Source organism: Heteronotia binoei, chromosome 13, assembly GCF_032191835.1.
Source record: "Heteronotia binoei isolate CCM8104 ecotype False Entrance Well chromosome 13, APGP_CSIRO_Hbin_v1, whole genome shotgun sequence".
Classification (NCBI taxonomy): domain Eukaryota; kingdom Metazoa; phylum Chordata; class Lepidosauria; order Squamata; family Gekkonidae; genus Heteronotia; species Heteronotia binoei.
The window spans coordinates 65677051-66718037 of NC_083235.1; the positions used below are offsets into that span (position 1 = coordinate 65677051).

Genomic DNA, 1040987 nt, shown 5'->3' on the forward strand with positions numbered 1-1040987 from the left:
ACGGCTGGTAGGATGGTTCTTGCATGCTGCGGGCCCAGGCGGTGTACCCGCAGGTGTGGGCCATCCCGACTCCCACGCTGGACGAAGGGCTGTGGTCTGGAAGGAGGACAGGCAGAGGTTAGGGAACAGACAGAGAGACCCCCCTCACTCCCATGCAGGGAAAGGCGCCAGCTGTCACGGGCTGGGGCCAGGCCAGGCGAAGTCCAGGGGCAGTCCAAGGTCTGTAGCTGGGTAGCAAGGAGGGTCCAAAGCGCCAAAACCGAATCACAGTCCAGGTATCGCAGGTCAGAGGTTCAAAAGCCGAAGTCAGGGGGTCCAGAAGTCAATGCCAGAGTCAGGGGGTCCAGAAGCCGAAGTCAAAAGCCGAAGTGGATGCTAGAACATCAGGTAAGTGACTAGTTGCTTCCACAAAGCCTCCTCCCAAAGCCCACAGTTATATAGCCCTCTGCTGTCTGTTGCTCATTTGGGCTAATTGCTGGCTCAGAGAGGCAGCCAGGATCCTGCTGAGACTCAAGCATCCTCACTCCTGGAAGGGTCGGAATCCTTTCAAAACTCAGGGCTCAGGGAGCGTCTTGCTCGTGAGCGTGCCACCCTCCTTCGATCCCTGAGGTCCTGACGAAGGCGGTCACGCACACGAGCCACCCGAGAGGGCGAGGCAGGGGGGCTTGGATCTTCTCCAGCAGGAGGCAGGGGCACTGGTGCAGGTGGCAGGGGCACAGTTCCTTCTGCAGGCTCGGCTTCTTCTGCAGGGTCCCCAGCACCCATGACACTATCCCCCCCCCCCAGGGCCCCCTTCCGTCAAGGGGCCTGGGAGGTCGGGATGGTCATTGTGGAACTGTTGCACCAAGTCCGGGGCATGAAGATTGTCCACGGGCTCCCAAGACCGGTCTTCCGGGCCGTATCCCTCCCAGTCCACAAGGTACTGGAGGCCTCCACGATGGTATCGGGAGTCCAGGATCTGGCGCACCTCATATTCTTCTTCTTCATCCACCAGCACCGGTGGTGGCGGCAGTGGGGAAGGAGGCCGAGCTGGGTCAGGGGGTGCAGCCGGAACAAGGAGGGAGCGATGAAACACAGGGTGAATGCGCAGGTGGGGTGGCAACTGGAGCCTGAAGGCGACGGGGTATATTTGTTCTATGACGGGGTAGGGTCCAATGAACCGTGCATCCAGCTTGTGCGACCGACCAGGCCGACGCAGGTAGCGTGTCGAGAGCCACACCTGATCCCCCGGCTGCACTGGAGGGCCTTCTTGCCTCTTCCAGTCCGCAGCCAGTTTATACGCCTCCTTGGTCCACTATAGCTGCTCTCGGAGCAAGTCTTGGCTGGCGTGGAGTTCTTGCAGGTAGGCATCGAGGGCGGGGACATTCGTCGGTGGCAGGATCGCCAGGAAGAACCGAGGGTGGTACCCGCAGGTTGCAGCAAACGGGGTCATTTGGGTGGATGAATGGACCGCGTTGTTGTATGCAAATTCCGCTAGGGGCAACAGGGTGGTCCAGTCATCCTGCTGGTAACAGGTGTAACAGCGGAGATATTGCTCTAGCGTGGCATTGGTGCGCTCTGTCTGACCCTCTGTCTGTGGGTGGTAGGCTGAGGACAGGTGCACTCGAGTACCCAGGCTGGAATGGAGGGCTTGCCAGAACCGAGAGGAGAACTGGGGGCCCCGGTCTGAGATCAGGTGGGCTGGGAGTCCGTGCAGACGAAAAATGTGTTGCAGGTAGAGCTGGGCCGTCTCCTGAGCTGTGGGAAGTTTCGGGCACGGAATGAAGTGGGCCATCTTTGTAAACAGGTCGACGACCACTAAGATGCAAGTCTGACCCTTGGATCGCGAAAGTTCTGTGATGAAGTCCATTGAGATGGTATCCCAGGGTCCTGAGGGTGTGGGCAAGAGCTGTAACAATCCTGGGGGTTTGGCTGGGATGTCTTTGGGCTGTCGGCAGACGTCACAGGAATTGACATAACGGGCCACATCGGAGCGAACTCGTGGCCACCAGAATTCCCGTGTCAGCAAGTGGGTGGTCTTATGTTGTCCGAAGTGCCCAGCAGGTAACGCATCATGGGTCATGCGTAGTACTTCTGCCCGCAAGGGCCCGGGCGGCACATAGAGGCGTTCGCAGTGTAGCAAGAGGCCGCCTCGAGTCGTGAACTCGCCTGTTGAGCCATCTTGGAGAGCCTGGAGGTGTTGCTGGACCCAGGGATCATTGGCCTGGCTAGCACGAATGTCCTCCACGAGTGCTGGTGAAGTGGAGGTGGCTGCAAACACTGAGGGTGGCCGGATGGGAGCAGCAGGTGCGGTCTCAGTCGAAGCAGGAGCGTATTCTGGTTTCCGCGAGAGCGCATCGGCTTTCCGGTTCTGGGTATGGGGGATGTAGGTGATCTTGAAGTCGAAGCGGGAGAAGAATAGGGACCACCGGATCTGGCGCTGGTTGAGACGGCGGGTGGTCTGGAGATGCTCCAAGTTCCGGTGGTCGGTGAGCACTTGGACAGGGTGGCGAGCCCCTTCAAGGTAATATCTCCAAACCTCAAAAGCCACCTTGATCGCGAGCAACTCCCTCTCCCAGATGGTGTAGTTCCTCTCCGCAGCAGTGAGCTGGCGTGAGTAATAGGCGCAGGGCTGGAGTGGCTGGGACGGCTCCTCGCGCTGGGACAGCACTGCTCCCAGGGCCACGTTGGAGGCATCAGCTTCCACCGTAAAGGGAAGCTGGGGGTCGGGGTATCTCAGGAGTGGCCCGTTGGTGAAGCGGGTCTTCAGGGTGTAGAAGGCGTTATCGGCCTCTGGGGCCCAGTGGAAAGGTTCTTTGGGGCGGAGTAGTTGAGTCAGGGGTGTGGTCAGAGATGCATAGGCCGGGATGAATTGCCGATAGTAGTTGGCGAAACCAAGGAACCGCTGCAGGTCTTTGCGATTCTGAGGGGCCTGCCAGGTCAGGACCGCTTCCACTTTTTTCGGGTCCATGAGGATTCCCTGCGGTGACACAATGTGACCAAGGAACTCGACGGAGCGCAGGTCAAAGTCGCACTTCTCCAGCTTGGCGTAGAGGCCATGGGCTCGTAGGCGCTGCAGGACCTGGCGGACGTGCTCGGCGTTCTGGGCAGGATTGCGGGAGTAAATTAGGTTGTCATCCAGGTATATGATCGCGAAGTGGTCGAGCAGGTCCCGGAATACATCATTCATGAACCTCTGGAAGACAGCGGGGGCGTTGGTCAATCCGAAGGGCATCACCAGGTGCTCGTACTGCCCGTATCGGGTCCCAAACGCGGTCTTCCATTCGTCTCCGGGCCGTATGCGCACCAAATTGTACGCTGCGCGGAGGTCCAGCTTCGTGTAGATTTGGGCCCCCTTTAAACGATCCAAGAGTTCAGGGATCACTGGTAGAGGGGACCGGTCGCGGATGGTGATCTTGTTCATGGCCCGGTAGTCATTGCACAGCCGGAGCTCCCCACTTTTCTTCTTCACGAAGAGGACTGGAGCAGACAGGGGAGAAGTTGAGGGTCGGATGAATCCGCGTTTCAGGTTCTTGTCCAGGTAGTCTCGCAAAGCTGCCAACTCAGGCTCCGACATTGGGTACAGACGCCCCACCGGGAGTGGTGCCCCAGGTACCAAATCAATGGCACAGTCATAGGGTCGGTGAGGGGGAAGCTGATCTGCTCCTGTCTCTTCAAAGACATCGGCAAAATCTGCATACTTCTGAGGGAGCTGAGGACCACCACTCGGGATGCCGGCTGCTAGAGTGGTGAGAGGAGTCAGATGGGGGCATGGGTCTCGGAAGCGTAGTTCCTGCTGGGCCCAGTCCACGATGGGGTTGTGCAGCTTCAGCCAGGAAAGGCCTAGAATCAGTGGGAAGCGAGGCATGCGGGCGACATCAAACTGCAGCTGTTCTTGGTGCTGCTGGATGTGGAAGGTGATGGGACAGGTCTCCTGGGTGACGGGGCCAGAACGGAGGAGGAGCCCGTCAATAGCCTCCACCAGCGTTGGAATCTCTTTTGGCTGCACTGGAATCTGGCGCTGCTTTACAAAGGCGGCATCTACGAAACAGTGGGCCGCTCCCGAGTCCAGCATGGCATACACAAACAGCCAGCGTCCATCGGGCAGACGGAGTGACTGGTAGCAGGAATGGGCCCGGGGTATCAGCCTGTTGTTCGGAGGACCCAGCTAGCCGCCCCAGGCTGGAGGGTCCACTTACGCCTGGGGCTGGCCTTTTGGCGGCGGTGGCAATGTAGGTCCGGGTATCCGATGTTTAGCAGGGCAGTCAGAGGCATAGTGGCCTGCCGTGCCGCAGTAGAGGCACAGGTTCTGCGTGCGGCGTCTGGCCTTTTCCTCTGGAGTCAGGCGGGGTCGAGCAGCTCCAAGCTGCATAGGCTCACCCTCGTCTCTGGTACTAGCTGGGGATGGGAGAGGAGCCAAGTGGCATGGCGCAGGGAGCTGGCACCCTCTGGTCTTGGCTTGGCGGCGACTTTCCAGGCGGCTATCGATGCGGATGCAGAGGGTGATAAGTTCCTGGAGCGTGGGGGGCCGCTCCACCCTGGCCTGTTCATCCAGGACTTCCTCTGCCAACCCCTCGGTAAACTGGTCCATCTGAGCAGCCTCATTCCACGCCAAGTCTTGGGCCAGGAGCTTGAATTCGGTGGCATACTGAGCCACCGAGGACTGGCCTTGTTTCAGGGCCCTGATTTTCCGGTTGGCTGTGGCTGCTTGGACTGGGTTGGAGAAGGCAGCAGACAGGTGAGCCTCAAACCCCTGGTAATCAGTCAGTAGGGGAGAGGACCCAACCAGTAGGGGTGTGGCCCACTTGGCCACCTGCCCCTTTAACAGACTAATGATAAAACACACCTTCATCTTGTCATTGGGGAAGTCCCGTGCTCTTAGTTCAAAGTACAGCCGGCACTGCGCTAGGAAAGCAGGAAATTCTTCCACGGCACCCCCAAATCTGTCAGGTGGGGGAACTGGGCACTTGGCTGGAGCACTAGCTGCAGGCTGTTGCTGCAAGTGCACTACTGCCTGTGTCAGCTGCTGTACCTGGGCTTGGAGGGCAGCCAGTAGTCCTGCGGTTCCACTTGCTTCAGCATCCATCCTGTGGAATGGGTGTTTGTATGGGTGGAAGCAATCTGTCACGAGCTGGGGCTTAGTCAGGCAAAGTCCAGGGGCAGTCCAAGGTCTGTAACCGGTGAGCAAGAGTGTCCAAGGTGCCAAAGCCAAATCGTCGTCCAGGTGTCGTAGGTCAGAGGTTCAGAAGCCGTAGTCAGGGGGTCCAGAAGTCAAGCCAAGGTCAGGAGGTCCAAAGTCAAAAGCCAAAGTGGATGCTAGGACGTCAGGTAGATGACTAGTTGCTTCCACAAAGCCTTCTCTCAAAGCCTACAGCTATATAGCCCTCTGCTGTCTGTTGCCCATTTGGGCTAATTGCTGACTCAGAGGGCAGCCAGGATCCTGCTGGGACTCAAGCACCCTCACTCCTAGAAGGGCCAGAATCCTTTCAAAACTCAGGGCTCAGGGAGCGGCTTGCTTGCGAGCATGCCACCCTCCTCCGATCCCTGAGGTCCTGACGAAGGTGGTCACGCACACGAGCCACCCGAGAGGGCGAGGCAGGGGGGCTTGGATCTTCTCCAGCAGGAGGCAGGGGCACTGGTGCAGGTGGCAGGGGCACAGTTTCTTCTGCAGGCTCGGCTTCTTCTGCAGGGCCCCCAGCACCCATGACACTCTGCTTTCACCAGGTCTACGTTACACCGATTCCTGGTCTCCATCCAGTGAGCTGACATGAGGCTGAATACCCTCTCCACAAAAGCGTTTGAGCATGGGATACTCAGGATCTTGCTTACAAGAAGTAAGAGGTTTTCGCACTTGTGAGACCGAGTTCCCATCTCAGAGAATATGGCCACCCACTTTTTATCCACAGTGATTTTTGGGTCAACACAGGCCACTTGCTCATCCAGCAGGCTCTTGGTATCGGTGTATTCACTGTATAGGTTATCCAGGTTTATTATTTTCTCCATTTTCAGATGCTCAGCAGCACAACACAGGTCGTCATAAGTCACACTTTTTAAAAGAGAAAATGGTGTCAAAGCACACAGGTGATTTTTCTCAGAGAAATCAAACTTTGCTTCCAGATATGCGATGGTTTTTTCAAAGAACTTGAGGAAGTCCTGCTTCACTTTCCTTGCCTTCGAAGGTGGCATTTTGCACAGCGCCTTATCTGTATCCGTTCCAAAAAAGGAGTCAGCTTTGCGTTGCTTCAGGCTGTTTAGCAACCTGAGCATGGCCTCAAACAATTCAGGTGCTGTCAGTGCATCCCGCTCCAGAATCAGTACAGTCTCCTCAATAGGCATCAGAGTGGTCTGGAGAAACATCATGTAAGTTTGTGATGTACTGTAGTCCTTTTCTCCAGACTCATCGTCAATGTGGCGCCATATCAGAGAAGGACAGTCGTCCTCTCCCAGCTTTTGAAAGTACGCTTTAACGGCTGGCCAACACTTCAACATCTTGTTTATGGCAGGCAAAAAAGATAGCCATCTTGTGGGTACATGTCGAAGCAGGCGATCACCCTGCATCTCCAAAAACTCAAACATCTCCTTAAGTTCCTCTGAACGTTTGGCAGAAACAGAAAAATGACCAAAAGCCTTCAGTATGAGAGACTCGATGTCGCAGGTGAGCATATCACATCCTTTTTTGGCAGCATTGTGCACAATGTGTGCAGGGCACCTGGCGGGCACAATATCTTCACGGCCTCTACTCAGAAGTGTGTACACAGAATGGTATTTTCCAAAGTTTACATTCGCGCTGTCTGCTGAGTATGCAGACAGACGAGCTAAGTCCAGCTGGTATTTTGTCAAGACATCCAAAATCCTTCGTGTGACATTCTCAGCCGTTTCATTGGCATCTTCATAGAAATCAAGAAGACGATTTGAAATGCCGTCCTTCAAAGTGAATTATTTAAGGCATAGGGGGAACATTTTCCTGTTGCCATGATTTGATGCGTCGCTGGAAATGCTGTAGAAACAATGTGCTGTGTCAAGATCTGACAGAATCAGTTCTACGGAGTAAGGTGCCAAGACATCGCTTATCAAAGCTGCACCCTTTGTTTTCCCACAGGTCATCTTGGTCACAGTCTCTGAATCGGGAAATGTGACTCTGCACAATTTGACACCGCAATCAAGAGACCGGTATGATAACGCATGGCTGTTCATGTGGTATGCCCAGGTTAGTTCAGCAGCCGCAATTCTGGCCTGAGCAGCGGTGTCTTTTTGGTAGGCAAAATAGTTGTGATGGATTTTGAAGTTCCAGCTTGGCTTGCCGCACTCCTGTGAGAGTCAGTGTCCTTATGAGCTTTCACATCATTCACTCCACCGTGACCAATCCCTATCTCCTTAGAACACGTCGTGCAGAATGCTTTGTTCTTGTCCTTTGTCTCTTTTAGCCAGGGGTAGGTGTTTTTCCATTCAGGATTGAACACAACCAAACGTTTGGGCTTCTTTTTTGGTGGTTTCCGGGGCTGGTGACCTTTGCCACCTCCAGCGCCTGATGTTGAAGCCATGGTCTGCTGTAAGGGCCTAGATGAAGAGGGAAGAAGAATCATAATTAAGTCCTCGCCACTTCTGGAAGACGTGGGCCTTGGACTCCAAGCTGGGGAGAGAGGGCTTGTTCAGCCGGGGGCAGGATTAAACCCTGTAGAGGCCCTTAGGCAACTGAAATCTTGGGGGCTCCCCTTGCAAATTATCTCCAGTCCTAATGCATGGAGGCTGGGAGGGCAGCAAGCGGGGGGGGGGGGGAAATGGGGGGTGAGGCAGCCTGGGGCATCTAAAGGCGTGGGGGCCCATAGGCCGGTGCCTACTTGGCCTATGTGTTAATCCAGCCCTGCATGCAAGACTGCAATGAAGGGTATTGATGCAATAGGCACACACACACATGTAATGGCAGTGTTTGTGCAATGGAAGAGGCCTGCACAGTGCAATGGGGACTTGCCCAATGAGAGAAACATGCACACACGTACTGGACTCTTCCTCAGTGAGAGAAGCACGCCACCCTGAAATGGGGCTATTTTCCCAATGGCGGAGAGGCCTGCAAGACGGCAACGAAGGGTATTGATACAATAGGCATACACACATATAATGGAGGTGTTTGTGCAATTGGGGACACTTGCCCAATGGGAGAAACATGCACACACGTACTGGACTTTTCCTTAGTGAGAGAAGCATGCCATCTCTGAAATGGGGCTATTTTCCCAACTGGGGAGAGGCCTGCAAGACTGCAATGAAGGGTATTGATACATACACGTGTAATGGAGGTGTCTGTGCAATGGAAAAGGCCCACACAGCGCAGTGGGGACTCTTGCACCAATGTGAGAAAGATGCACACATGCACTGGGCTATTCCCCAATGGGAGAGGCACGCCCCCCTTGCAATGGGGCTATTTCCCCAACGCAGGGGGAGAGAGGCAGGCAAGGCTGCCAGAGGTAGGCGCACATGCTCGCGAAGCGAGGGTGGTTTTCCGTTAAAGGGGGGGGCGGCAGCCCAATGGGAGCCCCGTTCACACGTGCTTGGGGGACCCAAGCCCAATGGGCGAGGCGCACACATGGAACCTGGTGCTGCTGCTGGTGCGCGGAAGCAGGCCTGGGATTCAGGGTCAGGTCAGATGCCACTGCGCCTCGGCAAATGGGGGAAGGGGGGAAGGCCACTTACTGTAGTCTGTAGGGGAATCCTTTTCTCTTCTTCTCCTCTCTCTCTTCTCCCCTCTCTCTTCTTCTTCTCTCTCTCTCTCTCTGCAATGGGCAAGCAAAGCAGATTGAGTCCCGGTTAGGCCATCCCAAGAGCTCCCTTCCAATAAAATGGGGCTAGTTTCCCTGTTATTGTTGGCGGGGAGGGCAGGGCATAGGGTTGCCAAGTCCACTTCAAGAAATATCTGGGGACTTTGGGGGTGGAGCCAGGAGCAAGGGTGGGACAAGCACGACTGAACTCCAAAAGGGCTTCTGGCCATCGCACTGAAAGGGCCCCCACACACTTTAAATGCCTTCCCTCCACTGGAAATAATGAAGGATACGGACACCTCCTTTTGGGGTGCATAGAATTAGACCTCCTGGTCCAATCCTTTTGAAGCTTGGAGGGTGTTTTGAGGAGAGGCAGAGAAAGCTGCTCTGCAAATTTGGGGCCTCTACCTCAAAAAACAGGCGTCTTCCCCAGAGACCTGCAGATCAGCTCTTCATTATAGCGTATAGGAATCGGTCACCATAGGGAATAATGGAGAGCCCAGCAGACCTTTGCCTCCCCCGCTTTCTGATGACCCTGAAGCGGGGGAGAGGGCCTCCAAACCAGGGGATCCCCTGCCCCCACCTGGGGATTGGCAACCCTATCTCATGAGCTTTGGATAACACAGAAAGAGCCAGAAGTGCACAGTCAATGGCAGGGGGCGATTCCACAGTGCTGTAAGAAACAAAGCCAAATAAAAGATGTTGTTGCTAAAGACAAACTGGTGCAAGTTTGTTTGTCAAAGACTTAGGATATAACATAGTGTTTGAAGTACCACAAAGCCAAAGCTGAAAAGAACACAAAAAAGGGAACAGGCAAGTATTTATGGACTTTGAGAATGGGAACATAGTAAAAACTGTCCAGTGAAGGAAGTACACTCAACTGATATTTACAGGTCCCACAGACAAATGGTCTACAGAACTCAGTGCTGGGCAGAAAGGCAAAGATACTTGCAGGCCCTGAGATTTCAGTGGCATGAAAGAAGCCTACAGTGCTGTTTGCAAGATCTGAAGCACACACACACACCAAAAAAAGTCTGAGCACAGTCAAATGGGGTAGCAGAAAAGTATGTCCAGATCTTCAAAAGCATAAATGCAGATCTTCAAAAGTCTTCCAATGGGCACTCTTCGCAGTGGAGGATGGTAAGCAGTGGGGTGCCGCAGGGCTCAGTACTGGGTCCCATGCTCTTTAATTTGTTCATAAATGATTTGGAGTTGGGAGTGAGCTGTGAAGTGGCCAAGTTTGCGGATGACACTAAATTGTTCAGGGTGGTGAGAACCAGAGAGGATTGTGAGGCACTCCAAAGGGATCTGTTGAGGCTGGGTGAGTGGGCGTCAACATGCCAAATGAGGTTCAATGTGGCCAAGTGCAAAGTAATGCACATTGGGGTCAAGAATCCCAGCTACAAATGCAAGTTGATGGGGTGTGTGAACTGGCAGAGACTGACCAAGAGAGAGATCTTGGGGTCATCATGGTAGATAACTCACTGAAAATGTCAAGACAGTGTGCAATTGCAATTAAAAAGGCCAACGCCATGCTGGGAATTATTAGAAAGGGAATTGAAAACAAATCAGCCAGTATCATAATGCCCCTGTATAAATCGATGGTGCAGTCTCATTTGGAATACTGTGTGCAATTCTGGTCACCATACCTCAAAAAGGATATTATAGCATTGGAAAAAGTCCAGAAAAGGGCAACTAGAATGATTAAAGGGTTGGAACACTTTCCCTATGAAGAAAGGTTAAAACGCTTGGGGCTCTTTAGCTTGGAGAAACATCGACTGTGGGGTGACATGATAAAGGTTTACAAGATAATGCATGGGATGGAGAAAGCAGAGAAATAAGTACTTTTCTCCCTTTCTCACAATACAAGAACTCGTGGGCATTCAATGAAATTGCTGAGCGGTCAGGTTAAAACAGATAAAAGGAAGTACTTCGTCACCCAAAGGGTGATTAACATGTGGAATTCACTGCCACAGGAGGTGGTGGCGGCTGCAAGCATAGCCAGCTTCAAGAGGACGTTAGATAAAAATATGGAGCAGAGGTCCATCAGTGGCTATTAGCCACAGTGTGTGTGTGTGTGTGTATACATTTTTTTTTGCCACTGTGTGACACAGAGTGTTGGACTGGATGGGCCACTGGCCTGATCCAACATGGCTTCTCTTATGTTCTTATGAAGACATTTGCCTAAGACAGATGAGCTACAGAAGCATAACAATAGTGGAAGAAGCATTTGTTAAGGATCAGATGTGTTTGTGAAAGACTTAGGTTACAACGGTTGGCAACCCACTGGGAGGATTGGGGAGGACAGGGACAGGTGTACCAGTGTCTCACCAGTACACAAAGTTACTGCAAGCATACAATGCCATTGCTGACCAAAAAAACCACCCTGAAGTGATGTTATGATGTCAAGACAGTGCTCTAGGATACACCAAAGTTCTGTTTTTAACTATATAGTTTGAGGAAAAGCTTAGAGGGGCCCTCAGATGTCATGATATAACTTCCCTTTTTTCAGAGGAAGTGACATTGTACACTGGTGCACATGTTTCCACTCCCCCAACTCCCTGTTTCCCCCCCACACTGGTTTTTGTAGCAGGGGGAAACAGGGTAAATTGCTGGGAGGCCTCCCACTATGGCAGGAGATCTGGCTCCCTGTATGAGGTACCAGCTTCATGGGCTAAGGAAGAAACGGGTGTACTCATGAATATCATTGCGGCCCCACAGATCTAATAGTGACTGGATTAAATGGCTTTTTAAAAGTCAGCTGTGCACCCCAATAGAAAACTATTGGCAGGTTTACTAGGCAGAAGAGAAAACCTACTTCCATTTTATCCTCAGAAAAAGAGACAACTGCTTAAAAAGGTAAGAAATTAAAAGACCCAGGCTCTGAGTTACCCATTGCACACAATTCAAAAATTGTGGCAGGACACTACAGCAAATGTCTTGCAAACTGGCACTTGCTAAAAATAATATCAACAAAGAGATCCTTTTGAAAGCATTGATGAGCAGAAGCTATAGAACACTTAATGACCACCCTGATTGTTCATTTTTTTTAAATTTTTACCCCATGCTTCTGCCAGGATGGCTCACAAAATTAAAAACATTAATATCTAAAATTACAGCAATAATGAAAGCAATATAAAAAAGCAAATAAAATCTAAAGTGAATACAGGATTCCCAAGATAATCAATCCACAATACATCTTGAACCAGAAAATCAGTAAAAGGTAAGCCTGTCAGAACATCAAAGGCGCAACATAAATGCAGAGACAAAACCAGCAATTAGCAGAATTTTTTTTTTCATATAGCTTATTTACCTTTCACCAACAAACCCTCACAAGAAGTCCCCTCTCCTCAAACTCTGCCTTCTCCAGGCTTCACCCTCTGGAGATTTGTGGGTGGAGCCTGGGGAAGGCAGCGTTTGAAGTGGTGGCGGGGGACTTCTTGTGTGGGTTTCTTGGTGAGGGTGACTCTAAGGGACTCTGGTGAACTATGACTGCCCGACCTACCAGTAATCCTGAACCTGTGGAACAGAGATTGTGGAGGGTGGTAGGGAGCCTGAGTGAAGAATGGTGTCACAATGGAATACAGCTGCCTACAACTTTAGAGGCAGCAAACCTCTGAATTCCAGTGCTGGTAGACTGCAGCGGGAGAAGGCCTCTGTGCTTCGTTTGGCTCTCCTCATCAACCAGTTGGCCACGGTGTGAAACAATACGCTGACCTAGATAGACCAGTGGTCTGATCCAGCAGGCTCTTCTTATGTTCTTAACGTCTTTTCCTACAATAGGAATATACATCTTAAATTGCCAAGTCAGGATTTCATATATCTGTGCTTTCGAGAATGACTGCTTCAGACCATTTACATTTACATTAAATTAGTTCTGTAGACTCTTGTTTCCCAGTACTTTGACACTTAGTAAAGTCATTTCATAGTTGTTCAAGTGTGGTGCTTTTTTAAGCAGTCTAATTTTATGGGAGAAAGGAAAGTTCCTTATTAAGGACTAATAAGGCTTTTGATTCTCCATCCTCCCTCTTTAGGGAAGCCAAGCAGAGTTATCTTAATATGCCACCTTTATTTTGATATGTTCATAAAAATTTAATCAGATAGGAGAGACTCCAGAGTCAGAGCCATGATTAAAGTATTTACACTGACTATATCCCAAATAGTGATACTACTAATTTAATACAATCTATCTAGTTATAGCCAATACCAAATTCAATCTAACTTTTAATAGCAAAGCTCTTATAGCCTTCTAAACTACCCAGGATTCAGAAGTCAATCTGGGTCAAGGCTTAGCAACAAGAATAGGAATACAACAGAAGGGTTTAGTTCCAGAAAATAAGAATACTATGGCACAAGATGGCATTCACACATGTCTCTCATACAAAAGAGAATCCTCATAGGCCACAAATAATGAACAAAGTGTCTCACATGCAGAAGCTGAAGACAAGAAACAACTTCATAAACTAATAGCTTGGTTTTTGTGCTATCAGATCTTTGGCACAGGGAGAATCCTCTATCTACCATGTATGCTTAAGCATACGCCTTGCGACAGTAGCTGCTAGCTTGTTTAACAGGTATCAATATGCAGAGAATGGTATAAAAATACAAGTGTATACCATTCTGGAATTCCCTGTATCCCACATGCCTTTGTGATAATTTTCCTCACTCCTTAGGGTTGTCATCCTCCAGAGGAGAGCTGGAGATCTCCTGGAACTACAGCTGACCTCAAGACCACATAGATTGTTTATTTCTGTATTATTTATTTATTTAAAATATTTATTCTGCTTTACTTGGAGAAAATGCTGCTTTGGAAGGTGGACTCTAGGGCATTACACCTTAGTAAGGCCTCTCTCCTCCCGCCCAGGCTCCACCCTCAGATCTCCAGATATTTCTGAACCCAGAGCTAGCAACTTTATTTTTTTTATTTTACATTCCAGTCCAACCTTAATCAGTGTCTGGATTGAAACCTAGGATATCCGATACACGAATAAAGGAACCTACCTCTGAGCGTGCGCAAAAAGATTTTCCTTTCTTGTGAAGTAATTTCTTCTAGAATGCCCCCACACATTTTACAAGGAAATGGAGAATTTCAGGTAGATGGAATATCTACATTCTGAACAGCAGGAACACAACTACATACCTGTTTGTGGCTGCATAAAAGTCTCCAACCTTTTTGAGCCCAGCCACCCAGCAGGCGAGCGGGGCGGGGAGAGCAGGGCAGGCCGGGGAGCGATGGGCCGCGGCGCTAGGGTTGCCAAGTCCAATTCAAGAAATATATGGGGACTTTGGGGGTGGAGCCAGGAGACTTTGGGGGTGGAGCCAGGAGACATTGGGGGAGGAGCCAGGAACAAGGGTGTGACAAGCATAATTGAACTCCAAGAGAGTTCTGGCCATCACATTTAAAGGGACAGCACACGTGCTTACATTTCAATATTGATCTTTATTTTAGTCACTGGTTTCCTTACCAGCCCACTCCTCAGAACTTCACTCACACACCCAACCAAGCTAAGGGAGCAAAGGCTACTCAGCTCTTGTTGAGCCCCACTGGCCCCCATCATTAGGGAAGCGGACAGGGCTGAGGGCACCGGTCTGCCCTGAGATCTCTCCTACTCCTTGTGAAGAGCAGACTACTATTAAAACCCCCAGCGTCCCCTCAGAGCCCCGCAGCCAGGCCCAGCGCCAGCGCGACCACTTACCTCTCCGGTGGAGCAGCGTGGCGGAGAGCAGGAGCCCCGCAGCCAGCCCCGGCGCCAGCGGCACCGCGGGCAGCCCCGAGGCCGCGGTGAGCAGCCGCCCGCACCGTCTGAAGCCCCCCGCAGGCCCCAGCAGCCACCAGACAAGGCCATGCGCCGCTGCAGCCCCGAGGGGAGGGGAGGCTGCCCCAGAGCACCGTTGAGGGCCGGTTGGTGGCGGCGCAGATGGGCCACTGGCTGCCTCCTCCTTTACCTCAGCCTGAGCCTTGGCCATGCGCCGCTGCAGCCCCGAAGGGAAGGGAGGGGAGGGGAGGCTGCCCCGGCGTGGCGGAGAGCCAGCGCAACCACTTACCTCTCCGGTGGGGCTGCATGGCAGAGAGCAGGAGCCCCGCTGCCAGGCCCAGCGCCAGCGGCATCGCGGGCAGCACCGCGGGCAGCCCCGAGGTCGTGGCGAGCAGCCACCCGTGCCGTCCGAAGCCTCCCGCCGGCCCCAGCAGCCACCAGGCCCAGCCATCCAGCAGGCGGGCGGGGAAGGGAGAGGAGGCCAGGGCAGGCCGGGGAGCGCTGGGCCACCGCTCCGGCCGACCCAGCCATCCAGCAGGCGGGCGGGGCGGGGAGAGCAGGCCAGGGCAGGCCGGGGAGCGATGGGCTGCCGCGCGGCCCAGCCATGCAGCAGGCGGGCGGGGAGGGCAGGGCAGGCCGGCAGGGAGAGCTGGGCTGCCGCGCCGGCCGCCCCTGCCAGCCAGCAGGCGAGCGGGAGCAGCAGCAGCCGGGCGGCATGGCGGTGGCTGCCGGCGGGAAGAGGCCGGCTGCGGTGGCGGCCGGGGGAAGGCGCTAAACTGCGGCTCTGGAGTCGGGACCCACAGAAAACAAAGGTCAGAACTGCGCCTCGGCAAATGGGGGGAAGGGGGGAAGATACTTACTGTAGTCTGTAGGGAATCTTTTTCTCTTCTTCTCCTCTCTCTCTTCTTCTTCTCTCTCTCTCTCTCTGTGCAATGGGCAAACAAAGCAGTTCGAGCAGCTCGTCTGCTGCCCAGCCTAGATCAGAGTGAAAAGGGAACCTAGAAGCAGCGGGAAGCGGGGGTGGGCAGCCACGTTCCACAGACCAATTAGGTGAGGGCCCCTAGCTGCCTGCCATGCCCCCACACCACTTCAAGACTGCTCCCCAATGGCTGGGCATGCTGGCTGCCGATGTGGAGCCTCACCATTGGATCCATTTTTGCCAAACCGGGATTTTTAATGGTCCCGTGCTTGCCCGCCCGGGAGGCAGGAATTTGAGGCCAGGGGCGGGACTGTCCCGGGTGGTCGGGAAGATCTGGCCACCCTAGCCACAGAACTCAGAGTGCAAGCCACTGGGCATGCATTCACTTCATCAGCCCCCCCTGTGCCCTTCACACAACAGCCCTATGGGGTCAGGTAGGCTGTCAGCAGGGCTCTGGGTGGCACCCTCCCTCCCCTGTCCAGCCATGCGGGAGCAGCTTGGCGGCTCATAGCCCGCTCTCCCCCCCAAGAACCAAGTCAGCCCACTCTCCCAGGCATTCCCTCAGAGAGGCCACTGACAGAGTTGGGGGGGTGGGGAGTTGCCCAGGGAATGTGCAACAGATGCCAAGCAGGAGAGACAACAGAGGGCACAGCTCAGACTTTATTTTTCCAGAACAGAGTGCAACGGTTTCCCCGGTGCATGCTGGGCAGTCTCGCCGTGGGCAGGGCTCTATTCAGAGCAGCGGGCAGAAACAGCTGAGGAAATGGAGGGAGGGTGGAGCACACGTGCAGAAGCCTCTGTGTTGGATTCCCACATGCGAAACAGATACAGAGATCAAGAGCACCTGCAGGGGCGGCAGCTGGAGGAGCAGGCTGTGTTTCAACCAGGCACTGTCTTAAAGGGACGGTCTCTGACCCACCTTCCCACATTGGGGCAGCTGCCACCTCCTCGTGCCCTGCCAGGGGTTGGGAACGTGGCAGAGGGCAGACCAAGGGAAGGGAGCAGGCAGCACCACAGAGGAGCAGGGTCAGCAAATGCCCCCTGCTGGAGCCGACTGCCTGGTTCATGTGCCAGAGATGCTCGCACACCACCTGGTCTAGAGCGAGTGGAGGGGGAGGACAGTGAGCGTGCACAGTAGAACTTACCCAGCCATGGGCAACAATCCTTGCATGCAGAGCCTCTGGGAGCTGGGAACCTGTGGAGATCTGGAAACAAGAGCAGTTAGCCCCAGGGGAGAGACCTCGCTCTCCCTCTTGCACGTCAAAGATACTGTCAAAGCAACCGTGCAGTGAAAAACCCATCACCAACATGCCTGCCTGTCACTCTAAGTCTGCATGGCAGGGAGCTCCCCAGCAGAGCTTCCCGCCATGTGAAGCTGTCCCTAACAACTGAGTTGTGCGAGGCCAGAGCGAAAGTATTTCTAGGAGGGGGGGACTGCGATTGGGTGTTGGGGAGGGGGCGTTGGGGAGGGGGCCCAAGGTGCAAGGGGATTGGTGAGGCAATTACACCGCTCCCTAAGGGGTTTGCAACCTTCCACAGCGGCAGAGGCAACCTTGTTTTCGGTTTCAATGAGTGCCTATGGGACATGACGCTGTTTTTGCAGGTGCAACGTTGTGCCTCTCGGGGGGAGGGCGCCTGTCATGGCCCGAACTCCTCAGGGAGCTGCCTAAGCCTGGCTGCGCCCCCAACTCCACCCCCTCCTGCACCTGAGCGCCTTGCTCCGCAGCACTTCTGCCAACGCTCGGGTGCAGTCCTCAGGCGCCTCTGCTCTCAGGCGGAGCGGCGCTCTGGAGGCCCCCTGCCCACATAACTCCCCTCCCCATGGTGGGGTCAGACTGACATGGGCACAAATGCTACTTGCGACCACGTAGCGGGTCGTCTGCTCCCAAAAGACTTTCTGCCCCTCCCCCTTAGGATTGTGCTCATAGCTTTAAAAAAGTAATAGTAACATAGATAGTCTGTTAAAAATATATGTTACCAAGTATAAGTTGTCCAGCAGGTAGCAGTAAAAGCTTAGAATCTTGTCTATTTAAGTCCTGAGTTGGGCACAGGAAATCACCAAGATGGGAACCGTTGTTTGTTCTATTCAATGTTATTATTACTCAGCTGACAAAAAAGTTACAATATTCCATAGATGGTCTAAGAAGTAGTTAGTATGAAGAAGTATTGTAAATCAGTGCTTATTTGATATCTTTTTATATGCCAGTGCCACATCTAGACCTGTTCACGTCCTTTAAGATGGCAGTGTTCTGTTTATTTATGATCCAAATGAGAGGGCACAAAATGGTCCGGGAAGTACTCATTATGGAAAGGGATTGTAAATCAATACTTATTTTATATCCACTAATATGCCAGTGTTCTTGTTAATGAGATGAGATATAATCCACATGAAAGAGCACAAGCTTTTAGAATAGTTTTTAAGATCCAATTTGAGATCAGAAGATAACAGCAAAGTAAAAAAGCAGCATAAATTCCATGTGGTACTTTAAAAAAAGTGAAAAAAATAGAGATGATTTATTCCTGCTTGTTGACGGGATAAAAAAAATGGGAATTGTAGACAAAACAGCACAGAGTATTGGCAGTGTTCCAAAGCTTGTATCACAATATTTTGGTTTCCCAAGGTAAGAGATAAACAGAGGTGAGGGGAACGACCACTGAAAAAGCTGCTAGGTTACAATGGCCGTTTTCCCACTCACGTTTTACTGGCGCCACGACCATCCTGACGCCGGCGAATCTGCCTGGATTTCGCAACAGAAGCGCCGGCGCTCCCAGAAGCGCCGGCGCTTTCCGTCGCTAAGCCAGCGCAAACGTTTTCCTGCATCTTTGCGATTTCCGTTTGCGCTGGCTTAGCGACGGAAGTAGCCGGCGCTTCTGGGAGCGCCGGAGCTTCTGATGCGAAATCCAGGCAGATTCGCCGGCGTCAGGATGGTCGTGGCGCCAGTAAAACGTGAGTGGGAAAACGGCCAATGATAGTTTTTATCCAATTAGTTCTTTTAAATGTTGTGTTTGTTTTACTTAGCCCAATTAAAGGTAGAAAAGCAAGCTATATCTTAGCAAGAGACAAATGTTTCCTTTAACAAAAAGCAGTAAATCTTGTTAGGATTCTCCGATAGCACCAAAATAATTAGATAGCAGGAAAAATAAAGTTTCAGTTCTTTATAGAAGTTAATGAGACAAACTTTAAAATGATACTGAGATACTTACAAAAATGCATTAGGCAGGCAGACCTAGTCAGTATTGTAACCGGCTTTCCTTGGCATCTGCTTGATGATAACCACCGTACAGAAGCCAGGAGACCTTGAGTCCACTAATTAAAGGAGACCCCAAAATCTTCCAAGTTTCCAAAGTGGTTCGCTGGAGCCCTCTGTGATTGAAATGGAAGGGGGCTGGGGTTTTGTCCAACAACCCTGCCTGACTTTGAGCCCTGGTGCTGAGGAGGAGAGAACAAATCAAGCTGTACTTTCATCAGCCACCATTGACTTACCATTGGCCCAACAGTGGGCCTTTTTCAAGCTGTGAAAAGAGATTCAGTTTGAACTTCTCAGTTTACCGCTGTGAATCCAACTGCATGTTTGTACATCTCTGTCTCCTGGGGCATTGTGATGCTGCTGGCATTGTGACATCATCATCTGGGTAACAGGGACCAATCGCTGGGCAGCTTGGCAGATGGAGGAGTGGGGGGGCAGGAGGATAGGGGGTGAGCTTGTGACTCTGTACCCAAGAAGCATTCTATAGTCAAGAAATGATAACTAAGCATAAATGGTTAACATATTGTGACATATTAGATTTTTCTCAAGAAGAAGAAGATATTGGATTTCTATCCCGCCCTCCACTCCTAAGAGTCTCAGAGCGGCTCACAATCTCCTTTCCCTTCCTCCCCCACAACAGACACCCTGTGAGGTGGGTGGAGCTGGAGAGGGCTCTCCCAGCAGCTGCCCTTTCAAGGACAACTTCTGCCAGAGCTATGGCTGACCCAAGGCCATGCCAGCAGGTGCAAGTGGAGGAGTGGGGAATCAAACTCGGTTCTCCCAGATAAGAGTCCGCACACTTAACCACTACACCAAACTGGCTCTCCAGAGGACCATGAAATGAATTTAAGAGAAGATTTGATTACAGAAGGATATACTTACCAGTGTTTTTAAAATGCGCAAGTATTAGAAAAGTTTAAAGAGTGCATGATTTTGAACGATCTAAATCTGAATTTGAAACAGGATTACGTACAAATGATGAACCTGTTATGCTAAAATGTATAAACGCATTGATATTCGAGACAAAGGATGAATGAGTGAAAGATTTAATGATTAAAATGGGCCAGAAATGTAGACTGTAACATGCAAATGGAACAATGGAAAAATATGTGGATGAAAGGTCTAAAATTTGCGCTGAGCTCTGGTCTGGAAGAGAATTTTTATAAAATGGTGTAGCAATGGTCTATGACATCAGAGTCCTTTAGAATGGGGTTTGAAGAAAAATCCCCCCAAACAGCTGAGTGACTAGGAGCAGTTTACTCCCCATTGATCAGCTGTTTTGGGCTGTCCTGTGCAGTCCTTTTGAACTTTAAAGCGACTGCAGAAGACAGCCTGAAAAACAGCTGAATGGCAGAGATGTGCTCCAAGCTACGCAGCTGTCTTACTCAGCCACTCAGCTGTTTCAATAAACAGGGAAGCAAATGAACTGGCTCCTTCCCTCCTTTTTTTTCCTGGCCTCTGCCTGGGGTGGGGGGAACATTTTGAAATGCACAGTGGAGGTTTTGCTCAACGCAAACTTCCCACGAAAAATGCATTTCTTCACACCTTTCCCTACCAAGAGTCCAGTGGAAGAGCATCCTTTTGCAGAAGGTTGCTCTGCAGTTCATCCAAACACAAGACATGTACAAGATTACATATTTCACATTAGAAAATATACATGCAAGTCCTCCAGTATATAACCACATATAGGAATCAGTCCACTTTAGGAGTTTATGTCCTTCCTGGAAAGGGAATCTGCAAACATGTTGCATCCAGTAATATGTTCAGTCTTTATTTTGAACTCCTGAATCTTCCATGACCACCTCTGCAGTTAGTGGTTGAGTTCTTCATCGTTTGCAGCCATAGTAGAGAAGTGTAGTTGGATGAACTCTCGCCCCTATATATAAGGTCTAATTTTGTCCAGTTCCCATACCATTGCCAACTCCAGAAAAGCCCCAGCTTGCCTCTTGGTCTTTAGGGGTTCCCAGCTCTAGGTTGCCTTTACTTTGTCCCTCATTGGTGAGATGTTCCTTCTACCTACTCCGTATCTCAGGACCACCACCCCTGGCATTGCAAACAGCCATTTCCCCAGTTTGATGCTGAGACTTGCCCCCTGGATAGCCCCGCCCCCCCGCCTTCCCATTTTCATTTTATCTTTTGCATCTTTCTCGCTTATCACTGGCAAGCCCTGTCCCCCCCTCCATTCCCACATTGCGCTCTGTGACATTGCTAGCCAGTACCGCCCCCTTCCTGACTTCCCCCTTCCTTTGCTGGCACCTCTCTGCCCACCTTCCTTCTGGGGAAGTGTTGCAGCTGCTGCCGCTGCAACCAGGCTGGTCCCAGCTCAGTGGCTCCAGACAAAAAGCGATGCCAAGCGGGTAGTGAGCTTTCACACCACATGCGAGGCTGCTAGCACCAGCAGTGGAAAGGGCAGCCACCTTGCTCTTCACCACCTTGTTCTGCTTGAAACTGAGCCAGGCATGGAGCAAAAGCAACTGCTGAGTTGGGTAAGTGGCCTCAGCAGAGCTCACCTTTGCTGTGCCCTGGACGTCAACAGAAGGTTGGAGGGGCTCATGAGGACCAGCTTGGGCTGGGGCCAGCCAGTCTGCATCAGTTTATTGTATTTTTTGTTTTTGTGATACCAGTGCACTTGATCTCCAGAGGAGGGATATGTCTTGGGGGGAGCGCCACTTTCTCCAGTGCCCCCTCACTGAAAACTTCCTGGCTATTGTCCTGGAAGGGTCTTGGTAGGTTGGTTGGTTTCAAAGCATCTTGGCTGCTTCCTCCACACCACATCAGCAACTAACCTAACAAAGCCACCTTCGTGTTTGAATGCAGACAACGGTCTGTAGCCCCTCCTTTGAAATCAAGTTTGTTATGGTCTCTTTATCATAATAAAAAACTACACAGGAATTCATACAGTAGGATTAAGACAGGCTAAAGGGAATGTGGAAAAGGACTCCGCAGAGATGGTATTAGTAACGGCAACAGAGGCTGTGCCTAAAAGTACACAAATTCTAAATTGTAAAGCAGTGTATTCAATTGAAGAAGAAGAAGAAGAAGATATTGGATTTATATCCTGCCCTCCACTCCAAAGAGTCTCAGAGCGGCTCACAATCTCCTTTCCCTTCCTCCCCCACAACAGACACCCTGTGAGGTGGGTGGGGCTGGAGAGGGCTCTCACAGCAGCTGCCCTTTCAAGGACAACCTCTGCCAGAGCTCTGGCTGACCCAAGGCCATGCCAGCAGGAGCAAGTGGAGGAGTGGGGAATCAAACCCGGTTCTCCCAGATAAGAGTCCGCACACTTAACCACTACACCAAACTGGATCTCACAATTGAGGGGAAAGGAATCCAACTTCTTTTATGGGTTGACAACATCTTCTTGGAATCTGAATTGTTCAGATAGGAAAGCACCATTTGTATGCTACAGCTGGACAGCATCTACCAGTTATTGGATGCTTTCTTCATGTAAGCGATTACAATCCTAGAGAAGGAAGTCTGCCTCTTCACCATATAGTTGCAATCCCACAAGGAGACATGGTTGGCTATAACAGGATAGTGAAGAACAAAATCAGACGTGTTTTCCCATTGTGTTGGTGCATCTTGGTCTCAAGGCTGAGTCTCTGGAGTTGTCACTTCATCAGAATGCTGCCTGTTTCTTCTGTGTATCCATATATTCGCAAGGACCAGAGTCAGGAAGACGGGCATCTTCAAGCAGATCAAAATCAGGAAGGGCACATAAATCGGGTAACTGAACAGAAGAAACAGAATATCATCTGGGTTGGAAAACAAAGAAACAAAAAAACCCACACAAATCTATTTCATACTGTTCTTTTATAACTTTTATCAGAAATGAACATTAATAATAATAATAATAATAATAATAATAATAATAATAATAATAATAATAATAATAATAAACTTTTATTTATCTCCCGCCCTCCCCGCCTAGGCAGGCTCAGGGCAGCTCACAAGACATGGTGTGTTCCATGATTACAATAAATATAATTAATACAATAAAATACAGTTAAAACACAGTTAAATAAATAAATTAAAACCACTATAAATTGAAGGTGCTACAGTACAGTATATATATATCAAGATGGCTAGATGTCACTTCAGGTTCAGGATTCCATCTTATAAGCCAGTTGAAAGAGGACAGTTTTACAAGCCCTGCGGAACTGACTGAAGTCCCGCAGGGCTCGCACCTCCTCTGGTAGTTGATTCCACCAATGGGGAGCCATTATTGAGAAGGCCTGCTCCCTCGTTTTCAGTTTGGCCTCCCTTGGTCCAGGGATTTTTAGAAGATTTTGAGAACTAGATCTCAGTGCTCTCTGGGGAACATATGGAGAGAGGCGGTCCCTAAGGTAGGCAGGTCCTCGGCCATATAGGGCTTTAAAGGTGATAACCAGCACCTTGTAACGAACTCGGAACACAACTCGGAATAGCAGTGGCCACAGGTTCTAGATTATTTATTTGATTGTTTAATCTTACAGACTTTATATCCTGCCTTTCTGCCCTCACGAGGGCCACCAAGGCTGCTAAAAGCCGAAGCATGCATAATATAAAATTATATTTTAAAAACAATAAAAGCAATAAAAATCATTTAAAAACCAGAACTAAAATACACACACAGACATAAAATCAAACAATTAAAATGTTGGGCAGGAAGGAGTGATCACTGAGGGAATGCCAAATGAAACAAAAAAGGTTTTCTCCCACTGGCGGAAGATGGTACAGAAAGGGTCAGGCAAATCTCCCTGGGGAGAGAATTCCAGAGTTTGGTGCCATGCAGAGAAAGAACTTTTGATCATTAGCCATTAAAAGTCATGCCTGCAGAAGAACAATCACCTGACTAGCTACTCATTGGATACCTTTTTTGCTTTTTAGCATCTACTTGCTGCTGAAGTTTCAGCTGGTGGATGTATCCCAAGACTGACCTTCTCTAATGTCTCTGATGCTGCCTGTCACTTGTAACACCTACTGTGACAATCGGCTCACGTAGCAGTTACATTTTTAAGAGGTATGAATCAAAGCAGCAAGCTTCTTTTACTGGTTAAGGATTTTTTAAGTCAATGAGGTAAGTCCAGCAGGGCAATTATAAGTGCCTTATGGGTATATTCACCCAAATTGTCAGGTTTCCTCCCTTATTTAGAGTGATAGAGGCTCGCTAAGGAATGGATCAAAGTAAAGACTTTGGATTGGAAAGGTGATTCTTTTTTTCCTTTAGTATGTCATCTTTGTCTCTTCCAGTTTCAAGATACATTATATTGTAATAAGTTACATGCTTGAAGCCTACACATTCCACATGCATTATGAATGTTAGGGCAAGAACAGGAGCAGAGGCAAATTTTCCCTTTCTTCTCTTCTGTTTATAAGCTAATATTAGACAAATGAAAAGGAAGCCCACACGCTACCTGATGGAAGACTTTGACTTTTGAAGGGAGCCACTGTGACCTCGGTTATCTGGTACATCTGTTGTTTGTGGTGTGGAAAGAACTAGATGGGAAAGAAAAATGAGAAACTGAAGTACGACTATAAAGATCAAATTAATATCTTCAGTCTACATAAAAGTGCTTAACAAAGCTGCGGATTGCAAACATACTTTTAATTATCAAAGATTTCAGGTTTTCACGGCTGGTAACATCATTAGGGTTTGTAGAGTCTTTTGGGATCAAGTGCCGTGTTCTACTGGAGAAAGTTTTCCTTCCAGACGTTCCAGACATTTTCCTTCCAGACGTTCCAGCTGAGAACGAAACGTCTGGAAGGAAAACTTTCTCCAGTAGAACACGGCACTTGATCCTGAAAGACTCTACAAACCCTAATACTTTTAATTGGCGGAATATCATTAACTGGATGAAGGCATTGAAACTTGGAAACCAACAGTGAATCAACAACTTCTTATGTGCACGTGACAAGCATGACTGAGATATGATATTTTCAGGAACTTCTGGGCACTGAGGCTCGAAAAGGAGAAGCTGGAAAGGAAGTGGGGATGGAAATGTGGATTGGTTTAGTCGCACTTTCGTTTCCAGCCTCAAAGCAGGCCGGAGACTTTTCTTTTATATTTTTGCTACTTCGGGAAGAGATGCTGGCTGTGAAGGCCAAACAATCTAGGGTTGCCAACTCCAGGTTGTAAAATTTCTGAAGATTTGGGGGTGGAGCTTGAGGAGAAAAGGGAACTCAGGAGGGCATAATGCACCAGAGTTCACCCTCAAAAGTAGCCATGTTCTCTCAGGGATTGGATCTCTGTAGTCTGGAGATCAGTTGTAATTCTGGGAGATCTCCAGGCCTCACCTGGAAATTAAACAAATAAGTGAGGAACAGGGATGAGATGAAACCAATAAAGCAAAAAGTCTCTGTGCAGCACAGTCTCAATGCACACAAATTACAAAACAGTCAAATAATCTATTATAAATTGTGCAGATAATAAAGAATAGTTAATTCCATTATATATTCTATACAAACAAGTGCATAGAAAAGAGCACCCACTATTCACATAATTAGGAACAGAGAATCCACAGCAGTCCAACTGTTAAGTATTTTGTCTTTAAACCCAGTCATTAACTTCTTTACAAGTAGATATTGTAAAGAGCCAGTTTGGTGTAGTGGTTAAGTGTGTGGACTCTTATCTGAGAGAACCGGGTTTGATTCCCCATTCCTCCACTTGCACCTGCTGGAATGGCCTTGGGTTAGCCATAGCTATCGCAGAAGTTGTCCTTGAAACGGCAGCTGCAGTAAGACCACTCTCAGCCCCACCCACCTCACAGGGTGTCTGCTGTGGGAGAAGAAGATAAGGGAGATTATAAACCGCTCTGATACTCTAATTCAGAGAGAAGGGTGGGTTATAAATCTGCAGTCTTCTTCATCATCATCTCTGCTGTCCCAAGATGCATTGTGAATATAGGAGTGAAGGTAGTCTTTCAATCCAACTCAATTCCAGCAGTACAACAATGAACAAAAGTGGTATTCTGTCTCGTTTCACTATTGCTTTATCCAAGCTTCACAGCGATCCAGAATAAATTCTAAAATGGGAACGTTCAAAAATCTGTATACTTCCTCAGTTATAATTTTGAAAACAAAAGGATTAACTAAAGGCCTGATGGAACAATTCCAACTTGCATGCCCTGTGGAACCTTGACATGCAGGACATGTGTTTCCTCTGATAAAGCATTCCACCAGAACAGGGCTATGATGGAAAAGGTCTCACCCTGATGGAAGCAAGACAGACTTCCTAAGGACCAAGTACTGTCAAAAAATTGTGCGATTGTGAATGCAAGCAGCATGAGGAAGAGGCCAGTCCCAGAGCATTTGGACCTTGAACTTAATTGAACCTAATCTGGAATCAAATTTGCAACCAGTGCATCAATCTCAAGAGTAGATGAGTAAATCAAGGTGAGCCAGGTGAGTTGATCCAGGGGAATAGATCAAGGTGAGCCACTCTACATGAGTAGATCAAGGTGAGCCATTCAGCAGCCTGACGTCTGCATTGTGGATCACCTGAAGTCTCCAAAGTATCCCCAAGGGCAGTCCAGTATACCATGCATTGCAGTAGTCCAGTCTGAAGGTGACCATGACATGAATCACTGTGGCAAGATTGGACTGGGCCAAATAGGGGACTAGTTGGTGGGCTTGGCATAGAACCGCAAATGCTGACCTCACCACTGTGGACACTTGTTTGTCCAACAGAAATGAAGAACCAAGCCACATCCCCAGGCTCTTTAAGAAGAAGATAAGAGGATATTGGATTTATATCCTGTCCTTCACTCTGAATCTCAGAGTAGCTCACAATCTCCTTTATCTTCCCGACAACAGACACCCCATGAGGTGGGTGGGGCTGAGAGGACTCTCACAGCAGCTGCCCTTTCAAGGACAACCTCTGCCAGAGTTATGGCTGACCCAAGGCCATTCCAGCAGGTGCAGGTGGAGGAGTGGGGAAACAAACCCAGTTCTCCCAGATAAGAGTTCACGCACTTAACCACTACACCAAATTGGCTGAATCCACCAGACTTAGTGGGACTATATCAAGTGCCAATAATTGCAGTCATGATTAAATAGGAAAGAGGCTGTTCAATCAAGGTAAATTTGCCTGGTGATCATGTTCACTTTGAAGCTCTCAACATACCAGAAAAAGACACAGCTTGGGGCATTTGGCAACCTCCATTGCTCCTGAGGATCTGACTCCCCCTCCCCAAGGTACTGCCTCCAGAGCTCCAGGAATATTTCAAGCCAGAGCTGGCAACCCTAACTGGGATGCTATGGATATTCCCCAATATTTTCTTTGTCCCCAAGATTAATTATTTTGATTGACTGTGGAGGGACAGCTTTACTACTCAAACAGCCGTCAGCTAAGCAGCATGTAATGGTACAGAAGTCAGGCTAGAACAAGAAGGCAGGCTACCCCACTGCAAATGCACATGGGTCCTTGCAGCTGCTGGTTGAGTGGTAGGTGATTACTGTGGCAGGGATCCATCCTGGCCTCTACCGCTGTTGGAGGGCTGCCTGCAAAGAGCCAAGAGACATGAATAGATATAATGTCCTGCTGTAGAAACAAACAGCTAGTGCACTCAACCACTCTATACTTGGTGGTCTTCCAAGTCCATGCCACTCGCCTCCCATTTTGAGGTTCCCACGTGATGGTATCCACCTGCTGGCAATATAATGTAGTCACTGAGCCAGTACTTCCCCATTCGTTATAGGTACCTTCACTGTAACTCTAATTGCTGTTATAATATGTTGTCGAAGGCTTTCACAACCGGAGTCCATTGGTTGTTGTAGATTTTCTGGGCTGTGTAGCCGTGGTCTTGGCATTGTGAGACCTGACGTTTTGCCAGCAACTGTGACTGGCATCCTCAGAGGTGTAACCCAGAAAACTGGAGTTCTCTCTGAGTTAAATTGAGAAGAAGTTGGTAGGTAGGTAATTTATATCTACTCAGGTGGGATAGGGCTGAGTCATTATCTTGTGGGAGCTTCCTGGGCTGTGACATGCTAATGGAAGAGCTTACCTGAGGGGTTTCTTTTGTATATGGATTGGCTATTGAAATTCTAATCTTATCTGTAGTGCTGTTGTAAATTGTAGGGCATTTTGTGTTTTTCAGGACTGGAAGCCATGCCCTATTCATTTTTAAACTTCCTTCCTTCCTGTTGAAATTGTGTTTATGTTTATGGATTTCAATGGCTGCTCTGTGTAATTCAACATGGTAATGGGATGTGTTGTCCAGCATTACAGTAAAATGCTGGACAACACATGAAGCCAAGATTTAGAAAAAGGTTAAATAATAGTGGAGCTAGAATGCATCCCTGCTTAACCCCCACATTTATTGGAATTCTGGGGGTTAGAGCCCCATTACAAGATCATCTAGCCTGCATGCTGTGCTATGGTGTAGCTTTTTGATCAGAAATAACAGTCTCCTATCTATCCCAAGGTCAATGAGTTTTTTCCAGAGTAATTCTCTTGAGACAGAATCAAATGCGCCCTTAAGATCCAGAAAGGCCACGGATAGTGTAGAGCCCTGTGCTTTCTTATATTTACTGACAAGATGATCAAGAATTATGCAGTGGTCTAAAGTAGATTTCCCATGAGTGAACCCAACTTGTTCTGGACCCAAAATTTGGCATTCTGTCAACCATGCTCTGAGTTTGTTAGCCAAATGTCCTGCATAGAGTTTCCAAGTGATTGACAGGAGACTAATAGGCCTATAATTGCCTGGTAATTGATGGTCACCCTTTTAAAAAATTGGCACCAGCATTGCATTTGTCTAGTCACTGGGCATAACCCCTGTCCTGTCAATTTCAATAAACAAAGAAGCTAAAAATGAAATATTCCTGCAGCTCTGCAGACAGTACCTTGGGGAGGGGGAGTTTGGGGAGGAGAAGGAGCTCAACAGGGAATATTTCAAGCCAGAGCTGGCAACCCTAACTGGGATGATATGGATATCCCCCAATATCTTCTCCATCCCCAAGATTAATTATTTTGATTGTTCTGCAGCATTTGGTATGCTCTTTGTTAACTATGGCTGATTCCGCACTCACCTCGCTCTGCGCCAGGCTTCCGTTTCTTTCCCGAGCAAGCTAGCGATTTCACACCAGCAGCTCCGTGCTGCTGTTTTGCAAGGGGAAAACCTGCAATTTGCCGCTCCACAGTGTAAACCTGAAAAAACAGGTTTATGCTGCGGGGCGCCGCAAATCACAGGTTTTCCCCACGCAAAATGGCGGCACGGAGCAGCTAGCGCAAGATCACTAGCTTGCTCTGGAGAGAAACAGAAGCCTGGCGCAGAGCAAGGCGAGTGTGGAATCAGCCTATGAGTCAAATGGAGAAGAACTTGTCCTCTCCAGTCATCATTTGTACTCTCAACATTCATTCGATTCACTTTACTGGAATCAGTGCAAGAATTTACCCAGTGACCTACCTGTCACGTTAACAGGAGTTATCAGATCATGTCCTCCTGCCCGTCTCACTGCACAGCGGTACATTCCACTGTCACCGCTGGTCAGGTCATCTATTGTTACAGTGAAATGGTTCAGTGAATGGTTGTCCTGGATGGAAAATCTGTTTTCAGTCACTGGCAGTTCTGACCCAGTCGTGCTAATGATTGTTGGGCAATTTCCTCTACCCATTCTTTTGCACCAATATTTCATATTCCCTTGGTACCTTTGATCATAACGGCATACTACAGACACTGAAAGGCCCAGAATTGCCTCCACTGTCTTCGGACCAGTCAGATCTGAGCTACATTCTGAAAAATAAAATGTAACAGGGTAAATTGCAATCCTGCTCCCCGATGTCAAATGCAGATTACTTCTTTCATGTGACAGAGCATTCAGCCATAGAAAGTCCTATTTGCAACCTAAAGTAGGTCAGGCCAGGAACAGGACATCTATCACCTTATCTGTTGTTGGCACAAACAGCGCCTCAAATTGCATTGGGAAGTGGAATATACATTGTCCTACATAGATCATCAGGAAGACTTTTACAATGCACACGGGAAGAACATCTTGTGGTACAGCATCGTTTAATGGAGTGAACCATGAGCTGAGGAAACAACAGTTAAAATCTAACCTCTTCTACTGGTATTGTATATTTGTTGTACAGACCTAGCATAAATTTACAGAACTGGGGTAAGCATCGCTATGTAAGTGAAATGTTTTGGATGCCTGAAATGCTGCTAATAATGCCCCACAATAGTTTAAAGATTTCCCTCTTATGGATTATCACAGATAATTTTGTGTAGTACAACTCTCTCCCCCTTCACCCTCAGTGACATTTATGATATTTGGCAGTCCATGTAAATAGTCAAATTTTATCCTAATTTCCATCATCTGCCAGTACATGATATTCATCATCATCATCATCATCATCATCATCATCATCATCATCATCATCATCATCATCATCATCATCATTATCATCATCATCATTGCAATGGAATTTATTTATTTATTTGTAATTTATATCCCGCCCTTCCCACCAGGTGGCTCAGGGCGGCTTACAACATATAAAACCAAACATAAGAGTATAAAATTAAGCATAAAAATTTTACATTTCACAATTTACATAGTTAAAACTAAACATTTCACACAGATATATACTTAAAAACATTAGAAGAATACAGCGGTCTTACAAACTACACTCAGTTTCAGTGCCGGTTAGTTGTAAACCAGCCGGAAGAGGGCTGTCTTACAGGCCCTGCGGAATTGGGCAAGGTCCCGCAGGGCCCTTACCTCTTCCGGCAGCTGGTTCCACCAGGAAGGGGCCATTACAGAGAAGGCCCTATCCCTTGTAGTTTTCAAACGGGCTTCCTTTGGCCTGGGGACAACAAGGAGATTTGCATTTAACACATGTGAATGCATTTAACACATGTGAGTGACTTGGATTACTGGTAAATGTCTGATTGTTTATCTCACAGAAATGCTTCACCATTTATGGTCAGGTCATGGCAAATTTTGGATGATGAAGATGATGATAAGGAGAAAATTTGGTTGTTCACTAAAGACACTGTTGGTCTTGAGATTTGCTAGAAAACATGATTTTCTAACATTTCCATGGGAATGTAACATTTTCTTACATGCTGATAACAATTCACCAAACTTCTGATATATATGATGTAATAATCAGCACAAGCTTATCGCCCTGCACTGATTCCTGGGTGCAAGCTGAAAGTATCTAATGACTCAGATTATGACACAAGTCATTTTTTGACCGAAGTTGAAGACATTTAAAATAATCTCACCTGGTAAGAGGAGCACCACACTGCCAACCCAGATGAGCAGCTGCATTGTCTAGACAGCAACTCTCTTCCTTCAAACAAATGTCTTTGGGAGAATGAACAATTCTTGTTGCATCTGCAAAGCTTGTTGTGATGCTGACAAGCCGTCATTGCTTCTTCTTTTTTGCTGTTGTGTCATCACTTCCTTTTTGCTTTCTCATGTGCCGTTTGTATATTTTCCATCAACAGCAAGAGGGTGGGGATTGTCTCTGTCAAAACTGCAACCTTGATGAAACAAACATCCACTGCAAATCGCCCTGTAACTGAAGACAAAGTAGGTGAGGTACCAATGGGATGTGGAACACTTCCATCGGTGCTGCCGACTTGAGAACATACGGACATTTGTATGGGAGAAGGTGATCCTTCCTGTTTGATCTCACATCAGCATTTGACACGGTTACTATGATCTATTGACCCACTGGCTTGCTGATGTGGGAATATGTGGAGTAGCCCTACAATGACTTTCCTCCTTTCTCCATGGTCGGGGACAGAGGGTAGCACAAAGGAGGGAGATGTCCACTAGATGCCCACTGGTGTGTGGAGTTCCTCAGGGGGCACTCCTCTCCCAGATGTTATTTAACAACTTTATGCATCCCCTTGCCCAGCTGGCATGGAGTTTGGGGCTTGGGTGTCATCAATAGGTGGCTGACATCCAGCTATATCTGTTATTGGATGACCAGTCAGCTACTGTCCTTCAAGATCTGGCTGGGGGATTAGAGGCTGTGGTGGACGAGCTAAGAAAGAGCAGGTTGAAGTGAACCCATCAATGACAGAGGTCCTGCAGCTGGGGGGAAATGGGACTGGAACTGGAACACAGGTTGCTGCCTCTTGATGGGACACCATTGACACTGGCATCATCTGTCAGGAGTCTGGGTATGACACTATATGGAGACCCAGGTAATGCATATTGCCAAAGTGGCATTTTCCCATCTTCACCAAGCTCAGCAAATGGGTCCCTTCCTGTCCCATTTGGACCTAGCCACAGTGATCTATACGATGGTCACCTCCAGACTAGACTACCATAACTCACTCTACCCTGGCCCACCCCTGAGACTGACCAGGAAACTCCAATGGGTCCAGAATGTGGTGGTGCGAGTCCTGTCGGAAATGCCATGGATGGCGCATATATAACCTGTGCTGCGCCATCTGCACTGGCTTCTGGTTGAGTACTGAGTCAGATTCAAGGTTTTGGTTCTAACCTTTAAGGCCTTGAGCAGTCTGGGACTAATGTCTACGGGACCGACTTCTCCGCTATGTTCTTGGCAGAGCATTGCACTCTGCTGGAAACAATCTGCTGGTAATCCCCGGCCCCAAAGAAGCCTGGCTGTCCTCAACTAAGGCCAGGGATTTTCCAGTCTTGGCCCCTACATGGTGAAACTCTCTGCCAGATGAAATCCAGGCCCTGCAAGTTCTTTTGCAATTCTGCCGGGCCTGTAAGGTGGAGATTTTCCACCAGGCTTTTGACTGAGGACTGTTGGCACTCTTCTTTCTGCCCATCCCCCCCAGAAGTTGCCTCCCTCTCCCCTGTATGCTTTTACGACACCATCAGGGTTTGGAATTTTTTACTGCTATTCGTGTTTTAAAATTGATTGTTGTTTAAGTTATGTTTTTATCTGATGTACATTGCCCAGAGTCTGGTCTTAGCCAAGATGGGATGATCAATTAAATCTAATAAATCACCACCACCACCACCACTACCATCATCAACATCCTAGCGGTATCCTGGACTCCAAACACCCAATCATAGGTCCATATCTCCATTGGTATCCAGGACATATGGACCTATGATTGGGTGTTTGGAGTCCTGGATACCAATGAACATATGGGTGTCTGGTCCTGGATACCAATGGACATATGGGTGTTTGGAGTCCTGGATACCAATAGACATATGGGTGTTTGGAGTCCTGGATACCAATGGACATATGGGTGTTTGGTCCTGGATACAAATGGACATATGGATGTTTGGAGTCCTGGATACCAATGGACATATGGGTGTTTGGTCCTGGATACCAATGGACATATGGGTGTTTGGAGTCCTGGATACCAATGGACATATGGGTGTTTGGTCCTGGATACCAATGGACATATGGGTGTTTGGTCCTGGATACCAATGGACAGATGGGTGTTTGGTCCTGGATACCAATGGACATATGGACCTATGATTGGGTGCCAACTTCCTTGTTCTTGGAGCCACTATATTTCTCAGGTGATGTTTATTTATTTATTTATTCGATTTATATCCCGCCCTCCCCACCGAGGCGGGCTCAGAGCGGCTTACAACGTTCTGGGGGCCAAAAGTGTATTTTGTTACCCAATCTGCACTTCACAGTTCTGCCAGACTTTGTGGTTGCTTCCATATGCTCTCCCCTCCACTGTTACAAAGGAAACGCCCAACCTCACTCCATGTGGGAAATATATAACAACTTATTACCAGTTGTAACAAATATCTGTATTCTGTAACAAGTCCAAATAGCATTCAATACAAAATATACAAACTACAAGGGACCATACATAAAATTCTCCATCCGCAGTACACAATTACTCCTACTGTTTCTTCTGTGACCAGTGTCCAAATCTATTTATAATAATGAATAAAGTCCAATGACCAAGAGAACCGGTCCAAAAATCATTTTAAGCCTCAAAGCCCTTCTTCCAGGGACTGTCAATGCTGACATGACATTGTGATGCGATTGTCCGCCTTCGGCATGTTTCCTGGTTCCTGATTTTTTTGTGAAAGATTGTGCCTAAAGTGGGGCTGGGAAAAGTGTGAATAGGAAGATGCAAAGTCCCACACATCTCTTCCCACATCTATTGCAACATCTGCTCCCATTTCTCCTTGTGCCCTCCATTCTGCCCTCTAACCACTGGTGGGATTTCCCTCCCTTTGCCTTTGTCTTGAATTTAGCTGCTCAGCTTATTTGCTGCATTAGTCACTTTGACCATATGACTCTTCCACCTCAGCATTGGCTCCCATTTCCCGTTTATTTTTGCTACATATCTCTCCTGCTTATATTTAGATGTCTGCAGGACTCCTCCCCCCATTTCCCTCTCATTAGTTGTATTTGATCACTAACCCTACGCAATAAACATTAAAAAAAAAAAAACGCTCTTCCCCATTCTGGGTGGAAGGAGGGGTGGCACTGTGTGCAATAGCAAAGCTGAGTGGGAGGAAGATTTGTGCCATTGCCAGCCCCAAAACCCTCATATGGGCTTGCCAATGGAAGGTGGGCATCAAGCAGGCTTAGAAGAGGCCAATGACTCTTCCTCGGCATCATTGGCAGATGGCTCTGGATTGAGTGGATCCATAGTATTGGGAGCAGATGGCTCTGGATTGAGTGGAACCAGAGCGGATGCAGAGTATTGGGAGCAAGAAGTCTTACAAAAAACCACATCAGTCTTCTCCCTCATTTCTTAAAGGCTCCCAATATGTTGAATATAAAGAGAAACAACTGCTGCAATGGTGCTGAGAGCACTTTGATGGCCTCCTGATTCAGACCTATCTAAGACCAAGGATGGGTGAGGCTGGATGATGGTGGCAATTAGGGGCATTTTCTATGTCCCCCTCTAGTATCCCTATCATACAGGGTTGGGCGGGAGGCCTAAACCATACAAAGCTTATAGCCAACCCACTAGGGGAAGGCTGAAGTAGCTCATCCCGTTTCTTACATAATCATAATTATTATTATAAAAGAGGAGAGGGAGGGATGCGCTAATTGCCACTCTGGTTCAGAGGTGGCGGAGAGCTGGTTATGGCATACAAACATGGTTTTGTTATTTTTTTTAATGGAAGATTATATATGAGAACTAGTGGAACATGGTGGATAGAGTGTCAGACTAAGATAGAAGACCTGGGTGAAATCCCCACTGTGCCATGGGAGCTTGCGGAGTGACTGTGGGCCAGTCCCACTCTCTCAGCCTAACCTAATAAAATGGAGTAGAAGATAACCATGTATGCCAGCTTGGGTCCCCATTAGGGTTGCCAATCCCCAGGTGGGGGCAGGGGATCCCCCGGTTTGGTGACCCTCCCCCCGATTTAGGGTCATCAGAAAGCAGGGGGAGGGGAAGGAAATGTCTGCTGGGAACTCTGTTATTCCCTATGGAGATTTATTCCCATAGAAAATAATGGAGAATTTATCTGCGGGTATCTGGGGCTCTGGGAGCCCTGTTTTTTGAGATAAAGGCACCAGATTTTCAGTATAGCATCCAGTGGCTCTCCTCAATATACTTCCTAAGTTTCAAAAAGATTGGACCAGGGGGTCCAATTCTATGAGCCCCCGAAGAAGGTGCCCCTATCCTTCATTATTTCCTATGGAAGGAAGGCATTGAAAAGGTGTGCGGTCCCTTTAAATGTGATGGCCAGAACTCCCTTTGGAGTTCAATTATGCTTGTCACACCCTTGTTCCTGGCTCCACCCTCAATGTCTCCTGGCTCCACCCCCAAAGTCCCCAGATATTTCATGAATTGGACTTGGCAACCCTAGTCCCCACTGGGGAAAAAGGTGGGACATAAATTAAGTAAATAAGTGAAAAAATAATGACAACAGAAGAGGATAAAAGAATAACTAAAAATCAAATGCCACCTTAGTGGGTGGACAGGGACTGAAACATGGAACTATCAGGTACCCCGCCCAAGAGCCCTAGCTCATCTGATAAAAGGAAAGACCTAGAAGTCACTAACCTAATGCAAAGGGGGGGGGGGGAGCAGAAAGCTGTCATAGCTAAATGAAGAAACATAATTACCGTTTTCACACACAGCTCACCTTGCAGTCACAATCTTGTTCCCTCCGCAGCGTCTGCAGGATTCCCACCATCTGCGCCGGAGTTACAGGAAGTGCCGCGGCTTTTGTGTAGCAAACGTAAACTGGGTTTTAGCGGTTTACGTTTGCTACGCAAAAGCTGCGGCACTTCCTGTAACTTCGGCGCAGACGGTGGGAAATCCGACCAGACTCCGCGGAGGGAACAGGATTGTGACTGCGAGGTGAGCTGGGTGCGAAAACGGCCAATGAGAAAGGCAGCAAAACTTCCTATAATGCCAAGGAGCTTTCAGCATACATTGTTGGGCAGGTTATGCAATAGCAAAGATTTCCTGAGAAAGAGAAAAACTTGAAGTGTTGTGGCTGTTCCAGTGAAGCATTCTATGGAAAATCCCACTTTGGGGGCCATTTTTGGTGAGAAACACTAGGCTAAAAATATATATGTACACTGCATAGTTACTGACAGTTGTCATATCTGAGTGTTTTATGAATTTAAAATATTAAGCCCTGGTGTTGGTGAGGATACACTGACATGACAGGAGATTTTAGAATCTGAAGGATGCTTGAATGATTGAACAAAGTCACAAATAAGAGATTTCCTCTATCCCCAGGAGAGGGTTCTGTTTTTTTCAATCATGTTGTTCAGACAACTTTATGTTTTGAGAGGGGTTACATACACTACATAAACTTGAACCCTGGATTTTTCTAGCTCATCACTAACAAAGGATATGGAGAAGACTGAAGGAAGGAACCTGAAACAGAGAACGAAGAAGAGACAAGCTATTTGTTGGAGATAAACAGAAAGTGAGACAACAATTGTTTTGGGCACGTGGCAACATGTGAATTTAAGGAGAAAAGGTTCTGTCATGCAGGAATTAAAAAGACTGTTATGTCTGAAATCCAGAGTAGACTTTCTACTCTGTCTAAGAAGCCTTGTTATGGCCTGACTGGAAAACAAACTATTCAACCATCTTCTCATTCAAGGGTGTCTATGTGAGAAACTAAAAAGACTTTTGAACTGGTATGTGTGCGTTAAGCACCATCAAGTTATTTCCAGTTCAGGGCAACCCTGTGAATTAATGACCTCCAGAAGTCCTATCATTAACAACCTTGCTCAGGTCTTGCAAACTGGAGGTTATCAAGTCAATCCATCTCATGTTTGGTCTTTCTCTTTTCCTGCTGCCTTCAGCTTTTCTTGGCATTATTGTCTTTTTCAGTGAATCTTTGTCAGGAACAACAGCCATTCCCAAAGGGCTGTTGAGATAACTGCTGGTGGTAGCAAGAACACTGAAATCACAGACACCTGTAAAGCCCAAACTAGGCCTTACAATATTCACATTAACACTTTCAATGAAATGTGGATGGTTAAGCATCACACTTATCAGGCTCTAGTATATTACATCCCAGCATCATACCATTACATCCCAGCATCTGCCTCCCTGAGATTATCCAGTGTCACCATGAACCAAGAGCAAGTACGATTATCCTTAACAAATGTTCAGCCAGACTTCACCTTGGCTCCGATACTCTGGTCTTAACAACTTCAGTGCAAGCACTCCAACGGACTTATTTGCACCAATGTGTATAAAGCGTTTGACAGTCTTCTTAGGGATGGGCAGGAATCAGCTCACAAAGCGAAGTTTGTCACAAATTTTGGCCAGTTTTGTGATTTGCGAAGTGATGTTTGTGGAAGGTTGCTCAGCATGAACATTCCTTGAACTTTGGTGCTGTTCATAGTGTTTCCTGGTGGCTTGTGAATGGATACATTTCCAAACAAACTGTCGCCACTCTGTTTACAAAACTCCAGGGCAACAAAGGGGAGGAACTTCAAAGCAACACAGCAGGTGGAATTCTCCAGCCTCGGACAGTTTTCTTTCTTTCTCTCCATTTCTCAGATTTTCTATCAGCTTCCTGGCTGTTGGTCAGTTTCAAAAGGTTTATTTTTTTCCCTTTGCCATCTTGAGTTTCCTTCCCAGTTTCTTGCATGGAGCTCACAAAAGCCCCCTCCCCCTTGGTGTGCAATTCTGTGCTAGACATCTGTCCTGTTGATCTGGGATTGCATCTCTTTGATTGCACTGGTACTGCTGGGCATCCTGTACGTTCCACTGTTTCTTCTGAGCTTGCAAAAATACCCACCATTTTCATTTTTTACTGCAGAGGTTCTCAGGTTTGACCTTAGTCCTGTTGGGTATGAACTTCCACTGGTTTTTCTGGGCACAGTCTACTGGTTCTGCTGGGCTTGCATAAATACCCCACCACCACCACCTTCAGTTTCTTCTGCAGAGTTTCTTTGGGACTTTGATTCTATTCTGCTGGGCTTCTATTGCCCTTTGCTTATTTGCTGTCCCCCACCCACCCACTGGAAATAATGGAGGATGGGCCACCTTCTTTGGGGGGCCATAACACAGACCCCATAAATCCAATCTGCACATAACTTGAAGGGCATGTAGGGGAGAGTCAGCCAGAGGTCTGCTGCAAGATTGATGTCTCTAGCTTGCACCAGGTCTGTTCTATATACTCCTGAACCTGCACTTGTAATTTTCCCAGAAAGCACTTTTCTGGGGGTGCCTTCTTGGGGAGAAATACTGTCTCATCCTGGAGTTATCCAGCTGTTGGAACTCCACCTGTGTCATGATTGAGCAGAAGAGTGTGGATGGAGCAGAAGAGTGTCGTACAGGATGTCATCTCCTCCATGATCATCCTGTATGGGAAAGAGGAGCTCAGCATCAGCTCCAATGACTGGCTGATCCTCTCCCAAATGGTGTGTGTCCTCAAGTCCTTCCAGGAAACTACAGATATGCTCTGCACCCATACGGCTAGCCTGGGGCAAGTCATCCCCCTTATTTGAGGACTGGACAAGGTGCTGGCCTCTGCACTGCAGTTGGGTCCTGAGGGGACACCAATTTCCCTATGGGTCAGTGCCTTGGCAGACAGGTTGCAGGTGGCCATCACCACCAGGTTGCATCCTCTCTTCAAGGAAGGGGAGCACAGGCTGGCCTGTATGTGTGACCTATGTTTAAAAGGCAGCATTGCTCTTCAGAATGCAGAGGCCATGCAACGGAAGCATGAGCTCTCCAAAGAAGTGCAGAGGCTACCAGTCAGTAGACATGGCCAGAGGGAACAGGGGGTGTAAGAGGTTGGGGGGGGGGAGGATGAGGAACTACAGCCCAGCATCTCTGCCTCAAAGAGGCCAACCAGGGAGAAACCTTACAACTGGTTGTCAGTGGTGCACTGAGAGGTCAGCAATGGTGGGGATGACAGGCATGCCATGGCAGAGGATGTGGCAGAGGAGATGGTGAGGGAGCACCTCACTAACTCCCCTGAGCCTGCGTCTGCTGATGTCCAGGTCACACAAGACTGCCATCTGGCCTGATCTCTCTTGCTTAGCCATGAGTCTCTTCCCCTGCCCTCCCACCAATATCTGAAGCGAGTGGGTATTCTCCCACCTGGGAGACATTCTCAGCCCCCACTGCTCTCACCTGGACCTGACCAGGGTGGACAAGTTGGCCTTCCTCAAAGTCAACCTTACCCTGCTAGGCTACCTCTTCCTGGACCTCGCAGGGTCAGATTGTCCCCCTGTGTGTCCCCCCCATGTGTCCTCCTCCTCTCCGGGTGATCTGACTTGCACTCTTGGTGCTTCGGTGGGAGGATGGCCATCTCTGCTGGGTGGGGGTGCGCTTCCTCACCCAACATCTACCTCAGGAAACATGTACCACATAACACAATACTTATCTAATGATCACTTTACTCTCTTCCCCCTCTTCCCCCCAGAGTTTGTCATGAAAGATCCATTACAAAATAAAAAAAATATATTATAAACATTATGATCACTTTAAATAGGAAACTCTGGTTTATAATTATAATTATAAATTTATATTATAAGCAGATAAAAATAATCTCCCCCTTGCCACATTATATGGCAGTACAGAAGTATAATGCAACTTGTGTAAGAGATGTTTGACAATATTATTGAGTAGAAGCAGAGGCGGTCCCCGTCGATGGCTTCGACCAGGGTCGGGGTGTCTTTGTCCTGCACCGGGATCTGGTGTTGCTTCACAAAGGCCACGTCAACGAAGCAGTGGGCGGCCCCAAGTCGACCATGGTGTAGACGAACAGCCAGCGCTCGTCCGGCAAGCAGATTGTGACCAGTATGAGGAACAGGCCCTGGCCGGCAACGTAGGGTTCAGGGGGCCTGGCTAGGTGCCCCAAGTCGGGGGGAGGGGGTCCACTCAGACTTGAGGTTGGTCTTTTACTGGCAGCGGCGGCGGCATGATACTGGATTGGGTGCGCTTGGCGGGGCAGTCAGAGAAGTGCCCTGTCCCTCCACAGTACAGGCAGAGATTCTGTGAGCGGCGCCATGTTTCTTCCTCGAGGGTGAGCCACGGCCGTGCAGCCCTGAGTTGCATGGGCTCAGGGTCATCAGTCTCGGGACTGGTGTGCATTGGGGTTGTCACCATCGCTAGGTGGCGAGGCAGCTGAGAGGGACGGGCGCTGCTTCAAGCTTGGTGGCGGCTTTCCAGGTGGTCATCAATGCGGAGACACAGCTTGATTAGGCCTTGCAGTGTGGCCGGTCGGTCTACTCATGCCAGCTTATCAAGGACTTTGTCAGCCAGCCCCTCCATATACTGGTCCATGAAGGCAGCCTCATTCCAGGCCAGGTCTTGGGCCAGAAGCTTGAACTCGGTGGAATACTGGGAAACCAAGTCCCTACCCTGCTTCAGGGTCCGGATCTTCCGCTTGGCGGTGGCTGCTTGCTGGGGATTAGCAAAGGCTACTGCCATATGATGCAGAAAGCCCTGGTAGTCAGTCAGCAGGGCGATGGGGCTAGAAACAAGGGGGTAGCCCATTTAGCTGCCTGCCCCTTGAAGAGGCTGACAATGAAGCATACCTTGGTCTTTTCGTTGGGGAAGTCTCTGGCAAGTAATTCAATATACAGTTTGCACTGTGCCAGGAATGCAGGATACTCCTCCACCTTCCCAGTGAACTTCTCTGGGGGAAGCACTGGGCACTTGGGTGAGGCAGCGACAGTGGCTTGCTGCTGCTGTTGCAGGTGAGCCACCATTTGAATGAGGTGCTGTACCGGAGTGAGCAAGGCTGCCAGCTGCCCAGAGCCTCCGCTTGCCTCCTTGTGGAGTGAGTGTGTGTGGAAGCAATCTGTCACATTCTCAGGGTGCAGGCAGGCAGGAGTCCAAAGCCAGTCCAAGGTCAAAGTCCAGGAAGTCAAGCAGGAACCAAATCACCAATGCAGAATCACAAACTGGAATCAGAAGTCAATGTCCAAAAGCCAAAAGGTCAGGGTGCCAAGGAAATCAAGCAGGTCAGGATCAGGAAGGAGTGTGGATGCAAGCCAGAGAATAGACTTGTTGCTTCCTCAAGGTTACCAGGTCTTGGGTGGAAGCTATATGGGAGTCTCAATCAGCCTGCTGCCTGGGTGGCAGTGACTCTGCTAGAACTCAGGGCTGAGAGATCTGAAGCATCGGCGTGCCTCATGTCTTCGCTCTGAAAGTTCTTTCTGGAGCCTGATTAGAACTCTTAGAGAGCATGGAGGAGACTGATCGTCAACAGCTGACACTGGTGCCTGGAGAGTGATTGAAGGGCCAGCTGCTGTTTGTTCAGCTGAAAAACTGACTGGCAACTCTTCCTGGTCTGTTAACCCTTCCAGCTCCTCCTCGTCAGGGCTCTTGACAGTTAGCTTGATCAAAATTTATTGTGATTGCAATAAAAAAGGCCAACGCCATGCTGGGAATTATTAGGAAGGGAACTGAAAACAAATCAGCCAGTATCATAATGCCCCTGTATAAATCGATGGTGCGGTCTCATTTGGAATACTGTGTGCAATTCTGGTCACCGCACCTCAAAAAGGATATTATAGCATTGGAAAAAGTGCAGAAAAGGGCAACTAGAATGATTAAAGGGTTGGAACACTTTCCCTATGAAGAAAGGTTAAAACGCTTGGGGCTCTTTAGCTTGGAGAAACGTCAACTGTGGGGTGACATGATAGAGACCCAAGGATTGATGGTATTGAATGTGCCGGTCTGGCGTGGGATGTCGGAGAGGGATTGGCAGTCTGGTTGGTGTACCGTCCGCCTACTGCACCAGCCAGCGCCTTACCATCACTATTGGAGGCAGTGGCGGGCTGGGCATTGAGGTTCCCGGGGCTTATGGTCCTGGGTGACTTCAACGTCCATGCCGACAACATGGCCTCCACTCAGGTGATGGACCTAGTGTCTTCCATGGCGACACTGGGGCTCTCTCAATTTGTTACGACTCCCACGCATCAGGCCGGGCACACATTAGACCTGATCTTTGCGTCTGGGATTTCGGTGAACGATATCGCGGTAGAAGCGATACCATGGTCGGATCACCTAGCCCTTAAGGCCCGTGTGGGGACGCCGCCCCAACCCTGTATAGGCGGAGAGCCTATTTTGGCTCGCCCTCAGAGCCTGATGGACCCGGAACGGTTCCAAACGGCCCTAAGGGATCCCTGGCCCACTAGCAATTCCCTCGATGGCCTTGTGGAAACCTGGCAAGACCAGCTAACCAGGGCCATCGACGAAATAGCACCCCGGCGCCCTCTGCGCCCTCGTATGAGGCTGGCCCCATGGTACACCTTGGAATTGCGCCAGCTGAAACAAGGGCTCAGACGACTAGAGAGGCAGTGGAGACATACTCGGGACGAAGCAATGAGAACATCCTACAGAACGTTTATGAAGTCGTATGAGATGGCAGTCAAGGCTGCAAAGAAAAATTACTTTGCAACCAAGATTGCATCTGCAAATTCGCGCCCAGCACAATTATTTAGAATAATTGGGGACCTGATAACATTGCCACAAGGCAAATCAAACATTAGAGAATTGGAGATCGGCTGTGAGGCATTTGCGAAATATTTTGCAGATAAAATCTCATTGCTCCGCCAAGACCTGCCTACCACCTTGGATACAGTGAGCGAAATTGAGGCTCCGGGCCTGTCTTCGGATTTGGTGCTGGATCACTTCGACCCACTCAACCTGGAGGAAGTCGATAGGATCCTCTCTGCTGCTCGCCCAACAACATGCGATCTGGATCCTTGCCCCTCTTGGCTGATTAAATCCTGCCAGAGGGAGCTTAGATGTCCTTTACGGGACATCATAAATAGATCCCTCACCGAGGGGCACTTTCCAATGCCCTTGAAAGAGGCGCTGGTTCGCCCTCTTTTAAAAAAATGTACAGCAGACCCGGCCGAATTGGCGAATTACCGGCCGGTGTCCAATTTACCATTTTTAGGTAAAATCGTTGAGAGGGCAGTGGCGTTGCAGCTTCAGAGGTTCCTAGATGACGCTTCCGTCCTTGACCCGTGCCAGTCTGGGTTCCGACCGGGCCATGGGACGGAGACGGTGCTGGTCGCCTTGGTAGATGACCTCCAGCGACATCTGGATCGGGGTGGCACTGCGGTACTGATGTTACTAGACCTGTCGGCGGCATTTGATACAGTCGACCATCAGTTACTAAAGTGCCGCCTCGCCGACATAGGGGTTGGGGGGTTGGCCTTGCAATGGCTTTCCTCCTTCCTCTCCGGTCGGGGACAAAGGGTGGCTATTGGGGGGGAGCGATCCCAGAGGCGCACACTTGATTGTGGGGTGCCTCAGGGGGCAGTTCTCTCCCCAATGTTATTTAACATTTATATGCGCCCCCTTGCCCAGATTGTCCGGAGGTTTGGGCTGGGTTGCCATCAATATGCTGATGACACCCAGCTCTATCTGCTAATGGACGGCCGGCCCGGCTCCGCCCCAGGGAATCTAGATCGGGCTTTACAGGCTGTAGCGACGTGGCTCAGGTTGAGTGGGCTGAAATTGAATCCAGCGAAGACAGAGGTCCTTTGCGTGGATCGCGGCGCTCTAGGAGGGGAAATAGCTCTCCCAACCTTCGACGGCGCGCTATTGAAACCCGCGCGCCAGGTAAAGAGTTTGGGCATTTTACTGGAGCCTTCATTGTCAATGGAGGCCCAGATAGCAGCCACTGCCAAGTCAGCATTCTTCCATCTGAAGCGGGCAAGGCAGCTGGCCCCCTTCCTGGAGCGTCGCGACCTCGCAACAGTGATCCATGCAACGGTCACCTCAAGACTGGACTACTGTAATGCCCTCTACTTGGGGCTACCTTTGTGCCGGACTCGGAAGCTGCAGCTGGTGCAGAACGCGTCGGCCAGGCTATTATTGGGGCTCTCAAAATGGGAGCACATACGGCCGGGACTGCGCGAACTGCACTGGCTGCCAATTACCTACCGAGTCCAGTACAAAGTGTTGGTTATTACCTTTAAAGCCCTATATGGCCGAGGACCAGCCTACCTAAGGGACCGTCTCTCCCCATATGAACCCCAGAGGGCACTGAGGTCGATGGGCAAAAATAAATTGACTATCCCTGGGCCGAGAGAGGTCAAACTTCAAAACATCAGAACTCGGGCCTTCTCAGCCGCGGCTCCTGTACTGTGGAATCAGCTTCCGGAGGAAGTGCGGGCCCTGCGGAACCTTGACCAGTTCCGCGGGGCCTGCAAGACCGCTCTTTTTAGACAAGCCTATGCTGATATCTGCTGAGTTGCTAAGAATAAGGAGCCGCCATCTACTATACGACTATGGAACCATCTAAACTGGCAGAACCAGCGCCAAACAAGTTCATTGCTGCCAGATTTATTCTATGTAATGAATCATGTATTTTAATTATTTTAACTTAATTAACTGGTTTTTATGTTTAATTTCTTTAATTGTTAAATTTTAAAGTTTTATCTTTGTTAAATATGTGAAATGTTGTTAGCCGCCTGAGCCGCCTAGGCGGGGAGGGCGGGATATAAATGTAAATATAAATAAATAAATAAAATAAATAAGATAATGCATGGGATGGAGAAAGTAGAGAAAGAAGTACTTTTCTCCGTTACTCACAATACAAGAACTCATGGGCATCCGATGAAATTGCTGAGCAGTCGGGTTAAAACGGATAAAAGGAAGTACTTCTTCACCCAAAGGGTGATTAACTTGTGGAATTCACTGCCACAGGAGGTGGTGGCGGCTACAAGCATAGCCAGCTTCAAGAGGGGGTTAGATAAAAATATGGAGCAGAGGTCCATCAGTGGCTATTAGCCACAGTGGGTATATATGTGTGTGTGTGTATATATATAATTTTTTGGCCACTGTGTGACACAGTATTGGACTGGATGGGTCATTGGCCTGATTCAACATGGCTTCTCTTATGTTCTTAAAATTTTTCTGGCTTCTTGATATTCCTTGAAGATTCTTCTTTAGGCAACACTAGTGACTTGATAAAGAAAGCCGTGACATCCAGTTGCCAAGACCTGAGCAAGGGTGTTAATAATAGCACATTTTGGAGGTCATTGATTCATGGGGTCACCCCAAGTAGGAAGTGACTTGATGACACATAACAAAACACATGGGGGGGATGTAATTCTAAAATCCTGTTCAAAAGTACTGGTTGAATGAGATGGCTTTCTTTTTTGTCTCAGACTTTTGGGGGTCACATTTCATTATCAAAGCAGCTGAAAACTGGCCTTAAAAACATCAAATCTGCTTTGTTGTTGAACCCAGATCATGGTAAATGAAGGACATGTTTTTAAACCTCTCAAAGCTCATGAACTGTGGCTTGAGGTTTTCAGTACGGTAGCCATGTTGGTCTATTGTAGCCAAACAAAACAGAAGTCTGATGACTTTAAAGCCCTATATGGTCGAGGACCTGCCTACCTGAAGGACCGTCTCTCCCCATACGAGCCCCAAAGAGCACTGAGGTCAGCAGGGAAGAGCAAGCTGACTGTCCCTGGGCCAAGGGAGGCAAAATTACAGACCACACGGGCACGGGCTTTCTCCGTGGCAGCCCCCAGCCTGTGGAATCAACTACCGGAGGAGGTGCGGGCCCTGCGGAGCTTAGACCAGTTCCGCAGGGCCTGCAAGACCATCCTCTTCAGGCAGGCTTTTTTAGAATGCTGATCGAGGATGACTGAACGGAGGACCCAATAAAGTGATTCTTCAATGACTCTTGCCACTATTTAAATATGTAACAGCGCCCGGAACACCTCTGCTGCTGTTAAACTATAGAATAGATATATTATAGATTATAGATGCTGGATTAGTGTTGTTTTAAAAATTTTATGCTGTTTTATAATTTTAATGTGTCTATATGTTTAATGCACTTAATGTATTTTAATTACTGTATTTATAACATGTTTTATTGAATGTTTGTTAGCCGCCCTGAGCCTGCCTAGGCGGGGAGGGCGGGATATAAATAAAATTAATAATAATAATAATAATAATAATAATAAATGACACCTTAAACACTAACAGCATTTAGTCCAGGATGAGCTTTTGTGTTAGAAAGCTCCTTCAGATACAAGGGGAAGATTTCAGGAGAAGAGGAATCTTTAGGTGGGAGGACTCCTGCCTGAATGTCATGCTCCTCATTGGAATGCCTGCTCATATGGTGGAAATAACATGAATAAAACAATTTGGGTCAATGCTCAGAACCTTGCTTTGAGGCAATGCAATTAGACTTCATGCAGTAAAGTGGAAAGATAGTATGAAAACATCTCCTAATTTGTGCACACATGTACATCCCTTCTTTGTGACACTTCTAGATAAGAGCTTTCAAGTATGATAAAGAAGAGGAGACAATAAATGGATGGACAGCAACACAGGAGAGCTGAAGCAACGTTTTCTTTGTCTCAGTGGATGCAAATAGGTCTACTGCCTGCTGAGGAACATCATGATATGAACCAAATATTAATTTGCAGGAAACAAATGCAAGGAATGCCATTAGGTAGTCCATTTGCTATGCCTGGGATTAATCTGGCTAAAGTCAAACATACTTGAACCCAATGCCAACAATTCCAATTCCAATAACCTTTAATGGCATAACAATAGTTTACAGAAAGGAATGAGCATACAATTTGCCCATATGTCAAGATAAAACAATACAGATACATTGAATTGTAAAGCCAATTGATAATCGATAATAAGAGGGATAAAAAGGACAATAATCTTAATCTTGAGTATCACAGACAACAAAAAACAATGGAATTTTATAGTAGAAAGGCTTAGCAGGGGACATGATTAAACATTTAAAAACCCTTTAATGGCATAAAATAATGAAACAAAAAACATAGGATCCAAAATGGGCAAAACCGAGTAAAAAAATATACTGGCCAGAAAGGCAGTCAAGACAACACCCCAGAAGAACCAAGCAAATATTCATTGCCCTTACCCAAAATTATGATAGCCCCTATGCAATACATTAGCCACACACCCAGCCACTTAGCCCATCAATCTGGGCAATCCACCAGCAACCAAACCCATATGTTTTAATACATGGGCTTTCATCCCCCTAGGAAATAAACAGGACTTAACAGTGCACAGCTTTGGCTAGCTTGCACTTTATATTATTTTGTACGATTTCTACAGTACTATTGATGCACACAGCTCTTTACAGTATGAGCACAAAAGACAGGCCACTGACCCAAAGAGCTTACAGTCAAAAGGCTGACCAAGGCAGAGGAAATAAAGGACAACTGTATTATATATGACAGAGGGGAATGGTTGATGGCTTGTAAATCTGTACAGCCTCCAGATCTTCTTCAAAGCTAGAAAGCCTATGTGAATGCCTTTTCCCATTTAAGATTAGAATCCCAACAATATGCTCAGCAGTTTACACTATGAATCTCCTTTCTGGGTGAGCTTGTAAATTGAATGGGAAGAAAACATGGCAGTGCTGCTGACTTCATGTACATGTGCTTGTCACTTGTAACATGGAGAGTTTTCTTGTTCTTAATGCCTAATATATTAGCTTGCTTGCCTAATTGTCTGTGCACTGTCCCTGACTATTCATTCCCTTATTTTTTTTTCAGCCAGATGCATAGGGATGTGAGAGAGCGGCACAGGAATATGATTATCCTTCACATAATATAAACACTATCCAGCCCAATCGCTACCTGTGGGCTTCTGGTTCAGAAGCTAGGACTTCCATGAACCTTGCTTATTCTTTCTACTCAGTGACCCCTAATTGGTTGGCAAAGAGAGCCAGTTTGGTGTAGTGGTTAAGTGTGCAGACTCTTATCTGGGAGAACCAGGTTTGATTCCCCACTCCTCCACTTGCAGCTGCTAGCATGGCCTTGGGTCAGCCATAGCTCTGGCAGAGGTTGTCCTTGAAAGGGCAGCTGCTGTGAGAGCCCTCTCCAGCCCCACCCACCTCGCAGGGTGTCTGTTGTGGGGGAGGAAGGTAAAGGAGATTGTGAGCCGCTCTGAGACTCTTCGGAGTGGAGGGCGGGATATAAATCCAATATCTTCATCTACCTCACAGGGTGTCTGTTGTGGGGGAGGAAGGTAAAGGAGATTGTGAGCCGCTCTGAGACTCTTCGGAGTGGAGGGCGGGATATAAATCCAATATCTTCTTCTTCTTCTTCAAAGGCACAGTAGATCACAAATTCTCCTGTACAAAAAAAAAAGGTAAAAGTAGTCTCCGGTGTGGGGTGACATCGCATCACGACATTTTCATGGCAGACATTTTATGGGGTGCTTTGCCATTGCCTTCCCCAGTCATTTACACTTTACCCCCAGCAAGCTGGGTACTCATTTTACCAACCTTGGAAGGATGGAAGGCTGAGTCAACCTTGAGCCAGCTATCTGAACCCAGCTTCCGCTGGGATCAAACTCAGGTCATGAGCAGAGCTTCAACTGCAGTACTGCCACTCACCAAGGTACAGGGAAATGAAGGGGGCAAAGCGAGACTTCTGTCTGTACTGTTAATGGACTTTGGTTCTACTGTATGGCTGATATGAAGTACTGATGATAATTTTCAGTTGCCCATCTATCAACTGCATGAAATCTTACACTGCATGAAATATGAGGATAAACATCTGAAAAAAAAACTTGGTACATGATCAGGCATAATATGAACAAAACAAGACTGACTCAAGCCTTCAGGTGTTCTACTGGAACAAGCCCTTTTGCAGAAAGAAGGGACTGTTGCTGATAAGTACTTCGAGGAGGAGGACCTGTCTTAATCCAAAGAGAAAGTGCACATGGATTCATTCAGAGCTGTCAGCAGTAAGACAATAACATGACACAGTACAGTTGTTAAATTAAGACATTGCATTATTCTGTCGGCCCAAATATAGCAGCATGATATCCATGTATTTCCTGAAGTCCATTCATTTACAAAATAATATTGCACAGAAACCCTCAGAATATGAATGGACTGAAGTTTTTAAAAGTGAAATACTGAAAGCGCAATCACAGACAATTCCTATGAGAAGAAAAAATGGAAAAAGCCTAAAGAAGCTGAAGTGGCTCCATAAACAGCTGTCTAAGGACTTGAGAAATAAAAAAAGACTCCTTTAGGAATTGGAAGGAGGGCCTTATAACCAAGGATGAATATAAACAAATCACCAGGGCTTGCAGAGAAAAAATTAGGAAAGCTAAAGCTCAGTATGAGTTTAGGCTGGCCAAAGATGCTAAAAACAACAAAAAGGGGTTCTTTTCTTATGTTCGGAGTAAGAAAAAGAGCAAGGACATGGTAGGCCCATTGCAAGGGCAGGAAAGTGAAATTGTAAGAAGTAATGAAGAGAGGGCAGAACTGCTCAATTCCTACTTTTCCTCAGTCTTCTCTTCTGAGGGAAACAGAAGAGTACTGATTACTCTTTCTCAAGTTAGTTTCGTTTCTCTCTACTTCTACTTTGCAAGCAATAAAGTAAGAAGGGGGAGGCGGAAAGAATAACAGAGTTAACAGACCTTGGTCCTCCATGATATTTCACAGGCCAGCTTTATGGAGGACCCTAAAACAAACAATTACCAATGGAATTCTACCATGCGTGACAGTATGTTCTATAAAACAATTGAACAGACAAAGTGTTACCTGTTAGTCTTTGCTGATGATATCTGTTTCATGTTCCATACAAACACTCAATTACAATGGTTTATGGGAGCCACTCAAAACTTATTTAAAATGAAACATTTGGGAAGCATAAGCCACTATTTGGGAGTAGATATAAGTAGAGACTCACAAGGCTGGTTTAGTCTAAACCAAAATCTACTTGAAAAATCTACTTGAAAATATAATCTACTTGAAAAATATAACATGCAAGAGGCCCATTGTGTAGACTCACCAATGACTACAGTTTACAAGAATGACCCTGATGAAAGTGTATTCGACAACAAGGCAATGTATCAATCTCTAATTGGTTCAGACCCGATATCTGTTTTGCTGTACACATGTTGTGTCAGAAGAGCTCAAACCCTTATGCTAAGGACTGGGTTGCTGCAAAAAGGGTGCTCAGATATCTGAAAGGTACAGCTGGCCACACATTAGTATTAAAAGCAAATGAAGCACAACAAATCACTGCCTACAGTGACTCAAGCTGGGGTGATAGGAAGGATGGTAGATCCACAACAGGGTATGTTGTGTACATCAATGGTGCATTAATCTTATGGAAATCTTTAAAACAAACGTATGTGGCTACCAGTACATGGGAAGCAGAATATGCTGCCATTAATAACTGTGTGATACAAATTGAATGGCTGTATCAATTATTGATTGACCTGGAAATGCAATGTAAACTGTCAAGTCGGCAGATTCAAGAACAAGTCCTTGTTGATAACAAAGTAACTACAGTAGTTTATTGATATCATGTCTCTCGACTACAGAGGAATTGAAAGACTAAAGATCATACAGTAGAATGCAATCATATAAGGTACACTTCAAAGGGATTCTTAAGGGAGGGGCACTATGCAGGGCACATTCACACATTGATGTTACAATTTCGTTCTCAGGCCTGCTTCGGCCTTGAGCATCTCGCTGGCTCCAACCTCCCCCGATGCCTAGGCTGAGAAGGTCCGATAACTTCTTTCACACATTCCCATTTCAAAGCAAAGCTACATAACAAAGGAAAGGAGGGGGGGGTGAGGAGAGTTCAGCTAGCAGCATTGGAATACATTGATTTACAGTATGGCTTTACCCCGGATGCCTTTCCCCTGAACCAAAGATTGAGCACCAGCTTGACCAGAATTACAGCAGACTTGACATAAACTGCCAGTATGGGTATACTGTGATAACACTGAAGCTCTGCAACTGGCAAATGCACAGGGGATAAAACCAAGAAGTAGACATATCAATATACGGTATCAAAATGTGAAAGATGCTGTGAACAGGAAGTTAATAACATTACATGATTGCACATCAGAAATTAATGTAGCAGATATGTTTACCAGAAATCTCAGTGTAGAAAAATATACAAAGTTGAGGTCCAATCTAGGTTTCATTGCCTATGCCTTAGGGGGAGCGCTAGCATATGAAAATGCTCAGTAAGGCATGAGGCAAGTGAAGCATGCTGATCTGACAGCTAGTGTCAAAATAGATGACATCATTGTCCTAGCAAGGCTCTGCCAAGTAAGAACCGGTTCTAACCAGGTTGATGAGGTAATAAGGTGATGAGTGCAGAATGACTCAGCACTGAAAGCTCATTGGTACAGTGACTAAGTGCATATGTATAGAAGTAATGCTGTGCTGTACGTAACTACCCTTCTACTCTATATGATGGACTGGCAGAGCACTTTGATGAGAGTTTGTATATATGTAAATAAACCTGTATATAGTTAAGTACACAGAGTGTTGTTGGACTGTGTCTTACTATAGTAACTCACCTATGTGGACTGGTGGTGGTAGGACTAGGCAGTCACAAATCTGCTCAATCAACGACATAAAATACCTCCCCCCAGTTTTCTTACCTTTGACAGAGAGTGCAAATGATTACCTTTGACAGATAGTGCAAATTAAACAGGAGGTGATGCCTCTAGCCCCTGAAAATGTGCAAAGTGCAGAAGCATTGCCCAGGGTGTCTTCTAGAGCTACCAAAGGTATTCTTCCAGAACGATATGGTGTGTCTGTGAGTCATGTATTTGTAAAAGAGCCTAAAGATTACAATGAAGTTCTGTCTCTGGGAACAGAGGAACAGACCGCATGGCTGCAAACCATGGAGGCGGAGTATAAATCACTATCTCACAACGTGCTTTCTGTGGCTGAGTTACCCACTGGTTAAAAAGGCAATCAGATGCCGCTGGCTCTTTAAGTTGAAACAGAAACCAGATTGGGGGGGGGGTGCAATGTAAAGCTCGCTTAAGTAGCGAAAGGTTTTTCTCAGATAGGACAAAATTTCGATGAATCGTTCGCTCCCACAGTGCAAGCTGAAACAATTAAAGCAACTTTAGTAAAAGCAGGAGTGGAAAGAATGTCTATTAATCATTTTGATTTTGACAGTGCTTATCTAAATGCTCCCGTAAAGGAAGAACTCTATTTAGAGCAAATCCCAGGGTATACTTGTAACGATTCAAATATAGTGTTAAGATTGCATAAGGCTTTGTATGGGCTAAGACAAAGTGCATTTGCCTGGACTGACTGTCTTAACAGAACATTAATTAACCATGGGTTCAAACAAAGTGTGGCTGATCCTTGTCTCCATGAAGAACAGTTGAAATGGTTCACTCACACGATACAAAAGGTGTTTAAAACTAAACATTTTGGCCCTATTCAGAACTACTTAGGTGTACATGTAACCAGAAGTGATCATGGATGGTTTGAATTAAGCCAAGAACACAAAATTAGACAGCTGCTGGACAGGTATGGGATGTCAGACGCACATACTGCCCGTAAGCCAATGACTACTGGTTATTGCAGGGAAACAGATGATGAGGTATTTCCCCATAAGGCAATATATCAATCATTAAGAAGAAGATAAGAAGAAGATATTGTATTTATATCCCGCCCTCCACTCCAAAGAGTCTCAGAGTGGCTCACAATCTCCTTTCCCTTCCTCCCCCACAACAGACACCCTGTGAGGTGGGTGGGGCTGAGAGGGCTATCACAGCAGCTGCCCTTTCAAGGACAACCTCTGCCAGAGCTATGGCTGACCCAAGGCCATTCCAGCAGGTGCAAGTGGAGGAGTGGGGAATCAAACCCGGTTCTCTCAGATGCTGTACATAGCATGCTGGACACGTCCCGACATATGTATTGCTGTTCATTGGTTGTGTCAAAAGAATGCCTGCCCATACAAAAAAAGATTGGGTAGCAGCAAAAAGAATCCTTCGCTATCTAAAAGGAACTGTCAGATACGAGTCTGTATTGCTGCGTGAGAAGTGACCCGTGATGTGCCGACACTTCTGGAGCAGAAGTCAGTACTCATGGGTCATGGCTAGATACCAACGATCCTGGCTTTTCATCTGGCCCAATGCGTCCTTAACCACGAGGTGGAGAAGGTGGGCCACGCAAGGAAGGCGTTTTAGGCCCTGACTCTGGACAGCTGCCTTGATGTTGGAGCCACCATCAGTCACCACGAAGCCCATAGCGACATCCCCACTGCCTACCCAGCCCTCTAACTGCCGTGAGAGGATGGCTCCGAGAGTGTCAGCCATGTGCGGCGCGTCGACTGCTTCAGCGTGCAGCAAGGCCCAGTGATAGCCAGCCTGGCGGCCCTGACCCTACCTGTCGCTACTGCCACCCCCACCCTGCACCTCACTGGGTTGCCACCAATGCGCAGTCAGGGAGAGATACCCCTCGAATGCATGTTGGGAGCTCCAGATATCTGGGTGAAATGCACAGTCCCACCGGCAGCACAGGACAAATGCTTTTTCACCACAGATCTGGTCGCCCTGAAAACAGCTGGCACAATGGTCCTGCTAAGGGTGGTTCTAGCAGGAACTTTGTACCAGAGCGCCAGGTACTCGAGCAACCCTAGCACCCCAGGATTCTCGACCACTGAAAATGGAAGCCCATTGGTGATCGACCTGGCAAGGTTCCAGGCGATCACCCTCCTGCTGTACCTGATTCCCCCTCTTGGCACACAGGTGCCACCCAGTGGTGGGATTCAAATAAATTAACAACAGGTTCTATGTCCTAATGACCATTTTAACTATATCAAAAGATATACCGAAAGGTAGTTTAATAATTCATGCATTAAATACTGCAATAAGAACAGTAAAAGAGGTAAAGACAACTAGATTATGTTTAAAGAAAGATTTATTGAAGATATTTCCATATTGGGAGTTCTGGCCCTCACATTTAAAGGGATGGCACACCTTTTCAATGCCTTCCTTTCATAGGAAATAATGAAGGATAAGGGCACCTTCTTTTGGGGCTCATAGAATTGGACCCCCTGGTCCAATCTTTTTGAAACTGGGAGGGTATTTTGGGGAGAGGCACTACCGTCCTCAACTGTGAAGACTGCCCATTTATACTCACTCTCTGTTTCCTATTACTCAGCCAGTTTTTGATCCACAAGAGGACCTGTCCTTTTACTCCATGACTCTCAAGCTTTCTAAGGAGCCTTTGATGAGGAACTTTATCAAAAGCTTTCTGGAAATCAAGGTAAACAACATCTATTGGGTCCCCTTTGTCCACCCCCTCAAACAACTGTAACAGGTTAGTGAGGCAAGATCTTCCCTTACAGAACCCATCCTGAGTCTTCCTCAATAACCCGTGTTCATCAATGTGCCTGCTCATTCTGTCTTTGATAATGGTTTCTAACAACTTTCCCGGTATTGAAGTCAGACTGACTGGCCTGTAATTTCCCGGAAGTCCTCTGGAACCCTTTTTAAAGATGGGGGTGACATTTGCTACCTTCCAGTTTTCAGGAACGGAGGCAGATTTCAATGAAAGATTACATATTTTTGTCAGAAGATCAACAAGTTCAACTTTGAGTTCTTTCAGAACTCTCAGATGTATGCCATCCGGACCTGGTGACTTATTAGTTTTTAATTTGTCTATCAGTTGTAGGACCTCCTCTCTTGTCACCTCACTCTGACTCAGGTCTTTCAACACCCCTTCCAAAATTAGTGGTTCTGGAGCAGGCAAACACTTCTCGTCTTCCACAGTGAAGGCAAAAAATGCATTCAACTTCTCAGCCATTTCCCTACCCCTGATGTAGCCCATCTTTGTATTCAGGTACTCATGATGTTATACATGGTTTACTAGCCTTCCCTTTTAAATCCGCACAACCTTGTGCAGTAGGTGGGGCTGACAGACACAGCACCATCCTTAGGAGATCTAACTCAGACTCTTACGCAGGTCTATGCAACTGGGCTGCATAGGGAAATGGCTTTAGGATTGCACTGATAGTGACTGATTGAAATCAGCCTGTGAGTTTTGCAGGAATCTGACCTTCAGTCTTCCCAGTCCAGAATTCTGATTGCAACAAATCTTGGCTTCTTCTTCTGGCCAATTAAATAAAACACGATTGCTCCTAACTTTGAACAATTTGAACAATTGCTTTGAACAATTTTGAGGAAGAGAAGAAGAAGAAGAAAAAGAAGACCATAGATTTATACCCCACTCTTCTCTCTGAATCAGTCTCAGAGTGGCTTACAATTTCCATTATCTTCTTCCCCCACAACTGACTCCCTGTGAGGTAGGTGGAGCTGAGAGAGCTCTTCCAGAAGCTGCTCTTTCAAAGACAACCTCTGCAAGAAATATAGCTGATCCAAGGTCATTCCAGCAGCTGCAAGTGGAGGAGTGGGGAATAAAACCCAGTTCTTCCAGACAAGAGTCCGCACACTTCACCACCACAACAAACTGGCTCTTGATAGAAAGGATAAACAGGATAGAAACCTGGTAAACTAGTCACTAACTGCTGTTAATACACCTATGTCCTTAGTAATGTTTGATTTTTTCCCTCTTCAGTGTTGGATCCAACCATTTTCTCGCCATAAATACCAACAACTGTCCATAACAATATAATTCCCAGGGTCCTGGGTGGGACGTGCCAAAAAAGTACCTTTTCAGGTTCAGGTATATTGGACTGGGAGTATATTGGTAATTCCAATATTCCTGAATTCCAGATACCTGTATGGTAATTGGATTTGGAGGGTCCCCCCCCCCATTTCCAGTTTTTTTCAGGACCATTATTCTGTATGGGGAATGGCTGGGGAAATGGAACAGTTGTTTTGAAAGATTTCCAGGTGGCCGGGGGAGTTGTTTTTAGAAGAAGAAGAAGAAGAAGAAGAAGAAGAAGAAGATATTGGATTTATATCCCGCCCTCCACTCCGAAGAGTCTCAGAGGGGCTCACAATCTCCTTTCCCTTCCTCCCCCACAAAAAACACCCTGCGAGGTGGGTGGGGCTGGAGAGGGCTCTCCCAGCAGCTGCCCTTTCAAGGACAACCTCTGCCAGAGCTATGGCTGACCGAAGACCATTTCAGCAAGTGCAAGTGGAGGAGTGGGGAAACAAACCCGGTTCTCCCAGATAAGAGTCCGCACACTTAACCACTACACCAAACTGGCTTTTAGAGGCACAAGCACCACAATCGCAGGGAAGCTGCTGGTGCCTGTCCTTTCAATCAGTGGCTCCCAACCTTTTTGGCACCAGGGACCAGTTTTGTAGCAGACAATTTTTCCATGGACTGTGGGGGGTGGTGCAGGGGTTCTTGCTGCCCCAGGCCACCCTGCTCCTATGTCCCTGCCCCCATGGGGGTCTTTAAATACGGGGGAGACTGGGGCTGCTTCTGGCCACCTCCCCTGGAAAGGGAGGCAGCCTCAGAGCGAGGCCACACTGCCTCTTTCGTCCACCACCGTCTTTGGAGTGAGGCTGTGTGGGTGGGCAAAAGGGGTGGTGGAGCAAGCCTGCTCTCCTCTATGCCTGGGAAGCAGGGCTTGGAGGAGAGCACACGCCGCTGATCCATCCCACCGCTCTCAGCTTCCCAGATCTGTGACCCAGGAAGCCAAGAGTGCTGTCCCTGTGCAGCCTGGATGCTAACACACCACGGACCGGGACCGGTCCATGGCCTGGGGGTTGGGGACCCCTGCTTTAAATAACCCCCAAGTTTCAAGTCGATTGGCCCAAGGAGTGAGTCCAATTTTATGGGCCTCTGAACATTATTTCCAGTGGAAGGGGGGACAGAAAACGCTGCAAGCTGCTTCCAGGGCAACCCCCACCCCCATGTCTGCAAGTAGGAATCACTGACAGACAGCGAGTTCAGCAGAACTTCTACAGAACTCAGTAATCCCAGAGGAACCACAAGCCAATGTGTCAAGCCAGAGAACCAAAATCAAACCAGAGAATCTTGCAGTGGAACCTGAAGCGGGGTGGGGGTGGGAGGTTCAAGCCCGTTACAACCAGTGTACAGACTGCTATGGAAGTGTCAAACTCATTTTGTTATGAGGGCCGAATCTGACATAAAGGAGACCTTGTCTGGCTGGGCCATGTCAGGCTGGGCCATGTGTGTTCCTATTTAAAGATTAGGTAGCAAAGATACAAACTTTATAAAGGACACAAACACAAATATATTTCCTAAACAACTTAAAACATGCTGAAAGCATTAGCACTTGTTGGTCTTAAAGGTGCTTTCTTTGTATTTCTCCCACGGGATCCAGGGAACTGGGCAAAGGAAGCTCTGGCTCTTTCCTTCCTTCCCCAGGGGACTGGGGGGGGGAGCCTCAGCAAATAGAAGGAAGAGAGGCTTCACTCAGTATCTCTGCTGTGCGATTGAGGAAGCCTGGCAAAGCAAGCTATTCCTCCTCCTTCCTCCCCAAGGGAGGAGCCTCAGCCAATGGAGAAAATAGAAGTTTTGCTCTGCAGTTCCTGTGCAATTGAGGGAGCCTTGCAAAGCAAGCTTTTATACAGAAAGGAGAAAGAAGGAAGCAGATGACAGTCAGTTGCTCAGGGGCCTGATAGGAGCCCTCCGAGGGCCTGATTCGGCCCCCAGGTCAGATGTTTGACACCCCGGCTTTGCAGAACCAAGTGTCACTCTGGCAATGTGAGCTTAAAAGGCTGGCCTCCCTAAAAAAGCAGTGTGCCAACCAAAGCTGGTTATACAAGCTTGAGCAAACACGGGTGGAGGACTCACATGTCCAGGCAGAGGTTTTTTTTTTACCATCACCTGAAAGCTACTACAGTTGGGGCACCCAAACACATGCCACGGAACCCATCTGAACAGATCAACCGTTAGCTGGGGAAAAGCCCGGCTATCAAGCCTTGTTTTGCATACATGGCAACATGCTCCAATATTTATCTCTCTGCAAAAAGAAAAATCTGTCACCTAATTTGACTGCCATTTGCAAAAAAAAACCAAACAAGCCCGACGCCCCCACAAGCGTTTGCAGCCCACAGATCTTCGCCTACTCATTCTTCCAGGAATGAAAGTGGGCAGGGCTTCCTGACTCCGCGAGCGCGCATGAGCGAGCGGAGCCCTTCTTTGCCGAGGGGCGTGCTGGGTCTGGTAGTCTTTCAAGCCTCCTGCCTGCTGCGCTACCGAGCGCAAGGACTACGAGTCCCAGAAGGCGCCGCGGTGGTTAGCTTGAGCTGCTTTTCCCTTGGCGCCTGGGTTTTAATCACATGTGGGAGTGGTGAAGCTGGAAGGGGCTGGAGGGAGTGAGACGCAATTCCTTGCAGGGCGCGCGTCTAACTTGTTCGCTTGGGCTTTTTTGCAGTCTGGTGGGGAAAAGAAACTGGTGAGTTTTAGGCACTTAGAGGGGAAAGTCCCCGTTGATCCGAGGGTGCCCGACCAAGAAACGGTTCTATAGAACCGATAGCGCATTAGGTAACGGTTCCATAGAACTGGTGCGAACCTGCTGAATCCCACCACTGGTGCCACCCCTACCAAACATCTCAGGCAGAGATGCCTGGCATTCGTGTACTCCCACGGAATGCTCCTGGAGAGCTCCGTAGGTAGTCGCAATGGGACAGACCTCCTCCTGGCTGGGTGATGTTGGTCGCTTGGGCACCACAGCACCAGCCTGCTTCTCCCCCTTAAGCAGCACCCCCGGGTGGTGCTTCCGCAGGTGGTTCCGCATCCCCCCCCAGAGTCAGGTGGGCAGGGTCTCGCCCACGACTGATCCGGGCCCTGCACAGCTGGCACTGCGCATAGCGTGGATCCTCCATAAGTTTGAAATACTTCCAGACTTCAGAAGTGTACGGATGCCCAAGCTGACTGGCAGCGTGGATGTCCAGAGCCACCTCCTGTGAAGGGCAGACACATCATGTCTTGGGGTGGCAGGAGGGGCTGGCCACTGGGGGGAAGTGGGGGGAGATGGAAGCACCTTGTATGTCTCCATCTCTTTCCCCTCCTCCCCATGCGGCCTCCTCTCCTGGCCATCCCCTGAAGGACTGCTGGTGCCTGAAGGAACCGAAGAAGGGGGCTGTTCCTCCTCAACCAGCTTCTCCTCCAGCTCCTGCATGACACTCTGCACCCTCCTTGGGGTGATCGTTTTGGACAGAAAACTGTCCCCAAAGCTCATCTCCAAGGAGGGCTGCTCTTGCTGCCCCTCCTCCAGCTGCTGAGGCCGAGCAACATCAGCTGGAGGAGAGACTGCCCGAGCAGCAGACCTAATGGCACCCCAGCAGGGCGCCCCAGCAGCATCCTCGATGAAGGACCCAAGGCGGGCCTTCTTCTTCATCACACTCCAGCCAGAGGTCGGAGTGCTGGAAGGCGGCTGTGGAGTGGCCCTACGCACAGGTGGGGGGAGACCTGGGTCCTCCCCCTCCCCTCCACCCCTCTAGTCTTCTCCTTGGCCTTGCTCCCAGGGCCCCTCTTCTGCTGCCTGTCACTCATGTCACCCTTGGCCAGTCTCACACAACCTGAACTGAAAGTGGGGTTTTTTTTACAAACCTAACTCACTTCACTGTACCCTGAACCAACAGGTGCCCTGACTTCTTTTTAAAAACCGTCCCACCAAAACTTGTTTGTTTTTTTCTTTGGTCCCTAACCTGTCCTTCTTTGGGTTGGGGTAGTAGTGATCTGGTAAAGTTTAGGAGACTAGGTGATCCTGCCTCTACCTGGCTACAGTTTTTAAAAGGCTACCTTGAGATGAAGGCAATCCTTGTTATATCCTCCTAGTGAAATTTCTCCTAACTAGATCCTGGGACAAACCGGATTTCCTTGCAAACTAGAAATCAGGTGTCCCCTATAACTTGAGAGAAGCTGTGGTTTACCCTATGGAAATCTAAGGATGCACCGGCTTTCAGTGGCTGAAAGCAAGATGCACTGCAGCCCTAGTCTCTTTAAAAGGGAGCCTGATGTGGCCTAGTTGAATTTTGAGACAATAAAGCCCTAAACTGGATTAATTTTTTTTTTAATTTCAAAAAACACAATCCCTAAAAACACCCTTATTAGTGGGGCAGCCTCTTTAGTGGCCCTAGGCAAACCGAAAGCAGCCTCAGACTCCAAAAACAACTCTATAAAACCCCCACCCCACACAGCCCACACACCAACCCTCTCACACCAACCAGAGGTAACTTAAAAAAACCAAAACGTGACAGAAAGAAACTTAACTTTTAAGTTTCAACCCCCCCCCCAACCCAAAACCAGGAAAAGGGACAACAGGAGAAGACCAAGCAACTCAACTGTTAAAAAAGTGGCCTTTTCAGCAATAAGAGACCTCAGGCAAATTAAGTCAACAATACCCCCCCCCCCCGTAAAACCAGAACAGGAGGATGCAAAATCTGCAACAATAGATCCAAACAAAAGGCCAACAAACACAACTGTTAAAAAGGTGGCCTTTTAAACAATGAAAATTAGGCCAAACAGCCCCCCCCCCAGAACCAGAAATGAAAAGGAACAACAGCAACACAACACAGACAGCAGCAACAAATCAAAAACACACACCCCAAACCAGAACCAGGAAAAGGGACAACAGGAGAAGGCCAAGAAACTCAACTGTTAAAAAAGTGGCCTTTTCACCAATAAGAAACCTCAGGCCAAATCAGTCAACAACACCCCCCCCCCCCCCTAAAACCAGAACAGGAGGATGCAAAACCTGCAGCAATAGAGAATAGATCCAAACAGAAGGCCAACAAACTCAACTGTTAAAAAGTGGCCTTTTAAACAATGAAAATTAGGCCAAACAGCCCCTTCCCCAAGAACCAGAACCAGAAGAGAAAAGGAACAATAGCAGCACAACACAGCAGCAACAAATCAAACACAGAATCCTTTTAAAACAGTAAAAAACTTAACGTTTAACAATACAGGAACTTTACCAACCCCTCCCCCCCAAAAAAAACCTTCACCCTAACCCCAAGAAATCCAAGCCATTGACAATCTGAGTAGACCTTGGGGGAGGGGGAGAAGCTTGCAATGCCCAGCCATTTCATGTTTTTCCAGGCTGAGAGCATTTTATATTTTTAGTTTCTGCTGTGATCCTTGTGCTTTTTCTTGATTTTTTTTTTAAATTGAATTGCCAAATCCCACTATTCCCCCACCTTTCCATTTTAAACAAAATATTGCCAAACTTTTAAGCATGTTTGTATTTTAAGTTAAAAAATAATATATTTAATTGTGTTTGTCTGTGACCTTTATAAAGTTTATATCTCTGCTACATGGCATTACATTTTATGACACACATGCCCTGGCTCCATAAAGTCCCATTTATGTCAGATCCAGTCTTCCTAACCGATGAGTTTGACACCCCTGTCCTAAGTATTTTTCACAGTCTCCATCTTGTCCACTAACCCATGCCCAGCACAATTGTTTAGGTTTATTAGACTGCTAACTTCTCTCACTGAGAGAACCCAAAATATTCAGCCATCAGCTGCAAGGCCTTTGTGAGTTTTTTTTGCAGATCAAGTCTTGTCACTTCACCACTATCTCCCATCCAATACTGATACAGTATGTGAACTGGAGGCCCCTTGGCCACCCTTGGTTCTGTTTTTGACAACTTCAGCTAACTCTCCTGGGCCAATGTTGACAGGATTCTGGGTGCCATCAGGCTGATCACATGCCTCTTGGACCTGTGTCCCTCATGGCTTATGAAAGCAAGCAGTGAGGGAGCACTAGGCCTCCTGGTGGACGTCATCAATCTGTCCTTGGATTCAGGGTTCTAACCAGAGGGGTTAAAAGAGGCTGGGGTTGTAAAGAAGCCAACTTTGGATCCTTCAGATCCATCCAATTACCTCCCAGTTTCAAATCTTGAATTTCTGGGAAAGGCAATTGGGAGAGCAATAGCAGAACAGCTTTAGACTTCGGCATATTGGCACTGGACCCATTCGTGTCCTTTTTCCACCCTGGCCATGGGATGATGACATTGGTCTTCCTCACAGATGATCTCCACAGGCAGTTGGATCAAGGTGGGCTGGCACAGCTGCTGCTTCTTGACCTTATTGCATCAGGCAACCATGATCTTTTGACCCGTCATCTCACTGACATAAGAGTTCATGGGGTCGTCTTGATGTGGCTTACCTCATTTCTCCAAGGTCCAAGACAGAGGGTGGTGCTAGGGGAGAAGGTGCCTCCCAGGCATCCCTTGGCGTGTAGGGTCCTTCAGAGAGCAATCATCTCTCTGATGTTGTTTAACATCTACATCTTGCCCAATTGGTGTGGAGTTGCAGGCTAGGGTGCCATCAGTATGCTGATGACACCCAGCTGCATCTGTTGATGGGTGGCTGGCTAGATATTTCCCCAACTGTTTTGGTTGAGGTATTGGAGTCCATGGTGGGATGGTTGAAACAGAGTTGACTGAAACTAAATCCAGCTAAACAGAGATTCTATGGTTGGGCAGGGAAGATTCAGAGTTGGGGTGCCAACTTCCGGCTCTTGATGGCGTGCCTTTAATACCAGCACTGTCAAGAGCTAGGGTGAAATTCTGAATGCCTCCTTATCAATGGAGGTCTAGATCACAAATGTTGCCAGGCTGATGTTTTCCCAATTATGCCAGGTCAGGCAACTGGCCCCCTACCTATCCCACCCTAACCGTGCCACTGTAATCCATGCAATGGCCACCAGATTAGATTAATGTAACTCACTCTACATAGGCCTACCCTTGAGACTTTGACTGGTCCAGAATGCAGCAGTGCAGGTCCTCACAGGGACCCCATGATCAGTGCGTATCTGACCTGTGCTTTATGAACTGCACTGGTTACCAGTTCAAGGTTTTAGTGCTTACTTTTAATGTTATTTAGATTAGCTTAAAAAAGTCTTGGAGTGAGAGATTGTAATCAAGTACCTCTTAATAGCTATACAAATCGAGCTTCGGTCTCTGTCTTCAGATGGAGCGAGAGATTGTAATCAAGTACCTCTTAATAGCTATGCAAATCGAGCTTCGGTCTCTCCATCTTCAGATGATTATCAGTTCCAAAAGAGAATGAGGTCCCGACAGGCTTATGCCAAATAAATGGCTCTCTAATACTTTGTAGATGCTAGAAACGCCACTTCTCTTAGGCGGTCCTCAAAGCTTCAAAAAGATCTCCTCCGAGAACTTTCATCAGCTGAGGTTAACCGCCTCAAAGTTTGCCTGCGTATCCGGGACAAATCTCTATCTGAGAATTGTAGGCAGAAAGCCCAAAAGAAAGGCTTTTTACTACCCTGAACAAAGTATTAAGTTTTCCCCTTATCCAGGGAACGTCAGCCCCGCTGGACTCTCACACCGGAAGCCTAGGTTTTAGCGCTTACTTTTAAGGCCCTTCATGTATCTTTGGGACTACTTCTCCTGGTATACCCCTTGAAGAGCTGATAAGAACTTGCTTGTGGTTCCTGGCCTGAGAGATATCCAGCTGTTCACAGCTTGTTTAGTGCTTGTGATTTTAGTTTGTTGTACACTGCCTTGAGCCCTATTTAGGGAATGGGCAGTATATAAATGGAATAAAATAAGTAAGTAAATTAATTAATTAATAAATTATAAAACAAGTGTTTTCCCAAAAGGAGTGCCAGTCATGGTTCAGGAATGTCACAGGGCAAATTTGAAGAATGACCAGTTATATTTCACAGGAGCAATGCATTTTTCTAAGTTGTGATTTGGGATAGGTGAGTGTGTGTGGGGGGGGGGGGGGAGAGGCCAGCTGGGCAGAGAAAGCTAAGCAGCAAAGACTCCGGTTAGTACTTAGATGGGAGATCACCAAGGTAGATACCTTTTTTAACACACACATTTAATGATGGTGCTGTGGATTGCAATACTTGAATACAGAAAATCTGCAACTTCTTTCCTTGAGACTGTTGCTACCTAAGTGGATTACTAGAGCCTATCTTTTCTCTTGAAATGCAAACGTGTAGGGAAAAAAAAACTTTAGCAGAAGCTTCAGGCCTCCTCTGAGTTAGAAGTCATTGCCCAGAGGAGCTGTTTCTTGTTTGGACAGAGCCCCTCGATCTTCTTTTCAGCTTTTGTGAAATCAGCTCCTCTGAGCATCTGACGACAGCAGAGACAGGTCCCGGTTTCTGCCTTCCCAGAAAAAAGAAAGTCATTACAATTGGGGGAAGGGGGGGATGGGGTGTTGAGGGGGGTGCGTGCTGATTTCGCCAGATTTTGTACAGCCTGAGACCGCACTGTAGCTGGCCAGCCTTCCATACAGAGACCCGCTATTGACTCTGGAATCCGCAGTGATTAACTTGGAAAGTTGCTGGCCGATCCGGAAAAGGAACCAGGGGGCACTGTGATGTAAGAGGAAAGGCAGAGTGCATATCCAAGTTGGAGCACTCCAAAGGACGCCGGCGAAAGCCTCCTTGCAATGCATTTCATCTGGGCGCTGTTCTACGTGCCGCCCTCGGATTCTCTCAGGTGTTGGTTGGTAGGCGCTGTCTGCGGTGCTAACCAGAGCTGGGGCTGCAGGGCTTTTCCTTAGCGCCGCAGGAAGCTTCGCTCCTGGGCGGCGGGAGCTCGCCTTGGTACCGAGCAGCTGCCCAGGCTCTGCAGCCCTACCGATCCGTGCAAAACTGCTCTGGTCTCCCTTTTGCAGTCTCAGGAACCGGACTCCAGGTCGTCAACAGCGCCCCCTCCCCGCACACCTTCAGCCCTGGACGAGCTCTCTTTAGATGCGTTTCCTTTGCACCCTTTTTTTCTCCAGGAGTGGAGGAAAATGTTTGCTGCATTGAGGTCTGGCCCGGAGCTTTTGCTTTAAGCCTTGACGCAAGGAAATTTAGTCTTGAGAAGGGAATGGAGACCTACTGGGGATATCAGAGCGGAGCTGGCAGCCCCTACGCCTACCCGGAGATGGGTGCCAATGGAGCCGGCCTCCAAAGTAGCACTTACTATAATGAAGATCTTCTGCACAAGGTACAGATATGATGGAGGCTCTGTGTGTGTGTGTGTGTGAATGACAGCTAAACAGTGCCTACAGTAATATAAACAGGAGAGAGTGGAGTATTGGGGGGGGGGGGACTTGGGAAGAAAGGGGAGGCTTTATCTGTGATCATCGTTATACATGTGATGCTTTGCAAGCTGCTCACCTGCCGCAAAGACCTTGTAGGTCTCCTTAAGTATATCAAGTTAAAAGGGGAGGGGAGGAAGAGATCCAAGCAGCACGTCAAGACTGTGAGTCAAGGCAGCTGCACTTATGGGTAATTAAATGGGAGGAGGAGGGAAGTTAAGATGAAGTTTATTTGGGGGGGAATCCGACGGTGGAAGTGCAGTTACAATTTCTGCAGTGCCATAAAAGACCACCCCTAAACGCGCATCTTTTCATCTTGAGGCTGCTCTTCTGAGCTTCCTCTTGAATATATGAATATAAATAACTGCAATGTCTGGGAAGTCCAAAAGAGGGCGAAGATGAGGTCAGGATGTGATGGGACATGACCAGACTGTAGCTTATTTATAGACACCTTGAAGAACAGCCCTACAAGAAACTTTCAATTTGCCAGTAAATTATGGGGATTGGATCTGGTTTTGTCTACTATTCTGTTAACACAACACAGCTGTTGAGCAACAGCAGCCATTAGACCCTTGTTTATTTCCAAGCACTAATGAGGTTAATTTGATAGGCAGGCACTGAGTTTAAAGAGAATTAGGGCCTTTTTACATAAACACACCCTCGCGGGAAACTTGCCATGTGAGCTATGTTGTCCTGGCACACAACCAGAGTTTGTTGAAGAAAGCTCTGCTGTATAGTGCCAACATGGCTATTTTCCTGGATTATCAAATTCTGCATTTTCTTTCCCTGTTCTGTAACAGTTATTGGCTGCGGTCCTTAAACTACTTGCTGGAAACTGTTACAGCCCTTTCAATCATGAATTTATTGAAGCTTCACTCGTCCTAATCCAGCACAACTGGTTTGATGGTTGAGGATCTCAGAGGTAGGATTAAGCTGTTGCCTTCCCCCACAAATGTCATTGTTAATTCTTCCCATCATTCATCCATATGTACTTCAGATACAACAGCCACGACCTTTATTGGCACAGCAACCATATTAATAAGAGAAAAAGGACAATTCAAACAGTCATGACCCAGTCTATTGCTACATTACTCGCCGCACAGATGCAAGGTGCAAGAATTTGGTCACGGTTTCAATCACCATTTGATTCCAAGAAGATAATATAAAAGGATTTTGCATTCATCAGATTTCCCTCCTTGCTCTCTCAACAAGGGTCCAATAAGTAGTCAAGACAAGTCAGCCTTTATTGGCATAAAAAAAGAACAGTACAAATTAATATAGTGTAAAACAGGACAGAGGCACAACTTTCATGTACACTTGTATGAACAGAAATTATTTCGCGATATCCTTTGGCGTAACTTTAGAGCAGAGTACAGAAACTTGGCTGACCTCTCAGTAACATTGATAGAAAAAATCATTCGAGAGTCTATGGACCTTAAGTGCATTAGAGCGGTCGGCCATACTGGCTAAAACAGGGTATAAATATGTATAACGTAGATCCGTATACAGATGGCACTGCAGGAGAAAATGAGTGATTGACTCAACACATTTTTTGTTAACAAGGGCAGTACCTAGCTGAATAGGCTATTTTGTTTAATCTGCCATCCAGAATGGCAGAGGGCACAGCATTGCACCTAGCGAGGGAAAACATTCTGCATTGTTGTGGCACCTTCACCTAATGCCGAGCTAAGAAAGTGTCGCTGGATGTGTTTTTAGCCACAGAATGTATCAAAGATCTAAGTTATAGCACCATAATTAATTTTAATACAATTTGTAAATAGATTTACGTTGATTTATAATTATAAGTGTAATTACTATGTTTGATTTTATTGTATTGTATTCGTATGTTGTGAGCCGCCCTGAGCCTGCCCTGCGGGGAGGGCGGGATATAAATAAAAAGTATTATTATTATTATTACCTGCAAGAACGATAGGTAAGAGACCATCTTCCCTGTGCTGAGAGGAATCTCAAAGCTCAGAGGGGAGCAAATTTTGTTAGCCAGACTATTTAACTACTGGGTTCAATAAGTAAGGAGCGTGTATCAAGGTAGTGAGTGCAATACCAAACAAACAAAACATGTTCAAGGCTTTCTATGTCCCGTCGACTACAGGCACATAGCCTATAAGCACGTGGTATTTTATGAAATCTTCCATAGAGTACCACAGAAGGTAACACATTAAAGTGGACTAGTTAGTAGGCTCTACAATAGTCCGAGGCAATTAAAAAGGTAAAATACTTTGCCATGTACTTCAGTTGTGTAGCTGTTACTTACATATTGCCAGGTCCCAGCAAAGAACTGATTCTGAGGAATGTAGCAGCTGCATTAACCTCCTCCACTAGATACAAATAGTTCCTAATCTAGGGGCGTTTTCGCACTGACCTTCAAGTAGCGCGACCACCCTCTTCACACCGGAGGATCTGCCCGGTTTTCGCACAAGAAGCGCCGGCGCACCCAAAAGAGCCGGCTACTTCAGTCGCGAAACCCGCTCAAACGGAAACCGCCAAGAAGCAGGAAAACGTTTGAGCGGGTTTCGCGACGGAAGTAGCCGGCTCTTTTGGGTGCGCCGGCGCTTCTTGTGCGAAATCCGGGCAGATCCTCCGGTGTGAAGCGGGTGGTCGCGCCACTTGAAGGTCAGTGCGAAAACGCCCAGAGTGTTACTATTGCAGAAAGAGATCTTCCCCCGGTGGAAGTGGTAATCTTTGGAGAGGGCCCTTAGAGCACCTGCTGAACATTCATAAGATTTCAGGTCATATTTACTACGTGGTATCCCAGGAAATATTTAATTATCTTAACCTCCTTGGAGTTCAAGTGGCATTAAGGCTAACCGATGGCGATGGCTTATTAGGTTAACTCATGTTAAAACTAAGAGTTCAGAGATGGGTCCTCCTACTTCTCCCATGTTGGAGGATGGAGCACTGGAGACACATGAGGCCTGCAATATTGTTGCATTTACAAATGTTTTACAAGCTGAAGAAGCTCATCTACTACAAAGACATTGTGAGCAGAGGTGGAGGCGACACCAGCATTCTTATAGGCCAGTGCGTCTATCAGATTCTCAGAAAGAGAGAGAAATCCAGTACCCCAAGTGGTTTCAGCTATCTCCTTCCCTTCCTCTGTTCTGCCAGGCTCAAACTTGCTCTTTCTCCTCACACAGACCCACATGGGGAGGGACGGTGGCTCAGTGGTAGAGCATCTGCTTGGTAAGCAGAAGGTCCCAGGTTCAATCCCTGGCATCTCCAAAAAAGGGTCCAGGCAAAAAGGTGTGAAAAACCTCAACTTGAGACCCTGGAGAGCCACTGCCAGTCTGAGAAGACAATACTGACTTTGATGGACCAAAGGTCTGATTCAGTATAAGGCAGCTTCATATGTTCATGGGGAGGGATGGTGGCTCAGTGGTAGAGCATCTGCTTGGTAAGCAGAAGGTCCCAGGTTCAATCCCTGGCATCTCCAAAAAAGGGTCCAGGCAAATAGGTGTGAAAAACCTCAGCTTGAGACCCTGGAGAGCCGCTGCCAGTCTGAGTAGACAATACTGACTTTGATGGACCAAGGGTCTGATTCAGTAGAAAGCAGCTTCATATGTTCATCTACCCCCTCCCTTCACCTGAGAGGGTTAGCTCATTCAAGCTCTGATGGGCTTCAGATCATCTAGTACTTGGTATTCACAAAGAAATCCACAATTATGAATTCTTTCCATACTTTTAAAGTAACACAGTACTATGTATTAGGGTTTGTAGAATCTTTCGGGCTCAAGTGCTGTGTTCTACTGGAGAAAGTTTTTCTTCAACGCACAGCAGCCAAGAAGGTCAGAGCGCCTGCTCCGGCTGCAACGCCACTGAGGATGTTCTCCGCAGCTGAGAACGAAACGTCTGGAAGAAAAACTTTCTCCAATAGAACACGGCACTTGAGCCCGAAAGATTCTACAAACCCTAATGATGTTACCAGCCGTGAAAACCTGAAATCTTTGATAGTACTATGTATGTCTATTCAAAAGTAAATCTCATGACATTCAATGGTGCTAACTCCAAGGGTTGGTTTTATAAAATCTAGGGGCAAGATGATTGTTGGTAGCTGTCAGTTTGGCTCCCTCTGAAAAAAAAACAGTTTGAAATTGCCTTTTGCCGTCTTGATCCATTTTTCCTGAGTTTTATTGATTTTATTTTTATTGTATATATCATATGACCTAATGCTTTAATACATAATCCGCTCTGATTTTGTTAACTGCATAATTTCTTGCTATACAATTCCAGATGATCTATTGTGAACTTCAGGAAATAATCATGATTTGCATCAGTGGGTGTTTAATGGGGACACTGTAATAGACCATTCGCTAATAGTTCAGACAAGATCTGCCCCAGGGTATAAAAATATAAAGAAGGACCACGTAAAATCTGCCTATCTGGCAAATATTACTATATGCAAAGGTAGATCAGCATTTACAGCTCTGCGGTTTCAGACCATGCCAACAGAATATCTCCTGGGACGATACTCTAAAACACCTCGAGAACGGCATATTTGTATATGCAAAACTTCTGTGGAGGACCTCTTCCATTATGTTATGGTTTGCCCACTGTATTCAGAACCTAGATGCAAGTTTCTGACTGAAATAACAGATCAATTGTATATGGCTTCTGATATGGATAAGCTAATATTTCTGTTGTCAGATACTGACGCTACGGTCTCTTATAAGGTAGCACTTTTTGCTTTGGCTGCTAACAAAATCAGGGCAAAGGCAGTACCCAAATAGGCAGTAAAATGATGCTGTTACCTGGACAATTAGTGCCTGATTATATATAGGAGCCCCGTGGTGCAGAATGATAAAGCTGCAGTACTGCAGTCCAAGCTTTGCTCACAACCTGAGTTCAATCCCGGCAGAAGCTGGGTTCAGGTAGCTGTCTCAAGGGTGATTCAGCCTTCCACCCTTCTGAGGTTGGTAAAATGAGTACCCAGCCTTGCTGGGGGTAAAGTGTAGATGATTGGGGAAAGCAATGGCAAACTGCCCCATAAAAAGTTTGCCGTGAAAACATCATGATGCGATGTCACCCCAGAGTTGGAAATGACTGGTGCTTGCACAGGGGACTACCATTACTTTATGGAATCACAGGGACGCTGTATGTAACTAAGACTGTGAATAATCTCAATTTGAATGTGTTAATTTTAGAGTCCTTGACTGTTTTTAACTTGTAAGTTGCTGTAATTGTAATGGCCAATGGCTGTGAGCAATAAATTTTGCTGCTGCTGCTTTAATACATAAGAAGAGAGAAAAGGATGGGCATTTTTATCAATTCATAAAAAGCAAAAGGGTACATTTTATCTGATGCTTTTTTTCCCATTCCAGTACATGATAACAGATTGCCTGACTTGCAGAACAGTTATCTGTACATTGCAATCTATTACTTTACATCCTTTTGCAATATGGTAATTTAGTTAGTAGAGCTAAATTCTGTACACAATTGTTGTTGGATGAATATGTGGTTATGCACACATCATTAAGAGCAGGGGGAAAGGCAGCCAGGGACCAGAAGTCAGACCTCCTAAAGAGCTCAGGTGCACTGTGAAGAGATCAGACATGGGAAGCACGCAGTGAGACGGGCTCAAACAAAAAATACTGGACTTTATCTGGTGTTAGGAAAGTCTGGGGTGGCTACACCAGGGCTTGGGGTAAGGAGAGGAGATTGGAGGAGGAAAATGTATGTTTTCATTGGAGTTGTTTAAAGAGATGCTAGGGTTCTTGGTGACATAATATTCCAGTTCACATGCCAGCTTTCAAAGACGGAACACTTCAAGTAAAACCCTAGGTACAGAGAAATGTTTGGCCTGGCACCTAAAGGACAGTAAGGCAGATGCTAGAAAATTCTCAAAAGGGAAGGGACTCCCAGGGTAAAGCCACTGAGAAAGACCTGGCTCTGGTAGGTAGAAGCATAGTGAGCAGGCCTTGGGAAGAGCACCTTAGGTGGTAAGATTAACAGTATGGGAGGAAATGGTTCTTCAGGAAGCTACAATAGAAGAGCGACCTAAACTCTCTAAAATGGTAGCACATCAGCTGCACCATAAATATCAACCAGCATAACATGGTATTCTGAGCAACACCTCTTGGCCGATCTTAACAAGTAGGGGGACTCTTTTAAAATAAACAGTAAAGAAGCTGGATGAGTATTTTCCCCCTACACTTACGTGCCAGTCATTTGAAGGCCAAAGACATTCACGTCTAATGGAATCACATGTACTCGTGCTAACAATAAAATTATAAATAATATATAGAAGTTCAACTAGAGGCTCTTGTTAGCAGTCTATATGTTCCTTTCTGCTGAGCGGATACGACTTTTTATGTTGCACACAAGAGGTATCAATTTTATATCTATCTTTTAGAGAAGGGAGAAAAAAATATTTTGAGGGAGGCACATTACATTTAACAGGAAAGCTCTACTGTAACATTGATAATCATCCTGCAAGACTGCAGAGAGGCTGTGACAGTTGCACAGCCTTGCATGGTTTTGTGTACGCAGTGACCTGGATTTTTCTGTCTTGGATAGCTGAGACATTTGGCTAGTCAGGAGGCAGAGCTGGGATCTGGAATTAGTAAAATCTTCATTGTTAGAGTCATGTCAAAATCCAGAATTGTCATTTAGCTGGCATTCATGATGGGAAGAAGTCACCAAATCGGGCCTATAAACAATTAAGGAACTGGCAGCGGAACCATATCCTAAAGTTATTCTGGATGGGCAAGGATAGGATGACTACAAAACATGAGCTTCCTACCAATGTAATGCCAATAAAATAGCTGTGGTAATTAAACAAATATCCATATGAGTCAATGGAGAAGACCAGATGGCTGCCTGCTCTTCACCCCCCAACCACACTGGAAGACAGAGTATCAACTAACCCACAGGCTATCATGACACACCATCAGAGTATATGATCCGTACCAAGAAGACTCAAACCGTTTTCGCACACAGCTCACCTCGCAGTCACAATCCTGTTCCCTCCGCAGCGACTGGTCGGATTTCCCACCATCTGCGCCGAAGTTACAGGAAGTGCCGCAGCTTTTGTGTAGCAAACGTAAACCGCTAAAACCCAGTTTACATTTGCTACGCAAAAGCCGCGGCACTTCCTGTAACTCCGGCGCAGATGGTGGGAAAACTGACAGACGCTGCGGAGGGAACAGGATGGTGACTGCGAGGTAAGCTGTGTGCGAAAACGGTCCCAGTCTCCTGTCAAGACAGGTAGCATTAAGCAGTATCAATCGGCCTCAATTTGTATTTAGTATCTATGGCCTAATGCTTGGCCCCAATGTGGGGAACATGGGTACTAAGATGTCTTCCAGCCCCTTTCCTGGTGCCCACCAAGTGTTTCTAGAAAGTGGGTGGGAGCAAGTGGGGCTTTTGCAGGGCAGGGCTTCTGATTGGCTATTGATCTGATTGGCTGTGCAGAGTTTAGAAAAGGTTGCTTTGGCAGTAGCTGCCACCCCAGCACAAAGATCTGCACTGCATGACGGAAAGAAAGTTGCATATGGAGGAAAATATTTTTTTTCAAATAATATATTAATTTTATACGGTATCCTGTTAAACAGAGCTTTCGCCTGAAGTGTTGAAGACTTGCTATTAGAACTATGCACAGCCTCCCTGACATTTTGTGGTTCGCACTACCTCCTTTGGCAGCCAGTTTGCGGCTGTGGCCCCCACCCTGTGCCTGCAGGTTTGAAAAGTTTGGGACCCCTGTACTAAGAGGTTCATGAGTGGGAACTTGGTGGTGCTAAACTTTGGGACCCAAAGGGAACACGTCACACAATCAAGAACAGGCTAAGGAGAACAGCCAGTACAGGAAAGGCAGAGGGAGGTTCTAGAACCTCCCTTGAGGCTCTAGACACAAATATTCAATTCCTCTCTTGTAATTGGGGACTACAAGGATCAGGCATCTGAAATGATTTAGCAAAGAGGTGGGAGAGTGGTTTTCCCATCAAGCTGAGCATCTATACCTTGCCCATAATTTTGCCACTGGAATTGCCCTGACCAAGGGTGATGGTGAAGGCCCTTGAAGGTTAACATCATCTTGACTTTTCCTGTTCCATGTGGGGAAGTATTGTGGGTTGAGTGAGCTCAAAAGTGGAGAGAGATTGATAACAAGATATTCTTGGTAAATAACCAGAAACTTTATTTTCTACATTTTTATCCTTCCCTTCCACCAAGGAGCTCAAGATGGCATATAACACACACACACACACACACACATATCCTCACAACAGCCCTATAAAGTTGGTTAGGCTGAGAGACACACACTGGTCCAAGATCACATAGCAAGCTTCATAGAGGAATGGGGATTTGAATCTGCTTCTCACAGATCTTAGTCTGATACTGTAGTAGCTATATCTCAACTGCTCTCAAGATACTGGCAATGAACCAATAAAATGGGGAGTGCATGGTTAGACTGAATGAAAGAACTGGGGACAGTGAAAAACACTTAGTAGCATAGATGAGTTGGATTAGGTCTGCATCTAGCCCCTCTGCAATTATTATTGCAGACTGAACACATCAAAATTAGACTTTGGCTTGTAGAAGTCACCTGAGCTTCTTCAAAGGTGGAACTCAAACCTGTTATGTTTCGGTATGCAGATACACACATTCATGGAAGGAGAAATCATTGTGAACAGTAGGGTTAGATGGGGTTAATGTCATAGACTGCTATCTTTTGCATTTTGTGACCTTTTATTCCCACTTTTCACATTTTCCCTCTTTGTATGTGTATAGATAGATCTGCTGGTTTGAGGTTTTAATTTGTACATCTGAAATGTGCTCTAACCATGTGGGTGCTTTCACATGCACTGAATAATCCACTTCCAATCCACTTTCCATTCAAAATGCAGCTTAATTCATTGTGTGAAATGGCAAAATCCACTTGCAAAAAATTGTTAAAGGGCATTAAAAGTGGACTGAAAGTGCATTATTCAATGCACATTATAGTACAACTCACGCTACAACAAACCTGTTGTGCCTAGGCAACATCATAGGTCCTGAACAGATTGGCTTCTCCAAAGGCAAATCTGCTATGGATCACTGCTGCACTCTGGCCTTCCTTGCTGAAAAATATATGCATACCAGGTCAAAAAAATTATACGCTGCCTTCATTGATTTGAAGGGTGCTTTTGATTCAATAGATAGAGCCCAACTATGGATCAAGCTAGGTTACCTGGGAATGGACCCTCGTCTGCTGTTTCTCTTGAGGAAACTTCATTCTAATACCTTTTGCCAAGTGAAATTTTCTTCTAGCGGTGACTTGACTAGTAAAATCCCAGTGTTAAAGGGGGTTAAACAAGGTTGCGTGCTGGCCCCGCATCTTTTTAATTTATTTTTAACTGACCTGGCACAATTTTTGAACCCTATCAACGGTCATCCACCTAAACTTGCAGGCCAAGCGGTCCCCTTATTACTTTATGCCGATGACACTACCATCCTCTCTTGTACAAGAGTGGGCCTGCAAAGGTATTTGAATGCCTTTTATGACTACTGTAATTGTAATTCACTTTCTATCAATTATACCAAATCTAAAGTAGTTGTCTTTTCATATTGCTGGCACCCACAGAGATGGTTTATTGGCAATTCAACAATCGAGCAAACAATTTTTTTTAAATACTTGGGGATCACTTTTAACCACAAGTTAAGCTGGGTTTCACATCATAACAACACCGTCAACTTGGCTAAATGTTCAGCTGCTCAAATTAAACAGTTTTTCTTTGCAAGGGGCAACCAATTAGTTCCAGCAGCTATTAAAGTGTTCAAAGCCAAAACACTTGCCCAAATCCTCTATGGTATCCCTATATGGATCTCAGCTTTTACCAGGAAAGTGGAGGGCATTCAAGCCTCATTCTTTAGACAAATTCTTGGTTTGCCAAAATGTGTGTCCTCCTTTGCTCTCTGCTCTGAAGTGGGTCAGTCTTTGGTGGAGACAAAAGCCTGGATTGCAGTGTTTAAATTCTGGCTCAAAATTCATTTTAGAACAGATCCCAACAGCCTTCTTGATTGTATGAAAAGAGACCCATATATTTAATCCTGGACAGCAGTGCTTCTGTCTAAACTCAATCAATTGGGGTTAGAGGTAGATGATTTTTCTACCTCTGATGAGTCATATATCTTCAGATGTATTAAACTAGGACTGTGGGAATTGCAGGAAACGAAATTACGGCCAACTGACCCTTATATTTGCTCTCCAGCTTCCTTAGGTCTTTATGCTTTTTGTGGCAAAATGCCCAATTATCTATCAGACCTAACCTCTCCAAGTCATCGCAGGGCATTTATGTTGGCTAGACTAAATGCGTTTCCCTCCAAAGTTTTACAAGGGAGATATCAGCGAGTCCCTTTAGCCGACAGACTTTGCTCCTGTGGAGCGAATACCCCTGACTCAATCCAGCATATATTGCTTGATTGTTCTTTTTACCATAACCTCCGTAAAGATTTATTTGGCAAGCTTTCTTTTTCTCCAGATTTGTCTATTCTGCCACCCTGTTATTATTTATTGAGTGATACTGAGGGGGTGGTTAGTGAGGCTGTGGCAAAATGTCTGGCTGACATCCTTAAATTTAATTCTGACCATGTTTGAATGCATCTGTAAGCTCGGTTTCATTCTGATTTTATCTCCAATGTTTAAATTTTTATATTCTGTGTATTTTTATCTGAATCTATTATGCCATTAAAGGTTTGGTATGGTATGGTATGGAACAAACCTGTTCATCTGTAAAGTGCCGTGACACCTTTTGGCTTGTGATACAGTAGACTAATACAGCTCCTGTCTTTGATTCTGGTTTACATGCACAGTGTTTCATGTTGAAAAGCATTTGGACTTACAACGCTGTTCCCATGTACATTTTGAAGTATTACACTTCCTGGCAGGCTATACCAGAAGAATCTTCTGAACGTGAAAATATCAGTTGCAAATGCTCTTGTGTCAATTGCTTCTTGTCAGCTTTCTCAGCTGCAAAATATATAGTAGTACTGCCCTCATAGGTATGACATGTAGATTAAGAACTAATGTTTGCTAAGTGTTCTGAGGGTGGGACAAGGGCAAATTTATTACACCGTGTGTTAGGACTTATACATCCTAAAGGAAGAGGTAAGTAATATAGTGAGTCAATGCACCATGAATAAGGCATACAATTGTGTTGGGAAAGATTAGGGGAATTAATAATGTATAACCGTATAGTGCTGGAGGGCAGAGGCTCTGAATGTGCTTACGTAAGCCTTTCTGTGCTGACCGAGACTTACCAAGTGCTCCCAATTCAAAGTCTGGCTGCAAAGGACACTGGAATCAGTTCTGCTTCTGAGCGATAGACTCCATAGTGTCACTTAGGTGAAATACACATGGCTGTGGGCCACAGAAGTCTCCTTCCTTTGAGGAATTCCTAAATACGGATGGGTCATCTGCGCATGAAAAGAACCTGTACATCAAATACATACCAACTACATTTCCACTAACAGCCATCAACCTCAATGCTACACCTCCCTGACTGGATTTTGAAGGCAGTTAAGCTATAATTCTCAAATTATTGATCTGTAGTAACCTCATTGCATATGAGTGGCATATGGGGAAAAGTATATATAAAGGTAGCAAATACACTGTAACAAGGGGCGTTTTCGCACTGACCTTAATCGGTAGTGACGCCCCTCTTCACCGCGCAGGATCTGCGCGGATTTCGCACTAACTGCCGCGGAGCACCCGGAAGAGCCGGAAAGTCCCGCAGCTTTTGCGGCGCAAACGGAAACCGCCAAAAACCAGTTTCCATTTGCGCCGCAAAAGCCGCGGGACTTTCCGGCTCTTCCGGGTGCTCTGCGGCAATTAGTGCGAAATCCGCGCAGATCCTGCGCGGTGAAGAGGGGCGTCGCTGCCGATTAAGGTCAGTGCGAAAACGCCCAAGAAGTGTTATCTGGGACTGTCAAATAGGTTGAGGGAGTTTGAGCTATGCTCCCTCAGACCTAAACGAAGAGGGAGGAAAAATAACAGAAAATAACTTATAATTTGCAAATATTGCCTTAAGGGCTCTTATTGTCTGGTGAGTTTTAAATGGTTTAAAAGGAAAAGGTAGTCCACTGTGCAAGCACCAGTCGTTTCTCACTCTGGGGTGACATCGCATCACGACGTTTTCACGGCAGACTTTTTTACGGGGTGGTTTGCCATTGCCTTCCCCAACCTTGGAAGGATGGAAGGCTGATTCAACCTTGAGCCAGTTACCTGAACCCAGCTTCCACCAGGATCGAACTCCGGTCATGAGCAGAGAGCTCAGACTGCAGTACTGTGACTTTACCACTCTGCACCACAGGGCTGCTTTTAAATGGTTACCGGTCTGCAAGACACTGAGTCAAATTGTACAAAAGTATAAATGGCTTTATTTACAAAAGGGTAAAGGAAAACAAAAGGACATAAAACAAACATGATATAACAATGTACACAGAAGATAAACACTCAAAACAAAAGGCTATTGGAAGCTAGCCAACTACCTCCTACACTTAACTGTGGAGTATCTCCTGATTGCTTACCCTGAGTCTTAACTCACTTGACTCTCCTTGGTCAAGCACCATGACTCAGTCAGACATAACTGCCTCTCATTGTCCAGATGATAAAAAAGCTCTCCCCTAGTGTGGCTTCTGACTAGATTATATTCTAGTTGTTACAATTAACAGGCTTGATTAAGTAGCCAATCCCAAACAGGATCTAATTAGAGCTGTCAGATGACTCACATCTAAATGACTTGCTGCCTAAACTAAGATCTAGACGATCTACTGTCAATTAAATACTATACAGGTGAGACTAATCAACCTTGTATCTAATTAGGCAATTGCCTTCTGGCAGAGCACACTTCAAGGTACAGATCTTTACTCTACTAAGACATAATGATACTAACGGATACAAACACTTATACACTGTGCATGCAATGTTCATTTCATGACAGGGACAACAGGGCACGTTTCCCTCTGAGCTCCCACAAGGTGAAATTGATTCTCTAGTCTAGAAATATCTTTGGCCACTGGCAAATGTTGAGTTTCCATTGGGTCCTAACTATGGCTTGCTGCTTGGAAGCCACTAGGCATTTGCTACAAGGATTCACAAATGATTCCAAATTGGTATGTAGTCAAAAGTTTGAACTACGCACTAGAAGCTTTCATTTAGTGGCCTTTTAGTAATATTCCTATGAAGCTGCCTTATATTGAGTCAGACTATGAATCTCTCAAAGTTAGTATTGTTGACTAACTGATAGCAGCTCTCCAGGGTCTCAGCTTCAAGGCTTTCACATCACCTGTTGTCTGTTTCTTTTAACTGATGATACCCAGGATTGAAGCTGAGACATTGCCGGAAGCTTCACCTATAGACAAGCCACCATTGCTTAGCTACTCCTCCGTTATATGGGAATAATATGTTGGCTTACATTACAAGGTCAGTGAAAGGCTAACAGGAAAACTATAACCGTTTTCGCACACAGCTTACCTCGCAGTCACAATCCTGTTCCCTCCGCAGCGTCTGTCGGATTTCCCACCATCTGCGCCGGAGTTACAGGAAGTGCCGCGGCTTTTGCGTAGCAAACGTAAACTGGGTTTTAGCGGTTTACATTTGCTACGCAAAAGCTGTGGCACTTCCTGTAACTTCGGCGCAGATGGTGGGAAATCTGACCAGATGCTGCAGAGGGAACAGGATTGTGACTGCGAGGTAAGCTGTGTGCGAAAACCGTCTATATGAAATACTCATGTTCTTCTGGACTGCCCTTTCTATAGCAGTCCACGAGCAAGATACCTAGATGCTCTGCTCTTTGACCATCAAGGCCTCTCTGTCAATGCCAAGGTTCGCTTTTTACTCCACGGGAAACGCAATTTTGTTATTACTCACGTTGCTTGCTTTTTACAGGTTGCGATCCAAATCAGAGAGGCTTTTACTCATGCATAGCCCACAGCTATTTTATGTCATTTAACTTTTGCTGGTTTTTTTTTAATTATATCTCACAGTGTTATTGTTGGTTTTTAAAGTATACTGTACCCTTATATCAATGACAATAAAGGTCTATGGTATATAATGAAATACTGTGAGGATTTTGGAAACTAATTATTTTTCATTGACAATGTCCAGAAACAAAGCAAGCAGGGAAGTTCAAATACAGTGAGTTCAGCTTGCCTTCTGCTGGCCAGTTGTTAGCAGGGAGCCAGTTTTTAACTGATCAGGTTGTTTGTTCAGGAGCCGCTGAAGCCAGTTCAGCAATTTACTCCCCATGTATTCAAACAGAACCATGCAATCCACAGCATTTCACTTATGCATGTGCTGACACAGCCCAATAGTAGCCCTGTTCAGGACACGAAATCAGACAAGATACCATTCTGGGTCAAACTAGACATGACGGAGTCCACATATAAATCACAAGGACACCGCTGTCATTTTAAATTTCTTTAAAACTGCTGTGAGGGCCCGATCTGATAAGGCCTGGCCTATAGTGTGTTGAGCTGAGGTACTCAACCCCCTCCCGTGCCTCTTCAAATGTTGAAACAACCAATGGGGGGGGCATTTTTGCCCACATAGCATTTCTAAACCACTTTAAAATAGAAGCGGCATCCCCATGGCAGACACAAGGATGCTGTCACATCTCATTCGGCCCTCCGTCTGCTTGGCATTGGGACAGGGAGCCAGCATGAAAGGAAGGGACAGGCAGCTGTTTTTCTCCACAGCTATGAGTGACCTATCAATACATAACCAACTCCATAGACTGCAGGGGAAACTTCCTGGATTTGACTTGTATTTTAACCTGCTAGTGTGCCCGCTGCCTAATCCTGCATGCATATGGGCTGTGTGAAGAGACTGCCATGTGCTGATACCCAGGGGTAAAGTTCCCATCTGTTCCAGAGCACTGCAACTTATGTCTTCACTGCATGCTACCTTGTTCTTTGGAGAGTAAATGGTATTGAATAGCTGAACACAGAAAGCCTCTGTAGTGATAAACTAGCTCATTTAAGGGAACTACAGGTAAGTGATGGGAAGCTGCACCCTGGGTTCATAACAGCTGTGAATTATTTACCAGCTCTTAGTGATTCCATAGGTGCCAGCTGATTAAAGATGCAAGTCCGTCTTACTGAGAATGCAAAATGTTACAGAGGAGCATATAAATAAGTCATTTCTGACATGGTCCCTTTCTCGTCGGGAATTGCATTTAGGCAAGCGCAAACCGAGAAGGTACCTGAAGTATAAAGCATCATGAGAAAGGCTTTCAAAGCATGGCAGATTTCTTTATGATTAGGGAGTCTGAGATTGGTTCTATTCTGCAATGCAAGTTGTGCAAGCAAGTACACAAAGTCTGAAACACATAAGAGAAGCCATGTTGGATCAGGCCAATGGCCCATCCAGTCCAACGCTCTGTGTCTCATAAGAACATAAGAGAAGCCATGTTGGATCAGGCCAATGGCCCATCCAGTCCAACACTCTGTGTCACATAAGAATATAAGAGAAGCCATGTTGGATCAGGCCAATGGCCCCTCCAGTCCAACACTCTGTGTCTCATAAGAACATAAGAGAAGCCATGTTGGATCAGGCCAATGGCCCATCCAGTCCAACGCTCTGTGTCTCATAAGAACATAAGAGAAGCCATGTTGGATCAGGCCAATGGCCCATCCAGTCCAACACTCTGTGTCACACAGTGGCCAAAAAAACCAGGTGCCATCAGGAGGTCCATCAGTGGGGCCAGGACACTAGAAGCCCCTCCCAAACACCAAGAACACATAGCCTATATGGCTGGTTTTTACTGAGTCAGAATATCGGTATATCAAATTCCGACTGATAAGCAGCTCTCCAGGGACTCAGATCAAGGTCTATCACAACTCCTGCAACCTGATTGTTTTAAACAGAGATGCCGAGGATTCAATTTAGGACCTTCTGCATGCAAAACAGATTATTGGCCACTGAGTTTCAATCCCTCTCCTAAACAAAAGACCCATTTTTGCAAAGGTAGATGGAAACCTGTTGTGGCCATCTGCTGGCCCCACCTCGTGACCGTGTGCCATGGCACATCCCATACCTGGAGAGAGTGCCTGGGCCTCAGGCTGGAGGGAGAGGGGGTTGCTCCATCAGCATTGCAAGAGGATCTGGGAGGGAAAGGTTAAGAGCCTGCTTCGGCGGGGAGGGCGGTTATAAATAAAAATTATTATTATTATTATTATTATTAAGAGAAATCTCTTACTTGGGTACATTTGGTAGCTTGCCCAACCCTCTCATTGGTTAGAAATTGAGTCTCTTTGGCCCTTGTTTCATCTTATAAAGGCCCTCTCTTCATCTCCCTCTTACCTGGGCTGGGAGCTAAAGCAAGTTAACCTTTTTTGAAGTTAATCCATTCACAGTAAGTTAAATATGCCTACATGAATACAGCATGTAAGATGGGCTATTTTTGTAAGTCAAATTTCTTTCTCTTGTTACCATTGGAGTCAGATCATCTTTACAATCAGTTTGAACAGGATTTTCCTCTTCATTGGGACACATGGAGAATCAGCAATACTGTGTAAAACTTACGTGCTTCCAAATCAAATGATTTTTTTTTTCCCAGAAAGGGGTTTTCCCCCATAAGTAAGATCAAGCCTCAGATTCAGCAGGAGCTCACAGAAGCGCAGCTCCTGAATCTTTCTGAGGGTGTCCCCCCCCCCCACCTTGTTCATTGAATAGTAGGTACAGCTGCATAACAATCCCTGGATTAGGAGAGCGGGCAGTCAGTCAGCCACCAGGAGGTTTGCTATGCCCCCAGTAGCCCTCGTTAACCCTTGGAGAAGCCCACACCACCCTTTCTCCACTTCTTATGTGATTTTGGGTGGCAGGTGGCTTGATGGCCTTTTGACTGGGAGGGGGGGGTGGCCAAGGAGAGCCCCAGGATTAGGGCCCTGAAGCTTAAGCTTCATTAGTTTCAAAGTAGATGCACCCCTGGCTCCCCCTGTACCTTTTCAGGTTGGGAGAACTATGTAAAGGAGAAGGCAGGAGCCCCTTGTGCACACACATAGGGCTGCCTTATACTGAGTCAGACCATTGGTCTATCAAGTTTTGACTAGTAGAGCAGCTTCCTAGGGTCTCAGGTCAAGGTCTTCCATATCATCAGCAACCTGATCCGTCTAACTAGAGGTGTTAAGGACTGAACCCAGGAGTCTCTGTGGTGACCACGTGGGAGATGTAATGGGTAGTTTGGCCCTTTCTGTGCTCGTGCACAAATGAGATTAGAGAACAAACAAGTAGCTTAAAAGGACACAAGTTATTCTGTCACAGAGGATGTGTCCTCTGAGGTTGATTCCCAGCCCCCAAAGAACCTTTAAGGACATTCTCCTTTAATGTTTAAAGGATTCCATGGGGCAGGTAATTGGGCTTGGAAGACATGCATCCTCTATCATGAGCCCTCCTGGTCTGAATTTCCACCCTGAAATCTTTTTAGTAGCTGGGAGGGGGGGGGGACTTCTGCTGGTTACTTAAAATGTTGTTTGGGAACATATCTGGCTGGGAAGATACATGCCAAGATGCACATCCTCAAAGCTCAATTCCCGTGTCCCTTTAGGCCCAAAGCTGGTGGGAAGCAAAGAGCAGTGTGAGGAGATGGTTTGTGGCTGCCTGCAACTCAGGGCGTTTTCGCACTGACCTTAATCGGGAGCGACGTCCCTCTTCACCGCGTAGCGTCTGCGCGGATTTCGCACTAATTGCTCCGCAGAACCCGGAAGAGCCGCAAAGTCCTGCGGCTTTTGCGTCGCAAATGTAAACTGGTTTTTGGCCAGTTTACATTTGCGACGCAAAAGCCGCAGGACTTTGCGGCTCTTCCGGGTTCTGCGGAGCAATTAGTGCAAAATCCGCGCAGATGCTGCGCGGTGAAGAGGGACGTCGCTTCCGATTAAGGTCAGTGCGAAAACGCCCTCACTGTTGGCAAGGTTCTCTAGCAGTGCACATGTACCCCTCTCTATCCCTGATGGCTTGAAGGACTTGATCCTGCACCCAGTATCTTCCTGCAAGGGTAGAGAATGTCTGTCTTCAGTAGAGACCCTCTTCTGCCCTGCCTTTTCAACTTTGTTTAGACTCCAAACATGTATTCATGTTCTGTAGCCACTCTGTGAATAGGGCTGCTCAGTGATCTGATTAGAGGAGGGTTTATTCCAGATGGCTTCCTGGCAGTGGCAGCCATCTTGGAGTCCTCCAGTAGCAAGAATGAAATAACATCTTATTGCAGATAACTGGTTGGTGCTGGAACAAGAGGATGGAGTCCAGTCACATTCTGGCAGTGAATGGAAGGCAATATTGTAATGGCTAAATGGAGGAGGAAAGAGTCCCATGGAGAATGGGTTTCTTCTTCAGCTCTAAACAGTCTGTTGTAGTTAGGTTGGATTGGATGTCTACTTCAAATTGGCATAGATTGCTCGTTCATCTTGGGCAGGAAACTTAATGGCAGCATAAGAAACATCTTCTGTATTTGCACTGGGAACCTAGAAGGTGAAAACACAGAGCTGAATCAAGTACCTAAAGATTAATATACAAGGGCCAAAAATTAAAAGCAGAATTTAAAGTAAAATCATAACCAAAAATACATTTCTTACAGAAAGTTAAAAGCATTTAGGGGGCCATGATTAGCCTCCTTACTTAGTAAAATCACACAGCAGAATGCTTAGTAGTGTCATGGCAAGCCTAGAAAATGATAGTAACTAAATGGAGAGTCTCATGGATTGCTGCCTTGACGTGCTGAGAGGGCTTGTGCGGTTCAGTGAGGCTGTGGGCTATGCCATGCAGGGCCACCCAAGATGGACAGACCACAGCTGAGAACCCAGATAAAATGTGATCCACTAGAGAAGGAAATGGCAACCCACTCCTGTATCCTTGCCAAGAAAACCCCATGGAAAGTAACAAAAGGCTAAAAGATACGGCACTGGAGATGAGCCCCTCAGGTTAGATGGTGCCCAATATGCTACTGGGGAAGAGCGGAGGGCAAGTCCAAGTAACCACAGAAAGTTTGAAGCGGCTGGACCAAAGCCGAAAGGACGCTCGGCTGTAGGTGTGTCTGATGGTGAAAGGAAAGTCCGATGCTGCAAAGAACAATACTGCATTGGAACGTGGAACGTGGAATGTAAGATCTATGAATCAAGGTAAGCTGGATGTAATCAAACAAGAGATGGCAAGACTGAACATCGACATCTTGGGAATCAGTGAACCAAAAAGGACGGGAATGAGTGAATTTAACTCAGAGGATCACTACATCTATTATTGTGGGCAAGAGATCCATAGAAGAAATGGTGTGGCCTTATAGTTAACAAGAGAGTGAGGAAGGCAGTAATTAGGGGTGTGCATTCGGTTCGGCCGAACCAAATTAGCAGCAGAATCACCACTGATTCGGCCGTATACGGAATCAGCTGCAGCCGATTCCAATTGGGGCCCAATATGCAGCAGCCGAATACGGCTCACCGTATACTTCCGTATATATATTCGGAAGTATACGGATGTCAATGCAAAAGGTGGGAAAGTGGCTTCAGCAGCCTCAGGGGAGCTGCTTGCCTACTTTCCCGCCTTTGGTAGCCTTTTCCCGCCTCTCCCATAGCCTCCCTGGGATCAGGAAGGGGGGTGGAGAGGGAAGAGGAGCCCCAGCAGCCAATCCAAAGCATGCATTTGCAAAATGCATAGCAAATGCATGCTTTGCAGGGCTGTTGTGTAGCTAATGGCCCAGCCATCAGCAACATTGTTGTTCTTTTGATCTTTTGCTTACTTGGGTATCCAAGTAAGCACTGTTGTCTGGCCAATCAGAGAGCAGTGCTATTTTTTGAAACTGCTCTCTGTAGGGCCAGAGAACCTTTTTAAGGAGTCTTCCTGGCTGGACTCCTCCATTGCTGCTGTGTTGCTGTATGTTGGTTGGTGTGAGAGATTGTGCTGCTGCTGGCTGGCCCTTGGCTTCAGCTGCTGCCTCCTGCTCTCTCACTCAGCCTTACCAGACTTCCCTGGAGTAGAGAAGACAAGGTAAGACAGTCTTGGGGTTCTTGTTTTTATTTTAGTTGGTAAAAGGACTTTTTAAGACTCAGAGTCCCTTTACTTATCCAGATTTGGGTGGTGGTGGTGGGGTAGCTTATTTGGGGTTAGGGGTTTCTTCCTGGGGAGGGGACCTGGGGTGGGGGGAGGTTTGCCAATTTGCCCATATCTTAATTTAGTGAGAGGACTTTTAAAAGTGCAGTGTTCTTTTACTTCTCCTGATTTGGCTGGCTTGAATTTCTTGGGGTTAGGGTGAAGGGGGTTTTTTTGGGGGGGAGGGGTTGGCAAAATTCCTGTATTGTTAAAAGTTAAGGTTTTTTACTGTTTTAAAAGGATTCTGTGTTTGATTTGTTGCTGCTTGTTGTGCTTGGCCAGCTCTCCCCGTGTTGTTTGGGGCAGGGCTGGAGAGCTGGCATCTGTAGATTGTGTGTTCTGTGGCAGGGAAGCTGGCACCTGGGTGGGAGACCCAGAACCAGCAGCAGAAGAAGAAGAAGATATTGGATTTATATCCCGCCCTCCACTCCGAAGAGTCTCAGAGCGGCTCACAATCTCCTTTACCTTCCTCCCCCACAACAGACACCCTGTGAGGTGGGTGGGGCTGGAGAGGGCTCTCACAGCAGCTGCCCTTTCAAGGACAACCTCTGCCAGAGCTACGGCTGACCCAAGGCCATGCTAGCAGGTGCAAGTGGAGGAGTGGGGAATCAAACCCGGTTCTCCCAGATAAGAGTCCACACACTTAACCACTACACCAAACTGGCTCTCCAGCAGGCTTGTTGTGTTTGGCCAGCTCTCCCCGTGTTGTTTGGGGCAGGGCTGGAGAGCTGGCATCTGGGTTTGCTGCAGCCAGGTCTGCAGAGCAGACCTTGAGCAGATTGTGTTTTGTGTGGCAGTGATGTTGGCAACTGGGTTTATATTGGTTCCAGGCCTGAACTGCAGGGTTCATAGAGTAGATAGAGGGATGTAGTGCATTTGGGTCCTATAGAAATTATCTGGTGTGAAGTTAGGTTTGGCTTTGGGTGCCCCAGGAATTGGACCCCCTGGTCCAATTTTTTGGGGACTTGGGGGGGTTGTAGGGGAGAGTCCCCTGCAGGTCCCCTGCAAATTTGGGGGCTCTCCCTCAAACCTCCTCCCCTCCAGGTGGCTTCAAACACACCCTATTTGCCATTGATTTCAATGGCCCATATGGAATAATGGGGCCGTATAGTTGGAAATAGCCGCACATCTACCGTATATGCGGCTATTCCGACTACGGAATTCAGAAATATACGGGATTCCGAATTTTTTTTCACTGTATACTTCCGAATCCGTGTAATTCTGAATTTTTTTTTTTTTTGCACATCCCTAGCAGTAATGGGATACAATCTCAGAAATGACAGAATGATCTCAGTCCGTATCCGAGGCAAGCCATTCATTATCACAGTAATCCAAGTCTATGCCCCAACCACTGATGCAGAAGAGGCTGAAGTGGACCAGTTCTATGAAGATCTACAACACCTTCTAGAATTAACACCAAAAAAGATGTCCTCCTCATCATAGGGGACTGGAATGCCAAAGTGGGAAGTCAAAAGGTAACCGGAACAACTGACAAATTTGACCTTGGAGAACAAAGTGAAGCCAGGCAAAGGCTAATAGAGTTTTGTCAAGAGAACAATCTGGTCATAGTGAACACCCTCTTCCAACAACCTAAAAGGCGACTCTACACATGAACATCACCTGATGGGCAACACAGAAATCAGATTGATTATATACTCTGCAGTCAAAGATGGAGAAGCTTCTTGCAGTCAGCAAAAACAAGACCTGGAGCTGACTGTGGCTCAGATCATGAGCTACTCATTGCAAAATTCAGACTTAAACTGAAGAAAACTGGGGAAGCCATTAGGCCATTCAGGTTTGACCTTGATCACATCCCTTACATCTATTTCTGCTTCATTGACTATGCTAAAGCCTTTGATTGTGTGGATCATAACAAACTGTGGTAAGTCCTTAAAGAGATGGGAGTACCAGACCACCTTACATGTCTCCTGAGAAACCTGTATAAGGGTCAAGAAGCAACGGTCAGAACGGGATATGGAACAACTGATTGGTTTAGAATAGGAAAAGGAGTTCGACAAGGATGTATATTGTCACCCTGCTTATTTAATTTATATGCAGAGAACATCATGCGGAATGCTGGCCTGGATGAAGCAGAAGCCGGAATGAAGATTGCCGGGAAAAACATCAACAACCTCAGATATGCAGATGACACCATTCTAATGGCAGAAAGTGAGGAGGACCCAAAGAACTTCTTGTTGAGGGTGAAAGAGGAGAGCACAAAAGTAGGCTTGAAACTCAACATCAAAAAAACTAAGATCATGGCATCCAGCCCCATCACACCTTGGCAATTAGAAGGGGAAGACATGGAAGTAGTGGCAGACTTCACATTTCTGGGATCCAGAATCACTGCAGATGGTGACTGTAGTCATGAAATTAAAAGACGTTTGCTCCTTGGGAGGACAGCTATGACGAACCTGGGCAGTATAATAAAAAGTAGAGACATCACCCTACCAACAAAAGTCTGTATAGTCAAAGTGATGGTATTCCCAGTAGTAATGTATGACTGTGAGAGCTGGACCATAAGGAAGGCCGAGTGCAGAAGAATAGATGCTTTTGAGCTGTGGTGCTGGAGAAGAATCTTGCAAGTCCCTTGGACAGCAAGAAGATCATATCAGTCAGTCCTAAGGGAAATCAACCCAGACTGATCCCTCGAAGGTCAGATGCTGAAGCTCAAATACTTTGGCCACCAAATGAGAAGGGAGCATTCATTGGAGAAGATTCTGATGCTGGGAAAGACAAGGCAAAAGAAGAAGGGGAGGGCAAAAGATGAGATGGCTGGACAGCGTTACTGATGTAACAAACACAAATTTGAGCAGACTTCGGAGGATGGTGAAGAAGAAGATGAAGATATTGGATTTATATCCCGCCCTCCACTCCGAAGAGTCTCAGAGTGGCTCACAATCTCCTTTACCTTCTATGGCTGACCCAAGGCCATGCTAGCAGGTGCAAGTGGAGGAGTGGGGAATCAAACCCGGTTCTCCCAGATAAGAGTCCGCACGCTTAACCACTACATCAAACAGGCTCTGGAAGACAGGAGGGCCTGGTGTGACTTGGGTCGCAAAGAGTCGGACTAGACTGTGCGACTGAACAACCAAAAATATGGAGAGTCACCATACAGAACTCTCCTGGCATATAGAGAACTAAGGCAATCAATGTATAGACCAGAGGTGTCAAATTCATTTGTTACAAGGGCTGGATCTGATAGAAATGTCACCTTTTGGGCCAGGCCATGTGTGCCATAACATTTAATGCCAGGTACGGGAGATATAAACTTTATAAAGGACACAGGCAAACCCAGTTAACAATATTTTTTAAAACTCAAAATACAAACCTGTTTAAAACATTAACACGTCCTCAGTATTTACTTACACTATCTCCCTGTTGCCTACCCTCCCACTTCCACCACTCATTAGTCGTTAATGCTGTATACAGGGACATAATTCACAGCCTCTGTCATCTGGCAATACAGGTAATGAGCAGTTGCTTGTGGGATGGATAAGAGCCCTGGATGGGCAGGTTCCATCCCACAGACCATATGTTTGAAACCCCTGGTTTAGACCTACCTTGAGTCTCTCCAAAAGGAAATGTTAATATCAATGTACTCAGTAGTACCTTCTTGCTTAAGATGCCAAACACTGATGCCTCAGAAGAAGGAGGTATGATAGCGGTGGGTTGTTGTGGTGGTAAGAAATCATTGGTTCCAATGAAAAACATTTTTGTTAAAAACAACAACAACTGTGTTTTAAATTATCAATAATACATAAAAGGCCACCAATGACTTTTGAGGGAGTTTGTCATACCGTGCAAAATTCCCAGGTCAACAGTAGTGCTATGTTCTGATCTGAGGGTCACAGGAATGTGAAATTGAATGACACAAGAGTAAAAGCATTGAGATTCGCTTGGTGGTACTGTCACAGAAACTGTGAAACTTCCCTGCTTCTTCGTGAGAGCATTCCCTCCAGGCAATGTCTAATATAATATAGATTAACATGAACTCAGATTGATTCTGCACTCTGATTCCATGCACCAGCATATCTTTTGAGAAGCTCATTAAGAACGACCAAGCTAGAACTGACAGAGGATACTTTTTACATTGAGCTGCTTCTAAGATGCTTCTCACTCAATAATCTGATACATAAAACAATAAGAGCTGATTTTCAAAACTAACTCCTTTGAGATGTACTTAAACATACCGTCTGTGCTCATTGTCTGAGGTACCCATGAAGACTCTGAGATTTTAAAAAAGATTGAAAAGAACAAGTAAACTCTACTAATAGAGAGAACCTGAGGCTGAGTGACAGGAGCTGGAGTTCTTTTCACAGATGCATATTCTACATGGAGTGTGCTGTTTAGATCTTGATCAGAGCTGAGCGAAGGTGTCTTGTAGTTTGGTCTAACATTTGCTGCTATGGTTGCATTTGAAACATTGCCTTCTTCATGTCTTAGAACCTGGAATCAAACCCAAAAACAATCTAATAATTGCTGCTGTCTTAGAAGAAGAAGAAGAAGAAGAAGAAGAAGAAGAAGAAGAAGAAGAAGAAGAAGAAGAAGAAGAAGAAGAAGAAGAAGAAGAAGAAGAAGAAGAAGAAGAAGAAGAAGAAGAAGAAGAAGAAGAAGAAGAAGAAGAAGAATTGCAGATTTATATCCCGCCCTTCTCTCTGAATCAGAGACTCAGAGCGGCTTACAATCTCCCATATCTTCTCCCCCCACAACAGACACCCTGTGAGGCGGGTGGGGCTGAGAGGGCTCTCACAGCAGCTGCCCTTTCAAGGACAACCTCTGCCAGAGCTATGGCTGACCCAAGGCCATTCCAGCAGGTGCAAGTGGAGGAGTGGGGGAATCAAACCCGGTTCTCCCAGATAAGAGTCCACGCACTTAACCACTCTCACCAAACTGGCTTTGAGTTGTCCCCACTATTCACTTCATATCAGGTTATGCATCCCATCACACAGCATCCCATCGCACAACAGAATTCTCATGTTAAGTATCCAAGTTACCTAAGGGGTCCAAGGGTTTGTACACATGAAAAAGGAAGAGAAACTCCTTGCAAGAGAAACTTCGACATAAATTACCTGAAGACGATAGCTGAACGCAGAATAAAAACAACTGCTATACAGCTATATAATATATGGGCAGAAGCTAAATGGAGCTACTGTTGTGTGTGAACTCGACAGTTGTTTTCCACAGACATTATATGGTAGATAATCACCAAAGGGTAAAAGGTATATAAGGGTAAATAAGGATATATGGATAATTAAGGATATGAGGAGCAAATATGCAAATGAAAAATGAATCAACGTTTAGACTCCCTCCTCAAAAAGCACAATCATGGCTTCTGCCTTAGTATGTTGCTGTATCACATCATTCTTACAGAGCACACTCACTTACTTGGCCACATTCCCTTTTCCTGCTTTTTAACAAACGTACCTTTGTACCCATAACTAAGGTTTTATTTTAAAAATCAGTTGTACCATAAACAAGGCTATACCTCCACCCAGTACCTTTATAAAAAGTGGATTGAGACACCTAATCCCAGAATGATAAACATTCTCTCCCTGTGTCTTATCTTAACTGGTGGGTCCAGGAATCCTGCCACTCCCCCATTTCTTTCATAAAGTTGGCCTGTCACTCATATCCACATTGCTTTGGGGGATGAATCACAGAATACATTTTTATTCATCCAGACTGCCATAACTTTCCTTCAGTGTCTGCTTGCATGGGCAAACAGCATCTTGTTACTGCTGTAGTTATCACTAACTCCATGCATATAACTGCTGGGCAGGGGGAAATGCGCATTATGATCATGAAACTGTTAAATGTATTCATGAAAATTCATTTCACAGATTAGTCTGTCCCATGGAGAAGGCTGAAATTGCTTGCATGAATGGGAAGTAATGTACACTGTGAATTGGTTCAAGTATCTTTCTTCAAAGTCGCCCTTCTCAGTCACTATCGAGAGGTTCTTTGGTAATCTCTGGGATTCTGTTAAAGGCACTGATATAACTCTTTGCTTCTGCAAGCCTAATGAGTTGGAGGTATGGTGTAGTGGTTGGAAGTTAGAGGGAAAAAGAATGATCATTTGGTTGCTTCTTACCGTAGACTCAAGGGTATATCCACATGCTTTGGCAGCTGAAAAGATAGCAGACACTTTGTATGACACTGATACAATACTGAAATCTATCCTTTAAACAATACACAGGGGAAGACAGCAACACAACATTTTGAAAAGGAGTGAGAGCAACTTTTGAACCTCTGTCAATTAGTTTTCACATTGCATTTAAAACAACCTTTCTGAGGAGGCCTAGGTGAAAGGCAGGCATTTCCCTATCTAGCTCCTGCAGCTTTCCTATCTAGTTCCCACAGCTGTCTGGACTAGGCTAGATCTATGCGTGTTCTGAAACTTTATGGCAAGATGGAATTATATTTGTGAGGTTTGTTTGCTTTTTATGTGCTTCCATACAGGTCAAGATTTGTGCTTTTCATTTTCCCCACAATTAATCTGTTTTTGAAAATTAGTTATCAGTGCTGCCGGGGGGTTGGGGGTGGGCGGGTGGTACAAGTACTTAGCCTTGTCTAGGATGCCAAACAGTCTAGGTCCGGCTCTGTATATGAGATAAGAAGCCTGTTTGGCCCCCAAACAGAAGCTATGGACTTAAGATCAGTAGAACTGCTGCACGGCTCATTTCCAACTCAAAAGGTCCTCCTGTCATTTAACAGTTCAAACTTACCTAACTTAATCTTCAAGGAAAAAACTTAAATGTCAAAAGGGATTTTTCCTACACGGGTTTTTCGCAATGCAAATATTGAGCCATTTATTCCAGCGAGCACAAAAGGGAATATTCCAGCCAGTTCTAATGTCATCCATAAGAAGCTGCCACTGATTCCTGAGACCCAACTCATGGACACTGATCCTTCGGATCAAGAAGCTTTTGTCCAAGAGATCCAGAACCTCTTTAGTGGCCTTCCTATATCTGAAAAGGCAAAGGTAGTCGATAGACTGGAAACTGGTTGCCTGCAAAGGACTATTTTGGATGCCACAAGCCACTTGTCCGCTACACTGTCATCTCCAATAGACATCACTAAGGATCTCCGACAAACCCCTGAGAGGATTACCCATCTTTCAACTCAAGCTGAGATACATACTACTACCTTGGGGACAAACAATTACCCCCCAAGTGAGGAGTCTAAAATAATTCAACAAAACTTGCAACAACCAACTTCTGACCTTCAAAGTGGTTCAGCTAATGGCTCTGTATTCCAAGATATGAACAATTCTCTTGACCGACTCTCTTCAGCAAACTGACTCTCAATTACTCCTCCTCCGACTACATTAAAAAATAATTTCCTGGAATATTGCAGGATGAAGGAGTGAAGTCAATGTGGATTTTCTTAGCTATATAAAAAGCTTTGATATTGTACTTCTGCAGGAAACATGGTCTCATGATGTGATCCACTTAGAAGGATTTAATTCCTTCTGTCTTCCAGCCCATAGAGTCAAACCTAATGATCATTTTCAAGTTGGGCTATTTTTATTTCCTTATCATTAAACTGTAGAGCTGCTATGTTACCATCTGATACCCTTACAGAACAAGCTGTTAAACTTGTTTTTGAAAGCTCCATTTTGATTATCGTTAATTTATATGTGCCCCCTACCTTAGATAGTTATGCCCTTTCACAACATCGTGAACATATGTCCATTTTTATGGGAACATTAGAATGGAGATTTCCCTCTGCTGAAATAATTCTGGCTGGGGATTTCAACACGAGAGTAGGACGGCACCATTTGATATTCTTTAGAGCTCTTGAGGTCAATCAGAATGATACCCTTCTCCCTCTCTTCTCCTTAGAGAGACAATCAAAAGATTGCTACATGAATTCGGCTGACCTACATCTCACCAAATTTTGCTTTCAGTTCAATAGAATATGGTTGAACGGGCTTACCTGTTTTCCTAAAGCCAGCGAATTTACATTTGTCTCCATAAAAGGATGTAGTGGAATTGACTACTTTCTAGTGTCTCCTCTCTTGGAATCTTGTGTTTTAAATTTTGAGATTGGGGATTTTGTTATTAGTGACCATCTGCTTTTGATCCTACCACTCAGAATATGCCTTTTTGCTGCCACTTTCTATCCACCTGTCTCCCTGACCTCTGAGCCAGAAACTTTACCTAAAATTGTATGGAATGACCATTCTATTCAGGTGGCATCTCAACTACTTCAACTCAGGCCTTTTTCTGATCGTAGAGCCTCTATAATTGATGATATGGATCCCACTCTAAAGTTCTCAGCTTACAATACTCTGATTTCTCAATTTTCTCAGTCACTCTGTATAAAATCTAATCATTCCATAAAAAAGAGTAATAGGGGCATCAACTCTTGGTTTACTGAAGACTGCAGAGTATTAAAAACTCAATTACGTAACATCTATAGCCAATTCCAAATTTCTAATGACCCCTTTTTTCTTTTAGAGTACTTCCAGGTAAAAAAACAGCTACAGGAGAGCCTGACAAGGGAAAAATTAGAGTATTTTCACAACCAATGGGACCAACTATATCAAGCCACTATATTAAACAATTCTAAGAAGTTCTGGGTTATAATCTCAGGGTCTATACATATGGGGTCTCTCCCTATGTCTGCGATCTCATCATGTGGATGTTTTCAATATCTTTCTGTTTTGTTCCAGCAAAACCAAGATTGCTCTATTAAACCACTTGATCTTTCTGATAAGGACTTACCAGCCTAGCCACTTGTGACCCCAGATGAAGTAATAGAATTAATTAACCAACTGAAATCTGGGAAAGCTCCCGGCCCTGATTAGATTCCTCCAGGGCTTCTGAAGTTAGATCCAGAATGGTGGTCTGTCCCCCTTGCTTCTCTTTTTACAATAATCAATCAAACAGGCCTTATTCTTGATGCTTGGCGAAATGCAGTTGTCACTCCAATTCATAAGAAGGGTGACCATACAATCCCCTCCAACTATAGGCTGATCAGCCTTCTTTCCATCATAGGCAAACTATATGCCAAGCATCTGTTAACCAAATTAACTTCTTAGATGTCTCAGAAAAGAGTCTTAGGCCCTGAACAAATTGGGTTTAGCAAGGGCAAATCTACAGTAGATCACTGCATCACTTTAGCCCACCTGGCTGATAAATATACTTCTCCTTTCCAAACTTTACGCAGTTTTCTTGGACCTCAAGAGGCATTCGATTCAGTAGATAGAGAGCGACTATGGATAAAATTGTATCAACTGGGCATCGATAAGAGACTTCTCAAATTAATCATAATGCTACACTCCTCCACCACTTGTCAAATCAAAATCTCAGGTTCCAAGAAACTTACACCTAAAATTCCCTTCAATAAAGGACTTAAACAAGGGTGCATACTTGCTCCTTTTCTATTTGATTTATTCCTCAATTATTTGGTTCCTGTACTAACAGAAGTAGATTGTCATCTCCCAAAACTGGGCTCCCTGCGTGTGCCCTTTTTGCTATACATGGATGACACAGTAGTCCTTTCTCGTACAAGGGTTGGGCTCAGACAACTATTGAACAGATGCCTTAGTTTTTTTCAAGAAAACAAACTGCATCTGAGCTATGAAAAAATCTAAGATACTGGTTTTCGCTAAATCTCATAAAATCCACAAATGGCTATTTGATGGGAAAGAAATAGAACAGGTTAGTCATTTTAAATACCTAGGTCCACTTTAGCTACAACATGGCTTAGTCATGTCACCGTAAATCTATAATTAACTTAGCAGCCATTACTGCATCAGCCATTTCTCAGTTTTTCTTCAATAGAGGTAACCAGTTTGTCCCAGCAGCTTTAAAAATCTATAAGGCCACAGTAATCCCACAGTTACTGTATGGTATCCCAACATGGATTAGTGCCTTTGAGTCCAATATTGAAAGAGTTCAGTCCAAATTTGTTAGGAAAAGCATGCATCTACCACATTGTATTCCATATGCTACTCTTTGTCTAGAATCAGGCCTCAATATGTTAGCATGGCTTATATTTATCAAATATTGGCTATGTGTGCACTATTCCACTGACTGTGGGAGCTATCCATACCAAATGCTGTCTGAATCCTCCTTGTCCAAATGGATTGCTTGCAAAGAGAAGAAAATATCCACCTTAGGTTTATCTATGGATTCTCTCTACGTGCTCCCTTTTATGTGTATAAACAATTTTTATTAGTAACATATGGTAGTAGAACTAAATCTACAACTTATAAAAAGTTTAAGATAAAAAAAAATCATCATTCTACCCCACATCCTACTTTCTTTCCACCCCTCCCCCCATTACTTGACCCCCGCCAGTGTTATTTTTTTTGAAAAAACAGATATTAAAGGTACCCTTAACTATCAAGAAAAAATAAAGAATAATAAAGAGAAATATTCCCCCTTCAAAAGTTATATTCTTATCTTAAAAAACTTAAAAATCTTAATCATCAAAAATTGTCCAATGTCCTTTTATCTTCCACTCTTTCTCTACATATCTTCTAAATTTCTTCCACTCCCGATTAAAAAGTTCTAAATCACAGTTTCTTAGTTTTCTTGTTAATTTGTCCATTTCACTCCATGACATAACTTTTATAATCCAATCCCATTTTTCTGGTATTTTTTCTTGCTTCCACAACTGCGCATACAATGTCCTAGCAGCTGAGAGCAAGTACCAGATTAAAGTTCTATCTTCTTTAGGAAATTTTTCCATTTGTAATCCCAGCAGAAAGATCTCTGCTTCTTTGTTAAATTCGTATCCCAGGATCTTAGATATCTCTTGTTGAATCATCTGCCAAAACATTTTCGCTCTTTCACAAGTCCACCACATATGGTAGAAAGAACCTTCATCTACGTGCTCCCTTTTACAAATGCATATTATCTAATTAAACGTAGAATTTTAGATATAGAATTGCAAAAACTAATCAGTGCTGCAAATACATCTTGCTCCCCTTTGAATTTTGGGATTTCCCCAATTATTGGTCATCTGCCTTCTTATCTATCAACTCTCCATGTTCCACAATTGCACAGAGCATTTACTCTTGCCAGATGTAATACTATCCCATCAGCAGTTACATATGGTAGATATAAAAAAATCCCACTCTCGTTAAGACTTTGTACATGCAACTTAAAACAAGTTGATTCATTGTCCCATATTCTTCTTTACTGCTCCCAATATGATACTATACGCCTTAGGTTTCTAGACCCAATTCTGCTCAATATGACAAGTTGCTCAGATGCTGCAAAGGTATACCGGCTTCTGAATGATTTGTCATCTGAAATAACTGAAAAGATTGCTTTATTCTTGAGTATGATAATCGAGGATTGATTGTCCAGTGTATACCTGTTTATGACTGGCTTATTTTGTTATTTCTGTATCTTTTTTTTGCCTTATTTATAATCTGATATATGTCAATAAAGACTTGTGTTTGTTTGTTTGTATAACAATACAGAAAGAAAGAGATAAGTGGAAGCACATATTAGCAAACTATAGAAATGTGTCACCCTTTACTGGTTTTGCATCTATGGGTTCACACAAGTACATATAATACATGTATTGATTTCCTTGGACTCATTTTGAACCTCTATTAATTAGTCTGAATCACAGCTTGTACCTTCCAACAATGTCAGACTATTTTTAGTTTCTTACAGAGGCTATGAGAACCTCAGTCATACTTAGAGTCTGTCATCCATAGGTGATTGGCAGGAACATGAGGGAAAGGGTTTTGCTGAGTGAGCAGATGGCTGTAAAAGAAGTAGACTAGTCTTTTGGAGGTGAAAAATTGGATGATCCCTGAGATTAACCAAATGTATATTAGCAATGGTTAAATTGTGTATATTGTGCTTGTAATTTACAGAATACCATATAGTTCAATTCTTGTTCTATGAATCAGCTGTATGAATATGTCTTTTTCAGATGCAGGAACAGTAGTGTAACTTTACACATTTTAATTTCACGTGCCCATTTTTACGTGATATTCTTTCTCCCTGTCTCTTTCTCTCCCCTATTTTCAATCTCTCTCTCTCTCTTAAAAGTTAACAAGCACTTTTTAAAAATGCAAATAGTGGTGGGGGATCTTCCTTAGATTTCTATGCAGTTCAGATCTGGGGGTCGCTGGTTGAAGAAAAATTGGATAGGATCCTGAATCTCTGCGCAGCTGCAGGAAGGGAGTCTACTAGAAAGATTTTAAATAGATAAAGAACATCCTCGCATTATCTTTTAAGAATGGACACTGGTGGCATTTTTCACCCTTCCCATAACAAACTGGGGGTCCTTTATAAATGGCTAAGGGGATCAATTTGGAAATCCCACTTTACTTCAGAATCTCCCCTAAGGTTATTGCAAATAACAGATTAAGGCAGAGGGAAAATATGAAGTTCCTGGTTGAAGTGAAACTTGAACTACTTGACCGCTGATTTCACAGGCTTAACCAGTACTCTACACCAGTCTTCAAGTGGCTTGTTTTTTATGTTCTCGTGGTTAAACTGGCCACAAGAGCCAACAGGTTCATAAACTTTTTCAGAGTAAATTGTTCAATAAAATTCTAGCTCAATAGCTAATGACTAAAATAAAAGCAAAACAATGTAACTCTGATGAAAAGTGGGGGTGAGTTATTAGAAAAGCGCCATAAAAGAGCAAAGGGCTTCCATCAGGTCCCTCAACTGTTGGCATTGCTCAACATCCACAAAACCAAGAGAAGCAACTGCCCAGGTACTGTTGGCTTGGGGAAAATTCTCAAGTGCTTCTGTGGAGCAGGGCCAATTCTCCTCTTGGAATATTGGAATCACATGGAGGGTGGAAACAAGGGAGTCTGTGAATGAGATTAATATTAATTCAAATGAGGCAATGTTTTAACTGACTATATCCTGGCAATTTTAAAAAGGAGGAATGTCTCATCCTGTTTCCATAAGAGTTGTCAAAAACACATCAGCGATGTGGTGGTAGTGGAGTGTGTAATAATTCCATAGCTCCTGGTACCAAAAGCAGTTCAGAATTTATTAGAATACAGTTATAATTCTAGGAGATTTTTAACCACCACCTAGTGTCCCCCAATGAACTACATGGCAGAATGGGAGCTGGAACCTCACTTTCCCAGTTCTAGTCCAGGGGTGGCCAAACTGCAACTCGGGAGCCAGATGTGGCTGTTTCACACATACCGTGTGTCTCTCAAAGCCCCCACCAATCCTATTAGTTGGCTTGGAGAAGGCATTTCTCTCTTTAAATCACTTCTCTGAGCCGGGCCAGCCGGTAGCTTGGAGAATACATTTAAAGTTAAAGTTGTTTTCTTTTCCCCTCTCCTCCCTCCTCTCACTTCCCCTTCCTTCCCCCTCCCTCCCTCCCTCCTTCCTTCCTTGCAGCTGTCAAAATCTGATGTTCACATTCTTGCGGCTCTCAAACATATGGCATTTGTTCTGTGTGGCTCTTACATTAAGCAAGTTTGTACACCCCTGTCCTAGTATGACCCTCTAACCATTGTACCATGTTGGCTCGCAAGATTAAAATGCAAAACAGACAGCATTGGTATTTGAATGGTATTTGCTCCTATTTTTGTTTTATGCCTTCTTGAACTATAGTAGCATCGTTCTTTTCTGTAGCAGAGAGATTTATGCCTTTGGCATGCTTACTTTATACTTAAGCCCATTTAATAGTTATGGCAATTGTTTGATCCAGTGCACAGAATAAATAAGCTGACCAGAAATGTAGGAAGTATGGAGGAATAAACATTCTCCTTTGCAATTTATGCCCACATTTAAAGCTAGGCCAGTAGCCAGATATGTGGTCAGTATATGGGTGGATAGGTGATGGCCTAAGCCAACCTGATCTTGCCAAATCTTGGAAGCTAAGCAGTGTCAAACCACCAAGGAAGTCCAGTGAGATCACAAAAATGTGAGCTTGCAAACTCTGTGCATTTTGGCTGCTTTTTGTGCGTTTACACTTTCATTTACTAGAATTGCAGCTATTGAGGGATGAGGAAATGACGACTATTCAGGCGAAATGCACTGCTGTGTTTTTATGTATTTATTCTGGGAATGAGAAAGTTTGGTTCTGCCCAAAGTCTCTTGGCTCCACCCCCAAAGTCCCCAGATATTTTCTGAATTAGACTTGGCAACCCTAACTGGGATTCAAAGTGGATTACATGATTTAAGTCAATCAACATCAAATAAACAAAGCAGTGAGGTTTGGATTTCAGAAATCTGAAAGCAAGCAGAGGTTTGAAAAATAAAAGGAGCTGCAACAAAAGTTTAGTTAATTAGTGAATTAATAAGTTAATTGGTTAGGCACTACGTGCAATGAAAGTGTTTCTGAGAGTGTGCAGAGTATCCCAAACTGCCATCTGAGCCCTCCCTGCTATTGATATCCTCTCAGCTGTTTTTGGTTTACTTTAACGGAAGCTCTAGCAGGTCTTGCGAACCTGAGAACATGGACAAGGTGAAGTGAGGGAGAATATGGAGGAATCTAGAAAAAAAGATTGAGTGCTAAGGGGGCAGGGGTCTTGGGACTTTCTAGGAAGAATGAAACTCAATTACCAAGACAAGGGCAGGAATCTCCTGCAGCCATCCACTCACCTTTTTGCTTCTTCAGCCTCCATATCACCAGTAGGCCTCCCACTAAAAGAACCACCAGCAACATCAGAAGAACAACTGGTAGAAGGAGCCTGAGGTTCAGAGAAGGGGTGCTTGGATTAAAAAAAAGGGAGGAATATATGTATGAGATTATTCAACTGCTCGCTCCTGTTTGCTGGGCAAAACATCCTTTGTGCTAGCTGACAGAATAATTGTGATTGGATGGAACTGGGAACCCAGAATGTTCCTTTAAGCTATCAATGGGTGCTGCGATAAAGGGGAATATTTCCCTCTCTCTCTTTATTTCTGCTGATGCATTGAAAGCTATTTCAGTGCTCCTGCAGTCTCCAAAGAGATCATCCCTGTTTGTCTCCAGATTTTCTTCTGTCTACATTGAGGATCTGGATGGGTTGCAGTAAAAGAAATAAAGTTTATTCACTGAACAGTGGAATGAAGGTTACATGATAGGAAACAACATTTTATTTAAAATATTTCAATATAATTTTTTTCTGTCATATGCTCATAAGAACATAAGAAGAGCCCTGCTCAATCATACCACTGGTCCATCTAGTTCAGCATCGTGTTTTATACAACGGCCAACACTTTTCCTTCTTAGGGGAGGGACAGTGCCTCAGTGGTATAGCATCTGCTTAGTAAGCAGAAGGTCCCAGGTTCAATCCCCAGCATCTCCAAAAAAGGGTCCAGGCAAATAGGTGTGAAAAACCTCAGCTTGAGACTAGGGATGTGCATTCGGTTCGGCCGAACCGTATTTACAGCCGAATCAGTGCTGATTCGGCTGTATGCGGAATAGGCTGCAGCCGATTTCCATAGGCGCCCATTATATGGCCGCCGAATACGGCTTGCCGTATACTTACGAATAGCTATTCGTAAGTACACGGCTGTCAATTCAAAAGGCGGCAAAGTAGCTCCTGCAGCTTCAAAGGAGCTGCTTGCCTACTTTGGCGCCTTTAGAGGCCAGCAGCCAATCCAAAGCATGCATTTGCAAAATGCATTGCAAATGCATGCTTTGAAGGGCTTTTTAAGGAGTCTTCCCTTCCTGGCTGGGCTGACTCCTCCATTGCTGCTGTGTGTGAGAGATTGTGCAAAGGGCTGGCAGTGGCTGGCCCTTAGCTTAAGCTGCTGCCTGCAGCTCTCTCACTCAGACTTCCCTGGACTAGAGAAGACAAGGTAAGACACTCTTGGGGTTCTTGTTTTTATTTATTGTTGGTAAAAGGACTTTTTTTAAGACTTAGAGTCCCTTTACTTAACCAGATTTGGGTGGTGGTGGTGGTGGGGTAGCTTATTTGGGGGTTTCTGCTTGGGGAGGGGGCCTGGGGTGGGGTGGGGGTTTGCCAATTTGCCCATATCTTAATTTAGTGAGAGGACTTTTAAAAGTGCAGTGTCCTTTTACTTCTCCTGATTTGGGTGGCTTGGATTTCTTGGGGTTAGGGTGAAGGGTTTTTTTTTGGGGGGGGGAGGGGGTGGCAAAGTTCCTGTATTGTTAAAAGTTCATTTTTTACTGTTTTAAAAGTATTCAGTGTTTGACTTGTTGCTGCTGTGTTGTGCTGCTGTTACTCTTTTCTTTGGGTTCTTGGGGGGGGGTGCTGTTTGGCCTAATTTCCATTGTTTAAAAGGCCACTTTTGTCCCCTTTTTCCTGGTTCTGGTTTTAGGGGGGGGGGTGTTGTTGACTTATTTGGCCTGAGCTTTCTTGTTGGTGAAAAGGCCACTTTTTTAACACTTGGCCTTTTGTGATTCTGCTGGTTTTGTTTTGGTTTTTTTAAATTGCCTCTGGTTGGTGTGGGGATTGGTGAGGGTGTGTGTGGGCTGGGTCACTTTCTTGTTTTTATAGAGTAGATTGTGTGTTCTGTGGCAGGGAAGCTGGCACCTTGGTGAGAGACCCAGAACCAGCAGGTTTTTTGTGGTTGGCCAGCTCTCCCCATGTTGTTTGGGGCAAGGCTGGAGAGCTGGCATCTGTAGATTGTGTGTTCTGTGGCAGGAAAGCTGGCACCTGGGTGAGAGACCCAGAACCAGCAGGTTTGTTGTGGTTGGCCAGCTCTCCCCGTGTTGTTTGGGGCAGGGCTGGAGAGCTGGCATCTGTAGATTGTGTGTTCTGTGGCAGGGAAGCTGGCACCTGGGTGAGAAACCCAGAACCAGCAGGTTTGTTGTGGCTGGCCAGCTCTCCCCGTGTTATTTGGGGCAGGGCTGGAGAGCTGGCAACTGGGTTTGCTGCAGTCAGGTCTGCAGAGCAGACCTTGAGCAGATTGTGTTTTGTGTGGCAGTGACGTTGGCAACTGGGTTTTATATTGCTTCCAGGCCTACCCTGCAGGGTTCATAGAGTAGATAGAGGGATGTAGTGCATTTGGGTCCTATAGAGATTCTCTGATGTGGTTAGGGTTGGCTTTGGGTGCCCCAGGAATTGGACCCCCTGGTCCAATTTTTTTTGGCCTTGTGGGTTTTGTGTGGGACAGTGCCCTGAAGCTGCACAGCAGTTTGGGGGGCTCTCCTCAAAACCCCCTGCTCCCCAGAGCCACTTTTCCCACGACAATTACAGTGAGGAAGTGGCTAATTGGGCTTTCCCCATCATTGTTAGCAATGGGCCTTTTGGGGAGCCAAAAGACAGGGACCCCCTGGCCCAATCTTTTTGGGACTTGGGGGGGTTGGAGGGGAGAGTCCCCTGCAGGTCCCCTGCAAATTTGGGGGCTCTCCCTCAAACCCCCTGCCCCCCAGTAGCCTCTAATTATGCCATATGTTGCCATTGATTTCAATGGCCCATAGGGTATAATGATGGAATAGGGGCACCCTCTTTGAGTGCCCCTGGAATGGGATCCCCTGGCCCAATCTTTTTGGGACTTGGGAGGCTTGGAGGGGAGAGTCCCCTGCAGGTCCCCTGCAAATTTGGGGGCTCTATCTCAAACCCCCTCCCCTCCATGCGGCTTCAAATATACCCTATTTGCCATTGATTTCAATGGCCCATAGGGTATAATAGGGCCGTATATTCGGTAATAGCCGTGCATCTACCGTATATGCAGCTATTCCGAATGCGGTATTCAGGAGTATACGGGGATTCCGAATTCCGCCCCCCCCCTGTATACTTCCGAATCCGTGTCAATCTGAATTTTTTTTTTTTTTTTTGCACATCCCTACTTGAGACCCTGGAGAGCCGCTGCCAGTCTGAGTAGACAATACTGACTTTGATGGACCAAGGGTCTGATTCAGTATAAGGCAGCTTCATATGTTCATATGATTAACAGACAGGGCATAGAGGCCTCCTAGAACTGGTATTCAGAGGTTTGCTGCCTCTGTATGAGTCACTATTAGTCACCACAGCCAATGCCACGAATGGATCTACCATTATGGAATCTACCTAATCTCCTTTTAAAGCCATCTGTGTTTGTGGGCATCACTACATTCAGTGGCAGTGCCACAATTTAGTTATGTCAAGCATTTTAATGCTGCCTTTCCACACAATCAGGGTCTACAAGGCAGTGGACATAAAAACATTACAATGTTTAATTACTCATTGAATAAAGTGTTTCTTTTGTCTGTATTGAATCTATTGATGCCCCCAAGTTCTAGCTTTATGGGCGAGGGCAAAAAGCTTTCTCTAGGCACTTTCTCTAATCCATGTATAATTTTATAAGCCTTTATCATGCCCGCCTCATGTTTTGTTCCTTCTAAAAGTGCCAGACTCTTTAGCCCCTCCTCATAGGAGAGGTGCTCCACCCCTTCAGTCATCTTAGTAGCCCTCTTCTATACTTCTGCTCAAAATGACTGGAAGTCACTGCTGAAATTATGGCTTCCGTGCCTTGAATTTCTGTGCATCAATATTACTGCATGCATCTGCAGTATTTCATATGCCTGTTCTTACCTTGTGGTGTCCTCAATCAGTCCTTTGGTGGGGGTATGGACTGTGGAAAAATATCCAGTAGTTACTGCTATTGTTGTGGTAGGAGGCAAGGGTTCTAAAACAGAAAATCAAAGACAGAAACCTAGGTTCTTTAACTTGGATCACTTCTCCGTGTGCTTGTATAATCAATTACATAATCAGATACACAGAAATGCTCTGAGTCCACACATTTCTCTTGATCAATCCCATTTTTGTCATCACCGTAACTATCTTGGGGCAGCTTCTAAGGACTAGTTTAGAAGTTTTATCATCCTGCTGACTCATGCAAATAATGGTTGACGCGTGTGGTCTTCTCATGGGGTTGCTTGGAAGACTTTTATGAGATTGCAGTTTCTCTTCTGTGAGGTGAACCATTGGTTAATTGTGGAGGAAGTGCAATCTTGCACGTCCACCTCTGTTACATCTGACAGAGGGGAAGTTGCTTGCATTATTACAGATAACAATCCCCCCCCCCCAAAAAAACCCTGTTAGAAAATATCATTACTGACATTGATTCAGATGTGAGACTGCTTGTGGGGAGGATAGAATATAAATCAACAAAAATGCATATATATATATTTTAAAAAGCAGGCAGAACTGACAACAAATAAAGTATGAATCCTTTCAATGGATAGTCCTAGAACAAAGACTGACTTATTCTGGAAGTTTTAATTATAGGTTCTCCACCACACAACCGAAGGCAAAAATGAAGAACCACCCCACATATATTATGCATTCATAAAATGATCTCCAAATCTTTATGGAACGGTCACGGACATTTTCCTCTTTCCCCACTCCTAAGAGCCATTTCTGATTTCAGAAAAGTTGCTTCCTGGGTGGGGACATGAATTCCGCTGATGGAAAACGCAGTGAAATGTGATCCCTGCCCCTGCAATTCACTGCAGGATCCTCCTGACCCATGTTGCTCCACATGAGTCCTGCAACCCAGGGCAATAAATGGCTGCTTACAACAGGAAAGACTGGAGAGGATCCACAAAGATTTGCATCTTCTGCTGATAGACTGCTGGAACCAACCCGGTAACTCTCTGCTTATCCTGCATTCAGGCAATCTTTTGACAAACTTTATCTTAAACTGGCTTAAATAATTTTACTGCTGTTATAACAATAACGAAAGTGTGAGATGCACCATTTTGCAGAGGGGGTATGCAAGACAGTCAAAACAGTTCGTGACTGACCTGGTGAACATTCAAACATACTATCTCCCAGCTGCATCTGAAAGGCTGAGTTTTTTTTTGGGGGGGGGGGGGGTAGTGAGGGGAAGCTTGTAAACACTTAAACCAATTCTCATTGTGTGGCTGAGACAGAATCTGCAGTCAGATCTTTCACAATTTCCCAGGAGTCCTTTCTCTCACTGCTGTTTCTGCAAATGCAAAGCCATCACCCTCAGACCAAATTAGCAACAGAAAATGTTCATTGAGGAGATGATTCTTGGCTATGCTGGATCCAAATGTGCTTCCTGCCTTCAGCATGGCCCCTGTTACACCTGGGACCTTTGATAACATTTAGAAGTTGAAGGAGGGTTCTTGGCAGGCATGAGGCAGGGCGGCCTGGCCATTTGTTTCCTTCCTGGAAAGACCCATGAAAACGAAGTTGAGTCACTGTGCTCACGAAGAAGAAGAAGAAGAAGAAGAAGAAGAAGAAGAAGAAGAAGAAGAAGAAGAAGAAGAAGAAGAAGAAGAAGAAGAAGAAGAAGAAGATATTGGATTTATATCCCGCCCTCCACTCCAAAGAGTCTCAGAGCGGCTCACAATCTCCTTTACCTTCCTCCCCCACAACAGACACCCTGTGAGGTGGGTGGGGCTGGAGAGGGCTCTCCCAGCAGCTGCCCTTTCAAGGACAACCTCTGCCAGAGCTATGACTGACCCAAGGCCATGCCAGCAGGTGCAAGTGGAGGAGTGGGGAATCAAAACCCGGTTCTCCCAGATAAGAGACCGCACACTTAACCACTACACCAAACTGGCTCTTCACACTCTCAAATCAATCCCAAACTATTTAAAACTTACCTCCGAAGATCTCCACAGTGATAGGACGATAAAGATCATAACTCCACGATATATCTATCGCACACCAATATTTCCCTGCATCTTCCAGGGTCAGATTCTCTATAATTACGCTAAATGTAAGAAGGCTGCTATTGTCACTGATAGAGATTCTGCCCTGGTTTTCTACAAGGGAAGACTTTGTTGTGATTATTGTTTTGCAATCCCAAGTTTCTCCCCTGCAACAGTATTTGTTGTTGGTTCGATAATCTGTATAATTACATAGGATAGATAGCAGCCCTCCCAAGGGTGCATGCACGGTACTGGGGCAGGTCAGTGATTCAGAGAAACAACCTGCAAAGAATAAAGAAAACACCCATAATCCTTTTATTTCGTACAGAACAGCAGCACACAGTGTGGTAAGCCAAAAGTGTGGCCAATGTTGAATTCTACCACTTGGTCCACATCTACCTAGACTAGAGGTGTCCCCCCCTCCCCCAGCTTCTGAACAACAGTGTTTTAGGATGTGACACTGTCTTCTAATCATCAACTTTTCCATCTTTCCTCGTCCTTGGTATATCCTTTCTCAAACCTGACTTGATACATTTGTTCTGGAAAGAACACAATCCAACCATCTGGGTTGGAAGGTGAGCATTTTCAAAGCTCCTGTTTCAGTGTCATGCAATAATGTTATAATGGTCGGATGTAGGAACAATGAAAAGGTCTAGAGACCTTTTAAAAAATGAAAATTAGGAATCGATATAAACAAGAAGCTCTTGGTGATAGTTTGCTTTAAAGTTACTGTGCTAAAGCACAATAGCAATTACCTAAAAAACCCTCAGAAAGATCCCCAGTGGTGGAAAATACAGGGGGAATGGTGGCTGATGGAGGAAAATGTACACAAAAGCTCTCATATTAATGGCTGGGCAAATGCCTCTGCATTTGCAGCAAGGAATGACAAGGAAACAGAGAATCCTCATGGAGTGGATGTAGTCATAGTGTCAATTTGTGTGCACCCCATTATGATACAAATAGGTCAGAGAATCTAGTAGTAATAATGATAACAATGTATCGCTGAGCAGCAGAGAAGTTGCAGTAAAATATCTATCTATCTATATATATTTCTAATAGAAAATTAGTAATAAGATGTTTTAATGACTTCTATAAAGGAGTTTTGTTCTAAAGTCTACTCTAGTCCATGAATGAGGCCACCATTTTAAACCCTAATGAGATAATCCTGACTTTGCCTGCAGTGCACAAGGATGAGGTGTTCCCATCACCCCCCCACCCCCCCCATGCTTCTTCAAGTGCTGAAACAGCTGTGAGAAGGCGTGTGGCCATTTCAACACCTGGAAAATCATGGAAGGGGGGGGGACAAGAGTGCCCCATCCTGACATGCTTAAGTCCTCATCAGGACCGGGCCCTTTAGAATCACAGTGGCATCCAGGGGTCAGACTCATGGATGTTGTCACATCCAGTTTGGCCCTCAATGAGAGAATATATGTCCAAATAATACACGTTCTTTTGTTTACTACAGAATTTGTTTTCTACCTTTAACTTTTATTTTCCCCCCTACCTTTCAGATGGGGAAAAAAATTAAAGATAGTGTGCACCAGTTTTTAACTCTTCCTCATACAATGGGTATACTTGCAATATTTCTTATATAAAGCAAATATATTTATACTTTTAAATTCCATAAAAATGACATGACACAATTTGATATGCTCACTAAGTTATAAATGACATGTTTTAGCTGTTCGATCAGTATAATAAATTTCGTTTCGATAGGAAAGAAAGTACTTTGTTTCACTATGTTTCACTATTTCCCCAAATGTCTGTTCCTTGCTCCCAAGAAAACACTGCGTTTTTTGGGGGGGGACCCCAACCACCCCCTGTGGCTTGAAAATTTTCAGAAATCTTACATCTCTGCTTTGAGAAGATGTACTCAGGGCTTATAGAGCAGACCATTGTTTTGTACCATAAAGACAACTCTTTCTTTTATGAGAGAGCAGCTTTGTTAGGATGGGTGGGAAGATGGCGTGGCATAGCCCAATCTTTTCAGATAGCCCAATCTGGTATAGCCCAGTTTTGACAGATTGTGGAAATGAAGCAGGGTCAGTACTTGGAAGGCAGACTACCAAGGAAGACTCTGCAGAGGAAGGCAATGGCAAACCAACTGTGCTTCTCGCCTGCCTTGAAAGCTCTCAAAGGGGTAGCTTTAAATAGGAAGAGACTTTATGGCACATGGGCATGCAGCTTTGTTGGCAATATCTTCGTAATGGGTATAAGAAAATACAAATTACTCACTTGGGATGAAAAGGATTGCGGAGACATAAGGAAGCAGCTGCATGATAAAACTCCACTTTCTTTGCATTTTATAGCCTATCAGGTCCAGTGAACAGTGTGCTGTTCCTCTTGAGAATGCCTGCATTTTCTTCTTCTTTTTGCGCAACTAAATGGAGTTGTGCTAGCTGTCATTTCCGGTTCTTTTTCCTTCCTTTCCCAACAGCTCAGCCACATTTCTTTCACTCAACTAAATGACATTTGTCATTCCGGGGAGTGGGGGGGGGGGGAGAATATTATTTCATTGTGTGTCATTCTGCAGAGCAGAAGGTGAGTAAAAACCAGATGTGTTTTTACTTCTGAAAGTATCCCTTCACATTCTATATTAGAATACATGCAAAGTGAGTTACATATTTGAAAAATAGATACTTAAAAGATTAAATGTACATTTTTAAAAAGCCTATTGTTAAAAGCCAACTCAACAGAGAACAGCAAGTATATAGTACATTTTTTTAACCTGTTCTAGGTGTCTGTTTTTAATATCTGACTTAAAATAAGTGATCTTTTCCATCTGATCATGCATTTAGAATGTATGTTGCACAACTGTATATTTTGATCATTATTACCTCAGGCCCATAGCCACAGAGGGCCGGTGGGGGCCCTGCGCCCAACTTCTGGGCAGGGCCCCCCAACCGGCGGCCTTTGCTCTCCACCATCTCCTCCTCCATTCCCATGACAGTTTGGTGTAGTGGTTTAAGTGTGCAGACTCTAATCTGGGAGAACCGGGTTTGATTCCCCACTCCTCCACTTGCAGCTACTGGAATGGCCTTGGGTCAGCCATAGCTCTCTTATCTGGGAGAACCGGGTTTGATTCCCCACTCCTCCACTTGCAGCTGCTGGAATGGCCTTGGGTCAGCCATAGCTCTCTTATCTGGGAGAACCGGGTTTGATTCCCCACTCCTCCACTTGCAGCTACTGGAATGGCCTTGGGTCAGCCATAGCTCTCTTATCTGGGAGAACCGAGTTTGATTCCCCACTCCTCCACTTGCAGCTACTGGAATGGCCTTGGGTCAGCCATAGCTCTCTTATCTGGGAGAACCGGGTTTGATTCCCCACTCCTCCACTTGCAGCTGCTGGAATGGCCTTGGGTCAGCCATAGCTCTCTTATCTGGGGGAACCGGGTTTGATTCCCCACTCCTCCGCTTGCACCTGCTGGAATGGCCTTGGGTCAGCCAGAGCTCTCTTATCTGGGGGAACCGGGTTTGATTCCCCACTCCTCCACTTGCAGCTGCTGGAATGGCCTTGGGTCAGCCAGAGCTCTCTTATCTGGGGGAACCGGGTTTGATTCCCCACTCCTCCACTTGCAGCTGCTGGAATGGCCTTGGGTCAGCCATAGCTCTGGCAGAGGTTGTCCTTGAAAGGGCAGATGCTGTAAGAGCTCTCTTAGCCCCACCCACCTCACAGGGTGTTTGTTGTGGGGGAGGAAGATAAAGGTGATTTGTGAGCCGCTCTGAGACTCTGAGTGGAGGGCGGGATATAAATCCAATATCTTCGATCTTCTTCTTCAATCTTCAGTGCAGGGCCCCATTGGGTGAGGGTGAGGCAGCAGGAGCAGCTGCTGGCTTTCTCACACAATTTGGATCACTGGGAGGGAGGTGGTGCTCTTGTGCATGGGGAGGTGTGCACTGCTTCTGCAGCCTCTCCCGCATAACTTGGATCACTGGCAGGGGTGGCCCTCAAGCCTCGGTGGCAGTGGAGAGCAAAGGCAATAGCCTTCCATCTGCACCTCCATCAACAGCTTGAAGGCCTCCTTTACCAATGATTCAAATCACACCGGGGGGGCTGGCAGAAGCAGCTGCAGCATCCCCATACAATTTAAAGACCCAGCTGGCCAGCTGGTCAGTGAGGTCTTTAAATAGTGCAGGGAGGCCAGTTGGCTGCTTCGGCCAGCCCTCTAATGTGGTTTGAAGCTCCGGTGGGGGTGGCTCTCAAGTAGGGTTGCCCAATCCACTTCAAGAAATATCTGGGGACTTTGGGGGTGGAGCCACGAGACTTTGGGGGTGGAGCCAGGAGCAAGGTTGTGACAAGCATAACTGAACTCCAAAGGGAGTTCTGGCCATTGCATTTAAAGGGACGGCACACCTTTTAAATGCTTTCCCTTCATTGGAAATAATGAAGGATTGGGGCACCTTCTTTGGGGGCTCATAGAATTAGACCCCCTGGTCCAATCTTTGTGAAACACAAAGGGTGTTTTGAGGAGAGGCACCAGAAGCAATGCTGAAAATCTGGTGTCTCTACCTCAAAAAAAACAGCCTCCCCAGAGCCCCAGATAAACACAGATCAATTCTCCATTATACCCTATGGGAATCAGTCTCCGTAGCACCCAGCAGACATTTTCCTCTCCCCCCACCCACACTTTCTGATGACCCTGAAGTAGGGTTGCCAAGTCCAATTCAAGAAATATCTGGGGACTTTGGGGGTGGAGCCAGGAGACTTTGGGGGTGGAGCCAGGAGACATCGGGGCAGAGCCAGGAACAAGGGTGTGACAAGCATAATTGAACTCCAAGGGAGTTCTGGCCATCACATTTAAAGGGACCGCACACCTTTTTAAATGTCTTCCTTCCATAGGAAATAATGAAGGATAGGGGCACCTTATTTTGGGGCTCATAGAATTGGACCCCCCGGTCCAATCATTTTGAAACTTGGAGGATACTTTGGGGAGAGTCACTAGATACTATACTGAAAATTTGGTGCCTCTACCTCAGAAAACAGTGCCCCCAGAGCCCCCAAAACCTCCAGATCAATTCCCCATTATACCCCATGAGAATCGATCTCCACATAGAGAATAATGAAGTACTCAGCAGACTCCTCCCCCCCCATTTCTGGCAACACTGAAGGGGGATTGGCCTCTCTACTCATGAGTTGCTGCCAACTTCTTCAAAGTAACACAGACACCCCATCCCAAGAGGAAGCCTTTCAATCAGCGACTGAAGCCTCCGGGGGTAGAAACGCACATGGTCCTCTGGGGGCGGAGCTCCCCCCCCCGCCAGCCAGACTCCCCGAGGAGACGCCTGTAGCAGCCGGAGAGGACACAAGGACTACGAGTCCCAGCATGCACCTCGCGAAGGGAGGCAGCGCCGTTTCCCCCCCCCACCCCTCCCGCTTCCACGTTTTTGGAGATCGGGAGAAAAGGCTGCTAATCCAGGGGTCCCCCACCAGGGCGGGGGGGTTGGGAAGCCTACCCTGAAGTGGGGGGAGGGCCTCCAAACAGGGAGATTCCCTGCCCCCACCAGGGGATTGTGTAACAAACAAAGTGCAACGCAGGTAGTAGAGCAGGGAAATTAGGTAAACACCTCCGCAAAGACCAGCCTCCTATCTTATACAAGTCCATGTCCATAATACTTCAACAATAGTGTGGGCCCTGGTTCCAGCGTAGCAGTTATCCACGGAGACCGATGCTCCTGTCTTCAAATGGACAGGTAGGCATAAAACGATACGCGATGCAGTAGTACTCTCTCCCACGTTTCGCCATTCGCTTCTACAAGCTGCACATGAAAATGCAAACCTTTAACCATACAAAAAAACATTCAATTTAGCACCGCGGGACAAATACTAGAGGCATAAGACCATACCTTTTCCAAAGTTTTCCACCAATTCAATGCTGTTGCTTCAAATAGCTTAACTAAATAGCAATACCAAATTTATTACTACATCCTCTTCCTGCCTCTCGGTGGGCGTTTCTGTAAAAAAGGACCTCTAGGTCTGCAATTTTAATTTCCCTTGACGTCAACGCGCTTTACACAAATATCCCTCACGATGAGGTGAGAATCGTGATACATGATGTGCTAGAATCTAGAGTAAATAGATGGCCACCTGCACATTTCCTCATGGAACTATTAGACATCGTACTGGAGCATAATTCTTTTTTTGATTTGGAGAGCAGTTTTATCTCCAGGCTAAGGGGGTCTCTATGGGAAGTGCTCCCCCCCCCCCCGCTGCAGCATGCCTTTTTATGGCAGACTTGGAACGTAAATTCTTTTGCAGTAGTGATAATAATCCCTTTGGGCCCTCCGTCTTCTGGTTCCACAGATATATAGATGATGTAATGGTGGTTGTAGCGGATGCCACCCTCCTGGAACCGACGGTAAACTGGATGAATGAGGTACACCCTTCAATTAAGTTTAGTTACAAGGCTGACGCCCAAACTATAGCCTTTTTGGACACTTTGGTGTTCGAAACAGATGATAATTCTTTGGCAGGGAGGCCGTATAAGAAGCCAGCTGATAAGAATATGCCTCTGCACTTTACTTCTTGTCATCCGGCTCATTTAAAAAAGAGTTTGCCATATAGTCAAATAATAAATTTGTTATTACTATTTAGTTAAGCTATTTGAAGCAACAGCATTGAATTGGTGAAAAACTTTAGAAAAAGTATGGTCTTATGCCTCTAGTATTTGTCCCAGGGTGCTAAATTGAATGTTTTTTGCATGGTTAAATGTTTGCATTTTCATGTAAAGCTTGTAGAAGCAAACGGCAAAATTTTTTGCCTAGCTGTGCATTTGAAGCTAGGAGCATCGGTCTCCGTGGATAACTGCTATGCTGGAACCAGGACCCACACCTTATTGTTGAAGTATTATGGACATGGACTTCCAATTTAAATGACTGTGAGTGGGGTCACATTTGTTCCTTTGTTTGCACTTGAAACTTTGTATGTTCAAATGATATTGATTTTACAAGTAAAATTCATACTTTGTATAAGAAAGGAGGCTGGTCTTTGCGGAGGTGTTTTCCTAATTTCCCTTCCCCACCTGGAGATTGGCAACCCTACTCTCAAGCCATGGTGGAGGCCACAGCTGGGAGGGAAGGCGGGGGGGGGCATCGATTTTTTAGGTGGAAAGGGGCTTTTGAAAAATTCAGGTGCCCTCTGAATCTTTAAAAAGCCACCCCCCACCTAAAAAATTCCTAGCTATGACCCTGTAGTACCTGTAGATTTCCTGCCATCTGTGGAGTATGATATTGATATAGACTGAGAAATCGTATTTGGCCAGTTTTGGACTATCTTCCTTTCATTCCTTCTGGATTGCTGCTCCTTGCTCATTCCACCCCTCTGGCGCAACACAGATGAGGAAAGCTAATCTCTTTGGGATGTTTTCATGTAGAAAGTTGAGAGATGTGGATGGAGCTTTTATTGGATGATCCTTTTCACTACCCAGAAGTGCTACAATTCTCTGAACACTTTGTAAAGCTTCAGGTGCTGCTGCTGAGGACTAATTCTTCAGTGACCTTCCCCCAGTGATTAGAAGGGGATAACACTTAGGACTATGTCTGAAAGAGCACATATTTGTTTAAACTGTTAATACCACTTGCTGTCTGGGTTCAGTGGGACTAAGTTGCAAGTAAATGTTCATAAAACTGCAGTCAAAATCTCATTTAATATCATTGTTATTGCTATGATTCTAGCTTCTTATTTGCGGCACATTTTGCCTCCTTCACAGTGTTGGGTTGCCAGGTCCGGCTCAAGAAATATCTGGGGACTTTGGGGGTGGAGCCAAGAGACTTTGGGGATGGAGCTGGGAGCAAGGGAGTGACCAACACAATTGAACTCCAAAGGGAGTTCTGGCTATCACATTTAAAGGGAAAACACACCTTTTAAATGCCTTCTTTCCATTTGGAAATAACGATGGATAGGGCACCTTCTTTTGGGTCTCATAAAACTGGACCCCATGTTCCAATCTTTTTGAAACTAGGGGGGTGTTTTGAGAAGAGGCACTGCATGCTATGCAGTATTCAAAAAGGTCTTTCAAACTTGTCCTAAGTTTATGCATTTATCCATATTTGTTTTTGTTTTTATGTCATTTTTAGCTATGCTATTAGTAGTTATATGTTTTAGTTATATGATGTACTGGCCTGGTGTTGTAACTAAGGTGCTATTCTATGCTGAAAATTTGGTGCCTCCATCTCAAAACACAGCCCCCTCCCGAGACCCAGAGACCCATGGATCAATTCTTCATTATACCCTATGGAAAACAGTCTCCATGGGGTATAATGAAGTGCCCAGCAGACATCCCCCCCCCCGCCCCCATTCTGATAACCAGAAAGTGGAGGGAGGGCCTCCAAACTGGGGGATCCCCTGCCCCTGAACAGGAAATGGCAACTCTATCACAGTGCATACACATTTCTTGCTTCCCTGCCTTTTGAGGGCAATATCTGTATTTGCATACAGCCCTTTACACATTGCTAACTTCAGAAGCAATGCAAATTCTGAAGAAGTCTATGGAAGGGAGCGTGAAAATGTATGGAACTGTAAAATAGACCAGGGTGTCACAACGAAGAAGAGCACAAAGAGAGTTCTGTTCGTCAAGGTATATCAAGGATGTAATCAAACTTTTAAAAGAAAAAGATGTACAGCTCTCAACTCGTTAAAAAAAAAGATATATAAAAAAAGATATATGGCCGCATTGGAGGCATCACACCCACACTGAGCTTCCTCCCCTCTCCAAGGCATGATTTTCTTAGCCCCTCCCCCAATCTCTAAGAATCTCCCAGGCCACAGTTGGCAACCCTAATCAATTTGCATTTGAATGAAACTGTATTTGTTTTCAGAAAGTTTATTTGCATCCACCCCTTGCTACTCTAAAAATAACAGGAATTCCAGTGTTGTGACATTCAGCCCTCATTCTGCAAACTATTTATTTTACGTCCCAATTTCTTAAACCAGGCTCCTGGAAGCAATTTACGCTCGCAAAAACAAAATGCATCCACAGTAGAAAAACAAGTAGAAAAACAGCTTCAGCAGAGGACTGGATAAACATATAGAGCAGAGATCCACAGCGTATTGTTAGAACTCTCTGTCTGGGGCAGTGATGCTCTGTATTCTTGGTTTGGGAGGGGGGCACAGTTGGAGGGCTTCTAGTGTCCTTGCCCCACTGATGGACTTCCTGATGGCACCTGGTTTTTTTGGCCACTGTGTGACACAAGAATGTTGGACTGCCTGGGTCATTGGCCTGATCCTACATGGCTTCTCTTATGTTCTTACAAAAATAGTAGAATAAACATGTTATAATTCTTAACAAATTAGCAATCAGTATAGCAATTTAAAAATCCTTCCCCAAATCAGCCAGCAAAAGACCTACCATAGCACCAACATGAAAGAAAAAATTGGCAGGTAGATAAGCATTTTTTTTTAATTTAAATTTATTCTACTTTTCCTCCAAAGAGCTCAACAACTTCACAACAACCCTGCAAGGTAGGTTAGGCAGAGTGAATGTGATTGGTCCTAAGTTTATTCTGCAAGCTTCCATAGCACAGCAGGGACCCAGACCTGGGTCTCTCAGATCTTGGTCTGATACGCCAACCACTACAGCACACTGGCATAGTTTCCATAGGACGCATTCAAAAATAAATTAATATCAAGTGTTGCACTGCTTCTTCTTGAGAGATGCAGCTCACCATGGAAGCCTGAACAACACACAACCACCTGTTCCAGTTTGGTGTAGTGGTTAAGTGTGTGGGCTCTTATCTGGGAGAACCGAGTTTGATCCCCCACTCTTCCACTTGCAGCTGCTGGAATGGCCTTGGGTCAGCTATAGCTCTCACAGGAGTTGTCCTTGAAAGGGCAGCTGCTGTGAGAGCTGTCTCAGTCCCACCTACCTCACAAGGTGTTTGTTATGGGGAAGGAAGGTAAAGGAGATTGTGAGCCACTCTGAGATTCAGAGTGAAGGGTGGAGTATAAATCCAATATCATCTTCTTCCTCTGCAGAAGTTTCACAGGCCAACAACCTCTTACCTAGTAGTTTATGGCATCAAAGCAAATGAGATTTTCCTGACTCTCTCTCCCTGACTTTCTCTCTCTGACCTTTCTCTTCCTGACCAAATAACTTCTACAAATCTCTCCTGCAGAGATTTGTAGGAGATTTTTTAAAAACAAAACAAAACCTTACAACAAATATCACTACTTATGTTTTCTGCTGAGCAGTAGGTCCCACCATCTGGGCAAGTAACACTTTATAAATCGATCAGGGCAGGACAGGACAGAATTTCAATTTCCTAGAAAAGTCTAATCTATACAGTTTACCAGATCAGCATGCATAGGCAGGGCTTTTTTGGTAGAAAAAAACCCAGTATGAACTCATTTGCATATTAGGCCACACCCCCGAAGTCTCCATTGTTTCATACAGGGCTTTTTTTTTTTTAAGAAAAAGCCCATCAGGAACTCATTAGGCCACACCCCCTGGCCAAGCCAGCTGGAACTGCATTCCTGCTCAAAAAAAGCCCTGTGTGTGGCGAAACAAAGTCCCTTTCCCTAACTCCCCCCCTTTACCAAATCACTCCCTGATAAGCCATCCTATTGGAAAGTGTTACTGCAGGAACCATGCATAGTTCAGTCGGACTACAGGGAGATTCCATTATCTCCCCTTCCCTCAGACATAACATTTTCTGTGGAGTAATTTCACAGAGTTTAATTTTTGTACACACGTGTGTGAATGAACTCTTCAGAAGCTGGTAAAAAAAAAAGTCCCCTGTGCAAACACCAGTCGTTTCCGACTCTGGGGTGACGTTGCTTTCACGTTTTCACGGCAGACTTTTTACAGGATGGTTTGCCATTGCCTTCCCCAGTCATCTACACTTTCCCCCTGGCAAGCTGGGTACTCATTTTACCAACCACGGAAGGATGGAAGGCTGAGTCAACCTGGAGCCGGCTACCTGAACCCAGCTTCCGCCAGGATCAAACTCAGGTCGTGAGCAGAGAGCTCAGACTGCAGTACTGCAGCTTTATCACTCTGCGCCATGAAGCTCTGCGCCACGGGGCTAGTAGCTGGACCTTGGTTCAAATGCTGTCAGGTACCCTTGAGATTTGTCCTTTCTGAATCAGCAGCTCGTTTCTTTTCAGGGAAAGCCCTTGGTAATAGTAAAAACCACTAGAACCTTCATATATTCTCTTAATCTCGTGTCATAAACAAAGCAATATTCATTACCTTTTGTAAACCAAGGTCATCCTTTGAGTACTTGGTGTAATTCAGATTTGCGGTGTTCTCCTTATATACACAGGATTGTGAGGATATTGGAGGAACTTTGGACGGATGATCGGGTCCATGCTTTTGATGGGTAACAAAGAGCTAGCTTGTTGAGACAGGGAAGAGGAGATTCTGACATCACCAAGACCAGCTCTTGAATCAGGCCCAGACCTAGACTGTTGGGCACTCTAGGCAAAGTAACTACTTGTGCCCCCTCCCTTCTATGGGATTGCTGTGGCCCAGTCTCTCCGTTCTATCCTGTGGGCCTATAGGATAGAATAGAGAGATCGGGCTGCCACTGTGGAGCTATGCAACAGAAGGGGTTTTAAACTTTAAACCCCTTCTCTGGGGTTGTGCCACAGCGGCAGCCCGATCTCTCCGTTCTATCCAATGGGCCCATAGGATAGAATGGAGAGATCGGGCTGCAGCGACCCCAGAGAAGGGGTTGCCCCACCAGCCTATGCCTCTCAGAGACTCCAAGAGGAATCGGGGGGGAGGGGGCTAGATCCTCTCCCCAGTTGTGCAAAAGCAGGGAGAAAGCCCCGCCACTTGTGCCTCTCAGAGATTCCAAGAGGAGCCTGGGCGGAGGGGTCTCAGAGAGGCACCCAGTTCCACACTCTTGGGCTGCCCGTGCCCTAGGCAATCACCTAATTTGTCTAGTGGGCAGTGTGGCTCTGCCTTGAAGTCTGAAAACCTTACCTAAAACCGCACATTCAGACAGAAACTGCCGGATGGTTTTCAGGTTCTTTTTTCAAATATGAGAGCCAGACTCTATGGCTTTTAATTTAAAAAGAAATTGAAGTATTCAGATCAGTATTTCAAAAGTATCTGGTTACCCTTTGTTTTAATAGATCTAGTAGTTGTAAATCATAGGAGGAGGAGGAGGAGGAGACTGCCGATTTATACCCTGCCCTTCTCTCTGAATCAGAGACTCAGAGCAACTTACAATCTCCTTTCCCTTCCTCCCCCACAAGAGACACCCTGTGAGGTAGATGAAGATATTGGATTTATATCCCGCCCTCCACTCCGAAGAGTCTCAGAGCGGCTCACAGTCTCCTTTCCCTTCCTCCCCCACAACAGACACCCTGTGAGGTAGATGAAGATATTGGCTTTATATCCCGCCGTCCACTCCAAATCGCAGAGTCTCAGAGCGGCTCACAATCTCCTTCCCCTTCCTCCCCCACAACAGACACCCTGTGAGGTGGGTGGGGCTGGAGAGGGCTCTCACAGCAGCTGCCCTTTCAAGGACAACCTCTGCCAGAGCTATGGCTGACCCAAGGCCATTTCAGCAGGTGCAAGTGGAGGACTGGGGAATCAAACCCGGTTCTCCCAGATAAGAGTCCGCACTCTTAACCACTACACCAAACTGGCTGTCTAACACCAAACTGGCTCTCTTACGGCCTTATGGCCTAATATTTTACACTCTTGAATATTAGCTTCATAGGACTACCAACCTCAAGGCTGGGCCTTGAAGTAAAGTGGAACTAAATGTATCTATAATTGGTCACTTGCATGTGCGTGTACAAGGTGTAGAGGCCACAGACCAGTGTTCCCTCTAAGCTGAGTTAGTGTGAGCTAGCTCACAGTTTTTTAGCCTCCAGGTCACACATTTTTATCATAGTTCAGGAAGAATGGCCCCAGAGCAAACTAAACTTTAATGCCAATTGCTCACGGAGTAGAATTTTTGCTCACAAGACTCTACAGCTTAGAGCAGGGGTGTCAAACTAATTTCTTATGAGGGATGTGACTTTGTTGGGCCGGGCCATGTCTAGTTGGACCAAGCCATGTCAGGCTGGGCCTTGTGTGTTCCTATTTAAGATTAGGTAGCAGAGATTTAAACTTTATAAAGAACACAGACAAACATATACATATTTAACGCTTAAAACATTAGCACTCGTTGGTCTTAAAGGTGCTTTCTTTGTATTTCCCTCATGGGATCCAGGGAAAGAAAGCTGTGGCTCTTTCCTTCCTTTCCCAGGGGATGGAGGGAGGAGCCTCAGCCAATAGAAGGAAGAGAGGCTTGGCTCAGTAGCTCTGCCATGTGACTTGGCTCAGTAGCTCTGGAAAAACAAGGGAGGAGCATCAGCCAATGGAGAAAATAGAGGTTTTGTTCTGTAGCTCCTGTGTGATTGAGCAAGTCTTGCAAAGCAACCTGTTATGCAGAGGGAAGCAAGAGATAGGGAGAAGGAAGCAGATGACAGCCAGTTGCTGGATGTGTGTATGTGCTTTAGTTCCCTATCCTTCTACATTGAGACTTGATTCCAATCAGCTCCAATAGCACAACCTGTGACAAGACCACAATGGAACCACAATGATATGCATTTCTTACCAACAGCAACTGACTATATTATAGGGTTGCCAAATCCAATTCAAGAAATATCTGGGGACTTTGGGGGTGGAGCCAGGAAACTTTGGGGGTGGAGCCAAGAGCAAGGGTGTGACAAGCATAATTGAACTCCAAAGGGAGTTCTGGCCATCACATTTAAAGGGAGCACACACCTTTTTAAATGCCTTCCTTTCATAGGAAATAATGAAGGATAGGGGCAACTTCTTTCGGGGCTCATAGAATTTGACCCCCTGGTCCAATCTTTTTGAAACTTGCGGGGTATTCTGGGGAGAGGTACTGGATGCTATACTGAAAATGCTATACTAAAAAAACAGCCCCCCCCCCCCCACCAAGCGCTAGATCAATTCATTATTTCCTATGGGAATAAGTCTCCACAGGGAATAACAGAGTTCTCAACAGACATTACCCTCCCCTCCCCCCACTTTCTGATGACCCTGAAGCGGGGGGAGGGCCTCAAAACTGGGGGATCCCCTGCCCCCACCTGGGGATTGGCAACCCTATATTAGGCAAATTTTACCACCAGTTTTTTGCCTAAAGAGGTTATTTCCAAAGCTTCAAAATGTCTACCTCCTGCAATTGTAATATATTACAATTAATATATTGTAATAATATAGTACAATATATACAATTGTAACTGTAGCACAGTAATAACTTGATTCCTTAGGACTGCAGGCCTATGCACACTGCCCAGGGAATAAACCCCTTGGAACCCACAGGATTTACTTCTGTATAAATTTGTATAGTGTGTCTTTTTCAGTCCACATCACCTGTGTTTGGTTTTGAGTTTCCTGTAGACTTTGAAAAGGGACTTACTTGGGGCAATGATCACTTGGATGCCAGAATCAATTCCTGTTCTCTCTATGGCACACCAGTACATCCCAGCATCTGCCTCCCCGAGGTTCTCCAGTATCACCGTGAAGCAAGAACAAGTGTGATTGTCCTTGATAGATGTTCTGCCAGATTTCATCTCTGCCTCTGATCCTGTGGTCTTAACAACTTCAGTGCAATAATTCCAACTAGCTCCCTTGCACCAATATTTGTAATACGTTTGATAGGATGTATCATAGTGACATGTCACATGGATAGACCTGCCGACAAATCCATGCACTGCGCCAGGGCCTCTCAGAGCAGATGTAAAACCTGATAAACAGAAGAAGCAGACGGTTGCTCAAGCCTCTGTGCCCATTCCACAGCTGAAAATGGTCCTACTACAATGTCCAACAAAGCTATAATCTTGTAGACCAAGTTGGAGACCTGGTATGCACAGCTGGAGGTTTCTATACAGCTGGTTATGCAACAAAATATTTGAATGTAAAACTGTCTAGAAAGTATTTGGTTCCCAGAATAGGAAAAATGAGGAAAATATGATAAAATAACCTTTGACAATGCCAAGGGATTACTTCTCCCTCATGGAAGTCTCCAGTATGAACTTGGGGGAGAGAGGCATGTAACTAATAAAAAACATTAATAGTGTTAGTTTCAGGTGGGTAGTCGTGTTTGTCTGCAGTAGATTTGAATGCAGCAGCACTTCGAAGATTAACAAGATTTCTGGGGTATAAGCTTTTGTGAATCAAAGTACCTTTCATTAGAAATCTGATGAAGGGAACTTTGACTACCAAAGGTTTATACTCTGAAAAGTCTTGTTGGTCTTTAAGGCATTACTGCACTTGAATCTTGCCATTCTTAATGAGTGATCTCAGATACAGTGAAATAGATTTCACTATTTTCTAATACCTGAAAGATCAATTAGATACTGGATAAAGGAACAGCCTTAACTCTGATGTCAACTCACTAAAACACATATGCATACACTCAGAGGCATTAAACCCCATCAGATAGGATTTTGAGTCACATTTTCTCTGTTTCTGAATTTCTACTAAGCTTTATTTTCACAAAATAAAACTTTTCAGTTCAAACGGGCTAGAATTCACTCTTCAAAACCCAGCAGGCTTATTCAAAAATAAGACCCATTGACCTCAATAATGCTGACTTCCTACTAAATGGAGCTGGGATTTTGTAGCATTGTAGGCTGTACCGAAGGCTTGGTACTGGATATTTTGATTCCAGAAGATAAGAACTGTAAGATGGTTATGATGACTGTTAGCAAACAAGTTTTCCAGTTCTACATGGAGCTACTTACTGGGTATAATGAAAGCAATAATCGAAGGCAATGATTCCATTTGATTATGTCTGGAGAGATATATGTTTTAAGAGGTTGGAGCAACTTTCCTATGAGGAAAGTCAGAAACGTCTGGGACTTTTCAGTTCAGAAAAGAGACGACTGAGGGGTACATGACAGAGGTTCACAAGACTGTACAAAGGATAGAGGAGGATTATGAAATTCCAGTGGGGACTAGCGATCTCCCAGAGTTACAATTTATCTTCAGACTACAGGGATCAGTTTCCATGGAGAAAATGGCTGCTTTGAAGACTAGATTCTATGGCATTATAACCTACTGAGGTCCCACCCTCCCTTGGTTCCATCCCCAAAACTTCAGGAATTTCTAAACCCAGAGTTGGCAACCGTTTAATAGAGAAAGTGGATAGAGACAGTTTCTTCTTCCTTTTCCAGAATACTAGAACTTGGGAGCAAACTTGGGAGTGAAGTTGATGGGCAGTAAATTCAGGACAGACAAAGGGAAATACTTAAAAGTGCAATCTTACTAATACTTTCCTGTGACTGACTTCTAAGTAGACCTGCTGAGGGTTGCTCCCCTAGATACTCAATGAGTGGCTAAAATGGAGAATTTGCCACCAGAGGATTTAGTGATGGCCATACGCATAGATGGCTTTAAAGAGGGATTAGAAAGATCCATAGAGGGTGGATTTATCAGTGGTTACTAAGGAACCTTCACATTCAGGAGCTGTAAACCTCTGAATACCAGTGCCAGGAGGCAAAATTGGGGAAGGCCTCAGCCTTTAGTCTATGCCCTGTTGTTGGCCTTCCAATGGTTGGAGAGCCAGTTTGGTGTAGTGGTTAAGTGTGCGGACTCTTATCTGGGAGAACCGGGTTTGATTCCCCACTCCTCCACTTGCACCTGCTGGAATGGCCTTGGGTCAGCCACAGCTCTGGCAGAGGTTGTCCTTGAAAGGGCAGCTGCTGTGAGAGCCCTCTCCAGCCCCACCCACCTCACAGGGTGTCTGTTGTGGGGGAGGAAGATAAAGGAGATTGTGAGCCGCTCTGAGACTCTTCGGAGTGGAGGGCGGGATATAAATCCAATATCTTCTTCTTCTTCTTCTTGGCCACTGTGTGTGACAAGACGCTGGACTAAATGGATTGCTGGTCTGATCTAGCAGGGCTGTTCATAAAATTTGCTGGTCTGATCTAGCCAGGGTTGTTCAGAATTTCTTATGAGCATGGATCTCCCAGATCCTAGTCTGACACTTTATCTACCTTACTGGCTCTCTTACATAGGAATCTGCTTTCCTTTATTTCTCATCATCCTATTCTCCATGTAGGCTGATTGATGCTTTGAAATGGTTCGCCACTGATTGGCTTGCAGTGTGCAAAACGGTCTTATTATTATGCAAAGTATGGATATGCTTCTTCTGAATGTCCTAATTTAATTATAAGTGGACCTTTAAAAGCCTTTGGGTCTGGAACAGTTTGGGGAGACGTTGAAACTGCATCGTTAGTCCCAGTAAGGCTTTGCTCTTGATGTGGTTTGCAGCATATATAAGCATCGAATCAAAAACATGGGGAGGGGACACGGCTTAGTAGCAGAACATCTGTTTTGCATATAGAAGGTCCCGGGTCGAATCCCCAACACTTAAAGTTAAAAGAAGCTGGTGGTAGATGATGGGCGTTTTCGCACTTACCTTACGCCAGAGCAACGTCCCTCTTCACCGCACAGCATCTGCGCGGATTTCGCACTAATTGCTCCGCAGAACCCGGAATAGCCGCAAAGTCCCGCGGCTTTTGCGTCGCAAATGTGAACCGCCAAAAAACAGTTTACATTTGCGACGCAAAAGCCGCGGGACTTTGCGGCTCTTCCGGGTTCTGCGGAGCAATTAGTGTGAAATCCGCGCAGACGCTGCGCGGTGAAGAGGGACGTCGCTCCGGCGTAAGGTAAGTGCGAAAACGCCCGATGTGAAAGATCTCTGCCCAAGAACCCTAAGAGCCAATTTTAATCAAATTTTATTGACCCTGTGAGACCAGTAGTCCGACTGTACAAGGCAGCTTCATAAATCTCATGTTATCAGCAGCAGCATGGGATAGAAAATTATCTTTTAATGTATTGGCAAACAGTAATCCAAGATTCTGAGTAATAACTAATATCCATATCCATCACCATGACACACCTCACAGAACTTCTTTTGAGCAGCTCATATCTGATCTTTGAGATTGCCAAGGTAAATGCAGGTACTGTTTTCATTGCTGTAGAATGCTTATATCGTAACAAATGGGAAATCATCAAAGGATCTACCAGCATGGCAGATCTTCTGTTATTTGAGTGATTTTGAAGCAATATCGCTAAGGAACTTTTGAGGGTGCAGATTGAAATCTTAAGGTTGAGAACATATGAACATATGAACATATGAAGCTGCCTTCTACTGAATCGGACCCTCATTGGTCCATCAAAGTCAGTATCGTCTTCTCAGACTGGCAGCGGCTCTCCAGGGTCTCAAGCGGAGGTTTTTCATACCTATTTGCATGGACCCTTTTTTGGAGATGCCGGGGATTGAACCTGGGACCTTCTGCTTCCCAAGCAGATGCTCTACCACTGAGCCACCGTCCCTCCCCAGTAGAACACTACTTGTTCTTCTGATATTAGTGTAATATGGTGTCTCATTTTCAAATGTATGAGTATCTTCAAAATGCCTGAGCTGGAAGCATCCAGAAGACTTTATAACTGGCAGATTAAAGTCCAGTAGCAATACCATGGTGCCAAATGTTAGTTAATGACTTAAGCCCAAACTAGACAATATGTGTGGACAATCTACTGTTGTTTTTCCTTGTAACATGTAGAGGGGGGCATAAGGATGGTGTGCTTCCAGTTTGATTTCAGCAGTGGGGGGAGGAGTGTTTAGGACTATTTCAGATTCTGAAAAAGGTTGTTGTCCTTGAACTGACTTTCTCTCTGTAGCAGAACAGATATGGCGCTGCTTGGCTTGAAGAATATGTAGCTATTCCAGTTCAGTAAAAAGAACCACAATGGAAAATCAGATTAGCTCAACTATAAATTTATAAGAAAAGCAACATTGTGTCATTACTGCACAAGACAAAGACTATTTGCCCTCCTCTCAATCATTTTCCAAATACTTAGTTTAATTTTTTCCTTTGAATGGTGTGTGCTCCCCTTCTCCAACACATTCAATAATTTTTTAAAAAGTTTCTTTAAAAGTGGCATCAACCAGATCGTACATTTCTTTTGATTTTAGCTTATTACATGAGACACAAGGAATGGCTGCAAGGAAGGAGGAGGAAAAAAATCCCCCCTCAAAAGTGAAACTTCCCTTTTCTCCATTCTCTATCATAGTTGCATATTTATTAAGATACAACAATGCTAGGATCGCAGCACGTGGCAAAGAGGGAAATCGTACTCTTTATGAAATTATTGGCATTATGAAATCACTGTCTTGTAACATATTACAGAACTACCTTATTTATTCTAACTTATGCAGCCCTTGTTTTCTGATGGATCTTCACACTGTCCTAATTAGCAGAACGTGGAAGTGATCAAGTTAAAAATTATAAACATAAACAGTGTTGGACTGGATGGGCCATTGGCCTGATCCAACATGGCTTCTCTTATGTTCTTATGTTATGTTCTTATTTACATCTTACTACAGATATGTAAATAATAACCTTACTGCAAAATACAGTTACAAAGATTTTAAATTCCTAAAATGGGTCAACCTCTGGCTATAGATCTGTTGTTCCTAAGCCTCCTCTCTTTTTTCTGGTACAATCCCTAATTTTCTCTCCAACTGTGCATCTTTCCCTTTGGTTCAACAGACAAACATAAATCTCTCACCTAGCAGAATGGAGATGCAGATGTTCCCTGTGAAGTGAAGCACCAACATGCTGTCCAGCCCAATCCACTCTTTTCTACACCTGCTGCCTTGCAGTTTAACAGACACATCAACTTCTCTTTTAGAATGCTGCAATTTGCAAAGTGTAGTTTGTCTAACCCCAGCCACTTCTGCTTTCCTCCCCTAATTATACCCATGCTCTCTGTTCCTCATGATGTCAGGGAAACCCCAGAGAAGAGAAAAAACAGCTGAAATCCTGCAGGCTCAGCCCTATAAAGGTGTGAGAAAGTAGGGAAAGTGAAAAGGAGAATCAGAGAAAGGGCAGGGATATTTGCCACCTTGTTTTGATTTAGCGTTGATAAAAATACTGGTGGGAAAGAAGAGATACACCATAGCCTCAGAAAAAAAGCAGAATTTCTGTTTCTTTCTGTCCCTTGCACAATTTTCGGTGTGTCTGTGTGACAGCAAATGCATGTAAAATGAAAGCTATTGTCCAATCGTTGAACCTGACTTGAGAAGAAAGCAAACTAGATTAGGCTAATTTATTTCTATTAAAATATTCATAACCCATTTTTCTCTCAAAAGAGGAACCCAACGTTTTTGTTTCCCCCCCAGATACAGAACATGTGGTTAAACCTAACCGGTGCTGTTATTGGTCGTTTCTGAGCTCAGGAAGGGGGCCCACCTGAACCTGTGGATTTGAAAGAAAGTATAAACCTCAACGGGATCTCATGTAAAGTGCTATTGTTCAATTCTCAGTCGTTATATCAGAGGTGGGGGAATCCCCCCCCCCCCGCACAATTTTCAATTCACAGTTTTCCCAATCACAATACTGGGTATGTATCTACCAATACATGAGACAAATAGGGTCCCACCACAACTGAGGGGAGGAACGGTGAGCTTAAAATTAGGGATCTGTCATATTCAGGGACAAGCCTGCCACCGTTGCCCTAACTGGGGCTCCCAGGAGACACAAATACAGTAACAATAAGCACAACAATAGGTACAGAGGAAGGGCCTACAAGCCTGTGTGGAATAAACTTTGAGTCCAGTGACCAGGACCGGATCAACATATTTTTTAAGGGGGGCAAAATTAAAAAATGATGCCCCCTTATGGGCCATTCTGTCTTATGGTCCCATAGAATACAATGGACTCCATACCCAATTTGGCGCCCCCTCTTCCCCCGCCCCCCTGGATCCGGCCCTGCCAGTGACACCTTTAAGACCAACAAAGTTTTATTCAAGGTATGAGCTTCCATGTGTGCACACACTTCCTCAGACTTCCACAGGTCCAGTCCAAGGGTCAGGGTAAGGTAGGCTTCCCAATCCCCAGGTCCCAGAGGGGGATCCCCCGGTTTTACAGGCTTCCCCCCTCCCCCAGCCAGCTGGCCGGAGGGGGAAGCCCCACCCCCAGAGCCATCATGCACCTCTATGAATGATTCCCATAGGGAATGATGGGGAATTGATCCGCGGGTATCAGGGGCTCTGGGGGGGGGGCTGTTTTTTGGGCTAGATGCACCAAATTTTCAGTATAGCATCTAGTGCCTCTCCCCAAAATACCCCCCAAGTTTCAAAAAGATTGGACCAGGGGGTCCAATTCTATGAGCCCCAAAAGAAGGTGCCCCTATCCTTCATTATTTCCTATGGAAGGAAGGCATTTAAAAAGATGTGCAGTCCCTTTAAATGTGATGGCCAGAACTCCCCTGGAGTTCAGTTATGCTTGTCACACCCTTGCTCTCGGCTCTGCCCCCAATGTCTCCTGGCTCCACCCCCAAAGTCCCCAGATATTTCTTAAATTGGACTTGGCAACTCTAGGGTAAGGCGAGTCAAGTTTCAAGGGCTGGGGAACAGGTGCAGGGTCTGGGCCCCAGGCTGTAGGAGCAAGCACAGGTTACCAGCAACAAGGTACATGGTAGAACTATGTAGGCTAAAACAGATCAGCTTCATAGAGATATGGCATGCAAAAGTTGCATCCACACCAAGTGTTGCTCAGTGTGTTTTTTATATCTGCCTCCTTTACTGATTCATCCCCTTGTAGCCAAGAGGTGCTGCCTACCTCTACAAGAGTGCCCTACAAGTGGTGGGGTCCCCAGCTCTGAAACTAAGATGGAAGCTGCTTGTCAGAAAACAGGCCAAGTGAAGCCACTCTCTGCAAAAGGCCAAGGAAACACGTCTGGGCTTGTTCTAATTGTGCCATCATTACAACATAGGCATTCTCCTATGTTGTAATCTTTCTCCTTCCCAAAACAATGTATAGAACAATGAGGGTTAGGGTTGCCAAGTCCAATTCAAGAAATATCTGGGGACTTTGAGGGTGGAGCCAGGAGACTTTGGGGGTGGAGCCAAGATCAAGGCTGTGACAAGCATAATTGAACTCCAAAGGGAGTTCTGGCCATTACATTTAAAGGGACGGCACACCTTTTCAATGCCTTTCTTCCATAGGAAATAATGAAGGATAGGGGCACCTTCTTTTGGGGCTCACAGAATTGCACCCCCTGGTCCAATCTTTTTGAAACTTTGTGGGTACTTTGGGGACAGGCACTAGATGTTATACTGAAAATTTGGTGCCTCTGCCCCAAAAAACAGCCCCCCCAGAGCCCCAGATACACACGGATCAATTCTCCATGATTTTCTATGGGAATAGATCTCTATAGGGAATAATAGAGTTCCCAGCAGACATTTCTCTCCCCTCCCCCCGCTTTCTGATAACCCTGAAGCGGGGGGAGGGCCTCCAAACCGGGGGATCCCCTGCCCCCATCTGGAGATTGGCAACCCTAATGAGGGTTCACAGGTTATGTATTGCTTATGTCTTAGGGCTGCCAAGTCTAATTCAGAAAATATCTGGGGACTTTGGGGGTGGAGCCAGGAGACTTTGGGGCAAAGCCAGACTTTCCCATTTCCAAAATAAATACATAAAAATACAGCAGTGCAGTTCATCTGAATAGTCATCATTTCCTCATCCCCCAATAGCTGCAATTCTAGTAAATGAAAGTGTAAACACACAAAAAGCAGCTAAAATGTACAGAGTTTGCAAGCTCACATTTTTTTTGATCTCACTGGGGCTTTACTCACAGGAACTACTGTTCTTCAGCCTGATTGGTGTTACGTAATGCCAGGTCCATAAATAACAAGACCTCGACCCTTAGGGAGTTCCTGCTTAAGCAGGATTTGGACCTGACTTCTGTGACTGAGACCTGGATGCGGGATGGGGAGACTGTAGCTCTCTCCCAGATGACCCCGCCCCAGGATACTCAGTCTTTCACCAGTCATGAACTAGTGGGTGGGGGGAAGGGGTGGCACTATTCATACGAGAGGATTACTCCTTCCGGGCTCTCCCAGCTCCAATGATCAACGGTATAAAATGTGCCGGTCTGGCGTGGGATGTGAGGGAGGGGTTGGCGATCTGGCTGGTGTACCGTCCGCCTAATGCACCAGCCAGCGCCTTACTATCCCTGATGGAGGCTGTAACAGACTGGGCATTGGAATACCCAAGGCTTGTGATCCTGGGTGATTTCAATGTTCATGCTGATGACGCGACCTCCAGTCAGGCGATGGACCTAGTGTCTTCCATGGTGACGCTAGGACTCTCCCAATTTGTTACAACACCCACTCACCAGGCGGGGCACATATTAGATTTGGTCTTTGCAGCCAGGGTTTTGGTGGACTGTATTACCGCTGAGGCGGTGCCATGGTCGGACCACTTTGCCCTCAAGGCTCATGTGGATGCACCATCCCAACCCTGTATGGGCAGTGAGCCTATTTTGGCTCGCCTGCGGAGTTTAATGGATCCTGAGCAGTTCCAAATAGCTCTGCAGTATCCCTGGCTCCCTGGCAATTCCCTTGATGACCTGGTTGAGTCTTGGCATGGCCGACTACCCAGGGCCATCAATGAGATCGCACCTCGATGCCTTCTGCGCCCTCATTGTTAAGCTGGCTCTGTCATATACCTCAGAGCTGTGGCAGCTGAAACAAGGGCTCAGACGGTTAGAGAGACAATGGTGGCGTACTTGAGACGAAGCGACGAGAACATCTTATAGAAAGTTTATGAGGTCCTATGAGATGGCAGTCAAAGCCACTAAGAAGGATTACTTTGTGGCTAATATTGTGTCTGCAAATTCGTGCCCAGCACAATTGTTTAGGATAATTGGGAACCTTACAACATTGCCTCAGGGCAAACTAAATGCTAGAGAATTAGAGATTGGCTGCGAGGCCTTTGCGAAATTCTTTGCAGATAAAATCATGTCGCTCTTCCACGACCTCCCCGCCACACTGGATACAGTACAAGAACTCGAGGCTCCGTGCCTGTCTTCTGGTTCAGTTCTGGATCACTTCGACACACTTAGCCTGGGGGAAATTGACGGAATCCTCTCCACTGTACACCCAACAACCTGAAATTTGGACCCATGTCCCTCTTGGCTAATTAAATCCAGCCAGAGGGAACTTAGATGTCCTATAGGGGACATCGTAAATAGATCCCTTTCAGAGGGGCTTTTTCCAACACCTCTCAAAGAGGCATTGGTCCGCCCTCTCCTGAAAAAGATTACATCAGATCCAGCCAAATTGGCACATTATCGGCCGGTCTCAATTTCACCATTTTGGGGTAAAATCATTGAGAGGGCAGTAGCGTTACAGTTGCAGAGTTTTCTGGATTATGCTTCCATCTTAGATCCTTATCAGTCCGGCTTTCGCCCAGGTCATAGGATGGAGTCAGTGCTGATCTCCTTGGTGGATGATCTCCAGAGGCATCTGAATCAAGGTGGTGTGGCAGTGCTGATGTTGTTGGATCTATCGGCTGCATTTGATACGGTCGACCATTGGCTGCTGACCTGCCGCCTCGCCGATGCAGGGATTCGGGGGCTGGCCTTACAATGACTTTCCTCCTTCCTCGACGGATGGGGACAAAGGGTGGCAATTGGGGGAGAGTTGTCTCAGAGGCACTCACTAGATTGTAAGGTGCCACAAGGAGCAGTGTTCTCTCTGATGTTATTTAACATCAACATGTGCCCCCTTGCCCAGATTGCCCTGAGATATGGGCTTGGGTGTCATCAATATGCGGATGATACCCAGCTCTATCTACTAATGGATGGTCGGCCTGACTGCATCCCAAAAAATCCGGACCTAGCATTGCAAGCCGTGGCAGATTGGCTCAGGCTGAGTAGGTTGAAGCTGAATCCAACGAAGACAGAGGTCCTTTGCCTGGGTCGTGGCAGTTTGGGAAGGGAAATTCCCCTTCCAGTTTTGACCTTCCAGCCTTGAGGGCAAAGGTCAAGAGCTTGGGGGTTCTACTGGAGCCTTCCTTGTCAATGGAAGCCCAGATAGCAGCCACTGCCAAATCCGCTTTTTTCCATCTTAGGCGGGCAAGGCAGTTTGCCCCTTTCCTAGAGCATCACGACTTGGCAACAGTGATCCATGCAACTGTCACCTCAAGATTGGATTACTGTAATGCCCTCTACATGGGGCTGCCCTTGTGCCAAACCCGGAAGCTGCAGCTGGTGCAGAATGCAGCGGCTAGGCTGTTATTAGGGCTCCCGAAGTGGGAGCACATACAGCCGGGGCTCCACGAGCTGCACTGGCTGCCAGTTGTATACCGGATTCGTTACAAAGTGCTGGTTGTTACCTTTAAAGCTCTAGATGGCTGAGGACCTGCCTTAGGGACTGTCTCTCCCGATATATGTCCCAGAGAGTACTGAGATCAGGTATACAAAATCGGCTGACAGTCCCTGGGCTGAAGGAGGCAAAATTGAAGAGTACACGTGAAAGGGCTTTTTCAATCGCAGCTCCACACTGGTGGAACCAACTACTGGATGAAGTGCGGGCCCTGCGGAGTCTGGATCAATTCCGTAGGGCCTGCAAGACTAACCTTTTTCAAATGGCCTTCACTTAAATGTGGATTGATCCCCTATATTCGGCCATCATAATCTATTGAGGAGAACATCTAGAGTACAGCACTGAAAATGTTAATTCCTATTGTAATTTTATGCTTTTAATATTGTAATTATATGGTTTTAATTAGTAAATTGCATGTACTGTTTTATATTGTAATTGTAAGTTTACATGTTGTGAGCCGCCCTGAGCCTGCTTCAGCGGGGAGGGTGGGATATAAAATATATAATAGAATAATATAAAATATATTATTGTTATTATTATTATTATTAACACAGGCAAACAAAAGAGAGAGAGGTGGAGTTTTCCTCTATCCCATAAACCGGCTCCTATACAAAGACTCTGAAAATAATGCAAAACAAGCACAGAGACTAGGGTTGCCAAGTCCAATTGAAGAAATATCTGGGGACTTTGGGGGTGGAGCCAGGAGACATTGGGGGTGGAGCCAAGATCAAGGCTGTGACAAGCATCATTGAACTCCAAAGGGAGTTCTGGCCATCACATTTAAAGGGACCGCACACCTTTTCAGTGCCTTCCTTCCATAAGAAATAATGAAGGATAGTGGCACCTTCTTTTGGGGCTCATAGAATTGGAACCCCTGGTCCAATCTTTTTGAAACTTGGGGGGTATTTTGGGGAGAGGCACTAGATGCTCTACTGAAAATTTGGTGCCTCTACCCCAAAAAACAGCTCCCCCAGAGCCCCAGATACCCGCAGATCAATTCTCCTTGATTTTCTATGGGAATAAATCTTCACAGGGAATAACAGAGTTCCCAGCAGACATTTCCCTCCCCTCCCCCCCGCGTTCTGATATCCCTAAAGCGGGGGGGAGGGTCTCCAAACCGGGGGATCCCCTGCCCCCACCTGGGGATTGGCAACCCTAACAGAGACAAACACACACTATTACTGCTTCCCCTACAAAGACTTCTGAAAAGTACTCTCTTTCTCTCACTGGGTCCGGTTCCTCCACAACTACATCTGACAATTACAGAGGCTACGCTGCTCTCTCTCTCTCTCACACACACACATACACTCTTACTTGCTGTGAAATGAAACCAAAACAAACAGAGGCTCTGCTTCTGACCCTTCCCCATGAAGTACTTCCTGCTTCCTGCTCAGTTTTAAAGGGGCACACACACACAAAGAGGCATTTCAAAATGGGACCTGTTTGCAAGTTTCTTAACCTGTGGGAGATCTAGAGGTATGGGAGGCTGTGGGGGAGTGGCTTCACCCGCCAGCCAGCTGGCTGGGGGTGGGGGGAATCCTGTAAAACCGGGGGATCCCCCGCTGGGATCTGGAGATTGGGAAGCCTATTATGTCTTAATCCTTGGCTACTGCTAATGGCCCATCTTTCTATCTTCCTGCTACAACTCAACTTCTTTGTTTACCTCTATGCTAATGCAATACATGTTGCACAAATCTTTTGTCTCCAGCCCTGACTCCTCCTCAGAGTAACTAAATTGATACTAACATTAAAACCATCATGGCCCATCTTGACAAACATTAAGAGTCATTTTACCTTTTGTCTTGAACTGGGAACCTATTCAGGTACCCAGGAAAGACACATCAATAACCATCCAGAGCCATCATCGCTCTGGGAGGGCCTTCCCCCCTACAAATACTATAAAACATGAGAGCAAGCCACACCTCCCTGTTCAATCTGGGCACATTGTATGTTTCCATCTTTAATTTCTAAATGAACGTCTGCACATCTGGAACAGGTAATATCACCCTCTTCAACAATCCCTAAAAATTCCTATCACTCACGCCTATCACTCACCCCATCTTATCATCTCAGAGGTGGTTAGCCTGTGTGAGTCTGTTGTAAATGACATGACCCTCTGGAGGACTCCTCCAATTAAGGTTGCTAGCTCCCAGTTGGGAACTACCTGGAGATGTGGATAGAGCCTGAAGAGGGTGGAGATTGGGAGGGAGGGACTTCAGCAGTGTATAATGCCACAGAATCCACTTACCGAAGCAGCCACTTTCTTCAAGTGAACTCATCTCCATCACCTGGAGGTCAGTTATAATTCCAAGAGATCTCCAGCTGCCACCTGGAAGCTATACAAAGAACAAACACTGTGATATACAGGCTACAATGTTTAGTAACTTTAGGAGTCATATAAATCTGTTGTATGTACTATATTATAAAGAAGTGCAACTTTACAAGGAGAGTTCATCCACAACATTACAAGAAAGGTCAATCCCAATGAGCACCCATATATAAGCTCATTTTGTCACGTTCAAAGACTTCCTCAGGAGTATTCTCCTATTTCCTTCAAGGGTTATCAGCCACCTTTTACAATTCGTTATTATTGTTTTCTAAAGCTTTCTGCAGTGTCTTTACTTGCTTCAGAAATTCTCATCCTGGAATAAACTATAGTAATTATGAGATATAGCACCAAGCTGAATGGAAATGAATAAATCTTAGTCATTTTTAAATTTATTGTAATAAAAAACTTACCTCTCAGCACCACTTAAGTGTTTCTATTTATAGTGGGAGCAACGCTTTCCACACTTTTTATAATAAGAGCAAGCCGTTCGTTTGGATGGCAGAAAAAGCTCTCTTTTTGGAGCAGCCAGTTTTAAACCTGGATTTTCTGACTAAATGCTCTCTACAATTTATATATGGAGCAAGCCATTCCTGTTTGACAGTCTTAATGCTCTCATTGAACACATGTATACAATATCAGAGCAAGCTAGTCCTTAACTTCTTTTCTGGCCCAATGTAAAGCCTTCTGAATTATGCTAGCAAAGCTCTCTACCAAACCTGAAAACTGAGAGCGTTTTCGCACTTACCTTAAGCCGGAGCGACGTCCCTCTTCACCGCGCAGCGTCTGCACAGTTTTCGCACTAATTGCTCTGCAGCACCTGGAAGAGCCGCAAAGTCCCGCGGCTTTTGCGTCGCAAATGTAAACCGCCAAAAACCAGTTTACATTTGCGACGCAAAAGCCGCGGGACTCTGCGGCTCTTCCAGGTGCTGCGTTACAATTAGTACGAAAACCGTGCAGACACTGCGCGGTGAAGAGGGACGTCGCTCCGGCTTAAGGTAAGTGCGAAAACGCTCTGACTCTACTTAAAGTATGCTGTTTCTAGGTAATTCCATGCAGCTGTGTGTTAAATATCTCTTTTTTAACCACAATGTGACCAATCAAAATTCTTATGGGCTGACACCCCATTGATGCTTCACTTCAATTAAACTTTAGACATAATTCTTTTAGAAATGAACTGGACTCTATTCCTTACATTTACCCAATACTGCACCCCTGTCCCCTATATTGACTTATGCATCTGGTAAGAAAAGAGGTTTGTTGTGTCCTAGGTTCAAATGGAGAACTGTTACTTTTGGAGGGAACTGTTACTTTTGGAGGGAAGCTGAACAAGCCAAGCTTGTACTCCACACCAGGGTTCCAGAGAAGGCCTAAGCGTGCCCAATCAGGGGAAGGATTGAAACATAAGTAGCCAATCAACATCTAGGCTCATACTGTACCCTGATAGGCCCTTAGGCCTCTGTAAATAGCCAATCCATGTACATAGTTAAGGTCCAATCAGAAGGGGGCAAGAATTGTATAAAAGGAGCGGGAGGTTTGAATAGAGTTTTGTTTTGTTTTGTGTTGGTGTTCCTGAAGTAAAGCTTGCTGAAATCACTCTCCAACTCTGGTCTCTTACTGCGCCGACCCCAGTACTTTACACTGGCGACGAGGATGGGATGCCAGTAAGAACCAGCAACAGAACCAGGAACACGGAAAGGTGGCTAAATCCAAGCCATCTGGGTCCCCACCTCCGCTCTGCGCACACCCCATCTCGCAAGCCGCCCAGACACGCTGCCAAGAATGGAGGCTCCAGCCAACCTCCTGCAGCCCTTTAGCATCGATCACCCCGAGCTGTGGGACTCGTGGGTCGAAGGCTTCCAGTCATACCTGACCTTCCGGAAGATTACAGAGACTACCATGCAGAGAGCTCTGCTTATCAGTACGTGTGGCACGGAGACCGTGGACTTAGCCAGGGCTCTTCTCCAACCCAGGAAGCTCTCAGAGACGCCGGTGGACGACATCATCAGCGCTCTGGAGAAGTATTTCCAGCCCCAGCCAACCAAGCTCACCCGGCACTGGGACTTCCGACAAAGGACACAGAAGGCAAGCGAAACCACGATGGCGTTCTTGACAAGCCTGCGCCGGGTGGCAAGCCGATGCAGTTTCGCAGACCTCAACGAAGCCCTTCTCGACCAGTTTGTATGGGGCTTGAGGGACGAAAAACTAGTACAGAAACTCCTGTCCCTCTCCGAGTGCGACCTAACAAGGGCAATCGATGTGGCCACCAGCTGGGAGAAGGGCAGATCAGCAGGGCCACGGCTGACAAGACAGGCTGCGGCACACCAGATCAACCCTGAACCATCTACAGAGGACTCAGACAAGGACAAAGCTCTACAAACCGGCTATCGTTCAGCAGGAAGGAAGACCACCCATACCCCACAGGGCATGAGACACAAGACACCACCTGCATGTGCAAGCTGCGGGGGCCAGCACGAGCGAAAGACCTGCCGATTCCGGAATGCCACCTGTCGACTCTGCAGCAAGGAAGGCCACATCGCCTGCGCCTGCAGATCCACATCCCGAGCACGCGTCCCGCAAAGATCTGCGCACTCCGAAGGCCAGCCAGACTTCGAGACCGACGCTCTCCACGCCCACCAATACCCGGTACAGTACCTACCCTCGTTAGTCAGGCCCTCCAAAATCCGGGTCACTGTAGAGATCGGGGGGGTGCCCTGCCAAATGGAGGTGGACTCTGGGTCAGCATCATCTATTATAGCGGCAGAGACATTTTTTAAAATCCCCACCAGGCTGAGGCCTCGTCTCAGGGACCCGGGGTTTACTTTAGTGGACTTCCAGAAGAATAAGGTGCCTATCTTGGGAGTGGGCCCGGTCCCAGTCGAATACAAGGGGTTCAAGGGCCAGTTACAAGTGCTAGTGGTCAAGAACCACCTTACAAACCTTTTGGGTCTCGACTGGTTCAAGCCCCTGGGAATAGAGATCAGGGGGGTCAATAAGACTGTCGGAGTGGACTTTAACAAGGTTTGCGAAGAGTTCCCGGCCGTTTTCGATGGCACCTTGGGCTGCTACACGGGTCCCCCGGTTACACTACACCTCGACCCCACAGTGCGGCCTATTAGGCTTAAAGCGCGGCGAGTTCCATTCGCGCTCAAGCCTAAAATTGAGGAGGAACTGGATAAACTGATTGCACAGGGAATACTAGAGCCTGTCACCCACGCAGCCTGGGAAACGCCCATCGTGACTCCAGTCAAGCCCAGTGGGGAAGTGCGGATTTGTGCAGACTATAAGTGCACCCTCAACAAGGCTCTTCAGGCCCACGCATACCCTGTGCCCATCGTCAGCCACGTTTTAGCCACCCTAGCCGGCGCAAAAATTTTTGGCAAGTTGGACTTGGCCCAAGCTTACCAACAGCTGCCGGTGGATGAGGCCACGGCCAACGCCCAAACAATTGTGACCCACCGGGGGGCCTTTAGAGTAAAGCGGTTGCAATTTGGCGTGAGTGTGGCTCCGGGGTTGTTCCAGGAACTCATGGACTCTCTTTTAAAAGGACTTCCCGGAGTCACTCCATTCTTCGATGATGTGCTGATCGCTGCAGCCTCGCCTGAAGAATTCGCCGCCCGCCTTAGAGGAGTCCTACAACGTTTTGAAACAGCCGGCCTCAAGGTCAAACGGGAGAAGTGCCTCCTGGGCGTGGATCGGGTGGAATTCCTGGGGTTCTCCATCGATGCCCAGGGGGTCCATCCCTCCGACGCCAAGCTGCGTGCCATCAGAGATGCTCCAGCGCCCACCAACAAGCAAGAACTCCAGGCCTTCCTCGGCCTCCTAAACTTTTATCATGCTTTTCTCCCCCACAAGGCAGCGGTGGCCGAACCCCTGCACCGGCTTCTAGACAAGAACCGACCCTGGGCGTGGGGCCGCCAGCACGCTAAAGCCTTCCAGGATATCAAGGGCCTCCTGATGTCCAACTCCGTCCTTGCCCATTTCGACGAGACCCTGCCCTTGGTCCTTGCATGCGACGCATCCCCTTATGGCGTGGGGGCAGTTCTGGGCCACCGACTCCCTGATGGGACCGAAGTCCCTATCGCGTACTACTCGCGGACCCTCTCGTCGGCGGAGCGGAACTACGCCCAAATCGACAAAGAAGGGTTGGCAGTTGTGGCCGGCGTCAAAAAATTTCATGATTACATCTACGGCCGGCCCTTTACCCTCTATACGGACCACAAACCCCTCTTGGGCCTCTTTGCATCAGACCGGCAGACCCCTCAGGTGTTGTCCCCACGGGTCCTCCGTTGGTCCATTTTTCTAGCCGGCTACACTTACACCCTAGTGCATCGCCCGGGCAAGGCAATGGGCCATGCTGACGCCCTGAGCCGCTTGCCCTTGCCTGACGTGGATCCCGATCCAGCCCCGGCTCATCAGATCCTACTGATGGACATGCTTCCGGACAGGCCATTGCTCGCCCGCGACGTTGCTGCCCGCTCCGCTCGTGATCCAGTCCTCTCCCGTGTCTTGGACTGGGTGGGGAGGGGGTGGCCCAAGGGCTCGACTGGGCCGGAATTTACTCCGTTTGCAGCCCGGAAAGACGAACTATCCACCCACAAAGGCTGCCTACTATGGGGCAACAGAGTCGTCATCCCCAAACCCTTGCAAGACCAAGTGCTTAGAGCCCTGCACGAGGCACACCCGGGCATAGTCCGCATGAAGGCTCTCGCACGAAGCTATGTCTGGTGGCCCGGCCTCGATGCAGAAATTGAGGCTTGGGTTAAAAGGTGCCCGACATGCCAGGTGTCAAGGCCTGACCCCCCACGTGGCCCAGTGCAACCATGGGAATCCACCAAAACCCCCTGGTCAAGACTGCATATGGACTTTGCTGGCCCCTTCCATGGGCGGACTCTACTCATACTAGTGGATTCATACTCCAAGTGGTTGGAGGTGGTCCAGGTGCCCTCGCCATCATCGCAGGCAACCATCACGGCTCTGAGGGCCATCTTTGCAACCCACGGGTTGCCGGAGACCATCGTCACCGACAACGGCACAGCATTCACGTCCGCAGTGTTCCAGGACTTCTTAGCCAGGAACCTCATCAGGCACATTCGCTCTGCCCCGTTTCATCCAGCCACCAACGGCCAGGCAGAGCGGATGGTGCGCACAGCAAAGGAGGCCTTGAACTGTCTGGGCCCCTCAGACTGGCCAAAAGACTTGGCGTGTTTCCTAATGGCCTACCGGACCACACCCACCGCCTCCACAGGTCGCAGTCCAGCCGAACTCCTCATGGGCCGCCGCATCACCACCCTGCTGGACAAGCTGCACCCTGACCGAGCCCCAGACAGGCGACCGGCGCCGGAACACCTTAAAGCCCCCAGAGGGTTCTACCCAGGTGAGACAGTGTGGGCACGGAACTATGCCACCACTGGCCCCGCCTGGCTCCCTGGAAAGGTGGACCACGTCACAGGACCGGTCTCCTATGCAGTGACCTTGGAGGGTGGACATCTCCTGAGGCGACACATCGACCAACTCCGTGGTCGCCTGCCTGCCGGGGAGCCAAGGTCAGAGGCTCCAGATCCGGACAACGTAAGTCCCCGTGAGCCTGACACAGAACAGGGTTCCGTGGAGCCCGCTTCGGCCCAGCAGGAGGAGACCCCCGACCGCGCAGCTGAACCCAGGTCTTCCGGGGCCGCCGTCCCAGATGTCTCCAGCTCTGCAGCCGTGGAACCACCAACCGAGTCAGAACGCCCAGTCCCCTCGGAGCTCCGACGCTCGACACGAGACCGCCGCCCTCCGGCATATCTCCAGGACTATGTCACCTGATAGCTGGAACTATGGGGGGAGGGGTGTTGTGTCCTAGGTTCAAATGGAGAACTGTTACTTTTGGAGGGAACTGTTACTTTTGGAGGGAAGCTGAACAAGCCAAGCTTGTACTCCACACCAGGGTTCCAGAGAAGGCCTAAGCGTGCCCAATCAGGGGAAGGATTGAAACATAAGTAGCCAATCAACATCTAGGCTCATACTGTACCCTGATAGGCCCTTAGGCCTCTGTAAATAGCCAATCCATGTACATAGTTAAGGTCCAATCAGAAGGGGGCAAGAATTGTATAAAAGGAGCGGGAGGTTTGAATAGAGTTTTGTTTTGTGTTGGTGTTCCTGAAGTAAAGCTTGCTGAAATCACTCTCCAACTCTGGTCTCTTACTGCGCCGACCCCAGTACTTTACAAGGTTTAAAACTGGCTGCTCCAAAAAGAGAGAGTTTTTTGCCATCCAAACAAACGGCTTGCTCTTATTGCCTCACAGACTGCCCAGCACAGCTGGAGAAAGGGCATGCAGCGTAAGTGAGCATGGGAAGTGAAAAGGCTCGCAAACGGATACAGGAAGGATGCACAGGTGGGGGCATATGAGTGGGTGGGTGGGAAGGTAGCAGGAGAGGGAGGTGCTGCTGGGCAAAGGAAGTCAGGGGGCTTCTGGACACTCTGCACAGCCCTGCCAAACTTGGAACCAGCCCTGCAAAGCAGCATCTCTTAAGCCATGTTTTGGCTTGTTATTCATCAAGAGAATCTAATCTACTTTTCTGTTTGATTTCTGCAGACTATCCTGGTTGGAGACAGCGGTGTGGGGAAGACGTCGCTGCTGGTTCAGTTTGACCAGGGCAAGTTCATTCCTGGTTCTTTTTCTGCTACGGTGGGCATCGGATTTACCGTAAGGGCCACTTGGCTATTCTAGGCATGTTTGAGACTTGTGACTGTAAAGAGGCAGGCCTTGACAGCAAGAGATGAGACACTGGGAAGTACTGTCATTTGGTTTCCTGTGTGAAAACCTCTGCTGAGGGTGGCTCATGAACCATAAAACCAGTTGCTACACCATGAGAACACTGTCTTGAAAGTCTGAATCTTAATGCTGCATGATTATTACGGGTTGTCTGATATCTCCCTTCCAAGGGCTCTGAAACGTCCTAGTGAGCTATCCAAGGTTAAGAAACGGGCTTAGTAAATCAAAAGATGTGGGCATCTTGGGGCCAAACTACATGATACTTGTCTTAACAAGTAGGGACTGGATATCTTGGATCTGACTCCCTTTCCTTGCAGCCGTACTACATCTTCAGGGAATGTTGTTTAAAAAAATCTGCAATGATGGGTTTGGCTCAGGACTGCAGCATGGTGGGGGAGAGGCTCTTTCCTTACCCCCAGCCTGAACAAAAATGTTCCTAGGGGAGACTCTGGCCCCACAGACTTTTAAAGCAACATTTCCTTCAGCTGCTGTTTGTCTGCAATGAAAGCAAGTCAGGTCAAGAATCCTGGACCTATCTCATTAAAAAAAAACTAATCGTTTAGTCTGGCCCTTGGACAAAAGTATCTAATTCTGTTCACCGTTTCCCCTCCCCACGGCTCCCCTCCTGCTATTTCCCTTGCCTTCCTCCATTCCCTTCCTCTCACCTCTGCTGCTATCACTGCCATTAATGGAAGTGAAACCTGAAGATTGTTTCACCAGATCCATTAGAAAGATGGCTGTACCACAGTACATCCTTTGTGAGCACTTCCTGATCAATGCCACCACCTCATCATAGGTAACTGACTCGGGGGAGGGGGCAGTAGCTGGGGAAGGAGAATTTTTCTTCAGTTCTTCGCTGCCCATTGTTAGCCACTGCTGCTGTGAGACAGTGGAAGAATCCAAGAAGAGCCCCCAATGATCCCTCTAGTTCAGCATCCTATTTCATACAGTAGCTAACCAGCTGACTTGGAGGGCCAACAAACAGGGCACAGAGGTCAACACCTCCCCCCCCCCGCCTCCCCCCCCCCCATGTTACCAGCTATCACTGGCATTCTGAGGCTTCCCAAGGGCTACCCAAACATTAGGTGAACGGAGGCATCCTGTCCCAGGCAAAAGATTGTGAGGCGCTACTAAAGTGCAGTAACCTGTCAATTATTTAACTATTGTTGTATTTTTTATTGCCATACGTGGTGGATTTTTTTACCTCAGAAATAAAAACATCCTGGTTGTCTCTGAGAACAGAGAAGCCTGTTGCCTTCCCCTAGGTTACTGCCAGGCCTCTGATTTAGTGGGAGCTCACAGGAGCACAGCTCCTGAACCTTTCTGAGAGTTCCTCGTCCTCCTTCTGAAAGTTCCACCTCCTTGTCCATTGAATAGTAGGTGCAGCTGCGTAACAATCCCTGGATGAGCTCCACCACCTGTTCCTCTGCAAAATGACCCCTGGTTTCTGCACAAGTCGTTTATTTATTTATTTATTTATTTCGATTTATATCCCGCCCTACCTCACCGAGGCGGGCTCAGGGCGGCTCACAACACAAAAATTCTAACAATAAAATTAAGAATTAAAATACATTAATAATTTACACAATAAAAATAAACAACAATTCATCAATGTGCTATCCCATAGTCTTCCTTAGAAGTATTCAGATGTCTGTCAGTCGTATGCCAACCGGAAAAGGACTGTCTTACAGGCCCTGCGGAATTGCCCAAGGTTCTGCAGGGCCCTCACCTCTTCCGGCAGCTGGTTCCACCAGCAAGGGGCTGTGATCGAAAAAGCCCTGTCCCTAGTTGACTTCAGACGGGCCTCCTTTGGCCTGGGGATTGTAAGGAGATTTTGAGAACCTGATCTCAGCACTCTCTGGGTAGGCAGGTCCTAGGCCATATAGGGCTTTAAAGGTAATGACCAGCACCTTGTACCGAACTCGGTATATTATTGGCAGCCAGTGCAGTCCCCGAAGCCCCGGCTGAATGTGCTCCCATCTAGGGAGCCCTAATAACAGCTGGGCGGCGGCGTTCTGCACTAACTGCAACTTCCGGGTTCAGCACAGGGGCAGCCCCATGTAGAGGACATTACAGTAATCCAACCTTGAGGTGACCGTTGCATGGATCACTGTTGCCAGATCATCATGTTCCAGGAAAGGAGCCAACTGCCTTGCCCGCCTGAGATGAAAAAATGCAGACTTGGCAGTGGCTGCTATTTGGGCCTCCATAGTTAGGGCAGGCTCCAATAATACCCCCAAGCTCCTGACCCTGTGTGCCGCTGTCAGAGGGATAGCTGTTAAGTGAGGATAGCTTCATATACGTACATTAATAATGGAATAATGTGCTCCATGGAAACATGTATAACAAAAAAACACTGCTTCTACTGAGGAAGAATAGTTTGGAAAGGGGATTTTGAGGGAAGGAATAGGAGGGGCTGTTTACTCCTTTCCTTGCTTGCTGCTGTAAGCTCCTCTCCACAGCTGCCCTCCCCCCAATTCCAGGTTTATGTTAACCTTCACAAAGGTGTCCAAAATCCCATAGTGGGAATTGCTGCTTGGAGGAAATGACTTGCAGTGAAACAGTGATAACGGAGAGGATGTTAATCAGTTTTCCGCTGCCACTTCTCTTCTCCAAATGCCCCCCCCCCCATCTACTTTCCTTAACAGAAGCAGTAGTCTGGGCTTTGTTATGCATGTTTCCGTGTAACATAACATTCTCCTGTAACATGCCTTAATTTTTGCTAGGTGGATTACTAGCGAATACACTTCCGCTTGCACCATTGCCTGAACTCAGATGAAAATACCACTGGAAAATATCCTCACAGCTGCATTTTGATGCTTCAGTGTCTTGAAAAGAAAAGACCAGCACCATGTTGTGACATATGCAGAAGTATCCATCACAGCAGCCTGTAATAAAATAATTGCACCTGCCATAAGTAAACATCTTGAGTGTGGTAAATACATGTGTGAAGCTGGCTTGAATGACTGAAAAACTGTAGGGTAGGCAAATTCTCACTGGAGTTGTGACACCTGTTGCGGAAGAAGCAGTTGTAGCATCCCCTAAGGATTGTTTGAGCGACGTTTTCCTTTATTCAGTCTTCTAAGGACCAATGCAGGGCCACCATTGGCTCCTTGTTTATTACCAGGGGACTGTTTTTTCATCACTTAATGTTCACTAGTTCCTTCCAGGTTTGTCGTTTAAACAATTTTATTTAGTAACATATGGTAATAAATTTCAATTTCTTACATCATTAATAACTACTTTTTTTTCCTATCCCATATATTACTTTCTACCCACCCCTCCCCCCGTTACTTGACCCCCGCCGGTGTTCTATACTTAAAATACTAATGGACTTCCGGTATGATGGCGCAGTGAAGCGGAGCGTTCTTGCTGGGCTCCGGTGAACGTTCCGATTTAGCAAGCTCTAGAGAGGGTCCTCTTAGGAGGATATCTCTTAAAGAAGTGTCAGGGGACACTCCGTAGTCTGGGGAGCTGGCAGGGGACTCGCAGGGGAAGCGGAGGCTTACCTTTCGATCCCAGCCTTTCCTCTGACCGGAGCTTGCTAACGCTCCGGCATTAAGCTGGGCCACCGGGAAGGAGCTGACAGGGCAATAGACTCTTTAAGACCAAGCCTGTCAATACTTTTAATAAAGTGAGCTGAACAGAAGAGACAAATGAAGAGGAGACAGAAGGAACATCTATAAGAAAGAAGAGCTGCAGTCTGGAAGAGAAGTACTTAAAATACTAATATTAAAGGTACCCTTAATTAATAAGAACCAAAATTAATATCCTCCTCCCCCTTATACTTAATCATTATCAAAAATTGTCCAATGTCCTTTTATTTTCCATTCTTTTTCTACGTATCTTCTGAACTTTTCCCACTCCATCTTAAATACTTCTAAATCATAGCCTCTTCAGGTTCTTGTTAACTTGTCCGTTTCACTCCATGTCATAACTCTTCCAAGTTTGTTTGCTGTTATGCATTTGGCCTCACTATTAGGCAAGGAACTGCTTAAAGGATCACTAGCACAATTTTGCTGATGCGGCAGCTTGTCCCAACTGACTTTCATGAACCAGCTACTGTCCAAAGGCTTGTCAGAAGAGTGTCTGAGCAGGAGCTGCTCCTGGATTATTTCGGGGGACTTAGAAGGCCTAACTCTGCTTAAGTTAGCGCTGTGAACGACTCTAGTTGAAAGTCAGTCTTCTCTATATCCATTGTATTCAACATATGCACGTGTTGAAAACAGGAAATGTAGTTCGCAGTAAAACAGAAACATTCAGGTGAATGGATCAGATGCACCAAAAAAGCAGAGTCTCACTACACAGTGAAATAAGAATAAGGCAAATGGTGCAATGCACATTTCCCAGTATGATTCCAGCATATGTATTATTTCTTAGGAGAAATACATTTAATATTAATAAAACCATAATATGTCTACTTGGGGTCACAGTGGGATTGTTGACCAATCATATTAATATCAGTGGTGGTATTCAGATCCAGGGCCAGCGCGTGGGAGTAGGCAGGGTAGGTGGTTGCCTAGGGTGCTACCCCGCCTGGGGGCACCAACAGGCACCCCCTTACTCCTCTACACTCTTTGGAGGCTTCCTTGGAAGCCTCCGAAGAGTGCGCCGTTTTAGTGGTGTGTGGCCACTTTTAACCCGAAAGCGGCAGGGCTAAAACACTGCACTCTCCAAAGAGTGTGGCATTTTAGTGGCACCCGGCTGCTTTTAGGTTGAAAGTGGCTGAGCGGTGCCCTCACGGAAAGGCGCTGCTCGTCCACTTTCATCCCAAAAGCAGCTGGATGTTGCAAAAATGCCACGCTCTCCAGAGAGCGCGGTATTTTAGCAGTGCCCCGCTGCTTTTGGGTTGAAATCAGCCGAGCAGCGCCTTTTCATGCAGGCGCCGCTCATCCGCTTTCATCCCGAAAGCGGTGGGGCATCGCTAAAATGCCTTGCCCTTTGGAGGCTTCCGAAGCCTCCGAAGAGCCAGATCACCTGCACAGTGATGACCAGAACAAGGGAGGGGGGGGCACAGCATAGGGGTCTGCCAGAAGTGGCAGAACCCCTAGCGCCAGGCCTGTTCAGATCAGGCTTGGGTAGCCGTGACCTGTTGTCAAGTTGCAGCTGCCGACTCATGGCGACCCCATGTCAGGGGCGATGCTCTGCTCTTTGGGCAAACTCTGTGGTTAAAATTGGGCTCAACCCATAGAGTTTTGCTTGAAAAGCAGAGCATCATCACGCAATGTCACTGATGTAGTGACCTCACTTCTGCATGACATCATCTTGTCAGAAATACATTTAGTATTAATAAAACTATAAAATGTCACCTTGGGGTCACAGTGGGATTGGTGACCAATCATGTTCGTGCAAGTGGAGGCATTCGGATCAGGCTTGGGTAGGCATGGCCTGCTATCGAGTTGCAGCCGCCGACTCATTGTGAGCCCAGGTCCATGGGGTTTTCAAATCAAGCAATAACCAGAGGTGGATTGCCATTGCCTTCCTCTGTGTAACTACCCTGGTCTTCCTTGGTGGTCTCCCATACAAGCACTAACCACGGCTAACTCTGCTTAGTTTCCAAACTCTGGACATATTAGCACCTTGGGATCTCATTTAACCTTTTTGTAGTGACAGTTAACCAGAAACAGCAGAAGTGTTTAGAAAATTACAACTCAGAGTTTATTTTCTTTTTGTCAACAGATTTTTCATGTTAGATAGCAGTAAAAGCTTAAGTCTGTTGCCTTTCTAGCACAAAGCATGCTCTCTATCCCCCCTTCTCCCATTAAAAAGATTACAGATGGCTCCGGAACACTTCAAATTTTTGTACTAGTCGGGATAGATTGATAGCAGTGGCCTTCTATAATCTGTGCAGCGGTGTGAGCGGGGGGGAGGGGAGGCTAGAATTGCTCTGTACAGACCATTGCTCCTCCTTAGAACACTCACATGTAAACTGGAGCTTCATGGCAGACCATACTTGGAGAAGAGAGCTACAGTGTGGTGCCAAATCCAACATTTTTCTGAACCCATTGACTTTAGAATTCTGTTAAGGAGTCTGGGTGGGGGATCCCCCAATTTTTGTGGCCTTTGTCCCACCCCACCCCCAGATAGCACCAGAGTAGCTACACAGAGGAAGGCAATGACAACCCACCTCTGGTTATCACTTGCTTTGGGGTTAGGGTTGCCAAGTCCAATGTAAGAAATATCTGGGGACTTTGGGGGTGGAGCCAGGAGACTTTGGGGGTGGATCCAGGAGACATTAGGGGCGGAGCCAGGAGCAAGGGTGTGACCAGCATAACTGAACTCCAAAGGGAGTTCTGGCCAAAGGGGGCTCAGAGCCCAGCCCGGCTCAGATGCCCCCTCCTCCCCATGGGAGCCACCGGAGGGGGGGGAGCAAAGCCAAAAGTGGCCAGCCCCGCCAGCCAGCCTGCCTCCCCACAGCGCCCCACTGCCCCTGCCACTCACCGGGCCATGTTCTCCATGACGCACACTTCCCGCGTCCCCCCCACCCCAGCCCCGGGCCGGCCGCTGCTGCCAGTCATTGGCCGCCCGTCCAGCCCCTCGGGGGCCAGCCCAGCCCAGCCAGCCAGCATAGCAGCTCTTGCAGTCCCGCTGGGGATGGGACCAACGTCAGAAAGGGGGCCGCCCGGTCAGCCGCGGCCGAAGGGGGCTCGGAGCCCAGCCCGGCCCAGACTCCCCCTCCTCCCTGCGGGATCCGCCGAAGGAGGGGGAGCAAGGCCAAAAGCGGCCAGAGGGCGGCCAGCCCAGGACAATCGCCACGGTCCCGCCGCTCCTGCCACTCACCAGGCTACGCTCCTTGGCACCGTTTACCCCCCTCCCCCCGCTTCCGTTTTTTGGGGGAGTAGGGGAAGAGGCTGGAAATCCTGGGGTCCCCCGCCAGGGCGGGAGGGTTGGGAAGCCTATTTGGGGTCACCCAAAGTTGGCCGCTTCAACTTGACAACAGGTCATGCCTACCCAAGCCTGATCTGAATGCTTCCACTGATACGTCACCAATCCCACTGATTGGTCACCAATCCCACTGTGACCTCAAGTCAACATTTTATAGTTTTATTAATTTATTAAGTTCAAAGTTTATTAACTTATTAAGTTCAAAGTTGGGAAAGTTTTTAGCCCACGGCTCACCCATGCTCAGGAAAGTTCAAAGTCTTTGCTCAGGAAAGATGGCCCCAGAGCACACTAATTTATGCAGTAGCTCACAATTTATATGCCTGTAGCTCAGGAAGTAGAATTTTTGCTCACGAGACTGCACAGCTTAGAAGGAACATTGGTGAAAATAGTGCCCAGTAGCAACCCTAGTTTAGGACTGCAAAACATACTCTGCAAGCCTTTGTACAAAATGGCTGTCAATGCTGAGGTGAGGGCCCTGCTACGGGGCTTAATTCCACAGGGAATAAAAGGATTCAGGTCTTCTGAGGCTTTTGGCAGCCTGGGAGTGTTGGCTGACCAACAGCTCAGTCCTAAATAGAGTCTACGTCAATTGACTTCAATAGGTTTAGAAGGATGTAATTCTGTTTAGAAGTGCCCTAAAAGACACCAAAAGGCTCATCCTAGACCCTGCCCTTCCCAGGCTCCACCCACAAATCTCCAGGAATTTCCTAACTTTGAACTAGCAACCATAGCACATGGCTGCTTTAGGCATTGCAATTTTTTAGGGCCACAGAGCTTTCCTTGAATCGGAAAGTAGCAGATAAATAAACTAAATCAATGTTTCAATAAAGAGTTTCAGCATTTACTGCTATGTAACAGGGGTAGCGGCCTTCCATTACATCAGGCTATTTCAGGGGTGGGGAACCTTTTTTCTGCCAAGGGCCATATGGATATTTATAACATCATTTGCGGGCCACAGAAAATTATCAACTGAAAAAAAACAGTGCTCCATGCAGGGAGAATGATTCAGGCCAGCAAAATTAATGCAAACAATTGTTTTTCTATTTGAAGTTATGTGGGGAGAGCCGAATCTGACACACACACACACACACACACACACGGCCCACCGCCCTAGGCAAATGCATAGGTCCAGGGCTTTTTTGTAGAAAAAGCCTAGCAGGAACTCAGTAGCATATTAGACCTCATCCCCTAATATTAGCATATTAGGTCACACACTCATTAGCATATTAGGCCACACCATCTGGGATAATCAAGTGCAAACTGAACTGTGACAGTAACTTTTCCAGGCCCTGCAGCAATTCTGGCCGGGTGGCCAGACCCCAGGGAGGCTGCTGCACAGTACACAGTGATCCCTGCCTGGCCCTGAGGAGGCTGCTGCACAGCGCAGCTGGGCTCCACAATCCTTGCTGGCTAGCCAGGCTCCAGGGAGGCTGCCACATGGCTCAGTTCGGTCCAGCAGTCCCTGAGGGGCACACCAAGTGACCTCAAGGGCCGCATATGGCCCTCGGGACAGAGGTCCCCCACCTCTGTGCTATCTGAATTAAGATTCCGGAGTTTCCGAGGCCACGACTGAATATGCGACTGAATATGCGTTGACAATCAGGTGAAGGGAAGGCATTGTAAAAGGGGAGAATGAAAGCACATTTTCACTTCTTATCTCACTTTGATAGGTTAGGATAAGTCATGTGGCATCTTGCATCCCATGAAAGCTCCTTGGGTGGCATCCATTTCTTTGATCTGAGCAACAGAACAAGTCCTGCTTAACAACTTCTCACACCATGTTCCTGCCTTGTGATCCTAGCCTGTCTGCCTTGCCTTGCCCTGTCTCACCTTGTTCCTGCCTTTTGCTTGCCGCTTTTCCTCCTCTCCTGCCCGGATGGACTCTACTCAGCCCTGGCTTCCATCTGCTTCTGAGTAGGCACCGCCCCAGCACAGAGTCGCCCTGCACAACATTCACCCAATCAGGTTTGTAACCATGCTGTTTCTCAGTCTGATGCCTTGTGATGCCCCTGGAAATGGCCAATGGCTTTCCATTGCCACAGCTGAGTAAATCTGCAGGGCCTCTAAGCCATGGGCATGTGAATTCAGATAACATTTCAGCCCTAGCTGCCCAAATCCATGACTCCTGGTGATACGGTTGCCAACAGCCTAGAGGGGGGAAATGTGTTGTCCCTTTGATAGAGGCTTCGTAGGATGTTATTTACCTCAATGCCATGAAAAATTTCAGCTACCCATTCCCACACATTAGACTTCTATTCATGGGGCAGGACATTTCCCCCAAGTCTGTTGGCATCCATACTGGTAAAAGTTTTGCAAAAGGCAAGGGATCTGTAGATTGAAAACCGTATATTATCTCACAATACAACCTTAAATTGCTCGTCTCGTTCATGTGACGATTAGCAACAAAGTTACCTTTTCCACATCTGCCTGAATGAATCAAGAGATTCATTAATCAAGTAGAATAATTATCTGGCATACAGATGGCTATGTCCCCCACCACCACTCATGGCTGAATATGCCAGAATATATTTTTCCCCGTTGGAAAAGACATCTGTGTACAAAAGTTATGCTAAAATGCAAAGTCCTTCTTATCGTTGCTAGTGATATTATTTCTAAGGTTTCAAGAAAATGCTATGAATCTTGTCTGCAAAAGTGCTCTTAAAAATAAATTCCAAGACAATAGAGAGAGCAAGAGCATCCCCTTGTGGCAATAGATCCGAGTGGGCGGCGGTGTTGGTCTGAAGCAATAGAACTAAGCAGTAGACAAGTTTCACCTTTAAGTCCAACTAAGTTTTATTCAGAATGTAAGAGCGTACGAAAGCTTACATTCTGAATAAAACTTAGTTGGTCTTCAAGGTGAAACTTGCCTACTGCTTTGTTCCCTTGTGGCAATGGCAAAGCAATTTCAGGGGAGATATACTGTTCTGTTTCCTGAAATGGCAGAATTGGTGATCCATCTTGAAGCTGCGTTTCCTGCGGAGAGGGAGGAGGAAGGGTTGAGTTCATGTAGATTTCTTTCTTTTTTCAGTGCAAAGCCAGCAGCTATTATATCTTTCCTGTTTAGCATACTGGATGGCATGGCATATTTAATAATGCCTTCTGAAAGGCTGTTTCATAAATAAGTCTTCGGGAAAATGGGAATAAACGCCTCCAGTTTTTCTCACTCATATCATGGCTGGAAATCATACTAGTATATATTCTTGCTGTATGAATGTTTTTTTTTTTTTTTATGAAGGCGTGGTACACTGAAGTGAACAAGAAGGTACCCTATGGGTGAAGCAGTAGTATGGAGACTTAGGCCGTTTTCCCACTGACCTTACTCCGGAGCGACGTCCCTCTTCACCGCGCAGCGTCAGCGCAGATTTCCCACCAACTGCTGCGCACAACCAGGAAGAGCCGCAGCTTTTGCGTCGCAGATGTAAACTGGTTTTTAGCGGTTTACATCTGCGACGCAAAAGCCGCGGCACTTCCTGGTTGTGCGCAGCAGTTGGTGGGAAATCCGCGCAGACGCTGCGCGGTGAAGAGGGACGTCGCTCCGGAGTAAGGTCAGTGGGAAAACGGCCTCTGTATCAGGATCTGGGAAAGGCAACGTCAGAAAGATACGTTCAGCTGGACCAAAATAGAATCAAGCTACTTGCTCTTAGAAGTCAACAGCAAAGAACAATGGCAGCACGATATACGAAACAAATATACCAAAAAAATATTGTGCAAATACACTATTAAATAGATTATACCAATTATATATTATTGTGTAGAAACATACAAAAATTATCATAAATTCACAGCATTTTAGCAACAGATATGTTATTACAGGGAGGACCCCACAAAGTCTCTTATTTTCACAAAGAGAGTGCTACGACTCAAGAACAAAGTTCCAAAAGAGTCCCTCCGTTGCTTGTCGGCTTCCGAAGGAAAAATGCTTGCCTTCACGCAACCACCGGTTTTTAAGTGCGTTCCGCTGCTCCCGCGGATTCCTCATAAGCCAACTGAAATTACCAGCCAAGTTCCTCTCATACACCCATTTCAATTTCTCATTTGACGGCTGGACCAAAATAGAATCAAGCTACTTGCTCTTAGAAGTCAACCGGCAGTGTTAAAGAGTAATGGAGGAAAACAATTGTGTGCAGAGACGCATACAATTCAGATGTAGAAATCTCTTCAGAGTTCTTTCTGTCCCAAGACCTTGTGCATGAAAGAACTTTGAGACCTCTGTGGCCAGCTAGTAAGAAAAAGCCAAATAACAGGAACACAGTAATACCAGCCTTGTCTCAACCATCACCTAAGGAAGGAGCAGGCCCCCAAACATCTCAGCTGTTGTCCTCCCAGCCCCCAAACTCAAATTGCCATTTGCAGATGTGATGGGGAAGATGCTGGAGCTTCTACCATAGTAGGTTTGGGGGGCATGCCACCGTAGCAGAAGGCATCTTTTGTTGGGAAGTTGCCTTGAGAATAATTCGATCGAACAACAGGATACAGATGTGATGCAGTGGTCAGGGTATTAAACTAGGATCTGGGAGACCAGGTTCAGATCCCCGTTCTGCCACGGAGTTTGCTGGGTGACCTTGAATCACTCGCTCTCTTTTCGCTTAATCTGCCTCACAGTATTCTCTCAGAGTTATACGCAGATTGGACTTGCTCCCTGGAAAGTGCTTTTGGGGAAATGTCGGGCACAGCTTCAGGAGTGTATAGAACGAGCTCCGGGCATGCTAGAGGCTGCAGACTTGCAGAGGACCTCCCTACAATGCTCCCTGGGATGGTCAATCCCTCTCCTTCCCTGGGCCTAGGAACCAACCACACTATTGTGGGTGGCCACATCTCTGTAACCCATTCACTCATTGTGGTCAAGGCAATTGCTGGGTATGACCAACAACCCTCCTTCCCTGACTGGGCCCAGAAGCTACCTGAACTGCTTGGGCTGCCTTTGTCCTCAGGCTCCATTCGCTCTCTGATGACAAGATGATAGCTGGGCATGGCCAACCCCCCTCCTCCATTGACCTGCCTGAGCCCAAGAGCCACCTGCACTGTTGCAGGTGGCCACATCTCTGGGCCCCGTTCACCCTCTGCAGACGTGATTGCAGAGCATGGCTGACTCGCTTCCTCCACTGCCTTACCTGGGCCCGGGAGCCACCTGCACTGTTGTGGATGGTCGCATCTCGGACCCCATTCGTTGTCTGCATACAAGTTGATCACAGGGCACACCCAACCCCCTCCTCCCCTGGGCCCAGTGGAAGTGGCTTGGGGCCATGACACAAAGAAGACCCAGACCCAATAGCATTGAAAGAAGAAGAAGAAGAAGAAGATGAAGATGAAGATGAAGATATTGGATTTATATCCCACCCTCCACTCCGAAGAGTCTCAGAGCGGCTCACAATCTCCTTTACCTTCCTCCCCCCCCCCCACAACAGACACCCTGTGAGGTAGATGAAAATATTGGATTTATATCCCGCCATCTACTCCGAAGAGTCTCAGAGTGGCTCACAATCTCCTTTACCTTCCTCCCCCACAACAGACACCCTGGGAGGTGGGTGGGGCTGGAGAGGACTCTCACAGCAGCTGCCCTTTCAAGGACAGAGCCTCAGAGCGGCCTACAATCTCCTTTCCCTTCCTCCCCCACAACAGACACCCTGCGAGGTGGGTGGGGCTGGAGAGGGCTCTCACAGCAGCTGCCCTTTCAAGGACAGAGTCTCAGAGCAGCTCACAATCTCCTTTCCCTTCCTCCCCCACAACAGACACCCTGTGAGGTAGATGAAGATACTGGATTTATATCCCGCCCTCCACTCCGAAGAGTCTCAGAGCGGCTCACAATCTCCTTTCCCTTCCTCCCCTACAACAGACACCCTGTGAGGTAGATGAAGATATTGGATTTATATCCCGCCCTCCATTCCGAAGAGTCTCAGAGCGGCTCACAATCTCCTTTACCTTCCTCCCCCACAACAGACACCCTGTGAGGTGGGTGGGGCTGGAGAGGGCTCTCACAGCAGCTGCCCTTTCAAGGACAACCTCTGCCAGAGCTATGGCTGACCCAAGGCCATTCCAGCAGGTGCAAGTGGAGGAGTGGGGAATCAAACCCGGTTCTCCCAGATAAGAGTCCACACACTTAACCACTACACCAAAATGGATGGAGGTGGTTTGATGGCCCAAGAGGACAGAGAGAGAAAGGGAGAAAGGAAGGAAGCAACACCCCATCTCCAGAACAAAGCACTGGGAAAAGCCTTGGCCGTGTACAGCAATTATCTTGCCAGCAGTGAACAAAGGGAAGGCGCAGTCTCCGGAACGAAGCCCTCTAGAGCATCACCAATGATATGAGCAAAAGGCCAGATCCAGGGTCCCACAACAAAAGGGCACCCACCCAAAACTCACACGATCAATGATATCACTGGATGTCGCAGTGACTTGGACTTGCTGCCAACATCCTATACCCAGGAAGAGTTGGCCATGCACTGCCATCTTCTTGCCAGCGGAGTGAGTGAGAAGATGGCCCAAAGCCCTGACAAAACCCTATTTCCTGGGAAGGGTTGGCAATGCTCAGCTATCATCTTGACTTGGCTGACTCAGAGTCCACCCAACACCCAGTCCCCAGCAGGAAAGAGAGGACCAAAATCAGAAGGGGTGCCTCTGTTACCAAGGTCCCATTTTCAGGAAGGGCTGGCCACGCAGTGCATTTGCCTTGCCAGAGAAGCAAGTGAAAGGCTGATTCAAAGCCCTGGCCTACATAACTCCCAATGCCTCACAGAAAGGAGCAGACTAAAATCAGGACAGGGTGGCTCAAATCTGTGGCCAAGATCCTACTCTCAGGAAGGGCTGGCCACGCACAGTAATCGTCTTGACAGTTGAGCAAGCGAGAGGCTGGCTCAAAGCTCCGGAACAGCACAAGTTGATGACACTGTTTGGAAGGGAGGATTTCAACGTCAGTGATTCAGGGGGGGGAGGGGTGGCACACCTGGCACTCTGCCACACAGGGGTCACTGGGGAGGGCGCAGAAGTGTTTCCAAATGATGGACTGGAAACATAACCCTACGGCCATGGTTGGAGCAGGTGGGAGGTGCAGCTTCTTTCTGGCGCTGGGCTGGGAAACACCAGAGGGAGGCATAACACTGATGGCAGCAGAGACTTGGGATGTGAAAGGGCAGATGCTTCACTACCACCACCGCCGCCACCCCTGAATCACTGTCATTGGAGTTCTCCCTTCCGAACAATGTAATCAACTTATGCTGTTGGGCAATGCAAAAAAACAAAAACAAAACCCTTTTCGCATCCTGCGAGAACCCTGTGGATGGAGCAGAGGAGACCTATGCTGCTGACGTGCTACGGATGTCTTCCAGGGAGGGGTGGGGGGAGACTGTATGGCATGTCCAGGGACAGGGCATCTTCCAACCACTCTCACCCTTATGGCACTGAACCCACAAACATTGAAAGCCCATAGCAGAGAGAGAGTGAAGGAGGAGTGGTGTGTGTATAAATGTGGGCCCTCAGCCAAGGTGCCGACCAGCTATGCCCCATGACCCGGCATGAGTGGAGGGGCTGTGTGGATCAGAGCCCCAAGTCCCTCAAACTCCCAAAGCATACAGCAGAGAGATAGAAGATAAAAAAGAGGGCTGGGGAGGTAGAGAACAGAAATCCGAAGCAGAAGCAAAGTCAAGCACAGAGGACTAGCTCAGCAAATACACCACAGCTTAGAGAGTTGTCCAAAAAGAGTTGTTTTAAAAAAAAGATTTCAGATTTTTCTACAAACCTGGGTTTTTCCCCTCAGTTTTATAGAATGATCTGTTTCTGTGCATACTTCTTAAAGTGGAAATGCATGTTTTGCGTTTCAGTCATCATTCTTTGCATTAGCAGAACTGCAACTCTTGGTGACTTCATTGCTCTGCTTGTATTGCTTGTACCATAGGAGTGTAAACAGAGTTTTGCCATATTAACTTAGCAGTAGCACAAAATTTCAAGCTAGAACACGACACCTGTAGGCTGATCCAGTTATTAGGGACATAATTCCTCACCTCCCATCTTACGAATCTGAATTTCACATTTGAAAGCTCAGGTTGAAGACAGTTGTTTTTCCTACGCAATGAAATCCTTCAGAATTGCTGCTTATTAAAACTCCTAAGTAACTATACATGGCTTAAACACATGGGATATTTTATGATATAACAGTAAATAAAATGAAATAATATTACATGGATTTAATCTATATGCAGTGTTCCTGATCTGTTATCACTTTAGTACTTTCTATAGCACTATTAGAGAAACTAGAAATACAGGTTCCTCTGGAGAGGTGCAATACAAAATCAAGGCTAAACATGAGGTACCGGAGACCATGAAAAGTAGCTCTGAGAAATTAAAATCCGTATCTGTTTGTGCTATCTGCTTGTGCTTGCATGCATCATTACTTTCTTAATCAGGGGGTAGTACACTGCTGAAACAAATCTTATTTGCAATTTCATTTTCTCTATTTCATTCTTGCCTGTATTCATTTTAATTCCAGTGGCTTTACTTTTTAAGACTCACCTTTGCAAAAAGAACCAAAAAGAAACCCAACCAGTGAGGTGGCTTTCCATTTGCTCCAGTGCAAGTTAGAATTGTAATAGAGATGGCTTTTCAAAGCCAGTTTGGCCTAATCTAGCTCTGGCTACTCTCGCCCCAAAACATAGTTTCCCAATCATTTGGGTCAATAAGGAGGCTCTGTACATATGAACATATGAAGCTGCCTTATACTGAATCAGACCCTTGGTCCATCAAAGTCAGTATTGTCTTCTCAGACTGGCAGCGGCTCTCCAGGGTCTCAAGCTGAGGTTTTTCACACCTATTTGCCTGGACCCTTTTTTGGAGATGCCAGGGATTGAACCTGGGACCTTCTGCTTCCCAAGCAGATGCTCTACCACTGAGCCACCGTCCCTGTAATTAATAGATGACAGCAGGAGCATAGTTTTCATTTTTATTTATTTAAAATATAGCTATATTCTGCTTTTCTGATTAGTTCAGAGCCAGATACCTAAATCTCTGGGCAAGAGAGCAATTCCAAGAGGCTCTGGACACTTACTGGAGTTCTGCAGGATTGCCATCATGGGTCCAGTTAGACCTTCTTGGCAGCATGAGCACTGAGGAGCTACAGAGAAAGATCCTAGACGACCATGAGAAATGGTGCATTGATCTGTGCCCTGGCTGTAGTAGTAACACCCCTGAGTGAGGAGAAGGAGGGCATGTATTGCAGATCCAGACGTTATGGTGCCTAAGAAAAAGATGTTGGCTTCAGCTGGCCCAAACAGTTGCATGGCAAGGGACTTCCAAAGAGTTATTAGAGAAGTCCTGCGTTTGGATACAGGTTGCACACATCCTGCTTTCCAGAAAGTCTCCACTACAACGAAGCGACTGTATCCCCTCTGTATCCTCTGAAGGAACTAAGGTACTTAAGGATTGCCATATTAAGATCCAAGGTAGTATTGTGGGTAGAATGCTGGAACCAGGGAGAACTGGTTTTAAATCCTGAGGCACTATAAGAAACTTGGAATAAATCACAAGAGCTGTTCTGGATAAAATAACTCTTCCATATTCAAACCTGAACTGAAGGGAAGAAAGACGGGATTCAGATCTGATAAGTACATAAATATATTCCTGTGGGGAAAACCTGGAAAGACACAGGAATTCTGTGGTACACTTGCCCATTGAAGTGCTAATCTGTTTAAATGTAAGCATACATTTTTTTATTATTTTATAAGAAAGTTACAAGAAAGTTATACTGTGCCATTCCAATATCTGGTATATAATCCCTCTCTCCCACCCCAGCCCTCACGCTTGTCAAGACATAGGATGAAACTTGGGCATTTTCATTGTGACCTTTTGCTTGGAAATAATGAGGGGGAAATGAGATAGTGCAAGTTGGCACAGGTTTCTTGATAGCGTGCCACTGGAAAACCACTTGTCCTCCCACAACCCTGAAACAGCAGACTGTATATGACAGCTAATCCATTTTCAAGAGGCACATTTTTGGGTCACCAATAACATTTCCAGAAAACAATGCATCTGCATTAACTCATCTGTTCTGGACCCTTTTCTGCCAGAGACAACTCTGGAGGCTTTAGCTGATGGCCTTCTCCTAGTGGTAGACAAAGGCCATCCTACTATGAGATTATTTACTACCTTTTATACACTGCACCATGCGATCTTGGTGTTTGGAAGCAAAAGTAGGTATCAAGGGATGTGACTTGAACTCATTTGAATCATTTTTTTATGGATCAGACACAAAGGATTGTTGTTGGAGACCAGTTATCATCAGAGTGGGACCTATTCTGTGGGGGTACCACTGGTTGTCATCTTATCCCCCAGGCTTTTCAAACTCTCTGTGTTGCCCTTAGGACAAATCGTTCATATTTTTAGGGTTGGCTGTTATCAATATACCAACGATATCCAGCTTTATATATTATTATCCAAATTTTCTGGTGGTGTAGTAGAAGTCTGCCTGGTTGCTGTGGGTAAATGGCTATCGGTAGATAAATTGAAACTAAGCCCTGGAAAGACAGAGGTTTGCTTGTTGAGATCTTGAAAGACACTGTGCTCCCAATTCTGATGGGGCTCAGCAAACCCTTGCTGACTCCATTAAGAGCCTTGGGCTTATACTGGATCCAACCTAACTGTTGGAGAAGCAAGTTAATGCAGCTGTTAATAAACACTTCCTTCTTACTCAGTCTAGCCTGGAAGATGCCCTCTACCTTGATATGGCTGTGGGTTTTTTTGTTTTTTTGTTTTTTTTAAAAAATAAAAATTATCTTCTTTTGAAGCTCCTGGGATCAGGTGCTATTGAAGCCATATTCACACACCCAGGTACTTTCCACCCAAATGTTCAGGGCAGTGGTGGAGGGGGAAGGGAAGGTGAAAGGTTTTGTTCTGCTAATAGTTCTATAGCTGATTTCTACTAGCCTGTTTGGGTATTAAAATGCCTTTAGCATGAGCCTGAGGGTTTGTATTCTATAATTACCATGAACATGGTTTTGTACAAAGAAAACAACCTCACTTGAGATAGATTAGATAAGCAGATTGTTTGGGTAAGGTGATCCTTTGCCAGTGTGAAAAAGAGCAAAGAATTCTTGGCAGTTCCAGATGCACACACACAGAGAGACACCCCCCCCTTTGTACTATTGTTAGATTTTCACAGATCAAAGGAGAGAACCCAACCATTCCTATAGGACTCAATTTACTGTCTCAAATGTTGTTTGAATTAAAGAGAACGAAAGTATATTTTTGATTTGTAGTGCCTGAAGGTCAAACTGAAGATGTGTTTCTGATTCGGCTTTGGAAAGAAGACATGATTGTGTTAAGCACTGCTTAATTTCACAAAAGACAGCCGATCTAACATAGGGATTATCAAGTTATTCTCTGAACTACGACAGGAGTTCTCAAACTTCAGCTCATGGCCTCCATGCAAAGAAGGGAGATATGCAGTGGCGGTGAGGAGAAACCGACGGTTTAAGACCTAAGCTTTTCCGTGCAGCTTGCCTCTTTGGATCACATAATAAACGAATACGGAAAAGATAAAACTACACGAAGCGCTTTCAACAGTGAAAACACTACGCAAAAGCCAAGTGGTCCATTGCCTGCGATGGGATCTACCCTTAAGTGTGCACATGGTTTAAACCCAATGGCGGTATAAGTGGAGAGCCGGTTTGGTGTAGTGGTTAAGTGTGCGGACTCTTATCTGGGAGAACCGGGTTTGATTCCCCACTCCTCCACTTGCACCTGCTGGCATGGCCTTGGGTCAGCCATAGCTCTGGCAGGGGTTGTCCTTGAAAGGGCAGCTGCTGTGAGAGCCCTCTCAGCCCCACCCACCTCACAGGGTGTCTGTTGTGGGGGAGGAGGGGAAAGGAGGTTGTGAGCCGCTCTGAGACTCTTCGGAGTGGAGGGCGGGATATAAATCCAATATCTTCTTCTTATCTGGGAGATAAGAAGAAGATATTGGATTTATATCTTGGTTTGATTTATATATTGGTTTGATTCCCCACTCCTTCACTTGCACCTGCTGGCATGGCCTTGGGTCAGCCAGAGCTCTGGCAGAGGTTGTCCTTGAAAGGGCAGCTGCTGTGAGAGCCCTCTCCAGCCCCACCCACCTCACAAGGTGTCTGTTGTGGGGGAGGAAGGGAAAGGAGATTGTGAGCCGCTCTGAGACTCTTCGGAGTGGAGGGCGGGATACAAATCCAATATCTATCTTCAAAGTGGGCGCCTGCGCTCTTTCTGGGCGAAGAAGGTCTTCCTCTCTCTGCTACTGAGGCCGAGTCCGGAGACTCCTCCCTCCCTCCGCCGTCTCTGGCGGGAGCGCCACCCACCGCCCGCTAAGCGCCGCTCACGCTCTCCAAAGGGCGGTTCAAGCGCAACTGCGCCTGCAGGGTTAGCGGGCAGCGGCTGCTCCTGCGCCCGTCTGATGCGGCCGCGGCGGTTCGGCTCCCTCCCTGCCGGCCCGAGCGCAACGGGCACTCGGAAAGGGGCGGTTCTGCGGCCGGCGGCAGCAGCAGAAGAGGCGGGAGTAGCCGCGGCGTGGCCTCGGAGCCACCCAGCCCATGCTGCCCCAGGCAGTTCCTGCTCCCTCCGCGGGAGCCACCATGCTCCGCAACGGAGGAGGCGGAAGGGGCGCCCCTCCTACCCGCAACGGGCCCCCTTGGCCGGCAGCTCAGGAGAGAGCCTCGTCTCTCGGCGCCACCTACGATGTCCGGGGCAAGGTCTGAGCCGGCCCTCGGGGGGCGCCAGGGCGGGAAGGGGGGTGGGGGGGGGCTTTTTGGCTACCCCAGTTGCGCAGCAACAAGTGCCCCGCCGCCCATTCCCGGAGGACGTGTAGCCTAGGGTTGCCAAGTCCGATTCATGAAATATCTGGGGACTTTGGGGGTGGAGCCAGGAGACTTTGGGGGTGGAGCCAGGAGGCATTGGGGGCGGAGCCAGGAGCAAGGGTGTGACGAGCGTAATTGAACTCCAAAGGGAGTTCACATTGCAAGGGACCGCAACGCCTTTTTCAGTGCCTTCCTGCCATAGGAAATAATGAGGGATAGGGGCGCCTTCTTTGGGGGCTCATAGAATTGGACCCCCTGGTCCCATCTTTTTGAAACTTAGGGAGTATATTGAGGAGAGCCACTGGATGCTATACTGAAAATTGGGTGCCTCTACCTCAAAAAAAACAGGGCCCCAAAGCCTCAGATACCCGCGGATCAATTCTCCATTATGTTCTATGGGATTAAGCCTCCATAGGGAAACATGAGTTCTCAGCAGACATTTCCCTCCCCCCCCTCCCGCTTTCTGATTACCCTGAAGCGGGGGGAGGGCCTCCAAACCAGGGATCCCCTGCCCCCACCTGGGGATTGGCAACCCTAGTGTAGCCCCCCTCCCGCTTTCTATCACAGACGTCTTGCAAGGAACCCTCTTGGGCTGACTTTAGACGCTGACAAGAGCCTCGAGCCTGTCACCGTTCTGTTTTAATTCCCAAAAGGAGAGGAGCTGCAGCTAAGTTGGGCAGAAAGCCCTTCCTTTCAGTCACAGACTTGTGTTCAGTGGTGAGGGGAGCATCTACACATGCTCCGAGGCAGTCTTCTTCATGCCTTAGCTGTGGCATTAGGATTGGCATGACTTTCCTGATGGAACTGGTGGGCTTTAATTCAGACAGAACCTTGCCTCCTTCGATGCTGGTAGCCCAGTGGTTATAGGGAGTGGGGTGACCACAGCTCTCCTGTAAAGAGGTTGCGAGATAAAATGGCTCACCAGAACGGCAGCACAGCCTTCCGCTCTTCAGTAGCAGCAAGTAGCAGTTGCTGCTCAAACCACACCAGGAGGAAGTAGCTAAAAATGGGTTTTATAGGGAGGATGAAAAATGAAACAGCGCCTTGTGAAGTCAAGTGAGAGGCAGAATTGGACAAGGGAATAGAGTTAACTGCTTAGAATCCAGATGCAGAAGAGCATCCACGTGCTCCGAAAAACTGGGATATGAATTCCAGCAGACATGGGGGTTCAGCAAGGGAGAGGAGCGTACTCTCCGTGTTGGTTTATTGCAGCCGAGTGTTGATCATTTAAGGTGACATACAACTAGAAAGTGGCGGTGGTGGAGGAAAGTGCTGTCAAGTTGCAGCCGTGGCAACCCTGTAGGGTTTCCAAGGCATTGCCTGCCTCTGCGCCATGACCCTGGAATTCCTTGGTGGTCTACCATCCAATACTAACCAGGGCCAATCCTGCTTAGCTTCTGGGATCTGATGAGACTGGGCTAGTCTGGGCCATCCAGGTTATGGCCAACTAGAAAGACGCTCCCCATATAGCTGGTGATAGTTCATGGGTATTCCAAGCTATTCCATTTGTTTTCCCCCCAAGGAATTGTTAAAGTGTTTTTTAGAGTCAGTTTGGTCTAGTTAGAGCCAGTTTGGTGTAGTGGTTAAGTATGCAGACTCTTATCTGGGAGAACCGGGTTTGATTCCCCACTCCTCCACTTGCACCTGCTGGCATGGCCTTGGGTCAGCCATAGCTTTTGTAGGAGTTGTCCTTGAAAGGGCAGCTGCTGTAAGAGCTCTCTTAGCCCCACCTACCTCACAGGGTGCTGTTGTGGGGGCGGGGGAGGTAAAAGAGATTGTAAGCTGCTTTGAGACTCTGAGATTCAGAATATAGGGCAGGATATAAAGCCAATATCTTCTTTTTTAAAAAATGTGTTCACTGCCTGATCCATTCTAGCAAGTCCATGTGAACAGACGAAACCAGGTTTGGACCAAGGACAGCTGATTTAAAATTAGTGTAGGTTGGTTTACATTCAGCATTACTATTTACCTTACAACAGGAATGCCTGCTGGCTTTTCTGGAAAGTAAAGCTGTGTGTGTGGAGGCTTTATTATGAAAATGTGGGTGTTACATGGAGTTTTTTCTCTAGGGCAGACTGGCAGACACTTAGCAGAAACAGTGGTGATATCTTCTGCAATTGCAATGCCATTATTTCATAAAACACAGAAGTTTAAAAATGTAAGTTGGAGGAAGGACAGTACATTGCTTTCTGAAGGGTGCCTTGCGACCTGTCCAGTGTCCACAGGTAGAATGTACCAGATGGGGCCACAACCATCTTTTGATGAGAGAGAAAAAGAGATGGATTAACAGTAAAAGGAGAACGTCTAACAGAGAAAAGGCGAAAGACACAAACGTCTTGATCTAGCCTTGTATACTTAAGCCAGTTCCCCACATTCCACCACAGTCTGCTCTAGCGTATCCAAGAAATAGAACCTTGGCTGCTATTGTTGCAGAGGGAAAGTGGCTTGATTCTTGCTGGCCAGAATTGTGAGACTGGGAACAGGTTTGATCCTTTCTGTGATGGTATCTCCAAGACCACTTTTGATTTCTGCCATATAAGTGAATGATTGCCATTCTCTCCTATGGGAGAAATGCAAACACTGCATCCAGGACGCTGTTAGAGAGTGAAGATATAATCTGCCATCCACCTCTGGGAGGCCTAGCGCTCACTGATATGGATCCCCCTCCCCAGGGACTGCCACACTCTCTAACAGTGTCCTGGATGCAGTGCTTGCATTGGGGAGGGACGGTGGCTCAGTGGTAGAGCATCTGCTTGGGAAGCAGAAGGTCCCAGGTTCAATCCCCGGCATCTCCAACTCAAAAGGGTCCAGGCAAATAGGTGTGAAAAACCTCAGCTTGAGACCCTGGAGAGCCGCTGCCAGTCTGAGTAGACAATACTGACTTTGATGGACCCAGGGTCTGATTCAGTATAAGGCAGCTTCATATGTTCATATTCAAGTCATCTGGGTGAACATTTGGCACCACCACCAGGGGAATTTGCAATATACAAGCTCCACTTTTACAAACAGTGACCAGCATACTGTCAGGATTGTACAGGAGAGAAAAAAGTGAGTCCTATGTTGCAGGTTGCAGTTAAATGTGACTCCTACATCTGAAATGGTTGAAGACAGTATAATAGAACTTGGGAATGGGGGTAGGATGGCAACTGAGGGCCATATGTGGTGACAAAGAGGCCGAGGGAGGCGAGGGCTACTGGAGAGAGAAATACATAGGTGTCTATATGCCAATGTAAGAAGTCTTCAAGCCAAGATGGGGGAGCTGAAGAGCTTAGCGTGTTCAGTGACAATTTAGAAACAGTAGGTATCTCAGAAACATGGTAGAATGGGGGAAATCTATGAGATACAGCCATTCCTGGTATAAGCTTTATAGGCAGGGCAGGAAAAGACAGGTTGAGGGAGGTGTTGTGTTGTATATCAAAGAAGGCATAAAATCGAATAAGTTAGAAAACATCCGAGAATAAACTTCCCAACAGATGCAATATGAATGGAAATACTGGGCCCTATGGGTTACTTAGAAGTGGGGATGTACTATCACCCACCTTATCAAACCTTTGAAGTTGATCTTAAGATGGAGAAGGAAATAAGGGAGGTGACTAAAACAGATAGTATTATTGTACTGGGAGACTTCAGCTGCTCTCACATTGACTGGGTAAACAAGTGCTCGAGTCATGCTGTAGAAATGAGATTCCTAAACTTCATAAATGACTGTACACTGGGACAGTTGGTCACAGAGCCAACTAAAGGGCAGTGATTTTAGACTTGTACAGGTTGTTGCACAAATTGGGAACAGTGACGACAGTGCTGTTAAGTTCAGCATTCACGTCAATGGAAAGTTACCCCTAAGCTGTAACATTTGATTTCAAAAGAGGGAACTTTACAAAAATAAGGGAAATGGTAAAAAGGAAGCTGAAGGGGAAACACAACAGAGTTAAATCTCTAGAGGATGCTTGGACGCTATTTAAAACCACACTAATTGAAGTCCAAATAGAATTCATTCCACAGGTTAGGAAAGTACTGCCAAGTCTAATAAAAGGCCTGGATGGTTAACAACAGAAGTCAAGGAAGTTATAAAAACGAAAGAGGCTTTTTAAAAGTGGAAGGTCTGCCTCAATGAATTTTACAGGGAAGGCCACTGGCAAAAGAAACCTGTCAATAATTAACCGTGCAAAAAGAGATTTTGAGGAGTGGGTTATTCAAAGCATCAAGACAAACAATAAACATTTTTAAAAATCTGGAGTAGCCAAGTCTTGCTCAGCGTGTTCCTTTTAATTGCTTCCTTTTGCTGACTAATTCCCAAAGCCCGGGTGTCATTTCTTCCTGGTGGATTCCTCATCCTCCAGGTGTTGGTCCTTGTAATTCTTTCTGAAGACTCAGCTCCAGGAACGAACACTGACTGCTGCTGTGCCATTAAGCAAGCACTTCATCTTCTCTCCGAAGCTGTCAAGTGGAGAGCCAGTTTGGTGTAGTGGTTAAGTGTGCGGACTCTGATCTGGGAGAACCGGGCTTGATTCCCCACTCCTCCACTTGCACCTGCTAGCAGGGCCTTGGGTCAGCCATAGCTCTGGCAGAGGTTGTCCTTGAAAGGGCAGCTGCTGGGAGAGCCCTCTCCAGCCCCACCCACCTCACAGGGTGTCTGTTGTGGGGGGAGAACCAGGTTTGATTCCCCTCTCCTCCACTTGCACCTGCTGGAATGGCCTTGGGTCAGCCATAGCTCTGGCAGAGGTTGTCCTTGAAAGGGCAGCTGCTGGGAGAGCCCTCTCCAGCCCCACCCACCTCACAGGGTGTCTGTTGTGAGGGGAGAAGACATAGGAGATTGTAAGCCGCTCTGAGTCTCTGATTCAGGGAGAAGGTTGGGATATAAATCTGCAATTCTTCTTCTCTTCAATTCTTCCTTCTTTTACATTCCAGGGAGAACCTGGTGGAGACAGAGGCTTTGGCCTCTGCATCCTTTCTGGCATCTCCTGCCAGAAAGAGCAACTTGGCTGTATCTGGGAAGTGTGTTATTGTTTCCTGATGCTTCCCCCATTGGGTCTGTTTCTCAGCCCAGCTGCTTAGGTGGGTAATCCACCACTGTGGGGCCCAGCTCCTCCACTTCTTCCTCTAAAGAAGAGGTGACAACTGGCTGGCTATCAGAAGGGGTAGGCTTCTCTGAGGAGGAAACTTTTTCATGTGTATCTGAATTTTAATTCCAAAAAAAGTATGCCTCAGCAATTACAGATTTGGAAACAGGGCTGTATCCAGCCGAAGACTGGGCAGAATAATGCAAGATTCATAGCCCTATGGAGAAGCATTCGATTGCCCTAAATGCATTCCTTTTTTTCTTGGATTTTTAAAAAGTTTGGTTAAAGCTGTTGATACATCTGGTGGCTTTGTCTGCTAATGAGAGACAGGAAATTGCTGTTATCTGAGAGCAGAGTAGGGAGCGTGTGGGCTTTTTCTAGAGGGATGAGTACTGGCCAATCCACATTTCTCATAGACTGTCCCCTCACAGGATAATAATGGATACATAGGTGCCAACAACACTGGGACTTCTAAGCTGAGGTCTGTTTGCTTAGGAGGAGTGGATGCTGGCTTGCTTGTTTGCTCTGCTATCAGGCAACATGGGCAAGGCAACTGGCAAGGGGAAAAGAGAGTCCCATATCAGACAAAAAATATCTAATGAAACAGTACTCTTTGAGTTGCTTGAACACATTGGCTTTTGCCTGGGGCAAAAACGAGCCAAGGTGAAGTCCGTATGCCCATATGGTCATGGTGACTTTTGGGGTTATTACCCAGACAAAGGACAAAGCAAGAAGAAACTATGTGTTGAAACAGACCTGAGATCCTAATCACCGTCTGCTCATGTGTCCATGACAAAGGCTAGCTCCACTGAAGAAAAATAAAGAGGAAAAGATGCCGGTTCCAAAGGATGGTGTTTGCTGACAAATATGATATCTATGGAAGTCTTGAGCGGGAGCAACAACCATCCTAGCAAAGAGTTTCATATGCTTCCTAGGTTCATCTCTGATATTCCAGAGGCCTCTCCAGTGAGCCCAGACTTCTTGATGCAGAATAACGGCCAATCCTGAGCATGTTTATATGGAAGGCATGTTGTTTATAGGTTTACAACCAAGCAAGGCTGTGTAGCTCTATAACCGGGCTTCTCCCCACCCATCAAGTCACAGTTGACTTATGGGGATCCTGTACAAGGTAAGAGATGAACAGCGGTGGTTTGCCATTGCCTACCTCTGCATAGCAACCCTGAACTTCCTTGCAGGGCTCCAATCCAAATATGAACCTGCTTAGATTCGGAGATGAGACTGGGCTAGCCTGGGCTATCCAGGGTGTAACCTGGCTACCTACAATCTTTTTTTAGGCAAGGCATTCAGAGCCACAGATGTGGCTCTTTGGGTGTGCAGGTTGATTGGCTGCTTGTCTCTCTGTGTGAAATCAGTTGTCCAGTGCCAATCCAGAGGTTGGCCTTCATGTCAAAGAAAGGTTCATAGGGTCTGGAATGGTTGGAGAGAAGGAAGAAGGAGTTGGAGTATGTCGCATGGAGTGCTATCCCTTCCCCTATTGTCCAGCCCACCAGTTAAGATCTGCCATGTAAGCCCAAAGTTGAAGCGGGTGGCAACCACAGATGGGGCCTTGGAGAGCCCTTTAACTGGAGGCTCATCTGATGCCTATGTTGGTCTCCTTTACATGCCAGGACAAAACATTTGTTTACCCAGGCTTTTAATCTTTTAACATTATTTTAGTCTGAAGACTGTTCTTTTAAACTGTCAGTGGCCAATTTTTATTGTCTGTTTTTTGCCAGGCTGGATTTTAGTTAATATCTTTTAATGTTTTGTTTTACTTATCTTTATTTTTAAGCCATGTTCCAAGGCCCGGCACATGGGGTTCTGGCTCCTGAGGCAGAACTCCAACATCCCCCTCCCAAAGAAAAGTTTTCACGCACGCACCATGATGACATCACCCAGAGGTGACATCATTGCACCAGGCACTTGGTGATTCCCTTCCCCAGTGCCCTTGGAGGAAGCTGTGGAAGGGAAGCACCACTCTTTTGGCTCTGAGGGATCGGGGGGAGCTCCTCCAACCTCTCAGAGCTGAAAGAACTCTCTGCACTTCTCCAGAACCCTCAGAGAATGCTGTGGAAGGGAAGCTCCATTCTTTTGGCTCTGAGGGATCGGGGGGAGCTTCTCCAACCCCTCAGAGCTGAAAGAACTCTCGGCGTTTAGCTTCTCCAGAACCCTCAGAGAATGCTGTGGAAGGGAAGTTCCATTCTTTTGGCTCTGAGGGATCAGGGGGAGCTTCTCCAACCCCTCAGAGCTGAAAGAACTCTCAGCACTTCACTTCTCCAGAATCCTCAGAGAATGCTGTGGAAGGGAAGCTCCATTCTTTTGGCTCTGAGAGATCAGGGGGAGCTTCTCCAACCCCTCAGAGCTGAAAGAACTCTCGGCACTTCACTTCTCCAGAATCCTCAGAGAATGCTGTGGAAGGGAAGCACCACTCTTTTGGCTCTGAGGGATCGGGGGGAGCTTCTCCAACCCCTCAGAGCTGAAAGAACTCTCTGCACTTCACTTCTCCAGAACCCTCAGAGAATGCTGTGGAAGGGAAGTTCCATTCTTTTGGCTCTGAGAGATCAGGGGGAGCTTCTCCAACCCCTCAGAGCTGAAAGAACTCTCGGCGCTTTGCTTCCCCAGCACCCTTGGAGGATGCTGGGGAAGGGAAGCGCTGCTCTTTCTCAGCTCTGAGGGATCAGGGGAGCTCCTCCGATCCCTCAGAGTCAAGAAAAAATGAGCCAGAGGCTCAGGGACGGTGCAAGTGGGGAGGGGGCACCCGCCCCTAACCCCTGCTGGGAGCTGGCACCCTAGGCAATCACCTAGTTCACCGACTCCCACATGCTGGCCCTGCCACCTTCACAGGTTCCGGGGGAGATAGTGTGACATTTTTGTATCCATGCGTGAATAGAATGGGACTGAGAGAAAGCACTGGGCATCAGCTGCAAGATGAACAGAAGCATTGGGGAGGGACGGTGGCTCAGTGGTAGAGCATCTGCTTGGGAAGCAGAAGGTCCCAGGTTCAATCCCCGGCATCTCCAAAAAAGGGTCCAGGCAAATAGGTGTGAAAAACCTCAGCTTGAGACCCTGGAGAGCCACTGCCAGTCTGAGAAGACAATACTGACTTTGATGGACCAAGGGTCTGATTCAGTATAAGGCAGCTTCATAGGTTCATGTTCATCCAGAACGGCTATTGCCTTGGATGGAGGAAATGGCAGCAAGGAAGTTGTGCATTTAGGGATCATGGGAATGAGGACAACAGATCTGAGATGTTGAGTTGTCATCCCTTAAGACTGCTTACCTACCTGCAGAGACTCCATATTATTTTTATATTATATTATCTATCTATTATTAAACATATCGCACCCTATCCTACAGTTGGGCTCATAGTATGTAGATGCAAGTGTAAATGCAGCTCTTGAGCCCACATGGGAAGTATGGAGATTTTCCAGGCCCTACTTCTACAGGGGGCTCCCCACTACCTGTCTGGTAGTAAAAAGTGCTGTCAAGTCACAGGTGACTTCCTTGGGGGGCTCCAATCCAAATATGAACCTGCTTAGCTTCTGGGGTCTTATGAGACTGGGCTAGTCTGGGACATCCATGTCAGGGCACAATATGCTCATCTTTCTCTTCCTTTCCAGGGAGGTGTGTAGGAAACAAAAAACAAAAGAGCAACTTCTCCTCCCAGGGAGATCTGTATCCCAGCAGGGTAGACCACAGTAGGATCTCTCCCTTTTCCTGCAGAGGTCTAAAGACTGAAGGGAAGGACCCAAGGTGTTATGCCTTGAGCTGAGAATGATAAACACAACCTTTGTTCTGTTCTATTTGCTGTGAGAACCCAGGGGTACTGGAATTGGCATGAAAGTCTTCGGCCATCCCAGCTTCTTACCAGCATCTGTCCCAGGGCCAATATGTGTTCAGGTCAAGAGAAAGAGATTGAGTTTCTAGATGCTCTCAATGACTGTGCTATGGAGCAGATGGTCTCAGAACCTACCAGGGGTGGGGCGATCCTGGATTTGGTCCTAAGTAATGCCGAAGATTTGGTGAGAGATGTAAAAGTGATCGCACTGCTTGGGAGCAGTGACCATAACATTATTGATTTCACCATTTGTAGAAAGTTGCCCCAAAAGACCAGCACAACCACGTTTAACTTTAAAAGGGGTAACTTCTCTGAGTTGAGGAGGCATGTGAAAACTGAAAGGAAAGGTAAATACAGTCAAAGCCCTTGGGGAAGGTTGGAGGCTATTTAAAACTACAATCCTAGAAGCTCAGATAAAATATATACCACAAGTTAGGAAAGGCACAAACAGGTATAAGAAAAGGCCTGCATGGTTAACAAACAAAGTAATGGAAGCTGTAAAAGGTAAGAAGGACTCCTTTAAGCAGTGGAAAGGTAGTCCAAGTGAGATTAATAAAAGAGAACAGAGGCTGTGGCAAATCAAATGCAAGACTGTGATCAGGCAGGCAAAAAGGGACTATGAGGAGCATATTGCAAAAAACATAAAGACCAACAATAAAAATTTCTTCAAATATATTAGAAGCAGAAAACCAGCCAGGGAGGCAGTGGGGCCCTTGGGTGACCAAGGGGTCAAAGGATTACTGAAGGAGGATAGGGAAATGGCTGAGAAGCTGAATGCATTTTTTGCCTCTGTCTTCACTATGGAAGATGAGAAGTGTTTGCTCCAGAACCACTTATTTTGGAACGGGTGTTGAAAGACCTGAGTCAGATTGAGGTGACAAGAGAGGAGGTCCTACAACTGATAGACAAATTAAAAACTAATAAGTCACCAGGTCCAGATGGCATACATCCAAGAGTTCTGAAAGAACTAAAAGTTGAGCTTGTGGATCTTCTGACAAAAATATGTAATCTTTCATTGAAATCTGCCTCCGTTCCTGAGGACTGGAAGGTAGCAAATGTCACCCCCATCTTTAAAAAGGGTTCCACAGGAGATCTGGGAAATTACAGGCCAGTCAGTCTGACTTCAATACCGGGAAAGTTGGTAGAAACCATTATCAAGGACAGAATGAGTAGGCACATTGATGAACACGAGTTATTGAGGAAGACTCAGCATGGGTTCTGTAAGGGAAGATCTTGTCTCACTAACCTGTTACATTTCTTTGAGGGGGTGAACAAATGTGGACAAAGGAGACCCGATAGATGTTGTTTACCTTGACTTCCAGAAAGCTTTTGATAAAGTTCCTCATCAAAGGCTCCTTAGTAAGCTCGAGAGTCATGGAGTAAAAGGACAGGTCCTCTTGTGGATCAAAAACTGGCTAATTAATAGGAGTGAGTATAAATGGGCAGTCTTTGCAGTGGAGGACGGTAAGCAGCGGGGTGCCGCAGGGCTCAGTACTGGGTCCCATGCTCTTTAACTTGTTCATAAATGATTTGGAGTTGGGAGTAAGCAGTGAAGTGGCCAGGTTTGCAGATGACACTAAATTGTTCAGGGTGGTGAGAACCAGAGAGGATTCTGAGGTACTCCAAAGGGATCTGTTGAGGCTGGGTGAGTGGACGTCAACGTGGCAGATGAGGTTCAATGTGGCCAAGTGCAAAGTAATGCAAAATCCCAGCTACAAATACAAGTTGATGGGGTGTGAACTAGCAGAGACTGACCAAGAGAGAGATCTTGGGGTCGTGGTAGATAACTCACTGAAAATGTCAAGACAGTGTGCGATAGCAATAAAAAAGGCCAATGCCATGCTGGGAATTATTAGGAAGGGAATTGAAAACAAATCAGTCAGTATCATAATGCCCCTGTATAAATCGATGGTGCGGTCTCATTTGGAATACTGTGTACAATTCTGGTCACCGCACCTCAAAAAAATATAGCATTGGGAAAAGTCCAGAAAAGGGCAACTAGAATGATTAAAGGGCTGGAACACTTTTCCTATGAAGGAAGGTTAAAACGCTTGGGGGCTCTTTAGCTGGAGAAACGTCGATTGCGGGGTGACACGTTAGAGGTTTACAAGATCATGCATGGGATGGAGAAAGTAGAGAAAGAAGTACTTTTCTCCCTTTCTCACAATACAAGAACTCGTGGGCATTCTATGAAATTGCTGAGCAGTCAGGTTAAAACAGATAAAAGGAAGTACTTCACCCAAAGGGTGATTAACATGTGGAATTCACTGCCACAGGAGGTGGTAGCAGCTACAAGCATAGCCAGCTTCAAGAGGGGGTTAGAGAAAAATATGGAGCAGAGGTCCGTCTGTGGCTATTAGCCACAGTGTGTATATATATGTGTGTGACCACTGTGTGTATATATATATGTGGCCACTGTGTGACACAGAGTGTTGGACTGGATGGGCCATTGGCCTGATCCAACATGGCTTCTCTTATGTTCTTATGTTTCTTGGCTGTTCCATCTGCTTGTAAGATAAATCCGCTTCTTCTTAGCTAGGAATTTAAGTAGCTCTAAAAACAATAGGGCAAGAGCTTATTATGTGAATACTAGGATCCAAATGATGAGTGAGGCAGTTGGAAGAGGAGAGGAAGTGAGTGCTCTTAATCATACACTGAAATAAAGAGTAGTCCACCATATGCTCAGCTGTGTCTGTAAGACTTCCCAGACCCCTGGGTCTAATACCGCTCAGGTTTTTTTTTTGCTTCAGGTCTCCCCTGCTTCCCCCATCCCAGCAAAAGGTATACATGCCATCCATCGCACTATTAATGGCCTTTTGCACCCCATGTTATAGGTGATGCTGCTTGGCGATTCAGGCGTGGGGAAAACCTGCTTCCTCATCCAGTTCAAAGATGGGGCCTTCCTCTCTGGAACCTTCATTGCCACCGTCGGCATAGACTTTCGGGTGAGATCTCTGCAGCTGCCAACACTGACAGGGAGGTCTGATTTTGGTTTTTGGTTTGATCTGCAGGCCAATTTATTGGTTTATCGGGAGTTTATCAGGTCAAAGTACAAATTGTACGAACAAACACATTGTGTTATTTTTAAAGTTTATATTGCACTTGTTAGGAATTTTCATATTATAATTCTTTAAATTTATTATACGTTTGTTGTTGCCAGTAATTTGCAGCCGTGTACCTTTGGGCTTGTTGTGTGCTTCTGCTTCATGGCTTCCTCTTGTTGCGTATGCTTCAGTCTAAGGCACAAGCATCAGACATCCTTCTCTGCCTTCACTGTAATGAATACAATGCAGAGAAAATGGAGAAATTTATCCCTCAGCATTGGGCCTGCAGGAAACTTTGCAGTGGAGGCAAAATAACAATAAGGCAGTGCAAGGATCTGAGCTGGTGCCAGTACTTTTCAATAGAGCCAGTTTGGTGTAGTGGTTAAGTGCGTGGACTCTTATCCGGGAGAACCAGGTTTGATTCCCCACTCCTCCACTTGCACCTGCTAGCATGGCCTTGGGTCAGCCATAGCTCTGGCAGAGGTTGTCCTTGAAAGGGCAGCTGCTGTGAGAGCCCTCTCCAGCCCCACCCACCTCACAGGGTGTCTGTTGTGGGGGAGGAAGGTAAAGGAGATTGTGAGCCGCTCTGAGACTCTTCGGAGTGGAGGGCGGGATATAAATCCAATATCTTCATCGACCTCACAGGGTGACTGTTGTGGGGGAGGAAGGGAAAGGAGATTGTGAGCCACTCTGAGACTGTTTGGAGTGGAGGGCGGGCTATAAATCCAATAGATATCTGTTGCTATGTTGATTCTTCGAAATAATGAAGGATCGTCTGTCTTTGAATCAGCTTCTGTTGACGTATGCAAGTTTTTGGCTTACACAGATTGGAAGGGCAGGCCAAATTTGTAGGTGTCCAAAGAATTAATTTTTTAAAGCTACTTTTTTATTAATAACTGATCTTACCTTCTTTACAAAGATTGAAAACCAATAAATTGGCCTGCGGACCCAACCAAAAACCAAAAAATCTTGTAATGCCTTTTTTCTAGCACTAACCTGATATCGCAAAACTGTGTGTCACGAAACAACGTGCAAGCTTTCAAGTTCTCTATAACTCTTCATCCGGCTGGATAGTCAGTTAAAAAAAAGAGGTGGGAAAGAATTGTTTCAAGGCAGGGTGGCAAAGCCCAAAGCGTGCAGCTGCGGTCTTAAAAGATAAAGCGGGATGTGCTGCTGACTGCATGGGGAAAACTGAGAAAGCGGGAGGCACAAAACTTTTCCGGTTGCAAAGAAGGCAAGAGGTCCTTCTCACTTTTGTGTAGATGAAAGGCCGCAGTCAATCAAAATGTTTCTGCTTGTAGCTTAACATCATTAGTCTTTCTGTTCTGCCTGTTGCTGTATCCTGTAATTTCCCGGTTTGACCTGGCTGTAAAGCATTACGTTTTATGATATCGCTAAAGAGCAAAAAAAAAAATTGCCATTTATTTATTTACTACTTTTTATCTACCATGGACTGAGGGTGGTGGGAATTCAGATTTTCTTCCTTAGGAATCAGAAAAGTTGCTGGAGCCACGTCTATGCACAGTTCTGAGGGCTTCATTTCATAAAAGGGCTAGAAGAAGGGCAGAGAAAAAGATCTCAGTTCTAGAATGCGTTCAGTGCAAAGAAAGGTAAAAGTCTGCCTGTATGGGATCCAGGGACGCCAGCCTCTGAGTGGGAACTGGAGATCCTCAGGATTATAGCTGATTTCCAGACTACAGAAATCAGTTTCCCTGGAGAAAATGGATGCCGTGGAGGATGGACTCCAGGGCTTTTTTTCTGCCGTAGCTCACAGGAGTGAAGCTTGCCTGGGCTGGCCCAACCTGCCATACAGCAGCCACGTGCTCCCACGCCACGTGGTGTGGCCTAATTTGCAAATGAGCTCCTGCTGGCCTTTTCCTACCCAAAAAAAAGCACTGGTGGACTCCATGGCACTGTATCCCACTGAGGTCCCTGCCCTTTCCAGGCTCCATCCCCTGATCTCCAGGTTTCCCACCCTGGATCTGGCACTCTCTCATCTCCCACCAGTGCCCAAGGAGGATCTGGCAACCCTAATGGGATCCAATAGAGGCATATAAAATCACAACAGTTTAGGGAAAGTGAACAAACATTTGAGTCTTGTATGCTTATTGTTAGAACTAGAGAAGTGGTGCTTACTCAGGGTCTTAGGAGCCACTTGTAGCCCTTTGACATGGCAGGCAGCTTTGGCTCTTCTGAGCACTGTTCCCCAGTGTGGCATCTGTCCCGTGTTTCAGGAAAGTGAGCAAGGTCCTTGTAGAGCAGTTGGTTGCCGCCTTAAAACAGCCACTGGAAGAAAAATGGGTAAAGCTATAGAGGTACAAATCTCGTGCCATAGGGATAGTGGTAAATGTGGCTTTTTTTAGTTGAGAGTAATGGCAAATGTGGGCCTCTGTTAGCTGCAGAGTGATTACCTCTGAGCTAGCAGGAAGATAACTTAGTGAAGTCATCACTGCTAATTTTTAGACATTAATTAATAGAGCATAACTTGATTGTTAGAATTCGTTGCCACATGATGTGGGGATGACCAGAACCATAACCAGATTCTATAAAGTGTATACATTCACAAACAATAGAAATATGCATGCTTGTTAAAAAATCAGAGTGGCGAAATCGTTACATTGCCCATTTTAGACTGCTGTTAAATACTGCTCCAGGTAGAGTATCACCTAGTAATGGTGACCATATATTAGCTACATAGAAGACAGGAAAATGGTAATGCTCTACAATCAGCAAGGCAACATTTCAGTATCTGTGGACATTTGTAGCAGACGTCTTACTTCAACAGAAAAGTTTCAGAGAAGATACTCCAGTATGAAATTGCCAAACTGGCATTGGATGGTGGCTCAGTGGTATTGCATCTGCTTGGTAAGCAGAAAGTCCCAGGTTCAATCCCCGGCATCTCCAACTCAAAAGGGTCCAGGCAAATAGGTGTGAAAAACTTCAGCTTGAGACCTTGGAGAGCCGCTGCCAGTCTGAGTAGACAATACTAACCTTTTTTGCACACAGCTCACCTGGGAGTCACGTCCCTCTTCACTGCGCAGCATCTGCTCGGATTTCCCACCATCTGCCCCGGAGCAGCAGGAAGAGCCGCAGCTTCTGCCTCGCAAATGGAAACTGGGTGTTAGCGATTTCCGTTTGCGACACAGAAGCAGCGACTCTTCCTGCTGCTCCGGCGCAGATGGTGGGAAATCCGAGCAGGCGCTGCGCAGTGAAGAGGGATGTGACTCCGAGGTGAGCTGTGTGCGAAATCGGTTACTGACTTTGATGGACCGAGGGTCTGTTTCAGTATAAGGCAGCTTCATGTGTTCATATGTTCAGTTTCATTGTGGTAACTTAAGTTAGTACTCTGTAATGACTTGCTTTACTTACTACAGCTGTTGCAGAGTAGACAGTTTATACAAAGGAAGCACAGGACAATTCAGTTACATCAGCAGGTGCTGACTTACTTATGGGAATAGCTATCTGTTCTGCAGGTGTAGGTAAGGCTGTGCTGTGTGTAATATCAAGTAGCAATTAACTAGCTGCTCCCAAGCCACAAAGGATAATTTTAGATACCTTTTCAGTTTAGCAAGTCACAAATGTAGGGTATTTTCATACATGAGCCTTAAATCACTGTTACATAGCAGGGAATCAGGGAAGGCCTCTACTGACTGCCACCACTCTGGTAAGAGTCTGTCTGGGAGGGCCCAAAGCACCCACCTGTCTTGCTTCTTAACAAACACCTCCTATCTGTGAGGACCCCGGCAGTATAATGACGACAAGTTTATTATTGGGGAGGGACGGTGGCTCAATGATAGAGCATCTGCTTGGTAAGCAGAAGGTCCCAGGTTCAATCCCTGGCATCTCCAAAAAAGGGTCCAGGTAAATAGGCATGAAAAACCTCAGCTTGAGACCCTGGAGAGCCGCTGCCAGTCTGAGAAGACAATACTGACTTTGATGGACCGAGGGTCTGATTCAGTATAAGGCAGCTTCATATGTTCATGAAGAGGGACGGTGGCTCAATGGTAGAGCATCTGCTTGGGAAGCAGAAGGTCCCACGTTCAATCCCCAGCATCTCCAACTAAAAAGGGTCCAGGCAGTAGGTGATGGAGATGGAGGGACGGTGGCTCAGCAGTAAAGCATCTGCTTGGTAAGCAAAAGGTCCCAGGTTCAATCCCTGGCATCTCCAAAAAAGGGTCCAGGCAAATAGATGTGAAAAGCCTCAGCTTGAGACCCTGGAGAGCCGCTGCCAGTCTGAGAAGACAATACTGACTTTGATGGACCAAGGGTCTGATTCAGCACAAGGCAGCTTCATATGTTCATATTAGGGGAGGGATGGTGGCTCAGTGGTAGAGCATCTGCTTGGGAAGCAGAAGGTCCCAGGTTCAATCCCTGGCATCTCCAAAAAAGGGTCCAGGCAAATAGATGTGAAAAGCCTCAGCTTGAGACCCTGGAGAGCCGCTGCCAGTCTGAGAAGACAATACTGACTTTGATGGACCGAGGGTCTGATTCAGTATAAGGCAGCTTCATATGTTCATTATAAGTGTTCAAAAACGATCAGTGGTTCATAAAAATTTTTAGTGCAACAGTGAATATGAGAACAATAAAGGTTGGTACAAAGAAATAAAAGCCCCGATGCAACCAACTACCGGTTCCCATCCTCTGATTCCAGTTGACTCGCTTAACCTCATTGGATGGGGGATGTTTCTCCAGCTACAGCCTCCTCCAGCCCAGCCTTCCCAGAGAGAACACACTTCCTTCTCTAGCTGGCTTTTTAATGCTTTCCCCGTGGCGCAGAGTGGTAAAGCTGCAGTACCGTAGTCCGAGCTCTCTGCTCATGACCTGAGTTTGATCCCAGTAGAAGCTAGGTTCAGGTAGCCGGCTCGAGGTTGACTCAGCCTTCCATCCTTCTGAGGTCAGTAAAATGAGTACCCAGCTTGCTGGGGAAGGCAATGGCAAACCACCCCGTAAAAAGTCTGCCGTGAAAACGTTGTGATGTGACGTCACCCCAGAGTCAGAAACGACTGGTGCTTGCACAGGGGTCTACCTTTACCTTTTTACCCAGGTCCCACCCCTCTGGACTAGTTTTCTCTTTCAAACTTCTGCCCATCCAATCTTGGCTTCCCAATCCCCAGGTCCCAGCGGGGATCCCCCGGTTTTACAGGCTTCCTCCTGCCCTCAGCCAGCTGGCCGGCGGGGAAAGCCCCTCCCCCTTGAAAGCCACCATGTACCTGTAGATCTCCAGCAGGTTTAGAAACCTGCAAACAGATCGGGTTTTAAAATGTGTGTGTGTGTGCGCGCGCCTTTAAAGCTGAGCAGGAAGTACTTCATGGGGAAGGGTCAGCAGCAGATGTCATCAGAGTGCAGCCCCTCAGTTTGTTTTGCTTTTGTTTCAGAGCAAGTGTCTGTGTAAAAGAGAGCAGCGTAGCCCCTGTACTTTTCAGACCTCATTGTGGAGGTGCGAGAGACAGTTAAGTGTGTGTGTGAGGAGAGAGAGAGAGAGAGCACACACAGAAATCTTTGCAGAGTCAGTAAGAGGGTGTGTGTGTCTGTGCTTGTTTTGCATTGTTTTCAGAGTCTTTGTATAGGAACCTGTTTATGTAGGGTTGTCAATCCCCAGGTGGGGGCAGGGGATCCCCTGGTTTGGAGGCCCTCCACCCACTTCAGGATCATCAGAAAGCGGGGGGAGGGGAGGGAAATGGCTACTGGGAACTCTGTTATTCCCTGTGGAGATTTATTCCCATAGGAAATAATGGAGAATTGATCCGCGGGTATCTGGGGCTCTGGGGGGGCTGTTTTTTGGGGTAGAGGCACCAAATTTGCAGCATAGCATCCAGTGCCTCTCCCCAAAATAACCCCAAGTTTCAGAAAGGTTGGACCAGGGGGTCCAATTCTATGAGCCCTAAAAGAAGGTGCCCCTATCCTTCATTATTTCCTATGGAAGGAAGACACTTCTAAAGATGTGCTGTCCCTTTAAATGTGATGGCCAGAACTCCCTTGGAGTTCAATTATGCTTGTCACACCCTTGCTTCTGGCTCCACCCCCAAAGTCTCCTTGCTCCACCCCCAAAGACCCCATATATTTCCTAGATTGGACTTGGCAACCCGAATCCAGTCAAAGGGACAGAAGGGATTCTGGTAAATGTAGGCCCTGTAGTTTCTCTGATACAGGTTTCCCTGGAGCTTGTAGGCCGCACTAAGCCTAGGATCATCATGACAGTTACCGCTGAGCCACTCTTGCACTGTTTAGGCGATGTTCTGATCACGTTATTAGTACAGAACAGAAAATGGGAAAGAGGCATTTATAAGCAAATTATCATTTGGCCAGCACAGGTCACTCTTTTGGATTTGGATTCATTACAAACTAAGGGAAGCAAGAAGCTACAGGCATAGCCAGCTTCAAGAGGGGGTTAGATAAAAATATGGAACAGAGGTCCATCAGTGGCTATTAGCCACAGTGTGTATATATGTGTGTGTGTGTGTGTATATATATATATATATATATAAAAATTTTTGGCCACTGTGTGACACAGAGTGTTGGACTGGATGGGCCGTTGGCCTGATCCAACATGGCTTCTCTTATGTTCTTATGTTCTCATGCAGCATCTCATACAGGTGTCAGAGAATTAGTTACACACAAAGGCTTCCAGTGGGTTATTGCTTGGTTTCCAATGACCACAGACAGATTTTCATGAAGCTCCTCCAGAGCACTAGCTCATTATTTTCAATAGGTGTGGCTCACTTAGGTCTGAATGGATCTTGGTCAGCCACAGCTGCTAGAAATAATACAGGAGTCAGTTGAAGTAACTGTAAGAAGTTGACCACGTGAAGCTACCGACCACACTTCTGATAACAGAACATGGTGGGATCTTGTCCCCTGCATGTCATGGCTTTTCAAGTGCCTAAACAGTTGTTTCAAGCACTTGAAAAGGCACAAAGGCGGGACAATATTTCATGGTCCTATCATGCTGTGGGCTTGATCAGGATTGGGCCTTAACAGACTTTTAAAATGACTGACTTCAGTTTTAAAATGACATTGGCATCCACAGGTTGGACCCATGGATGCCGTAACATCTAGAGCGAAGAAGAGAAATATGGAATAGGTTTTTATGCCCTGCCTTCCTCTACTTTAAGGAGTCTCAAACTGCTTACAGTTGCCTTTCCCTTCCCACAACAGGCACCTTGTGAGGTAGGTGGGACTGAGAGAGTTCTGAGAGAACTGTGATTGTCCCAAAGTCACCCTGCAGGCTTCTTGTGGAGGAGTGGGGAATCAAACTTGGTTCTTCACCACTACACCACTCTGGCTCTCCTCGTTTGGTCCTCAGTGGCTTGTTCAGTTATACAACAAAGCTTGTACCCTTATCTGCATGTGATTCCTGCAGGCACCAAGGAATCCCTCTCTCCTGAACTGGTGGCCTTGGCTCATTTCCCTCCCCTCCTCCCCTCCATGTTGTGGTAATGTGACTGTTAACTGGTAAATTACAGGTGACATGTTCCTCTCATGAGACTTCTAGGATATCTTGTCATAGCCATCACAAATACTGTTTCCCCTCAGATTCTTCCCAGGCTGAACAGTTGTGCAGCAACATTGGCAGATAGCGTCATCTCCCATCCTTTCTGCCCTTGTCAGCTTGAACTAAGGAACATTAATAAGAATTCCAGCAACTGTGCCATATATCCTCTTGATGAAATTATATTGTAAAGGTTGTTCTTGAAGCCTGATGCAAGATGGGATTAATGGCATTTGGATCGATGTAATGAGGTTTGGTGCCCTTATGCGTGCCAAAAAAGGCTACCCATTGATGGTTCGTCTGGGTGTTGGTTCCTGTGTTCAGTGGTAAGCACGTCCAAGTGGCTCTTCAGCAATATCGTACTAAAATGGCATTCATCTAGTAGCTGATTCATAGAAGCAAACATGGACAATACTAATCACAGCTATTTAGGACATTAATGCATTGACAATAGACAGCCAATGAAAACAGTAACTATGAAAGATGGGGTTCTTTCCCAAAACCATGGTATACAATCATACTTTACCTCAGGGATATCTAGACCATTTGCTGTTTCTCTGATAATGCTTTGCCTGTGGCCAGGAAAGAGGAATGATGTCTGTTATTTGTACATAACTAGTGATCCAGTAGAAACTCTCTGGCCGTTTTCGCACTCACGTTTTACTGGCGCCACGACCATCCTGACGCCGGCGAATCTGCATGGATTTCGCACCAGAAGCGCCGGCGCTCCCAGAAGCGCCGGCTACTTCCGTCGCTAAGCCAGCGCAAACGGAAATCGCAAAGATGCAGGAAAACGTTTGCGCTGGCTTAGCGACGGAAGTAGCCGGCGCTTCTGGGAGCGCCGGCGCTTCTGGTGCGAAATCCATGCAGATTCGCCGGCGTCATGATGGTCGTGGCGCCAGTAAAACGTGAGTGCGAAAACGCCCTCTGTGTCAAGAGACCTCGAAGGGGACATGTAAGCGGTATCAGTGCTGAGGAGAAAGTAGAGTAGAGGTGGTCACAATAAAGCACCTCTGGAAGAAATGTTCAACTGAGAAATGTTTTCAGCCCCTTTTGTTCTGTGTGATTCTTTAAATCCTTCTCTCCGAGGATGTGTCCTGAAATAGGATTTAACTTAATCTTATCTTGCTTTTTTCTAATTAGTGGCTGCTTTTGTTCTTATTCTACATCTCTCCTAGGAATGCTGGGGTCTAATCATGTGTGGTGGCGCTGAAATTCCTATTGAGAGCCAGCTTTAACTGAAGACCAACAGCAGCACACAGTATTCAACCTCACCCCACCCCTACGGCAGATTTATCTATGTAAAGACTTTCTGTTGTGCCTCTCCAGAGGGCCTTGCTCAAAATGGCTTACAAAGCAATATATAAAATGGCATAAAAATCATGCTCTCTGCAACGATTAATCTTTAAGTAATAACTAAGCAGAGCATAAAAGCAGGACAAAGCATTTAGCAGCATAAAACAAGTCTCTTACAACAGTTCTCAAGCTAGTAGACACATTTTTAAAAGATCAGTCTCTTAAGGAAAAGCCTGGGTACAAAAATGTTTTTGCCTAGTGGCTAAAAGAAGATAGGGTAGGTGCCATGATTGAAAAAAATCCTGTCTCTGGTCTCTTCTCACCTCACCTCTGCAGGTGGGAAAACAGAGATCAGGGCTTGCGAGAAAGATCTAAACTGTGGGCTGGACAGAATGGGAGGTGGTTCATGCTGTGTGCTAGAATGAAACATAGGTTGCTTGTGTCATCATGAAGCATAGACCAAACTAAACATAGAAAAGTAGGCTGTTTCAAAGAAGGTGCTGATTAACAAAGAAATCAGGAAACCATAAAAGACAGTGCTTGACAGATGCAAAAAAAAATGCAGATTGTACCAGCTTTTCATGCTATTTTGTATGACAGATTGCGTAAAAATGAACTGGTACAGGCAGGCAAAACATGGTGCCATATCGTAAATCAAAGCTTTTTCCTGAACATCTATGATCACCACCTCCGAGGCTGGAAGATGTCTATACTTCAAGTATAAACTGATTTAACTGTAATAGTTTTTATATTCAAAAAACCCTAGGAACTGCTGTTAATAAGAGAAAATTTCTGCTATATAAAAATCATCTGTCTCCAGGGTTCTGGGGTGTGTGGAGAATCATGGGGCTCTACTACGTTTTCATCCAACAACAATGGACTACTATTGAGAGCCCCTAGGGTTGCCAGCTCTGGGTTGGGAAATTCCTGGAGTTTTGGGGACGGAGCCTGGGGAGGGGAGGGATCCCCACACACACATACAAAAAGCAGCCATTTTACATCTCTGTAGTCTGGAGATCAGTTGTAATCCTAGGAGATCTCCAGGCCCCACTTGGAAGTTGGCAATCCTACTATCCCACTGTTGTTGTTTTTTTAAATGGTGAGGACTGTAGCCTCTACCTTCTCATGGAGTGATCATCTGAGGTGTTTTGTATGGTGAAGGAAGAAGCCCGAACAGATTTCCTAGTACCTGTTGTTATTGTACCTTACATGCTGCTCTGTTTTCTTTTGTTTTACAGAATAAAGTGGTAACAGTGGATGGTGTGAAAGTGAAACTCCAGGTTGGTTTGATGAACCTCCACTGACATTGCATGTCCAGATAATTCCCCACAAAGAGATATAGGATTTGCTCTTCCCCCCCCCCCCCGCCTCCATCATGGCAGAAAGATATGGAACAGATAAATTTTCTCCTTGGCAGGATTTCAACTATTGCATTTTTCCTTCTCCTGCAATGATTAGAGGCACCAAATCCGGTGCCAAATAGAAAGATAGTGGGCGTGTCCCAAAGAAGTCTTCTCCTTTGCTTCCTGTCCCTCTTATGCATACATAAGCACGCACATGCACATACATACAGGTGTAGTAAGATGTGGAAAACTTCTACCCTGATAATGCACAGTCCAGGCTGACTTTAACAAAGAACTCCAACAGTTTTTGAACTGCTGTTGTCTGAGAGATGGATCCTCACTTTCCTTTTAAGGAAGGTTTAAGAGCTGGACCTATCCATGTTATAGCCGAATATATCACTCAGGTGGGCTGGGGACCAGTGCAGGCTGAGTGAGGGGCGTTTTGTGCCTTGTGGGTACTAAAATGTGCTTGTCCCTGAAAAACAATGGTGCTTTCAGACTGAGTGCCTATGGATATGCATTTCAGAAAGGAAATGTGTATGCTTGGGTCAGCACATCTCCATGTTTGTAAGTGCTTATTCCTGGGTCCTTTAATTGTAACTATGGGATGGGAACCACTGAGTATGCTGTCCCACTGGATATGCTCTCGAATGACAGGTGTGGATGTAGGATAAAGGATTATTTGGCTCCAAAACTTTTGCCTAGCAGAGGGGAACTCTTAGTTTTGAATGCAGTCCCAACTGTGGCTGTCATGTTAGCAGTGTGCATCTGTTACCATTTTATATGTTATTGTTCAGGTACCCCCCACCCCAATCATTCCAGGTTTCTTTATCATTAGACCTTATAACTGGTAACCGGTAAACCTTATAACTATATATATATGGGGCTATCAAAATCATGTGGATTTCCTACTTTGATCCATTTGCCTGAACTGGCTTCAGTCAACATTTTTTTTTTCTTTCATTCTATAAGCGCCCTGTCTGTAATCTTCTACCAGCAAGGAACTCCTCAGATTTGGGTCCCTACAGCCCTATTCCTGGGAAGAGCAGCCCATGCTTTGTTTTGATTTGAATAGTATCTGGGAATCTGCTGATGTAACAGAATGAAGTGAGACTTTCTCTTAGTTTACTAAGTTTGCTTCGCTGCAGATCTGGGACACCGCAGGGCAGGAGCGGTTCCGGAGCGTGACCCATGCTTACTACCGAGATGCTCAGGGTAGGTCCTCTGACAGGGTGCTTGACCCATCCGTCCCTGCGATTGTAAGTGGAGAAGGCTTTTACTACCAGCATCCAACAATTGAACAGAGGGTCTGTTATTCAGGGATGCAGCTCCTGATTTGCATAAACAAGGTCCCAGTTTAATTAGTTTAAAATGCTCTTGGGAGTAGGACTGGGAAGGACCCTGGCAGGAGACTCTAGAGAGCCACTGCTAATGAGAGTAGATAATATTGGGCTAGATGCAGTTTCATATGCATACAACACCTTGGCAATTTTAGAAAACGCAGTTCTCTTCTTACCTTCCAGCTCTCCTCCTCCTCTATGACATCACCAACAGAATGTCCTTTGACAATATTCGGGTGCGTATTTAAGGCTGACAGATCTGACCTTGTAATCTTGTCCAAAATTATCATCCTGACATCACTTATCCCAGCTGGCCTGGGTCCTCCATTCATTGAGGCAGGGCAATGGGGATTTCCAACAGGGTGGTCTAGACTGCTCTTGGGCAGTTTGATGTGAACATAAGAAACTTCATAGCAAGGAGATCATTGTATCATCTGCCCATCAAAGTGTGGTTAAAAACATGGCTAAAGTGGCCGGCTGATGAGTCAGCAGCCTTGGGGGGCGGGGGGTGGGGTGGGACGGACATATTTTTAAGAAGCATTACTAAGAATGAAAGAAGTTACTTTTTCTTGGGTTATGAGGCTGAGCCCAAGACTGGTTTGTAACATGAGACAATACAGTATGGTCCCGATCAGTATAAGACAGCTTCATGAAGGAGCCCCATTGACGACAACTATGCAGTACAGTCTCTCAACCAGCAAAACTAAAAGTCCTGTGAATCCTTGTTCCATTTGAAAGACCAGAATGTTTTAAATCCACTTGCCTCACGCATTACCCCAACTGTATAGAGTCTCTCCGAATTGAGGTTGTGTGGCTCACTGATAACCCATCATGTTATTGGAGCCTTGGAGAATTAGCACCTGTTTCTTCCCACTCAGCTTTGCTCATTGCATCTAACTCTATGCTAACCGGTGAACTCCCCCATCTTCTCCCCATTTCCTCCCCACCCCCTTTTTATAGGCCTGGCTGACAGAGATACATGAATATGCTCATAAGGATGTGGTCATTATGTTGCTAGGCAATAAGGTATGTGCTATTTCCCAACAGGTGAAAGAAGTGCTCTTTTGCAACTCTTTCTTGACCCTGAACTCTCCTCCTGGGTTGTTGTTACTGTGTGCGTGTGTGGCAAAATTCACTGCTAAAATCAGTACATAAAGAAACATTGTTCTTAGCGAAAAGTCCTTCTGGACAAGGGGATCAAAGAGAGCAATGCTAACACCTCCATTCCCTCCACTGGTAGATTTTCCCTCCACAGCACCAAAAAGCTCCCATGTAAAACATTTTCAGCCGTCCAGGTTTCCTGCTAACATTCTATTTAAAACTTCCCAGCAGTTTCTTTTTAATATATTATGTGAACTCTGTCTGTCTGCCTATCTTTCCAACAATTTGTAAAGATGGAACCACTTGTCTCTCATCTGTCAATCAAACTAGCAGTCAGATTTACAGTGCAATCTTAAGCAGAGATACTCCCTTCTAAACCCTTGAAACCAACGGGCTTAGAAGGGTATTGGTCTGTTTAACCACCTTGCAAACTTTATTAATGCATAATTTATTTAATAGGATGGTCAGTCTAATTGCTAGGCACATTGATGAAGAAGAATCAGCATGAATTCTGTTAGGAAAACTCTTGTCTCACTAACCTGTTAAAATTCTTTGAGGGTGTGAACAAACATGAACAGACAAACAAGGACCACCCAATCTATGTTGTTTATCTGGACTTCCAGAAAGCTTTTGATAAAGTTCCTCATAGAAGGCTCATAAGTAAAATCAGTAGTCATGGGCTAAGAGGACACGTCCTCTTGTGGATTAAAAACTGGTTAATTAACAAGAAACAGAGCCTGAGTATAAATGGGCAGTTTTCACAGTGGAAGTGATACACAGTGGGGTACCACAGGGCATGGTACTAGGTCTGGTGCTTTTAACTCGTTAATAAATTATTTGGCGTTGGGTGTAAGCAGTGAAGTGGCTAAGTCTGCAAATGACACTAAGCTGTTCAGGGTGGTGAGAACCAGGGAGGATTGTGAGGCACCGCAATGGGACTATTGCAGCTGGGCGAGTGGGCATCAGCATGGCAAAGGAGGTTCGTTGTGGGCAAGTGCAGAGTAATGCACATTGGGGTAAAAAAATCCTAACTATAAATACATGTTTATGGGGTCTGAACTTGTGGAGATTGACCAGGAGAAAGATCTTGGAGTCATGGTAGACAATTCACTAAAAACGTCAACTCAGACCAATTCCTCACTAGAAATTGCTCCGCCCCCAAGTTTCTGCTTTCCCTGACTCAAGCAATCAATTCCCCACCAATTGCTGTGTGCAGGGCTGGCGCATGGGAGTAGGCCAAGTAGGCGGCCACCTGGGGCACCATGAGAGGGGCCCCCTCTCCCAGCGCCTGCCACCTCCCCGCCCCTGTCCGCCTCTCTACGCTTGCCACAGCCACCTTCCCACCTTCTGTCACCTGCCGCCGCTTGCCTCCTTCTCCCACCGCCGCCCGCCACCTTCCCTCGCCCACCGCCGCCTCCCTGCACCCACCTTCCCTCTCCTGCCGCTGCTTGCCTCCTCCACCGCCACCTCCCCTCGCCCGTTGCCGCCGCATGCCTAGGCCTTGAGAGGAGCCCGGCATGTAAACAGGGCCAAATCTGGCCCCGTTTTGCCTCCTCATGCCGCGGGGAGGCAGAGCAGGGTTGGGCGTTTGCTCACCGGGTTCCCCGAGAGGAGCCCAGCGTGCAAACGGATCCCAGTGGCTTTAAAAAAAACTACACTCTTTGGAGGCTTCCAAGGAAGTCTCCAAAGAGTGTTGTGGAGGGGGAAAGCAGTCTCACAATGACGTCAGATAGTGACGTCATTGCGGCACGCGAGCGCTACTGCACGCACAAAAAAAAAGAGGGAGCTGGGAGAATCTCTAGCGGCAGAACCCTAGCGGCAGAACCTCTAGCGGCAGAACCAGCCGTCCCTGGCTGTGTGGGTGCATTTTGATTCACGGCTCCCTCTGATTTCCCTCACAGCTTTCTGCTCTTGTGTTTTAGAGTTCTGGAAGCCGTGAGGGAAATGGGATGGAGCCACAGATCAAAATGCGATCATGCAACAACTGGTGGGGAATTTATCACTTGAGCTGTGGAAGCAGAAGCCCAGGGGGTGGAGCAACTGCTAGTGAGGAATTGGTCCCAATGTGCAATGGTAATAAAAAAAAAAGGCAAATACTATGCTGGGGATTATTAGGAAGGGAACTGAAAACAAGTCAGCCAGAACCTTAATGCCCCTGTGTAAATCAATGGTGTGGCCTCATTTGGAATACCGTGTACAGTACTTGTTATCGCACCTCAAAAAGTGCAGAAAAGGGCAACTCGAATGATTAAGGGGATGAAGAAAGGTTAAAGAGGCTACGGCTCTTTAGCTTGGAGAAGCAACAGCTGAGGGGTGACATGATAGAGGTTTACAGAATTATGCATGGGATAGAGAAGGTAGACTAAGAAGTACCTTTCTCCGAATACAAGAACTCTTGGGCACTCAATGAAATTAATGAGCAGTAGGATTAGAACAGATAAAAGGAAGTACTTCTTCACCCAAAGACTAATTAACACGTGGAATTCACTGCCACAAGAAGTGGCAACAAGTACAAGCATAGACAGCTTCAAGAGGGAGTTGGATAAATGGTTCTAGGGAAAAAAGCCAAAAGGAAAAAAGCCAAAAGGAAAAAATCCCATGAACATAAATGCTCACAGAAAAAAAGCCCGCATGGAAAAATGCCCACATGTAATAGGGTTGTCAAGTCTAATTCAAGAAATATCTGGGAACTTCGGGGGTGGAGCCAGGAGACTTTGAGGGTGGAGCGAGAAGCAAAGTTGTGACAAACACAATTAAACTCCAAAGGGAGTTCTGGCCATCACATCTAAAGGGACCACACTCCTTTTAAATGCCTTCCCTCCATAGGAAATAATGAAGGATAGGGGCACCTTCTTTTGGGGCTCATAGAGTTGGACCCCCTGGTCCAATCCTTTTGAAACTTGTAGGGTATTTTGGGGAGAGGCACTGGAAGCTATGCTCCAAATTTGGTGCATCTATCTCAAAAAACAGCCCCCTAGAGCCCCAGATACCCATGGATCAATTCTCCATTATACCATCTTTTAAATTAATTCCAACTATGTGGTACACCCAGTGACCACAACAAAAGTCTATCTAACCCTAATAGAGAATCCCCTAGTATTTGGCAAAATGGAAAATGGGCTTCATAGCTGCTTGTACATTTCAGAAAAAGTCTGGTCAGTTTCAATAGTGGATTCCCCCCCCCCCCCCGCCTTTGCCTTTCTTCTTTTGGGTTCCCTTTCATTTGATAAACTAATGCTAAAAGGCATTTACAAAACCTGAACCACAAGGATTTATATGGAACATGCTTGATGGATGGTACTACACAACAGCAATAGGACAATTGCACGAATTAAAAAAAACCTTTGGACACCACCACCCCATGTTACAAGTGACGTTCCCACCCCAATTAAGAGCAACTGCATTTCTGGGTTGCTGCTGCAGAATAATTACACAGAAATACGGTGGAGAAAAAAGAATAGTGGATATGGCAGCCATACAAATCCAAAGTCAATCTTAAAAGGCTGGACTGCTGGGATTCTCCACAGTAAGCTGTCAGTGCATAAAGTTAAGAAGATTTAACGAATATGTGTTCTTATGGGAAAGATTAATATTTATTGCTTATTGGAATGTTTCTTCAGATATTAAATTTCTAACGAGTCTGTAAAATAAGGTATTAAAGACCTCTTGGCTAGGCCCGTAGCTACAGGGCCCTCCAGGGCCTGGCCCCTTGACAGTTCTGGGGCTCCCTCACCTCTGGACTGCCCCTCTTCCTCCTGAATGATTTATATTGGATGGGAGGGGCACCCAGGAGCAGCCGGTGTCCCTCCCATGCCATTTAAAGGGTCCACACATCAGCTGATTGTTAGGGTCCAAATCATGCAGGAGAAGCGGCAGGAGCAGTCACCAGCCTCCTGCATGATTTAAATGGGGCTGCCCTTGGCATATTATCACTTGTTTTACTTTGTAATTTGTACTGAGGAAAATCTTGGATTCTTTCTGGCCTAGAGGAGCCAGCAGGGGGCATCCAGAACCTGGAGTTTCAGCCAGTAGTACTCGGTAGACTCCTGCGTGCATTCTTTTGAAGGACTACAAGGACGCTTTTGGGAGTTTAACAGTTGCAGAAAATACAGTACCCCAGGATGTGGGTTATTCTCAAAAAAACAGACATTCTAGAAGCGGCTCTGAGTTTCATGGCACGGAGATATTCATGAATTAAGAATTCAGCTTTTCACATCTGTTTCTTTGAAAATGCACCTGACTTTTTCAAACTCACAAGAGAGTTAACCTTTGCATCATGTTCTTTTGATGGGATCAGTATTGCGCTAGTCTTTCAAATGTTTCCATAACGGTATGGAACTAGCAGCTTCTTCCCTCTGCAGAGTGATGGTTGCACAAAAGAATTAGGTAGGCAGGACCCTTTGGATGGTATCTTCCAACTAGTCCATTGCCAGTAATAGAATACAGAATCACAGAGTAAGTAACAAGCCAGTCAGTGAAATACAGAATCCACCAAATATAAAATTTCATAAAGAGATTTCATAGGGAAAAGGACAGAAAGGGGGGGGAAAGAAGCAACACTAAGTAAATTTTTCTTTGACTTTAAGAACTTCTACAAGGAATCTGGCGACTGTGTCAGTAATTTCAGGAATCAAATCATTCAAAAGGAACTGACATTTAAGATTTTAGAATGTATCAAATTAGAAAGCAACCTTTTCCTACGGCACTCATAAAGAGGGCAATCCAAAATTATGTAATCAATTGTGTCTGAAGAATTAAGGCTGCAGGGACATAATTGTTCATGCCTCAGAATCTGGAGATATCTACCAGAAAGCATCCAAGAGGGGAATGCATTTACCCTAGCCAATAAAAAGGCTTTTCAAAGGGTAATGGAGAGCCTTTTATTTTATTGTAAAGAGTGTGGTTAGTAAGACCAAGTTTGGCGGGTGAACAACTAGACCATTGCCTTCCTCATTAGGTAGTGAGCTTATGGAAAGGGGTTGCAGGATTGGCTGCACCCCTATGACTCCACTTTCTAAATATGCAGGGCTTTTTTTGTAGCAGGAACTCCTTTGTGTCAGACTCAGAGGCAAGGAAAAGACAAGTAATGTTCAAGATCTTTATTCCAGCATCATAGGCAGATACAGGCGTTTCCGGAACTGCCAGTGCCTTGCTCCCACCAGTCCCTTGCTCTTATAAACCCTTGCACTGACTGTTATAATTCAAGCCAAGCGCGCCAAGCTGAAGCGGGGATTTTGCGCGGGTTCGCCATTAGTCTCTCATCACCCCAGGTGCTCGTTATCACCCCTTTGGTTACATCTCCTCCAGCTCTCCTGACCTTGGTTGCGTAGTAACTTGCAAGTTCCCAGACATGCCACCCTCCCTCCAGATAAGCAAGCTTCAAAGCGAGCATAGCAAAGCACAAGTGTTAGCGTTGTATAATTGGCTGAATACATATGGCAAGAGGAACAAGAGGGAGTGACTCTTGACACTTTGCATATTAGGCCATACACACCTCGATGTAGCCAATCCTCCAAGATGGAGTGACTCTTGAGATTCTGCCCCCCCTAAGACGCCCTTCCCCTGGGCTTGTCGGGGTATTTGTTGTAAAAATCCTTAATCAGAGCTTTACAGTTCATGTCTTTGGCCCTGACCCATTCTGCTTGACTTAATGGGAAGTGAGTCCATTTGATGAGATAAAAGAGTTCACCATGTTAGATTTTGGCATCGAGAATTTCCTGCACCTCATGATGAATCTGACCACGAACCAGAGTCGGGGGCAGCGGTTCCGTCTGGGGGTGCCATGACAAAGGCCCAGGGTCTTTCTTCAGATAGCTGGCATGGAAACAAGGGTGCACATGTTTAAGGTTTTTTGGGAAGTTCAGTTCAACAGTCACCTTATTTATAATCTGTTTGATCGGGAAAGGCCCCAAATACTTCAGTCCCAGCTTTTTGCAATTTTGGGTGTTGGGCAAGTGTTTAGTTGAAATGTACACCTTGTCCTCCACCACTAAGTCCCAAAGCTTGGTGTGCTTTTTGTCATATTGGGTTTTGTAAGCTTCCTGTGCCCTCTGGAGTTGTTGCCTGATAACTGACGATCCCCCCGCAATTCCTTTCCACCATTCCACAAAGTCTACAGGGGCCGACGAGGGGGGGGGGGCAAGTTCAGGAAATGGTTTGCTCTCGTAACCATACATTGCTTGAAAAGGGCTTACTTTGGTGGCACTATGCACGCTATTGTTATAAGCATACTTGGCAAATGATAAAAGAGCCACCCAATTGTCCTTCTGGAAGGATGTGTAACAGCGTAGGAATTGTTCCAGCACCATGTTGGTGCGTTCCATTTGTCCATTTGCGAGTGATAGGCGGAGCTGAGCCCTTGCTCCATCCCAGCTAACTCACACAGGTGTGACCAGAACTTGGCAACAAATTGTGGTCCACGGTCAGAAATCACTTTAGTGGGGAAAGCATGTAGCCAAAAGATATGCTGAATGAACAACTGAGCTAGCTGCTTGGCTGTGAGTAGTTGCTTGCAAGGTATAAAGTGGGGCTATTTAGAGAATGTGTCTACCACCACCCAAATCATCATTTTCCCCAAGGATGGGGGCAGGTTGGTTATAAAGTCCACGGATATACATTCCCAGGAGCGCAAGGCAGGTGGAAGGGGCTGCAAGTGCCCTGGTGGAAGACCCCCTCTCTTCTTTGCCATGATGCAAGTGGGGCATCCAGCTGTGTATTCCCCTACATCCTTCCTAAGCCCTGGCCACCAAAATTGTCTTTGGATCAAATGCACTGCCTTGACAAAACCTAAATGCCCCACCAACTTGGAATCATGCGATCTTTGGATCACTTGTTTGCATAAGGGAGGGGATACGTAAAGTTTTCCCCCCTTCTGCCAAAGTCCATCCTCCACCTTTGTTAATTGGAGATCTCCCCCTGGCGGATTATTCGCAGTTGCTTGTTTCAGTTCCATTAGGAATCCCTCAGGGGGCTTGGTCTCCCTTCGGCTTTGTGCACGCATAGTCACTAAGGTGCTTAGTTGGGAGGGCGTGAATAGTGGGTCAACAACTTCCTCCCTCTTGCTGTCGTGTTGGGGGAGGCGGGTCAATGCGTCAGCTAGGAAATTCAGTTTCCCCGAGAATATGACCCAACTTGAAATTGAACCGCCGAAATAACCCTGCCAGCTGCACTTGTTTGTTGTTGAGGTTTCGAGTGGTGATGAGGGCGGCTAGATTTTTGTGGTCCGTCCACAGTTCAAACAGCTCCCTCACTATTTGGTAGTGCCTCTATTTCTCTAGGGCAAGCTTAATGGCGGAGGCCTCTTTGTCCCAAATGGACCAATTGCGTTCGGTTGGGCCCTCTTGGAGCAACATGGCGGCACAGGCAACATTGCTCGCGTCACATTGAACCACAAACCTTTTGTTGTCATCAGGGTGTATTATGCAAGGCTTAGACGTGAACCTCGCTTTCAGTTCATCAAATGCTTTTTGACACTCCCCTGACCACTGGAGGCCGGAACTGCCTTTTAAGGCTAGTGGCCCCTTCCCTTTCGTTTTTAACAGTTCCGTTAAAGCTAGTGGCCCCTTCCCTTTCATTTTTAACAATTCCGTGAGGGGTAGGGTGACCTCGGCAAAGTTGTTGATGAACCCCCTATAGAAATTTGTGAACCCCAGGAAACTTCAGAGCTGCTTGCGGGTTCAGGGAGGTTCCCAGTCAATCACACCTTGCACTTTGTTCGGGTCCATCCCCAATCCCTCCCCCCCCATGGAAATGCGGTATCCTAAGAAATCAAGTTCAGTCTAATGGAATTTGCATTTGGACAGTTTAGCAAACAGTTTGTGCTCATACAGGGTCTGGAGCACCTCCCTCACCAACCGGATGTGAGAGGGTAGGTCCTGAGAGTAAATAAAAACATCATCGAGGTAACAAACCATGCCCTTACACAGGTGCTTGTGCAATACTTTGTTGATTAAGTTCATAAATACTCCCGGGGCCCCCTTGAGGTCAAACGGCATGACCAGGTATTCATGCCGACCTAGCACCCTGATTCAGGTCTTGTAGGGCCGATGTGGCATTGGTCTCCTGCGGGGGGTCTTTGAAATGACGACATAGGGCCCTCAGGAGACCCATGGCCAAGTTGAGGGCCGGGGACTGACTCTCAAAGAGGGTGACATACCACTGGGTGGCCACGCTGTGGAGACAGCTCCCACCCGCGATTGCTCTGTGGGAAAGTTGTGTGCCCACACACTGAGGTGGCCTTGCACCAACACTATGAAGTAGGCAAGCTCTGAAGGGTCCCCATTGAACCTTGCTTCACTGACTTGCAGCCTTCTGGCACCGGGACAGGTTCTTCTGGTCCAGGTTGGGGCTGGGTCTCAGATCACCCCTGTGGGTGGTTCTCCTCCCGCTGGTGGCTCTCCCCCACTGAGAGTACTGGCTGGTTGCCCCCCCACTGGGGCTTATAGGGGGGGATGAGGCCGCGACCCGCTCTGCCACCATCTGTAGTTGCCAAGTGAGGTTGCACATCTCTTGGATTAAGAATGTGTGCATGGCTTGCATCTCCTCAAGCAGTTGGGTGCTCTGGCTGGCGAGGGCTTCTTGCACCCACTCGGTGGCACCGTTCCCCGTGCCACTCACCCTGGGGTATTCTCCTCCACTGTCATCATCCTGGAACCCCCACAGGTGGTAGGACCTCTGTAGCCCCGAGAGTCGGTGGCGCTGGAGGGGGTCCTCTCTCAGATCTCCAATAATACTCTCCCAGAAATTCATGGAATCCCACACTTTTCTCCGAACCGTCACTGTGGCAGGAGTGACCTTCGGCCCCTCAGGCTTTGGTTCTTCCTCCTCAGTAGTTTTGGTTGTCCCCGTAGTCGGGTCCTGTTCGCCAGCCATCGTTAGTCTGGGTTTAGGCCAGTCGGGTGGGTAGGAGTTCCGTCAAAATGTCAGATCCAGAGGCAAAGAAAAGACAAGTAGTGTTCAAGATCTTTATTCCAGCATCATAGGTAGATACAGGAGTTGTCAGAACTGGCTCTCCCGCCAGTCCATTGCTCTTATAAACTTTTGCACTGACTGTTAAAATTCAAGCCAAGCGCGCCAAGCTGAAGCGGGGATTTTGCGCGGGTTCGCCATTAGTCTCTCATCACCCCAGGTGCTCGTTATCACCCCTTTGGTTACATCTCCTCCAGCTCTCCTGACCTTGGTTGCGTAGTAGCTTGCAAGTTCCCAGACATGCCACCCTCCCTCCAGTTAAGCAAGCTTCAAAGCGAGCATAGCAAAGCACCAGCACAAGCGTTAGCATTATATAATTGGCCAAATACATATGGCAAGAGGAACAAGAGGGAGTGACTCTTGACACTTTGCATATTAGGCCATACACACCTCGATGTAGCCAATCCTCCAAGAGCTTACAGGGCCTACTGTAAGCTCCAGGAGGATTGGCTACATCAGGGATGTGTGGCCTAATATGCAAAGGAGTTCCTGCTACAAAAAAGCCCTGTAAACATGACCATAAGGGTGACTCCAGATTTTCCAATATATTGGCCACATTGTCACAGTCAACTATGTAAAATCAGAGTGTAGTTTTGAAATTTTGATCGGGAGTCAAGAGTTGTTGAAACAAAATAACTACCACAAGATGACTCTGGGTAGTTAAAAATTATTATGTCTATGGGATTAATATAAAATATAATCATCAAGATGCCAAGCCTGGTCCTTTCAGGTCCCCAGGAGCTAAGTCTACTCTGTAGAGATTAAAAAGGCTTGATCTGTCCATGATTCTTCATTTTTGACTCCCCCACATGAAAATACCTTAAGGAAATTAACTCACCTTAGTGGAGCATGCTTTCATCAGCACGGGCTTAACGGTTCCCCTTCTGTTTGCAGGCTGACGTGAGCAGTGAAAGAGTGATAAGAACAGAAGATGGGGAATCATTAGCCAGGGTGAGTGGATGAGCACAAGCAGGGCTGGTTGTAGGTTTGGGTGGTGGGTCCTGGACAAGATACCCACCAGCATTTCCCACTAATGGTACTCCCCCTCCCCAACTTGCTATGGATGCATGTTTAGTCTACCTCTCTCCTAGAAGGTCACAGGATGGTTTCTTATTCTCTTTTAAGCCTCTTCATTAGCAGAAGGGCAAAAAAGGAACCTGGGATGGTTCATTCTGTGCTTTCTCCAGACCTCTCTGACAAGCCTATGGAAGGTCCCTTCAGAGGCCCTAGCAACATCTCCAGGGGCCCTGGCATGATCCCTCATTTTCTAGGGAGGCACCAATACCTAGGGAGGCAAACAAGCAAGCAGCCATTGGCAAGATGCAGCACTCAGTTATCCTCTTGTCTTGGTAGATGGAGAAGAAGAGGAGCAGGAGACACAGTGCAGCATAGAGGGTATAATCCTCCAGGGGAGTAGTCCTTTGTGCAGTTGCACTAAGGCAGGGGGCAGGAAGACTTGTTGGAGGGCAGTGGGCACTCCAGGAGCAATGGGTCTTGGCAGCTTCTTGCAAATGTGAACTCTGATGGTGGCCTTGAATGCAAACATAGCAACTCATTCTGCAGAGCAGACACACTAAGTGAGAAATCCCGGTGTGTATTCTCTCTGTGCTACGGAAAGCTTGGTGTGTATGTCTGCGTGTGTCCATGACTATCAGCGACCGTTTTCGCACACGGCTTACCTCGCAGCCAACGTCCTGTTCCCTCCACAGCATCTGGTCGGATTTCCCACCATCTGCGCCAAAGTTACAGGAAGTGCCGCAGCTTTTGCGTAGCAAACGTAAACCGCTAAAACCCAGTTTACGTTTGCTGCGCAAAAGCCGCAGCACTTCCTGCAACTCCGGCGCAGATGGTGGGAAATCCGACAGACACTGCGGAGGGAACAGCATTGTGACTGCGAGGTAAGCTGTGTGCGAAAACGGTAAGCCTTTCCAAACCTGGGACCCACTTTTAACCCCAGACAGCAACACATGACCCACTGAGCTAAAAGTAGATGGCAGGAATTCTCATGAAACCAAGTCCTGTAACAGAAAGAGGAAGAGACAGTGTCTCTAAACCTCCCTGAGCTGAAAAGGAGCCTTAAGTACCACTGAATGATCTTACTTTGCTGTCCGGCTGCTCCTCTTAGTGTGTGTGTGTGTGCAAAGGATGTCTGGCACCTTTGCCCTCTACACATGCACACTAGCAGCAGGTCCTTCCAAAAAGCAACAAAAATGGGGCTCCATGACCCACCTGCAGGTCCCAACCCACGGATTAAAGATCACTAGCATAGTTGGAAGCATGCAAAGTTACTAGTGATTTAATGGTGGCATTATCTAACCACTATTTATTCTCTTCAGGAATATGGAGTGCCTTTCATGGAGACTAGCGCTAAAACTGGAATGAACGTGGAACTGGCATTTCTGGCCATTGCAAAGTGAGTACTGGGCTGTAGTAAATTACAAAATTATGACAGCACGTATAGCATAATTCTGACTCACCCAGCCGTCAGGGAGTGAAACTCAGTCATGAGACACGCAGGGCCACTGAGCTAATGTAGCTCCACTTTCTGTGCCTTCGACTAAACACATGAGGTGGCACTGCCCGTCATCCCCTTCAAGTCGCTGACTACCCTAAACCAGTGGGCCACGTGCAACAATCCCTCTGACAGGAGACTCAGACTTTCAGTTTTCAGAAACGTGGGACAGTTCCAATCCACACCTGGCCATCATTTTATAGCTGACCCATTTCTCCCACTCCGTCAACTTCAGTTGCCTTTTTCTTTTGAACTGAACCCCTCCATCCATCAATAATGTCAGACTTTTCTTATGTAGAGAAAGGGGCTCCAATCAGTTGACCAATTGCATCCCTCTTTTCCTGTGCTACCTTTTGGAGCAGCCAGCACTAGATACAGTGGAAGAAGAACTGCAGATTTATACCCCGCCCTTCTCTCTGAATCAGAGACTCAGAGCGGCTTACAATCTCCTGTATCTTCTCCCCCCACAACAGACACCCTGTGAGGTGGGTGGGGCTGGAGAGGGCTCTCCCAGCAGCTGCCCTTTCAAGGACAACCTCTGCCAGAGCTAATGGTGAACCCAAGGCCAATCCAGCAGGTGCAAGTGGAGGAGTGGGGAATCAAACCCGGTTCTCCCAGATAAGAGTCCGCGCACTTAACCACTACACCAAACTGGCTCTCAGTAGTATCATAGATTTATGCAATGACATTAGGATACATACTGTTCAGTTTTCACTCCTTCTACTAATACTTGTAATTCTGAAATAGCACATTGAATGAAAAGAGCCCTGTGGCGCAGAGTGGTAAAGCTGCAGTACTGCAGTCCTAAGCTCTGCTCAAGACCTCAGTTCGATCCCGGCGGAAGCTAGGTTCAGGTAGCCAGCTCGAGGTTGACTCCGCCTTCCATCCTTCTGAGGTCGATAAAATGAGTATCCAGCTTGCTGGGGGGAAAGCGTAGATGGAGAAGGCAATGGCAAACCACCCCATAAAAAGTCTGCCATGAAAACATTGTGAAAGCAACGTCACCCAGAGTCGAAAACAACTGGTGCTTGCACAGGGGACTACCTTTACCTTTTTTTTTTTTACATTGAATGAATGTTTTCACTGAACTTTCAATTATGTTCCCCAATACTTTTCTCCTAGTCAGATGCAGAAAAATTTGACCTTTCATTCTATATTATGAGGATTTTGAATCTCAGTGCATATAGTTCTGGGTGAACTGACACTGAATCTCCTCTTCCATCTCTTTGCCCAGTCAACCATTTTTTAAAGCTCTTTGCTGTATGCAGTTTGTGACTGGACATTCAAGAAAGCGGGCTAAGATGACTCTCAAGGCCCTAGTTAATACAGTAAGTGGCAGTAACTGCCACCATTTGGTTTTTTTGTGTGGTGTTAAGATAGTTGGGTTTATGGCTAAGATGAAACATGTTGCTACAAGCTAAATAATTATTTAGGGTTTGTAGAATCTTTCGGGCTCAAGGGCCGTGTTCTACTGGAGAAAGTTTTCCTTCCAGACGTTTCGTTCTCAGCTGCGGAGAACATCCTCAGTGGCGTTGTAGCCGGAGCAGGCGCTCAGACCTTCTTGGCTGCTGTGCATTGAGTGGAGCCAGGGCTGCTGGAGAGCTGCTATTTGTAGGCTGGAGGGGGTGTGATGAAAGGGCAATTGGTTTGTGGATGTGCCCATTGTTTGGTGGGACTTCCTGGAAGGGTAGTGATAAGGAAACTGGCTGTTGAATGTGACCATTGTTCTGTGTTAACTGCTGGGAGGGTTGGAAGAATTATTTTTCAAGGAAAGGAAAGGAAAGGAAAAAAGGAAAGGGAAAGGGAATGGATCTTGTGACCTTTCTGCAGAAAGAGTGATGGCTGTATTTTCACCCCTGTGCTTTCAGAGAGCTCAAGCAGCGAGCTGTGCAGCAGCCCAAGGAGCCCAGGTTCCAGATCCATGACTACATAGAGTCACAGAAGAAGAGGACCAGTTGCTGTGGCTTCCTTTGAGGGAGCAGACCACCAAGCCAGTCAGAGAACCCAGTGCCAAAGAAGAGGTCACACAACAGACTGGCACAGTGGGGATGCAGAGAGGAAGCTACGCTGGTGACCCTCTTCAAAGACAATATTTTTTGAGAGACAGTTGCTCATAGATTCTAAAAAAATCAGCATGTCGTACCTATTCTCAAGAGTGTACGAGAGAGAACATTCAGGGTCTCACTGCAAAAGCCAAATACACCCTTCAGAACAGACCACGACCAGGACTGAATGTGACCACCCCATGCTTGAAAATGGAGCTGGTCAGCATCTGTAACAACACTTCCCAAGCTTACCCCTGGTGCAGCTGGAGAGATTAGCCTTAGCAAAACAAATCAGATTTCCTTTGGTTAGCAGTCTCACACTATCCTGTGCCATATACAGAAAACAGGTTCGGTATGGAACAGCTATATAATTTAGCTCCCCCAAGCCACTGGAATTGGGCTAGGTTAGTTTCAGCAGCAGAAGAGAGGCCTATACAATCTCCTTTGGCAAAAAATCCAGGGAAACTTTTTTCATAAGGTCTGAGCAGTCTGAAGGGTTAACTGGATAACACAACCGGTGGGGGAAAGCAACCCTTTTGCTTGATCTTAATGTTTTATGTGATGGATGAAATTAGCAGGAATATTCAGTAAAGAAATAGTAGATGTATTTCCTTTCGACCTCTGGCTCTTTCCTGCTTCCCACGCCCAAAGATCCTGTAATCAGAGCTGCTGTTCTCCTCCCTCTGCCCCAAGGAAATGGCAGGGGGACTCCCAAGTATTATTCTGTGTGACTATTACATCAGGATAATGCTGCTGACTGTAGTTAGTTTGGAGAGAGATCCCTTTATGTTTTTCTGACTGTAAAAAAAGAGAGATGACTCTAAAAAAAAAACAAAAAACCCTGATGTTAGACCAAGTCCTTTCCAGAAGGAAAGCCCAGAGTGAGCAAGCGGAGAAGAAAAAGCTTGCTGGTGTTATTTCCTTCTGGAAGCAAGGTTCAACTGTTCGGGAAAAGACTGGGATATCATGAAGGGCTTGTCCCTCCTTCAGTCTTTCTTACAGATAGCACTGAAGGTTCTGGTGAAGAAGCCAGCGGGGCTACGTAAGTTAGCCCCCCTCCCCCAAACGATGCGGTTGGAATATAAGTCACGGGCATTTATTTGGACCGGCGATGTATTTGCCCAAATAACAATCTCCTATGAATTTATATCTTGCCATGTAAGCTGTTTTTATAGAGACCAACTGAGGTGTTAGAGGTTTTTCTGAGGGACACGTGAAGGGAATCCCACCACAATATGCCCTTTATATAAGAATAAGTTTGTTGATTCCAGTTATGACTGGTAGAGATGGCAAATCCATTCATAGACATGGGTGCAGTCAGAGGCGGTTCTGCACACCCGTGGCCTGTTTCCATATGTGTTTAATTGGAACCAGCTCCTACTGAATTCAGTGAGATGAACTTCCAGGCAAATGGATTGAAGAATTGATTTCAGGAAGGCTTGAGCATGCTTAGATTTCCCTGAACGGTACCTGGTGACATTTGCCATCAGTTATGTAAATTCTGGTCTATTTTCCTGCCTTAGATTCCTGGAAATATATGGATTGAGCAGGTGTGGGTTTCTATCCACTGGAAGCCTTCCGTTTGCACTAGGTTTCTTGTGCAAGCAGAAGTGTAAACAACACTCTGTATGCTATGCTAGTCCCTTGTGCTAAGTTAAACGTAGCCTATATAAATGCGGTGCCACTTAGTTTGGTGCAGAATTTCCTTTATCAAGATTCTGTCTTCTTAAAGTCTGCATTGAGGAGCAGAGTTCTTTCTCACTGATGTTATAGTAGGGCTGTGGACAGGATGAGGCCAGTGGATTCATGGCCCCACCATCAGTGCTGAGTCACATTAAAATGATTTTTTTAAGTTTTTTTTAAATTGGTGATGGGGACAACTTTCCTTCAACATATATGAGTCCTTGTTTAGAATTGGGCTGATTCTCTTCCTCTTACCTCAAGCGGTAGCGGAAGACTGGTAGAAAGGCAAAGGAGCTGATGATTTGGTAAAGATGGAGGATCATTTCATATAAAATGTTGATCCCTGAACTCCAGGTTTTCCAAGGGGCAAGCAAGGATCGTCTCTAGCCGACCATGCTTGTTACCTGCTGATGGAGATGGGTGCAGCCAGCACTGTGAATGAGAAAGCTTCTTTCCAGCAAATCCCCCCTATTAATTGGCGTGGTGGGATGTACATCCCTCCCCAGCAATACTACTGACAACACCAGTTCCAGGATTCAGCCCCATCCCTTGAGTTGCATGTCAACAGAGGCTTGTCCACACTCAAAAGGTGTCCGTCGTTATCTTCATTCACAGGAGATCCAAAGGGACTCTTAATAGTCCCCTTCCTCTGGAAGAGAGAGGAGCAAGCAGATCTCTCACCCTGCCTCCCAGTTCCTTGGTGCTGTGTGCAGATGGTGCTTGTGTTGTGTTGGGTAGTCAGCCCTATGCCAGGCTTGCTGCCCTGCCCTATATGGAAGCTGTAATGTACTCAGAGACGAGACGTTTAGAAGTCAACGTGGTTTATTGGATGGTACATCACAGAACAGGGCAACGCGGGCCGGGACCCGCTTTATATACATTTAACCCGGAACAGCCCTCTAGCTGGCCAGTCCAATCCTGGCCAGTCAAACTTCCCGCCACTGATCTTGATTGGCGGAGTCTTTTCCCGCGCTGCGCAGGGGGACCAAGGGACTTCCCCTGCTCGCCTCTGTTGCATGGCCGCGCGGTGCTATAGTTGAGCACAAGACACTACAGAAGCAATCTCCTTGCCCACTGAAGTGGGCCTTTAATCAAGGACTCGGGTGGTCAGCTGGATTTTAGACTAAAATGCTTCCCAGTAATAAAAAACCATAAATGTACCAAAGAAAAAGCACAACCTTTGCAATAAAAGCATTGTTTATCCACCTTGGGGCTTCTCATCCATTACAGTTTGTTCCACACCAGAGATGAATCTCTGTTACTAATGTGTGCAAGACGCTGTGTCTATTTAGCTCTGTGTGCTCTGACCAGACTGTAACAGGTCCCTGGCCAACATAATTCAGGAACCCAACTGCAGCCTACCAACTCTCTTTTGTGGCTGCCAGAGCCAGTAAATTGATCAAGCTCATGCTGGGCTATATACGACACCTGTTGTATTGACAGCCAAAACACCTCCATTGCAATGTGCCTGTCACAGTAGAAACCTGTTTTCCAACACATTTTTTTTTAAAAAATGAGAGATGAACCTTAGTTTGCTGCAGAATGTCCCTTAGTGAGCTTCTGCCCTTAGGATCTCTGCATTAAGAACATGTAAGCCATTCTTACTGGTCACCCTAAAGGCACCACACCCATGAGGAAAGCTGGGCAACAACTGTGATGGTTGGGGTGGAAAGCAAGCCTACTCTGAAGCCATACTTCCCGCTCAGCCTGGATTTGTCCTGAGTTATCCAGGAATGGAGAAAAGCCCCCTTTTAAAACATGCTGCATCTTTTAAGAAATGTCACATCATGTTGTTCCATAGAGAGTGAACTATGCTCTACAGACTGCAGAGACATCACCTCACAGCCCTTTCCTTTGCAGTCTAGTCCCAGTTTATCTGTGCCGTGTAATAGGAATTATCTCTCTGCCTCAACCACAATCCTCCAAATGTAATTTAGCTACTCCCCTTTCTATCAAAGCTATAGGACATGCAGAAGGTCCCAGATTCAAATCTCTAACACCTCCAGTTAAAAGGATCTTGGATATCAAGGCCTGGAAAAATATAACTAGATTGACCAATGCTCTGACTTTAGCTTCATACGTTCATAACAGCTTGGTCATTTATTTAAAAAGACATGTTTATAGAATCACAGAGTCGGAAGGGGCCTCCAGGGTCATCTAGTCCAACCAACTGCACAATGCAGGAAACTCACAAATACCTCCCCGCAGAAAGCAGATGTTCTGGAATAACAGGCATCTTTCAAAGCTCTCAATAAATGGAGAAAATTACAGCCTGTCACACATAAACAGCTTATTGCAGATTTTCTGAGTAGTCAAGTCCTTAAGCTTGTTTTTGGATTCTGTGGCTGTGTTATGCACCATTCTTTTTTTCTCTGGGGTATTTATTCTGCAGCTACAACAACTACCCCTTCCCCCACACACACACTTTTCTTAATTGAGGGAGAACGTCACTTGTGTCATGCATGTGGGGGAGGGGGCGCTCAAAGTTTTTAAAAAAAATTTCACCATCGCGGCATCGCCCTATTGCAGCTTCACAGCAGCATCCATTTAAATCTCCCTGATTCAGTGTTGTGCATGCCTTTTAGCCTCAGTTCCTTGAATGAAAGGCAACGAAATGGGGGGGGGGGGGGATCCTCTTGAAACTATGATTTTGAAATTGACAAGTGCCGCGGCAAAGCCCCATTTTATTTATCTTATATGCTTGATTTATGGATCGCCTATTCCCTACAACGTAAGGCTCTAGATAGGCCATTTTCCTCATTGCCAAGCTTTGGAGAATTATCTGCTGTGTTATTGGCCACTGGGGAAAATGGGAAAGAGTCACACAATTTCATAAAGCACAGTCCCAACCAATGCTCCCTCTAAGCTGCGGAGTCTCGTGAGCAAAAATTCTACTTTGCGAGCTGACGTTAAAGTTGCGAGCTACTACATAAATTAGTTTGCTCTCTGACCGTTTTCCCTGAGCTGAGACAAAAATGTGTGAGCAAAGGCTAAAAAACTGAGCTAGCTCACACTAACTCAGCTTAGAGGGAACGCTGGTCATAGCAATCCTAAGCAAGTGGTGGATGGGTGGGGGGGGGGGGCGGGAAGGCATGCAAGCTCTGCTTGAGAAAATGGAAAGGGAATGTCAAGTCGGTAGATTCAATAACGAGGCCTTGTTGATAACAAAGTAACTAGTTTATTGATATCATAGTTCTCGACTGCAAGGAGATTGAAAGACTAAAGATCATACAGTAGAATGCAATCATATAAGGTACACATCAAAAGGATTCTTAAGGGAGGGGCACTATGCAGGGCACAATCACACATTGATGTTACAATTTCGTTCTCAGGCCCGGTTTGGCCTTGAGCGTCTTCCCGGCTCCAACCTCCCCCGATGCCCGGCCTGAGAAGGCACTATAATCTCTTTCACATATTCCCATTTCAAAGCAAACTACATAACAAAGGAAAGGAGGGGGGTGAGGAGAATTCAAGCTAGCAGCATTGGCATACAGTATGGCTTTACCCAGGATGCTTCCCTCCTGAACCAAAGAGTGAGTGCAGGCTTGACCAGAGTTAAAGCAGACTTGACAGGGAACTCAAAGGAAACCAGACTAAGGGGGCGAAACCCTCTTGAAGCTGACCAGAGTTTGCAACAGACAAGGCAGCTGCAAAGCCTTTGCAAAAACCTGATGGATTGGCTGGGGAGCCAGAGGGATTGGCTGGAGTGGGGCGGGGGGGTGTTGCTCTCCTGCTCCCAAGATGCCATTGGTGCATTTCCTAAAAAAGCCTGGCGTCTCCCACATCTTTGCAGCAGGAATGCACAATGCAGTATTTTTTTAAAAAATGCCACCCTATTTCTAAAGGTTGGGGGGGGGGGGTTTAAGTCCTTGCTTTGAAGCAGGGTGCCGGGTGCCTTGCCATGATCTTTGTTGATGATGACTATGTCCAGCCTGGAAAGGAGGAAGTTCTCTGGGTTGAAGATTAAGCATGCTGGAGAAAGGGGAGGAGTCTGAGTGAATGTTGCTGTTGCTACCGGTCGCTGTGAGCATGTGAGTGAGCCTGGAGGAGGTGGAGAAGGTGGGAAGCTGGAGTAGCCTCTCCATGCTGCAGCCTGCTGCTGGGAGAAAGGAAGAGGTGAACGGCACAGAAAGAACAGTCTCAGGGAGCCCGGGTCCTGATTGTTTCTGAAGAGATGCACACCCCTGAATGCAATCCAAGCAGCAGTGGGGGATGAAGATTTTTTTTAATGGCTCATCATCCCTGGCCCCAGAATCTCCTCATCTGGCTTGGCTTTTCCAAGGAAGGTTCCCTTTGAAGACTTTTGATGGCGGGGACGGGGGCGGGGGTTCAGATGACCAGGAGGTAAAGAGTGGCAGGCTCACCTCTTGGGGGGATGGGTCCAGATGTGAGACGGCTGTTACACTGGCATCCTAGCTCTAAATTTTCATGGCAAATGCTAATCTCGTCCAAACGCTAGTCCTGTGCAGGGAATTTTTTTTTTTTTAAAGGATGGTGGTTGTACAGCAGTGAAGGAGGGGGAATGGCAGAAGGTGGGTGAGTGGGTGGAATGACTTTGATGTGGGCTGGGAATTCAGCATCCAGGGAGAGCAAAGGGGAGGGGGAAATCCAATTAAATCATTCTGCTCTGAAAATTGCTTCGACTTGGAACTGATTTTTTTTTTTTTTTAAAGTCGCCGTAATAGAACTCTCAGAAAATGTGGATGGAAAGCAGGCTGAAAACAAAGTGAACTCTAAGGGGAGGAAAACAAATGCAACCCCTCCCCCAATTCATGGATGCTGAAAGTGATGAACATATGAAGCTGCCTTATACTGAATCAGACCCTTGGTCCATCAAAGTCAGTATTGTCTTCTCAGACTGGCAGCGGCTCTCCAGGGGCTCAAGCTGAGGCTTTTCACACCTATTTGCCTGGACCCTTTTTTGGAGATGCCAGGGATTGAACCTGGGACCTTCTGCTTCCCAAGCAGACGCTCTACCACTGAGCCACCGTCCCTCCCCTAATATGAACATATGAAGCTGCCTTATACTGAGTCAGACCCTTGGTCCATCAAAGTCAGTATTGTCTTGTCAGACGGGCAGCGGCTCTCCAGGGTCTCAAGCTGAGGTTTTTCACGCCTATTTGCTTGGACCCTTTTTAGTTGGAGATGCCGGGGATTGAACCTGGGACCTTCTGCTTCCCAAGCAGATGCTCTACCACTGAGCCACCGTCCCTCCCCAAATGGAAAATGCAAGTGCATAACAGCCTATGTCTGTGGTGCTTGAAATCACTAATGCACAGAATCCTTATTCCCTGTAACTTGCTTATACGTTAGAGAGTATACAGTCTGAATGGTTGATTCATAGTCAAATATGTGGCTGTAATTTGTGGTAGAGGGGATCATATTTATGTGCTCTGCTTTGAGTTTTGGTTGTATTTCCTTTCTGTACCTATACCTGTAATGCAAATCCTTCTTCCTGCTCTCACTACATATGAGAGTCACCTGCTTTCCAAAGAACTACAGCTGAAAACAAAGAATATGTAATAAGAGAATCTGACTGTGTAATATGCTGAGTGCTATGGCCTGATCTTGTAAAACATATCAGAATTTTTATATCAAGGGATTTTCCTGATCATAAAAGATAATATATTTGCACAATCCCATACTGCAGAATTTAATTTTAGTTCAGAAATTTAGACCAGATTTTATGATCGATTTGATCAGGAAAATGTTCTTCGCATGTGGCAGTTTCAGTAACTGTTTATTAAAGTGTCTGTTACTTCATCACATTTGAGGGCAAATCTACCAAGATTGTGCTACCGGCTTGTATTGTCAGTAGTGATTACACTTCCCACAATCCTTTTGGCTTAATGAAATGTGGATGGCCTGTATTGCGGGAGCTCAGCTCACATAGTTGTGCAACTGTGACAGCATCCTTAGCATTATTTTCCAGGGAGTAAGCTCCATTGAATAAAATGGCTTTACTTCCCAGTAGCCTCTTTTAGGGGCTTATTCCCTGCATCTAAGCTTGCCAACCTCCAGCTAGGCTGTTTAATTACAAACGATATATAATAAATTAAAATCTCTACATAAACAGCATGCTGTATTCCGATATGATGCCGACTCCCAAGAGTAGAGAGCCAGAACGTGAGAACCGTAGAGTGAGAACTAGTGCCTTTGGAGTTACTTGAGATTTCCTGCAGAAAATAATTGTGAGCACAGGTTCCACAAAAAGTCAGGTGGCCGGAAGAAGAAATGTTCTCCATCAAAACATGCGTTAATCCCGGAAAGCATGTTGTCAGTCATATCTAGCCACTTTTGAAACAAGTTACAAGAAATATTCTGGGCAAATTGTCTTATGGCATCTTCAACCGTTTGTGAGAAGACAACTAACTCCGTTTGTTGGACTCTGGAGTTGGCATTTACTCTTGAGTCAGCATCATATCAGAGTGCAAAACACTGTTTATTTAGAGACTTTAATGTATTAAATAGTTTGTAATTGAAGATTGTATCATGATTTGTATTATGAATTGAGAACAAGCAGTAATTAATTCAGTAAAAAAAATTACAATATAATTACATTTTGGTATATATATTTACATGGTTCTTTTCAAGTTTTTTGCTAATCCAGACTGTAGTTTCTTTGAGTTTTGGTAACCTCCAGGTAGGGCCTGGAGATTTCCTGCTATTATAATTGATTGCCAGACAGAGATCAGTTCCCCTGGAGAAAATGGCTGCTTTGGAGCATGGATTCTATGGCATTTTACCCTGCTGAGTTCCCTCCCTTCCCCTAACTCTGCCTTCCTCAGGCTCCACCCCGTATCCCCACTCAGAGCTGGAAACCCTACCCGCTTCACCATGCAGGCTTATTAAAACTCACCACACACATGAAACGTTGCTGCAGATAATTCACCTTCAGACACTCTATGGCAACACACAGGAGTATAGCAAGCTGAAACCTATCTACAGAGTGATAGCTTACTAGTTTTACTCCAACCCAGGGCCGGCTCGCCCACTAGGCAAATTAGGCATTTGCCTAGGGTACCAGGAGGGAGGGCACAGAATTGGGCTTCCCCCCCCCCCCCGGTGCCCAAGGCAAATGCCTAATTTTCTCCCCCCCCCTTGCCACCACCCCCTCCCTTTCCTTCCCTAGCACAGCACAATGCAGCACCACACTCTGCCCCCCCTGCACGCTCAGAGGAGTGCCGTTAGGTTCAGCCCTACCCGCTTCGAAGCGGCCGGGCATCTGAGTGTTCTCTTAAGACAGCGCTAGAGGAACCAGAAGGGAGCTGTCTTAAGAGAATGCTCAGATGCCTGGCCACTTAGAAGCAGATAGGACTGATCCTAGCGGCGTTCCTCTGAGTGTGTGTGGGGGGTGGTGGAGTGCAGTACTGCATCGTGTTGCACTGCGCTAGAGAAGGGAAGGGAAGGGAGGGGGGGTGGGCAGGGAGTCCGCCTGGGACGCCATGTGCCCTAGGGCTGGTACTGCTCCAACCAGAACCATAGAACTCGCTGAATCAATCCACATTTCAGTGCTGTAAAAGGAATGTATCAATTGACCCATAGCTCTCTGCAAAGGCTTCACAGGTTAACTTTGTGAAATATCTAACTAGGACTTCTAAAATGTGCTATTTAACCCAGAACCAAAATATTACATGTGTTTCAATGCCACATTTATTGCATTTATAGCCATCCTGAGCCTGCTTCAGTGGGGTGGGCGGGATATAAATCAAATAAATGTATATGTAATTATAGCTTACTGCTATTGAAGCAATTGCTCCACCTCCCATAATTCCTATGCAGGTTTCCTTTTTACATACAGCTGCACCAAATTTTCACTTGCAATGGGGATGGGCTGGGTGGGACAACCCCTCCTCCTCTTCCTCCACCACTGCCAATTAGCAGCTGCAGCGTCATGCTTTTTAATATGAGCGTCTTTCTAAGGCAATCTTAGCCAATCAGGCATCAGGTAGGCAGTGTAACAACACCATGTAATCATGCAGCCAATCGCATTTGCCCGCCAGATGATATCATACAGCCAAACCAGAGCAAAGGACGATACTTTTTCATCACAGCCAGAATGGGCAAATATTTTGGCCATGTTTCACCGATCCACTGAGCAACAACATTGTGTACAATTCACAGGGATGGGTTTTATTAATGACATACCACCCTTCCCCTCCTCACCATTTTCACTGTTCATTATTACTCACTGTTTTCCATTTTACAGCTGAGACTAATTAAAGCTAAGAAGTGTACCTGAGGAAGTGTGCACACAAAAGTTCATGCGCTGAATAAAACTTTGTTGGTCTTCAAGGTGCCACTGGACTCAAACTTTGTTCTACTGCTTCAAACCAAAATGGCTACTCACCTGGATCTAATGAACGCTAAGGCAATGACATTTCCTATAGCCACCCAATGACTCCATCGCCGCATCCCTGCACATGTTTATTTGAAAGTCAATCCCACTGAGTTTGCTGTGCACAGGATTGCAGCCCGCGACCAAGAGGAAACTAGACACACACAACTCGCTCCAGCAATTTGATATGCTGTTAGACACTTCTGTATTTTGCTTCTTTCCAGTTACACCTCTGTTCGCACCATTGTAGATAGCAGAGCTTCTATCTTAGGGTTGCCAATCCCCAGGTGGGGGCAGGGGATCTCCCGGTTTGGAGGCCCTCCCCCCGCTTCAGGGTCGTCAGAAAGCGGGGGGGGGGAGGGAGAGGGGAGGGAAATGTCTGCTGGGAACTCTTTTATTCCCTCGGGAGATTTATCCCCATAGAAAATCATGGAGAATTGATCTGCGGGTATCTGGGGCTCTGGGGGGGGGCTGTTTTTTAAGTTAGAGGCACCAAATATTCCGTATAGCATCTAGTGCCTCTCCCCAAAATACCCCCCAAGTTTCAAAAAGACTGGACCAGGGGGTCCAATTCTATGAGCCCCCAAAAAAGGTGCCCCTATCCTTCATTATTTCCTATGGAAGGAAGGCATTGAAAAAGTGTGCCATCCCTTTAAATTTGATGGCCAGAACTCCTTTTGGAGTTCAATTATGCTTGTCATAGCCTTGATCTTGGCTCCACCCCCAACGTCTCCTGGCTCCACCCCCAAAGTCTCCTGGCTCCACCCCCAAAGTCCCCAGATATTTCTTAAATTGGACTTGGCAACCCTATTCTATCTCCACATGAAATCGGGGCATCTGATCCTCGTGAGCAATCAAGACCGCTTTGCCCTCTCCTGTTATCACAGTAGCCAGCAAGAAGCAGCCAGAAAATGATCTCACATGTTTTTGCTGATTAATTCCTTCCTTAAAGAGTTCCAGAATTGTTGCTAGTCTCTCATGAGCTGACTGTGCTCTCAGACCAGTTCTTCAGGTCTCTATACAGGGTTTACTCTTGCAGCAATATTTGCCTCCAGAGTATTTCCTGTTCTTATGCATTTAGTTGTGTCATACAGTGGCACTTTTTTTTTATGGTCTTAGCTGCTGTTTGGGGGTTTCTGGTTGCAAGTTTGAAGAACTAACCCTCAGAATGCTAGAGAACAAGTCTGCCTGCCTGATTCTTTGGTGGAGCAGCGGGGAGCTTTTGGCTGTAATCCTAAACACATTAACCAGGGATTAAGAGCTTGTCCCCATGGTGTGTTTACTCAGCAGCATTCCATGAAGTTCTGTGGAGCTTACTCCTGTGTAAGAGCCGGTTTGGTGTAGTGGTTAAGTGTGCGGACTCTTATCTGGGAGAACCGGGTTTGATTCCCCACTCCTCCACTTGCACCTGCTAGCATGGCCTTGGGTCAGCCATAGCTCTGGCAGAGGTTGTCCTTGAAAGGGCAGCAGCTGTGAGAGCCCTCTCCAGCCTCACCCACCTCACAGGGTGTCTGTTGTGGGGGAGGAAGAGAAAGGAGATTGTGAGCCGCTCTGAGACTCTTCGGAGTGGAGGGCGGGATATAAATCCAATATCTTTATCTACCTCACAGGGTGTCTGTTGTGGGGGAAAGGAGATTGTGAGCTGTTCTGAGACTCTGTCCTTGGAAGGGCAGCTGCTGGGAGAGCCCTCTCCAGCCCCAACCACCTCACAGGGTGTCTGTTGTGGGGGAGGAAGGTAAAGGAGATTGTGAGCCGCTCTGAGACTCTTCGGAGTGGAGGGCGGGATATAAATCCAGTATCTTCTATCTTCTTCTTCTAAATGTACATGAGATTGCGGCCTAAGAGTTCTATCACACTGAACTCAACACGGCTTGTTTCCAAGTCAAGCAGTCCATCTCCCGAACTCTTGAGAACCAGAATGGTATAGCAGTTTGACTGTCTGGCTAGGATCTGGGAGACCCAAGTTCAAATTCCGACTCTGCCATACAAGTTTGGTGAGTGACTTTGGGCCAGACTGACTGCATAGGACTGTTGTGATGAGAATAAACTGGAGGAGTAGAAAATTATGTTGTAAGTAACCCCCCTTTGGGTATCAATTGGGGAGAAAAGTGGGGCACAGAAATACCTCAAAATAAAAAAGGCTTACTTTCCAAGCAGCACGTGTAGAGTTGCACTGTTAAGGGAGAGGTGGCTCCTGAATGGAATTTACATTGCTGTGTTCAGCAGATGTGGGAGAACTGGGTGCTCCAGGCATCGCCTAATAAGCGCTCAGGGTCATTTTTGAGACATGTTTCACAGTCCAAAGGTGAGAGGGGGAAAGAGTAAACATGGTCTGTTAAATTAAAACCCTCCTCTTCCTCCTCCTCCTGCTGTTCTGCTGTTGCAGAGTTCAGCATTCTCTAAATACCTTTATCATCCCACCAACTGAATGGCTGCTGCCACTGCACTGCAGCTTAGGAGAGACAATACATGGGGATTCGTTTTGTGTGTCATACATTAGAAGTATTGATCCTTTTTATGGCAGCTATAGAAGGTTTACAAGATAATGCATGGGATGGAGAAAGTAGAGAAAGAAGTCCTTTTCTCCCTTTCTCACAATACAAGAACTCGTGGGCATTCGATGAAGTTGCTGAGCAGACGGGTTAGAACGGATAAAAGGAAGTGCTTCTTCACCCAAAGGGTGATTAACATGTGGAATTCACTGCCACAGGAGGTGGTGGCGGCCACAAGCATGGCCACCTTCAAGAGGGGTTTAGATAAAAATATGGAGCACAGGTCCATCAGTGGCTATTAGCCACAGTGTGTTCGTATATATAAAATTTTTTGCCACTGTGTGACACAGAGTGTTGGACTGGATGGGCCACTGGCCTGATCCAACATGGCTTCTCTTATGTTCTTCTGTGACACAGAGTGTTGGACTGGATGGGCCACTGGCCTGATCCAACATGGCTTCTCTTATGTTCTTCTGTGACACAGAGTGTTGGACTGGATGGGCCACTGGCCTGATCCAACATGGCTTCTCTTATGTTCTTCTGTGACACAGAGTGTTGGACTGGATGGGCCACTGGCCTGATCCAACATGGCTTCTCTTATGTTCCTGGTTCAGGTAACGCTATAAAATGTATAAATGTTATTCTGGATATATCACTGTGGATCTTTCCCCGTTATTCCAGGATTTTCTCAGCTGCTGGCTGAAATACACTGAATCTCACTTCTTTTTTTGCTAAAGCCCCTGTAGCAACCAAATTGTTATCTGCTTGCAGAAAGTAGCAAGGGTTTCTGATCAAATACCAGTTTGCATTAAAAAGTGTTCACTTTTTTAGGGTTTGGGGTGCAGCAAGGGGTTAATTTTCACCCCGCACATAGACATTTGCTGCGCATGGCCCAGCTAGATCAAGTACCCATTCAAAGGAATTCATTGAGAGAGGCGCTGGGACTCAAGCCACACACCCTGCCACCCTGCCTAGAAACCCAGTCCTTTAATGGCAGTTGATAGAAGATGGTTGTGCTTGCACAAGGATGAGTCAGCGCAGCATAGTGGGTTAGCGTGTAAGGCCAGAACTAGAAAGCTGACACAAATACCCTCCACTCAGACATCATGAGGAGAGCCAGTTTGGTGTAGTGGTTAAGTGTGTGGCCTCTTATCTGGGAGAACCAGGTTCGATTCCCCACTCCTCCACTTGCACCTGCTAGCATGGGCTTGGGTCAGCCATAGCTCTGGCAGAGGTTGTCCTTGAAAGGGCAGCTGCTGTGAGAGCCCTCTCCAGCCCCACCTACCTCACAGGGTGTCTGTTGTGGCGGAGGAAGGGAAAGGAAATTGTAGGCCGCTCTGAGGCTCTGTCCTTGAAAGGGCAGCTGCTGTGAGAGCCCTCTCAGCCCCACCCACCTCACAGGGTGTCTGTTGTGGGGGAGGAAGGGAAAGGAGATTGTAGGCCGCTCTGAGGCTCTGTCCTTGAAAGGGCAGCTGCTGTGAGAGCCCTCTCAGCCCCACCCACCTCACAGGGTGTCTGTTTTGGGGGAGGAAGGTAAAGGAGATTGTGAGCCGCTTTGAGACTCTTCGGAGTGGAGGGCGGGATATAAATCCAATATCTTCTTCTTCTTCTTCCTCTGAAGATTTGGGGGAGTGGTGGTTAGGTGTCAGCTTGCCCGATGGCATGTGGGCCCCCTTAAACATTAGACAATATGTTAAAAATGGTAATGACCTTTTAGTAGGTTGAAAATAAAATAGAAGTTCCAGTATTTTTACTGCAATGCAACTAAAATTCATGTTGTATTTAGGATTGTCAGCCTCCAGGTAGGGCCAGGCTTGGCGCTAGGGGTTCTGCCACTCGAGGCAGTCCTGTCCCCCCGCTTCCTTTTTTCCTTTTCATCGACGCATGAAGCGCTCGCGCGACATGATGACATCACAAAAAGTGACATCATCAGGAGGGGCTGTCCCCCACTATGCTTTCTGGAGCCTTCCTGCCTCCCCCGCCCACCCTCGCCACCCACCCCCTCCTTTCTCTTCCCTTCCTTTTGCCTTCCACCCCCCCCCCCACGCCCGATCAGAGCAAGTGGCGCCCAGACCCTGCTGGCAGCAACGCGGCTTGTATCTTACCTTCCAAGAAACCTCTGGAGGAAAGGAGCGGGGAGAAGCCACCAGTGGGTTCTTGGAAGGTAAGATACAAGCTGTGTCGCTGCCGGCAGGGCCTGGGCGCCACTTGCTCTGATCGGGCGTGGGGGTGGGAAGGCAAAAGGAAGGGAAGGGAAAGGAGGGGGCGGGCAGCAGCAGCGGGCGGGGGAGGCAGGGAGGCAGCATGCTGTGATCAGGTGGGGGAGGCGAATGGAAGGGAGGGGGCGGGTGCCGCGCCAAGGCACACTCTTGTGTGTGTGTGTGATGGGGTGCGGCGGTGGGGGGGGCACCTGCCTGGGCTGGTGCTGCAGTTTGGAGGCTCCCAAAGGAAGCCTCTGAAGAGCGTAGTTGGGGAAGGCAAAGTGTGTAAGCGGGCGCCTCGTGGCACCCCCAGGCAGGGTAGCGCCCGAGGCCGTTGCCTACCCGGCCTATTCCCACATGCCGGCCCTGGGTGGGGCCTGGGTATCTCCTGCTTTTACAACTGATCTCCAGCTGGCAGAGATCGGCTCCCCTGGAGAAAATGCAATCTGTATTCTCATTTAATATCTGCCGTATACTGCCAGTGATATGTACAATGTTCGTACACTGTAATTACTAAAATGTATATATTTATTTTGCAAAAGTTTTAATTGTACCTTTTCCCCACTTATGTATTTTTTGAACATTTGATTTATTTTTTACAAAAACTGAATGATAGCCTGATAGTTTTGGGTGAGCCCTCTATGTCTCCTGGCAACCAATATCTTTAGACCCAGTCCGCCACTGTTTGGGGTGGAGCCTGGGGAGGACAGGGACCTTTGAGGGGTACAATGCCATATTGTCCACTCTTCAATGCATCCGTTTCCTCCTGGAGAATTGATCTCTGCAGTTTGGAAATAAGCTGTAATTCCAGGAGATCCCTAGACCCTACCTGGAGGTTGGCATCCCTATTTGCAGGTGTCCAATTGCTTGTAAACCAGAAGTGCGTCTCCAATATTTATTTAGAAAATGAAAGTATGCCTTTTAAAGATACATTTGCAATATTACAATTTGATAGGTACACATTTTTAAAAGTTGTGTTTTGCATGTATTCACAGCAAAAATGCAACGTGGAAAACTGTTTCTGCAGTGGTTAAAAAAAAATCACAGAAACTTGTAGAAAACTGTTTCTTCACAGTACACAGTTTATGTATGTCTGTATGTACGTATGTATGTACATCATTTATAGTCCGTCTTTCTCTCTGAAACTCAATGTGAATTAAGCATGCTAACTCAGAAGTAAGTTCCTCAGTGCCCAGTAGATGTTGCTCTTAGTAGAAGGAAATAATTTGAATGGTTGTGAGGGGATGGGGGGGTGATCCCTTTTCCCTGAACTTTTAGACATACCACTAATTAACATTTTAAAACAATCAAAGGCCACAAGACTGATTCCTTTAGAGCAGAGGTTCCCAAACTTATTTGGCCTAACACCCCCTTTTTCAGAAAAAAAATTACAGTACTCAGCGGCAGCGTCCCCCTGGAAATCTGCCTTCAAGAAGTGGACTAAAACGTGCAATGGCATATTTGCACACAGAGTAAACAAAAGATGTTGTAAAGAAGACACCTTGAAGCGTGAAATTCCAAAATTATTTTACAAAATCAACTCTAGTAACATTCGCATTCACAGAGAATTTTTGAAATTTCAATTCCAACTGGCAGGGATAGGAGGCCACCTAGTTTGACAGGTATTTGACAGAAGATCTAGATGGGCCCGGCTAAATTGGTTGTTTTGTACCAATGATTTGTTGAACAATTCTAGCACTTTGACAGCCACTCAGGGATATCAGTGGATTAGTAAAATATCAAAATTCAAGAAGAGGAACAGAAGACCAGAGCCGGCACTAGGGGTTCTACCGTCCTAGGCAGAACCCCACACATGCCCCCCCAGTGTGCTCCTAAGGGGGGGATATTCTTCGCATGCCGGTGATGCTGTCATCACACCAGCCAGCAGGCAAGCCCAGAGCCCCGGGTGGTGCACACAAGTGCTGCCGCAATGCCGCTTTTCTTCACAGGGCAAACATTGTTTGTGCTTGTCAGACCCTTCAAAGGAAGCCTCCGGAGAGTGCCCAGTTTTACTGTTGCCTGCTGCTTTCGGATTGAAAGCAGCTGGGTGGGCAGCACCTTCCCATTGTGCTCACCAGCTCCAACTAGTGCAATGGGAAGGTGCCACCACCCAGCCACTTTTAACCCAAAAGAAGCAGGCAGCAGTAAAATGGGGTGCTCTTTGGAGGCTTCCTTCGAAGCCTTCAGCAAGCAAAGGCAATGTTTGCCCTGCAAAGAAAAGGCAACGTTTGCCCTGCGAAGAAAACCACCCAGGGCTCTTGGTCTGCCTGCTGGCTGGCACGATTGTGCCACGTGGGAAGGGGGAGTAAGGGGGTGCCCAGCAGCACCCCTGGCAGGGTGGCATCCTAGGTGGTCGCCTACACTGCCTACTCCCATGTGCTGGCCCTGCAGGAAACACTGTTTCTGGGGCACTGTAGTTGGCTGAAATCAACAGAAGCGATCAACTGGTAACCAGAGGACTGTAAGAAGTTTGACATTCTGCAGAAAACTTTGTGAGGAGAAAGCCACAGGTTGGAACTCTTCAGAGAGGTTTGTGCAATTGCCTCAATGCTTCCATTGTCCTGATTTAAACTGTATTGCTGAGAGAGAAACTGCAAGCAACCTTGAGAAGCTGCTAGCTGTAACAAGTATTGGCTAGGATAGACTAGTAAGGTTTTTTGTTTCTGTGTTTCTTGTTTTTCTGTACACCTCTAATTTTTTTTTATTCTGTCTTGAAAATAAACTGCATACTTCTTATGTTTTAATTGGACGGAGTTCTGGTCCTCATTACTAGTCTAATTGGGTGAATTCACACTAAGTAGCAGACAAAAAGGAACCCTCTATTTTTGTTAATTGGAATTTTTCTCTAAATTAGAAATTTGGGACCCAGAAACGTGATGTTTTGACTCCTCCCACCCTCTTCTCTTCTCTTCTTTTATGTTTCCACTGCCCCCTTATTTTTATTCACCGCCCCCCAATTGCATCAAAGGCTACTACCGCCCCCTGGATCATTCCAGCGCCCCCAGGGGGCAATATCGCCCACTTTGGGAAACACTGCTTTAGAGGGTCATAATTTGCTCACCTTACTTGCCAGATGCTTTCATGTAACTCTGCATACCTTTCAACAGGTGCAGCCTTTCTCCCTGCACCTGCCACAACTTCCTTTCTTTTTGCACATATAAAGATGTCGCATAATGATACTCATGAGGCCTACTTGAATGCAGTGGGCTGCAGGGTGTGATCCTCTCTCTAACATTATTTAAGATCTCTATGCTCCACCTTGCCCAGCTGATCTGGAGGCTTGGGCTGGGTTGCCATGAGTACACTGATGACACACCCAGCTTGATCTGTTAACTGTCTGCTGGCCAGACTCCACACCAGATATTTTGGTTAGGGCATTAAAGGCTGTGGCTGGGTGGTTACAGCAGAGTCGGCTGGAATTAATCCAACAAAAACAGAGGTCCTGTACCTGAGTCATGGGAGTGTGGGATTGAGAATCCAGCTCCCACTGCTCAGTGGAGTGTCATTGCTACCAGTGCCAAGGGTGAAGAGTCTGGGGGTGATCCTGGGTCCCCCACTTTCTATGGAGACACAGGTCACCTCAGTTGACAGGTTGGCTTTTTACCATCTCTGCTTTATCAGGCAGCTGGTTCTGTATCTCACCTCTCAGGATTTAGCTACAATGGTCCATGCAATAGTCACTACCAGGCTGGATTACTGAAACTCACTTTACATGGGGCTACCCTTGAACCTGATCCGGAAACTGCAGCTCATGCAGAATGCGGTGGCTCTCCTGCTGATGGCAATGCCACTGCAGATGTGCATTTGGCCAGTGCTCCGCCAACTGCACTGGCTGCCAATAGAGTACCAAATCCGGTTCAGGGTCCTAGTGCTGACCTTTACAGCCCTACATGGCCGGGGACCAGTATATCTACAGGACTGCCTCTCCCCCTGTGTGCCCCAAAAGCCTTGTGCTCCATAGACCAACATCTCCTGGCAATCCCTGACTTGAGAGATGTCCACTTAGCTTTAATCAGGGCCAGGGCAGTGGAACATGCTCCCAGTCAAGATCAGGCCCGTGCAAGAGCTATTATAGTCCCACAGAGCCTATAAGACAGAGCTGTTCCACCAGGCCTTTGGGTGAGGTGGTGGGCTTTGAACCGTCTCAGCCTCCCCTGCTTTCTGGTACCTGTGCAGTGCCAAGATGCTGCTTACTACTTAAGGGGCACTGCTGTACAACTGTACTTAAGGGGCACTGCTGTATCACCATCTGACTAAAAACTATTATGATTCAGGCTACTTACCATTGCCTGTAAAGTACTGAAGGAGATTTGGTTATTAGTATTTTAGTACCATCTTATTTTAAATTGTTGAATTGTTTGACTATTGGATTGGATTGATTTTATCATGATTTTAGTATGTTATCAGCCGCCCTGAGCCCACTTGTGGAGTATGGCGGGATATAAGTTAAACAAACAAATAAAATTCTATCTGGTTCTCAGTCAGACATGTTTACTCTTATTTGGCAGAGAAGAAAAAAAGGCCTTCTCTAAAGGAAGGATTGCCCTTCCATGCTTTTGTGCATGCTTTTATTCAAACTGTTTTTAAAAACCTGCTGCTCATTTAATTGGGAACACCTTTTTGACCTATTATGAATACATGAGATCTAGCTTTGCCTCATGGCTCATCCTCATGGTAGGGTTGCCAACTGTGGGCTGTGAAACAGCTGGAGATTTGGGGCATGGAGTCTGAGGAAGGCGAGGTTTTGAGAGTTCATTGGTATATAATACCATAGAGTCCACCCCCCAAAGCAGCCATTTTCTCCAAAGGAACTGATATCTGTGAGACCTGGAGGTTGGCAACCCTACCTGTGGGGTGTCTGGTCTCAATATACAACATTTAAGCGTCCGCTACACATGATGCTGAGAGGGGGTTGTAAATGGAGAGCCTGGTGATTTCTCTCTCTTGAAAAACCAAGTCTGCAGCACCACTGGAGCAAATTAGGGCCATCCTCACTGTCTGGGAAAACAGTGCAGAGGGGAGGTTTTAGCCCTTCCCCTTGCACTGCAGTCCTAGTCCTAATGGAAGCATTCCAATGCTTGATTTTTCATGCAACTCAGAGTCCCAGCATCATTCAGAGCTGATGCTTTGGAAGACCCTGGTTCAAACCCACTTGGCCATGAAGCTGATTGCAACCAGGGCTTTTGTTTGGGCAGGAACACATCGGAATGCAGTTCCAGCTGGCTTGGCATTGGGGGTGTGGCCTAATATGCAAATGAGTTCCTGCTGGGCTCTTTCTACAAAAAAACCCCCCTGATTGCACTAGTTCTTTCTCCCAGGGTTCTTGTGAGAATAAAATGGAGGGGAGAGCCATGCTTGTTGCCTTCAGTTCCTCAGAAGAAAGGTGGGATAAAAAATACAGCAGAGATACTGCGGCATTCTCTGGAATGTCACCAAAGGCTTACATTTCCTTGTTTGCAGTTTCCTTGGGCTGGGCTGTGAATTGTTGCAGGCAATTGCTGAGTCTCTCCCTCTTCCCCTGCCCCTCCGCCACTCTGTACAAACGTACTTGCCTTTTGCCCGATGCTTAGTCAGCTTAAAAAGGCCACGTGCTGTTGCAAACACTCTTACCTCCTATAAACTAACCTGCACTCCACAAGATAACGAAGTGAGAGATAGACAAGGTATAGCAAGAACATTGGCGGTTTCAAAACAAAATATGAACGTGCTTTGGAGGGCTATTGTTACACAGGAAATGTGAAAAAAAAGCAAATGCTGTATGCCCAGTGCAGCAGTTACTGAGAAGCTTTGGTAGTTTACTCACTGAAAATGTGTTACAGGTCTTCTGTATCGAATGGGTTGGCAGAACGGATTTTGTGGGGCACCCAAAATTGAGTGTGCCAGACTTGCTCCGTCCCAGAGACAATAGCCCATTTCACTAGCTGTGATGCAAAGGAAGTTGCTACAATCCACTTTGCAGACTGTCAGGGGAACTGCCATTCAAAGCAGGGTGGCCAGCTGAAAAGGGGGCTGTTGGGCAGAAGGGTATCTTAGCAGCAGAGCTTTTTTTTGGTAGAACAAGCCCAGCAGGAACTCATTTGCATATTAGGTCACATCCCTGCTGCCAAGCCAGCTGGAACTGCATTCCTGTGCATTCCTGCTAAAAAAAGAGAAAAAGCCCTGCTTAGCAGTCATAACATGCCATACAGGAGTGGAAAAGACCATGTACCGGTAGGTATCGCTTTCCTGAAACAGCATGTCTGATTCTCACACGTCAATGTTAATCCTGTCTGACTTGCTTGCAGCATTAGCAATGGCAACAATCATTGCCATAGCCTCTTGGGTCAGAAAGTATCACTTCTTTGAGGAATGCTTCGTTAGTGCTTTGATGACTGCAAGCACCACGTAAGGGATGACCAGGGAGCTCTTTCATTCTCTCTTGTCTCCAGCTGGATGTCATTTGTGGCTCCTTAGGAAAGCCATCCCTGGCCGTCTTCCTACCTTCATTTTTGCTTTGGACAAACTATGGGGATAAATGGCCTTTACTATGCCAAATTACTAAAGGCTCATATATGCAATCACTTTTCTTACACGTTGTCATCATGTACAACATGGTATAGTAGTCAGAGCGTCAGATTCGGCTCTGGGAGATCCAGTTTTGAATCCCCACTCTTCTGTGGAAGCTTGCTGAATAAACTTGGGGCCAATCACACTCACTCCGCCTAACCTACCTCACAGAGGTGGAGTTGTTAGGATTAAATGTGAGAGGGAAGAATAATGTTGTAAACTGCATTGGGGGAAAAGAGGGGCTTAAATAAATAAAATTCAATTAAAATATAACTTGCTTTCTAGTAATTTAGAAGGAGATATTGGATTTATATCCCACCCTCTACTCCGAATCTCAGAGTTTCAGAGTGGCTCACAATTTCCTTTACCTTCCTCCCCCACAACAGACACCCTGTGAGGTGGGTGGGGCTGAGCGAGCTCTTACAGCAGCTGCCCTTTCAAGGACAACTCCTACAAGAGCTACAGCTGACCCAAGACAATTCCAGCACCTGCAAGTAGAGGAGTGGGGAATCAAACCCGGTTCTCCTAGATATGAGTCCACACACTTAACCACTACACCAAACTGGCTCTCTCTTTAGGTATGCTGAACTGGCCTTGGAAATGCTCTGGCATATGTCTAGACTACAATTTGCAATGTCTTGGAAAAGCTTGGAAATGTGAATCAAGCCAGGATATGGTGACCATGATAATCCTTCATAATCCCCCTGTTGTTTATTTATTTAGGGAATTAATATGTTTCTTCTTCCAGGGTGCCGCTTTAGGTGGCTTACAAGTAAAAAATGTACCATAGAGCCATAAAACACCATACTTTAGTGACATAAGCTTAAATGTAAGCCTTAAAAAGCATTCAAGCCAGGGTCAATTTGGCTGTTTGGTCATAAATCAATGGCGACAACTGGAGTGCACTGGGATCAGTGTTCCGTCTAAGCTGAGTTGGTATGAGCTAGCTCACAATTTTTTAGCCTCCAGCTCACACATTTTTGTCCCGGCTCATGAAAAATGGCTCCAGAGCAAACTAATTTATGCAGTAGCTCACAACATTAATGTCAGTAGCTCACAAAGTAGAATTTTTGCTCACAAGACCCCACAGCTTAGAGGGAACGTTGACTGGGATGCATAAAACAGACTGGTGGAAGTGACATGCCGGCATTAGCATGAACTAGTGTCACTACAGAAACAGAGCACTTTTATGGTGCACAGGAAAGATATACCTGGGTACCTGTATAAAGTATAAAACAGCATTAGACATGACTTCCTGTTGCTTGTATATTGTACCACCTAGAACAAATCTTTGTGTTCCTTGCTCAGTTGTGTAGTGACAGAATCTGTATCTGCTATACTGCCTAGTTCATAGCCACTCAAGTAGGTTGTGTCTGAGTAGATAACATGGATTTGCAACCACACTTTGACACAATGGTGGGCTGCAATGGCTGCAACCTTGCTCACCTGCTCAAGTGCACTAAAATGAGAGAACGAAGACTGATTTCTCACTAGCATTGCTCCACCCCCAGGTTTCTGTTTTCCCCAGTGCAAGCAATCGATTTCCCACCTGTTGCTCCATGGGCACATATTGACACACAGCTCTCCCCAGTTCCCTTGTGGCTTTGTGATGCTGCCTTTTAAGGATCAAGAAACCCTGAGGGGAACTGGAGGGAGATGCATGTCAAAATGTGCCTGCTGAGCAACTGGAGGAAATCGATTGCTTGCACTGTGTGGGGGACAGAAGTCTGGGGGCAGAGCTAGTGAGAATCAGTATATATCTTAGAGTTCTTAAAATTATTGTGACCACACCTCCCCCATTCCAAAACTTGCAGCAACAGCTCTTTTCCTCTTTGTTTTCACTATGGCCGTTTTCCCACTTAGCGTTTGCTCCCCTTATTCCCCGGCGCAATTATCTCCGGATCACTTTTTTCGTTTTCCCACTAGTGACTCTTTGCGGAGTCGCCCTCCCTGAAGCGCCGGCTCAAATCGTTTTCCCACCGGCGTTTTCCCAGTGGCATCGACTGGAGTCGATGCCCTGTCAATCATTTTTTTTTAGACGTCATTCTAGTTGCGTAATTACGTAACAACGCAACAACGTAACAACGTAACAACGCGACAACGTGATAGAGAATCCCCTTTTTCGCGGGCAAACAATCACGTGATGGTTCTGTTTTAATACTGGCCGCAGCGGCGTCCTCCACACTGCCTCGTATCGTCAGAAGCATTCACAATGGAGAATCCTGATGACGAGACTATGGCGCTGCTTTATTCAGCAGTGGATATTCTGATTTTGTGTATCTACGCCGCGCGCCAAGTGCTCCGCGCCGGAGAAAGACTCCTCGCTCATGGACTTGGATCACCGAAACCTCTGGCCGCCTCTAGGAAGTCTGACCGGCTTCGGCTGATTAGAGGTGGCAGTCGCCGCCAGCAACGTAGATGGCACTACCTTGCCGGTATCCGGTTCGCGCCCAGGTATTGGGTGTTCCCCCGTGAACTCGGCTGGTGGGAGAACTTTGTGCTTGTGTACTGGGGCGACGAGCAATGGCTGGATAACTTCCGGATGACCAGAGGGACCTTTATGGAGATTTATGCCGCTTTGAAGGACAAGCTGGAAAGGCAAACCACAAGGATGAGGTCTCCGGTCCACCCTGAGAAGCGGCTCGCGGTAGCGCTGTGGTACCTCGCTACCGGAAGCGCCTATCGGGAAGTCGGTGCGCAGTTCGGGATCGGCGTTACCACCGTCCATGGGATTGTGATGGAGATCTGCGAAGCCATCGAGAAACGTTTGTTCTCAAAGGTCGTGTGCCTCGGTGACGACATCGGAACGGTGTGTATTTTTTTTTTCTTTTCCCTAGTTTTGCGTTATAACGTAACATCGATATATCTGACCCTGATGTGATTCTCTATTGCTAATACAGTGGAAGTTGAAATATCCCTGATCCATTGTGCTCCATTTCTCTACAGATTATGGACGGTTTCGGTAAGCTCGGTATGCCGCATACGGTGGCTGCTCTGGATGGATCGCACATCCCGATACGGGCGCCTGGGGGCAAATCGGAGGAGTTCTGCAACCGGAAGATGTTCTGCTCCATGATCCTCCAAGGCACGGTTGATCACACAGGACGCTTCGTGGATGCAGAGTTCGGCCACAGCGGAAAGACCAACGATGCCTTTGTTCTCGCGAACAGCCATCTCTGCTCTGGCAATGATGCAGGGCTCTGGGTTCCGGGGAACCCCACGGTGACTTTGGGAAATGTAACCATACCTGCGCTTGTATTGGGCGACGGAGCATACCCCCTTAGACCGTGGCTGATGACCCCGTACAGGACACCCGTCGGGCCCGTGCAGAAGCACTTTAACAAGAAACACGCCAGGGCCAGGAACGTGGTGGAGCGTGCTTTCGGGAGGCTTAAGGCTCGCTGGCGTGTCCTGCTAACGCGAATGAACGCGCAGTACCGGAGTATTTTCTCCATCGTGACCGCATCTGTGACTCTGCACAATATTTGTGAGGGAAAGGGACATGCGGTCAACCTGGACATTCCAGATAAGGAGATAACACTCCTCCCAGACCAAGAAGAACCAGACTTCAGGGTTATAAACAGGAGGCAGTTAGAGAGTGGGAGGGCTGTGCGGGATGCTGTCGCAGAATATATTTATCAAAGGAGATGATTCTTCGGCTTTCCGTCCCCCATGGCTCTCGCTGCCGCTGCCCTTGAATGAAAGACTGCTTTTCCGGTGCTGCGAAGTTACGCTGTTTCAACCGTTATATGTATAATCGCCTTAACGTTATACCTGCGTTTGTTTATACTGCTTCCCGTTTCAGCGAATAAAGCTTTGGGCATTATAAACTGCATAGTGTTCATTTACTTTGGTTGCGGTTGGGGGGGGGGGCAATATTTCGGTGCACCGGTGGTCCTACACGTGCTCCTGGGCTGGCTCTGTTTTTGCCTTGCCGATCATAAAATGCCTTCCCCATGATTGGATGGATGAATTTTGATTTTGCACTTTCTGGCAGCGACCCCTTCCTTCTTTATTACTGCTTTATGGCAGTACAGTACAATTTCCCCACCCACCCTCACCCTTCTAGTTTCTGATATGCCTTACTGGTGGGATGTGTGCCAGGGGGAGGCACCAGGTCTGTGCACAGACTACCACCCACACCCACCCATCCCAGTTCTGATAAGCCCTGCTGGTGTAAAACCATTCTTATCAGGAACTACTTGGATACTAAATAAATAAATCACTTAAAATGTTCTATGCCTTTTTTGTGCTTTGTTTATATTTTCATTCACCCACCCTCACCCTTCTAGTTTCTGATATGCCTTACTGGTGGGATGTGTGCCAGGGGGAGGCACCAGGTCTGTGCACAGACTACCACCCACACCCACCCATCCCAGTTCTGATAAGCCCTGCTGGTGTAAAACCATTCTTATCAGGAACTATTTGGATACTAAATAAATAAATTACTTAAAATGTTCTATGGCTTTTTTGTGCTTTGTTTATATTTTCATTATTATTGTTTGTATTTTAATTTGCTGTTGAACATTCTAGCTACTGGGAAATTTTTTTATAAATATGTTAAATCAAATAAAATTTGTAGTTGTATGTATTTATTTACATTATACTTATATCCTGCCCATTCCATACAGACTCGAGGCAGCTAACAGCATAACATAGGCAGTAAAGAGGCAATATTAAAAGAGTTGAACAATCAGATGCACAACAATGGCGCTACTTCAGGCAGTTCATATAATATCTTCTTTCTCACACGCACAGATCATGGGCAGTTTGTTATAAAAGCGCTATTGATCCAGGTGTGGTTGCAGCCCTCCCCTATTAGATGTAATATGCAATCCTACAACCATAAAGGAGAAGGCTCAAGAAATTTACATTTTCTTATGCTATTGCTAAGAAAAGAGCTGTAATGCATGGTGTTTCTGCGGATCCCCCCACCAGCCACCCTCCCCTGTTATGATATTACTGGTCCAATAAGTGGCACTGCAGATTCCAGTGCATTTCTCACAGCTGCTGTGTGCTTTCATTCACATGAGTCTAATTACTTTTTTCTTTTCTATATCCAACCGCAGTCGACAACCGTCCAGGAGGCGCGGTAGAGCAGCCAGGCCCACCCCTGGTGGAAGAGGATGATGAGGGCCCTCAGCTGGTTGGCCTGAGGGAATAAGGTGCATTGCCTGACAAAGCAGGGGTGGGGGTGCTGGGAGGGGTGGGGGTGTTGGGGAATAAAGTTTCATTCTCTTAAATGTGTTGTTTGTTCAAATAAATTATTGTTACTTTTGAAACCTTAAGGTGTCGTTTTCCTTTACCTAGACACTGAACAGGGAGAAGTGCAAACATAACTTTAATAAAAGTGCGTAAACATCAGAGGAACAAAGCAATAGCTAGGAGCACACTGCCTGTGCAGGCATAAACACTGAAATAACATCATAAATGACATCATGCACAGCATGTGAACAATGAAATAACATCATATAAACAGGTATAACCAATGAAAAAACATCATGAATAACAACATGCACAACATGTAAACAATGCCTGCAACTCACACCTTCCCTTGATGGGCATTGGTTCTGGTACCCATGAATGGGACATTGCTGGAAAACAGCAACATAAGAAGCATCTGTCATAGACAGCAGTGCACCTTAGGGGCAGCCTAACAATAATCCAATGGAGTTATCATCAGATGTTCCAAAGGGAGTGCTTTCAGGGCTCAAAATACATCCTCTGCTTCCCTGTGCAGGATCGTTTCTTGCCCCTACGTGAGGCCGCAACACTGCCACTGGAGCAGGGTGCAGGAGCCAGGACGCTCTGACTTTCAGGGACAGACGGTAGGGTCTGAGTATCAGGCACAGACGTGGGGTTGTGACTCTCAGGCACAGAGAGGAGTGGCTGACTTTCAGGCATAGATTCCTCTGCCAAAACTGGGTACTCCATATCTGACGGCAGAGTGCCCCGATTATAGCTGCAGTCACAATCCAGGTGCAGCTGCCTACGTGTGACGGATGGTGTAGATGCTGCATATGGTGGCGATGTTGCAGTGGCTGGTATCTCACCCACCCTTCCCTGTCCCCGACCTTCCCTAAAAATTTGGGCAATGCTGCCTAGCATATCAACCGCTGCCTTCATAACATCCACAGTCTCCCTTGTTGCCTTTTCAAAAGCCTCCCTGTTCTGTGTATCACGCTCCCCCTGCACTGAGAACCTGCGTTCTTCAGCTTCAAGCATACGGTCCAACCGCTCCATTGTGTCTTCGTGATCCCGACGGGTTTGAATCATCATCTCCTTAGCCACATTATTAAGCAAGGCAACCCTTCGCTGACGTTGAGCTTCGTTCTGCGCACTCTCTTCCTTTCTTTGCTGTGCTGATGACACCGGCAGATGATCTCCTGAAGCATCTGAAAGAAGAAGGATGGAAGGAGTACATTACCTGGAGAACTCTGGCAGTGCACCCATTGTTTCAGCTATGTTACAAGCTGCACTACTGTGCTGCAGGCATTGGCACCGCTGCTGCAGTTTACGCAGAAATCCCCGAAACATACCTCCTTCCTCTGTTTCCTGCTCCGAGAGGACAGCATCCCCAGATTCTCCGGTTTGAATACTGCACCCTTCTCCCTCCTCAAAGCAACCTGAAATTGATACAACACTCATTCCTTAACGTGCAAAGTGCTGAAAAGCCCTGCCTACCGTAAAGTTCTTCACTATAACATGTGTTCAGGAGCAGCATCAGTGTCAGCAATTGTAAGCTGGGCAGTAATTCCGAGTCCCACTGAAAGCTTTCACATTCAACAGAAGACTAATCAGAGGCACTTACCCCCCGGCAAGGACTCCTCTGCTGGTTGTTGAGCACTAAATTCCTGGCTCTGTTCCTGCTCCTGCGACGCATCGCTTGTGGTCAGGATGATTGAGCCTATAGGAATGCAGGAAAATCAGCAGTGTTAACGCAGAAGGCACAGAAGTATTGCGAGTCTAATAAGTGCACAGTACAGTGAGGCAAGCATCCACGTCTCCCTTCATCTAGGGGAAGTTCCATTAAGGTTTCCCCCATGCCTCCCAATCACCGGCGAACCCACAGCGACCCACATATATACTGAGGAATCCTCTGCGTGGGTTTCCTTAGGGGCGAGAACGGAACCCCATACACAGAAAAGTACAGGGCTCAGGGGCACTGCATCGCCCTGATACTCACCTGGAGGTGACACAGTGGTGTGCGTGCGGAGATCATCGGCGTTGATTGTTTGGAGGTCAGCGGAAACGATGTTATCTGATCCCAGAAGCGGCAAGTTTTCCTTGTTTGCCTTGTAATACTTCGCCGTCCAGCTTCTCCTCATGTCGGGGGGACGCGCGGACTTATCATCCTTAAGGATGCGGTGCAGCACGTCAAAGTGAGCGCAGTAAACTGGGGATACTCCAGTCTTTGCATTGTGGCTAACGCATCTCCTGTAGTCCGCGCGCAAGCCCTTGGTCTTCGTTCGGCACTCAAGCGCCGACCTCTTGTGTCCCATGGCATGCATGGCCTTAGATATAGCCTCGTAGACATAGGTGTTTTTGCGGTTAGAGGCCAGCGCATTCTGGATCTTATCCTCAACCCAAATGGACAACAAGGCTTCTGTTTCTGCCTCCCGCCAAGAAACTCCACGAGCCCCCATTGCCCTGCCGCTGGACGCCATTGCACGGAGCTGCTGTGCGGTGGAGGCAGTAAGCTGATCAATGCCGGCCAGCCAAATCTGTCCCTTCTTCCTCCCAGTGTCCTGTTCGGCTCATACAAGCTGTGACGATAGCTGCCACTCGCCTCATGATTGGCCACTAGCATTTGCAGCCTCCAAGCATTGGCTAATTGACAGTGATGTGGGCGATTCCCTGATCCTCATTCAGCGGTCGCAATTCTCGCGAGACCCTCGCCACAACACCCATGAATTTCTCGCGAGACCAAACATGCTATCAACCATAATGTATCGACCATAATGTATAATGTATACTGGAGAAGGGGGGGGGAACTATTCCAGGAGGGGTTTTTTTTTTCCCCCTTGTTAATTTCGAAATATCGCTACTACGCAAAACTGTTAAGTTTTAAAAAAAAAAGATGGATTTCCAACAGCAAACTCCGCTTAGTGGTTCCGGAGTAGATACTTCCACCCAGTAATGCTACATATTTCTTATCATTATGCCTGCGTTTACTTAGGCTGCTTCCCGTTACAGCGAATAAAGTTTTGAGCATTATAAACTGCACCGCGTTCATTTACTTTGGTGGTGGTTGTGGGGGGGGGTAGTTTTTTGGTGCACCATGGGTTTCTGACACGTGTTTCTGGCCTGGGTCTGTTTTTGCCTTGTCAATCAGGATATGCCTTCCACATGATTGGATAAATCAAATCAGAAAGGGAAGGCTGCTATTTCGCAACATCGAAAGAGCGTTAGTTCGAAATGGCAGCCAGGGGAAGGAGAGGGACGTTCTGGCAGCGGGAGGAGGTGCTGGCTATGCTCGCTATTGTTGAGAGGAGCGGGCACGCGGCCGATGTAATGTCCAGCACCCACCTCAACACAAGCCACATCTATGCGGCGATAGCCCGGAGGCTGCAGCGGAGGGGGTTTGACCGGACTGCCGCGCAGTGCCGGTCAAAAATCAAACGCCTCCGCTGCAGCTTCATGGCTAGCCTTGAAGCTTGGGGCGGTATCCCCAGGGCGTCAGGCAGGACGCCTTACCATGACGCCATGGTGCGTCTTTGGGAGTTGGCGGGGCGGCCCCGTTGGGAGGACCGTCATCATGATTGTGAGTAACACCACACACACACACAACACAAAAACGCCACACACACCCCTCCCTTCTTTATTACTGCCTTATTACTGTAATGTGGGGTGGCCATGGGTGGTCACAGAAACCTCCTTAAGTGGATCAAACACCCAAACCTTCCTATGCTCTGCTGAGCATTCCTGGTGGAATAGGGGGGTGGGGGCTTCGGTGATCACAGAAACCTCCTTAAGTGGATCAAACACCCAAACCTTCCTATGCTCTGCTGAGCATTCCTGGTGGAATGGGGGGTGGGGGGCATTGGTGATCACAGAAACCTCCTTAAGTGGATCAAACACCCAAACCTTCCTATGCTCTGCTGAGCATTCCTGGTGGAATAGGGGGGTGGGGGCTTCGGTGATCACAGAAACCTCCTTAAGTGGATCAAACACCCAAACCTTCCTATGCTCTGCTGAGCATTCCTGGTGGAATAGGGGGGTGGGGGCTTCGGTGATCACAGAAACCTCCTTAAGTGGATCAAACACCCAAACCTTCCTATGCTCTGCTGAGCATTCCTGGTGGAATGGGGGGTGGGGGGCATTGGTGATCACAGAAACCTCCTTAAGTGGATCAAACACCCAAACCTTCCTATGCTCTGCTGAGCATTCCTGGTGGAATGGGGGGGGGGGGGGCATGGGTGATCACAGAAACCTCCTTAAGTGGATCCAACACCCCGCCCCCACCCCATTCTATTTCCTGATGTGCCGTCCTGATCCAGTACATATTACCTGCAGGTTACAGTGCATTTTTCACATATGATGTGTGCTTTCATTCACACCACTTGCATGTATGAGTTTCATTGTTTGGTTTTTTTCTAGTTGACACCTGTCCACGAGGCGCGGCTGAGCGGCCAGGCCCACCATCGGAGGGAGAGGAGGACCAGGGTGCGGAGGAGCAAGAAGGTACATTACCTGACAAAGCGGCCGCCTCTTGGTTACTGCGCAGTAAACGCATCAATAAGCCATGTGCGCAGGGGGTTCAAGATAATAACATAATGATTACTTTTGCAAATCTTAGGCGGTGTGAGCCCAGCAGCCCAGCAGGCCGGAGGCGCTGAGGAGGCGGGAGGCGCTGAGGAGGCGGGAGGCGCTGAGGAGGCCGGTGAGTTCGCTGAGCTGAGCCGCAGATAGAAATCAATAGGCATGGCATGCAAGTTTCTAATAAATATGATGTTGCAGCCCTTGTTAGCCGCCCTGTCAGATGAGTACAGGAGTGCACTAACTACCTGTCTCTAGGGCCACGAGGCGAGGCAGAGCGGCCAGGCTCAGCCTTGGGGGGAGAGGAGGATGAGCAGCAGGGTACTGAGGAGCAAGAAGGTACATTACCTGACAAAGCAGCCACCTCTGGGTTACTGCACATTAGAGGCATTAAAAAGCGATGTGCGCAGGGCGTTCAGAAAAAAAAATTAATGATTACTTTTGCAAATCTTAGGCGGTGTGAGCCCAGAAGTCCCGCGGGAGGAGGGCGGTGATCCGGCCAGAGAGGCAGGTGGGTTTGCTGAGCTGCCTCTCAGGGCACTGCGAACTAATGTTGCTATACAATGGACACATGCCTATACAATGCACACATGCTATGTGTGCATTGTATGTGCTATACAATGCACACATGCCTATAATTTTCTAACGTGCATGCATGGTGTGCTTGCATTTCAGTGGTGGAGGAGCCGGTGCAGCAAGCACAGGTTACCGTTGCCCGTCTCGAGGCCCTGATTAGCCGGATCGAGGCCATCGAGCGGCGCACATCAGCGCCAGAAATGGAGGCCCTCACCCAACGGGTCGAGGCCCTCGAACGGCGGCCAGCAGCGGCGGAGATTGAGTCCCTGACCCAAAGAATCGAGGCCCTCGAGCGGCGCCCAGCACCGGAGGCACCGCTGGAGGCCATCGCCCGGCTGGAGGCCCTCTGCCGCTCAGCGTGTGAGTGCTCACTATTTTGCAGGATGGGTGGTTCTTGTGAGTGATGGACTGCTGTGCGTACATTACTGAGGGCGTTGCACTTACTTGCTTCTTTTCTAAATTCCAGTGAGCGCCTTCACACGCCGGATCGACGCCCTGGAGCGGCATGTCCGGAGGCAGGAGCGGCCCAGGGGTGGGGGGTTGGAGGAATGAAGTTGTATATATGTTTAAAGTTGTATATAAGTTTGTCATTTGTAATAAATCATTGTTAATCTTGAAACCTTAAGATATCGTTTTTCTTTACCTAAACACCGAGCTGGGACCTTTGCAAAACATAACTTTATTATAACATCATCAATAACAACATGCACAACATGTAATCAATGAAATAACATCATCTTGCCCCTACGGGAAGCCGCAACACTGCCACTTGAGCAGGGTGCAGGAGACAGCAGGCTCTGCCAAAACCGGGCAAGCTATATCTGAAGGCAGTGGCCCATGAGTTTCGCTGCAGTCACATTTTAGGTGAAGCTGCCAATTTATTTATAAATTGGTTTCCCAATGTATTTTGGGTGGGTTCAAGGAGAAGCTGATATCTTGGCTTGTGAAGGGTTCAAATGGTTTACATTCAGACTTTATTAGGGATCTTCTTGAAAGACAGGTGGCCTCCCTGATTAAAGCAAAAGTCACTTATGTGTGGAAAAAGGACTTGGCAAGTGAAGCAACTATAGCAAGTGCAGAAAAAGAATTCGGGGGAAGGGAGGAAGAAAAAGCCTTATCCAAAACCCACTATGCCTTATTTCGTACTGAGCCCTATGGTTCCAAGCTAATAGACTTTTAAAAAACACGATATTTAATTTCTAAAGGACATCCGTGCAGTTCAAAAAATCAGGACTTCTGACACATTCTGAGGATTTCCGCCACACACACACTTTTTAGGTTTCCACCCTGATCTGGGCAGCTCAGGCTAGCCTGATGTTCCATCTCAGAAGCTAAGCAGGGCTCAGCCCTAGTTAGTGTTTGGATGGGAGACCAGCAAGGAATACCAGGGTGGTGACACAGGCAGGCAAGGGGAAACTACCTATGAATGGCTCTTCCCTTGAAAACCCTAATGGGTCACCATTTCAGCAGTCGAATCAGCTGCCTAGGTGGTGAACTCCCTCACACTAGCAGTCTTTAGCACCTGACAAACACTTATCTTAGGCCAGAGGTGACAAAGTCATTTGGAATGAGGGCTGGATCTGACACAAATATCACTTCGTCAGGCCAGGCCATTGTGCCATAAAATACCAGAGATACTAGAGGAGCCCCGTGGCACAAAGTGGTAAAGCTGTAGTACTGCAGTCCAAGCTCTCTGATCACGACCTGAGTTGGAGATGCTGCATATGGAGGAGATGTTGCAGTGGCTGGTGCCTCACCCACCCTTCCCTGTGCCCGACCTTCCCTAAAAATTTGGGCAATGCTGCCTCGCATATCAACAGCTGCCCTCATAACATCCACAGTCTACCTTGAGGCCTGCTCGAAATTCTTTACCAAGCCTGTGTCACGCTCTCCCCGCAAAGTGAACCAGCGTTCTTCAGAAGCCAGCATTCGGTCAAAGCACTCCATCGCATCTTCATGATCCAGACGGCTTTCCAGGTCCTCCCCTCTGGATAAAGCACCCTTCTTCCTCCTCAAAGTCACCTGGAATTGAAATTGACACCACACTCATCCCTCTCCATGGCTAGTGCCGCAAAGCCCATGCTTACCTTAAAAATCTGTGCTATAACATGTCTTCAGGGGCAGTTCTGCTCATACATGAAGCAGGAAACGCAGGGTCAATGGCTCAGCAATTGTAAGCTGGGCAATGCATCTAAGTTCCACTGAAAGCTTTCACATTCCACATAAGACTTATCAGAAGCACTGCAGGCCGCACTTACCCCGAAATGACTCCTCGCCTGGATGTCCATCAGTAAAAACCTGGCTGTGTTCCTGTTCCTGCAACGCACTGCTTGGGTTCACGCCGCTTGAACCTATAGCAATGCAGAGAAATCAACAGTACCACGCAAGCGGGGGGGGGGGGGGAGGGAGGCAGAAGGCGGAGGAGTGTCGCGGGTATAATAAGTGCCAAACACCAACGTCTCCCTTCATCTAGGGGCGGTTTCATTAAGGTTTTCCCCATGGCTCCCTATCACCGGCCAACCACTTACGTTTTGTAGTTTCGTTGGTACGAAGTATCGCTATTGCGATAAAAGATAAAAGTCAAGCTTCTCTTAAACGGACCTGCTGTGCGGTGGCGGGAGTAAGATGCTCAATGGCGGCCAGCAATATCTGTCCCTTCTTCCTCCCAGTGTTCTGTTCGGCTCCTGCAAATTGTGACGACAGCTGCTTCTCGCCTCATGATTGGCCACTAGCATCGGCAGCATGATGTGGGCGATTCCCTGATTCTAGCTCCGCAGCTGCAATTCTCGCGAGACCCAACACCCTCAACTATAATGTATCGTCCGCAATTCTCGCGAGACCCTCGCCATAGCACCCATCAGAGTCTCGCAAACCTAACACCCTACCAATAATAATGCATATTATCAATAATCACGTATCCGCCGAAATGTGTTATTTGTAACGCAACTACGAAGTAACGAAACATCACTCGTAATGACCGGTTTAGTGAAGTAAGAAAAAAATAAAAAAACATTAATGCATCCACTGTTGAAATGGTGTAACAGCGGAGAGACAGCGCAACATTGCAAAAAAAAACTGCAAACGAGGCTATTCCGGGAGGGGTTGTTATTTCGTAATATCGCTATTACGCAAAACTGAGATGCTTTTTTTAAAAAAAAAATGGACGCGCCGGCACTTCGGGGAAGCGCCGCGAAAGGGTGATGATTGGCCAAGAGGGTGGATGGGGTGGGAGGACGGAAAAGGGGGAGGGTGACGCCCACAAAGCAGTCGATCCGGCGTGGATGGATTTCCCACAGCAAACTCCGCTGAGTGGATCCGGAGTGGATCCGGAGCTTTTCGGAAACTCCGGCAACATGCTGGAAAACATACTCCGGCGTAAAATCCCTGTAGCGCCGGAGCAAACCGCAGCGCCGGAGCAGCATGTGGGAAATCCAAGAGAAGATCCGGAGGTAAATGGGGCGCTACGACGGAGCAAACGCTAGTGGGAAAACGGCCTATGTTTCCTGTGAGAGAAAGGGAGGGTCCAAAGAAGAAAATACTCCCCCCAACAAAAACTCCTAGGTATTGACTAGGTATTGACTGCCACCCTCTAGGTAGTCTCTCAGAATTACAACTGATCTTCAGAATTCAGACTACAGAGATCAGTTCCCTGAAGGAAATGGCAATGCTGGCGGGTGGATTTACTGCATCACATCCCTGCTTAACTCTCAACTCTCTCCAAACTCTTCCATCCCCTGGCACTGCCCTTTTCAGGAATTTCCCAAACCAGAGTTGGCAATCCAAATATTAACTGAGATATAGTATGAAGGCAGTATATGGTGATTATTCTTTTCACTAGTCCAGGGATGGCCAAACTGTGGCTCGGGAGCCACATGTGGCTCTTTCACACATATTGTATGGCTCTCAAAGCCCCCACTGCTCTGACAGCCAGCTTGGGGAATGCATTTAAAGTTAAAGTTGCTTTCTTTCCCCCTCCCTCTATTTTCCTTCCTTCCTTCCTTCCCTCCTTCCTTCCTGTCAAAGGCACATCTTGAAGCTCTCTCAACTCGATAGAAGAAGACCCAAGAGAGCTCTTTTGCTGCTCACTCTGCTTCAATAAGAGGCTTTCTTTCAACAAGTCTAGTCTTTTTAAAATGTCTTGTTGATCATAAGACTGAAGGGATTGGAACTGATCTCTAATATTGTCTTCCAAGATGTTGGTTGCAGAAAGAACCTCCATAGATTCATTAAGAGGGTAAGACTGAGGTGACAAATTTGCTGTGGTGGATGAAGTGTTTGCATTCAAGATGTCACCTGATCTACCTGCAACTATTGAAGAGTTATCCTGTAGATCTAGATATTTCTTTCGATGAATCAGGGGTAGAATGATTTCATTCTTGAAGACCCGCGTAGGGGAGATTCCTTTGGATGAGAGATATTTTTTTTGATCGCAACAGAAGCTGAGGAATCTGCGCTGACCTGAAAGATAAAAGCACCCTCTGTGACTGGGAACAAGCATCAAAGAGATCCTTCCTGTCTTGCAGCTCTCAAACATCTGACATTCATCTCTTACGGCTCTCAAACATTTGACATTTATTCTATGTGGCTCTTATGTTAAGCAAGTTTGGCCACCTCTGCACTAGTCTAACTCCTTTTGCCTAGCTCTCAATGGGCCTTATTTTTTTTTAAATGGAAACTATTGTCTTATGACCCTCTTATAAGGGAGATGGGGATTCTCAAGATCTCTTGCTTTTAGTGGGCCTATACATGTGAATAAGAAGCCTGCCAAGTCTACACATATCAGGAGCATACGATCCCTACCATGTACCCGATACATGAGCTTGCTGTATTGATCACCTCCATATAAGTGAAATACATGAGTGGCAAATCTGTGCACTGCCGAGTTCACCAACATAGTGATCACACATACGGGGTGCATAGGAGGAACAATACTTGTGGTTAGTGTGAGCCCAATTTCTGTGAATGTGAAGTCTGCACAGACCTGCTCAGTATTCCGGCTCTTCACTAAGGGACTAATTAGGCCCAAGCGCTTTTTCCATGGCACATGTTCGACCTCTCACCTTTGTTCAAAACACTGGTAGATCTGGAGAATATAAACAAAAGAAATCAGAGCACACCCACAGAGACCCAGGATATCTGGCACGGAGACCATGGGGTGCGGGGAGGCTTGAACAGAGATGGGAGAACCTTGTAAAATTCTCAAGGACCAGGCTGTTCTGGGGAGCTGGGAAACCAGACAGATGACTTATATCCCTTCAAGGCAAAAGCTAACATGATGCCATGACTTATTATTGGGGCTTCAGCAAGAGCCAAGAGCTTCCATAAAAATCTAAAACTGCTCACTGCAACCTACTGAGTGCTGTGAAGTCAGAGTCAACTTAGGGTGACCCCGGAGTGCTTTCAGTGCAACAGACTAACATTGCTAGGGTTTGTAGAATCTTTCGGGCTCAAGTGCCGTGTTCTACTGGAGAAAGTTTTTCTTCCAGACATTTTGTTCTCAGCTGCAGAGAACATCCTCAGTGGCGTTGCAGCCGGAGCAGGCGCTCTGACCTTCTTGGCTGCTGTGCATTGAATGAGGCCAGGGCTCCTGGAGAGCTGCTATTTCTAGGCTGGAGGGGGACTGAGGATATTCTCCGCAGCTGAGAACGAAACGTCTGCAAGAAAAACTTTCTCCAGTAGAACACGGCACTTGAGCCCGAAAGATTCTACAAACCCTAATGATGATACCAGCCGTGAAAACCTGAAATCTTTGATAAGACTCACATTGCCTTCCTCTGCACAGAGACGGGTGGTCTCCCATTCAAGGAGTAACCAGGACCAACCCTGCTGAGCTTCTCAAGATCTGATGAGATCAAGCTAGCCTGGCCCATCCAGGACATTGCTTGACCTGAAACCTTAACAAGCATTCTTCTGCAGCAAGAAATCCCTTATGTTTTCAAGTTAAGGGGATGGTTAAAGTGAGAGAGTCCAAAATTAATTCCTTGAGAGGTTCCCCACTCCCGTTGATGTGAGCTCTTCTTTTCCTTCATTCATTTTTGTACTTTCCTTGGTGTTTTTTTATTTATTTAAATATTTTCCTCCTTTTCCTTTTTTTATTTATTTAAACATTCAGAGGGAGCATCTTTGGATACCTGTCGTGTCTGTAAGCAGGCCCGTACCTACAGTGGGACCCAGGCCCACCCTTTCGAACCCCCCTTCCAACTGCAGGGCCCCTCCATCGCAGGGCCCTTTGCTCACCACCACTCTGAACTAGTAGCAATGCTTCTGGTCTTTTTGCAAAGTGGGGGGAGGGGTGTTGGCTTGTGGAACTCAAGGCAGCATACAGTGCTGAGAGCCCAAGCCACCAAACCAGGTGCCCCCCCCAGTCCCCCAAAACAACAAATGCTGTTGAGGGCCCCACCAAGCATAAAATCCTGGCTATGGCCCTGACTGTAAGCAGCCCTGGCTAACGGGGCTGTGGTTATTGTCCCCTTTAAACTCTTTTAAAATAGTAAGAAGAAATCTACATTTTAAAATCTTTTGGCTATGTGCCCAAATACGATTTTTCTGGCATACAGATTTTCTTGTTAACAAGCAAATTTGTGCCTTCTCAATGTCAGAATCGCGGGGAGGCCTTCATTTGTCTAAATGCTGAGAAAGCCTTTGATAATGTCCGTTGGTACTTTATGTTACAACAATTGAAAGGCATGGCGTGTGGTGGAAATTTTTTGAGAGTAGTAGAAGCAATATATTCTTCACAAAATGCAAGGGTGACAGTGAATGGCGAACTAACAGATGTTATTAAAATTCAAAAAGGTACAAGACAAGGCTGTCCATTGTCACCTCTACTTTTCATCTTATCTTTAGAGATGTTGAAAAACCAAATAAGAGAAGATCCAAATATAAAGGGAGCTGTGATAAAAGGTGAACAATATAAACTCAGAGCCTTTGCTGATGGTTTAGTCTTTATATTAGAACAACCGATGGACTCGATTGACTGTCTTATAAACAAGATCAAGCAATTTGGCCATTATGCAGGATTAAAGATTAATTATTATGAAACAAAATTTTTGACAAAGAATATGACGATGGAACAAATTCAATCCTTCCAGCAGAAATCAGAATTTTTGTATGAAAAACCCCCTAAATATTTAGGCGTTGTTATTTCAAATAGATGCAGCAATCTAAAAGCAGATAACTATGATAAACTACTCAAAGAAATTTAAAAAGACTTGGAAAAACGGCACGATTTAAACTGATCTTTAATGGGAAGAATAGCTCTAATAAAGATGAATATTCTACCAAGGTTATTATTCCTGTTTCAAACTATTCCAATATTTTTAAATAGTGGATTTTTTCAAGAACTGAAAAGGATGGTTGTCAAATATGTTTGGCAAGGCAAAAAACCTAGAATCAAACTAAAGACATTGCAGGATTCTAAATTAAGAGCCTGCCAGATTGGCAGTTATATTATAAAGCATCTGCACTTTTATGGGTAAGAGACTGGATGCTTCTGAATGACAAGAGACAACTGCTATTAGAAGGACATGATTTGATTATAGGATGGCATGCATATTTGTGGTATCAAAGACTTGAAGGCCACTCCTATTTTAAGAACCATTGGTTTTGAAAATCTTTATATCATATGTGGTCATGGTTATAGACGAGAATCTATCAAAAAATTTCAAGATGGGTTTCTCCAGTAGAAGCATTTACTCATCCAAACCTTCTGAAACTAAAACAGAATTATAGGTATGACGACTTGTTGGGAAAAGACAATCTACTGAAGACCAAAGAAGAATTGGAACATGTGGATATCAAAATGAATTGGTGGTTGAGAATGCAAGTTGAATCGAGATATGCCAAAGACAAGGTGACAGGTTTTTAATGCAGAGCAATATGTATTTGATAAAATTTGGTTTGGTCCACAAGAAAAGTTAATCTCCAAATTATATGCATATCTACTGCAAATGAAGACACAAGATGAAGTTGTAAAGGACTGTATGGTTCAATGGGCAAAAAACTTTGGCCACAATATTGCATTAGAAGACTGGGAGAGATTGTGGAAACTTAATGTTAAATTAACTAGGTCAGTAACCTTCAAAGAAAATCTATATAAGATGTTTTATAGATGGTATCTGATGCCACAGAAACTGTGTAAGATTTATACTAATATGTTCAAGTGTTGGAAATGTACTAAACAGATTGGTTCCCTTTACCATATGTGGTGGACATGTGAGATTGTGAAAGACTATTGGAAAATGGTGCTTGAAATGCTACAGAATGCTATATGTTCTTATAGATAAAAATATGGAGCACAGGTCCATCAGTGGCTATTAGCCACAGTGTGTGTGTATATATAATTTTTTTTGCCACTGTGTGACACAGAGTGTTGGACTGGATGGGCCATTGGCCTGATCCAACATGGCTTCTCTTATGTTCTTATAGAAAATCATGAAGACACAGATTCATTTCAAACCAGAACTATTTTTATTGAATATATTCCCTGAGGACTATTCCAAAGAGATGAGACACTTGTTGGTGCACTTTAATACAGCAGCTAGGATCTTTTTGGCGCAGAGATGGAAATCTCAGGAAATTCCCACGAAAATGGATCTAGTGGGAAAAGTTCTGGAAACAGCAGAGTTGGACTTCTTATCCCAGCTGTTGGCTGGGAAATCTAAAGAAGCAGCAAGAAAATATCGAATGAAATGCTATGCCTGGTTAGATAACCAAGACTCTTAAGATTCTCTGATGTGAACTTATTTTTTCTTCTCCCCCCCCTCCCCCTGTATTTTATATTATCAAATTTATCTTTACTGGAATTGTCAACGTTACTAGATAATTTTAACAAAAGGTGTATACTAAACAATTTGAAAATGGAGCCTGTGCAGTTGAGACAAAATAATAAGGGACAATCTATCTAAAGAAATTATTGTAGAATTAAGCTTTTCGAAAGCATTCCTAATGCAAAATAATGCCGGACTGCATCGCGCTTTTTATTTTCCCTTTCCCCCATCCCTGCCTTTTCCCCAAACTAATAAAACGTTGTGAAAAGGAAGAACCGCGGGGAACGAAGGGAAAGGCAGAGAGGGATACGAGCTAGAACGGAGCATCTGAAGTTCCACTTCACAGAGGTAGGTTTCGCTTTTAATACTTCCCAACCTTTCGGCTTCCAGGCAGGAGAGAGACAGGAAACTTTTTTCGCGCGTAGGCGCAAGGCAAGACAACCAATAGAGGAGGAGGAGGAGGAGCCAGCCACTTTATTATTCCTGTATCCCCCCCCCCCAGTCAACCCTTGCCTTTGAGGAGCACGTTGAGTGCCTCTCTTTACTCCTCCCTCGGCTCAACCTCCCTTTGCCCAATTGGTCTACCGAGGCCCTCCGGGAACGACGCCCGCCCCCTTGATAAGGTGTCGTTGACAGCTTCTGGAACGCTCAGATCCCGAGAAAAGCAGCGGGAGGCGGAGCGGCGGCAGCTCGGTCGATTTGCAAGCGGCGTCCTGCGGCCGGCGGGTCAGCGCGGGCCCTGCTCGGGAAGGAGCACCTGCAGCTGCGAAGCGCGGCGGCCGGCCTCGGCTCCTGCCCGGGCTCGCCTTCGGCTCCTGCCGGCCGCTTGCAACTTTTTGACCGGCTCCGAGGAGGACCATGACCAACGGGGTGGGGAGCGAGTCCCAGGACTTGCCGCGGCTGTGCTGCCCGGAGAAAGGGCCCAACGGCTACGGCTTCCACCTGCACGGGGAAAAGGGCAAAGTGGGCCAGTTCATCCGCTTGGTCGAGCCGGATTCTCCGGCCGAGAAGTCCGGGCTGCGGGCCGGCGACCGCCTGGTGGAGGTGAACGGCGAGAACGTGGAGAAGGAGAGCCACCAGCAAGTGGTCACTCGCATCCGGAACTCGCCGGGCTCGGTGCGCTTGCTGGTGGTGGACGCCGCGACCGACGAGCGGCTGCAGAAGCTGGGCCTGGAGTGCAGCGAGGAGCTGGTGCACGCGCTGCCCGCCGGCAAGGCGGAGGGGCGCGGCGGAGGCGACCCCCAGCCGCCCGAGGCTGCCTCGCCGCGGGAAGCGGAGAAGGAACCAGACCACGCTGGCCAGCGGGTAAAAATCGAGGTCGCTCCCGGGGGAGAGAGAGGGGCGGGAGGCGTGCACCGCAGGGAGCTGCTTGGGCGGAAGCCAGAAAGCTTCGAGGACGGCTCCAAAGAGCGCGACCTCTTGCAGGCCTCCTCGCAGGAAAGTCCGGTTTGATTCAGCGGGGCTTACTCTCAGGAAAAGGCGTCCTTAGGTTTGCGGGCCGGTCCTTGGAGGAGACTCGGCCGCTGCAATGAAAAGGGGAAAGGCGGCAGCTCCCCGGCGCTTTGGGGTCGGTGAAGAAGTTACCCCGGACGCATTTTTTGGCCAGCCGCGCGGACGGGGCCACCTGCCGCTCAAGCGGGCTGCAAGCGCTGCTCCTGTAGTTGTAAAATCTGGATTTGGACGGGAAGGGGATCCTAATCCGCGAGGACCCGGGGGGGAGAGAAATATGAATGGCCCATGATCGCTCTGGGGTCGGGGCTCGAGGGAGTAACCCTGCGGGAATTCATGCAATGTGCCTGATGCGGGCGGATCTAACTCCACATCGAGAAGGAAGTAGATCTTAATTAGGACAGCTCTTCCCACCCCTTAATCCTGCAGTGTTCCGCGGCTTTTCCTGGAGCGAATCCTTCAAAGTGTCTCTCCCCCCCCCCCCTTCTCTTTCTGGTGCTGCCAAATAATCCGACTCTGCTTTCTCTCTCTCTCTCTCCTCCCCTCTGTCATTATGAAACGTGACCTCTTCTTGAAAAGCGGGTTGCTTCCGCTATGTGTGAGCTGAATGCAAGTCCCGCTGGCACCCACATGAGCGGCTAGTGCTGCAGAGTCTCAGCTCCTGGGAGGGAGAGCAAAATAGATGGCTGGGGGGAGGCTGGGAGGGGCTCTTTGGGGGCTCCACCCCGAAGGCAGCAAGCTCTAGTCCGATTCTGGTATCCCAAGTGGGGGCAGGAGCAAACTGGAAGGTAAGGATCAGGGTGTTCTTTAAAAGGCCGAACCGCTTTGGTGTTCGGTTTCACCTTGTTCTGTTCCAGCGTTAGATCGCCCAAGCGGAAAGAACCTTTCAGTTGTTTGGTGCTTCCTGGCATGAATTGCTTTTTGGTGGTACCTACCTGGGCCTGAAAGAGCCCCGTGGCGCAGAGTGGCAAAGCAGCAGTACTGTGGTCTGAACTCTCTGCTCACGACTTGAGTTCGATTTCGGCAGAAGCTGGGTTCAGGTAGCCGGCCCAAGGTTGACTCATCCTTCTGAGGTCGGTAAAACGAGTACCCAGCTTGCTGGGGGGAAAGTGTAGATAACTGGGGAAGGCAATGGCAAACCACCCCGTAAAAAGTCTGCCGTGAGAACGTTGTGAAAGCAACGTCACCCCAGAGTTGGAAACGACTGGTGCTTGCACAGGGGATCTGGGCCTAAAGGAAGGCAATCATTTGTGGAACTTTTGCAAGCGTGGTATGTGCCAAAACAGCCAAAGCAAAATGTTCCTACTATTTAGGCTAAATATAGATGTAACAAAAACTTTCTTTTGCAAAATCTTCCTAGAGAAATTTAGATAGTGCCCCATCTTTAATTTTATCTAGCCATCCAGTTCCTTCTATCCTCCCCCCCACCTTCACAAGCTCTGAAAAAGGAATTTGATCGTTCTGGCATCTTAAGGGGTTTTTGTTGGTGTGTGTGTGTGTGTAGATTTTGTATATCATTGAACTATAAAATGGCAATAGTATGATACAAGCCTTCAGTATAGGACTGAATAAAAAGACAAGGAAAGTAAACTCAGTCAAGTTATACATGTCAATGCTAGCTTCCTTAATGGCTCTAAAAAGTTCTGTAAAATCTGAAACAGTGCATTACTTAGGAAATTCCTAAGCTACCTCTTTAGGATATCTGTCAAGATGACTTATGAAATAAAATAGCATTGAGTTATTAAAACCCACCATTCAAAAACAACAGAGCATAAAGCAACATAAAACACGAAGCAGCTTAAAACTGGTTTTAAACATGTCGTAGCCTAAAAACAGACTCTAGGATGATGTTTAAAAGAGCAGGCCTTAGTTAAAAGCCTGGGGGTAAACAGAGGAAGTTTGGCCTGGCTCTTGATAGAGCACTGTGGGCCTTCAGCCAACAGGCATTCCACAGGAAAGGTACCACCACTGGAAAAGCCCTGTCTCTAATTGCTGCTTGCTTCACTACCAAAAATGGGGACATGCAGGGCAGGGTTTATAAGGAATATCTCAGCTGGCCAACATGGGAGGAGGTGCCCCTTCATGTACCCTGGCCCCAAGCTGTTTAGGGTTTTAATGGTAAGAATTGACAAAAACATCAAATCAGTGAGAACAAAATTATTTGGTTGTGTTAGTGAACCGAACGTTATGAGCTCTAGTAAGAGTTTATACAGGTCTAGAAAGAGAGGATCTCTGTTGAGTTCTCAGAGTTATTTATCCCTTGTTTCTTCTTTGATGCTTGACTTTTCCCTTTGCACTTTGGATTATAATCCTACATGACTCTATAGCCCACTTTTCTTTAAATGCGCATGAAGACTTTCATGGTGTTTTAATGTCTAAAAAGAGGTACTAGGATTCTGACATGTGCATGTGCTCTGCCATCTGTTGTAGAATTAAGGAAAGCACAATTTTCATGCAAAAGTATGCTTTTATCTGCTGCCTTTTTACTATGTTCTAGTCCTTGCAAACTAGTTTACAAAATAAAATGGCACCCCTGAGCTCATTGGGTCTGCAGGCAGTTTGGGAACGTTGAGAGGGTACTGCCAGAAAATGAATGCCTGCTATTGGGCGTGTCCAGTCACAAAAAGACTGGGAGGCTCCAAGCCAAGTGTTGACTCACAACTGAGGCATCTATTTCTGAATGGGTGTTCTTCCCAGATGCAAAGGAGATACCTCCTAGCCTCTCGAAGCATCTCCTGCTACAAGGATATACAGGGAAGCTGGGAGCAGCTTTTTGCTTTTGGATTGAGATGTTGTTTGATGTCAATTTTCAAACAAAGGAAAGGGTTTGCTCTCTGTATGACCAATGCAAGGCCAAGGGCATAAGAACGTTGTCTATAGCCTAATCAAGGACACAGAGTTGTAACACATCTACTCAGGATGAGCTCAGTACTTTTCTGGTTGCCCTGTAGTAGGGTGTAACCTGAAGCTCCCTCAGTTTTCTGTATTTTCAGGACCCTCTAGATTTTCTTCCTAGATTCAAGAAGTAAGTGACTGCATATTATTGGGTACCATGGCACCCCTTGGTGCCATGCAGGGATCACAGCACTAAAACATCCCCTTATATAATACTGAATATATACAAAACATCTATAAATAAGTGTGCCTGCCAGGGCTGCAGTGGAGGGTTCTGTAAGCCCAAGGGGTTTTCCAAGGTTGCAAAAAAAAAAAATCTTAGTAGTTTTTTTAAAAAGAAACTAATTTTGATACACAGTCCCGCCAGAAGGAGCTCACAGGATTCATTGGGAGTTCGCAGGAGCGCAACTCCTGGACCTTTTTGACAGTTCCACCTCCCCATCTTGTCCATTGAATAGTACAGCAGTCCCCAACCTTTTTGGCACCAGGGACCGGTTTTGTGGAATGCAATTTTTCCACAGACTGGGGGGGGTGATGGTTTCAGGATGATACAATTGTGCACTTAATCTCTATTACATTGTGATATATAATGAAATAATTATACAACTCATGGCCCGGTTGCTAACAGGCCCTGGACCGGTCCCGGTCCACAGCCTGGAGGTTGGGGACCCTTGGAATAGTAGGTGCAGCTGCGTAACAATCCCTGGATGAGCTCCACCACCTTTTTCCTACAAAACGACCCCTGCCCACCAGGATAGGAAATGTCTGCTTGTGCAGATGTCCCTTGGGGGGGGGGGGGAGGGATTTGGGTGGCAATAGATGAAAACATAGGCAAGAGTAGGTGAAGTAGGTAAGATTGTCCCAGCTGTTTCTTGTCTTTGTCCTGGTTGCCACCTCCTCTGCTGCATTGAGGTGGGAAGGCTAAGCAGCCGTTTGCGAAGTGAGCCAGGTGGCAAAAGCATAAGGACAAGTTGGAATGAGGGGCAGGTCATAGCAGGCTGGTAAACCGGAGATGGAGGGAAAGCATGAGGCGGTAGTGAGGAGGAAGGTGGTGATGGGATTTCCCCTTGACTGTAAATCCTCACATGTCCTCTCGTAAAACTCTGTTATGCCATACATGCAAGATAGCTGTCTTATCTTGTACTGTTCATACGGCTGTCGCCTTAAGCAGAAGTTAGAACCAAAAGTTAATTTTAAAAGACCTTGCTCAGTATTATTTCTCTTTTATTTGATTATTGCACTTAATGAATTTTTCTACTGAGAAGGTGACACGATCATTTGTATCCAATAGTAGTCATGAGACTTGTGCTCACACATTTTAGCAAATCTGTATTTTTAAGTAAAAGGGGTGACAAACTTAGCCCTCAACTTTGCCACATGCAAGGCACCTAATGAAGCAATTGGGTGAGAATCACTGGTTAAAACTTACAATAAAACAGTAGGGAAAGTAGATAGATATTGGATTTCTATCCCGCCCTCCACTCCGAAGAGTCTCAGAGCGGCTCACAATCTCCTTTACCTTCCTCCCCCACAACAGGCACCCTGTGAGGTGGGTGGGGCTGGAGAGGGCTCTCACAGCAGCTGCCCTTTCAAGGACAACCTCTGCCAGAGCTATGGCTGACCCAAGGCCATGCCAGCAGGTGCAAGTGGAGGAGTGGGGAATCAAACCCGGTTCTCCCCCCACAACAGACACCCTGTGAGGTGGGTGGGGCTGAGAGGGCTCTCACAGCAGCTGCCCTTTCAAGGACAGAGTCTCAGAGCGGCTCACAATCTCCTTTACCTTCCTCCCCCACAACAGACACCCTGTGAGGTGGGTGGGGCTGGAGAGGGCTCTCACAGCAGCTGCCCTTTCAAGGACAGGGTCTCAGAGCGGCTCACAATCTCCTTTACCTTCCTCCCCCACAACAGACACCCTGTGAGGTGGGTGGGGCTGGAGAGGGCTCTCACAGCAGCTGCCCTTTCAAGGACAACCTCTGCCAGAGCTATGGCTGACCCAAGGCCATGCCAGCAGGTGCAAGTGGAGGAGTGGGGAATCAAACCCGGTTCTCCCAGATAAGAGTCCGCACACATAACCACTACACCAAACTGGCTGTAGCACAGGCTGTTCCTCCCTTGGAAAGGAGTTCCAGAGAATGGGCATTTTGTATGTTCCAGGGCTCAGCCCATGTAGTGGAAGAAGTTTCTGAAGTTAAGCCCAGACACAGTTGAAGTCTGGGGAGCAGGGCTTTTTTTTTGAGCAGGAATGCACAGGGACATGTTTCCATCTGGCTTGGCACTGAGAGTGTGGCCTAATATGCAAATGAGTTCCTGCTGGGCCTTTTCTAAGAAAAAAAAAAAACCCTGCTGGGAAGTGTTTTGCTGCTCAGGCCCTTGCTGAGAAGTCTGACTTTGGAAGTGAGCATTCTTGTGATGTTCTTTCTGCAGTGGAGGTTGGGGCTGAATCTCCACTGTTCTGAAACCAGGAGGCTGGCAAGCAGGTATCTGTAGAGAAATGTACATTATCAGTGATGGGGCTCTGGTGGGGCCCCAAATACTCCACCGTGGCTATGGGCCTGATCCTGCTGTAAATCGGTGGAATTTTACTTACAGCAGGTAAGCAAGTGGCAGCTAACTCTTATGAAATAGAACTAATTTGATTGGAAGCATTTAACGCATGGTTATGATTATTTAAAGCATATGTGCGGCTGAAGTGCAGCTCATCCACAAATGTAACAAGGTCACAAGCATGCGTGCTTGGTGTATAGACACATGAATGGCTTATCTTCTGTCATAATCCTATTCAGAAATCCTATTTGTGTCAGTTTGATGGACGACTGTGAGGGAAGAGCTGTCTGTTTTCTCTATTGATATGTATTCTGGGATGAAGTTGTGTGAATGCAAAGATGGGGTGAGGGTGACGTGAACAAGTAGCGGGTGGGTGATTAACCCCTCCTTATAAAAAGCCCTCTCAATGCATTTTATTCCAGGAAGGCTTCCTTTTGGTTGCAGAGCCTGACAAGGGAAAATTAGGGGTTAAAACCACTATAGGGCATTTACAGGGCTGAGCAGATGACTGATGGAAGGGTTATGTGCCCCCTCGCTGTTTAGCTCATAAATTGTTGGTCTGCCCTGAGCTCTAGTTGGTTGAGAGAAAAGAACATAATTCTGTCCCTTTTCCTTAATTTCTTGACGCTAAATACAGAATCCAAGGTATATGCAAAACTGTGATTTTGAGTTATATGGCAGGTGCAGGCAAAACTGTGTTAATGACTGATCCTCTCTCCCACCCCCCTGTGTTAATATAGAATCATGTGCTAAGTGTACCAAGTTTCGTGGGCAACGGATGTATTGTATTGCAAGTAAACAGAAAATGGTGTGTGTTATACTTTATGAGAGCCAGTTTGATGTAGTGGTTAAGTGCGTTACTCTTATCTGGGAGAACCGGGTTTGATTCCCCACTCCTCCACTTGCACCTGCTGGAATGGCCTTGGGTCAGCCATAGCTCTGGCAGAGGTTGTCCTTGAAAGGGCAGACTCTTATCTGGGAGAACCGGGTTTGATTCCCCACTCCTCCACTTGCACCTGCTGGAATGGCCTTGGGTTAGCCATTGGCTCTGGCAGAGGCTGTCCGTGAAAGGGCAGCTGCTGTGAGAACCCTCTCAGTCCCACCTACCTCACAGGGTGTCTGTTGTGGGGGGAGAAGATATAGGAGGATTCCAAACTACTGCTCTAAATTCAGCTCCCCAAAATGTTCTTAACTGATATCCCATAAGTGCTACATTTTTACCAGTACTGCATTAACGATGTTTATATAACTGCTATGATGGTTGTGTGTAAATAATACCTGTAACCCTTTGGCCCTTGATAATGCCTCGCAAGCTGCTTAAAGTTACCCTTTACCCATTGGTTCCAGTGCCAAGAAGTAATTGCTGTATTTGCTTTGCTGAAACTGGAGTCCACCCTATTGGGTGAGGCAAGAGATAATTCATTAACATTCAAGTGTAAGCTACCAGGGGGCAAGAGCAGCATGCAGTTAACCTTTTCATAGAGCTATAAATGGATGACTGAACTGGTATAAACAGCTTGGGGGGAAAAGTAAGCACAAGCCATGGCTGGTGGTGGTCTCCTTGGGCTAAGATTCTACTGCAGTAGCCAATGTGGGATGTCCGATATGTGGGATTGTTTAAAACAGGGGTGTCAAACATACAGCCTGCGGACTGGATCTGGCCCCCAGAGGGCCCCAGTCAGGCTCTCCAGCAATTGGCTGTTGTCCGCTTCCTTCTCCCTCGCCCCCTTTTTTCAGTCGCCATTTTGTGTTTCTCCCCTGATAAGCCAGCCGGCAAAACAGCCTTTCCCAAAGGGAGGGGGAGGGAGGAGGAACGTCAGCCAATGAAGGAGCTCGACTCGATAGCTCTACGGTGTTGATTAAGTTTGCCAGGCTCAATCGATCGCATGACAGAGCTACTGAGCCAAGCCAATCTTTCTTGTAGTGACTGAGGTTTCTCCCCCTCCTTGTGCCTTGGGGGAGGAAAGAAAGAGCCAGAGCTTCCTTTGCCCAGTTCCCACCATCGGGAGAGACACAAAGCACTTTTAAGACCAGTGACGTTTTATTGAAGGTATGAGCTTTTTTGCCTTGCTATACGCAGAGAGTGTTTTGTTGGGCTTGTTATGGATGTAACTGGGTTCCCCCTCTTTTTCACTGTGGCACATTAAGGAGCATTTAGCTTATCTCCTTGATTGCTCTCCCAGAGTTGTTGATCTGAAATTGTTTGAGGTCTTTCCCGGCCCTATTGGAGAAAATCGACTTACACTTACATTCTATTCTTCTGGTGTTCTTGCTTTGATTATAAACAAACAGTGGTGGTTTGTTTCACATGAAATTATCCCTAAAAGATTATTGTGGTATTCTGCTCCAACACCGCTTTTCCCCATGAAAACCCTACTTTAAGAAACCTGCAGCAAATCTCCTATATTCAACAAAGGGGAGTAAAATCACATCTAGGCATTTCATATGTATTGATCTTTCCCTAGTAAAAAAATGATTTCTGTCCAAGCTTGATCCCAACAACTAGGAATTCAGGCATGAATAATAAGGAACTGCCTGTGACCCTAAAAAACTTTCACATTTTCAAAATGATTAAAGGACGAGCCATTGGATAGGGCAGACTCCAACCTAATGCAGTCTTTTTGTGTCTTGCCAAAAGTAGAACAGATTAACATCATTGACAGGCTAGAGAATCTCAAAGAAAATGTGAAGCTGGGTACTAAGAACCAGCTTAGTGATGGTATGGGTTCACTTCATTCCTGACTGGCCTGAGGTGACCCCTTCTCAAGGTGGGCTTGATCGACTATCTCCACTCAGGCAAGGCCACTGGAGTAGACCTTATCCCAAATGAATTGTTCAGATCAAATCCATCCTGGCAGGCAGAGATTCTGGCTCTGCTGTTTTGGGGTCATCTCAGAATTTTGGATGCATACAGTTCCAATCTTCAGGAATGGTCAACACTCGGACCAAAGCTGCTATTGTACAATCAATTTATTGTCTTGCTTGGGCAAACTATATCTTTGTATTTGCTAGATGCCTGAACTGATTAGCTTGAACAGGATGATATTCTGGGTCAGGAACAGTTAAGGTTTAGGAGGGGTAGTTCAACCTTGGACCATTGTCTAGTTCTGTATCATCTGACAGAATAATACACATTTTTTGTGAATGGACTTAAGTCTCCTGCCAAAAGGAGGAAGACTTTTAGATATTTGACAAAAATGGAAATGGACATAATTTGCCTACAGGAAACTCATATTTTAACTAAAGATCAACATTTTTTGAAAAATAAAGAACTTGGTAATTTATTTACAGCAACAGACATGAATAAGAAGAAAAGGGGAGTGGCAATATAAAGATAAATTTAACCCACAATTGCAGTATGCTTCTGAAGAGGGAAGAATTCTATTAGTGGAAATTACAGTGGATAGTAAAAAAAATGTATTGGCAAATATCTATGCCCCAAATGACCATCAAGAGAAATTTTTTCAAGATTTGCGTCTTAAATTATCAAATTTGGAATATGTAGAATATTGTCTAATAGGAGATTTCAATGGACAAAAAAATGCACAAACAGATGAAAAGTAAAGGTCTTCAGTTGCCAACAAGTTTTTGGAAATTAGCAGAAGAAATGGATCTGGTTGATGTATGGAGAACAAGATTTTACTTACTATTCCTCTAGCCATCAAACTTGGTCAAGAATCGTTATGTGTTGGCTTTCTGCAAGTATGATTAAAGACTTAGTTGACACAGAAATTCAAACAAGAGTTATCTCAGACCATAGCCCTGTAATGATAAAGCTCAAAGGTCCACGAATGAGAAGATCATGGAGGCTAAATATTTCAATTTTGAAAGATAAAGACTTTCTCAAAGAATCTAAGGTGGAAATGGAATCCTTTTTTAAACGGAATATAACACCAGAGGTAAAGATGCAAGTAGTTTGGGACACCGCTAAAGCTTATTATGGGGGCCTTGCAATTAGATATAGTATCAAGAAAAAAAAAGAACTGAAAATTTTCAAAATTTAATGTTACAAGCTGGAGAAGTTGAAAAGAATCTTAAAAAACAGCCAACAAAACATGAATTTCAAAAAAAGGTGAAAGAAATGCAACACAAATTGAATTTAATTCTGATGGAAGAGATGGAGATTAAATTGAGGTATGCTAGACAAAAAATTTTTGAACATGCCAATAAGCCTGGAAGGTGGTTGGCTTATAGGATGAGAAAAGAAAAGGCCAAAAGAATAATTACGACACTGAAAGATGAGAACGACAAAGAGAAAACTCAAGAGCAAGAAATATGTCAAATTGTGGAACAGTTCTATAAAAAATTATATGAAGATAAGCAAGTTCATAAAATAGATTTAGAAGAATATATCAACCAAAATAATCTCAATAAATTTACAGAAGAACAACAAATTTTTAAATGAGCCAATAACAATAAGGGAACTTGGAGATGCAATGTAATCTCAAAAGAATGGTAAAACTCCGGGTCCGGATGGATTACCTGCAGAATTCTACAAAGCTTATGAAGAGTCTTTAACCATTTAAGTGTCTTATTGAAAAGATCCAAGAGGAAGGCCAAATACCAGTTTCATGGCAAGAAGCTACAATATCTGATTCCAAAAGAAAATAATGATTTGAAAGATATTAAAAACTATTGTCCAATTTCCCTCTTTAAATGTGGATTATAAAATTTTTGCTACAATACTGGCACAACGTTTGAAGAAAGTTCTACTGTCTATAATACATTATGATCAAGCAGGATTCCTTCCTAGAAGATATTTGAAAGATAATGTCAGAACAGTTTGTAATATCTTGGAATATTATGAGACTTATCCAGAAAAACAAACGGCTTTAATTTGTTTAGATGCTGAGAAGGCCTTCGATAATGTTCGTTGGCATTTTATGCTGCAGCAACTGAAAGGCGTGGAATGTGGTGAAAACTTCTTGAGAGCAGCGGAAGCAATATATTCTTCACAAAATGCAAGGGTGACAGTGAATGGCGAACTAACAGATGTAATCAACATTCAAAAAGGTACAAGACAAGGCTTGATCTGAAAGAGGCTTTTGATACCGTCCCTAGAACAAGACTCTAGGAAAAGCTGCAACGTAACACAATTGAGAACAAATCTTTTCCTGTCCCTTAGGTAAGATTGACACGATAGAACATACCCTCCTGGAGTGTCCTTTGTACGCTAATCTCAGGAAGCGTTATATGTTATTGTGTTTGCAAGTTTATTTGGATGTATATTCCTATGACTTAGTTACTTTTTTACTTTCTGCCAGGGATCCAAAAAGAACTCTAGCAGTTGCAAAAGAAAATTACTTCTTTTGTCTGTTGGGTGATAAGTGATTAACAAAAGCTATCCACTGTTCAAGATCAATAGAGCTCTTATGGGGGGAAAGGAAAGGAAAGCTCTTAACCTCTGTACCACACTGTCTTTCATGGGGTGGCTGCTGTTGAACAGTAGCCAGCTATTGGTCCTGGGTGAATCATTCCATCATGTGATATCAAGTTGCCCAGTAATTATTGCTGGGCCTGGCACCAGTGAGTCCTCCCTCACAGACCACAACATCCCTGGAGTGGCTCCTGCTTTTTACTGATATAGACCAAAGCTTGTATGCTAGCAATATTGTTGTGGTTGCCTAGAAAAAGGTACTGAGATCAATTGTTTCTTTAAAGCTATGATGCTGCCTTTATGGGGAGTTTTAAACACCACTTTTTAGACATTTAGCCTCTTAAGATGTAGCTGTCATCTTTGTAAAGGAAAATCTTCTTGCATATTTAGATAATTAATCAGCAGAAGGTGCTGTGACTGTTTCTGCTCTTCCCCACTTTCCCTTCTCCTTCCTGAGAACCCATATCCAACTCTGGAACAGTTGATTCCTAGGACTGCATGCAGGACCTGCATCATGGTATAAACCCACACAGTTTTGCTGGATGTAATGAAGATGGGGAAAGGAGCCAAAATCTGCATCTTTGCCTCTTCCATCAGCAGTTTGGCCTTCCATTTGTCACTTCTCCATGCTGGTCCATTATCCTGGGAATCAACTTCTCCAGGGCTTCCAGTGGCTTCTGTGGGGAAGGGGAAAATTCAGTCTGTGCACTAGTGGATCATTGGATCCATTGGTTTTATGTGATTATGTTTTTGCTCTTTAAGTTACTTATTAAACTTTTTTTGTTTAAACAATTCTATGAGATGATCCTTTAGACGACTGCCAAACCAACTTGGATTCAGGTTCAAAGGTCGTAGTCATATGCATTTCACTGAATCAGTGGGACATTTGAGTAAGTTAGGATCAGACTGCTTCAAAAGATATATGCATTGAGCGATGAAATTAGTTCATTGCTGCTAATATAGCGATGCTGTGGGATCCTCAGAAGGTACTGCCTGTTGCATCTTTGTATGAATCACAGTTCTGGACTGGCATTTTTCCATTGAGGGAACTCACTTGAAAACACAGGGCTGGGCTCTTGTCCTAAATACTCGACATAAGAAAGAATGAATTGTTTCCAGCTAAGAGAGGGGAGAATTGGAGAAAAGACAGGAGGTGAGTGTGCTGTTGGAAGTTTGTACATGTGGCCTGTCATGGGTGCTGGGGACCCTTCAGAGGAAGTTGAGTCTGATGAGGAAACTGTGCCCCTGCCACCTGCACCAGCGCCCCTGCCTCCTGCTGGAGAAGATCCCAGCCCCCCTGCCTCGCCCTCTCGGGTGGCTCGTGTGCGTGACCGCCTCCGGCAGGACCTCAGGGATCGGAGGAGGGCGGCACGCTCACAAGCAAGACGCTCCCTGAGCCCTGAGTTCTGAGAGGATTCTGGCCCTTCTAAGAGCAAGTGGTAACAGGTAACAGGATCCTGGCTGCCTCCCTGAGCCAGCAATTAGCCCAAACGGGCAACAGCCAGCAGAGGGCTATATAGCTGTGGGCTTTGGGAGGAGGCTTTGTGGAAGCAACTAGTCATCTCCCTGACATTCTAGCATCCACTCCGGCTTGACTTTGGTTCCTGACTCCCTGACTTTGGCTTTGGACTTCTGGACTCCCTGACCTCGGCTTCTGGACCTCAGACCTGCGATACTTCTACAGTGATTCGGATTTGGCGCCTCGGACCCTCCTGCTTACTGGCTACAGACCTCGGACTGCCTCTGGACTTTGCCTGACCCGGCCCCAGCCGTGACATGGCCAAAGCTTTCCGGTGTAGCTAGCAGGTGTCTTGCAATTTAATGCCAAAGCATTGTAGAGGAATAGAAAGCTTTATAGCTGAGGTAAGTGTAGTCTGCCTGTATGTTCTAGCTGTGTTGGATGTGATCGGGGAAAGGATGGGAGGGTGGTAAAATGAGGTTTGGATCCTATTACTGTTAGGTGGATTTGTAACTGATTGGAGAGGAGTTGACAAGTGGAGTGCCTCAGGGATCTGTCATCTTTATAAATTATTTGGATGAAGGGATAGAGGGAATGCTTATTAATTCACAGATACTAAACTGGGGTAGCAAATATGGTAGAAGACAGAGTCAGGATGATCTTGACAGGTGGGGAGACTGGGCTAAAACAAATAAAATAAATTTCAACTGGGATAAATGTAAAGCTCTGCATTTAGACATAATTTATAAGATGGGGAGACTTGACTTGTCTTGGCAGCAATGTTCTCTCTAAGCTGTGGAGTCTTGTGAGCAAAAATTCTACTTTGAGCTACTGGCATTAAAGTTGTGAGCTACTGCATAAACTAGTTTGCTCTTGGGCCATTTTTCCTGAGCTGAGACAAAAATGTGTGAACTGGAGGCTAAAAAATTGTGAGCTAGCTCACACTAACTCAGCTTAGAGAGAACACTGCTTGGCAGTAGTATGTGCGAAAAGGATCTTGGAGTCTTAGTGGACCATACAGTAACTACCGCATCACACTGCTGACTCATGTTTAAATAGGCAAATGGGATTTGGGGCTGTATCAACAAGTATTGTGTCCAGATCACATGAAGTGATGGTATCACTTTGCTCTGTTTGGACCTCAGCTAGAGTATTGTGTTAAGTTTGGGCCCCACAATTTAAGAAGGATGTAGACAAGCTGGAACATGTCCAGAGGAGAGCAACAAAGATGGTGCAGGGTCTGGAGATGAAGTCCTGTGAAGAAAGATTGAAGAAGCTGGGTATGTTTAGCTTGGATAGGAGATGATTTGATAACCATTTTCATGTACTTGGAGGGCTGTCATTATAGAGGATGGTGTGGAGTTGTTTTCAGTTACCTTGGAAGTTTGGACCAGAACAAGCAGGTTGAAATTAAATCAAGAGTTTCCAACTCAACATTAGGAAGAACTTCCTGACGGTTAGAGCGGTTCCTCAGTGGAACAGGCTTCCTTGGGAGGTGGTGGACTCTCCTCCTTCGGAGGCTTTTAAACAAAGGCTAGATGGCCATCTGACAGTAATGCTGGTTTTGTGAACTTGGGCAGGAAGGGTTGCATCAATGCTTTGTTCTTGTGGCCCTTTCTTACATGCCAAGGGGAATGCCAATTGCCAAGTTTGGGCCAGGAAGCAATTTTCTGCAGACCAGTTGGGGCAGGGCTCCTGGAGGTTTTGGGGCGTTTTGCCAACTTCTGGGTATGGAGCAGGGGTGTAGGGGGAGTTATTTGTGAATTTCCTGCATTGTGCAAGGGATTGGACTAGATCCTGGACGTCCCTTCCAGCTTTATGATTCTATAGTGTTTTTGAGGTTTACTAGAAGTTGGACTTTGCTATCAGTCCTGAGCTGTCACTGGTTCTGCTCATGATTGTGTATAGTTCTGTTAATCGTTCTCCGTGTTCGATTTTAACTGAAGAACGTTAATGGACCCTTTGGTCATCTTGACTTAGGGTAAGAGTAGCAGCAACAGTTTTCATGGTGGGATTTGTCAGCTGTTGGTTAGTGCAGGGGTTCCCAACCACCGATCTGCGGACCAGTACTGGTCCATGGTGCGTCAGCAACTGGACCACACAGCCCCGCTGCCCCCTCCCTGCAGTGTTGCCCTGCCCCTCCATGGCACCTCCTCCTCCCCCCTCTCTTTACACAATTTTAAGGCCGGCAGTGAAGTGCCTCCTCCCCACTTTTTTCCCATGCCTAGGAAGGAAGTGGAGAGGAGGCAAGGGCAGGGCGGCTTTTTTCAGTGGGTCGCTGGTGCTGCTGCCAGTTTCCCCCACCTAACAGCTGATCGACGGGGAGGGGAAGTCAGCCTTTAAAGAGCTGGGAAGGAGGCACTTCACCCCTTCCCCAGCCTTAAACTTGTGCAAATGGAGGGAGGAGGATGCGCTACGGGGGGGGGGGTGCGGGAAGGAGGGGGTACCGCAGGCGGGAGGCCAGATTTAGTGCCCCCACCCTGCCAGCCTTGGGGTCATGGTGGGCAGGCCGGCCATGGGCCAAAAAGGTTGGGAACCACTGGGCTAGTAGAAGGCGCCTCTGGTAGAAGTTCATATTTAAAGGATTGTGCGTGGAAGGGTGTTGCATCTATCCTCTTACTCATTCCAGACCATTTTCTTGAGTTCTCTCTGATAACTCTCTTCTTCAGTAGTTGATTCCTCGCTTTTTTAAAAAAGGAAGTTTTGTCTGAGCTGACACTCCTTTTGTTTGGAGCATGACTAGTTTGGACAGCCATGCTTTGTTGTGACAACAGAACTAAGAACATCATGGAAAACCAGTAGTAGATACTTCAGTACAGACATAACACTGCTGCATATCAAAGGTCATTAAGAGCTATCCTCAAAATAAAATGAGAAACTGCAAATATAGTTCTTGCGTGGAAACACAAATACTGCAGTTAGGGATGGGCATGAACTGAGTCATGAAGCAAAATGCATTGTGAATTTTGCCCTGTTCTTGGTTTGCAATGTGAAATTTGTAATGGGTCTACTGTCCTGAACTTTCATGAACTTTTACAGCAGTTAGTGGTGGCTCAGAAAACAGGAATGTAAAAGGACTCTGAGTCTCTTTAAACCCCTGCTTTCTGTTCCCCATAAAAGCTGCAAAAACAGTTGAGCAGCTGTTTCAGGCTGTCTTGTGCAGTCCCTTTAATCTTTAAAAGTACTGTACCAGATAGCCTGAAGCAGTTGAGCAGTGGGGAGCATGCTGCTCCCTGCCTCTCAGCTGTTTTTCAGACTTTCTGCGATCTCTGTTGAAAGGATTTGTGCAGGCCATGAATCAGTCCAGTTTACAAAAAAATCATCTTGGGTTGATTCAGTTACCAACACAAACCACATTATTTTTCCTGGTTTGTGTGCATCCTTAGCTGTAGCCTAATCTTTAGACATGTGATATTATACCTTGTTAACAATCTTTGTTTTTTCACAAGTGCCAAGTTATCAGAATAGTATCTCTAGACAGGAGAGGATGTGGTAAAATAGGGCCGAATAAGTTGGCGGTTCTCTATGCTACAGTGTCAGGCAGCTACAAAGTCTGCCCTTGTTCCTTTCAACATGTAGGGTAATAAGTTGTTTTTTGATTGCTTTTAGCTTGTTCCTTTCAAATATTCCTGATTAAATGCTCCACTGAAACTAACTTTGCAAAAAACAAACGGTGAGATTCTCAGAAACCAGAAAGTGTGTCACCTCAACATGGGGTTTTGCACACAGCCCAGTTAAAGCCAAAGGTGAGGAAGATTTTATTTACTAAATATATGACGTTTTCCTACAGGGTATTCAGGGCAACCAGTACCATAATAATTACATATGAAAGCAATAAATAAGAACCCATAGAACAAAACCATGTAAATCGGATTTTAAAAGCAGCAATAACCGCATTATCCGACGAAGATGGAGTTCCTGTACCTGGGTCATGGGGATTCAGAACTGGGAATTCAGTTCCCAGCCTTCAATGAGACACCATTGGTGACAGTACTGAGGGCAAAGAGCCTTGGGGTGATTCTGGATCCATCCCTTTCCATGGAGGTCCAGATTACCACTGTTGCCAGATCAGTCTTTTTATCATCTCTGGTTGGTCAGGCAACTGGTTGCCTATCTCACTTCCTGGGACTTAGCTACAGTGATTCATGCAATGGTCACTTCCAGGCTGGATTATTGTAACTCCCTCTATGTGGGGCTGTCATTGAACTTGACCCGGAAACTAGTGAAGAATATGGTGGCACATGAGCTGACAGCAATGTCTGTGTGGGCTGGCATTCAGCCAGTGCTATGCCAACTGAACTGGCTGACAATAGAGTACTGGATCCAGTTCAAGGTTTTGGTGTTAACCTTTAAAGCCCCATGCAGCCAGGGACCTGCATAGCTTTGGGACCACCTCTCCCCATTTGTATCCCATAGAACACTGTGCTCTAGTGATCAACACTTTCTGGTTGTCCCAAGGGATGTCTGGTTAGCCACAACTATGACCAGGGCTTTTTTTGGCCCTGGCCCCAGCCTGGTGTCATCAGGGATGTTCCCAGTTAGGCTCAAAGAGGCAGTGGTATGTCTGCGTTTAAAGAAGACATGTTTGGAGCCTATGGTCTGGCCAAATACCGCCCAGTTTCAAATCTTCCGTTTCTGGGTAATGTAATTGAGAAAGTGGTGGTGGAGCAGTTTCAAGCTTTCCTTGAGGATACTTCTATCCTGGACCCTTTCTAGTCTGGTTTTTGCCCTGGTCATAGGACGGAAACTGCTTTGGTTGTCCTCACAGATGATCTCAGAAGGCATCTGGATTAAGGTGGGTCAGCGCCGCTGTGTTACTGTTAGATCTTTCAGCAGCATTTGACACGGTCGATTATGATCTAATGGCCAACCACCTTGCTGACATTGGAGTTCAGGGGGTTGCCTTACAGTGGTTTTCCTCCTTTCTCCGTGGTCGGGAACAAAGCGTGGCTCTTGGCGAGCAGATCTCAATGCGTCACCCACTTGAATGTGGTGTACCACAAGGAGCTGTCCTCTCGCCAATGATGTTCAACATCTATATCCGCCCCCTTGCCCAGATTGCTTAAGGTTTTGGGCTGGGTTGTCACCAATATGTGGATGACACCCAGCTCTATCTGTTGATGGAAGGCCAATCAGATCCTGCCCCAGATCACTTGACTAGGGCTCTAGAAGCTGAGTACTGGGTCTGCTTCAAGGTTTTGGTACTGACATTCAAAGCCTTACACAGCCTGGGACCAACATACTTGAGGGGCCGCCTTTCTCCATATACGCCTTGGAGGGAGTTGCGGTCTGCTAAACAGCACTTTCTGACCAAAGGAACTGGTTGGCCACTGTGTGAGACAGATTGCTGGACTAGATGGACCATTGGGCTGATCCAGCAGGGCTCTTCTTATTTTCTTATGTTCTAAACGTGAGTTGGGAGAGAGCCATCTCCCTTGAGTCATGGCGATAATTCTAAGTGGTTGCAGCAAAGATAAGCAGTCTGATGACAGCTTGCATGTGATGGGCTCTCGCTAAGCAGACACAAATGTATGAGGTTGCAAAGAGGAGAAAAAGTTGTTAACAGCAAGATCTAAGGGCTATGAGATGCATGGAAGTAATGGGTCAGATGTAATTATTCAAAATTCATATAAACAAGAGAAGTATAGAGTTTGTTTACAACGAAATCACTCTGATCTTGCTAAGCTACTTAACTGTGGCAGTGGCTGTAATGCAAGGATATGTGTGTTGGATTTTGCTTGTTATGCATTTCTCTAGAAAGGAACCAAATCTAGGGTCCATACTAAACAGAAAGAGAGGAGATAACTCATGTAGGCTGGCTGAGATAGAATTCCCTGAAATGTTTAGGACTAGGAGAAAGACCAGATGAGTTTATTGTCTTCTTGTAATAGTACATTATGCTTATTTTTCTGTAAGCCTTGCTGTAATTTTTTTTTGCAATGGAAAGATGGTGTATACTTTTAAGAAGTAATACTGCCAAATAACCCCATATAGGATTCCACACTGTGTAATAACCTGAGCTGAGGAGCAAAAGGAATAGCTGCCCCAAAGCATCCTACCCTCCACACAGCCAGCAGGTGCCACAACAAAATGACTGTCACGGGGCAATCAATGCAGATGGTTCCTGAATGGCCCAGGGCTCGGTCACAAATCACTGGGAGGCTCAACAAAATGTTAAAAAGTCCTGCACTAAGCATCCTTCTGTGATGGGGGCAGGTGTTTCTCTCTGCAGACCTAAAAGTGATGTTTCCTTGGGTTTTCTGAAGCACCTCCTGCTCCAGGGGTGTCAAACTCATTTGTTGTGAGGGCCAGATCTGACATAAATGAGACTTTGTTGGACTGGGCCATGTGTGCTGTGGCAGGTAGCAGAGATATAAATATTATAAAGGACACCAACAAGCACGATTAAGTATTTTAAAAAAAATCTTAAAATAAAATATGCTTAAAAGATTAGCGCAATATTTTATTTAACGGTTTCTGATAACTGACGCCTCTTGCGCTGAATTGTTGCATCAAAATCTGGAGACAATTTATGTGCTGTAGCAATCTTGAGTATGCTATTCAGGTGTGTGTCTGTGAGTTGCAAACCGACTTTTGATTTATTGAGATGCATTACAGAAATCTCATGGTCAATGCTTTGAGCCTAAGACTCAGGAAAACATGAAATGGCTGGGTATTGTGAGCTTTTGTATGTAAATTGTTTCTTGTGCTGGTCAGCCAGTGGAGAAAATAGAGACTTTGCTCTGCAGCTCCTGTGTGATTGAGCAAGCATGGCAAAGCAAGCTGTGACACAAAAGGGAAAAAGGAGAGAATGAAGCAGATGACAGTGGGGGGCCTGCTCTGGCCCTTGGTCCGCATGTTTGACACCCTGTCCTACTCCATTGAAGTAGAGGAAAGTCAGGATTGTGTCTATTTTTGGGAATTCATGCTGTGAAGAAAAATTGAGTGGATACTAGGAAGTACATTGGCAAGAGGCATTTATTTACCTGATACCCTGCCCTCTCCCCAGTGGGTACCCAAAGCAGTTTACATCATTCTTGTCTCCTCCATTTTATTCTCATAATTATAACACTCCTTGAAGTAGGGAGAGTGACTACTAGCCCAAGGACACTCAGCAAGCTTCTGAGTCTCCCTTTTCTTCGTCGGGTCCCCATCTAACAACTACATCACACTGGCTCTCATGGCTACGCTGCATCCATGAACATCACATTGGGCATCAATGAATTAGAACATTGACTTTGGTGGAACTCAGGGAATATTTCTCCTTTTGCTTCTTAGGGATGAGTAATTATTAGGTAGTGGAAGGATGGTCTAAATTTTGCAGTGATGCTGATGTTCAGCTTTACTGCTAGATATCTCTCTGTTAAGAAAAGCTATTTTGTTCATTCCAGGGTAGGTCTGCCTATTTTTTAATGCCTTGGTTTTATTTATTTTCACTGAGCCTTTACAAGCACTAATTGCTGCCACCCACAATGTAGTTGCAAAGCAGCTGCTCCCTTGAAACTAGAACTGTCAGTGTTAACAAGGCAGCCTAGTGTTACTTCCTGTCTTTCCCACAAACAGGAAGAACGTGTCTGAGGCGAGATATGGACTAGCCCACCACATCTCATGTTTGGCTTGTGGCTCTGGATTCATGATACCAGCTTTGCAATTGTCAAGTGAGCACCTTTAGTTTGTTTTGCAGCTCGCTGTGTTTAATTTACTTCCGAGGACTGGAAACAAGTGTGGTGAAAGTATGGCAACCTTTCAAAGCTGACTGGCATTTCAGAAGCGAAGTTTGAATATCTTTAAAATGCAGGCCTAATGATAAAGTGATTTTAATTTATTTTACGTACATGGCCCTATTGTGTAGAAGTCGTCGCTTCAAGAATTTATAGCACTCAAGCAGTCAGGATAAGTTAATCTCTTTTACTGACCTGGCGGTTCAGAACAGAAACCAAGGCAGGCTAAGGGTTAAAAGAAACTGGACAGCATTTCCTTCCTCCTGTTTTCCCCTATGTTTTCTCTGTGCATTTGAGTTGCCAGTCAATCCATGCTTTTGTAGTGTGCTTCCCTGCCGCTGGCCTGCAGGGGGAAATCCTGCTGAAAGGCAACATAATGACATCACTGAGAAGTGACATCATCACATTGCCTACATTAAGAAGATGATGATGATATTGGATTTATATCCCGCCCTCCACTCCGAAGAGTCTCAGAGGGGCTCACAATCTCCTTTATCTCCCTCCCCCACAACAGACGCCCTGTGAGGTGGGCGGGGCTGGGGAGGGCTCTCACAGCAGCTGCCCTTTCAAGGACAGCCTCTGCCAGAGCTGTGGCTGACCCAAAGCCATGCTAGCAGGTGCAAGTGGAGGAGTGGGGAATCGAACCCGGCTCTCCCAGATAAGAGTCCGCACACTTAACCACTACACCAAACTGGCTCTCATTACATGGCAATGCACTATGTTGGGCAAAATATGGTAAAATTGTCTACAAACAATTTTTGCCCAAAAACTAAAGCATCACTCCCCCCCTCCCATGTTGGTGATGTGGTGACATCACTTCCAGAGACGTCATCACATACATGGCAGAAGATCCTGGAGAGGACCAAGGATCCCCCACTGGCTGCCAGGTGTAAGACCAGGCAACCCTAGTGTGTATTATGCATTTTTAGGGTCTAGACGTCCCTTATTTCCTTACACTCCACACTGCCTGCTTGGTGAAACTTAATTAAGCTCAGAAGTAGCTGACATGGGGAATGAAAAGAGGACTAGGCAGGCATATGCCTTGCTGATTCTCCCCATCCAAGAGGTCAAGCACATCCCAGTGCTCAAGGGTTTTGGTGATCCCAGATGTATTGAGTTCTTAACTCTTATGGCTATGTGAAATACCATGTCCACTTCAATGCTTTGGTATTCATTCCTTCTGCCCCTGTTTTCCAGCCTTGAATAACTGAATTCTTGTGAGCAAAAAAATAAAATGAAGCTTGATTTGTGTGTGTGTGTGTATTCTCCCCATCCCAGTGGTGTGTGTGTAGTGTATATAGTTTGTAGTATGGGATCAAGTGAAGGATCTTCCTTGGGTTGATGTATCTTGATTTATCATCCTTTTTGTCTGGAGATTGCTTCCTGTAAGTCTCAGAACTCTGATGAAACCTCTGGGTGCAGAAGGAGACTGGAATAATTTTTGCAATCATGTCTTGAGACTGATTTCGCTTGTTAGTTTCAGTTGTAGCAGGGAGCTTAGGAAAGCAGCATAATTAATCAGCCCTTAAATTTATATGCAGGGTAGAATTTGCCTTCCTGTAACTTGTCTCCCTTAGGCAATAAAACAAACCAGCTTACGTTTAGAAATGTCTGTATAATGTGTCTCACGGTCAGTAGGCTCATCCCTTAACTTTCTCTGTGGGTCTTAATCAATATATGACTTCTCCATAATCAGTGGTTCACATTAATGTATAACCTTATTTCTTGGCCAAAAGATGTATATTCTACAGAAAGCCTTCACTGTTAAAACCAATGTAGCTTATGGGTATGTAGCAGAATGGAAGGGGGATTTAAGTATTACAGACTGGCGAGAGATCTGAAACTGCTGCCGATGATGCTGCGTTTCCATAGTAGACTTCTGTAATACTGATTCCTGAAACGCTTCATAACTGATGATCTTTACAGGTAACAGTGCAGTTGTGAATCCACAATTCTCTCAGGTAGTGAACCTCTCTGGAGCTTCTCATGTACTTGCATAAGGGTGGCATGTCCTGATGAAGCTCCGTTGCCCGCTCAGGTTCTCCAAGTTCATTTGTAGACAGCCTCCATATTAATGTACAGCATTCCTAGGCCTTACAGTATTAAAACAGGAAGAGGCTGTCTAAGCCAGGAGGAGTTGTGGCTTGCTCTGTGGACTTCAACCTCATTATGAAGCAGAATGAACTTGCGTATTACCGGTGGATTAAATGCTTTTGCCAGCTGCTTGTCTGAGGCCTTCCCTCCCAGGTTTATTAAAGTCCATATCTTGTCGGGGTTAATAATGAGGCTTCTGATCCTGATCACCAGTGGGGATATTTGCATGGGCCAGAGTCCTGTTTGCTTTATCGGGTTGGCCTTGGCCTTGTTTGCTTAACAAGCCTGAAGAATTCTGCTGCCAGTGTGTGATTGCAGGCCCAAGGCTTAGTAAGGAGTCGTCTTGTGGAGAGTCACAAAACACACAACACCAACATTTTGGATTGAAAACCAGGCCACAGCATTTATTAATTACAGACCAAGGGGCATTGGTGAAGCATGGGGCAGATCCTGAAAAACTGAGCGGCCCGCAGGCCACTTGATAGGACATCCCACAGCTCACCTGATGGGGAAAACCCAGAAGTGATAAATATTAAAGGTATTACAAGGGCAGCTGCTGCTAAGTCACTTGGGGTGAGCCTGGGCACAGCCCCTGAGCTGGACTTACCACGTGGTGGCTCATACCCCACCCCCTCCCAGACCCCATATGGGAGTCCCCAAACATACATACACAAATCCCAAAAACAAAGTGGAGGGAGGGCGAGAATCCTGAAGAAGAAGATAGAAGATATTGGATTTCTATCCCGCCCTCCGCTCCGAAGAGTCTCAGAGCGGCTCACAATCTCCTTTCCCTTCCTCCCCCACAACAGACACCCTGTGAGGTGGGTGGGGCTGGAGAGGGCTCTCACAGCAGCTGCCCTTTCAAGGACAACCTTTGCCAGAGCTATGGCTGACCCAAGGCCGTGCTAGCAGGTGCAAGCGGAGGAGTGGGGAATCAAACCCGGTTCTCCCAGATAAGAGTCTGCACACTTAACCATTACACCAAACTGGCTCTCCAACCAACAGGCTGCATGGTTTAAATAGAGCTGGGTGGGCTCAACATCACTGCTGGGCAGAGTTCACGGAAAACTTTCTGCACAGGGCTGGTCCCTGGATGATGGCCAGCATAGAGCAGATAGAGCCTTCTTCAGACCCCTCTGAAGCCCGTACAGCAGTCTGGCCATTTAACGTAAGTCTTGGCCACATTTGACAGTGGCTGATAATTTGGTCAGCCGTTTATTGAGGGACTGGAGCAGGAGAATAGAGGCTGCTGTACTCAGTTCTGGTGCACTGTGGAGGTCTCTTCCTTGCTACTCTTCTGTCTTTGTCAGACTTGCCTGGCCTTATCCCAGGGTTTCCCAGATTTCGGAGAGTCATGTACATTTTCCTGTTCATTTAAACCTAAAAGCACGTTTCACAGTTGTGCATGCAGGTTTAATTTTTGAGTTAGAACTGGCCAATTCCAAACACACCCACACTGTTTCAGTACAAGTCACTGTTGAGGAGTTTCCTTTGCAAGCACATAATGTTACACCTTCTCTGTGCAGGGATTTATCGTGTGATCCGATCCCACCTGATGCAGAGGGGAAGAACTGCTTTCCTTGAACAAGAACAGTAAACTATGTAGACCTAAAGCATGCCTCCTTTCTTTCTCTTCAGACCTCTGTCTGGAAGGGGGAGGCACACTGGCAAGATCCTCTTTCAGGGCTACTTTGGCCTCCCTGTCTGTGCCCTGCATTGCTGGGATAATTTGTAATCTAGATGAATCCCCAGTTAGTGCCCCGGTCTGGTACCATGGAAGTTGCTCATAGCCTTCTGGGTTGGTTCTGGTGTTTGCCTGTCACATGTGTGAGCTGCTAAAACCGAGACTGTGGGTGCATGAATTGGGTGACTTCAGAACTTATTGTGTTAATATAGAATTATGTGCTAAGTGTACCAAGTTTCATGGGCAACGGATGTATTGTATTGCAAGTAAACAGAAAATGGTGTGTGTTTTACTTTATGAGAGCCAGTTTGGTGTAGTGGTTAAGTGCGTGGACTCTTATCTTGGAGAACCGGGTTTGATTCCCCACTCCTCCACTTGCACCTGCTGGAATGGCCTTGGGTTAGCCATTGGCTCTGGCAGAGGCTGTCCTTGAAAGGGCAGCTGCTGTGAGAGCCCTCTCAGCCCCACCTACCTCACAGGATGTCTGTTGTGGGGGGAGAAGATATAGGAGATTGTAAGCTGCTCTGAGTCTCTGATTCAGGGAGAAGGGCGGGGTATAAATCTGCAGTTCTTCTTCTACTATGATATTTTTATTGTTGGGAACCTCAGACGCTTCTGGAAAGGCATGATTTGGGTGTTTTGAGTGATTCTAGAATGGCTTTCCCAGAACTCCATGCAGGAGCTTTAGGCTCTGTACAAATACTAGCGGTTTTTCGGTGATGATGGGAGATGTGCGTGCTCTGGTTCTCCCAACTATTCCGCTGTTCATTTTTTAAAGAATAATTTGATCTTGTTTACTCTCAATGAAATCCCTTGGAACTGGCGCTGTGGCATATTATCTTTTGGCATAGAAATGTGAGTCTTCATCTGGATAAGCTAAAAGTTAACCAAGAACGTTGTTGCTGATCTTGAAAAGCTTCCCAATGAAGAACTTCAAATGTTAAGAAAAAAGTACTCAGGAATGCTGTGTGAAATGCTTCCAAATTCTTTTGCAATAGATAACTTTCCCATCCCATCTTGAGTCATCTGGGTACGGTTGCTTCAATTTCCAGGGAAGAGTTTCATCTGAATGTACATATTTATTAAGCTATGATATAGACCAGGGGTGTTAAACCCATTTGTTATGAGGCCTTGACATAAATGAGGCCTTGTTGGGCTGGGCCATGTGTCGTAAAATGTAATGCCAGGTAGCGGAAATATAAACTTTATAAAGGACATGGGCAAACACAAAGATTTCTTTCAAAGCTTAAAAGAAAGCATGCTTAAAACATTAGCACTTACTCATCTTGGTGCTTTCTTCGTATCTCTTCTGTGCAATCCAGGGAACTGGGCAAAGGAAGCTCTGGCTCTTTCCTTCTTTTCCCAGGGGACCAGGAGGGGGAGAAGCCTCAGCCAATTGAAGGAAAAGAGGCTTGGCTCAGTAGCTCTGCTGTGTGATTGAGAGAGCCTGACAAAGCAAGCTATTCCTTCTCCCTTCCTTCCCAAAGGAGGTGCCTCAGCCAATGGAGAAAATAGAGGCTTTGTTCTATAGCTCCTGTGTAATTGAGCAAGCCTGGCAAAGCAAGCTGTGATGCAGAAGGAAGCAAGAGACAGGGAGAAAGATGCAGATAGCCAGTTGCTCAGGGGCCTGATAGGAGCCCTCTGGGGGCCTGATTTGGCCCCAGGCCACATGTTCGACACCCTTGATATAAACATTGTGCAGCTTAACACAGGTCTTCAGCAGTATCCCTGTTGTGGGTTCAGATGATATTGCACAGTCCATATACAGTCCATTTGAACTGCAAATTGATTATAACTTTGATCTAGCTTGTTTGGAAGCCAACCGTGGTTACAGAGGTTTTATTCTGTTTTATGTGCTGTGTAGGTTTATGTTGCCTCTTACGGAATGTTTTGGTGTGTTCCTACCATCCACTGCTGACAGAGTGGGTTTATTTTAAATTCAGATAAATTAATTCATTATTTAAATCCCTGTGTGAGGGCAAGAGAATATCATATTTCCTTTTTTTGTAAATCATAGCCTGAACAAGCATACACATTAATTGGCTGCTATAACAATAAATACTTGTTTGTAATGAAATAAAACGTCCTAAATTTTGAATTCTGCACTTTTGTTCCTGTAGCCAATGGCACTGTATGAAACTGACTACTTTAAAATAAGGACCGTGAACTAGCTTTGTTGGTTTGTGGGTTAAGTGCCTAAAAGCAAAGCATCAAATCACTGGGTAAATTCACGTTTGGCCATAAGATGAGAAATAAATGGCAGCGAACACTATTTGCTTGACAGTCATAAAGTGGTATAGTAATAAACAGGGCTTTTTTAAATAGCAGGAATGCGGTTCTGGCTGGCTTGGTGTCAGGGGGTGTGGCCTAATATGCAAATAAGTTCCTGCTGGGCTTTTTCTACAAAAAAGAAGCCCTGTGTGAAACAATGGTGGTATCAGGGGTGTGTGACCTAATAGATGAGTTCTTGCTGGGCTTTTTCTGCCAAAAAAAAAAAAAGCCCTGGTAATAAAGTGCATAGCCTGTTCTGACAACATTTAATGTCAAAATATCTTGGTGTTCCATTCTTCCCCCCCTCCTTTTGATACAGAAAGGCAGGCTTCATGTCCAGGTACTTAATAGAAGGCCATGAATAGAGTTAATGTGTTAGTATCAAATTAAGATTTCATTTTAAACTAGCTTATTTAGCATAACTGGCATTTTCAAGTCCTTAAAGAAAACTGATCTTTTTAAAAGTCCAACTTTTGGTAAAAATAAATAAATCATTTATCATGCCAGTGAGCCACATCCAAAGTGTCTACTGTTTGCTGATGTGGCTAAATTTTTTATTTTGTCATCTTCAAAGAAATACGCAGTACAACTTCTCAGTTCATAATGCAACTATTCAGCCCAATACAACTTAGCTTCTCTTAAACCACACCATTTGTTATAATTCTACCATTAATTTCTATAGCTAGATGGAACACGTTTTTTCTTTTGTGGACATGGTGGCAGTTTTGCTCTGGAGAAGCTGCTCAGCAAGGTCAGCATGTTCTGATATTGCCCACATCTTCAAAACTTTTGAGTGCTTTCAGTTCTGGCTAGTTGAGAACTTTGTGCATGTCCTGCCTCTGACAAATCAGGCACAGAAGAATTTGTTAAACATCAAACCCTTAGAATCTGGGGAGAGTGCACTTCAGCTTCTTGTCCAACATGAAAGGTACACCTGCTTTTTTGCAGTCTATAAAAGCAAATAGTTAATTTGTGGTGACTTGGCAAAGCTGTAACCCCGTCAAAATGGGGTGTTGTGTGTGTATGTGGGGTGGGCGGGGAGGTAACCAGCAGCTTTGAGTGAAGCCTGGTTTCTATGTGTAGGGAGGTGAGCTGATAGTTGCCTTCTGTGGCTAGCTTCTGGTACTTGAAGTAGGATGTGTGAGTTCCTTAAGTACATCTTTCTCAAACCACGCGCTACTTCTGAGTGCTGTCTTGGCCTCTCATCCAGCATCTTGACCCTGAGGTTTGTCACCTGGCAGCGTAGCACAGCTCTACTAATCTTGTCACCCCTGCTAGCCAGCTTCCTAAGCCCCTTAATCTTTTGTCCTAGTACTTAAGTTGCATCCTTGCTTGGTTTGTAGTTTCCACTGTGGGTGGAAGTAGCTGGAGATGGGTGGGGCTGGAGAATTAATTTGCTCCTGGTTTCCTGGCCTTTGAAATAGGGGATCAGAGAGAAGGGAGGAAGTTTCTGATCTTTACTTGGAACTCCTGGCTTCCTCCACCTGGGATTTCAGAGTACAGATGCTGCACTGCAGAGCAGATGTGGATGGATACAGTGGGATCTTGTATTGGGTTGAGTGATGCCGTTAGAATATAAACACATTGGTGTGCAGAGGCTGTTTTGTATGCTTGTCACTCAAAGCTTTGGCTAGATTTGTCTTTGGACTCTGTCCAGGGGCCTGGAGCTTGCCATATTTGTGCTGTACTTAGTTCTGAAGACCCTGGGGGAAAAAAAACAGAGGAACCCCCCCTCAAAAAAAAAGAAACCTTTAATTTTTTTCAAGGGAATAATTGGAAATATTGTGAAGAACTGGATAACTCGTATAAAATATTTTCTCCTTTGAAGTGAGTAAAATGCCTTTAAAAGTGAGTAGCGAATACCAGCACCTTCTCCCTCCCTCCCCAGAACTTCCATGAGTGTGTGCAGTAGTCTGCCCCACTCAACCAGGGAAAGAGAGAACAGACCAGCAGCAGCAGCCTACTTAGAATCTGCAGAGAGAGGTGGAAATTGGTGTAGCCTGATATGAGTCCTATCACAATATATATATATATATATATATATATATATATATATATATATATATACACACACACACACACACACACACACACACACACACACTGGTTTTAGTCATTCAGTCATCCTGGGTCATCCCAGGACTCTGCTTGGGCAGAAGAAGTCTCGTAAGTCCCAAAAGGCCTAGCAGCATAGCTGAATATCAAATTAAAGAAAGACAACACTGAATTCTTCAATAATGTACAACCACCATGCATGTTCTAGCCCATTCATTCAGAGAGCCAGTTTGGTGGTGAAGTGTGCGGACTCTTATCTGGGAGAACCGGGTTTGATTCCCCACTCCTCCACTTGCACCTGCTGGAATGGCCTTGGGTCAGCCATAGCTCTGGCAGAGGTTGTCCTTGAAAGGGCAGCTGCTGTGAGAGTCCTCTCAGCCCCACCCACCTCACAGGGTGTCTGTTTTGGGGGAGGGAGATAAAGGAGATTGTGAGCCGCTCTGAGACTCTTGAGTGGAGGGCGAAATATAAATCCAGTGTCGTCGTCTTCATTGTGATTAAAATTTGTCACATTGTCTGTTCAACTGCCTTATTGTAGAGTCTCAACTGTATTGGGTGTATTTGCAATATTCATTGTAAAAATGAAGCCTTCTATATACCAAATAGCATCAAATAGTAAAACTTTATAGGATAAGTAAGTTATAAATATAAAAGTATTATGTACATTTAACTTTCCTCCAGATATCTATCTTTTTTAAAAAAACCGGGAAGGGGGGGAGGCTTCTCCCCAGCTTCCAAACTTCCAGAAATGTTATATTACTAGCTGTGGTTACAGATGGCTCTATTCTGTCAACTCATGCATATTTTGTCAACAAGAACAAATTGTGAAAAAAAAAAAATCAAAATTATTGTCAAAAGGATGAGTGCAGCTTTTTGGGTGAGTGGAATGAATTCAGACCCTTTTGTGCCTTTCACCTTCCTTTAGCAGCGCAGTTTGAAATATTCAGGCATTCCTGTGTCTGAAAATTCTCAGTTCGCAGCATAGGCAAGCGCAGCGTCTCTCTTGGTTCCCTGTTACTGTATAGCTGATATAATGAAAGTGATACTGCCACATAAGCACTTTCAGAGCTTGCTTACACGATAAGGAGTTGCAGGGTCACTGGAGAGGCTGTGTAACTGCCTTATCATAGATTCTCATCTCTGTGTTTAAAGAAGACACTTTTCCCACAGTTTATACTCTGAGGCTGATTCCTCACTAGCCGTTGCTCTGCCCCTGGGATTCTGCTTTCCCTGGCTCAAGTGATCAATTTCCTATCAGTTGCTGTGAGGGGGCATTTTGATCCCTGTCTCCCTCCAGTTTTCCTCGTGGCTTCCAGAACTCTAAAAAACAATACTGAAGCTTTTATGTTTCCTAGAGTTATAGTCTTATGATAAAGCCAAGGGGGCTGCCTTTTGCTCCAGTTATGTGAAGAGTTGCAACATCTACCTTCCTAGTAGGAATAACTATCTTCTCTCCCCCCCCACCCACCCACCACATACCCATCAGCCTTCCATGCCTGATTCTCTTGTATCTTTGCCCCCTTCTAACTTGAGCAGTTATCATTGTGAAGTCATGTGGTACGTTAGGAATTCTTTTCTCATTATTAAGAGGAACGATCTCCATTTTGGCGTTTGTGAAGCTGGTGCTTACCTGAGTGATCAGCCTGAGCAAGATAGATTCAGGTGGCATAGCCATGTTGCTCTGAAGCAACATAACAAAGTTTGTTAACTTGAGGAAGGTCAGTGCTTAATTTGTGGCCAATGAAGTGAGGGTGGATTTCAAACACCTTTTAAGGGCTGTGTAATTCAACATATTTGTTACATAATAAATGGCTTTTGCATGGGATCAGCTCACAGGGTGTGCTAGCCACATGCACACACTGTAAATGTACTCAAGAAATAGTGAATTATAATTGTTACTTCTTTTGCTTTCATACATTTAGTAGAGGCAGGGTTGATGGGACCAGTCCTAGAACATCCACCTATATCTTTACTGTCCCCAAGATGATACTTGATAGTTGTACCTCCCATATCCCCAGTCTCAGTAGTACTCAGTCCATTGATTGTCTTTTCTCTACCTGCAGAATGTAGGACTAGTTGAGCACAGCACAGCGGAAAGGATAGTCCCTCCCAACCAGTGGTGGAAGACATACTCTTGTATAAATTTTTTCCTCATCCATAGCTCTCAAATGGAAGGGGGTGTGACTTGAGGGGGTGGGTGGGTAGAGCACATTATTTAGGCACAGAAGGTCCCAAGTTCAATCCCTCTCATCTCTGTTTAAAGAATTTCAGGTACCAAATCTTGAGGGAAATTGTCTGAGACCTTGGTGAGCAGCTGCATGTAAGTGTGGGCAGCACTGAACTAGATTTCTCTCTCTCGGCTTGACTTTGCGAACGAAGATTCAAGAAGGGTGCAGTAGTCCACGTCTGCTGCAGGCTCGCTGGTGGCTGACAAGACAAATGCGGGACAGGCAGATCCGGCCACAGTGGCTGCAGGGAAAAGTCTGATTTGGGGTTGGTGCTGTAGTAGTGTGATTCTTCCTCAATCTACTTTTGTCCTCAAGACCAGCTATGCGTGCGTTCTCAAAGGAAGAGACAGCCTGGTGGATGGTGTGCCTCCATGCTTTGCGAACTGAGGCTAGGTCAGACCACTGGTGATGGTTGATGCGACAGGTGCCAAGGGATTTCTTCAAGGAGTCCTTGTACCTCTTCTTTGGTGCCCCTCTATTTCGATGGCCGGTGGAGAGTTCGCCATACAGGGCAATCTTGGGAAGGCGGTGGTTTTCCATCCTAGAAATATGCCCTGCCCAGCGCAGCTGCGTCTTCAACAGCAGTGCCTCGATGCTTGTAACCTCCGCCCTCTTGAGGACTTCAGTGTTGGTCACAAAGTCACTCCAGTGGATGTTGAGGATGGTGCGAAGGCAGCGCTGATGAAAGCGCTCAAGGAGTCGCAGGTGATGACGGTATAAAACCCACGACTGAACTAGATTAAGAACTTGGTATAAGACAGTTTCCTATGTTCGGGTAGTCTCTTGGTATGGGTATGGCAACCCTGAAGGCAGGCCATTACTTATTTCCTTTGAATAAATCAAGGTCCAGGGCCACTAGTGGTGTGGATCAAGTGTTGCTGAAAGTGACTCCTGATTTGAATAAATGCCAGGTGAGAGAAGGTACTTGAGGGTAAATGTGCTTTTCACGTGATCATAGAATGCTGCGTATTTTGTATTGCCTCAAGGAAATAGGCCACCCAGGGTGCTGTGTGGATACAGAATACAGGGATGAAAAATGCTCTTAACAGGAACTCCCATTGGATCACTTCGAACACGCTAAGGGCAGAGCCTGTTGAAATCCCTGAGGGAGGCCTGACTATGTAATATCATGCAGGCAGGAACAGCTGTCTTGGCAAAGCGGAGGAATTTTGGAAGATTAAAACCCCCTTCCAGTCAACAAGGGCTGCCAATGTTAAGGTGGCAGCGGCAGGACAAAAAGTACAAGAGTTAGCCCAGAGCAATGAAACCCTCTTGAAACAGTCGAGCTCTTGTGTTGAAGATCCTGTTTTCTTCAGGAGCTTCTTTGGGTAATTTACTGTTTATCCATGATGATGTGTTTCCCAGAGCTACATTATTATAGTGAGATTAGTGTAGAAGAAGAAGATATTGGATTTATATCCCGCTCTCCACTCCGAAGAGTCTCAGAGCGGCTCACAATCTCCTTTCCCTTCCTCCCCCACAACAGACACCCTGTGAGGTAGATGAAGATATTGGATTTATATCCCGCCCTCCACTCCGAAGAGTCTCAGAGCAGCTCACAATCTCCTTTCCCTTCCTCCCCCACAACAGACACCCTGTGAGGTAGATGAAGATATTGGATTTATATCCCGCCCTCCACTCCGAAGAGTCTCAGAGCGGCTCACAATCTCCTTTCCCTTCCTCCCCCACAACAGACACCCTGTGAGGTGGGTGGGGCTGGAGAGGGCTCTCACAGCAGCTGCCCTTTCAAGGACAGAGTCTCAGAGCGGCTCACAATCTCCTTTACCTTCCTCCCCCACAACAGACACCCTGTGAGGTGGGTGGGGCTGGAGAGGGCTCTCACAGCAGCTGCCCTTTCAAGGACAACTTCTGCCAGAGCTATGGCTGACCCAAGGCCATTCCAGCAGCTGCAAGTGGAGGAGTGGGGAATCCAACCCGGTTCTCCCAGATAAGAGTCCACACACTTAACCACTACACCAAACTGGAGGGTCAAGGAGCCAGCTTGGTTTGCTGCTGCTCGGGATCCTGAAAGGAAATTAAGAGGTATTTTACTGGCACATAGAGACAGATCAGCATTGTAAGTCTAAAGGTTAGAGAACATTCTCCCATGTTCTCTAAATATTCCATGTAGCCTTTCTAGTAATAAGAACCTTGTGTAAACCATAACTGTAAAAAAAGCCCCAGCCAGAATACTTACAAAGTGTAATTACACAGTTCCGGTGTCCTTATCAATTGTTACTTGGTCTACTTTTACAGCTTATACTTGGTTAGGAAGACTATACCCTTTGGTTCACTTGGGAGGGGGAAAACTCTTTCTTTTTTTCTTTGTTTCTTTCTAAAAAAAAATCACTTTCTGCCTCTTGATTGCTGCTGATGTCAAGTTGGTGAGGCTAGGCCTAAATGTCTGATGTCTTGCATCTCTGGACAATTATTAGAGCCATCGTATGACTTTAGTTTCCCAGAATGAGGGAAAGGAACTTGCACAGGAAGTGTTACTGAGCATCTAGGGCTTAAAAGGAACTTAAGTTTTGAAAGAAATCAAGCTTGTGCAAGTCCTAATGATTCATTTGCCTCAAAATCCTGCAACATGTACAGCATGGTCAACAAAGTTTCTCCCAGAGAGCTGTAGCTTCCTGGAGGAGAACTGACCTGTTAAAAACATTGTAATAATGAAATAGGAGCCATGTCCAATTGCACAGTAATTGAATTCACTGGAAGGAGAAACCTAGTGTACTCTGAGCCATAATAAGTAATACCATCCCCATGAAGTGGTAGCCATCTTGTGGTATTGTTAAAGAGTAGCAAATAGGTGCATTAACTGTGTTAACCCAACTGGTAGCTTCGGGTTATTTTCTGTCTTAAGTCAAGCTAGATGTTAGGGCAGCAGCTCAAACTTGATACATAAAACATACCAGTCAAATAGCAAGAAGAAATGGGAATAAAACTTCAAAAGCAAAGGGAGTGCATTTTGCTTTCTAAAATTTGCTTTTCAACCATTCTAAAGCAGCATACAATAGCGTACAAGGGCATGCATTAAGGAATGGTGGTGGTGGAAGTGGTTCAGGTCACACAGCTGGCTTATGGTAACTAGGGTTGCCAAGTCCAATTCAAGAAAAACCTGGGGACTTTGGGGGTGGAGCCAGGAGACTTTGGGGGTGGAGCCGAGATCAAGGCTGTGACAAGCATCATTGAATTCCAAAGGGAGTTCCGGCCGTCACATTTAAAGGGACGGCACACCTTTTTAATGCCTTACTTCCATAGGAAATAATGAAGGATGGGGCACCTTCTTTTGGGGCTCATAGAATTAGACCCCCTGGTCTAATCTTTTTGAAACTTGGGGGGTATTTTGGGGAGAGGCACTAGATGCTATACTGAAAGTTTGGTGCCTCTATCCCAAAAATCAGCCCCCCCCCCAGAGCCCCAGTTACCCGAGGATCAATTCTCCATGATTTTCTATGGGAATAAATCTCCATAGGGAATAACAGAGTTCCCAGCAGACATTTCACTCCCCTCCCCCCGCTTTCTGACAACCCTGAAGCGGGGGGAGGGCCTCCAAACCGGGGGATCCCCTGCCCCCACCTGGGGATTGGCAACCCTAATGGTAACCCTGTGGGGACTTTAGGGCCTCCGTGTCGCAACCCCAGTATTCCTTGGAGGAATCCCATCCAAATACTAGCTAGGACCACTTCTTAGTTTCCAAGCTCTGATGAGATCAGGTTAGGGCTGCATTAGGGAATACCACAGCCATATTAATGTTGCCATAGTGAAAAGTATAATAGTTGAAGTTACTTAAAGCATTCTGTTAGAGATCTTTAACTACTGCCACACAGACACAGTTGCACACTGTGATCCTTCCAAGGCTTTTTTAATAGCAGGGACTCCTTTGCATATTAGGCCATACCCCCTGATAAACCCAATCCCGCCCGCAAGAGCTTACAGGACTCTTAGTACAGGGCCTACTGTAAGTTCCAGAAGGATTGGCTACATCAAGGGTATGTGGCCTAATATGCAAAGGAGTTCCTTCTACAAAAAAAAGAGAAGCCTTGAACCCTTCTGTTACAATTTCAGTGGACTTCTAATCAGAATGTAGCCGGTTTCATTCTTCAGTTTTCCATCTGTAGCTTAAGGTCCATACCGTGAACCCATTGGTCATGTGATAGAGCTTGAAATTCCAGTTCATGTCTGATCCCCGATCAGTGTCCAGGCAACTAGCGTAGCGACAAACATGAGCAATTTTAAGCTCATTGTCACCCCCTCCCCATGTTGGAAGGATGAATGCTGCTACAGTGTACAAAAAAGGAGAAATGTTGCATGTGACCAGTTATGGAGGAGATGATGACCGGTTGTCAAAGCTGTATTAGGCTCCTCAATGGCAAACTATTCATTAGCAATAGTTTTCCTTTAGCGAGTAATCACAGTGTAAAGTTGCTTTTACTTTATGGTAACCACCAGCATGTGGAATAGTACCAAGGTGTTGCCTGTGCCTTTGTCTATAGAGACAGAAAGACCTGAAAAATAACTGTTTTTGTTAAGGACTTTAAATTTTCCAGTTGAAAAGCTGAGAAAAATTGAAACTTTATAAACCGTTTTCTTGAGTTAAACTTGTAATTGAACTGCCCCTTGTTCCTCCAGAACTTTCTGATCACTGTTTTAAAGCAATGCATTTTACAGACTAGACAATCAATTTTGATATACTGCAGTATATTGTGTGACTCAAACTGTCTTGCCAACTTCAGATTCCTCCATCTTCTACAAAATTTGAAAGAAATGGGTCTCCGGGCAACATCGAGTCAAGAAACAAGTTAGCAGTATGTGAAAGAATTGAGGAGCTTGTTTGAAACTGTGGAAACCTTCTTTGAATGCCTTGCGTATATTAAAAGCTCAGAACTGGAAGCTATTTAATCCTTAAGAAAATTATTCTGGTTTGGGAGCTGTGATGGACTCTGCCATAAAAGCTTCATAAGGATTGTATAAACGTGCAGGACTGTGAAGGGTTAATGCCTCACTGAGCCAGAGAGCCTTGAATGACAGGCTGCTCAAAGGGATTTGATTGGTTAGCGTCAGTTCAGCAGAAAGACCTGGGAACTGACTGCTGAAGAGAACTCCGACTGACTGAGAACTGGAACAGTTTAGCCCTGACTTGAAGAAAGTTTAGCATTGACTGAGAAAAGTTTAACATTGACTGAGGAGTGGGAAGGTTGGCAAGGAGGAGTGGGAGGACTGGTGAACACCCCCATTTGGGCCAGAAAAAGGGATAGAGCTTCTAGTTAGAGAAGTGATTCCTTACCCAGTTGGAAAGGGAGATAGCTCAAAGAGTGAAGTGATACTGATGTGTTCAGAGAAGGTATTTGGGTACTTAGTCATGTACCCCTGCCTTCTGAAACCTGAACAGTCAGTTAAACTTAAGAAAGTGAACCTAAAACCAAAGCCTCTTGTCTCTAAGATTCCAGCATTTTGTGAAAAGCTTTAAAATGCTCACATGCTGGAAACATAAGAATATGAAACTACTAAGTTACCACAAGAGTTCATTATTGATTTACCTCAGTTATTTTACGTTGATTTCATCTAACCTTTCCCTCTCTACATTGAATAAAATATCTGGTATATTTTTGAATGTTCTAAAACCTGGCATGTGCTCTCTTCAGAAGTTTAAAGAGGTGATCTGTCTTTTCCCTCAAATTCCTGTACTAAGCCAGCAGCAAAATGCAATTAAGTGACGGGGTGGGACAGATCTTCAGAAAAGAAGGAAATAGATAAAAAGGCTGCTCACTTAGACAGGAAGAAAAAACAGAGGGAAGATCCTGTGTCTGAATGAGGGAATGGGGCTAGGTCATTATAGGAACTTTAAATAGTAGTTATTTGAAAGGTAGTTTCCACCAGCATGGTATGAGTCCGATGTAGCTAATTTTGGTAAATTACTTTGGCGCTTACTAGAGGTGATGAAGATAACACATTACCGAAGAGGTCAACTGCTTCAGTATGTAGTATGGAGTATGAAGCAGGAGCCTAATTAGTTTTGACGGTGCGCTTTCATGGTGGGCTTAGAGCTGGTACGAGTTTTAAAGTGGGAGTGTTAACTTCTGACGTATGTGTGCGTCCTACTGTAGCCTCTAGTAATCAGGAGTTGTAGGGTCTTATTGATTTGTGTCTCTGGATAATGCTGTCCATAAAATCCAGATGACACCAAACATTTTTATTTACTATGATACTTTGCGGTTCTTTTACCTGTTTCTTCCCCTGCTGCCATAAGCGAAGGTCTCTTTGGTTTTCTTTAAGCAACTGCTATGGCTCTAAGACTCAAAATGTATTTATTTTAAGACATGTAGTAGAAGAAGAAGAAGACGAAGAAGATATTGGATTTATATCCCGCCCTCCACTCCGAAGAGTCTCAGAGCGGCTCACAATCTCCTTTACCTTCCTCCCCCACAACAGACACCCTGTGAGGTAGATGAAGATATTGGATTTATATCCCACCCTCCACTCCGAAGAGTCTCAGAGCGGCTCATAATCTCCTTTCCCTTCCTCCCCCACAACAGACACCCTGTGAGGTAGATGAAGATATTGGATTTATATCCTGCCCTCCACTCCGAAGAGTCTCAGAGCAGCTCACAATCTCCTTTCCCTTCCTCCCCCACAACAGGCACCCTTTGAGGTAGATGAAGATATTGGATTTATATTCCGCCCTCCACTACGAAGAGTCTCAGAGCGGCTCACAATCTCCTTTACCTTCCTCCCCCACAACGGACACCCTGTGAGGTAGATGAAGATATTGGATTTATATCCCACCCTCCACTCCGAAGAGTCTCAGAGCGGCTCACAATCTCCTTTACCTTCCTCCCCCATGACAGACACCCTGTGAGGTAGATGAAGATATTGGATTTATATCCCGCCCTCCACTCCGAAGAGTCTCAGAGCGGCTCACAATCTCCTTTCCCTTCCTCCCCCACAACAGACGCCCTGTGAGGTGGGTGGGGCTGAGAGGGCTCTCACAGCAGCTGCCCTTTCAAGGACAACCTCTGCCAGAGCTATGGCTGACCCAAGGCCATTCCAGCAGGTGCAAGTGGAGGAGTGGGGAATCAAACCCGGTTCTCCCAGATAAGAGTCCGCACACTTAACCACTACACCAAACTGGCTCTCCAGTATGTAAATAATTTGGCACATATATTACACATTTTGCATTCTCAAAGTACATTTAGATTGAAAAAGGTGGGATTTTTTTTCACATTCCCCAGAATTTCTACCATTACAGCAGCCACCAAGTAAAGGAACATGCTGGCCGTAGTGCGATGGTAAGCAACCAAGTGAGAAAATACGGATAAGGTAGAAAGGAAAAACAAAGCTACCTTGTCAACACAGCTTCAGCCACAAAGTAAACAACATTTCACACTATTATATAAATTATTCAGCATTATTCACAAAATATATCTACAATATAAATTACATATACTAAAACTGTGCAAACAGGGAAACAAATCTTATCCTGTAGCCTGAGCTGCTGTGCTTCATGCTGGAGAGAGAGCAGGAAGGGAAGCCCTTTCCACCACTCCCAAATACACAGAGGGTGGGCTAAGGTTTGGCTGCAAACACTCCCCAAAGTTGCCTCAAGTTTAATGTTAGTAATAGCTGTGTGTAATCACTAGTGGTTTCTTGTACTTGCCGGCGTTTCTTGTGGCGTTTCTGCTTGAATAACACAATTGTTGATGCAGCATGCTTGTGGAAGCCGGCAGCTCTTTGCCTTTTTATAAGACAAGGGATTTGTCGCAGTAAATGGGGATTAAATGCAGCCAGGTTGAAGTAACACATGTTCTTTCCCCAGGGCAGTTTGCCATTCATTACTCCTCAGTGTCATCATTGTTCTTCAGTGTGCCGTTGGGCCTTAGCTGTGGTCCTTCACTTTTTGTTCATATGAAGGCTGTGTGGGCAGTTTTACTGGCTAAAGGCTTGATTCTGTTGAGTACTCTACACTGTTGAGTACTCTACACTGAGAGCCAGTTTGGTGTAGTGGTTAAGTGTGCGGACTCTTATCTGGGAGAACCGGGTTTGATTCCCCACTCCTCCACTTGCACCTGCTAGCATGGCCTTGGGTCAGCCATAGCTCTCGCAGAGGTTGTCCTTGAAAGGGCAGCTGCTGTGAGAGCCCTCTCCAGCTCCACCCACCTCACAGGGTGTCTGTTGTGGGGGAGGAAGGGAAAGGAGATTGTGAGCCGCTCTGAGACTCTTCGGAGTGGAGGGCGGGATATAAATCCAATATCTTCTTCTTCATCTTCTTACACTGGAAGAAAAACTGCATAGACCAGATGGAGCTGAGGAGGTGATAGAAATAGCGTATCAGTGTCTCTGAAGTAGGCCGTATCCTACAGAAGTATATACCATAAAAGTTGCATTAGTCTTTAAAGTGCAATGAGAATCCTTTTTTTTTTTTTTTAAGCCAACTAATGACAGTGTGCCATTCAACAGCAATGGGTTACATGCAGATCTCAACTCGTATGGGTTTTCTGGGTGGCCTTAATTGGTTCACTTTGGCATGCTCTTTCCTTGTTTCTTCGTAAAAGAAGAGGCATAGGGGCGTACTTCACATAGCTGCGCATGAATTGCCAGTGTTACAGATTCTTGGCGCTCTTTAAAATGAATTGGATATGAAACACAAGGGTTGCCTCAGCAAATGTTAAGAACGGGAGAGGGAGAGAGAACTTGCCCTCGAAATCTAGTTTCCCTCCTTTTTCATCTGTGAAATCAATGGAGGTGCTTTACAATACAAGCCCAGGGGAGGGAAGGATTAAACATTCACTAATATAAACTTCACGCAACTCAGTACATTCTATAACACAAGGGAGAAAGTGTTGGGTGGCACCTCTTTCATCATTTCTCTCCACCACCCTTCAGCTGCTCTTTTTAAGTGTGTCCCTTTCATTACGGTCTGGTATTCCTGGCTTTATCATGAGCAAACCTGTTGTGAACGGCGAGTTAATAAAGTGTTATTTAGTGGCTCCAGCGTAGTAACTTTATTTAAGAACTTTTTGCTTTTCTATGGGATTACTTATAGACCGGTTCAAGCTGGGACTATTTTATATAGTTTAAAGCTGCTTATGTGAAAGGAAAGGAGCTTCTCTCAACATGGTATGTGTCGATGGGGTGTGTGTAAAGGCAACACCTATAGAGCCAGTGGCATATCAAGATGTCAAAGTAGGTGGTCTGGCCTTCATCAATTCAAGTTAGTACAGCATGGAATTCTTTTTTTTCCTTCGGGCTGCCAACTCTCTGGAGGGAAAAAATACCTTCCCCTTTTAACAAGACACTTAATGGATGTTACTTACTAGGTGATGTTGGTTATCTCTATGGCATGGAAAGTTTCATTTGCTTATTTCTACACTTGAAGCAAGGGACGAGACATTTTTCCCCCTTTAGGTTGTTTGTTTGTTTATTTTATAGGATTTATATCCCGCCCTCCCCGCCGAAGCAGGCTCAGGGTGGCTCACAACAGTAAAAACATGTACAAATATTAAACGTTGATTAAAACCTTAAACAATGTAACAACTAAAACATTTTAAAAACAATTTGGTGCTAATAACACATTCCAGTCGTTTCAGTGTCAGTCTTCTTGAGTATCCTTATACGTGGCTATCGATTGAAAGCAAGTTGAAATAAAGCTGTCTTGCAAGCCTTGTGGAATCGGACAAGGTCCCACAAGGCTCTCTCTCGAGTGATCTTCAATCTTGCCTCCCTCGGCCCAGGGATCGATAACAGGTTTCTTGACCCTGATCTGAGTACCCTCTGGGGAACATATGGGAAGAGACGGTCCCTAAGGTAGTCAGGTCCTCGGCCACATAGGGCTTTAAAGGTAATAACCAGCACCTTGTAGTGAATCCGGTACACTATTGGCAGCCAGTACAGTTCCCGCAGGCCAGGTTGTATGTGATCCTGCTTGGGGAACCCCAATAACAGCCTAGCCACTGCATTCTGCACCAGCTGCAGTCTCCAGATTTGAGACAAGGGCAGTCCCATGTAGAGGGCGTTACAGTAATCCAATCTCGAGGTGACCATAGCATGGATCACAGTTGACAGGTCGCCACGGTCGAGGAAAGGGAACAACTGCCTTGCCCGCCTAAGATGGAAGAAGGCGAATTTGGCAGTGGCTGCTATCTGGGCCTCCATTGTCAATGAAGGTTCCAGTAGCACCCCCAAGCTTCTGACCTTGGGCGCCATAGCAAGAGATGCACCATCAAACGCTGGTTACACGAACTATCCCATTTAATTTGGACAACCACATCTTTCAGAGCTTTGTCACAGGAAAACCATATCCTCCAATTGTCTGACTTTTAAAGAAGCAGATACATTTCATTCCCTTCACTTCTTGATCACATTCATCTTGTGGCATCGTGTTGGCGCTACAGTACTACTAGTCCCACTTATTCCTCTCTGAGACTGATTCCTCACTAGTAGTTGCTTCATCCCGAGTTTCTGCTTTCCCTGGCTCAAGTGATAAATTCCCCACCAGATGGTGCATGGCTGCATTTTGATCCGTGGCTCCCTCCAGTTTCCCTCACAGCATCCTGCTCTTATTTTTTTAGAGTTCCAGAAGCTATAAGGGAAACTGGAGGGAGCTGTGGATCAAAATGTACCCATACAGCAACTGGTGGAGAATTGATTGCTTGAGCCGGGGAAAGTAGAAGCTCGGGAGCGGAGCAACTGCTAGAGAGGAATCGGTCTGATTGTTTCTACTTGCTTCTCTGAAATGCTGAGATTGATCTCTGATGTACTAGTTTATTCTTTTACTCACAAAAACTTATATAGTAGAAAAAAATCTGTCGGCCTTTAAGGTGCTACGGGACCTGAATTTCATTCTTCTATGACTAACATGGCTACCAACCGAAAAATATCTTCAAGGAAGTGTATATTTGTATGTGATCCAGAACAGTTTTGCTCATGAATAGGGAGTGGCAGAGAGTAGTAGTTGTAATCGTCTTGTGTAAAACAAAAGTTGGTAGCGAAACCAAGGTGTTAGAACCATCTGAGGTTGCTCTGTGCGCAATGGTAGAATTTTTGTATGTTTCCTTTGCACAAGTTTCCTCTAAGTGTAGTTTAGCAAAATAAACATACTGTTCACATGTAACATTGTACACTGATGGTTTTCTATATACCAGTACACAATAGCCTGTCCCTGCTTGTGCATCCTGTATGAACGAACATACACCTGTTTGTAAGTTTGAGCTAATATGCGTTCATTTGAAAAAATTAAACTGGGGACGAGGACCTGGATAAGCGTGGGGATTAAAAGTCTCAAGCCTCTTTCCTTGCAGAGATGTGCTTTTTCCCCTTATATCTCTGCAATGGAAGGAGATAGAGACTTGACTTAAAAAAAAAAAGTTTGGGGATTCAGAGAACCCTCTTGACCTTTTACTTTGCACTGCTGACAGTTGGAGGGGATAAATTGATGTTTTTTATTGGCATTTGGCTGCAGCTTTTTGCTCATGTCAAAACAAAATCCCTTGAAGAATGCATGGAATGTTAGAATCTGGGATTCAGAGACATTTACTTCCCTAGATTGTTGTCTAGGCTTCTCCCAGATAGGCCTCTCATTCAGAAGCCTGGATAACAACATGACAAGGTGTGCCTGGTATATGTAAAGCAAAGGCAACCTTCTGCTTTGCACTCACTTCTATTTCCACATTAGGAAGCCTTGTAGGAGGTGAAGGAATCTTGGATAAGAACTTGCTGTAGAACTGGGTGTTGGTTGGCTTGCGTGAGAAATCTTTGTACCATGGATATTTTTTTTTTCTTTTCACCAGAGCCTCTTTAGCAATTACATAAACATGGGGCATGTTTAAAATGAGAGGTTTCATTGGCAAATGGTAAGGCAGATAAACTGCCTGATTTACTGAGAACTGTCCTCTGTCGACTGTAAAAAGTTTTGTTTTTTTTTTAACTTCATTGAGGCCTCTACTTGTTGCTTCTCTGGGTGTGTAAAAATCACCATTCCTGGCTGCAGTGATCACTTGGTTCTCTGTGTTGATCATATGCAGCTTCCGATTTACTCAAACCATTCTGGAGGCAAGAAACATATTTTTTTTATTTCAGTTGGTTTTGTTACACATTTATGAGATCTTACATGCACGCAGCAGTCTCCTAATCGCTGCCTATTTAATTCAAACTCCTGAACTTTGTAGCAATGAATATATAGGCAAAAGAAAGACGCTTTGTTCAAGCTATAATTAAGGCTACATAGATTTTCCCTTTGGAGAAGACAGGAAATGAAAAGGCAACATTTTCTAATGTAGACATTTATATCCTGCTTGTCTCCCAGTGGGGATCCCCAGAGTAGGTTACAGCATTGTCATCCCTGTTCCCTTTTTCCCTAGGGAAGGGACAGTGGCTCAGTGGTAGAGCATCTGCTTGGGAAGCAGAAGGTCCCAGGTTCAATCCCTGGCATCTCCAAAAAAGGGTCCAGGCAAATAGGTGTGAAAAACCTCAGCTTGAGACCCTGGAGAGCCACTGCTGGTCAGGGGAGGGACAGTAGCTCAGTGGTAGAGCATCTGCTTGGGAAGCAGAAGGTCCCAGGTTCAATCCCCGGCATCTCCAACTAAAAAGGGTCCAGGCAAATAGGTGTGAAAAACCTCAGCTTGAGACCCTAGAAAGCCGCTGCCAGTCTGAGAAGACAATACTGTCTTGGATGGACCGAGGGTCTGATTCAGTATAAGGCAGCTTCATATGTTCATATGTTTCTTGCAACAGCAACCCCATGAGGTACCTTAGGCTGAGAGCAGATGACTAGTCCTAGCAAGTATCCACAGTGGACTAGGGATTCAAACCTAGTGGCGCTTGTGTTTCTGAAATCACCCATCATACTTAGATAGTTCCTTTAGCTCTTCTAGTGACAGGCCATCCTGGGTTTCTGGCATTTATAAATCTGTAGGGGGGGGGGAATGTGGACAATAAGGAAAGACCCCTGAGGGTTGCATCATAGCTTTAAGTCAGCGTGTTTCTGTGCCTGTACAACAAGCTTTTCTGGCAAAGAGAAAATACTAATTTTAGGTCAGGGTCTGCCCCCAGTTTGTCGTGTGTAATTGAGCCATAGCTGTACAGCTTGTCAGATAACCCAAATCCAAAGGAGAACATTTAGTCTTGGCACAGCCTGAGGAGAATAACTGTCTAAAAATAAAGAGGGATCTGGCAACCCCACAAAGTGGGAGATGGTGGTAGCCTGCAGGTTTCTAAGAAAATTGATGCTTCCAAAGGGAAGTGCAACCGCTTGTATTACAAATTCTTGAAGTCCTAGAATAAGGGGCAGCCATTTAAGTCTCCCCAAGCTTTTATGTTGCACTTCATACATGACTGTAGTATATTCCCACATCCATGTTACATAGAACTATCATATCTTCTAAGCATTGGCCTCTTCTTAAAGAAAGAATTCAAGTGGCCTGTGGAAGAAGTTTAGCATTGAGCTTGGAAAGGTTTTGCGTAAGGGTTCCTTAAATTAAAAAAAAAAAAAGTTCATGAGTATGCTGACTTGTTTAAATTTTCTTTTGAAGGCATCATCATCGTTTATCAGACTTATTTAATTGCCCCATTATTTAATTGGCCCATTATCAAAGCCAGCATGCTGAAAACCACACTACCCTGATGAGCCTAGGATGGATTTGGGTGTAGTGCTCTATGTTGCTGGGATATGCTGTTATTACTTGATTGCTGTGCAAAGAAACTCATGGCCTCTGTCACTTGTTTGGTTTCTGTATCTGCCTTAAAGGAAGTTCTGAAGGCTGGTGGGTGTGCCAGCTCCTCCTCTACCTAGAAGCTTTCAGTGTTGGCAGTGGTTATTAATGAAATATAGCAGAGGCTACCAAGAAACTCTCTCTGAGTTGTCGGGGGAACTGAACTGTTGGGTGGTGAAACTTGAGACAAGATGGCCCTGCGACTGAAGCCCTGGGGAAGAAGGAAATGCAGCCCTGTAAGAGAAGGGTGTTACAACCCAAGCTGTTGATGATATCAAAGCTTTCGACCAGCAACCTTTACCTGAGTGCTAATTACAGATGCCTTGCAATAAACAAATGTGGAGTTGATTCTATAGGTGGGATGAATGAAGGAGTGACCGATAAGTGTCGGAAAAGAAAATGAGAGATTTTTAACTTCAGATTTTTAACTCCTTGCTTGCTTTAGCGCAGGGTTAGCCAACGGTAGCTCTCCAGATGTTTTTTGCCTACAACTCCCATCAGCCCCAGCCAGCATGGCCAATGGCTGGGGCTGATGGGAGTTGTAGGCAAAAAACACTCCTGGAGAGCTACCATTGGCCACCCCCTGCTTTAGCATATCTTGATAATTTTCTTTGCTTATCCCTTGCATCATTTTGGTGTGTGATACATGGAGATGTTTTCTTAAATTTATCATTATCATTATTGGAATTCAGCTTCTAAACCACCCTTAGTTGGAACGCAGAGCAGTGTTACAACATTGGAAAAAATACATTTTAAAATTAGTTATGAAAGTTCTCAGTGTATGTTAGGGGCTGAATGGTCTAGGAAAGCTGTACATATTCCTCAGTATTATTTTTAATCTGTCCTTAGGCAATCCAAATTTGGAACTGAGAAACATGGACTATGCAATTTAAATTTGTATGGTCCTTAATTTGGACACATGTTGTTTCCATAAGAAGTCTGATTATGCTAGCCACGGGAGAAGCAATGCCACTGAAACTCTGCCTTCTTGCAACTGATCTTCCCGCTAGTTTTTATATTGAAACTGCTGTACATATGGCGCACACAACTAAAGCATATAGAAGAAGAAGAAGATATTGGATTTATATCCCGCCCTCCACTCCGAAGAGTCTCAGAGCGGCTCACAATCTCCTTTACCTTCCTCCCCCACAACAGACACCCTGTGAGGTGGGTGGGGCTGGAGAGGGCTCTCACAGCAGCTGCTCTTTCAAGGACAACCTCTGCCAGAGCTATGGCTGACCCAAGGCCATGCTAGCAGGTGCAAATGGAGGAGTGAGGAATCAAACCCAGTTCTCCCCCCACAACAGACACCCTGTGAGGTGGGTGGGACTGTAGAGGGCTCTCCCAGCAGCTGCCCTTTCAAGGACAGCTTCTGCCAGAGCTATGGCTGACCCGAGGCCACTCCAGCAGGTGCAAGTGGAGGGCTGGGGAATCAAACCCGGTTCTCCCAGATAAGAGTCCGCACACTTAACCACTACACCAAACTGGCTCTCCAGTCATAGTCATAGTTGTGACAGCCAGAAACTTGGTTGAAATGAAAACAGATTTTTCAGTTGCATTGGACATTATTTTCTGTACTTTCTCTATGGTCTGCACAGTCAGGGTGCAAAACACAAAAAAGGAAGTTTAGATGACAAAAACAAGCTGCTAGCAGGGGTTTCTGCAACGTGCAATGTGTAATACTGATTTCTTTTCGGGGGATGGACAAAGTATCAATATGTGGGGAAGTCCGTTTACGCATTCATAGGATACTACTTACCTTTGCCAGATTTCTTTGTGTATTCCGCAGACATAGAGAATTAGAGAGAGATAAATATTGCAGTTTTCACAGCTTCTGTTCTAAGTATTTTTGTGGACGTGCTCCCAGATGTGAAGGCGAGGAGACCCAGATTCATTCCATGTTGAAGTGGCTTTTGCTTCTAAATAGATGCTCACTCTCTCGCTCAAGTTCACCGTAGCTGAAATGAAACTGGTGGGAAAGATTGACTAGAAGAATGATTAAATAATGATAAACCATCTTACATAAGAACATAAGAGAAGCCATGTTGGATCAGGCCAATGGCCCATCCACTCCAACACTCTGTGTCACACAGTGGCCAAAAATTTTATACACACACACACACACTGTGGCTAATAGCCACTGATGGACCTCTGCTCCATATTTTTATCTAACCCCCTCTTGAAGGTGGCTATGCTTGTGGCCGCCACCACCTCCTGTGGCAGTGAATTCCACATGTTAATCACCCTTTGGGTGAAGAAGTACTTCCTTTTATCCGTTTTAACCTGGCTGCTCAGCAATTTCATCGAATGCCCACGAGTTCTTGTATTGTGAGAAAGGGAGAAAAGTACTACTTTCTCTACTTTCTCCGTCCCATGCATTATCTTGTAAACCTCTATCATGTCACCCTGCAGTCTTCTGAATGCTGTTTGTGATTCTCTGTTTTAGGATGAACTGCGACCTCGCCTCTGTCAGATGAAGAAAGGCCCCAATGGATACGGGTTCAACCTTCACAGTGACAAGACCAAGCCAGGCCAGTATGTCCGGGCTGTAGACCCAGACTCACCGGCTGAATCTTCAGGACTGCGTCCACAAGACCGTATTATTGAGGTACAAACTGTGGAGTGTTTCACGGGGCTGTGCAGGAAGGCGTTCAGTTGGATATTGCCCGTCCAACAAAATGCCCAGTATTCACGGATTGGACCGGCAGTATCTGATACCGCTTCTGCCTCCCTGACACAATCTCCAGTTCTGCGATTACTATCAGAATTAGGCAGAATTAGAATTAATATCTGAATTAGGTCAGGTCTTTCTGCTAAAATTGGTGGTCCTTTAAATGCCATGCAGTAGTGGGGGAGGAGGGGATGGACCCTTCCTGATAGTTTTCATTATTGGGAAGGACTCTGGAAGAATATTACAGTACTCATGATACTTAACAAAAACAATAATCATGTCTTTTCCAGTAAAGAAAATGATAATTTTGTTAGTGCATACTCGAAGCTGAGTGGGCATGTGTAATCACGTGTAGAACATGCAGTTAAAAGAGACGGCAAAGTGAAATGACTGCAGAAGCAGAGACTACTTTTGAGGCATGCAGCTCTTTATCTCATTTTGCTTAAGTTACTAGTTCAGTTGGGCTCAAAGTCAACCTGCTTTCATTTTGTACCATAAACAGTTATCACATTTCAGAAAACTGAATGATGATCAGGTAACCAAAATTTCACAGGGATTACTGACAGGGTAGGTCACTAAAATGTGACAGAGCGAAAATAAAGTAACTCAGTGACTTGCGAAAAGCTTCTCAAATGCAGCTTGTGAAGTTGAAAAAGTTGGCACTGCCAATTTTTTTTTAAAGTGCCTCCCCCCTCCTCCCCCCTTAACAGAGACATACTGCCAGTGACCTTTGCTGTGGTTGAGTCCCCATTTCCTGACTGGGGAGTAATTCTTTTCTTACACCTTTTCCAAACACCTAGACTAGCAGCCTGATGAATTATAAATTTGAGGAACCCAGTGTTTCTCAAAGATCTCAAACTCTGGTACTGGAGAATATTTCATTTCTCCGCATTCTGGGATTACACCCATTTGTTCTGTGTGCAAATGCATGGAGACTGTTTTATGCAGTAGTTATGCATATCCTTGCTGATCTGGTTTAATCTGGTTTAAAGGATTGCTTTAATCTGAAGGACCATCTCCAGGCTGTTCCCCTACTTAGGGTAGCCTGCCTAGCATCAGTCAGAGCCTGGGCCTTTTCTATCACAGAGCTTCTGCTCTGTGGAATGAGCTCCCTGAAGAGGTGTTCGGCAAGGTACTGCAAGGCTTGTTAAGGATTTTGATGGGATATGGGAGAAGGCATCTGTTGTTGTTAATAATTGTATTTATAAATTGCCCAATCTGGGTGATATCCAACATATATAAAACTACAACAACAGAATAAAACTGATTAAAATCAGTTTACAGAACATTTTAACAATCTGATGGCAATAAATAGTCCCAATTCCAGCTGCCAGGCTACATCCGCAGGCAGCAGGGAAGATAATAAAATAGGTGTAATTAGCAGAGGAGGGTGCCAGCCGTGTGGAAACTGACACTGTCCTCAACCGAAAGCCTGGTGGAACATCTCTGCCTTTCAGGGCCTGTGGAATTGCAGCATACCTTGCAGGGCCCGGATGGTATTTGGCAGAGTTCCACCAAGTTGGGGCCAAGGTGGAAAAGGTATTAGGGATGGGGAAGGTATTTGGGAAAGGTATTGGAGTGGGAAAGGTATTTGGGGAAAGTATTAGGGGTGGGAAAGGTATTTGTGCTTAAGTTACCTTACCAAACCTTTAATGGCATAATAGATTCAGATAAAAATACACAGAATATAAAAATTTAAACATTGGAGATAAAATCAAAATAAAACCGAGCTTACAGATGCATTCAAACATGGTCAGAATTAAATTTAAGGATGTCAGCCAGAAATTTTGCCACAGCCTCACTAACCACCCCCTCAGTATCACTCAAATAATAACAGGGTGGCAGAATAGACAAATCTGGAGAAAGAAAGCTTGCCAAATAAATCTTTAAGGAGGTTATGGTAAAAAGAACAATCAAGCAATATATGCTGGATTGAGTCAGGGGTATTCGCTCCACAGGAACAAAGTCTGTCGGCTAAAGGGACTGGCTGATATCTCCCTTGTAAAACTTTGGAGGGAAACGCGTTTAGTCTAGCCAACGTAAATGCCCTGCGATGACTTGGAGTGGTTAGGCCTGATAGATAATTGGGCATTTTGCCACAAAATTGTGCTTAATTTAATTTGGTTTTAATCTGCATTAGGTAAGATTATCAGTAAATTTCCTTGAGGCCAGAGGAAAGATGGGGTACAAATTTCCCACAAGTGAAATAAATTTCTGTTGCCATGCCCCCCTCCCCGTTCTCACATCCATGTGGCAACAAGATCCACTTAGTTGCTGTAGCATCTACTTGAAGACCAGAACTGTTCATCTTCCATCTTCTTGTGTAGTCCTGCATTGGGAATGCGCCTGCGCAGGCCAGCCGCGGACATTTTCTTTTTATCTTCAAAACTCTGAAGCTCCATCCCTTTTGGAGCAGACACATGTGCAGGATTCCTGCCAACATGTCATGCATTCTGATGGCAGGCACCCCCTTCCCTCATTTTCTTTTTCACTGCCCCGAGGATACGAAGCTTTCTAGCATGCTCCGTTGATGTTCATCATCGTGGATAAAATTTTTCTCCAAAGAATTGGGGTTTTTATGCCTGCAGAAGTCTTATCTTGTGGGAGGCAAGATCCATTGTAAAGCAGGCTCTCTCTGTCGTGCTTGTGATCCCTCATCATGACATCCAATGAACTTTTTAAGAAATGTTCTAAATGTAGAACAAAAGTGACACACAGCGACGAGCATGAGCTATGTCTCCTGTGCTCAGGAGAGGCCCTCGATGTTGGAGCTTGTTCAGCTTGCCAGCTTGGTTGGATAGAGCCTCTAGGTAGAAAGAAGTTCTGTGGGAGAGAAGGGTTTGTCCTCTTCGGCTCCATCAAGAGTGGTTCCAAGTTCGGGTCGGACTGTCTCAGGTCTGCTTCCTCTGGCCCCGACTACTGAACCCTGTTCTGGGCCCCCATCGTTCAGGTCAGTTCCTGCAAATCCAACTATCAGGACGGCTCCAATCCCTTCAAAAAGGCCTGCTTTGGTCAACCTGAAGGCAGAATCTAAATGTCCACATTCACCTTCTCCAGGATCTTCAATTGAGATCTGATCGCGTTAGGAACCTTCTGAAGAAGAAGAAGAAGAAGAATTGCAGATTTATACCCGGCCTTTCTCTCTGAATCAGAGATTCAGAGCAGCTTACAATCGCCTTTAACTTCTCCCCCCACAACAGACACCCTGTGAGGTGGGTGGGGCTGAGAGGGCTCTCACAGTGGCTGCCCTCTCAAGGATAACCTCTGCGATAGCTGTGGGTCACCCAAGGCCATTCCAGCAGGTGCAAGTGGAGGAGTGGGGAATCAAACCCAGTTCTCTCAGATAAGAGTCTGCGCACTTAACCACTACACCAAACTGGCTTCCTGTGAAGAAGCATAAGAAATCAAAGCACAAGGAGAAGACTGAGATTGTACCTAAGTCAGCATGTGTCAAGTCTTCTAAGGGTCTAGAGTCCAACCAGAACATCATCCTGGTTCCCCTGCATACCCCATCACCTTGTCTAGCCTCCTTTGCCAGTTCCTTTTTGGTTGCAGATGATGACCAATGTAGCATAACTGTGGGACAGCTGGGGCAATTGGAAGCAGATCCTTCTTTATCTTGGCAACCGGTGGGCCCTCCTCAGCATTCTTGTTGTATGTTGTCATCCTATGTAAATAGATGGGCTGGAGGAGGTGACCCAAATACAACAGGATACATGGAGACCTGCTCCATGCTGGTTCTGTTCCAATCACTGTACCATGACAAGAGGTCTCTGCAACATCCCATAGTACCAAGTGTGTCTCAGACGCATCACTTGACAATACTGTTGGCAATCTAACTCCAGTATCTCCTAGTGAAGACCTCCTTCCCTATGGAGAACAGATATTGATATTAATGTCTCCCAACAACTATCCGAAGGACAGAATTTTGAGTTGGCTCTAATCAAATGCTCCAGGGATAGTTGCTTTCAGATCTTAGAGGGCCTAGCTGAACTCACAATTCCAGTCTGGCAGAAACCTCCATCCCAGCTACACCTTGCAAGATCGAGAATTTGTGGGTTTCTGTCTACACCCCCACCGTGACCCAGCCAGCATTCATCCCGAGTGAACAGGGAAAGCTGCCATATGGTCACTATGAGGAGGAAGTTTTGCTTTAATTTCCAAGTTACAGATTATCCGTTATGGGAGGCTACCAACTTTTCCTCTAGGAGAGTCTTTCGCAGTACTTAGCAAAAGTACCTGAATCCAAGCCCCTGGCTAAACTTATGAATCCAAGTACCTGATGAATCCAAGCCCCCTAAACTAAACTTCAGTCCAAGGTAATTAAACTCTCGAAACAGGAGATTAATGTCAGCAGGTACACTGCAGATGTGTTGGCCGGATCTGAGGCCTCTGCCATAGTTCTCCAGAGACACTCGTGGCTACGCAACACCATTCTACCTCTAGAGACTCGCCATAAAGTTGAGATCTCCCCTTTGAGGGATCAGCTCTTTTTTCACAGTCCACTGGTGAGTTCCTCTCCACTATGAAGAAGAACTGCCAGGCAACCGGATCATTGAACATGTTCTCCTCAGCTCCGACCCAGAGACAGTGTTTCTCCCAAAGGAAACATGGCTTTACTACCCCCTTCTACAGGAGCCAGAGACAGCATCACCAGGCATTGTGTATCCCAATTGCCCCTCTTTTCAAAAAGAAAGGGGACCAAGACCAACAGCCGGTGAAGTTCTGATCATCTGCCCCATTAATTGCTGGCATTTTCCGTTTCAAGGATAGTCTGGCACACTTTGCAGAGGCTTGGCTCCAGATTAGCTTGGATAGTTGAGTTTTGTCTGTAGTTCAATAAGGTTATAGGCAGTGTTCCCCCTGAAATGAGTTTGTGCGAGCTAGCTCAGAGTTTTTTTTTATCCATCTCACATATTTTTATCTTCACTCAGAAAAATGGCCCCAGAGCAAACTGATGTATGCAGCTGCTCACAACTTTAAGGCCAGTAGCTCACAAAGTAGAATTTTTTGCTCACAAGACTCCACAGCTTGGAGTATTGGTTACAGGTTAGAATTATCTCAACCCCCTTGCCACCTAGCTTTGACCATGGTGGATAGCCCCTACTCAGAACTTCAACTAGGGCAGGGGTGGCCAAACTTGCTTAATGTAAGAGCCACACAGAATAAATGTCCAATGTTTGAGAGCCACAAGACATGAATATGGCTGGACTTGCTCCGGCCTGCCAGCTCTCGAGACGCCAACCAAACAAGAATAAAAACTGCCTTGAGCTGCTGGCACAACATCTTATTTGTTTTTTTCAGTTTTAACTGATCTTTGATGATGATAAACTGAACTACTAGATAAACTAGAACTGTTCGTTTCCTGATTTTTTTTTCTTAAAAGTAGGGTTGCCAAGTCCAATTCAATAAATATCTGGGGACTTTGGGGGTCGAGCTAGGAGACTTTGGGGGTGGAGCCAGGAACAAGAATGTGATAAGCATAATTGAACTCCAAGGGAGTTCTGGCCATCACATTTAAAGGGACAACACAACTTTTTAAATGTCTTCCTTCCATAGGAAATAATGAAGGATAGGGGCACCTTCTTTTGGGGCTCATAGAATTGGACCCCCTGGTCCAATCATTTTGAAACTTGGGGGGTACTTTGGGGAGAGGCCCTAAATACTATACTGAAAATTTGGTGCCCCTACCTCAAAAAACAGCTCCCCCAGAGCCCCTGAAACCTCCAGATCAATTCCCCATTATACCCTATGAGAATCGATCTCCACATAGGGAATAATGAAGTGCTCAGCAGACGTTTCCCTCTCCCCCCCACCCCATTTTCTGGTGACTCTGAAGCGAGGGATTGGCCTCTCTACTCACAAGTTGCTGCCGACTTCTTCAAAGTAACACAGACACACCATCCCAAGAGGAAGCCTTTCAATCGGAGACTGAAACCTCCGGAGGTGGAAAATCACATGGTTGCTTTGGGGGCGGGGTTATAGAAGGAACTAAAGCATTTTGCAAAGACAAAGCACTATTTGTTACTGGGGCCCTAAGAAGAGCAAAGCTGCCTCTCAGCCCAGTCCTTGAGAGAGCCAGTTTGGTGTAGTGGTTAAGTGTGCGGACTCTTATCTGGGAGAACCGGGTTTGATTCCTCCACTTGCAGCTGCTGGAATGGCCTTGGGTTAGCCATAGCTATAGCAGGAGTTGTCCTCGAAAGGGCAGCTGCTGTGAGAGCCCTCTCAGCCCCACCCACCTCGCAGGATGTCTGTTGTGCGGGGAGAAGATATAGGAGATTGTAAACCGCTCTGAGTCTCTGATTCAGAGAGAAGGGTGGGGTATAAATCTGCAGTCATCTTCTTTTTCTTGTCCAGATGGATGGAGGTGGCCATCCATTTCTGCTACATGGCATCCGGGGAGCCATGTCCATTTGACATGAAAGTACACTCCACCCAAGCAAAGGGGTTGTCTGCTATCTTTCATCAGTGAGTTCCCCTTCCGGATGTCTGCAAGGCAGCAGTCTGATCAACAAAAGACACATTTGTAAAACATTACAATTTAAGTCTTCAGGCAAGGAAAGAAGCAGATGTTAGCAAGGCTATTCTACAAGCTCTATTCTAGCGAGAGGCGAATAGCAAATGGTATCATTGTGGAAATGTCTTCTGGATGAGAAGACAGAAGATGAAAACAAGAGTTGCACTTAACCTGTAACGGTTGTTCATCAACATCTTCTGTGCAGACATACATTCCCTCCCTCTTGCCCTGCCTTGACCTTTCACAGGGCCTATTATGCCATGAAAGAGGGCTTGCAGCGGCTTAGTGAGAACTGAGGGAAAGGGGCTCTGAAAGTGGCAGGGTGCTCCATCTTTGGAGTTTTTAAGCTAGAAAGAAAATGTCTGCGGCTGGCCTGCTCAGGCACAGTCCCAGTGTGTGTCTGCAAAGAAGATGTCAATGAACAACAGTGAAGTGCAACTCTGTTTTCCTTCTCAAGCTGCAGCTTGTTTAGCTGCCTCTGTGAGTGGATCCTTCTGAATACTGCTGCTTATTATTATCATTATCATCATCATCACCATCATTACTATTATCATTAATTTTACAGAGTAGTAAACAGACTGGTACTAAAAGGCTTAAACTGGGGGGGGGGGGGGCAAATGCATTAGTTGTCCTGGCACCAGTTACAGCCAGATCTTTCATGCTAAGACTGTTCAAGGATTATCAGCAAGGCCAGCAAAACCTCATTAAAATCAGATTTTCCTGAAGCGATTAGCACAGAATTGCACAAGCCAAGCTGCCAGGTGTGCATGGGCAGATATGTGCACAGTCTAGATTACCGGCCGGCACCCAGCACGTGATGTTGTGTACAAACTGTCTGAGAAGCTACCAAGCAAGATCAGATGCACGGATTTAAAGTGCTAGAAGAAATTTCCCCTGTGTCTTATTTGCTGTGGGAGATCTTTCCCTGCCTTACCACTCGTGAGCCTGTTGACTAACTATGCTGAAGCATAATCTGGGAACAGCCACTGGCTATTAATGACCATTTGGTTATCCCTACTTATTGCCATTGGGCTTGACCGGAGGTGTCAAACATGCAGCCCAGGGGCCAAATCAGGCCCCCAGAGGGCTCCTGTCAGCCCCCCAAGCAACTGGCTGTCATCTGCTTCCTTCTCCCTCTCTCTTGCTTCCTTCTGCATCTCAACTTGCTTTGCAAGGCTTGCTCAATCGCACAGAAGCTACAGAGCAAAACCTCAGTTTTCTCTTTTGACTGAGGCTCCTCCCCCTCCTGGACCCCTGGGGAGGGAGGGAAAGAGTCAGAGTTTCCTTTGCCCAGTTCCCTGGATCCCATGGGAGAAATACAAAGAAAGCACCTTTAAGACCAGCAAGCACTAATGTTTTAAGCATGTTTTATTTTAAGTTTTAAAAAAAAAATCTTTAGTCATGTTGTCTGCGTCCCTTAAAAAGTTTATATCTCTGCTGCCTAATCTTAAATAGGTACACACACGGCCCGGCCCAACAAGGTCTCATTTATGCCAGATCTGGCCCTCGTAAGCAATGAGTTTTTGACACCCTTGGGCTCGACTAGCTGGCAATAAACCTGTTGGAAAAGATTTCAGCACCAGTCACCTGAATTCTACAATCATCTCGGCAATCATAGAACCCACACAACCTGCGCGGCCATGTTTATTAGTCCAGTACTCTGCCTTGAAGCTCGCTATGTCTAAGGCTAACCTCTTCGCAGGCTCACTGTGAGGATATAATAGGGAGGCAAAGCACTTCGAGAAAGAGCAGAATCAAACCCCAACAAACAATCATTTTTAAAGAGTTAAAGCTTTTTTTTTAAGAGTGTAAATTATACATTAAACAAACAGCAAAAAGGTTACAGTTACATTCTGTTGTAAATATGCTAATATGCAAATATGAATATTCTATTACTGGTAATTATTATGTGATATTTGTTTTCATTACAACAATATCGATAAGCTATCCTAGTGGTTCAGTTAAACAGAAATGTATCTTGGTTCTTAAAATTCTTGAAAGGAGATGTTTGAGAAGAGGTTCTTAATATATAAGAAAAAGCATCTACCCATGCTGACCGCTTACTCATTACACTCTGCAATTTGGGGTTTCCTTCAGAACATGCGACTCAATTTGTGTTTTTTATCTAACATAAAATAATGCCAAGTTTTTAATTGCCACTAATGCACTGGAGGGACATTGTGGTCTTTCCAATTTGTTGCTAATACACTTTTTGCCGCAGTTAATAGTACTGAGATGAGATCTCTGGTATCTCTAGGGATCGAAGATTTTTCTCATAAATTTAACAGTATAAGTTTTGGGTCTACAGGAATAGTGTATCCGGTTATTAGCTTAACTTGTAATAAGACTAGCAGTCCTCTATGTTCTCGCAGTGACATAAGAAAACTAGTGCAGAAATAAACTAGTGTAGAAATAGTAATAATGTGATAAAATTCTAGGTATGACTGTGCACTGCTAGACAATGGAAGGAAATTAGTCATAAACATGGATGTATTCCAGGCTGCTTATCATAATGTGAAGGGACAACCAGATTACTGTAACCACCCCAAGTTATTGGTGACAAGGGATCCTGAGAGTTATGGTGCCTAATTTTTTTTTTAAGTGAGGACAGCATAATAATTACAATGAAAGAGTGGCAGTCGCAGCATGATTTGAATGACTGCTTACTCATCCTAAAGTGGCAGCTTCTCTTGGAAACTGCCGGAGTCTCTCTTTTTCAAAGATTTCAGGTTTTCACGGCTGGCATCCTCATTAGGGTTTGTAGAATCTTTCGGGCTCAAGTGCCGTGTTCTACTGGAGAAAGTTTTCCTTCCAGACGTTTCGTTCTCAGCTGCGGAGAACATCCTCAGTGGCTGCGGAGAACATCCTCAGAACATCTCTCTTTTTCTGTGGTCTCAAAGTATGTTGTTGTCTTGGCAGGTGAATGGGGTGTCTATGGAAGGCAAGCAGCACTCTGATGTAGTTGCAGCCATAAAAGCCGGTGGAGATGAGACACAGCTGTTGGTGGTGGACAGCTTAACGGATGAATTTTTTAAGAAGTGCAAAGTCCTTCCCTCAGAGGAACATCTGACAGGTGAGGAAGCCTTGGTTGCAGGAGTGTGGCAGTATTAATTGTATGGAACATAATGAAATTCATTTCCAGTTGCTGGAAGGTTTGTTGTGGTAAGATACTGTGAAAATGAGACTGGCTTGAAGGCTAATATTCAAGATAGTATTGTTTATTTTATTATTTATTTATTTTATTTTTAATTTGTACCCTGCCCTATCCCACAAGTGGGCTCAGGGTGGCTTACATGAAGAACACATCAACACAGTAAAAACAATAAACATAAGAATATAAGAGAAGCAATGTTGGGTCAGGCCAATGGCCCATCCAGTCCAAAACTCTGTCACACAGTGGCCAAAAAAATTCACACACACACACTGTGGCTAATAGCCACTGATGGACCTCTGCTCCATATGCTTATCCATTCCCCTCTTGAAGCTGTCTATGCTTGTAGCCGCCACCACCTCCTGTGGCAGAGAATTCCACATGTTAATCATCCTTTGGGTGAAAAAGTACTTCCTTTTATCCGTTTTAACCTGACTGCTCAGCAATTTCATTGAATGCCCACGAGTTCTTGTATTGTGAGAAAGGGAGAAAAGTACTTCTTTCTCTACTTTCTCAATCCCATGAATTATCTTGTAAACCTCTACCATGTCACCCCGCAGTAGACGTTTCTCCAAGCTAAAGAGCCCCAAGCGTTTTAACCTTTCTTCATAGGGAAAGTGTTCCAGCCCTTTAATCATTCTAGTTGCCCTTTTCTGCACTTTTTCCAATGCTGCTATATCCTTTTTGAGGTGCGGTGACCAGAATTGCACACAGTATTCCAAATGAGACCACACCATCGATTTATACAGGGGCATTATGAGACTGGCTGATTTGTTTTCAATTCCCTTCCTAATAATTCCCAGCATGGGGTTGGCCTTTTTTATTGCAATCGCACACTATCTTGACATTTTCAGTGAGTTACCTACCACACCCCAATATCTCTATCTTGGTCAGTCTCTGCCAGTTCACACCCCATCAACTTGTATTTGTAGCTGGGATTCTTGGCCCCAATGTGCATTACTTTGCACTTGGCCACACTGAACCTCATCTGCCACGTTGACGCCCACTCACCCAGCCTCAACAGATCCCTTTGGAGTGCCTCACAATCCTCTCTGGTTCTCACCGCCCTGAACAATTTAGTGTCATCTGCAAACTTGGCCACTTCACTGCTCACTCCCAACTCCAAATCATTTATGAACAAGTTAAAGAGCATGGGACCCAGTACTGAGTCCTGCAGCACCCCACTGCTTACCGTCCTCCACTGTGAAGACTGCCCATTCACTCTCTGCTTCCTATTAATCTATTCTTATTAATCTTCCTCACTCTCTGCTTCCTATTAATTAGCCAGTTTTTGATCCACAAGAGGACCTTTCCTTTTACTCCATGACTCTTGAGTTTTCTAAGCAACCTTTGATGATGAACTTTATCAAAAGCTTTCTGGAAGTCAAGGTAAACAACATCTATTGGGTTTCCTTTGTCCACATGTTTGTTCACCCCCTCAAAGAACTGTAACAGGTTAGTGAGGCAAGATCTTCCCTTACAGAACCTATGCTGAGTCTTCCTCAATAACTTGTGTTCATCAATGTGCCTACTCTTTCTGTCCTTGATAATGGTTTCTACCAACTTTCCTGGTATTGAAATCAGACTGACTGGCCTGTAATTTCCCGGATCTCCTCTGGAACCCTTTTTAAAGATGGTGACATTTGCTACATTCCAGTCCTCAGAAACAGAGGCAGATATCAATGAAAGATTACATATTTTTGTCAGAAGATCCACAAGTTCAACTTTGAGTTCTTTCAGAACTCTTGGATGTATGCCATCCGGACCTGGTGACTTTAGTTTTTAATTTGTCTATCAGTTGTAGGACCTCCTCTCTTGTCACCTCAATCTGACTCGGGTCTTTCAACACCCCTTCCAAAATTAGTGGTTCTGGAGTGGGCAAACACTTCTCATCTTCCACAGTGAAGACAGAGGCAAAAAATGCATTCAGCTTCTCAGCCATTTCCCTATCCTCCTTCAGTAATCCTTTTACCCCTTGGACATCCAAGGGCCCCACTGCCTCCCTGGCTGGTTTCCTGCTTCTAATATATTTGAAGACATTTTTATTGTTGGTCTTTATGTTTTTTGCAATATGCTCCTCATAGTCCCTTTTTGCCTGCCTGATCACAGTCTTGCATTTGATTTGCCACAGCCTGTGTTCCCTTTTATTAATCTCACTTGGACTAGCTTTCCACCGCTTAAAGGAGTCATTCTTACTTTTTACAGCTTCCATTACTTTGTTAACCATGCAGGCCTTTTCTTATACCTGTTTGTGCCTTTCCTAACTTCTGGTATATATTTTATCTGAGCTTCTAGGATTGTAGTTTTAAATAGCCTCCAAGCTTCCCCAAAGGTTTTGACTGTATTTACCTTTCCTTTCAGTTTCCTTTTCACATGCCTCCTCATCTCAGAGAATTTACCCCTTTTAAAGTTAAACGTGGTTGTGCTGGTTTTTGGGGGCAACTCTCTATTTATAGAAATGGTGAAATCTTTTTTTTTATTTATATGTATATTTTATTATTATTGTTAATTATCCATTTCTCTACACACTTTCTCATATCCATTTTACATGTTCCCCCCCATCCCACCCCCCTTAGTCTATACATCTTCTTCTTCCAGCCAGGGACAAAGGACTTGGAGCTTCCACTGAATATCCACTTTCTTTTCTTCCTTCACCCATTTCATGTAGATCCGCCACTTTTCCTTAATTCTTGTTCTTCTTTCCTTCCATGAGCCTTCTTGAGTCATTATAGCAGCTATATCTGACTGAACAAAATCAAAGAGATAATTATGCCAAGTTCTTTCCTTCCATTTACTTTTATCCTTCCATCCTACCGCTATTACCGCTTTACCCGCTGATATCATTGCTTTTAGTAAATCTTGATTATTCTTCCCTATTATCTCATTCCCTAATATACTCATCTGCATCAATTCAAAGTTAATTCTCGGTTCTACCTGAAAGAATTTCTTTATCATTCCCACTACCATTTCCCATAATTTATTGGTCTCAGGGCACTCCCACCACATGTGGGTGTACCATCCCTTCTCTTTCTTACAATGCCAACACTTAGGGCTCAACCCAGGAAACATTAGCTAAAGTAGCCGGAGTTCTATACCATTTAGCAAAAAATTTCAGTTCCATTTCTCTAACCTTGTGAATTTTAACTTTTTTTAAACCTTCCATTAACTTCTCCACTGTTCGTTTCATTATTTGGCCTTCTGAACTCCATATCCGTTGAAGGTAGCTTATTGCTCCTTCGTTGTCTGAATTCATACTCCTGTATAGAATGCTTACTATTCCTTTTTTTGTTTTACCCATTAATTTATAAATCCTCTCCATAGGTTCTTCTTCATTTATATTACTTTTCTCCACTTCCTTTTTAACTTTAATATACAATCCTGCGGCTTTAAGCCAATATTGTACTCCTACCGCTTCTTGTAAATCCTGTAATGGTTTTAATTATCTAATATTAACAAGTCTTCTACCCTTCTGTATCTTTTAAGGTTAAGTAGTTCGCTCCACCTATGCTCCCTATCTCCATAGAAATGGTGAAATCAATAACTTTATGGTCACGGCTCCCAAGTGGTGCGATCACTTTTACATCTTTCACCAAGTCTTGGGCATTACTTGGGACCAAATCCAGGATCACCCCACCCCTGGTAGGTTCTGAGACCATCTGCTCCATAGCACAATACATAAAACAATACATTTCTGGGTTAATGTATATTCTCCAGGTAATCATTCAGTATACATTGTTGCATTCATGAATTGAAATATTTGAAGTACCTGCCAGTCTAGTTCAGATGCAATTCTGGCTTCTTGGAAATCTTGATTTGCAGACTGGGAGCTGGCCTTTAGAATGCCTACTCCTGCTATTCCCCTTCTCCGCATGTTAACCAAAGTTCTCATGTGAATGAAACCATGGGGTAAATTATGGTTATGAGAGAATTTGGTTAGTGTAGAGGTACATGTAAACTTTAATCCATGATGAATAAGGCAGGTAGGGAGGGCAGCATGCCCTAGAGGGTGGCTCCTGATTGGCAGACCAGAGTTTTCAGGGAGTCAGCGCCGGGTCTGTTCCAGATAAGGGGATCCCCTCGTTTGGAGGCCCTCCCCCTGCTTCTGGGTCATCAGAAAGTGGGGAGGGGGGAGAGAAATGTCTGCTTGGCACTCAATTATTCCCTGTGGAGACTTATTCCCAGAGGGTATAATGGAGAATTGATCCACAGGTATCTGGGGCTCTGGGGGGGGCTGTTTTTTAGGTAGAGGCATCGAATTTTCAGCATAGCATCTGATGCCTCTCTTCAAAAGACCCTTCGAGTTTCAAAAAGGTTGCACCAGGGGGCCCAGTTCTATGAGCCCCCCAAAAAGATGCCCCTAACCTTTATTATTTCCAGTGGAGGGAGGGCATTTAAAAGATGTGCAGTCCCTTTCAATGTGATGGCCAGAACTCCCTTTGGAGTTCAATTATGTTTGTCACAACCGTGCTCCCAGCTCCACACCGAAAGTCTCCTGGCTCAACCCCCAAAGTCCCCAGATATTTCTTGAACTGGACTTGGCAACCCTAGTTCCAGACCATAAATATGCATCTAGAATAGGTGGAAGGTGATTTTCTTTTCTTCCTATTTTGGATCTTCAAGAGAACTAGCGAGGAAATGAGTTTATCAGCCTGTATAACCAATTTATTTGTTGTTGAATAGTAGTAGCTGCTCTTTAGGACAGAAGAGTTGACATTCCTATTGTATACCCTACTTAAAAGTGGCTGGAGGGCGTATTAACCTAGTTCACTAGCAAGCTAGTAATATAGCATTAACTTGTAGTAAAAGTAGTCTGCAAACAATGGCCGTTTTCCCACTCACGTTTTACTGGCGCCACGACCATCCTGACACCGGCGAATCTGCCTGGATTTCGCAACAGAAGCGCCGGCGCTCCCAGAAGCGCCGGCGCTTTCCGTCGCTAAGCCAGCGCAAACGTTTTCCTGCATCTTTGCGATTTCCGTTTGCGCTGGCTTAGCGACGGAAGTAGCCGGCGCTTCTGGGAGCGCCGGAGCTTCTGATGCGAAATCCAGGCAGATTCGCCGGCGTCAGGATGGTCGTGGCGCCAGTAAAACGTGAGTGGGAAAACGGCCAATGTCATTTACTATTTATTAGGATGCATCGGCTACAAGAATTTCAGAGGTGACCTTGGGCCTGCTCTCCATAAAGCACTTGCAGGGGAGAAGCCAGGGGATCCTTATTACATAGAAATGTACATCACATATGTAGTCAGTGGTCCTTCTGAGCAACATCTGTGTAGGAAAATAATTGTGAGCGTGTTTAGTTTCCACCCAATGGCCATAACAAGGGACATTCTTGTCATACCTGTGCTGTGAGTGATCATATGGTTAATACAGACTTTGACCTTTGCATCATTTAGACAGTAGATTTTTATAAGCGACTTCATTTATACCTCTTCTCAGTGGGAATCCAAAGCAGCTTACATCATTCTCCTTTCCTCCATTATACCGTAACAATCACCTTGTGAGGTAGACCCATCCCCCTTCAGAGGCTTAGAGGAGGCATGGTAGAACTGCGTTTCATCTCCAGATCAAATTTCTAAGCCGCTAACCTGAGTCTCTCTGTGTGTGGTTAGTGACTCCCAGGCTCTTGTTCCTCACTATTTCCTAATTTGACAGGCAGGGCCTGGCATCCACCGTTCATTAGCCTTGCAAATACCGACATGCAAATACGATCTCCCCTTGTAGGCTGAAAAGGCAGAATACGTTGCACCTGCTTTGCACCTTTCCAGTTCTAGCTTTGGTTTCTCATCTTGCCCACTGTCTTTGGGTGAAAGTTTGCGCTTAAATCTCATCAGCTATTTCTTAGCTCTCCCACTTCTCAGCATCTCAGCATTTGAACTGCCTTCAATTTGTTGCACTTAACCCCTCTTAGAGCAAATGTCTTAGGGTCTCATTGCACAAGATGTGAAACAAGCACAACTCACATTTCACAACTGCCTGGGACTCCCCTTCAGATAATGTGTGTGCAGGGGTGGTTGGGTTGTGAATCAGCTGTGAAGCACTGTGTAGCAGGACAGTCTTCCCTCCTTTCTGTCCTGCAGAGATACTTTCTCTCTTGCTGCCAGTTCCAAGTGTCTGCCCAGGGGAAGATCGAAGCCCCTCCTGCTGCTGCACCATGCTCCACAGCTGATTCCCCCCCCACACACACACACACTGTTTTTGCATGTGAGTCCTGATCAGACAGCAAATGCAAGCTGGCTTAATTCACATTCACCTTAGGGACCGCCTCTCTCCACACGTTCCCCAGAGAGCACTAAGATCTAGCTCCCAAAGCCTTTTAAGGATCCCTGGACCAAAGGAGGCCAAACTGAAAGTAAGGAGGGAGCAGGCCTTCTCTATAATGGCCCCCCACTGGTGGAATCAACTACCGGAGGAAGTGCGAGCCCTGCGGGACTTTAATCGGTTCTGCGGGGCTTGCAAAACCACCCTCTTTCTGCAAGCTTATAAGGAGCCCTGAAAGCGATATCTAGCCATCGGAACACATCTATTGAATATAGCATCTTAATTTATTGTAGTTTTAAATTTTTATGTATCTGTTTTTAAATGTATTTATTAACTGTATTTTAAAATTGTTTTATGTAAAATCATGGTGCATGCCATGTCCTGTTAGCCGCCCTGAGCCTGCTTCGGCAGGGAGGGCGGGATACAAATAAAATTTATTATTATTATTCAGTGTCTTATGTAAGGAGACTCTCAGACTACCAAAAAGACTTGGAGCAGCTTTTTTCATGTGTCTAAAGAATGCATCTGCTAAGATTAATGCTAGTTGCATCGTAGCGCAAAGTGTGTTGGGTTTTGACTCACTTTTTGAAAAGCTTGCACCTAATTTGTCTCATAAGCCAATCCTAAACAGAGTCTTTTAAGCCCATGAAATTTAAAGGGTGTAACTCTTAGGACTGCATTGTTACTTTGATTTTTCCATTTGTTTGCAATGGGGAATGGATTTCCAGCTGCTCTGCTTCTTATCTAATTATGACACCATTTTCAGGGATTGTATGACCCTCTGACCCTTCCTTCCAGCAAAGGGTGGTAATTTCTCTTGTAGAAACTGGTCCATGGTGAGTTTTACCTGCTTTCCAGGATCCTCAGCCGTGTAAAATTTTAGAGAAAGTCAGAGCTTGCAGGCATGGAGAGTGAAAATGTTTCTCCTGCTTTGCATTGCTGTACTTGATTATTTCAGCACCGTTCTCCCAGTTCACATCAGATACTGGGATTAGTCAGGCTGGGCAAAAAACAGTGGAGTCAGAGTTCAGTGAGGTAACACTGGGAGGAGCAGGCGTACATTTAAAAATAAGCTGTCACTGCCTTTTTTGAAATATAAATGGGTGGACGTGCAGAAATCGATGAGGATCGCTCCATTTGGCATTGAACTACAAGTTACCTTGCCCTTCCCAGCTAATATGTGCCATATTCCTTATGCAATTACCCCTTCTATGGCTGCTTTAAAAATAAAATTAAATAGGTAGAGAGCACTTTGTCCTCACCATCGATCTCTTGTGTCTAGTTTGTGCCCAGTCATTTCATATTTGCTGTTGGGTGTGTGTGTGTGGGGGGGTGCTATTTGCCTTTATTCCCCCCCACCTAATCTGCGTCATTGTACCCTGCCTACTTTCTAGACTCTACAACCAAAACTCTTCTCTTGCCCACTGAAAATGTGATCTCTTTATCAGTGAGGTGAAAGAATGTAACCTCTGCTCAAAACTTACCCCCCCCCTTCACTAGTCTTCAGCACTACCTGCATTCCAGAGGGTACAAACAGAATGTTTGCTTGGCATGCAGAAAGTGGAAAAAGTGGAAATGTTGTGGACAGAAATGTGAACTGAGGTAATCTTCAGCACCATCTACAGATTTCTGTGTTGGGAAGATGCCTTGGTGTCACTCACTCTTGAGAGCCAGTTGGTGTAGTGGTTAAGTGTGTGGACTCCTATCTGGGAGAACCGGGTTTGATTCACTCCTCTTACACCTGCTGGAATGGCCTTGGGTCAGCCATAGCTCTAGCAGAGTTGTCCTGAAAGGGCAGCTACTGTGAGAGCCCTCTCTAGCCCCACCCACCTCACAGGTGTCTGTTGTGGGGAGGAAGGGAAAGGAGATTGTGAGCTGCTCTGGACTCTTCGGAGTGGAGGGCGGATATAAATCCAATATCTTCTTCATCTCTTCTTGAGTCCTCACTGTTTTTCTGCCCTTACCTCCTACACTGTGAAAACACGGTAAGGTGCCAGGAAAACTCTTGCTGTGTTTTTAACAACCAGAGTTGGTTATTCAAAGGAGAGTCTACTGTATATGTGGGCATGTACAAAGATGGAAAAATACTGGAAATAAATACATGCAGAAATGCAGAAAATCTGAAAATTCTGAAAATTAAATACATGATGAAAGTTGAAAACTAGTTATTGGCCATTCTACCTGGAATAGTGAACAAAATTTGCATGAGATGTTCAGCTATATGATAACACTGGCCAGACTTATACTAGCAACAAAATGAAAAGCAAGAATGCCCAAATTGCGAGAACCAGAAAGATAGATTAGATGAATATACAGCAGCGGCAAAGCTAACAAACTTTATAAATAGAAGACCAATAAAAGAATTTCTGAAAAAAACTTATTATTCATATTTTATGTCATAAGGAGAAAATATATAACTCATTGAAGATGCTATATATAATTAACATTCTGAAATTCTGAGACCCTTTTTGGAGAGAAGATATTACATGTGGATCTGAGCCTCAAACTCCACTGACACAACATGTGAATGCGTGTTCAGTTCAGTAACGATTACAGTATTAATTCTTTTTGATGCTAATCCTCTATTTAAACAGAGAACTTTCTGTGTATAACAAAATAGGAGTCAGTTGCACCTTTAAGACCAACGTAGTTTTATTCAGAACGTAAGCTTTCATGTGCATGCACGCTTCTTCAGACAAGGAATGAGGTACAGTAAGCATAGCTGGTGGGGTTTGGAATGCCAAGTGGTACAAAGTTAAAACCAATTGCAGAATAGTAAAATTAACAAATTCAGAAAACCTTTGATCTGGGTTGCGTTAGCGTGGGAAACCATAAAACAGTAACATGTCAGAATGTGGGAATGCCTGTGCTAATAAACCTGGGTCAAAAGAAGGCATTTCTTTCCCAGAAGTTTTTCCTGTCTAGCTAATTTACCTTTAACGTGTAACATAAATATATACATAATTTTAGTTTGCCATTAGGAAAAAATACATTAAAATAAAGTGGAAGATAGGTTTAGTATATATAATGAGATAAACAGCCAATATCCCTTGTTTGCGTATGTCAGTACAAAAGCATTATTCTGATACACTATCCTAAAAGAGAAATACATTGGAATACTGTGCATATATCGCTATACTTGATGAAAGTGGGTTTAGCATATGTAATGAGATAAAAAACCCAACATCCCTGTTCAGTCCTGGGAGGTGTTTGTACCAAGTTTCATAATAATTTGTGATTCAGCAATTCCCCTCTCCATTCTGTTCTTGAAGTTCTGAGAGTGAGTTTAGCATCTGTAATGAGATAAAAAACCAATATCCCTGTTCAGTCCTGGGGGGGTGTTTGTTCCAAGTTTCATAGTAATTTGTGATTCAGCAATTTCTCTCTCCATTCTGTTCTTGAAGTTCCTTTGCAGTAAAGTTCGATATATGCACAGTATTCCAATGTATTTCTCTTTTAGGATAGTGTATCAGAATAATGCTTTTGTATTGACATACTCAAACAAGGGATATTGGCTGTTTATCTCATTACATATACTAAACCCATCTTCCACTATATTTTAATGTATTTTTTCCTAATGGCAAACTAAAATTATCTATATATTTATGCTACATGTTAAAAGGTAAATTAGTTGGACAGGAAAAACTTCTGGGAAACAAATGCCTTCGTTTTGATTCAGGTTTATTAGCAATAGAATAATGAACAGGCATTCCCACATTCTGACATGTTACTGTTTTATGGTTTCCCACGCTAACGCAACCCGGATCAAAGGTTTTTCTGAATTTGTTAATTTTACTATTCTGCTATTGGTTTTTAACTTTATACCACTTGGCATTTCAAACCCCACCAGCTATGATTACCGTACTCTGTTTACTGTACCTCATTCCTCGTCTGAAGAAGTATTCATGCACACGAAAGCTTACGTTCTGAATAAAACTACGTTGGTCTTAAAAATGCAATTAACTCGTATTTTGTTCTACCACTTCAGACCAACACAGCTGCCTATGTGGATCTTTCTGTTGTATGTTTGCATTACTGAATCTTGATTAGAAGGGAGAGTAATCCAGTAATATATACTGTGTTCATATTTCCTTACGGGGTTTATTGCTTTATATTGAAGCTTGGCTTGTCTGTAGTCAAAATTGGATATGGATGATGCATACAGCTTTTTGAATTATGGTTGGAAGTGAGGGGAGTTCAACTGAGCAACCACGGCAAAGCTAACGCATTGCATGCATCAGTTTCCTAGCAACTTGGCCTCGGCAGTCTGTCTTTTTCTTCTCTGCCTAGTTCAGCTATTGCTGTACTGAGAAGTCCTGCGTGAGCAAACTTAATTAAACTTGCGGTTGCAATTCCTCTGCGTACTACGCCCCTGGGACCACACATCTTTCTTATCTTTTCACAACAGATTAGTATCAACATCTGCCTTGCAGATCCAGAGAATATCTTTGTAGAGCCGATTTGTTTTGTACAGTCAAACAACTCCTGGTGAATTTAAGGAACAGGTCCATAGTTAGGCTAACCAGCTTTTGCACTGTATCCAAGCTTGAGATCTACTACCAGATCACAAAATGTATTTTCTAGCTGAAGGTACCCAGTTCCCATGTAACTACATCTATAGTCATCTAAAATTGCTGATCACTCTCCCAATTAATAATATCCAGTGTAGAATTTAAGAAATTAGTTGTATGTTGGATTGGGCTAGGGCTTCTGAACCTCCAAGGCAAAACTGAAGATTTACAATGGAAAAGAGTTTTTCCTCCCCTTCTGAATGCATATGTAAGGAAATGCAACGCACAAACAGATCGCTGGGTAATCCTATCCTTGTTAAGATGATGGCTTCAAAACTTGGTATGATGTACTTGTTGCAGTGTTGATGGATGTATTTAGCATTAAGTTGATGTTATTTCCCGTTGCACGGGCAAAGCCAAGTTTATGGACAAGGTAAGTGCCCACGAAAGAGATACATGTAGAACTGATGAAAGGTCTTGAAATAATTCGTACTCATTAGGAGGGGACCACGGAGTTCATTTGTCTCCCCTCCTAACATTTATTTCCTTCATTTGTAGTCACTTTTCTGTGTCCAAATGCATGCAAATAGCTTCCTGCATACCAGATTATTATTATTATTATTTGCAGGCTCGCATTAGCCAGGCACACTAGTAACAGGAGTATTAATGAAATAATTACATTTTCACCTATGAGTGTTTCTATATCTCTGAAGCACAGCCTTGAGACCAGCTGAGCCGGTTTGGTGTAGTGGTTAAGTGTGCGGACTCTTATCTGGGAGAACCGGGTTTGATTCCCCACTCCTCCACTTGCTCCTGCTGGAATGGCCTTGAGTCAGCCATAGCTCTGGCAGGGGTTGTCCTTGAAAGGGCAGCAGCTGTGAGAGCCCTCACCAGCCCCACCCACCTCACAGGGTGTCTGTTGTGGGGGAGGAAGGGAAAGGAGATTGTGAGCCGCTCTGAGACTCTTCGGAGCAGAGGGTGGGATATAAATCCAATATCTTCATCTACCTCATAGGGTGTCTGTTGTGGGGGAAAAAGGGAAAGGAGATTGTGAGCCGCTCTGAGACTCTTCGGAGTGGAGGGCGGGATATAAATCCAATATCTTCATCTACCTCACAGGGTGTCTGTTGTGGGGGAGGAAGGTAAAGGGGATTGTGAGCCGCTCTGAGACTCTTCGGAGTGGAGGGCGGGATATAAATCCAATATCTTCATCTACCTCACAGGGTGTCTGTTGTGGGGGAGGAAGGGAAAGGAGATTGTGAGCCGCTCTGAGACTCTTCGGAGTGGAGGGCGGGATATAAATCCAATATCTTCATCTACCTCACAGGGTGTCTGTTGTGGGGGAGGAAGGTAAAGGGGATTGTGAGCCGCTCTGAGACTCTTCGGAGTGGAGGGCGGGATATAAATCCAATATCTTCATCTACCTCACAGGGTGTCTGTTGTGGGGGAGGAAGGGAAAGGAGATTGTGAGCCGCTCTGAGACTCTTCGGAGTGGAGGGCGGGATATAAATCCAATATCTTCATCTACCTCACAGGGTGTCTGTTGTGGGGGAGGAAGGGAAAGGGGATTGTGAGCCGCTCTGAGACTCTTCGGAGTGGAGGGCGGGATATAAATCCAAGATCTTCATCTACCTCACAGGGTGTCTGTTGTGGGGGAGGAAGGGAAAGGAGATTGTGAGCTGCTCTGAGACTCTTCGGAGTGGAGGGCGAGATATAAATCCAATATCTTCATCTACCTCACAGGGTGTCTGTTGTGGGGGAGGAAGGGAAAGGAGATTGTGAGCCGCTCTGAGACTCTTCGGAGTGGAGGGCGGGATATAAATCCAATATCTTCATCTACCTCACAGGGTGTCTGTTGTGGGGGAGGAAGGGAAAGGAGATTGTGAGCCGCTCTGAGACTCTTCGGAGTGGAGGGCGGGATATAAATCCAATATCATCATCATCTTCTTCTGAAAGAGTTTGTGGAAATACTTAGAAATCACTTCCCTCCTCTTTCATTTTTTTTTTCTAATACCTTGTTAGCCGCCCTGAGCCTGCCTCAGCGGGGAGGGCGGGATATAAATAAAAACTTATTATTATTATTATTATGTGGGACACAGTTTATGGACATACTAAACTGGTTTTGTGACATTTAGGCTGAAACAGCTGACCATAAATGCATGCTAGTGGAAGATGCTTGAGATGGAATGAAAACTCCTGAAACGGAATTAGGAATAATGAAACCGAGAGAATAAAGAATGCAAATTTCTTAACTTCCTTTGGTTTTAAGTGGTGTGCCCATGTTGGGTTGGACATTTGGGCAACAAAGATAATAAACCTATATATTTTCATAATGAACTTGTACCAGGCGTTTTCATACCTGCAAAATAACTGAAAGAATTCAACTCTTAAAAGTGGCAACGGAAGTGAGGTGAGTTGTGGTGAGAAAGCTTGCTCTGGACTGCTGTAAGGTGAGGGAACGAGGAATCATAAGATGACCTGCAGCAAGTTTTGCTATTTCATACTTGTATTAACAGCTATGCCGAACCGTTTGGCAGCACCTCTTAGAGTAAGATGGTGGTTTGCTCATAGGCTTCCCGGCCACAGTTCCTGCAGACTGTGTCGAGGGTTGAATGTAGAATGTCAGGCATGGAAATCAGCAGTGTCGCTCAACTACTTCATCTTCCTCTCGAGCACACTGATCAACCACACCTTGGTGCCTTTTTACACCTGCAGCCAGGTGCAAGCAGTTTCGTTGTGATGTCATTCAGGGGTCCCCAACGTGATGCCTGTGGGCACTGTGGCACTCGCCAGGTGTTTTTAGGGCATGGATGGAGCCAGGTAACACTTTTGCCCAGCAAAGCTTCTGACGGACTATTGGAGATTTGATTGGCTGCGCAGCATTTTAAAAAACATCGCTTTGGCAGCAGTTGCCATCACAGCATAATGACTTGCATTGCGTTACTGAAGGTAAGCTCTGACTTGCATGGCAGCCATTTTGTGGCTGGTTCTGCCCCCCTGTGGCAGCCATTTTGCGGCTGTGCCCTTCGTGCCATGTGAATTCCAAATGTGCCCACAGGCTCAAATAAATTGGGGATCCCTGGTCTGTTGCATGTAGCTTGTATGTGTTAGTGCTCATTTAGGTGTGGTATGTGCAAGCAGATGAAAGAAGAGAACCCCCTCCCCATGGTCTTTATGACTGTTGAGCACATATGGCAATTGCATGGGATATTGGTACTGGGAATCAGCTGCAAGTCTGCATGAAGTAGACATAACCAGTCCCTTATTTAAGATGGACATCAGTGGTAGACCTGGCGCAATCATGAAAGCAGCCTCACTTGCCCAGCTCTGCAAGGAATAATGCTAACTAATACAAGGAGAATTCAGAAAGGGTTCTTTTTTAAAAAAAAAATGGCTTTGCTAACTGCCTGCTTTGTTTGATTTTCCCTTCAGGGCCCTTGCCAGAACCAGTTGCCAATGGCGACGTAGAAAAGGTAAAGATTATGCCAGAACTTTCATGGTCTTATTTGATACAATGGCTTCCTTTGACATGTTGCTGATTTGCTATACAGAAAGCACTTCTGCATGGGAAACTACTATGACAGCTGGCCAGACTCCTTTGTGATGGGCATATCTACTTGGGTGACCATGCACTGCTCACTTTTATGAATTCTCTGCACTGCCCTGATTGGATCTGCTTATGTTTCACCCTGCAGTCCCCAGCCCCAGTTAGATTTAATTCTATGTTAGTCCTTATTCTGACCATCATTCTACAGTAGGGAATGGTCCTTATCCTCTCTGAGTGAAATGATTTTGTTACTGTTTCAAGCAGATCTTTCTTTTGTGGCATCTCCTCACTCCTCACTTTCTGTTGCTTGCTGCCTGAGAGATGATATCTGCTGTGGCTGAACACCTCAATGGAGCTGATGAAATGAGTTCTGACTCTCAAAAGCTTATGCCGGAACAGTGAGAATTGAGTTCAGTAGCAACAAGATTTCCAGGGCATAAGCTTTCCAGAGTCAAGGCTCCCTTTGCCAGGTATCTTTAAGGTGCTCCTAGACTCAAATCTTGCTCTTTTACTGCAGAACAACACATATCTCATATCTTTCATATGTCTGTTGTGGCAAGGGCAGGTCTGTCTTCCTTAAGTCCTTCCCAGTCCTTTCAATGATGTGCATTTAGTTTAATTTGTCAGCTTTCATTTAAATCAAATTTAATAGGCTAGGAATAATTATTTCTCTCCAGAAACCTATCTGAAATGATCTTATGTTGGAATTAACTTTTGCTAGCCTTTAGAGTGCCCCTGAACTTTTGTATAATTGGTGTTTTAAGTATGCAAGACGCTTGTGGTGAAATCTTCCCCTATACGGAAGTCTTTCTGTGTAAGAAATGCAGAATGTTTAAAATGGCTCTGAGTCGTGTGGTATCTGCCCTGAACTAGGAGGGAGAGTGGGAGCGGGTGAGCATCTTGCTGCTTTTTCTGATTTGTGCTGTAGAAGAGCAAAGCTGACCTCTTGGGGAGGGAGAGCCCTCCAAGGCATGTCACTCATAGCTAGGCCTGCCTCTTATCTTGGAACAAAATAGCTCATTCTTCGGCCTGTGGGTGGAAACCCACAGTCAGGGCTGCTGTTCCAAAAGGCCATGTTACTTCCAGTCTGCTTTGAAAACACAAAACCTAATTAAACACAGGCCAGAAAGGAAGCCTCATTAGAAGCTCAAAAGAAGGGCAGGGCACCAATTATAATATTCATTAGGGGACAGAACAAGGACATTCCCGGACTAAAGATAAAGTCAGTGAAGATAGTAAACTCCTTATTTTGAAATATCTCTGCCTTTTGTCATTACGATCAGCGAGTGTGGCTATGATTGCATGCCAAGCTGATGAATCACCCATCCATAGCACAATACAATGAATCCCATCAGAATTGGAAATAAGGTTCTAGCACTACTTGCCAGATAACAAGTGAAAGTGAGAAGCGACACCTGCAAAAGGCTCCGAGCCGCAAATAAGCCTGAATGTGAGTCTAGTTGTTGAGAGAGGGGGGGGGGGGGAGGGGAGAGAAGCAAGCTTTCTTCCCTTGACCAGAGTTGATTATACTCGTAATAATCCAAGAGCTCTTATCTTCTAGAGTACCAAACTTCTCTTTTGAATGCATTCAGACATCGTAAACATTGGCTTGGTTTTGTGATGGGCACAAACCTGGTTATTGCCACGTTTATGAGTTACTTCCCAACACAGAGATGTATTAAGACATCTTGGTTGTAGAAGTCTTTAATTCACCTCCCAGTTTGTCAAGTGTGAATGAGGACAACTTGGACAAGTAGATGTTTGTTTCTTCCACTTAAACGGATTCTGATCTAAATCCTCTTTGTCCAAGCGATTGAATTCATATGTTGCAACAAATTAGAAGTTCAAGGAACAACAGGAAATTATCAGTCATGTTTCACATGTGATAGGACAAAGCATGCAATCGCACCCCTTAGCCAGTTTTGTACCTGAATGGAGCCTTTTGAGTGTCAGCTTTCTTCCAAAATGGAAGAAATGAGAGAACTCTTGTGCCTTCCTCATATCTTTCATATGTCTGTCGTGGCAAGGGCAGGTCTGTCTTCCTTAAGTCCTTCCCAGTCCTTTCAATGATGTGCATTTAGTTTAATTTGTCAGCTTTCATTTAAATCAAATTTAATAGGCTAGGAATAATTATTTCTCTCCAGAAATCAATGTTTGCATTCTTTGCTTGGCAACCCCCACCAAAAAAACCTGATAAGTAAGTGCCAGATTAGCGCAATCCGCTCCCCCTGTTGTGTGCCAAGTGCGAGTGTTCTGGTGTCTGTTGCGGTGACCTGATTGTCAGGGACTAGCTGAGGAGAAAACATCTAGATTAGTTTAAAACAGCTTTACTGATTTCCAGTTTTCAGAGTTCAACTTAAGGTGGTGGTGGTAAGTTACCTTTAAAGCCATTCAGAAGATAGAAGATGAAGATACTGGATTTATATCCCGCCCTCCACTCCGAAGAGTCTAGGAGCGGCTCACAACCTCCTTTCCCTTCCTCCCCCACAACAGACACCCTGTGAGGTAGATGAAGATATTGGATTTATATCCCGCCCTCCACTCCGAAGAGTCTCAGAGCGGCTCACAATCTCCTTTACCTTCCTCCCCCACAACAGGCACCCTGTGAGGTAGAAGAAGATATTGGATTTATATCCCGCCCTCCACTCCGAAGAGTCTCAGAGCGGCTCACAATCTCCTTTGCCTTCCTCCCCCACAACAGACACCCTGTGAGGTGGGTGGGGCTGGAGAGGGCTCTCACAGCAGCTGCCCTTTCAAGGACAACCTCTGCCAGAGCTATGGCTGACCCAAGGCCATGCTAGCATGTGCAAGTGGAGGAGTGGGGAATCAAACCTGGCTCTCCCAGATAAGAGTCCACACACTTAACCACTACACCAAACTGGCTTGGAACCAAAGCTTGGAACCGAAGCACAAATTATACTCTTTCCAGTTGCCATCTTCTGGTTATTCCCATTTTAAAGTTGCCTCTTCAGCATTTGCTAGAGCCCAATGCTTTCCAGTAGCGGCTCCCATCTTGTGTAAAAGGCTCCCTAAGAAGGTGAGGACAGCGGTGTCTATAGAAGTACATCTTTGTGGCTTCTCTGCAGTCCCACATTTTATTTATTTCTTTTATTTAGTAGATTTATAGTCCGCCCTTCCTCACAACGGGACGACATGATTGCAAGCGAGGCACAGAGAGGAGCTTCCAAGTTGTTTTTTTTAACTTGCCTGTAGGAAGCGCTTTCCCCTTTTCATAGATCCGGAGGAAGTTAGCCATTTTAGTCTGTTCCTGCAAAATAGTAAAGAGTCCAGTAGTCCTGGCCCCACTGGTGGACCTCGTGATGGTGCCTGGTTTTTTTGGCCGCTGTGTGACACAGAGTGTTGGGACTGGATGGGCCGCTGGCCTCATCCAACATGGCTTCTCTTATGTTCTTAAGACTAACTAATTTTATTGTAGCATAAGCTTTTGAGAAACACAGCTCTCTTCATCAGATGCAGCTAATTTTATTGTAGCATAAGCTTTTGAGAAACACAGCTCTCTTCATCAGATGCAGCTAATTTTATTGTAGCATAAGCTTTTGAGAAACGCTGCTCTCTTCATCAGATGCAGCTAATTTTATTGTAGCATAAGCTTTTGAGAAACAGCTCTCTTCATCAGCTGCAGCTAATTTTATTGTGGCATAAGCTTTTGAGAAACACAGCTCTCCATCAGATGCAGCTAATTTTATTGTAGCATAAGCTTTTGAGAAACGCTGCTCTCTTCATCAGATGCAGCTAATTTTATTGTAGCATAAACTTTTGAGAAACACAGCTCTCTTCATCAGATGCAGCTAATTTTATTGTAGCATAAGCTTTTGAGAAACGCTGCTCTCTTCATCAGATGCAGCTAATTTTATTGTAGCATAAGCTTTTGAGAAACATCTCTCTTCATCAGATGCAGCTAATTTTATTGTAGCATAAGCTTTTGAGAAACACAGCTCTCTTCTCTACTTGGGGCTACCTTTGTGCCGGACTCGAAGACTGCAGTTAGTGCAGAACGCGGCGGCCAGGCTGTTGTTGGGACTCCCAAAACGGGAACATATACAGCCGAGGCTACGTGAACTGCACTGGCTGCCGATCATATACCGGGTCCAGTACAAAGTGTTGGTCATTACCTTTAAAGCCTTATATGGCCGAGGACCTACCTACCTGAGGGACCGTCTCTCCCCGTATGAACCCCAGAGGGCACTGAGATCAGTTGGGAAAAATCTAATGACCATCCCCGGGCCGAGGGAGACTAAATATCAGAATACTAGGGTACGGGCATTTTCAGTCGCGGCCCCTACCCTATGGAACCGACTCCCCGAGGAGGTGCGGGCCCTGCGGAACCTTGACCAGTTCCGCAGGGCCTGCAAGACCGCCCTTTTAAAACTTGCATACCTGGACTGTTAAGAAGATCGGCAATTAAGCACCCGCCAATGCGGTTAAGACCACACCGCTGAATAACTGCACTTACTGGATTGTTTTAATGTTATTAAGTTAATGTTACTGTTTTATATTGTTAAATGTAAAAGTTTTAACCATTATATGTTTTTATGAAATGTTGTTAACCGCCCTGAGCCTGCCGAGGTGGGGAGGGCGGGATAGAAATAAAATTTATTATTATTATTATTATTATTCATCAGATGAAGCTAATTTTATTGTAGCATAAGCTTTTGAGAAACACAGCTCTCTTCATCAGCTGCAGCTGATGAAGAGAGCTGTGTTTCTCAAAAGCTTATGCTACAATAAAATTAGTCTTAAAAGGTGCTATTAGACTTTTTACTATTTCCCCCTTTTTGACAACGTAAAGCCATCAAAGCTTCGCCGACACTTCCTCTCCTCTACCTATAGCAATCCCCATGGCTTTGTTTGTAGAACAAGCCCAGCAGGAATTAATTTGCACATTAGGCCACACCCCCTGATATCACCATTGTTTTACATAGGGCTTTTTGTAGAAAAAGCCCAGCAGGGGCTCATTAGGCCACACCCCCTGACACCAAGCCAGCCAGAACTGCGTTCCTGCTCAAAAAAAGCCCTGGATCCCCTTTCGAAGCTCTGGAGTGCTCCTCCTCCCCTCTGCCTACAGTGATCCCCTTTCCCATCTATTTCAACAATGAAAGGGGCTAGAGACTTCTTTACTGAAAGTATGGAGTTCAGGGAGCCTGATCTCACACAGATTGCTATATTGCTGCAGTGATATTCATTTACTGATTTTAAAAGCCCCCTGTGGCAGATGGAAGAAATGGATAGTGCAGGAATATTGACATGAAAAATAGCTGTCATATTGGGGGTGGGGATCCAAACTTCTCCCCACAGGGCAGCCCTGCAGGCTTTGTGAACCCGCAAGAGGTTGCCTTATACTGAATCAGACCATTGGTCCATCAAGGTCCGTATTGTCTCCTCAAACTGGGAGTGGCTCTCCAGGGTGTCCGGCAAGGGTCTTTCACATCACCAACTTCCTGATCCTTTTAACTGGAGATGCTGAGGACTGAACCTTGGACCGTCCGCATGCCAAGCAGATGCTCTGCCACTGAGCCACAGCCCCTCCCCCACTTTGCTTTTACTACAGCATTTCCCAAAACTTTGCAACAAAGCAGGTTTAAGAAAGATGAGAGGAAAGCCAGAAAATCCCTTGAAGTGCACAAATGTGCCATGATGCTCTGTGGAAAAGGAGATATAACCCTCACTTCCCAAGAGCAGTGAATCCAGGGCAGGTAACTCGTGTGGAAATAGCCTCTGTGGATTGAATCAAATATTTGTAGGGACTAAAATTGTCATGGTTTGACATTTCTTGATCTTTGTCCACATATTGCCAGTTATGTGTTTCTTTTGCAAGCTACAAAAAAATGAGGAATCTAAAGTGACCAAGAGACCTTGAGAATTGTACAATATGTGAATTGAATGTGTAGCAACTATGTAAAACAGTTTAGCATTTTGAGGGAATAAGGAAAGAGCTAAAACAGTTTAAAATTTTGCCTCAAAAACCATTATCTGGTTTAAAGCCAAGTTTTTGTAATGGTGTCAAGCATCGATATTTCTCAATAATCAGTCTTTTGTTGTGAAATCAAAAGGTGCTTTATTGTAGAAACACTGAAGCTTTACCAAGGACAGAATCCTTGGAAGTAATGACATATACATGATTATACTGTTACTATATATAGAATTAGTTCAAAGGATAACATACAGATGCTTTTTTGAGTCATGGGTTCAAAGGTTGGTACATAGTATCTAATTTACTACTAAGGAATGTAGATTATTAAAAACATCTCCATTTCTCACTCTTCTTCCAGACCTGATAAGAGCTGTCTGTGTGAATGTGGGGGAGAGGCACCTCACAGCCCTGCTGCTAGATGGAATTACTGTTTGCCCAATCTTTGGGGAGGGAAAGGGAGGGAGGCGGTGGATACTAACGTCCTCTCTTCTGTTTAAGAACCCACCCTTGTGCTTAGAAATATGCATGCTTGACATGCTTTAATGTTTTCCCCCCAAAAAAGGTTTTCTTATTTTTATTGGGGAAACTATGTGTAATGTGCCGTCTATGAAACATTTTTAAAAGGTTTTCTTTAAAATTTACTGATTTTGTGCTTTTATAGTTCACACTCCATAATGTTATGTCCTAAATTTTTAGGCCACTCTATCATCGTCTCCTTCACCATTTTGTCTTCCATTTTCCTCTGCAAGAGGTACTTACAAAATTTCTTTTTAGGTTTCTCCCCCCCCTATCGAGTAACATTTTATCAAAACCAAAATTCCTTGAGTGGAAACCAATCATTTTGTCTTTGCTAAACCTCGATTTCACCTGCAGAGTTAACCACCAGTCTAGTTTTATGTCTTGGGATTCCAGTTCTAATTCAGTTTTCAAGGTATCATCTTCCTTTAATAGTTCTTGATATCTAAATATTTTAGTTTTTGCTATTAACTGAGGTTGAACCTATGCTTCAATGGAAGAGATCTACCTCGGGGTTTTGGTGTACGTTTCTCTTTATTTCCTTTCATACCTCGCTTAGCGATTTACGTATCAAGTGGGTTTTAAAATATTTATATCCCTGGGTCATATTCCACGTATGTGCATGCCATCCAATCATTAAGATCATGCCCTTCAATCATTAGAATTCTAGGGTTATAAGATTTACCCACTCACGTAACCACACCAAAGCATTCGCTATATAATATAAGAACATAAGAGAAGCCATGTTAGATCAGGCCAATGGCCCATCCAGTCCAACACTCTGTGTCACACAGTGGCCAAAAAATTTTATATATACACACACACTGTGGCTAATAGCCACTGATGGACCTCTGCTCCGTATTTTTATCTAAACCCCTCTTGAAGCTGGCTATGCTTGTGGCCGCCACCACCTCCTGTGGCAGTGAATTCCACATGTTAATCACCCTTTGGGTGAAGAAGTACTTCCTTTTATCCGTTTTAACCTGTCTGCTCAGCAATTTCATTGAATACCCACGAGTTCTTGTATTGTGAGAAAGGGAGAAAAGTACCTCTTTCTCTACTTTCTCCATCCCATGAATTATCTTGTAAACCTCTATCATGTCACCCCGCAGTCGACGTTTCTCCAAGCTAAAGAGTCCCAAGCGTTTCAAACTTTCTTCATAGGGAAAGTGCTCCAGCCCTTTAATCATTCTAGTTGCCCTTCTCTGCACCTTCTCTAATGCTATAATATCCTTTTTCAGGTGCAGCGACCAGAACTGCACACAGTACTCCAAATGAGACCGCACCATCGATTTATACAGGGGCATTATGAGACTGGCTGATTTGTTTTCAATTCCCTTCCTAATAATTCCCAGCATGGCATTGGCCTTTTTTATTGCAAACGCACACTGTCTTGACATATATAGATTCCAGTTCCTTGCATAACATTGAGGCAAACTGGGGCTGCCTGAACCTGGAGTTCTCATTTTCTGGGCTGAATGATATGCATGAACTGTCTCGTCCATTGGAGTTGTCAACTGCTGTACTGTAAACATGCAAGTTCCTGACTGAAAAGTTAAGATGCCTGCTGAGTTAATGGCAGAGCTAGTTAAACTATGCCTGTACCTCCGCTATCCCTGCATCTGCAATGCGATGGTCATCATTACCTACCTTATTACTCATTAGGGTCACTCTAAGGATTATTGAGATGATGTCTATAAAGTGCTTCACTGCATTATAAGTAAGTATCACTAACTACGTTCTTATCCTCACTCTTCAGCAAAAATGTAGAAGCATCTCTGTAGGAGTGACTCTTTTAGAAAAGATGTAGGAGTGTGTCTTTTCACCAAATGTGTGAGCTGGCCAGAATGAGAAAAATTGCTCTGCCTCCATTTCTGCTAAGTATCTATATGGCTCTTAAGTTCCAGGATTTGGTCTCTCTTTTCAGGAGAACAGCAAAGATGAGCAGCTGGAGCCCATCTGTGAAAGTCCTCTTAGCCCTGACCACTTGCCTGCTTCCCCCACTGTGAATGAGACTCACCATGAGGTATGAAAAACAACCTGTGTACCAGACAGATGGTGTAGGGAGGCCAAGTGCACTCCATAATATTACTTGGAGTGGCATGGGGATTTTGCCCAAGAAAGGCCAAATATATCCTGTTGCTCTGTGGTGGGAAACTTGCCTGTCAAGAGCCCTTCCCCCTTTTTGACAATGTAAAGTAATCAAAGCTTTGCCAACCCTTTTCCTTTCCTGCAGAGGGGAAAAAAATAAAGGAGATGCTGAGTGCCTAGAATAAATTTCAGGCTTATTGGATTCTATGGATGTTCTGGAAAATGTGGTGTATATGTAGCCCAGATTTGTGGCTCTTCTGGGCAAGGCAAAAAGCAAATAGGATTAAGTACAAGAGTCTGTGTTGGAAGTCAGTGTGTTGCACAGACCTTGTGCATTGTGGGAGTTTTTTCTGGGAGGTATCATACTGCAACAGGTCAAAACATGCACAGTGTAGCTGTTGTGGGGCAGAGATGAGCAGAGTATAAGAGAGAAGCAACATTTAATACGCACAGTGTTGTATTTATGTCTCTGGGGGGGAACACACTCTATTTACACTTGTGCAACATTAAGGCCAATAGCCTAAACATGCCACAGGATACCATTTAACAAGAGAAAATAGTGCTTTAGTTTTTTGCGGTCATCAGTAGGCTCAAACTTTGTTACCCTTTCTGTGACCTCAGCATGAGGTCTTGTTAGGATTAACGTCAATATAAGGAAAATGAATGAAAACACTATCCTGAGCATTCAGTCAAAGTTGCACAAACTAGTAAACGTTTAGTGTGCCTAAAAGTCCACTGAGCATAAAAGTGCTTGGAGTTCTTTCCACCTTCTCCTTTTCCCCAGGAATTTCCTTGCACCCACGCGAAGGAAAAAACCCAGTCCAGCCTGAGAAGTTTCAATGAAGAGGGGAAACTGGGCAAAATTGCTGCCATCTTTCTCTTCTATCAGTGGAGGTTCTATTGGCAGAAGGCAGGCTGCGTGGGTTTCACTACCCATGAACTTGACTGGGGTCTTGAGGAAAGGGTTGCACACAGAAGGGGGTAGGCAGGAAAGATTCGTGTCCATGAGCACCTTCCCTTCTCCATGTGTTTCATAGGATCCAGCTCTGCATTTTTGTGCTTACTTGGTTTGTAAGCTCCCTTGAGAGTTCTTGGACTGAAAAAAAAGATGGGAGATAGACATTCCTAATATCTTTCTATTTGTTTAACTCATTTTTCTCTCCCCCCCCCCTTCCCACCGCATCAGCATCTTGCCTGTTTTTAAAATTGGTTACTGAAGGGCCTCATGGGAGATAGATCTCCTAGGATGCCAGACACTTGTGCTTGGAGCCTCAGTCACTGGTACAGGAGAGGCACTGCAGAGGAGGGCAGTCCTGCCTATTGGCTGGCCAGTTGGGCCCACTGCTACAGCAGAAGCATGTGTCTTTGCTTGAGAATAGTGGCTGAAGGCTTTAGGAACCCCGTGGTGCTTCCAGTGACATCAGGAGTTCCAGAGGGTTCTGAGATGCATGAGTGCACAGAATCAGGCTTAAGATAATCACCGCTGCTTTGCCCCCATGGTTAGATTTGCCTTAAGTCATTTTTAACGATAACACAAGAATTCTAGTGAGAACAAATTGTGTAAACTTGCCAGGCCTGTCAAAATATATTAATATAGATATGTGTCTTTGCCCATCCAAATCCTATACCCAGAATATGTCCAGCCTTGGTCTGCAGCCTTGGGCTATACATAGAGGCAGGAGAAGAGATGGAGATTGGGTAGGATAGCAGTGACCTCATGTTTGCAGTGAACTCTGATTTCATTTGCTGTCTCGTTCTTGCAGCTCAACTCTCAGGAGAAGGTAGAGAACCGCAGCTCCGTATCTGACCCAGTGCTTGATTTGGACATCCCCCTGGCAGTGGCCAAGGAACGTGCTCACCAGAAGCGCACCAGCAAAAGGGCACCTCAGATGGACTGGAGCAAGAAAAATGAACTTTTCAGCAATCTTTGAAGTGTCTCATCCCCAAGCCGGGAGGAGAAGTGCGGGCAATACCATAAAATCTGGCCTGATTTTCCTTGACTTTCGTTATCAGACTCCAGTTTCTTGGGGAGAGCTTCTTCCCACTCCTACCCTACCCTTTCCCCCCTCTCTTAGCCTGGGGGATGCACAATCTTTTCTATCCTGTGTAATTTGATGAAAAACAAATGGCACAATGACCACTCCCGTGCAATTCTGGGAAAGTAAATGCATTTTTAAAGGATGATGAGATTTTTATACACTGTCGATAAATACTTCAGTAGGTTTCATATGAGTGTATGGCAAGGGGTTAATTGATCTGTGAATTGGAAACTAATATGGGGACCAAGCAGAGTGCTGTTCACATCACTGCATTGAGGAGAAACATGCTGGTATTCTTTCCCCCCAATGCAGCACTGTTCTCAGTGAAAACTTGTGTTCAGGCCAAGGTTCGACGGTACCAAGCTTAAGACACCTAAAGTGATATTAATGAGCTTAGTACTCTTTAAAGAGCATTGGTTGCAAAAACATCTAAATGTGAATACCTAAAATAGCAGAAGTTGTTGTTGTTAGCTGACTCCTGTTGGAAAAATCCAATTGGATCATGATAGGAATACACCTGATTGTTTGGGGGGGACTATAGCGTTAGGATAATATGGAGGATTTTTTAAAAAAAAAATTGATTCCTTGATCTCCATTTTGGAAGCGAATGAACTTCCTTTTTCATGAGGTTGCATTTTCCTGTGACTAGAAATTCCATCCCTAACACTCGTCTTTTTATCACTTTTCTGAATAATCATTCATTAGAAAAGATTGTAAGTGATAGTAAGGTTATCATTCAGGGGACAACAAGACTTCTGTTGCGTTGCCTCACTTAGGCTTCAAATATTTTGTCACACTCAACATCTGAGTTGAGAAGGAAGCTTCAGAAATGGTCTTGGCTGGGGATTTGTTCTTGTTCTGACTAGAAAAGCTGAGTCTTCAGGTCTAACATGGCTACTGAAAAGAGCCAAGTGTATTACCACAGAGCTTGAGCTCATCAGGGTTTTCAGTAATAATGTGTAATTAACAGTTTATATAAAAACTGTTTCACTTTCTGAAATGAGATGTTTTCTAATCGCTGTCTTGATCCCCTCTCCCGTTTTGTCTACATATGTTGTGGAAATTATTCTTCTCTTTGAATGTTTTATTTTCTTGATTTAATGTTTGTATTGTCAAATGCAAGAAGAAAAAAAATCTGTTTACTAGAAGGAAAAAAGTCAACTCTGTGTGTGTGTGTATTCATTTTATGTCCATTAGCAAATCTTGGCGTTTGTGACTAGGCAGTCTCTGACCTTTACAGCCTTTAGGTATGCTGTGAGGAGAACTATAATGTTGTTAGAATCTGATTAACATAAACAGAAGAGGCTGCCCCCTTCTCAGAAACCCAGATCCTTCCTGGTATGACTGTGTGTTAACTCAGTGTCTGTGTTTAAGGTGACCATGGTAGGGATGTATGAAAAGTTTTATTCTTCAGGCATTTTTTCCTTACTGGATTCACTAAGAAACTGTGGTTCTATGGCACTCTTATCTGCAAATCATAGAGTTGGAAGGACCTCCAGGGTCATCTAGTCCAACCCCCTGCACAATGCAGGAAACTCACAAATACCTCCCCCTAAATTCACAGGATCTGCATGAGTGTTCCATTTTTGTAGTGGTCCTTGAACTTTATAGTATTCAACTGAAAGCTGGCAACTTGAACTGAAGACAGTAAGTATTTTGCTAATGCTAGGAGAGCCAGTTTGGTATACTGGTTAAGTGTGTGGACTCTTATCTGGGAGAACCAGGTTTGATTCCCCACTCCTCCACTTGCACCTGCTGGAATGGCCTTGGGTCAGCCATAGCTCTGGCAGGGGTTGTCCTTGAAAGGGCAGCTGCTGTGAGAGCCCTCTCAGCCCCACGCACCTCACAGGGTGTCTGTTGTGGGGGAAGAAGGTAAAGGAGATTGTGAGCCGCTCTGAGACTCTTCGGAGTGGAGGGCGGGATATAAATCCAATATCTTCTTCTTATCTGGGAGAACCGGGTTTGATTCCCCACTCCTCCACTTGCACCTGCTGGAATGGCCTTGGGTCAGCCATAGCTCTGGCAGGGGTTGTCCTTGAAAGGGCAGCTGCTGTGAGAGCCCTCTCCAGCCCCACCCACCTCACAGGGTGTCTGTTGTGGGGGAGGAAGGTAAAGGAGATTGTGAGCCGCTCTGAGACTCTTCGGAGTGGAGGGCGGGATATAAATCCAATATCTTCTTCTTATCTGGGAGAACCGGGTTTGATTCCCCACTCCTCCACTTGCACCTGCTGGAATGGCCTTGGGTCAGCCATAGCTCTGGCAGGGGTTGTCCTTGAAAGGGCAGCTGCTGTGAGAGCCCTCTCAGCCCCACGCACCTCACAGGGTGTCTGTTGTGGGGGAGGAAGGTAAAGGAGATTGTGAGCCGCTCTGAGACTCTTCGGAGTGGAGGGCGGGATATAAATCCAATATCTTCTTCTTATCTGGGAGAACCGGGTTTGATTCCCCACTCCTCCACTTGCACCTGCTGGAATGGCCTTGGGTCAGCCATAGCTCTGGCAGGGGTTGTCCTTGAAAGGGCAGCTGCTGTGAGAGCCCTCTCCAGCCCCACCCACCTCACAGGGTGTCTTTTGTGGGGGAGGAAGGTAAAGGAGATTGTGAGCCGCTCTGAGACTCTTCGGAGTGGAGGGCGGGATATAAATCCAATATCTTCATCTACCTCACAGAGTGCCTGTTGTGGGGGAGGAAGGGAAAGGAGATTGTGAGCCGCTCTGAGACTCTTCGGAGTGGAGGGCGGGACATAAATCCAATGTCTTCATCTACCTCACAGGGTGTCTGTTGTGGGGGAGGAAGGGAAAGGAGATTGTGAGCCGCTCTGAGACTCTTCGGAGTGGAGGGCGGGATATAAATCCAATATCTTCATCTACCTCACAGGGTGTCTATTGTGGGGGGAGGAAGGGAAAGGAGATTGTGAGCTGCTCTGAGACTCTTCGAAGTGGAGGGCGGGATATAAATCCAATATCTTTATCTACCTCACAGAGTGCCTGTTGTGGGGGAGGAAGGGAAAGGAGATTGTGAGCCGCTCTGAGACTCTTCGGAGTGGAGGGTGGGATATAAATCCAATATCTTCATCTACCTCACAGGGTGTCTGTTGTGGGGAAGGAAGGGAAAGGAGATTGTGAGCCGCTCTGAGACTCTTCGGAGTGGAGGGCGGGATATAAATCCAATATCATCATCTTCTTCTAATGGCTGTACTGATGGCTTCAACTTCCAAGCAGGCTACCAGAGAAGAGCCTGAAGCAGAGGAAGAAAACCATTTAATGAGCTAAATGTCAATTACATTTCCAGTCCAAATGTAACGACAAGAGTAGATCTCTCGACTGAAGTCACCCAGTGAATATAATTAATATTGGGCTACTACAGTTACTTCTGCATCTGGGGTTATATTGTTGTTGACAAGGTTTGACATCTGGGAGGGATGAAAGGGATCCAATAACTTCTGACACGAAAGCAACCTATCACTCAGTGTTAATATTACCCCTTCCACCAGTGGCCTGCACCCACTAACCCGGGGGAAAGGGTGGGACAAAAATTATTGAATCATTCCCATTCTCTACTCTGTCTTGCAGTAGAAGGCACTGCTGCTCTGGCCAAACAAAGAACTACATGAGGTGAGTACAGATGGAGAAGGGGTGCAATACCGAGATCTTACTCTAAGTGACCCCCCACCACCACCAAATCTAGCACCTGGGACCCTGGTTTTGATTTTCCTTATCGTGATCCTGGACAGGAAGCAGAACTTAGTCAGCCATGTTTCTTTGAATAACATACAGTAGATAAAAAAATGACAAGCAAATTATCCTTTTAAAAATGCCTCAAAGGAGAGGGGAGGGACGGTGGCTCAGTGGTAGAGCATCTGCTTGGTAAGCAGAAGGTCCCAGGTTCAATCCCCGGCATTTTTAACTAAAAAAGGTCCAGGCAAATAGGCATGAAAAACCTCAGCTGGAGACCCTGGAGAGCCGCTGCCAGTCTGAGTAGACAATACTGACTTTGATGGACCGAGGGTCTGATTCAGTATAAGGCAGCTTCATATGTTCATGGGGAGGGACGGTGGCTCAGTGGTAGAGCATGTGCTTGGGAAGCAGAAGGTTCCAGGTTCAAACCCCGGCATCTCCAACTAAAAGGGTCCTGGCAAAGAGGTGTGAAAAACCTCAGCTTGAGACCCTGGAGAGCCGCTGCCAGTCTGAGTAGACAATACTGACTTTGATGGACCCAGGGTCTGATTCAATAGAAGGCAACTTCATATGTTCATACATATATGTTCTTCATATGTTCAAAGCAAAGGCTTCAAACTGGACAACAGAAAGTGGCCTTGTATTGGAAAAAGCAGCAGGAGAATGTTCTCTCAGCATTGCCTCTTAGTTAATCTGTAACTTGGGTAAATGATGATTATACAGTAGAATATTAGAAGCGGAAATCTCAGTTGCACAAACAGTCTTTTTGTTAGATGGTGAGGGAGGGAAATAACAGGGTACTACAATACCATGTGTAGAGAGTTCAGCTACTGACAAGCAAAGGAATAAGAATGCCCAAACTCTTATTTAATGTGTTCAATTGTGAGAATCTTAGGCTTGTTGGTGAAATGTGGCTCAGTAGTGCAACATCTGCTTTGTATTCAGAAGCTTCCAGCTTCAGACCCTGGCATCTCCAATGGTAAAGGAGTGGTAGTTGGCAATATGGATTGCTCCCACTTGCCTGAGACCCTAGAAAGCCAATGTCGTTCAGAACAGACTATACTGTACTTAGACTAACAGTCTGTCTTGGCATTGTTCTGTTTTTGGCGAGGCAGATAGCGTTTGATTCAGGAGAGTCTGACATGCAGCTATTTCTAATTACATATATTGGTTTGTACCCTTCCCCCCCCCTCCCAGTTAGCTAAAGGAATGCAATGTAGATAGCAGGTCCCAAAATATGGGCTTGTTTCATTTCAGAAAGCAGTTAAGCAGGCCTGTGTATGTGAAGCTATGAGGAAAACAGATTTGTATTGCAATGAATCCAGGCTGCAGAAGGATATTAATGTAATTGATTAATTGGTTTTGTAGTTGAGCACAGAGTTTGGATTCTGTTCACAACCAAAGCAACTGCCGTGTTTTAGGTCCCAGAAAGAAAGCATCGTTAACGTACAAAGGAAGTAATTATGAGTTAATAGTCCTCTAAAACCATTCCAGTTCTGGAAGCAGAGGTAACAGAATGGCACCCTTAATACAATTTCTGAAAGCTTTTCGGTAATAAAACAGATTCTTGTTCAGCATTCATTGAGGAAATTAGGGACTGTGTGGGACAATCTGCCTTCCTTCCTTTTGATTTTTGTTCATTGGATACAAATCCTAAGTGCAAAGGGAGTAATTTCTGTCTCCAAAACAGGAAGGTGGCGAGGTAGATAGGCTCTCTGTAGGCTAATAATGGCTTTGGATTATTAAAATACTCTTTAATTCCCCTGAATAGTACACGGAAGGGGAGAAGAGAATTAGACTGCTGCATGTATCAGCTCTGTAACTTCTCCTTGGCTGGAAAGGTTCCCCAGGAAATAGTTCCACAAACTCCACTGATGATTTTAGTGTTTACTGACCTGATTTAGAAGGCAGCAGCCCCTGACCACTTGCTCCTTTGCAGGAGCACAGCAGAGCTTTTCAGCCGTGCATAATTCCTCTACGGCATGCGCAAGCCTCGGTCTGACCCAGGCTAGAAAATCCTTCTGGCATCACAGATAAGATGATGTGCTGCAAAGGGCTTTAGCGTTCAGCACACTGTTAGAAACTGTGGAAAATATTGTGGTCAATGGTATGACTTCATGTGGCTCTGTTTGCTGTGAAAAGTGCTTGGCAATTTCCATCCCCTGACGAGCTCCCAACCACCCCAAGGCTTGGGGCGGGGAGATGCTGCGGGTTGGTGGTAGATAAGAGCTACCAGGCCAAAATGAGTCAGTCATAAGTATGAAATCCTTAAAGACAAGGGTATGACAGACAGACGTTTCTGTGGATGAGTCCCCTCTACCAGGTTGATGTAGTGGGTCCTTACTGGGAAGACAGTGCTAGGATCTGACGAGTTAAACTCTAGTTCTCAAAAGCTTATGCGGAAATAAAATCTTGTTAGTCTTTAATGTGCCACCAGGGCTGGATCTAGTGGGGAAGAGGGGGGGTGCTTGCCCCAGGCGCCGATGGAGGGGAGGCGCCAAATTGGATACGGAGTCCATTGTATTCTATGGGACCATAAGATAGAATGGCCCATAAGGAAGCGTCAATGTTTAATTTTGCCCCCCCCCCCAAAAAAAAAAACACCATGTAGATCCGGTCCTGTGTGCCACTACAACATCTCTTGCTTTGAAAACCCGTTGGGGCTGCCATAAGTCAGTTGTGACTTGACAACAGTTTTCACCACCACTGTTCTGCTTATTTTAGGTCCAACAGAGAGATTCTGCTGCCCCTCTGCAATTATAAAATCCTTGAGTGGCAAGAATGTGATGCCATTTTGTCAGTATAAACAAGGTAGACATTGCATTGCTGAATTTGCTTTGCTACATCTACCAGTACCAGTAGGGTGGCCAGACCGTCCCGGTCTCCCGGGACTTTCCCGGTTCTGGCCACCCAATCCCGGCTCCCGGGCTGCCTATACCGGGACCATTACAAGGTCCCGGTATAGCCAGCGGGGAGCCGGCGGGCCGCGCGCGCGGGCGGGGAAGGCGGGGAGTGAGGCAGCCAGCGTCCCTGCGTGTGCGCACAGCGGTGTGCGCACGCGCAGGGACGCTGGCTGCCTCACTCCCCGCCTTCCCCGCCCGCGCGCGGGGTCCGGAGAGGCCGGCGCTGGTCCCTGGAGGCCTCCAGAGGCCAGCGCCGGAAGCGTGGAGAGGCCGGCGCTGGTCCCTGGAGGCCTCCAGAGGCCAGCGCCGGCAGCGTGGAGAGGCCGGCGCTGGTCCCTGGAGGCCTCCAGAGGCCAGCACCGGCAGCGTGGAGAGGCCGGCGCTGGTCCCTGGAGGCCTCCAGAGGCCAGCGCCGGCAGCGTGGAGAGGCCGGCGCTGGTCCCTGGAGGCCTCCAGAGGCCAGCGGAGGCATCGTGGAGAGGCCGGCGCTGGTCCCTGGAGGCCTCCAGAGGCCAGCGGAGGCAGCGTGGAGAGGCCGGCGCTGGTCCCTGGAGGCCTCCAGAGGCCAGCGGAGGCAGCGTGGAGAGGCCTCCGCTGGTCCCTGGAGGCCTCCAGAGGCCAGCGGAGGCATCGTGGAGAGGCCAGCGCTGGTCCCTGGAGGCCTCCAGAGGCCAGCGCCGGCCTCTCCGGCCTCCGCAGCCGCCGCCAGCCCCGCCAGCAGCCCGGAGGAGAGGCCGCCACCGCCCTGGATCCAGGTAAGCCAAAAGCGGGGGGGGGGGGGCGGCTGGCGGGGGGGGCGGCTGGCCTTCTTTCCTTCCCTCCCTCCCTCCTTCCTCCCTCCCTCCTTCCTTTCTTCCTTTCTTCCTTCCCTCCCTCCCTCCTTTCTTCCTCCCTTCCCTCCCTCCCTCCTCCCTTCCTCCCTTCCCTCCCTCCTCCCTTCCTCCCTTCCTCCCTTCCTTCCTTCCTTCCTTCCTTCCTTCCTTCCTTCCTTCCTTCCTTCCTTCCCTCCCTCCCTCCCTCCCTTCCTTTCTTCCTTCCCTCCCTCCCTTCCCTCCTTTCTTCCTTCCTTTCTTCCTTCCCTCCCTTCCTTCCCTCCCTCCCTCCTCCCTTCCTGACTGAATGGGCCACAGGCCTGATCCAACAGGGCTTCTCTTATGTTCTTAAGTGACACAGTGTGTTGGACTGGATGGGCCACTGGCCTGATCCAACAGGGCTTCTCTTATGTTCTTAAGTGACACAGTGTGTTGGACTGGATGGGCCACTGGCCTGATCCAACAGGGCTTCTCTTATGTTCTTATGTGACGCAGAGTGTTGGACTGGATGGGCCACTGGCCTGATCCAACAGGGCTTCTCTTATGTTCTTATGTGACGCAGAGTGTTGGACTGGATGGGCCACAGGCCTGATCCAACAGGGCTTCTCTTATGTTCTTAAGTGACACAGTGTGTTGGACTGGATGGGCCACTGGCCTGATCCAACAGGGCTTCTCTTATGTTCTTATGTGACGCAGAGTGTTGGACTGGATGGGCCACTGGCCTGATCCAACAGGGCTTCTCTTATGTTCTTATGTGACAATACTGATTTTGGTGGACCCAAGCACTGATTCAGTGTAAGGGAGCTTTGTGTTTGTGACTGGAGTAGACAATACTGACTTTGGTGGACCCAAGCACTGATTCAGTGTAAGGGAGCTTTGTGTTTGTGTCTTCTGGTGCAATTTTGTTCTCAGATCCTGTATTTACTTCATCAGTATATGGGATAAGGCACTTTCTCAACTGTGCTGCATAATGCAGCCTATTTATTTTGTCCTGTTTGCTCTGTTGGCTCTATCTGCGCCACCTTCCTCTCTTTCGGGGTGTGGATCCCCCAGTGGGGTGGTCTCGCGACTCCCTCCGCCGGCTGTTTCTGATAGCCCTGCGCCCCCTCTTTCATTTGATATGTGTCCCGTGCGGATGCCACCCTCCTGCCGGGAGATGCCGCAAAATGAGCCCCCTTGAGGCTTATGGTGGCAGGGCTCGGGGGAAGCGAGCTAGACTGCTGTTCTTTTGAGGGGTCATAGAGTGTTTCGAGTCCATCCCTGTGGCATCGGTCCCATCGTTGTGGGGCCCAGGGGGCCGGCGCAGCGGCACGCTGAAGCAGCCTGTCGGTCACTTCCGGGTTCCTGTCCTGAATCTCGACCTGTGACAGGCTGCTTCGGCGTGCTGCTGCGCCGGCCCCCTGGGTCCCACAACGATGGGACCGATGCCACAGGGACGGGCTCGAAACACTCTATAACCCCTCAAAAGAACAGCAGTCTAGCTCGCTTCCCCCGAGCCCTGCCGCCATAAGCCTCAAGGGGGCTCATTTTGCGGCATCTCCTGGCGGGAGGGTGGCACCCGCACGGGACACATATCAAATGAAAGAGGGGGCGCAGGGCTATCAGAAACAGCCAGTGGAGGGAGTCGCAAGACCACCCCACTGGGGGATCCACACCCCGAAAGTGATGAAGGTGGCGCAGATAGAGCCAACAGAGCAAACAGGACAAAATAAATAGGCTGCATTATGCAGCACAGTTGAGAAAGTGCCTTATCCCATATACTGATGAAGTATATACAGGATTTGAGAACAAAATTGTTTCCGGCGGTGATATTTGGGGGATTTTTGGGGACGTCACAGGAAGTGCTGTGAAGTCACTTCCTGTTTCCGGCAGTGGCATTTGGGGGAAATGATGTCATTTGGGGGAAGTGGTGTCACAGGAAGTGATGTCACTTCCCGTTTCCGGCAGGTGACGCGGGGGAAATGATGTCACAGGAAGTGGTGTCACTTCCTGTTTCCGGCGGCGCGCGCGCGCACCCCTACCTTCCACCCCCCCCCCAAGGTGTCCCTGGCTGGCCTTCAGACATTATGGTCACCCTAAGTACCAGGAGGGTTGCTATATTAGTTCCTTCTAGCAAAAACAATGCTTATGGTAGCTTAAACACCACATTTACTGTTTGAGGGAGGGACGGTGGCTCAGTGGTAGAGCATCTGCTTGGGAAGCAGAAGGTCCCAGGTTCAATCCCTGGCATCTCCAAAAAAGGGTCCAGGCAAATAGGTGTGAAAAACCTCAGCTTGAGACCCTGGAGAGCCACTGCTGTCAGGGGAGGGACGGTGGCTCAGTGGTAGAGCATCTGCTTGGGAAGCAGAAGGTCCCAGGTTCAATCCCCGGCATCTCCAAAAAAGGGTCCAGGCAAATAGGTGTGAAAAACCTCAGCTTGAGACCCTGGAGAGCCGCTGCCAGTCTGAGGAGACAATACTGACTTTGATGGACCAAGGGTCTGATTCAGTATAAGGCAGCTTCACATGTTCATGAATCAGTTACGATGGGCTACAACCAAATTTGATGGGTACACCTGTCAACTGAACATACTATTTTCATGTATTTATACATAGATGCAAAGGAAATGTGTAAAAAAGCCATAAAATGCAAAGTGTAGCAGCAAAACTGACATACTTGTATTGTTTACAAGATAAAAACAGGGTTTTTCCGCCCAGTATGAAAAATTGTCCATAAATATGTCCTGTTTGTGGTAGGTACCACTGAAGCTCTGCTGTTGTCCTTAGGCAGTCTGACCTGTGTATTCCTGGAAGCACTAGGAATAGCAGTGGTGATAAACACGTCAACCACAGCCTAGGTCTAGAATATTATCTGGCCCTAGCAGCTTTACCAAATTTTAACCAACATGTAGTAAAAAGATTGCTCATTGTCTTGAGGAATACTTTCATACATTATGGGGAGGAGTGTTTTAAAAGTGCATTACAATACTCCACACTTTCCTACTTGCAAAATCAAAAAGAAGTGTAAAATGCATGTTATATATTAATCTGCATGCACCTATACAGTGATATGGCTGAGTCATGCGCTCTGTAACTGCACCCCGAATGCCAGGTGGAATCATCTTTTTTTTTTTTATTGCGTCAACACATCAGACATTCCAATTTGTGCTGCAAAATACTCTTCTGACAATCGTGGTGGGGTGGGGAGAATTACGCAATGGTACTTGGGACGATTTATTATCCCAAGTCAAATTCCAGTCCAAATATCCATGGAGTGGTGGCGGCAGATTGTTTCACAACTACTCAGCCTGTTTCAAACACCCAAAGCTTTGGCAACGCTTTCATCTAGGTGCAATGTTTCTTGTGTTTAGGTTTTTTGCCTATTTAATAGCTTGTGGCAGTTCCATATAATGTTACGATGTCACCATACTGTGACAAGAGGGAGCGATTGTATCTTTCCAGAGCACCTAAAGATGCTTTCCTGGATCAGAACTTCTGGGGAAAATCACAGGGTGGTTCAGTTGTCTAATGTAAAAATGAAGCCTTATAAACAGGAAATCGTAAACCACCTGCTTCTGTTTTTGTTAGTGACTAGCTACGAACGGTTTGTTGAAAGCGTTGGAGGAAATGCAGCTTGCTTGTCCTGCCACCTTGTGGTGTATCTGCCACAAGTTGCCATAGTATATTTATAGAAAGGGAGTTCTGTTACTGTATATACAATGCTGCCTGTGTAGTTTAAGTGGGTCATCCAGCTAAATCCTTTTCTTGCAGAGCATTCTGAGGGAAGGTGAGGATAAGCATAGTCAATACCCAGCAAGCTGTAAATGCTGACTTCCTTAAGCATAGCAGCACTCGTTGTAGAGGGAGGGAGGGAACAACCTTCTAGTTTGGAAGACTCAGGATTGTTTCTTGTGATTTTATAGGGTTGCCAACTCTGGGTTGGGAAATTCCTGGAGTTTTGGGCTAAAGCCTGGGGATGGTGGAATTTGGGGAGTGGAGAGACCCACAGCAGAATGTAATTCCTAGAGTCCACCCAAAGAAGCCATTTTTTTTTCCTCCGGGGAAACTGATCTCTTGTCATCTGGAGATCAGTTGTAATCCAGGAAATCTCCAGACACCACCTGGAGGTTGGCAACCCTACTTTACCATCATGTTAAGGAAATTGAAGTGGTATTATGAGTTTTAATGTGGGCTGCCTGGCTGCTAATTCTGGGATCTAGGGATAATATAAAGGACCTGGGATGGAGGGGTAGGTCACCTCTGAAATAGAAAATGGAACCAACAAGGGGATCCAAATGATGACAGAATTCCATTGGACAACCATATTACAGAAAAGACTGAGATCAACTCCTTGACATTGCACTGTGTCTCTGTACTTGGACTCCATATGTCCAATATGCAATAATTTGGAGGTCTCTTGCAGGGGAGAGTCAGAGGTAGGTATCCTGCAAGTTTGATGCCTCTAGCTTACATAGGGTCCATTCTACACAGCACCTGTCATTTCCCCAGAAAGCATTTTTGTGGGGCACCTTCTTTGGGGGGCTGTATCTTGGACCCCATAAATCTAATCCTCACCAAACTTTGAAGGCAAGTAGAAGAGAGTCATCTGGGGATCCCCTGCCAGTTTGGTGTCTCTAGCATGCCAGGGGGCATTTGACTGTGTTATGAACCAGTTTGTTTGGCACTTAAAAAGTTTGTGACAGTTCATTGTTTGTGAACTGAGCACACCATGAACGCAACTGAACTGCATTTTCCAGGTTTGTGCCCATCTGTACTAATGAGGGTGGCATCTTCTATAGTTCCACCACTCTCCTCAGAGGGGCACTGCTGCTCTGCATCCTTAGCTTTGGTGAACAGCTTTGCAAGGACTCTGCCAGTGAAATCAGGATGGCTGACTTGGAGCAACGCTTCCTAGACTCCCACCCACTCATACGTACCTTCTACCTGCGTTATATTGATGACATCTTTATGGCATGGACACATGGTAAAGAAGCTCTGGGTGCATTCCACCAAGCATTCAATGACTTTCACCCTACCATTAACCTGACAATGAACCAGTCTATGCAAGAAATACATTTTCTGGACACCACTGTAAAAATACATGATGGACTCATAGACACTACCTTATACAGGAAACCTACTGACCGACAATCATACCTGCATGCCTCCAGCTACCATACCAAACATACCAAACTATCCATTGTATACAGCCAGGCTTTACACTACAGCCGTATTTGCTCCAATCCTACTGACAGAGATTCTCACCTGAGGGATCTACAACAAACCTTTTTGGAACTAAAGTACCCACCTGATGAAGTCAAGAAACAGATTAACAAAGCCAGAATGATACCCAGAGAAAAACTGTTACAAGACAGACCCCCAAAGAGACAATAACAAAACACCGCTAGTGGTCACACACAACTCTCAACTGAAAACAGTTCAACGTATCATCAACAACTTACAACCTCTATGGGACAGTGACAGCTCTCTTTCAAAAGTACTGGGGGGGGGGGACAAACCTTTCCTTGCACACAGACAGCCACCCAATCTCAAACAACTCCTCACCCACAACAATACAACATCGCATCTGAGCATGAACACCAGTACCAGAGCTTGCAATAAACCCAAGTGCCCCCCTTTGCTGCCACATATACCCAGACAACACAGTCACTGGACCTAACAGCATTAACTACATCAGGGGTGGCCAACTGTAGCTCTCCAGATGTTTTTTGCCTACCTACAACTCCCATCAGCCCCAGTCATTGGCCATGCTGGCTGGGCCTGATGGGAGTTGTAGGCAAAAAACATCTGGAGAGCTACCGTTGGCTACCCCTTAACTACACCATCTCAGGCTCATTCACTTGTTCATCTTCCAACATTATATATGCCATTAAATGCCAACAATGCCCTTCAGTTCTCTACATACGGCAAACGGGACAAACCCTACACCAAGGATAAATGGACACAAATCTGACATCAGGAATTACAGAACTGAGAAACCTGTCGGAGAACACTTTCACCTTCCTGAGCATTCAGTGGGTAACCTCAAAGTAGCTGCAAAGGAACTTCAAGAACAGAATGGAGAGAAAAAATGCTGAATTACAAATTATTGGGCGTTTTCGCACTCACCTTCAGCCGGCGCGACCCCCCTCTTCACCACGCAGGATCTGCGCGGATTTCGCACTAAATGCAGCGGAGCAGCCTTTTGCGCCGGAAACTCCCTGCACAAAAGCCGCTCAAACGTAAACCGCCAAAAAGCAGTTTCCGTTTGCGCGGCTTTTGCGACAGGAGTTTCCGGCTCTTCTGGCTGCTCCGCGGCATTTAGTGCAAAATCCGTGCAGATCCTGCGCGGTGAAGAGGGGGGTCGCGCCGGCTGAACGTGAGTGCGAAAACGCCCATTATGAAACCTGGAACAAACACCTCCCCAGGACTGAACAGGGATATTGGTTTTTTATCTCATTACATATGCTAAACCAACTCTCACTGAGTAAAGTTATACATCCACAGTATTCCATGTATTTCTCTTTTAGAACAGTGTATCAGAATAATGTTTTTTCTAATTGACATACTCAAATAAGGGGATATGGGCTGTTTATCTCATTACATATACTAACCCACCTTCCACTATATTTTGATGCACCCTGTTTTTCTAATGGCTAATATGTATTTCTCTTTTAGAACAGTGTATCAGAATATTGGGGGGGAGTTGTACTGACATACTCATATAAGTGATATTGGCTGTTTATCTTATTACATATACTAACCCATCCTCCACTGTATTTTAATGTATTCCTTTTTTTCTAATGGCAAACTATAATGATATTATAACCTCTTGAGTAACTATGCCCTCTATTTAAACCCAAAACTAACAAAGCCAGAATGTTACCCAGATTTATGGCACATCACACCTATGACATCAATCTTGCTTTTTATCACCCTCCAATTTTGTTTCAGCCCAGTTAACAACACTAACAAACACAGACCCCCAATTTGTGATTCTTTTAATCTGCTAAAAACATTCCCAGGATTCTACATACCAACTCACTGCCCACTTATATTAAGAACTGCTGCTTGCCATTCAGTTTTTGTCTGATGAAGTCTGCTTACAGCATACAAAAGCTTACATTCTGAATAAAACTTTGTCGGTCTTAAAGGTGCCACTTGTCTACTGTTTTGTTCTAGTGAAATCAGTGGTCAGAGAAGAAACTGGACTGAAGGCAAACCTGTCAAAGCAACGACACTTAGGCAGGTGCAAGGTAGATATGGCCCATGGTGGAGTTGGGGGAGGGCGGCAAGCCTCAGAAGAGGCAGATGTGGAGAGCTTCTGTGGGAGGAAAAGAAATACCTCGCTAATCAGAACCAATTGTCAGAGTGAAAACGAAGAGACTTCGGTACCCTGTTGCCCAGCCAGATGTACCTGCACATTCATGGTCATGAATTGCTCTGACTTGAAGCCACTGGAAATCCCTATAAAGGATGCCTTCTCGCTGAGGGAAAATAGTCTTGCGAGTAAGCTACTGTGGTGGCGGCCCTCCAATGGGATACAAAAGGGGTAGAGGGGATGTTATTGTGGATCCCTATGAAGGATATGGTTGCGAAGAGAAGTAGTTGAAGCATGTTTGCTGGAGCTGAGGGGCACTATAGCATGGGAAGAAGCATGACAGGAATGGTGGTCAAACTTAGCTGATACTGAGCCAACTGAGGAATGTTCACTCCTTGGCGTGCACTGGCCCCTGACCTCCTCACGGGTGAGGGCATAGGGATCTCCTGTAAAATGGGCAGGAGGAAAAGATGATTTAGACATATTACCTTTGTGCCTCTCCTGGAGACTACAAAGCTTGCTTAGCATCAGCCTAATTTATAGACCCATAAACACCCCGGAGCCAAAGTCAAGAGAGATGTACGGAACAATAAAATGAAGCAGACATCCAGTGGCTCATTGATTGATTTCTGCAAAAGCTTTCATGAATCAGAGGTCACTTCATGAACTGTATGATGTATCCATCCAAGTAGGCGGATGGATTTATACTAAAGGCTGCAAACAACAGGACAGCAAGGGGGAGGTGATGTTACAAACAAACTATGGATCTTGTATATGTAAAGATGTTACAACACTTCTGTGAGGGGTTTGCTTTCTACTGTGCAGTGGCAAAATGTTAAATTGTTTGCACAGTAAATGGACTCTCAGAACAATGGTAATAACTCTGTTGGTATCTAAGGTGATGTGTAATTCACTTAGGTCGTTTTCGCACTCACCTCCAGCCGGCGCGACCCCCCTCTTCACCGCGCAGGATCTGCGCGGATTTCGCACAAAACTGCTTTTTGGCGGTTTACGTTTGAGCGGCTTTTGCGCCGGGAGTTTCCGGCGCAAAAGGCTGCTCCGCGGCATTTACTGCGAAATCCGTGCAGATCCTGCGCGGTGAAGAGGGGGGTCGCGCCGGCTGGAGGTGAGTGCGAAAACGACCTTACAACTAGGTTACCACCAGACTTGAAGTCACTCTCAGTCAGCCTAAACTACTCCCCCCCAAGGTTGTTGTGAGAATATAACAGAGGAAGGAAAAACATGTATGCCGATCTGAGCTTTTTGGAGGAAGACTGGGTTAAAAAATGCATTAGATAAAAATAATACACTGCTGGTGCAATTCTATTTTCTTCCATTTACTCTATAATTTCTTCCTGCCTTTATTTATTTCCTGCCTTTATTTATTTCCTGTCCTCCCTGCAAGCGGGCCTGAGGGCACGTTACAGGTCACATAAATCATGACAATAAAGCAATATCATAATTATCACATAAAATCAGGAAACCTAAAAGCTGAGATGGTAGTAAGAACCAGCATAAGGCAGTGATGCTATGATGTACCCTTCTGAGCGATGCTGATGACACCGGCCACTGACCACAAGTAGGGGAGGCCAAGAGATGGAGGAATTTGGATGCCCGCTGTCTCAGCTACGAGCCTGGTGGAACAGTTCTGTTTTAAAAAAAAACCAGCAGTAAAATATTGATATATTGCTGGAGCTTTGTAACAATAGGCTTAACAAGTTCTCTGAATTTCCAGCTTTTTTAAAAAAAGCGAGTCTCTATCCTTTTCCCTCACAGAGATATTTCATTTTTAAAAAAACATTTCCATGAGGAAGTCAAAGACTTACTGTTTTGTTTTAATGAAAGCTGTGAATTCAGAGAACCTGCTAAGCCCATTGTTACAAAGCCCTGTGTGTGTGTCTCTACAATTTCCAAGAAAACATATGGGCAAAAGTTGTCTCAAAAGAACTGGAAAAGGCACAACAATGCATGCAAAAGTCAGGGGGTAAGCTGAAGCAATATGGGGTCAGATCCAGCGACAAAACCCCATGTGGAAAAGCCCTTAGAATGATGAGATAACTTCATCTCCTTTCTGTGGGGTGTAGTCACCTTGGAGGGGGAAAGCAGAAGTTTTCTTTGCTGTAAAAGTTCTCCAAGGGCTTGGTGGCCTCCCAACCATCAATTCAAAAACTATTGTATATTCTTGGATAACTTTTAAGTATTGGCTTCAACAAAAGTAAGATGAGGTCTCACAACTGAATTTATTGATGACCAAAAGATGAGGTTACAAGGATAGCTAGAAACCAGCTACTGGGCCTATACCACACTGCTAACTAAGTGTTAGGGCAGAGAGAGCAGAGAAATTAAGATTGCCCTTTCCCGTCTGCTCTCAGTGGACCCTTCCCACTGCCATTCAGCTGGGCAGTAGGAGAAAAACAGGAGTGAAATTGAGGTGTTTGTCAGCATTCCTACACACTGATGTTTCAGCACAATTGGAAGTGATGTCACATCAGTGCTCTAGTAATCAGTCAGAATGACGGAACACTGTGCTGACATCACTTTGGGTTGTGCCAATTATATCAGCTTGTCACTGGTACATTCAAGATGGGGATGTGGTTCAGAGAAGCTGGTGTCACGAGCTGGGGCCAGGCCAGGCAAAGTCCAGGGGCAGTCCAAGGTCTGTAGCTGGTGAGCAAAGAGGGTTCAAAGCGCCAAAAACAAATCACAGTCCAGGTATCGCAGGTCAGAGGTTCAGAAGCCGAAGTCAGGGGGTCCAGAAGTCAAAGCCAACGTCAAGGGGTCCAGAAGCCAAAGTCAGAAGCCAAAGTGGATGCTAGAACGTCAGGTAAGTGACTAGTTGCTTCCACAAAGCCTCCTCCCAAAACCCACAGCTATATAGTCCTCTGCTGTCTGTTGCCCATTTGGGCTAATTGCTGACCCAGAGAGGCGGCCAGGATCCTCACACCTAGCAAGGCCAGAATCCTTTTAAAACTCAGGGCTCAGGGACCACCTTGCTCGTGAGCTTGCCGCCCTCCTCCGATCCCTGAGGTCCCGACGAAGGCGGTCACGCACCCGAGCCACCTGAGAGGGCAAGGCAGGGGGGCTTGGATCTTTTCCAGCAGAAGGCGGGGGCACTGGCGCAGGTGGCAGGGGCACAGTTTCTCCTGCAGGCTCAGCTTCTTCTGCAGGGTCCCCAGCACCCATGACAGCTGGAGAGAGTTAAGAATCCACAAAGCCTTGAAGGATCTGGGCCTGATGTACCTCTAGTTATTTCAAATTATTAGGTTATACATTGGAATAGTACTGAGGCCAAAGATGCACAGTTAATTTGCCACATTTTAATTTGTCCCATGCCTCCTTCCTTGGGAAACAGGTTGTTGGCATATGTTGAGGGAGCTGCCTGATTTTCTTGCCTGACTTTCTCCCCTTCCCTCCACAGCAACCTCATTCCCAACAGCGTCAAATGTGGCTGTTTCTTGTAAAGGCTGATAGTCTGGGCACAAGAGAGGAGAATTCTCATGAGCAACATAAAAATGCTCCAATGCACCTCACCAGCTGCCTCTGGCAGCATCAAGCTACCAAACCTGGATCTCTTGTCACTAACCTGCAGTGAGTGAAATACCTTTGAGATAGATGTTGGATCTCAGAGGTTAGAAAGAGTCTGGCTGTTGACAGCCCTCAAAGCATGTGTCTTGTCCCTTCATCCCAGAACTACCCACATGTGAAAGCTCAATGGAGCGTCTCAAATGTGCACTGTCATGAATGTAGGTTGGGGTATTTCCATTAAAGGAGGTTGTTTCATCTTGTGTATTTCTATCGATCTTCACATCCCTGTCACATTTCATAGACACACTCGTTATTTTCTTTTTGTGGTGTCAGGATATGTTTGAGGATTAACACGTTTCCAGGTTAGTGAGTTCCTTCAACATTACAGTTAAACTTTCTGATTGTGCTGTGGATTAGATGTATATGTATATTAGATGCACGCCTGCTCTTCCTAAAATTTGCACTAAAGGAAACCATAGCTACTAATAAAGCAGCCATGTTAATGATTTGCAATATCTGGTTCATACTGGTGTTGCTGATTGTCCTATCTGCATCATACATCTACAACTGTTCAATACCTTATTAATTGCCATGGCTCCCCGCCCCCATTGTAGTTTTGTTTAGGTAACAGTTTCTGAGAATTCTGCTAGATGTCTTTAGCCTCCCTTTGTGTTTTATGGAATTAAAATTTTTAGGGTTCCTTGTAATGAGAAAATTACAGTAAAATCAGGGTAGATATACCTTGGTTGCTGGAGATCCATTATTGCAAGTTCTCTCCTCTCCTGCCAAAAGGAACAGCTCCCTGTCCTCCTCTAAGTGACAGCTCTTCAAATACTTAAAGATGTAGGGAATTCTGTTTGAAATTCTATTTCTTTATCTCAAACAGTTCGATGGATCTTCTAGATCAAGCCCTAAGCCAGCGCATCTTATATAAGAAACTACCCCTGACAAATGTTGGCATTTCCTTAAGCTTTTTAAAAATGGACCCTTAAGACGGAGCCAACCTAAATGTTACATCAGATAGCAAATATGTATATATGTGAGGATGTTAAGGGTGCAAACTTACCTTCCTGCAGTTTAAATCTACTGCTTCTTGCCATACCGTCAGTTGGCAGGATGAACAGTAGGGATAGGCACGAACCAAATTACAAACCAAAATTCATCACAAACCAAGCCATAATGCACTCAGGAACCTCCCAGGTGGTTTGTGCGGTTCGTATCAGCAGACATGCTAGCCCTGGCAGTGGGGCTTGGAGAAGGCATTTCTAAATCTCTTTTAAATTTAAATGCCTTCTCAGGTCACTTGTGAGCTGTGCCTCGGCAGCAGCATAGCTCAGTGAGTCAACTGGAGAAGGCATCCCCCCCCCCCTTCATTCTGCTGGCCTTGGGGAGCTGCTCCCAGCAGAAAGGAGGGAAGGAAAATCCCTCACAAACCCAAACGAGTTTGCAAAGTTTGGGAGGTTTGTTGTTCATGCGACATCACAAACCATGAACTGTGACAAACCTTCATATTCCTGGTTTGTGTCCATCCCTAGTGAGTAGTCTCTTCCCAACCACACCTTAAAATGTTAATCCCTTTTCAGGTCTGATACCTTTATGTGTCAGGAAGCTGGCAGACTTGAGTATCCTAAGCACGTTTCTCCAGATATGTGCAGTCTCCATGTTGTCTGAACAGGGGTACTATGCTTCTGTATCCACAAACCAGGACACTGGAAAAACCTCTGTGGTTGGTTCATTCATACCAGAGCGGTATGCAAGTGCAAAATGTGTATGATGCCCCTGTTAAGACAACATGGTAACTATACACATCAGCATCAGCAAGAGCTTGGTCCCAATATGCGTGCTTGCATGCTTCCCAGCAGGGGCAAATTAAGGCTAACTGGTGCCCTAAGCACTGACCAAGTCCATTTTAGTTGTTGACTTGTCTGACTAGATATACAGTGCAGGTTGCAGCAATACAAAAATTTATCCATAAGATAACACAATGTACTGTACAAACTAAGCCAAGCTTGGGCTACATAAAGTTCTACAAAAAGTATAGAGTATAGAAAAGAGACAATTAACTACTGTAACCATATGTTATTAATAAATTGTTAAAACACAAAAATGCAATACAACATCTATTCTAATATTTCACAAGTTAAATGTATAAAAGTTCTAATATTCATGACCTGAAAGGCATTTTTCTACATTTCATTTTTGCAAAATCACTGATAACATCCTCGAAATTAATACTTCTCAGAATGTCTGCTTCAATTGTTAATATACACAGTGAGTTGCGTCTTTCTTGAAGCATAACTGATCTATCTGGGTCTCACATTTCAGTTGTGAGAAAGACCTCTCTGTTGTGCAGTTGGTGATCGTTAATATTAAACATATTCTTAAGGCAATTTCAACATTTGGAAAGCACTCTCTAATTTGTCTTCTGTAATTGTGTTGTAAAGTTTCATAAGAGTGAAAGATGTTTTCTTGGTTGTTTTAAACTTATGAAGAACATATGAATGGAACTGCTGAAGCTTTGTAGACAAAGTGTTGTTCATGTCATCTGGATAAGCATCAATGAGTGTCTGACAAGTATTTGAGTTCCTTTCACTTTCTGATAATTGGGAATTAGCACCTTGTTGGGTGGCATTAGGAACATCTGTCAGACCAGAGAATCTGTCTGCTATTTCAGTGTACACCTTTTGTCTCCTCCTCATTTTCTTTTCTTTCAACAATTACATAAAAAGTGGAGATACAGAATTTGTCTGTGGCACTGAGAATGACCTCTGGTGCATTTCCATCACTGGGCATTATCTTTCTTATACGTGTACACATTTGAGTTGCTTTGTATTCTACATCAGGGACCATGTCCTTTGCAAGTGATTCAAATCTCTCAAACTCATCTCTTGATGTGTGCAACTGGTCTGCCAATGATGAATACAAATCTGCATGTTTGCAAGATCACATTTTCACTTTGAAGAAGTTGACATGTTCTATGAAATTTTCTAACGTTTCATTCCAAAAATTCAGCATGAACACAAATTCCAGTTCTTGCATCTTGTTTGCAATATTCTTTGCCTCCCTTCTATTGTCACCTTTTTGCAACTGGTCATCTGATAAATCTTCCAAAGCTTCCAGAATCTTGAAGAAAGAGTTGATAATTGCTGCAGTTGCCACAGCATGTACTTCCCATATGGTGTCTGAAAGTGATTTCAACACTTTTTCATTTCCAATGCAATTTTTGAGAATCCTCCACCGAGCAGTTGAGGCTGAAAAGAATGTGTAGAGCAGTTGTACAGTGGAAAAGAAATCTACTGCAACTTAACAGCAACCCACAGTACTTCGTCCAACTAAATTTAGTGAATGAACTGCACAGGGTACATAAATGGCAAACTGATTTGCATTCAAAAGTTTTTGCTGCATGCCATTTTAATGTCCAGACATGTTGGCAACATTGTCGTATGACTACCCTCTGCATTTCGTAAAATCCAATTTATAATCATCACATAAGTACTTCAACACCTGCTGTACCATAGCTTCACCAGTGTGGTTTTGTAATTCCAAAAATGTGATAAATCATTCAACTGGCTGTCCATCTTGCAAGTATCTGAGCACCATGCTCAGTTGGTCAACATGCGTAAGATCAGGCATCGAGTCCACAGACAGACTGAAGTACCCAGAAACATTAATTTCATCAATGATGACGGAGTGCACTTTCTTTCCCATTAACTCAATAAGTTCCTCACATGTTGTTTTGGACAGGTACGAAGGGTTGCCTTTTCCAGCATTGCCATACTGTGATATGTGAACAGTCAAGAATGGGTCAAACAGACTTATCAATTCAAGTAGCCCCAAATAATTCCCATTATTGAGAGACTCAAATTTTTCCACTTTTCCTCAAAATGTCAATCCTCGTTTAGCCAGTGTGCAAATGACAGTGTACAGCATGCCGAAGCACATTCTCCCAGTAATTGTACTCCTTTTCAATTTGTTTTTCCAGTGGCTGTGTCAAGCCTAAGCGTTGTTTCCAAGTTAAATATGTCAACATGGCATCTCGGTGAGTTGTACTTTTTTCATGGTTGTCAATTACAGCAGTGTTTCGCCAGTCACTGATTCCCTCATTTCTAGCAAAATGCATTGACCCTTTGGGCAAAAATAGTTTACAAACAAAACAGTAAACTGATCCTTTTGAAGGAGAGTACAACAGCCATTCTCTCTTGTAGTGTTCACCATTGGCTTTTATTCCAAAAAATGTCTTCTGTGAACAATATCTCTTTGGCTTCTCACTGATGAAATTGCGACACGATTTGTCAAATGGCCCATTGTGGTGCTGACATTCACTGGGTCCACAAACACCCCAATAAGTCACATCATCACCTTAAAATTCATCCCACAACCCTGGATCCTTAGCTTTCTTCATTTCATCCTTGGTCAGTTCTCTAAACTCCTTGGACAGTTCAAAAGCATTTACACATCTTGTCATGGAAGTAGGTCCAGGTTTTGGCACTTCATCATGTGCAATGTCATCATGAAAATCTGACCTTGCACCAACACTGCCTGTTTCTGTTGAAGGAGATATATTTGATTCACTTCCTGTCTCTGAAGACTGATACTGGTTTTGATCTGGATCATCTTTCTCTGCAGTTTGTAAGAAGAAATCTGTCAGCTTTCCTGTCTTGGCTACAACAGACAGATTCTTTTACTCATTCTCTTTTGCACGTTTTCTCTTTTGCGCACCACTCAACTGAACATGCTTCATTTTTGACGTTTACATGGGGCTGAAATCAAAAAGGGGCAGAGAGGATCATTGAAATGACTGTCATGGCAACTGAATTTGGCTTCATCATTTAACTTTTAAACACATGCATTTTACTTTTAAACATAGCCTATGACCTCGCCAACAAAAAATAGAAGATAACCCTAGAGTGCACCATGATCAATTTGCACTAGTTTTATCAATTTTTTTTTTACAAATCTTCATTCTTTTGTTTTCTTGTCACCCTTTCCCCAACTTTGTAGTGCCCCCTTTGGCCCTGGTGCCCTAAGCATGTGCTTAGTCTGCTTAATGGTTAATCTGCTCCTGTTTCCCAGTGTCCATGAATATAATATCTGAAAAGGGCTTTGTGCATAGGATTGCCATTTGCCATCTGGGAGGCAGTTTGGTGTAAGAGCAGTGGACTCTAATCTGGAGAACTGGATTTGATTCCCCGCTCCTCCACATAAAGCCAGCTAGATGCCCTTGGGTCAGTCACAGTTCCCTCAGAGCTGGTCTCTCAATAGCAGCTCTCTCAGCCCCACCTACCTCACAGACTGTCTGTTGTGGGGAGAGGAAGGGGAGAAGATTGCAAGCCAGTCTGCGACTCCTTTGGGTAATGAAGAGTGGGGTATAAAACCAACTCTTCTTCTTCTGACTATCTCAATCTAGATAAAAAATATAGTCATAAATCTTTGCTCCCTCAGATATGCCTACTTCTCTTCAGTGGAACTGACCTGCTACCAAACTTGACATTTACATCTCTGGAACAAGTGCTGGTTTATGGCAGAGCCACAGATGCTTCCAACTCCTCCTCATTCTTCTCTCTATAGCTGTTGCTACTTTGCATTTTGGGTATATCCATTTGGCAAATGTCCAACTGATGCATTACCAGCAGCTCTGTCAGGCTTTTACCTGCTTCTATGAAGTGGCAGTGTTGGCTCATACAGAAGCCACCCTCTGTGCCCTGCTGCTGACTTTCACCATGATCAGGGATTTTTCTTTTTTAGCAGGAACACAGTTCCGGCTCACTTGGTCAGGGCTCTGGCTCAAAAAATCTCCCTGCCAGAGGGAAGGCACAAGGCAGCCACATGCTCCATCCCTTCTGCTACCTCTTGCCTCCAACGGGCTTGCAAAGAGAGTGAGAGATGCAAAGTCGCCCATGAGTGCCTCTCCTGAGAGAATCTGGGCCTGCTACTGCCCGCTCTACCACATGTGGCTCTGTCTCTCTTGCTATGTTGTGGGAGGGGCAGAGGGTGGCGAAACAAGGTCTCTCATTGGGCTGTATGAGAACACACATCCATGAAATGCAGCTGATGGCACTGTACTGTTCTGTGTGAATGAATGAACTTTATTACAGTCATAGACCAATATAAAAACTATAACACATCATATAAAACCCTCCTAAAATACCTAAGATAGTATAAAATACCCTCCTAAAAAAACATAAAATACATAAACATTTCCCCACCTATACAATCCAAGATAACTAAAATATAATTTAACCAATTTTAAAATTCAAGTCAGTTCCAATTTATATAAATCCTTTAAATCAGAGTATATAAAAACATTTATAAACTAAAATTCCAAGAGATCATACAAGACATGCAGTTTCTTGTTTCTTAGTGTGGAACTTCACAAGATAATGGCAAAATTTGGCTATCTGTCTAGAGATAGTTGGACTTGCATCCACCAAAAGTTTCTCCAAACATGCCTCGTCCGCGTCTGCCATTGGTTTAACTACAAACGGGGAAACAAACCTATCCCTCTGTACTTGGTGGAAAGGGCATCGAAAAAACATATGAGTAATTGACTCCACCTCTCCCATAGCACAAGGACAGCGTCGGTCTTCATACGGGACTTTTCTATATTTCCCTTCTAGCACCTTTGAGGGCATGGCTGCGCATCGAGCCAACGTAAAGGCTCTTCTGTGGGCTGGTACCTCCAAATAAAAAAAGTACTTGGCCGTCCTCATAACATATTTGGTCTCAGTAGCTGCTAAAAAAGAAGGGGCCTGTTCTAGATCCCTTTGTCTCTCTATATCGCAGATTCTTTGTTTGATAATACTTTTTGCTTTGGCATAGCTCTGCGCCAAGAGGTTTTCAAGTGAGAATCCTACACTTTCTAAGTTGCTTCTGACCAATTGCAGCCACCTTGGCCTATAGGGGTCTTGAGTTATTAAAGGGAAGAGGCCTTTTTTGTTTTTATGGATCCTTAGCCATTGATATGCCGAAGATAACATAATTCTGGCCTCAATTCTCATTTGCCCAGTTTCTAAACGCAAAAGGGCATTTGACACACCTGGCGGAAGCTGCAAAACGTTACGAAGAAATTTAGATTGCACTTTCTCGAGAGCCTTCAGTTTTTTAGCCGAAATGCCCAGGTTAATACCATAGAGCAATTGTGTTAACACTTTGTATTGGAACAGTTTCAGTGCTGCCGGAACATAGAAGGCCCCCCTACTGTTCTGTGTCAATATGCGGAAAGTAACCTACTGAATGGGTGATGTCAGGGGGTGTGGCCTAATATGCAAATGAGTTCCTGCTGGGCTTTTTCCACAAAAAAACCTCTGACCCTGATGAAAGTAAGAAGAAATCCAGGCCACATGATGCAGTTGTGAATAACAGTTATTTCTATCAATTTTTTTTATAGCAGGGTGCTGGAAGTTTGTTAATGAAAGGTAGTAATCTCTTACAAAATTACTCTTAACCCTTAATATATTCTTATTTATCCCTGCTGCCATATAGCTTGCACCTCAGAATTTATTTATTTATTTACTTTAGATTTATATGCTGCCCACTCTGCAAGCGTACTCTGAATGGCTAACAGTCATAATAAAACTAAGTACAATGATAAAAGAATAAAACATATAAACATTTAAAACTACATTATTAGGTGCTATAAAAAGATTTCATAACAAAGGCGGCTTCTCCATATCTCAGTTCTCTGTTCCTTATATTACTCTACTAGTGGTCTTGCAGATGATATTGTTCAGCGACATAACAGTGGCAGCCTCCTCCCACGTTAGTTGTTGTAGCTTGATGGAAAAGTTCGGTTTTACAAGCCCTGCAGAATTGGGAGAGGTCCCAGAGGGCTCTCATGGCCTCTGGGACAGCATTCCATAACATCGGTGCTGCCACTGAGAAGGCCTTGGCTTATGTAAAGTTTAGTCTGGCCTCCCTTGGTCCGGGGATGGTTAATAGATTTTGCCCTCCTGAATGCAGTGCTCTCTGGGGTATGTATGGGGTCCCTTAGATAGACAGATCCTCGGCCATATAGGGCTTTGAAGGTCAATACCAACACTTTGAAATGGATTCAGTACATAATAGGCAGCCAATACAGTTCTTTTAGCATCAGTTGAATGTGCTCCCATCAAGGGAGCCCAATTAACAACCGCGCCACAGCATTCTGCACTAGCTGCAGTTTCCGAGTCAGAGTCAAAGGTAGCCCCATGTAGAGGGCATTACAGTAGTCTATCATTGAGGTGACCATAGCATGGATCACCATTGCTAAGTCGTGGTGCTCCAGGAAAGGGGCCAACTGCCATACCCACCGCAGATGGAAAACGGTGGACTTAGCAGTAGAGGCCACCTAGGCCTCCATAGTCAAAGAGGACTCCAGGAGCACTCCCAGGCTCCTGAACTTAGGGACCGGTATTAGTGGAGCCCCGTCAAAGGTCAGCAAGGGAATCTCCCTTCCCGGACCACTGTGACTCAGATAGAGAACGTCCATCTTCGTTGGATTTAACTTTGACCAACTAAGCCAGAGCCAGGATGTCACGGGCCCGGCTTGTAGTGCCAGGTCCAAGTTGTCTGAGGTGCAGGAAGATCAATAGATAGAACTGGGTGTTATCTGCATATTGATGGCACCCTAGCCCATGCCTCCTGACTGTCTGGGCAAGGGGGCACATGTAGATGTTAAATAACATTGGGGATAGAACCGCCCCTTGCAGCACACCACATGTGGGTGGATGCCTCTAGGACAATTCTTCCCCTATCACCACCCTTTGTCCCCGACCCTGAAGGACAGAGGCCAGCCATTGCAAGGCAGATCCCTGAATCCCCACATCGGCAAGGCAGCTAGCCAGTAACTGATGGTCAACCATATCAAATGTGGCTGACAGATCTAATAAGAGCAAAACCAGCGAGCCACCTCGATCCAGATGACGCAAGAGGTCATCCATGAGGGCAACCAAAACTACCTCCATCCCATGACCTGGATGAAAGCCGGACTGAAACAGATTCAGTGCAGAAACGTCATCCAAGAACCACTGTAATTGAGCTGCTACAGCCCGATCTATAACCTTACCCAAAAAGGGTAGGTTCAACACTGTCTGATAGTTCGGCAATTTGGTCAGGTCAGCAGATGGTTTTTTTAGGAGGGGGTGAACCACAGCCTCTTTAAGGGGCGCAGGAAAGATCCCTTCACAGAGGGATCTATTGATGATCACCTGTAATGGTTCATGTAACGTCATCTGGCTAGCTTTCACTAGCCAAAACAGGCACGGATCCAACCCACAGGTGATAGGGCGCACAGCAACAAGGGTCTTGTCGACTTCCTCTAGGCTTAGTGGAGCGAAGGAATCCAAAAATGGACCAGAAGACGTGCTTGGTGCCTCGAGTTCACTCACTGTATCAAATGTGGCAGGGAGGTCATGGTGGAGCAACGAGACCTTATCTGCAAAAAAACTCGTAAAAGCCTCACAGACTATTTCCCATTCCCTAATGTTTGGTTTACCTTGTGACAAGGTTGTTAGTGATCGAATTATACTAAATAATTGTGCTGGGCATGAGGACGCAATCTGGGTTGCAAAGTAAGCCTTCTTTGTGGTCCGGACTGCCATCTCATAAATCCGCATAAAGGACTTATAAGATGTTCTTGCCACTTCGTCATGAGTATGCTGCCACTGCCTCTCTAGTTGTCTTAATCGTTGTTTCATCGATCAAAGTTCCGGGGTGTACCACGGCACCAATCAAGAATGGGGATGAAGAGAATGCCAGGGAGTGATATCGTTGATAGATGCGGAAAGTTGGTTATTCCATGTCTCCGCAAGCTCATCCAGCGAGTCACCCAAGGGCCAGGGATCCTGCAAGGCTATCTGAAACTGCATGGGGTCCATCTGACTTCACAGGTGAGCTAAAACCTGCTCACCACCTAAACAGGGCAGGAGTGGGATATTCACACAGGCCCTCAGGGCATAGTGGTCTGACCAAGGCACTGCGTAAGCAGCAATCTGGTCCACTACAACTCCCGCCGCAAAGATCAAATCTAGCGTGTGCCCTGCTTGGTGCGTGGGGGTTGTTATATATTGGGAGAGTCCTAGTGCTGCCACGGATGACAGTAGATCCGCCACCCGACTAGGGGCTGCATCCTCGGCATGGACATTGAAGTCACCCAGGACTATAAGTCAAGGGTACTCCAAGGCTCAGCCTGCTGCAGCCTCCATCAGGGGCGGTAAGGCACTGGCCAGTGCGTTAGACGGACGGTACACCATATTGCCAAACTCTTCCCAACATTCCATGTCAAGCCGACACACTCTATGCCAGTGATCTCTGGAGACAGGAGCGCCCGGAAGGAGTAAGCCTCCCATATGAAAAAGGCCACTCCTCCCCCCCGCCCGTCCGCCCACCCGCTAATTCGTGCTGGTGAAGGACTGAGAACCCAGGTGGAGTGACTTGGGAGCAACTGGGAAGATACCGTCGAAGAGCTTACTAATTTGGAATTCTATCTAAAGTCACTGGCCTCTAGTTGTGAATGGGTTTTTCATGAGCTGCTGATTCTGACCCATCTTGATCGCTCCAGTGTTTAATTTTCTTATTATTTCACTAGCAATACGTTTATCATAATGACAGGTGTTTTGCGTATGCGAAATGACAGAAGAACAGCATGCATCCTGTGAGTATTCAGGATTTCGTCTCTGTGTTGAGATAAGCGTTGTTTTTCTGCTGGATCCCCAACCGTGAGAGCCAGACCAGTGTCAAGAGCAGAGGGCATTTCCCTACGTTTCTGCAGCAGCATTCCCATAGGCAGTGCTTTCTTTTCCTCACTAATATGAACAGCATTAACTCGCTTATATTGGAAGTAATAAGTGAAAGCACACAGTGATCACATGTATGGGGGGTTATTTGTCCAAGTGATTTTGATGAAAATCGGTATTGCTTCTTTCTACATTAACCTATACTGGATTCTTTGTCTTGGTCGTATAAAAAAAGGATAGATGAGGCAACCAGATTGCAGCATTGACTGCAGTCCTGGAATTAGGTCCTGATTTTGTCCCACTTCAAGTTAATGGGGAATGCTCCAGAGCAAATCTATAACTATTTTCAGGATGATAGCCTCTGAGTCTCCATATCTGTGCAGGACTGGTCTATTCCGGTGACCTGCCTCCACTTTAACAAAACCCTGTCATCATTTTGGTCAAGTTCCATCTAGCCAGTTTTGGCCATAATACATTTTTCATCCTGCATAAAAAAGAGAACATTAAAACAGTGGCATGCTTTGTGCATAACAGAAAGTCTGTTTTGGAAGGCACTAAGCTTTGATCAATTAACACCAGAATGATGCATAACTTCTCATTAAGATGAGCTCTAATGTCCTCATAATTGTCACTGACACTGTGACTGAGATAGCATTCCTTTCCTGTGCTAGCTAATGAGTTTACATAGGGAGACCGATCTGCTCCATCCAAAGCTGGCTGCATTAAAGCTTTGTGGCAGCCTGTCATTTCCTTCATAAATAAACAATGAATGAGTGAATAAACACAGGCTGCTGAAAGCTCAGTCTTTGCAGTCAGCAGGAAAGGAAGTGGATAGACAAAAAAATCAATATAAGGGGTTTTCTATAAGCAGAACTGTTCCCCACTCCTCCACTGTTGGTGAGCAAAAGGACCAGGTAAAGAGACACTCTTGTGTTCTTTGATAGAACTGCTGCTGACCTCTGAGAGCTTCTAAGGCCTGCACCCCCATGCTAAACACAGGTGAATGTTCTCATCGCAGGCCCGATGCCAGACCTTTAGATTCTGAACTAACATCCAGCCCTTTTAACTACAGCTCTTTCTTAAGAGGCTTCTGAAGAGCTATGTTGGCACTGAGGGATTTCACCAATTTAAAGGCTTCTACAGTTACAGCCATCGCTGTAGAAATTTCCTTAAGAATAATCGCAAGGAAGGCGCTTCTTGTTCCCTAAATGTAGCCTTGAAATTTCAACATGTTCACCTCTTGCGACAGTGGAGAGGGCAAGTTGTTTTCCTAATGACTAGCTTCCCCAAATGCAAGCAACTAAAATGTCTCCCCACTCTTCCTAGTTTATACAACAGCCGCAGTTTGTCCTGAGATGATCAGTATTTGGAAAAATCTTCCAACATGCACCAAGGGATCTAGTGGCTACTACATTCTTCTTCCACCGTTTTCTTCTTATTTGTGCCCAGTGCAGCTGTTTGGTAAGTTTTGCAAAGAAATGAGTGGGTGAGTAACTAAATTGGAAGGGTACTGTACAATCATGATGATTTAAATATAAATGTATTCAGACAACAAGGGGGAGGGACGGTGGCTCAGTGGTAGAGCATCTACTTGGGAAGCAGAAGGTCCCAGGTTCAATCCCTGGCATCTCCAAAAAAGGGTCCAGGCAAATAGGTGTGAAAAAACCTCAGCTTGAGACCCTGGAGAGCCGCTGCCAGTCTGAGAAGACAATACTGACTTTGATGGACCAAGGGTCTGATTCAGTATAAGGCAGCTTCATATGTTCATAGGGAGGGATGGTGGCTTAGTGGTAGAGCATCTGCTTGGGAAGCAGAAGGTCCCAGGTTCAATCCCCGGCATCTCCAAAAAAGGGTCCAGGCAAATAGGTGTGAAAAAACCTCAGCTTGAGACCCTGGAGAGCCGCTGCCAGTCTGAGAAGACAATACTGACTTTGATGGACCAAGGGTCTGATTCAGTATAAGGCAGCTTCATATGTTCATAGGGAGGGATGGTGGCTTAGTGGTAGAGCATCTGCTTGGGAAGCAGAAGGTCCCAGGTTCAATCCCCGGCATCTCCAAAAAAGGGTCCAGGCAAATAGGTGTGAAAAAACCTCAGCTTGAGACCCTGGAGAGCCGCTGCCAGTCTGAGAAGACAATACTGACTTTGATGGACCAAAGGTCTGATTCAGTATAAGGCAGCTTCATATGTTCAACAACCTAACCATAATTAAAGCGAAACACAGCTTCTTTTCAAGCTTGTGTGTGAATGTCTTGCCTCTCCCTACTCTCCCAGGATTACCAAGTCTTTCACTGTGGCAACATATTCTTCCTCTGGCACCATAGGCCCCACTGGCTGGTTTGTCCAGACCTGGGAAGGCGAGAGCAGCGGGGTGGGGTGGCATGTGCGCTCGGGAGTCTATCTTCCTTTGCTACAGTAGACTTCTGCGGCAAGGGAAGGCAGGGTCCGAGAAGCGCGCGCCTGGGGGGAGGGGGTGCCCACTCCCACCCCTGTGGCCAGGTGGTGCCCTAATTGTCCTCCTAGAAAATGCTGGGTCTGCAGAGATCGGCAGAGCAAGTGTAGCATCATGTGGCCAAGGACTGCTGATAGAAGGGTTTCCATCCACCAGCACAAAGAAGAGTCTTCTCCTGCGCAGTTGACAGAAGATGCCTACAACCTAGATGAGCCAGTCTGGCGTACTGGTTAAGTGAGCGAACTCTTATCTGGGAGAACCGGGTTTGATTCCCCACTCCTCCACTTGCACCTGCTAGCATGGCCGTGGGTCAGCCATAGCCCTGGCAGAGGTTGTCCTTGAAAGGGCAGCTGCTGTGAGAGCCCTCTCCAGCCCCACCTACCTCACAGGGTGTCTGTTGTGGGGGAGGAAGGTAAAGGAGATTGTGAGCCGCTCTGAGACTCTTCGGAGTGGAGGGCGGGATATAAATCCAATATCTTCTTCTTCTTATGTCACCCACAGAATTGTGATTGAAAGTTGCATTCCAGAGGATTACAATATATCACTACATTTTGCAGCATATGCCATAGAGGGATGCTATCTTTGTTGGGATGCTACATTCACGAGCACTTTCTTCTTTTGCTTTTCACTGGGATCTGAAAACATCATTGGGGACTGCTGTGATACAGCTGATAGTATCAACCAAGGAGAAAGGGACCTGTATGTTTTAAAGAAATCCTCACAAGTTATCTTTTTCCTTGTTAATAGACCTACTCTGCAACTGTGGAAGAGTTCTGGATACTCCCCAAACCAAACCTTTAATGGCATAACAGTTGCAAATAAAAATGCACAGAATATAAAAATTTAAACATTGGCGATAAAATCAAAATGAAACCGAGCTTACAGATGCATTCATACATGGTCAGATTTAAATTTAAGGATGTCAGCCAAAATTTTTGCCACAGCCTCGCTAACCTCCCCCTCAGGATCGTTCAATAAATAATAACAAGGTGGCAGAATAGATACTCTCATTTACCTTTTCAGCTCTATGTTCCACTCTCCATGGGAAGATGGCTTTCCTCCCATCTTTGATGCAGGCTTTCCTATCGAAGGCACGGTGCATATCTTCAGCTATGGAGCTGGCATGCACTTGATAGCACAGAGTTTTCTTTGTGCCTCTCTCCTTCACAGCTCCCACATTGTCCACTCTGAGATCTAGTGTTCAGCCATTGAGCCTCACACTTATGAGATGACTGAATTTTTGTTGAAAAGATTTAAATTGTGGATAGGATCCAGCAAAATGAAAGGGATAAAAGGGAAATATGGGATGTACTAATCTGATGGGTATACTAATCTAATGCAGAGCCCTGGTTTAAAAAGAGAGAGAGAGAAAGTACTGGAGAGAATGTAGACACTATGTGCAACTTGAACAGATATAGTTTGCATACTTGCTGCATATGGGAATATATGAATTGAAATTGCCCATTAAATTCAAACGAAGCCCAATCCAATATGCAAATGCATAGATATTTAATGGTCATAAGCAATTAAAGAGCCAGTTTGGTGTAGTGGTTAAGTGTGCGGACTCTTATCTTGGAGACCCGGGTTTGATTCCCCACTCCTCCACTTGCACCTGCTGGCATGGCCTTGGGTCAGCCAGAGCTCTGGTAGAGGTTGTCCTTGAAAGGGCAGCTGCTGTGAGAGCCCTCTCCAGCCCCACCCACCTCACAGGGTGTCTGTTGTGGGGGAGCAAGGTAAAGGAGATTGTGAGCTGCTCTGAGACTCTTCGGAGTGGAGGGCGGTATATAAATCCAATATCTTCATCTACCTCACAGGGTGTCTGTTGTGGGGGAGGAAAGTAAAGGAGATTGTGAGCCGCTCTGAGACTCTTCGGAGTGGAGGGCAGGATATAAATCCAATATCTTCATCTACCTCACAGGGTGTCTGTTGTGGGGGAGGAAGGTAAAGGAGATTGTGAGCCGCACTGAGACTCTTCGGAGTGGAGGGCGGGATACAAATCCAATATCTTCTTCTTCTTCTTCAAAACCCTGAACTCCTGGAAGCACCCAATAAACAACAAGAGTTAGACAGTACTGTATACTGTTTAACTGAATTGCTGTCAGAGCAGTTTCAGTTTGCAGATGAGGAAAAGCTGAGTTCAGTATGTTGCCATTAGTGACTAGTGAATTCTGCTGACAGACTTCCTATATTGTAGACTTACACCATGATATTACAGGATATTGCATCGTATTATACCCTGTAATATCATCGCTTTCTGAACCCTGTAATACTCTACGTATCACTGACTTCTTTCCTACTGACGATGTGGAAAGGTCCTTTCTCTGTTATATTAAACAGACACGCTCAAGTCCGGCTCTAAAGGGGAAAGAAATAAAATAAATTACATTTATTATTTAGATCTTTATACACCACTTTCCTCCCTTATTGAAAACCAGTGGCTTATAATATTGTTCCTATCCATATGAACATATGAAGCTGCCTTATACTGAATCAGACCCTTGGTCCATCAAAGTTAGTATTGTCTTCTCAGACTGGCAGCGGCTCTCCAGGGTCTCAAGCTGAGGTTTTCCACACCTATTTGCCTGAACCCTTTTTTGGAGATGCCAGGGATTGAACCTGGGACTTTCTGCTTCCCAAGCAGATGCTCTACCACTGAGCCACCGTCCCTCCCCTCCCATGTTATCCTCACAATAATAACAATAATATGAGGTAGTTAAGCAGAGAGTGACCAGCTCAAGGTCACCCAGCCAGCTTTCGTTTCAACCTGGGTCCCTGTAATTCTAGTCCAACATTCTATCCACTGTACCACAGTCTTGTTACAGGATGGTTTGCCATTGCCTTTCCCAGTCATCTACATTTTACCCCCAGCAAGCTGGGTACTCATTTGACCGAAGGATGGAAGGCTGAGTCAACCTTCAGCTGGCTAACTGAACCCAGCTTCCACTGGGACTGAACTCAGATCGTGAGCAGAGCTCTGACTGTACACTTGGTGTACAAAGAAACCTGTAAATAAGCACTGCTGCTCCTGTGTTCTTCATCCAAGGAATAGGCATTTGTCATTGAAAGCATAGCAGACTTTGATTCCCCTTGTTTTTCAGTTCCATTACAAGGTGGAAATTTGAAGGGATGGACTTTTTGATTTTCCAGTCTTCTGGAAACTCCAAACTTTCTCCTGGCATTAACTTCTGCTGTGCAAGTGAGAGTTCTGCCTGTGATTCATGAAACATGGGCTTTTACCTGGAGCACCTCCTATCTGCAGTTAATGATCCCCTGGCCACATCAATGGGATCCTCAAACTGTTGGAGGATATGCCAATTGGAGACCAGCCTGGAAGAGACTTATCAAAAAGGGACAGAAAAAGCCTTCCAGTGGAGAAGGTACACTTGCTTTAAGAACTCAAGCTAGGGTTACCAAGAACTTCTCAGAATCTGCTTTGACTAGGCTAAGAGCTCACCGAGTCAGAATCTCTATCTGCAGTGCTACTGAAGGGTCCAAACTAGGGGTTTGCATTTGGCAGACAAGCCAAATAGATACCCGAATAAGGTTTTATTTGGGCAAATGTTCAGCTGAATGTGGTTCTCCAATGTGTGCTCAGCAGCTGAGCATCCAAAGAAGATACCCCCATCCATGGTTTCTCATTGTGGGGGGAAAGCAAGGCAGGCATGCAAGCCCAGCAGATTCTTCCAGAGAATCTCTGCAGTAGAAAGGGAAGTGTGGGGAAGGGGCATGTTTTCAAGGCCAGCAACAGAACCAGTGCAATGTGCCCTGCAGAACCATTGTGACTGCGATAGTGCCAAAACCCAAAAGGACCAAGGTAAAATCTGAGAATCTCTGAAGTAGAAACCGAGGGAAGGAGGGTGGGCTTTCAGTCCAGCAGCAGAACCCAACCAGTGCCAACCTGTTAGCGTCAGCATTGTGTTCCATTGAAGTAAACAGTTTTTGAAATTTTTTTTACTGCTAACTAACCCTAGTAAATCCCTGCCTTACTAACCCCAGTGTCATGATAAAATGCATAGAGTCCAGGGGGGGAGTGAGAGAGGGGATTGTAGCGCCAAAAGGCCAGCAAGGTCTTTGAAGTGCGGAATGCACGGCCCGTTTCTCAGGCGCCTGCTGGCAGGACAAGGACACCGTCGGGAGGAGGATGCAGTTTGTTTATGTGAGAGAGAAGCCAGGCGTGTGAAAGCGTTACAGAGAAAGCAACGTGTAGGTTTTATTATGAGAAGTGATTTAAACCCCCTATTCTTTGATGTGTCCCCATAAATGCCAACTGATCCCAGCTAGCCGTTATCAGTTTCAACTAGTCCTTGTAGAGAGCAACATTGTTGTAATCAATAAATGAAACTTTCTTTTAAACAAAGACAAGTCTGATCATTTTGGAACTTCAAGGAACCCCTTTGCTGACAGTTAGCACCCTTCTCCAGACCATTATGCCCTATGGGGTCATTGTAGTCAATAGCAAACTGGGACATTTCCATGTGGGAAAAGGACTTTTTGTTCCCATATTTCCTCGTGGGTACCATGGGCTTTCGTGATCAGTTTGAGTTTGTGTTATATATAACTAGTTAACATATATTATGATCCTATTGTAAAATATAAAATAAAGATAAGACTTAATATTTAATTCCTTTATTGTAAAATTTACACACAGCATTGAGCCTAGGCTATATAGTTATAGCCATTTCCGTTTAGCTTCGCCCAGCAGGGCGTTCTCTGCCCTGGCCTCGACCTGGTGGAACATGCTCTCACTTCAGGGCCCTGTGGGATTTAATGCAATTTCACAGGGCCTGTAAAACAAAGTTGTTCCTCCAGGCCTTTGGTAAAGACAGGGAACACCTGAAGATTTCGGCCCCTCCTGCCTACATTCCCTGGCTTTGATCCACTGAAGATTTCCACTGATGGAACATTTCTATCAATGGAGCACAACTGTTTTGCCTCCCTGCTCTTGCTGTAGTCCCCAATGGTTCTGAAATGCTGTTCCTGAGGGGACATCCCTTCCTGCTGAACAGAACTGAAAGGTCTACCATAGAGAGAGAACTGTCAAAAATCCAGTCCTCTGACACGAAACCCTCCACTGGTTCCAACCCACTGTCTGAGTCCTCTGTGCTTTCTTTGTCTCCCATTTTGTTCCTCAGGAGTTCACTGAAGCATCACTGCTGGAGAGCTGCAAATATAAAGCAACACCCCCCCCAAAAAAAGCTTCTGTTTTCAGAACTATTTATTGACTCTTGAAATGAAAAAATGGCTCAGATGTGGGGTGTTTTTTTTTTTGTTTTGGTGTGCATACAAAGACACACTGATGTACTTTAAGCATAGTCTTTATGCAGGACAGGAGAATTTAGGCCTAAGAGAGTCACAAAAAACAATGTAAAATGGTGTCTGCACTGTAAACAATTGTTGAATGTCCTCAGTTTTAATTATGAAGGATTTTTTTCCCAACTAAGACCGTCTCTCCCCACATGTTCCCCAGAGAGTACTGAGGTCTGGGACTCAAAACCTTCTCACCATCCCCGGGCCTAAGGAAGTTCGTCTTAAGACAACCCGAGACAGCGCCTTTTCCATAATGGCCCCTACATGGTGGAACCAGCTGCCGGAAGAGGTGAGGGCCCTGCGGGACCTTGCTCAGTTCCGCAGGGCCTGCAAGACAACCCTCTTCCGGCTAGCTTACACCTGACTGGAAATAAATGCAGCTTATTAGACTTCTGTATAGACTTGATGTTAAGATACTGTATAGATACTGTATAGATTTGATGTTAAGATGTTAAGGTTTTTATGTTTTTTAAATGCTTTTAAAAATGCTTTTTATGTTTTTTAAACTTTTAAAGGTTTATATATATAATAAAATATAATAATAATTTAAACTGTTTTATTGTTTGCTGTGAGCCGCCCTGAGCCATTTTTATGGGAAGGGCGGGATACAAATAATAGAATAAATAAATAAATAAGAAATGGTTCATTGCAATGAAACTGGATGTTGGGGGTATGGAGGGTAGCAGGAGAACTTGAATTCTGATCCAGTACAGTTTCATAGCGTTTTCAAATGTCACTGATGCTTTGAAATCCGGCCTAGGGAGAGTTAGGAAGCCCATGCATCCAGAAATGCTATCAGCAATCACAAGCCTGATTCTCTAGTTTTACGATATTGTATTTTTTTTCATCCACATGGCTGGTTTGCTCAAGCAACCATTCTCTCTCTTGTTCATCCACCTTTAGTCGGAGAGTAACTTCTTGGAAGACACTGTTTACGCCCACCTAGACAATACAGAACACAATCCAAATTAACTCATTTTCTGGAACAAATACCATTCTGCATGCAGTGGGCAAGGCAATTAACTGTCGCACCTCCTTAAAATGAAGCTTTTTGAACATGCTGATACTGGCTTTGTTGTCTAATCCTATTTTAGCCTCAAAGGTGACAAGTCCCAGGGATATTATTCCTACAAGACAAAAAGATTAGAAATAAAGCCATCCCTCACCTATAAATCACGCTATGAATAACATTCACAAGCAAATGAAACCCCATAGCTTCTTATACAGGTAGTATTAACAAGACATCTAAAAAAAATAAATCAAAATTTCAGTCTGTAAACAGAAACCACAAAATCATGCAGATGTGTGAATAGATATTTTTTGTTCCAGGTCTTGCTTGTTTCTTTGACAATTTCCACACAGGTTATTTGCCCCTTTGTCCAATGCTGTTGGAAAGGGTTTAATTTTTATGCTTTCCCATAGCATTGTGGTGTGGTTTGTGCATCCCAGATTTCCCTGCTTTTCTCTGATCTTTCCCAAACCTGCTTTGCTGTGAACTTTCAGGAGGGATTGCAGCAAAATCTGGGTAGCTCTCATGCAGGTGGAAAACTTTGGATTTTCCTGGTCTCGCCCACGATAGCCATTTCCCCTGCCCCCATCCCTCTCGTAGCCATTTCCCTCCTCCTCCACCTGTATATGTTTCTCTGAACTCTCAGCTTGCAATTTTTTTTAAAGTAGGAAAAATAGGGAAGGCATATCTCAGCAATGAAAGGGGCTAGAAACTTACTGGGAATGCAGAAATCTGATACACAGATTGTTATAATGTTCAGTCACTCAGAGCATTTCTACATTAGAAGTTTGCCTCTAGTTCCCTGCATCTTCTCTTTTCAGGCTCTGCTGTATGGGTTCTGCATTAATTGTTTCTCTTTGTGGCTAGTTAGCTCCTGCCCAACACCTGAAGTTCTGCATAACTTCCTGGTTGCTTCAACTCACCCTTCCCATTATTCCTTTTTGTCCCACCCCTTTCATTTTTTAAAAAAGGGGGCAAAAAAGGAAGGAAGCTGTCACTATGTTGCCATGGCTCCTTTTTAAAAAAGATGGAGAGGAATAGCTGTTTACTTCCATCCCCGGCATGAAGCTCCCTGCTAAGCTTAGCAGCTTATCCACGCTTCAGACTTTCCAGCAACAGCTGTTTCCACACTGGGGAGTGGTCTTGTTCACTCTCCTGAAACATGGAGTACCACATTGGGGAACGTTGCTCTGAAGAGCCACAGATGGCTCCCTTGCCCCTGAGTACCATTATGATATATTTAGCAGCCAACAGCATTAGTAAAGCTGCTTTAAGTTTAATTAATGAGTTGTTCTTAGGATTTGCATGTGCTGGCTGATTGTCAGCTGCTTATCAATACACTGAGAACGTATCTTTAGACCAGGGGTGGCCAAACTTGATTAATGTAGGAGCCACATAGAATGTCAGATGTTTGGGAGCTGCAAGGCATGAGCATCAGATGTTTGAGCGAGGGAGGGAAGGAAGGAAAAATAGATGGGGGGGGAAGGGAAGGAGAGGTAGAAAGAAAGCAACTTTAAATGCATTATCCAAACTTCAGGCTAGCTAGACTTGGAGAAGGGATTTAAAGAGACAAATGCTTTCTCCATGCTGGCTGACAGGGCAGTGAGGGCTTTGAGAGCCACATACAGCTCCCAAGCTAGTTTGGCCACCCCCGCTTTAGACCATTGAACTTTGATTTGGTTTTATGGTGTGAGAAGGTTTTTTTTTTTTTGAGGGGTGTGTGTTGAATTAGGTGAAATACTCTTTACATTATGGCAGTAGGCTGAGTGGTTTTTTTTAAAGACTACATCCTACAAATGAGAAATTGAGGTCCTGTATGTTGATTTGAAGTTGCTGAAGTCCAGGACTGAAACATTTCCGGCATTGCTTTGTAGACTTAAGGACAACTTCTGTACTATAACTTGATATCTGACATATTCATTACTTGGCCCAAGGAAACACAATGAGCTTCCAGATAACAATGGGGATTTAAAGTTGGTTGTTCCAGATAGCAGTCTGACATTTACTTCCAACTTTGTATAAAGGAAGGGAATGGACACTGGACTAGAAACACAGCTGAAGGAAGGGAAGGGAATTGTCACTGGAATTACAATAAGAAAAGATGAATGGATTTAGAAGACAGCCTAAATAAACAACTGGAACTTTCATACATACGATTTGTAAAGCTTTTAAAGAAGTTGCAACTTGAATCTGCAACTTGAAAAAAAAAAAGCAAGCGTTTTGTAGAATTCCCTATATTCTGCCATGAGTGATGGTACAAATTCCTGGATTTTCTGCTTATTCCCTCCTTCGCAAATATACAGCAGCCAAGAATGATCCCGCTTTTATTGCTCCCTATTATATACACCAACACCACAATCCTTACCATAGGACATCATGATCTGAGTGGCTTCCTTACCAAAACCTCTGCCACGGTAGCTGGCCTCTGAAAGCAAGAACAAATAATAATAAAAACTTTATTAACTGGTAACTGGTTAACTTGCTGCCTGAGTCACTCATTCCAGCCAAGTGACTCACCAGGGTAGTGCCCAACTCCCTCAGCTGCTTGCTAGCAAAGTGATTTGCAGTCAAGCAAAAGCTTTGTAAACCAGCGACTCCAGTTCTCCACGGATGCTAGCTAACAAAGCTTTTAACAGTTTCTAGGTCTGCTGAGAACGGGAATCTCTCATTCTCACAGATACTTTTGCTTAGACTAGGAAAAGGCACCTTATCTATTACAGTTTTATCTCCAGCTCCCAACACTGGTCAAGGCACTACTAATGCCTGTGGCAGTGGTAAAAAGCTTGAGTGTGATCCTGGATACCTCACTTTCCGTTGAGGCCCAGGACTCAGCAGCTGTAAGACCTGCATTCTTCCGCCTGTGGCAGGTCAAGCAACTGGTCTCCTACCCTTCCCATGACCTAGCTACAGTGATCAGTACAACGGACACCTCCAGGCTGGATTACTGTAACTTGCTCTGTGCAGGGCTACCTTAGGGGGGCTGCTGAGCCAAGCTGTCGCACCATATTCCACAGTACATCGGACCCAAAGCTGTGAACCTAGGTGTTGTAGCAGACACACCCCAAGTTGTACCACATAATGCTTTTTTCATGAGCATATTTTTGCTGCTACATTGGTAAGGTCATGTTTATGGTTCAAGGTCCTGTCCAGCATAATGCCAAGGTACTTAGGTAGATGGCTGTGTGTAAGACGAGCGTGCTCTGGAAACTGCAGCTGGCCCAAAATGCGGTGGCATGAGTCTGTACAGGTACACACCCAAGAGCACATGTACATCTGGTGCTTCACCAGCTGCACTGGCTCCCAGTTGAATTCCAGATCAATATCAAGCTCTTGGTTCTTACATTTAAAGCCCTATGTGGATTGAGACCAACACATCCGCAAGACAGTCTCTCTATACAGCTCCCAAAGGGCCCTGCACTCTTTGGTTCAACATCTATTGGTTGTCCCTGGCCCCACAGATGTCTGCCAAGCCTTGGCCATGCCCTCCCTAGAGAGATCCGGGCCCTGTGGGATTTACTACAATTCTGCAGGGCCTGTAAAACAGATGTTCCACCAGGCCTATGGTCGAGGTGACAGCAATTCAATCGCAATGGCCTGCTCTGCCCTGCTTAGCTTAGTTCTGCCAGCAGCACTACAGTCCGTTTTAGCTGCTTACTCACCCACCCGCTTCTCCTGAACGGGTTAGATCTGAAGCTACATTGAAATGGGAACCTCATCCTGTTCAGTACGTTATTTAGCTAGTGCCTCTTAAAGTTTCTATGTGTAAACTGTTTAAAACTGTTTCACTGTTGTATGTTTATTTTAAATTTTGTATAGTTTTAAGAATGTTGTGACTCGCCCTGAGGCTGTTGTGGAGGAGGACAAGAGAGAAGCAGAAATAAAAAGATTTCTCTCTTCTTTCAGGGAGCTCAAGGTTATACATCATCCTTAGCCCCTGCCACTGTATCCTCAGCAGCCCTATGAGATAGGCTAGGTAGAGCTCAGGAAAGGTCTCAGAGAGCCAGTTTGGTGTAGTGGTGAAGTGCGTGGACTCTTATCTGGGAGAACTGGGTTTGATTCCCCACTCCTCCACTTGCACCTGCTGGAATGGCCTTGGGTCAGCCATAGCTCTGGCAGAGGTTGTCCTTGAAAAGGCAGCTGCTGTGTGAGCCCTCTCCAGCCCCACCCACCTCACAGGGTGTCTGTTGTGGGGGAGGAAGCAAAAGGAGATTGTGAGCCGCTCTGAGACTCTTCGGAGTGGAGGGCGGGATATAAATCCAATATCATCATCTTCTTCTTCTAACGATCATGAGACAGTACATCAGCTGATGGTGCTCTATGCTTAGCTTCTGAAAACTTAAGGAGGACAAATATAAAATCTGACAACTGCTGGACTCTGGGAAGAAGTCTGCACTAAGTGCCTAAGGATGGCTTGTAAGGCATGTTGAAACTGCAGTGCCACAAACGCATGCATAAGACACATGCCTGTACATAACCCACTTGTATTTTGGCTGGCTTCAGCCATAGCTGCCTGATCCTGATTATTAAAACAGATGATTTTGAACACCTTTTCTAAGTGCCTTAGCATCAGAGTGCAGAAGAAGAAACAAATAACTTAAGTACTAGTTTACCTCCAATCATGACTTCAATCTCTCCCAGTGTTGGATCTTCAGAGTCTGTGAGGAACAAATTTACATCTCCCACCATACAGTCTTCCTCAGTGACTGACTGCCTGGACCACTTCTCTGTATCAAGTATTATAAATGTGCATTCTGGGAAAATAAAGCAGGAGATCCAATGATGTGATAAGTGAGACCTCACCCTTTCCCAGAATCCTTTGAGGAAAAAAAAGAATTTCAGAGGGGTCGGGGCTCATCTTGTTTACAGCAGGGCTTCAAAAAGAGTCAGAGAAGTGAGTCACTTGCTACAAATCTAAGCATGTAGACAAACCTCTATCCCAAGTTTTCTAGGATGTGCAAGGAACAGGGTGAGTGGTAACCACAGATAACCAGGCTATTAAGCCAAACTAGAATTATGGATCCCTCGATACAATTGGTACCAAGCAACCAGCTCCACCTGCTATAAGCCAAAGATATAGGTCTTAATGAACATATGAAGCTGCCTTATACTGAATCAGACCCTTGGTCTATCAAAGTCAGTATTGTCTACTCAGACTGGCAGCAGCTCTCCAGGGTCTCGAGCAGAGGTTTTTCACACCTATTTGCCTGGACCCTTTTTTGGAGATGCCAGGGATTGAACCTGGGACCTTCTGCTTCCCAAGCAGATGCTCTACCACTGAGCCACCGTCCCTCCCCATGTACAACCATACAATAAAATAATCTGCTATTCACTAGATTCCCCACCCACCCCACAATCTATACATTACCATATAAACACAATAGCATATGGATGCAGACGCTAAGGATCAACTGTGTCTCTCAGCTACAACTATATACAAGAAAGATTTTACACTGCTTTCCCAAAGCATCTGTGTCAAAATGCTCCAAGGAGCACAACTTCTAGATTATCCAGAAGTGATTTTGAAAAAGTTATCTTACTGCTGATTAGGGTTTGGCATTTGATCAGTGCAGTAGTTCTAAAACATGAACAATGAAAACAATATTTCAGTAATCAACAAATTTCAAACTTAATTACGGTACAAAAGCAAACAGTTAACTTCTATTTTGAAACAAGTGACTTTTAAATAGCTCTGGTTCTGTTCAGAGTTGTCTGCGGTTATAGAAGGAAAAAAGCAGAGGGTTTACTGAGCTGCTAGGGCTGTACTTGGCTAGTGCAAGACTAGTGGACAAGTGGGCCTCACTGATGCCCTTGCTAAATATGACAATTTTTTTTAAAAAGATAAGTTGCTGCAGGCTTGGTAGCATTTTTGGCATCTTAGAATTCTTCTGTGGTTAGATGATAGGCAGTCAACCTAATATCTGACCAATCAACTGACCAGTGTGCCAGTCCTACTGAAAGTAATTATGGTTGACATGTCTGGGTGTCGTTTGATTATTGGACACCTGTAGATGACATAATTTTGTCTCAGCAATTCCTAAAAGTAAAGCTACAGCCAATGTTAACACAATACGAACAGGAAAACCGGCGTCGCCACACTGTGCTGAGAAGCTGCTCAACTTTATCATGAAAAGTTCACACATCATGAAACTTTATTGTGCAAAGTTCACACACACACACCCCCACCCGTTCACACACATTTGTCTTGTGTGGTTCTCAGATACAACCTTAAGTTGCACTTAACAATGCATAGGGCTCAATACTCCATTCTCAAGCCCTGGAAAATATTCAAAAAGCCTCACTGTCTGTATCCTCTTGCCAGCTGCGCTGCATGTCATATTCCTGTTCCAGGCTTAGTGGCTCAGATGCAGTCAGGCGTTGTAGCTCTTCTGATTTCATCCACTCATGGTATCTAGCAGGGGGAAAAAAACAAGAAAGAAAACATGCCCTTTCGGATCATCACACTATATATGTGGGAAGTAAGCTGGTGAACTCACCTATCTTCAACTCACGTATGCATATAAACGTCAGTCTGTAAGGATCACACAATGACTATAAACCTTGCTCCACTTCCCAATAAGTTAGTTTATCTAGAAATTTTACAGAGGCTTGAAATAAGTGATAGAAACATACCGATGCCTTGCAAAATATACGTCTCTTTGTACAAAAGTCAGTTCCCAACATTTTATATTATGTTATATTTTTATCTCGCTTTTTAGCCAAAACTGCTCTTTCGGAAGCAGTTTCCAGGATTACAAAATCAATACAAATGACGGTGAAACAGGGACAGAGGGTGCCAGGCACTGCTCTATCATGTTTCAGCAGAAGACTTCCTTCCCATTCGTTTCCGACAGCCATTAACAAGGCTCCAGGGCACATCTCCACCATTGCCAGAATCCTCCACTTTACTGCTTATGAGTAATCTAATCTTATACTTGTGTGTGTACAACCCAACAACATACTTCATCATTCATTTAGAATCTAAATGTTACCAGTTTCCCCTCTCTTCTTATACTGTGATGCTACCTACCTGCGAAGGTTTCAAAGCTGGATATCCTATGGAGTCATTCGCTCATCTTAATATTAACTGGAAACAATATCTACTTTCTGTATATTATATGCAAAAAACCCCCCTATTATTTAAAATTCTACAACAGCTCTTTCTCTCCTTATTTTCTACATATCCCATTAATTCAATCTTGATCTGGACAGTTACAGGTACCCTGAGCTTAGTGAGCAAGAACAATTTATCCCTGTATGTTCTTTTCTCAATAGAAAAGAATATTTTACCCCCTGAATGTTTAAAATTGGGAAACAGCATTTCACCTACTAAGTCAAGCTACTATTTGTGTGAGTGTGTATGTGCGCGAGGGGAGAGGATCTGTTTCCTACCTTGGTACATGAGCAGAAGTGTACGGTACCAAAGTCACTCTCTTCCCCTGCAATACAGTATTTTGGTTAATCCTCATAGTCACAAGCCTGAAACAATAGGATAAGTTAGTAGAAATTATTTGACAAAATAAACATAGATCACATCTGAAGGCACTAGAACTAATGCAAAACTTTTTCCTTTAAAAAAAACACCTTTAGTTATTTACTGTACACTTTTCCTTTGCTCTTTATTTCTTCAGAGCACAGATTACAAAGAATGAACAAATACAGTGCGAGAGTCATGAAACTACAAATGAGGCCAAGCTCATGAGCCATACAGTTTGGTATTCCACACTCACTTTGGTTAAACACTGGCTACTTCAAACACTAATTGCAGGAATACATCTTCAACATGCATTCAAACTAAGGATGTTATTTACTGAACTGGCTGCTTTCAATGCAATTACATTGTCAGTCGCAATGCCCTATGGAAGAAAGTTCTATAAGCTAATAATCTCCTGCACAAAACTGAATTCCCATTTTTTAAAAAAAAGTCTATTAAATTTCATCTGACATCTGAAAGGAAGTACTTCTTCACCCAAAGGGTGATTAACATGTGGAATTCACTGCCACAGGAGGTGGTGGCGGCCACAAGTATAGCCACCTTCAAGAAGGGTTTAGATAAAAATATGGAGCACAGGTCCATCAGTGGCTATTAGCCACAGTGTATGTGTGTATATAAAATTTTTTGCCACTGTGTGACACAGAGTGTTGGACTTGATGGGCCGTTGGCCTGATCCAACATGGCTTCTCTTATGTTCTTATCCTCTAGCTTATGATTTTTCAAACAAAGCAACACATTTTCATACCCTATGCAATAGTACTCAGTGTCTCAAAAGCCACATGTGGCTCTTTTGGCATAAAATCTGTGGGTTTTCTCAGCACCATTCCCCAATGTGGCACCCACGCCATGTTCCAGGCGTGGGCAAAGCTCTCATCCAGAGAGGCTTGTTGCTGATAGGTGGTTCCCACCATGAAACATCCAACACCAGAGGAACTGGAGGATGGGTGTGCAGACCCTTGCTAGAGGCAGAAATAATCATGTGGATGAAACCATAGTTAAAGTCATATGTTTAATAGTTTTATATTATGGCATGTATGCATTTGTTTGGGTCAAGTACAGGACTCTACTTACAGTACAATTCTAAACAGTTACACCTGTCTAACCTCATTGATTTAAACTGATTTAGAAGGGTATTACTCAGTTTAGGATTGCACTGCTGATAATAAGAGCACAAAGTTAAAAATACAAACCCTTTCTTACTTTTCCTCCTGAATAAAGCGGATGCCCTCCTCGCAACAGAGGGAATATGCCCAATCTGAAGTCTAAAGACGGGCTGAGAGCTTTACAATTCATCTAAAGATTCGGAGGACAGTCCAAGTGATAAGGCACGCAGCTCCCTGAAGGCAAGAAAGATGATTATTGCCTAACCAACCTACGATCTAAACCCGAAGAAAGGGTGCGACCACACGACGGTGCATTGAGAACTGGGGATGCAGAGGGGATATAGCTGGCCTGAGAAGGATGGCCCCTGGACTGGAGAAAAACAGCTTAGCTTCAACCCAATCTTAAAACGTGCAAAACCCAATATTAAACTTCAGCAAGTCTTACTTCCTAACAACCAAACTTAGTGGTTTAAAGGCTCAGCATTACTGAAGGGCGGCGGACAGAAGCCACTAAGCGTCTTTCCCCTGCGAAAGACGGATGACTTCCTCCTCCCTTCTTGCAACACCAAATGCGATCTCAAACAGCCGTCCACACATCGCTTCGCGCACGCGCAGTCCACCTATTTCCGCTACGGCGGCCGTCGCGTGTCAATCCTGTCGCGTTTCTCACTTTCCCCCCCTCTTATCCTGTACTCTTAGAGAAGAACCAATCGGTGTAGAGAAGCGGGTTGGCAGGGCGGCTCCAGTCACGCCAACGGAAGGCGGCTGCAGTCTCGGATAGGGGTTTTGATGACTGTAGTTGTACGCATGCGCTCTGGGGGTGTTTCTTTCTCAGCTGCCTCAGCGCGGTAGGAGGGAAGCCGGCTTAAGAGTTGGGCGAGCCGCTGCTGGACGGGGCTGGTAAAGGGTTTGCGCGGTGAGGCTGCACGGCTGGGGTTAGTGAGCGGCTTGGGAGGTGCACGTGATGGTGGGCGGAGGAAAGGTGTAGGTGAGGGGGCTTTGGGGAAAGCCAGGGAGGCAGAGGAACTAGGGTTGCCAATCCCCAGGTGGGGGCAGGGGATCCCCCCGGTTTGGAGACCCTCCCCCCGCTTCAGGGTCGTCAGAAAGCGGGGGGAGGGGAGGGAAATGTCTTCTGGGAACTCTATTATTCCCTGTGAAGATTTATTCCCATAGAAAATCATGGAGAATTGATCAGCGGGTATCTGGGGCTCCGGGGGGGCTGTTTTTGGGGGTAGAGGCACCAAATTTTCAGTATAGCATCTAGTGCCTCTCCCCAAAATACCCCCCCAAGTTTCAGAAAGATTGGACCAGGGGGTCCAATTTTATGAGCCCAAAAAGAAGGTGCCCCTATCCTTCATTATTTCCTATGGAAGGAAGGCATTGGAAAAGGTGTGCCGTCCCTTTCAATGTGATGGCCAGAACTCCCTTTGGAGTTCAATGATGCTTGTCACAGCCTTGATCTTGGCTCCACCCCCAATGTCTCTTGGCTCCACCCTCAAAGTCCCCAGATATTTCTTGAATTGGACTTGGCAACCCTAAGAGGAACAGGCACCCCCCAGCCAGGAATGAGCTCGTTGAGATATTTAATGACCTTAGCAGTGGAGCCCTCGCCGCAAAGCAGATGGTTACTATAGGGTTTCTAAACTAATTACGCAGGGGAATGAGAAATTGTGCATGGTTTAACGATAAAGTGCTCGATGACGTGTCTTTAAGTTCAATAAGTGGTATCTAAGCTGTATCCCTTCTTCCTTTGTTCAGATATTAGGGTTTACACGAGCATGAGGAATCAGTGCAGAACATATAACTCGCGCACATCGTATGAACATAGGAAGCTGCCTTCTACTGAATCAGACCCTGGGTCCATCGAAGTCAGTATTGTCTACTCAGGCTGGCAGCGGCTCTCCAGGGTCTCAAGCTGAGGTCTTTCACGCCTACTTGCCTGGACCCTTCTTAGTTGGAGATGCCGGGGATTGAACCTGGGACCTTCTGCTTCCCAAGCAGATGCTCTACCACTGAGCCACCGTCCCTCCCCATTGTAGTAAAAAAGAGCAAGAGCCCAGTAGCACCTTAAAGACTAACAACACTTGTGGTAGGGTATGAGCTTTCAGGAGTCCCTGTTTACTTCTCTCTCTTTTTTTTTTTTGTTAATTTTTAAGGTGCCACTGGACTCTTGCTCTGTCCTACTGCTACAGACAGACTAATATGGCTACCCATCTTGATCTAACACCACCATTGTGGTGTAGTGGATAAGAGCATAAGAAAAGCCCTGTTGGATCAGACTAGTGGTCCAGCTTGCCTAGCATCCTGTCGTACACAGTGGCCAACCAGTTCCTTTGGAGGGCCAACAACAGGGCATGGAGGCCAAGACCTTTCTCTGACGTTGCCTCCTGGCTTTGGGATTCAGAGATTTAGTGCCTCTGAATGTGGAGGTTCCCCTCAGTCGCCTTGATGAGTACTCACCGTTAGACCTATCCTCCCTAAATATATCGAATCCCCTTTTAAAGCTGTATATTCCTGTGGCCATCACTACATCTTCTGGCAGCAAATTCCACATTTTAATCTCTAGATAGAGTGGCAAACTAGGATCCTGGGCCACCTGGGTTTGAATCTGCACTTCTACCGTGGAGGCTCACTGGGTGACCTTGGGCCTGCCACAAACCCTCAGCCTGGCCTTCACAGGGCTGTGGTTGTGAAAAAAGAGTAGTGAACACAATGGTGATCTAGAAGCCACTTTGAGTCCCAACTGTTGAGAAAAAGCAGCATATAAACAAATAAATATATGCAAATGCTTCATTATAGCTTTATGTGATTAAGTAGATATCAGCTTTATGTGATATATATATTTACTTATTTGTTAAAAGTCTTGTTGTATTTTTCAGGTTAAACGCTGGCTCATGGCAAAAATGTTATTTCGTTTGATAACGCTTCCTTTTGGAAAGTTCCGAACACTTACACCCTGATCCTTGTGCATGATTACTCTGAAGTAAGTGCTATTGTGTTCAGTTGCACTTCTGAATAAGTGCGTAGGGCTGCTGCCTTAGCCTTCAAGTGTGTGATTTTGTTTAGGGCCCTTGCATGTGTTTGTGGAATTGAAAGTATTGCCTACTATGCTGTATTTATTGCATTATTCTCCAGTCTTGTCATCCTGGTGTAGTGCAGTATTCTTCCGCTTTGTTTGTTTTATGTTTTACATTATTTTTGTAATGCAATTTCAAGTAAAGTTCCACTCCTCTAAGACCAGTGGCTTTAATGGGCTTGGAAAGGTGTAACTCTTTTTAGGATTGTACTGTTAAGGCATCGTTTTTACTTGTAATTTGCTGAGAGTGTCAACAAGAAAGGTGGTCTAGAAATTAAGTAAATACATTCTGGCGTATATGAAGGCAATATTAGTTGCAAGGCGACATATTTTAACTATATTAGAAACTTATTTACTTCATTTGTACTCCACTTTTCCCTCCAATGATGGCCTAAATTGGCTTACATGATTCTCATCAGTCTTCTCGCCTCCGTTTTATCTTCACAACAGTCCAGTGAGGTAGGTTAGACCCAAGGTCACCAGCAAGCTTCCATGGCATAGTGGGGATTCAAACCTGGGTCTCTCAGATTTGTAGACGTTGATAGGATGGCTGTTTAATCCACCAATGATTTATCTAGTGACCCCTGCCATAATATAAGTGTACAGAATAACATCAGGAAGATCACCGCCGTTTAAATTATGGAATGACCCAGACATTCGAACTGGTTTTAGATTGTTGTTTTAAATTAATGTATAATTTCAATGTTGTTTTAAATCACCTATATTGTATATTCTATATTGTATAATTTTATTGAACTGTTGTTAGCCGCCCTGAGCCTGCCTAGGCGGGGAGGGCGGGATATAAATAAAATTTATTATTATATTATTATTATTATATGTTCTGATGCTCTAACCACTACATCATTCTAATACACACACTTGTATGACATTGAGAATGTGAATTTTATTTAAATAAAGTATTTTATTTAAGCTGTTTCAAGCATGTACTGTGAACTTTCTGCTTAGATCTTGCATTTCTGGAGTGATAAAGAACATTAGTATTGTTTGGTGTTTTGCCATGACTATGTTCTTTAAAAAGGACTATGGCTTTTAGTGGGAATTGCATAAGTTGTCATATGAGTGAAAATTTTTAGGTTGAAGTGCAAATACTAGCTGAGATCAAAGTCTCTCTTTACTTTTCATCCCAAAGAAAGCTGATGCAACATTATACTGCTACACTTGCCTTTTACTTCTCCAATAGACACATGTGATGTTTCTTTCAGGATAAGTGTGGCAAAAAGGCAGGGTTGCCTTTCCCTCTGAGGTCTGTGTGTTCCTTTCAACATGGCTGGAGGCATCACTGATACAGGGGAGCTCTATTCTCCTTATGTGAGTATTTAACATTAATATATTCACTTGTTGTTAGGTACACGTTTAGCTATTTTTGTCTGAAATATTTTGTACAGAACAGTTTCATTCGTGTATGTTCAGAAAACAAAATAACTGATGTAAACTAACATAAATAATAATGTAAAAATGAATTTAGGTAGGGTATTGGAACATGCTTCTTTTTATATTCATGTTTTTTTCCCCTGAATCGTGGTTAATTTTCAAATAGGTCTGCAAGTGATGTGTGTGCATTCTTCCCCCACCCCCTTTGAGTCTTTGAAAGGGGTGGGGAACCCACCATAACCAACACGTCTTGATGCTGATGTCTTGTAATACGGAATTGCAAGTGAAAGTACATCTTTATTTAAAACTGCTTTGTTGAACAATGCGGTTTCAAATTATAATTCATTATGTTTCTTAATATGAAAAATAGGAGTGGGAAGCCCTGAGAATAGGTGAACAGGGGGCTTCATTAGAAAATAAGGATGTTAAAGATAAGGTGCTAGCGACATTTCAAAAGCTGGGTTAAAAGTGATATCTTCAAGGAATTGGTTGAAGAACTATGAAGCAGGACTTATCTGTTGCCTGGGTGGGATGTTGCTTGGGATCCATGTGTGTTTACAGTGAGCCCTTAGGGAAGTTGGGGTGTAAGTATATTAAGTGACTGATTAATGTTTTAAATATATTTATAAGTCTTGAGGATATAACACATTATGATCTGAAGTCAGGCTTGCCTGCACTAGATGTTCTCTGTGTGGAACCATTAAGGTACAGATGAGGCATTCTGGCAGACTTCAGACAGTACAGGTAAACTTTGTTTCTTTAGTCATCCTAAGAAAGAAGTACTTTATGTGTCAGTGTCTGATATTTTTCACAAAAATAGTGCAAGTTTGGGTTGCATTTTGAAATGACATGTTGATATGTACAGCATGCTCTGTCAATGTTCAGTTTCCTAAATATTAAAGCCTAGGATTATGGGAATAAGTTTTTTTAATCATTCCACATATATAACTTTTGTTCAGTATAACCCAAGGCAGCAGTTCTGGCTGGCCTGTCATCAGGGAGTGTGGTCTAATATGAAAATGATTCCTGCTGGGCTTTTTCTACAAAAAAATGCCCTGTGTGAAACAGTGGTGCCAGGGGGTGTGGCCTAATATGCAAATGAGTTCCTGCTGGGCTTTTTCTACAAAAAAGGCCCTGACCCAAGGAATTATTGTTAGTTTCTTTGCAACAAAAATGTATACAAGAACAGCTATAATAATCTCTCTTTAGGAAACAGTAGCTCCAGATAGGATTTTAGATCTTGTGGACTATAGAGGAATTCCATACTTAGCATTGTGTAAAACTTTTCTGACATGGAAATGTAGAACTTGCGACTTTTGGTTAAAGTTGAGACAGTGAGGCCAGGAAATCACAAGCTTTTAGGATTAAATGTATTATGAATGTATGACAAAAGGTTATAAATCGTAGGTGATGCTCCTAATGTAGCTCTTCATTTTGGCTACAGGGATGAGTCATTTTTTTTTAAAGAAAAGAAATGGCTGTTTCACACAACATGGAAAGGACATGTTCATGCACATGTCTGAGGTTCCTGGACCCATGTTTACTGCAGGGGCACATGGTGTTTCTTTCTTTCTTTTTTATTATGCAATATATCCCTTTTTCAAAGCTAGTTTGAAATGCTAGGCTTGCCCTGAATGAATCCTGTCTCCTTTCCATGGCTTAAATCCTTGTGCCAGTCTGCCACTTTTAGAGTTGCAAAAGCAATAGGTAAAAAAAACAACAACCAGGACTGTAATCTTTTTTTTTAAATTGAAAACTGAAGAAAAAAACTAGTTTGGGAATCACAGATTTTCTGTTTAAGTTCAAAACTGAAAGAGCTGAACCTACAACTTTTCAAGCTCATCTCTTTTGCCTTCTACTATAGAGACGTAACACCTCTTTGTTCTCATGAGTAGCGATTTTCTGATTGCAAGCGAAGACCTGAATCTTGCTTGCTGGCACACTTAATCCATGTAAGATTGATCTCAGTCTTCAAGGGAAAATATAGACCTCCAAGATGTTAAATTACCACCTACCTTGAAGATTGAGAATTATAGTATTGAAGAGTCTTCAGGCTGTAAAGCTCTAAGAAACTGCTCCTGCCTCATTTTTAAAGAACAAAAAATGTATCCCTAGCTGTGTGTGCTATAAATCATTCTTCCATGACACCATTCTTTTTAATCAGTTAAAAGAAAACCTCCAGGGTTTCTGTCCATATTCTTTCTCTACAGAACTAATTAAGTTACGGCTAATAGATGATATATGCTGGGAATGGTACTTCTGCCTGGTTAGGTTAGAAAAACCCTTGCAAACTGAACACACTTGTGTGTCATCTTCTGGGAGATGAGTCAATAGACAAATTTCTGTTCTGATGCCAACGAGAACAGGAGGAACTTGTTCTCTCAAGGAAAAACAGATGTTTTTTTTGTGAAAAAAGGCTCCTGAATGATATTCTTTGTATTCCAACACTTGCCACAAATTCTTGGTTAATGTAGTGTATATCTTTCGTTTTCTGGGTTAATTTTATTTATGACTAGCTGGAATTGCACTGGGGGGAAGATAATTGGGGAATAATTTTCTCTCCTACTCGCCCCCCAGGCCATATGTCTCTTTCCAGTATCCTGAGACCTCTCAGGAGCTCAGCAGTCTAATCCCCATTTTAATTGACTCTGAACTACTCTCATCATTTAGCATCTCTTAGAAACAAACAGTTGTCAGGCTGTTTTGTGTTTTCCTTTTGTCACTTTAAAAAGTCACCGTTTTCTGAATATGTGGGGAGTCTCCCAAATATGTGGGGAGCCCTTTATTTCTCATGCCACTTTTCAGCCTTGAAAATCAACGAAGCATTGTAGGTTTCAAAAGAATTGTTAAAAATAGCTGGCAGTGGGGGAAGTGATATCGCCTATTAGTGACAGATGTCTAAAGCTAAATCTCTGTCCCCACCAGGATAAAAATATTTAAAAAGTAACATAGCCTCAGATGTATATTTTAAAGGATGACCAAATCCCCCTCCCCGCCAATGCTGCAAGCCGGAAACAACGGCAGACTTCTCTGCTTTTCTGGCTGCAAAAGAGGACGTCGCAAAAAGACCCACAGATAATATAAGATTGGCTATCAGCCTAACGAAAACTCTTACTGAGCTACCTGTGAATGATCTTCTAACAGACTTATCACCTGCAAAAGAATATTCTCCAAAATTCAGAGCTATGATTGAATAATAAAAAAAAGGCAGCTCCCGCAGTCAATGAGACGCTAATAAAGTCAGCAAATACCCGGAAGATTATGAAAAAGGCAGATAAGAAAAAAACTTGAATTTCTTCACGAAATTTCCTAGAACACAACTTTGAACAAGATGATTCCTGTCAGAAGAGTTGTTAGGACAGAACACCAGCAATGTTTACAGGCTAAGATTTCTTGTTTACAGGCTAAGATTTTTTTTTCAGCTCTACAGTTAGTAGTTTTTATATCTGCATAAATTTAGCGAAGTGCACGACAGGCTGCAGCGGAGCTTCTTTGTTCTATGTATGCTAGTGAAGTTATAAAGTTACACAGAGCCATTTGTCAGTTTCAAAGCGATAAAGAGTTCTTTATTTAGTGAACTCCATTCTGGACAGCATAGGTAAGAGATAGGAATAGGATCTATGCTAGCTACTTGGATGGCTGCAGGTAGAGATTGCATCCATGGTGTCAAAGATGGAGAGCAAATGCGTTCCTTCTTTGTGTGTGTGGGAGAGAGAAGTGCGGATGGAAGGAAGCAATTCCCTAAAAGTATCAGTCTACACATCAAAGGAACAGAGGCAGAAGACTTTGCCTGTCTATCTGCCTTTCTTGTAACCGCCCTCCCCACCCCCTGCCCCGAGGCTGAGGTTAAGAGGCAGAGTGTGGTCCTTCTCTTCCAACACAGGCCAAAGGCACCAATAGAAGTAGAGTGTTCTGAAGTTTAGGTGCATAATGGAGAAGGTCCTTTCTCTGGTCATCGCCCGTCTAGCCTCAGATGGTGGGAGCAACTGAAGCAGGGCCTCTGAGGATGACTAGAGTGAGCAAGTATGTTCATATGGGATAAGATCATTCTTAAGGCATGTTTCTGGGTCTAGGACAGTGGTCCCCAACCTTTTTGGCACCAGGGACCGGCCACCTGCCCACTGTGGCCCCAGGGCCGGCAGGGTGGGAGAACTGAATTTGGCCTCCCCCCCCCCCTTCACAGCCTTGCTGCCCTGTCCCTCTCCCCGCGGCGCCTCCTCCTCCCTCTGTTTTTATGATGTTAAGCCGCGGAAAGCACCTTCCGGGCTTTTTAAAAGCTCACCACCCCGCCAATCAGCTGATCTGTGGGGGAAACCACGGCGGCCGGCAACTGGCTGAACAAGCGGCGCTGCCCTCGCCTTCGAAGGCAAGGGTAGTGCCGCTTGTTCAGCGGTTGCTCGCTGCTGATGCCGTGGGGAGTGGTGAGCTTTTCAAGAGCCCGGAAGGCACTTTCCCCGGCTTAACATTGTAAAAATGGAGGGGGGAGGAGGTGCTGTGGGGAGGCTGCGGGGCGCCATGGGAGGGCAGTGAGGCTGGCAGCCCGGTTGCTGATGGGCCACAGATTGGTACCGGTCCGGGGCCCAGGGGTTGGGGACCCCTGGTCTAAGAGAATAAGAGGGCAATGCAATGGAAGAAGACCACCAGTATTTGTGGGGACAAGAAACCGGAAGATAGGGAACATGTATTATTCCAATGTAAATTATATCAGTGTATTAGGGCTGACTATATACTCCCGATCTGTTCCAGTGTCCCTGGGAGAAATAGTAGATATCAGCTAGACAAATTATTGGCGGATAGGAATAAAAGAACCACTTTATGTGTGGCAAAATTTGCTTCGCGAGCTATAAGTCTCCGGAAGCAATTCCTAAGGGAAATATCCAACTGAATGCCTTGGCTATGGAACCTAACTAGTATTCTGGAGGGAAATTATATCATACTGTGTATGTTTTATTCTGATTATTGTTTTACCTGATTGTATTTTATTAAGTTATTTGTATTTAATTTGACTGGTTTATGACCGTATTAAACTTGATCAATGACCACCAGTAATCATATTTGGAATAAATGGCCAATCAAAAGGCGCATTGGTGCAGCAGATATTGGGCATCTGCCACCTGATAAAGCACCCAACCCGCACAACCTGAGTGCTGAGGGATAAAACCATGGAGTGACAAGACCTGAGATCCATGTGGGTGACAGCCTCTGCAGGGTCCCCTTGCCACTGGTGGTGGAAGCCAGTTGGCAGCCCCCAAACTGGGTATGATGCTTGAGTGACTCCACTCCTATATCCCCATGAAGGAGTCCTCAGAATGTGGGAGACGAGCACACTGGCATGTCCTTTCCCTGTGACAGTGAAAATAGTGTAAATTAGCAGAACATGATGAACATGATACGCATAAGAACATTTTTGTCAAGCAAGATTCACAAAAAAGGAAGGGAAGGGTGGGGAGAAAAATCCGAGAGAGGGCAAGCCAGCTTGGTACCGGACTTGAGCCAGTAGGTCAACATTCACCCTGACCACTGAGCCACATTGACTGATGCAGCTGACCAATTTGTTGCTGGTCCTGCCCTGCCAGCCTGAGGGCATCACAAGGCTCCAAGCCACACTTCCTCCCAGACTGCAAGGAGCATCTCCCACTGAGTCGGTGCTGCATATGCGAATCTAGGAAGGACAGGAAGACAATGTGTTGGAAGAAAAACATCAGACACCATGTTTTGGAATAAATGACCACAGCTTTATTGATTACAGTCAAAAGGAGCATTGGGACAGCATGGGGATGGATCAGACATTAGGTGACCCACCTGCCATCTGATCAAGTAGCCCTTCAGCCTGACTGCTGGAGAAGAAAACCAAGGTGTGACAGACCTAAGGTCCATGTGGGCCTATAGCCAGTTCAGCAGTCCATCTGGAATAATGCAACCAAATGTCTGTGTCACATTATGAGAGGTGCATACCATCTGCCCTAAAAAGGGGCCACCTGTCTGAAAGAATTGTTTGGTCTTGTGATGATTTGCACCCCACAAATTTCTCAACACCCTGGGATGCTGCTGTGATGGGCTGCACTTTTAAGGAGGCTTAGAACTGCTGTACCAACAAGTAAAGGGCCGTGAAGTGTTAATTCTTCACAGAGCCAGAGAGCCTTGAGTGACAGGCTGCTCTAAGCAATCTGATTGGTTAGAATAAACCGAGCAAAAAAAAAAAGTCTTAAGAGAGTTGGATGATGAGGAGAGTCAGTCAGATTCCTTCCTGACACGTGTAATGAGATTGTCTAAGAATAGCCCTGACAGAAAAAGGTTTTAGTGCTGATGGAGTCAGATTTCAGCCTTGACTGAATGCAGTCTGAATTTGGCATTAGCTGACAGCAGTTTGAACACAGACAGAAGACTGGGAAAAAGTTTGGCAAGGAAGTCTGGGTAGTAGAGAAGACTTCTATTCAGACCAAAGGAAAGGGGATAGATCTTCGAAAGAGAGAAGATTACCTACCAGTCAAAAGGAGAGTTATCTCTAAGAGGTACAAAGATTCCTGGTATGGTGTGATTAGAAACTGCCTGTAGAGACCTCAAAAGTCAGTGAACAATTAAAGGAGAGTAGTGGTGTTCCGAGAGAAAAGAGGAAAAACCAGCCTCTGAGGGAGGGAAGTGGAAGGGGTCCGTCATAGTTGCCGTACAGACTTTATACCTGGCCAAGTCCACTTTTCAGGAGAAATCACTCTACAGCACTCAAAGTGCTCCAGCAGTCCAGACCAGAATACGAAGTATAAGGGAGTCTCATGTGAATGGTCTACAGGACAGCAGCAATGGTATGCAACAGTACCACCCCTTTTTGTGTAGGAAGATCATCCTTGCTGAGTTGTATAATGATGGCATCTGGTGTGCCATATTGGAAGACTTGATCCGTAATGATTTCCAGAAGGGCAGGCCATCACATTACTCTGTGACCCATCCAGGTGATGTGCTAGTCCAGGGGTGTCAAATGTCTGGCCCACAGGCCACAGCTGGCCAGCCCAGGATTTTAATCAGGCCCATGGAGCTCTTTTCTCCCCCTCCTCTCCCTTCTGTCCTCCCCCTTTGAAGCTCTGAGGCTGATGAAGTTTCCTGCTCTTTCAGTTCCTGGCTCTTTCTGCCTTGTCTTTGCTGGCTGCAGCAGGAAGCAAAGTTGCAAGGAAAACATGGAATGGATTTTCTATTAAGATCTCTGTGCCTGGATAGATAGGGCCCAGAGACCTTAATGGGAAACCCATTCCACATTTTCTTTGCAACTTTTCTCTGCTGCAGTGTGTTTCAATGGAGTAGAGATAGTTTCACTTTCAGCACTTCTATAGCCTGCAGAAAAACTCATACTTCCTGGAGTTGTGTCCTTGCAAACAAAGGGTTGATACTTTGAGCCAGTTTGTCTCTGCTCAGTGGACCTGAGCTAGTGAGTACTCTAATCTGGGGACCCACAGCCAAAGGGGGATATTACAATGGAGAGCCATTGCCAATTTGGTTGGGGGAGAAGCTTGCTATTGCATTGTTTTTCCAGGCTCAGCATTTTATATTTTTAATTTCTGCTGTGATCCTTGTGCTTTTTTATGTTATATTTTAAAAATTGCATTGCCAAGTCCCACTATCCCCCCCCCCCTTTTGATTTTAAACAAAATATTGCAAGCGGTTTAAGCAAGTTTGTATTTTAAGTTAAAAATAGTATTTTAATTAGGGTTTGTAGAATCTTTCGGGCTCAAGTGCCGTGTTCTACTGGAGAAAGTTTTTCTTCCAGACGTTTCGTTCTCAGCTGCGGAGAACATCCTCAGTGGCGTTGCAGCCGGAGCAGGTGCTCTGACCTTCTTGGCTGCTGTGCATTGAGATATTTTAATTGTGTTTGTCTGTGTCCTTTATAAAGTTTATATCTCTGCTACCTCACATTGCATTTTATGACACACACGGCCCCGCCCCACTAAGTCCCATTTATGTCAGATCTAGTCCTCCTAACAAATGAGTCTGACACCCCCTGTGCTAGTCAGTTGCTGAGGCCCAAATTGCAATCCCAGCCAGGCAAAGCTGCATATGAACCAGCCCAGAACTGAATACTGTAGCCCTCAATCCAAATCAGTTTCCTTGAACCAGCTGGGACTGAGATAAGAACACATAAATTCTTGTAATTCACAAAGGGGAGGGACGGTGGCTCAGTGGTAGAGCATCTGCTTGGGAAGCAGAAGGTCCCAGGTTCAATCCCTGGCATCTCCAAAAAAGGGTCCGGGCAAAGAGGTGTGAAAAAACCTCAGCTTGAGACCCTGGAGAGCCACTGCCAGTCTGAGAAGACAATACTGACTTTGATGGACCAAGGGTCTGATTCAGTAGAAGGCAGCTTCATATGTTCATGTTCAATGTGGGCCGAATGTATGTTCTTATATACTGAGGAGCACCAGCGGCCAACAGCCTGGATCCTGTCTGAAGAAAGACTCATTCTTGAAGCAACTATGGCTGCCCTGGTGCAAAATGACCCTATGCCAAAATCGCCCTGGGGGAGTTCTTTCTAGCATGACACTAGAAAATTGAGAACAAGACAGGCAAGACCCATCGGCATGAACCAGGGAAGTCCCAGGGGTGGCTGGCTGTACCAGAAGGTATTCTGACATGCATTGGGCAGGGCAGGGCAAGCCAACAGTGGTGAAACTAAAGAGGATCCAGGTCCCTTTTCCTCACTGATCTATTTTGGATCTATGCAGAAAAATCTGAAGCTGGGAACCCTGAAATGAAATATCATGGAAGACCCAAGCCTGCCCAGAGTTATCTTGGTGTGATGCTGTGAACAATTCACTGCTCCTTAAAAGGCCCATAAAAGGCCAAGGGTAAAGGCTGCCTGAAAAAGAGTGGCCTCAAAGGCATTAAAGCAAACACTGGGGAGCTGTTGCACGGACCTCTGTAAAATAGGCAGAGTGATGGGCCTGCGGGAATCAGGTACGCAAGGGGAGGCTCTTCTCCAACCCTCAGTGGCCCTTCAGATTAAGAAGGATCTTAAAACTGCAAGGGTCTTGAAAACTGTCAACTTTGCTATAGAATGAGGTCACTGATGTATGGATGCCCATGGCCCTAGGAGTGAACTCTTATTTCTTTAGGTGAGCCAAATAGTGCAATATTAAGGCCTCGAGCACAGGCCATGGCTTCTCCAGTCCTTGTGACTCGGAAAAAGAAAAAGGCAGAGACAGCGTGTTCATAGGCATGACATGCAGAGGGAGCCAGAAAGCCAAATACTTCCCGAATGATTAAATGTTGCCGAGAGTCCAGAGATCTTCTAGAAATTGATCTGCGTGCTTCTTCCTGTTGGGGGCAAAGGCTATGCCTTTCTGTCTTGAAATCAAGTTGAGTATGAGTATGAGTATCTCTGCACATCCCTGTGCAGAGTATGAGTATCCCTGCACATGTCTTGCCACATGCAGACAGCTGCTAGTATGAGAAAAAAAATCCAAAAATGTGAGCTTTCCAAGTAGGGGTGCTGTTTTGCAAACCATAAAGCAAATGTCAAACCCCATGCTGCCTGAAGCATCTCTGTGTACCTGCACAGTGTCCCCTGGTGTTAAAGGTGCCAAAGAGAGACTCCATTAAAATGGGCTAGGAAGATCAGCCATCGCATAAGATCCTCTCACATACCGTGTGTAATTCTAATATGATGATGGGGGGGGGGAGCCCCTGCTGTAACCCACACCAGTTGTGCCAAAATGCATGCGAAATTGAGATGGCCAAGTAGTGATTGTATTTCCTTTTATGTAAATTTTTTGTTGTCTGTGAGCTTGGAGAGCAAAGCCCTAAGGTTGGTAAGCTTATCTTCTGGGAGGCTGGAAGTACCAAGCTCCAAGTCAAACTGAATACCCAAATATGTCAACTTTGTGCTTGGGCCTTTGGTTTCCTGGGTAACTCCCCACCTCAGTAGTGCTGTGGGCAGTCTGTGTAGTCCTTAGCTACTCATTCCAGGAAAGTGCTGAAGGTTTCAAAAGCAGCACAGGCAGCTGAGCACCCCACGAGCATGGCCTTATCAAAGAACCAGCTGCCACCCAATTTAAACCCCAGCAAGCAGAAATCCCCAGGGTGAATGGGCAGCAGGCGGAAGGCAGACTGGATATCACACTTGGTCAAGAGAGCCCCAGGGCCGCATGACTTAATTAGATTAACTGACTGATCAAAAGAAGCATAATGCACTGAGCTCAACACAGTCGTGTCGTTCATCGAGGCCCCTTTTGGGTGTGATAGGTGATGGATTAAGTGGAATTCACCAGGAGCTTTTGTTGGCACAATGCCTAGGGGAGGGAAACCCATAAATTAGGAAACTGGGGGGCCCAGCAAATAGGCTGGCGACCTTACCTGCCTTGCGCTCTGGCTATCTTGTGGGCAACGTTATCTGGAAGCTTCCTAGCAGATTTCAGTCTGTCTGGATGTGGGGTCCCTCGGTATACAGAAACCTTTACTAATCCCTTCCCAGAGGTATTTGGCAGCAGCCTTTTTAGGGTATTTATTTAGCAGGGGTGCCAAGGACTGGAAGTGAAAGGGACTGCCAGATACATGTCCAGAAGCTGAAAACTTTAGGGCTGTTTGGATGAAGGAACTGCTGAGGACTCTTCTGCACTTAGCCCTTCTAGGAACGTTTTGTGCAAACAACACTGTTGGCTTAAGGGGATGCCACCTCAGCGAGGCTTGGCAGGTAGCATTCTGCACTGCTGAGTAGAGAGGGTCCATTTTACAGGGCAGTCTCCTACTGAGGCCCCCACAGCCCATTTGGATTCTAGCTTCCCAGGGACATTTGCATATGCAGATGAGAGGCTTGGATTGTACATAGCAATGGCTACTGGGCTGCTGAGAGCAAAATCAAAGGTTGTCAATATGTCTGTCAGCCTTCCCGGTGCCTCCCCTGCATGATGGCCACCATGAGGGTACGTGCTGTGGCTATATGTTCCAAGTCAGGTGCTAGCCACTCACAACCATCTTGGGTCCCAGTGCCTGCAGAACTAGGATTGCCTCCCACCTTTGCGAGATGGGTGCACAAAGCCTGCACCACGGAGGAAATGACCATCCACATAAATGCGCAGTTTGTCCCCCGCACACTCCCCCTTTCTCACAGAAATTGCAGGGTGACCAATTGCCCACTCATGCAACCAGCACATGCCTGAACCATCTCAAATGGTGGAAATTCCTAGCTCTGCAGACACTGATGCCTTTTCAGGGAATGAAATCATTGCAAAAAAAACCCAGGATGAGTGAAAAGGGGGACTCCCTATGGCCACAGTCATGGGGGAGTGAGGGGCTCAGTGAGGCATGGACCTGTCTCCACAGTGTTGACACTTCCTTCGGAGGCCAGATGCTCCTAGGCTTGCATAAGATGGATCATGGGGACACCTTGGCGAGCCCTGTACCCAGCCACCTGCAGCCAGGGTGTGTGGCTACTAATAGCCCAGAGGAGGGGAGGACTTACTAGCCACAGGGGGCCCATCCAGCATAGCCCATTCCCACCTACCCTTACCTCTAGAACAGGGGTCCTCAGACTTTTTAAATAGGGGGCCAGTTCACTGTCCCTCAGACTGTTGGAGGGCCGGACTGTTGTGGTGGCTGCTGTTACTGTACAAGGCCGCGGGCCGTCAGTTCTCAGTCTTCTGCATCTCTCTCCCTTCCCCACACCACACACCCCAGCCTGGGAACTCACCTCACCTCGGTATTGCCTCACACTCTGTCTCTGCCACCTCAGCCCAGTGCCGGAAGTGTGCATTGCTAACGCGAGTTTAGGTCGAACGTCACTTCCGGTCTAATTTTGCCATAACCCGGCGGGCCGCATAAACGTCCTCAGCGGGCCGCATCTGGCCCGCGGGCCGTAGTTTGAGGACCCCTGCTCTAGAATGATCTGGTCAGTTTCAGAGGGTAGAGCCTCACCAGGGCCATCCACATCCCAACCACCCTGGCAGATATTTGGATATGCAAATAAGGGGCTCAAATGGCAAACAGCAGTGGCCGCTAGGGCAATATCGGCCGCCAACAGTACAAGGGATGGGAACAGCGAATAATATGCACATTGCCCTTCCAGATGCCTCCCCCCCCCACAGCAGTACAGCAACCATGAGGTTTATTTATTTATTACGTTAAATTTATATCCCGCCCTCTCCACAAGCGGACTCAGGGCGGCTCACAACATTATACAGTACAATCAATCCAATAGAACATATAAAACCATAATTTACTTATTTCAATTTTAAAACCATTCTATGGCGCTGCTTCAGTACAATATAAGCGGTATTGAATTCTCGACTGTGATTGCCAGCATTCTATATGATGTCCGGTGGCAGCCCTTTTTCAATTAAACAGCAAAAGCCTGCTTAAACAATTCGGTCTTACAGGCCCTGCGGAACGCAGACAAATCCCGCAGGGCCCTTATGGCTTCTGGGAGGGTGTTCCAAAGTTCTGGTGCTGCCAGCGAAAAAGCCCTAGATCTTGTTACACATAACCTGGCTTCTTTTGGCCCAGGGGCGGACGGCAATTTTTTTGTCCCTGATCGCAGTGCTCTCTGGGGGATAAAAACCAATGATGCCTGTTGAGTGCCGGGTTTCACACGCACAACAGCATCCTGGGTCCCTGTGCCTACAACTAGAAGCATCTGCCCATCGTCGGATGGATGCATGGGGCCTGTACTGTGGAGGGATTGGCAATCTGTGCAAAAGTGTGATCCCTTCCATGACCCCCCCCCTCCATCTTGCAAAACCGGCATATCTGAGATCTCACCTGATGGAAATTCCTAGCTCCATAGTCATTGTTGTCCCCACCCCTTTCCAAAAACAGAATGGCTCCTGGCCATAGCCATAGCCACAGTGCCAGGTGGTTCCTGGTCCACATACCTCCCATGGTAGTGACCTTGCCAACCCTTCTGCATGCCAGAGGCCACCATGGCTCCAGCAGCTGGGCCATGGCCATGGGTTTACAAACCTAACTGAGCCCTGTTCTGGTACTCATGGCCAAAGTTGTACCTTTCGAGCAGGTGGAGGACGATGGTCTGCCACGAGCAGAAGCCATCATGCAGACAGTGATAGCCCCCGCGGTGATGGATGGCCACAGCACTGAGGTCCTCTGTGGAGGAAGGGAACTTGCAGCAGCCCTTTCAAGGATCCCAGTCTTCCAGCCCTTTCAAGGATCCCAGTCGGGAGAGCCAGTTTGGTGTAGTGGTTAAGTGTGTGGACTCTTATCTGGGAGAACCGGGTTTGATTCCCCACTCCTCCACTTGCACCTGCTGGCATGGCCTTGGGTCAGCCATAGCTCTGGCAGAGGTTGTCCTTGAAAGGGCAGCTGCTGTGAGAGCCCTCTCCAGCCCCACCCACCTCACAGGGTGTCTGTTGTGGGGGAGGAAGGGAAAGGAGATTGTGAGCCGCTCTGAGACTTTTCAGAGTGGAGGGCGGGATATAAATCCAATATCTTCTTCTTCTTCAATATCTTCCACAAGCACTACCAGCAAAAAAGACAAGAGGGCTGAGCGGTATTACAACTGAGGGGTAGGCTGTCATTTCCCCCTCTCGGCTTGGCTTCGCGAACGAAGATTTAAGAAGGGTGCAATAGTCCACGTTTGCTGCAGGCTCGCTGGTGGCTGACAAGACCAATGTGGGACAGGCAGGTCCGGCCACAGCGGCTGCAGGGAAAAGTCTGATTTAGGGTTGGTCCTGTAGCAGTGCGATTCTTCCTCAATCTCCTTTTGTCCTCAAGACCAGCTATGCGTGTGTTCTCAAAGGAAGAGACAGCCTGGTGGATGGTGTGCCTCCATGCTTTGCGATCTGAGGCTAGGTCAGACCACTGGTGATGGTTGATGTGACAGGTGCTAAGGGATTTCTTCAAGGAGTCCTTGTACCTCTTCTTTGGTGCCCCTCTATTTCGATGGCCGGTGGAGAGTTCGCCGTACAGGGCAATCTTGGGAAGGCGGTGGTTTTCCATCCTAGAAATATGCCCTGCCCAGCGCAGCTGCGTCTTCAACAGCAGTGCCTCGATGCTGGTAACCTCTGCCCGCTTGAGGACTTCAGTGTTGGTCACAAAGTCACTCCAGTGGATGTTGAGGATGGTGCGAAGGCAGCGCTGATGAAAGCGCTCAAGGAGTCGCAGGTGATGACGGTATAAAACCCACGATTCGGAGCCATAGATGAGGGTTGTCATCACAACCGCTTTGTAAACATTGATCTTTGTGCCTTTTTTCAGATGCTTGTTGCTCCACACTCTTTTGTGCAGTCGGCCAAATGCACGGTTTGCCTTTGCCAGCCTGTTGTCAATCTCCTTGTCGATCTTGGCATCTGAGGAGATGATGCACCCCAGGTAGCTGAACTGCTGGACTGTCTTCAGAACTGATTCACCCACAGTGATGCAGGGAGGGTGATAATCTTCCTGGGGTGCAGGCTGGTGGAGAACTTCTGTCTTCTTCAGACTAACTTCTAGGCCGAATAGCTTGGCAGCCTCTGCAAAGCAGGACGTCATATGCTGCAAAGCTGATACCGAGTGGGAGACGAGTGCAGCATCATCAGCAAACAGTAGCTCTCGGATGAGTTTTTCCATTGTCTTGGAGTGTGCCTTTAGTCGCCTCAGGTTGAACAGGCTGCCATCGGTGCGATAGCGGATGTAGACACCATCGTCCTCATCTAGATCTACTGCGGCTCTTTGAAGCATCATGCTAAAGAAGATCGTAAAGAGAGTTGGCGCGAGAACGCAGCCTTGCTTTACACCTGTGCCTATTGGGAAGGGCTCCGAGAGGTCGTTGCAGTGTCTGACTTGGCCTCGCTGGTCTTCGTGTAGCTGGATGATCATGCTGAGGAACCTTGGGGGACATCCTAAACGTTCCAAGATTTGCCACAGGCCTTTCCTGCTAACGGTATCGAAAGCTTTGGTAAGGTCGACAAAAGTCACATACAGACCCTTGTTCTGTTCCCTGCATTTCTCTTGGAGCTGCCTGAGAACAAATACCATGTCGGTGGTGCTCCTGTTAGCTCTGAAGCCGCACTGGCTCTCTGGGAGGAGTTCTTCTGCAATGGTGGGCACCAGTCTGTTCAGGAGTATTCTGGCAAGGATTTTGCCTGCGATGGAGAGCAGGGTTATCCCCCGGTAGTTGGAGCAGTCTGACTTTTCCCCTTTGTTCTTGTATAGGGTGATGATGATTGCATCGCGAAAGTCCTGTGGTAATTTGCCTTGTTCCCAGCAGGTGACAAGTACTTTGTGAAGTGAGCTATGTAGTACTGTGCCCCCATGCTTCCAGATCTCTGGTGGAATTCCATCAACTCCTGCTGCCTTGCCACTTTTCAGTTGCTTGATGGCTTTAACAATCTCTTCTAGGGTGGGGATCTCATCCAACTCTGTTTTCACCGGTTGAAGTGGGGTGAGGTGGATTGCTGAATCTTGAACTACGCGGTTGGCACTGAAGAGAACCTGAAAATACTCCGACCACCGGTTCAGTATGGATGCCTTGTCTGTGAGGAGCACTTGGCCGTCTGCACTATGCAAGGGACTCTGAGCCTGATATGATGGACCATATACTGCCTTCAGGGCTTCGTAGAACCCTCTTAAATCACCAGTGTCTGCACACAGCTGGGTTCTCTCTGCAAGCTTGGTCCACCACTCATTCTGAATGTCTCGAAGCTTGCGCTGGAGGTTGCTACATGCAGCGCGAATGGTTGCTTTTTTCCCAGGACAGGAGGGCTGAGCAAGATGTGCTTGGTAGGCAGATCTCTTTTTTGCCAGTAATTCTTGGATCTCTTGATTGTTCTCATCAAACCAGTCCTTGTTCTTCCTTGTGGAGAACCCGAGGACTTCTTCAGAGATCTGCAGGACGGTAGTTTTTAGGTGTTCCCAGAGTGCTTCTGGAGAAGGGTCTGTGGGGCAACTGAGGTCCTCAATTCTTGACTGGAGTTTTGCCTGGAAGGCAGCTTTAACTTCGGCTGACTGGAGGCTGCCAACCTGAAACTTCCTCCGAGGGATACCTCCTCTCCTGGGTGTGGGTTTAAAGTGAAGACGGAGATTGCAGCGTACAAGACGATGATCCGTATGACATTCTGCGCTGGGCATTACTCGGGTGTGTAAGACATCTCGAAGGTCTCTCTGGCGCACCAGAATGTAGTCGATAAGGTGCCAATGCTTGGACCGTGGGTGCATCCAGGTTGTCTTCAGACTGTTCTTCTGCTGGAAGATAGTGTTGGTGATGGTGAGCTGGTGCTCCATGCAGAATTCTAGCAGGAGGCGCCCGTTGTCATTGCAGTTGCCAATGCCGTGTTTGCCAAGTACTCCTTTCCAGGCTTCCGAGTCTTTACCTACTCTGGCATTGAAGTCGCCAAGGATGATCACCTTGTCCTCTGTAGGGGTTTTCCGTACGAGGTTGCGTAGATCAGCATAGAACTTGTTCTTTTCTGCAGGATCTGCTTGAAGGGTTGGGGCATACACACTGAAGAGTGTTGCATGCTGCTTGTTTTGAAGTGGGAGGCGCATGGACATGATGCGATCTGAGTGACCTGTTGGAAGGTTTTCGAGTTTGGAGGCAATGGAGTTCCTGACCATGAAGCCAACGCCAGAAAGGCGGCTCTCAGCCTTTGACTTACCCGACCAGTAGAGGGTATAGCCAGCACCGTGTTCTTGAAGACTACCTTCCTCAGGGAAACGGACCTCACTGAGAGCTGCTATGTCGATATTCAACCTGAGAAGTTCGTGGGCAACTAGAGCAGAGCGTCGTTCAGGGCGACCACTGCCTACTGTGTCAAGCATGGTTCTGATGTTCCAACACGCAAGCTTTAGTCTTTGCACACTTTGTGAGGCAGGTGCATGCCTTTTCTTTGTTGTTATTTTTCGACCGCAAGTAAGGATGCCCGTTGACCGCGGCTAGCCAACTGGGGTGGGGGAGACGAGCTTTGTTTAGGCCACCTTTTCTAGGCCCCTCTCCGTGTGGAGCAAGCAGTGCTGTCCCTAGATAAGGCTGCTTGGTCGTTCAGGGTGCTGCCGAAAGATGCTTTCGTCTCCGGGTTAGCATCAGGCGACCAATATCCTGAACCGCCTACATGCAGGATCGGGACTGCGGCTTCCAGTGGCACCTTCCACCTGCCGTTTCGCCCCTTGCCTATCGCTGCAGGACTTGATGCGTTGTGGGTTGTGTGTGTGGATATGCCCTTCAGGCCTGCGCAGAGGAATTTTTTAGGTGAAGCGCAGTGTGCGCGGTACTGGCTCCACCCTTTCACCTGGGGGTCATCTGCCATGGCCCAGTAAGCCGGGACGCCGGCAATGAGTCCTCCAGGTGGTAGGTGTTACATTAACGAGCTCTATCTGCCCGGGTTTGATGTTAGAGTTTTCCTTCTCTTAGGCTGACGAAGTTGGTGGGCCCAGCCTGCCCATCCGGTTATACCGCCGGACAATTCGGTCGCACCATGACGTAGCAAACTCTGTGAAAACGGGGGGGACCAGCGAGAAGGTGTTGCTACGGATGCAGTAATGCAGGAGAGGCCATTGCAGTGACCATCTGCCAGGCATAGCCAGACAGTGACCACGCGGCGTTCACTACACCGGGAGAGGAGAGGCTATGTATTGCGCATGCACTTTCCCTGGGGGGGTAGGATTCCCAGAGGGAGCCCACCCCCCACCACCCCAGGCTGTCATTTATTATTAACATAAACGCCATTTGATATGAAGGGCCGTCTTTTAAATCTTCCTGCCCTAAATCTCTCCGTGTTTTGTATTCATTGTAAGGTGAATGGCTGCTGAGTTCCTGTTACGGTGCCTTTACTATGGTGCCACCAGCCATTCACCTAACGTTATACTGGAACTGTTCCTGCAGATGATGAAGCAGAGTACACCTTTACTTATTCCAAACAGCTGTAAACAATTTCTGCTGTGCTACTTCATGTGGAAAGAATGTTAAGAAAGGATATTCTTTCCAGAAAACGGGGAAAAATCTGCATAGTTTTCCCTTTGCAGTTAGACTGATAATGACCATCTGAGAGGAAGATGGCAGAAACAATGAAATGGTGTAATAAGCAAACTCTGTACAGGGGGCAGGGACAATTTCTTGGTACCATGTATTTTGAGGCAGTGATACATTTGCTGCTGCCAAGTTCTAATACATGCAATCTCTTTGCAGGTTGGCCTGATTTATATGTTCAATCTCATAGTTGGGACAGGAGCTCTAACAATGCCAAAGGCTTTTGCTGCTGCTGGTTGGCTTGTCAGCCTCATCTTAATAATGTTCCTGGGGTTTATGAGGTAAGAGTGCCTCTTTTTCTATTTGCACTTTCCTAGGGTTTTGTGTTAGTGAAACTATGGGTTGAAACGCTTAGGGCTCTTTAGCTTGGAGAAACGTCAACTGCGGGGTGACATGATAGAGGTTTACAAGATAATGCATGGGATGGAGAAAGTAGAGAAAGAAGTACTTTTCTCCCTTTCTCACAATACAAGAACTTGTGGGCATTCGATGAAATTGCTGAGCAGACAGGTTAAAACGGATAAAAGGAAGTACTTCTTCACCCAAAGGGTGATTAACATGTGGAATTCACTGCCACAGGAGGTGGTGGCGGCCACAAGCATAGCCACCTTCAAGAGGGGTTTAGATAAAAATATGGAGCAGAGGTCCATCAGTGGCTATTAGCCACAGTGTGTGTGTGTGTGTGTGTGTGTGTGTGTATATATTTGGCCGCTGTGTGACACAGAATGTTGGACTGGATGGGCCATTAGCCTAATCTAACATGGCTTCTCTTATGTTCTTATGGCCTCTATCTTTAAGATAGGTAGGCTTTCTGTCAGCTTACTCTTATGATGTCAACAAAAATTTTGTCCTGGGTCTTGTTGTTTGGCCTTGTCTACAACATATCTTGTATTATGTCTGTTTTCTGTCAGTTTAGGTGGGGTTCTTGTATCCCAGAGCTTCCAGTCTGAGCAACACAGAAAATCTTTCCCCTGTGCCTTGATTTAGCTGTGTTGCTTCATATTAGGACTCCTTCTCTTCCTGCCTCTAGGTTTTTTTGCTTACTAATCCACTGTGAAAAAAACTGATTTGGGGCACTGCTGCCTTTCAAGTTTTAACAGTAGATGTTATTTATAGTCCGCCTTTCTCCTTGGGACTCAACAGGGATTACATAGAGTAAGTCAATACAGTCAACACAACGGGGCTTCTAATAAATCAGAGGTGTCAAACTAATTTGTTGTGAGGGCTGAAGTTGACATAAATGTCACTTTGTTGGACTGGGCCATGTACGCCATACAATATAACACCAGGTGTTGTTATTGATATTGAGTTACAAGAATTGAAAAGCCTTGCCTCTGGCTGATGTTCCCCAATAGATTGAGTGCTTTCCTTCGGTTTTACCCTGCTTGAATATTTATCTTGTCTGTGTGATCCTCAGCTTCACGGGACATTTATGCTGGCCCATTTTAATGTTCTCCCATCTATGATGCTATATGGGAGATTTAAGAAAATTTCATATTCAGACAGGTTGTGTCCGTGTGGATGAGGGAGATTGAAGACAATGATCATGTCTTCTTGCATTGTAAATTTTATGATGATCTTTGTGTTTTTTTTAAAAGAAGACTTTTCTGTAACCTTAAGAGGGTAGATCTGAAGATCGTAAGATCTTCTTACTTTTAGCCTCAAATAAGTGCGAAATCATTGAATCTGTAGCAAAATTCCTTTACTATGCTTTTAGGAGGAGATGATCCTTTTGTCCATAGATTCATCTATTTGGATTCATGCTGCTATGCCAATAGCAGGCTTGATTGGATTAGGTGTGATATGCAGAGGAGTAGAATTTGTGGCAGTATCAGCATTGGCATTGAGAGAGGAAACCTACATCTCAGTTCAGTCCAGGAGGATGCAAAGAATAAACGGACATAAGTCTGGCATTAGAAACCACTACATTCAAAAACCAGTGTGGCAGATCTAAGTGTAGCAGTTCTCCTACAAAGGAATTTCAAAGGGAAATTAGAAAGAGAGACTGCTGGATTGCACCTAATTATGAAGCTCAAGACAATGCATCTTCCTGGACTGAATTTAGACGTAGGTTTCCTGTCTCATTACCTATGCCTGCTATTATTTGGCATCTGAAATCACACCACTCTCCCAGATATCAGGACAGATGGACTCTCATTCTTGCTGTATCTGAAGAAGTGAACAATGACTCACGAAAGCTCATACCCTGCCACAGATTCCACCACCCCCCCTCCGATCTGTTTAAACTGGAGAGGGCGGTCTCTCCAAATAAAATAATGTATTGATTTCAGACTGGGCAAAATCAACTCAGTGCTAGTGATGATAATGGAACAATTAAAAAAGCAAGGGGGGAGTGGTTAATGTGAAGAAAGACAGCCAGTGAGGTGGGAGGGGAAAGAGGGAGATGTGTTAAACTGGAACATATGGAACCACAAATATATTTTTAAATACTTAAGCATCTGCTTCCAGTCATTAAACAATGAATCCAATACAAGCATTATAATTCCTAATCTTTTTGCAAGAAAATAAAATTATAATTCCTAATCTTTTTGCAAGAAAATAAAATCCCAGATAGACACAGAGAAATCTAATCTTTATTTAAAACTTTCAGAATAAGCCAAAAAAGCTTCCTTTTAATTCCTCTTTCCCCTTATCCCAATGCATCTCTTTTCCATGCCCCTTCTTTCTTTTAACATCCATATGTGTAATCAGCTCTCAAGGTAAACAGCAGAGCAGGGCGATCTTAATGTAAATTGTGCTTGCCAGAAGAATTCTCCCTCCCTCCCTGAAGAAGTGTGCATACACATGAAAGCCTGTACCTTAAATAAAACTCTCTTGGTTTTAAAGGTGGCACTTGACTCAAACTTTGCATTCTCTTTCCCTCCCTTTCTCCCCACTCCTTCCTTCTCGTCTCAGTCAGTAGTAGCAAAGAATAAAGGAGGGGGGGGAGACCTCAGCCAGTGGAGGGATGAAGACCATCTCTCCCCATGTGATTGAGGGAGATGGGTGAATGTGAGCAGCAGCCCTGGGGAAGGGAGCAGTTGAGAGCTAGTAGGTTGTGGGATGGATACAAGCCCTAGATGGGCTGGTTCCGTCCCATGGGCTGTATGCGTGACGCCTGTGCAGTGAATAATTCCAAAAGACTCGGGTTGCAAATAATCTGGAACTGAGCTGAAACAAAGCATACGTATTACACAGTAGGATCCTACTTCAGCGACAGGCAGTACAAACTATTCATAGTAGCATTGTTCACAGTCTCTAACCCTTTTTCCAGGCAGCTTTCTGAGCCTCTTGAGTAATTCTGAGCTTTTCGAAGAATAATTCTTGAAGTCCCTTGAGTAATTCAGTTTCGCATGGTTTGCAAAAAGTCAGGAGACTGGGAGCTTACCTGACCTTATCATGTAGGCCATTCCATAACACGGGGGGCACAACAGAGAATGCATGTATATGAGCAGTTTTTTTATTTTGCCCATTTACAGGAGGTTGTTCTCCAATGAGTGAAGCTGTTGTGGCAGAGCATGGTGAGGAAGGCGGCCCTGCAGATGTGAGGGACTAAGGTCATGAAGGTCTCCCATATTGAACATATGAACATATGAAGCTACCTTATACTGAATCAGACCTCTGGTCCATCAAAGTCAGTATTGTCTTCTCAGACTGGCAGCGGCTCTCCAGGGTCTCAAGCTGAGGTTTTTCACACCTATTTGCCTGGACCCTTTTTTGGAGATGCCGGGGATTGAACCTGGGACCTTCTGCTTACCAAGCAGATGCTCTACCACTGAGCCACCGTCCCTCCCCTGCTCTCCAGGGTCTCAAGTTGAGGTTTTTCACACCTATTTGCCTGGACCCTTTTTTGGAGATGCCAGGGATTAAACCTGGGGCCTTCTGCTTCCCAAGCAGATGCTCTACCACTGAGCCACCGTCCCTCCCCAATATTGTTTGCTCCTTGTCTCTGAATACTGCTGGAACATAAGTCTTGTTGTGGTAGAGCCCATGATTCCTTTTACGAGGAAGAGTGGTATTCTTTTTGCTGTCTTCAGTTTGTTCGGTCAGGGTCTTCTGTTTTGTTCTATGTGATCAGTGAAGTGGGGGAAGAAGTGTGCAAACTCATCCTAATAGTTTGAAATGTATACTTTTTTTGTGGGGGAGGGGTGATGTCTAAACAATCTTCAGTCTTCAGAGTATGCAAAATTTGCATCAGTCTGGCCAGAATTATTCAGATAATATATTTAAAGTTGTGAGATTATGAACAACAGCTATAGGCACAATTATACTATTAGGAGAAAAATTATACTTCTGCTAAAAATAGCGTCTCCAGTTGAGAACAGTGTCCCCCACTGGAAGTCAGGAAGCTAGCCTTCCTCCTCCTATTAGAGATTTAATCAGGATGCCCTCCTCTGCCAAGTGAGCAATTGCACCTTCATATTAACGTCTCTCTCTCTTAGTGACCTGGAGGAAAATTTAATTTTCCCCTGCTGAGTTGTGCATTGTCCCCTCCTTATATCATATCATATTGCTTTCACAGTATCTTGATGGCTTTACCAACTTCATTTCCTGCCCAGGAACAGAGAATGAGATTTTGCTTTGGCTCTAGGCAGGATTTTTTCAGTTTCACTTTTGGTGACAGGTTTTTCACGTTTGGGACAGGGTTTTTCCAGTTTCACTTCACTTTCTCTTTCCTTTTCCTTGTTGACATCCTATTCTTCTGTTTTCTCTCCACATTTGATTAAAAAGTGTAATTCTCTTCTCTCCTTTGCACTCACTTTATCTATTGATCACTTGTTCTTTCAGTAGCCAAAGTAATTTGTCATTGTTGTTTAGTCGCATAGTCGAGTTCGACTCTTTGCGACTCTATGGACCAAGTCATGCCAGGCCCTCCTGTCTTCCACTATCCTCCGAAGTCTGCTCAAATTCGTGTTAGCTACATCAGTAACTCTGTCCAGCCCTCTCATCTTTTGCCGCCCCCTTCTTCTTTTGCCTTCTGTCTTTCCCAGCATCAGGGTCTTCTCCAGTGAGTGCTCCCTTCTCATTTGGTGGCCAAAATATTTGAGCTTCAGCATCTGACCTTCCAGGGAACAGTCAGGGTTCATTTCCCTTAGGACCAACTGATTTGATCTTCTTGCAGTCCAAGGGACTCGCAAGATTCTTCTCCAGCACCACAGCTCAAAAGCATCTATTCTTCTGCGCTCAGCCTTCCTTATGGTCCAACTCTCACAGCCATACATTACTACAGGGAATACCATTGCTTTGACTATACAGACTTTTGTTGGCAGGCTGATGTCTGTACTTTTTATTATACTGCCTAGGTTTGCCATAGCCATCCTCCCAAGGAGCAAATGTCTTTTAATTTCATGGCTACGGTCACCATCTGCAGTGATCTTGGATCCCAGGAATGTAAAGTCTGTCACTACTTCCGTGTCTTCTCCTTCTATTTGCCAAGGAGTGATGGGGCCAGATGTTATGATCTTAGTTTTTTGTGATTTTGAGTTTCAAGCCTCCTTTTGAACTTTCCTTTTTTACCCGCAACAAGAGGTTCTTTAGGTCCTCTTCACTTTCTGATGCAATTTTTGAAAAAAAAGGCCCTGGAAGGACCCATCCCCCCCCCCCCCGAGAGAAGCTGCATTCGATCTTTCTGTTGCTGTTTTGAAGAGAGTCTTTGCCCTTCAATAAAGACCAGGCACCAAGGCTCTTCAGTCCTGGGCAGGGACCACCTACTGCAGTATGCCAATGTCAGAGTCCAGTGACCCTGGATAATTAACTGATCAATGGTGGAATTTGGAAACTGATGCATTATTACGTTCATGTAGCTCTTCGATAGTAAATGTTAATATCTGGTCAGTGTCTTGTGGCAGTTTCCAGAACAATCATTAAAGGTACCTGTTGTAGACCAGCCGGGGCACAGTGATAGTGAGGACTCCTCAGAGGAGGAGGCGCCCTGTGTAGCCAGCCCACAGTCGACAGTGGCCAACCAGCAGAGAAATGAGGTTCAGGTGTTGCCTGATTTGCAGCTGAGAGCTGGTGCAGAATCACCTCCACCCTCCAGCTCTGATCCTGCAGTTAAAGGTCAGCCACCTGTGCCTCTCTTTCCGCAGAGTCTCCAGCACCGTTGGAACATCACAGAAGAAGGCTCAGAAAAGACTTACAGGCTAGGCATCAGAGCTGCATGCTTCACTGCTCAAAACCAGGTGCCTGCAGATCTTGGAGATGAGTCTTTGCAGTTTAGTCACTGAGAAGCTGGATGCATGCATGCTGTTTTCGCCAATGACTGTAAAGACGCATGAGAGAAGCTTGTGGACATGGACACAACATGTCTGCTAACTTTGCGAAGAACTGCCTAGACTGATATCTGGCAACCTGACTGCTTCAACAGTTTGCTTTTGGGAATCCCCGGGGCTTTGCTTCTGTTGAGATTGTGAAACCTGACTTGAGGACTCCTTTGACACGGAGTTTCTGAAAATGCATCCTGCACTGTCATTACTGACGCTGCAACTTGACACTGGAAGCCTTTTCCAGCAATAACAAGCCTCAGAACAGTACCATTTTTCTGGCCAGTTAGAGAATCCCTTTCCTTAATCAACATCTTTTTTGAGCCTGAGTATATTGCACCTTAATCTGCTACTTAGAATGGTAGAGATCCCCACATAAAGTCTCCAGATGGTCAACGGCGGCCATAAATCACTTTCTGGTGACTGGATGCTTAGTTCAAAGTGAGATATCCATTCTGTAAATTCTCCCATGTGTTTCACAGAACTCTTAGGAGCAAGGATTTCTCGCCAAGCAGGTAGGAGATAGAAGCGTTATCCTTCTTTTGAGTTCGCTGGCATGCTCAGAAGGTTTGAACGTCTTCATTGAAGGGGGTCAGGGCACTGGAGACACTGAGAAGCAGCAAGCATCTTGTTCTGTTGCTTTTGACTGTCTCCAGCTTGACTTGAGGTGAAAGACTGACCCCATTCCTTCTCTGAGTTCTTCCAGTGTATCAGAGGAGATAGTGATGACCACAAATAATAGGGGGCACCAAGGCTACCGAAATCTGTGAACCCTGCTGATGATGAATATACTTGCTATTTTAACTTATTATGGCTATTGTATGGTATTTAACGTTCCAAGGTACTTACCTTTAAACAGAAAATAGTGATTCTGTCTTTCAGTACACTTTCTTTCTGGGGCCCTTTCTGTGTCTTGAGACTTAATCTTATAAATTGCTTTACATCTCTGGAAAAGAAAAGCTCTATAGAAGTGGAAATTTTTTTGAATGGAAGGCATAAACGATTAGAATAGCAGTGACTGAATTGCTTTGGTGAAAGTTTTCATGAAAGAAATTGTTCCGAAACCTTGAAGCCTGCTTATGGCATTCCCTGTCTTTTGTCTCGATTCTTTCCTAGTTAATTTTCTGATGCTTTTGGTGTGTGTACAGATATGCTGTTTCATGTTTCATATCAGCCTTGAAATGTGTTACCCACTGGTGGTTTGAGGTTTGAGAATTATTACTCTGATACTTCCATTACTCTGTTTTGCTCTTCTGGTTGCTTAATACCCTCTGGAGAATGTCAACTGCAGTAAAAGGACATGAGGGAAATCATTACCCAGGCCTCTGGAAGGAGTTGCTGTGCTCTAATCCTAGCAAAACTAATTTCTCATTCAAACTTGATAAATGGGTTTAGCGTGCGTAGCAGCAAAAAGCCATTTTAGAGGTTTAAATAAGATTGATTTTTAGGTTCTGGTAAAAAAAATGAGAGAAAGAATCCTTTAACTGGGCCAATGGCAATTCATATCTAAGATCAACAAAGCAAATTGAGATAGTGAGCGGAGACCTCTGAAGGGTCAGTTGTTCCTAGCCATCTTGCTGGCAGATCGTGGTAAATCTTTCTTGGCCTAGCATATTAGCATAGATTTTGAATAAAAGTATGTGTTCAGGTAAACTGGATGTGACCTTGGTAACAGGGCCACTGCCAGAGTTCCTGGTGCCCTAGACCCTGCCCCCACCCTGGGCAGATTCGAGAAGGTGGGGGTGGGGCATGCTCTCCTCTGAGCCCATCTTCTCTTGCGAGAGCACATGGGGAGGGACGGTGGCTCAGTGGTAGAGCATCTGCTTGGGAAGCAGAAGGTCCCAGGTTCAATCCCTGGCATCTCCAAAAAAGGGTCCAGGAAAATAGGTGTGAAAAACTTCAGCTTGAGACCCTGGAGAGCCGCTGCCAGTCTGAGAAGACAATACTGACTTTGATGGACCAAAGGTCTGATTCAGTATAAGGCAGCTTCATGTGTTCATATGTTCATATGTCGCTCTCAGCTGCCCAGGTCTGTAGGCCAGGTGGAACACTAGGCAGCTACCTGCCTGGCCTACTCCTGCACACCAACCCTGTTTGGCAATGTACTTCAGTTGCACCTTCTGTCCAAGAATCGAAGTCCTCTGCAGCCAAGAAAATTTTGTTGCGCTTTATGGCAAAATGTTCTTTCATTACATTTGCTGATTAATATGGTGTAAATGCTGTGTGGGGCTGGACTGGGACTGAGTAAAACAACTGTGAAACATGCTAATTTTGTTACTTACTGAAATTAGTTTTTCTGTTAGCAGTAATACTTTCCCTTTTCAGTCTTAAACAACAGACAAAATGTAGCACAATTCTTATTGGAATTCTCACAGAGCAGAAGTCCCGTAAAATGAATGAGAATGGCACACAAGAGTAACTGAGATCCTGCACGTTTCTCCGTCTGTTGTGTTGAAACTGTGCAGATGTACTGTTGTGGGCAAAGAGGGGACATTGCAGCTTGCTCGTATTATCTTTAGACAACTAGTAACTTTCATTTTCATACTAGCTACATGACCACAACGTTTGTAATGGAGGCCATGGCTGCTGCAAATGCCCAGCTTCGTTGGAAGAGGATGGAGAAGCACAAGGTTTGTGTAGCAACTTAACTTAATTCCAAATCCCATTGTTTTGTAGCCTTATGTTGTCATTACACTGGCTGTCTTTCATCTCGTCTGTAATATTTACCCTGTAAAATATGTGTGTGTATCTCTCAAAAGTCCACTACAGATCCTGCAACATTTGTCTTATTGTGAATGTCAGTTTTCTTCCCCCAGTGCTGGAATTGTAAGCATAATAAAAAGACAGTAATTGAGGGGATTAGTTTATATACAAATACATAAATGGTATTTGGTTTTCAGAACTTCTGTTTCTTGGTAGAATTCCCCAGTAAATCTCATATTTTGGGAAGTTATTGTCATTTCTTACACTTCTAGGAAGATGATGATGAAGATTCATCATCTGGAGTTTCCGATAGTGATGTTCTTCTCCCAGATAGCTATGAGCGATCAGAGACGCGGCCAATCCTGTCTGTTCGTAAGTATCTCAGCTTACTAAATGATGATGATGATGATTTCTAAACCACCCTCCCCCAGAGGGCTCAGGACAGTGTGCAACATATTTAAATAGAATTCACTTAAAATACCAATATATAAATCAATGTAAAACCAGCTTATCAATCAGAGTTCAAAGAACACCAGTAGAAGCAAGGACCTTCTGCTCTGGATGGTGTTCTGCATGTGGTACTCCCTCTAAGGGACAATGTCTTCAACTGGATGAGCTGGAAAAAAACCATTGCTGTCCTCAACCATAAACCCGGTGGAACATCTCTGTTTCATGTACAAGGTCCCATAGGGTGTGGATGTCTCCAGACAGATAATTCCATCAGCAGGAGCCAGAGCCAAAAAGACATGGAGCAGATGCCGAGTGCTTCTGTTCTCCCTGCTAGAAAGAGCACTGCTCTAATGGCCAACTGTACTGGGTTGGCGAGTAGGAGAAGGATGTGGTATTGTTTTAATTTGTTGTAAAATGCCTTGAAAATTGTTTGTTTGAAAGTCAGAGCGCATTTTTTTTTTTTTAAAGAAGTATGTATTAGTAATTTCTGGCCTAAAACTTAAAGCAAACTAACCCCCTCTTCTAAAGCATCCATTCCTGTTTCTTTGGAGCTGATAAGGTGAAATGAGCCCACAGGTATGTCGTTAGACCACAAGGAATGTAGAATTTATTCAGCTAGCCCAGGTCTCAAGCTGCAAGACCATAAGGTATTCACCTTTCCAACAAACACATATATAGGGTTCATTTTTGCTGCCGCCAACGGAGTGAGAATTATAGGTATGTTTATCTAGTAATCTGAAACTCCTACTCTGTATTTCTGTCTCTAAAGATAATTTTCTTCAAATGAAATATTACTATTCTCTTCTAAACCACCATGGATATAGGGGAACCTTGAGAATCTCACTTACTTGGGATAATTCAGATTCACACATGTGCCCCCCCCTGCTTTCTCTTTGTACTTTGCTAAGCATGGGCTAAGCTTCCATGTGATTGGGATAGACTGCTCTAACATCAGTTCCAGTAACAAAAAATGTAATTACTTGTATAAGCAGTCAGTGTTTACAACAAGAAAAAGCCTATAGCTGCACAACGCTTTACTGACAACATATAAGCAAAGGAATTAAAACAATAATACCTGCATCCTCTCACTCTAGGTCTAAAACCTACCCCTTCCGATGGTGAAGTAAGAGGTAGGCAGAATAATCTTAAAGTTTTTAGACTTCTGTTCAGGCTCTGTTCATTTCTTTGTTTCCTCACCACTTTTCTTTTTGGTCTTATTCCTAAAGTTTGCTCCCCCACTTTTAAAAAATCAAGACTTTTCTTTCTCTCCCCACAAAGGGCAGAGATTCTCCTGTATAGCCTATTAGACCCCTCCTAAAGATACCAGCCAGCTCCCAGAAGATCCTTGCAGCTTCCAATGATTAATGCAGCCCCCAGTAAATGGCCTGTGTTCTTTCGGCTAATTCCATTAACATATGGATTGAAATCTTGGCTAGGTAGAACTACTATCCCAAGGCAAGTAGAGATCATCATTCTAAATGATTGGCATTCTGTAAAGGCTACAAGATCTAAACTATCCCTTATTATCTCGCTTATAACAGCAGCCAAAAATATAATAGCCCTGAATTGGAAATCTAAGCTCAATTTGTCCATAGATAATTGGATCCTCAAAATTTGGGACTTCATCACGATGGAGAAAATCACAGCCGATATTGACACCATAGACCCGATAAAGGCAGCTAATGATTTCTATGCAAAGTGGTATCCAATTCTGGATAGGATAGAGGTTGACACCACTCTTTCTTCTTCACTTAACCAACGGGTTATCCACAAGAGTATTCTTTTCTTGTGATCACTCTATAGCTGTACAACTTTATTTTATATAACGGTATGTATGTGGAATGAAAATTAAGGCATTACTGTATCAATGTTATTCTCTGTTTACAAACATTATATTTAAAATAAAAATTGTTTTGCGAAAGGTAGCCAAAATGTTGCAGAACAACCTGGTAAAGTTTTATGTTAGAGAATAACATAGGTGAGGAAACCAAGGGGAGGCTGTTTAAACTGTCTTGCCTCCTTGGATTGGGTTCCCCTGGTGTCCTGCAACTGCAGAGCACCTGGGAAGACCAATCTAGGGAGGAGAAGGCGCAAATACAACATTTACCTGTAAAGTTGTAAATTGTCACCCAGGTTCCTCGGGTGGAGTGTCATTTTCCCACTGGTGATAGGTGCCATAGGCAACCCATGCAGTGGGTTGTTTAAAAGATTGGAAAATGTAACGAAATAATGGCTTATGATTATGGCTTGAGCAGAGTCTTTGTGCTACCTGGAAACATTTTTGGGGAGAAAGTCTAAAAATGTCCTATGTTCCAACCTGCAGAGAGACGAGGAGCACCCAATATTTTTGAAATCACAGAAAGGATAGAGATGGGTCAGATGGCCTCCATGTTCTTTAATAAAGGTAATTACCTTCAGGCTGTAAAGATCCTGATTCTTGTGGGTTATTGTTTTGTGTTTCTCTTAATTTAATTGGTTACAGTTGCTGAAAATTCTTTGCACTTCACTGAAGTTAGACTGGTGGAATTGGACTACATAGGATTGCACTTTTAGTGTTCATAGTAGAGATGGGCATGAAAAAAAACCCCTACAAACCATGATTTGTGCATGAATAAAGCCAGTTCATGTTTTCATTTCAAACCAGTTTGGGAGAAAGTGCCACTCGTGAACCCTCTTGAACCTCCTGAAACTCTCATGGAAATTGGTTAGCTTTGGGAAAGGTTAATTCCTTCCCTCCAAGCCTTGGCTTCCCCAGTGAACGTGCAGCTGTAGGGCTCCTGAGGAAGCCAAGGAAAGGCAGTTTCAATTGCCCCCCCTCCATGCCTTGGCTTCTCTAGGTGCCCCATGGCTGTGGAGCACATGGGGAAGCCAAAGTGAGGCAGTTTAAACTGCCCCTCCCCAAGCCTCGGCTTTCCTAGGCCCCGCAGCTGCGGGGGGGCACTTGTAGAAGTCAATCCTGGTAGGGAAGGCAGTTCAAGCTGACTTTCCTCGCAGCTGAGTCTGTGGGGAGACCTCTCTCTACAGTTTTGCAGGCTCTGCTGGGCTGTGATCAGCTGTTTTGCAGGCTCTGCTGGGCTGTCTGGCTTCAGCTGGGCAGCCCAGCAGAGCACTAGCTCTGGGCCCTAGCAGCCCAGCAGAGCCCTAGCTGACCCCATGAGGAGACCTTTCACCAGTCTTTCTTTGCTTCCCCAGCCAGCCTGCCAGAGCTGACTGGCTGGGGAAGGGAAGGGAAGAGAAGAGAAGAGAAATCTCTCCATAGTACCCTATGGGCCTCTTAGGATACAATGGAGAGATTGTACTGTGGATGCTGTGTGACTCTAGGAAGGGTTTTAAAGTTCAAACCCCTTCTCTCTAGAATTGGGCTGCAGCTGTGGCACAATCTCTCCATCGTATCCTGTGGGCTCATAGGATACAATGGAGAGATCCTGGGCTGGAAAAGGGAGGAGGTGGCATTTACCCTCCCTCCTGCAGCCATGGGGCCGCTGCAGATCAGCTGGAAAAGTGAGAGGATGGCATTTAAATGCCTCCCTCTCCCTACTCCAGCCATGTGGCTGCTGTCTAGTGCCCCCAGCCCGCCTGCATTGGGGAAGGGAATGAGAGGTAGAGCAGGTCAGTTTCACTGCCTTCAGTTTCCAAGCCCAGTTGAGTGAAACTGACCTGCTGTCTCTCCCCAGACCAGCTGCTGAGGGCCCACTGGGGAAAGGAAGGGAAAGGAGAGCTGGTCAGTTTCAGTCCACTGAAACTGACCATGCCCAAGGGGAACTGAACTCTGAAGGCATTTAAATGCCTTTGGAGCTCACTGGGGGACCAGGCGAACTGGACCAATGAACAACAAAACAGTTCAGGCAATCAAACAAACCATGAACCAAAACGAAACACCAGTTCGGATGATCAGATGGACCACAAACTACCATTTTCCCTGTATACTCCCATCCCTAGTTCATAATAATAAAGAAAATGCTGAAAATGTGACACTTAATGTCCTACACACAGGGGTGTCGAACTCATTTGTTATGGGGGCTGGATCTGACATAAATGAGACCTTGTTGGGCCGGGCTGGGCCGCGTCACGCTGGGCCATGTGTGCATCTATTTAAGATTAGGCAGCAGAGATATAAACTTTTTAAAAGACACAGACTAATACGACTAAAGATTTCTTTAAAAACTTAAAATAAAACATGCTGAGAACATCAGCACTTGTTGGTCTTAAAGGTGCTTTCTTTGTATTTCTTCCACGAGATCCAGGGAACTGGGCAAAGGAAGCTCTGGCTCTTTCCCCCTCTCCAGGGGACCAGGAGGGTGAGGAGCCTCAGTCAATGGAGAAAATTGAGGTTTTGCTCTGTAGCTCCTGTGCGATTGAGCAAACCCGGCAAGGCATGTTGAGATGCAGAAGGAAGCAAGAGAGAGGGAGAAGGAAGCAGACAAGAGCCAGTTGCTCGGGGACCTGATAGGAGCTCTCTGGGGGCCTGATTCAGCCCTCGGGCCGCATGTTTGACTCCCCGGTGCCTACAAGTTCAAACCAAAATACAAAAAAAAATGTGTTGTAATAGAGGTTGCCTTTTGAAGGAATTTCATGAGCGAAAATTCCTGGTTTTGGAAGCCTGGTCTGGAATAGTCTGCTGCCGATAAATGCCATGCTAAAATACTTAGACCCAAGTGACTTAGAAGACATAATGCCATTCCATTTTAATTGCTGTTATGGATAACATCATCCAGTAGGGGGTGCACGTATCACATGCAGCAATTCCAGACAAGGAATTTTGAGTGTTCTTCCTTAATAAAATACTAATTACTTGGTAATTGCAGAAAGAGATTGGAAAGGCTGTAAGAAATACTTCCTTGGAGTCAAGCATGACCAAGCAAGACTTTTGTGATCAAATTTGCTCTTTCTTCTTTGATATTGGAAATGACAATTTTGTACTATAGAATTCTGAAAACACCAAGTATGTTTCACACATCCATTGGCACAAGCTGTCAGCACATCCAGAGAATTTGCTTCGATTTCTTTTACAGCTAGATTCTTTGAAGATTTTTTTTAAAATGTGCATTTGGTGTCTGAAGGTGCTGAAAACCATGCGAAGCAGTTTGTGTTGAACCTGTACAAGGATATATACCCTTTACTAGTTTTACCCCTGTTTTTGTTCTCTGTACTGAATACAGTAGTTCAACCAAGTCATGTAGCTTCATGCACGTTTGAATAACATGCATAATTCCTCAAACCCAATTAGGCTGAACCTTATTGCTTTTATTCTTGATTTATATCTGTTTATTTGTTCAACTTCTATTCCACCCTTCCCCATGAATGGGTTCAGGGCGAGTTACAGCAGTAATTAAAAAAACCAATAAATCAAACATTTAAAAACTGTAAAATCCTTAAACCCTAACAAGACGACATTCAAATTATTTAGACTGTTTTCACTATGTCCCAGCCAAACCAAGGCAGAGGTTGTCATCCAGAGTCCTCAGAGCTGAGCTTGTGGACAGTGATAACAAGGCCTTGTAAGAGGTGATAACACATAATAACAGATGGAATAGATAACTCTTATCTAAAACTGATCCGAGAGCTACTGTTTGCTGATGATGCTGCACTCATCTCCCACTCGGTATCAGCTCTGCAGCATATGACGTCCTGCTTTGCAGAGGCTGCCAAGCTATTCGGCCTAGAAGTTAGTCTGAAGAAGACAAAAGTTCTCCACCAGCCTGCACCCCAGGAAAATGATCACCCTCCTTGTATCACTCTGGGTGAATCAGTTTTGAAGACAGTCCAGCAGTTCAGCTACCTGGGGTGCATCATCTCCTCAGACGCCAAGATCGACAAGGAGATTGACAATAGGCTGGCAAAGGCAAACAGTGCATTTGGTCGACTGCATAAAAGAGTGTGGAGCAACAAGCATCTGAAAAAAGGCACAAAGATCAATGTTTACAAAGCGGTTGTGATGACAACCCTCATCTACAGCTCTGAATCGTGGGTTTTATACCGTCATCACCTGCGACTCCTTGAGCGCTTTCATCAGCGCTGCCTTCACACCATCCTCAACATCCACTGGAGTGACTTTGTGACCAACACTGAAGTCCTCAAGCGGGCGGAGGTTACAAGCATCGAGGCACTGCTGTTGAAGACGCAGCTGCGCTGGGCAGGGCATATTTCCAGGATGGAAAACCACCGCCTTCCCAAGATTGCCCTGTATGGCGAACTTTCCACTGGCCATCGAAATAGAGGGGCACCAAAGAAGAGGTACAAGGACACCTTGAAGAAATCCCTTGGCACCTGTCGCATCAACCATCACCAGTGGTCTGACCTAGCCTCAGATCGCAAAGCATGGAGGCACACCATCCACCAGGCTGTCTCTTCCTTTGAGAACGCACGCATAGCTGGTCTTGAGGACAAAAGGAGATTGAGGAAGAATTGCACTGCTACAGCACCAACCCCAAATCAGACTTTTCCCTGCAGCCACTGTGGCCGGACCTGCCTGTCCCGCATTGGTCTTATCAGCCACCAGCGAGCCTGCAGCAGACGTGGACTACTGCACCTTTCTTAAATCTTCGTTCGCGACGTCAAGCCGAGAGAGAGAGAGATAACTCGTTTTTAGCAGCTTGTATTATCTGTTTTCCACTCCATCCAATCACAAGTCTTACAGGGATGACCAGCTTGTAATAGTTTGTCTGCAACAAAGGAAAACATATTTTAGGTTTCCGGAACTTCTGTTTTTTTAAAAAAAGTACCACATAAAATGATGAGTGCACCCAAAGCTATATTTAACCCCATTCTCATTTTTTCCCCTTATACCTGCCCACTGTATATACATCATTTTGCATGATTTGACCTTCATATCATCCCTTTTGCAATGCTTCCAATTAGGCTCCTCGCAACAGAACACAGATGTGCAGCTCACTATGTATGTTAACATTGTAATTACCTGGCCTGTTTCCTATTAGGTACGAAGATTTACATAGCACAGTCAGAGCATAGTACTTTCAGAGTTTCAAGTCTCGATGAAGGAAGGTTGGGGTTCTGTTATAGATTACGGTGGAAGTTATTGGCCTGTTAAAAATCAGAATTCTTGTTTTCACTGTATTTTCCGCTTGTTTCCCTTGCTTGTCTTAACAATCTGACATGGTTTAGATCTGCAGTCTTAGATGTTAAGCTGCGGTTAAATCTTCCACCTCTGACTTGACTTCTTTCTGTAGAGAACAGATTTCCAGTCTTAACTGTACGGGGCGGGGGGAGACTACTCACAATTTCCCGTGGAGGATCCCTATTCCGAGGGTGCTCTCTACTGGGGATCTGCAAGTCATTTATTGTAGTAATGAATTCTAGGCATATACATCGTGCAGGAAGTAATTGATCTTCCTGTTTTGTGTGCTGTAATGAAAGTATTGATCAGTGAGGGTCAGCGGCAGTTTATAAAGCAGAACTGACACTAACTTCTGTCTGTAGGAGGAGAGGATGGAGGCTGGCAAATAGCACCGTCCCACAAGATCCTTTGCTGTTCATGAAGATCAACCTGTCCTGAACAAGTAACAAAGAATGGGACTAAGATGTTCTTACAGAAGAGCAGCAGAACTGGGCGAAAAGCTGAAGTTGCAAATTCCCAAGAATAAGGGGCCTTAAAATAGAAAGCCGATCTTAGACTTAACAGAATGCTGTCTCTTGAATCCAGTGTTTCGGGCTGCTGGGGTCACGGGACATACTCATTTTTGTAGTCCAAAGAATGAAAGAGAGTGATGTGATCAACACTTCATCAATAGCTTTATTTTCTACCCAAATACTTCTTTTGTAACCAAATAAAGCTCTAATCTGGTGTGGGAGCATGATTCTAGCCACTGTAGTAGAGTCCTAATCACTTGCCTTACTGGCTATAAATACTGGCTAATCACTTGCCTCGTTGGTTACTAATAACTGTTGTCTCTACCTAAATGTGCAGAACTGTAGCTCATCCTTTACTTTGCCCATTCGTATGGAACAGTTTGGGCATTGACTTCTGTCGTTTGTGGAAACAAAACTCATTGAGGTGTTACCCATTCAAGCACTTTCTAGAGGAGGGGCTGTGGCTCAGTGGTAGAGCAACCGCTTGCAGAAGGCCCCATGTTCAATCCTTGACATCTGTAGCTAAAATGATCAGGTGGTAGGTGATGTGAAATACCCTTTTTGCCCGAGACCTTGGAGAGCCACTGCCAGTCCTAGTAGGCACGACTGACCTTGATACACCAATGGTCTGATTCTGTATAATACAGCTTGATGTGTTCATGTGAGCTCTTCATAAGTTTCAGTAAAGAGAAACTATGAAGAAAGAGAGGACTTCCTTGGCTTTTTTTTAAAAAAGGACTTGCCTCAAAGAGAAATGTCTCTCTTGTCGACTATTTCAAATAAGAAATATCAGCCGCCCTGTTAGCCGCCCTGAGCCGCTTGGTCGGGGAGGGCGGGATACAAATAAAATGTGACTGACTGACTGACTGACAGCAGAAAATGAGCCTTTCTGGACATTTCAAATGAAGACTGATATAACACCAGCTTATTGCATGACTCAGTATCTGATGGCATCTGTCAGACTTCTGAGAATCCGATCTTACTGTCCTTTTTCTAAAGTTTTAAGTTTCTCATGGTTTTATTACTGTGGAGATGAGTTTCAAATAGATTAGAAGAGTGTCTTAAAGTCTTTGAGATTGGATTATGGGCAGGGTGAGGCATTCACAGCATCTTGATTCACAATGTGAGTCCAAATTCCCATACTCTTTCACACTGACTGCCAGTTTTTCACGAAGCCTTCTTCCTTTCGGTGATTTCATGTTTATTAATTTAGGTCAATGTATTTTTGTTTTGTTTTTTTACTGAAGCAGTGTGAGCGGTTTGCACTGTCCTCTTGCTTTATATTAGGGCCTAGCTACATGACATTTTCCTTCTGTTACGTTTTGTCTGATATCTGTGCAGTTCTGTACTTGTGTGTTCTGTGCTGGGAATTCAGTTACCAGATGTGTGAGGCCTGATTCGGATTGGGAATGTGGTGCACAAGGAGGAGTAACTTCATTCTCCCCCTCCGCACGCACAAATCATTTTTCTGACTTGAGGGAGCCCTAGTAATTGATTCTAGGCATATGTATCATGTACCTTCCTTGCTGGAAGTAATTGAAGTAACTATTTACCCCACTATGAGCTCCACATGTCCTGATAGGGTACAAGAAAGATTTCCTAGCAGGGCAAATAGCCCCTCTTCCAAGGCCGTTTTGAATCAGGAAAACAAAGGAGAAAGGCATAAGCACCCACATTCTGCAATCCTGTTCTAAATCAGGACCATACACCTGGTCTTAAGTTCTCAGTGGCAAGTTGCAAATGCACATCTGACTGACAGTGGTTGAGCTAGACCTGACCCAAAGATTGTTTAACATATAGTTAGACCCTTGAGGCTTGCTTGAATTGAACACACCTCTTAGAGGTTCCTTGCATGCTGTGACTTGCTGGAAAAGTAGGGCGAATGTGTTCTCTGTGTTTAATGTTTGACGTAGAACTCTTCTATCTCTTCCTGTACTGAGATGCCAGTTCTGTGTAGTGGTTCAGAGTGACAGGACTCTCATCTGGAGAACCAGGCTCATTTTCCCCACTTCTCTGCATGCAACCAGCTGGGTGACCTTGGATCAGTCACAGTTATCTCAGAGTTGTTCTTTCACGAGCAGTTCTCTCAGAGCTTTCCCAGCCCCACCTACTTCACAGGGTGTCTGTCGTGGGGAGAAACAAGGGAAGGAGACTGTAAGCTGACTCCGAGCGAAGGGTACGGTACAAATCTAACTCCTCCTCTGAAATTTGCACACCTCACTTCAGCAGGGAATGTGAGAACTGCCGCTTCAGACGTTTCAGAGAAACACACAAGAATAATGAGATACCCTGTCCTGTATACAAGGTGTAGCACTTGAAACCAATCATGGCTACAACAGCATGAAGCACAGCTGTAAATTGTGGCCAGACTTGTATTTTTCTGGGAGCAACAGCTGTCGCAGCAATTTAGTCATAAATTAAAGGTTCTGTTCTGTGTGCTAGGGTTAGAGCACTATATTAGATATTGTCATGAAACACCCCACAATAGCAGCTGAAGTATGTTTTAACATAGAGATACTAATGTTATTTGTGGTTTAAAGCTAAGCATCTAAATTTCAGGCCTATTACTATTCTTATAGAGCACCTTTGATTTTGATTTTTTTCGCTTTTGTACCATGGTCCTATAATCACCTCTTTTTTATGTGAAACAATAGCATGTTTTGTTTCCTTGTCTCATCTGCCTTTTGAAATGAGATCTCTTTAGATTAACTTTGCGTGTCTAAGTTGAGGTGTTCAGTTTTGTTCCTTTCGTGCCAAGTTGGTACATTTTGGCATCTCTTTGTCCTTATTGATTCCTGCTCATCAAAGCAGAGTTACCTCTTGGTAATTCTTTTTATCTATAAAATTGTAGAAACACTCTCTCACTTTCTCTAGAGAGAAAAGTTAAAGGGACAGTGAATGTCGCTGTTGATACCATGTTGAACAATCTGTTATCATGCACAAACTCTTGTCAACTGAAAGTGCATGTGAAGTGCATGTTAACTACCTATTTGATCTATAAGGTGAATGATATGCACTTAGTAACAGACCTATAGAACATGGTAGTCTGCAGGAAGAAATGCTGTAGAGAGAGGCCGCATCATTATTGCAGGTTACTGTGTTTCTGACTAGCATTGTTTGAGTTGTCCTTGGGTTGTGCATTCGTAGCTGGTTGTGGACACTGCTTGTACTCTTGTGTTAAAAACACATGAATATGCTATTGAGTCACTTGGGAAAACTGGGCTGCCCTTAGAATGAAGAACCCTAGCCACTAAACTAGCTGTGATTATCAACCCTGGTGAAATGAATAAGGTCTTAGTGCTTTGGTGAGAACGTAAGAGAATCCATGTTGAATCCATGTTGGATCAAGCCAATTGCCCATCCAGTCTAACACTCTGTCACATAGCAGCAAAAAAAGCTCAGGTGCCATCAGGAGGTCTTCCAGCGAGGCCAGAACACTAGAAACCATCCCTCTGTTCCCCCTTCCCCCAGTCACCAAGAATACAGAGCATCACTGCCCCAGACAGAGTTCCATCGATAATTATGGCTAATAGCCACTGATGGACCTCTGCTCTGATGGACCTCAGCTGCCCTGAGTCTGTCTCGGTGGGAAGGGCGGGGTATAAATCCTATCCAATAAACACAGAGGCGTCACTAGGGCAGGGCCAAGGGGGCCATTGGCCCCCCCTAGAGCATTCTCATTGGCCCCCTAGGGCTCTTTGAAGGCAGCAGGCGGCAAGCAATCACAGTCTTTATTGGCGGGAGACGCGGGGAGGCTCTTTCAAGGCAGTGGCGAAGCGAGAGAAGGCCGGGAGGGAAGAGGAAAGCGCAGCTCTCCGCAGGCAGGCATCAGAGGGCGAGCAGGCAAACCAGGGAAGGGAGGACGTTGCGAGCCAACCAGCGAGGGAAAGGAGGCTTTAGACGCGCGGGGCGCAGGAGGGAAGGGAAGGGGGCAGGCAGGCAGAGAGCGAGGGAGTCCCTCACGCAGGAGGAAAACAGGCGGCATCGGCCGCGCTCGCAGCAGCAAGAGGAGGAGCGGGTGAGGGGTAGCGCAGGAGCATTGCCGGCAGTGCGCATGAGCGCCAGTGCTGAAGACTCCGCACCGCAGGCGCTGCTGCTGGCGGCGGGGGAGGAGGGGGCAGGCGACGAGGACCCGAAGCGGGCTTCTTTCTCGCTGGTTCTCGCCAGGTGCGCTGAGCTCCCCCAGCCGCCGCTCTCGGCTAGCAACTGGTCTTGCACAAGCCCGTGCCGCCGCCAGCGCCTTGGGAGGGACGGACTGATGGAAGAAGTAGTTTGCAGGACGAGCAGCGCCTCTCCTCAAGTTTCGGGACGGTTACCGTCCCCAAATCTTTCGGCTTCTCCAGGCGGAGGCTTCCTTTGTTCGAACGCGAGGGATTTAGCACCTCTGGGCAGCGCACGAGGACTGCTGCTCTTCCCTCCGAGTCCGGCACACTTGGCCCCAGGGTGCAACCGACTTGGCCCCAGGGTGCAACCCACGCACTTGGCCCCAGGGTGCAACCCACCCCAGTGACGCCACTGAATAAACATAAACCATATGTTTATCCAATCCCCTCTTGAAGCCATCTATGCATGTAGCTGCCATCACCTCCTGTGGCAGTGAATTCCATGTGTTAATCACTCTTTGGGTGAAGGAGTGTTTCCTTTTATCCATCTATCATGCCAGCCCTCAGTTGTCGTTTCTCCAAGCTAAAAAGCCCCAAGTGCTTTAACCTTTCTTCATGGGGAAAATGTTCTGACCATTTAATCATTCTAGTTACCCTTTTCTGGACTTTCTCCAATGCTGTAATATCTTTTTTGAGGTGTGGTGACCAGAATTCTATATAGTATTCCAAATGAGGCCACACCATCAATTTATTCAGGCACATTATTATACTGGCTGATTGGTTTTCAGTTCCCTTCCTATTTATTTATTTATTTATGAACATTTATATCCCACTCCTCTGAAAACAGCTCGGAGCGGCTTCCAACAATTTAAAACAATATTAAAATCAGTACAATAAATACAATAAAATAGTTACATATCAATAAAATCATATACTATAAAACAGGTACCATATACAGCAGACTACAGTCAATGATAAGGGCCATGTGGCCTGTTGATCTTATGTTAAGCAAAAGTATTCTTATTGCAAAGAACCCACAGGGAGACCGATCACTCTTGCCAGAGGCATTGAGATATTAGCTGAAAGCCATCCGGAGAAGCTCGGTCTTAACAGGCCCTGCAGAATTGAAGCAAGTCCCACAGGGCCGTGGTCTCCTCTGGCAGCTCGTTCCATAGCATAGGAGCCAGAGCTAGTTCAAGCCAGCCTGACTTCTTTTGGGCTGGGGATAGATAAATGGTGTTGTGAACTCGACTTTAGTGCTCTCCGGGGAATGTATGGGGAAAGGCGGTCCCGCAAGTATGCTGGCCCCTGGCCATGTAGGGCTTTGAAAGTAAGAACTAGTACCTTGAAACAAACCTGGTATGCTATAGGTAGCCAGTGCAGTTGTTGCAGTGCCGGTGTTATATGCTCTCTTCTGGGAAGTTCCAGGAGAATCCTTGCAGCAGCATTTTGCACTATCTGTAGCTTCTGGATTAGGGTCAAGGATAGGCCTATGTAGAGAGAATTACAGTAATCCAATCTAGAGGTGACCAAAGCATGGATCACTGTGACCAGGGCACTGCAGTCAAGGTAGGGAACCAACTACCTGATCAGCCACAGATGATAAAAGCCCAATCTGGCTGTGGCTGCCACCTGGGCCTCCATAAATACAGAGGTATCTAGGAGCACTCCCAAACTCCTAACCTCCCATGCTGGCACCAAAGGGGACCTGTCATGATCCCCAATGAGGAGGAGCTGGAAGGGTTAACAGACCTGGAAGAGTTGCCAGCCAGTTCCTCAGCTGAACAAACACAGCTGACCCATCAATCACTCTCCAGGCACCAGTGTCAGCTGTTGATGATCAATCTCCTCCAAGCTCTCCTTCTCCCATCTCAAGAGTTCGAAGCAGGCTCCGGAAAGAGCTTTCAGAGCGAAGACATGAGGCACACTGATGCTTCAGATCTCTCAGCCCTGAGTTCTAGCAGAGTGACTGCCACCCAGGGAGCAGGCTGATTCAGACTCCCATATAGCTCCCACCCAGGACCTGGTAACCTTGTGGAAGCATCAAGTCTATTCTCTGGCTTGCATCCACGCTCCTTCCTGATCCTGACCTGCTTGATTTCCTTGGCACACTGACCTTTTGGACATTGACTTCTGATTCTGGTTTGTGATTCTGCATTGATGCAGTGCCATGACCCGGGCAGAAGCCAGACTGGAAAGATCTAATACAGAAGCGTCATCCAGGAAGCTCTTTAGTTGACTCACCACAGCCCTCTCAATAATCTTGCCCAAAAAGGGCAAGTTGGACACCGGCCGATAGTTAGAAAGATCAGTCGGGTCCAGAAATGGTTTCTTCAGGAGAGGGTGAGCCACTGCCTCCTTGAGCCTATTAGGAAAGAGGCCCTCTAAAAGAGATTTGTTGACAGTATTCCTCAAGGTATCATGTAGCCCTTCATGACCAGCTTTAATAAGCCATGAAGGGCACAGGTCCAGGTGGCAAGTGGGTGGGCGGGCCCCTGCGAGCAACTTGTCAACCTCCTCCAGACTGAGCAGGTTGAAATGATCCAAGATGGTATCTGAAGACATGCCAAGGGCCTTACTGTATCAAGAGTGGCAGGAAGGTCATGATGGATTGATGAGATCTTATCTGCAAAATATCTTGCAAAAGCCTCACAGCCAAGTTCCAATTCCGTATTTTGTAAGTTGCTCTGTGGCAATGTAGTCAAAGACGGAATCATCTTGAACAACTGGGCCAGGTGCGAGTCTGCAGATGTAATTGTGGCTGCATAGAAAGCCTTATTAGCAGCCTTGACTGCCATCTCCAGAATAGCTTTGGACTTTTAATTGCAGTTGCACACTGTCTCAACATTTTCATTGAGTTATCAGCCATGACTCCAAGATCTCTCTCTTGGTCAGTTTCCACCAGTATGGACCCCATCAACATGTATTTATAGTTAGGATTTTTGGCCCCATTGTGCATTACTTTGCACTTGGCCATTTTGAACCTCATTTGCCACATTGACACCAATTCTCCCAGCCTCGACGGATCCCTTTGGAGTGCCTCACAATCCTTTTTGGTTCTCACCACCCTGAACAATTTAGTGTCATCCACAAACTTAGCCACTTGGTGATGCTATCTTTGCCACATCTTCTTGCAGCATAGTACTTGAAGTCAACAATTCTGCCCTGGGTGGAATTTATCTTTTGGGATGCTACACCCATGCTCTCACCTGTGCTCTTTAATATATATGAGGCTGTTGAATGAGAATGGCCAGAATTTGGGGGTTGGGTTTCATCACTATCCAGATGACATCCAGCCTCCATGTGTCCATCTTGGTTCTAAACCAGTGCTTTGAGGCCGTGGTTGAATGGCTAAGGCACAACAAACTCAAGCTGAATCTAGACAAGAGAGAGGTAATACTGGTCCAGAAAATATTCAGGAGGAATTGAATCTACTTGTCCTAGATGGAGTGTTGTTGGATTTTTCAGCGCAGGTTAAGAACTTAGGGATGCTCATGAACCCTGCCTTTCTGGTTGAAAAGCAATGTGGCATGGTGGTCAGAAGTGCATTCTATCAAAATATCTTGCAAAAGCCTCACAGCCAAGTTCCAATTCCGTATTTTGTAAGTTGCTCTGTGGCAATGTAGTCAAAGACGGAATCATCTTGAACAACTGGGCCAGGTGCGAGTCTGCAGATGTAATTGTGGCTGCATAGAAAGCCTGATTTACCAACTTTCTTGTTATCTTGACCTCAGCTGATTTGGCCACACTGATCCATGCTTCTGTAACCTTGCAGTTGGATTACTGCAACATACTCTGCATGGGGCTGCCCTTCAGGACAACCCAGAAACTACAACTGGTCAAGAATGCAGCAGCCCAACTGTTGTCAGGGGCTAGCCACCAGAAATGTATGTGACCCATTTTGAAACAGCTACATTGGCTGCCAGTCTGTTTCCAAGTTCAACTCAGGATGCTGGTTATGAGCCCTTCATGACCTGACGCACATATCTGAAGGACTGTCTCCTTCTGTCTGTCCATATGCACCAACAATGAACATCTGATAACCATTTATTGGCTATCTTATCACTTGGGGTGGTCCGTTTGGCATTGACCAGAGCTTGGGCCTTTTCCATCATAGCTGTAACTCTGTGGAATGGGTTCTGTGAAGAGGTGAGAGGGGTCCCCACTTTGGAGATCTTCAGGAAGCACTGCAAGGCTTGTCTATTTGTGAGGATTTTGGAAGGGGTTTAAATTGTCAGGTATCTTTGAAGGGGGCTGGGTGGAGGGATTTGGAGTTGGTATTTTATCATTGGTTTTAGCTGGAGATGTTTTAACTATTATTGTAAACTGCTTTGAATCAAGAGGAAAGGTGGGAATGGATATACAGGTTTTAATAAAAGAAAGATGGTGCAGGTCAGATGTGATCAATGCAAAGTGGTTAGTTGTCCATCGCACATTATTTTCAACAGTAGTACCTGAAAATTTGTTGGTTGTATGTTCCCACAAACACCTCTTCTCAGTCTGGAGGTTCCACGGGATGAATGCCACTAGAGAAACAGCTTGCTGTATCAAATTTATAGTAATCACAACCCCACTTTTGGGTAGTTTGAAACAGTTTGAAAAATTATCTGGAGTTTAGGTATACCACCAGATCTTTTACCATGAACCTAAATTCAATTGTTTGTTGATCAGTCTATTCCAGGAAGTCCAAGCACGACAGAGTTTAAGAAGGCATCATTCGTCAGTACAGTATTGACTAAGAAACACGTAAAATATCCAAAAAGCTCCAACATAAGTCTTGATTTGTAAAGTGACAGGGAAGCTATGAACTGACTTAGCAAAACCCCTTCTTTTAATATTTGTTTCCTTACAGTGGGAGTCAACTTGTTCTATTTCTGTATAATCATCTACCTCTATGGTGATCTGGCAATCTATGCAGCTGCAGTACCAGTTTCTCTTATGCAGGTGACCTGGTGAGTGTGCTTTTGATGTCAGGGTTTTTTTTAAGCAGCAGTTTTTTTAAAGCATCTTGCTGAAATGATGGTAGACAGGGTGGTTCCTTCACCTTAGGTGGCTAAGACAGACAGCTGACCTATAAGCTGTATTTAAATGTTTTCTTGAATACTCATAGACATGCTTTATTTGTATAGGGCTGCGGGGTTTCCTCAGTCAATTAAATGAATTGATTAAAAGTTGTCCTGATAGGTTAGCAGTAGGCTTTAAAAACAATGGAAGTATTTATAAAACAGATATTACCTAAGTTAGAAGCATTCCCCTTTCTCTCCCACTCAGGAGATAAAAATATGGAGCACAGGTCCATCAGTGGCTATTAGCCACAGTGTGTGTGTATATATAAAAAATTTTGCCACTGTGTGACACAGAGTGTTGGACTGGATGGGCCGTTGGCCTGATCCAACATGGCTTCTCTTATGTAACACAGAGTGTTGGACTGGATGGGCCACTGGCCTGATCCAACATGGCTCCTTTTATGTGACACAGAGTGTTGGCCTGGATGGGCTGTTGGCCTGATCCAACATGGCTTCTCTTATGTGACACAGAGTGTTGGACTGGATGGGCTGTTGGCCTGATCCAACATGGCTCCTCTTATGGGACACAGAGTGTTGGACTGGATGGGCTGTTGGCCTGATCCAACACGGCTTCTCTTATGTGACACAGAGTGTTGGACTGGATGGGCCACTGGCCTGATCCAACATGGCTCCTCTTATGGGACACAGAGTGTTGGACTGGATGGGCTGTTGGCCTGATCCAACATGGCTTCTCTTATGTGACACAGAGTGTTGGACTGGATGGGCCACTGGCCTGATCCAACATGGCTTCTCTTATGGGACACAGAGTGTTGGACTGGATGGGCCACTGGCCTGATCCAACATGGCTCCTCTTATGGGACACAGAGTGTTGGACTGGATGGGCCACTGGCCTGATCCAACATGGCTTCTCTTATGGGACACAGAGTGTTGGACTGGATGGGCCACTGGCCTGATCCAACATGGCTTCTCTTATGGGACACAGAGTGTTGGACTGGATGGGCCACTGGCCTGATCCAACATGGCTCCTCTTATGGGACACAGAGTGTTGGACTGGATGGGCTGTTGGCCTGATCCAACACGGCTTCTCTTATGTTCTTAGGAGAGAATACTTCTTCAAAGACAGGTTCTAATGGCATTTGTGTGGACATTGTCAAAAAACAAAACAAACCTTTTCTTTAGAATTGTTGGCTTTCAATCAAATAATGCAGATAATCAATTAAATCATGCAATTAATCAAGTAAAATGTTTGTAAGTATGAATGTGTCAGATTTTTCAATTGACAGTTCTGCTATTTTCAGCTATTTAATGATGTCAGAGCCAAAGAAATTTTTTCTTCGTGCTCTCCAAAAGCAGCTTTCCAGAGGAATATGTTGGTGCTTCATGTGTTTTACACACCTGCCTTCTCTAGGAGCCATTCTTCTGTGTGATAGTGGTGACTTAGAAGAGGCTCTTAACGTTTCTAGGGTGGATTAATTATGGTCTGCTTTTGTTCTCCTCATCAGCAGCGTGAGTGGCAATCATTCATACAGCGATGAAGATGGCTCGAAGTATAATGACACCGCCAAGTGCTGGGGCCCAATCAGGCGGATTGATGCTTACAGAATTTATTTGGTAAGTGCCTACAGCTAAGATTACTGACTGAATTTTACACTCATTTCTAACGCTTTCTAAAGTGACATTTATTCACTGTACGCTTAATGTTAGTAATTCTGCTCTTCCTCTCTTTCCTTCTCTTCCTCCAGTTTTTGCAGAAAATCAGTGCCATCAGGTGATTTACCTGGGCACTCCGAGTGCTGTACTAAGCAGAGTTACACCCTGCTAAGCCTCTTGACCTCAGTGGACTTAGAAGAGTTTAACTCTGCATAGGGATAGCACTGATTGACTTACTTGGTCAGCTTTGTAGTGAACAGCCATCTTTAGTCCAGCTAACTATAAATGAATACTTGAAATCAATGTAGTTGACAATCAAAGGTAATCTGATGTGGTTGCTCCTGCTTTAATCTCATTGAGTAGTTTCTTTGGAGTAAATTCAAAGTGCACATGGAAATGTGGTATCCTGTTTACTTTTCCATTTGATTTTGCTACATCGATAGCTTTTCCACTTTTCCTTTTGTTTTGGGCCACATTTTTCTGAATGCTGCAATAATCAGCTTTTTTTCCCAGCTGAGCCACTGATTTCAGTGTTGGATAAAGTCATGAGATCTTATAAAGCCATGAAATTTTATATTAGAATGCATTGTGAGATACAGCTCACTTAATTATTGCCTTGTTACCTGCAGTGTGTGTGCTAAGATAACTTATGTTGCACACTTCAGCTGTTTAAGTAAGGCTGCACCTTTTATGTTCAGCAAGTTTCCAACTAATTGCTTCCCACCCATTTAGAAAGCTCTTTGTCTCTGTTGGTCTCGTTTTACTAGCATTTCAGTGAGTATTAGAATTTTCTCTAACTTGTATGTCTGTTCTACAACTGAGTGTTTTGGAGCATCTGTGCCAGAAAATTGCGTCAACATCTGTAGCAGATAGAAGATACCATTCAAGAGCAAAAGTTTTGAGGGAAGAAATGGGAAAGGTTGGGGTTTTTTTCCCTGAACATACAATGGATGGTTCTGAGAACTCCAGAACAAGAAATCAAAGATGAAAAATAAATCTTGCAAATGAAGGTAAACAAAACTGGATGGCAAGATGGAAATGACCTGGAGCAATATCTCTTTTTGATTTGAGGCTGCACACCTTTGGGGAGGAGAATGGGGACTTGTGTGCTGATTGGATCATTTCCCCAAGTAGCACACTTTATTATTATTTTTAGTAATAATGCTGAAGCAGGAGCTAGGCCTCAGGAATATTAGCAAATGCCACAGCCTGGTTAATTATTTAAAAGAAATATTATTGCTTTATTAAACTGCATCTAAGCCCGTTTCTTCAAAATTTCTACATGATTGAAGGTTTCCTCACTGAATTTCAATAACTCTTTGACTCACCAGAAGGAACTCATCAGGAGAAGCAGACATGCATTAATTACTGCCTGCACCTCTCAGATATTGGACTTATAATTCATAAAGATAATTGTAATTAGCCAAAGATTTTTTTAAAACCTAGCAGCTATGTGAAAGTATTAAATTTGCTGCTCTGAATGGGCAATTCCATGATACTGTTGTCTTTGCTTGTTTTTTTTTATTATTATTGTTTGAAGGCTGTTTCATCATGTATTAACTTGGTCTCTGAGACTTGGTCAGAGTTCCAGTCCCTGTTTTTCCATGCTGATTTCAGTGCTGTCATATAGTTAGAAGATAGTTTCTGGGTTCTGTGTATAGCACCTAATATTTCTCTCCCTAATTTAGCAGATTAAAAAGTAGGTGAAGACTATTTTGCTTAGCCATAGGTACTTGTCCTTAATCTGTTTTGTCTTGAGATAATTCTGTTGTCGCTATTTTTTTTAATTTCGTCGATGTGTTATGCTTTCTATAGCATGTAGAAAAAAAGGCTCCTATGTTTGTTTTAATGCTGGATGCCCTTTGGCTTTGGGTATTGAATTTGCTAAACCGTTATCATTTAATATGACTGTTTACAAAATTATGCATAGGATAGTGAAGGTAGAGAAAGAAATACTTTTCTCCTTTTCTCTCAATACAAGAACTCGTGGACACTCAATGAAATTGCTGAGCAGTCAGGTTAGAACTGATCAAAGGAAGTACTTCTTCACTCAAAGGGTGATTAACACTTGGAATTCACTGCCACAGAAGGTGGTGGCAGCTACGTGCATAGACAGCTTCAAGAGGGGATTGGATATGGAGCAGAGGTCCATCAGTGGCTATTAGCCACAGGGTATAGATGGAACTCTGACTGGGGCATTGATGCTCTGTATTCTTGGTGTTTGGGGGGGCAACAGTGGGAGGGCTTCTAGTGCCTTGACCTCACTGGTGGACTTCCTGATGGCACCTTTTGTTGGGGGTTTTTTGGCCACTGTGTGACAGAGTGTTGGACTGGATGGGCCATTGGCCTGTTCCAACGTAGCTTCTCTTATGTAACCTCTGACCAGGAGGGATGTCTGTTCCTGTGAACTGGAAGATGGGATAGCTATGGAACTGAGAAAGAGAAAACCACAGATGAATGTAGACAGAAATGCTGTGGACAGAAAGGTAGAGAGACAAAAGACTGAATTATATACATCTAATCAAAAATTAATAGCAGCGTTTTATAGTTATTTGTCTTGAACAGTAGTTGCAGTAATATGAATAATAATCTGTGGCATAGTATGTTTATTTAGACAATTTATATGCTACCTGTAATCTCCTGAGATTTGCTTGAGGCAACTAGAACTGCTAATCCTACTAGTTAGGATTGTTTGGAACATGGAGAAGGCACGTTACTGAGCTCACCCACCTTCTGTATGCGCACCAAGCAAATACGTTGTTTTAAAAGTGTGTCCATATTTAACTGTGTATATAATCCTACCTTACCTGCTCCCATGAGACTTCAAGTAAAAATGCTACTGTTGTTAGTACACTCTAGAAGTATTCAGTGTATTTAATATCCTATGCAGAATAAAACATAAGATTTGACCTTTTCATAGGTAGTGATGTCTTTTCTCTGCAACCTGGGTTAGCTCTAGGTAGCCTAACTTGGGGTGAGGGTCCTGGCTTGGCTATTGATCTGTGTTGCCAAGAGCTGCTTAAATCTGTCCACTAGCCCTTGCTGCTGCTGTGAGGCAGCCAGGATTGCATTCACAGAACGCTCTGTCATAGTGATGAGTCATTGTTGAAGTCGCTGTGCACATACTGTTCCGGTTAGGGAGAGGGTTACATACATAAATCTCGAACACGGTTTTAGTCCAGTGGCAGCATTAAGCATTAAGACAGCATTGAGACCAACAGAAGTTTATTGAAGGCACGTGCTTCCGTGTTCAGGCACACCCCATCGTGTCCAATGGATTCTGTGCTACTGGTAAAACTTTCTTCTCAAGCAGAGTGTATCACTTAAACTCAAAGAATTTGACTGCAAACTAGGAATCTCATTTAAATGCATGAAATAGTATCTGAGTTTTTTTGACACCTGCTGCTTGTGGTGTTTTGCTTCTGAAGTTTCACGCAAACTTTTTAGGGAAGCACCTTGTTAGGTGGGATGACCAGTTGCTTCTAAAAAGAAGAATAAGGGTTGGTTTTATACCCTGCCCTTTACTACCCAAAGGACCCAAGCAGTCTTGGAGTGGATTATGATCACCTTCACTTCTCCTCACAGCAAGCACTCTCTGAAGTAGGAGGGGTTGAGAAAGCTCTGAGAGAATTGTGACTGACCCAAGGTCACCCAGCTGGCTTTATGTGGAAGAGTTGCAAATCAAACCCAGTTCTCCGTATTATCCACTGCTTTTAACCCCCATACCAAGCTGAATCTACCGAGCTTGTTGTGTAAAAATCTGGATTCAGGCTATTAAGGCTGCTTTATATAGAAACTGAATAATTGAGGATATATATGAAAGGGGCCTTGAACTCTGTTATAAAGTTCTGCATTGGGTTCTTTTGTTTTTGTGTACATATAAGTTTAAGTTTGTGCAGAATCGCCTTGGTTCTTTAAGCCCTTTTCCCAAAAGCAAATAACTTGTTTCCTAAAGTGTAGGATTTTCCCACTTTTTTCTTCTTACAATATTTGGAGCACTCTCATGGAGTGCCTTGACGTGGCGAGAGGGCTTGTGCGGTTCAGTGAGGCTGTGGGCTATGCCATGTAGAGCCACCCAAGATGGACAGGCCACAGCTGAGATCCCAGACAAAATGCAATCCACTGGAGAAGGAAATGGCAACCCACTCCAGTATCCTTGCCAAGAAAACCCCCTGGACAGTAACAAAAGGCTAAAAGATATGATGTGGAAGATGAGCCCCTCAGGTCGGAAGGTACCCAATATGCTACTGGGGAAGAGCAGAGAGTAAGTACAAGTTACCACAGAAAGAGTAAAATGGCTGGGCCAAAGCCGAAAGCATGCTCAGCTGTGGATGTGTCTGATGGTGAAAGAAAAGTCCGATGTTGCAAAGAACAATACTGCATTGGAACGTGGAATGTAAGAACTATGAATCAAGGTAAGCTGGATGTGGTCAAACAAGAGATGGCAAGACTGAACACCGACATCTTGGGAATCAGTGAACTAAAATGGACAGGAATGGCCACATTTAACTCAGAGGATCACTACATCTATTATTGTGGAGAAGAGTCCCGTAGAAGAAATGGTGTGCCCTTTATAGTTAACAAGAGAGTGAGGAAGGCAGTAATGGGATACAATCTCAAAAATGACAGAATGATCTCGGTCCGTATCCAAGGCAAGCCATTCAATATCACAGTAATCCAAGTCTATGCCCCAACCACTGATGCAGAAGAGGCTGAAGTGGACCAGTTCTATGAAGATCTACAACACCTTCTAGAATTAACACCAAAAAAAAGATGTCCTCCTCATCATAGGGGACTGGAATACCAAAGTAGGAAGTCAAAAGGTAACCGGAACAACTGACAAGTTTGGTCTTGGAGAACAAAGTGAAGCTGGGCAAAGGCTAATAGAGTTTTGTCAAGAGAACAAGCTGGTCATAGCAAACACCCTCTTCCAACAACCTAAAAGGCAACTCTACACATGGACATCACCTGATGGGCAACGCAGAAATCAGATTGATTATATACTCTGCAGTCAAAGATGGAGAAGCTCCTTATAGTCAGCAAAAACAAGAAGAACAACAACAGCACATGGCTGAAACAGAGCCCCTACAGCAAGCTAATTCCAGTGTAGGAGGGAATGAAGATAGCCAGTGGAGGGTTGCTGAGGGTGGCACCCCCTATTGAATTAGCATCACCCCCTCTCTCTGGAGCCTGCATTGTGCTGGGGCTGGCTGGTTGGTGAGGACTGCAAAGGCCAAACTCTTGAGGTTGGCTGGAACGAGGGAGGTCAGTTATGGTCTCAAGCCCAGCCCTGCAGCAGCAGCTGCTCTGGCCTGCTGGTGACTCATCAGAGCACAAGTCTTTGGCTTTAGCAGGGGAGGGGACATGTGGGGAAGAAAGGCAGCCACATTCCACGATGCCCTCCACTCACCTGCTCCAGACACAACACATGAAGCTTCTTCACAACACCCATCCCTATAAGCCAGGCAGCCACCATGGAGCTTCTTGACCAAGCCAGCCCAGCCCACAATTGACATCACTGGCCTTTGAAGAGGGTCTACTTGAGGGCTGTGTAAAGAAAACAGAATGTTGTGGCTGGTGAAAGCAAAGCCTATTAAGGATAATGGACCCACGCACCAGAGCAAAACAGATGCACACAAACAAGGAATGATGAATCAGAGTTTTGGTGTTGCAAACAAAAGTGCGTCAGATATATGTCTCATGTATGTTTGGAAATAAATTTAATTGAGGTTAGTGGGGCTTTATGTTATTTTATTTAATTAGCGCCCCCCAATGCCCGCTTCTGGAAAAATTCCTGGCTACAGGGCTGTAGACCACTTTATGTGGATATCTTCTTAACTACAATGGGGATTCTTAGGAAATATTAGATTGGCAGTCCAAGAGATGGTGGATCCCATGCTATTAAAATTGTGCAGGCTTCTTCAGAAACAGTAATGTTTGAATTCTTTGTAATGCCATGATTGACAAACAAATTCTCTCGTAAGAATCTGAGAACACTGCACTTTCACTTCTACCATTTGTGATACATTTTTGAATTCATATACATTAGTTCCCACATTGGTTTGTGGTTGTACAGCTTGCAAAAAATTTTTTTAAAGTATTCTCATTTTTTTCCCATTTTTTCCTTTTTCTTTCTAGTTCTTTCTTTTGAAATTTGTGACAATCATAGTTCTGGGTTAATTAAGCATTTTTCATCTTAAATACAACAGTTTCTTGAAAGAGCCTTCCTGTCCCCTTCATGTTTTTTTTACTTACTTCCTCTCCATTGCAGTAATAACTCTTCAACATGACATTGTGGGGCTGGGAAAGGGAAGGGGTAGTGACTGACTTTCATGATTTAATGTCCCCAAAGTCCTTTGAAAACAGTCTCCATTTCTGTGCTTCATGAATAGAAGAAAAATGCTATTACACCCCTGTCTACTTCCCTCCCTTAGAGGCAAAATTTTATTCCAAATTAACAAAATATTTTATTCAACATAGAGGGGAAAGGTCAGGTGAAATCAGAGATTAAAATCTCTGAGGTAACTCAGTATAGATAATTTTGAGATCAAATCAGTACATGCACAGACTTTAGTTCTTACGTTTCAGGCTGATGAGAGTTTCTTAAGCTTTTCAAAGTGATTTAAATCTTTATGTTGGGAGGCTTTTGTTCCAGTGTTTCCCCCAAACACTTCAGTATACTTTCTTTAAGCATTCTCTTACTCTTTTGGTTTCCAAAAAACTGGTGCAATCTTTCCAGTACCCAGATCCCTTCTCTTGAAACATCAGTACTCATCTTGAATTTTTAACTGACTTTTAAGGTCTCTACAGGCAATTTCTAAGCGCACCAGACCAGGGATCTCTGCAGTCTTCAGAGCTATCACCTTACTTAATCTGGATAGGGAAATTCCTTCTCTCTTAAAAGACCTATCTCCTTTCCTTGGCCCTAATGGGAGTCTTCACGTAACCTCTCAAACTTCCCGGGCAACTTTCCTTCAGTTTTCCGTCTGTGTTAAACTGCTCTCAGCTAAGGCTGAAATCAGGAACAACTCGGTCAAGGCAGAAATCTGACTAACTCCTCAGCACATGGTTCTCTCAAGACTTTCTCTGCTCAGCTGATGCTAACTGATCAGACTCTTTGGAGCAGCCTGTCACTCAAGATTTTCTGCTTCTGTGAAGAATTAACCCTTCACAGTCCTTTAATTGGTTGTACAGCACTTCTAAGCCTCTTAAAAATGCAGTCTGTTGCAATGCCATCTACATAATGAGAATGTTTAGACAGCTGCTTTCTGATGAGTTGCCTGACTGAGCAGCATTTTTAATATTGCTTTGCAGACTCCAGCATGCCTAAGTATGGCTGCATTGTCTGTACACAGTCTGCTGGGCTTACATCAACCTTCATCCTGCAGAAATTTCAGTATTATCTCATTTCACTTGTAAATCACCTTTGAAAGTACAGTCGTGCAAAATAAATAGGCAATGGAACACCATGTTATTGACGATTCCCCCTGTTATACCATTTAATGCTCAGTTCTGTGTTCATTATTTTGGGGGGGCAGATGGGTTTTGAAGGTAAGATACATGCATTATTAAGTATTTACTTTGTAACCCAGGTAGAGGATATGGTAGCAGTGGTGACAGTTGTACTTGGCCTGGTAACCCTGACAACACTGATTGGTTATATCTTCCTGTATTAGGTGGATTAAAATGGTCTGACCCAGCAGGCAGAAAACTGTGGAGTACCATTGGATCCTCAGTTGCTTCTTGAGAAAAAAGTGTAGATTGTGGCATGGCATGCTTCTTTCCTTGCTTCCCAAAGTTAAGAAACCATTCTGCCTTCTATATTCTGCTGTTTTGGCCACACTGATCCATGCTAGCATAACCTCAAAGGCTGATTATGGTAATGTGCGCTGCATGGGTCTGCCCTTGAAAATGTCTCAGAAACGGCAGTTTGTGCAAAATGTAGCTACTTTTCTGCTTGCCTAAAATGGTAGATTTGTGCATATATCACCATTGTTGAAGCGACTGCAGGAGAGCATAACGCTTAGTAGGTCAACATAGGTTGGTGGTGTTTCTTGTTCTTCTTTTTCTTGGTGTTTCTTCTTCTTCTTCTTGGTGTTTCTTCTTCTTTTTCTTGGTATTTCTTCTTCTTTTTCTTGGTGTTTCTTCTTCTTCTTCTTGGTGTTTCTTCTTCTTCCTCCTTCTCTTCCTCCTCTCTTCTTTCCTTCTTCATCCCCCCAATTCCTTGTGTGACAGTCACACTATTGGAACATTTAGTGCCATCTTTAGGTTATTGATTGCATTACTGATTTTATCTGGTTTTTATCGATATAGTTATGATACATTTTAATGATGTATTTTTGTATTGTGTTGTACACTGCTATGAGTCCTGTCCTTCAGGGGAGGTTGGCTCTAAATTAAATTCAATAAATAAATAAATAAATATTTGGACATCTGAGTTCTATGTGAATAGAGCTAACTTGCATATTGTTTGGTAGGTATTGAGATGATAGGCTTTGGGGGTGGGTTTATTAAAATCAATATTGTTTTTATTTTTAATTACGATTTATTTTAGTGGTGTTAGCTGCTCTGAGCTTTTGTTTCTAAGAGCGGTCTAAAGGTTTTAAATAAATACATAGTTACAGCAAATAACTTTTATTTTTGCTTTGTTACTGAGGAAAATAGAAGAACGGGATGCACTTATTTTAAATAAACAATATCAATAAATTTCAGATTACTGTTACTCTTACCTTCATATTTTCAACTTTCCTAAGCTCATCTTGAATGCTACCTGAACCTTGTTGCTTCTGGAATGTTAACACAGAAACATAAATAGAGTACAGGAGAAAAGGTAAGCCACTTTGGGTTCTCATTGGGTAGAAAGGTGGCATATAAATAAAGTAAATAATTAACTAAATATAGTAGATGTTGCTTAACCTTCCCAAGGAATTAGAGGGTTTTTTGCCTATGGAGTCATGGGGAAAAATTGGTTTACCCATTTAAAGCTTTCTACAGGCACCAACCTTCTGTTATGCCTTCTTCTTAGTGAATTGCAGTGCTCCGAAGGTCCTCTCTTCCTTCCCCACTGCCTTTCTTTTTTAATTTTGAGTTTCATCAAAAGGGAAAATGTGCTCAATCTGGCACCCAGTACGCTTGGCTTGAAAATGAAAGCACTATGCATAATTGTATTTTGGGGTTCTGTTGACCCCATAAAATATTGGGGGGGGGGGGAGAGATTTTAGTACTCTTCCCATGTTTAAATAGACCAACCTTTGTCCTGCATTTCTGAAGGAAGTTATTCTCGAGTTCTGATTTTTTTCTTAGTAGCTAATACCATGACTGAGAGAGCTATCACATTTCCCTTGCTTTTTTCTGTAATGTGGGGTCATGTTGACTCCCATGCCAAAGTAGTATAGCTGGGGGTTTTTTTTAACCTTGGGAGGGTTAATGGCTGTTCTATTTAGATTTTTGAATCCAAGGTGGTATAAAGCAGTTATTTCAAGCCATTTGTTGGACACAACACAGAAATTTGCTCTGCTATCCTGTTACAGCACACCAGTCAAACCAGGCTTGTAGCCAGGATTTTAAAAGTTCGGGGGCATGTAAAAATGTCCGGGGGGCACTTAGCATCTCCCCTCCCCTGGCTGCCACAACTCAGGGTGCCTGACTGATCAGCAGACCCTTTATAAATGCCATGGGAGGGGCAGCAGCTGCTACTGGATACCCCTCCCTTACATGAGAGCCAGTTTGGTGTAGTGGTTAAGTGTGTGGACTCTTTTCTGGGAGAACTGGGTTTGAGTCCCCGCTCCTCCACTTGCAGCTGCTGGAATGGCCTTGGGTCAGCATTAGCTCTTCCAGAGCTTTCCTTGAAAGGGCAGCTTTTGTGAAAACTCTGTCAGCCACACCTACTTCACAGGGTATCTGTTGTGGGGGAGGAAGGTAAAGGAGATTGTAGGCCGCTCTGAGACTCTGAGATTCAGAGTGAAGGGCAGAATTTAAATCCATTTTCTTCTTCAGTTTAAATCATGGGGAAACTATCACCCCTGCAGTGGTGGCAAGGTCGGGGCACCGGACATGAAGTCAGGGGGCAGCCTCCCCCACCCCCGTAGCTACAGGCCTGAACCAAAATGTTCCCTATGTAATCTGGCTATCAGTGTACTGCACTTCACTAATTCCATATATTCTTTGTCTTGCTGTTGATTAGTGATGGAATATAGCTTTTGGTTTGCTAGAAGAGATTGAATGGCTGTGAAATTATTTTTAATTTGTAGCAGCAGATAGCCGTCTGAGGGGTGTGATCCTAGATGTAGCTCAATAATTGCAAACATCACCTCTGCTCCCTCCCAAAGTACTTTTGCTTCCATTCTGCCAGTCTTCTTCCTTCAGGGCATAACCAGGAAATGGCTGAAGCTCCCAAGACGGGGAAGATAATTGCAGAAGAAAGCACTGCAGAAGGTGCTTTCTCCAGTGTCACTTTGTTCTGTTTGAGGCAGCCTGGTGCATCTGTTCTTTTTAGGGTCTGGAATGGGGCTTATTAGCTAATCAGGATAGGGGCCTGGTATCCGTGTTCACAGGTTTGCAGATGCTGCAGGGAGCCCAGCATGTACAGGCTGAGCGAAGACAGGAGCACAGATGGTGTAATGGAGATTATCCCAGTTGGAAGCATGCTAGTGCAGTGAATTAAATGAGGGCTCACAAGCGTTTACCAATTCTCTTTAGGAAGAGACAATGTCACCCCAGCCTGACACTTATTAAAATACTGAGCAAGTGGAACTTTGCCTGTCTGATAAGAAGGTAATCCTTGGCCCATCGGAATGCTTTGGATTCAGAATATAACCAGAAACACATGGCTTGCTGGGTATGCATTTTTCGTGATCTGCTCTCTCTCAGTTTGGTGGTACCTGAGTGAAGCTTGTGTGCCCATAGAGACTGCAGCCAGCAGCTTCACTACATCTTTCTTATTGTACTTAGGGATATCTCCTGCCATCACTGGGTGATACGTGATGTGTGCCATGCATAGGAGGGCACCAGAAATAGATGCTCGCGCTGCTCATTTTCACTATGTATCGTGGAACAAGTGTTTGGTGGAAACAAACTCATTGTAGGCTAATAGTCCTAATCTTATTTTTATTTGTTACAATATTTATATTCTGCCTTTTCAGGTAACATAAAACACAATTCAAAACGTACAAAGCCAACCGTCAAGCCATTCCTATCCCCTTATAAGATGCTTTCTGCCTATACGTCATTAAAAGCCCTGGCAAAGAGACCCAGTGTGGTGTAGTGTTTCAGAGTGTTGGAGTAGCATCTGGGGGACCTGGGTATGAATCCCCAGTTACGCCATGGGAGCTGGTGACCTCAGGCCACTCACACATTCTCAGCCTAACCTACCTTGCAGGGCTGCGAGGATAAAAGAGGAAGGAGAGAGATATAAAATTCCATCGGTCCCCACTGGAGAGAAAGGCAGGGCGTAAATGAAGGAAATAAATAAAAAGGACTTGGAGTGCCTCTTAAAATTTCTAGGCATGGTACCTTCCTCACCTCCTCAGGGAGCCCATTCCTCAAGGTAGAAACTACAATAGAAAAGGCATGGGCTCCAGTTGATGCCAGCTAGACTACCCTAAATTTGTGAGTGAGGTACTAACATATGGGGACTTGAGGAGAGCAGCTGGCATACAGGAGCATATAGAGAAAGTCTGTTCTTTAGGTATTTGGCCCAAGGTCATGAAGGATTCTAGGGGAGGGATGGTGGCTCAGTGGTAGAGCATCTGCTTGGGAAGCAGAAGGTCCCAGGTTCAATCCCTGGAAACTCCAAAAAAAAGGGTCCAGGCAAATAGGTGTGAAAAACCTCAGCTTGAGACCCTGGAGAGCCGCTGCCAGTCTGAGAAGACAATACTGACTTTGATGGACCGAGGGTCTGATTCAGTATAAGGCAGCTTCATATGTTCAATCAGCACTTGGAGTTGAACTTGAGGAAGAATTGGCAGCCAGCGTAACTGGTTTAAGATTGAGGAGATTTGTTCCCATTACAACAATCAGGCTCCCATTTTCTGAACCAGCTGCAGTTTCCGAGTTGTCTTCAAGGGCAGCCAACACAAGAGAGTGTAACATTAATTCTGATTCTAGAATCCTTCATGACCTTGGGCCAAATACCTAAAGAACAGACTTTCTCTTTATGGGGATTTGATATAGCTAGAAGGCTGGGTTTCAATGTGGAAATAACTCCCAACTATTGTATCCATGCAAGTGAGTTCTGTGGGATGCTGCACAGAGGAGAAGAAAAATAGTGGGGCCTGCCTAGTAGCTGTAGTAGGCACTAGCCCAAAGAGTCAGGGACTGAACAATTGCGCCTTCATTTTCTGCTTAAGTTTCCATTTGTGGGCTTCTGCCTCATTCTTGCCTGGTCTGCGTCTTCTGTGCTTTGTTTGTGATAAACTAGAAGGAGGAGAAAAGCTCTAATCTAAACTACTGTGTCTTTCTTTACTTTTGCTCTAGAAGGGCATCTGTGTGTTACAGAGGTAGAGTGACATTATAGGTTTGAATAGTTCCAAAAAGCGTTACTGCTTTGTCCCAGGATGCTTTGACGTAATATGAGATCTTCTTGCAGCAAGTATCATCTGACCTAGTTACACCTGTATAACGTTTCTTTCATTCTGTTGTAACATTATTACCTAACTTTTACTGTTTTGACTAAGTACTGTTTTAATTTTTGTGTATTTTATCTGATGTTCATCGCCCAGAGCTCAGCCTTGGCTAGGATGGGGTGATTAATTAAATCCAATAAATAACAACAGCAACATCACAATCCTAGGAACAGTTTCCTGGGAGTATGCCCCACTTAATAGACCTGAGTAGGATTCTGAGTAGACATGTTTAGGATTGCACTGTAAGTATTTGATGGTTGTCTGCCGCCTTCTGTGTTAATGATAATTGGCATGACTATTATCGCTGTTGAACCCCAGTGGACCCTTGTGTAGAGCGCAAGGCTAGTTGAAAGAAGCTTTTCCAGAGAGTCATACCGTTTTCGCACACAGCTTACCTCGCAGTCACAATCCTGTTCCCTCCGCAGCATCCGGTCAGATTTCCCACCATCTGCGCCGAAGTTACAGGAAGTGCCGCGGCTTCTGCGTAGCAAACGTAAACCGCAAAACCCAGTTTACATTTGCTACGCAAAAGCCACGGCACTTCCTGTAACTCCGGCGCAGATAGTGGGAAATCCAACAGACGCTGCGGAGGGAACAGGATTGTGACTGCGAGGTAAGCGGTGTGCGAAAACGGTCATGGTTTTTAGTGCAGCTATTCCATCTGGCTTTGTGCAAATGAATGCTCTTCCAAAGTCTTCCTTCAAAAGACTGCTTAAAGATTAAATGGAATCTTTTCAGCTGATATGGCAAAGCTCAAGTTGTGTACCACTTATTTAATTCTGTATAAGAAAATAAAGGACTTGTATACATGTTTCAAGGAAGTCATGATTGTATCAGGCTCTGTGTTTACTGTATACTTTTCAATCATATAAATTCCCTTCAGTTATTATGGAAAAGACATGGTTAGCCTGCAATGGATATGAGAGGGGCCATCTTAACTGGAGCTTGTAAAATGGCCATTTGGCAAATATCAAGTGTAAAAACTGGCCCTGGGGTGCAAGTATCTGTCCTGCCCTTGTGACATGCACAAAAAGTTGCCTTTCCATATGGCAAGTGGGTGGGAGTCTTCCAGGCTGAATGCATCTTCATAGAATCATAGAGTTGGAAGGGATCTCCAGGGTCATCTAGTCCAACCCCCTGCATAATGCAGAAAAATCACAAATACCGCCCCTCCCCTCTAGTGAACACAAAGAATATACAGAGTTTGTTTCTCCTGCATCAGAATTAGTGTTAGTCTAGGTCCTATTGCTCTGCTTCATAGGTTTAGCACTCAGGAATAGAAAGGTCTTTTAAAAGACCCCATGTTGGGGCGTGTTGTTGGTTGTTGTAAGGTTATTTAAACATTTTCAATAAAAATTTAAATTTGAAAAAAAAAAAAGTGTAAACCTAGATGCTGACCATTGCAGGTGTGGTAGTCTAAAGATTTTCAAAACGCTCGAGTTCAGACTGTATGTGACAGGTGTGGTTAGGGAGATCTAAGCTGTTTCAGCAGAAGACTGCATTTTTTAGAAACTCTTAGAGACTGTACTTTCAGAGGACAGAAAAATCGGACTGCCATACATTCAGTTTTCAGTCCATTCAAGGAGGGGTTGTGAAATAATTGTTTGCATCTTTGCCTCAGAACATTCCAGGAACCTACCAGTGTCAAACTCAGCCAGAAGATCAAACAGACAAAATCATGGCAGTCAACATGGCAGCATACAAACAGCTGGCTGTGCTACTAAGAAGTAGACCCAGGTTTCCAATTGTGTAGCTAAAGTTTTCTTCACTGGGCCTAAACTCTGAAGAGCCTGGAGATTGTAGTGCAAAAAGAATGGAGAAGCTCTTCCCGTTCTGAAAGAAAGAAGCCTTACCACATTATAAACCTCATTTATGTTGTGCCTCCATGTTTTGTGCATGCCTTAAGCACTTCAGACACTTGAAAGTAGGGTTGCCAAGTCCCATTCAAGAAATATCTGGGGACTTTGGGGGTGGAGCCAGGAGACATTGGGGTGGAGCCAAGATCAAGGCTGTGACGAGCATAATTGAACTCCAAAGGGAGTTCTGGCCCTCACATTTAAAGAGACGGCACACCTTTTCAATGCCTTCTTTCCATAGGAAACAATGAAGGATAGGGGCACCTTCTTTGGGGGCTCATGGAATTGGGCCCCCTGGTCCAATCTTTTTGAAACTTGGGGGGTACTTTGGGGAGAGGCACTAGATGCTATACTGAAAATTTGGTGCCTCTACCCCAAAAAACAGCCCCCCCCCCCGAGCCCCAGATACCCGCGGATCAATTCTCCATGATTTTCTATGGGAATAAATCTCCCTAAGGAATAACGGAGTTCCCAGCAGACATTCCCCTCCACTCCCCCCGCTTTCTGACCACCCTGAAGCGGGGGGAGGGCCTCCAAACCGGGGGATCCCCCCCCCCCCCCCGGGGATTGGCAACCCTACTTGAAAGTGGCAAACTTTCAAGTTAACAGGCAGGGAGAAAACTTAGTCAGTTAACAGTATTCCTCTACAAACCATAGAGTGCAAAGGAAAAACTGAAAAATACCTTAACAACTTATCGTGGGAACAGGGGTGGAAAATGGTCAGTAAAAATAGGAAAAGGTTTTTTAAAAAAAAATCTTGGTCAGTAATTTGTCAGTTTTTAAAAAGTTTAGTAAAGTCAGTATTTTTGTGAATGCAAGTTGTGGGGTTTCTTCAGCAAAGAACCAAAAATAAAGTAAAAGCAAAGACTTACAGTAATTATGTTTTGTTCTCATAATTACTATTTCATGTGTGATTTTTAATGTTTTATTATTTATTAAATTTGATTTTTATACTGCCATTCCCTGTCCGACTGTATCCATTCATATAAATAACCATTCCATCTGTCTCTAGTTCATTTTGGAGCATCTTTCCAGCCAAACGCTGTTATCTGCATGGACAGCTAAAATCATAGCTTTAAAAAGATCCTGATAGGATTTATCTATTTTATAGTTCCCCAAAATTCCCATAAATAACACTTTCCCCAATAACTCCACTTTAACCTTACATACTTCCTCCACCTTTTTCAAAAATTTTTGCCAGAATTTAGTTACCTTAGAACACTCCCACCAAAGATGTGCATAATATCCCTTTTCCTTTTTACAATGCCAACAATCAGATGTCATTCCCTTGACCATATAAGATAGTTGAGCAGGCGTCCTATACTATTTCAATATTAATTTCATCTCCATTTCTCTAAATTTCTCCATTTTTATATCACTAATACCTCTCATCATTTTATTTATCTCATTTTCTGATAATGCTACTTCTTTCTCCCATTTTGACTGTATTTTGCCAATCATGAGGGTGCAGCCGTATGAATGCTGTTACTGTCCTCTACCGAATGCCCTACATGCCCTGTGGAATTGCATCCAGTCCTGCAGACAAATTGCAGTTTGAACAGCAAAAGATTCCTGAATGTTTTAATCGTGTGTGAGGACTGGAACATTGGTCACTGGTAGTAAATTACAGCTGTCGGAACAGTGAAAGATTCCTTGATGTGAATGTATTCAGTTGATGTGTAAGGGTTGGAGCTTTGGCTATTGCAACAAGTCCCATCTAGAAAAAGCACTGGGGAAACAGACTACAAGTCAGAGAGTTTGTTGGTGATGACTATGGAATATTCTTGTCAGGTTCCTTTGGGCTATTATTCAAAGAAGACTTCAGACCCTAATTATCATTAAGGAGGTTTTCAATCCATATATGGCATATATAGCAATGTTTACTGTGGTGTCTTTGAGAATATGAGCATTGATGATTGTAATATATGATGGTTATAAGTAATAGATTGTATAAGGTGACACACAAAGATTTTCTTGTATTGTTTTGAGATAGTTTGTAGTTTTGGTTTAGTGAAGTGTGATTGTGACAGCCTTTTGGCTTTTTTGTTCTTGACTTTTGTATCACAGTCCCTCCCAGGGTTGACCTGGTTGAGGACAGCCTGAACTCCCTCAGGCTGGAGACCGCCAGGAGGTTCTTGCTTCCCGAGCATAATGCTCTCCTGGGGGCATATGTGTGTAAAGTGCCATCAAGTTGCAGTCCAGCAAGGTGTCATGGGTGCTGGGGGCCCTGCAGAAGAAACTGTGCCCCTGCCACCTGCACCAGTGCCCCTGCCTCCTGCTGGAGAAGATCCAAGCCCCCCTGCCTCGCCCTCTCGGGTGGCTCGTGTGCGTGACCGCCTTCGTCAGGACCTCAGGGATCGCTCCCTGAGGCAAGACGCTCCCTGAGCCCTGAGTTTTGAAAGGATTCTGGCCCTTCTAGGAGTGAGGGTGCTTGAGTCTCAGCAGGATCCTGGCTGCCCTCTGAGTCAGCAATTAGCCCAATTGGGCAACAGACAGCAGAGGGCTATATAGCTGTAGGCTTTGAGAGAAGGCTTTGTGGAAGCAACTAGTCACTTACCTGACGTTCTAGCATCCACTTTGGCTTCTGACTTCGGCTTCTGGACTCTGGCATTGACTTCTGGACCCCCTGACTTCGGCTTCTGAACCTCTGACCTACGATACCTGGACGGAGATTCGGTTTTGGTGCTTTGGACCCTCCTTGCTACCCAGCTACAGACCTTGGACTGCCCCTGGACTTCGCCTGGCCTGGCCCCAGCCCGTGACACAAGGGGTGTTCTAGGCAAGTGAGAAGCAGTGGTGGTCGCTATTGCCTTCCTATACAGTGTCTTCTTTTATGGTCTGAGATCTGTTGAGATCAGGCTATATCATGCAGCCTTACCTCCCCACCAAATAAAATAGCTGACCAAAATTATGCTGAGAGAGTAGACTAAAAAGAATGACTGAACACCTTTTTGTTCTATGTGTCTGTTAGCTGAACACCTGTTGAATAACACCTTCAAAACTGGATGTTGTTGCCTCCTGATTTGTATATGGTTGGCTGAGTTGATATGCAGCCACTTCCTTATTTTTTCACGGAGGGATTAATGGGATCTTTTATCATTTTGTCAACTTTAACAGGAATGTAGTAACTACAAAAAATGTTTTTCAGCACCCCTTTTTTTTGCCCATCTGACCAATTCAAATTTGTTTACATTTTCTAAGAAATTGAGATTCTGACTTTCAGCAAATGATCAAATTTCACTTTCACAGCTAAATTCATTGGTATTTTTATTAATGCTGGTTGAGTTTATGGGCTTTTCTAGGCTGTGGCCCAAGTTTGGGAGTGAAGGATGAGGCCTCTCCTTGGTGGTGTTTGCAATGGAACCCTGCCTGGTAACAAAAAGGTGCTCCTTCTGATCCAAAAAGGTGCTACTCCTGTCATAAGTCCAGAGTCAGCCGCAATTGACAGTAAGTCCAGATTTCATTTTTAAAAGAATAGGAGCATCTACACTTTCAAGTGTGGCTTCTCAAAAGATTAAAAACTATTGGAAGACATTCACTAACTATGCTCTGCCATTTCTACCAGCATACAGAACCATTTCTACCATCTGAGAGTAGTGAAATGGCTTTTCATTTGCCATTATTGTACGGGAAGATTAAGAGGGGGGAAAAGTAATACGGGAAATTTTTCATAGTGTTCCTAATTCCTAAGTATGGCAATGGGGGGAACAGGAGAAAAGGTAAAATGATTAGAAGCAAGGCTCTAATTAACTCTTTGACACCAATGTTCAAATGATTCTCTTCCATAAAGATTTGTCATATAATTGCTCATGTTGTTTGGTTTGTGTTTAAATTACTGGGAGGAAGATCTCTTTAACTCTTCAGTGACCAGTTGTTTTTGGTAGTTCTACGATGTAGGGGGGGAAATCTATACCTAGAAACCACATACAATTCGCTCAAGTACAAGTGTTAATTCTAAACCAGGCTAATCCGTATGTTACGCTAATTGAGAGAGTGTGGAGGACAGCAAGATGAGAAAAGATGGATACTTAACAGGAGCAGGTGGCACAGGTTGCCCCCAAGGCCTGAGACTGCTGAACCGCAGAACGAAATAACTGGAGGTCCCAAGCAGCAGCTGTACATCAAGTAGCAGCTAGGGTAAGATTGGAAGGATTCCTTTTGGGGAGTAGAATATATTAAGAAACATTTTAGACTTTGTGTTACGAAGAAGAAAATAATAGGAGTGCTGCAGTCTTTATATGGGAAATCAGAGTAATAGATTTCAAGATACAAACCTAAAGTTTCCTTTAAAAGCTCATTGTGGAGGTCTGTGCTTGAATCTGTCTTCTGATTGTAAAATTATATCCAGAGCTAATTTTAGAATGAACAGAAATCTAATTTTAGCTTCCAGTTTCCTATTTGAGGATTATATATATGTGAAGATATGTCCCAGCCCTTGACTGTGTGCCACTGTAAGAGGTTACGTTGGATTTTGTTCTGGTAATCAGGCAAAGACAAGAAATTTAGAGGTCATATCAACCTAAAGGAATAACCCAGAAGAAGTGCTGTCTCTTAGATGCCAAACTGTTATCCAAGGCAACTACTCACAAAAGGGAGGTACAAGCAGAGTTGAAAGGAAGTCACACAGAAGCCCCAACAGCACCAATGAATCAGTAACACTGCTGTCAGATTATGTAGTTTTTTCACACATGGTGCATCTCAGCCTTTACCCGGTTGTCATGCACTTTTTGTGGATCATGTTGTCAACTTTTGAGGATAAACCCCAAGCCTGGCAGAGTAAATTCAGGTTATGTAACTTTATAACGACACAGCAGCCCTGTTCTCATAGTGCGGTTGGTTTTCCTGGCTTTCTGTTTTGATACAACTAGAAGGTATAGAACTGGAGACTGGAACTCAAGGAGGTGCTAAAGTGGTTACAAGATACCTCATCATAAATAGTCTGGCAATGAAAAGCGGCAGGTACCTTCGAAAGCTGTAAGCATCTCTTTTATCCTTGCTTACTTTTCACAAGATATAGAAACCGTGGAAACATACCGTATTGCTACCACTTACTTTTTGCTATGGTGTGTGTGTGTGTGCTGAGAACCACAACTCTTACGTCAAAGAACTTGAAAAATGTTGTAGCCCTTCTTCTATTTTAACAGGAAAAATGAGTTGAAAACCTTTGAGTATCATTATTGTTGAAACGTTCTGGTTTGATAAAGCTGAAGATTGAAGACTTTTAATCTACAGCAAAGGTGACATCCTGGACAGCAGCAATTCATAGTTGGGTCGTGACCCTGCTCTAGTGAGAACATCCCCCAACTTTGAGTGAGCAAAGCAATTTGTAATCCTTGAGCCGTTCACTGTTGGACCTGATCTGTGCATGCTGTGGAATGAAGTGATAGTGCTGAGGTGGTAGACTGCACTGTACTACTTCAGACTATAGAGAAAGATTATATTTTTTCAAACAATTTCAGGTAATTTTGTTTAAAAAATACTAGCTCAACACATAAAGAACTAGGCTTTCTCCTTGTCTGTGTTTTTTGGGGCATAGGGATAGGGTTACCTGGGAGAATATTAAAAATATGACTCTGTCTCCAGCTGCATTCAAGATTCTACCACCTCAGTCTGTTGCATCTGTAGATCAGGTCTTGGTCTCTTGAAAAACATTCAGTAGAAGGAGGAGAAGTCCAAGACTAGGAGATCACATCACCAGCCACCCTTGGTCCAAGAAAGTTTGGCTAAGCAGCCTCCTCTTCCTTCCCAGTGAATGCTTAAGGACTTGTGTTGCTCTAAAGGAACAGCATAAGAAAAGAAACATAGACAAAAAGCTTATAAAATTGGATAGTTATTGTTTTTGTATTATGTTTTTAAAATATTTTAATAGATTGCTTTGAGGTTATCAAGTATTGGTGGTGGTAACCAAAAAGACTGGAAAAAGTAAATAATATCTATGCACATAGTGCAAATGTACAAAATATCATGTAATTTAATAATACATTCAGAAGTGCTAACATATTTTGTTGTTCTAAAAAGGAATTATTTTCTTTTCTTTTCTTTTTTGCATCTCAATATTGGGTTTACATTCCAAGCCTATGACTATAAGTTTCATAAGCCATAAAATATTCTTAAGATTCAGAATACAGAGTGAGAACCAATTTCACAACAAGCTCTGTTTATATCTGTTTGTTGTTGTTGTTCAGTCTCACAGTCGAGTCTGACTCTTTGTGACCCCATGGACAAAGTCACGCCAGGCCCTCCTGTCTTCTACCATCCTCCGAAGTCTGCTCAAATTCTTGTTAGTTACATCAGTAATGCTCTCTAGCCATCTCATCTTTTGCCGTCTCCTTCTTCTGTTGCCTTCTGTCTTTCCCAGCATCAGGATCTTCTCCAGTGAGTGCTTCCTTCTCATTTGGTGGTCAAAGTATTTGAGCTTCAGCATCTGACCTTTCAGGGAACAGTCAGGGTTCATTTCCCTTAGGACTGACTGATTTGATCTTCTTGCAGTCCAAAGGACTCGCAAGATTCTTCTCCAGCACCACAGCTCAAAAGCATCTATTCTTCTACACTCGGCTTTCCTTATGATCCAGCTCTCACAGCCATGCATTAATACTTGGAATATCATTGCTTTGACTATACAGACTTTTGTTGGCAGGGTGATGTCTCTGCTTTTTATTATATTGCCTAGGTTTGCCATAACTGTCCTCCAAAGGAGCAAACGACTTTTAATTTCATGGCTACAGTCACCATCTGCAGTGATCTTGGATCCCAGAAATGTGAAATCTGTCACTACTTCCATGTCTTCCCCTTCTATTTGCCATGGTGTGATGGGGCCGGATGCCATGATCTTAGTTTTATTTATGTTGAGTTTCAAGCCTACTTTTGTGCTCTTCTCTTTCACCCTCAACAATAGGTTCTTTAGGTCCTCCTCACTTTCTGCCATTAGAGTGGTGTCATCTGCATATCTGAGGTTGTTGATGTTTTTCCTGGCAGTCTTAATTCCGACTTGTGCTTCATCCAGGCCAGCATTCCACATGATGTTCTTTGCATATAAATTAAATAAGCAGGGTGACAATATATATCCTTGTCGAACCCCCTTTCCTATTCTAAATCAAACAGTTGCTCCATATCCCGTTCTGACAGTTGCTTCTTAACCCTTATATAGGTTTTTCAGGAGACATGTGGGGTGGTCTGGTACTCCCATCTCTTTAAGGACTTGCCACAGTTTGTTGTGATCCACACAATCAAAGGCTTTAGCATAGACAATGAAGCAGAAATAGATGTTTTTCTGATACTCCGTGCTTTCTCCATAATCCAGCAAATGTTGGCAATTTGATCTCTAGTTCCTCTACCACTCTGAAACCCAGCTTGAACTTCTGATAGTCCCCAATCTACATACTGCTGAAGCCTAGCTTGTAGGATCTTTAACATGACCTTGCTAGCATGTGAAATCTGTTTGAGGGATTGATGAAGAGGTTTCACATTTGAGTTTGAAAATTCCTGGAGTTGGCATATTGCTAAACAGGCGTTCTGTGTTCACCAGGTGTGACAAAACCAGCCTGCTTTGACTTGCACACCCTGCTCTGCCCATCCCCTCCTTGGTGCTGCCAACTCCTGGAGGGGTTTACGACTTCCACCTAAAGGGCTCTTAGTACAGGGCCTACTGTAAGCTCCAGGAGGATTGACTACATTAGGGGGTGTATGGCCTAATATGCAAAGGAGTTCCTGCTACAAAAAAAAAATTCCCAAATGATCTTTAAAAGTTACAAGGTCTGTATCCCATTAACTGGGAAACTGCATCGTGAGCAAAAGATGGCTACCGGGATTGATCATTGCTCAGAAGTCAGTTCCCTTTGAAGAATCAGCACCAAGAGACCATTCCTCCTTGGAGCGAGGGCTTTTATCAAGGGCTTTTATCTGCACCCCTTTACATCACTTCCTCCACCCTCTTGACCTGGTCCACTCAGTTCACAGGTGTATCCTGGGAACCCTCCTGGAAGGCATTCTGGGTAATCTCCAGGAATCACCTGGCGACTTCAGAACATAAGAGAAGCCATGTTGGATCAGGCCAATCGCCCATCCAGTCCAACACTCTGTGTCACATAAGAGAAGTTATGTTGGATCAGTCCAATGGCCCATCCAGTCCAACACTCTGTGTCACATAAGAACAGAGGAGAAGCCATGTTGGATCAGGCCAATGGCCCATCCAGTCCAACACTCTGGGTCACATAAGAGAAGTCATGTTGGATCAGTCCAATGCCCCATCCAGTCCAACACTCTGTGTCACATAAGAACAGAGGAGAAGCCATGTTGGATCAGGCCAATGACCCATCCAGTCCAACACTCTGTGTCACATAAGAGAAGTCATGTTGGATCAGTCCAATGGCCCATCCAGTCCAACACTCTGTGTCACATAAGAACATAAGAGAAGCCATGTTGGATCAGGCCCGTGGCCCATCTAATCCAACACTCTGTGTCACATAAGAACAGAGGAGAAGCCATGTTGGATCAGGCCAATGGCCCATCCAGTCCAACACTCTGTGTCACACAGTGGTCAAAAATTTTTATACACACACACACACACACACACTGTGGCTAATAGCCATTGATGGACCTCTGCTCCATATTTTTATCTAAACCCCTCTTGAAGCTGGCTATGCTTGTGGCCGCCGCCACCTCCTGTGGCAGTGAATTCCACATGTTAATCACCCTTTGGGTGAAGAAGTACTTCCTAGCACCAAATCCCTTAGTTGATTTTTTTTACCTGATCCGTTGGCATATGTATAGCTGTAATCTAGCAGGCGATTAGACTGGCTTCCTGTCACTTCCAAAGAGAGAGAGAAAATAACACTTATAAAATTTGGGGCGGGGTGCATGTTTCCTCCACATCATGTATGACTAAACATGGAATAGTATGCAGAATATATTAGTTCTGATAACAAAAATATGGGTATCATGCTCATTAAGTTTCCAATGTTAGCTGTATGAACAACAATTTCCTAGAACAGCAAATGAGACAATTGCAGCATGTGCATATGATATGTACTATGCATTTCTGACAAAAAAAATTTTAAAAAATGGCTCAGATGCAAACTGGAATTTAAGTTGAACTCTTTGCTGAACCATAAATAAGCAATCCACAAATGAGACTTATCATAGTTAAGTTTTATTTTCCGTGATGACTTCTCTAATTCAACAACTAGAGGGATTGGGACAGTAAAAACAACAACAAAAGTTTGGGACACAATTAATATCCTTTTTTGATTTCTCTCTATGTGCGTCTTTTAATAACATGCAGTACGTCTATCATGCTGGTTTTTTTAGATGTCAGCATCATAACAGCCATTACCGTTCTTCGTTATTATTATTCAGGTGTTTAGATAGAACTGCTTTTAAATGTGTTTAGGTAGAGCTGCTCAAACTGATATAATCTTCAGTTTTGCGTGCTTTTTATCATAAACGTGAAGTGCACTTAGATTCTAGTTCCAGTGAAAGGCCATCTGGTGCTTTTGCTGAAGATCAGAATTTATACTGAAGGGAGGTTTATATTAACTGTCACATATGGTAAAGACTAGGCAGATGGCAGTCAAGATTGAAAACAGGGCATTCCTGAGAGCGGTGGCCACATGAGAGGCGGCTATAGACACTTTTCTGCTCTTGACATTCGTAATTGATCTGATAAAATACTAGTGCACATAGCACTGTTTCGTTGACCATAACTTTGATAGTGGCAGCATGCATTCTTGTATTGAGATGACAACGCTGTTGCTGATGGGTTTAGAAGTTTCAAATAGGTACTCAAACCCACCAGTGATGACCAAGTGCGGTGGTTTTTGAAGCATTAGGCAGAAACGTCTTCCAGTTAACCGATGCACTCTAAGGTGTGATTTGACCTGCCTCAGCAGCTCTTTAAATGCTCTTGCACTTACAAAACAATTAGACCCAAAGCTCATTACTAAGCCTTTGGGTATCCCCTGGCTTGTGGCTAAGGCTGCAGGATGAATAGTAAGGGGGGAAATTAGTATCCTTCCTTCTGTCAGCAGCAGGCCTTGGGTCACCGATGCTTATTATTGTTTAAGCAACGGCTGCCAATCTTATTCATTCATCACATCCTATCGCAGTGTTTTCATATCTTTCCATTGAAGTAGTCTTGACTGATAGTTGTTTTTCCCCTCTGTTGAAATACCTGTGTCCTTTCTGCTCCTGTAAAAGTCACTTGCTTGGCAGCACTAATTCAGCTAGCATTATACATTCATCTTAAGATATCACTGCTTGTGAGAATACTTTTTACTTCCCCAGTCTCCCTCCATCCCCCAGCTGTGTCTAGGCAGTAGCCTTCCCATTGCACCGGCAGTGGAATTCTTTTGCTTGTTAAATATCCAATTTGTACTTTCTTATCCTGGGAGACTCTGTGCCACTCTCCTTTGAAGGTGGAGGAGGAGGAGAAGAATTGGATTTATAGCCTGCCCTTCTCTTAGAGTGGCTTACAAACTCCTTCCCTTCCTCTCCTTACAACAGACATCGGTGAGGCAGGTGGGGCTGAGAGAGCTATTTGAGCGCTGCTGTTGAGAGAACAGCTCGGAGAGAACTATGACTGACTCAAGGTCACCCAGCTTGGCTGCATGTGGAGAACGGGGAAAATGAACCCAGTTCTCCAGATTAGAGTTCGCTGCTCCTAACCGCTACACCAAATTGACTCTCAAGTACTGATTTTTAAAGAAGCACTGCTGTCTCTTTGATACTGGCTGTGCCCCTTATTATAGGAATGTAACCTTTTAAAAAAGTCATCTGTATGCATTTCTTGTAGTGACTTGCCTACCAGTCTTGGCTCTTGCAACAAGATGATCAGCCTGGTCCTTTGATTTCAAATATTAAATGGTGGCAGGTGGGTTCCTGGTATTGATGCCTTCAGAAACACAGTGAGTATGAGAGGCATTAAAAGGCCAACTTCAAGATCTCCCCAGCTGAGTAAGCTGGTCTGTTGCTCATTCTCACACCAGCCTGCAGGCAGAGGGTAATGCAAAGAGGCAAGTTGTCTCTTTATCCAAGTCCTTCCCTATCCTATTATGCCTCCATGACACCAGGCTTCTAATTTATTGTTGTCTGGAAATAGTCTACAGTTACAACAACAACAAAACTTTTGCCACTCAATCTTGGGTTTTTGGGTTGGTGTATCTTAGGTTCAAAGAGCCCTGTGGCGCAGAGTAGTAAGCTGCAGGATTGCAGTCCAAACTCTGCTCACGACGTGAGTTCAATCCCAGTGGAAGCTGGGTTCAGGTAGCCATGTTAGCAAAATTGGTGTGGACCACCTCTTTTTATGGGGAAATTAGTGTGACCCTGGTAGAGATAGGAGCTGATCTTTCCCCAAATTTATGGAGGTCCAGTATCAGAGTGAAAACTCCAAAGTTAAATAGTTTAAAATATTTACGAGAAAAATATATGTAAAAAATGCAATTGCATATATAAGCAATACAAAACATACAATCAAGAGTCTAGGAAATCAGGGATAAGGAACAGAGATTTTTAAGAAATTATTGCAGAGGTGATATTTACCTTTCTAGGTGTGGTCCAAGGATCCATGAAGCAGAGGAGGGTGAATAATGGAAGTGACTCAAACAGAGTTTGGGGGTGCATGTCTGACACACTGAACTGGCCAAAAGCCAACCTAGATATACCTGAATTCGTAACCCCAGGCAATGGCGACAGGTGACCCATGACATCAGTACATGAGACCTGTGACATAGCGACATGTGGCCCCTGGCAGCATTGAGGGGGAGGCTCCCAAGATGTTTGGAAAAAGGATTAGTGGGCACTGATGAGTTTACCTATTGTAAACCCTTGCTAAAACAAAGGAATATAGGTGGGGAATTTAGAGCCAAATTGCTGTCTGTTGTAACACCATAGCAACCAACAATGGAGATGGTCTGCATGACAGGATTAAGTCCTCAGCAGCAATCTTTCTCTTGGGCTTTTTTGTGTTCAGAGTTCTCCTAAATGGTTTACAGGAGCAGTCTTTTGTTAAGCATGAAGGGCATGACAGCAAGTCTTTTGTTGACCGTTGGCTTCTCTGTTTGCATCTCCATTGACACATCCAGAGTACACGGTGCTCTCGCTTTACCTTCATGGAGGCAGGCAGTAACAGGAGTTGTTGTTGTTAAAGGATCTCCCAGGAACATGGCTTCTGAGGAAAGCTGCTCTCGTCAATGACAAAAACACAGTCGAAGTCTGCAGGATTAGGGTTTGTAGAGTCTTTCGGGATCAAGTGCCGTGTTCTACTGGAGAAAGTTTTTCTTCCAGACGTTTCGTTCTCAGCTGTGGAGAACATCCTCAGTGGCGTTGCAGCCGGAGCAGGCGCTCAGACCTTCTTAGCTGCTGTGCATTGAGTGGGGCCAGGGCTGCTGGAGAGCTGCTATTTCTAGGCTGGAGGGGGTGTGATGAAAGGGCAATTGGTTTGTGGATGTGCCCATTGTTTGGTGGGGCTTCCTGGAAGGGTAGTGATAAGGAAACTGGCTGTTGAATGTGACCATTGTTCTGTGTTAATTGCTGGGAGGGTTGGAAGGGGTTTGAAGATAAGGAAGATGGTTGTTGACTGTGCTGATTGTTCTGTGGAATTTGCTGGTTGTTCTGAGACTTTCTGCAATTTATAGTCTGTAGGGTGTTTTGCAGAGCTGGGTACCAAGATTGGTGGATGAAAATGCCTTCTTCCTTTCTGTTAAAATTGTGCTGGTGTTTGTAAATCTCAATAGCTTCTCTGTTCAGGCGGGTATGATAATGTGAGACCGTAGAAAGGACTTCAGTTCTTTCAAAGTGGATGACGTGGTCTCCTTCTTGAAGTGCATGTTCAGCAGCTCTCCAGCAGCCCTGGCCCCACTCAATGCACAGCAGCCAAGAAGGTCTGAGCGCCTGCTCCGGCTGCAACGCCACTGAGGATGTTCTCCGCAGCTGAGAACGAAACGTCTGGAAGGAAAACTTTCTCCAGTAGAACACGGCACTTGATCCCGAAAGACTCTACAAACCCTAATGATGTTACCAGCCGTGAAAACCTGAAATCTTTGAAGTCTGCAGGGCTTGGCAGCTCCATGGTGAAGCACAATCTGGAGTCCCTCTTTGTAGGAGAAATGTACCCAGCCACACCAATAGCAGGAATAGGCAAGGGATCCTGTATAGTCTGGCTGGAAAGCTTGCTGTTTGAGTTCACACTGAGTAAAAATGACCACATTGGGTTAATTCTTATATCCAGTGCTTTCTGTTTATTACCGAATGTCCATAAAGGCATTCTGCCTATGCTTGCCGTGGCACATGTTCACAACATAAGTCCATTACAACTAAGAGTCCTGTACATCTGGGTCAAAGTGAACACAGTCCATAAATGGTGGGAAAAGGGCTTACAGCTGGCTCAAGGTTGACTCAGCCTTCCATCCTTCTGGGATCGGTAAATGAGTACCCAGCTTGCTGGGGGTAAAGTGTTGATGACTGGGGAAGACAATGGCAAACCACTTCATAAAATATAAAGACCAACAATAAAAAATTCTTTAAATATATTAGAAGCAGGAAACCAGCCGAGAGGCAGTGAGACCCTTGAATGACCAAGGGGTCAAAGGATTACTGAAGGACAGGGAAATGGCTGAGTAACTGAATGAATTTTTTTGTCTTCATCTTCACTGTGGAAGATGAGAAGTATTTGCCCACTCCAGAACTGCTAATTTTGGAAGGAGTGTTGAAGGACCTGAGTCAGATTGAGATGATGAGAGAGGAGGTCCTACAACTGATAGACAAATTAAAAACTAATAAGTCACCAGGCCTGGATGGCATACATCTAAGAGTTCTGAAAGAACTCAAAGATGAACTTGTGGATCTCCTGACAAAAATATGTAATCTTTCATTGAAATCTGCTTCTGTTCCTGAGGAAGGTAGCAAATGTCATCCCCATCTTTAAAAAGGGTTCCAGAGGAGGTCTGGGAAATTACAGGCCACTCAGTCTGACTTCAATACCAGGAAAGTTGGTAGGTAGAAACCATTATCAAAGAGAGAATGAGTAGACATATGGATGAACACAAGTTATTGAGGAAGTCTCAGCATGGCTTCTGTAAGGGAAGATCTTGTCTCACTAACCTGTTAGAGTTCTTTGAGGGGGTGAACAAACATGTGGTCAAGGGGGACCCAATAGATGTTGTTTACCTTGACTTCCAGAAAGCTTTTGATAAAGTTCCTCATCAAAGGCTCCGTAGTAAGCTCAAAAGTCATGGAGTAAAAGGACAAGTCCTCTTGTGGATCAAAAACTGGCTAATTAATAGGAAGCAGAGAGTGAGTATAAATGGGCAATTTTCGCTGTGGAAGATGGTAAGCAGTGAGGTGCTGCAGGGCTCAGTACTGGGTCCCATGCTCTTTAACTTGTTCATTAATGATTTGGAGTTGGGAGTAAGCAGTGAAGTGGCTAAGTTTGCAGATGACACTAAATTGTTGAGGGTGGTGAAAACCAGAGAGGATTGTGAGGCACTCCAAAGGGATCTGTCAAGGCTGTGTGAGTGGGCGCCAACATGGCAGATGAGGTTCAGTGTGGCCAAGTGCAAAGTAATGCGCATGGGGTCAAAAATCCTAGCTATAAATACAAGTTGATAGGGTATGAACTGGCAGAGACTGACCAAGAGAGAGATCTTGGGTTAGTGGTAGATAACTCACTGAAAATGTCAAGACATTGTGCAATTGCAATAAAAAAGCCAACGCCATGCTGGGAATTATTAGGGAGGGAATTGAAAACAAATCAGCCAGTATCATAATGTCCCTGTATAAATCGATGGTGTGGCCTCATTTGGAGTACTGTATACAATTCTGGTCACCGCACCTCAAAAAAAGATATTACAGCATTGGAAAAAGTGCAGAAAAGGGCAATTAGAATGATTAAAGGGTTGGAACACTTTCCCTATGAAGAAAGGTTAAGATGCTTGGGGCTCTTTAGCTTGGAGAAACGTTGACTGCGGGGTGACATGATAGAGGTTTACAAGATTACAAGATGCATGGGATAGAGAAGGTAGAGAAAGAAGTACTTTTCTCCCTTTCTCACAATACAAGAACTCGTGAGCATTCAATGAAATTGATGAGCAGTTGGGTTAGAACTGATAAAAGAAAGTACTTCTTCACCCAAAGGGTGATTAACATGTGGAATTCTCTTCCACAGGAGGTGGTGGCGACTACAAGCATAGACAGCTTCAAGAGGGGGAATGGATAAGCATATGAAGCAGAGGTCCATCCGTGGCTATTAGCTCATTGTTGGAACTCTCTGGCTGGGGCAGTGATGCTCTGTATTCTTGTGCTTGGGCGGAGGGCACAGTGGCAGGGCTTCTAGCCCCACTGGTGGATCTCTTGATGGCACTTGGGTTTTTTGGCCACTGTGCGACAGAGTGTTGGATTGGATGGGCCGTTGGCCTGATCCAACATGGCTTTTCTTATGTTCTTATAAAAAGTCTGCCAAGAAAATGTCGTGATGTCACCCCATTGGTCGGTAACGACTTGGTGCTTGCACAGGGGGCTAACTACCTTTTACCTTTCTATCCTAAGCTCAAATGTACTTGCCCATTTTTGTGTGTGTGCGCCGAGCTCCTTGTTAGTGACTTCCACTGCCATGGATCATTGTGTATATTGGAGAGGAAGCAATAAATAGAGATTATAGGAGTTTGCTCCTAAATAAGAATAACCACCCTGCTTGATCTTGGGTTTAAAAACATCTTCATGCTATCAACCAGGAATGTTATTAATGGTTACAGCTGTTACCTGAAAATCTGATACAATTTCTTGCCTTGTGCAGTTTGATATGAACCTATCTTCTGAACCAATTGATGTATGTCATACAATCACCAGGGTAAAATAATGTGTTCAGATTTCAAGATTTGCCTGTTTGTTCTGCTTCAGGCTAATTTGCTGAAGCTTAGTAGGCAAGGTGATAGATGCTTTAGATATTTCTAAAATAGGTAGCTTGGGAGATGAGCTGCGAAACGTCAAACTCTTAAAGTATCAACTAGGATTCTATGAAATAACCTGTAGGTTTGGTTTTAAAGGTGTTATACATGGATTTAATGGTGATAGATACATCTATAATATGGGGAGGAGAATAAAACTGAAATGCCTTAGGTTTCTTGAATTCTGGCATATGAATACTTCTAAAACATAGGAAAATGGTGGTGATTGCTTGGAGGAGGGGCTGTTTGTTTTTACCTTTTATCCGTTAAAACGGATAAAAGGAAGTACTTCTTCACCCAAAGGGTGATTAACATGTGGAATTCACTGCCACAGGAGGTGGTGGCGGCCACAAGTATAGCCACCTTCAAGAGGGGTTTAGATAAAAATATGGAGCAGAGGTCCATCAATGGCTATTAGCCACAGTGTATGTGTGTATATAACATTTTTGGCCACTGTGTGACACAGAGTGTTGGACTGGATGGGCCGTTGGCCTGATCCAACATGGCTTCTCTTATGTTCTTCTGTTCTTACCACTGCTGTTTGAGGCAGTGGCCCCTGACTATGGACCAGGCTGAAGCCTGCAAAACAGTAATAATGTTACAGCATCATGTACTCATGTACCACGTACATGAAAATTCAACCTTTTTAGTCTCAAAGACCAGCTTTAACTACAGTCTTCAACATGAAACTTACTACAGTCTGCAACACGGGTCCCATTTTCAACTGTATGTGTACCTTCCCCCCCCCCCCCTTTTCTCTTTACGATGATAAGATGAAAAGGATAGAGATTTTGTTGTGTAGCAGAGAAAATGGATGTGAAAAGGTATAGTTGCTAAAATTCCCTTTTCTATGCAACCTTTAAAATATGCAAGAAGCCTGTCCTCTTTGTTTAGAAACTCTCTTCCTATTCTCCTCCCCCTGTAGAAACAGAAGGACTGGTGATGATGATTTTGCAGTTTACCAATTGAGGCTGTTGCACAATCTACCGGTTGGACTAGTAACATAGACTGTCACAGTTGCTGTAGAAATTGTCGCTTTTGTGATATGCTCTATAGTAAAAAGAGATAATAAAAGTGCTGCGTTACTTGGATAAATCTTGCAGCTTTACCCATTGATCTTTTTATACTAGTTCTCTGTTGTTGTTTAAAAACACTGGTTACTACTTTGTGGGCTTTTATACATTATAGTATTGAGCCTTGCACTTGCACAGAACCAGCTTGCACTTGCACAGAACCACAGAGCTAGCTTTTAACTATAAAAGTCTTCTCCCCTCCAAGTTACATCTCCAGTCCTGTTTATAGACTAATTTTTCACTTATTCTTTAGGAGAAAAGTTTGTTGGTTGCTGGTTCTTGCTGCTTTTTAAACTACAGTCTCACAAAATATGTCTCACCTGTATTTGGGGCCTGTATATTTTTCTGTTCAATAGTGGATGCAACTCCATTGTGCCCACTAAAAGTAATTGGCTATATGAATCCCTGCTGAATAAAATGTATATACTCTTTACAGGTAAATAAGTGCAATCTTTCTCCCCTCCTTTGTGTTTACTGATGGGGGGCTGGGCAGTATTTTCTATGTTTATACTCAGATTCATCATACGCTTCATTCTTTCAGACCCATTGAGAATCACTGGGAACAAAAGATATTTTTTCTTAATAAAGGCAAGTAGAAAAGAAATCCATAATTCAGGCACAATGATTTGTGTCCATTTCCCCTCTAGTAATGAGCTGACTGGTAGAACCTTGAAGGAGAGGGAGTGTTTGAAGATGCACTCTGAAACTGATCAATGGGATATGGCTTGTGAAGATTGCATGAGAATTTATAACCATGCAAAAGTGAGATTGGAAAACTATCCGAAAAGGGTTTACTTTAAAACCCTTCTGACACTTTCATGTAGGAAGTGATGCAGCCACCAGACAGTAGTTTTCTCTCCAGAGTTTGCTAACAAAAATGTATCTCCAGAATAGCCTTGCCTGCAAGGCCAGGATAAGGAAACAAAGTGCTGGGGGCAATGTTGCTTTTTATATCAGAAAGGATATAGAGTCAAATAACCCCAAAAAAAGTAGGGGCCACAAATGGAATTGCTACGAGTGGAGATACTGGATCTCGAGACTTAAAACGGATGTTTATCTGCTCCCTTCGATCAAAACCATGAGGCAGACCTTGAGACTGAGAAATAAGAGAGTTGTGTTATGTTGTAATACTGTGTGAATTCAGCTACCCTCCCACACATTGACTGAACTTGATGCTTGATTCACGTTGTAGTAATGAAGTTTTTTTAGCCATCATAAATGACTGCATTGGAGTAGTTGGTCATGGAGCTGACTAGAGGTGTAGTGACTGGCCTTGGTGCTGAGTGGGTTTCAAGACCTGGTGCCTGATGTAGATGTGTTGCACCCATTGTGAACAGTTACCGCAGTATTATTAAGGTCAAAAGAAGAAACTTTACAAAAATGAGGTGGCTATTCAGAAGGAATATAAAAGGAAGAATTAAGAGAGTAAAATCCCAGCAGGATGCTTGGAAACGAAAAATCTCATTAATTGAGATCCAGTTAAATGCTTGACACGGGAATTATGCCTTCCCTGGTTCCCAATAACCCAAACAGTCACAGACAAACAATGCAGATAAACTTTATTCCGCTCAACTCCAGACAGACAGAAGGCTTAGGGACATTCAGAAGGCATAACATAAAATATCAGCAGTTTGGTTAGAAGATTATGCATAGTAATTATCAAATGAACTCTACACACTTTCCCACAGCTACGCTTACCCTTGTCATATAATCTAATACCTGTTAAAGAGAGTTAATACAATGAAAACCTAAGTCATACCCCGGAATCTAAGGTTGAGCAGTAAGCTATTGTTTGAGGCCCCAAACAGAAGATGGTTTAAATCAGCAAAGGCTGTTTTCTCCTCTTAGGCTGTTCAGCAGAAGAATTGTCTCTTCAGAGCAGCCCCAAAGTCTAAGTCCCAATTAGTGTGGCATAATCTGACACAGAGGCAGTCTAGCTACATTCTGGTCCAGATCAGCAGTATGAGCCAAAAAATCCACAGCTTATATAGGCTCCAGTGACCTCATACACACATCTACTTGTGTCACTCAGCTGTAAACATTTTCAGGGCCAACTATCAACAATCAGAGCTAACCAAAACAATCATGGCTGAGAGCGTCCTCAGGCAACCATTACCTTTAACCCAGTTTCTGGGGTTTTTCAAATGGCTGTCTCCTCCATCTTGTTTTCTCCCATCCTGAATAAACTTTCACCCAGTAACCTACTTAAGCCTTTAGATAGTTCTGTTCTATGGTTCTGAAAGACTGAGACCTCCAGTGGCTAAATTCTATGACTTCATTCAAGATCAACAGCTTAGAGCTGCTAAGAGCAATTATATTGCTGTTTAGAGAAATATGAATGCTTAAAATTGCTGAGAAGCCTAGAACTGTTGTTACTAATTTCATAAACTTAAAGAGTATGTTTAAGATCATAAAGAATATGGTTAGGATCATAAAGAGGGCCAACTTAAAGAGAAATATAGAAATTTAAGATCTTAGTGCCTTTCATAAGGGACCCAACCCAAAATTCCACGACAGTGCTTACCTTAAGAAAGACAGGTGTGCTTGTTAAGTGCTGTCAACTTGCTTCTGATCTGTGGTGACCCTATGAATCAATGACCTCCAAAACGTCCTATCATTAACAGCCTTGATCTTGTCTTGCAAACTGAAGGCCAAAAAAAAGGTACTAGGCTAAAAGGATGTTTGAGTGGTTAATGACTCAAATGAAGGAAGCCATGAAGGAAGAATAAGAAAGAGTTGGTTTTTACACCCTTCTCTTCACTACCTGAAGGAGTCTCAGAGCTGCTTACAACCACCTTCCCTTCTTCTCCCCACAATAGACACTCTGTGATAGGCTGAGACAACTCTGAGAGAACTGTGACTGACCCAAAGTGACCCGGCTGTCTTCATGAGGAGGAGTGAGGAATCAAACCTGGTTCTCCAGATTAGAGTTTACCACTCTTAACCACTACACCCCACATCAACTGTCTTTTAAAAAGTGGAAGGACAAACAGTGTTTCTTCAAATATATCAGGAGTTGGGAATGGGCTAGGGAAATGCCTTTAGATGACAAATGAATGAAAGGATGGTGGTCTCATTTACAATATGGCATGGCTTCATTTGGAATATTGTGTTGTTCAGGTCACTGTATTGCAAAAAGACTATTGCAGAGATAGAAGAAAGTATGGAAGCAGATAACCACGATTAAAGGGTCTCAGCATTCTTCCTTTGAGGAAAGGCTGAAGAGTGTGGGATTTTTTAGTTTAGGGAAAAAAGATTGACTGGGGAGGATTATAAAATTATGTGTGGGTTGAAGAAAATGGGTAGAGAGAGCTTTTTTCCCCTCCCCCGTAATACTAGATCTTGGGAGCACCCAGTGAAGGTGATGGGCAAGAGATCAGGACAGGCAAAACGAAATGTGTCTTTACTCAGTGAGTAATTAAAATTGTGGAATTCTCTGTCGGTGGATGTCCTGATGGCACGTGTATGGATGACTTTAAAAGGGATTAGACAGATTCATGAAATAGAAGTCCATCCTTGGCTACTAGCCGGGGTGACTAAAGGGAACCTTCATGTACAGAGAGGCAGAAAACCTCTGAATACCAGCACTTGGGGGGAAATATCAAGGAAGGCCTTGTCCTCTATGCTCTTTTGTTGGCTCTCCAGGCCAGCTTGTTGGCCATTCCTTGAAACAGGATTCCAGACTTGATATAACATTGGTTTGATCCAGCAGGGCTCTTCTTATGTTCTGAGGCCTATCAAACTTCTGCAACAATTGCTCTGAGGTGATTTCAAATCTTGTTTGCTTGTCCATTAGGAATGTTTTGTCGTCCTCAACCTGGACTAAGGTGCTGTTTTTTCCCTAGTTGGTTCTGGTGCATTCTAATTTGCAGAGAACACCTGTTCCTTAATTATCCGCATCCCTCGTCTGTCTCTTTGTTTCAGCTCCTTTCTGATGTATGAGCTAATCATCTTTTGTTGAAGGAGGATTGTATTAACAGTCTGACCATGTGTTCCTAAGAAAAAAGGGCTGGGTACGGAATTGTAATTGTTAGAATTAGATTGCTGCTGCAGTTCTTTTGCTATTGATTCAGATATTCATAATAACAATATGTCATGTTTCTTGCATAGCGTTTCCAAGATCTGGAATATTTATACTTGAAAGACTGCCCCTCCGTGTGTAGACCCACCTATTACCTTTGCTCTGCCCAAACTATTTGTTTGGCAGTGTTCTCCTAACAGGAGATATGAGTATTTTAGAAATTAATAACATTCCCAGCGTCACCTATGGAACAGTCTGCCCAAGCAAATGCACAGGGCGCACCCTCTCTAATTCACTTTGCAAACTGTGTACAGTGACCTTGTTTCAATGAGCTTTTCTTGGCTGAGACCCAAATGAGATGTAATGCATTTTTGTATGGGCTTGTTTCTGGCAGCAAAAAATTTCAGCATTTGTGATTAGTTGTAATTGTTTTAACTTGGCTTTCTTAATCCCCCACCCCCCATGTATTTACTTTGTATGATAAAAATGTAAATAAGCCATAATAGTATGGCCGCTTTTGTAGCAGTTTGGCAAACAAAATAACCATTGTAGATGAAGTTCTGGTAGAGAGGAAGGGAAAGCATGCTGCTTTTACAGCCTTCCTCCCCACATTTTGTGAGCTACTGCTGCAACCCACAAAGCCAATCTACTGCTCATCGCAGGCTCTAAGTAGTGGTGGCTGACCTACAGCAAGACTGAAATCAGTGTACAAAGACTAGTCCAATGAAAACACATCCATTGCATTCCATGCAGGCTGTAACAGCAGGAACTCCTTGCATTAATTTCTCTTCATAGTGAGAAGAAAGCGTCTCTGGACCCCACGGACCTTAACTGGTGGCCAACGTTGCATTTTTGGGTAAGGTGCTTGAGCAGGTGGTAGCCATACAACTTCAGGCAGTCTTGGAGGAGATGGATCATCTAGTTTATCCCTGGTTTGGGATGGAAATGACCTTGGTCACTTGCACACTGGGTGATCTTCACTGGGAGAGTGATGGGGGAGGGTGTCCCTGTTGATTCCTCTTGATCTCTCTGTAACATTCAATATCTTCCTTTCCTTTCCTTTCCTTTCCTTTCCTTTCCTTTCCTTTCCTTTCCTTTCCTTTCCTTTCCTTTCCTTTCCTTTCCTTTCCTTTCCTTTCCTTTCCTTTCCTTTCCTTTCCTTTCCTTTCCTTTCCTTTCCTTTCCTTTCCTTTCCTTTCCTTTCCTTTCCTTTCCTTTCCTTTCCTTTCCTTTCCTACCTTCAGTTAGAAAGTCACATGAGCTCAAACAGAGCAAATTGCCAGAACAAAGCTGCAAAAACCCCTAAACATTCAAAAAGTAGTATCAGAATCAAAGTCCAAAAAGAAGCCAGGTAGTCTTAGATTCAACGGTCAAAAAAGGGGCAAGAGGAATTTATTCCTGGCTTCTGCTCTCTGAGGGCAATCAAATGCTATGAGCTATAGGTCTACTATGCATAAACAGCTTACTGCAAATTTTCCAAGTAGTCAAGTTCTTAAGCTTGACTTTGGATTCTGTGCCTGCATTATGCACCATTCTTTTTTCTCTGGAGTATTTGTTTTGAAGTTACAACAAAAAACTCTGCACTTTTCTTAATGGAGGTAGGAATGTCACTTGTATTACGTGGGAATGGTGCTCAAAGGGTGTTTTAATGATGCAATTGCCCTGTCACAGCTGGACAGTAGTGCCAAGTAAGGGCCTTCCATTTAAATCTCCCTGGTTCAGTGCTGCACATGCCTTTTGGCCTTAGTTCCTTGAATGAAAGGGATCACAAAGGGGGGGGGGGGCTCTTGAGACTGACCCAGACTGTTTTGAAATGGACAAGTCCAGCTGCAGAGCCCCATTTTCCTCATTGCCAAGCATTAGCGGATTCTCTGCTGTTATTGACCACTGGGCAAAATGGGAAAGAGTCACATGGACTCATAAAGCACAGTCACAACAATCCCAAGCAAATGGAGGGGGGGGGTTGCAAGCTCTGCTGGGAAAAAATGGAAAGGGAGCGCAAAGGAACCCAGGCAAAGGGTGGAGGAGACCCTCTTGGAACTGGCCGGAGTTTGCAACAGACAAGGCAGAAGCAAGGTCTTTTAAAAGCCTGAAGGGCTGGCTGCAGGGCCAGACGGATTGGCTGGCAGGGTTGCTTTCCTGCTCAAGCACCTTACCTCAAAATGCAATGTTGGTCACCAGTTCAGGTCCAGGAGGTCTAGGGATGCTTTTTTATCACTATGAAGAGGAATTTCCCCAAGGTGTTGCTGGTGTGTGTCCTAAAAGAGCCTGGCATTCTCCTCCCCACTTTGCAGCAGGAATTCACAATGCAGGGGCTTTTTTAAAAAAAGAAAAAGAAAATGACCATTGCATAGGTATTATTTCCAGCAGAGAGCAATTCCACCAACTGCTGTTTTATTTCTAAATATATTTTTTTAGAAGAAGTCCTTGCTTTGGAGCAGGGCACATGGTCTCTTTTTGTTGATGGTTATTATGGCTGAGAAAGGGGAATAGGAGAGCATGAGAAAGAGGAGCATGAAGGCAAAAGGGAAGGATTCCTTTAAGGGGAGATGCTGCTGACTGTGAGTGAGGCTTCTCTGGCCTGCTCCTCTTCACCCCCTACCAGTGACAGAGACTTGGATTGGCCCCCTCAATACAGGACCACTGATTGGCCCTGTCTGCCCCGTGTAGCACACTACCTGCGCCTAACAACAACACTGGCACAGAACACCACAGCACAAATGCAATGGATGCTATTGTGGGAGCACCCAGGGGGAAAAATATCCTTTTTTGGCTGGCCACCATGTAACTTTCCCCAATGGGGACAACTAATAGCACTGCAGTTGGTCAGCTGCTACAGCACAGGATTGTTCTGATGGTGTTGTTTTAAAAACATATTCTTTTTCACATTTTGAGTTAGGTTACAACACTTGCAATGGCCACTTCTAAAATGGCTTTGGGCAAACTGCTCCTGGAATGGTTCGCTGAAGGTTTATGGGATCAAAAGTATTGGGGAGGGACGGTGGCTCAGTGGTAGCACATCTGCTTGGGAAGCAGAAGGTCCCAGGTTCAATCCCTGGCATCTCCAAAAAAGGGTCCAGGCAAATAGGTGTGAAAAACCTCAGCTTGAGACCCTGGAGAGCCACTGCCAGTCTGAGAAGACAATACTGACTTTGATGGACCAAGTGTCTGATTCAGTATAAGGCAGCTTCATATGTTCATATGTTCATATTGCTGTGAACCGATTTGTCTTTTATACCGGTTGTTCTTTTAAAAGAGACGGTCAGGAGGGTTTTCTCACAGAGGAACATCATATAGCATATTCTCATTTTTATATATACACCCTTCTGATTTCATACTGATTAGATTTTAAGTCTAATGTACTGCAACGTTCTTACTTTGTGACTTGTTTTTGTTGTTGTGTAATAAATCATTCCTTTCCATAAGCTGTAGCCTTCTTGTATAGAGTTCTTGCCTCCCTGTGATAATCTTCAATATTTGTACTGCTCTTTCTGACCTTCAATAATTGGCTATAAGGTAAATTGTTTTTATATGAGCTGGATGAAAATGTCCACAACTTAAAAAGGAAACTCCACCTGTTGATTATTTGTATATCTTTGTCCAAACCCTATTGCTTTTTCTTTTGATCATGACAGCCAATAAATTAATACAATGGTCATTGATATGTATTTCATATTTGATGTTATTATCCTGAACTTTAAGCTACTTATGTAATTCTTGCACATGCACCTGCCTTTCCACATTTACAAAAAATCATCACTGTATCTCCACTATACAGATATAAATCTTTGAAAAGGGTTCCTCTCTGAATATACAACGTTCTCCTCAAAATTGCCTGTATATAAATTAGCAATTTCCAGTGTCATAGAGAATCCCAAGGCAATACCCTGAATCTGCCAAAAAGCCCCAACAACATTAAAAAGTAATTCTTGGATAATGCTAATTCAACTAGTGCCACAGGGAAAAAATATAGGTGGATGGTGTTCTTGTTTCTTCATAAATCTTTTCTATAACTGGTAGTGTGGAATGTTTGTATACAAGGAGACAATAACATTGCTATCAACATATTTGAAATGGCCTAATTTGTTAAGAAAATTGGTGATAACTTTAATATACGATGGTAGCATTGGTACTAAAAGCCTAAGAAAACATCCTACATATTTGGAGATTGGCTCAAAAAGTGCCAATCTTTTATTTTTATTATTATATTTTGTAAACCGCAGACAAGTTCCTGGAGAGATGGCATTAAATTGTTCTAAATAAATAAGTAATAAGAAATCTGTACTAGCCATCTGGGTTTCTGTGTGACAGTGACAAAATGCCAAACAGTGTATGAAAACATATGTATACATGTAGGTGCTCATAATACGCTCAACAAACTTGACAGATCTGGAGAGTTGGTGAGTATCCCAATAATCCATAGGTATTTGTGTATCTGTGGTGCACACGCATGTACCCCAAGCTGCCAAGAAATATGAGAAGGGGCTTATGCACAGGTGGCACTTGGGTGGCAAGGTTCATGACAAGTATGCTTTCTCCAACCTTACCTGGTCACTCTTGCTTCCATGGCAAATGTATGGAGTGCACAAATTTTTTGCACTTAGTCTCTGCTCTATATTGTTACCTCTTGCCTCCTTAGTGCAATGTGCAAGTTAACTCTTTGACCACATAACAGTTCTACGGCAAAAGTGGGCTTCTGAAAAACAGCATAATATTAAATGGGGTCTTTTACCTTGGAGAAATTCACAGTAAACGTCAGAGTTTGAAATCTTGAACATCATTTTTGAAAGTTGCCCTTGTTTATTAACTTAAATGCCTTGAGAATGAACTCATCACATTGGCAATGACAGTATTTTGGGGGAAACTAACAATGCAGTAGTGGAAAGAGAAAATTAAAATGATCTTAAGGCCATGTTGTTAACAAAATGACAAGGGGAAAATAGAATATTAAACAATGGAAAGAAATATGCATTAATTCAGAATAGAAGAAAACTGCCCATGTCTTCACGCTCATTCTTCCTCTCTACCAATCAGTATGTCTTATTCTCAACATGGCTCCACCTGTGGATACCGAAAAGGATCTGCAAGTGGATGGAATTTGCAGCTGATTTTGTTAAATCATCTGAAATCTGTTGTTGGTTCTGCTGGGCCAGAACTTCAGAATTGGGTCCAGTTCTGGTTTTGATAGAATTTTTTTTAACATCCTTCACTGTGGTATGGCAAGACAGAAAGAAGGCAAAAAGAGATAAGTCTAGTATAATAGTTCAGTTGTATGGCCAGATTTGATCACCGCTTTATTAAAGAGCTAATGGAAATAGTTTCCCAGTTACAGAAATGTCACCTTAGCACTTCCTTGTTTATTCTGCAGAAATACTACCAATTACCATGGGATACAAGATTGGAGTTGACACTGAAGTGTCACTACTAAAAATAATAATAATAATAATAAAATTTATTTGTATCCCGCCCTCCCCGCCGAAGCAGGCTCAGGGTGGCTAACAGGACATGGTATGCACCATGATTTTACATAAAACAATTTTAAAATACAGTTAATAAATACATTTAAAAACAGTTACATAAAAATTTAAAACTACAATAAATTAGGGTGCTATATTCAATAGATGTGTTCCGATGGCTGGATGTCGCTTTCAGGGTTCCTTAGAAGCTTGCAGAAAGAGGGTGGTTTTGCAAGCCCTGCAGAACTGATTATGTATCTGTTACACAGAACTGATCTGTATCTGTTTTTAAATGTTTAATTCCTTACACGTTTAAACATTGTTTAATTTTTGTGTCGGATTTATTGTTGGAAGCCGCCCTGAGCCACTTGTGGGAAGGGCGGGATATAAATTCTAAATAAATAAATAAATAAATAAAAATTAAAGTCCCGCAGGGCTCGCACTTCCTCCGGTAGTTGATTCCACCAGTGTATAAACACTATACATACCCTATTTTAATTAGTATAATAAACATACTAAAAGAAATACAGCCGTTACATTCTTACCATAACATGGAAGTGGAAGACAATTCTCACAAGTCTTATGCTACGCTGAACAGACAAAGAAAGAGCTCCGTGGTTCCGTTGAGTAGTAAGTAACCCTCCCCCCGCCTTACCAATAAAATCCATCCCTTTGGGACCGCATTCTGTTTCATTTAACTCAGCCCATACGTAGCCACATTTGAACCCTTTTGGCATTCATGTAGTGTTCTTTAAGCCTCTCCTCATTATTATCTTCCTTAGTTAATTAGAGTCTTCACTGAATAGCACTTCATACCCAGTGACAGCAAATCAGCATAAGAGGTCACAGCAACTTCACACACTTTGCATTTTCTCTGATTCCACTACATGGCTGTGCAATGAGAGAATCTAGCATAGACGAAGTGTTCTGTTGGAAATCGGTGCTCATTTTTTTCCTGTTACTCTGTATCTGTGTTCTTTTGAAAAGGCAGCGGCAAGATGCACGTCCGATTCTGCTAACACTGTTCTCACATGGTCCGTAGAGCAGGAGTTCTCCTTTGCTGGTGTATATACTGGGTGTATATACTGCATCTTGCTTGTGTGCAGAAAGAAGGCAGGTCCAGAGAAAGCACTGTTTTCTCTCACAGAAAACAAAAGTTGTTTGCTGCCAAAAAGTGAAAGCAAGCCTGTTTCAGTGACTGCAGGGTGGAGGAACCCTGCATATGCCCCAAGTCCCTTCGAGACAAGGGATCCAAGTTCAGTTTTCTGTTGGAAAGATCTGGCTCTTTAAGACTGAGAGACTTCCTTTTCAGCCACTAGCAAGAGACTAGTTAACGAGAATATAGTAAAAAAATGGAGCCTTCTCTCCTTATCTACACAGAACATCTTCCTGGTACTTTGCAGAAGGGATTAGCAGGTGTTCCTCTGTAAACATAACAGATGAGCGGCACTGGGATTGAAGTGCCACACTGCATGTAACTGGAGGGTTTGCTCCTGCAAATAAATAAATATATATATATGGGGAAACTACTTCTATGTCTCTTCTGAGCTCCGTGAGTTGAAGTGGTATTCATGTATTTATTTCTGTTACACACTTGGACTGGTAATTGTTTCTAGAATTGCATACTGCTTATTCCAATTCCTTTATTTATGTTTTAATCCCCAATTTGGATAGGGTTGCTTATTTAGGCTTATGGTATCATAGCTCTTTTCTGTGTGCATCTGAAGGTCAAGCACAGAATGTTCAGAGCACTCAGCTGCTAGAGTATAATGTTCATTCTAAAGCTCTTTGGATATTGCTGGAGGTTGGGGATTTGGTTTACATCAGGTTCTTAGCATCTGCCCCCTCTCTTCCTACAGTCTTTGGTGAGCTTTCCTTTCACTGGAGAGAATAAAGAGTCAAATGGGTAGAGAATGGCAGTTTGTTTCCTGTTTCTTCCCAGATAGGATGATTAAAAAGCATACAATAGGTACGTCTATTTAACATCAACTTTTGCAGACCAATGGAAGTGTAACGTGAGCCAGTATAATTAGTGGATTTTCAAAAGTTTTACCTGTAAGATGAAGATTAACAGTAGCCAAAGGTGGCTTATTAAACTGTGCTAAGATGAAATTGTTCAAATATAATAGTTTTTTAAACCATTATAGGATTACAAACAAAATTATTCCATTCCGTGTTTCTGTTATTATATTGAGTATTCCAGTAGTAAATAACAAAATGAATCCTTTTTTCTCCTAGCATAAATACAGTGTTCAAGAGAAACAACCATCTATTGATATGTATCTATTGAAAAGATACGGTTGCCAATCCCCAGTTGGGGGCAGGGGATCCCCTGGTTTGGAGGCCCTCTCCCCCTTTAAGGTTATCAGAAATGGGGAGTGAGTTTGAATATCTGCTGGACACTCCATTATACCCTAAGGAGACTGGTTCACATAGGGTATAATGGAAAATTGATCTGGGGGTCTTTGGGGCTCGGTGGAGCTGTTTTTTGAGGGAGAGGCACCACATTTTCACCATAGCTTCTGGTGCTTCTCTCAACCCCTCTCTCTCCCAAGTTTCAGAAATATTGGACCAGGGGTCCAATTCTATGAGCCCCAAAAGAAAGTGCCACCATCCTCCACTATTTGTATACCGGGTCCAGTACAAAGTGCTGGTGATTACCTTTAAAGCCCTATATGGCCGAGGACCGACCTACCTGAGGGACCGTCTCTCCCCGTATGAGCCCCAGAGAGCACTGAGGTCAGTAGGTAAAAACAGATTGACCACCCCTGGGCCAAAAGAAGTTAAACTTCGGACTACCTATGCACGGGCCTTCTCTACCGCGGCCCCATGTTTGTGGAATCAACTCCCAGAGGAGGTGCGGGCCCTGCGGAACCTTGATCAGTTCCGCAGGGCCTGCAAGACCACCCTTTTCAAACAGGCATTCATGAACGGCTGACCAAGTCCACAAAGAAACATCAAAATGGTCCAGTCTGGAGATCCGCCATCATTACACAAATTGACAGGCATAGCGTCGATTAATAACGGTACTGTCAGATTTAACTTAATGTTTTTAGACTTAGTAACTGTTTTAACTAATGTATTAATCGGTTTGGGGTTAATTTAATGTTTTGTTAAATGTATTGTTATTTTGCTGTTGTTAGCCGCCCTGAGCCTGCTTGGCGGGGGAGGGCGGGATATAAATAAAATTTTACTTACTTACTTACACTATTTCCAGTAGAGGGAAAGCATTTAAAAGGAGCTTGGTCCCTTTAAATGTGATGGCCAAAATTCCCTTCAGAGTTTAGTCGTGCTAGTCACAATCTTGCTCCTGACTGCATCCCCAAAATCTCCTGGCTCCATCCCCAGAGTTCCCAGATATTTCCTGAGTTGGACTTGGCAACCCCCTAGCTCTTCTGTAAGGGTCTATGTATCTAACAGCCATTTTTAAAAAAAAGTATAATTACACTTCAGTACATAAATAATGAAAATAAACTGACTCATATAAGTTAAAAACATCATTTCCTGTAGAAACCTCAGCAATTGTTATCACTCAAAGGCAATAAACCTTTTGGATTACCCAGGCTTCTCTGAAGTCCAAAGATGTTGGGATTCAGCATATTGCTTCTGGGAGACAGTTCCATATATATATATATATAAATAATTGGGGGGGGGGGGTAATCTATGGAAAAAGCCCAGTCTCTGACAAGAGAATAAATGTACGGTTCGAGAAGAAGGAATGTTCAGAAGAGATTGCTGGGTTGATGTAAGCATACGCACAGGTGTGTGCCAAAAGAAGTAGGCCCAAACTCTTAAAGGAGTATTAAATGTAATAAAAAATTATATTAAATAATCCATCTCAAACATATTTATAATGTTTTAAATATTGGTCTAACAAGGGATAGGCCACTGCAGGCAAAGATTTCTTAATATAAGCAGCAGACATGAAGATTTAATTAAGTCTTTTTTTCTTAGTCCCTTTATCTTCTCATTAGTAGCGATTGCCCATGATGTCAACTTTAATTATTACCATACCTTAGATAACTTTACCTTTGAAATGCATAAGGTTAGAATAGAACATGATTTTTATTTTTAGCAGAAGAACTATGTGGTATACATAAAAATCAAGTCTAGAATGAGTCTGCCTTTAGTTGTAAAGACAAGCTAACACCTATAAAACTAACAATATTTGAATACAAGGGATTTAGAAGACTTTTTGAACAATGTATGCTTTTAAGAAATTGTTTCCTTAGAAAGAAATGGAAGAAGTAAATTAAATAATCGTGCAAATTAAAATAACAACATATTAAAACATGGTACATCCATTTCATACCCTCTAGTATGAAAAAGCTCTTGGCTCTGTCATGTAGAAAATGTAATACTATTATGGGATGCTGGCAGTGTGGATGCTGACTTTCTGTATTGTTGATAACTGAAAATAAAATTATCTACATATCCATATACTTAATAAGGAAATTACAGGGTACATTTTATCCTTATATCCGTTTGTTCTTCAACTGGGTGATCTGAGATACCGAAAGACGGTATTGGGGAGGGACGGTGGCTCAGTGGTAGAGCATCTGCTTGGGAAGCAGAAGGTCCCAGGTTCAATCCCTGGCATCTCCACAAAAGGGTCCAGGCAAATAGGTGTGAAAAACCTCAGCTTGAGACCCTGGAGAGCCGCTGCCAGTCTGAGTAGACAATACTGACTTTGATGGACCAAGGGTCTGATTCAGTAGAAGGCAGCTTCATATGTTCATATTAGGGGAGGGACGGTGGCTCAGTGGTAGAGCATCTGCTTGGGAAGCAGAAGGTCCCAGGTTCAATCCCTGGCATCTCCACAAAAGGGTCCAGGCAAATACGTGTGGAAAAACCTCAGCTTGAGACCCTGGAGAGCCGCTGCCAGTCTGAGTAGACAATACTGACTTTGATGGACCAAGGGTCTGATTCAGTAGAAGGCAGCTTCATATGTTCATATTAGGGGAGGGACGGTGGCTCAGTGGTAGAGCATCTGCTTGGGAAGCAGAAGGTCCCAGGTTCAATCCCTGGCATCTCCACAAAAGGGTCCAGGCAAATACGTGTGGAAAACCTCAGCTTGAGACCCTGGAGAGCCGCTGCCAGTCTGAGTAGACAATATGACTTTGATGGACCAAGGGTCTGATTCAGTAGAAGGCAGCTTCATATGTTCATATTAGGGGAGGGACGGTGGCTCAGTGGTAGAGCATCTGCTTGGGAAGCAGAAGGTCCCAGGTTCAATCCCTGGCATCTCCACAAAAGGGTCCAGGCAAATACGTGTGGAAAACCTCAGCTTGAGACCCTGGAGAGCCGCTGCCAGTCTGAGTAGACAATACTGACTTTGATGGACCAAGGGTCTGATTCAGTAGAAGGCAGCTTCATATGTTCATATTAGGGGAGGGACGGTGGCTCAGTGGTAGAGCATCTGCTTGGGAAGCAGAAGGTCCCAGGTTCAATCCCTGGCATCTCCACAAAAGGGTCCAGGCAAATACGTGTGGAAAACCTCAGCTTGAGACCCTGGAGAGCCTCTGCCAGTCTGAGTAGACAATACTGACTTTGATGGACCAAGGGTCTGATTCAGTAGAAGGCAGCTTCATATGTTCATATTAGGGGAGGGACGGTGGCTCAGTGGTAGAGCATCTGCTTGGGAAGCAGAAGGTCCCAGGTTCAATCCCTGGCATCTCCACAAAAGGGTCCAGGCAAATACGTGTGGAAAACCTCAGCTTGAGACCCTGGAGAGCCGCTGCCAGTCTGAGTAGACAATACTGACTTTGATGGACCAAGGGTCTGATTCAGTAGAAGGCAGCTTCATATGTTCATATTAGGGGAGGGACGGTGGCTCAGTGGTAGAGCATCTGCTTGGGAAGCAGAAGGTCCCAGGTTCAATCCCTGGCATCTCCACAAAAGGGTCCAGGCAAATACGTGTGGAAAACCTCAGCTTGAGACCCTGGAGAGCCGCTGCCAGTCTGAGTAGACAATACTGACTTTGATGGACCAAGGGTCTGATTCAGTAGAAGGCAGCTTCATATGTTCATATTAGGGGAGGGACGGTGGCTCAGTGGTAGAGCATCTGCTTGGGAAGCAGAAGGTCCCAGGTTCAATCCCTGGCATCTCCACAAAAGGGTCCAGGCAAATACGTGTGGAAAACCTCAGCTTGAGACCCTGGAGAGCCGCTGCCAGTCTGAGTAGACAATACTGACTTTGATGGACCAAGGGTCTGATTCAGTAGAAGGCAGCTTCATATGTCCATATGTCCAAGACGAAATTAAACTGCTGTATAGAATAATTGCAACAGCCAAGAGCTAGAAAGCATCAGACATTTCCAAAAAGGAAGATATTATACCCAACTTGAGAACTCCATTGAACTTCAATACAACAACTGATATGACCTGTGTTGGAGAAAGGAGCAGTGCCAAGCTTGTTTGCGACCTAGGCAAGGCTATCTATTTGCATGCCTCCTGAAGCTTTCATTTGGATAAAATAGAATAAACTCACAAATCATAGATTTGCTTAAGGGCACCAGACAGGGATGTCCCCTTTCACCCCTTCTATTGGTATTGGCAGTGAAACCTTTTGCAAATTCTATTAGAGAGGAAGTTTTAAATCTGGGAATATGTATCAATCACTCTTCATTTAAAATTAGTTGATTTGAGAATGATATTATCGTACATATCTCTAATCCACCATCTTCTATGCCAGTGATTATGCAACATCTTAAAGAATTTGAGTTGGTGACAGGTCTTAAAATTAATCAAAATAAAACATTATTTTATCATATAACTGTAACAGAAGGATGTAAATCGTGGATCAAAAGTAATTTCATTTTACTTTGGGTCAAAACTTCTTGGTCGTATCTTGGAATTCAGGTCCAATTGCAGCTAATTCGGTTATTAAAAGTCAGTCACATGAGAATCTCTGTATTGATTAACGAATGAATGCATAGGTGGGACAAGCATTTTCTTTCTCTTTGTGAGAGAGTCAATATTGTTAAACCTCTAATCCTTCCAAAATGGATGTATTATATTAGAGGCATTCCAATATATATACTGAAAAACTTATTAAACAGATGGCAACATGATTTTAATGCCTTTATTTGGCACTATAAAAAACTGAGAACTAATTTTGCTACTCTCCGGAAGCCAGTATGAGAGGGTGGATTGGCACTCCCTGATTTAACCACCTACTATGATGTGACCGTATTGGCCAATCTGGTTAAAGAGTATAGGACATCTTACCAAGCCGATTGGAAAACTACTGAAGAGTATAGCTTGTACACATTTACGTTTCAGGAAATATTATGGAATGAAGGGGGAAAGCTCACTGGTTCTAGCCATTCAAATTTGTTTATTTATGTTACCTTGAAAACTTGAAAGAAATATCAGAATCAACTGGTACCTCCTATGTCAATCTTGACAAATTTTACTAGCCAACCCTGGTTTCTCCCCAGGTGTGCACTGAATTCTTTTACTTTATGGAAACAGGCAGGAATCACACAAGTTATAGGGCGTTTTCGCACTGACCTTAATCAGCAACGACGCCCCTCTTCACCGCACAGGATCGGCGCGGATTTCGCACTAATTGCCGCGAAGCACCCAGAAGAGCCGGAAAGTCCCGCGGCTTTTGCGGCGCAAATGGAAACTGGTTTTTGGCGGTTTCCGTTTGCGCCGCAAAAGCCGCGGGACTTTCCGGCTCTTCCGGGTGCTCCGCGGCAATTAGTGCGAAATCCGCGCCGATCCTGCGTGGTGAAGAGGGGCGTCGCTGCTGATTAAGGTCAGTGCAAAAACGCCCATAGACATCACAACCCAAAGGCAGTTGTTGGGGAAAAAACAAATTAGAAGACATCATATTCAATTATTTGTATTTACAAATTCATAGTTTAGTTACCTGTTCTACTTCTGTTAAGTCTTTTCATATCTTACTGTTGGAATTTGAAAAACTTATATATTTTTACACAACTCCTATACAGAGTTTAATTTCTAAATTGTATTTTCTACTACTTCATCTAGTACCAACAAAACAATTACCATATCAACTAGGGATCTTAATAAAGAGTTGTTGGAGCACCAGTGGTCTTTAATTGGAATTCCCCTATGTTAACTTCAAAGGTTATCAACATTCCAATGCATACTTCCAAAATAAACTCATGATAGCATCTCATACCTGAACAATTAATACACTATATCCCATCAATGTCAGCTCTTTGTCGGAAACAATGTGAGGAAAAGGGATTTTTTTTTTCATAGTTGGTGGTCCTGTAAAGTCATTCAGGATTTTTGGACTCAAGTTTGATCAGAAATCTCTCAGAAACAGGCTTTACAATTCCAGCAGTTCCTGAACTTATATTATTAAATCTGCGAGATAATATCAAAACCTCCCAAACTACCAAAGAACTATATTGATATTATTAACAGCAGCAAAAAGACTTATAGCTGAAAAAATGGAAACAGGCTAAACCTCCAGCTATTCAGATGTGGTATACCAAGGTTTGGAATCTATTTATTTTTGATACAGATACTTCAGCCAAATTTGACAAATGTTTATATACTTGAAACGTATTAGACAAATGCTTGCCTTTTCCTAAACCATAATAGAAATTCAAGGACATTCTCAAGAATTTCTCCAAATGCTACCTATTATTCTTTGCTAACTTTATATTAATAATCGAGCTTTTTGGCAGATACTACATGGGCAATAAGTATTTCTACGTACCCATTGCTCAATGGCACAGTGTTGTAAAAGATTTTATTTTCTTCATTTTATGGAATATATAGTTGTGTAGTTTGCTGTCTCTTCAATAAAAACTTGTTGGAAACTGGAAAAAAATCTCTTTGTGCCACCCCCCTACTGCTACCCAATTTTCAAAAAAATTCCAGAAGAACCTCTCTTGCTTTGCTTGCTCCTTAGCTTTTTCTGCCTTTCATTTGTGGAACTGAACTCCAGATGGCTGGGTTTTTTTATCAGCCATAGCTCCCTAAAAAATGACCATATTAGTTTAAGATTAGTCCAGGAATAAGCCAGGACTCTAGTTAGCACAAACTCTCTTGGTCCAAGCCAAGCAAGACCAGGAGACAGGGTGGAGCACGCTGCATGGGAGTGAAGCTAGCCAATCATGGGGTAAGTAATAGTGAGGCAACGTGACGTAATGTGACCCTTCGCTCCAGGCTTTGCTGCTGGTGGAGAACAGACCAATTGATTAGATTTGTATTCCTCTCCTTTCCCTACCAAGCAGGGAAGTTAAAATAGAAACAGAGCTAGAAGGTGCCTTAAGGGTCATCTAGTCCAACCACTCTCAAGGCAGGGAATTCACAACTACTTTCCCCCAGTGATCCCCTGCTTTATGCCCTGAGAAAGGCAAAAAATCCCTCCAGGATCCCTGGGCCAATCTGGCCTGGAGAAAAATCCCTTCCTGATCCCAGAGTGGCAATTGGCATTACCTGCGCATATATGAAAGGGGCACAAGGGCCAAGCACTGGCTCACCCCTTTCTGTGCTCCCTCTCACAATCTCAATTCCTAGTGAGCTGTTGAATCAGCATTGCTTTAGATGGCCTTAGAATGGAAGAGGGAAGAATGCTGTAAGCCGCTTTGGGTCCCCATTGGGTAGAAAAGCGGGATAGCACAAGAAGTAAATAAAGTAAAGCAGAGGGAAATGGGGTTGGGCTAGGGACTGAAACTGGAAATGGTGCTATTTAATTTGTTCCTCTGGTATCCGGAATCTGGGATGAGCCAACTCTGCAGGTAACACCAAATTACTCCAAAAAGTGACGCCAATATGGATAGTGTTCTGCTGTCATGATGGACAACTCAGTGAAATTGCCAACTCAGCATACAGGCACAGGAAGAAAAACAAATTGTGAGCCAGGGACTAAAGCAGAACAATCAGTCATTGTAAAAACCCCACTTGGCTCTCAACACAAGACAGCGCCATTATGATTAAGCCACTGCAAAAAGGGCATCTGTGAGCTAAGGAAAAAAAGCAACCAGAACAACGGGCTAATGAAAATGACCCATGTTGTGAAGTACCTGGGGAAATATTTTCTATTTCTCTATAAACTAGAACTCAAAGCCCACCCAATGAAAATGACAGTCAGTAAATTCAGAACAGACCAGAGATTCCTAACTGTTAATCCATTATCATGCTCCTCCTAGTACACACATCACCCTTTAATGCTCAAATACTTACAAGCCCCACAAGGTGACTGTTGGGGGGAGATGAAGGGAAGACGAGTATAAGCCACTTTGAGACTCCTTAAGGTAGAGAAAAGCAGAGTATAAACACCAACTCCTCTCCTTTTCTTCTGTTGGAAACTGGATGCTAGACTCAAGGCCGGCTCACCCACTAAGCAAACTAGGCGGTTGCCTAGGGCAGTTGTCGTGGGCTCCCCCCCCTTCTGGTGTCCACGACAACTGCCTCGTTTGCCTGCCTGCTTCCCCCCTACCGCCACACACCTTCCCTCCCAACCCTGCAGTGCAATGCAGTGGCGTGCTCCATGGGCCCCCCCATCACTGCACCAAGGCTGGGCCCTACCAGTTTCAGTGCGGCCGGCACACCATCTTCTATTTGAAGCCCATGCAGGAGAAGGCTTCACTCCCCCTCACTTCTTATATTTTTATATTTCAATTTCTGGTTCCATGAAGGAGGTGGAGCGAAGCCTTCTCCCACACAGGCTTCAAAGCATTAGATGCTGGTTACATCAAAGCCGGTAGGGCCCAGCCTTGGTGCGGCTTGGCGCACTGTGATGCGGGGGTGGGGGCAGAGCACGGCTGCATTGCAGCGCTGGGGAAGGAGGGAAGGCGAGCAGCGGGGGGCATGGCAGGGGGAGCCGAGCCTGGTCACACCGGGGGGGGGGGGGCGATGAAGTGCGGTGCCATGTTGCAGCGCTGCGAGAGCTGGGGAGTGGTGGGCAGGAAGCCTGCCTAGGGTGCTATGCACCCTCGGGCCAGCACTGGCTAGACTAGGTAGCCTCCTCTTGGTCTGACCCAGCATGCCTCCACTGACAGATGGGCCTCTCTGGAAAGGGAGTTTCACAACTGAAAACAAGACACCCCTGGAAGAAGAAGAAGAAGATATTGGATTTATATCCCGCCCTCTACTCCGAAGAGTCTCAGAGCGGCTCACAATCTTTTTTACCTTCCTCCCCCACAACAGACACCCTGTGAGGTGGGTGGGGCTGGAGAAGGCTCTCACAGCAGCTGCCCTTTCAAGGACAACCTCTGCCAGAGCTATGGCTGACCCAAGGCCATTCCAGCAGGTGCAAGTGGAGGAGTGGGGAATCAAACCCGGTTCTCCCAGATAAGAGTCTGCACACTTAACCACTACACCAAACTGGCTCTCCACCAGGGTGGGGAGCCAGTTTGTGCCTCAGGGATATGTTGTGCCTCAGATAGCAGCTGCCTTCCCCAGAAGAGCCTCTTTCTGTTATAATCAGAGGACGGTGACGGCTACTTGACAAGAAGCAAACAGGAGTCAGACTTTGGTTTCATTCAACCTTGTGTTGAATCGCCTGCTAACTGTTAATTCAGATCAAACCAATTGCATGGAGAATTCACCCTTGGAAGATATATGACAGGCTTCATACTGTTTACCTCAGCCTCCTCCTTTTTTACTAGAAAATTTACACCTGACAGACATGTAATGCTGATGGTCAGTTTTCTACCTCTTGAGGTCTGTGCTCCAGGCGGCTGCCTAGTTGGCCTAATGGAAGTGCTGGTCCTGGTTGGAAATAGGAGAAGAGTGAACAATTTTAAATTGAATCAAGAATGGCAATCTTTTTTTTGCCTGCTATAATTTTATTTTGATTTTTCTGTTTTCTTTATATGATATCTACATCTGTTATTCTTGATATAATTTCTGTGTGCTATACATTTAATATTCAGTTCTATAATATCGTCAGTTCATTAATTTATAGTCCAAAGCTCTTTGGGATCAATCCATCAGTGTTTTATTGGTTTTTAGCATATAAGATTAAACAGAAGGGAAAATCTCATAGCAGCTATAGCAAATGTTTGTGAGCCAAGTGCAGACAATGCTCTGATTCTGCGTGAGGCAAGAAGGAAGCATGTCGCTTGACGACAAGCAAGGTGTCTTCCCGTTAAACAAATTACAGCTCAGACAAATCCTGTTATATACTTGTCTAGAAGAGGTTTCTCCTCTGTAATTGTACGATTTTCTTAAATCTGAAATTTGTTTCTTATCTGTTTCAGGCAGTCTTTACACTCCTGCTGGGTCCATTCACCTTTTTTAATGTGCAGAAAACAAAATATCTACAGATTATTACATCACTGATGAGATGGATAGGTAAGTCCATGAACCTCTGCTCTTTGACCCGTGTATACATAAGAATGCACAGTATCTCCGTTCCACTAATCCAACTTCTCTGGTGCCACCCCAACAAAAGGGACTAAACACCACTACTCAGAGATCTAATTCTTGGATTGATTGCTCTTTTGCAACTTTTCCTGCAATATAAAACTATAAATAAATAAATCATGTGCATCATGCACCAGTAATTCTTATTGAAAATCCAAATAAGTTGTTAACCCTTTGCGTCAGGAAAAAGGTGTAGTCCATATGTACACTTAATAAATCATTTAAGATAATAATTTCAGCATTTAATAGTCTTTTTACTAGAGAGAACTGAGATACTTTAAAGGTTACTAGTGGCAACGATTTTTTAAATAACTTATTTGGCATCTGATGTGAATCCTGCTATTTGTGAGTGCATTTAAGTCGTACCTTGTAAAACAGTTTATTAGTATTGGAGCTTTCCCCGGGGCGGGGGGAGGAGAGATAGCAAGAGAGCATTTATACTCTTTAAGAAGAAATACTAGAAAAAGATCATAATGAATCATGTAACAGAGAATATACCTAGAAAACTAGGATGTAGTGAAGGACTGGTTCAAATATAACAGGTAGGCTGCTAGCAGAGATCACTGTTTGTTGCTGTGAAAAGCTAGCTTGCTCTGGCCAGAATTCAAAATGTTAAAAATCAAGGTGGACCGTTGAGACCCTACTTAGTACCTGAAGGGTCACCTTCTCCCTTATTTATTACCGACTGAGGTCATCATAATCAGGCACTATTCTGTATGCTCCCATGTTCTGAAGACAGATGGTACACAGATGTGGGTTTTTCTTAGCAGTCACACCTACGTTTTGGTATCCCCTCCCCACAGTATTATGTGTCCTTTAACTGCCAGAAAAATATGTTTTTATTCTCTCAGGTCTCTTAGAAGCCCCTCAACACATACACACATTTGGCTTTAACTATCCTACCTTATTTGGATAATTTTAGACTTGATTTTAACGGCTTGTTTTAAAACTGGTTTTAGAATCTTTAAGATGATGTTCTTTTATCAGATATTACTGCTAGTTTTAAACTGTTGAATATGTTTTGTTTCTAATTACTTTATTGGTTCTTTATTATTAAACTGTTGTTTAATAAAAGACATTATGATATTGGGGGGGGGGGTTGTTTTTGGTCCCTTTGTTAGTACAGAATTTGACCTCTTTCACCACTGTTGCACTTTCAGCAAATTACTTACCAAGATCTCTTTCCCAGTCAGTCACGGCCAGGGAGGGAGGGGGGCGGAATTTATCACAATGTGTATGGCTTTTCATTTCTCTTGAACCGTATTTGCTATATAGTTGCCCATATCCAAGTGGAGCGATCCTGTTGGATTTCTTCATAATCCACTTTGCTTTCACCATGGGAAGGGCCATATGTTCACTCGTAGAGTGCATGTTTCGCATGCAAGGTTCTGTCTCAGGCACCTCCAGTTAGAAACTTTCAAGCATTGCAAGAGGCTTTTCTTCTCCTGAGACCATGAAGAATGTTGGATCCCATAACCTATAGGTCCAAGCATCTGAAATCTTTCTTGTATTCCCCTCCTCCTGCCATCCTTTCCAAACTCAAGAAAGTTGTTTCTTGTGACTGTGGAATCCGTGGAGACCAACAACTACGAGGGTTGTCAGTCTGCACTGAAGAAGGCTAAGCAGTTGTGATCTTCCCTGTTTTCCACCCCCTACCCCACCCCAGTTTTTTTTTTAAAAATAGCCTTTCACTTCTCTAATATGGCTGTTTGTCCACCCAGGTCTCGTGACTTAAGAAATAATCTTTCTGGGGAGGTCAACAGGTACCGCTAGGAGGCAAAGGCATGCAGAACATAGACATGGACCAGCATCTTCTGCTAGCAAGTGGCTGGATCCAGCCTAGGTGTTAGGAACATATCAGTGAATTCAGCTCAGACAGTAGCTCTTTGCTTGTAATAAACTTGTCACCAGATGCCTTCTAAGCCACAAATAAAACATTAGGGCATAAAGACAGCACTCCAGATTTGGAAAGCCAGTTTGGTGTAGTGGTTAAGTGTGCGGACTCTTATCTGGGAGAATCGGGTTTGATTCCCCACTCCTCCACTTGCACCTTCTGGAATGGCCTTGGGTCAGCCATAGCTCTGGCAGAGGTTGTCCTTGAAAGGGCAGCTGCTGTGAGAACCCTCTCAGCCCCACCCACCTCACAGGGTGTCTGTTGTGGGGGAGGACGGGAAAGGAGATTGTGAGCAGGTCTGAGACTCTTCGGAGTGGAGGGCGGGATATAAATCCAATATCTTCATCTACCTCACAGGGTGTCTGTTGTGGGGGAGGAAGGGAAAGGAGATTGTGAGCAGGTCTGAGACTCTTCGGAGTGGAGGGCGGAATATAAATCTAGAATCTTCATCTACCTCACAGGGTGTCTGTTGTGGGGGAGGAAGTAGGGTGACCATAATGTCTGAAGGCCAGCCAGGGACACTGGGGGGGGGGGGGGGGTGCGCGCGCGCGAAGCGTGCGTGCCGCCGGAAACAGGAAGTGACGTCACTTCCGGTGACGTCACTTCCGGTGATGTCATGCCACCACCGGAAACAGGAAGTGGCATCACTTCCTGTGACATCATTTCCCCCGCGTCACCTGCCGGAAACAGGAAATGACATCACAGCACTTCCTGTGACGTCCCCAAAAATCCCCCAAATATCACCGCCGGAAACAATTTTGTTCTCAAATCCTGTATATACTTCATCAGTATATGGGATAAGGCACTTTCTCAACTGTGCTGCATAATGCAGCCTATTTATTTTGTCCTGTTGGCTCTGTTGGCTCTATCTGCGCCACCTTCATCACTTTCGGGGTGTGGATCCCCCAGTGGGGTGGGCTCCCGACTCCCTCCGCCGGCTGTTTCTGATAGCCCTGCGCCCCCTCTTTCATTTGATATGTGTCCCGTGCGGGTGCCACCCTCCTGCCGGGAGATGCCGCAAAATGAGCCCCCTTGAGGCTTATGGCGGCAGGGCTCGGGGGAAGCAAGCTAGACTGCTGTTCTTTTGAGGGGTTATAGAGTGTTTCGAGCCCCTCCCTGTGGCATCGGTCCCATCATTGTGGGACCCAGGGGGCCGGCGCAGCGGCCCACTGAAGCAGCCTGTCAGTCACTTCCGCATCTCGACCTGTGTTATTAGTGACAGGCTGCTTCGGCCGGGTGCTCCGCGGCCTCCCCGCGGCCTCCGCTGGTCGCTGGGGGCCTTCCAGAGTGTCTGGAAGGCCCCCAGCGACCAGCGGAGGCCGCGGGGAGGCCTTCGCTGGCCGGCGCTGGTCCGGGAAGGCCTTCCAGAGGCTCTGGAAGGCCTTCCCGGACCAGCGCCGGGTGCTCCGCGGCCTCCCCGCGGCCTCCGCTGGTCGCTGGGGGCCTTCCAGACACTCTGGAAGGCCCCCAGCGACCAGCGGAGGCCGCGGGGAGGCCTTCGCTGGCCGGCGCTGGTCCGGGAAGGCCTTCCAGAGGCTCTGGAAGGCCTTCCCGGACCAGCGCCGGGTGCTCCGCGGCCTCCCCGCGGCCTCCGCTGGTCGCTGGGGGCCTTCCAGAGTGTCTGGAAGGCCCCCAGCGACCAGCGGAGGCCGCGGGGAGGCCTTCGCTGGCCGGCGCTGGCCCGGGAAGGCCTTCCAGAGGCTCTGGAAGGCCTTCCCGGACCAGCGCCGGGTGCTCCGCGGCCTCCCCGCGGCCTCCGCTGGTCGCTGGGGGCCTTCCAGACACTCTGGAAGGCCCCCAGCGACCAGCGGAGGCCGCGGGGAGGCCTTCGCTGGCCGGCGCTGGTCCGGGAAGGCCTTCCAGAGGCTCTGGAAGGCCTTCCCGGACCAGCGCCGGGTGCTCCGCGGCCTCCCCGCGGCCTCCGCTGGTCGCTGGGGGCCTTCCAGAGTGTCTGGAAGGCCCCCAGCGACCAGCGGAGGCCGCGGGGAGGCCTTCGCTGGCCGGCGCTGGCCCGGGAAGGCCTTCCAGAGGCTCTGGAAGGCCTTCCCGGACCAGCGCCGGGTGCTCCGCGGCCTCCCCGCGGCCTCCGCTGGTCGCTGGGGGCCTTCCAGAGTGTCTGGAAGGCCCCCAGCGACCAGCGGAGGCCGCGGGGAGGCCTTCGCTGGCCGGCGCTGGTCCGGGAAGGCCTTCCAGAGGCTCTGGAAGGCCTTCCCGGACCAGTGCCGGGTGCTCCGCGGCCTCCCCGCGGCCTCCGCTGGTCGCTGGGGGCCTTCCAGACACTCTGGAAGGCCCCCAGCGACCAGCGGAGGCCGCGGGGAGGCCTTCGCTGGCCGGCGCTGGCCCGGGAAGGCCTTCCAGAGGCTCTGGAAGGCCTTCCCGGACCAGCGCCGGGTGCTCCGCGGCCTCCCCGCGGCCTCCGCTGGTCGCTGGGGGCCTTCCAGAGTGTCTGGAAGGCCCCCAGCGACCAGCGGAGGCCGCGGGGAGGCCTTCGCTGGCCGGCGCTGGTCCGGGAAGGCCTTCCAGAGGCTCTGGAAGGCCTTCCCGGACCAGCGCCGGGTGCTCCGCGGCCTCCCCGCGGCCTCCGCTGGTCGCTGGGGGCCTTCCAGACACTCTGGAAGGCCCCCAGCGACCAGCGGAGGCCGCGGGGAGGCCTTCGCTGGCCGGCGCTGGTCCGGGAAGGCCTTCCAGAGGCTCTGGAAGGCCTTCCCGGACCAGCGCCGGGTGCTCCGCGGCCTCCCCGCGGCCTCCGCTGGTCGCTGGGGGCCTTCCAGACACTCTGGAAGGCCCCCAGCGACCAGCGGAGGCCGCGGGGAGGCCTTCGCTGGCCGGCGCTGGTCCGGGAAGGCCTTCCAGAGGCTCTGGAAGGCCTTCCCGGACCAGCGCCGGGTGCTCCGCGGCCTCCCCGCGGCCTCCGCTGGTCGCTGGGGGCCTTCCAGACACTCTGGAAGGCCCCCAGCGACCAGCGGAGGCCGCGGAGAGGCCTCCCCCACCGCTGCCGGCCCCGCGCGCGGGCGGGGAAGGCGGGGAGTGAGGGAGGGAGCGTCCCTGCGCCTGCGCAGGGGCCCTGCGCAGGCGCAGGGACGCTCCCTCCCTCACTCCCCGCCTTCCCCGCCGGCGCCCGCGGCCCACCGGCTCCGGGGCTGGCTAAACCGGGACCTTTAATGGTCCCGGTATAGGCAGCCCGGGAGCCGGGATTGGGTGGCCAGAACCGGGAATGTCCCGGGAGACCGGGACGGTCTGGCCACCCTAGGAGGAAGGTAAAGGAGATTGTGAGCTGCTCTGAGACTCTTCGGAGTAGAGAGCGGGATATAAATCCAATATCTTCTTCTTCTTCATCTTCAGATAAAGAGTTTTATATAGCTATATTCAGGGGTCGTTTTGTAGAAAAATAGGTGGTGGAGCTCATCCAGGGATTGTTATGGAGCTGCAATACTATTCAATGGTCAAGGAGGTGGAACTCTCAGGAGGAGGAGGTGGAACTCTCCGAAAGGTTCAGGAGCTGTGCTCCTATGAGCTCCCACTGAATCTGAGGCCTAGCTGTATTATTTTAGCAAATGAGGGAGAAACAAGTTCTCCACAAAGCACCAATTTTATTTTATTCTGTCACTGTTTGAACAACCAATTTTCCCCCTTGTCTTTGTTGTTATTATAGTGCCACCTTTGTTTTCCTTCTGGAAACACCTTGCATATATTTAATCTAGTGAATGGAGGAATAGTGAGTTTTGAAGGGAGAACGTATTCCTGTTTGATTCCAGTTTGCTTTGTGCCACTTTCTTAAGGACGTAGGAGAGAAATAAAAGGCGTGGGGTTTTAGCCTTAGGGCAGAATAAGAGGTATAAATAAAATAATTCCCTGCAGCTTATCAGAAGCAAGAAGATCTGCCTAAATTGTCAGATGCCTTCCATTTGCTCCCAGATCTCCAGAATGCCCCCTCTAAGATCTGTAGATCACCCCTTTATGGACCATATGGCCAGATACAAGTATCACTGGGCTGGGATGTAATCCAGTATGGATAATTAAAAGGGGCACATTCTTCCAGCTGTCTGGCCTTCTACTTGCCGTGTTTGCAATTGTAACACAGTAAGTAACAAAAGCCAAATCTGGAAGTAAAATTCGGTCTCTTAATCCTGACGTTGAATTGCCAGCAGCAGTGTACACCAGGACATGGAGCAGCCTCTCTGTGACAAGGGACTGTGAGGACAATTTAACTGGTTATTATTTTTTTCTTTGGGAACATTGTTGTCACGGTTGATGTGAAGATGCGGAGAGCTTTTAATATTGCCGATTAGGTGTCGTGTAAAATTCCCAAATATCAAAATCTTCCCCTTTGTTGCATCGGCACATAAAAGCTTTGCGAGCTGTGTGTTCACTGGCAGAAAGGTATTAAGACTGAAAAATGTAATCCCTTCTCAGCTTTGTGGCCCGGTTTTGAACACCTAGTCTTCCCTCCATGAAGATACATCACACAAGCGTCATTCTGTATCTGTGACAACTCGACAGCTGTCCGGGCTGCAGTAGTAAGATCATTAAACTTCAGTATACAAGTACAACCTTGCCTCACTTTGCTTGTTGGAGAAGATAACTTTGGGAGCAGTTTGGACATCATGTAGGGAAAAGCTGCCTATTAATTTGATTCCTATAACCAGGCCAGGGGAGAATATTTAATGGATATTGGTAACATTTAATGACTATGGCAGTGCCTTGCTGTCTGTTCAGGAAATGTGGTTTTCCTAAAAGAGGGAATGTCCTCCTATGCTGGGCTTACTAAAATGTTTTTTGCATTTTGTGCAGACAGCAGGCATTCTGTGAAAGTATGGGGGTATGGTTTTAGATTTTGGCTGTTTCTTGTTACTTGAGCACAGAGAGGATTTGTGAACTCCATGCTGTTTAGAGTAAGTAAAAAAGGAATCCCTTCTTAGCTGTGATACTAAGTTGTTCACGTCTAACAACCCTCTCACTGGCCCTTACACAAGGAGAGAAAGAAGCAAATAAGCTTTTCCCTTTTTGTATCTAGTGTTGCTCTGTCCATTTGACCTCCAGTTCTATAGAAAGTATTTCCTGTAGTGGTGCCAATTGTGCTTATGGAAACCATCTTGAGCTTTCATGCCAATCTCTTTTTACGTGTGTTAGACCAGCTAATCCAGATGTGCCTATTTAACTGTTAACAGATACGTGTGTGCTGATGTTTTCTAGGGACTTTACTGCCTCAACTTGGAATGGTTAATTTTCTTGTAAATCAAATATAGCTTAGATGTTGTCTATCTTTTATGGAGAAAAGAATTTTGGGCAGCTGACCCAACTTAGTAAACTGTGCTTAAATCCTTTTGAGTGTGTCTACTATAAGAGTTTCCTTATGCTCACCGTTTCATTCAGACTGGGCCGCATCAGTCTGTTCTGTCAGATGGATGCTAAAATATTCTGTCAGGTAGATGCTAAATTAATATGACTAGGGGCCGAGCAGATCCCTTTTGGCAACAGCAAAAGTATTGAGTTTGAAAATATTATCTGAAACCTGCTTTTGTTTCAGTTGCAGCAAGTACAATCATTTTGTTTTCAAGACAGATACCTAGTGAAAGATCAGGAAGGTCAGCAATATTGTGTAAGAAATCCTTGAAACTCTTGGGCTTCAGTGTACAAGCCTGATACTCTGGGCAGCTCTGGACAGCTTGTGGGGAGGGGGAATCCGTTAGCTGGACCTTTTGGGCACGGTCTGAAAAAGTTGGAATGTCTGTCATAGCAAATAAAAGGAAGACGGGCACCTGAAACAGAGCAGGCTCCAGACCAAATGATCTCAGCACAGACTCCTGGATCCGAACTAGTTCATCTAGAGAGCTTTCATTTCTCTACATGCCTTCAACAAAAAAAAGCTAAGCTTCCCAGAGAAGCTAATCTTGTTTTGCACTATAAAAAAAGTCTTCCAAGTTTTACTTGCGCTATTATTTGTAATCTGCCTTCTCTCCCATCTGTCCTGGGTTATCCATCCTGTTTTTGCGTAGATTGCATGAATCGTAACGGATTTGAGCTTGGCAGAACTGCCTTCTAAAGGTAGTTTCCTGAAGAAAGGCTTTACAGACTGCTTCTGTGACACTCTCTTGTCAGTCTTTCCAATCTCCCCAGCAAATGCAAATGGATCAGGCTAGAGCTAAGCATGCAGTGCCTGTGCCTATGTTTCTCCAGCACATATAATAAGATGCCTTGGTGGTTAATCATGCTTTTGTGATGTAATAAAATCTCTGTCCAAAACTATACAGGAGAATTATAGGTCATGAGGAAAACACACTTGGTGGGCAGGAATTCATCATTAAACAGGGAGCTATAGTGTGTTACCCACTAGAGCATTTAATTGCAGCTTGTTAGAGTCTGGGGCTCCTAACAGGAGCTAGTGTTGGTTGGAAAGATTATAGCTGCATGATTATTGACTCTTTATTGAGCCATCACTGGCAAACCTCTTAGGCAGCCCTCACTGAAAGGCAGTTTTTGTGCATTCTGTTACAGAGGCTACATCTGTAACCATTAAACATTTTATTGCATTTTAATAATGATGCTTTCTGCAGTAAAATACTTTCCCCTCCCAGCTTTGAACTGCCTGGTTGCATTTTCTCTCGGCCCCTATTTCTCTCGATGCTGGTGTAAAATGCAGTCATTTCAGGCAAACTGGGACATCTGTCCGTATTGTCAAATTCTTGAATAGGGGAAGTTAAAGCCCCTTCCCAAAGATCGTCTTAAAACATAGGTGTTCTGACTGATAGCTTCATCTAGATTATTCAATCTTCAAAATTCTGTGACAGTGGTATGATATGGCAATAAAATTAGACAGCGCTAATTTTCCAGTTTCTGCTCCCTCCATCTCCCCCCACACACGTACTTATTTTATCTACAGAAATATGGCCCAGGAATCTGCCACATATACTGACATCCTAATTATGTACATATGAAGAAAAGGAGACATACACCAACTGAATGTTGGTGTATGGCACTTTTTTCATATGTACACAATTAGGATGTCAGTATATGTGGCAGATTCCTGGGCCATGTACACAGGCTTAAAATTTGCTTGCATCAAATATTATAAATCATTTAAAGAATGTCCCTGGGGTCATAATATGAGGAAAACCTATCAAAGGAGGCTTTTTCTGCAGCATAGCTTACATGATTCTATAAACGCTTCTGGAACAGTTACTGTTCATAGTATTTCAGGGATTAGGGATTTCTGTCTTTGGTTGAATCATACTTACACAAGACTATTTAAATTGGCTTATTTGGGGGTGGGGCTTCTGGCAGCAGTGAAGGCGGGGATGGCAGAGCTGGACCTGCTAGGCTCCATCCTGAGCTCTATGGAGCCTCCACCCAGCATGGGTGACCGCAAGGCCCACCAACCAGGGAGCAAACAGCCCAACTGAAGAAGCTGCAGGAGAAGCAGCAGAAAGTTGAGTTCCAGAAGTGGATGGAGAAGGAGGTGTCCAGCTTCTCAGGACAGCAGCCAAGCCAAGAAGAAATTTTGGGCCATGAACAAGATTGAGTGTGGCGTGTTGCACAACATGGTGGAAGTGCACGGAGTCACCTCCTTCTCATTTGTCGATGACAAGAATTTGTACTACGTCATGATTTATTAGAAGGAATTTGCTCCATCAGATGAAGAGCTGGAAACCCGCTGCAGGAGGGAGGAGTAGGATCTGCAGCAGGCTCAGGAGAAGTGCCAGTCAATGAACTGACTAAGAAGCAGGCAGAAGAGGATGCCCTGAGGGGACCAGCAGTGGTGAACCCCAGCACCAACTACAAGGACAAGTACAGCCACCTCATTGGCAAGGAGGCTGCCAATGCCATCCACACCACGGAGGCCAGCAAGGCCTACTGTGTTCCTGGGGCCAACAAGAGGGACACATACTCCATCAAGGAAGCCATAAACGAGATCTGAGCCATGAAGCACTGTGCCAGTTGGAGGAGGAGACCCCGGCGCAACCTGCCAAGAGCTCGTAGGGCAGGGCAGTCTCTACAGGGCTGTGCTCAAGTGTGTCAGAGATTCTCTCCAGAGCTTCTGCTGCTGTTTGTGAATCCTGTTTTTGGGTGCTCCAAGGAGGAGGATCTGCACCCCGTTCTCACCCCCCACCCTGATCTACCCCCCTTCCCCTTTTCTCCTTGCCCTTCTTGAGTATTTTTAACAAATAATTTTGAACAGTGTTTTGATTTTAATTCTGGCAAAGGAAGTGACTGTGGTCACTGGTGCCTTCTTAGGTAGTCAGGACTGAGCTGAGGAAGGTCACATCCTGCCCAGGAAGGTCACATCCTGTATCTTTAGAGGGCTTCAGAAGGTCAGTGATGGAGCCCCCCCCCCCCCCAGTTTCTCTTTTTTGTTGTTGAAGCCTCCCTTCCTGGACTATTGTAATTCATTCTATGCAGGGCCCGGAAATTACAACTGGTCCAGAATGCAGCAGCATGGGTTCTAACGGAACCCCATTAACAGAGCACATGCAACTAGTGCTTTGTCAGTAGCACTGGCTCCAGGTTGAATACCAGATTAGGTTCAAGGTTCTAGCATTAACCTTTAAGGACCTAAAAGTCTGGGACCAATGTGCCTTTGGGACTGCCTCTCCTAGTACTACCCCAAAGAGCATTGCACTCAGCTGAGAAAAACCTTCTGGAGATCCTTAGCTCGACAAATATCCATCTGTCATCAACCAGAGCCAAGGCTTTTTCAGCCCTGGGTCCAACCTGGTAGAACTGTCTGCCAAATGACATCGGTGACCTTGCGGGACTTAGTTCAGTTCCGCAGGGCCTGTAAGGCAGAAATGTTCCACCAGGCCTGTAGTTGAGGACATTGATGGTTTTTAATTAGCCTAGTCTCTTGTTCTATGTACTCCACCCCATGCGGTAAGCAGTCTGTTTTAGACAACATCTGAAATGGTTACTGAAATTGTTTTACTGTTTTTAGCTATCTAAATTCAATTATGATTGTAAATTTTAATGTTGTACACTGCCCTGAGCCTAAATATGGGGGAGGGTGGTCTAGAACATAAGAACATAAGAGAAGCCATGTTGGAGCAGGCCAATGGCCCATCCAGTCCAACACTCTGTGTCACACAGTGACCAAAAATTTATATCTATCTATCTATCTATCTATCTATCTATCTATCTATCTATCTATCTATCTATCTATCTATCTATCTATCTATCATCTATCTATCTATCATCTATCTATTTATTTATACACACACACACACACACACACACACACACACACTGTGGCTAATAGCCACTGATGGAATAGCCACTGATGGGTCTAAAAATTGAATGAATAAACTCCCCCCCTCCCTTACAGAGCAGCTGTGAAAAGGCTTGGTGGGATTCAGAATAGACATGGGGGACATGGCTGACTTGGGGGAGGGGGGGAGTCACAACTTGACGATGGCACAGCTGCTTCATTGCCTTGCCAGGGCTGGAAGGTTTTTATTAAGCTGGCATTTCCAGCATTTCCTCCAATGTCAAATGACTGCCCGCACTGTCTTTACAGGGCTGTAAATTCTGGCATGGTGGAGTAAAGCGAAGGGTTGTATGTGCAGCATTAAAGCCAGTTTTGAATGGTAATAAATATAAATTGGCTTATTTGGGACTTAATAAACACTATTAACGTATTGGTTTCTGAAATTCAGATGGTTAATTTAGATTACCTGTTCAGTTTCCCCAGTCTTCAAAAGATGCAGCTCTCTTCTAACTGTAATTTTTGTAAGAGTTCAGATGGCTAGTTTGGTAGAGTTTTTTAGTTTAAATTAATAGAACTAGTTCTGCATTTCTACAGAACCTTCCAAGTGTTCCTTAACCTTGAACTAGGTCCGAAGGACACATGATTTTTCTTCCCATGGTAGTTCAGTTGTCATCACCTGTCTTCTCCAAAAGAAGAATAATTGGTGAGAAACGAAGCACATCATTTCCCAGATCTCTGTACAGGCTTAGAATGCCAGCTTTTCATGACCATCATGGTGTCATTTTGAAATTAAAATGCAAATATATCTAGAGACTCCATCTCTGAACCAATGTTGCTATATCTCTTAAAATTAGATATTGCTAATTGAAAGAAGAGAGGGAGAATGGTTCAGTATTGGAAGTTCTGGCTATAGGGATATAAAATCTATTATTATTTCCTTTCTCCTCCAGTGAAATAAATCTGCCAGTATTCTCACCATTTAGACATTCACTCTTTCTGTGGTAAAAATTGGAGTGTAACATGAAAGTTTATGAAAGGGCCAGAAATTGTGCTTTTTAGAATATGCTTGACACACTAATGGAGGGCTGGTGGAAGAGGAGGAGGGAGAAGGAGGAGGAGATTGGATTTATACCCTGCCCTACAAGGAGTCTGAGAACAGTTTACAATCTCCTTTGCCTTCTCCTCCCTACAACAGACACCCTGTGAAGTAGGTGGAGCTGAGAGAGCTCTAACAGATTGCTCTTGTGAGGAACAGCGCTGTGAGAACTTGTGACTAACTCAAGGTCACATCAGCAAGTACATGTGGAGGAGTGGGGAATCAAACCTGGTTCTCCTAGATAAGAGTCCGCGCACTTAACCACTACACCAAACTGCCTGAGCCATAAAATATTGCTTTGATTTAACAATGCCTGATAGATGCCCTTCTCTTATTAAGGGTGTGTGTGTGAGAGAGAGAGAGCGTTTGTGCACATGTGTATACATGCTTTCCTTAGTTCCTGTTAGAGAAGGCAAGCAGCTGTCAGTTTTCTCATGGATAAATAATTCAGTATGAGAGAAGAAAATGTATTTAAAATAAATTTGAAATACCATACTTTTTGTAATCTGTCATGTTTTGGAAGCATTTCTTAGTCACTTGTTAGTTTCAAATCAAGACTTCTGTAGAGTGCTTTATTTGGCTATCTGGGATTCTGCTAGATAGATATGTGTGAGCATTGCCATTCGCTTTTGGGAAAGTATCCTCTAAACCAGGGGTGGCCAAACTTCCTTAACATAAGAGCCGCATAGTATAAACGTTGGAGGTTTGAGAGCTGCAAGACATGAATAATTATTACACTCACATCTATATTAAAACTCTTAATACTTTCTTTGCACAGAAAGATAAAGTACTTATGTATGCACTTTACAACACAACCATGCTAGAAGAAGACTTTAAAAAAAAATAAACCAAAGGCTGGTTAGAACAGTTCCCATAAAACCAGCATAGGGAAAGGTTAGGAAATTATATAAATCACTGACCACCATTTGCATCATTATGCATCTCTCTTTGTTTGACACTAAGGTTAGTAAATACAGCTCCTAAAAGAGCCATGAAACTAAGGGGGAACCCTGCTACGTCCTTTTTAATTCTGTCCCTCCTCCCAGCGGCACCCTCAACTCTTGCACTCTCTTTCCCCACTCTAGGTTTCCAGGCAACCTCTTTGATGGAGGAGAAGAGCTTGCAAGGCTGCCTATTTCCCACTCCTTCCCTGCTTCACACAAGGCAGAAATAGTCGCCTACCTATGGGTCAGCACTCAGAAGGTTGCCTAAGGTCCTGACGCTAAGCATGCTTACTTGAGAATAAGCCTGCATGAAGTTCCTCCTCAGCCTCCAGCAACCACACATGTGTAGGAGAGCCACATGTGGTTCCTGAGCCACAGTTTGGCTACCACTGCTCTAAACTTTAACGGTCATAAATTAGCATTTCCCCCCTCTCAAGATCCTGAATTTTGTACTCAGCACTCTATTCTCCCAGAAGACCCACTGAGTTCATTCAGGCCTTAGACCTGCTTGTGTGTCTCATGGATGGGTGAGTAAGTTGGGAAGAACATAAAAGGAAGTGTAAAATCCCATCCATCAGGCTTCTGCAGCAGAAAGATTTTTAATTTGCACACCAAGTGAAGGCTGTATAGTTTATGGACCCTTATCCACGACATTTTTGTCACCCAATCACCTGAATGAGCACCAATGGCAGATGTAACATAATGCCCATTTTTATGGAATGACATATGCAACTTTCAGGATATGTCTGTTCAGTTAAAATGCAACAGGATAGCAGGCAGTGTTCCCCCTAAGCTGTGCATGTGAGCAGTCATTCATTAACACAGGACACCCCACTCAGCAGCAATCTGGAACCACGCAGGGTCTTGCTCTGCCCATTTTAAGATTACAGCAGTTATATTCTGCTCAGGATGTGAACTGCTCTGCTCAGTAGGGGGAAAATTAGAAAGATCATTGATAGCAGGCACATTGCTATTATTGTTGCTAGAAAAACTAGAGGAAAGCTTAGCCATCTACTTGATAGCAGCACTTAGCAAAATAGCTTTCCCATGTCACTGCCTGGCCAATCTGAAGTGGTGTACTAAGATCAGGGCAGTAGGGGGGTGATCCACTCCGGGTGCAGGCAGTAAGGGTATAAGTCGGTCTGGATCTGGTGCCTGCCAAGAGGCTGGGCAAGTGCAAGGAAATCCTAGCACCCAACTCCCAAGGAGGCAGCAGCAACCAGCCCAGTCCAGTACTCATCTCCCTCCCTCCAGGCTCTGCATGGGCTGTTCATGTTTTTCAGGGTCAGCTGCTTGATAATATAGTTTAATATTAGGAACTGCTAGACCTCCTTTTTTAAAAAAATCTTGTAATACTTTGCATCTGACTCTTGGTTTTGCCATCCCATATAAAAATACTGATTTGCCTTTGCCAAGTCTTTTAGAGTCTTCTCTTATATATTTATAAATCGGTAACATCTGAAATTTAAAAAAAATTCAGTTTTGGTAATATATTCAGCTTTATTGCAGAGGTTCTTTCCAGCCATGATACATTCAACTTAGACCATCTTTCCAAGTCTTTTTGTGTTTTCCTCCAAACCTCATTGTAATTGTCACTAAATAGTGTGTCCATTTTCCCAGTCAGGTTCACTCCTAAATATTTAACTGGTTTTATTGCTAATTCACACCCTGTAGTTTTCTTGATAATTTCCTCTTAATGTCTTGTTAGACATTTGGTGATTATTTTTGGTTTTTTTCCTGTTAATTTTAAAGCTTGAGATCTTTCAGTTTGTTCTGTAACATACTGCAGTGTCTTATGTGGATTTAAAAATGTCCGAATGATGCCATCGACATAGCTTTGCCATTTAAATTCCTGTGCATCTACTTTCAAGCCTTCAGTGTTTGAATCCTGACTAATTTTGGATGCAGAAATTTCCATGGCAAGAATGAATAGCAGTGGTGCTAGTGGACAGCCTTGTCATGGTCCTTTCTCAATTTGAAATGTTAAAACTCCATTGATTCACATTTTTGTGTTCTGGTTCATATATATCCCATGTATCCAGTTCACAAGCCTAGGTCTGAAGTTTAAATATTGTAGAAAGTCCTAGAAAGAAGGTTCAAGAAAGACTGTCAAAAGCTTTTCAGTGTCTAAGAAATGCTGCTTCCCCCATCCCCCCTTTTCCATAAGCTCCATTGCATCAATAACAGAATGCACATTTTCCTTCATATATGTCATAGGAACAACCCTGTCTGATCAGGATGAAAACAGTTCCGTTTTCTAATGTCAGTGTGATTCCTCAAACCTTCCATATCCTTTTACAGGTCTATTCCTGTTGGCACAATTCTTTTCAGATCCTGCTGATGGTCTGTGAGCTCACTCATCCGTCTGCGAGCTCACTCTCTGCAGATCTCCTTGTTCCTAACAAGGCCTTCACAATTCATTTTAGTTCTTGAAGTTATTTGATTTTCTGTTCTTGGCATCTGCATACATGCTAAATTTTATGAACATTTTACATGTGCTAAAGCTTGTGCTTTAAAGAAAAGTGGAAGAGGAGATGCCACCTTGAGGAGAGTTGGTGGGAAAGCAGATTGGTCCAAGGCTACTGTTCTAAGTGTGGAGAGCCAGTTTGGTGTAGTGGTTAAGTGTGCGGACTCTTATCTGGGAGAACCGGGTTTGATTCCCCACTCCTCCACTTGCACCTGCTAGCATGGCCTTGGGTCCGCCATAGCTCTGGCAGAGGTTGTCCTTGAAAGGGCAGCTGCTGTGAGAGCCCTCTCCAGCCCCACCCACCTCACAGGGTGTCTGTTGTGGGGGAGGAAGGGAAAGGAGATAGTGAGCTGCTCTGAGACTCTTCGGAGTGGAGGGCGGGATAGAAATCCAATATCTTCTTCTTCTTCTTCTACCTGACAGTAAACACAATGGAAATCAATGTGGCTTTCCATCTTGTATTACTCAAGCAAGATACTTTTGTGCCCACACTACCATATTTGTCGTTTCTCCTCAATTTAATACTGGAAGCCACATTAATTTCAATTGTATTGGTTCCCTGAATCATAGGTGCCAGTCATAGCAATCCAGTGTACCTGTGATACAGAAACAAAGTTATGCTACTGTAGTTTAATTTGTCTGAGTTTTCCTCCCAAGTTTTGTGGCCTTTCAAAAGAAACTTGATGAAGAGTTTTTAAAGCATTGTATTCTTCAATTAGAATATATTTTAATCAGTTAAATGCAAAGCGGATCTTAAGGAAAAGTTTTAATCTGTTGAACCAAATTTGAAAATTTCTGCGTCATCCCTTTTGGTTACCCTTCTTCCGTTTGCTTCCATCTTGTTTCCGAGCTGGAGCTTTCTCGATGTGCAGCGTTGGTTAGAAAACCCAGGTCTAGGGATCTCGAGGCTACCATGTTAATATTGCTTGAAACTGTTACTTATGCATGGAAGGTAGTCATCTGCTATGTGTGACTGCAAGAGGAGCAAACTATCACTGAAGCATCTCCAAAGGGCATTTGCCCCAGGGAGATAGCACTAGCTTCTCCTCTTTTTCTTTGCCTCCAGGTGCTTCCTTCCGCTAAGAGTGTATCCTGCTGCTTTTTCCATGAGGAGTAAAGCAAGAGGGGATTTATTGTGAGAAGGTGATTCATTATCATTATGCTCTGGCATATTGATTCTCCGCTTTGGAAAGGAAACTCAGTCATGCCATCAGCTAGTGCTGATGGATAGATCTGCCACAAATGTGTCAAAAATTTTAGTACAGGGCTTGCTTAAACAAATGGCTCAAAGTAGGCTAAGAGCAATGGGGCATGGGGATCCGCCCTTTGTATTAGTATTGTGTTGTGGGGTTTCATGCTGTGATCTGTTTGGAGAGATGACAACTAAAATAAGGTGTGTTCTGTGCATATTAGTGGCATTTGTTTTGATTACCGTAATCTTGGCTTCTGGCTTGGAGAACGGCTGTCACTGACAAAAGGTACAAGAACTGAACTGATGGGAAAAGGGAGACCATTCTATGTATTTCTGTATTCTAACTAGAGAGCAGCTCTTTGACTTTTTTCTTCCACATACCTAGAACTTCTCTCCAGAGTTGGCTGAAACGTTTCTTGAAGTGTTTGAACAATGTTAAGATAGTTGAGTATATTCACTTTGTCAGAATGGCAGCCGCTGCGTGCTTGATCAATGAAATTCTCCAGGAGTCTGTTTATATTTCTGCACAGCTCAGTAGGGAACACAAATATTGTATTTATATTCCATTTTCATAAATGCAGACAAATGCCATTCATTTATGACAATGTATTACTCTGAACAAGTTTTTTACTGACAAGCCCACTTGCAGGGGAGGGAGGACTATAAATAAAATAAATCAAATCAAGACAGAGAGCCTTAAAGCGTAAGCATCCCCATCAACTCTTTATCAGCTCACTGACTCTTTGTCATTGAGCGAGTCCAGTCCTGAACTCTGTATAACAACCTATGGTGTTTCCAATCCTATTGATTATTTTGAGTCCCTTGCACCAGCCTGATGTTTTCCTGGGCTTAACTTTTTCTCTCCCAATAGTGTGTATGTGAGACAGGAAAAGTCCATCATGTTCTATCACACAGTTCTCGATGAGCTCGGAAAGACTGCATTAACTTTGCCCATTCCCTGACAGTTCTGTGTCTTTATCTTTCATCACAAATGGAATTTTTAATATCCCCAGGCTTTCAGACTTTCCCTGAGTACCACTGTTTGGATATAAGCTCATACATATTCATTTCACATCTGGCCGTAAGAGCAGTTCCCACTTGTACAGTTGTCCTCTAAAATCAGTATCTTCTGGGGCAAGTCGGTTAGACAGAGTTTTCTTTCTTGCAGGACCTGCTAAGGAAAGTTGTTCTCATCCCTCTGAATTGCTTGCAGAATTTCTCTTATTCAGATTTACTTGTGTCCTTAAAGGGAGAGGCAAAGGATGGAAGTTGGTCTTGCTTCTTACTCATATGCTTTATAAAACTGGTCATGTTACTCAGATACGGTAGGTCTGCACTGTTGGCTGGAAATGCCCCAAGCAAAAGAGTATGTGTTCCTTAGGAAAAAGTGATTGTTTATATGGAAGTATGAGAGCATAGGATGTATTCTCTGAGAACTTCTTGTTACTTTAGTTGGAAAAAACACAGATACAAATGTAAAAGTACTCATTGGTTTTATTTTTTCAAAAAACAAAGATTGAACAATCTTAATTCCTTATCCAGGGCCTTAAGGCAGAACCGCATTCCATAGTCAAGAATGCCACATTGTTTAAGAGTTCAGATTAGCAGCTGCGTCTTCACCCTAAAAGGGGGAGACTAGGGACCCTCTCACTTCATGAGTCACAAAGCGCAAGACATTTGGGGAATGCTCTAGCATTCAAAGACCAGAATTCCACTGGAATGACCAAAGAAAAAAGATATGGGAGGAGGGATGTTGAATAGAACCAGCTATGAAACTGGAGACAACTCCAGAGCAGAGACAACTGATCAGTTAAATCCCTTTTGCCAACAATACCCAAAATACAGCTGTAAAGGTAGAGCATTTGAACCTAGCTCCAAAAGAGTCATCTTTTGCCTCCTTGAAATCTCCAGGGTGGTGTTCAATAACCATTTGTCTCCATTACCAACTTCACATTTCAGGAGAGGTTTAGCTAAAAGGTTTTGTAAACAGTGCTGAGATTCTAGAAATAAGATGCCAGCGTGCTGGCAGGCTGTAGGGGTGGAGAGGGACAGCCTGGGGGCCAGAAAAGGCCCAGAAGCTTCTGTTAAATAGGTGCTGTGTTGCAAAGTCAGATGCTGGAATATGAGCTGTAGGTCTGAAAACACCCCATTCAAAAGAGTATGTTGTGGTCAGGAGATAAAACATTTTGGCATTATCTGTGGACTGGAAGTAGGGAGTTTTCTTGCTCCCAACATTGCAAGATTTGTTTGGTTAGGGAAAGGGTGAAAGAAAACCTGTGGTTTAAGATAATTGGGGGGAAAGATGGTGGAACCAGGTGTTTATTCCAGTTGCTATTGCCAAAAAATGGGATTTGGTGGGGGGAAATTAAGAACAGCAAAGATACACATGGGCAATTGTGGGTTCATGGAAACCAGAAAGCCCTCCCCCCCCCTTTAAGGCTTTTAGAGTGATTTAAAATGTTAGGATTGCGGGATAGCAGAGTTCAAAGGATCTGGCATGGAATCCCATAAACTATCATCCCCACCTGAGAGGCTAACCCAATTTGTGCCCATCTGAAGACCAATGATGTTCTGCCTTTCCTTGAGCTCATTGTCCAGTAGATAACCCAGTAGTTCTCTTGAGACTTCTTTGGGAACCAGTTGAGATCTCCAGCAAAGAACCCATCTCCTTTGGCAACTGCCAGCCCTCCCAGATCCATCAGGGTCCCTTCCAGGGCTCAGCAAGTTCAACATGGTACATGTTTTTTTACTTTCCCAGAGGCCTGTGGCAAGGAGGCCATATTGCTCAGTCACCTGCAGGATCTGCAAAATCTGCCATGGTGGAAGTGAAAAGTCTGAATTTTTGTTGTGGGTCCTTGACATACAAGCTGTTGATGAACTTGAACTGTAAATCTGTTACATAAGCTGTCTTCACACTAACCTCCCATCATACCTCAATGGATGACATCAAAGTTATCTTTAATGCTTTTTTATTTTCTGAAAAATATGCGTCTCTGCTTATTTCTGTGTAGATGTGCTAGAGATTCTTATTTCGACAGCTCTAAGGAAGCTGTGACTTACAACAATATGTGAACGATGTGCTCCAAGGAAGCCTTCAACAATACATAGTACTTTCAGAGCATTGCAGTCTTTTTTGCTTCCAGCATCACAAGCCAATTTAAGAACTTCTCCATTAGCAACCTTTTCCTCCCACCCAATTTCAAGACATACATCTCTTCTTTTCTTTTTGACCTCTTTAACATTAAGTATGTAAATACTTATTGCAAGAATTCATGTTTAATCGATACTACAGTTGCTCTCCTTATAAATTAGCAGGAGCTCTATAGCACCTCAGACACTGACAGACTTATTGTAGTACAAGAAATTGGTTAATTAGAATTTGACAAAAGATTTAATTTATTAACTACAGCTTAACCAGACGCCATTACCAGCTGTTGTAAATTGTCACCGTGCTTTGAGTTTGCATAGAAATGTCACAACACAATCTGTTTCTTTTCATAGGATTTTAACTACAACTACTACTACTAGCTCAAACTGCTTCTTAACTTATTAGTTTTAAGCGGATTACTAAAATACAGAAAAAGCTAGACCCCGTTTGAAAGGCTGCAAAAATCTATCACAGATGCATAAAACTTCACAGCTAAAAGAATGTTAGGTCTGTTGTTATCTTCTAATAAAAGAGGTGATGTTGCTGTATGATCTATATTTTGGAGCAAAGGAAGAATTAAAAGGCTTCTAGGCTCAGAAAAATGATTACATTTAAAGCTCACGTGATGCAAGGTATCTACACTACCTGCATCACAGTCACATACTCTATCAGAGTGTGGTATCTTAAGATACCTCCCTCGTAGTCAGCCCTCGACACAAGCTTTTGTCGCCCGACGGCCGACGGCAGAGAGCGAGGGGCGGGTGTCCCCCCTCCCTCCTCGTGTCGAGCCACCAGAGGGGTCGGCCAAGCATCCGTCGGGACGCCCCCCCCTCCGGGCGGGCAGGAGGCGCTCCGCACGGGAGGCGGAGCCCCGGCCCGTCGCGGCCTAAAAAAAAAAAAAAGATACCTCCCTCGCAAAACTCTGGTTGGTAGGGCATTAATGTGCAGCAACATAAAGGCATATCTGTAGTGAGGAACTGTCAAATTTGAGCGGTAATTAGGGAGCTCACAAGGTGGAAGAATGCCAGCAAATTGAGTGGAACAAACATGTTGTGCTCTACAGATTGTGTTGTTATAATCATACTTTCATAGACATTTATTTATTATTTATCCCCAAGAATGGGCTCAGGCAGGTAACAACATATAAAACTTACAGTCAAGAAATTTCAAGTTAAAACATCAGATAAAATTAATTAAAATACCAAATTGGCAACAGAGAAAAAAACCACAAAAATCTTGATCGTTCTTATGGCTTCCTTTCTGGCAACTAAATAAAGGGAATCTAACGAAAGACGGCGAAATGATAGCCATTGGTCAACAAGTTCATCCCAGTTTGAAACATAAGAGTCCTCTCTGATTAAGTCAAGATAGCCCTCTTGGATATCAGTCTATAATTTTATCTTTAAGAGAAAAAGCCTTCATCCAGGCCTGAACTTCAAGAGATGGTTGTTCTACACAATTCGGAATTCCACAGATGAAACATAGGAATTTAACTGAATACAAGAACTACCCTGTTTTGTCAGTCTGGATACCAACTTTGCACAGCCCCTTGGTACTAAACAGTTCGATGGCCGCTGAGATATACTGAGCCCCAGATGAATAAAAGAAATGACAGGTGATATTTGGTGCCACTGCAGCCAATCTTTTAACATTTCACTGACCAAGTTAATTTCTGGTCAAACCAGGTCCCTAAGTATATAAAATGGGGTACATTCTCAGTATCTTTACCATGAATTTTCCACTTGTGGTGTGCATGAGATTCCCCCCCCCCCAAAAAAAAATAACAGTCTTGGATTATTGATAGTTAACTATCAGGGGGCAGAACATCATGCATAGATGGCAGATGCAGAATAGCTGAGCTTTCTACCAGTCCTCATGGAAAAGTTGCCCTGTCTAAATTCTAATAGTGGAAAATGTCTAAAAAGATGGGAAAGAATACTGGTAGCGGAAATCCAATCTGCATGAGCCAGCTTCGGTTCAATCGTTCTTTCCGTCCAGAGAACCAGAGAAGACTCCAACTAAGTGTTCCCTGACAGAGCTTAAAATGGTGCCCGTCAGCAGCAATTCTCCAGGAGAAAAACCATTAGTTCCTTCTCCATTATGCTGGCAGGATTTCTTGGATTTAAAACAAGACCTCTAGTCCTATATAAAAGAAGATATGGAAGAAGTAGAGCAACCTAGCTGCAACCCTGCCGAAGACTACTAAAATGGCGGGATATGCCTCTGAAGTCAGCACGACTACTGTGACTGCAACTCCTACAAAGGTCAGACAAGAACATTACTGATATACTTTTAGTTTTGGAAAATAGATGGAGATCTTACAGTCTCAAAACACGGGGGCTGGAGGAGGAAACAGACAATAAAGGCAATCTGGCTTCATATATCTCCTCATGTTCCGGGAAGGCCTTAGACCTGGAAGAGGGAGTTGCCCCAGCCGTCATGATAGTGTATAGACTGGGTCCTTCGGCAAGATCACGTTGCGATCACCCTAGGGATATCTTAATTCAATTTCTTTATCCCAGGTTTAGGGATAAAATCCTTTGCGAAGCTCGTAGAAGAGATTCCTTACTTCATGAAGGGAGAAAAATACAGATTTTACTTGCTCTCGCTCCTGAGGCCTTACAAAAGCAAAAATCATTACATTTTCTTGCTCTTTAATGCGATTATCAGGTTCAGATGGAGCGCAGCTTCTGACATTCAGATCTGTCGCAATGGCGCATTGATGGAAGCCACAGATGCCACGTTGGGTCAAGCTCTCCTAACTGACTTAACACAAGAGGAGGAGATAGCACTGAATGAAGGCAAACATAAGGAAGACATTTGAGCCATTCTTTACTGCATCGTGGAAACTGTTGAGAACCAAACTCTTATGTAAACTGAAGATAGTTAACTATTAGACATTCTTCCAAACAGTAAGTAACAAAAGCTGTATCAGAGAGGGCCATCCTGATGATCTCGATAGGAGAACTGCATCATCAGCAAAAAGTAGGATAGAAACTTTAAGGTTAGCAGCAGTTAGAGAATAACAGTGCTGGGCAGAAACAGCAGATATCATATCGTTGCTATATAAATTAAACAATAGAGGGGTCAGCATGCACCCCTGATGCACTCCCTTCATCAGTAATCTTAATGAGGCAGGCAGTGTTCAGTATGACGTTCCAGAAGTGGAGCAAATTGCTTTGAAACAGCCAAGTGCCCATCAGTTTGGATACTGCTATTTTATTGTATCGTATCCCAGCGAAAGCGGGGTTCAGGTAGCCGGCTCAAGGTTGACTCAGCCTTCCATCCTTTTGAGGTCGGTAAAATGAGTACCCAGCTTTCTGGGGGGGGGAAGTGTAGATGATTGGGGAAGGCAATGGCAAACCACCCCTTAAAAAGTCTGCCGTGAAAACGTTGTGATGTGACATCACCCCAGAGTCTGAAACGACTGGCGCTTGCAAAGGGGACTACCTTTACCTTTTTATTATATGTCAGCCTGTTCATTTACTGAGTCTTTCAGGCACTTGACTTGGACTTCCGGTTTCCAGCTCAACGTGACTAGACATCTTTTGATTGTGCTTTGTCACAGATAAGTAGTATTTGGATTGATTTTAATTGGTTTTTAACAAGTCTGAAAAATCTGAAAGAACAGATAGTAGATAAAAAATAATAAAAGCAAAAAAGAAAGCTTAGCTCTTCACAGAACATAACAGAACACCACTGTCCAGCCAACTGGACAAGAAACTTCTCAGTTTTTATCTTTTACATCCACATATGTAGCTTTGTCTGTTTACTGAAGATTCAGCTCACGCATCTGATAAAAGTAGTCTCTATATATGATATTTATGATACAATTATTGTATCTGTCTGTCAGATGGTACAAGCTTCAGTCTTGGTTTCCCCATAACAGACAATCATTACTCTAGCCCCCTGGAATTAATTGCTGAATTTGTACCAAGACCTCACCAAGGCTTGGCTCAGGACTTTATTTTCACCTTCATTGCTAAGTGCTTGAAGAATAAGGTACCTCTGAGCATGAACAGAGTGCCTCTTCATCATCAGTGAATAACAAGAGTCCGCTGCCCCTTGAGGGATTTTTGGAGGATGTTTTTAGCAAGAGAGGCATGGAAGAGTCCTGCAGCATGATAGACATCCCATTCTCATGGTGGGGGACAGGAAACAGGAGTATTGAAGACTGCTGTGTTTGCTCTATGCAGCATCCTATTCACTGTGCTGGCTCAAGTGGCAATTTCTATTGCTTGGGCAGAAGGCTGGCCATTCTCCCTTCCCCTATAGCCTGTGGAGCTTAGTTGAACAGTTCCTTGTCAGATTAAACTCTAATTATCTGTGACATCCACATGTCAGATTGGAGATTTTCCTCACAAACCTCAGTTTTAGTTAGAGTTCATTATGATTTATAAAATTAGGGGTGTACATTCAGCCAAATCTGAGCTGAAAAAATATTTGAAACATACCTTATCAATATTTTTCGGATATTCTTTCAGCCAGATATAAATTTGGCTGTCCAAAATAGTCAAACCCTAATATTTGGGATTTTTTGGGGACAGCTGAAGAGTCAAAGTTAAAGGGCATTTAAAGGGATTGCAGTCCCTTTAAACATATTCCAAGTGAACTCATCACTTGGAGGTGTTTAAAGGGACCACAATCTGTTTAAACACCTGGGGGCACCTTCTTTGAGGGCCCATAGAATTGGACCTCTTGGTCCAATCTTTTTTAAACTTGAGGGGTTTTCTGAGGAGAGGCACCAAAAAAGCCCAAGGTTCAAAAATTTGGTGCCTCTACCTTTAAAAAAACAGCCCCTCCAGAGCCCCATATATCCCAGATGGATTCTCCATTATACCCTATAGGGGCCATTGACTATAATGGTTTCCACAGGGTATAATGGAGCCCAAAAAAGAAAATCTGGGATTTCTGAAAACTCCCATATCTAAATCCCATACCAATATTGGGATTCAGGAATATTGGGAAATACCAATATTTCTCAGGTTCTATATACCTGAATCCCAAAATACCAATTTTTTTTTTTTGCACAGCCTTATATGAAATAGCTACTATATATTCAACTCTGAGGAAAGTGATCCCAATGATTAGCCTTTATTCTACACAGTCCCTCCCTAAGTCTGATGTCATGAAGGAGACTACATTTCCCACTCATTATGAAATAGACCCTAGAAAGATTTTGGAAGTTTTATTCGATCCTACTCTCTTATCTGCTCAAATTAATTGTGAAGAATGTTTCCCCCCCAAATTAATTGTAAAGAATGTCCCCCCCCCCCCAGCTACATTTATTTTTGAGAAGATCCTGGCCACTGTTTTCCAGCATGATGATTTCTTTAGCTGAACAGGAGAAAGGAACTGGACAGGAGCAAATATACTGGGCATGTCTGAGGGCCTCAGTGATCTGTATTTGCCCTTGTTACCTAAGAAACCCGCAGATAGGTTTCACATTCCCCCCCCCCCCCCGTTTTTTTCTTCTTTTCTTTTGTTGAAAACTACCTGTTCCAGGCTATCACCTTCCCTTCATTTTGATTTATCATTGGACAAAACTGAGTTTAGGAGCTTTTTCTTCATCATGCCACTTCACTGGAACTGGAAGATAAATCTCCCTTGTGAAAGTTTAACTCCAAAGTTCCAGTGACATAACAAGGAGGAAATGCCATTCTAAATTCCCTTGTCTAGGAAACTAGGCCTGCTGGGATGTCTTCCAAGTACAGGCCGTCAGCAGATCTTTGTGAATTCGGCGTTTGAAAAAATCCCATTTTCTTCCAGCAAGAAAGTTCAACTGAAAGGATATGAAATAGGAAGGAAGTTGCTCATTGCTTTAAAAGGAAAGATATCATTCTCATGAGGTGCTAGCTCATGGAGGACTGAACTCATTTATTGAAAAGTTTCAGACCCCTCTGCAGAGTGTTCATTTTATTGAAAGAAGCCCTGAGCTTGTTTCACAAAAAGAGCCCTTCATAGCTTAGGCATTAGGAGGGTCTTGTTATACTATATTGATGACAAGACAAAACCTTTTTGAGTTGACTAAACTGTATTGTCTGCTACTTGGTCCAAAGAAAGGGAAATCAGCCTCCTCTCAGTCAATATCTCAGTAGGTTGTAGGCACCATCTGATCTTCTTATGAGGCCTCTGTCAAACCCTGCTCTCTTGATATTAAGGCCCATTCCACCTGGGCACAGGTGTCCTCAGCCACTTTCCACCACAAGTTACTGCTCGCTGGCCACAACATGGTCAGCTGACATATTCGTGCTAGAACTGTAATCAAGAAAGGATGCAGAAGTTGACAAGGTGATTCTTTAAGTGTGGTTTCAGTGAGAGCATCACAACTCCTTCTTCCTGGTGGGTAGCGCTCTATATCTCAGTGTGAGGCTGCATTGAAGATGGAAGATGAAAACCTAGTTTCACTTAGCTGTAACTGTGGTTCATCAACATCTTCTGTGCAGAAACACATTCACTCTCTCCTGCCCTGTTCTGAGCTCCCATAGATATTTTACCTTCTTATCAGTCTGGGAGTTAGCAATAGTCAGGCTGGAACTGAGGGATATGGGGGCAGTCTCTTCCAGAGCATGTGACAGTTCAGGTGGGGAAATGCCGTTGTCAGCTCCAGAGGGGAGAAGTCACCCCTGTTCTGTTCCTTAAAGCTAAAAAAAAAAAAAAAAAAATCTATCCGTGGCTGGCCACAGGTGCAGTCCCCAGCTAATGTCTGTCTGCACAGAAGACGTCAGTGAACAATAGTTGCAGGTAAATGAAACTATGTTATTCATGAGTTTTCAGTTCATGCAGACTGTGTTCATTTTCTCAGGCTGAGTATGTGTGTGGCAAACCTATTGCAAAACTTGTGTACCATAATCACACATCAGTAATGTGACAACAATGTACTTTAATAATCCACATAGCTTTACATATGCATGTCAGTGATCTGTGCTTAATAGTTGCCCATTTACAGAAACATACAAGAACCCACATTTTTGGCAGTGCAGATTAGCCCTTAAGTAATTGCCAGGGGAGTAGCTAGGATTTTTAGGTAAGTAATTGCCAGGGGAGTAGCTAGGATTTTTAGGTGCGGGGGAACTTTTTAAACATCCAGGGGACCCCTCCAACCTAAAAACTCTATGCCCCCTTTCCCTCCTGGCCATGGTCTCTGCTGTGCCTTCAGAGTTGCCCCCACCACCGATTCAAATCATGCAAGAGGGTCAGCAGAAGCAGTGACCAGCTTCCCCATACAATTTAAAGGCCCTGCCAACCAGCTGGGCCTATAAATCACACGGGGAGGTGTGTGGCTGCTTCTGCCGGCCCTCCCATGCAGTTTGGATCACTTTGAGGGGGGGCCTTCAACCTGTGGTGGAGGTGCGGAGGGGAGGCTTTGTTCTCCACCACCACCACCAAGGCTTGAGCGCTGCCCCACCATAAGAACATAAGAACATAAGAGAAGCCATGTTAGATCAGGCCAATGGCCCATCCAGTCCAACATTCTGTGTCACACAGCGGCCAAATATATATATATATATATATATATATATATATATATATATATATATATATATATATATATATATATATATATATATATATATATATATACACACACACACACACACACACTGTGGCTAATAGCCACTGATGGACCTCTGCTCCATATTTTTATCTAACCCCTTCTTGAAGGTGGCTATGCTTGTGGATGCCACCACCTCCTGTGGCAGTGAATTCCACATGTTAATCACCCTTTGGGTGAAGAAGTACTTCCTTTTATCCGTTTTAACCTGTCTGCTCAGCAATTTCATCGAATGCCCACGAGTTCTTGTATTGTGAGAAAGGGAGAAAAGTACTTCTTTCTCTACTTTCTCCATCCCATGCATTATCTTGTAAACTTCTATCATGTCACCCCTCAGTCGACGTTTCTCCAAGCTAAAGAGCCCTAAGCGTTTCAACCTTTCTTCATAAATCACCTCCCCGTGTGATTTATAGGCCCAGCTGGTTGGCAGGGCCTTTAAATTGCATGGGGAGGCTGGTCACTGCTTCTGCTGACCCTCCTGCATGATTTGAATCGGTGGTGTGGGCGACTCTGAAGGCACAGCAGAGACCATGGGCCAGGAGGGAAAGGGGGCATAGAGTTTTTAGGTGGGAGGGGTCACCACTGATTCAAATCACATGGATTTGAAGCAGCTGCCAGCCTCCCTGTGCCAGCTGGTCAGTGGAACCTTTAAATCATGCGGGGAGGCCAGCAGCCACTCCTGCCATCTCTCCCATGCGATTTGGATCATGAGAAGGAAGTAGGCCGTGATAGAGGCTGCAGTGGCGGGGGGCCAGAGGCCACCAGTTGGGGGCCCCAAATCGGGGGCCCTCCTGAAAGTCAGGGGCAGGGCCCCACAGGCCCCCCTCCATATATCCTAGCAATTTTTGTATGGTGGCATAGAGTTTGGGTGCCAGCTGGTCATCCATCTGGAAAGCCATGATATTTCGTGGAACCACAGAGGAGAGGTTGTGGGGTTGGATTCCTTAAGCAGCTTATGCAGGTTTTTTTAGAGGAAAAGTGACCTTGCAAAGTTCCCCTCCTGTGAGAACTTTGTTGTGATGTTAAACGATGGTATGTTTGCAAGAGAAGAAACAGACCTACTGAATAAAGGATATCAGTCCCACAGACGTAGTGATTCCAGTCCACTGGAAAGTAGTTATGCATATTGTGCACATGCTGCTTATTTTATGGAAAGGAAGGGGTTAAATATACAGTGTCTACCTGATATGGGAGTTTGATGAAGGAAATAGGTCAGATCTTCACCCTTGAATGAGCAGAGATGGGCAAGATTTACTGTTTCTCTCTTGAGCATCGGAAGAGGTTCAGAGGTCTTACAGTTAGATATAGTTAAATCATGGTAGAGATACAAGGTGGGCACCACAAGTCAGATTATTTTCCCCAAAGACAAATTGTTATGCAGTTTCTGAAAGAAATCTTGCTAGTCCTTTCTTCAGAGTGCGCTCCCTCTCTCTCTCTCTCTCCTCTATTACAGGCAGACTGTCCAAGCTCACAGCTCTTACAGCCACGCTAAGGCAGATCATGCTAAGAATATTTGGTGTCCTCTCAGGCAGTTTCTAAGTGACTTGGAGGGCTTGAGTATACCTTTGCCGGAGTATTTGCAAGTGAGCTGTTAATAATTTGGAAGCAGGGAGGATTTGTAAGGAATAGTTTCAAGTGCGGCCCCTCTAAACAGAAAAGCAAGGCAATTCTCCAGAGAACTGAAAAACATTTCCCATCTGCTTCCGACAGCAACAGTCAAGGGCATCTATATGTAGTGAAACCCTGTGTGGTCCAGTAGATAGAGAGATGGATTTGAAACTAATAGCGTAGTGTATATTTCCCCCCCCCCCTTTTACTGTGAACTCATTTTGTGTCATTGAGCAGGGCACCATCTCAACCCCCAGTTCTACAAGAATAATGACCCTATCTCACTGGCTTGCGGTGAGGATGAACTTAAAATCTGTGAAGTAGTTTGCAAATTAAGAATGTTCTCTAAATTAATAATAGCACTTTGCCAGTTCTTCTTGACTGAACTTGCTTTTTATATAATTCATCTTGTATAATGCATTTCATCCTCCTGCTTTAGAGCACATCTATAGCATAGCCTGCTGGAGGCCAACAGTGAAATAGGGATCGGATACTTAGTTAACACATTGTGTTGGCATGTACGTCTCCCTGGAGCATCTGAAACTGATCGCTGTTGAGTACAGGGACTTGTGATAACTGCTGATCTCATACGTTAAAGTTGTTTCTAGGCATGGGTTTTGTTAAATGATTTTTTTTTTTTTGACAGACTGGCCAGGAATACCTGTTTATTACTGGCTGATTCGTAGCAACACCTTCCTAGTTTGCGGGTAAAGGTTTGTTTCATCTCCCAAAGTGTACTCCTGTTCCCACATCAAAAGCTAACCTGGATAAGGGTTCTCCTCCTATACTTTGATGCATGAAGCTGGGAATGACGATGAAATTGCTGAGCAGCCAGGTTAAAATGGATAAAAGGAAGTACTTCTTCACCCAAAGGGTGATTAACATGTGGAATTCACTGCCACAGGAGGTGGTGGCGGCCACAAGCATGGCCACCTTCAAGAGGGGTTTAGATAAAAATATGGAGCAGAAGTCCATCAGTGGCTATTAGCCACAGTGTGTGTGTATGTATAAAATTTTTTGCCACTGTGTGACACAGAGTGTTGGACTGGATGGGCCATTGGCCTGATCCAACATGGCTTCTCTTACGTTCTTATGTTCTTAATGACCACTTGCAATCTGTGGCCTTTCTGTAATTCCCATCCAGATTATTCCCAGGTTTCTTCACCCCCTTTTTCTCCCCCAGTCCTAACCCCCTACACTAATACCCCGATGGCAGTGCAGGATACCGCTTATATAGTAGGCAGTGGTCACCTCAGAGGCCTCTGCAGTTTATGCATTTGTGAGGGGTTTTTTTTTAATCAGCACCGCCCATGTTCAAAAGTAGGGAGAAAGAAAGCCTTGCATCGTGTTTTTAGTCTGCCAAGAACCCTCTCCCCATCAGGAAATCAGACTGCCCAAGAGACTTCTAGAATTTGCCACATATTCTGCAGGTATACAAAAGAGCCATGTGACTGGCCCCCACGTGTGCAAGTTTCTTCATATGTTACCAGAATAGCATGGGAAGAATCCATGGGATAGTGACTCCCATCTTGCTGCAGTAATATGTACATTAGCACGAATTCCTATTTAGACAATTCCAGATGATCAGTCATGTCTGGTATTATGGTAGAGAGTGCTGATGGTGCTTAAAGAGCCTTCCTGAAAAGGGATGGCATGAACTGGGAAAATGGAGGTTCATCAGGGTTCATGGTTTGTGAGTTCCCATGAACCATGACTGGGATGAACCCTCCCCCCCCCCCCCATCGCAAACTGGTTTGGGGTTGTGGATCTTCCCTCCGTCCTTTCTGCTGGCAACAGCTCCCTGAGGCCAGCAACATAGAGGGGAGGGGATCTTCCAAAGGAATGTTCTCTTTAAATGGCTTGGAAGTGGAGGGGAAGGGATCACTGAAATGCTGAAATTTAAAGGGAACCTTTAAATGCCTTCTCAGTTGACTTGCTGAGTTGTGCTGCTGTCGCAGTGCAACTGATAAATGAACTGAGAAGGCATTTGAATACCCTTCCAGGTCACTTGCTGAGTCACACTGTAGCAACAGCACAACTCAGCGAGTCAACTGAGAAGGCATTTAAATGCCTTCTAAGTTCACTTGTGAATTTAAATCACAATACTTTAAATAATACATTTAAATAATAAATCGTGCTGCAGCGGTGGTGGCATGGCTTACAAAAACCATTTAAAGGGATTTTGGAATGGTTTTTGGAAGTGGCTTGGTTCATGTGGTCCTTCTGCTCATATGAACTCACCTGGGAGGTTCGTGGAGCTCAGGAGGGTGGGACGGCATGAACCAAAGTTTGTGAACCATGAACCTGGTCTGGTTTGTGATGAATTTTGGTTCATAATTTAGTTTGTATCCATACCTGTCCCTGAATCAGTGACATATTGTACAAGAGGTGCAGGAGGCAGTATGCTGAGCTGCATTTTGTCCACTTCAAATCGCTGAAGTTTTGCTAGCTTGTATAGGAATGTTTCTCTTCTTCCCACCATCTTCCGGGTCATAGACACAGGCATGTGCACATACTTTTATTTTTTACAGGCTGTGGTAAGAAATTTATTTTTTAAATGAAAAGGAGTAAATGTTGGGTGCCACTTATTACGTAGGGTGCCGCTTATTAGAAAGGGCAGTAGTAATTCACATTGGTTTGTTCTTGGAAGGTTCCCCCTTTTTTGTGTATCAGGAATTAAAATAGCCTTGAAAAACAATACCACAGCGTTTGCCCCAAAATGGTTCCGTTTATGAGGAGCTGTAGGAAATAATGGCGGGATAACGGTGGTAGCTGAGCAATACAAGAAAAAAATGGGTGTTCTCTTCAATGCATTCCAGTAGATAAAAAGATAATGAGAACCCTGTATAAAATCTGACTGTTCTTACTGCTGTTTTGCTTTAACATTTAAAGCATCAGAGACAGTCCTGGAATTAAAGCATTTCTAAAAGACTTGGCTATCAATACTTGTGAACATGTCAGTCCTCAGATGATGATGAAGTGTGCAACAAAATAAGCTTTGACATGTTAAAACCTATTTGCTAAGAGATTTGACAGCTTTTGTAGATCTAAGATTATGTGCTGAATGCTGAGAAGCATATGTGACCCTGGGTACAATAAGTGACCTTGTAGTTCTGAAGGGCTGACTGCACTGAGCTCAGTTAATCTATTCCCTCCAAGGAGAAAGCTGTACAAAGTGTGCTTGAATGTTATCTCTAGCCTCATCTTTTCTCCTAGATAACAATCCCACAATAAGAATAAATTGTATAAACCCTGGGTTTGGGCTGATACAGAGCAGGTCTGACAAGTGGCCAACTGACAGGGTATAACTCCCTCTTCCACTTCCCTCCCTCAGATGCAAGATTTTCCCTCCATTTTTCTTTCCCTTTATGACTGAGTCACTCTAGTTATCTGTTTTCTTCTTGCCTGAAGAACTCTGGCTGTCCCATCCTGTCAGAGTATGATATTTTGACCACTGGCTCAGTTCAGGAACCTGAGGGAAGGATCAAGAGCCCTCTTTAACTTAAATGGCACTTGAGGTGTTTTGAAATTCCAAATTAACAAAATATTTTATTCAACACAGAGGGGAAAAGTCAGGTGAAAGCAGAGATAAAATTTCTGAGGTAACTCAGTATAGAACTCTGAAGTAAATCAGTATATGCACAGACCTAGTTCATATGCTTTTCAGGCTATTGAGAATTTCATAAGCTTTTCCTGGTGACTTGGGATCTTCAGGATGAGAGGCTTTTGTTCCAGTATTTTCCAAACAATCCAATACAATATCTTGGAGGATTCACTGACTCTTTTGGCTTCCAGAAGGCTGGGACACTCTATCCAGCACCCAGACATCGTCTTTAAACACACCTATACTCTTCTTTAGTTTTAATTGTCTATTAAGCTTTCACAAGGCAGTTGCTGACCATACCAGACCAAGGATCTCTCCACTCTTCAGAGCTATCTGTTTTAACTGAGTAGGGAAAATTATTCTTTCTCTAGAAGATATATTCCATTTTCTGGCCTGAATGTGAGTCTTTGTCTAACTACCTACTTGTCCTTGCCAACCTTCCCCAGTTCTCCATCTGTGTTAAACTGCTCTCAGGGTTGAATTCAAACTGAATTCTCCTCAGTGTTCAGTTCAGAAGTTTTTCTCTGTTCAGCTGATGCTAACCAATCTGATTCCTTAGAGCAGCCTGCCACTCAAGATTCTCTGTTTCTGTGAAGAATTAACCCTTCACAGTCCTTCACCTGTTTGTACAGCATTTCTAAGCTTTTAAAAGTGCAGTCCATCACACAGGGCATCTTCTCCTTCAGATAATGATTTTGAAAACACCATGATTTTGAATTCACAGGTGACTTCTTGCTGTGCTTGTTGTGCTATCTCATTGGTTCAGATTTCATCCCTGACTTTTTTTTTGGGGGGGGGAGGGGGTAAATATCTTTAAACATTCTGTGCAGTAGGAGTAAATGTTACTATTCTGATTGATTGATGTGGGGCTTCAGTTTTTCAACCACAACTTAAGCCAGTTTATGAAAATGCCAAATCAGCCCCAATTGGTTCTTTCATTATCCTAAGCCACAACTCCCTCTCCCCCAGAGAAGACATGACCGGGCTTCCTAGATCTGCTTGCAGTCACCTTTCTAGGGCTTCCCTAGATACATGTGACACCTGACCCAACCTATGTCACAAGTAATGTCTGGGTATTAATATTCCTAAGGGCTGAAGGGCCAGATTTGGCTCATGAACACAGAACAGCCTTCTCTTCTGTGCCTAGACCTGACTTGTGTCACATGTATCACTAGTTAAGGCTTCCATCACTAGAATTCTAAAACAAAGCACTGTAACCCACAAACACCAGCTGAGGCTCACCAAAGGGCCAAGATTGCAGTCCAGGCTCAGGGGGAGGCCCAAAGGAGGCATTGCCACTCTGGCCAGCCAGCTAGTGAGAGCAGATGCCTGAGGCTACCACATTGGCCAGTCACCACGTCAGCAAGGGGGCAGCCAGGAGAGCATGGGAAGTTTTAGCAGGCTTCTGAACAGTGATTACATAGTCCGGTCTACTTAAACCACATTGCTCCAGGATCTCAGCAGTGCAGTTTTTCCAGATCTGCTTTGTTCATCCCCTTGGCTCTTTGGCACCTGCAGCTCTGTCTGTCATTGGAAAGCGGCTCTTCACCCTTCACTTCTATGTGCCTTCATCATTGGAAATTGGGTCCTGGCTCTTCAGGACTTCAGCTCCTGGCCCAGTGCCCACTTGTGGTTTTTTTATCACTGTGGCAGCTTCAGAGATTTCTGAACAGCCTCCTTCCTGGCAGGGCAGGAAGTTATCATCCAAGGCCGGAAACCTCATTCCCAGCACATGCTGCAGTTTTGTAGAGTTATCTGGAAAGTCCAGCTGGCAGCCCAAGGAGGCTTGGTTCACTTGGGTTGTCTTCTGAGGACAGAATCTTTCCTGACCGGGTTGCTGGTGGGCTCCTCTGGAGCTCCAGGGAATCACTTTTGTAGCTAAGATTAATAACAGCCTTTAGATGAATTGTGCATGTTATATATGGCAGCACATATATATTTTTTTATAAGCTTGGCATAGGTTTTCTACAAGCTGCACAGCCTAACCATGAGATAGCTTTAAAGTCCATTTAGCAATATGCCTCCGAAAGGTGCTGCCCCCACTGGCAAAAACAATGCAAGTGTGAGTCAGGTGCCCTCTGCAAAAAAAAAATCAACATGTGCTCTAGCAAGGTCTGGGTGCAGCAACCCTTCAAAAGTTCCTGCCTCTACCAAAGTTTCTTTAGTAACCCCAGTGGTTGATAGTTTGGATATCCTGGCTGGGAATAACCCAAAGAGTGTCTTTTAGTGCATTTTGATCAGATAGGCAGGCACTCCTCATCTTTGATGTATGCTGAACCAGCGTGTAGGAACAGAGACAAGAGACCTCATTCCCCAGCGGAGTCGGTCTCCTTTAGTGACTCCTGGGAAGAGGCAGTCTAGAGGTGTCCCCCGTGCAAGAAGAAGTACACCAGAAGGCACAAGTCTTGAGCAGCAAGGGAATGAAAGATCACCAGCAGCGACATGATGTTGGGTGCATCTTCCTCTGATGAGGATTCTGCACATGTGTCTGGGGATTACTGGGTAAAAGGGGCTCATATCCCTAGTTTACTGCCTTGACCTTGGAGGTGTAGGGGGTGGAAGCGGGTCCAGGGGCTGTTGAGGGTTCCAGTCTGCCTGATGGTAACAGGGTTTCTGTGGTCTTCAGTGAAGTAGAAGACTCCCCCCACACTGTTATTGCTCTGTCTGAGTCTTCCTCTGCTAATTTCCCCATCTAAAAGAGACTCCCAGCATTTCCCATAACAAAGTGTCATTGTGTATTTTGTTTCCTCTCCACACGATCTCTCCCTAATAAGACTCGGGCCTACAAGAGGAAAAGTCAGTCAGTGATCTCTTTAATGAAGGACACAAAACAAAAGTAGACTTAAAGCAAAGTTGCAGGAAATGGGAATAACTGAAAGGAACAGGACAAGCAGAGATGAGTTTTGAGTTGGGTGGAGTGGAGTGAGGAGATTGTGAGATACATTTACCTTCATTCTGGCAGCATTCCTGTTCTTCTGGGATTTGTTGCAGAATTCTCTGTCTTCATGTCAGGATTTCATTCCTGCTATGGTTATGTCAGGCATTGGAACCAAATGCTCCCTAACTAGTTCCGTGGATCCAAGTTGTCTGTGGGCATGTGTTTCTTGAATAGAAGTGCCTCTTCTCCCCACCCCCACCCTGAAGTAAACAGCCCAGGACCTAATGCACTGGGCCTTTCACCTGACACACTGTTATTGCCTGGTCATCTGCAGGGGTGACCGCATGGTGAAATTGGCCATGCAAGCTCTTCCTCCCCATGATTGGTGACATTCCAACACCAGCATCACAGATCACAGAGAGGGAGAAATCACAGCCATTTTTTCTACATGGCAGACACGTGGAGGCAGGGGGTAGGGCCAGTGTGCTTGCTCCAGCTCTCCCTCCCCAAGTATTCAGTGAACGTGGAATTGTAGTGTCTACTGGGCTGTAGCAAATTGCTTTTGAAACAGGGGAAGCTTTCAGAAGCAATTTATGAATAGCAAAATAAGTTTGTGTTTGAAGGATGACAAATTAAAAATCACGCTGAGTATTCCAGAGTCTCTTGGGCACACCTAAAGTCAATCTTTAAATCCTAGTTACAGATGTATAGTTGCGTTTTTCATGATTGCAAAAACTAACCTTCAAATGGCTAATCATTAAATTTCATAATTGGGCCATCTGGAGCATCCAAATGTCAAGAAACAGATCTTCAAATCATGTAGATCTTTGACCCTTCTGCATGATCTTCAGCTCATTGCTTATACCCATCTAGCACAAGATGCATTCTTTCTGTTTTAGTTTAGTAGAACTGCTTTTGTTTCGAGGTCAAATGCTTAATGTTGGTGTGATGGACAGTAAATGGTTAATGCTGTAACCTGGTATGAGAACCCTGAGTGACAGGGGATTCAAATGGAATTCTTCAGTTGAGAAAGTCAGTTAAGGAGTGACAGTTAAGAACTGACAAGTTGACTGGGAAAGATAGCTAAGGGTGTGAGAGAATCAAGAACGATGACCATTCAAACCTGAGGGAAATAGCTTCTAGAAAAGAGGAATGATCCCTATCCAGTCTGAAAGAGGGGATTAAGGAGGATCTTCAGTTAGGGAAGTTGAAAGCATAGCCCATCCCTAACAAGTCTGAGGGAAATAGCTCCTAAAAGCCATTGGTGATCATAGCCTGGGTATAAGAAAGCAAACTGGAACTTGTATAAATGTTCCTGTCTTCATCAACTTAAGTGTCTGTGAGACAAAGAAGCTTATGCTTGTATATTTAAGCAGAGACTGTTAAGAAATCTCTCTTCAGGTTTTAAAGCACTGTCTGAATAGCAGGAACAGTTACTTGTTTGTGACAAATTTTGGGGCATTTGATTGTATACAAAGCTACTTCATTCCTGTTGTCTGTTCATCTCATAAGTCCTACACCTGATTCCAACCTGACCATTTTCCCTCAAAGTAAAATAAAACATTTTTGAACTACCATCAGCCTCTTGTGTGCCATTTTCAAAAAAGGACATAAGGGTTTTAGTCTCTCCCTCAGTTCCCTAGGCTGGTTCAGCATATATCTAAATACATTCAGGTGACTGGGTGGGACAGCCAGAGAGAAAAACAAAGAGTAAAAGGAGAAAAGGGTTGCTCAGCCAGAAAGAACATAAGGGGAATCCTGTGTGAGAGGGCAAAATTGTCATAGTTCATTGTTAATGTACTTAGCCTTGCCATAACAATTTTTTGACAAGCAAGTTAAGCAACATTAGGTATTATTAATCTAGTAAATAACAGGTAATCAAACAGAAGCACTCAAGTTCAGTACTTTATTTTCACTCCCTGCCATACTTCCTCCCATTTTAGAATAGCCATAGGCAGACTCCTTGATTGTTACTTAAGCAGACCAATTTCCATGTGTATTTCACACACACACTAAATTTTACAAAAGCCAGTTGCAAATTTTTTTAAAAAATATAGTATTGCCTTTTGTGCAGCAACAGCTGTTAAAAGTTAGATGGAATGAGCATTGGTTTTGTGTGTTCTGCTGTGTCTAAAAGGGATCTTTCAAATGACCTTCTAGCCAAAGCAATGAATATTTCTAGGGCAGTTCGTCTGAGACCAAGCACCGTGCAGTACAGAAAGGGTGCTGAGTTCAAAGACGGTAGAGTCATTGTTGTTGTTTTCTTTTAGGACTCTGCAGGCAACTGTGATGGGTCAAGCCCATATCCTGAGAGTGAAGTGCTTTTGAGAGGGTGTGATGTCTAAATAACCCTGTTTTAAAGATAGCTGTGCTTGCTTTTATACGTGACTCCTCTCCCCTTCCCCCAGTGCACTACTTGGGTATTGCATATTGATGACTCCATCATAAAGCTGTCCTTTATATGCAATACTACTTTTCCCAGAAAAGTGCATTTTCCTTCTCTCTTTATAGACATGCAGAGAGATCCGGCGATGATATTAGAGTGGAAATATGTATTACAGGGCACCTAAACTGCTACTCTTGCTTAACCGTATTCCTTCTCTCTCCTACCCATCCCCCATCCCTCTTATCTTCCAGCATTTGTCGTCATGATCATTTTTGCCCTCATCCACATTGCCAAGGGCCAGGGGGAAGGTCAGCCCCCTCTGGCGCAGCTCTCGGGGATCCGCAATCTGTTTGGAGTGTGTGTTTATTCCTTCATGTGCCAGCACTCCTTGCCATCCCTCATCACTCCCATCTCCAAGAAGAAGCATGTTAACAAGCTGGTCCTGCTGGATTACATCTTAATCCTGGGTTTTTACAGCCTCCTCTCCTTCACCGCTATCTACTGCTTCCGCAATGGGACTCTCATGGACATGTACACACTCAACTTCACCAGTGGTCAAATAGTCCCTTATGCCTTTCTGCACTATTTCCTGGGCCTTTTTCCGGTGTTCACCATCAGCACTAATTTTCCTATCATCGCTGTGACTCTGAGAAACAACTGGAAGACTCTTTTCCACCGGGAAGGGGAAACCTACCCATGGGTAGTAGATAGGATTTTTTTCCCAGTTATCACTCTAATTCCCCCCATCCTCGTGGCTTTCTGCACTCATGATTTGGAGTCCTTGGTGGGCATTACTGGGGCCTATGCTGGGAATGGGATCCAGTACATCATCCCTGCTTTCTTAGCATATTGTAGCCGAAAAGACACTCAGCTGGTTTTTGGAAGCGGCACGCTCAATAAACATTTGTCTCCATTCCGGCACACATTCTGGATTGGGTTTGTGCTCCTCTGGGGTCTTTTTTGCTTTATCTTTGTAACTGCAAATATCATTTTTAGTGAAACAAAGTTCTGATGATGAAACAGTACTGCTTGTCATACAGACACTTTAAGGTGACTTACAGGGTCCGTTAGCCGTGCACCCAGTAAGAACTTTTCTAAACAGTCAGCTCACTAATACACTCTTGAGTGTGAGACTTGAGCTGGATGCTGAACTTGTCAATTTTGATTGCTGGGCTTCCTGTTCAATTGCTTTTTAAGTTAACTTTCCCACCGACATACACAGCTATGGCTTTGAATACTTCACTAGGCTGCTGTGCTTGCCCAATATCTGACTTTTTTTGCCTTGATCAGAGATTCCCCTATGGAATGTCTTCCTCTCCATTGTGCTGTGATCTGTCAAGAGACTGTTGGATACACATCTCCTCTCCAAGGATAATGCAGAAGACCATTATTGCTGGAATAAGTCAAGCCAACAGTCTGTTCACATTTTTAGCTAAAGGGGGGGGGGGAATCAGGAGCAGGATGTGGACAGCTGGTTGAAGCAGGCTTCACAGGAGTTGCTGTTTTCCAGGGTGAGAGGGCCAACCTAAACTAAAGAATGGCAGAGGAAGACATCCAGTGGCACCAACTTCCTACCTGCCCAGTGGTACTTGAATAGTTACCATTTTTTTCTCAGCATTTATTTCCTTTTATTTGTTACAGCCTTTTTAACTTACATTTTTCTTTGTTTTGTCTAATGTGGCTTTTGGTGTCCTAGAAGATGGTGTGGATCTAAATGAAATGGTTTCATCTGAAAAGACTGCAACTATGTTTATTTTTCTCATGCCTTTTGTGTTTGCCGATCTTATTTCCTCTCCTTAGTTGCTTATATACCATGTGGTTGCTGAGAGGCAAGTGCTGCTAAGAACTGCTGAGCCTTGCTTCACAAGGAATAAAAGGGAAAACCTGCTCCCACAGTTCTATTGTGCTGCTGAGCAGCTTCAGCCATTGCTACAGTCCTCCCATTTCATGCCAGTGCTGGGGCATGGGGCAGGCCAAGGCTGCCACAGTCACTGTATGGACATGACAGTGCTAACTACCTGCTGGACAGGTAATGTATAAAAGCAACTACAGAGTGCATGGACATCTCTAAGCACCTTAACTGGGCATTGCTAGATGTGGGGCTTAGCACTTAACCATGTCTTGATGCAGAATAATTATATGCAAATGTAACCAGAGAGAATAAAATGGAGGCTAAGAGAATGTCACTCCGAAAACCATTGTTCTGTGTCTTCTATCTGAATATAAGGGCCACATATTGCTCTCTGAATTCTCAAGAGGCCTGAATTCCATTGTAAAGAATCAGCTCTCGTCTCCTGCTTTCATGGTCAGGGAATATAAAGAAAAACACCTATTCCACCCCCACCCCCTTCAGTCTAAACTGTATTTCACTGTGCATGTGGCTCAAACTATACATGATGTACACCTGGGTCTGCTCTAATCACATCTCAAGAGAAAAGCTGGGGAGTGATTTTAAGCAAAAAAGAGACAGATACAGGAGCAGAACTACTGAACCCCTTGCCGGGCTCCAGCATCTGAAGGGAGCGTAAGTGGGAGAAAGCTGCCTTTGAGGGTGAGCAGGTAAATGGGGTGGTTTTCCCCCTACATTCCTCTATCTTATGTTTAAATTGGATCTCCAGCCTCTCGCTCTTAGATTCCAGTCTGTCCTTGTCATGTGTAAAACAAGTACTTCTCAAGCTACAGTCCTCCACCGTTCTTTGATGAAATTACAAAAGTTAATTAGTAGATTGAGGAGTTGGAAGGAGTCATAGATCACAAATGTTTTAATAATACAAGAGCTTTGTTTCTTTACTCTTTTGCCTATGAATATATTTAAACTATATTTAAAACTGTTCCAGACCCTGGATTATGTTGTCTTCTTTTAGCCCGGCACTGCTGTGTTATTAAATGTGACATTTCACCAGTGCGATCTAAACAATTAAGTGCTGTTGGACATTTGTTTAAAATCAAAATTGTTATCAAGCATTATTTTCCAGTCTGTAGCAAACGGAATTGATTCTGCTACAGAAACCAATCGAGTTGTAGGAGACTGTGTCAAAGAACTGAACTTTGCTCAAAATAAAATGTCCTTGGTGTGTTACGTAAAGCTAGGCTTGCTAACTAGGGGGAGCTTGCTCCAAGCTCAATAAAACCTGACATCCTCTCACTTCTTGATCTCAGGTTGTACTTGGCAACCCTTGCTGGTGCATCAGAGTCACCTAAACCACCCTGAGAATTTACAGATTGCTGATGCTGTTCCTTTGCTTCCAGGTTATAGAGAGCGCGCTCTGTGTAAATTGGTACAGAATAATATGCTGCTGTGGATTAGGGAGAACAAATATCACGGGTTTGGGAAAACTAGACCAGAGCCCAGATTAAATGGAAACACAAGTGAAGCAGTGGTTTCGGAGAGTGACCTGCACAGGTCACAGATTGCTGTGACAGAGCGGTCACATTCTGGCCCAGTCTCTCCTTGTTCTTTATGAGAGAGACACTGATAAGATCAAAATTGGCATTTTAACAGCAGAATAGATGCACCCAAGATACAATCTTGTAATGATAAAAATTGTGTTAATTGCAGTCTTCTCCTTCATTTTGTCTAGCATATAGCATGGGTCTAACATCTATTTCAGTCCTCTGTAAGGTTCACTGAATTTGTCACAGTTTTGCCTCATAGGAATTAACCTGTCACCTTGTACTTGTCTTCATGCCCAACTGAGAAAGGATTTTTCTTTCTTTCCCCTCATCCCTTTTATTTCCTCTCTGCAGCCCAGCTCAGAAGAGCCTTCTTCCTTGCATGTCTTTATATATACTGTAACAAGAACTGCCCAGAAACACTAAATATGGTAGAGCAGCAACAGAAATAGTTCATTTTGCTGAACTACAGTAGCAATATTTTTATGAGCACACAGTAAGCTCATTCTGGGAATTTAATGCTTCTGTTTACATAGCAGTATGAAAGGATGCAACCGGTGACCTCACCACAGCCACCACCAAAGAGTTTTCTGCCATCTTCTTTCTCCAGAGCCACATTTGTCTGTTGTATGATGTGCCTTTTTGCTGTCGATTGTAAATCCTTGTTTTAAAGATTACCCCAAAAGTGATGAAACATGAGATTGCTGTGTCATCCTCATGTCAAAATAAACTTCACAGTAAAATGGAATTCTCTTAGTGTAAATAGGAAGAAAGCTGTCGAAATGGCTTGAGACTTGTGCCTTCCATAGCTGCCACACACTCCAAGAGCTTACTGTTGTATTTTCTTGTAGTTAGCGTGAAGTAACTGCCCAAGTGTAAGCAGTGGAGGAGTCTTGTCCAACCTGCAGCCCAACCTGCAGGATGGCTTTGAATGCGGCCCCAACACAAACTCGAAAACTTTCTTAAAACAGCACCTGGAACTGTGTGCTGCGGTGGCAGCAGATCTGGGACTGAGGCTACATCTGGTTGCTTTCCCCACCACCACCAGAGAGGACACCAGAGCTGACTCAGCATATATGGGTGAGCACTCTTCCTTTGCTCCTGGGTGCTCTCCAGCTCTTCTTTCTTCCTGCTGTGGCACCTCTGGATCTCCCACCTAAGACAAAGAGCCCTCGGCTGTGCTCTGGAGGTATCAGGTGGCTGCGGCCCCCTCTCTGGGAAAGTTGGGGAGTAGCAGAGCCAGCCTCCCAAACTCCTGGGCGGGCTTGTGGGGTGGGGTGGGAGTTTTCCCAGTTGGGGGTTACTGGCCCCTCTCTGGGAAGTTTGGAGGTTCCTGCTTCATCTCTGGGCCATCTGCAGCATGCCTTGGAAGCAGAAAGGACATTAAGGCCTTGTGTTTCTGGGAGGGATGGAATGATTTTTTTACTGGTCCCCCTCTTCTGCTTATATGTGGTGGCAGATATCTCAGAAATTAAGCATGGACCTTTTTTAGCTCATGATCAGCTATCCTTAGTGTTTGCGTATTTTATGTGCGGCCCAAGACAATTCTTCTTCCTATGTGGCTTTGATCAGTCTTAAAACATTCAACAGCTATCCAGGCAAAGGTGGATCAAGCATGTAAGCTTGTATGTGGTACATGTGTGTTTATCCACTTTAGTACAAGAAGGGGGTGGGATCCAGGACTCATTCTACTTTAATGTGGCTCAGTGCTTGATATTTTCCCCATCTGGTTTGACACATAAGATTATGTTTTTAATTGGCTGTTGAAATGTAACAGTTCTTTTCTCTGGCTTTTTGCTTCACCGTGCTCTCAGCTTGTCCCTCAATGTAATTATTTTTCTGAAAGGCATAAAGAAATAAAGGGACATTATGCATCTGTTGTGGTTTGGCCTTTTCCTGCGTGCATTAAGGGAGAGAATCTTGAATTGGGTTTTGTTGATGGATCAGTTGACAGAAGCCACAGGGGGGGGTAGAAGAGCAACAGCGGTCGTCAAAGAGGGCAGCATGCTAGCAGCAGCCCATGAAGCAAATTTTGCCATCTCTTGTCCCCCTGTATTAGTCTACTGCTTCCTTTAGCACTAGGTGTTCTCTGAAAACTCAATTAAAACAGCAATACCTCACCCATCCCAATTACATTTCTTTGCACCAAAAAAAGCTGTACAAATTGAATCATTTTGCTGCCTCAGGCAGCAAATGAAGTTTCTTCCAGCAAATTTATTATCGTCATAAAACACAGCTTGATTTATGTTAAAATATTAAAAAGAGCCTTTTACGATGGAAATAAACAGTTTCTGCTTTCTCTTTCCGTCGCTCACAAGCTCTTTCTCTTTGAGGGATGGGCAGCCCAATCCTGAGAAGCGCTGTGTAGCTGCGCTCGAGTGTACAACTAGCGTAAGCGGCCGCAGTCGGCTCCCCAAGGGGAGCTGTTATGCCAGGTGGGGAGGGGGGGGGCACAGGCGGACAAGTGAGAGAAGCTGTCGCCATGGTGATTCCGCCCATGGCCACACCATTAGCCCGCTGCCAAGACAGGGGTGGGGGGAGGGACAGGGTCATGACGGACCACGGGATTAGCCAGCCTGTTGCATGTGACCGGGAGAGGAGGTGGAAAGCCTGCACCTGAGAGGCTGTCAATCCCCTCACACCCTGCAGCTGTCAGAGACTCTGCCAATGGCAGGCAGATGGGCAGAGGCATGCGCAGACACACAGGAAGCACGAAGTGTAGGAGTTCGCTGCCATAGATAGCAGCGGGAATATGTGTCTGGAAGTGAGCAGACCACCAAGTCCAAAAGACACCCCCCTACCCAGAGACCCCCTGTGTCGCCCTGACACCCCTGCTATGTGCACGGAACACCTCTCTTGGGGGCTGCAGATCTCAGAGTGCAAGCCACTGGGCATGCGTCCACTTCATCAGCCCCCCCTTTGTGCCCTGCACACAACAGCCCTGTGGGGTCGGGGAGGCTGTCAGCCCGGCCAGGCTGAGGGGCGGCAACCCCCCCCTCCCCTGTCCAGCCACGCGGTGGTAGCATGGCGGCTCATCGCCCTCTCCCCACCCACCCCAAAGAACTAAGTGTGCCCACCCTCCCAGGCATTCCCTTGGAGAGGCCACTGACAGAGTGGCGGGGTGGGGGGAAGCACGCAGGGAATGTGCAGCAGATGCCAAGCAGGAGAGCCAACGGAGGGCACAGCTCAGACTTTATTTTTCTGGAACAGAGTGCAACGGTTTCCCTGGTGCACACTGGGCAGTCTCACTGGGGGCGGGGCTCCATTCAGAGCCGCAAGCAGGAACAGCTGAGGGAGTGAAGGGGGGTGGGGCTCCACACACGGAAGCCTCGGTCTTGGATTCCCACCTGCAAAACAGACAGAGATCAAGAGCACCTGCAGGGGCGGCAGCTGGAGGAGTGGACTGCGTTTCAGCCAGACACTCTCTTAAAGGGACAGTCTCCAACCCACCTCCCCACATCGTGGCAGCTGCCAGAACCCCCCCCCCCCATGCCCTGCCAGGGGTAGGAATGTGGCAGAGGACAGACCAAGGAAAGGGAGCAGGCAGCAGCACAGGGGAGCAGGGCCAGCAAATACCCCCTGCCTGAGCTTGCTGCCTGGTTCAAGTGCCAGAGACACTTGCACACCACCCGGTCTTGAGCAAGGGGAGGGGGAGGACAGTGGGGGTGCACAGTTGCACTTACCCAGCCATGGGCAACAGTCCTCGCAAGCTGAGCCTCCAGGAGCTGGGAACCTGTGGAGACCTGGAAACAAGAGCAGTTAGCACCAGGGGAGAGACCTTGCTCTCCCCCTCACAAGTCAAAGATACTGTCAAAGCAATCGCACAATGAAGAGCCCATCACCAACGTGCCTCTCCTTCGCTCTAAGTCCGCATGGCAGGGAGCTCCCCGGCAGATTCCCTTGCCACACGTGGCTGTCCCTAACAACTGAGTTGTGCAAGGCCAGAGCAGAAGTATTTCTAGGAGAGGGGGCGAATGGCTGCTGGGGAGGGGGCTTGTCAGCCCAGGGCGCGAGGGGATTGGTGAGGCAATTAAACCACTTCCTAAGGGGTGAGGGGGGGGGGTGGGCTCCCTCTTGGGTATCCTGCCCCCCCAGGGAAAGTGTATGTGCAATATATAGCCTCTCCTTTCCCGGTGTAATGCACGCCGCGTGGTCACTGTCCGGCTATGCCTGGCAGATGGTCACTGCAATGGCCTCTCCCGCATTACTGCATTCGTGGCAACACCTTCCCGCTGGTCCCCCCCCCCCATTTCTCACAGAGATTGCCACGTCATGGTGCGACCGAATGTCCGGCGGTATAACCGGATGGGCAGGCTGGGCTCACCAACCTCGCCAACCAAGAGAAGGAAAACTCTAACATCAAACCCGGGCAGATAGAGCTCATTAATGTAACACCTACCACCTGGAGGACTCGCTGCCGGCGTCCCGGCTTACTGGGCCATGGCAGATGACCCCAAGGTGAAAGGGTGGAGCCAGTACCACACACACTGTGCTTCACCTAAAAATTCCTCTGCGCAGGCCTGAAGGGCATATCCACATCCACATACCCCAAATCAGACTTTTCCCTGCAGCCACTGTGGCCGGATCTGCCTGTCCCGCATTGGTCTTGTCAGCCACCAGCGAGCCTGCAGCAGATGTGGACTACTGCACCCTTCTTAAATCTTCGTTCGCAAAGTCAAGCCGAGAAGGGGTTTGCGAGCTCCTGTGGTGGCGGGGGCAACTTTTGTTTTTGGTTTCTTTGTGTTAACCAAATGTATTAAATTTTTGCAATATATTGAAATGTATTTCAAATAATAAAAAAGAGAAAAGAAGCAATATTTCAATCCTTATCAATAAATTACACATTTTCTTTTTTTTTTTCCTCACTTCCCCCACCTCTTTTCTTTGACCTCCGTCGGTGCTTCAAGCTATTGAGAAAAAACAATTAAGGTACCATCCATTTTAGAATCTTGCACTATAAAACTTACATAAAATCTAATAACATCTCTATATCTCTATTTATAATTCGGTCTTCTAGCTTTCCTTCAGGACATTGTTAGCACATCCTGAACTTATTTATCTCAATATATCACCTTAACCTTTTAGTTCACCCATAGTATTACACTTATCTTTCATCTATTATCACACCAGTTATAGCTATTTAATTCTTTTTAAGTATTACACTTATCTTTCATCGATCTATTATCATAACTGTTTGTTGTAATTATCGCTATATTTTCTAACTGCTAATAAAGGGAGCTATTGTATATTGATTCTAAAAATTCTTTCTAATCACCTGTCTCCCCCATTTCCCCCAATTTCAGGTTATACTTTCAAAAACCACCAAATGTCTCTTAACTCTCCATTGCTTTTCAATATAATCCTGAAACTTCTTCCATTCATCTTTAAATTCTTCTGCATCACTGTCTTTCAAGATTCTAGTAAGTTTATCCATTTCACTCCAATGTAAAGTTTTTAAAATCCAGTCCCATTTATCTGGTATTTCAGCTTGCTTCCACTTTTGTGCAAACAATGTTCTTGCAGCTGACAACATATACCACACCGAAGTCCTGTCTTGCTTCAGAAAACTTTCCATTTGTAATCCTACCAGAAAAGTATCTGGTGCCCTTTTAACTGCATATCCCAAAATCTTCGACATCTCTTGTTGAATCATTTGCCAAAATTGTCTTGCTTTTTCACATGTCCACCACATATGGTAAAAAGAGCCTTCATGCTTTTTACATTTCCAACACCGATCAGATGCCTGCTTGTTCATTTTTGCTAACTTCTTAGGTGTCATATACCACCTGTATTGCATTTTCAAACAGTTTTCTTTTACATTATTATTACATGTCGATATTTTCATAGAGTTCTTCCATAGGTGTTCCCATGTCTCCCATGTCTTTATCCACTAAACTTTTAATTTGTAGCATCTGGAACCAATTAAATTTGTCTTGCAGTTCTTCCTCTGCTTTTAATTCTACTTTGCCACCCTTAATTTTTAGCAGTTGTTTGTATGTAACCCATTTGTCTTCCTGTGAGTCAGAAATCCATTTTATAACTTCCATTGGTACAATCCACAGTGGTTTCCTCTCATCACCATATTTAAAATATCTTTTCCAAGTATTCAATAAACTTCTTCTTATAAAATGATGCCGGAAGAAACCATCCATCTTCTCCTTCCCATAATACAAATATGCATGCCAACCAAATAGATTTCCATGACCTACTGATGCCAATAACTTCTGGTTGGATAAGGTTATCCAGTCCTTGAGCCATACTAAACATACTGCTTCATGATATAATTTAAGATCCAGCAGTTGAAAACCTCCTCGTTCTTTCGCATCAATTTGTATTTTGATTCTTGGGTTTTTTTCCCGCCCATACAAATTCAGAAATCTTTTTTTTGCAATCTAACGAATTGTTTAACATCTTTCACAATTGGAATTGTTTGGAAGAGGAACAACATTCTTGGTAAGACATTCATTTTCACGGCAGCTATCCTACCCAAAAGAGACAAGTTCAGTTTACTCCATTTCAACATATCGGCTTCAATTTTATGCCAGAGTTTATCATAGTTATTTTTAAACAGATCTATATTTTTCATCATGATCTCTACACCCAAATATCTTACTTTCGAGGTGACTTCACATCCAGTTGCATTTTGAAGTTCTTTCTGTTTTCACAATAATAAATTTTTACTTAAAATGCGATTTTTCTTTATTTATGTAAAACCCAGCAAGGTCACCATATTCTCTGATTTTTTCCAATAACAATGGTAATATTTGTATTGGATTTTCAGTAATAAATATCACATCATCTGCAAAGGCTCTATATTTGTTTCAATTTTAGCCCCTCTATTTCCTTATCTTCTGTTATTTGCAACAACAAAATCTCTAGAGTCATTATAAATAGCAATGGGGATAGAGTAATATTATAAATAGCAATGGGGATAGATGTAATATTTACAGTTTTGTAAGCTTGTCTTGTACCTTTGCTGATAACCATTTGCTCCGTTAAATCTGAATTAACACATAGCTTTGCTTGCTGTTCAGTATATATCACCTTCACCATACTTATAAAGTCTTTTCCCAACTCTACTTTTTCCATCACAGCAAACAAAAAGTCCCAATTAAGATTGTCAAAGGCTTTCTCCACATCAGCAAAAAAGAGTGCCACTTCTTTTTCCGGATGTTTTTCATAATACTCTACAATGTCCAGCACTATTCTGATATTATCTCTAATTTGCCTCTTCGGGAGAAAGCCTGCTTGCTCCTCACAGATAAACCTATGCAGGTATTGTTTTAGCCTTTCCGCCAAAGTTTTTGCAAAGATTTTGTAGTCATTGTTAAGCAATGAAATCGGTCTATAATTTTTCACATTTGTAGCATCTCTGTCTTCTTTTGGTAACAATGAAATAACTGCTTCTTTTCAAGTATTTGGCACTTGCCCATCCAAACGGATATAATTCATCAATTTTTGGAGCATTGGAACTAATATACTTATAAGAACTTTGTAAAATTTTATTGAAAAGCCATCCGGTCCTGGTGCTTTCCCTATTTTCATTGAACTGATTGCAGCTTCTATTTCACCTTTTTCAATTGGATCATTCAATGTTTCTTTCATCATTTCTGTTGTTGGAGTTACCTTCACATTTTGTAAATAAGCTTCTATTCTTTATCAACTCGCTGGCCTTTAAATAAGTTAGCATAGTACTTGTGGAATTCCCTTTTGATGCCCTCCTGGTCTACAATTTCTTTGCCACCAGTTTTAATCTTGTTTATGTATTTATTTTCCCTTCTTTTTTTCATTTGCCATGCCAAATACTTTCCAGGTTTATTTGCCCCTTCAAAAGATTTTTGTTGGAGTCTTTTCAAATTCCATTCCACCTCTTTATTCAGTAAATGACTTAACTGACTCTGTAAAATTGTAATTTCTCGCAAAATTTTCTTTTCCCCCGGTCTCTTTTTTAATTCAATTTCTTTTTTACTTATTTCCTTTTGTAAGTCCAACAAATGCTTTTCATTTGCCCTTCTGTCCTTATTATTCAATGTAATTAATGTTCCTCTCATCACAGCCTTATAGGCATCCCAAACCGTTTGAAATTATACCGCTTGGTTGTCATTCATTTGGAAAAAAGCTTTAGTTTCTTTTTCTAGAGATGCCACTACCTTCACTTTCTGTAATAAGTCATCATTTATCCTCCACCTCCTCTCTTTTTTCCTCCCTTTAGCCAACCACATCAACGGGTTATGGTCTACACCTATTTTCAGAAGAATCTCTACTTTTTTTGTGCTCAGCCCCAGCTCTTTTGTAGCCCATAACATATTAATCCTAGAAAAGGTATTATGTCTGGCTGAAAAAAAAGTATAGTCTCGTACCCTGGGGTTGAATTTTCTCCACACATCTTATAAGCTCTCTTGTTTAATTAGTTCAAAAAATGCTTTAGGTAGTTTTCCATCTACATTCCCCCCCCCCCCCCAGATCTATCTAAGGAGTTCTGGATAGTTCCATTAAAGTCACCCATAAGCATTATCTGATCATATGTTACTTGATCCAGTTGTTTCATAATATCATTGAAAAAGTCACTCTTAGCCCAATTAGGAGCATAAAGTCCCATTACATTTTTGTTTTGTAATCCAATTAAATGTTGCTCTTCGTTTCTACGGCGAATTTAGGCCATTAACATTCCAAGAAATTAATTTGTAAACCATAATGATTCTTCAATTAAACTGTGTCCCCAAAATCCTTATTGTCCGCCAAAAACCCTTCCATGCCTTGAATTTCTATTATGGAATACTTCAGCCCTTTATGCTCAAAAGTAAGTCCGGCTGGTAAAATCCATCTATATCTTGTACCTTTTGCCCTTAATTTATCTGTCAAAGGTTTAAATTGTCTTCTGTCACTGATGACTTTCCTTGGTAGTTCCTTCATTATTCTGACTCTGCTCTTTTCCACCACCAATTCTTTTGCAAATTGTTGGCTCAAGATCCTTCCCACTATATCTCTAGTGGTAAATTTAATTACTGTGTCTCTTGGCAATTTGTGCCTTCTGGCAAACTCTGAATTGACCCTGTACACGTAATCACATTGATCTTCAGTCTTCTCTAGATCTTCACCCAAATATTCAGCAATAATAGTCAATAGTCAGCAATATGATCTTTCACATGCTCACTGTCTTGCTTAAAGCAGGCTCTTAGCAGCTTCAACTGTGAATTGAACACTCCAAGGATCTATATAACCCATGTGGGTGTTGTGCTGACACAGAAATGTTGCAGGTATAGCTTACACGAAGGCCTAGGCATGGGCAAGATTGCAAAGGTAAGTTTTTGCATACTAGCATCACAAATTGGGTTTAACATCTGTCACATTAGCTCCCCACCCCCTTTAGGCAAGAAGAGAGCTCTGCCACAAATTTAGTGGCATAGTGAAGTTATCCCTGTAACTACGACTGTGCATTTGCAAGAGCTGGAGTCAAAAGCAGTGAGAAATTAGCTGAGTCGTGGTGCCTATTTAGTCTTCCCCTCCCTTTGCTGAGGATACCAGCTGTGAATGTGGCTGCTCCAGTAAGAACCTGAACAGCCTCTCAAAGTCCTTGAACACAGCCCACTGACCAAACGCCAGATGGCAACAACTTTGTCCCTTCGATTCAGCAGGCAATGTGAAAGTTCACACTCTTATTCTCAGTTGGTTAATCTGGGAGGGGAAAACACCCCCTGGATCATTTTGCACAACTAACAGATTCAGAAGTCTTCATTGTACAATTTGGAATGCATCCTCTTAATAATTTATGTGGGCTAATTAAACATAAGGAATGAATGAATTTATTTATAATGGTCATAGGCCAGCAAACAATTCATAAAAGTCCTGAATATTATTTCATCCCTACCATGACTGGCTATGTCACCTGCATCCAAGCCTTCTAACAGTCAAACTTCATCACTGGTATCTTGGAATTTAACGAGATGGCACTGTAGAATGAAGGAACCTAGTGCAATTGATTTTCTGTGCAAGTTTGATAATTCTTGGTCAGGAAACTTGGAATTTAGAGGAGCCATCATTGAATGGGTATAGGACTTTTGCTCTACCTGCAAAGGCCACAGAGCATGGCAGAGCCAAAGGAGGGCTCTGTATTTTAATATCCATCTTGCTCCAATTAAAAATAATAATACTCCCCATTTTGCCTTCGCCCTTTTGCTTAACTCCCAAGATTTTTATTGCATAGTTGTAAATGTGTACTTACCCCCTAATAGGACAAATGATCAAGCTCAGGCAATTTTTTTAGAGTTGGAATCCTATATATGTCACCTGATTTCCACTTATCCAGCAGTGTATGTTATTGTGGGTGGTGATTTTAATGCCCAAATTGGACCCGGTGATCTCTGCTCCAATGCTAAGATTAGGCATTACCCATTAAGGGGAAATTGTATTGCTATACCTTTTAAAAGGTGCTCAAAAGATACTAAGGTTAACTATGCAGGTGTCCTCCTTAAAAAGGAAAGGTCTCCTGTACAAGCACCAGTCATTTCCGACTCTGGGGGTGACACTGCTTTCACAACGTTTTCACGGCAGACCTTTTTACAGGGTGGTTTGCCATTGCCTTCCCCGGTCATTACACATTCTCCCCAACAAGCTGGGTAATCATTTTATGAAGGCTGAGTCAACCTGTAGCTGGCTACCTGAACCAGCTTCTGCTAGAATCCAGCTCAGGTTGTGAGCAGAGGGCTCCGACTGCAGTACTGCAGCTTTACCACTCTGCGCCACGGGGCTCCTCCTTAACCAGCTAATAAACAGAGTTAACCTCAAAATCTTAAATGGGTCTCTGCCTAGCAATCATCTAGCAGAGTTCACATATTGGTCGGGCATTAGAATGAGCATCATTGAATTACATCATGGTAACAGAGGAGGTGGTTCCCCACATAGAGCATTTTGAAGTTGCTCCATATTGTGATATCGACCATTTGCCCCTAGTCCTAAAAACTGATTTACAAGAGCAAGTCATGCATTACGGTAAATCCCATAACGCTAGGCTAAAACCAACAGACGGCCCTAGCTAATAATCGCCCTAGATGGACATCCTCATTGGAAAAGAGGATGGGTCTTTTTTTGTCCTCTGAGTCTGTTAATAATACCCTTCACCGATTGGTGAATGCAGTCAATATTGATACCTGCCTAGAGGACTATAATCTAATTTCAAGGGAGATACAGAAGGAATTGAAAAGAGCTAAGTCAGGGCCTTTAAACCAAAGAACTGGAGCACACAAACCATGGTTTGATGCAGAATGTAAAAGGGCAAAGTATACCTTTAATGTTAACTATGTAAAATATAGAACTAACCCTGAAGCAACATCCATAATAGCTTTAAAACACCAAAAAGCCCAATATAAGGCCCTCATTAGAAGAAAGAAATAGGAAGACATTATGGCTTCTTGGGAGGAACTTCGGAAGGCAGTTAAAGAAAAAAACTCAGTATTATTCTGGAAACTAGTCTCTGATCCATCACGTAGGTCACCAAAAATATTTAATAATCCTATTTTGCCAGATGCCTAGTAACATCATTATAAGATGGTATATGGGGAAACAATTACAATTAAACATAAGAAGATATTGGATTTATATCTCACCCTATACTCTGAATCTCAGAGTGGTCACAATCTCCTTTACCTTCCCCCCCCCCACCAACAGACACCCTGTGAGGTAGGTGGGGCTGAGAGAGATCTTACAGCAGCTGTCCTTTCAAGGACAACTCCTATGAGAGCTATGGCTGACCCAAGGCCATTCCAGCAGCTGCAAGTGGAGGAGTGGGGAATCAAACCCGGTTCTCCCAGATAAGAGAGCTATGGCTGACCCAAGGCCATTCCAGCAGGTACAAGTGTAGGAGGGGGGAATCAAACCCGGTTCTCCCAGATAAGAGAGCTATGGCTGACCCAAGGCCATTCCAGCAGCTGCAAGTGGAGGAGTGGATATTTAAATCTGGAAAACTTCTGCTTTCTTGAAGTTTCCCACCATCATTCCGGCAACAGAAAAATATAAGCAGGATACGTACAAGGACTTGTGTGAGGCATCTCATTTCCCCCTCCTCTACTGTTTTCTCTTTCCTTTCTCTGAAAGCACCCATAGCCTCTCCCCCTTACCTGATTCCTTCTCTCCTCCCCACCTATCGACCTACTTTATCTGCCCCACCCCCCATTTTCCATTTTCCTTCCTTTCCTCCACCAGAAGCTTTTCCCTGAAAAAACTCTGTCTGAGTTGCATGGTGCTAGACCTGCACCCAGTTGCACAGTTCTGGCTGCAGGACTGGGACCAGTTTCATGGTGGGAAACCTGCAGGAGCTTATGGGGGAGCACCTCACTTTCCCCTTGATGCTCCTCAAATAACTTCCTTTTGTCCTTCTCTTGATAGCTTTCATACCCTGTCCCCACCCCCGCTTCCTTCTCTCCCTCCCACCTACCCCCACCTAACTTTCATCTGCTCCCCATCTTCAGCAAAAATGAATGATGGAGAGAGCACACCTCCCCTTTCAAACGTTCATGTTTCTAGACTCAATGTGGTGTCTTGTTACACTCTAGGGAAGTGGTGGTCAACTTTTGTGCTGTGCAAAGCTGCCAGAGGTATATCTTAACTCCCGGACTGACTGCCTAATAAATAGTGTTGCCAATCCCCAGGTGGAGGCAGGGGATCCCCTGGTTTGGAGGCCCTCCCCCCGCTTCAGGGTCATCAGAAAGCGGAGGGAGGGGAGGGAAATGTCTGCTGGGAACTCTGTTATTCCCTATGGAGATTTATCCCCATAGAAAATCATGGAGAATTGATCCGCGGGTATCTGGGGGGACTGTTTTTTGGGTTAAAAGCACCAAATTTTCAGTATAGCAGCTAGTGCCTCTCCCCAAAATACCTCCCAAATTTCAAAAAGATTGGATCAGGGGTTCCAATTCTATGAGCCCCAAAAGAAGGTGCCCCTATCCTTCATGGTTTCCTATGGAAGGAAGGCATTGGAAAGGTGCCGTCCCTTTCAATGTGGTGGCCAGAACTCCCTTTGGAGTTCAATGATGCTTGTCCCAGCCTTGATCTTGGCTCCACCCCTAATGTCTCCTGGCCCCACCGCCCATAGTCTCCTGGCTCCACCCCCAACGTCCCCAGATATTTCTTAAATTGGACTTGGCAACCCTACTAATAAAGCTACTGCCATCTGGCAGTAAATGCCTCACTGCCAGTTGCCCTGTATGCTTGTGCATAGTTTTACATACTTCAAAGTCCAAAAAAGTCAACTTAAAAGTATGAAATGTCTTTCTTAGCATTTTTAATTTCTGAGTGATAGTGCCATTTAGGGGCCACAAAAAATTGCTTTAGGAGTCAGGTCTGACTAGCAGGCCATACGTTGGCTGTTCCTTCTCTAGGTAACAAAGAAACACTCCTTTAATTTTTATGTGTTTTTCACCCGAGTTCCACATGCTAGAAAAAGGCATAGCGTGTCTCATTTGTTAAAAAAAAATTCCATCCAATAATAGTCTCTTTGATCTCTTCTCAAGGGCTGACCTGGGACCTGTAGACTTAGTGATCACAGAACTATTTCCAAGCCAGCCAGCCTCCGGCTCAAATGCTATCTATATTCATGGTTAAAGAAGCTGGGTTTCCCACCCACCCCCCAAACAATTTGGTTTTTGCATATGCAAATAGGCCCTAAGTTCATTTAAACAGCATACTTGAGAGAAATTTCCATTTTTGAACAAGGTCAGCTGATACCTTCCAATTGTCCAGTGAGATCAGATTAAAATGCAAACATTCCTTCCCCCTTCCCCATGATATTCCTCCAATTAAAATTAGCTTTAGGCAGTTGTTCTAAGGAGCCTCCAGAGTGCTGAGAGAAATTGTTGCAGAGAAGCTAGTGAAGAAATGGCATTCGGTTCACTTAAATACTATTTGAATTGCTGTCTTCCAAACACAGGAAACCTGCTTTTTGAAAGCATCTTCTGGTGTTCTCAGTCAATACTGTGTTCTTCAGTTGGCTGTCTCATGCCACCGCCCACAGTTTCAAGGCATACCTTTTCCAGATTAACAGTCATAGCTTCCCCCAAAGAATTCTGAGAATTCCAGTTTGGTGAGGGTTGCTGAGAATTTCTTAAATATCTCTCACCTCTAGGTTTGCCAATCCCCAGGTCCCAGTGGGGGCTCTCCCACTTTCCCAGGCTCCTTCTCGCCCCCAGTCAGCGGGCCGGTGGGGGTAGCCCCGCCCCCACAGCCACCATGTGACTTTCCACCTCAGGAGGCTTCAGTCTCCGATTGAAAGGCTTCCTCTTGGGATGGTGTGTCTGTGTTACTTTGAAGAAGCTGGCAGCAATTCATGAGTAGAGATGCCAATCCCTCACTTCAGAGTCACCAGAAACGGGGGGGGGGGGGGAATGTCTGCTGGGCGCTTCATTATTCCCTATGTGGAGATCAATTCTCATAGGGTGTAATGGGGAATTGATCTAGAGGTATCGGGGGCTCTGGGGGGACTGTTTTTTGAGGTAGAGGCACCAAATTTTCAGTACAGCATCTAGTGCCTCTCCCAAAAATACTCCATAAGTTTCAAAACGATTGGACAAGGGGGTCCCATTCTATGAGCCCCAAAAGAAGGTGCCCCTATCCTTCATTATTTCCTATGGAAGGAAGGCATTTAAAAAGGTATGTGGTCCCTTTAAATGTGATGGCCAGTTCAATTATACTTGTCACACCCTTGCTCCTGGCTCCGCCCCCAAAGTCTCCTGGCTCCACCCCCAAAGTCCCCAGATATTTCTTGAATTGGACTTGGCAACCCTACTCACCTCTCACACAGAAGGGGGGGGGGGGACTGTCTATTACACCAGTTAGAGGCTGTGTCCACAGTAGGAGGGTTCACATTGCCACTGCTAAGTACCAGGAGAAAGGTTGGGAAACCATTCGGCTGCAACAAGATGAGAAACTTTTCTAACCTTCTCTTCCTCTTTGTACACCATACAATGTATCATTTGTTAATAACACCAGTAATGGACTGCATCCAAAGTTTCCTAGAATGGGATGAGCGCTGGAGGGTATCATGACTCTCATGGCAGGTTTCAGAGGATGCTGGGGGAAGGGAAGATGGCAAAGACAGTGCTGCAAACTTGTTCCATTCATGGACGTGTTGGATGCTTCCCAGTGTTCTTAGCAGTGTTGGAAGGACAAACTCTGGAAATGCAGTCACCATTCATTCCACCTGTTCTCAATATGAGACAGTTTCTGGGTCCTCCTGACATGTTTCCTAACATTACTGGGATGTCACCTTGAAAATGGCACCAGGCCATTTGCCAGCCAATTAATTAGGGAGAAGATTTTCACCAGTATTAGAAATGAGCTGCTTCTCACAAAACCTGCACCCCATATTGCTCCACAAGGAGTTTATTCCATGCATGTCCTTCCCACCACCACCGTTCTGTCTAATCCTATGCATGCTTCCTAATCCCAGTTGGTTCAGTAGCGTTTATTCGCAAGGAAGTGTGCTTTAGCATTACATCCTGAAACTTTCAGAACGGGGGACAATGTAATTGCAGAATTAGAGAGAAAATGGCTAATGACAGTGAAGGAGTTCGTGGTCAGCCTTCACATTAACCACCACTAAAAAAAATAATAATAATGTAATCATACATATTCTGTCTTTGTATCTCCCCATGAGGCTTCACCTATTTCCCATCTTCAGATATCTTATTAATTAGAACATAAAAAGGAACTAAGAAAAAGAACCTAGAATGTAACAGAATTCATGAATTTGAATGGTTGACAGCTTGTGTTTTTAAGATTTGCATCTCTGTTGGAAATGTATTTTACTGCACTTATTTCTGGTTCATTATAAGGTCATTCCGACGCCTAGTTTAAACAACTCAGGGGTGTAGATTTGTTAGACAAATGAAAACAGACATTAGGTAGTTAATGGATATTAGAAATGTATTTTTTTGCATCTTCTTACTTGAATTCTCTAAGGTCACTGAACTCAGTGAAAATATTTAATTTCATTACAGCATATTTATAGTGCCTAGCCTTAATGCCTCTTTAAGTCAGGGGGAATTTAGCGTTGAGAATCCCTGACTTAAAAACTTGTAAGTTATTGTTTATTGAAATGCAGCAAAATAATTCAGCATTTGCAAGATGTTATCAGCAGCCTTTCTAAGACAAAAAGCAAGACTGACTGATCGTGCAGGATGGATTTTTGAAGCTGAAAATTCAAATTACACTCAGCTTTACGGTTAATCCAAAACTATGTTTGCCAAGTATAATATCCTGTGCAAGAGAAATGCAGTGTATAATTTCTAAAGCAATCTCCTTCCACATCAAATTAAACTTTCACATGTGCCCCTTGAGGCCTCTGCAGAACTTTATTCCATCTCAGCTCATCTTTGACTTCCACACTGATGATCACTGTGCCTTTTATCTTTCTCCTACTGCTTCGCAACCATTTCTGAGCAGTTCCAAATGCCAAGATTCCTCTGTTTCAGTATTGATATTTTCCCCTTCTTCAGTCATTTCCTCCTTACAGTATATTTTCCAGTCTTTAATAAATCCAACCCCACTCACCAAAAAACATATGTCCTTAGTTTCTTCTGAGTTTTAAAAGCATTCTTTTGGATTCGTCCCAAGGTGTTAATGCAGTTCTTACCAGGGCATTTTTTGCAAAGGGATGCACTCCAGCTGGCTTCATGTCAGGGGTGTGTCTTGATATGCAAATAAGTTCCTGCTGAGTTTTTTCTACAAAAACAGCCCTGTGTCTAATACAAAGAACTAGTAGCATGGTGACCATTAATGCACAAGAGCAGATAAACTGGCTTTTATGCATGCAACTTCCTTGGGACATCAGCTGTCACTGACATCTATTTGTTTCCACACAGGGAAATGTACCTGGATAACACAAACAGGAGCCAAACTAATATGAAATCTCGACACCCCCTCTAGGGTTGCCAGCTTTTAAAACTGGTCCATAAAGCTGTCTCTTTAATATCAGTTTGACCTGCAAGCAATTATCAGATGATGATATTTAACTTCAATTTCATGAAAACCTTCAAGCCATCCTTTTACACACTTTAGACTTCTATTAAGGAGGGTGGTTTTTTTTTCTTGTCTAGCTGACAACTTCACCACTTTCTTATTTGATATGGGGTGTTTTCCATTCTAACCACCTGTCTTCTTTTAAAATATTCGCTAAATAGCACAGGACCAAGCAGTCTGAGATAGCTTTGGGACTAAACCAGATATTTTGACTAACTAATGTAAATTTAGGCATATTTTTAAAATGGGAGAGATTTATTGATATAAAACAGGTCAAATTCAGGCATTTAAGAAAATAAGCTTTTGAACTTCTATTTTAATATTTCTAAAATATTATTGTGTTTCTGAATTATGATAAACCATCTAGGAATCACTTTTCTGACTGAGGGACCCTATATAAATATTTTTTTAAAGTAAATAGATGAAACAAAATGAATTTTATTTATATATAGTTTTAGCTGTGCAATTGCAAAATGCCTAAATCAGAGTTAAAGCATGCAGTTGCAAGAATTACCACTCAAGCAAGTCTGAATAAAAATCCATTTTCTTCCTGGTAGAGAGAATTTTTCCTTCAGCTACAGATACATGCTTGTATCTATGGGTACAGTTATTGCAGTATGCAGATTTTCTAGAAAGATATCTGGTATATGACTGAACAAGGTTGCAACTTTCTAGAAAGTCAGGAAAATGGAAATTGATCAGGGAAATTGTGATTAAAATATATTCAAGCATATGATTTCTGACCTGCTGCTGCAAGAGCATGATTTGTTCTTGTGGCAACTGGAATAGAGAAGTAGCGAAATACAAGCAAAACTTTACGATGCCCTTTCTCAGCTCCACCTTTTTCTCAGCTCCACCCCCAGCAACCAGCTTAATTGTTTGTTGAGCTCTGTTCCTGCATGATTTCCAAGGTCTGCCTGTAGCATTTGCAAAGCAAGGCTAGTTTAAACGTTCAGCATTATGCAAACTTTAAACATTTGTTTTCATCCCTACCTGCTAGTACTGCATTTAACTTAGATATAACAATAAGCATGTTTTTGGGTCATGCTTGTGTATGGAATGGACGTTTTGTCTCCTGCTAAACCCAGCACAGAGTTGCAAATGAGTTTTGCTGCTGTTGGATTTCACAGACAACCAGCACTTTCTACAAAAAAGTAATTTCTGCAAATGTGATTGCTTATTCCTGCTGGAGTTTACAGAATACCAGCTTACTCACCCTTTTTCCTAACTTCTCCCATGCACAAAGGTTGCAAATGAGGGTTGCCTGCTTCTCTAGATTGCAGAAACTCTACCTCCTTTCTTGTTACTGATCTGCTCATTACACTTTCTGGAACCAGAAAGTAAAAGTGAAACTTTCCCAGTTTTGGAAAGTTCCTACTTGTTAGCATTCAGAGTTTACTTGAATGGAAGTTTGTATCTTGGTGTAATTTTTGGTGCAATTGCAAAACAGATGTTGCTGCAGTTAATGCTGAAAGAAGCGGATGTTAAGTCTCTTATTTTGACAACTATTTTTTGCAATTGAGACTTGTGTAGTTGTAGAGTGGAACATTTCATTAAGCCTTGCATTAATGCAACATGACCTATTCATTTTTTTTTAAATTTGTGGTTATATTTGAATGGTGTTTTAACCAATTTATTGATAGCATATGGTTACAGAACTTAATTTCCCTTCGTTGCTTCAATACTAACCCATATGACTTTTCAATCCCCCCTCCCTCCAATATAGACTTCCCCGAGGTTATAGATTCTAATTCAATACTAAAGATACATCTGACTAATCAATTTGTGGTTATATTTGAATGGTGGTCAGGAAAATTGACAAATGCTGGTCAGGGAAAGTCAGGCAAATGAAAAACAAAATTTTAGTGGCAATCGTTTCTTATTATTTAGAACCAGTCAAAACTGTTGGTTCCATTTCAAACTAGACAAAAACTTCAAGCTAAATCATCCTGATAAGGAAAAAGAGCACCTGCCAGGTATGGCCTGTTATATACTTGCAAAGGAATGGCCGGGAAACCCTTTGGCCTGTAGAGATAACGTGAGTGTCAGATTGAACAGTAACTTTAGAACAGAAGACAGATACAGCTTGAAAACAGTTTGATTTAGCAGAGTGGAGATTACTAAAAGAGTGGACGTTTAGGAACAGCAGTACTGATGTGCAGAATAAGCAAAGGGACAGCGGTTTGTGCTTTGAGCTAGGGATGTGGATTTACCCAAGCTGAAAATATACCCCAAAAATACCTTATCAATATTTTGGAGGGATATTTGGAAAGTACCAGTAGATCTGAAAGCAGCAAGAAGCAGATACTGATGGCTCCCACCTCTTGACTGTTTGTTGGGCTTCTGCAGTCAAGGATCAGCTGTGCCCGTGGGGCACTGCTTCTGGTGTGCAGTGTCCCCTCCCTGTTTTTTTCCTACTTCTTGTATCTATTGGACCCCCGAAAATTTGGGATTTTCAAAAAAAATCCTGGATTTGATAGGGATCCAGGATTTTTTTTTTAACTCCCCCTTTTTCAGTTCAATATACTTGAACCAGAAAAAGAAAGGGGGGGCAGGGTTGCACACCCCTACATTGAGCTTAGCTTTTGTTGGAGATAGTTTATTTAATGCAGAGTGCAGGCATTAAGGATACAAATCTTATAATGCTGCCTCTCAGCTGAAGAAATCTTAGAAAGCAATCCTGGGTGGGTCTACGCAGGAAGCTGCCTTGTACTCAATTAGACCATTGGTCTATCAAAGTCAGTACTGTCTATTCAGACTGCGAGTGGCTTCCCAGAGTCTCAGGAAGAGATGTTTCGCATTATCTCCCACCTGATAGTCATGTAGTCAGAATACTGCTCATTTAATGGAGCTTGTTCACAGGAAAGTATTCTTAGTTAACCAAAACTCCATACATTTGCAGACAGGAAAAACTGTAATTATAGGGAGGAAGCATATTTTCCTTGTTTTTAAATAATACATACCTGTGCCACAGAATGCATCCTTTTAGAGACATTACCTATTCTTTCTTCCATAGGGTTTTCAGGTTCCCCTGGGCACTGCTGGGGATGGGGAATAGGGTTGCCAGATTTATTTATTTATTTTCAATTTGGGTTGGAAAACTCCTGAAGATTTGGGGATGGGGCCTGGGGAGGACAGGGACTTTAGCGGGGTACGATGCCATAGAGTCCACTCTCCAAAGCATCCATTTTCTCCAGACAAACTTATCTCTATAGTCTAGAGAGGAGCTGTAATTCCAGGGAATCCCCAGGTCTCATTTGGAGACTGGCATCCCTATTTCTTCCACTAGCACAGAGGCAACCCAAGGAGAGAGCATTCCAACCAGGGGTAAAGGAAGCCAGCTGCTTGACTCCACCCACCTCTGTGCCTGAGGCACTGAAAGAATGCCTGTCTGTGAATCTGAGCCTTGTCATAGAATTATAGAGTTGGAAAGTACCTCTAGGATCATCTAGTCCACTCCCCTGAACAATACAGGAAATTCACAAATAACCTTCCCCACACACACACATAGTTACCCCTGCTGCATGCCCAGAAGATGGGAAAAAACACCTCCAGGATTCCTGGCCAAACTGGCCTGGAGAAAAATTACAGCTCAACCCCAAACTGGTGATCAGCATTTCTGTGGATGTGTAAGAAAGGTCCACGAGAACTAAGCACTGATGAAACCCCTTCCTGCCCTCCTTCTTATGATCTGCCTGAGATCATAGAATCAGCATTGCTGTCAGGTGGCCACCAAAGAAGGAAAGCCCACTGCCTCCCAAGGAAGCCTGTTCTACCGAGGAACTGCTCTGTCATGAATTTCTTCCTAATGTTTAGCCGAAAACTCTGGATTTAATTTCAACCCATTGGTTCTGGTCCGACCTTCTGGGGCAACAGAAAACAACTCCACACCATCCTCTATACGACAGCCCTTCAAGTCTTTGAAGATAGTGATCATATAACCTCTCAGTCGTTCCGCCTCCAGGTTAAACATATCGTATTCCTTCAACCTTTCCTCATAGGGCTTCATCTCCAGGCCCCTCACTATCTTCATTGCCCTCCTCTGAACACATTCCAGCTTGTCTATATCCTTCTTAAATTGTGGTGCCCAAAACTGAACAAAATACTCTAGGTGAGATCTAACAAGAGCAGAGTGAAGTGGACGATATACTTCTGTTGATACAGCCCAAAATCGCATTGTCCTTTTTAGCCACCGCATCACATTGCTAACTCATGTTCAGTGTATGGTCCACTAAAACATCTAGATCCTTCTTCACACATACTACTGCCAACACAAGTCCCCCCTCCATCCTATAATTATGCCTTCGGTTTTTCCTATCTCAATGCAACGTTGTACATTTATCCCCCTTAAAATTCATTTTATTTTTTATGGGGTTTTTTTTGTTTTCCAGCCTGTCAAGATCATTCTGTGTCCTGACTCTGTTTTCTACCATATTTGCTATCTCTCTCTATTTAGTATCTTCAGCAAACATAATAAGTATTCCTTCTATTCCTTCATCCAAATCATTTATAAAGATGTTGAACAAAACAGGTTCCAGGACAAATCCCTGAGGTACTCTGCTTGTCACTTCTCTGGATCAGGATGTGGAACCATCAACAAGCACTCTTTGGGTATGATTTGTCAACCACCTACAGATCCACCTAATAGGATCCAAACTATATTTTACCAACTTGTCGACAAGAATATTATGTGGAACCTTTTCAAAAGCAAGATAAATTATGTTTACAGCATTCCCCTGATCCAGCAAGAAGAAGAAGAAGATATTGGATTTATATCCCGCCCTCCACTCCGAAGAGTCTCAGAGCGGCTCACAATCTCCTTTACCTTCCTCCCCCACAACAGACACCCTGTGAGGTAGAAGATGATATTGGATTTATATCCCGCCCTCCACTCCGAAGAGTCTCAGAGCAGCTCACAATCTCCTTTACCTTCCTCCCCCACAACAGACACCCTGTGAGGTGGGTGGGGCTGGAGAGGGCTTTCCCAGCAGCCGCCCTTCCAAGGACAACCTCTGCCAGAACTATGGCTGACCCAAGGCCATTCCAGCAGGTGCAAGTGGAGGAGTGGGGAATCAAACCCGGTTCTCCCAGATAAGAGTCCGCACACTTAATCACTACACCAAACCGGCTCTCTGGAGTAACTTTATTGCTTTATGGTTTTATTGTGGATATTTAATGATGTTGTTAGCCGCCCAGAGCCTGCTTCGACGGGGAGGGCGGGATATAAATGCGAAAAATAAATAAATAAATAAATAAAAAAGGTTAGTCTGACATGACTTGTTTTTCAAAAACCCATGCTGGCTCTTAGTGATCACAGCCAACCTTTCCAAATTTGAGATTATTTGTGAGGCTTATTATATTGCTATGTTTTCTTGGAGTGATTCTTATTTTAAGCCCTTTGGGTCCTGCTATGCAGGAGGAAAGCAGGGTTAAAACATTGAAAAATAAATCTTGTTTTCAGTGGCACTTGCCATCTGCTTGTTTTTCAGTGCTCATATTAGAAAGAGATTCTGAAAAAAATTGCTGTTCATTTTATCAGGAACATCTTTTGACTCCATCAAAATGTTTTAATTGATTTACCAAATTATTCATTTGAAAAGATAAAATAATAATTGTGGATTCATATTACATATGGAAGGGAAAGGAAAGGTCCCCTGTGCAAGCACCAGTTGTTTCCGACTCTGGGGTGACGTTGCTTTCACGTTTTCACGGCAGACTTTTTACGGGGTGGTTTGCCATTGCCTTCCCCAGTCATCTACACTTCCCCCCAGCAAGCTGGGTACTCATTTTACCAACCTCAGAAGGATGGAAGGCTGAGTCAACCTTGAGCCGGCTACCTGAAAACCCAGCTTCCGTTGGGGATTGAACTCAGGTTGTGAGCAGAGTTTAGGACTGCAGTACTGCAGCTTTAACACCACGGGGCTCTTTACATACCTAAGAGTTATAAAAAAGATTAAGAATTGCTGTAAAGTATAATTGTATACCTAGAGTTATTGCTGCTGTATATTGAAATGGTTGTACATGGTTAGTGAAAGAAATTTTGTACATGGTTAGTGAAAGAAATGTTTCTTCATTTAGCCCTAAATTATTAAGTAAATTAATCAACAAAATTAATTAATTGCGCCTTTTTAGCTAGTTCAAAAGGTTATGAATTTCACTGATTAAATAACAGACAGTAGATGCCATCTTAGAGAAGACAATTTCTTGAACATGAGAAAAAGGACTGCCCCACTATAGGATCATTGAGAAGGGAAATTCATATTACGTGAAGAAATTTTCCATTCTAAGAGGATGCCAATTGTGACACATGTGTGCATCATATACAAGCAGGGAACGTATGTTTTCTCTCCTTCAGAATGTAAATCTGATTTTTGGATGAATAGTATAAAACTCATATAATTAATTAATAATTCTTTCATTGAATGACAGCTGCAATAAAATTAATGAAATGAGACCAGAAGAAGTAAGAGTTACTAGTCTTCCCATCCTGAGCTGTGTTTTAGCCAATTTGATTTGTTCTGGCTAAGGGACCCCCCCAACACACACACACAAACATCCTTTTGTACTGACTTCTAATGGCCTTGCTGTCAGACCCATCCTCAAAACCACTCCACCCCAGGCAGCTAGTGCAAATATTTCAGCACAGGGAGTAATACTTGTATCCCCTTGGGCCCCAGTGATAATCTGTCTGCCATGTTTTGGGGCAACTGAAGTTTCCAAATCATTTTCAGTGGCAGCTGGAAATTATTACAGTAATCTAATCTGAATATTATCAGAAAATAGAAAGTTTTTACATTGTAGTTGAGCACTCTGAATTCTGAATATTACAGGTTGGACCTATACAGATCCATGAGTATATGAAATAAAACACTTGGTTGAGTGGCCCATGCTGCATTTTAAGAATATTTATTCTTTCTTATTCCATGAATGAACATCTCTTTGTGAGTAAGGTCCACACGGTATTTGACAATTGTTTGTTTTTAGGTCCATTATGTATACGATGAGTTTTAAATATACTGATGTGTAATTTATAGAGTGCACACCTTAGATTACCACTGAGGAAGATTTCTTAGCTGAAACGTGTCTAGTTCTTGTATTTGCACACATGCCGTACCTTTTTACCTGTGTGTATATATATATGTATATATATATATATATATATATATATATATATATATATATATATATATATATATATATATATTATATTATATTTGTTCTGATATTGGGTATAGGTACTTATACCCGAAACTTTAGATATGTGGGTTTTATTATGGTTTTAATATTTCTTATGCATAATGGAAATAAAGGTTATTTTTATACTAGCACTGTATATTTTATTATTGTTTTCGCCCTAATCTCTTTGGTTACCTCATCAGAGAATAGAGCACCACAGCCAGATCCTGTTTTTCAAGGAATGGCCATAACTGAAATATCAGCCCAAGCTGATAAAAAGTGGTGTTTACTATGGAAGACAGCTTAGCCTCCAGCCATCGGTTAGGATCTAGAAGTACCCCAAACCTCTAAATGTGTTCCTTCAGGGGAAGAAGAAGAAGAAGATGATGATGATATTGGATTTATATCCCGCCCTTTACTCCGAAGAGTCTCAGAGCGGCTCACAATCTCCTTTACCTTCCTCCCCCACAACAGTCACCCTGTGAGGTAGATGAAGATATCGGACTTATATCCCGCCCTCCACTCCAAAGAGTCTCAGAGCGGCTCACAATCTCCTTTCCCTTCCTCCCCCACAACAGACACCCTGTGAGGTAGATGAAGATATTGGATATATATTCTGCCCTTCACTCCAAAGAGTCTGAGAGCGGCTCACAATCTCCTTTCCCTTCCTCCCCCACAACAGACACCCTGTGAGGTAGATGAAGATATTGGATTTATATGCCGCCCTCCACTCCAAAGAATCTGAGTGGCTCACAATCTCCTTTACCTTCCTCCCCCACAACAGTCACCCTGTGAGGTGAATGGGACTGAGAGGGCTCTCACAGCAGCTGCCCTTTCAAGGACAACCTCTGCCAGAGCTATGGCTGACCCAAGGCCATGCCAGCAGGTGCAAGTGGAGGAGTGGGGAATCAAACCCGGTTCTCCCAGGTAAGAGTCCGCACACTTCACCACTACACCAAACCCGCTCCCACTACAGGACAGGCCGCCTCCTCAAATTTTGAATGACTTTGTCATTGACCAACACTACCTGAATCTTGTCTAGATGGAGCTTTGCTTTAGTAGCCTTCATCCATACCATTACCTTCTCTAGGCACCTGTTCAGTTTTTCCACCCTTCTAACTCAGCGGTTTGGAAGAAACACAGCTGGTGTTGTGGTATTGTTGTCCACATACCAGTGTCATTCCATACCCTCAAACAATCTCTCACAATAATTTAATTTAACTGAGGGACGGTGGTTCAGTGGTAGAGCATCTGCTTGGTAAGCAGAAGGTCCCAGGTTCAATCCCTGGCATCTCCAAAAAGGGTCCAGGCAAAAAGGGTCTCACCACCTTGAGACCCTGGAGAGCCGCTGTCAGTCTGAGAAGACATTACTGACTTTGATGGACCAAGGGTCTGATTCAGTATAAGGCAGCTTCATATGTTCATGGGGGACAAGATGGACCCCTGTGGGACCCCCATAGCATTTCAGTGTTAGGTGTAAGACCTAGGACATCTTATGATCATTATAAACTTGCTTTCCCTATCTGTGCAAAATGAGTTTATGCTCAGGCTGTAAAAGTCAGTATCTCATGGGAACAAAGTGTTTCATTACCTAGCATGCACTCTGAATTTCCATGCCTATTTGTGCAAGTATAGGGCAGGGAATTTTTATTATTGTTTTTCACTTTATTTACTATTAATGAACTAATGTGAAGACTAGGGGAAGGTTCATTTTCTAAGGAACTGGCATCTCAATCAAATGAATCTGCAAGTGGATTTTATGAATTGCCCTGAGGGTCAATGGCAAGTGAATAGTGATGACTGCAGATTTCAGGGGCATGTCAACGGATATTAGAAAAGGAAATAGAGTCCAGGAAGAAAACAGTTTGCAATATCAGTATCTTTTGCTTTTAACCCTTTAGCTGGAAGGAAGCAAGTATTCTGTTATGTAATGTATCAAATACATTGCTGCTGACCTAGGTAGCTCTGTCTCTCCTGGATGGTAGAAAGAGAACTTATGGGATGTAGCCATATCCTGGCTCCAGCTTCTTCCCACAGGGGCTGAAATATACATGCCAGCCACCCAGTCCTATCTTCTGTGCTAAATCTAGGTACAAACTTTAGATTATATCCAAGTTATAGGTTGGGTCTAGACTAACACTTTGGCAGACACAAAGACTTATGCCTGCAGAGTGGGCTTCTCCCATCTTGTGGTATCCCAAAATAACCCCCATAATCCTATTTCTGGAGGAAATGGGTTGCTATGGGAGGGGAGAAGAGGGAAAATCATACTCCATGAGTGCAAGTTCTTGTGCCTGTTGAACTGTTCATCTGGTCCCAAGCCCCTGTCATATGCAAAATAGTATCGCAACTGACTGTATTATTACACAAAGATGTCATATGTATGATTGTTTTGGGTCCCTGCATTCCTGAGAGAAAGGTGGGTATATAAATATTTTAAATAAGAGAAGGGAGGACTGTGGATAGTGGGTCTCATTGGTCATAGAATATATTTGGTTGTGGAAAGTGCCATCTAGTCATAGTTGACTTATGATGACCTTTTAGGGTTTCCAAGGCAAGAAATAAACAGAGGTGGTTTGCCGTTTTCTGCCTCAGAATAGTATCCTTGAACTTGGAGAGCCAGTTTGGTGTAGTGGTTAAGTGAGCAGACTCTTATCTGGGAGAACTGGGTTTGATTCCCCACTCCTCCACTTGCACCTGCTAGCATGGCCTTGGCTCAGCCATAGCTCTGGCAGAGGTTGTCCTTGAAAGGGCAGCTGCTGTAAGAGCCCTCTCCAGCCCCACCCACCTCGCAGGGTGTCTGTTGTGGGGGAGGAAGGTAAAGGAGATTGTGAGCCGCTCTGAGACTCTTTGGAGTGGAGGGCGAGATATAAATCCAATATCTTCTTTTACCTCACAGGGTGTCTATTGTGGGGGAGGAAGGTCAAGGAGATTGTGAGCCGCTCTGAGACTCTTCGGAGTGGAGGGTGGGATATAAATCCAATATCTTCTTCTACCTCACAGGGTGTCTATTGTGGGGGAGGAAGGTAAAGGAGATTGTGAGCCACTCTGAGACTCTTCGGAGTGGAGGGCGGGATATAAATCCAATATCATCTTCTACCTCACAGGGTGTCTGTTGTGGGGGAGGAAGGTAAAGGAGATTGTGAGCCGCTCTGAGACTCTTCGGAGTGGAGGGCGGAATATAAATCCAATATCTTCTTCTTCTTCTATGATCCCCCATCCAAGTACTAACCAGGGCTGATCTGTGAATTTAATGAAGAAAAATCAAATAGCAGTCTAGCGGCACTTGGGAGACTAACAGCATTTCTTCCGGTGTAAACTTTCTTGAGTCAAAGTTTACTTCAAGTTGAAGGAGTGTACTTACATTAGGACAATGCATTTATATTCACAACAGGAAGATGGGGTGGAGGGGTGATGTTACAAGGAGCAGTAGGTTTACCCCACATAGGTCCAATGACAAGAACAATTGATTCCGGGTAGCCAGGCAATCCAATGGGAATTTCTATCCAAAGGGTGTGACTTCCTTCCTGCTACAGCCCAACATGATCTCTGTGCAATGCTGTTTCTTGGGTCACGCAACACCTAGGAATAAGTTAGGCCCAAGGGCCAAATCAGGCCCCCGAGCAACTGACTGTCATCTGCTTCCTTCTCCTATCTTGCTTCCTTCCGTAGAACAGCTTGCTTTGCAAGGCTTGCTCAATCACGCAGGAGCTACAGAGCAAATCTTCTGTTTTCTCCATGGACTGAGGCTCCTCCCTTGGGGATAGGGTTGCCAAGTCCAATTCAAGAAATATCTGGGGACTTTGGGGGTGGAGCCAGGAGACATTGGGGGCGGAGCCAGGAACAAGGGTGTGACATGCATAATTGAACTCCAAGGGAATTCTGGTCATCACATTTAAAGGGACAGCACACCTTTTTAAATGTCTTTCTTCCATAGGAAATAATGAAGGATAGGGGCACCTTCTTTTGGGGCTCATAGAACTGCCCCCCCCTGGTCCAATCGTTTTGAAACTTGGAGGGTATTTTTGGGAGAGGCACTAGATACTATACTGAAAATTTTGTGCCTCTACCTCAAAAAATAGCTCCCCCAGAGCCCCCGAAACCTCCAGATCAATTCCCCATTATACCCCATGAGAAATATTTCACATAGGGAATAATGAAGACGTTTCCCTCTCCTCCACACACCCCCTTCTCACAAATCTGATGTAGGGGATTGGCTCTCTACTCACCAGCCAGCTTCTTCACAGTAACAAAGACACAGAAACAGAAAGTTGAAGCCTTTCACCACCTCCGGAGGTGCAAAGGCACATGGTCCTTTGGGGCGGGGCAGGAAGCAGCCTGGGAAAGCTCCGGCTGCTGGGTGGGAAGGGGAGGGGCAAGGAGAAGCTGCTGCGATCCAAGGTGAGAAGGGAAGGGAAGGGAGGAGGAGAAGCATCAGGGATCGGTGGGAAGGGGAGAGGAGAAGCTGCTGGGATCTAGGCTGCGTGGGAAGGGCTGCCATTCCCGCGCGCTTTTTGGATTTTTGCCGAGCAGGGGGAGGAGACTCCAAATTGGGGGTCCCCCGCCCAGGCGGGGGATTTGGGAAGCCTACTTGGGGAGGAAGGGGGGGGGAGGCAGAGCTTGCTTTGCCAGGCTCTCTCAATTGCACAGCAGAGCTACTGAGCCAAGCCTCTCTTCCTGCTATTGACTGAGGCTCCTCCCCCTCCTGGTTCCCTGGGGAAGGAAGGAAAGAGCTAGAGCTTCCTTTGCCCTAGATCCCATGGGAGAAATACAGAGAAAGCACCTTTAAAAGCAAATGCATGTTGGAGCTCATAGGAGCACAGCTCCTGAACCTTTCTGAGGGTTCTCCCTCCTCCTCCCCACCTACCTACCTTGTCCATTGAATAGTAGGTGCAGCTGCATAACAATCCCTGGATGAGCTCCACCACCTATTTTTCTACAAAACGGCCCCTTGGTACACACATGGCCAGGCCCGACATGGTCTGACCCAACAAGGTCTCATTTATGTCAGATTCGGCCCTCATAACAAATGAGTTCAGCACCCCTGGCTTAGGGATAGTCAGAGGTCTACAGCAGAAAGGGGGAATCAGTGAAGATCTTCTCCCCTGCCTTCTGTTAGTGGAAACCTTCCATGGGATCCAACACAAATGTTCTGCTTCCTAAAATGCAAGCAAGCTCATCCCTTCCCTTTTTTTCCACCTAAAGAAATGTTAGTATTTCAACACATCCGCATTTCTGTCTGGTGGCACGAAAAAATGTTTGCACCTTTCTGAGTGTAACCAAGACAAAGAGTGTTCAGCCTTGCCCCAGGGCAAGAGACTGGCCAATGAGTGGAAAAGGAATGAGCAGTCAGGGCTATGTGGGCCCCTCTTGTACTTAGCATTGCTAAGGATGTTACAGAACTGAAGATTGGGCTTCTTCAAGGATTTTGCATTTAGTGAAGCCACACATGCTGATTTGCTGAGGTTCTTAAATGACACTGCTTTCCTCTGAGGCATTGTTTTCTCCAGAATATATTACAAATGCCCAATCATGAATGAAATGGTGGTGGTAGCTATGAGAACATAAGAGAAGCCATGTTGGATCAGGCCAATGGCCCATCCAGTGCAACGCTCTGTCATACAGTGACAAAAAAACCAGGTGCCATCTGGAGGTCAATCAGTGGGGCCAGGACACTAGAAGCCCTCCCACTGTTGCCCCCTAAGCACCAAGAATACAGAACATCACTGCCCCAAACAGAGAGTTCCATCTATACCCTGTGGCTAATAGCCACTGATGGACCTCTTCTCCATATGTTTATCCAATCCACTGTTGAAGCTGTCTACACTTGTAGCTGCCACCACATCCTGTGGCAGTGAATTCCATGTGTTAATCACCCTTTGGGTGAAGAAGTACTTCCTTTTATCCGTTCTAACCTGACTGCTCAGCAATTTCATTGAATGTCCACGAGTTCTCGTATTGTGAGAAAGGGAGAAAAGTACTTCTTTCTCTACCTTCTCTATCCCATGCCTAATCTTATAAACCTCTATCATGTCACCCCGGAGTCGATGTTTCTCCAAGCTAAAGAGCCTCAAGCATTTTAACCTTTCTTCACAGGGAAAGTGTTCCAACCCTTGAATCATTCTAGTTGCCCTTTTCTGGACTTTTCCAATGCTATAATATCTTTTTTGAGGTGCAGTGACCAGAATTGTATACAGTATTCCAAATGAAGCCACGCCATTGATTTATACAGGGGCATTATGATACTGGCTGATTTGTATTCAATTCCCTTCCTAATAATTGGCCTTTTTATTGCAGTTATACACTGTCTCGACATTTTCAGTGAGTTATCTACCGCGACCTCTAGATCTCTCTCTTGGTCAGTCTCTGCCAGTTCACACCCCATCAACTTGTATTTATAGTTAGGATTTTTGGCCCCAATGTGCATTACTTTGCACTTGGCCATGTTGAATCTCGACAGAACCCTTTGGAATGCCTCACAATCCTCTCTGGTTCTCACCACCCTGAACAATTTAGTGTCATCCACAAACTTAGCCACTTCACTGCTTACTCCCAACTCCAAATCATTAATGAACAAGTTTAAAAGCCTACCCTGCAAGATCTAGGTATTGTATCACTGCAAACTTGGCTGCTTCATATGTTCATATGTTCAAATCCACTTCACTGCTCACTCCCAACTCCAAATCATTTATGAACAAGTTAAAGAGCATGGGACCCAGTACTGAGCCCTGCAGCACCCCACTGCTTACCACCCTCCACTGAGAAAATTGCCCATTTATACTCATTCTCTGTTTCCTATTGATTAGCCAGTTTTTGATCCACAAGAGGACTTGTCCTTTTACCCCATGACTCTCAAGCTTACTGAGGAGCTTTTGATGAAGAAGTTTATCAAAAGCGTTCTGGAAGTCAAGGTAAACAACATCTGTTGGGTCCCCTTTGTCCACATGTTTGTTCACCCCCTCAAAGAACTCTAACAGGTTAGTGAGGCAAGATCTTCCCTTACAGAACCCATGCTGAGTCTTCCTCAATAACTTTTGTTCATCAATGTGCCTTCTAATTCTCTCTTTAATAACAGTTTTCACCAATGTTCCCGTTATTGAAGTCAGACTGACTGGCCTGTAATTTCCTGGATCTCCTCTGGAACCCTTTTTAAAAGATGGGGGTGACATTAGCTACCTTCCAGTCCTCAGAAACGGAGGCAGATTTCATTGAAATATTACATATTTTTGTCAGGAGATCTACAAGTTCACCTTTAAGTTTTTCCAGAACTCTTGGATGTATGCCATCCGGCCCTGGTGACATGTCAGTTTTTAAATTGTCTATCAGTCATAGGACCTCTTCTCTCATCACCTCAATCTGACTCAGGTCTTTCAACGCCCCTCCCAAAATCAGTGGTTCTGGAGTAGGCAGACACTTCTCATCTTCCACAGTGAAGATGGAGGCAAAAAAAAATGCATTCAGCTTCTCAGCTATTTTTCTATCGTCCTTCAGTTTTCAGATGATCCCATTAGAATACATCTGCATCTTTTTCTTCTACTGTTGTTCACTTGGGCATAAGGTATGATGGACAATGATGCCATCAGAGGCTTGACAAGCCAGATGTTTTCTGCATTGGACTAAAAAAATGTTAGGCAGTATCCTAACATCTGTGTGCAGCAGGCATATGGAGTCTTTCTAGATTCCCCCTCCATTGCTGCAGCTCCCTCTGATCCTAGAAAGATTACTCCCAAACTCCCAGGACTCATCCAGAGGAACAGCCATGAGAGTTGGTGTTCTGTAGCCAGGAGAGGCAAGGGAGTGAAACTGCTTCCTCTCCTCAGCAGAGGACATGCACATATGGAACAGGACATGTGGAACAGGAAAGGGGAGTAATCTCCATTCCTTTTATCTCCTTTCTTGAGCTGCTCCCACCTGCGCAGGTGTTTTTTCCATGTGGGCCTCACAGCCCTGGGACTGATCCCTCCAGACATCTAAAACAGCTGTAACAATGGGGAGGAAAGCAGAGAAACTAAACCTTTTGCACGCACAGTGGTAGGATACCGCCCAATATTTTATTATGCGAGCTGTATTAATGAAATATTGACCCCAAGCATCCACAGATTATTTTCTGTCCTGTGTTACTCTGTTCATACTATACATTTGTAAACAGATTTTCTGCTCCTTCCTCCTGCAGAGGAAATGGATCCTTATAAAGGATGACCTGAACTCCCCCATGGCTCAAGCAAGGGTGTGTGTATGAAACGTTCTTTTCCCTTGTGTAACTGAGGACAACAGTAAGGTTTGAGACAAGCCTGGTTTTGTGTTCCAATGTGAATTGTGCTAGGTAGTTGAATACTCCTTAAAATCTTATCTATATGAGAGCATGGCCAGCACATGGGAGTAGGCTAGGTAGCTTATGGAGGTGCCACTGGGTGCCCCTCCTCACTGCCTGGTTGCTCTCAGTTTTTCAGGTCACAGACCTGGGAAGCTGAGAGTGGCAGGACGGCGCATTGGCGTGTGCTCTCCTCCGAGTTCACCTTCCCTTGTGCCCCACCCGGTTGCTCTTTCCTTGAAGATTCGATCAGTCAGACCAGGTGTCAGCGTGGCTTGCCCACAGCCCTTGCTCAGCCTTGCTTAGCCTTTTCTCAGCCTTCTCCTCTGAGGGCGCACTGTGCAGGCATGGATCGCCTGGAGCCCTGTTGTGGTGCCATGACTGCCCTCCCTTCAGGCAGGGAAGGGCAGGGGCAGGTGGGGGGCAGGCACAGGCCTGGCGTGCCCAAGGCCCTAGTGCCACCCCTAAATGAGAGATTGTATCTCATCCTTAGCCAAGGTCGCAAATTTCTTTGGGAACTTTGCCCCACCTCAGAGAAGAAAGAGATGTCCAAACACAAACTTGCTAGGCTGAACCTGAGGCATCATCAGCTAAAAGCCCGTTTTACGGTATCCTTCATACATGTGAGGGCCAAAATGTACTGTCCTCAGTTTGTTAACTTTGTTTCTGGGTCCATAAAGAGGACTTTAGATCTAAAATGTACTGCAGGTTCCTTGTTAGGAATCGAATTCCCTGGTGCACACTAGGGCATGCCCAAGGCCCTAGTGCCACCCCTAAATGAGAGATTGTATCTCATCCTTAGCCAAGGTCTCAAATTTCTTTGGGAACTTTGCCCCACCTCAGAGAAGAAAGAGATGTCCAAACACAAACTTGCTAGGCTGAACCTGAGGCATCAGCTAAAAGCCCGTTTTACAGTATCCTTCATACATGTGAGGGCCAAAATGTACTGTCCTCGGTTTGTTAACTTTGTTTCTGGGTCCATAAAGAGGACTTTTGATCTAAAATGTACTGCAGGTTCCTTGTTAGGAATCGAATTCCCTGGTGTACACAGGCCGTTCAGATATGGACTATGGGGAAAAGGTACTAAGCCTTTCTCTCCTTGAGGTTTTCTTGATCTGAGGTAACCATGGTGGGGCACCATAGGCCCTGATATCGACCCACTTGCTTTCAGCTCCCTCAGACACCCATTCCCTCCCACTGGAGCCTCAGATCTGTCCACGAATTGGCCAAGAGCACAGGGATCTGTGCTTAAAACTACAGCCCTGTGGGTCTACTCTAGAGTCACTGCCCCTCCAAGACCATGACTTGTGAATATGTTTGAGAGTGAAACAAGATCTTTAAAATTTGTTTCCCCTCCTCTTCTCTGTGTCTGTCTTTTAATTGTACTTTTAATTGCTATGAATTTTATTGCTGTACTACTGTAATAATGTATTTATGTCATGTGAGCCGCCCTGAGCCTGATTCGGCGGGGAGGGCGGGATATAAATTAAAAATTATTATTATTATTATTATTATTATTATTATTATTATTATTATTATGCTTCAGCATTGACCATTCTGGTAAAAACGTCCCCAAGCAGCCTACGTGACAAGGATGAGATTTCCTGTGCTGTCTCAGTAAATGATCAGTGATTTAAAACTCTGTAGAAATCCTAGAAAACAGAAACATGACCAATCTATCTGCAAGTCGAATTAAGGTGTATTCATTCCCCTTCCTAGGAATGGATTGAAGCCTAAGATTGGCTGGAGATCATATGTTTGGCACCTCATGCAGCTGCAGGAGCCTGTCATCGATATCAGAATCTTGACACAGAGCTACGTCCAAAGGCTGCCAATTGATGGACTTCTTCCCTTATACAGACCAATTAGAACTTGGAGTTAAGGCTCAAATTTTCCCTCCAAGCCGACTCTTGACTGATCACTTTAAAAGTCTAGATTAAACGAGTTTTGTGTGCAAAGGGGAAGAAGGCTAGTTCCACAGGGCAATTGAAACCGCATCCCAAATGGTAAAAGTGGTGGATCAACTAATTCCCAGCACATCCTTTGCCATAAAAATGCCACCCTTTTCCTGGAATGTAATTTGGGGGTCCTATTTCCCAATTCCCAGTTGGGAATATTATTCTTACAACATATTTAGTTTAGTTTTAGTTTAGTTTATTTATGATTTATATCCCGCCCTTCCCACCAAGTGGCTTTATCCTTTCCCAACAGGTCCCAGAATGACCCAAGGACCATGTAAAACAGAGCTAGGCCCTCCATTTCCAGATTTACAGAGGTCAAAGTTTTGTCAGTATCTGCCTTTCCCCAGGCTTTCAGGTCTTAATAAGTGAAGTGACTCAAAAGGAACTTTTTAAATTTAATTTCTGAGGCAATATGACAGTGCCTGAAAGAGAAGTACTGTGATTGCCTTCTTTGCATTCGTCTGGAATAGATGTGATGTGTTTGCAATATTTATCATTTTTACTGAGAGTCCTGTTTTTGTTCTTCCGAGATGCATCTGCCTCGCTGTTTGACTTTGGGAAAGTCACTTGGCCTCTTCATGCCATCTGTGAGGTGTCGGATAATAATGCCTCCCATGCAGGGGTGCTGAGAGGCTTAATTAATGTTTGCAAGGCATGGCGTGAGCATCTTTTCAAGAAGCACTATAGAAGGGCAACAAATAATTGCTAGTGAAGAAAGAGCATTTGTGCCATGGAACTCAGTGTTCCCTTGTTTGGCATACTGGAATGCATCACCCAGTGTGGTACTGGAAAGGCTCCTTAACGTGTCACTCAAGCCATGGAGGGACGGTGGCTCAGTGGTAGAGCATCTGCTTGGGAAGCAGAAGGTCCCAGGTTCAATCCCTGGCATCTCCAACTAAAAGGATCCAGGCAAATAGGTGTGAAAAACCTCAGCTTGAGACCCTGGAGAGCAGGAGAGGGATGGTGGCTCAGTGGTAGAGCATCTGCTTGGTAAGCAGAAGGTCCCAGGTTCAATCCCTGGCATCTCCAACTAAAAGAGTCCAGTCAAAGAGGTGTGAAAAACCTCAGCTTGAGACCCTGGAGAGCCGCTGCCAGTCTGAGAATACAATACTGACTTTGATGGACCGAGGGTCTGATTCAGTAGAAGGCAGTTTCATATGTAGGAGGGACGGTGGCTCAGTGGTAGAGCATCTGCTTGGGAAGCAGAAGGTCCCAGGTTCAATCCCCGGCATCTCCAAAAAAGGGTCCAGGCAAATAGGTGTGAAAAACCTCAGCTTGTGACCCTGGAGAGCCGCTGCCAGTCTGAGAAGACAATACTGACTTTGATGGACCAAAGGTCTGATTCAGTATAAGGCAGCTTCATATGTTCATATATGGAAGCTTGCTGGATGACCTCGGGCCAATCACATTCCCTCAGCCTAACCTACTTCACAGGGTTGTTGTGAGGATAAATGGAGGAGAGGATAATGATGTGAGCTGCTACGGGTCCCCACTGGGGAGAATTACAGGGTACAAAGGAATAAAAGAAGTAAAATATGTCATTTAGAGTGTGAATGGTTTCCACAGTGGGTTGCAGAAATAATGTGTACAATTTGCTGTAGAAGAACCAAGTCGTTGTTTCCTCTATGAAACCTGAGATTGAAGGAGGAAAGTTGTTAGCTGTATTCAGATCAACAGAGGCTTGTAGGAATGTCACAAGACTCAGGGTTGAGGATCTCGCACCAGTCTGTCCATGTCTGCCTGTCCTTCTCGACAGTGGTGGTGTTTTATTTTATACATTCTGCTCTACATAATCATTTACTAGAAGTATACAGAGTAAGGAAACAGATGTTCACCTTAGCTGTCTGCCCCGAATGTGTATTCCAGGAAGGAGGTGAAAGGGCAGAACATTCCGAGGCCCTCAGCATTCTTGCACAGGGCAAAGTACATAAAGGCTTAAGCCTGCCTTCTAAGTCTATAGATGAAGTCAGGACAAGGCTGGTTTGCCAGACCGTTGACCCTTCCTTCAGAGGCTGGTTCATTAGGTTGAATGATGCTGTGCCCCACCAATTCAAGCTGCCTCCAGCCCCCCTTCTGCCTTCCTCCTTACTGTTCTTACCAGACGGTCTCTGGAGTGGTCAACTGCCAACTATGTAGCTGGTCAGTCTCTGGGTGCTTTCACATGGCAACTGTTTGCAAGTGGATTCTGTATATACAGTGTTAACATCAAATCACCAATGTGACACCGGGCGAACACAAAATAAATAAGGCTCCAAAATTCATGCAGAGGCTCTGTTAGCCCATGAAGTCCAAATGAAGACTGACATACGGCTTGGTTCCGTGTTAGTGGTTAGGTATTTTGGGAAAGGCATTGTTCTTCCTTTTGGCATCCAAATAACGTTCTTGAAGCTTTACACCGTTCATTTTTGAAATTGAAATGGAGAATTAAAATTACTTGGGCTCTTTGTTTGGACTCCATGGGCTGACAGGACCTCTGCATGAACTTTGGAGCCTTATTTATTTTGTGTTTGCCCAGTGTCACTGGTGATTTATTGTTAACATTACAAGTGGATTCTGTCATTCTTACCCAGTAAAAATCCAGTTCTTTTGTGTGTGAATGCAGCTCCTGTTTAACTCAGTGGTTGAGGCAAGCAAGAAGATGATGATATTGGATTTATACTCCTCCCTTCATTCTGAATCTCAGAGTCTCAGAGCAGTTTACAGCCTTTCCCTTCCTCCCCCACAACAGACACCCTGTGAGGTAGGTGGGCCTGAGAGAGCTCTCACAGAAGCTGCCCTTTCAAGGACCGCTCTGTGAGAGCTATGGCTGACCCAAGGCCATTCCAGCAGCTGCAAGTGGAGGAGTGGGGAATCAAACCTGGTTCTCCCAGATAAGAGTCCGCACATTTAACCACTACACCAAACAAGCAAGTCCTTCCCTATAAATATAGAGGCTTTTCCCCACTGACCAGGCCTTTCAAACTTTCTTCCTGAATTGGGGGAGAAAGGAGGGGAATGGGGTGGGTAGGAAATGATAGGAACTCTCTCAGATGGAGAAATTTGATGGTTTAGCGAATCCCTGACCATTCCAGTCCAGTGTGAGCTCTGAGGCAAACAGGAACAGCGCAGCTGGGCACTGACAGGTCCCACACAGTGGCAGAGTGAGATTAACTTCAGTACCTACTCCTTGGCACTGGAGCGGCTGCAGCTGCCTCATGGCAAGGGTCTAGTCCCTCAGGGGTCTGGTGTTGGACCATGGGAGACCCTGGAAGTATGGTGTGGATGAATAGCAATGGCAGTGGCTGATGGTGTATTTAATTACAGGATGAGGCACAAGTTGGAGGTCACGAGTGCAACTGTTGATGGCTCCAACTTAGGCACCTGGCTAGGCATCAGAGAGTGGCTTCTCTTGAACGGCTGGAGGAGAGTGGAGTGCGTTGAAGCCAGCTGTTTTCCCTCCTTTATGACCATTGATTGACAGGAGTGCCTCCCTGGGCCATGGTTGTACATTTCGGTGGCAACAATAGGGGCACTCGGTCAGCAGTCTCCATCCCAGGATCAAGTCTTGGAGAAACGTCGACTGTGGGGTGGAGAAGGTAGAGAAAGAAGTCCTTTTCTCCCTTTCTCACAATACAAGAACTCGTGAGCATTCCATGAAATTGCTGAGCAGTCGGGTTAGAACGGATAAAAGGAAGTACTTCTTCACCCAAAGGGTGATTAACATGTGGAATTCTCTGCCACAGGAGGTGGTGGCGGCTACAAGCATAGCCAGCTTCAAGAGGAGAATGGATAAGCATATGAAGCAGTGGTCCATCCGTGGCTATTAGCCACAGTGTGTGTGTGTGTGTGTGTGTGTATATATATATATATATATATATATATATATGTGTGTGTGTGTGTGTGTGTGTGTGTGTGTGTTTCTGTGTGTATATATATATATATATATATATATATATATATATATGAAAGATGAAAGATGACTGCTCCTTCGGTAGCTCAGTTGTTGAACAGAATATCTATTTAGGGGGAAAGGCAGAATTCCCTCATCCACACAATATAAACTTTCTTGTCCCAAAAAACACAAGCCCTCAGCTTGCAACCCAATACACACTTGCTTGAGAGTGAATCCTACTGAATTAGATATATATAATTTTTTTGGCCACTGTGTGACGCAGAGTGTTGGACTGGATGGGCCATTGGCCTGATCCAACATGGCTTCTCTTATGTTCTTAAGTCCTTGGTGCTGCATCTTTTCAGGCACAATGGGGTTGCTGGGTCAGTCATTTGCTTAGCTGATCTGCAGGGCGGTCTGTGCAACCTGGTGGTCCCCTGTTGGCGGGAGGGGAATTAAGCTGAGACTGACCCCCTCTGTGGCAGGAAAAGCATGGGTTGAAGGGACTTTGAGCTGGCGAGCACCCCAAGATAGCAGCAATAGGGGAGGCCCTCAGTTGAGCTACCTAGAGGCTTGGCAGTCCAGGTGGTCCAGTTGGGGGCCTCTTCAGGGTCAGAGGAGCATATAACTTGCCTTAAAGCTTCACAGTTGTGGGTGGGAGTATGCTCTCCCGTCCTCTCTATGTACAGGCATGTGAGCAGTGACAGATAGAGTCCAGAAGCTTCTGGACCTGGCCTTAACCAGGGTGGGTTTCTGCTGTTAGGAAGCTTGCTTTAAAAGCTCAATGCAATCCGTATTTTAAGATGTATGTAATGATTGGCTTATGTATAAATAAAGTTCCCAGTTTAACCACTAAGTTGTGTAGTGTTTCATTTGAGGGGTGGGTGGGCAAAGAGAATTCATGATGACATTCATACTGCAGCAGTATGAAGCTCCTCTTAGTGTGTGAGGAAAATCTGTTGTCTACCAACTTTCCCCCTGGCTCAGAGACTCTGGAGAAGAAGATGAAAGATGACTGCTCCTTCAGTAGCTCAGTTGTTGAACAGAATATCTATTTAGGGGGGAAGGCAGAATTCCCTCATCCACACAATAGAAACTTTCTTGTCCCAAAAACACCCAAGCCCTCAGCTTGCAACCCAATACACACTTGAACATATGAAGAACATATGAAGCTGCCTTATACTGAATCAGACTCTCGGTCCATCAAAGTCAGTATTGTCTTCTCAGACTGGCAGCGGCTCTCCAGGGTCTCAAGCTGAGGCTTTTCACACCTATTTGCCTGGACCCTTTTTTGGAGATGCCAGGGATTGAACCTGGGACCTTCTGCTTCCCAAGCAGATGCTTTACCACTGAGCCACCGTCCCTCCATCTCCATCACCTACTGCCTGGACCCTTTTTAGTTGGAGATGCCGAGATTGAATCTGGGACCTTCTGCTTCCCAAGCAGATGCTCTACCACTGAGCCACCGTCCCTCCCCAAATATGAACATATGAACATATGAAGCTGCCTTATACTGAATCAGACCCTCGGTCCATCAAAGTCAGTATTGTCTTCTCAGAGGCTCTCCAGGGTCTCAAGCTGAGGTTTTCACACCTATTTGCCTGGACCCTTTTTTGGAGATGCCAGGGATTGAACCTGGGACCTTCTGCTTACCAAGCAGATGCTCTACCACTGAGCCACCGTCCCTCCCACTTGCTTGAGAGTGAATCCTACTGAATAGAGTAGGACTTGTTTCTGATTAAACATAAATAGAACTGCACTGTTAGTGGTAGCATAAAGGCACTCTGTGAGCACACCTGTTCAATACCTTTCTCTTAAACATTGTATAATGACTGTGTAGTTTAAGGCCATATTTAGTTAGTGTACAAAGTTTTCCCCGCTGAACTGGAGTCTGTTTTTAATGTAAAAATTACTTTGCAATTTAGAAAGGCGTTTTCTCATCGCAGCTTTTCAATCCGAAGGTGAGGGAACAACTGTATCCACAGTGTGTCCACAGAGAACTAACTTTTGTTGACAATAATTCTGTATTAACTGTCCAAAGAACTCTCTTCAATGGGTTTACAAATTTATCTATCTACTGAAGGATGGTTGGTCTGACTGCATCCTGGTAAAACTGGACCCGGAACTGCAAGCCGTGGCGAGATGGCTCGCGCTGAGCCAACTGAAGCTGAAGCTAACGAAGATGGACGTCGTTTGCCTGAGTTGCAGTGGTCCTGGTACAGAAATTTGCCTTCCGGCTTTTGATAGAGCGCCACTTGTGCAGGCACCCGAGGTCAGAAGCCTGGGGGTGTTACTGGAGCCTTCACTAACAATAGAAGCCCAGATGCCAAATCTGCCTTTTACCACCTTAGGCAGGTAAGATGGCTGGTTCCCTCTGTTGAGTGCGGCAACTTGGCAACTGTGATCCATAGTACGGTAAGCTCGAGATTGGACTACTGTAATGCCCTCTACATGGGACTGCCCTTGTCCCGAATCTGGAAGCTACAGCTGGCGCAGAATGCAGCAACCAGGCTGCTCTTGGGGTTTTACATGTGGGAGCACATACAGCCTGGGCTGTGAGCGCTGCACTGGCCGCCTGTGGCATACCAGATTTGCTTCAAGGTGCTGGTTATTACCCTTTAAAACCCTATATGGCCAAAGACCTGTCTCTCCTCACATGTTCCCCAGAGGGTACTTGGATTCGGGAAATCAAAATTTGCTGTTGATCCCTGGGCTGAAGGAGGCAAGACTCAAAATGACATGCAAAAAAGCCTTGATAATGATGATAATGATATTGGATTTATATCCCTCCACTCCGAAGAGTCTCAGAGCGGCTCACAATCTCCTTTACCTTCCTCCCCCACAACAGATACCCTGTGAGGTGGGTGGGGCTGGAGAGGGCTCTCACAGCAGCTGCCCTTTCAAGGACAACCTCTGCCAGAGCTATGGCTGACCCAAGGCCATCTCAGCAGGTGCTCAATCGTCACCCCATATTGGTGGAGCCAACTCCCAGAGGATGTCAGAGCTTTGTGGGACCTTGCCCAGTTCTGCAAAGCCTGCAAGACTTTAGCAAGCTAGCATTTAGCAGTTAAGTATTAACTAGAATTAACTGAAATGACTGCCACCAAGGATATTAAATCTGAATGGCTGTTTTAAGACTACTGAATGCCACCTATGTATTTAGTCACTATATTACTTAATTGTATAGATATTAGCCCCTGAATGTCATTTTAACCCAATGTTTTTATTGTTGTTTTACTGCAAATTGTGAGCCGCCCTGAGCCTGCTTTGACGCGGAGGACAGGATATAAATCAAATAAACCTAACCTAAAAAACATTAAAGCGGGGTGGGGGGTGGGGAGAAACTGAACAATAAAACTAAAAATATATAGCTGTGCTATTATAAATATTGTAGTAATAAAGCGGCCTAATCAAAACCACAAAGCCATAAAGCCATTGAGCCATAAGCTTTAAAGTCATAAAACCATCTGTAATAAAATAACATCACATAAAATAACATTGTTGCCTAATATGTACAGCACAGATTTGGCCAAGAATGCGAAGGAGGCAAAAATGAAGGCATGTGGTTCTAGGCAGCAACTGCTGAATAGGAATCTGCAGGACTGTTGTTTTTTCTTCATTGTAGACTGGTCCTACAACTTGCAACTCTGTCTTCATAAGGAAACTTGAAGTTTCAGTAGGATTGGCAAAAAAAAAAATTTTTTTTTCATTGATGACAGATATTACTAGTAGGTATCAACTACCATTTATGCTTCTACAAGTTTTCTTTTAAAAAAAAAAAACAGCAGACTAAGCTTGTTTTTAAAACCACACTCACTGTATTCTTTTTTTTTTTTTTTACTTTTCCTATTTTTCTGCAAACCAGGTGCTTCCCCATACTTGTAGGTAAACACTTTCTGTTTGTCCATGGCTTTGTTGTATGAATTTTTTAAGATGCATACTCCAAGATTGCTGTTCAGAATTAGATATAATGATGGCTAACTAGGCTTCTTTTGTAGAAAAAAAGTCCAGGAGGAACTCATTTGCATATTAGGTCACACCCCCTGATATCACCATTGTTTCATGCAGGGCTTCTTTGTAGAAAAAGCCCAGTAGGAACTCATTTGCATATTAGACCACAAACCCCTGACACCAAGCCAGCCAAAACTGCATTCCTGCTAAAAAAAAAAAAAAAAGGCAGTGATTGCTAAAATATGTAATTGCACAGAAGATACTATGGTCTCTGAATCTGTGTATTGAGGGGTAGGATGCAAAAGATAATTTCTGTTCTTGGTTTAAATGATTACTTATGGCATTTCACCTTGGCTTAAAAGAGAATTCAAGTTTTAAATGCAACGCCTAACGCAATAGAAAAAGGTCTATTTACATAACTCATAATTTGTGATACCTTTTCCTAATTTGCTCGGTATGTTCTGGCCCCAGAATTTTACAGTCTGGCTTACAGAATTTTACTTTCTTCCTGTCCTTATGGGAACCTTCAATATACATGAAAGTGCCCCAAAGAAGCTATGAACAATAGTATATTGCAACCGAGGTTGACATTTCCAAATTAGGTATTTTTCTTAAGTAAACATAAAACAGAAATCTCTAGAGGAAAAATCCACAAGATATCCCTCACTCCCTTTTCTGTTGCTGATTCATTATTACTATTATTATTTTAGCAATGGACAGAAATTGCTTGTTCCTTATTATTGCTTAGGTCACCTGCCCGCAATCTGCCAGCGTTGTGGGCCTAGTCAATCAGTGACTCTTAGTAAGACTAGCAAGATGGTGCAATGGAATGTTATTAAACAATGTCTTCTCCAGACCGGCTGATGGCAAGTGCTTCAAGGTGTACCCAAGAAGATAATTCCAAACAGAATAATAGTATGGTTGAGCTAAGCAAAGCCCTAGATGGTATGTTGCATATATCTGCAGGAGAAAGAGGAAAAGATGGAGGTTTGGGGGTGGACGGACCTCAGCCAGATATAATATGATACAGTCCATCTTCCAAAGCAGCCATTTTGTCCAGGGAAGCTGATCTCTGTAGTCTGGAGGTCAGTTGTAATTCTAGAACAGGGGTGGGGAACCTCCATCCTGAGGGCCGTATATGGCCCTTGAGGTCACTTGGTGTGACCCTCGGGATTGCTGGGCTGAACCGAGCCACGTGGCAGCCTCCCTGGGGCCTGGCTGGCCGGCAAGGATCGTGGGGCCCAGCCACGCTGTGCAGCAGCTTCCCCAGGGTCAGGCAGGGATCACAGGGCCCAGATGTACTGTGTGGCAGCCTCCCTGGGGCCTGGCTGGCCAGCCAGAATTGCTGCAGGGTCTGAAAAAGTTACTGTCACAGTTGAAGTAAGTTTCCCCCCATTTCTTCATTTCTCTTTATTTCCCTTTATTCCCATTTCTTTATTTTGCTTTCTTTCCATTTCTTCCCCCATTTCTTTATTTCCCTTTTTTCCCATTTCTTCCCCCCTTTGTTTACCTTTATTACTTTCTTCCTTCCATTTCATTTCCTTTTTTCCCATCCATTTCTCTATTTCCCTTTATGTCCCTTTCTACCCCTTTTCTCCCTTCCTTCCTCTCTCTCTCTCTGTGGAGCCTGAGTGGTGGGCATTGTGAAGGACTGATGCTGTAGTATGTTGGTGCCTTTAAAGGTCTGCTGGGAGCAGCTGCAGTTTCCGCATGAAGGGAGAAAGGAGAGGTGGCAGGGATGGGGGGCGGGAGCCAGCTACCACCAGTTCAATTTGCACTTGATTATCCCAGATGGTGTGGCTTAATATGCTAATGTGTGTGTGACCTAATGTGCTAATATTAGGGGATGTCCAATACCATTGGACCTCTGGAAAATAGTAGATACAGAAAAAAAACAAAGAAAAACATTAGTTTAATATTGATTAGCATAGCTAAGTCATTAATAGCACTTAAATGGAAAGATGAAAAGGCACCTACGGTACAAATGTGGATAGACAAAATTTGAGAATACTTTATTTTTACAAAAATGGCATTTATGATTTCTAATTGCTCTCCTGAAACATATGAAAAGAAAGGAGTAGAACCATGGTTTATGGTGAAAAGTTTTTTGTTACAACATGAATACATCCCAAACAATTCTTTGTATAAACAAATGGTTTATTTTTAAAGTATATATGTTAAGAATTGGAAGTAATGACAACACTACTCTACATTCTATGATTGTGCGATTATGTATATTTGTTTATGTATAGAAGTTAAAATGTAATAAAAATTTAAATATGAAAAAAATATATATATGCTACTGAGTTCCTGCTGGACCTTGCCTGCTGGACCTTGCCTAGGGCAGCGGGTCGGGTGTGTGTGTGTGTGTGCCAGATTAGGCTCTCCCCACATGACTTCAAATAGAAAAACAATTATTTGCATTCATTTTGCTGGCCTGAATCATTCTCCCTCGACGGAACACTGTTTTTCAATTTGATAATTTTTTTATGGCCTGCAAATGATGTTATAAATATCCATATGGCAGAAAAAAGGTCCCCCACCCCTGTTCTAGAAGCTGGCAACCCTAGTCAGAGAGGTACGGGCTTCTTCTCTGCCTGAGTATTGTAAATTCAGTCTGATTCACTTAGAATTTAGTAACGGAAATAGCAAAGATCTTTTTGTCCGAAAATAACATCCTGCGTATAATTTACTCAGATTCCATCCTTTAAACTGTTGGATATATTAGAAAGAATGATATGTGGTGTGATTCTATGCAGATAATATGTTTTACTCTGGTTCTGAATGGCCTGTGGGCCATAATAAAGACTGACTGATTGATTTGTCGGAGTTTGGACTCTGACTCCTGGGACTACGGGCCATCGGCAGAGTTAATATTTTATCTGATTCCATCCCATTCTCTGCATCCATTATTTTTATTTCATTTTTGCCGTCAAGTTGCAGCCAACTTATAGCAACCCCATAGAATTTTCTAGGCAAGAGACATTCTGAGGTAGTTTGCCATTGCTTTCCCCTGTGTAGGGACCCTGGTGTTCCTTGGTGGTCTCGCATCCAAATACCTGCTTAGTGTTCAGGATCTGATGAGATTGTGCTAACCTAGACTATCACGTTCAGGGCTGGAACGCTTTTGGACATTTTTAAATGTATCTCTTCAGGCACCCGTAACACTGCTTCAGAACCTGGATGTAGTAAGTGTGAGATAAATCTAGGTGGGCAGCCATGGGGTCCTGAAGCAGTAGAATAAAGTTTTAGTTCAGTGACACCTTTAAGACCTTGAATAGAACTCTGCTGGTCTTAAAGGCACCCCTGAACTAAAACTTTGTGACACAGGATGATTGTGTGCAAGGGTTACTACTCAAGACTATATAATCAACACTAAATGTACAGATACTGGTGATTATGTTAGGAAGAGAGCCTGGACTTGACCAGCCATGATTTGTTCATATACCTTGGTTAGAAAGATATATTTGCCACCCGGTGAAAATAATTAAATTGATTTTGGTTCTACAACCACCTCTTTCAAAGTGCCTTTCCCTCTTTCAATCAGACGTTTACTAACCTTTGAACCCACCCAAGTAAGAACATAAGAAGAGTTCTGCTGGATCAGTCCAATAGTCCCTAGTCTAGCATGCTGTCTTACAATTTAGGGTTGCCAATTGGAGGCAGGTGACCCCCTGGTTTGGAGGCACTCCCCCCCACTTTAGGGTTATCAGAAAGCAGTGGAGGGTGGGAAATGTCTGCAGGGTACTCAATTATACCCTATGGAGATCAATTCCCATAGGGTATAATGGAGAATTGATCCATGAGTATCTGGGGCTTTATGGGGGCTGTTTTTTGAGGTAGGTGTACCATGTTTTCAGCATAGCATCTGGTGCCTCTCCTCAAAACACCGCCCTCCCCAAATTTCAAAATGGTTGGATGAGGGGGGGGCAATTCTATGAGTCCCAAAAGAAGGTGCCCCCATCCTTCATTATTTCCACATGGAGGGAAGGCATTTAAAAGGTGTGTGGTGTGGTCCCTTTAAATGTGATTTCCAGAACTCCCTTCAGAGTTCAGTCATGCTTGTCACACCCTTGCTCCTGGCTCCACCCCCAAAGTCTTCTGCCTTCACACCCAAAATCCCCAGATATTTCTTGAGTCAGACCTGGCAACCCTATCTCACATAGTGGCCAACTAGTTTCTCTGGAGGGCCAACAACAGGACACAGAGGCCAAGGCCTTCCCCAGATGTTGTTTTCCAGCTCTTGAGATTCAGAGAATTAGTGCATTTGAATGTGGAGGTTCCCCTCAGTTACAATGACTAGTAGCCACTGATAGAACTATCCTCCATGAATCTATCTAATCCCCTTTTAAACTGTATTCCTGTCCCTCTGGCAGAATATTCCACATTTTAATCACTCTTTGTGAAAGGAAGTATTTCCTTTTTGTCCATCCTGAATCTACTGTCCATCAGCTTCATTGAGTTCTAATATTTTAGGAGAGGGAGAAAATTTTCTCTTTGTCAACTCACGCACTCCATGCATAACGTTACAAATCTCTTATCATGCCCCCCCCCCCTTTTCTAAACTGAAAAGTCTCAGACTCTTCAGCCTTTCATCATCGCTGTTGTTGTTCAGTCGCAAAAGTCGAGTCCGACTCTTTGCGACGCCATGGACAAAGTCACGCCATTGGACTTGGTCAACTTGGTCATCCTCCTTGTACTTTTTCCTCTGTACTTTTAAAAATCCCTTCTGGACAGATGGGCAAGGATCAAGCACAGATTAAATCAACCAGAGTCCTCCATAATAGAGATCATCCATAATCTAGAGCCTCAGCTAGGGTTGCCAAGTCCAATTCAAGAAATATCTGGGGGCTTTGGGGGTGGAGCCAGGAGACTTTGGGGGTGGAGCCAGGAGACTTTGGGGTGGAGCCAGGAGACATTAGGGGTGGAGCCAAGATCAAGGCTGTGACAAGCATCATTGAACTCCAAAGGGAGTTCTGGCCATCACATTGAAAGGGACGGCACACCTTTTCAATGCCTTCCTTCCATAGGAAATAAGGAAGGATAGTGGCACCTTCTTTTGAGGCTCATAGAATTGGACCCCCTGGTCCAATCGTTTTGAAACTTGGGAGGTATTTTGGGGAGAGGCAGTAGATGCTGTACTGAAAATTTGGTGCTTCTACCCCAAAAAACAGCCCCCCCCCCAGAGCCCCAGATACTCGAGGATCAATTCTCCGTGATTTTCTATGGCAATAAATCTCCATAGGGAATAATAGAGTTCCCAGCAGACATTTCCCTCCCCCCACTTTCTGATGACCCTGAAGCGGGGGGAGGGCCTCCAAACCGGGGGATCCCCTGCCCCCACCTGGGGATTGGCAACCCTAGCCTCAGCAACTGAATGTCATCCAAACAATTTTGACTAGATGGTTTCTGAGACTGAACTGTTTACTTCCACACTAGTGGAATCAATAATGTCAGGACAGAGCCAAGCAACCGTAAGTCATTTGTATCGCCAGCAACGAACTGGCTCCAGTGATCTGCTGATGCAAGGATTGCAGGTCTTCCTCGGTGTTTCTTCTCCCCGAACAGTCCTTTTCATTTCAGGGTTTGGAAAGCTGATTCCTGAGGTCTCGGAGACCCATGCAGGATAATAGCCATGTGCGCTGGTGAGCTGCAGTGTGGGGGTGGAATCCCTCATCCATCAGCATACCACTTTCTCACTGCAGCTCACCAGCCTGCATGGCAGTTACTGCAAGTGAATCAACTTTTTTAGGATTGGAAGAGACTGCTGTGAAAAGAGGAAAACGGGGAATATCAGTGACTGCCTGTGCTTTCTGCTAATAGATCTCTGGTCTAACCTGATCTGAAGCCTTGGCTGGCTACAGGCAATGCAGTGAGAGGAGATGGTACCAATAGGTATATGGAGGCAGGGGACTGAAAAGTTTTGGAAAATGGATCAGTGTGATATAGGAGGAACCTTAAGTGTGATGTAGGCATAAGAGATAGGAATGTGAAGGGGAGGAACAGAGACTGAAAGTGCCTTCAGATAGTACAATCACTCCATGTTCCTAGGTTAAATAGGAACTAGATGGGAAAACATGTATATGAGCTGTGAGCCGCCCTGAGCCACTTGTTGGGAAGGGCGGGATATAAATCAAAAAATAAATAAATACATAAATAAATAAAATATGATGACATCTGATAAATGTGGGCTAACAAAAGCTGCTATTTTAACATCATTTGCTTATAGTCAGATATTTCTATTTGTGTCCAAACGACAGGTCACATACTGTCTTACATTTTGCCCTACCCATGACCACCTCCCCATCCGTAACTTCCTTTATAACCCTCTGACTTTTATTTAAAAAGGTAAAGGTAGTCCCCTGTGCAAGCTCCAGTCATTTCCAACTCTGGGGTGATGTCGCATCACAACGTTTTCACAGCATACTTTTTACGGGGCGGTTTGCCATTGCCTTCCCCAGTCATCTACACTTTATCCCCAGCAAGCTGGGTACTCATTTTACCAATCTCAGAAGGATGGAAGGCTGAGTCAACCTTGAGCCGGCTACCTGAACCCAGCTTCCACCGGGATCGAACTCAGGTTGTGAGCAGAACTTGGACTGCAGTACTGCAGCTTACCACTTGGGTATGTCCATTTTTCCCCTATCGACACCATCAACAAAATATGTGGCCTTCTTGTCCCACAGGAGTGAACAGTGTTTTAATTAGTCCATACCCATTGAAGATCCAACTAGAACTCTGCATGGCTCACTTCCTAAGACAGCATGTTCCGTTGATTGTGACTGTTTGCTAGTATACCATTGCTGCGGCTGTTAAACAATGCAATACGTGGATATGCATGGAGGGGACCATCCTAAAGGAAACAGTATGTTGCGAGTTTATCAGAAAGTCAGGTGGCTCAAATCTCAGTTTAGCACTTGGCCCATAAATTGGTGCACTCTGATTGCAGACGGTTTTCTCCCGGCAGAATTTTAGAGTTGCTACATAGCTACCAAGCAGAAAGCCCTCTTAGTGATGTGTGAAAATAAGAAGCAGAAATATGGATTTTTATTAATGGATCATGGAGAATTGATCTGCAGGTATCTGGTGCTCTGGGGGGGCTGTTTTTTGAGGTAGAGGCACCAAATTTTCAGTACAGCATCTAGTACCTCTCCCCAAAATACCCCCCAAGTTTCAAAAAGATTGGACCAGGGGGTCCAATTCTATGAGCCCCAAAAGAAGGTGCCCTTATCCTTCATTATTTCCTATGGAAGGAAGGCATTGAAAAGGTGTGCGGTCCCTTTAAATGTGATGGCCAGAACTCCCTTTGGAGTTCAATTATGCTTGTCACAGCCTTGATCTTGGCTCCACCCCCAAAGTCTCCTGGCTCCACCCCCAAAGCCCCCAGATATTTCTTGAATTGGACTTGGCAACCCTAATCATAAAGGAAACAGTATGTTGCGAGTTTATCAGAAAGTCAGGTGGCTCAAATCTCAGTTTAGCACTTGGCCCATAAATTGGTGCACTCTGATTGCAGACGGTTTTCTCCCGGCAGAATTTTAGAGTTGCTACATAGCTATCAAGCAGAAAGCCCTCTTAGTGATGTGTGAAAATAAGAAGCAGAAATATGGATTTTTATTAATGGATTGCCTGTTGATCACTAATGCTTGGTGGTCTTCTGACAGGCCAAATTAGCTGCATGACTGTATATACTGGAAGCCCATTATTAAAAGTCAGAGGGTTATAAAGGAGGTTACAGATGGGGAGGTGGTCATGGGTAGGTGAGCAGTAACCTTTGGGTAATCTCTTTAATTGCTCCATCAAGGATTTTGCTGCTGTGAGTTACTTTCTGTTTTGAATCTCAATGCTTGCTCTTCAAAGCAAGCAAAATTCGGTGCTTGCATTGTTGCAGCATCACATTTCTTTAATTTGATTGTGATAAATGCCTCTGGCGTGGTTTCATTTTTCAAATGTGCCTTTCTTCTCCCTTGTTTTGTGACAGGCCAGTTTATAATAATTGCAGTTATGAGACATGCTTTCCCTACCTTCCCTCACTGCATCAGGGTTGAGAAGAGGCAGGTACTACAAGAGCTTGCATTCTAGTGGCTGGGCAAGTGATCTTTCTCTGTACTCCCTCCCCACCCCATGCCTCATGCCTCTGTACTCCCTCCCCACCTCATGCCAAGTTTGGTGTGGAGAGCAAGTTTGGTGTAGTGGTTAAGTGTGCGGACTCTTATCTGGGAGAACCGGGTTTGATTCCCCACTCCTCCACTTGCACCTGCTAGCATGGCCTTGGGTCAGCCATAGCTCTGGCAGAGGTTGTCCTTGGAAGGGCAGCTGCTGTGAGAGCCCTCTCCAGCCCCACCCACCTCACAGGGTGTCTGTTGTGGGGGAAGGAAGGGAAAGGAGATTGTGAGCCGCTCTGAGACTCTTCGGAGTGGAGGGCGGGATATAAATCCAATATCTTCATCTACCTCACAGGGTGTCTGTTGTGGGGGAGGAAGGGAAAGGAGATTGTGAGCCGCTCTGAGACTCTTCGGAGTGGAGGGCGGGATATAAATCCAATATCATCTTCTTCTTCTTCTCCATCTATCTATTTTGCTCAAATGCTTAAAGTGAAGATTGAGTTTATTTGTTTGCCAATCCCCAGGCAGGGGCAGGGGACCCCCCAGTTTGGAGACCCTCCCCCCGCTTCAGGGTCATCAGAAAGTAGGGGGAGGGGAGGGAAATGGCTGCTGGGAACTCTACCGCTGAGCCACCGTCCCTCCATTTTGTCACACGGTGCTCTGGAAAAGAAGTATCAATGGATCAGGACTCTTCACATTTGCCAGATGAATATAGTCATCATCACATATTGCCAAAGATGGCTTGCCTTTTCAACTGGAAGTATTTTTTCTAGAAAGTTGGCACCTGATGACCTACATTGAGAAGGAGATAAAGGAATTAGTGGCGCCGTTGCTGGTGGTGGCGAGACTCACTTTGGCGACTCGTTGGAAAGACACAAAGATCCCAACTATACAAAAATGGGGACTAGGGTTGCCAAGCCCAATTCAAGAAATAGCTGGGGACTTTGGGGGTGGAGCCAGGAGACTTTGGGGGTGGAGCCCGGAGACATTGGGGGTGGAGCCAGGAGACTTTGGGGGTGGAGCCAGGAGCAAGGGTGTGACAAGCATCATTGAACCCCAAAGGGAGTTCTGGCCATCACATTGAAAGGCACGGCGCACCTTTTCGATGCCTTCCTTCCATAGGAAGTAATGAAGAATAGGGGCACCTTCTTTTGGGGCTCACAGAACTGGGCCCCCTGGTCCAACCTTTTTGAAACTTGGGGGGTATTTTGGGGAGAGGCACCAGATGCTGCGCTGCAAATATGGGGCCTCTACTTCAAAAAACAGCACCCGCAGAGCCCCAGATACCCGTGGATCCATTCTCCATTATTTCCTATGGGAATAGCTCTCCATAGGGAATAACAGAGTTCCCAGCAGACATTTCCCTCCCTCCCCCCGCTTTCTGACGACCCTGAAGCGGGGGGAGGGCTTCCAAACCGGGGGATCCCCTGCCCCCACCTGGGGATTGGCAACCCTAATGGGGACAAAAGTTGTGGGAACATTTTATTTTGGGGAAAATATCTCAAAAAGCCTTCATACCCAATTTGGGAATTTACCAATTCATAGCATTGTGGTTTCCTATTATTTCTTTCTTGAATAAGCTGGAGATAATTCCAAGAAATTCCAACTTACACAGTTTGATTTCCCCCCCCCCCCTAGGGAAGGAGGGAGTAGCAGGTTTCTCATTGACACTTTTTCTCGTCTTTGCAATTTGTTGTAAGGAAGTTTTAATGGCTGAACCAGTGTTATCTGTTGGGTTATCTTTTATTTCTTTTATATTTTTGTACATTTTTAAAGACAATTAACATTTTATTTAAAAACATATTGGCAGAGATGGAAGGAAGGGGAAATGAGTTTCTCTTCTAGTTTCAATTAGCATATAAATAAGATATGCAAGTGAGCCTCACCCCAGAGTTTTGTTTCACTCTCTTGAGGCCCATGGTGGGCCGCTCGTGTTTTTAAAAGCAAAAGATAGGGACGTCAAAGTCAGTTATATATACCCTGCCCACTGAGGAGGAGGCCGTTGGTTGATAGGAAGGGCCATTTTTTCTTTTCATAGTGTACAGTCATCGTTATGCAGCTAGAAGCTGCAAAGCACAGGAATTAGATGCTGTTTTCTTTTCATGTCTGAAGCAGTCCCATTGTGGTGAATATGTTCAGTCACCAAGTTCACACCAAGGGTGGAGGGCAAAACTAAATCTGTAACCTTTGAGAACTGAGCTCATGAAGAAGTTGGATAGAGTTGAATAAAGCATGCTCAAAACCCATTTGTCAACATACTGTGGAGGCTTAAAAATGTGCTATTAATTAATTAGAGAGTCTTCGCAGCTTTGAAAAGAGCAATTCGGATTAAAGTCCAGCCTTTTTAAAATTCATCATGCTGACAAATCAGCTTCTAGCTATGAATTTTTAAAGGGAAACAAGTGTCATTTGTACGTTTTCCAATTTCTTTTGGACTAGAACAGTGTAAGAGCATTTTAAAACAGCTTTTTACTTCACTTCTCTGTTGCCCAAGCCCTCGTTTGCTAATGGTATTGCCACGTTTTTGATTGGTCCAATGCACAACCAATTTTTTGCCATCTCTATTAGGGATGGGGAAATCCCATCTGCCATAGCCTGGACTGGTTACCCAGCTGCTCAACTGCTGTCTTGCAGCACCCTTGCTTTGAAGAGAACGGGCATCGTTTTTGCCCTCCACAATGTCTCTGAGTTTGGTTTTTCCATTTCAAACTTCAGCTGTGCAAAATGCTGCCAAAGAAAAATCTATTCAGTGTTGCAGCGCTGGCAACTACATAGAGATACTGAATTATCAGCTCAGCCAGTCCACCCCTTGCCAGGTGAGGACAGAATGTGCAATGGAGTATGCGCTAGGAAGCACTTCAGCCAAGCGAATACTTAACTTTAAGCACATGATTGGGACTCTTGTTTTCTAGAGGGTTTAAGCATACGTTTAAGCACTTCGCAACATCCGAGCAAAGAGCTCTCATGCCTGCAGCAGTGCATTCGAGTGCTCCTATTGGATCAAGGTCTCTAGTATTGAGCGGATGTCTTTTTTCATCTTAGTCAATCAGAGCCACCCTCTAACTTCTGAGTCAGTGGTCTCATGTGGCCTACAAAGCAATAATCCTCTGTGACTTTTAAACATAGAAAGATGGTGATAAGTTATTATTCAGCTCCTTTCTCGGTGCCTGTCCTTTTCTCCAGTCAGATGCTTTGGATGGTGGCATACAGGCAAGTGAAACAAAATTGCAGTGATAAATAAATAGGCGTTAAGTCATCAGGCTAACAGTGATGGTAGTGGAGCCCACTGAAATATTTGGGCAAAGGAGGAAGGCAGAGATGGTAAAGGTAGGGCTGCCCATTCTGGCTTGGGAAATTCCTGGAGATTTGAGATAGAGCCTGGGGAAGGTCAGACTGGAGGAGGGGAAAGACCGCAGAGGTTTATAATGCCACAGAGGCCATTTTCTCCAGGGGACTGATCTGATCTCTATTGTCTGGAGATCAGATTTCCAGGCTCACCTGGAAGTTGCCAACTTTACATGGAATATGGCAAACTTACTAATTTGATTGTCGCCTAGTATTCATAAAGGGTAATGGTGTAGAACATTCAGCTTTTTAAAATGCAGGAATCTTCTCAGGGTCTTTATTTAGCATCTTTTTAATTACCATATTTATATGCTGCCTTTTTTTGTTAAAAAAAAAGTGTTCAAAATGGCTTCCAACTAAAATGTAGAAAACACTAAAAATATCTACAAAAAAAAGCCAAAACAGGGTATGAATTTAATTTTAAAAGTTTTCCCATTTTGTTAATGAATTTAATTTTAAAAGTTTTCCCAATTTGTTAAAAGCTTTCATTAAAAGGCCTGTAGCAACACCACTGTAGAGGAGGAGGTAGAGTTCCAGAGATCTAGGGTGGCTGTTCAGAGATCTTTTCATGGGTTCCATCTCTTCAGCTCTTGTGGAGGCCCATAAGAGCCAGTTTGGTGTAGTGGTTAAGTGTGCGGACTCTTATCTGGGAGAACCGGGTTTGATTCCCCACTCCTCCACTTGCACCTGCTAGCATGGCCTTGGGTCAGCCATAGCTCTGGCAGAGATTGTCCTTGAAAGGGCAGCTGCTGTGAGAGCCCTCTCCAGCCCCACCCACCTCACAGGGTGTCTGTTGTGGGGGAGGAAGGGAAAGGAGATTGTGAGCCGCTCTGAGACTCTTCGGAGTGAAGGGCGACATATAAATCCAATATCATCATCTTCTTCTTCTTCTTCTTCTTCTTCTTCTTCTTCTTCTTCTTCTTCTTCTTCTTCTTCTTCTTCTTCTTCTTCTTCTTCTTCTTCTTCTTCTTCACAAAGCCTCCTTGGCTGTCCTCCAAGTGATTTTAGTGGTTTTAAAATGTGATTTTTTTTTTTAATCATGTATGTTTTAATTCCTTTGCTGCCTTGGTGGCCCTTGTGAGGCAAAAAAGATGGGATATAAATTTTGTAAAATAAATAAATGGCCAGAAGTAGTTAACTAGCCAAAGCTGGCAAAGTGCCCTTCTAGCCACCTCCATCACATGGGCATTCTGGTGAATGACTAGCATTACCAGAGATACCAGCAGGTTTCATCTTGCAGAGAGGTACTTTATGTATCCTTGTCTCCATGAACTTTTCAGAGTTTCAGTGTTACTAAGTGAGGACCCACAGAAGTAACTAAAACTTTTCAGAATTTAATTGACCTTTGTTGGTACCCATTTAGTAATATTGTGGCTTTGCTTATTTTCAGTGTTATACCTTAGAAGAACTTTCCCTCAAATTCTACAAGTGGCATGATGAGGGGAAGTTTCCTTTTTTTTCCCTTTTTTTTACAGATTTTCTCCTTTGACAGAATGATGGATTGAAGCACAAACTCAAAACATAACAGATATTTAGAAACACTCTTCCCAGTAGATTAGATTTATTTTCAATTTTCCAGTGTTTTTTTTTCTCCATGTTTTAAGTTCTCCTATAGCAGAAATACTCCATAATGATTTTGTGTGTTGGATGATTCCTTTTGCTGAGCAAGCTGCTCATAGTGTAAGTCTCCTTGGTCTTTAAGGTGAGAAAGGTGGTGCTATACAGAGTTCCCTAAGATCTATTTGACAGAGTTCCAGTGGGGACCCTGCTCTGGGCAGACTTGCCAACTTCCAGGTGGGGCCTGGAAATATCCTGGAATTACAATCACTCTCCAAATGACAGAAATCAGTTCCCCTAGTGAGAAAGAATACTTTCGTGCATGCTCTCTATGATATTATACCCTACTGAGGTCCCTCCCTTCCTCAAATGCCACCCTCCCCAGTCTCTACCATCAAATCCCAAGAATTTCCCAATTTGATGTTGGCAGCACTATCTATGAATTAATCACCAAAAGGTTAAGAAGATACGAATGTGCCCTGACCTGGATAGCCCAGGCAAACCCAATCTTGTGAGGTGCAAAAACTTCTCTTGCAAAAAGAATCCTTCTTCATTCACAAATTTAGGACCATTACTCATGGTCTAAATGCAGCAATGGCTCTTTCCCCTTTTCTTTAAATTATGAGCTCACTTTAAGAGCAAAGTTTTTGCTCAGCTGGAATCGTTTATCTTGGCGAAGCGGAGTGTGCTGCATTGAGAACCGATCGTGCCGTTTGTAAGTAATTGACCAGCAGTAGGGCATATATTCTATGGAGCACTGGGTAGGGTCTTTACAATTTTAAAATAATTTAAAATAATTAATTCCCTGTGGTTTGAGGAGGGTTACGATCCTAGAAACATCATTTTTCACTCCGTTCTAGGTTTTAATTACCAGACTGCAGCACAAGCCGCTTAAGAGAACCTTTGCCTTGGAAATTGACATGTGTTTTGAATGAATTGTGGGTGAGTTGAGTAAGTAAGTAAGTAAGTAAATTTATTTTTGTATCCCGCCCTCCCCCGCCAAAGGCAGGCTCAGGGCGGCTCACAGACATGGGACACCATGATTTGAATAAAATACAATCGGTCAAAACAAGTTAAGATACAATTAGCTTACATAGGTTAGTTAAAATAGATAAAACAGCTATTATAAATTAAAATTAAGTTAAGTTAAGGTGCTACAGTTCACAGTCGTATATAAGATGGCTGATGGCTATAGATCAGTTTAGCTGGGTTCTATCTTAAAAGCAAGCTGAAAGAGGATGGTTTTGCAAGAGTTGAGCATTCTTGTCAACATATACTATGCATGGTTATTACGTATTTGGTAGTTCAACAGAAGTATGTATGTTTAATTTATTCATTATTATTATTTATGTATATTAATTTTCATATTCAGTTCCAGAAAAAAGTATTTTTGTCAGATGAAGAGTTGCCATCGAAACACGACTTTTTACCGGAACCGTGTCACAAAATAGTAATTTTCTGGATTTTATGGACTTTGGCACCATATAAATGTGTGGACCTACGTATCAGTGGAATGTTCAATCTTGTTTGTATACTGCTGTTATGTATATGAAGTGTTAATTTGTAAACCCTGTGTAGTCATCTAATGAATGTGAAATGAAGAAGTATTAGTAATTGCTTGATTCTATGGTATAAATGGTTATCAGAAAAATGACCAGGTCAGTCTAATTAGTGATATTTTGTAATCATTTTAGAAGCAGGGTTTCCTCCCAGTTTTCTTTCCTCCGTGGCTTTTCCCTTTTTGTTTTTTGTTAACTTCCAGGTGGGGCCTGGAGATCTTGGAATTACAATCACTCCCCAAATGACAGAAATCAGTTCCCCTAGTTGAGAATGAACGCTTTCGTGCGTGCTCTCTATGATATTATACCCTACTGAGGTCCCTTCCTTCCTCAAATGCCACCCTCCCCGGTCTCTACCATCAAATCCCAGGAATTCCCCAATTTGATGTTGACAGCACTATCTATGAATTAATCACCAAAAGGTTAAGAAGATATGAATGTGCCCTGACCTGAATAGCCCAGGCAAACCCAATCTTGTCAGATCTCGGAAGCTAAGAAGGACCCACCCTGGTAAGTATTTGGATAGGAGACCTCCAAAGAACACCAGAGTCAAGCGGCAGAGCCAGGCTGTCAAGCCTCTTCTCTGAATGTCCTCCATGCCCCAGCAGGAGTCGCCAGAGAGCTCCATGACTTCCTGGCATTGGGGGTATCAACACATGCACACACACAAAGAAGATATTAATGTATAGGTCCAGTGGTTCCGCTAGTCAAATTTAAACTTAATAGATATTGACAGATATACAAAAATATACATGTGTTATTGTAAAAGCCAGTTTAGTGTAGTGGTTAAGTGTGCAGACTCTTATCTGGGAGAACCGGGTTTGATTCCCCACTCCTCCACTTGCAACTGCTGGAATGGCCTTGGGTCAGCCATAGCTCTGGCAGAGGTTGTCCTTGAAAGGGCAGCTGCTGTGAGAGCCCTCTCCAGCCCCACCCACCTCACAGGGTGTCTGTTGTGGGGGAGGAAGGGAAAGGAGATTGTGAGCCGCTCTGAGACTCTGTCCTTGAAAGGGCAGCTGCTGTGAGAGCCCTCTCAGCCACACCCACCTCACAGGGTGTCTGTTGTGGGGGAGGAAGGTAAAGGAGATTGTGAGCCGCTCTGAGACTCTTCGGAGTGGAGGGCGGGATATAAATCCAATATCTTCATCTACCTTACAGGGTGTCTGTTGTGGGGGGGAAGGTAAAGGAGATTGTGAGCTGCTCTGAGACTCTTCGGAGTGGAGGGCGGGATATAAATCCAATATCTTCATCTACCTCACAGGGTGTCTGTTGTTGGGGAGGAAGGTAAAGGAGATTGTGAGCCGCTCTGAGACTCTTCGGAGTGGAGGGCGGGATATAAATCCAATATCTTCATCTACCTTACAGGGTGTCTGTTGTGGGGGGGAAGGTAAAGGAGATTGTGAGCTGCTCTGAGACTCTTCGGAGTGGAGGGCGGGATATAAATCCAATATCTTCATCTACCTCACAGGGTGTCTGTTGTTGGGGAGGAAGGTAAAGGAGATTGTGAGCCGCTCTGAGACTCTTCGGAGTGGAGGGCGGGATATAAATCCAATATCTTCATCTACCTCACAGGGTGTCTGTTGTGGGGGAGGAAGGTAAAGGAGATTGTGAGCTGCTCTGAGACTCTTCGGAGTGGAAGGCGGGATATAAATCCAATATCTTCATCTACCTCACAGGGTGTCTGTTGTGGGGGAGGAAGGTAAAGGAGATTGTGAGCCGCTCTGAGACTCTTCGGAGTGGAGGGCAGGATATAAATCCAATATCTTCTTCTTCTTCTTCTTCTAAAACTAGGAATAAAGCCCATTGTGAAGAAAAATACAACAGGCTCTAGAAGGAGGTTCTGGGCGAGCGCCCTCCCACCCTTGCTGTCTTCCCACCTACCCAAGTGAAGGCATTCACTTTCCTCCATCTCAAGGGGAGCTGATCTCTCTGCCATCTGGAGAGTAGTTGTAATTCTGAGTGATCTCCAGCCCTCACCTGGAGATAACAAGCATAGGCAAAAAGCTTTGAATATGAATAACTAATCAACTGTATTCTCAATTGAAGGAGCCATAGATATGATAATTTACAACCATACACTTATCAAAAACACAGGAGAAATACAATTAATACCTTCCACTCAATAAAGTGCATATTATATATCTTTTTCTTCTTGATGTGATGAATAACAGCAGTTTCCAACTCCTTAGAGCAAAAGTGCTTGTTCTGATCCAATAAAGTTTGATTAAAGTGCTTCACGGTTCAAAGAACGTAATGCTTGTTTGATGACTTTCCCAGGATGGAATGGACATTAGCAAGCCTTGACAAATACTGTTGACTTGTGAACAGCTTTCTGCCTATGCTTGTAACTTGCACACTGTGAATCTCTCTTGATTCTCACTTGGAGAATGGCAACAGTGATTTCCCAGGAGGAAATGGCTGGTTTGGAGGGTGGAATCTATTGCATTGTACCTGTCTGAGGTCCCAGCCCACCGCAAACCCTATTCTCTCCAGGCTCCACCCTTCAAATCTCTAGGAATTTCCCAAACTGGAGTTGGCAACTGCTAAGTCACACTGGCTGTCATGTGGGGGGGCTGCTGCTGAACAGGATCAAGAAGCCAGGCCTAGTTAAGTCATGGCAGCCAGGCGGCATCAAGTCACCTAGAGGGTGCTGCAAGGCCTAGGGTAACCAACCTCCAGGTGGAGCCTGAAGATTTCCTGGGATCACAACTGAACTCCAGACAACACATCTCTCCCCACCCTAGAGAAAATAACTGCTTTGGAGGGTGTACTGTATGACATTATATTCAGGTGAGGGCAGCTGACTAGAAGTTTCCCCAGTGGGAGGGAGGGAGTGATAGGAAAGAGGTGGCTGCCACGGCCTCTGAGGAAATGCTTTGTGAAGCCACAGTACAGCAGCAGCCCTTTCTGAGGTTGGTTGATGGCAAGGATACAGAGAAGTGTCGGAGATGGGTCTGTCTCTGAGGTAAGATTGTTTTGGCAATTTGTTCAGTGTTCCCAGGCCTGCAGTAGGTGGGGGATTAGGGTTGTCAAACTCTCTTTGTCCCAGAGCAGGGGACTTTCACAGAAGTGACGTCATCACGTCGGCAACATCAATCATGGCCGCTCTAGGCATTTCCAGGAAAACTCTATGGTATTTATTGTGGCTAGAGTATCCAGGAAAACCATAGAGTTTTCCTGGAAACGCCTGGAGTGGCTGCTGCGCAACATTGCCGGCACGATGGCGTCGGGAGAGGTTCCCCCCACCAGCCCAATGTGGGCCAGCAAATTCAGAACCTCCTGGATGGGCGTTCCTCCCGCCTGGACTGGGGGCTTGGCAGCCCTATGGGGGATAGGGGAGTCAGCCAATGGAACCCAGAGGTAGTAGTTGATACATGATAGGCCAATTATTTGTCAAGTGCATGGAATGCACCTGTAAGCCAATGGTCCTCATGATAACCTCAATTAAGAATAAAAATGTACAATGACAACCAGAAAGGACCATAATTGACCCTGACCAGATGCATTTTGGCCCATTGGTCTTCCTCAGTGCTCAGTGGTCAAACAAATTATATTATAGGATAGCTCCTGAGTCCTGACCAGTGTTCCCTCTAAGCTGAGTTAGCATGAGCTAGCTCACGGATTTTTAGCCTCCAGCTCACACATTTTTGTATTAGCTCAGGAAGGATGACCCCAGAGCACAATAATTTATGCAGTAGCTCACAACTTTAATGCCAGGAGCTCACAAAGTAGAATTTTTGCTCACAAGACTGCAGCTTAGAAGGAACATTGGTCCTGACCTTAATCAGGGCCAGCTCTCCCACTAGGCAAACTAGGCAATTGCCTAGGACACAGGGAGGGAGGGGCGCCGGATTGGGTCCTCCCCGTACCTAAGGCAAATGCCTAGTTTACCCCGCCCCCACCATCGCCTCACTGCGCTGCCACCTCTTCCTTCCTCCCCCTTTTCCCTTCTGCGCTGCCAGGAAGGGGAAGTGAAGCACTGCTTCTCGGACTCTTTAAAGCCCTCCTGCCAATCAGCTGATAGGCACTAAAACACTGCTGCCGCCACCCTCTCCCTCCCTTCCCTTCTGTGGCAGTGCTGCGCTCCATTGCCCCCCTGAGCGCTGAGGGCGGCTAAAATCGGCCCTATCCTTAGACTCGGCCCGTGCCCCTCAGCATTCTCTGAAGTAGCAACCGCAGCAGCGTTCTACCGCCTATCAGCTGATCAGTGGGGGGGTGGCACGGTGGGTGGTGTCTGCCTGGGGTGATCTTAATACAACAATCTTCTTATAAATTGATTGTTTTGTTGGAGGAGAAAGGGAAAATAGAACAAATTATTACTTTTTAGAAATGGTAAACTGGAAAACATTTGCAAAAAAAAAAGAAAAGAATATATTTTAAATGACTTACTAATGATTATTGTCTGTGACCAAAGGCAAAGATATTAATCAGACATCACATTCTTGAGAGTTTGCTGCCATAATCAGGTACCCTTTCCTATAGCAATGATTCAATTGTGTACCTAATTTTTTAAAAAGATATTCTTGCTTTAAAAATTAGAGAACTGTTAACACATGGAAAAATAAAACAAATAATGTTTCATATCCATTGAAGTTCCCTACTGGAGAGCCAGTCTGATGTGGTGGTTAAAAGTTGCAGACTCTAGTCTGGGAGATCGGAATTTGATTCCCACTTGTCCACACGCAGCCAACTGGGTGATCTTGCCTCAGCCACAGTTCTCTCGGAGCTGTTCTGCTCAAGAGCAGTCCTCAAAAGAGCTCTCTCTGCCCCACCTACCTCACAGGGTGCCTGTTGCAGGGAGAGGAAGGGAAGGAGATTGTAAGCCACTCTGAGATTTTGCGTGAAGGGTGGGGTATAAATCCAATCTCTTCTTCTTTCTCATTTGATAAAGTCAGGAGCCAAAAGACCAGCAGGCCAAGCAGAGAGGGGTGGCCTGCTGTAATGGTACAAAGTACTATACCCCTTTTAGGCTACACAGTGGGGATGATGCAATTAAGATGGAAAAAATAGGCGGAACTCTCTGCGGGTGCACATGTGACCAATCATAGAATACGGGAGGGGAGGGATGACCCAAAATTCAAATATGCTGGAGAATACAAATACTACAGGACATTATTGATTAATACTAAAGGGACACCAGTTTCTCAAACACAGAGCCAGTCAACCTCTTCATTTAGGCCATGTGGGGACAGAGTATTAAAAGGAAAAATCCAGTACGTTTCTCTGACTCTCAGATGCTGAAGTAGGTTTAAGCAGGAAGCTTGGATCTTTTCCAATGCCCAGAAATGCAGCTGCTTACCTGTATGACCCAGGATCAGAAAATGTTCCACTAATGGTGTGTGCCATCTTTGTAGTCTGATGCAGCTTCTGTGTTCGCAAATCCACGTTTTTACAGCTCTGATAAGTGGAAGCCTACATGTATCCGATGACTAGGATATTGAATTGCAGTGATCACAGATTTGGAATTGCAATTAGCAAATGATTTTATCAAGTACCTTTTCTGTTTAGAGAAGTCAAAAAAACTGTCCATGTGAAGGCAGGACCTGAAGGTGGGCGGAAGCTGCTTAAGGGGCAGAGCAGATGAAGGCACTCCGATCCTGGCTTCAGCATGGTAGAACAGCCTCACCTGTAGCAGTTTGCTTCAACGGCAGCCTCACAGGTAAGTTGGGAGCCACTAGAACTGCAGCCATGCCAGCTTGGGGTGCTAAGCTGAGGTTGCACATCTCTCCACTTGGTCTAGAGATGCTCTCCCAGTTAGCTGTGGGGATCAGCATATGCACATGTGGGACATAGATGAGCCTCTGCTGGGGCCTGCTGGTGGCCAGCACTGCTGCCCTATTTAGAAGAAGAAGAAGAAGATAGAAGATATTGGATTTATATCCCACCCTCCACTCCGAAGAGTCTCAGAGCAGCTCACACTCTCCTTTCCCTTCCTCCCCCACAACAGACACCCTGTGAGGTAGATGAAGATATTGGATTTATATCCCGCCCTCCACTCCGAAGAGTCTCAGAGCGGCTCACAATCTCCTTTCCCTTCCTCCCCCACAACAGATACCCTGTGAGGTGGGTGGGGCTGGAGAGGGCTCTCACAGCAGCTGCCCTTTCAAGGACAACCTCTGCCAGAGCTATGGCTGACCCAAGGCCATTCCAGCAGGTGCAAGTGGAGGAGTGGGGAATCAAACCCAGTTCTCCCCCCACAACAGACACCCTGTGAGGTGGGTGGGGCTGGAGAGGGCTCTCACAGCAGCTGCTCTTTCAAGGACAACCTCTGCCAGAGCTGTGGCTGACCCAAGGCCATGCCAGCAGGTGCAAGTGGAGGAGTGGGGAATCAAACTCGGTTCTCCCCCCACAACAGACACCCTGTGAGGTGGGTGGGGCTGGAGAGGGCTCTCACAGCAGCTGCCCTTTCAAGGACAACCTCTGCCAGAGCTGTGGCTGACCCAAGGCCATGCCAGCAGGTGCAAGTGGAGGAGTGGGGAATCAAACTCGGTTCTCCCCCCACAACAGACACCCTGTGAGGTGGGTGGGGCTGGAGAGGGCTCTCACAGCAGCTGCCCTTTCAAGGACAACCTCTGCCAGAGCTGTGGCTGACCCAAGGCCATGCCAGTAGGTGCAAGTGGAGGAGTGGGGAATCAAACCCGGTTCTCCCAGATAAGAGTCCGCGCACTTAACCACTACACCAAACTGGCTCTCATTTGCACTTCTCCAGCCCTGTAGCCAGAAATTGCGGGGAGGCCTAGGGAGCCTGAGGTGGCAGAAGAGGCTGTATTTTCAGTGATTTTGAGAACCTGCCACAAGGAAGACAGACTTTTACTTTAATTAATAGTCTTAGAGAATAGAAAAGGCCTCTCTGTCTTACAGCAGATGCTCAAAAACACCCCAAATACTGTCTCCTCCATGTCTCACGAACGCCCTTCCTTGCATTGGAGGGGGAAATGGAATGAAAGGCTGTGGGTTCTGGGTAGGTGAGGAAGGCAAGCTGCATAACTTAACAGACTGAACCAGGCAGCTGGTGACCTGACAATTGGCCATGTACAGGAAAGAGCTGGCAGGCAGGGTGGCAGAGCGAGCTCTCTCCCTCTCCATCCTTGCCGTGGGTCACATTGGCAATCATGGTATTAGCCAAGAAAAGAAAAGTCGATGTAGAGTGCTGTGTTGTTCAAGAAAAATGGAGAAACCTTACTTTTCTGTGGAACAGAATGGAAAACCAGCTTGCCTGTTTTGTTCACAGCAAATAGCCGTTCCTAAAGAATACACCGTTTGGCAGCTTTCTAAAACTCACCATGCTGCAGAGTAGGATAAATGCAGTGGATAATTGTGAGAGGGAGAAGTTTCTAAATTGGAGTAGTCATTGAAAAACAGCAAATTACTTTTTACAAAGTCGCATCAAGTGACTGAAGCCGCAGTTAAGGCAAGCTCGATGATTGCACAAGAATTAGCTGTGTCATCAAAACCCTTTTCAGAAGGGAACTTTGTTAAAAAGTGTATGATCATTGCTGCAGAAATAGTCTGTCTTGATCAGCAAGCAGGCATTTGCAAATACGTCTCTCAGGAAACACGGCTGCAGAGAGAATGTGTGATTTATCTGAGAATCTTAACAGGCGCAGAAAAAGCTAAGTCCTTTTTTCAATTACAATAGATAAAAACACAGATGTTACTGATTTCACATAGCTTGCAATCTTCAATCACGGAGTTGATCAAGAGATGCATGTTAGGAAATCATTGCATTTGCTATCGTACCTTTTGCTTTACATGATACTTTGTATGTTCATTAACTTCTAGTTTGCTTTGCTTTTCCTTTAAATTCTTGCAGACTTACAAAAGTCAATGGTTAATTACAATAAACGAACATCCACGTTAGACACAATGAAAGACACAAAAACAGGTGATAACATCTTCAAGGAGCTCTGAATAAAATTGCTGCTGATTGGGCTGATTGGGCAAAAGCAGTAAGTCTGGCCAAAGATGGAGCACCTCAAACGGTAGGGAGAAAAGCTGGAGTTGCTGCAAAACCGAAAGAAAAAATGGTAGCTGCAAACTCACAACATCAGGGTTTTCAAAATTTTCACTGCATTTTGCTACAGGAAACTATGTGCAATAAAACTCTACCGATGGATAATTTGATGAGTATGGTCATAAAAACTGTTAATTTTATTTGAGCCAGAGGTCTCAACCATAGGCAATTTAAAAGTTTCCAGGAGGATAACATGACCAGATATGCAGTACCATATCACGCTTCAGCGTGATAGTTAAGTCATGCAGCTGGACTGAAACACTTCAATGAACTATGAAGTGAAATACAGATATTTATGAACAGGCCTGGCGTGTGGGAGTCTGCCAAGTAGGCGGTGGCCTGCGGCGCCACCTGGCCTAGGGGCATCAGGAGGCGTCCCCTCTCCTCACACACCTCCTGCGCACATTGTGTCCTGACCTCGCTGAGGCTCAGGCAGCCTCAGCGATGTTGGGGGGTGTGGCAGTGAGCACACTCTAAGTTGCCTGCTGCGTCCTGACCTTGCCAAGGCTGCCTGAGTGCGCCTGCTGCCATCCAGGTGTGGCCTGCCCTGTGCCCGGTCCTCTTCTGCTTCAGAGGGAGCCGGGAAGAGGTCTTTCCAGGTCCCTTTGAAGGAGGAGAGGGCCAGGCACAAGGCTTCACACCCTGATAATGTCACTTCTGGTGACATCATTGGGCTGCAAGCGCAAAGTGCACAAAAATAAACACCTAGGGGTGGGGGCACGGGGGCGGCCTGGGCCGCTAGAAACTCTAGCGCCGGGCCTGTTTATGAATAAGAAAGGGGAGGTTGTCCCTGAATTACAAGATAACATATGGCTTCAAGATCTTTCTTTTATGGTGGGTATTACAGAACACCTGAGCTTTTTCAACACAAAGATGCAGGGTTGAAACAAAGTTGTGACAGAGTTTTAGGACAGCGTTTGTGTCTTTAAGGTGAAACTCTCAACTTTGAGAAAAGCAATGTCAAGAAAATAATTTGGTGCATTTTCCCACCATGAAATCTCTGTCCAGTGATCATATATCCATAAAGAAATATTGGAGAAAAATTTCTGAACTCAAAAATAAATGCCAAGAAAAATGTTCTGACTTCAGAAACCTACACAGAGATATTGGAATTTTCTATCATCCATTTTCTGTGGATAGGATTGCCAGGTCCTACCTGGCTCCTGGGGGAAGAGTTTCTCACATGTGCCTGAAATGCCCAGTGTGATGATGTCACTCGGAAGTGACATCATTGTGCAAAGCACATCACAAAACTCTATGGTGCCAGATGTGTGAGATGTCCGGTGTGATGATGCACACTGTGCATGATGGAGCTCTTTGTGGGTGGGGATCCCCCAGAGGCCTGCCCCCAAACCGGGAGAAACTCTACTCCCAGCAGGAGGCTGGGAACCCTATCTGTGGATGTCCATGAGATTCCAGAGAAGCTAGATGGAAATAATTGATCTGCAATGTGATGATGTATTGAAGGTTAAGTTTTCTGATGGTGGCATTAGTAAATTTTACCAGTTGCGGGGGGGGGTGGTCCTAATTACCCCCCAACTTAAGTCTTTTGCTTCTAAAAGTTTGGGACAATGTATGTCTGTAACAGCTCTTATCTGTAATGAATGTCAATAAATCTCAGTTTACAGGCGCACACCTGGACAGCATACTCAGGATTGCTACAGCACAGGCATTGACTAGATTTTGATGCAATAATTCAGAGTAAGAGGTGTCAGTTATCATAAAGGAAGTAGTGTAAGGGTGTTAAGCATGTTTGTATTTTGAATTAAAATAATATTGTTAATTGGATTTGTCTGTGTCCTTTATAAAGTTTATATCTCTGGAACCTGGTATTTTATGGCACACATGGCCATGGCTGGCGGGTGGGAGTAGGCCATGTAGGCGGCTGCCTAGGGCACCGCATGGCCTTCGGGGCACTGCTAGGCGCTCCCTACCCACATGCCAGCTGTCCCGCACCACCTCGTTCCCCCACCCGAGACTCAGGCAGAGGAAAGAGAAGGCTCAGCCTCACTCTCAGGCTGTCTCTCCTGCAAGGGAAGGCAGCTTGAGAGCGAAGACAAGGCCCCCCCCACGCCCCTTCTCTTGAGGAGCAAAGAGACTACACTGCAACCCCTCCCTCCTTTTAAAGACCCCCCCCATGGGGCGGCGGCCTGGGGCGGCAAAAACCCTAGCGCCACCCCTGCACATGGCCTGGCCCAATAAAGTGACATTTATGTCAGATCCAGCCCTCATAACAAATACGTTTGATGTTTCTTATTCTAGGCAGTATGTTTCCAACCACCTGGATAAAATTCAGAGTCAAATAGATTTATTAACTTCAACATGAAATCAAGGTAGACGTTGTTCGGGTATTTTGACTAGTGTGTTTGAATATAGGTCTTCTGTGGGGAGTAGTGCTTTTTAAGAAGGGGAAAAAATTAAATGCTATAATGTTGTTCATCCCAAGGTAGCAACGAAGTAGTAACCAGGTCCTATTATACCTTGATTCAGATTCAAAGCAGGATGGATAATGCGAAGATCCAAAATTTTTGTACCATTGACAAATACTAGGAACTGAATTAGTGTATTTCTGAGACACAAATGATTCTGACAATATGCTGGCAGCTGATTTTTCTGATGAATGCAACTGATTTCTCTAGTGCAAGGTTGGCCAACGGTAGCTCTCCAGATTTTTTTTTTGCCTACAACTCCCATCAGCCCCAGCCATTGGCCATGCTGGCTGGGGCTGATGGGAATTGTAGGCAGAAAACATCTGGAGAGCTACCGTTGGCCACCCCTGCTCTAGTGGTCTGTTTGCATGAACAGTGTAATGTCAGAGCTGCAGTTCACATGAACTGGATTTTCATGAACTGGAAAGTTTCCATTTGCAATTTGTGACTTTTTAGTTAATAGAAAAGTACTAACCTTGTGTACGTTTAGGGAGGGACGGTGGCTCAGTGGTAGAGCATCTGCTTGGTAAGCAGAAGGTCTCAGGTTCAATCCCTGGCATCTCCAAAAAAGGGTTCAGGCAAATAGGTGTGAGAAACCTCAGCTTGAGACCCAGTCTGAGTAGACAATACTGACTTTGATGGACCAAGGGTCTGATTCAGTGTAAGGCAGCTTCATATGTTCATATGTACGTCCTTTCAGTTCAAGTTTTGCCTTGGTAATTTATTTATTTTTAAATACTCAGAAGCCTGACTTTTCCCCTGATATATCAGGTCCCAAGCTAGGTAACAACCAAGAATGGCATACAGTATATATCAGATGAAGGAACCACACGTTTAAACAGAATGTAGGAATAGTCAGAAAACACTGATGAGAGTCTCAGCTTTTTGCACTTTGAAATAACTTGGTTTTATAGCCTCACTGAAAAGCCAGGGGGCTAGAAGCCCTCCTGAAGTACTGGGGGTGGGGGGATGGGAATTCCATAAATATGGAGAAGCCTGCACAGTTGCTGAACAAGCCCCAGACAAATGGGGCACAGACAAGATACCCTGTTGAGAAGTGCAAAGTTGCCACCTGCAGGCATGGTGGTCCTTCCAGTATGTGGGCCTCGGGTCATGCAGGTTGGGCAGGGTGATCTTTTAATGGGCCACAGGCAGTGAGTGGCATGTATCTTGGTGTTGGAAAATGCCATCAAGTCACCGCTAACTTATGGTGACCCTGTAAGGTTTTAAAGGCAAGAGACATTCAGAAGTGGTTTGCCAGTGCCAGCCTCTTCATCACGATCCTGGTATTACTTGGAGATCTTCCATCTGTTTACTAGCCAGGGCTGACCCTGCTTAGCTCCCGAGATCTAATGAGATCAGGCTACCTGGGGCTATCCAGGTCAAGGTAGCATGTATCCGACCACTTCACTGAACAATGTTTGAACTTTTCCTTCAACTGAAGATCCACTTAAATTGAAGGAAGACTAAAGTGTTGGGTATAGGGTAGTGTACATTATATTCCACTTCTGCTTCTAAGGGTTCTGTATCTGAAGCAGGAGGTGATGAATGAAATCACAATGGATCAAATACTTGTACATCTGCACATGGAATACTTTGATCCCCTCCAGGGTGAACATATGAAATCATTACAGTGTTGAGTATTCTGGAAGTCAGTCATTGAAACATGCGAAAGATATTTGATTTGCACAGACCTAGAAGGTAGAGTAGCTGGTTCCCGTTTTTGAACTTCTGACAGAAGACAGCGTTGTGAAAACCTCTGCTCCGCATTACAAAGAGATCAGATGCCTCCCACTCTCTCATCATCATCCCCTCTGAATCCCCCAGGGCTCTCCTGCTTTCCTTACTATCCCAGTACAAAGCTTTTCAATGCCACGAGGGAGCAAGCTGTTTCTGAAAGAGATGAAACTTGTTTGTGAATTGATTTACAGCCAAGCCTGTTGATTTGCCCTGCTGTTTAAAAAGACAGCTGTATACTGCTGCAATTGGTTTTCTTTTTCCATCTCTCCAAAACCTCACTTCAGGCTCTAGTCTCTGTTGACTACAGTTAGCTGCGTTCACCGGCTGAGCCACACTGTGCTCAAAATCTGGGTGTGCCCAGACATCAAAACAAGGTGGGCGGGCTGCCTAAGTAGTGAAGGAGAGGCAATTAAATCAGGATAGAGGAGGAGGGGTAATTAAATCAGTGTTCCGTTCACTGGCCAGGGCATCTATTAAATCTATGGAGAAGGTGGGGAGAAGCTGGCCTTGCTCCATGGGAGAAGAATATGCAGCAATTCCTGCTTAAAAGTACCCTAACGGTGCAAATCAGTTGCAATATGAAGATTCCTTGTTGAAGTCAGAGCTGTGGTTGAAATCTATCCCTTTTAATATTAGCACAGCATTTCTTGATTAAGACACGTATTTCTCCAGGGGCTTTCAAGAAGTAGCTTGACTGCCTGAAAACTCCTAGAAAACATTGATCATGGATCTTTTGTTTGACCCTCCAAAGCTTGTCACACCCATTGCCTTGACCAGGGCCAGGGCCTTTTCGGCCCTGGCCCCAACCTGGTGGAATCAGCTGCCCAGGGAGATTCAGGCCCTACTGAAACTAGTACCATTCCGGAGGGCCTGCAAAATGGAGCTGTTCCGCGAGGCTTTTGGTTGAGGCAGGCAGGCGTCCTCACACCATCTAATCGGCCTCCCTGCACTGAATGCATTGACTACCATCCTGATAACTGGAGACTAGGCTGACACTGTTGATAATTGACATCCAAGACACCTATGATTCCTGTCTCTCTATCTGTGAATGATGTTTAGACCACTGATGCTGCCTTATCTCATTTTTAAATGGTTTTAACTGTTTAATTTTTAACTGTTTTATTGTACGATTTTAACTGTTTTATTGTGTTGTAATCTGCCCTGAGCCCATCTTGGGAAAGGGCGGACCATAAATTCACAAAATAAATAAATAAAGATAAAAACTAAAATAAATATCTGGTCCTTCTTTGGACTGCATCCACCATAGGATTGTTACCCTCCAGGTGGTGGCTGGAGATTTTCTGGGATTACAACTGATCTCCAGGTGACAGAGATCAGTTTACCTGGAGAAAATGGCCACTTTGGAAGGTGGACTCTATGGCAATATACCCCATTGAAGTCCTTCCACCCTCAAACCCTACCCTCTTCAAGCCAAAATCTCCAGGTATTTTCCAATCCAGAGTTGGCTACCCTATTCTACCAGTTCACACTATCTGATGTTGATAGAGTTCTGGCTCTGTGCAGGTGACAACTTTCTTCCTTCGCCCATCCTGGTTGGCGAAAGGCAACTAGAATGTAGTAGGAAGCTCCTTGAGAGAGATCATTAATCTTTCTGTCTCTCAGGGTTGTTTCACTAGATCCTTAAAAGAAGTTATTGTTTAGCCTCTTTTGAAGAAATCTTCTAAATAAATCTTATAGATAAATGGGAGCTCGCTAATTACAACCCAGTATCAAATGTCCTTTTTCTGGGAAAGGAGCAGTCACCAATCAGCTCCAGACCTTTCTGGATTAAACATCTGCACTCAGTCCATTTGTGTCCAACTTCAGGCCAGGCTTTGGTTTCAAGCCCCTTTTAAATAATGAGACTTTATAATAAAAATAGGTTTTTATTAGAAAAATCACTCAAGCATACAAGAAAAACACAATTATCAGCAACCACACAGATCTAGGAAAACAGGCAGAAAAACTGATAAGGGTAACACAGACAGGGGAATACTATACCTATCGATGATGGCAAAGGACAATCCTCCAGCAAAGATGGGAAGGGAAGGAGAAGCAAGAGATGACCAGTGTCACTCGCAATAATGGGTCCAGAACTGATCAGGATTTGGGGGTGGCTCCTACAGCAAGGTAGGGGTACCATCAGAGACATACCCGAATGACCAAAAATCTGGCCTTCTTATAGCCAATTTCATATCCCAAGCCAGGGTCATGTGATGGGGAACACCTACCCGTCGATGGCTCCCACGAGAGGAGCAAAAGAATTTGATGAGTGATGATGGTCCACAGAGTGCAAACCATATTCCACACAAAGAAACTAAAGTGTTCAATTTAGTGCCAGATCATTCCCTATTGTAACATCTTGGAGGGGAACAATGATAAAACAACAGAAAGGGGATGTGCTGCAGAGTGTGGCTGCTGACAGACCATCATCTTCAACAATGCTCTATTGTGCAAGAAGCTTGTCCTGATGGGTGACAGGAAGATTCTTTTGTTTGGTGAGGAAAGATTGCAGCAGTTCATTGTTAGCAATAGTGCCTCCTCATCTGCATCTCCAAAGTGTTGGTTGGGTTCTGGAATGCAGTACGTAATGAAGAAACCCTAGCTCTGATCCAGCAGGGCTTAAGATCTGTTGATTACTCCCTTCTCCTCGCGACCCCGTTGCTTTTTCCCTCTGTTCCTTCCCACTTTCAGCAGGAAGTACTGGACAACATTAGTTATTACTAGCACATATGCAATCAGTTTGACCAGCTATTGTTAACAGCTATATTTTTCACTTTGGCAGGTTTGTAAGGCTTGTAAATAAATCCAAACATTGACAAAGCTGCTTTGCTTGCCCATTTCTCCTGCTTTATTAAAGCCTGAGCCCTTGGTTTCACTCTCAGCTTCTGAAATCTCTTCCCTTTGCATTCCTACCCCTGTCACTTTTATTCTTCGTTTTCCCCTTGACACCTAACAAAGGAAGCATTCCAGTAGCATTAGGGGAGGGGGGAAGGAAATGTCATGTGTGTATGCAGCCACCTTAGCCTTCTCCTCTGATTTACCATTTAGAAGTGGGAGAGCATGACACACTGGAATTTTTGAACTGTGAGTTCTTTTATGAAGTTCCGATGTTTCTCGGGGGTCTGACACAGTATGAGGTGATGGTATTGAGTTTGACTGCAGAAGCAAAGGCAGGAGACTGAGGAGACAAGGAATGTCTTGTGAGAACAAAAATGTGAACAAGAATTCTTTGTTTATCTCACAGAAGTTTTACTCTGAGTAAATATGTTCAGCATTGCAACATAAATAGCGTAGAAGTCCTTTTTGGTAGGATTACAGTATAATGTATTGTATATACTATGGTAAAGTCAAAAGGAAAAAAAACACCTTTTGAAGAAACCTATGTGTGTGTGCACAGATGCACACATGTGTGCAAGAGTCTGTGATGAAATACAGTCTGGAGAAGACATGTTTCCCCAGCAAAGAAAATGACAGTGTCACATTAATGCTCTTGGGTTTCCTCCTCTTGCTCTCTTTATTCCTGAAAATATCACTGTTGGGTCCAGTTTGTTGTAGTGGTTAAGTGTGCGGACTCTTATCTGGGAGAACCGGGTTTGATTCCCCACTCCTCCACTTGCACCTGCTAGCATGGCCTTGGGTCAGCCATAGCTCTGGCAGAAGTTGTCCTTGAAAGGGCAGCTGCTGTGAGAGCCCTCTCCAGCCCCACCCACCTCACAGGGTGTCTGTTGTGGGGGAGGAAGGTAAAGGAGATTGTGAGCCGCTCTGATACTCTGTCCTTGAAAGGGCAGCTGCTGTGAGAGCTCTCTCAGCCCCACCCACCTCACAGGGTGTCTGTTGTGGGGGAGGAAGGTAAAGGAGATTGTGAGCCGCCCTGAGACTCTTCGGAGTGGAGGGTGGGATATAAATCCAACATCTTCTTATCTGGGAGAACCGGGTTTGATTCCCCACTCCTCCACTTGCACCTGCTAGCATGGCCTTGGGTCAGCCATAGCTCTGGCAGAAGTTGTCCTTGAAAAGGCAGCTGCTGTGAGAGCCCTCTCCAGCCATACCCACCTCCCAGGGTGTCTGTTGTGGGGGAGGAAGGTAAAGGAGATTGTGAGCCGCTCTGAGACTCTTCGGAGTGGAGGGCGGGATATAAATCCAATATCTTCTTCTTCTTTGGATAATATGAATCTGGGTGAAATGATCTAACCCTTTTCATGTTCTGTTCAGCTGTGCCCTTTTCCAGGCAAAGCCTGCAATATTTATATGTTGCAGCAAGTTTTTCCGACCAACCAGCTGTTCCTTTATTTCTCCTGCGGTGACACTGTGGCAGCAAGTCCTGCCCCTGTGACCACTAGGTTTGATTATTGTAATATATATCCTCCGAGTGCGTCCTCCAGTCCAAAATCCCTCTTGTTCTTCCAAACCAGATTGTTCAGAATACAACAGCACCATGGAGAGTCATGATCCTTTTAGGCCATCCCCCCCAGGCACCTCCCTTCCTGGAACTATTCACAAAGCCGCCTAGCGAACAGCATAGTGTTGATTTGATTTTTCCCAGGGCTTTTGCTGTGTTGGATCTAAAAGCTTCCCTGTCTTGTTTTACAACTGTGTGCTCAGGGCTATATTAATTAGTTGTGCAACTATACTGTGTGTGCGGGTGTGCAACCATGAGAGAACTTTGAGACTATACTTTTGAACAGCAGTCTACCCCCTCCTCAAACAAATCACACAGCAAACTTTTTTAAACGAAAGAAAGTTTGAAAAGCAATTTGTGATATGGCAGAAGAGGTAGTGGGTTAAAAAAAAAAAAAGTCCAGAATTCTATGAGGTTCATTCAAGCCCTCTATGTAAATGTGAGCAATTAATGGAATCCAGGCATGCCGGGTGGTGGTGGTGGATGGGATTTCCTTGAAACAAATATTTTTTTTGTTTGGAGTGCCACAGGGCTCCGTACTGGGTCCCATGCTCTTTAACTTGCTCATTAATGATTTGGAGTTGGGAGTAAGCAGTGAAGTGGCCAAGTTTGCAGGTGACACTAAATTGTTCAGGGTGGTGAAAACCAGAGAGGATTGTGAGGCACTCCGAAAGGATCTGTCAAGGCCGCGTGAGTGGTCGTCAACGTGGCAAATGAGGTTCAGTGTGGCCAAGTGCAAAGTAATGCACATTGGGACCAAAAATCCTAGCTATAAATACAAGTTGATGGGGTCTGAACTGGCAGAGACTGACCAAGAGAGAGATCTTGGGGTCGTGGTAGATAATTCACTGAAAATGTCAAAGACAGTGTGCGATTGCAATAAAAAAGGCCAACACCATGCTGGGAATTATTAGGAAGGGAACTGAAAACAAATCAGCCAGTATCATAATGCCCCTGTATAAATCGATGGTGCGGCCTCATTTGGAGTACTGTGTACAATTCTCGTCACCGCACCTCAAAAAAGATATTATAGCATTGGAAAAAGTGCAGAAAAGGGCAACTAGAATGATTAAAGGGTTGGAACACTTTTCCTATGAAGAAAGGTTAAAACGCTTGGGGCTCTTTAGTTTGGAGAAATGTCGACTGTGGGATGACATAATAGAGGTTTACAAGATTATGCATGGGGTAGAGAAGGTAGAGAAAGAAGTACTTTTCTCCCTTTCTCACAATACAAGAACTCATGAGCATTCAATGAATTTGCTGAGCAGTCGGGTTAGAACTGATAAAGGGAAGTAGTTCTTCACCCAAAGGGTGATTAACATGTGGAATTCTCTGCCACAGGAGGTGGCGGTGGCTACAAGCATAGACAGCTTCAAGAGGGGATAGATAAGCATATGGAGCAGAGGTCCATCAGTGGCTATTAGCTCATTGTTGGAACTCTCTATCTGGGGGAGTGATGCTCTGTATTCTTGTGCTGGGTGGGGGGCACAGTGGAAGGGCTTCTAGCCCCACTGGTGGACCTCTTGATGGCACTTGGGTTTTTTGACCACTGTGTGACGCAGAATGTTGGATTGGAGGGGCCATTGGCCTGATCCAGCATGGCTTCTCTTATGTTCTTATTTTCAACACTGAGTAAATTTTTCCCCTTTGCTTGTGGTTTTAAGAGGGGGAAGTTGGAATTATCATGCCAGCAAACATTTTTTTTAAAGTTGTAACCATGATTTAAACGGCTTCCCATTTATAGTCCTAGACAGCAAGGGGCCATACCCATGTCAGCCTTTATAGACCACAAAGCAGAGTCCTAACTTGAAGAGAACTGGACTGCAGTGTCATGGCTCCCCCCCCCCCCTTTTAACACCAACACCTTCACAGACCTCCTACTACATGATAGCAGCTGAGCACTTCATTTGAGAACATACACAATGACAAAAAAGATCACAGTGCTTAGTGTGCATGTGGATTCATGGACCCCTTGTAATAATTCTGTGGTGTCCAGGAGTCCCTGGCCCCCTAGGTTAGGAACAGTCTATGCTCCTCAGCTGGTAAACCAGTGTCTGGGGTTGTAGAACTGCAGGTCAGAGTTTATATGACAGAGACAATTCACAAAGTCGTCCTGTCCCCTATGTATCCCAAGAGACATGGGGTTTCCGTGTTTAAAACAATTCCCAGGAGTGCATGGACCCAATCTTGATCTGCACACAGGGAGAAGGAATTTAAGCCTCCCCTCCCCCCACACCATTTTTAACTCTGTGTGTACAGTAATTGCTAAAAATTGTGATGAGGCTAGAACTATGGTTGCCCACTCTCTAAATTCCTAGAGATTTTTTTGGGAAGAAGAAGAAGAAGATATTGGATTTATATCCCGCCCTCCACTCCGAAGAGTCTCAGAGCGGCTCACAGTCTCCTTTCCCTTCCTCCCCCACAACAGACACCCTGTGAGGTGCGTGGGGCTGAGAGGGCTCTCCCAGAAGCTGCCCTTGCAAGGACAGAGTCACAGAGCGGCCTACAATCTCTTTTATCTCCCTCCCCGACAACAGACACCCTGTGAGGTGGGTGGGGCTGAGAGGGCTCTCCCAGAAGCTGCCCTTTCAAGGACAGAGTCTCAGAGTGGCCTACAATCTCCTTTATCTCCCTCCCCCACAACAGACACCCTGTGAGGTGGGTGGGGCTGAGAGGGCTCTCCCAGCAGCTGTCCTTTCAAGGACAACCTCTGCCAGAGCTATGGCTGACCCAAGACCATGCCAGCAGGTGCAAGTGGAGGAGTGGGGAATCAAACCCGGTTCTCCCAGATAAGAGTCCGCACACTTCACCACTACACCAAACTGGTGTAGAGCCTGGGGAGGGCATGGCTTGGGACAAGAAGGGACTTAAGCAGGCTATAATGCCATAAGTCCACCCTCCAGTGCAGGGGTGTTGAACTCATTTGTTATGAGGGCCGGAACTGACATAAACGAGACCTTGTTGAACTGGGCCATGTCAGGTTGGGCCGGGCCATGTTGGGCTAGGCCATGTGTATGCCTATTTAAGATTAGGTAGCAGAGATATAAACTTTATAAAGGACACAGACACAATTAAATATTTTTTTAAAGCAAAACTTAAAACATGCTTAAAATGTTAGCACATGGTCTTAAAGGTGCTTTCATTATATTTCTCCCCTAGGGTCCAGGGAATGGGGCAAAGGAAGTTGTGCCTTTCCTTCCTTCCCCAGGGGACTGGGGGGGGGGGCTCAGCCAATAGAAGGAAGAGAGGCCTGGCTCAGTAGCTCTGCTCTGCGATTGAAAAAGTCTGGCAAAACAAGCTCTGCCTCCCCCCTTCCTCCCCAAGGGAGGAACCTCAGCCAATGGAGAAAATAGAGGTTTTGCTCTGTAGCTCCTGTGCAATTGAGCAAGCCTTGTAAAGCAAGCTGTTATGCAGAAGGAAGCAAGAGTTAGGGAGAAGGAAGCAGATGACAGCCAGTTGCTCAGGGGCCTGATAGGAGCCCCCTGGGGGCTTAATTTGGCTCCTGGATTGCATGTTTGACATCCCTGCTCCAAAGCAACCATTTTTCTACAGGGGAATGATCTCCGTCATTTGGGAGGTCTTCAGGCTTCATCTGGAGGATGGCAACCCTTCCCCTCCACCCCCCCGCCATCTAGGTTTTTTGTTTCTTTGTTTTTTATGGGATAGGGTTTGTAATATAATTGCAGTTTTAGGCTGGAATAACTCTGCATAGGATTGGAGTATTACTATATAATAAGGAATATTCAGCCATGTCAACCCTTCCTTTCCTCAGGTTTTACCACTGCGTCAATAAGAACTAGACTCCATTTCCCCCCTCTTACCATGTTGTTGTGTTACTGTATAAAACTCGGTTTGTGTCCTTTCTTGTCTCAATTTGCCACATCTGACAGCCCCAAATTAATGATATAATGTGTTATGATTTAAATATCTGTGCCCATCTCGTCTATATTGGTTCAGCGCATGAGCCACTTGGGCAATAAGTATAAAAAAGAATTATGACAAGGTCTGTTCTCCGTGAATGTCATTTGTGAAATAATTCACAACTTCTGCATGAAGGTGAACGTCGTGCTTTCCCTACAGTTAAGCTACTTTGTAAGCCTTAATTGTTGTGCCTATCTTGGCGGTATTTTTGGAGCATGCTACGCAAATATGCCTGCTGGTGAAACCAGCAGCTAATAGAAGAGGGAAATGGAGAATAAACGTTATAAATAAAACAAAAAGACGTTTTCAAGGAACAATCCTTTAATGTCCACTGCCTTCCCAGATGTTTTGGGGTAGTTATCATGATCCTCCCAGGATGCCCAGAAGGATCTTTTCTCAAACTGTAAAGAACTGAAAAACTGCCAGCCTTGGGTCACATTATATTTTGGAGCCTCTTTAGCAGAGGACAGCAGGGAACGCTGGCTACAATGAATCATCTGCCTTGGGAATCATCAGAGCCACTGTACCCAAATACTGTTCCCTTTCCTCCAATATTGTCACAGCTGGGTAGGTTTTGAGTAATTATTCCAAAAGGCAGCTTAATTTGGTTCCATTTTTTTTATTCAGGGTTTGTGCCTGTTGCAGGGGCAGGAGGGGGGAGCAGGAGCCCAATACCGAGGGGATTAATTGCTAGGGGGAAATGAAGGGGAGGGACGGTGGCTCAGTGGTAGAGCATCTGCTTGGGAAGCAGAAGGTCCCAGGTTCAATCCCCGGCATCTCCAACTAAAAGGGTCCAGGCAAATAGGTGTGAAAAACCTCAGCTTGAGACCCTGGAGAGCCGCTGCCAGTCTGAGAAGACAATACTGACTTTGATGGACCCAGGGTCTGATTCAGTATAAGGCAGCTTCATATGTTCATATGTTCAAGCTAGGACAGGAATAGATTTTTACTAGCCTCAGATGGGTCAGGAGGGTGATATCTGCCACCTGTTTCCATTATGCGGTGGGTGGGTGTGTATTGTCAGCGTGTTTTGATTCTGAGAATATGTAATGAACCTTTTTTCTTCACTGCGTTTCAGCACGCCCTTTTGTGGGTTCCTTGCCGAAACGGATTTTACTGACCTGTTTCTAAGCGGATGCAGCATTGTTTAGAAAAAAACAAAAGGCACAGTGCACATCTCCCCTCGACATGGTTTGGTGACCAGAAGTGAGGGCTGAGGTTAGCAAGCTTGTTTTTTCCGATTGAGGAATTTTGCAGTAAAAACCCAACTCCCATGCTATTGCTACCCAGCAGCCGCTTCAGTCATTCACTTTCCAGTCTGGGAGATCCGGGTGGGCAGCCGTGTGGGTCTGAAGCAGTGGAACCAAGTAGGAGTCCAGTGGCACCTTCAAGACCAATAAAGTTGTATTCAGAATGGAAGCTCTTGTATGCATGCATCAGACAATGGAATGGGCTACAGTGAGCAGAGCTACTTATAGCTGGTGGGCGGTGGTTAAGAGCCAGCTTGGTGTAGTGGTGAAGTGTGCGGACTCTTATCTGGGAGAACCGGGTTTGATCCCCCACTCCTCCACTTGCACCTGCTGGCATGGCCTTGGGCCAGCCATAGCTCTGGCAGAGGTTGTCCTTGAAAGGGCAGCTGCTGTGAGAGCCCTCTCCAGCCCCACCCACCTCACAGGGTGTCTGTTGTGGGGGGGGAAGGGAAAGGAGATTGTGAGCCGCTCTGAGACTCTTCGGAGTGGAGGGCAGGATATAAATCCAATATCATCATCTACCTCACAGGGTGTCTGTTGTGGGGGAGGAAGGGAAAGGAGATTGTGAGCCGCTCTGAGACTCTTCGGAGCAGAGGGTGGGATATAAATCCAATATCATCTTCTTATCTGGGGAACCGGGTTTGATTTCCCACTCCTCCACTTGCACCTGCTGGCATGGCCTTGGGTCAGCCATAGCTCTGGCAAAGGTTGTCCTTGAAAGGGCAGCTGCTGTGAGAGTCCTCTCAGCCCCACCCACCTCCCAGGGTGTCTGTTGTGGGGGAGGAAGGGAAAGGAGATTGTGAGCCGCTCTGAGACTCTTCGGAGCGGAGGGCGGGATATAAATACAATATCTTCTTATCTTCTAAGAATTCAAAGTGGTACAAATTTAGAATCCAATGGCAAAATAGTGAAATTAACAAACTGAAAGAACATTTGGTCTGGATAGCATTTGCACGGGAAACCAATAAAGCAGTAACAGAATGGAAGAATGAGGCAATAAATGTTGTCTCTCAAGCAATAGAGCAATTAACAGACAACATTTATTGCCTCATTCTCCCATTCTGACATGTTACTGTTTTATTGGTTTCCCACGCAAATGCTATCCAGACCAAATGTTTTTTTCCAATGTGTTAATTTCACTATTTTGCCATTGGATTCTAAATTTGTACCACTTTGCATTCTTAACCACTGCCCACCAGCTGTAAGTAGCTCTGCTCCCTGTAGCCCATACTTCATAGTCTGGTGAAGTATACTTTAATATAAAAGCTGATATTCTGAACAAAACTTTCCAGTCTGAAAATAATGATATGAAGGCTTCTGATCTGTATCTTGATGCCTTCGGACTTGGAACAGGCAGCGATGCCTCTGACTCACCTCTGACTATCCTCACAGTGCAGGAATGCGTTGTCACCCTGTGCTGTCCAGTTACAGGTTAGGAATTATAACATACACCAGCAGCTGTAATTTGTTCTCAGCTGTGCCCTTGATCCAATTGATGCACCAAAGCCCTAGATGGAGTGGAAACAACCAACATGGCATTCATTTGGCAGGTGGCAGCTTCACCTAGGTGAATGACTCACAGGAGAGGGGTTTGTTGTCTCTGAAGTCACATCCTCTGCTGATATGTGAGGTGACTTTGGCAAGTCATACACTTTCTCCCGCACGTTTTTGATGCAGCAGCCACAAACCCACAGGAACTATTACTATTATTTTTAGGTTTGCTTGTGTTTTGTTTTGCTTGTGCTGTGCTGAGTCTTCAGAGCAAGGTATGATGCTATGATGAAGATAATTATTCTTTCATGGGGACAGGAGGGTATTCCTAAGTGGAGAAACCTTCCTCTGCTTGTGAAGAGATAGGGGTGATGATGATGATGAAGATGACTGCAGATTTATACCCCGCCCTTCTCTCTGAGTCAGAGTCTCAGAGCGGCTTACAATCTCCTATATCTTCTACCACTACAACAGACACCCTGTGAGAAGAAGACAGCAGGTTTATACCCCGCCCTTCTCTCTGAGTCAGAGTCTCAGAGCGGCTTACAATCTCCTATATCTTCTACCCCTACAACAGACACCCTGTGAGAAGAAGACGACTGCAGATTTATACCCAGCCCTTCTCTCTGAGTCAGAGTCTCAGAGCGGCTTACAATCTCCTCTATCTTCTACCCCTACAACAGACACCGTGTGAGGTGGGTGGTGCTGAGAGAGCTCACACAGCAGCTACCCTTTCAAGGACAATTCCTGCGATAGCTATGGCTGACCCAAGGCCATTACAACAGGTGCAAGTGGAGGAGTGGGGAATCAAACATGGTTCTTCCAGATAAGAGTCCGCACACTTGACCTCTACACCAAACTGGCTCTACACTACACCAAAGTAGTGCTTCCTTTGAGGGGAAATATATAGAACTGTGGAGAAAGTTTGCCTTATATTTGGTTCCCCTCCTCCAAAACAACCCTCTATTTCCTTCCCACTTTCCCCCTCCTTCTTAAGACCAGCTGAGAAGGAGAAGGTAAAGCTCTTTATGGGCATGCCCAGGTGAGAGTTCAGTTTATATTTGCTAGTTTTTCACCTGTCCCAGACCCTTGATCTCTTAGAGGCGTTTCAGGCACATTCTCCCAATATGACTCAGTCACTACCTCAGGTTGCCTAGGATTACAAGGATTACTCCCACTGGATGGCACTGCCATTTGGCCCTCCACCTTACCCTCATTTCATACTGAAGCTAGCTGTCAATCTGTATCTCATCTAGGCTCCAGCACTGAATATGTAAACAAGAAGAAGATGATATTGGATTTATATCCCGCCCTCCACTCCGAAGAGTCTCAGAGCGTCTCACAATCTCCTCTACCTTCCTCCCTCACAACAGACACCCTGTGAGGTAGATGAAGATATTGGATTTATATCCCGCCCTCCACTCCAAAGAGTCTCAGAGCAGCTCACAATCTCCTTTACCTTCCTCCCCCCACAACAGACACCCTGTGAGGTGGGTGGGGCTGGAGAGGGCTCTCCCAGCAGCTGCCCTTTCAAGGACAACCTCTGCCAGAGCTATGGCTGACCCAAGGCCATTCCAGCAGGTGCAAGTGGAGGAGTGGGGAATCAAACCCGGGTCTCCCAGATAAGAGTCCACACACTTAACCACTACACCAAACTGGCTCTCAAACTATCCTATCCTCTATCAATAGGCACTGCCATATTGCAACCAGGGGGAAAAGGTAGCCCTGAAGCCAAGCCACTTTACACATTTAGGAATAGCTCTTGGACCAGCACAAACAATCTTCCCTCGCCTGTTTATAAAATGGCAAATAAGACTTTCAGTTAAAGCCTGTGAAGAGTTACTGAAGTCTGAGTCTATTGGAGTAACACTACATAAGACTGCACAATCAGAGTTGCTGCCTAAGAAGCTGCGGGCTTGGGCATCCAGGATATGCCTTATCTTAAATTCCTTTTTTGTCCTTTACCAGCACCATAGTTTTGTAGTTTCTCAGGTCCAAGGGACAGGGTGCCTCCAGCCTGATTTTGACACCAACAATCAGGTTTCCAAAGGCTCCAGCATGATTCAGATTGAGACAATACTGCAGCGAGGAGAAGGGCTTTCAGTCTCCTTCCCGTATCATTTTCTCAAACTCCAGTGGCCCTAAAGGTAAAGGTTCCCTGTGCAAACACCAGTTGTTTCTGACTCTGCGGTGATGTCACATCACAACATTTTCACGGCAGACTTTTTACGGGGTGGTTTGCCACTGCCTTCCCCAGTTATCTACACTTTTACCCCCAGCAAGCTGGGTACTCATTTTACCGACTTTGGAAGGATGGAAGGCTGAGTGAACCTTGGTGGTGTCATTTCCCCTGTTGGAGGCTGTTTGGATACTGATGAGCGATCCATGTACCCTCTATGGGGCATATAATGCCCCCTGGGGAGGTTTTGTGCTGAGAAGATGGCACACCACAATCATGATCCAAACTGGGGCTGTGGACACTTGGAAACCAAATTTCCCCCATTCCTGACATCTGACGATTAGTGTCAAAACTCAGGTCGGAGGAATCCTAACCCTATGTGTTAAAATGTGTAAAAAAAACAGTGTCAAAATCAAGTTGTAACATATAGGTCTGGCCTCAGTTGCACTATGTGCGCACGCATGCCTGTGTGCACACCAACCGGTCCAGTGGGTTTTTGGGGCCCTCCTCTGGTCTACCCCTATCATTGGAATATGAAATATGGAAGAATAACTGTACAGTGCAAGGTGAAAAAAAAGAAAGAAAATCTTCTGTCACGCCAGCAGCCAGTGCAGCTCCCAGCACTTTTCACCCTGATATGCCACCTTGTTCCAGCTACTTAGCAGGCCTCATGTGCTCCCAACACACACAGCTCCAATTCAGAAAGGTGGCAGCTCTAGCGGTGAAGGCAAATGAAGACATGTTTTGAGTCATACCAACCTCTCATGCTCTCTGGTGACATTAAATGAAAAATTAGCAGTTAGGTGAAGACTCTTGCTGTGACTATAATGAGACAAAGCGAATGAAGCAAAAAAACAAGCCTTATGGAAATGAAGAGACAGTATATCAAAGTCCACCCGCCCCCCCTCCCGCCCTGGAGCCAAATTGAACGTATTTCCTTGGATTTTCAGTTAATCTGCTGAACTTTCATACTGTCAAGTTGCCTTTAAGTACATGGAGGAGGGGGTGACCAGGTGGGGCAAAGCCAAGCTGTGATATTTACCAGATGCTGGGCAGGCAATATTTCAGAAACTGGATGAATCAAAAATTAGCATTTTTGTGACCCGGAGAAGTGAGAAGCATTCCTAGGCAGCACTAAAGCTCATGTTAAAATTGTCATTGTGAGCTACTGCACTTGCATTCCACTACTGTATACAGAATGGGATAGATCCTGCTTGCTTTTCCACTGTGGAGGAAGGAACTACCCATACAGAAACACACACCCCTTTGGGCTATGCTAGGAATCTTCAGTTCCATGTGGAAAACTGCCACATGGGATGGGGACTGCTGCAAGGAGTAGAATCGGATGGGAGCAAGCAGAAAAACTGGTAGGATCCAGTCCAATGACAATCGTTCTGCATACCTGCTATGAGTACATCCAGCAACTCCAAACCATGCTTGCACATTTCAGTCTATACCAGGGGTGGCCAAACTGTGGCTCGGGAGCCACATTTGACTCTTTCACACATCGTGTGTGGCTCTCAAAGCCCCCAATGTCCAGTCAGCCAGCTTGGAGAAAGCCTTTGTCTCTTTAAATCACTTCACCAAGCCAAGCCGGCCAGCAGCTTGGAGAATGCATTTAAAGTTAATGTTGCTTTCTTTCCACTACTCCCTCCCTCCCCCATCTATTTGCCTCCCTGTCTGCCTGCCTGCTTTCAAACATCTGATGTTCATGTCTTGCAGCTCTCAAACATCTGACTTTTTTTTTTTTCTGTGTGGCTCTTATATTAAGCAAGTTTGGCCACCCCTGGTCTATACAATTGTAACAGCCCCTGCATGCCTCATAATGGAAGACATCTATAATGCTTGAGTTTATGTAGCAACTTTACCTACAGAACAACACAGACATCACTAAGTAATAGGTACCTATAATGGGTAACCTGGAAGTATGGGCTCTGAGAAGCAATATGCTTATTTCTTGGAGGATTGTGTGTGTGTGTGTATATATATATATATATATATAAATCAACCGGTTAATGCTTTCTTTTCCAACCTGTGACCTCAGCCTTGGATTCAATGTGGACTTTCCTCTTGGTTTCCTTGCAAAACATCACCCCGTATCCCTGGCCTCTTAACCCTAAGGGTATTGTGGGAAGCAACCTTATGCTAGGCCATCCAAAAAGGACAGAATGAAGAAAGCAAAGGGAATGAATACATTTTAAGAAGTGTGTCTTTAATAACCTCTGTTTTGGCATTTGGGGTTCTGTACGAGGAAACAGAAAGTAATGTAAACACTAAAAATATCACACTTATGTGCCTGTAAGTCCTTTGTACAGTCCCCATTTAGGTCAGTGCATATGGGAAAGCAAGATAGTTCTAATTCTTAGCAGGCCGTTGGGCATCTCCAGCTGTGTCACAGAGAGCATGCTCTGAAAGCTAACTGGCACTGAAATGTAAATGGTTGACACTGACATCGATACTTAAGCTATCCACGGAGACAGCATGCCTGTGAATCACCATCACGAGAGTCTTCTTGCGCGTGACGAGTGTCCCAGAGCCTAGCAATGGAAGACTTTGGAAATCAGTCATTCGTGTGCCTTCGACTGCTGCTGCCTTTTGTTTGTTTTGTTCCATCCGTGGATGAAGGAGAAAGGTCACTTGCTCTTATTTTGATCCAGGTCAGCAGAAAAGAGACAAAGATCTTCCTCACTGATACCAGCTGAGCATGAAGCAGCAGACCGGGAAAGTCCAACTTTTGCCCTTATTGGGGTTGCTGGTCTCCAGTGAGTGGTCCCTCCCAGCATGTATGAATTATGGTTACAGATCTAGTATCAACGCTCTCAGCATCATCTCCATTTCCGTCTCAGACTTCAGATTCTAGGCTAGAGATACGCCTCCAGGATCTTGTTGTATAAGGGCTGTACATCCTCCGGGTGGCCAGAAAGTCCCTCCTATTTGTGTCAACCAACTGGAGAAATGTCGGATCCACCCTGCTCCGTTCCCTGCAGTCTCTGTATGTGCTACCAAAGTACATGCTCTTTGGACCATGCTCATGGACCAAGAAATCCCTGCTGCATGGGGAACAGGGAGCTCGAGTGAAACAGTGCTGGGCAGCACTGGACGGTTCACACAGTCGAGGGAAGCCCTGATAAAGGTGGCCCCAGGAAACAGGAAGGTTTGTGTAAGAGTTCATGTAGGCATACTGCTTGTGCACCACTGTGGAAGAAGCCCTGTGCGTGCCTGAGGTGTTTTGTAGGCAGGCCTCCCGATATGAAGGGAGTCTTGTGGTTTGAGAATGCAGTAGCTGTTGGTCCTTCCAAGGCAAGCTGTTGGCCTCCACACATTTCCTATTGCATGTATGACTTGGCCTGAGGGCACTGGGAGGATAGTGGTGGATTCCATGATGGATTCCAGGCACTGATGTTTTTGGAGCTAGACCAGTTTTGGGGGGGAAGTCTGGCACATCCCCATAGACAGAGGACTTTCCATGATGCTTCCAAATGCCTAAAGACTGGGGTCTCTCATATTGCTCCCAGGCTGACCTTGGGAGGTTAAGCCTGTGGCTCTGCTTCTCCCTCCTTCGCTCTACTGTGTCAAATTCTTTGTACATTAAAGGTCTACAAGTCCTGTCAGCTCTGGGGAAGGAGTTGTGTATGCATGCATGAGGCAAGAAGTGGTTTTCCAAATCCTTTCTCTTCTCAGAAGTGGAAACCAGCCTTGCCATCTGGGCTGAGCTGTCATGTCCACCTTCTCCATGCACCAGGTGAACATTCTGGTGGAACCTTTCCTTTCCTCTAGACATGGGTAGCTTATGCTTATGCTGAGGTGGAAGGAAATCCCTAAGAGACCCTACTGGAGAGTGAGGAGCAGAACTAAGGTGGTTTCCAAGTGGCACGTGATTTTTGATTTGAGTCTGAGGTGTAGTTCTTACCAAGTAGTGTGGTGAGCTGTTCACAGTGGAACCTGGAAGAACTTTATCCTCAGAAAAGCTGCCTCGGAACTTCACTGGATGAAGTATCTGTGGCTGTTCACTTGTCCCTGTCCAGATTTCACTGGCTGGCACCAAAGACTGTTGGGGCATGGGAAGTAATGGTGTAATGGGGCTCCCAAGCTTCTCAGCTGTTGTTGCACTGGAGAACTGGTCTGGCTTGTTAGGACCACTAGTGTTTTGAACCACAAGCTGAGGAGTCCTTAAGGAGAAAGTTGCTTGGAGGTTTTCACTCCGGTTTGACCAATTTTCAATGGTGCGCGTAGCGTTCTCTAAAGAGTTCCCAACACTAGCAGTTGACACCATGTTTTTGGCAGCCTGCAGCATTTTCAACACGTTAGCTTGAGCAGAATTAGCAGTGACATCGGGTTTGTGAACACGAACAGGACTCTCCAGGTTCTGGACTCCATTAAAACAGCTATAGATGCCCTGGGGGAGGGGGAAATAAGATAAAAAGGAATGCAATGATCAAAAAGACTTCCAAGTGAATGGAGAAAAGAATGGCAAATGGGCATATCTTGGGAAGTGATGAGCTGGGGGGAAGTTGGGTTATGCTCAGACTCCAGGTTCATTAAGAATATTAAAAATACAAGGTGACCTCACATAGCTCAAAGACCTGGGAAATGTATAAAACTTTGGGAAAGAGTTCTTGTGTGATTGCTGGTCATATCAGCTCGAGACTACTCATACTATTGTATATCAGATACTTCAGTCACTGGGTGTATTCACACACACAAAATAACACGCTACAACTGGATTTTTACTGGGTAAGAATAGCAAAATCCACTTGCAGACAGTTGCCATATGTAAGCATCCACTGTCTGTTACAGTCAGGAGGGGTTCTTTTTCTTCTTTAAAAAAGCTGCAGGGAAAGAAGATTTTGGCACTTTTATTCTTCAGAAACATACCATGTGTCAGGTCTTGGCCAGCAGGTCTCGATTCCACTATCAAAATCTAACAGTAAAATAAAGATGGGAAGAAAGTCTCTCTCACAAACACCCTGACTTGGATCAGATCATCGGATTATGCCAACTTTGTATTAGTTGAAGTAGTTGATTAGCGGGTTTGTCCCTACAGGCACCTCAAACATTGGCTGATCCAATTCCTTCTACTCTGCATTTTAATCTGATATTTTTTAGATGTTTCCTAAGAAATAGGTGTGTTTCTAATGGCAAAGGATCATTTTTGGACACTGTATTTTCAGGAGTTCACTTCTCCTTAGTGCTCATCCCAGTGTTTTTTAAACTATAAATTTCCAGTGGTTATTTGTTAAGTGCCATTACATTGAGATCCTTAAATAACAATATAATACTATTAATCTGGATTGTTAAACATTTCAGAAAACACAGATTTTGAAGCTAATGCAATGGCTCCCAAACTTTAGTATAACACATTTTATCTGAAGCGCTTCACGGCTAAGAAACAAACATGAAAAGCTGCTTTTATTCCAATACCCAGAAATCCAATCCCAGTTCTCTAAGAACAAATTTTCTCTCTATTGCTTCAGTTCACACCAGCCCAATATTTCATAGCTTAAAATGCATTTTACTTTGATCAAATATGATAGTAGAGGTGGGGGTGGGGGTGGAAACCCAGCTAAGGTGGGTGTTTGTGTTTTTTGAAGGAACAAACAATATGGTCTGGAAATGAGGATTGTGCTGAGGACTGGCAAATCAATTCCTGTTCATTTTTTCTGGTGCATTTCTAATGGGGGAATGATTGTCTTTTTTTTTTGGTTTGGTTTAATCTCAGATACATTTCACATGAACTAAGCACGAGTGATGCATTCCTATACAAATTGCTTTTAAAACCTGGGTGGGGGGAGATTTTGGCAAAAGGAAGATTGAGAGCTATGGGCTTCTTGTCTTGGCAAGTGGGGAGCTCTTCTTACAATCGGGGGATGCATTAGACCATATATGTTAAGGGCCATGGGCTTATCTTGGCTTGGGGGAAAAGGTCTATGCCTCTTTCTTTAAAAAATAGATATAGCATAAGCAGGGGTGATGATGCATAGTCCTCGAGAAATTTTAGACACTGTGTTTTTCCAGCAGGACAGGGAAAAGTTCACACACACTAGAAGAAGATGATATTGGATTTATATCCCTCCCTCCACTCCGAAGAGTCTCAGAGCGGCTCACCATCTCCTTTCCCTTCCTCCCCCACAACAGACACCCTGTGAGGTGGGTGGGGCTGGAGAGGGCTCTCACAGCAGCTGCCCTTTCAAGGACAACCTCTGCCAGAGCTACGGCTGACCCAAGGCCATGCTAGCAGGTGCAAGTGGAGGAGTGGGGAATCAAACCCGGTTCTCCCAGATAAGAGTCCGCACACTTAACCACTACACCAAACTGGCTCTCCCTAGTGTGAAAACTAGTGTGTTTCAGCATATGCAGAGATACCATGTTTTCTTACCTACTATGCATGGTGACGCTGCAAATCACAGCCATTTTCTCTACCTACTAGGTAGGCACATATATGCTACTGTGCAAAAAAAAAAAAAATCAAATGTGCATAAGTCCAGGCCTCATGATCAGTTCCCAGATATTATGTGGAATACTGGTCAAGCAATTTGAGCCCTATGAGTGCTGTTTTAGTACAGCTGGGACTGCTGCAGATTATAATCCCAGAGTAACAAAATACCCAGCCATGGTAACAAAATATTGCTTGCACATTGCAGCAAAAATTAACAGGAGCCTTGTGATAGCTTAAAGATTTGTGTGGACGGCCTATAGGCCAGAAGGCAAGACAGGCGCTTGTGGAGTTTGGAGTGAGCCTTTGAAGTTCCTTTCCACCACCTTAAACTTATGGGTTGCATATTCATGGCACACCCCTATATACATAACCAAGCAGGGAACTTGCCATGTGTAGAATATTTCTTAACCTCTATCTCTCCTCAGTGAATCTGCCCTTCATATTGCAGATGAGAGTCTAGTTGCTGTGAGGAGACAGACTCTTACAAAGCCCTCTGATTTGGCTGCTTGTCTAGAGACACTCTTAACCCTGTGTGAAGATGTGGAATCTTTGCATACATGTCCAGTCACTACTGGAAGAGAAATGGTCCCTTCTTAACCTGCTCTAATTAACAGGGTTCGGTTTGTCTTTTTAACAAGGACATGTCTCACCAACATACCAGATGACAGACTTAGCCCCTAAGAAGACATTTTGAATCCCCTTCAAAGGCAGAGAAACATATCTCTAGCACTGAGGACAATTTTTAGATCACAGGCAGAAATGATTCTAAAACAAATATAAGACTGCACCCACCTATTTATTATTTAAACTGGACTTGTAGATCAGGCTTCTCTATTTAAAAAAAAAAACCCTAAACAAATAAGCAGTTAACATGTGCCAGGATAAAGCAAACAGACATCAAAATCATTCTCTAGTTCTTTCCAGTCTCCAGTTTCCACATCTTAATATCATGGCGAAACAGTCCCCCCAACCAGCCTACAGAGAACTTCCTTAGTTCTTTAACTAATGCTTATCTCAAGAGATATCTTTATTTATGATGTTCTAAGCAGTGTTCCCTCTAAGCTGAGTTAGCATGAGCTAGCTCACAGATTTTTAGCCTCCAACTCACACATTTTTGTCTTAGCTCAGGAAGGATGACTCCAAAACACACTAATTTATGCCGTAGCTCACAATTTTAACGCCAGTAGCTCATAAAGCAGAATTTTTGCTCACAAGACTCTGCAGCCTAGAGGGAACATTGGTTCCAAGGCAAGGGAAAGATACGGAGAAAAATTCCACATCTTAAAATGCCAAATTTAAAACTCCATGCCATATTTCCTTTATATTTTATCTAAGTTTGGCTTGATGACAAATTCTTTACAGTGTTGGTCCCAGGCCTCAATCTAGCTGCTGAAGAAACGCAGTCTGGCCCCCAAGAGTAATGAAATTGTATTCGAAGTGTGAGAACAAGATTATCCATAGTTTTACTTATAAGAAAAAGAAGCAAGGAATGTTTTTTGTATCCGTGATGGGGTTCTCTTCTCATGCCCATTCTAGAATCTTTTAGGTAGGGATTAATTCCTCAATCCCCCACTCTCAGTCAGTGCACAGTTTGAGTATATATAGGTTCAATAGCTGTGAAGAACGCCATGTCGTCACGAAAATAACCTTCATGAGGGACCAATTGTTCCAGCCTTTAGAAGAGGGCCTGGAGCCGAGGGAAGTTTCCCAGAAAATAGCTCCACCAGACCCTTCACCAGGCCCGCCTATGTGATTACCTTGGAGGTGGAGGGACACTAACCAGCCCTATTGCTACCTTGCCCATGTTGTCCGGATCTGTCCTAGGAGGCACCCCCAGCCCAGGTGGGTGGGTTGTGAGGGAGGACCTACTCTTGCTTTCCCTCCCTGGGGGATGGAGCCCCCTTCCTCCTCCCCTCCTGCACAATGCAGGAGGAAAAGAAAGTGGGTGGCGGCTTCCCAACTAACTGACGTGCTGGAGAAGAGCAAGGCAGACGAGCAACTATTTTCTGCCTTGCCACGTGTGGGGGGAGAGCAGAGAGGTAGAGCAGCATGGTGTTGAGTATGTGAAAGGAGGACAGGAAGAAGCTTCCCACTTCACTGCTGGGGAGAGCAATGAGGGCTGCAGCTTCCCACCATCCCACAATTTGGGGAGGGGTGTCACAGGCAGTGTCTTCCGTGCTGCACAGCGGGGAGTGGCAAAGCCCTTCACTGCCTATGGCACCAAAATCATTGAGCCAGCAATGGGGTGACCCTCCATCTGGAAGATAAAAGAACGCTATCCCCAATTTAAAGCATGAAAATATTCTCAAGGGGACCACATGCACCTTCCTGGAGAAGGAACTGTGTGCAAGCATGGCACTTACCCTGCTTATAGCCAAAAGGAAATCAAGCTTGTGAGACTTAGGGACAGAATGTCGCAGCTTCCAATAAACCAGGTGCTCCCAGGCAAAGACCAGCAGGCTCAGCCCCATGGCCACCAGCAGCATGTAGAAGACGCCTGCCATGTTGTCAATGTCTAATTTGCTACTCATCACTTCATTCTTTTCATTTTGACAGATCCCAGACAACCACACAGTCTCCAGCTTCTGGGTTTCCCCTAAAAGACACACAAACACGAACACAAAGAGAGAGGAACCTTTTAACTAAGAACTCAACTTCACATTAGAAGAAGAAGAAGATATTGGATTTATATCCCGCCCTCCACTCCGAAGAGTCTCAGAGCGGCTCACAATCTCCTTTCCCTTCCTCCCCCACAACAGACACCCTGTGAGGTAGATGAAGATATTGGATTTATATCCCGCCTTCCACTCCAAAGAGTCTCAGAGCGGCTCACAATCTCCTTTCCCTTCCTCCCCCACAATAGACGCCCTGTGAGGTAGAAGAAGATATTGGATTTATATCCCGCCCTCCACTCCGAAGAGTCTCAGAGCGGCTCACAATCTCCTTTACCTTCCTCCCCCACAACAGACACCCTGTGAGGTAGATGAAGATATTGGATTTATATCCCGCCTTCCACTCCGAAGAGTCTCAGAGCGGCTCACAATCTCCTCTCCCTTCCTCCCCCACAACAGACACCCTGTGAGGTAGATGAAGATATTGGATTTATATCCCACCTTCCACTCCGAAGAGTCTCAGAGTGGCTCACAATCTCCTTTACCTTCCTCCCCCACAACAGGCACCCTGTGAGGTGGGTGGGGCTCGAGAGTGCTCTCACAACAGCTGCCCTTTCAAGGACAATTTCTGCCAGAGCTATGGCTGACCCAAGGCCATGCTAGCAGGTGCAAGTGGAGAAGTGAGGAATCAAACCCGGTTCTCCCAGATAAGAGTCCGCGCACTTAACCACTACACCAAACTGGCTCTCTCTTAGACATTTATTCATGAGGGTTTTGCACAAATCGTATTAACAATTGTAGTTGTCTACTATTATACTTATTACATACTTTTGGGTTCTTTTTGTTTATTGTTTCCTTGTCATGATTTCCATTTAAACTCTGACAAGCAGGGCTGGATTAAACCCTGTGGAGGCCCCTAGGCAGTTGAAATCTTGGGGGCCACACCCCACCCCACCCCGCTGCCTGCGCCCCCTGCTGCAGCCTGCAGGCACGGTGGCTAAAAAGGCAAATGGAATTTTGGGTTGTACCAACAGAAGCATAGTGTCCAGATCATGCGATGTGATGGTATCGCTTTACTCTGCTCTGGTAAGACCTCACCTGGAGTATTGTGTTCAGTTTTGGGCACCACGTTTAAAGAAGGATATAGACAAGCTGGAATGGATCCAGAGGAGGGCGACGAAGATGGTGAGGGGTCTGGAGACCAAGTCCTAGGAAGAAAGGTTGAAGGAGCTGGGCATGTTTAGCCTGGAGAGGAGGCGGCTGAGAGGTGATAGGATCACCATCTTCAAGTACTTGAAAGGCTGTCATATAGAGGATGGTGCAGAATTGTTTTCTGTTTCCCCAGAAGGTAGGACCAGAACCAATGGGTTGAAATTAAATCAAAAGAGTTTCTGGCTCAACATTAGGAAGAACTTCCTGACAGTTAGAGCAGTTCCTCAGTGGAACAGGATTCCCTGGGAGGTGGTGGGCTCTCCTTTCTTGGAGGTTTTTAAACAGAGGCTAGATGGCCATCTGACAGCAATGCGGATCCTGTATATTTAGGGGGGGGGGGGGTTCGTATTTGTGAATTTCCTGCATTGTGTAGGGAGTTGGACTAGATGACCCTAGAGATCCCTTCCAACTCTATGATTCTATGATAAGAGCCATATAGAATAAATGTCAGAGGTTTGAGAGCCACAAGACATGAATATCAGATGTTTGAGAGCCGCAAGGCAGGAAGGAAGAAGAAGAAGATGAAGAAGATATTGGATTTATATCCCGCCCTCCACTCCGAAGAGTCTCAGAGCGGCTCACAATCTCCTTTCCCTTCCTCCCCCACAACAGACACCCTGTGAGGTAGATGAAGATATTGGATTTATATCCCGCCCTCCACTCCAAAGAGTCTCAGAGCGGCTCACAATCTCCTTTCCCTTCCTCCCCCACAACAGACACCCTGTGAGGTGGGTGGGGCTGGAGAGGGCTCTCACAGCAGCTGCCCTTTCAAGGACAACCTCTGCCAGAGCTATGGCTGACCCAAGGCCATCCCAGCAGGTGCAAGTGGAGGAGTGGGGAATCAAACCCAGTTCTCCCAGATAAGAGTTCGCACACTTAACCACTACACCAAACTGGCTCTCTGGAAGGAAAGGAGGGAGGGAGGGAGGGAGGAAAATAGATGAAGGGAGGGAGGTGGAAAGAAAGCAACTTTAAATGAATTCTCCAACCCATTGGGTGGCTTGGGGAAATGATTTAAAGAGAGACATGCCTTCTCCAAGCCAGCTGATGGGGCAGAGGGGGCTTTGAGAGCCACACAGTATGTGTGAAAGAGTCACATGTGCCTCCTGAGCCACAGTTTGGCCACCCCTGCTATAAAGTAAAATTAATACAATCCTTTTCAGGGCATAAGTATCACCTGTCTTGTGTGAATTCAGCTCAGTTGGCTAAAATAGATGTCATGAAAGAACCATGCTGCCTTATTTTTAAAGTGTGTCATACACTTTTAAAAAAAGCGGTTAATACAAATCTGATCTCAAATCAGTGGGACAATAGAGTTCATCAAAATATAAGAAGCCAGCATGGTGACAATGTCGGATGAACAATGGAGCAGAGAATGTCAAGGGTGGAAAGCTCAGCAGAACCATAACAGCAGATGTACTGCAAAGCAAACGGTACACAGTTGCTGGAAATGGGATGGGGGGGGGGGAAGTGGGTGGAGGATGAGGATGACTATAAATGCATATAGTCAGAGGCAGACAGTGGAGGGAGGGATCTCATAGGTGTACAGTGCAATAGCACAAAGCTGTTGCTGCCCACAAATCAGATCGATATCATCACCCAAAGTTTAGAAATGTAACCAGAGAAATTCAGAGGAAGAGGAAGAAGAAGAAGAAGAAGAGCAAGAATGGCTGGTACCAGAGCGGCTGACTGGCTTGCACAGATCTAGCAGAGCTATGGATGTCAGCCTCCGGGTGAGATCTGGGGATCCCCTGGAGTTGCAACTCATTTCCAGACTACAGAGATCAGTTATCATGGAGAAAATGGATGATTTGGAAGGTGGACTCAAAGGCATTGTAACCTGCTGAGGCCCCGCACAAAGCATTTATTCTAGCTTTCTATTGTACATCCTTTAGTAAACATAGCCCTGAGCCTGCTCTGGCGGGGAGGGTGGGCTATAAATCAAATCAAATCAAATAAAAATAAAATAAAATAAATAAATAGATTTCAGGCTTCAGTGCATATTTTTAACTTAAAACACCTCTACACCCTCTGCTTTTAAAGATTCAGCGCAGAAAAATTCATTCAGACTATAGAATACCACAAGGAGATAGCAGCATTAAACTGCACACAACTGAAAAGCCGAACTTTGCTAGGAATCTACATATGTACATATGTATACCAAATATACATATTGTATACCAAATATACATATTCACTCCTGTGGCAGTGAATTCCACATGTTAATCACCCTTTGGGTGAAGAAGTACCTCCTTTGATCAGGTTAAAACGGATAAAAGGAAGTACTTCTTCACCCAAAGGGTGATTAACATGTGGAATTCACTGCCACAGGAGGTGGTGGCGGCCACAAGCATGGCCACCTTCAAGAGGGGGTTAGATAAAAATATGGAGCACAGGTCCATCAGTGGCTATTAGCCACAGTGTGTGTATGTGTGTGTGTGTGTGTATAAAATTTTTTGGCCACTGTGTGACACAGAGTGTTGGACTGGATGGGCCACTGGCCTGATCGAACGTGGCTTCTCTTATGTTCTTATGTGACACAGAGTGTTGGACTGGAGGGGCCACTGGCCTGATCCACATGGCTTCTCTTATGTGACACAGAGTGTTGGACTGGATGGGCCATTGGCCTGATCCAACATGGCTTCTCTTATGTTCTTATGTTCATATGTACTTATGTTCTTAAATATGTACATATGTTCACCATGTATGTACATATGTCAACCAAATGGGTGACCACCATCTATTCTGCAAAAATACAACAAGTATAGAATACCATAAGGAGAAAGGTCGGAGATAGAAGCACTACCTGCACATAACAGAAAAGCCAAACTTCGCACACACACACACACACACACACACAGCATCATCAACGAGGGGCTTTTGAAACATTCCCGCTCTCTTTATATTATATTCTATATGCAGTCAAGCAGGAATTTCGCAGCAGATGAAGGACTACTCGAGAGACAACGTACTTTAGAGCCACAGTGACTTTCTATAGTGTTAAGGATGGGGTGTACTAATCTCTTCTGGCTCAACATTAGGAAGAACTTCCTGACCATTAGAGTAGTTCCTCAGTGGAACAGGCTTCCTCGGGAGGTGGTAGGCTCTCCTTCCTTGGAGGTTTTTAAACAGAGGCTAGATGGCCATCTGACAGCAATGAGGATCCTGTGAATTTAGGGGGAGGTGTTTGTGAGTTTAGAGTAGTTCCTCAATGGAACAGGCTTCCTCCTTGGGAGGTGGTGGGCTCTCCTTCCTTGGAGGTTTTTAAACAGAGGCTAGATGGCCATCTGACAGCAATGAGGATCCTGTGAATTTAGGGGGAGGTGTTTGTGAGTTTAGAGTAGTTCCTCAGTGGAAGAGGCTCCCTCGGGAGGTGGGGGGCTCTCCTTCCTTGGAGGTTTTTAAACAGAGGCTAGATGGCCATCTGACAGCAATGAGGATCCTGTGAATTTATGGGGAGGTGTTTGTGAGTTTAGAGTAGTTCCTCAGAGGAATAGGCTCCCTCGGGAGGTGGGGGGCTCTCCTTCCTTGGAGGTTTTTAAACAGAGGCTAGATGGCCATCTGACAGCAATGAAGATCCTGTGAATTTAGGGGGAGGTGTTTGTGAGTTTAGAGTAGTTCCTCAGTGGAACAGGCTCCCTCGGGAGGTGGGGGGCTCTCCTTCCTTGGAGGTTTTTAAACAGAGGCTAGATGGCCATCTGACAGCAATGAAGATCCTATGAATTTAGGGGGAGGTATCTGTGAGTTTCCTGCATTGTGCAAGGGGTGACCTTCCAGCTCCATTATTCTATGCCAGCATAATGTCACAACCTGTACTGTTCCACCAGCATGACTAAGATCTAGTTCTGGACCTGTCAAAAGAGATGCCTGTGCAAATTAGAACTGAAATTTAAATAACTCCCATAAAAATCAACATCAAAAGAATTCTGAACATGAGCTATAATTTTTAAGAATTTACTGAGCACAGAGGTAGTCTTTGAAAACTCAGACTACCTGAGCTAAACAGACAAACAGAAGCTAAAAGCAGACATTGCTGAAAACAGTGGTCTTTCATCTCTCGTAATGTGCAGCAAAATGCATGACATAACATCTGACTTAGTACTCCTAAAGTACTGTGTGGATACATGAATGCTTAAAAGTCCAAACAAAGGAATTACTAATGTTGCAGTCAAATAAGAAATGACCAAGTCCTCTTCAACTGAATCTTATATAGCCTTGTCAAACCAAGAAATGAACTGTTGGAACTTCCCAGAACAGAACTGAACCAGAGGAAAACCAAATGGGTGACCTAACAGCAAGCATTCTGCCCATAAAGCACAGCAATAGCTGCAGACAACAGACTAGGGAAACCAACAGTTAATGAACAGCATAGTCTTATCCATAAATCAGTCTCATGGTTACTTATATTCTCACAGATGAAATACCTAGGATGCTCTCTATCGCTCCACCGCTAAGTCGCTCAGCACAGCAGGGCCGCCCCACCTGCATGGGATTCCATGGGGGGGGGGGGGCTGGGGTGAAAGAACGACTGAGACCCAAGGCCAAAAGGAGGGAAGGAGGGAGGGAGGGAGGGAGGGGAAGCGGAACCTCACAGACTCCCAGCTAAGCCAGTCAGACTGAGCCAGCCCAGGAAACGGCTGCTCCTGTTTGCATGGAGGTTCTTTCGGTGCCAGCCTTTCTCAGCTTCAGTTTGAAAACAGCTGCTGCCCGCAGTGCATGCCTGCTCCACCCCCTCTGGTGCCACCGCCAATCACCAGCCAGTCTGCACAGGATGTCAGCAGGACGCTGGGAAAGAGCGCTGCCTGCTGGGAAAGCAAGTCTCAGAGTCACACTGCAGAGGACGGCAGAGGGGTGCTCGAGGAACATGCTGGCCATGAAAACGGGGTGGTGGAAGGGAGGAGGGAAGCTGGCCTGGCCCCCCCCCCAGAGATGTGGGGCCCCTAGGCAAGTGCCTAGTTTGCCTAATCGTTAATCCGGCTCTGCTGACAAGGCTGTCATCCACCCACGACACGGCTGATGTTCCTGCCATGTAATGTGCTCACTTCCCACCAGTCATTGAAATATCATTGCAGTTGCCTTATTTGGCACAGTATTGGCATGCACAGAATCTTTGGATGTAGTAGGCATGTGCTTTTTGTTTACAGAATTCCCAGGCCTCCTAAGTCAAGATGCAAACAAGTGAAAGGGGTTTTTCCCAATTAATGAAACTTTTGGTGAATCCATAAATTTCGGAAGGGTAAAGCATTTCTGGAGATCAGGGTGACATCATCAAGCCTCAGTTTGAAAAAAGTCAGAGTTTAAATGTAAACTGGCCCTTGACTGTGAACATGATTTCAAATGCCAGGGGACGGTTCCACCTTGAGTAAAGTACACTTGCTCATGTGCAAAAGACATTTCTGTAATTACAACCCATTCTGTAATTACAAACCCAGATCTTTGTGACAACATAGACCTGGGATTAGTGCTGCAGGTATCCACGCCCAAAGATAAGGTATTCCAGGCAACCTTGAGCCCAGACAGCATTTTTTAAGAAATCGGCTACAACCAAAAAGTAAGCTGCAAACAGGGTTTCTCTTGTGCTCACTTGCTTCAAGCTTCAGAGAACCCTACTGAGTGGGGAGGAAGGAAAGTGTCAGCAACACACCACAGTGACTCCCCAATCAATTATTTAATTGTATGTCTATTGCTCCTGTAACTGCATGTGCCATCCCTTTGCCTATGCTGTTTCCTGTTCATCTATCTCCCCCTCTGACTCTCTGATCCCCATTATTCTTGATACTTTCCATAAAATATTTTCTCCCAAACTCCCCAACCCTGTGATAAATAGACAGACAGACAGACTAGATATAGCTATCTATCTACATACACACACAATTTTGCACACAGATCACTTGTATGGGCTCCAAGTTACAGGAGAGTTTTTATTTCCTATTGAAAGGAAGAGAGATTTCAGGGACACAGACCTTTCTAGGCACCTGACAAGAGATGCTCTGATGAAATTCAAATTAACCCCAACTAAGGTGGTCAAGAAGAACAGATATCTGAAGCCTTTTCAAAATTCTCCCTAATGACCTCACGGACACAGCCTGATTGCTTGGCTGCAGAGAAACCAGCCAGAATTTGAATGCATTGCTGGAGCTCTTGGGTATAAGAGGCAGAATAGAACCAAGGGACAGATTTGCAGATGGCACAATAACTTTAATGAAACACTGGCAGAGAAGTTGGCCTGAGGATACAATCCATGTCTTAGCACCTACTCCAGCTACTCTAATTTTAGCTGAAGTCATGATGGTCTCTTGATGTTCTTTGGGTTCTTTTTGGTTAATGCTCTCAAGCTTAGAAGAAATGAATGTTTAAATAAGCACAGAACTGCTGTATTTTTTTGCCCAAGAAAGGAGGACAGAAAAAAGATGTGATGAGATAGGACTTCTGCTTTGCATTTGACAGATCTTTGTGACAATATTGTTTCTGCAATTCTGGAGAGACAGAAGCCTGACTCTGTTGTGTGAACTCCGTCAAGCACAAGGCTTGAGAGACTTCCCTCAAGGCTCCAGGGGAAAAGTGTGTCCACGACCCACAACAGGCAAAAGCTCCTGAACTTGCAGTTTGATCACAAAATGTGAGAAGCATCCTCAAGCACTCAAAAAGCACTTCTTTTTCTCACCTGATTTGTGTGTGTAAAGTGCCATCAAGTCACAGCCGACTTATGGTGGCCCCAGCAAGGGAAGAAGAAGAAGAAGAAGACCCTGGAGAGCCGCTGCCCGTCTGAGAAGACAATACTGACTTTGATGGACCAAGGGTCTGATTCAGTATAAGGCAGCTTCATATGTTCATATGCTTCATATGTTCAAGAAGAAGAAGAAGATATTGGATTTATATCCCGCCCTCCACTCCGAAGAGTCTCAGAGCGGCTCACAATCTCTTTTACCTTCCTCCCCCACAACAGACACCCTGTGAGGTGGGTGGGGCTGGAGAGGGCTCTCACAGCAGCTGCCCTTTCAAGGACAACCTCTGCCAGAGCTATGGCTGACCCAAGGCCATTCCAGCAGGTGCAAGTGGAGGAGTGGGGAATCAAACCCGGTTCTCCCAGATAAGAGTCCGCGCACTTAACCACTACACCAAACTGGCTTTCAGGGCAAGTCAGAAGCAGAGGTGGTTGGCTATTTCTGCCCTCTGCAGAGTCTTCTTCAGGGGTCTCCTATCCAAATGCCAGCCCTGCTTTGGTCCCAAGATCTGATGAGATTGGGCTATACTATGCCACCTTCCCTCCCCATACCTGATCTAAATGGTCCTGAAATACTTGGGGTGTGTGTGTGTGTATATTCTTACATTGCTTTCCCACAGCTTTCCCTATGTCCTCTGCCCATTCAGTTGTCTACCCAACCCACCTGTCAGGAGGGGAAATTAGCTTAAGAAAGAGGTGCTTCCCTAGATGTCTCAATTCTCTTTTCCGTCACGTCGCTAGTATTCCAGCCTTGTCCATTTGTGCCTTGCTGAATCCCAAAGTTGAGCAGGTTTATCAAGCATCCTAAATTGGATAGCAAATATTTCGCCGCAGCCTAGAACACACACCAACACGATAAATGCCACTGACTCCACAGGAACACGTACATTTGAATTATAGCTTCTCTATGATGCAAGGCTTCTCTACGATGACCCTTGGCCTCAGGCAATCCAAGCAAGCCAGTACGTTGTGTGCGTGAGGTTACTTGCCCAGCTGCCCTGCTGAATGCTTCCAACAATGCAGAAACCCCGGCCCCTGCTCAGAATACTGCTTGTCTTAAATGGCAGACAAATCATCAATGCAACCATGTGGGATGCTTGAGCTGACAGATAAAGTACATTGGATTTTTTTTTAACATCTTATTGGTGAAAATCCATTCGTCACTAGTTTGAACACCTCCCGGGGAAGGAGATCGGCAATACTCACCATCTCCCAGGAACTGCAGAAGGGCTAAGTCAATTGCCCTCTTCCATTTGGAATCCTTCTGGAGGGCGATGCCATAGCCTGTGGTGGCAAAGACTTTTCCGCTACCAATAGTCACCAGCTTGCAACCCTCGTCCTTGCCAGCCATGTAATTAAGCACCGCAGCATCATATATGAAAGCATCCAGCTTCCTGGAATCAAGCAGAGAGACAATGCAAACAAGGGAACAGCTTTAGAAGACTGACTTCTGTTCCGCAGAGCATGCAGCAGCTTTATAGGCGGAAATGAAAGCAGCCCAAGAAGACCACAGGTTTATGTACGAATGAGCAAAATCTGAGAAGCCGTACAAGGAGTTTATGTGCTCTGGGGCTGGAGAAGGGAGTGTGCACAGTGTTCAAACAGCTGAAGAGTACTTATTTAATAGATGACGGCTTCCACATTGGTGTGGTAAAGTGATGTACATGCCATCCTATTCCACAGGTACAGATGTAGTAAGCTGCAAGGCGTATTGCTTTTTCTCCGTGATAAAATGTTGCTGTTTGAATGATAGGGGGAAAATATATATTTCACAATCCAAGTGCTGAGGAAAGACATATCAGTCCCACACGACGACTGTGCAATGATGCAACTCTTGTTCGCGATAATAATAGCACAGGACAACTTTTAGAAACATCTCTAGCATGAGTTTTGTAGGCTAATCTCTCAAGGAGATTTCATGAAGACCAAGGGCTAGTTCAGGGAGGGAAGGCAGCATCTTCAGATCTCAGAAGCTAAGCAGGGGCGGTATCGGAAGGGAGATGTAGTGTATTGTGCTTAAGGAAAGCACCGCGCGGCCATGCAGCAGAGGCGACCAGGGGAAGTCCCCTGGTCACTCGGCGCAGCGCGCGAAAGGTCTCCGCCAATCAAGATCTGTGGCGGGAAGTTTGACTGGCCAGGATTGGGCTGGGCCAGCTGGGGGGCCGTTCCGGGTAGAGTGTATATAAAGCAGGTCCCGGCCCGTGTTGCCCTGTTCTGTGATGTACCTTCCAATAAAGTATGTTGCCTTCTACACGTCTCGTCTCTGAGTACATTACAGGAGACCACCAAGGAAGGCTCTGCAGAGGAAGGCAATGGCAAGCCACTTTGCCTTGAAAGCCCCTTGCTGGGGCCAGTTGTGACTAGACAGCACTTTACATGCAGAAGCTAGTTCAAACCTCATCTGGTGAAGAATCCAGTACATTTGGTGAAGAAGCAGGAATGTTGCATATACCATGTGTGCCATGATCTGGGTGGCATATGCAGTTACATATATAGGCCTTGCATGCATGAGGGGAGGGGAGGCCGTGCACATATCAGGGGGACTTGAGGCTGCGAGGGGGAGCTACCACGGGGAGGAGAAAGTCACACTCCAGGGAGGGAAACTCTTCCATCTACAGATATCTTACAGTGGATTCAAACCAATACCTAGGAGCTGAAAGAGACAGGATACCACCAACGCCCCGCCAGTTTTATTGTCTGTATTCAAAATATACTGTGAGTTCCTTAAGAATCAGGGCACATTGTAAATTTAGTTTCACCCGTTTCCTTTAAAAATTACTATACGGCAGAGGGAATAGTAGACGCCTACCCCATCTTGAGACTGATCAGGGCATCCTCAACCGAGCGCTGGTTGTATTTCACCATGTGGGTGTGCATGTCGTGGTAGTTGTTCTTAATGTTCCTCTCTGTGCTACCATTGGGGACTGTTCCAAACCGGAATGGGGGATACTGCTCTTGGGGCTTCTGGAACTGGAAAGGAAGCCACAACCAAAACATGTACTGTCACCCGCAAAAGAATGAGCGTTCTCTCTTTGGATTTGCTAGTTGGCTAAATGTGCTCTTTGTACAGCATTCCTATCAGGGCCATAACCAGGATTTTTTTTCATATTGTGGGGCACCCGTTATGCTTATCCTGGAAACAAATAAAGACATTTATCATTCAAAAACATTTCAAGTTCATTTCAAAAATGCTAACCATTGCAGATTTCTATGGTTTGTCACCTGAAATGTTTCTGATTTTTCACAAAGATGCAGCAAACAAATAAAACCAAGAAAATCAACCCCCCACCATGAACTTTGATTTAAAAAAAAAAAAAATAAGCATGAAATTTGGCTCTGTACTCCCAGCCGCTCCTTAGGAGATTACACCTTGAAAACCAAAAAGCAAACTAACACGAACTGTTTCTTTTACTTAAAAAAAAAAGAGAGAGACAGATCCCAGAAGTGTACAGGGGCTTACCTAACTGGAGTGAGGTTGGGAAAGAAGAAGAAGATAGAAGATATTGGATTTATATCCCGCCCTCCACTCCGAAGAGTCTCAGAGGGAATCACAATCTCCTTTACCTTCCTCCCCCACAACAGACACCCTGTGAGGTGGGTGGGGCTGGAGAGGGCTCTCACAGCAGCTGCCCTTTCAAGGACAACCTCTGCCACAGCTATGGCTGACCCAAGGCCATGCTAGCAGGTGCAAGTGGAGGAGTGGGGAATCAAATCCAATTCTCCCAGATAAGAGTTCGCACACTTAACCACTACACCAAACTGGCCCTGGAGATTTTGGGATTGGGCCTGGGGAGGGCAGGGGCCTCAGTGGGGTAAACTGCCATAGAGACTCCCCTCCAGAGCGTTCATTGTCTCCAGGGGAACTGATCGCATCAGCCAGAGTAAACAATATATCTGTTCCCAAACAGTATGACAGCCCACAGAACTTTGGCTACCTGGGTGGATAAGAAGTCAGGGGGTCTTGGCAGTAAGTCAGGGGGCTGGGCCTCACAAGGTCACGCTATAGCTACGTGCCTGATTACTATCATCTCTGCATGATGTTATGCTGAAACCTATTCTATTATTTATGTATTTAAATAACGGTACCCCACCTTTTCAAGGCAGATCTAAAAATGTTTATTTGCTTGTATTTTATTTCAGCGTATTGGCCACATTACCACAGTGTGTCAGGAGTCAACACACAGTGAAAGCTGGTGCATTCAAGCAAGCAGAGAAAGCAAAGCGGCTCAGTTGTCTTCAGCCTTATAAAAGCTGTTAAGACTATTAAGAGTTTTGTGGAACCCCCCCCCCCCCAAATTGCCTTACACAAGATAGGAACGATAAGCAATGTTTTACATTCTACTGGTAACTCTCAGCTGACATCTAGGTGTTACCTGAAGTCTGCAAACCAAATTCTGTTCCAAGAAAACTCACCTATCCTCAGTGGAATAATTCTGAAGCTCCTCTTCCATTAGCTGAAGGGTATTTCTGCTTGTAAAAAGGCCTTTCCCCCATCGGTTTTCACCAGTTCCCTCCTACCACTACAAACGTGCATGTTGCATCTTAGACCCACCCACCCCCGCAACCCCCAGTAGCTGCATTTCAAGGAGCTACACCAGAAAAAGGGGAACAAGAAAGATTCAGTCCAAGAGTGTAGGGGTTCTATACTCAAACTCAGAATAATTTTTCCGACCTTGGAGCTATTCCAAGCCAGGTATGCTCATTGCATCACCACACTTAGCAAGCTTAGATTTATTACTCAACCCCTGCCACAAGCCGTTCTCACCTTCTTATCACTCAGCCCAGAGACGGTGTCAATGTATTGCTCCTGAATCATGAAAGCTGCCAGATTGGCTGTATAGCTGGCCAGGAAGATGACGGCAAAGAAGGCCCAGATGAGTACCATGATTTTACTGGTTGTGCCTTTGGGGTTTTCAATGGGCACTGAATTGTTGAAGACCAGCGCCCAGAGCAGCCAGACGGACTTGCCGATAGTGAAAGAAGGGCCTCCGGATTCTAGGGAGGGAAAAGGAAACGGGATTGGAGAACTGTATGACTTCTTTGCTAGGCATACCATGCTGATTTAGTCTCAGACTCTGGCCTCACAATCTAGCAGCATATGTTACATGAAAAAAAAGAGACGTATTCTTTGTTGACTGCAAGTTTTAAAATTAAGTAAGTTGAGTCCTGGAGGGAAAGAGGCATTCTTCTCTCATCTATGATGGACATGAGGAAAGAGAAAAATAACAATAGAGAAACAGCTAAGGAGATATAATTTACAGTTAGATCTATTGTGGTAGCAGCTACAAGCATAGCCAGCTTCAAGAGGGGCAGAGGTCCATCAGTGGCTATCAGCCACAGTGTGTATATATGTATATATTTTATATATATATAAAATTTTTGGCCACTGTGTGACACAGAGTGTTGGACTGCATGGGCCATTGGCCTGATCCAACATGGCTTCTCTTATGTTCTTATGTGACACAGAGTGTTGGACTGGATGGGTCACTGGCCTGATCCAACATGGCTTCTCTTATGTTATTTGACACAAAGTGTTGGACTGGATGGGCCACTGGCCTGATCCAACATGGCTTCTCTTATGTGACACAGAGTGTTGGACTGGATGGGCCACTGGCCTGATCCAACATGGCTTCTCTTATGTTCTTATGTGACACAAAGTGTTGGACTGGATGGGCCACTGGCCTGATCCAACATGGCTTCTCTTATGTTATGTGACACAAAGTGTTGGACTGGATGGGCCACTGGCCTGATCCAACATGGCTTCTCTTATGTGACACAGAGTGTTGGACTGGATGGGCCACTGGCCTGATCCAACATGGCTTCTCTTATGTGACACAGAGTGTTGGACTGGATGGGCCACTGGCCTGATCCAACATGGCTTCTCTTATGTTCTTCTGTGACACAGAGTGTTGGACTGGATGGGCCGTTGACCTGATCCAACATGGCTTCTCTTATGTTCTTATTGCTATCCATTGCTATGTCTTTTAAATACTAAAGGTAAGAGTTCCTTCTAGAGACAGGGAGAATTGGTTTCCTACATGGTAATTGTTGTGAGCATTCTACATGCTAACGATTGGAAATCAATCAAAATTCTAAATGTTAAAAAAATTAGTTTGATAAAGTGTGGGGACTATGCCTCCATGGCTAAAATAGCTAATTATATTTGTGTGAAGGAGGAAAGACATAATTGAATGAATCTGCCTTTTATTAAATTCTGTCATGCTGATCAATAATGTTCTGATGTAAACTATTGTTTTAGTATCTTGTAAATTCAATTTGTAATTTAGTACATTATGAGTCTTTGACAAGTTTTTTAAACTACCAAAGAATGGCAAAATGCACTCAAATACACTGAAGTGAATCCAGGCCTCTAAGGACACAGAGTTTGCTGAAATTGGCCTTTCCTTTCCTTCTGTGGGTCCCGGCAGACACATATTCCCCATCATTGCTGAGCATCTGGAAGCCACCTAGGATACAGCCAGAAGGGGGATTTGATGAAACTGACCCCCTCCCCTTGCATAAGGCTGCTCCGCTTCCCAAAGATTTAGGAGAAAAAGGTTTTGCCAATTCCTCCTCCATGCTGCAGCCACATACCCCTGCCCCTCTTTATGGGGGTCCCCAGACACTGAGCACTGGCTTTTCACAGCAGCAGGAGGCTATGAGATAAAGAAAGGAAAGATCTGTTCAACAGACTTCCACCAGTCACACACCTTTGTGTTCAGCTGAATTTTTAAACTTAGTGCGGACTTTCAAAATATTTGTTCCACAAATTCTGATTACCTGGGTCAGGTTATTTGCTTTGCTTCCATTATTAAACAAAAACCTGCACTTAACAAATTATACATGTAATTGTTTTTGTTTCCAAAACACCCTTGATTAGGATACTTTATGATCAGGATTAAAGGTATTGGTTTAGTTACTACATTCTATTTTTGTTCCCATTAGTTTGAACTGGAAGCAGATTTTTGCATTTGATTCCAACCCCCATTCTGATCAATTGGGATGATATCCCCAGGGATTGTACCTGTCACTCTTTAGATCTTCCCTCTGCCAGATTTTGGAGAGGTAGGAGAAAAACATTCCTGGCTTAGACGCAATTAAAATTATCACTTGTTGAGTGAACATGGAGAGATATGGATTGCCAAGCACATTAGATTTCCCTCCTTTCCTTGGGCCCTCAGTGCGGCAGAGGGGAAGGGGACACTGTGTTTAAACAACAATGAAGCATGCAGGCTGTCATGGGCTGGGGCCGGGTCAGGCAAAGTCCAGGGGCAGTCCAAGGTCTATAGCTGGTGAGCAAAGAGGGTCCAAGGCGCCAAAACCGAACCACAGTCCAGGTATCGCAGGTCAGAGGTCCAGGAGCCGAAGTCAGGGGGTCCAGAAGCCAAACTCAAAAGCCGAAGTGGATGCTAGAACGTCAGGTAGGTGACTAGTTGCTTCCACAAAGCCTCCTCCCAAAGCCCACAGCTATATAGCCCTCTGCTGTCTGTTGCCCATTTGGGCTAATTGCTGGCTCAGAGAGGCAGCCAGGATCCTGCTGAGACTCAAGCACCCTCACTCCTAGAAGGGCCAGAATCCTTTCAAAACTCAGGGCTCAGGGAGCGACTTGCTCGTGAGCGTGCCGCCCTCCTCCGATCCCTGAGGTCCTGCCGGAGGCGGTCACGCACCCGAGCCACCCGAGAGGGCGAGGCAGGGGGGCTTGGATCTTCTCCAGTAGGAGGCAGGGGCACTGGTGCAGGTGGCAGGGGCACAGTTTCTTCTGCAGGCTCGGCTTCTTCTGCAGGGTCCCCAGCACCCATGACACAGGCAAGGGGAGCTCCCCCCTGTACTGTCTCACTGCACTCTGCTGATTTTTCTCTCACTCTGGCTGACTTTTGATACCAAAGCCGGGCTGGAAGAAAAAAAATGTTTCAAAGAACCAGAGTAAGGTGTGTGAAGGGGCAGGGTTTCATTCCCCTTGCCAAGTCTCCAAATTTGTTTGCAATGAGTTAAAGGAAATTAAAGGAGCCTGCTGTATTATAATTGTACCAATGGCTCTATCTAATATGACATTCAATCACAACCTGTTTGGAATTCAGTCATTCTTCAAAGTCTATTGTTAATAAGAACATAAGAGAAGCCATGTTAGATCAGGCCAATGGCCCATCCAGTCCAACACGCTGTGTCACACAGTGGCAAAATTTTTATATATATATATATATATATATATATATATATATATACACACACACACACACACTGTGGCTAATAGCCACTGATGGACCTCTGCTCCATATTTTTATCTAAACCCCTCTTGAAGGTGGCTATGCTTGTGGCCGCCACCACCTCCTGTGGCAGTGAATTCCACATGTTAATCACCCTTTGGGTGAAGAAGTACTTCCTTTTATCCGTTTTAACCTGTCTGCTCAGCAATTTCATCGAATGCCCACGAGTTCTTGTATTGTGAGAAAGGGAGAAAAGTACTTCTTTCTCTACTTTCTCCATCCCATGCATTATCTTGTAAACCTCTATCATGTCACCCCGCAGTTGACGTTTCTCCAAGCTAAAGAGTCCCAAGCGTTTCAACCTTTCTTCATAGGGAAAGTGCTCCAGCCCTTTAATCATTCTGGTTGCCCTTTTCTGGACTTTCTCCAATGCTATAATATCCTTTTTGAGGTGCGGCGACCAGAACTGCACACAGTACTCCAAATGAGACCGCACCATCGATTTATACAGGGGCATTATGATACTGGCTGATTTGTTTTCAATTCCCTTCCTAATAATTCCCAGCATGGCGTTGGCCTTTTTTATTGCAAAAGCACACTGTCTTGATATTTTCAGTGAGTTATCTACCACGATCCCAAGATCTCTCTCTTGGTCAGTCTCTGCCAGTTCACACCCCATCAACTTGTATTTGTAGCTGGGATTCTTGGCCCCAATGTGCATTACTTTGCACTTGGCCACATTGAACCGCATCTGCCACATTGACACCCACTCACCCAGCCTCAACAGATCCCTTTGGAGTTCCTCACAATGTTCTCTGGTTCTCACCACCCTGAACAATTTAGTGTCATCTGCAAACTTGGCCACTTCACTGCTCACTCCCAGTAATAAATCCCCTCCCTCCAATAACTGCAGAAAAATCACCCCAAATGTCAGCAACGGATTTTAAGCAGAGCCCAGCACGTCTGTCTTCTCAGTGGTTTCATTCTCCCCAAGCTGGCAACAATATGATTTTTTAAATAGTATTTACATTAGGAAACAATAATATATTTTAAAAAGCAATGTAAAAAAAAACCACCCTGAAATCCAGAATTGGAAAAAAAAAATAGTTCACGAAAACGAGACTTCAGGGAGAGGAAGAAAGCAGCAGGGTCCCAGCAAAACACGTCCTGCCAGAGTCTTTACAAAGCTGGATGATGAAAGCTAAAAATAGGCTGTATATTTTTACTCCAGGCTCTTGGCTGCTCTCTCCTAGTACTTACCAGTTTCCTCCTGACTTCCAGCATCCTTCCCCATATTTGATCCCTCCTCAGCAGCCAGCTCTCCCAAGGTCGATGGGGAGAAAATCAGAGAGCTCTCTGGAGGGGAAGAAGGCCTGGTCCAAGGTGGTGACGGGCAAAGAGGGATTTGTGCTTGTCACTCCACAAGCTTTTTTCATTACACACGCCAGGATGCATACATTTGAATGAGCATTTATCAAGAACAGGGATGATGCAGCTGGCCCAGGGCTGACGGTTTCTCAAAGCAGCTGTGAGAAATCTTCTCCCCAGCTTGCCAAACATGTAAGTCGTGAGCAGCCATAGCCCCTTGCAGAGTTTATGAACAGGCCTACAAACCAGGCAGAGTGATCTGGCCAGCGGTTCACAGCTCAGGCACAACTGGACTGTATCAATCTAAAGTGGAAATGCATTATCGCACCATTCTCTGGACCCTCAGTTTAAGCTGACTGAGGCTGCAGTTCCACAGGCAAAGTGCCATTATTTGACTGGGAGCATTTCCATTGTATTCTTGTATTGCAAAGATATGCCTTTCCCTTTCTATATCTGTAGTGGAAAGGGACAGATATTTACTTAAAAAAATTAAAACAGAGAATTCACAAAATGTTATATTTACATTCACATACTGTTATAACAATAATGATATGAAACTGCCACTTTAAAAAAAAAGTTCCTGGAGGGGGAAGGAAATGGCTGTCGTGCGGACAAGAAAATCCTAACTTAGCAACTATCCCAGCTTTACTGTGACCTTTCCCAAAACTTCACAGCAATGCAAATTTAAGAGAGATTAGAGAAAAGCCAAGGAAATAGAATCCCCATGATGCTATGGGGGATCTAGGGGAAAACCTTCTCCCTAAAAGGACTGACCTGAGAAGGACCACCTGAGTAGAAACGGCCCGAGAAACGTAATTTAATGTAGGATGGTTTGTTCTACATGTCTTCTGAATTGTCCAAGTTTTCACAACTTTAGGATGCCTTTCAGCCAATTCAGAAAATTACTTACTTTTGCCGCTAGTTAAATTCTGGTTGTAGCCAACAGGGCTGAAATATTCGAACATGAAGACTGTGATGGCAACCACAGTGAGACACATCACAAACATCATCACCCACACGGCTGGACTGTAGGGTTCTAGAAGACAAGAGGGATCTAGTCAATCCAGTGCACATCAAGCTGGCAACTACCCATTTATGTTCCCTGGTTGTCATTTACAAGTCTTATCCATCGGTATGAGCACTATCCTCAGCTTTACCCATGAACAAAATGAGGTGCCTCTATCACCTTCTAGAAACAGCAGCAAGGAGCAGAGGCGTCACTAGGGTGGGTTGCACCCTGGGGTGTAACTGATTCAAGTCACCCCCCCCATTGGGCATCACCCCTTTTGGAGGGCTGCGTCACCCCCTCCGCACACAACCCCGCCCACTTCACATGGCCCCTCCCTCATCCACCCTCTGGTCACATGACCAGCCCCCTCTGGTCACGTGACCAGCCCCCGTAATCCAACCCCGTTGGAATTTTGGAAGCCCACCCCCCCCCCCATGCACAGAAAGCAAGCAACTCAGCAACACGGCACCGGTTTGGGAAGCCCCTCCGCACCCCCACCCCCCAGGCACACAGAAAACAGGCAGGACTCACTCAGCAGAGGCACCGTTGGAGTTTTCGAAGCCCAGCCCCCCCCCCCCCCCCCCGCACAGAAAGCAAGCAACTCGGCGGCAGCGTGAGCTGGGAAGCTCAGCCAGCCCGCCCACTCACCCCCGCTGAACAGAATGCTGATCCCCTTGTGCTAGAGGCAGCAGCGCGGCCCCAGTTTCAGAATCCCGGCCAGCCCACACAGCAGCAGCGTTCTAGTCCCAGGGCCAGCCCCTTCCTGTTGGGGGGGGGGCATGGGTCAGTGCCTGGGGCCAATGAGAATGCTCTGGGGGAGGGCCGATGGCCCCCTTGGCCCCGCCCTAGTGACGCCGCTGGCAAGGAGATAGGGAAAGCCACCTCCCACCAGACCCCTTCAGTCTGAGTAGAGCTAGTAGTAGTAGTAGTACTTTATTCACGGTCATCCGACCAGCTTAAAAATACAAACAAAACAGAAACAAAACATAAGAAAACAGAAACAAACCCATCACCTCTTACACAAAATTCCTAATTCCTGCTGTTACATATATTGTTAAAACCCATAACCAAGATTTACACTCTCAATTTCCCTCCTTTCCAACTGAGCAGCGTAACAGAAACGGGCAATCTTAAACGTCAGAATGAGCGTCAGGCAGGAGGAAGGCAATTTGCTCATCCTCTTTCCAGCCCGCCAAGGGTCCGAGAATCGGAGAGATTAGTCTAGCCCTCTTGTAGTTTGGGCACTGCAAAACAATGTGGGAAGTTGTTTCAACCTCGTTGCAATTGCAGGGGCACAATCTTTCCAGATATGGGCGCCCGGCGTAACGACCCAAAAGCACCGATGAAAAAAGTGCGTTGAGCCGTGCTTTTGAAAAAGCTATCCGATATTTTGGGATAGTAATTTATTTATTTATTATTTATTCTATGACTTATATCCCGCCCTTCCCATAAAAATGGCTCAGGGCGGCTCACAGCAAATAATAAGACAGAGTTTAGATTATTATTACATATATAAACATTTTAAAAAGTCAGAACATTTAAAAACCTAAAAACCTTAAAATCTTAACATCAAATCTATACAGTATGGTTCACAGAAGTCTAATAAGCTACATTTATTTCCCAGTCAGGTGTAGGCTAACCGGAAGAGGGTTGTCTTACAGGCCCTGTAAGACAAGATAACTGGCCGGGGATAGTACTTTGGCTTGCTTCCCTAAGAAAATGTGCACAGAAAGACTAGCTCTGGCAGATCTCAGTTCGAGCTCCACCAACCTCATACGCAGAAGTTCTTTCGCGTCCCTCAGCTCCATCATTGCTAAAGACTCAGGGGAGAGATCACAGAGTCTGAAATGGTCTAGACATCTTTTCTCCCTGGTTCCCACAAAAGGGTCTAAAAGAATCAAATGGGGAAGACCATCTGACTTTGAAAGAACCTTCAAAAAGTAACAAAAGGTGTTTAACCACATAGACATCTCGATGCTTGGGACGCCAGCTTCTAATCTAATGGTGGTGTTTGGCACACTGCTAGGAACAGACAGAAACTTGCGCAGGATTTTAGTTTGTACTATCTCCAACGGCTTGGTGGTTAAATAAGGGGCAAGTAGAGCTAGTAACAAAGATACAAAGATACAAAATGGTTGCTACCCTGCAGCTGAATTCCATCTCAGGACCACCTTTTAGCAATATACCGGATTTACATATATCTAAGACAGAGTGGTTAAAAAGCAAGACGTACTCCTACTATATTAATGAGATCATCCTGGCATTCTACCATTGGAAGACTCACATGGCCCATTGTGCTGGTTTCAACTGAGAGCTGACCTGAAGGAAATCAAAATGCTGCTGAGCTGTTTACTTTAGGGATGGGCACGGACCAGGAAAATTAAGGTTCATTTCAGTTCATGGGGTTGCACAAACCACGAACCTTAATGTTGACCAAACCAACTTGCTTTGTGAGATTCATGATGCAGTAGAATGTCCCCCCATGGACTAGAGATGCCAAACTCACAGCTAGTCTACAGATGACTCTACTCCACAAGCCCTCCATGTTTGGTGAGGATTGGATTTAGGGAGCCTGTAGGTGCCCCCAGGAAAGTGCTCTCTGGGAAAATCAGGTTCAGGGGTGTGTCAACACCTTCCCTGAAAGCCAGAGGCATCAAACTCACAGTGGACCTCCCTGGGATGCCCTTCTACCTGCCCTCCAAGTTTGGTGAGGATTGGTTTGAGGGGAGGTGGAGTAGCAGCCCCCCAAACTAGGTCTAGCAAAGGGATCTCTGGGAAATCAGTCGCAGGTCCAGTAGAGTATAGAATGGAACTTCTGCAAGCCAGAATCATCAAACCTGCAGAAGACCTCCCCAGGATGCCCCTGTACATGCCTCCTGTAGAGTATCGGACTCTACACACGCGCCGCGCGTCCTCGGGCGACCAGGCACAGCGCGGGGAAAGTCACGGCCAATCAATGTCAAGCGCGGGAAGTTTAACTGGCCAGGATTGGGCTGGCCAGCGGGGGGGTTGTTCCGGGGTGTTTGTATATATTGGCGGACCCGGCCGCGTGTTCCCCAGTTCCGTAATGTACTAGCGAATAAAGCCTGAAGTCTTCACCACGTCTCGTCTCCCAGTACATTACACTGGCGACGAGGATGGGATCGAGCTAGGTCCGGCCGCCCGAGGGGAACCAGACCTGGCCGGAGACGAGGAAGGCGGAGACCGCAGGATCGCACAGCCCGCCGCCGCCATGGCGAACCCAAGTGTAACGACGGGCCATCTTGCGGAGTTCAACCCGGAGCACCCCGAGAGATGGGAGACCTACACAGAAAGGGTCGAATGCTACCTGCGTGCGAACCTGATCGAAGATGACGACAGGAAGAGAGACGTCCTGCTGAGCGTCTGTGGAGAAGAAACCTTCGAGATCGCACGGGGTCTCTCCGCTCCGGCGAAGCTGACTGAGAGGACCTACGGGGAGGTCGTGAGACTCCTCACGGGCCACTTTTCGCCCCAACCGTCCATCGTCGCCCGCCGATTCCTCTTCCACAAGAGGGACCAGAAGTCGGGGGAGACAGCGGCGGTCTACCTGGCGGCCCTTCGGCAGATCGCCGGGAACTGCAGTTTCGACAAGAGGGACGAAGCCCTGAGGGACCGTTTCGTCTGGGGCCTCCGAGACGAGCGACTGCAGCAGAAGCTCTTCGCAAAGGAGGAGCTCACCCTACAACAAGCCTTCAACGAGGCGACGGCGTTCGAGAGGGCCACCAAGGCGTATGGCCAGCCGCGGGGAGAGGCGGTACACCAAGAAGAAATGGGACCAGAGGACCGAGCAGAGGAAGAAGCGTTCCAGCTCCGACGGCCACAGAGGACAGAAACTCGGGTCCCCGCGAGACAACGAGCGACGGAGAGGGCCCCCACCAACCCCAGCTCCAAGTGCGCCAGCTGCGGCGACCCCCACGAAAGGAGGGACTGCCCGTACCGAAACCTGGACTGCAGAAGCTGTGGGAAGATGGGCCACATCGCCCGGGCTTGCCGGGCCAAGAGCAGCCGTCGACCACCGTCAGCGCATCACGATTCCATGGACACCCACACGACGGCATCCATCAGCTTGCAGGTACTGAACTTGCCCCTCGCAGCCCCGGACAAGGTCAAAATGTCTGTCCGGATCGAGGGCGCCCCCTGCGTCATGGAAGTAGACTCGGGTTCCTCGATCTCCATAATTTCAGAGGAGACCCTTACGAGACTATGCCCCCGCCGCCGCCTCCAAACGAGGCCAGCGGATTTCGTACTGAGGGACTTCCAGAAAAACCCGGTTCACGTCGTGGGGTGGGCCCAGGTGCATGTGGAGAGGGGAAGCTTTAAGGGGCCCCTAGACATACTGGTGGTCAAGCGCCAACTGACCACCCTTCTGGGGTTAGCTTGGTTCCAACCACTGGGGATCAAGCTGGTAGGGGTGGAGCACGTGCAGGCCAGCAACTTCGAAGGGGTCTGCCAGGAGTTCCCCGAGGTTTTCGATGGGTCCCTGGGGAGCTACAAGGGGCCGCCCATCACCCTACCGATTGACCCCATGGTCCGGCCCATACGGCTCAAAGCGAGGCGCGTCCCGTTTGCCCTAAAGCCGAAAATTGAGGCAGAACTGGACCGCCTCACGGCCCAGGGCGTCTTGGAGCCTGTAACTTATGCGGCTTGGGAGACCCCCATTGTAACGCCAGTGAAACCGAACGGGGACGTAAGGATCTGCGCTGACTACAAGTGCACGATCAACAAAGCGCTCCAGGATAACCCGTATCCAGTCCCCGTAGTCAGCCATGTACTATCGACACTCGCAGGGGCACGGGTTTTTGGCAAGCTGGACTTAGCACAGGCATACCAGCAACTGCCAGTCGACGCTAAGACAGCAGAGGCGCAGACGATCGTGACCCACAGGGGGGCGTTTAGAGTTAAACGATTGCAGTTCGGGGTGAGCGTGGCTCCGGGAATTTTCCAAAGCATAATGGACTCTCTCCTTAAAGGAATTCCCGGAGTGCAACCCTTCTTCGATGATGTTTTAATCGCCGCCCCGAACGAAGAAGAGTTCAAAGGCCGCCTGCGAGAGGTCCTCCGGAGGTTCCAAGCGGCGGGGTTGAAAGTGAAGAAGGAAAAATGTCTGTTGGGGGTTCCGCGGGTGGAGTTCCTGGGATTCGCCGTGGACGCGGCTGGAATTCACCCGACTAAGGACAAGACTAGGGCCATTGTGCAGGCCCCCGCTCCCAAAAGCAAAGCGGAGCTACAAAGTTTTTTGGGTTTGCTGAATTTTTATCACTCGTTCCTGCCCCACAAGGCCGCCGTGGCGGAACCGTTACACCGTTTGCTTGATAAACAAGCCCCGTGGGTCTGGGGGAAGCGCCAAGCCGCGGCGTTCCAGGCAGTCAAGGACCTATTGGTCTCGAACGCGGTTTTGCACCACTATGATGAAACCCTGCCACTGATCCTGGCTTGCGACGCCTCCCCCTACGGGGTGGGAGCGGTCTTGGGGCACCAACTCCCGGACGGGAGGGAAGTGCCAGTAGCATACTATTCACGGACCCTATCCCCAGCGGAGCGGAACTACGCTCAAATCGATAAGGAGGCCCTGGCGATCGTGGCGGGGGTGCACAAGTTCAACGACTACCTCTACGGTAGGCGTTTCACCATCGCCACTGACCACAAGCCGCTCCTGGGCCTCCTGGCGGCAGACCGTCAGACCCCCCAAATCCTATCCCAGAGGGTCCTGAGGTGGAACCAGTTCCTGAACTCCTACACGTATGAACTGGTACACCGCCCGGGCAAAGCCATGGGACACGCCGATGCCCTCAGCCGCCTGCCGCTCCCCATAACAGAACCCGATCCCGCCCCCGCACATGGGGTAATGCTCATTGAATCTCTCCCTGAGTGCCCACTGCACGCGGCAGAGGTAGCCCGGGCGACAGGGAGGGACCGCATCCTGGCACGGGTCAGGGACTGGGTGGGGAGGGGGTGGCCGGCAGGCAAAGTGGAAGAAGTGTTCAGACCGTTCGCGTCCAGGAAGGACGAGCTATCGACACACAAGGGGTGCGTGCTTTGGGGCAGCCGGGTGGTGGTTCCCCCCCCCTTGCGCAAACAGGTACTGGAAGACCTCCACGAGACCCACCCGGGCATCGTGAGGATGAAAGCCCTGGCCCGTAGTTATGTGTGGTGGCCGGGCATGGATGAGGAAATTGAGGGGTGGGTGAGGAGGTGCCAACCCTGCCAAGAATCCCGGCCCGATCCCCCGTCAGCCCCGGTCCACAGATGGGAGTCTAACAGGCGGCCATGGTCCCGCCTCCACTTAGATTTTGCCGGCCCGTATCAGGGCCAGATCTTTTTTATACTTGTGGATGCCTACACAAAATGGTTAGAGGTGATTCCGGTAGCCTCAATCTCCACGGCGGCAGCCGTCCGAGCACTCAGGAAGGTCCTATGCACGCACGGGATCCCAGACACCCTGGTGACGGATAACGGAACGGCCTTCACCTCCCGGGAATTCCGGGAGTTCACGGAGAGGTACCTCATACGACACATAAGGTCCGCACCATTCCATCCGGCAACCAACGGCCAGGCGGAGCGGATGGTGCGGACCACCAAGGAAGCACTGGGGAGAATAGTACATGGGGATTGGGACCACCGCCTCTCAGCCTTCCTGTTCCACAACAGGATCACCCCAAACCCTATAACGGGATCCAGCCCCGCGGAACTGCTCATGGGGAGGAAACTGACAACCCGTCTAGACAGGCTGCACCCAGACCGGGCCCCCGAGGTCCGCGGGTCCCCAGAGGTCCGGGAGGCAGTGCGGGGGTTCTTTCCGGGTGACCCTGTATACGCGAAGAACTTCGCAAGCGGCCCCGATTGGGTCGCGGGGAGAGTCCTTAGGGTGACAGGTTCCAGGTCATACGAGGTGACCACCGAGGGGGGCCAGGTACTAAGACGGCACATAGATCAGCTGCGCCGCCGCACCCTACCCGAGGAAATGGAGGAGGCAGGGAATAGGGAACAGCTAGCAACAGAACCGCCGGAGGGGGCCCCGCCAATACAGGAACTACCTACTTATGATGCCCCCAGAGACACCGAATCAGAGCCGGAGCCAGAAGCAGACCCCAGCGTCCCACAACCAAGAGCAGCATCGCCCACACCAGAACCAGACCCAGCTCCACGAGCGACCCCGAGGAGATCGACACGGGAACGGAGAGCACCAGCATACCTCTGGGACTATGTGGTCTGAACTAGGGGGGGAGGAGTGTAGAGTATCGGACTCTACACACGCGCCGCGCGTCCTCGGGCGACCAGGCACAGCGCGGGGAAAGTCACGGCCAATCAATGTCAAGCGCGGGAAGTTTAACTGGCCAGGATTGGGCTGGCCAGCGGGGGGGTTGTTCCGGGGTGTTTGTATATATTGGCGGACCCGGCCGCGTGTTCCCCAGTTCCGTAATGTACTAGCGAATAAAGCCTGAAGTCTTCACCACGTCTCGTCTCCCAGTACATTACACCTCCCATAGACCAGAATGGGAGCTCTCTTATTGGTGGCCAGCACTGCCTGTCAAGCTTTGGAGGGCCACTATTGTGCTTCCAGAGCTGCAGAAGTCCACCACAACCCCTGTTGCTTTGATAATCATTATTGATCTGCACCAACACGTCTGCCGTAGATGCTGCCAACATGCACCACCATCACCTGAACCTCCAAAGCGTCATGGGAGGTTTGGCTCATGAACCTTGGCTCACAAACCAGGTGATTTTCAACATAAATTTAGGTTCATGAGCCAGTTTGTGCCCATCTCTAGTTTACTTCCCACTTGCCTGACTTTCCAAAATTCTGTAAGATTGATGTGTTTTATTCTTCTCTAATACTGCCCAAGGGTTCTTGGAGGCAAGAAAGGGACACAGAGCAACAGGATAGCTGTGAGTGAATTCAAGGATTTAGGTTTACATTCTCAACAATCAGCTCTAGCGTTCCCATACCATCCCATGGGGCCAATTCCAGCCCTACTGGCTGTGTGCATGCCAGTGTTTGCTGCAACAAGAACTACAAAGTGTGCCAAGAAAATGTGCACCCATAAATGTAGTAGACAAGCACTGGAATCAAACCAACCCTAAACTGAAAACTGGACTTCCTTTCCCCCCCTTTCCCTATACAAAATCTGAAGCTTTAATTGAAGAGTCTGTTGAGTCCAAACCAGAACAGAATCCTAAATGGGGGAAATCCAGATTACAGATTCAGTATAAAGTTTCAATTAAAAGAAGTGATGCAGTGGTACGCATACCCATTAGCTGAAACCTGGATGTGCAATGAGTATGCAAAACGGGTCTAGAAGGATTTTTATATTGGCTACTGAGCTAACACTTTTTCTGCACTCCCGCTTTTCACGGAATTAAAAAATGGATAAGGAAACAAAGAGGAAAGATAAGTTGATTTAAAAAGAGAGACATTCACTCAACCCCAAGTTACTCTGCTAAGAAATGTTTAATGTACAGAGGTGTGGAAGGGGAGCAGGTATGTGCCGCCTTGCCCAGAACTGTCAGTGGAATGTACCAGTCAACGAATTATGGGGAAAATGTTTTCAGAAGTATTTGGGTAACCTAAGTCATGTTTAAAGAAGTAAACATGAACAGGCTCCAGAGTTATGGTGGTGGTTTTTAAGAAGCACCTATCTTGAAGCTGCTTGTCTGACTTCATTATGAAGAGGAGGAGGAGAAGAAGAGGGGGAGGAGGGGGAGATTCATTCATTCAGTCAGTCATATTTATTAGTCATTAGACCATCCTTGTACCGAAGAAAAAATACAAAACAAAAGTTAAAAATTAAAAGTTGAAAAAGTATGCATTCTTATATACAAGCAGAGAGGAAAGATATGAAATATACCAATTATTCAAGTCCAGAATTCAAACTTGGTTAATGTATCTGGATAACCTAAGTCACGGAGAGCCAGTTTGGTGTAGTGGTGAAGTGTGCGGACTCTTATCTGGGAGAACCGGGTTATATTCCCCACTCCTCCTTCACCTGCTGGAATGGCCTTGGGTCAGTCATAGCTCTGGCAGAGGTTGTCCTTAAAAGGGCAGCTGCTGTGAGAGCCCTCTCAGCCCCACCCACCTCACAGGGTGTCTGTTGTGGGGGAGGAAGGGAAAGGAGATTGTGAGCCGCTCTGAGACTCTTCGGAGTGGAGGGTGGGATATAAATCCAGTATCTTCATCTACCTCACAGGGTGTCTGTTGTGGGGGAGGAAGGGAAAGGAGATTGTGAGCTGCTCTGAGACTCTTCGGAGTGGAGGGTGGGATATAAATCCAATGTCTTCATCTACCTCACAGGGTGTCTGTTGTGGGGGGGGGGGAAGGTAAAGGAGATTGTGAGCCGCTCTGAGACTCTTCGGAGTGGAGGGCGGGATATAAATCCAATGTCTTCATCTACCTCACAGGGTGTCTGTTGTGGGGGGGGGGGAAGGTAAAGGAGATTGTGAGCCGCTCTGAGACTCTTCGGAGTGGAGGGTGGGATATAAATCCAATGTCTTCATCTACCTCACAGGGTGTCTGTTGTGGGGGGGGGGGAAGGTAAAGGAGATTGTGAGCCGCTCTGAGACTCTTCGGAGTGGAGGGCGGGATATAAATCCAATATCTTCTTAAAGAAGTAAACATGAACAGGCTCCCGAGTAACGGTGGTGGTTTTTAAGAAGCACATATTTTGAAGCTGCTTGTCTGACCATCATGAGGAGAAGAGGAGGAGGAGGAGGTTGGATTTATACCCTGCCCTTCACTACTTCAATGAGTTTCAGAGCAGCTTGCAATCTGCTTTCCCTTCTCCTCCTCCCAACAGACACCCTGGGAGGTAGGTGGGGCTGAGAGAGCTCATACAGAAGCCGCTCCTGAAAGGAACAGCTCTGTGAGAACTTGTGACTGACTCAAGATCACATCAGCAGGTCCATGTGGAGGAGTGGGGAAATCAAACCCAGTTCTCTCACTACACCAAACTGGCTGATAATAGAAAAATAAATACTGAATCAAGTCACTGTTCCAATGTGATACATGTGCTTAGGTATACCAATAAAAAGGTGTTTTGCAAGGCTGAAACAAACATGAAACCCCATCGTTGAGACAAAGGCTTGAATATATATTCTCTTGCTTCACGACTGCACTTTCAAAAGTGAAGGAAGAAAATACATGGTAATAAATGTTAAAGGGTAATGTTGAAGCTGTTTTCCAAATTTCAGCTAATGAATATTCACACTGCGCACCTGATTCCAAAGAGCTGTTTACCATGAGAATCATTAAAGTCATTTCCATCTAAATCTATGATGAGGGAATAGGACTGTCAGGCTGCTCCCCAGGAATGCCTGGGTTTAAGCTCCCTAAGTGGGTGATGCTTCTCTCCACCTCTCCTCTGCCCCTCCTACACGTGCTGTATTTCAGATGGGCACACAGCAGAAGTGGGTGGGTGGGTCAAAGGACTAGTTGGCAGAGGAAAGGGGCAAAAACCACAGCAGCTTCATCTCCCACCCAAGCATTCAGCTGAGAGGCCTGGTGGGGGTGAAAAAGCATGCTGCACAGCTTGCTCGGGGCCTTCCATTATTATTCCCAATAGCAGCAGCCAAAACTGAGAAAGGCTGCTTGCTGTACTTCAGAGGCCTGGATGTGCTGAGATATCAAATCTGGTCCCCTAAGTAAGAGTCATGGGGGAGGGCACAGACAATAGGGGATGGGAGCCAGGTTGTTACCAAGGCATGTACATAAAAAGCGAGAGAAACAAACAGAGACAGAGAGACCAAACAGTTGGCAAAGGATAGCAGTAGACAGAGGGAGGGAGGGAGCTTCAGCATTAAAGGGCAGGCTGAAGGATGGGATTAATTCAGGGCCTCAAAATACAGCACCGAGGCCCATTTGTCAGCTTGTCCTTCCCTGTCAGGGAGGACAGAAACTTTATCTGACGGCATCAGATGCATTTCATTAGTATGTTGAGGCAGATGAGAGGGATACAGCAAAAGGTGTGAAATCCGTCCAGAAGAAGAAGAGTCCACTGGGCTGTTTTGCTCCCTAACAACAATAAAAGATGGTTTAGACTGGCAGAGAGGAGCATCATCTATTTAAGTTCCTCACAGAACATATTCATGGAGCTTTATCACTTTGAGAGACCAAGGAATTTCCATTGATTCCAGCAGACTTCATATACTCGGGGATGTTGATTGCAGCTGGGGAACTGCAGTCCAAGAGAAGAAGAAGATATTGGATTTATATCCCTCCCTCCACTCCGAAGAGTCTCAGAGCAGCTCACAATCTCCTTTCCCTTCCTCCCCCACAACAGACACCCTGTGAGGTAGATGAAGAGATTGGATTTATATCCCGCCCTCCACTCCGAAGAGTCTCAGAGCGGCTCACAATCTCCTTTCCCTTTCTCCCCCCCACAACAGACACCCTGTGAGGTAGATGAAGATATTGGATTTATATCCCGCCCTCCACTCTGAAGAGTCTCAGAGCGGCTCACAATCTCCTTTCCCTTCCTCCCCCACAACAGACACCCTGTGAGGTGGGTGGGGCTGGAGAGGGCTCTCACAGCAGCTGCCCTTTCGAGGACAACTTCTGCCAGAGCTATGGCTGACCCAAGGCCATTCCAGCAGCTGCAAGTGGAGGAGTGGGGAATCAAACCCGGTTCTCCCAGATAAGAGTCCGCACACTTAACCACTACACCAAACTGGCTCTCTAGAGGTGGGCAGCTGTTATGTACTACAAGATGGTGTGGAATTTGGAAGGGCCCCTCCTTTATGGAGATCTACTACTCACCACTTCAGACAAGTACCTCCCTTTGTTCTTAGCTGAGTGGGATTTTTAAAATATATATTTATAATCCATTACATTTGCTGAAAGGTTACATAGCAACATGCATAGGCATTTGAAGGAAAGTACAACTGCACACATATACACACCTCATTACCAAGCAACTTCCTACCACTATCCATGTTAATTATCCTAACTGTGGACCTCCAATGGACTGAGCTCTGATCCACAGAAACAACAGGAGGGGCACTTGTACATTGGACACATAATGCTGATAATTACCAGATTTCCCAACCACTGCTGTCTTGGCTTTTGTGCTGTGTATCATACCGAGATAACCATTATGGTTTTGGTTAAAGATCTCCACTTAAGATCAATGCATGTAACTATTACTGTGTGTTCAAGAAAATATATGTATATTAGATACGTGTTTGTATGATCTTAGTTAAAAGTGCATGGGGAGAAGCCATGGCCCCATGGCTCAGTGGTAGAACATGTGCTTCGCATGCAGAAGATCCCAGATTTAAACTGCAGCATCTCCAATTAAAATGACTGGGAAGTACCTAACGGGAAACACAGCCTGAGATTCTGGAGAGCTGATATCTGAGCCAGGCATGCTGAAATTTGGTGCCTCTGTCTCAAAACTCTCCCCCCCATAGAGACCCAGAGATCAATTCTTCATTATATCCTATGGGACTAAATTGCCATAGGGTATACTGGAGTACCCAGCAGACATTTCCCTCCTCCACCCTGCTTTCTGATAATCTGGAAGTGGGGAGAGGGCCTCCAAACTGGGGGATCCCCTGCCACCAACTGGGGATTGGCAACATGGGGACAGAAAAAAGGTAGTTTGGAGCTAGATAAAAGGTGAGCTTTGAGTACAGATGCTGCGTACTGGAGATCAGCTCCCTGCGGGACCTTTTATCATTCTGCAGGGGCCTGCAAAACAGAGCTTTTCCGCCTGACAGGCATCCATTTCGGTTGGCCTCCCTGCTCTAATTCCCAATCAACTGAAGCACCCATTGATTGCATCTACGTGGCCCTAACAAGCTTTTTATGCAATTGCTACTACCTCTTGAAAGTGACTGTTTTAATGGTTTTAATGTAATGCAATTTATTGTAATGAGTCTCCAACTCTGCCCTGAGCCCACTGGGCGAGGATGGAATAAAAATACGAAAAATATATAATAAAATAAATAAATAAATGTTAGTTATTGAGCAAGGAGTCATGTCCACAAGCAAAAGAGGTGTCTGTATATGCCACCTGTCTGGTTGAAGGAGAGATGGCGATTTAAGGTCCTGGGAAGGGAATGGTATGTTGCTTGGAACTTTTGGACTGACTGATGTGTAGCAAACAATTCTATGTAGTACAAATTAGATCACGCTGATTACATGAGGCATGTGGCATGTAACATGGCAGGTTTCTTTTGTGGATAAAAGTGTACTGATTCATCACTGAGACGCCTTGTTTATCGGTCAAGGCAAGCTCCTCCCAGAAACAGCCTTATTCTGCTCCATTTAGCATGACAGTGTTAGGTGCAGTCCCAACTCACTCTACCTTTTATCATGGAAACTGGGTTTCATGACCCAGTGTGACACATGAAGAAGAATGGGCCCCAGCATCAAGTTGGAAGGGAGGAGACAATGGCTAGCAAATCCTATTGCTATCCTACTTATCAAATGTATTTATTTCACACTTCAGATGTATATGTCACAGACATTATTGCATTTCTCACCAGAAATACACATTGTTCATGTTCACTGAATCTGTGCTTGATTGTGGAGTGGGCCAGGCAAAAGTTATTCCAAGAATTAGCCCATACCCCAGTTTGAAATCCTAGACCCGCCAATCATTCTCTGCGTCAAAAGGCAAGCATAGCTGTATATGTCAAGCATAGCATTGCAAACCTTTCTGGAGCAAGATGACAGCAAGATGTCAGCTTCCCCGTGGTAGATGCAGCTCCCTTGCTTTGTACCACGCTGTGAAGTGCTAACTTGCATAATGTAACATGTGTGCCTGTTTTTAAGCTAGAAGGCACAACACATCCTTGCACAAAGTCAGCTCAAATAGCTATGTGCAAAGGGTAATGTTTCACAGAAAGCTCTTGTGAAAAGGGCATTAAATAATTTCCCCCATGGATATTATAACTAGTAATCTTCTTCAAAAAGTCCTGTTTTCCATAATTGCTGTTTTGCAATTCTTCCCCAAAACCCTGAGATGACTCCTCTCAGTTCATTGCAGGGATAATTCTCTGTGCCCAACTTGCATCCCTTTTGTTTATTTTAGTGCCTGACGCTTCTGGCAAAGATGAAGGTTGGTGCTGGAGAAATACGAGAAAGAAAGTGACAGCTTTTGTCTCACAACAGGAAGGAGGAGGGGCAGGTCTAAGAAAGCCCCATCTGCCTTGGAGGGACTGTCAGGGGAGCCAATGGGAAATCCGTGTCCTCACCTTGCACGGAGCAGGAGTCTCTGCGAAAGCTGTGCAGCGAGGAAGGCAATGCTTCTTTGGCATCATCATTCTTATAATGGGAAGGAGAGGGGGGGGGAGGAGAGGTTTGTGCCGCAAGGCACTAGTTGGTATGGTTTGGCCCATGCCCCCCATCTCTCAGATGCTGAAACAAAAAAGCATCCTACAGAATAAGGAGCCCAGTGATGAGCTCAGGCACAGAAGCTGTTGGAAAGCACCGGCTGAAGAGCAGAGGCTGGGAAGTCTCCAGATCAAATCTCACCCGAGCCACAAGCTCAAAGGGTGGCCCTTTAAACAAACCACTGCCTCTGCCTCACAGTAGTTCTCACTTGAAACACAGGGATAACAACACTGGTTGAGTCTAGGCTGCTGTAAAGATCACTGAGATAACAGTGCTTTGGAGGCCTCAAATGTGCTTTATAACCGTTCTTGTTGTTATCCATTGATCTACAGTTAATGCAAATCTAAGTAAATATACATTTCATATTGCCTTGTGTTTACATTCCCTAATATTTACGTACTTTTTAAATATAGCTGCATTCCTGCAAACAGTTAAGGTTGCTTTAAGCCCCACTGAAATAGATGAGATTTATTTTAGTTACGTTCTGTATAGTCTGCTTTCTCACTGAGACTCAAGGAGGGTTACAGTGTAAGCAGAGTAAGCGTACGCTGAATCGCCAACAGAGGCAATGGACGTTTTCCTTATCCAAAGTGGACTTTCCAGAGAGCAGTGCTTTCAGCACACTTCCTTCCTTCATTGGATGAAATTCACAGTGTTTAAAGAACCTGAGAATACAGTGTTTAAGGAAATGTACCCAAGAATACAATCTAGGCCCAGATACATTTAGAATTCCTGAGGGACTTACCTGAGGGACCGTCTCTCCCCATATGAACCCCAGAGGGCACTGAGGTCAGCCGGGAAAAATAAAATGACTATCCCTGGGCCGAAAGAGATCAAGTTTCAGATTACTCGAGCACGGGCCTTTTCAGCCGCGGCCCCTGCCCTATGGAATCAGCTCCCTGAGGAGGTGCGGGCCCTGCGGAACCTTGATCAGTTCCGCAGGGCCTGCAAGACCACCCTCTTTAAACGAGCATATATCGACTGCTGAATTGTTGTTAATCAAGGACCCGCCAACATGGTCCTGCTTAAGGACCTATGTCATCATCGAATTCTTCAAACTGGCAGAAGCTAGCGTCAGAACGCCACCACTGCTGCCAGATCAATTTAAATTATGAATTTAAATACATTAACTGGTTTTTAAAATATGTTAAATTTAAAGTTTTTATGGTTAAATTTAAAGTTTTTATATTTATTATTGTATATGTATGAAATGTTGTTAGCCGTCCTGAGCCTGCCTAGGCGGGGAGGGCGGGATACAAATAAAATGTTACTTACTTACTTACTTACATTTCCTGTCAGCCAGACTCTGGCTACACAAGTCTCATGTTCCCCTACTTACTTAAACCACAGAAGCAACCACCTCTTGTCCACTACTGCTCTTAAACAAGAGATCACCAGAGAGAGAAGAGTCAGCCCTCCGAGGAACTATTGCACACTGCAGGCTGAAGGCCGAGCCAGTCATGATGGCGTCCAGAGGTTTGAACTGTAGATGCCACCACCATTTTAAATACAGAAATCTGAGGCAACCTTCTCCCCCCCCCCCCCACCTCCCAGGCCTTACGAAAACAAGTATGCGCATGCACAGACATACACAGACATGGTAATTTCAGTATTGAAAAGGCATGGGGGAACCAGAACTCCTAATCCCGCTGCATTGTGGCATCAATTAGGATTGGGCCTTTGCAACATTTTTTTTTTTTTAAAATCACCTCATTGGGCTTTAAAATGGCACTGGAGTCCACAGGTCAGTCTTGGGGACATTGTCGTGTCTAGTTTGGCCCTGTCAAACTCACTTGTTACGATGGCCGGATCTGCCATAAATGGGATGTTGTGTGGCCAGGCCGTGTGTCATATAGGGTTGCTAGGTCCCTCTTCTTTGCTGGACTTTGGGGGGCATTCCTAGAGGGGGTGGGGACCTCAGAAGTGTCATTGTTGCATTGGGGACTGGTGCCCCATATGTCTGAATCTGGCTTGGAATTCAGGTGTGTGGGAGTGGGAGCCCCCCCGCCCCCGCTTCTTGCTGAGAGAAAGAACTTGAGCAGGGAGACAGTGGCGGGGCTCATGTGCCTGAACTTCAACCAGAATTCAGGCATTAGGGTTTGTAGAATCTTTCGAGCTCAAGTGCCGTGTTCTACTGGAGAAAGTGTTTCTTCCAGACGTTTCGTTCTCAGCTGCGGAGAACATCCTCAGTGGCGTTGCAGCCGGAGCAGGCGCTCTGACCTTCTTGGCTGCTGTGCACAGAAGGTCAATGCACAGCAGCCAAGAAGGTCAGAGTGCCTGCTCCGGCTGCAACGCCACTGAGGATGTTCTCCGCAGCTGAGAACGAAACGTCTGGAAGAAACACTTTCTCCAGTAGAACACGGCACTTGAGCCCGAAAGATTCTACAAACCCTAATGATGTTACCAGCCGTGAAAACCTGAAATCTTTGAGAATTCAGGCAGTTGGCAGGCAGCCACACATCTCTCTCACTAATGCAAGATCTAAAGGTCCCTGCAGCTGATCAGGGGCCTCTTGCAGGAGGGAAGGGAGAAGGGTGGCCGCTGGAGGTCACGTGCTTGGGGGTGGAGCTTCCCTTGCCAACCAGCTGGCCAGCAGCGGATTGGAACTCCCAAAAGCAGGGGAACTCCCGCCAGGACCTGGGGACTGACAACCCATGTGTCATAAAATGTAATGCCAGGTAGTGGAGATATACACTTTATAAAGGATACAGACAAACACAATTAAAGATTTTTTAAAACTTAAAATACAAACATGCTTAAAATTCTTGTAGTATTTTTTTTTAAACAGAAAGGTGGGAGAAATAATGGGATTTGGAAATGCAATTTTTAAAATAAAACATAAAGAAGAACCACAAGGATCACAGCAGAAACTGAAAATACAAACTGAAAATATAAAATTCTCTGAACCTAGGAAAACATGAAATGGCTGGGCATTGCAAGCTTTCCCCCCACCTGAGCCTACTCAAATTGGCAATGGCTCTCCAGTGTAATATCCCCCTTTGGCTGTGGGTTCCCAGGTCAGAGTACTCACTAGGCACCACTTCTCAGGTCATTCACTGAGACAAGCTGGCTCAAAGCATCAACCTTTATTTGCAAGGAGACTACTCCAGCAAGCAACAACTTCAGCTGGCCATACAAATGCTGGAAAGGGAAACTACTTGAGCTCCACTTCACTGAAATACATTGCAGTACAGACAAAGTTGCAAGGAAAATGTAGAATTGATTTTCCATTAAGGTCTCTGAGCCCAGAAAGACCACACTGGGACTGGAATGACAGCCCCCAGAGTGAAATGACAGTTCCTGGGAGTAGCAGAAACATTCTGGGATTGGAATGAGGGCCCCCAGGATGAAATTCCATTCCCAGAGTAGAATTCCATTCCCAGAATGCTGCTGCTATTCCCAAGGACTGTCATTCCAGTTGCAGAACACAGATTCTATTGGTAGGGACCGTCATTCTACTCTAGGGGCTGTCATTCCATTGTCAGAGCACTGTTTCTATTTCTTGAAACAGTCCCAGAGCAGTCTATCTGGGCGCAGTGACCTTAATGGAAAATCCATTCCGCATTTAATTTGCAAGCCCAGAAGAGCTTCCTGCCAAAGCAAGCAATGACCAGGACCGGCCCTAGCCCTTCTGGCGCCCCAGGCAGGACAGCACAGCTCCACCCCTGAGTCACCGGGCTTGCTGCCTACTTGCGAGTAGCCCCACGCCTGCCAGCCCAAAGGCCGCCCCCCCCCTGCTCACACGCCCCCACGCTCGGACTTTGAGGTCCGTGTGTGTTTTGAAGAGTCCTCTGGAGGGAGTTTCTTCCTTCTCTTTTCCAGAAAAGAGGGGGAAGAAACTTCCTCCAGAGGTCTCTTCAAAACACACACAGCAGACCTCAAAGCTGGTATGGCTTAAGGTCCTCACAGCTAGCTTCTCAGGGCCGAGCAGGAGCTGGCGGCTGTGGTGGTGGCAGGGCAAGGGGAGCGAGTGAGAGCTGGGGACTGCAGCAGTGCCAGGGGGAGTGGGGTGGATGAGCGGGAGCTGGCAACAGCGGCAGGGTGAGCGGGAAGGAGCTGGCTGCGGCAGGAGGGCAAGCTTCAGGGCGGGGCGGGCAGCAGCAGGGCAAATTTGGCGGCCCCTCCCCTCCCAGTGCCCTAGGCAACCGCCTAGTTTGCCTAGTGGGTGAGCCGACCCTGGCAATGACAAGACTGAGGGAGCTGGGAATTTTGGCAGCCTCCAGCTTCAAAGGGTAAGGAAAGGCAAGGGAAGAGGAGGAAGGATGGATTAAACCCTGGGTGGGCTGTAAGTTTCACACCTCTGCTCTAACCATTACCCCATTCTAGCTCTCATATTTGCATATCCATACCACACTACAGATGAAGTCCCAGAAGATCACCCAAGCTAGTCTTTGCACCTCTTCAGAGCCCTATAAATAGCCAGGAAATTACTTAACAAAAGAGTCAGCTTCTCCAGATACTATGTGTTCTAGAGACGTATGTGACTGTGTTAAACAGGGCTTTTAAAAGCCTTGCTGTATTTTGATTTATTTTATTATTTGGTTGGATTGTTTTGTGCACTTGCTATTTATCAGCTATATTTGAATTTTTGAAAAAAAAAAACTTTTAAAGATTTTTTTTTAAAAAGTGTTTCTGTGCGTGTGAGTTAGGTTGCAATCCTAAATAAAGTTTCCTGAAAGTAAGTCCCATTAAATAACACCGGGTTCACCTATGAGTAGACTTCCTTAGTATGGCTGCCTTAAAGTATCATAGTCCAGAAAGGGGACGTTTTACATTCTGGAACCGCTGGGGTAAACTGAAGTTCTGACCAGGCAGAAGCATTCAGCACTGAATATCAATTTGCCAGAGGGAGTGCCAATGAAACTTACCGGCCCACGATAAAAATGAAAGCTAAACTGACGAACCTGGTTGATCCTACATAGAAGCCTAATCCAACATGCTGCCTCCCACTTGGTATCTTTTCAAAATTACTCCTGAGATATCACAATGTGATTGATGTATTTGGCATCTAACAGAGAGTCCAGCTGGGCAGATAAGATGGAGCAGCTATCAGTCGTGATGAATAAGAACAGCCATAACTTTTAAACCAACAGTATGTTTTTGTCCAAATAACATGAAGTGCTCTATAAAGTCACTGATGAAACCTCCCAGTTGTCTGGCTTTGCAGTTTCCCTTTTGCTTGTTCAGACCAGCGCAGGAATTTTGTGTGGCCTGCCTTAGTTCACATTGTAAATCACTGACAAATTGAGAAAAATCACAGAGCTGGAAAGATCAATTGGCTTTTACAGGACAAGAGGGATGTTGTTGGTACAGATGAAAGGTAGGAAGTTTGCTCAGATCACTGCCAGGTTTATCTCCATGAACAGACTTGATTGGTTTTAACCATTCAAGGCACAATCAGGTTTTTAATGTAATTTTGCCTATAAACATTCTTCACTAAGGGGCATTCCACACAAAGGCATGAAAAGGTGCCTCTGCTATGGAAGCAGTATAGCCTTCCCAATCCCCGGGTCCCAGCGGGGGATCCCCTGGTTTTACAGGCTTCCCCCCTCCCCCAGCCAGCTGGCTGGCGGGGGAAGCCCCACCCCCACAGCCATTATGCACCTCCATGAACGATTCTCATAGGGAATGATGGGGAATTGATCCACGGGTGTCAGGGGCTTTGGGGGGGCTGTTTTTTGAGGTAGATGTGCCAAATTTTCAGTATAGCATCTAGTGCCTCTCCCCAAAATACCCCCCAAGTGTCAAAAGGATTGGACCAGGGGGTTCAATTCTATTAGCCCCAAAAGAAGGTGCCCCTATCCTTCATTATTTTCTATGGAAGGAAGGCATTCTAAAAGGTGTGCTGTCCCTTTAAATGTGATGGCCAGAACTCCCTTGGAGTTCAATTACGCTTGTCACACCCTTGCTCCTGGCTCCGCCCCAATGTCTCCTGGCTCCACCCCCTAAGTCTCCTGGCTCCACCCCCAAAGTCTCCAGATATTTCTTGAATTGGACTTGGCAACCCTAAAGCAGTAGTTAGCGGGGCAGAAGTATTGGAAAAATCATAGAGTTGGAAGGGACCTCCAAGGTAATCTAGTCCAACCCTCTGCTTAATGCAGGAAATTCACAAATACCTCCCCACACACAAACCCAGAAGATGGCAAAAACCAACACCACCACCTTGGCACTGGTGCACCCCTTCCTGCCCTCCTTTTCACAATCTGCCTAAATTCAAAGAATCGGCATTGCTGTCAAACAGACATCTAGCCTCTGTTTAAAAGCTTCCAAAGAAGGAGAGTCCACCACCTCTTTCATTTAATTTCTATTCCTAGAGAGTGATTACAACAAACAGTGAAACAATTCAGACCTACATGGGGCAACTGCAAGTGCTTGGCATGAATTTGTTAAGAGCAAATCAAGCCAAGGTAAGCGAGTTTCCTTCACTGATGGGATAAGCTCACATTGTAGATAAGGGGAATGTAATGAATATAATATATCTTGACAGCTCTGCCTCTTCAAAGCCCTGCTATCTTTATCCTGGCAGGGGAATAGCTTGTAACCATGCATCTGATGATATCTTTTGCTGCCAGCCCTTCTTGATACCTTTTCCCTTTAATATTTCCATCTACATGACTTGGACTGCCAATTTCCAGAGAAAGTTGCAAAATATTCTTTTCAAACTCTTCATTTTTTACACGTGCTGCTAACCTTGGCCTCGTTTTTTTCACCAGATTTCACACCAGGCAGAATTTTCATTTTCTCAGCCAGGTCTTCTATATCTGTAACTATCACGACAAAAATCACTGAATCTCAACCCACCTTCTGTGTTAGGTTCTGTGGAGGGCTAAGTAAAAACTATGAATTGTTTTTTCATTAAGGTTTTTATTGACAAACCCTGTGTTTTGATGATTTTGGGTTCTTCTTTCAAAAATGCTTACTTATTCATCTGTATTGCACTTTCCTGCCCTCATTGTCTATGACTTCACTTGCTCTCAGTAATGTCGTCAAATAAGCAAATCTGACTGACTACACAAGCACCTTGTAATTAAATTGGTTATTATTTCTCATTCGCTGTGCAATCCCTGATTGGGTGGAATTTCCCAAGTGACTAATTCAGGAAAGAAAAAGACAAAGGCAATCAGCAAAAATGGAATCAAACAGTAGCCATCAGGGGAAATAACGGCACCACATAGGATAAAATAGGGATTATTTGCGATACGTTGAGGGAAAGATTTCTAAAATCTAAAAACTACTGTTTTCAACTTAGAAACTAGAGAGTATCTGGCAGAGACTTAATTGTGCATAAGTATCTCTCATGCGAATTAAAACTTCTCCGTTATCACTAGTACGTATGAGCTAGAATTTCCTGAAACATAAGTCAACAGCCTTTGTGCTAAAACTCAGCACCCGACATCCATTACCATTTCCACATCTCTTCAGTCTTGGGGACCATACCTAGAAAAGCGGAGGGTGAGACAGTCCCATTGCTTCTTGCCACCATGACACTGATGCCAGTCTCCACAAAGGGCACAGAGAAATCCACAATTTGGGAGCGCTCTTCATTAATGGTGAGGGACCCAATGGCCATATCTGCTCGCTTGTAATACACCTGCAGGAAGAGAACACAAAGTGAGTATGAAATTATATAAATAAACTCACACACATGCACCAAAAACACAACAGGCCTTGTTCTGTGCAACTAAGAAGAGCATCCTGAGCCCTTCCCTGACCTGCCCTGCATTGCTTAGCAAATGGAAAAGAATTGCACAGCTTTTTTTGAGCAGGAACGCACAGGAACACAGTTCCGGCTGGCTTGGTATCAGGAGTGTGGCCTAATATGCAAATGAGTTCCCGCTGGGCCTTTTCTACAAAAAAGTCCTATGTGGAACAATGGTGGTGCCAGGGGATGTGGCCTAATATGCAAATGAGTTCCTGCTGGGCTTTTTCTTCCAAAAAAAGCCCTGGAAGGGATTTAGGGACTATCCACCTGAAAGTATCTCCCATATTGAAACAACCATCTTTGTACATAGAAAGCCAGCATGTCAAGAAGAAAGCCTAGCTGCCTCCCTGACATACTTGCTTTCTATGGGTATGGCTGCTCAGCCACATCAGCCCACTGTTAGCTGACTGCATCCATCTGCCACCATGCTCATGATTCAGCCCCAATTACTTTTTCAGCATGCCGGTACATGTGCTAGCGAGTTTGTGGCGGAATAGTGAATTTGGACTAGATTATTTTGTAAGGGATCAATCACATGCCTGATACCTCATTTATTCTTCCAAAAAAACCTCCCTGAACATATAGTGGGCTAAGGAAGTAGCCAAGCTAGAACCTCTTCTATGACATGCTAAAACTATTTTTAAATATATGGCTGGTGCCATCTTCTTTTCCCTTTGCTCTTGCGAAAGAAATCATCTTTTTAGCATTGTTCTGACTTGGGAACATTGTGAGCAGATCCGCAGTTACCTAATTATATTTTGTTCCACTTTTGTTATTTTTAAGGGCGAAGAAATGACTATTGCCATAATTGTATCAAGGCTCTGTGTGTTCCCCCACCCCTCAAGCCAGCTCTTGGGACCATGTAGTTTAGGCTCTGCTTCCCAGAACCATTGGAGCCAAGGCCACAAATGAGAAGAGACAGTTCACTTAGACTGAATCACGCAAAGGCCTAAAACAAACAAAATATCTTGTGATACTTTTAAGGCTAACACGGTTATCGATGCAGAAGCTTTTGAGCCACATGGATCCTTTATGGGTTTTACTGCAGCACACTCACATGGCTACACCACTGGTATTGTAAAGTGAGTTCAGTAGAGTTGCCAAGTCCAATTTAAGAAATATCTGGGGACTTTGGGGGTGGAGCCAGGAGACATTAGGGGTGGAGCCAAGATCAAGGCTGTGACAAGCATCATTGAACTCCAAAGGGAGTTCTGGCCGTCACATTTAAAGGGACGGCACACCTTTTCAATGCCTTCCTTCCATAGGAAATAATGAAGGATAGGGGCACCTTCTTTTGGGGCTCATAGAATTGGACCCCCTGGTCCAATCATTTTGAAACTTGGGGGATATTTTGGGGAGAGGCACTAGATGCTATACTGAAAATTTGGTGCCTCTACCTCAAAAAACAGCCCCCCCCAGATACCCGCGGATCAATTCTCCATGATTTTCTATGGGAATAAATCTCCATAGGGAATAACAGAGTTCCCAGCAGACATTTCCCTCCCCTCCCCCCGCTTTCTGATGACCCTGAAGTGGGGGGAGGGCCTCCAAACCAGGGGATCCCCTGCCCACACCTGGGGATTGGCAACCCTAGAGTTCAGACAGCTTAAGGTAAGCAGTAATGATTTATTGAACAAGAACAGTCACAGCACAAAACAGGCAACACAACGCAGTATATATACTTGGGCAGAGTTTGACACACACCCTTAGGTTGGCGGCAATCCTCCCTATTGGTCTCTCCAGGATCCTTTATTTGCATTTCCTGGGAGAAATGCCTCATGTCCCAATTGGCCAGTTCTAAGAGAACAGCCAATCGGAATTTAGGCATCAGGATCCTGGAGTGTAATGGAAGCATGCTTCAAGCTCAAGCATTCTAAGCTGGACATAATACCTTCCAGTTAGGGTTGCCAAGTCCAATTCAAGAAATATCTGGGGACTTTGGGGGTGCAGCCAGGAGACTTTGGGGGTGGAGCCAGGAGACATTGGGGTGGAGCCAGGAACAAGGCTGTGACAAGCTTAATTGAACTTCAAAGGGAGTTTTGGCCATCACATTTAAAGGGACGACACCTTTTCAATTCCTTCCTTCCATAGGAAATAATGAAGGATAGGGGCACCTTCTTTTGGGGCTCATAGAATTGGACTCCCTAGTCCAATCTTTTTGAAACTTAGGGAGTATTTTGGGGAGAGCCGCTGGATACTATACTGAAAATTTGGTGCCTCTAGCTCAAAAAACAGGGCCCCTAGAGCCCCAGATACCCGTGGATCAATTCTCCATTATTTTCTATGGGAATGAGTCTCCATAGGGAATCATGAGTACCCAGCAGATATTTCCCTCCCCTCCCCCCGCTTTCTGACGACCCTGAAGCGGGGGGAGGGCCTCCAAACCGGGGGATCCCCTGCCCCCACCTGGGGATTAGCAACCCTACTTCCAGTGCCCCCCCTCCCCCTGCAGTACACCACCTCCTCATTCTTGCACATGTGCAGGAAGGAGTGAGATTCCTGCATGTCCCTTTAAGCCTCATTTATACCTGCTGGGCTATAAGGAACAGGAAAAAAACACTGCTCCACTGACTCAAATGTCCCTCCCACAGGGCTCAAAAAATTGCTCCAGAAGCCCATGCAGTGTGACAGGGCCTCTATGTAATCTCCCATTTCATCCAGGAAGTGGACAGGCAAAGCTTCAGGAAAGGCTGATGGTCCCATTGCCAGCCAAGACCGAACCCCTGATGCCAGCCTTGCCCATGGGACTTTTGGGTTGCTGATCCTCCTTCGCTGTTAGCAGCAGCTTTGCCACGGGTCCACCCAATGGCAGTAGCAGAAGAAGGTTTGGATCAGGCCAGCAATAATTGATTTTTTTAATGCAACTTGCCAAACTTGTATATCTGTTCCCCCTCCCCCCGAAAAAAAAGATCAAAAGTCCAACAATATTCATCCACTGGGAATGCTGGAAAGAAAAACCTGAATTAGAACCCAAATTTGTTTCTGTTGCTGCTTCTAGACTTCCCTGACTTTGCAGAAGTTGTATTATTTCCTCATTTGTTGAATATTTTTTATAGGCTGACAACCTGGTGCAGAATTAATGCCTGTTTCTGAAAATAGCTTAGATATGAATATGAATGTCGAATATAAACAGACTCTAGAGGCGAGTTTCTGCTTTGCATATCCTTTAGCTTTGGCCCTGCAGGGCTCCTGTACGTAAGGATGTGGCTAAGCAAGCTGATTGAGAGGCTGACTAAACGAGGACCATGCCAGAGAAAGAATGGGTCAGAGAGCTAATTTTTCATAAGTCAAAGCAAAGCTGATGTATCCCATTGTTCACAATACTACAATGTGCATTCAGTTAATGCTTGCTCCAGTGACTGACAGCAGTTTCAAACACATCCACAGCAGCCAGTTTAGATGGATTTATGGCTCCTTCCTAGAGTGAGACAGAGCAGAAGCACTCCAAAGCGGAGCCTGGAGAAATGTTTAAATATTCCCATCCCACTTGCCAGCCCCTCAGGTAAATCTGGCCCTCCTTAAATTACAAATCAGGTGATCGATCCACAGGACTGGAAGACACAAAATCACCTACTGGGGTGGTCAATGGTAGCTCTCCATATGTTTTTTGCCTACAACTCCCATCAGCCCCAGCCATTGGTCATGCTGGCTGGGGCTGATGGGAGTTGTAGCAGAGGTCCATCAGTGGCTATTAGCCACAGTGTGTGTGTGTGTATATTTATATAATGTTTTTGGCCACTGTGTGACACAGAGTGTTGGACTGGATGGGCCACTGGCCTGATCCAACATGGCTTCTCTTATGTTCTTATGAGACACAGAACATTGGACTGGATGGGCCATTGGCCTGATCCAACATGGCTTCTCTTATGTTCTTATGAGACACAGAGTGTTGGACTGGATGGGCCATTGGCCTGATCCAACATGGCTTCTCTTATGTTCTTCTGTGACACAGTGTTGGACTGGATGGGCCATTGGCCTGATCCAACATGGCTTCTCTTTTGTTCTTATGTTCAAAAAATATCTGGAGAGCTACCATTGGCCACCCCTGTTTCTCACAGCTCTGTATACCCAAACACCTTTAATCAATAAGCCCAAATTGTCCTACAGGCAGGAGGTCACAAGCAAAGAACAGAAAGGACTGAAGCACCAAGTTTCTTGAGAGAGAAGGAATGTAGTTGAGTGGAACTAATTGTGAAGCAGAGTGAAAGGCACTAGGCTAGGGTTGCCAGGTACTTCCGTTGTTCCCCCCGCTCAAACCTGGAGATTGGCAACTCTACTCTAGGTCCACTCCCCACCTCAGGAAACTGGCACAGAACAGGTAAGTGTTTGTATGTGGAAAGGAGAATGCCAGTCTCTGTGTTTGCCTTCCCTATGCTGGAGCCGATTAGAAACTATGAAGTAGGAATCAGCAATGTATCAATGCTTTCCACCGCAGCTCCCAAGCAGAGGAGCAATCTGGCCTGGTCATGCAAGCAGTGGAGAAATCTCTTGCATTTCCCTCCTGATTTATTTGACAAAGGAATTTATGGGGAGGAGGCACACTGGCTTCAAGAAAGGGAGCAGCTGTTCTTTGGAGAGTCTTCTGGGGCAGTCAGGAGAACTATCAAAGGGAGAAGAGATACACCTGCATATGTCCTACTGAGAAATGGCTAGCTAGAGGAGAAAGTAACCAACATGATTTTAATCTGAACAACAACCTGGGAACCAACAAATCCCCTTGATGGTGGTTCTGTGAATTTAGGCAGACCATGAGAGGGAAGGTAGGAAGGGAAGACACCCCCCAACCAGAGGTCAGTTGGGGATTGAGAGAAGGATGGAACTGCTGTTGGCCATGTCCTCCTTTTCTCCTTAACACTCAAGAAAAAACTGAAGAGGATTTAGGCCCTGTTCACACAGCGTGTTGAGTCCGTGTTAAACTGACCCAGTTCTGTTCCGAATATCTTTGTTCCGGATATTATCTATCAGACTGCCATATTGCAATTCGAATCACTCCACAGTGAAACCTTCTTCTGCCGTCCGCACGACGGCACCATGCAGTTCTTTCTTCCCCTCCACTATTATGCGCATGTGTACATTATGCGCATGTGTGTGCATGCACATAGGTTAAAACATTATGCAGTTATGCACATATCACTAAGTAAAAAAAATCGCGACCGTAAACCAGATGTCTGAAGCTCCTTTTGCTCTGGGACAGCCTTCAGTCATCCGGAAGTTGATTAATATCGTAGCAGAACTATCCAGACGGAGAAAACTACAAGGTGAAACCGGAGAACTCAAAAAACACTGCAAAGGAGCAGGTAACAAAATAATCCAGTTCCAGGAAGGATTAGGGGGGGGGCTTCCAGGAGTTAATACCGGGAGGCAGATGTTGCTGTCTGATCAGCCACTTTAAATCCAGAAGGAAACAGCAGCGACATCTGATTATACTGTGCGTCTGAACAGGGCCTCGGAGAAGTTTTTTAAGAATGAATATTGGGGTTAGTATGACATACAAAACATACACATAAAGAATCCTACAAATGATGTAAGGTGGGAGACAAAGATGAGAAAGTTATATGAGGTGGAAATTTTGGCTTTTGGTGGGAGAAAGGGGAAGATTTGGATGAGCTGACCATTGTACTGGATGTGCCATCATAGGATGTAATAGCATAGGTGTAATATATTGTCACTGAGCTCCCTCCAAATTCTGCCCTCCCCAGGAGTTCTCTAGCAGTTTCCTAAGCTGGAGTTGGCAGCCCTCGACCCCCTACCTGAGACCTTAGAGGACTGCTGCCAGCCAATACAGACACTATTGAGGTATACTGAACCATAGTTGGACTCGGTATAAGGCAGCGTTCTGTGTTTATGTTCATCCCCTTACCTCACCAATCATGCCATTCCAAAAACCATCCACTATTTTTCCATGTTTCCCATTTGTCACCAGATAGAGGTCATAGGAGAACTTCACTGTCTTGGCCAGCTTCTTTAAAATATCAATGCAAAAGCCTTTGCAGCAGAGTTTGGTATAGGGGGGTTCGTCGCCACTGAAAGAAAAAGATTATAATCACACACACACATTATTTAGTTTTTTGTTCAACCCCCCCCCCCCATTGTTATGTTGGAGCAATTCCCTCTTCTTAAGTTGCCACCTAAATCCCTAAGCCCTTGAATGGCTAGTCAGAGCACAGAGGAAGCAAAATGATCGATTTATTTACTTCATTTATATTTCATTTTTCGCCAGTAAGGGCCCAAGCCTATCTCATTCTCCTCCGTTTTACCCTCACAACAATCCTGGGAGGAAGATTAGTCTGAGAGTGTGTGCCTGGCCCAAGGTCACTCAGCAAGCTTCCATAGCAGGGTGGGGATTCAGACATGGACCTCCCAGATTCTAGTGCAACACTCTATTCCAGGGGTGTCAAACCTATGGCCCACAGGTAGGATTGCCAAATCCAATTCAAGAAATATCTGGGGATTTTGGGAGTGGAGCCAGGAGACTTTGGGCATGGAGCCAGGAGACATGGGGGTGGAGTCATAAGCAAAGTTGTGACAAGCACAATTGAACTCCAAAGGGAGTTCTGGCCATCACATTTAAAGGAACCGCACACCTTTTAAATGCCTTCCCTACATTAGAAATAATGAAGGATAGGGGCACCTTCTTTCAGGGCTCATAGAGTTGAACTCCCTGGTCCAATCTTTTTGAAACTTGGAGAGCATTTTGAGGAGAGTCATCAGATGCTATGCTGAGAATTTGGTGCATCTACCTCAAAAAACAGCCCCTCCAGAGCCTCAGATAACCCCAGATCAATCTCCATTATACCCTATGAGAATCGATCTCCATGGGGAATAATGAAATGCCCAACAAACATTTCCCTCCACACACACACACACACACCCCGTTTCTGACGACTTCTTTCTTTCTTTCTTTCTTTCTTTCTTTCTTTCTTTCTTTCTTTCTTTCTTTGCTGTCCATCTGTCTGTCTGTCTGTAGCTTCCTGGAATTGTGTCCATGCAAATTGAGCATTGATGCTCTGAGTCAGCTTTGTCTCTTAATGGACATGACAACTAGTGCCTGCTGAGTACTCTAACTTGGGAACCCACAGCCAAAGAGGGATATTATACTGGAGAGCCATTGCTAATCTGAATAGACTGTGGGGGAGGGGGGAGAAAAGCTTGAAATGCTCTGCCATTTCATGTTTTCCCAGGCTGAGAGCATTTTATATTTTTAGTTTTCTGCTGTGTGATTCTTGTGCATTTTCTTGGTGTTTTATTTTTAAAATTGCATTGCAAAATCCCACTGTTCTCCTATCTTTCCTAAACAAAATATTGCAAGAGTTTTAAGCATGTTTGTATTTAAAGTTAAAAAATAATATATTTAATTGTGTTTGCCTGTGGCCTTTATAAAGTCTCTATCTCCTCTATCTGGCATTACATTTTAGAACAAGCATGGCTCAGCTCCACAAAGTCACATTTATTTCAGATCTGGCCCTCCTAACAAATGAGTAATGTATTACTGGTATGCAGACAAGACCCAGATATGTTTCTCCTTTGCATCTAAATTAGAATGAGGCTATGGATATTCTGAACAAGTATCTGATTCTGTAACTGGTTAGACAAGGGCCAATCAGGTGAACCTCAGTCCAAATAAGATGGAGGTTATGTTAGTAGATGAAAAGACTCTTAATGGACATGAAAAGACTTCACCTTTGGGTGAAGAAGTACTTCCTTTTGTCCGTTTTGAGCAGACAGGTTAAAACGGATAAAAGGAAGTACTTCTTCACCCAAAGGGTGATTAACATGTGGAATTCACTGCCACAGGAGGTGGTGGCGGCTACAAGCATAGCCACCTTCAAGAGGGGTTTAGATAAAAATATGGAGCAGAGGTCCATCAGTGGCTATTAGCCACAGTGTGTGTGTATGTATAAAATTTTTTGCCACTGTGTGACACAGAGTGTTGGACTTGATGGGCCGTTGGCCTGATCCAACATGGCTTCTCTTATGTTCTTATGACTTATGTGGAAATTAGCCTAATATGAATTTTGAGTCCAATGGCACCTTTTAGACCAGGGGTGGCCAAACTGTGACTTGGGAGCCTTATGTGGCTATTATATGTGGCTCTCAAAGCCACCACCACCTCCATTGGCTGGCTTGCAGAAGGCATTTCTCTCTTTAAATCACACCTCCAAGCCAAGCCAGCTTGGAGAATGCATTTAAAATTAGTTGCTTTCATTCCACCTTTTCCTCCCTTTTCCCTCCCCCATCTATTTTCCTCCCTCCCTCTCGCCTCCCTTTCCTGAGTGGTGGGCATTATCTTCTGAAGGACTGCTGCTGTGGTATGTGGGTGCCTTCAAAGGTCTGGTGGGAGCAGCTGCAGCTTCTGCATGGAGGGAGGTGGGGGGCGAGAGCTGGCTACCACCGGTTCCACTTGCACTTGGATCATCCCAGCTGGTGTGACTTAATATGCTAATGAGCTAATATCAGGGGTGTGGTCTAATATGCTAAGGAGCTCCTGCTAGGCTTTTTCTATTTAAAAAGCCCTGGTCACAAGCATTGTTGTGCATTTGGCTGGAGGCTTTTCTCTTGTGTTTATTGAACTCGAGGCAGCAGCCACATGGTTCTGCTAGAGTTCTGGGTTATCAGTAATCCCTGACCCTCCATTCTTCTTGGGGATAGTGTTTGTTTAGTTAGTTAGTATTATGTTTTTGCCTGGGCTATCCAGATCATGGCTCAGTTGAAGAGCCTCTACTTGGCATGCAGGCACCTCCAGCTAAAAGGTTGTGGCTTATTATGAAAAAGACTTCAACTTGAGACCCTGGAAAGCTACTGCCACTCTGAGTAGACCGGGGGAGGAGGAAGCTTGAAATACCCAGCCATTTCATGTTTTCCCCTGGGCCCTAGGCTCAGAGCACTGACCATGAGAAGCGGCTGGGGAAAGTAAAGTAGCACTCTCTGCACAAGCTGAGACACTGACACTGCCAGTCTTCAGGGTGGGTGGTTAGGCTGCGGAAGGCTCAGCAATGGGAGGGGGAATATGGGATTCCTCCACCGTGAGTTCTGCAGGCCCACACTTCTATAATGGCACTTGCACTAGGGTTGCCTCTTCCTTGTCAGTGGGGAACTTTAGGACTGTTCCCAGATGGGGAAGGGACACCCCTAATGTGATGACATTACACAAGTGGCATCATCATATTGGGGAGTGCTCCACACACCTGAATTCTTAGCAGGAGCCCCCCTCCCACTTCTTGCAGGGAGAAAGAACTGGCTTTCTTTCCCCATGAGCCCTGCCATGGTGGAGAATGTGGGGAAGGGAGAAAAAGCACCAGATCAGGGAGAAGAAGAAGAAGATATTGGATTTATATCCCGCCCTCCACTCCGAAGAGTCTCGGAGCGGCTCACAATCTCCTTTCCCTTCCTCCCCCACAACAGACACCCTGTGAGGTGGGTGGGGCTGAGAGGGCTCTCACAGCAGCTGCCCTTTCAAGGACAACCTCTGCCAGAGCTATGGCTGACCCAAGGCCATTCCAGCAGGTGCAAGTGGAGGAGTGGGGAATCAAACCCGGTTCTCCCAGATAAGAGTCCGCACACTTAACCACTACACCAAACAGGTGAGCCTGCCCCACATCTGGCTTTCTTTCCCACAATAAGCTCCAGTGTATTATTATTGATAAGCTCCAATATATTGTGCTTGTGAAGTTTGATCTGTTAGAATGGTTGGCATGATGAACTATTAGGACTATCTGGAGTCCCCCCCCCTCCTTTGACAAAGGAATACAGAAATGAGCGTATCTTCTAGCCAGCAGGGCTCCGTTGGAGGTGGCAAAAGGGAGTATGACCAACTTTTTGAATTTGTAATAAGTTATTACACGGACATAAATGCTCACAGGGAAAAAACCCACACGGAGAAATACCCACATGGAAAGCTCACATGGAAAAAAGTCCATACTGAAAGAAGCCCACATAGAAAGAAGCCCACATGGAATACGGTTGCCAAGTCCAATTCAAGAAATATCTGGGAACTTTGGGTGTGGAGCTAGGAGACTTTGAAGGTGGAGCCAGGAGCAAGGTTGTGACAAGCACAATTGAACTCCAAAGACAGTTCTGGCCATCACATCAAAAGGGACCACGCTCCTTTTAAATGCCTTCCCTCCATAGGAAATAATGAAGGATAGAGGCACCTTCTTTCAGGGCTCATAGAATTGGACCCCCTGGGTCCAATCCTTTTGAAACTTGGAGGGTATTTTGGGGAGAGCCACTGGATGCTATGTTGCAAATGTAGTGCATCTACCTCAAAAAAACAGGCCCCCAGAGCCCCAGATACCCGTGGATCAATTCTCCATTATATACTTTTTTATTAATTCCAACTATGCAGTACACCCAGTGACTACAACAAAAGACTATCTAACCCTAATAGTAAAAGCAACAATTATTTAACAACAACAATAATCTCAGATATAGTTCTTCATTGCAAATTAGCCAGTCTCTTTAAGTAACTAAGTTTATCTTCCACCTGCTCATATTGCTGCACAGAAGTGGCAACCATGTCATGTAGTGCCTCCTATTTCCTCTTTTTCACCTCTTGGCGACCTGCCTGTGCATTAGCCAACATTAGCTTGTGACAAGTCAGGTCCCTCTGCAGTCCATCGAATAGAGACCACACACTGGGATGACTGCAATGGAACAAGGAATTAAGAGCACTGTGAAATCCCTCGCATAGGCTTCCCAACACCCCCCGCCCTGGCGGGGGACCCCTGAAATTGCATCCTCCTCCCCCGCTCTCAAAAAATCTGGGAGCCGGGGGGGGGGGAGAGAACATACCTTTAGGCAGTGTGTTGTAGAGCTTCTGATCCGTTTTAAAATGTGTCCCTTTAAGGCTGCACAGGAAACAGGAAGGGCTTCATGGGAAAGTAACAGTTTCCATGGAGAACGGCCCCTCCCTTTCTTTTCCTGTGCAGCCTTGCTTTCGTTTTCCCAGCAAGCACATTCTGCTGGAAGAAGTCCAAGTACTGTAAGTGTTTGTGTGTGTGTGTCTGAGAGAGGGAGGGGGCAGGGATGGGGGATTCCCTGGTATGGAGGCCCTCCCCCCCTTTAGAAAGCGTGGGGGGGGGAGGGAAATGTCTACTAGGCACTCTATTATTCCCTATGGAGAACGATTCCCATAGGGAATAATAGGGAATTGATCCGTGGGTATTGGGGGCTCTGGGGGGGGCTATATTTTGAGGTAGAGGCACCAGATTTTTAGTATAGCATCTAGTGCCTCTCCCCAAAATACCCCCCAAGTTTCAAAACGATTGGACCAGAGGGTCCAATTCTATGAGCCCCAAAAGATGGTGCCCCTATCCTTAATTATTTCCTATGGAAGAAAGGCATTTAAAAAGGCGTGCTGTCGCTTTATATGTGATGGCCAGAACTCCCTTGGAGTTCAATTATGCTTGTCACATCCTTGTTCCTGGCTCCACCCCCAATGTCTCCTGGCTCCACCCCCAAAGTCTTCTGGCTCCGCTCCCAAAGTCCCCAGATTTTTCTTTAATTGGACTTGTCAACCCTACCCTCGCAACAATTTATAGTCTTTGGTGACCGTTCCATATTCTTATAGGAAACTGAAGATCTCTATCAGCTGCACCCTCAATATATGTCAAAAAGAAGTACATGAGCGCTGTATTGTAGCTGTCTTCATCTGGAAATATGGCAGCAGACTCATCAAAACCAGTTCTCCCATCTTTGATTAGGACAAAGGCTAATGCAGCAAGAGCTTTCAGTGTAATTTTTATGTTCATATTAGTTTCATATTCAGTCTTCAAGCCAACACTGTTGATTTTCCTAATGAGACTCTGACACAGGTGAAAATAACACCCTTTGACCTCAGCGCGTGGAAAGGCAAGCCTCACTGCATTCATACAAGCCTTCTCAAAATTCACTAAAACCTTTTGAAGTGACAGATCTGGAACCAATAGCTTCATTATTTCAAACATTCTACTATAGGTGTCCATGGGTTTTTTTTGAAGTAAAATGTAAATACATGGTGGATATGAATTACCCACCTTGGCATGCCATGCATACAGTTGGTAAAAAATATTTGGCGCTTTATCAAAGGTCCCATCTCCATAGATTATATGTTTAATTTAAGCATAAGATCTCTATCACCTAAAACCAGAATTCTGTCTGGATTTTTCCACACCGGAATCATGAAGTATCAGTTGCCTGTACTTTTCAGGAATGTCAAAATGTATGGTTTTGGGGTTAGGCAAATTACTGCCTGCTCTGTGATAGCTTGTCTTTCTTAAATAGCAGAAGTAGTTAAAGCCTCATATATATAAGAAGCTAAGCAGGCTGACTCTGGCAAGTATTTGGAAGGAAGAAATCAATAAACATAGTTGGAATTAATTAAAAAAATGGTATATGGGGATCTGGGGAGGCTGTTTTTGAGGTAGATGCACTACGTTTTCAGCATAGCATCCAGTGCCTCTCTCCAAAATACCCTCCAAGTTTCAAATGGATTGGACCAGGAGGTGCAATTCTATGAGCCTCAAAAGAAGGTGCCCCTATCCTTGATTATTTCCTATGAAAGGAAGGCATTTAAAAGGAGCATGGTCCCTTTAGATGCGATGACCAGAACTCCCTTTGGAGTTCAATTGTGCTTGTCACAACCTTGCTCCTGGCTCCACCTCCAAAGTCTCCTGGCTCCACCCCCCAAAGTTCTCAGATGTTTCTTGTATTGGGCTCGGCAACCCTATTCCATGTGGGCTTTTTCCATGTAGGCTTCTTTCCAGGTTGGTTTATTTTCATGTGGGCTTCTTTCCATACTCTCATGCACTCTGAACAGTTTTTGTTTTTAAAAAGCCAGATGTGACTTGCGACGGCTTGGCAGCTGTACAGCGCCAAGGCGCCTTGCGCCCTTCCGCTTCCTGACGCCAAGGAGGCGACTCACATGCAGCTCAGATATTTGCTACCACTTTGGAAGTGGTAGCTTTTGGAGTCACACTGCGGAGGCCGGGGTGAGTATGGGATGAGGGCAGGTGGCAGATGTTTGCGTGGAAGGATTTTCGGGGTCAATTTCAGAGCCGTCTCTGAGTTGGCCCAAAGTGCCGGTTTGTAATCAACCGGTGTGTTCTTGTGTAATTATCTACATCACTTAATCAGTGGCAATCAATGAACCCGGTGGATGATTCCCTTTACTACACCTTATAGGCATCTCCATGTATGTGACGGCATAAGAGCAGACAGCCCTGCACACAAATGCTACCACACACACACACCAGTTGTCATCAGGCACTTTTTTCTTCTTTTGCCCTGCAAGCATTTGTGACATTCTGGAGAACAATATCCTAGCTGTGCTGCACGTAGCCAGTGTTGTTGGGAGGTGGGAGCTGCGAGATCAACAGACAACCCATGCTTGGGAGTTCCAAAGAGCAAAATGCAGATACTTATTTGCCTGGGACCATTAGCTATGCTCATTCCAGTTCCCACATTTTCCCCACACACAAGTTACTAAGAGCATCTAGGAAAGAGCTGCCTATTCATTTCTGTGCACACTTCAAAGTACTGTATTGCCTTTAAACGCCTAAAGAATTTGAGAGCAGGCTATTTCAAGGACTAATTTCCCCCACATTAACTTCCCCAGCTGGCCCTGCTCAGTGTGCCCCCTGAATCAGAGATGAGGACAGTCATCAGAGACAAGGCCTTTTCAGCAGAATTCCCTTCCCACAGCTGTTCACTTGGCAGCTAAATGATCAAGGTGAACAACAACAAGAATTTCAAGTTCCACCTTCAAGCTAGAGATGCTTAACGTGCTGTTCCATATCAGACACCAAAGTTTCATCAGCTGCAAGCCATTTCACATCTCTGGGCTTGACGTATCAGTTTGTTAGCCTTTCAGTGGTCCATGTTCCCAGGTCCTTCCTCCTTCTTGTCTTCATGAGACTCATGGAAGAATTTGGGGAACACAAGGTTCCCACCACTGCCACCTCAATCACGACTTGGAGGGAGGACTTGTAGGATGGTCTCTGGGCTTGACATATCAGTTTGTTAGGCTTTCAGTGGTCCATGTTCCCAGGTCCTTCCTCCTTCTTGTCTTCATGAGACTCATGGAAGGATTTGGGGAACACAAGATTCCCACCACTGCCACCTCAATCACGACTTGGAGGAAGGACTTGTAGGATGGTCTCTGGGCTTGACATATCAGTTTGTTAGGCTTTCAGTGGTCCATGTTCCCAGGTCCTTCCTCCTTCTTGTCTTCATGAGACTCATGGAAGGATTTGGGGAACACAAGGTTCCCACCACGGCCACCTCAATCACGATTTGGAGAAAGGACTTGTAAGATGGTCTCTGGGCTTGACATATCAGTTTGTTAGGCTTTCAGTGGTCCAGGTTCCCAGGTCCTTCCTCCTTCTTGTCTTCATGAAACTCATGGAAGGATTTGGGGAACACAAGGTTCCCACCACGGCCACCTCAATCACGACTTGGAGGGAGGACTTGTAAGATGGTCTCTGGGCTTGACATATCAGTTTGTTAGGCTTTCAGTGGTCCAGGTTCCCAGGTCCTTCCTCCTTCTTGTCTTCATGAGACTCATGGAAGGATTTGGGGAACACAAGGTTCCCACCACGGCCACCTCAATCACGATTTGGAGAAAGGACTTGTAAGATGGTCTCTGGGCTTGACATATCAGTTTGTTAGGCTTTCAGTGGTCCAGGTTCCCAGGTCCTTCCTCCTTCTTGTCTTCATGAAACTCATGGAAGGATTTGGGGAACACAAGGTTCCCACCACGGCCACCTCAATCACGACTTGGAGGGAGGACTTGTAAGATGGTCTCTGGGCTTGACATATCAGTTTGTTAGGCTTTCAGTGGTCCAGGTTCCCAGGTCCTTCCTCCTTCTTGTCTTCATGAGACTCATGGAAGGATATGGCGAACACAAGGTTCCCACCATTGCCACCTCAATCACGACTTGGAGGGAGGACTTGTAAGATGGTCTCTGGGCTTGACACATCAGTTTGTTAGGCTTTCAGTGGTCCATGTTCCCAGGTCCTTCCTCCTTCTTGTCTTCATGAGACTCATGGAAGGATTTGGGGAACACAAGGTTCCCACCATTGCCACCTCAATCACGACTTGGAGGGAGGACTTGTAAGATGGTCTCTGAGCTTGACATATCAGTTAGGCTTTCAGTGGTCCATGTTCCCAGGTCCTTCCTCCTTCTTGTCTCCCTGGGACTCATGGAAGGATTTGGGGAACACAAGGTTCCCACCACGGCCACCTCAATCACGACTTGGAGGGAGGACTTGTAAGATGGTATTTTCTCTTTTGGTGTGAGTTGAAACATAATAAAACAGTCACGGGTCGCATCCTGACAAGTGGTGAACAGAACACTGCCATGCTTCAGGACCGCTTCAGGACCAATTCAGGAAAGCAAAGGACTGGTAAAAATTCTCAACAGCTCTAGCCAGGATGACACCCATTTGGATGTGCAAAGGCAGGGCATGCATTCTGCATGCTAAAAGCCCAGAGTTCAGTCCCTGGCATCTTCCATATAAAGAGTTGGAAAAGGTTTTTCTCTGTCTGAGATGCTGGCGAGCCAATCAAAGCACAGGACTGAGATAGATGGATCAATAGTTTGTTTGAGTATAAAGCAGCTGCCCATATTTCTTGCTTCTGGATCAAGTACTTAGATGTAAGCTATGTTAAGTTACCACTTGGTAAATTGTTGCTCATCCATGAACTCTTGCAGGAGCAAAGAAATTCCTTTAAGGAAGCTTCCTTTGGGCCTCTTGAGAAGACAGGGACATCCAAACTCAGAAGGACACCTCTAATCCAAAAAGCTTTTCCAGTACATTTTATAAAAGTCAGGCTATGAGTTAGAAGATTTTGTGCAATTATCTTAAAACGGATTTGGAGACATCCCTACGTCCAGCTAATTGACTGTTCCCTGTCGCTGCCCCTTGGAAGGCAGTTTCAGAATCTTTCTTCCTGGAACAGCAGAATATCTTTTCTGCCAGGTTTCAACCAGCATTTATTTAAGAGAAGAAAGTAACGATTGCTTTCCCCTGCAGGTTAGCTGACACAACCTTGATCAGCCAACGGTAGAGGTCAGCCATGAGTAGGTGATTAATAATGATGGGCACAACTTTCCAGGTTGGGTCCCAACAGGGACATGTTGCAGGCTGATTGCCACGAACACCTTTCGGACTAGCTGACCCTATGGAGCTGCCACAGCCTTGAAGCTGCAGGCTGGGTCACTACCCAAATACAACTCTGGAAGTATAATTGATGGGCCAGCTCACCAGTTGGCCTGTTGGGAAAATGTTCCATTTAGAAACACAGAATAGAGAGTGAGCCCTCCGCTCCAGGAGCTTCTCTCTGCATCAAGTGCTTCAGGTCTTCATACAGGCCGGATACATCCTACTGAGGGAACTTGAACTAAGCCAGTCTTGTCTAGAGTCACCCAGCTGTAGTATATGGACAATATTTCATCTCTGACTGAAAACCCTGCCACAAACCCCTCAAAGCTTCAACCGGTGAACTGTGTTATCAATTCTTTCTTACAGCTAACTTCAACACACACATTTTCCCTGCTAAATCCTTCAGAGAGGGAAAACAGAGATCTCCACTGACTGATAATTTCCATAAATCAAGGCAACTCCCTCTTCAAGAGTCACCCTGGGAAGAGAACAAATGGTACTGCAAACCAACGACAACTATTCCACCACCGGCACCTAGCATCCATCATGTCTGTGGATTTTTATGCAAATTCAATTAATTGTGAGATGCAAATAAAATGTGATAATTAGCTTCAGTTTTCCAGCTCCAATATGCAATTTCACTTTGCCGTTTTGTTTCTCTTTGTAAGGAACACACTAAGATTCCAATTTTCTCTGTTGGTCAGAGATGAGAGGGTCTATTTTATCACACATACAATCCCAATACCTGGCAAGACAGACCTGACATAATGAAAGGATTCACAACATCTTCCTACTAGCTTTTCAGCTTTTCAGTTGAAAGAAGTACATACCCAGGAACTGAAAAACAGATTCACATCTCCCTAGCATGCTTCCTGTTTATGTGTTTAGGTGTTTATACCATGCCTTTCACCCCCTGATGTAGCCAATCCTAATGTGCAAAGGAGTTCCTGCTAGAATTCCACCCAGAATGGAAAGAGAAATTGCTGAATTACAAATTATTATGCAACTTGGAACAAACACCTCCTCAGGACTGAACAGAGATATTGGTTTTTTATCTCATTACATATTCTAAACCCACTCTCACTGAGTATAGCTATATATCCACAGTATTCCAATGTATTTCTCTTTTAAAATAGTGTATCAGAATAATTTTTTTGTATTGACATACTCAAATAAGGGATATTGGCTGTTTATCTCATTACATATACTTAACTCATTTTCAATATATTTTATTGCATTCTTTTTTTCTAATGACAAGCTAGAATGATGTTTACATGTTAAAAAGTAAATTAGGTGGACAAGAACCTCACTATCCAATGTATTTCTCTTTTAGCTGTGTTGACATATTCAAATAAGGGATATTGGCTGTTTATCTCATTACATATACTAAACCCATCTCCCACCATATTTTAATGTATTTTTCTTCTAATGGCAAACTATATGTATGTTACATATTAAAAGGTAAATTAGTTGGATGGGAAAAACTTCTGAGAGAGAAATGCCCTCATTTTGGCCCAGGCTTACAAACAATAGAGTGATTAGCAGACATTCTCACATTTTGACATGTTCCCGTTTTTTGGTTTTTTACACTCATGCTACCCAGATCAGTTTGCGCAATTTGTTAATTTTACTATTCTGTCATCGGATTTAAAATTTGTGCCATTCTGCATTCTAAACCACTGCCTACCAGCTATAAGTAGCTCTGCTCAGTGTACCTGATTCCTCGTCTTAAGAAATGTGCACGCACGCATGAAAGCTTGCATTCTGAATAAAACTTTGCTGGTCTTAAAGGTACAACTTGACTCCTACTTTATACCCCTGTCCCTAGTTGATGGTGCCTTGTTTTTATTCAAGGACTGGAGAAGACAGTCAAATTTCTTGATAAGTTTAATTTGGCAATTTCATGCCAGAGTCTCTCTTGGATGAAGAAGATGATGACGACGGATTGTCACAGTCAGATATCTGACTGGTAGATGGTGTTCTGCAATTTGAGGTCTAGCCACGTTCTTGGGAATTGAAGATGTATATTCACAGGGTTCTTGCTGTCTTCTAGAGCTGAGCTGGTGTTATTTGAAGTTATTTGCTCAATGTCCAGAAGTTTCTTGGGACTTCTAGGTACTGCTCCAAGCACTCCAATGACAACTGGCACAATAGTAACTTTCTCTCAAGTACACTTTAACTCTATTTGAAGGTCTTGATATTTCATGGTCTTCTCCTGTTTTTTCTATTCTGCTGTCTCCGGGGACTGCAATTTCAATGAAACCTCTTAAACCTGCACCTCATTTCCTCAGAAAGCACTTTCCTGGGGGCAACTTTTTTTTGGGGGGGGGGCATAATTCAGACCCTGAAAATCCAATACTCACCAAACTTGGAGGGCAGAGGAGAGTCAGCTGGAGATTCCCAGTAAGTTTGGTGTCTCCAGGAAGCATGGGGCTCATTCTAATGCACCACAAACTGAACCAGTTTGGCACTAAAACGTTTTTGATGGTTAGTGGTTTGTGAACTGTGCACACCAGAAACCACAAACCAAACCAAACCACATTTTCCTGGTTCATGCCCATCCCTATTGGAAAAGCCTGTGCCAACTGGGGTTCTTAAGTGCATGTACATGGGTATTTAAAGATACAGGTGTAACACCTGAACATTAGGTGTTTGTTTCAGCAAATGTGGCACAAATACAGGATATTCAGAACAGTTGAGTCTGCCATGTAAAACATCTCCAGGAGGGAGGGACGGTGGCTCAGTGGTAGAGCATCTGCTTAGTAAGCAGAAGGTCCCAGGTTCAATCCCCGGCATCTCCCACTAAAAAGGGTCCAGGCAAAGAGGTGTGAAAAACCTCAGCTTGAGACCCTGGAGAGCCGTTGCCAGTCTGAGAAGACAATACTGACTTTGATGGACCCAGGGTCTGATTCAGTATAAGGCAGCTTCATATTTGTTCATATATACGTTCATCTCAAATGTAAAGACTGCTGCAATTAACATCTCATTTAAGAAGTAAACTTTCTGACCTCCTGTAGTGAATTCCAGAAATATCAGTGCTCCAGATCTGGCCCTCTCAGATCACAGAGTTCAAGTTACAAGAATGGACCTTGGGTGTAATCACACGAGATATTTGGCACAACCTAGCCATGCCTCTCATCTGGATTTAATATGCTTGATCACACCAGCACAATTGCCTCCCAAGTCCCGCCCATACCTACCTCATGTCAGGACGGGCTGGATTAAATTGCTACCAGGAACTTCCAGGTAGCAAACCTCTAAAGTGGATGTATGGTGTGTTTCCTGGCTGTCTGAACGGCACGCACTGCACCTGCTGGATATGCACATGGGCATTCTGAAGTCTCCTCTTGTGTGTATGCTGCCGGGGCCTCTCCAAGCAGCAGGACAGGGGCTGGTTTAGTTTAGTTTAGTTTAGTTTATTTACTATTTATATCCTGCCCTTCCCACCAAGGTGGCTCAGGGCGGCTCACAGCACACAAAATCTAACGTAAAAATATCAAATTTAAACATTTTACACAGTTAAAACATTAAAAAAAAAACATCACAGCAGTCTAATACAACTACACTCAGTTTCTGCCAGTTAGTTATAAGCCAGCCGGAAGAGGGCTGTCTTGCAGGCCCTGCGGAACTGAGCAAGGTCCCGCAGGGCCCTCACCTCTTCCGGCAGCTGGTTCCACCAGGAAGGGGCCATTACAGAGAAAGCCCTGTCCCTGGTAGATTTCAGGCGGGCTTCCTTTGGCCCGGGGACAGCGAGAAGATTTTGGGTTCCCGATCTCAGTACTCTCTGGGGAACTCTCTGGGGAGAGACGGTCCCTCAGGTAGGCAGGTCCTAGGTCATATAGGGCTTTAAAGGTAATGACCAGCACCTTGTACCGAACTCGGTATAATATTGGCAGCCAATCTGTGTGAATGCTGGGGCACAGATAAAAGAGAACTGGCTTTTTCAGAGCTGACATAATACCGCACCTAATCTCCAGTGTGATCACACCCCCATGTCTTGCTGTCTTTGATGAAGTCTTCATATAGACATGCCAGGTGAAAGAGACCCACAAAGTAAGCATTTTATTTAGGAATGCTGTTTCAGTTAGAAAATGTGAAAGGGAGCTGGCCAACCCAGATGAGGTACAGTGAGAAGTTTCAAAGCAGTCTCTTGCACAAATAAACCAAACTTTAATATGAATATGAATGAGCCTGCCGTAACACTGGGCTTCTTCCTGCGCCTTCGTTTACCTCTCAGTGTAGTTGGTCTGCTTCCGACAGGGGACAGTATTGCGGATGCACACTCCTGTGTTTGGGTCTGTGTTCTCCACAATCACAAAGGGCCTCTCCTCGAGGGTCGCCACTGTGAGGTGTCGATTGTCTGCCATGGGCTGCAGGAAAGATCCATAACGAGGCCACACTGGATAGTTCATCTGGATGATCCCCTTCTCCCATTTTCCCACCTGGACAGTAGTAGAGAATAGGAGATAGCTCAAAACCATGCAATAGCTGCCGTCTGATGCTGATGTATTTTTGTTGTCCAAACTGTGTCATGTCAAATGGTAAGTTACTCTCAGAGAATGCTTGTGATGGGGGAAGGAGACTTGAAGAAGAACCAAATCTCTTTATGACTTTACAGGTCAAAGAAAACCAGCACTGTGAAATATGCCCTGAAGGCTATAGGAAGCCAATACAAACCCTGGAGCAAAAACACCTGCAACGGCCGAACAATCATAACCAAGAACAATTTGCCACACAATGCAATAATAGGTCAACAGGCAATCTGGGGCAGTTTATATTCAGTCTGTTTTTTCCAGACATGTAAGACATATGTTTTGTTTCTACTCGTCTGATTTAATAAAGACAGTTTTAGGACTCAAGCTCCTTCTACAGTCGTTTTTTATGAGATATTGCTTATTTTTGGAGGCCGGGCGGGAGGGGGGGGGAGATTTTGTGGTATTAGCTTTAAACCTGCTGGGGTTTAAAAGGACACAACATAAATTGGCTAGATATAACCTTTACAGAGATTGAACATCAACTGGCTGTAACCCCTAGGAGGGAGAATTTGGATTTAAAATCGAGCGGCGGGTGGTGAGTTTTTCTTTGATTCTGTAACATTTGCCCAGCACCAGCCATTAGGTGGAATGCATGTGAGCCTGTTGCTAACCCCAGGTCTGCTGCTCCCCATCTGCTCCTTCTTTTGTAGCCCTGGATATTGGGGGATTACAGCCAACAGCTGAGTCATGCCCTTTCCAGAAAACTTGTAAGCTGGCATTGGAACTGTTTTACTGGAGAAACAAGACTTTATTCTTTGTCATGCACATAAGTAAGCAGTTTACTATGAGATGGACCGAAGTGCCCACTCCACACAAACATGCACTGGAAACAAGGACCGTAGCCCTTTTAATCATGTTTTAGTCATCTTCATGATTAGGGTTGCCAAGTCCAATCCAAGAAATATCTGGGGACTTTGGGGGCGGAGCCAGGAGACTTTGGGGGTGGCGCCAGGAGACACTGGGGGTAGAGCCAGGAACAAGGGTGTGACAAGCAGAATTGAACTCCAAGGGAGTTCTGGCCATCACATTTAAAGGGACAGCACACCTTTTCAAATGCCTTTCTTCCATAGGAAATAATGAAGGATGGGGGCACCATATTTTGGGGCTCATAGAATTGGACTCTGTGGTCCAATCGTTTTGAAACTTGGGAGGTATTTTGGGGAGAGGAACTAGATGCTATACTAAAAATTTGGTGCCTCTACCTCAAAAAATAGCCCCCCCCCCGAGCCCCCAATACCCGCAGATCAATTCCCCATTATTCCCTATGGGAATCGTTCTCCATAGGGAATAATAGAGTGCCCAGTAGACATTTCCCTTCCCCCCCATGCTTTCTAAAGCGGGGGAAGGGACTCCAAACCAGGGAATCCCCTGCCCCCTCCCTCTCTCACACACACAAATACTTACTGGGTCTTGTTCCTGCAGAATATTCCTGCTTGCTCTGAAAACCAAACCAAAAGAAAGGGAGGGGCCGTTCTCTGAGGAAGCTGTTACTGATCCTTTCCCATGAAGCCCTTCCTGTTTCCTGTTTCCTGCTCAGCCTTAAAGGCACACATTTTAAAAACTCGAAACTGTAGAAAGGTCAGGGATATTATATAGCAATAATATTGCGTTCTGATATGTTGGAGTGTTCTGAATGAGGAAAATAATTAAAGTCATGATAATTTTACCGAAATTATGTTGTCATTATTTTATTTCATTTTTTCATTTATTTCTATTTTATATAGTATGCCAACAAAAGCTATATCTACTCAGCCTCCCATCCTTCCGAGGTTGGTCAAATGAGTACCCAGCTTGCTGGGGGTAAAGTGTAGGTGACTGGGGAAGACAAGAGCAAACCACCCCATTAAAAAAAAAAAAGTCTGCCATGAAATGTCGTGATGTGACCTCACCCAGCGTCAGAAACGACTGATGCTTGCACAGGGAATACCTTTACATTTTTTAACATCTAATGATGAACATGGCACCAGAATGCAGATCAAAAAAATCTGAACAAAGGGACATGTACAGATGGAGGATTTTTCTACAAACCTGGGGAAATAAAAAAACATGAAAAAAAATGGGGGAGGAGTAATCCTCCCTGAAACTGGACAGAGGGGGGGGGGGTGGATCTCTTACAACACAGCAGTTTAAGAGCTCCGCTGCCATCTCTGCTGTGGGGGATAAAGGAAAAGGCAGCTGCTGATGGTGGCGTGGTGGCAAGGGGTGATGCAGATGGCAGTGGTCCAGAGAAGAAGATGGGTGCACAAATATAAGGCAAGTAGTGGCAACTGGCATTAGAACAGGTGGGTGGCAGCTGCTGCTATCATGGGGGGAATGGAAGAAAAAACCGGGGAGATGGGCAAGGCAGCAGCAGCTTGGAGATGGTAGCAGCTGCCACTCACACCACAGAAAGACAACTGAACATATCAGAGGCTGGGGCAGATGAAGCTGTGTGGGGAAAGAAGGTCAGCGAGCTGGGATCGCCTAGCAACCAAGGCACCAGAGGCTTGGCCTTGGCAAATGCAGCAGGATATTTGGTTATGGTAAGGAAGTGGCAACAGAAGTGGGAAAGAAAAGGAAGAAAAATTGAATTTGGAATGGTCGACAAAACGGCAATTGGGATAACTAGAGGGTTCAGATTAGGGAACAGCATGGTAGGATGGGACTTCCCTCCCTCATAAGTCTTATGGGTCACCTGCATGTAAAATATTAATTGAGCGAAGTTGAACTTCAATTAATAGAAATTTCTTCTAGCTAAAAAACAAACAAACAAAAACAACCCTCAGGCAAGGGGGTTCAATTTAATGCTGAGATGTGACTCCAAACTTCAAGGATTACAAACAAAAAACCAGTACTGATGATGTAATTATAAAGAGTTATGCCCTTTTGAGACCATTGTCTTCAATAGACAGAATGGTGTAATTCTGCTTGGGGCTGCACTGTAAGGTTACTGCTGAGGAGAACCAAGAAGACCAAATGTGATTTGTGCCATCTGGATGCCAATAAAACTTAAAATATGAACTACCTGATAAGCCTCTCAAATTCTGTCAAATCTAAATTAGGGTTGTAAACATTTAAACTTGAATACCAGGTGTTTTTCATTACTGAAACATGAAATATGTGAAATTAGGGTTATCCATTCTTTTTCAACATTTTAATGGCATTAAGATTTAATTTGAGGCAGGCAAACTGGATAATTCAACCTGTATCTTTCAAACTTGCTTTAGATTTTGTTCACAAAAGAAATGCTGCCGTTGTTAAAAGACTATTAAGGGAGATACAAGTGCATCTAACCATCACAAATGCAATCATATTTTGACTGTAGATATAAGACTCTGCTGTCCTTAACTGAACAGTAGTAAAAACTGCTATGACACACAGGAGAGCATTTTGACAACTAAAGATGATCATATGATAAATAAATAGCATCAACAGAAAATGTTTACAGAAGTAGCAAGGTTTCCTTAATTAACGCTGGTATTATTCCACTGATAGCATTTATCTTTTCCAAAGCAGTTTATGGCAGTCTTCCAAACAGAAGGGAAATCCTGAGCTGATACATTTAGTAATGCACATTTATCAAATAGGGCTCACAATGCTCTCTCACCCTCCCCAAACACATATGTGATTAAATATTTTGCTATCTTAAGTGACTGGCTGTCTTCCCACTTGAAAGACCGGGGGTGGGGTGGGGTGGGAGGATGGAATTAGCAAGGGCTTAAACATCCAACTGCAGGAAGAAAGGCACACCATGGGCTTAACAAAACAGAATTTGGATATATGAAGGATTCCAGCTACAGTCCAAATGACCCAGGCAGTCAGAATATTCTAATATGGCCTGATGGAATGCATAGCCCAACTGTTTCAACCTTCTGGAACATCCTGGTCCAGCGGAGCAAATGCTGCAACTCAAGAGCCTATGCATACCAGAACATCCCTAACAAGTTTTTTAAAATGCCAAGGTGAATCAGCTCTCATGCTACAGAGGGCCACAAATTAACACTGGATATAGGATATGTGTGGACCAGACAAAAGCATAGACACTGAATAAGAAAATTATGAAATAAACATTCAAGACTTGTGTCAGGATATATATACAACATTCTATCTTTTGTCCCTTCTACCTGCAAAGTGCAACACTTTGGAAAGCCCAGTCCTATGCCAGGGGACCAATACTAGATGCAAAGTATATTAAGACAACTCAGTTTTGAGTTCATATCAATACGGCTTTTTCCATTCATTTTCAAAACCTAAATATAATGTATTGCCAAGTCATTAGAGTTCTCTGCAAGGTCTTTTAGAACTACATCTCAAAAATATAATTTGCTTAAACTAATTTGCCTTCACATAATTTGGCCAGTTATTAATTTAATTTGATTCCACGCGAGTGAAAGAAAACTACAAAGCGTTCTTGCGCAAACAACGACATCTCAATGCACTCATTCGACTGAGTTACGTGTCCCGTAGTATCTGATGTATTACCAAGGCACTGCAAATTAAATAAATTAGTTGCATAACACTGAATAAATGAATCAAGAATTTCATTTCATGGTGCTTCAAATTTGTTTATGAAATGAAATTAAATTGCCATGCCGATTTGGAAAAAAACCCTCCACGCACAGCTCTATCAGTCAGCTGAAACATCGCATCAATGGCAAGAGCGGCAAGGCTGATAAAGACACTGGAAAGGACAGGCAAAGTGGCAGCTGCGGATCTCCATGCAATTGTTAAGTTTAAAGCTCAGTTGTTTACACTCTCCTTCCTTTTATCTTATCATCTCTTCCCTCTGCTATGTGGCTACATAACTCATATAAGCTACCTTATACCAAATCAGACCACTGGTCAGTTTTGTCTACTCTGAATGGCAGCCGCTCTCCAGGGTCTCACATAACAGGTCTTTTTCATCACCTGCAGATGCTGGGGATGGAATTTGAAGCCTTCTTGATGCAATGCAGATTAGCTGCTGAGGTGGCTTAGGTCAGGGGTGGCCAATGGTAGCTCTTCAGATTTTTTTTTTTTTTGCCTACCACTCCCATCAGCCCCAGTCAGCATGGCCAATGGCTGGGGCTGATGGGAGTTGTAGGCAAAAAAACATCTGGAGAGCTACCGTCGGCCGCCTCTGGCGTAGGTCACCAAGAAATCCTTAAATCAGGGAATCTGAGGCTTGAACTATGGAGAATCACAACTGCAGATTGAGGAAAGAAGCTTTCTACAACGCTTGTACATGCAGAGAAGACAATGCAAAGAAAGAACAAAGAGCTCTTACCATTTTCCAGAGCCGATGCCGGTTCAGTGAAATCACCACCATGGTGGGCCTGATCAAGTAGCCACCTTCATTGAAAGAGAAATCCCTCTGCTCCCACGTTACATTGAGCAAATGCCTGTTGAGAGGAAATGGGCAGTACTGCTGAAGGGAAATTGGTAAGCAACTGATTGCCTGGGTTCTCGAGTATAATACACTCAGCTCTTCCCTTGTCAGGCAAGTGCTTCTCATCAGCCTCTTCCATGCTGATGTGAGCGCCACAATTTCACAGTTAAGACTGCTAAGGTGCATTTTACTTCTGCCTTCCCCAGGAAAATATTTCATGGAAGATGTGCCACCTAGCAACTGTTGCTAAGAGTGGGTGCTTTTCTCTTAATCAATCACGTTCGTATCTTGCTCAGACCAACTGTGCAACGTAGGCTAATCTGAGAAAAAGTTTGAGTCGAGTAGCACCTTTAAGGCCAACAAAGTTTAATTCTGGGTATAAGCTTTTGCGTGCAGGCACCAAGGTCAGTAAGGGATTCGGAGCCAACACTCTCTCTACTGCATCACGTTGACACTGTACTTTTGTAAAAGCACCACAAGTTCTGCGTGTGCTGACCCTACTAGCTCAGTGGCCTTCAGCCTTCCCAGATCGAGGACCCATTTATCCAAAAGCACATGACATCAGGGTCACGTGACTGAAAGAGGAGGAGCCAGAGTTACAGCCTCACTGGTATGAAGACCAGCACTGTGGTCAGTGGAACAAGATAACCAGGACAAGTAACATAAACCAAGTATCAGGAGGTGTAACTCATCACAAGGGTACATGGTTAAAGCATACGGAATGCCATTCACCAAAAACATTTCTGGAACTTTAAGCCCCTTTGCCAGCTTCTGTTGCCCAGGCAAACTATTTCCAGAATATTGGGATTATGCAATCAAAACACACCAGTTTCTGTAAACCAAACGACAAGATAAGAGGTAGGATCCCACAAGTGATTTCCACAAATGGAGTGGGAAGGCCATTTTCACTGAGTTCCCCATCCCACTGCAGACCTCTAACTGCCTCCATGCTTTTTCTGAAGTCCCCTGTCCCCTGGAGTGGCATATCAGGTCTCCAGTGAGAGGGGGAGGCAAAGAAGATCCATTCTGCTGTTGATAGAAATGTTCCACAATATTCCAAACAATATTCTGAGCAATATTAAACTGCCCCCCCCACCCGACTTTTAAGGAGATTTGTGGGTTGCTTTCTCTGTTGGCTGCTTTCTCCATGAAATTCCCTGTCTCCTCCCCCCCCCCCCCCAAAAAACCTGTTTTTTCCTTTATAGGAGACAAGATACAGGGACCTGTTCCCCTAAAGCAAGTTAGAAAGCATGCTTGAGAAGAAAAACTGAAGGGGTGTTTTTTTTTGGGGGGGGGGATTAATCATCCTTTGTCTACCTGCTTTTTCTCCACTATAGATTTCAGCCTCCAGTGACAGTTGTTCTAAAAAAAAAAAACTGGGAACATTACATATGAAGTGAGTCAGTATGATACACAATTTGACCATGTGAGACACAGTAAAGTGAGATACACAGCTCCATATTCAACATCCTTTGGATTTTCCAATCCCAGTGTTTATGTACTCATGAATAGATAGGTTAGAATAGAAGCAGTCTTCCAGTATTAACTTTGTGCCTCCAACTTCCCTGAGTAGCGAAGTACTGCCTTCAAAATGTGAACACCAAGGCTATGGCCCACGAATTAGAATAGAACAGGGGTGGCCAACGGTAGATCTCCAGATGTTTTTTGTCTACATCTTCCATCAGCCCCAGCCAGCATGGCCAATGGCTGGGGCTGATGGGAGTTGTAGGCAAAAACATCTGGAGATCTACCGTTGGCCACCCCTGGAATAGAATACAAAGAAGCAAAGACAAAATGGTTGATGTTATGTGGTGTAGCTGTCTAGTAAGAACAGCGCCCCTGCCCCCAGAAAACAGCCTATTATGCTTTACATGGAGGATGATGATCATTCTTCCAAAACGGCTCCTTCCCATCCTCTTAGCCATCTTCCAATGGATTTCATCATCCAGGAGATTCCAAGGCTGCTACAACAATACTTTGGATCCTCAAATTGCTCCGCTAGTATCATTGACTTGCACATGGTTTATATTCACAGAGTACTTTTAGGATTGTGCTACTACCCACTAGCCCTAGAATTACAAAACCCCAAGTTAAAGTTGTTGTTATGTGACCAAAAACATCCCTGACAACCTGAAAATTAAAAAAAAGTTTCATGCTGTTGGCTTCTTTGTACTTTTCCATTTTGCCTGGTCTCTGGCCCACGTCATGTGCACCTGACTTTGTTTCCTCTTTTACTCATACTATCCTTGTTTACAAGTTGGTAAAATGTGGTTTGAATCCTGTTACCATTCGGTACATCTGTAACTGGTTGACAGATCGCACCCAAAGAGTGTGTCACGTTCTCAGGGTGCAGGCAGGCAGGAGTCCAAAGCTAGTCCAAGGTCAAAGTCCAGGAAGTCAAGCAGGAGCCAAGTCATCAATGCAGAATCACAAACCGGAATCAGAAGTCAATGTCCAAAAGCCAAAAGGTCAAGGTGCCAAGGAAATCAAGAAGGTCAGGATCAGGAATCAGGAAGGAGCGTGGATGCAAGTCAGAGAATAGACTTGTTGCTTCCACAATGTTACCAGGTCCTGGGTCGGAGCTATATGGGAGTCTCAATCAGCCTGCTCCCTGTGTGGCAGTGACTCTGCTAGAACGCAGGACTGAGAGACCTGAAGCATCGGCATACCTTATGTCTTCACTCTGAAAGTTCTTTCTGCAGCCTGCTTCGAACTCTTGAGATAGGAGGAGGAGAGCTTGGAGGAAATTGATCGCCAACAGCTGCCTGGAGAGTGATTGATGGACCAGCTGCTGTTTGTTCAGCTGAGGAACTGGCTGGCAACTCTTCCAGGTCTGTTAACCCTTCCAGCTCCTTCTTGTCAGGGCTCATGATAGAGTGCTTGTGAATGGTTCCTCATCCTCTTGGAAAGGAGTGACAAGTGGAGTGCCTCAAGGATCTGTCCTGGGGCCTGTTCTATTCAACATATTTATGAATTATTTGGATGAAGGAATAGAGGGAATGCTTATTAAATTTGCAGATGATACTAAATTGGGAAGGGTTGCAAATACAGTTGAAGACAGAAACAGGATCCAGGATGACCTTGACAGGCTGGAAAACTTCGCTAAAACCAATAAAATGAATTTTATCAGGGATAAATGTAAAGTTCTGTATTTAGGTAGGAAAAATACAATGCATGGTTCTAGGTAATGGGTCCAGATGAGGGCAACAAAATGGTGAGGGGTCTGGGGACCAAGTCCTATGAAGAAAGGTTGAAGGAGCTGGGCATGTTTAGCCTGGAGAGGAGGCAGCTGAGAGGTGATATGATCACCATCTTCAAATACTTTTAAACAGAGGCTAGATGGCCATCTGACAGTAATGAAGATCCTGTGAATTTAGGGGGAGGTATTTGTGAGTTTCCTGCATTGTGCAGGGGGTTGGACTAGATGACCCTGGAGGTCCCTACCAACTCTATGATTCTATGATTTTATACTCTTTCTCAGAAGGCATGCATCCCATTTTTGCAATTTTGGCAATGAATGAGTGACAACAGGAAGGTGGAGAACAGAGAAATTGGAGATTAGGCAAATATGGAAAGGCCAGATTAAAAGGCTGTTAGAATAACAAAAGAGGAGCTGAGTGAGCATCAGACTTGGATTATCTCTTATCCCAAAGCCCTTGTGATGTGTGAATTGACAACATATGATATTTATTTTATCCGAAGAAGGTGCTGGTTAAAGGCATGGCCAACTGTGGCTCTTCTGTCCCACATATTATAGAATTGATCATTAGGGCTGGGCTGCATTTCAAATAGGGTTCCCAAGTCCCCTGATGCCTCTGGCAGGGGATTTTTTTACCATAGAGTTTTCACACTGTACCATAGAGTTTTCCCTCCCAAATCGCTAGAGCGGCTGGGAAAACCATAGAGTTTTCCTGGAAACACCTAGAGCAGTCAGCAAGCAATGTCGCTGGCACAATGTCACTTCCGGGTGATGTCATCACGCTGGCAACGTCTTGGGAGGTTCCCTTTGCCAGCCCAATGTGGGCCGGTGGGTTGGGAATCTCCAGGGCAGAAGAACCCCCGTCCGGCCCGGGGGCTTGGCAGCCCTAATTTCATATACACAAATTTTCAGCATGAAAGTTTTTAGTAGCTATTCACTGGTCCAGCCTGCCTCTGAATCATAATTTTCTCCCCAGAGCTCATTCTACACAGGTCATCCCAACCAACTGGATCATGTAGCAAGTACAATGGCTTCATGGTGACATACAGGCACATAGATTTGGCTATCTGGTGATGACGGAGATGATGATGACCACAGGAGGTGGTGGCGGCCACAAGCATGGCCACCTTCAAGAGGGGTTTAGATAAAAATATGGAGCAGAGGTCCATCAGTGGCTATTAGCCACAGTGTGTGTGTGTGTATGTGTGTGTGTATGTATATATATATATATATATATATATATATATATATATATATATATATATATATATATATATATATATATATATATATATATATATATATATATATATATATAAATTTTTGCCACTATGTGGCAAATGGCCCGTCCAGTCCAACATTTAATTGTTGAGACGTTTTTGTACATGGAGGCTAGAGGATCCCCTGGTTTGGGGGTTTCCTCCCCCTCCCCATGCTAGCCAGTTGGTGGGTGAAGGAAGCCCCACTCCAATAGTCCTTCCTGGCCCCATGGGCACCATGCATGCCTACCCTGCCCCCCCAGTCACAAATTTGCTGCTTGGGGGCAAGTGCAGACAGTGCCCACCCTCTTGGCTTGGAAGGCAGCGGCACTCAGTGCCCACTCTCTCTGAGCAGGGAGCCACTGGCTTTCACCTTCCAACCCAGATCTTGGACTTGGAAGATGGCAACACGCTTTTGCCTTCTAAGCCCAGATCTCAGGCTTGGAAGGTGGCAGTACTGATACCCATCTCTTCAGAGAGCCAGTTTGGTGTAGTGGTTAAGTGTGTGGACTCTTATCTGGGAGAACCGGGTTTGATTCTCCACTCCTCCACTTGCACCTGCTGGAATGGCCTTGGGTCAGCCGTAGCTCTGGCAGAGGTTGTCCTTGAAAGGGCAGCTGCTGTGAGAGCCCTCTCCACCCCACCCACCTCACAGGGTGTCTGTTGTGGGGGAGGAAGATAAAGGAGATTGTGAGCCGCTCTGAGACTCTGTCCTTGAAAGGGCAGCTGCTGTGAGAGCCCTCCCAGCCCCACCCACCTCACAGGGTGTCTGTTGTGGGGAAGGAAGGGAAAGGAGATTGTGAGCCACCCTGAGACTCTTCGGAGTGGAGGGCAGGATATAAATCCAATATCTTCATCTACCTCACAGGGTGTCTGTTGTGGGGGAGGAAGGGAAAGGAGATTGTGAGCCGCTCTGAGACTCTGTCCTTGAAAGGGCAGCTGCTGTGAGAGCCCTCCCAGCCCCACCCACCTCACAGGGTGTCTGTTGTGGGGGAGGAAGATAAAGGAGATTGTGAGCCGCTCTGAGACTCTGTCCTTGAAAGGGCAGCTGCTGTGAGAGCCCTCCCAGCCCCACCCACCTCACAGGGTGTCTGTTGTGGGGAAGGAAGGGAAAGGAGATTGTGAGCTGCTCTGAGACTCTGTCCTTGAAAGGGCAGCTGCTGTGAGAGACCTCTCCGCCCCACCCACCTCACAGGGTGTCTGTTGTGGGGGAGGAAGATAAAGGAGATTGTGAGCCGCTCTGAGACTCTGTCCTTGAAAGGGCAGCTGCTGTGAGAGCCCTCCCAGCCCCACCCACCTCACAGGGTGTCTGTTGTGGGGAAGGAAGGGAAAGGAGATTGTGAGCCGCTCTGAGGCTGTGTCCTTGAAAGGGCAGCTGCTGTGAGAGCCCTCTCCGCCCCACCCACCTCACAGGGTGTCTGTTGTGGGGGAGGAAGGGAAAGGAGATCGTGAGCCACTCTGAGGCTGTGTTCTTGAAAGGGCAGCTGCTGTGAGAGCCCTCTCCGCCCCACCCACCTCACAGGGTGTCTGTTGTGGGGGAGGAAGGTAAAGGAGATTGTGAGCCACTCTGAGACTCGTTGGAGTGGAGGGCGGCATATAAATCCAATATCATCATCTTCTTCTTCAAACAGAAAGCTGCCTGCTCTTGCCTTCCAAGCCTAGATCTCAGCATGCAGTGCCCGCTTTCCCCCAACAATTTAAATGAAAAGTCTCTTTAAATGGTTGGAGGAAGCGAGGGGATGTGTGTGCACGCATGAAGCTGCATCCTCAGTGTGATGATGTCATCACATTGAGGATGGCCCCACTCCCTCCCAGAATGCCTTTCAAATCCCCTGCTGGGGAGAAGTTGGGACCTGGCAACCCTAACGGAGGCAGAATGTCTTTCTTTTCCTTACCTGGAGGTTGGCAACCTTACTTTTGTGGGGCAGAAGGATTGCTGAAAAGTTCCCTTTTGACTTAGCAGTGTTCACTGTGAAAGCAGAAGCTGAATTTCCGGCATGTTCATTGACTGTTCACATTTACCCCTAGTTATCTTCAGTTTCTTCCCCTGTATTCTTTCCATTTGTTGTCCGTCCCACTAGGAAAACCATCACGATCTTTAATACAGCAGTGGCTGTAGACAACAAAGCCTACTGGGAGATGTAGTAATTTAGGACAGAGAACTGCAAGTCAGAAGTGTTGAGTTCTGGCCTGGGCCTAGCCTGCCTTGCTGAATGATGCAGCAGCTGTTCGGCTTCTTTAAGAGTTGCAGTAAGCCTTGTTTGGAATCAAAATTGGACTCAGTTGCTAGCTACAGCAAAAGCATTTAGACTGTAATTTCTTAGCACAGAGTCTTGTCTTTTTTTTATCCCATTGTGTTACTCTGTAAAATATCATGGTCACTTATTGCTTTAGACACCTGCATCTCCAGGATGATTAAGGAACTTGAGAAACTTCTCTACCTACATTCCAGAATTGTATTGCAGGATTTGGTGGCATATGCAGAACCCCAAGATTCTTGCCTCTGGTTTAAAAAAAAAAGAGAAAATAAAACGGCAACAGGACGAAGCCTGAACAGGCTCAGCAAATTTCAGATGAAAATTCAGAAAGCATTGCTGTGGGGTTTTATGCATTATGTATAAGCCTTGCACACCTTCTCGCCTCTCCTGCCCTGCCTCTATCAGTTGCATTCCCCCCCCTTTTGCTGCCACACATGGATTCTTCTATCTGCAGTGGTTCCACTTGTCCTTTCTTCTCCTCCAACTCTGGCCATTCTGTCTATTATCTCTAAGTAAATATGTTGGATCTCCAGAATTCTGAATGGCAGAATTTTAGTCATTTCTAGATACAAAATGCTCAGCAGTGCAGGAACCGAGACCTACCTTAGCCATTAAACCACCCCATCTGAAAAGAGAAAATCTCTAGGCTTCACTCTACAGAATTGCTGCAAATGCAATTTTAATTGCTGATGCATGCCCACAGCTATGCATTGAAATTGTGCCCCCCAATTTACTGCTGCCCATGCTGACCTGTAGAAAGTGTTGTTTGTGGGAGCGCTGGGAGGTATCTTGCAGTCTCTGCCCACCATCGGGAGGTAGCCGTAGGTCTTGAAATAGCTCTCTGCTCCCAGGGCGATGATAGCCACACCATCTTGGACTTTCTGCCTTAAGCTCATCTTCCAGTTCTCAGTGACCACACTGATGAGGCCAATAGGAAAAGAGTCAGGTGGCACATCCATGCTCCCCACTGTCAAGCTAGGCACAATCCAGACGTAGCCAGGTCCAATCAAGCCAACCTGCTCTGCCACTTGGAAGAGATATTCTGCCTCCTCCCTCGAGCAGTACACAATCATCACCTGAGCATCTACCTGACGCAGCAACCTCTGCATTCTGGTATCACTTCCATCCCGAGTCATCTCAAAGGTCAGGGGCTCCTGCATCTCCCAGCCAAAATAGCTGGCATCGGTGAAGGATCGTATCACATCCAGAAAGACATTGTATCCGGGGTATAGGCTGGTGATAACAACAAAGGAGCTCCAGTCGTACTCCTCCAGGACTTTGAAGATCACCTGAATCTGCTGTTCGATTGAGGCACCCAACTGTAGAAATGCAGAGCCAGGTTCCTGCAAGAGGGGAAGAGAATTAATTAGTAATGTAATGTAAATTTTTATTTATATCCCGCCCTCCCCCGCCGAAGCAGGCTCAGGGCGGCTAACAGCATTTCAAGTAAACAATACAATAATAAAAAACATTAAATTCACATTAAAATTCACATTAAAACCAGTCAATAGTCAATAATTAATTAAAACATTCCTAAATTAACACTGGCGGTAAACGTTATTAATCTGGCGGTAAACATTAATTCAGTTATTGGTGAACGCCTGTTTGAAGAGGGCGGTCTTGCAGGCCCTGCGGAACTGGTCTAAGTTCCGCAGGGCCCGCACCTCCTCTGGGAGTTGGTTCCAGAGTTGTGGGGCCGCAACGGAAAAGGCCCGAGTGCGGGTGCTTTGAAGTTTAACTTCTTTTGGCCCAGGGATATTCAGTCTGCTTTTCCCCACTGACCTCAGTGCTCTCTGGGGCTCTGGGGTAAGTAGACATGTACGAATAGTGGGTTTTTTTAAAAAAAAAAGTTACTTTTTTTTTTTTAAAGCTACTTTTACAGACATAGAAATAGCCTTGATCGCCATACCCTTTCCAATACAGGACTGACTGCTACACCATACAGCTCAAAGGCCAGCTTTGGTTCTGCTTTGGAATTTGTTCATGACATGAGATTGCTCCGCTCTACAGAAGCCATTGTATAAGAACATAAGAGAAGCCATGTTGGATCAGGCCAATGGCCCATCCAGTCCAACACTCTGTGTCACACAGTGGCCAAAAAATTTATATATATATATATATATATATATATATATATATATATATATATATATATATATATATATATATATATATATATATATATCTCGGCTTCTCTCTCTCGGCTTGGCTTCGCGAACGAAGATTTAAGAAGGGTGCAAGATTTAAGAAGGGTCTGCTGCAGGCTCGCTGGTGGCTGACAAGACCAATGCGGGACAGGCAGGTCCGGCCACAGTGGCTGCAGGGAAAAGTCTGATATATATATATATATATGTATGTATACACACTGCGGCTAATAGCCACTGATGGACCTCTGCTCCATATCTTTATCTAACCGCCTCTTGAAGCTGGCTATGCTTGTAGCTGCTACCACCTCCTGTGGCAGTGAATTCCACATGTTAATCACCCTTTGGGTGAAGAAATACTTCCTTTTATCCGCTCTAACCCGACTGCTCAACAATTGGAATGGAAAGCATTTTCACCACTATAATCCATGCAGCTTTTCTGAACATAAAGTCTTCGATTTGGATCCGCTGGAATATTTCTGTGGGTGGAAGGATTTCCACTTGCAGAGCGTAACTTTCTTGCCTCCCCCTATCCTGCCGCAGCCCAAAATGCCTCCCAAGTGCAGCTTGTGGGGGAGGGGAGAAGCTAGAAGGGTGGAAACAACTTCTGCCACTCTGTGGTCCTGCTTCAGCCACTCATGTTCTGTTATCAGTATCTCCTTACAAACTGGGTGTTTTTTAGATTAGATAATTTTTTAGATTAGATAATTCCAATATTTCCAATATCTAAATATGCTTCTTTGTTTCTTTCACTAACATCTCTCCCATGCTGCACAAACATATTAACATGTCCAAAAAGCAAGATCTTCCACAGCTTCATTGTTCAAGCATCAATCACACAATTTAATCAAATTAATAAATAAAATTGCAAAATAAATTAATGGGGAATACCACAGACCAGAAATGATCCTTGACTTCTATCCATATCACCCTTGCACTGGGGTTGTTTCCATGTGTCTTTTGCATCAGCAGTTTTTAATTGACCTGTACCTATCCTTTAAATAGTCATAAAAACCTGCTTTTGCAGAAAAGTGTATGGACATTCAAAAGTGCCATCCCATACAAAGAATTGGCATTAGATCAATTAGTAGAGAGGATCTGTCCTGGCACTTGAGATGCTAACAGAAGAGAAGTGATTCTTGTGCAAACAAAAAACATAGGATGTTGATTTAGAAGGAGAAAAAAATAATCCTACAGCAACTGTCTGCAGCCAAGAAGACTAAATGAAAATGGACAAAATATATAGATGTGATGAAATACAGGTCAGCTAAGACTCTGAAGACTCTTCTTGGAAAACAGGCATTCCTCTAGTTTAGACTTGAGGCATTCTGCTGGCTTTGCAACCCTGAGCACAGCACAGAAGACATCCACAAGTTGGTGGGGGTGCTAAAAAGCAGCACAGTCTGCAATGAATCGTAAACAGTTTTGATGCCTGCTGTCTATCCTTTTCTTAAAACCAAATGCTACACATTTTAAACATAAGGACATACTTAATCTCACACCTCAATATATCCACTTAAGGGAAATTTACAGTACACCACATCACTGAATACGTTTGCACAATTTGTATGGCCATTATAATACGTCAGGAAATGGTGATGGAAAAAACTGTTAGTTTTGACATTTAAGCTTTCTTTAATGGATGGCAGAATCCCAGGCCTTTATCAACTTTCAATGAGACTTGCATTAATCTTGAGTAGTGCTTCACTTCTCAGAGTAGCCCTATAAATTTGTACAAATCCTGCTTTGCAAGAATAATTTAATTCCCAGTTCCATTCAAGTATCAGTTATACTACTAGCTTCTCTGGAATGAGATAATCATGCATCATGACAATGCGCTAGTTATTAACCTTCACCTGTCATGTTCCTCCAGGTGGCTGCAGTTCTTAATCTCACTGGGCACAAAGGGACAAGTGCAACAGACTTCATTATAGTGCCACTGGGGACAGGGGAGGAAGGGAGAATGATGTTCTAAGTCACTTTTGCTTCCCATTGTGGACAAAAATAGGCACAAATAACTTCTTGTTTCTCTTGTACCTGGTCTCTCTCACCTTTTCTCTTGTTAACTTCTTGTTTCTTTTGCCCAGTCTCTCTCAGCATTCATTAAAGTCCTCTGCTTTTTCACTTTGTACACTGCTTAGGCCACTGCTCATTTTTGATTAACCGTTTTTAATTTTTCTGTTAACATTTCATAATTAATTTGCTTAAAACATTTATACTCTGAAAACTGGACCTCCGAACAGCTTGCAATAAACAGTCATACATAATACAAATTTAAAATACTAAAGTAAAAATCTAATTAAAGCACAAAACCCAATCAGAGCGTAATCCAGCTAGAACATTAAAAACAAAACAGCAGAAAAATTATATATATATATATATTAAATTGCTATTTAAAAAGCAATAGCCAATCGGCAATTGATGGCCCGATATAAATAATTATTCATCAGCCAAGGGAAAAGGCTGGGGAAATAGATACGTTTTCACCTACACTGACACCAGGCAGGTCTCCAAAGAAAAGATGTTCAGAAGTTATGGAGATGCAACTGACAAGGCTCCTATTTACCACCTCCAAAGCAGGTGCAACTGAAAGTTATGCTATTGTGATTTATAACTGCAGTAAAATTAAAGGGGGGAAATGAGCAGCATATTTGGATGGTTACAAAAGTGAAAAGTTGTAGTTAAGTCAATCATCTCCCTAAAGCAACAGAAACTGATAAATTCATTATTCTCCCAAGAGAACTAGTCAACCATGAAAGAAAATAGGAAGCATGTAATTAAGATGAAAACAAAGAAGCAAAAAGAAAAGATCCAGTGAGCAGATGAGCACTTTGCTAAAAGAGGCTTACTTCACGTAAACATATAGCAGTATCTTGCCTGTGGTCATGCATTGTTAAGGTTAATATAGTAATACACGATAGAATTACCCCTACAGAAAAGGAATCCTTCATATAAAAAGGTCGCAGTGAGAAACCACCCACTCCCCCTAATGTGCAGTAACTGGAAATGTGACAAGGAATCATCACATTATGCATTTCCTTGAAGTCATTCAGCAGCGATTAGAAGCACACTTCCATTATTCTGTGTTACAAGGGAAAGGAGCACCAATGGAACACGTAGCCCAGATGTCACAAGTACATATGTGAAACTGGCCATGTTGTAGTTTCTGCAGTATCTGCTTCAGATTATTAAACTGTTCATCTAAAACAGCTGATCTCGTAGAGGAACTTCCTGCCCGCACAGTGCCACAAACTCAAACCTTAAGAGTATTTGTGGTGGCATGATGACAATAAAACCTCAAGTGACAGACTGTGAAGAATAAATTGCTTGCTGTGTGGAAGTACCCACCACAGGGATCAATTTAAAGTCACCGTCATGGGGTTGTTATGTGAGTGAAGTAGCCACCGGGTCTTCTAGGAGGCATGGTTTAATTTGGTAAGGCCCAGTAGCAATGCCTTGTTAAAAATCCAGATCCATTTCCACTGGAGAGACAGAACTTGTTATTAGTCATCTGTGGACAGTTCCCTGGATTATTTTATGGCACAAATGTTGACATGAGGATCAGCACAAATGGGACCTGATAAACGAGATGAGGATGATCCAAGCACATCCTTAACTGTTCCTAATAATGTCTTAAAGGGTTTCCCTCAGATAAATATGGCATATAACAACCCAGAGTCAGTTTTATATAAATAAACCAAATTGCAGTGGCTGTGAACATGGCTTAGAGAAAGAGAAAAAAATTTTTGCACATTTTCCTATGAGCAGTTGACAGTAACCACCACTGACACTCTGCTACAAGTGAGCAAGCTAAAAATAATCACCCAGTGCACAGTCCACCTGTAAGATACCAGAGTACCCCACAGCAGTTAGTGCCATCTATTTGCATGTGCCCTGAGCAGATGACTTAAGATGCAAACACGGCTTGGCTGGGATGAAACATGAGACTGGATCCACCCTTGCTTAGCTGAGGCGCACCACAATTGTTCTAAAGGGATGCAGGATGGCTTATTCTTAATATTGGAATTTGTTGCACAAGGAAGACATGCTTAATTTCTCAGGATTCACTTACAAAACCAGACCAGAAATCAATGAGCCAACATCACTTATTGGCCAAGTCCCTGGTCATACAGCTTCCTTCCCTCATGTGAACCAAGACATTCCATTGCCTCTACTTCAGTTAGTAGACATTTTGTAATCAGAAGTTTATCTGCTTTCCATTGTCTTGCCAACACAGTCTTGGTAGCAACCAGCAAACAATAAACTCTTGGCTGAATTATGGAATCTAACAGGACCCCACTCCCTCACCAATAAGGAGGGTTTCCAAGCACTGTATTTGCACTATTCATGTGCCTTTTAGCAGATGCCTGGCATGGAGGAATTCAGAAGGTATAAGTTTTCTGATTGCTTTATCTCTATCCCAGAATTTATTCACCGCCCCACTATAATCCTGTATCTCTGACTGCTGTTCCAAACACAAGAACAAAGCCACTAAAAAGTGCTGATATTCCCATTGAAAAGCTATCAGAATGAGGTGAAAAGCTGGCCTACTCTTACACTTGATTGTCTATGAGTGGGATCAGGATTTGGGATCCATGAGTGGGATCAGGATTTGCTGTTAGGCAGAACCACAGCCCATACCTGAGCTGAAGCACCCTAAAGGCAGGAGATGATGATGGAACAGTCTCTGCTAGCTCAGCCGCCTGACACCAAAATTTTGTTCTTATATTCATTGCCTGGCCTGTTTAACCCATTCCCCACTGAAATTCCTACAGTTTGAGTAGGCTGGGTGGATTCCCTTTGTCTGCCAGGCTCCCTAGCCCTAGTTCTGACTGCTGACCTTGTTTGTTTCACAACCTGCATCCGTTGTTTAATTGTCAGATTGGAAGAAATCATGAGCACTTACATGTTGTTTAACAAGAGCCAGATATTTAATTGGTACAAACTGCTACAGGCTGGTTGACAGCATTAAGATAAGATGCTTTCGTCAGTATCCTACCCTTCCCATCCCCAACCCAATCATCCAGAACAACAAAGAGGTTTCACCTTGGGCGTCAGGACCACAGCTGATCCTCCACTGATGCTGATGATAGGTACATGTGTCTGGGATGAGATAAAGTCAAGGATCTGTGCTACAGCCTCTGTACCAATGTTGTCCTCAAAGACAATCCCATGGACCTTCGTGCTGGCAAGTATGTCACAGATTTGAGTCAAGAGAGTGCTTGGGTTGGTGTCATTCACCACCACTGTGACAGGGTGGATCTCCAGTGGGATGTCCAGGAAGCTCTGTTGTGACAGCCGACTGCGTATATGGAGAGGGTATGAAGAGCCTCCAAAAACCACGGCCACATTTACCACTGGTTCCCCAGGGCTTGGTGACAAAGTATCCATTAGGACAGCTGAACAGCCCAGCACCATGGACAGCACCAGGGTGTTTGTCAGAGCTCTGCCCATGTCCACCATGGAGTCCCTGCAACCCAGAAGAAAAGCAAACCAGGGTCAGAAAAGGCAATAGCAAAAAGATGTGACAACAGAGTGGAAAGAACTCACCAAAAAAAAATAAATGTGCTTTTCCAACAGATAGGGTTAGTGTGGAGAATACAAGGATTATTTCATACATCAGGCACCAACAAAACTGGATTTACCAATGAGTTGACTCCAGCTGTACAACAAAGTCATCTCCATGACACACACTGTATTCAAACACCTGTTTGTTCCACTTACTTTGTATCTTTACACTTAAAATTATGGCGTAGACCATTGAAATGGTCAGGCGGGGAATGGTCTTGTATTAATAGTTTGTACAGTTCTACAGAGCAATTGCCTCACATATTTAGACAAGATAATCTAGTAGCTATACCCAATACTAGCCCTCCTCTTTCTTTAATCGGCCCCATCAATTCCTTCTTCTCTTCAGCTGCATCTTTAACTTCCATTCCATACGCTTGCCAGTTTCACTGTTCCCTACTCTTAACTATCCCTCCTTACCGGGTTGTTGTTACTTACGCCCTGAGGCTCTCTTTTCCTCAAATGTTTGCTGCATCCCTCAATCCTTATGCTTAAGCCACCACTTCTCCCGCATCTAGCCTCCCATTTCCCTTCTCCTATTTTCTTCCATCTCCTTGACTTCCCTCTAAATGGTCCACCTCTACATTTTTCTCAGCCCAGCTTCTATTTACTGCCACCCAGTGGCTAATTCCCACTGCTTCCTCATTCTATTCTTTCCCATTGCAAGCGATCCTTCTTTTTAGCGCTTAACACTACTGCTGTCTCCATTCAGCTCAGCTCATATTTTGTCTCTGCGTTCCCAAGTGACACAGCTGTACTATTCAGTTTTATTCTTCTTAGGTATCTTGATTAGGAATGACTCCTCTAACATACAGAATAGCCAGAGGCAACAAACAGAAAGGGTTTGAGGCTACATCGCCTGCTGCTTCATATAGCTGATAATCAAATATTTAAGAAGCCAGATTCCTCCACCCTATCCATTCTACAGATGATTCTTCAGCATGACCGATTATCGCCACTTACTGACATAATTGCTGGCAAGTCACACAGTTGGCAAGGATCCCCCCCCCTCCATCTTTTGCAGTGCAGAGTAGAAGAGTAGAAGATCAGTACAACTTATCCCACTAACACAATCTCTCAAGTCAAATGCAGCCCCTAACACTTCATCACATCTGTCTTTTGGTGGTAGAGATTGAAAGAGACAATCATTTCTTATATGTGATAATCTCCTTTTCCAAATTTGTAGAGAACAACCTGCTTGCATTGCTGGCCGAAGACATTTTAGTCCCAATATACCACCGAGTATACTTGCCTATTAAGGCAGAAAGGGAATTTTCAGGCATAATGTAATCAGAGCAGATATTTTTACCTCACCCTAACTGCCTATTTCTATGCATCATAAGCACAAAATCCAGAAATCTGTCACACAGTTGGCTTGTGGGGTATGCCAGATTTCATTTTAAAAGCCCAAGATATTTCTAGGCCATGCAATTTTGAAAAAAAACCCAAAAACCAACCTAATAATTTATGTGGTCCCTATTCCTCCTGCCCTGACACCATTTCCAGCCACTTCTTCATCCTAATGCTTCCTTTCAGCAAAGCCCTAAATACTGAAATCAGAAAATATTGTCTCCAATGGGTAATTTACTGCAAATATGCAAAAGATGTACACTGTTAACATAAATCAAGGGTTTCAGTCTTGCTACAGAAAGTACATCAAGTTCTTTGAGTCCTACAGTTAGATTCATTTTTCTAACTGCCTGATAAAAACTCCAGGCCCAGCAGACGCTTCCTTGCCATCCCTTTAGAAATACGGGTTGTTTTCTATGGAGGACGGTGGTGTGGCAAGTTCTCCCTCATCTCTAATCCTTGTCACAGTTAACCCACATTTAGTTCGCCAGTCCTTCAGTTCACATCATATTGATTGTGTGATTTATAACTATGGAAGCTATTCCAGATCCGGCTTCCAAAGGCAATGTAATTTCTGCAGCTTGAATTATGGTAGTGAAGATTTGCTCTCAGTTTAACCTCCTTTGCTGGGTTGTTTTAAGGATAAAAGAAGGAAGGAAGAGTTGAACACTGTGCAGTGCCTCGAGCTCTTTACAGAATGAATGCGATACCAGAAAAATTTAAGTGCCATATATTAAGGTATATATAAAACACATTTGTGTGTGCATTTCACAGCAATTTGCAAAAGCTATTATGTCATGCTGCAGATTAGAAACTGAATTCAACTAAATTAAGGAAAAGCACCTAGCCGCAAGAAGAGTCAAAGCATTGTTTCTTTAACACAGGAACAAAGAACATGAATAATATTAAAATCTATTAAACTCAGATTAAAGAATATATTAGGATGTGCAGCCATGTCACATTGTTCTCCCCCTCACACACACACACACACTTTTTTGTAACCACGACCCTGTGGGGTAGGTTAGGCTGATCACCACATTATGCTGATTTCTAATACTTGGAAACAGTAGGAAGTCTTCAATATATGACTGTTATTTTGTCACATTGCCAGTTTGGTGCAGTGGTTAAGTGCGCAGACTCTTATCTGGGAGAACCAGGTTTGATTCCCCACTCCTACACTTGCAGCTGCTGGAATGGCCTTGGGTTAGCCATAGCTCTCATAGGAGTTGTCCTTGAAAGGGCAGTTGCTGTGAGAGCTCTCTCAGCCCCACCCACCTCACAGGGTGTCTGTTGTGGGGGAAGGAGATAAAGGAGACTGTGAACGACTCTGAGACTCTGATTTAGAAATAATAATAACAATAATAAATTTTTATTTGTATCCCGCCCTCCCCGCCGAAGCAGAAAGAAGGGCGGGGTATAAATCTGTAGTCGTCTTCTTGCTTTGTTTCATTTTCTGGGGCAGTGAAGTGACTAAGTCTGCAAAACGGTATGCGACAGGGACAGCATCCAACCAGAACAGATAACCCATCTATGCACCATACAAAATCATTTCAGTTGGTTTTTCTGTGCTTCCACATTCTGCCAATCATTGTGCACCTCATAGACTTTCTAATTCTCTATAACAGGGGTGGCCAACGATAGCTCTCCAGATGTTTTTACCCTACAACTCCCATCAGCCCCAGCCATTGGCGAATGGCTGGGGCTGATGGGAGTTGTAGGCAAAAAACATCTGGAGAGCTACCATTTGCCACCCCTGCTCTATAAGCATAGGTCTTATTTGTGTAAGTTATTATGACTCTCTGTGTGTGTCAGTTTCATCTGATATATCATCGTAACAAATAAAAGATTGATGGATTATGTCATTTCATTTCCCAAAGCAGAGCCTGCCAGGCTGGGAGAAAGGCATGGTTTATACAGTGGCTGGTTTCTTTTCTCCATGGTCGGGACAGAGAGAGTTCATGCAACAGTCACCTCCAGATTAGACTATTGTAATTCTCTCTACGTGGGGCTACCCTTGACTCTGCTCCAGAAATTCCAGCGGGTGCAGAACGCAGCAGCCCAGTTATTAGCATTGAGGCCTATATGGGTGTGCGCGAACTGCATTGGCTCCCTATTGAGTACCGGATCCATTTCAAGGTGTTGGTCCTTACCTTTAAGGCCCTGTACGGCCTGGGGCCTGCATATCTTCAGGAACCGCCTCTCCCCATATGAGCCCCCCTGGGCTTTGAGATCATCTACACAACATCTTCTCATGATCCCTGGTCCTAAGGACACCCAGTTGGCCTCAACGAGGGCCAGGGCCTTTTCAGTCCAGGCCCCTACCTGGTGGAATGAGCTCCCATTGGAGATCCGGGCCCTGCGGGACTTACCTAAGTTTCGCAGGGCCTGTAAGACAGAGCTGTTCTGCCAAGCTTTTAATTTACTGGGCATCCTTGGAAACCTTCCCCAGCACTTTACTATTCTTGTGCTTGAGTTGGTCAACGGTCTGAGTGGTGTTAATGACCTGAAGCTGTGCTAAGTGGTGTTAACCAGCTGAAGTCATACCAACTGCTGAATGGTGCCTCCTGGCTGTGTTATTGTTGGAGTTGTGACCCTCTATTTTATGTATTATGTTTATGAAATATTTTAAATTGACTGTGTTTAATTGGATGTTTTATTTATTGTTACTGCAATGTTTTAATGTTGTAAGCCGCCCTGAGCCCGCCTAACGGGATAGGGCGGGGTATAAATCACAAATTAAATTAAAATTAAAAATGAAATAAGAACATAAGAACATAAGAGAAGCCATGTTGGATCAGGCCAACGGCCCATCAAGTCCAAGCCCATCAAGTCCAACACTCTGTGTCACACAGTGGCAAAAAATGTTATATACACACATACACTGTGGCTAATAGCCACTGATGGACCTGTGCTCCATATTTTTATCTAAACCCCTCTTGAAGGTGGCTATGCTTGTGGCCGCCACCACCTCCTGTGGCAATGCTGTATTTACCCATGTGATTAGAAGACTATCTGAAGTAAGACACAAAGTCTTTGCTTTATTTGCTAGCAGGCAGGAAGGTCTATCGAGATGGAAAAGGGAAGAAGATGGGCACGTGCTAGTCTCCCTGCCACTGGGAATAAGCAGCCTGCTGGCCTGTAAACTGGGTATGTGTGAGGGAAACAGCAGAAGATTAAATCCTTTCCCACAGGTGACGTGGAAGAGTGCACGAGAGAACTGTTCATGTGAAAAATAATGGAGTGTTCTATTTTTCAACAAATATGAAGTGTGCAGATGAGGGACCCAGTTCTGGATCCATTTCAAGGTATTGGTAATAACCTTTAAGGCCATGTTCTTCATTTACTGCTTGTGGACAGTATGCTCTAATCTTCAGTGGACCAGTGATTCTCAACTAGAGGACAATCTACACACCTTGGGAGGCATCTAAGATATTTGGCAGTAAGCGTGTGGGCAGTGGGCTTCAGGATTTTAGGCAGCTCCTTCCCTCCACATGCAACTTCTTCTGAGAGCCAGCAGAAAAGAGTTGCTTTATATGGATATTTCCCAGACAGAGGAGAAAATCCCAGATCTCCCCTATGGGCCCTTTTAAAAGTAGCATGCAGCAGACAGGAATCAAAACTAACATGAAAGAGTTGTCTATCAAGCACTAGGGTCTCATTGAATGTATGCACATTTATCATAAGGTAAAGTGTGCTGTCAAGATTCAATTTCACCTTATGGAGTTTTCAAGGCAATAAATGAGCACTGGTAACTTGCTACTGGCTTTCTCCGGAGAGCAGCCCCTTTTACCCACTCAAGTACCAGTCATGCTCAGCTTCTAAACTCTCACAAGATTGGGCTAGTGAGCTATTAGGGCTGCTATGCATATACCGTAAATAAGTATAATTGCCTTTTCTAGAGGGATGCTATGACGTCCTAATTTTTTTAAATTGATTTTGGGGGTATTCTTTGATAATGCTGCATACTTGGTGGGTAGTAAGAAGAAGAAGAAGAAGATATTGGATTTCTATCCCGCCCTCCACTCCGAAGAGTCTCAGAGCGGCTCACAATCTCCTTTACCTTCCTCCCCCACAACAGACACCCTGTGAGGTGGGTGGGGCTGGAGAGGGCTCTCACAGCAGCTGCCCTTTCAAGGACAACCTCTGCCAGAGCTATGGCGGACCCAAGGCCATGCTAGCAGGTGCAAGTGGAGGAGTGGGGAATCAAACCCGGTTCTCCCAGATAAGAGTCCGCACACTTAACCATTACACCAAACTGGCTCTCTACACCAAACTGGTAATGGATGAAAGGTTAAGAATAATGGGAATGGATTTTAAAACCTCAGCTAAACTGCACATATTTTTTTGCAGAGGGGTTTATGTAATCCAGTGCAATTGTATAAAGCAGAGTACTAGGCAACTGAGAGAAGTATTACTATGCAGTGCAGCGATTCTAATGAAAATGGTTGAGATTGATGGAAGAGCTAATGAAAGACAACTGAGAACAAAATGGAGACATTAGATGAAGGTCTCTTTCAACTGAGGCACCTATCCCAAAAAGGCAGAGAAAGCAGAACTCGGTTTGGATGTAAAGAACGAAAAGGCCTCATGCACAAGAGTTGGTGGGCAGCTAAAACTGACAGAAAGAGAACACCGAGGAATCCAAAACTCAGGTGGAGTAAAAGTGGGATTGAAAAGTATGAAGAAATAGAGAGTGACAGTGGAAACCAAGCAGGGCAGAAAGGAAAGTGTGAGGGAAGAGGAAAAGATTACTGGGGAGAGGGCATCCAGAAGTTCAGAATTTGAAAGAGAGAGAGAGAGAACCCCAGACATCCACATTCAGTATACAGTTTATCTCAATAAACTGTGCAACGCCTTATACAACTGCTATTAGGTTTTCTAATTTGACATTTTGCCAGAATGGTGAGAGGGTGGAATGAAAGAAACTCTAAAAAAAAAAAGCAAATAAGGGAATTGGGAGTATAGGCCCATTGGGCTACAATCCTAACCACATATTCTTACTTTAGAGTAACCTCGACTGAGGGTAAGGGGATTTTCTTCTGAGTCAAAATGCACAGGATCATTCTGCTGATGTCGTTTATGGTACAAAAGCAATAAAGCCACAGGCTCGAAACACTAGTGTAACGAAAGCAAAATGGACATAACAAAAAGCATCAAATAATCATAACAGAGAGAAAAAAATTAAACGAAAGCTCAGTGACAAAAAAATCTTTCTTCTTCCCCAGGGCGCTAAAATAAATACAGAGCTCTGCTTTAACTACTGCATAGAAAGCATAGTGATGAATGCTTTCATGGAGGAAGATAGTTCAAGCCACAACAAACCTGTGAAGCCAGTGGAAGAATCTATTACTTTTCAAAGCCTTTCTCCATAGCCATGAGGACTAGAGACTTGGGGTGCCTAGTACTCACATATGCTAAATACTGAAGTTTCAATCCTCTTCAGAAACTGTTTGAAAGTGGATTTTGCCATTTCACATAGCAAAATCCAGTTGGAAATGGCAATGAGAGTGGATTAAAAGTGCATCGTTTAGTGTATGTGACTGCATCCTTGGTTTTATATTTGTCACTTCATAAATTTCTAGATTCCACTTCCAGCAAAAGACAGATGCAAAAAAGGAATCTATTTAAGTAGAATCTGATGTATATTCACTGGGTTATAGAACACCCTGAAGATTAAATATCTTCCAGATTATTCTTCACTTTTAAAGAAAATATATTTACCCTTTAATCCCACCCACTCATTCTTGCTCTTCCCTGATCTGCAAGGAGTTAATTAAAACTGTCCTCCGTATAGCTCTCCTTTCCCTTATACTCCAAGTGCCCTTGAACATTTTTCATATTCTTTTAACACGATGTTGTGCGGCGCAGTATTCTTTCTCCCATTCTCATCCTTTTCCTCTTGCTGTCCCCCTGCTGTCAGCTGTCAATGCAGCCTGCAAAATCTTTCAAATAATAAACTGTATTTCAAAGCCTGATAGGACCCATCAGTTCCATCCACTCTAAGATTAAGCACCAAGGGTATCAATAAAATATTTAAAACACTTCAAGGGAAAGAAATTAGCTCTAACTACTTTGCAAAAGGAGGTAGTTGTGACAGTTGGCTGTGAGAGAATACAACATAGGACAAAAAACTCTGCAAGTTTGGCAAGAGATTTTAGAGTGAGCCCGGCACTCTGACCTCAAAGACATTGGATAGAAGACCCACTGATTTCACTGAAACACGGAGCAACACTGCGCATTCCAGTTGCAACATCAACCTTACACTGGTGTTATTTGCTGCAAATGCAGAGTATCAAGGTAAAATATGCATGTACATGCATCTTTAAACAATCTGCTGGGAAACCTGATTAGCCTAGAATTCCCAAGCACATAGACAGTGGTGCTGAACTATGTGTATACATGAATATTTTACTTTAATGCTTTCCCCATTTGCTACAGACAATACTGGTGCAAGATGGATGTCTCCCACAATAGTTGTAACTTGAAGAGATGCACAAGGCCCACATAGAATTGTGGCCCAGAACACTTTATGAGAAGGCCTCTACAGCAGCCAAGCAACTCTTCTGCCAAATTATTAGCCTAGCCCAGAATGTCCCTGAAATTATCAGATTGAGACTATGTTTCTTTCTCTTCATTTGCCCTACCCACACAGCCTTTGAGCAGCACTGAAAGTGCCAAGGCGTATAAGAAACACTCTAACCCGGTATCCCAGCTCAAATTCAACATTTGCAGCAAACCGTGATGAAAGCTAGGCTTGCCAAACCCCAGGTCCTAGTGGGGGATCTCCTGGTTTTAAAGGCTCCTTCCCGCCCCCAGTCAGCTGGCCAGCAGGGGGAAGTCCAACCCCCACAGCCACCATGTGCCTTTCCACTTCAGAAGGCTTAAGAAGGTGCTTGGAAAGGCTTACTTTTTAGATGGTGTGTCTGCGCCTTTAAATCTGTAGAGGCCGGGCTGAATGGGGGCAGGGTCAGCTGGCAGAAGGACATGACTGATCCCAGTAGCTCTGAAAGCAGCCCAGACCCAAACTACTAGTTCCCTTCCACTGTTACATATAATGGAACATGTCAAAATGATAAATTGTATTACCACGTGTCTAAATTATAAATTCTATCATTATACGCCCTAATTGTAGAATCTCAGTTTTCTGTAGACTGTTTCTCATCCTATTATAATTGTGTTTATTTAGAGCCTTCTTGGCCTGCCTTTCTCCACTTCAAAAAAAGCAGAGTGCTGGTGATTTCAACTACTCCAAACACAAAAGTTAGAGTTGCCAACACTGGGTTGGGAAATTCCTGACCATTTTGGGGGAATAAGGTGGAGTTTGAGGAGAGGAAGGCCTTCTGTGGAGAGCCAGTTTGGTGTAGTGGTTAAGTGTGCGGACTCTTATCTGGGAGAACCGGGCTTGATTCCCCACTCCTCCACTTGCACCTGCTGGAATGGCCTTGGGTCAGCCGTAGCTCTGGCAGAGGTTGCCCTTGAAAGGGCAGCTGCTGGGAGAGCCCTCTCCAGCCCCACCCACCTCACAGGGTGTCTGTTGTGGGGGAGGAAGGTAAAGGAGATTGTGAGCCGCTCTGAGACTCTTCGGAGTGGAGGGCGGGATATAAATCCAATATCTTCATCTACCTCACAGGGTGTCTGTTGTGGGGGAGGAAGGGAAAGGAGGTTGTGAGCCGCTCTGAGACTCTTCGGAGTGGAGGGCGGGATATAAATCCAATATCTTCATCGACCTCACAGGGTGTCTGTTGTGGGGGGGAGGAAGGGAAAGGAGATTGTGAGCGGCTCTGAGACTCTTCGGAGTGGAGGGCGGGATATAAATCCAATCTCTTCTTCTACCTCACAGGGTGTCTGTTGTGGGGGAGGAAGGGAAAGGAGGTTGTGAGCCGCTCTGAGACTCTTCGGAGTGGAGGGCGGGATATAAATCCAATATCATCATCATCATCATCATCATCATCATCATCATCATCATGTCATAAGAGTCCACCCTCCGAAGCAGCCATTTTCTCCAGGGGGACTGATCTCTGTAGTCTGGAGTTCAGCTGCAATTCCAGGAGATCTCCAGGTTGCATCTGAACCTTGACAACCCTAAAAAAAGGTCAGGGGAACACCATTCCTCCAAGATGAGGATCTTGCTTGAGCTTTTGTGTTGCGCACCTCTGTGTGAAACACAGCAGCTGAAGCAGCAGCACAGGATTAACTGAAAGTATGCAGGTATGGAAAAGATTGTCACAGCCTGTAAACGGGTGGCATTATCAATACATCTAATTCTAAACATGGACAACTCTGCAAATAGTTAAATGCAAAGACTGGAGTCATGAACGGACAGGACAGATATTTCAACACATCTGAGAAAAGCCCTAAGTTTGCAGAAAAATCTGAAATTGAAGCAACGTTGGTTTAAACCCCCTCCAGTAATAGAAGCAGCACATGTAGCTTCAAGAAATTTATGTCCTTAGTCATAGGCAACTAAAACAGTACTGCCAGTTTTCAAGCCTTGGTTTCTGTCGGTAAAAGGCAGGGGGAGGGGGTAAGTCCCTTTCCAGTGCTGTTTTGGCCTTTGGGGAAGGATTCTTTGGGCTAGGCCTTGTGGCAACCACTGGGTAACTTGATTCCATGAGATTTTAGGGTTGCCAACTCTGGGTTGCACATAGCTGAAGCAGTGTTCCCTCCAAGCTGAATTAGTGTGGGCTAGCTCCGTTTTTTAGCCTCTGGCTCACACGTTTTTGTCTTAGCTCAGGAAGGATGGCCCCAGAGTAAACTAATTTATGCAGCAGCCGAATCACTCACACACAACTTTAATGAGCTCGCTTTGGTGGGGTAGGGCGGGATATAAATGAAATGAAATGAAATGAAATAATGCCAGTAGCTCACAAAGTAAAATTTTTGCTCACAAGATTCCACAGCTTAGAGGGAACATTGACCTGGAGATCTGCAGGGTGGAACCTGGGGAGGGCAGAGTTTGAGGAGAAAAGGGACCTTAGCAGGGTATAAATGCCATAGAGTCCACCTGCCAAAGCTACCATTTTCTCCAGTGGAACTAATCTCAGTCATTTGCAGTAATACTGGAGGATCTCCAGGCCCCACCTAAAGCCTATGGCAAGCCTATGTCACTTGCATGATTTACCCAGGCCCAGCTGCTGGCTACTGAATAATAGCTGCCCCATAAAATGTCAGTGTGGCATAGTGGTTACAGTTTAGGACGAGGATCTGGAAGAGCCAGGTTTGAAACACAACCCTGCTATGGAAGCTCACTGGTCACTTTGAACAAGTTCTGAGACCACCCCACCCCAGAGGTTATGAGGATAAAATGGTGGCAAGGAGGGCAATATAAGCTGCTTTGAGTCTTCATTCTGGAGAAAAGTGGGGTATAGATGAAGCAAATAACTAATAAATCTGAAAAGGGGGCACATAAAATGTCAGTTGCTTGGTGGAAGCAGACAAAGGTGAGGATATGGGGGTTGCCAGGTGAACGAGCAGGATAAAGTGGAAGTGAGATGCCTCCTGCAAGTCCTTCAATCATGCACCTTGCCTGGTTCCTAGCACCAGGCAGAGTTTTCTGAGGGAAAGGCTGCCAGAGGGAAGGAATGAGGGAAAGCTGAGGACAGGAGCAAATTAAGGTAAACTGGCTGGTGTGTAGAGAGAAGAGAGGAAAAAGAAAAGAGGAAAGACTTTGGAAGCTTTCAGGGAAGGGAATATCAGGGAAGGGGAAGATTTATTTATTTATTTGTAATTTATATCCCGCCCTTCCCACCAAGTGGCTCAGGGCGGCTTACAACATATAAAATCTAACATTAAAATATAAAGTTTAAACATTTCATAAAATTCACATGGATTAAAATTAAACAATTAAGACAGTTCAGGCAATTTACAGATTAAGTTTATTAAAACATACAGCAATCTTATAACACTGCACTCAGTTTCAGATTTCAATGCCGGTTAGTGAAAAAACCAGCCGGAAGAGGGCTATCTTACAGGCCCTGCGGAATTGAACAAGATTTCACAGGGCCCTTACCTCTTCTGGCAGCTGGTTCCACCAGATAGGGGCCATTACAGAGAAGGCCCTATCCCTCGTAGATTTCAAACGGGCTTCCTTTGGCCCGGGGACAACAAGGAGATGAGACACACATACCCCAGTAAGTCTGTGCAGATCCCCTGCTTGTTCTGCTGTATTTCTAGTACTAATTCCTTGTTCTAGTTTTGCCTCACAGTGACAAAGGTTAATTAAGGATTTTTGAGGCAGGTTCATGGCTATAGTAGGTAAATAGGCAGTTTTTGTGGTATGGAGGGAATGAAAGCCAGTTGACAACCTTAGTTGAAGGTGGCCTAACTTTGTATTTCTTTGAGACTTAAATAAAACAGGCATGTGTAAAGGATCCACAACTACTGAGTGGTTCCTTAAAAACGGGTGGGGATAGCAAAAGCAGAGTTGTCTTTTATGCTTGTGTTTTAGGGCTGCCAACTGTTGGGGAAGGAGTCTAGTCTTTTTAATAGAGGCTTAATGGGATGTTATCTACTAGTTTGTTATTTACCTATGGTGTCAACTCTGACTTCGGCAGTTCCTGGATTTGCAGAACCTCTTAGCTAACTATATTCAACTTTATGAAGGCTATAGCCATAGCTATCTATTATCTAAGATTGGCTAAGGTGCAATATTTTTGGAGGCACTAGTTCCAGGCGTAAATCTATCCTGAATAATCTTGGCTCTGATGAAGACTCAGTGGGCGTTTTCGCACTTACCTTACGCCGGAGCGACGTCCCTCTTCACCGCGCAGCGTCTGCGCGGATTTCGCACTAATTGCTCTGCAGAACTTGGAAGAGCCGCAAAGTCCCACGGCTTTTGCGTTGCAAATGTAAACCACCCCAAACCAGTTTACATTTGCGACGCAAAAGCCGTGGGACTTTGCGGCTCTTCTAGGTTCTGCGGAGCAATTAGTGCGAAATCCGCGCAGACGCTGCGCAGTGAAGAGGGACGTCGCTCCGGCGTAAGGTAAGTGCGAAAACGGCCAGTGTTTGAAACAAGCAGAATATTAGTTGCTTGTTGCAGTTGAGGACATTGTAAGGATATTCTGGGTTCTCTTTGAAGGGCTATTCAGACTTTTCCCGCTATATTATTTGTACATTCATTTGCTTATTATATTTATGGTTTAATATTTTTTGTATATCACTGTGATTCTTGCGTTATGTTGAACATTATGCATTGTGATTTTGCGTAATTATTTTTGCATGTTGCTATTTACCCAGTGGTTTTTGTATATTCTACTTTATATCCATCATGGTCCTGTTTAGTTTATATTTCCTCTACGGGAACTGATCTCTGTAGTCTGGATATCATTTATAAGTCTGGGAGAACTCCAGTCCAGACCCCTCCTATAGAATGCCATGAAAAGCTTCAGCTGCTCATGTCCATACACTGACCTTCTATTAAAGGGACAGAACATTTTTTCTGTAGGCCTAATGGCTACCCAGCCCATCAAGATTCATTATATAGGTCATCTGCAGAACTTCCTGAAGGATTATGACACATGTTCTCTCTCTCTCTCTCTCTCATCTCCAGATGACAGAGATTATTTTCCCTGGAGACAATAGCTGCTTTGAAGGGTACCCTGGCTTGGGTCCCTCCCCCCCCCCCCCCCAATCTCCAGGAATTTCTCATCTTGGAGCTGGCAACCTTACTGTCAAATTATTTATCTTGTGTTTGCCCCTTATCCAAGGACTGCAGACATATAGCTGCCTCATGTTATCTTTTGGATTTTTTCCCCCAGAATTGGATACGGGGCACCCAATCAGAGTCTAGGTACAGGACAGAGATTTCAGGAAGGAGGATTCTCAACAAAGTTTGAAAGCTTGTTCCTGCTGTGATCAACTTGCAAAAAAGCCCAAACCCAGTGTGTTTTAAGCGCAATTGTTGTGGGTAATTTTTATACTTGTTTTGTTGTGATTCTGACCATTTCTGACAGGTAGGCAAGTGGTGGGAGACTGTAGTTCCTTTTCTTTGATGGCCCTTTGCTTTTTGAGAGCAGCAAGGATGTTGTCTCCTATGCAGTTTGAAAACTACATGAAACCTCTCAAAGATGATACAACAAGAAATCTCCAAAATTTTGGGCTATGACTTTAAGAAAACTGCAGAGACGTTTTTACTTGGATTACAATTAGAAAAATTTCCAAAAGAAGACAGGACTCTAATATGGTACCTGCTATCAGCTGCTAGGACATTATACGCGCAGCTTTGGAAGCAAGAAAAAGTACCGGAGAAATGGGACTGGACCATGAAAGTTTTATCGTGGTGTGAAATGGACAAACTAACTAGAACACTAAGAGACTATGATTTAGAGATATTCAAAAGGGAGTGGAGAAAATTTAAAGGATATATGGAGAAAACTTGGAAAGTAAAGAAACATTGGACAATTTTTTAGTAGTAAGAATATATACATTGAACTTTGAACAGTTAGAAGTGCCTTTAATATTGATTTTGAATTTATAACCTCGGGGATGTCAACATTGGAGGGAGGGGGATGGAAATGTCATATGGGTTATTGCGGGGGGGGGGGGGAATTAAGAAATAGTTAAGTTTTGTAACCATATGCTACCAATAAATTGTTTAAACCCAAAAAGAAAACTACATGAAACCTCTGGGAGTGGTCAACTGGAGATCTGCAGTAAAAATGTTCTCTCCTCTGATTGAGGATGGGGACGTATTGCATACAGAAATTATGATCAATCGAAATAGCGAGCTTCCCCACAATTCTCCATCCGTCCGGATCTTCAGTACAGAAAAGGAGAAGTGGAGGAGAGAAAAGATATTTCGCAGCGTTGTAGCGAAGTCCCTAGTCTGCAGTTTAAAGAGTTTTAAAATAGATGTGTCGCAAACATAATTGGATTAGGTATGTTGGGCACAAACAAATTTCAAGGTGCCACAAAGGCTAATTGGACAGAGAAGCAACCAATGGCTTCCCTTTGAGAATGTAAAAAGCCAGAAGTTAATTAGGTAGCTACATTAATAAAAACAGTATTCATAATAAGAAAGATCCAGAAGAAGGTGTTCAGCCTGTTTTGGATGTTTTTTTTTCTGCTTCACCTAAAATGTAGGCTTTCATCTGGATGCAGCAAGTCTCTTGGATGGCTGTCCCAATTTGCATGTAGAACCAGTAAATTAGATGGAAATAAACAGGGCTTTTTTTTTTGTAGCAAGAACTCCTTTGCATGTTAGACGACACCTCCCTGATGTAGCCAATCTTCCAAGAGCTTACAGTAGGCCCTGGACTAAGAGCCCTGTAAGCTCTTGGAGGACTGGCTACCACAGGGGTGTGTGGACTGATATGCAAAGGAGTTCCTGCTACAAAAAAAGCCCTGGAAACAGAGGTTCTTTTGAGAACAACCATTTTAATTCAGAGATTTCCAATGTGGTGCCTGTAGACAGAAGAAGAAGAAGATATTGGATTTATATCCCGCCCTCCACTCCGAAGAGTCTCAGAGCGGCTCACAATCTCCTTTCCCTTCCTCCCCCACAACAGACACCCTGTGAGGTGGGTGGGGCTGGAGAGGGCTCTCACAGCAGCTGCCCTTTCACGGACAACCTCTGCCAGAGCTATGGCTGACCCAAGGCCATGCCAGCAGGTGCAAGTGGAGGAGTGGGGAATCAAACCCGGTTCTCCCAGATAAGAGTCCGCACACTTAACCACTACACCAAACTGGCTCTGCGTTTCCTGGCACTCACTTCTGAAATCTTGGGGATAAGATCCAAAGGATCTTGAAAAGAACAGAGAACACAAAAACAAACCAGGAAACGAGCTGTTTAGCAAAGCACTGAGCTTATCCTGAACAGGCACGTCACAGATATGCATCCTTGGCTTGGCCTTGCATATAAACTTTCTTATGCTTGTTTCTAAACTTGGCAACCTCTCCCTAAGGCCCCTGTCTTTGGAAACTGAAACCAAATGACATTTCCCCCCTCAAAGGAAACAGTTGATCCCCCATAGTAGCCCTTTTGTGATTGGTGCTATCTCTCCCCATGCAGTCATTTGGTGGTGGTGCCTATTAGAGTGAGCAGCTCAGCATGCCTGGAGATGGCGGGGGACACCATTCAAGGTGTGTGTAGGTGTCCTCTCCTTGAATGGGATGCCTCTCTTTGACCGTTTTCGCACACAGCTCACCACGCAGTCACAATCCTGTTCTTTCCGCCACGTCCGGTCGGATTTCCCACCATCTGCGCCGGAGTTACAGGAAGTGCCGCCGCTTTTGCGTAGCAAACGTAAACTGGGTTTTAGCGGTTTACGTTTGCTACACAAAAGCCGCGACACTTCCTGTAACTCCGGTGCAGATGATGGGAAATCTGACCTGACGCTGCAGAGGGAACAGGTTTGTGACTGCGTGGTGAGCTGTGTGCGAAAACGGTGTTTGTCTTAACCTGGGAGTTGCCCTCTGAACCTTTCCTCTCTCACTTTGTCCTCTCTCTGTTCTAATGGCCTTCCATGAGACGCACGTCCCTGCATGTCTCTCTTGTAGATACAATGCCCTCATACTCCCACAACACAATGCCGGACAAGCTAGCCATCTGCAATAAGGAAAGTACTCTTTTGATTAAGCTTCTTTCTCTTCTCTTGACTATAACTTGAATGTGAACTGGAGCTACTTGAATAAATGTAAGTTTACCTTTTTTTTTGCAATATACTTCCTAGGAGATTTATTTACTGCATACAGTATCATGGTTTTATGGCTGGGCAAAGCTCTGCTATGCTAACCAACTATCCCAATACTACCCACTACCTTTTTTACAATTCCAGAAGTGCCTAGAGGCTGATCAAAGTTGGGGAACCTCTGTTGTTGCTGGTAGTGGGCATCCACCAGACGTCCAGTCTCCCTAATTGTCTAGTTACTTTAAACACATTAGTCCCTGGATTTAAGACTTTATGACCCAACAAAAACTTGGTGATGGTCTAATAAAGGTAGCAACTTCCTGTTTCTTGGCCTTTGTTCCATCCTTTGCCCTTACAGCGACTTGATGTGTAGACAGCAAATAATAAGGCTAACCTCCATATCATGAAAAGCTTAATGTGCTGTGTTCTGCCAATCAGGTGATGTTGAAGTCAAAAGAACAGAATAAGACAGATTTTCCCTCCTGTTAGTGTATTACTCTTGTAACAATAGTGACTGTGTGTTTCATACTTGAACAGTCTCACCATTTATAATTTGTGAAAGGAATCCACCCCCCACCCCAAGTATTCATTATAGTTGGTATTAACAATTCAGAGAATGTTTGCAAGAGCATCAGGGGGGAAAAATGGCCCAAGCACTGCAATCATGGATGGTCTAGGGCTTTATGAACAATCACAGAGGTGAAGAGCAAGACTTAGAGGAAAAGAGTCTACTAGGATGTGTTAGATGGAGTCCAGTGCCTCATTTGGTAATCACAGGTTTTAGTGGGATGCTGAGTTCCCTCCTGTAATAAGTAAAACAATATGCCTATGGCTGTTAAATAATATACAGAAGTACTATATTTAATCCTTATTTAGAGAGCTGTTCCCCTCAGAATCCTACTGATGCAGGGATCCAGCGGCTTATTCTCAGGAAAGGGTTCTCAAGACTGCCCTGTGAGGAGGAGGAGGAGGAGGAAAAGAGAAACAGAAAGAGAAGAAATTGGATTTATATCCCACCATAGACTCTGAATCTGAGTCTCAGAGCGATCACAATCTCCTTTACCTTCCCCCCCCCCCGCCACAACAGACATCCTGTGAGGTAGGTGGGGCTGAGAGAGCTCTTACAGCAGCTGCCCTTTCAAGGACAACTCCTACAAGAGCTATAGCTGACCCAAAACCATTCCAGCAGGTGCAAGTGAAGGAGTCAGGAATCAAACCCGGTTCTCCCAGATAAGAGTCTGCACACTTAACCACTGCACCAAACTGGCTCTCAGCATGCTTAATTGGGTGTAACTTTAATTACCTTGCAACATAATCTCCTATTTCCACTATGTCCTAGACTTTGCTGCTTAGGGATGCCAGCCTCCAGGGATTCTCTAGAATTACAGCTCATCTCTAGACTGCAGTGATCGGTTCCTCTGGTCCTCAGGCTTCACCCCCAAATCTCCAGGAGTCTCCCAACTTGGAGCTGGCAACTGGCCCCCCATTCCCCATCAGTGGCCGGAGGGGATCTGGCAACCCTATGCTGTCTTCCATCATGGAACTTTCAACTTTTAATTTCTAGTTTAATTTCTTTTTCAAACAACGCAGGATCCTTAATTCTTGGGTTAGAGCAAGTGCTGTGGCTCAGTGGCAGAGCATCTGCTTGGGATGTCATAGGTCCAGTCCTCAGCATCTCCAGCTAGGGATGAGGGAGTAGGTGATGAGAAAGACCCCACCTGAGATTCTGGAAAAGCAGCTGCCAGTATGAGCGGACAATACTGATCTTGATGGATCAAGGGTCTGATTCAGTAGAAGACAGCTTCACATCACAAACATTCCTACATCAAAATCCTTTAATCATCTCTGGTGGAACAGGAGAAGTAATTAACTCCAGTAAATTCATTATAGTTGGTATTAACAATGCAGAGAATATTTGCAAGAGCATCCTGGGTCGGGGGGGGGGGGGCGGGATGGCCCAAGCACTGCAATCATGGATGGTCTGGAGCTTTATGAACAATCACAGAGGTGAAGAGCGAGACTTAGAGGAAAAGAGTCTACTAGGATGGTTGGCCATTCATAATTTATAGTGATTTTTCATATTTTGGTAGCACTGCCCATAGTACAAGGAAAATTTTACCACAAGATTGGCCATATTTTTAACTGTCCTGGACTATTTCATATAAAAGACACAATCAGAATGGAAAATAGTAACTTTGAATAATGGGAGGCTGTACAACTCAGGGGCAGAACACATGCTTTGCATTCATAAAGTCTCAGGTTGAATTCTGGGCATTTCTAGTTAAAAGGCTCCAAACAGCAGGGCTGGGAAAGAGCCAGTTTGGTGTAGTGGTGTAGTGCCAGTTTGGTGTAGTGGTTAAGTGTGCGGACTCTTATCTGTGAGAACCGGGTTTGATTCCCCACTCCTCCACTTGCACCTGCTGGAATGGCCTTGGGTCAGCCATAGCTCTGGCAGAGGTTGTCCTTGAAAGGGCAGCTGCTGTGAGAGCCCTCTCCAGCCCCACCCACCTCACAGGGTGTCTGTTGTGGGGGAGGAAGGGAAAGGAGATTGTGAGCCGCTCTGAGACTCTTCGGAGTGGAGGGCGGGATATAAATCCAATATCTTCATCTACCTCACAGGGTGACTGTTGTGGGGGAGGAAGGTAAAGGAGATTGTGAGCCGCTCTGAGACTCCTTGGAGTGGAGGGCGGGATATAAATCCAATATCTTCATCTACCTCACAGGGTGACTGTTGTGGGGGAGGAAGGTAAAGGAGATTGTGAGCCGCTCTGAGACTCCTCGGAGTGGAGGGCGGGATATAAATCCAATATCATCTTCTACCTCACAGGGTGTCTGTTGTGGGGGAGGAAGGGAAAGGAGATTGTGAGCCGCTCTGAGACTCTTCGGAGTGGAGGGCGGGATATAAATCCAATATCTTCTTCTTCTTCTCTTGAAAAGTGCCCGGAAGCTGGAGTAGATATTGGGCTGTCTGACTTGGGATAAGTCAGTTTCATATAATGAATCACCAACTGCACATTCCCCTCTTTGATGAATCATCTATCAATTTAATATCATATTAGTGGCCTGTTTTCAACTTCATAATTAAAATGATATGACTCGATGCCCATAACTGTAATGTGGTCACAACAGTCACTTTGATGTCCTAATTCGTTTCGCCTTGCTGATGCAGAGAACAGCTCGGCACAGCCTCTGGTTCAAATGTGGCAAGCTTTGTTGCAGCCAAAGTGAGTTCTGGAGGATAACTAATGCTTCTGGACTTCTGACCTTGTGTGCTTGTTTCTGCCTTTTGAAACAGTTAAGCAGGGCAGGCAAGTGCCAAATAGCAGGAGGTGCTGAAAGGGTGAGGAATCAAGCCTGGTGAATGCAACGTTTTCCCCAGTTGCTTTCCAGCCAGCTGCTTGCATCTGTCTGGCTGGAACCCAGCAGGGAAGGGTCCACCCAGCAAGAGATGCTTCATGCTGCAAAGTAAGTGTATCTGGAAATTGAGTTTTTAATTACAGTTAGTATTTCCAGGGCTCTTGTTGGCAGATGACATCTTGCAGCAGCAGAAGGAAACTGACATTTGTGACTGATACGGAGCAGGAGTTCAGTGTTGTCCAGCAATTGTCTCATGCCTTTTTCCAGGTCCATCAAGGATTTTAGGATGAATTTTGCTGTTAGTTAAAGTTAAGCATCTAATATTTCAGTGATCAAATGCTAACATTCAAGTTTGGGCTATAAAGCCAGCATTATAACAAGGGGTGTGCAATTTATTTTCAACTGGTAGTTTTCAGTTCGAGTCTATTGAAATCCCAAATTTTGGGGGGTCCAATAGATGTGAGAAGAAATATACCAGTCAAAATGGTTTCTCTTACAGCACAGTTTAAACCACGCTGCAGGAGAAGCTGACCCTGGGATCTGCATGCATCAGGGAGGTCTTTCCATTCTACACACAGATCCGGGCTGGACTGCCCTTTCCTGCAGAGCCAATGCCAAGGAATAGACAAAGGAGGCCACTGCCTAGAGCAGGGGTCCTCAAACTTTTTAAATAGGGGGCCAGTTCACTGTCCCTCAGACTGTTGGAGGGCCGGACTGCCATTACTGTACAAGCCCGCGGGCCGTCAGTTCTCCGTCTTCTGCATCTCTCTCCCTTCCCCACGCCACACACCCCAGCCTGGGAACTCACCTCACCTCGGTATCACCTCACACTCTGTCTCCGCCGCCTCAGCCCAGTGCCGGAAGTATGCGTTGCTAACGCGAGTTTAGGTCGAATGTCACTTCTGGTCTGATTTTGCCATAACCCGGCGGGCCGCATAAACGTCCTCAGCGGGCCGCATCTGGCCCGCGGGCCGTAGTTTGAAGACCCCTGGCCTAGAGTGACCCCTTGCCACAGGGTCAGATTCCCACCTCCTACAGTGCTCCTTGGTCTGCGAACAGGGAAGCTGGAGCTTCACCCCTCCCCAATCCCCAGCACTTGCGCCCGCCCCTTGCCCCAACGCTCCCCTTGCCCCAACGCTGCTGCTACTGCAGCCACCACTAGCCAAGCCTCCAGGCTGCCACTGGATGAGCCCACTTGGCATGCTGCCTCCACACTCTGGCTGGCTGGCTGGCAGGTGTGCATGCACACGATGCCTGCATTCTGCATTCCCTCAAGGAGCTTGCTATCGGCCCAGCGAATGATCAGTCAAGTGAGAAGAAAAAAACACCCCACTTGCCTGCGCGAGCCCTGCTCTTTCTGGCGTCCTGCCCTTCATGCTGATTGGTGGCTGGGCATCTTCTGTCCGGGCTTTGGGGTTGCTCTGACTCTTTTGCTCTCTATGGTTTCATTTCAGAAGAAGAAGTGGGTGGGGCATACCCAGGAGGTAAGAGGGCTAGGCAGATGGCTTCCCTCTCTGCTCTTCTGGCCAACTCCCCTTGCAGTCAAAGTTTCAGATTGGAAGGAATGGGAAGTCAGTGGGGTTGCTGACTGGCCTGGTGTTGCTTTCCTCCCTCTTGTCAGGGCAGTGTAATCACTGGCTGACCTTCTGCTCGTGAGCTCCCAACTCCCGCCACCAAGCCTCCCCCTCCTCTCACCTAGGACTCCAAAAATCTGCCACTCCTGCCACCCTGCTCTCCTGCCACCCGGTTTAAACTGGGTGGCAGGAGACGGCAGCACAGAGCTGCTCCTACAAGGAGCAATCAGCTCCCTACAAGTGCAGCCATCCTGGCTGGAGTACTGCCCTCTCCTGCTGCCCAGTTTAAACTGGGTGGCAGAAGAAGGCAGTGCAGAGCTATGCCAGTGGGGAAGTCACAACTCCCCACCAACCCAGCTGATCTGGGGCTGGCTTTTCTTGCAGCCTGGTTTAAACTGGGCTGCATGAGCAGCCAGCTACAGCTGAGCCAGCAGAAATCAGCTGAGGATCAGCTCCCTTACACCCTGGCCGATCCTCAGCTGACTTCTGCCGGCCCTTTAAAGTTTAAAAGGACTGTGTAAGCCTGCCCAACAAGCTGAGCTCTTAGCTGTTTTCAGATCTGCCTGAAAATCCCAAATATATCCATATTTCCCCTGGATTGGGGGTGGGGGGGGTCCCAAGAAAACCTGAATACATTCAGGAAGACCTAAATGCACACCCCTAATTAGAACAGGAGAGGAAGGTCTTTCAATAAAAGCTATTTGTGATGCCTGAAGCTGCCAATTTTTTAAAAAGATAAAGTGATGGAAAATGCTTCAATCGCTACCTTTCTCCCTGCTATGCAGCAGTTAAAGCCCAGAAACAGTCAGTAAAAGAAAGTTGGCACCTCCAATGATGACTGACTCAGTTATCAGTCACAGTTTTTATCCTTCAGCGCCCCCCCCCCCCCCCCCATGGTGGGGCTTTTATCAGCTATAGGACCAGGACACTGTCCTGAGCTGGTGGATGAAGAGAAGGGGGATTTCTTCTTGGTGTGTCACTGTGGAAGAGACAGAAACACTTCTTGGGGGGGGGGGAGAATGGCCACTCCAAATTAGGACCTCTGCCTGTCTCTCACAATGATTGTTAAAATTAAGATTTGGAATATGCTTTGACAGCTTCCCAAAGCTGCTATAACTGTCAATTCCTGGGCAGAACTGAATCACAGTCAATTAAAATGAAAACCTTTTTTAAAATTGTGTATTTTTTAAAATTGTATTTGTTTCTAATCATTTCTGCATACAAATATTTTCACAAAGGCGGTTCATAGAATTATGCTAATAATGAACGAAATCAGAAAACCTCCAGCACATCAGTGAGGCTGTGTCTTCTAATGGATGTTTATGGACAACTGAGATCAACTCAATACTTTTGAAAACCCAAATGGAAGATTCTCCTACTTCCAATTTCATGTTTTGTTATTAAAGTAGCCAAACTGTGGCTCAGGAGCCACATGTAACTCTTTCACACATATTGTGTGGCTCTTCCAAGCCCCTACCGCCCTATCATCCGGCTTCGACAAGCCACTTGTTTCTCTAAAATCATCTCGCCAAGCCAAGCCAAATGCACTTAAAGTTGAATTTGCTTTCTTTCCACCTCCCTGTCCCTCCTCCCTCCCACATCTTCCTTCCTTCCAGCTCTCAAAATATCTGACGTTTATTCTGTGTGGCTCTCATGTTAAGCAAGTTTGGCCACCCCTGGTTTTGAGTGTTGGAAGATTTTGTCCTCATAAGTCAGATAAACAGGGCAATCCTGAACATAATTACACCCTTCTAAATCTGGACTCCATTTAGGATTGCATTGCAAAGCTGTGGGTAGAGTACTAGATTTTGGGAATGAGACTTTGTTTGGTCACATTCTGCCTCCTGGTTCAAAAGAAAAGCTCCAACTTCTTTGGACCATTCTCTACATTTTTCAGGGAAGATTTTTTTTTTTTTAAAGCAAAGGATGCAACCCACAAGCTGCTGTTTCTACTGTATGCCTACTCATAAATACATATTAACTTAAGAGTTGTAAGCCAGAAGTAGTTATTAAGTCCTAGCACCTCCTGATTCTCCTAATCCTCAGTACAGGTAAATGGAGAAGGCCATAACTTGCTCCCATTGGGGTTCATGTTTGGTGTGACTGCTCTGCAAACTTCTTGAAGGCCATATTACATCTCATGCACACAAACACACATATGTGCACTGACGATTCCCTACATAAACCACTGTGGCCAGTTGAGAGAAAAAGTCTTTTATATTCTTGCTGTGAATTTCCAAGTATTTTTAGTCCTGTGATCAATAATTCATTGGAAATTTGGCATCAACTACCTGAGCAAAGGAACAAAAATCCCCACAGCCTCTTAAATCTGTGATATGCCAGTTTTAATTTCTTCTCAAGGACATTTAAATACCTTTTCAGAACCACTTTGTCCCCGCAGATCTGATGTGTTGCTAATGTAACAGAAACTCCTGCATCAGGATTTGGCCCCTATGTAACTCCACAGTTGGTCAAGGCTACCTTTGTCTTATGAGTAGTATACTAGGGACTACACTAGATAACATTGCTTAAAGTCTCACAAAAGCACAGTCTTGTGGCATCTTAAAAACTAAGCATAAGCTTCCTTGGGCCATTTCATCACATACATTAAGTGAAATCTCTGTCTTTAGATATGGATACCTGCGCACACAATGTGATGGACTCAGGCAAGTTACCCTGGAAGCTGGGGAACGATACAATGATTGGCTGGGCCACAATTATGGTGATGAAAATGCAGTGAAATGAAGGAGCTGCAGAAGGGGAAAAAACACCTCAGAGTTTTTTTGAGTCTTCCAGAGGAGGTCTTCAGTGAAAGTCTGGAGTATGAAGACTGGGACTTAAGCTGGTCAGTTGTAGTGTGATGCAACTGGAAAAGGAGCTGAGAACAGCCAGTGGGGCTGAGTTCCTTGTGGAGACAGAGCTGGGCTGAGCTTCTGTCTGAAGGAGAGATTGAAGTCAGAAGGGGGCAAAACCAGGGACCTTCTGTGAGGGAAACTCTCTGTGGGAGTTCTGCCAGCACATCTAGGCAGACTCCTTGTATAAACTGAGATCACTCAAACACTCTGGAGGGAGGAATGGATTATGGTGGCTAGAAGGGAATCCCAAGACTCAGACAAGGAATCTAGCTGGGACTGAGAGCCAGTTTGGCATAGTGGTTAAGTGTGTGGACTCTTATTTGGGAGAACTGGGTTTGATTTCCCCACTCCTCCACTTACAGCTGCTGGAATGGCCTTGGGTTAGCCATAGCTATCGCAGACGTTGTCCTTGAATGCCCCAGCCACCTCACAGGATGTCTGTTGTGGGGGGAGAAGATATAGGAGATTGTAAGCTGCTCTGAGACTCTGATTCAGAGAGAAGGGTGGGGTATAAATCTGCAGTCTTCTTCTGAGGCACACAGGAGTGAGGGACTGGTATTAGCTCTGAGGTGTGAGTCCTGGAAGCTAGTGTGTATGTCTGTGGGAGAATTAATCTGGCACCAGTCAGGAGTTCTCAGTGTGAGTGAAAAAGAGCACCTGTAAGTTTATTATTTTTATGATTTGAGAAGCCAGAGCAGAAAGCTATATCATCTGAACTGCAAAGCATTCCTAGTGCCAAGTAGACACTGCCTGCCTGTCCAAAGTTCCTGTAAATTTAAAAAGCCTGCCTGTTTCTTTTTATATTTGTTCAGCTCACCAATCTCTGTGTTTAGAGTAATTATTTTGCCAACCACCTGCCTAACAACTGATTTGTTTAAATATCAACCCATTTAATATTATTTTATCCCTCTTCCTTACCTTTTGTGAACCAATAAACATTCTTTTGTGGTTGTTAACTTTAAAACCGTCCGGTGCCTATTTTTATACTTCTGACAGGATTTCTCTGAGTGTGGCTGAGGGACTGGAGGGAAGGTGACTGGAGAAAAAATTTTAGCGGTCACCCTCCCAAGCTGACCCTGACCGGTTCCTCACACATACAGTGGGGCAGGGAGAAAACTTGCATTTCATGGCTTGGTAATGGCACAGTTTTTCATCATATCCCCCCCCCCCCCCACACACACACACACATACACTTGCAAACTGATGTTCACTTCATTCCTCTGATGGAAGTGGCTACAAGACCATGAAAACATCAATACACTTGTCTTCAGGTGACACAGGACTTCTGTTTTACTTTGCTGCAACAGACTAACATGGGTACTCCCCTGGAATTAATTTTGTTAGAAAAACATGCCAGTGCTCAAGACCCCCTAGGACCTTAGAATTAGGAATGTACATTGGAGGTGGGGGGGAATGGTGCTATTTGGATTCGGGGTTACTCAGGGTTAAAAGCATTTGAGATTGACATATATCCCTGAATGCCAGGTTTGCTAAACCAAGCTGCTTTGGGTGATATTAAGGAATCCCAAATATATGGCTCCATTATACCCTATGCGTCATTAAAGTCAATGGCAAAATCTCATAGGGTACAATATGGAGGCTGGGGGAGGAGGTTTGAGGAAGAGACACCAAATTTGTCATGTAGCTGAAGGCGCCTCTTCCCAAAAGAACTATCACATTGACCTTGGAAGCTTCATTCAGCAAATGCTCACTGAGTCCACCATTTCTAATCGGTCAGCTTATATCAAGGAAAAAATCTTGGCATTTGGTATTTCCCTAGATTCACTGGCCATGCTCCCTTTCACGGGTGCATACTTGTGTGTGGTTCAGGGTGTTGCCCTGAGCCCCTTCCTTCTGCACTTAGAGCTGCTCAGGATTCCAAGCCAACAAAGTCCAGTCTGCTTCAACCACAAGGGGTGGCTTCTTCAGAAAGTCCACCCCTTCTAATCTGGGGTTCGATTCCAGGGGCAAAAGGCACTTGCAAATAATGCTGCTCCACACTTCAGTCTTCAGTAAAAGTCCAACAAAGATTTATTACAAAACAGGATTCAGATTAAAACAAAAGCACAACTTTCATTTAAACGGACTGTAAGTCCTATAAGCAAATAGTCAAGTGATTAAAACTCCATGCTGGCTTGGTTATCAGGGAGGAGGAACACTCATTAAGCACCAAAGTCTTTTCTCAAGTGAGGCTGCGGGACAATGCCCCCGGGACAAACAGAAGCAAAAGAAGGCGCATGCACACTCACTAAATTGGAACAATCAAATGTCCAAGGAGTGAAGCTATTTCTTCTTACTCCCCTGCCGACAGCCTTCACCAACAAGAAGAGAAAAACTTCCTCCAGCTTCCCGTTTCTTTGCTGCTAGTTAAAAACTAAGAGTTATTACTCACAGCTGTGGCTATTTAAAGGGTACGTACCAAATTTTCAGCTTGCTCTAAAATCTGGGCTACCAACATTTCCATACAACTTGTTAATCAAATAGAGAATCCTTGATATTAAGGCTCAAAAACTTTATAGTTTAGCTAACAAGTCATGTTCCCCCCTTAGCTTTGATGTCCCTCTTACTACAGGTTGGATGAATTCTTATTTATCTCTTTTACAAGTTCCCCAGTCTCAGAGCGCCTTCTCCCTTGCTATGCCATCAGCGATCCTATATGGTAGGTTCAACAAGACTGCATATCTGGATAAGACCTGTCTTTGTAATTCTGGTTGCATCAAATTGGTGTCACACATTCTTCCCCACCGCTGCTATTTAGAAGAAGATGACGACGACACTGGATTTATATTCCACCCTCCACTCAGAGTCTCAGAGCAGTTCACAATCTCCTTTATCTTCCTCCCCCACAACAGACACCCTGTGAGGTGAATGGGGCTGAGAGGACTCTCACAGCAGCTGCCCTTTCAAGGACAACCTCTGCCAGAGCTATGGCTGACCCAAGGCCATTCCAGCAGCTGCAAGTGGAGGAGTGGGGAATCAAACCCGGTTCTCCCAGATAAGAGTCCGCACACTTAACCACTACACAAAACTGGCTGTATTTTTATATACAGACCTACGTGCTAAATATTTAAACTCGATTTTATTTAGTATGTTGGGCCTTTCTGATCCTATTATGGTTTATCATCTCTTGAACAATCATCTACCTGAAGTCACTGAGAAGGTAGCCCTGGTTTCTTTTCCAGTAATAAGAGCTCATCAGGAAATGCTATAGTACTGACTTCCTCTTTTTAAATATCACATTAACTTTTGTAGTATGGTTTTATCTTGATTATATTGGATTTGTACCCCTCCTTGTTAAATCGCTGATACACACCAATAAAAGTGACTGACTGACTGACTGATCCTAGAAAAGTTTGTTTGGAACAAAATTCTAAAATTGAATTTTAAAAGATAATTTTAGGATAGCCATTAAGACTTGCTCTATTTTTTTGGCAAAGTTTTACAGAATGTAAACATAAGAAGGGTCTCTTGATTAGTAGGGATGCCAATCTCCAGGTAGCAAATTAAACTAAAGAACACAGTATAAACTAGAATTGTTAATGATGTTTATAATAACAACTAATCTACACTAATGCAAACTCATACAAATAAATGTAATTACTACCATTTTGCACTTAACACACTGTATAACAGACAAAGCCATTCATGACTTAACAGGTATTATAACACTACTATCTACTGACAAGACTTCAAATGCTGAGAATTCAGAGAAACAAATGTTCCACAAATATTTTTTTATCTCTTGTTGAGTAGTGCTTGTCAAATTGCCACAAAGACAAGATTGACATGGTCCAGATCAGATCTTCCGATTCCTTCATCAGAGTCACATTCAGCACTGGACAGAGGTTTTGCCAGTAGATAGTAGTTTTGCCAGTGTATGCAAAACAATAGCAATTACATTTATTTATAAGAGCTTGCATAGATTAATTGTTATTGTAAGCATCATTAAAAATACTAGTTAACACAGCACTCTTTGCACTGTGTCCCTATTTAGTATAATTTCTAGGTGGTGGCTGGGGAGCTCCCACTATTACAGGTGCTCTTCAGACATCAGTTTACGTGGAGAAAATGTGGACTCTATGACATCATACCCCACTGAAGTCCCTCATCTCCCCAAACCCTGCCCTTTTTTAAGCTTCACCCCCAAAATCTCCAGGTATTTCCCAACTCAGAGCTGGCAACCCTGCTTGATTAGTTTATGTGTTACTTTCAAAGTTAGCGTACCCAGGGAATCAACTAATACAAAGAGGTTCTCCTCCACCACCACACCACCACCCCCGTGAACTTGCCTGAAACAGCTTCTCAAAATCTCTGTCGCTTGGATCCAAGTTAACCCCCTAAGACTAACAAGTTCAAAATAAGTGCTTCAGTAATTAAGAAGTTATTCTTAGGTGTGGCAAAGGAACAGTCTTTTTCCACAAGTGTGATGGGATACAAAAGACGACAGGGTTTCTGAACCTCCCACAGAAGCGAAAACTTCAGGAAATACCGCTTCTTTCCTCTTTGTAGCTCTATGCTATACCTACTCAGATCCCTTCTTCTGCACCAGTGGTCTTCAACCTTCCCAGATCTGGCACCAACTTTTAATTCCCTGGATGCAACATAGGACCTTCTGAGTTGCAAGCACATGGCCGAGAAGTGTTCTATACCACTGTTCGAGGTACAGGAGAGAGTGCCTCCTTTGCACATGGTTGCTCCATTCAGAGAGGCTATATTTTCCAGGAAGCCATTGGAGAAGATAACTGAAAGGAAGATTTCGGGAATGCTAATTCTGGCCCTGTGTCAACAGTGTACAAAAGGGCAAGGAAGGGGCAGTTCCCTCTGGGCACAGGATTCCTGGAGGACTGCTCCAATGGGGATGTTGCCACAGGTTTTTGGTATCTACTGAAGTTGCGCAAGGTATATTAGTGCCTGCTGTAATGCTTCACAACCGTTGGGACTGCTGCGGGTCTGGCCCAGGCTGCCTCAAAGCAATAGAGGCTAGATTAGGTGGTTGCAATTCTGGCAGCTAATAAGTTACACTGTATAAATTTTTTTAAACTATGTACGGTAGGTTTTTTAAAAAGTAAAGTATGTACAGGTGAAGGTATTACAACATTTTTTTATAAACAGGTTTAAGAACATTTCTATTTTTTAGTTTACCCAAAGTCAGTAGTTTACACACTGTTCAATTAAAAAGGGGGCACTATAAAAGAAAAAGAAAAATGAGGCAAAGGTCACTGAAATCAAGGTGGGGAGAGGGTATTGGGAGGTGCAGAGCCCCCCAAATCCCAGCACACCAGCTTCTCTCAAAGGAAGAAAAGGGAGGAGGGAGAAAAAAAAAGCAGGCAAAATGAGCTTACTAATATGTCAGCTGATCTAAAATGTCTTCAACTTTCAGTCCAAATTGCAGTCCCTTTCAATCAAAAAGGTCTGGCAAATTCAGGCAATGATTTTAGGCTACTTAATCAATGTGAATTCTAAGAGGCTCTAGGTGAAAGGAAGCCCCACAAACATACAGCTTTTTTAGAAAACTCATCTTATCAATAAGCTTTGCTACTGTACTGTCAGAAAGAATGTTCCTTACTACTAAGAGAAGGAAAAACATAATGAGACCAGGTCTAAGTAACAAGTAATTAAAATGGTTTGCTGTTGCTACTACAGAAATCAGGATGAAAAAAGAATTTGGGGGAGTGAAATTCATTTCCTTCACCTCAGTAGTCAAATGTAGCGAGATGGTATTTTGGAGAATTTGTGCAAATGGCCAGGATCCAAGGATCCTCATGCATGCGTCAGAAGAGGAATTAATGGACGCTCTGGTGCATATACACAATTGAATACGTGCACCAGAGCATCCTTTATTTCCTTCGCCACCTTCTGCTCTGTCGTATGTTGCTCCAGATGGTTCCCTCATTTGGAGGGAGGGGCTTTTGGGGTGGATGGCATGGGGTCAGGACCGGCTCAGCCCACTAGCCAATGCAAGCAGCTACTCAGAGCGGCAAAATGCAAGAGGCACGGGGAGTATGTGAAAAATCCTAGCAGGGTGAATGCAGTTAATTGCCACTCCCTTGACCCTTGAGATTTATTTACTTATTTAAAATACTGTTATCCCATTCTTTTCTCAACTAAAGGACCAAGAGCAGCTTCCCACCAAAATTAAAACAGTAGTTCAAGCAACAATATCTAATCTAAATAAACATAAAGGTAGACAAAATAACGTCCCCCTTACTGCTGTTTTAACCACCCTCAAATGCTTTCTTAAACCATTCAGTCTTGCACCACTTTCTAAAAGGGAAGGTGCCCTCCTGAGAACCTTCAGAAGGCCGTTCTACAAGATGGGAATACCCACAATGTAAGCCTGAGACTGGGCAACGGCAATTCTAACTTATCTGCAAGTGGAGACCGAGAGAAAGCCTTGCTTGGCCAACCAGTGCTGCCTCATATGAGGAGGTTCATATAGGGAGAGACAGGTCTTCAAGGCCATGGGCTTTAAATCACACTTTGAATTGAAAATGGAAACAAACAGGCAGCCAGTGTAAGTGAAGAGGGACCCCTGAATAATTTATGAACACCCCTATAATAATAAAGGAAAATATGGGTTTTGTGCCTTCAGAAGAGAATGCCTGATGCAACATTTAAAGTAACTGTTAGAGGCCACAGCCCAAATGGGTGTCAATCCAAGGTTGTTAAAGTAGATAAGAAAGGCCCCTCTGAGGAAGCTCCTTGTTAAAAACTGATAAGCAGAGAGACAGTGGAAAATTACAGAAAGGTGGGACATGTTGGAGTAGATAAGGGGGAGGCTTGGCTGCTTGTTTTGCGGGTTGAATAAAAACGGCTTGTATGAGGAAAACTTTAACTTAGTCGTTTTGGGGGGCTATGCCCAACTAAGTTCTGCTTTGATGTCGAAGTAAAATACCTCGTTTCATACCGAGCAACGTGTGCGGACTTCGTTATTTTCCTGCTACATAAGGAATTCAAAATGGAGTGTGATGTGTACATAGTGGCTGACACCTAGCAGTAATGAAGCTGCCGCATTTTGGATCAACTGAAGCTACTGAGTTTCCTTCAGGGGCAGTCCCACAGAGTGTGGGTCTCAACAGTCTAGCCCAGGGGTGTCAGACATAAGGCCTGGGGACCAGAACTGTCCCATCAAGGGTCCTTATCTCACCCATGAGCAATTGGTGTGTTGGAGGGAACAGGAGGCTGCTTGTGGGGGGTGGGCAGAGCCACTCTAATTGTGGCCTCAGCATGGTGGGAAAACCCTGCCCGTAGCAATCAAGCAGAACCCCTTTGCTTCTGTAGCAGCTTCAGTGGCAAACTGGGCACCCCCACAGCCACATTCATGCTGGTCCAGGTTCCAAGGTGAGGTCACACACCTCTCTGCTTGGCCTGCAGCTCTGGGGATGCCATCCCAGATTGCCGCAGGGACTGGCATGTGCATGGTGGGGGAATGCAGATAGGGTTGCCAGCCCCCAGGTGGTGGCTGGAGACCTCCTAGGATTATAACTAATCTCCAGGCAAACAGAGGTCAGTTCGCCTTTAAAAAAATGGCCACTGGAAAGTGAACATTATGACATTATACCCCACTGAAGTCCCTCCCCTCCCCAAACTTTCCCTCCTCAGGCTCCACAACCTCCAGGTATTTCCCAACTCAGAGCTGGAAACCCTAGATGCAGACGATCCTCTGCTGTGGCCTGGTGGCAGTCAGTGCCATGTTCATCCCCATGTGGAAGCTGTGCTTTGGCCCACTGAGAGCATTCTTTGGCAGTTTCTTCCATACATCAGGGGCCTAGCAGCCAGGCCTCCCTCCCCCATGGAACACATAGCAGTCTTCAGTCATAGGCGGTGGCTGCCTTGTGGGAAGGTGGTACCAGCGATCTCTGGCTATACTGGTCACTGGATGGCCTGGGGCCTTTGCCACATGCACGGCCTTTTGCCATGGTGCCCATGCCCCCATCAGATGATCAGGTGGTCCTTGGCCTGGGGCAACTACTGCAGCATTGCTCCACCATGGATCATCTGGAGGTCTTGGTTAGAGGTGGCCACTGCTGTGCAGGCACCTCCAGCTTATTGGGCCTGTGTCACCCCAGGCCACTGCCTTTCCCCAGTTCTGCAGACAGTAGGGTGAGTTCAACTTGTCTTCCCAGCTACCTTCCATGATGGCTCAGGTGCAGAGGGGAGTTTGCAACACCCAGCCATTCTGCATTTTTACTCTGGGGCCTGGGCTTACAGTATTGGCGGCAGGAGGGGGCTGTGGAAGGGGTTTGTCCTCCCCTCCAGGCAGCATGGGGGCATCTGCCCAGCACTGCACTGCTGGCTCCCCAGTCTGCTCATGAGGGGTTTCCTCTGCACACACACACACACACACACATTCAGGCTATGGGGCCTTGCAGTGAGGATACACCAACTCAGAGCTGACCAGCTGCATTACAGTTGATGGCAGTAATCAATGTAGAAAAGAGGGGACCTCACTAAGGCAAAACGAAGGTGAGAAGAAGAAGAAGATATTGGATTTATATCCCGCCCTCCACTCCAAAGAGTCTCAGAGTGGCTCACAATCTCCTTTACCTTCCTCCCCCACAACAGACACCCTGTGAGGTGGGTGGGGCTGGAGAGGGCTCTCCCAGCAGCTGCCCTTTCAAGGACAACCTCTGCCAGAGCTATGGCTGACCCGAGGCCATTCCAGCAGGTGCAAGTGGAGGAGTGGGGAATCAAACCCGGTTCTCCCAATTAGAGTCCGCACACTTAACCACTACACCAAACTGGCTCTCCAAATGGTGCAAAGGAAAGAGTCTTTAATGATTGCATAACTCTGCTAAAGGGTAGATATGCGAACAGATTTAAAAAGAATCTGGAAGATTCCCCCTGACTAAGCTGTACACGAAACCCATAGGGGTTATACAATCATTAAAGATTTTTCCTTTTGCACCATTTGTCTTCTTTTCACTTTCATTTTACATTTTATGGCACCCATGGCCCAGCTGGACAATGTGACATTTATGACAGATCTGACCCTCATAAGAACTTTGACACCTGTGGTTTAGCCCCTGCATCACAGTATCAAGGATCAGCATAGCTAGACTTTCATGCTGAAAGAAAACATCAGTTTGACTTTTTTTTTCCCTCCCAACAGAAAGGCTGAGCCCAAAGACACACACACATTTTTAACTGTGCTGGTTAGAGGTGGTTAGAAAGAATATTTGGAATATCAGCAGAAAGGGATATTGACAAAGGAGGAAGAGGAGGAGGCTCACTCAGAGTGGCTAACAATCTCCTTCCCTTCTTCTCCCCACAACAGACGCCCTGTGAGGTAGGTGCGACTGAGAGTGCTCTTTTAAGGACTGCTCTTGAGAGAACAGCTCTGAGAGAACTGAGGTTGATGCAGGGTCATCCAGCAGCTGCATGTGGAGGAATGGGGAATCAAATCTGAATCTCCCAGATTCAAGTCCACCACTCTTAACCACTACACCAAACAGGCTCCAGGTCCAAAAAAGGACGATGGGCAGGTGAAGAGATGGGACACTTAATATTTCCTATGTCAGTTCTCCTCTGTAAATGTTCTCTGAGGCCACTCCCTCTCCCACTGCACCTTTCACTTGATTTCAGAGCACAGGTGGAGAGCAGAATCAAAACTGGCTAAGACATATTTGCGAGAAGAATCAGCAGGCAAGGGAGGGTAAAGCGTGCCCACCAAGAGGTAGTTTATGCATATAGGCTAACTGTTCACCTCCTGGAGAGCCAGTTTGGTGCAGTGGTTAAGTGTGCGGACTCTTATCTGGGAGAACCGGGTTTGATTCCCCACTCCTCCACTTGCACCTGCTGGCATGGCCTTGGATCAGCCATAGCTCTGGCAGAGGTTGTCCTTGAAAGGGCAGCTGCTGTGAGAGCCCTCTCCAGCCCCACCCACCTCACAGGGTGTCTGTTGTGGGGGAGGAAGGGAAAGGAGATTGTGAGCCGCTCTGAGACTCTTCGGAGTTGAGGGCGGGATATAAATCCAATATCTTCATCTACCTCACAGGGTGTCTGTTGTGGGGGAGGAAGGGAAAGGAGATTGTGAGCCGCTCTGAGACTCTTTGGAGTGGAGGGCGGGATATAAATCCAATATCTTCATCTACCTCACAGGGTGTCTGTTGTGGGGGAGGAAGGGAAAGGAGATTGTGAGCCGCTCTGAGACTCTTCGGAGTGGAGGGCGGGATATAAATCCAATATCTTCATCTACCTCACAGGGTGTCTGTTGTGGGGGAGGAAGGGAAAGGAGATTGTGAGCCGCTCTGAGACTCTTCGGAGTTGAGGGCGGGATATAAATCCAATATCTTCATCTACCTCACAGGGTGTCTGTTGTGGGGGAGGAAGGGAAAGGAGATTGTGAGCCGCTCTGAGACTCTTTGGAGTGGAGGGCGGGATATAAATCCAATATCTTCATCTACCTCACAGGGTGTCTGTTGTGGGGGAGGAAGGGAAAGGAGATTGTGAGCCGCTCTGAGACTCTTTGGAGTGAAGGGCGGGATATAAATCCAATATCGTCTTCTTCTTCCTATGCCACCCCTGGCTGGGTCCAATACAATAGCCCCAGTAGGGATTGCTCAGTGCTACTTGCTCCTGGGCTGTTTTAACCTTCCACCCCACCATGTGACAATCTGTACCTCACAACAATGGTGAAAGTTGTAGGTGCACCTGACACCTGCTCTCATATGGCTGACAGCTAGGTCCAAGCCATGTTGGTCCAATGCAGGGAGCCATTATGCTTGGACCTGTTTGGTGGTGGTACAGGAGGAGGTGACAAACTTACTCCTGTCTCCAGCACTACTGGCCAGGTCCAGCCAAGCAGCCTCTGTAGAGTGCAAGCCCAGAAGCCATTCAACTCAAACCCAGAGGACAGGTAATGTGCAAGCCAATGCATTATGGGAGGGGCGGGGAGATGACACTGGGAATCCTGTGTTTGATTTTTAAAGCCAGTTTATAGACCAGAACCAGAAACCTAGGAAATAAGTTCACCCTGAACCAGAAAGGAACACAATTTGATAACTATCATTCCTTGAACATACAGAATATGGCACATAATTTTGAGATGTGTGGAGTCACACCAACACTATAGGGATAATCTGAGTTAACAATCATGCTTCTCGCCAGAGAACTTGGGAACTATAATTCTATGAAGTGAGCTAAAAAGATTTCTAGTCTAATTCTTAACTTCCTTGCAATGCCAGGAAATCCCTGGGATTGCCTTGACAAACTGATATAAAACTGATATAGATGTATAGCGCAGATATATTTTTTTTCTGTGTGTACTGGGGAGTGGGGAATAGAGAAATGCTTTGGCATTTGATCACAACTTTTTGAGATTATGCACAGTTTCAATGTCCTTATGTCTGGATGCAGACAAAAGGGTCAAAATTGTTAAAGGACCTCATACAGCTTTTTCATCTTGGACTCTGGTTCAAATCCAACAAAGTAATTACGCACATGCGCAAAGTAAGCACAGACTCCAATGTGATTCTTCAGAGCCATAATGTCAATTATCATACTTGAGTGCTTTGCTGGGCTGAAGCCAGAGTTCACCTTTTTGCTTATCTTCATCCCTGCCTCTGATCTTCCTTCACCTGAAATAAAGGTAAGAACTGACAGACTCAAGGATCAATGCACACACACAGGCTATGGCTAGAATGTGCTACCTGCTTAACAGCCAAATAGTAATCTCTACCCATAAGTGCCAATTACAGACTCTACCCATAAGTGCCAATTAAGAAGGCCTTCACCATTTCCCAATACAGAATGAAAAATTGAGGTCAGCATCATAAGTGTGACTTCTGCTGAAATTTAGCAAGGACCCTTTACTATTCTTAAAGAGTGCTGTGAAGACCTTTATGATAACAAGTAGTCAGAATCTGACATAAAGATGATACATGGATTCTGACTCAGGAGCAAGAGCTGCATAACTCAGCTGGAACACCTTGAGCAGGCAACATAATGTCACAGCCATTCCAAATCTCACTGGCATCTTTTGTGTGTGTGTGTTCAGAATATACACCCTTGCAAATGTCTTGAATTTGAAAACCACTAATATTACACCCAATCATTTTACTAAAAAGCAATCTCATTATAAACTTACATTTCTTTTACCATCTTAACTGTCATGCCTCCCTAAACCCCAAATCCTGGAAATTTACATTGTCATCCTATGAAGAGTTATACTCTACACTGTTCTAAGCCCATTAACTTCAGTGGACTTAGAAAAGTATAACACTGTACAGGATGACATTGCACTAGGAACTAGAATTCTGTTAGAGTTTGACACACACACACTGCAGTTCCAATTAAGAGTTACCAAGTCCAATTCAACAAATATCTGGGGACTTTGGGGGTGGAGCCAGGAGACTTTGGGGGTGGAGCCAGGAGACATTATGGGTGGAGCCAAGATCAAGGCTGTGACAAGCATAATTGAACTCCAAGGGAGTGCTGGCCATCACATTTAAAGGGACCGCACACCTTTTCAATTCCTTCCTTCCATAGGAAATAATGAAGGATAGGGGCACCTTCTTTTGGGGTTCATAGAATTGGACCCCCTGGTCCAATCTTTTTGAAACTTGGGGGGTATTTTGGGGAGAGGCACTAGATGCTATACTGAAAATTTGGTGCCTCTACCCCAAAAAACAGCCCCCCCAGAGCCCCAGAAACCCGTGGATTTTCTAAGGGAATAAATCTCCATAGGGAATAATAAGAGTTCCCAGCAGACATTTCCCTCCCCTCCCCCTACTTTCTGATGACCCTGAAGCGAGGGGAGGGTCTCCAAACCGGGGGATCCCCTGCCCCCACCTGGGGATTGGCAACCCTAGTTCCAATTGTTCCTTCGGGGGGAGTTCATGCTGTTAAGTTTCTACTGTAGAGATACCCTCAAGTGTGGCTTGACCAAAAGTGTGATCGTGCTACATGTACTATCCAATGTGCATTATGAACAACCAAAGAAGTTTCATCTTAACTGAAGCGAGTGGTGCCTACAGCCGTTAGGTGATCTCCAACAGCAGTGAGAACTAAAGGGAGAAGACAGGACACCAACAACTATTCTATCTGTGGACCATTGTTCCTAACTTCCAGGGGGCTTAAGGAAAATTCAGCCTCAGATTGTTTCAGGACAAAGACTGACCCCAGAACAGGATTGCGCTGTGTATGTTCACAAAATAAAAAGCAAAGCTGGTGGTTGGTTGGTAAACAAGTGGTTAAGTGGCTTCTGGACCAATCAGAGTGAATTACCATCTTACAGGGCTTCCTTTGCCTCCTGTTTAGTTCAAATTAGCTATCCTGCAAAGTATCTGAAATGTCTGAATACAGAAAATCGAATAGGCATGAATGTCACTCTTACATGCTTACCTGGGGCACACAGAAGAACCACTGACTATTAATTAACCATCAGCTTTGTATGAGTACCCAGCTTGCTGGGGGGGGGGGATGTAGATGACTGGGGAAGGCAACGGCAAACTACCCCGTCAAAAGTCTGCCGTGAAAACATTGTGATAGCAACGTCACCCCAGAGTCGGAAACAACTGGTGCTTGCACAGGGGACCTTTCCTTTCCTTGTATAACTGAGATTCAAATAACAGGGATATAACTGTATACAAAGCTTTAAGTCAGCCCGGAACAATTCTTTCCAGGTTCAGCTCACGGCCAGTTTTTAATTTTTAAAAAAATAGTTGACAGACATCTGAAGCAAAGAACGTTATGTACTCATCTTGGTCAATATCCATAATGAGCTGAATTACTTCTTTCCGTCAGCAACGGTTCAACTGACAGAAATATAGCATGAAAATCAGCCCTGGGTGATGAACTAGCACTAGGACCTGGCTGTGACATATGGAGTATATTCTGAGAACCCTTGAAAGCTCAACAGGACCAAAACCTGCTTTGCTTCAGAGAACTCTTTAGGGCCACTTGCCTAAAAGACAGAGGGGTTACTTTAAAAAACTAAGCCAGCCCACCAGGTAATCCAGTCGTTCTACTTTTCCAGCTTTATAGCTGGAAAACTTGGAGAAACGTCAACTGCGGGGTGACATGATAGAGGTTTACAAGATGATGCATGGGATGGAGAAAGCAGAAAAAGAAGTCCTTTTCTCCCTTTCTCACAATACAAGAACTCGTGGGCATTCGATGAAATTGCTAAGCAGACAGGTTAAAACGGATAAAAGGAAGTACTTCTTCACCCAAAGGGTGATTAACATGTGGAATTCACTGCCACAGGAGGTGGTGGCGGCCACAAGTATAGCCACCTTCAAGAGGGGTTTAGATAAAAATATGGAGCACAGGTCCATCAGTGGCTATTAGCCACAGTGTGTGTGTATATATAAAAATTTTTGCCACTGTGTGACACAGAGTGTTGGACTGGATGGGCCGTTGGCCTGATCCAACATGGCTTCTCTTATGTTCTTATAGCAGGACTGGTCTCCTCAACAACGAAATAAGGCAATTCCTTTTTGCAGCAACTAGTCTCAGCCAAGTCTCATAGCAGCACAGTCTACAACATCCTACTTTCAGTGTAGGTAGGAGCCCTTCTGTCCTGCTGGGCACCCCAACAACCTGAGAAGAGTGAAGCACCAAAGAGACATTCTTCCACACAGATTGGTTCTGAACCTGAACTCCTCTGCAAGTTAAGATTTCCCCCATCAAAGCTCTCTCAGCTTGCTAGAGGCGCCTGGCAACTCACATTTCCCCTGCAGATTCTTACACAATATGGAGAGCTGCTCCTACCATTCGGGACTGAGAAAGCCAGAGGGAAGTTAGCGACGCATGCAGTTAATACAGAAGAGCCTCCAATAAGGTCCATAATGCTATGCCAAGGCTTTCCAAGTTCATGGAGTCAATGCATACTGCCAACTTTGGCTTCACAATTACAGAACAATCTCCACAGTAGTAGACAATACTGACTTTGATGGACCGAGGGTCTGATTCAGTATAAGGCAGCATCGTATGTTCACACGGGGGTGCATCTGGCCCCCTCACTTTCAGTCTTCAGCAGACAGTTGAAGCACTGCCTTTGACTAATTTAGTTTTTATTTAGTGGCAGTCCTAACTGAGGTTTTAAATTGTGGACTTTTTTATTTTTAGGTGCTTTTATAATAGTTGAATCCCACAAGGTAGAAATACACCTAATAAATGTTTTAAATGAACGGATGAATTTCACTGGACATCTTCCCTGAACTGCCACCACTAAAACAACATAGCCAAAATCCATCACTCAGAGGTACCCACTGACTTTGGCTGTGAGAATAAACGGCCAAGAAGCTAAGTCATCCTCAGTTACTGTTCTGTGAAAAAAGAAACAACAGCTAGGGAGACAAGGTCGTTGTGAGAATCACACCTGGGCTAACCTATGCGGCAGCATGAGGAAGTAGTAGATTCCTGTGATGGTAGTGCTGGTGGGAATCCCATTTCTGAACATATTTGGTTTTTTTTCTGAACATGTTTGTTTTTAAATCCTCCCAGCAAATAAAAAAAATTGTGTTCACCAAGGAGAGAGATTATAGACACCTTTTAATTCCTACAGGGAGGAGATTCTGTTACACAGTAGAATATTCAAAAAACGGCACCTCCCACTTGCAGTCTGAAGCAGTACTGTTCATTGCGTCACCTCAGGATGTTGTCATCTCATCCCCTCCTAATTTTGTTCTTCTATATATGGAGCAAAATCAATTAAGGATAGCTGAGCTGTTAAAGTCAGTGTAGTTGTACAGTACTTTAAAAGTATGATAACATTGTGGAAAGGAGGCAGAGACTTTTATTTTCCCAGGCTACCAAGTGAGCCTTTATCTGTTAGGAATGTGCCAAGTCAGTGACTTTGCCCCAAAGTCAGGCTGCAATCCTCACCTCAGTTAGACACTAAAGTCTCGGTTAGTTTTAGCAGGAACTGAGGCCATTTCACAGGACATGGAGGCTGCTGTCCTAAGGATACTTTCCTGGGAGAAAGCCCCCCCTCCCCCAATAAAATGGGACTTGCTTCTGAGTAGGACTGATCCGTATTGCTTCCTAAATTGCCAATCCAAAATTTCCCCGTGTTTAGCTCCCATGTGTGAAGCAGGTGATGATTCTATTTTACTTTTTATACACGAAGCACAAAACCATTAACACCTGCAGCATCTTGCAGCATGTATACATATCAAAACAAAAAACTGAGCATGCTTCGCACATAATGAACTACATGCACAATGTGCATGAAGTAACTGCTATGTAAGAAGTGGCTCTCGTGTGAAATGAACCATTATAATTGCTGTGTTCTGTTAACATCCTTTTATCAAATACTGGCAGAGGGAATTCTAGGGCAAGCATATCCAGTGCTACTGAAGTGAAGGGACTACTAAGGCTTGTAGCTGCTAAATTATCCTTTTGATAGGCTACAAAAGTCAAACCCAGGAACTGAAGTAGTATCTCCAAAGAAGAAGAAGATATTGGATTTATATCCCGCTCTCCACTCCGAAGAGTCTCAGAGCGGCTCACAATCTCCTTTCCCTTCCTCCCCCACAACAGACACCCTGTGAGGTGGGTGGGGCTGGAGAGGGCTCTCACAGCAGCTGCCCTTTCAAGGACAACCTCTGCCAGAGCTATGGCTGACCCAAGGCCATGCTAGCAGGTGCAAGTGGAGGAGTGGGGAATCAAACCTGGTTCTCCCAGATAAGAGTCCGCACACTTAACCACTACACCAAACAGGCATTTCTTTCCATCAGTCTGCCTACCTAGTTAACGGAACGGGAGCAACAATGGGGAAACTGCTACATATTCATAGTGCAGCAATAACTAGGAGATGTTGGACCCACAGGAATGGACAAAAGCATATATGAGTATTTTCCATCATTGGCACATTAATTTACAGTACTTTAATGCAATTGTGCAATAGAGGAAAACTCAACCAAAACAGTAATAAGGTTGTGGATAGTTTGAACAGATTTGCTTTTCGTAAACTAAATAATTATTTCTCCCAGTAGTTCATTCACCTGCCCATATTCTGCATTTATCAAATGTCTCTTAACAGGATACCAAACGCGGGTAATTCATACAGAATCATAGAAAAGAACAATCTCTGGGAGGCTTACCTCTGTAGAATGTTCAAAGGACTGAAAAAGTCACTTTTTAAAAAAAAAAAAATTCAAATGATTTTATTAATGAAAATTCTGAAAATGAACATATCATAGATAAGTATAAAAGTTACATACATTAATAAAAATAACCAATACAATAACACACATTAAACATAGAAAATAAAAGGGAAAAACCAATAGTAGGCTTACATAGTTAAATATATTAAAGTAAATTATAGCCACAAAAAATCTTTATATAATTTAGATTTGTTGTAAGAATTAATATAAAATGGATCACTATCGATTTTTCCTAAGATAGGGAACCAGGTCGCTATGTACTTGGAATAAGCCTGGTAGGGGTCGATAGTGTCTAATGTCGCCTGGATTTTGTCCATTGCTATATGGTCCCAAATTTTCAGGAGCCAGGTATCAAGGGACAAGTTGTTAGCGTTTTTCCAAGATTGGGCTACCGTTGTTTTTGCAGCTGTTAAAAGTTTGGCAATTAGATATCTTTTCGAAGGTGACTTATGTTTTAATTAAATGATTTTAAATCCTTGGGAAGATGACATTAAATGCTCGTAAATGGAGTTGTTTTTCCTTTAGCTACCTGAATCTGTTGCTGAATTTCAGCAATATCAAGTATATCTCATTATATCATTACCTGAAGAATACTGCTAGTGGACAAATGGAAAAATAGAAAGGGGGGGGGGACCAGAAATTGAAGATTGAAAAATTGCTTATGATTCTACACAGTAAAATAACTTTGGGCAAAATAAAACCTAAAGATGCGCTTCTAAAGGCACATATAAAGTCAATGCCCTGGATGCAGACACATTTAAACTAAATCTAAAAGTGAGATCAAGCTGTTCTTGCACCTGACTTCACCCCATATGAATGTGGTTTTAGGCCTGAGCATGGGGAATATATTTAGAACCCTGAGGCTCCAACTGTGCTTAATTCAAAGATACTGTAGTGATATAACAACAAAGCGGATAAAAAAAATATTTTTAGAAAAATAGAAAATTAATATTAAAATCGGATCTTTAGTTAAATCAGATTATTTTAAAAATTCAGTTATCATAAACATTTCATTTAAAAAAACAGTTTGAGGGGGAAATTAATACCAACATATTAAGACCTAGTTTAAAATCCCTTGAATCTGAATCTATCAGTACATTAAGCTAGAGGCTACTTTTCTATGTAAAAGCAAGCCACTGGGAAATATCCAACTTCTGAGGTTAAGGATTACAAATAACATACTCTGCAATGTGTAGTATTTGTTAATGTGAGTGACATAAGGACTAGACAAGTCATCACAGTTGTTAGATGCATGTGATGCATTTGTATCTGACCAGGATTATCTGGGTCCATAAAAATGATCTGTTACTCCTGTGCTATGCCCACCAACCAGCAGCTGGGATATTTACTTTCCAACTTACTAAAAACTGCCAGCCCCTGCTTCTGGAAAGCCCTGGATATGTTGCAGTCTGATTTATGTATGTTTACTCAGAAGCAAATGCCAATTTGTTCAGTGAGACTTGCTCCCAAATAAATTTTCTTAGCCTTAGCTTTCAAGCATGTGATCATGCTTAGGATCCTTGAAAGTATAGAACACTCACCACAAATCCGTCTTTTGTCCCTGAGCAGATATATTTCCGCAGTGCAAAAAGCATATGGGCTGCACAGCCGATAGTGCGACCCTGTGCAGAGTTTGGTTCATGCCCACTCTGCATCAGAGCGAACTGCAAGAATGTGGGCTTATGTTCCTGAGATGCCTAAAGGCTCCATTAAGTTGCCAAACAATATGTCTTAATTGTTACTACCAATCAGTATGCATACTTGCTCTGGAAATACACGCATTTCAAAATGAGAAACTTGATTAATAATCAATGATGTAAATTGCCTTGATTTAAATCAATCATCTTGAGTGCCGAGTGACACAAGCTCTGAAGGAAGCTGTTGAGAGAATGAACCGCAGTCAGGTAGGTGCATGATCGAGCCATAGTTTAATTCACGCGGACCTGAAATCCCTGTGTTCATTTCACTCCTCACCAGCCACTGTGGAGTCATGGCAGGTGGCTACAACAACACACCGCCAATTCTGCCAGCTCTCTCTTTCCCCCAGTAAAATCCAAGGGTGGTGGGGGGGGGGGGTTTCGCACTGATTCCCAGGCCTGCGTGTTCTGAATGTTGCAGATCATTTTCCCTGATGGTAGTTTTTAAAAGTGTATTAAAAAGAGGGAGGAAATATAACCTCTTTAATCCATATTTCCTAAAGCCCTCTAAATAAGCATCGCATAAGTACTTATTTAGGAAATTATTTAAAAGGGAGATTATCAGCTGAATGGATTGAGCCAGCCAGTGCTACTATGTTCACTATGGCCAGTCTGAAATATTCCAGACAAGGCAGAATATATTCAAGTGACTTTTTTTTTTAAAGTATAAGCAAACATTTACTAATACTTCTGTTCCCAAAGAATGTAGAAGGTGATGGTCCTAGTCCTGTTGTCATGAAAATTAGAGGGAAAGTTAGATATAAGCATTGAACATTTATGAAGCAGTCAGAAAATGGAGAGCGCTGTGCTGTTTCTCATCAGAACCCAAGACTGGTCTTCTAAAATTCTTGATTGCATTTTGGGAACCCAGAAAACCCATCCTAATATGTTTTGCAGTATTTCTTTTTCCCAGTAAAAAGTGTCAGACCATCTACCTTGTCAACATTCTGCATGCAAAATACGGTTTCAGGGAGGGTAATTTATGAGCATACTGTGGGGTTTTTTTAAAGGCATATCTGTTAGCAACCATAATTCTACTGGTGCTGCCATAAAAATTTGTCATTATACCAAGCTGTACTATGGACTGTCGAAGACTGCAAAGATAGGTGAGAGAAAAGGGAAACCAACAGTGCAATCATATTTATGCAGAAGAAAGTTGCTACAGAAATAGCTCCAGGAAGTTCTCTTGCACAAGTTCCATTGAAATGTATGGGAGATATGCCAGAGGAGATGAGTCCCTCTCTAAAAGTGATGTACTATTCATGACAGTGTCCATTTCAGCATACACAGATGGCCATCTTTTCCCCATAGGCACCTTCTCACCAGTTTTTCTTCCCTCATGGAACTCGTGTAGTTCCATGGAAGTCCTTCTAGGGCTGCTTAGTTCCCTCAGGACATCATTCAGTCATACCCTAGGACTTCATACAGATCAGTCATAGACTTTTGCAGCCTCCTTGGTTGGCCTGAGGAGCAGAGAATTCCATGCAGCACTTAAATAATTGTCTTGATCCAGCCTAAATTATGTAATTTTGAGTCCTACTGATTTCAGTAGACAACACCTGAGCATGCACATGTTTCCACACTGAAATCAATGAGGGTTAACAGTGGTTCACTTCATATCCGTTATCATAATCACCGTAATTATCTTGAAGACTCTAGGTCAGGGGTGGCCAAACTTGCTTCAATGTAAGAGCCGCATAAAATAAACATCATATGTTTGAGAGCCACAAGACACGAATGTCAGATGTTTGAGAGATGCAAGATAAGGAAGGAAGGAAGGAAACAGATGGGGATGGAGGGGAGAGAGAGAGGTGGGAAGAAAGCAACTGTAACTTTAAATGCATTCTCCAAGCCACCAGCAGGCTTGGCTTGGATATAAAGAGACAAATGCCTTCTTCAAGCCAGCCAACAGGGCAGTGGGGGCTTCAAGAGCCACAAAACATGTGTGAAAGAGCCACATGTGGCTCCTGAGCCGCACCTCAGCCACCCCTGCTCTAGGTTGTCATCTTTTGTAGCCAAATTAAATGGAAATTCATTATAGGCCAGTGGTGGCGAACCTATGGCACGGGTGCCAGAGGTGGCACTCAGAGCCCTCTCTGTGGGCACGCGCGCTCCCTCACCCATCCACCCCCCGTGCACGAGGCTCTGGAGTCATATATCATTGAAGCTCCTCCTCTCCCCAAACTCAGGCTCCTTCCCCCAAATCTCCAGGTATTTCCCAAACCAAATCTGGCAACCCTAACTGGGCCTCCTTCAGAGACACAACAGGGCACTACAACCTTTTTGAGCTCGTGGGCACCTTTGGAATTCTGACGTGGGGGGGTGCAACCACAATGCAGCCCCCAAGCACATCACCCACTAGGGCAGGGGTGGCCAAATTTGCTTAATGTAAAAGCCACACAGAATAAATGTCAGATGTGTGAGAGCCACCAGACATGAATGTCAGATGTCTGGGAAGGAAGGAAGGAAGGAAGGAAGGAAGGAAGGAAGGAAGGAAGGAAGGAAGGAAGGAAGGAAGGAAGGAAGGAAGGAAGGAAGGAAGGAAGGAAGGAAGGAAGGAAGGAAGGAAGGAAGGAAGGAAGATGGGGAGAGAGAAAGAGAGGTGGAAAGAAAGCAACTTGAACTTTAAATGCATTCTCCAAGCCACTGGCTGCCTTGGCTTGAAGAAGTGGTTTAAAGAGACAAATGCTTTCTCTGGTGGGGGCTTCAAGAGCCACACGATGTGTGTGAAAGAGTCACATGTGGCTCCCGAGCCACAGTTTGGCCACCCCTGCACTAGAGAGATGGGTATAAGGCAGCTTCACATTTTCATGTGGCCAAGACCTAGTTGTGTTTCATATTTCAAAACTATTGTGGCATGGTCCAAGCCAAAGGGAAGAAGAGAGCATGGGTGTGTGTGGATGCGGGGGGGGGGGGAGGAGGAGAGATCAGGACCTTGAATCAAACACATTTTTTTGAAGGGATGTGGGTTTATTACAGGAAATGTTGGATCCCACTACTCTGGCAGAAACAGCACTGGGATTGCATCTGGTTTAGGAGTGGAAAGGGAGGAACTGCAGGCTTCCTTGCTTTCAAATACGATGCTTCTGATAGCAGTACCTGAGCAGAGCTCTTTCAAGCTACAGGAACCATAAGGCAAACTGTTGATAAGCTGTTTTTGAACTGTTGCACTGCTGTTCTGGTTTTCCAGAGCATCCTTGACAAGTGTTTGTCCAGCCGCTGCTTAATGACTGCCAGTGAGGGGGTCGAATGCACTGTTGAACAACTCTTACTGTTAAAATGTTTTTCCTATGCCAGTCCTCTCCTCTGCTGCCAGCAGGAACAGCTCCCTGCCCTCCTCTAAGTGGCAGCCCTTCTAATACTTCAAAAGAGCAATCATTTCTCCCCACTCAACCTCCTCTTCTCCAGACTGAATATCCCCAAGTCCCTTAGCCTTTCCTCATTGGGCTTGCTCTCCATGGTTTCTCGGAAGTAATCTACAGTGAGCACTGTGGCACCTACTCTCTACACATGCACAGGATTGCAGTTTCAGTTTAAGGAAAGAAGAAGATATTGGATTTATATCCCACCCTTCACTCTGAATCTCAGGGTCTCAGAGCAGCTCACAATCTCCTTTATCTTCCTCCCCCACAACAGACACCCGGTGAAGTAGGTGGGGCTGAGAGAAGCTCTCCCAGAAGCTGTCCTTTCAAGGACAGCTATGTGATAGCTATGGCTGACCCAAGGCCATTCCAGCAGCTGAAAGTGAAGGAGTGGGGAACTAGACTTTCTAGTTAATACAATGCAGACTATCCCTGACGTTTCCAAGGGTAGCCGTGCTGGTTCATAGTGGAACAACTAGATTCAAGCCCAGGAGCACCTTAGAGACCAACAAGATTTGGGGGAGGGGGCACAAGCTTCCAGCATTAGAGCTCCCTCGATTAGATAAAAGGAGCTTTGACTCTCAAAAATCTTGTTCTCTAAGGTGCTGCTGGAGTCAGATTTAGCCATATAAACCAGTGGACTCCTTTCATCAACTTAATTTACTAACTAACATCATGTATCCCCTGCCTTCCTCCCCAAAAGGACACTGAAGTGGTTTGACACACTCTCCCCTTCTTTTAACCTCAGAACGAACGCATGAGGTGAGTTAACTCAGAGTATATAACTGGTCCAAGGTTTCCCAGTAAGCTTCCAGGGCAGAGTGGGCATATGAATCAGGACCTCCCAGATCTGATTTGCACACCCTAACCACCAGCTCCTATTAAACACACTATATTTTAATGTATTCTTTTTTCCTAATGGCAAACTAGAATGATGTATGTTACATGTTCAAAAGTAAATTAGGTGGACAGGAACCCCTCTGGGAAAGGCATGTTCTTAGTTTAACCCAGCCCTGCAAGCAACAGAGCAATGAACAGCCTCCATAGTGGCTTATGACACTCTCACCATCATTCTCCCATTCTGACATGTTACTATTTTGTTGGTTTCCTAAGCAAATGCTATCCAGACCAAATGTTCTTTCAGTTTGTTAATTTCACTATGAGTTGGGTTTTTTTCTAAACTAAAACCTCAGTTTCAGGTTAAATTGCTATGTTGGCACTTTGCGATAAATAAGTGGGTTTTGGGTTGCAGTTTAGGCACTCGGTCTCTCAAAGGTTCGCCATCACTGTTATAGGTTCACAAAATTTATTCCACCATAAACTTTTGTGAACCAGAATTCACTTCATCAGAGGCACTGAAGTGTACATTAGGTTAATATGTATATATTCACAACTGCAAGGAAAGTGGCAAAGGAAGATATTCAGTGTATTCTTAAGAACCCTTTCTAACAGTAAGTCCCGCTGAATAGAACTGACTAGGATTCTGAGCAGATTTGCTTCAGATTGAACGATTTGTGAGTGCGAGGAGAGCTGACTTCCTCAGATACATTGGAGCATATATCAATCAGGATGATATTTTCATATGCACAGTAGAGAGGGGGCTATTACAAAGAGATGTTACAAAAGAGAATTGGGTTAGTCTTTAAGGTGCCACTGGACTCCTGTTTCACTTTATCACCTACAAATGTATCATAAGGTACAGTGTGGGAAAGCAAGTATCACTGATTTACACCTGCAAAATGCAAAAAAGAGAATTCAAAGTGAGGAAAAGAAGAGGAGAGGCCAACCTCCCCTCTACTTCTGTCTTCACTTGGATGAGTGACACGGATACAACAGCGGGGGAGAAGGCGATACAATTCTTTCTCAACAGGAAGCTACTGGAAGTTTCACCCTCACCACCGCTCTCTCTTTTCCCTACCAACCCCCACCACAGGCTTCTTTCTCCATCACTCTATCTGGGCCTTAACCAGTTCTATCAACTAGCTTTTTTTTCCGGAAGGGGGGGGGATCCTCCAAAAGGGGGTGATAGCAATTCACAAAATTCCCCTGTGCCAGTCTACCCCCTTCTTCCCAACCTGATCTTTCTGAGACGGGATGTAAATATTATTAGGAAAATGCCATTTCCTTTCCCAGTTAGCTCCTCCGGCAGCAACAGTTGGAGATGAAATACAGCATTATCCGTGACCACGCAGAACACAGAGCCGGAGTCCTTGGAAGACCTAAGTTAGAAGCGGGGAAGCAAAGTGGGGTATAGGGAGGGGGGGGGGGCAATAGAAAGCATTTGTCCCTGGGACAAGCCTCCCTCCCTGCGGGGGGCTCAAGCTCCGAGAAGCACCAAGAAAGACGGGAAAACGCAGCTTTAAAAGGTCGCCTATGGATTAACCCCAAAATAAACGCAACCCGTCCTGCCTCATGCCATGTTACGCAAGGTGCCCGACAGGGATGCAAACGCCGACCCCTCGGCGACGAAGCCAAGCGAGCGCAGCCACCCCGAAACCCCGGCTTCTCCCTCGGCGCATCTCGCTGAAATCCACCCGCCACGACCCCCGGGGCTGGACGGGAGCCCGATTTCCCCCGGCAGGAGCCGAAGCGAGCGGGGGAAGGTGATCGGAGCAGCGCGGGGAGGGCGAGGGGGGGACGAAGGGCCGGGCAAGGGGGCCGGGAGAGTTTGCTCTTGGCCGGAAAGTTCTTGGCGGGGGGTCGGGGAAGTTGGCGAGGCGCGGGGGAGCCGCGAAGAGCGGCAGCGGGTCACGTCGGCGGCGCGGCGGTAAACAAGGGCGCTCGCTTACTTACTAGAGGGCGGCGGCGGCGGCGTTGGCGGGCTGCATCTCCTGCTCTCCCTGCAGCGCACGTCCCGGCTGGCGGCGCTCTCGGGCGGGGGAAGGAGCGCGACCCCGAACTCCTTCAGCGCGGCGGCGGCGGCGTCCTTCCCCCGCTGGCTCCTCGGCGGCGGGCTGCTGGCCGGGAGGGGCCCGGAGGGATCCCGGCGGGGAGGGGCGAGGCGGCGGCCAGCTCAGGGGAGCGGCGGGCCGGCGGCGAGAGGGCAGAGCCCCGGCGGCGTGGTGCGGCCGGAGCGGTTCTTGGGGCGGCGCCGGGGTGCCATCCCCTCCCGCCCTCGACGGGAGCCGGGCAGCAGGTGGCGCGAGGCGGGGCGCTCACCTCTAGCAAGCGGGCAGCGCGGCAGGGGACGCCGCCGCCCTGCGGCAGGCGCGCCTCCGGGGGGCCGGCGTGCCTCGAGGGGACGCGCCGTGGGCTGCCGGCGGCGGAAGGGGCCGCCCCCGTCCCCCGCCGCCTCTCCGGGCGCCCGCCGGCGGCCTGTCCGCCGTGCCCTTCGCCTGCCCGCCTCCCCGCCGCCTTCCTGCCGCCATCCTTCGCCGGCACTGCGGGCAGGGGCAGGGGGTGGGGAGGGGTGCCGCTCAGCCTCGCCACGCGGCGCCTCCGCCGACAGCCCGCCCGCCTGTGCGAGGGCGCCCCGACCCCGGCCCTTAAGGCGGCCCGCGCGGCGTGGGAGGGGCTTGAGGAGAGGCGAAGCCCCCTCCCCCGCCACGCAGCCCGGCGGGGAGGGCCTTTTGGGTCGCGGCCCCTCAACTGGATCGTTCTGGGGGGAAGGGACGGAGCAGGCTCGGGGGAGGGGGAGGGGGAGGAGGCACTTCGGGGAAACTTCTCCCGCGCTCACCAGACCCGCCCCCCCCCTCCCCAGCCCCAGGCAGCGTTCAGGCCTCGTGAGGAACCCCGGGCACGGTCACAGCGCACACACCCACCTCTTGCATGGACGTGCCCACGTCCCTTGGTTAAAACAGAAGATGGCATTTGGGGACAGAACCTGGATAATCAGAAGATGGCATTTGGGGACAGAACCTGGATAATGTTTTTTTTTTTTCCTCCCCCCCAAAAAAATCAGCTGGAAGGGCACTGAATATAATTGTTCGACGTATTAAAAAAAAAAGGGGGGGGGGGAATCCAGCGTACAACCTACATGGGCTGTACAAGGGTTCATCATAAAGGGTGACCCGGGCTGTGCTGAGGGATTTTGAAGAAGCCATGTTCAATCTTCATCGGCTTCGTTGAATGGAGTCTCTCTGAAGATGAAGAAGATATTGGATTTATATCCCGCCCTCCACTCCGAAGAGTCTCAGAGCGGCTCACAATCTCCTTTCCCTTCCTCCCCCACAACAGACACCCTGTGAGGTAGATGAAGATATTGGATTTATATCCCGCCCTCCACTCCGAAGAGTCTCAGAGCGGCTCACAATCTCCTTTACCTTCCTCCCCCACAACAGACACCCTGTGAGGTAGAAGAAGATATTGGATTTATATCCCGCCTTCCACTCCGAAGAGTCTCAGAGCAGCTCACAATCTCCTTTACCTTCCTCCCCCCACAACAGACACCCTGTGAGGTAGAAGAAGATATTGGATTTATATCCCGCCTTCCCACTCCGAAGAGTCTCAGAACGGCTCACAATCTCCTTTACCTTCTTCCCCCACAACAGACACCCTGTGAGGTAGAAGAAGATATTGGATTTATATCCTGCCCCTCCACTCCGAAGAGTCTCAGAGCGGCTCACAATCTCCTTTCCCTTCCTCCCGCCACAACAGACACCCTGTGAGGTAGATGAAGATATTGGATTTATATCCCCGCCTCCACTCCAAAGAGTCTCAGAGCCGCTCACAATCTCCTTTCCCTTCCTCCCCCACAACAGACACCCTGTGAGGTAGAAGAAGATATTGGATTTATATCCTGCCCTCCACTCCGAAGAGTCTCAGAGCGGCTCACAAACTCCTTTCCCTTCCTCCCCCACAACAGACACCCTGTGAGGTAGATGAAGATATTGGAATTATATCCCGCCCTCCACTCCAAAGAGGTCTCAGAGCGGCTCACAATCTCCTTTACCTCCCCCCCCCCCCACAACAGACACCCTGTGAAGTAGATGAAGATATCGATTTATATCCCGCCTTCCACTCCGAAGAGTCTCAGAGCGGCTCACAATCTCTTTTACCTCCCTCCCCCACAAAAGACACCCTGTGAGGTGGGTGGGGCTGGAGAGGCTCTCACAGCAGCTGCCTTTCAAGGACAATCTCTGCCAGAGCTACGGCTGACCCAAGGCCATGCTAGCAGGTGCAAGTGGAGGAGTGGGGAATCAAACCCGGTTCTCCCAGATAAGAGTCCCGCACACTTAACCACTACACCCAAACTGGCTCTTTCAGCCACTCTTTCAAGGACAACCTCTGCCAGAGCTATGGCTGACCCAAGGCCATTCCAGCAGCTGCAAGTGGAGGAGGGGGGGAATCAAACCGGTTCTCCCAGATAAGATGATATTGGATTTATATCCCACCCTCCACTCCGAAGAGTCTCAGAGCGGCTCACAATCTCCTTTTCCTTCCTCCCCCCACAACAGACACCCTGTGAGGTGGGTGGGGCTGAGAGGGGCTCTCCCAGCAGCTGCCCTTTCAAGGACAACCTCTGCCAGAGCTAGGGCTGACCCAAGGCCATTCCAGCAGGTGCGAGTGGAGGAGTGGGGAATCAAACCCGGTTCTCCCCCAGATAAGAGTCCGCACACTTAGCCACTACACCGAACTGGGCTCTCTCTGAGGGGCAGGTGCTCATGCACATTCTATGGGGAGGGCCTTCCCCAACACGTGCTCTGGGAGGGAGAGAGAGAGAGAGCTCTCTGATCACTCTGGGGATGGAGTTAGGCAGAGCCAGAGAACTAATTCTGATCTGCTAGAATTTGTACGTAAAGAGACATCTCCTAATCAGACAAGTTTGTTGCCAAACCTCAGATTTCAAAGAAGGGCTCTTGTGGGATGCTGAAGAAAAACACCCAACTGCACACTGGCTCGGCGCAAACGATCCAGAGGTTCGTCTTTTGATGCAGTAATTAAATACAAGGTTTCTAACGTTCCCAGCTGCCACCGCACCCTGCATCCTGACACACACCCTTGCTTTTGTGCAACACAAATCTGAATTAATCCCTTTGCTGGACTGATGGTGTACTGAATTTCAGAGAATATCCAAGTATATAAACTCTTCTGGGGATGGGAGGAAACTTGTATCGCACAGATAGCCACAGGCTTTCGCCACTTAATAAAAGCATCTCCTTTTTAGCTTCCAGAGGGTCAAGGCGTGATCCCTAATGTGGTGATTTGGCTATGACATCCTATAAACTGAGTCTTTAACTAGCAATTCAGACTGGGGATGCTCAGAATGAGCTCTTTTTCTCAGCCAGAGGGAATGTTATGGCCTTCACTTATTCTTAGCTGGGAAATCATTTGTTGTTTTTTTTCCCACCAGAACTCTTTTTAACCATGACTTCTGGAAAGGAAGGGCATAGTGAGTGGGTTGCTGTTTGTAAAGACCTCTGAGTGACCTGTTTCCTCCAGATTTCTTCCAGCTCCCCAAACGACAAAGTAAAGATCAACGGGCCAGGGCATTCCTTTGAAAGCGGGACACAGATAAATGAGCATCTCCTTCTAGCTTTGCAATGAGTTTGCTGTCTTCTTAAATGCAATGGTTAATAAAGGTGGGGGGGGGGGAGGGAGTACCCTGAATTTGTATCTTCAAAATGTTACAGGCCAAGATCCAAAAGCTAAAAAACAGCATTCTGGTTACATTGAATAGCTGTGTAAATGCCCATTACAAATGCTTTGGATATACAGTCCACCCCCACCCCGCCGCCCCAAAAAAAGTATGTATAAAACGTTATTTCTCTTGAAACCAGGGTAGTGATAATGCTTTGGTTAGGAGGAACTGGGAGCTGCCAATAAACCTAAAGTACTGGAATGACTTTAGCAGCTGGGGAACAACATATCCACAAAGAAACCCTCCCATGCCAAAACATAACAACCCACTGAATAGTACATGTTTTTGATGTATGTATCCCATGAACGATAAACTTCTGCTTTGCAGATTACGCCAAAGAGGTCACATCAGCCCACTTATATTGCTTTTTATCTTTATGCAGGAGTTCCTCACAGGAGTTTTGCGATGAGTGCAATCCCCTCACTAGGCTTACTATGGACCAGATAAGGCTCCGATAATATTTGCCTAAGAAGCAAGATCAATCCAAGAGACTAAATAGAAACTCATACTCGGGCATTTCCACACAGACATAGCACCTCTGTGCCTTTTTTGGGTTGTTTGTGAAAACATTCTTAAGTGCGGAAAAGGCAACTTGAAGCTCTTAGCCAGTATGTGTTAAACCTTCATTTTGTGAAAAGGTTTAAAAGACACCAGAAGCAGTGGCCACCAGAAGAGGACGGGAGCATCGAAGCAAGATGGAAGGAGAAGAGACAGAGATGGGAGTCTTCTCATCATGCTCCATCTGCTCTTCAGGAAACAGCTGTAGGCACCGTGATTGCCAAGAATGTCTGCCAGAAGAATGGGCCCTGCTAATCTCTAAGGCAGGGCTGTAAACACTGTTCTACAAAGCAACTCAGATCTGCTGACTGTGACACCAAAAAAGACCACTGGATTTTCTGAAAACACAATGATTGCAGCAATCGTGCCATGATCCTGGATGGCAGACCAGCTGGGAACCATATTGAGCTTCTTGGAGTAATAAATAAATGAATGGTGCCTATCATATTCCAAGAAACCATGGCAGATAGACCAAGAAACCAAGGAGACAGACTTGAACGTGTCCTAAAAGAGAGCCAGTTTGGTGTGGTGGCACAGACTCTAATCTGGGGACAACCAGGTTTGATTCCCCACTTCGCCACATGCCGCTGCTAGTGTGTGTCTTGGGTCAGTCACAAGTTCTCTCAGAGCTGTTCTCGAGAGAGCTCTCTCAGCCCCATCTACTTCACAGGTGTCTGTTGTGGGGGAGGGGAAGGGAAAGGGGATTGTAAAAGCACTCTGAGATTACTGAGTGAAGGGCAGTGTATAAATTCGACCTCTTCTCTCTTCCGCTCTTCTAAAACTATCTTGTAGGGCAGTATTTACTACAGCTTAGATGTGGTGAGAGAAGGAAAGTCAATGCTGCTTCTGGTACTACACAGTCCTGAAACATTACCGGCACTTCAGATTCCATAGTTTGGTTGTGCATTCAGTACGTGAAGGAAAGCTCTATAATCATCCCAAGGCTGATTCCCTGTCAATACTAGAGAAAACCTCCTCCCCAGTTACTTATACATGACAACGGGAGGTCACTGTGACACTCCAGGGAATGAATGGGTGAGAATCATAAGTTCCACTTGTGTTCCAACCAGAGAGAACAAGGGAGTCTGTTACAAGCACTGCTAAACAGCTATATATAACTCAGGCTGTTTAAGGGTGCTATCTTTAGCACTATATGCCACAACTTTAGTCTCTGGCACAGTCCACAAGTATCCTATTGAAGCCAACAGGAAGGGGAATTGCTGAGCAACTGATCTATCTCTGCATTGTGCAGTGCCAGGGCACTAAATATGGGACCTCCTGGATCCAGATCTTTGCCCAGGCTGGGAATACATTAGAATTCCTAAGGCTGAATGCTGCACTTGGATTCATGCAACCAATGCTTATGTGACAAAAGGGCCCCTTACTTTAGTGACAAAGTCAAATCGGTGTATATTTTCTAAGAAACATACATTAATGTGCAAATCTGTTTGCTACTTGTTGGTGTAAATTAGAATGGAACTTCTGGTAGCTCTCCAGAACATTTGGCAAACAACCATAAATTCTCTAAATCTGTGCAAAAAATATTCTGGGTTATGTCGCCTTGAGCTCAGCGGGGGTCCTGCGGATTGTCTCTCCCTGCAGCCCCTCTGAATCAAGCAGGTAGAGACCCTGAAGGGGTTTTCTTTCGGCATGGGACTTTTACAGGAAACCAGGGGCGCAGCAGCGGCTGTTCCTGTTCTTCTTGTATGCCCCGAAGCCTCTTCCTCCATGATAGCTAACACAGCAGAAGGAGGTGAACGCCCGACTGCTTGCTTTCTTTTCTTTCAATAAGCTTCTGATGTATTGCTTTCCTACCTCAAGCATGACAATTCTACTTGGCAAGTAAGTGTGCTTTCAATACCACTGGCTAATGGGTTGTTTTACATAACAACAAGTGGGTCAGTTCAAAGGAAGGGAAAGAGGTCGATTACATCTCCACTTTCCCTGTGAATGAGGCTTTGAAAAGTTAAAGAGCATCTTTAAGCATTGGAAATAATCTGAATTAGACTGAATACAGATACTTAAATCGACCCGGACTATAATTGGATATGTGTTAAAGAGGCTATTATCCGGTTGCAATACGGTCTGAACAAAAACGAGATATATTTAGAGATATTTCTCTTTGTTGTCTGATTGCAATTGAAATGGTAACATTTAAAATCACAGCTGGAGGAGATTTGGAAAGGCGGACTAACTGGGTCTCTGAGCTACTTTTCAACTTGGATTAATAGACTGAGTTTGTTGACAGAGAAAAATGGCATTGCCAAGCGAAATCTTTTATAAAAAAGACATATTAAGCAATATAAATTCTCTGAAGCAGGACCTTGGTTCATTAGCAGAGCTGATTAAGAAACAAATGGGAGCTTTTGTGCTGAAAGCTAGTGAAATCTCAAATATACATGAGCAGAGTGTTAAAGAGATCCTGGTGACGTCTGTGGAATTGGAAAGGGAGAGTGATCCACTGGGAAACAAACAAAAGAAAACCAAAATGGAACCTTATGGCGCATTTAGAAGAAAGACCGGAAATCAAGACTGATTGAAGTTTTGTCGAGAGGAACAAAGGGCGTGGAATTCTTCCTACTTTTACTGAGAGGGATGACTGCATTAAGGAGAGAGAATGTGTATCTCAACCAAAAAATCAAGATGTGGAAATTTTTCAGGAAGAAGGGTTTTTGAATTGTCTCTCTCTCTGTGGGTAGTTGGATATGGAACTCTTAATAAGAACTGATATGGGATTTTTAAAGGCCAAGTGAGATTTTTGGGTTATATTTCTTCTAGAGCAATATGGATATAAGAGCTAAAGGACTGAAAAGTTTTGAGAAGAATTTTATGTAAATAAATAGTTAACTTGGATTAATTTTTAAGAAGGCAGACAATATAATTACCTTGTAATTTGGTAGATTTGCTCTTAATAGATAAAGATATTTGTTTCTTAGGCTCATATTAATGATGATATTGTTAAACTAATAAGCTAGTCTGTATTATTAATATGGTTGAGTTAAGTAGCAAAAAATCAAGACGTCAGGAAGAAGGGTCTTTAAACTGTTGTTCCCTTTGTGGGTAATTAGATACGGAATTTTTAATAAGAACTGATATACGATTTTAAAAGGTCAAGTGAGATCTTTGGAAAAGTTTTTACAAAAAATGTTATATAAATAAATAGTTAATTTGGATCAATTGTCAAGAAGGCAGACAGCACAATTATTTTGTAATCTCACTGATCTGCTTTTAGCATGTTTGTTTGGGGAAAATGTTTATACTGAGATTGATAAACTACTATGTTTTATTTTTAGCTTGTTAAGGATAAAGATAAATTTATAATGAAAGACAAAGATGGTAAAATACACGGGGAGAACCTCATACTTGCAGGTAGAAAGAATTGGATATTTTATTTGGAGGTAGAACTGTAACTGATATATTTGTATCCTTCTTTGTTTCTGTTTCCCCCCACTCTGTATCCACCTCTTCCCCTCTTTAATGCATCTATGCTTGTGCCTATTCGTTTTGTAGTTAAAATCAATAAAAATTATAAAACTGTAAATCTGTGCAAGTAGATATTAAATCACCAGCAAATAAGCCACTTTGATTTAAAGAGTAAAAGGAGTGGCATCCGAAAAGTCACAAAACTGCAGAATATGCTATTGTATATCCTCTCCTCAAATAGGAAAATTATTGAGAACAAAAAAAGAACCAGTTCTGGAATACTGAATAACAGAAACAAACAGAAGCCAGTTTGGTGTAGTGGTTAAGTGTGCGGACTCTTATCTGGGAGAACCGGGTTTGATTCCCCACTCCTCCACTTGCACCTGCTGGCATGGCCTTGGGTCAGCCATAGCTCTGGCAGAGGTTGTCCTTGAAAGGGCAGCTGCTGGGAGAGCCCTCTCCAGCCCCACCCACCTCACAGGGTGTCTGTTGTGGGGCGAGAACCGGGTTTGATTCCCCACTCCTCTACTTGCACCTGCTGGAATGGCCTTGGGTCAGCCAGAGCTCTGGCAGAGGTTGTCCTTGAAAGGGCAGCTGTGAGAGCCCTCTCCAGCCCCACCCAGGGTGTCTGTTGTGGGGGAGGAAGGTAAAGGAGATTGTGAGCCGCTCTGAGACTCTTCGGAGTGGAGGGCGGGGTATAAATCCAATATCTTCATCTACCTCACAGGGTGTCTATTGTCGGGGAGGAAGGGAAAGGAGATTGTGAGCCGCTCTGAGACTCTTCGGAGCAGAGGATGGGATATAAATCCAATATCTTCTTCTACCTCACAGGGTGTCTGTTGTGGGGGAGGAAGGGAAAGGAGATTGTGAGCCGCTCTGAGACTCTTCGAAGTGGAGGGCGGGATATAAATCCAATATCTTCATCTACCTCACAGGGTGTCTGTTGTGGGGGAGGAAGGGAAAGGAGATTGTGAGCCGCTCTGAGACTCTTCGGAGCAGAGGATGGGATATAAATCCAATATCTTCATCTACCTCACAGGGTGTCTGTTGTGGGGGAGGAAGGGAAAGGAGATTGTGAGCCGCTCTGAGACTCTTCGAAGTGGAGGGCGGGATATAAATCCAATATCTTCATCTACCTCACAGGGTGTCTGTTGTGGGGGAGGAAGGTAAAGGAGATTGTGAGCCGCTTTGAGACTCTTCGGAGCGGAGGGCGGGATATAAATCCAATATCTTCATCTACCTCACAGAGTGTCTGTTGTGGGGGAGGAAGGTAAAGGAGATTGTGAGCCGCTCTGAGACTCTTCGGAGCGGAGGGCGGGATATAAAGCCAATATCTTCATTTACCTCACAGGGTGTCTGTTGTGGGGGAGGAAGGTAAAGGAGATTGTGAGCCGCTCTGAGACTCTTCGGAGTGGAGGGCGGGATATAAATCCAATATCTTCTTCTTCAAATTACCATTCTAAACCGGATGTTATGCATTGTTGGTCCGGTTCCAAGTAAAACAATACTTCCATACAACAAATTTCCTTCCGTTAACAAACCATCTCTGAAGCATTATGGTCATTTCAAACATTGCAGCTTTTTTCCCCTGCCCTGTTTTGCAGCATGATCTTCCTTGATTTTTTTTTTTAACATTCTAAATTGAGCGCTATAGCACTGGATCGATATATAGTGATTCAAAAAAGAATTCAAGGAAGATCGTACTGCGAAAAAGGAGGAACGGCATGGTAGGAAGCACTACGGATACGTTAAACAGCAAATCAGCACACCACAGCAAATCAGAAGCACAACGAAGAGGTGAAAATGGAAGAAAACCGTTTCCCACAAAAATGGCTCAATCACACTTCGCTAACGTGATGCGAGTGGCTTTGTATGAAAAGGTAAATAAAATCGGTTAGCGGCTGGTTACTAGAATGGGTCTGTCTGAATGATAAAAAAAAAAAATCCATTAGCAACCAGTTACTAAAACAGAATACAAAGGCTGTTTGAAAAGGGCCTAAGAAACTTAATCCTGACAAAACTGAGGTTCTTTGGGTTAATAGAAAGGCAGAGCAGGGACATGAAATATTGTCTCGGACAGCATTATACTTGCCTTGAAAAGCCAGTTTCTCAGCTGGGAGGTGCTGCTTGACACCACAAGTGACTCTGCAGTGCCTTAGACTGCTTTTGCTCAGGTTTGTCTGGTGCATCATTGCTGCTTCAGTTAGATCTAGCCACAGTGATCCATGTCTTAGTTACATTATAGAATGGAATATTGCCATGCACTCTACTTTTGAAGAGGGTTCAGAAGCTACAGCTAGTGCAGAATGCTGCTGGTTGGGGCCAGATTGCTGGTTGGGGCCAAATGTGGTTGTGACCCAAATACTAGAGCTATTCCATTGGCTATGGATCTACTTCCAAGCCAGATTCAAGGTGTTGGTTTTGTTCTTAAAAGCTGTACATGTCTTGGGACCAGGGTGTCTGAAGGATTATCTTCTCCCATCCATTCCTTCTTGGGAATTCAGATCACAGGGAGAGGCCCTGGCTGTCCCGCCAGTCAAAGAAACTTATCTGCTGAGTGAATGAGAGAGGGCAGCCCCATAATCATTGAACGGCCTCCCCTATGAGGTGCACCTGGCCTCCTAATTTTTGATCTTCAGAAGGCAGCTGAAGACAGTTTTATTTAGGATTGCATTTAACTAATTTAGTTTTTATATATGGGCAGTCCTAATTGAGATTTTAAATCGTAGACTGTAATTTTAGATAGAGGGGCACCCCCTCTGGCGGCCCCCACTCTCTCTGCTGCCACTTTTCCCCTTGTGGCTCTGGTGGCCCCGCCCACCCTCCGCGCAGCACTTCCCCCTCCCACCCAGCCACCCTCTCACCCACCAGGCAAAAGAGCAAAGAGCAGGCTCTTGTGCGGTCAGTGCTGAACTTGCTGATCATGCCAGGAAGCTGGCACAGGAACTGCCAGCTTCGGCGTGGTTTTTCCAGCTGATCGCATGATCGGCGGGGCTGGGGGGGCCTTGCAAAAGCCCCAGGAGCCCGCTCTTTTGCTCTTTCGCCCAGTGGGTGAGTGGGTGGCTGGGTGGGTGGGAGGGAGGGGGAGGTGCCATATGGAGAGGGGGCTGCTAGAGCTGCGGGTAGAAAAGTGGCAACAGAGAGAGCAGGGGCCAAGGAAGGGAGGGGCCATAAAGGTCCGAGGGGGGGGTTGGGTGGAGGGGCTGTGCCTCCCCCATGGCTACGGGCCTGATAACTTTGTCCAGATAGGGTTGCGAAGTCCTATCTTCATCTTGGTGGGGAAGTCTTCTTGCATGTGCATGTGCAAAGTTATGTCACCCAGAAGTGGGGTCATCATGCCGGGCACATTGTGCTAGGGGCACTCTAGGATTCAAGTGAAAACCCTATGGTGCCATAGAGTTTTTACCCAAATGCTAGAGGATCCCTGGCATGATGTACCTGGCACAATGACCTCACGTCTGGGTGACATCATCATGTTGGGCACATTACACAACAACAGAGCTCTTTGGGGCATGCTGGCGGGTTGGGGGCCCCCAAACCAGGGGAATCCCCATCCCCAGCGGGAGCTTGGCAGCCCTAGAAGGGAAACTTTCTTGACTCTGGGCTGGTGGAACACACTCCCAAGTGAGATCAAGGACCTGTGGGATTGTCTTCAGTTCTGCAGGGTCAGTAAAACAGAGATATTCCACCAGGCCTTTGGTTGAGATGATGGCTGTCCAGTTACGTTGGCCTCTCCTGCTTTATCCCACTCTGGCCTGGTATGAAATCTATCAAAGATTATTAGTGGCGACTGCCCATCTTGTATGCTGATGATTTATTAACGTTATATAATTTATCTGATAGAGTGTTTTATTTGTTTTGGTTTTACCATTTGCTGTAAGTCACCTTGACCCCTCTGTGCAGGGGAGGGTGGGATAAAAATCTAATGAAACAATCGAATAAACAATCAAATAATCTGTTTTTTCATAGGTATAAAGCAGTTGTGGCTGGAGGAAAACAGCCGCGACGTGTGTCTTGTCAGTTAAATCCAATCATTTGTGTTGTTTGTTACATGTCTGAATACCTACCTGATGAATTTTTGCCAGCCTCTGGGGCCATCAGCCTTCTGTAAGATGAGACACTGCTGGCCTTAGCTTCTTAGGTCTTCCCCCTGCCCTCAAGATCTCTCACCTACAATGATGCCTGCTGTTCATTAAAAGTGAAATTCTGCTTTCCACCCTGAATCCCTATATACGGTACCTAAATACACTTGAGAGCTGCCCAACAGATTCAACCGAACCTTGACTTCTTGCCAGGTAAAATCACAAAACAGGCACATCCAAAATGTTCTGTGCTAGTTTGTAGGAATGATCACTCGACACGTGTATCGGGAGAAAAAGCCCTCCCTTCTGAGCAAGGTTCCTTTATTTTATACCTGCTGCAATTACACTGAAGTCACCCAAACTTAAAGCATAACAGGAAACGTCTGTTTAGTACAAGGAAGCCACGTTTACATAGTCTACAAGAATTGAAACAAGCTAGCATTCGTATGGGATATATTTGTCCGGTGCTGTGGTTAGAGTGTGAGAAGCCTGTGTTCTTTTGTGTCATCAGAATATGTGGGATATAGGGAATCAGGTTGGTGTGCTAATCGCTCGATCCTCCCCCACTAGTTAAAATTGACAAAAGCAAAACATACAGAGGATTTCATCTGATCCTAATAATGACACTTTGCTACTTACATAAAAGGTCTCATCCTGCCTGTGAGGTATTGGTTATGCAAATTATTGTTTAATAAGTGCATACAGACTAATCTGAGGGAATTGCTGGGGCAGAGGTCCATAGCCAGCACCAATCACTTTGAAAGTCTCTCACTTAAACCCTTGAGAAAAACTGTCAGAGACACTCAAGAGAAACCAAACCACCAGGTCCCGGAGTATAAATTCCCCTAGCAGGATTTGTGTATGCGCGCGTGTGTGAGAAATGCTTAAAGCAATGCTAGTTAGTGGCAGAACAAAAAGAGCCCCTGGCTTTCTCTCCCATGAGCCATATGTATTCAAATAAAAGCCTAAGGTTGTTAAAGCCACATTTACACTTTATTTCGCGTATGAGTTTGGTGCTAATCCACTACAGGTTTCCTGTAATGTTGAACAGAAGAAGAAGAAGAAGATATTGAAGAAGATATTGGATTTATATCCCACCCTCCACTCCGAAGAGTCTCAGAGCAGCTCACAATCTCCTTTACCTTCCTCCCCCATGACAGGCACCCTGTGAGGTAGATGAAGATATTGGATTTATATCCCATCCTCCACTCCGAAGAGTCTCAGAGCGGCTCACAATCTCCTTTCCCTTCCTCCCCCACAACAGACACTCTGTGAGGTAGATGAAGATACTGGATTTATATCCCGCCCTCCACTCCGAAGAGTCTCAGAGCGGCTCACAATCTCCTTTATCTCCCTCCCCCACAACAGACACCCTGTGAGGTAGATGAAGATATTGGATTTATATCCCGCCCTCCATGCCGAAGAGTCTCAGAGCGGCTCACAATCTCCTTTCCCTTCCTCCCCCACAACAGACACCCTGTGAGGTGGGTGGGGCTGGAGAGGGCTCTCACAGCAGCTGCCCTTTCAAGGACAACCTCTGCCAGAGCTATGGCTGACCCAAGGCCATTCCAGCAGGTGCAAGTGGAGGAGTGGGGAATCAAACCCGGTTCTCCCAGATAAGAGTCCACGCACTTAACCACTACACCAAACTGGCTCTCCAGAGCAAGTGGCTCACAACGTTTATTTGCTATCTTACTGAAGTTAAGTATTGTTTACAGAAAATGGGATTCTGTAAACAGAGTAAAAAAAAAAAAGCGGACTAGCTGTATTGCTCCTAGCACTCACCATTGCCCTGCAAGCCCCTGCCTACAATGGTAATGCACTCAGAGGCCTCTAAGCGGTGCTGGAGCACGAATGCGCTTCGCTCCTTAAAGATCCTTCCAGTTCAGTGCTAGGAGGCGGGCCTTGGGCAGTCATTAGGCTTGCTGGTGGTAGCATTTAAGGGTTCAGTTGAGCTCTGACTGTCACTGGATCATTGGCTGCGTTCCCTTGAAACTTTCCTCCCTATGGGGTTTGATTCACCATAGTGGCTAATCTGTAGTTGATGTCTGATATTCGTGACTTAGGGTTGCCAAGTCCAATTCAAGAAACATCTGGGGACTTTGGGGTTGGAGCCAGGAGACTTTGGGGGTGGAGCCAAGATCAAGGCTGTGACAAGCAACATTGAACTCCAAAGGGAGTTCGGGTCATCGCATTTAAAGGGACCGCACATCTTTTAGATGCCTTCCTTCCATAGGAAATAAGGAAGGATAGGGACACCTTCTTTTGGGGCTCATAGAATTGGACCCCCTGGTCCAATCTTTTTGAAACTTGGGGGGTATTTTGGGGAGAGGCACTAGATGCTATACTGAAAATTTGGTGCCTCTACCCCCCAAAACAGCCCCCCCAGAGCCCCAGATACCCGCAGATCAATTCTCCATGATTTTCTATGGGAGTAAATCTCCATAGGAAATAATAGAGTTCCCAGCAGACATTCCCCTCCCCCCGCTTTCTGACGACCCTGAAGCAGGGGGAGGGCCTCCAAACCGGGGGATCCCCTGCCCCCACCTGGGGATTGGCAACCCTATCGTGACTGTCCCCTCATAGCTTCCAGTCCCCTGTAATCACGCCTAGCTCTTTTGTGGGCCTTGAAACTGTAATACAAGGTTCGTTGTCACCTGTCCCATCTTGTTAACCCACAGGTTATGATACTTAGCATGAAAGTGCCTTTTCTCCGGAGAAATAGGTCTTCCTCTATTGCCGCTACTTCCCTTGGCATCATAGCACAGCATGAGAGCGATAGCTTTATGCTTATATATTCATAATCCCATCGTTTTACCCCAAGTGTGTGGCAGGCAAGCATTTCTGGGCCTACATTTTTATACAACTACTCCATAAAACACACACTAATGCATTCTGCTTTACATATACACGCCACAAGGCAAGAACTGCACTTGAATATGAATATTTATTCCGGCTTTTGTAAATGAGCCTAATTACGCTGGAAGCAACGAAGAGAAGCTTTGCCATGCCACAGTATCAGTCTGTCTGTGGCTCAGGCAAGCCATCCGTGCTCTGACCCTGGGGCTAACTCAACAAGCTGTCCACATACAGAAGTCCCATTGACTTTAATTAGAAGTACCATTTGCAGGACCAGATTTCCTTTGATGGTTGATTAAGAGCTCAGCTTTGCAAATGTTTCCGTGGCTGCAAAAGGGAATTGTGCCCTTAAAAAGAAAAAAAAAGTTCTAGTCATAAAACATAGGAAGTGCCCACAGCACTAGACACAGCTCTCCAGCACAAAGATGTAGGGGAGAACCCTCATTAATTACCCAGGGTCTGATGTCTGGATTAACAATGAATCCTCTCTTTGGATCACATTTATAATCTAACTTAATTTTGTGTTATGTTTTCAGCGTAACTTCAAGGCCGTGATATAGGAGGAGACTGAGCGTGGCCGGTCAAGCAAGCAGAGGATAGCAAAGTCTTTCCCCTAAGGTGCCAGAGCATCAAGGAGATGGATGGCATCATTGAAACAAGAATACATCAAGAGCTCTGGCTGTTGTTGTTGTTTTTTTAAGGAAGGGACCCACCTGGCATGTTTTGGGGAACAGAAAACCTACCCAGCTTCAGCAGTGCTACATGGGAAACTGTGGCGCAGTAGCCAAGGGACGTTTCATAATCATAGCAATAACAACTTTGCATATCTATCAGGTTTTCAAATGTGCAAAGTGCTTGACATACATTAACTTGTTCTCCGTATTGCAGGTTGGGAGGGAGGAGGAGGGGCTGACAATGTAGCTTGCATCTTGGTGAGCTCATGGCAGAGATGAAATTCAAACTTGAGAACTTTCTGCTTTGCTGTTTAAGTCTCTTAGGCACTGTGCTAGATCGACTCATTGTTGGCATATCTAGAACCAGCCTGCCCTGTAAAGAATGTCAGACTGTTGTGTCCCCACTGAATACCCCATTTATGGCTTCACCCTCTGAAACAATATTCTGCTGCATTTGATGTAATGGGAAGCAATTACAGGAAGCACCAACTAATCACCTTCAGAACTATTGGGAAGGGGCTGAAAGGAGAAAAAAGCCAGAGATGGGACCAGTGTTCCCTCACAGCTGAGTTAGTATGAGCACAGTTTTTTAGCTCCCAGCTCACACATTTTCGTCTTAGTTCAGGAAGGATGGCCCCAGAGCAAACTAATTTTTGCAGTAGCCAAATTGCTCACTCATAACTAATGTCAGTAGCTCACAAAGTAGAATTTTTGCTCACAAGACTCCACAGCTCAGAGAGAGCATTGGATGAGACCCCACTTGGTATCCACATAAACCTTCTTGTACAAGCCCTCTGATTCTCTAGCGTTTGCCCCTAAAGGAACATGAAACCATGTGTACTGTGGGTTACTACAGGTTGACTGGGTAGGTTATCTATCTATCTATCTATCTATCTATCTATCTATCTATCTATCTATCTATCTATCTATCTATCTATCTATCTATCTATCTATCTATCTATCTATCTATCATCTATCTGTCTGTCTGTCTGTCTGTCTATGAAAGATTTATTTGATCTCTACATCCAGTCCTGTCCCATTGTGCTAATGTATCATTCACATTTCCAGTCCATCTGTTGGAAAAGAAAAAGGAGCAAAGACACAGAAAGCCTAGGCTTAGTGCCTCAGGCTTGAAGAAGGATCTTGGGGAAGCCATCCTATCACAGACTAATTTACCTGACAGGTGTGTTGTGATCAGATGTGACATAAGATTAGGAAAAAAGTAATTCTGAAATGAATTATAAAAGCTATAAAATCTGGAGACAATATAAACTAAGCCTATACATGTGGTGGTGGGGGGGAATACATTGTGATACCAAATACAAATTTAAGTACAAGAGTACCAAGTAGGATTAACAATTATTTACTGCCAGCAGCATTTTTGGTGCCTTACATTTCAACAAAAGACAAATTTCTGCTTCAAGGCACCTGCAGTACAGTCCAAAATTTAGGGGGAGGATGCAAAAACAGCAGGGGGACTGGAAACAAATGTGGTTGTTATGGTGCACGTAATAAAACAAATGGGAGTCTTGTGGCAGCCTTGAAGACTGACAAATTTAGTGTGGCATGAAATTCTTTAGACTAGAATCCAGTTCATCATTTGCATATCTGGGGCAGTCATGCTCTGTATTCTTGGTGCTTGGGGTGGGGGCAACAGTGGGAGGGCTTCTAGTGTCCTGGCCCCACTGAAGGACCTCCTGATGGCACCTGTGGTTTTTTTTGCCACTGTGTGACACAGAGTGTTGGACAGGATGGGCCATTGGCCTGATCCAGCATGGCTTCTCTTATTTTCTTATGAAGCATGTCCTCAGTTTGCAGATAACACACAAACACACACTGATAAAAAGTAGTAAACAATGGGGTCAAAAACTAGTGAATTGCCAAAAGTAGTATGAAGTACAAATAGTCTACGGTATTTTTTGTAAAGATAGGACACTTTGTTGCTGACTTAAAAGTCACCATTCTTTGAAAGGAAAATTGACTATGAAACTGCTGAATTAGAATTTATCAGAGAGCTTAATACTACCCAATTAGGGATCAATGGGGTTTTGTGATCCTCTCATACTGCAGGTGTTAGCTTAGCAAGTCTAACAAGATTGTGTTATCACCTATTAAACCTGCGCTGAATAGCCCGTGTGCTTATCTTGCGTTCATTTGAGCTTAGCATAGAAATGTCACAGACTCTACTTTTTGGCTTTAGTTTTGATCCCACCGTTTTACTACTTTAGTCCATGAAATCTGATGTCGCCATAAATCAGGTAGTCTTTAATGTGCCACAAGACTCCTTTTTGCTTCTGCTGTAATGGATTAGCACAGCTCCCCCTCTGGAATAATAACGCCATTTCTGTAAGCCCTGTACATACATGCAGTAACCCCAGAAACCAAATGCCAAAAACAGTAAGACACAGAAGTTTTTATTAAAAGAAAAACAAGCCGCCCTGAGCCCGCTTTGGTGGGGTAGGGCGGGATATAAATCAAATCAATAAATAAAATGAAATAAATAAATAAAACCTTGCTACACTGCCCTGCTGCAATCTCAAGAACACTTTCCTGGAAGTAAGCTGCATCGAAAAAAATGGGACTTGCTTCTGTATAGACCTGTTTAGGATTGCTCCCAAAGAAGCCTTGATGCGCTTCGGGCAAATTGGTGCAATTCCATGAAAGCCAGTGTATAAAATGATGGTGTGTTTGTTACCAGTTTACTGCTGAGACAACAGCAATTAAGCACTCTTGTGTAGGGCTGTCAACTTCCAGATGAGGCCTGGAGATTCCCCAGAATTCCAGCTGATCCCCAGCCTACAGAGATCAAATCCCCTAGCCGCTTTGGAAAGCGGACTCTATGGTACACCATAGATTCTAGATGAAATCTCACCTTGAACTCACCCCTTCGCAGACACTGTCCTCAAGCCTCCAGGAACCTCCCAGGCTAGAAGATGATGAAGAAGAAGATATTGGATTTATATCCCACCCTCCACTCCAAAGAGTCTCAGAGCGGCTCACAATCTCCTTTACCTTCCTCCCCCACAACAGACACCCTGTGAGGTAGATGAAGATATTGGATTTATATCCCGTCCTCCACTCAGAAGAGTCTCCGAGCGGCTCACAATCTCCTTTACCTTCCTCCCCCACAACAGACACCCTGTGAGGTAGATGAAGATATTGGATTTATATCCCGCCCTCCACTCCGAAGAGTCTCAGAGCGGCTCACAATCTCCTTTACCTTCCTCCCCTGTGAGGTGGGTGGGGCTGGAGAGGGCTCTCACAGCAGCTGCCCTTTCAAGGACCACCTCTGCCAGAGCTATGGCTGACCCAAGGCCATGCTAGCAGGTGCAAGTGGAGGAGTGGGGAATCAAACCCGGTTCTCCCAGATAAGAGTCCGCACACTTAATCACTACACCAAACTGGCTAGAGTTGGCAACTGAACTCTTGGGGGATCCTGTCCATCTTGTGTCATAGGGTGACTATGATAGTGTAGTGGTTAAGAGTGGTGGACTTTAATCCAGAGATTCCTCCACATGAAGCCTGCTGGGTGAGCTTGGGCCAGTCACATGCCGATTACTAGCAGTTGCTCTGCCCCTGGGCCTTCTGCTTTCAATGGCTCAAGAGACTGATTCCCCACCAGTTGCTGCATGGGTACATTTTGACCCACGGCTCCCTCCAATTTTCCCCAAGGCCTGATCTCCAAAAAAGAATATCAAGAAGCCTCAGGGGAAAATGGAGGGAGCTGCAGGTCAAAATACGCCCACACAACAATTGGGGGGGGGCAGAATCTATCACTTGAGCCGAGGAAAACAGAAGCTCAGGGGCAGAGCAACAGCTAGTGATAGCGTTGCCAAGTCCAATTCAAGAAATATCTGGGGACTTTGGGGGTGGAGCCAGGAGACATTAGGGGTGGAGCCAAGATCAAGGCTGCGACAAGCATAACTGAACTCCAAAGGGAGTTCTGGCCATCACATTTAAAGGGACAGCACACCTTTTCAATTCCTTCCTTCCATAGGAAATAATGAAGGACAGGGGCACCTTCTTTTGGGGCTCATAGAATTGGACCCCTTGGTCCAATCTTTTTGAAACTTGGGGGGTATTTTGGGGAGAGGCACTAGATGCTGTACTGAAAGTTTGGTGCCTCTATCTTAAAAAACAGTCCCCCCCCAGAGCCCCAGATACCCGCAGATCAATTCTCCATGATTTTCTATGGGAATAAATCTCCATAGGGAATAATAGAGTTCCCAGCAGACATTTCCCTTTCCCTTCCCCCCGCTTTCTGACGAACCTGAAGCGGGGGGGAGGGCCTCCAAACCGGGGGATCGCCTGCCCCGACCTGGGGATTGGCAATCCTAAGTACATGCCATCAGCTACACTTCATGGATGTGTGTTCTCACACAGCCCAATGAGAGCCCTTGTTTCACCCCCTGCCCCAAACATGGCTGGAGAGAGAGAGCTACGTGCGGCAAAACAAGCCGCGGCAGGCCCAGCTTCCCCCAGGAGGAGGTGCTCATAGGAGGCTCCACATCTCTCATTCTCTTCACAAGCCTGTTGGAGACTGGAGGGGGCAGAGAGGATGGAGCACATGGTCTGGGAGCACGTGGCTGCCTAGTGCCTTCCCTCTGCCGGAGACCATTTTTTGAGTCGGAGCCTTGGCCAAGCCAGCTAGACCTGCATTCCTGTGCATTCCAGCTCAAAAAAAGCCCCGAGACAACTGTTACTAATTCCTCACTAGCTAAATAGTCTGATCTGAATAGTCTGGAGATAAGCTGTAATTTCAGGGGAATCCCAGGTCCCACCTGGAGGCTGGAATCCCTTGAACACATGCATCCTGGGCACATAATTCTGGGATATCCACCCTTATCAATAACTGGTAGCTCCCTCGTGTTTCACTCTTATTACTTCCAGACTTTCCATTTGGGCTTCAAAAATTGTCCAAGGATCTTGGGCTCCTCTCATATACCCGACAATGTAAACTTTTGTCCTATCAAAACTCACATGACAATGTTCCAGTTGGCCTCTTAAGGTGCCGCAGCACCTTTTGTCTTGGTGATCTCTGTTCACTTCACAGCAAATCAGAATCTACAGGACTTCAGCAAAGCAGAATGATTGCATTATAGCTGCTCTATGACTCCAAAATGCAAGGGAAAGAGCAACAAGGTAATTTGCCCAAGGTCTTTGTCTAAATTAAGACTAAAACTTCCTTCTGCCCAGAGCCCTGGATTCATCCTACCTCAAATCAACCTCTTGTTCTTTTAATAAGACTTGGGGACTGGTTGTAGCCGTTTTATCCAAGTTCCATTTTAGCCCTGCTGCCAGACCGGGTGCTCATTCACTGATGCATAGATATAGCAAATGACTTTGTCATTCTCCCCCCACCACCCACTTGAAAACACTATGTTTTGTTGAACTTGAGGTGTGACCCTTCCCCAGAGAGCCTGATGGAAATATGCATCCATCAGCCTTATGATGATACAGATTAAATGCTGCAGCACAGGGAAGGGACAGGTTGCTCAGGGAGGAAATGGATTGGAAACTATGGGATTCTCCCCCAAAAAAAGAATCCAGAAAGAAATTTCTAGCAGCTATAAAGTGGAAATGTACACAATCAGAAGGAAGATGGATAGGATTTCATTTAAGAGCCAGTATTTGCACCAGCCGTTCCAGGCTGCTACAGGTTTGGCAAAAGGTAGCTGGTGCAGGTCCCCAGCTAAGTCAGTCCATAGCAATACTACGGCTGGCCAAAGATGCTAAAAACAACAAAAAGAAGAAGAAGAAGAAGAAGAAGAAGAAGAAGAAGAAGAAGAAGAAGAAGAAGAAGAAGAAGAAGAAGATGATGATGATATTGGATTTATATCCCGCCCTCCACTCCGAAGAGTCTCAGAGCGGCTTACAATCTCCTCTACCTTCCTCCCCCACAACAGACACCTGTGAGGTGGGTGGGGCTGGAGAGGGCTCTCACAGCAGCTGCCCTTTCAAGGACAACCTCTGCCAGAGCTATGGCTGACCCAAGGCCATGCTAGCAGGTGCAAGTGGAGGAGTGGGGAATCAAACCCGGTTCTTCCAGATAAGAGTCTGCACACTTAACCACTACACCAAACTGGCTCTCCAGTTTAGTTCTTTTCTTATGTTCACAGTAAGAAAAATTGCAAGGACATGGTAGGCCCATTGTGAGGGCAGGAAAGTGAAATTGTAACAAGTAACGAAGAGAGGGCGGAACTGCTCAATCCCTACTTTTCCTCAGTCTTCTCTTCTGAGGGAAACAGCGCTCAACATGGCATAAACAGAATATGTAATGAGGCTATGGAGTTCTAACCTAGGATCAGCATAGGGGTAGTACATAAACACCTCGTTTCTTTAAATGAAACTAAGTCCTCAGGGCCAGATGAACTGTATCCAAGGGTTCTAAAAGAGCTTGCAGATGTAATTTCTGAGCCTCTGGCTATTATTTTTGAGAATTCTTGGAGAACAGGAGAGGTGCCGGGAGATTGGAAGCAAGTGAATGTTGTCCCCATCTTCAAGAAGGGGGAAAAGGAGGATCCAGGTAACTACTGACCCAACAGCTTGACATCTATACCTGGAAAAGTTTTAGAACAAATCATCAAAACATTCAGTCCTGGAACATTTAGAAAGGATGGCTGTGATCACTAAGAGCCAGCATGGGTTTCTCAAGAACAAATCATGGCAGACTAACCTGGTCTCTTTTTTTTTTTTGAGAAAATGACTACCTTGCTGGATCAGGGGAATGCTGTAGACATCGTTTATCTTGATTTCAGTAAGGCTTTTGATAAGCTTTCACATACTGTCCTTGTGGACAAGTTGGTAAAATGTGGTTTGGATCCTGTTATCATTAGGTGGATCTGTAACTGGTTGACAGATTGCACCCAAAGAGTGCTTGTGAATGGTTCCTCATCCTCTTGGAGAGAAGTGACAAATGGAGTGCCTCAAGGATCTGTCCTGGGGCCTGTTTTGTTCAACATCTTTATCAATGATTTGGATGAAGGAATGGATGTAATGCTCATTAAATTTGCAGATGATACTAAATTGGGAGGGGTTGCAAATACAGTAGAAGACAGAAACAAGATCCAGAATGATTTTGACAGGCAGGAAAACTGGGCTAAAACCAATAAAATGAATTTTAACAGGGATAAATGTAAAGTTCTGCATTTAGGTAGGAAGAATCCAGTGCATGGTTATAGGATGGGGGAGACTTGTCTTAGCAGTAGTATGTGTGAAAAGATCTAGGGGTCTTAGTGAACCATACGCTGAACGTGAGTCAACAGTATGATGTGGTGGCTAAAAAGGCAAATGCAATTTTGAGCTGTATCAACAGAAGTATAGTGTCCAAATCATGTGAAGTGATGGTATCGCTTTACTCTGCTCTGGTAAGACCTCACCTGGAGTATTATGTTCAGTTTTGCGCACCACATTTTAAGAAGGATATAGATAAGCTGGAACGGGTCCAGAGGAGGGTGACGAAGATGGTGAGGAGTCTGGAGATCAAATCCTATGGCTGAAGGAACTGGGCGTGTTTAGCTTGAAGAGGAGGCGACTGAGAGGTGATATGATCACCATCTTCAAGTTCTTGAAGGGCTGTCATATAGAGGATGGTGTGGAATTGTTTTCTGTGGCCCCAGAAAGTAGGACCAGAACCAATGGGTTGAAATTAAATAAAAGGAGTTTGCGGCTCAACATTAGGAAGAACTTCCTGACCATTAGAGTGGTTCCTCAGTGGAACAGGCTTTCTTAGAAGAGGGTGGGCTCTCCTTCCTTGGAGGTTTTTAAACAGAAGCTAGATGGCCATCTGACAGCAATGAAGATCCTATGAATTTAGGGGGAGGTATTTGTGGGTTTCCTGCATTGTGCAGAGGGTTGGACTAGATGACCTTGGAGGTCCCTTCCAATTCTATGATTTTATGATACGACTGTGGTCATCTTCAGCTTAATGTACAACATCCCAGTCCACCAGACATACTAAAAAGCTGGATCCTGTGCAGACAATCTACTGTAATGAGTAATACCTCACCAACACCACACACATAGAGGGTTATGAGTGTGTAAACTGTACTCCACCATAGGTTGGATGGGTAGTGTAATGTACTGAGTGACGAGACGTGTTGAAGGCAACACACTTTATTGGCGAGTACATCACAAGGCAAGGAAACGCGGGCCGGGTCCCGATTATATACATACCCCGGAACAGCCCTCCGTCTGGCCAGGTCCAATCCTGGCCAGTTAAACTTCCCGCCACAGATCTTGATTGGCAGAGCGTATTAGCGAGCTACATCCGGGGACCAGTGGGCTTCCACTGGTCACCTCCGTAGCGTTTGTTGTGTTGTAACTTCAGAACTGAAATGCAAGACATAGCAGGTAAGAACATAAGAGAAGCCATGTTGGATCAGGCCAATGGCCCATCCAGTCCAACACTCTGTGTCACATAGTGGCCCAAAAAAAAATTATATATACACACACAGACACTGTGGCTAATAGCCACTGATGGACCTCTGCTCCATATTTTTATCTAAACCCCTCTTGAAGGTGGCTATGCTTGTGGTCGCCACCACCTCCTGTGGCAGTGAATTCCACATGTTAATCATCCTTTGGGTAGAATTCCTGTTGATGGGTTGCAAAGAAATCTCTGCTTCACACCCTAAACAAACTCATTAATTGGACATACTAAGGACCCAGCTACACCATAGGATTTCTTCCATGGGTTATTTTAAATACTCTTTTGTCCTTTTGCAAATTTAGCTGACAGGTTTGCTTTATCAAGGAAGAGAGCAGGATGCAGAAAAAGGAAAACCCTTTCCTCCCCTGTTGTTTTCTCACTGGAAAACGCCCCACCCAATACTCCTGCTGTAGAAAAATGTACTGGTATCTCTCTTGTGGAGGTAAAAACCAGCTCCGAAGTGGAATTTTCGAGCAAGAAAATGGCAGCAGAGCAGAATTTCCCCTCCTTTCGCACACATCCATGTGCCTCCCTGATAACGCAGTATTAACACTACAGCTAAAGTTGTCGAATAGTTTAAAAAGTCTAAAATACATAGAAAGAACTAGTGAAATGCATTGAGTGTTGTGTTTTAGTAACAGAGACCCAAGAAATCAAATAAGTCTTGCCGGTCTTATAAATTGGGTGGGTAGGTTTGATGAACTGCTAGAAAAAAAATCAGTTCTGCACATAGCAGGAATGCTATATGTGATATTTAGAATGCTATATTTAGGGGAGGGACGGTGGCTCAGTGGTAGAGCATCTGCTTGGGAAGCAGAAGGCCCCAGGTTCAATCCCCGGCATCTCCAAAAAAGGGTCCAGGCAAATAGGTGTGAAAAACCTCAGCTTGAGACCTTGGAGAGCTGCTGCCAGTCTGAGAAGACAATATTGACTTTGATGGACCAAGGGTCTGATTCAGTAGAAGGCAGCTTCATATGTTCATGGGGAGGGATGGTGGCTCAGTGGTATAGCATCTGCTTGGGAAGCAGAAGGCCCCAGGTTCAATCCCCGGCATCTCCAAAAGAGGGTCCAGGCAAATAGGTGTGAAAAACCTCAGCTTGAGACCCTGGAGAGCCGCTGCCAGTCTGAGAAGACAGTACTGACTTTGATGGACCAAGGGTCTGATTCAGTAGAAGGCAGCTTCATATGCAGGAGGGACGGTGGCTCAGTGGTAGAGCATCTGCTTGGGAAGCAGAAGGTCCCAGGTTCAATCCCCGGCATCTCCAAAAAAGGGTCCAGGCAAATAGCTGTGAAAAACCTCAGCTTGAGACCCTGGAGAGCCGCTGCCAGTCTGAGTAGACACTAGACAATACTGACTTTGATGAACCAAGGGTCTGATTCAGTAGAAGGCAGCTTCATATGTTCATGGGGAGGGATGGTGGCTCAGTGGTATAGCATCTGCTTGGGAAGCAGAAGGTCCCAGGTTCAATCCCCAGCATCTCCAAAAAAGGGTCCAGGCAAATAGGTGTGAAAAACCTCAGCTTGAGACCCTGGAGAGCCGCTGCCAGTCTGAGTAGACAATACTGACTTTGATGGACCAAAGGTCTGATTCAGTAGAAGGCAGCTTCATATGTTCATATAGCTAGGGCCAGCCCTGCTACAAGGCAAACTAGGCGATTGTCTAGGGCGCCGGCCTTCTGGGGACACCCAATTGGGCTCACACACCATGTGACTCGGTGACATTTTCAGGGCAGGCAAGGTGCCAGAAGTTAGCCTTCCCTAGAGTACCAGACAGTCTAGGGCTGGCCCTGGCTGCAGCCCTGCAACAGAATAGCAGTAGCAATGTTCTGTAAACAAGCCATTTCCCCATCTCTCAGCTACTGCAAAGGTAATGGTGAGCAACAGCAAAAGCAATCACCTGCAGAAAACCTATAAATGCACCATCAATCCGAAAGCAACAACCACTGGTGGGAGATTGCACCTCTGAGCCATCCTTAGACAGAATCCAAAATGCATTCTCTGACAGGGCAATGCTATGGGGGAAACACTGCATCCAGAAACCAATCTGTCATGGATGCTGGGGGGCCTGCAGAAGAAGCCGAGCCTGCAGAAGAAACTGTGCCCCTGCCACCTGCACCAGTGCCCCTGCCTCCTGCTGGAGAAGATCCAAGCCCCCCTGTCTCGCCCTCTCGGGTGGCTCGTGTGCGTGACCACCTTCGTCAGGACCTCAGGGATCGGAGGAGGGCGGCACGCTCACGAGCAAGACGCTCCCTGAGCCCTGAGTTTTGAAAGGATTCTGGCCCTTCTAGGAGTGAGGGTGCTTGAGTCTCAGCAGGATCCTGGCTGCCCTCTGAGCCAGCAATTAGCCCAAATGGGCAACAGACAGCAGAGGGCTATATAGCTGTGGGCTTTGAGAGAAGGCTTTGTGGAAGCAACTAGTCACTTACTTGACGTTCTAGCATCCACTCCGGCTTCTGACTTCAGCTTCTGGACCCCCTGACTCTGGCATTGACTTCTGGACCCCCTGACTTCGGCTTCTGAACCTCTGACCTACGATACCTGGACTGTGATTCGGTTTGGGCGCTTTGGACCCTCCTTGATACCCAGCTACAGACCTTGGACTGCCCCTGGACTTTGCCTGGCCTGGCCCCAGCCCGTGACACAATCCACAACATCCTTAGCCAATAATATCAATAATAGTCTCCTCCAACTGGCCATTGTCCCTGCCCATCGCTTCCATTATCTCAATCTCTCCCACCTCATTCTCTGCCACCTGCTGCCCTGCCATGGCTGAAGAGAAGCTATACTAGCGTGTGAGGTGCCAGCACACTGAGGACTTTCAAACTTCCCTAAATGCATCCGAATATTGGCAAGAATTTCAGTCGAGTCAACTACGTTTCAAAGCTTAATGAATGGGTCGGATCGTCTATCCATTCCACTCAATTTTTATCACAACCTTCCTCCGAAGAGCTCAGGGTGGCATGCCTTTTATCTGCACTGCCCTGAAAAGTAGGTTATGCTAAGAGAAAGTGACTGGCCCAAGGTCATTGCAAAGGGTGATTGTATTAGTGTGTCACAGCAAAATAAAAATCTAGCGGCACTTTAAAGTTAACAACGTTTATTTCAGTATGAGCTTTTATGAGTCACAGCCCAGTTCATCAGATAGACATGCGAAGAAAAATCATCCTGGGAAGGTTGTGGGGGGGGAGCAGTCAAGGGCTGGTGTGAATCACACCATAAGTCTTTCAAGTGTAATCTCAGTGTAAGGGAAAAGGGGAGGAGCTGATGCAGAAAGGCAACATGTGAGTCCCATCATAATATAATAGAATTAGAAGTTGAACAGAGGTTTCAACAGTTTAAGGAAAGTTTACTGATATTGGTACAAGTCTGATAAAACATGTTAAGAACAGCCAATTGAACTTATAAAAATAGGTCCTGTAGAACTGTTATAGGATTTAGTGACTGAAAAAGCCTAAATCACTGTTTAACTCAGGATGACATGTGGTGTTTAATTTTTGATGAGTTATAATTCAGCATTTTCATGTTGTATATTCCCTTTGAAGTTTTGTTTTGTTTTGGTACAACAGTGACTTTCAGGTCTGTAATAGTATGTCCAGGGAGGTTAAAAAGTTTCCCCCACTGGTTGTCAAGACAGTGTGCGTTTGCTATAAAAAAGGCCAACGCCATGCTGGGAATTATTAGGAAGGGGATTGAAAACAAATCACCCAGTATCATAATGCCCCTGTATAAATCGATGGTGCGGTCTCATTTGGAGTACTGTGTGCAGTTCTGGTCGCCGCACCTCAAAAAGGATATTATAGCATTGGAGAAAATCCAGAAAAGGGCAACCAGAATGATTAAAGGGCTGGAACACTTTCCCTATGAAGAAAAGTTGAAACGCTTGGGACTCTTTAGCTTGGAGAAACGTCGACTGCGGGGTGACATGATAGAGGTTTACAAGATTATGCATGGGATGGAGAAAGTAGAGAAAGAAGTACCTTTTCTCCCTTTTTCACAATACAAGAACTCGTGGGCATTCGATGAAATTGCTGAGCAGACAGGTTAAAATGGATAAAAGGAAGTACTTCTTCATCCAAAGGGTGATTAACATGTGGAATTCACTGCCACAGGAGGTGGTGACGGCAACAAGCATAGCCACCTTCAAGAGGGGTTTAGATAAAAATATGGAGCAGAGGTCCATCAGTGGCTATTAGCCACTGTGTGTGTGTGTGTATATATATATAATTTTTTTTGCCACTGTGTGACACAGAGTGTTGGACTGGATGGGCCATTGGCCTGATCTAACATGGCTTCTCTTATGTTCTTATGGTTTCTGAATGTTGTGACCTCTTCTGTCTGATTTGTATTCATTGATTCTCTCACACAGAAAACTACGTACTTGTCCAATCTAGGCAGTAGAGGTGTGCAAAAAAAAAAAAAATTGGAATTAATCGGATTCGGAAATATACAGGGCCAAAATATTCGGAATACCATATATTTCCGAATACTGGTACTCGGAATAACTGTATATACAGTAGGTGTATGGCTATTTCCAAATATACGGCCCCATTATACCCTATGGCCATTGAAATCAATGGCAAAATAGGGTATATTGGAAGCCACCTGGAGGGGAGGGGGTTTGAGGGAGAGCCCCCAAATTTGCAGGAGACCTGCAGGGGACTCTCACCTACCAACCCCCCCAAGTCCCAAAACGTTTGGGCTGGGGAGTCCCATTCCAGGGCCACCCAAAGAGGGTACCCCTATCGCACCATTATATCCTATGGGCCATTGAAATCAATGGCAACACAGGGCATAATTAGAGGCTACTGGGGGGCAGGATGTTTGAGGTAGAGCCCCCAAAACTGTAGGGAATCCACAGGGGACTCTCCCCTACAAAACCCCCAAGTCCCAAAAAGATTGGGCCAGGGGGTCCCTGTCTTTGGGCTCCCCAAAAGGCCCATTGCCGCCAATGCTGGGGAAAGCTCAATTAGCCACTTCCTCCACTATAATCGCTGTGGGGAAAGTGGCTCTGGCCAGAGGGGCGTTTGAGGGAGAGGCCCCAAAACTGCAGGGCAGCTTCAGGGGACTCCCCCACATGCAACCCCCCTGGCCCCAAAAGACTGCACCCATCTGTGGGCACCCCAAAAGGAACACTGTTCCCAACGGTGAGAAAAAACCAATTAGAGCCACTTCTCTCACTGTAATTGTCGTGGGGAAAGTGGCTCTGGGGAGCAGGGGGTTTTGAGGAGAGCCCTTCAAACTGCTGTGACATATAAGTTCAGTTCAGACATTGTATGAACTAATAGTTTAATTGAACTAACTATGTTTAATGTGATTATCTGACTGCCAGTCCATTCCACTAAAAGCTATTAGTTAAGGTGTGTCAAACCAGGATCTAAAGTTTCTAAACCATGTTTTGAAGGTGATTTGTTTGGATTGATCCCTGTGATCCACCAGATCTTTCCTGCATTTCCTTCCTCCCTGCAGGCCTTTCTGATCCACAGAAAATAATAATAATAATAATAATAATAATAATAATAATAATAATAATAATAATAATAATAATAATAATTTTTAATTTATATCCCCGCCAAAGCAGGCTCAGGGCAGCTTACATAGCATAAAATACAATGTTACAATAATACAACAATAAAATACCCCAATTTCATAACAGTTAATTAAATATGCAATTACATTTAAAACAGCAATTAAACTATCAATTTAAAACCACAATTTGATTTGGTGCTACGATCTTGATATAAAACATAGTTTTCATGGCGATGGTACAATAATTCCACATTAAAAAGCCAACTGGAAGAGGATGGTCTTGCAGGCCCAGCGGAACTGGTTGCGGCTCCGCAAGGCCCGTACCTCTTCTGGTAGCTGATTCCACCAGTGGGGAGCTGTAATCAAGAAGGCCCTCTCCCTCGTAGCTTTCAATTTGGCCTCCTTCGGCCCAGGGATGGTCAGCAGATTTTGCGAGCTAGATCTCAGTACTCTCTGGGGAACATATGGGGAGAGACGGTCCCTAAGGTAGGCAGGTCCTCGGCCATATAGGGCTTTACAGGTGATAACCAACGCCTTGTAACAGACCTAGTACACAATTGGCAGCCAGTGCAGTTCCCGTAGCCTAGGCTGTATATGTTCCCACTTAGGGAGTCCCATTAAAAGTCTGGCTGCCGCGTTCTGCACTAGCTGCAGTTTTTGGGTTCGGCACAAGGGCAGCCCCATGTAGAGGGCATTACAGTAGTCTAACCTTGAGGTGACCGTTGCATGGATCACTGTTGCCAGGTCATCACGCTCCAGGAAGGGAGCCAACTGCCTCGCCCGCCTAAGATGAAAAAAGACGGATTTAGCGGTGGCTGCTATCTGGGCTTCCATTGACAAAGAAGACTCCAGTGGCACCCCCAGGCTCCTGACCCTGCGCACTGTTTTCAGTGGTGCACCATCAAAAGCTGGTAGGGGAATTTCCCTTCCTAGGCCGCCACAGCTCAGGCAAAGGACATCTGTCTTCGCTGGATTCAACTTCAACCTACTCAACATAAGCCAACCTGCTACGGCTTGCAGGTCCAGATTTTCTGGGACATCGTCAGTCCGGCCGTCCATCAGTAGATAGAGCTGGGTGTCATCAGCGTACTGGTGGCAACCCAGCCCATACCTCCAGGCAATCTGGGCAAGAGGGCGCATGTAGATGTTAAACAACATTGGGGAGAGAACTGCCCCCTGAGGCACCCCACAATTAAGTAGTGCCTCTGGGACAGTTCTCCCCCAATCGCCACCCTTTGTCCCCGACCATCAAGGAAAGAGGAAAGCCACTGCAAGGCCAGCCCCTGAATCCCTGCGTCGGTGAGGCTGCGGGTCAGTAAATGGTGGTCGACTGTATCAAATACAGCCGATAGGTCTAACAACAACAGCACCACCGAACCACCTCGATCCAGATGCTGCTGGAGATTATCCACGAGGGCGACAAGCCGGACTGGTGTGGATCTAGGATGGAAGCATCATCCAGAAAACTGCAATTGTGACACCACTGCCCTTTCTATAATTTTGCCCCCAAAGGGAAAATTTGAGACCAGCCGGTAATGTGCCAATTCAGTTGGATCTGATGTAACGTTTTTCAGGAGGGGGTGGACCACAGCCTCTTTAAGACGTGTTGGAAAAAGACCCTCCAAGAGGGATCTATTTACGATGTCCCGTATAGGACATCTTAGCTCCCTCTGGCAAGCTTTAATTAGCCAGGAGGGGCATGGGTCCAGAGACCACAAGTTGTTGGGCGTACAGTAGAGAGAATTCTGTTGACTTCCTCCAAGCTGAGTGTGTCGAAGCGATCCAGGATTTCACCAGAAGACAGGCACGGGGTCTTGAGTTCTCTTACTGTATCCAATGTGGCGGGGAGGTCGTGGCAGAGCGACGTGGCCTTGTCTGCAAAAAAAATTCACAAAAGCCTCACAGCCTATCTCTAATTCCTTAATATTTGGCCTGCCTTGTAGCAGTGTTGTAAGATTCCAAATTGTCCTAAACAATTGCGCCGGGCGTGAATTTGCAGACGCAATCTTAGCTGCAAAGTAAATCTTCTTTGTGGCTTTGTCTGCCATCTCATAAGACCTCATAAACGCTCTATAAGATGTTCTAGTCGCTTCGTCCCAAGTACGCCGCCATTGCCTCTCTTTTTTTTTCTTTTTCCTTTTTTAATTATGTTTCCAATCTTATAATTAATACATACTAAAAAAATAGCAACTTAAATACATAAAGAAAGGAAAACAAAGGATTAACATCATCCTATACCACACAATTACTTACAAAAAGAGATGAATTGTGGTTTAAAACCCGCCACCCAAATTTAATATCCATCATTATCTACATAAATATAACAAAGAAATTATTAATCATAATAAATAACATTCAGTTTTTATCCAACCACTTATATACTTTCTCCCATTTCTCTTTCGCTTCACAACGTGGCATCCCTTTAACCAAATTGGCTAAAATGTCCATTTCAGCAACTTGAAGAATTTTCTGAACTACATCTTCCTTTTGTGGGACTACCTTTAACCTCCAAAATTTAGCAAATAAAATTCTTGCCGCAGTCAAAATATATACAGTAATATATTCATCTTCACGCAGAACAACCCCTCTAACAAACGAAAGTAACATAATTTCTGGCTTAAAAACAATATTTACCTTGAGTATTTCTCTTAACATTCTATGAATTACTACCCAAAATCTCTTTGATTTATGACACGTCCACCATATATGGTAAAAGGATCCTATCATCATTTCACAATTCCAGCATCTGGGGGATATTGACTGATTTATCTTATTTAGATGGACCGGGGTAAAATACCATCTGTGAAAAAGCTTTAAAAAGTTTTCTCTGAAGTTAACAGGCTTTATAATCTTATAGTTATTTTCCCAGAATGATTCCCATTGTTCCAACGTTATATTTATCTTCAAATTTTTAGACCATTTTAACATGGTTTCTTTAACCACTTCCTCCTCAAGTTTAATTTGCATCATATAATTATAAACCTTCTTAATATCTTTTTCCTGTCTTGTGGCTATTATTGTGTCAAAATCAAAATTCTCTTTAGTAAAGCCTGACACTTTATCTTTATTATACTTTGATAATATTTGCGTCATTACCCACCAGTCCATTATAACTCCCCTCGCTTCCAGATCTTCCTTCTTTCTAATTTTACTATTTTTCATCCAATAACTCTACATATCTAATCACCCTTCTAGAAAGCCATAATTGAGGCAAAATTGATGCTTCTGCTGGAGAGAGCCACCTAGGCGTTTTATCATATATTTTTCTCTTGATTTTAGTCCAAACTTCAAAAAGAGACTTGCGTATTAAGTGATTTTTAAAATAGTTTTGTGGTTTTTCAATGTACCATAAATTTGCGTGCCAACCTGCCTGTAGATCAAATCCTTCTAGGGCTAGTAAACGGCTGTCATCCAAGATTACCCAATCCTTTAACCACACGGTTGTACATGCTAAATGATAAATCTCATAATCGGGAAGGCCCAGACCTCCGTTCTCTTTTTTATCTGTTAGAATCTTCCATCTAACCCTGGGTTTCTTTCCCTGCCATATAAAGATTCTTGTCATTTGGTTTAACTTGGTAAAAAAAAACTTCCTGACTGCAAAATTCACCATTTGAAATAAAAATAGAACTTTGGGCAATATATTCATTTTAAGTAGCGCAACTCTACCCATGAATGAGAGTCTCAAATTGCTCCATTTTTTTAACAGTAAATCTATTTTTTTAAATAAAGGTATATAATTATCCTGATATATTGTACTACATTTATCGGAGACTACTATACCTAAATATCTTACTTTTTTATCCCTTTTAAATCCTGTCTTCCTCTCAAGCTCGCCCGCTGCCTGTAGAGTCATATTTTTAGTCACAATTTTCGATTTATTTTTATTTACTTTTAGACCCGCACTCTCTCCATACTCGCTTAGATGCTTCAGAACCACCTCAACCGAATCCAGGGGATTCTGAAGGATAAGAACCATATCATCAGCGTAAGCCAACAATTTATACTCTTCTCCTTTAACCTTTAAACCCTTCACATTATTGTCATTCCTTATTACCTCATTTAGGACTTCCAAGGATAAAATAAATAATAGCGGAGAGAGAGGGCAGCCTTGCCTTGTGCCCTTAGTAAGAATTATCTCTTCAGTCAGGTCTCCATTTACTATTATTTTTGCTAATTGTTTATCATAGATTGCTCGAATGTTATTTATAAAAATGTCTCCAAAGTTCGATTTCTTTAAAAGTTCAATCATGAAATTCCAATCCAAATTATCGAACGCTTTTTCTGCGTCGAGAAATAGAAGCGCTAATTGTTTATCCCTGTTAGACTGATAATACTCTAAAACATTTAAGAGCATCCGAATATTTGTTCTCATATACCTTCTTGGTAGAAACCCAGTTTGGTCAGGATGAATGACTACTCTCAAAATCTTCTTTAGTCTGTTGGCCAATACCGCTGTAAATAATTTATAGTCTATATTAAGCAGGGATATTGGATGATAGTTCCTAATATCGTCCGTTTCTTTTTCAGGTTTAGGAATAAGAACAACATTACTATACTTCCAGGATTCTGGTATTTTAGCCGAAAACCACACCTCATCCGTTAGGTTTTTAAAAACATCTATAAGATTTTCTTTAAAAGTTATATAATATTCTGGAGGAATACCACCATTGTTTCTTTTTAGTTTACTCCAAACTTCTTCAATTTCGCACATCGTTATCGGACCACTTAAAGAACTCCTCTGATCCTCCGTTAACTTTATCTTCGCCTTATTCAGCAAATATTCTTCTTGTTTTACTTTATTTTTCTCACCCTTAGTATACAAATTCTCATAATAATCTCGAACAATTGTCTTCATTTCTTCCAAGACAGATGTGTGTTTTCCGTTTTTATCTCTCAAAACTTTTATCACTTTCCTTTCTCTTTCTTTCCTGACTCTATATGCAAGCCATTTACCAGGTTTGTTTGCATTCTCAAAAAATTGTGATCTGGAGTAAGCTATCTTTCTTTCCATCTCCTCTAAAAAAATTAAATGAATCTTATGTTGAAGATTTCTTATTTCAGTCCTAATTTTTTGTAGTGACGGATTTATCTTTAATTGTTTTTCTTTTGTTTTGACTAAATCTGTCCATTTCGTCAAAATTCTGCTCTCCTCACGCCGTTTATTTACACTATAACTGATAACTAATCCCCTAAAAAAGCTTTACTAGTTTCCCAGATCGTTGAATAAGAAATGTTCCTCTGAACATTTGTCTGAAAAAAAAATTTCAGCTCTTCCCCTATATAACACACAAATTTCTTATCCCTCATCATACTTGGATTCATTCTCCAACCTATCTTCCTCCTAACACTCCTCATCGATAACATAATAGTAGAGTGATCAGCCATCGTAGAAGGTAAAATTTCCACTTCATCGACTAATTTCATCAAACCTGTTGAGATCCAGACCATATCTATCCTTGACCAGGAACGATGCCTATTTGAAAAGAAAGTATAATCTCTTCTGTTCAAATTGAGTGTACGCCAAACATCGACTAAGGTAAATTCCTCCACCATTCTAAAGAAAACTTCTGGAAGAATGTTACTACCCCCTCTCCTGCGTTTCTTGTTGTCAGTTCTGGGGCTCCTATCTATGTCTGAATCATAAACCGCATTAAAATCACCAGTAATACATAAATTTTCATACTCAGATTCAGCCACTTTATGGTATAAATCTCTATAAAAAAGACCCTGCTTTCCATTAGGAGCGTAAATATTCACCAGAAGAAATTTTTTAGATTCTTTTATTATTTCAATTCCATGCAGTCTAGCATCCTTACCCTCAAAAATTAACTCGGCTTGCAGACCCTCTCTAATATATGTTACCAATCCCCTCTTTTTCTTGTCAACCTCAGAAGTTATGAATGCCTTCCCCAGCTTCTTATTATGTAACAGAAATTCATCTTTTCTTTTTACATGCGTTTCTTGTAAGCAGATGATGTCTGCATTTAATTTTTTGAGTTGAAGAAAAACTCGCTTTCTCTTTTGAGGAGAGTTTAGACCGTTAACATTCAAAGATATAATTTTTAAATTGTTTGCCATATTTCTGTCTAGAGCTTTCTATTGAATTCTTTTTTTTCTGCAATCTCGTCTCCCTTTGTAGCAGTTCTTCTGTTTGGGGTACTTCTCCCTCCTCACGTTCATCTAAACATAACAAGTCCGCTAACTGTGTTGAGTCCTTCTGTTCTGACTGATCGTCTGAGTCTCAGAGCGGCTCACAATCTCCTTTACCTTCCTCCCCCACAACAGACACCCTGTGAGGTGGGTGGGGCTGGAGAGGGCTCTCACAGCAGCTGCCCTTTCAAGGACAACCTCTGCCAGAGCTATGGCGGACCCAAGGCCATGCTAGCAGGTGCAAGTGGAGGAGTGGGGAATCAAACCCGGTTCTCCCAGATAAGAGTCCGCACACTTAACCACTGCAGCAAACTGACTCTCCAGAGCAAGTGGCTCACAACGTTTATTTGCCATGTTACTGAAGTTAAGTATTGTTTTCAGCTAATTTTGGTATAATTTGAACGTTCATGCCTTATCAACGAACATGCATCGGTTACCCAGCTTACCTTGCAGGTGACTCCACATTTTCCCCACTTCTGGTGATACAGTAACTATCTGAGAATAAAACAGCAAGATGGAAATGCTGTAGTTCCATTTTGTGAGTACAGTTGTTTGCATGCATCCTTGCTTCTCACCTGCTCAACCTGTATATTCTTTGTTTTTTTCTTAATAAAAAGATATTTAAAAACCACTGTAAGCTGGTGTAAGGAACTGTTGCCATTAAGCCTTTATGCTGTTGGGTTTATCAGTTTCCTTAGCCTGTAAGTTTTTACAGGCCCCTGGCCCGCAATGCTAAAAGCAATGCGCTTGTTTTAACTACATTCACCTGCGGTTTTTGGCTCTTAAGAGAACCATCCTTGGGAGTCTCCCTAATTTGTTTCAATTTAATGGTGCTAATTAGCTAAGCATGCCCGATTGGCTAATGGGTTCGTAGGCTGAGGCAAAGATATCTGAAAACATGCCTCACACCGGGAGTGGGAGGCTGATTATTCTATCAACAGCAGAGAAGGGGCTGCATCATTGATCCTCCCACCAACGTGAACTGTCTGGTATGTGATGGACTTTCCCTCTCAAGCCTGTGTGCAAGAACTGTGCAGTAAACCTGCATCTGATGAGGAAGATTCTTTCTTTTATTTGTCATTGTGTGCGTGCCTTAAGTCCGGCATACATTATTTGTAACTTGAACAGTCTACTAAAGCTGGAACATTCTCTATCTTCTTATGTCTGGAGTTACTTACCAAACACATGGAGATAAACTAAGGGGAGAGCCTGGGAACCTGAAAAGCCTCTGGTAAATGATCTTGGGGCTCCTGACTGGGCCAGGTGGCTGTGGTTTCAGCACCTAGGAGCAGGAGTAGGACTCTCTAGGACCATGCAGCTGGACACAAAGATCTATGTTGAGGACAGAGCAACTAAAAACCAAGAATATGAGAGACTGACTTCTTATAATTATAATGACAGCAACCCAGAGATTGTATACTCAATATTGGAAACAGATCTGTGGTGCAAAAGTTGAAGGGCAGTTAGATAAACTGTCTACACCCCTGTATCACAAAACCCTGCTTGTTGGTGATGGTTCTTCCCACAAAACAGGATTCTTATACTTACTATTGAATCGAACAAATTATTCTATTATTACTTTTTAAAATAAAATTAAAATAAAACATGAATCCTGTGACATTCAGGGACTACCCTTCTATCATAAGCTTCTGCGAATCAGAGCACCTTTCGCCAGATTCTCCCAGGTGCCACTGGACACCTGTGCTGCTGCAGACTAAGACAGCTATCCACCTGAAATTATGAGCTTTACGTAACTGGAACACCAACTAATAATTTAAATATCAAAGGTTTCCAGTATTCCTAACAAGCAGCCTAGCCCTGGAACCATCCTGACAGTCGTGGAGATAGAGACCAGGAAACAATTACAGTCATAAGCTGCCAGGTTGCCCTGCGATTGCTGTCTGATTTCCAGGAATAGGACTAATGCAATGGCTTTGCCTAAGGTAATGTTCAATAGGAGTCGCAGCCTTTGACAAAAGAATGTTAATGTTCTTTAATGGCTTTGGACAGTCCCTCAATGGGAACGCATTGTCAGGAGATGGCTTCTTGATAGCTCTTCTTATTTTCTTATTTCTTATTTCTTATTTTCTTATTCTTATTTCTTGTTTGAGGATTAATCAGAGTCTAGAGAAGGTGTGCCAGTGCATCTGGAAAATGAGCAGTTTGTGTTCAGAAAAAGTCAGAAAAAGAGAAGCAGAGAGGCAGAACTGTGGACTGGCACACTGCAAGGTGGAACTTTTTCTGTGGATCTGGTATAGGGGCTGTAGATTTGGTGCATAGACTGGTTCTTCCCTTCTACTTACATTCTATTTGGGTACAGCGGCGTCACTGGGGCAGGGCCAAGGGGGCCATCGGCCCTCCCCCAGAGCATTCTCAATGGCCCCCCTCTCCGCCTTGTGCAAGCGTCGACGGCCGCCTCTAGTTGCTGCCCACCCGGAGCCCGCGCCTGGAGCAGTGAGTCACCCATGGAGTCGGAGGAGAGGGGGATGGTGCTGGGACACAGCTGAGTCAAGGCCTGACGCATGGTGGTTGGCTGGCGGGCAGCTCCTCCCGAGTGCTGGCGGGCCTGTGAAGGGAAGGGGGCTTCGCGGTGTCTACCGACCGGGGCACATCCGCCCGCTCTTCCCCAGGCGCGGGCTCTGGGCAGGCAGCAACTAGAGGCGGCCGTCGACGCTTGCGCAAGGTGGAGAGTGCGCAGCTCCCTCCAAAACACGGGCAGGGAGGGAGAGGGGCTTCCTGCCTTCCCACGCTTTTGCGCAGCCAGCAGGGCGCACTTGGCCCCAGGGTGCAACCCACCCTAGTGACGCCTCTGTTTGGGTATCTGTAAGAATGATGTACATCTCTTATGTCATCTTATTGAAAGGAAATTAAGTGCTGCCATGGAACTTCCCACCACTTGGCAGGACGCATGGAATGCTTTTACAGTGTATAATTTTTATGTAACCAGAATATCTCATATTCATGAAAAGTTATGGTTGATTTTAAAAGAAATGGGTACGCCACCACTTCTGATTGTCTTGATGAGCAACTTCAGACAAAAAGTTACTGTTAGGATAGAATATGGATAAACAGAATGGTTTCTAGTACACAAAGGTGTCAGAAAAGAATGTATTTTAACTCCTTGTCTCTTTAATATGCTGACTATATAATAGGGAAAGCTGGATTAAATTTAGATGAAGATGGAGTTGAAGCAGGCCTGAAATAAAAAGATATTAAATAAGGTAAATTGAAAGCCATCAATTAGGCACAAAGGCAAGAAAACAAAAGGTCAAAGAGATTTTAAAAGTGCTTGCTAGGTGCCTCTGTGAAATAATCCTTCTAGATTGTGAAAGTAAGGAAAAGAGGAAATTAATCCTTCACCCACCGGCTTTGCTGCAACTGCGGAAAAGAGGAACTGGAAACTGGCTGGAATAAGCATTGAGCAATGTACCTTGGAAAATGTCTTGGGAGCAGGTCAAAGGTGCAAATGTGTTTTTTATGAAGGATATTGCTGCAAGAGTGTTAGCAACATCAATGCCATGTATGGAAAGACCCTCCCTGTCTCCTCCTTGTTCCTTTAGTAATATGACGCTTGTAATGATGTATGGGGTATGGGGTGGTCCTTTCCTGTAACTGTGCAAGTGTTTACTGGAAATGATTGTGACTATAAAACTGTAGACCTTCCTGAAATCAGGGCTCCCAGATTCGTTTAGACTTGAGTCTGGTCTGGGGTCCGTGTACACGTTAAATAAATGGCTGTTTCTTCCTGATGTCGCCTGTGGCCTCGTTTCTGCCTGACCACCAGCAGCTAAGGTTGCTGCTACAGAGTGAAAACTGGTGGAAGAAAAATTAACAGTTTGAGATATGCAGATGATACCACATTACTGGCTGAAAACAGTGAAACTGAAACAACTCTTGATGAATGTTAAAGCAGAAAGTGCCAAAGCAGAATTACAGCTGAACATCAAGAAGGCAAAACTACTCAGAAATTACACAGCTTTAAGGTTAATAATGAAAAAAATGAAATTGTTCAAAATTTCCTTAACCTTGGCTCAATCATCAACCAAAAGGGAGACTACAATCAAGAAATTATCTAATTTCTTGGCTCCAGAGACTAGGGAAGGGCAGCCATGAATAGGGTTGCCAATCCCCAGGTGGGGGCAGGGGATCCCCCAGTTTGGAGGCCCTCCCTCTGCTTCAGGGTCGTCAGAAAGCAGGGGGAGGGGAGGGTAATGTCTGCTGGGAACTCTGTTATTCCCTATGGAGATTTATTCCCATAGAAAATCATGGAGAATTGATCTGCGGGTATCTGGGACTCTGGGGGGAATGTTTTTTGAGGTAGAGGCACCAAATTTTAAGTACAGCATGTAGTGCCTCTCCCCAAAATATCCCTCAAGTTTCAAAACGATTGAACCAGGGGGTCCAATTCTATGAACCCCAAAAGAAGGTGCCCCTATCCTTCATTACTTCCTATGGAAGGAAGGGATTGAAAAGGAGGAGAGGAGGAGACATGGAAGCGCAGAAACAACAGCAAGGGTGGAAAGAGCATAGCGGATGGCAGATCAGTTGAGCCAACTTCAGCACAACAGGTGGAAGAAGCAGCTATGGACACAGAGCGGGAAGCAGATGGGGAAGGGGGCGAGGGAAAAAAGGGAGGACAAGAAAGCATGTCACTTCAACAAACATGCCGCACACTCCCAACCCCCCCATGCAGCAACAGCACACAGTCTCGCCCAGCCACAACACAGACGCCCATGCCACACTGACCCATGACACCACTGAAACACAATAAATAGTAGTAAGGGTTTGTGACAGACCAACAGCAGCCCCCCATGCCACTGCAACAGATGATGGCCAATGAGTGAATTACAGCACCTGCACCTTCCATGCCCACCTGAGCTGGGCCTCAGCTATCAACTAGAGAATACATTGAGGCCTTTTCCACAGATAAGTTGCAGCCATCATCAGCCAACAACAGCAGCAGTGACAAGTCAAGTGAAGGGGTGGAACCACAGCAAAGATAGCCACCGCCACCACCACGACAGCATTGCAGAGGTGGGCAGAGGCAGCTCGGTGAGTTGCTAGCACAGTGAGGGACAATGTTCCCTCTAAGCTATGGAGTCTTGTAAGCTAAAATTCTACTTTGTGAGTTACTGACATTAAATTTGTGAGCTATTGCATAAATTAATTTGTTCTGGGGCCATTTCCCATGAGCTAAGACAAATGTATGAGCCAGAGGCTAAAAAACTGTAAGCTAACTCACACTAGATCAGCTTAGAGGGAACACTGGTGAGGGATATTGTGGCCATGTGCCAATTCAGCTGGGTGCCAGTTGTGGTGGGCTCCCCATTGACACCGAGGACAAGTAGCAGAGCTGGAGAAAGCAACACTGTGAATCAGCAGCCCACGCTGCGTGGCCAAAAGTTGTCATGGGCTGAGGCCCTGCAACAACAGTGAGAGTGGGACCTAATCAAGAGTGAGGAAATGATGACCACCTGCCTAGAGGCCATGGAAGGTGACAAGCAAGGGCAGGATGGTAGTGCTAACGATATCTGAGATGGAGCAGCAGTGGCAGCAGAAAAGGCACGTGGCGGTGCAACATCTGAGCAAGATGCCCCGAGAAGTCAAGGCCATCAGCTTGCCCCCAGCATCCTGGAGGTTGACGTCATCCTCTGGTCCAAGTAGGCCTATCATAATTTCTGGCACACCTGCTGAAAGGCCCTTGAGGGCAACGACAACAGCTTGCTCCACAACTTAGAGCTCCAGCTGCTCTTCTTTAGAGAAGTCCATATTGTAATGGTCTATACCCGCTATGGAGACATCCCTGTCCAAGACATCAGCACCTGCCTTACCAAGGAGGGCAGGCTGGTCTTCAGGCCATGGGAGTGCATGGACCACATGGGCTTCAGCACCTGTGAGCTCCAAGCGGTCATGGAACTTAGGCAAAATGAAGCAGGTCATATCCGACATCTCCCCCACTACTTCTTCATGGGAGTGGAGTGCACCATGGTGCACTGCAGTGACCAGCCACCAACCTGCTTCATCTGCAGCACTTACAATCACATAGCATCCGGTGCCTCTCCTCAAAACACCCCCCCCCCCCCCCCCAGTTTCAAAAAGATTGGACCAGGAGGTTCAATTCTATGAAGTCCAAAAGAAGGTGCCCCCATCCTTCATTATTTCCAGTGAAGAGAAGGCATTTAAAAGGAGAACGGCCCCTTTATACATGATGGTCAGAACTCCCTTTGGAGTTCAATTGTGCTTGTCACAACCTTGTTCCTGGCTCCAATGCCAAAGTATCCTTTGCCAAAGTATCTACCCCCAAAGTCCCCAGATACTTCCTGAGTGGTATCTGGCAACCCTACATTGTCAATGTTTTTTTTAATGCTCAACTATTGGGAAGGTTCAAAGAGATCTTATGGTTTTGAACAATGTATGACAGAATTTGAAACAGAATTGCGTGCAAATGATGAGCATGTTATTGCAAAAATGTATAAACTTCTGTTGAAATTTGAGACAGAAGAAGCAGGTTAAAGACTACGGTAAAATGGGCTACAATTTTTAGACATAACATCCAACTAGAACAATGGCAAATATGCAGTTGAAGGGTCTTAAATTTACATCAAGTATGAGTCTGAGAGAGAATGTTTATCGGATGGTATATGCCTTCAGAAAATGGTATATTGGTGGTATATTGATGGTATATGCCTTCAGAAAATGGTATATTGGTGGTATATTGATGGTATATGCCTTCAGAAAAATTAGCTAAAATGTACAAAAATAATTTGAACAAATATTGGAAATGTGATCAGCAAGAAAGGACATGTTATCATGGGTGGTGGACATGTACTAAAGCTAAACAATTTTGGTCACAAATACATATAGCTATTCAGAAGATTTTACAGATTAATATACAGTTGAAACCAGAGGCTTTTCTGTTAGGATTAACAGATAGAAAAAATACATCGAACTTTATTTTTTGTATATATGTATGAGAATGGTGGCAAGGTTATTATGTACTCAGAAATTGAAATCTTCAATATCACCTAAATAGAAGAATGGTTGGTAGAGATGGTGGAATTTGCAGAGATGGCTGAACTTACTTTGATTAGGGAAAATACATTATCTATGTTTATTGCTAACTGGAAACCCCTTAATAGACTTTTTGCATGAAACCAAAGAAGATGAATTAATGACTTATGGTTCTGAAGAATGGGGGGGCAGGGGGTATTTTAAAAAGACAGATTTGTTATGTAGCTATAGATAGGGTGATTAAAGTAAACTAAGTTGTCCCAGTTGTAGACAAAAATAGAAAGATATCCCCTTGTTTTCCTCTTACCTTCTATGTTTCTTTTATTTCTTTTTATTTCGTGTTTTCTGCTTTTCCTTTTATGTATATTGTTTAAAATTAATAAAAATTCAAATAAAAATATTAGAATATTGCAATTTACTTTGGGTAGGCCTGCCCTTGAGAAGCATTTGGAAACTTGGTACAGAATGCTGCAGCCAGAACATTGACTGGCGTGAGTCTTAGAGAGGGACTATATCACTCCAGTCTTGGCCCATTTACACTAGCTCCCTATATGTTTCTGGTCACAATTCAATGGTGTCAGTCTTTACCTTCAAAGTCCTAAATGGTTTGGGACCAACATACCTAAAGGACCACTTACTGCCTTATGAACATGCTTGATTACTATGGTCATCTTCATAAGCCCTGTTTTGGTGCAACCCCCCTTCTGAGGGCCCTCTAGGTCATGACACTAAAGCTCTGGAATTCTCTCCCCAGGAAGATTTATCTGTTCCCTTCTGTTGGCCTCTAATGCCAGTGGATGAATACTTTTTGTTTGTTTATTTTGGCATTCCCTCAATTATCTTTCCTGACCAATATTTTAATTGCTGTTTTTATGTCTTTGTCCATATAAACTCTGTTTTTAATTTGTTTTAATTATGTGTTGGGTGTACCACAGTTACACCCTCCTAGGCCCATTGAATTAAATGGACTGGAAAGTGTGTTAACTATTTAGGACTGCATTGTTACAAGAGCAGAATATACCTAAGTTATCCATAGGATAGCTAGATGTCCGTAGCATGATTCGTATTACTTTGTAGGTCAACCACTGTGAGACAGTCACCCTCAAACAACCCAAGTCTCTGGAAAGTGAGCTTTACCTACAGGGCCAGCACATGGGAGTCAGCTAACTAGGTGGCAGCTTAGAGCACCACCTGGCCTAGGGGTGCCACAAGGCGCCCCCTCGCCTCACGTGCAGCGTGTGCGCTCATTAGAGCCTGCCTTCTCCAACAGAAAGCAGGCTCCATGGAGCGCAGATGGTGCCCAGCCACTTTCACATTCCCCGGGTCTGTAACAGACCCGGAGCATAAAAGCAACCACCCCTCAACCCTGTGCAGTCTTCCCGAATCTCGGGAACCCTGGACGAGGTGGTGGGGGGGTAGGCTTCCCAACCCTCCCGCCCTGGCGGGGGACCCCAGAATTTCCAGCCTCTTCCCCCGCTCCACAAAAAAATGGAAGCGGGGGGAGGGGGGAAACGGCGCCAAGGAGCGTGGCGAGCCACCCCATCTCGGAGCGGGCGACACCGCTGCGCGGCTGCTGCCTCTTCTCCACTCACCGGGTTGCCGTCCGACCCACAGGGAGCCAGAAGCCCCCGCAGTAGGAAGAAGCGGCAGCGCTCTGAGGCAGGGCAGCTCCAGGTTGCTGGTCCCGCTTGGCTCTTTCGCCTCCCCTCCCTCCCCCTGTCCCGCCCTGCCCCGTCCCTCTCTCCTTCTCTCTGCTCTCGCCCATCCTCTCCACCAGGCCAGGCTAGGCCGCGGCAACCCCCCCCCCCGGCGCCCCTCCTCCCCAAGTCCCGGGCTGGGCCGGGCCGCGGTAGGAAGGCGGAAGAGAGGCCGGGGCCGGAAGGAAGGCGAACGGAGCCTGCCTGCCTGCCTGCCAGGATGATCAAGCTTTTCTCGCTGAAGCAGCAGGAGGAGGAGGAGGAATCAGCCGGCGGCACCAAAGGCTCCAGCAAGAAAGCCTCCTCCGCGCAGCTCCGCATCCAGAAAGATATTAATGAACTGAATTTGCAGAAAACATGTGAAATAGACTTTTCAGACCAAGATGATCTTCTCAACTTCTCTCCGCTCACCGTAGCTGCTCCTCCAAGATGGGCTCAGCTTGAGCCCATCTCGGAGGAGCAGCTACGTTGAGCGGAGAAGAGGCGGCAGCAGTGCAGCGGCGTCGCCGGCTCCACTCCACCTCTGAGGTGAAATCAGAGAAAGGGAGGGTGGAGGGAAGGAAGGAAGGCATTTAAAAAGGTGTGAGGTCCCTTTAATTGTGATGGACAGAACTCCCTTTGGAGTTCAATTGTGCTTGTCACACCCTTGCTCCTAGCTCCACCCCCAAAGTCCCCAAAGATTTCTGGAATTGGATTTGGCAACCCTATGGGGGGGGCATGGTAGCAAGCACGCTCAAAGCCTGGCTCTGAGTGCGTGCACTGCCACCTCAACCTTGGCAAGGCTTCCCAAGCCTCGGGAAGCCTCAGCAAAGTCGGGGACATGGCAGCGGGGTGTGCCAGCTGCCACCCCGACCTTCCCGAGGCCAGGGGCGGGAAGTGGGGGTCTGCCTGGAGCGGCAGAACCCCCAGCACTGGGCCTGTTTACCTACACAAACCAGAGCAACAGAAGTACACATCCGCTTCAAGACTAGCTGCAGCAGGCAAGAATCTAAAGAAGATTTAATGAGAAAAAAACAGAGATTTCCTTTATCTCTTAAGTAAATGAAACAACCAGAATCCGTACGATCACTTTAGGAAATAACCCACAGGCAAGGGAATAGCTGGTTAGAAAATAAATATAGCCCCACTTTCAAGTGTGTTCACCAATCACAGCAGGTTCATTAGTTGATCACATACACACTTAGAGGACAACCGAAGGCTTCCCCTTTTGGTAGCCTTTAATCAAACTCCATTTTACTGTTACACCAAAATGCAGGCTCCTGAGAAGTTTAGGGCTGGTGTCTTCCCCACAGACTTGTATTCTAAACCTTATTTAATCCCAGTTTAGAATCCAAGGTGAGGGGAAGCACATGACAATCTACCCAGGCATCTACATTTAGATATCTTGGTGAATGAATTTGATTTAAGGCTTCCCATATCAGGAGGCCTTCAATTGTACTCCCATGTGAGATGAAGAAAGTAAGGGAAGCGATGTGGAGGGAGTCACATGAGAACAAGAATAAACTGCATTTGTGCCTGTTAACAGCCAACGTTCTGTTTATTGTGATGTCTAGTGGTGGTCTTTCAACAGCCCCACTAGGTAGCTGTTGCAGTGTTCTGTTCCCTGTCTGTCCTCAGGCAACCTGTTTCTAGACCCCTGTTATGCTAAGGTAATTGACAAACGAGGTGAAGGAATAGAAACCTGCAATCAGTCAAGGAAACTTGGAGCTACAGGCCTTCTTTATAGAATGTCAAAGCCATTAAAAAATGTGTTTACACTCACAGATAAGTTAAAAAAAAATTGGAGGCAACTTTTCAGATAACTTCACAATGGAGAGTACATAGGTCCCCAAACACTTTCTCAGTACATTCACAATTACAATTGTTCTTGAAAGGGCTTTTCTGAGCTTTTGTTTGTTTTTTCTCAGTTCTGGCCCCAGATTGCTTTGGTTTATCCCCTCATTTCTACATGCATTTTTGTGCCTTTAGACCCCACCCCCCTTCTTTTGAGAACACTTTTTTCCTGATGTTTTTTCTGGAAGATGATTTGGAGCCAGTTTTTTCCTCATGTGTAATGTTTATGTCAGCTTTCTTTGTCCCACACACTCCCATCCATCTTTCAACTATTGGATTGTCATGGTCATACCACTCCCTCTCCTCCTACCACACCCCAAAGACATGTGGTTTTTTTTTTTTTAAAAAAAATGGCACTAAAATAATTATCACTGGAGCAGTGTAACAATAAGCTTAAGAGGGTCTCTGAATTCCCAGATTCCATTTTAAAAAGTTAAGCGTCTAGCCTCTTATGATGTGATTATGAAGGGTGATTAACATGTGGAATTCACTGCCACAGGAGGTGGTGGCATCCACAAGCATAGCCACCTTCAAGAAGGGGTTAGATAAAAATATGGAGCAGAGGTCCATCAGTGGCTATTAGCCACAGTGTATATATATGTGTGTGTGTATATATATATATATATATTTGGCCACTGTGTGACACAGAGTGTTGGACTGGATGGGCCATTGGCCTGATCTAACATGGCTTCTCTTATGTTCTTATGTTCTTATGATGTGGAAAAGGACACATCTCCATGAGGGAAGCAACTAGAGATTTACTTTTTAAATAGAAGTTGGGAATCCAGAAAACCTGCGATGGCAGTTGTTATAACGCTCCAGTGATATATCAGCATTCAGTGCCATTATAAAAGGAGGGGGTGCCACCACTGACAATGACAGCACCCTTCTTTAAAAACCCTCATTGAAGGCTGGTGTGAAAGAAAATAAACTGATTCCACAGTAGGCTTCCCAACCCTCCCGCCCTGGCGGGGGACCCCAGGATTTACAGCCTCTTCCCCCGCTCTCCCAAAAAACGGAAGCGGGGGGAGGGAAACGGCACCAAGGAGCGTGGCAAGCCGCCCCATCTTGAAGGAGCAGCTAAGGTGAACCGGAGAAGAGGCGGCAGCAGCGCAGCAACATCGCCCGCTTTGCTCTGCCTCTGAGGTAAAATCAGAGAAGGGGAGGGTGGAGGCAGGCCAGGAGCGTGGCGAGCCACGAATCTGGGTCCTTCTAGGACCCGGACTCGCGGCTCGCCACGAATCTGGGTCCTTCTAGGACCCGGACTCGCGGCTCGCCACGCTCCTGGCCTGCCTCCACCCTCCCCTTCTCTGATTTCACCTCAGAGCGGAGCAGGCGACGCCGCTGCGCTGCCGCCTCTTCTCCGCTTCACTGTAGCTGCTCCTCTGAGATGGGCTCAGCCTGAGCCCATCTCAGAGGAGCAGTTACGGTGAAGCGGAGAAGAGGCGGCGGCTGCGCAGCGGCGTCGCCCGCTCCGCCTCTGAGGTGAAATCAGAGAAGGGGAGGGTGGAGGGAAGGAAGACATTTAAAAAGGTGTGCCGTCCCTTGAAATGCGATGGCCAAAACTCCCGTTGGGGTTCAGTGATGCTTGTTACACCCTTGCTCCTAGCTCCACCCCAGTGTCTCCTGGCTCCACCCCCAAAGTCCCCAGAGATTTCTTGAATTGGACTTGGCAACCCTATTCCACAGGGAGTAAAATACACAGTGAGAACAGACATGTGGAAGAACCATGCCCAAACCAATCCCAGTGCTTGTGGCTCAACTCTCAGAGATAGGAAGAGTAAGTCCAGCATGAGGAAAAGCCAAAAGTCAGGGTACTTCCAAATGCACAACTATTCTGCATTAATTAAGTGCTGAGGACCATAATTATAGACAGTTTGTGTATGGATTGCAGATAGGGTTGCTTGGCCCCTCCTGGCCACCAGCAAGGAAGGGGGTAGGGTTTCCAGGCTGGGAAACTCTTGAGAAACTTGGGGGTGGAGTCTGGGGAGTACAGGGACCTTAGCAGGGTGCAATGCCACAGAGTCCACCCTCCAAAGCATTCATTTTCTCCAGGGAAACTGCTCTGAAAAGTGATAGTCTGGAAATCAGGTGTAATTCTGGGGGATCTCCACATCCCACCTGGAAGCTGACAGCCTAATTGAAGGCCAGTTCAAGAAGTTTTGATGTAAAGAGATCCTACTTGCAGATATCAGAAAGCCCTACCCATGAAACTACTGGTTTAATAAATGTTAAAAAAAAAAAGTCTTGAAAACACAGAAGCTTAATGCAATATCCCCAATTCTCTATGTTTCCTAGTTAAGGGGGAAATGTTGTTCGAAAAACATTACAAAGATGATCTGGCCCCGAAGGTAACAAGAAAAAAAATTACTTACAAAAATTGAAACATTTCTTACATGACATATTCATGTAAGTACATTTACGGGTAGCTTATGGCGAACAGATTAACTGCAAAAAGGTTAACTCGTGAAAGCTCCAAGCCCAGGTAAGAGAGAGAAGAAGAGAGGTCCTTTTTAAGATGAAACGTAAGACAGCAAGGGCCAAAGAGACTCACCATCTAACCGATGAGCAGGTGGGGCCAACTGCTAAGTGTGCCTGAGTGAGAGAATTCTCTTAACCCTTTCCCTCTCAGATCCTCTTGTATGCAGTTACAATATCCAATATAAACAACTCAGCTGCTTTCCTTTCTTAAAAAAAACCAAACCAAACAAAATTTGCCTCACAATGAGGATAAGAAATCAGTGTTTGAGGGTTAAACATTTTCATATGATCCTTTGGATTGTACAAAGCAGGCTCTTGTAGACTAGCCACTTGGATCTTGCCAGAATCCCTAGAATCCCTTGGAGTGTCTAGTCATTTTTGCTTCCCTGCATAGTCTCATAACTGAGGCAAGTTAACTAATGCAGCTCCCGTGGGGTGGCAAGAACAGTCAGGTAGAGGTATTATAACCACAAGCATCCCCATCTCTAAACCGGCGTTTTCAAGAGACTCAGCACACTGGCACGCAGGCCAGCGTTTCCGTAAAATGGCGCCTGTAGAGCTAGCAGCCTCCAGTGCCATCTGTTCCTTGACTGAAGGGCCATTAAAGAAAGAATCATGAAGCACGGCTGAACTGCGGCTGCCGGGTTTGATGATTCATTGTCGTTAATGTCGGAGAACTTTTAAAGCGGGACGCCATTCCTCTGCAGATGGGGTAATTTGGGATATTCATCTAAATTCATTTTTTTTAAATGATTTCATTAAACAAATCATTCTTCTTAAAACACCTCCCCGCTTCTCCTTCCACTTGCTTCTAAATCACATTTCCTTCTTTCCTTCCCTCCTGTCCCCAGCCTAAAATGGAAACACGGGCCTCTTCATCTCTCTTCCCAGTGAGCATTAAATAAGCAGGTAGATGGGCAGCACTGTGCACACACTTAGCAAGGCCTTCACTTCACAAGGGCAGTTGTTAAGCGCTCAGGAGCCTCAGCCATTTGTTGGGCCTGCACAGAGCAGTATAGTTACAAACACTATAGGAAGGAAATGACAGGCCTTTGCATCAACTATTATAATGGGTGTCTGCTATGGAAAGCGACTGTTTTGGCGTCAGGCACTTTGTGACTTCTGCAGCATGGTGTCCTCGTGTAATTTTGTTCTCACCAGCCTCCTTTTTAAGGCTATGTAATGGGGAAACGGCCTGGTCTCATAAGAAATAGAGGCAGTGAACGGATCATAGAACTGCTCACTGTGATAGGATAAGGGCACTGTTAACAAGCATCCACCTTGCTATTGTCTCTGTTGTTCACAGGATCTGTAAGGCAAAAACGCTAACATCTATTTATTTGGTTAGTGCATTTTTGTGCTGCTCTTCCTCGAAGGATCTTAGGAGGATGGTGGCGGCAAACATGAGTCTCCCTCCCTCCATTTTACTTTCTTAACAACGTTGTGTAGTTAATTAGGCTGGGAATAGACGATTGGCCCAAAATCATCCAGCAAGCTTCATGGAAGGGAGGACATCTGAACCCAGTCTCCTGGATCCTGGTCCAATATGTTATTTAATTCATTTGTACCCTGCCTTTCTTCCCAACAGGGACACAAAGTACTTTAACCACTATACCAAACTACCGTAAGTCTTAGTCAGAGGCTGGAAATAAATGAATGCATGCATCTTGGAGGATGGCTCTAAACTCCTGGTTCCCCAAGAAGTCATTTGACTTTTAAAAGCCTGACTTTGCAGACAATCTCAGTAATTTAGCTGGAAGGGGAGGACATGTTCTCTGAAAAAGATTTCTAAGATGAAGCCTGAATACAGAATAGTCTTTCCAGTCCACACAGTTGCCAACTTCTACCATAGTATGAGCTTCTGTGCTATTACTATCTGTGAGGTCTGGAAACATTTGCCATTGGTCATCACAGAAAGTATGAAATCTGCTAATTTTCCTGCTTTGGTACAGGGTGACTAAATGCATAAGAGAACCATTTAGGAGCATACACTGGCAACGACACACTTGGGAACAAGGGATACCAAGGCATCAGACCTCAAACTCCATGGTATGTTGCAGTTGCCAGAACCTGCTCCTGTTCAGTTAATGAACAGAAGGATAGCTGTGTTAGTCTGCTGCATGACATTAAACAAGACTCTTTAAAAACAAAATTTATTGCTCCATAACTTCTTGTAAGTTGGAGTTCACGTCATCAGATGTGAGTGAATGAGAACAAACTTTGTCGAAAGAATACTCCACAAGACTGCAGTGCAAATTGCAGAACACGTTCAACGCAAAATGTTTTAGTAAATTATGCTGATTTCAGTTTCCTGCTCTCTTCTCCCCACCACAGTTAAGAACGTGTTTCTGGTCTTCATTGGAAGAAAATTTATTTCTGCTAAGAGTTTGAGAACCCAAAGACGCAACACTTGAAGAAAGTAAGTTCTCAGTTTCTTCACTCTGTCTCCTGTTTTCATATAGCTACACAATTTCAGTCTCTCGATGCAATGGTGTCACAAGCAGGGGACCACAGAGGAAGACCCAGAGCACTCACCTGACCCCCCTATCTTCCTTCTCAGCAAGTACCTCTATCCATGATGGAAGAGATGTGAGGACCCAGTCATTACAACAACAACAATTGTATTGTATGTGCTCAAGAGAAGAGCCCCATGGCGCAGAGTGGTAAAGCTGCAGTCGGAGCCCTCTGCTCACAACCTGAGATCGATCCCAGCAGAAGCTGGGTTCAGGTAGCTGGCTCCAGGTGACTCAGCCTTCCATCCTTCCGAGGTTAGTAAAATGAGTACCCAGTTTGCTGGGGGGAAAGTGTAGATGACTGGGGAAGGCAAAGGCAAACCACCCCATAAAAAGTCTGCCATGAAAACATCGTGAGAGCAACGTCACCCCAAAGTCGAAAATGACTGGTGCTTGCACAGGGGACTATCTTTACCTTTATGTGCTCAAGAACAAAATAAGGGGGTTGTAAAATTATTAGTGCAATAGTGAAAAGGAAAACAGTAAAACAGCCGCCCTGAGCCGCTTTGCGGGGAGGGCGGGGTAGAAATAAAATTTATTATTATTATTATTATTAAATGTGGTACAAAGAAAATAAAAGCCCTGACATGACTCACTTCACAGTAGGCTTGCCAATCCCCAGGTGGGGGCAGGGGATCCCCCGGTTTGGAGACCCTCCCCCTGCTTCAGGGTCGTCAGAAAGCCGGGGGAGGGGAGGGAAATGGCTGCTGGGAACTCTGTTATTCCCTATGGAGATTTATTCCCATAGAAAATCATGGAGAATTGATCCGCGGGTATCTGGGGCTCTGGGGGGGCTGAACCCCAATGAGAGACTAAAGCCCCAAAGGACTTGCTATGATCCTGTCTGAACAGGTATTATATCTGAGTTGGCCACAACTGCATCCTTTAGTTTTCATATCTGTAGGGAAAGCCCCAAGATAATATTTAAAATCCAACATTTCCCCCCACCACCACCATTTCAGATTAGTTTACTACATTTCTGTATGTTTTTAGATGACCTGAGACAGTGAGACATCTTTCTAGCAGAGCACAGGCTAACTGGCACGGTAACCTTCCAAGTACCAGACAAACATTATACAAGTGGCACAAATGTAGGTTCTCCTTGTGAAGTGACACAGACCTCCCATACTTAAAAAAAAAAAAAAACCCAAAACAGAGGAAGACATCTGTCAAACTGAAGGAACATGTACATTGGAAAACAGCCTTCTCTCCAGTAATGTAAGTTTGGTCATTTCCAGTAGAAGTTAGTTTTATGTGTGCGGGCGTTTGTGTGAAATTAAGGTGGCATCGTCTGAGTGAAGATTGTCAACAGGTCATTTCAGAATACAACATATAGTGAGGCATAAGACAACTTTTTGTAGTTTCTTAATGGGGCCAGTAAGAAATTTAAGTTACGCTCTCCCCTAGGAAAGCTAAATTAGATGCTAGACTTTAAGAAAGATGAACAGATTTTTGCAGTATTTTTAACAAGAGTAGTGGCAGCCACATGGGCCCCAATTCATGATACGCAGGGAGAATAAATTTAGCCCTTGATTCCATTAATTGGAACTGACCCCCTCGCCCCATTTTAGTAGCAATTTGCTCAGGAAGGTGGAGGGATTAAAACCCTGTTTTAACCATGGCCCCGCCTGTCTGATATTTCCCTTCATGGGGAAGATCTCCAAGCATCACAACTGAGAATCATACAGGAGTTCAACTAAGTAATGCTGATAACTGTAGGATAAAAGGAAGGCAGACGCAAATCAGGCTGCAGAGAACCACTCTGTGAGAAAAGAGAGGATTACAGATGGCAAGATTCGTAAGTGGGCAGAAACTGGGGAATCTTTTCTCGCCAGTTTTTTCCACAACAAAGCCCTCAGATGCTGAAATATAAAATGACCAGATGATGAAAGGCGAGAAGGATTAGACAGCAGGCTTCTGCAGACAAGCTGGAATCTGAAGGAATTGACCTCTACGTGGGGTTTAGTAGGCCATGAGCACCCAACGGGCTCTGATCAAACATCTCTAAATTAGAGAGCTAAGTGCAGAAGGAGGATTTCACTGCAACTGTCTTAATTGTTCCAGGCAGTTTGATAGCAAAGATAACACCGATGTGGATTGAGATGCTTGCGGTTACTCTCCAAGTGATATATGGGGTTGTTTCCAGACATGAATTCTTTCAGGTATCTGATGCATTGATTCAGCATGCCCAGCACCCATAAGTCACCTGGTCATAGTGCCACCTCAGACTTAGCAAGATAGGACAAGTGACTTTGCTTCTAGAAGGGATTCTTTATCAAAAAGCTCTCTGTTTTCATCTTCGTATAGTTTTTGTTTATCACTAGGGATGGGCATGAACTGATTTACCAATTGAGGCTTGTCATTAACTGGGCCCGGTTCATGGTTTGCGAGCCTTGGTTGGTGCAATCCCTTCTCCCACGAACCACCCATGAACCGAACCATTTTTCACAGAGGTTCATGCTGTTTGTGGGCCAGATACATTGGCGTTGATGAATTAATTGGCAAGGCAATAGGGGAGATGGACTTCTGTAGCCCTGGAAACACCAATTTTAACTTTCCAAATCTTGGCAGGCAGGTCTGGGTGACAACAGAGCTCCCATTCTGCTCTATGGGAGCAGAATGGATATAGAACCCCATGCCACACCCAGATTCTTTCTCTATGCAGCAGGCAGTTAGGCAGAAAGGGAGTAGAAAAAGACTGTTAAAGGCAGAAAGGTAAGGAGGAAGTCTGACTGAACAGTACTGGTGCTTCATGGCTCTGACCCACCACCTGAATCTCTGTTACAGCCAGACAGAAGGGCAAAGACAATAAGTTCTTCAGCTGAGGACCCATACATTCCCCCACCACGTGGGATTTTTGTGCACCTGTCCTACTGGGAAAGTGTCTGGTGGGGGTCAGGGATCTGATCCACCACCTGTCCCTCTACTACAGCCATGTAGAGGGACAAAGACAGTGGCTTCCTTGGCTGAGGACCCCTCCCCCCACACACACCCAAGTGGGATTTTTGTGCACTTGTCTCAGCTGGGAAGGTGTCTAGTGGGGTCAGAGCCCTGACCCTCTACCTGTTCCTCTCCTACAGCCAAGCAGAGGCAAATCCAGGGGGTTCCTTGATTGAGGACCCACTCTCCCTTCTAATTATCAGTGCCCCTCTGTGCCATGAAAGTGAAAGAGGGGACAGAAGTCCACCCTGCCCCCATCCCACAGGCCCCTGTCCCTGTGGGACAAGCCTGTCCTGCTGCCCCCCCCCCAGTGTCCAGCTGTACTGGGGTGTCACCAGGGGTCACAGAGGCAGAGCCTCCTTTGCCTGGTGTTCTCTTATTTCTGTAAATTTATAGTCTGCCCTTTCCCATAGTGGGCTCAGGGCGGATTCCAACATGGTAAAACAATTAAAACCAGCAATAAAACAATCAGACAGTTAAAACAATTAAGCTATTAGATGAGAATTAATTTAAGGCAGCGTGGATGGTGTGAGCACATAAATTAAGAACATAATTGTCACAGGCAACTTAGATGTCCAAAAGATGTCAACTGTATCGGCCTGATTTTTAGCAATCAATATGACAATCGATGCTGGGAGGCCAGTTAGATGGTGTAATAAAATAAGGAAGTCCGCTTGCCCTCAGCCATAGGCCTGGTGGAACAGCTCTGCCTTACAGGCCCTCTGGAATGGTAACATATCTGGTAGGGCCCGAACTTCCATAGGGAGCTGATTCCACCAGGTCGGGACCAGGGCGAAGAAAACCCTGGCCCTGGTCAAGGCAAACTGGACATCCTTTGGGCCAGGGATGGTCAAAAGATGTTGGCTGGTCGATCGTAATGACCTCCGGGGCTCATATGGGGATAGAATTGGAGGCGGAAGAGCTATTAGCACTGCCCAAACAAAGCAGTTGTTAAGGCTCTTTGTAGAGGAGGAATTTGAGGGTGGTGATGAATCAGGGGGTGATGGGAAAACATCCAGCTCCTGCACATCCCAACTCCTTGGGACTGCTCCTGGCCACAGTCCACCCCTCTGTCAGTCCTCCTAGCCCAGCGCCACATTGCAGTGGCTAAGCCTCCCCAACAACCCGTGTGGTAGAGTGCCAGTCTTCAGTCTCCACGTGCTTGTACTCCAAACACTTATCATCCTCCACCCTCTACAAAGGCATCACCTAAGTCTGTTGCCTACGGAGCAATGAGTGCCACCCAGCAAGGGGAAGAGGCCTGCTGAGCAGGGAGATGGGGGGCTGGAGTAAATAGTTACCCCAAGTAAATAGACTCACACAGAGGGTGCTGTGGGAAACTTCCAGGGCAGGCCATTCTCCAGGAGGTCATTCTCATGTTTAGCTGGAACCACTGAGGAACAAGGCTAAGGGGAAAGACAAGGAGGTGATCACTTGCCTCATCGGTGAGATGGTTGCTCTGGATGGACATTTGTCTGTCATGGAGGATGCGGGCTTTTGCCGGCTGTTGTGCTATATTGCCCTGTGGTATTTCATCCCCTCATGGAGGACCCTTGGCCGGTGCATTGTGCCTATGCAAAGATGGTCCAGGCCCAGTTTTCCAGAGCATGAGGAGACAGTCCTGCTGCCAAGCTACAGATTAGTGGTGCATACAATGGCTGCAGACCACACGGCGAAGAACACTGCTGCCATGATCCATATTAGACTGCAGGAGTGAGTGTCTGTGGGTGATATTATCTGTGGCCAGATGGTCACAAACACCAGTGCCAACATGTTGGCGGGAGTGAAGGCTGTGGGCCCCGAAGGCATAATTTGCGTGGTACACACCCTGTTCCTGAGATCCAGGTCCTAAAGCAGAGACAAAGGCTGTCCAGTATACCTTCAGTGTAGGCAACAGTATGGCATCAGAGCCACACCTCAGATAAACACCTCCTGTCTGGGCGGCAAGCAGATTTATGCTCACCCGTGGAGCCAATTGGACCCAGAGCGGCTTTGAGAGGCTCTGTGAAATCCGATGCCCCCTGGTGGGTCATTAGATGAGCTAGTAGAGGACTGGTATTCCCGGTTCTCTGCGACCATTGACATTGCCCCCCGGCACCCTTTTCGTTGCCGTACTAAATCAGTTCCACGGTACACCCTGGAGCTGAAGAGGATGAAGCTGCAACTTAGACTGCTAGAGCGAGTGCGGCGGAGGTCTCACGACGAAAAGTCTAGAACTTCTTATAGAGTGTTTATGAAGACCTATGAGAAGGCAGTGAAGTCCGCTAAGAAGGAATTGTGTCATTGCGTCAGCGAATTCACACCCAACCCGATTATCGAGGATAATTCGTTCATTAACTACAGTGCTGACAGGCAACCTAAAAGCTAGGGAATTGGATATAGGCTGTGAGGCTTTAGTGACCTACTTTACTGACAAGATATTGACTCTTCACCAGGCTCTTCCAGCCACAGTTGATACAGTACGGGAACTGGAAGCCCATTGTCCATCCTCTTGACCCATGTTGGACCACTTCAGCTGTCTTTCTTGGGAAGATGTGGACAGGATCTTGGCTGCAGTGAAGCCGACCACTTGCCCTTTGGACCCCTGTCCATCCTGGCTTCTTAAAGCAGGTGGCAAGGGTATCCAAGGTCCTTTAGCTGACACTGTTAACTTGTCTCTGGAAACAGGGACTTTTCCAGCTAAACTTAAAGAGGCAGTGGTTTGTCCGCTTTTGAAAAAGCCATCTTTGGACCCGATGGTCCTGACCAATTACCACCCAGTGTCAAATCTACCATTCCTGGGTAACTGAGAAAGCAGTGGCAGAGCAGTTCCAAGCTTTCCTGGAGGATACCTCTACCCTTGATCCCTTCCAGTCTGGCTTTCGTCCTGGCCATGTGACGGCTTTGGTTGCCCTCACTGATGACTTTTGAAGGCATCTGGATCAAGGCGGATCAGCGCTATTACTGTTAGACCTTTCGGCAGCGTTTGACACGGTCGATTACGATCTAATGACCCACCGCCTTGCCGATATAGGAGTTTAGGGGGAAGCCTTACAGTGGTTCTCCTCTTTTTGTTATTACTGTGTTTTAATTGTTTGATTTTAAATGTAATAACTTTGTTCTGATTTTATTGTTTTATTGTTTGTTGTAAGCCGCCCTGAGCCACTCGTGGGAAGGGCGGGATATAAATCCCGGAATAAATAAATAAATAATTTTTCTCTCCATGCTGCAAAAACCTTAGGTGCTTTCCTGCAAAGGGTGCATCTAACGGTTGCTAGGTTCACAGCACTATCCAATGGGCAGGATAGACTAGGCCAAAACAGCTTTGGAAAGTTTAGAATGGAGGGGAGGGAAGGATGGTCATGTTTCCAAGTCAGACTGGGTCCTAGTAACAGGGGGTATAGTTCAAAAGCATGAGAACATATTGTGACTTTATGTAATCTCCACCTAGTGCCCATGTTCACCTAAAGTTAGGCCTAAAAGATACTTTTTATCTTTTACTGCTACTTTGCAGAGGGGGTATTAATTTCAAAGCTCCATTGCATTTCAATGTGCAATTTCCTTCAGTTCTTCCTTTTCCAATTTCCCCTCTGCAAGAAAGCTAGGGCAGAATGAGGAGATTTTAATCTACGCACCAGTAGGATCCTTACACAGATAAGGACAAGGAAGTATTATACAATCTGCTATTGATATTCATCTTGGAGCTTTTTAAATTCAAAACCTTATAGTTAGGAATGCCCACGGGTAAACCATATGGTGATGGGATGCTAAGGATTTCTTCAGCTTTTGGGATCCAGCTGTTTTCATCATCAACTGACAAACAACTTCTAAGATCTTGCACTGGGCTGGTGACCAAGGCAATCCTCCCGGTCTTTCTCTCCTTTTTGCCAGTTCTTCCCTCTGTGCAAAATTGAAGCCCATGACTAAAGAAAGGCCCATTCAGCAAGGAAGCAAAGCTGCACACTACAGCTGAATTACCTGATGCATGCTGGCTGTTTTATGATAGTTCTACTTCCTGGCCTGTGTAATACAGCATTTACATGAAATTTCCTTAAACATGGAAATAGAGACATCAGAGGGTGTGGCCTAATATGCAAAAGAGTTGCTGCTGGACCTTTTTCTACAAAAAAGCTGTGCTGAGTACATAAAGTTCCTCAGCCATATGATGAGTCAGAAATACCACCATACGTAAGCCAAGCCATTACCCTGGTAGGAAGTGGGTCACTTTAAAGAATTTTGGTACCTGAGGCAGAAAATCCAAATGACCCTTTAATGAACATGAAAAATAATTGCAACAAGAGTGTCTTCTGTGCAAGCCTCAAGTTTTACGCAAGAGCACTCCTCTTGCCAATTTCAATATGGCAGGCTGCCCCTCTGGATCAGAGTTGCTATATTCTCTCTCTGCTATACTTAATGGCTCCCAAAATTTCCTTGCTCTAGGAACTGGGAAGCATCTTCTAAACAGTTAGGGCACTGGCTTCCAGGTAATCCACCTCTTTTATGCCAAGTACTTGCTTGCAGATTATGTATAGACCCACTGCAGTCCCCAGAGATGGTACAAGATAGATTTGAGCTGAGATGCAGAGAGCTCTCTGTTTTTAAAAGATAGTCTTTACAAACAAGAAAAATCTCAAGACTAAAGAGGTTATTTTTGGCCATCAAAATTTCCCAGAATGTGACACAGATCTGTTCCGACCCTTCTAAGAACATGCTGCCAAAACCAGCTTAATGACTTTCCTAAATCCAGGAGTTGATGCAATCCCTATATCGAAGAAAGTAACACTATAAATGCACCATTCTAGCACCGTAACAAGGGCTGTGTCGCATAAGCAGCTGTTCAACAAGCTTTATTGCTCATTTGCATACAAGTTTCCAGCAGTTGTTGCATTTCCCTAATGAGACTGCAAATGAGATCCTGGTGTATGTGTGTGCAACTGCATGTGTGTATTTTCTCTTGAAAAGAAATGGGGCCCAAAACGCTGGGATTCAAATTGTGTCTTCCTGTTGAAACAATGCTCGCAGTTCATTAAGATAACACGTTGGTTTATCAGTTTTAATCTAACATTAAAATTTAACTACTAATTAATGAATAAACAACAAATAATAAACAACTACTAATTAATTAATTAACTAACAATAACCTAACATTAAAATAAAATATTTAATTTAACATTAAAAACTTTCATGGGCCTAGGAAGGCTGTAGATTATGTCCTTGGAAGAAAAACACCAGCAATTCTGTGCTAAGACAGCAAGCGTTAAATAAAATTAAACATATTCGTATGTGTCTACATAATTTATTCTGATAGGCTAACAATGGGGAATCTAGAACCTAATGTCTCTAGAAGTGAGCTACAGCTTTTGCGGCAAACAAACTCTTAATTCCCTTTTTCCACCCCAACCAAGCACCAACAATTAACGCATTTAGAAATCCTTGCCTGTGCTTTGAGGGACAAAGGTGCTGGCCATGACCTTTAAAGCCCTATATAGCCGAGGGCCTGCCCACCTGAGGGACCGTCTCTCCCCATATGAGCCCCAGAGAGCACTGAGGTCAGCTGGAAAGCGCCAGCTGAATATCCCTGATCCAAGGGAGGCCAGATTAAAGACCACCCGGGATCGGGCCTTCTCCATTGTGGCCCCACTGCTGTGGAATCAACTCCCGGAGGAGGTACGGGCCCTGCGATGTTTAGACCAATTCCGCAGGGCCTGTAAGACCTACCCTCTTCAAAATAGCCTTCACCCGTACCGAACCAAGATAATGTCACTGTATATGTTTTCTCTTTTCTTCCCACTGAACTTATGAAAGATCTATTTTAGCATGTTAATGTTAATTTTAATGTAACTTGTAAATTGATTTATGATGATTTTATTGCCATGTATGATTTTACTGTATTGCACTTATATGTTGTGAGCCGCCCTGAGCCTGCTTGTGCGGGGAGGGCGGGATATAAATAAAAAGTATTATTATTATTATCAAGGTAAGTATGGAGGCTATAAAAGGAACAAAAGAAAGATTACAGAGAGCAGTGAAACCTTTGCTGAGCTGAGACTGATTCCAGGATAAACGTACAGTAAGATCTCTTACAAGTGCAGGTATTGCTGGACTTTTATGGGGAACACAGCCCTATCAATTGTCTTTCCATAATCAGCTACTAATGGAATGATTGAGCAACATGAAAATGTCCTGGTATGGAAACAATTTTTTTTTTGGGGGGGGTGTTATGTGAATTATTTCAAAGTTAGGCAAAATGTACAGCTGCTTAACGGTAAATTAGATATGGTAGCAGTTTTGTAATCACAAACAGAGAGACACAGGTAGGTAATCTTCAGGAATACAGGTTAGGGAACCCAAATTCTCCTATGGCTTTCCTCTCTGCAGTGCCTCCACCCAAATATTTTACTGCTATTCTGATTATCTCCCAGAATCACAGTCCCAGCTGCCAGAAAAGCAACAAATGACAAGGGTGACAGGGAGGTAAGTTATGGGAATGTAGGGGTCTGTACTCACACACTTTTTTGCCATCAAAATGAGATTCCCTTTTCCCAACCTTAATTGGGGCAGTGCCATGTTCAAAAAACACACAACTGCCAACATCACATCAGTTTGGGGGCCCTCAGGTTCAGCTGCAAGGTGAAAAGAGGAACAAAGACAAATAGTAGAAAGAAACACAGATACAGAGCAGATAGTGCAGATACAGACAGAGAACAGGAAGATACACAGATAGCAAGAAAGATCACAGGCAAAGTCAAGGTAAAAAAATTTTTTTTACTCCTGATTATAGTTGTACAAAAGTCTGAATGGATGGTTAAGCCAGAGGCAGTGCTTCAGAGAAAATGTCTCCACACTTTTCTCAGAAGCAGTGAGCGTCGTGCATACTAATGTGTTCTTGAAATAAACACATGGACCACAGAGGCTGTTAAAACCTGTGTAGGCAGGCCTGGGACCAACCCTCTTTGAAGTGAGTACATAGGTTTGAAGGATATGGATCAGTCATTCATATTCTATGGGCTTGCTACAGGAAACGACAGCGTTCTACCCATGTAGCAGCCAAATCAAGTCACCTGGAGTGAAAAATTCCATCACCAACCCCTGCGTTATCAACAACATCTAATACTGTGTTTGAGCTGTGGCAAGAGGGGTGTGTGCATGTGGCAACCTTGGTGGCCTCACATTCATGGAGTGACCAGGACCGACACTGCTGAGCATCCAGGATCTGACCAGATCAGGCTAGCCTGGGCCATCCAGGACAGGTCTGGCAAGAGACAGTAAGGAGGCAAATCACAGCAATGGCCAACGTAGGTGTAATTTATCCTTTTGCTGCATTTAGTCCGCTGGAGACTACCTGCATACGTTTCCAGTCTAGTGGCAGAGTGCCTTCATCATGACAGAAAAGTCATTATTAACAGCCTTCGCTGTTCTTCTGGATGATAATTAGGATTACGAACGTGGCTTCATTTTACTCTAACAGAGCAGTCTAAGAGAAACGCTTCGTGAAGTCTGAGAATTCTAAAATATACAAGCCAAGAATCCAGTGATAACATCAACCAGAGTGTTCTACTGTGGCATACAAACCAGAGCACACAAATTAATCAGGCATGCATGCTATTTTATCTGCAGCAGTAATCCAGCTTCTAATTGACAGTGACTCTGCGTGCTTGAAATTGGTGAGGACTGGTCAAGTTTGCAAAGAGCTCTTTGACTGCTGCCACAGCAGGTCACCAAACCGGCATGAAGGCCAAAGCACACGCACCAGATAAGGCAACGAATCCTAGGCTGCCGACCTCGGTTGACGTTCTATCGGAGGAAGATTTTTATTTTCTGAACATTATACAAATGTCTTCCGCTACAATCTGACATCAAAGTTACATGAAATCAGAGAGATGGAAAAAACTGAGTTTCAGGCAGAAGGAAAAAGACCAGCAATACTTCCGTCGCTGTCTGGCACGTCTCCATGATTATGCATCTTCTCCGAATTTTCTTAAGTTTTGCTTTTCTGTCATGTCCAGCATGCCTGAAGCAGGTTAAAAACGGGAATACTCTACACATTTATAGGGTGAATGTTCTATGGAAGTTTGCATTCTCTCTGAACAAGCACCAGTGAAAACTTGCTCAAGAAGTTTTGCCTTTCCCAAATGCTTTATAAAAGCCCAATATATTAAAAAAAAAAATGGAGCTAGGCAAAATAATACGAAAAAAAGAACATAGGCAGTATTAAGGCACTGTTTACCTACCCCTAAAAAGATTAAACTTTTATGTGCCTCATGTGTCCCGGAAAAGGGGTCCAGTGAATCATTAAAGCAATTATGGAAAGGGGAGGAGTAAGTTACTGCTTGTCTAGAACTGCAGAATCCAACTAGAATCCACTTAACTTTCACGGTCTGGAAAGCACAAAGGGGACCAAGGCTGCGAATGAGCACTGCCGCCTATAGCGGCAACAAGCTTTTTAACCAATTCACATCCCTTAGAAATCCAGAATCAGCCAAGTCTCAGGGCCTCCAGAATGTGCAGGCTGAGGAGTAATTCAGCCTTCTGTGGAGACACCATTTTTGACAGCGAGAGGGCCCAAGCAGGAATGTGGCCGGTTCTCACAGCACAGATGCCCAGGTCAGCAACCAATCAATTCAAGCATCTCCCGCGGATCCACTATCTTCTCTCGAGGCTTCCCAGCCAGCTTGCCTCTTGCCACTTCGGCAGCATCGATCTTCTCCCAATCCGAAAAGGAAACGGGATGAATCCCTGTCAGAGCGTAACAAATGAGAATGTACAGATTGAAACAACCTGCTCTCCAAAGGCACGGAAATTACATCCCTGTGGAAGCCACTAAAGCCCATGTGAAGAAATGCATTTTTTCTTTGGAGGTTTGAAGTGAGCAAACCTTCGCTCTGAGTTTTAAAAGTCCCCCCCCCCCCCGGCCGGGGCAGAGAACACGCAGCAGGGGGAAAGTCTGTTCAACTACTTCCCAGACCTACTTCAGTCCATCTTTGTACAAATGTTAATAGGTCTAGACCAGGGGTGTCAAAGATGCATCTCAGGAGCCTAATCAGGCCTCCGGGGGGCTCCTATCAGGCCCTCGAGCAACTGGCTGTCATCTGCTTCCTTCTCTCTATCTCTTGCTTCCTTCTGCATCACAGCTTACTTTGCAAGGCTTGCTCAATTGCACAGGAGCCACAGAGCAAAACCTCTGTTTCTCCACTGGCCAAGCCTCCTCCCTTGGGGAGGAAGGGGGAAAGCAGAGCTTGTTTATCAAGGCTCTCTCAATCGCACAGCGGAGCTACTGAGCCAAGTCTCTCTTCCTTCTATTGGCTGAGGCTCCTCCTCCTCCGGGGGAAGGAAGGAAAGAGCCAGAGCTGACATGGCCCGGCCCAACAAGGCCTCATTTGTATCAGATCCGGACCTCATAACAAATGAGTTTGACGCCCCTGGTCTAGACAATGGGATGGTCAAGCTGCACCCCCCCTCCCCAAGCTGAGAACAGAGACTTGGAGGAATTAAAGCTAGAAAGTCTACAGGAATAAATTTTTGGAGACATCAGGAAAAGCTTTCTTGACCTAGCATGACTGGTCAATGGGAGAGGGAAAGAGGTGATAAAGCTCAGGGGAGCAAGGAGGAAGGTCTCTTTCTTTGGGTGCTGAGTCATGAAAACAGGCAGAACTCTTAACTGAGGAGGCAGCCATTGACCATGTGCTGGCCTAAATGGCTCAGGAAAGCTGCAAGGTAAAGGTAACTCTGTAGAGATCTGTAATTTCTTAAGTTATTTTGTCATGTTCTTCTGATGCTGGTACAGGTTCTCTGTACCACAAAGACTTCCATTGCCATGCTATTTTAAAAGGCGTGCCAGGGAGAAGATGTGCAGTTGGCAAGTGGCTATTCCTCCAGAGGCCTACAAGGCAGTAAACAGTCCCTGTGGCGATCAGGTGCTGGGCAGCAGGGGACACAAAGGCAAGGCCTCAGAACTGGCAGAGAAGCTGGGAGCCCTGACCTTCCCAGGAAGTAATTCCTACAAAAGTCAGGTCCTGGTGATGGCTTACCAGAGAGCAAGAAAAGCCACTCCAGGCATTATAAAAACCTTGGAGGGCAGGGTACAACAGGGCCTGCAGGACAGAGCAGGCTGGCTCCACCACAGCCCACATGCCTTCTATGCAAAGGCCTCTGCCGAATCAGATGGTCAGTTAAAGGCATGCTTTGCATGTCAGTTACTAGGCTGACTTAAAAGTGTGACTAAAATTGATTTAGTTTTCACTTGGAAGACACTTGCAGCACTATTCTCCCTTAAGCAGTGAAGCACCTCTGGTTCACTTAATAATGAAGAACTAGTTTAGAGATGCACCAAATAAAAGCAAGTATTTTTCGCTCTGTAAGACGCACCTGACCATAAGACGCACCTAGTTTTTGGAGGTGTTTGTGTGAATTTTTTGCAGTATTTGCTCCTTAAGACGAACACACTTCCCCCCCACACTTTTTTTGGGGGGGGAGAAAGTGCGTCTTATGGAGCAAAAAATACAGTAATGACTATCACCCAACTGGGCTTTCTCATGCTGTCCCAGGTAGACAAAGAAGGATCACTATGAAAATGATTCAAAACGAGTAGTTTTTCACATTCTGACAATGATGTTTCACATACAAAAACAGGTTGCTTACCTGTAACTTATGATCTTCGAGTGGTCATCTGTGCAGTCACACACATGGGTTTTCCCGCTGGAACGAACCCGACCTCGGAGAATTCAAAGCTAGCCTTAGGCGTTATTTTTGGCGCGCACTTCCTCCCGCCCTGGGGAGCAGGCATCCACTGCGCATGCCTGGAGCGGGGGGAAGGCGCTCCACCCACCAGTTTCTTTCCAGCCGCTGTTAAGTGCAAGATAGTCTGAGAAATGTAGAATCGCATAAACAGCAGCGGGGACGGATGGGTGGGCGTGTGTGACTGCACAGATGACCACTCGAAGATCATAAGTTACAGGTAAGCAACCTGTTTATCTTCTTCGTGGTCTCTGTGCAGTCCCACACATGGGTGACTGATAAGCTAACCTGCACGGAGGTGGGTGCTGTTTCTGAAAGAGAAATTTCAGAAGTTAGTTTATACATAACAGATGAGTAAAAGGTACTCCCACTCACCATTGGAGAGCATGGCATCTCAGTTGAAAATGGAGCGGAGTACGGCTTGCCCGAAGGAAGAATCTCGCCGTGCATGAATGTCCATAGCATAATGCGTGGCGAAGGTGGACGATGAAGACCACACTGCTGCTGCACAGATGTCTTCAACGGGTATGCCCCTCGCAAAGGCGGAGGATGTGGCTAGTGCCCTAGTAGAGTGACCCCTTAGAGGTTCTGGAGCTGGTTGTTTAGCTAACTTGTAACAAAGTGATATAGCTTCAACCAGCCACTTAGACAGTCTCTGTATAGAGAGTTTCTGTCCCTTCTTGTGGGTTCCGTAGGAAACGAACAATGCAGTATCTTTACGGAATGCAGCAGTCCTGTCCAAATAGAAGGCAAGGGCTCGACGCACGTCGAGGTTATGGAGAGATTTCTGTCCCGAGTCCGAGGGGTGTTGAAAAAAGGATGGTAAAGTGGTTACACTTTGGAGGTGGAAGGGTGACACCACTTTAGGTAAGAAGTTTGGGTCCGGCCTCAGAACCACTCTGTCGTGATGAAAGACAGTGTAGGGCGGATCAGATCGAAAAGCGCAAATGTCACTGGCCCTTTTAGCTGAGGTGAGTGCAACTAGCAGGGCTGTTTTCCACGATAAGAGGTGCATGGGGATAGACCCCATTGGTTCGAAGGGGGGCTTCATCAATTGACTGAGCACGACAGATAAACTCCATGTAGGGCAGAATTGCCTCGTCGGCGGTTTAAGGTGGAGAATTCCCTTCAAGAAGGATTTCGTAACAGGATGTGCGAATACTGTGCGGCCCTCTATGCTCTGGTGGAAGGCGGAAATGGCGGCCAGATGCACCTTAAGTGAGGAGTAAGTGAGGCCAGATTCCGAAAGAGAGACGGTGTAAGTAAGGATCTGCGAGATGGAGGAGGACGCAGGGTGGAAATTATTGCGCATGGCATATTGAGTAAAGCGTTTCCATTTGGCAGTGTAGGATTTCCTAGTAGAAGGCTTCCTGGCGTTCAGAAGGATGTGTCTGACATCGTCAGGAAAACCTAAAAACTGATCCTCCAAGCTGTCAATTTGAGGACTGAAGGATTGTGGTGTAGGACCCTGCCCTTCTGTTGTGACAGAAGATCCTGTACCGGCGGGAAGCAGTGATAAGTCCTGTTGGATAGGAGGAGTAGAGTGGTAAACCACGCCTGGCGCGGCCACCAAGGAGTGATTAAGACACAGTTCGTGTGGTCCAGCTGCAATTTCTGAATTGTCCTTGTTATGAGCGGGATCGGTGGAAAAAGGAAATGAAGTGGGCCATTCCACATTTGTAGGAACGCATCCCCTGGTGACAGGGAGGATGGGGGTCCTCTCATGTAGAAAATTTCGCATTGAGCGTTGTCCGGGGACGCAAAGACATCTATGGTTGGGGCACCAAACATAGTGAAGACAGGGAGGAGATACTTCCTGTTGATAGACCATTCGTGATCGTTCACTGTCATCCTGCTCAAAGTATCTGCTTGCGTATTCTGCACTCCTGGTAGGTGCACTGCAGTCAGATGGATTTTGTGAGCGATGCTCCAATGCCACAAGCGTAGTGCCATCTTGCAGAGACGGGAGGACGCGGTCCCTCCTTGCCGATTGATATAAAACACAGTCGCCACATTGTCCGATGCTATTTGTATGTGGCGACCGTGCAGAAATGGCAGGAAGGATTTCAGTGACCTGTGAACAGCAAGGAGCTCGAGACAATTGATATGCAGGAGCTTTTCGTTCGCCGTCCACTGACCTTGGGCCATCAGAGAATCGAGGTGAGCTCCCCACCCCCACCTCGACGCATCTGTGGTGACAACAGTTGAAGGTGATTGTTTCAGGAATGGCATTCCTTGTAGAAGATTGTGCTGGCCTGTCCACCACTGTAGGGATGGCAGAATGTGGTTGGGAACTGAAAGTAGCGTCCGTTGTGATTGGCGCTGTGGGTGAAAGGTTTTGACGAACCACAGTTGAAGAGGTCGCATGTGGAGCCGAGCATACGAGAGAACAGCGGTTGTTGCTGCCATCAGACCCAACATGCGCTGAAACACGAGAGCTGTTTGCGTCGGATGGGAGATTATACTGTTGGCCAGGGTTTGGATAGTCGTGACCCTGTCCATGGGTAAGTATGCCATATGGTCTGTGGTGGATAGATATGCCCCGATGAATTGTATTGTCTGCGAGGGGGAGAGTTGAGACTTTTGGTGGTTGACCTGCAACCCTAGGGTAGTGAGGAGATGCAGTGTTATTTGAACGTGGTCCTTGAGCTGCTCTTCCGAGGCTCCCACCATCAACCAATCGTCTATATAGGGGTAAAGGGCTATGCCCCGCTGACGGAGGAACGCTGCTACCACTGCCATACATTTTGTGAAGACCCTTGGTGCGGTTGATAGGCCGAAGGGGAGTGCCCTGAATTGGTAGTGGGCATCCCCTATGGCGAACCTCAGGAATCTTCTGTGGCAGCTGCTGATGGTGATATGGAAGTACGCGTCCTGCAGGTCTATCAGGGCCATCCACGCGTCCTTGGGAATGAGTGGCAGTGTGGACTGTAGGGTAATCATACGGAATTTTGTGGGGCGTATGTATTTGTTTAGTCTGCGTAAGTCCAGGATTGGGCGCTGGCCCCCGTCTCTCTTCGGTACCAGAAAGTACCGGGAGTAAAACCCCGTGCGATGGTATTGGGGGGGGATTGGCTCTATGGCCTGTTTGGCCAGAAGGATGTTGATTTCGTCTTTTAGAGCCTGTGAGGGGGGCGTTACGAGGAAATGCGAGTTCTTTGGTTGTGAGGTGAACTCTATGAAGTAACCGTTCTTTACAATTTGCAGAACCCAAGAGTCCGTTGTTATGGACTGCCAGGTCGATAGGAAGGGGAGGAGTCTGGGAGTGGAGGAGGTGAAGTCAAAGAGACTGCTTGTTTGGAGGAGTGGTCTTTTTGGGAGCTTGCGGTCTTTGGCGTTGTTGAAAGGGTTGCTTCGCAGGGGGTGCCCTTCTTCTCCAGTAATCAGATTGCTTAGGAGATCTGGTGCGCTTGTAAAAGGGGGTCCTCCAAGGTCTCTGCCTGTTACCCTGAGGTTGCTGTTGGGTTACCCCCAGTCGTTTCGCTCTCTTCCTACTGTCATCCACGGTGGTAAGGATGTCGTCCGTGGTGGCATTAAACAGGCCCTGCCCATCAAATGGGAGATCTTCTATTTTATACTTAATGTCCTGTTGTAAGGAGGACGAGCGAAGCCAGGCGTGTCTCCTGAGAGCTATTGCAGTTGCCATTGATCTGGATGTGCATCCGACTGAGTGGCGAACAGTGTTAATCTGTTGCTTGCTAAGACGATTGAGCTCTCTTAGCAGTTTGGTGGCTTGTCGTTGTGATGTTTCAGGTAACGATGGTACCAGAGCGGTGAGCTGTGTAGCAATGTTGTGTGCATATGCCGCAAAATGAGCCATATAATTATTGATTTTTACTGATGCTGTGGAGATCGAATAAAGTTTTCTCCCCAGTGTATCTAGTTTACGCCCCTCTTTCTCCGGTGGTACAGGGTGGCGTGTTTGCTTAGTTTTTGACGACGAATGCACAATCATAGAGTTAGGCGCTGGATGGTTAAACAAAAATTTTGACTCCGGGGCGTGAATTTTGTACAGTGACTCGACACGTTTGGATGTTGGTGGTATAGAGGCTGGCTTATCCCAGGCCTCTTTGAGGGCCTCTAAGTGGACTGGAAGCATGGGCAATGATGAAGTAGCAGGTAGGTCTGCATTGATCAAATCGTGGACGACATCGGTAACCTTGGGAAGGTCGGTGGTTAACTTAATGTTCAAAGTTGTGGCCATGTCGGTTATGAGGTCCAAATAGGACTTGGCCCCTTCTGAGGGAGAGAGATCTGCAGGCTTGACTATGTCAGAGGCTGGGGAGGCCGGCTGAGATAAGGACTGTGAAGAGTCTGAAGCCTCAAGGTCTGACTCGTCTTCGTCCCGTGGATCCTCGGGATCCGGTGGTAAGGGCGGTTTAGTTAGCTTAGATGTTGATGGTGTAGGAGAGACTGGAACTCGATGGCGAGGCGATACCGCATGTTCGGAGCGAGATGACAGGTGTCGTTGGTACCGTGCTGGACTTTGTTGTTGTTGGTACCGTGCTGGACTCTGCTGTTGTTGGTACCGTGCTGGACTTTGCTGCTGTTGGTACCGTGCTTGACTTTGCTGTTGTTGGTACTGTGTTGGGCTGTGCTGTTGTTGGTACCGTGCTGAATCCTGTGGTTGGTACCGGCCCAATTCCTTCCGCTGCTGGTACCGTGCCGGGTCTTGTTGTTGGTACCTAGACGAGTCGTGTCGTTGATACCGGCCGTGGTACCCTTCTCGATGTCCCACATCCTGGTGCCGTGAGTCACGGTGTCTACGGGTGCGGTAGGATTCTATAGAAGGGGATCTTGACGGTGTATAGCGCGGATAGGAGCAGCGGGATGGAGAGCGTGATCTGCTATAGTACCGACTCCCCTCGTCTCTACTGAGGGATCGCTCACGGTATCGTGTGGTCTTCTCCCGGTATGGGGATGTCTGGTACCGGTGCTTCATTCTAGGGGACGCCAGATGTCTGTCCCTAGAGAGTGATCTTCCGTGACGTCTATCGGGTGCGTGGTCTCGATGGCGTGGAGAGTCGAAGCGAAGTGGAGACACCATAGCGTCCTTGTAGGTACGAGGGACAGTAACGTCCCGGAAGGAGTCAAGGTCGAGCTGTTTTTGCAGTTGCTGTTGCTGTAGAGCTTTTTGCTGCTGCAGTTGCTGTTGCTGAAGAAGCTGTGAAGATGGCTGTGTAGGTTCCTTCGCCAAGAGGTCCTCCGGCAGGAATTCCTGTATTGAAGGCGAACGAGAGCCAATTCGGATGACCTCGGATTCGATAGCATCTACCGGAGTCAGGACTGGAGGCGGTGTTGGAGCCGTGAGCACTCGGAGTGAAGAGACCGCTAAGGCGGCTTTCGCATCCGAAGCTGACTGGTGAGGCGAAGAAGATTTCTCTTTTCCCGTCGAGTCACCATGTTGTTTCTTGGATTCATGGTGCTTCTTCGGGTGTTTTGAGGGCTTAAGCTTCCTGGGAGTCATAGCCACAGAAGCTGCCTGGACCGTACCGACCCTCTGTGGAGATTTCTGCGGATCAGAAGACTGAGACATAGCTGGGCGCAGAGATTGGGTCAGTAGGTGACTATTCAGTCTAGCGGCGCGGTTCTTTTTAGCTTGTTTGCCGAACTGGGCACAGTGAGCACAAGCGTCAATCCTGTGGGTGTCGCCCAGGCAAATTAGGCACAAAGCGTGGCCGTCTGAGGAGGGGATCTTAGTCCCACAGCGAATACACTTTTTAAAAGTGATTTTAAGTACTTTTCCTTCCATACGCCCGGGGGGAGGGGGGGGAAGGAGGAAAAGGGGAGAGATAAAGGAAACAGGAGGATATAACAAGAATTTTTTTTTTTTTTTTTTTATACTATACCAGACAGAAGTAAACGTGGGGAAAAATGAAGGAAGACGTTAGCGGTAACGGAGAAAAGACAGTTGAGGAGGCTAGTTGAGAGGAGACGCAACGAGGAAGGACTATCCCGGGCGGCGGTCGGAAAGAAACTGGTGGGTGGAGCGCCTTCCCCCCGCTCCAGGCATGCGCAGTGGATGCCTGCTCCCCAGGGCGGGAGGAAGTGCGCGCCAAAAATAACGCCTAAGGCTAGCTTTGAATTCTCCGAGGTCGGGTTCGTTCCAGCGGGAAAACCCATGTGTGGGACTGCACAGAGACCACGAAGAAGATCCCCCGTTCCCCTCAGCATATTCATTCTATCCTTTTCTAGGTTTCACACACTGAGAAAATATTAAAACTCTGGATCTCTCTTAGGATAACCCTTCAAGTCTCTGGAAAGTGATAACTATAATATCACCCCTCTCATAGCTTTACCAGCTTGGACCACTTCACCTGTGATTAATCTTCTACGCAAACATCACTGCCATTTAGCAAATCATCGCATGAGATGCACTCTATGGCAAAAACTGGGGGAAGGACCAGGGCTCAGTGGTAGAGCATCTGCTCTGCATGCAGAAAGTCCCTGATACCTGCAATTAAAAGCATCAGGCAGAAGGTGACGCGAAAGACTTCTGCCTGAGTCTTTGAACAGCCTCTGCCAACCAGAGTAAACCATAGTAAGCTAGCTGGACCAACAGTTTGACTCAGTATAAAACATTCAACTGATTCCCCGCCAATAAAAGCAGAACAAAGCCCGTCTCAAAGCATGTTGACGGTGATGTTGCAAAGCAAGCTGCACACTTGAGTAACTGAACAACAAAACTAGATTCTAGTCATCCTGGCAGAATGTGGCTCCTGGGAGGAGCGAGTAGAACTGAGTGCTCATGATGTTTAAGACAAGGAAGGCTCATTACAAGTGAGGACGAGTGGGTATTGTCCGGGATGTGAAGAGAGAGCTGGAGAACGTGAAATGAATTGCTTTTATTTATGAGCCTCCTCAGTAACACAACATGTAAACTAATTAAATTACAGTATTTTTCGGACCATAAGACACACTTCCCCCCCCCCCCAAAAAAAGTGGGGGGAAAAGTGTGTGCGTCTTATGGAGCGAAGGGACGATAGGATGTACCTTCCTCTGGGGGGGGGGGGAGCAATCTGCTGCCTCCGCCTCCGATCCCGGCGCTTCCCCCGCGCCTGCCTGCCTGGCTCCAGCTCTGCTTCCAGCAAGCGCTGGGATCGCTCCACGCTGTCCCCAGCGCTTTGTGAGCGCCGGCTGCAGAGAGGGAAGCGTGCTTCCTCCGTGCCTGTCTGCCTGGCTCCAGCTCTGATGCTTAAAGCAAGCGCCAGGATCGCTCCCTCCGCCCTCCGACCCCGGCACTTGCTTTAAGCATCAGAGCTGGAGCCAGGCAGACAGGCACGGAGGAAGCACGCTGCCCCCTCCGCAGCCGGCGCTCGCGAAGCGCTGGGTTTGCGGTGGGGGCAGCGTGGAGCGATCCCAGCGTTTGCTGGAAGCAGAGCTGGAGCCAGGCAGGCGCGGGGGAAGTGCTGGGATCGAAGGCGGAGGCAGCGGATCGCCCCCCAGGAGGAAGGTGCGTCCTATGGTCCAGAGCGCCTTATGGACTGAAAAATACAGTAATTAAAATCACAATCAAGCATGAAGAACGAAGCGACTCACAATCCAATAATACGTATTTTAGAGGAGCAGCATGAAGAAGAAGAAGATTTATATCCCGCCCTCCACTCCGAAGAGTCTCAGAGCGGCTCACAATCTCCTTTCCCTTCCTCCCCCACAACAGACACCCTGTGAGGTGGGTGGGGCTGGAGAGGGCTCTCCCAGCAGCTGCCCTTTCAAGGACAACCTCTGCCAGAGCTCTGGCTGACCCAAGGCCATGCCAGCAGGTGCAAGTGGAGGAGTGGGGAATCAAACCCAGTTCTCCCAGATAAGAGTCCGCACACTTAACCACTACACCAAACTGGCTCTCCTTAACCGCACACTTAACCACTACACCAAACAGGTTTCTCCTGAGAAACCTAAGTCCCAAGCACCTGTAACCTTCTTTAATCTGAAATTCCAAACTCATGGTGTTATTTTGGGAACCTGAATCACAAGGTTGTCAGTATCGTTGTACTCTGTAGGTAGGCGCAGTGAATGACAGGAGACTTGCCACAGTTGCCAAAACGGCCACCAATTAAAATACAGCAGCTAACCGAGTCGGCTGGCTTATTAAGCGGTTGAGACGTGATTCCTACCCACACTCACCTCGAGACCGAAGGATGCTTCTCACCAACTCAGAGCCTTCCTTGGCCTTTGGAACATCCAGAGTACCAGACCGCAGGTCCTCCAGCACAGACTGAGCCGTGTCAAAGCTGTCATTCATAGTCGTGAGGATGACGCCTACGGGCCCCCGCTTCACCCAGCCGCTGCAGTAGAGACCTGCAAAGTGTTACAGACCCTCAGGCGGTTTAGTTCAGCAGACACCCAAGTCTTTCTGCAAGGATGGATTCCGCTAACCGGCCTTGACACGATTCTTTAGCTTGAACACAGCAAACAAAACACCAGGATCCTTTAGTGTTTTCTATAAGACTCTGATAACCGCAGTATGTCTGCAGCTAACCTGAGAGAAAGCTTTGCGCAAGGGAGAAAAGTCACAGCCAAACCACCATGCGCTCCATTGGCACAAAACAGCTTTCAGTTTTAGCAAAAGGGTAACCAACTGGCACACATCAGTTGAAGTCCAAATCATCCTAGCCAGTCGCTCTTCTTTATCCAGTACATTTTTACTCCAACCCTTCCTCCAATCATCTCAGGATGGCATACTTAGTATCACCCTCCCCGCTTTGTCCCAAGTGCACAAGGTGGGCCCAAAATCACCCTGCCAGAAAAATGGCAGGAGATTTGAACGCAGGTCTTTTCAGTCCAAGTCACGCACTCTGCATCACACTGGCTCTTCCAAGTAGTCTGCCAAAGCACACCCTCCTCCGCCACACAGCACTCTCTATTAGAAGAAGATGATGATATTGGATTTATATCCCGCCCTCCACTCTGGAGAGTCTCAGAGCGGCTCACAATCTCCTTTCCCTTCCTCCCCCACAACAGACACCCTGTGAGGTGGGTGGGGCTGGAGAGGGCTCTCCCAGCAGCTGCCCTTTCAAGGACAGAGCCTCAGAGCGGCCTACAATCTCCTTTCCCTTCCTCCCCCACAACAGACACCCTGTGAGGTGGGTGGGGCTGAGAGGACTCTCACAGCAGCTGCCCTTTCAAGGACAGAGCCTCAGAGCGGCCTACAATCTCCTTTCCCTTCCTCCCCCACAACAGACACCCTGTGAGGTGGGTGGGGCTGGAGAGGGCTCTCCCAGCAGCTGCCCTTTCAAGGACAGAGCCTCAGAGCGGCCTACAATCTCCTTTCCCTTCCTCCCCCACAACAGACACCCTGTGAGGTGGGTGGGGCTGGAGAGGGCTCTCACAACAGCTGTCCTTTCAAGGACAGAGCCTCAGAGCGGCCTACAATCTCCTTTCCCTTCCTCCCCCACAACAGACACCCTATGAGGTCAGTGGGGCTGAGAGGGCTCTCACAACAGCTGTCCTTTCAAGGACAGAGCCTCAGAGCGGCCGACAATCTCCTTTCCCTTCCTCCCCCACAACAGACACCCTGTGAGGTAGATGAAGATATTGGATTTATATCCCGCCCTCCACTCCGAAGAGTCTCAGAGCGGCTCACAATCTCCTTTACCTTCCTCCCCCACAACAGGCACCCTGTGAGGTGGGTGGGGCTGGAGAGGGCTCTCACAGCAGCTGCCCTTTCAAGGACAACCTCTGCCAGAGCTATGGCTGACCCAAGGCCATGCCAGCAGGTGCAAGTGGAGGAGTGGGGAATCAAACCCGGTTCTTCCAGGTAAGAGTCCGCACACTTCACCACTACACCAAACTGGCTCTCCACATTACGCATGTGGCCCTAGCCATACTGACCTGGGGCGCCGAGGACTCTTCCCAAATTGTTTGGAATAATCCCTTGCTTGCAATCAAAGGGCACAGCTGGGTCAATCGAGAGGCTCCTGTAACCGATGCTGCTGAGGATCAGCCCACACAGCAGGTCCTCAACTTCTCCGGTGGGAACTGCCTTGGCTGTTTCTCCTGAACCCTGCATAGTCCAGGAGCAGAAACAAAGAAGGGAGGAGGACACAGTTAGGCAGGGCATCTGGCAATGCCAACACAGTCAACTGAAATCTTGGCCAGGGAATGGTAGCGCTGGGGACTCTGAACATGCATGGACCTTTCATCAGAGCCTAGACGGGAGACCACTCGCCCCAAGAGCCACATGCAACTGCTCCGAGCGCTCTGGAGGAGGAGCAGCTAAAACAATAATAAAGAAATAGCAAAATAATCCAACAGCAGAAGCAGCACCGCCTTCATTTTAGCTCCTTCACTTTCACGGCAGTCCTATCACCAGCACACGCTGGTGTCCTCTTATCACAGCTATCGATACCAAGAAGGAAAAAAGGGTTTTTCTTTTTCTTATCATTATGCAGAGAGTGGCTCCTTGGGGAGACATAGTGCCGGCTTGCTGAGAAGCTACCATTTTGGCTCACAGATCGCAGCCAGTTACACTGGCGGTTCTAATTAGACAGGGAGAATAAAGCTGTCTTTAGCTTAATGCTGAAGAGCTCCTGGGAGGAGGGATCTCCAAAACTGAAAGGCTACATTAAAGCTCCAGACAGTCAGACAGCAGAGGGAAGGGGAGGAAAGCTTTTTGGCACGGAGGCAACTTAGGGGCTCCTACTTTCAACCTGGTGACAGCCATTCGGATCCCTCTTGCACGCTTTCCATCAGTGGCAGGCAACACTTCTAGCGGGCTGCGCAAGAACTTCAGGCTCCACTCTCTAGAAGCTGACGCCCAATGACCAGCCACTTCCTCTCCAGGCTCTTCTAAAGCTGTTTTGGCCATCAGCTCAGTCAGCCGTCTCCTAGGTCTGGGAACATCTGAAAATTAAAAGAGCACTGCAGAAGAATGGAATGGGCCCACCAGATTGGAGCAGGGGGGGGGGGGGGAAGACAGATCTCGGCTCACACATACCGATAACGCTGAACAATTTTGTTGGGATTCTGAAAACCATCAGGATTTGAAAGGCACAGTCAAGTCAATGGTTCTGAAAGCCACTGAAAAACCCAGGAAAGGTCACAAGCCAGGGTAACCAAGACGGCTTCAGGATCTACTGCACTGGCTGATCCTCAGCAGCACTGGTTACAGGAGCCTCCCAAAAATGGTTTCAAGATGGGAAGAAATGTGACTGAAGTGCATCTAAATGTGAGAATCCTCCTTGAGTGACGGAGCTCATGACCGTGTCATTCAAAAGGTCGGAATAATTCTTTCCAGAAAAGAAGCCTCGACCGACTCCCTGATCCAACCACTCACTTCCCCTTTCACAAACACGCACAAGCTGCGATACGTCCGAAGATGGGCAAGGGCTGAGCTGAGATGGCAGGCCAAACTAACAAATCAAGCACTTCCTTACATTGTGACAAACGCTGATGAAGGAGAGTGGTTCCTCATTAATCAGATACTTGCTCCCCTTCCCCAATCCTACACACTCATCCTAAAGTACAACCCCAGTGAGCGGCACCACCCAGAAGTACAACCCCAGTGAGGGGCACTTCATCCCAGGAAAGACGACTGGCACAGATGCATCCTTCAGCTACCAACTGGACAATGAGCCAATATAATCTGGGAAGACCCACTTTGTTGGGGGTGGAGACATGGCTCAGGGGCGAAGTATCTGCTTTGCATGCAGCAGGTCTCTGGTAGGGATGGGCATGAACTGGGAGAATGCTTTTCGGTTCAACTAAACCAAACTGAAGCAGTTCACGGCTTCACAAACCCCATTGAAAAGGACTGCAACCCCTTTAATCAGGGTTTGCAGAAAGCTGAAAAAACAGCCCAGCTGTTTTTGGGCTGTCTTCTGCAGCCCCTTTAAAGGAACTGCACAAGACAGCCCAAGCAACTGTGCAGCGGGGAGCACCTCCGCGCTATGCAGGTGTCTTCTGCAGAAAGCGGGGATTTAAAAGAACTGAACCACCACAAATCACAGCTCTAAAAGTTTGTCGAAGTTTATGAGGATAGACCTGTCATGAGCTTCTGTTTGCACCCCCCAAATAGGGCAATATTCGTGACTAATTTTGCTTCGTGGTTTGGTTCATGCCCGTCTCTAGTCTCTGGTACATCCCTCTGCATCTCCAGTAGATCAGACAGTACATCATCTGAAAGATCTCTACCTGACACCCTGGAGATGAGTCAGAATAGAAAATACTTACCTTGACAAGACTCCTACAATCTAAGTCAGTATAAGACAGCATCATGTATTTGCTAAAACTATTTCTATTGGAGAGCCAGTTTGGTGTAGTGGTTAAGTGCGCGGACTCTTATCTGGGAGAACCGGGTTTGATTCCCCACTCCTCCACTTGCACCTGCTGGCATGGCTTGGGTCAGCCATAGCTCTGGCAGAGGTTGTCCTTGAAAGGGCAGCTGCTGTGAGAGCCCTCTCCAGCCCCACCCACCTCACAGGGTGTCTGTTGTGGGGGAGGAAGGGAAAGGAAAGTGTGAGCCGCTCTGAGACTCTTCGGAGTGGAGGGCGGGATATAAATCCAATATCTTCTTCTACCTCACAGGGTGTCTGTTGTGGGGGAGGAAGGGAAAGGAGATTGTGAGCCGCTCTGAGACTCTTCGGAGTGGAGGGCGGGATATAAATCCAATATCTTCATCTACCTCACATGGTGTCTGTTGTGGGGGAGGAAGGGAAAGGAGATTGTGAGCCACTCTGAGACTCTTCGGAGTGGAGGGCGGGATATAAATCCAATATCTTCATCTACCTCACACGGTGTCTGTTGTGGGGGAGGAAGGGAAAGGAGATTGTGAGCCGCTCTGAGACTCTTTGGAGTGGAGGGCGGGATATAAATCCAATATCTTCATCTACCTCACAGGGTGTCTGTTGTGGGGGAGGAAGGGAAAGGAGATTGTGAGCCGCTCTGAGACTCTTCGGAGTGGAGGGCGGAAGATAAATCCAATATCTTCATCTACCTCACACGGTGTCTGTTGTGGGGGAGGAAGGGAAAGGAGATTGTGAGCCGCTCTGAGACTCTTCGGAGTGGAGGGCGGGATATAAATCCAATATCTTCATCTACCTCACACGGTGTCTGTTGTGGGGGAGGAAGGGAAAGGAGATTGTGAGCCGCTCTGAGACTCTTTGGAGTGGAGGGCGGGATATAAATCCAATATCTTCATCTACCTCACAGGGTGTCTGTTGTGGGGGAGGAAGGGAAAGGAGATTGTGAGCCGCTCTGAGACTCTTCGGAGTGGAGGGCGGAAGATAAATCCAATATCTTCATCTACCTCACACGGTGTCTGTTGTGGGGGAGGAAGGGAAAGGAGATTGTGAGCCGCTCTGAGACTCTTCGGAGTGGAGGGCGGGATATAAATCCAATATCTTCATCTACCTCACACGGTGTCTGTTGTGGGGGAGGAAGGGAAAGGAGATTGTGAGCCACTCTGAGACTCTTTGGAGTGGAGGGCGGGATATAAATCCAATATCTTCATCTACCTCGCAGGGTGTCTGTTGTGGGGGAGGAAGGGAAAGGAGATTGTGAGCCGCTCTGAGACTCTTCAGAGTGGAGGGCGGGAGATAAATCCAATATCATCTTCTTCTTCTTCTTCTAATGTTAAGAAGAGAAATCCTGCAGTGCTGAATTTTTAAGCTGGCCGAGTTAACCCTACTCTGTCGTCGGCTCAGGCCTTGCAGAGTGCTTTTTTCTGGAGTTTGAAATGATCCCCAAATCCCGTCAGAGCAGCTGTATCGATGCTTTATACACCAGATGAGATAAAGCAGCAGTCTAAACATAGTCTTTATTTATTTTCCCTTAGAACGGTTAACCTTGCCGTCTCGTCCACTTAGCATCATAAAAACCCGCCTCTGAGCACACGGCAACTCTATTGTCACAAATCCCTCCGCTCACTTGCTCTGACTCCCCGGCCCCCTCCAAAAAAAAGAAAGAAAATTCAGCACTCTGCAATCAGGATATCCAGGGAGCAGCCCCTAGGAAAGGGCAGCCGCACTCCTGCTGTCTGGAGCAGCCTCTGCGAGTCTCTGGCCCTCGGCCATCTCAAGGTTAGACAGCTGCTGCTGTGGCTCATTGCCCTGTGGAGCACTACAGCTCATCCCAACAGCATGCGGCGAGCCAGTCAGTTTATTAGCAGAGATTGTCCATCAGAAACAAAGGCAAAGTACAGTGGGATGTTCAGCTTGTTAATAGTACCGTGAACTAAACCTCTTCCCATTCTAGGTATAGCTGTATCATGGCCAAGTTGAACATATGAGCATATGAAGCTGCCTTATACTGAATCAGACCTTTAGTCCATCAAAGTCAGTATTGTCTACTCAGACTGGCAGTGGCTCTCCAGGGTCTCAAGCTGAGGTTTTTCACACCTATTTGCCTGGACCCTTTTTTGGAGATGCCGGGGATTGAACCTGGGACCTTCTGCTTCCCAAGCAGATGCTCTACCACTGAGCCACCGTCCCTCCATCTCCACCACCTACTGCCTGGACCCTTTTAGTTGGAGATGCCAGGGATTGAACCTGGGACGTTTTGCTTACCAAGCAGATGCTTACCACTGAGCCACCGTCCCTCCATCTCCATCACCTACTGCCTGGACCCTTTTTAGTTGGAGATGCCGAGATTGAATCTGGGACCTTCTGCTTCCCAAGCAGATGCTCTACCATTGAGCCACCATCCCTCCCCTGACCAGCAGTGGCTCTCCAGGGTCTCAAGCTGAGGTTTTTCACACCTATTTGCCTGGACCCTTTTTTAGTGGAGATGCCGGGGATTGAACCTGGGACCTTCTGCTTACCAAGCAGATGCTCTACCACTGAGCCACCGTCCCTCCCCTGCTCTCCAGGGTCTCAAGCTGAGGTTTTTTACACCTACTTGCCTGGACCCTTTTAGTTGGGAGATGCCAGGGATTGAACCTGGGACCTTCTGCTTACCAAGCAGATGCTCTACCACTGAGCCACCGTCCCTCCCCTGCTCTCCAGGGTCTCAAGCTGAGGTTTTTCACACCTATTTGCCTGGACCCTTTTAGTTGGGAGATGCCAGGGATTGAACCTGGGACCTTCTGCTTACCAAGCAGATGCTCTACCACTGAGCCACCGTCCCTCCTGCATATGAAGCTGCCTTCTACTGAATCAGACCCTTGGTCCATCAAAGTCAGTCTTGTCTACTCAGACTGGCAGCAGCTCTCCAGGATCTCAGGCTGAGGTTTTTCACACCTATTTGCCTGGACCCTTTTGAGTTGGAGATGCCGGGGATTGAACCTGGGACCTTCTGCTTCCCAAGCAGATGCTCTACCACTGAGCCACCGCCCCTCCCCTGCTCTCCAGGGTCTCAGGCTGTGGTTTTTCACACCTACTTGCCTGGACCCTTTTGAGTTGGAGATGCCGGGGATTGAACCTGGGACCTTCTGCTTACCAAGCAGATGCTCGACCATTGAGCCACCGTCCCTCCCCAAAGTTATGTATCATTTGGTGACTAAGGTGGGGGGAGAATTAGTGCAAGCTCTCCCAGGATTCTCTAGATGCTTTCCATCATCCTTAATCACAATCTATTTTTAAAAAACCCCGATCTACAAGGTAGCAAGCCAAACAATAATTAAGTATCAACAGGCTTCAGCCATCTAAACCAGTGAGGTATCCCAAGCTCCTACTTCCAAGGATAGGGGTAAGAATAAAAAGAGAGTCAGGCTAACCAAACCGGTGCTCCCCTGTCCCTTGTTGCCTGCTCATGCCCTGTACTTTCAATGGAACCACATTTCTCCCCAGGGCTCATTTTGTAGCAGGAGCTTCCCCTTGATGTAGCCAATCCTCCAAGAGCTTACAGTAGGCCCTGTAAGAGAGTTAGTCTGTTGTAGTGGTTAAGCACACAGACTCTTATCTGGGAGAACCGGGTTTGATTCCCCACTCCTCCACTTGCAGCGGCTGGAATGACCTTGGGTCAGCCATAGCTCTCGTAGGAGATGTCCTTGAAAGGGCAGCTGCTGTAAGAGCTCTCTCAGCCCCACTTGTTGTGGGGGAAGAAGATATAGGAGATTGTAAGCCACTCTGAGACTCTGATTCAGAGAGAAGGGCGGGCTATAAATCTACGGTCTTCTTGTTCTTCTCTTGGAGGATTGGCTACATCAGGAATGTGTGGCCTAATATGCAAAGGAGCTCCTGCTACAAAATGAGCCCCGCTTCTTCCCATCCCTTCATCCCTTCCCTGGAATCCAGCCTCAGGTGCCTCTTTCGAGGTAGCACCTTTGTCAATCGGATACAAGGAAGCAGCACAAGCCACGAGAGTACATGCCATCCCTTCCTCCCCACTGGTCTATGAAAATGCTGCTTGTCTCTATTGTTTAGTCTCCTATATCTTTTTGTCTTCGTATGTTAAACTGTGTACCAGCCTTGAGCGCAGTAAAGTGGTACAAATGAAATAGTTAATCAGTCTGATCCTTTAGCTACCAATCGTACATTTACCAGTTTGGTGTAGTGGTTAAGTGTGCGGACTCTTATCTGGGAGAACCGGGTTTGATTCCCCACTCCTCCACTTGCACCTGCTAGCATGGCCTTGGGTCAGCCACAGCTCTGGCAGAGGTTGTCCTTGAAAGGGCAGCTGCTGTGAGAGCCCTCTCAGCCCCACCCACCTCACAGGGTGTCTGTTGTGGGGGAGGAAGGGAAAGGAGATTGTGAGCCGCTCTGAGACTCTTCGGAGTGGAGGGCGGGATATAAATGTAATATCTTCATCTACCTCACAGGGTGTCTGTTGTGGGGGAGGAAGGTAAAGGAGATTGTGAGCCGCTCTGAGACTCTTCGGAGTGGAGGGCGGGATATAAATACAATATCTTCTTCTTCTTCTACCTCCTCTCGTGGCCTATTTGATAAAGCCTTCAGTTGCCTGACCAGGCTACCCAGTGACAATAGCAATTTTTCATATAGTTATCCCACCCCCAGCCTCTGACTTCTAATACAAACTACTCCAGGTTTCATGAACATAATGGAGGGAAATATTTTCTCCAATACAAGTTATGCCGCTTCAAAGACTTAAGTTTACTGCAGGGTCTCACACACACCTACACACCCGGGTCCCTGGAATATGCCCCTGAACGTGGGCAGAGTTTTCCAGAGTGCACTCCCCTTCTTAGCAAATGCAGGCAGCTCCCACATTTCTAGGATTAGATAAGGGGCTTTGGGGGTCAGGGAACAGCTTTGCAAAAGGGCTGAAAACCCAGGATTCCGGGGGGGTGGGGGGGGAGAAAAACCCCAATGAGCCACTGGTTAATCCTCACCTTTGGCAGCATCTCCAAGGCCTTTGAAATCTGCAGGATCCAGAAAAGGCCTGGCACTAGGAAGGTTGATTATCTCCCGCAGCTCCTGAGGTTTTCAAAAAGAGACATATCACACTTTCCTGCTTCATACATGCGCATTTCATACATGGCTGTTCTTTTGACAGCCAACATGAGACAAACTGCTTGGTTTGGACTTGGAAAGCCCAGGCACAAATATCAAAAAGGGCCGTTTGCTTGCCTTTTTTTAAAAAAAATTAAAATTTAAGTAAAATAATCCAACGAATGTCATTCTGAATGATGGCACATCCAGATGTCAGACTTTCCACGCTCTCGATTTGGCACTTGTCTACAAAACTGAAAAGCAGTCTTTCCTACAAATTCATGGCAAGGGGAATATTTTCAGCTACAAGGAAGGTCAAGCATGTCAACACAGTTGAACATATATATGAACATATGAAGCTGCCTTATACTGAATCAGACCCTGGGTCCATCCAAGACAGTATTGTCTTCTCAGACTGGCAGAGGCTCTCCAGGGTATCAAGCTGAGGTTTTTCACACCTATTTGCCTGGACCCTTTTTAGTTGGAGATGCCGGGGATTGAACCTGGGACCTTCTGCTTACCAAGCAGATGCTCTACCACTGAGCCACCATCCCTCCCCATGAACATATGAAGCTGCCTTATACTGAATCAGACCCTCGGTCCATCCAAATCAGTACTGTCTACTCAGACTGGCAGCGGCTCTCCAGGGTCTCAAGCTGAGGTTTTTCACACCTATTTGCCTGGACCCTTTTTGGGAGATGCCAGGGATTGAACCTGGGAGCTTCTGCTTCCCAAGCAGATGCTCTACCACTGAGCCACCATCCCTCCCCATGAACATATGAAGCTGTCTTCTACTCAATCAGACCTTTGGTCCATCAAAGTCAGTATTGTCTTCTCAGACTGGCAGCGGCTCTCCAGGGTCTGAAGCTGAGGTTTTTCACGCCTCTTTGCCTGGACCCTTTTTAGCTGGAGATGCCGGGGATTGAACCTGGGACCTTCTGCTTAGCAAGCAGATGCTCAGATGAGCCACAGACCCTCTCCTTTATATACCTTTATGGTTTTTATACCTTTATGGTGAAAGCCACCTGAAGGGGACCCCTCCTCCCCACAAGGCACACCCGCTTCACTTTGCTGTGGGCCAGGATTCCTAGCGAGTCTTCAGTGATATCAGTTTTCTAGGCAAAGGAAAGACAGGAAGACAGCGGATTAGACCAGGTAACGGGCAGGGAGTGGGATGGACAGGAGACATTCATATCCTAATCAGCCCTCCTGTTCACTTTAACCTTCACTGACAAAAATGTCCTTTATGCAGATATAGTGCTGCATCTATTGAAGACACCTACATGTCTTTTGGCCAATTGTATTTCCTTTTTGTATTACAACCTCTTGATTCATTTTCATTCAGTGATACCCTACGAAGAAAACAGTGCCAGGAGCTCTGTCTGGAAACTGCACATAGCCTTATATTTTGTACGCAGACGCAAACGCCACAAAAATACCTTTTCTCAGCTAGATGGCATGCCCACACGTAACCTATGGCTATCGTTTGCAAAATAATCAGAATGCAGGCCAATTCATGGCCAACCATGAAGCATTATGCAAGGGAAAAGATCTCCTATTTGACATCCCATACATAAAAGGAGAACGAGTCTAGAAAACAAGGAGAGTCTTCGAGCTTCAGAGCGTCCGTGTTTTGTACAGTTCGTTACATTCCTGTCCCAATCTCTGAATAATAATAATAATAATAATAAATTTATTTTTTTATCCTGCTCTCCCCCGCCAAAGGCAGGCTCAGGGCGGCTAACATGACACGGTACATACCACGATTACAGTAAAATACAATATTACTACAAACAACAATTAAAACAGATAAAATTACATTCACAAGTTAAGTTAAAATTAAATAGACAGTTAAACCATTGTGAATTATAAATTTCAGTGCTATAGTTCAAACTATATATAGGATGGCTAGATGTCATTTCCCGGGCTTCATCTTAATGCAAGCTGAAAGAGGGCAGTTTTGCAAGCCCTGCGAAACTGATTTAGATCTCGCAGGGCTCGCACCTCTTCTGGTAGTTGATTCCACCATTGGGGAGTCATTGTTGAGAAGGCCTGCTCCCGCGTTGATTTCAATCTAACCTCCCTTGGTCCAGGGACTTTTAAAAGATTTTGAGAACTAGATCTCAGTGCTCTCTGAGGAACATATGGGGAGAGGCGGTCCCTAAGGTAGGCAGGTCCTCGACCATATACAGCCCACAAACACCCACACGGGCCTGCATGACCTCTTATTGTCCACGTTTTGAAACAGAGTTCTGTGGCTTATCAAAAACTGTTGTCAGAATCTGATACAGAGGAAAGAAAGAAAAGGACAATCCCAGAGGCCGAACCTCTAGGGCTTCCAGCTCATTATTTCACGAGACTTCTTTCCTTTGGCGGCACTGCAAGGCAGTATCTATGAAACACAGAACAGACCTATCGGGCCCTTAAACGGCACTTTTGTGTGCCGTATAAAATGTCTGCAGCTCTTCCAATAGCACTGTGTTTTTTCCCCCTGTGTGATCTTCCTCAATTTTTTTTTTAATGTTCTAAGCCAGGGGTCCTCAAACTACGGCCCGCGGGCCAGATGCGGCCCGCTGAGGACGTTTATGCGGCCCGCCGGGTTATGGCAAAATCAGACCGGAAGTGACGTTTGACCTAAACTCGCGTTAGCAACGCACACTTCCGGCACTGGGCTGAGGCGGCGGAGACAGAGTGTGAGGCGATACCGAGGTGAGGTGAGTTCCCAGGCCGGGGTGTGTGGTGTAGGGAAGGGAGAGAGATGCAGAAGGCGGAGAACTGACGGCCCGCGGCCTTGTACAGTAACGGCAGTCTGGCTCTCCAACAGTCTGAGGGACAGTGAACTGGCCCCCTATTTAAAAAGTTTGAGGACCCCTGTTCTAAGCTGAGCACTATAGTGGTAGACCAATATAGCAATTCAGTGCTACAGCAGCACCACTGAGATACACTGAGATTGTGGTTGTTGTTACATGAGTACAGGAGGAGAGAAGTAGCTCGTTGGGCAGTGGGTGAGATTCTCTTGGCAACAAGTCACTTACCAGCCAATCACATCTGGGCAGTCACGGGCTGCAAGGATGGGTGAACACCAGGACGTTTGCTACAAACACCTCTAGCAACTTCTGTAGCACCAATCGCTGATGCCCTAAGCACCCACTGCCCAATGAACCACTTCTCTCCTCCCCTATCTATGTAACAACAGCCACAATCTTCATGCCTCTCAATGGTGCTCTTGTAGCACTGAAGAGTTATATTGGTCTGGTGCTATAGTGCTCAACTTAGAACATTAAAAAAAAAGTTTGAGAAAGATTGCATGGTGAGGGGGGGAAGCACGTTGCTACTGGAAGCGCTGCAGACATTTTAAACAGCACACTGCAATGACTCAGAAGCACAAAGAAGTGAAAATGGAAGAAAGCAGTTTACCTCAAGAATGGCTAATCCACTCTTTGCTAACCGGATGCAAGTGGCTTTGTATAAAAAGGTGAATAAAATCCGTTAGCAGCTGGTTGCTAAAATGGTTGTGTCTGAATTCTCACAAAAAAGCTGTTAGCAACCGACTGCCAAAACAGATTACAACAGCTGTCTGAAAGGGGCCGCTTTCATTCCCTGTCATTTCGCTATTTTACCAGTCACAGAATAGTTAGCAGACACTTACTGTCTCTTGTCCCTAATTGAACAAACTCCATTTTAGTCAGTACTTCATCACTGGATTTAGCCGATACAGTTAGAAAGGTCAGTTCCTGAAGTCGGTAAGGGGAGCAGATAAAACTAAAAGCTACTTCTAATTTCCCTAACACATATGCATGAAAGAATAATGGATGCTGCCCCCTTGTGTTGAATTTAGATATTGAACATGGTTGTTGCCACGTCCCACACAACCTAAAGGAGTCTGTAAAGTGGCAAAGCCAAAGCTCTCACCTTCCCCAATAAACACATTCTATTTGTTTTCAAAGATTTCAGGTTTTCACGGCTGGCATCATCATTAGGGTTTGTAGAATCTTTCGGGCTCAAGTGCCGTGTTCTACTGGAGAAAGTTTTTCTTCCAGACGTTTCGTTCTCAGCTGCGGAGAACATCCTCAGTGGCGTTGCAGCCGGAGCAGGCGCTCTGACCTTCTTGGCTGCTGTGCATTGAGTGAGGCCAGGGCTGCTGGAGAGCTGCTATTTCTAGGCTGGAGGTTGCCCTCTCACTACACCCCCTCCAGCCTAGAAATAGCAGCTCTCCAGCAGCCCTGGCCTCACTCAATGCACAGCAGCCAAGAAGGTCAGAACGCCTGCTCCGGCTGCAACGCCACTGAGGATGTTCTCCGCAGCTGAGAACGAAACATCTGGAAGAAAAACTTTCTCCAGTAGAACACGGCACTTGAGCCCGAAAGATTCTACAAACCCTAATCTATTTGTTTTGTTTTGCAATGGGCCTTTCTTCAGTTCATACGTGAGAAAAGCATAGACCTTCAAAACGATAAACTCCAGATTCACCAGGTCACAGGTGCTCTGTGAGAAGATGCCCAGTTACCCAACAGGGACCAAATGGGAAGAAAACAGCTCTGAAAATGCAGACTGCTTGGCCTTTGCTAAGGGGGGGAGAGAAAGAAGAGTCCGTCTCTCTAAAGAGAACCACAGATGAAAGCTTTTCTCTTCAGCTGCTGCAGGCCAATAAAAGCAAGAACTCAAGTATTTAGTGTGTTTAAAAAGCGGTAGAACATGAAGCAAAAATTATCTGTTTTGACAGTGACAGAGCATCAGTCCAAGCACCGTGGATTTAAGGAGAATGCTTCACTTCCAGCAGAGTCTCAGAAAATGAGAGAAGGGATTTTCTCACATCCCATTTCTTGCCTCCTTGGTAAAGCAGGGACTCGTATGGCGTGCACACAGTGATACATTGCCCTGATCCTATCTGTCCCTTCAATTACTCTCCCACCCACGCCCAACCCTTTAGGTGGCAGATGTCGGATTACCACCTTCCCACAGAGCTAAGCAGCAGGACAGCTCTTATCTGTGAGGCGAGAAGTCAAGAAGCTGGCTGCGGTCATGGCGCTGCGTTAATTAGAGATTCTGCCCAGCTCTACCTCTGTGAAAGAGTTCTTCTTTAATCTGCAGGGGATTTCAGAGAGTTTTACATATCTTACACATCCTTGAATTTTTACCTGTAATTTGTTCTTGACTCACCCTAAGAATTTCAAGAGGCGATAAGAGAATCCGCGCGACATCCAGGGCCACGTTCCCATGTCCGAGGACCACCGCTGTCTCACTGCTCAGGTCTGGCTTCAGCTATATGGGGAGAGAGATGCTTCACAACCACCACTCCAGCTAGCTCCCAGCCGACTGCAGGTGTTCCTACGTTTCTAATCAAGGCAACCCAACTTAGAATTGTTGATAAGTTTCTCGCACACCAAGAGGCCGGAAAGTTATGCCTCCGGGGCGACACTCAGGGCCAATTCAGAGCAGACTAGTTTTCCCACTGCGTGTCTCTTCTGTACAGTGAAATCAAATGTATGTGACAAATGCAAATGCCTGCTTTCCCGCATGTTCAGGCACAGGATACGCATGGCTTTCCTACAAAGTAGCAACATCCGTGTAGAAGTCATCTCATGGGAAGCATCCTTCAGTGATGCTCAAGGACATACTCCGATTTAACATACCGTATTTTTCGGACCATAAGACGCACCCCCCCCAAAAAAAAAGTGGGGGGGAAAGTGTGTGTGTCTTATGGAGTGAAGGTACCTTCCTCCGGGGGGGGGGGGGCGATCCGCTGCCTCCGCCTCTGATCCCGGCGCTTCCCCTGCGCCTGCCTGCCTGGCTCCAGCTTCTTCCAGCAAGCGCTGGGATCGCTCCACGCTGCCCCCACCGCAAACCCAGCGCTTCGCGAGCGCCGGCTGCGGAGGGGGCAGCGTGCTTCCTCCGTGCCTGCCTGCCTGGCTCCAGCTCTGATGCTTACAGCAAGCGCCAGGATCGCTCCCTCCGCCCTCCGATCCCGGCGCTTGCTTTAAGCATCAGAGCTGGAGCCAGGCAGGCAGGCACGGAGGAAGCACCCACCCCCTCCACAAACCCAGCGCTTCGCGAGCGCCGGCTGCGGAGGGGGCGGCGTGCTTTCTCCGTGCCTGTCTGCCTGGCTCCAGCTCTGACGCTTAAAGCAAGCGCTGGGATCGGAGGCGGAGGCAGCGGATCGCCCCCCAGGAGGAAGGTGCGTCCTATGGTCCGGAGCGCCTTATGGACCAAAAAATACGGTATATCGTATGGCCTCAAAGCCCAGGATGGACAGCCGTGGTCTCCACCTACAAAGCTCCCATTTTGGAGCCGTCACGCAGCAGCATATGTTATATATACACATTACATGCTGCCATCTCCCCCCAGGGAAACATCAGAGACTACTTTACATCTTTGTCCCCATCTACACACAGCAGGGGGGTTATGATATTCGTTCCTTGCTCAAGAAGATAGCGGCTGGGGCCGCAGCTCAAGCGGCGGGATTTCTGTTCCGCATGCAGTTTCAATTCCTGGAGCTCCAGCTAAAGGAGTCAGGTGATGTGGAAAGTCTCCATCAGAGTTCTGAAAAGCTGCTGCCAGTCAGAGTAGACAATGTTACCACTGGTAGAGCAATGGTCTGACTCTGTATAAGGCAGCTTCATAGATATGTGTAAGGAAGCGGCACGTACCAACCCCGAGGGAGAAAGCGTTTCTCTACTGGACTTGGTAACCAATTCCACCCCTTCAGAGTTAGGGCAAAAGAGAGTGTATTCGCACTCGCCCCTCACCCTCAGAGCGTGTGTCTACATACATCCACACCCTCCCTCCCCCCACAAATATGCTTCTGTCCAGCTATAGGCAAACAGAACCAACGGAGAGCAGAACTTGTTATTCTACGGGAAACCACAACAACTTCGTACAAGTATTTTTACCACCATATACAGCCACCCAGATAATACAGCTTAGACAAAGTAGCAGATCCTATCAGCTCACAAGCCAAAGAGGGTTGTGACATCGCACTCTGCTGCCGCCCACAATAATTCAGAATGCTTTAAAAAAAAAAAATCTCCTGCACCTCTGTGGGTAAAGCATCACGCATGAATTGTCCAGACCTATCCCTCATCCCAAAGGCATAACTGCCCCTTCCACTTTCCCGCATGGCACCTCCCAAAGAGGGAGAAAGCGAATCCCTTTTTAGGATGTGCAAATTGTTCACATTTGTAAACCTGAGGAGGATTTAATTTGATGTCTGTTAATCTTTTCCAATTGCAGGCTTTTCAGCCAGCCGCTAATCTGAAACTGGATAGCTGTGTCTTAATATGCAGAAAGTCTAGTGAGGCGGGGTGGGAGATGGGGAAAGAGAAGCTTACATCTCTATTTTCAGGTAGGCCATTGTACCAACCCACAAATGCTCTGGCTGTATAAACTCCTGCAAGATCCTCCCCCGGAATTCCAAGAGTCCGATTGTCCTCAGCCCCGTAGCTCTGTACAGAAAGGACGACAACAAAAAAAGGCACACACATTTTCCAGGCTGCAAGTCTCTCACATAAATATACACAATTCATTGGAAAGCCCAGTACGCAACAACAGGCCAGCTTTATTTAATTTCTTCCCGATTCGTTCCTGTGAAACTCGCATTAATTTTGTATGCTGTTATGGTTTTTTTTTTCAAAGGCACTGCTGCACGGAAAGGGGAAAAGTCACATTGTCAGAGAAGTTCTATCACTGAATCAATATTTGATAGCAGGGAACTAAAAGAGGGTGCATTCTTCACGAAAACATTCAGCAGCTGCAAAAAAAAGAAAGAAAAAGGCACACGCTCCCCAAAACACAACCACTCTCTGCAAAAAAAGCACACGCAACCCCCTGGGGAGGGGACACTGCAAGACAAGGCAGGTGTGTTTGCTCACTGTACTGGGGCAACAACTGCTCTGCAGAAGGTGGCAGGGCTGGTCGTCACCTAGTTACCAGCAGCAAGGCCATGGGACATGGAACAGGCAGGCAAAAAGACCCAGTCCAGTCGCTATGCTATTACCCCCAACAACGGCAAGGACAAGCAATGAAATGACTGCAGCGCAGAGTGGCAAGAGTGGAAAGCATCAATCCTTATTTATTTAAAAAATATTTTATGCTGCTCCTACAGAACGCCACCCAAGGCAGCTCGCAGCTAAACAGGCCAATAAAACCAGCAAAATGAGTCAAAAACGGACAAGCCAGCAAGAACACGACAGAGAACAAAAGCAATATAAACCAAATAGAGCAGTCGGAAATGACACTGATAAAAAGCGGTACTTATGACCATAAAAGAGCTTTTTTTAAAAAAACAAAAGATAAAACCTCTTATTTAAAGTCTGGGTAAAGAGAAATGTTTTGCATTGGTGCCTAAAGGAAAGGAAAGAATACTCCAGGTGAGAATCAAGAGGGAAGGCATTCCAAGAATCAGGTGCCACTACTGAAAAAGCCCTGTCTCTGGTTACCACCCATCCGAACCCTGAAAGTGTGAGAAGAGAGAGTAGGGTTTGATAGCCATATCTAAACCAGCAGGCTGGACAATATGGGAGGAGACAAACCTTGGCAACAGGAGTACCGCTTCCCTAGTCTCTTGGCTGAAGCCTAGTCTAACAGACCAGATAGCTGTACCTCCACCTCCTCAGCACCCACTTTGTGTAAGCAGCTACATGCTGGAAGCATGGCCTCATTCTCAATTGACTTCATCTGCCCTCAATGACACAGTAGTGTAGGCAAATCTGATTGGTTATATAGCCTCGTGACTTCATCGCACTCACTGTATTACCTCTTATTCGTTACAGTCACTACTCCCAGGGATACACTTCCAAGTTTTTAAAAATGCCACCGAGAGGAGCAGCAGACTGAAGAAGGTAAACATGAAAAAGTAAATATTTGGAGCAAAAAAAAGAAATGTTTGGCCTAAAATGAAAATGGACCACCATTCTGCACAGCACTGAAAATCAATACAAGTTTGCAAACATGATTCTCAAATTCATACTTATTAAGGCAAGGCAAAGGAGACTAATTCAAACAGAAGCCAAAAAGAATGTTTAAGGATGGGAGAACATTTCCCAACATATTATCAAACTGCACCAACTAATGAGGTTGGATGGTGTAACTAGTTCTTTTTAAACGGCAAAGTTGAGAAGAGAAAATGGCAGGTTACGACAGCGTCCAATTACTCTTGCATGCTTTCATCAAATCTGTTTTCTGATTCAGATTATGGAGTTACTTGGGGATGAAGCTATCCAGGCCCCAGCAGTCAGTAGTATTCAAGTGCAAAGCAACACTCCCTTGGGCCAGCTGTATATTTTAGCCCCACCCCACTCCAAGCACAATGCAATCCCTTCATGGGTCCAAACCCAAGAAGAAAAGTTGGAATTTGGACCCAGATAGTGTGAGAGACATGTATGATTTGACAAACTTGGTTTCTAAGAGTAGACTGTTTGCTGGGACCTACCATTCCCCTCCCCCTCCCCCTCTTCTCTCTCACTGTTCCATATGACAAAACACACAGACAAACAAGCTCACCAAGATCACCGCATGATAAGCCTTCTGCAGTTCCTTCACAGTGATATCCTTCCCCACGGTCACATTCCCGTAATAGGAACAGCGATCAGAGCGTGCTGTCTGAGTAAACGTGTTGATTACATTCTGTTGGGAGAGGCCAGAAGAAGCTCCATCTCAAAAGCAATTCTTCTCTTCCCACAGTACCCAGCTGCAAGGTCTAAGGATGAGAACAGATCCTCAGTGACCTTGTAGCATCTAAACCGGTATCTCAGTCTTTGATTCATGCTGCTTCTTCCAAGGCTCTTATCTGCCAACTGGTAAGAATATCTCATTTTAAAGGAACACTGTTATCCATGGCCTGGTGCCACAAAAAGGGTATATCCATCCCCCGCCCCCACCACACAGTTGGCAGTAGCATTTACAATATCAGATTTACCTCACAGAAATTGGCAGATGATTCAACAAGAAATTTCTAAGATCTTGGGATATGAATTTAAGAAAGTAGCAGAAACATTTCTGTTGGGATTACAAATGGAAACATTTCCAAAAGAAGATAGAACTTTGATTTGGTACTGGCTTTCAGTGGCTAGGACGTTGTATGCGCAGCTATGGAAGCAAGAAAAAATACCAGAAAAATGGGATTGGATTACAAAAGTAATAACACGGAGTGAGGTGGATAAACTAACAAGAATCTTAAGAGACTATGATTTGGAAGTTTACAGAAAGGAGTGGAAAAAGTTTAGAGATTATGTAGAAAAACAATGGAAAATAAAAGAACATTGGACAATTTTTTTAATAATGATTAAGTATTAGAAAAAAGAAGAACATGAATCTAGGCTTATATGGTTCGTATGGTTTAAGGGTACCTTTAAGTGTTAACATTTTAAGTTTATAACATCGGCAGGAGTCAAGTAACGGAGGGATGGGGATTTAGAAAATAGCGTAAGGGGAAGATTAAAAAAAAGTTATTAATGGATAATGTTACCATATGTTATTAATAAAATTCTTTAAACCACAGATTTACCTCACAGAAAAACAGTGGAAAGTTATCCACAGAGGGACTTCTATTCACAGGAAATAATGAAGGCAGAGTAGTGATGCCCTCGTTCAGACACCAGGTTTATCCCTCCAAAATCTGGTAGCACAAATTACTGGCTAATTACCCTTTGAGATTTACAAAGGCCTTGTGACATCAAAAGGTCTAGTGCGAAGAAAAACCTAACCCATAAAAAGTGCTGTACACGTGAAGGCGTAAGGGTGCGCGCAATATGGTTTCTACCTAATGCGTCTCTCATCTGAAGCTCCTTCAGGGTTTCTTCCCCTTTCCACATAATATTTATATGGCCTTTGTAGCATCCCCCGAGACAGACAAGGAGGGGAAAGCTGTGGCATCAGTATTGCTTCCTAGGGAGGACTCAGATAATAGACAATGACAATAGCTTTGGAGAAAGGACAGCCAAAGGTCTTCAAGCCCTGCAGCCAGGCCTAAGTGGCTTAGCAAGGGGGCTGCTTTCCTAGCGTTCATCAGGAGGTACCCCTCCAGGCAAGACCACTCCCTTTTCAGCCCTGAATCTCTCCTGCTGCATGCCATCCACTCATTTATTTCATTTTTTCCTTTGAGGAATTCAGAGCAACATTTTGGCCCAACCACAACCCTTGTCAAGTAGAGAAAGCTGAAAGAATGCGACTTGGCCAGCAACGCCTACAGCTAGGGAAGGATTTGGTTCCTGACAGGATTTGGTGCCTGTGTGTCACACTGTGTCCCACTTCAAGTTCTAGCCTGTGTGCCACACTGGCCCATATGCCAAGGCTCCAACCCTCCCCTCCTGGAAGAATGGAAGAAAAGGTTTTAGTGGCTGAAGTCAGAGGTCCAAAGAGCCAACTGTGCCCAAAACCGCAAGGAGCATTTCCAAATCTCTGGTCTCCTCATGGCGCACTCCATCTGATCTGAATTCAATACTGACCTTGACTTCTGGATGGTCTGGAGCCACTCCAAAACGAACAAGGCCGAAGGGAACTGGCAGCTTCTCATAAATGTCCACCTGAGCCAGCCTGTGGTGCTTGGGAAGAAGAAGTCCAGATTAATTAGAACATAAAACAGCTAAGGTGATAAAACAGAAACAAAAGACATAAGGGCGGGTTCACTGCGGTTACTATGTATTTGTGGTGATTTGATGTGATTCCTATTTCCCTTATACCTTGCACTCCTCTCCACTGGGAATCCAAAGCAGTTTGCATTGTTCTCCTGACTTCCATTTTATGGCAGCAGCCAGTTACCAAGGAACAGAAATGCCAAGGAGTCCTGGACCAATGCCACTGTAAATACAGCCCTCCTGCCTGGCATTCAACTGATTCTCCTGAACATAAAAAATTCCTTGCAGGGAAGTATTTCCTCATCATACGTCTACGATCCTTAAGATTATGAACAAGGAAGAGACACCCACGTCACCTGCAAAGTTTGCCCGCAGCCATCATGTTTAAATTGTAATTGATTTCACTCCTGGAATCAATTAAGAAGCAAGCAGGCCAGGCATACAGAAGAGACAGGAATTGTTCTACAAGGCCGATCCCCTCCGCCACATTATACTACTTTGTTCTCCTAGGTAATTATCTCAATAAAAGTAAGGTGACACTTTCAGCAACAGAAGACAAAACGGCATTGGGGCGTCAAGCTAGAAGGTTGATTCCAGCACGATTAGACAGACGGAGAAAAAAAATCAGAGTAGAGGCAAGGGCAAGTACCGATGATTCAGCAGACATCAAGAGAGAGAGCTGACGGATCGATGGATTTTAACATGGTGCTAATAAATATTTATAGCTAATATTTATGATCACAACAGTCAATATCTGCTAACCTGAAGATACCAAGGGTACTTTTTTGTGGGAGGTGCCGATCGCTGAGGGAACAAGACTTTAACTCGGATATAAGTGTTAGCAAAGTTCTATTTTTTTATTTTTTTTTTTTGCCATCAGGACACAGCTCACTTATGGCAACCCGGAAGGGTTTTCAAGGCAAGATATGATCAGAGGTGATTTGCTATTGCCTGCCTCCACATCACGACCCTGGTATTCCTTGGTGGTCTCCCTTCCAAAGGCTATCCATGGGTGACCCTACTTAGCTTCCAAGATTTGACAAGATTGGGATACCCTTGGCTATGCAGGTCAGCGGTAAATTCAAATAGGTTGGATTGTATTGATCATTAGAGAGACTTCTCTTGTGCCCTAAGAAGAGACGGTGAGGGACGGTGGCTCAGTGGTAGAGCATCTGCTTGGGAAGCAGAAGGTCCCAGGTTCAATCCCCGGCATCTCCAAAAAAGGGTCCAGGCAAATAGGTGTGAAAAACCTCAGCTTGAGACCCTGGAGAGCAGGGGAGGGACGGTGGCTCAGTGGTAGAGCATCTGCTTGGGAAGCAGAAGGTCCCAGGTTCAATCCCTGGCATCTCCAAAAAAGGGTCCAGGCAAATAGGTGTGAAAAACCTCAGCTTGAGACCCTGGAGAGCCGCTGCCAGTCTGAGAAGACAATACTGACTTTGATGGACCGAGGGTCTGATTCAGTATAAGGCAGCTTCATATGTTCATATTTGGGGAGGGACGGTAGCTCAGTGGCAGAGCATCTGCTTGGGAAGCAGAAGGTCCCAGGTTCAATCCCCGGCAGCTCCAAAAAAGGGTCCAGGCAAATAGGTGTGAAAAACCTCAGCTTGAGACCCTGGAGAGCAGGGGAGGGACGGTGGCTCAGTGGTAGAGCATCTGCTTGGGAAGCAGAAGGTCCCAGGTTCAATCCCTGGCATCTCCAAAAAAGGGTCCAGGCAAATAGGTGTGAAAAACCTCAGCTTGAGACCCTGGAGAGCCGCTGCCAGTCTGAGAAGACAATACTGACTTTGATGGACCGAGGGTCTGATTCAGTATAAGGCAGCTTCGTATGTTCATATTTGGGGAGGGACGGTAGCTCAGTGGCAGAGCATCTGCTTGGGAAGCAGAAGGTCCCAGGTTCAATCCCTGGCATCTCCAAAAAAGGGTCCAGGCAAATAGGTGTGAAAAACCTCAGCTTGAGACCCCGGAGAGCCGCTGCCAGTCTGAGAAGACTATACTGACTTTGATGGACCGAGGGTCTGGTTCAGTATAAGGCAGCTTCATATGTTCATATGAGAGACCTTCTCTTGTGTCCATCTACTTTCATCTGGAGACTGGGATCTTTTAGCTTAAAGCAGAAGTGGGCAAAAAAAGCTTTAAAATTCATTTAATCCAGTTTGAAACTTCTCTGCTACTTCCAACCGAGAAAATCCTGGGAACCAAAGTTCCATGAAAGGATGAGGGACTGCGAGCTCGAATTCCCACAGAACTATAATTCCCAGGGTTCTTCGAAAGCCAAAACACTTCAACAGGCTTCACATCGCTTTACGTGTGTGATATACATTAGAAATGTCCACTTGTGAAAAACAAAAATACCTTTGTGGTTGTTGTAAACGAAAGCAAGTGGGAAAATTGATGTTTCTTAATTTTTGTTATATTGGCTCCTAATAAAACGACAGGTCCTTTCCAATGAGTGGTGGGAGCACTGTGGAAAGAATGGCCAGTCATTGCTGGTTTGGAGAAGGCTTTCTCTATTCTATGCAAGCAGCTATCTTGGCCGTGACTTTACCTGTGCTTTACCACTCTCACAAACATGGCCCATTTATATGTTCCTGTGCTTTGCAAATTTCATAGCTATTATGTAACTGACTTCTGTGTTATGGAGAATGTCATTGATTTACTCTGGTGCATAGCTGTGTTGGACTGAAGCAGAATAAAAGTTTGAGACCACCTCAGATCTGAAGAAGCACGCGTGTACACAAAAGCTTAGACCTTGAATAAAACTCTGTGGTCTTAAAGGTGCCACTGGACTGGACTCAAGCTTCGTTCTATGGATTTTCTCCGTTTACTAGTGCGGTTTCTCCTTGATTTGCTTTCCCTTTCGTTTTAGCCCTAGCGCAAGTCTGTTAGTTCTGTCCAGGGTGTTTCCTATAGACGGTAACTTGTCTAAACCCATTGACCTTCCACAAGTTTGCCCTCTTATGGGTCTGTCTTGTGTGCTGTTCTGATTATTTGCCGTATGGACACTCCGCCTTTGTGCATCGCTCACACTGAGTGCACCTATATTAATAGTTCAGTTGTTCTGTCTAGATGTGGATCCCTCGGTGCGCCGCATGCGTACTTCAAGCAATTTCCACCCAACACTATGTATATTCCAACATCCGTTTCCCCCGAGGAATCACACATTTTCCAAACAATGCATGTCTTTATAATGACCCTGCAATGCTACCTACCTTTCCTGAGGTGCCAAATGCCTTCCTCTGCACCAAACGCAAGCCTCTGTGCCTGCTACACAGTTTGGTTTGCCTTGTCTTGTTTTGGGTGCCAAATACCTCTCTGTGCCTGCACGGTAACACCATCTGCTTTCTGGGGGCACTACGTCTCTCTGCCAGCTCTGCAAATAAAATTTTTAACTCTTTCCACAGTGCTTTCCACAGAGCTCCCACCACTCATTGGAAAGGACCTTTTACTTTACTTTACTTTATTTATGATTGTGTTTTACCAATTTATTGATAGCATATGGTTACAGAACTTAATTTCTCTTCATTGTTTCAATACTAACCCATATGACTTTTCAATCCCCCCTCCCTCCAATATAGACTTCCCCGAGGTTATAGATTCTAATTCAATACTAAAGATATATCTGACTAATCAAAATTCGTTATATATATATTTCCCCCCCCCTTCTTGCTTCTTTGTTTGTTTTTTTTCGCCCCATTATTACTAAAAAATTGTCCAATGTCTTCTTACATTCGACTCTTTCTCTATGTATTCTTTAAACTTCCTCCACTCTTTTTTAAATATCTCCAAATCATAGTCTCTTAATGTTCTAGTTAATTTATCCATTTCACTCCACGATAGAACTTTCATAGTCCAATCCCATTTATCCGGTATTTTTTCTTGCTTCCAAAGCTGCGCATACAATGGGGTTATGATTTATATCCCACCCTTCCCACCAAGTTGCTCAGGGCGGCTCACAACACAAAATCCAACATAAAAATTAAATTTAAGCATTTAACACAGTTAAAACATTTAAAACATTAAAACATTAGGGATAGCCTAAATCTAGAAGAGATACACTTACCTGTCATTTTATCAGGAGCCAACATGACAAAAATTAAGAAACATCAATTTTCCCACTTGCTTTCGTTACAACAACAAAACTGGGAGCCTCTCTCCTATCCACCTGATATTTCGCAGGAAGGGTCTACTGCATACAGGGGTAGAACCTGATCCCTATTTAATGGAAAACAAAGATGCTAACCGCTAGAAACACATTTCCCACTGAAACCAACAGATGAAGATGAAGATGATGATGATATTGGATTTATATTCCGCCCTCCACTCCGAAGAGTCTCAGAGCGGATCACAATCTCCTTTACCTTCCTCCCCCACAACAAACACCCTGTGAGGTGGGTGGGGCTGGAGAGGGCTCTCACAGCAGCTGCCCTTTCAAGGACAACCTCTGCCAGAGCTATGGCTGACCCAAGGCCATTCCAGCAGGTGCAAGTGGAGGAGTGGGGAATCAAACCCGGTTCTCCCAGATAAGAGTCCGCACACTTAACCACTACACCAAACTGGCTCTCCTACACCAAACTGGCTCTCCTACACCAAAATGGCTCTCCTAGTGAAGCTTTTGAAATAAAGTTGAAAACAAGACATAAAAACATCCACACATCCCTAACATGAGTGCTTCCTCAGCTTGCAGGAATTTAGCCTTCTATGAACTACACCTGAAGATCTAAGAGGGCTTTGTAAGCCTTTCTACCCCAGCTACTAGAATGGCAAGTGACAAACTGAACAAAGGAGCTTTATGAAAGCTCGAGGTGCCATTGAACAGACCCACAGTTCTACCTGTGCTTATAACAGTATCATCACAATGACTTGCCACTGGCAAATCATGATGCCCTTGAGCATCTGTAGGAGAATGACAACATTCATTTCCTTTCTCTCTATCAGTTGATTATACCCTTCAGAGCTAAACGCTGAGCTGTCATGACAGTAATAGCCTTTACCCTATTTGCAACCAATAACGAGCTTTGAAGATCAAAACAATCAGGAAAAAAAAAGAAACTCCAATTTAACAGCATCCTATCCACTGGAAAATGCAAGCAGTAGTTCATTTTATTCCCAATTATATTATCGTCTAAATCTGATGATAAACTTTCTTGCTAGAAATGTCCATTCCTCCAAATTCTCTGATGTGCTAGTTAACCTATCTGGCCTGGCTATTCACAACAAGATGATGATATTGGATTTATATCCCACCCTTCATTCTGAATCAGCTTACAATCTCCTTTTACCTCCCCCCTCCCCAACAACAGACACCCTGTGAGGTAGGTGGGGCTGAGAGAGCTCTCATAGAAGCTGCCCTTTCAAGGACAGCTCTGCAAGAGCTATGGCTGACCCAAGGCCATTCCAGCAGGTGCAAGTGGAGGAGTGGGGAATCAAACCTGGTTCTCCCAGGTAAGAGTGCACGCACTTAACCACTACACCAAACTGGTTCTCAAGCACAGAAATCCTTCCCCCCACACACATCCTAATTTGTTCAAAGCATTTTTTGAGGAAGACTGCTTTCTCTCTGAAGTCTAATAACAACTGGTTCACCCTCAAAAATGCTAAATGTTTCCCAAGATTAAGATTAATCTTTGCTTAAGAACTTCAGCCCAATAATAAGCACAATCTTCTCTTGCTCCACAGTTCTGATACCAACCTCACCAGACAGGACTTCACTATGCAAGTGTTTAGTCAGACTGCATTCCGAGCCCGTTCCCTTGCAGAGATAAATGATAAGGTTTACCCACCGTGTGTGTTTCTGTGCATATAGAGCAGAGATGTGGGTTTTCCAGGAAAATTTGAATTGGAAAATTTTCCTATTCAAATTTAAATAAATGATTTAAATATGTAAATAATATTAGCCGAATAAGGCAAATGTACTGGGGTTTGTCCATGTATCATGTACAAGCCCTTGGATTTGTCCATTCTTCAGGTCCCACATTCAGCCCATCTAATATGACTGATCTCTGCAGCACAACAGCCCTGAAAATTATAAATGAACGGACTAGATTCACATATGTGGGGCAGAAAATTTTCTTTTCTCCCAGCCTTCTCACTCTTAAGTGCAATCAGGCCTGTACTCCTTTCTTGTTGGATTTTTCTGGAAGCAGGGCTTAAGTGAAGGCTGAATTTGGCAGTGTTCTCCAAGAAAAGTCGTTTCATAATTTTGGACCTGGGATTCAAGAATGCTGATTTTCAGATAGGACATTACAGTTTTGGAGGATTCTAGAGTTTTGGGACCATTATTTTCCACGGGAAATGTATTCAAAGGTCGGTCATATCTGCTATAAAGATACAGGATTAAGGAAATAAAAGCAGATGATGGAGAGTTTAAAATGAAAAGCTATGTAGTCGATGTGGTATTGACAGTCTCGAATCCTCAATCAGAACAGTACATAATCAGTACAGTACACACCGTACTCAATCAGTACACTGAAGAATTTAGATCCTTTTCAGGCTCTAAAATCAACAGAAAACCCATATGCTGGCGTATATACAGTATGATATATAATCATTTTTTCTTTTCTGTATCTTCTTATTGTGTTAAAGTTTTCATTATTATTTTTGTCTGCATCCAGAAATAAAACACCGCTTTCTTTTCTTATTCACAAATTCAATTTATGTTTCCCTTCACAAAATGAAAAGATGGAGGACTGCAGCTCTGTCATTATTCTCTATGGGGGACTCTGGGAGGGGAGGCTGGAGTGGCCGTTTTTCAATCACATGACATCAAAATTATGGCAGAGCTACTGTTGCCTGCCCGCTAAAGAGCTGCCAAGTTTCATGTGAACTGAACCAAAGGGCCCAATTTTACAGGCCCCGGATTAAAGTGCCCCCCAGTCATCATACTGACAAAGAAAGATTCACCCCTGCAAAGGAGGGAGGAAAGGAAAAGAGCAAGTTAGAACTGCAGCCCTGCCAAGTCTCATCTGTGGCTTGAGCCAGCCAGAAGCTGCCTTCCCCTGAGGAAGAGAATGATGATTTGAAAGGATATATAACAAACATAATCGCAGAATTCTTAGAAGAAGACCCTGATAAGACTAAAAGCATGTATGATCACATGTATAGAGTCAACTCGTTATATGCCAAAAAAAATAACTTACCAAGAGATGTGGTTGTAAGATTCATGACAAAGGAAATGGTGGGAAGGATTATGAAGAGAAACTTTGAACAATCATTGATAGTAAGAGGTAGCAGAGTGAGAATTATGAAGGAGCTACCGAAAGAAGTGATAAATGACAGGAGAACATATAAAAAGTTGACAGAAAAATTGAAAGACAATGGCACAAGGTATAGATGGATAATCCCCGAGGGTGTGAGCTTTGAACTTCAGGGGAAGAGAGTCACGATCACAAATGCCCGAGAACTGAGGAGATTTTTTGAAGAAAATAAAGAATTTGCACCATGATGGATTACAAACTATTGTCTTGGAATGTTAATGGACTAAATTCACCACAAAAAAGAAGGGCAACTTTTCATTGGATTAAAAAGCAAAATTGTAATATAATTTGTTTGCAAGAAGTCCACATTAAACAAAAGGATTATAAATTTTTATGGAACAAACAATTGGGAAGGGAATTTTTTTCGTTAGCTGACCAGAAAAAAAGGGGAGTAGTTTTTTATATTAAACAAGACCTGGAGCCAAAATTGGTATTTAAAGATAAGGATGGAAGATTTGTAGCAGTGGAAATAACATCAAATGGGAAAAAAACGCTGTTATTGGGACTATATGCACCTAATGGTGCAAAAGATGTTTTTTTTAAAGACATTACACAACAACTAGATGAGTTGACCTACGATCAAATACTCTTAATGGGAGATTTTAATGGAACAGTTGAGAACTCATTGGATAGATCCGGAGGGAAAAAAAATAGTGGAAAAGAAGGAAAATTGCCAAAGTCTTTTTTTGAATTAGTAAAACAGGAAAATTTGGAGGACATATGGAGAAAGTTTAACCCTGAAGTGCGGGACTATACTTTTTTTTCTGCAAGACATAAGACATTTTCTAGAATTGACATGCTATGGGGAACCAGAGATTTAGGCCTCATAACAAGAAAGATAGAGATTTTGCCTAAAATTGGCACTGACCATAACCCAATAATGTGGATTACAAAACTGTCCAAAAGATTGAGAAGATGGAGATTGAATGAAGACTTGCTACAGAACAAAGAAACAGTGACTTTCCTAGGAAAAGAAACTAAAGAATTTTTCCAAGTGAATGATAAAGAAGATATCGATTTTCAGACGGTCTGGGATGCTTATAAAGCAGTAATGAGAGGGTTGCTGATTACTTTGAACAATAAAGATAAAAGGGAAAAAGAAAAACAACTACTGGATATTCAAAATGAAATAAAGAAAAAAGAAAGAGAGCTGAGGAAAAGACCAGGGAAAAAGAAAATTCTAAGGGAAATTTCAATATTGCAAACTCAACTAAGACATTTATTAAACAAAGAAGTAGAATGGAATTTGAAAAGGCTCCAGCAAAAATCGTTTGAAGGAGCAAATAAGACGGGGAAATACTTGGCGTGGCAGCTGAAAAAAAAGAGGGAAAATAAAATAATTAATAGAATTGTGATAGATGAAAGAGACGTAGTTACTCAAGAGGGAATAAAAAGAGAATTTTTTAAGTATTATGCCAAGCTGTTTAAAGGTGCTGAAGTAAAGAGAAAAAAGATAGATGAATATCTACAGAAAATAAAAATTGAGCCATTAACTGAGAATATGAGAAAAATTTTGAATGACCCAATTGAAAAAATAGAAATTGAGGCAGCAATCAACGTGATGAAAAATGATAAAGCTCCCGGGCCAGACGGTTATACAGCCAAGTATTTTAAAATGTTTAAAGATGAATTAATACCAAAATTACAGAAGCTGATGAATGCAATAAGAGTCAAAGGGAAGGTACCAAATACATGGAAAGAAGCTGTTATTTCTTTGATACCTAAAGAAGAAAGAGATGTTACAAATGTGAAAAATTACAGACCAATTTCACTTTTGAACAATGATTATAAAATATTTACAAGAATTCTGGCAGAACGTCTTAAGCAATATTTGATAAATTTTATAAAAGAGGACCAAGCCGGTTTTCTTCCCAAAAGACAAATAAGAGACAATATTAGAACTGTTGTAAATATTGTAGAATATTATGAAAGACATCCAGAAAAGGAAGTAGCGCTATTCTTTGCGGATGCAGAAAAAGCATTTGACAATTTAAATTGGGACTTTATGTTTGCAGTGATGGAAAAAATGGAGCTTGGAGAAAATTTTATAAGAATGATAAAGGCAATATATTCTGAACAAAGTGCAAGGCTGTGCATCAACGCAGATCTTACAGATGAAATGAAAATTAGTAAAGGTACCAGACAAGGCTGCCCGCTTTCGCCATTGCTGTTTATAATGACTCTTGAAATTTTACTAATGCAGATTCAAGAAGAAAAAGATTTAGAAGGACTACAAATAAAAGGATTTACCTATAAATACAGAGCATTTGCAGATGATATAATGTTTATAAATGAAGATCCTTTACAAGTTACACCTTTGTTGTTAATGAGAATACAAGAGTTTGGGGAGTTGGCGGGACTTTATATAAACAAAGAAAAATCAAAAATCTTATGTAAGAATATGCAGAAAAATAGACAACAAGAACTACAAAGACTAACGGGTTGTGAAGTTACCTCTAAGGTAAAATACCTAGGGGTAGAGATAACAATGAAAAATATTGATTTGTTTAAGAACAATTATGAAAAGCTATGGCGTAAAATAGAAGAAGATATGCTAAAGTGGAACAAGCTCAATTTGTCACTGTTGGGTAGAATAGCTGCAGTAAAAATGAATATTTTACCAAGGATTATGTATCTGTTTCAAACCATCCCCATTGTGAAAGATGCTAAGCAATTTGATAAATGGCGAAGAAAAATTTCGGAATTCGTGTGGGCCGGGAGGAAACCTAGAATTAAAATGAAAGTCCTGATAGATGCGAAAGAGAGAGGTGGATTCCAATTACCAGATTTGAAACTGTATCATGAAGCAATTTGTTTAGTATGGTTAAAAGAATGGATAACGTTATTAAATAAAAAACTTCTAATGTTAGAAGGCCATGGAAAAAAATTCGGCTGGCATGCATATTTGTACTATGGAAAAAAGAAGATGGACGGTCTTTTCTCTCACCATTATATAAGGAGTAGCTTATTAAATGTGTGGATAAAGTACAAGAAATATGGTGATGAGAGGAGACCTTTATGGATAGTGCCGGCTGAAGTGATAAAGTTAACGGCCAAAACAGTCAAGGAAAAACAACTATCATACAACCAGTTACTAAAAATACAAAGCGGGAAAATAGAATTGAAAACTGCAGAAGAACTAAACTATAAATATGATTGGTTTCAAATGCAACAAATAAAAAGTTTGATGGAGAATGATATCAAAGCTGAAGGAATAAGGAAAGAACAAACAGAAATGGAAAGAGTTCTGCTTGGAGATAATGAGAAATTAATTTCAAAAGTGTACAAATTACTTTTACAATGGGCTACAGAAGATGAAGTAGTGAAATCTCAAATGATAAAATGGGCAATTAATGTAAATAAAGAAATAAAGATGGAATCTTGGGAATATCTGTGGAAAAATTCCATGAAACTCGCAACATGTCATAGTATTAAAGAGAACTGTTTTAAGATGATGTATAGATGGTATATGACTCCAAAAAAATTAGCAAAGATGAACAATAAGATGCCAGATAGGTGCTGGAAATGTAAAAAGCATGAAGGTTCTTTCTACCATATGTGGTGGACTTGTGAAAGAGCTAAAATGTTTTGGCAAATGATTCAACAAGAGATATCTAAGATCCTGGGATATGAATTCAATAAAGAGGCAGAGACTTTTCTGCTGGGATTACAAATGGAAAAATTTCCAAAAGAAGATAGAACATTAATATGGTACTTGCTCTCAGCTGCTAGGACATTGTATGCGCAGTTGTGGAAGCAAGAAAAAATACCAGAAAAATGGGACTGGATTATGAAAGTTATGTCATGGAGTGAAATGGACAAATTAACAAGAAAATTAAGAGACTGTGACTTAGAACTTTTTAACCAAGAGTGGAAGAAATTCAGAAGATATGTAGAGAAAGAGTGGAAAATAAAAGGACATTGGACAATTTTTGAGGATTAAGATTTTTAAGATAACAATATAACTCTTGAAGGGGGTTCTTCTTCCCTATGTTTCTTTTTTGTTTCGTTTTTTTTCTTGATAGTTAAGGGTACCTTTAATATCTGTTTTTTTAAAGAAAATAACACTGGCGGGGGTCAAGTAATTGGGGGAGGGGTGGGAGAAAGTAAGATGTGGGGTAGAATGATGGTCTTTTTCTTAATATATATTAAGCTTTTTATAAGTTGTAGTTATAGTTCTACTACCATATGTTACTAATAAAATTGTTTATTCAGACTTAAAAAAAAAAAAAAAAAAAAAAAAAGAAGCTGCCTTCCCCAGGACGGTGCTGAGTAAATTCAAAGAATCCAAGAAAAACAAGATGACTGCTGCTGGTGGTAAGCACCTGAACATGAAATACTACACAGGCTTTTCATAGTGGTGTTTTATTTAATGCCCAAGAATCCCAGATTAGTGTAACCATTCTGGAAAACTATGGAAACAATCCAAAACAGCTATTTTACTGTATATTTTTGGCTCAGGAATTCCAGAATGCAAACGCCTAGTGCTCAGTCCCGCACTTTATTTTGAATGCCAGCGTCCAGCCTTGGAACTTATCAAATCACAGCAGAACAGGCACTATGGATACATGCAGTGTATTTGCAGTCAGCAAGCCCAATGCTGGGAATAACATGTACCCAAGGCTACGGCTCCAGATAGGTGATAACTGTGTCATCAAGTCTCACTTAAGATATATGACTGCATAAAAGGAAGCTAAATGCCAATGCACAACCAGAATCCACCAGCAACCACTCCAATCTTCCTTTGGCTAGAACACTCAGGTCTCTAGGCCTCCTTCCAGTGAACTGGTTTCCTGACTATTAGTCTTAAGCAAAATATGGACAAAATGACTGCTCTTATTTTGCTTTGTGCCCATGTACATGTGTAAACCTAAATGCATATACATGGTATAGCATGTTCAGTCTCTCTCCTTTCCAGCATCCGCCCCTCACATCACCTGAAGGGCCCCCCCTCCAAGTTCCTATGGAACATCATCCCATGAGAGCAAGAGGCTGCTGCCAGAAGGAAAAATCAGGTGACGACACTACCATACATACGCACACAGACTTTGAGTCTCATTCCAACCGTAATTGTGTATATTTCAGCAGAAATCCTAGAGGCTCTTTTCCATCCGAGCCTCTGGCAGAATCTTTTGAGGTACATATTAAACGAGCTCTATCTTTCTGAACTACTTACATAGCCCCCAAATACCTCCAGCACCAGACAGTCCCATACTTTTGTATGTTACCTTCAGGAGATGCTGAGCTGTGTAAAACCCAGCCGGACCGCTGCCCACTATGCATATCCGAGGTATGAGCTCATCTGTGGAAAGCAGCCTCTTGACACCTGAAAACATAACTGCATGAAAACAGAAAAGTCACATTAAAGAAACAGTTTTGCACTTTGGGAGCCTCTATACCAAATTCAGCTGCAGCTTTCCGCAACTTTCCCATGAGGTATACATATACGTTATTTCCTGCAAAACAAGGAAGTGACATACATACACTTTTGTCTTCTCTTAACAGGTCAGCAGAGTGTCAGAACTTGTGCTTTTCATGCTTGCTAAGCTGAACAATGTTAGCCTAACTGACTCCATCTTGTAAGTTGATACTAACCCTATGTACTCTTAGCTAGGCCACTAATCAAAGTGCTGTGCATTTCAAACAAACTGTAACCATTGAAGGAATGACAGATAGCCTCTGGGAGTCATTTGCAGGTGTCCTTTGAAGACAGCCGCTCAGGACATCACAGCAGGACTCCTTCCTCCCTTTCCTGATAACAGACTCTGGGAACAGACAAGTGTCTCTGGGAGTGTGAGAACTGGCTTGATTGTTTCTGTAACCATTGCTAACCCCGTTATCAGAGTTATTCTGTGCCTTCATGAACTTAGTTCTCAATAAACACCTATACTTTGTAACGAAGTACTGGGCCTCGTTTGAAGTTCTTCAAGTTCTGACACAGAGATCTGCAACACTAAGATCTGATCTGATGTTTATCAACAAGACCCAAGATCCTGACTGCCAAACAACCAAAGATCTGGTGCATGTGTGTGAAATATTCAACAAAACTGGTTCCTAAGAACTGTACTGTTTAGGTATCGTTTTTCAGCCTTGTTTTGATAGCTGAGGCAGTCAGCCGTCTTTAGCACCGATGAAGTAACAGCATTAGCACCAACCTTCCTATTAGCACTTGCTAGTACAGCCTTGGGTCCAGAAGGCCCACAAATCCATGAAAGGGAATTGGAAAGGATCCAAACCCTTTTATAGAACCTGAGTGCATAAGGTTAAATTTATTTTTGAGCATTAACGTGATATGAGGGGGGGGGAAGGGTGAACAGTAATTTCCACCCAACATCTGGGATCACAGAATCCGCCTTGGTATCAGTCACATCAGTTGTGTGGCTTTGCGGCATTATCAAATAAGCCTGTCCTTGGCAACATGCTATTTATGTCAGCAACCAAGCTTGTAATCTCAGTCCCATTTGCTACACAGTGACCCTTGCAGCAATGCCGGTCTGAAATCTTTCATTCAGGACAGCACTAAGAGCCAGAGCCCTGGTAGTCTCAGTGAGTGCGACTGAGTTAATCAGAGAAGTGAAGGTCTAGAGGTGATTGTCAAGGCCTCGCTGGTCTGAAAATAGGCTGTCACTGAGAAGTTTTACACTTCAGAGTACAAAGGGAATGACAAGATGGAAATTAAGATGACGCCCGGAAGCCTAAGGCTTGACTCGGCCATCTCTGATATTTTCACCAGTCACTCACAAGCACTGCTTGACTTGGTTAGATCGATGGTCTGTCTAGCCTAGTATTCTTTTCCCAGAATGGCCAATAATAGATGCCTTAGAGAAGAATATCAAAGAGCAGAGGTGTAATGTGAAGAAGGCATCCTCCGTCAAGCACACTCCGCTTCTGGCATCAAACGGCAGTGATGCCATGAAAGCACAAAGGGTCTTTTTAATATAGCAGCTTTTAGCTTCCAGATATTTATTGAATCCTTTTTTTGTAGCGAGTTAAACTGAGGCTGCTAGTGATCTGAATGCCCTGAAAAAGATTCTGTACACTTAGAACTGGTAAGGGGCAGAACCTGGAAGTCCAATCCTGGCTCCAACAGCTTTTTGTCTTACTATAGCACACAGTCCCTAGGGTTTCCTCCCTTTATGTACCTCAGCCATTCTCTCCAAACCCAAGGCACATGGAAAGGGCTCTTTAATCCTCTCTCTCTCTGGCATAGTTCCCTCAGCAACCATCTGAATTAACACAGACCAAAGGGAAACAGCATCTGAAGTATAAGAGGAAATAACAGCTGTTCATACAGGGATAAGGGGTTCAAACAACTCTTGGCTATAGGCATATCCATACTACAGATTTAAACTGTTTTTATAGTCATTCTGCTATGTATGGAACTTTGGGATATGCAGGTTTCTGGCAAGAGGGCTAGGGAACTCTTAACAGAAATTTCAGTACCTCACCAAAATACATTTTCCAGAATTCCTTGCAGAAACCACTAATAGGTAAAGTGGCATAAAACCACTATTATATATATATATATAACAGAACGAAAGCTTACGTTCTGAATAAAACTTGGTTGGTCTTGAATAAAACTTAGTTGGTCTGAATAAAACTTGGTTGGTTCCACTATAACATGGTAGTGCAGACAGTGCAAACAGGTTGAAGGGGAGTAAATAAGTGGGAGATGTTAAGCTTTTTATATGCTTTTTATTGTTGAAATAAAATCAATTTTAACCAGCAAATAATTGTATATCTTTTTTTCAAATACATTAAATCAACTTATACACCAAAGAAGAGCATTCATGCTGGCTAGATTTAATGCATTACCATCAGCCATCCTTTTCGGAAGATACCACAGAATCCCCCACAATCTTAGACGATGCCCTTGTAGTCAAGGAGTCATCGAAACGGTCCCTCATGTTCTTTTGGACTGCCCTTTTTATAGCAGTCCACGTGCAAGATATCTAGATGCACTGCTTTCTGACGTGCAAGATATCTAGATGCACTGCTTTCTGACCATCAAGACCTTTCTGACAATGCCAAGGTTCGTTTTTTACTCCACGGGAAACACAACTTTGTCACTACTCACGTTGCTTGCTTTTTACAGGTTGCGATCCAAATCAGAGAGGCTTTGACTCATGCATAGCCTACTGCTATTTTATGTCATTTAACTTTTGCTGGTTTTTTAAGGTTTTATTATATTCTATAGTGTCACTGTTGGTTTTAAAGTATACTGTATTCTTGTATTAATGCCAATAAAGGTCTATGGTATGGTAAATCAACTTATAGCAGGAGTCTCCAACCAATCTAAGCTTACTGGCACGTTTGGGATTCTGACATAGGGTAGTAGGGTGCCAAAGAATGCTGAATTAAAAAAAAAAACTGCACAGTCAATCAGGTCAATAATGGCCAATCAGAAGCCTTGCTGGGCAATAGCCCCATCTGGCCCCACCCACTTTCTAAAAACACTTGATGGGCACCATGAAAGGTACTTGGAGGTGCCATGGTGCCTGAGGCCCCTGACATGCAGTTTATTTGTCTGATAGATTCCCCTGGTGAAGAGCTATCTGTGTCTATACTTTTTTATCTGGTTTATTTTGTTTCGTCGATGAACTCTGTTTCTGCATCCTTGTACAGACTGTGCTTGTAACATACCGGTATGTGCTGAGGGATACTGAAACTAATTACACAGAATGGCCAATGAAATAAATTGGCTATTTCTCCATTGCCCCAGGAATACACAATTTCCAATGGAATGGATTACAGCAAAGAAACTGGTTATTCACTTAGATTTCTTTAGGGTCTATTCTCAAAAGGTTAAGCAAAACAAGTACAGCCCTTTCAGCTGGCCACTGAGAAGGCTGAGGGAGACTGAATAATGAGCTATACAAAGCATCAGAAGTCCTGCAGTCAGCCATAGCCATTTTGAAAGTGCACCCCCATCCCGATGGAGTGCATCAGCACTACAACCTCCACCTGCCCTCTCTGTAGAAACAGATGGTCCTTCTCAGTTGTCTTCACTGAAATCCATTGAAACAGACCGGGGCTCTGATTTATTGGTTTATGGGAACACTGGGAAATCTACAGAGCGTCATGGGCACACACTGAGGGTACTCTTCCAAGGCCACTTGACATGTTTACAAGCCCCTCTCCCTTTCTCCGGCTAGAGGATAGCATTCACTTGGTATTCAGATTGTGCTCTTCTGAGGTGTTCTCAACAGCATCATACTGGCTTATTCTATGTTCTGCAGAACACCGTACAGTATCACAACATTCTCCAGTGCATTCTCATGGCTACTCAGGAGAACCAATATTTGTTATGATTTATGTTGAGAAAAGACACTTGTCTCACACAGTAGGCATAGTAAATGTGTACACAAACCACAAGAGACAGAGAATGATAAGTAGAATCTTATTCCTTACTATGGCAGCCTCTGTCTTTAGGAGTAACCCATGATTGACACAAGACTCCTGGAGTTTCCTAAAGATCATCCAGATGCATTGAAATGACCACCTGGAAACCCAGTTGATCTACATGCTAAGTAGACTCTTATTACTTACTATGGCAGCCTCTGTCTTTAGGGGTAACCTATGACTGACACAAGACTCCTGGAGTTTCATAAAGATCATCCAGATGCATTGAAATGACCACCTGGAAACCCAGTTGATCTACATGCTAAGTAGACTCTTATTACTCACTATGGCAGCCTCTGTCTTTAGGGGTAACCTATGACTGACACAAGACTCCTGGAGTGTCATAAAGATCATCCAGATGCATTGAAATGACCACCTGGAAACCCAGCTGATCTACATGGCACAACTATGGCAACACTAAGCCAAACTCCAGACTAGAGGTCAAGCATTACTAAAAGAACAGTTTGGGTACTGAGTTGTGTACAAGCACAAGTGCAAATCTAAAACATGCACCTGCATGGAAGTTTCCCATATTTCTGGATCAGCACAAGTATGAGAAATGGGAAGGAGACTGGCATCTTTTTGCCCACAGTGGACACATGAAACACCCCTTTCCAGACCCATAGAGACCATACTGGATTCTACTCCCTACAGCAGTGGTTCTCATACTTTTTAAACAGTAGGATACAATTCTAAACTTTTGGTGTTCCACTTGTAAAGTAACGCCACACTACTCCCCCCACCCCCAACACAAAAGATATCGATTAACACAGAAGAGGTTCATATAATAGCTTTCATTTTTACAATGGCACTTCTAGGTACTTTGAATACTTTTATTGGATCTTGACTTAAACTGGCCTCTGCTTATAACATTTCCCTTCCCATCTTTGTGTTGTGAATATATGCGCTTAACCTGCAATGCACCTGACGAAGCGAGCTCTGCCTCATGAAAACCAGCTAGATTCTTGTTTTATTCGGTTGCTACAGATTAACACGGATACGCACTTGGGGAGTTAATCACGTTTTTTGTGCCAGGTATCCCCCACCCAGGGGCATCTTCCCTCACGGCCTGTAAGCCTCCACCCTCCCTCTTCAAATGTGCCACTCCAACCCCAGCACCAAGCCTTGAGAAACCACACAGCATAGACTGCTTTGTCCCCTGTGAGATCAGACCACCTCAGCACCTAATCTTCCGCTCCTTTAGCTGACTTCATGGAGACAGGGATTCTCCCCCAAGAAGTGAAAAGGGATCTTTCAAAAGAACTTTAAACAGGGGAGGGATGGTGGCTCAGTGGCAGAGCATCTGCTTGGCAAGCAGAAGGTCCCAGGTTCAACCCCCGGCATCTCCAACTAAAAAAGGGTTCAGGAAAATAGGTGTGGAAAACCTCAGCTTGAGACCCTGGAGAGCCGCTACCAGTCTGAGTAGACAATACTGACTTTGATGGACCGAGGGTCTGATTCAGTAGAAGGCAGCTTCATATGTTCATGGGGAGGGATGGTGGCTCAGTGGTAGAGCATCTGCTTGGGAAGCAGAAGGTCCCAGGTTCAATCTCCGGCATCTCCCACTAAAAAGGGTCCAGGCAAATAGGTATAAAAAACCTCAGCTTGAGACCCTGGAGAGCCGCTGCCAGTCTGAGAAGAAAATACTGACTTTGATGGACCCAGGGTCTGATTCAGTAGAAGGCAGCTTCATATGCTGGAGGGACGGTAGCTCAGTGGTAGAGCATCTGCTTGGTAAGCAGAAGGTCCCAGGTTCAATCCCCGGCATTTCTAACTAAAAAGAGTCCAGGCAAGTAGGCATGAAAAACCGCAGCTTGAGACCCTGGAGAGCCACTGCTAGTCTGAGTAGACAATACTGACCTTTCTGGGAGCGACGGTAGCTCAGTGGTAGAGCATCTGCTTGGTAAGCAGAAGGTCCCAGGTTCAATCCCTGGCATCTCCAAAAAAGGGTCCAGGCAAATAGGCCTGAAAAACCTCAGCTTGAGACCCTGGAGAGCCGCTGCCAGTCTGAGTAGACAATACTGACTTCGATGGACAGAGGGTCTGATTCAGTATAAGGCAGCTTCATATGTTCATGGGGAGGGACGGTGGCTCAGTGGTAGAGCATCTGCTTGGTAAGCAGAGGGTCCCAGGTTCAATCCCTGGCATCTCCAAAAAGGGTCCAGGCAAGCAGGCATGAAAATCCTCAGCTTGAGACCCTGGAGAGCCGCTGCCAGTCTGAGTAGACAATACTGACTTTGATGGACCGAGGGTCTGATTCAGTAGAAGGCAGCTTCATATGCAGGAGGGATGGTGGCTCAGTGGTAGAGCATCTGCTTGGGAAGCAGAAGGTCCCAGTTTCAATCCCTGGCATCTCCAAAAAAGGGTCCAGGCAAATAGGTGTGAAAAACCTCAGCTTGAGACCCTGGAGAGCCGCTGCCAGTCTGAGAAGACAATACTGACTTTGATGGACAGTATAAGGCAGTATAAGGCTGATTCAGTATAAGGCAGCTTCACATGTCCACATATATGTTCAACTGTCCCTCCCACCCAACCACATCAGACCCCTCCTCAACAGCCTCCCCCCAGTGAAACCAGCCCATCTCCTCCCGCTTTCTCGGCAGCAGCCGCAGTTATGGACCATCTTCTACATTCGTCCAACGCAAGAATGGCGGGAGAGACCATCGCTTACCGGTGGGGGGGCCACTGGGCACCAAGAAGCGGAGCGCAGACCCCCTTTTCCAGCACATGATCCCCCCACAACGACCCATCCTGCGAGCGGCGCAAAAAGAGCAGACTCCAGCGGCTGCCATGCCGCTTTACTCGTCTTGCGCCACAACGCGGCACGCCAATCGCAAAGCGAGAGGCCCCCATTGGATCCGCCCACACCCTCTTCCCGCAGCGCCGCCTTCTCCAGACCGGAAGCTGGGCCGGTGAAACGGAAGCACGTGACGGAATGCTTGCCGCTGAGACCTCTATGGTTTATCCGCCACGGATCTGGAGTGCGAAGCGAATGGTGCCAAGAGGATCCAAGCGCCGGACTGCGCCTGCAGCGGTAATAAAGAAACGGGACCTCCGCTTATCTTCAGGATCCCGTATTTCCGAAGTATTTCATTGCACTGTGGACACCAGATAAATCCAGATTCCGCACTAGCCTTTGTCCTGGCTTCGGTCTTGGCTTTCGAGTTTGCACGTGGGGCAGGGAGCAAGCGGGGAACACGCAGCCCCGCTCCAGACATGCCGGTGCAGGGGCTGGAAATAAGAGCCCCGCGCAGAAGGGAGGGAAGTGCTAAATGCAGAGTTGGTCTGTTTGACTTGGGTCTAGCCTTTCACTACACAGTAGGGTTGCCAAGTCCAATTCAAGAAATATCTGGGGACTTTGGGGGCGGAGCCAGGAAACTTTGGGGGTGGAGCCAGGAGACATTAGGGGTGGGGCCAAGATCAAGGCTGTGACAAGCATCTTTGAACTCCAAAGGGAGTTCTGGCCATCACATATAAAGGGACGGCACACCTTTTCAATGCCTTCCTTCCATAGGAAATAATGAAGGATAGGGGCACCTTCTTTGGGGGCTCGTAGAATTGGACCCCCTGGTCCAATCTTTTTGAAACTTGGGGGGGGGGGGTATTTTGGGGAGAGGCACTAGATGCTATACTGAAAATTTGGTGCCTCTACCCCAAAAAACAGCCCCTCAGTTCTCCATGATTTTCTATGGGAATAAATATCCATAGGGAATAACAGAGTTCCCAGCAGACATTTCGCTCCCCCCCCCTCCCCGCTTTCTGACGACCTTGAAGCGGGGGGGGGGGCTCCAAACTGGGGGATCCTCTGCCCCCACCTGGGGATTGGCAGCCCTACTACACAGCGTATTATTTTTTCACAAAGACATTAACATTTAGTAGTCAAGGTTTATATCTTAATCCCGTAGGAACAAAACAGGCTTCTTTGAGATAAGTATGTCTAAAGTATGGGAAATATCGGCATTAGATAAGCTAGCCTTACAGATAAGGGTAAATGACTTACCACAGAACGAGAACAATTTTATTGAGAAACGGTTCCCATTTTTTTTAATTGCATCAACTTAAAAGAAGAATTTGAAAAATGTAATCCAAAAAAGGTACATAAAACTTCTCGTATTATTGAAGCTTTTTATATAATATAGTATAGTGAAAGATATAATATATTTGAAATATGAACTGTAAAGGCAAAAATATGAATTAATGGAAGAGTGTAAGAGTCCTCTTATTAATATTGTTTTATGTATATTACGTGTATTTGTTTTTTTTGTTTTTGTTTTGTTTACTGTTTGCAGATTTTTGGAAAAAATTAATAAAAAATTAAGTATTAAAAAAATAAGTATTTTAATGTATAATTAGATATTCCTCTCGTCCTTCCTCCAAAGAGTTCAAGGTGGTGTACGTGCATCCTCCTCATTTTTTTATCCTCACAGAGCGTTGCAAGATTGGTAAGGCAGAAAACCGACCAAAGATCACTCTGTTAGCTTCATATGGTAGAATGGGTATTTGATCTTGAGTCTGCCCTGTCCTTTTTGGACATTATTAATCACTACATAACACCAGTCTCAATAATTGGATAAAGTAGGATATGAAAACATTTGGAGTGTTGCAATGCAGAAATGCAAGCTGGCTTTCTTGGTATACTGAGAAGCTGAGGGTGAAGAAATAAGGGGAAAGAGAAACACCATGAGGTGTACTCAGGACAATCTGACCAAATGCAGGTGAGAGCGCATTATCGTGCTTATTAAGTATTGGTGGTGGCAATGAAATATTTCCGCTTCTCCACCACCATTGAGGCTCCAGCCTGGTTGTTCTGAGTAGTGAGGGGACTTAAGAAATTGACTTGATGTTTGGTTGGAAGCTTAAGTAAGGAATTTGTGAGGGGTTTCACAGATGGGTTTCACAGCTGAATTGGACTGTGCAGTTGTGATAGTTCTGTCTCAAGAGGCTTCTGGACCACAATCTGGTCAGGTTTTACCAGGGCCTTTTAATGGGTGCAATTGCTGAGGCTACGCATGTGGAAGGGTCTCTATCCAAAGTACAATTCAGTATCTGATGATTGGCTTGATTCACTAACTTCTCAGTTAAAATATAACACCAAGATGAAAGAGTATGTTGGGTCTCTTACTTGCATATTATTGGATCACTGACTTCAATATACAGTGGTCTTCCTGTTTGACTTGCAGATTTTGCCAGCATATGACTATAGAGACCTGGGTTCAGATCTCCCTTCTATCAGGAAGTTGACTATCAGTGCCATCCTAAGCAGAGTTACATGGTTCTAAGATCATTGGGTGTGGTAGAATGCTCTGAGCTTAGCTATCACAGCGGGTGATTGTGTGAATAAAATGGAAGACAGAAGACTAATGTATATTGCCTAAGCTCCTTAGAGTAGGATAAAATGTAATAAAATAACAGCAAATAGTGTCTGCCAAACTGTATGTAAAATAATCTTTAATTAAAATGTTTGGACTTTTAAGCCATGTTCATCGATAAAAACTTATCTCACTACATGTTTCATCATCCTGGAGAGGAGGCGGCTGAGAGGTGGTATGATCACCATCTTCAAGTACTTGAATGACTGTCATATAGAGGATGGTGTGGAATTGTTTTCTGTGGCCCCAGAAGGTAGGACCAGAACCAATGGGTTGAAATTAAATCAAAAGAGTTTCCAGTTCAACATTAGGAAGAACTTCCTGACAGTTAGAACGATTCCTCAGTGGAACAGGCTTCCTCGGGAGATGGTGGGCTCTTCTTCCTTTAAACAGAGGCTATATGGCCATCTGACAGCAATGGAGATCCTGTGAATTTAGGGGGAGGTGTTTGTGAGTTTCTTGCATTGTGCAGGGGGTTGGACTAGATGACCCTGGAGGTCCCTTCCAACTCTATGGGCGTTTTCGCACTGACCTTTTACTGGCGCGACCACCCTCCTCATGCCGGCGGATCTGCAGGGATTTCGCACCAGAAGCGCCGGCGCAGCCAAAAGAGCCGGCAACTTCCGTCGCGAAACCAGCTCAAACGGAAACCGCCAAGAAGCAGGAAAACGTTTGAGCGGGTTTCGCGACGGAAGTAGCCGGCTCTTTTGGCTGCGCCGGCGCTTCTGGTGCGAAATCCCTGCAGATCCGCCGGCGTGAGGAGGGTGGTCGCGCCAGTAAAAGGTCAGTGCGAAAACGCCCTATGATTCTACCCTTTGCTGTTGGCATCTTCAGTAATTCTGTAATCAGAATGTTGTAAATCTAATGAGCATCTTAAGGAAGAAGCTCTATATCAACATTTCAATCAACAAACATGGTTTAAAAGTCCCCAAAAGTTAATTAAATATTGTTATGACACCAGCCAAGAAAGTTTTAAGATAGGCTGTAAAATATAAAATCTGGATGGTTTCCATAAACTGCTGAATGTTAAATGTTGGAACTCTGTACAGGCAGAATAGGGAATATAATGTGTCAGCACTAATTAATCTCATCGTATAATTCTGAGGATGGATGTACTGAGGTAGAATTGGAAAAGGAAAGGCATTTGTGCATCATTTTGTTTCAGCTCTTGCAGTCTGGCTGTTGCTTTAAATTTGTCTTTACTGGTCTCATAATTCTCTTTAATCAAAAGTCCCATTGCTGTTGCTTTTAGGCAAAGCGTTTAGAACTTCAGCTACAAAGCCAAGTTCGAGTTACAAAGTGATATGTCCACCAGATTCTGTGCATGTTTACTTGGAGTAAAGTTCAAATATTATTCAGTAAGACTTAAGAAGACGACATCGGATTTATGCCCCACCCTTCACTACTCGAAGGAGTCTCAGAGTGGCTTACAATCTCCTTTCCCTTCCCCTCCCCACAACAGGCACCCTGAGAGGTAGGTGGGGCTGAGAGAGTGCCCCCAGAACTGCTCTTGAGCAGAACAGCTGAGAGAGTTATGATTGACCCAAGGTCACTCCAGCAGTTGCATGTGGAGGAATGGGGAATCAAATTGGGTTCTCTCAGATAAGAGTCTGCACACTTAACCACTTCACCAAACTATACAAAAATGTACAGGATTGCCGCTTGCCTTTCAAATGTGTATGTAGGATCAGAAGCTTAATGTCTATGGTACTTTCTTGAGATTGTGAACATTCCATTTGTCATAGTATCCACATTTCTTGGTTTGTTAATAGGTAACTAATATTTCTGTCAACAGTTTGGAGGACAAGGAAGCTCTTCTTATGCCTTCATCTACTTTCCGGACAGTGCCTTCAGAAATCTGTTTTTATCAGAGACCTTGAGGCTAAGGATATATGCTTCCAAAAAGGTCTGCCAGATAAGAGCCATAAAGAGAAATACAAAGCAAGGCCAGAAGTTTTATCTGTTTATAATATATTGCATATTTGGCCTTCTGTGGCAAGCATTTGTTGCTCTGCAGTACATCCAGTATGCCAGTTTTCAGGAAGGAAAATGTGTCCCAGCACAGGAGACCATGACTCGGTTAAGTTTCATTTTAAGTAGGAGAGAAAAGTATAATTTCTAAAAATCAAAATCAGTACAAAAGCCCTTATGAGAGCCACAAACCCACAGAACGTGGATAGCAACCAGCTGGGGGCTTAAGTATTTTTAAAATGTATTTAATTCCTTACAAAGTTTACACAATTGAAAATTACATGGGTGCGGCAGCAGCAGTCAGCTCCAAAAACATTTTATTGTTTGTTTCATTGTTTTGCAATAAGAGTTCCCATCATGGAAATCATCCACTTGAGGATGACTCCCAGTATTGTCATTGGGTGTGTTCACGCACACTATATAACATGCGTTGCAATAAGATTTTTACTGTGTAAGAAAAGCAAAATCCACTTGCAAACAGTCACTGTGTGAAAGCACCCATTGTGTGCTGTGCTGATACACATTTACTTTATTGTAATTCCACAGAGTAATAGGACAAAATGATCCACTGTTGTGGGTTCCTCAGTCACTTGCCATAGCGGATGAGGAGGGCAAGCAAGGAAAGGATAAATCAGGGGTCCTCAAACTTTTTAAATAGGGGGCCAGTTCACTGTCCCTCAGACTGTTGGAGGGCCGGACTGCCGTTACTGTACAAGGCCGCGGGCCGTCAGTTCTCCGTCTTCTGCATCTCTCTCCCTTCCCCACACCACACACCCTGGCCTGGGAACTCACCTCACCTCGGTATCACCTCACACTCTGTCTCTGCCACCTCAGCCCAGTGCCGGAAGTGTGCATTGCTAACGCGAGTTTAGGTCGAACATCACTTCCGGTCTGATTTTGCCATAACCCGGCGGGCCGCATAAACGTCCTCAGCGGGCCACATCTGGCCCGCGGGCCGTAGTTTGAGGACCCCTGGGGTAAATGCTACCTGTGGCATTTGCGATACTTGATTCTGCCCTTGTTGGCATAACACACGAGAACAACAAGCACTCGTTCCGATTAATTTCCCTCTAAGAGTGGCACCAACCACAGAAAGATCAATGCGTAACTTATTCGAATGAGGTGAGGGCCATATCCTTAGACAGTCACTCAAATTGTATATTGGTTTTCTTTTGCTCGCATTTTCACTCTTCAGTGCACTTCAATACATTACGATTTTAATGAATGTATATTATAAACCCTCAATATTGGGCTAGTACATTTTTAACCCAACCTTCCATACAAGGCTTTCACGTCCTCATTTTATTCTTACAATTACCTTGTAAAGTGGTTTAGACTGACTGATCCAACGTCACTTGGTGAATTCACGGCAGACTATCAGCTCATAGTCCAACCTTCTAACCACCACACATTAGGTTTTAGTAAGCACACATTAAAGATCCACATTATGTACCTGCCAAATCTGACTTTTAAAGGGAATGCACACCCTTGTACTTCCTTCATTCCTGGTGGTTTGAGGCTTTATCAGGCGTGCCTACTGAACTCCCCCCCCCCCCCCCCAAATCCAACTATGATTATGAAACAACTAGGTGCTACTTTGCACAGACAACTAGTATGTGGAAAATACAGGCTAAATAAACCCATACAAAATGTTAATGCTTTGGGGGGTCTTAATATTATACCCACCACAGAGCTGAACCCATATTTACTACACACCATTTTAACCTGTCAATTTTGTGAGGCATAGTTGTTGCACATTATTGCATTTTGCAGCAGGCACTTTAAAGAAGAATACTTTAGACCAACACTGATGACTTTTGGCAGCTTTTGCTACAGTTTTTGCAGCTGTGTGACGCAACAATACATGCACTGCTTTCAGGTAGAAGCGGTTGCTACATCTCGAGAATTCAATAACTATCTAGGTCCAAGGTCAACTGAAACACGTTGTTACTTGATTGTAACTAATTTAATGTTTGCCCTGGATCTTCCAGATAGTCTTGTAAATAACTAGTTCCTAGTTTTAGCCTAGGGCAATCTCAGGTTATTTTCTGTTGTTCCCACAGAACAATAATAGTGGCCTGTATTCTGCCATACAGTTTAAAAACCTTAAGCACCACTAAGTTTTCTTAAGCTGGGGCAATTTGGTGTAGTGGTTAAGTGCGTGGACTCTTATCTGGGAGAGCCAGGTTTGATTCCCCACTCCTCCACTTGCACCTGCTGGAATGGGCTTGGGTTAGCCATAGCTATCGCAGAGGTTGTCCTTGAAAGAGAAGCTGCTGTGAGAGCCCTCTCAGCCCCACCCACCTCACAGGCTGGGAGGGAGAAGATAAAGGAGATTGTAAGCCGCTCTGAGTCTCTGATTCAGAGAGACGGGTGGGGTATAAATCTGCAATTCTTCTTCAATGAATCCCACCAATTCCCCTCTCCTGCTGCACGCACTGAACCTCTTTGTCAGTGTACTCTCAAGAACAACACAGTTAGGGTCTGTAGAAGAAGAAAGTAATTGGCAAAAATTGCTGTCCCTTTTAAAGAAAACTTAAGTGCCATTAAGTGTGGTTGGATACAGTACATATGGGTAAACTGAGTGTGTGGCGGGACAAACAAACATTTTACTGTTTGCTGAAGTGCTAGGACTGATTTCAGTCAATTGAACTGTGTTTAAATTGAAGTAAGTATGCCTGTCGTAACATCAGATTTTGTCAGGCTGACGCCCCACTCAGCACAGTACAGACATAGAAGACCAGCTATGCTTTGAATCTGGTTCAGTCTGGCATTTAAGAACACAAGAACTGCCCTGTTGTTTCAGACCAAGAGGCATCTGCTTTCAACAGCAGCCAATCCGTGAAAGTCACAAATATGCCATGAAGACTGTAGAATCTGTTTGTTTCCTGCACCTGCTAATCTGAGGTATACTTCTCTGCAAATGGAGGTTCCATTTAACTACCATGACTATTTACCACTGAGAATTCTATTCTCCTTAATTTTTGAAAGCATATTTAAACTAGAGGCCATCATTATACTTTATAGTAGTAAACCGCACAAGTTATTTTTGCATTGTGTAAAGCATATCTCCTTTTGACAGCTTTCAGAAACACAAAAAGAGAATTGACAGCCCCATTCATCTGCTTTGGAGAGGTGCTTTTGGCCAGGAAATTATTGGGAAACTAAAAGGGATCCCTTTTGCAAATGTGCAGTTGTGTGTTCTTTTGTCTACTCTCCTAGCATTTGTGCCTTCCTCTACCTGCCCTGGGAACTGAGTGAACTATGGAGGTGTCTGAGTGGCTATCCTTCCATTTGTTCATCTGTCAAAGGATTATGAGTTGGTAGGAGTGGATGTGAACCCCATTCTGTGTAGCTCCCAGGAATTACAGAAATCCTGCTGGGCATGCTATGACTCTCCTTACAGTGAAGAATGCTGTGCTTCCTTCCTTTGATTTGTTCCATGCATGGGTGAGGGTATGAGGCAAGCCTGCACAACTAATAGCTTGTTGGCTGCTTCTCTGTGTGGCTGGTATTGGAGGTACTGGCAACATTTCACTCTGTGATTGAAGTATGTGGGCTGGGTTGTTGTGGACTCCACTGCATTACTGTGTATTCAGCTCCTTTAAAAAAAAAATTCTACTAAGAAAGCAGAACGTTCCCTCTAAGCTGTGGAGTCTTGTGAGCAAAAATTCAACTTTGTGAGCTGGTGACATTAAAACTGTGAGCTGCTGCATAAATTAGCTTGCTCTGGGGCCATTTTTCCTGAGCTAAGACAAAAAAATGTGTGAGCCAGTGGCTACGAAATGTGAGCTAGCTCACACTAACTCAGCTTAGAGCTATACTGGTGCATCTGGGGCTTAGGACTGCTCTCTTCTCTGGTGTGATCTAGTATGATTTTCCCCCTTTTCCCCCCCGTCTTAACTATGATTTCATGTTACATGTTCACTGAGTTTCTTTCCCAGCATCAACAATGGTTTTAGGTTATATGCACGCCAATGCAAACCATGATTAACGCCAGTCAGGTCCCCTTGAAACTGTGATTTCAATCCCTGCTCGATTAGGGGAGCAGGAGTTTTTTATTCGCCACGGTTGGCGTTAGTGCATATATCATGTGAAACTACGGTTAATGCCATGAAAGGGAGGGCAGCTGTACTCCCTCTAAGCTGTGGAGTCTTGTGAGTGAAAATTCGTGAGCTACTGGCCTTTATTTACTTGCCGCCACCAAAATGAGTTAGGACCACAATTCCAGGCTGCTTTGTTGATGGCCTTGTTGACTTAGTGGCTCCTAAGCATCCTCTCCTACCATACAGGGGAACTGAAGCAGAAGGAGGAGGCAAGCAGATGCTGGGGTTCAAGTGGCTTCATATTTGTAAAGAAGCTTCTCGATTTGCACAGCAGTGAAAGCAAGAAAGGTACCGTTCTTCTTCTACCTCTGCAGAGCAGAATGGGCTGGTATCCCAGATACTGAATCAAGATGCGATGACATCTTGGCTACCCGTTTTAAAGAAGCTGAAGTGGGGATAAACACCTCCACACTCGTCTCCTTGTTCCAAGTACACTCACATCACAATCTGATCTGAGCTCAAATTGAAAAGTACCAAGACAGAACAAATAACAGAGGACAGGGCATTGGACAAAACAACATGTTGTGCAACCAAAGAGTGGGAGGGTGGGGGATGGACAGAGTACAAAGCATTGAGAAAGACAGAGCACAGCAGGAACTGGTCTGAAGATTATAGACATAAGAACATAAGAGAAGCCATGTTGGATCAGGCCAATGGCCCATCCAGTCCAACACTGTGTCACACAGTGGCCAACCCCCACCCCCAAGTGCCATCAGGAGGTTCACAAGTGGGTCTAGAAGCCCTTCCACTTTGCCCCCCACCCCAAGCACCAAGAATACAGAGCATCACTGCCTCAGACAGTTCCAGTAATATACTGTGGCTAATAGCCACTGATGGACCTCAGCAAACCACCTCTGTTAGCCTCTTGCCTTGAAAAACTTAACAGTTGGCTGTGGCTTGATGACACTTTACACACCCATAATACCTTTCATCAAGTTTTGTTAGTGCCTCAGCTGTGTCCCTTCTTGGAGAGAGAGAACCTGGCCACAATCAGTTAGCCATGCTTTCATAACATCCAGGATAGAGAAACAGAATGCCATATATGTGGGGCTGCCTTTGACAACCATTTGGAAATTTCACGTGGTGCACAATGCTAGGGCCAGATTATTAACTGGCAGCCACGACTGTGAAATGTAACCTTCCTGCTCCGTATTAAAAGATCAATGGTTTCCACTTTATTTCCAGGCTCAATTTAATGTACTGATTTTAGCCTCCACAAGCCTGAACAAACTGGGGCCTGGACATGCCAGTGACTATCTTTTTGCACGTGAATCTGCCTTGTCAGTTAAGATAACCATCTAATGCCATAAAAACATAAGAAGAGCCCTCTTGGATCAGACATATGCAATAGCCTGATGGACTGTTCTCCTGTTGCAGAATTTCAGTCAAAGGCTGTTCCGTCGGAGAAGGTTAGCTGAGCAATAATGATTACAGAACAGCATTGTAATGTCTCTCCCCCCCACAGTAGCTCACAACTTTTAATGCCAGTAGTAGAATTTTTGCTCACAGGACTCCACAGCTTAGAGGGAGTATTGCTGCTAACCACTGTGAATGGCAAACAGGACCCTGCCCCTAGGAGTTTGCAGTCTGCAGCTGTAACAGCTCTGAGAGAGGGCAAGAAGCGACCATCATAGCAGAGATGGGGTAAGCCATGTAGTAGCAAGTCCTTCAATTCACCTGGAACTAACGTATCATCATCATCATTTCTGCTATGTCCAGGGATTGCTTGGACAGCAAAAGAACCAGCAAGGATTGTGAGGAACTCCAAAGGGACCTGTTGAGGCTGGGTGAGTGGGCGTCAACGTGGCAGATGCAGTTCAGTGTGGCCAAGTGCAAAGTAATGCACATTGGGGCCAAGAACCCCAGCTACCAATACAAGTTGATGGGGTGTGAACTAACAGAGACTGACCAAGAGAGAGATCTTGGGGTCATGGTAGATAACTCACTGAAAATGTCAAGACAGTGTGCGTTTGCAATAAAAAAGCCCAACGCCATGCTGGGAATTATTAGGTAGGGAATTGAAAACAAATCAGCCAGTATCATAATGCCCCTGTATAAATCGATGGTGCGGTCTCATTTGGAGTACTGTGTGCAGTTCTGGTTTCCGCACCTCAAAAAGGATATTATAGCATTGGAGAAAGTCCAGAAAAGGGCAACTAGAATGATTAAAGGGCTGGAACACTTTCCCTATGAAGAAAGGTTGAAACGCTTGGGACTCTTTAGCTTGGAGAAACGTCGAATGCGGGGTGACATGATAGAGGTTTACAAGATAATGCATGGGATGGAGAAAGTAGAGAAAGAAGTACTTTTCTCCCTTTCTCACAATACAAGAACTCGTGGGCATTCGATGAAATTGCTGAGCAGACAGGTTAAAACGGATAAAAGGAAGTACTTCTTCACCCAAAGGGTGATTAACATGTGGAATTCACTGCCACAGGAGGTGGTGGCGGCCACAAGCATGGCCACCTTCAAGAGGGGTTTAGATAAAAATATGGAGCAGAGGTCCATCAGTGGCTATTAGCCACAGTGTGTGTGTGTGTGTGTGTGTGTGTATAAAAATTCTGGCCACTGTGTGGCACAGAGTGTTGGACTGGAAGGGCCATTGGCCTGATCCAACATGGCTTCTCTTATGTTCTTATTACGCCCCTTCCCTGAAGAGCTGTCCTCCGCAGTTCCTTAATATTTATTTAAATTATTAACTTTATTCATACCCCATTATTAACTTTATTTCTCCCCGCTGGGGAAGCAGAGCGGTTTAACTGCCATCTCCCCTTTGCCATCTGATCCTTACAAAAACCTCTTCGAGGTAGGTTAGACTGAGAGTGAGCAAGCTTCCAGGGTGGAATGAGGATTCAAAGCCGGCTCTCCCAGATCCTAGGCTACCGACACTTTCATTGTATCGCCCCAGTGTACTCTTCTGTCCTTCAGTCATCCTCCCTTCCAGCTCTCCCTATGCCAGTCACCTCATGGCAATGCCAGGGACCATGAAGGTTTTCAAGGCAAGAGGTGTGCACAGGCCGTTTGCCATTGCCTTGCTTTGCATAGCAACCCCAGTTTTCCTTGGCAGTCTCCTATCCAAGTACTAACCCTGCTTAGCCTCTATCCTCTGGCAAGATCAGGCTATTCAGCCTGCTACATGGGATGAGCCGTTGTTATTCTCCACTCTTCCAACCCCTATACAGCTCCATAACAAGTTCCACACAAGCAGCAGTCCTCGTCTTAGACTTCCTTTGCAGTGCTGGTCTAATAATCTACAATTAACGGAGACTATACGTCCCTGGCCTTATGTGACTTTTATATTTAACTTTTGCAGGAAGGCAAAATTTTCTACATGGGAAAGATCGAAGCGCATTCGTCAGAAAAAGAAACCATCCGCAGCGGTCTCAGGCATAACTTACTGATATGATCTAGCGTAACTTGTCAAGAAATCCCTGAGTTATACTGTGCACACAGGATTCAGTGAGAGCCTGATCATTTGCTGCTTTTTTCTCTCGCAGAAATAACTTCTATGTGCATATATCCCTGTAGCATGAGAGCGATGCCGTTTTCTTTCTCCATTATAGATTCTCAGATCGGTAAGCCGTAACCTACCTTTCTATTGCATGGAGGAAATAAAAGCCACCACCCCCCCCCCCCCGTATAGTTCTTAAATATTTTACACGAGACAAGTATTTTCCTATCTGGAAATTATCTTGGCAAAAAACAAAACATATGAAACAGCCCTTATAATTCCCTCCCCGCGGTTTCAAAATAGCGGAAGGAACACATTAAGTGTGTTGAGGTGCAACGTTAAAACAGAGCAGCAAAGAAATAGAAGCTGTTGAATATTTCTCTCTTGATGCTATAGTATTGGAGCTACCAATTTGCCATTCCAACCATCATGTAGTAGCTGGAGTTCCTTAGTGTTGCATTGCTTCTGGTTTGATCAACTGGAAGGTTTTTCAATACATGCTGGTTTTCTCCTTAATCCCTTGATTAAGTCCTAAATTGGGTTCTAAATTCCTTGATCCTAAGAACAAACGTTCTTGCCTTGCGGCTATCCTTGCTTGGCACCCCAAAGGTGCCGTCACTGTATTCCAACAAGTTCTGTAATAGGTGGTGCATGGACCATCAGTTCCTCATATTTGTTCAGGAACAACGTCAAGCGGGATAGATAAGAATCCTCATTATAAGGCAGGTTTTTTTCTTTCAAGTACTGAGAAACAATTGGCTTGATCTAAAAAAGGAAATGCAACGTTAGCATATTGTGGCATGTAATTACTAATATTATTAGGGTTTGTAGAATCTTTCGGGATCAAGTGCCGTGTTCTACTGGAGAAAGTTTTCCTTCCAGACGTTTCGTTCTCAGCTGCAGAGAACATCCTCAGTGGCGTTGCAGCCGGAGTAGGCGCTCTGACCTTCTTGGCTGCTGTGCATTGAGTGGGGCCAGGGCTGCTGGAGAGCTGCTATTTCTAGGCTGGAGGGGGTGTGATGAAAGGGCAATTGGTTTGTGGATGTGGTTTGTGGATGTGCCCATTTTTGGTGGGGCTTCCTGGAAGGGTAGTGATAAGGACTACCCTTCCAGGAAGCCCCACCAAACAATGGGCACATCCACAAACCAATTGCCCTTTCATCACACCCCCTCCAGCCTAGAAATAGCAGCTCTCCAGCAGCCCTGGCCCCACTCAATGCACAGCAGCCAAGAAGGTCAGAGCGCCTGCTCCGGCTGCAACGCCACTGAGGATGTTCTCCGCAGCTGAGAACGAAACGTCTGGAAGGAAAACTTTCTCCAGTAGAATATGGCACTTGATCCCGAAAGATTCTACAAACCCTAATGATGTTACCAGCCGTGAAAACCTGAAATCTTTGATAATTACTAATATTTACTACCATTTTGGTCACACACTCCCCCCCCCCCCCGATCCATTCAAGCCCGGCTTGGTGTGTGCTAACTGCAGAGGCACAAGTGGATGAGCTACATTTCAGACAACAGGACTTGACAGCTGGCCATGGGGTGGGGTGGGGGGGGGTAATACCTGTGGCTTTGGTCAAATCCTCTGTATTTCTCTGGAAGCAGTCCCAGCTCCAAAACTATAGTACTTTCCAACTCTAGGAATATGGTTTTTTTGGCATGATTGTTAATTATGTACCCTTCCCCCTGAGTGTACATGAATGCCCCCCTCTCGTTTTCCTTTCATCACTACTCAGCATCATACCTTCAGGCACATGTTATCAGAAAGTGTTGGGAAGAGGTGATGCTCCACGTGGCAGCTGATGAGTGAGTGGCCGAAGGACCAGTCCAACAGTGCATTTCGAGGCAAGTTCAGAACGCCGCAGCTCATCATGTGAATCCGTTTTGGTTTCTTATCAGGGGCGAACATTGAGAGGCCAATATGCTGCAAGAAAAGAGAGAGAAAACACACAACAAAGTTGCTCTTTTTGGATCTTTGCTTCAAAGTCATAGAGCCAAAATTTCCGACTGGAAGAATGACAGTCAAGGAGAAAGTAGGAAATGAATAATGTCTGCCCATTTCCCCAAATCCTTTGTTGATACTGACCATACTCTTTAAAGAGGAAATAGTGATCCACACAAAAAGAACAGGCTAGTACCTTTGGAAGAAATACACCAATTATTCACTGTTTACCTGAAGGATCAGCCCTATGCTGATATATCACCAAGTGCCCTGGTGAGGAGCACGCTACCCATGTGTTGCTTCCTGCCCCCCTTAAAAATATTTTTAAGCATCTGGCTTGTTTATCCATTTAAATTATTATTCAATGCCTTTATTGTTGCTTTTTCAAAGCCAATCTATTTTTTTTTTTAAAAAAAACCACCCTTAAAAACAGCCCTGGAATATAGGGATGGAAAGTGGCTTTATAGTTGCCCCAAAGACCGGCCAATCCATACTATTCACAGCAGCTAATCGATATTTCCAGCTTGTGCTGGAAACAGGAAGAACCCTTTTACAGCCTTACCTGGAAGATGTTAACATGGATGTAAGGATGGGCGAGTAAAGATCGAGTGAGCAGCATACAGCTGAGAGCAGACCACGCAGACTGGAACTCTGAGATATTGAGCAGGAGCCAGTAATGGGAGTATAGGCCAAGAAAGATGCAGCAAACAGTCCGGATGGCTGTTTTTAATCCAACTTCTTTAAGTAAGCCTATGGAAACAATAGGGGCAGAGTTACGGTCAGGACTGAGGACAGTAGGCCAAGAGAGTTGGGGAGAGAAACACAAGCCACACACCATAAAGTGTAACATGTGAGGGAAAAGCTATGGGTCAGATCAATACTACTACTCAGTGGCCTCACCGCTCTCCTGTTCTTCTGCCTTGTGCGAGGAGCAGGAAATTTGGTACCCTTGCTATCTATGCATGCACGCCACTAGCTTCAGTTTTTGCCAAAATGCAACAAAAATGGTGGCTCCGCAGGGTATTGTGACCCACCTGAGATTGCTAACCCAGAATATGAAAACTGCTACCTTAGAAGATAACAACCTTTTTCGCACACAGCTCACCTCGCAGTCACAATCCTGTTCCCTCCGCAGAGTCTGTCGGATTTCCCACCATCTGCGCCGGAGTTACAGGAAGTGCCGCGGCTTTTGCGTAGCAAACGTAAACTGGGTTTTAGCGGTTTACGTTTGCTACGCAAAAGCTGCGGCACTTCCTGTAACTTCGGCGCAGATGGTGGGAAATCCGACCAGACGCTGCGGAGGGAACAGGATTGTGACTGCGAGGTGAGCTGTGTGCGAAAACGGTCAACATTTTGAAATACTTTTCATTGACCGAGAAAGCGGAACGCTTCTTTTATGGCAAATGTCAGGGGGTTTTGTATGTTGCCAGATTATCTTGGTCATTGATTGTTATTCTACTCACAGATCCTAATGTCTATTAGCTAAATAATCAATAAGAATTTATTTTAAAACAGAACAAAGAATCGTGCTGTTAATCTAAAAACTAAAGACAGCTGTGGATACTACTCTAATACAAAATGGCCATTAATTTTTTTTTTTGCTTGAAAATCAGGAGATACCGATGTTGGATAGCATTAAGTTATTTTGCAAGAAAACTACCTTGGGTAGGATGCAATTCCAGGTTTTGGTTTGCACAAGTCCCGACAGATCCTCATATTTAATTTCAGGAAAATTTACCCACAAATCAGATTGGCTACCAGTCCCAAGTGCATTTCCCCTCATCTAGTGCTATGGATTGATTTGCTTACTTCAGAGATCTGAAGCTATTCTGTGCGGGCACTTTTGTTTGCTTTTTGCACACAGTAGGTTGATTTGGGAAGGGCTTGGTGGGAGGATGCAGAGGCGTCACTAGGGTGGGTTGCACCCTGGGGTGTAACTGATTCAAGTCACCCCCCCCACATTGGGCATCACCCCTTTTTGGAGGGCTGCGTCACCCCCTCCGCACACAACCCCGCCCACTTCACATGGCCCCTCCCTCATCCACCCTCTGGTCACATGACCAGCCCCCGTAATCCAAGATACCAGTTTTGCAGCATTTAAGTTTCCCCCACTCACCCACACGCTTTTAGCTGAGCCGGCGGCAGCGCGGCCCCGGTTTCAGAATCCCGGCCAGCCCACACACAGCAGCAGCGTTCTAGTCCCAGGGCCAGCCCCTTCCTGTTGGGGGGGGTCATGGGTCAGTGTCTGGGGCCAATGAGAATGCTCTGGGGGAGGGCCGATGGCCCCCTTGGCCCCGCCCTAGTGACGCCGCTGGGAGGATGAATCTTGCCTTGGGGCGGATATTTGGATGGATTAGATAACCTTTAGGGTCTTTCTCATTCTTCCACATCAAATAATAAAAAAAAACCCGGTTCGCACAGCGAATGATGATAGAAAATAGTTGTAATGAATTAATGAGAAACGAATTGAATGAGAGTATTCTGCATTTAGGTTCTTAGCATTACCTAGGGTCTAGCTGATTTGCAAAACACCAATAGAGGAAAGCAACATACCAATTGCCACTAAAGGAGTGAGAACAGGTACTGCTATGGGTGCAATGAACATGTAGACATAACGGTTCAGGAAAGGAAGCTTCCACGTACTAGAATCCCCCAGACCAATGACATTTGTGTAGCCGTGGTGCAGCTTCACATGGTTGTAGGACCCCTGTTCTGCCGTGAATGCTGAGCAAACCTGGAACAGAGAAGGTTTTGGGAAAGGGACACTGTCAGCACGTGCATACAGAATGTAGATGGAGGATTCACAAAACTGAAAATAGTAGCGTGCGCACAGACAGTGATTAAAAAAAAAAAAGCGTTCTGAATATTCTCTGAGCTCTCTTGCTACCGTAGCATACATGTGACCTTATGGCTGTGTAGCGCATCAATGAATCTAATGTCGGTGTCTCCTCCAGTCACTGGCCAATCTCATCCTTGTGCCCCACCCCCACCCCGTTATTAGAAAAGGTCTCTTCTATTGCAGGCTCTAGGATGCAGAACACTTCTTTCCCAGTAGCAGCTGTAGGCTTCCCAATCCCCAGGTCCCAGCGGGGGATCCCCTGGTTTTACAGGCTTCCCCCCTCCCCCAGCCAGCTGGCCGGAGGGGGAGGCCCCGCCCCCAGAGCCATCATGCACCTCCATGAACGATTCCCATAGGGAATGATGGGGAATTGATCCGCGGGTATCGGGGGCTCTGGGGGGGGGCTGTTTTTTGAGATAGAGGCACCAAATTTTCAGTACAGCATCTAGTGCCTCTCCCCAAAATACCTCCCAAGTTTCAAAAAGATTGGACCAGAGGGTCCAATTCTATGAGCCCCAAAAGAAGGTGCCCCTATCCTTCATTATTTCCTATGGAAGGAAGGCATTTAAAAATTTGTGCAGTCCCTTTAAATGTGATGGCCAGAACTCCCTTTGGAGTTCAATTATGCTTGTCACACCCTTGCTCTCGGCTCCGCCCCCAATGTCTCCTGGCTCCACCCCCAAAGACTCCTGGCTCCACCCCCAGTCCCCAGATATTTCTTAAATTGGACTTGGCAACCCTAAGCATCAGGTAAAGAAGGAAGCAGGAAAGTGAACGAAGGGGCAAGCAAGCAGAGGAAGGAACCACCCTGCAGCCAAGTTCTTTCCCTGCTTGCTTTCCTGTCACCCTGCCGCCACCACTGCTGGGAAGGTGAGTGTCCCACAGGCAAGTGTTTGCACTTGTTGCCTTGGTGCCAGCCTCTCCAGGGAAAGAAAGCTACTCTCAGCCTGAGATGCAAGTGGCACAATCTTCTTCCCTCTCAAGAAGTCAGCTGCCGAGCACTGGATTTTCCAACAGGAGGAAGGATAAGAAGGAAGAGAAGAAGAAGATATTGGATTTATATCCCGCCCTCCACTCCGAAGAGTCTCAGAGCGGCTCACAATCTCCTTTACCTTCCTCCCCCACAGCAGACACCCTGTGAGGTGGGTGGGGCTGGTGAGGGCTCTCACAGCAGCTGCCCTTTCAAGGACAACCTCTGCCAGAGCTATGGCTGACCCGAGGCCATTTCAGCAGGTGCAAGTGGGAAATCAAACCCAGTTCTCCCCCCACAACAGACACCCTGTGAGGTGGGTGGGGCTGGAGAGGGCTCTCCCAGCAGCTGCCCTTTCAAGGACAACCTCTGCCAGAGCTATGGCTGACCCGAGGCCATTCCAGCAGGTGCAAGTGGAGGAGTGGGGAATCAAACCCGCTTCTCCCAGATAAGAGTCCGCACACTTCACCACTACACCAAACTGGCAGTGATAGAGTGGCCAGCCAGTGCTTGTAGTATAGACTAACATGCAATTTGCTGAAATGCTACAACCATACGTACATTTTAAAAACCCTCAAAATGCGTTCACAGGCAGCACGGCAAGCCTCTTTTTAAAGTCTTCCTGTTTTCTTCCTCACAATACTTTCCCCACTACAATGACCCTACGCATGCTTACTTGGGAGTAAATTCAACTTAAATAAATGAGACTGCTTATGAGGGTAGTTTTAGAGCAATGACCTTAGGCTGTAAATCCTCAATTTGTTTAAGCCACAGCAGATCCAAATGGGACTATGTTAATGTGCGTATTTTAACAACCGTCCCCTGAAAATCTCAATAACGTATCCAGGGAGAAGGTTTGTCAGTTTGTAGTGATTAAAGGTCAAAAAGTGCTTTACACGCGCAGGGGTCATTCCATAGGAAAAGAGGTGTCAGAGCTTATTAGCACAACTCATTTGCATAACTCATTTGCATATGCCCCACCCCCCGACATCACTGGAAGGGGTACTACATTATATCCGCTCAGCATCTCCCCTAAAAGGCGTCTTGAATTAGAATTGTCCTAATAAAACCTTACTCCCATCATACTTTTTAAATGACCTTCTCCTTTGTGGCCACAGTGGCATGAAGAAGATTCCCATCTGTCTGCTTGATATGTTTTGGTTCCCATTTCTCAGGGAGGTTGAACAATGGAGCCCAAAAGCAAGGGTTTTTTTGGGGGGGGGGGGTAAGAAAGAAAAAGCACAATAAAATTATTAGGAAGGGAATTGAAAACAAATCAGCCAGTATCATAATGCCTCTGTATAAATCGATGGTGAGGTCTCATTTGGATTACTGTGTGCAGTTCTGGTCGCCGCACCTCAAAAAGGATATTATAGCATTGGAGAAAGTTCAGAAAAGGGCAACTAAAATGATTAAAGGGCTGGAACACCTTCCCTATGAAGAAAGGTTGAAACGCTTAGGGCTCTTTAGCTTGGAGAAACGTCGACTGAGGGGTGACATGATAGAAGTTTACAAGATAATGCATGGGATGGAGAAAGTAGAGAAAGAAGTACTTTTCTCCCTTTCTCACAATACAAGAACTCGTGGGCATTCGATGAAATTGCTGAGCAGACAGGTTAAAACGGATAAAAGGAAGTACTTCTTCACCCAAAGGGTGATTAACATGTGGAATTCACTGCCACAGGAGGTGGTGGCGTCCACAAGCATAGCCACCTTCAAGAAGGGGTTAGATAAAAATATGGAGCAGAGGTCCATCAGTGGCTATTAGCCACAGTGTGTATGTGTGTGTGTATATATATATTTGGTCACCGTGTGACACAGAATGTTGGACTGGATGGGCCATTGGCCTGATCTAACATGGCTTCTCTTATGTTCTTATGTTCTTATGTTCTTAAAATCTGGAGCTTCTGGAGCTTCAGTCCTATGAGCTCCTGCCCAAAATGAGTAACCATAGCCTCAGTCCTTTTAGCCCTGGGAGCGGAGCGGCAACAGGAAGAGATGCCTAACCCTTTCCTCATCCATTTTATCGGCTCCAAATTGTCCTGCGAGCCTGAAATGAAGGTTTGTGCAAACAAACATTTCATACCAGTGTGCACAGGGAAGTTATTTTCTGATAAGCCCTGAACAAAATCAGTCTGATGCTAATTAAATGCCTTAGTATTGCATCCACACATAACTCAACAGATTGCAAAATACTCAGCTTTAATCTTTGCTTAAGAGCATATGATTGTCTTTGCCTATAAGTGATGTCAGAAGTTGCCATGTCCCACTTGCATAGCTCCTGGGGTTTGTTTGGTTTTTTTGGGGTGGAGGCCTGGCAACTAGGGTTGCCACTTGCCAGGTGGTGGCTAGAGATCTACCGAAATTACAATGGAGATCAGTTTACCTGGAGAAAATTGCCACTTTGGAAGGCAGACTCTGGCATTATACCCCCCTCGAAGTCTCTCCGCTCCCCAAACGCCACCATCCTCAGGCTCCGCCCACAAAGTCTCCAGATATTTCCCAACCCGGAGCTGGCAACCCTAACCCCAGGAAAAAACATGGGCCCGTGGAGCTGCAAGACCATGGCCAGAAGTCATTTGTCACCACAGTCATGTGACAGAAGGAAGAGCAAATCTCTGAACCTGGATGGGTGTAAAGTAATCTTCCCTGTCACTGAGGGACACTGCCCTACTGTTTAGCTGCTCCTCTCGGCAAGGCTGCATGGAATTGTGTCAAGTAGAAAACCGCTGAAGGAACAATTTATATATGCAAGCAATTGCTGTATATATTTTACAATTTGAACCAGTGTATACAAATTCAACATCACTTTTCTCTTTCTTCCCTCCCCAAAATAAAGCCCATAACACAGTCAGTAATATATCCTGAAATTCTTTCTGAAAGAGGAATCAAGAAATCTTTGCAGCCTTCATAAGATGCCCCATCTACATTCCAAGATGTTTCAATTCTGGTCTTCTTCAGTTATCAGGCTGTTAAATTGGAACCTAATTTCAACAACTTCTCATACAAACACAAGGTTCATAGCTATACAACAGAATCAATGGGTTCTTCAAAGGAAAGAATTTCAGGACACATTATTGACCGTGTTATAGACTTTATTTTTTGGAGGGAAGAAAGAGAAAAGTTTTGTTGAATTTGTATACACTGGTTGAAATTGTAAAATACATAATTGCTTGAGTATGTAAATCAGGGGTGTCAAACAAGCAGTTCAGGGGCCAAATTAGGCCTCTGGAAGGCTGCTATCAGCGCTCTGAGCGATTGCCTGTCATCTGCTTCCTTCTTTCTTTATTTTGCTTCCTTCTGCATAACAGCTTGCTTTGCAAGTCTTGCTCAATTGCACAGAAGCTGCAGAACAAAACCTCTATTTTTTCCATTGGCTGAGACTCTTCCCTTGGGGAGGAATAGCTTGCTTTGCCAGGCTCTCTCAATCGCACAGAAGATCTACTGAGCCAAGCCTCTCTTCCTTCTATTGACTCCACCCCCCCCCCAAGTCCCTGGGGAAGGAAGAAAAGAGCCAGAGCTTTCTTTGCACAGTTCCCTGGGTTCCATGGGAGAAATACAAAGAAAGCAACTTTAAGACCAATTAGTGCTAACGTTTTAAGCATGTTTTAAGTTTTAAAAAAAATTGTGTTTCTGTTCTTTATAAAATGTATATCTCTGCTACATAATCTTAAATAGGTACACACATGGCCTGGCCCAACATGGCTCAGCCTAACCTGATATGGCCCAGGCCAACAAAGTCTCTTTTATGGAAGATACGGCCCTCATAACAAATGAGTTCGACACCTCTGATATAAATTGTTCCTTCAGCGGTTTTCTATTTGACTGCTCTAACTAGGGTTGCCAAGTCCAATTCAAGAAATATCTGGGGACTTTGGGGGTGGAGCCAGGAGACATTAGGGGTGGAGCCAAGATCAAGGCTGTGACAAGCATCATTGAACTCCAAAGGGAGTTCTGGCCATCACATTGAAAGGGATGGCACACCTTTTCAATGTCCTCCTTTCATAGGAAATAATGAAGGATAGGGGCACCTTCTTTGGGGGCTCATAGAATTGGACCCACTGGTGCAATCTTTTTGAAACTTGGAGGGTATTTTGTGGAGAGGCACTAGATACTATACTGAAAATTTGGTGCCTCTACCCCAAAAAATAGCCCCCCCAGAGCCCCAGATACCCGCAGATCAATTCTCCATTATTTTCTATGGGAATAAATCTCCATAGGGAATATTAGAGTTCCCAGCAGACATTTCCCTCCCCTCCCCCGCTTTCTGATGACCCTGAAGCAGGCGGAGGGTCTCCAAACCGGGGGATCCCCTGCTCCCACCTGGGGATTGGCAACCCTAGCTCTAACACTGAAACCTCTTTTTTGTCCACGGAATTCTGTGGCATCCTTCATCTATCTATGTGCGCTAGCAGAGGAAGGAAGGTAGAAAGAAAGGGAGGGAGGGGGAGAGAGAGAGAGAGAGGATCAGGCAGAGCCTGGTCTGTGACATGGAGACTACAGTAGGATTGTCCTGTTGACAAAGGTTATATTTCAGATATCCCCAATTTATTTCTGACATCTGAAATACCAGCTTTAATTTAGTGCAGATATCCAGGAAGATTAGCAAGACTTTCCAAACTATTTCTGAAATCAGATTCAGGGAGCTTGCTTATATCCACAAGAATCAGAGATGTCCAACTTTAGAAGAAGAAGAAGAAGAAGAAGATGAAGAAGATATTGGATTTATATCCCGCCCGCCACTCCGAAGAGTCTCAGAGCGGCTCACAATCTCCTTTCCCTTCCTCCCCCACAACAGACACCCTGTGAGGTAGATGAAGATATTGGATTTATATCCTGCCCTCCACTCCGAAGAGTCTCAGAGCGGCTCACAATCTCCTTTCCCTTCCTCCCCCACAACAGACACCCTGTGAGGTAGATGAAGATATTGGATTTATATCCCGCCCTCCACTCCGAAGAGTCTCAGAGCGGCTCACAATCTCCTTTCCCTTCTTCCCCCACAACAGACACCCTGTGAGGTGGGTGGGGCTGGAGAGGGCTCTCCCAGCAGCTGCCCTTTCAAGGACAACCTCTGCCAGGGCTATGGCTGACCCAAGGCCATTCCAGCAGGTGCAAGTGGAGGAGTGGGGAATCAAACCCGGTTCTCCCAGATAAGAGTCCGCACACTTAACCACTACACCAAACAGGATCCAAACAGAAGGCATGGCATTATTTATTTGGTTACAAATCTCCTCCCTGTCTTTCTGTCCTATCAGGCCACCACAGCGACTGACAGTTAAGACAAGCATGATAAAAGCACACCATAAAAATCAGTAAAGCCAGAACTAAGAGACATATTATTGAAGCACAGGAAAACAGTAATTAAAGCATTAGTGAAGGCGGGAAGATTTGGTCTCTGTATTGTGATTGCATAGTATTTATAGGAACTGCAAATGGTAGATCTTATGCACTACAATGAACCCTATAATAAAACAGAACAGAAGGAGAACACAAACTGGCAAAAGAAATAACAGAGAAACAACTGTGTTCTAAGATGCTAAAGAATCTCAATGTGTGTGTGTGTGGGTGTGTTCATATATACACAGCCAAGCTTGAAGCAAGGAAAGGTGTTACCCAAATTTAAGATACTAAGAGCTATGCCAGTTGGAATTGTGACGCCCAGACCTCGATGAGTGAGACTTTTTTCTGAATTCATTTCCTGAAGAAGGGATCGACCTTGAAATGTTGGACTTTATCTGGAAGCCGCGTTGAAGTCTTCATCATCATTAAGATTTGCATACCTTTGTTCTGGAACAGACCCTCCGCTTTACAAACTTCTTACACAGCATTGCTGAGACTTTCACTTTCAACTTTGTACGTTTAAATTAGGAGGTGTCTTTGTAAATTACTATTTTAGTTACCAGTAGGACTTTTGTATGAAGCCAATGAGCGATTAAAGCTACGTTGGTATGTGTTATGAGTTTTGGCTATGAATATACTCAGAGGTCATTTCATAGCAGGAGCTCCTTTGCATATTAGGCCACACACCCCTGTTGTAGCTAATCCTCCAAGAGCTTCCAAAAAGGAGCCCTGTAAGCTCTTGGAGGATTGGCTACATCAGGGGGTGTGGCCTAATATGCAAAGGAGCTCCTGCTACGAAATGACCCGAGTATACAAATATACAAGCACACACACACACACAGAGATTCTTTAGAGTCTTAGAACACAGTTGTTTCTCTGTTATTTCTTCTATAACATATTCTAGCATCATCCTTTACTACAATCCCATTGCAAAAACCCTGGCAAGATTTTTGGGATGGGCTGTATAATAATTTGGGAATTTGGGGCAATGGCTTTCCACGCAGCAAAATGTTTTCCATCATGTGGGGTAGGGTTTGCAAAATGTATGTTTTACACAAGCCAGTTGGGTCCTATGCATAACGAAATGCAGTCTCACTCATTTCCTGTATCACAAATAGGAGTTACTGGGACTTCCGGGGGAGGAAAATGCCGAGCTGAACTGCTTCTCACATTGGGAGCAGGCTGGAACTTCTGTTCGGGGTAGTGGAAGGCAAATTAATGCCTACTGCCTACTTTTCTCAGTTAGAGATTAGTCCAAAATATATGCACAGGAAACTTTGATGAGATTTACCTTGGCTAAAAGGGAGTCCCGGGGGGGGGGGCTTCTTTGAGGCTTTGAGGGGTCTCAGGGAAGAGTTGCATATTCATCGTCTGCAGAAGTTCTCAGAGTCATTTATTTGACATAAACTCGACAGGATCCTAACCTTCTTGGACATTGCTAAACATTTAAAGCTTTGCAAGACCAGTGGAAACTTGGATAATTGGAAGAAAAGGTACAGATAATTATCAAAGATTTCAGGTTTTCACGGCTGGTAACATCATTAGGGTTTGTAGAATCTTTCGGGCTCAAGTGCCGTGTTCTGCTGGAGAAAGTTTTCCTTCCAGACGTTTCGTTCTCAACTGCGGAGAACATCCTCAGTGGCGTTGCAGCCGGAGCAGGCACTCTGACCGCTCTCAATGCACAGCAGCCAAGAAGGTCAGAGCGCCTGCTCCGGCTGCAACGTCACTGAGGATGTTCTCCGCAGCTGAGAACGAAATGTCTGGAAGGAAAACTTTCTCCAGTAGAACACGGCACTTGATCCTGAAAGATTCTACAAACCCTAATGAGTACAGATAATTGTTTTTCATCCTGGGACTATTTATAGCTTAAAGAGACAAAGTTAAAAGGTGGGAAAAGGAAATTCAGAGAGATTGGAAGAGCTTTCCTGTATCACAAATAGGAGTTACTGAAAACGCACCTCCATGAAGAATATGCCTAATACTTTCCGCCATGACTTGGACTCCACCAGAGAATTGTGGCTGGCCAGGTGGCTCCCCTTCACAGATATTGTGTGATGTGCCACACCGAGGACAACGATGCCCAACAGGAAAGAAAAAACACTGTATGAACGCAGAAGCAAGAACCCTAGGAAAGGAGAGGAAACTTTAGGACTTTATCTTTTTCTTCACAACCCTTATTTTTTTTTCCCTATACCACCAAGAACAATCAACACAGTGGATGCAGAACTATATTTTTCTATTCTACTAATCAGGCCCTCAGGTTTATTTGGGTTCAGTTCAAAGCTAGACGACAGACTGAACTCAAACAGAATAAGAATGCTGTGGAGCTAGGTTGTGCCTACACTTTGGAATCTAATAAAACTTTAATGTTTGAAATAAGCTGTCGATTTTTTTTTTTACACTGACTTGATGAGAATCCCTAAGGAACTTGCTAAATGAGATGACAAGATATATGCAGTCGTTGCCATTTGGGGTCTCTTCCTTGTGGTTTCTGGTTCTTGATGCGCTGCCCTCATGTTGTGAATTACTCCAGCTCTGCCCCACATTATTAGCTGCCAGTGCCAGGAAAGGGGCATGAAACAGGAGGAGACCACCTAACCCATATGAACCTACCCAGCCTCTATAGTTATCTTTGGAGGCCCTGCTTCAGATGCCCCTGCTTGAGGTTAGATGGGTGGCAACCCATGAAAGGGCCTTCTCAGCCATGGCACAGTCTGTTCCTTTCCACCATTGTCTTCCACCAGTGAGTAAAGACTTTTTTGTTTTGTCTGGTATTCTCCCACTGATTTTCACTGACACTTCCTCCCATTCGTGTGTGTGTTTGTGTGTTCTGCTTTAATTGTTTTAATATATTTATACATGTTTTTAAGTGTTTTTTTAGTATTCACTGCCTTGGGGACTCTGGGTAGAATAGCAGCTTAAAATTTTTATAAATAAATGTCATGTTTTATATTGAACGAATGTTATAACGAATGGGGGGAATTGACATGAAACTTGTTCTCAGCTGCAGTCTAGATATGACTTGTTGAGTGGCAATATTTACAATTGCAACATCTGCCATATATATATGTTGAACTATCTGCTGCATCACAGATGAAGAACGAGTTCTCCTACCCCACATCTCAAAGGATTTAATGAAATGTAACACACAATAACATCTTTAATTCCACAGATGGATGTTCCACAGTTTAAATACTTTTTATTGCAGCCTAAGATCACCCAGTGGGGAGATATGACCATGAATTTAATGTATGAATCCCAATCAAATTTTTAATCAAAGAGCGATAAAATCTAACCCACCATTTAATTTGTGAAGAAAATAAAATTGTTTTCCAAAAGTTGTGAGAGGTATGTTTTGTGCTTTGATATCACACCTTGGTTTTGTATAGCATGAGACACCCAATGACGTTAGACTGCGATGCTGTTTCATGCACACGCATGGAAGGCAAAGATCACAGTGACAATCTGCCACTTGAAGAAAATTTTGGGGCAGCACGTTCATTACTTCATGTTCCCATGAATGACACTGCCGTGGAGCATGAAGTTTATTTACTACAGGACAGCACTGACTTTATTGTAATAATAATAATAATTATAATTATAATGCCTGACCATCCATGAGACAATCAGATCTTGCAGCCCAATATACTGAACAACTGTCTACGGAACAGATTTGCTCCCTAAAATACAGGAGCTGATCATCCCTATCTTAAGCAAAACTCACCTGGGGGCAGTGTCTAAATTTTGTAAAATAAATAATTTGGATCTAGATGCTCCAGCAAACACACATGCTTTTAATGGCAATGCTGTTTTTTCTAAACCATTGCAATGTTTGCCTGTGAATACTGTTGCTCAATGCAGTGCCACACACTCATTATGGCTGATTATCCTCAGAGACTTCTGTTCCTACAAGCCTGTAAGAACCCCAGCATCCTGGTTATCAGTACTGTAATCCACACTGGCCATTCCACCCAAGGGAAATTGTTGCCTGTACTAATCGACATTGCAAACCCAAGAATAATTGCCATGCCAAGGTCAGACCAAGGGTCCATCTAGCCCATCTCTCAGTATTAAGGGCAATGAAAAGCAAAATGTAATAGCCAGTCCTTTGTTGGCTTAGTATCTGGTAATCAAATATATAATCCCACACAGCGTTCAAGATCAATAAACCAGAAGGCCTAACAACAGATTTTTCCCATTAATTGTTGATTTCCCTATTAATGCAGAGTGAGAAAACCAGACAGTCACACTCTACAGAGTACCCAAACATCGTAGGCATTCTGCTTACCTACTGGGAGGATGAGAAAGTTCGCGGTGATAATAGCGTCATCAATGCCATGCCTCTCCCACCAGCTGCTTTCCTTCACCACACGCTGCACCATCTCAGAGAGCTCCTCCATCAGGGAATCCTCACACCTCCTCCTCTCTCCAGCAGCTGACATCTCCTTCTCCTTCGTAGCTCTTTTTAATATTACCATTTCATCTCCTTGGGAACTGAGACTTCCATCTTTGTCTAAACCTGAGTAATCTAAGGAGGGCCTCAGGCCTTGTTCTTTTGGAGCGTCATCCTCAGGAGGACCTTCTCCTTCAAAACTATTTGGCGGTCGTATTGTGGCCTCTGCAGTTTCTTGGCTTGGAGTGTCCCCTCGTCCTAATCTATCACCTCCTTCCTGGAAACTGTTTTCCCCTGAGGGTGTACCTTCCCTCCCAGACTGCTTCTGTTCCCTTCTTTCTGGGTTCCATCCCTGGTTCTTCATCAGCATCTCCTCCTGCCTTGGCTCCATCTCCTTGCAGAGCTCAGGACACTGCAGTGTGAGCCAATGACCAAATGCTTCTGCAGGATCAAATAACAAATCAGGCTGTCCCTGAAAAGGCAAAGACAGCAGAGAAATGTAGGTGGCCTTCCCGGCAGAAGTGCCCCAGTGTGCAGTCAGAAATGCTCACTGGGCAACAAGCTCATATTGCTTAGCTCTAGCTTTGAAAAGCTGACTCGGATCCCATTCCTAGACTCTGCCCCTTTACCGCCCTCTCCTTTGTCTGCTTCCTCCATTCCCTGTCTGCTTGCATCTCTATCCCAGGGAGGCTGTGGTCTCGCCCTTGGCTCTGCCTTTCATTAAGAACAGCTTGTGCAGGCAGGAATGGTGCTGCTGCTCTCATCACAGCCGAAGGACATGGGAAGGGCAGCAGTGATGTAAAAAGGAGCACGGAGCTCTGCTGGAGGCAACTTGGAAAAGACACTGAGAAAAAAGAACAGGAAACTGCAGCGAGATCCAGGTATTAAAGGGCCACTGCAGAGTTAAAGCAAAACAGAGAGTCTTCTCTCTATATCTCCACAAGGAGGCCTGGCCCCCGTGCTAACAGGTATTTTTAAATTCTGCCCCTATATTTCTCCTGTATGTTTCCGGTTATTAGATAAAGGGAGATTTGTAAATTAGGATTACTATTGTTTGTGGGCTATTGGATCCAGCAGACTCCTCATTATATAAGCTGACTTCTCCAAATTCACTGCTTCTTCCTTTTTAATACAAACTTAAATCAACGCAAATTGTATTTTCATTCATCTCCCTAAAGACTACCTTTGCCACAATGGGTATTTCATGTAAGCAGGTACCAGTACCAAACAGTTCAAGTTCCTGAGTCCCTGCAAACCATGCTACTTAAAAAAAAATGTTCCCGATACATTTTGAGAAATTATTACTTTATTCCCCTCAGATGTCCCATACCAACAACATGGGCAGAATTTTTTTAAAAAATACAATACAACACAATAAACTTTTAAAGTTGGTGTCCTGGACGTTAGCCATACTGGTAGGGACTTTCACCATTGGCTGTAATGACAGGGTGCCACGAAACTCAGGATAAGATGGAAGCCTGCTGCAATCTAGAAGACTCCCATGAATTCAACCCTTTTCCCACCACTAAATATACTTCCTTGAAAAAAACAACAGCAGCTAGAAGAAGAAGAAGTCTGCAGATTTATACCCCGCCCTTCTCTCTGAATCAGAGACTCGGAGCGGCTTACAATCTCCTATATCTTCTCCCCCCACAACAGACACCCTGTGAGGTGGGTGGGACTGAGAGGACTCTCCCAGAAGCTGCCCTTTCAAGGACAACTCCTAAGAGAGCTATGGCTGACCCAAGGCCATTCCAGCAGCTGTAAGTGGAGGAGTGGGGAATCAAACCCAGTTCTCCCAGATAAGAGTCTGCACACTTAACCACTAACCAAACTGGCTAAATTTGCTATAATGAAAGCCTAACAACAGAACTCCTTGGGAAGGGGTGATTCATCAGAGCTGGCAAAATAGATCACTGCTATAGAGACAGCAGGTAAAACAAAAAAACCCTGCTCCTGTCCCTATACAACCAGGACTATTTTTGTAGGCAAAGCCCAGCAGGAACTCATTTGCATATTTGCATCTCTCACCAGTCAAATGGTGAGAGATACTGTGCCTAGGGCTGCCAAGTCCAATTTAAGAAATATTTGGGGACTTTGGGGTGGGTCCAGGAGACTTTGGGGGTGGAGCCAGGAAGCACTGGGGTGGAGCCAAGATCAAGGCTGTAACAAGCATAATTGAACTCCAAAGGGAGTTCTGGCCAGCCAGCCAGAACTGCATTCCTGTGCGTTCCTACTAAAAAAAAAAAAAAGGCCCTGTATATGTCATGGCACAAGAGAAAGCTTCACTTACTACATTAATTTATTTATTTCACAAGATTTATGTGCTACTTTTCTGCCCAGTTAGGGCCACCATATCTATATTCAGGCTGCTCATAAAGGTACCGAAGCAGCTACACCTCCGGAAACTGTAATTAGAAAACACATCAGGTAGAATAAAATAAGTTGGAAAACAAAGGAAAGGGGGAAAGATGAAAGAGGGGAAGAGGAGTGAAAAGCCAGAGATAAACAGTGGAAACAGTCAAGAAGAAATGGCAAGAGGAAAATACAAGTTGTGCATTTAGGCCACAGATGTTGTCTCCATTCTGTGAGAGAAGAGCAGAGTGTACATATAATAGACACACACTGAAACAATCCAAACTGGTTTGGGAAGCAGGAGACAAGAGTGGGCAGAAGCATCCAGTGTACTACAATGTGACCCAGTCAAATGGTGAGAGATGCTGTGCCGAGGGCTGCCAAGTCCAATTTAAGAAATATCTGGAGACTTTGGGGGTCGAGCCAGGAGACTTTGGGGGTGGAGCCAGGGGACTTTGGGGGGTGGAGCCAGGAGGCATTGGGGTGGAGCCAAGATCAAGGCTGTGACAAGCATAATTGAACTCCAAAGGGAGTTCTGGCCATAACATTTAAAGGGACGACACACCTTTTTCAATGCCTTCCTTCCATAGGAAATAATGAAGGATAGGGGCACCTTCTTTTGCGGCTCATAGAATTGGACCCCCTGGTCCAATCGTTTTGAAACATGGGGAATATTTTGGCGAGAGGCACTAGATGCTGTACTGATTTGGTGCCTCTACCTCAAAAAACAGCCCCCCCAGAGCCCCAGATACCCGCAGATCAATTCTCCATTATTTTCTATGGGAATAAATCTCCATAGGGAATAATAGAGTTCCCAGCAGACATTTCCCTCCCCTCTCCCCGCTTTCTGATGACCCTGAAGCGGGGGGAGGGCCTCCAAACCGAGGGATCCCCTGCCCCCACCTGGGGATTGGCAACCCTATCTCTGCCTGCCAGTTCAAGAGATAGGCAGTCCGCAAAGTGTTAGATATCTTTTTTTCTCCATGAATTCCATCTTCTCTTCTAGGAACATCTTCCAACACTCCCCAAATTTAACTGCATCTAGCCTCCCAATGGCCCTCCCATAGTTAAATTAAGGAGCTGTTGCATAGCTTCACTGGAAAGGGAATGAAGCAATGAGACTCTGTATTCTTTCTGCACCTTTAAGACCAACGAAGTTTTATTCGGAACGTAAGCGTTTGTGTGCTAAAAACACACTTCATCAGATGAGGGGATCGGGTATAGTGGGCTAAAATACATGCCGTTTGTTGATTAAGAGGCCAAACCGGCTGGGATCGCATGGTGGAACAGAGTGGCAATTTAGAAGGCTATTTGGTCTGAATAGCCATAAAAGGTAATAATCTCAATGCACAGCAGCCAAGAAGGTCAGAGCGCCTGCTCCGGCTGCAACGCCACTGAGGATGTTCTCCACAGCTGAGAACGAAACGTCTGGAAGAAAAACTTTCTCCAGTAGAACACGGCACTTGAGCCCGAAAGACTCTACAAACCCTAATGATGTTACCAGCCGTGAAAACCTGAAATCTTTGATAATAAAAGTTTCTTTCCAATTGGTGTTTATGCGAGTCTAGGTAAATCACAAAAGGACATGTATTTCCTAGTCGTAGTCCGCCTAATTTACTCCTCAACATCAATCTATACATTATAAACATCATTCTAGTTTGCCATTAGAAAGCTTACGTTCGGAATAAAACGAAGTTGGTCTTAAAGGTGCCACTTGACACCTGCTTTGTTCAACTGCTTCAGACCAACACGACTGCCCTCTTGGATCTATCTGTATTCTTTCCTATTCGTTTTATTACACTTCTTCTCCACTCATGTCCTGGAAAGACAAAGGGATACACCCTTAAGGTAACTGCTCTGAAAATCTACCCCAATCTGGTCATATTGCCTGAGCGGATGCGCTCCAAACTCCCTCTGTTTTTTAACCTTTAAAGCCCTATATGGCCTGGGAACTGTCTACCTTCGGGACCGCCTTTTCCCATACGTACCCCAGAGAGCACTATGTTCAGGGTCTCAAAATCTCCTTAAGATCCCTGGACTGAAAGAAGCTCAATTGACCAGCACTAGAGCCAGAGCGTTATCAGTAACAGCCCCCACTTTGTGGAATGCCCTCCCCGAAAACATCCGGGCCCTGAGAGACCTGCCACAGTTCCGAAGGCCTATAAGACTGAACTATTCAAGCTCACCTTTAATGGATAGAGGGAGGGGGCTATTACCTTCAGCACCGACTATCTCGCTGAACGAATATAATGGAAATCAGAAGCTTGCCATCTTGGATTTTTAATATGTGTGGAAATGTTTTTTATGTATTTAATTTTAATATGTTTGTAAATTGCTAATGCTTTTAAACTGTTGTTAGCCACCCTGAGCCTGCCGGGGGAGGGCGGGATATAAATCTGATAGATAAATAAATAAATAAAATGTAGCTGGTAATACCTAGCAGTTACTATGAGGTGATAAAAACTTTATTTAAAAACTGAGAGAGGCAGGCAAAGGTCAAGGTAGTCCCCTGTGCAAGCACCAGTCGTTTCCGACTCTGGGGTGACGTCGCATCACAACATTTTCACGGCAGACTTTTTACAGGGTGGTTTGCCATTGCCTTCCCCAGTCATCTACACTTTCCCCCCAGCAAGCTGGGTACTCATTTTACCGACCTCGGAAGGATGGAAGGCTGAGTCAACCTTGAGCTGGGCTACCTGAACCCAGCTTCCCCTGGGATCGAACTCAGGTCGTGAGCAGAGGTTAGGAATGCAGTACTGCAGCTTTACCACTCTGTGCCACGGGGCTGCTTCTGAGAGGCAGGTAGTTCCAGTTTTTAGATTATTGTCAGCAACACAGTAACTTTCAACAAGCTGACTGTAAATGGTAGGTTATAAAGTCTGCTCTTCTCCTTTGTTGCCAAAAATTAAACAAAGCCACTTCGCTGGAGCCCCAGGGAATACCTCCTCTGGGGACCTCAATAATGCCTGATTCATGTGACAATCTCTTTAACTGATGCAAGCACAAGATCAGAGTGGCCAGGTTTCCACTTTGAAACCATCTGGAGATCTAGGGAAAAGTTCTTTGATTCTCCTGCCTTCTACACCAAAAGGGAAATGGGACTACAGATCTACTTTTTAGATGTGCCTACAGCTACAAAAGAGCCCTGTGGCGCAGAGTAGTAAAGCTGCAGTACTGCAGTCAAAGCCCTCTAATCACGACCTGAGTTCGATCCCAGCAGAAGCTGGTTTCATGATTTCAGCCGGCTCCAGGTTGACTCAGCCTTCCATCCTTCCGAGGTTGGTAAAATGAGTACCCAGCTTGCTGGGGGGAAAGTGTAGATGACTGGGGAAAGCAATGGCAAACCACCCCGTAAAAAGTCTGCCATGAAAACGTGAAAGCAACGTCATCCCAGAGTTGAAAACGACTGGTGCTTGCCCGGGGGACTACCTTTACCTTTTTTTACAGCTACAAAAATGTTAATTGCAAAGAACTGACAAAATGCTAGAAATCTGATTATCAAAGCATGGATTCAAAAAGTTTGAGAACTGGCAAAACAGAATAGAGTAACAGGGATGGTATAATAACAAAGTGATGGAAGGCAAGTCCCTTAATGAAGAAAATATCCCAGCATGATTCTAAAACAAGCCAAGGCCTCTAAAGACAGGGAGTTGTCCAAAGTAAAAGATCTTATAATAGAACTTACAGATCATAGAAACAAAAGAAGGAAGGAAGGAAGGAGGAGAGAGAGAGAGAGAGAGAGAGAGAGAGAGAGAGAGAGACTAAATTGTGCTATAGATTGCTATGATTAAACTTATAGAAAAAAGGATAATAGAGAGCTAAACTTCAGGGTTGTATGTCATATGTTGATGACAACCTAGTTCTATGTTTCGTTAATGAATAAGTACCCAGGAACAGCCGTAACTGTTCTAAACCAAAATCAGACAGGTGAATGCAAGTAAATAAACTAAAACTGCATCCAGAAGGTTTTTGGAAGATTGGAGCTGTTGTGCCATTTGCATTTAGTAGGCTCTCCTTCCTTTTAGATACATCTTACCCCGCTACCTGATTCACACTTCTGTAGTTTCCAGGGTCATCCTGTGGTCTAACACAGTACCTTTTGGGCATCACAAACCAGTTCCATGGAAGACAATTTTTCCATGGACTGGTAGGAGGGGTGGCATTGGGGTTTTTGCTGCCCCAGACTGTCCCCCCCCCGCCCACACCCGTCTCTATCCCCCAAGGGGGTCTTTAAATGGGTGGGGGAGTGTGGGGCTGCTTCTGCCACCTCCCCGCTAGGTGGCCAGGTGGCAGAAGTAGCTAATCTGCCTCCCTCTCCCATTTAAAGACCCCCACTGATCAGCTGATCAGCAGGGATCTATAAATGAGGGGTAGGCAAAGGACGCAGCAGTGCTGCCCCTTCTGCAGAAAAGAGGCAGTGCAGCTTCATTCCAAAGTTGCCTCCCTGCAAGGAGCGAGGCAGAGCAGCCCTGCCATTCCTTCTGCCCACCCAGGAGCAAGGCCACGCTGCCTCTTTCATCTGCCCAGGGCCCAGGCAGGCAGAAGAAGAAGATATTGGATTTATATCCCGCCCTCCACTCCAAGTCTCAGAGCAGCTCACAATATCCTTTATCTTCCTCCCCTACAACAGACACCCTGTGAGGTGGGTGGGGCTGGAGAGGGCTCTCACAACAGCTGCCCTTTCAAGGACAACCTCTGCCAGAGCTATGGCTGACCCAAGGCCATGCCAGCAGGTGCAAGTGGAGGAGTGGGGAATCAAACCCGGTTCTCCCAGATAAGAGTCCGCACACTTAACCACTACACCAAGCTGGCAGAAGGGGTGGCAGGGCCACTCTGCCTTGCTCCAAGGCTGCCTCCCCTGCAAGAGAAGGCAGCTTCAGAGCAAGGCCGCGCTACCTCTTTTGTCCACCCAGGTCCCGGGTGGGTGAAAGGTGTCGTGCAGCACCTCTGCCTTGCTCTGTGGCCCAGTTGCTAACAGGTCCGGTGGCTGAGGACCCCTGGTCTAATAAACAAACCAGTTTCAACACCAGTATGGATTCTGACAATGTAGTTGTAGAACTGTTTGCATCACCTACTCATGTTCAAATACATAATTGTGACTTGTTCATCCTGAATTAAGTTAGCACAATTGTTTGCTGCTGCTGCTGCTGTGGAAGCCACCACCTATGATACAGATCCATTCCTATTTGGGCTAATGGTTATGCATTGTTACATTTTTATCCTGGAATCCGCTCTGTGAGGATTTGTCTGTTGATGACATGGATGGAGTGTTCATCTGTTTTAGCTGTCTGTTATTGTTTTGAGCCTTCTTTTCTCTGGCAGGTAGGGAAGGACAGCTAGAAATGATCAAATATAGTAATTTGTAGGATTACCTTTGTGGACAACTCAGAAGTTTGAACTGGTTCAGGTTGTGCCTCTTTTGATTTCAGGGCAGTGAGTTCATATCCATCTCATTCTGAAAGAATGATGCTGGTTGCCAATTTGCTTCCAAGCTCAGTTAGAAGGCCTGGTTTTACCCTTTAAAAACTCTTCAGGATTTCTCTCCTACAAGATATTCATATCCACTTCATCTCCCTTACCATGTTTCAAACTATGCAAAATATTTCTCTTTCAGATGACCTTTTGATTAATCTGCAATTGCAATTGCTGTACTGATTTTTATTGTCATACATTTAGCTTTGCATTTAGTGTTTTTAATGGCTAATAAGTGCTCGTGTGGATTTGTGCCAACTGCTTTTAGCCTGGAAAAAAGCAGCACATCATTTTTACATGAATAAACTCATGGATACTTCCATCATGATTACTAACCTATCCTCTGGAACTGGGGTTTAAACAGCAGGACAGGTTTGTTAGGTTTTAGAAATTTATTGAGGAATTTTAATTAAGGATGTTGGACATTTCAAGTGTTGATTGGACCCCTTAAAGTTTGAAGGATGCCAGAATCTCGAGTGGAAGGATTTGATTGGTATTCTCACACAGCAGTTTATTATCCTTTTGCCTGATCTCCCCTTCTTCAAAGCAGACCATGTGCATTTAAATGCATCTGGTACCTGTGTGGCCATGCAATTTTATTGTCCATTTTGCCTGTTTCCCACCTCAAAGAAAACGATGACGCTCTGACAACTATAACTGTTCCCATTTCAGAAACTGCAAGTTGTGATCCTTCATCAGCAAACACCAAGGATTAGTTCTGCAGTTTCCAGCTCTACCTGGAGAAGCTCCAGGAAAGTCCTATAGATTCTAGGAATGAGCTTACTTCTCTTCGAAATCATCAATTTTATCAGCTAAAACCCACTGGTAAGCTCGTATCCCTTTTGAACAACTTAACGCTTGTCTCCCTGACAATTCTTCAGTTCATTCCACTGCCCCTGGTTCAGTTGACAATAAAAAGGAAGGCAGGGTAGCAGAGAATAATGAACAGGGTTGCCAACTCCAGGTTGGGAAATTCCTGAATATTTGAGGGTAGACCCTAGCGAGGGTGAGGTTAGGGGAAGGGAAGGACCTCATCAGGGTACAATGCCATAGAATCCATCTGCCAAAGCGGCCATTTTCTCCAGGGGAGCAAATTTCTGTAGTGTGGTGATCAGTTGTAATTCTGGGAGATTTCCAGGTCCCAGCTGGAGGTTGGCAACCCTAAAATGAATCCTAATAAAGCGCTAGCTGCTAGTAATGGGAAGCAAAGCCCTAGGGTTGCCAATCCCCAGGTGGGGGCAGGGGATCCCCCGGTTTGGAGACCCTCCGCCTGCTTCAGGGCCGTCAGAAAGCGGGGGGAGGGGAGGGAAATGTCTGCTGGGAACTCTATTATTCCCTATGGAGATTTATTCCCATAGAAAATCATGGAGAATTGATCTGCGGGTATCTGGGGCTCTGGGGGGGCTATTTTTTGGGGTACAGGCACCAAATTTTCAGTATAGTATCTAGTGCCTCTCCACAAAATACCCTCCAAGTTTCAAAAAGATTGCACCAGTGGGATCCAATTCTATGAGCCCCCAAAGAAGGTGCCCCTATCCTTCATTATTTCCTATGAAAGGAAAGCATTGAAAAGGTGTGCCGTCCCTTTCAATGTGATGGCCAGAACTCCCTTTGGAGTTCAATGATGCTTGTCACAGCCTTGATCTTGGCTCCACCCCTAATGTCTCCTGGCTCCACCCCCAAAGTCCCCAGATATTTCTTGAATTGGACTTGGCAACCCTACAAAGCCCACAAAGGGCATGAAGCTGATTGTGAAGAAAATCTTAAAGTCATACATTGCACCCTTAAAGATCTCCCAGATCCTTGACTGTTTTAATATGCAATGGGGAAAGCTGCCCCCGCTGTGGACATAGACTTCAGTGCAGGTGGGGACAGGGTACCCAGAAGGCATCTTGAAGGCAAAGCTCGGTTCTGGCCCCTCCTTGCATTGGCAGAAGACAAAGTATCCCACAGTTTCTCCTTTGAGCCAGATCACAGGGAATTGTCTTTTTAGCTGGCTCAAAGGTGAAAGCCCAAGGAGAAGCTTCATGTGCTCAGAATAAGCATGACACGATTAGGTTGCCAGTCCCCAGTTGGAAGCAGGGGATCCCCTGGATTGGAGGCCCTCCCCCCCCCCACTTCAGGGTTAGAAGAAAGCAGAGGTAGGGGTTGAAAGTCTGCAGGGCACTCCATTATATCCTATGGAAATTGGTCCCCATAGGATATAATGAAGAATTGATCCATGGGTATCTGGGACTTGCGGGGCTGTTTTTTGAGGTAGATGCACCAAATTTTCAGGATAGCATCTGGTGCCTCTCCTCAAAACACCCTCCCCCAAGTTTAAAAAAAAATATTGGACCAGGGAGTCCAATTCTATGAGTCCCAAAAGAAGGTGCCCCCATCCTTCATTATTTCCAATGAAGGAAAGGCATCTAAAAGGAGTGTGGTCCCTTTAAAAGCGATGGCCAGAATTCTCTTCAGATTTCATTCATGCTTGTCACAACCTGGCTCCCGGCTCCACCCCCAAAGTCCCCAGATATTTCCTAAGCTGGACCTGGCAACCTTACATGGGGACGCTCCTAGAAGCCTCAAGGGCATTCCAGTGACCACATGTGGAAGCGGCCCTCCTTTCTGTTCTTTCAGTTCACTCGCATATTTCCCTTCTAAAGTTGCCAAGTTCCAGGTGGGCCTTGAAGATCTTCCACAATTACAGTTGATGTCCACCCTACAGAAATCAGTTCCCCTGGAGAAATGGCTGCTTTGGAAGATGGACTGTATGGCATTATGCCCTGCTGAGATTCTTAACCCTCTCTGAACCTCGATCCCCCCTGGTTCTGCACCCTAATATCCAGGAATTCCCCAACTCAAAGCTTGCAACCCTATGAGCCTTCCCCAACGTTACCAGTGCACACACATATATTCTACAACACTGCAAATGAGCAAGTGTATATTCAGTTTTATCAATAATCTTTTATGTGATGTTTTACCAGTGTATGGGCATGCATGCATGCATCAGTACACCATCCAAAACAGAATTTTGATGCATTACATTTCTTCATGTGCACTAGTAATGCAGGAGGGAGAACCAAATCAGTGGAAGGCACTGAAATATGCAGCAAAGTGCAAATCTTCCAATTCTGCAATTAATTTTAGAGATTCTATTAGGTAAATCACAATACAGAAGGAGAGAAATGAATTATTATAGAAAAATGGGAGCAAAATGGGAGAAATACACTGCTGTTTGAATTTTGAAATGCAGCTGAATAAATTTGATCATACTTGCAGCTAAATATTGAAAAAAACTATGGCAAAAAGTGTTATGCCACCTTAAAGACAAACACATTTACTGTAATATAAGCTTCCAAGAAACAGAACTCACTTCATCAGATGACTTGGGAATGCCACCCTCCAGGTGGCACTTGGACATCTCACACTATTACAATTGATGTCCAGACAACTAAGATCAGTTCACTTTGGAGAAAATGGCTGCTTTTGAGGATGGACTCCATGTAGTATGCCCCACTGAGGTCATGCCCATCCCTAAATCCCTCTTTCCACAGGCTTCACTCTCCCAAATCACCAGGTATTTCCCAACGTGGACCTGGCAGCCCTAAAACGACTGAATTAACATTTTTAGCATTCTGGAATTTGTTTGTACTGCTTTTCAATGGCCTTCCCATCATCTGTTTCCTCATTTTTTGTTGCCTTGCTCCCCCACCCCATTTTTTCACTCTTTATTTCTTTCTTTTGTGACTTGTAGTATCATTATGGTCCCCTGCAGTGTGTGTTTCCTCGAGGCTCATTTGAAACGCCTGCGGGATCCGTAGTACTATTGCTACAATTGTTAGAGTAATCCTTCAGAAGGGTTGGCCGATTCTGTAAGAATTTGAGCTTGGAGGAGACATCTCCTTCCAGCTAGAATGAGGAAGACGCCTAGCTGTGTCATAACGAAAGGCCAAAACAAAGCTGTGCTGACCAAAACAAAGTTAGATTATGACAATTCATTTCGTTAGATCACGATCCATTGCGTAGGTTGAGCTAAACGAAAAAGAGTGCATGACATGCACAAACACTCATTACAGAAGGGAGACCTGATGCACAATCCTAAACAGAACAGAGGGAGGGACGGTGGCTCAGTGGCAGAGCATCTGCTTGGGAAGCAGAAGGTCCCAGGTTCAATCCCCAGCATCTCCAAAAAAGGGTCCAGGCAAAGAGGTGTGAAAAACCTCAGCTTGAGACCCTGGGGAGCCGCTGCCAGTCTGAGAAGACAATACTGACTTTGATGGACCAAGGGTCTGATTCAGTATAAGGCAGCTTCATATGTTCATATATGTTCATAATCACACCCTTCCCAAAACCCATTCAGGTCAATGGGCTTTAAACCAAGGGGGTAACCAGCAGTAGGGAGGATGAGCCCCCCCCCCCCTAGCAGCAGAGGACGCACCTTCCTGGGACAGGGGGAGCGGCAGGCAGCTGCCCAATAATCCCTTTCTCTTCCAGGGGGCGTCTTTTCCCGTTCCCGCTCTTCAGGGCTTCACATGGAATGAGATTCGTTCGCGGACCATTGCTGGTGCGCCCAGAGACCTCTCCGGGGCAGAGGAGCTTCGCGGCGGGCAGTAACGGGGGTGGGGGGCGCTGCGTCTCTGGTCCCAGTCGGCGAGGCCGCAACGCAGCTCGAGGAGCGGAAGCAGCTCGGGTCCGACTTGGCGCCTGGCGTGCTTCCCGGGCAGGCCCCTTTCCCAGCCATCAGACCTTGACCTCGGCAAGTGCTCCAGTCCGGGAGTGGCCTCTCGGCCTCCCTGGCCAGCCCGCTTGGACCTTGCTGAGCAGAGGATCCAGCAACCTCGGGACTCGACCCAGGCGGGAGAGAGGCTGGAAAGTCTGGGGGAGGCAGCCTTGGCCATCTGGCTGGTGGGGAGCAGAGGCAAAAGAAGAAGAAGAAGATATTGGATTTATATCCCGCCCTCCACTCCGAAGAGTCTCAGAGCGGCTCACAATCTCCTTTCCCTTCCTCCCCCACAACAGACACCCTGTGAGGTGGGTGGGGCTGGAGAGGGCTCTCACAGCAGCTGCCCTTTCAAGGACAACCTCTGCCAGAGCTATGGCTGACCCAAGGCCATTCCAGCAGGTGCAAGTGGAGGAGTGGGGAATCAAACCCGGTTCTCCCAGATAAGAGTCCGCACACTTAACCACTACACCAAACTGGCTCTCCGAGGGGGCGCTGAACAGGGTGGCCACAGGACAGGATCCTTCTGTTGGGAGGTCGCCTTCCACTCGAGCCATCTGGCGGGCGGGGTGGGGAGAGGATTGGGTTGCCAATCCCCAGGTGGGGGCAGGGGATCCCCCGGTTTGGAGGCCCTCCCCCCCTCTTCAGGGTCGTCAGAAAGCAGGAGGGGGGGGAGGGAAATGTCTTCTGGGGACTCTGTTATTCCCTATGGAGATTTATTCCCATAGAAAATCATGGAGAATTGATCTGTGGGTATCTAAGGCTCTGGGGGGGGCTGTTTTTTGGGGTAGAGGCACCAAATTTTCCATATAGAATCTAGTGCCTCTCCCCAAAATACCCCCCAAGTTTCAAAAAGATTGGACCAGGAGGTCCAATTCTATGAGCCCCCAAAGAAGGTGCCCCTATCCTTCATTATTTCCTATGGAAGGAAGGCATTGAAAAGGTGTGCCGTCCCTTTAAATGTGATGTCCAGAACTCTCTCTGGAGTTCAATGATGCTTGTCACAGGCTTGATCTTGGCTCCACCCCTAATGTCTCCTGGCTCCACCCCCAAAGTCTCCTGGCTCCACCCCCAAAGTCTCCAGATATTTCTTAAATTAGACTTGGCAACCCTAGGAGAGGAGCTGCTGGCTTCCGACCCCAGCTAGGTCCTGCTGGGTTTCTTTTCCCCCTCTCCCTGTATCAGGTGCGATCGGGCTCGGCAGGTGGGCTTCCGCTACGAATCCCTCCCCCCAGCACCGCGGACTCTCTCCCCAAGCTAAATTAGCGCCCCCCCTAATTACAGCTCTGGGTGTAACTCAGTTTGGGATTGCATTATGGACCGTTACCAGATCCAGGCTGGGAAACTCCTGGAGATTTGGGGATGGAGCCTGGGGAGGACAGGGACCAGTGGGGGACATTGCCTTAGGGTATTGGCCACCCTCCAGCAATGTTCCCTCTAAGCTGCAGAGTCTTGTGAGCAAAAATTCTACTTTGTGAGCTACTGGTATCAAAGTTGTGAGCTATTGGCATTAAAGTTGTGAGCTACTGCATAAGTTATTGTGATCTGGGGTCAATTTTCCTGAGCTAAGACAAAAAAAAAAAAGTGCTCGGGGAGGGGATCTGACTTCATTTTGCTAGAAGCAAATCCAGAGACAACAGTCGCCAGGTGAAGAAAAAGCAGAGGTATGCAGTAAGCAACTCACTTTGCAGCCACACGGTGTGCTTCTTCCATCAGAGATCTTTGTCACTTTCTTCCACTCGAGAATGAGGTTCTGGGGGTTTTCCAACTCGAGAACCACTAGAACCTCTCACTGTCCTCCTAGATCCAGGGACAGCCACGCATCAGCCATGTCAGAGCAGAGGCTGAACCATTAGCCCTCCAGGATCCCCACCTCTGCCCGCTTGGAAGGAACAGTGAAGGCAGCAGGTTCATACAGATGTAGCCAAGAGCAGACACATCGCCAGGCTAGCAGCAGTGAGCCAGACAGTTTGTTTCTGCAGGGATTATGACCTCACTAGGCAAATTTCATAATCTGCCTTTTGCACTGATTTTGCCTCAGCCTATTTGCTTCTTGCCCTGGCCTGGGGCAAACTTGTCAGAACTTGGAAGTTAAGGAAGCTTGGGCCTGGTTAGTATATGGATGGGAGGCCCCCAAGGACAATCCAGGATTGCTACGAAAAGGTAGGCTCCTATTCATAGTCACAGAGTCTAGAGAAATTAGCTCGACAGCACTCTCCGCCAGTTTTTAAACTGAGGGCAAGGAAGGGAGCCTTGCTGGATTATCAGATGCTTTGCAATCCCACCGAACCTTGCCAAACTGTAGCTAGCAGAGTATATCCCTGTTCTTTATAAGAATGGTTTGCTTGGAAGCTGGAGGCCAAAACATGATCAGTTGTAACTAGGATTGCCATCTGAGATCTTCCAGAATTATCATTGCTCCGCAGACAACAGAGATAAACTCCCCTGGACAAAACGGCCACTTTGAAAGGTGGATTACATGGCATTGTACCCTGATGAGGTCCCTCCCTTCCTCAAAACCTGCCTTCCTAGGCGCCACTCCTAAATCTTCAGGAATTTCCCAGCCCAAATTTGGCAACCCTAACTTATTCAGGATTCTTTGATCTATAATTGACAATACTTTGTTAACATTATAAACCAGAGGACTCCATTTGCAGAGAGTATGGTCGCCAACCTCTTGGTGCAGCCTGGAGAGCTCCCAGAGTTACAACTGAACTCCAGATGACAGAGATCTGTTCCTCTGGAGAAAATGGCTGTTTTAGAGGGCAGACTCAGTGGAATTAAACTCTGCTGGGGTCTCTTCCCTCCCCAAGCCCTGCAGGCTTCATCCCCAAATTTCCAAGCATCTCCCAATTTGGAGTTTGCAATATTAGGAGACAGCCTTTCTGCATCCCCACCTAAAGATCCTCACCTCATAACCACACTTTTCCATTCTGGCCAAACTAGATGTGATAGTATCTTCATGGCCACCCAACAATCCCCTCTCCTTGCAACTCCAAGCCTTCTAGAATGAAAGCATTAAACCATTAGAACTAAATAGGGACAATTCTGCATATTTTGCAGGACTCTGTTTACAAGCATTTATTGTGTAAAGGTGTGCGGGGGTGCGGGGAGGGGGGGAGAGAGTCTACCAGGTCAGCCTGCTGGTTTTCACTGGATGATCAAGTGCAACAGAGAACTTGATTCCTGACTGCAAGGAATGAAGGCAGATGCGGCTTATCAGATGCAGGAAGTCCCTCTTCTGTATGACTTTTGAAAAGCCAATAAAAGTGAGCAGTGAAGTGGCCAAGTTTGCGGATGACACTAAATTGTTCAGGGTGGTGAGAACCAGAGAGGATTGTGAGGAACTCCAAAGGGACCTGGGTGAGTGGGCGTCAACATGGCAGATGCAGTTCAGTGTGGCCAAGTGCAAAGTAATGCACATTGGGGCCAAGAATCCCAGCTACAAATACAAGTTGATGGGGTGTGAACTGGCAGAGACTGACCAAGAGAAAGATCTTGGGGTCGTGGTAGATAACGCACTGAACATATCAAGACAGTGTGCGTTTGCAATAAAAAAGGCCAACGCCATGCTGGGAATTATTAGGAAGGGAATTGAAAACAAATCAGCCAGTATCATAATGCCCTGCATAAATCGATGGTGTGGTCTCATTTGGAGTACTGTGTGCAGTTCTGGTCGCCGCACCTCAAAAAGGATATTATAGCATTGGAGAAAGTCCAGAAAAGGGCAACTAGAATGATTAAAGGGCTGGAACACTTTCCCTATGAAGAAAGGTTGAAACGCTTGGGACTCTTTAGCTTGGAGAAATGTCGACTGCGGGGTGACATGATAGAGGTTTACAAGATAATGCATGGGATGGAGAAAGTAGAGAAAGAGGTACTTTTCTCCCTTTCTCACAATACAAGAACTCGTGGGCATTCGATGAAATTGCTGAGCAGTCAGGTTAAAACGGATAAAAGGAAGTACTTCTTCACCCAAAGGGTGATTAACATGTGGAATTCACTGCCACAGGAGGTGGTGGCGGCCACAAGCATGGCCACCTTCAAGAGGGGTTCAGATAAAAATATGGAGCAGAGGTCCATCAGTGGCTATTAGCCACAGTGTGTGTGTGTGTGTGTGTGTATATATATATATATATATATATATTAAAAAAAAAAAATTTGGCCACTGTGTGACACAGAGTGTTGGACTGGATGGGCCATTGGCCTGATCCAACATGGCTTCTCTTATGTTCTTAAAAGAAGAACAAGATGATAAGATACAGATAATTTACCCTGAACTCTCTTTTTGAAGAATAATAAAAAAAATTAAGAGACCCGTAACGCAGAGTGGTGAAGCTGCAGTACTGCAGTCTGAACTCTGCTCACGACCTGAGTTCAATCCCGGCAGAAGCTGGTTCAGGTAGCCGGCTCCAGGTTGACTCAGCCTTCCATCCTTCGGAGGTCGGTAAAATAAGTACCCAGCTTGCTGGGGGGGGGGGGAGTGTAGATGACTGGGGAAGGCAGTGGCAAACCACCCTGTCAAGTCTGCTGTGAAAATGTTATGAAAGCAATGTCACCCAGAATGTAAAATGACTGGTGCTTGCACAGGGGACTACCTTTACCTTAAAAAAAAAAAAATTAAAGGTTTCAGAAGTAGTAATGGAATGGATCACCTTTGTATAGTACTGCTGCATCAGGACTCCAACTCAGGGTTTGCCCAGTTGGAGTCCCCCATAAGCACAGAGGATCTTCAAGGAAAGTTCATTCAATAAAGGCAGATCAAGGAGCTGTGCTGCTCTTCAGCAGGCAACCCTTAAAGCTCAAACCTGCAAAGCTCAACCTGTGAAAATGGGAAGGGTGTGTGTGTCAGGCTTGCAAAGACAATCCTCTCAGTTATGCTGGGATTTGTGCCGTCTTGAAAGCTGGGGTAGCCAGTGGAGAAGAGCCATCGCGCAGCTTACACTACCACAGCTCTTGCGTAGTTACTGAAGGGCTAAGATCCAGTCTGCTGCTTTCAAGACTCCATCACTTGCTCCCAGGTAGGAGGAGAGCAACTGCTCTCCAGCTTGGGCGGCTAACGCCATCCTTTCTTCTCTGTTGAAACTGCAACCTTTCTTTCCTCAGTGATAGACAGAATGAACATTTTGCTATGTCTGCTATCATCGTCTGTATCGAAAAAAACAACTGTGGTGTGGAGAGTAAACCACAAAGTTACACCACAGGTAAGGTTGAAAAATCATCCTTGTTGCAACCCTATGTTGCAAGTTATATGTATAATAAATTGTAACAGTGTAACCAGTGCTCCTTCCAAACTGAGTTAGTGTGAGCTAGCTCACAGATTTTTAGCCTCCAGCTCACACATTTTTGTCTTCGCTCAGGAAGGAGGACCCCAGAGCACACTGATATATGCAGCGGCTCACAACTTTAATGCCAGTAGCTCACAAAGTAGAATTTTTGCTCACAAGACTGCATCTTAGAGAGAACATTGAGTGTAACTATATATAATAATATAAGAAGAAGAAGAAGAAGATATTGGATTTATATCCCGCCCTCCACTCCGAAGAGTCTCAGAGCGGCTCACAATCTCCTTTACCTTCCTCCCCCACAACAGACACCCTGTGAGGTAGATGAAGATATTGGATTTATATCCCGCCCTCCACTCCGAAGAGTCTCAGAGCGGCTCACAATCTCCTTTCCCTTCCTCCCCCACAACAGACACCCTGTGAGGTAGATGAAGATATTGGATTTATAGCCCGCCCTCCACTCTGAAGAGTCTCAGAGCGGCTCACAATCTCCTTTACCTTCCTCCCCCACAACAGACACCCTGTGAGATGAAGATATTGGATTTATATCCCGCCCTCCACTCCGAAGAGTCTCAGAGCGGCCTACAATCTCCTTTCCCTTCCTTCCCCACAACAGACACCCTGTGAGGTGGGTGGGGCTGGAGAGGGCTCTCACAGCAGCTGCCCTTTCAAGGACAACCTCTGCCAGAGCTATGGCTGACCCAAGGCCATTCCAGCAGGTGCAAGTGGAGGAGTGGGGAATCAAACCCAGTTCTCCCAGATAAGAGTCCGCACACTTCACCACTGCATCAAACTGGCACTCCATATAAATATAAATATTACAAGCACATGAAGTTGCAATACAAATTCAGCTGGGCTGATCATTGTCGGAGCACTTAAGTGATACATCAAAGAACAGTTATGTTCATTTTTAGACAGGAAGGGACACTTGAAGACTGAAATGGATTTCAGAGACACAAAGGCCCAGGGCCGGTGCTAGGTTTTTCGGCACCCTAGGCGAATCACCCACTGCCCCCCCCTTATTAAAAATATAGGGGAAATGAAGAGCGCCAAATTTGAAACTTTTCACATTTTTAATTTACTGATTTTTAATTTTAATTCTTTAAAAAATGTGATATGTTATTTTAAAAATTGTGAGAAGAAGTGCTTGCCAGCCATGCTAGGAAGGAGGGGGGGCGGGATAGGATGAGGTGGGAGACCAAGTTGCACATCGGGGAGAGGGGAGTGACTTGGCTTTGTTGAGGGCAGCTTGGTGATGGGAGAAGACAAGGTGACAGTGGTCAGGAGCCAGAGTAATGCGTCTGGGAGGGGGCCAGATGGCACCCTAAGCGACTACCTACTTTGCCTACTCCCAGGCACCGGCCCTGCAAAGGCCGCCTTGTTTGGGGCACTTCTGCAAGTATCTTTCATTCAAATTCTTGTAAGCAATGTTTGTTCTAAGCAAAAGTCATGCATAAGCCTAATAATATTGGCATCTCTTAAAAGTTCTCTGCTTCTGCCACAGAGCAGGGCTTCTTTTGTAGAAAAAGCCCAGCAGGAACTCATTTGCATATTAGGCCACACTTCCTGACGTCACCATTGTTTCGCACAGAGCTTTGTGGTAGAAAAAGCCCAAGAGGAACTCATTTGCTTATTAGGCCACACCCCCTGATGCCAAGCCAATGGGAACTGTGTTCCTGTGCTTTCCTGCTAAAAAAAAAAAGCCTACAGAGTAACGGTGGGGTGGGGGCAGGGTCACAAAGGCTGCTGAGCTTGTGATCTGCCAATTGAGAGTGTGCAAGGGTTCCCTTTTAATAGTCAGCTAAACCATTTCTGCTGCTTCAGCATTCTTAAATCATTGATGTTTATAAAAGTCCACACAATTTTTGGCTGTTCCAGAAGTAGCTTCGAATTTACTGCCATGTTACACCACATTTTCCAGATCCACTTTTCCCTTGACCCCTCCCCCCAATTGGGTATTAATTCACAGTTTTCAAGTGCGGAATTCTCAAAATTGAATTTTGTTTCCCACTGACTGCCCTTTTGTGGCATCAGCATCATGTGTACACCCTGCTCCTCCAAGTTCTCCGAACAACATACAAATTTTTAAAAGTAGTTTTAATTGCATTACAATACTGGCTTTTAAAAACGTAATAATGCAAGGGCAAAATAAGCAATGAGAGTTTAATGTAGCTTTCTCTGTGCAATTGCTTGTCCGCGACGTTCCTTTCTCTCTCTTTTTGTGTGTGTGTAAGTTTTGTCGCCTTGCGCTTACATTATTTCTTCATCTACCCACCCCCCTTCTCTTCCCTTGTAGCTCCTGGCATTCTTTTGATGACCATTCAGTCTTTCAAACATCTGGAAATAATGAAATTATATAATTGATTTGATAATAATTGAAACTCAGCATGGGCAGTGTTTCCTTTTGGCACGCTTCATAATACGGTAATTGACTAACACTGTTACGAATTACAAAGCAGTTCAACAATTGCAAATGGAATACAATTTTTATTAGGATTTTGTGGGCATCTTTGTTGGCCATTTTCTTAGTTGGTGATTGTTAAAATAACATCGTTATGAATTTGTAGATCCAGTTCAACAATTGCAGGCCATCTTCTTCGTTGGTTCGTCTCAATATATTGAGCTTGTTTTCTTGCAGTGTTATGATCTTCTAATGGTACTGCACATGAACCAAAAAGAGGAGATTCTGTTGCTGACGAAGTACATGGCAACACAGCCACACAGCCTCTTTTCGAGGGAAGTGCAGAACACATAGTTGGATCCAAATTCAGGACAAAAATTCCCCCAAATAAATGACCTTTTGTAGAAGGGGTGCCACAAGGAGCCCCAGCTGGGATTCAACTCATAAGGAAACAGTGGCAACGCTGAGGTGCAGAAAGGGTCTTTTATGCAGAAATAAGGGAGAGGCTGATGCATAAGGGAAACATTTATGTTTGCCAAGTCTAATGCTTTTCTACAATATATTTAGCTACTTGAAAACATATTTCTACAACAACCACAGCAATAGCTATAAAATACAGATATATATATTGGGAGAGCGTTTACACTGAAGAGGCAGAAAGAAAACCAATCTGCTTTTTCTTGACAAGTGCAAAATATCAGAAAGACTACTCATTAATTTAGGCGCTTTTGGATGCCCCTCAGTTAAAAGGCCACCGTTTTTTTCAGAGGATGCAGTGGAAACTGGACGGGAAGCCATCGCCAGAAGTAGAATACCCCCAACCAACACCCTCTTGTATGTCTATGCAGACTGCTTGGCTGGGCCCATTCACTGGAGGTGATTATAAGACACAGCAGTATTTTCCAGGGCAGCAGCAAGGACTGGGACCATAAGTGAATGCTGTGTCTTTCTCACCAGGAGGAAGGCAGCATTCTGGAAACATAGAAATGTAGAGCTGGAAGGGACCTCAAGAATCATCTAGTCCAACCCCCTCCATGATGCCAGAAATTCAAAACTACCTTCCACCCCCCTCCCCACTCCCACCATGACCCTGCTCTACACCCAGAGGAAGGGAAAAAACCTCCAGGATCCCTGGCCAATCTGGTTTGGAGGAAAATTCCTTCCTGACCCCAGAGTGGCAATCGACATTACCCTGAGCATATACAGAATGGCCACAAGTGCAGACCTCTGCCTCATCCCTTCCTGCCTTCCCTCTGATTATCTGCCCATGTTCACAGAGTAGCGGTGTGCAGCAAAACCATAAAAAGCAGTATTTTTCAGATCCTAATATACTGGAGCTTAAAAATAAATCAGTATCCCAGATTCCAAATAATGGTTCAAATAATCAGGTCCAGGGTGGGGGGGGGGTTGTGTTTTTTTGGGGGGGCGTGGTTTTCTGATATTTGTCAGCTCCATTACTCCCTCTGGGAAATCTTTCCAGGGCACTGGGCGGAGGGTGTTCTTCAGTGCACTGGCACTAAAATTTCAGAGGAGCCTCTGATGCCTTCTTTCTTCCTCTGGCAGTTTTAACCCTTCCTTCTTCCAACCTCTTCTCCATTTCTTCTGTTCTTTACTCCCCTTCCACTTTTTACATATTTACTCCTCCCCCTTTCAGCTTTACTTTCTTTTCCTTCTATCTTTTATCTTTGTCATTTCTCTCCATCACTGACACTAAACAATACTTAAAATCATTAGGGTTTGTAGAATCTTTCGGGATCAAGTGCCGTGTTCTACTGGAGAAAGTTTTCCTTCCAGACGTTTCGTTCTCAGCTGCGGAGAACATCCTCAGTGGCGTTGCAGCCGGAGCAGGCGCTCTGACCTTCTTGGCTGCTGTGCATTGAGTGAGGATGTTCTCCGCAGCTGAGAACGAAACGTCTGGAAGGAAAACTTTCTCCAGTAGAACACGGCACTTGATCCTGAAAGATTCTACAAACCCTAATGATGTTACCAGCCGTGAAAACCTGAAATCTTTGATAATACTTAAAATCTTCAGCTATGTTGGTTTGTGTGTGCTCCAATCTTCAGCTGTGGTGGTTTGTGTGTCATGTTCCTTATGACTTATTATTATTAATGACCTCCCAAGCATCCTATTGTTAACAGCTTTGCTCAAGTCTTGCAAACTGTGGGTCATGGTTTCCTTGATTGAGTCCATCCATCTCATGTTGGGTCTGTCTCTTTTCCAGCCGCCTTCAACTTTAACTAGCATTATTGCATTTTCCAGTGAGTCTTGTCTTCTTATAATGTGATCAAAATACAATAGCCTCAGTTTGGTCATTTCAGCTTCTAGGGAGAGTTCAGGCTTGGTTTGATCAAGAACCTACTTATTTGGTTTATTGGCAGCCCAGGTATCTGTACAGCTCTCCTCTTCTCCGCAATTCAAAGGGATCAGCTTTCTTCCTGTCAGTTCTCCAGCTTTCACATTCATACACAGTAATATGAATTATTTTGATAGTTACCAGAACACATCCTTACACTTAAGCATCTTTTCTAGCTCTTTTGTAGCTCCCCTTCCAGTCTCAATCGCCAGAAGATTTCTTGGTTGCAGTCTCCCTTTTTGATTCATGATTGAGCCAGGGAACAGAAGATTGAACAATTTCAATCTCCTCAACGTTAGCCTTAAAATTGTGTAATTCTCCAGCAGTCATTACTTTTGTCTTCTTGATGTTTAGTGGTAATCCCCCTTTGGCACTTGCTGCTTTAACCTTCATCAGGTTGTCACTATTTTCTGCCAGTAATGTGGCATCATCTGCATATCTCAGATGGTTAATGTTCCTTCCACCAATTTGCATTCTGCCTTCATCTAAATCCAAACCAGTTTTCCTTATGTGTTTTGCATATAGATTGAAGAGATAGGGAGATAAAATACAGCTTTTGCAATTAGAAACCATTGTTTCCCCATATTCTAACCTAGCAGTAAGCCTCTTGTCCAGATTATATGTCGTGGAACATCCATTTCTTTGAAAACATTGCTTTTCATAATCCATACAGTCAAAGGTTTTGCTGTAATCTATGAAACACAAACTGATTTTCTTATGAAATTGTCTCATGTGCTTCTGTAACCAAGGCAAGTTTGCAATAAGATCTCTGGTGCTTCTTATTTTTCTGAATCCAGATTGAATGTTTGACATTTCTCATTCTATATATGGTAACAGTCTTTGTTGTAAGATTTTGAGCATCACTTTAATAGTGTGAGAAAATTAATGTGATGGTCTAATAGCTGCAGCACTCTATGATGTCTTCTTTTTTTTGGAATTGGAGTGTAGATTGAATGTTTTCAGTCTGTGGGCCATTGTTTGTTTTCCATATTAACATATTCTCTATATGTTGATGGGCTCCATTTCTGTGCTTAAAACAACTCTATTGACATGGGAATCCACTCCTGGTGATTTGTTTCTGCAAATTGCTTTCAGTGCCGCTTTCACTTCACTTTCTAAAACTGCGGGTTCTTCAACAACAGATTCTTCTTGGAAGGAATTTGCCACCCTTTCATCTCTTCTGTATAGTTCTTCAGCGTATTGGGAGGGACAGTGGAGGGACAGGGAGGGACAGTGGCTCAGTGGTAGAGCATCTGCTTGGGAAGCGGAAGGTCCCAGATTCAATCCCTGGCATCTCCAACTAAAAAGGGTCCAGGCAAAGAGGTGTGAAAAACCTCAGCTTGAGACCCTGGAGAACCGCTGCCAGTCTGAGAAGACAATACTGACTTTGATGGACCAAGGGTCTGATTCAGTAGAAGGCAGCTTCATATGTTCATATGTTCATTGTTCCCATATTTTATTTTGTCATTGTCCAGTTAATGGATTTCCATGTTGATCTTTCAGTATGACTGAATGTCTCTATGTGCCAGTTGCTGGAACGCTTCGCTTAGGCTTGATCCTCTTTCTGTCACCTTTTACTTTTGCTTCTTATCTGTCTTTAGTGATTTTAAGAGTTTCATCAGTCATCCACTGAGGCTTTTCATTTCTTTTGGTTATGGGAATAATCTTTGCACACTCTTCCTTAACATCTCTGGTTTCAAGCCATCGTTCTAATGGTTCTCGTTCACTTGATGTTAGTAGTGCAAATCTGTTCTTTACTTGTTAAACTCTTCAGGAATGTTACTTAGATTGTGTTTTGGCACTATGAACATTTTGTCATTTTTCTTCGGCTTTATTTTAATTTTGTTAGTAACAATTCATAATGTGAACCACAATGAGCTCCTGGTCTCATTTTAGCAGAGAGAATAGAGCTTCTCCATCTTCTGCCTCCAATTATATAATCTATACAATTTTTGTGTTGGCCATGTGGTGATGTGCACCTGATTGCTTGTGCGATATCTCACCTCACTATTAGAACATTTCTTCTGTGTTTATCAATGTCCAAGTAAAATACTTTTTAATTTTCTGACATGTCGTCATTCAGTCCACTTGGTAATTCATTCCTAAGATTGGAATGTTCAAACATTAAGTTTCTTGTTATACAATATCAAGTATACTTTGATTCATATTCTTCACATTTCATGTTTCTATTATATTATCAAACACCTTTACTTTTGAAATGGCCCTTATATTTCCTGTGGGGGCAGACCTGGAAAGAGTTCCTAGGATTGCAGTGTAAACACCCAGATGTGATAGATAGGAGCAGTAGGTCCTTTAACTGTATTGCTGATGTTGATTAATGGGCATAATTGCATGGTGTTGTGCCAATCATCCTCATTAATCAACACCAGCAGCACAGTGCTCTGTTCTTTTATTGATTACATTTGAATTTAACATAATTACATCTCGTCCTGCTACTTCCTACATTTCATGCCCCCATGATCTGTGCTCTCTCTTTTTATTTGTTTATATTAAATTGTGAACCTGACCCTCTTGCAGACTGAAAGTAACAGGGAATGGTCAGGTACTCACATGAGGCATTTTCCTACAGACCTGAAAAACTCCCAGGTTTGCAGAAAAATCCATGTGTGTGTGTGTGTGGTGGTCAGTGTTCCCTCTAAGCTGCAGAGTCTTGTAAGCAAAAATTCCACTTTGTGAGCTACTGATATTAAAGTTGTGAGCTCCTGGCATTAAAGTTGTGAGCTACTGCATTAATTATTGTGCTCTGGGGTCATTTTTCCCGAGCTAAGACAAAATGTGAGCTGGGGCTGAAAATTTGTGAGCTACCTCATGCTAACTCAACTTAGAGGGGACACTGGTTGTGGTGGTGGGGAAATAGAAATTTGTGTGAGCAGGATGGCTGGTGAGTGACTGACACAGCAGTAGGGGAGATTTCCACACACACATCTAAGTCTTGCAGATCCTCCCCCCTTGTGTGTGTGTGTGTGTGTTTGAAGACAGGGGGACCTTGGGGTGTAGTCACATACCCCGCTGAATAACTCCTTGAAGTGAGGGCCACTGTTCACCTTGTACATAGCTCAACTACCATGATGACTCCTCCTCCTCCTTACCCACTTTACTATGGCGACTGCATCCTTCTCCATGGTTTGTTTTATCTACTTACTCAGCCTTAGCAAGTTTGAAGCCACAAACCACAACAGCACTTAGTGTTGAAGCTGAAACCATGGAGAAGGATGCAGTCGCCATAGTAAGGTGGGTAAGACACCGTTAGGAGGAGGAGTCGTTATGGTACTTACTCAGCCTTAGCAAGTTTGAAGCCACAAACCACAACAGCACTTAGTGTTGAAGCTGAAAAACTGCACCCAACCATGCTTTCTACAGTTGTATTTTGTGCCCCCCCTCCCGGCAGGGCCAGATTAACAATTAGGCCAAGTAGGCACTGGTCTATGGACCCCCATTCCTTTAGGGACCCCGAGAAGCTTTCCCCCCTGGTTTCCCCCCCTGCTTGCAGCCCTCCCAGCCTTCACGCGCAGCCAGAAACTGAGCCACTCTTTGCCCAACCTGCCTGGTGTGGCTGATGCTGGCATTATCACAAAGTTTGCCTTTCCCCTGCAGCTTTTTTCAAAGGGGCTTTGAGAAGGTGCCTGCTGGTTGCAGCAGGAGCCACAGGTGGCAGGGCAGCTGCTCCAACTCTGAGATAACCTGTGAGGGGCCCGCTGAGATTTTGACTGCTTAGGGGCCTCCACAGGGTTTAATCCGGCCTTGCCCCCCCCCCCCCCGGTCAGAATAAAGAGGCCACACATGAGTTGGGTAACAGAGTTAGTACAGGATGAGCTTGACAGGCTAGAAAACTGGGCTAAAACAAGTTAAATGAATTTTAATGGGGACAAATGTAAAGTTCTGCATTTAGGTAGGAAAAATCCAGAACATAATTATAGGATGGGGATGACTTGTCTTGGCAATAGTATGTGTGAAAAGGATCTGGGTCGTAGTGAACCATACACTGAACATGAGTCACCAGTGTGATGCCGTGGCTAAAAAGGCATGTATCAACAGAAGTATAGTGTCCAGAATCATGCAAAGTTGGGCTTTGAATTCAGCAGGAGCTCACAGGATCACAGCTCCTGAATCTTTTTTGACGACCCCCCTCCTTCTCCCCACCCATCTTGTCCATTGAATAATAGGTGCAGCTGCATAACAATCCCTGGATTAGGAGAGCGGGCAGCCAGCCAGCCACCAGGAGCTTTGCCACACCCCCAGCAGCCCTCATTAACCCCTGGAGAAGCTCACACCACCCTTTCTCTACTTCTTTTGTGATTTTGGCTGGCGGGTGGCTTGCTGGCCTTTTGACTGTGCGGGGGTGGGGCAGCCAAGGAGAGCCCCAGGTGTGCAAGGCCTGCTTGGGCTGGCTGGATCTCTAGGCAGCCCAAGCAGGTCTCACTTGCCTGGGGCTCTCCTTTCTTGCATTGGGTTGCTTTTGACTGGTGTGGTGGTGGGGGCAGCATACGCTAATGAGTTATGCTAATGAGCATCACCACCTGTTTTTCTACAAAACAACCCCTGCGTGAAGCGATAGTATCATTTTGCTCCGGTTAGACCTTACCTAGAGTATTGTGTTCATTTTGGGCACCATGATTTAAGATGGAAATAGACAAGCCAGAACATGTCCAGGGCAACAAAGATGGTGAGGGGTCTGGAGACCTGACCAAGTCCTACAAGGAAAGGCTGAAGGAGCTGGGTATGTTTAGCCTAGAGAGGAGATGACTGAGAGGTTATATGATCACCATCTTCAAGTACTTGAAGGGCTGTCATATAGAGGGTGGTGTGGAATTGTTTTCTACGGCTCCAGAAAGCTGGACCAGAAACAAGAAGCTGAAATTAAATCAAAAGAGTTTTCAATTAAACATTAGGAAGAACTTCCTGACAGAGCAGTTCCTCGGTGGAACAGACTTCCTAGGGAGGTGGTGAGCTCTCCTTCTTCGAAGGTTTTAAAACAGAGGCCAGATGGCCATCTGACAGCAATGCTGATTCTGTGAACTTAGGCAGATCATGAGAAGGAGGGCAGGAAGGTTGCATCAGTGCTTAGTTCTCACAGCCCTTTCTTACACTCCCAGGGAAATGCTGTTCACCACTTTGGGGTCAGTCGGCAATTTTTCTCCAGGCCAGTTTTGCTAGCGACCTGGAGGGTTTTTTGCCATCTTCTGGGTGTGGAGCAGGTATTTGTGTGGGGGAAAGGTATTTGCAAATGTCCTGCATTGTGCAGGGGGTTGGACTAGATGGCCTTGAATGTTCCTCCCAGTTCTATGATTCTATGAACAAAAGGACCACTTTTATTTAAACAACAACTGAAGCAGCAAGGGCCAACCTAGTGGAACAGGTCAAGCCAGAGGTCACCCCTAAACCCTTGTCCTGTATTGGGTGAGACACCCTGCCCCTGGTGTGAGCCATCCCCAGTGTGGCTCAAACTCAGCTGGCCAGGCAAACTGGTAACCACCCTGAAGCTCCAGCCCCCCAAACCATTCCGCTTGAGAGAAGGACTTTTACAGGGGGTTCCACAGCATGCCCTCATAACCCTGAGCCTTACAGCCCACTAGCTTATCCTAGCAAACCCCTGTCTCCCTAACACTGGGGAAGGTGCCAAAAGTGCTCACTGTTCTGCTTTGACTTGCCCCAACTCTATCCTGCTATAGGGTTGCCAATCCCCAGGTGGGGCAGGGGATCCCCTCTCCCCGCTTCAGGGTCGTCAGAAAGCGGGGGGAGGGGAGGGAAATGTCTGCTGGGAACTCTATTATTCCCTATGGAGATTTATTCCCATAGAAAATCATGGAGAATTGATCCGCAGGTATCTGGGGCTCTGGGGGGGGCTGTTTTTTGGGGTAGAGGCACCAAATTTTCAGTATAGCATCTAGAGCCTCTCCCCAAAATACCCCCCAAGTTTCAAAAAGATTGGACCAGGGGGTCCAATTCTATGAGCCCCAAAAGAAGGTGCCCCTATCCTTCATGATTTCCTATGGAAGGAAGGAATTGAAAAGGTGTGCGGTCCCTTTAAATGTGATGGCCAGAACTCCCTTCGGAGTTCAATGATGCTTGTCACAGCCTTGATCTTGGCTCCACCCCTAATGTCTCCTGGCTCCACCCCCAAAGTCTCCTGGCTCCACCCCTGAAGTCCCCAGATATTTCTTGAATAGGACTTGGCAACCCTATCCTGCTAAGTAGCCAACATATTTAAACAGTACCAACAAATCCAATTACCACAAACTCTGCCTTACAGTGCAAGGTTAGCAAAAAACCCACCTCCTACAACCAATTGAGGCAGGGGGTGTGTGAAAAATTCCTACCCGGACCCTAAAACTGGCAACCAGCCGAAGCCTGCGCTGCTAAAGGGCAGTTGGGTGGGCCAAGAAGCAAGTGGCAACTGCATGTGGATGGGGGTGGAACCGCCTTATAAGACCCCTGGCTCTGACCTCAGCCAGCCCTTGGCCTTAGCAGCCAGGAAGGGGCCAGATTGCTCTTTCTCCAGGATCTCACAGCAGCATGCATAGGCTTAGCTGGTGGGTCTTTAAGTCATAAATGCCAACATGCCATTCATATTTTGCATGTGTGAGGCACCCCACTTTCCCTCCCTTTTGCAAACACTGTATTCTCTTTCTGAGTGGCTTTATCATAGGCTGGTTCCACATATTGTTGGATACTGGGCTACAGTAATCATTCACCTCTTGTATTCTGCATTCTGGACAGGAAAGCCCAGTAGGTAAATGATTACAGTTAATTTTCTTTTATTATTTTTAGGTGATTCTGGGCCAATCAAAGACTCTCAGCCTAACCTACCTCACAGGGTGGTTGTTGGGACAAAATGGAGGAGAGAAGAATGATGTAAACTGCTTTGAGTCCCCATTGAGGAGAAAAGTGGGGTATAAATGAAACAAACTAATAATGTAATACTGCACTCAGTGACTGTCCTGTTTATGTCAAGTCGGCAGATTCAATAACGAGTCCTTGTTGATAACAAAATAGCTAGTTTATTGATATCATGATTCTTGACTACAGCGAAATTGAAAGACTGAAGATCATACAGTAGAATGCAATCATATAAGGTGTACTTCAAAGGGATTCTTGAGGGAGGGGTACTATGCAGGGCACATTCACACATTGATGTTACAATTTCGTTCTCAGGCCTGCTTTGGCCTTGAGCGTCTCTCGGCGCCAACCTCCCCCGATGCCCAGCCTGAGAAGGCCCGATAAACTCTTTCACATATTCCCATTTCAAAGCAGAACTACATAACAAAGGAAAGGAGGGGGGTGAGCGAAGTTCAAGCTAGCAGCATTGGAATATATTGGACTACAGTATGGCTTTACCCAGGGTGCTTCTCTCCTGAACCAAAGATTGAGTGCAGGCCTGACCAAAGTTAAAGCAGACTTGACAGTTTAAACTGGGTTGCTATGCATGGAGTGCTGCTACATATGCCTTGTAAGTACACCATTCTGATCTCTGGCATACTAACATTGCACATGTGGTTGCAGAGGGCCTAGGTAAATTCTTCTTTCCCTCCAAAGTCTAATTTAAATCAAGCCTTAAAGTGCCTGAGGAAGTTTACATAGGAATGAGTTAAAAGGAAGTATTGCCGCTCTCAGAACTGGTGCATTTTTATTTAGCTTTGTTAACGTAAGAAAATCTGACATGCTAACTTTCCAGAGACCTGCTCAAGGTAGCTAGACCACTTTTAAATATTAGTTGCCATCTGGGGTTTGGCTACATGTATCTCCCAGTTAGGGATGTCATTTAACCACTGGGGACAGGAGATATCCCGCCTCCAGCTCATTGCTCACCATTGCTCCAGAAGTCAGCAGAAAGGGGGGGGGGGCGGAATCACTGCTGGTGTGACAACAACCCCCCTCCCCCATCTTCCTGCCCTCCAGACTTTTGCAGTGGAAGACACTAGTGTTGCCAGGCCACAGTCAGCAACCACCAGGAGCAAAAGTGGGATGGAGCCTAGTGCACTGGCGTGCTGTTGCTGTGTTGACATCACTTCCAGTGAAACCCAGAACTGACACCACTGGGTGCTTGAGAATGTTCAGAAATTCTATTGCGCAATCCTCAGCCCCATTTCCTTCCATCAACATTTCAGGCACTGTGAAGATTTACTGGAAGACCCTGGATGCTGACCACTCATTGATTTTGCTGTTGCTTCCCCAGTTTATTAAACACACTGAGTTATACAGAATATCCGTTAAGAGTGTCATTTTAACGTTTAGAAAAACCATTGTGAATCTCTATACAAATTTAGTTTATACCACTAAAGGCTTCTGTGGTTTTCTTTCCTATTTCTATAACCCACGTTCTGTCGCTTGCTTGATCTGTCTGTCTCCACCGATTGAAGTTAAAAGCTGACTATGCTTGTAGCCGCCGCCACCTCCTGTGGCAGTGAAGTGCAGGCTTCTTCCATGAAAGTTTCTTCTTATCTATGAAAAGACTATGACCGATTTCGCACTAGGGCTCGTTCCGAGCGGACAGCCCTTTTGCTTCCGGCGCTTCTCTCTGTTTTCACACAAGCTGCCCCGGAACTGCGAGTTGGCGCGCCACTTTTCTGCAGCAAGACGAAACCGCTTGTAAGAGGATCTCGCTTGCTGTGGGAAAGTGGTGTGCCAACTCACAGCTCCGGGGCAGCTTGTGTGAAAACAGAAGCGCAGGGAGCAAAAGGACTCTCCACCCAGAAAGAGCCCTAGTTCGAAATCAGTCTATATGTTTTTAAGTGATCATGTCTGTGAGTTACTGTTGGTATTTCATCAAGTGCCAATGATACAGTGCTATTTGCACACAAGTAGCACTTGAGCCACACCCAGTGTCAGACTGCAAGTATTTCAATGTACCAAACAATAAAGAGGGAAAACATTCATTTTCTGGACTAAAGAGACCCATGTCTTCAATGGAAATCTCTACCCAAATGAAAATTCACAGAAATGCCACTAGATATCATTATCAAGTAAATACATACTGTTAAGTAATTAACAATTACAGCAGACAACACTTTAATATAGTAGTATCTTTGTGAAATTATTTTTGTTGGGGTTCTGATCTACATGGAATCCTTGATTCCTAATCCCAGAAAGATGGAAACAAGATGTATCTACTGTGGTGAAAATGAAAACACTACATGTGCTCACAAGTTCTTCTGCCCTATAGCGGGTGAAGAGGAAACATAAAGAAATAAGGTTGTTCTAAGAAAGGCTATGAGCCTGGCTCACATTAACTTTGGGAACATTTCCCCCCCACATAAATTCATATAACTGGAGAAGAATTAGTTACATAAATATTAAGGGCTGGTAGTATGCTGCTACACATTTGGAGATATTACTATAATGCTAAACAGAACTGAATTTGAACACAAGCAAAGTAAACCTCAGATTGTAAACCTCAGATTATGAGGGGACTTATTACTTATTTTTCTTACACGCATTTGGGACCGCTTTTAAGGTTGCCAAGTCCAATTCAAGACATATTTGGGGACTTTGGGGGTGGAGCCAGAAACAGGGTTGTGACAAGCATAATTGAATTCCAAAGGGAGTTCTGGCCATCACATTTAAAGGGACCGCACACCTTTTAAATGCCTTCCCTCCACTGGAAATAATGAAGGATATGGGCACCTTCTTTTGGGGCTCATCAAATTGGACCCCCTGGTCCAATCTTTTTGAAACTCGGAGGGTGTTTTGAGGAGAGGCATTGGATGCTATGCTGAAAATGTAGTGCTTCTACCTAAAAAAACAGCCCCCCCCCAAGAGCCCCAGATAACTGCAGATCAATTTTCCATTTTACCCTATCTGATGACCCTTAAGTGGGCGGAGGGCTTCCAAACCAGGGAATTGGCACCCCTAGCCTCTTTTAAGAACATAAGAGAAGCCATGCTGGATCAGGCCAATGGCCCATCCAGTCCAACACTCTGTGTCACACAGTGGCCTCTTAAAGCTGGCTATGCTTGTAGCCGCCACCATCTCCTGTGGCAGTGAATTCCACATGTTAATCACCCTTTGGATGAAGACGTACTTCCTTTTATCTGTTTTAACCTGACTGCTCAGCAATTTCATTGAATGCCCACGAGTTCTTGTATTGTGAGAAAGGGAGAAAAGTACTTCTTTCTCTACTTTCTCCATCCCATGCATTATCTTGTAAACCTCTATCATGTCACCCCGCAGTTGACATTTCTCCAAGCTAAAGAGCCCCAAGCTTTTCTTCATAGGGAAAGTGTTCCAAACCTTTAATCATTCTAGTTGCCCTTTTCTGCACTTTTTCCAATGCTATAATATCCTTTTTGAGGTACAGTGACCAGAATTGTACACAGTATTCCAAATGAGACCGCACCATCGATTTATACAGGGGCATTATGATACTGGCTGATTTGTTTTCAATTCCCTTCCTAATAATTCCCAGCATGGAGTTGGCCTTTTTTATTGCAATCGTATACTATCTTGACATTTTCAGTGAGTTATCTACCACGACCCCAAGATCTCTCTCTTGGTCAGTCTCTGCCAGTTCACACCCCATCAAGTTGTATTTGTAGCTGGAATTCTTGGCCCCAATGTGCATTACTTTGCGCTTGGCCACATTGAACCTCATCTGCCACACTGATGCCCACTCACCCAGCCTCAACAGATCCCTTTGGAGTGCCTCACAATCCTCTCTGGTTCTCACCATCCTGAACAATTTAGTGTCATCTGCAAACTTTGCCACTTCACTGCTTACTCCCAACTCCAAATCATGAATGAACAAGTTAAAGAGCATGGGACCCAGTACTGATTCCTGCGGCACCCCACTGCTTATCATCTTCCACTGCGAAGACTGCCCATTTATACTCACTCTGTGCTTCCTATTAATTAGCCAGTTTTTGATCCACAAGAGGACCTGTCCTTTTACTCCATGAGCATTTTCACACTTACCTTACACCGGAGCGACGTCCCTCTTCACCGCGTAGCGTCTGCACGGATTTCGCACTAATTGCTCCGCAGAACCCGGAAGAGCCGCAAAGTCCCGTGACTTTTGCATCGCAAATGTAAACTGGTTTTTGGCGGTTTACATTTGCGACGCAAAAGCCGCGGGACTTTGCGGCTCTTCCGGGTTCTGCGGAGGAATTAGTGCGAAATCCGTGCAGACGCTGCGTGGTGAAGAGGGACGTCGCTCCGGCGTAAGTTAAGTGCGAAAATGCCCCATGACTCCATTATAAATAAAATGATTGATTGATTGATGACTCTCGAGCTTACTAAGGAGCCTTTGATGAGGAACTTTATCAAAAGCTTTCTGGAATTTAAGGTAAACAACATCTATTGGGTCCCCTTTGTCAACATGTTTGTTCACCCCTTCAAAGAACTGTAACAAGTTAGTGAGGCAAGATCTTCCCTTATAGAACCTATGCTGAGTCTTCCTCAATAACTTGTGTTCATCAATGTGACTATTCTTTCTGTCCTTGATAATGGTTTCTACCAACTTTCAGACTGACTGGCCTATAATTTCCCGGATCTCTTCTGGAACCCTTTTTAAAGATGGGGGTGATATTTGCTACCTTCCAGTCTTCAGGAATGGAGGCAGATTTCAATGAAAGATTACATATTTTTGTCAGGAGATCCACAAGTTCAACTTTGAGTTCTTTCAGAACTCTTGGATGTATGCCATTCAGACCTGGTGACTTATTACTTTTTAATTCGTCAATCAGTTGTAGGACCTCCTCTCTTGTCACCTCAATCTGACGCAGGTCTTTCAACACCCCTTCCAAAATTAGTGGTTCTGGAGTGGACAAACACTTCTCATAGTCCACAATGAAGACAGAGGCAAAAAATGCATTCAGCTTCTCAGCCATTTCCCTATCCTCCTTCAGTAATCCTTTTACCCCTTGGGCATCCAAGGGCCTCACTGCCTCCCTGGCTGCTTTCCTGCTTCTAATATATTTGAAGAAATTTTTATTGTTGGTCTTTATGTTTTTTGCAATATGCTCCTCATAGTCCCTTTTTGCCTGCCTGATCAGTCTTGCATTTGATTTGCCACAGCCTATGTTCCCTTTTATTAATCTCACTTGGACTAGCTTTCCACTGCTTAAAGGAGTCCTTCTTACTTTTTACAGCTTCCATTACTTTGTTTGTTAACCATGCAGGCCTTCTCTTATATCTGTTTGTGCCTTCGCACAAGAAGCGCTGGAGCAGCCAAAAGAGCCGGAAAGTTCCGTTGCAAAAGCCGCTCAACCGTTTTCCTGCTTCTTGGCGGTTTCCGTTTGAGCAGCTTTCGCGACGGAACTTTCCGGCTCTTTTGGCTGCTCCAGCGCTTCTTTTGCGAAATCCGCGCAGATCCTCTGCTGTGAAGAGGGTGGTCGTGCCACTTGAAGGTGAGTGCGAAAACGCCCATAGATTCTAAGCAGGAAGTACGTAAAGAAAGATGGAATCAAAGGTAGGAGGAGCAGCACAAAATCATCCAGGGTGAAAAGACACAGGGTTCTTGTTAGAAGCATGCTTGTCCCTGAGGCTGAACTGACCAGTATTACTTAACAGGGCTCTTCTAGCCACACGGAAGACTGTGACCCACACAGAAGACTGGGACCCATGGATGGGGGGAGATCTTCGGCTTGCTCCTGAGACTCCCTTGGCTTTCAAGCAACATCAGCAAAGCGACAAACCCACGTGGCTTTATTTACCTTGGTTTCCTCATGAACATGTGAACATATGAAGCTGCCTTATACTGAATCAGACCTTTGGTCCATCAAAGTCAGTATTGTCTTCTCAGACTGGCAGCGGCTCTCCAGGGTCTCAAGCTGAGGTTTTTCACACCTATTTGCCTGGGCCCTTTTTTGGAGATGCCGGGGATTGAACCTGGGACCTTCTGCTTCCCAAGCAGATGCTCTACCACTGAGCCACCGTCCCTCCCTGTCCCTCATGGCTTGATATGCCTGTGAATAAGCAAGCAGGAAAGGTCATTTTCTTCTTTAGTTTGTGTAGGCATAATAACCCAATGTTAAATATTGAACTGTGTTACTTTTAAGACACGGCAGTCTTCATCAAGAATTTGCTGGAAAATGTTACCCTTTAAATGGCTCCTTGTTCTTACTTTTTTTTCCCCCAACCACACCTTCTCTCAAATAACCACCCCTGTAATGATAGTACCAGGAACTTTCTTCTTGTTTTTCCTAGTTGCTTCCTTCCTCCTCCCAAATCCACCTCCCTTCAACTATGGATCAACAACATCGCAGAGCTGAAATTCCTTCCTCATTGTGAAACATCACAGGCAGTTGCTGGGCTTTGTCCGGCAAATTTAATTCTTTCATACAATCCATATGAAGCCGTTTTCCTTCACTGAGGCCAGGATGAAGATTGGCTTTTCATATTTTTTTTATTTCCAAAGAAAATATGCCACAGAACTGTACAAAATGATCCCACAGAGTGGGTGTAGTTGCTTCAAAGAGTGATGGAATACCAAATTAATAATAAAGATGAGATACTCTTAGCACGTATCTCTGAGAGAATGCTTCCCTCTAACAATAAAGAAAACTGGAATGGTCTACTGGATATTAGAGGAAGCAGCTGGGAAAGTAAGCTCAGTTTGTCACAAGCAGGGCTGGCTACAGGTTTTTGTGGGCCCTGGGCAAAAAACGTTAACTGTTGCCCGGGGGCAGGTCTGAGGAGCCACCATAGTTATAGGCCTACTGTAATGTACTGGGATCGGCGCAGTAAGAGACCAGAGTCGGAGAGTGATTTCAGCAAGCTTTACTTCAGGAACACACACACACAGACTGAGACTGTTCAAACTTCCCGCTCCTTTATACAATTCTTTCCCCCTTCTGATTGGTCCTTAACTATCTACATGGATTGGCTATTTACAGGGCCCTAAGGGCCTATCAGGGTACAGTATGAGCCTGGATGTTGATTGGCTACTTATGTTTCAATCCTTCTCCTGATTGGTCATGCTTAGGCCTTCTCTGGAACCCTGATGTGGAGTTCAAGCTCTGGCTTGTTCAGCTTCCCTCCAAAAGTAACAGTTCTCCCATTTGAGCCTAGGACACAACACCTACAGTGTGCCAAATGGGAATACCTCCCTCACCAATGTATCACTATAAAAGTGTTTCTTCCTCTGAGCATGAAATAGGCTTTGTTCACAGAAGAGTGTGTATTTTCTTGGATGGAGGATCCTTTTGATTCACACCATCTTCCATTGAAGTCATCCTGTCTCTCCCCAAAAGACAAAAGCCCTGCTCCGGTTTGGTTCCATGTAACTTGCTAGAGGAGGATTCAAGGATAACTACAGAAACTCAGGCGGAAATGTTAATAGGGTCTGGAGATCTCTCAGAATTGCAGTTGAAGATCTCCAGGAATTACACCTGCTCCCGATCCCACCCCTTTTGAATAGCTTCCCCAGCAAAAAATAAAGCCAAAAATCCCCACCTGCTTTATGTACTGATGAACTTGACAGCTGGCCCGAGCAGGTGAGCTAAGGCATGAAGAGACTGGGTCATGTGTTTCAGAGCTAGCAAGAGCAACTGCTTTGTGCACCAAGCAAATTGCAAAGGTAAAGCTGGGGATGGAGGCAGGAGAGGGAGACTCCTTCCCTCATTAGCAAAAGCTATTTCCAGCCACTTTCATATCCCCTCTTTTTCCAACAACCTAAGCCCCCCCTCCCCCCCCCCCAAAGTTCTTACTCTATGTGCTGCTGCTGAGAGGGATTGAAGACTGCCTGGCACAAGCTAGAAGCCTAAGGTGTGAAAAGCAACAGCGGGCAAACCTGAAGAGCAGATTTAAAAGACCCACTCTCAGAGAGAGGCCATAGAGCACTCTGACTAGATTACTGACCTGTTCTGCCACATACATATGCAAACAGATCCATGGGGTTGTGTCTGGGATTCCCTCCCCACAACTCTTTCTAAACTTTGTGTATGTCATTCTCAGTAACGCTCAGTAGGAGGATGTTTTGTGCATGTGTGTTTGGGATTTCTTTTTTCCATTTCCTTTCTTTTGCTTGCTTGCACGTTTGGACAGCACCAGTAGGTGGCTCCCTTTCATTGCCTTATCGGCTGGCATAATTCAACTTCTTAGGGGTTGTAAAAGCAAAGACAGAGTTTAAGAGATGCCTAAAAGCATGCGGTTACTAAAGTACAAGTCTAAGGCAACAAACAGTTAAAAGAAATGCTGACATTCTGATTCTCATCCCACAAAACAATGGGTGCGTTCCCACACACTAAATAACACACGTTGCAACTGGATTTTTTTCTGTGTAAGAATAGTAAAATCCACTTGGCAAGCAGATGGCAATGAGTGCTTTCTCTGAAATGCCCTAAGAGCTTCACCAAACTTGCCTGCACTACCATTCACACAATAATATGGAGTGCACAGTTTGGGCCTGAGACCCCCACCCAGACATGAGTTGCAGGTTTCCTCAATTCCTGCTTGGGCAGTGCCCAATTTGGACCAGAACCTCTTTGTGCATGAAGAAGAGGCTTTAGTCTATCTGCTCTGTGCCATTACCTTCAATAAATTCAATACATTTTTTTTCAATAAATTTTATTTATATCCCGTCCTCCCTGCCGAAGCAGGCTCAGGGCGGCTAACAGGACATGGTATATACCATGATATTGTATAAAACAATTGCAAAATACAGTTAATAAATACATTTAAAAAACAGTTACATAAAATTTAAAAATACCTTGACTTGAAACCACACCATGGGCAGTATTTGTCCCACAAAGGAAACCCACATGAATCCCATGGAGCACATCGAGTCTCCCCCATGCGCCAAGTAGAAGTCTCTTGGCTATTTCAAGTTGGGAAAACATTGCCGATACCCAAGCCTCATCCCCAGATGTATCGTGGTACCAGTCTGAAACGGGCAGGAACTGAGGAGAATCTGTAGCTCACACGTGAGTGTAACATAGGGTGGGGAACTCACAACCAGACAGTGTAATCTGTAACATGAATTAGATTCAGGTGCTAGAAACAGTTGCAGCAATATACTCAACTTACAAAAAAATGGAAATTCAAGCATCCTTAGGAAATCAGAATCCCAACAAGTTTCACAAGAGACACTGACATTTTAGCTAAAAGGAAAATATATTTCTGAGAGGACAGGCTTCTCCTTCTGCCTGTTCCTCTGTTACAAGTTATCCTCTGTGGCGAACATGGTTCCTTAGCTAATTGCTCTGGCAGGATGAGCCCTTGACCTGAGCAGTACAACATAGGGAAGGGAGCCGCACTCCTCCAGTGTTCTATCACCTGTCCCATACCTGAGCTCTACAACACTGTGATGCTATTGAGGGGGATGTTTGAGGTCAAGCACAATAAACCTGTAACTCAGGCCTAAATCAGAGGGATTTTTTAGTCAAGGATGACTGGCTAGAGGTGAGGTCAGACGTTCATAAAATCCTGCTACGAGCATGAGTGGAGTCCGGAAGCATGTCGGATTTTAAGCGGTTGTCCAAATGTCAGCATCTGCGAATGGTGGTTAGCTCGTTCGAGTCCCGCGTTGAGACGACTGGGGTGCGGACTAATTTGATACTGCTTTAAATCAGGAACAAAATCCTTCTGACGGTTCCTGAGCGGAGTTTCTCTGTCTGAACGCTCCATCGTTGGCGACTCGTCGGAAGCGCACCACCGCTTCCCTCCCAAAGCCCCCTGCAAGTGATATCACTGCACCAGTGAATAAGCGAGCGAATGTTGGCTCGATAAATCGTTTACCAGCCCTTATGTCCGGAAACAAAAATCACTTTTGAAAGTAGATGTGAACTAGATGTGAACTGATTTGAATTCCTGGGTTCTTTTCTGCACGCGTAGCGCTCGTGCTGGAAAAGTAGTGCCAACGGATTAGCAAAACTTTAGTGATCTGACCCATTTAAAAGCGACGCGCTGCAGATAGCGGGCATCACTGCGCCTGCGCTAATGCAGATTGACGTCTCATGAAACGAGGTCCGGTAGAGCAATCTGATCGACCAGCGACGGGACCCACATGGGATAGAACGGGAGCCTGGCTGTTGTCTGATCGGAACATTGCTTGTGCGGATTATAACACAGGCGTGTTGCAGATGGATTTAATGGTGAGTGTGACCGCACCCTAGGTCTCCCTTGCCCTTATACCTCTTAGGGGGCTAGCAAGGGAGACCTAGCCAGTCATCCTTTACAAAAACAACATCCCTCTAATTTAGGCCTGAATCACAGGTACATGTTAACTGATTTATGATGTACGGACATTTGAGGACATCAGCTGCCTGAATTGTTTTATGGGTTCCTATTGTACAAACATGCACATCAAAAGTCTGCTGCTGCCCAAACATACCTTTAGCCAATCAGAAGCTGGCACAAATGGCCTCTGACGTATTACTTCTCTGGCACCAGTCCCACAACTGCCTTCTCACCAGTTGGTATGAATGCCATTTGATGCTCCTGATTAGAGAGACGATAACTCTTCATTGCAGCTTCGCTCCATGCTGCATGATGCAGTCAAAATTAACTTCTGAGCAACAGGTCATGCTGGATTTTTTTTAATAGTGTTTTCCTCCAACACATTTAGGCAAATTACCGCAACCCCAACAAAGAGAGGGATTAACTGCTGAGACATTTTACCATCCATGGGAGATGATAATAAGTGCCTGTCATAGCTAATTATTTGTTTGGGGCAGGAGCTATGAATGAGTAGCTGCTCTAGGAGTGACAGCACGGGGCGCACTCAGCCAGCGCGCAGCAAACAGCACTAGGGGAAAGAACGGGAGCTCAGTCCAGCATCTCTTGTCTCAAGCCTTGGAGGTCAGACTGGGCCGAAGAGGGCTGTATCTGCTGCTGCACATTCCATCCACAAAACAGGCCCCGCCCATATGATGAAGCAACACGATATACTAGATGCATCGAAGCTCTGCGCGAACCAGCTTGAGAATGAACCTGAGAACAGAGGACATTGAGTTATCAGGGAGAAAGAAGTTATCGGGGAGAGAGGAAGTCAGGGTAGGGAAGGAACAAAATTGCAATCAGAATAAAGTATGTTCATTAGGAAATCTTACACAAGTGTACCTCCCCCCCAAAAAAAAATAATTCTATGCAAATATCTGTAACTGAGCAGAATTTACTTTTTTGGTAAAGATTGTCCTGACAGGAGAAAAGGATGCATTCATCTCCTTTTATTCAGTGGCAAGCAGTGGCTGTAATAATTACTGGGGAAAATACTCTTTAACAGCGTTGGCCCTCCAATCCTCTCATTGCTGCAACTGCTCCTGAGGAGAAACCACCAGCTGTCATCTGGCCTCTAACGAGGACATCTTACTCCCTAGAACTATAGGATGGGGCTGCTTGCATGTCAGTCCCTTGGCCTATTTCTGATAGGGTGTTGGAATTTCCCAATTGCCACTGCTGCCTCAGAAGAGCAACCAGGAGAACAGGAGAGAGACTGGTTTAATTTATAACCCTGATATGTATAATCTGTGCTAACCATCTCTTTGGGAGCAATTGTTGAAAGATGGAGTGTAAATATTTGGTGGGGGGGGGATAGAACATGGGAACCTCCATGTTATGACAGGCCAAATGTGAAATCATTCTGCCTTCTGATCCAGATGCTACACATAAGCAGGGGATAACAATGTCATCCATCTTCTTCTGTACATTCCCAGTCCCTGAAAGGTCAGGATTTTCTCTATATTCATGGCCATCAAAATGTTTTATAGCGATGGGTACCATAGAACGATTATGTATTTTATGGAACGATACTTGGTTCTGTTCATTTTCAAATACTGCCTATGAGTAGTGGTATAGTGGTCGATTTCTTGTTCTTTTCTTCTCATTTTTTGAGTGGTGTTTTCATCATCCTTACAAAATTATCTGGGTGGGTTTAGGATTCCAAACACAACAGACTACGATGGGAGTTTGGAAGTGAAGTGTCTCAAAGCTATTAACAAAATTGCTATATTATTAAAAACCATCCCTACAAAAAAGTATTTGGCTAATTATCACCTAGTCTCTAATCTACCCTTTCTAGAAAAAGTGATTGAGAGAGCAATAACATACCTATTCCAGGTCTATACCCTTCTCGGGTAACTCATATGCTCTGGACCCTTTTCAGCCTGGTTTTAGGCCAGACTATGAGATAGAGAGAGCTCTTGAGGCTTTAGTTCATGACCTCTGTCTGACTGTAGTCAAAGGCCGTGTATCTTTGCTGTTCTGACTATATCCATCTGCAGCCTTTAATACAGAAGATCGTCATGTCATTTTGTTGAGGGCTTTGGAGGCAGAAGTGTCCGGGGATGTGCTTTCAACTGGTTTAAATCAGAGATGGGCACAAACCAGCGGGAATGGTGGTTCAATTCATTTTGTGATTCATTTGATTTCTGACCTGGTTTGTGGGTCATTGGTTCATTTGGTTTGGGAGGTGTAAAACTCACCAGAAATCTTCAACAGGCTCTCTGCCACCCACCCTCCAAGTTTGATGAAGATTGGATTTGGTGAAGACTGGATTTGGAATGCCCCCAGGAAAGCTCAGCTCGCACAACAACTCTTTGCGCTGCAGAATGGGAGCTCTGTGATTGGCTCCCAGAGCTGCCAATCAAGCTATGGACAAGTGCTATAGGTGTTTCTAGGGCTCCCAGAAGTCCACCTCCAGCATTGCCTAGGAATTGACTGAATCAGCACCAGGCTGTCTGGGAAAACAAACTGCAAAAATGAACCAAAGAACCAAGGTCTGGAATGGTTCAGAACAAACCACAAATTGGCCCAGTTCACACACAAATCATGATTCACGGTTTGGTTTGTGCCCATGCCACAGTAACGTCTAGGGTGGCCAGACCGTCCCGGTCTCCCGGGACATTCCCGGTTCTGGCCACCCAATCCCGGCTCCCGGGCTGCCTATACCGGGACCATTAAAGGTCCCGGTTTAGCCAGCCCCGGAGCCGGTGGGCCGCGGGCGCCGGCGGGGAAGGCGGGGAGTGAGGGAGGGAGCGTCCCTGCGCCTGCGCAGGGCCCCTGCGCACGCGCAGGGACGCTCCCTCCCTCACTCCCCGCCTTCCCCGCCCGCGCGCGGGGCCGGCAGCGGTAGGGGAGGCCTCTCCGCGGCCTCCGCTGGTCGCTGGGGGCCTTCCAGAGTGTCTGGAAGGCCCCCAGCGACCAGCGGAGGCCGCGGGGAGGCCGCGGAGTACCCGGCGCTGGTCCGGGAAGGCCTTCCAGAGGCTCTGGAAGGCCTTCCCGGGCCAGCGCCGGCCAGCGAAGGCCTCCCCGCGGCCTCCGCTGGTCGCTGGGGGCCTTCCAGAGTGTCTGGAAGGCCCCCAGCGACCAGCGGAGGCCGCGGGGGAGGCCGCGGAGCACCCGGCGCTGGTCCGGGAAGGCCTTCCAGAGCCTCTGGAAGGCCTTCCCGGACCAGCGCCGGCCAGCGAAGGCCTCCCCCGCGGCCTCCGCTGGTCGCTGGGGGCCTTCCAGAGTGTCTGGAAGGCCCCCCAGCGACCAGCGGAGGCCGCGGGGAGGCCGCGGAGCACCCCGGCGCTGGTCCGGGAAGGCCTTCCAGAGCCTCTGGAAGGCCTTCCCGGACCAGCGCCGGCCAGCGAAGGCCCTCCCCGCGGCCTCCGCTGGTCGCTGGGGGCCTTCCAGAGTGTCTGGAAGGCCCCCAGCGACCAGCGGAGGCCGCGGGGGAGGCCGCGGAGCACCCGGCGCTGGTCCGGGAAGGCCTTCCAGAGCCTCTGGAAGGCCTTCCCGGACCAGCGCCGGCCAGCGAAGGCCTCCCCGCGGCCTCCGCTGGTCGCTGGGGTCCTTCCAGAGTGTCTGGAAGGCCCCCAGCGACCAGCGGAGGCCGCGGGGAGGCCGCGGAGCACCCGGCGCTGGTCCGGGAAGGCCTTCCAGAGGCTCTGGAAGGCCTTCCCGGGCCAGCGCCGGCCAGCGAAGGCCTCCCCGCGGCCTCCGCTGGTCGCTGGGGGCCTTCCAGACACTCTGGAAGGCCCCCAGCGACCAGCGGAGGCCGCGGGGAGGCCGCGGAGCAACCCGGCGCTGGTCCGGGAAGGCCTTCCAGAGCCTCTGGAAGGCCTTCCCGGACCAGCGCCGGCCAGCGAAGGCCTCCCCGCGGCCTCCGCTGGTCGCTGGGGGCCTTCCAGAGTGTCTGGAAGGCCCCCAGCGACCAGCGGAGGCCGCGGGGAGGCCGCGGAGCACCCGGCGCTGGTCCGGGAAGGCCTTCCAGAGCCTCTGGAAGGCCTTCCCGGGCCAGCGCCGGCCAAGGAAGGCCTCTCCGACGCCTCCCTGGCCTCGCCGCCGCCCCCGCCGCTGGACTCGCCGCCGCCGCCCGACCCGCCGCCGCCGCCCGACTCGCCGCCGACCGCCACCGCAGGTAAGGGGGCCGAAAGCGGGGGGGGGCGGCCCTTCCTTTCTTCCCTCCCTCTTCCCTTCTTTCCTTTCTTCCTCCCTTCCTTCCCTCCCTTCCTTCCCTCCCTCCCTTCCTTCCTTCCCTCCCTCCCTCCTCCCTTCCTTCCTTTCTTTCTTCCTTCCCTCCCTCCCTCCCTTCCTTCCTTCCTTCCTTCCTTCCTTCCTTCCTCCCTTCCTCTTCCCTTCCCTCCTCCCTTCCCTCCTCCCTTCCCTTCCCTTCCCTCCTCCCTTCCCTCCTCCCTTCCTTCCCTCCCTCCTCCCCTCCCTCCTCCCTTCCTTCCTTCCTTTCTTCCTTCCCTCCCTTCCCTTCCTTCCTTCCTTCCTTCCTTCCTTCCTTCCTTCCTTCCTTCCTTCCTTCCTTCCTTCCTTCCTTCCTTCCTTCCTTCCTTCCTTCTTCCTTCCTTCCTCCCTTCCCTTCCCTTCCCTTCCCTTCCCTTCCCTTCCCTTCCCTTCCATTCCCTCCTCCCTTCCCTCCTCCCTTCCTTCCCTCCTTATGTTCTTATGTGGCGCAGAGTGTTGGACTGGAGGGGCCACTGGCCTGATGCAACAGGGCTTCTCTTATGTGACACAGAGTGTTGGACTGGATGGGCCACTGGCCTGATCCAACAGGGCTTCTGTTATGTTCTTATGTGACGCAGAGTGTTGGACTGGATGGGCCACTGGCCTGATCCAACAGGGCTTCTGTTATGTTCTTATGTGACGCAGAGTGTTGGACTGGATGGGCCACTGGCCTGATCCAACAGGGCTTCTCTTATGTTCTTATGTGACGCAGAGTGTTGGACTGGATGGGCCACTGGCCTGATCCAACAGGGCTTCTGTTATGTTCTTCTGTGACGCAGAGTGTTGGACTGGATGGGCCACTGGCCTGATCCAACAGGGCTTCTGTTATGTTCTTATGTGACGCAGAGTGTTGGACTGGATGGGCCACTGGCCTGATCCAACAGGGCTTCTCTTATGTTCTTATGTGACGCAGAGTGTTGGACTGGATGGGCCACTGGCCTGATCCAACAGGGCTTCTGTTATGTTCTTATGTGACGCAGAGTGTTGGACTGGATGGGCCACTGGCCTGATCCAACAGGGCTTCTGTTATGTTCTTATGTGACGCAGAGTGTTGGACTGGATGGGCCACTGGCCTGATCCAACAGGGCTTCTGTTATGTTCTTATGTGACGCAGAGTGTTGGACTGGATGGGCCACTGGCCTGATCCAACAGGGCTTCTCTTATGTTCTTATGTGACGCAGAGTGTTGGACTGGATGGGCCACTGGCCTGATCCAACAGGGCTTCTGTTATGTTCTTATGTGACGCAGAGTGTTGGACTGGATGGGCCACTGGCCTGATCCAACAGGGCTTCTCTTATGTTCTTATGTGACGCAGAGTGTTGGACTGGATGGGCCACTGGCCTGATCCAACAGGGCTTCTCTTATGTTCTTATGTGACGCAGAGTGTTGGACTGGATGGGCCACTGGCCTGATCCAACAGGGCTTCTGTTATGTTCTTATGTGACGCAGAGTGTTGGACTGGATGGGCCACTGGCCTGATCCAACAGGGCTTCTGTTATGTTCTTATGTGACGCAGAGTGTTGGACTGGATGGCCACTGGCCTGATCCAACAGGGCTTCTGTTATGTTCTTATGTGACAATACTGACTTTGGTGGACCCAAGCACTGATTCAGTGTAAGGGAGCTTTGTGTTTGTGACTGGAGTGGACAATACTGACTTTGGTGGACCCAAGCACTGATTCAGTGTAAGGGAGCTTTGTGTTTGTGTCTTCTGGTGCAATTTGTTCTCAGATCCTGTATTTACTTCATCAGTATATGGGATAAGGCACTTTCTCAACTGTGCTGCATAATGCAGCCTATTTATTTGTCCTGTTGGCTCTGTTGGCTCTATCTGCGCCACCTTCATCACTTTCGGGGTGTGGATCCCCCAGTGGGGTGGGCTCCCGACTCCCTCTGCCGGCTGTTTCTGATAGCCCTGCGCCCCCTCTTTCATTTGATATGTGTCCCGTGCGGGTGCCACCCTCCTGCCGGGAGATGCCGCAAAATGAGCCCCCTTGAGGCTTATGGCGGCAGGGCTCGGGGGAAGCAAGCTAGACTGCTGTTCTTTTGAGGGGTTATAGAGTGTTTCGAGCCCCTCCCTGTGGCATCGGTCCCATCGTTGTGGGACCCAGGGGGCCGGCGCAGCGGCCCGCTGAAGCAGCCTGTCAGTCACTTCCGCATCTCGACCTGTGTTATTAGTGACAGGCTGCTTCGGCAGGCTGCTGCGCCGGCCCCCTGGGTCCCACGACGATGGGACCAATGCCACAGGGAGGGCTCGAAACACTCTATAACCCCTCAAAAGAACAGCAGTCTAGCTTGCTTCCCCCGAGCCCTGCCGCCATAAGCCTCAAGGGGGCTCATTTTGCGGCATCTCCCGGCAGGAGGGTGGCACCCGCACGGGACACATATCAAATGAAAGAGGGGGCGCAGGGCTATCAGAAACAGCCGGCGGAGGGAGTCGGGAGCCCACCCCACTGGGGGATCCACACCCCGAAAGTGATGAAGGTGGCGCAGATAGAGCCAACAGAGCCAACAGGACAAAATAAATAGGCTGCATTATGCAGCACAGTTGAGAAAGTGCCTTATCCCATATACTGATGAAGTATATACAGGATTTGAGAACAAAATTGTTTCCGGCGGTGATATTTGGGGGATTTTTGGGGACGTCACAGGAAGTGCTGTGAAGTCACTTCCTGTTTCCGGCAGTGGCATTTGGGGGAAATGATGCCATTTGGGGGAAATGATGTCACAGGAAGTGATGTCACTTCCTGTTTCCGGCGGTGGTTATGACGTCGCCGGAAGTGACGTCGCCGGAAGTGACGTCACTTCCTGTTTCGGCGGCACACGCGCTTCGCGCGCGCGCACTCCTGCCTGCCCCCCCCCCAAGGTGTCCCTGGCTGGCCTTCAGACATTATGGCCACCCTAGTAACGTCTAGACTAGACTGCTGTAATGCACTCTATGTAGTTCTTCCCTTAAAGTCAGTTTGGAGATTCTCTTTGGTATAGAACACCTCAGCTCAGTTATTATCAAGAACGAAGCAAAGCATGTATATTACTCCTGTTCTTCAGTCACTCATTTGGTTGTCCACAGTGTTGGCTACCACAAGCAAAGCCCTTCAAAGCCTTGGTCCCTCATATTTGCAAGACCAATGCTCTCCCTATGCTCTGCCATAACAGCTTTGCTCATCTGAGCAGGGCCTTCTACAGACGCCACTCTGCAAATGAGCAAGATTGTCAACTACCCGTACACATTGATGCTCTGTTGTGGCCCCCACTGTATGGAATAGTGTGCCTCATGAGATTAGGACGGCTCCCACTCTCCCGGCTTTCTGCAAGCTATGCAGAATTGAATTAGTCAGGAGAGTGTTTTACAAAGGTAGTAGGGTTGTACTGTAATGAAATGGTTAAGAAAGATGATTTGATAAAGGGATGGGGAATGTGAACTATACTTCTGTGTTGTGTCTGTTGCCGTATATATGCTCCTACTATGTAATTTCTGTATCGTTTAACATATCATGTTCAAATTCTTTTGCATTGTTTCAGGCTTGTTTCTGCTTGTTTCCAAATTTACCATATTGCATTGTTTACTGGATGTCCCATTCTGTCGGTTGTATTTGATTTACACTATATAATCCACCTGGAGTCTCAGTGAGAAAGGCAGAATAGAAATAATGTATGTACATACATAAATAAACAAGTTAACCACTCAATTCAAAACACACAAGCACATATATCACAGTATACAATCATAAAAATATGGAGCAGAGGTCCATCAGTGGCTATTAGCCACAGTGTGTATATATGTGTGTGTGTGTGTGTGTGTTAGACATAAATGTGTAATCCAGGGCATTTTTTTTTTGAGCAGGAACACACAGGAACGCAGTTTCTGCTGGCTTGGCATTAAGGGGTGTGGCCTGATATGCAGATGTGTTCATGCTAGGCTATTTCTACAAAAAAAAAAGCCCTGTGAAAAGCAATGGTGACATCAGGGGGCATGGCCTAATATACAAATTAGTTCCTGCTGGTGAAATCCCATTCATGCTTATACCTTTACATTAAAAATGGGGGATTATTTTCTTCCAGAATGCAGCAATTAATATGTGGACATAGATTATTAAACCCAGGACATTCTAGATTGTCATCTCTAACCATATATTTAAGAGAGCCCAACAAGAGTAGCCCAAAAGAGCCCTGCTGCAGTTTTAAGTGAAGGGAAAGCAAGCAGAGTGGGATGAGTAACGACTCTAGCCTTAAGGTAACTCCCAAATGGAGTTCCAATCAAATACCATTGGGAACCTCACTGCTTCTCACTTCACAAATTAAACTTGCATAAAACCCAAATACCAAATCTGTATGCTTTGGGCATCTGAGACATTGTTACATTGTAATTTGTAAGAGGAAATATTTGGAAGAGCCTTGATTTCATCAACTGTACTCTTATGAGTTGTCTTGTTGTTTTCCTTTATTGCTGTTCTGGTCTTTGACTGAAACAAATATTGATTGATCGACTAGAGTAGGTAACTATTGATCTGAAAATCATCCATTTGAATCAGTCATTGCCTTGCCAGATGGCCTTAAGCAAACCACTTTTGCAATACAGGAATAATCGTACTGACCTGTTTTACAAGTTTGTTATAATTATTGCAGCAATGGGAAGAGCCCTGTTTAGATTAAAGGCCTATCCATTTGACCAGGTCAGCATTCTGTTGTAAACAGTGGACAAACAAGGTGCTTCAAGGAAGCCCACAATTAGGGTACAAAAGCAACAGCTCTCCTCTGTTTTGCCACTGTGTTACTGGCATTCAGAGGTAAACAGCCTCTGAACTTGAAGGGTCTATTTAGCCAACATGGCTGTTAGTAGCTCACAGATCTGTCTTTGAATTTGCCTTTTGAAGAGCCACTGAAGATATAAGTTCAGCTATTTACAAATACACATTTATACAGTGTCTTCAAAAGTGGTCAAACGACTTCACACCTCACTTACTGATTTCATCCCAAACAGGGTTGCCAACCTTCAGGTGGGCTCTGGAGTACTCTATGAATTGCACCTGATTTCCAGTCTACAGAGATCCATTCTCCTGGTGAAAATGGCAGCTTCAGCAGGCAAATTCTATACTCCACAGATTTTAGGTGAAATCCCTCCCCAATCTTCAGTAAATTCCCAGGCTGGTGTAATGTACTCGGAGACGAGACGTGCTGAAGGCAACGTGCTTTATTGGATGGTACATCACAGAGGGAGCAACATGGGCCGGGACCCGCTTTATATACAGTAGACCCGGAACAGCCCTCTGGCTGGCCAGTCCAATCCTGGCCAGTCAAACTTCCCACCACTGATCTTGATGGGCGGAGTCTTTTCCCGCACTGCGCAGGGTGACCAAGGGACTTCCCCTGGTCGCCTTTGCTGCATGGCCGCGCGGTGCTTTAATTAAGCACAAGACACTACTGCTGGCATTGGCAATCTTAACCCCAAAGACTGCCTTTTGCATTACCAATACCACTAAGCCTAAATTTTAAAAGAAGTACATATCCTTTCACAAAATAGCAGAATGTGAGATTTCCTATGTATGAAAGAACAAATAAAAGGAGAGGGAGCCGTTTCAAGAGGAGGCAGACATGGGGGAAAATAAATGAGACTCTTTGAATTTTTGTTGGCCCAACAACGTTTGCAAGCTTCTTTCAAGAGTCTGTTTTTTCCTGTGTTTTTAAGACAGAAAGTAATCACCACATCAGGTTGGTGTTCCGTTACAATAAATATACCTCATCCCTCTGCTTTACTTTGGTGCAGTTGGTACAACCCAAATACTACAAAAAATGTGGAGTCAGAGGTTGCTAGTACTTGACTCACTGTTGGGGTTTGCCTTTACTGCTAACCCATCACGTAGTCCTTAAATCTAGCAGCCAACCTGACCACCCACCCATTTTTTGTTCCAACACCTTCAGCTGGGGGGGTGGGGAGTCATCAGGCACTGGGAACACATCTGGAGCACGCTTGAACATTCTGGACACAATAGTTCTGAGGGGCCGTTTCCATAAGATTCCGCTAGAAGACAGGATCTGTCCGTGCGGCCTGGAGGAGGTTGATACTGTTCCCCATCTAATTCTGAACTGTCTTTTCCATACAGAGGTAAGGTACAAACTTCTGCGGAACCACTTAATGTTAGCTGAATCTTTAAATCAGGCCCAAGTCTTGCACTTCCTGCTAGGGGACGGGTGTGATCAACTTTCCCTGGATCTTGCCAAGTTCCTATATGTTTCCGACCTTGACAGGAAGATATTTAACACTGCTTGTATTTGAAAGAAAGTTGCCCTTAGTTAAGTATTGCCTATATCAGAAAATTTTATTACTACTTTGATGGTTGTACATAGTTATTATATTGTTTTGTGATATTTTAGCTTGGTGTTGTGTTGTTGTTGTATTGTTATCGATGTGTTGTGTTGTTGTTGTTGATTGGCCTAGAGCCGTATTAAACTGACTGGCTGACTGACTGACATCTGGAGTGTTATAATACTCTTCTCCAGGCAGGTCTACAACATCAGCTGGAAGCTGTTCTCAAATAGTAGGATCAGGCACAGCAGCAGATTCTGGAGGTGCAGAGGAACAATATTTTTCTCAAATGTCCCCCATTCCTAGGGGTGCCAGCCCCCAGGTGGGGCAGGGAAAGAGGTAAAGAAACCCTCCGCGAAAACCAGCCTCCACAAATAATAATGCAAAAAAGTTATGAAGGTATCAAAACCAGTTTGTTCCGATATAAGTACGAGAATCAATACATAAGGGACCACAAACCCACACCAAAAGTCACTTGAATACAAATAAATGTCCAATTGACCATACCGGATAGTAATGCCTGTAAGCATATTGGATACAAGTGTTTGTTAGCACCAGCATGTAAATTTCATGAGACTGTCTGTAAGCGCATAGAAGCTATAGCGAAATGACGGATCACGTACTGCCGTGTCGCGTTCATTTCATCGTGCCTTGCTGTACGGAGTTAGAACTTTTGGAAACCTTGTGCTCCGTGGATGACTTTACCGTGGGAACTACTGCCTGCACCTGTGCGGACTCTTATCTGGGAGAACCGGGTTTGATTCCCCACTCCTCCACTTGCACCTGTTAGCATGGCCTTGGGTCAGCCATAGCTCTGGCAGAGGTTGTCCTTGAAAGGGCAGCTGCTGGGAGAGCCCTCTCCAGCCCCACCCACCTCACAGGGTGTCTGTTGTGGGGGAGGAAGGGAAAGGAGATTGAGAGCCGCTCTGAGAATCTTCGGCGTGGAGGGCGGGATATAAATCCAATATCTTCATCTACCTCACAGGGTGTCTGTTGTGGGGGAGGAACGGAAAGGAGATTGTAGGCCGCTCTGAGACTCTTCGGAGTGGAGGGCGGGATATAAATCCAATATCTTCATCTACCTCACAGGGTGTCTGTTGTGGGGGAGGAAGGGAAAGGAGATTGTGAGCCGCTCTGAGACTCTTGGGAGCAGAGGGTGGGATATAAATCCAATATCTTCTTCTTCTTATCTGGGAGAACCGGGTTTGATTCCCCACTCCTCCACTTGCACCTGCTGGAATGGCCTTGGGTTAGCCGTAGCTCTGGCAGAGGTTGTCCTTGAAAGGGCAGCTGCTGCAAGAGTCCTCTCAGCCCCACCCACCTCACAGGGTGTCTGTTGTGGGGGAGGGAGATAAAGGAGATTGTGAGCCGCTCTGAGACTCTTCGGAGTGGAGGGCGGGATATAAATCCAATATCTTCATCTACCTCACAGGGTGTCTGTTGTGGGGGAGGAAGGGAAAGGAGATTGTGAGCCGCTCTGAGACTCTTCGGAGTGGAGGGCGGGATATAAATCCAATATCTTCATCTACCTCACAGGGTGTCTCTTGTGGGGGAGGAAGGGAAAGGAGATTGTGAGCCGCTCTGAGACTCTTCGGAGTGGAGGGCGGGATATAAATCCAATATCTTCATCTACCTCACAGGGTGTCTGTTGTGGGGGAGGAAGGGAAAGGAGATTGTGAGCCACTCTGAGACTCTTCGGAGTGGAGGGCGGGATATAAATCCAATATTTTCTTCTTCTTCTTCTTCTTTTTGAAAGTTTGGATATTTATTTGTATTCAAGTGACTTTTGGTGTGGGTTTGTGGTGCCTTATGTATTGATTCTCATACTTATATCGGAACAAACTGTTTTTGATACCTTCATAACTTTTTTGCATTATTATTTGTGGGGGCTGGTTTTCGCGGAGGGTTCCTTTACCTCTTTCCCTGCCCCATTATCCGCGTAACTCTTTGTTGGTTTGCACAGTACCCAAGTGGGGACAGGGGATTCCCGGATTTTTTGGTGAGACAGCAGTAAACATCTTCTGCTAACGTGCAAAACTGGAAACTGAATCAAGAGCTCCACCCGATAGAACCAAACTAAATCACACAGATAGCAGGGGAGGAGCAGGCTGTTCCATAGCATACAATACATGCAGTGTTCTATAACATACATATATACAATAAATATACCACACTGCCAGGAAGATTCTAGATTTTACATGTGCCTCCACATTCTGCAACAGATAATTTGATTCTAAACTGCATGGGTCAGACAGGATTTTGCAGATTTTTCTTGTTCTAGAGCTAGTTTGGGGTAGTGGTTAAGTGTGCGGACTCTTATCTGGGAGAACCGGGTTTGATTCCCCACTCCTCCACTTGCACCTGCTAGCATGGCCTTGGGTCAGCCATAGGTCTGGCAGAGGTTGTCCTTGAAAGGGCAGCTGCTGTGAAAGCCCTCTCCAGCCCCACCCACTTCACAGGGTGTCTGTTGTGGGGGAGGAAGGTAAAGGAGATTGTGAGCCACTCTGAGACTCTTCGGAGTGGAGGGCGGGATATAAATCCAGTATCTTCATCTACCTCACAGGGTGTCTGTTGTGGGGGAGGAAGGGAAAGGAGATTGTGAGCCGCTTTGAGACTCTTCGGAGTGGAGGGCGGGATATAAATCCAATATCTTCATCTACCTCACAGGGTGTCTGTTGTGGGGGAGGAAGGGAAAGGAGATTGTGAGCCACTTTGAGACTCTTTGGAGTGGAGGGTAGGATATAAATCCAATATCTTCATCTACCTCACAAGGTGTCTGTTGTGGGGAAGGAAGGTAAAGGAGATTGTGAGCCGCTCTGAGACTCTTCGGAGTGGGGGGCGGGATATAAATCCAATATCTTCTTCTTCTTCTTCTTCTTCTAATAGAATGAATGCACATGACAACCAGGTACCCAAAAAGAACAGCAGATTTTAGTCCAGTAGCACCTTAGAGACCAACAAGATTTTCAGGATATAAGCTTTCAAGAGTCACAGCTTCCTTCATCAGAAAGTATCCAGGGAAGAACAAATCACACGAATGCATTCACAGGGAAAACCTGCAAGAAGTCTTTCATTCTCCAGCCCCATTTCTCAATCTTGAGCAGCTGTCAGAGAAACTTCCTGCTTCTTCATAATTAGATTAGTTCTGGTTGCATGTTGATTAATTCAGCCATGATTTAATTGCCTTATTTATGGTTTCAAATATACATAAATAGCTATTCTCACATACAGGTATTTTGTTAAGCAAATTGTTGAGAGAATGAAGGTGTGCTGAATGGGCTAAGGTATCATGAGGACAACCTCGGAAAAAGAGTTAGGCTTGGATCCATTAGTGCTTCCTCTTCTGCTAGCACTTCCATTTGTACAAGATGAATAGTTTTAAGTGAGTCCTTTGAGCAGGCAAAACGGCTAGCAGAAGAGGAATTGCATTCCACCAGAGAGGTTACCTAACATGCAGGGAAGTTCTTCATAGGATCCAAGCCTTAATCTTTTGCAAAAATGTCCAGTCATATGTGCAATTCATATTTCTAAGGCTGCATCCACACATGGTTGAATATTGTCCTTCCTTTTAACTATAACAATCATTTGCAATTGAGCTGGGTTATCCACACAGTTACAAATGACTGCTAGAACAAAAGTGCAGTATCCAGTAATGCCTGGATGTAGCCTCAGTGTTTGAGGACATATGCCTTCCCATCATATTTACATGTTCAGTACAACAGTCACCAGTAGACACAAAAAGAATATGACTGATGCATTAAGTAGGGATAAGTTCTTAATTTTAAAATTCTGCAGAATTTTTAATATCCTCAGGTTTGGTTTTATATTTCAGGCAATAGTAGCAAAGACAGTACCTTGCTGGTAAACAGTAAGATTATCTTACTGTTTGCAATTAGTTATATATTTGGTTTGCAAATAGTTATATATTTGGTTTGCAAATAGTTATATATTTGGTTTGCAAATAGTTATATAGAGATTTTTACTTCCTTGATTGCACAGTCTAGCACAGGGATGTCAAATATCAGGTCTGGGGAATAGAGCTGGTCTGTTATCTGGTCCCAAGCAAGGAAGAGGAGGGTGGTGGCAAAAAGCAGTGAAAACCCCACATTGCTGGTTGGCTGAAGGGTCCACCCCACTTCCTCTCTCTCTTGGTTGTAGGACTGCCAATCCTCAGGTCCAGGTGCGGGTTCTCCCACCCAGAAGGTTCCCAACCCACTGGCCCACATTGGGCTGGCGGGGGGAACCTCCCCCAACGTCGCTGGCACGATGACGTCACCTGGAAGTAATGTCATAAAAATGGTGGCTTCCATGCGGGGTCACTCTAGGCATTTCCAGGAAAACTCTATGGTTTTCCTGGACGCTCTAGCTATTTGGGAGGTAAAAACTCTATGGTGCATAGGCACTATAGAGTTTTAACCTCCCAAATGGCTAGAGCGTCCGGGAAAACGATAGAGTTTTCTGGAAACACCTAGAGCAACCCTGCATAGGCGCTGCCATTTTGATGATGTCACTTCCAGGTGACATCATCGCATCGAGCGCTCCGCATGTGAGAGAGTCCCCTGCTGCAGGAAGCTGGGGACTTGGCCAACCCTACTTGGTTGGGCCAGGCTGTGTATGTGCAACCACTGCCCTCGCTGATTGCCACACGCCCAGCGGTGTGTGTTTGCACTGGGACTCCCCCTTTTGCTTTAGCAGCAGAAGCTGCCTCCTTTGCCACAGTCACTGCCACCGTCTTCTTCTCCTCTGCCTACCTTTCTCACTCTTTCTCTGTTGCAATGCCAGAGAAGCAGCCCTTTGGGAGGAGGGAAGGAAGAAGAAGGGGGAGAGAAAGTCATTATGTGTGAAGGTGGGGGGGAGATGCTGATGGAAATGGGCATTAGAAAGTGTAGGAATGGGAATGCCAGAGTGTATCGGGGGGGGGGGATATAAGGGACTGGAGGGAGGGGTATGGAAGGGAAGGGCTGAAGTGCAAGCCCAGAACCAGCAATCATGAGGACTGACTCAGTTGGGCAACAATAGCCTCACTGCGCCTGTGCCACGCCAGCCACCCCGGTCACATGACAACAGCCGGGTTCCATTACTAGCACAGGTGCAATGAGGCCACTGCTGCCCAGCCAACTCAATCCTTTTGGCTGCTGGCTGCGGGCTCAGGGCCAGCACATCCAATTAGGCCAGGTAGGCACCTGCCTAGGGCACCACCTGGCCACTGGAGTGCACAGCCTTGCTGTGCATGCCTTGGAGCACCCATGCCGCTCTGTCACTCTTGCTTTCCCAGGTCTGTGCTTTGGGAAGCACAGACAAGGAAGGCAAGAGCAGCAGGGCAGTGCGGGCCGCAGTGGAGTGTGAGCTCCTCAGAGCCTGCCTTCCCCTTCCCTTGGGGAAGGCAGGCTCTGTGGAGCTCCCTGTGCAAATGCCACCCAGCCATTTTCACCTTCCCCAGGTTTGTGCTTCTGAAGCACAGACCCAGGGAAGGCAAAAGTGGTGCGGCAGCACACTTGGAGGTGCTTGGAGCCTCCCTTGCCACGCCACCCTTGCCACCATGGGGATGGGGGGATGGTGGCCTAGGGCACCAGAAACCCTGGCACCAGACCTGTGTGGGGTCATCATCAGTGTGGGCTATTTCCATGCCATGCTGGAATAAGCCTCCATCCGTGCCAGAAGGAGTGCAGCATCATGCTCCTCTCCTCCTGCTCCAGGTTCTTGCCGCTCCTCCTCCTCCTCCTCTCTTCTGGTCCAGGAGTGAGTGCAGCCTGTAGGGTTGCCAAGTCCAATTCAAGAAATATCTGGGGACTTTGGGGGTGGAGCCAGGAGCAAGGGTGTGACAAGCATAATTGAACTCCAAAGGGAGTTCTGGCCATCACATTTAAAGGCACCATACACCTTTTTAAATGTCTTTCTTCCATAGGAAATAATGAAGGATAGGGGCACCATTTTTTGAGGCTCATAGAATTGGACCCCTGGTCCAATCTTTTTGAAACTTGGGGAGTAATTTGGGAAAAGGCACTGAATGCTATGGTGAAAATTTGGTGCCTCTACCCCAAAACACAGCCCCCTCAGATACCCGCGGATCAATTCTCCATTATTTCCTATGGGAATCTTTCTACATAGGGAATAATAGAGTTCCCAGCAGACATTTCCCTCCCCCCCTCCCCCCCGCTTTCTGATGACCCTGAAGCCGGAGGAGGGCCTCCAAACCGGGGGATCCCCTGCCACCACCTGGGGATTGGCAACCCTAGCATCCTGGCCAGAACAAGGGTGGCCATGCTCCCTAGGTTCCTCCCAGGCTGGGGGAAGGTGGTGTCTGGCATCCTCTCGGGCTGGGGCATGGGTTTGGGAGTAAAGGGGCATAACCCTGCTGTGCTCCGCCATGACTATGGGCCTGTGCATGGTGAGAACTGTGCTTGGAAAGCCATGGGAGAGGAGGAGAAATATAGCTGTTGGTGGGGAAGTGCTGAGTGTTTCTGTTTGGGGGGGGGGATTTGGCATGGGTGTAGTAGGAGGCTTAGCAAGGGTGTAGTTCAGGGGTCCTCAACCTACGGCCCGTGGGCCAGATGCGGCCCGCTGAGGACGTTTATGCGGCCCGCCGGGTTATGGCAAAATCAGACCGGAAGTGACGTTCGACCTAAACTCGCGTTAGCAATGCACACTTCCAGCACTGGGCTGAGGCGGCAGAGACAGAGTGTGAGGCGATACCGAGGTGAGGTGAGTTCCCAGGCTGGGGTGTGTGGTGTGGGGAAGGGAGAGAGATGCAGAAGACGGAGAACTGACGGCCCGCGGCCTTGTACAGTAACGGCAGCCACCACAACAGTCCGGCCCTCCAACAGTCTGAGGGACAGTGAACTGGCCCCCTATTTGAAAAGGTTGAGGACCCCTGGTGTAGTTGGAGGTTTAGATAAAAAGAGGAGTCTTGAGCCACCTTAAAGGCTTAATGAGATTTTGCTGCATCATTTTTATTTTCTGTAACTTGCTTTTCTCCCCCGAATTGAGACTCCAAACCAGTTGTTTTCCCCATCTGTGTTTTTGTTCTCATAGCAACCGTGCGGGATACGTCAGACATTAACCACATTAGCACCAAATTGTTTTAATTGTTATTTGTCGAATGTTGACTGTTGTATATTTTAATTGTATCATGATTGTTTTATTGCCATTTTATTCCTTGTGAACTGCCTTGAGCCTGCTTCGGTGGGGAGGGCAGGATATAAATCTAAATAATAATAACAACAACAATAATGATTAATAATTAATAATAATAATAATACATTAGTCTGAGAGGTTGACTGGCTGAAAGTCACCCAGCAACTTCCATGGCAGAGTGGGGCTTATGAACTTGAGTGTCTCACTTGTCAGTCACCAAGGGGCGTATGTGTGTCTTTGTGGAAGGTCAGGTCTCTAAGTTGAACTGAAGTGCAAGGAAAAAAGTATTCAGTGGGAGCAGACTTGAGATTTGAAGGAGAGTAGTTTGGTGTGGATCAGTCACAGAGGTGGTGGGAGAAAAAGGCTGATTTAGGAGTCTTTGACAGATGGGTGGTAAATAGGCTTCCCAATCCCCAGGTCCCAGAGGGGGATCCCCTGGTTTTACAGGCTTCCCCCCTCCCCCAACCAGCTGGCCGGCGGGGGAAGCCCCGCCCCCGGAGCCATCATGCACCTCTATGAACGATTCCCATAGGGAATGATGGGGAATTGATCCGCGGGTATCGGGGGCTCTGTTTTTTGAGATAGATGCACCAAATTTTCAGTATAGCATCTAGTGCCTCTCCCCAAAATACCTCCCAAGTTTCAAAAAGATTGGACCAGGGGGTCCAATTCTATGACCCCCAAAAGAAGGTGCCGCTATCCTTCATTATTTCCTATGGAAGGAAGGCATTTAAAAATTTGTGCAGTCCCTTCAAATGTGATGGCCAGAACTCCCTTGAAGTTCAGTTATGCTTGTCACACCCTTGCTCTCGGCTCCACCCCCAATGTCTCCTGGTTCCACTCCCAAAGACTCCTGGCTCCACCCCCAAAGTCCCCAGATATTTCTTAAATTGGACTTGGCAACCCTAGGGGCAAATCTCTGAAGGGTTCATGATTTTTGTGATGAATTGAGCAAGTTTTGAGGGTGCTTGCTCAAGTTCCTCGGAGAGTTTATATTGTATGTGTCTCTTGTGCTGGGGAATCTCTCTAAGTGGGGAAGAAACCCTGCTTCACACACAAAAATGCTTCCAGGGCTGGAGAGAAAAAACCTGCTGATCGAGTGTAGTGGGGAAGTATATGTTCAGGAAGGGAAGAGCGTTCAAATTAGCCCCAGTTTAAGGCTTTTGTTTCTATAATTCTGTTTATGTTTGGAGTTACATATGTCTGTCCCAAACATGGACAGCTCTTCTCTGTAATAAATGTCGATAAATAAAAAGTACACACCTAGACAGCATACTCAAAATTGCTAAAGTATAAACACTGACTCCAGAGTTTGATGCAATAATTCAGAGCAAGAGATATCAGTTATCAAAGACCGTTAAATAAGGGAAATACTGTAAGAATGTCGATATTTTAAGCATGTTTGCATTGTGAGGAAAAAATAATATTGTTAATTGGGTTTGTCTGTATCCTTCGTAAAATCTCTGGTACCTGGCATTATATTTTATGGCACACATGGTCTGGCATGACAAAGTGTCAGATCCACCCCTCGTAACACATGAGTTCGGCACCTCTGGTCTAGCATATGGATAACGATGCACTGCTTGTCCAAGAAGTTCCCCTCCAACCTTTTTGATACAGCATTGTGGATATAACTACAAAATGGCTGCTGCTGTAGATGAAGCCAGCCTCAAAATGGCTGCCACAGGAGGTGGAGCCAGCCACAGAACGGCTGCCACAGGAGGTGGAGCCAGCCACAAAATGGCTGCCACAGGAGGTGGAGCCAGCCACAAAATGGCTGCCACAGGAGGTGGAGCCGGCCACAAAATGGCTGCCACAGGAGGTGGAGCCAGCCACAAAATGTCAGTAAATAAGGTTATGAATAAATATAATAGTAGCTCTTCAGTGTTCCAGGCAGAAGCTCAGCTAAAAAAGGATACCTTTTAAAATGAAGAAGAAGATATTGGATTTATACCCCGCCCTACACTCTGAATCTCAGAGTCTCAGAGCGGCTGACAATCTCCTTTACCTCTCCTCCCCAACAACAGATACCCTGTGAGGTAGGTGGGGCTGAGAGAGCTCTCACAGAAGCTGCCCTTTCAAGGATAGCTCTGCAAGAGCTATGGCTGACCCAAAGCCATTCTAGCAACTGCAAGTGGAGGAGTGGGGAATCAAACCCGGTTCTCCCAGATGAGAGTCCGTGCTCTTAACCACTACACCAAACTGACTCTCATTATATTATACACAATATACTGTGTATAATATTTTCCTGCTTACATACAGTTTATCTTCAGTGACATGATGAAAATACTTGTGCTGTGGTGACAGGTGACATCAAAGCAATATTTGTTTGTTTGTTTAATCTGCACAATCAGATCTCCAGCTGCCAATCAGAAGGCCTGCTGGGCAAAACTGGAGAGCCAGTTTGGTGTAGTGGTTAAGTGTGCGGGCTCTTATCTGGGAGAACCGGGTTTGATTCCCCACTCCTCCACTTGCACCTGCTGGCATGGCCTTGGGTCAGCCATAGCTCTGGCAGAGGTTGTCCTTGAAAGGGCAGCTGCTGTGAGAGCCCTCTCCAGCCCCACCCACCTCACAGGGTGTCTGTTGTGGGGGAGGAAGGGAAAGGAAATTGTGAGCCGCTCTGAGACTCTTCGGAGTGGAGGGCGGGATATAAATCCAATATCTTCATATTCTTCTTCTTCTTCAAAAGCCCCATCGGGCCTCACTTGTTTTTTTTTAAAAAAAAAACATTTGATGGGCTCCAAGGAAAGGCAGTGGTGCCAGGAAAATTATCACTGGGCTCTACGGCACCCATAGGTACTACACTGGAAATCTCTACTGGAGACCTAGAGGGGGACACCAGTCAACAGAAATCCCATCCCTCTCTTTAGCCTCTGGTCATTTATGTATTTACTGAAAATTGTTTCTCACAGTTTCTATGGTATACCAGAAGGTTATGGTACACCTTAGGAGAAGGTGAGGTTCTAGAGCAGCCACTCTCTTCAGCAGGGTTGCCAGAGCCCACCTGGCTTCAGGTGGGGGAAGGTCCTCACACACACACAAAGTGCACACTATGCGATCATGTCACCCGGAAGTGACGTCATAACTGTAGGCACATCACACAGGGAATGCTCTAACAATTTGGGTAAAAACTCTATGGCACCATAGAGTTTTTACCCAAATTGCTAGAGCATCCCCTGCACGTTGTGCCTGGCATGCTGATGTCACTTCCAGGTGACATCATCCACCGGGCATGTTGAGCTTGATGCAGCTCTTTGGGGGCAGGGATTCCTCCAGGGGCCAACTCCATGCTGGTGGGTTGGGGGGCCCCAAACCAAGGGAAAGTGGGAGGCTGGGAACCCTACTCTTCAGCTACTCTAGGACTTCCCATTTCTCCTCTAAAGTTGCCCTTTTCTCCAGGGAACTGATCCCTTTAGCCTGCCATTTAGCTGTAATTCTGGGGGAACTCCAGACCACCACCTTGAAGCTGATAACCTTAGAATACCTCCCCGTTTAAGCAGAGAAAAACAGTTCTATTTCTTTTCTGGCTTCAAAAAGAAAAGCACAGGAATGCCACAAGTCATGCTCAGAATTAGTGTGACAGTATATGGGCATTCCCCTTCAATGCAGGAGCTTCCTCCTTTCTTTGCATAGAATAATCCCCATATGGAAGCAAGCAACCTAAGAGTGAAGACTGTTTATAATTTCAACAGTAAATTTGCTTTGGAAGTTTATTCACCACATATTAATACCTGTACAGCATTCTTTTAAGCATCAGATTTAGGGGAGAACCTGTTCTTCTAGTTTAGGGAAGAAACTGCATTTCCACGGGGCTGATTGTTTGGCCTTTGCGGCATTCATAAAAGAACTTCCACAATTCTCAGACGTAATTTTGCACAGTGCTGATTTGTTCACTTTCACCCTTTCATTCACTTTTTGTCCTCAGGATGATGCTTCCAATCCCACCATCAGGAAGTTTCAGGAGAGAAAGTTTAAAAAATACAGCATCAAGCAGACATTAGAGATGGTAAACAGGCTGAGAACTTGGAGAAAACACCACAAAAATAAAGTGGGCTGTCTTTTTGAAACAAGGAGACACTTTCAGTCAGTGCTGGAGAGGTATGTGGGGTGAAAGTATGGGAGGGCATTTGATTTGCAACTGGAAAACAGGGACCTTGCTCTGCTAAGACAGTTCTCAAAATCTGTTCTTCAATTCTTCCTCTCTTCACAAGCAGGAATTAAGTAGCACCTTTAAGACCAACCAATTTTTATTCAGAGCCTAAGCTTTCGTGCGCTCTCTTAAGCACACTTCATCAGACGAGGGGATCAGGTATTGTGAGCTGAAATACAAGCAATCTGGCAAACTAACTGGTCACATGGTCACATAAAACAGTGTGGCTAGGCCATTTGGTCTGGATAGCCATAAAAGGTAATAAAATTCTCTGCCAAATGGTGTTTCTGCAAATCTAGGTGAATCACAAAAGGACATGTATATCCAACTTGTAGTCCACCCAATCAACTTATCAGCATCAATCTATGCATATTAAACATCATTCTAGTCGGCCGTTAGAAAACAAGAATACATAAAATGAAAATGGGTTAAGTATATGTAATGAGATAAATAGCCAATATCCCTTATTGGAGTATGTCAATATAAAACATTATTCTGATATCAAAGATTTCAGGTTTTCACGGCTGGTAACATCATTAGGGTTTGTAGAATCTTTCGGGCTCAAGTGCCGTGTTCTACTGGAGAAAGTTTTCCTTCCCAGACGCAGCTGAGAACGAAACGTCTGGAAGGAAAACTTTCTCCAGTAGAACACGGCACTTGAGCCCGAAAGATTCTACAAACCCTAATTATTCTGATACACTATTATAAAAGTGAAATACATTGGAATACTGTGGATGTTGGTCTTAAAGGTGCGACTTGATTCCTGCTTTGTTCTACTGCTTCAGACCGACACAGCTGCCCGCTTGGATCCTCTCTTCATAGTTCCACTTCCCTTTTTGCTTTCCTTTTTCTTCTGTTGCCATTCTCTTCGTCATGTTCCACATCTTATTACCTCTTTTCTCTTCAGCCCTCTTCATTCTCTCCCCCCTGTCCTTCCAGCTTCTGATTTCTGAGAGTCAAATCATACAACTATTTTCTTGTTTTAGTTTCAAATATTGGGGATATGGGGCTAGAAACAGTGATCTAAGGAGCTGACATATCTATGCTTACATGTAAAAAAACCTCTTCATGTTATTTCAATTCATAGACAAAGGATCAGGATCATGTGGAATATCTCGTCCTTCCCTCAGTAATCTACAGGCTGATTTGAATGTCTGGATTATGTCTACACACTCCCCTTGTGATTGGGAATCCTCAGTTTCAAGAGGTCTAGATCAGAGAGTCTTCCATGTGTTTATACTGACATCAAACCAAACCATTGCCTGAATATTGGAATACGGTACTGCACATCCAAAGCTGAAGCTATTGTTCAGTTGCAGAATATCTGCTTTGCCTGCAGAAAGCTCTAGGTTCAATCCCCGACATCTACAGATAAAAATACCAAGATAGTAAGTAGTGTTAAAGACCTCAGCCTGAGACCCTGGAGAGCTGCTGCCAGTCTGTTAGGGTCACCAGCCAGTGGGTGGCAACCAACAGGAGTCTGGGGGGATGGCACTACATAACTTTTGTGGAAGCCCAGAAGTGACATCTAGCATTTCTAGGAATCACCAGAAACTCTACGTAAAACCACAGCATTTCTGCCAGTTACTAGAGCAATGTGAAATCATGTCTGGTTTTCCCTGGGGAGTGATGTCACACCACCAATTGACAACAATTTTTATTATTTTCCCCTCCTTCTAGATGCCTGAGTGGTGGTGGACAATGGGAGCTGGGAACAGGAGAAATCCTGCTCCCAGTGGGCATGCAACAAACCTAGGCTGCAATCAGACAGCTCTTGGTGCATCAGAGGCAAGGCTAAATTTTCTGGTTCAATCTGGAGCGGAGAAGCACAGTCAGATCTGGCACCCTGATGCACCTGTATATTGTGGAGGGGGCACATTGGAGCATCCACAACATCACAGTGCACCATTCATTTAGAAAGGTTTAAAAAGAGAGAGAGAGAGAGCGCTTGCCCATGTGCATAAACACACTGCCGGACTTTTTGAGAGCCAGTTTGGTGTAGTGGTTAAGTGTGCGGACTCTTATCTGGGAGAACCGTGTTTGATTCCCCACTCCTCCACTTGCACCTGCTGGAATGGCCTTGGGTGAGCCATAGCTCTGGCAGAAGTTGTCCTTGAAAGGGCAGCTGCTGTGAGAGCCCTCTCCAGCCCCGCCCACCTCACAGGGTGTCTGTTGTGGGGGAGGAAGGGAAAGGAGATTGTGAGCCGCTCTGAGACTCTTCGGAGGGGAGGGCGGGATATAAATCCAATATCTTCTTCTACCTCACAGGGTGTCTATTGTGGGGGAGGAAGGGAAAGGAGATTGTGAGCCGCTCTGAGACTCTTTGGAGTAGAGGGCGGGATATAAATCCACTATCTTCATCTACCTCACAGGGTGTCTGTTGTTGGGGAGGAAGGGAAAGGAGATTGTAGGCCGCTCTGAAGCTGTGTCCTTGAAAGGGCAGCTGCTGTGAGAGCCCTCTCAGCCCCGCCCACCTCACAGGGTGTCTGTTGTGGGGGAGGAAGGGAAAGGAGATTGTGAGCCGCTCTGAGACTCTTCGGAGGGGAGGGCAGGATATAAATCCAATATCTTCTTCTACCTCACAGGGTGTCTATTGTGGGGGAGGAAGGTAAAAGAGATTGTGAGCCGCTCTGAGACTCTTCGGAGTAGAGGGTGGGATATAAATCCACTATCTTCATCTACCTCACAGGGTGTCTGTTGTGGGGGAGGAAGGGAAAGGAGATTGTGAGCCGCTCTGAGACTCTTCGGAGTGGAGGGCGGGATATAAATCCAGTATCTTCATCTACCTCACAGGGTGTCTGTTATGGGGGAGGAAGGTAAAGGAGATTGTGAGCCGCTCTGAGACTCTTCGGAGTGGAGGGCGGGATATAAATCCAATATCTTCTTCATCTTCTAAAGAATGAAAAAATGCCTGGAATGGATTGGCGGGTTCACTGTCAATCCATTTGTTTGCTCTCTCCCATGGTCAGACATCCAGAAATGTGGGAGGAGTGCATGGGGAGCCTTTGCCACAAGTTTTCACCTGGTGGTCATTTACTATGTCTTGGAGACTTTGGAGAGTGGGGTGAGTGCAGGGAGAGAAGAGCTGGCAGCTGTGCCTGTCTGACCATGCCCTTTTAATCCACCTGGGGGAAATGCCTATGTCAGGCCAAAATGCCCATCTGAATGCAGCCCTAGTCAGAGTAGACAGTACCGACCTTGATAGATCGATTGTCTGACTCAATGGAAGCCAGCTTCGTTCGTTACAATTCCCTTCTCATATATTGAGAAAGCTCAAGCCTTCTATGGGGCTTTCAAGGAATAAAAATTCCTTCTCAAAAATCCCTTTGGACAGGCAAACAAGCAGGGGCGCTGGGTCAGCAAAGCAAAAAAAGATGTTTCATTACCATATGTTTGGCAAAGCTGTCGTCCCTGTCTGTTCCTGCCTCAGCTTGAGCTCCGGCTTGCTGGAGAGCCAGTTTGGTGTAGTGGTTAAGTGTGCAGACTCTTATCTGGGAGAACCGGGTTTGATTCCTCCACTCCTCCACTTGCACCTGCTAGCATGGCCTTGGGTCAGCCATAGCTCTGGCAGAGGTTGTCCTTGAAAGGGCAGCTGCTGTGAGAGCCCTCTCCAGCCCCACCCACCTCACAGGGTGTCTGTTGTGGGGGAGGAAGGGAAAGGAGATTGTGAGCCGCTCTGAGACTCTTTGGAGTGGAGGGCGGGATAGAAATCCAATATCTTCATCTACCTCACAGGGTGTCTGTTGTGGGGGAGGAAGGGAAAGGAGATTGTGAGCCGCTCTGAGACTCTTCGGAGTGGAGGGCGGGATATAAATCCAATATCTTCATCTACCTCACAGGGTGTCTGTTGTGGGGGAGGAAGGGAAAGGAGATTGTGAGCCGCTCTGAGACTCTTCGGAGTGGAGGGCGGGATATAAATCCAATATCTTCATCTACCTCACAGGGTGTCTGTTGTGGGGGAGGAAGGGAAAGGAGATTGTGAGCTGCTCTGAGACTCTTCGGAGTGGAGGGTGGGATATAAATCCAATATCTTCTTCTTCATCTTCCTCATGGGCACTCATGCTCTTCCCTTCCTAATTCCAGTTCTTTCTGCTTCTCCTGCCTTGTTCTTCCCAGGTTCCAGACTGGCTTCCATGTTATAATCTGTACTAAAACCAGCTTCGGCTCTCCCCTAGTTGGTACTGCCCTTCCTTGATTTTCTGATCCTATGCCAACCTCCGCTCTAGAAAATGTTTGCAGTGAAGCCTGAGTAAGAGATAATGACTTTCCAGACTTGATTCCACTTGTTAAAGCTACCCATAATCCCAATTTGGCCAAGTGGATATTATGGGAGTCCATGGGAAATGCACACCTTGAAGAATGCAAAGGGTGTTTTCCATAACCTCTTCCTCTGATTTTATAAGACTGATGAACACTCAATGGGTAAAGAATTTATTTGATTTGTTTATGCAAATCTGTAATCAGCAAAAAAGTATTTCCTTGTATAGATAAGGGTCAAACTAAGCATTACACAGAATGTAAGAACAGAGCCTTGATGGTTTAAAGCAGTGGTCTACTAGTCCAGCATCCTGTTTCATATAACAGTCAACAAGTCACGTGGAAAGGCCACTTTCCAGAGCAAAGTCTTCTTCTAATGCCGCCTCCTAGAACAGGTGTTCAGAGGTTTGCTGCCTCTGCATATGGAGGTTCCCTTCAGTCTCACACTAAAAATCATTGATGGATGTATCCTCCATGAATCAGTCTAATTCCCTCTTAAAGCCCGCTATGCTTGTGGCCATCTCTACAGCCACTGGCAGTGAATTCAATTAAATATTTCCTTCTGTCTGTCCTGTACACCAATTGCCTGTATATAATTGAATTTCCTGATTTTTCCCCTTCTCATATGCCATTTTCTCATTTTTTAAAAAAAATCCAGGCCCTGTGGAACAAAACCAACCAACCAACCAAAAAAACCACCAACAGTATTGCTACTTTTTTGCCTATGGAGCAAACAGCAGCCGCAGAAGCAGATTTTAATTGTGAAATGGCACATGGGGGAAGTAACTACCCACTCTCTAGGGTTGCCAAGTCCAATTAAAGAAAAATCTGGGGACTTTGGGGGCGGAGCCAGGAGACTTTGGGGGTGGAGCCAGGAGACATTGGGGGTGGAGCCAGGAACAAGGATGTGACAAGCATAATTGAACTCCAAGGGAGTTCTGGCCATCACACAGCACGCCTTTTTAAATGCCTTTCTTCCATAGGAAATAATTAAGGATAGGGGCACCATCTTTTGGGGCTCATAGAATTGGACCCTCTGGTCCAATATTTTTGAAACTTGGGGGGTATTTTGGGGAGAGGCACTAGCTGCTATACTAAAAATCTGGTGCCTCTACCTCAAAAAATAGCCCCCCCAGAGCCCCCAATACCCATAGATCAATTCCGTATTATTCTCTATGGGAATCGTTCTCCATAGGGAATAATAGAGTGCCTAGTAGACATTTCCCCCCGCCCACGCTTTCTAAAGGGGGGGGCCTCCATACCAGGGAATCCCCCCTCCCTGCCCCCTCCCTCTCTCTCTCTCACATACACACACACAAAAATACTTACCGTACTTGGTCTTCTTCCAGCAGAATTTGCTCGCTGTGAAAACGAAAGCAAGCTGCACAGGAAAAGAAAGGGAGGGGCCGTTCCTGTTTCCTGTTTCCTGTGCAGCCTTAAAGGGACACATTTTAAAAACGGATCCCAAGCTGTAAAACAACATGATGCCTACAGGTATGTTCTCTCTCCCCCCCGCCCCCAGATTTTTTAAGAGCGAGGGAGGAGGCTGAAAATTCAGGGGTCCCCTGCCAGGGCGGGAGGGTTGGGAAGCCTACCACTCTCTCAGTATAACTGGCTCCATTTAAATATAGAGCTTTCTGCATTTCCTTTAAGATGAGCCTAAAGAAGTCAAGGTGGTTCCATAAACAGTTTTCTAAAAATATAAGAAATAAAGAAAGACTCATTTAGGAAATTGAAGGTAAGCCTTATAACCAACGGTGAATATAAACAAATAACCAGTGCTTGAAGAGAGAGTGTTAGAAATGCTAAAGCTCAATATGAGATTAGGCTAGCAAAAGATGCTAAAAACAACAAAAAAGGCTTCTTTTGTTATGTTCAAAGTCAGATCATGGCAAACCCACTGCAGGGACTATGGGGAAACTGTTAACAGGTGATGAAGAGCGGGCAGAATTGTTCAATTCCTACTTTTCTTCAGCCTTCTCTTGCAAGGGAAATGCTACTCAGGATGCTATGTTGCCAGGTTCAACTCAGGAAATACCTGTGGACTTCGGAGTGGAGTCTGAAGTCTCCTATTTCCTAAAGTAAGTAAGTAAATAAATAAATAAATACACAGCAGTTCCCTTGAATAGTCATTTCCTCCTCTTCTTTTCTGCCTTCAAACGGTTCCCCAAGCAGCTGTACTTCCACTAAATGAAAGTGAACACACACATACTCTCACAAAGCAGCCAAAATGAACACTTTGCAGCCCCACACCTTTGTGATCTCACTGGGGCAATTTATTCATGGGAGGTGCTGTATGTAGCAGTCTGCTGTATTTTGTAGCAGAAAAATAACGAGGTCCGCACAGAATTTCTGGTTTGAAGCGAGGTATTTTATTCTGGTACCAGAGCAGATCCCAGTTCAGGCAGCATGGCCCAACAGAACTGAGATGCCTCCCCCTGCAAACACAGAGTTTTCTAGCAAGCAAGCTTATCTGATTTCAAAGATCCCTCCTTCGCAGAGTTCTTCCCCAGTAACATTCCACGACATCATTCCCTTACTTATCTATTACAGCAAGACGCCTCTAAGAGGCCGTTTCTCTTATCTAGCTAGCCAGCTTGGGCATACACCCACTATCCTGTGGCGAGCGCCTTAATGGAAAGTTACATCAGACATTTTAATTTTGGGAGTCAAAGCATGCTCTTATCCATTATATTCAATATTATAGGGGTATTAATTAATTATTCAGAGGCTCCCCTTCAATTTCAGCCAACTTCTTCAGACTAACACAGGAAAACAAAACTACTGAACAGAGCAGTCTTGTTAGGGTTTGTAGAATCTTTTGGGCTCAAGTGCCGTGTTCTACTGGAGAAAGTTTTCCTTCCAGATGTTTCATTCTCAGTGGCATACACACTGAACATCCTCAGTGGCGTATGTTCTCCGCAGCTGAGAACGAAACGTCTGGAAGGAAAACTTTCTCCAGTAGAACACGGCACTTGAGCCCAAAAGATTCTACAAACCCTAATGATGTTACCAGCCGTGAAAACCTGAAATCTTTGAGAGCAGTCTTGGTTCTGGTTAACTTGTTGCTATCTGTACAAATAATCAGGTTCTGGTTAACTCTTTACTATCCATACACACAGATGCCAAACAAATAGAGAGACTATGCAGGCTTCCTCTCTCACACACTCACCCCACCCTCCTGCAGTATTGTCCTGCTGAGATTTAAAGGCACACACACCTTCCAAAACACAAGCAGTTCTCTGCAAGCTTCTTCTAAGCTTGCAGAGATTTAAAGGCACATTGTGGCTGTTGGGGTGGGGCTTCCCCCCACTGGCCAGTTGGCTGGTGACGGGGAGCAGTCTGCAAAACTAGGGGATCCCCTGCTGGGACCTGGGGACTGGAAGCCTATCAACATGCCAAAAACAGAACACATGATGAGGGAAGGGAGTTGTCGCCTAGGATCAGCATAGGGGTAGTACATAAACACCTAGTTTGTTTAAATGAAACTAAGTCCACAGGGTCAGATAAATTGCATCCAAAGGTACTGAAAGAATTTGTAATTTCAGAGCCTCTGTTCATTATTTTTGAGAAATCTTGGAGAACAGGTGTGGTGCTAGAAGATTGGAGGCAGGCAAATGTTGCCCCAATCTTTGAGAAGAGGAAAAAGGAGGATCCAGGTAACTACCAACCTGCCTGTTTGACATCTACACCTGGAAAAGCTTTAGAACAAATCATCAATCAGTCCTTGAGCATATTGAAAGGATGGCTGTGAATACTAAGAGCCAGCATGGATTTCTCAAGAACAAGTCATGTCAAACTAACCTGATCTCTTTCTTTTCTTTTCTTGAGAAAGTTACTACATTGCTGGATCGAGGGAATGCTGTAGACATAACTTATCTTGATCTCAGTAAAGCTTTTGATAAAAGTTCCACATAATATTTTTGTTCACAAATTGGAAAAACATGGTTTGGATCCTATTACTGTTAGCAGGGCTTTTTTTCTGGGGGAACCCAGCAGAACAGAGTTCTGGAACCTCTTCATGGAAACAAAATTCTCAAAAAATGTTTAAAAGCTCATGAAGGGCACCCATGTTTTTTTCTTCCATTTCCCTCTTGAGAGTTCTGGCACCCCAGCAAAAAGGCACTGACCGTTCTGTAACTGGTTGACAAATTGCACCCAAAGAGTGCTTGTTAATGGTTCCTCAGCCTCTAAGAGTGGAATGATAGAAGAAGAAGATAAAAGATATTGGATTTATATCCCGCCCTCCACTCCGAAGAGTCTCAGAGGGGCTCACAATCTCCTTTCCCTTCCTTCCCCACAACAGACACCCTGTGAGGTAGATGAAGATATTGGATTTATATCCCACCCTCCACTCCGAAGAGTCTCAGAGTGGCTCACAATCTCCTTTACCTTCCTCCCCCACCCACAACAGACTCCCTGTGAGGTAGATGAAGATACTGGATTTATATCCCGCCCTCCACTCCGAAGAGTCTCAGAGCGGCTCACAATCTCCTTTCCCTTCCTCCCCCACAACAGACACCCTGTGAGGTGGGTGGGGCTGGAGAGGGCTCTCACAGCAGCTGCCCTTTCAAGGACAACCTCTGCCAGAGCTATAGCTGACCCAAGGCCATGCTAGCAGGTGCAAGTGGAGGAGTGGGGAATCAAACCCGGTTCTCCCAGATAAGAGTCCGCACACTTAACCACTACACCAAACTGGAATGATGAGTGCTTCAGGGATTTGTCCTGGGATCAGTTTTGTTCAACATATTTTAGAATGATTTGTAAGAAGGAGTAGAGGAAATGCTTATTAAATCTGCAGATGATACAAAACCGGGAGGTGTACCAAATATGGTAGAAGACAGTCGGATACAGGATGAACTTGAGGCTGGAAAACTGAACCGATCACCACTTTTTCCAGGCCAGTTTGGCCAGGGACCCTGGTTGTTGTTGTTTTGCCAGCTTCTGTGCATGGAGCAGGGGCCACTGGGGGCATGGAAGGGGGGTAGAAGAAGAAGAAGATATTGGATTTATATCCCGCCCTCCACTCCGAAGAGTCTCAGAGCAGCTCACAATCTCCTTTCCCTTCCTCCCCCACAACAGACACCCTGTGAGGTGGGTGGGGCTGGAGAGGGCTCTCCCGGCAGCTGCCCTTTCAAGGACAACCTCTGCCAGAGCTATGGCTGATCCAAGGCCATGCTAGCAGGTGCAAGTGGAGGAGTGGGGAATCAAACCCGGTTCTCCCAGATAAGAGTCCGCACACTTAACCACTACACCAAACTGGTTGTGAACTTCCTGCATTGTGCAGAGGTTGGACTAGATGACCCTGAAGGTCCCTTCCAGCTGTATGGTTCCATGATTCCAATGTTTTATTTTTTTAAAGGGAGATCCAGTCTTCAATCTTATGTGTAAGATACAGTTGGGTCTTTATCTATAAGGAAATGCCATTTTGCTAATTATAAATTTGCATAAACCAACTACATTCTTTGGTCATTGTGTGTTCACTGATACCATAAAACCAGAGGAAGAGGTCAATGAGAACGCTCCTTTGCATTCTTCCTATTCATCTCCCATTGAATTCCAAAAATGTTTAAGAAGAGGACAATGCCATTCATCATAAATATATCTTTTCTGATGCATGTCACCCCAAGAGACTTCTCAGTAGGAAAAGTGCATCTGAGTAGTATGGGAACAGTACTACAATGCCTTACATGAATCACCAGTTGGGGCATGAAGTTTGTTGCTTGTTATCATGCCTACAAGATCAATGGCTCCATTTCCACCCAATAGGACCATTATTCTTACTTGTATTTCTACCATATATAGAAGGTTTTTTCCATCGGTCTAATTAGCTAGGTTTTGTTCGCCCGGCAGCATGATTCCCAAGGGTGTTCTTTGTCTTTTTATATGCTGGGCTGTGCATAGTAGTAGTAAACATCAGTGCATATGTCATTTGCCCCCCCCCCCTCAAGTCAGAATAAAGAGGCAGACACAAATAAATTGATAAAAACTATGGGCCACTTTCTTAAATAACACAGCAACGGCAAGGGCAACCAAACTACGGCCAGGTCAGGGCCAGGGGTCTCCTCAGACCGCTCCCCTGCCTTTTTCAGCGGGCGAGAGACCCGGCCCCCCAGCTGGAGCGAGAGACCCGGCCCCCCCAGCTCCCGTCAGGCAGGCCCAGCAGGGAGGCTCGCACCGGAGGGCCCAGACACCAGACGCGCGTCTCAGCGAAAGGCACCCATCCAATCGAGTCTCCAGGACAGTCTGCATTCACACACCTAGGGTCACCAACACCCAAAGGTTGATCCTGCCAGACCCTTCACTCCCCAAAAGGGGGAGGCTAACCGGTCCTCCCCAGGCCGCATGGCGCCATAAACCCAGTAAAACCTGCCACAACTAAGGCCAAGTCTCTACTTAGGGCTTAGCACCCACCGAAAGGCCCAAAGCCAACACAAGCCCTTGCTGAATATCCCTCAGGAAAAGCATATTACCCTTTTCAGAGAGAGGCACCCCATCCCCCTGTAGAGGTCAGGATATTCCTTAGAAATATCCGGATGGGGCATATAGTGGCCCAAACCACCCTCCAATGCCTTACGAATCTTCTTATTTGCCCTGTAACGAGCCCTCTCTATCCCAGCTGGATTCCAAGCACTGTGCCACACGAAGCGCGGAATCATGGCCGACCAAACTATAATGGTACAGGGCCATCTCTTCTTAACGTACTTGAAATCATCTCGAGCCTGCAAGATCAAAGCCTTACCTTTAATCAGCTCGAGATCATTCCCCCCCAGGTGAATAATTAAAACTGAGGAGGAGGGCCCACACATGCATGAAATAAAAGCGGGAGCAAGCCGGGCCACTGAAGACCCCGGCGCCCCCGCCATTCAACCGTAACATATTTGCTGAGCCCTAGCTGAGAGCCAACAGCAGTGCTCCGAGCTTGATGTGCCACCCAAAGCACATAACTGTGGCCGCAGATGAGAACTCGGCTCCTCCGGCCAGGAACAACAGCAACTAAAAAGAGAAACAGACAAGTTATAAAACCCAAACCTTAAACTACCCCAGCTCCTAATAACCAAGCTAAGAGTGGAGCAAAGGGCGAATATAACCTTTATAAGCCTGAGACTGCCAACGGCCAAGGCGCTGGATGGACGAAGAAGAATAACCCAAGGCAGCGGCCGTAGAGGCCGCCCTAATTCTAAAGGAGTGAGTACCAAACCTCACTCCAGACAACCCCAACAAAACTAAAGCCCTAGACGTCACTGCCCAAAACTGATGTTTTGTCAGAGGGCTGCCTCCAAAATGACAAAACAACAATCCTTCGCAGCCTCCCCGCACGGCCAAATAATCAGCCAATGCGGAAACTGGGCAAAGCTGCACCTCAGAACAAGGACCCAACTCCACCACAGTCCCAATGGCCTGTTGATCCGTCTTGGATCGGCGGATGGTAAGAGCCGCCTTACCCCCCATTAACCTAACGTCCCTCAATGACAAGGCCCTGCCGGAAACATCATTCCTGGAGCTTGCCGCCAATTCACTGATCTGCAGCACCCCAAAGAAGGCCACCAAAGAGGCTGCGTGAAACAAAACAGCCTCGAAATGAGATGTACCGACTGCACTCCACGCCCCTTTCAAACCCCTAAGAATCTCAGGAGACATAGGGTTCCTGGTATCGGGCCTAGGCCCGACCTCTCTGGACTGCCCTTCCAGCATTTTTTGAATACGAAAATCTGCTGTTTCCTCCTTATACCCCAACGCCTTGCTAGCAAAAGCCAGCGCAGACATGCGGCCTCTAATTGATTGCACGGCCAATCCCTTACCTTTTAAGGAAACACAGTAATGGAGCAACTGCTCCACTGGGAGGGGCCAAACAATGCAATACCCTACCTCGGCCCTAAAGTCTTCAAACTGCCACACAGCACGTTCGTAAGACTTCCTGGTGCTAGGCGCAATGGCTGGGCCTATCGCTCTGCAGGCCTTGACTCTCCAATCAGCCATAGCTCCTGGGGCATTGGCGCCGCCTCCTGATCGGCGTCCGGGGCCAGCTGACGAAACCTCTCCCATCTGTTTACGAGAGAGAGCTTCAGCCACCCCGTTATTCACCCCAGGAACATGTTTGGCCAAAAACAAAATGTTAAGCCGCAGACAACGCAGAGTAAAGGCCCTCACCAACCTCATAACCCTTTGCGATTTGGATGAAAGGGAATTAATAACATGAACAGCAGCCATGTTGTCGCACCAAAAATGAACAGTGCGATTGACCATCTCGCTCCCCCACAACCAAACCGCAACCAAAATGGGAAAAAATTCTAAAAACGTGAGATCCCGGCTCAAGCCAGCCTGCACCCATGAATCCGGCCACACCTCCATGCACCAGGGTCCACGGAAGTACACCCCAAAACCTAATGACCCAGCAGCATCGGACATGACCTGAAGCTCTGCCTCAAGCCTCATGTTTTCTCTCCAAAAGGAAATCCCATTAAAGGATTCCAAAAACTCCTGCCACACCCGCAGGTCCTCCCTCATGATACTGGTAACCCTAGTCCTGTGCTGTGGCAAGCAAAGGCCCGCCATAGTGTCACAGAACCTACGAAGAAAAGCCCTACGCGGAGCAACTACTTTGCAAGCAAAGTTAAGGTACCCAACCAACTGCTGAAGCTCAAGAAGCGTAACCTTCTTTTTGAGGAGGAAAATACTAATCCTATCCCACAAATCCTCCAGCTTCTGGCAAGGAATCCTGGAAGATTGCGCTAAAGTGTCCAGCTCAATCCCCAAAAACACAAGGCATTGGGCTGGGCCCTCTGTTTTTTCTTCAGCCAATGGCACTCCCAACTCAGCAGCCAGCTCAATAAAGCTGGACAACAACTGAGTGCAGTGTCCAGAACCCACAGGGCCCACAAACAGGAAGTCATCCAAATAATGAACAACATCCTGCAAACCCACTTTCTCGCGCACAGCCCATTCGAGAAATGTGCTGAAACACTTGAAAGCAGCACATGATACAGAGCAGCCCATAGACAACGCCCTGTCCATGTAAAATTGCCCTGCAAAAGAGAAACCCAACAGCTCAAAATCATCTGGATGGACAGGGAGAAGGCAAAATGAAGATTTGATATCGCATTTAGCCAACTCAGCCCCCTGACCACAGCATTGAACAACGCCCACGGCCTGATTGAAGATAGTATACCTAACTGAGCATAGTTCCTCAGGTATCCCATCATTAACGGAAGAACCCTTGGGGTAAGAAAGATGGTGAATCAAACAAAATTCACCAGGCGCCTTCTTTGGCACCACCCCTAAAGGGGAAACCCTAAGGTTAACCACTGGAGGACTAGCAAATGGGCCTAAAATCCTGTCCTCCGCCAGCTCCTTGGCAATCTTAGCCTGCACTACGTGCTCCAAACCCTTAACTGAACTGAGGTTCCGAGACCAAGTTGGTACCCGAGAACCCTGAAAAGGAATTCTAAAACCTAACATAAAACTGTTCAACAAATATAAACTGTCAGCCCTATGTGGGTACCTACAAAGCCATTGCTCAAGAGGTCCCACCTTTATCAGGCTGGGGCCCTTTTCCAGTTTGGGAAGGGCCCCCACCCTGTCTTTTCTGACCCTTGCGTGGCCGAACTCTTGGACAGTTGTTAAACAAGTGTGAGCCAGCACACAGGGGGCATTCATGCTTGAACTGGCAAGCTTTCCGACTGCACGCCCCCTGCGACCCAAACTCCCAGCAAAGCAAGCGGGGTTGAACCGCCTGCCCCGCAGCACTGCGGAAAGACGATGATGAACTGGAAGGAGAAGAGGAACCCTTAGAAACTAAGTGACCGCTGTCAGAGTGGTCCCCCAGTTTGGGCCGCGCAGGCGACATCACCTGCAGCCACAACTGTTGGTGGATCGGATCCCAAGGGAGGGAAGGGTACAAAGCGGCCCTCATCCTGAATTCCTGATCGTATTGAATCCAAGCCAGGCCGCTGAACATCATTTACCCTTTGTATATGATGTCCATGTACTGAATCAGCGCTGCCGCCTGCCAGGGCTGCGCACGCGCTATCACTCCCGCATATATAAAAAACCCTGGACGCCAATTGGCCCAGGTCCTATCAACCTTCCTTTTCTTAAGCTTTTCCTTCTCTTTATCATCGAGCTCTTCCTTATCCTTTTTTTTCTAATTCCCTAAATAAAAGGGAGAATATGTCAACATATTCCCCCTTAAGGATTTTTTCTCTCATGGCAGGCAGCAGGTGATTGCCCAAAGGTAAGGCAACCTCACAAAAGGCATAGCGCCAAAAGGGACCGCCCCGTAAGGAGATGGGAAACCCCATCCGCCAGTCAAAGCCGCAGCTGCCCCCTGCTGCCTCGCCCCAGGCCAATTACCAAATGGGCCGAACTGACCCTGTGACCACATCCAGTTATTCTGCTGTCCCACGCCCAAAGTTGAACGAGTCCCAGAACTACCTAAAGCAGCACCAGCCCCATTAGGTGCGGCAGATTCCCAGTACCCCCAGGGCCACACAGGCCCAGTATAGGGCAAAGAACCATCCCCTGACTTATTAGGAGGTACAGCAGGCACCCATGCCGTTCCCGTACCAACCGCACCGGACGACAGGCCAGATCCAGCATCTGAGCCGACCAGCCCAACAGCTACTCCATTAGCAGTCGCAGCCGACTTGCCCTCCAAAATAGACAAATGGGTCAGTATATCCACCTGCAAAGCCAGCTTGGGAACCCGCCCATTCCTTGGCATCTGAGAAGGTGGAAGTCCAGATGCCTGTTCCAGGGCCTGCAGCCTCTGAAAAATGACTGCGTTCACCTCGTCCTCTCCCTCCTCGTCTGAAGACGAGGGGGGCGGAGGACGCTTCTGGGCCGGCTTAGGAGCCTTATGAGCAGGCTGCTTTCCCTTTGATTTTCCACCGCCTTTTCGCCCCAACATACTTGCCACCCAAAGGGATTATGGCACCAGGCAAAAATTAACGAGAGTTTAAACTGCAGTACTGCAGCTTTACCACTCTGCCCCAGGGGCTAAGATTCACCACCCCCTGAAAAACCATTCAATTTTCTCCCCCAAAATGGCTAACCCAGCCCTAAAATGGCTGCCGCCTTAATATCACTTAAAATGGCTGCCAAGAACAAGAAGCAAGGCAGGAAGAACAAGCAACCAACTCCTCACAAAATGGCCGAAGCTACCCACCAAATGGCTGCCGCCTCCAACCAACTTAAGATGGCCGCCCAGGCCACAAGGCCATGAAGGGAGAAGGCCGAGAGGTGAAAGGGGACCTTGGAACTCAAGCCTTCAAATGAAGCAACCCCCCGTCACCCTTAACAAATGCCCCTACAATTCCACCCCTTAACCGGTGACAAGATGGAAAATTTGCAAACACCCAACCACCCAATACGCAGCACACGCTGCGCAGGACGAAACCAGAGCTGATAACCAAGTGAATAATGATAGCGAAGCTACGCCACGCCGCCAAAAGAAACCCCCTCCACACGAGTCCCACGACGCGATCTCCGTCTTCAACAGCTCCAAAAATGCTCCCGACGGACCAATGGCCGAACAGGCCTAATCCTGCCCCCCAATGCCGGCTAGGAGCACAAAACACGCTCCCGTTTGGCCGAGCACCGCAAGAGGACTGCGTAGAGGGGAGCGGAGGCTTTTGAAGGCACGCAGAAGCCCCGCCCCCTGAAGACGTGCCAAAAGAGCACTAGATTGCCCACTCTCTCCTCCGGAGGGGGCAAAATCTCCCCAGCAGCCGCACCGCAGTTCCAATGTGACATTTGTGATAGGTCCGTTTCATTAGAGTTGGAGTTGTTTTAAGATTGAGAACCATGACCCAGAGACTCTAGAACAGGAGTGTCAAACATGTGGCCTGTGGGCTGAATCAGGTCCCCAGGGAGCTCCTATCAGGCCCCTGAAAAACTGGCTGCCATCTGCTTCCTTCTCCCTCTCTCCAGCTTCCTTCCACATAACAGCTTGCTTTGCAAGGCTTGCTGAATTGCGCAGGAGCTACAAAGCAAAACCTCTGTTTTCTCCATTAGCTGAGGCTCCTCCCTTGGGGACAAAGGGGAAGAGAGATAGCTTGCTTTGCCGGGCTCTGTCAATTGCACAGCAGAGCTACTAAGCCAAGCCTCTTTTCCTCTGTTGGCTAAAGCTCTTCCCCCCTCCTCATCACCTGAAGAAGAAAGGAAAGAGCTAGAGTTTCCTTTGCCCAGTTCTTTGGATCCTGTGGAAGAAATACATAGAAAGCACCTTTAAGACCAATGAGTGCTAATGTTTTAAGCATGTATTAAGGTTTGTTTTTTTTTAAAGAAAATCTTTATAGATTTTTTAAAGAAAACCTTTATAAAGTTTATATCTCTGCTACCTAATCTTAAACAGATACACACATGGCCCAGCCCGACAATAGGGTTGCCAAGTCCAATTTAAGAAATATCTGAGGACTTTGGGGGTGGAGCCAGGAGACTTTGGGGGGTGGAGCCAGGAGACATTAGGGGTGAAGCCAAGATCAAGGCTGTGACAAGCATAATTGACTCCAAAGGGAGTTCTGGCCATCACATTTAAAGGGATGGCACACCTTTTCAATGCCTTCCTTCCATAGGAAATAATGAAGGATAGGGGCACCTTCTTTTGGGTCTCATAGAATTGGACCCCCTGGTCCAATCTTTTTGAAACTTGGGGGGTATTTTGGGGAGAGGCACTAGATGCTGTACTGAACATTTGGTACCTCTACCTCAAAACACAGCCCCCTCCCCAGAGCCCCAGATACCCACGGATCAATTCTCCATGATTTTCTATGGGGATAAATCTCCCTAGGGAATAACAGAGTTCCCAGCAGACATTTCCCTCCACTCCCCCCACTTTCTGACAACCCTGAAGGCCTCCAAACCGGGGGATCCCCTGCCCCCACCTGGGGATTGGCAACCCTACCCAACAAGGTTTAATTTATGTCAGATTCGGTCCTCATAACAAATGAGTTTGACACCCCTTTTCTAGAAATATTGACTGGAAATGCAGAACTAGAAACATTTTTCTCCAGGCCTGCTGACAAACATACTTGAAGTGGAGTGCATTGGCTCTTACACAAGAGCACTTATAATAAACCTGTTGCTGTTATACTGCCTGGGTCCTCATGTCTTTTCAGTCACAGATAGAAGGAGTTTGCTAACAAGGAAGACAGGAGTGATTAACATTAATGAACAGCAAACTGCCCACTCAGTCAGAGGGACAAAAGGGATCCTGGAAAATGTAGGCCTTGTAGCTTCTTTACTACAGGCTTCTCTGGAGTCCATAGGCCTCACTATGATAGGGGGCTTATCTCAGAGATATTTGGAGCTTCACTTAAGCCTTTGAAAGCTATCTATTACTGTTTGAATTACATTCTGCATTGGAATTCATCACGATCCAATTAATTAATACATGTTAGATTTATTTATCTATTTTCTTCAATTTTTTACCTCGCCCTTCCCGCAATTGGGCTCAGGGGTGGGTTACAAGTCACAGAGTAACAAGAAATAATAATAATACTATAATAAATGCACTTAATTAATAACAATAAAACAATAACAATAAATAACATTAATTGTACCCTAAAATAGACCAAAACTATGCCAAAATAGTTTATGGAAGTGGAGATAATCTCATATGGAAGTAGGTTTGCCAATCCCCAGGTCCCAGCGAGATTTCCCAGGCTCCTCCTCGCCCCCAGTCAGCTGGCCGGTGGGGGGGAAGTCTCGCCCCCACAGCCATCATGTGCCTTTCCCCCTCTGGAGGCTTCAGTCTCTACTTGAGAAAGCCTTTCTCTTTGGATGGTGTGTCTGCGTCTTTAAGGCTGAAGGGAAGCCCAACATGGCTGTGAAAGGAGCCCAGACCCTCCATTTGTTGCACAATCCTTGCAGAGGTCATTTGCATAGTATGAAGGTAAACTTGAACCTTTGGTTGCTCTGTGTTACTGTGAAAAACTTGAAAGTTCAGCAGCTCATGAGTAGAGATGCCAATCCCCAGGTGGGGGCAGGGGATCCCCAGTTTGGAGGCCCTTCAGAGCTTCAGGATCATCAGAAATGGTGGGGGAGGGAGGGAAATGTCTGCTGGCCCATAGAGTATAATGGAGAATTAATCCCGGGGTATCTGGGGTTCTGGTGAACTTTTGAGGTAGAGGTACCAAATTTTCAGCATAGCATCTGATGATTCTCCTCAAAATGCTCTCCATGTTTCAAAAAGATTGGACCAGGGGGTCCAATTCTATGAGCCCCAAAAGAAGGTGCCCCTATCCTTCATTATTTCTAATGTAGGGAAGACATTAAAAAGGTATGTGGTCCCCTTAAATGTGATGGCCAGAACTTCCTTGGAGTTCAGTTGTGCTGGTCACAACTTTGCTTATGGCTCCACCCCCAACATTTCCTGGCTCCACCCCCAAAGTCCCAGATATTTCTTGAATTGGACTTGGCAATCCTATATGGAGTGGAGATAATCTCATATGAAATCTCAATATGCAGAAATCCAGTTCCATTGCATCATAGGTAAGATAAGTCTGGGCAAAGATGTTGGCAGATCATTGCATAGCCTTGTGTAAGAATCAATGCACTCCACTGCAGGTAGGTTTGTTAGGATCCCAGGATTCCTTCTGTCCCTCTGACTGGGTGGGCAGCAGTTTTGGAGAGAAAACTAGTCCAGAGGGGTGGGAGGGAAGTATAAAAGGCCAAGATGCAGACTGAGAGATTGTTCTCTCTGGGAAGGCTGGAAATAGGCTTCCTAGCCTACTGCCAGGGGTGGGAGTTCCCAGATTTTGGGGGGCCCAACTCACTGCCAAAGAACTGGTCACCAGGGGGGGGGGGAGTCCCATCCCTAAAGATCACTGGCTTGCAGTGACATGCCTGGCACAATGATGTCATCCGGAAGTGACACTGTCATACAAGTCATGTTGCCGAGGGAACATTCTATCACTTCAGAAAAAACTCTATGCTATTCAAAAACGCGAGAAGAGTCCCCCATCTGGAGGCAGGTAGGACCTCACAACCTTAGCTGGAGAAGGCTGCAGTTGGGGAGAGATCCCTCATCCAAGGAGGCTGACTGAGTCGATTGGCGTTAGAGGAAGGGAATGTGTAGTTAGTTGCATCAGGGTTTTTATTTCTTTGTACCAACCTTTACTGTTTTCATATGCACTGCTGCACTAAAAGTTTTTAGAAACCGCTAATCGTTTTTGAGCACTTATAATAAACCTGTTGCTGTTATACTGCCTGGGTCCTCATGTCTTTTCAGTCACAGGTAGAAGGAGTTTGCTAACAAGGAAAACAGGAGTGATGAGTGCTCTGGAGCCTTCCCGACAAACCCATACCAGAGAGGTGGCAGCCAGTACAGGCCCTCCATGGTTCCCTGCTGTGTGATACCCCCAGACTTCCAATTTAAACTTAAACTCAAAGAAGTATGCAACTCCAATTATCTTCCCAGGAGAAAGGAGGGGGGGTAGATGATAACATAGTCTACCTCCAAACAAATCAAGTTGTGTTGTACATCTCTTCTAACTATTTAAATTAAGGTCACTGGGCAAATAAAAGAAACATCCTTCACTCCCTGAGCCAACTCTTATGCACAGAAAAACATTTTATCAACCTCACAAAAACAAAGAGACTAGGCTTCCCAAATCCCCCGCCTAGCCGGGGGACCCCCGATTTGGAGCCTTCTCCCCCCCCGCTCGCCAAAATCTGGAAAGCAGGGGGGGAATGGCGGCCCTTCCCACCGAGCCCCAATCCCAGCAGCTTCTCTTTGCCCTGCCCTTCCCACCCAGCCCAGATCGCAGCAGCCTTTCTTCAGTTTTCCCAGGCTGCTTCCCACCCCCAATCAGCTGGCTGGTGTGGGGGGGGAGAGGGAGCCCCGCCCGCAAAGGACCATGTGCCTTTGCACCTCCGGAGGCTTGACATGAAAGGCTTCAATTTAGGATGGTGTGTCTGTGTTTCTGTGAAGAAGCTGGCAGCAAATGGTGAGTAGAGAGGCTAATCCGCTGCTTCAGACTCACCAGAAAGGGAGGGAGGGGAGAGAGGGAAACGTCTTCATTATTCCCTATGTGATCGATTCTCATAGGGTATAATGGGGAATTGTTCTGGAGGTTTCGGGGGTTCTGGGGGAGCTGTTTTTTGAGATAGAGGCACCAAATTTTCAATATAGTATCTAGTGCCTCTCCCCAAAGTACCCCCCAAGTTTCAAAACCATTGGACCAGGGGGTCCAATTCTATGAGCCCCAAAAGAAGGTGCCCCTATCCTTCATGATTTCCTATGGAAGGAAGACATTTAAAAAGGTGTGCTGTCCCTTTAAATGTGATGGCCAGAACTCTCTTGGAGTTCAATTATGCTTGTCACACCCTTGTTCCTGGTTCCGCCCCCAGTGTCTCCTGGCTCTACCCCCAAAGTCCCCAGATATTTCTTGAATTGGACTTGGCAACCCTAAAAGAGACTCCCTAATAATCTCTGTAGGATGAGGTTACTTTTAACTTTTTGCCGTTCAACAGTTCCTCTGATGTTACCAAAAATGCAGAAATTCTTCTCCTCTTTCAAAATTTCTGCCCGTAGAGTCTTCACAGATGAGATGGTCAACTCACTTCTTCCAAAAAGCATAACCACAGTATGTGAGTCTTCTGACTCAGCAGCTTCTGCAGGTGCAAATAACAAAGCGCTACCAGCTCAAACACTCCTCCAGAACTCTAACTGTTCTTCAGCGGGACTATTTCTGGCAAGCAAAGGAACATCACCTCTACTTTGGACAATTTAAAACATTCTCTACAGAATCTTCACTCCACAACTGGGTCACTTAATTTACCCCTACCAGTGAGACAGACAATCAAGAGCAATCTAAGGTCCGAGCCCAATATAGCACCAAAATCTATGCAAACCGGCACACAAGAATAGCTCAGTTCTGCTCTGTGACTCTACTATGAGAAACTCCAATGCAGACTTAACTAAGGCTTCAATTCCAACTCCTATAAGCACTGAAAAAGCATCCCCAAGGGCAAATACATTATTCAGTGGTACATCTCTTATTATAAAGACCCTTGGGTCGAGTTATCCTGATAAATCCACAGCTCCTGCAGAAGAGTTAAGTCACTCCAATCTTGTTTACAATAATGAGGCGGTGGATGTAATTCCTCTCCTCACTACTTCATCAGATCTCGAGGCACCCATTCTACCTGGATTACAAAAGATGTCACTGGAACCTCTATCTCCATCTGACATGGCTCTATCTAGTCCTCCCATGAAGGACTTACTACATGATGTGGCTGTTGTTCTGGGTTCCTGACCAAGGGAGGAAAATCTTATGAGATACTCAGATTAACAATCGCAGCTTCACGGCAACATCCAGATCATCTCCTGAAATATTGCCGGCTGGCCATCCAAAAAGAACTGATCCTTCCTTTCTGGAATACCTATCCTTGTTTGGCATTGTTATTCTTTGAGCTCGGGTGCCTATGACGGTGGATGGATTTTCCACATTTGGATGATTTGCCTCTGCTGCAGAGAGGACGGGCAGATCCAGGAGAGGCCTGGCTATTCTGGTTTCCACAAAATGTCAGGCCATGGTAGTAGAATTAGGACCAAATGCCCAACATGCACAGGCCATAGCTGTACAATTCAATAGATTTCGCCCTTTAGTTCTTAATGTATACATACCCCCTCATGATAATAAGCATAGGCTACAGGAAATCTGGAGCAATCTTGAAAAGTACATAATTAGTCTCCTACTGAAGCCGCCTAATGCTCTTGTTTTAGTAGCTGGTGATTTCAATGTCAGTGCCAGCCCCTCTGATGAGTTGCTGGCGGGGGAGGGCGGGATATAAAAATAAAATTTACTTTACTTTACTTTACTGTGCTTGGAGGCCCTGGTCACAAATGTTGCCAGACTGGCAATCTTTTATCTGTGCCAGGCTAGGCAACTAGCCCTGCACCTATCTCAACCTGACCTGGCCATGTAATCCACGCAACTATCACCACTAAATTGGATTGCCGTAACTCAATTTATGTGGGCCTACCCTTGAGGCTGGCCCAGAAACTCCAACTGGTACAAAATGCAGCAGCCCAGTCCTTACGGGGACACCACACACAGCACACATGCATCTGTACTGTGTGAACTTGTCACACAGCAGGGGACCGGGAAAGGCCTCCTAGAGCTGCTACCACTCTGGTAAAGGTCTATAAGGGAGGGTCCAGAGCACCCAACCACCCCTCTGTCTCTTCCTTTTTAGCAAAACTTTTTAACCATAAGAACATAAGAGAACATAAGAGAAGCCATGTTAGATCAGGCCAATGGCCCATCCAGTCCAACACTCTGTGTCACACAGTGGCACACAGTGGCAAAAAAATTACCGTATTTTTTGGACCATAAGACTCACTTTTCCCCCCCAAAAAAGTGTGGGGGAAAGTGTGTGTGTCTTATGGAGCGAAGGGACGATAGGACGTACCTTCCTCCGGGGGGGGAGCAATCCACTGCCTCCACCTCCGATCCCGGCACTTCCCCCGCGCCTGCCTGCCTGGCTCCAGCTCTGCTTCCAGCAAGTGCTGGGATTGCTCCACACTGCCCCTACCGCAAACCCAGCGCTTCGTGAGCTCCAGCTGCGGAGGGGACAGCGTGCTTCCTCCATGCCTGTCTGCCTGGCTCCAGCTCTGATGCTTAAAGCAAGCGCCAGGATCGGAGGGCGGAGGGAGCAATCCTGGTGCTTGCTGTAAGCGTCAGAGCTGGAGCCAGGCAGACAGGCACAGAGGAAGCATGCTGCCCCCTCCGCAGCCATCGCTCGCGAAGCGCTGGGTTTGCGGTGGGGGCAGCGTGGAGCGATCCCAGCGCTTGCTGGAAGCAGAGCTGGAGCCAGGCAGGCAGGCGCGGGGGAAGCGCCGGGATCGGAGGCGGAGGCAGCGGATCGCCCCCCGGGAGGAAGGTGCGTCCTATGGTCCGGAGCGCCTTATGGACCGAAAAATACGGTATATATATATATATATATATATATATATATATATATATATATATATATATATATACACACACACACACACACACACACACACACACTGTGGCTAATAGCCACTGATGGACCTCTGCTCCATATTTTTATCCAAACCCCTCTTGAAGGTGGCTATGCTTGTGGCCGCCACCACCTCCTGTGGCAGTGAATTCCACATGTTAATCACCCTTTGGGTGAAGAAGTACTTCCTTTCATCCGTTTTAACCTGTCTGCTCAGCAATTTCATCGAATGCCCACGAGTTCTTGTATTGTGAGAAAGGGAGAAAAGTACTTCTTTCTCTACTTTCTCCATCCCATGCATTATCTTGTAAACCTCTATCATGTCACCCCGCAGTCGACGTTTCTCCAAGCTAAAGAGCCCTAAGCGTTTCAACCTTTCTTCATAGGGAAAGTGTTCCAGCCCTTTAATCATTCTAGTTGCCCTTTTCTGGACTTTCTCCAATGCTATAATATCCTTTTTGAGGATACTGAAGAGACTGAAGAGAAGTTCAGATTTATGGTAAGTGCTCAAAACAATAAGTAGGTTGCAAAAACTTCTTAGTGCACAGTGAATATATAAACAGTAAAGCTTAGTATAACGAAATAAACAGCCCTAATGTAACTAATAAATGTTCCCTTTCTCTGATACCAAAGACTCACCCTCCTTGAGTGAGGGACCCTTTCTGCTGCTTTCTCTTATGCAGCTTTTCCCAGAGAGAACAGAGCCTTTCTGTGGCTTGGCCTTTTATGCTTTCCTCCCAGGTCCCACCCCTCTCTGGGCCAGTTTTCCCTCCAAAACTGCTTTCACTAGGGTTGCCAAGTCCAATTCAAGAAATATCTGGGGACTTTGGGGGTGGAGCCAGGAGACTTTGGGGGTGGAGCCAGGAGACATTGGGGCGGAGCCAGGAACAAGAGTGTGACAAGCATAACTGAACTCCAAGAGAGTACTGGCCATCACATTTAAAGGGACAGCACACCTTTTTAAATGTCTTCCTTCCATAGGAAATAATGAAGGATAAGGGCACCTTCTTTTGGGGCTCATAGAATTGGACCCCCTGGTCCAATCGTTTTGAAATTTGGGGGATACTTTGGGGAGAGGCACTAGATACTATATGGAAAATTTGGTGCCTCTACCTCAAAAAACAGCTCCCCCAGAGCCCCCGAAACCTCCAGATCAATTCCCCATTATACCCTATGAGAAGACATTTCCCTCTCCACCCCCCCTCCCCCCGCCCCCTCCCCTTTCTGGGAAATCTGATGCAGGGGACAGAACTCACTCACCTCCGGAGGCGCAAAGACACATGGTCCTTTGGGGGCGTGGCTGGGCTCCCCTCCCTTCACCGGCCAGCTGACTGGGGGCGGGAAGCAGCCTGAGAAAACGGAAGAGCTCTGGCTGCTGCGATCGGGGCTGGGTGGGAAGGGCTGCCGTTCTCCCCCCTCCCCTCCCCCCGCTTTCCCTTTTATGGCCAGCGGGGGGAAGAGGCTCCAAATCGGGAGTCTCCAGGCCTAGCGGGGGATTTGGGAACCCTAGCTTTCACCTATCAGTGAGACAGGAGATATAGGCCCTTTAGCCATTCCTACACAGGCTTTTATGGAGTCTGTAGGCCTCACTAGGTCTGTATTGACTTCTGGTGGAATATCAGATCAGATTCAAAGTTATGGTGTTGACCTTTAAGACCCAGACAGCCCAATCCTGAGTACTGCTGCGTAGCCCCTCCCGAGCACAGGACTAACATGGGCGGTGCTCGGAGGCTTCCAAAGGGGAGAAGTTATGCCAAGTGGGGAGGGGGAGTGCAGGCAGATGAGAGAGAAGCCGTTGCCATGGTGATCCCCCCCCCCGTGCGTGCGCTATTGGCCCGCTGCCGAGGAGGGGTGGGGGGAGGGATGGGGCAGTGCAGGACCACAGGATTGGCCAATCCGTTGCACGTGACCAGGAGGGGAGGTGCACATGTCCCAAGGGCACCCCCCCTCCCATGGGATGCGTGGAGCAAAGACTCCTGCCCCCCCTCCCCTGTCCAGCCTCATGGCAGCTCATAGTTTCCCCCCACACCGCTCCCCAAGAAACAAGTGAGCCCACCCGCAGAGAGATTCCCTTGGGGACCCCACTGACAGAGTGGCTGGGGGGGGCGGGGAGGAGGAAAGGGGCAGAGCGGAGCATAAGTCAAGCAGGAGAGACAAAGTAGTTGACATCATAGGTTTTATTGTGCTGCAATCAAGTAGAACAGGATCCCAGGTGGCAGTTGGAAAGTCTTGCAGGGCAGCCTGCACTCAGAGGGGGGTGGGCAGGAACAACTGACTGAGTGGAGCGGGAGGGCGGGGTTTGCATCACCACACACAGAAGCTGCTCTGCTGAATCCGCGCGTGCAAAACAGAGAAAGAGATCTATTGCACTCAGGGTGTAGTGCCATGCCACCGGCAGCCAAGGAGAGCCAGGGAGTGCCATGCCACTGGCAGCCAGGGGCAGAAGAGGTGATGGTGAGGGAGAAAACAAACAACCCCACAGCACATGATGGAACCAGCCAACACACACACACACCTTTCCTGGGTTAAAGCATTCCTGGCTCGCTTGTAATTCTACAGCCATGGCAGCTGCAGCATGGGGCTGTGTCAAAGCCAGGGGCTCTCTTAAAGGGACAGTTGCTGACCTGCCTCCCCACAGACAATGGAGCAGCTGCCAGACCCCCCCCTTGCCCTGCCAGGGGTGGGAACAAGGCAAAGGACAGACAGGGGCCCTCCAGCGGCATGTCCAAGCGCGCTGCTTCGTTCCAGTGCTGGAGATGCTGGCCATCTGCCCAGCCTCGGGGGGGGGGGGTAATGTGAGGGTGCGCGATCACACTTACCCGTCCATGTGCAAATACTCCAGAGGTCAGATACCTGCTGGGGCTTGGAAACAGGAGAGGTTAAACATGGAGTAGAGACTTCGATCTCCTCCTCACAAGTCAAATACCTCACACTGTACTGTCTACGTGCCTTCTCTGTGCAGTTCTAACACCAAAGTGCTCCAGCCCTGACACTAAGTCCACACGAGGCCAGGATGGAAGCTTTTCTAGGAGACGGGGAGCTGTGATTGGGTGTTGGGAAGGGGGTTCACCCAGCCCGGGGCGTGAGGGGATTGGTGAGGCAATTACACGGCTCCCCGAGGAGTTTGCAAGCTTGTGCGGCGGCGGACTTTGTTTTCTGTTGCAATGAGTGTCTATGGAATACGCCAGCATTTTCGTTGTCGTAACTTTGCGCCTCTTGCGGGGGACGTTCCCAGGTTGGAAGGTCTTTGAGAGCTGACTAATGCAGGCCACGCTCCTGGGACTGCCCCCTCCTGCGCCGGCGTGGCTTCCTCCGCCCCAGCTGTGCTGCAGGCAGGGTGGGGTGCCGCTCCACCAGCAACCATGGTTGGGCGTATGCTGAGGCACCAGACGATGGGCACAAGTCCCGTTTGCGCCGGCAGGGAGGGAGTTAGAATGGCACAACTCACACGTATGACGACATAGCAGTTAGTTCGCTCCCGAAGCACTTTCAGCCCCCCGCCCCTTAGGATTGCACTGTTAATGGCCAGGGAAAAGGGTTGCCGGGTCCAATTCAAGAAATATCTGGGGACTTTGGGGGTGGAGTCAGGAGACATTGGGGATGGAGCCTGGAGCAAAGGTTTTGACAAGCATAATTGAACTCCAAAGGGAGTTCTGGCCATCACATTTAAAGGGACTGCACACCTTTTAAATCAGGGGTGTCAAACTCATTTGTTATGAGGGCCAGATCTGACATAAATGAGACCTTGTTGGGCCGGGCCATATCGGGTTGGGCTGAGCCATGTTGGGCCGGGCCATATGTGTACCTATTTAAGATTAGGTATCAGAGATATAAACTTTATAAAGGTCATAAACAAATTAAATATATAGATTTTTAAAACTTAAAACATGCTTAAATGTTAACACTCTGTCTTAAAGGTGCTTTCTTTGTATTTCTCCCACGGGATCCAGGGAACTGTGCAAAGGAAGCTGTGGCTCTTTCCTTCCTTCCCCAGAAGGAAGAGGGGCTTGGCTCAGTAGCTCTGCTGTGCAATTGAGCAAGTCTTGCAAAGCAAGCTGTTATGCAGAAGGAAGCAAGAGATAGGGAGAAGGAAGCAGATGACAGCCAGTTGCGCAGGGGCCTGATAGGAGTCTTCCAGGGGCCTGATTTGGACCGCAAGTTTGACTCCCCTGTTTTAAATGCCTTCCGTCCATTGGAAATAATGAAGGATAGGGGCACCTTCTTTTGGGGTTCATAGAATTGGATGCCCTGGTCCAATCTTTTTGAAACTTGGAGGATGTTTTGAGGAGAGGTACTAGATGCTATGCAAAAGATTTGGTGCCTCTACCTCAAAAAACAGCTCCCCAGGCCCCAGATACCCACAAATAAATTCTCCATTATACCCTATGGGAATTGGTCTCCATGGTGAATAATGGAGTACCCAGCAGACATTTCCTTCCCTCCCCCCCCCCCCACTTTCTGATGACCCTGAAGTGGAGGGAGGGCGTCCAACCTGACAGATCTCCTGTTTCCACCTTGGGATTGGCAGCCCTACCAGGGACCTATGTACCGTCAGGATTGGCTCTCCTGGTATACCCCTAGAGAGCCAGTTTGGTGTAGTGGTTAAGTGTGCGGACTCTTATCTGGGAGAACCGGGTTTGATTCTCCACTCCTCCGCTTGCACCTGCTGGCGTGGCCTTGGGTCAGCCATAGCTCTGGCAAAGTTTGTCCTTGAAAGGGCAGCTGCTGTGAGAGCCCTCTCCAGCCCCACCCACCTCACAGGGTGTCTGTTGTGGGGGAGGAAGGGAAAGGAGATTGTGAGCTGCTCTGAGACTCTTCAGAGTGGAGGGCAGGATATAAATCCAATATCTTCTTCTTCTTCTAGAAGAGTGTTACACCCAGGAGATCAGAATTTATTGATGATCCCCAGCCTGAGAGATGTCCAGCTGTCCTCAACCAGAGTAGGGCTGACAAGCTCCCAATGGGGGCGGGGGATCCTCTGGTTTGAGGAGGCCGAACACTCTGGCATGGAGCAGATTGCTGGGGGGGATCCCAGCCCCCAAAGAGCCCAGAAGTGACATCATCACACTGGGCACGTGGCATCAAGGACGCTCTAGGATTCGTTGTATAACTCTATGGTACCATAGAGTTTCACCATAAATCCTAGAGCATTCCTGGTGCCATGGTATCATTTCTGGATGATGTCATTGTGCCCCACACGAGAGGTGCCCCCCCCCCTGCCACAGCAGCAGAGGGACTTGGCAACCCTAGACCAGAGCCAGGGAACATCTATGCCCTGCAGAATATACTACAGTTCCACAGAACTTGTAAAGCAGAGATGTTTCGCCAGGCGTTTGGTTGAGGACAGCAGTAGCTAATTAGTCTTAGTGTTTTAGCCTTTGTTTCACTGTTTACTGTTTTAGCCTGACTTTAAATTGTTTGATGCTATGTTTCATCTGATTGTATTTACATCATCCTGAGCCTGGCCCTACCAGGGAGGGTGATTGATAAATGTAATAAATAAATACGTTCTTCAGCAACAATGCTGCCCCCCCCCCTCCAACGAGTCAACATTTCCCTTGCCCCCCTCCCCACAATCCAAGGATACTAAATCAAATTGGAAAGGGTTCTGCTTGGCACTATTAACTAGCAGATGTGGTTTGTTTATTTTGAATGGCTCAGGCAAGGGTGATATGCCCAGTGAGTACACATTCTGGTCAAGACAAGGAGCTAGTACAATTGATTTTTGTTCTAGCTTTGTGGAAATTGTTAGATTACGTAGATAGTTTAAGAGTCAGGACCTGCCAAGGCAGCAACCGCTTGCCAATCCCCTTAGCATTAAAGATTCAAAATCTAACAGTTCATTTAACTTTGGCATTTGATGCAGAGCTAACTCATGTTTCCGGTTGCAAAAAGTATCAAATGGTCCAAAAATGTCGATAAGCGAGCCAAGGACTTCCTCAGCTCCAACAAGCTCTGCCAGCTCCGCAGCAAAATTATCAATAGCACATACTCTGCATCCATCCTTAGAGCGCTAGCTACAAAAATTCAGATTCAGAATAGCATAGTGGGCATGAGAAACCCGTGAGCCAGGAAGTCAAATTTCATGTTAGCCATGTGACATCATTGACTTAGTTCAACCAGAACACCAAAGTAGGATTTGCACTAAACATGATATGTGTTCTAGATGTAAAGGCAAGCCATTATCTGCACTCCTTGCCTCCTTGTCCACCTCCTGATAGAATCATGGATACTCTCACAAATAGCTCATGCTTGCTTGAACACTGGTATATATTACATGAGTTGCCCTGGTGCTATTGGTCAGTTGCAACATTGGAGCTGGAAAGCTGACGTGTGACATCTTCACAGATCTTTGGGTTGCTCTGCGACTTCTGAAGTTATGTTTTCCTGTGGCCTTTTCTCCATTTCACATAGCTATGTGCTCCCATATACACCAATAAAATGCTGTGGGGGGGATTTAAAACAAACAACATGATTAATAAAACGTGCATCTTGTAGAAGATCACTTACTGGATTGCCAGATGGTAATTTCCTTAAGTTAAACGCATGAGTGCCTGGATGTGGAGGTAGGAGAAAGGCGTCCTCGGGGAAACTGCCAAATCAGTTTCAATTTTTGCTTGCTCTAGATTCCTTTCTCTGCAATCTGACAGCCTCCAAAGGTTGCTTAAGAAGATGGAACACCAAACCACAATTTGGCCAAAGTGTGGTTTTCAAATAAGCTTTAAGCCATAGTTTCAGATTCTAGTTTGTCAGCTGAAGGATAGCTCTGCCTTCCCAAACCATGACTTGGTGTTATGTCTGAACCATGCAATTCTAAGGCATATTTTTATAGGACTGTTTGTATGGATTTGTGAAATCATGTACGTGAACCACTTAAAAGTGCTGGATAGATACCAAGCAGCATAATTTTCGAAATGTAGATTCTGGAATTCCTTCGGATCCTGAACCTTGGAAGAAGTTTTGTTTTGAGCTTACCTTCAGCCAGATTTATAAGGGTGGGAGCAGTTTCCATTTGCAATTCCTTCAGATCCTGGTGATATACTTTTAAGAATTTAGACCAAATACACATCCTGCTTCTCCATGTGATGCATTTGCCATAAAACAGAATGGGCCATCACTCATCTGCCAGCCAGCTGTTCTTCACAGGCCACAGCGTGTGAACCTGGGCCCCAAGGTGTGTGTTATGTGCCATCTGCTAATTAATAAATTATTGCTGCACATGCATGGATGCCATGGATATTAGCAGCAGCATTCCTCGCAAAGCTACATGTTTTGAACTGATGTCATGAGAAAGCATTAGATGGACACAAATACTCGATGCCAGTCAACATGGGAAGACAGTAGCCACCAGAGGGAGATATTTGCATGGATGTAGTCAGCCTGACATCAGTTGCTCTTGATAGATTCTGCACTTGAGAAACCAGTGGCAGAATTCCCTGAAGCTTAGAAAGATGTACTGTAACTCTTTTTAGGATTGCACTACTACTTATACTAAACCTGTGCATAAGACTCATTCAACTAAAATACTACTGTATATTCATTGGTTCACTGCAGCATTTGGGGCCTATTATGCACTCACAGCTTACTGCTGATTTTTACGGAAGTCAAGTCGGTAGGGCTTTACTTCGAATGCTGTGCCTGCGCTCTGCACCTTTTCTTTTTCTCCAGTTTTTCTGTTAGGAATCACAGAGCATATATTCTCCACAGAATGAGGAAACGTGGATAGTGTCGCTGAGCCAGAATTTCCTGGGGTTTTGTGCTGTGTAGTAGCTCTCCCCTTATTGGTCAGTTTTGCACTGGGTGTTTTGGTTTGTTGGTTTTGGAAAAAAGGAGATTCTTGAATCTGTATTTACTCTCTGGTCACCATCTTGGCAGAACATTAGTGGCTCTCTTCTTACTCCTTTCATCAGTGTACAAGCCACACTATTGCTTTGAGTTTCTATCATTTGAAGTGTTGTTGTTGTTGTTGTTTTTTAACATGTGGGCTCAGTCTAGCATTGTGAGTTTTTCACTAACCTTGGAGAGGTAGTAGCAAGCACATCAAGGAATGAAGGAAAGGAGGAAGCCAGTAGACAGGTGTGTTCCCTTGGCATGCGAATGACACCAGAGACACAGGGACTTTATTCTTTTCTCTGTCTGGATTTCTGATCTGCTGCTGCTTCCTCATACACGACCTTCCTGCATCAGCCTCAAGTCAGACAGGCTGCCCAGATCATTCAACTACTTGTGCTTATTTATTTATTTATTTGGGATTTCTATCCCGCCCTTCCCACGAATGGCTCAGGGCGGCTTCCAACAATTAATCAAACTTAAAATTAAACAATTTCAAATGTAAAACAGTTAAATAGTTAAACAGTTAAAACATTAAAACAAAGTAATTCAGTTTCCAGTAAAAAGACGGCTGGCCAGTTTCCTCAAGTTGTTATCCTGGCTAAATGTAGGCTAGGTATAGGCTAGCCGGAAGAGGGTCGTCTTACAGGCCCTGCGGAACTGCGCCAAGTCCCGCAGGGCCCTCACCTCTTCCGGCAGCTGATTCCACCATACGGGGGCCATAACGGAGAAAGCCCTTTCCCTGGTGGCTTTCAGACGGGCTTCTTTTGGCCCGGGGATAGTGAGGAGATTTTGTGTTCCTGACCTCAGTGCTCTCTGGGGAACATGTGGGGAGAGACGGTCCTTCAGGTAGGCAGGTCCCAGGCCATATAGGGCTTTAAAGGTAATAACCAGCACCTTGTACCGGACTCGGTATATCACTGGAAGCCAGTGCAGAGTCTGGAGACCCGGCTGGATGTGTTCCCACTTTGGGAGACCCAATAGCAGCCGGGCCGTGGCATTCTGCACCAGCTGCAGTTTCCGGGTCCGAGACAAGGGCAGCCCCATGTAGAGGGCATTGCAGTAGTCCAACCTTGAGGTGACCGTAGCATGGATCACTGTTGCTAGGTCGTCGCGCTCCAGAAAGGGGGCCAGCTGCCTTGCCCGTCTAAGATGAAAAAATGCGGACTTGGCAGCGGCTGCTATCTGAGCCTCCATCTTTAAAGAAGGCTCCAACAGCACCCCCAAGCTCCTGACCCTGACCCTGCTGTATTCTTCCTTGCCAGATCAGAGATCAGAGATAAGAACCAGTACAAATAGAAACCACAGAGAGCAGTGGCTAAGTTTGTGGATAACACTAAATTGTTCAGGGTGGTGAGAACCAGAGAGGATTGCGAGGCACTCCAAAGGGATCTGTTGAGGCTGTGTGAGTGGGCATCAACATGGCCAATGAGGTTCAACATGGCCAAGTGCAAAGTAATGCACATTGGGGCCAAAAATCCTAACTATAAATACAAGTCGATGTGGGTGTGAACTGGCAGAGACTGACCAAGAAAGAGATCTTGGGGTCGTGGTAGATAACTCACCGAAAATGTCAAGACAGTGTGCGATTGCAATAAGAAAGGTCAACAACAGCCAGTATCATAATGCCCTTGTATAAATCAATGGTGCGGCCTCATTTGGAGTACTGTGTACAGTTCTGGTTATCGCACCTCAAAAAAGGTATTATAGCATTGGAAAAAGTGCAGAAAAGGGCAACTAGAATGACTCAAGGGTTGGAACAGTTTCCCTATGAAGAAAGGTTAAAACACTTGGTGTTCTTTAGCTTGGAGAAACGTCGACTGCGGGGTGACATGATAGAGGTTTACAAGATTATGCATGGAATAGAGAAGGTAGAAAAAAAGTACTTTTCTTCCTTTCTCACAATACGAGAACTCATGGACATTCAATGAAATTGCTGAGCAGTCGGGTTAGAACAGATAAAAGGAAGCACTTCTTCACCCAAAGGGTGATTAACACATGGAATTCACTGCTACAGGAGGTGATGTCAGCTGCCAGCATAGAAAGCTTCAGGAGGGGATTGGATAAACATATGGAGCAGAGGTCCATCAGCGGCTATTACAGCATATTGATGGAACTCTGTGTCTGGAGCAGGGATGCTCTGTATTCTTGGTGCTTCAGGGGGCAACAGTGGGAGGGCTTCTAGTATCCTGGCCCCACTGGTAGACCTCCTGATGGCACCTGGTTTTTTGGCCACTGTGTGACACAAAGTGTTGGACTGAATGTGCCATTGGTCTGATCCAACATGACTTCTCTTATGTTCTTATTTTTTTTTTCATTCAAATTTTTATTAAATTTTTATATAACACAACAAATTATAAAATAAATACAAAAAACCAAAATTCAAAAGCATATTCTAAAGTAGTAGGTTAAACGTTTTCTAATAAATTGTCAACTATACATATAAATCTTACTTGGTTTTCAATTACTAAAGATACTATATCATCTTTTCATATCTTGGATTATTAGGTATAATACTATTTTGTTACAAATATTCAATAACTGGAAAGCATGGTTTAACAACCTTTTTTCATATTTATCGGGAGAACTGTTTGATGTTGAAAAAGCCAGTTTTGAATCTATAAAGTATTCCCATACTTTGTTTATCCATTGTGATATACTAGGAACCTTATCTTCTTTCCATTTTGATGCAATTAACCATTTGGCTACACTTATTAAAATCAAACCAATTTCTTTTCTTGAGATATCTCTCTCTGGAATTTCCCAGAGGAAATTGCTTCTGCAAAAATTGCCTCTGCAGTAAAAGGAATCTTTATTGATAAGATTTCTTCAATTTTGTTTACTATATTAAGCCAGTACCTTTGAATTTTGGGGCATGCCCACCAACTGTGTCAATAATTTGAATGTTGACCACACTTTTTAAAGCATAATGATGAAAAATTGGAATCTATTCTGTTTAATATAGAAGGTGGCACATACCACCTAATTATCATTTTTATTGACTGTAAACAAACTGTAAAGACATTTGACAAATAACTTTGTGAATTCCAAATTTGATCCCATTCAGTTTCAGTTAATTTTTTTCTGCAAATCAGCATGCCATTGCTTTTGATAAAGTGTTTGGTGCTCTTCCTGTAGCCTATTTAACAACTTGTATATAACTGTTATAAAACCAGGTTTTTGTTCACTATTATTTTGTAACAATTATTCTAATTCTGTTTTTTGTCTATCTCTTGTAGATTTTAATTCTGAAGATTCTAATACCTTCAATTGAAGGTAGGTATACCATGAGAGGCTTGAGTCTAGTTTCTGTTCCAATTTGATTTTGTCTAAAATATTATGTCTATCCACTAAATGCACAATTTTTGTAATTCCTTTTCCTCTCCATTTTTCAAAAATTGAAGGATATAACCCTAGAGGGAACCACTTTTGATTTATAAAAGTAGCCTGATAAGAGATTCCAGGAGCTAATTTTTCTTTCCTTTTAAACCATATTTGTAAAGAATTTTTAAAGAAATTATTATTGTCTTTGAACTCTTATGAACATATATGAACATATGAAGCTGCCTTATATTGAATCAGACCTTTGGTCCATCAAAGTCAGTATTGTCTTCTCAGACTGGCAGCGGCTCTCCAGGGTCTCAAGCTGAGGTTTTTCACACCTATTTGCCTGGACCCTTTTAGTTGGAGATGCCGGGGATTGAACCTGGGACCTTCTGCTTCCCAAGCAGATGCTCTACCACTGTATAAAGACCTGTTTTTTATATGGTGCATTTCAATTTTTACCCAGGCTGGAGCTGTATGTTCGGTGGCTGCCCTTAATAGCGTAGAAATGTGTACTGATTGATAATATAAATTCAAATTTGGGAAATCTATACCTCCTCTTGTAGTAGTTCTGCTTAATGTTTTGAAATTTATGCGTGGACGTTTATAATTCCAGAAAAACTTGTTAAGGAAATTTTGCCAATCAATTATTGTTTTTGATGGAATGAAAAGAGGTAAGGCTCTAAATAAAAATAAAGATTTTAATAAACTTAACTTGTCATTCCAAGAGAGCACTTTTGTATTCCATCTTTTTAATAATTTTTGATCTCTTCTTGTATCTTTATAAAATTGCATTGGAATAAATCTTTTAAGATTTTTTGGTATATGAATTCTTATGTTGATCGGGTGTATAATAGTTTTTTCTTCATTAAATTTCAACCCTGATTGTATGCGAAATGTTTTAATACCTTCTTGAAGCTCTTTTAAAGATTCTATAGGATTTGTAAGGTATAAAATCATGTTGTCTGCATACAGTGCTATCTTGTGTGTATCTTCATTAATTTGTACTCCATTTATCTTGTTATTTGTTCTTATGTATTCAGCTAGAGGCTCTATTGCTAATATAAACAAAAGTGGTGACAAGGGGCAACCTTGTCTTGCCCCGCTTCGTAATGGAATTGAGTTGGCTGTTGAGCCATTAATTTTTAATTTGGTGGATGGATTTGAATACAAAGTGTTGATAGCTGTTTTAAAATGTTGTCCAAAACCCATGATGTCTAAAAGTTTATGCATATTATAGCAGCACCCACCTCAAGGCCTCACTGGATCTCTATATTTTCGTCTCTTCGGGGTATTTTTACTTGTTTCTTTTGATGGGACCACAGCAGCTTTGTTTATTCTTTACACAAAATATATAGGCTCACGAGAACGTTAACTTAAACCACAGATTTATTGTAACAAAAAGTCTTAAACTGGGGATATGGGAGATATTTACACAGGCTTATATGTTGTTCAGTTGTTTCAAGCTTACAATCACTTTTTCTTTCTTCGATCTTTCACAGTTACACGGTTCACAGTTTCCCTTCAACTCACTCTCCACCTCTAGCCAAGGTCTGGCCTCTTGGGATCGATGTGTCTAGTCTCACCCCTCGACTGGAGTCCCTCCTCTCAGCCCTTCTTGGTGTCTCAGACCCACATCCACTCCCTCAACCTCCTCACTAGATCTTTAGAGTAGTTTCCTGGTGTCTGTGACCATTCCGGTCTTAACTGACTCACACACACACAGCCCTCTTGGCTGGTTTGGTCCAGCTGGCAGTCTCTGGAAGACTTCCCCGTCTCCGTTTCCAGCTTCTTCACAGGATCAGCTGTCCTCTCAGCCTCTACCAGGCCCGAACGGACCCTTTCAGTCTCTGTCAGACTTCACCACTGACAGACTTCTCTGACAGGCCTCCACTCTGTCAGACATCAACTGACTGAACTCCTGCCTCAGCAGTTTCTCTCACTCAACTACCTTTCTTCCCTCCCTGAGAGCTCTGAGCACTCTGCCCCCACCCTCAGGTCACCTGACGCAGCCCTGTGCGCCTTCAGTTTATGGTTAACCCATTGCTTTCCGTCACACATATATTCAGTTCAGACACTATCAAAAGCCTTTTCAATGTCATAAGATACTATTAACATTTGTCTCTTATATTTTTCTCCGTAGTTTATAATACTCAATGTCTTCCGAATGTTACTTATTATGTTACGCCGAGGTATAAATCCTGACAGATCTTCCTTTACATAATATGGCAGAATCTGCTTTAACCTTTTAGTTAAAATAGTTGCAAAGATTTTAACATCTTCATTTAGTAATGTAATTGGACGATACGCTGAGACCATAGTTTTATCTTTATTAGGTTTGGGTATCAAAATTGTATTAGATTGTGTCCATGAAAAAGGTAATTTTCCTGTTTTTAAAACTTCATTGCTTAACTCATCAAAAGGCTTACTTAATTCATTTTTAAATGTCTTAAAAAATTCTGCAGGAAAGCCATCATTCCCTACTGCTTTATTATTCTTGAGATGATTAATAGCTTCTATTACCTCTTGTTCTGTAATAAGTTGGTCTAAAATTTTTCCATGATCAGCAGAGAGACTATTGCCTGCCTGGTAGCAAAGGTAGTGGACATTACATGTGTTGTAGATAGGCTGATAGACAGTGCTGGGGAGGAGCCAGTGGTCATGATGTATGTTGGCACCAACGATGTGGGGAAATGCAGTCCTGAGGCCCTGGAGGAAAAATTTAGGCTGCTAGGCAGGAGACTTAAGGCCAGGACCTCCAAGGTAGCCTTCTCAGAAGTGCTACTGGTTCCACGTGCAGGGCTGGAGAGACAGGCACAAATTAGAAATCTCAATATGTGGATGAGATGATGGCGTAGGGAGGAAGGGTTTAAGTTTGTTAGACACTGGGATGCTTTCTGGAACAAGCGGGAGCTGTACAAAAGAGAAGGTCTCCACTTGTCCCCAGATGGAACGAGGCTGCTGGCACTTAAAATAAAAAAGGTGGCAGAGCAGTTTTTAAACTAAATCTTGGGGGAAAGCCGACAGGAGATGAAATGTCTCTGGTTTGGGAGAACTCATCTCAAAGAGATGAAGGGTTAGCTGTTACTTTTCTATTGGGTAATGGATCAGAGTTGTCCACTGAGATGGTGACAAACAGTATGGAGTGTCTGTCAAAGTCTCGAGGCAGCAGGAGGAAGGTTGCGGGCCTAACTTGCCTGGGAAATTATAGATGTTTGTATACAAATGCTAGAAGTGTTCAAAATAAAATTGGTGAGTTGGAATGTTTAGTGTTGGGGGAAAACATAGACATTGTGGGAATTTCAGACACTTGGTGGAATGAGGAGAATCAGTGGGACATGGTGATTCCTGGATATAAGTTATATCGGAAGGATAGGGAGGGAAGGTTTGGAGGTGGAGTAGCTCTGTATGTCACAGAGGGTATACAGTCCAGTAAGACTGAGGTCAGAGAATTAGATTCCCTTCTAGAAATGCTTTGGGTCGAAATAGAGAGCCCAAAAGGAAATTTAACTATGGGAGTTTGTTATCGCCCACAAAAGATAGAGGATGATTATAATATGATGGAAGGATTAAAGATAGCGGCTAAATGTAAAAACTGTGTTGTCATAGGTGATTTTAACTACCTGCAGATTGATTGGGTCGATATGTGTTCAGGTCGAGAGAAAGAGATTGAGTTTCTAGATGCTCTTCATGACTGTGCTATGGAGCAGATGGTCACAGAACCTACCAGAGGTGGGGCGATCCTGGATTTGGTCCTAAGTAATGGCCAAGACTTGGTGAGAGATGTAAAAGTGATCGCACCACTTGGGAGCAGTGACCATAACATTATTGATTTCACCATTTGTATAAATAGGGAGTTGCCCCAAAAGACCAGTACAACCACGTTTAACTTTAAAAGGGGTAAATTCTCTGAGATGAGGAGGCATGTGAAGAGGAAACTGAAAGGAAAGGTAAATACAGTCAAAACCCTTGGGGAAGCTTAGAGGCTATTTAAAACTACAATCATAGAAGCTCAGATAAAATATATACCACAAGTTAGGAAAGGCACAAACAGGTATAAGAAAAGGCCTGCATGGTTAACAAACAAAGTAATGAAAGCTGTAAAAGATAAGAAGGACTCCTTTAAGCAGTGGAAAGCTAGTCCAAGTGAGATTAATAAAAGGGAAGACAGGCTGTGGCAAATCAAATGCAAGATTGTGATCAGGCAGGCAAAAAGGACTCTGAGGAGCATATTGCAAAAAACATAAAGACCAACAATAAAAAATTCTTCAAATAGAGTAGAAGCAGGAAACCGGCCAGGGAGGCACTGGGGCCCTTGGATGCCCAAGGGGTAAAAGGATTACTGAAGGAGGATAGGGAAATGACTGAGAAGCTGAATGCATTTTTTGCCCCCGTCTTCACTGTGGAAGACGAGAAGTGTTTGCCCGCTCCAGAACCACTAATTTTGGAAGGGTATTGAAAGACCTGAGTCAGATTGAAGTGACAAGAGAGGAGGTCCTAGAATTGATTGAGAAATTAAAAACTAATAAGTCACCAGGTCCAGATGGCATACATCCAAGAATTCTGAAAGAACTCAAAGTTGAACTTGTGGATCTCCTGACAGAAATATGTAATCTTTCATTGAAATCTGCCTCCGTTCCTGAGGACTGGAAGGTAGCAAATATCACCCCCATCTTTAAAAAGGGTTCCAGAGGAGATCCAGGAAATTACAGGCCAGTCAGTCAGTCTGATTTCAATACCAGGAAAGTTGGTAGAAACTATTATCAAGGACAGAATGAGTAGGCACATTGATGAACACGAGCTATTGAGGAAGACTCAGCATGGGTTCTGTAAAGGAAGATCTTGCCTCACTAACCTGTTACAGTTCTTTGAGGGGGTGAACAAACATGTGGACAAAGGAGACCCAATAGATGTTGTTTACCTTGACTTCCAGAAAGCTTTTGATAAAGTTCCTCATCAAAGGCTCCTTAGTAAGCTCGAGAGTCATGGAGTAAAAGGACAGGTCCTCTTGTGGATCAAAAACTGACTAATTAATAGGAAGCAGAGAGTGAGTATAAATGGGCAGTCTTTGCAGTGGAGGACGGTAAGCAGTGGGTTGCTGCAGGGCTCAGTAATGGGTCCCGTGCTCTTTAATTTGTTCATTAATGATTTGGAGTTGGGAGAAAGCAGTGAAGTGGCCAAATTTGCAGATGACACTAAATTGTTCAGGATGGCGAGAACCAGAGGGGATTGTGAGGCACTCCAAAGGGATCTGTTGAGGCTGGGTGAGTGGGCGTCAATGTGACAGATGAGGTTCAATGTGGCCAAGTGCAAAGTAATGCACATTGGGGCCAAGAATCCCAGCTACAAATACAAGTTGATGGGTTGTGAACTGGCAGAGACTGACCAAGAGAGAGATCTTGGGGTCATGGTAGATAACTCACTGAAAATGTCAAGACAATGTGCGATTGCAATAAAAAAGGCCAACGCCATGCTGGGAATTATTAGGAAGGGGACTGAAAACAAATCAGCCAGTATCATAATGCCCTTGCATAAATCGATGGTGCGGTCTTATTTGGAATACTGTGTACAATTCTGGTCACCGCACCTCAAAAAGGATATTATAGCATTGGAAAAAGTGCAGAAAAGGGCAACTAGAATGATTAAAGGGTTGGAACACTTACCCTATGAAGAAAGGTTAAAACGTTTGGGGCTCTTTAGCTTGGAGAAACGTCGACTGCAGGGTGACATGATAGAGGTTTACAAGATTATGCATGGGATAGAGAAAGTAGAGAAAGAAGTACTTTTCTCCCTTTCTCAAAATACAAGAACTCATGGGCAAACAATGAAATTGCTGAGCAGTCAGGTTAAAACGGATAAAAGGAAGTACTTCTTCACCCAAAGGGTGATTAACATGTGGAATTCACTGCCACAGGAGGTGGTGGCGGCTACAAGCATAGCCAGCTTTAAAAGGGGATTGGATAAAAATATAGAGCAGAGATCCATCAGTGCTATTAGCCACAGTATATATATGTGTGTGTGTGTGTGTATACACACACATATATTGGCCACTGTGTGACACAGAGTGTTGGACTGGATGGGCCATTGGCCTGATCCAACATGGCTTCTCTTATGTTCTTAATCGGATTGTTACCACTGAAAAGGTTTCTTACATCTAATTGATCTGTATTTTTAGAGTCATAGAATTCTGTATAGTATTTTTCAAAATATTGTACTATACTATTAGTATCACTATGCAGATTGCCCAATTGGTCTCTAAGTGCGAAAATATGCCTCGAATTTTGTTTTTCTTTAACTTTATACGATAAAATTCTAAGAGTTTTAGGGGTTTTTAAGCAATTTTTTTGTCTAGTATATATTAAATATTTTTGTATTTTGTTCATTACATTTAACTCTAATACTTTTCTTTCTGAATTTAACTCTTTTAATATTGTTGGATTGTTTGTTTGCTTATGTGCTAGTTCCAATTGCTTTATTTTTTCTGATATAAATCTAATTGTGGTTTCTTTTCTTTTTTTTTAGTGCTGACGTTTTTGCTATAATTTGCCCACGAATGACTGCCTTCATTGCATCCCACATTACCTGATGAGATGTATCTTCTACGTTGTTTTCTTTAAAATAATTAATAATATTTGCTGCAAGTTGCTCTCTGTGATATTGCTTTAATAAAATTGATTTGTTCATAACCCAATTGTTTTCTTTTTTCATTTTGTTTACTAGTTGTAATTTGCATCTTACTGGTGAGTGATCTGACCATTGCTTGATTTCAATATTTGAATTTTGAACTAGTGTAGCAAGTCCCTATGTTGTTAATATATAATCAATGCAAGTGCATGAGTTATGTCTCGATGAATAATATGTATAATTACGTTCTCCTTGGTGCATAAGCCTCCAAATGTCATAAAACCCAAAATTTCTAACTAATTGTTGTAAAGGGGATGAAAAGTCAGACTAAGTTGTTTTCTTACGATATTTGGATCTATCCCAGTATGTATTCATTAGATAGTTAAAGTCACCCCTATCAGTATTTCTCCTTTTTGAAAAATTTTTAAAATTTGTAAAACTTCTTCTAAGAATTTCATCTGACTATTGTTGGGTGCATAGACTGTCCCCAGTGTGATTTCAATTCCTTCTAATTTACCTTGTACAAAACATACCTTCCCTGTGTATTGGTTAGAGTATCTAAAGGTTCAAATCGAATAGTTTTTGAAATCAGTATTGCCGTGCCCCTTGCCTTTGAAGATCCGGGTGACACAAATTGTTGACTATACCAATTTTTATTTAGAACCAATTGTTCACTGTTTCTTAGATGTGTTTCTTGTAAATACTATTTCTGGCTTATTTTACATAATCTGTTGTGTTATTCTCCTTTGTTTTATTTTATTATTTAGACCTCTAACATTCCACGACCAAACAGATTCCATCTTTGTAATTATTATTATTATACTTAGTACAAATTATTACTTTTTGTTCCCCTGCAAAAGAACAAACAGACTTTCACTAATCTACAGTAAACTAACTCTTAAGATTTACTGTACCTTAATCTTAAAAGTAAAACCTAACACCTCTATTGATCTGTTCTCAACTGTTACAGATCTTATAGTTTCTATTTCTAACTTACTCTTCTTTCTGTTACTGAAGCCTTAACCATTTACTCTGTTCTTCAGCTCCCCCCCATTAATTATTTAACTATATTTTGTCCTCCATATAAGTATAGTATAAGCACTCATTAATGTACAAACATTGCTGCATATTATATAACAGATTACTTTCACCAGTCAACGTTTAGGTAGTTGAGCAGTTCCTGAAGCCCCTGGAACCGGAATCTTGCTTGTCTTTAGTGGAGATGATGAGAATGATAACTTCTTTTTGTTTGTTTTTGTGGAAGTGCCCATTGCTGTGTCCAGTTTTAGTTCTTTCAACAGAGACAGTCCCGAGTCGGAGTCAAAAGCTTGCAAGATCTTCCCTTTATATCTTACAATCAATTTTCCTGCTGTAGACCAGCAGTATCTTATATTTGCTTCTTGAAGTTTTACAGTGACATTTTTTAAGGTTCTCCTGATTTGCAGTGCTTCTGATGGAATATCAGGAAGTACTATGATTTTTTCATTCTTATATTTCAGAAATCCCTTTTCCTTAGCTTTCTTTTGCACCATGTTACATTCTCTTAAGCCCAAAAAATTCACCAATATATCTCGTGGGTAGGCTTTTGCAGCTTTTTGCATGGATCCTATTCTGTATGCTTTCACAATGCTTATAGAAGATTCGTCTTGCCAGTGCATTTCTGTTGTAAGCCAGTGGCACATAAATATAGTAAGGTCCTCAGTTCCTTCATTATTTTCAGCCATCCCCCAAAATTTTTTAATGGTTTTGTTTCAAGGTCATCTCATCTCAGCTATTATTACTCTGTCTTTTAATGTTTTAACTTCTTCTTGTATATGCATTTGTTCATCCTTCAACATTTGTCCTAGTTTCATTGCTGAGTCAGCCATTTGAGTTGTATTAATAAGGGTATCAGCCATTTCCTTTAATTGCACTGAGACCGGTTGCAAAATTTGTGCCACTTTTTCTGACATGATATCAAGCAGTTCAGCTTTTAATTTTTCAAAGGAGGAGGTTAGAGAACTCTGTAAGGAGTCTTGTAAAGTTTGCACTGATGATGCCTCCATTTCAGCTTCTGTGGGCTCTGTTTGAGTCGCTCCCGCCATTTTGTTTTTTGCCGCGATTCACTGCGATTTTTCTTTTGCTGCATTTTGGGGCTGAGGAGGATGCTTACCTGATCATTTTTTTCTGTCTCCATCTTCTGCCCGTTTTCCCCCACTTGCTTCATATGCAGCAGTGTTTTGAAGACCTTTGAGGGCTTATAGTTTTAACATCGGAGAAGGGAAAGTCCAGAGGACTATTGGGTTGCGTCCGCCATCTCACGCGGTTGCTCCCCCCCCACCCACCCACGTTCTTATTTTTTTTAAGTATAGCTTTGCCATTCTTATTTTGCCATCCCTTTGCTGTCTGCATTTAAATCTACACTTCTCAAGGAATTCCATGTCATCAATAAGACAGTAGCAGAATGTTCGCTGTGGTTCTGATCTGGCAAGGAAGATTATAGCATAAGTGATTGAATGAGCTAGATGGCCCATCTGAACTGGGCCAATGCAGGAAGGTCACGCATGGATCAAGGGGCAGCAGTTCAGAAACCTGGATGGAGAAGAGGGTGAAAACACTGCATTGTTGATGTTGTTCACATGCTGGAGGAAAGGTGGCACACTTGGCTGCTGGCTCACACCCTTCCTTCATTCTTTGATGTGCTCACCCCTGCCTTTCCAAGCTTAGTGAAAAACTCATAACACAAGACTGAACCAGGTTGTTTTAAAAAAAAAACTTCAAAAGACAGAAAACCTAAGCACGAAAGGAGTGAGATGAGTTCCACTAATGTTCTGCCAGGATGGTGACTGAATAGTAAGTACAGATTTAAGAATCTCCTATTTTAAAAAAAACCAAAACCATGCCCAGTGAGAAACTGACCAATAAGAAATGGGAAGAAGGACCTAAACATTGGCAGAGGAGTGGCCTCCAAAGGACCAGAAAAGGGCAGGGTGAGGAATCTGACAGAATCTGTATGCTTTTGAATTCTCTTTAGCTTGACAGCGAAATAAGGGTAACAATTCCGTCAGAGATGGAAGAAGAAGGCAGACCTGGCAACTGTGGTAACCTGGGCCTCCATAGAAAGTGAGGCGTCCAGGATTACCCACCTCACTTTTTGGGCCATGCAAGTGATACACCATCCAGGGTGGGCAGCCTGATCTGCCTGTGATTCAACTGTATATACTATGATTAGATAAAACTTTTCGTTGCTAACTCCTTCCTTTCTTTGTATGCACCCTATATAACTTCAGGACAAAGATTATGTTTGTGCAAAATGTACATATGTTGGCTTGTCCATATAATCTGAGCCCAACATTTTTGCAGGGTACAAATCGTGCATACAGAGCCTATGTATAGTCTGTACATTCAGGAAGTACATGTGGTTGCTGAGTTGTTTGTTCAAAACATTTTGTTAATAAATTAGATTGGGGTAGTGCTAGGGGTTGCAAACACAACCACCCCACCCACAAACAAGTGAGCACTTATTCCAGATATGCTGCCCGAACAGAACTCATATTTTTTGAAGATGCCCCTAAAGGCGTACAATTTTTGGTGAGAAGTAGAATTTAGGATCCACGTTCCTCAGAAAATTTTTCATTCAATATTTTCATTATAGACTACATGTTTTGGGTGCACCAAAACCATCTTTGAAACCACAGAACTGCTTTAGTAACTATAAGAATTGTTTTACAATAACTGAACTTTCACATTTGACCATCGGTAGACCTGTGACATACTTGACCTTTGTGCTTGAAACAAAAATCACTTTCATCAAGAAGGATACCCCTGAGTTTTTCGTATTCTATAGCGCAAGCATTTTCATCTCTCTGTCATATATGATTGCCCATTGGCCAGTCTTACAGCTGTTTTCTCATTTGTAGACTGTTTAAGGATGTTTTCCTTCCAACCATCATCTGTATTCAACAAAACCAATCAAAGCATTCATAGTAAGAACAAGCAGGGGACCTATGAGGGCTCTAGGGGGACCAGAAAATCCACTTTTCTGCCAGCCTTCCTCAACATGCTGTCTCCATACTTCCTGTTAGCTTGAGCTGGCTGCCCACAAACAGAGAGGAGGTTGCCTTAAGATAAACCACATGTGAGGCTCGTTTAAGAAAACAGATATTCTTCATTGATGAAGAAATCCATACTGTGATGGGAAAGGACAAAAAGCCCATGTTGCTCTCTTGGAAGGACAGAGGAAAGAGGCGTCTAGAAGGAAGTCCCCAAGATTAGCAACCTAGACAACAATGGGATAGCATCAGAACAGACAAGAGGAAAGCATATAGGAGGATTTGGACTGTTCACCTTGCTGTTTCTACTGCACCCCAAGCATAGATGTGCTTGCTGCTAGATGTTGCATTGGCTCTTCACTTCCAATATTCTCTATCCTTGTCCATCACCATTCATCCATGTATACTCCAGCTCTTCCTTTCTTACTTGCTCCATTTCCCTCCTCCCCATGGGTGCGGTCAGACGGAACATTAACCGCGACTCACCCACGCCCGCAATGCGGAGTTAAAGCGGACGTTCAGACATTCACATCTGTCAAACGATGTGGAGTCGTTATCATTCTGACTTGCTCCGCATGTATATCGGGTTAATTTGACTTTAGAAAAAGTCTGGTCCTTTTTCAAAACAGTGGCACAGGATTGGCTTTTTGTTGTTTGGACAGCTCACGCGCGATACTGCCTCTCACCTTTTTTTTTTTTAAAGAAAGCCTCAGCAGACATGCGCATTGCCAGATCATCCAGGAATCTGAGGTGACGCTTCTGCTTCTCCAATCAACACAGGATCGGAGGGGGGGGAAACGTTATCCCACTATTCAGAACAGGAAAAAATTCTTTTTTTTTCAATGTGGAGGATTTCAAGATATCATTGTCACTGCCAATTTCTAGGAAAATAATTCCTGGCAGTTCCATGGTTTGGATCGGCAACATTAATTCCGGAAACTTTCCCCCTTCCCCCCTGCTGCTGAAGCAAGGTTTGATTTCCCAGCTCCAAACAGTTGGGCGCATGTTCAATGGACCCCCCCCCTCCAAGAAATCACCATCACCGTGTGATCGATCAACTGCTTTTCACTAACGGGACCAACCCTTTATACCACCGTTCATGTGAACACCACCACATTGGATTTTTCTGCCCCTGTCCAGAAAAAGGCTCTTCCATCTCGCTTTAAGTGGTAGGTCTGGCCGCACCCCATATATATTCCGACTTTCTGTCTCCTTCCCACCTACTTTAACTGCTTAATTCTCCCCTCATCTGATGCTCTCCCTCCCTCCCTCCTATCCCCTCAGCTTTCCTGCACCCCTTTGAAGAACCTGCATCTTCTCCCCCACGGCCTTTTCCCATCCCGTACTCTAACTCCCTTCGACTTGTGATGGCAGCCCATATCCAATGTCCCCAAAATATCACCCAAATGTTGTCCCCCTTCAGAATATCTGTGCATACGCAAATAAAAGTTGAAGGTAAAATCAAATGCTGTAATAAACATAATGAAATGTATTATATGGACAAAAGCACTTGCATGCAGTCACAACAGGTAGGGCTGCCAGCATATTTGGATATTAAGTTCAACTTTGTAACACTGAAGTCACTGAACTCTTTACTAATGTAGTATCCTTAAGCACACAGCATATTAATCATTGCCAAAAACATTTACACTGAGACGACAATGAAACATAAAATAACTGAAGATTGTTCATCAAGGGATTCATCAATCAATCCAGCTGGAATTTCAATTCCCAATAATTCAGGTTTGAAACTTCAAAATACAAGCGACTCAGGGAGTTCTACTTCGGTTTCTGAAGTGAATGAAAGCTTCTGGCCCAGTCGTTGGACTGTAGAGCACAAGAATGAATTTGTGGGGAGGGTGAGAAATGATTGGGGTTTTTTTTCATGGTGGCAAGTTAGGATGCTCAATGTGCAAAAATGTTGGATGCAGAGAAGAATGTGGGTATGTGGCTTTCTAAAGAATGGATAAATTGTGAGATACTCGGAAACAGCAACTGACATCTCTGAGGGGAAAAAAATTTGACCATAGAAAAAGTGCAGTTAAAGCTGCAGTTAAAATGATTGAAGAAGGGGGGAGAGGGGAAAAATTAGATTGGTTAAATTTATTTTGGCTCTCATTAATTTGTGATGCTTTGCAAGAACTGTCAGAACTGTGTTTAGATTTGCAGGAGAGAAATATCAACCTGTACAAAGCCTACAGCAAGACTGAATGTCTTGTTGATGTTTGTAGAAAAAGAAGCATTTTCCAGTTCCTTATAGGAAAGTAGAAAAAGAAGCATTTTCCAGTTCCTTATAGGAAAGCACTTGAGGCAACAGAAAATCTGCAATTTAAGTGTCCCATTGCATAGAAAAATACCTGGAGAGGGTGGGGTTTGAGGAGGGGTGGGACCTCAGACAGGTACAATGCCATACACTCCACCCTTCAAACCAGTAATTTCCTCCTGGGCAACCACTGTTCCAATCTCCAAGTGAGGGCTCTTCTTCATGGACATAAGCAGATCTCTAAGGAAATTGATCTTAATGTTATAGCAAATGAGCTCTTAGGTCAGCAACTGAATGTTGTGGTTTCTAATGTCAGACTTTTGTCCAAGGCTTTCTTTGTAGCAGGAACTCCTTTGCATATTAGGCCACACCCCAATGATGTAGCCAATCCTCCCAGAGCTTACAGTAGGCCCTGTACTAAGAGCCCTGTAAGTTCTTGGAGGATTGGCTACAGCAGGGGTGTGTTGCTTAATATGCAAAGGAGTTCCTGCTACAAAAAAAGCCCTGCTATGTTCATTTATTCTTTGTATCCTCCTGGATTGAATCCTCCTGGACAGAATTGAGACCTAGGTTTCCTGTCTCAGTACCAATGCTGGTATCTCTACGCCTACTACTACTCTGCATATCACATCTAGCAAACACATTCAGTGTCATATAAGTACAGGGGTTTCTGGATAGTTGCATCTTAACAAGTGAGTTATACTTAGATGAGGCAATCTGTATAGGTTTGTCACTAATCATTCCAACACATGCCAATTATTGGGTGGGGAAGTAAAGGGAAACTGGGAAGGTGGGATAAGGCAGGAGAGGATGTTTGTGGGAGCAGGAGAAGGGGTAACATGGGATGGGGAGAATATTTGATTGTATTCTAATTTTTAAAAATGAAAATAAAGAAACAATTTGCATTGTTAATTAAAAGTTAAAGTTGTATTTCAGCTATGTGAAGATCATTTGTTGAAGCCAAATATGTTTTGCAAGTTGAACCTAAAGAGCAGAAATTAACCTTAAACTGAATTATGTGGTTTTGATTAATAGTTTGTTCTGAATGTCTGTGTTTTTAAGGTGGAGTTTCTAAGCAATGTTCTCAGAAGGCAAGGGATATAAAATCTTAGTTGTTAGGGTTGCCAAGTCCAATTCAAGAAATATCTGGGGACTTTGGGGGTGGAGCCAGGAGACATTGAAGATGGAGCCAGGACCAAGGTTATGACAAGCATGATTGAACTTCAAAGGGAGTTCTGGCTGTCACATTTAAAGGGAATATATACCTTTTAAATGCCTTCCCTCCACTGGAAATAATGAAGGATAGGGGCACCTTCTTTTGGGGCTCATAGAATTGGACCCCTCGGTCCAATCCTTTTGAAATTTGGTTGGTCTTTTGAGAAGAGGCTCCGGATGCTATGTTGCAAATTTGGTGTCTCTACCTCAAAAGACACCCCCCAGAGCCCCAGATACCTGTGGATCAATTCTCTATTATTCCCTATGGGAATCAGTCTCCACAGGGAATAATGAGTGCCCAGCAGACATTTCCCTCCCTCACCCCCCCTCATGCTTTCTGATGACCCTGAAGCGGGGGAGGGCCTCCAAACTGGAGGATCCCCTGCCCCACCCCCGGATTAGTAACAACTGAAATAAACCACTGCGTTACTTATATATTGCAAATAATTGCTCCACAATTTCTTATATCCTATTCTTGTATTCTTCACCAAAATTCTTACAAATGTCCATGAATACAGCACAACTCAAAATACAAATTAATTTCCAATTGCTGTAATGGTACCAAAGTCTGTATCCTTTTGTTGTTAGACGTGTACAGTACCAATAAATGTGCTACTTCTTGCTTAGGTAGCAGTCTGAAATCCAACAGGTGCAGCGACACGGGTTCTAGGTTCAGTCCGTGTTTCATTCACCCTTCTACTGGCCGCTTTTCTTATGTTCTGGAACCTGTGCTTAAGGCAAAAGCTCAAATGACATGTTATGTCTCTTCAGTTTGCACGAATGGAGAACCTAACATAGCAACACCTTGGGCCCAGCCCCACCCCCCACCCCTGGAAATTGGATAGTCTATGCCTCTTCATAGGAGGACAGATAAAATCAACATTTCGCCCCATATCTAGGCTTTTAACTGAGAGATTTTATCTTTGTGGCCAGTTTTATGGCTTGCTTCTAGCCTGGGAAGCTGTTTTTTTAGTCTGCTCAGTGTTTGTTTCATGCCATTTTTATGCCTTGGCTTTGTTGCTTAGAGTCTTCTGGAGCAGGTCTCAAGAGAGGTGCTATATAAGTTTTCTAAATAAATAAATAAATATAAAAAGCGTGCTTTTATGGACTTGAATTAAAGTAGGTTAGGAGTTGACCTGACCCAGTGATGCACGTAAATCACTCCTGTTCTTCTGTACCTGCACAGGAAGGCTGTGTCTTGACCCAGTTTTTTTTTCTCACCTCATGCCACTCCAGTTGTGTTGAAACCAGTGGGGTTGCAACACTGGAACTCGGCGAACAGTCTAGCCCAGTTGTGTCTTAAACCCTTTGGCAACTCCCACTTATGGAAAGCTTGGAAAGTAGTCCTGACTCATTTCTACATATTCCTTTCAACTATGCCTTTTTTTTTTTTTTTTTTTAGAAAAATGAAGACAGAAAAACTACCTCACATATAACCTAACCAGTACAACAAAAACCTGTTTCCAGGGGTCAGACTGCACAATACATTTTGCATAAGTTTGCCATGTGGATTTGCAGCCGTAACACAGCTGTAAGTCCCCGGTGGCCACTCCTGTGTTTAGCACAATAGGGACCCAATTCGGATCGGGACCACAGCAATACATTGAGAAGTGGCTTCTGCCCCCCCCCCCCCCCCTTCATTCCTTGATCTTACATAAGGATGTATTTTGTGAAGAATAAACTGATAGATTGCCAGCTCTAGGTTGGAAAATACCTGGAAACTTTGGGGGTGGAGTTGGAAGATGGTGGGGTTTCGGAAGGGGAGGGACTTCAGCATTGTACAATGCCACAGAGTTCACCCTTCGAAGCAGCCGTTTTCACCAAGGGACTGATCAAAGCCACCAAGTAATACACCATCTTTCAGTTTGCAAAAATATCTTATAAGGATTGTGTACTGCACATAATAAACAATACAATAATGATAGAGGCTGGCGGTGCTAGGGCCTTTTAAAGTAAGAGAAACCCCAAGGGGCCAAAAAAACCTGTCCCCAAATGGATAGATAGAAGTCCAAACTTGGAAATAGTCCAACTAGTCTCTAGATTTTGATGACGTTTCAATTCTTTCTTCAGTTTAACAGCTCAATTATTTAGGAACCCCGTTCTACATTCTCTAATGACAGCATTAAGCTTCTCATTTCAGTGTGAACACTGGGCTATTTCCAAGTTTGGACTTATATCTACTTATTTGGGGACAGGGCTTTTTGGTCCCTTGGGGTTTCTGTTACTTTAAAAGGCCCTAGCACCACCGACCTCTATCATTATTGTATTGTTTATTATGTGTTGTACACAATTCTTATAATATATCTTTGCAAACTGAAAGACAGTTTGATCAGTCTACTAATTACACCAAATGCCCTTCAAGCAGCACATTTTCACCAGCAGAGCTGATCTCTGTCAGCTGGAGATCAGTTGTAAAAGCAGGAGATCTCCAGGCCCCATCTGGAGGCTGGCAACCATATAAACTGAAAGGAACTGTGTAGGGGGATGCCTGCCGGAAGTATCAGGAAGTTGGCTGATTGAAAACTGATTTGTGTGATGGACATTGGCAAGAGTAGTCAGGTGTCCTTTTCTCCATACCTTCCCACTCTTCCTTGACTCTTCAGAGCTACATAATAATGTGCTGGATAATGTATATGGCACAGGGAGGTGTGTGAGATGGGGAGGAAGAAACAGAATGGTACCACTGATACTACTCTTGAAGAAAAGTAGCAGGATTCATAGGCATAATTCTGTTACCTATCAGATACTACTTCACATTTTTTACTCAGATAATATCCACTAGCTTACCTTGCAGAATCGCAGCAACAGTGTGTCATTAAATTTTAAAATACTCACAGAAAATGCCATAGCAAATCCCATGAGCAGGGATTTCCTCATTCTCAGAACACACTGTTCATACAGCACTGGTCCACACAAGCAAATAGCTAGTGTTGATTTGTCCCACTGAATCACAGATATCCTCATTTAAAGTTATTGATTCCATCATCATGACTGATACCAGCATCCCTCACCGCCTGCTAATTCAAGTACAACAACTGAAGATGGGAATATAATAAAAGCCCTGCTGGATCAGACTAGTGGTCCATCCACTTCTGCATCTGTCTCACACAATGGCGAATAGGGTTTCCAAGTCCAATTCAAGAAATATCTGGGGACTTTGGGGGTGGAGCCAGGAGACTTTGGGGGTGGAGCCAGGAGACATTAGGGGTGGAGCCAAGATCAAGGCTGTGACAAGCATAATTGAACTCCAAAGGGAGTTCTGGCCATCACATTTAAAGGGACGGCACACCTTTTCAATTCCTTCCTTCCATAGGAAATAATGAAGGATAGGGGCACCTTCTTTTGGGGCTCATAGAATTGGACCCCCTTTTCCAATCTTTTTGAAACTTGGGGGGGTATTTTGGGGAGAGGCACTAGATGCTATACGGAAAATTTGGTGCCTCTGCCTCAAAAAACAGCTCCCCCAAAGCCCCCGAAACCTCCAGATCAATTCCCCATTATACCCTATGAGAATCGATCTCCACATAGGGAATAAAGAAGTGCTCAGCAGACGTATCCCCCCCTCCCCCCCGGTTTCTGGCAACTCTGAAGTTGGCCTCTCTACTCACGAGTTGCAGCCAACTGCTTCCAAGTAACACAGACACCCCATCCCAAGAGGAAGCCTTTCCAATTGGAGACTGGAGCCTCTGGAAGGGGAAAGTGACATGGTGGCTTTGGGGGCGGGGCTTCCCCCCAACGGCCAGCTGACTGGGGGCAGGAAGGAGCCTGGGAAAGTGGAAGCATCCCCGCTAGGTCCTGGGGATTGGCAAGCCTAGCTGTGGAGGAGTAAAGGAGGAAGAGGGCCAGGGCCAAATTGGTTTGCCAACCTCCAGGTGAGACCTGACATTCTCCTGGAATTACAACTGATCTCCAAATGACAGAAATCCATTCCCTGGAGAAAACTGCTACATCGGAGGATGTACTGTATGCTGCTAAGGTTCTTCTCCTCCTCAAACCCTAACCTCCTCAGCTTCATTCCTAGATTTCCAGGAATTTCCTAACCCATAGTTCCTGGAAGACTGTTGGGGCTACAGTCAACTCCTGGATCTTCCACTTGCTATGACAGACCCTGATGCTGCAGGCTGGCAGCCCAGCCAGTAACAGGACTGACCGGTACTCCTTCAGCTTTGGAGCCCTAGGTGTGCTTAGTGGCAGGTTGCCAGGCCCCTCGTGGCATATGGGAGGGCCTTACCAGGAGTAGCGGGGAGGCCCATCCAACTTACAGCCATGTGTCCATGTCACTGCCCACATGACCTGGAGGTGATCTCACCATGTCCAGGATGTCAAGGTGGCATTCTGGTACTTGGGCAAAAGCTCTATGGTAAATTTGACTTCAACCATAGAGTTTTGACCCAAATATCAGAGCATCACCACAACATCCTGGATGTGATGATGTCACAAACCGCTACAGTACAGCAAGGGGTATGAGCTCTTGCCTTCCAGCCCCCTGGTTTGAAGCCATTTAGCAGTTACAGGGGTTGGTAGGAACCAAGTGTGAATATGTGTTCACAGAAAACCTTTCCTTCTTTTTGTCCAGGTTTAAAATACGATACCTCAGAATTTAAAATACAAAATGTAGGGTTAAGTAGGATTACCAACCTCAAAGTGGGGCCCAGATTTACAAATGATCTTCTCTAGACTACAGGAACCAGTTCCTCTAAAGGAGAGTTCCTCTGAGAGCAGTTCCTCTAAAGATTCTATGACCTCTCGGGAAGGTACATTCTATGGAATCACATCCCTCCCCAAATTCCGCTCTCCCTGGCTACTACCCCAAATCTCCAGGTTTTTCCCTAGATAGAGTTGCCAATTTAGGATTAAGTAGACAGACGTAGAAATATTTCCTCCCTCCCTCCCACCCGATGGGAATTGAAAGCAGATAACGTTGCTCCGCTCTTAATTCCTGCCACAGCTTAAGGCAGCATCTTGTAAAGTAGAATTCCTAGTTATGAGCACATGACTCATGCCGCACTCTGAAAAAAAGCTCTGCTCCATCTAGCTCAGTAGGGTTGCCGAGTCCAATTCAAGAAATATCTGGGGACTTTGGGGGTGGAGCCAGGAGACTTTGGGGGTGGAGCCAGGAGACATTGGGGTGGAGCCAAAATCAAGGCTGTGACAAGCATCATTGAACTCCAAAGGGAGTTCTGGCCATCACATTGAAAGGGACGGCACACCTTTTCAATGCCTTCCTTCCATAGGAAATAATGAAGGATAGGGGCACCTTCTTTTGGGGCTCACAGAATTAGACCCCCTGGTCCAATCTTTTTGAAGCTTGGGTGGTATTTTGGGGAGAGGCACTAGATGCTGTACTGAAAATTTGGTGCCTCTACCCCAAAAAACAGCCCCCCCCCAGATACCCGTGGATCAATTCTCCATGATTTTCTATGGGAATAAATCTCCATAGGGAATAACAGAGTTCCCAGCAGACATTTCCCTCCCCTCCCCCAGCTTTCTGACAACCCTGGAGCGGGGGGAGGGCCTCCAAACCGGGGGATCCCCTGCCCCCACCTGGGGATTGGCAACCCTATAGCTCAGTGTTATTTATTTTGACGGGCTGTGGCTCTCCAGAGTGGCAGGGAGATAAAGGTCTTTCCCAATACTTGTTCCTTGCTTGCACATGACAGGTGGCAGCTCCCCACTCCGAAAGAATGGGTGCTGCATGCGCCAGTCCTGCTTGCAAAGTAAGAGCTGGTGGTGCCCGCTCAGAGACAGCAAGCATCAGGCACTCATGCCCTTGCAAGCCCAAGGGGGCTCGAAGGGGAAAGCGATCAGCTCCCTGTTGGAAAAAAAACAGGTGCCAGCCAGGTGCTCCTGCCTTTATAAGCTCAAGGGGCTTGCAAGGTGAGAGCAGGTGGAAAGAGTGGGTGCCAGGCACTCCTGCCAAGTTGAGAGCAAGCAACCCCTGCTTGGAAAGATTGAATGCTGACCAAGCATTCCTGCCTTTGCAAGCTCAAAGGGCTTGCAAGGCATAAGCAGGCAGCCCTTGCTCAGCAAGAGTGGGCACCAGGCACTCCTGCCAAGATGAGAGCAGGTGCCAACTGGGCTCTCCTGCCCTTGCAAGTCTGAGGGGCTTAAGGATTGTTGGGGTGGGGCTTTCCTACCTGCCAACTGGCTGGCAATGGGGGAAGCCTCAAGAACTGGGGGATCTTCTGCCTGCCCCTGGGGACTGGTATCCCTGGCCGTGACCGAGTTGAATCTGATTTCAGCCTTAGCTGACAGAGACAGGGGAACTGGCAGGAAGTTGGCAAGGAATTTGGGAAGTAGGTGAAGACTCCCATTCAGGCCAAGGAAAGGGGACAGATCTTCTAGAGAAAGAAGAATTTCCCTACCAGTCAGCTCTGAAGAGTGCAGAGATCCCTAGTCTGGCATGGTTAGAAACGGCCTGTAGAAACTTTAAGACTCAGTTAAAAACTCAAGACGAGTATGTGTGTTTCAAGAGAAGCAGTTTGGGCACAGGAAAGAGAGCACTAGCTTTCTGGAAACCAAAAGAGAATACTCAAAGAAAGTATACTAGAATGTTTGGGGAAAAGACTGGAACAAAAGCATCTCAGCACTAGGGTTGCCAAGTCCAATTCAAGAAATATCTGGGGACTTTGGGGGTGGAGCCAGGAGACATTGGGGGTGGAGCCAGGAGACATTGGGGGTGGAGCCAGGAGCAAGGTTGTGACAAGCATAATTGAACTCCAAGGGGAGTTCTGGCCATCACATTTAAAGGGACCACACACCTTTTACATGTATTAGCTTTACCTCAGAAATTCCAAATTCTGATTTTACCTGACTTTTCCCCTCTTTGCTAAATAAGACGCCAAAGATCAGAGAGAAATGATTTGCTCAAGGATGCGGCTTGTTATTTTTGAATTTTAAATGCCTTGCGTGTCATTTAAGTTGTTTAAGTTAAAGCAGGTCCTGACCCTTCCCTCAGATTCCTGGGCTGAGCCAATAACCAAAATATCACATTATGACAGGGTGGGACAGCCAGAATTTTTCAAGAAAGAAGAAAACAGGTAACTAGGGCAGCTCAGTCACAAAAGGGAAAGGAAACTGGAGGGAAAATCTGCCCTCTGAGGGAGGAAAGAGGATGAGGCTATCATAATTATAAATCCAGGGTGCATTCACGCTGCACTAAATGCGTTTTGCAGCTGGATTTTTGCTATTCTTATACAGTAAAAATGCAGTTGCAAAACACATTATTTAGTCTAGTGTGAATGCACCCTCAGATATAGTGACCAGTGACAGTTTCCATTAAGTGTACATGAAGGAGAAAAGGCGTGGAAGAGGAGGGACAGTGTGAGCACAGGTTTCATTCACAGAGAGCCAAACATTTTTTGACATGAGATCTAAATCATGCCATTGCAGTGTGCAAAGAGAGGAGCCCTTTTGTTGGGGGGGGGGGGGGGAGAGATTCAAATTACCCAGGAAACATTAGCCAAAACCTTCCAAACTATAAATATATACTTCAGCACTTAATCCTCGATAATTACTTAAATCCATGCATATATTTTATGCAAGTGTCCATACTAGGCATTTGTTCTAGTTATCTCTAAGGATACATATGTGAGAAATGAAACTACAGGTGCATTAATTGGACTGATCTGGGGCCTACTGGACCAAAACATCCTCTCTGCTGACTTCTTTATTCCTTTAACCCTGAAGCATTTAATGTGGCACTCTAATCAGAGAGCAACTGAACTAAATTATAGCTGGTTCCAGTGAACTGAAGTGAGAGAATGCTTTTTAGCAGCTTTTCTAGTCAAACTGAAGCAGAACAAAACTTGGTCTACAAATGCACATATAGTAGAATAAAGCAAGACAATGCAAAGGTGCTAGAATGGACTACACCAATTCTGTTGCAAAGTAGGGGGGAATGATATTTTTGAATGCTTCCTTACACTAAAAACTCCTTGGATATAGAAAACCAGCACCCTGATTCTCCATCATATACTAGCTTCTTATTTTGTGTGTGAGTTAATAAAAAAGTTAAAGGTAATCCCCTGTGCAAGCACCAGTCATTTGCGACTCTGGGGTGACATCACATCACGACGTTTTCATGGCAGACTTTTTAATAGGGCGATTTGCCACTGCCTTCTCCAGTCATCTAAACTTTACCCCCAGCAAGCTGGGTCCTCATTTTACTGACCTTGGAAGTATGGAAAGCTGAGTCAACCTTGAGCCAGCTACTTGAACCCAGCTTCCGCTGGGATCGAACTCAGGTCGTGTGCAGAGCTTGGAATGCAATACTGCAGCTTACCACTCTGTGCCATGGGGCTCTAGGGGGCGTTAGTTAATACTGAACATTAAAAATAGTATCTCCACTCCCCCCACCCCCGGACCCAGAGCTGCCAGGCATCCCACTAGATTGCCAGCCCCCCAGTGGAAGTGAGGAATCCCCATCCCACAAATTAAAAACAGCCATCAGCCAATGGCAAGTTATCACTTCCAGAAGGAATGTCATTCCCCCTCTAGGAATTGGTAAGTGAAACCATAGCGATTTCAGCAGTTCTTAGAGATGACTGACCATCCCTTCCAGGTTGTTGTGTTTGTAATATAACACTGATGGCTGCCCATGGTCCCACTGCCCAGTCTTCCACAGGTTGCCAAGCATTGCCTATCTTCCGCTATACCAGCAAACCTCTTGACAGCAGCTCCCACCCCCATCACTGCTCGGTAGGGCAGCAGGAGGAAAATGCACCCCAAATTGCTATTGAAGCAACAGCAAGATGCTGCTTCTGGAATGAGCCAGAAGTAACCTCGTCACATTGAAGTGATATTCGAGGATTCAGCAGAAGCTCTATGGTAAAACCAGAGATTCCAGTGAATCCTGGAACATCGTATTGACACAATAAGGCCATTATTAATTTCTGATATTATTATTAATTTGTGATATTCGAGGATTCGAAGTGATATTCGAGGATTCAACAGAAGCTCTATGGTAAAACCAGAGATTCCAGTGAATCCTGGAACATCGTATTGACACAATAAGGTCATTATTAATTTCTGATATTATTATTAATTTGTGATATTCGAGGATTCGAAGTGATATTCGAGGATTCAGCAGAAGCTCTATGGTAAAACCAGAGATTCCAGTGAATCCTGGAACATCGTATTGACACAATAAGGTCATTATTAATTTCTGATATTATTATTAATTTGTGATACTCGAGGATTCGAAGTGATATTCGAGGATTCAGCAGAAGCTCTATGGTAAAACCAGAGATTCCAGTGAATCCTGGAACATTATATTGACACAATAAGGTCATTATTAATTTCTCCAAAAAGTGATCCCATACTGTTGCTCTGATGGCACCACCCTGAAACCCACAAGACGCCAGCCATAGGCTAGCAACACTGCCTCCACCTGTAAACTGAAGTGGTACAGTCCAATCAGTGGCCTAGTTAGATCATTTTAGGCTCTGGACTTAGATTAACAAGGATCTCCTTTAGATGGTAATGTTTAGATGTCAAATGCTAAGCTACTGTCTGCTTTTTTTCCCCTACCCCTACCCCCACCTGCTGAAGCTATGAATTTGGGGCCCTGGATTTCTGTCCCAAAGTTTGGCAGTGATGGTACTACTGAGTATAGTCCATCAGATCAACTTTCTAACTCTGGCGTAGGTAATCCTCAGCACATAAGCCAAACAGTGGCTTTTTAGCTCTGCTCGCACCCAAGGGACAAGCCAAGCCCTTGAACTACCGGCAGCATCACTGGGGCTCAGCTTGTTTCCAGTGTGCTTGGCTAAGTACACCCATTCCCTCTCTTTTTTGCAAGTACACCAACAGTCCTACCCTGTTTTACTTCATGTGTAAAAAATACTTGTAGAAATCTTGAGCCAGGAGTAACTTGTACTGTCATTAAATGGTGAGGATAAATTGATGGCATTTCTGTCCCTGATAAAAAAGTTAGGAAAAGAGGATGGTGAATACTTAAGGTGATTAAGGTAATGGAACACCTTCCCTATGAAGAACAGTTAAAGAGGTTAGGGCTCCTTAGCTTGGAGAAACAACTATTGAGGGGTGATATGATAGAGGTTTACAACATTATGGATTTCTCCCTTTCTCACACTACAAGAACTGATGGACACACAATGAAATTAATGAACAGTAGGCTTAGTACAGATAAAAAGAAATATTTCTTGACCCAAAGAGTAATTAATACATGGAAATCACTGCAGGAGGGAGTAGTGACAGCTGCAAACATAGACAGCAGCTTCAAGATAAACATAATCGGTGGCTATTAGTCACAAGGTACAAAGGGAACAATATGTCTAGGGCAATAATGTTTTGTATTCTTGGTGCTTGGGGGGCAACAGTGCAAAGGCTTCTGGAGTTCTGGCCCCACTGGTGGACCTCCTGGTGGCACCTGGGTTTTGGTCACTGTGTGACTCAGAGTGCCAGCAAAAAGGATCCTGTCGACCTCCTCCGAGCTGAGTGGATTGAAGGAATCTAGAAATGGACCAGAAGACGTGCTCAGTGCCTCAAGTTCTTTCACTGTATCAATTATGGCGGGAAGGTCGTGTTGCAGCGACGAGACCTTATCTGTGAAAAAACTCGCAAAAGCCTCACAGCCGATTTCCAATTCTCTAACGTTTGGTTTACCTTGTGGTAAAGTTGTTAGTGAGCGAATTATACTAAACAATTGTGCTGGGCGCGAGGTCGCAGACATAATCCGGGACGCAAAGTAAATGCAACCACTATACCACAGCATTGTACAACACTATCATATGTAGTGCCAAATATGAATTAGTAATACTGATGCCATCTTGGTTTTTAGGACTGTAAATGTATTGTATGCATACAATGAATTTTAACGATTTTACTGTAATTTATTTTAACATTATGTATTTCAACTGTTGTGAGCTGCCCTGAGCCCGATAGGGGAGGGTGGAATATAAATATAATAAAGTAATAATTTTAAAAAATTCTTTCTCACACTCCTTTCTCCCCAACTTCTTTCTTTCTTTCTTTCTCTTTTTCTTTCTTTCTTTCTTTCTTTCTTTCTTTCTTTCTTTCTTTCTTTCTTTCTTTCTTTCCTTTCTTTCTTTCGCTTTTTCTTTCTTTCTTTCGCTTTTTTTCTTTTGCTCTTTTGCTCTTTCTTTCTTTCGCTCTTTCGCTCTTTCTTTCTTTCGCTCTTTCTTTCTTTTGCTCTTTCGCTCTTTCTTTCACTCTTTCTCTCTTTCTTTTTCTTTCATTCTGTCTATCTTCCTTCTTTCCTGCCACCTCCACATTCATCACCCCCACCCCATATTTTTCTGGGGCCTGTTGTATTTCTTCCTACAACAGGCTTTACTGCTAGTGTTTTAAATAAAATAAACAGAATTATTGATTTTTTTTGTAATGTTTTGTAATACTGAATTGTTTAGAGAAAATGGGGGAAAATTATATTTAACAAAGCAAAGCAGAAAATTTTTTGATATAGATGAAGCCACTCTTACAGTAAGATAATTTTAGATTTTGGTCTCAACTGTCTTAGCCTGCCTATCTTTACATTTATGTCAGATATTCTGAAAATTATACAGGACCCACCAACTGGCAACCAGGTTCTGTTTCTCTGTTAATTCCCCTGTTAAATGTAATATGGAGCAGGTCATGGCTAGAGGCATTTTAAAAGCTGACACCAACTGTGGCCAATTAGTATAAAAACATTTGGGAATCATGGTTTCAAGGAGTCCTGTTTGACTCATGATGCAACAGCAGTTTCATGTTTTCACTTGCCTGTGTCCATGAATAAACCATGCATCCACCCAAAGTTTCTTCAGTCATATCCTCTCTCAGTTTACCTGAGGCCCACAGCGTAAGTAATTTGTGTGTCTATTCTTGTCCTAATGAAACCAAGTCCTTTCTCCCACCTCCTTCCTGGGTGTCACCACCTTTGCTGAATAAAATCCTCTTGGATGGTAATTAAGCTTCCATTGCAGTGCTGCAACATATTCTTGTCTTCTTGGATTACAGACCATTCTTGAATCTCTCCACCTTATCCCTACATGTCATTGCTATATTTTTCCACTGATCTGCTGAATTTGTATGTGCCTTTTAAAACTTTTGTTGTTATATTTTCCCATGGTAAGCCTTCTTGTTTTGTTCATTTTTATTGCAGATGCTCTCAGTTGGTGTGTTTCCTTTATAGCATTTATATGCTCCATTTCATATCCATCATTCACACACAACTGACACCAAAAAATAATGTTCATTTAATGAGAAAATTTTTGGTAGGATAAAAGAGAAAATGGCATAAAAAGACTGCTTCGGTTCCACAAAAAGTAGGCAACTTGAAAAGGAGTTTTACAAATTGGAAATAGAATGTGGTAGCACCTTTATTTTAAATATATATTTTGGTGGGTTTTATATGTGGTGATTTCATTCTGTATCTGCTGCTATTTTAATCTTATTTTGAAATTAGCCTTTTAGTGTTACATTTTTATTAGTGATATTGTTGCTGTTTTGCTTATACTGTGAGCTTCTCAATACAAATTTGGCTCAGAGGGCACACATGTTGGAAATAAATTCATCACTCTATCAGTTATTTCTAAAAAGAAAGATCACTGTAAAATTATTCCCAGGTAACCCTTACCAAGCTGCTCATAGCTAATCACTTGTGAATCCATCTTTGTCTCAGGTCCATTTGAAATATTTCACAATAACATAAATTATTTTCAGTGCTTTTCATTGCCCACAAACTATTTCTGATGGTTATTGCTCTAATGTCTCAAGTTTGCATGCCATGTAGATGCGAAGGTGGATATCTGCAGATCCCACCAATTCTCCCACCTACCCACACCATTAGATGATAACTGGGGTTTTGAATCAAGAAATGACATATCACTGTAATACTATAACTATCTATCACCTGTCTGAATTCCCAGGTTTATTTTTTTTTAAGTAAGCCTATGTAGAAATGCAAGGGGTACCTTTCCCCTTCCCTCTCAGTGCCAAAAAGGGTTAGTTGGAACTTGGGGGCTAATACTAGTTTATTATAATATTATGCCACTCAAGTAATAGGTCAATTTCCATCTCAAAAAAAGAAAAGAAAAGAAAAAGTCCTGAGGGGCAAAATGGTGGTCATAAGGGGCTACAGCAAAGAAAGTGTGGGGAAAACTGTTGTGTAGATGCTTTGTTGCTACTGTGAAAGCCTCTGCATTTGTATTGGCAAGGAAAGTTGCTTGAAAAACGGTCACTGTATGGAAACAGCCCTTAGGGAAGTTTAACCTGCTCCCTATTCTATTATGTGCAAGGAGCCTTTTTTTCATGGAAAGCATTTCAACACTCACCTCCCACTTACAATCTGAAGTGCTACAGTGTGGGAAAGCTTTACTTTTCTGATGTTTGTGTAATCTGGTACATTGTGGCTTGCCTAACACCAGTTATGGGAGAGTATGTGGCCAAGGCAGGATTAGAACTGGGTACTTCCTCGGCCACAGCTAACACTCCTATTCATTGCACTACACCAATTATGTATATACCGTTCACTGTTACAACTAGATTTTCTTGACTTGAATCTGAAATTCACACAACTTGCCGTTTTACCCCTCCAGCACAATACTGCCTTTGCGCCGGATCATCTTTGGGTCTCCAAGTTTGTATTGTATTCACCTGACCTATTCCTTGTTTTTTGTTATTTTGGTGTTGCAATGTATCTAGTCCCACTCAAATCTAAGAGCCCTATGCAGTTTGCACTTAAAATACATCCACAGTTTGTGGACAGGTCAAATAGACCTATCGAATGCAGCAATTCTATTAAGCTCCGGTAGCAAAAAAATATTTTAATTCTGTGTGAAGAACTGAACCAAGATTCACTCACTGTTGGACAAGAAATGTATTAATCATTGCTGAGACTGGAATTACATAAACCCACGTTGCCACTTTCTTTTTGAAACAGGAAGGCTAAGGCTTACACTGTGGTCTGCTGTCAAAATAAGCATACTATCATACTCTGCTCAGCAGAAATACTGATTGCACCCACAGAAATAACAGTCTAAAAAGAGAAAACATACTTTGGAGCTCCACCCAAGTTTTTCATTACCTTGGCAAGGTAACAAGGAAAGTAGCAATACTATTCTGGAAAGTTTAAAAAAGTGAAATCTGTCAAATTAGTTAGCTGGCTAACCTGAAACTTTCCCAGTCGAAGAGTTTGTAACATTGCTTACTGAAAGCTGCAGGCTTGAAACATTTCCCCGAACAATGACATCATCATGATTTTCTCTAGTCTATCTGCTGCTAATCTAGTACATAAAATAACATAACCCTGAAACAATGAACTTCCTTTTGCTGTAGTTCCCACTAGCTTTATCCCGAGGAACTGAAGTCACTCTGAGCATTTTTTTTCCTGGAATGCCATCTACCTTATGGCTCTGAGAAGGCCAAGAGATTATCCACACCAAACATTAATTCTATGCTAGGCAAATTCATGCGCTCCTGAACCAGCAGTCATCAGACGAGTGATTAGATCCCACAATCCATCAACAGAAGGTGCTTCCACTTGCAGATCTTCTCTATGTTCTCCTCTCCCCAGCAGTCCTTCAAACCCAAGGAAAAAATTACTCTCAGGTATGGTTGCCAGTTCTGGATTATGAAATTCTTGGAGATATGGGGGATGGAGACTGAGGAGGGCAGGATATGAGGAGGGGGTGAGAATTCAGCAGAGTATAATTCCTCAGGATCTACCTTCCAAAGCAGCCATCTTCTCCAGGGAACGGATGTCTTTTATCTAGTAATTTCAGGAGATCTCCAGCCACCACCTAGACCAGGGGTGGATAAACTGTGGCTCAGGAGCCATGTGTGGCTCTTTCACACATATTGTGTGGTTCTTGAAGCCCCCACCATCCTGTCAGCCAGCTTGGAGAAGGCATTTCTCTCTTTAAATCGTTTCGCCAAGCCAGCCAGCAGCTTGGAGAATGCATTTAAAGTTAGTTTTCTTCCCACCTCTCCCTCCTCCCTCTCCTGTCTGTCTGTCTATCTATCTCAGGGGTGTCAAACATGCGGCCTGGGAGCTGAGTCAGGCCCCCAAAGGACTCCTATCAGGCCCCCGAGCAACTGGCTGTCATCTGCTTCTTTCTCCCTCTCTTTTGCTTCCTTCTGCATAACAGCTTGCTTTGCAAGGCTTGCTCAATCGCACAGGAGCTACAGAGCAAAACCTCTATTTTCTCCATTATCTGAGGCTCCTCCCTTGGGGAAGAAAAGGAGGCAGGATAGTTTGCTTTTGCCAGGCTCTCTCAATTGCACAGCAGAGCTACTGAGCCAAACCTCTCTTCTATTGGCGGAGGCTCCTCTCCCTCCTCATCCCCTGGGGAAGGAAGGAAAGAGCCAGAGCTTCCTTTGCCCAGTTCCCTGGATACCATGGGAGAAATACAAAGAAAGCACCTGTAAGCACATTTTAAGGTGTTTTAAAATAATAATCTGTAATTGTGTTTGTCATTGTCCTTTATAAAGTTTATTTCTCTGCTACCTAATCTTAAATAGGTACACACGTGGCCCAGTCCGACAAGGTCAGATTCGGCCCTCATAATAAATGGGTTTGAGACCCCTGATCTATCTATCTACCTATCTACCTACCTATCTACCTGTCTGTCTATCTATCTACCTATCTACCTACCTATCTACCTGTCTATCTATCTATCTGTCTGTCTATCTTCCTTCCTTCCTTCTGTCCGTCTTGTGGCTCTCGAACAAACATCTGAGGTTCATGCCTTGTGGCTCTCAAATATCTGATGTTTATTCTACATAGCTCTTATGTTAAGCATGTTTGGCCACCCCAGAACTAGACACTGGCAACCCTATTCCCAGGGTCATGGGAATGATCGAAATCACCTTTTCTGCCTCTTCTATCATCACAGCTCTAATAAAAGAAGAGGAAGACAAGGCCAATTTCACTCCCTTGAGAAAGATCCATGATCTCTTACATTCATGGATTGCTGATCCAGTCCAAGTTCTCAATAGGCAACAGCACTGCCAAACTGCTAGCCACTCTTGTAAAGATTCTTAAACACAAACATTTCCATGTAAGAGAGTTCTGTTCCTCAGAGACAATATCTGTCTCAAAGACCCAGACAACAATTCTAAAAGTGAATCGATATTATTCCATTTCATACAAAATCTATATTGTTCAGTGGGTATGTGGAAAAGGGAGCAGGATCCCCCCCCCACCTCCATGTAGTTGTAATAGTAACTCTAATAGCAATATATAGTAGCAATAATAGCTACTATATTACTTCAGCCCTGAGCCGGATAGCCCAGGATAGCCCAATCTCATCAGATCTTGGAAGCTAAGCAGAATCAGCCCTGGCTAGTATTTGGATGAGAGACCTTTAAGGAATACCAGGACTGGGATGCAGAGGCAGGCACCTCTGAAAGTCTCTTGCCTTGAAGTTGATCTTGAAAATACTTAATGTAATCCTCTACTTGTTTTGGCTAATTGTAGTCTACAATGACACAAGGCACTGATAAGAACACGGATTTGTTATGAGATCTGAGGAAGGTTCTTATCCTAACAGGAAGGACACCGGCCACCTGTTTTCAAGTCCAAGTGATCAAGTTGATGCTATTGGATATTGGACTTCTGTGCTTTGTGGATGAACGCTTACGATTTTGTAACTTATAAATATTTCTGAAACTTTGAAGACATTAATTGGCTACATATACCAACAAGTACTGTATATTGCATATACTCTAGAAATAACCAGCATTGCCACACACACTGCTTTTCAAATATATTGGCTTTATTATTCAAGTAAAAGTGTAACATTTGTATAAGAGCTGTTCTTATTCATGTGGTTTTTCTCTCTCTTGTTCTGCTGTACTTTAAACACCACACTTTATCCTGTGGTTGTAATTTTGGTTGAGGACAGCAGTTGGTACCGCCTCACCTGGCACTCCCTTCACTTCCCCCACCCTGATTTTTCCTGCTTATTGCAAGACAGTAATGCATATAGCATGATTGCTCTGGAGCCATCTAATTTTTTAAGCGATTATAATGTCTGGATTTTAAATTGTACAGTTTCTATTGTTAACTGCCCTGAGCTCTGTGAATTCCGAGAAGGGTGGCAGACCTCATTTGGAGGTGGAGCTACCCAGAACACTGCTCCACTACCCAGAACACTACCCAGAACACTACCCAGAACACTACCCAGAACACTACCCAGAACACTGTAATCGGCCCCCTGAGCAAATGGCCTTCGTCTGCTTCCTTCTCTGTTGCCTGTTTCAGTCATCATTTTTCCTCCCCTGTGATGAGGCTGCCAAGCAAAGCAGCCTCTTCCTCTTTCACTCTTCCCCCCTCCCCCTTCCCAAAGGGAGGAGGAGCCTCAGCCAATGGAGGAGTTTGGCTCTGTAGCTCTGCTGTGTGATTGAATCAGCCTGGGTTGCCAGGATGACTCAATCACACAGCAGAGCGACTGAGCTAAGCCTCTCTTTCCTCCATTGGCTGAGTCTCCTCCCCCTCCTCATCCCCTGCAGAGAGAGGGAAAGAGGGAGAGCTTCCTTTGCTCAGTTCCCTCCATGGATTGCACAGTGGAGATATAAAGAAAGCATTTAAGATCAGCAACATTTTATTCAAGATATGAGATTTTTTACTTTGCTACTGAGAGAGGAAAAGGGTGTGTTTTGTTGGCTGTTATGCCAAGGTTCTCCTGGGAGCAACTGGATTTTTTTGCCTCCCCCTTTTTACTGTATTAATGTCTTCATGATCCATGCCTTTATGATTCAGAAGAGAAGAAGAAGAAGACTGCAGATTTATACCCCGCCCTTCTCCCTGAATCTGAGTCTCAGAGCGACTTATAATCTTCTTCTCCCACAACAGACACCCTATGAGGTGGGTGGGCTGAGAGAGCTTTCTCAGAAGCTGCCCTTTCAAGGACACCCTCTGCCAGATCTATGGCTAACCCAAGGCCATTCCAGCAGGTGCAAGTGGAGGAGTGGGGAATCAAACCCGGCTCTCTCAGTTAAAAGTCCACACACTTAACCACTACACCAAACAACAAGACAGGATTAGGCTGAGAGTGTGTGTGCAGACCAAGTTCACTCAGCACATTTCCTTTACAGACTAAGGATTTTGAACCTAGGCTTCCCAGATAAGTAGGCTGATACTGACCACTATACATGGCTGTCTCTCTATCGTTGCCCTGCCTCATAGGAATTGCAGTAATTTCTCTGGGGAAGACCATAGTTTTGTAGACCAGAGGCAGACAGGATAAGGCAGAGTAGGCATGAGGCACAATACGGAGGCAAGCAAACATCAAGAAGCCAAGATAACAGCAGCAAGTATTATGGGAGCTTGTTGAATCAGAAAAGCTTCCGGTCTTCAGCAGGCTTAATTAAGAAGCTGGGATATTTCCCACCCTTCTGACGATCTGGTTAAAGTCAGGGCTCCTATCAAGAACTACTAGCCCTCATCTGCTTCCTGAAAAAAGACTAGAGACAGACCGACCCCACGCTGATCACTGTGTGTTGCTTCCTCAGGTCCCTCTCTGCACTGCTCCTCTTTTTGTCCTTGATCCCAAGATTCTGGGGTTAGCCCTGTAGGTGTGGGACCTTGGCAGGGCTCCTGAAAAGGCTCCAGCTCATTGGGAGGTGCCAGTGGGCTGACAGGATCACCATGTTCACCAATGGGGTCTGTCCCTTAAGGATCTCAGGGCCTGAGAGGGTCTCCTTGCCATCTGAGCTGGGGCAAACCATAACAATCTTATCCTTCATGCTCCTGTAATCTCTCAGGGTCCTGAATATGTTGGTTTCTCCCATTTTTTTTTTTTCATTTTATGTCATCAGTGTTCTGCCTCTTGCAGAGCATGCTTAGTCTTAAATCTTTTCCTTGTTTTCTTCTTTAAATTTATGAAGTCAGTTGTTCCACACCTGCAGACTCCTCTAAAATGTAGAGACCTCCTACTAGGGTTGCCAATCCCCAGGTGGGGGCAGGGGATCCCTCGGTTTGGAGACCCTCCCCCCCCCCCGCTACAGGGTTGTCAGAAAGCGGTGGGGGGGAGGGAAATGTCTGCTGGGAACTCTGTTATTCCCTATGGAGGTTTATTCCCATAGAAAATCATGGAGAATTGATCCGTGGGTATCTGGGGCTCTGGGGGGGGCTGTTTTTTGAGGTTAAGGCACCAAATTTTCTGTATAGCATCTAGTGCCTCTCCCCAAAATACCCACTAAGTTTCAAAAAGATTGGACCAGGGGGTCCAATTCTATGAGCCCCAAAAGAAGGTGCCCTTATCCTTCATTATTTCCTATGGAAGGAAGGAATTGAAAAGGTGTGCCGTCCCTTTAAATGTGATGGCCAGAACTCCCTTTGGAGTTCAATGATGCTTGTCACAGCCTTGATCTTGGCTCCACCCCTAATGTCTCCTGGCTCCACCCCCAAAGTCCCCAGATATTTCTTGAATTGGACTTGGCAACCCTACCTCCTACTTTATCTGTGGTTGGTTGGGTTTGTGGCGTTCATCATCCACACAGGGACTGGCCAATTTACTATTAGACACAGTGAAATTATTTGTATCCCCTTTGCCTGGCTATCTGCTTTCATGGGTTGCCAAAACATTCCTTGTGCCCATTCTGCAAACATGAGTTATGATTGCTTATATTATATAGCAGTACTGCTTCATTCTATTTGTCTGGAATTTGGTAGAGAATTTTTCTCCAGGTAGGCTTGCCAACTCTGATTTGGGAAATACCTGGAGATTTTTGGGGTGGAGTCTGAGTGGTGGGTGTTGCCTTCTGATGCATTGCCAGTGATGTTAGGGGGTGTGTGTGGCACATGCAAATGAGTTATGCTAATAAGCTCCAGCATCTCTTTTTCTACAAAATGACCCCTGAAGGGTAGTATAAAAATCTAAGTTATAAATGAATAGATTGAACTGGATTAATTTGTGGAAAGTGTCATTGTTATACATTGTCATGCTGTCTTGTCACTACTGACTGTTTAGGGTACAGAGAAAACTCCTGTCTGTCACAACCCCCCCCCCTTTTTTTTCCCCTGAACCACCAGATGTGATGAGAAATAGAGAACAGAATTTGATGCACTTGCCACCCAGCAAAATTCCATCCGCCACCTTACAATAAATCCCATTTCAAAACCACCTGATAGCTTAGCCATTCCCCACTGTCTAGACAAGGTGTATCCCGCTTCAAGAAGCTCTCTGCTGCCTTCACTCTCCCAAAGGACCACAGAGTTTACCAAAGGGATGGAACATTGTACCGACATGTGAGTACCCTTACACCTCCAGGTATACAAGCATCAGCCTCATTTTAAAGCTCCTCCAGTGAAATCTGAAAACAATGCTTATAAATTGGGAGGTGGCACCATCTGTGGTATGTTGTTTCTTCTTAATGTATTTAAAACCTCACGGTGAAACCAAATGCAAGAAAGAGTATGCGATAGATTCTCTTGCTTCCCTTATGACTTATATAACCGAATTATATAACCTGGCTTAACTTTTCATGGTAATTAAGAGTGTCATCCTTTTGTTTTTGACAGAAGCATTACCACAACTGTGGAATAAATCTTCAGGTGATGACCAAGGCAAATAACTTTTGAGCTAACCATTGTGAAGTCATGATCAATCCCCAAAAAGGGTGTGTGCAGGTTCCTCCTCCAGTATGCCAGGAAACAGGGAGACCTAGTCCTCAGATATCACAGAGCTACAGCAACAACATATCAGCATGTCACCCAACGGGATTGAGTCCTGTTAGGTGACCTTAGCTACGCATAATCATCAGGAAAATGTACCAGCCCATGCAGAAAGTTTGCTCACCCACCTTTAATACAGGCGATAGGACAAACAAACAATAGAAACGTATCTGTGCCAACCAGTCACATTAATCAAGCTTGGCAAACAGTAGGTACTAAATATTTGGCAAAGATGAAATCTAGAAGGGGTTTTTTTTTCCCCATTCCAGCCCTGACCCAAATGGAACAAAATGAAATAGATAAGAAAGTTACTGAGAGGAGTGTAAGCTTTGAACCGATGTGAAAAGTGTGAGCTTGAAAGCTGCTGGGCTGCATGGACTCATTTCCAGCAGTTTCAAAAAGAAAGAGAGAAGACTGCTTGCTTGGATCCACAGGTTCATTCCGGATGACAGAAGGGATTTCTTCCAAAGAACTATAACTTCCTTACCTCACCCATCCCATTGCACCCCAAATTGTTGTTGTTGTTAATGAATTGCCGAATCCTTACTACTGCAGGGATCTGGGAGAACATTACCCCTCACACACCCCTGTTCATGGAAATCCTTCACTGCAGCTAAACCACAATGTGTTCTCAAACGGGAACACTGATACAACTTCTGAAATCATTTCTCCCAAATATTTCTTACCAGGGGTCATTTTGTAGAAAAATAGGTGGTGGAGCTAATTAGCGTAACTCATTAGCATATTCTGCCTCCCCGCCCCAGCCAAAAGCAACCGGATGCAAGAAAGGAGAGCCCTGGGTGAGTGAGGCCTGCTTCGGCTTGCTAGAGATCCAGCCAGCCCAAGCAGCTGTTGCTCATCTGGGGCTCTCCTGGGTGCCCCCCCCAGTCAAAAGACCAGGAAGCCCAAAATCACATAAGTGGAGAAAGGGTGGCATGGGCTTCTCCAGGGGTTTATGAGGGCTGCTGGGGCATGGCAACGCCCCCGGTGACTGGCTGACTGCCCGTTCTCCTAATCCAGGAATTGTTATGCAGCTGCACCTACTATTCAACGGACAAGGTAGGTGGGGAGGAAGAGGGGGAACCCTTAGAAAGGTTCAGGAGCTGCACTCCTGTGAGCTCCTGCAGAATCTGAGGCCTGTTTCTTACCAAAAGTGGTCCTGCTATAAACAAAGGCTATAGGTCACGGGAGGGCCGGATGCTGAAATGAACAGAACAGCAGCAAGCATCTGAAGATACAGATTGTACTCTATGAAAACACAGACTATTGGGGCGGGGGGAGAGAATCAATCAGTCTTCCAGGTGTCACAAAGGCAAAGAGCGTTTTCCCACAGAGCTTACCGCGGAGCGACATCCCTCTTCACCGCGCAGCGTCTGCGCAGATTTCCCACCAACTGCTCCGCAAAACCAGGAAGTGCCGGGCCTTTTGCGTCGCAAATGTAAACCGCTAAAAACCAGTTTACGTTAGCGACGCAAAAGCCACAGCTCTTCCTGGTTCTGCGGAGCAGTTGGTGGGAAATCCGCGCAGACGCTGCGCAGTGAAGAGGGACGTCGCTCCGCTGAAAGCTGTGTGGGAAAACGCTCAAAGTCTTTTCTTTATGAGCCAGGAAGAGAAACCTCAGAAAAAGCTTCCAACTTTAAGAGGAGCTGGTTGGAAACATTTCTTTATGCCTATAAAATCAATGCACATATGGTTATTGCGCAGGAGACACAGGCCTTGGACCTATGTAACACGTGCGCTTGCACAAGACAGGCTATAAATACACTTGGCATGACTTGAAATAGTCTGGAATCTCTGCGCACATCCCCAGACAAAGGCCAACCCTATGTTTTATAGCATTAAATAATAACCCCCTCACAGTGTTCATGATGCTCTACCATATCAAAGGGCTGGGTAAGCTTTTAATTATACCTCCCAACAGGGACAGAAATGATAATATTTTGGTATTTCCATTCCATGTATGTAGAAACCGAACTGGTCTTTGACCACACATCTCTCACCATCTGTATATGTGCTGCTGACACCAGATTTACTTTCTTATATGCAAATGGTACTCCAGAAGGGTGCTTATCGTATGGAAACTGTGGCTAGCTCTCTCCATCTCTCACTGCCACATACGTTGGGAAGGGGGAAAGCATTTCTTGTGAACCCTAGTGTCTTGTTTAAATGGGGCTGCTTCCCATGCTAAGCAGTGACACGTACTTAGCATACCAGCACAGCACCCGCCCAGGCTATGGATCGCTGCTATGCTAATTAAGCAAGCATTTCTGCTTGCATGGGTAGCAGTCCAATTTAGGCAAGCTGCTAAGCACATGCAGAATTGCACCGATACATGCTAGCATCGTGTCTGAATCTGGCCTTCAGTCAGTATGCCTCTTGAGCCAGGAAGCAACATGCCAAAGTATTATTCACTTTTCATACACAAATGTTCACATCAAACCAAACAGCTGTGTTTCCCCATAGCCTCCACCCCTTGCTGCTTATCAGTGGGTTCTGCTTGACATACACTGAAGCACAATTACTAGATAAGCTATAGAATTCCATAGAAAATGTTTCCCATATACATGTAAGGCTTACTATAACGTTCTCTGCCTTCACCTGGATGACCCAGGCTAACCCTATCTCATCACATCTTGGAATTGAATTGCCAGATCCTTACCTCTCACTGGCAGGGGGAGAGAGCCTTCCAGGAGGGTGGAGGAGCTATGCCCCAAACAGTGACATCACTGCAAATGCCTATTTGCCTCCCCAGTTTCCTCCTCCCTCCCTTCCTCTTGATTTTAATGCCTGGGAACCAGCAGTGAAGCGTGTTCCCCGGGCTCTTTAAAGGCTACCCGCTGGTCAGCTGATCAGCGGGTAAAACCATGCCAGGGACTGGCAGCTCCTATGCCGCCCCTCCGGTGTGCTCACGATCAGTGCAGGGGCAGTAGCCGTGGGAAAGATGAGCAAGCGAGGGGACGGGGGGTGCTGTGAGGGGGGGCACTATGTGCCTTAGGGCCGGCCCTGCTTGGAAGCTAAGCAGGGTTGTCCTTCGTTACTACATGGATGGGAGACCATCAAAGAAGTTAAGGGCTGCTATGCAGAAGTAGGCAGTAGCAAACCGCCACTGTAGCTTGCCTTGAAAACCCTACAGGTTTCCCATTAGTTGGCTATGAGTTGATGGTACCTGCCTCCACCACCAGGTTCTCTGTAACAGAACTTTTCCTTCCTATTACATTTGAGCCATTTTATCCTCAGCAGCCGAGGCCTATGAGAAGAGTAAGGCTTGAATTTAGCAGAAGCTAACAAGAGCACAGCTCCTGAACCTTTCTGAGGGTTCCCCCTCCTCCTCCCCACCTTGTCCATTGAATAGTAGGTGTAGCTGCATAACAATCCCTGGATGAGCCCCACCGCCTATTTTTCTACAAAATGACCCCTGGCAAGGGCTGTCACTTTGGAAGAAGAAGAATTGCAGTTTTATACCCCGCCCTTCTCTCTGAATCAGAGCGGCTTACAATCTCCCATGTCTTCTCCCCCCACAACAGACACCCTGTGAGGTGGGTGGGGCTGGAGAGGGCTCTCACAGCAGCTGCCCTTTCAAGGACAGAGTCTCAGAGCGGCCTACAATCTCCTTTACCTTCCTCCCCCACAACAGAAACCCTGTGAGGTGGGTGGGGCTGAGAGGGCTCTCACAGCAGCTGCTCTTTCAAGGACAGAGTCTCAGAGCGGCCTACAATCTCCTTTCCCTTCCTCCCCCACAACAGACACCCTGTGAGGTGGGTGGGGCTGGAGAGGGCTCTCCCAGCAGCTGCCCTTTCAAGGACAACCTCTGCCAGAGCTCTGGCTGACCCAAGGCCATGCCAGCAGGTGCAAGTGGAGGAGTGGGGAATCAAACCCGGTTCTCCCAGATAAGAGTCCGCGCACTTAACCACTACACCAAACTGGCTCTCTTTAACATCATATTTAAGTGATCTGCCAAATGGGTACCACAAACAGCAGGACTTTGTTTCAATTCTACACAACAGAAGAAATGTGAATAGGCCTGACTATGATGTAGTCAATCTTATCCTTCTGCATTTATCTCCCACAGAGCTCTGCTGCCTATTTCTAGCACCGCAGGCCACTTTCTTTTACTTCACTAGTAAAGGGCCACTTTCTTTTACTTTCTAGCACTAGGGCCACTTTCTTTTACTTCAGTTGTTGAATGCTCTTTAAATCTCTGCAACTCCTCCCTCCCATGCATCCACCCAACCTGCAGCTGCTGCAGTGAGCAGGACACTAGTTGGGCGATATGGTAGGTGAGGGGAAATGGCAGGATACCAGAGCAGACAGGACAGAGGGGCTATGCATACCCAGAGATTGGCTTGGGGTAAGACATAACAATCTTAACCGGAAGGTGGGTGAATGTGACACACGAACTCCAATGTGCCGTAAAGGAGCATTATTAAATACTTTCCTCCCCCACCAGCTTCTCTATAACAGAATTTTCCCTTCCTATTACATTTGAGCCATTTTATCCTCAGCAGCCGATGCAGATGTGGCAGATGCAGAAGGCTGGCCACCACTGTTCTTGTTTCCCCTGTCAGGGCTCCAAAGATTGTTTCCCCAAGAAGTTTGTAAAATGACAGACTTCAAAAGGCACTGCTGTAAGCTAGAAAGCACACTCCCTGATACTGTGCCTCATTTTAACCTAACAGATAGACAGTCCAGCCACTCAGCACATCAGCAGGCAAAACAAGTTAAGACATCAATATGCCTACTGTAACCATGGTATAATCATGGGTTACGTGCCTAATTTTAATTATTTTTAATATTAAATACAGAGTTGGAAAACAGGTCACTGTTAACAGTAGAGATGAATACATCATCTGGGAATTGTTCGAGTGAAATGTATGCTTCCACTGAGATTTAATTTTGCAAAAGAAATAACTTATAAAAATACAGAAAACAAGCAATGCACAATCTGATTTCGATTCCTAGCATATTAAGATGAAGAAGAAGATGAAGATATTGGATTTATACCCCACCCTCCACTCCAAAGAGTCTCAGAGCGGCTCACAACCTCCTTTACCTTCCCCCCCCCTCCCCACAACAGACACTCTGTGAGGTAGATGAAGATATTGGATTTATATCCTGCTCTCCACTCCGAAGAGTCTCAGAGCGGTTCACAATCTCCTTTCCCTTCCTCCCCCACAACAGACACCCTGTGAGGTAGATGAAGATATTGGATTTATATCCCACCCTCCACTCCGAAGAGTCTCAGAGCGGCTCACAATCTCCTTTCCCTTCCTCCCCCACAACAGACACCCTGTGAGGTGGCTGGGGCTGGAGAGGGCTCTCCCAGCAGCTGCCCTTTCAAGGACAACCTCTGCCAGAGCTATGGCTGACCCAAGGCCATGCCAGCAGGTGCGAGTGGAGGAGTGGGGAATCGAACCCGGTTCTCCCAGATAAGAGTCTGCTCACTTAACCACTACACCAAACTGGCTTTTTATATTGAAAGTCTATAAAAATTAGCAACCTCGGTGTGGGGATAGTTGGCAAATGTGTTTCATTTCAGGGACTCTTGCTTCTGAAAGGGTGGTGCTTGCTACCAATCATCAAAACCCTCCAGCACAGATTATGAAATCCCAAGGCTACGGCTCCTGTGAAAACTATCACATGTAACACATATTTGCATTTTTCTGCTTGTAACTTATATAAGATTGGTAATCAAAAGAAGTTGGGGGGGGGGGGAAACCTAATAGGATAAATTCAAATAGATCACAATCTGTAAAATTAACAAAGCCTTAATGCATTGCAAGTAATCAATCATTTTTAAAATCCTTTAAAACCAAATGTGTGTTCAGCTACACGGCCTCCCTCAGTTGTACAAATTATTAAAACAAGCACCATATTCAACCTACAAAATGGAGCATCTCTGACCTAAGCTTTAAAACACACACAGAGGAAGTAGGGCCAGTTCATAAACTGGACAAGTCACAGGACATCCAGCAGAAGTAACTGAATAACAACATTTTAATATCAATATAGTTGGCAGTATCTGCCATCTTTAACCACACCGTTATATTCTCTCTCTCTCTCTCTCTCTCTCGGCTTGACTTCGCGAACGAAGATTTAAGAAAGGTGCAGTAGTCCACGTCTGCTGCAGGCTCGCTGGAGGCTGACAAGACCAATGCGGGACAGGCTGCAGGCAGGTCCGGCCACAGTGGCTGCAGGGAAAAGTCTGATTTGGGGTTGGTGCTGTAGCAGTGCGATTCTTCCTCAATCTCCTTTTGAATATTATATTTTGAATAATAATTCGAATATTATATTCTAATATGAGATCAATAGCACCTATTACTGTTTTATATGTTTTATTTATGATGCACTTATGTTTTATCTTGTTTTAATGCTGGCCTTGTGGCCTCGTAGTGTAAGCCGCCCTGAGCCTGCTTTGGTGGGGAGGGTGGGACACAAATCAAATAAATAAATAAATGCATTAATGGAATAAATTAGGACCATCAAAAAAAATTTTTTTTCAGATTGTTGTTGTTCATGGTCCTTTTTCGGAGATATTTTGAACCATGAACAACAATCTGAAAAAAAATATGGTCCTAATTTATTCCAATAATGTAGGGAGGCTTAGCCAGTTAATGAATTAGCCCTACTTCACTGAATTAGATCAAATTATCAGGATGAAGACTCCAAGTCCTGGGGAAATGGTGCTAAAGTTGACTCCACCAGAGATGGACTTTTGCCTAACTGATGGAGGAGTTGTCCTGCATTCCCTTCATATCCTCAGTGTGACTCACTGACGTTTTGATGTTAGGTTGATACAGACTCCATCTTTCATTGCTAGTGCCATGCTAAGATGTGCACATGTAGGGGGATCAAATATTACAGAGCCAGTGTCCTCTTGGGGTAAGGATTCTGGGGGTATCAGGGCTGAGGGGTCAAATGACAGAGTGAATGTTTCAAGAGACAGTCTCTCTCTCATACATAATCAAGTTGATTGCAGCCCAAGATATCTGCAGTGTTTAGTAGGCCTGCCAGCCCCCAAGTGCTGGCAGGGGATCCCCTAGTTTTGCAGGCTACTCTCTACCACCAGCTAGCTGGCCGGCAGGGGGAAGCCCAGCCTCAACAGCCATGATGTGCCTTTAAATCCTGGCAGGCTTAGAAGAAGCTTGGAAACTGCTTGTGTTTTTGAAGGTGTGTGTGTGTCACGAGCTGGGGCCAGGCCAGGCAAAGTCCAGGGGCAGTCCAAGGTCTGTAGCTGGTGAGCAAAGAGGGTCCAAAGCGCCAAAACCAAATCACAGTCCAGGTATCGCAGGTCAGAGGTTCAGAAGCCAAAGTCAGAGGGTCCAGAAGTCAAAGCCAACGTCAAGGGGTCCAGAAGCCAAAGTCAGAAGCCGAAGTGGATGCTAGAACGTCAGGTAAGTGACTAGTTGCTTCCACAAAGCCTCCTCCCAAAACCCACAGCTATATAGCCCTCTGCTGTCTGTTGCCCATTTGGGCTAATTGCTGACCCAGAGAGGCGGCCAGGATCCTGCTGAGACTCCAGCATCCTCACACCTAGGAAGGCCAGAATCCTTTTAAAACTCAGGGCTCAGGGAGCGTCTTGCTCGTGAGCGTGCCGCCCTCCTCCGATCCCTGAGGTCTCGACAAAGGCGGTCACGCACCCAAGCCACCCGAGAGGGCGAGGCAGGGGGGCTTGGATCTTCTCCAGCAGGAGGCGGGGACACTGGCGCAGGTGGCAGGGGCACAGTTTCTCCTGCAGGCTCAGCTTCTTCTGCAGGGTCCCCAGCGCCCATGACAGTGTGTGACTTTAAATCTCAGTAGGAGGAAAGCTGCATGGACAGGGCGAAGCTGTGAGAAAGTAAGAGAGTGCCGCCCCTTTGTTTGCTTTGCATTCATTTCAGAAGTTGTGTATGGTAAAATGGAATTAACAAGAACCTGATTATGGGATGGAGGAAAACTCCACCCTCTGGGCTGCTCTCCTTTCATTTTCCAATTAGTCTGAAGAAGCTGGTTGAAATACAGCAGATGGTTACATCCAGCAGCTCCCATGAGTAAACTGCCCCAATGAAATCACAAATGTGTGTGCCTGCAAACTGCTTATTTTTGCTGCTTTGTGAGTGAGTGTGTGTGTTCACCTTCATTTAGTGGAAGTGCAGCTGCTGGAGGATGAGTTAAAGAAGATGATATTCAGGGGAACTGCACTGCTGTATTTTTATTTATTTTAGGGAATAGGAAAGTCTCCTGGGTCCACCCCCGAAGTCCCCAGATTTTTTCTGAGTTGGACTTGGCAACCCTAGTATTTACAGAACCTTCTTCTGAAGCACAAAAAAGGTTGGGCTGAAATGAAAAATTAGCTGCAAAGCTTAGCGCAACAGCAAGCTTCGTGCTGCAAATTCCTTTGCCTTAAAAGGCATTAAACATTTTAAACACTTTTCTATTCCCTCCAAGATGTGGAAAAAATTTACCTGACAGATAGCCTGTGGAAATGTGGCTGATTTGTAGGGTTGCCAATCCCCAGGTGTTGGCAGGGGAACCCCCGGTTTGGAGGCCCTCCCCTCGCTTCAGGGTAATCAGAAAGCGGGGGGAGGGGAGGGAAATGTCTGCTGGGTACTCATGATTCCCTATGGAGACTTATTCCCATAGAAAATAATGGAGAATTTATCCACGGGTATCTGGGGCTCTGGGGGCCCTGTTTTTGAGGTAGAGGCACCAAATTTTCAGTATAGTATCCAGTGGCTCTCCCTAAGTTTCAAAAAGATTGGACCAGGGGGTCCAATTCTATGAGCCCCCAAAGAAAGTGCTCCTATCCTTCATTATTTCCTATGGAAGGAAGGCATTTAAAAGATGTGCAGTCCCTTGAAATGTGATGGCCAGAACTCCCTTTGGAGTTCAATTATGCTTGTCACACCCTTGCTCCTGGCTCCACCTCAATGTCTCCTGGCTCCACCCCCAAAGTCCCCAGATATTTCTTGAATTGGACTTGGCAACCCTACTGATTTGTAACCCTGTACATTGCAAGATAATACTGTTACACTGAATAGACAAACTGTGGTTTGAGCTTTCCTGGTCAACCACAATTCTAAACAGTCACTTGATCCACTGTTTGCAGGAAAATGCAAATTACAGAATGCTGGTCTGGGTGTAATGGCAAGCTAAGTAACTAATTTTTTTTCCGCATGAATGGAAGAATGATGAAACAGTAAAGACCCTGAAATTTCTTTAGGACATTGTGACGGACTCAGGAATGAGTAGCTGGAGACCATGCTTGCAGTGATTGGCTGAAAAGTTGCCCTAGCGATGGTTGCGGGGCGTCGATTGCAGGTGGCAGATGCAAGTCATTAGAGCTCTGACCTTCCCCCTCCCTTTCTCTAACCAAAACAACTTAAAAACTACTCAGACAGGAGTATAAATCTTAAAAAAGTAATGGGAAACCCCCAAAGACTTAAAAAAAAAACAAAATGGAAGAAACTCAGCTTCAGTGAAAGCTTTTTTCTCACCAATGGCATTGGCACAGGAGTCAAGCTGCGAAGTAGCAGGCCCCGGTATTAAAATGGCCCCCACTTCAAAAAACCCACCGATGCCTGAGGAAGACGCTTCAGCTCCGATTTGTAAGCATGACTTATTTCTACTTAAACAAGACATTCATGCATACTTCAATGGAGAGCCAGTTTGGTGTAGTGGTTAAGTGTGCGGACTCTTATCTGGGAGAACTGGGTTTGATTCCCCACTCCTCCACTTGCACCTGCTGGAATGGCCTTGGGTCCACCATAGCTTTGGCAGGGGTTGTCCTTGAAAGGGCAGCTGCTGTGAGAGCCCTCTCCAGCCCCACTCACCTCACAGGGTGTCTGTTGTGGGGGAGGAAGGGAAAGGAGATTGTGAGCCGCTCTGAGACCCTTTGGAGCGGAGGGTGGGATAGAAATCCAATATCTTCTTCTTATCTGGGAGAACCGGGTTTGATTCCCCACTCCTCCACTTGCACCTGCTGGAATGGCCTTGGGTCAGCCATAGCTCTGGCAGAGGTTGTCCTTGAAAGGGCAGCTGCTGGGAGAGCCCTCTCCAGCCCCACCCACCTCACAGGGTGTCTGTTGTGGGGGACGAAGGTAAAGGAGATTGTGAGCCGCTCTGAGACTCTTCGGAGTGGAGGGTGGGATAGAAATCCAATATCTTCTTCTTCTTCTAAACTATAAAGAAACAGTTAAAACCTATCAAAGAAAGACTTAATGAGATAAATGAGGAGTTGTCTGTAGCCTCTAAAATGGCTGACCAATCAGCAGAACTCACCCTTACTATGCAAAAAGATGTGAAACAAATAAAGGCTAATGAACAGCAAACGGAAAACAGAATTATAGCCTTAGAACAGCTTTGGAGAGCTTTAAACCTAAAATTTAGAGGCATTGAGGAGGGGGCGGAGGAGCATACTGATATGGCTATATTTATGACTACGTGTGTAGCCAAAGCATTTGCACTAGAAGAAGGGACGGCACCAGCGGTAGCCAAAGCAATGCACCTGGGCCCCCTAAACAGAGCAAGGAAAGGCAGACCCAGAGACATTTTGGTACAATTTGTAAACCCCAGGACAAGAGATAAAATCTTAAAGGAAGCAAGGAGACAAGGAGCCTTGATGTACAAAAATAATAGAGTCCTGGTTTTAATTGATTTATCACCTGAAGCCCTTGAGAAAAGGCAAAAATTAAAACTATTTGCCTCAAAACTCTACAGCACTAACATCAAGCTTAGATGGAACAACACTTCAGACATTATACTGTATAGAGAGGGAGCCATTCTAAAAGCTTTGGATATTGAATCCAGTAAAGCCTTGCTTTCACAGTTGAACATTTACCTAACACAGGAAGAAAAAAGATATCCTCAAATCCCAGAATCCACCGGCACCACACCAAGAGCAGCTAAATTAAGACTCATAACGACAGTCCTGTAAGATTTTAATTGCACTGGTGACCTTACAACCCATTGCATGGGAGTATAGCTGCATTACTGTTGTCTAGATGTGACATAACTATGTTAGGGCCTGAATAGATTAAACCTACAAAAAAGAAAAGAAAGAACAGCAAACAGCAAACTACAGTGACTTTACAAACTGTGCCTAGAAACTTTCTTAAAACATTACCGTTCCTGGAATCATTACTCTTCAAGCAAGTCTTGAATGGAGCATCTTCCTGACTTAAGTGTTAAGATCTATAAGGAAGACCTATATTTTGTTTTAATTTATTAAGGGTTATAGTTAAAAAATTATTAAGGTCACTAGGCTCAAGAGATATTATGCTTAGGTAAGGAAGAGATAGAGAGCAGGGATGTGATGGGAGCGAACGAAGACTGTTAGCTGGAAGTGTGATGGTAGAGAGATGAATGGACGACTGAATGCCTACACAACATTGAATGGGAAAGTGACTTTGATAAATTTAATACAATAAACTTAAATAAGGTTATTTAATAGGATAAGATTGTAATGATTAAGACATTATTATTAATACTGTAGTAATGTATGATTGTGAATGAGAGAAAGGATGAGAATAGATGAGCGAGAGAATATAGTGGGATAGGAAAGAATGAATATTGAAGGATGTGTGTGTTATGCTAGAGAAACATATGGATGATTGGTTAAATGACAAAGTTAAGTGATAGAGTGAACACATTAAAATTAATGAACTGTTAGTTATGAAGTTAATGCTAAGGATAGTAGTTAGTAACAATGTACAAAGTTTATTTGAAGATGTAATAAATTGTTTTTTCTTCTTGTTTTTTACACAGGTAGATAGAATTGATCATTATGTTGCTATTATAGGTATTTAAACACCCACACACAGACACACATAAAATATAATTAATAAACGGAGTATATGTATGTATGTGTTTGAGGGTAAGGATGAGAATGGTTAAGCGACTGGGTAGTGATAGATGGGCTGAAGGTTAATAATTGAATAACAGTTAATGTCATGAGCCCTGAGGAGGGGTGGAACTGGAAGGGTTAACAGACCAGGAAGAACCAACAGCTGGGCCCTCAATCACACCCTCCACATTCCAGGCACCCACGCTGGCTGTTGACAATCAGTCTCCTCCAAGCTCTCCCCCTCCCATTTCAAGAATGCGTGCGCGTCTTCAACACACACTGACAAAAAACAGGCGCACCACACTCCAATGCTTCAGATCTCTTAGCCCTGATTACTAGAGGAACTATGGCCACCCAGGAAGCAGGCTGATTGATGTTCCCATATAACTCACACCCGGGACTTGGCAACCTCATAGAAGCAACAAGTCGATTCCCTGGCTTGCATCCACGCTCCTTCCTGATTCCAGTTCCTAACCGGTTTGAATTCATTGGCACCCTGACCCTTTGGCTTTGGACATTGACTTCTCCTTCTGGTTTGCGATTTTGCTGTGGTGACTCGGCTCCTGATTGACTCCTTGAACTTTGACTTCGGACCGGCTTTAGACTCCCTCCTGCCTGAGCCCTGAGCGTGACGGTTAATACTAATTGGAAAATGCTATGATTGAAAGACTATGGTTGTAAGACTGAAACTAGGAAATTTATAGCCTGCAATCCTAGTTAACAACAAGAGGCATTGGACTAAAGTTATGTCATGTCTTGTGAAATACACTATGTTTTAAGTTTGAGTTTGAAATTTTATAATATATACTTTAAAAATGGAACTGTTAAAAGTTTAAGGAAGAGGATTGATTAAACTAAGTTTATCAATGGATATGTTAGATTATAAATACAAAGAGTAAGTTAAAATGGAAAGAACATATTGGGACGAAGTGAGGTAAATAGATACTGCCTAACTAATTTAATATTTTGTTCTCCTGTTTGACATTTGATAGATCAAGGGGGGGGGGGAAGAAAAGAGAAATTTCACAACTATATATTACATAAGTAAATGCCTTCTTAGTTAAGGAAAGTTTCTACATAGGGACCGTGGAAGGGAGAAGGGGCCCTATCAAGTTTGCAAGTGTGCAGAGAACTAGAAACTTAAACTGGAATTTCTCCAGCAGTAGATTGGTCATAGTTCACTAAGAACTGTGTTTTTTGTTTCTTAGTTGTGGTTTAACAACATTGTTGCAGTTGTTGGCATTAAATATTTTACATTATCTTTCTTTTTGGTGCTAGAATACTAATTGTATTGGCGCTACAATGTCCCAAAGCCTCAAAGTGTTATCCTGGAATTGTAGAGGATTTAAAAATCCAATTAAACTGAGGAGAATTTCAAATTTAATAACGAAAGAAAGACCAAACATAGTATGTTTGCAAGAGACACATGTGAAAAAGAAATCAGCTCAGCTTTTAAAATCCACCTTATTTGACAAATGCTACCAGGCAACCGGCTCTTCTAAAGCTCAGGGGGTAGCAATCTTATTATCAAAAGCAACTCCATTTAATTGTTTAAACATTAAAGCTGACCCTAGGGGAAGATACATTTTCATTGCAAGAGAACTGGATGAATTTTTAATTACTATAGCCTCCATTTACGCCCCCAACAGTGATCAAATTAACTTTTTCCAAGACACCTTTACAGAGCTACTCGCCTTCCAAAAAGGAGAGATCTTGATAGGGTGTGACTTGAATTTAATAGCTGATCCATTGATGGATAAAACAAATAAATTGCAATATAAGAAAAAACCTAAAAACTCACGTTTGTATAAACTTGGTGAATTACTGGAATCGACAGGCCTCATAGATGTATGGAGGGTTTCTAACCCAGGAGTGAGAGAATATTCATATTACTTTACGCTTCATAACACATACACCAGAATAGACTATATATTGGCAACAAAAAAATTATTGAGTAATTTTACAAAAATAGACATAGGCTCCAGAATTATTTCAGGTCACTCTTGGCTGGAAGCCACAATGCACCTAGGCCAGGATAAGGATATAAACCTATGATGGAACTTAAATAAATTCTTACTCAGCAATGAAAACATTTGTGAAACTATTGGAAAAGAAATCAAATACTATTTTTTATTTAATGCAGATTGTGGAGTGTCACAAGAAGTCATGGGAGGCCTTCAAAGCAACTTTGAAAGGCAAGCTTATTGCAATACAGCAGCCTGCAAAAAAAAAAAATAAGATCATATCAGAACAGTGGGCAAAGATAGCACAGCTAGAAAAACAACATATGGCAAGAGGAGGTAAAAAATATATAGAAAATTACAGGAAGCCAAAACAAAGCTAGATTTGATGGAAACCTCAACTATTCAAAAAGACATTAAATACCTAAACCAGAAATTCATAACAAGAACACCAACATTTTAAAAACTACTCAAATATAAAATAGCAAAGAAAAAAGCTAGTAGGACAATTCATTCAATGAGAAAGCGGAAAAATAGTCAACATCTCAAAAGAAATTACAATTTTTTTTAATCCTACTACAAATCTCTGTACAGCTCTACTAAACTTAATTTGGAGGAAATTACATCTTATTTATCCACCATAAATTTTAAAAGAACCCTGACAATGGAACATTCAGATTTATTAGAACAAGAAGTCACTACTGAGGAATTAGAAACCATCTTACAAAAAATTAAAAAATAATAAAACCATCAGAAGAGATGGGTTCCCATTGAATTTTATTTAAAAAAAATTAAAAATCATCTTCTACCACAAATTGCAAAAACTTGTAGCTATGTAATGACCACAGGCAAAATCCCAAGCACTTGGCTTGAATCCAGGGTGACATATATAAGCAAGAGAAAAACAAACTACTTCCAGGTTCTTATCGATTTAAATCATGATTTCAAAAAATTTTCCACCTTTCTAGCCCTTAGTTTAAATAGAATTATAATCAAATATGTGCACACAGATCAATCTGGCTTCATCCTAAACCGCACAATTTCAGATAACATTCGGAAAACACTCAATATAATATCCCATTGTAGAACTCACCAGATTCCCTCAATTATACTTTCACTTGATGCTGACAAAGCCTTCGACAGAGTATAACCTAAATATCTTTTAACCCTTCTACAACACATGCAATTCCGCTCCAAATTTATAAACAGCTACTTATAGTAAACTGGAGGTTCAACTTCATATCAATCAATGTAAATCCAACAATTTCCAATTGGCACATGGTACACGTCAGGGCTGCCCCTTTTTGCTTTATCCTTTGAATGTTTAACCCATGTTATAAGAGAGATAATGAGATCCAAGGCATAAAGGTGGGAACTTATAAGCATTCTTTATTCGCAGATGACACAGTATTCTATATATCAGAACCGCAATCTTCTCTCAAAACCTTAATAGCCACTATAGACAAGTTTAGTTTAGTTTCAGGATTTGTAATAAATTATGGGATGTCTGAAATATACCTGATAGTACTACCTCAAATACAGGAAAACGCCCTATCTAAAACCTACCCCTTTAAATGGGTGGTGAACACATGGAAACACTTGGGAATTGTGATTCCAATTAACCTCAAGGATTTATTCCCTAGTACACCACTTTATAATACAAAGAAATACCAAATAGAGGAATGGGGTAAGCAATCCTTTTCTCTTATAGAAAAGATAGATACGATTAAATCATTCCTTCATCCTAAATTTATCTACTTATTTCAGAACATCCCTATACAAATAGCTAGACAACATTTTGTAAAATGGAATGTATTAATAACTAAATTTATTTGGAATAACAAGAAAGCATGAATTTCACTCTTAACTAAACCAGCAGACAGAGGAGGTTTAGGGCTCCCAGATTTATACACATATTATGTTTCAGCACAATTAAGGAATATTGCTGCACATTCAAGCCACCAATCAAATTCATCTTGGGTTCAAATAGAGCAGACTTTATTAAGAGACTCCTACATTCAAGAAGCTATATGGAATGATAAAAAAGAAAGACAGTGGAACCCCATACATAACCCCTATATGGAGCAAACCTTAAATATATGGGACAGGTACTGAGGGATTCTTGTTCCAGCTACCTCCCCAGTAATGGCTTTCCTGGTTCATATCCTGGTTTCCACCAGGAAAATCTCACATGTCCTATCAAAATTGGAGAAAGGAACGGTTTTATAAACTAAGTGATATTACAATAAAAGCCAAAATGGGAACCAGGGAGCAACTACAAACTCAACACAATTTACATATCCCTTGGTTACAATACCATCAATTGCATAGTGCTTTCCATACCATCATCCCATTAATAAATAAAAACAAACAACTAAATCCTTTTGAAAAACTATTGAAGGGAGGTACAAAATGGATGACAGGAGTTATATCAATAATATACCATTTATTAAAGCAAAAAGAATGGCTACATTAGCAGCAGTGCAAAACAGTTGGCAAAAGGATTGTAAAATCTCCATAAGCAAAGAACATTGGCTTAACTTGCGGAAATCACCAATTTATCGTAACAGATCAATAAATATAAGAATGCAACAATACAAACTCTTTACAAGGTGGTATTTAACACCACTGAAATTATTTAGAAGCAAATTATATTCATGTCAACTTTGTTGGAAGGGATGTGGTCAAACAAGATCTTTTATTCACTGTTGGTGGGAATGTTCTAGGGTGCAGTCATTTTGGACAAAGATTACTACTAAAATTACAGAAATAGTTGGAATTATGATATCCTTCACTCCTGAATCAATTCTTTTAAATTATTGGCCCAATCACACTTAATAACCTGGAAGCAGAGCTCATTTCTTTGTTATTAATTGCAGGAAAAATGTTTTAGCACAGCTTTGGAACACAAATAAAATCCCCACTGTGAAAAGTTTTTGAAGGTATGGAATCTATTAATACAAGATAAAATTGCAACACAAATAGTAATTTCAGAAAACATAAATATTGAGAATAATTTTATGGGAAAATGGTTTAAGTTTTTTTAATATGTAAACAAAAGAAGTTCAAATGAGAATGCAATGCCATTAAAATATGCAGATTTTGTAATATACTAAAGTGGACCAAAACAAAAAAAGGGACATGTAATGTAATGTAAAACAATTTTATTGTTTAAAGTTGATTTTACTATTTATTTTGTAATTGTTTGGAAAGTTGGTTGAAATAAAAAACTAAAAAACTAAAAAACTAAAAAAAAAGTTGCCCTAGCAACGAAAAAGTAACAAAATGAGGCTTGCTTAGCAGTGGAACACCTCAGGTTTGGCGTCTTAGCTGGGGAGTCTTCGAGAGAGGTCTTCAGAGAAGGAGTCTGAAGTGAAGACTGTGGGCTGAGGCTGGTCAGTTGTGTGAGAGCAACTGGACGAGGGGCTGAGAATGGCCAGTGAGGCTGAGCTTCTTGTGGGAGACAGAGCTGTGTGTAGTTTCTGTCTGAAGAGAGAATTTGAAGTCAGAAGGGGGCAAAAACCAGGCACTTTCTGTGAAGGAAACTCTCTGAGGGAGATCTGCCAGCACTTCAGGCAATCTTCTGTGTACAAACTAAGATCACACAAAGACATACTAAAGGGAGAACTGGATTCTGGTGGTCAGCAGGGTTACCCAAGACTCAGACCAGAAGACTAGCTGTGGGGCTGAGACGCATCAGTAGTGAGGGGCTAGAAATAGACCTCAGGGGTATGAGTCCTGGAAGCTAGCTAGTGGAGTGTCTTTGAGGGAGAATAAACTGGCACCAGTCAGGAGTTCTGTGTGTGTGTGTGTGTGTGTGTGTGTGTGTGTGTGTGTGTGTGTGCAAGGAGTGACTGAAAGCTTTTTTTTTATGATTTTGGAGTAGCCAAAGCCTAGGGCTAAACAACTGAACTAACAGCATTCTGAGCGCCCAGAAGGCACTGCCTGCCTGTAAAAGAATTCAGTGGAATTCTGAAGCCTGCCTGTTTATTGTTTTGAAAATCTCCTGTCAGTGTTAAATAAGTTATATTTTACCTCAGCCTGATAAATCTCCGTGAATAGTAATTGATTATCTGCCAAACATCTGCCTGCCAATTCTTTGTTATTGACTAGCTCTAATCAATATTATTTTGATCCCTCTCCCTTGCCTTTTTGTTATTTAATAAATATTTTTGTGGTTTAGAATTTTAAAACCGCCTGGTGCTTATTATTTTGGGGTCTGACAGGATTTCTGAGTGTGTGACTGAGGGAAGGCGCCATCTGATGCTTTGAAGCCCATGCAAGAGAAGGCTTCTCCCCCCTCCTTCCTGGAACCAAAAGTGAGGAGGAGTGAAGCCTTCTCTCGCATGGGCTTCAAAGCATCAGATGGTGCGCCAGCCGCATCAAAGCCAGTAGGGCCCAGCCTCGGTGCAGCGTGGTGTGCTCTGATGATATGGGAGGGGTGATGGAGTGTGGCTGCATTGCAGCACCGGGGAGGGAGGGAAGGTGGGGGGCAGCAAGGGGGGAGCTGAGCCCCATCGCAAGGGGGGATGAAGTGCAGCACTGCATTGCAGCACTATGAGGGCCAGATGGGCAGCAGCAAGGGGGGCAGGCAGGAAGCCTCCCTAGGGCGCTATGCACCCTCAGCCGGCACTGCAGGCACACTAGCATCACACCAGCATGTAATGTCACTTCTGGCAAATTGCAGAACTGACCTCATGACAACAGAGGGCTCTAGGATTTGCAAAAACTCTATAATTAAATGATAGAGTATCTGCCAAACCTTAGAGCATCTCCCCAGTTTACTAGAAATTGTGCAATGTCACTTCTGGTCTCCCATGAGTATGTCAGGAGCCCCTCCCCGCAGCCAGATAAGTGAAGCTGGCAACTCTAAACACAGCCAACAGGTAGGAACACAGTATTAATAATTAGCAATATGCCACTCACAGCAGCTTCCTACATCACTTGTACAGCAAGGAAATTAGCCCCCAGATTACCATAGCATCCTGTAGTGTGCACATATTCTTTGGTGCCTCCTCTGTCTTACAGTATTACGGTACTTGTTGACTCTTTGTTGTTAATTACCTCTTTATTAGAAAGCATTTGAAGAAGTAAAAGACAATCTAAGTCTAAACAAAAACTGAATTCTAAATAGAGTCATGTAGCACCTTTAAGACCAACAAAGTTTTATTCAGAATGTAAGGTTTCGTGTGCTCTAAGCATACTTCATCAGACAGTAGGATGGAATGGCAAGCTGTCGTAAATATAAAGAAAGTGGGCAGTGAATCAGCATGCAAAATCATGGAAATGTCCTTTAGCAAATTAAAAGAATCACAAGCCAGGGCCTAGCAACTGCCAGCCTGTGTCCACTGAGCTAAAAAAACAAAAACAGTAATAAATGCCAGAATAGCAGATTGATGTCCATTAAGTATCCTGCAATAAATGAGAGTTTGCTCTAGGTTAGAAGGAGGGCATAAGATTCTCAGAGGCTTAATTTAATCATGTAAGACACATATAAAAACATCATTCTAGTTTGCCATTTTTAAATAATGCATTAAAATAGTGGATTAGTATATGTAATGAGATGAACAGCCAATGTCCCTTATTTGAGTATGTCAATACAAATTTTTCTGATACACTATTCTAAAAGAGAGATACACTGGAATACTGTGGATATATAGCTATACTTGGTGAAAGTGGATTTAGTATATGTAATGAGATAAAAATCCAATATCCCTGTCTATACTGGGTAGAATATCGGCAATTAAGATGAATGTATTACCAAGAATCATGTTCTTGTTCCAAACAATTCCAATAGTGAAAGAAGATAAACAATTTAATAAATGGCAGAGGAAACTTTCAGAATTCATATGGGCCGGCAAGAAACCAAGAATTAAAATGAAGATCTTGACTGATGCAAAAGAAAGGGGAGGTTTTCCAGTGCCGGATTTAAAATTATACCATGATGCCATTTGTTTGGTGTGGATAAAGGAATGGATAATGTTATTAAATAAAAAATTATTACCATTAGAAGGCCATGGAAATATTTTTGGTTGGCATGCATATCTGTGTTATGGGAAAAGTAAGATGGATGGTTTCTTCTCACATCATTATATAAGAAGTAATTTGTAAAACTTGGCTGAAATACAAGAAATATGGTGATGAGAGGAAACTGCTTTGGATTGTGCCAACAGAAGTAATAAAGTTATATTTCGATATCAAGGAAGAAAAATGGACAACATACTAATAATTGCTAAAAATACAAGGCGACAAGGTGGAATTAAAATCAGTGGAAGAATTGGATTATAAATATAATTGGTTTCAAATGCAACAAATTAAAAGTCTGCTTGAACAGGATATTAGAAATGAAAGAATAAGACAAGATCAAACTGAACTGGAAAGAATGCTGTTGGGCGATAATGAAAAAATGATTTCGAAAGTATAAAAATTATTATTGAAGTGGTTTACGGAGGAAGTGATTAAATCTCAAATGATAAAGTGGGCAATTAACATAAATAAAGACATTCAGATGGAACAATGGGAATATTTATGGAAGAACTCTATGAAAATATCGACATGTAATAATATTAAAGAAAATTGTTTTGAAATGTTATACAGATGGTATATGACTCCTAAGAAACTTTCGAAAATAAATAACCAGATGTCTGATCAATGTTGGAAATGTAAAAAACATGAAGGATCTTTCTATCACGTGTGGTGGACTTGTGAAAAGGCTATACAATTTTGGCAAATGATTCAGCAAGAAATTTCAAAGATTTTGGGTTACAATATAAAGAAAGCACTTGAAATCTTTTTGTTGAGATTACAAATGGTAAATTTTCCGAAACAAGACAGAACATTGCTTTGGTACATGCTTTTGGCTGCACGGACATTATATGTGCAGTTGTGGAAGCAAAATAAATTACTAGAAAAATGAGACTGGATTATGAAAGTTATGCATTGGAGGAAACCGCTTTGGATTGTGCCGACAGAAGTAATAAAGTTATATTCTTTTTATATTTTAAGTTGAATGCACCGGGGAAGTCACAAAAAGGGGGGAGGGAGATGGGAAATGTGATGCGATATTTTTGAAACCCTCATCTACGGCTCCGAATCGTGGGTTTTATACCGTCATCACCTGCGACTCCTTGAGCGCTTTCATCAGCGCTGCCTTCGCACCATCCTCAACATCCACTGGAGTGACTTTGTGACCAACACTGAAGTCCTCAAGAGGGCGGAGGTTACCAGCATCGAGGCACTGCTGTTGAAGACGCAGCTGCGCTGGGCAGGGCATATTTCTAGGATGGAAAACCACCGCCTTCCCAAGATTGCCCTGTATGGCGAACTCTCCACCGGCCATCGAAATAGAGGGGCACCGAAGAAGAGGTACAAGGACTCCTTGAAGAAATCCCTTAGCACCTGTCACATCAACCATCACCAGTGGTCTGACCTAGCCTCAGATCGCAAAGCATGGAGGCACACCATCCACCAGGCTGTCTCTTCCTTTGAGAACGCACGCATAGCTGGTCTTGAGGACAAAAGGAGATTGAGGAAGAATCGCACTGCTACAGGACCAACCCTAAATCAGACTTTTCCCTGCAGCCGCTGTGGCCGGACCTGCCTGTCCCACATTGGTCTTGTCAGCCACCAGCGAGCCTGCAGCAAACGTGGACTATTGCACCCTTCTTAAATCTTCGTTCGCGAAGCCAAGCCGAGAGAGAGAGAGATTTTTGGAAGAGAACTGATTAATGTTGCTGAATAATTAAAATTGTTTTACTAAAAAAAAAAAAAGAAATTATAAATGGAATATATCATATAGTGGGTTCAACGCAAGGAAGAAGTGAGGTGGGGGTTTCCGGGCTGCGGCATCTCGAGGTCAGTGGGGCTCATGGAGCTCACTCTTAGCGCCCCCCCAAACCAGATGGTAGGAGGGGTGCTGCAGCTGGAGGGGTCTTCCGACGGCAAAGGGCTTGATGGGAGCCAGGGAAATGGTAGCGGCTAGTTCCTGTTCCTCCTGTTTGCTTTGATGCTTCACCATCGTGGTTGGCATGATGGCAGTAAGAGATGAACACCAGACTGCTTTATTTCTTTAACAAGCTTCTACTATATCCTACTTCTGCCTTAAGCACCGAAATGCTATCGTGCAAGTAAGTATTTTCTTATATTGCTACCAATTAATGGATCTTCTGTGATAACGCCAATTTGGACTGTTAAAAAATGGGGAAGAAGAGGAGATTCCCCCCCCTTTTTTTTTCTTCCCCTGCGGGAGGCTTCAAAAACAAAAAGAACAAATTTAACAATTTGTAATAACTTAAATGGGATTGAATATGGACATTTGAATGGATTTGGCTTACAACTAAACAACCTAAAATGAGGACACGATTCAATTTTAATACGGTCTGATTAAAAAGGCTGAAATATTTTTAAGAGAAATTATTTTGATACTGAATGGGTTCAAAACGATCGCAATTGGAATATAAGAGGAAAGCCCATGGCTGGAGGAGATTGGGAAAGATAGACTTTGAGTTGGCTTTTAACTTTGACTATCAGACGGAGTTATACTGCAGAGAAGATGGCAATTAAACTTGAAGCGTTTTATAAAAAAAAATATTATGGATGCCATATCCTCCCTAAAGCAGGAAATCGGTTTGCTAGCAGAGTTAATACAGGACAAGGTGGAAATCTTTATTTTAAAGCACAGCGAAATTGAAAATTTACATGAGTGGAGCGAAGAAGGGATCCCAGTGATGTCTACAGAGATGAGAGAGGTGGATAAAGTTCCTGTGGGAAAGGAGTCAGAAGAAATAAAAATGGAGACATTGTGCGTAGTTACAAAAAGGAGGCGGAAATCAAGGCTTGATTATAGTTTTTGCAGGAGGAAGTGATGAGACTTCACCACTTTTAATACAACGGACGCATATTCTAAAGGGAGAAAAGGCTGGCTACTTTAAGAAGATCAAGTCCTGGAAAATTCTTAAAAAGAAGGGATTATAAACTGATGCTCTTTCTTGTAACTGATTATCATGGAATTAATAAAAGGGAACTGGCATGTGGCCGTGAAACAGACTGAAAATGGCAAACGAGATTTCTAGAGACATGTAGCTTTGAAATGGCAAATGAGACTTTTAATCTGATTGTTTCTCTGTTGTCTGTTATTTTCATTTATAGATCGTATAGGCCGTTTTTCTCTTCCTTAGAAATTCTACTCTCTTTTTATAAAGTTAAATGGAGCAATTTAACAGGGAGCGGGTTATAGAGAATGTATGATTTTAACAGATATAGTTTCCCAAAAAGTTTAATGAAGTTAAGTATTTAATCTAGATAAATGATTAATTTGGGTCAAGTTATAATACGGTAGACAACACAGGTATCTGAAAATCTTAAAGTTCTGCTCTTGGTTATTCTTTTAGAAATAGACTCTGTTGATACTGAAACAGTATTATTATTATTATTATTATTAAATTATTAAACAGATAAAGTATTTGCTAGGTTTTATTTTGGTCTTGTGTTATTTTTATTGCCATTTATTTTTTGGTTGGAAATAATTAAGATAGTACCAAGGACAGGAGATTATAATCATCTTCTCTGCTTATGATTAGTATTGTTAAAGTTAGTACTTATCTTCAATATGGTTAAAATTAGCTAGTGGACTTTATTTTGTGGTTGGCTTTTGGGCTCTCCTTATCTGTGGGTATTAAAGATGAATAGTTTAGTATCATATCATAAGTAATAATCAGTCAAAATGTTTAATAAAATAATAAGACTGTAAAATATATTGGTTGGATTAGATTAAAATTTAAGACTTGCAGGTAGAAAGAATTTAGTATTAGGTTTGAAAGGCAGAACTGTAACAGTTATATTTACTGCTTCCCTTTTTCTGTTTTGTATTTTCACCAAGTTTTTCCATCTTTTTGCTTCTGTAGCCCTGCACCATCCCTTCTCCTTTATATTGAAATGTAATAAAAATTTAAAAACGTAAGAAGTGAGGTGGTAGTGATCATAGTGATCCCCGGCATCTCCAAAAAAGGGTCCAGGCAAATTGGTGTGAAAAACCTCAGCTTGAGACCCTGGAGAGCCACTGCCAGTCTGAGAAGACAATACTGACTTTGATGGACCAAGGAGGGTCTGATTCAGTAGAAGGCAGCTTCATATGTTCATATAGTTCTTTTATTAAGAACAGCATGGCAAGGACTGAACTCAAAGACTGGGGAACTGAGCCAATGGGGCCAACTATATACACATCAAGGTTCCTGTGCAAGGATGCCATTGGATAATTCAAACCAGCAGGGAGCCCTTGATTGGAGCAGGACAGCAGGAATTTGGATCCTACTGTCCATTGTTCCTGAGTCCCCAAGCTCAAGCCTAAAGGCTCCAGTGAGCCAGGCAGGAACCCCATTACAATACAACAACATCAGTTCATATACACAACAAAACCCAAAAGAATCAACTGCAAAAGAAAAATCACAAGAGTTTTAAGCATGTTCCATCGTACAACCAGTTGAAGCTGTTGCTTGCTGAAGTGGTCTACTTGCAAAGAAAAGGTTGATGCTTTGAGCCAGCTTGTCTCTGCTGAATGGACCTGAGAACTGGTACCTAGTGAGTACTCTGACCTGGAAGCCCACAGTGAAAGAGGGATATTACACTGGAGAGCCATTGCCAATCTGACTAGATGGGGGTGGGGTAGAGGGAGAAGCTTGCAATCTCCAGCCATTGCATGTTTTTGCAGGCTCAGGGTATTTTATATTTTTAGTTTCTGCTGTGATTCTTGAGAGCCAGTTTGATGTGAGAGCCAGTTTGGTGTAGTGGCTAAGTGCACGGACTTATCACTAAAGACCTCTGCGTGAGTGCTCCCACAGCCCTGCTGTCTTTCAATCCACCCAAGTGAAGGCATTCACTCTCCCCCCTCCCGCCAAGGGGAGCTGATCTCTGGAAAGGGAACAGTCAGTTTATCTGCTGCTGTGAAACCGATCCCACCCTGCTGTGAATGAACATTCCTTTTGTGTCCGTTGAAGAGAAGGAACTGCGAAGAGAAGGAATTTGTGGATGTTCCCTCCCCTCATTGGTGGATCTGTATAATATGGGATGTAAAAGGAAGATACAAATGATCTTAAGGGACCCTTCACATCCGGGCCACTTGCTATTTGAGATCTTACCATCAGGTAGGCGATATAGAGTGTTGAAGGCTAAGACAAATAGATTCAAGGGCAGCTTCTATCCAAGTGCTGTGGTTAGGCTAAATGCAGGGCTATGAATGGTTATTTGTTTTAGATGTAGGCTAAACGCAGGGTTATGAATGGTTATTTGTTTTTTAGATGCATTTAAATGGTCTATGTATATGTCTTTTGGGGGGGGTGTTGATGTGTTGGCATGTTTGTGGAAGAGCACCTCATTTCGTTGCTCTCATTTTCTTTTTTGAGAACAATGACAATAAATTTATCTATCTATCTATCTATCTATCTATCTATCTATCTATCTATCTATCTATCTATCTATCTATCTATCTATCTATCTATCTACCTACTGTTTTTGTCTCGTGAACACATCATTCGGACCAAAATTAAGGGATTCAGCATGCTGCCTGTGGGCTTGTAAATTCTGTTTCCCCCAAGTTATAACAAAGGATAAAATATAAGTATTAATGTCTGCAGAGCAGCAAACTGCATGTTGATATGTCACTCTTACCAGTCTCCACTCTCTCTCTGCCCAGTCAATACTACCTTCATTGGTATTGGGTGCTTGACACAGGAGGAGGGTATGTTGCATCTAGGACACTATTGACCAACTGGAAGAAGAGGAAAGGGAAGCAGTTATGACCAGGCAGGTCAAAATGACATTCCAGGATCTGACATATTTGAGAGACATTAATGTATGTAAAAGAATCAGGGTTGCCAACCCTAGGTTGGGAAATTCCTGGAAATTTGAAAGTACAGCCTGGGGAGGGAAGAGTTTGGGGGATGGAGGGACCTCAGTGGAATATAATGCCATACCGCCTACCCGCCAGAGCCACCATTTTCTCCAGAGGAACCGATTTCTGTAATCTGGAGGCCATTTATAATTCTTGAGATCTCCAGGCCTCACCTGCAGGATGGCAGCCCAGAAAAGAACTGACAACATACTCTCAGCATCCTGAGACCCCTTTTTTATATTACACGTCTTCAAGTAAAACAGCTATTAGAACTCACCTTTCCTGCCTCAGCTGACACCGAGCTCTAGGCGATGTACAACAGTAAAATACAAGTAATAATAAAAACAAATTTCAAGCCAATGACATATGTCATAACTTGCTACCAATCTATTTTCTAGATTCTGTATCGGGGGCAGGGGACCCCCCTTGGGAGGAAAAAGGGGTGCCAGCCCAGCAACCGTTGTTGACCTCAAGCAAAAGCCTGGTGGAACATATCTACTTTACAAGCCCTGCAGAACAATAGAAGATCACGCAGGGCCCTGGATGTCTTCCAAAAGAGCATTCCACCAGGTCAGAGCCAGGAGTGAAAACGTCCTGACCCTCGTAGAGGACAGCCAGACCTCTTTAGGACCAGAGATCACCATGAGGTGGTAGCCTGTAGAGTGTAATGCTCTTCCAGGGACATAGTGGAGGAGGCAGCCCCATAGATATGTGAGTCCCAAGGCCTTAAAGGTTATAATCAGAACCTTGAATCTGAGTCAGTACTCAACCAGAAGCCAGTGTAGCTGTCCATGGTGCTCTTGCCAGGACTTGTGCCACTGCATTCTCTGGACCCGCTGGGAGTTTCCAGGACAAAGTCAAGAACAAGCCAGCATAGAGTGAGTTACAATAGTCTAAGCTGTCACATGGATTACTGTGGCTAAGAAAGGCAGGAAGGGAGCCAGTTGCCTAGCTTGGCATGGATGAAAGAACGCCATTTTAGCAGTATGTGTGACCTGGGCCTCCACTGAGAGAGAGGCATCCAAGGTCACTCCCAGGCTTTTGATGGCAGGTGCTGGTGTTAATAGCGCTCCATCAAGAGCAGGCAGTCCGCACTCCAGCTCCAACCCCAGTCCTCCCAGCCACAGAACCTCCGTCTTTGAAGGGTTCAGTTTCAACCTGCTCTGCTTTAGCCAGCCCACCATGGCTTTCAGACCCTCAGCCAGAGATGATGGGACTGAGGTAGATCTATCACCCACCAGCAAATAAAGCTGAGTGTCATCTGCATATTGAATAACAAAAAAGTGCACTCTGTGTTCTAAGACGCTAATCCCATACGTATTATTATACAAGTAAACCACTTGTAAACAACCAAATGTTTCCTGAAAAAGTCAAACATGCATGGGAGCATACAAATAAATACTTAAAGGTACAGAGTCCATTCCAAAACAATCTGTTTGAAGCAGGTTGCTGGAATGCTTCCACGAAGAAGAGTTCTAAGCAGTATATCTACCTTGCTGGATCAGGGGAACGCTGTAGACGTCGTTTATCTTGATATCAGTAAGGTTTTTGATAAGGTTCCACATACGATCCTTGTTGACAAGCTGGTAAAATGTGGTTTGGATCCTGTTACCATTAGGTGGATCTGTAACTGGTTGACAGATCGCACCCAAAGAGTGCTTGTGAATGGTTCCTCATCCTCTTGGAGAGAAGTGCCTCAAGGATCTGTCTTGGGACCTGTTTTGTTCAACATCTTTATCAATGCTTTGGATGAAGGAATAGAGGGAATGCTTATTAAATTTGCCAATGACACTAAATTGGGAGGGGTTGCAAATACAGCAGAAGACAGAAACAGGATACAGGATGATCTTGACAGGCTGGAAAACTGAACTAAAACCAATAAAATGAATTTTAACAGGGATAAATGTAAAGTTCTGCATTTAGGCAGGAAAAATTCCATGCATAGTTATAGGATGGGGGAGACTTGTCTTGGTAGTAGTATGTGCGAAAAGGATCTAGGGGTCTTAGTGGATCATACGCTAAACATGAGTCAACAGTGTGATACGGTGACTAAAAAGGCAAATGCAATTTTGGACTGTATCAAACAGAAGTATAGTGTCCAGATCACGTGATGTGATAGTATCGCTTTACGCTGCTCTGGTAAGACCTCACCTGGAGTATTGTGTTCAGTTTTGGGCACCACATTTTATGAAGGATACAGACTAGCTGGAATGGGTCCAGAGGAGGGCGATGAAGATGGTGAGGGGTCTGGAGACCAAGTCCTATGAGGAAAGATTGAAGGAGCTGGGCATGTTTAGCCTGGAGAGGATGCAGCTGAGAGGTGATATGATCACCATCTTCAAGTACTTGAAGGGCTGTCATACAGAGGAATTGTTTTCTGTGGCCCCAGAAGGTAGGACCAGAACCAATGGGTTGAAATTAAATCAAAAGAGTGTCCAGCTCAACATTAGGAAGAACTTCCTGACCTTTAGAGCAATTCCTCAGTGGAACAGGCTTCCTTGGGAGGTGGTGGGCTCTCCTTCCTTGGAGATTTTTAAAAAGAGGCTAGATGACCATCTGACAGCAATGAAGATCCTGTGAATTTGGGGTAGGTATTTGTGGGTTTCCTGCATTTTGGGGGGTGGGGGGTTGGACTAGATGATCCTGGAGGTGCCTTCCAACTCCATGATTCTATGATCTCAGTACATAATATTTCAATAATTCTATGCATTTTCTGGATAAGCTCGCATTTCAGGAATCAAAGCCCTTCCTCAGGCTGGCATCATAAGAGGAATATACCCTTTCTATTGACAACTTTCTTTCATTTAACGAGATCCCAACTGTGTTCTTTAGAGTGGCAGAGCTCAACTGATACCTGGGGGTATCTCAAGGGCACATCCTCCCCTTGTACCACACTCTGTCCATGTAGAAATGAGGAGAGCCATTGTAAGGTGTTGTATTCCCACGTCAGCAAGGCGGTGAGTCAGGACCTGCTCAGCTACCACTCTCTCAATTACCTTACCCAGAAGTGGCAAGTTTGATACTAGGTGGTAACAGGCCAGATCTGCAGGGTCCATCGACGGCTTTCTAAAGAACAGTACGGCCACTGCTTCCTTTATGCCCTCTAGAAACACCCCAGTCCCTCTTTGAACCTCTCGTTGTGACGGATGTTAGACCAAATTATCCTAAACAACTGAGTTTAGCAGGAGCCGACGGATACGATGGAGGCTGAGTAGAACTCCCTCTTTGCAGCGACCACCACCTCATAGGATTTCACCAATGTCCTATGAGATTTTCAGGCCGCCTCATAACAAGTACGCTGCCAATCTTGCTCTAGTTGTCAAAGCTCCCATTTAATCCCCCCCAGAGCTTTTCTGTATACTGGGGGATGAGCCAGTTTTACCATAGCATTTTTGCCCAAATGGGGCATGAGCCAGGAGTCACTGGTGATAATGTCATTTCCTGTGTGGCGTAGGGTTGCCAATCCCCAGGTGGGGGCAGGGAATCCCCTGGTTTGGAGACCCTCCCCCCGCTTCAGGGTCATCAGAAAGCAGAGGGAGGGGAGGGAAATGTCTGCTGGGAACTCTGTTATTCCCTATGGAGATTTATTCCCATAGAAAATCACGAAGAATTGATCCGCAGGTATCTGGGGCTCTGGGGGGGGGCTGTTTTTTGGGGTAGAGGCACCAAAATTTCAGTATAGCATCTAGTGCCTCTCCCCAAAATACCCCCCCCCAAGTTTCAAAAAGATTGGACCAGGGGGTCCAAAGAAGGTGCCCCTATCCTTCATTATTTCCTATGGAAGGAAGGAATTGAAAAGGTGTGCCGTCCCTTTAAATGTGATGGCCGGAACTCCCTTTGGAGTTCAATGATGCTTGTCACAGCCTTGATCTTGGCTCCACCCCTAATGTCTCCTGGCTCCACCCCCAAAGTCTCCTGGCTCCACCCCCAAAGCCCCCAGATATTTCTTGAATTGGACTTGGACCTAGCATGGAACCAGCAATGTCGCCTAGGCCTTCTTCTTTCTACTGGTAAGTCCCTCCACCAGCCAGCTGATTAACAACTGAGGGGCAGGGCCTGGTGGCAGGGGTCTCATGCCTCCACTGCAGGGGTCTAGTAAGCCTAATTCTGTTGCTTGGGACCTTTTGTGGTTCATGATCTCTTTCACATTCTAATAAGATCTTGCTTACTGGTGAGCTAGTCCTTGAGCTTTCTTCTTTAGCATTTGCTGAACATCCAAAGCAACTTAGTGGAATAATGTATATACTACCATTTGGCATATACATTAAGGCTGCAGTTCCTTTTATTAGTAAGAGCCCCATGGCACAGAGTGTTAAAGCTGCAGTACTGCAGTCCTAAGCTCTACTCACGACCTGAGTTCGATCCCTGCCGGAAGCTGGGTTTTCAGGTAGCTGGCTCGAGGTTGACTCAGACTTCCATCCTTCCGAGGTCGGTAAAATGAGAACCCTGCTTGCTGGGGGGGGGGGAGTGTAGATGACTGGGGAAGGCAATGGCAAACGACCCCGTAAAAAGTCTACCGTGAAAACGTTGTGAAAGCAACGTCGCCCCAGAGTTGGAAACGACTGGTGCTTGCACAGGGGACCTTTCCTTTCCTTTTCCTTCCTTCCTTTTATTAACTCTCTAAAAGTCTGTGAAAGCACTAGCCAGTACACAAAATTAAAAATAAAACATCCCATAAGCTTTCAAGAGTGAAAATTGAGCGCTTTCAAAATGCCATTGATTTTAACAGGAGAGATGGAAACACAGCCTTATCTTAGTCAGTGGGACTTCACTCTGAGGCAGTATGAATAGGAGAAAACTCCTTATGACATAATACCAAGCAGAGCTCAGGCAATTTAAATAAATGCTGGATCCTTCACATGGATTAATCATCAGCTTTTACTCTTTACTGCTTTACATCACAAAAATGATGTAAGGAAAGACACTTTCTAGTAATGAAGACAAACAGAAGAAGAAATTATTGTCACATCAGGAGAATTCCCTTTTAGCTAGTCATCTCATTTTCCTGGCATGTGATTTTCCAAATTTGCTTCACTTCCTTCAGATACTAGACAACAGATGCCCCCTTTGCCTTGCTCTATCCCATGTTCCTCATTCTTCTCGTTCTTTCATGTCCTACACTATTGGAGTGAGCAATTCAGCATGCCTGGACATTGGGTGGTGGTGGGTTGGGTTTTTTTTTTCTACGTCACTTTAAGTGTGTCTAGGTGTTATCTCCTTGAATTGGATGCCTCTCTTTGTCTTGACCTGGGAGTTGCTCTCTGACTCCTTCTCTCTCTCTGTCCTCATGGCCTTCCATGGAGACACATGTCTCTGCTGGTCTCACCTGTAGATACAGTGTCCTCCTACTCCCACACACATGATGCCAGACAAGCTGGCCATTTGTGATAGGGAAAAATTAGGCTTCTTTCTCCTCTTTTGACTGCAACCTGAATGTGAACCGGATCTACTTGAATAAATGTAAGTTTCTTGGGAGATTTATTCAGCATCTATGAGAAAACATTCTATGACTGAGAAAACTCTGCTATGTTAACCAAATATCCTAATCAGCCCCGTACCCAGAAAAATTTTGTTAGGGGGGCACCAAGGGGGGGCAGCTTAGTACAGTGGAGCTGGAGAGCCAGTTTGGTGTAGTGGTTAAGTGTGCGGACTCTTATCTGGGAGAACCGGGTTTGATTCCCCACTCCTCCACTTGCACCTGCTAGCATGGCCTTGGGTCAGTCATAGCTCTGGCAGAGGTTGTCCTTGAAAGGGCAGCTGCTGTGAGAGCCCTCTCCAGCCCCACCCACCTCACAGGGTGTCTGTTGTGGGGGAGGAAGGTAAAGGAGATTGTGAGCCGCTCTGAGACTCTTCGGAGTGGAGGGCGGGATATAAATCCAATATCTTCATCTACCTCACAGGGTGTCTGTTGTGGGGGAGGAAGGGAAAGGAGATTGTGAGCCGCTCTGAGACTCCGGAGTGGAGGGCGGGATATAAATCCAATATCTTCATCTACCTCACAGGGTGTCTGTTGTGGGGGAGGAAGGGAAAGGAGATTGTGAGCCGCTCTGAGACTCTTCGGAGTGGAGGGCGGGATATAAATCCAATATCTTCATCTACCTCACAGGGTGTCTGTTGTGGGGGAGGAAGGGAAAGGAGATTGTGAGCCGCTCTGAGACTCTTCAGAGTGGAGGGCGGGATATAAATCCAATATCTTCATCTATCTCACAGGGTGTCTGTTGTGGGGGAGGAAGGGAAAGGAGATTGTGAGCCGCTCTGAGACTCTTCGGAGCGGAGGGTGGGATATAAATCCAATATCTTCTTCATCTTCTTCTTCTGACTGCACAGAATCATAGAGTTGGAAGGACCTCCAGAGTCATCTGGTCCAACTTCCTGCCCAATGCAGGAACTTCACATTTCCTTTGCATGCGATTTTCCAAATTTGCTTCACTTCCTTGAGATACTAGACAACAGGTGCACTTCCTTCAGATACTAGAAAACACACATACATCCCTAGTGACCTCCATTCCATACCCAGAAGATGGGGAAAACCTCCAGGATCCCTATACCACTCCTAGCTCGGATGTAATAAAGAACCGAGTGTCGTCATCATCAGCATGCCAGTGGCACCACACATCAAACCCCCAGGCTACCCAGCAGTGGCAATCAGCATTTCCCTGGGTGTGTAAGAAAAGGCCACAAGAACTAAGCACTGATGCAACCCTTCCTGCCTTCCTTCTCATGATCTGCCTAATTCACAGAATCAGCATTGCTGTCAGGTGGCCATCCAGCCTCCGTTTAAAAACCTCCAAGAAAGGAGAGCCCCCACCGCCACCCCGAGGAAGCCTGTTCCACTGAGGAACCGCTCAGTTGGGAAGTTCTTCCTAATGTTTAGCCAGAAACTCTTTTGATTTCATTAGTTCTGATCACCTCTCAGTTGTCTCCTCTCCGGACTAAACATATGCAGCCCCTTCAACGTCTCCATAACAGATTCCAGGACAGATCCATGAGGCACTTGAGGCACTCCATCTCAGGGTTGTTGTTGTTAGGGAAACAAAAAGTTTAAGTTTTTCAAAATGGGGCGATGTGGGCAATGAGAAAGGGAGAGCAAGAAGCCCACCACCTTCTCTGGAAGCTGGCAACTGACTGATCCCCAGCAGGCCTCATTTTGGGCAGGAGCAAAGCTCTGGAACTTCTATATTTTATTGTGCTCTTTCTAACCCCCCCTTCCCCAATTACTTGCTTCTGGGCTCCATTGTTCAAGCCCCCTGTGAGAATTTTGCTGAACTCTAAGATTTGACAAACTTTCTAATATTTTTTCCCCACAAAAAATGGGAAAATAACCAAAACATATCAAGCAGACAGATGGAAATCTTCATCAAACCACTGAAGCCACGTAGGAGAAAGTAATTTAAAAAGTATGATGGGAGCAAGGTTTTATTATGACAATTATAATTCAAGAAGCATTTTAAGGTAGATGCTGAGCTGATATAATTTAGTACACCTTCCAGGGATGTTGGAGGTGTGTGGCTGTTGTGTCCTAGGTTCAAATGGAGAACTGTTACTTTTGGAGGGAACTGTTACTGTTGGAGGGAAGCTGAACAAGCCAAGCTTGTACTCCACACCAGGGTTCCAGAGAAGGCCTAAGCGTGCCCAATCAGGGGAAGGATTGAAACATAAGTAGCCAATCAACATCTAGGCTCATACTGTACCCTGATAGGCCCTTAGGCCTCTGTAAATAGCCAATCCATGTACATAGTTAAGGTCCAATCAGAAGGGGGCAAGAATTGTATAAAAGGAGCGGGAGGTTTGAATAGAGCTCAGTCTGTGTTGGTGTTCCTGAAGTAAAGCTTGCTGAAATCACTCTCCGACTCTGGTCTCTTACTGCGCCGACCCCAGTACTTTACAGTGGCATATGCAAACAAGTTGTGCTAATGAGCTCTGGCACTTTTTCTATGAAATGACCCCTGACAGCCAGTAAATAAAAGCAAGGGCAGGCAGGGGTGGGGAGAGAAAAGAAATCCTCTTGCTTTAAAACTGGGGGATCAAGGGTGCTTTTCAAAAGCCCACCCACCCTGCAGACACTTCAACCAGACCTGGCAGTGAGGTTTTTTTCCCCTTGGGGACTGAAATGACCCAAAGTGGCTAGTCGGGGAGAAAGTTATACTTTTTATTTAAACAAAATCCTATATGCACAAACTTAAATTACTATTTTTACACATCTCAGAAGAGCGTAGATTGAAATTCTCTAGATCAGGGTGGCCAAACATGCTTGTCGTAAGAGCCACACAGAATACACGTCAGAAATTCGAGAGCCGCAAGACGTGAGCTTCAGACATTTGAGAGCCGCAAGGCATGAAGTCAGATGTTTGAGAACAGGCAGGCAGGAAGGAAAATAGATGGGTGGAGGGAGGGAGAGGGGGACCATAAGAAGATAAGAGAAGCCATGTTGGATCAGGCCAGTGGCCCATCCAGTCCAACACTCTGACACACAGTGGCCAAAAACCTTCAAGTGCCATCAGGAGGTCCACCAGTGCGGCCAGGACACTAGAAACCCTCCCACTGTGCCCCCCCAAGCACCAAGAATACAGAACATCACTGCCCCAGACAGAGAGTTCCAACAATAAGCTGTGGCTAATAGCCACTTAGGGACCTCTGCTCCATATGTGTATCCAATCCCCTCTTGAAACTGTCTATGCTTGTAGCCGCCGCCACCTCCTGTGGCAGTGAATTCTATGTGTTCATCACCCTTTGGGAAAGAAAGCAACTTTAACTTTAAATACATTCTCCAAGCTGCTGGTTGGCTTGGCGAAGGGATTTAAAGAGACAAACGCCTTCTTCAGCCTGGCCAACAGGGTGGGTGGGGCCTTTGAGAACCGCACAATATGCGTGAAAGAGCCACATGCGACTCCCGAGCCACCGTTGGGCAACCCATGCTTTAGATCAATTAAATCTGCTTTCCAAATTGCCTGCGCTGTGCATAAAACTGAGGAATGTGAGCCTGTTCGTTCTGTTAGTCCTCTGAGCAACTTTCATACCATCAACCATCATATCTTTATGGGCTGCCCGTCTGGCATGGAGAGAGAAGGCACGACGCTGTGATGGTTCTACTCTTACCCGGTAGGTAAACTCCAGATGACATTTTCTACGGCATATTCTTCTGTCCCTATTTGCCATCTTCTTGAAAGTGTTGGGTAGCTTGAGAGTTTAGTGTGTGGTGCCACTGGTATGCTGATGATGACACTCAGTTATTTATTACATCTGAGCTAGGAGTGGTGTGGTATGGTATGGAAGTATTTAACTGGTTCCTGGAATCAGTAATGACAGAACAGGGCTGCTTTTCCTATAGACCCTGTTCTGCCCACTCCCTCCATTGGGTTGCCAGCTCCTGGAGGGAGCTATTCCACTTCCTTCCACTAGAGTACCATGGCCACCACTGTCCTTTGGGTTTCCAGCACCCCAGGCCGAAACCTGACCCCACCCTCCCTATTTTTAAGTTTCACGCATGCATAGCGCGCATGGCCCACCCCTATTCTCGGCCCTCTCCCATTTTGAAGCAGGAGAGGGCTGGCCACCCCCCACACACACACACACACCTTGCCGAGGATTGGAAAGCCTCTGCGAGGTCGGAAAGAGGCACTGCCTCCCCTGACTTTGCCAAGGCGGGGGTGGCAGTGATTGCGCTCAGAGCCAGCGGCTCTGAGCATGCCCACTGTCTTCTACCTTGCCAAGGCTTTGGCAAGGTTGGGGGAGGGCATAGCAGGTCAGGAAGTTAGTGCCACTGGCCACAACGGGAGAGGGGCCTCCTCCCCTGACTTTGCTGAGGCGGGTGTGTGTGTGCGTGCGGGTGGTGAGGTTGGGGGTGAGGGCAAGGTCGGGGGGAGGGCATAGCAGCGAGCACGCTCAGAGCCAGCGGAAGGTTGAGAAGTTAGCGGCACCAGCCTCTTGGCGCCCCTAGGCCAGGTGGCACCCTTAGGCGGCTGCCTTATTGGCCTACTTCCACGCACCAGCTCTGTTGGGGGGGTCTTCCTGTCAGGAGGGACAAACTCCTGATTCTTGCTTCTTAGTTCTGAGGCCTGGCCTCGAGGTCTCCTGCTACCTAGCGCCTGGGTACCACAGGGACCAAATGCAGCTTTGGGTTTCCCCCTGGAGAGTTGGCCACGTGCATCCTGACCTCTTCCCTCCCCTGCGGTAGCCACTTTTTACTGTACATGTCCACAATGGTTGCAGGACTATGCGGTACAAAGAACTGCCACCAGCATCAAAGAGTAAAATATTTATTTCAAAAGAAAATGTTCACAAGCCTGCTTCAGTACCACAACCAAACCAGCACATGGAAGAACAAAAGAAAGATGGTTGTAAATGTATCCTTCTTTCCCTGGTTCTAAAATATACCCAAACTAGATGTCGTGATCAGGGTAGGTACTTACAGTTTAAAAAGCCGCAAACTGTTCTAAGGATGCCCCATGACCACATGCTCCCTGCCTGCAGATAGCAGAACAACGTGGTCAAGATAGCTGCTGGCCTGCAAACCAGAGCTCAACGGCCTGTTCTCTTCGAAGGGCCATCACCAAGAGACCCTTCCTCCTCGGAGCAAGCACTTTTATTAAGCTTCTGACTCCATCCATTTTCCATCACTCTCTCCACTTCTGTTGACCTGGCCCATGCCGGTGGCACAGGTGGACCCTGGGACACCCAAATGCATTCTGGGAGCCCTCCTGGAAGGCTTTCTGGGAAATCTCCAGGAGAGCCTTGTTGATTCTTAACACCAAATCCCTTAGTTAACTTTGCTAGCTGAGTCATTTGCATAACTATGGCTGGTAATTGACTTAGCTTCCTGTCCTTTCAGAGAGAAAGAAAAAAAAAGACCCTTTTGAAAGGGGGGGGCGGTTCTCCAAAGAATAGATGAGTGCTGATGCTCAGTTCACGCAAGATTCTATAGTTATTGTGAGATTATTTTTAGCCTAGCTTGGATGACGTTCAAGAGCAGATTCATAGGCTGGGAGGCGCCGCTAGAACCAGCCTATGCTTTTAATTGCTGTTTAGGGGGATTTTAGTCAAAGGTTTTCTTTCTGTTGTTTTATTACATTGTTTGTCCTTTGTTCAATCGTTTATTCTTAATTGCTTCATATATTAGATTTTAAACTTGGTTGATTGTAGTAGCCTATTGATTTTAAATTACATTAAACTGGGTGGTCTTGAATATTTTTAAATCAACTATGGAATAAACGCCTTGTTTCATGACACCTATGGATTCTTCCCCCCCTCCCCCTTTTTATATGGTTTGTTCTGATTGGCCTCTTCAAGCAATCTTTTCACCAAGGGACAGCTGTCCTTAGACAGTTGCTGGTTACCCTTTAGGAACCAAGCCAGCTCAAGCCATTCAGCCGCCCTAAGCCCCCTTCTCTTATGTCACCTCAATGAATTC

General features: G+C 45.3%; 8 protein-coding genes, 1 long non-coding RNA gene and 1 pseudogene across 20 annotated transcripts; 4 read left to right on the forward strand and 6 right to left on the reverse strand.

Annotated features, from left to right (window-relative positions):
• Window positions 1-22047: 22047 nt before the first annotated feature.
• On the reverse strand, window positions 22048-133506 carry LOC132581580 (CMRF35-like molecule 5). Of its 2 annotated transcripts, XM_060252897.1 has the most exons (5): window positions 133204-133506; window positions 132713-132800; window positions 119695-120021; window positions 24049-24130; window positions 22048-22382 (listed from the first exon to the last, which is right to left on the reverse strand). In XM_060252897.1, the coding sequence occupies exons 2-5, from the start codon at window positions 132747-132749 to the stop codon at window positions 22241-22243; spliced, it is 588 nt and encodes a 195-aa protein (XP_060108880.1). In that variant the 5' UTR covers window positions 132750-132800; window positions 133204-133506; the 3' UTR covers window positions 22048-22240. The 2 variants fall into 2 exon arrangements, with proteins under 2 accessions (XP_060108880.1, XP_060108881.1); XM_060252898.1 differs by lacking the exons at window positions 132713-132800; window positions 133204-133506 and adding an exon at window positions 132520-132563.
• Window positions 64470-197878, forward strand: RAB37 (RAB37, member RAS oncogene family). 6 transcript variants are annotated; one of them, XM_060252890.1, is made up of 10 exons: window positions 64477-64631; window positions 139369-139479; window positions 170969-171079; window positions 181202-181243; window positions 182455-182521; window positions 182830-182882; window positions 183607-183672; window positions 193609-193665; window positions 195051-195127; window positions 197095-197878. In XM_060252890.1, exons 1-10 carry the CDS (start codon window positions 64512-64514, stop codon window positions 197198-197200), a joined length of 810 nt encoding a protein of 269 aa, XP_060108873.1. In that variant the 5' UTR covers window positions 64477-64511; the 3' UTR covers window positions 197201-197878. The 6 variants fall into 6 exon arrangements, with proteins under 6 accessions (XP_060108875.1, XP_060108873.1, XP_060108878.1 ...); XM_060252895.1 differs by lacking the exon at window positions 64477-64631 and adding an exon at window positions 148235-148398 and having other exon boundaries at window positions 139367-139479; XM_060252896.1 differs by lacking the exon at window positions 64477-64631 and adding an exon at window positions 148325-148398 and having other exon boundaries at window positions 139367-139479.
• On the reverse strand, window positions 82671-89261 carry LOC132581582 (uncharacterized). The gene is made up of 3 exons (XR_009556130.1): window positions 89078-89261; window positions 82780-83175; window positions 82671-82748 (listed from the first exon to the last, which is right to left on the reverse strand). It is a non-coding gene; the product is annotated as an uncharacterized LOC132581582 (long non-coding RNA).
• A 40596-nt stretch (window positions 197879-238474) lies between the features above and the next one.
• On the forward strand, window positions 238475-321513 carry NHERF1 (NHERF family PDZ scaffold protein 1). Its single transcript, XM_060252329.1, has 6 exons — window positions 238475-238939; window positions 285564-285725; window positions 295225-295378; window positions 309660-309700; window positions 318150-318248; window positions 320077-321513. Exons 1-6 carry the CDS (start codon window positions 238493-238495, stop codon window positions 320242-320244), a joined length of 1071 nt encoding a protein of 356 aa, XP_060108312.1. The 5' UTR covers window positions 238475-238492; the 3' UTR covers window positions 320245-321513.
• Window positions 321514-356334: 34821 nt separating this feature from the next.
• NAT9 (N-acetyltransferase 9 (putative)) lies at window positions 356335-367576 on the reverse strand. 3 transcript variants are annotated; one of them, XM_060251928.1, is made up of 7 exons: window positions 367329-367576; window positions 365430-365516; window positions 364340-364449; window positions 362651-362791; window positions 360406-360465; window positions 358064-358158; window positions 356335-357973 (listed from the first exon to the last, which is right to left on the reverse strand). In XM_060251928.1, exons 2-7 carry the CDS (start codon window positions 365504-365506, stop codon window positions 357827-357829), a joined length of 630 nt encoding a protein of 209 aa, XP_060107911.1. In that variant the 5' UTR covers window positions 365507-365516; window positions 367329-367576; the 3' UTR covers window positions 356335-357826. The 3 variants fall into 3 exon arrangements, with proteins under 3 accessions (XP_060107911.1, XP_060107909.1, XP_060107910.1); XM_060251926.1 differs by having other exon boundaries at window positions 367081-367396; XM_060251927.1 differs by lacking the exon at window positions 367329-367576 and adding an exon at window positions 367123-367144.
• Window positions 367577-370920: 3344 nt separating this feature from the next.
• Window positions 370921-866674, forward strand: TMEM104 (transmembrane protein 104). Of its 3 annotated transcripts, none has more exons than XR_009556101.1 (10): window positions 370921-371040; window positions 389195-389316; window positions 397847-397928; window positions 398274-398373; window positions 400775-400855; window positions 414994-415093; window positions 416671-416779; window positions 469979-470072; window positions 508367-509529; window positions 866657-866674. XR_009556101.1 is itself a non-coding variant. In XM_060251932.1 (9 exons), the coding sequence occupies exons 1-9, from the start codon at window positions 370996-370998 to the stop codon at window positions 509125-509127; spliced, it is 1494 nt and encodes a 497-aa protein (XP_060107915.1). In that variant the 5' UTR covers window positions 370921-370995; the 3' UTR covers window positions 509128-510310. The 3 variants fall into 3 exon arrangements, 1 of the variants encoding a protein (XP_060107915.1); XR_009556102.1 differs by having other exon boundaries at window positions 416674-416779; XM_060251932.1 differs by lacking the exon at window positions 866657-866674 and having other exon boundaries at window positions 508367-510310.
• Window positions 479334-480015, forward strand: LOC132581745 (sperm-associated antigen 7-like; annotated as a pseudogene).
• On the reverse strand, window positions 595972-683754 carry GRIN2C (glutamate ionotropic receptor NMDA type subunit 2C). Its single transcript, XM_060252557.1, has 12 exons — window positions 683332-683754; window positions 676892-677484; window positions 669324-669438; window positions 663774-663985; window positions 649261-649423; window positions 643136-643289; window positions 621247-621372; window positions 615530-615759; window positions 613574-613734; window positions 611971-612158; window positions 602580-602812; window positions 595972-598176 (listed from the first exon to the last, which is right to left on the reverse strand). The coding sequence occupies exons 1-12, from the start codon at window positions 683746-683748 to the stop codon at window positions 596623-596625; spliced, it is 4146 nt and encodes a 1381-aa protein (XP_060108540.1). The 5' UTR covers window positions 683749-683754; the 3' UTR covers window positions 595972-596622.
• Window positions 794319-845633, reverse strand: FDXR (ferredoxin reductase). 2 transcript variants are annotated; one of them, XM_060251929.1, is made up of 12 exons: window positions 845490-845633; window positions 838645-838742; window positions 826035-826130; window positions 824092-824214; window positions 821922-822035; window positions 819754-819855; window positions 815601-815708; window positions 814494-814578; window positions 807909-808108; window positions 807098-807269; window positions 805391-805564; window positions 794319-795268 (listed from the first exon to the last, which is right to left on the reverse strand). In XM_060251929.1, the coding sequence occupies exons 1-12, from the start codon at window positions 845608-845610 to the stop codon at window positions 795138-795140; spliced, it is 1524 nt and encodes a 507-aa protein (XP_060107912.1). In that variant the 5' UTR covers window positions 845611-845633; the 3' UTR covers window positions 794319-795137. The 2 variants fall into 2 exon arrangements, with proteins under 2 accessions (XP_060107912.1, XP_060107913.1); XM_060251930.1 differs by lacking the exon at window positions 819754-819855.
• FADS6 (fatty acid desaturase 6) lies at window positions 857935-874054 on the reverse strand. Its single transcript, XM_060251933.1, has 6 exons — window positions 873095-874054; window positions 870765-870931; window positions 862211-862391; window positions 860220-860407; window positions 859460-859639; window positions 857935-858480 (listed from the first exon to the last, which is right to left on the reverse strand). Exons 1-6 carry the CDS (start codon window positions 873588-873590, stop codon window positions 858331-858333), a joined length of 1362 nt encoding a protein of 453 aa, XP_060107916.1. The 5' UTR covers window positions 873591-874054; the 3' UTR covers window positions 857935-858330.
• Window positions 874055-1040987: the final 166933 nt, after the last annotated feature.

What these genes read in the sequence shown, in the direction of transcription:
- RAB37 (XM_060252890.1), top strand. Translation starts at nt 64,512, where the DNA reads ATGGAGACCTACTGGGGATATCAGAGCGGAGCTGGCAGCCCCTACGCC. An exon ending in TTACTACCGAGATGCTCAGG is followed by an intron (nt 182,522 to 182,829) that starts GTAGGTCCTCTG and finishes CTTACCTTCCAG; the next exon opens with CTCTCCTCCTCCTCTATGAC. An exon ending in TGTCCTTTGACAATATTCGG is followed by an intron (nt 182,883 to 183,606) that starts GTGCGTATTTAA and finishes CCCTTTTTATAG; the next exon opens with GCCTGGCTGACAGAGATACA.
- LOC132581580 (XM_060252897.1), bottom strand. Translation starts at nt 132,749, where the DNA reads ATGGAGATGAGTTCACTTGAAGAAAGTGGCTGCTTCG. An exon ending in TGAAGAAAGTGGCTGCTTCG is followed by an intron (nt 120,022 to 132,712) that starts GTAAGTGGATTC and finishes TCTGTTTATCAG; the next exon opens with GTTTTACATCTGCTCTGAGA. An exon ending in CCAAGTGATCATTGCCCCAA is followed by an intron (nt 24,131 to 119,694) that starts GTAAGTCCCTTT and finishes TTTCCCATCTAG; the next exon opens with TTCTTTCCACACCACAAACA.
- NHERF1 (XM_060252329.1), top strand. Translation starts at nt 238,493, where the DNA reads ATGACCAACGGGGTGGGGAGCGAGTCCCAGGACTTGCCGCGGCTGTGC. An exon ending in CAGACCACGCTGGCCAGCGG is followed by an intron (nt 238,940 to 285,563) that starts GTAAAAATCGAG and finishes TCTCTGTTTTAG; the next exon opens with GATGAACTGCGACCTCGCCT. An exon ending in TGAATGAGACTCACCATGAG is followed by an intron (nt 318,249 to 320,076) that starts GTATGAAAAACA and finishes TCGTTCTTGCAG; the next exon opens with CTCAACTCTCAGGAGAAGGT.
- NAT9 (XM_060251928.1), bottom strand. Translation starts at nt 365,506, where the DNA reads ATGAGGATTAACCAAAATACTGTATTGCAGGGGAAGAGAGTGACTTTG. An exon ending in ACTTCTGCTCATGTACCAAG is followed by an intron (nt 364,450 to 365,429) that starts GTAGGAAACAGA and finishes TCCCCCTGCTAG; the next exon opens with ATACCATGAGTGGATGAAAT. An exon ending in TCAGATCATGATGTCCTATG is followed by an intron (nt 358,159 to 360,405) that starts GTAAGGATTGTG and finishes TTTGTCTTGTAG; the next exon opens with GAATAATATCCCTGGGACTT.
- TMEM104 (XM_060251932.1), top strand. Translation starts at nt 370,996, where the DNA reads ATGGCTGGAGGCATCACTGATACAGGGGAGCTCTATTCTCCTTAT. An exon ending in CTCCATGTTCTTTAATAAAG is followed by an intron (nt 400,856 to 414,993) that starts GTAATTACCTTC and finishes GTTTCCTTACAG; the next exon opens with TGGGAGTCAACTTGTTCTAT. An exon ending in TCTCTTATGCAGGTGACCTG is followed by an intron (nt 415,094 to 416,670) that starts GTGAGTGTGCTT and finishes TCTCCTCATCAG; the next exon opens with CAGCGTGAGTGGCAATCATT.
- GRIN2C (XM_060252557.1), bottom strand. Translation starts at nt 683,748, where the DNA reads ATGGTGGACATGGGCAGAGCTCTGACAAACACCCTGGTGCTGTCCATG. An exon ending in CAGACCAACTACACTGAGAG is followed by an intron (nt 649,424 to 663,773) that starts GTAAACGAAGGC and finishes TTTTTCTTTCAG; the next exon opens with TGGCGACGAACCCCCCTATA. An exon ending in CTGATCAGTCTCAAGATGGG is followed by an intron (nt 612,159 to 613,573) that starts GTAGGCGTCTAC and finishes GCTTGATTCCAG; the next exon opens with GAAGCTGGATGCTTTCATAT.
- FDXR (XM_060251929.1), bottom strand. Translation starts at nt 845,610, where the DNA reads ATGGCAGCCGCTGGAGTCTGCTCTTTTTGCGCCGCTCGCAGGATGGGT. An exon ending in CAGCTCAGCATCTCCTGAAG is followed by an intron (nt 826,131 to 838,644) that starts GTAACATACAAA and finishes CTTCTTCCCAAG; the next exon opens with CACCACAGGCTGGCTCAGGT. An exon ending in GCCTACCTGAAAATAGAGAT is followed by an intron (nt 819,856 to 821,921) that starts GTAAGCTTCTCT and finishes CTCCCCATATAG; the next exon opens with CTGAAGCCAGACCTGAGCAG.
- FADS6 (XM_060251933.1), bottom strand. Translation starts at nt 873,590, where the DNA reads ATGGAGCCAAGGCAGGAGGAGATGCTGATGAAGAACCAGGGATGGAAC. An exon ending in TAGGCATATTCTTCATGGAG is followed by an intron (nt 862,392 to 870,764) that starts GTGCGTTTTCAG and finishes TCTCTGTTCCAG; the next exon opens with GTTTGCTCAGCATTCACGGC. An exon ending in CTGATAACATGTGCCTGAAG is followed by an intron (nt 858,481 to 859,459) that starts GTATGATGCTGA and finishes TTCCTTTTTTAG; the next exon opens with ATCAAGCCAATTGTTTCTCA.